Source organism: Homo sapiens, chromosome 20, assembly GCF_000001405.40.
Source record: "Homo sapiens chromosome 20, GRCh38.p14 Primary Assembly".
NCBI lineage: Eukaryota > Metazoa > Chordata > Mammalia > Primates > Hominidae > Homo > Homo sapiens.
In genome coordinates this window covers 48,605,564-49,732,202 of record NC_000020.11, presented here as the reverse complement: position 1 = coordinate 49,732,202, position 1,126,639 = coordinate 48,605,564, and the positions used below count along the sequence as shown (strand labels likewise).

At 46.5% G+C, this 1,126,639-nt stretch overlaps 9 protein-coding genes, 7 long non-coding RNA genes, 3 other non-coding genes and 4 pseudogenes across 68 annotated transcripts, besides 132 other annotated features; 11 read left to right on the top strand and 12 right to left on the bottom strand.

The window, feature by feature from the left end:
* On the top strand, positions 2,264-2,631 carry SNRPFP1 (small nuclear ribonucleoprotein polypeptide F pseudogene 1; annotated as a pseudogene).
* Positions 4,197-4,491: a silencer, noted in NCBI's record as "tiled region #10962; HepG2 Repressive DNase matched - State 8:EnhW". NCBI's record gives its function as "represses a minimal TATA promoter and a strong SV40 promoter by Sharpr-MPRA in HepG2 cells {active_cell/tissue: HepG2}" and the evidence as "EXISTENCE:reporter gene assay evidence [ECO:0000049][PMID:27701403]".
* RN7SL197P (RNA, 7SL, cytoplasmic 197, pseudogene) lies at positions 9,956-10,254 on the bottom strand (annotated as a pseudogene).
* Positions 18,113-18,442: a silencer, noted in NCBI's record as "silent region_13003". NCBI's record gives its function as "represses an Ori minimal core promoter by ATAC-STARR-seq in GM12878 lymphoblastoid cells {active_cell/tissue: GM12878}" and the evidence as "EXISTENCE:reporter gene assay evidence [ECO:0000049][PMID:35858748]".
* On the top strand, positions 18,325-99,258 carry B4GALT5 (beta-1,4-galactosyltransferase 5). Of its 3 annotated transcripts, none has more exons than NM_004776.4 (9): positions 18,325-18,627; positions 75,501-75,635; positions 85,125-85,238; positions 88,553-88,677; positions 89,619-89,735; positions 91,538-91,725; positions 92,403-92,525; positions 94,761-94,862; positions 95,744-99,258. In NM_004776.4, exons 1-9 carry the CDS (start codon positions 18,513-18,515, stop codon positions 95,889-95,891), a joined length of 1,167 nt encoding a protein of 388 aa, NP_004767.1. In that variant the 5' UTR covers positions 18,325-18,512; the 3' UTR covers positions 95,892-99,258. The 3 variants fall into 3 exon arrangements, with proteins under 3 accessions (NP_004767.1, XP_047296544.1, XP_047296543.1); XM_047440588.1 differs by lacking the exon at positions 18,325-18,627 and adding an exon at positions 74,803-74,825; XM_047440587.1 differs by lacking the exon at positions 18,325-18,627 and adding an exon at positions 75,324-75,345.
* Positions 18,733-18,852: a silencer, noted in NCBI's record as "silent region_13002". NCBI's record gives its function as "represses an Ori minimal core promoter by ATAC-STARR-seq in GM12878 lymphoblastoid cells {active_cell/tissue: GM12878}" and the evidence as "EXISTENCE:reporter gene assay evidence [ECO:0000049][PMID:35858748]".
* Positions 44,371-44,470: a silencer, noted in NCBI's record as "silent region_13001". NCBI's record gives its function as "represses an Ori minimal core promoter by ATAC-STARR-seq in GM12878 lymphoblastoid cells {active_cell/tissue: GM12878}" and the evidence as "EXISTENCE:reporter gene assay evidence [ECO:0000049][PMID:35858748]".
* Positions 48,217-48,922: an enhancer, noted in NCBI's record as "H3K4me1 hESC enhancer chr20:48299818-48300523 (GRCh37/hg19 assembly coordinates)". NCBI's record gives its function as "activates a minimal SCP1, AML or CMV promoter by ChIP-STARR-seq in naive H9 embryonic stem cells {active_cell/tissue: H9 hESC(naive)}" and the evidence as "EXISTENCE:reporter gene assay evidence [ECO:0000049][PMID:30033119]".
* Positions 55,526-55,605: an enhancer, noted in NCBI's record as "active region_18067". NCBI's record gives its function as "activates an Ori minimal core promoter by ATAC-STARR-seq in GM12878 lymphoblastoid cells {active_cell/tissue: GM12878}" and the evidence as "EXISTENCE:reporter gene assay evidence [ECO:0000049][PMID:35858748]".
* Positions 69,977-70,271: an enhancer, noted in NCBI's record as "tiled region #2374; HepG2 Activating DNase matched - State 5:Enh". NCBI's record gives its function as "activates a minimal TATA promoter and a strong SV40 promoter by Sharpr-MPRA in HepG2 cells {active_cell/tissue: HepG2}" and the evidence as "EXISTENCE:reporter gene assay evidence [ECO:0000049][PMID:27701403]".
* Positions 95,199-95,699: an enhancer, noted in NCBI's record as "H3K27ac hESC enhancer chr20:48253041-48253541 (GRCh37/hg19 assembly coordinates)". NCBI's record gives its function as "activates a minimal SCP1, AML or CMV promoter by ChIP-STARR-seq in naive H9 embryonic stem cells {active_cell/tissue: H9 hESC(naive)}" and the evidence as "EXISTENCE:reporter gene assay evidence [ECO:0000049][PMID:30033119]".
* Positions 99,259-100,006: 748 nt separating the features above from the next.
* LOC124904926 (uncharacterized) lies at positions 100,007-102,419 on the top strand. Its single transcript, XR_007067638.1, has 2 exons — positions 100,007-100,267; positions 100,887-102,419. It is a non-coding gene; the product is annotated as an uncharacterized LOC124904926 (long non-coding RNA).
* Positions 100,260-100,942: an enhancer, noted in NCBI's record as "H3K27ac-H3K4me1 hESC enhancer chr20:48247798-48248480 (GRCh37/hg19 assembly coordinates)". NCBI's record gives its function as "activates a minimal SCP1, AML or CMV promoter by ChIP-STARR-seq in primed H9 embryonic stem cells {active_cell/tissue: H9 hESC(primed)}" and the evidence as "EXISTENCE:reporter gene assay evidence [ECO:0000049][PMID:30033119]".
* Positions 100,993-101,312: an enhancer, noted in NCBI's record as "active region_18066". NCBI's record gives its function as "activates an Ori minimal core promoter by ATAC-STARR-seq in GM12878 lymphoblastoid cells {active_cell/tissue: GM12878}" and the evidence as "EXISTENCE:reporter gene assay evidence [ECO:0000049][PMID:35858748]".
* Positions 101,543-101,592: an enhancer, noted in NCBI's record as "active region_18065". NCBI's record gives its function as "activates an Ori minimal core promoter by ATAC-STARR-seq in GM12878 lymphoblastoid cells {active_cell/tissue: GM12878}" and the evidence as "EXISTENCE:reporter gene assay evidence [ECO:0000049][PMID:35858748]".
* Positions 104,911-104,980: an enhancer, noted in NCBI's record as "active region_18064". NCBI's record gives its function as "activates an Ori minimal core promoter by ATAC-STARR-seq in GM12878 lymphoblastoid cells {active_cell/tissue: GM12878}" and the evidence as "EXISTENCE:reporter gene assay evidence [ECO:0000049][PMID:35858748]".
* Positions 111,307-111,376: an enhancer, noted in NCBI's record as "active region_18063". NCBI's record gives its function as "activates an Ori minimal core promoter by ATAC-STARR-seq in GM12878 lymphoblastoid cells {active_cell/tissue: GM12878}" and the evidence as "EXISTENCE:reporter gene assay evidence [ECO:0000049][PMID:35858748]".
* Positions 111,507-111,556: a silencer, noted in NCBI's record as "silent region_13000". NCBI's record gives its function as "represses an Ori minimal core promoter by ATAC-STARR-seq in GM12878 lymphoblastoid cells {active_cell/tissue: GM12878}" and the evidence as "EXISTENCE:reporter gene assay evidence [ECO:0000049][PMID:35858748]".
* Positions 120,747-121,247: an enhancer, noted in NCBI's record as "H3K4me1 hESC enhancer chr20:48227493-48227993 (GRCh37/hg19 assembly coordinates)". NCBI's record gives its function as "activates a minimal SCP1, AML or CMV promoter by ChIP-STARR-seq in primed H9 embryonic stem cells {active_cell/tissue: H9 hESC(primed)}" and the evidence as "EXISTENCE:reporter gene assay evidence [ECO:0000049][PMID:30033119]".
* Positions 120,902-121,021: a silencer, noted in NCBI's record as "silent region_12999". NCBI's record gives its function as "represses an Ori minimal core promoter by ATAC-STARR-seq in GM12878 lymphoblastoid cells {active_cell/tissue: GM12878}" and the evidence as "EXISTENCE:reporter gene assay evidence [ECO:0000049][PMID:35858748]".
* On the bottom strand, positions 128,565-137,633 carry LOC105372651 (uncharacterized). 2 transcript variants are annotated; one of them, XR_001754713.2, is made up of 4 exons: positions 137,374-137,633; positions 130,665-130,779; positions 129,682-129,749; positions 128,565-128,941 (listed from the first exon to the last, which is right to left on the bottom strand). It is a non-coding gene; the product is annotated as an uncharacterized LOC105372651 (long non-coding RNA). The 2 variants fall into 2 exon arrangements; XR_936822.3 differs by lacking the exon at positions 128,565-128,941 and having other exon boundaries at positions 129,450-129,749.
* Positions 135,942-136,442: an enhancer, noted in NCBI's record as "H3K4me1 hESC enhancer chr20:48212298-48212798 (GRCh37/hg19 assembly coordinates)". NCBI's record gives its function as "activates a minimal SCP1, AML or CMV promoter by ChIP-STARR-seq in primed H9 embryonic stem cells {active_cell/tissue: H9 hESC(primed)}" and the evidence as "EXISTENCE:reporter gene assay evidence [ECO:0000049][PMID:30033119]".
* Positions 151,509-152,083: an enhancer, noted in NCBI's record as "H3K27ac-H3K4me1 hESC enhancer chr20:48196657-48197231 (GRCh37/hg19 assembly coordinates)". NCBI's record gives its function as "activates a minimal SCP1, AML or CMV promoter by ChIP-STARR-seq in naive H9 embryonic stem cells {active_cell/tissue: H9 hESC(naive)}" and the evidence as "EXISTENCE:reporter gene assay evidence [ECO:0000049][PMID:30033119]".
* LOC101927486 (uncharacterized) lies at positions 160,269-164,159 on the bottom strand. Its single transcript, XR_244188.4, has 2 exons — positions 164,030-164,159; positions 160,269-160,990 (listed from the first exon to the last, which is right to left on the bottom strand). It is a non-coding gene; the product is annotated as an uncharacterized LOC101927486 (long non-coding RNA).
* Positions 162,535-163,149: an enhancer, noted in NCBI's record as "H3K27ac-H3K4me1 hESC enhancer chr20:48185591-48186205 (GRCh37/hg19 assembly coordinates)". NCBI's record gives its function as "activates a minimal SCP1, AML or CMV promoter by ChIP-STARR-seq in naive H9 embryonic stem cells {active_cell/tissue: H9 hESC(naive)}" and the evidence as "EXISTENCE:reporter gene assay evidence [ECO:0000049][PMID:30033119]".
* Positions 163,150-163,766: an enhancer, noted in NCBI's record as "H3K27ac-H3K4me1 hESC enhancer chr20:48184974-48185590 (GRCh37/hg19 assembly coordinates)". NCBI's record gives its function as "activates a minimal SCP1, AML or CMV promoter by ChIP-STARR-seq in naive H9 embryonic stem cells {active_cell/tissue: H9 hESC(naive)}" and the evidence as "EXISTENCE:reporter gene assay evidence [ECO:0000049][PMID:30033119]".
* PTGIS (prostaglandin I2 synthase) lies at positions 164,066-228,329 on the top strand. Of its 2 annotated transcripts, NM_000961.4 has the most exons (10): positions 164,066-164,160; positions 182,014-182,137; positions 184,184-184,362; positions 187,755-187,898; positions 192,482-192,633; positions 207,964-208,145; positions 217,808-217,976; positions 218,942-219,123; positions 221,024-221,175; positions 224,139-228,329. In NM_000961.4, exons 1-10 carry the CDS (start codon positions 164,087-164,089, stop codon positions 224,281-224,283), a joined length of 1,503 nt encoding a protein of 500 aa, NP_000952.1. In that variant the 5' UTR covers positions 164,066-164,086; the 3' UTR covers positions 224,284-228,329. The 2 variants fall into 2 exon arrangements, with proteins under 2 accessions (NP_000952.1, XP_047296281.1); XM_047440325.1 differs by lacking the exons at positions 207,964-208,145; positions 217,808-217,976; positions 218,942-219,123; positions 221,024-221,175; positions 224,139-228,329 and adding an exon at positions 202,077-207,352.
* Positions 189,621-189,897: a silencer, noted in NCBI's record as "fragment chr20:48158843-48159119 (GRCh37/hg19 assembly coordinates)". NCBI's record gives its function as "represses an EF-1alpha promoter that drives an FKBP-Casp9 reporter gene in an ReSE screen in K562 erythroleukemia cells {active_cell/tissue: K562}" and the evidence as "EXISTENCE:reporter gene assay evidence [ECO:0000049][PMID:32094911]".
* Positions 190,353-190,402: an enhancer, noted in NCBI's record as "active region_18062". NCBI's record gives its function as "activates an Ori minimal core promoter by ATAC-STARR-seq in GM12878 lymphoblastoid cells {active_cell/tissue: GM12878}" and the evidence as "EXISTENCE:reporter gene assay evidence [ECO:0000049][PMID:35858748]".
* Positions 226,520-227,021: an enhancer, noted in NCBI's record as "H3K4me1 hESC enhancer chr20:48121719-48122220 (GRCh37/hg19 assembly coordinates)". NCBI's record gives its function as "activates a minimal SCP1, AML or CMV promoter by ChIP-STARR-seq in naive H9 embryonic stem cells {active_cell/tissue: H9 hESC(naive)}" and the evidence as "EXISTENCE:reporter gene assay evidence [ECO:0000049][PMID:30033119]".
* Positions 247,613-247,672: a silencer, noted in NCBI's record as "silent region_12998". NCBI's record gives its function as "represses an Ori minimal core promoter by ATAC-STARR-seq in GM12878 lymphoblastoid cells {active_cell/tissue: GM12878}" and the evidence as "EXISTENCE:reporter gene assay evidence [ECO:0000049][PMID:35858748]".
* Positions 247,763-247,902: a silencer, noted in NCBI's record as "silent region_12997". NCBI's record gives its function as "represses an Ori minimal core promoter by ATAC-STARR-seq in GM12878 lymphoblastoid cells {active_cell/tissue: GM12878}" and the evidence as "EXISTENCE:reporter gene assay evidence [ECO:0000049][PMID:35858748]".
* Positions 248,841-368,326, top strand: KCNB1 (potassium voltage-gated channel subfamily B member 1). 2 transcript variants are annotated; one of them, XM_011528799.3, is made up of 3 exons: positions 248,841-248,962; positions 249,557-250,289; positions 357,211-368,326. In XM_011528799.3, the coding sequence occupies exons 2-3, from the start codon at positions 249,723-249,725 to the stop codon at positions 359,218-359,220; spliced, it is 2,577 nt and encodes an 858-aa protein (XP_011527101.1). In that variant the 5' UTR covers positions 248,841-248,962; positions 249,557-249,722; the 3' UTR covers positions 359,221-368,326. The 2 variants fall into 2 exon arrangements, with proteins under 2 accessions (XP_011527101.1, NP_004966.1); NM_004975.4 differs by lacking the exon at positions 248,841-248,962 and having other exon boundaries at positions 249,535-250,289.
* Positions 284,070-284,581: an enhancer, noted in NCBI's record as "H3K27ac-H3K4me1 hESC enhancer chr20:48064159-48064670 (GRCh37/hg19 assembly coordinates)". NCBI's record gives its function as "activates a minimal SCP1, AML or CMV promoter by ChIP-STARR-seq in primed H9 embryonic stem cells {active_cell/tissue: H9 hESC(primed)}" and the evidence as "EXISTENCE:reporter gene assay evidence [ECO:0000049][PMID:30033119]".
* Positions 284,582-285,091: an enhancer, noted in NCBI's record as "H3K27ac-H3K4me1 hESC enhancer chr20:48063649-48064158 (GRCh37/hg19 assembly coordinates)". NCBI's record gives its function as "activates a minimal SCP1, AML or CMV promoter by ChIP-STARR-seq in primed H9 embryonic stem cells {active_cell/tissue: H9 hESC(primed)}" and the evidence as "EXISTENCE:reporter gene assay evidence [ECO:0000049][PMID:30033119]".
* Positions 285,092-285,603: an enhancer, noted in NCBI's record as "H3K4me1 hESC enhancer chr20:48063137-48063648 (GRCh37/hg19 assembly coordinates)". NCBI's record gives its function as "activates a minimal SCP1, AML or CMV promoter by ChIP-STARR-seq in naive H9 embryonic stem cells {active_cell/tissue: H9 hESC(naive)}" and the evidence as "EXISTENCE:reporter gene assay evidence [ECO:0000049][PMID:30033119]".
* Positions 293,183-401,869, bottom strand: LOC105372649 (uncharacterized). 2 transcript variants are annotated; one of them, XR_001754659.2, is made up of 4 exons: positions 400,748-401,869; positions 400,179-400,257; positions 305,436-305,551; positions 293,183-293,615 (listed from the first exon to the last, which is right to left on the bottom strand). It is a non-coding gene; the product is annotated as an uncharacterized LOC105372649 (long non-coding RNA). The 2 variants fall into 2 exon arrangements; XR_936820.3 differs by lacking the exons at positions 293,183-293,615; positions 305,436-305,551 and adding an exon at positions 391,449-391,883.
* Positions 306,900-307,423: an enhancer, noted in NCBI's record as "H3K4me1 hESC enhancer chr20:48041317-48041840 (GRCh37/hg19 assembly coordinates)". NCBI's record gives its function as "activates a minimal SCP1, AML or CMV promoter by ChIP-STARR-seq in naive H9 embryonic stem cells {active_cell/tissue: H9 hESC(naive)}" and the evidence as "EXISTENCE:reporter gene assay evidence [ECO:0000049][PMID:30033119]".
* Positions 307,424-307,947: an enhancer, noted in NCBI's record as "H3K4me1 hESC enhancer chr20:48040793-48041316 (GRCh37/hg19 assembly coordinates)". NCBI's record gives its function as "activates a minimal SCP1, AML or CMV promoter by ChIP-STARR-seq in naive H9 embryonic stem cells {active_cell/tissue: H9 hESC(naive)}" and the evidence as "EXISTENCE:reporter gene assay evidence [ECO:0000049][PMID:30033119]".
* Positions 358,265-358,527: a silencer, noted in NCBI's record as "fragment chr20:47990213-47990475 (GRCh37/hg19 assembly coordinates)". NCBI's record gives its function as "represses an EF-1alpha promoter that drives an FKBP-Casp9 reporter gene in an ReSE screen in K562 erythroleukemia cells {active_cell/tissue: K562}" and the evidence as "EXISTENCE:reporter gene assay evidence [ECO:0000049][PMID:32094911]".
* Positions 363,029-363,582: an enhancer, noted in NCBI's record as "NANOG hESC enhancer chr20:47985158-47985711 (GRCh37/hg19 assembly coordinates)". NCBI's record gives its function as "activates a minimal SCP1, AML or CMV promoter by ChIP-STARR-seq in naive H9 embryonic stem cells {active_cell/tissue: H9 hESC(naive)}" and the evidence as "EXISTENCE:reporter gene assay evidence [ECO:0000049][PMID:30033119]".
* Positions 397,966-398,025: an enhancer, noted in NCBI's record as "active region_18061". NCBI's record gives its function as "activates an Ori minimal core promoter by ATAC-STARR-seq in GM12878 lymphoblastoid cells {active_cell/tissue: GM12878}" and the evidence as "EXISTENCE:reporter gene assay evidence [ECO:0000049][PMID:35858748]".
* Positions 407,474-407,973: an enhancer, noted in NCBI's record as "H3K27ac hESC enhancer chr20:47940767-47941266 (GRCh37/hg19 assembly coordinates)". NCBI's record gives its function as "activates a minimal SCP1, AML or CMV promoter by ChIP-STARR-seq in primed H9 embryonic stem cells {active_cell/tissue: H9 hESC(primed)}" and the evidence as "EXISTENCE:reporter gene assay evidence [ECO:0000049][PMID:30033119]".
* Positions 407,974-408,475: an enhancer, noted in NCBI's record as "H3K27ac hESC enhancer chr20:47940265-47940766 (GRCh37/hg19 assembly coordinates)". NCBI's record gives its function as "activates a minimal SCP1, AML or CMV promoter by ChIP-STARR-seq in primed H9 embryonic stem cells {active_cell/tissue: H9 hESC(primed)}" and the evidence as "EXISTENCE:reporter gene assay evidence [ECO:0000049][PMID:30033119]".
* Positions 412,586-413,167: an enhancer, noted in NCBI's record as "H3K4me1 hESC enhancer chr20:47935573-47936154 (GRCh37/hg19 assembly coordinates)". NCBI's record gives its function as "activates a minimal SCP1, AML or CMV promoter by ChIP-STARR-seq in primed H9 embryonic stem cells {active_cell/tissue: H9 hESC(primed)}" and the evidence as "EXISTENCE:reporter gene assay evidence [ECO:0000049][PMID:30033119]".
* Positions 413,168-413,749: an enhancer, noted in NCBI's record as "H3K4me1 hESC enhancer chr20:47934991-47935572 (GRCh37/hg19 assembly coordinates)". NCBI's record gives its function as "activates a minimal SCP1, AML or CMV promoter by ChIP-STARR-seq in primed H9 embryonic stem cells {active_cell/tissue: H9 hESC(primed)}" and the evidence as "EXISTENCE:reporter gene assay evidence [ECO:0000049][PMID:30033119]".
* Positions 420,918-421,686, top strand: LOC124904925 (uncharacterized). Its single transcript, XR_007067637.1, has 2 exons — positions 420,918-421,005; positions 421,404-421,686. It is a non-coding gene; the product is annotated as an uncharacterized LOC124904925 (long non-coding RNA).
* Positions 434,514-435,076: an enhancer, noted in NCBI's record as "H3K27ac-H3K4me1 hESC enhancer chr20:47913664-47914226 (GRCh37/hg19 assembly coordinates)". NCBI's record gives its function as "activates a minimal SCP1, AML or CMV promoter by ChIP-STARR-seq in primed H9 embryonic stem cells {active_cell/tissue: H9 hESC(primed)}" and the evidence as "EXISTENCE:reporter gene assay evidence [ECO:0000049][PMID:30033119]".
* Positions 436,177-437,109: an enhancer, noted in NCBI's record as "H3K27ac hESC enhancer chr20:47911631-47912563 (GRCh37/hg19 assembly coordinates)". NCBI's record gives its function as "activates a minimal SCP1, AML or CMV promoter by ChIP-STARR-seq in naive H9 embryonic stem cells {active_cell/tissue: H9 hESC(naive)}" and the evidence as "EXISTENCE:reporter gene assay evidence [ECO:0000049][PMID:30033119]".
* Positions 437,110-438,043: an enhancer, noted in NCBI's record as "OCT4-NANOG-H3K27ac hESC enhancer chr20:47910697-47911630 (GRCh37/hg19 assembly coordinates)". NCBI's record gives its function as "activates a minimal SCP1, AML or CMV promoter by ChIP-STARR-seq in naive H9 embryonic stem cells {active_cell/tissue: H9 hESC(naive)}" and the evidence as "EXISTENCE:reporter gene assay evidence [ECO:0000049][PMID:30033119]".
* Positions 438,044-438,977: an enhancer, noted in NCBI's record as "OCT4-NANOG-H3K27ac-H3K4me1 hESC enhancer chr20:47909763-47910696 (GRCh37/hg19 assembly coordinates)". NCBI's record gives its function as "activates a minimal SCP1, AML or CMV promoter by ChIP-STARR-seq in naive H9 embryonic stem cells {active_cell/tissue: H9 hESC(naive)}" and the evidence as "EXISTENCE:reporter gene assay evidence [ECO:0000049][PMID:30033119]".
* Positions 440,622-440,721: an enhancer, noted in NCBI's record as "active region_18060". NCBI's record gives its function as "activates an Ori minimal core promoter by ATAC-STARR-seq in GM12878 lymphoblastoid cells {active_cell/tissue: GM12878}" and the evidence as "EXISTENCE:reporter gene assay evidence [ECO:0000049][PMID:35858748]".
* Positions 441,757-441,866: an enhancer, noted in NCBI's record as "active region_18059". NCBI's record gives its function as "activates an Ori minimal core promoter by ATAC-STARR-seq in GM12878 lymphoblastoid cells {active_cell/tissue: GM12878}" and the evidence as "EXISTENCE:reporter gene assay evidence [ECO:0000049][PMID:35858748]".
* On the bottom strand, positions 442,943-454,025 carry ZFAS1 (ZNFX1 antisense RNA 1). 5 transcript variants are annotated; one of them, NR_003604.3, is made up of 5 exons: positions 453,487-454,025; positions 452,995-453,099; positions 451,633-451,718; positions 451,239-451,300; positions 442,943-443,158 (listed from the first exon to the last, which is right to left on the bottom strand). It is a non-coding gene; the product is annotated as a ZNFX1 antisense RNA 1 (long non-coding RNA). The 5 variants fall into 5 exon arrangements; NR_003605.2 differs by having other exon boundaries at positions 453,806-454,025; NR_036658.2 differs by lacking the exon at positions 451,239-451,300.
* Positions 444,036-444,967: an enhancer, noted in NCBI's record as "H3K27ac hESC enhancer chr20:47903773-47904704 (GRCh37/hg19 assembly coordinates)". NCBI's record gives its function as "activates a minimal SCP1, AML or CMV promoter by ChIP-STARR-seq in naive H9 embryonic stem cells {active_cell/tissue: H9 hESC(naive)}" and the evidence as "EXISTENCE:reporter gene assay evidence [ECO:0000049][PMID:30033119]".
* Positions 444,968-445,899: an enhancer, noted in NCBI's record as "H3K27ac hESC enhancer chr20:47902841-47903772 (GRCh37/hg19 assembly coordinates)". NCBI's record gives its function as "activates a minimal SCP1, AML or CMV promoter by ChIP-STARR-seq in naive H9 embryonic stem cells {active_cell/tissue: H9 hESC(naive)}" and the evidence as "EXISTENCE:reporter gene assay evidence [ECO:0000049][PMID:30033119]".
* Positions 447,764-448,696: an enhancer, noted in NCBI's record as "NANOG-H3K27ac hESC enhancer chr20:47900044-47900976 (GRCh37/hg19 assembly coordinates)". NCBI's record gives its function as "activates a minimal SCP1, AML or CMV promoter by ChIP-STARR-seq in primed H9 embryonic stem cells {active_cell/tissue: H9 hESC(primed)}" and the evidence as "EXISTENCE:reporter gene assay evidence [ECO:0000049][PMID:30033119]".
* SNORD12 (small nucleolar RNA, C/D box 12) lies at positions 451,431-451,520 on the bottom strand. The gene has a single exon (NR_003030.1). It is a non-coding gene; the product is annotated as a small nucleolar RNA, C/D box 12 (small nucleolar RNA).
* On the bottom strand, positions 451,788-451,890 carry SNORD12B (small nucleolar RNA, C/D box 12B). Its single transcript, NR_003695.1, has one exon. It is a non-coding gene; the product is annotated as a small nucleolar RNA, C/D box 12B (small nucleolar RNA).
* On the bottom strand, positions 453,180-453,258 carry SNORD12C (small nucleolar RNA, C/D box 12C). Its single transcript, NR_002433.1, has one exon. It is a non-coding gene; the product is annotated as a small nucleolar RNA, C/D box 12C (small nucleolar RNA).
* Positions 453,442-453,641: an enhancer, noted in NCBI's record as "active region_18058". NCBI's record gives its function as "activates an Ori minimal core promoter by ATAC-STARR-seq in GM12878 lymphoblastoid cells {active_cell/tissue: GM12878}" and the evidence as "EXISTENCE:reporter gene assay evidence [ECO:0000049][PMID:35858748]".
* Positions 453,442-454,091: a biological region, named in NCBI's record as "Sharpr-MPRA regulatory region 13855".
* Positions 453,517-453,811: an enhancer, noted in NCBI's record as "tiled region #13855; HepG2 Activating DNase unmatched - State 1:Tss, and K562 Activating non-DNase unmatched - State 1:Tss". NCBI's record gives its function as "activates a minimal TATA promoter and a strong SV40 promoter by Sharpr-MPRA in HepG2 and K562 cells {active_cell/tissue: HepG2 | K562}" and the evidence as "EXISTENCE:reporter gene assay evidence [ECO:0000049][PMID:27701403]".
* Positions 453,569-454,069: an enhancer, noted in NCBI's record as "H3K27ac hESC enhancer chr20:47894671-47895171 (GRCh37/hg19 assembly coordinates)". NCBI's record gives its function as "activates a minimal SCP1, AML or CMV promoter by ChIP-STARR-seq in primed H9 embryonic stem cells {active_cell/tissue: H9 hESC(primed)}" and the evidence as "EXISTENCE:reporter gene assay evidence [ECO:0000049][PMID:30033119]".
* Positions 453,732-454,091: a silencer, noted in NCBI's record as "silent region_12996". NCBI's record gives its function as "represses an Ori minimal core promoter by ATAC-STARR-seq in GM12878 lymphoblastoid cells {active_cell/tissue: GM12878}" and the evidence as "EXISTENCE:reporter gene assay evidence [ECO:0000049][PMID:35858748]".
* Positions 454,070-454,570: an enhancer, noted in NCBI's record as "H3K27ac hESC enhancer chr20:47894170-47894670 (GRCh37/hg19 assembly coordinates)". NCBI's record gives its function as "activates a minimal SCP1, AML or CMV promoter by ChIP-STARR-seq in primed H9 embryonic stem cells {active_cell/tissue: H9 hESC(primed)}" and the evidence as "EXISTENCE:reporter gene assay evidence [ECO:0000049][PMID:30033119]".
* Positions 454,142-454,371: a silencer, noted in NCBI's record as "silent region_12995". NCBI's record gives its function as "represses an Ori minimal core promoter by ATAC-STARR-seq in GM12878 lymphoblastoid cells {active_cell/tissue: GM12878}" and the evidence as "EXISTENCE:reporter gene assay evidence [ECO:0000049][PMID:35858748]".
* ZNFX1 (zinc finger NFX1-type containing 1) lies at positions 454,146-486,303 on the top strand. Its single transcript, NM_021035.3, has 14 exons — positions 454,146-454,182; positions 456,316-456,424; positions 460,453-462,261; positions 465,937-466,068; positions 467,339-467,487; positions 468,720-468,869; positions 471,626-471,740; positions 474,539-474,786; positions 476,256-476,395; positions 477,554-477,708; positions 478,392-478,537; positions 479,373-479,483; positions 480,581-480,676; positions 482,492-486,303. The coding sequence occupies exons 2-14, from the start codon at positions 456,364-456,366 to the stop codon at positions 484,934-484,936; spliced, it is 5,757 nt and encodes a 1,918-aa protein (NP_066363.1). The 5' UTR covers positions 454,146-454,182; positions 456,316-456,363; the 3' UTR covers positions 484,937-486,303.
* Positions 454,912-454,971: an enhancer, noted in NCBI's record as "active region_18057". NCBI's record gives its function as "activates an Ori minimal core promoter by ATAC-STARR-seq in GM12878 lymphoblastoid cells {active_cell/tissue: GM12878}" and the evidence as "EXISTENCE:reporter gene assay evidence [ECO:0000049][PMID:35858748]".
* Positions 459,271-459,350: an enhancer, noted in NCBI's record as "active region_18056". NCBI's record gives its function as "activates an Ori minimal core promoter by ATAC-STARR-seq in GM12878 lymphoblastoid cells {active_cell/tissue: GM12878}" and the evidence as "EXISTENCE:reporter gene assay evidence [ECO:0000049][PMID:35858748]".
* A 1,826-nt stretch (positions 486,304-488,129) lies between the features above and the next one.
* DDX27 (DEAD-box helicase 27) lies at positions 488,130-512,787 on the bottom strand. Of its 2 annotated transcripts, NM_001348187.2 has the most exons (22): positions 512,662-512,787; positions 510,605-510,751; positions 509,187-509,246; positions 508,770-508,935; positions 507,212-507,258; positions 507,004-507,090; positions 505,668-505,773; positions 503,315-503,488; positions 501,854-502,004; positions 501,088-501,180; positions 498,798-498,897; positions 498,494-498,635; positions 497,115-497,268; positions 495,972-496,053; positions 495,693-495,870; positions 493,148-493,254; positions 492,865-492,967; positions 490,216-490,310; positions 489,997-490,120; positions 489,522-489,609; positions 488,500-488,574; positions 488,130-488,387 (listed from the first exon to the last, which is right to left on the bottom strand). In NM_001348187.2, the coding sequence occupies exons 1-22, from the start codon at positions 512,752-512,754 to the stop codon at positions 488,369-488,371; spliced, it is 2,391 nt and encodes a 796-aa protein (NP_001335116.2). In that variant the 5' UTR covers positions 512,755-512,787; the 3' UTR covers positions 488,130-488,368. The 2 variants fall into 2 exon arrangements, with proteins under 2 accessions (NP_001335116.2, NP_060365.8); NM_017895.8 differs by lacking the exon at positions 501,088-501,180.
* Positions 512,474-513,199: an enhancer, noted in NCBI's record as "H3K27ac-H3K4me1 hESC enhancer chr20:47835541-47836266 (GRCh37/hg19 assembly coordinates)". NCBI's record gives its function as "activates a minimal SCP1, AML or CMV promoter by ChIP-STARR-seq in naive H9 embryonic stem cells {active_cell/tissue: H9 hESC(naive)}" and the evidence as "EXISTENCE:reporter gene assay evidence [ECO:0000049][PMID:30033119]".
* Positions 512,908-618,864, top strand: STAU1 (staufen double-stranded RNA binding protein 1). Of its 28 annotated transcripts, none has more exons than NM_001322931.2 (16): positions 543,869-544,087; positions 552,959-553,081; positions 557,934-558,008; positions 573,057-573,264; positions 573,706-573,766; positions 578,132-578,270; positions 580,456-580,621; positions 596,272-596,370; positions 607,616-607,828; positions 608,968-609,111; positions 612,075-612,221; positions 613,795-613,870; positions 614,107-614,426; positions 614,955-615,077; positions 616,336-616,421; positions 617,310-618,864. In NM_001322931.2, the coding sequence occupies exons 4-16, from the start codon at positions 573,244-573,246 to the stop codon at positions 617,323-617,325; spliced, it is 1,611 nt and encodes a 536-aa protein (NP_001309860.1). In that variant the 5' UTR covers positions 543,869-544,087; positions 552,959-553,081; positions 557,934-558,008; positions 573,057-573,243; the 3' UTR covers positions 617,326-618,864. The 28 variants fall into 28 exon arrangements, with proteins under 28 accessions (NP_001306064.1, NP_001309860.1, XP_047296379.1 ...); XM_047440423.1 differs by having other exon boundaries at positions 607,598-607,828; NM_001319135.2 differs by lacking the exons at positions 543,869-544,087; positions 552,959-553,081; positions 573,057-573,264; positions 573,706-573,766 and adding exons at positions 512,908-512,967; positions 543,452-543,557; positions 565,918-566,206.
* Positions 543,596-544,265: a silencer, noted in NCBI's record as "silent region_12994". NCBI's record gives its function as "represses an Ori minimal core promoter by ATAC-STARR-seq in GM12878 lymphoblastoid cells {active_cell/tissue: GM12878}" and the evidence as "EXISTENCE:reporter gene assay evidence [ECO:0000049][PMID:35858748]".
* Positions 544,496-544,655: a silencer, noted in NCBI's record as "silent region_12993". NCBI's record gives its function as "represses an Ori minimal core promoter by ATAC-STARR-seq in GM12878 lymphoblastoid cells {active_cell/tissue: GM12878}" and the evidence as "EXISTENCE:reporter gene assay evidence [ECO:0000049][PMID:35858748]".
* Positions 545,056-545,125: an enhancer, noted in NCBI's record as "active region_18055". NCBI's record gives its function as "activates an Ori minimal core promoter by ATAC-STARR-seq in GM12878 lymphoblastoid cells {active_cell/tissue: GM12878}" and the evidence as "EXISTENCE:reporter gene assay evidence [ECO:0000049][PMID:35858748]".
* Positions 551,212-551,740: an enhancer, noted in NCBI's record as "H3K4me1 hESC enhancer chr20:47797000-47797528 (GRCh37/hg19 assembly coordinates)". NCBI's record gives its function as "activates a minimal SCP1, AML or CMV promoter by ChIP-STARR-seq in naive H9 embryonic stem cells {active_cell/tissue: H9 hESC(naive)}" and the evidence as "EXISTENCE:reporter gene assay evidence [ECO:0000049][PMID:30033119]".
* Positions 596,906-597,752, bottom strand: ARPC3P1 (actin related protein 2/3 complex subunit 3 pseudogene 1; annotated as a pseudogene).
* Positions 614,289-614,446: a silencer, noted in NCBI's record as "fragment chr20:47734294-47734451 (GRCh37/hg19 assembly coordinates)". NCBI's record gives its function as "represses an EF-1alpha promoter that drives an FKBP-Casp9 reporter gene in an ReSE screen in K562 erythroleukemia cells {active_cell/tissue: K562}" and the evidence as "EXISTENCE:reporter gene assay evidence [ECO:0000049][PMID:32094911]".
* On the bottom strand, positions 635,254-685,891 carry CSE1L (chromosome segregation 1 like). Of its 4 annotated transcripts, none has more exons than NM_001362762.2 (25): positions 685,780-685,891; positions 673,655-673,750; positions 668,859-669,001; positions 665,910-666,011; positions 665,693-665,838; positions 664,923-665,013; positions 663,381-663,488; positions 661,906-661,998; positions 659,750-659,917; positions 659,506-659,635; positions 657,353-657,418; positions 656,683-656,885; positions 655,139-655,223; positions 653,581-653,642; positions 648,041-648,177; positions 646,817-646,920; positions 644,097-644,194; positions 642,806-642,956; positions 642,457-642,665; positions 641,364-641,461; positions 641,181-641,266; positions 640,076-640,157; positions 637,917-638,063; positions 637,240-637,471; positions 635,254-636,027 (listed from the first exon to the last, which is right to left on the bottom strand). In NM_001362762.2, exons 2-25 carry the CDS (start codon positions 673,737-673,739, stop codon positions 636,016-636,018), a joined length of 2,838 nt encoding a protein of 945 aa, NP_001349691.1. In that variant the 5' UTR covers positions 673,740-673,750; positions 685,780-685,891; the 3' UTR covers positions 635,254-636,015. The 4 variants fall into 4 exon arrangements, 3 of the variants coding, with proteins under 3 accessions (NP_001349691.1, NP_001307.2, NP_001243064.1); NM_001316.4 differs by having other exon boundaries at positions 635,254-635,854; NM_001256135.2 differs by lacking the exon at positions 659,750-659,917 and having other exon boundaries at positions 635,254-635,854.
* Positions 684,893-685,533: an enhancer, noted in NCBI's record as "NANOG-H3K27ac-H3K4me1 hESC enhancer chr20:47663207-47663847 (GRCh37/hg19 assembly coordinates)". NCBI's record gives its function as "activates a minimal SCP1, AML or CMV promoter by ChIP-STARR-seq in primed H9 embryonic stem cells {active_cell/tissue: H9 hESC(primed)}" and the evidence as "EXISTENCE:reporter gene assay evidence [ECO:0000049][PMID:30033119]".
* Positions 684,893-685,568: a biological region, named in NCBI's record as "NANOG-H3K27ac-H3K4me1 hESC enhancer GRCh37_chr20:47663207-47663847".
* Positions 685,499-685,568: an enhancer, noted in NCBI's record as "active region_18054". NCBI's record gives its function as "activates an Ori minimal core promoter by ATAC-STARR-seq in GM12878 lymphoblastoid cells {active_cell/tissue: GM12878}" and the evidence as "EXISTENCE:reporter gene assay evidence [ECO:0000049][PMID:35858748]".
* Positions 686,119-686,268: an enhancer, noted in NCBI's record as "active region_18053". NCBI's record gives its function as "activates an Ori minimal core promoter by ATAC-STARR-seq in GM12878 lymphoblastoid cells {active_cell/tissue: GM12878}" and the evidence as "EXISTENCE:reporter gene assay evidence [ECO:0000049][PMID:35858748]".
* CSE1L-DT (CSE1L divergent transcript) lies at positions 686,147-691,740 on the top strand. 2 transcript variants are annotated; one of them, NR_110624.1, is made up of 3 exons: positions 686,147-686,343; positions 688,831-689,053; positions 691,593-691,740. It is a non-coding gene; the product is annotated as a CSE1L divergent transcript (long non-coding RNA). The 2 variants fall into 2 exon arrangements; NR_110625.1 differs by lacking the exon at positions 688,831-689,053.
* Positions 693,594-693,845, top strand: SNAP23P1 (synaptosome associated protein 23 pseudogene 1; annotated as a pseudogene).
* On the bottom strand, positions 695,510-810,492 carry ARFGEF2 (ARF guanine nucleotide exchange factor 2). Of its 3 annotated transcripts, none has more exons than NM_006420.3 (39): positions 810,193-810,492; positions 790,974-791,004; positions 790,216-790,339; positions 780,734-780,880; positions 779,319-779,498; positions 778,413-778,647; positions 768,305-768,373; positions 766,180-766,331; positions 762,926-763,056; positions 760,849-761,083; positions 759,778-759,877; positions 758,919-759,058; positions 757,329-757,437; positions 756,004-756,187; positions 747,363-747,474; positions 746,590-746,795; positions 743,815-743,899; positions 743,541-743,712; positions 742,767-742,918; positions 742,519-742,647; positions 741,005-741,163; positions 737,605-737,752; positions 736,321-736,420; positions 733,970-734,010; positions 733,698-733,867; positions 726,982-727,133; positions 721,799-721,971; positions 720,119-720,279; positions 718,509-718,639; positions 718,243-718,372; positions 715,788-715,923; positions 714,816-714,954; positions 714,653-714,707; positions 713,205-713,319; positions 709,022-709,152; positions 706,722-706,890; positions 703,535-703,673; positions 700,037-700,154; positions 695,510-699,180 (listed from the first exon to the last, which is right to left on the bottom strand). In NM_006420.3, exons 1-39 carry the CDS (start codon positions 810,311-810,313, stop codon positions 699,004-699,006), a joined length of 5,358 nt encoding a protein of 1,785 aa, NP_006411.2. In that variant the 5' UTR covers positions 810,314-810,492; the 3' UTR covers positions 695,510-699,003. The 3 variants fall into 3 exon arrangements, with proteins under 3 accessions (NP_006411.2, NP_001397775.1, XP_047295788.1); NM_001410846.1 differs by having other exon boundaries at positions 766,180-766,328; XM_047439832.1 differs by lacking the exons at positions 790,216-790,339; positions 790,974-791,004.
* Positions 809,782-809,861: an enhancer, noted in NCBI's record as "active region_18052". NCBI's record gives its function as "activates an Ori minimal core promoter by ATAC-STARR-seq in GM12878 lymphoblastoid cells {active_cell/tissue: GM12878}" and the evidence as "EXISTENCE:reporter gene assay evidence [ECO:0000049][PMID:35858748]".
* Positions 810,232-810,281: a silencer, noted in NCBI's record as "silent region_12992". NCBI's record gives its function as "represses an Ori minimal core promoter by ATAC-STARR-seq in GM12878 lymphoblastoid cells {active_cell/tissue: GM12878}" and the evidence as "EXISTENCE:reporter gene assay evidence [ECO:0000049][PMID:35858748]".
* Positions 810,322-810,421: a silencer, noted in NCBI's record as "silent region_12991". NCBI's record gives its function as "represses an Ori minimal core promoter by ATAC-STARR-seq in GM12878 lymphoblastoid cells {active_cell/tissue: GM12878}" and the evidence as "EXISTENCE:reporter gene assay evidence [ECO:0000049][PMID:35858748]".
* Positions 810,652-810,731: a silencer, noted in NCBI's record as "silent region_12990". NCBI's record gives its function as "represses an Ori minimal core promoter by ATAC-STARR-seq in GM12878 lymphoblastoid cells {active_cell/tissue: GM12878}" and the evidence as "EXISTENCE:reporter gene assay evidence [ECO:0000049][PMID:35858748]".
* Positions 844,018-1,107,951, top strand: PREX1 (phosphatidylinositol-3,4,5-trisphosphate dependent Rac exchange factor 1). 6 transcript variants are annotated; one of them, XM_047440333.1, is made up of 41 exons: positions 844,018-844,103; positions 882,650-882,768; positions 984,323-984,394; positions 987,056-987,178; positions 997,553-997,657; positions 1,005,812-1,005,913; positions 1,023,782-1,023,943; positions 1,031,317-1,031,450; positions 1,039,413-1,039,531; positions 1,041,107-1,041,256; positions 1,043,399-1,043,546; positions 1,050,868-1,050,968; positions 1,052,449-1,052,552; positions 1,052,794-1,052,843; positions 1,055,935-1,056,010; positions 1,065,848-1,065,920; positions 1,072,142-1,072,284; positions 1,073,975-1,074,067; positions 1,075,015-1,075,163; positions 1,076,828-1,076,913; positions 1,078,706-1,078,842; positions 1,079,497-1,079,617; positions 1,080,620-1,080,807; positions 1,081,148-1,081,309; positions 1,081,997-1,082,207; positions 1,082,627-1,082,903; positions 1,086,146-1,086,352; positions 1,087,706-1,087,794; positions 1,089,714-1,089,796; positions 1,089,945-1,090,035; positions 1,092,309-1,092,437; positions 1,094,451-1,094,492; positions 1,095,520-1,095,740; positions 1,097,428-1,097,527; positions 1,099,564-1,099,707; positions 1,099,812-1,099,926; positions 1,101,409-1,101,475; positions 1,102,582-1,102,754; positions 1,104,240-1,104,342; positions 1,104,588-1,104,655; positions 1,106,276-1,107,951. In XM_047440333.1, the coding sequence occupies exons 6-41, from the start codon at positions 1,005,818-1,005,820 to the stop codon at positions 1,106,316-1,106,318; spliced, it is 4,455 nt and encodes a 1,484-aa protein (XP_047296289.1). In that variant the 5' UTR covers positions 844,018-844,103; positions 882,650-882,768; positions 984,323-984,394; positions 987,056-987,178; positions 997,553-997,657; positions 1,005,812-1,005,817; the 3' UTR covers positions 1,106,319-1,107,951. The 6 variants fall into 6 exon arrangements, with proteins under 6 accessions (XP_047296289.1, NP_065871.3, XP_047296287.1 ...); XM_047440331.1 differs by lacking the exons at positions 844,018-844,103; positions 882,650-882,768 and adding exons at positions 910,559-910,797; positions 912,448-912,703; NM_020820.4 differs by lacking the exons at positions 844,018-844,103; positions 882,650-882,768 and adding an exon at positions 904,204-904,561.
* Positions 859,326-859,405: an enhancer, noted in NCBI's record as "active region_18051". NCBI's record gives its function as "activates an Ori minimal core promoter by ATAC-STARR-seq in GM12878 lymphoblastoid cells {active_cell/tissue: GM12878}" and the evidence as "EXISTENCE:reporter gene assay evidence [ECO:0000049][PMID:35858748]".
* Positions 873,731-874,231: an enhancer, noted in NCBI's record as "H3K4me1 hESC enhancer chr20:47474509-47475009 (GRCh37/hg19 assembly coordinates)". NCBI's record gives its function as "activates a minimal SCP1, AML or CMV promoter by ChIP-STARR-seq in naive H9 embryonic stem cells {active_cell/tissue: H9 hESC(naive)}" and the evidence as "EXISTENCE:reporter gene assay evidence [ECO:0000049][PMID:30033119]".
* Positions 885,210-885,489: an enhancer, noted in NCBI's record as "active region_18050". NCBI's record gives its function as "activates an Ori minimal core promoter by ATAC-STARR-seq in GM12878 lymphoblastoid cells {active_cell/tissue: GM12878}" and the evidence as "EXISTENCE:reporter gene assay evidence [ECO:0000049][PMID:35858748]".
* Positions 892,385-892,444: an enhancer, noted in NCBI's record as "active region_18049". NCBI's record gives its function as "activates an Ori minimal core promoter by ATAC-STARR-seq in GM12878 lymphoblastoid cells {active_cell/tissue: GM12878}" and the evidence as "EXISTENCE:reporter gene assay evidence [ECO:0000049][PMID:35858748]".
* Positions 892,825-892,934: an enhancer, noted in NCBI's record as "active region_18048". NCBI's record gives its function as "activates an Ori minimal core promoter by ATAC-STARR-seq in GM12878 lymphoblastoid cells {active_cell/tissue: GM12878}" and the evidence as "EXISTENCE:reporter gene assay evidence [ECO:0000049][PMID:35858748]".
* Positions 903,551-904,230: a silencer, noted in NCBI's record as "silent region_12989". NCBI's record gives its function as "represses an Ori minimal core promoter by ATAC-STARR-seq in GM12878 lymphoblastoid cells {active_cell/tissue: GM12878}" and the evidence as "EXISTENCE:reporter gene assay evidence [ECO:0000049][PMID:35858748]".
* Positions 904,641-904,710: a silencer, noted in NCBI's record as "silent region_12988". NCBI's record gives its function as "represses an Ori minimal core promoter by ATAC-STARR-seq in GM12878 lymphoblastoid cells {active_cell/tissue: GM12878}" and the evidence as "EXISTENCE:reporter gene assay evidence [ECO:0000049][PMID:35858748]".
* Positions 907,957-908,046: an enhancer, noted in NCBI's record as "active region_18047". NCBI's record gives its function as "activates an Ori minimal core promoter by ATAC-STARR-seq in GM12878 lymphoblastoid cells {active_cell/tissue: GM12878}" and the evidence as "EXISTENCE:reporter gene assay evidence [ECO:0000049][PMID:35858748]".
* Positions 908,337-908,386: an enhancer, noted in NCBI's record as "active region_18046". NCBI's record gives its function as "activates an Ori minimal core promoter by ATAC-STARR-seq in GM12878 lymphoblastoid cells {active_cell/tissue: GM12878}" and the evidence as "EXISTENCE:reporter gene assay evidence [ECO:0000049][PMID:35858748]".
* Positions 911,746-912,743: an enhancer, noted in NCBI's record as "H3K4me1 hESC enhancer chr20:47435997-47436994 (GRCh37/hg19 assembly coordinates)". NCBI's record gives its function as "activates a minimal SCP1, AML or CMV promoter by ChIP-STARR-seq in primed H9 embryonic stem cells {active_cell/tissue: H9 hESC(primed)}" and the evidence as "EXISTENCE:reporter gene assay evidence [ECO:0000049][PMID:30033119]".
* Positions 932,346-932,846: an enhancer, noted in NCBI's record as "H3K4me1 hESC enhancer chr20:47415894-47416394 (GRCh37/hg19 assembly coordinates)". NCBI's record gives its function as "activates a minimal SCP1, AML or CMV promoter by ChIP-STARR-seq in naive H9 embryonic stem cells {active_cell/tissue: H9 hESC(naive)}" and the evidence as "EXISTENCE:reporter gene assay evidence [ECO:0000049][PMID:30033119]".
* Positions 933,867-934,477: an enhancer, noted in NCBI's record as "H3K4me1 hESC enhancer chr20:47414263-47414873 (GRCh37/hg19 assembly coordinates)". NCBI's record gives its function as "activates a minimal SCP1, AML or CMV promoter by ChIP-STARR-seq in naive H9 embryonic stem cells {active_cell/tissue: H9 hESC(naive)}" and the evidence as "EXISTENCE:reporter gene assay evidence [ECO:0000049][PMID:30033119]".
* Positions 937,050-937,703: an enhancer, noted in NCBI's record as "H3K4me1 hESC enhancer chr20:47411037-47411690 (GRCh37/hg19 assembly coordinates)". NCBI's record gives its function as "activates a minimal SCP1, AML or CMV promoter by ChIP-STARR-seq in primed H9 embryonic stem cells {active_cell/tissue: H9 hESC(primed)}" and the evidence as "EXISTENCE:reporter gene assay evidence [ECO:0000049][PMID:30033119]".
* Positions 937,704-938,359: an enhancer, noted in NCBI's record as "H3K4me1 hESC enhancer chr20:47410381-47411036 (GRCh37/hg19 assembly coordinates)". NCBI's record gives its function as "activates a minimal SCP1, AML or CMV promoter by ChIP-STARR-seq in primed H9 embryonic stem cells {active_cell/tissue: H9 hESC(primed)}" and the evidence as "EXISTENCE:reporter gene assay evidence [ECO:0000049][PMID:30033119]".
* Positions 941,906-942,005: a silencer, noted in NCBI's record as "silent region_12987". NCBI's record gives its function as "represses an Ori minimal core promoter by ATAC-STARR-seq in GM12878 lymphoblastoid cells {active_cell/tissue: GM12878}" and the evidence as "EXISTENCE:reporter gene assay evidence [ECO:0000049][PMID:35858748]".
* Positions 942,885-942,984: an enhancer, noted in NCBI's record as "active region_18045". NCBI's record gives its function as "activates an Ori minimal core promoter by ATAC-STARR-seq in GM12878 lymphoblastoid cells {active_cell/tissue: GM12878}" and the evidence as "EXISTENCE:reporter gene assay evidence [ECO:0000049][PMID:35858748]".
* Positions 943,085-943,144: an enhancer, noted in NCBI's record as "active region_18044". NCBI's record gives its function as "activates an Ori minimal core promoter by ATAC-STARR-seq in GM12878 lymphoblastoid cells {active_cell/tissue: GM12878}" and the evidence as "EXISTENCE:reporter gene assay evidence [ECO:0000049][PMID:35858748]".
* Positions 943,725-943,784: an enhancer, noted in NCBI's record as "active region_18043". NCBI's record gives its function as "activates an Ori minimal core promoter by ATAC-STARR-seq in GM12878 lymphoblastoid cells {active_cell/tissue: GM12878}" and the evidence as "EXISTENCE:reporter gene assay evidence [ECO:0000049][PMID:35858748]".
* Positions 948,109-948,158: an enhancer, noted in NCBI's record as "active region_18042". NCBI's record gives its function as "activates an Ori minimal core promoter by ATAC-STARR-seq in GM12878 lymphoblastoid cells {active_cell/tissue: GM12878}" and the evidence as "EXISTENCE:reporter gene assay evidence [ECO:0000049][PMID:35858748]".
* Positions 948,859-948,948: an enhancer, noted in NCBI's record as "active region_18041". NCBI's record gives its function as "activates an Ori minimal core promoter by ATAC-STARR-seq in GM12878 lymphoblastoid cells {active_cell/tissue: GM12878}" and the evidence as "EXISTENCE:reporter gene assay evidence [ECO:0000049][PMID:35858748]".
* Positions 950,369-950,418: an enhancer, noted in NCBI's record as "active region_18040". NCBI's record gives its function as "activates an Ori minimal core promoter by ATAC-STARR-seq in GM12878 lymphoblastoid cells {active_cell/tissue: GM12878}" and the evidence as "EXISTENCE:reporter gene assay evidence [ECO:0000049][PMID:35858748]".
* Positions 960,098-960,319: a silencer, noted in NCBI's record as "fragment chr20:47388421-47388642 (GRCh37/hg19 assembly coordinates)". NCBI's record gives its function as "represses an EF-1alpha promoter that drives an FKBP-Casp9 reporter gene in an ReSE screen in HepG2 liver carcinoma cells {active_cell/tissue: HepG2}" and the evidence as "EXISTENCE:reporter gene assay evidence [ECO:0000049][PMID:32094911]".
* Positions 967,139-967,317: a silencer, noted in NCBI's record as "fragment chr20:47381423-47381601 (GRCh37/hg19 assembly coordinates)". NCBI's record gives its function as "represses an EF-1alpha promoter that drives an FKBP-Casp9 reporter gene in an ReSE screen in K562 erythroleukemia cells {active_cell/tissue: K562}" and the evidence as "EXISTENCE:reporter gene assay evidence [ECO:0000049][PMID:32094911]".
* Positions 968,531-969,306: an enhancer, noted in NCBI's record as "H3K27ac-H3K4me1 hESC enhancer chr20:47379434-47380209 (GRCh37/hg19 assembly coordinates)". NCBI's record gives its function as "activates a minimal SCP1, AML or CMV promoter by ChIP-STARR-seq in naive H9 embryonic stem cells {active_cell/tissue: H9 hESC(naive)}" and the evidence as "EXISTENCE:reporter gene assay evidence [ECO:0000049][PMID:30033119]".
* Positions 970,753-970,802: an enhancer, noted in NCBI's record as "active region_18039". NCBI's record gives its function as "activates an Ori minimal core promoter by ATAC-STARR-seq in GM12878 lymphoblastoid cells {active_cell/tissue: GM12878}" and the evidence as "EXISTENCE:reporter gene assay evidence [ECO:0000049][PMID:35858748]".
* Positions 971,333-971,382: a silencer, noted in NCBI's record as "silent region_12986". NCBI's record gives its function as "represses an Ori minimal core promoter by ATAC-STARR-seq in GM12878 lymphoblastoid cells {active_cell/tissue: GM12878}" and the evidence as "EXISTENCE:reporter gene assay evidence [ECO:0000049][PMID:35858748]".
* Positions 973,183-974,177: an enhancer, noted in NCBI's record as "H3K27ac-H3K4me1 hESC enhancer chr20:47374563-47375557 (GRCh37/hg19 assembly coordinates)". NCBI's record gives its function as "activates a minimal SCP1, AML or CMV promoter by ChIP-STARR-seq in primed H9 embryonic stem cells {active_cell/tissue: H9 hESC(primed)}" and the evidence as "EXISTENCE:reporter gene assay evidence [ECO:0000049][PMID:30033119]".
* Positions 973,590-973,669: an enhancer, noted in NCBI's record as "active region_18038". NCBI's record gives its function as "activates an Ori minimal core promoter by ATAC-STARR-seq in GM12878 lymphoblastoid cells {active_cell/tissue: GM12878}" and the evidence as "EXISTENCE:reporter gene assay evidence [ECO:0000049][PMID:35858748]".
* Positions 980,450-980,579: an enhancer, noted in NCBI's record as "active region_18037". NCBI's record gives its function as "activates an Ori minimal core promoter by ATAC-STARR-seq in GM12878 lymphoblastoid cells {active_cell/tissue: GM12878}" and the evidence as "EXISTENCE:reporter gene assay evidence [ECO:0000049][PMID:35858748]".
* Positions 982,182-982,777: an enhancer, noted in NCBI's record as "H3K27ac-H3K4me1 hESC enhancer chr20:47365963-47366558 (GRCh37/hg19 assembly coordinates)". NCBI's record gives its function as "activates a minimal SCP1, AML or CMV promoter by ChIP-STARR-seq in primed H9 embryonic stem cells {active_cell/tissue: H9 hESC(primed)}" and the evidence as "EXISTENCE:reporter gene assay evidence [ECO:0000049][PMID:30033119]".
* Positions 983,933-984,665: an enhancer, noted in NCBI's record as "H3K27ac-H3K4me1 hESC enhancer chr20:47364075-47364807 (GRCh37/hg19 assembly coordinates)". NCBI's record gives its function as "activates a minimal SCP1, AML or CMV promoter by ChIP-STARR-seq in primed H9 embryonic stem cells {active_cell/tissue: H9 hESC(primed)}" and the evidence as "EXISTENCE:reporter gene assay evidence [ECO:0000049][PMID:30033119]".
* Positions 991,502-991,611: an enhancer, noted in NCBI's record as "active region_18036". NCBI's record gives its function as "activates an Ori minimal core promoter by ATAC-STARR-seq in GM12878 lymphoblastoid cells {active_cell/tissue: GM12878}" and the evidence as "EXISTENCE:reporter gene assay evidence [ECO:0000049][PMID:35858748]".
* Positions 1,008,588-1,008,758: an enhancer, noted in NCBI's record as "experimental_60619 CRE fragment used in MPRA reporter constructs". NCBI's record gives its function as "activates a minimal promoter by MPRAs in K562 erythroleukemia cells, with activity observed for the non-introgressed 20:47340068 or rs138858092 variant allele {active_cell/tissue: K562}" and the evidence as "EXISTENCE:reporter gene assay evidence [ECO:0000049][PMID:34662402]".
* Positions 1,008,588-1,009,538: a biological region, named in NCBI's record as "H3K27ac-H3K4me1 hESC enhancer GRCh37_chr20:47339203-47340102".
* Positions 1,008,638-1,009,538: an enhancer, noted in NCBI's record as "H3K27ac-H3K4me1 hESC enhancer chr20:47339203-47340102 (GRCh37/hg19 assembly coordinates)". NCBI's record gives its function as "activates a minimal SCP1, AML or CMV promoter by ChIP-STARR-seq in naive H9 embryonic stem cells {active_cell/tissue: H9 hESC(naive)}" and the evidence as "EXISTENCE:reporter gene assay evidence [ECO:0000049][PMID:30033119]".
* Position 1,008,673: a transcriptional cis regulatory region, noted in NCBI's record as "Neanderthal adaptively introgressed variant 20:47340068 (GRCh37/hg19 assembly coordinates) or rs138858092 in the experimental_60619 CRE". NCBI's record gives its function as "modulates activity of the experimental_60619 enhancer by MPRAs in K562 erythroleukemia cells {active_cell/tissue: K562}" and the evidence as "EXISTENCE:reporter gene assay evidence [ECO:0000049][PMID:34662402]".
* Positions 1,009,441-1,009,520: an enhancer, noted in NCBI's record as "active region_18035". NCBI's record gives its function as "activates an Ori minimal core promoter by ATAC-STARR-seq in GM12878 lymphoblastoid cells {active_cell/tissue: GM12878}" and the evidence as "EXISTENCE:reporter gene assay evidence [ECO:0000049][PMID:35858748]".
* Positions 1,009,561-1,009,630: an enhancer, noted in NCBI's record as "active region_18034". NCBI's record gives its function as "activates an Ori minimal core promoter by ATAC-STARR-seq in GM12878 lymphoblastoid cells {active_cell/tissue: GM12878}" and the evidence as "EXISTENCE:reporter gene assay evidence [ECO:0000049][PMID:35858748]".
* Positions 1,009,721-1,009,770: an enhancer, noted in NCBI's record as "active region_18033". NCBI's record gives its function as "activates an Ori minimal core promoter by ATAC-STARR-seq in GM12878 lymphoblastoid cells {active_cell/tissue: GM12878}" and the evidence as "EXISTENCE:reporter gene assay evidence [ECO:0000049][PMID:35858748]".
* Positions 1,010,591-1,010,700: an enhancer, noted in NCBI's record as "active region_18032". NCBI's record gives its function as "activates an Ori minimal core promoter by ATAC-STARR-seq in GM12878 lymphoblastoid cells {active_cell/tissue: GM12878}" and the evidence as "EXISTENCE:reporter gene assay evidence [ECO:0000049][PMID:35858748]".
* Positions 1,011,173-1,011,272: an enhancer, noted in NCBI's record as "active region_18031". NCBI's record gives its function as "activates an Ori minimal core promoter by ATAC-STARR-seq in GM12878 lymphoblastoid cells {active_cell/tissue: GM12878}" and the evidence as "EXISTENCE:reporter gene assay evidence [ECO:0000049][PMID:35858748]".
* Positions 1,012,414-1,012,683: an enhancer, noted in NCBI's record as "active region_18030". NCBI's record gives its function as "activates an Ori minimal core promoter by ATAC-STARR-seq in GM12878 lymphoblastoid cells {active_cell/tissue: GM12878}" and the evidence as "EXISTENCE:reporter gene assay evidence [ECO:0000049][PMID:35858748]".
* Positions 1,012,874-1,013,053: an enhancer, noted in NCBI's record as "active region_18029". NCBI's record gives its function as "activates an Ori minimal core promoter by ATAC-STARR-seq in GM12878 lymphoblastoid cells {active_cell/tissue: GM12878}" and the evidence as "EXISTENCE:reporter gene assay evidence [ECO:0000049][PMID:35858748]".
* Positions 1,014,060-1,014,119: a silencer, noted in NCBI's record as "silent region_12985". NCBI's record gives its function as "represses an Ori minimal core promoter by ATAC-STARR-seq in GM12878 lymphoblastoid cells {active_cell/tissue: GM12878}" and the evidence as "EXISTENCE:reporter gene assay evidence [ECO:0000049][PMID:35858748]".
* Positions 1,015,020-1,015,079: an enhancer, noted in NCBI's record as "active region_18028". NCBI's record gives its function as "activates an Ori minimal core promoter by ATAC-STARR-seq in GM12878 lymphoblastoid cells {active_cell/tissue: GM12878}" and the evidence as "EXISTENCE:reporter gene assay evidence [ECO:0000049][PMID:35858748]".
* Positions 1,015,915-1,016,124: an enhancer, noted in NCBI's record as "active region_18027". NCBI's record gives its function as "activates an Ori minimal core promoter by ATAC-STARR-seq in GM12878 lymphoblastoid cells {active_cell/tissue: GM12878}" and the evidence as "EXISTENCE:reporter gene assay evidence [ECO:0000049][PMID:35858748]".
* Positions 1,019,211-1,019,260: an enhancer, noted in NCBI's record as "active region_18026". NCBI's record gives its function as "activates an Ori minimal core promoter by ATAC-STARR-seq in GM12878 lymphoblastoid cells {active_cell/tissue: GM12878}" and the evidence as "EXISTENCE:reporter gene assay evidence [ECO:0000049][PMID:35858748]".
* Positions 1,019,301-1,019,410: an enhancer, noted in NCBI's record as "active region_18025". NCBI's record gives its function as "activates an Ori minimal core promoter by ATAC-STARR-seq in GM12878 lymphoblastoid cells {active_cell/tissue: GM12878}" and the evidence as "EXISTENCE:reporter gene assay evidence [ECO:0000049][PMID:35858748]".
* Positions 1,024,388-1,024,557: an enhancer, noted in NCBI's record as "experimental_60606 CRE fragment used in MPRA reporter constructs". NCBI's record gives its function as "activates a minimal promoter by MPRAs in K562 erythroleukemia cells, with activity observed for both the introgressed and non-introgressed 20:47324269 variant alleles {active_cell/tissue: K562}" and the evidence as "EXISTENCE:reporter gene assay evidence [ECO:0000049][PMID:34662402]".
* Positions 1,028,627-1,029,127: an enhancer, noted in NCBI's record as "H3K4me1 hESC enhancer chr20:47319614-47320114 (GRCh37/hg19 assembly coordinates)". NCBI's record gives its function as "activates a minimal SCP1, AML or CMV promoter by ChIP-STARR-seq in primed H9 embryonic stem cells {active_cell/tissue: H9 hESC(primed)}" and the evidence as "EXISTENCE:reporter gene assay evidence [ECO:0000049][PMID:30033119]".
* Positions 1,034,140-1,034,309: an enhancer, noted in NCBI's record as "experimental_60600 CRE fragment used in MPRA reporter constructs". NCBI's record gives its function as "activates a minimal promoter by MPRAs in K562 erythroleukemia cells, with activity observed for both the introgressed and non-introgressed 20:47314517 variant alleles {active_cell/tissue: K562}" and the evidence as "EXISTENCE:reporter gene assay evidence [ECO:0000049][PMID:34662402]".
* Positions 1,037,294-1,037,463: an enhancer, noted in NCBI's record as "experimental_60598 CRE fragment used in MPRA reporter constructs". NCBI's record gives its function as "activates a minimal promoter by MPRAs in K562 erythroleukemia cells, with activity observed for the non-introgressed 20:47311363 variant allele {active_cell/tissue: K562}" and the evidence as "EXISTENCE:reporter gene assay evidence [ECO:0000049][PMID:34662402]".
* Positions 1,037,622-1,038,122: an enhancer, noted in NCBI's record as "H3K27ac hESC enhancer chr20:47310619-47311119 (GRCh37/hg19 assembly coordinates)". NCBI's record gives its function as "activates a minimal SCP1, AML or CMV promoter by ChIP-STARR-seq in primed H9 embryonic stem cells {active_cell/tissue: H9 hESC(primed)}" and the evidence as "EXISTENCE:reporter gene assay evidence [ECO:0000049][PMID:30033119]".
* Positions 1,048,425-1,049,174: an enhancer, noted in NCBI's record as "H3K27ac-H3K4me1 hESC enhancer chr20:47299567-47300316 (GRCh37/hg19 assembly coordinates)". NCBI's record gives its function as "activates a minimal SCP1, AML or CMV promoter by ChIP-STARR-seq in naive H9 embryonic stem cells {active_cell/tissue: H9 hESC(naive)}" and the evidence as "EXISTENCE:reporter gene assay evidence [ECO:0000049][PMID:30033119]".
* Positions 1,052,284-1,052,453: a silencer, noted in NCBI's record as "silent region_12984". NCBI's record gives its function as "represses an Ori minimal core promoter by ATAC-STARR-seq in GM12878 lymphoblastoid cells {active_cell/tissue: GM12878}" and the evidence as "EXISTENCE:reporter gene assay evidence [ECO:0000049][PMID:35858748]".
* Positions 1,089,467-1,089,611: a silencer, noted in NCBI's record as "fragment chr20:47259130-47259274 (GRCh37/hg19 assembly coordinates)". NCBI's record gives its function as "represses an EF-1alpha promoter that drives an FKBP-Casp9 reporter gene in an ReSE screen in phorbol 12-myristate 13-acetate-treated (for megakaryocytic differentiation) K562 erythroleukemia cells {active_cell/tissue: K562(+PMA)}" and the evidence as "EXISTENCE:reporter gene assay evidence [ECO:0000049][PMID:32094911]".
* Positions 1,093,358-1,093,652: an enhancer, noted in NCBI's record as "tiled region #6651; HepG2 Activating non-DNase unmatched - State 20:ReprD". NCBI's record gives its function as "activates a minimal TATA promoter and a strong SV40 promoter by Sharpr-MPRA in HepG2 cells {active_cell/tissue: HepG2}" and the evidence as "EXISTENCE:reporter gene assay evidence [ECO:0000049][PMID:27701403]".
* Positions 1,096,026-1,096,165: an enhancer, noted in NCBI's record as "active region_18024". NCBI's record gives its function as "activates an Ori minimal core promoter by ATAC-STARR-seq in GM12878 lymphoblastoid cells {active_cell/tissue: GM12878}" and the evidence as "EXISTENCE:reporter gene assay evidence [ECO:0000049][PMID:35858748]".
* Positions 1,111,160-1,111,219: an enhancer, noted in NCBI's record as "active region_18023". NCBI's record gives its function as "activates an Ori minimal core promoter by ATAC-STARR-seq in GM12878 lymphoblastoid cells {active_cell/tissue: GM12878}" and the evidence as "EXISTENCE:reporter gene assay evidence [ECO:0000049][PMID:35858748]".
* Positions 1,111,520-1,111,649: a silencer, noted in NCBI's record as "silent region_12983". NCBI's record gives its function as "represses an Ori minimal core promoter by ATAC-STARR-seq in GM12878 lymphoblastoid cells {active_cell/tissue: GM12878}" and the evidence as "EXISTENCE:reporter gene assay evidence [ECO:0000049][PMID:35858748]".
* Positions 1,112,042-1,112,750: an enhancer, noted in NCBI's record as "H3K4me1 hESC enhancer chr20:47235991-47236699 (GRCh37/hg19 assembly coordinates)". NCBI's record gives its function as "activates a minimal SCP1, AML or CMV promoter by ChIP-STARR-seq in primed H9 embryonic stem cells {active_cell/tissue: H9 hESC(primed)}" and the evidence as "EXISTENCE:reporter gene assay evidence [ECO:0000049][PMID:30033119]".
* Positions 1,112,786-1,113,286: an enhancer, noted in NCBI's record as "H3K4me1 hESC enhancer chr20:47235455-47235955 (GRCh37/hg19 assembly coordinates)". NCBI's record gives its function as "activates a minimal SCP1, AML or CMV promoter by ChIP-STARR-seq in primed H9 embryonic stem cells {active_cell/tissue: H9 hESC(primed)}" and the evidence as "EXISTENCE:reporter gene assay evidence [ECO:0000049][PMID:30033119]".
* Positions 1,114,840-1,115,009: an enhancer, noted in NCBI's record as "experimental_60582 CRE fragment used in MPRA reporter constructs". NCBI's record gives its function as "activates a minimal promoter by MPRAs in K562 erythroleukemia cells, with activity observed for both the introgressed and non-introgressed 20:47233817 variant alleles {active_cell/tissue: K562}" and the evidence as "EXISTENCE:reporter gene assay evidence [ECO:0000049][PMID:34662402]".

Sequence of the window (1,126,639 nt, the reverse complement as noted above, 5' to 3'; positions counted from 1 at the left end):
ATTCAATTTTATATAGATACACAATTACTTTTTTTTTTTTTTTTTTTTGAGATGGAGTCTCACTCTGTCACCCAGGCTGGAGTGCAGTGGCGCAATCTCAGCTCACTGCAAGCTCTGCCTCCCAGGTTCACGCCATTCTCCTGCCTCAGCCTCCCAAGTAACTGGGACTACAGGCGCCCACCACCAGGCCCGGGTAATTTTTTTGCATTTTTAGTAGAAATGAAGTTTCACCGTGTTCGGCAGGATGGTCTCGAACTCCTGACCTTGTGATCCACCTGCCTTGGCCTCCCAAAGTGCTGGGATTACAGGTGTGAGCCACCGCGACCGGCCCCACAATTACTTTTTAACCTAACACTGTATCTTAGAGACTTTTCTACATCCTTATGTAGACAGCTTCATCATCCTTTTTTTTTTTTTTTTTTGAGACAGTCTCACTCTGTCGACCAGGCTGGAGTGCAGTGGCTCAATCTTAGCTCACTGCAATCTCTTCCTCTTGGGTTCCAGCAATTCTCTTGCCTCAGACTCCTTTGAAGCTGGGATTACAGGTGTGTGCCATCCTGCCCAGCTAATTTTTGTATTTTTATTTATTTATTTATTTTTGAGACTGAGTTTCGCTCTTGTCTCCCAGGCTGGAGTGCAATGGCGCGGTCTCGGCTCGCTGCAACCTTTGCCTCCCAGGTTCAAACGATTCTACTGTCTCACCATCCCAGGCAGCTGGGATTACAGGCGCCCACCTGGCTAATTTTTGTATTTTTAGTAGAGATGGGGTTTCACCACCACCACACCTGGCTAATTTTTGTATTTTTAGTAGAGATGGGGTTTCACCATATTGCCCAGGCTGGTCTCAAACTCCTGAGCTCAGGCGATCCACCCACCTCGGCCTCCCAAATGGCTGGGATTACAGGCATAAACCACCTCACTGGGCCATGAAATCAAGGAATATTTACAGAATACCCTTCTATCTGTAGTGTCATTAACAGCAGGCAGAGTTGCCTATGTTTAGTATTATGGAATCTTTACAGAGTACCCTTTGTTCTAGGTAGGTTCAGGGAAACCTGTACCCTCCTTTAGGTAGAATCATTAATTGTTTGAAGAGTGCTCTTCGGCTATAGAATCACCAACTGTGTACAAAAGCATAAAATCAAGAAGTTCTATATAGCCCATTTCTATCTATTAGAATTATGTAATATCTATAAAGCCTATTCATAGCAATGAAATCATAAATGTTTACAGAGCACTTCCTGTGTACAGAATTTCAGGGTGTCAGAACAAATAAGTTTTCCTTCTTGTATATGGAATTATGAACTGTCGGCCGGGAGCAGTGGCTCACGCCTGTAATCCCAGAACTTTGGGAGGCCAGGGCGGGCAGATCACGTGAGGTCAGGAGTTTGAGACCAGCCTGGCCAACATGGTGAAACCTCTTCTCTACAAAAAATACAAAAATTAGCCAGGCGTGGTGGCCCATGCCTGTAATCCCAGCTACTTGGGAGGTTGAGGCAGGAGAATCGCTTGAACCTGAGAGGCAGAGGTTGCAGTGAGTCAAGATCGTGCCACTGCACTCCAGCCGGGCTGGCAGAGTGAGACTCCATCTCAAAAAAATAAATAAAAATAATAAAATTAAAAAATCAAATTATGAACTGTTTTTGAGGAACACCCACATGTATACAGAATCATGGAATGTTTACAGAGTCCTTTCTTTTCTTTTCTTGAGATGGAGTCTCGCTCTGTCACCCTCACTGGAGTACAGTGGCGCGATCTTGGTTCACTGCAATCTCCACCTCCCGGGTTCAAGTGATTATCATGCCTCAGCCTCCCAAGTCGCTGGGATTACAGGTTCCCATCACCATGGCCGGCTATTTTTTGTATTTTTAGTGAAGACAGGGTTTCACCATGTTGGCCAGACTGGTCGCAAACTCCTGACCTCAGGTGATCTGACCGCCTCAGCCTCCCAAAGTGCTGGGAATACGGGTGTGAGCCACCGCGCCTGGCTAGAATCCTTTCTTGTAGCATGAATTTTGAACCGTTTGCAGAACATCTGTCCATGTATAAAATCATTGAATGTTTGCAGAACCTTTTTGCTTATCGTTATGGAATGTCTACAGAGCACCCTCATCTGTACAGACTTAAGGAATGTTAGCTAAACCCCCTTCTATGTGGAATCATGGAATGTTGGCTGAGCCTTCTATGGCATAAAATCATGGAATGTTACCAAATACATTTCTTACTATAAAATCTTGAACATAGTTTTCTCCTGATGCTCAGTGGCTCAGGACCTGTGGTAGCTGCTGTAGTCAGTAGCCTGGTCAGCCTGGTCAGCGGCCTGCAGCATTTGCCCATAGCATTTGCCTGTGGTTACGATGATGAGTTTATGTCTCAATCCCAGATCTTTCCTCAGTGGAGTAACAGGAAAGCCAAGGATGGTGAAACTTAAGCGGGGAATGGAGTACTAGGGCTACCTGGTATCTGTAGATGGCTACATGAACATGCAGCTTGCAAATACAGAAGAATACATAGATGGAGCATTGTCTGGACATCTGGGTGAAGTTTTAATAAGGTGTAATAATGTCCTTTATATCAGAGGTGTGGAAGAAGAGGAAGAAGATGGAGAAATGATTGGGAGGCTGAGGCGGGTGAATCACTTGAGGTCAGGAGTTCAAGACCAGCTTGGCCAACAAGGTGAAACCCCATCTCTACAAAAATACAAAAATTAGCCGGGTGTGGTGGCACATGCCTGTAATTCCAGCTACTCAAGAGGCTAAGGCAGGAGAATCGCTTGAACCCAGGAGGCAGAGTTTGCAGTGGAGATCACACTACTGCACTCCAGCCTGGGTGACAGAGGAAGACTCTGTCTTAAAAAAAAAGAAAGAAAAAGAAGATGGGGAAATTAGAGAATAGCATCTTTTGTGGGGGATTTTTAAAATATATATTTCTAGACAATAAAGATTTGTTTTTCAAAAAAATAAAAATAAATGAAATACAATATTGAAACGTTAGCTCTATATTCCCTACTTACATGTTGGAGAGGGCAGGGGATGGTGGCTCACACCTGTAATTCCAGCACTTTGGAAAGCTGAGACAGGCAGATCGCCTGAGGTCAGGAGTTCGAGATCAGCCTGGCCAACATGGCGAAACCTTGTCTCTCCTAAAAATACAAAAATTAGCCGGGCGTGGTGGCACACACCTGTAATCACAGCTACTCAGGAGGCTGAGGCAGGAGAATCGCTTGAACCTGGCAGGCCGAGATTGCAGTGAGCCAAGATCGAGCCACTGCACTCCAACCTGGGAGACAGAGTGAGACTCTGTCTCAAAAAAAATAATAAAATAAAATAATTTTTTCAAAACAAAGCAAAAAAAGATTTTACTAAGTACAGTAATCTACAGTAAATCTTTTGATATATTAAAACTCATCTTATAGGGCAAGGTCAGCAAAGTACAATCCATGAGCCAAATCTGGTCTGCTACTTGTCTTTGTAAATAAAGTTTTATTGGAACAGAAACACACTCCTTTGTTTACATAGTGGCTATGGCTGCCTTTGTGATAGAATAGCAGAATTAATTGACTGTGCCAAAGATTGTACAGCCAGTAAAATAAAAAATATTTACTGTCTTGGCTGGGCACAGTGGCTCATGCCTATAATCTCAGCACTTGGGGAGGCTGAGACAGGCAGATTATTTGAGGCCAGGAGCTGGAGACCACCCTAGCCAAAATGGTGAAACCCTATCTCTACCAAAAATACAAAAATTAGCTGGGTGTGATGGCACATGGTGGTCCCAGCTACTCAGGAGGCTGAGGCAGGAGAATTGCTTGAACCCTGGAGGCGGAGACTACAGTGAGTTGAGATCAAACCACTGCACTGCAGCCTGGGCAACAGAGCGAGACTCCATCTCGAAAAAAAAAAAAATTTACTATCTCTAATCCCAGCCCTTTGGGAGGCTAAGGTGGGAGGATCACTTGAGGCCAGGAGTTTGAGACCAGCCTGGGTAATATAGTGACACCTTGTTTCTATAGAAAAAAATAAAAAATCTTTGCCAGGCATAGTGTTGTAAGTCTGTGTCCCAGTTACTTGGGAGGCTAAGGTGGGAGGATCACTTGAGCCCAAGAGGTCCAGGCTGCAGTGATCATGTGACTGCACTCCAGCCTGGGTGACAGAGTGAGACTCTTTCTCAAAAAAACAAACAAAAAAATTACTCTCTGCCTCTTTATAAAAGAACTTTGCTCACCTGTGCTCTAGTGGGAAAATATACTCTGAATTCCTTTTAATATTTAGTTTTTTTTTCTTTTCACAGCAGACTCAGCTGAATTCATAAATAGTTTCATTAATTCATTCAACCAATATTTACCAAACACCTATCAAGTGCTTAGGGTGCTAATTTAGGCACTGCGGTGCAAATATGAAAAAAAGACAGTGCTTGCCTTCAAGGACAGTCGTTCCCATCAAGAGCATTCCCCATGGCATTATGAAATCTACCCATAACCTTACATAATTTATAAGAAACCAGTTGTGTGACCTTGGGCAAATTTCTTAATCCTTCTAGACTTTTATTTCCTCATCTGCAAATGAGGGTGGCAGTAGTACTTACCTCAAAATGTTGTTGTAAAGATTAAGGGTTTTGTTTGTTCAGTGGTTTGTATTGTTTTGTTTTGAGACAGGGTCTCGCTGTGTCACCAGGATGGAGTGCAATGGAGCGATCTGGGCTCACTGCAACCCCTGCCTCCCAGGTTCAAGCCATTCTCCTGCTTCAGCCTCCTGAGTAGCTGGGACTACAGGCGCATGCCACCACGGCCCAGCTAATTTTTTGTATTTTTTAGTAGAGATGAAATTTGGCTGGCTATGTTGGCCAGGCTGGTCTTGAACTCCTGGATTCACGTGATCTGTCCCCTTTGACCTCCCAAAGTGCTGGGATTACAGGCAGGAGCCACCACACCCAGCCCATTAAGTAAATTTTTTTTTTCTTTTTTTTTGAGACGAAGTCTCACTCTGTCACCCAGTCTAGAGTGCAGTGGCAGGATCTTGGCTCACTGCAACATCCACCTCCTGGATTCAAGCAATTCTCCTGCCTCAGCCTCCGGAGTAGCTGGGAATACAGGTGTGTGCCACCACATCCAACTAATTTTTTATTTTTAGTAGAGGTGGGGTTTCACCATGTAGGCCAAGCTGGTCTTGAACTCCAGACCTCAGGGGATCCACCCGCCTCGGCCTGCCAAAGTGCTGGGATTACAGGTGTGAACCACCATGCCTGGTTGTAAATTTTTTTTTTTTTTTTGAGATGGAGTTTCACTCTTGTTGCCCAGGCTAGAGTGCAGTGGTGCGATCTCAGCTCACTGCAACCTCCACCTCCCGGGTTCAAGATATTCTCCTTCGTCAGCCTCCCGAGTAGCTGGGATTTCAGACACACACCACCATGCTCAGCTAATTTTTGTATTTTTAGTAGAGATGGGGTTTCACCATGTTGTTCGAGCTGGTCTTGAACTCCTGACCTCAAGTGATCTGCCTGCTTTGCCCTCCCAAAGAGTTGGGATTACAGGCATGAGCCACCATGTCTGGTCCATAAATTTTTAATAAAGTGCTTAGACTAGTGCCTGACACAGAGTAAGTGCTATTCAAGTGCTTTTTTAAAAAATCTTTTATTTTATTGTATTTTTTTGAGACACAGTTTCTCTCTGTCACCGAGGCTGGAGTGCAGCGGCATGATCTTGACTCACTGCACCTCTGCCTCCCAGTTTCAAGCGATTCTCCTTCTTCAGCCTCCCGAGTAGCTGGGATTACAGGCATGGGCCACCATGCCTGGCTAATTTTTGTATTTTTAGTAGAGATGGGGTTTCACAATATTGGCCAGACTGGTCTCGAACTCCTGGCCTCAAGTGATCTACCCACCTTAGCCTCCCAAAGTGCTGGGATTACAGGTGGAAGCAACCGCACCTGGCCCAAAAAAGAATTTTGAGGCTGGACACCTGTGATCCCAGTGTTTTGGGAGGCCCAAGTGGGAGGATTGCTTGAAGCCCGGAGTTTGAGACCAGCCTGGGCAACAGTATAAGACTCTGTGTCTATAATTTAAATAATAATAATAATAAATAAAAAAGATTTAATACAGGGATATAGGTGCTTACAAAATCATTAGGAGGTCTGGAAGAGTAGAAGTCAGGGGCCATTTCAGGCTTTTGATTTCAAGGTTCCTCCAGCAAGGCCTTGTTCCCAAGGTTACCAAACTGCTGCTTCCCTGCCACCACCATGGCCTCCATCCTACTACCTCACACCCTCCTAAGTGGGGACTGCACAGTGGACTCCACTGTACATGCTCCTCCCACCTGCAGAACCGCTCCCTTAGCTGACACAGCTCCAGCAAGACGACCTCTCCCTCTCTCCCATCCTCCAGATCTCATGCAAATGAATCTAACTGACAGAATTTAACTTCCCACTGTCATAGCTGCAAGAGAGCCTGTGGAATGCTGTTTTAAGCTTTTGAGCCTCTTTCAACAGAAGGAGAGTAAATGGAGGTTAAGAACATCCATCCAGGCCGGGCGGGGTGGCTCAGGCCTTTCTAATCCCAGCACTTTGGGAGGCCAAGGTGGGCAGATCACCTGAGGTCAGAAGTTCGAGACCAGCCTGGCCAACATGGCGAAATCCTGTATCTAGTAAAAATACAAAAAATTAGCCAGGCATGGTGGCATGCGCCTGTAATCCCAGCTACTCAGGAGGCTGAGGCAGCAGAATTGCTTGAACCTGGGAGGCGGAGGTTGCAGTGAGCCGAGATAGCGCCACTGCACTCCAGCTTGGGCAACAGAGCGAGACTCCGTCTTAAAAGAAAGAAAGAAAAAAAGAACATCCATCCAGAATCAAGTCCAAAAATTCTGGGAGGTTTTAGGATGGGAAAAATATTTAAGCTGGATCTTAGAGGATGAGGAGAAAGAGAACACAGTATTTCCTGGTAGCAGAAACAGAGCACCTAAAGGCATGAAGGCATTGAAAAAAAAGTTGGTGTGGTCCACAAATATCTGTTGTTTTTGCCTGCCCAGCAACAATTCCACTTGAATAATTGCACTTTGATTTCCCCTCGGGGAGCCACCCCTCCCTACATCAACCTTGTGGTTCACAGGAAGCTGATCTTGCTTCCTGGCTCCAGGGTGGGGGCAGGTTGGGGAGTGGGTATGTGACCACTTCTGTCCAATCAGCACACTCCATCCCTTTAATCACAGGGATCGGTTCGGGGAGGAACATATGAATGAAGCCAGACCAATGAGACTTTATTATAAAATTTCTTTTTTTTGGCTAAGTGACTGGGCTGGGGAATGGAAGCCTGGAGCAGCTGAGAATAAGCTGGTCAGGAGGAACACATGAATCTGATGAAACCAACTCAGAGGGAAGCAGAACTAAGATATTGAGAGAAACTAAGGCTGCTGATATCATGTGAGCCCCCCAGCTATGCCTGACTAATACACTACATCAAGAGAGTATTTCACAAGCCTGAGAGCCACTGTCCCAGGGAGCTTATAGCAGCTTTATTCCTAGTATCCTCTAACTAGAAACGATCCAAATGCCAGATGACAGCAGTTGACTGGAAAGTAAACTATGGTGTATTCACACAACAGGATACTATTCAGCAATTAAAATGAATGGTTTTACAATCTCACTCATCGGTATGCATGAATCTCACAAACATGGTGAGCAAACGGAGCCAGACAGAACAGCACAGGTCCTCCTCAACATACAGAGGAGCTACATCTTGCTAAACCCATTGTGAGCTGAAAATACCGTAAATTGAAAATGCATTAATCCACCTAACCTACCAAACATCTTAGTTTAGCCTAGTCCACCTTAAATGTGCTCGGAACACTTATATTAGCCTAAAGTTGGGTAAAATTAACACAATGCCTATTTTATAATCAAGTGTTGAATATCTCATATCATTTATTGAACACTGTACTGAAACTGAAAAACAGAGTGGTTGTATAGGTACTTGAAGTCCAGTTTCTTTCTTTTTTTTTTTTTTTGTGAGATGAAGTCTTGTTCTCTCACCCAGGCTGGAGTGCAGTGGGGCAGTCTCGGCTCATAGCTACCTCGCCTCCTGGGTTCAAGCTAATCTCCTGCCTCAGCCTCCCAAGTAGCTAGGATTACAGGTGCGCACCACCATGCCTGGCTAATTTTTTGTATTTTCAGTAGAGATGGGGCTTCACCATGTTGACCAGGCTGGTCTTAAACTCCTGACCTCAAGTGATCCACCCGCCTCGGCCTGCAAAAGTGCTGGGATTACAGGCATGAGCCACTGCGCCCGGCCTTCTTGAAGTCCAGTTTCTACTGAATATGTATCACTTTCTCACCATCATGAAATCAAAAAGTGGTATGTCAAACTATCATAAATTGGAGACCATGTACATCATATACATACACATATCATATACATATACATACCTATACATATGTGATGTACATGTATACATCATATCATGTCCTTATTTCTTGATGTGAATGTTGGTTAAATGGGTAATTCCATTTGTAAAAATTTAGCAAACTATACTTTTGTTACAATGTGTATTTTTCTGTATGTGTGCTATGATTCAATTAAAATTAAAAAAACACACTTGTAAAAACCTCAGCAGATGCAAAACTGGGGAAGGAAAGAAAGGCAGGTTAGGACTAGGTGAATTCAAGAGTCAAACTATATCATTAGGACTCAATTTCTCTTTGCTGTTTGTATCAGTCTGTTTATATGCTCATTTCATTCTCAGGTTCCACATGTTGATAAAACAGTTGCCATTGCTGTGGCCTCACAACCTGTCATGTTTATGTCTAGCATGAAAGAGAAAGTTGGCCTCTCCAAAGGCACAAAGAAAGCTGGACATTTAGCATCATTGGCTCTGGCTGGTCTGCTCAGCCCTGAACCAATCACTGTTGCAAAAGGAATATAATATTCTGACTGGCCAGGCTAGTTCATATCATGTCTGGAGATGGAAATGGAGTTAACAACCTCAGAGAACCACATAGACTGAAAACAAGGAGAGAAGGAAATCTGGCTGTTTCAGAAGTCAAGTGAATGGATGCTGGGTGACTAAAAAATTCAGTAAATACCTGGTCCCTAGATGGCAGTGGCATCATCATTATTATCATCATAATTTTCTCTTAGCATCTAGAAAAATGTCTGGCATCTAGTTTGGTACTTGATAAATATTATTATTTTTTCTTTTTTTTGAGACAGAGTCTCACTCTATCACCCAGGCTGGAGTGCAGTGGGGCGACCTTGGCTCACTGCAACCTCTGCCTTCCAGATTCAAGCGATTCCCATGCCTCAGCCTCCCGAGTACCTGGGATTACCGGCACCTGCCGCTACACCTGGCTAATTATATATATATATATATTTTTTTGTATTTTTAGTGGAGATGGGATTTCACCATGTAGGCCAGGCTGGTCTCAAACTCCTGACCTCAAGTGATCTGCCTGTCTTGGCCTCCCAAAGTGCTGGGATTACAGGTGTGAGCCACCATGCCCGGCCAGTACTTGATAAATACTAATATCTGTTGAATGAGAGAATGAGTTATATCAGGCAATACTAGGAGCAATCTTGTCATGCCTTAGGCCTTCCTCTACAGGATAGGAAAGACTGAGGAGAATTTAGAGAAGGGATATAAGTCAGTTTTTATTTTTTATTTTTATTATTATTATTATTTTTTGAAACAGAGTTTCACTGTTGTCGCCGAGGCTAGAGTGTGATGGTGTGATCTCAGCTCATTGCAACCTCTGCCTCAGCCTCCTGAGTAGCTGGAATTACAGGCGCCGGCCACCACGCCCAGCTAATTTTTGTATTTTTCGTAGAGACGGGGTTTCACCACATTGGCCAAGCTGGTCTTGAACTCCTGGCCTCAGGTGATCTGCCCGCCTTGGCCTCCCAAAGTGCTGGGATTACAGGCGTGAGCCACCATGCCCGGGTTATTTTATTTTATTTTTAATTTTTTAATTATTTTAGAGGCAGGGTCTCATAATGTTGCCTAGGCTGGAGTGCGGTGGCTATTCACAGGCGCAATCCCACAACTAATCAACACTGGAGTTTTGACCTGCTCCATTTCCAACCTGGGCTGGTTCATCCCTCCTTAGACAACCTGGTGGTCCCCCCATCCTGGGAGGTTGCTGTATTGATGCCGAACTTAGTGCAGACACCCAAATGACATAGTACACTACAACACAGAACTCTTGGACTCAAGTGATCCTCCTGTCTCAGCCCCCCGAGTAGGTGGGACTACAGGCTCATGCTACCGCGCCTGGCTATAAGTCAGTTTTTTTTGACAGCAAAGACATAGTCCTGTACAGAATCAAAGCTCTTGGAGGCCTTTGCTAACTTTTACCTTACTCTCTCTCTTCAGAGGGGATTGGTGGCAGAAGGACCAAACCCTGGAAAATTCTGATTACAGTAACGGTGGGTGAAGCAGGAAATAAAGGAAGCCCTCCTTCACTGCTGCTAGGAATATAAATTGCTACAAGCATTTTTGAGAACAATTTGGAAAATAGTAAAGCAGAAGATATGCATACCTCACCTGTTCACCAAATCCTCTCTTGTAAACCATGTGACCTGGAGACATTTTTGCCACATGCACAAATTACATACAGACGCGTGTTGAGCCAGTTGCAGTGGCTCATGCCTGTAATTCCAACACTTTGGGAGGCCGAGGCAGGGGGCTGCGGGGAATCACTTGAGGTCAGGAGTTCGAGACCCGCCTGGACGACACGACGAAACCCTGTCTCTATTAAAAATACGAAAATTAGCTGGGCGTGGTGGCGTGCACCTGTAATCTCAGCTACTTGGGAGACTGAGGCAGGAGAATCACTTGAAGCCAGGAGGCAAAGGTTGCAGTGAGCTGAGATTGCACCACTGCACTTCAGCCTGGGTAAAAAAGCAAGACTCCCTCTCAAAAAAAAAAAAAAAAAAAAGCGTGTTGCTCCAGTTACTACTGCTGCAGCATAACAAATTATCCCAAATTTAGTTGTGTAAAACAATAACCATTTTATCATTTTGGAAAGGGCACAGTGGGACAGCTTGTCTGGGGCTTTAGATGGGAAGGTTTAAAGGGTGAGGATGACTTGACAGCTGGGAGTTGGGACATCTAAAGCCTTGTTCTCTGACATGCTTGGTGGCTGATGCTGGCTGTCATCTGGAACCTCTGCCAGGGCTGCTGACCAGAGCATCTGTATGTGGCCTCTCCACTTGGCCTGGGCTTCTTCACAGCATAGGGGTTCCAGGCTCCAAAGGTGAGTGTCCCAGTGATCAAGTCAGAAGCTGCATTGCCTCACAAATTGTGCAGCATCATTTCCATCTTTTTTTTTTTTTTTTTTTTTTTTTTTTTTGAGACAGAGTCTCACTTACTCTGTCTCCCAGGCTGGAGTGCAGTAGGGCAATCTCAGAATCTCGGCTCACTGCAACCTCCACCTGCCAGGTTCAAGCTATTCTCTCACCTCAGCCTCCTAAGTAGCTGGGATTACAGGCATGCACCACCACGCTTGGGCTAATTTTTGTATTTTTAGTAGAGATGGGGTTTCACCATGCCAGCCAGGTTGGTCTTGAACTCCTGACCTCAGATGATCCACCTGCCTCAGCCTCCCAAAGTGCTGGGATGACAGACATGAGCCACTATACCTGGCCATTTTCATCTTTTTATTGGTTATAGATGATTCACAATCCCACCCAGATTCACAGGAAGAGGAATTAGAGAAAGTTCTAGAAGAGCATGAGGACAGGAAATATTGTTGAGGGCATCTTTGGAAAATACATTCTGCCACACGCATACATCGCAGTCATGTTTGTGCCTGTCCACCATCCCTTATCCAAAGCCGTTGGGGCTAAACGTGTTTTGAATTTTAGAAATTCTTAGAATTTTGAGGCCGGGCGTGGTGGCTCATGCCTGTAATCCCAGCACTTTGGGAGGCCGAGGTGGGTGGATCACCTGAGGTTGGGAGTTAGAGACCAGCCTGACCAATATGGTGAAACCCTGTCTCTACTAAAAATGCAAAATTAGCCGGGCATGGTGGTCCATGCCTGTAATCCCAGCTACTTAGGAGGCTGAGGCAGGAGAATTGCTTGAATCTGGGAGGCGGAGGTTGCGGTGAGCCGAGATCAGGCCATTGCACTCCAGCCTGGGCAAAAAGAGTGAAACTCCGTCTCAAAAAAGAAAAAAAAAAAGAAATTCTTAGAATTTTGAAAGACAATATGGTGCATTCATGAAATCTCCTATCATACCCCTTGAGAGGACTGGTTCATCCTGTAAGCAAAAATCTAAACTCGGTATGGTGGCCCATGCCTGTAGTACCAGCTGTTCAGGAGGCTGAGGCAGGAGGATCGATTGAGCCCAGGAGGTTGATGCTGCAGTGAGCTGTGATTGCGCCTCTGCACTCCAGCCTGGGCGACAGAGGGAGACCCTGTCTCAAAAAAAAAAAAAAAAACAAAACAAAACAAAACAAAAAAAAAAACACTAAATATTTCCTCAGTGGAACATATGAATATTCACATTAAGTGGCATAATGATTATAAATAGCTTTCTGTCTATTCAGGTCAGGTTTTGCCACTAAAGAAGTTCAAATCAGGTCAGATCTTGCTGCTAAATAAATTATAAAAAGCCTTCCATTTTTAGGTTTCCTGGAATTTGAATTGTAGCTAAGGATTTATGGACCAGTATGAGGAAAAAATTGGAACAAACTTAAATAGACATCATTAGGAAAAAGGATTTTAAAAGGTGAGGCCAAGTTATATGATAAAATATTACACAGCAGTGAAAATGAATAAACTTGAGCCACATGTATCATTATGGAAATATCTTATAAAAATAATGTCAGGAGAAAGCAAGTTGCAGAACGGTATATTTATGATAAGTAAGGATAGGCCAGGTTTTCTGTATTAAAAATAGCCCTTGGCCTGGCGCGGTGGCTCATGCCTATAATTCCAGCACTTTGGGCGGCCGAGGCGGGCAGATCACTTGAGGTCAGGAGTTGGAGACCAGCATGGCCAAGATGGTGAAACCCTGTCTCTACTAAAAATACAATAATTAGCTGAGCATGGTGGTGCACGCCTGTAGTCCCAGCTACTTGGGAGGCTGAGGCAGGAGAATCACTTGAACCCAGGAGGCAGAGGTTGCAATGAGTTGAGATCATGCCACTGCACTCCAGCCTGGGCAACAGAGCAAGACTTGTCTCAAAAAAAAAAAGCCCCTATATCTCAGAGGCTTTATTTATTGCTCATGCTACGTGTCATTGTTGGCAAAATGGAGTTGGGAGCATCTCCTCCTCATTCTGGAACTTAGCTGGTGGGTGGCTGCTCTGAACAACATTGATGGTTATTTGATAGAAGGAAAAGTAGAGGGAAGGATGCACCGGCTTTTTTTATTTTTATTTTTTTTCTTGAGACGGAGTTTTGTTCTTTATTGCCCAGGCTGGAGTCCAGTGGCACGATCTCAGCTCACTACAACCTCCGCCTCCTGGGTTCAAGTGATTCTCCTGTCTCAGTCTCCCGAGTAGCTGGGATTACAGGTGCCCACCACCACACCTGGCTAATTTTTGTATTTTTAGTAGAGACGGGGTTTCACCATGTTGGCCAGGCTGGTCTCAAACTCTTGACCTCAGGTGACCTGCCCATCTCAGCCTTCCAAAGTGCTGGGATTACAGGCATGAGCCACCATGCCCTGCCGGATTGTTTTCTTTATGTGTGTGATTTCAGCTAGCCTGCAATTGGGTGTTGACAAGCACAAGAGGCCCAACCTGTGCTCTCCTGAGATTTCACCAAGGACCTCCCTTTCTTTAGGCCACTCCCCTGCGCTAAAACCTTCAAGGGCTCTCTATGGCTCAGAGGAAAAAGTTAAGAATAGTGATGGCTCCCATGGATTGAGCACTTCCTACATATCAGGCCCTTTATAGAGATACTATTTGTAATCTGTGCACAATCCTAGAAAGAAGGAACTGTCTGATCTCCATTTTACAGATGCGGAAATGGAGGTTCCGAGAGGTGAAGTGACTTGCCAAGATGACAGAGTGAGGGCAGGGAGGAAGGAAGACTGGCAGCCAGATCCATCTAATTCCAGGGCCCATGCTGAGCCACAGGGTCAGGCCTCACTCCTCCAGCCTCACCCCTCACCTCTTTCTTTTCCTTGGCAGGACTAGCTGCTCCAACCAGGCAGGCCTCTTCTCACTGCCCCTTGAGCAAACCTGTCTCAATGTCCCTTCAAAGACCATCTAGAATCTCACAGAACACCTTTTCCTACTGCCAGCCATGCTGAGTCCTGCCCTTATGACAGTGTCCCTCAGTTAGTCACTTTCCTGTAGCTCATATGTCACTAGGCTGCAAGAATGTCTTAGTCATCTTTGCATCTGCCATGCCCAGCACACAGTCACTGCACACCTGTCGTCCTTCAACAATTATTCAGCGCCTACTGGCTGCTGAGCACTGTGCTAGGTGCAAGGATACAGCAGAGAGTGAAACCAAATCCCTGCTCTCGTGAAGTTTACATTCTGATCTGGGAGAAGAAAATGAACAAGTAAACGCGTATATGTATAGTAGAATGTCAGGGGATAAAAAGTGCTATGGAGAAAAATCAAGCTGAGGAAGGCTATGGATAGAGAGTGCTGGGATGGGGAGAAGAAAGCTACTTTAGAGGAAAGGTCTTTTTGAGACGGTAACATTTGAGCAGAGATTAGAATACAGTGAGTTTGTCTGAGGAGCTGAATAGTCAAATGAATATATAATGAATACATGCTTTAGTGAGTTGGAAACCTAACTTGGAGATGAAAAAGTAGTGTGGAGGAAGGAGTTTGAGGTAGGGATCCCTGGATACTCCTGACATACTTCTTTTTCTTCCATTTAAAAACATAAACTGCCGGAGGCGGTGGCTCATGCCTGTAATCCCAGCACTTTGGGAGGTCGAGGCAGGCAGATTACCTGAGGTCAGGAGTTCGAGACCAGTCTGACCAACATGGTGAAACCCTGTCTCTACTAAAAATGCAAAATTAGCCGGGCATGGTGGCGTATGCCTGTAATCCCAGCTACTTGGGAGGCTGAGGCAGGAGAATCTCTTGAACCTGGAAGGCGAAGGTTGCGGTGAGCAGACAATGTGCCATTGCACTGCAGCCTGGGCAACAAGAGCGAAACTCCACTGAAACAAACAAACAGACAAAAACCATAACCAGTTTATTTATTTATTTTTGAGACGGAGTCTTGCTCTGTCGCCCAGGCTGGAGTGCAGTGGTATGATCTCAGCTCATTGCAACCTCCACCTCCAGAGTTCAAGCGATTCTTGTGCCTCAGCCTCCCAAATAGCTGGGATTACAGGCTGCCTGACACCGTGCCTGGCTAATTTTTGTATTTTGCATTTTTTTTTTGAGGTGGAGTCTCACTCTGTTGTCCAGGCTGGAGTGCAATGGCACGATTTTGGCTCACTGCAACCTCTGCCTCTGCCTCCCAGGTTCAAGCAATCCTCCTGCCTCAGCCTCCCGAGTAGCTGGGATTACAGGCACGTGCCACCACGCCCAGCTAATTTTTGTATGTTTTAGTAGAGATGGGGTTTCATGTTGTTGGCCAGGCTGGTCTCAAACTCTTCACCTCAAGTGATCTGCCTGCCTCGGCCTCCCAAAGTGGTGGGGTTACAGGCGTGAGCCACTGTACCCGGCCTAAAACATAACCAATTTATTTTGATGCCTTGTTATTTCAGATAGGTCAGAAATAGAGACTGATCATTGGTACATAGTTTAAATGTAGGAAGGTTTCTCTTTCTCTGTCTATCCAGAACAGACTGGATGTTACAGAATGTTATGGTATAATTGTTAATTCTCTTAGTATTACTGTGGTTTTGAAGGATAATGTAATTTTCCTTAGGATTTGCTACTGAAGTATTAAGGCATGAAGTACTAGTAAGGCAACAACTTACTTTTTTTTATTGTTTTTTTGAGTCAGGGTCTCACTCTGTCTCCCAGGCTGGAGTGCAGTGGCGCTATCTTGGCTCACTGCAACCTCCACCTCCTGGGCTTAAGAGATCCTCCCACCTCAGCCTCCCAAGTAGCTGGGACTATAGGCACACGTCATCACGCCCAGCTAATTCTTTTGTATTTTTTGTGGAAATGGAGTTTTGCCATGTTGGCCAGACTGATCTCAAACTCCTGAGCTCAAGCGATCCATCTGCCTTTGCCTCCCAAAGTGCTGGGATTACAGGTGTAATCGCCCAGCCTACCTTTAAATATTTAGCAAAAAATAAAAATTTTCAACATATGAATATAGATACATACATGTGGAAAAATGATAACAATGATCAAATCCAGGTGGGGAGTGTACAGATGTTTCTTGTACTATTCTTTCAACTTTTCTGTATGTTTGAAAATGTTTCATAGATACGAGGGTTGGGAGGGGCCATTGTGTGGGCCAACAAAAACTATTTGCAAGTTAGATGATTCCGGCTAGTCTGGGATTTCTGGTCCAGGGCCTTACCTGCACTATTTCATCGAATCCACATCACATCCCCGTGGGGTGGGCAGCACTGGGTCCGATTCACAGGTGATGAATAGAGAAGCTCAGAGAGGTAAGTGACTTTCCCAGAGTCACACAGCCAGGAGATGCCAAGCCGAGATTTGAACTCACATCTATCTGAGTCAAAATTCTCTGCTTTCCTTTTTGATCGTTTAAGCCTCTTCTCTTCCACCATACCATTCTCCAGGGGTATTGAATTAGGTGACAGCTAAGCACTCTTACTATGTGCACTTTGCATGTATTACTTAAATCCTCGCAACAACCTGATGAGGTTGCTAATAACCTCCTCCATTTTACCGAGGCACAGAGAGTTTAACTTGCGTGAGGTCACACAGCTAACAATGGAAAAGCTGGGAGTCAGAGAACCTGGGCAGTGTGGCTCTAGACTCCCCACTTAAAGGATCAAAGAAACACTGTAAAAAGTAGAAATCACTTTAGGAATATAAATCAGAATTATTGTTGATTCTCACAGAATCCCTGCAAAGTCCTCTCCCCTCCCCACTGCTTCTGGCATTCCAAGACAGTACCCTAGTTTCAGATATGTCTACACAGGGACACTGGCCTCCTCAGTCCAGCTCCTTGAGGCTACTGCTTCTTGCCATAAATTTCTAGGACTGTTCATTGCCTTCTGAGGTCCTTTGAGCTGATGCTGATCTGAAAGCATTTTTTTGGATATGGTCCCATACCCAGGTGATGGGGATAGGATACCGATTTGCCTGCAGGATAAGAATTAGAGGTCATACAGACTGCTGAGACAGTTACAACCTAGAGGTCAAGGGCCTGACATGGGAGACAGGCCAGTTTTGATTTAAGCCCTTACTGCAAGGCTTGGGTGAATTGCCTTTCCATCTAGAAACCTCAGTTTCCTCATTTGTATGATAGTAATAATAACAGCACACATCTCAAGACTGGTGGGGGAATTTCATGGCATGAGTGAAGTCCATGTTTCTCAGCAGAAGTCTAGAGACATTGACAATTGTTATCATTATGCTATTTCTGATACAGTAGGATCCCTGACTACAGCTCCAAGCTCATCCCTATTTCCCCCCCTACTTCACTGGATTTTATCCATGTTGGCCTTGGATTCAACTCGGGGGCAGATCAGCCCTTTTCCTACCTCAGGGCCTTTACACCTGCTGTTCCCCCTGGTATGACTGCTTTTTCCCCAGCTTATTCAAAAAAGCTGGCGCTTTCTCACCCTTTTATATCTCAGTTCGTGTCACTGCTCAGTGAGGCCTTCCTTGACCACTCCAGCCTGCCTGCAATACATCCTCCTGTTTTATCGTATTCATATGTGTTACCAGTACCTGATATTACTAGCTGATTTGTTTCTTTTATCTCTCACATAATGTAAGTTTCAAGTAGACAGAGATTTTTATCGTTTTTTTTCTCTGTAGCATGCCCAGCGCCAACAACTGTGTCTGGCATTCAATAAATAAATGGTGAATTGAATGAATGAATGAATGAATGAATGAGGGTGTATACCAGGCCGAACCCCCAAGCCTTGCAGTCCCCACTCTTCTGCTGCAGTGGGCAACGAGATGAGTCAGACTTTGTAGATGGCCCCTTGGCCCCCGAGATGGGGGACGAGCTAGCGCGGAGCACTTGGGAGACATTCCCCGAAAGCCTGGGCGGTGGCCGCACTGGGAGAGGGTCTGTCGCCATTTGGCGATTACTCCATGCGGGCTGCTGTGGGCGCCGAGCGAGGGTCGGCGGCGAGCGCAAGCGCGCGGGTCTTTTGCGACGGTGCCCGGCGGCACTGGCCCCGCCTCCCGCGCGTGCGCCCCGCCTCCGCCCCCGCCGCTGCGCCCGCTCGGGGCCGCTCTGGCCCCCGCCCGCTTCATGTGGCCCGGCCCGCGACGGCCGGCGGCTGGGAGCGGCGAGGCGGCGGCGGCGGCGAGTGGCGGCCCGCGAGGCCCGGGAGGCGGTGGCCGAGGCCCAGGCGGTGGCGGCGGCGGCCCAGGAGGCGGCGGACGGGGAGCTGCGGGAGCAGGCCCGGCCTGGCTCTCTAGCGGCCGCCTGGCTGCAGCATGCGCGCCCGCCGGGGGCTGCTGCGGCTGCCGCGCCGCTCGCTGCTCGCCGCGCTCTTCTTCTTTTCTCTCTCGTCCTCGCTGCTGTACTTCGTCTATGTGGCGCCCGGCATAGGTAGGAAGGGGGCTTGGGACCGCGGCGGCTGCCGCTCTGGCCTTGAGGGACCCGGGGAATCCCCGCCCCTCCCTAAGGGGCCCCGGCCGGGAGGCGGCCCTGAGCCTGGTCCTCCGAAGACTCCGGAGTCCTGGCCCGGCTCTCGGGGACGCCAGGACATTCCTGCCCTCCGCACCCCAACAGGCGCCCGGGATCCCTCTCCCGCGCCAGCCTCCGGCCCACCCCGCCCCTCCTAACGCCACCCTCGCGAACCCGACTGTACCTTCACGCCCGCCCCTTGCTCCGGAACCCCCTTCCCGCTCTTGCCTCGCTGGAACTCCCACTTCCCGCTCCTCTGCTCGAGAACTCCCGCTTCCCCTTCCCTTCCCCGGGGTCTCCTCGAACCCCCATTCCCGGCATTCCCCGCACCCCAGTCCCCCGCGGCGCGCCCGCTCTTCGCCGAGCCCATGTGCCCGGGTCCCAGGCCGCCCCACCTTCTAGCTCCCATCCATCCTCCCCCACTCCCCATGACTCCATCGTTTCCTGCTCCCGTGAGCCCCCTCCCTCCCCTTTCTTCCTCTACTTCCCCTATTACATCCACCTCCAGGTCCTCCTCCCTAACTCACGTTCACCTCTTCAGTGGCCTGATCTCTCTGCCTGCCGGTGGCACCCCCCTTCCCCTTACAGAGGTCCACCCCCATTCAATCTCCTGCTAATCCCCTGAGCGTCCCATGCCTCTTCCCCATCTCCCCCCCCCCCACCTCGCGTACCCACAAGGGCACATCCTTGTCACCTTTGCCCCCAGCCCCCCAGACTTTCAGCCACAGCTTCTTTCTCAACTGAAGACCTGGGGAAGGGGTGCTGTCTGTGTTCTTTCTTCCACTTCTGCCCTCTCCTAGCCTTGAGGGTAGATGGTGTGGTTCTTCAGTATTGGATAGTGCCTGCTCTGCGGACAAAGGAGAAGTTTAAATTGTCCGTAGAGAAGGGGATATGATTGGGGCCTTTGGGAAATGGTACCAGGTGAGAAGGGGGAGCATGGAGGAAAGATGTAATGGGTACTCCTTCTTTTCAAAGTCTTATCCTTTAAAGGAAAGGCGGTCTCTGGAGAAACTGACCCTCCCACCCCTCCCCCGCCTGCCCCAAGCATAGTCTTTTATAAGACCACAGGGCACCAGTTAGGACAGGAAGAGATCAGAAGGAAAGACAGCATGAAGGTTAAGAGCGGAGGACACAGAGGTCAGACTTGGATTCCAATCTCTGCCCTGTATGACCTTGGGCAGGTTACTAAGCCTTTGCATTTCTCCTCTGTAAAATGGGAATGTGAGTCCCAATCTCATACAGTGTTAAGGATGGAAGTAGATACATGTTCTTTAAAAGCACTTACCACTGTACCTGGTGCTTGAAGAGTTTTAAAAATAAGTAAATAAAGGCAGCTATTACATGTAACTTCCAGGAAGAAGGGAGTTAGGTGGAACGCTTAAGGAATGTGTTTGCCTGACTTGGCATCACTATGAGGAAACCTCAGTTTATGGTGAAAAATGATCAGAAGATGCTGCTGGGGTAGGGGCAGGGAGAGTAAATTCTGCTAGAAAAATTTTGGATTATATGGATTTTAGGAAAGGGTTGATGGTTTAGCTGTAGGGAAATGCCTTTTAGGATTGTAGCAATAACTAGTGCCATTCTCTGTTGACCTGTCAACGCAGAACTAGCTGAATAGAGAAATTTCCAGATAGAGCAGGAGATCGTCTCCTGATTATTTTTTAAGCATATTTTACTTGTGGTTAATGTTGATGTTTTGAACTATCAACTAGATCTGGGAAGATAGAACAGGCAGCATCAGATTGCCTTGTTTACAAAGTGTCATCACGAAAAGTGTTCCTCTAGGAAGGCATAATATGTGGCCTGATGGATTTGATGAGTAGATTGTAAAAGGGTTGGGATTCTGGCAGAACAAGAAGAGATAACTAATTAGTGGAATTAACTGAGAAAAGAGTTCATTAGCATGTTGGCTATTAGACTCTAATAAAAATGGGTGTGAAAAGATGGGATTTGGACCTAGAGGCAGTCTTAGAGCCATAATCCTTTTTTTCTCCTTTTGTGAAAGTGACAGGTACTTCTGGTCTGAGTCCATAAATCAGCTATATCTAAATGGAAAACTATATCCCACTGGGATGGTAATCACCCTTTTGATAGAAAGGTTAGAAGCCAGATTCTTCAACAGAAATGGAACTTATCAATTTAATTAAGATTCCTCAACAGTAGATTTTTAGGTCAGTGGAACCCCTGTGTAAAGCGATGTGCTACTGCCATGCCTAGAATCCTATATCACTGATAGCTGAAAAAGAGGCAGAGCACTTACATTTTCATTAGTACTGTATCCCCTTGAATGTAAGCCTTCTGAAGGGGAATTCTACTTAGGATGGAAATTTTGTTCGTGAGAAAGGGGAACAATAAAAAAAGGATGTGGAGTAGTTACATTTAGCTGTTTGCCCTTCCTACTAATTTTTTTTTTTTTTTTTTGATAGAGAGTCTCTGTTGCCCAGGCTGTCGTGCAGTGATGCTCATAGCTTACTGCAGCCTTGATCTCCTGGGCACAAGGGATCCTCCTCCCTCAGCCTCCTGAGTAGCTGGGACTCCAGGTACATGCCACCCTGCCTGGCTAACTTTTAAAACAGTTTTTTGTAGAGACAGGATCTCACTATGATGCACAGGCTCTGTTGAACTTAAATTTTTAGAATGTCTAGCTTTGGACAGTGGGGCGGCAAATTTTTTCAAGGTTAAGGCAATCTGGAGAAATAGAAGGTTGTTTTGTGTTCCTTGGGTTATGAAGACCTTATTTGAATAGTTATTAAAATGAGCTTAGAAAATAATACTAGGTTGGCTGGGTGTGGTGGCTCACACCTGTAATCCCAGCACTTTGGGAGGCTAAGGTGGGTGGATCATGAGGTCAGGAGTTCAAGTCCAGCCTATCCAAGATGGTGAAACCCTGTCAGTACTAAAAATACAAAAATTAGCCGGGCGTGGTGGCAGGTGCCTGTAATCCCAGCTACTCAGGAGGCTGAGGCAGGAGAATCACTTGAACCCAGGAGGCAGAGGTTGCTGTGAGCCGAGATTGCGCCATTGCACTCCAGCCTGGGTGATAGAGTGAGACTCTGTCTCATACACACACACACACACAAAAAAAAAAAAAAGAGAGAGAAAATAACAGAAAATAACATTAGGTTGAGCCATATGAAATTTCTGTTTTTGCAGGTCAAAAACAGTTGTATATCAGCAGTTTCATGTAGTTCACTTTAATAAATTTCCCAATGACAATTCTGTTTTCTGGCACAGTGGAATTATTGGACTTATATTTCCTTCTAGGTTTAACTTTTTCCAGTGCTTGCTTTTGATTTGCTTTGTATACCCTGTGGCTACATTGTGCTCAAGGGCTAGAGATATCATCACTCCAAGAGATTCAGAAATAGTAGACTTGAATTTGAAATAAGAAAAATCATGTAGCTATAAATGTTATGAATTGTCCATGTATACTGTAACCCAGCCAAAATTTCAGCCTAACCATTAACTTAGTATTTTTGAGCTCTAATGCCACTTAATGTGGGTGACCCGTATTCTAAGAGCAAAGGAAACTTTTCTTGGACTTGAGAGTCATCCGTGAAATGGGGTACCATCTCACATAGAAAATTGGATATGAGGAAAATTACTAAATAAGACTATTAATAGTGTGTTTGCAAAAAATATAAAATGCCCTCAGCTACTATAATAATACCATTTGATCCATTTAATGTTTTAAAAATACGACTTCGTTGGAATTTTTTTTTTTTTTTTGAGACGGAGTTTCGCTCTTTTGCCCAGGCTGGAGTGAAATGGTGTGATCTCAGCTCACTGCAACCTCTGCCCCCCAGGTTCAAAGGATTCTCCTGCTTCAGCCTCCAGAATAGCTGGGATTATAGGCGCTTGCCACCACTGGCTAATTTTTGTATTTTTAGTAGAGATGGGGTTTTACCATGTTGGCCAGGTTCGTCTCGAACTCCCGACCTCAAGTGATCCACCCACCTCAGTCTCCCAAAGTGCTAGGATTACAGGCGTGAGCCACCGTGCCTGGCCGGGAGTTGTGTTTGTATTGTTAATTTTGGAAGTAGTGTTTTATATCAGCAATTTAAAAGGAGAAGGTTGGGACAGAAAGTGAGAGAGTGAAAGAGAGAAAGTGGTGGATTTGATAAGGAGCAAGGTAATAATGTTGCATAAAAATGTGATGTCCCTTCTCTTCAACCCTCTACCCTCTGGCCTTTATGATTCTCATTTATTTAATCACTTGTTTTATTTGCAATGTTGAAATATCCCTATTCCCTTCAGGGTTCTGCAGAAAACTTTTGAACTTATTTATGACCTGTTAACTTAAAAAAAAATCCGAGAGCTCAGAGTACTTCCGTACTCCAGTCTGATCAGGTCTTTTAAAAGATAACAGAAGCGAGCTATTTATAAATATACATATGAGGTGCTGATTTAAAATCTTAATAAGTTTATGGTACCATCATATGGCAAGGTTGTGTAGAGGTTACTGACCTTAGCAAATTGTCGAAACAGTTATCGGTTTCAAGAGAGGTGCCTGTGCATGGTTAGGGGTAATTGTTTATGCATTGATGACTTTTTTTTTTTTTTTTTGAGATGGAGTCTCGCTCTGTTGCCCAGGCTAGAGTGCAGTGGCGCAATCTCAGCTCACTGCAACCTCCGCCTCCTGGGTTCAAGCAATTCTCCTGCCTCAGCCTCCTGAGTTGCTGGGATTACGGGCACCTGCCACCACACCCGGCTAATTTTTGATGGGGTTTCACCATGTTGGTCAGGCTGGTCTTGAACTCCTGACCTCGTGGTCTGCCCACCTTGGCCTCCCATAGTGCTGGGATTACAGACATGAGCCATTGCGCCTGGCCGATGACATTTTATTAATTGAAATTCTGTTCTACATTTAAACTAATTTTTCTCTTTCCTTGATTACTGAAGAAAAGAGATGGGGAATGATTTTGACATTTTTGGCCTGCTTAGTTCCAAGAGAAATTTGATTTATGGCTGGCTTTTGGAAGGCAGGAGCCAGTAATTCTAATCTTACCTGATTTGATCGAATGACCTTGAGCAAGTGACTTGATTTCAATGATCTGATACTTTCAAAAAATCCCAAAGCCCTTTGAAAAACTAGAACTGCATCTTAGTCAATCTTTTAGAGAATTTTTAAGAAATCATACCTCAATAAAGCTAGTGAGATGCTTTCATATATAGAATGTTGATAATTCATTTACATTCTACATAAACATTGGTCCTAAGATTTTAATTTATTTTTATCTTACTATTTTTTGAGATGAAGTCTCTCGCTCTGTCACCCAGGCTGGAGTGCAGTGGTATGATCTTGGCTCACTGCAACCTCTGCCTCCTGGGTTCAAGTGATCCTCCTGCCTCAGCTTCCCAAGTAGCTGGGATTACAGGCGCCTGCCACCATGCCCAGCTATTTTTTTTTTTTTTTTTGTATTTTTAGTAGAGACGGGGTTTTACCATGTTGGCCAGGCAGGCTGGTCTCAAACTTCTGACCTCAGATGATACGCCCACCAAAGCCTCCCAAAGTGCTGGGATTAGAGGTGTGAGCCACCGTGCCCGGCCATTCCTAAGATTTTAGACAAAAAAAAAAAAAAAAGGCTGGGCAAGGTGGCTCATGCCTTTAATCCCGGCACTCTGGGAAGCCAAGATGGGCGGATTCCTTGTGTCCAGGAGTTCAAGACGATCCTGGGCAACATAGTGAAACCTCGTCTCTACTAAAAATACAAAAAAATTAGTTGGATGTGGTGCCTGCCTGTAATCCCAGCTACTCGGGAGGCTGAGGTCAGAAGATCACCTGAGCCTGGGAGGTCGAGGCTGCAATGAGCCATGATTGAACCACTGCACTCTGTCTGGGTACCCAGAGTGAGACCCTGTCTCCAAACAACGATTTTAGAGAAGATACATGTTTTATATAATCAAATACAACTTTTCCTAATAACCACATGAAAATTTCAGATTTTCCCCATTCAAGTGTAGTCTGAAAATAGCCTTTTTTTTTTCTTGACATGAAAAAGCCCTCTGAATCCCTCAGCACACTCAGTTTCTGAGCTTTCTAGAATGAAATACATATGGGGAAATATGGGTTACTTCACTTCAGAGAATTAAAGAGCCTTATCCCGTGAAGGACACCTTTTTTTTTTGCTCCAAATCCACATGCACTCTTGCGCACATATTTGAGTATAGTGTTGTCCCTTCTTCTTAGGAGGAAGCCGTGTTTGGAGAACAGGTTGATGTTACAAAAGTAAACAGCACCACTTTTGACCAGGACTTTGGTGATGTTTTATGTTCTCTTTGTGGAGTTTTTGCTATATTGGAAGCCAGGTCTTGGGTTTGGAGTTGAAATTTTCTTTAGTAGAAAGAAAGTGGTTGGTTTTGGATAGTCTCAGCCATTCAAACAGTATTAATTACTGTTCCAGGATACCTAGCCGGCAGATGATTCTGTTCCAGCATCAACTCCCCCCGCCCCAGCTGAACAGGCCAGTGGGAGCCTTGTATAATAATCACCAGGAAGGAGGGGCTCTGTGTTGCCATGCCTCTTTAGAGCTCTCTGAGAGAGCAGAAATTCCAAAGCAGCAGAAGGCCAGAATACAATTGACTTCTTGCTTCCCTAAATTTTGCTGCTTTTTAGATCTTGGAAGTATGTTCGGCACATCTAATCACATAAGGCAAAGAAAAACCTTAGCACGTAAGAAGTGAGCAATGTAATGCTGCTGAGGCCTGTCAGAGAAATAGAGAAAAAGGGAGGTTACCACTGGCTAAGACAAACAGATAATCGTAAGCAAGCAGGTTGGGTGTGGGCTGAAGAGAAGAGGCAGGCCTATGTGCACTGTGGGGAAAAGGGCAGTTGTTCTTCACTTTCTAGTAGCCAATAAAGGTATGCTTGCCTTTGCACACGAGTTATGTTTTGTAGAAAATTGTGAGGAAAAATTAATGGGATTTTAAGATCCACTTAAAATCCTGGAGCTACCCAGGTACCCAGCATTTGAGTGTCATGTTATCAGTTATGGGAGATCTTTGAATTCTAAACTTTTGACTACATCTGTCAATTTATAGATGATCATATAAGTCAAGTTGAGTCATTAACTTGCCCAAAGTTGAGAATTATTAAGATATTCCTGAAGCACATACAATGTGGTTGAAAAGAGATCTGGGTTCAGATCAGCTTGGAGTGGGCAGATTCATTTTGTTTTCAAATAGAGGATACTACCTTTCTCAGGCTACTTGTCAGAATTAAGTAGAATATGCACATAAAAGGGCTTAGCACAGAGCTTGACACAAAGGTCCTTATGTTTATGATTTTTTTTTTTTTTTTGAGATGGAGTTTCGCTCTCTTGTTGCCCAGACTGGAGTTCTATGGTGCGATCTTGGCTCACTGCAACCTCCGCCTCCTGGGTTCAAGTGATTCTCAATCTGCTTCACCCTCCTGAGTAGCTGGGATTACAGGCACCTGCAACCATGCCCAGCTAATTTTTTTTTTTTTTTTTGTATTTTTAGTAGAGATGGGGTTTCACCATGTTAGCCAGGCTGGTCTCTAACTCCAGACCTCAGGTGATCCGTCCTCCTTGGCCTTCCAAAGTGCTGGGATTACAGGTGTGAGCCACTGCACCCGGCCTTATGATTCTTATTTATAACCATAGGAGGTGCCCTCTTGGTCTCATGCTCATATTAAACTGAGATTAGGTTTGGGCTCCTGTCTGACTTTACCAATAACTAGGTATGAATTTTTTTTCCTGTTTTCTGTGAACTGAGGAGACTGGACTATTGTGCAGATTCTAGGGTCCCTTTCAGATCTGAAGTTTCATGATTCTGAGCATGTGTGAATTGAACCTTTGAAGTAAAGAAGGAATCATTTTGTCAAGTAAAGACACTGTCTTTTAAAGTTCTGATTTCCCGTTGACTTCATCTCCTCCCCAGACTGCTGCGGTGAGAATGGTGACATGCTTGTGTGTAATCTTCAGACTTTATAGTTTCAGTCTTTGGGGTGAATGGCAAGGTCCCCACTGTGCAGTGCCATTGCTTTCGGACATTAGCCTGGGAACTCCAGACTTCGTGTCTCTACATGGAAATCTGTCTTTGAAATCATTGTCACTAAGGAAGGGAGGGAAAATTGTGCTGTCTTGGTCAAAGGAAAGAAAATCAGAAAGAATTTTTGGAAATATCTTTGGGATGTTAAGACCATTTTTTCCTTTTTTTGGACCATTTTTTTTGTCCTGTGGGCTAATCCTTTTACATTTTGATCTGCTAAGCCAGTCCTTTCCTCTGGCTTCACACTTCAGCTTTTAAGTGTGAAATAGAGCCCCAGACTCATTACCTCAATCCTCTAGGTAGTTGGATGTTAAATGAAAATGAATATTGCATTTGGATTCAGTAATTCTTTTTATATGGTGCCTTTTATACTGAGGAGCATTCCAGCTCCTGCTGGTTGCATGAATTCAGTGTTTTCCCAAGCATGGGAATCACATTAAATAATTTAGAGTGCTGCCCCTTCTCTACTTCCTCTTTTTTTTTTCTCCTTTTGTTAGTTTGAGTAAGCAATTATTAGACCCTGGGTATTGTTCCTCTGCCTTTGCAGGTGACGGAGCTACCCAGGTACTTTGCAGCAATCAGAAGCGAACCTGTTCATTGTTTCTGAGGCACCTTCATTACTGTCATCAATTATGAACAGTTCTCTTAGGTGGTTAGTAGCCTAATTATAAAGATGAAAAATATTGTGGAGTATTGGGTACCGGAAAGAGTAGGTTGTAAGACAGCAATGTTGTGGTTTTTTTTTGTTTTTTTTTGTTTTTTTTTTGAGACAGAGTCTTGCTCTGTCGCCCAGGCTGGAGTGCAGTGGCGGGATCTCGGCTCACTGCAAGCTCCGCCTCCCGGGTTCACGCCATTCTCCTGCCTCAGCCTCCCAAGTAGCTGGGACTACAGGCGCCCGCCACTACGCCCGGCTAATTTTTTGTATTTTTAGTAGAGACGGGGTTTCACCGTTTTAGCCGGGATGGTCTCGATCTCCTGACCTCGTGATCCGCCCACCTCGGCCTCCCAAAGTGCTGGGATTACAGGCGTGAGCCACCGCGCCCGGCCGCAATGTTGTGTTTTTACATGTCAGTGGATCCAGGGTATGCTAGTGAGCACAACTGTATATTATTTTTATTAAAAAGTTGTAGGATATTTAAATATCAGTAAAGAGGTAACTTTTTCCACCCCCTCCCAAGTAGTCCTAAAAGTATGGATAATTGACATTTAAACCTTCTTCTTAATTCTACTGTGTTGAACAATCATAAGCTTGGGAAGATGGAGAGACAGGGTTATTTTTTCCTCACAGAGCTGCTCATTATCCCATTTTAAGTTCTACTTTCAGGAACCAAGCCTAAATTGTATTCCTGATCAGGATGTGTGTATTTGCTGATTGGTAGACTTGGCTGGTGAAGGTCATAAAATAGTGTTTTCCTAAATACTGTGTTGTGTCTTGCTTATGTAATTGAAAAAGGAAAAAAATGTTTTATTCCTGTTCAGAAAAATGACAGAATTGCCAACCTAAGGAAGTCAAACCAGATAGACCAAAAATGATAGTAGACTGACTTTAGGATTCATGATATAGTTATTTTGAATCTGTATTTTTTTTTTTTTCCTGAGATGGAGTCTCACTCAGTTGCCCAGGCTGGAGTGCAGTGGTGCGATCAGGGCTCACTGCAACCCCTGCTTCCTGGGTTCGTGTGATACTGCTGCCTCAGCCTCCTGAGTAGCTGGGATTACAGGCGAGCACCATGACCCCTGGCTATTTTTTTTTTTTTTAGTAGAAATGCGGCTTTGCCGTGTTAGCCAGGCTGGTCTCGAACTCCTGACCTCAGGTGATCCACCTGCCTTGGGCTCCTAAAGTGCTGGGATTACAGGCTTGAGCCACCATGCCCGGCTGAATCTGTATGTTTTAAATAAAAGCATTTAATGCTTTAACTTTTTTAGAAAAGCTCATTTGACCCATATCCTCATAATCTATATAGTCATGAGAGGGAAGTTTTCTGGATTGTAATTTCCTTGTGCCTAGGATGGTGCCCAGCACGTTGTATGTACTTAAATATTTAATGAAATGAAAGAAGAAACTATTGTCTGGGCAGACCAGCCTCTTGGTCGTTGGACTGCATTTACTTTGGGGAAAGGAATTAATTAATCCTGATTTTGAAGTGACTGAATTAATTTTTTCCAAATCTACTTTGTACATTTTTCTTCTTTTGGTGGTAAAATATGAAATTTGCCATGTATCTATTTTAGTAATTTAAGTAATTAAGTGTACAGTTTAGTGGCATAAATTACATTCATAATGTTATGCAGTAATCACTTTTTTTTTTTTTTTTTTTTGAGACGGAGTCTCGCCCAGGCTGGAGTGCAGTGGCGCCATCTGGTCTCACTGCAAGCTCCGCCTCCCGGGTTCGTGCCATTCTCCTGCCTCAGACTGTCGAGTAGCTGGGACTACAGGCACCCACCACCACGCCCGGCTAATTTTTTTGTATTTTTAGTAGAGACGGGGTTTCATCGTGTCAGCCAGGATGGTCTTGATCTCCTGACCTCATGATCCGCCCGCCTCAGCCTCCCAAAGTGCTGACATTACAGGCGTGAGCCACCGCGCCTGGCCAGTAATCACTATTTTTTAGGGTTTTTTTTTGTTTTTTGAGATGGACTCTCGCTCTGTTGCCCATGCTGGAGTGCAGTGGCACTATCACGGCTCACTGCAGCCTCAACCTCTCAGGCTCAAGTAGTTCTCTCACCTCAGCCTCCCAAGCAGCTGAGACCACCAGTGCGTGCCAGCAAGCCCGGCTGATTTTTACATTATTTGTAGAGATGGGATTGCCCTATGTTGCCCAGGCCGGTCTCAAACTCGTGGACTGAAGCCATCCTCCCACCCCCGCCTCCCAGAGTGCTGGGATTACAGGCATGAGCCACCATGCCCGGCCTGTTAGGAGTTCTTTACGGATTCTGAATAATATTAAACCTTTATCAGATACATGATTTACAAATATTTTCTATTCTGTGGGTTGTCTTTTCACTTCTGATAGTGTCCTTTGATGCACAAAAAAGTTTTTAATGAGGCCCAATTTACCTAATTTTTTGTTTATGCTTTTAAAATACACTACTTTGTAAATATTATCACTTACCTTTTGCTCCCTACAGTGTGCCCATTCTTTTTCTGCCCATGAAGGTCTTTATAAGCTACTGATGTGATTTTTGAGAAAGCAGGAGTCATGGTTTTTTTTGTTTGTTTGTTTCTCTTGCTCTAACGTGTTTAAGTTTGAAGCTGTTTTCTTTCTTTATTATTCTCTGTCTTTATTCATTTATTTAGATTCGGATTCGGCAGGCGACACGGGATTTATTTTTTGCCATACAGGAATGAAAAGACATGATGATTTCGAAGATAGGGAAAAGCACATTTTGTTTGGTATTTCCTTTTTTTGTTGTTGTTTTTTGAGGTGGAATCTTACTGTCACCCAGGCTGTAGTGCAATGGCATGATCTCAACTCACTGCAACCTCTGCCTCCTAGGTTCAAGTGATTCTCCTGTCTCCGCCTCCTGAGTAGCTGGGGTTACAGGCGCATGCCACCACCCCCAGCTAATTTTTTTATTTTTGGTAGAGATGGGGTTTCACCATTTTGGTCAGGCTGGTCTTGAACACCTGATCCACCTGTCTTGGCTTCCCAAAGTGCTGGGATTACAGGCATGAGCCACCACGCCTAGCCTGTTTGGTATTTTCTTAGCCCCAAATCTCCATTAATCAGCATCATTTATGTTTTGGTGTTTAGTATTAAGTAGTTACAATAAAGACCCTGAGGCATGACTTTCAGTTTGGTATTGTGGGTGTTTTTTTTGTTTGTTTTTGCCTTCTAATTCTTTGAAAATTAGTAATGCTTTATTCACCAGAATATTCTGTTTCCCCGTGCCTTCCTCGTCCACAACACAGGCACAGGGTGGCAGGTGGTGAAGAGAAACAGGCTGCCAAGATGGTCCCTAGATGACTAGGAGGGGCGTGATGTGTGCACAGGGTTTTTTTTTCTGTTATCCTTTATAACATCAGAAAATGATGTCAAATGCTGACGAATGAGGAAATAGAAAAATCTAACGTGTAAAAGCTGCTGGACTCCCACAGCTCTGACTTAGTAAAATTTGACAATTTGATACATATTTTTTTTTCTGATATCAGCTGAACTGCAAATGTATTTATCTAAATGTGAGTGATAAAAATGGTGATTAAAGGCAGGGGTGGGTACTTAGAAAACTTTTATGTTCTGGTGCCTGTGATAAAAGAGAAAAAATTACAAACTCATCTTTGCATTTGCCTGATTTTGCTATTTTCTTATAGCTAAATTCATTAATCTCTGTGTAACACCCCTACAGTGTGCTAGACTTGAAGGATACAGTGATGAACAAAGCAGACAGTGTATCACTGTTATTTTTTAAGTCTTCTAAGGAGCATGCTTCACTTTAGTAAATTTTTAGTTTTGGGTGATTTTATATTTCTGGACAGATGTGTTTAATTGAGGGCCAATTCATCTGGTGTTCAGTTGGAGTTAACATTCTTTAATTGCCAGGAATGATAGTGAATAAGGTAGTCACCCCCTTATCCAGAGTTTCACTTTCTGTGGTTTCACTGAGTTCTGAAAATATTAAATGGAAAATTCCAGAAATAAACATTTCACAAATTTTAAATTGTGCACCATTCTGAGTGGCGTGATGAAATCTTTCACCATCCTGCTCTGTCCCCCTTTGTCTTGCCTGGGATGTGAGTCATTCCTTTGTCCAGCATACCCACGCTGTATACACATTTAGTAGTCGTCTGGATTATCACATCATCATCGTGGTGTCACAGTGCTTGTGTTCAAGTGACCCTTATTTTAATTTTATTATTTGTAATACTTTTGAATTTTAATCTTATGGCCAGGTGTGGTGGCTCATGCCTGTAATCCCAGCATTTTGGGAGGCCGAGGCTGGAGGATCGCTTAAGCCCAGGAGTTTGAGACCAGCCTAGGCAACCTGGGGGAAAACTTGTTTCTACAAAAATACAAATAAAAATTAGCCAGGTGTGGTGGCACATGCCTGTAGCCCCAGCTACTTGGGATCGCATGAGCCTGGGAGTTTGAGGCAGCAGTGAGCCATGATCACTCCAGCCTGGGCAACAGAGTGAGACTCTCTCAGAAAAATTAACTTTACTTAATTACTTTTATTATTGTTATAATTGTTCCATTTTATTGTTGTTGTTGTTGTTGTAAACCAAATTGTAAAACCATTTTATATTTGTTGCAAACCAAAAAGTATCTGAGACAGGTCTCAATTTATTTAGAAGTTTATTTTACCAAGGTTAAGGGCATGCACCCAGGCCCAAGGTCTGTGCCTTTCTCCTAAGATGATTTTGAGGGCTTCAGTATTTAAAGGGGGAGAAATTTTAGGAAGGCGTGGTAGATAGGAGGCAAATGGTTACATTCTTTTGAGTCTTTGATCAGCTATTCACATGTGGCGGGCAAGGGTGGGGGGCAGCGGAGGAATAGTCCCTTATGCATTCATCTAGCTCAGTGAATCTGCATTTTTACATAAGACAAAATATACTTACCGGGCAGAGGAAGTGATGAGATTATGCATTTGTCTCAGGTAAGCAGAGGAATGACTTTAAGTTCTGTCCTTTGTCCTATACCTGTGAAGATAAGCTGTCAATTTACGTTGTCAGGGTGAAATTCAGCAGAGTGGTTGTAGGGTAAGGATGTTGAGGTCCACAAGGAATTTCCTATTGGGCAGATTGTGAGGGAGGTAGGTTTGCATGATGCCGTTCCTACCTTGACTTTTCTCTTTGACTTAGTGGGTTTGGGGTCCCCAAGTTTATTTTCCTTTTACATTGTTATTCATCTTTTACTGTGCCTAATTTATAATTTAAACTTTACCATAGGTATGTGTGTATAGGAAAAAGCAATGTATTTAGATCTGGTACTACCTGCAGTTTCAGGCACCCACTGGGGAATTTCAGAACGTATCCCTTGAAGATAAGGGAGGACTGCTGTATGATTCATAGCACAGTTTCAGATTAATCATGTCCGATGCAGTCAGATGCTTGATGGTTATATGGGGCCTGGTTTGTGGGCAAATGACTAGTGGGGTTTTTTTTTTTTTTTTTTTTTTGCCCATTTAGGATTCAAGATGGGTTTTAACCTTTTAAGTTACAATTAAGCACTTTGTGTCGTACAGTATGTATACAATAATGCTTTGAAATGGCTAGTCATGAATGTATTAATGGTTTGTCTTGCACTGAAACCTGAAATGTAGATGAAAAAGTTGATAAACATAAGGCAATCAGTACTGATTGTCATTGTCATCTACCCCAGTACATTCTAAGTGTGGTAGATACAGTAATTCTTATATGTTGCTATTAACGTCATTTCTGATTTTTGATTAGAAAAATATTTAGGTTAATGGCTTTCTTGTTGGTTTCAAATTTATAGTAAAAGCTATACCTTTATGTCTTGAATCTGCTTGCCAGTCTTTGCTTTGATAGGTGGTTTTTGCTTAGGCTACGATAAATTGTTTCATCTTTTCTAAAGAGGGATGAGGAAGTATTTACTTTGTGAAATTGGAAAACCGTGTGGTTGGTGTGGAAAATAAGCATGTTATTAATAAACAGCTAGTCTTGTGCTCCATACTCTTGGATGTAAGGTAGAAATAACCTTGCCTCTATTGCTGAGATTTAAAAAAATAAAAAGCTAGGCTACTACCCGTGCCTTCCTCGTCCACAACACAGGCACAGGGTGGCAGGTAGTGATGAGAAACAGGCTGCCAAGATGGTCCCTGGATGACTAGGAGGTGTGTGATGTGCGTCCAGTTGTCTGGATGGGGCAACTGGAATCCTTCATTGTGTGGTTCATGCTTGTGTGTGTGTGTGAATGCGAGAGTGGGAGGAAGTTCAATGTTTTGGCTTTGGTGTGGGATTAATTTTCTCTTCGATTGTTAATTTGGCATACCTGACTTTTTCATTCTGGTTTAAAGTATTAGAAATCTTAAGATTTGTGTGAATTAGAAGATTGGGATTTATTTGAATTTCATTTGGCACTAGGGAAAATTCACTTTAGGTAAGAGCTACTTTTTGGGTTGGCTTTATGTTCAAAGCAGTTTTTTCCTTAAGAGTTTCATTTTATTATGGAAATTTTCTTTTTTCTTTTTTTATTTTTTTGAGATGGAGTTTTGCTCTGTCCCCCAGGCCGGAGTGTGGTGCCACCGTCTCGGCTCACTGCAACCTCCACTTTCCAGGTTCAAGCAATTCTCCCACCTCAGCCTCCCGAGTATCTGGGATTACAGGTGCGTGCCACCATGCCCGGCTAATTTTTGTAGTTTTTACTAGAGATGGGGTTTCGCCATGTTGGCCAGGCTGGTCTTGAACTCCTGACTTCAGGTAATCTGCCTGCCTCTGCCTCTCGAGTAGCTGGGATTATAGGCATGAGCCACCGCGCCCGGCTGGAAATTTCCAAACATATAAAAGTAAACTTAATAGTACAGTATAATGGACCCCATGAACAAAAGTAATTTTTCTAACCTCAAAAGCAGGGGCAGTTTATTTAATCAGGTAAAAACTGAGCCTTAAAAGTCAGACTTTGCTAAAAGAAAACAGTATTTTTTTCACTGTCCTGAATATAACATTAAGGAAATAGGATTTGGTTAGGTCTAGATAACATTTAATAATTTCAACTGTGTTAAAGACAAAAGTAATTTTTGATGTGACCATGGACTTGTCATGAAAAATATAAAGGTGAAAGGGATTCCATCCCCCTTCCTCTAAACAGAATGGAACATAAGCACAGGTTTAGGCTAATTCATAACCTGGATTTTTAAAGCTTTTACATAGTTGGGTTTCATGTTGTTCAGATGTCTTACTAAACCAGGTATCTAAATGAGTGTTTTTCTGTTAAAAAAAAAAAAAAAAGGACATGTCCCCTTCCTCTGCCATCCCTTAATCACGGGGCTCCACTGGAATAGAGATGGGCGGATAAAGAAGGAAACTTAGTGTTAGCAGCTCCAGTGAACTGGTATGAGGTAGAGGAGGGTTGAAGCCATTGATCACAGTGACGTTTCCAGAGGATTTAAGCTTTCCCATTGTCCCATCCTTCATTTGAACCCTCAGAATGTACAGCCAGAAGTCCAAGAGCAAGCGTCTCTGCGAAGGGTAAACCTTCCAGGCTGTGCTCCCTCAAAGGCGCCGCTGCGCTTGAGGAGCAGGTGCTGTGGCTGCTGAAGTCAGGTGCTCTGGGAGCAGACAACAACTGCCTGGGTGTGTAGCACCTGTGTCCTTTTGGCTCCCCTGGCCTTGTCTTCTGAGACTCTGTTGTTAATTTCTTTAGCTGTTTATGTCAGCTTTGACCAAAGCCCACTGCAAAGCTTAGAAGGGTAAGGAGGCAACAATATCCCTTTGAAGACTTATTTTGGCACAGATTTTGTGATTTGTGAATAGTAACATTCCTCAGTAGCCACAAATTAAACAACATCGATCTAATTTTGGTATTAATTAGTTGTATAATTAAAATAGTAAAACCATCTGCATAGATTGAAGCTATAGTTTCAGGTTGTATTATATGTGTGAAAAACCGACTCTTCATTGTGAATTTTGAGTAGACTTCCCAGTAGATTATTTATGTAAGCTGTGTCATCAGAAACATTCCAGAATGAATCACGTTTAATTAGGATCTAACAAATGTTACCACCTTTGTTCTGTTGAACAATATTTTTAAACCATTAAATCAACTTGGTTGATAAAAGGAAATTGCAGTAATTTATTCATAACCCTTTCATCACAAGTGTTTTCACTTGTGTCCTTGTCATTGTATACACAGATATTTGAAAATTTTGCACCTCAGGAATTGCTGGGCTGGGAGAAAAAGGATGGCAGCAATTTAAATCTGTATTTGTGCTAGAATAATCTTTTACAATCTCTTTGCTATAAGATCTTTTCCTGGCCAGTTCTGTTTTCCCCACTATAACGAAACATCCTGTCTTAATATAAGATTATTTCTGGCAAGGGATTCTTGAAAGCTGTAAAGAAAACATACCTGCTGTCTTTACCGATAATGTGGAAAACTTCATGGGAAATTCTAGCCCCTTCGATGTCAAGTCTATTTAATCTCATTCCTTTACTATTAATAAATTTAAATAGATGAATTTCAAATCTCATTAAATGTTACAACAGTATGTCTAATTAGTTTTTTTCTTTCTTTGATTGGATTCCACAAAGTAGAATAAAGCTCTTCTCAGAAACCTGTTTGGACTTAGTAATTATTTTTCTCTAGATTGTTATTTTTTCTCTAGTTTGTCAAGAGTGAGTAAACTTTGAATGATTGAGAGTCTGTTATGACATAGGTCAAATCAATTGAGCAGGACCAAAGAGTTGGGCTACCCTGGTCACATTAACTATATACATTTACTGCGATTATTTCCATTGTTTCTTCATACACAGCTGTGTGACACAGCGTGCCTTTTGCATCGGTAAAGGAGTTAAATCTGTAGTTAATTTGTGTGGCATTCTCTAGGCTGAGCCAGGCTTTCTTAGCCCTTTGGAAGATCCCACATGGAAGCATTAGACATAATGAAAACTCAGCATATTTCTTTGCTTCTGAGTTGTTGGAAATGATTAGATTGAAACTCAATGTGTTGTTTTCTTTTCCCACCCCCACCCTTTAGAAAGGTATCTGTATGTACAGAATGGGAATATCATTAATGTCATGCAGTTTATTCTTTTCTACAAAGGTGATTATATTAAATAGTTCTGCTATAACATGGCATAAGCATTTCTAACAGTGACCACACTGGCCGGGCCCGGTGGCTCACACCTGTAATCCTAGCACTTTGGGAGGCCAAACACCTGAGGTCGGGAGTTCAAGACCAGCCTGGCCAATGTGGTGAAACCCCATCTCTACTAAAAATACAAAATTAGCCGGGCATGGTGGCATATGCTTGTAATCCCAGCTACTCGGGAGGCTGAGGCAGGAGAATCGCTTGAACCCGGGAGGTGGAGGTTACAGTGAGCCGAGATTGCGCCATTGCGCTCCAGCTTGGCGACAGAGCAAGACTCCACCTCAAAAAAAAAAAAAAATAAACCACAACAGACTGTCATGATAGGTTCACTTCACCCTGTGGTTAATGAGTTAATCCATATAAAGCAGTGGTCTCCAACCTTTTTGGCACCAGGGACCAGTTCCGTGGAAGACATTCTGAAAGGGGCTGGGGATTGTGTAGGGGGTTGTGTGTTGTGCCACTCCAGCCTGGGCAACATGAGCAAAAGTCTGTCTAAAAAAAAAAAAAATTACTGCACTATGCCAGATTGTTCAATAAAAGCCATAGAGATTATGAAAAATTGGAGTTAGGTGTGCAAAAACTGCATTAGTTACTCATCACCAAAAAAAAAAAAAAAGAACCTAATGAAAACAGTGCAGGTGTTCACATGTTAAGCAGTTAAGGAATACTGTAAATATGGCACTTTGAAAATCTAAATCTGTGGTTTGCTCATAGAAGTGAGCATCAGCAGGGTTGCAGCTTGAGTTATTGTGAAGTGGTAGAAGGAGGGTTCTCTGAAATGGCATTGAGAGTTCTAACATCAGATGTGTGTGGCACCCACTTGGTGAACTGAGTAGCTGGTAGATGCTTCAGGGGTGTGTGTGTGTGTGTGTGTATCTGTCTGTCTTTCCAGCTGGGTGTAGTTTTCTGGGTTTTCCTCGTGGATGAAATTGTGCATATGCAAAGGCAGAGTTCAGGTTATGCGCATATTGTTCCCAGGTGTTATCAGTTGTGTTAGAGCAAACTTGCCTTCCCTTTCCCTTTCCCTTTCCCTTTCCCTTTCCCTTTCCCTTTCCTTTTCCCTTTCCCTTTCCCTTCTCAGCAGGGCCTTGCTGTGTCACCAAGGCTGGAGTGCAGTGGTGTGATCACACCTCATTGCAGCCTTTACCTCCTGGGCCCAAGTGATCCTCCCACCTCACCCTCCCAAGTAGCTAGGACCAGTAGCTACTTTTTAAAAAATTTTTTTGTAGGGACTAGGTCTCCCTGTGTTGCTTAGGCTGGTCTCAAATTCCTGGGCTCAAGTGACCTTCCCACCTCGCCCTCCCAGAGTGCTGGGGTTACATGTGTGAGCCACCGTGCCCAGACTTTGATTTGCCTTTGATTTAGGAAGAGGAAGTTACAGTTTTCCCAACTATAACTTTCAAAAGTTATAGTTGGGAAAAGAAAAATAGATGCGCAAATCGGTGGTAGGTAGGTGTGAAGCCTAGGTAAACCCATTCTTTTCCCATCTAGGCACATCGCCTCTCTATACAGAAAGGGCACTTTGAAGTATGAGGAACATACTTTTTCTAACTTCTTTCTGGAAATAAATGTGAAAATTAGGGTGTTAATAAAAAGTACGTTTACATAAGCTGTCTGCTTTTCAAGGAAGAGTGGCTTAGACTTCTGCTAGCTTAGTTGATCAGGTCATCTCACTTCTGTTATTTTTTTGTAAATCTAATGAGGTGGCTAATTATCGAAAGTGAGGTGTCCATCCTGTCACTTTGAGTTATCTTCCAGGTGCAGAGATTAATTTTGTTGTGCCTTTGTTCCCTTCATTAACTGTTTGTGGGTAGGCATTTGTAAGGTCACTTTCTGGGATTGGGGAACCTCCCCTGAGGCTACCCCTTATGCAAAGAGTTGTTCTTTATGCAAAGCTGCATACCTGCCCTGGAGTCCACCTGGCACCTTAACCTCATTTGCACTGTTCTCTAAACTTCTGGGGCCTAGCTAGTCACCTGAGCATAAGCGCACACTGCTGCCAGCAGGCTTTTGGAAAATGTCTTAAAAAGTGGTGGCGAAAGTAAGCTTGTTTCTTGATGATATGTAACCATGAATAGTGAAGACGTTTATACTCAGAATTCCTAGACTCCTAGAAATCAGATGTAGAGAGCTTCCCTATTAGTCATCTACCTTAGGGCCTTTAGAAACAGCAAGGTAGAGATACTGTGTTGTGTTGTTTAGGACAAGGAGAATTAGCCTGCACCTTGGAGAGAGAAACTGCAATGAGCTGTGGAGCCTAATGATTCTTAGCTCTTGTCCCCGCTCTGCAACTTACTGGTTTGGTGACTTTGGGCCAGTTACTGGACCATTCTGTTCGAACTTCAGTTTCTTCATTGGAATTGATATTAGTTTCTACCTGATAGTGAAGAACTTAGCAAAGTCCCTGTGGTGGCAAGCATATGCAGTCAGTGTTATTGCTACCGTGATTGATATTCTGACTATTGGGAGATTATAATCTCAGATGTGTTTTCAGGATGAATTCACAAACACAGTCATATGTTGCATAAGTATGGGGATACATCCTGAGAAATGCGTTGTTAAGCTATTTTGTCATTGTGGCAACATCATGGAGTGTACTTACACCAACCTAGATGGTATAGCCTATTACACCCCTTGGCTGTATGGTATAGCCTATTATTCGTAGGCTACAAATCTCTACAGCATGGTACTGTACTGAATACTGTAGGTAAGTAAATGTGTAGCTAAATATATCTAAACAGAAAAGGTATAGTAAAAATACAGTATTATAATCTTAGAGGATCACCATTGGATATGCAGCTAGTCGTTGACTGAAACGTCATTATGCGGCACATGACTGTGTAAGATACAACAGGATCTGAAGAATCGCAACATTTTGGATAATTTTTTTTGGTGTGTGTAATTTTTCAAAAACATAATTGAACTTACATTATATGTACAGTTTTATATACTAACTAAAAACGTTAAATGTAGTCTAGAGGCAGTGTGACAGGTTTTCAGTGGAAAGGATACTCAAAATTATTGGGCTTACCCCTGTATCTTACAGGTGGGAAAACAGAATCATGGAAAGGTTTAAAGGATATACTCAGCCTCCTAGGCAATGCCAGCACTACAACTGAGTCCCATTCTAGTTGTTATTCCAAGGATTTTCACCAGTTTACATCAGGAATTTTCATAAAGTTGGCATTGGATGATGATATGGTGATACCAAGATATTTTCTATTGTTTTTGTTTTGTTTTGTTTTTTGAGACAGGGTCTCGCTCTGTCACCCAGGCTGGAATGCAGTGATGCGATCATAGCTCACTGCAGCCTTGACTTCCTGGGCTCAGGTGATCCTCCTGCCTCAGCCTCCTGAGTAGTTGGGACTACAGGCACGCGCCACCATGCCTGGCTACTTTTTTTTTTTTCTTTTGTAGAGACAGGCTCTCACTTTGTTGCCCAGGCTGGGATGTTTTCTTTTGGATGGGAGTGAAAGGCTTATGTATAAATAGAAACAGCACACTCAACATACCTATTGTTTTTATAAGGCACACTACAGTGAATACATTAAAAAAAAAACAGTAGGTGAGAATACTCTGAAGATAGTGAGAAAGCATAATTGTAGGGGACATAGTTTTTAAATGGTTGAATTACTGTCTGAGGCCTCTTTACAGACATGGGGTAAGTGGGATGCCAAGGTGTGTTGTTGCCAGGAGAATCAGGTTATATGTACCTTTGGGTGGCAGCAAGGATAAATCAGGACAAAGGGCATTCATTCATTGTAGCTTCATAATCACAGTGTGATAAAATCAGTCATTTGGTGATCATTACAGGTCAGTCACTGCCTAGGGTTTTGTTTTTTCCCCGGTATCTTTATTTTGGATTTTAAAAATAATACATTCAGTGTATAAAATTTGGGAAATACAGCGAAGCATAAGGAAAATAAAGACAATCTAAAACCTCATAACCCAAAGATAACACACTGTTAACATTTTGGTGCTTTTTCTTCTGGATCTTTTTTTAGGGGAGTATGTGTAATTTTTCAAAAACGTAATTGAGCTTACATTATATGTACAGATTTATATACTAACTAAAAATGTTAAAACTGTAGTCTAGAGGCAAAGTGACTGTCAGGTTTTCAGTCCTGTAAGAAAATGTGGACTCTACCATATACTGCAGAAGAACATGTTTTGGCGTGTGGGTTTTTTTTTGTTTGTTTTGTGAGACTCTGTCACTCAGGCTGGAGTGCAGTGTGGCAATCATGGCTCACTGCAGCCTTGAACCTCCCAGGATCAAGCGATCCTCCCACCTTAACCTCCTGAGTAGCTGGGACTACAGTTACGTAGTACCATCACGCCTGGCTAATTTAAAATTTTTTTTGTAGAGACAGGGCCTCACTATGTTGCCCAGGCTGGTCTCAAACTCCTGGGCTCAAGCAGTCCTTCCACCTCTGCCTCCCAAAGTGTTGGGATTACAGGCGTGAGCCCCTGCTCCTGGCCTGGCATGTACTTGATATAGGAGCAGTGTCTAAAGCTGGCTGATTGCCCCGCACCGTCATTTTAATCAGAATGACTCATTTTTCCCATCTATAGCTAGTCTCAAAAATTAATAATAAATTACTTAACCCTCCAGGAAGTTTCAGCAAACACCCGGTTGATCATTTACCACTCTTATCTGCTATCTCTTAAATAATATTCTAGGACCAGAGCACAGGCATAATCTGCTAATTTACGTTAAATTATCTGTCTGCCAGTTAGAGCCAGGTAACTACAGTTCACAGTAGAGGCAGCAATCCATTCTTGCCAAGAAAGGATTCCATTTGGTTATATGCAGAAGGGAAACCCAGGTATTCAAGGAATATAAATTATAGATAAATTGCAATTTCAGGGTAAGGATTCTTCTCTAGGATATTTTGTGTCTCCATGAATTCATAAAAATAGAATTTTAGGAAACAAGAATACTTGTGTTGAACATATCAATCGGTATGCCTTCTTTGAGACTAAACATTTCATTGAAAATTAGCTGTTAGATTGATACCATTTAAATGGCTTATATGCATTTAAAGATGTAACAGATATAACTTTTTTGCAACTTTTTGTAAGTATTAAATTTAGCTTCAGGAATATGGTTTCATTTACTATTTTATAATTAAAATATAATTGTCACCCCCCCCTTTTTTTTTTTGAGTTAGAGTTTCACTGTTGTTGCCCAGGCTGGAGTGCAATGGTTCAATCTCGGCTTACTGCAACCTCCGCCTCCCAGATTCAAGTGATTCTCCTGCCTCAGCCTCCCGAGTAGCTGGGATTACAGGCATGCACCACCATGCCTGGCTATTTATCCCTTTTAAACATTACTTTTCTAAGACTGTCTCTTCACACCAGAGACTTGAAGATTGTTCAAAGTGCCGTGGGTTAAAAATAACACTTGTGGCCAGGCATGATGGCTCATGCCTGTAATCCCCGCACTTTGGGAGGCGGAAGTAGGTAGATCACTTGAGGTCAGGAGTTCGAGACCAGCCTGACCAACATGGCGAAACCCTGTCTCTACTAAAAATACAAAAGAAGTAGCCAGGTGTAGTGGTGTGTGCTTCTAATCCCAGCTACTTGGGAGATTGAGGCAGGAGAATTGCTTGAGGCCAGGAGGCAGAGGTTGCAGAAAGCTGAGATCATGCCACTGCACTCCAGCCTGGGTGACAGAGGGAGACTGTCTCAAAAACAAACAAACAAATAACAACAACAAAAACACTTGTGCTATGTATGCCTAGAGACCTAGCTCCTCAGAACCTGAGGCCAGGAGTTCCAGGACAGCCTGGGCAACGTAGCGAGACCCCGTCTCCAAACAAACAAAAAAACATTTATTCTGAGAGAGGGAAATAAGGGTAGGGATTGACTGGAAAGGGGCTTGGGAAACCTTTCAGGAGTGATTGTAATGTTTCATATCTTGATAGGGATTTAGATTACACAGGTATGTGCATTTGTCAAACTCCGCAAATGCACACCTATTCATTGCATGAACTTTTACACCAAGAAGGGAAAAAAAATCTAATTAATTAACATGCATGTTGAAGTGTTTAGCAGGAAGTATACTGATCTCCGCAGTTTACTTGGAAATAGGTCACAAAGTAAGATGGATTAATGGATATATTTGTGATAAGCAAGTTAATAGTGGAATCAAGATGGTGAGTATATGGGAGTTCACTGTAAAATCCTTTCAACTTTGCTGTATATTTGAAATTTTTCATAATAAAACGGTTTAAAAATGTTAAAAATTTTCACATCGGTGATTAGATATCAAAAAAGATGTTACAAATTTGTATCTGTGAAATTGTAGTTCCCACGGGGCAGAAACGGATCCATTGAATCACACCACTCCCGTGATCATTTTAACTTTGAGATTGATAAGAGAGTGAGCTAAGAATTATCAGGTTCTTCATCCTCAGTATGTTAAGGATCTCTCTTATCTTTCTCATTGAGTCTAAATATTTTTTTTCTGATTATTTTGCTGTCTTTGTTACTTGGAAATCAAGTAACATAAATCCTGTATAATTGTCAAAGAGGTGACATCTGTGTTTATTTCTGCATGTATCATCCAATGGATACCTAAACACTGTTTTGCTGAGACATTTTCTCAGGCTAGCACTCAATACAAATCTGTATTTTTCTATTCTCCTTCCTTCTCCTCCAGCTTTCAGTCTAGATGTTTTCTGATGGCATAGCTTTTGGATCAATCATTCTCTTTTTTTGCTCTGTCTTACCCAATATTAAAATATTACACCCTGTTTTTTTTTTTTTTTTTTGAGATGGAGTTTCACTCTTGTTACCCAGGCTGAAGTGGAATGGCACGATCTCGGCTCACTGCCACCTCTGCCTCCCGGACTTAAGCAATTCTCCTGCCTCAGCCTCCTGAGTAGCTGGGATTACAGGCACGCGCCACCAAGCCTGGCAATTTTGTAATTTTAGTAGAGATGGGGTTTCTCCACGTTGGTCAGGCTGGTCTCGAACTCCTGACCTTAGGTGATCTGCCTGGCTTGGCCTCCCAAAGTGTTGGGATTACAGGCGTGAGCCACTGCACCCGGCCTTGACACTCATTTTGTCCTATCTTTTGGCATGCCTGTTAATTTTTATTGAAAAGTGGGCATTGTATATAAAAAAATTGTAGCGACCCTAGATGATTTTCTAATATCTAGATGGCTTACACCATTTGCTAGGCAAATAGAATGGGGGCTGATTCCATTTATCTTGTCTGAGCTGACCACAGCAAGGGCGTGGTTTTGGTCAGGCTCCATCTCTTTTTGGTTTGCCTCTACTCTTTGGAAGTACCCTGCAGGAGTTCTGGCTAAGAACTGGGGCCCTTCCCCCATGGTGTGTCCTGAACTTTAATCTTTGTCCCCCACGGTGTGTCCTGAACTTTAATCTTTGTCTTCTTAGTACATGGGATTGGTGAAGAAACCTGCTGTGCTATTCAGAGGCTTTCTGCTTGGTTTCAGCCTTCTGACCTGTGCATCTTTGGGATTTTGTAAAATGTCTTCAGGGTAAAACACTCAGTTCTTTTCACAGGAATCCTAGGCCCTTGTCTCTATTTTTCTTTCTTCAGGCCTGAGACATTACCATGAGCTCTGCTGGTTTCTCTGCCTGTGAATAGTGGCTCTGGTCATGTTCCCAGGCTGCTTTTCTGTTTCCTCAGCCTCCTTCCTGGCACCTAGCATTGGCAGATTCCCTGAGGGGCAAAGCAGTTGTGGCATATTGGCTTGCTCCTAAAGGGTTTACCCTTCCGGATTGTGTCTCTTCAAGTCATAGTAGCTTCCACAGTTCTCCAAAGTCTTCAGACTTTGAAAAAAAAAATTTTTTTTTTTTTAATTTTCTCTGGCTGTTGGAGTTGTTTCTCTGAGGGATCTCTGGTCTGCCACAGGCTCTCAGTCATAGCCAGAAGCAGAGGCTACTTTATGCAAATCTTGCACATGTGCATTGTTACTTATGTTGCAGAAAAGGTGATGCTAGTCTGTGCTCCATTTACTAAGGAAGAAATATTCAGTTTATAGGGAATCGAAAATAAATTATCTGTTTATTTTATTTTATTTTTTATTTTTTCCCAGGACAGAGTCTTGCTCTGTTACCCAGGCTGGAGTGCAGTGGTGCAATCTTGGCTCACTGCAACCTCCGCCTCCCGAGTTCAAGCAATTCTCCTGCCTCAGCCTCCCGAGTAGCTGGGATTACACGCGCCTGCCACCACACCCGGCTAATTTTTGTATTTTTAGTAGAGACAGGGTTTCACCATGTTGGCCAGGCTGGTCTCGAACTACTGACCTTATGATCCGCCCACCTCAGCCTCTCAAAGTGCTGGGATTACAGGCATGAGCCACCGCGCCCAGCATGTTTATTAATCCAATAAATGTGAACCAGCAAATATAAACTTAACGTTTATGCATTACTGCTGTACTTTCTAACAGTGTCAGTGGTTAATTTAAAAGTCAGTAGAAGTTAAGTGATTTGTCTAAGGCAGAGTTTCTCAACCTTGGCACTGTTGACATGCTGCTTTGTTGTTGAGGCTGTCCTGTGCCTTGTAGGATGTTTTGCAGCCTCTGTGGCCTTTACCCAAGAGATGCCAGTAGCACCTTTCTCCCGCAGTGGTGACAACGAAAAATGCCCCCAGATACTGCCAAATGTCCCCTGGGAAGCAAAAGCACCCCTAATTGAGAACTACTGGCCTAAAGGAAGGGAATAGTTTTCCTAATTTGATATAATGCCAGAAAAGCAGAATTGGATTTTGAGTTACTCAAGTCATTGTCTCTGACCATTGGACTATATGCCAGCTTCATTCTTTTTTTTTTCTTTGGTAAAGATGGGGTCTCGCTGTGTCACCCAGGCTGGAGTATAGAGGCATAATTATAGCTCATTGCAGCCTCGAACTTCTGGGCTGAAGGGATCCTTCCACCTCAGCCTTGTGGGTCTCTGGGGCTGTAGGTGTGCACCACCACACTTGGCTTTTTTTTTTTTTTTTTTTTTTTTGGGCAGAGACAAGGTCTTGCTATGTTGCCTATGCAACATAGCAAGAACCCTTGGCCTCAAGAGGTCCTCTTGCCTCGGTCTCCCAAAGTGCTGAGGTTACAGGCATGAGCCACTCCACCTGGCCCAGCTTCATTTTTTACTGACAATTTGATGGTAAATTCTAGGGTCCTAAAAATGGTTGTAAGAGTAAATGTATTTTTTTTTTAACCATTGGCTTGCCATCTGTGAATTGGGAACTTAGGTCACTTGGTTGCTTATTCTAGGGTTAAGAAGACAGACTCTTGATTTCTAGGCAGTAGTAAGTGTTAACATCCTATGTGTGGTATCTCTTGGGCTTCTGCAGAGCAGTTCTGTTGCAGTCTGTCTTCATTGGATCTAATGCGTGTACAGCAGTTCTTTAAAACTGACAGGAGCAAACCAACACAGAGAAATCCACTCAGAATGTAAGTAGTAACCATTTGGAATGTAAGGTAGGAAAGACATAAAGAGATCAGAATTAGAGCTAAAACTAAGGGAGAAAAAGACAGCTTAGAAGATTAGAATGGACAATTTTGAATGGCATGACACTACCAAAAATAATTTAAGCTGTTAGCTCCCCTTTCTCTTATTCTGCGGACATTTTCCGGTTTTCCAAATCATTCTGCTTTGATGCCAAATGTCTTGTTAATAATGCATGGCTTTTTTATAGTACTCCCTTCCCATCATGCCTCTTAGGTGCTGAGTCAGAGGAGATGTTACAGCAGCAGCTCAGGAGAAAGGAGAAATCCCTCTGCAATGCTCAAATACTACTTTTTTTTTTTTTTTGCACATTTATCTCTTAGCAAGCTTTTCACTTTAAATACTCTAAAGCTTCAATTCAGGGGATGCATTTTTCTTACTGTTAAAGAACAAGACTTTTAAAACTATCCAAAAATGTCTAATAACGTGAGGTTTTTGAAAGCTCTTAAAAGCAGATCTAAATGTTAGTGTGTATTGTATTTGATTTCTAGGACAATAGCTGTTATTTTTCTACTTTTCTACCTATTGTCTGGATATGCCTCTTCTGAGTCCGTAATTTCTATTCTGTAAAATTTAAAATAATATTTTCACATTGCCTTTATGATAGACAGCTATAGGAGACAAACAGATAATTGAGGAAATGGGACAAATGATTGTCCGGTGAGCACTGGGATCCAGGCTTGGATCCAGCGTTTTTCTCCCCTACTGTTTGCCAGCCCATTGCATTCTGGGTGGCTACTCAGAGGCTGACTTTTGAGGCTCAGCAGTTGCTACCCCTGCTGCTTTCAAAGGCTGGGCTGTCTGGGTCACAGAGTTTTTCGTTTTCTGTTGGTTAGGAAATACTGTGTTTTGAAGGGCCCTGGTAGAGGGAAAGTAATTTTTGAAGCCCCTGGGTTTGTGGTATGAGTTGAGAGGAGGCACCCACTGCACCTGCTGAAGTTCCTTTTAGAGACGGCAACATGGAGAAAGTGTTCCTAGGTCTGTGATACACATGTTAGCCTCTTAGTCATGTCTGCCTTTAAACTGTGTAACACATCTTAACAAACTTGGGAAATCAGTTCACCTGATGCGGAGTGGTGTGTTTAAGTGCATAAATCAGAAGTTTCCTAGAGTGACAGTATTCTTTGTTGTCATGGATTTTTAAGGTGTAATTTAGAAATTGTTTACCTCTCTTCACAATCAGAATAACAATATTGTTGAAAATAAAATAACAGCATGGAAACTCTGTGTACTATATTCACAACTTTTCTATAATTCTAAAATTACTCTAAACTGAAAGGCTTATACAAATAATAACTGTGACTTCCTGAAGGCCTACTCTGTTTCAATCACTCTGGAATCTACATTTGTTATTTCTAACTCTCCTAAGACTGTAAGAAGTTTGGTCACGAGCTCAAGATCACACAGCTAAGCCGAGCAGGGACTCAAACCTCTGTCTTAGCTGAGTGAAACTCTAATCCTACCGCATGCCACCTCTGTTCTCTGGGGAATTGGAATGGAATTATTTGAACAAGGACGTGGCTCTTCAGTATGTCGTTTAAGTCTGCAGGTATGCCTTGATTTCTTTCTGTTGTAGATCAGTACTTACTGTATGGCACTTGCTGATTTTGCGTGCTTATGTCCTTGATATGTGGCCTCTTTCAGTTCAGGGACCAACTTTTTTTTCTTCTTGAGGAGTCTTGCTCTATCGCCCAGGCTGGAGTGCAGTGGCGCAACCTTGGCTCACTGCAAGCTCTGCCTCCTGGGTTCACACCATTCTGCTGTCTCAGCCTCCCCAGCAGCTGGGACTACAGGCGCACACTGCCACGCTCAGCTAATTTTTTTGTGTCTTTAGTAGAGACCGGGTTTCACTGTGTTAGCCAGGATGGTCTCGATCTCCTGACCTTGTGATCCGCCTGCCTCAGCCTCCCAAAGTGCTGGGATTAGAGGCATGAGCCACCGCGCCCAGCCAACTTTTTTTTTAAATTAAAGTAAATTCTGAATGAACACATTAGCGCTCACCATATACAAGACTCCCTTAGAGCTCTGCATGTGTTGCTTCTCTTCCTGACCCAGTGAGGTAGGTACTATTACTTTGCTCTTTTTTTTTTGAGATGGAATCTTGCTCTGTTGCCCAGGCTGGAAAGCAGCGGTGTGATCTCAGCTCACTGCAGCCTCCACCTCCTGGGTTCAAGCGATCCTCCCTCCTCAGCCTTCCAAGTAGCTGAGATTACAAGCATGTGCCACCACACCTGGCTAATTTTTGTATTTTTAGTAGAGACAGGGTTTTACTATGTTGGCCAGGCTGGTCTCAAACTTCTGACCTCAAGTGATCCACCCACCTCGGCCTCCCAAAGTGCTGGGATTACAGGCGTGAGCCACCGTGCCTGGCTGCAGTCTTTATTCTTAAATGTTTTACCAATATTAACTCATTCAATACAAATGAGATAGGGATATTATTATCCCCGTTTTATGGATGAGGAAACACAGAATGAATAATTTGCCAAAGGTCATTCAGCTGACTAGAATTTAAACCTGTCTAGGCCGGGCGCAGTGGCTCATGCCTGTAATCCCAGCATTCGGGAGGCCGAGGTGGGCAAATCATCTGAGGTTGGCAGATCATCTGAGGTCAGGAGTTCAAGACCACGCTGGCCAACATGGTGAACCGACATCTCTACAAAAATACAAAAATTAGCCGGGCATGATGGTGGGTGCCTGTAATCTCAGCTACTCAGGAGGCTGAGACATGAGAATCGCTTGAACCCAGGAGGCGGAGGTTGTAGTGAGCCGAGATTGCACCATTGCACTCCAGCCTGGGCAACAGAGTGAGACTCCATCTCCAAAAAAAAAAAAAAAAAAAAAAAAATTTAAACCTGTCTAGCCCTCCTCCAGAGTTAATACTTTCAACCATTAAACCATTTACCTGACAATTTATTCAGCTTAAAGATAAAAGGAAAACCAGAAAATACCTGTTAGACTAAACAGAGCACATTTATGTGCAGATAGTTTGCAACTTCTAAGGAGAACATTATTTGTGAAATCAAAACAGTTTATTTCTAGGATAACTTTTATTATTTAACTTTTAGTTGAGAATTTGTATTTGTTGTATATAAGCATATGTCGTCCTTCTATGTCACTTTTTTTTTTTCCTCCCCAGAAACAGGGTCTCCCACTCTGTTAACCAGGCTGGAGTGCAGTGGTGCAATCACAGTTCACTGCAGCCTTGAACTCCTGGGCTCAAGCAGACTTCCCACCTCAGCCTCCCAACTGGCTGGGACTACAGGTGCACACCACCATGCCGGGCTAATATTTTTTTATGTCAGTAGAGAAGGGGCCTTCCTATGTTGCCCAGGCTGATCTTAAACTCCTGGGCTCAAGTGATCCTCCTGCCTTAACCTCCTGAAGTGTTAGGATTGCAGATGTGAGCCACTGCGCCGGCCTAGAATTGGAATCTTGAATTTTTGCCTTAGGCTCACTAATAATACTCTTAACTACATTTAACAAATATTTATTGGGCTGCTGCTATGTGGTAGGCAAACTTGTGTGTCCTTTTAGGTAATTAGTGCTTTGGAGAAGCAGAGGAAAGTGGATGCTTTGCAGGGAGTAGAGAGAGGAAATTTTGCAATTTTAAATATATTGTGATGAGGGAAGGTCTCACTGAAGTGAGGTATTCAGGAGGTGTGCGAGCAAGCCATGTGGTTGTCTGGGCAGCGCTGCCAAGACAGTGGTTGGGTCAGTGGCCTGTGGTGAGAGCTTGCATGGGTATCTTCAGGACAGGACAGCGAGAAGGCCCGTGTGGCTGGAACAGAGTGAGTGAGGTGCAGAACTAGAGAGATGAGGTCAGAGGGATAAGGGAAATCATTTAAGAGCTGGTGTAGACAGACTTGCTCTGCGAAGGGCCAGATGTAAACGTTTTCGACTCTGCAGTCCATAGCAACAACTCAACTCTGCCTGCAATGCCGAAGCAGTAGTAGGCAGTGCACAGAGGGGCACAGGGTGTCCAGCAGTGCTTTATTCACACTGGCAGGCACTGGGCAGGATTCACCCACCACAGCTTCTGACTCCTGGTTTAGTGTAAGCCATTGTCCAGAGTTTGATGTGTACTCTGAATGAGATGAGAATTCATTGGAGGGTTTTTATTTATTTATTTATTTTTGAGACAGGGTCTGGCTCCTTTGTCCAGGCTGGAGTGCAGTGATGCAATGGAAGCTCACTACAACCTCAACCTCAAAGGCTCAAATGCTCCTCCCACTTTAGCCTCCCAAGGACCTGGGACTACAGGCGCAAGCCACCATGCCGGACTAATTTTTGTATTTTTTGTAGAGACGGGGTCTTGCCAGGTTGCCCAAACTGGTCTTAAACTCTTGAGCTCAAGCCCTTCACCCACCTCAGCCTTCCAAAGTGCTGGGATTACAGGCGTGAGCCACCACGCCCAGCCTTTCTTGGAGGTTTTCAAATAGAGGAATTAGAAAATTTGACTGCTGTTGTAAGGAATGCCACTGGTTGCCTAATTGAGAATGAACTGACAAGGAATGAGGGTAAAAGGGTAGAGTTACCATTAACCAGGATGGGAAGACTGCGGTAGAACAGGTTTGTGGACGGGAAGGACAGTGATCTGGTTTTGGACAAATTTGAGGTAACTGTTAGGCTTCTGAGTGGAGATGGCAGGGAGGCTGTTGGTCTACAATCCTGGTGCTCAGTGCAGAAGTCAGGGCTCAATATAAGGATTTGGGAGTGTCCAGCAAACAGGTGGTATTTGAAATCATGAGACTGGATGAGATCACCAAGGGAGTGAGTGTAGATCGAGAAGTCCAGGGTCTGGGCCTTGGGGATCTGCAGCATTAAAATGAGAGAAATTAGTTTGGGGCTGTTTTGTCACTTTGGGAGTGTGGATTCTTTGATTCTGATTACGGATGCATGTAGCGCTCTGACTCTTAACGTGAATTTTAAATACAGAACCTCAGTGTCCTTCCGGCTAAGTTTATTATTTACCACCTATGTTCTTCTTACTATTTTTTTTTTTTTTTTTTTTTTTAGAGATGGGGTCTTGCTCTGTTGCGCAGGCTGGAGTCCAGTGGTGTGATCATAGCTCACTATAACCTAAAACACATGGGCTCAAACAAACCTCCAGCCTCAGCCTCCTGAGTAGCTGGGACAACAGATGCATGCCACCACGCCTGGCTAATTGTTTTTGGTAGAAATAAGGTTTAACTCTGTTTCCCAGGCTGGTCTCAAACTCCTGGCCTCAGGTAGTTCTCCCACGTCAGCCTCCCCAAAGTGCTGGAACTTATTAAATTATAATTCTAGTTTTTATGTACAGTTTTTTTAAATTGTGGTAAAATATATGGTAAAATATACATAACATAAAATAGGCCATTTTAGGTTGTCCTGCCTATGGAGTAGCCATTCTTTTATTTCTTTACTTTCTTAATAAACTTGCTTTCACTTTACGGAAAAAAAAAAGTACCATTTAAATCATTTGAAGTATACAATTTAGTGGCGTTAAGTACATTCTCAATATTACGCAACCATTACTACTATTCGTTTCCAGAACTTGATTTCTTCATTCCAAACAGAAACTCTGCACCTATTAAAAATTAGTCCCCTTCTCAACCTCTATTATTAGTCCACCTATTATTAGTCCCCTTCTCCGCAACTTCTAATAATCACCATTCTACTTTCCGTGTCTGTGAATTTACCTATTCTGGGTACCTCAGATAAATGGAATCATATAATATTTGTACTTTTGTGTTCTGGCATAGTTCACTTAGCATGTTTTCAAGGTTCATCTATGTTACAGCATGTTTCACTGCTTTTTAAGTTTAAATTTTTTAAGTTTTAATTTTGCTAAACATCCTAGGATGCACATCAGTGCTTTTATTATTATTATTTTTTAAAACAACCTCTAATATCGAGTCTTATTTCTGACAGGAATTCTTTGCTGCAGAAGGGTCTCCATAGCTCAGCCTTATGTTCCAAAACACTCATGGTCTCTGTGTCCAGAACACTCCAAGAGCTTGTTGAAATGGCTCTTCAGCCCATGCAGCCCTCTTATTTGTGCTACTAGTAAAATAATGATAATGCTATTGAATAGCTGGATTGTTGACCCTCTGGCTAATATGATTTGATGGATTTTATTATATGGCATTTTAATCAAAGGATAAGCTTGTCTCATTTGAAATAGATAGAAAACCTGAAAAAGGGACAGTTTAAAGGTAGCAATCAAGTCAAAATAGTTTTCTTCTTCTGGAATGTGATAAATGTATTTAGTGAGAGGTATCTTGGAGAGCGTGATTTTACCACTTACTCATTTGACAAATTGCTGAGCTTAGGGGCCAAGTCCTGTAATATTTCCCTGTTGCTTCAAGGCAGGTATACTGAAAAAAATCAGTTATTAAATATTTGCCATATTTCCTAAATAACCTATTCATTCTTTGCCTGATAACAGCAGTTTTTATGGCAGCAATATGTGTTAAAGGAAAACCTGGCTGTCCTTTGGGGTTCAGTAGTCAGGTCCACTGAAAGTTCAGCTGATGTGTGAAACAAGGTTTTTGTTTTTTGTTTTTGTTTTTTTTGAAGATGTAGTCTCACTTTGTTGCCCAGGTTGGAGTGCAGTGGTGGGATCTCGGCTCACTGCAACCTCCGCCTCCTGGGTTCAAGTGATTCTCCTGCCTCAGCCTCCTGAGTAGCTGGGACTACAGGTGCATGCCACCACGCCTGGCTAATTTTTTGTATTTTTTTTTTTTTAGTAGAGACGGGGTTTCACCCTGTTAGCCAGGCTGGTCTCGAACTTCTGACCTCATGATCCGCCTGTCTCGGCCTCCCAAAGTGCTGGGAAACAAGGTATTTGTTTAACTAACTTTCGGTATTGTAGGAAAGACTCATTAATGTTCTTGATTGTGGTGCTAGAGAATGACCAAGGATAAAATGAAAATAAATTTTTAGCTTCATTTTAGGACTGGTGATTGCGAAACAACAACAACGAAACAGCAAAAAACCCTTTTTAGTCAAAAAAATTGGGGGAGAAGAAAATTAGAGGCAAGAGGTTATTTTTAAGATGTGGCCACAGTTCAGTCTGGTTTCCAGTAGACTTTTAGGCCATTTCCCATAATCTATTGAGTCATCCCAGCAGTTCTGCAGTCAGCTATAATGAAAGTTTAAAAGGAAGATCATAGTATCCATTCTTCTCTCCTTTTGTATTGTGGTTAACTTTGGGTCTTGGCTTTATGTTACCCTCCCCACCCCCAGCCCCTTTTAATGTAATCATGTAGTGGGCAAGGGATTAAATTAATGTAATTAGGAGAATGGAGGGAACTTTGCTTTGTGCTCCAGGAACCCTGGGGATTCCCCCCAGCCCCCATTACCAGTAACAGCACTAACAATGTTTATATTGAAGTGGATATGGAAGCCAAGGATCTTCAAGGTCTTAGTAGCAAGCCTAGTAGTGAGCTGTTAAGCCAAATGAAAGCAGTGATTGAGTCTCAGCTTGTTTTTCTATGAGAGTACTAATACCTACTTTATCGAAGTTAAATGAAACCTTTTAACCCTTAATATTGATTAAGGCTTGTGTTAGGAGGAAGTTTGAGAGAATGTGTCCTTGCTACATGTCTGTCCAACTCCCAAAGGCCCGAGGGTACCTGGATGGCTTCCAGGGCTCAGTGATTATGTATTTTATGCATTAGTAGGCTTCTTTCAAGATATCTTGGCCAGATAATTATGAGGCTTGTCCTTCAGAGGCAGCATGCACACCACCACGTAGGGACTCATGGCTGGTGCCTGTCTTGCAGCTAGAATAGCAAGACATCTTCATTCTTGGAACAGTGAGAGTGAACTCAGAAAAGGGCCTGCATTCTTGTCCAGCCAAATTATTGTTCACCTGTCCTAGACTATAAATAATTCCATGACATGTGTCCAGTCCTTTGTGAGTTCCAGGGTTGGTTTTGCTTTTCTATTTTGATTGCCTTGGACTTGCTCTGCGAAATTAGTAACCAAGTTGACCTTCATCTTTTAGTTTAGCCCAGGACTCTAGGCCCTGTGTGCTTGCCATATCAGGAGGGGTGAGATCAAGGCCCCACTTCCAGTGTCATTTGATTCTCTACCCTGCCATTTGCTGTGTTCTGAAGAAATAAAGTTTGTTTGCTGTTTGTCCTAAGGTGGAACATATCTTTCAGAGCACATGCTAACAAGATTTAAAAGATATTTCAGGCTGGGCGTGATGACTCACGCCTATAATTCCAGCACTTGGGGAGGCTGAGGCGGGCAGATCACCTGAGGTCAGGGGTTCGAGACCAGCCTGACCAACATGGTGAAACTCCTGTCTCTACTAAAAAATACAAAAATTAGCTGGGCATGGTGGCACATGCCTGTAATCCCAGCTACTCAGGAGGCTGAGGCAGGAGAATTGCTTCAACTTGGGAGGCGGAGATGGCAGTGAGCCGAGATTGCACCATTGCACTCCAGCCAGGGCGTTAGAGTGAGACTCCATCCCAAAAATCAATCAATCAATCAATCAATCAAAGATATTTCACCTCTCACAGCCAAATACAGATGTAATTTTGGGGGAGTACGATCCTTATTTTATATTGTGTTCTGATTATATGTAATTTTTGTTTTATCCTTTCAGCTGCGTAAGAAAAACTCAATTTCCACTCTTTTTGCAGACAATTCTTCAAAAATAGATTGCAAAGTTTTCATGTATTCATTTTACCATTTGTTCTTAAGAAGACTTACTTTAACATAATTACCAACAAATGTTTGCACCTAGCATTTCTGCTCAGAGAATGGTGTGAAAGGGGATAAAAATAGTAAGCCTTAGCCAGTGCCAAAGTTGTCAGTGGATTAAAGAATAGTGCTATCCTGGAAATGCTGCTTTAGGGGAGTTGGAGGCAGGGGGTCTTGCTGGGGATGGTGTGCAGAGGGTGGTTGGTGCAGGTAGGAAGAGGTTCCAAGCACCTTGTTAGGCTTAGTTTCTGTGCTATTATCTTAGGGCTAGACTTTTGGGAGGGGTTGTACTTGTACTTCAGTTTGTATGTGGGTCATGTTTGCACCATAGCGGGTGTGGTTATTGACAACTGTGTTTCCCGGTGGTTCCCCTTCCAGCCCATGCTCACCAGATGCCATTAGCAAGTTGTACCTTCTCTAATACCCTGAGGTTTTTCTGAGAAGGCTGCAGAAATACCCCCTAGAACAAAGAAGTCAGCAAAAACAAAACAAAACAAAAAACACCACTTAAGGGTAAGCACACAAACACATACAAATATAAGGACATACATCATAGGTATTGTAATGTTCCAATCCCATAATTTTGGAATGATTACATAGGTGGAATACAGAAGTATCCCTGCTTTTCAGCATGACTGCCCTTGATGACTCATCAAAAAACAGCAGTGCTAGTCATCTTAGACACAGAGGATGTGTGCCATTTAGACTTGTTCTTTTAAATAGTGAAAATTATTGCTTTATGGTTTTATTCTGTGCCCCCCGCCCTCATGCCCCTATGGGCCAGAGAGGCAGTTCACCAACTTCTCTCCAGTTGTGCCTCCCCTTCCTTCCTGTGACTTTAGGGAGTTTGTACGCATCTGCTCTAGTCCTAGAACCATGGGGCCTTCATAGCCCCTGCGCAGTAGCCAAGAGCAATGGGCCTTCTTACGGAAGGAAGAGCTCAGTTGGCAAGTATATCCTGAGCTGAGTTGTGAAGGCACACATTCATACCTCTCTTTATTTTTAATGGGGTTAGCACAGTCTTCAATCAATAGCTTAACTTCATCTCTGCTTTTATTTCTGCTCCTAGCATAAATTATTTAGCACAAATGCAGACATAATCTCAGAAATTACTTAGTATTAGTGTCCTGCTGTGAGCATCATTTTCTTGAGTGTGTTGTGTTCTAACCGCAAATTAGCAAAAGACCCTTCAAGAAAGTCTTTCTGTGGATTCATTTAGGGGGAATTTAGAAGGTTGTAGTCAGTGCTACCTGATCACTTTTATTTTCAGTGAAATTTTGTTTTATTCATAGTATAGTTAATAGCTTTCCTGTAACACACACACACACACTCTCTCTCTCTACATATATATGTATTATGTACATTTTTAAAAGTCACTTTTTACCTGGTAATATCTTAATCCCTTAAGGATTTGTCAGTTGGCCCATCGGTGGACTGAGTCACTTTATGAGTAGGGATTCCGAAAATGCCAAGCTTTGTCTGGGGGGGTTGGGTTGGGGGAGGATGCAATAATAAAAACTCTAACCTTGAAGATGCGGGGAGGGCCTACAGACATGTTGGAATTCAACAATTAGGTATATTTTAGTGTAGCCTCATAGTGCAGCGACCCAGCTGTAAAGATGAAGTCACTCATTCCTGTAATGATTTGCTAGCTTGTTGAACTAAAGTCTAGAGTTGAAAATTCTGCTCCTTTTGAACAGTGATCTAATTGTGAAACGGACAGTTGGCTACTGACAGTTTTCAAATATTAGCCAGTTGCTGATTTTAAAAATAACTGTGAGAAAGGAAGACCAAGGTGAGAAGAGACTAAAAATCAAACAGTCACATGAGGTTTTGTATCTTCAGACAGCTGAAGAAACCCGACAACCTACAAAGATATGATATTTGCTTGGGTAGTTGTAGTTCAGGTGTTTCCTTGTGCACCGAGCCCCTAGTGCATTGCTCATAATAGGTTCTGGGGCAGAGGTACCTGCTGATAGCTCCACAGGGTCATAAGCAACTTTGAACACCCCCAGGAGCCTTGTTGTTGGGCGTGGTGGGAAATGTTAATTGGCCTCTGAGTGAACTAGGAGGTACTGTTAGGATTCTTATCCCTTGATAAACTTACTCCCTGTGGCCGTCTTGTTAATATTTAAAAGTAAAGTGTAAATCCATTACAGGACACCATAATTTAATATTTGTTGCATTTCTGAGCTATGTGGTTGCCAGCATAGGGTCAGTATCCTAAGGCCTTTGAGTTTTCTGAGTTTTAACTCTCAGCTTGACTGTGGGGTGTGTGGGCTTGGGAATTGACTTTTGTTTGAGAGTAACAGCAATCTTAGGAATTAGTGATTTTTTTGGTCCTTGCAAATGTTACTGAACACACGGAACAAGCCAGCCACCAGGCTGCTCGTGGAAGGGGAAGGGAGGCAAAGTTGGGTTTGGTCCCCCTCCCCTGCTCTTATCCCCTCCACTCCCTTTTCTTCCTGAGCTCATGCTTTTGTTGTGATAGATTATTTTTCCCGGGATTTTTTGCTTTTGAAATCTTAGTTTTTGTGTCTTTGCACCTAGCCAGTAGGAGCAGCATTGTCTGAGATCTTAGCAGGTTCCAGAGAACTGTCCATTGTGGGTAGAGTTGGGAGTGGCAAGAACTGAAATTCCAGAGGCAGGAGCCAGGTTTTATGGACTTTTCTGAGTCATACTAAGCATGAGGAATTTGGACCTTGAAAGTGGTGGAAAGCCATTGAGAGACAACAGGAGGATATATTTATCATTTCTTTTAGTTCACCTATGACATTATAGGACGTTATAGGTAAAGACTAAATGCAATTCTTTTTCTTCTTCTTCTTCTTTTTTTTTTTTAATAGGGATGGGGTCTCGCTATGTTTCCCAGGCTGGTCTGGTCTCTGTAACTACTGGGCTCAAGTGATCCTCCCACCTCGGTCTCCTGTGCCTCCCTTCCCCTTCCATGAGCAGTCCTGCGGCTGGCTTATTCAGTAACATTTGCAGACTCACTAAAAAAAGTTACTAATTCCTGGGATTTTGTAATTCCAAAGTGTTGGGATTACAGGCATGAGCCACCACACCCGACCCTAAATGCAGTTCTTGATTCCAAAGACTAAAGAATACTTTACGGGCATAGAAAAACCCCGCAGTGCTTTAACTTCTTATGTGAACATTGCTAGGGTCTTTATTCCCTCTGTAACAATTCCTGGCCCATTTACAGGATTTTTAATATTAGTATACTTTGATTTAGGTTTAGTTGGCAATCTAGATACATCCCAAACCAAACTTTTCCCACATCTTTTTTTTTTTTTTTTTTGAGATGGAGTCTTGCTCTGTCGCCCAGGCTGGAGTGCAGTGACACAGTCTCGGCTCACTGCAAGCTCTGCCTCAGCCTCCCGAGTAGCTGGGACTACAGGCACCTGCCACCACACCTGGCTAATTTTTTTTTTTTTTTTTTTTTTTTTGTATTTTTAATAGAGATGGGATTTCACTGTGTTAGCCAGGATGGTCTAAATCTCCTGACCTCGTGATCCGCCCACCTCGGCCTCCCAAAGTGGTGGGATTACAGGCGTGAACCACCATGCCTGGCCCCCAGAACTTTTTATTATGAAAAAATTCAAACTTACAGAAAAGTTGCAAGAATAACACAATAAAAGCATTATCTTCCATCTGGAGTCAACAGTTACCACTATTTTGCTTTTTTTGTTTGAACTGTGGCTCTGCTTTCTCCACTGAGCCACGTTAAATTGTTGATAATTATCCAGGCAGTTAACCTTTAAATACTTCAGCACACATCTCTTTAAAAAATGACATTCTCCTGTTTAATCAAAGTACTATTATTGCATCTAAGAAAATTAACAGTACTTTCATAATCTTTTCAATACTTGATCTTAGCCAGAAGGCCGAGAAGTGATCATAATACTTTCTAATATCCAGTCCTCATCCAGTGGTGCTCAGAATGTTATTTGTAGCTGCCCCCATCCCCAAAATAACATATTACATTTGGTTATGTCTGTTAGTCTTTAGTAGCTTTCTCACCCCATCCACTGCTCATTGTAGTAACTCTTTGAGAAAGAGTTCAGGCCAGTATTATTGCATGTCCTACATTCTGGAATTGCCTAGTGTCACTTTGATGTGTTCCCTAGTTTTCTGGTTGTTTTTTTTTTGAGTTGGAGTCTCTCTTTGTCACCCAGGCTGGGGTGCAGTGGCACGATCTCGGCTTGCTGCAATCTCTGCCTCCTGGGTTCAAGCGATTCTCCTGTCTCAGCCTCCTGAGTAGCTGGGATTACAGGCATCCACCACCACGCCCAGCTAATTTTTGTATTTTTAGTAGAGATGGGGTTTCACCATGTTGGCCAGGCTGGTCTCGAACTCCTGACCTTGTGATCCGCCTGCCTCGGCTTCCCAAAGTGCTGGGATTACAGGTGTGAGCCACTGCGCCTGGCCAATCCACTGTATTTTTGTAAACCAGAAGATAAGTCTAAGAGCTTGATTCGATTTAAATTAAAAGTTTTTGGCAAGAATACTCAGAAGGTAATCTTAGTTTGTTCTAGTTGGTGATAACCCAGTTTGGGCACTTGGTTAAGTGGTACCTATCTGATCTCTCCATTGTAAATGCACGTTTCCCCCTTTGCAGTTATGTGATCTGTGGGAAGAATTTGTTTTTGATTTTCTTTCCAAAGTGTAGCCTTACAAGATTTGTTTTTTGTTTGTTTTTTTTCTGGTTTGTTTTCTTTTTTAAATCCAAGCCTTTGCGGAGGTCGAGGCCAAGCCACCCACCTTGGCTTCTCAAAGGGCTTGGATTATAGGTGTGAGCCACCTTGCCTGACTCCTTACAAGTTTCCATCAATCATGCTCTTCCAACGTGCCTTTGTAGAGTAGGTTGGCCCTTCTGTTTCTGTGGACTTGGGTCTTGAATTGCTTTAAAATGTGAACATTACTTAGCTAAAGAAAGAAAAGTTTATGTCTGATCAAGTGACAGAGTCTGTCTGTCATAATAGATGACAGAAAAATAATCCAGCATTCTGCATGGCCCAGAGAACCCGTTTCTAGGACTACAAGTTGATATATGCAAAAGACAAGCCATCTGGAGGAGAGGAAGGGTTTCATTACCCACAAGGTGTTAAGGAAAGACTTTGTTTTGCTAAGTGTGTGTGCCTTAGAAGCTAGAAATTTTCAAGTGCTTTCTCTGGCATCTTTTGCCTTTTTATGGAAAGCATGGCTCTGATTTCCTATGTTTGACAGTTTGGGTGTTAATACCAGTTGGAATGCTGCCTTCTTGGAAGCACTTAAATTCCCAACGAGTAGATAACCCATTAGTCTGTTACAAGCTTCCAGGCTAACAATAATGTGATTAAAATATATTATCCCCATAGGACATGAAGAATAATCTTTCCAAAAGAGAATCAGGAGGGAGACCAAAGAACAGTATGTGGAAGAATATGTTTGGATGGTAGGCTAGATAGAGGAAACTTGCTTGATGAAGTTAAAGCTAGAAGCACCAAGAGCTTTAGGATCATTATGAATCATTTGGGGTAGGATAATTTGGGGGTAGAATAACAGTTTGAGATTAGGGGAATTATTAGGGTCTGGAGCAATGAAGAGGGGAGGAATCTCTTACTAAGGCAGAAGGTTGTGTTTTTGTGCTTCCCCCGACCCCATACAAAAATTTATTGATTATTGTTTTAAAAAAAAATGAAAAGAAAAAGACCCTGCCCAAAGGCAGCATTCCTAAAGGGTGCTCATAAAGTAGATGCTGTGTGAAAAGGGGTTCTCAGTAACTTTGGAAACTTTGAAATTTTGGGTCAGTTGATTTAAACAGATTTGGTTACTGCAGTTTTTCACTAGTGGAACAGAGAACCTCCTTATCTTACAGGGTTCTGATGTTCATGGAAATGTTGCATTGTAACAAAGAAAAGACAACCCAGATGACCTGTAATTCTGCCACACAGAGATAAAAAACACTGAACATCTTGATAAGTGATTTCTAAAACTGTTCTAGGCTTATATTTTCCTTTGTGTCTTTAACACAAATGTGATATACTGTATGTAGTATATATACAATGTATATACCGTCTTGAATCAATAGCTTCATCTCTGCTTTTATTACTGCTCCTAGCGTAAATTATTTAGCACAAATGCAGACATAATCTCAGAAAATTATTATTTTTTGAGACAGAGTCTCACTCTGTCACTCAGGCTGGAGTGTAGTGGCATGATTTCAACTCACCACAACCTCTGCTTCCCAAGTTCAAGTGATCCACCTCAGCCTCCTGAGTAGCTGGGGTTACAGGCATGCACCACCACACCCGGTTAATTTTTGTATTTTTTGTAGAGATGGGGTTTCGCCATGTTGACCAGGCTGATCTTGAACTCCTGACCTCAGGTGATCCGCCCACCTTGGCCTCCCAAAGTGCTGGGATTATAGGCATGAGCCACCGTGCCTGGCCTGCACGGTATGATTTTTAAATAGTGAGTACTTCTAAAACAATAATCATTATTTCAGTGATAGCTGAGTTAGTCATGGTCTGATTTTGCCATAATTTTTTTTCCAGACCCTTTTGGTGCATAGATAGGTTGGAGTTTTGCTTTTATAAGTAGCACTGAGATAAACAGTATTGAACACATTTGTTATTTATCCAATTATTTCTTTAGGATGAATACCTGAAAGTAGGAACTACTGGGTTAGAGTATGAACATTTCACTTTGATCTGTATTGCCAACCTCTCTAGAGGTTATATCAATTTGTTTCCATCAACAAGGTGTGGGATACCTGTTCCACCAAAGCCTCTGAATGTTGGTGAGGCTTTGGTAGAACAGGTATCAGTCTTTTGACTCATTTAGACAAGCAGTTTGTAGTGTCAACTTAAAATTTTACGTTACATGTTTGCAAAGGGTTAGAAGAAACTTAGTTGTAGGCAGATAGCAGTTCAGTGTTGAAGAAATTCAACTTTTTGCTATAGAATTGCATTCTTTTAAACCCTCACTCAGTCAGACACCATGATGCATGCCTGTAGTCCCAGCTGCTTGGGAGCTAAGGCATGAAGATCTCTTGAGCTCAGGAATTTGAGACCAGCCTGGGCAACATAGTAAGACCCTGTCTCAAAAAAATAAATCATTACTGTTGTAAAGAACATTGGTAAAACAGAAGGAAAAAAGGTCATCTCACATCACTGTTACTCCCTAACAGCAAAGCAGGTTGGTAAATTTGCCTCAAGTCTGTTTTAGCCTGATACATGTTCTTATTCCTTAGCAATAGTTGTCAAGATATAGCAGAACTTTTTTCATGTTGTTAAAAATGTGATAGTCTATGCTAAATATTATACATAAGGTGTATGGTGATAAGGTTGCATAGTTTTCACTTTTAAAGATGTGTAAGATTCCGTCAAGTTTTGTGTCACAGTTTATGTGCTGTTGTTTTAGTAAGTGAAAGCAAGTTTATTAGAGAAGAAAAGAAACTGGCTACTCCACAGGCAGAGCAGCACTGAGAGCTGCTGGTTGTTGATTTTGAGTTGTTTCCCAAGATTTTGCTTTTAGAAATAATGTAAGTAAAAACTTTGTGCATAGAATAGCCTCATATTTAGGATACTTTGCTAGCTCAGAAGGTATGAGCATTTTTATGGCTATTGTTGAATTTGCAAATAGTTTTCCCAAAGGGTTTATACCAGTCTGCACGAACACCAGCACAGTTGGTGAAGTATCAGTTTCACTATGACCTTTTCTGGCTTATAGCCTTTTTTTTTGTGGTTGCAGAAAAACCAGTATACTTCTACCTTAAAAAAGCAAGGCAACTCCTCCGGCTATCACAGCATCTGTGTGCCAAGCTATAATTCTTTTTTTTTTTTTTTTTGAGGTGGAGTTTCGCTCTTGTTGCCCAGGCTGGAGTGCAATGGCGCGATCTTAGCTCACTGCAACATCCGCCTCCCAGGTTCAAGTGATTCTCCTTTCTCAGCCTCCCGAGTAACTGGGATTACAGGCATGCACCACCATGCTCGGCTGATTTTGTATTTTTAGTAGAGACGGTGTTTCTCCATGTTGGTCAGGTTGGTTGCGAACTCCTGACCTCAGGTGATCCACCTGCCTCAGCCTCCCAAAGTGCTGGGATTACAGGTGTGAGCAACCACGCCCAGCCTATGTAATTCTTTAATAAATAGCTAAATGCCTACTATTTATCAGAAGTTGATGAAGAAAAGAATAAGACTGTCTGTACTCTTAAGGAGCTTACAGTCTATTGGAAGAGAGAGACATGCTCAAATTTGTAGAGGTCATGGATAGAAGTTGGTGTATCAGTTGAGAAAGAGCCCAAAGATAGGTGTAGGCAGTTCTAATCTTGGGGGTGGGATGATACCAGGAAAAGCTAGGAAAGGGACATTAAAGCTTAGTATTGGCTGGGCATGATGGCTCTCACATGTAATCCCAGCAGTTTGGGAGGCTGAGGCAGGAGGATTGCTTGAGCCCAGGAGTTTGAGACCAGCCTGGGCAACAAAGTGAGATTCTACCTCTACAAAAATAAAAAAATTCACCAGATGTGGTGGTGTACGCCTGTGGTCCCAGCTACACAGGAGGCTGAGGCAGGAGGATTGCTTGAGCCAAGGAAGTTGAGGTTGCAGTGAGCTGTGTTTGTGCCACTGCAATCCAGCCTGGGTGACAGGACGAGACACTGTCTAAAAAAAAAGCTTAGTATGAGCGGGTGTCACAAAAGCACGTTCATACAGAGGAGGTGTCAGTGGGGGTGGGAGGCTGGAACCACAAGGCAATTCAGGGACAGGGATTGGTCGGTGGAGTGGGGGCGGTGACGGACAGAGATTAGGACGAGGGGGTGCGGAGGTGAGGGGAGCAGAGCCTTTGTTCTGGTTTCAGTTCCACAGAGGAGTGTGGCAGTGCTGGTCTTGTGCCTCTAGCACATTCCCATCAGCAACATCCGTCATACCCTGACGCCCCCCCCACCCCCACCCATTCTCCGCAGGGTTGTTTTGATAAGTGTACGTGTTCAGTTTCAATGGAACCAGCAAGGTAATTTACAGTTTTCTCCCACCCAAGCTTATACTGAGGTTATGTGGCTGTGCATGTGGATATTGGTACTTCTGAGGGTTGATAACTGGTCATGCTATTAAGAATTTTGGGGGAAGCAAAGCTGAAGCTTAGATCAGTAAAGTACTTACCATAGGCTACCCAGCCATCTAGTATCTGTTTAGACAGCATTTTCATGTCTAATCTTATGTACAGTTTAATAATTTAACAGATGGTAGACTAATAGGTCAGTGGAAATGTTTATAGGGTACTTCATAGCTGTTAATTTTTACCACTTGGATTTTTTTAATAGCTAGGAATAGTAATTAGGGTGAAAAATGAAACCTACGAATGACTTTGTGATTTTTCTGCCTCAAATGAGAAGGATTAGGAAAGCAAAAGTTTCCTCAAATCAATTTTTCCCCCAAAATATTTTTTTGTATTATTTACTTTGTTAATGTGTGTATGTGTCCCCCCTCCTCCCAGTTCTCTTTAAACACTTTTTGTATGAAAATTGTCACACGGTTGCTCCAAAATATTTAAATAGATAAGACAATGGGTGTAAATTTTGCTGCCAAAAATTCCTTGTATCTTAAAAAAGCTGTATTTTCTCTCTTAAATGTATGTTAATGTATGTAATGCATAGTATGAGTATCCAGCATTTTAAGCAGATTTAAAATGGAAAAATTCATGATTCACATTAGAGCTTCAAACTTATAAAATTTGGGGGATGCATTATAGCGTGAGTATTGGCACCCACTCCTGAAGTGGAATATTGGAAGCCTGAAATATATGACATGTTGACAGTAAAGATCCAGGTAATATTGGCCATGCGGGGTGGCTCACACCTATAATCCCAGCACTTTGGGAGGCCAAAGTGTGAGGACTGCTTGAGCCAGGGAGGTTAAGACTGCAGTGAGCCATGATCGTGCCACTGCACTCCAGCCTGAGTGACAGAGCAAGATCCTGTCAAAAACAACAACAGGCCGGGCGCGGTGGCTCACACCTGTAATCCCAGCACTTTGGGAGGCCAAGGCGGGTGGATCACAAGGTCAGGAGATCGAGACCATCCTGGCTGACACAGTGAAACCCCGTCTCTACTAAAAATACAAAAAAAATTAGCCGGGCGAGGTGGCAGGCACCTGTAGTCCCAGCTACTCGGGAGGCTGAGGCAGGAGAATGGCGTGAACCCCTGGGGGGCGCAGCCTGCAGTGAGCTGAGATCGCGCCACTGCACTCCAGCCTGGGTGACAGCGAGAGTCCGTCTCAAAAAAAACAACAACAACACAAGCCAAAAAAAAAAAAACACTTCAAAAAGATCCAAGTAAAAGGAATCAAACAAAGTGTGGGCAGCATAGTAGCTGTGGATTCAGGGGATTGAGCATCTGAGAGGCAGTAGAGCATGTTTGTTAAAAATCTGGACTCTGGAGACAAAGCCTGCTGTGAAATCTTGGCTCCACATGGTCAGATTGCGTATTCAGACCTGAGTTTTTTTCATCTCTAAATTGATGGTAACAACCTGCCTCTCAGTTATTGTGAGGATGAAATGAGATAAAACACAGGCATTTGGAAAGGTGCTGGCACATAAGGACTCAATAAATGCATTATTAGTTGTATAGGAATCCATCTCTTTATAAGCAGAATAAGCAGATTCTTTCTTTACCTGTTGTGCAGAGCAGTGAACACTGATCATCTGCTTGTTTGGGGGTAAGGTTGAATTATTTTTCAGGTTGTGCTTTTTCCACAAAATATTGGTCTAAAAAGATAATGCAGGTTTTGCAGATACTCTAGCATGGCAGAAATCAAACTTCAACATTCCTTTGGCACATTTTGTTTTTCCTTAATTTTTATTGTGTCTTATCTGTGTATTTTGTATATGGGGGAAGGAGAGAGCACTAGCAAGCATGAGCGTGAGAGGGAGCCTCCTGTTCTATTTATTCATTTTCTGCTTCTCTTCTCTTTAGATTCTCTTCCCTTTTCCCTGTTCTTTATGCCAAAAGCATGGACATGCTAAAGAGGTAGAACCTGTGATCCATAGATTGGCTCCAGTGTTTTTCTGGAATTTATTTGACTCTGTTATAAATCCCACATTTTATAGTGGGATGATGATGTGAGTAAATTCAGAGAAAGAAAACCCAGTCTAACAGACCCCCCTGAGCACCAAGCAGCACCTTTGCTGAGTGTCATTCTTTCTGGCTCTGGTCAGTTGTGTCTAGCTTTATATCTTGACATTTTCCCTCCACTCTACATGCCATGGAGATGTGGTGTTCCTCTGCATTGCTCCATGTAGAAAGTACAGTCTTTGCTAAGATTCAGGCTCCCAACTTTTATTAATCACCTGGGGGATTCTACACACAGAATCTTATTTAGTTCATCTAAGAATTTAGATGTGGATACTAAAAAGTTCAGTCCTTAATCTGGAGCCAGGAATTTTGAGTAGGGTAAATTTACTTGTTCCGATTGATACCTACTCATTGGCCCACTGGAAATCCAATCCTGGACCGTTTCTGCAATGTCGTGGCTTTCAGAATCAAGTTCAGACCCCAAGTATAGTGCGTGAAGCCCTTTCGCTCTTGCTCCCCCCATTTTTCTAGCCTCCCGTCTCATGTTCTTGCCATATGCAACCTTCGCTCCAGCCATATGAAACTTCTTTGATTCCTCAGATGTATTTCCCCCTGGATGGCTCTTTGTTTTCATTTATGCTGCTCCCTCTCCTGCTTCAGTGCTCTTCTTTCAGGACCATACTCTAGAATTACCTCTTCTGAGAGTATTTTCCTGGCCCCTGCTCCCAATATGATCTAGTAGCCACTCTCCTGTACCCCTGAACAAACGTGACTATTCTTCCATTGCAAGGTGATGGCAGGGACTGTGTCTTACTTGTATCTCTTTATCTTTAGAGTATAGGGCAGTCCTGGAACATCTTATGTATATAATGAGTGTTGAATGAATGTATGTCTGAATTACAGTTTGTAACATTTATAAAAGAATTCATCATCTCTTTGTAGCTGGTGTTTTATAGAAGTGTAAAAAGTCCTTAGGACTTGATGTTTCTTCATTATTATTATTATTATTATTATTATTATTATTATTATTATTACTACTACCCCCCCACCCCCCCTTTTTGAGAGACAGGGTCTTGCTGTGTTACCCAGGCTGGAGTGCAGTGACATGATCATAACTCACTGCAGCTCAAACTCCTGAGCTCGAAGGATTCTTCTACCTTGGCCTCCCAAGTAGCTTGGGAGTACGCCATCATGCCCAGCTGATTTTTAAATTTTTTTGTAGAGACAGAGCCTCACTAGGAACAGCCCAGGCTGTTCTCAAACTCCTAGCCTCAAGTGATCCTCCTGCTTAGGCCTCCCAAACTGCTGGGATTACAGGCATGAGCCACTGTGCCCAGCTCTGTTTCTTCATTAAATAAAGTTGGGAACTTGGCCACTCCTGGAGAGTAAGTGGCCACTTTACTTTTCCCCTTTTGGAGAAAGCTTGAAGTCCAGCAGAACAGTAAGCCACTTAACCTGGCAGTTGCAACACATTAATTAACAACCTTTTATTTTTCTTTTGGAAAAAAATTGCAAATCTGTAGAGACATTGAGAAAATAGTACAATAAATATATGCTCTACACCTGAGTTCACCAGTTGGTAGCATTTTGTCACATTTGCTTTAACTTTTTATATGCATACATAAGCTCATACATGCATATGTGCATATGCACACATTTTTTTCAGAAGCATTTGAAAGTAAAGTTGTAGACATCATGATGCGAAACCTCTAAATACTTCAATATACATCTCCTGAGAATAAGCGCATTATGCATAATCACAGCACTATGATTACACTTAAGCTTAACATTTAGTAATATCTGATATACATTCCATGTTTAATTTTTCTCACTTGTCTCAAAAATATCTATTTTAGCACTCTGATTTTTCTATTCAGAATTTAGTCAAAGTTCATGTATTGCGTTTAGTTATGTCTCTAATCTAGAATAGCCCCTGCTTTTTTTTGGTCCAGATCAGTTATTTTGTAGAATATCCTATGTTCTTTCAGCCTGAAGAATCTAAAGTGTGTGTGTGTGTGTGTGTGTGTGTGTGTGTGTGTGTGTGTGTGTGTGTATTTGGAGACCTCATCTCTAAAAAAATATAAATGTTAGCTCTGTGTGTGGGGGCATTCCGCTGTGGTCCCAGCTCCTCCTGAGGCTGAGTTGGGAGGATCACTTGAGCCCAGGAGTTGGAGGCTTCAGTGAGCCATGTTCATGCCACTGCACTCCAACCTGGGTGACAGAGTGAGATCCCAACTCTTAAGGGATATTCTAGATTTATCTTCTTGTTTTCTCTTCAGTAGATTAGCAAGAATATTATATAGGAAGTAAATATCTTACATTGCATTAGGAGCCTGGAACTGTAGGTTGTTCTAATATTGGGGTTGCTGAGTTGAGACATTTGGTAAAGGGATGACCTGCTAGATCTTCCTCTTATGCAGCAAAATTACAAATGTCAGTTGTGATCAACATGTAATTTGTGGGGTGGTGCATTGAATATGTGTTTTGACTATCCTCTTCAACAACCCTTTCACCTGAGGGTTTTAGCATCCATTGATTTCCATGTCATGATTATGACCCAAATATGACTGTAATCAACAGACCTGCTAAACAGAGTTCCAGATTCTTTACGGTTCTTTTTGTCCTTACAGTATATCTCTCAAAGAATGTATCGGAGTACTTTTCCGTTGGTTGTGTTTTCAGTACAATGTATTATTAGAATTATTTGTTTGTGTTTGTATTTAGTTTTAGGGTTTGCCCATTTTTCATATATATATATATATATATATATATATATGTATATATTTTTTTTTTTTTTTTCTTGAGATGAATTCTCACTATGTTGCTCTGGCTGGACTTAAACTCCTGGGCTCAAGCCAGCCTCCTACTTCAGCCTCCCAAGCAGCTGGGACCATAGGTGTGTGCCACCATGCCCAGCTAGATAATTTTTTTAATACGTAAATGTCCAAAATATAAAAGGTGTACTCAGGCCTCAGTCCTACCCCTTCATTTTTATTAGTTTCTGGTTTACTCTTCCTATGTTTTTTTTTTTGTAAAAATATGTGAGTGCATATCAATTTCCCTTTATTAAGTAGCATAATATGTCTTGGAAGTCAATTCATGGGTTTTGCTCACCTTATTTTTGGGGAAGGTAAATTTTGTTGACATATAACATTAAAATGTGTACATGTAAGCAAAAAGCTTGGTGAATGTTTAGAAAATGAATATATCTGAATAACCAGCATCCAGGTTAAGAAATAAGATGACCAGAAGCCACCTTCAACTCTCCTGCACTCCAGGGTAGCCATTCTCCTGACTTTTATGTTGTAGATTAGCTGTGCCTGTTTTTGTATTTTATCTACATGGAATCATACCACATGTGTTCTTTTGTGTCTGGCTTCTTTGTGTCACATAAAGTGTGAGAGATTCATTCACGTGGGTGCATGCAGTTCTAGTTTATTTATTCCTGTTGCTGTATAGTATTCCAAAATCGGAATAGGCTACAAATATTTAATCTCTTCTGAGTTCTTTCTAGTTTTGGACTATAACAAATGTTTTCTCATTCTTTTTTATGGTCTCATGGTACTCATCCATGGGAGTGAGTATAAAAATGTATTCAACCAGTCTCCTTTGGATGGTCATTTAGGCTTTTTTCCCTAGTGTTTTTCTACTACAAATATTATTGCACAAGATTTTGAATAAACTTGTGCATTATAGTATGGAACATGTTTTTAAAAGCTTTATGAGGAATGAGAGTAACAGAACATTTTGGGGGGAAAGCTAATCTTTTTGGCAGTGCTGCTCAATTGGTGGAAAGGAATGACTGAGCTTTTCTTAGGAACAGGTTAGTGCAGTGAAACTGGTTAACTTACAGTATTTTGGGTTCCTCTCAGAAAGGAGGAGGGGGCTAATGCAAAATAAAGAGAAGGGCTTGAAATCCATCTCCATGCCTCCTGGAGCACAGCCAAGTTCAGAAAACTCTATATTGTCTCAACTTATTATTATTATTTTTTAAATTCAGATATTTATTATGCATCCTCTGTGTTCCCAACACACCATTCTAGCCACTGGGGGTACAGCATTAAAGGAAGTAGGCAACAGCCTTGCCCTAATGGAGCTCACATTCTTATGGGGGACAAGATAAATTTTAAAATATGTTGTATGTTAAGTAGAAAACCAAAGCAGAGGAGGGTGATTGGTGTTTGGGTGTGAGTGTGTGTGTGTTGTATGTTTGCATATGTTGGGGGTGAGATACAGATTGTAAAAAGTGGTCAGGAAGGGAATGGTTTCTTTTCTGGTTCTGAACCCTCTTTTAGCTTACCAAGCCAACCACAGCAAACATTAAGGATACACATTAAGGTTCAGTGAGAAAGGAGGAGGTTTTCCTGTTAGAATCAGAAGCAGAGAGGAAGAAAGGCACCATTGTGTGGCCAAGAGGTGGCTGAAGGGCAGGAAACCCAGTCCTTCGCCCCCGGAAGCTGTCCAGTTAAGCCATGGCCCAAGGCTGCTAACACTGGCATCTGAATGGAAATTTCTAATTGTGTAGACCTGAATGGGGCTTATTTTTCTCAACTGAATTATGGTTATATATAAGAGATCCCTCCTCCTAGATATGAGGCTGGATAATAATTACATTGTCTCATGAAAGTGTAAAACAAATTATTAGTAAGTGTGAATTTGTGTTAAATGTTGTCGCATTTACCACACTGCATTGTAATTTGTTGAATTTTGTCTATACATTACTCATCTATTCAGCGTTGCCTTATGCATACTTGGCCTCCAGTGCCCTCGTACGGTGCCTGAAAAGCACACAGTGAAGGAGGTGCTCAGTAGAGACTCGTTGAAACTGGAGGATTTAACCACTGCACACCAACTTAAAATTGTTTTTTTTAACTGTGATTCAGCCACTGTTGCGCAGGACCATATTATTAGAAAGTACTGCTTTCAGAATTTTCAAAGTTAGCTGGGTGCGGTGGCTCACGTCTGTAATCCCAACACTTTGGGAGGCCAAGGCAGGCAGATCACCTGAGGTCAGGAGTTCAAGACCAGTCTGGCCAACATGGTGAAACCCCATCTCTACCAAAATACAAAAAATTAGCTGGGCATGATGGCAGGTGCCTGTAATCCCGGCTACTCAGGAGGCTGAGGCAGAAGAATCGCTTGAACCTGGGAAATGGAGGTTGCAGTGAGCCGAGACGCGCCACTACACTCCAGCTTGGGCGACAGAGGGAGACTCTATCTCCAAAAAACAAAAAGAAAAAAACAAAGTAAAGCTCATCAAAATATATGCAGCAACTCAGTTCACCTCTCTGGTTTTGATTTCTCTAACCATATGACCTTGGGCAAATTACCCCCTGGAGGACTTGACTTCCTAATCTAAAATAAACACTCAAGATGATATCTACTTCACAGAGATGTGAATTTTGAATGAGATAATTTAGATTGAAAGCAACATGTGTATGCATATGTACTTCCTACTTTAGGCCAGAGCCATGGCCTAAGTTTATTAACAAGACTGCTTTTTTTGTTGTTGTTAACCAAACAGCATCTCACTGTTGCCCAGGCTGGAGTGCAGTGGCACGATCATGGTTCACTGCAGCCTTGATCTGAGTGAGTGGCTGGGACTACAGGCGCACACTACCACACTCGGCTAGTATTTTTAAAATCTATTTTTGTAGAGACGGGATTTTGCTGTATTGCCCAGCTGGTCTTGAACTCCTGGCCTCAAGTGATCCTCTTGCCTCCGACTCCCAAAGTGCTGGGATTACAGATGTGAGCCACTGCGCCCAACCGGTAACAAGACTTTTAATAGAGACACCTGAAAGGTCCTACAGTTTGATTTGTATAACCAACTACATGAGCATTGCACAGGAGAAGGGCAATTTAGCATCTCTAAAAAGATTAAGGGGATTTTGCTTCTAGCAAGCTTGATATGAATTAGTAATAGGATGTGACTGCTGTTTACCAACAACATTCAGCAAAGATTGATTGATTGATTACCTAACCATGTAATGGACGTTTAAAAAGTCTATTCATAGAAATATCCAAAACTGAATTTCCCAAAGTAAGTTCTGCAGAGACTCACTTGATGTTCTGGTTTGGGAAATGGCAGGCTAAATAACTAAACATCTCTCTTCTGGGAATTTCTGGGCCTTGAGTTATTGTGCATTGTGAATCTCCAAAAAGGGGCTTGCTTTTACAGATCTTTGGTAACAGGTGGAACAGGGCTGCTGGTGGTTTGTGTGTTTCTAGGCTCATCCTATTGCATCTGGACAACTCCGTTAGTGTGGTCACAACTCTTTGTCAAGTGTAGACAACTGGGCCAGTATGCAGAGAGCGCAGCCTGGATGGGGAGTGAGGTTGTGATGATGAAGTTGTGATGATGAAGATGTGAAGTTGTGTGAAGTTGTGATATGGGAGGGGCACACATAGAAGGGGCCTGAGTGGGAGAGGGTGTCTGGGGAAGGTTGAGAGAGAACCAGTGGGCAAAAGTGACTGGGCCAGCCTGGCCAACATGCTGAAACCCCGTCTCTATGAAAAATACAAAAATTAGCCAGGCATGGTGGCATGCACCTGTAGTAGTCCCAGCTACTTGGGAGGCTGAGGTATGAGAATCACTTGAACCCGGGAGGTGGAGGTGCAGTGAGCCAAGACTGAGACTCTGTCTCAAAAAAAAAAAAGAAAAAAAGAAAAAACAAGTGACTGGGAAACATTTTGTACCCAACCAAAGTAGGTTTTCTTTGCTGATGGCCATATTTTCCCTGTTGACTCTGTGTTCTTGGAGGTCATAGTTCCCCAGTAGTGGGAAGCATTCGATGATATTGGTGAGTGTTCCTTAAAATGCCATCCAATCCCAAGTTGTGGATTTGTGATTATTTCCTTTTGTTTGGCAATCTTTACTCCCTCAGTTTTTATTTTTTTAGCATTGTGCTAGTTCCTTTCGATAATTAGAAAAAAAAATACTATGTGGTTTACGTTAATTTATTAGTTGAATGACGAGACTAACACGAGACAGTTGTTAGTGAATTAAGTCAACATGGAAACAAATCCAAGTTTTGATAGTCTGTAATAGACCATCACAGAAACTGGAGAAGGGGGGAGACTGACACGGTACTGAAAGCTTCCTCAAGAGGTCTGTGAACTGGGGTTTGAAGGATTAATGGGATTTGCACGGCAGAAAGAATAGACTCCTTGCTGTAGCAGCAGCTCAGGGATAAAGGCAAGAGACGTAAAAGACTTTTGAGCAGTAACAGTGTGGATAAATCTGTAATTAAGAAAGGTCAAGAAAGATCCATCTGGCAGCTTTGTGCAGGAGATGAAGATGTGAGAGCTATCTCCTTAAGAGTAAGCATTTAAGCCATGTGGGTGCTTGAAATCTTTCAGAGAGAGGTTGTGGCTAGAACATGGATGAGTGAGGTATAAAAGCTTAGTGGTTAAGAGCACAGACACACCTGGTTCAAATTCTAGTGCTCTCAGTTGACCTTTGTGAAGATACTTGGAGAAACTGAAGCCTAGAAGTTGTTTGTAAATTGGATAGTATTACTTGCCTCTTAGGATAATTATGAGGATTAAATGCAGTAAGGAATTATGTAATTAAGTACTCAATAAATGTTGCTTATATTTATTATGTGGCCAGAGTTCCCTAGAGCAGTGGTTATAGAAGTGTGGTCCTTAGTCCAGCACCATTTATCACCTGCGAGCTTGTTACAAGTGCACATTCATGGGCCCCACTCAGACCAGATGCATCAGTCTGGGTAGTGGGACCTAGGAAACAGGCTTCTTAAAAGCACTCTGGGGGATGGGTGGGAAACATTAGAGAATGACTGCCCTAGAGGAATCCTCCAGTTGGGATGCAAAGCTAAGAAAGGGAGAGTGTTTAAAGGAGGGGCTAAGCAACTGTGTCCTTTGCAGTGCAGAGGAAAGGAGGTAGTGAGTTCTTGGCGGCACCTTACTATAAGCTTTACACAAGATTTTCAATAAATACAATAAAAGCTTTACACAAAATTTTCAATAAGACAACTGGTTTAGTAATATGTTGGGATGAAAGGAAGATTTCAGGGCAGTGGGAACATACTGCACAGCCCAAATGATTAAAAACAACAACAACAACACAGGACTGAATTAGAAATGTGATATTAGATGAAGTTTAAGTCTTAGGTTTAACAAGTATTTGTGGACTGCCCCCCTACTGTGACTGGCAGTGTCCTATCTGCTGGAAATAGAGAATGAGGTGTTACTCCTGCTTTCAGAGACTTCACACAGTTATACTTTTTTTTAATAATTGGAAGCTGTCTTTTTTCCTTAAAATCTTTCCTAGCTACTAGAGAATAAACACAATATCTGATCTATTCTCCGACGGTGCCAGAAGTTAAGCATAGGGCTGTCTCCCAATCAATGCAAGGCCGCATTTGAAACTGCTCCCTCATTTCGGAAAGCATTCTGAACACTGGTCCTTTTTGCTTATTATTTTATGGCTTGGGATATACCTTAAGAGATGATTTGAAATCTTTCGAAAGATTTCAATGTCCCTGTTTAATGTTGGCCACGTGGGGTTTTTGACATTATGCTAACCCACCCCACCTCTGTCATTCCCAGTATAAAGCACCAAAAGCACTAGCTTGAAATACAGTGACTTCTAAGCTTCGTCCATTATTCCATTCAGTCATTGTTTGCTGCGCATTATGTACAGGATACTGCTTTAATAGTGATGAAACCTAATGTCAGCCAAGTGTTTTGTCAAAGAGCCGGAATCCACATCCCAAGGCCAGATGTATTGAGTGTGGAGGAGGCACTGGGGCCTGGTCCCGAGGTTAGCCAAGCGGTTAGATGAATCCACCCCCAGACACCCACAAAGTTTAGATTTGTAAATGTTCCACCCCTGTAACACATCCCCCTTTCACAATGACAAAGGCAATTTGAGGGAATTAGAGTGACTGGTTAAGAAACTATGTTTTACAATCTCACTGTTTCTTGAAAATAGATGGCATAGCAGTGGAGTTTGCAAGTAGAATATAGGGATTACATTTTGACGTGTTTGTGAGCTTCTAGTTTTGTATCATAGAGAGACTTCAGGAAAATGCAAGTGGAGATCACTTTCCAAAGAAGACAAGATTGGCAGGTTAATCTGAACACTCATTTGTTAAGAGCATGTTTTAATTGACCTTGGACTGTGCTCTTTCCCTATTGCTTTGGACTTTTGGGCTGGGATGGGTGGATAGTGAGGACTGCAAATAGTCTTTCGTTACTCCTTTTTCTTTCCAAATCTCCCAAGGGTAAGTGATTGGAGCCTCAGTCTACCACTTTGAAAAGGTTGCCAAGACCAGACCGTGGCTTCAGACCATGGCTTCAGTGCTTCTAGCAGTCAGAGAGTCAGTGGTTTCTTTTCTCTATGAAGAACCATGAACTAATTCTGAGAAGGTGAACTTAAAGAGAGCAGAAACCTTTAAAAAAAAAAAGTTTTAACTAATTCATAAAGGTCTTTCTTCTGATGATCAGAGTGCTAGAATACAGATTGGGTATTTGGAGAAGAGATGGAATATATTTTTTTTTAAGTTGATGCTTTTTCTAGAACTGTTGGATATTGACAGAAATTCCTCTAAGCTCTACTAGCTACCCAAAAGATGTTGGTGTCCTGAAAGGTATGGAAAATAGAGTTATGGTCATGTAGGGTTTTAAAAGAACTAAAAGAGGCTTTAAAAGTCCAAAAAGAAAAAAAAATCCATAGCTATGTGGTATGTTTTTTTAAATGATTGCTTCTGAATCCACCTCTTTTTCCCCTTTTTGCTTTCTGCAGTGAACACCTACCTCTTCATGATGCAAGCCCAAGGCATTCTGATCCGGGACAACGTGAGAACAATCGGTGCTCAGGTTTATGAGCAGGTGCTTCGGAGTGCTTATGCCAAGAGGAACAGCAGTGTAAATGACTCAGGTATATTTTTAGTAAAGAGGTGGTCTGATTAGAATGTCTCCTCCCAAGAGAGGTAAATTCGGTTGCAATAATTATTTTCAATGGGAAAAGCGCATTGTAAAAGAGGGATTTGGCTGAGTTTTACTTTACTGCTAAAAAAGCTCTTGCCAAATGAATCCTCGTTCATTTTTGTTAACAATATGACTCAGTCTGTTTGTGTTGCTATAAAAGAGTACTTGAGGTTGGATAATTTACAAAGAAAAAGGATTTATTTGGCTTATGGTTCTGCAAACTATTCAAGAAGTGTGATGCCAGCGTCTGCTTCTGGTGAGGGCCTCAGGCTGCTTCCACTCTTGGTGGAAGGGGAAGGGGAAGCCTGTGTGTATGGTGAGAGGAAGCAATGTGGCAGGTGAGAGGAGGGCAGGGCCAGGCTCTTCTTAACAACCAGCTCTTGTGGGAGCTAATAGAGGAGAACCTACCGCAACAGCAGCAAGCCATTTGTGAGGGATCTGCCCCTGTGAACCAAACACCTGCTGTAGGCCCCACCTCCATCATTGGGGATTACATTTCAGCATGAGGTGTGCAGGGGACAGACATTTAAACTATAGCATAATACATTAAGAGTGACTGGATGACTACTTCTTTTTTTTTTTTTTTTTTGAGACGGAGTTTTGCTCCTGTCATCCAGGCTGGCATGCAACGGGTGATTTCGGCTCACTGCAACCTCCACTTCCCCAGTTCAAGTGATACTCGTGCCTCAGCCTCCTGAGTAGCTGGGATTACAGGAGCATGCCACCATGCCTGGCTAATTTTTGTATTTTTAGTAGAGATGGGGTTTCACCATGTTGGCCATGTTGGTCTTGAACTCCTGACCTCAAGTGATCTGCCTGCCTCGGCCTCCCAAAGTGCTGGGACTACAGGCATAAGCCACTGTGCCAGGGCTCTTTCTTTTCAACTCTTTCAAAAACTGAATACAGGAAGGAAGTAATACTTCCACATGATTAAGTGGGACTCTCTTGAGGCCTCTCTAGTCCAGCCAGGGATGGTTTTTATTTAAAAAATAGATTCTGAGATTTCATCTTACTAAGGATTCATGATTCGCCTCATTTCTGTAACTGAGGACTAATGTGCTTTCTGGGTTTGTTTGGGTTTTTTTGAGATGGAGTTTTGCTCTTGTCACCCAGGCTGGAGTGCAGTGGTGTTAATCTCGGCTCACTGTAACCTCCACCTCCCGGGTTCAACTGATTCTCCTGCCTCAGCCTCCCGAGTAGCTGGGGTTACAGGTGTGCGCCACCATACCTGGCTAACTTTTGTATTTTTAGTAGAGACGGGGTTTCGCCATGTTGGCCGGGCTGGTCTCAAACTCCTGACCTCAGGTGATCCGCCTGCCTCGGCCTCCCAAAGTGTTGGGATTACAGACATGAACCACTGTGCCCGAGCTTTTTTTTTTATTCTCTTGAGATGGCATCTAAGTTTGTCTCCCAGGCTGGAGTGCAATGGCATGATCTTGGCTCACTGCAGCCTTGACCTCCCAGGCTCAAGTGATTCTCCTGCCTCGTCCTCCCAAAGTGCTAGGATTAAAGGTGTGAGCCACCGTGGCTCATTTTTTGTATTGTTTGTAGACATGGCTAATTTTTGTATTTTTTGTAGACACGGCTTTCACCATGTTGCCCAGTCTGGTCTTGTACTCCTGAGCTTAAGCGATCCACCTGCCTTGGCCTCCCGAAGTGCTAAGATTATAGGCATGAGCCACCATACCCAGCCTCCTATGGCTTCTTAATGATTTCGTCTAAGCCCAATATTTTAAAATACTTACATTTAAAAAAAAATTCTCCCTCTAAATCAGTCCTCTCTTCTTCTCTAATAAGTTACAAGATTTTTGGAAGTTCACTGTCGAATGTGAAATTGCTTTGCAAATGTTGCAAATGCGAATTATTCTGTGGCGCTTAGAAAATCAAGAGAAAACATTGCCTCTCTTAAAAGAATTGCCTCTCCTTAAAAGAATTGACCACATCCTAATTTATCAGTTTCCTTTGCCGTCCACTTTAGCAACAGAGGACTGTAGTTAGCAAACTGATAAACTTTTGATACTTTCTTGTTGGCAAAGAACAAGTGAATGACATTTCAGAGCTTTTTAGACAAATTGTGGTCGCACTGGGTCAAGTTACCTGAGCTCTGAACCATACCTGGGAGAGGAAACCCTGCAGTTTCCGTCTTGCATGTGGTGGTAGGTTTTGCACAATCCGCACACACATTCTCACTCGACTCATGTGGCTCTGTCAGTTAAGGCAGAATTTTATGCTGTTTGCATTTTTCACACATAGTACATATAATCTTGGGGAAGATGGCGCAGCTTGATCATGTGACTCTTTCCCTAAACCCTGCCAAAATCCTGCTTCTAGTTAGGTGAAGAAACGAGGCAGTACTGACTGCCCTTCCAGAGCGCTCTCCCCTGTATAGCACTGAGTAAGGGAACATTTGTGTCCTCATGACATTTATCCAGTCCAGATGTCATACTTCTGCAGTGTTAGATGAGGCTGGAATATCTGTCTCTCTGGGCATTTGGCAGTACTGGCAGTTCTCTCAGAAGTTAGAGGGGCATGCAGCAGGACCCCATTTCCACACCACTGCCGGTCTGGCAACACAGGATTGCGCTACTTCCTGAGTTGCTGTCTTTGAAAACTGAGTACAGAGGTGAGTTTCACCCTTGGAGGGTGTATCCAGTGACCCGTTATTATTGAACTTGGTGTACTTTTATTCTCAAATTATCATACACCCAAATACCTTTTCCTTGCATCTCTCTGGTTAGAACAATCTATTTTTTGTTAAACGTGTTTATTTCTCTAATAGATTGGAAGTCTGTGCCATCAGGGACTCTCTTACTGTTTATTAGATACTTGACTTACATGATTTCATGTAGTCCCTCACAAGAACCCAGAAGGTAGCTACTGTGTCCCCATTGTAGGGATAAAAGGAACAAGGCACATGGAAGTCATGGAACTTGATGCAGCAGCAGGGTTAGGGTTTGCTGATTCTCTGACTCCAGGGCCTGTGCCCTGAATCGCAGTAATGGCTTCATTCCTTTTGTCATCTTTGTATCCTTAGTACCTTATACACTGCCTCGCACATAGGAAGCACTTGGTAAGTTATTTTTGTATGCATGAAGGAATGAATTTAACAAGAAAGCACGTCTTAAGTGTTGTAGCATGTTTCTAAGGAGGTCACCATCTTGTGGAGCTGCTGTGTCACTGGCACATCTTTGGCGAGTAAGTACAGGTTGAGCATCCCCAATCAGAAAATACCAACTCCAGACTGCTCCAGAATCCACACATGATGAAACCTTGAGTGCCAACACGACACTTGAAAAAAATACTCAATGGAGCATTGCAGATTTCGGATTTTTAGATTGGGGTTGATCAACTGGTAAGTATAATGCAGATATTCCAAAATCCTAAAAAATCAGAAATCTGAAACACTTCTGGTCCTAAGCATTTCAGATAAGGGGATACTCAACCTGTACTGAAAAGAAAATAGCATTTCACTGAAAGTGTATTTAATGAAAACCCATCATTCTTCTTCATTTCAAAGCAGTTGTCTACCTAGCACAGTCAGAGAGGGTATTCTGGGCCCAGCACTGCTGAGACAGCCAAATGACTGACACCTCTGGCCCGACCACTTCTGCCTGGAGCACTGTTGGCTTAATGGTGGTAACCTGGATTATGCACCATCCTCTGCTGAAATAATGCTGAGGCACATACCCACATTCAGGCATCTGCATTAGGCCAAGCATAGCTCAAAAGCCCAGGGTGACATTTAAGTCATGCTGGTTTTCTTTAAGTTTAAAAGCAACATGGTGATTAGTGAATGAAAACAGACTTTTGGGGATGGGGTCTGTGAACCTGGAAATAAACCTGAAGTGGTGACCAGGAGAAGCTTCCTGTTGTCACTGAAAGCCATTGGTTTGTGAGATTGTGAATCTGCAGAGTGAGTAAAGTCATGCTGGTGTGCTTTGTAATCTATTAATGGAGTGGGTCATCTTCACCTCTTTCTCGGTGGTTTTAGATGTCCAGTCTGTAGTCTTCGATGTGGCTACCCTCCCAGTAGGTAGTCATCCTTTAATGGACTAACTCTTGAAGAATGCTAATTCTTTATATTTCACAGATATTTGTCCCAGTGGCATCTTTCTAGTATATATAAATTTCCATATTTTTTTCAAGCAGAGAGGCAAGTGTTTGGTCTTTTCTCAAATGGGAGGGGAAAGTGGTGATTCTTGCTGGGGTCCATTGGTCAGCACTTTCGATTCCTTCTCAACTGGATTTGGTAACACAAGGGAGAAGGCAGGTTTTTACCTCCTCCAGGTATTAGGGTAGCAATACCAAGCTTAGCTATACATTGGAATTCCCAAGGACGTTTCCAAAGTACTGATGTCTGTGCCTGACTGCTAGCGATTCTTATTTAATTGGCCTGAGGTATAGCCTGAATGTTAGAATTTTGTTTGTTTGTTTTTGTTTTGAGACAGTCTTGCTCTGTCACCCAGGCTGGACTGCAGTGGCACCATCTCAGCTCACTGCAACCTCCGCCTCCTAGATTCAAGTGATTCTCCTGCCTCAACCTCCTGAGTAGCTGGGACACCAGGTGGGTGCCACCACCCCCGGCTAATTTTTGTATTTTTAGTAGAGATGAGGTTTCATCATGTTGCCCAGGCTGGTCTGAAACTCCTGGCTTCAAGTGATCTGCTCACCTCGGCCTCCCAAAGTGCTGGGATTACAGGCATGAGCCACCACACCCGGCCTGGTGTTAGGATTTTTGAAAGCTTCTTAGATGATTCCAATGTGCAACCAAGGCTGCTGAACCACTGGTGTGAAGCAATGCTGAATAAGCAGTTGCTGTTGGACAGAAATGTTGGTCTGCAAGCCCATGATATCAGTAGCCATTTGAACCTGTAGGTAGGAGTCTGTTGTTTTCCCATTTTCTATCTATCTATCTTCTTTTTTTTTTTTGAGACGGAGTCTCGCTCTGTTGCCCAGGCCGGAGTGCAGTGGCACGATCTTGGCTTGCTGCAACCTCTGCCTCCCAGGTTCAAGCGATTCTCCTACCTCAGCCTCCTGAGTAGCTGGGATTACAGGTACCCACCACCATGCCTGGCTAATTTTTGTATTTTTAGTAGAGATAGGGTTTCACTATGTTGGCCAGGCTGGTCTCAAACTCCTGAACTCAGGTGATCCACCTGCCTTGGCCTCTCAAAGTGCTGGGATTACAGATGTGAGCCACTGTGCCTGGCCTGTTTTCCCATTTTCTTTTTTGAGACAAAGTCTCGCTCTGTTGCCCGGGCTGGAGTGCAGTGGCGGGATCTCGGCTCACTGCAGCCTCCACCTTTTGAGTTCAAGCAATTCTCCTGCCTCAGCCTCCTGAGTAGCCGGAGCTACAGGCGCATGCCACCGTGCCTGGCTAATTTTTTGTATTTTTAGTAAGAGACACAGTTTCACCATGTTGGTCAGGCTGGTCTGGAACTCCTGACCTTGGGTGATCCATCCGCCTTGGCCTCCCAAAATGCAGAGATCACCGCGCCCGGCTTGTTTTTCCATTTTCTAAATGTAAAAGCAGCTGCCTTCTTTGCCCTTCAAGAACATGTCCAGGTTTGAAATAGATTAGATTTAAATTAAAAAGTAAAACTGTGGCTGTAGAAATTCAACAGGCTTGTTTTTCTCTCAGCATTTTCCTCATTCAGTAGGTACATGCTTTAGAAGAGTAAGAAGTTATATTTGGAACTCCAAGGGGATAAGGTATAACCCCACCCGTTGCTGGACAGCTAGCAGGGGAGAAAAACAAGGGCTCCTCACGATAACTGCACATAGTTTTACCAGGTCGTGAGCAATTAATTTCCTCTGTCTCTTTCATTTTAAAAGGCCTCTATTGCTACTGAAAAGCAGACTTTGTTTGTTTGTTTGTTTATGATGGAGTTTTGCTGTTGTTGCCCAGGCTGGAGTGCAACCGTGTGATCTCAGCTCACTGTAACCTCTGCCTCCTGGGTTCAAGCGATTCTCCTTCCTCAGCCTCCTGAGTAGCTGAGATTACAAGTACCTGCCACCATGCCCGGCTAATTTTTGTGTTTTTTTTTTTTTTTTTTTTTTTAGCAGAGATGGGGTTTCACCATATTGGCCAGGCTGATCTCGAACTCCTGACCTCAAGTGAGCACCCCACCTTGGCCTTCCAAGTAGACTTTATTTTAATTAAAGTTTTATTTAAAAATTTTTAAACAAGAAATCAGGAAATTAAGCCACCCCTCCCAAGATGTAGAGTAAGTTTCTGGAAGATTTTTGCAATAGAGTTGTTGCGTATTTGAGGATTCTTAAAACAGTGACATATTATTAATTTAGTAATCAGAAGAAAAATAAATGCTTTTTTTTTGTTTCATGCTAGGTGCTACCAGGCTTACTGTATCATTGTTTGAAGGAAGTAGAAAGGAATTTATCTATCTTCAAAGAAACTCCAAATAGTAGAATCATTAGAGTTAGTGATATCTTGTCTCTTGCCTCATGTTTTTTAAATTCTAGTTTCCTGATTAGGTTCTAGCTCTAGGGCTTGGGTCAGTCATTGACCAGAATGATTATTATCTTCGTTTTTGTTGATTTGTTTATGAAAATATACTTAGTGTAATACTTTTGGGAATTTCATTGCCTTCTAGTGAATGTATTGACTGTGCCAATACATGTTTCCAGCCAGCGTCTCTTGCCACACATGGGCGTATCACAAACACAGGCACATTTTCTATTACTTGTGAGGTCTTTTAATTTTTTTCTAAAGGAGAATAATTTCATCTATTAGATTCATCCTGAGTAATAATTAGGATGAGGGGTTCTTCACATAGATTTTTGAAGTAGTTACTACCTTCAGAAGAAGATTCAACCCAGGCCAGGTTTGCATGTATGAGCTGAGCTCAGAGAATTTCTGTGTAAATATTATCTTTAAGGTTCTGTCTTGGTTCATGTTTTTGTTTTTGTTTTTTTTTAAGATAGGATCTCATTCTGTCACCCAGGCTGGAGTACAGTGGTGTGATCATTGCCCACCGGAACCTCGACCTCCCAGGCTCAGGTGATCCTCCTGCCTCAGCCTCCCGAGTAGCTGGGACCACAGGCGCGCACCACCAGGCCTGGCTAATTTTTAAAATTATTTGTAGAGACAGGTTCTCAGCATGTTTCCTGGGCTGGTCTTGGCCTCCTGGGCTCAGGCAATCCTCTTGCCTCAGTCTCCCAAAGTGCTGGGATTATAGGCATGAGCCACCCCACCCAGCCTGGTTTATGTCTTTATATAAATTAGTCTCTACTATTCTCTATAAATGCAGGCTTAGTGTTTTTCAGGAAAGCTACTACTGAAAAGGACAGAAAGCATTCTGTTCCTTCCCTTGTTAAGACACAGTTAAAATTTTCAAGTTGCCTCTCGTTGAATTTTGCCCCAGAGTACTTGCAGAGTAGGCAGCGCAGAGTAGGCAGCCGTGTGCATATATAAAAGGATTCAATGTGTTAGCCATTTGATTCTTGGAAACCTGCTCATAGTGCTTTTTCAAAAATATCTTAGTTGAAGATTCTAGAATTCTAGGGTACAAAGTGAATTTGAACAGGATGTTTTAATTTTCATAGAATCAGCATGGATCCAAAAGGATTTAATATTCTGTGAAAAAAATAAAAACAATACAGTATACTGGAAGGATCTCTCATTCAGAGTTTAGTTGGAGCTCTGTCATGCATTAGCCAGGGCTCCTGGTCTGAGTTCTGTGTATGTTGTTCCAGTTATTCATCTGTAGAAAATGAGGTTGGAGGACCCTCCTCCTACTCTACAAGTACAGTCCCCTAGGAAAAAGACATCTGCCATCACACTCTTCATATCCACTAACGTGACTCTAAAGGGGCATACATATGTGAGGGTTTTTAAATTATAAACCCTTGAGAATGAGAACACAAAAGGAGACCACAGCAAAAAACCTTGGTAGGTAGAAAGCAGAAGAACCACTGATAAAAGACTTAACAAACCCAAGAAAACTGACTGCTCAAAGCAGCAACAGGAGAACCAGCAACCACCCCAGGATCCCCCAGAAGCTCAGGAACTAGCAATATGGGAAGTAGGAGCAAAGGTGGCAACTAAAATAAAGGGAGATTGAAAGCTGTTAAAAAGCAGTCAGATACCCAGACCCATTTCCCCATCCTGGCAAGAGCTGGAGACTTAATAACCCCAGAGATGGCAAAACAGAGGCTCCTCAACCTGGGGATACCTGGCATGACCACAGTATTTGAAAAGATGGGGATTACATATGCCCCAGCCTCTTTCTCTTCTTTCTTAGTTTCAGGATGTTTATAGTCAGGACTCTACCATTCTGGCAGGAGATTCGAGTGGATTTCTCTGGAGAATCTGGTCAGACCAGGAGAAAAGACCCAAAGATATTGACACTGGAGATACCAATAAGAGAAAAATGACTGCAAACATGAAACAAGAATATAGTAAGAAATGAACATTCAGGAAACAAGAGCTCTTCAAAGTTAAAAAATATGATAGCAGAGATGATGATTAAAGGAAGGTTGAGTAAAGTTGAGGAAATCTCTTGGAAAGTAGGGCAGATAAATGGCAAGACGGAAAACTGGATAGAAAAGATGAGACAGAGGACTGGGAGGTCTCACATCCAACTCCTGTTCTGTATTCTCCAGAAAGGCAGCACAGAGTACAGAAGGGAGGAATCATCACCGAGAGAATACCTCCCCCCAAGCACATTTGGCATGGAAGAAGGCCAGAAGCTGCCACACCTCCTCTGGGAGGATGAAGTTGAGAGAATACCTAATGTATGTCTTAGGAGGAAATGTCTTGGTGAAAGGCGTGGTGTTGAATTAGAATCATTGCATATAAAACTGAGCAAACAGAAAAACAAGATGCATAACTTTCCACATTTCTCAGCGACGACTAGTACTTAACAGCAGCATCGTAATACAAAGACTGAAGATTGTCCTAACCACAGCTATGATATGTGACCGATGGGAGACTGGGGAATGGAAGGGGATCGTGTGGCAGGGGTGGCAGAAGGAAGGGGATAAGTGGGAGGTCGGTAGGTAAGACTGAAAACAGAAACATCACGACCAGCCGTAGAGGCTGACAGAGGTGAATACTGCATATAAATGCTGAGATACTTGGCCAAAAGAAGGGCAAGTGGTTCCTTTAGAAAACAGAAATGAGAGGAGGGCAACTGCTGTTTTTAAAATTACATTTAATTACAGTTGACTGTAAACTGAGTGCTGCATATAAACCTATAAAATCAATAGGAATAGGAACACTGGTTAAAATCTGCCATTTGGCTGACATTTTTATTGATGGGTTCACATTTTTAGCTGCATCAAAGCGGTAGTCCAGAGTCCTGTCTCCTTCTACCAAGATGATAGCTAAGAGAAAGACTTACTTGGTAGGCATCTGATAATTGCACGGTTGATCACACATACCAGTCTGATCGACTTTTTTCCTTTACCTCCCTAGATTATCCTCTTGACTTGAACCACAGTGAAACCTTCCTGCAAACTACAACATTTCTTCCTGAAGACTTCACCTACTTTGCAAACCATACCTGCCCTGAAAGACTCCCTTCCATGAGTGAGTACAGCTCTGGCCTGTCTTCCTCTGCTTTTAAAATGGATAAAGGGGAGGGCACTCTTGATCTCTCTGTCTGCCTGCAGAGAGAATATAAATACCTCCCTGCCATTGGAAACAGGGTTTGTGAAAGTTGTGCTCCTGGCTCCTCTTCAAAGCCTGCTGCAAGGTTGCCTGTGTTCTTGGGTGCCATTTTCTACCTTTCCTACTTTTTCACTCTTCCCTTTGCCCTTGCCTGTCCTTTGTAACTTGGGTTCTGTTTGAACTTCCTAGAGAAAGTATGAATACAGTCATTCATAGCTTAACAACGAGGGTACTTTCTGAGAAGTACATCATTAGGTGATTTTATTGTTGGGAGAACCTCCTAGAGTAAAATTCCACAAATCTAGATGGTGTAGCCTGCGACACCCCTAGGCTGTATGGTATGGCCTATTGCTCCTGGGCTGCAAACCTGTGCAGCATGGTACTATACAGTAATTGTAGCTCAATGGTAAGTATTTGTGTATCTAAACATAGAAAAGGTACAGTAAAAAATGAGATATAAAAGATAAAAAATGGTACAGCTGTGTAGGGTACTTACCATGAACGGAGCCTGCAGGAATGGAAGTTGCTCTGGTGAGTCAGTGAGTGAGTGAACGTGGAGTGAATGTGAACGTGAAGGCCTGAGACATGACTCTGCACTACTGTAGACTTTATGAACACTGAACACTTTGGCTGCACCAAATTTATTCAGAAAATATTTGTCTGTCTTTAATGGTAGATGAACCTTACTATTATACCTTTCTACTTTCTAAACTTGTGAACTTGTAAAAAGTTTTAAAAAAAACTGCAGCCTTGAACTCCTGGGCTCAAGCAACCCTCTTGCCTCAGCCTCCTGAGGAGCTAGGACTACAAGTGCCTGTTGTCAATGCCTGGCTAATTTTAAAATTATTATTATTACTTTTTTAAGAAATGGGGTGTTACTATGTTGCCCAGGCTGGTCTTGAACTCCTGGCCTCAAACAACCCTCCCACCTAGGCCTGGGCAACACGCTGCAGTGTGCCATGATCGTGCCACTACACTCCAGCCTGGGCAACAAAGCAAGACCCTGTTTCAAAAGGGTAAAATAATGATTTAAAAATATAGTATAATAAATATATAAACCAGTAACATAGTTTATTATCATTATCTAGTATAATGTACTCTACATAATTGTATGTGCTATACTTTTTTATTTTTGAGAGGGAGTTTTGCTCTTGTTGCCCAGGCTGGAGTGCAGTGGTGCCGTCTCCGCTCACTGCAACCTCTGCCTCCCAGGTTCAAGTGATTCTCCTGCCTCAGCCTCCCGAGTAGCTGGGATTATAGGCATCTGCCACCACGCCTGGCTAATTTTTGTATTTTTAGTAGAGATGGGAATTCACCATGTTGGCCAGGCTGGTCTTGAACTCCTGACCTCAGGTGATCCGCCCACCTCAGCCTCTCAAAGTGCTAGGATTACAGGTGTGAGCCACTGCTCCCAGCCTTGTGATACACTTTTATATGACTGGCAATGCAGTAGATTTGTTTATACCAGCATCACCAGAAACACTTGAGTAACACAACAATGCTATGGCAGCTATGTCATCACTAGGCAGTAGGAATTTTTCAACTCCATTGTGATCTTATGCAACCACCGTATATGCCATCCGTCACTGGTGAAAATGTCAAAGCACATCACTGTATAGGCAGTCAGCTTTGTCTTTTTAGTATAAACCTCTCACTGATTGTAGTGCTTGATCTTAGAGGTGGGGGTCTCACTATGTTGCCCAGGCTGGTCTCCAACTTCAGGGAGCAATCGTCCTGCCTCAGCCTCCTGAGAAGCTGGGACTACAGGCATGAGCCACCATGCCTTGCTTGGAAGTTATTTTCTTAACAAAGTGCTAGTTAAAACAATTCTTAGATCTTTTTGTTCTTTTTTTTGAATCTCGTGTAAGCTAAAACAAGGACAGTAAACTCTTATACCTTTCCTATACTTTTAGGCTTCTTAATATGGTTCCCCACTTCTTTTTTTAAAATTGTTTTTTTTTAAGAAGTGAGATCAAGAAAAGGAAAATCTTACATTTGCAAAGTTGACTTTTATGCACAAATATAGTGAAAATAGGGAAAATGTTAGAAATAGTCGTGCATGGTATTTGAACATATTCTCATCCATATATGAATAATTAATTATAAGTATGTAAGTTGTGTTGGAAGCCTTACTGTTTCATTTGCATGTCTCACCACACATATATAGGTTTTCCCTTTAAAACCTGCATTTGTCTGCATCTAGATGTAAGCTTAGTTTGGGAAGGCTGAGATTTGTGTATCAGAAATAGGCGTTGACAGGCCTAAAACTAATGTTATTAGTTCATTGTTTCAGTAGCATTTATTGATTGTTACTGTACCACTTCCTGACTTAAGTCAGAGATGACCAGCATTCTGAGTTAGGACATAATCACTCAGGGTCCTGACCCACTGGTGAATGGATTGAGAGAGGTAGTGTGGCTGCACTTGCATCAGGAGCAAACCTGACATGACTCTAAGCTCAGCTGCTTTTCTCCTTCTTCTCAGAAAAGCTCAGCTGCAGCCAGGTGCAGGGGCTCATAGCTATAATCCCAGCACTTTGGGAGGCCAAGGTGGGAGAATCACTGGAGCTCAGGAGTTCAAGACCAACCTGGGCAACATAGTGAGACCCTGTCTCTATTTATTAAAACATATTAATAAACAAAACAAAAAAAAAAGAAGGCTGGGCACAGTGGCCCACGACTGTAATCCTAACATTTTGGGTGGCCCAGGTGGGTGGATCCCTTGAGGTCAGGAGTTCGAGACCAGCCTGGCCAACAAGGTGAAACCTCATCTCTACTAAAAATACAAAATTAGCTGGGTGTGGTGGCATATGCCTGTAACCGCAGCTACTCAGGAGGCTGAGGCAGGAGAATTGCTTGAACCCAGAGGCAGAGGTTGCAGTGAGCTGAGATCACACCACTGCACTCCAGCCCGGGCAACAGAGCGAGACTGTCTCAAAAAAAAAAAAAAAAAAAAAAAAAAGCTCAGCTACTGTTTTACTTAAAGTTTTCATTTCTACCTGGCCCCTGACAGAAGCAGAACTCTAAAGTCTTAATTCCTTGATTTGCCTCTTCACCTTGAAAATAGTGAGGAACTGAAATACGGTGAGATGGAAAGCAGAGGAAGGGACTTCCATCCTTGCTAAAAACAAATTCAGCTGAAAAAGCATTGCGCTCTCCAGAGACTAAAACCCCAGGCATAGGGAAACCTATCATTTTCTGACCTCTTAATCCCTTTTCCCCGTCTCTGTTCAGAGGGCCCAATAGACATAAACATGAGTGAAATTGGAATGGATTACATTCATGAACTCTTCTCCAAAGACCCAACCATCAAGCTCGGAGGTCACTGGAAGCCTTCTGATTGCATGCCTCGGTGGAAGGTAGGGTGTGAAGTCACAGCCAAAATGCTGAGAAGCCCACCTGGGGTTTGCCTTTGGTCCGAATCACCATGGGATTAGCTAACCATGACATTTTGTCATTTTCATCCTACCATTCCATGCAAATGTAGAAACATTTTAGAGGAATGGGTTTCCACAAGGACTCTTTTTGTAGATACAGAAATTTGCATTATTCTGATGACCGAGCAAGACCCTTTGGTCTTCCCACCAGGAATATTAACAAAGCAAGGGGATGAGGGCGTTGGTGGTCTCTAATGACCCATTTGCAGAAGTCATCTACAGAGTCAGTGCTTCATTCCTGTTCTCCATTGGTTACTACAAGATTAGTGGATTAAAAAGCAAAGTTACCTGGCTTGACATTGAGATTTAGTTTTTTTCTGCCTGACCATAGTCAGAAGACATCAGTAGTTTTCGTTAAGCTGTGACCCCAGCTGAAGTCCATTCTTTCAACAAGTATCTATTAAAATGCGTATTCTGTGCCAGCCTCGTTAAGTGCTGCTGATGCAGCAGATCTGGAACACATCAGTATCCAGCCCATCGCTGGGAAATAAAAACAGTTGAATAACCAGCATTTGTACATTGCACATTGTAAGGGGAAATACTGTTTTGTGAAGCTTGTTTTAATTGTAAGTTTATAGATGTATTTTTGTCACAGTGTAGAATGTGTGTTTTCCTATGAGTTATGGCCTAGAATAAATTATAGGCCTACTATGTACTATAAGATATGGTATATGTAAGAATCACATTCATCTAGGTCCAAGGGCCAACTTGCCAACATAGATCTTTGTTTAGAGAAAGCTGAGGACAAGATAGCCAGCCTCCCAGAACTCCCATGGGTTGGTCAGCAATTCATCAGGGGTGTCCTGCTAAGGAGTGAAAGCTGAGAGTCCTAACTGTGCTTCTTTTGCTGTAATCCACTCCAGGTGGCGATCCTTATCCCCTTCCGGAACCGCCACGAGCACCTCCCAGTCCTGTTCAGACACCTGCTTCCCATGCTCCAGCGCCAGCGCTTGCAGTTTGCATTTTATGTGGTTGAACAAGTGAGTAGTCCTTTCTTTTCCTTTCTTTTTTCTCTTCTGAGACAGCAGTTTAGGTTGCTGCAAGCTAATCCACTGTTGGTGTGAAGAGCCAATAAAACTGAAATCTTAGGATCGAGTTGCCTGAGGTTTGAAGGGGGAGCAGAGAGCAATTCTGTGCTCCTGGTTTGAGATGTCTGTTGCCCAGTACTGGGCACACTTGAATCCAGGAGAGAGCTTTGTTGGCTCATGAACAAAGGCCTCTTGTATTATGGTTTTGTTGGTGCCTGCAGGCTCCAGACCCAGGAAGTTCCCCTTAAGATAAAGAGCTGCAGCAAGGTACAGCACAGAGGATGTGGCCTTGGAGTCAAGAGACCTCAGTGCTTGTCATGTCTGCTGTTAATCAACCAAGTGGCCTGGGACATTTGCAAACTTCTCTAAGCCTGAGGGTTTGGTTTTGTTTTAATCTTAAAAATATTGGTAGGGAACCAGATATAGAGGTCACAAACTGAAGAAGACCGCATGGCAAATTCAGTCTGTAAATCTTTTTTTTTTTGGTCCTGCATATATTTTATTTGCCTTTAGATGGAACATGACTGTCCTACTGTGGTTTTCTCTTGCCGGGCCTACTTTATATGTTTACATTACTGACTTGGCTTCTGTAGGCATTTTGAAGTATGTGATCCTTGAACTAGAGGTGCTATATCCATAGATAAACAAAAGGTTGACAGATTTCCCTGAATACACTGATCGTCAGTCTGAGGGTCTTTTGCATGCTCACCTCTCTCTATGGGCACACTTTTGAGTCTCACAGTCTGAGTTGCTGTTAAGTGGTCACCCTGGAGCTTGCCTTATACTGGAGTGAGAAAAAAGCTGAGCACCACTGTTCAGCAAGGCTGGGCATCTGGGAAATGCTAACGGTCTATCTGCCGGTCCTAAGTTGGGTATTTTGATAGTGGCAAGGGGGAGTCAATGTAGCTGTAACACTAATTAGGCTGTTAACTGATTTGAACTGGTTTCTTCATGAGCCACTGAATTCTTTGTCCATAGGCTTGAGTCCCTGGCATGCTCAGTGACTGTTGTCTTAGTTAGATCTTAAAAATAAAACAAGACAAAACTAAAAACCACTCTTTGTACTAGATTTGGTTTATGAACAGTTAGAGATTGGTTGATGTGCTGAAGAGCAAGTGGTAAGGAGTAGAAATGGTAGTGTTGTCTCTTCCCTTTGTGGAGCGGGGTACTCTTCTAAATGCTGGTACACGGTTGCATTTCTGCCTTCAGTAGCCTTGGGAGAGAGAAGCTTGCGTTTGCTATCACTTACATTTTTAAAGAAATTGGGGCCAGAGGTCCAGTGACTTTTTCTTTTTCTTTTTTTTGGAGATGGAGTCTTGCTCTGTCGCCCAAACTGGAGTACAATGGTGCGATCTTGGCTCACTGCAGCCTCCGCCTCCCGGGTTCAAGCTATTCTCCTACCTCAGCCTCCCAAGTAGCTGGGATTACAGGCATGCGCCACTACGCCTAGCTAATGTTTTTGTATTTTCAGTAGGGATGGGGTTTCACCATGTTGGCCAGGCTGGTCTCGAACTCCTGATCCGCCCACCTTGGTTTTCCAAAGTGCTGGGATTACAGGCGTGAGCCACTGTGCCCATGCCAGAGGTCCAGTGACTTCTGAGCCACACTGTGAGTTGATTTGTGGTGTTGGACCTGGTTACACTAGCCCAGTGATCTTTTCCAGTTGGTTCTAATAAACTCGTCTTTAGGCACAGGAAAGACAGCAAAGATTTTCCTTCAAGATTCTTTTAAAGATAAAGTTCTGTTTCTTTTAGGTTGGTACCCAACCCTTTAATCGAGCCATGCTTTTCAACGTTGGCTTTCAAGAGGCAATGAAAGACTTGGATTGGGACTGTTTGATTTTTCATGATGTAGATCACATACCGGAAAGTGATCGCAACTATTATGGATGTGGACAGATGCCGAGGCATTTTGCAACCAAATTGGATAAGTATATGTATCTGTGAGTATCATTTCTTCTTAATTAAAGAGGTTAAATCTGAAAGGATGGTGAGCGATGTGAAAAGGAAATCTAATTAGCTGCAACCTAGATGCCCATCAACTGATGGATGGATAAACAAAATGTGTGTATCCATACAATTGGAGCACTGTTTGGCAGGAGAAAGCAATGAAATACTGATACGTGCCAAAACACGGATGAACTTCGAAAACATTACGTTAAAGAAGCCAGACACAAAGGTTGTGTATCATATGATTCCAGGTGTCTGAAATGTCCAGAATAAGCAAATCTATAGTGACAGAAAGTAGATAAATGGTTATAAGGGGCTAAGGAGGATAGGAGGAGCAGGGGGTGATTGCTAATGGGTGCAAGGCTTTGCGGGGGACAGTGATGAAACATGTTAATATAGATTGTGGTCATGGTTGCACAATTCAGTGAATAAACTAAAACCATTGAATGATATACTCTAAATGGGCCAATTGTGTATGGGTATGTCAATTATATCTCACTAAAGCTATTAAAAATCAGTTTGCAAAAATTAATTTTGCTAATTTGATACATTCATATGGTTCAGGTCAGGAGCACAGAGAGCACTGTTTTTAGTCCTCAAATGAGAACCTTCTAGGGAAAACAGTTACCCTGTAACACACAGATGATTGATGTCCCACATCTCCTCCTAGGCTTCCTTATACCGAGTTCTTTGGCGGAGTGAGTGGCTTAACAGTGGAACAATTTCGGAAAATCAATGGCTTTCCTAATGCTTTCTGGGGTTGGGGTGGAGAAGATGACGACCTCTGGAACAGGTACCTCTGCCGTTCTTTCGGTGTCTTCTAGAAATGCTACCTTAGACTGCAGACCAATACTATCCGATAGGAATATAATGCAAGCCATGTGTGTAATTTAACATGTTCTAGTAGCTACAGTTTAAAAGGTTAAGGAAAAAAATGAAATTGACCAGCTGTGATGGCTCACACCTGTAATCCCAGCACTTTGGAAGGCCGAGGTGGGAGGATCACTTGAGCCCGGGAGTTCGAGGCCACAGAGAGCTGTGCCACTGCACTCTAGCTTGGGTGACAGAGTGAGACCTGTCTTAAAAAATACACACACACACACACACACACCACACACATCCAAGTTTTTAGAAAATATCTTTAATCTTAATTTAAAAATATCTTAATATCTTAAAAAACAAACTGTATATCCCAACAAAGCAGCTATTTTCATTTTTCTCCTTTGACATGCGAAAATCAACAAATTATAATTTAGCAATTTTTTCTTCTAATAAATAATACGTTCATTATAAAATACAAATGAGTATAAAAATAAATTACCCACAACAATAAGTAACATGTTACCATTTCATTGAGTTTATTTTGTGTTTAAAAAGTGGCAAGTGAACAGTAATTTAAAATCTCTGTGTGTCAGTTTTTAAAATCACAAATCTCAGGATTGTGAGGATTAAATGATGTAATGTGTATAGAGCTCTGGCATATCTGATATGTGATAAGCTCTCAATAGGTGTTACTGTTTTTATATCAACATTAAATACTCTGTAAACAGGATCTTAAGTGGCTCCATTTAATTCGGTTATATAGATGTACTGTAATTTATGTAACTATTTCCTGGTGTATATTTAGAATCTTTTCCATTTTCCACTATTTAGAGTGTGATATAGTAGATAATTCTTTTGCCTGTTATTCCTATTTAGGAAAAATTCCTATAAGCGAATGTAGTCATTTTAAGGCTCTTTTTTTTTTTAAGCTCTGTCCTTTAATGGATGCAAATAGGGTTTTTAAGGCATATTATAACTAAGTGCCCCTCCTGCTAAAGGTTCTAACAAAACTTTTCACTTCACCAGTGTTCTCTGTACTAAATGCCCATTTCATTGGAACCACTCCAAACTGAAGGGTGGAATATTAGTGATATGTCTACATAGATTTAGCTGCGCCATCACATAAGGCTTGTACTGTACAAGCTTGGGTGAACAATCCTGTGTGTGAGTGGAATAAAGTAATATTTTTATGGAGTAAGTAAACAGTAACCTCATAAGGAACAAATGCAAAATACTACCTGGTATCTGTTTCCTTTGTAGCTTGGCTTTTGAAAAGTATGTGTTTGTTGTTAATTACAAGGACTATTTTGCTAATAAAAATTCAAATGATAGGCTGAGCACTGTGGCTCACACCTGTAATCCCACCTCTTCACAAGGCCTAGGCTTGAGGATCACTTGAGCCCAGGAGTTCAAGACCAGTCTGGGCAACAGTGAGACCTTGTCTCTACAAAAAATAAAAAAAATTAGCCTGTTGTGGTGGCACACGCCTGTAGTCCCAGCTACTCAGGAGGCTGAGATGGGAGGACTAATTGAGCCTGGGAGATTGAGGCTGCACTGAACCATGATCACCTCACTGTACTCCAGCCTGGGCAACACAGTGGACCCTGTCTCTTAAAAAAAAAAAATTAGATGATACAAGTGTCTAAGTATTAATCCCCATTTTGATTCTATTTTATTCCCTGGAAGTAACCATTTCTTTCCGTACTTTTCTTTTCTTTTTTGAGACAGATTTTCTTTCTGTTACCCAAGCTGGTGCAATTTTGCTCACTGCAACCTTTGCCTCCCGGGTTCAAGTGATTCTCCTGTCTCAGCCTCCTGAGTAGCTGGGATTACAGACCTGCACCACCACGCCTGGCTAATTTTTTTTTTTTTTTTTAAGTAGAGATGGGGTTTCACCATTTTGGCCAGGCTGGTCTCGAACTCCTGACCTCAAATGATCTGCCCACCTCGGCCTCCCAAAGTGCTGGGATTACAGGCACGAGCCACCTAGCCCAGCCTATTTTTTCCGTTCACATAAAAACTTTAATTCAGTTAAAATTGAGTTTTAACTCAGTTTTTAAGAAATGACACAATGAGTCAGTTAAGCGGGTGAGAGCTTTTGCTGTGTGTGATTTCCAGGGTAAGCTTGTAACATGTCTTGTAGGCTTTGGTCACTCCTGGGCTATTACCGTTGTATCTAAAAGCCTGTTCTCTTGGTCTTGGACAGAGTACAGAATGCAGGCTATTCTGTGAGCCGGCCAGAGGGTGACACAGGAAAGTACAAGTCCATTCCTCATCACCATCGAGGAGAAGTCCAGTTTCTTGGAAGGTTGGTGGAATTTATCTCTGTCTCTTAGAAGTATCCCCTATACTTTCATGTCCGGATATCTTAGAGCATATTACAGCCCCTTCTCCTACTCCCCACCCCGAGGCCCTGTTCTGACAGCTGTTTGACAGCTGTTGCATGTATTCTAACTCTGAGGCAGAACAGTGTGGGGATCAGACCGTTGGTGAACATTTTCAATAGTAAGATTCTTCGAAGGAAATCACTTGTCCTATGTCTTCAGCCTTGTGGTCTCCACAGTAGCCTTTGGGGAATTTGGGAAGAAACAGCTTGGATGAAGGTCCCTGAGGTGACAGAGCAGTGGCGCCCTTTCCGCAGGCTCCCGTTCCGAATGGTGTCCTGAGCTTCTGTCTGGGTGGCTGCAGTTGCTGTGTTACCTTTTCTTTCTTTGTGTGTGTGTGTGTGTGTGTGTGTGTGTCTTTTCTAAATTGTGGGGAAGACTGTGCTCTAGACAACCAATTCTAATTGCTGAAATTCTGTTTTCATGGGAGTAAAATGGCACTGAATACAGAGTATGAACTTTCTCATCTGTTGTATTTTTAATGCTTTACCTCCCACTTCCCCACTCTCTGACCTTGGGCAAGTTACCTCACATTATTAAGCCTTGGCTTCCTCATTTGCTAGCAGGGGCTGGCGTGAGCATTAAATGAAATAATTAAGTGAAGCACCTGGCATGAAACACAGGAGGTGTTTCTGACCACAGCACTCAGCCTGGCATAGCAGAATTGGCCGTGCGCCCACCTTGTGCTGCAGAAGTGCTGCCATGGGTTGCGTCCTCTGCTGTGGGACGCCCTGCTCCATCCTCTGGCTGCAGAGGCATGGATCCTCACTCAGAGCCACCTCTTCTCTGTTCCCTCCCTAAACAGGTATGCTCTGCTGAGGAAGTCAAAAGAACGGCAAGGGCTGGATGGCCTCAACAACCTGAACTACTTTGCAAACATCACATACGACGCCTTGTATAAAAACATAACTGTCAACCTGACACCCGAGCTGGCTCAGGTGAACGAGTACTGAGAGGAGAGAATGTACGTTTGCTTTACCCACCGCCACCAAGAAAGCAGTCCGATGAGATTTTTTTTTGGAGGGGGGAGGGTCTACACAGCAAGAGAACAGAAATACTGTGTCTCATGAAGGATCACAGAGTTCAGGGGGAAAATGTGACAGCACACGCACAAACGCCTTCACTGGATCAGCCGCTGGAACTGAGGGAGTGAGCTTGGGGACTTCCTTCGTCAGCACTGGCTTTCTGTTTTCACAAGACAGACGTCTGTCCCGCTGCTCTCTCCCCATCTCCTACCCCACATCCTGTCTTAGCCGCAGTCTCCAGAACCCATGATGAACTGTGATCTGCCGTGGTCCTGCCGTGGTCCTGCCGTGGAGCCTGTCCCTACACATGACCTTGGAGCCTCTTGGCCTTCAGAGCAGAGGCAAACCCACCACAGGGCAGCTGCGTTTTAGGAAGAGCAAATGAAACTCCACACCATTCTTCTAGATCTCTGGTGTTCTCTTTGGTTTCATTTTTTTAAAAAATTACCTTCTTTGGGTGGGGATTGAGGGTGGAGGGGAGGGTGTTTGGGAAAGATAAATAGACATAAATATATAACAATCACTTCTTGAAGAAGTATAATTGTAAATAAGCCATGTAAAATGCCTTTTTAAAATTTAATTTTCTAGCTGGCTCCAATTCAAATTGAGGATTTATGTATTAGGCCACTTACTTGGTTGGCAAGTGCAGGAACTCAGTTAAAATGCAGTTGAAGAATGTCATCTCCCGAATTGCTGTCACTTTGGCGAGGGAGTGGATATAGGGCATGTCACAAAAGAACAAAATAACCCGACCTTTATTGCTGGGAGCTGGCTTCTGTCCCTTTCTTCCCCCCCCCACGAGTCTTGCCCTTGACTTCTGCTCTGGATTCACTCTTCCCTGTCGGCCGCGCATGTGCTCATCCCACTCTCCGCTAAGCGGGAGGCTGCTGTTAGAGCAGGCTGCTTCCTGCCTAAAGCAGGCCCTTCGGGGCTCGCTGCACACACATCTCTGGCTCTCCAGGCTTCGTGTTCTGTCTTTTCATCAGCATGGCGGGGCGGGGGGCGGGGGGCGGGGGTGTGTATGGGAATCCCTCCCCCTCTTACTTTTTCTCTTGTGGAACTTGGCCACAGTTTCTGAACAATGTGCCTACATTACCAGCTGGCTTCAGTGATTCCTCTGTGTCCCTTTTTGGTTTCTGGAAAGATTCTTTGTCAACATTAGTAACTGATACATAGAACCAAGGAGCACTCAAATAGGGAGCCAGGAGCCAGGGAGCTGGTGACACTTGTGTGCTGTGGGGCAGCTGGGATCCAGGTAAGACCGGATTGAAGCTTTGAAATTAGACTAACAAAGCTCCAGACAGCAAGAGCCCAGGTGCACTGCTCACACCCCCACCTGCATTTTGAAGTCATATTATTTTTTGTTTTGTTTTTTAAGACGGTCTGGCTCTGTCGCCTAAGCTGGAGTGTGGTGGCACGATCACAGCTCACTGCAGCCTCCATCTCCTAGGCTCAAGCCATTTTCCCACCTCAGCCTCCCGAGTAGCTGGGACTACAGGTGCACACCACCACACCTGGCTAATTTTTTGTATTTTTAGTAGAGACAGGGGTTTCTTCCATGTTGCCCAGGCTGGTCTCGAACTCCTGGACTCAAGCAATCCGCCCACCTTGACTTCCCAAAGTGCTGGGATTATGGGCGGGTGTGAGCCATTGCGCCCAGCCTTGAAGTCATGTTCTAAATTGTATTTGAATTTGTGCCTCTTTGTTTTTCCCCAAACCAAAGCCCTCAAATTGTAGTCTCTGTCGGCTTCTGCAGAATTCTGGAAAATGCCAGTTTTCCTCCCCCGCCCTTGTTTTCCATAAAACATATTTATATATTGTGATGAGGAGTACTTTCTGAAGAGTACTTCGTATTTTTTTTTAATTGCCTTGTTTGCCTTCAACTTCCTTGATTTTCATAGTTTACATGGGTGTGTGTAGGGGTGTGTGTGTGTATGTGTGTGGGTTAGGGCTTTTTTCGTTGCATGTGATGGTTCTGTGGACATATGATCCCCACAAACTGTGGGAGTGATTGGCCAGGCCTTGTTTTGTTTGTTTGTTTGTTTGTGTTTTTGTTCTTTTGAAGAATAGAGTGGTATTTAGAAAATAAATTGCATTGCAAAGCTCTTATCGGCTCATATGAGAGAGCAGGTTCCTGCCCTTGAAAATGCCGGTAAGCTATAGCATATGTTTTTTAAGACTTAAGCATTTCATGCTTTAAAATACCTTCACAAGTGAACATTACACACAGAAGTTCATTTGGTTTTCCTTTGTTTTATGGTGCATATAGCAATAAAGACCCCCCTCCACCCTGCAACCCCCATCCCCCACCGGGCCTTTGTCCCTGCCTTGGCTTTTCTCCCCTTCTCATTCTCCTCTCCCCTTTCCTCACTGAAGGCTGTGAGTTGCTTTCAATGTGACAACACTATGATGTCATTTGGAAGGATTTGCCAGGACAGACTGATTCTGAGTCCTGGGTGCCGTATGTGTATGCGGCAGTGTTGTCAGGCGATCTTGTTTGAAGCTCTATGTTGCCATAATTACCATCAAGTACACACTGTTGGCAAAAGGCTAACACCTGACTTTAGAAAATGCTGATTTGAGAACAAAAGGAAAGGTCTTTTTTCACTGCTTAAAGTGGGGTCACTTTGATACCTTTGCGGTCATGTCTGTGTCTGATGAGTGTAGAATCTCTGGATGTGCACTGTCAGTCATGTGTCCACCAGGCCTCGAATATCATATGGGAAATGTCATAGTTAAAAACGTACAGCCAGGCCCGTGTGCTGTTAATAGTGTGAAATTGTCATGTTAAAAAAAAAAACAGGAACCAAATGTGACCTTGTGCATATATTGGTAGCTGAAAATCTTCAAGGCTACTGATGGGTGGCCCCTTAATCTTGTCTTTGATTGCTGTGTGCAGGGAAAGGTGTCCCCGTTTGTTCATGCTGTTTTGGGGGGTGGGGGGGTATTTGCAAGAATACTCATTTTGACATAATAGGTCCTCTTGTCAGAGATCCTCTACCACAGACATTAATAGCTGAGCAGGAGCCACATGGATTGATTGTATCCACTCACCATTGACGATGGCATTGAGCGTAGCTAGCTTATTTCCATCACTACGTGTTTTTGAGCTTGCTCTTACGTTTTAAGAGGTGCCAGGGGTACATTTTTGCACTGAAATCTAAAGATGTTTTAAAAAACACTTTTCACAAAAATAGTCCTTTGTCATTACATTATTTACTCATGTGTTTGTACATTTTTGTATGTTAATTTATGAATGATTTTTTCAGTAAAAAATACATATTCAAGAACCAAACCTTGGTGGTCATTTCTCTTTGTGTAGGACAGTTTGGGTCCTTGGGGGTCTTTCCTTTTTCCTTTCCTTTCCTACAGGAGTTCAACTTAAGGCAGCTCAGCTGAGCTCTGGGTCTTGCTGGGGTAAATACTGCCTGACCCGTGCTGCAGGTGAACGGGCTGAGTAAAAAGCTACGCAGTGTAACAGAAGCAGTCCTCCACTGTGCTGCCCAGGCATGCCCACGCTTGGGTTTTCTTTCAAGAATCACCCAGGTGGTACCAAGAAAGTTGCATAAGACACTTGAGTGAGGGGACTTGGGGGTGAAGGGGGTGGTGAGGGTTGATGGAGTTTGATTCCAGAAGGTTCTCTGGGATCAGTGTAGGGTTTATATGCCAGATTCTGCTCAGAGATTGTCATCATGGCTTCTATGTGTTGAATGTTTGCCACTCACAGTATTAATAGTGTCAGATGCCGGGGACATAATAATAGAGAAAATAAGACAGGATCAGTGGACTCATTAAACTTACGGTCCACTGGGGGGTATGATTAAAATTGTATCCTCAATACCTGGTCCAAAAGGGGAAGCTGCAGGTGACGAGTGCATGGTAGGGTGGGCATTCCAGTTGGGAATGTAGGGAAGGTGGAAGCAAGTGAGCTAGGGGGAGACAAGGAGCGTGTGGCACACAGCTGCAGGGCAGGGAGGAAGCCAGCGTGGCTGGAGTAGAGGGGGCAGGGGGGCGCACAGGGGGAGGAGTTTGCATTTCATCCTTAGAGCAGTGGATTCAAGAGTTTTCAGCAGGCAGGGCTGCGTGATGCGATTCGGATTCCATAGCAACTTTGAGAGATGGCTCTGGTTGCAGGGAGAACGAGCGATGGTACAGAAGCAGAAGAGAAGCAGGGGCGAGTGAGATGGGTGCAGGGACGACGGAGGAGGGGAGACTGGGAGATACTGAGGTCGTGCTCCCAGGACCTGCCAGGGGTGATGGGGATGGAGGACTCCACCTAAGCTGCTGGCTTCCCACTTGCACAGGTAACAGGGCCATTCCCTGAGATGGGGGCACTAGAGTCAGACCAGATTGGCGGGATAGATACGAGATCAGTTGTGACTGCTGAGTTCAGGGAGTTTTGAGACAACCTGGCAGAGACAGCAGGGTGGGGGCTACAGGCAGACTGGGGAGTCTTTGGGTGGAGGAGGTTAGTAAGGACCCAGCAGCGGGTGAGATTGCTGGGGGATTGAGAACAGGAAGCATGGAGTAAGAGAAGGCAGCAGCCTTGGCCCAGCCTCTGAGAACCTGGTTGAGAAAAGGAGGATGAGTGAGCAGGAGGAGGGGTGGGAGGACAAGCAGGCCAAGAGGGAGAGTGGTCAGCCGTGCTGAAGGCAGCAGAGAAGCGATACAAGAGGAAGAGGGAGAAGCAGTGAGTTGGCAGTGGCCAGGTGTTGGAAATGTGGCAGGAGCCGTTTTGCTGACCTGATGGGGTGGAAGGAGGAGATAGCAGCAGAGTGGGTGTCTCTTGGATTTCCTGGGAAGGGGTGGAAAGAGGAGGTCAGGGCCACAGGAAGCGCGGGAAGCTGGGGGTGGGAGGTGAGGTGGGGTTGGGTTTTGGTTTTCCCACAAGAGAAGCTTGAGTGTGTTTCTTCTGAACCACAGGGAATGTCTGAGAGAGCACAGCTGAATACGTACAAGAGACCAGGTGATCTGGTGGGAATGTCCCTGAACTACTGGCAGGAGATGAGATTCAAACCAGAAAAACCAAACAGAAGGAACGAGGAGCTCTGTATAGGCCATCCCATTGGCAGACACACACCCCGTGAAGACTGTTGTTGCTGTGGAGGTCAGAGATCCCTTCCAGCCAGCTGCTGGAATTGGGATTCAGCAGAACTGATTCCTGGCACTACCACGTCCTCCATACTCTCAACATTTTTTTTTTTTAGTTTTCAGGGAAGTCCAGTAATAAAAATAGTTCCTATTTATTGAGTACTTGCTATGTGCCAGGGCCTATGCTAAGTGCATTGCACACCGTGAGTCCTCAACCCTTGAGAGGCGGGCACTGCCCCTTGTTCTGGAGCACGGCTTCTCCACATTGCTCTTGACAAATGGGGGAGCTGTCCTGCTCATTGTCGGGTGTTCAGCAGCACCCCTGGCCTCCTCCCTCTAGGTACAAACCCAAATGGAACAGCTACTCTAGACAAACTGAAGCCACAGCTTGCCTGAGGTCACAAAGCTAGCAGCTGAGCCGGCTGGGGACATTTTTGCCCCAGGGAAGACGCTCTTAACCCCTAGGCTGCTTCTGCTGACCCAACTCTTTTGCATATGTGCTCTAAATAGCTTTTGTTCACAGAGTTGAAAAGTCTATTCTAAAAGTAACGTGAATATGTGCTTGCTGGAAAATAAGTGTTAAACCACTCCTTTAATATTAGCAGTTTGACTGATGTCTACATTTTTTAGTTTTTTTGAGACGGAGTCTCTGTCACCCAGGCTGGAGTACAGTGGCACGATTGTAGCTCACCACAGCCTCAACCTCCTGGGCTCAAGTGATCCTCCCGCCTCAGCCTCCTAAGTAGCTGGGACTACAAGCCCACACCACCACGCTCAGCTAATTTTTATAATTTTTGTATTTCTTGTAGAGATGGGGTTTCACCATGTTGTCCAGATTGGTCTCGAACTCCTGGGCTCCAGCCGTCCTTTTGCCTTGGCCTCCCAAAGTGCTGGGATTCCAGGTGTGAGCCACCATGTCCAGCCATTGGCTGATGTCCAGATCTATACCTGTATACCTATATGCATGCTTAGGAAAACAAAGGCATAGTTTAAAAACCATAAGTTGTCCTGTAATTACTTTTGTTTTGTTTTGTTTTTTCTTAATGTTTCTGGAGACCTCTTTTCCGTGAATGAAGAGCTCCCTCAAATAAAGCCCAGATGTTACCTCCTTGGAGAAGATTTGATGAGCACCCAGTCTGAAATGCCACCTCCCTGTCCCTGTCCCCCCTTACCCTGTTTTATTGATTCACAATATTCTCACTCTGAATCGTACTATATTTTTATTGTTCTTTGTTCATTGGCTGTCAACCCCACTAAAATATAATCCCCATGAAGGCAGAGACTGTTTTGTTTTCTGCTCTATCCCCAGAGCTAAGAACTGGTCTTAGCACATAGTAGTTGCTCAATAAATATTTGTTGCATGAATGACTGAACCTATCTTATTATTTGAATTGTGACACATGGTAATCTCTTGTGTGGATGTATGTAATTTAGCCATTCCCCTCCTAATGGACATGGAGGTAGTTTCCAGTTTTCCACTATCACATTATATGCACCACAGTGAACACAGATGCACATCAATCCATGTGCACATATATGTGTAGGCCAACTTGAGAGAGTCAAGAAATGAAATTGTTGGAGCAAGGGATACACACCCACACCCACACACACACACACACACATATATATGCACACATGCACACACAAATACATACATATATTTATTTGTTTATGATATAAGGTCTCACTCCGTCACCCCAGGCTGGAGTGCAGTGGTGCGATCATGGGTCACTGCAGCCTCAACCTCCCGGGCTCAAGCTATCTTCCCAACTCAGCTTCCTGAGTAGCTGAGACCACAGGCACACACACCACACCTGGCTAATTAGTGTATTTTTTGTAGAGACAGGGTCTTACTATGTTACCCACACTGGTCTCAAATTCCTGGGATCAAGTGATCCACCCGCCTTGTCCTCCCAAAGTGTTGGGATTACAGGCGTCAGCCATCACGCCCCACCTGCACATTTTAAATGTTGAAGGAGCCTACCAAGTTGTCCTACAAAAAGGCAGTATGAATTAATCCTTCTACCATCAGTGAATGATCATGCTATTTATATCTTTAACCCCTGGAATTAAAGGGGATTTTGTGTATGATATGGTCAGGAGGGGCGGTCTATAATTTATTTTTTCCAAATGGATTGCTAATTGTCTCAACAGTATTTATTGAACAATCAATAATTTCCCCATGTCTTACACATTAAATTCTGTAGCAAGATTCTTCCATTTCATTGAGCTATTTGTCTTATTATGCCTTACAGTTTTAATTATGATAGCCCTGTAGTATGTTTTTATAAGACAAGTTTATCTCTACTTTCTATATCCTACCCCAAATTTTGTAAACATTTATAGAAGTGTAATATACATACAGAAAAGTCCATAAATCCAAAGCAAACAGCTCTTTTGTCAGGGTGAACATACTTACACAACCCCATTCTCATCAAAATTTTCAGCCAGGCATAGGCAGGAGGGTCACTTGAGGCCAGGAGTTCAAGACCAGCCTGGGCAACATAGTGAAACCCTGTCTCTACAAAAATTTAAGAAAAAATTAGCCAGGTGCAGTGGTGTGTGCCTGTAGTCCCAGCTACCGACGAGGCTGAGGCTGGAGGATCACTTGAGCCCAGGAGAGTGAGGCTACAGTGAGCCATGATTGCACCATTGCACTCCAGCCTGGGTGACACAGAATGAGACTCTGACTCAAAAAAATTGTTTTTCTTGGCTATGTTTATGTATTTTCTCAATCCGGTGAGATTTATTTTGTCAAGTTATATTTAAAAATCTATTTAAGGGCCAGGCATGGTGGCTCATGCCTGTAATCCCAGTACTTTGGAGGCCAAGGCAGGAGGATCACTTGAAGCCAGGAGTTTGAGACCAGCCTGGGCAACAAAGAGACCCTGTCTCTATATTTTAAAAAATTGCTTTTTAAAATCTAGGATCATGACTGACATTGCACTAAATTAATGATCTGGGAAGACAGCATCTTTAGCATCTTTACAGTATTAAGCTTTACCTCTAGACTTACCAAATTCTTTTGCTGAGGTCAGGCGCTGTGGCTCACGCCTGTAATCCCAGCACTTTGGGCGGATCACCTGAGGTCAGGAGTTTGAGACCAGCCTGGCCAACATGGAGAAACCCCGTCTCTACTAAAAATACACAAAAAAATAGCCAGGCATGGCGGCAGGCGCCTGCAATCCCAGCTACTTGGGAGGCTGAGGCAGGAGAATCACTTGAACCCGGGAGGTGGAGGTTGCAGTGAGCTGAGATAGTGCCATTGCACTCCAGCCTGGGCAACGAGAGCGAGACTCTGTCTAAAAAAAAAAAAATGCTAGTTTCCTCCTAACCTGGTACCCTCGATGCCACAGTACCTTGCAGGTGGGCTGTTCTTAATAAATACAGTCACTGAGTAACAATTCAGATTTACCATCACATGCAAACTAGCTGTAAGGGCAAACGGTTAAGGAGGATTTATGCCGCTTGTGAAATGCAACCTGCTAGATGCTGGCAGAAAACTTTCCAGGCAGGCTACATGCCATGAGACTCCTTGAGGAAGCACAGCCCTGAGTACTTTTCTCACTGCTCCAAGACACACCTTTTCTCTGCCACCACGCCCGCCCCACACAGCACCCTGCTACGACTAGATGTGGGACTGACAAATGCCACTGTTTGACTTATTTCTAGGACAATGGTGGGTGGCAGTCATGTAGGAGAGAGGTCTCTGCTGTGTAGGGAGGCTCGGAGGTAAGGAATAGGTGGGAGTAGGGTATACATCTTCCACTGTGAATTCTAGGAAGAGCAGGGCCCAGGAGAGATGATCTGCTGGTTGCACTTCTACAGCCAACAACTCCATGGCCTGGGGAAGTCACTTCACTTCCCTGCAACTTCATTTCCTTGCAGTCAGATGGAGAGACAGCACTTTGGGAGGCTGAAGCAGGTGGATCATTTGAGGTCAGGAGTTCGAGACCAGCCTGACCAACATGGGGAAACCCCTTCTCTACTAAAAATACAAACATTAGCTGTACGTGGTGGCACATGCCTGTAATCTCAGCTCACTCAGGAGGCTGAGGCAGGAGAATCGCTTGAACCCTTGAGGCAGAGGTTGCAGTGAGCCGAGATCGCACCACTGCACTCCAGCCTGGGTGACAGAGCAAGACCCTGTCTCAAAAAAAAAAAAAAAAAAAAAAGCCAAGAGGACAGGGCTCAGAGAGCTTCCAGATAGCTGAACACACGGAGGTTTGTAAGAAGGTGAACAAGAACTCATCCACGTGCTGGGAGGGTGGCATGGGGACAGGCTCAGGACCCTTCCAGACCTCACTGTGTGTGTCTCATCTGGCTGTTTAACTGCGTCCTTTAAAAGAACCTTTGTCATAAACCAGTAGACGTAAAAGTAAGTTTGCCTGAGTTCTGTGAGCTGCTTTAGCAAATAAATTAAACCCAAAGAGCGGGTTTGGAGCTGATCGGTCAGAAGTTCTGGAAGCCTGGACTTGTGACTGGTGGGAAGGAGGGGACAGTCTTGGGGACTGAGCCCTCAACCTGTGTGACCCGAGGCTATCTTCAGGTAGACAGCATCGGAGTGGAATTGGGGGATGCCCCGCTGGTGTCCACTGCTTGGTGCTTGGGGAAAAACAGACACACATTTGGTCATGGAGATGTTCTGTGGCCAGGTGCACTGGCTCACACCTATAATCCCAGCACTTTGGGAGGCTGAGGTGGGCAGATCACCTGAGATCAGGAGTTCGAGACCAGCCTGGCCAACATGGTGAAAACCCATATTGACTGAAAATACAAAAATTAGCCAGGCGTGGTGGTGGGTGCCTGTAATCCCAGCTACTCTGGCGGCTGAGGTGGGAGAATCACTTGAACCCGGAGGCGGAGGTTGCAGTGAGCTGAGATTGTGCCACTGCACTCCAGCCTGGGTGATAGAGTGAGACTATGTCTCAAAAAAAAAGTCTTTAGTGTTGATTGCTGTAGTGTGAGAGCAGAGGAAAAACAGTTGTTTTTTCCACCGTCACAGGGGCTGTATGCAGTCTCTGTCACTCAGCTATTCAACTTCTCAATTCTGCCCTCATAGCTCAAGCAGCCCCAGACAATATGTAAACAAACAGGCTTGGCTGCATTCCAATAAAACTTTATTTACAAAAACAGGTGGGTGGCCGTAATTTGCCAACCCCCGAGTTTGGCTGAAAATCAATAGAAATGTGAACGGTGACGGAGGATTACGAACAGGGAGGCAAACCAGGGGAAAAATAACAATGTGTCCTGGCTAGTTCATCGCTATGTAACACATAATAGCAATAACATGGAAGGAAATCAAACCCCCTGAGGACACAAGAGTGGCTAAACAAGCCAGGCTCTGTCAACACAGAGGAAAAGGAAGTGCCACAAAGTGACAGATTACACAGGAACAAGAAATGGCAGGGCTGTGAGTGAAGACTGCAAGTGAAGAAAGGACACACCACAAGAAGGACGCGCTCATTACAACAGAACCCTGGGCTGGGCGGCACGGTGGCTCACGCCTGTAATCCCAGCACTTTGAGATTCCGAGGTGGGAGGATCGCTTGAAGCCAGGAGTTCAAGACCAACTTGGGCAACATGGCAAGGCCCTGTCTCTACAAATATATATATATAAAATTAGCTGGGCATGATGGTGTTACGTTTGTACTTCCAACTATTCGGGAGGCTGAGGTGGGAGGATCCACCACTGCACTCTAGCCTAGGCAACAGAGTGACACCCTGTCTCAAAAACAAATAAATTTTACATTCCTTGGTCCTCGGACATGGCTAAAGAGATCTAGGGCAATAGAGACACTACATTTTTGTGTCTGTCAATCCGCCTGATGACAGAAATAGAATAGAGTCTGGGTGCAGAGGGTCATGCACGTAATCCCAGCACTTTGGGAGACTGAGGCAGAGGATCACCTGAGGTTGGGAGGTCGAGACCAGCCTGGCCAACATGGTGAAATCCCGTCTTTACTAAAAACACAAAAATTAGCTAGGTGTGGTGGCGGGCACCTCTAACCCCAGCTACTCAGGAGGCTGAGGCAGGAGAATCGCTTGAACCCGAGAGGTGGAGGTTGCAGTGAGCTGAGATCGCGACACTGCACTCCATCCTGAGCAACAGAGTGAGACTCCATCTCAAAAAAAGAAAAAAAGAAAAAAGAAAAGAAACAGAATAGAAGTAAAACAGTTTAGTACTGAAATGAACTGTTGAGAATCTTAGCTGCCCCGTCCCTCTCTAACATCATATATACTGTGAAGTGCTGTTTTCGTCTTGTTTTGTTTTGTTTGTCTTTTCTTTGTCTTTCTTCCCAACTGGGACAGGGGACAAAGGACGCTGTTTTGCTCCCTGTTCCATCTCCAGCACCTAGTCCAGAATTCGGCATACTGCAGGACAGAAGGCAAGGGGCAGATGCTCAAATATTTGCTGAGTAAATGACAATGAACCTTCTCAATCTGAAGATTCCAGATGTAGGAAGAGCCAGACACCCCCAGGCTGAACCCACTCAGAAGCTGGGTGCTCTTGGTAAAGTCACATTTCTCTTATACTGTTTTCTCATTTGGAGAAGGGAGGTGGTAAAACTTTCCACATGAAGTTATTGTGAAGAGGAAATGCAGCAACATATGTGAGTTACCAAGAACAATGCTTCACACACGACAGGTGGTCGGTCAATGGAAGCTTTCATCATGGCAGCTTCACTGCAAAGCACCGTCTATAAATCTAAAGTACTCTTGCTATTTTTGTTGTCTGTTTTTTTTTGTTTGTTTGTTTTGTTTTGTTTTTAATGAGACAAACTCTTGCTCTGTTGCCCAGGCTGGAGTACAGTGTCGCGATCTCGGCTCACTGCAGGCTCAATTTCCTGGTCTCAAGTGATCCTCCTACTTCAGCCTCCCGAGTAGCTGGGACTACAGGCATGCGCCATCACACCTGGCTAATTTTTAAGTTATTTGTAGAGACGAGGTCTCCCTATGTTGCCCAGGCTGGTCTTGAACTCCTGACCTCAAGTGAGCCCCTTGCCTCAGTCTCCCAAAGTGCTGAGATTACAGGCATGAGCCACCACATCCAATCCTAAAGCCTTAACGCCTTTTTCTTTCTTTCTTTTCTTTTTCTTTTTTTTTTTTTTTTTTTTTTTTTGAGACAGAGTCTCGCTCTGTCACCCGGACTGGAGTGCAATGGCGCGATCTCGGCTCACTGCAACCTCCACCTTCCAGGTTCAAGCGATTCTCCTGCCTCAGCCTCCTGAGTAGCTGGGATTACAAGCGCGCACCACCATGCCTGGCTAATTTTTGTATTTTTTTTTTAGTAGAGACAGGGTTTCACCATGTTGGCTAGGCTGGTCTCGAACTTCTGACCACATGATTCACCCACCTCGACCTCTCGAAGTGCTGGGATTACAGGCGTGAGCCACTGCGCCTGGCCAAAGCCTTGTTCTTAAGACCGACCTACAAGAGAAGTAACTGGGAGCCAAGATTGCCAACCTTGCTGGTGGCAAGGCCACTAACATTCCTGTTGACAGAATAATCAGTGGAACCAAATACAAAGTAATAAACCACATATTAAGATTTGTTTGCCTATCATTGAGAAATTTTTCTTTTTTCACACTTTTTGGTTTTAGATCCACTGACTAATAAAAATATAGCTGCAGTGTCATAAGTTGGTCACAGCTGGAATGTATAGTCCAGATTTCTCTCAGCAAAATAATTTTTTTTTTTTTTGAGATGAAGTCTTGCTCTGTCATCCAGGCTGGAGTGCAGTGGTGCAATCTTGGCTCACTGCCACCTCTGCCTCCCAGATTCAAGTGATTCTCCTGCCTCAGCCTTCCGAATAGCTGGGATTAAAGGTGCACACCACCACACCTGGCTGATTTTTGTACTTTTAGTAGAGATGGGGTTTTGAACTCCTGACCGCAGGTGATCTGCCTGCCTTGGCCTCCCAAAGTGCTGGGATTACAGGCGTGAGCCACTGCACCCGGCGGAACTAGCATTTGAGTTGGTGTCAGGAGCTGCCTGTCAGGCCTGGGGTGTCCCAGTGGTCAGTGACAGCATCAAGGCCGCTGCAGATATAAATACAACATAAGTAAAGACAATGGGTTTATTAGGGTAAAGTGGCTTCAAGAAAAGCCTCCTATCCCAGGTGGCCATAGAAACTCTTTTTTTTTTTTCCTTTTTGAGACGGAGTCTCGCTCTGTTGCCCAGGCTGGAGTACAATGGTGCTATCTCACCTCACTGCAACCTCTGCCTCCCAGGTTCAAGTGAGTCTCCTGCTTCAGCCTCCTGAGTAGCTGGGATTACAGGTGTGCACCACCATGCCTGGCTAATTTTTGCATTTTTACTAGAGATGAGGTTTCACCACGTTGGCCAAGCTGGTCTCGAAATCCTGATCTCAAGTGATCCACCTGCCTTGGCCTCCCAAAGTGCTGGGATTACAGGCATGAGCCACCACACCTGGCATAAATCTGTAGCCACTGTTTATTGTGCTCGCTTTACAGATGAGGAAACATGCTCAGCAAGGAAACTCTGGTCTAGTGAGAGTTTGTAAATGGCAAAGTGAAGTTGCAAAGTAGAGATGTTTCCAAGCCACATTCTCATTTCATAATCCAATAAAATTCAGAATAAATTATCAAAAGCAACCTCAAAATTTTAACTTCTTGAAAAATAGCTATTATTTCTAAATGGCCCCTGAATCAGAGGAAAATCAGAACCAACATGGAAACTTATCTAGAGTCTTAAAAAGCAGACACTGTTCATACCAAAGTGTGTGAGACATAGCTAATGCTGCCTACAGAGGAAAATGTATAGCCTTAAAGACGTCTATTATTTTTAAAAATTGAAAACAAAGTGGATTAAGTATTTAACTTAAGAAAATAGAAAATATAAGAAGCCAAAAGGATAGGAATAAGAAATTAAAGGTAAACTATGCAATTAATGAAATAGAAAAAACAAAGTAGAAGTGATAAATAAAGTGAAAAAGGTGTTCTTTAAAAAGAAAGCACCTGAAGACAGATAAATCCTGACAAATCTGATTGATTAAGGCAAACAGTAAAAAGAGCAAGATTAGCAATAAGTAAGGAGACAGAATCATGAAATCATTATTAAGCCATTCAACAAATAGATAACACCTACAACGCATTGGTTTCTGGTTTAGAGGCTGCAGGTAACAGAGTTGAACAAGGCAGATGTGATTCCTACCCCCACGGAGTTTATTCTGATGGAAGGAGACAGGAAGTCAACTAGTAAAGTCATAAGATAGTTTCAGACAGTGAGAAGTGGTTTAAAAGGAAGGTAACGTGCGAGGAATGTGGAACCACTTTAGATCGGATAACCAGGGAATATCCCTCTGAGGAGGTGACGTGTCAGATGAAACTTGAAGGACGTAGAGTCAGCCATGGGAAGATCTGAGGGAAGAGAACGTCAGGCAGCGGGAACAACAAGAGCAAAGGCCCTGCGGTGGAACACAGCTGCTGTCTCAAGAAAAAGAGAACATTGAACGTCATGATGGATTGTTATAAAAGAGAGAGAGAGAGAAAGGGCTGAAGCACAGTGAAGGGAGAGGTCATAGGCAGAGGCAGGGATCACTCAGGATTTTATTCTGAGTGTGTTTTGTTCTGGGAGGCCATTTGAGGGTTTCAAGCAGTGAAGTGAAGTGATCTGATTTCTGTGCTGGGAGACCTCCTGTGGCTTTGGGTTCCTGGTGCAGATTGGACTCTGTTGGTGAAGGGCCAAGCATGAATGCTGAGCTCTGGGGAGGATCTTAAGGCTGCATCCAGATGAGAGGTGATGGGTTGGCTCCAGGCGGTGGAAGTGAAGAGGAGTGGACTTCAGTGGAGATTGTAGTCTGCCACCTGGATTCTCCTTCAGGACAGAGGCTCCAGGATTCGCCTTCAGCCAAGGAGAATCGCCTTGCCTAAGACTGCCTCCTCCATAGGGGCAGGCCACCTCCAACGTCGGGTTGACATGGGGGTCTAAGGACCCCATTTCATGGTCCTGATGTAGGCAACTCAGAAGGGCTGTTCCAGCCTCTGAGCTCTGGTGAGGCCTCTGGTGTGCCTGCATTCCAGCCCCACATCACTGCCCCCCACACCACTCTACCCCCTTCACAGGTGCTGTGCGTGAGAGCACTCCCCAGTAAACCACCTGCGTGCCCAGCTCTCTGAGTCTGTTTCCCAGGGAACCCAATCAAAGACGCTGATCGATCAGAAGAGCGGTACAAGTAGAACACACCACTCAGTGGCAAGTCCTTTCTCCACAGATGATGACTCAGGGAAGGTCCCAGAGCCTCTGGCAGGTCACAGAACCTCTGGCAGAGCTGAGGTGACCCCAAGCTCTCCTCTTCACAGCTCTGCTCCTCTTCCACCTGCAAACCAAGAGTCACAATGGAAGGGCCCAAGGTCTGCAAAAACCAAAAGTGTGTCAGCAGGACGGGACACTGAAGAAGTGCCACTCTTAGTTGTGGGAGTCTTTGTGGCTTTGGTTGCAATTACGTGGGAGTGTGCTTTTTAGTCTGACACTGTGCTGCTCTTATAATTGGAGGATCAGGTCATTGGCATTCAAATCAGTCCCTCCCGAGAGACACTGCCAGTCTAGTTTCTGGTAAGTTTCAATTTTCCTGTTGCTGCAGAGCCCCAGCTTTACATACTTTTGAAACCTTGGCCAGGAGCAGTGACCTGAAACAGTGAAACTGCTCTCCTATTCTAAATTTGAACTGTTCAGCCCTCTGGGTCTGAAGCTTCCTGCTTTTCGCTTGCTGGCTTTTTGGGGCAGAGTGGGGCTGCTTTCACTTGCTCACTCGCTCACTCAGTCATGTATTTATTCATCAGACATCTCTGATGTTGCTGACCAAGGGCTCAATGTCTAGACAGAGAGATGAAGATGACCCTGCCCTCAAATGGCTCATGCCCAGATCAAGGAGAGAGATGGTTAACTGATCCACTTCCTAATGCTTCAGTATGAATGACTTATCTTCTCACTTATCACTCACTGCACCCCCACTTTGGAATCAGTTCAGAACGCTTTGAATGTCCCAGAGGAGAGTTTGCTGTCTATTCCATAGGCAGTGGGCAGCCAAGTTAGGTTCTGGAGAAGGAGAGTGGCATGATTAAAGGTGTACTTTAGGTTTGTTTATCTGGTTGCATATCCATCCATCCATCCCCCATCCATCCATCTATCCCATCCATCCCATCCTCTCATCCATCCATCCATCCTATCTATCCATTACCCACTCATCCGTCCATCCATCCATCCATCCATCCCATCCATCCATCCATCCAGCCATCTATCCTATCCACTCATCCATCCATCCATCCAGCCATCTATCCTATCCACTCATCCATCCATCCATCCATCCATTCCATCCATCCATTTATCCATCCACCCATCCCATCTATCCATTACCCACCCATCCGTCCTTCCATCCATCCATCCCATCCATCCATCCATCCATCCATTCATCCACCCATCCATCCCATCCACTCATCCATCCATCCATCCATCCCATCCATCTATCCATCCATCCATGTCATCCACTCATCCATCCATTCATCTCATCCATTCATCCATCCCAACCATCCATCCCCCACCCACACATCCATTCATCCATCCATCCATCTCATCCATCCCACTCATTCATCCATCCATCCCATCCATCTCATTCATCCATCCATCCATCCATCGATCCAACTATCCATTCATCCATCCATCCATTCACCCTATCCATCCATCCCCCACCCACCCATTCATCCATCCACCTATTCATCCATCTATTCATCCATCCTATCCATCCCATTCATTCATCCCTCCTATCCATCTCATTCATTCATCCCTCCATTTCATCCATCCATTCATCCCATCCATCCATCCCATCTATCCATCCATCTCATCCATCCATCCCTCATCATCCATCTATCCATCCATCTCATCCACCCATCCATCATCCATCTATCCAACTACCCATTCCAGCTATTCATTACCCATCCACCCATCCATTCATCCATCGGTTCATCTCAACCATCCATTTATCACATCCATCCATTCATCCCATCCATCTATCATCCATCCATCCCATCCATCCCATCCATTCATTCATCCATCTCATCCATCCATCCATCCATCCAATATTTATTGAGCATTTTCTATGTGCCAGGCACTGTGCTGTGTGTACCTGGTTTCCATCTAATGCACTGAATAAGAAAGATATTAAATCCCTGCCTTCATGGGACCAACATTCTGGGGAAGAGAGGTGGATAGACAATAAACAAGTCAACAAGTAAGTGAGCTCCCGACATTGCTGAGTTATGAAGGGAATAAACAGGATGATAGGGTTGAGAGTGACCAGGGTGAAGGGTGAGGTCCTTCAATTAGATGATCAGGGAAGTGATCTCTGGAAAGGTGATGGTTGAGCTGGGCTTTAAAAGAAGAGAAAGAGGCAGTTATAGGAAGAGCAGAAGGAAGAGAGTTACAGACAGAAGAAACAGCAAGTGCAAAGGCCCCTAGGCAGGAAAGAACTTGGCTTGCTGGAGAACATGAAAGGAAGCCAATGTGGCTGAATAGGAAGGGAGGAGGGAAGGCTGGAGAAGAAGATGGGGCCTTGTAGGCCAATGTGAGGACTTGGGAGTCTTTGGAAAGGCAGCCAGAGGCCACTGGAAGGTTTCCAGCAGGCAAGTGACATGTTTTGATTTATGTTTCTGAAAGTTCCCCCGGCAGCATGGGAAGCAAATGTAGCAGCAAAAAAAAAAAAAAAAAAAAAAAAACCCCAAAAAGAAACAGCAAGGAGGTCAAGGGTGAGGACGGTAGCAGCCTGGACCAGGGTGGTGGCCATGGGGTTACAGAGAAATGGAAAACTCAGGACAAATTTTGGAGGTGGTGGGAGGGAAACAGAGGACTTGAGAATGATACGTCACTTTGATGCTTGAGCTACAGGGTGGTGTCACTGAGGAACAAAGACTGGAGAGTGCGGAGATAAGGAAGGAGGAATGAAATAAGTCTTTGTGGGGAACCAGGCTGTGTTTTTAGGATATTTCAAGTAGGTAACTCGACATTCAAGTCCAGAGCCCTGGAGAGAGATCAAGGATGCTGTTGGGAGTCTGAGATGTATCAGAACACATGTTTGTTTAAAGCCACTGAGTTGGAGCTGCCAGGGAGGAGGAGGAGAGGCAGGGCCCATGGAGCATCTAGTGTCAGGAATAGAGGCTGTTTCAAGAAGGATGTTTCGAGAAGGAGAGGGAGGTCAATAGTGTCAAACGTTGCTGAGAAGTGGCTCTGAGCACGGGATCCCACACTGGGACTTGGCAGCAAGGATCACAACACCAAGAGCCATTTGGTGACACAGGGGATGAAGGCCTGCTCAAGGGCACCGAGGAGAGGGTGGCGGTGAGGAGAGGGTGGCCGTGTAGAGAGGGTGGTGGTGTGGAGAGGGTGGGGTGTGGAGAGGGTGATGGTGTGGAGAGGGTGGGGTGTGGAGAGGGTGATGGTGTGGAGAGGGTGGGGTGTGGAGAGGGTGGGGTGTGGAGAGGGTGATGGTGTGGAGAGGGTGGGGTGTGGAGAGGGTGATGGTGTGGAGAGGGTGGGGTGTGGAGAGGGTGATGGTGTGGAGAGGGCGGGGTGTGGAGAGGGTGATGGTGTGGAGAGGGTGATGGTGTGGAGAGGGTGGGGTGTGGAGAGGGTGATGGTGTGGAGAGGGTGATGGTGTGGAGAGGGTGGGGTGTGGAGAGGGTGGGGTGAGGAGAGGGGGTGAGGTGAGGAGGGTGCAGGGTGAGGAGGGTGGCGGGGTGTGAAAGTGGGTGGGGGAGTATGCACAGCTTCCACCAGAAGTTCAGCCTTAGGTGGGACGGAGGACCAGGGTGCTTGTTGGAAGATGATGAGGGTCAAGAGAGTACACTGTGCGTTTTTTTGTTCTTGTTTTTGTTTTGTTTTGTTTGAGATGGAGTCTCACTCTCTTGCCCAGGCTGGAGCGCAATGACGAAATCTGGGCTCACTGCAACCTCTGCCTCCCAGGTTCAAGTGATTCTCCTGCCTCAGCCTCCCAAGTAGCTGGGACTATAGGCAGGCACCACCACACCCAGGTAATTTTTGTATTTTTAGTAGAGACAGGGTTTCGCTGTGTTGGCCAGGCTGGTCTTGAACTCCTGACCTCAGGTGATCTGCCCACCTCGGCCTCCCTAAGTGCTGGGGTTACAGGCATGAGCCACTGCGCCCGGCCACGTTGTATGTTTTTTTTTTTAACACAGGAGATCCCGGGAGGAAAAGAAACTGAGGCTGCACAAGACAGGCAACTGGGTTCCAGTAGTACCAATTGTGTGCTCACTCTCTGTGTGACCTTGGGCACGTTAGAGGGACATTCTGGGCCTCAGGTTTTACATCCCTAGAATGGGCTCCTCGGGTCCCAGGTGACTTACATGTTGAGGTGAGCTCGTCCTGGGTGGGAGAGGTCCCCAGGACAGGGCAAGCTCCAGCACAGAGCCAGCTTCTGTTTGCGATTGTCCCAGGCTGTCCCCAAGGAGGCCATCAGGCCCCACCAGTCTCACGTTACTGCACTGACAATCCTGCCTTGCTCTGAGGTTCACAATCAGACCTGGCTGGTCCCTTGAGGCTCAGTCCTGAATGCTGCACTTTGCTGGGGGGGTTGGGGGGGGATTAGAGCTTTAGAGTCTGAGGGGCTTCCAGGTCCAGGCAGAGGCTCTGGAATGACAAGGACTTGGATTTCACCCTGGCTCTGCCACTTCCTGGCTTGGGGACCTTGAGCAAGGACTTTACCTCTTTAGGTCTTAGTTTCCTCATCTGCAAAACAGGAATCACCATGCATCATGATCATCACCCGCTATTGAGAAGATTAAGTAAGAGAATAGCTGTAGAATGCCTAGCACATATTAAGTGCTCAATAAATGCTAGCTGGCTTGCCCTATCTATCTGTCTTGCTTATAGAAACCGAGTTCTGCTTAGGAGGCTCTCTCTTCTTGTGTCCTGTTACCTGGGTGGAGCCTGGGCCCCTGGGGCTCTGATGGGCAGCCTTGTCCTCCGCCACACCCACAAGAGTCTAGTCCTGTGGGGCCCACAGCCTTCCCCACTGTCTGCACTTACCTGTCCCGCCTTTCTGCCCTCCGGTCTAAACTCGGTATCAGCAATTGGCCAGGATTCTACCCAGCACAAAGGGAGGGGCACTGCGGCCTGGGGCTTGCACGAGACAGCAGGTGCACCGCAGGCCAGGGAGGGCAGGGGACTTGCCAGAGGCCACACAGCACAGGGAGGAGGGCAGATTTGGGGGTAGTTTGTCACTCTGGCTTCTGCAGGACATCCAGCTCATGTGGCAGTGGCTGTGCTTGGCAGCTGCTGGGCAGGGCACCAAGGACGGACCCTGGGGCGGCTCCTGGCTGCCGGAGGTTAGCTCTGGGCCAGGCCTGGTGACTCAGCAGACCTACTGATCAGGGCCTGGTCGTGTTCCCCACAGTCCCACGGTGTAGGTCCTTCATGCCTGCCAACACCCAGTGTCACCTAGAGGTCGTAGGGCAGAGCTTAGCAGATGGGGAGCAGTGCTGGCTCCAGCTGGCATTGTTCTATCCCCTCCAGCCCTGCAGATCCCACAGCCCAATGGGCTGAGGCTGAATCCTGGCACTGTCTCTACGTAGCTGTGTGACCTTAGGTAAATCATTCAATCTCTGAGCATCAGTTTCCTCATCCGTGAAATGGGGATAATAATGCCTATGCTCTTTGATAGGAGGATTTAAAATGCAACTGTCTGGGCATGGTGTCTCATGCCTGTAATCCAAGCACTTTGGGAGGCCAAGGCGGGAGGATCGCTTGAGTCCAGGAGTTTGAGACCAGCCCTGGCAACATGGCGAGACCCTGTCTCCACAAAAAATAAAAAAAATAGCCAGGCATGGTGGTGCGTGCCTGTAGTCCCAGCTACTCTGGAGGCTGAGGTAGGAGGATCGCTTGAGCCTGTGAGGTCGAGGCTGCAGTGAGCTGAGATTGCACCACTGCTCTCCAGCCTGGGTGACAGAGCAACACCTCGTCTGAAAAACAATGACGACAACAACAACAATAACAACAACAACAACAAACCAATCAAACAAACCCCCCCCCCCCCACACACACACACACACACACAACCACCAAACCCTCTGGAGGCTCCCACTGCACTTGGAAGAAAGCGCTATTCCCTACTCGCAAGGCCTTGAGAGGTCCAGCCGGCTCACCTCCGCGGGGCCTCCCCTCCCCGTTCTCCCTTTGTTTTCTCTACTCCAGCCTCTCTGGCCTCCTCACTGCTCCTCTGTCTCCCTGAGCTTGTTCCCACTCCGGACATTTACCTTTGCTGGTCCCTCTGTATCTAAGTCCCTGGAGGTACCCAGTGCTATGTGGGTGAAGGGCAAAATAAGGCCAGCTTTTAGTAGCCAGTTTCTCATTCACCCATTAATGCATTTCTTCATTTAAAATCATTTCCCTGAGCACCTACTATGTTGCAGGCCCCGAGGTAGGTGCTGGGGATGAAGCTGTGGAGTATCCTAGTTATATCAACTCTCAGGGTAAGAGGGGCTGACCCTTGACTACCAAACCTTCAGTGGCTCCCTATTGTCCCAGGCCAAAGTTCATACTTCCGATCTCAGAATGCTTGCTTTTCCTATGTGGGTCCAGGTGGCTGTGTTAGTAGCTCTCAGAGTCCCTGAGGCCATTGCCACTGCTGCCGAATTTTTTGTTTGTTTGTTTGTTTGTTTGTTTGTTTGTTTTGAGATGGAATCTCGCTCAGTCACCCAGGCTGGAGTACAGTGGCGCAATCTCGGCTCACTGCAAGCTCTGCCTCCCAGGTTCACACCATTCTCCTGCCTCAGCCTCCCGAGTAGCTGGGACTACAGGCGCCCGCCACCACGCCTGGCTAATTTTTATTGTATTTTTAGTAGACACGGGGTTTCACCGTGTTAGCCAGGATGGTCTCGATCTTCTGATCTCGTGATCTGCCCGTCTCGGCCTCCCAAAGTGCTGGGATTACAGGCGTGAGCCACCGTGCCCGGCCGCTGCTGAATTGTTTTACATTCTCAGGGTTTCTGCTCCTGCCGCCCCCGACCCTGGCACCTGGCTGCGCTCACACAAACATACAGGGGTTGCCTCCTATTCCTCCTGGCTCTTCCTGGCCTTGCTCACATCCACCTTCCCCCCAGAGCCTGGGTGAGTGTTGATGCTTTCTCAGTCCAACATCATTTATTTATTTTGAGACAGGGTCTGGCTCTGTCACCCAGGCTGGAGTGCAGTGGTGCAATCTCGGCTCACTGTAGCCTCAACCTCACAGGCTCAAGCGATCCTCCTACCTCAGCCTCCTTAGTAGCTGGGACTATAGGCACACACCACCATGCCTGGCCTGCGTCATCGTTTAAGGCCCTCAGCCTATCTGTCATTCTTTGTAGAAATATTCTCTCATCAGGACCTCACATCAACCCCATAGCCTAGTTAGGTTGATCTTATCCCTGTTTCACAGATGAGGAAACCAAGGCACAGAGAGGTCAAGTAACTTGCCCAAGGACACACAGCTAGTACAGGGGACTTGAGCCCAGCAAGCTGATCCCAGGTCTGCGTTCTTCACATTCCTGCTCTGCTATCTTCACTATTCAGCTGGGCTTTTCCAGAAATGCTTCCTGCTATCAGGCTGGGAACATGCCCTCATGCGTCCCCACTGCCCGCGGAGGGAGGCCCAGCTCCTGTTCGTTTATAGCCACTCTTTACCTGCTGGCTCTGCAGACCTCCTTCAGTCGGGAGGCCTGCGCTTTCCTTGGCCTGCTCTTCTGAGGCTGCCCTCCAAAGCCCTGGAACATTCTATAATCCCAGTGCTGGGCGCTTCACAGTCATTGCCCTGTGTAGGGCTCTCATTATCCCCATCTTACAGATGGAGGAACAGAGGCTTGGAAAAAGGAGATCATATCTGCCCCACACTGGAAAGCAGGAGACCTGTGGAACCCAGGTCTGTCTGACCAAACACCCCAGCCATGCTCACCTGACGGTCCTCATGCTTAGTGTCGTGATAGCCGACCATGAAAGTTGACTACTATGACCGACCACCACTACTGACCGCCACAGATGGCCACTCCAGCCAGCCACTATAGCTGACTGCTGGAACTGACCACCTGCTCTTAAACACCTGCTGAATCAGGCCTGGTTCCCACTACTCTACCCAGGCAGTCTCACACCATTGCTGGAAGGTTGCTTCTATTTTTCACCCCATTGTATTTATTTATTTATTTATTTAGACTGAGTGTTGCTCTGTTGCCCAGGCTGGAGTGCAGTTGCGTGATCTTCGCTCACTGCAGCCTCAACCTTGCTAGCTCAAGTGATTGTCCCACCTCAGCCTCCCGAGTAGCTGGGACTACAGGCGTGTGCCACCATGCCCAGCTAATTTTTGTATTTTTTGTAGAGACGAGGTTTCACCATGTTGCTCAGCTGGTCTCAAACTCCTGGACTCAAGCGATCTACCCACTTTGGCCTCCCAAAATGCTGGGATTACAGGTGTGAGCCACTGCACCCAGCTTTCACCCTGTGTTAGAGATGAGGGAACTTAGGGTCTGAGAGGGAGCATGACATGACCAAGGTCACTCTGCTAGCAGGGGGCAGGGCTAGACTTAGAACCAGGGCTGGGGGACTGCAAAAGCCTCACACAGCTGCCCTGCATGTCCCAGTGACCAGGCCACCTGCATTTTTGCCCCACCCCAGGGAAACTTGAGTCTCCTGAGAAGGTCTGGCTTTTCTATTGTCCCCACCCAAAGCTCCTTGGGAGTTGACAAGAGGGACCAGCCTTGGGCTTCCGGCTTGGGTGCCCTGGACTTTTCCCATGCAGCTGTCAATGGGCCTTTGTGTGTCCAGGCTGCCTGGCCCTTGTCCACACCACATGGCTTCCTGATGACTTGGGGCGCTCGGCCAGCAGCTGTGTGTGGCCTGGGGACCCATCACCCACTGGGCAGGACGCTCTAAATGCCTTAAGGCAGGGACTTGAGCAGCCCCTAGGCCTTCGCCCTGACTTTTCCCTCTGCCAGGAAAGACCTTTCTTCAAATTCTGCCATGATCGGCAGCTTCTATCCTTCAAGGCACAACTCAAATGCCACCACTTCAAAGAGGTGACCATCTGGCTCACTGGAAGTTGCACTCTAAGAGGGCAGGGGTTTGTCTGCTGGGTAGGGGAGACAGACAATAAAGAAGGCTAGGCAGAGTGGCATAATCCCAGCACTTTGGGAGGCAGAGGCAGGAGGATCACTTGAACCCAGAAGTTTGAGACTAGCCTGGGCAACATAGTGAGACCCTGTCTCTACTAAAAAAAAAAAAAAAAAAAAAAATAGCCGGGTGTGGTGGTGCACACCTGTGGTCCCAGCTACTTGGAGGCTGAGGTGGAAGGATCACTTGAACCCAGGAGGTTGAGGCTGCAGTGAGCCTAGATTGTGCCACTGCACTCCAGCTTGGGTGACAGAGCAAGACCTTGTCTCAAAGCAAAACCAAAAACAACAACAACAAAAACCCAAAAATGTAATAAGTTAACATTTCAACAAGATCCTTTCGGGTCATTGAATGGAGCGTGTCTAGGACAGGGTCTTTCTGAGGTGGTGACATCTGAACAGAAACCTGGATGAAAAGGAGAAACCCCCGTGAGCCCCTGCGGAGCCCAGACGCAGGCACACAGTAGGCGCTCAGTAAATGAATGTGGCTGCGCAGGCCATGGCTCTGACTGCCGTGGGGGCGACTTTCCCCTCCAGGGGGCGCCTGGCAATGTCTGGGGACAGTTTTGGCTGTCACACGGCGCGCGGGGGGAAGGAGGAATGCAACAGACTCCGAGTAGTCGGAGGCCAAGGGTGCGGCTAAGCGTCCTGCCCCGCACAGGTAGCCCGCGGGATGACCCGGTCCCCGCGCGTCCTGGGTGCGGCTCGGGCGCTCCCTGGCGGCTGCACGGGGCATTGCAGCAGTCCCCGAAGAGCCTGGCGATGGGAAAGGTCCGTCCCTGCAGCGCCCGCGTGGTGACACCAGCAGCAGCGTGATAACCGCACCGCGAGCGTGTACCTGTCAACACGAGGGTAAACCCAAACTCCACGTCCACACTGCCAGGCAACTCAGGGTGAATGCATCCGCAACCCACTCCTCATCTCCCGCAGAAACCTGCTCTGCCCACAGCCTTCTTAGCCTTAAGGGCAGCCAGCTCCACCCTCCCCAGAGGCTCAGGGAGTCATTCATCCCCGACTCCTCTCTGTCTGCCACCGACATGTCCCATCCACCAGCTAATCCTGTCTGTTCCACCTTCAGGATACATCCAGACTCTGTCTCCCCACTCCACTGCCCCGCCAAGCCCAGCCGCCATCCTGTGTGCGGTCACCTCCTCCCCGAGCTCGCAGCCTCCACCCTGGGTCCTAACACTCTGGCCTCCTGGTGGAGTGATTCTGCAAGGGCCTAAGTCAGGCCAGGCTCCTCCCCTGCTCAGAACCCTCCATGACTCCCAGCTCACTCACAATGAGAGCCAAGGTCCCTCAATGGCCCTCAAGGCCTAATTTAAAATTGAAACACACTCCAGCCCCACCCTCTCAGTCTTCTGTGCTGCCTTTTTTTTTTTTTTTTTTTTTTTTTTAAGACAGGGTCTCGCTCTGTCACCCAGGCTGGAGTGCAGTGGTGCGATCTCGGCTCACTGCAACCTCCACCTCCCAGGTTCAAGCGATTCTCGTGCCTCAACCTCCCGAGTACCTGAGAGGCACGCCACCACGCCCAGCTAATTTTTGTATTTTTAGTAAAGGCAGGGTTTCACCATGCTGGCCAGGCTGGTCTCAAACTCCTGACCTCAAGTGATTCACCAGCCTCGGCCTCCCAAAGTGCTGGGATTACAGGCGTGAGCCACCGCGCCCAGCCTTTTTGAGAAAGGGTCTCGCTGTGTCACCTGGACTGGAGTTCAGTGACACAATCACGGCTCACTGCAGCCTCGATCTCGACTAGGCTCAGGCAATCCTCCCACCTCAGTCTCCCAAGTAGGTGGGACTACAGGCATGAGCCACCATGCCCAGCTAATTTTTTGTGTTTTTAGTAGAGACAGGGTCTGTACTATGCTATGTTGCCCAGGCTGGTTCCAAACTCCTGGGATCAGGTGATCCTCCCGCCTCAGCCTCCCAAAGTGCTGGGATTACAGGTGTGAGCCACCGTGCACAGCTTTTACTCTATTTTTATATACAGCAAGAATCACCAAGTGCCATATATTTTACTTATTTGTCTTGCTTATTGCCCATCCTCTCTTTGTGAACAGCTGCTGGGGGCAGGGATGGGCTGTGTCTTTCTGGTCACTGGCATCTCTCCAGCACTCAGCACTGTGTCTGGCACTCAGTAGGTGCTCAACGAATATTTGTTGAATGAATGGATGGGTGGGTGGATGGACGGATGGGGATGGATGGATAGATGGATGGATGGTTGGATAGATGGATGGGTAGGTGGATGGATGGGTGGATGGATGGATCTGCCAATAGCAGCATAGCGGTTTAAGAGCACAAATCCCAGCCTCACATTAGAACTTTGGGGGTTCTGGTTCCACCTCCACCACCTACAAGCTGTGCAAGCTTGGATGGGCTAGATGACCTCTCTGGCCCTCAGCTTCCCAACAGGAATAAAAAGAACACCCACCTTGTGTTCTGACAGCATTAAACCCCTTAATCCATGTAAATCCACAGCTGAGCCTGGGCTCAGGCACACAGTAGGTGCTTAGTAAACATATGCAGATGGACAGATGCCAGGGCAGTGGTTCTGACTGCTCTGGGGTAAGCAGTAGGTGCTGCATAGGGACAAGTGTCTTACTTTAGTCACTGTTCCCAGCCTACCTCCTCCCCTCTCCACTCGCTAAACCCCTGAAGGGTAGGGATCATGTCTCAGTCATCTTTCTTTGCACATAGTAGGTGCTCATTAAGTGCTGGCATTGAGAGGAGGACACTGATGTTGGAGGAGTGCCTCCTGTTTGCCCTGCAAACTGAGAGGCAGATTCTCCTACCCCACCTTACAGGTGAAGAAACCGAGGCTCAGGGACCCCTGAGAGCAGAGGGAAGGGACGTCATTCTGCAGAGTGACCAGCAGGGGGCGAGCGGGACTGCTCTGTGGCTCCGAGGACCCAGCGGCAGGTGCACTGCTCTGAGAGTGAACGCTGCCTTACATTTTGCACGGTAGGCACCTCGCTTTTCTCACCTTAGTACCAGCCCTGGTCGGAAGGGCCCTGTCACACCAGGACACGCCTTTCTTCTGCCTTGCATCGAGCGCTTATGCTCTCCCAGGCGCTGTGCTAAGGGCTTCCCACATATATTAGCTCATGTGGTCTTCATGACAGCAGATGTGCGGCAGGTCCTGTTACTGCCCCCTTTCTGCAGAGGTGATAGCTGAGTCCAGGAGAGGTCACTAGCCAGAGGTAATGCCGTTCCACCATTGCATGTTGCATGTACGAAGGCAGATCTCATGCCTTCGGATCACATGCCATGATTGTGTAAAAACATGTGTGTGGACTCGTTTGCAGAGGGGTGCATGTACCTGCATGAAAGAAGGGAAGCAGACATTTGTGACCAAGAAGGTGGACAGTGGCAGAGCACAAGAGTTTGTCTAAGTTATTACATCCATGACCTTTCCATGTCAGAGAAGCGGGGAGCTGGGGGAGCCCAGAAAGGCAGAGCTTGGCTCAGCCTCAGGGGATGCTCCTGGGGCAGAGGGGGAAGCCCACCTGATTTTTCAGGGAGGAATCATGGTTACCAGATGGAAGCAAGAGGACATTTCGGGCTGGAGGAACAAAGTGTACAAAGGCCCAGGGGCTGTTCAGGGAACCCCAATGGCTGAGTCTGGCTAAATTGGAGTGAAAGGGAGGAGGGAGGCAGGATGAGGCAGACATATGGCGGAGCTTGATTCACTGAGACTTAGAGGTGAACGCAGACCATGGGGTCAGATGCAGGGCACGTAGGACACTGTGAAGTCCCAGAAAACAGTCTTCTACCTCCTGCGGGAATTTCAAAGGGCTATCAATGTTCCCCTCTTCCAGATGGGCAAGCTGAGGCTCGGAGAGGTGGGACAACTTGCCCAGGTGTCCTGTACATGGCAGGTTGGGATTTGAACCTACTCTGGGAACTTCTGCACTTTGCTGCTTTTTGAGAAAACACCATGAACTCAGAACAATTCCATGAATTCTGACCAAATGAATGAATGTATGGGTGGGTGGGTGGATGGATGGATGGGTGGGTGGATGGATGGATGGATGGATGGATGGACGGACAGATGGATGGGTGGATAGATGGATCTGCCAATAGCAGCACAGTGGTTTAAGAGCACAAATCCCAGTCTCACATTAGAACTTTGTGGGTTCTAGTTCCACCTCCACCACCTACAAGCTGTGCAACCTTGGATGGGCTAGATGACCTCTCTGGGCCTCAGCTTCCCAACAGGAATAAAAATAGCACCCACCTTGTGTTCTGACAGAATTAAATGCAACCCATGTGCCTGGTACTGGGCTGAGTGTCTTCTCAGCATTGTTTTATTGAATTCTCAGAGATCATCATAGGAAGGAGGTGTTATTATTTTCCTTTCTTTTACAGGTAAAGCACCATGACTCAGAGAAGGCAAGTGACTTGCCTAAAATCACAGGGCCCACAGAGTCACAGCCAGAATGCAAGCCTGGGCCCTCAGATCTGGAGTATGCCCTCTTCACCATGGCTCCAGGCACCAAAACTCCAGGTAGCTTTGGATTTTGTGCTATCTGTGTTTTATTTTCCTTAATATATATTTTAAACGGACTTTCTGCCCACATTTTTCTTTAAACCTGTTTCTGCAGAGGAAACTTTATATCATTAGCAAACATGGAAAACCTATATCATTTATCATGAAAACAGTTATGAAAATAAGGCTGGGTGCCAGGCACGATGGCTCACACCTGTAATCCCAGCACTTTGGGAGGCTGAGGTGGGCAGATAACAAGGTCAGTAGTTCGAGACCAGCCTGGCCAACATAGTGAAACCCCAACTCTACTAAAAATATAAAAATTAGCCAGCTATGGTGGCGCATGCCTGTAGTCCCAGCTACTTGGGAGGCTGAGGCAGAAGAATCGCTTGAACCCAGAAGGCGGAGGTTGTGGTGAGCCGAGATCATGCCACTGCACTCCAGCCTGGGCAACAGAGTGAGCTTCCGTCTAAAAAAAAAAAAAAGGAAATAAGAAAATAAGGCTGGACATGGCGGCTCACGCCTGTAATCTCAGCGCTTTGGGAGGTCAAGGCAGGCAGATCACCTGAGGTCAGAAGTTCAAGACTGCCTGGCCAATATGGTGAAACCTTGTCCCTACTAAAAATACAAAAATTAGCCAGGCATGGTGGTGCACACCTGTAATCTCAGCTACTAAGGAGGCTGAGGCAGGAGAATCACTTGAACCCAGGAGGCGGAGGTTGCAGGTTGAGCTGAGATGGTGCCACTGCACTCAAGCCAGGGTGACAGAGTGAGACTCTGTCTCAAAAAAAAAATTATGAAAATAAGTACAAGAAGTGCTAAAAAATATCATGATATTCTTGCCAGATGCTCTTGCTTGCACAGTCAGGAGTCAGGGGCCTGTGAGAACTTTGTTAGAAAGAAGAGAGTTCGGCGGCTCAAGCCTGTAATCCCAGCACTTTGGGAGGCCGAGGTGGGCGGATCACGAGGTCAGGAGATCAAGACCATCCTGGCCAACATGGTGAAACCCCGTCTCTACTAAAAATACAAAAATTAGCTGGGTGTGGTGGCGGGCACCTGTAATCCCAGCTACTCAGGAGGCTGAGGCAGGAGAATCGCTTGAACCAGGGAGTCAGAGGTTACAGTGAGCTGAGATGGCACCATTGCACTCCAGCCTGGCCACAGAGCGAGACTCCGTCTCAAAAAAAAAAAAAAAAAAAGGAAAGAAAGAAGAGAATTAGCGAGGTGATGGGGAGATGTTAGCGGCAGGGATTTTTTTTTTTTCTTGAAATGCTCAGAGCAGCTGCAAGAGAATCCCCATAGGAAGAACTTCTGCTCTGTGATTTCATGCCCTGTGGGACCTAGAATAACCCACAGACCTCGAGTGTGGCAGCAGCTGGGCAGGCCACTCAACCCCAGGTCGGATCCTTCTCAGCTCGCCTGGGGCTGTCCCAGGCCCTGCAACAAAGTCCTTGTCCGAATGTACTGGGTGGGTGGGGGTATCCTGGCAGCAGAGCCCTGACTATGCCCTCTCACCCTCTGCTCCTCGCTGACAGAGTTCCCTCAAGGCAGGGTATACAGCTGGCACTCAGCCAGGCCTCCAGAGCCTGGGCTGCAAAGATTCAGTGTTTGGTGGCTGGTTTTATATATTTATTTGAGACGGAGTTTTGCTCTGTTGCCCAGGCTGGAGTGCAGTGGCACGATCTTGGCTCGCCACAACCTCCGCCTGCCGGGTTCAAGCGATTCTCCTGCCTCAGTGCCCGGCCCCTATTTTTTTTTTTTAATAGAAAAATGTTCCTTGCACCACCAACTCTTTCCTGGGCAGGGTTGGGAAACCATTTCCAGATGGGAAATAATTTTAGGGAAGAGAAACAGCTAAAATTACAGGCCATTCTGCTGCCAGCTCTCGCTGGGATGAGCCAGCCATGGCCCTAGAACTTTCCCAAAGTGGGGTGGGTGGGTCTGGGTGGGGAGAGAAGCCAGGATGGACTGTTGAGATGGGATGTCCCTCGGGCTGTCCATGTTCAGGCCTCGTGAGCATCTCCGAACAGCCTTGGCGGCTGCTTCTGGGGGCTGCTCGCTGATATCAAACACTCACCCATCCCCCTTCAATTCTCACCACGACCCGTGAGGGCAGAAGCTTGGAAACATCCCTGGTGTAGCCTCAGGATCCAGCTGCCGTTTTACAGAAAATCCCAAGGACAGAACGTGTTGAACCATGACACGGTGCTGTCATCAGCCTAACCCAGACCCAGGGATCTCTGCAGGTTAAATGGCCCAGGTACTGCGCAGGTAAATTGTAAGGAAAAGAAAGGGATGGAGGAGGAATAGAAACTAAAAGAGACATCAAGTTTTTAAAAAGTGGGCAAGATTAAGTATAGTGTCTGGGGCTGCTCACATGGTTGGTAAAACAAGAAAGAAACACAAGTGATATCCATAACACTTAGGGTAGCAGTGACTTTTGGGAGGGGCAGGGCTTTGAGAGGACAGGGTTCTGCAGGGGTTTCCAGGGGTGGCAGGCAAAGTTACATTTCTTGACCTAGAGGTGGTCACGAGGGTGTTCAGTTGCCTTATAATAAATCATTAAGTCACATGCTTATGCTGTGTGGTTTTTGTATCTGTATCTGTTCTATTTTTCAAAAAAAAAAAAATCCCAAGTTTAAAAAACAACAATAACAACAAAATATCCCCCATGCAGATGAAGAACGGGGGGCTTGGAGGATTGAAGTGATTCTTCCATGCGGAGTGAGTGGGGAGCTGGAATCTGAACCAGCTTATAAGCCACAGCCTGTTTATTCATTCAACAAATATTTGCCAAGCCCCAGGGCTGTGCCAGGGACTGGGCTAGCAGCGAGTGAGAGAGACATCCTGTCCTCATGGAGCCCAGAGGCTCAGTAGTCAGCCAGGTTAGAGAACCGTGACACCCTCCTGCCAGGGTGCCTGCCAGGTATCTTGGAGGAACTGCATCTTGGGGATAGATGGCTGAGCTCACAGGATTTAAGTGAAATCTCCAGGGGCTAAAAGCAGATATGAGTTGGAAATTGCAGCCTGACCCGATGCCTGAGGTAGGGTTTGCCTACCATGGGTGGGATCAAAGGGACTTTTAAAAAGACTTCTAATTTTGATGGCCAGGTGCAGTGGCTCACGTCTGTAATACCAGCACTTTGGGAGGCCGAGGCGGGTGGACCACTTGAGGTCAGGAGTTCAAGACCAGCCTGGCCAACATGGTGAAACCCCATCTCTACCAAAAATACAAAAATTAGCTGGGCATGGTGGCGGGTGCCTATAATCCCAGCTACTCGGGAGGCTGAGGCAGGAGAATCGCTTGAACCCGGGAGGCGGAGGTTGCAGTAAGCCGAGATCACGCCACTGCACTCCAGCCTGGGCGACAGAGTGAGACTCTGTCCCCACCCCCCAAAAAAGAAAAGAGAATCCAACTTGTACATCTGAACTTGAGCTCAGACATGTAAATTATCCCCTTGTTAGCCACAGGTTCGACCTCACTTTCTTCTTTTTTTTTTTTAGACAGGGTCTCGCTCTGTTACCCAGGCTGTAGTGCAGTGGTGCAATCACAGCTCACTGCAGCTTTGATCCCCCAGGCTCGAGTGATCTTCCCACCTCAGCTTCCCAAGTGGCTGGGACCACAGGTGGGTGCCACCACACCTGGCTAAGTTTTAAATATTTTTTGTAGAGTTGAGGTTTCGCTGTGTTGCCCAGGCTGGTCTCGAACTCTGGGGCTGAAGTGATCCTTCCACCTTGGCCTCCCAAAAGGTTGGAATTATAGAAGTGAGCCATTGCATCCAGCCGTCACTTGCTTTAAATTAAAATTTTTAATCAAACAAGGAAAAGTGAACCCAGGTTGGCAGGCTGAGCCCATCCCTAGCTCCAGGGATGAGCACTTGGCCAAGGCCTGACCGATTAGAGTTCAGCATCTGGTGGCCACAGCAATTGGTAACAGACGGGAAGTGAACCAAGCCAGGCATATGGGCATCTTCCCAGGAACTCTTCTAGGTGTGCAGGGAAAGAGACTATATTTGTTCGCTAGAACTGCCATAGCAAAAGACCACAGACCGGGTGGCTTAAGCAACACAGTTATTATCTCACAGTGCTGGAGGCTGGAAGTCCAAGCTCGAGATGCCGGCTGTCAGGGTTGATTTCCGTCAAGGCCTCTCTCTTTGGCCTGCAGATGGCGACCCTCTTGCTGCCTCTGCACACGGTCATCCCTCTGTGCATGTGCGCTCCTGAGGTCTGTTCTTCTTATAAGGACACCGGGCAGACTGGATTAGGGCCCACCCTAACAACCATTTAAACGTAACCACCTCTTTAAAGACCCCATCTCTAAATGCAGTCATATTTTCAGGTCTTGGGGGTTGGGACTTCAACATATGAATTTTGAGGGACCACAATTTAGCCCATAACAGAGGCCTTCTCTTTCCACTGAAGTTGCTATTCAGGATGAAAGCAGGCCTTGAAATATTTCCATGACAACAGGATGCCCAGAGGTGGGCTGGCACAGGGTGCTCCCTGGATGACCCCTTGCAGGAAGGAGGCTGCCTACCTGGGGCTGGGACATAACTTCACTACCTTCCTAGGGCCATGAGGAAGGGCGCCTCTCCCCAGAGTGGCAAAAACAAGAACATGCAGTTCTGGCATGGATGTGGGGAAATGGGCAGTCTCTTTCCCTTTTGGCAGCCCCTAGCAATAATAGAACCATACATCATCTTTTGATACAGCAATTTCGCCTGTAGGAATCTCTTTCCCCAAACCTACTAGTGCATGCTTACAAACACACGCACCTGTGGGGTTGCTCAGCACGGTGGTTTTGTAATAGAGGAGGATTGCAAAGAGCATTAAGGGCCATCAGCAGGGCCCTTGTTTATTCCATCTGGAGAATTCATTACTTGGGGTCAAAGCAGCTTCGCTGCTTCCCAGCTGTGCAGGCTTGGGAATGTGTCTGGGCCTTGTGGAGAAATGAGGTAATGAGAGCACCCACCTCTAACGTCCTTGTGACCAGTTGATGAGCTACTGCATGCGGGACTCTTGGGATGCAGCAATAGTTTCCTGTGTGTGCACAATGTGCTTTTACTTTTTAATTTTGATTACGATTTTTCTTTAGATGAATATTCTGCATATGTATACAATGTGCTTTTTTTTTTTTTTTTGAGATGGAGGTTTGCTCTCATCACCCAGGCTGGAGTGCAATGCTGCAATCTCAGCCCACTGCAACCTCCGCCTCCCGGGTTCAAGTGATTCTACTGCCTCAGCCTCCAGAGTAGCTAGAATTACAGGCGCCCGCCACCACGCCCAGCTAATTTTTGTATTTTTAGTAGAGACAGAGTTTCGCCATGTTGGCCAGGCTGGTCTCGATCTCCTGACCTCAGGTGATCCACCTGCCTCGGCCTCCCAAAGTGCTGGGATTATAGGCGTGAACCACCATGCCTGGCCTACAATGTGCTTTTAGCTGAGAGGAATGGCATCATGCAAAGACCTTCCTACTCAACGTATGGTTCCAGATCAGCAGCACAAGGAGCACCTGGGAGCTTGTTAGAAATGCAGCATCTGGGCTGGTCGGGGTGGCTCGCACCTGTAATCTTAGCACTTTGGGAGGCCGAGGTGGGTGGATCACTTGGGTTCAGGAGTTCAAGACGAGCCTGGGTGACACAGTAAGACCAGGTCTCTACAAAAAATACAAAAATTAACTGGGTATAATGGCATGCACCTGAAGTCCCAGTTACTTGGGAGGCTGAGGCAGGAGGATTACTTGAGGCCAGGAGTGGAGGTTGCAGTGAGCTGTGATCATGCCACTGTACTCCAGCCTGGGCAACAGAGCAAGACTCTATCTTAAAAAAAATGCAGTGAATGCAGCATCTGAGTCCCCACCCCAAACCTATGAGCCAGAATCTGCATTTTATCATAGTCCCCAGGGCCCCAGTGTGAACATGGGCACGTTCGAGTTTGAGTAACATTGCCACTGACCTTGTTCTGAAACAATTGGAAATTGGTGCTCCCTTTTCCCTGGGGTTGCTGAGCTGGTGAGAATAAAGCTGGGAGTGGCAAGGGGCAACCTTGGTCACATCATGACCTGGAGAGTCTGTGTGGAGTAAAAGAGATGAGAGCCAGAGGTAGTGCATCTTTGTAGACATTGATTTAGCATCTGGATCCAACCATGCCTGAAGCCTATCTCTACTCCTGCTTTTACCAGAGACAGTTGACGTAAATTCTCATGACATCAGCCAATTTGAGTCAGGGTTCTGCTATATTTTTCATCTGATAGAGCCCTGCCTAAGATACCCACTGTATGGGCTATGGAACTTCCTTGCCTTCTTTTCTTTTCTTCTCTCTTTTCTTTTCTCTTCTTTTCCTTTTTTTGAGACAGAGTTTCACTCTTGTTGCCCGGGCTGGAGTGTAATGGCGTGATCTTGGCTCATTGCAACCTCCCCCTCCGGGGTTCAAGCGATTCTCCTGCCTCAGCCTCCCGAGTAGCTGGGATTACAGGTGTGCCCCATGATGCCTGGCTAATTTTGTATTTTTAGTAGAGACGGGGTTTCACCATGTTGGACAGGCTGGCTGGTCTCAAACTCCTGACTTCAGGTGATCCAACCACCTCGGCCTCCCAAAGGCCGAGGGATCACCCAGAAGACAGGAAGACCCAGGCCACAGAGAGAATACTGCAGATATCATGAGCCACAGAGCCCTGAGCCACTGACCTGTCTCCCAGGTCTTGGCTTGGGCCTCTTCCAGAAGCAGACACTTAGAGAGTCCAAGGGCAGGGAACTTAGCGGGGAGCTGATCGCAGGAAGCTCTGAGAGCAGAGGGGAGGGGGCAGCTGGTACTGCTGGGTGTCTAGATGAGCAGGTTATCAGTTGGGCAGCTGGGGCTCCGTCCTGCTGGGGCCTCTGGGAGTGGGTGCAGAGTCCACCTCAGGGTTGCTCCTCCCCAGGCCCCAGGAAGCTGGAGGATTTACCAACACCCCCATCCAGCAAGCATAGGCCAGAGAACCACTGCAGGAAAACAGAAACCTCTCCCCTGGACGTGGTGCCATCAGCCCAGAGCTGCCAGATCCCCAGGCCTCCATCCTCATCTGGATTGAAGCAGCCATCCGCCTGGAAAGGGCCTGTCTGCCTGGAAAGAAACTTCAAATGCGGCTTTGGGGGGATTCCAGAGACTGTCTGTTCCCATCTGTGCAAGAGGGACACTGAGTGTTCAAAACCTAAGGAGGCCTCGCTGTGAATCAGGCCAGAGCAGGGGCTCACCTGGGAGGGGGGTCTCCTGACATTGTGCCGGCACCTGCTGGCCTCACCTAATGCCTGGCCCTGCCTGAGAGCAGACCAAGGGAAGATGAGACTAGAACTTTAGGAAGATCGCTCTGGCCGCTGGATAGAGAAGGGACTGTTGTGGGGAATGGGGGACGAGGGTAGAGTCAGGGAGGCCCAGGAGGGGTTGTTGCCACTGTCCATCCATGCAGTGAGGCCCAGAGGGGTAGTGGGAGTGAGGGAGGCTGGGTTTGCAACTCTGGGGTGAAGGGACCTCCATTTTGTTCAGTGATACGCCCTGCCCTTCTCTATCCCATACAAGCTGTGTGACCGTGGGCAAATTACTTCACCTCTCTGGGCCTCAGTTTTCTCATCTGTGAAATGGGGGCATGCTTCTCTATACCCACCTATATCTAGAGGGTGATTGTGGGATTATGAGTTAACACGTATATAGCACTTGGCCTGTAGTAAGTGCTACAGAGTGTTGGCCTCTGTTCTTATGATAGTTATTGTTACTGTTAGTATTAGTATTCTTATTATCGTCATCTCCCTCCAAATTTCACACCAGTGAATCCAGACTCCAGGCAGCCATGTAAATCTGGGGTTTAACTCTTGAAACTGAGTATGTCATCCACTTATCTTGCTATGACCTCAAGAGTCCCAGCCCCAGATATCTGAGACCCTCGTACCCCCTCCCAGTGCTCCAGGACCTGCCTCACTGAATTCCTGACCCTGATCGCAGTCTACCCTGTCGGGCTGGGGCACTTGGGCCGTGTCACCTCAGTGTGGGCCTAGACAAGGGAGCTCATGGCATGTCCTCCCTCCTGTTTCTCCCTGCCTGTGCGTCTGACCCTGTCAGTTGAACCTGTGACATTTGCTCCTACAACTGGCCACTTCTCTGTCTCTATGGCCACCACTCTGTCCAGGCCACCTCTGCAACTATAACAGCCTCCTTGATAATCGTTGACTCAAAAGGGAGGTTTTGTGTTCAATTTCCTTTATTTATCTATCTATCTATTTGTTTATTTATTTATTATTTTTAGAGATGGGGTTTCGCCATGTCACCCGGGCTGGTCTTGAACTCCTAGACTCAAGCGATCCACCTGCCTTGGCCTCCCAAAGTGCTGGGATTCCAAGCATGAGCCACTGTGCCTGGCCCTTGTGTTTAATTTCAAATCACACAGCCTGTTGCACAAGTTCGAATAATATAGAAGCATATCTAGGCCGGGTGCGGTGGCTTACACCTGTAATCCCAGCACTTTGGGAGGCCAAGGCGGGTGGATCACGAGGTCAGGAGTTCAAGACCTGCCTGGCCAAGATGGTGAAACCCTGTCTCTACTAAAAATACAAAAATTAGCTGGGCATTGTGGTGGGCGCCTGTAATCCCAGCTACTCGGGAGGCTGAGGCAGAGAATTGCTTGAACCCAGGAGGCAGAGGTTGCAGTGAGCCAAGATTGTTTCACTGCACTCCAGCCTGGGTGACAGAGTGAGACTCTGTCTCAAAAAAAAAAAAAAAAAAAAAAAAAGAAGCATATCTAAACTTAAGACCTTTTGTTAACTCTGGAAAGATGTTAATAGTAGTGATTTCAGGGGAGTGGTTAGGGACAACTGGTTTCATATCATTTGCATTTCATTGCTTAGATTTTGTGACAAGTGAGCATTGCTTTTATATTTTAAAAATTATGTTTAAAACATAGGTAAGACATTTAAATGGGAAAAAATTCAATGACAGAAAAAAGTATCCAATGAAAACGAGTGTCTCTCCCCACCCTTAACCCCCAGGTTTCACTTTCCCTAAGCAATGCTGCTTCCAGTTTCCCACGGGCTCTGCCACTGAAAGTCTGTACGTACGAAAACACACATGATTGTATGCACTCTTTATTTACATATATAGATGCATGTTACACCCAGTGTCTTGCAGCTTGCTTTTTTTAACCTAACATACCTATCATTCTTTCTAATTCATCACACATACCTGTGTTGTCCTTTTTCACAGCTGCATAGTATTCCACTGCATGGCCGGACCATATTCATTAATAGTTATTTTCTTACTGATGGCCCTTTAGGTTGTTTCCAGCCTTTTCTGTTATAAAGCAATACTGTGGACCAGGCACAGAAGCTCACGCCTATAATCCCAGCACTTTGGGAGGCTGAGGCTGGAGGATTGCTTGAGCCCAGGAGCTTGAGACCAGCCACAGCAACATAGAGAGACTTCATGTTTACAAATGAAATAACAAGCTGGTTGTGGTGGTGCGTGCCTGTGGTTCCAGCTACTCAGGAGGCTAAGGTGGGAGGGTCACTGAGCCCAGGAGGTTAAGGCTGCTGTGAGCTGTGATTGCGCCACTGCACTCCAGCCTGACAGAGCAAGGCCCTGTCTCAAAACAACAACAACTACAAACAATACTGTGGTGACTGTCTTTGTACATAGTGTGGTGTGTGTGTGTGTGTGTGTGTGTGTGTGTGTGTGTGTGTGTGAATGTATCTGTGGGAGAAATCTCTGGAAGTCAGATTTTATAACAGATTTGTGCATTTTACATTTTGATCCATATGACCAAACTGCACTTTGTAGAGGTTGTACCAATTTATTCTCCCACCAACAATGTGTGAGGGTGCCTGTTTCCCCACAACTTCATCAGCACCATGTATTGTGAACTTTCTGATGTTTTTGTCACTCTAATAGATGGAAGCAGGTGTCTCAGTATGGTTTCAGTTTCTATTTTTAAATGAAGAGTGAAGCAGAGTACCTTTTGCTTGTTCAGTGAAGCATAGTGTCATTGGCCAGGCGCAGTGACTCACGCCTGTAATCCCAGCACTTTGGGAGGCCGAGGTGGCGGATCACCTGAGGTCGGGAGTTTGAGACCAGCCTGGCCAACATGGCAAAACCCTGTCTCTACTAAAAATACAAAAAATTAGCCAGGCGTGGTGGTGGGCACCTGTTCTCCCAGCTACTCGGGAGTCTGAGGCAGGAGAATCTCTTGAACGTGGGAGGTAGAGGCTGCAGTGAGCCGAGATTGTGCCACTGCACTCCAGCCTGGGTGACAGAGTGAGACTCTATCTCAAAAACAAACAAAAAAACAGCAACAAAAAACCGTAGCATCATTGTCACATGTCAGGAAGCTCCATTGTAAAATATAAAAATAATTTAAAACAAAATAAACATATAATAATAATTTAGGCCAGGCGCAGTGGCTCACGCCTGTAATCCCAGCACTTTGGGAGGTTGAGGCGGGTGGATCGCCTGAGGTCGGGAGTTCAAGACCAGCCTGGCCAACATGGTGAAACTCCATCTCTACTAAAAATACAAAAATCAGCCAGGCGTGGTGGCGCGAGCCTGTAATCCCAGCTACTGGGGAGGCTGAGGCAGGAGAATCGCTTGAACCCGGGAGGTTGAGGTTGCAGTGAGCTGAGATCAGGCCATTGCACTCCAGCCTGGGCAACAAGAGCGAGACTCCGTCTCAAATAATAATAATAATTTAAAACAAAATAAATTATTTTGTTTTGTTTTCTCCTTGAGCCTCCATACCGAGGCCCATGATATATGTCCCTGGATGTATATGTGTCCTTGTGAAACAAGCAGAATTATTTTATGATGAGTGTTCTGATTTGCAGAGTTCTCCTGTTCCTCACTTGCTTTCCCCGGCGTTCTGTTTCCCAGATCTCTGCCTGTAGCTGTGCATGGCCAAGTGTCTCTCCCCATGCTGAAAAGCCACTTACTTCATTTCTCTTTCTTTCTGGGTGAGCTGTTGCTCATGTGGAACATTTTTGGGGTGGAACATTTTTCAGTCATGAGGAAACTTGGACCCTCAGTCGGTTTCCTTTGAAGCCAGGGAGACACGTGGGGCTGGAGGGAGGGCACCCCAGCTTTCCTGTGACTCATCTGGGTCCTGCTGGGCCACACAGGCAGTTCCCACATGGCAGGACCACGCCTGGGCAGCCCCCTGCAGGCACTGCTGGCCTAGCCTTGGGAGGGGAGCTTGTAGGGGTTGTGAGGGGCGCTCAGAGAGAGGGCTCATGGCCAGGACTGTCCCCTTTAAAGCTGCCGGACTTCAGGCCTTCTCTTTGGGGCTCCCCGACACAGCCCAGGGCCCACCCCTCTTTGTGGGCACAGGATGGGTGTGGAAGGGTAGGGGCTAAGTCACAGCTCTTCAGCCCTCAGCATCTCAGCTCTCCCCGAGTCTCCTCATCAGTAAGACGGGGAGGACCACTGGGGTAGCTGAGTCACCTTTCCTGCCTCCCTTTGGCGGCCACAACATTCTACTCCAGCACCCACGCAGTCTCCAAGGGTCTACTGAGCACCTGCTATGCACCAGGCATTGGACATACATAAAGCAGCAAACCACGTGCCTTCCTGGAGCCAACGCCTGGTGTGTTTGGTGTGTGTGGTCAGCAGACTCATGCGCCCTTCCCCAAGACGTCCTCATCCCTGGAACCCGTGAATGTACAAGGTTACACGGCCAAGGGGAATGGAGGCTGCTGAGCAGTCTCCTTGAGCTGGGGGAGACGACCCTGGATTACCCAGATGATGACATCGTGACCCAGTGTCATCACAAGGGGCTTAGTGCAGGAGGGAAGCAGAGGTGTTGCAGGCGGAGGGATGCAGCATGGGAAAGATGGCCTCGCCGTTGCTGGCTTTGAAGATGGAGGTTGGAGCCGTGAGCCCAGGAATACAGGTGGCCTTGAGAAGCTGGAGGAACGGATTCTCCCTGTGAGCCTCTAGAAGGAACGTGGTCCTGCCCACACCTTGATTTTAGCCTGCTGAGACCCACTGTGGGCTTCAGCCCTCCAGAACTGTAAGCTCACACATTCATGTTATTTCCAGCTCCCAAGTTCACGGCGATTTGTTACAGCAGCAACAGGAAAGGGAAACACAAATAAACACGTGTAACATATGTGTCCCACCATCCTAAGCACAGCAGGGTCAAAGGAAGCCAGATGGAGGCTAAGGACTGTGGGGGATGTTTGCATTTTTAAACAGAGTGAACAGGTAGGGAGGGTCTCACAGAGAAGGCGACATTCAAGTAGAGGTCTACAGTAAGCCATCTGCATAATGGGTGAAGTGAACCAGGCAGAGGGAATAGCGTGTGCAAAGGCCCTGAGGTGGGAGCAGGGCTGCTGTGTTCAGGGCTGAGCAGGCACCATTGTGCCTGCGTAGAGAGATCAAGAGGGGACAGAGGGAGGAGAGCCCATGGAGGTTGTGGGGGTGCGGGTCAGATGAGGGCCTGGTGTATTAGAAGCTGCTGGACAAATGCATTCCAAGGTCCTACGAGCCATGCGGGGACAGAGCTCCCAGCCTCCAATGGCAGAGCATGTTTCTCCAGAAGCAGGGCTTGATCCGCCCTGTTCCCAGCTCTGCCCAGGCCTGCTGAAGGGGTTTGCACGTCCCTGAAGTAAGGAAGGGGTGTGCTTACCCCCTCTCTGCCACCAGCTCTTACCTTCTAGGCCAGCCCATTGCTTGGAATGTTTTCTTCATCCCAGTGCCTGATACAGCCTGGTCCTGGCAGGAAGCGGAGGCTGCAGTGCACCCAAACAGAGATATCGTGACCTTCCTGTCACCCTGGAACTGCCAGGCCTAGAGGAGAAGGCGGCACTGCCTCCCTTGGGATCAGGGCTCAGGGGTTGCCCTGAGCTTGGGCAACAGGGCTGCAGCCGAAGGAGAAAGGTCACTGTTTCCTCTTCACTTCCTGTGCTCTGTGACCTGGGGCTGGTGGCTCACCTTCTCTGGGCTTTGATCTCATCTGTGCCACGAGCAGTTAGATGAATCATGAGTTGCAAAGAAACGGCCTGCAGCCACATCCCGTCCACAGATGTGTTTAAATGTTTTAAATTAGTTGCCAATACTTAGAAATTGGGAAACTTCTTGTAAATCTCTAGATTTCTGGTTTTTCTTGAGAAACCAGATATGGCAGTGCTTGTGACTAGAGCTGAGTAGCAGCTGCCTCCGTCCCCACCCAGCTCCCTCGGTGGTTTCTGGCTCCTGCCTGGCTTTTGGAGTCTATGAGTTTGCAACCCTGGGCTCTAGAGGCCCTTCCAGCTCGGATTTCACTAATTCATGCAACAGAAATCCTTTGAGTGTTTAACATGTGTAGGACTCAGAGATAAGTCTGTTTTACAGATGATGGAAGGGAGGCTCAGAGAGGGGTTGTGACCTGCCAGAGTCACACAGTCAGTGGCGGGGGCTGCATCTGAGCCACACTGGCAATAGATGATCGATCCAAAAGGGCTTTAGCCAAAATTCATTGAATACTGACTATGTGCCCAGTGCCAGACCACAGCCCCTAACCAGACAGACAAGATCGTGACTTCCTGGGCCGATATGGCAGTCCCTGGAGCCGAGTGATCAACAGATAAATATGTAATGACACCTGGGCTAGCTGGGAAGGTGCAGATACAACCTGGGGTGGTCACAGGGAGGGAGGGGGCGACATTAGCGCAGTTTCCTAAGGAATGAGGGTTTGAGGCCAGACTCGGTGTGGACTCCCTTCCTCCTCTCATGTCTAGTATGGATCCTTTGGCAAGGGCCAGGAGACTGGAAGGGGAATCCCTCCTTGTGGCCGATTTTCCACTAAGACGGTGGTGACGCGTGGCTCAGGAGCCAGGCTGCCCGCCAGGGTGTCTGCTGCTCATCCACCATGCGACCTCAGACAGGGACTTAATCTCTCTGCACCTCAGTCTCCAAATCTGTAAAATGGAGTCAATTTGGGTGTCTAGCTCACAGGGGCGTGGTGGCAGGATGAAGTGAATTACAAATTCTAGTAAGTGAGTCACCTGGGACATTGGGCTGTGGTCTACAGTGAGGTGTGATCCCTGAGGAGAGAAAGAGAGGCTACAAAGATCAGAGCGTGTCCATCCTCTGAAGGACTGGTCAGGGATTAAAGGACTGTAGGAGACGTGGGACACGTGGTAGGTAAAAAAAAGCGGCCGTGTGTGCTGTGTAGTCCGATCTCATGGACAACGGTGGGACTTGAACCACTGCTGACTCTACCTGCAGGAATTTTCCACCTCGGTGGAGGGTGGGACTAACCTCCACAGGAGGCTGGGATTAGTATGTGGTCATCTATCCTCTGGTGAACCCAGCCAGCCGGGGGGCACCTGGGCAAGGGTTTGAGGAGGAGGGAGGAAAGTGGAAGGGAGGGAAGACGGTTGTGCCTGGAGGCGCAGAATCCTGTGTCTCCTGGCAGGGAGGAGCTGGGGTTCTTGGCCATTTCTGAGCAAACAATAATGTCTTCCCAATACATTGCAGGCTCACCACTGCCATTCTCTGTGTGCCTGACAGAGACAGAGATGCACAGGCCTTTCGCCCTCCACCTCCTCTCTCTCTCTCTCTCTCTCTCTCTCTCTCTCTCTCACACACACACACACACACACACACACACACACACACACCCCCCACCTGGATGCATCTTCACCTCTCACCCCCTTTTAATGTCCCAGGAGTTCAGCCCCAGCTCAGCCTGCTGGTTCAATGCAGGAAGAAAAACCACAAGTTTCCATTTTGTCCATACAGAGAAGGGACTGGGGCCTCAGTAGAGAGGCAGTGCCGAAGCCCCAACCCCTCACCCCACCGCCTTTTGCTCCCCATCATCCTTGGATCTCCCAGGAGAGGAATTATCCCAGATCAGAAGAAGATGGAAGCAGGAATGAGGGAGGGTAGAGGCTGAGAGACACCTGTACAGTCCTGCTCTGTCCCTCACCTGAACCTTGCAGGCAGGTAGTGAGCCTTCAGTAAATGTTACATGGATGGATGGATGGACTGGTGGATGAATGGGGGTAGATGGGAGAATAGATGAATGGGTGAGTGAATGAGTAGATGGGTGAGTGGGTGGATGAATACATAGGTGGATGGAAGAATAGGTGAAATGAGTGGGTCAATGAGTAGATGGGTGGATGGATGGATGGATGGGTGGATGGATGGATGCATGGGTAGATGGATGGATGGATGGATGGTGGGTGAGTGGATGAAAGGGTGGATGGGAGAATAGATGAATGAGTGAGTAAATGAGTGGATGGGTGAGTGGATTGAGGACAGATGAATGGGTGGGTGGGTGAATGGATGGCTGGATAAATGGATGGATGGATTGATAGACAGGTGAGTGGATAGATAGATGGATAGATGGGTGGATGGAAGAATGGATGAAATGGGTGGGTAAATAAGTGGATGTGTGGGTGGGTGGGTGGATGGATGGGTGAATGGGAGAATAGATGAATAAGTAAATGAATGGATGGGTGAGTGGATGAATGGATGGATGGATAGATGGATGGACAGATGGATGAATGAGTGGGTGAGTGGGTAGATGGATGATTAGGACTTAATCCTGAGAATACTGGACTTGGAGGAAAATTACTGGGTCATTAGGATCCTGACCACAGAGTCATCCAGGCCAACTTCACCTCCTCTCCTCCTGGTTCCCTCAAGCCCAAGCATCTTCAGGGAGAGGAATCTCCTCAGAGCAGGAGGATAGAAATACAAGGTAGAAAGGGAGCAGGTAAGGGATGAGAGGACCTGTGGGAACATGGGTCTGGACGAACAATAACCCAGCCTCTGTGGTATCTGGCTTTGTACAGCTCTGGAGTCAGGCAGCCGGGGTTCAAATCCCAGCTCTATTGCCTCCTTGCTGTGTGACCTTGGACAAGTTACTTCACCTTCCTGGGCCTCTGCTTTTTCATTGGCCAAATAGGGTAAAAATAGTACTTCCATGAGCTAAAGGTTGTTATGAAGACTCTGTGGGAGGACGTGAGGCATTTTGCACTGGGTGTGACATGCTGTTAGTCTCAGTAAACATCAGTGACTATTATTTCATGCTTGTCATTGTTCCATGTGCTTTCTATAAATGAGCTCATTTGATTCTCTTAATCTATGAGGTGTGGGCTAGTATTTTTTCCATTCCACAGATAAGGGCTGGGGAGGAGTCCTTGGATGGCTCAACTGGAAGGAAATCTCCCCAGACAGCTGCTGTTAGCAGGAAGGGAGTTTGGATCTGGGGCCTTCCACAGGGTCTGCGGCAAGTGGGTGTTGGGATGAATTGGAGAAAGATCATTGAGAAAGCCTCGGGTTGGAGTTAACTTGTCTTGAACACCTCTCTGACACCTGCCAATCTCCTTTTTAAGAAAGACACAACAGCCTCAGGCTTAAATTTTTTTTTTCAAGAGAGTATCGATTTTCTAAAGCCTCAGGCTTAGAAACTACAGTAGCAATCATACCCTGTGAGAATTTGATAACTTTTTCACATCTTCATGGAATTTATATGCATAGGGTTTTCCTTTCTTTCTCTCTCTCTCTTTCTTTCTTTTCTTTTTTTTTTTTTTTTTTTTTTTTTGCTATTTATAGCAAGTATGTGCTGATACTGGCTTTCTGTTTCTAGTGATATTGTCAAGATTCCTTTAAATGAGTTTCTTTATATAAAAAGAAAAATGCTAAGTTGTAATAGAACAGAGGGTATAAAGATGTGGCAAAAACCAAACTGAACACACACACACACACACACACACACACACAACCCCAGAGATCATGGAAAACAGTTTACTTAGCACATGCACGCAGTCATCCAAATCACACTGGCTCTCATTCATTCATTCATTTACATGTTTGTTCAACAAGTACTTACAGAGCACCTACTATGTGTTTGTACACAGAGAACAAGATAAAGTCCTCTTCTTATGGAGCTGACAACAACCCGGCAAAGAATCAAACAGAATCATTTCATCAAGTCACAAGTACAATGAAGGAAACTATGAGTCTGTTCTCACACTGCTATAAAGAAATACCTGAGGCTGGGTCATTTATAAAGAGAAGAGGTATAATTGGCTCATAGCTCTGCTGGCTCTACAGGAAGCATGGTGGCATCTGCTTCCTGGGAGGCCTCGGGGAGCTTTTACTCATGGCGGAAGTTGAAGGGGAAACAGGCATCTTCACATGGCTGGTGCAGGAGGAAGAAAGAGAGAGGGGAAGTGCCGCACACTTTCAAACAAGCAGATCGCATGAGAATTCACTATTGGGATGACAGCTCCAAGGGGGATGGTGTGAAACCATGAGAAACCGCCCTCATGATCCAATCACCTCCCACCAGGCCCCATCTCCAACATTGGGGATTACGGTTGAACAGGAGATTCGGGCAGGGACACAGATTCAAACTGTAACAGAAACACACATGTGAGAGAGACGTGTAAGGAGATTTGGAGAAAAGGCCTCCTTTGGCTGGGGTGGTCGGGGATGTCCTCTCTGCGGAGGCGACATGTCAGCTGGGACTTGGTTGATAAGAAGCTGGCTGTGGGGAGACCATGGGGAAAGACTTGGCATTAGGAACAGCAAGTGCAAAGGCCCAGTGGCAGGACCCAGCCTGAACGTTTGAGGAGCAGAAAGAAAGTCAGTGTGGCTGGAGCTGAGTGAGTTGGGGGAGAGTGGGAGGAGAAAAAGTCAGAGAGGGAGCAGGGACCAGAAACCTAGGGCCTCGAGAAACATGGGGATTATTTTTTTACAGGGATGTTAGACATTACTACTATCTTTTAACAATGGGCTGGAGGAACCCACACAGATGGAGAAAGGGTGCCTCAAAGGCCCACCACGAGCTCTTGGGATGGCGGTGCAGCTCCATGCAAGTGCAGCTGAGGGTACCTGTTGAGGAGTTTATTGTCCTAAGCAAGGGGATTTGAAGGAAGGAATGGGGGGCTGAGGCCAGCTGCTGCCCAGGCACCCGGGTTCAGCCCCTTGAAAGATCTCCTTGCTTCAGGGAGCCAGGCTGGGACTGGCTTAGCCCATCCATCTTAAAAAAAAAATATTTTTTGAGATAAGGTCTCTCTCTGTCGCCCAGGCTGGAGTGCAGTGGCACCATCATGGCTCACTGCAGCCTCCACCTCCCAGGCTCAAGTGATCCTCCCACCTCAGCCTCCCATGTACCTGGAACTACAGATGTGCACCACCACATCTGGCTAATTAAAAAAAAATTTTTGCAGAGAAAGGTCTTGCTGTGTTGCCCAGGCTGGTCTTGAACTCCTAGGCTCAAGTAATAAAAAAATTTTAAATCATCCAAATAACTCATGGAGATATTCTCCTTTTAATACATTAAAACATCATATGTGAGGCTCTGAAGTCCCCACCTGGGCCCCAGCACTCCCAGCTCCCCTTGTCCTACTTTCTCCCATAGTTTTTAGCACATCTTCCGTACTGATGTCTTCCTTGTTTGTTTCATGTCTGTCTCCCCAGGGAGAATGGCAGAGCCACAATAGGAAGGTATTGGCTTGTTTTCTTCCCTGCTGCCTCCCTAGCACCTGGCATGGTGTCTGGAACATGGCAGGTGCTTAATAAATATGTATGAAATGGATGAATGAATGAAGTCATAAAGAATGAGAACTCTCTATCCCCATTCCAGTCCTTCCTTGTGCCCCAGGAAGTAACTCATCTTACCTCTTTGGAATTTGCTCTTCTACATCTTATCCCCATGGTTCTCAACCAGGGCAGCTTTGCCTCTCAGGACACATTTAGCAATGTCTGATGACATTTTGGTTGTCACAACTGATGGGGGCGAGGGGTGCTACTGGAATCATGCCGGTGGGATGTTGCTAACCATTCTATAATGCATAGGACAGCCCCTTAGCAAAGAATTGTCCAGCCGTAAATGTCAGTAATGTCAAGGCTGTTGTTTAGATCCTGGAATGTTGTACTGCTGTTAATGGGGAGGTTTTTCTCTGCTGACCTAAAAAACCTCCAAGATTGGTTACTAAGAGAGAAAAACAGGCACAGAATGACGCACACAATATGATACCATTTATATTTTAAAACGCACCAAAAAAAAAAAGCCCTTTGTATTTTCCACAAGTCTATATAAACGTGTGTGGGTTGAGTTGGGTTTTTAGCTCTTGCCACAAAAGCAACTGGGAACTGAAGAGAGTTGGACGGGATGGTCTCCAGCATCTCTCCAGCCCGGATGTTCCCTGAATCCTTAAGTGGAGCAAACACTTGCTAAAGGAAGCGCCATCTCTAAGAAGGCAGGGAGACCAGGGCGAGACTTAGCAGCGGGAGGGAAGAGCAGGGATGGCAGGAGGTGTCCAGAGGCAGGGACACACACTGTGTGCTAAGGCCCCACCACTCCCAGGCATGGCTCCCAGACTGGCGGCTGCTGCGTTGCCTGGGAGTGCATTGGAGAAGTAGCATCCCAGGCTTCACCCCAGACCTACTGAGTCAGAATCTGCTTTCCCACAAGCCCTCCTGGTGAAGAATGGCTTTTGGCTTAAAAACACCCAGAGACACTTTTTTTTTTTTTTTTTTTGAGATGGAGTCTTGCTCTGTCGCCCGGGCTAGAGTGCGGATCTCGGCTCACTGCAAGCTCTGCCTCCTGGGTTCAGCCTTTCTCCTGCCTCAGCCTCCCGAGTAGCTGGGACTACAGGCGCCCGCCACCACGCCTGGCTAATCCTTTGTATTTTTAGTAGAGATGGGGTTTAATTTCACCGTGTTAGCCAGGATGGTCTCGATCTCCTGACCTCATGATTCGCCCACCTCAGCCTCCCAAAGTGCTGGGATTACAGGCGTGAGCCACCGCGCCCTGCCCAGAGACACATTTTTTATCTTACAAGAGAGAAGAGTGGATAAAACTGCATTTCTCTCTGTTTCCACATCTCTCTTAAACATCTTCTAACACTTTTTCTGCTTTAGTGGAGGAACAAAGAAGGAAAAGAAAATGTAAACACACAAGTGCGTGCGTGCACCCACACACACACACACACACACACGCAACATCAACGATGTCATGTACAATCCAAGTGATGGCTAACAGGCACGTATTTCTTTAATGAGCACCATTTCCGATGAAAAACATACTTCAGGCTCCGTGCAATTCTTCCACCAAGATTTGCAAGCTCTGGGGTCATCGTAACCTAGAGGTTAGACGTGATGCTTTGGACACATGAACAACAGTCTTGGCAGTAAAACCGTTTGACAGCATGATGCCCTTATGAGTTCCATCATCTGGAGCAGAACCCATCAGATGGAGCAGAGCCTGTCATTTTTGGTAGGGAGCGGAGCCTGCTGCAGCTTAACCTGGCAGGACCTTGACTTTGATTACTGAGCTCATTCAGGAGCTGCCTTCACCATAAATCCATCTTCTCTATCGGCACAAAGTCAGGCCTTTTATAGCAACCATCTGTATAAACAAAGTATTCTTGTGTCTAAAAAAATGACTTCTTCTCTGGATAAGATTTTTTTTTTTTGAAACAGAGTTTTGCTCTTGTTGCCCAGGCTGGAGTGCAGTGGTGCAATCTTGACTCACTGCAGCCTCTGCCTCCCAGGTTCAAGCGATTCTCCTGTCTCAGCCTCCTGAGTAGCCGGGACTACAGGTGTGCGCCACTACATCCGCCTAGTTTTGTATTTTTAGTAGAGAGAAGTTTTCACCATGTTGTCCAGGCTGGTCTCAAACTCCTGATCCGCCCTCCTCAGGCTCCCAAAGTGCTGGGATTACAGGCATGAGCCACTGCGCCCAGCCTTTTTTTTTTTTTAAACAGAGTCTCGCTCTGTCACCCAGGCTGGAGTACAGTGGCTCAATCTCGGCTCACTGCAGCCTCCACCTCCCGGGTTCAAGCAATTCTCCTGCCTCAGCCTCCTGAGTAGCTGGGATTACAGATACCCGCCACCACACCCGGCTAATTTTTATATTTTTAGTAGTGATGGGGTTTCACTATGTCGGCCAGGCTGGTCTCGAACACCTGACCTCTGGCAATCTGCCCGCCTTGGCCTCCCAAAGTGCTGGGATTATAGGTGTGAGCTACCACACCTGTCCTCTGGGTAAGATTTTTTGACTTAATTTTCCCTTCACCTCCAACTCCCTTGCTTAAAAATATCAAGACTGAGCCGGGCATGGTGGTTCATGCCTGTAATCCCAGCACTTTGGGAGACCGAGGTGGGCAGATCATTCGAGGTCAGGAGTTAAAGACCAGCCTGGCCAACATGATGAAATCTTGTCTCTACTAAAAATACAAAAATTAGCCAGGCATGGTGGTGGGTGGCTGTAATCCCAGCTACTGAGGAGACCGAGGCACAAGAATTGCTTGAACCCAGGAGGCGGAGGTTGCAGTGAGCTGAGATCGCGCCACTGCACTCCATCTTAGGCAACAGAGTGAGACTCTGTCTCAAAAAAGAAAAAAAAAAAAAGACTGGACCAAAAAAAAAATTGTAATTTTATTCCCCATGTCTCTTAAGAAAACAAAAACATATTTTGAATTCTACGCCTCCCTGAGTGAGATGGCTGTGGTGGCAGTGGAGCTCACTCTGGAAGGCTTTAGATGCCAGGATGAATGTTTATTCCTGGCCTCTGACTACTTTCTCCTGACCTCTGACCTCTGGCCTGTCCCCTTCCTCTTTCTCTGGATTCTGTCTCCCCAAATTTCTTGGACCCACCTCCAAAGCCCCACTCCCCATGCAGGAAGGAAAAGAGCATTCACAGGATAAATATTTAGCCCAAAGGTCTTGGAGAGTGTTTTTGGGAGGCTCCCGGCAGTGGGGCTCCAGGCATAGATGACCTCACCCAGCTTCTCCTAACAGTGCCACCTTGGTCCTTCTTGCCTGCCCTCCACGTCCCATCTCCCTCAGTCCCTCTGTCCAGGGCAAATGGTGGTAGCCTCTGGAGGGGGATTTGGCTCTCTCATAATCCCCATCATCGCTTCTACAACCACCCCCAACAAACGCTCACGCAGCCCATCTGCTTAGCAGGTGTTTCCAGCTGCCCCTTCGGAAAAGACCACTGTCCCCAAGACCCCCATATAGACCATCTGGGCCTGCCACTGCATAGATGTGGCCTCCTTCACGGCAAAGGTTAACATCCGGGGCTCCGAGTCAGACCTGAGTTCAAATCCGGCCACTTCTTAGCTGGGAGACTGTGGGCAAAGGGCTTTGGCTCTCTGAGCCTTCAATTCCCTCCTTGTAAAAGGAGAATAAAGCACTGGTTCTTAACTAGGGGTGATTTTGCCTCCCGGGAAACCTCTGGTAATGTCTGGAGACAGTTTTGGTTGTCATAACTGGAAGGTGGGAGTGTTAATGGCATCTAGTGGGTAGAGTCCAGGGGTGTTGTTAAATATTTGACAGTGCACAGCACAGCCCCTTAATTAAGGAATTATCCAGTACAAGTGTCACTAGTGTCGGGGTTAACAACCCCTGATGAAGTGCTACCCACACTGTCAGGTGGTTGTGAGGATGAAGATCAGGAAGCAGCTAACACGGGGCCTGGCCCACGCTAAGCACCCAGTCCGTGACTGCGAATATGGGTTTTATGATCAACCTCTTTTGGTTTTTTTGCTCATCCTCTTCTCTCCTGCCCTAGACCAACTCCAGAGAGCTTCTTTCGCAATCGAGCATACAAGATCGGCACCACCTGGCACGGTGCAAAGGAGCCACCCCACCCGTCACCATGTCCACACCCTAGCCACAGACCTCTCCCCGGAGTCCCACTGCTGCCTCCTCACTGGCTTCCCTGCCTCCTTGCCTGCCCTCCTCCATTGCTTTCTCCCCACTGCTGCCCAAGGGAATCTCTAAAAACCAGTGTTTTTGAGCACTAGGAGGGCTCTGGATCTATGTAGAGCACTTTACCTACATTATCTTATTGAATCCTTAGAACAAACCTTTGAGGCAAATGCTAAGATTGTTTCATTACGGAGGAGAGAAAACAGGCTCAGAGAGGTGTCGTAAGTGACCTAAAATCACAGAGCAAGTAAGTGGCAGAGCTGGGATTTGAAACCAGGTTTGTCTGAGATTAGACCTTATAAGTGGGATGTTAGCTGCATCTCCTACTCACTAAAACAGTGGGTGTGCTTCAGAATCCCCTCAGAGGGGGCCTGCTACAATGGGGAGCCACATCTAGGGTGGACCCCAGGAACCCACATTTTGACAACCTCCCCCAGCTCCTGTCGTAGGCGATTCTGATGCTGGTGGTCTATAAGCACTTGGAAAAAGCCTCTCAGATCCTGCTGCTCTTCTTCCTAAAACCATCGATGGTTCCCTTTTATTCTCTGAATTGAGTCCAAAGTCCTGGACACGTGGCCTTTTCTCCCATTCACTCTAGTGTTTGAGCTTGCATCTGGTCTTTCACCCCTGAGCATTTGCTCAGGCACGCTCCCTGCCTGTGACACGCTGCCAGCCTTCCTTCTCCCTGGGCCTGGTGGGTTCCCACAGGTGCTGGGCTGGGAGTTAGGACTTGCGGGTTTTAGCTTCATGGGATAGCAGTCTCCCAGCGTAACCCTGGACGACACATCCTTCACTCCCTTTGGGCCTTAGTTTCTCCACTGGAGCCACAGAGATTTGACTGGATGCTGGCTGTGTAAACAGAGACGGCAAAGGCAGGCTCTTGCTGCCAAGCCAGGCATCTGGGCCTCCCCATCTGTTTGCAGGTCAGCAGCCTGTGTTCCTGGCAGGTGCTAAACACTCACTCATGCTGCTGAGAAGATCCAGGGAGGTCTGGCTCCAGCACCGTGACTGCAGTTGCTTGGGCCAAATCAATGTTTCCACATCTTATCTCTAACTGGCTCAGTCACAATATTTAGACACTTGGCCTCAAGTTGAGAAATTTGGTGACTCAGGGAGATAGCAGCTGTGGCCGGCTCCTGACCCCTGAACCCTCTACCCCTGATGGGGACACACCCTCCCAGAAAGAGGAATGGACTTTCCCTACAAGAAGCTCTTCGTGAAGGGAGAAGGAAACTGAGGACCAGAGAGGAGAAACAACTTGCTTGAAGCCACACAGCTACATAGTGGCATGTGTGCATTTAATATTTACTGAGCACCTACTATGTGCAAGTCTCCATGGTGGGTGCTATGAAGACAGGCGCGAGCAAACAGGACAGAGAAGGGATTTGTTCTTGTGCGAATTTCAGTCACAGTCAAATCTTATTATTATTATTTTTTTAGAGACAGAGTCTCTCTCTGCCCCCCAGGCTGGAATGCAGTGGTGCAAACTCAGCTCACTGCAGCCTCAACCTCCAGGGTTCAAGAGATTCTTGTGCCTCAGCCCCCTCAAGTAGCTGGGACTACAGGCACATGCCACCACGCCTGGCTAGGTTTTTTGTTTTTGTTTTTGTTTTTGTAGAGACTGGGTTTTGTCATGTTGCCCAGGCTGGTCTCAAATTCCTGGGCTCAAGCGATCTTCCCGCCTCTGCCTCCCAAAGTGCTAGAATTACAGGTGTGAGCCACCGCGCCCGACCGACCCTTGATATTATTGAAGGTTAACATTTACAAAGCTTTTATCATGTGCTGGTCACCATTCTAAGTACTTATTAAATCTTCATAATTACCCAGTGAGGTGGCTGCTGTCATTTTACAGATAAGGAAACTGAGGCACAGTGAGGTTGACACTCACTTGGAGCCACATGCTAGTACAGTGGGCTGAATGGTGGACCTCTAAGAAATCAGGTTCTCCTAATCCCAGGAGCCTGTGAATGTTACCTTATATGGTAAAGTCTTTGCAAATATGATCAAATTAAGGATTTTGTGATGAGGATATTATCTGGGATTATCTTGCTGGGCTCTAAATGTTATCACATGTATTAAAAGCATGCATGTCATATGCTTCGTAAGAGGAAGACCAAGGGAGGGTGGACAGACACACAGAAAAGAAGACAACGTGAAGACCAAGGCAGAGATGGCAGTGATGTGGCTACAAGCAAAGGAATGCTGGCAGCCACCAGCAGCTGGAAGAGGTATGGAGTGATTTGTCCCCCAGAGCCTCTGTGGGAGCATGGCCCTGCTGACACCTTGACTTCAGCTGAGTGAAACTGATGCTCACCCTCTGGCCTCCAGAACTGTGTGAGAATAAACTTCTGTTGTTTTGAGCCATCGAGTTTGTGGCAATTTGTTATAACAGCCACAGGAAACTAAGCCTAATAGCTAGGGAATGGCCATGCCAGGATTCAAACCCTAGCAGCCTTCCAATTTCTAGCTTTACAGATGTGCCTTAACTCTTTTTTTTTTTTTTTTTTTGTCATCTGTCAATCCTAGTCCTGCAAGAAGGTAGATAAGATTGCTTAAAAAACAAACTCTGATAGGTCAGCTGGCTGTTGCGCTGTTAGTCTTTGCTGGGGGACCAGGCACTTCTTAAGATGGTTTCTCCTCCTGCAGCTGGCTAGCCCAGGTTTGTTCTCATGGTGGCTATCCAGAGTTCCAACAGAGAGGGGAGAAGTGAAGAAGACTCTTGAAGCCTAGGTTGGAAGCAGGCACAGCATCACTTCCCTTGGATTCCAGTGGTCAGAGCAAGTCTCAAGGCCAAGCCCAGATTCAGATCATGTGGAAATAAACTCACACTGCAAAGGGCTCGGATGCAGGAAGGTCATTAATTAGGGCATCAATGTGAGAAAACTACCCTAGTCTCTACCTCCAGATCTAGAAGTGGGAAGGCGACGCAGGCCTGACCGATATGAGCTAGAGAAAGAAGTAAAGGGATTTGCATCTGACCTTAATAAGGCCAACCAGAGTTAGTCCCAGAGTCTCCTTCTGCTGGCATCACCAAGCTGCCAGGGCATAAGGACTGCTAAGGCTATCTTGATACAAAACAGGGAGAGGCTGCCTGAGGGAGAAGCCAATACAAAGGAAAGCATTGCTTAGAGAGAGAAGTGAGTCCTGGCAACATCCATGGAGCCCCTGGATCCTGCCATTCCTGAAGCTGTTTTTCTTCCCAGTTCCCTGAAGCCAGGATTTCCCACCACTGGACTTTCCCTGCTTGAGCCATTAAATTATTGTTATTATTATTGTTAATCAGGTAGAGAGAGAGAGAAAGAGTTTTTCCTTTTGGGATCAAGCGCCATGGTCAATTGGAGCACAGATGCCTCTGAATCTTGCCTTATGACCAGGAATGGGAATACACAGTTAATAGGAGCAGAGAAAAGGCAGGCCTCGAAGTTGAACATCCTGGAATCTAATGCTGCCTCCGTTACTTGCAAGCTCCACAATGTTGGTTAAGGGAGTCCTGATTCTTTCCATCCAGAATGGTTATGAGGATTCAAGGAGCTTGCGTACCTATACGGCTTTGTGCAGAAGGGACACTCACTAAATGACATTTCCTAACCTTGACCTCTCTCCTCGGAGCTCAGTTTCCCTGTTACCAAAGTGGTGTTCAGGCAGAAGCTTCTTGAAGAGGAGCAGAGGAAGGTGGGAAACTGATCAATGGAGTTTGTCCCTGAAATACCCCAGGGGAAGCCTGTCTTGCCTAAATAGACAGTTTAAATGATTAGCCTGGCTTAAGATTTTGTATTTCTTCCAGTGTGAGGGCTCATGACCAACATCATACCATGGACACAGAGCAGTAGCAGGGACTTTTGTGGTTTTTATTAAATGCCACACCCGTGTGTACATATGTCCCTTAAAGGAAACTGAGACTCAGAGAAGTTAAGTGACCTGCCTGAGGTCACATAGTGGCAAAGCCAAGATGTAAACCCAGGTTCTCTGGCTCCAGCATGTCTCTTGCTCCTAATCACTGAACTAGATGACATCCATGGAAAATGTAAAAGGCTCATTTTTCTTTGCATATCTGAGTTCAGAGTAAGGAAAAGTTCAACTCCAACACACTAGCATATCTATGTAAACAGACCCTTAATTTTTGTGTGCAGGAAGGAGCATTCCAGGACTTATAAACTAGCTATGCTTGGGCTGTTTCCAGGTCTGGACATATTTTATTTGGTCCACACAGTATCTTACATACCGGAAAAAATGCACATTGGAAAAATAAGCCTTTCCCCCACTAGCTTCTCTTAAAAACCATAGGGCTAGAGCTGAGCAGTGAGGTTGGATTTGAAGGGGGAGTCTGTCCACTGTAGGGGGAGGGTGGGGAGGAGGCTTCGACCCCTGAATACAGCTCAGTCTGAGGCAGTTTCCTGCGCCCTGGGGAGACCCCATCTGGGTCCTGGGTTTCCCAGGAGGCGGCCATTCACTCCAACAGGGAGAACAATGCCCTCCTGTTCCCCTGCCAGCCTGGAGTCCTGGGAGTGAAGAGAGGCAGCCTGGGCCTCTGACTGGAGCCCAGACTCCACCATTCCCGGTTCTGTGGCCTTGCCTTCTGTCTGGGCTTCCCATTCCTCATCTGTAAAATGCGCACACAGCCGTCCCTGCCCAGCTTTCAGCCCTCCCACCCCACTTTCTGACCCGCCTTTGGGGGATCATCCTTCCCACCTTGTTTGGTTGACCATCAAGGTCTGTGGGCAGGCACATGACCCAAACATGGCCAATCAGACTTTCTCGTGGGAGAATCAGAAACTGAAGCGGAAGGAATGCTGAGATTGGAAACAGCTGGAGCCCCGAAGACCTGGCCACTGGTTCCTGCTCCCCACACCCCTGGCTCCTGCTCCCCGCGTTCCCGGAGCTGCTTGTTCCTGTCCTTTCCAAGTCCCAGCTGGTCAACTTTTCCTTCCAATACCTCGTCCCCACCTTTTCTTTTTCTTAAATTAGCCAGGGTTGGTTTCTGAGGCTTGAACAAACCCAAGTACTCTGCCTGATGCCAGCATGACAATTTCTGCTTCTAAAGCTGGTATGAGGGTCAAATGCTATGCACTAGAGTATAAACTGTGAAGTGCCATCCACATATGAGGAATTGTCCAGGCACTGGCACATCGCAGTTATGAACTTGGGCCTCAGAATCAGAATTTGATTCCCAGCTCCACCCCTTTCTTGCTGTGTGACCTTGGGCTGCTTGCTTCCCCTCTTTGAGCTTCAGTTTCCTCACCTGGAAAGTGGAGATGATACTGGTATTAAGACCAGCTATATACTTTGTGGGTACCAGAGTAAAGTAAAATCATGGGGACCCTTGTTCAAAAATAATTAAGAATTTCAAGCTGGTGACAGGAGAGCGCTAAGCCGAGCATGAGACCATTCTGGGTGCAGGGGCCTATGTGAGCACCCAGGTTGCATGTCCATGAAGCTGGCCCTGACTGCATAGAGCTTGCTGCGAATGGGGCATCTTATCCAGGCTGGGCAAGGAGTGCAAAGCTGTGTCACTCTAATTCATATCTGGTTGCCTCCCAGAAAGCCCTGGAGAAGGTTTACGAAATGAGAATGTAATAAGGTTTCATCCATTAAGCACCAGGTATGAAACAAGTACTTCACATACTACCTTATTCAGCTTCAGAATGGAGAACTTTCTTCTATTGCAAGTGAAAGAAACTCAACCCAAATTGGCTGAAACAAGCAAACAAAAATAATTTAATGGTTCATGTGGTCAGGAGCATTCTGGCTTCAGGCATGGCTGAATCCGGGGGTTCAAATGATATCTCAAGAAACTGTATTTCCCTATCTCTTGGTTCTGCTGCCCTGTAAGTCGGTTTCATTCTCAGACATGCTATCTCCAGGCAGAGGCAAAAGTGGTCCCCCAGTATCCTGCCAGGTCAGAAATCACAGGCAGAAGGTCCTTCTGATCACCAAATAAATGGTTAGGGAGACAGAGAACTCTCTCCAGCGTGTCTGGTATTAGTGGAGGGAGGTTGGGAGGCTGTGAAAATAATGCTAATAGCCCACATTTATCCAAGGCTTTCCATACTTCCAGAGATTAACTCTTTTCATCCTCACAACCAACTCCATTTGACACCTGGGGAAACAAAGGCACAGATAAGCAATATGCCTGAGGCCTTTTAAGTGGGGGGGCGGGTGCCAGGCTTTGAGTTCACATAGTCTGGCCGTGGAGCCCAGGCTCTCTCACTCTAGCCCTCTGCGGACATGCAGGACATGTAGACATTTGGGCTATGTGATTGCCTGTGCATCAGAGTTTGGAGCTGTGAACCATGAGCGTGGCTGAACATCCACCAAAGATTTCTATTTTTTTTTTTTTAAAGCAGTGAAATGTTTGTGTGTTTGAGATGAGATTTTTTTTTAGACAGCATCTCACTCTGTTGCCCAGGCTGGAGTTCAGTGGCGCGATCTTAGCTCACAACCTCCGCCTCCCAGTTCAAGCGATTCTCCTGCCTCAGCCTCCCAAGTAGCTGGGATTACAGGTGCCTGCCACAATGCTCAGCTAATTTTTGTACTTTTAGTAGAGATGGGGTTTCACCATGTAGGCCAGGCTGGTCTTGAACTCCTGACCTCAGGTGATCCACCTGCCTCGGCCTCTGAAAGTGCTGGGATTACAGGCGTGAGCCACCGTGTCTGGCCAAGATGAGATCTAACATGATCTAACATGGAACAGACACAGGAGCTGATGCCTGGTGAAGTGGGGCTGGGGGATTATTGCCCTCTGGGGAGGTGCTGGGGTGGGAGGGAGAGGAATGGAGGTCACACAGGCTTGTTGCATTGCGATCTGAGACTATTGTACTTTTATTCTGCTTTTAAAAAAATTATTGCCATGTTCTTTGTGGCTTACTAGGTAGCCAGTGTTTGTGGTTCACTATGTTATTTTGACTTTCTATTTCCTTTTTTTTTTCCCTTGGTATTTCAAGAGCTGAGAGAAGTGACTTAAAATGTCCTTGCTCTGTAACTATCTGTTGCTGTGTTATCTGGTGCATGGATGCTCACACCTTTATTTATTTTTATTTATTTATTTATTTTTTGAGACAGAGTTTTGCTCTGTCGCCCAGGCTAGAGTGCAGTGGCTCAATCTCAGGTCACTGCAACTTCTGTCTCTGGGGTTCAAGTGATTCTCGTGCCTCAGCCTCCCGAGTAGCTGGGATTACAGGTGTGTGCCACCATGCCCGGCTAATTTTTGTACTTTTAATAGAGATGGGGTTTTGCTATGTTGGCCAGGGTGGTCTTGAACTCCTGACTTCAAGTGATCTGCCTGCCTTGGCCTCCCAAAGTGCTGGGATTACAGGCATGAGCCACAGCACCCAGCCAATTTTCTTTCTAGTCTTTCTAATGTTTTCTTTATTTCTGTCTCATTTTTTTCCTCTTTTTCCATTTCTGTTAACCGTGTCCTTGCTGTATTTTCTGCAGGGCCTATTTCCTTCCCCTCCAATTTTGTCTTCATTTCTGATATTTTTTTTTCTTTCTACTTCTTTCCTGAGTGCTAACCCTTCATGTTCATTACCTCCTTTTGCCTGCCTTCTTTTTGAGTTCTTCAGTTTCCTTATTGTCCTCCTTCACAGAGGTAGTTGCTCCATTCAGTTCTCCTAAGATGTTTCTTTCTTTCTTTCTTTAAATTTGAGACGGAGTTTCACTAGTTGCCCAGGCTGGAGTGCAATGTCATGATCTCAGCTCACTGCAACCTCTGCCTCCCACATTCAAGCGATCTCCTGCCTCAGCCTCGAGAGTATCATGTTGACCAGGCTGGCCTTGAACTCCTGACCTCAGGTGATCCACCTGCCTCGGCCTCCCAAAGTGCTGGGATTACAGGCGTGAGCCACCACACCCAGCCTCCATTCAATTCTTTTTTGAATTTATGCCAATATGATTTGGATATAATTTTCATCCATTTTGTGTTAACACTTTCATCTATTGGTAGATTTTTCTGCTCTTCATAATTTATCATAATATCTTTGTATCAAGGCTTTTACACTTTTTCAAAAGCTTGTCATTGGAAGGGCTTGGTTTTCCTGGGTCAGGTATTTTGCTGATTGCTCCTATGGGTGTAAGGAAGAATTAGGGTAGCTTCATGGGCTCTGTAACTGTGGCTCTCCTCTGCTGCCATAGAGACAGACTGCTTCCTGCAAATATGTCTTCTCTCTGTAATTCTTCACTATACCTCCTCTGTTTCTCTGAACCAAACGAGATCCAGGAGAGCTTCTGCTGCTAATCGTATTCACCCAAGCTTCTACATTCATTTTTATAAAGAAGGAACATAACTTTCATCTCATGGCAAGCCCTCATCCCTAGGAAGTGTAGTTTTGCTGATGCTTTCTGAGATTTGCTATCACTGAGCCCACTCACCACTCCCATGTGGCTTCTGCCCTGTCTTAGCTGCTTCACACGTACTCTGAAGCCGATGAATTATATGTCTCTCCTGGCTTTGCTAAAAATGGAGTTTGTGGTTTGGTTTTGTATATTTGTTTTTCCATTATTCTTGATGCTCTGGTATAATTTCTAGAAGGAGAGGGTAAATGTGGCCTTAGGCAGCCATTTTTCTACCCCCACTATCTAACTGGATCCTCTTTAGTAACTCCTTGACATAATAAGCAAAGCAGCTATGACTGCTGTCCCATTTTCAAGATGAGAAGCCAGAAGTTCTGAGGTTCTTGGGGTGCTTCAGGGTGGCAGGAGCATCATCACTCAGGGTCTGTCTGGGTGACAGATCAACATGGGTCTCTTTTCTCCTTGCCTTCCATGCTAGGCTGGCTCTCAGGCAGGACAGCAGGGAGTTGAGGAGACTGAGGTCTGACTTCATCATTTTTTCCACTACAAAGTGCCAAGGCAGCTGGTTGGGAGCCGTGAGGCCACCTGTCCCCCGTCCTGGGAAAACCAAAGGATGAGAAGCTTGCTGGAGTCCCTCTCCTGTAGCACCCACCACCTCTGGCAGATAGCCTGGGAAGAGGGGCAAGACCACTCCAGAACATCCTCTCACAGGCTAAGACAAGGTCTAGGTGGAATTAGCCTGGGAACGCTGAACGAAAGGCCGCCTGGCCCAGCCATGTTTGCATCTGGGTAGCTGCCCCACCTCTGGGCTCTTAGCCAAGCACATTCCCTACATAATCCTGGCTCTCCTGGGGAAGGATGCTGGAGGATGGCTCCCCTGCAGCTGACATCCTTGCACTTTAGAGACCTTCAAATCTCCAAAGGCCCAGGCCTGTGCAAATTCTTAGAGACAGTCAGCAGCAAGGCCCAGATGGCAGAAAACAGGTCATTTCTTCCAACCCTCTGCCTCTGATTCAGACCTGCTTTCTCTTCATGTATAAAAAAGACCAAGTGAAGAGGTTTTCTGTCTTTCATTTCTTCAGTAAAATTCTTGATAAAGAGGCCTGCACAGTGTTGGCAAATAAATACTTGGTAATATGTGCTGAAAGAATTATGCTTCATCTCTTTTGTTGTTGTTGCTGTTGCTGCTGCTGCTGTGTTGTTGTTGTTGCTAAGACAGGGTCTCACTCCGTCGCCCAGGCTGGAGTGCAGTGGCACAATCTCGGCTCACTGCAACCTCTACCTCCCGGGTTCAAGCAATCCTCCCACCTCAGCCTCCTGAGTAGCTGGAATTACAGGCGCACGCCAGCATTCCTGGCTAATTTTTGTATTTTTAGTAGAGACGGGGTTTCACCACGTTGGCCAGGCTGGTCTTGAACTCCTGACCTCAAGTGATCCACCCATCTCAGCCTCCCAAAGTGCTGGGATTACAGGCGTGAGCCACTGAGCCCAGCCTTGCTTCATCTCTCTTTCTTTTCTTTTTTTTTTTTTTTTGAGACAGAGTTTCACTCTTTTGCCCAGGCTGAAGTGCAGTGGCGCGATCAACCCCCGCCCTTCTGGTTTCACATGATTTTCCGGCCTCAGCCTCCTGAGTAGCTGGGATTACAGGTGTCCCCTACTACACCCAGCTAATTTTTGTATTTTTTAGTAGAGACGGGGTTTCACCATGTTAACCAGGCTGGTCTCGAACTCCTGACCTCATGATCCTCCTGCCTCAGCCTCCCAAAGTGTTGGGATTACAGGCGTGAGCCACTGCAGCCGGCCTAGCATCATCTCTTTTATTAAGTGCCTACTGCATGCACTAGACACAAGATCTTCTTGAATTCGTCCAACCACCATGGGAGGGGGGCCTTGTCGTCATCATCCTCTTGTACAGATGTACCAAGGCTCCAAGAGTAGAAAGCAGCCTATTCTAATTTAACTGGTACAAAGAACATTCAACCAAAAGGATTCTAAAAAGTTCAGAGATAAAGTATACATTAGTCAATTCTTGTTGCTTAAGAAGATCTCAAAATCTCCATGACTTGTAACAACACGTACATTTTTCTTCTTCGGACCTCTGCAGGTCAGCTAGGGGTTCTCTACTTCAGGCTGCAGGTTGAGCTCAGGTTTGCCCTGTGGGTCATGGCTCAAGGCAGAAACCAAGGTCAAGTGGAAATATGTGATTCCTCGTGAAACCTCTGCTCAGAACTGGCAACTGGTCATTTCTTCATCCTCCACTGATCAAATTGAGTCACAGGCCCGAGTCCACCATCACTGAGTCAGGGAGATACTATTCTCTGCTCATAGTGGGAGGCACCGCAACCCTGCAGCCAAGGGCGTGAATGTCTAATTCTGATACAGGGAGTGGGTAAAAATTGGAGACTATGATCTAATCTACTGCAGCACAGTTCCAGGGGTGGCTAATTAATTGTGTGACTTAGCAAAGATTCTCCTCAGGCTCCAAGGTGGCTGCCACAGCTCTGACCCAATCTCTGGCCACTCACACGCTACGCTGAGGTGTGGTGATAGCGTGACCAACCTTCCTGGTTTACCCAGGACCGAGAGGTTTCCCAGGATGCAGGGCTCTCAGTGCTAAAACTGGGAAAGTCTGGGCAAACCAGGATGCGTTGGTCACTTGACGTGTGTAGCAGATTGTTTCTGAACGTTTGGGGGTAACTGGGGCAACATGTGAGTGTGTATGTGAGAGTAGTGCATGTGTGTGTGTGCGTGTGTATGTATATGAGTGTATGTGTGGTGTTATTCCACAGCCCAAGACAGCAAACAACTAAACACTCAGTATGACACATCACCAATAGAAATGGTCATTTATTGGCTCCTAATTCCACAGAGGATGTCACACTGGGACAGGCCCCCAATCTGTGCTCATGTCGGCCTGGTCTTTGCCCCCTCTTTCAGGCTGCCCCCTAAAACTCTGTTGTCCTTCCTTAATTCTACAGAGCAATTTTGTTCAACATCCCAACTCCAAACCTATTTTACATACCCCAAATGTTTAAACCACTGGCCCTTGGCACAACTAGACTGCAGGGCTAAAAATCTGGGGGCAGGTGTGTGCTGTTGGTCTATGCAGCGTTTTAAAATAATTGGAGCCATTATTTCTGGCTTCTCTTGAGTCTAAAGATCTGGCCACACTAGGCATGTATTTCTACGTGGCTTTAGTTGGCTGGTACTGCCAGAAGCTGCTTCCTTTTGGATGGGGCAGCCCTCTCTAGTTTTCCATTGTTCCCATCCCTCCCTGTTGCCTTCCTGATATGACTGGCTCACTTCATTCATTTGCAATACTTGCTCGAAGACTTGAGTTTACCACTCTCTCTTTAGCAGCACAAAAACACCAGAAACGTTGCGGTTTGGGTCTCTCCTTCCCCTCCACCTCTCAACCTCGTTTAGCTTCTGTAAGTGGAAGAATTTATTCTTGCATTGTTCCAGTTTTAGACGGCAGCTGTGCTTCCTTTCGTAGCTGCAGCAGCCATGAAAACACACCTCTGGGACCTCCCTTGGTGGAGCCTGATTGACAGATATGCCATGCTTCCCAGGGTTTGCTCCTAGCCAATCACTGGGGGAAGCAGACTTGTTCTTGGGAGACATAGGGCTCCTCAGGAGGCTCAAGGACAACCTGTTAGCCTTGAACTAACTTACTTACTTTCTTTTTCTTTCTTTCTTTTTTCTTTTTGACAGAGTCGCTCTGTCACCCAGGCTGGAGTGCAGTGGTGCGGTCTCGGCTCACTCTAATCTCTGCCTCCTAGGTTCAAGCAATTCTCCTGCCTCAGCCTCCCAAGTAGCTGGGATTATAGGTGCCAGCCACCACTCCTGGCTAATTTTTTGTATTTTTAATAGAGACGGGGTTTTCACCTTGTTGCCCAGGCTGGTCTTGAACTTCTGACCTCAACTGATCCACCCACCTCAGCCTCCCAAAGTGCTGGGATTACAGACATGAGCCACTGTGCCCGGCCAGACTTGACCTTTCTAAGAATGCACTGCAGCCCACGGTCCCTTCTTTCCTCTGTCCCTTCCTTCCATTTGTCCTCCTTTCTGTCCCTTTCTCCCAGCCCTCTCTGGCTCCCTCTTCATTTTACTCCCTGGCACTCCCTCAATAAGCCTTTAGTATATCTCATCTCATCTTGGCTCTCCTGGAGAACCTGCTCCTAACCGATTTGGAAAAATCAAAAGGTAGAGAAAGAGAGGGCTTCCAGGCAGGTAAACAGCATGAGCAAAGGTGTGGAGGTGGGAAGGCCCAGGGTGTGTTTGCAGCACCAGGGAGTAAGTTAGCTTGTCCTAAGAAGCCATCAAATTCCCATGCTCTAGCTTATCAAAGGAAGTACTACGTGACCTTGGGTGAAGTGACTCTTTCTGGACCTTGATTTCACCATCTGTGAATTCGGAATAATTTTACTACCCATTTTATAGGTTCTTTGTGGGGAATAAATAAATTATTATGAAAAAGTGTTTCAGATGGCTTCAGTTACTAACTAAAGTTAGAACTATTGTTACAAAAAAATATTTAAAACTGCCCCTCTCTGTTGAGACTGGTTTTTAGCCTTGAAGAAGGCAATACACATAATATTTTCCTTTCCGGACACAGTTTATTTGTAGCCTTTAGGATGCAGACATGAATCAGACCTGATCCTTGGAAGAGAGAAAGCAGGGGTGTAGGGTAGAAGGGCTCCCTTTCCCAGGCAAAATTCCCTGTGTTCTAATTGGGTTGGGTCTTGACATTACTCTCACAACCCCACAGTGGCCACAGAAGAGAGCAGAGGCTTGGTGAGATGGGAGAGTTGCCTAGATGTCTTGTTTCTACTGGACAGTGAACATCTGAACACACTGAGGCTCCTACAGGGAAATGTCTGGATGTTCGTCCCTGGGAGAATAAATTTTCCCGGGGGTCCAGTTTCCCTTCCCCAGAGGAGCTTCCCTTCCCCAGAGGAGGGCTTAGATGGCACACTTGGAAGCTCTCTCGGTGGCTCCCTGCTATCACCACTACCAGCAACATGCCCATTGCACAAGTAAAGTAGTTGAGGCTCACAGATTAAGCGACTTGCTTAGGTTTATATGGAAAGCAAAACTTGCTTTTCAAATCCTTGCGTATTCCAGCCCTTTTGCCATGGGCTAGAGGGGTCTTCCTTGGGATGGTCTTCCCTCATCTTTATTCTGAGGCCATATCAGCTCTGTCCTCAGCAGGGTCCTTTGAGTCCTCCCGGGGCAGGGGAATTCGGAATTTCTGCTATTTTCAAGGCCTGCCTGTTCCTCCAAGATGCCATAGCCAGAGGGTTGGATGTCCTGTCAGCCTGATAAACATAGAAAGCTTACACAGTAAGCAAAGTAAAAATAATAAAACAAAGCAACACTTTTGAATTCTCGCATGGGCCAGTCCTGCAGAGGTGCTCCGGATGCATCATTGCCTCATTTGGTCCTCCCTTCAGCCATATCTAGAAGGCGTCTCAGTTGGGAATGTCTTTGGCTGCAAGTATTAGAAAAATCTGACTCATGGTGTCCTAGCACAGACGTGTGGTTAGCTCATTAAATGAGAAATCTATAGGCAGGTGGTTCCAGGGATGGTGATTCCGCAGCTCTGGTTTGGGGCTCTGCAGTTTTCTTGGCCTTCCCTCATAACACTACAGCCCCCCTCAGCTCCCCCACTAATCACATTCCCACACGATTGCCCCCAAAGCAGAAGAGAAGGCAAATAGGAAGGAAACACATTTTTCTAGAAGCCCGCAACAGATATCTGGAAGGTGCCCACCTCAGGACAAATCACTAGCAAAGGTGGATTTCCTGGACCAGCTCAGACCCATGGTGGGTCATTCTCTGGGAAGGGGGCCTGGCCACCTTCCTAAACATATGCCGACTCCTGAACAAATCCAGGAAGAACCAGAGGCTCACATTCATCTCCCTTTGGTGTGTGAGCAGCTGCCTCTCCTTCCCTGGGAGGATTTTGTCTATGGGTCGAGAAGGGAAGAGAGTATCTGGAAGAGATATTTGTATTGAGGTGATATTGGTCTGCACTGAAGCCAGGGGTGGGGAGTAGAAGAACTAATATTTATTGAGTACCTATTGTATACCAGACCCTGTGCTGGGTGATTTCATTCTCTTTTCATTTAATTCAGTTCTCAAAGCAGCCCCATGAGGAAGGAACTGTTCTTCCCATTTTTCAGATGGGAAAATTGAGACCAAGCCTGATCACAGATAATGGAGAGGAGCGGAACTGGTATAAGCGCTAATTGCGGTTAACTTTCCCTGATGCTCATGGTGTGACAGGCACTCACATAGGTGTGCCCCATGGACCAGGTCGTTTGTTCCTGACCTCAACTCCATGAGGTTCTCTTTTCCCCATTCTGTCAATGAGGAACCTCAGCTTAGGGAGGTGGAGCAGTCTGCTTGGGGTCACAAAGCTGAGGATCGGCCAAGCCCAGCTGTGAACCCCACTGCTAGCAGACAGCCCTTTGGAGCTCCCCAAATTTGGAGAAAATCCTCTGGACCCGTTCTATGGCCTTCTTGGGATTGTTGGCTTCTCTGGCAGATAAGCTGGAAAAATAAACAAGAGGATCAGAAAACTCCTTTTGCCTCCTGCTGTTCTGAATCTGCTGAGGCCACAAGGGGGTCATCCAGCTGCCTCGACAGCCAACATTAAGCAGGCAAATGAATGAATCTTGAGTATGATAGCAGGACATGTGAAGTACTGCCAGAAAAAAAAACTATCAAAAAAACAAAGAAACAAAAATCAGTAAGAGGAGATGACTGTTTTAGACCAGGTGGCCAAAGACAGCTTCTCTGCAGTGACAGCTGAGCAGAGATAGAGGCACCGGGGAGGTGGTGGAAAGAGCAGGCTGTGCGAAGAATGCTCCGAACAGAGGGAACAGCACGTGCAAAGGCCCTGCAGTGGGACCTCTAGGGAAAGATGGGGAGATCAGTGTGGCTGGAGCAGAGTGGGTGAGGGAGAGAGTCGGGGGCATAGGGTCAGGCAGGTAAAGGTGAGAAGGGGCGGATCATGCTGGTTCTCGAAGGGCCTTGTCAGGACCCTGGCTGATAAGGATGGAAGCCAGGAGACCAGGAGGAGCAACAGCTTCTCCAGAGCTCTGCTGGGACTATGGAATGAAACGTGCCTAAGCTCACCCGGCACTGAATGGGTGGATACAGGACTAGAACAAGACCTCCTGGGTCTTACCTCCAGGTTCAGCCCATGGTTTCATAAAACTTAGTGTGCCAAGCACTCAACAGTTTGTGATTCCTTTTAGTGTCAAGCTCTCATCACTTCCTCACAACAGCCCCAGAGGTAAGCACAACTCTGCCCTCCCTGTTTCCAGATAATGAGGTGAGCTCAGAGAGGTTGAGCTACCTGCCCAACGCTTCCCAGGGTGGGAATGGGGATGGTGGGGGCAGGGGCGTGGAGTGAGGCTGGATTGACCCCCAGTTCTCATCAGCACCCTGGGGTGGTACATTGCAGAGCCGCGGGCACAGGGGGCTGGCACCCCAAGCACCAGGTAGCGATGACAATGGCCACCACATCCGGAGGCCCTAACGTGCACCAGGTAGAGGGTGCATACTTCACGGGCACTATCTGTCCCCAAAGCAGGTGAGGATGAGGGGACTCCCTGAGACACCCTTGTACCCCCTGCCCAGTAGTTACTGAAGATACTATAGGGTGCGATATAATCCAGACCAGCCCTCCCAGCCCAGACCACAGAATGGAAAACTCCAGGTCCCCAGCACGCCTGGGGTGGGGGATGGGGTGAGGAGGAGCCTTGGGGGGTTTCCTCTGTCTAGGTGGAATGTGGAATGTGGTGGGAAAGCTCCTCCTGACCCCCTTACACTCCTCCTCCATGTTCGTCCCCTCCCACCACATTTTCTCCTCCCACTGTGCCCCCTCCTCCCCATACCTCCTTGGCTGTTTCCCCATCGTCCCGCCGTCTTCCCACATTCCCTCCTCTTCCCTTCCCCAAAAGTCCTCTCCCATCTTCCCCATCCCTCTTCCCTCCCCGCATATAATCTCTTCCTTCCTGTAAATCCTCTCCCTCTCCCCTCCCTTCCATCACCCCCCAGTCCACCACATCCCCCTCAGTCCCCCATCTATCTCCTTTCCCCTTGATCACTCCCCAGCCCACCACATCCCTTCCGCCCCCTCCCCCTCCCCCTCCTTCTCCCCTCCCCTCCCTCCCACATTTTCCATCAGGCCTGAGCTGGGGGGAGCAGGGTTTCTAACAGAGCGCCCCGGTCCGACCCCTGCGGACCTCGGAGGGCCCCATCCCCCACCCCCCCCACCCCGCCCCAAAGCGGGCTGGGGTGGGCGGAGTGGGAGGGGCGCGCCGGGTGGGGGCGGGGAACTTTACCTGGGAGTGGGCCAGGCCGCCAGCCCCGCCAGCCCCGCCAGCCCCGCCAGCCCCGCGATGGCTTGGGCCGCGCTCCTCGGCCTCCTGGCCGCACTGTTGCTGCTGCTGCTACTGAGCCGCCGCCGCACGCGGTGAGTGTCCTGCTCCGCTCGGCCCCGCCAGACAAAGGGGGCGGCTCCCGCCCGGGCTGCAGCCCAAGGGTCTCGGAGCCCGCGGCCGGCCCGGCCCGAGTCCCGCTCCAGTATCCCGGGCAAGGCGAGACCCTCGGAGGTGGGAGTCCCGGGGCCCCGCACGTGGGTGAGGGGGCCAGGCCGTGCTCCCCCTGCCAAGAAGGTGCAAGGTGGGAAGGTGCGGGGTCCGGTAGGTCCCCCGGGGCGAATCGCCCACCGCGACAAGTCCGAGTCTGGCCCTTAGCGCGACGGCAGGGACCTAGGAGGGGGTTTCAGGTGAGGACCGAGGGTTTGTGGGTGGGGAGCCGTGCGGGGACAGCCTCTGCGTGGCCCGGGTGGAAGAAGCGCTCTCCACTCTCCAGCCTCTGCCTGCACCTGGCACCCACCTACGCGCTGTCAAACCCTGCCTTGCTTTCGGCAGTCCTATAGGGATAGCCTCGCTCCTCAACCCATTACACAGATGGGAGTGTTGAGCCAGCGGAGTGTAGAGCCCCTGGGGGATGTCTTGATCATGCCCTGGAACCACCCACCCCGGGATTCCCCGTCTGGAAGACGGGGGTCGGTGGGCTTAGTAATTTCATTTGCCAGGGAGAAACTGAGGCCTATGAAGTCTCTACCTTCCCCTGAGGTCCCACAGCCTGGACAGAACGGAGCCAGGGTCAGATGTCACAGCCTCCTGGTCCCAAAGGTTTTCCAGCTCCATTGAGCATCTGTGATTTAGGAGAAAAAGTAAAGACAGCCTCAAATCAAGGAGATAGCTGTAGCTCTCCTTTTCATAAAATATTTTTTAAGTTAACTTGAATTGCATAAGGAATAGCTGAATACATTCGACTTAACACAAATATTTATCCTGTTATAGGTAAGACCGAAGCCCCTTAACCCTCCCCCAGCCCCTGAAGTCTAGTCCTCTCTCCCTCTCTGGGCCTCTCCTGTTGCTGAGTCTGGGTAGAACCTTCCATATTTAAAAAAATATACTTTTTATTTGAGACTAGTTTGGGATTTACAGAAAGTTGCAAAGATAGTACAAAAAGTTCCTGTATTTCTCTCACCCCGTTTTCCCTATTGTTAACATCTTACATTGTTATGGGACATTTGTCGCCACTAAAAACCAACACTGGTCCGTTACTCTTAACTAAACTTCAAACTTCACGGGATTTTATCCAGTTTCCCATTACTGTCCTCTTTTGTTCCAGGATCCGGCCCCAAGTTACCACATTGCCTTTAGTTTTCATACCTCCTCAGTCTCCCAGATGTTTTAAAAATTACTCTTACATAAAAATTACTCTTACATACATAGACATGAGCTTGTAGCTAATACAGAGCCACGTAAGAGAGAGTTAGTTTACATTCGTGTCTGAAAATTCCGGAAACCTTGGGAACTTTTTGATTTTTAAACAATATGGTAGTTGAATTTTCAAACAATAAGCTCACTGTATTTTTCTTCAACCTCCAGACATCTTTTCAGCTGAAATTTACAACTGTGTAGTCAATCATTTGCCTTAAAACAAGAAAAGAAAAAGACAGTGAATAAATGTCTCAGGGAAGAAATGAATTATTTTTCCTGTCAGGCTTTCTCAATACACTGTATAGAAATGTTTTCAGACATTATGTTGCTTGCTCTTTTCACTCCAGATTTTAGTTTTGACATCTGTTCTTTTTGCTACAAGCAGATCTTTTTGCTACAAGGAGATCGAATCCATTCTTTTGATCCTCTCTGGAGTCTTCCATCATGTGAATACGTTATGGGCTCTTTTTTTGTTTGTTTGTTTGTTTGAGATGGATCTTCCCTCTTGTTGCCCAGGCTGGAGTGCAATGGCACGATCTCGGCTCACCGCAACCTCTGCCTCCTGGGTTCAAGTGATTCTCCTGCCTCAGCCTCCCCAGTAGCTGGGATTACAGGCATGTGCCACCATGCCCAGCTAATTTTTGTATTTTTAGTAGAGACAGGATTTCTCCATGTTGGCCAGGCTGGTCTCGAACTCCTGACCTCAGGTGATCTGCCTGCCTCGGCCTCCCAAGGTGCTGAGATTACAGGCGTGAGTCACCGCGCCCTGCTGAGCCTTTGATTTTTATACCTGTGGGCACCTTGGAAGGGTCAACAGTGGGTAGTGGGGAGAAGTGTGGGAATGAGGGTCACTGGCAGCTTGAGGGTAGGTGCATGGACCCTGGGGACCCCAGTTTAGATCCCCAATCTCACTTTCTCCTTCCAGTTCAGCTAGGGACACTCTGGTTATCTCCATTTTACAGAGGAGGAAACAGGCTCAGAAAGGCTAAGCAACTTGCTCAAGGTCTGTCTGGATTAAAACTCTGGGCTGTAAGAATTTTTAGCTTTTACTTTTAGTGATAGGATCTCACACTGTGGCCCAGGCTGGAGTGCAGTGTACAATTATAGCTTACTGGAGCCTTGAACTCCTGGGCTCAGGTGATCCTCTCATCTTAGCCTCCTGAGTAGGTGGGACTACAGGTGTGTGCCACCATGCCCAGTTAATTTTAAAAATTTTGTAGAGATGGCATCTTGCCATGTTGTCCAGGATGGTCTCAAACTCAGCTCAAGCGATCCTCCCACCGCAGCCTCCCAAAGTGCTGGAATTACCGGTGTGAACCACCACGCCTGGCTTTGCAAGAATTTTTAATTCACAGGAAGAATGAATTCTCAGTCTTCCCACACATTATACTGGTAATCTGAACACTCAAAAGTCTTAGAACCATGTGACTTTTAGATACTAAGAAATGCAACTACAAGCAAAAAATTCTTAAAGAAGGACAATGGCCGGGAGGGCGGATCACGAGGTCAGGAGATCGAGACCATTCTGGCTAACACGGTGAAACCTCATCGCTACTAAAAAAAAAAAAAATACAAAAAAAATTAGCCGGGCGTGGTGGCAGGCGCCTGTAGTCTCAGCTACTCAGGAGACTGAGGCAGGAGAATGGCATGAAGCCGGGAGATGGAGGTTGCAGTGAGCTGAGATCCTGCCACTGCACTCCAGCCTGGGCGACAGAGCGACTCCATCTCAAAAAAAAAAAAAAAAAAGGGCAAACAAGTGAAACAAGTGGGTGACCCTGATGCCGTCTGAATGGTGATCCAGTTTGGGTTAAAATAAGCAAGGCTCTCCAGCTCCCTTGTCTCATTTCTTTATCCTGACCAAGCCTTGAGGTAATTTCCATCACCCTTATCATACAGCTGAGGTTTAAAAAGATGAAGTGACTTTCCCAAGGTCATACAAAAATTATACTCCACATCTAGGCCCCTCCAAAATTCATGCTTATCCCAGTAAGACACCACTACTTCTGGGAGTGAGCAACTCCGTCTTTACCTTTAGAATTTAATTTAAAACTTTTAAATTAGGAAACATTTCAACTATACAGAAAAAGAAAAAGAATACGGTAAGAAGCCCCATGTACCTATACCTTGATTTGACAGTCATTAACATTATTTAAAAAATATTAGACATAGGCTGGGCACGGTGGCTCACACCTATAATTCCAGCACTTTGGGAGGCTGAGGCGGGCCGATCAAGAGGTCAGGAGATCGAGACCATCCTGGCTAACACGATGAAACCCCGTCTCTACTAAAAATACAGAAAATTAGCCAGGCGTGGTGGCAGGCACCTGTAGTCCCAGCTACTCAGGAGGCTGAGGCAGGAGAATGGCGTGAACCCAGGAGGCGGAGCTTGCAGTGAGCGGAGCTTGCGCCATTGCACTCCAGCCTGGGCAACAGAGCGAGACTCCATCTCAAAAAAAAAAAATTAGATGTCATGATATTCCACCCTTGAATATTTCAGAATGCATATAAAACTGACAACTACAATTCTATTTTCTTGCCTGAGAATATAAAAAGATAATTCTTAATGTCATGTAGTTCCCAGTTCAAATTCAAATTTCTGCAATTACAGCAAGAATTTTCGAGCCCCATTCGGTGAACATGAGGGTGGTGAGCTGAGAGTTAGGAGTATGGCTTGTGGGCCCCTTGAAACTAATTGATTTGCCTTGTGAGTATCAGAAGCATTCTTCCTGCTTCCCAGGCCTCAGTTTATCTGTACTTCGAGGTGGCTCATGGAGGTGGTCTCTCAAGCCCCAGCCATATCACCAGGCTACTGCATCTCTTCCTTTGGGCTTGTGTGACCACCACAGGGAGCACTGAGAGAGATCTCTTGGTTGGGAGGCTCCTTTTCTGGGGGTCCGGAAGGCATAGTGGCATCAAGCGAGGGTCACTGTGGCCCAGTGGCTGGTCTGGGCCCTTGCAGGATGCAGAATTTGTAGGCACAAATAAATCTGTCTCATTCTAACATGCACTGACCAGAGGTCACCCAACAGTGGTCCGTGACTGGATTCAGCCCTGGATGGGCTGGGTTTGTGCTGTGTGGGACATGGGGAGAAAATTGGGGGATTCCATACACAAAAATCTAGATTTCCAACTTCTTCTGAAAAATGGGAAGATCTAGCAATACTTTCCTGGGACTCAGTGGTAGCACCCTCTCTAAATCTTGCCACAGTCCCCACTACTCCCTATTGCCTCTCCAGCATGCAGCTATTCTAGTTACCACTGTACTTCCTCTGCTGTTTTTTCCTGTGTTGAGAAATAATTCTGTGAATTTGTGTCTATTTCAAAAACCAGAAAACAAAAACTAGGGCAAGGCCACGTGCTTTTTATGCACAGTGGTAGCAGTGCGGGGCAGGTATGGAAGAGCATCTGGGAAACCCTGTTAATGGCAGACTGAAAACCCTGGAGGCCTGTGGGTGAGCCCTGGGGGAAGAATGGGTTAAGCAGGTTAAACAGAATTTTGGGTTGCTCCAGCTCACCTGTGCAACTAAGCCCCCTTTTGTTCCCCATTAAATCCTCCCAGAGCTTAAGGCCCTGCATTGAGTTGAAATGATTGAACAGAGAGGTTGGGCAGTCTACCCAACATTGCACAGCTGAACCATGCCAGCCTCTGCTCTGGACAATCTAGAAGATGGACTCTGTGTCAAGTGCTTAACCTGCATTGGCTTTCTTAACCCTCTCAGCAACTCTGGGAGGCAGGTGCTGCCCATTGAGCACCGACTGCATACATGATTCATTCAGACCAGCCACTGTTCTGAGTGCTGGAGTGAACAACACGCCCTCCCTTCATGGCTCTTCCATCTAGTGAAGATGCGATACGTCAGGGGGCATGGAGGCGGGTGACATCCCATCCTTGACTCCTTTCCCTGGTTCACAAAGGGTCAAGTGGGAGAGAGATCCAGGGCAGGCGACAGGGGTCAGTGAGTGAGGAATAGGCCGTTTTTAGAGGAACCCATGTGATGGGGCTCCAGTCGGAAATCAGAAAAGATGCCTTGGGATCTGACCCAGGGTGGGCAGGAAACCGGCTGTGTGGGCAGGAGCCGGGGATGGAAAGGTCAGGGCCCACCGCCCTGCCCGCCAGGGCCTGGCAGTACCTAAAAAAAAGTGAGAGTGTCCGTGGGTGGGGCTAGAGCCCACAGTCCCCAAAACAGAGCCTCCTTCGCCCCCGCTGGCTGCAGGCTGAGTCACCCTGGAATGTGACCACGGCCTGAGTTGGATTGAGGGCCCAAGGCTGGAGGAGCCAACATCAGGGGTCAGGCGCCTGGGCTCCGGGCTTCCTGCCTTTGTCTGCGCCTCCTTGGGACTTTTCTGGGGAAAGAGGAAAGCTGCCAGGAATAACACCTGGCTCGCTGGGGAGCTCCGGCCACAGCCAGGAGAAAGGCAGGGGAAGAAAGCCTGCTCCCGCCTGCAAAGATGTTTTAGGAGAAAATTTCAGGGCCTGCATTTGAGTAGGTCTCTGGAATATCTCTGCAAAATGGAGGTGAAAATGCCCACTTAGGGTGACTGGGGGCCAGGGTAGTGTCAAGAGGGTGGGCACTGCAGCCAGACCTGTCTGGATTAGAAACCCAAGTCCTCTATGTTGGACCCTCTGGCATGTGACTTAGCCCTCTGCACCTCAGTTTCCTCCTCTGTAAAATGGGCCTGGCAGTAATAATTGCTTCCTCATAAGGTTAGGGGGAGGATTCATTGAGTCACTGGGATAAAGTCCTCAGTGTGGTGTCTCCCACACCATCAGCGTTCATTAAATGTTAGCCATTATTTCCAAACAAGGAAACGTTTGGAAAATGCCAAGTATAGCTCCTGATGTGTAGTTGGCACTAGGTAAATGGTGCCCAGGAATCTTACTGCTCCTGCTTCTCAGCTGCTTCCCAGCTACTAGGTGCCAGGTGCTCTGTAACTCCCCTCATCCTTGGCACAGCCCAATGCAGTCAGTAGCATTATTGCTTCCATTTTACAGATGAGGAAATAGAGGCATGGAGAAGCTAAGTCACACAGCCAGCAAGAAGCGTGGCTGGGATTTGAAGCCAGGAAGTATGGTGCTAAAGTTTGGGCTCATCGTGACCATGCCCTCCTGCCTCTTATGCAAAAATCACTGCTTCTGGGTCCAGTCTGCCAGGCTCTGACCTGGGCTGGAAGGGGGCTGCCATGAACCAGTTATTCCAAGGCTACTTGGGCAGCACGACACGTGGAGACTTCAGGAGAAGTGGCCTTAGCCCAGGGGCTCACAAAAAGATGAGGCACAAGGCAAGGCCCTGCACCTCCTTAGACTCACAGAGCTCAAATTTGCAAGTCTCCTCTTTGACTAGAGAAGCCGGGATGGGCTGGGGAGAGGAGGGAATGGTTGGGAGAGGCACTTCCTAGGCCCTCAAATTTCATCTTTGCTTCTGCTCCCATCCTTCCCAGCCTTGGCCCTCAAATCTGGCCATTTGCTCCTGCCCACGAGCTGTCCCACCCTTTGGGTTATACTGGGGGCAGCCAGGTAGAGGGAAAAAGGGAGCAGGAGACAGGGGCAGAGGGAGGTAGAGAGGGAGGGGGAAAGGAGGAAGAGAAGTGGCTGCTTCCCTGAACTGCTGGGTGTGGAACAAAAGGCCCTGTGCTGAAAGTGGGAGACTCAGATGTTAGGTCTGGCTCCCCGGGGACCATGGCCATTGCTTCCACCACATTGCTCTCCTGGGGGGGTCACGGTAGTTCCCTGACACATCTCCTTCCTTCCTCTTGTCTTTCTCTGGTATGACCCTTTAAAGGTGTGGTCACATCACTTACTGGCTCCTGCTGCAAACCCTCCAGTGGATCCCTGCCACGCGTGGCATAGGAGCCGGACTCCCACCTTGGCCTTGGCCCTCGTGGTCCACAAAGTCATCTCCAGCATCATCGCCTACGTCTCGTCCCCACATTCTCCACTCCAGCCACGCTGGCTCCTGCTGTCTCGAAAACCTCACCGAGCATGCTCCCACCCCAGTACCTTTGCACTTGCTGTTGCCTCTGCCTGTAACACTCTTCTCCCTGCCCCTCCCAGAGCACTCCCTTCACATCCTTCTGGTCTTTGCTCACGTGGCATCTCCTGAGGAGGCCCTCCTTGACCACCTTTTGTAAACCAGCCCCCCTCACTGTCTCACACCACCCTGTTTTCTTTTTTCTTTAATGGAATATAATTCATATCCCATTTAGTTCACCCTTTTGGGCTGGGCATAGTGGCTCATGCCTGTAATCCCAGCACTATGGGAGGCTGAGACAGGGAGTGCTTGAGCCCAAGAGTTAAGATCAACCTAGGCAACACATCAAGACCCTGTCTCTATAAAAAAATAGAAAAACAAAGTCAGGTGTGATGGCATGTGCCTATATATAGTGCCAGCTACTCGGGAGGCTGAGGCTGGAGGATTGCGTGAGTCCAAACGTTTGAGGTTATAGTCAACTATGATCATGCCACGGCCCTCCAGCTCCCCTTTTAAAGTGTATAATTCGGCCGGGCATGGTGGCTCACGCCTGTAATCCCAGCACTTTGGGAGGCTGAGGCAGATGGATCACAAGGTCAGGAGTTCAAGACCAGCCTGGCCAAGATGGTGAAACCCATCTCTACTAAAAATACAAAAAATTGGCCGGGCGTGGTGGCGGGTGCCTGTAATCCCAGCTACTCGGCAGGCTGAGGCAGAGAATTGCTTGAACCCGGGAGGTGCAGGTTGCAGTGAGCCAAGATCGCGCCATTGCACTCCAGCCTTGGCGACAGACCAAGATTCCGTCTCAAAAAAAAAAAAAAAAGTGTATAATTCAATAGTTTCTAGTATATCCACCGGGTTGTGCAATCATCACCATCATCTAATTCCAGAATATTTTCATCACCCCTAAAAGAAACCATGTACCCATTAGCAGTCACTCCCCATTTCCCCCTCCTCCAGCCCTGGGCAACCACTAATGTACTTTCTATCTCTATTGATTTCCCAATTCTGGACAGTTCATATAAATGAATTAATACAATATGTGGCCTTTTGTGTCTGGCTTCTTTCACTGGGCTTAATGTTTTTAAGGTTCACCCACATCGTAGCATGAATCAGTACTTCATTCCTTTTTGTGGCTGAGTAACGTTTCGTGGCATTGATACACCACATTCTGTTTATCCGTTCGTCACTCAACGAACACTTGAGTTGTTTTCACTTTTCAGCTATTACGAATAATGCTGCTGTCACCCGAAAGCGGTCCTGATCCAGACCCCAAGAGAGGGTTCTTGGATCTCAGGCAAGAAATAATTTAGAGTGAGTTCACAGAGTAACGTGAAAGCAAGTTTATTAAGAAGGTAAAGGAACGAAAGAGTGGCCACACCATAGACAGACCAGGGCGTTTCCGAAGGCAAGAGGAGGAATGTGTCTGCCTTAGTTACAATTCTTCTTGTTTATATAGAAGATAAAAATCATGGGAGAGGTGTGCTCTTCTACCACAAGGGCTGGGGACAAAAGATTGTTACCTAACAATCTTCCATAAGAATCTATATTATTATCTTTAAAGCAAAACTTATTCTTAAACTAAGAAGGCTTTTGTTCATAAAATATCGGGACAGCAGGATGTTTCCTGGGTCTGTTAAGTCCTGGATCTGTTAAGTCTTGGGTCTGTTGGGTAAGCATGATTTAACGTGTTCCCTTGATCGTAAACATCCTGCGCTTAAGAATGCCTAGCTTCCTGGCCCAGCATGGTGGTTCACGCCTCTAATCCCAGCACTTGGTGAAGCGGAGGCAGGTGGATCACCTGAGATCAGGAGTTCGAGACCAGCCTGACCAACATGATGAAATCCTGTCTCTACTAAAAATACAAAACTAGCCGGGCATGGTTGTTCATTCCTGTAATCCCAGCTACTTGGGAGGCTGAGGCAGGAGAATCACTTGAACCTGGGAGGCGGAGGTTGCAGTGAGCTGAGATCGCGCCATTGCACTCCAGCCTGGGCAATAAGAGCAAAACTCCATCTCAAAAAAAAAAAAAAAAATTGTCTAACTTCTTCTTGGGATTGCAGCCCAGCAAGTCTCAGCCTCATTTTACCCAGCTCCTATTCAACATGGAGTCACTCTGGTTTGAACACCTCTGACACTGCTTACGAATAATAGTGTATACATTTGTATAAGATCCAACGTTTTCAATTCTTTAGGGTACATTGCTGGGTCTTGTAGTAAGTCTATGCTTGACGTTTTGAGGAACTGCCAGACTGCATTCCAAAGCAGCTGCACGATTTTACATTCCCACCAGCAATGTATGAGGGTTCTCACTTCTCCACATCCTTGCTAACACTTATTTTCTTCCCTTTTTTGGTGGTGGGAACAGGGTCTCGTTCTCTTGCTTAGGTTGTAGTCCAGTGGCACAGTCACAGCTCATTATAGCTTCCACCTCCCAGGCTCAAGTGATCCCCCAAACTCAGCCTCCTGAGTAGCTGGGACTACAGGTGCACACCACCACACCTGGCTAATTTTTGTATTTTTTGTAGAGACAGGGTCTCACCATGTTGCCCAGGCTGGTCTTGAACTCCTAGGATCAAGAGATCCTCCCACTTTGGCCTCCCAGAGTGTTGGGATTATAGGCATGAGACACCATGCCCAGCCTTATTTTCCTTTTTTAAAATTTTTGTTTTTATTATGGCCATCCTGGTGGGTGAAGTGGTACCTGTAAACCAAAAAGTGTCTGAGACAGGTCTCAATCAATTTAGATGTTTCTTTTTCCAAGGTTAAGGACATGCCCAGTAGAGAGGTCTGTGCCTTTCTCCAAAGACGACTTTGAGGGTTTCAATACTTAAAGCGGGGGAAAGGTGGGCTGTAAGAGAAAGAGGGAAGGTATGGTAATCCCCATGTCACAAGAGAAAAGGAACGGGTAGGGCGATAGTCAATGATGTATTTCTCTCATGCACAGTAAATCAGCACTTTACATAAAATAAGGTGAACATAGAGTAGCTGCCTATGGAGATACTGAAACTTTTATCTGTAGCTATCTGCTTAGGAATAGTAGGAAAGGCAGCTTCTTGCATGACTCAGCTTTCAGTTTAATTTTTTCCTCATGGCAGAGTGAATTGGTGTCCTGAGTTTTTATTTTCCTTTCTCCCCGGTTTTCTTTTCTCCCTGGTTTTCTTTTCTTTTCTTCTTTTTTTTTTTCTTTTCTTTCTTCCTGCACGTTTTTTGCTCTGCAGCCTCAACCTTCCAGACTCAAGCGATCTTCCTGTCTCAGCCTCCCTAGTAGCTGGGACTACAGACATGTGCTACCATGCTGGGCTAATTTTTTTAATTTTTAGTAGAGACGGGGTCTCACTCTGTTTCCCAGGCTGGTCTTGAACTCCTAGGCTCAAGTGATCCTCCTGTCTCAGCCTCCCAAAGTGCTGGGATTACAGGCATGAACCACCATGTATGCCTGCCCCCCTTTTCTATTTAAGATCTTTTGGAGAAAGCATTTTAGAAGAAAATGAATCTCCGGTCTCAGGTTTTGTCTGATCTCTCATGTCTAGGATGGTTTATTTCTAGACGAATAGGTCCCACATTGTTAGGAAAGCTCAGTTTTAGTAGGTTGTGAAGTCTCACATCACACAAAGAAAATAAGAGAGAAAGAAAACAGGAAAAAAGGAGGAAGTAAGCAGATAAACAAAAAAGAAAGAACGAACCTGGAAAACTGATAGAGGCCATATTACTCTCAAGTCCGTATATCAGTAGGCAGGTATGAAAATGATTTCTGCATATAAAGAGATTGCTTTTATTTTCTTCCAAAGTTTAAGTTCAGTTTATAGGGCTTTAAGAAAAGCACAGCTTAACTTTTAGTGATTTCACATCAGGAAAAATGAGGGGAGGAAAAAAAAAAGAAGGGAAAACATTGAAAACATTCTTTTGGAGACTTGGAGCCAGGAGAATTTTTAGAATTCAGTCCAAATTGTGGAAAATAATAAAAATGGAAAAACATTAGACAAGTCTAGACTCTAATAACAGGTGTACTATAGTTAATTTTGAAACATGACTTTTCTCTCTCCAATTCCCCAATTTTATTAAAGACAAAATCATAGTAGGACCAACTTATTTGTAAAATAAGTTTTAGTTATATTATACTTGGCTTGATTATTTTCATAAAATGCAGCAAGACTGATCATTTGCCATATGAGCTCTCTCTTCTTTTTAAAATTGGCTTTGCTGGAAGCTTTTCCATAAGGAATCTGAGTCTAGACCTTTTTAAAAGCCTCACACCCAGCCAAGGATTTAGCTGTGCCTGCAGATACCTGTATGAATTGAGTGAATTCAAAAAGTGACATTCTTTGCTTTCCACAGGTCAGGACCCTGTAAACGACAGGGTATATGAAGCCAGTTTTTCCAAGGTGCTTTTATTAGCTCTATAGTTCAGCCTTATTTTCTCAAAGTAGTCTGAAAATATGTCATTCCAGTTAAAGCCTTGGTAAAATAACCAGTGTCTCCAATTATGCCCTGTTATAAAAGAAAAAAGATACTTAGGCAAATAACTACATTGCCATAAATTAAGAATACTCACAAATAGTTTCCAAGTTTTGGAAAAAATAGGTAAAGAGAAAGAAATTCTGTTTTAAATTTTTCTCATGAGAGTATACTTTACTGAATTGTTAAAAGCTATAAATAGCTTAAAAGAAGAGAAAGTTTTCTTGACTCTGTAAAACAAAACAAAAAGAATCAACAAATGTTTTAAACAAAAACTCATAAAAGATTATTTCAATCTCCTGTTAGTTCAGTTCATGCAATTAACTCCTGTTCTGCTCAAGATGGGATTAGCAGTCCTCATGAATACATCAGTTCTCCATGACAGTCCTGGAAGTTTTTCTCCCTATTCCAATGGCACAATCTCTAAGGTTGTCAGAAGCCCATGTTTAAGAGTACTCCTCAGAGTTCTATAGCTGATTATAAATCACCTATAAAAAGATCAAACTAAAACAACTGTGGATGACAAAAGTCTTAGAACAGCCATAGTTAAAGACACAATTGACAAGGAAATTTGGTTACGTCTGTGGTATTCAATAGTTTTACATAATAATCATAATTACTACTGATGATGTATACTAAGTCATATCAGAATCACAGGAATCTCATACAATTTTGGAACACATACTCATTTATATAAGCAACTCATTTATATAAATATAATCCAAAGAAGATTAAACACCATTTCATATTTGACAATGCTTCCTGTATGATTTTATTTTACCAAATAAGCCGAATATGTCTCTTTTGGACTTCAGAGGACCTAATGCCAAAAAATTAATGAGGTCAAAAGGACTGAATTGACTATTTTATTTTGGAAAGTTTGTCAAATATAGAAAGTTTAAAACACTTGACATCACAAAATAGAATCACAGGTTATTGTAAAATAAGTCATTCATTTAGCCAAAGGTATAACTCAGAGATTTCAGAAAAAAGGCAAAAACCTTTATTCTTTTTTTTTTTCGAGACACTCTCACTTTGTCGCCCAGGTTGGAGTGCAGTGGTGCAATCTTGGCTCACTGCAACCTCCACCTCCCAGGTTCAAGCAATTCTTGTGCCTCAGACTCCCGACTAGCTGGGATTATAGGCACCTGCCACCACACCCAGCCAATTTTTTTGTATTTTTAGTAGAAACGGGGTTTCACCATGTTGGCCAGGCTGGTCTTGAACTCCTGACCTCAAGTGATCCACCCGCTTCAGCTTCCCAAAGTGCTGGGATTACAGGCATGAGCCACCACACCTGGCCTAAAAACCTTTATTCTTTGAGAGAGGAGACTTAATTTTCCAAATAATAAGCTCTAATAAATACAGCATGAGGCCAATTAAATCCTGTTTCTCAAATCTTATAAACAAATCTATTAAATTTTAATCATCTTGACCCTAAGATGTAATTTCCATAAACCATTTTCTAAACTTTTATAATTTTTTAAAGGGTGGGATAATGCTTCAAGAAAACCTTGTTAATCTGACACAGGAGCCCAGATGCTGGTCTTGCATCAGTGTGCCTTTGATGTTAATGTTTAATTAATAGAGAAACTCTGAACTAATTTAATCTCTCAGAATCAGCCCTTACAATCTCATATGCCCACCTCTTCCATGATAGTCCCTGGGCCTAGAGAGGTTGAATAGTTTTCATTTCTGGCTCCATGTCTCACAAATGCAGCTTATTTTGAATGTCATCTCCTCCTAGGTCTGAAGATGATGCTTTAACTGCTGTCAGTGTTTAAGATTTAGCAGGACTCAGTGTCCTTTTTAGACCCAGGAGTCAAAGCCCTGTAACTAAACAGCACCAGGACTTTAAAAACATTACAGAAAGTTACAAGGATGTAATAACCTTCATTAAAAATTTTTTTATATCAGCTTTCCTAGGCAAATCAAAACACAGAACAATTTAGACATATTAAGAAATGCCAGGAGCACAGAATGTTATATTGGATGAAAACATTTCCTTTAGACCTTTATGATAAAGCATTTTTAGCATCAGGCTACAACAGTTAGGACCTGAGGGAAAAAATTTATATGAGCTGACGAAAATGTTGATGGAGAGAATTATTCTCTCAGTCCTTCTCAAAGAGGAGAGAAAGCTGAAAATAGCAAGATGCAATAAAAGTTGAACTTTTGAGTTAAAAAAATTAAAATCTCATGTAATGTTATTAACAGTAAAATAATACCTTAAGAAAATTTTGTTCTAACCAATTCTTTAGTGTATTAGTGCATTTTTAATATCAAAACCCAATCTCTAGAAAGACTATTATAAATAATTTCCTTTTAATTATAGTCAACTTGTTCACATAAAATGTTTTTCATAAATTCTCTTTTTATAAACCTTATTATGACTTACACAAACCATTTACAACATGCTTCCTGTTTTATCCTAAACATCTCTCTTTCGTAAATGATCAATCATTTTATTTTAGGACAAAAAATTTTTACGGGATTCTTTCCATATACAATTATTTTTCTTTTAACCTTTCTTGCCAAAGATACCCCTTTATAATTTTCTTTACATGCTTCTTATTTACTTATTCTTTTTACGTTGTTTAATAAACAACCTTTGAATTAGACAAAACTATTTCCTTTTAATAAGAACACTTTTTTAAGAAAAATGTTTTTCTGTAACTTTTTAAGGAAAAATTGGAAATGACCCAGACATTTAATGGGTATCTATTATTTAATTTAATATCACTTTAGATTCTGAATTATATGACATTTATTTATAAGCATTTATTTCATTACATTTACCTAATTAATTTTTTAAAATAGTTTACCTAGATTACTTATGAAAACTGTGATAGTCACTATTTAAAGTTATTTCCCTGTTAATCATTTTTATAGCTGTGAATTTCAGATGTTTACTTAAGTAAGAACTTTAAAGTTAAATACATGTGTGTTTTTTGTTTTTTGCCAATAACTCAGGATTTAACTGTTTTCATTAAATGAACAATATTAAATGCCTTATTTATCAAAAAGTTACACAATGATAATTCTCTTTTGGGCTGGATTTATAGCTTCATAATCCTCATGCCAAATTTTGTCACCTTATAATATCTAGCAGAGATAAATATATAACCCCTTGACTAATACATATAAAACAATAATGTATATTGACAATTCTGAAACCATTTCTAATTTTATTTTACCAATAATTTTAAAACCAGCTTATTTGTTAAAGATTTACTTAAGTCATGTGAGCTTGAAAAACCATTTGGGCTTAAAGTTTCTATTTTTCTGATAAAGTATTTGATTTTTTTCTTTAAGCCAATTTATTAGACCTCTTATGTATTTTTTTGTAGTGAAACATTATATACAGGACATATAAATACATAGACAGACAGGCAGCAGTAGATCTGATAAGATTCATAAGACCCCTTTTTTTCTCCTGTTATAAAGCTCCTGGCTTTTCTTAATATGTCTAAGTTGTTTTATGTTTTTATTTGCCTAGGAAAGCTGATATAAAACAATTTTAAATAAAAGTTATTACATCCATGTGACTTTCTGTATCGTTTTTAAGTCCTGGTGCTGTTAAGTTATAGTGTTTGACTCCTGGGTCTAAAAAGGACAACTATCTTAGACTTCCAATTTCTTGATAACCTGTTTCATTACCCTAGGCAATTGTCAGCCAAACTTGCATACTAAAGGAACAACTCTTGGGTGAAAATCAGATAGGGAAATGTATATCTCTAAAGAGAGAGAGAGACAGACAGAGAGAGAGAGAGAAAGAAAGAGGGAGAGAGAGACTGGGTGTGTTAGAGGGAGATTAAAAATGGATGCCAAGCCACAAGCCAAACATAAAATTATAGAAATCTTCTGTAGGATTTTATGAGGAGACAAACTTTATTTAGATAGGTAGATTTAAATTTAGTCTCTGTCTTTTAACTGGACCTCTGAGCTCTGGGCAGAGTCCACACTGAATCCTGGGTCTCTAAAAGGAGAGAGATATCATGAGACTAAGCCATGTAATGCTTTTACAGTGCACTTTGTTACAAAAGCATTTCTCTAAGTATTTTAACCACTCCCTCTCTTAAACACACAAGAGTAGTTCCTGTAGTAATAGCTATTTTAGTTAATAAAAAAAAAAGAAATCAGATAACGCAATACAAAAACAATCAGTTTAAGATCTGAGAGGAACTTGTCTTTTTACACTCTTAGGGTTTCATAAGGAAAAACAGAGGTTTCTCCCCAGAAGGAGTCTGGCACCTTCTCTGTTTTCTTTAAGGAATCCCAGGCTGTTAGAAATTATTTTAGGTCCCTTATGCAGCAGAGGGCGGCAAGAGGAAGGAGAGACAGGCAGAAGTAAATGGAGAAAACAGAATTCAGTCGACTGGGAAGAAAAAATCTTTTTCTCAAAAAACAAGAACCTAGGAGAGAAAAAAGAAAGCATAAAGGCATACACACACACACACACACACACACACACACACACACACAAACACATACACATGCATACACACACATACACACGCATACACACACACATAAACACACACACATACATAAACACTGCTGACAAAAAGAGTTAAACTCTGTAAAATATTTGAGGAGATTTATTCTGAGCCAAATATGAGTGACCATGGCCTACAACACAGCCTCAGGAGATCCTGATGACATGTGCCCAACGTGGTCAAGGCACAGCTCGGTTTGTACATTTTAGGGAGACAGGAGATATCAATCAAATACATTGACAATATACATTTGTCCAGTCCAGAAAGACAGGACAACTTGATGTGGGGGGTGCTTCCAGGTTATAGGTGGATTTTAAAACTTTCTGATTGGCAATTGGTTGCAAGAGTTATTGTCAATAGAAATAAATGTCTGGGTTATAATAAGAGGTTGTGAAGACCAAAGTTTTCTCATGCAGATGAAGCCTCCAGGTAGCAGGCTTCAGAGCGAATAGATGTAAAGGTTTCTTATCAGACTTAAGGTCTGTGTTGATATGAATGCTGGAGGGTATAATGAGTCATGTCTGACCCCCACTTCCCACCACGGCCTGAACCAGTCTTTCAGGTTAAATTTTATTTTATTTTTTTTGAGACGGAGTCTTGCTTTGTCGCCCTGGCTGGAGTGCAATGGAGCAATCTCAGCTCACTGCAACCTCCTCCTCCTGGGTTCAAGCGATTCTCCTGCCTCAGCCTCCCGAGTAACTGGGACTACAGGCATGCACCACGACCATGCCTGGCTAATTTTTGTATTTTCAGTAGAGATGACGTTTCATCATGATGGCCGGGCCGGTCTTCAACTCCTGGCCTCAAGTGATCCACCTGCCTTGGCCTCCCAAAGTGCTGGGATTACAGGCATCAGCCACTGTGCCTGGCCTGCACTTTACCATCTACAAAGCAGGAAAAAAAACTTCAAACTTGCCTTCCTTGTTGGAAGTGAGTTGAAACTCCAGAAGGGAGTTACGTGCTCTCCATCGTCATGGAAGCAGGAAAACTTGCCTTCCTTGTTGGAAGCAAGTAATACTCCAGAAAAGGAGTTGTACAACAAAATAAAACTTAGCTCTCAAATTGTAGCTCTCTTAGATCTCAAATTTTCAGAGATTCGGGATTCTCTGCAGCAGGGAGCTCCCAGCCCTACTGGTTTGACCAATGAAGACAGATACCAAGCTGTTACCAAACACCAACAGGAGATTTGTCAAAGGCCAGGGCCACCTACATGGAGTCCCTTCATGGTCGCCAATTTGTAAACTAAAAAGTATCTAAGCTAGGTCTCAATCAATTTAGATGTTTATTTTACCAAGGTTAAGGACAATGCCAGGGAGAAGAAAAACCACAGAATCACAGAAACAGTCTGTGGTCTGTGCCTTTCTTCAAAGATGACTCTGAGGGTTTCAGTATTTAAAGGGGGAAAAGTGGGCTGGAGGGGAAAGAGGGAGGGTGTGGTCATCCACATGTTACAAGAGAAAAGGAGCAGGTGAGGCAATAGTCCCCGAGTGCTCCATTCAGATTACCTCCCCGACTGCTCCATTCAAAATCACACTCTGCAACCTACACTCTTTATGCCCTTCCTTGCCTTATCAAATGGTGACAAGTGCCATGGCTTCTGTAGGCGACCTGGTGAGCCTCCCCTGGACCTGGGCAGCATCCCCTGGTTGGGGTATGCCTTGGACTTTGGAAAAGATGCTGCCAGCTTCCTCACGAGGATGAAGGAGAAGCACGGTGACATCTTTACTGTAAGTGCCTCTTGTGCCTCGGGAGGGATGGGGATGAGCAGCTGGGCCTCATATCTGGTTTCTGTTGATTCCTTCAACATATGTCCCTATGCCAACCCCCCCACCCCACCATCCAACATCCATCTGAGTGGTCGAGCCAACTTTCTATCCAGCTGCCTGTCCAGCTGCACTCTCAATGCTGACCTAACATCATCCCTTCAGTCTCCCTCTTGCTCTTCCCAGCGTGGAGTTATGCAGTCACTCAATATCTATCCAATACTTGTATATCCATGCAGCTGACCTCCATCTATCCATTCCATTTCCATCCGTTCAACATCCATCTTCCCATCCCATTCTTCTGCCTGTCCACCTGGTGTCTACTAAGCGTCCTTCCATCCTTATATCTACTCAGCATTCATTCGTCAACCTCCGTCTATCCACTCACCCATCAGTTTTTCCATAGATTCACCCGACATCTGTCAATTCATTTATCCATCTTCTATCCCTTCATGTGTCTGCCCAGATCTACCCAGAGTTCTTCCACTCATGGATCCAATGTTCATCCAACTTTCATCTGTATACAGTTGGCCCCCTGTATCCATGGGTGGGTTCCATATCTCTGGATTCAACCGGCCACGAATTGAAAATATTTGGGGGAAAATGTGTTGGTACTAAACTTTTTTAGACTTTTTTGTTGTAATTCTTCCCTAAAAATATAGTTTAACAACTATTTATTTAGCATTTACATTGTGTTAGGTATTATAAGTAATCTAGAGATGACTTAAAGTATATGGGAGGATGCATGTAGGTTATTTGCAAATATTATGCCATTTTAAATCAAGGACTTGAGCATCCATAGATTTTGGTATCTGCAGGAGGTCCTGGAACCAATCCTCCATGGATACTGAGGGATAACTGGTCAGTTTCCACCAACTTTCATTTTTCTGTTTATCTACGCATCTTTCTGTTCATCTGCCACTATCCACCCAACACTCAGCTATATTCAGTATTCGATGTCTCCCCACTGGATATACATCTATTTATATCTCATCCATCCATCCTTACAACATCTATTCAAACGACCACCACCCACCCACCTTCCATGTATCCTTCCAACTTCCATCCAATCAACATTCATCCTTCACTTTACCCAGTATCTACCTAGCATTCTCTCATCCATGTACCCAACATTTATTGGTACATTTGGTTTCCAACCAACCTCTAGCTGCCCTTCCATCCATCTTTCCATCCAACATAGATTCATTGATCTATCCTTCCATTTATCCATCTATCTAACATTGTATCCACAAGTATTTACCCAGCAATTTCCTTCCTTCCTTCCTTCCTTCCTCCCTCCCTTCCTTCCTTCCTTCCATTCATTTACCCATTCACCAATCCATCCATCTGCCCATTTACTCTTCTACAATCCACCCACTGGAATTTACCCAACAGCATCCATCCATCCATCCATCTATTCATCCATGTATCCATTCATTCTTCCTTCCATCCATCCATCCATTCTTTCATCCATCCATCCATCCACCCATCCATTCATCCATCTACTTATCCATCCATCCTTCCTTCCATCCATCCATCCATCCATTCTTCCATCCAACCATCCATCCATCTATCCATTCATCCATCCATTCATCCATCCATCCATGATGTGCACAGGATCCATCTGCCGCCTTCTCTCCTGGCTACTGGAGATATGGCAATAACCAAGATAATCATGGCAGGTGCTTAAGAGTGAGGTGGTAGAGAACACAGTCTTTGATTTTAAAAAGCCTCAATATTCCCAAATTCCAGTCCTAGTCCTGCCACTTCTCAGCTATGAGATCTTGGGCACATTTCTTCTCCTTTCTAAGCCTCACTTTTTCAGCTATAAATGGGTGAGTGATGGTCCCTACCTCACAGGGTGGTAGGTGGTAGTGAGGCATAGATAAGAGAACATAGTGTGTTACTGTCCAGTGGGGCAGTGCCTGGCACACAGTAAGGCCCTGACCACTGAGAGCGGCTGCTGTTCACAGTGACACTCCTCACTCTATCCCTGGCAACTTCCCACAGATACTGGTTGGGGGCAGGTATGTCACCGTTCTCCTGGACCCACACTCCTACGACGCGGTGGTGTGGGAGCCTCGCACCAGGCTCGACTTCCATGCCTATGCCATCTTCCTCATGGAGAGGATTTTTGATGTGCAGCTTCCACATTACAGCCCCAGTGATGAAAAGGCCAGGATGAAACTGTGAGTGGCTGGAGATGGCACCTGTGGGAGGGCCAGGGTGGGCGACTCATTTCTACTCATGTGGCCCAAGTTATTCTTGGTTCCAAAGCAAATGTTCGGTAAAGACATTTTGTCTTGAGAACACAAACAGAAACAAAACAAAAAACAACCCAAAAGAATTGGGTGGAAGAAGAACTCTTTGTCTCTCATCTCTGGCGGGTTTTTTTGTTTGTTTGTTTGTTTGTTTGTTTGTTTGGAGGCAGCCCTGATTTTAGTAGGAGGAGACCAGGGTTTGGGTCAGCCACACCTAAATTCAAATCCCAGCCCCATCACTCCCTAGCTTTGTGACTTTGGACAAACCTCTTTCCCTCTCTGAGCCTCTGTTTCCTCCTCTGTAAAATGAAGGAGAGAGGTGGAATGATGAATATTTCTGAGTCCATACTCTGCCAGGCAGCATGCATTATCTCATTAGTCTTCACAACAATGCTGGAGGCTAAGTAACTTACAGCCCCATTTCATAGATGCAGCCACTGGATCTCAGAGAAGTGACTTGTCTCAGGCCACATAGCCAGAAGTGGTACAGCTCCTGAAACATATGGAGGAATCATTTTATTTTATTTATTTATTTTTGAGACAGAGTCTCTCTCTGTTGCCCAGGCCAGAGTGCAGTGGCATAATCTTGGCTCACTGTAACCTCCGCCTCCCGGGTTCAGGCGATTCTCCTGCCTCAGCCTCCCAGGTAGCTGGGATTACAGGCACGTGCCACCACACCTGGCTAATTTTTGTATTTTTAGTAGAGACAGGATTTCATCATGTTGTCCAGGCAGGTCTCGAACTCCTGACCTCAGGTGGTCTGCCCGCCTCAGCTTCCCAAAGTGCTGGGATTACAGGCATGAGCCACCATGCCCAGCCACATATGGAGTCATCATATCAATAAGAGAACAGATGAACATGTTTGCTCTGCATTCATTCAGCAGACATCTGAGGACCCATTGTACCCTGGTCATTGCCCTGGATGTAGGGTGTGCAGAACGGTGCCAACCACCATTTGAAGGCAGCTATTATAGGCCAGGTGTCTGATAGGCTCACTTTCATATCTGTGCATTAGCCTAAAGAGGTGGGCATTTTTATCCTTATTTTACAGATGAGGACACTGAGGCTCAGAGAGGTGAAGTGACTTGCTCAAAGTCTACTGCTAGTAAGTGGCAGGACTGGGATTTGAACCCAGGTCCACTGACTTCACAGCGCATTCTCCTTCATCTAAGATACCAAGGCTGATAAGACCCTGTGTCCGCCCCTGCAGAGTTCACACAGTCCAATGGCGATCTTCAGTGATCTGTCTCCAGGAGGAATACCCTCTGGAGGTTAGGAAGAGCATCTAGGAAACTGTTTTGCAAGATAGTTAAGGCTGAAGCAAGGCCAGCATGATGAAGTGGATGTTGATGAGACATGATGCCTCCTCTGAACCTTGGCCTGGGGGCAGCTGCTTGGAGCCTGAGTGTCCTGGGTCCTGACATTCCAGGGGGACCCTGGGGGTCCCATTAGCAATAGGAATCCACAGCTCACTGAATCTGCCCCTGCTACCCAGGGAGGATCCCAGTTTCCTTCAGTGTTTGCCTCAGGAATTTTCTGGAATTTCTTACAAGCTGGCGTGATGTCTTCTGGGCACAGCAGCCACATCTGTTGAGGGCTTGTCTCTGCTGAGGACCAGCGCTTGGAGTGGGGTGGGGAGAAGAGCTGGGTCAGGGTCCATTGAAGGCCAGATCCCATGTATTGAGCACTTACAATGTGCCAGGCACCGTGCGGAACCCTTCACATGCATTGTCATACATGAGTCATGAGCCATGTCTGTCGTTTTTCCCACTATGTTCCAACTTGAACATCCCAAACCTTTTCATACCCAGGAGTTCATGGACGCCCTGTGCAAACCCTGCCCTGGTGGATTACCCAGGCACTTCTGGCTTACTCAGTCTAAAGGTGTCCATCCTACTTCCCAAACAGCAGTCCATCCTACTTCCCAAACAGCAGGCATGACAGATCAGGGCCCTGATTGGCACTCTCCCACTGTTCTTGTTGCTGCCACTAGGTGTTGCTGTTGACCATGGGCTGTGCACCGCCCATGGACACCCCACTTCACTTGCTGTAGGGATATCCTTTTTGGTCCAGATCCTACACAAGGAGCAGAGAGGCCTTAGACTTAGATGCAAGATACCCCTTTCTTGGCTTCTAATCATATCCTCAGTCATGGCTCAGTGTAGACTCCATATCATGGAGGCTCAGTATAGGGGAGCTTCCAGCTTCTGCCACACTCTTCCAGACGGGGCCTCTCCTCACTCTGTGCAGGTCCACACGATGGGACCAGATCTCCAGCCCACATCCCTTTTTCCTTGTGTCACTCTCATGTGAGGTCATGTCTTTTTTTTTTTTCTTTTCTTTTTTTAAGACACAGAGTCTCACTCTGTTGCCTAGGCTGGAGTGCAGTGGTGTGATCATAGCTCACTGCAGCTTCAAACTCCTGGACTCAAGCAATCCTCCCCACCTCAGCCTCCTGAGTAGCTGGGACTACAGGCACCTACTACACATCTGGCTAGTGATTCTTTGTGTATTTATTCTATTTTTGTAAAGGCAGAATCTCACTATGTTGCCCAGGCTGGTCTTGAACTCTTAGACTCAGGCGATCCTCCCACCTCAGCTTCTCGAGTAGCTGAGACTACAGGTGTGAGCCACCACCCCTGGCTAATATTTTATTTTTTGTTGAGATGGAGTCTCACTATGTTGCCCAGGCTGGTCTTGAACTCATGGACTTAAGTGATTCTCCCACCTTGGCCTCCCAGAGTGCTGGGATTACAGGTGGGAGCCACCATGCCTGGCCAGGGTCACATCTTATTGGCAGTCCTGAGTCAGGGAACACCACAGCTATTCCAACAGATCTTCCTATCTTTAGATTTCAGGGAGAGATGAGTTGCTTTTCAGTTCCTTCTCTTCCAGAACGCTATGGGTCCCTTATCCAAGCTGTGTGCCTTAGGGAGGGAAAGACTCTCCTGGTTAAGAATTCAGATGCTGGAGTTGGGCAGACCAGGATTTCAGTCCCGCTTTGGCTGTGTGACCTTGGGCAAGTCACTTTCCTCTCTGTTTCTGAGTTTCTCCATCTGTAAAATGGGTGTCATAATAGTAACTCTTATTCCCAGGTTTGTCTGAAGACGAAATGAGATTAGGCTCAGTATAACAGATGGGAACTATTGTTGACGATGACAGTCATAATAATATCCTCTTATTTAAGCTACTCTTCCGCAGGACCTCTTTGCCAATGGGGAGCTTGAGCTCTGGGACCCTTAGGTTTGGGGAGGGAGGTGCCTGTAGGTGTGTATTTCCCTTTGGAAGCCAAATTTTCATGCTTTTGTTTCCTGCCTCAGGACTCTTCTCCACAGAGAGCTCCAGGCACTCACAGAAGCCATGTATACCAACCTCCATGCAGTGCTGTTGGGCGATGCTACAGAAGCAGGCAGTGGCTGGCACGAGATGGGTCTCCTCGACTTCTCCTACAGCTTCCTGCTCAGGTGAGGCTGTGCAGCCCCCACCCTCCTGCTGGGGCCCGGCACTTTGACCTGTGTCAGCCATGAGCAGTGGCCAAGGGAACCGTGAGGACTCTGTGGGTGGGGGAAGCAATTTGAGACACCCAAAGCAAAGACTGTAGGAAAGACGCCATGCACCAGGGCCCCGGCTGTTCATCTGACCTAGCTCATGAACTGTAAAAGGAGACACTGGCTGGAAATGGGACCTTACAGGTCATTCAGAGAGGAAGTCACAGAGCAAGACTTCAGAGGTCATCTTGTCCTGTGGCTTCCAGACTTTGGGATTTCACAGAACAGAAAACAAAATGTTTGGGAGATCAACTTGGGACCTTAACCTTTTATCTGGTCTTGTAAATGTATGTTAAAAACTGCACAACCGAACGTTCCTTCCTTCAGCAGTGCCGGGCACTAATCCAGGCTCTGGGGATACAGCAGGGAACAGGACAGATGAAGTCCCCAAATTCACACAGCTGACACTCCAGTGGGGGAGGCCGAATTGAGTTATGTCAGAGAGTGATAAACACGATGACAGAGATCCACGGGTGGGGTGACAGCATCTGGGGGGCTTTCTTAGGCCGACTGACGAGGCAGGGTCATGCTCTGGGGGTCTGGCTTCTGAGCCAAGACCTAACTGCAAAGTGCCCACCACGCCAACACTCTAGGCAGGGGAAACAGCAGGTGCAAAGGCCCAGAGGTGGGAGGAAGCTCAGAGAGACGGCCAGTGTGGCTACAGCATAAAGAGCCAAGGAGGGAAGGTGGACAGGAGGTCAGAGAAGTGGGCAGAAGCAGGCCTCAGGCAGTCGGGAGGTCAGGGAAGGCTTTGGAAATTATGCTGAGTAAGATCGGGTGACATCAGGGGTTTGCACAGGGGCAGGACATGATCTAACTTAGTTTGAAAGCCCCCTCTGGCTGCTGGATGGAGGATGGACTGTAGGGGTAAGGAGGGGTGGAGAGGGAGGCAGGAGGACCTAGCAGGAGGCTGCCAGGTGTCACCAAGGTGAGAGAATGGTGGTGGCCCAGGGAGGTGGTGAGAATTTGGGTAGCTTTTGGAGATAGAGTTCACTGGCTCTGCCGGAAGATTTGACTGGGGCAGCGGTGGGGATGGGGGAGCGTGGGCGTGAGTGAGAGGGATAGAGTGGTGTTAAGGACAGCTCCCTGATTTTAGTGATGCCCTTAACCAACCAGAATTTAATTTAATTTAAATTTAATTTAAAAAAGGACATTTCAACCCCTCCAAGAAATTAGAGCAACATAGTTCTAGGATAAAGGGCAGTCATTCGTTGACACATATGGGCATGTGGGTATATTTATGATATGTGTGTGCATATGTGTAGACTCGGCGTGTCTCAGCTCTTTTAATGCTCACAATCGCTCTAGGAGGCTAGGACTTTACATATTCCATTTGACAGATGAGAAAACTGAGACCTGGAGAGCCTGAGTCATTTGCCCAGAGGCCTGTGTTGGGGTCAGGACAGGGCTGGTCCCAGAGTCTGCACTCTCAGCCACAGCTCTCAGCACACGAACAGTCCCCATTCTTTTTGTTTTGCCCTGGGGTGGTGCAAACAGTGTCAAGGGCTGTAATTGGTGTGGGTGATGCTGGTCTGGTCCACCCTGCATTGTATGATGGGGACTGAGGTCCAGAGAGGGCCAGCTGAAACCACCCAGCAAGTTCACAGTAGTGATCCTCCCAGGTCTCCTGGCTCCTGGGTCCCTGTGCAGACAAAGAAGTCAGAGAGAGATAGGCTGGGGAGAGGCAGGCTCAGGGGCAGCTGGGTCTGGCTAGGCTCCATGGTACAGCGGCAGGCACAGGGGAATCAGCTCAGGGGGAATCAGACGTAAATCCATACCTGTAACCCGGTAACTGTGTCTTCAGGGCCTGAGGCCTGGGCTGGAGCTCCTGCCCCCTGGCTTGGCAGCTGTAGGCCTTTCCACTGCCATCAATCAGCAGCCCCTGAAATACAAAGAGAATGGGCCAGTTGGATGGGAGGGACACAGAGGTGAAAGGGGTGCCGGTTCAGGCAGCCCGAACTGTGAGGTGCCACCTCTTACACCCACCAGCCTGGCCTGTGTTGGCCCTGGCCTCACTGAGTCACACCCAAAGTTCTCCTCTGTCCTCACCTTGTAGCCCTGGCCTCCCCTCCTCCCACCTACCTCTCTGCTGCCCCTTGAGCAGGTCAGGCACGCTCTCTCTTTGTGGCCTTTGCTATTTCTGTTCCCTTGCCTGGGAATGCTGTTCCCCACAGGTCTGCGTGGCTCCCACCCCACTTCGTTTAAGCCTTATCGCGAGCGCCACCTGCTCAGAGAGGTCTTTCTTGAGTCCCATTTTCGTGATGGCTCCCTCCTGTGACCCAGCTTGGTTCAGCTTTATTTTTCTTTGTGGCTCTAGCGCCGCCTGTGGGTCGTGTGTGTATTTACATATGGGATTATCCTGTCTTCAGCCGTGCTCTTTTGATATGGAGCTGCCGGCTTCGCTTCCACAGAGCAAAACCTTGTGGTCCTCTGGGTTTACTTTTTCTTTTTGTTTTCTTTTCCTTCATTTTATTTTATTTTATTTTAAAGACAAAGTTTCGCTCTTTCGCCCAGGCTGGAGTGCAATAATGGCGCGATCTCTGCTCGCTGCAACCTCCGCCTCCCAGATTCAAGCGATTCTCTCGCCTCAGCCTCCTGAGTAGCTGGGACTACAGGTGCCGCCACCATGCCCAGCTAATTTTTGTATTTTTAGTAGAGAGGGGGTTTCACCATGTTGGCCAAGCTGGTCTCGAACTCCTGACCTCAGGTGATATAACCACCTCGGCATCCCAAAGTGCTAGGATTACAGGCGTGAGCCACCTCTCCCGGCCGGTTTACTTTTTTGGTTTATTTTTCATTGCCTGTTTTGGTAGAAATATATGTACCGGGAAATGGTTCTCTGAGTTAGCAAAAAACAACAGTGCAAGTGTGATGATAAATGATGACCAGTGTCAACTGCAGTGTCACCGAGACCACAGGGCCTTGGGAGTACCGCAGTGGCCTGGCAAGCACGTGTCTGTCTAAAAGGGGCGGCTGCAACTCTGCTCCTGCTAGGTTTCCAGGTGGGACCGCAGGTCAGCCAGATTCCTTTTTCAAGATGAGATGAGCAGGAAATCCGGATTTTGTGTGAGTTTCCCCAAATGTTTGAAGGAAGCTTTAGTTTGTTTTTAGGAACTCCCTTGATAAAACACATTTGTGGACTGAATCCAGTGTGTGGGCTGCACCTTTACAACTTCTGCCACCACTGTGCAGGTGAGGGACAGAGCAGGGACCACGCAGGCCTCTCTCGGCCCCCACCTACCCTCATTCCTGCTTCCATTCTCTCTTCATCTGGGAAAACCCCTCTCCTGAGAGATCCTGGTCTCTGGTCTTTGTCTGCACAGGGATCCAGGAGCTCAAGGGGAGGGTGAGAGGGTGAGGCCCCGGGGCTTTGGTTGCGTCTCTTTGTTGTGACTCTCTGCTGAGGCAGAGATGACAAAATGAAAGCCTGCAGTTTCCCTCCCAGGACTGAGGTCAGCCCGCTGGGCTGGGGCTGGACTCCTGGGGCATTTAAAGGGGGCTGGAGGTGAAGGCGCGTCCTCTGAGCGTGGTCCTGTGTGTGTGCGTGTGCGTGTGCGTAAGTGTGCCTCAGTGAGAGCACATGAGAGCTCATGCTAGCTCCCATGTCTTACCCTTTTTCACACTTGACCAGGCCCTGACCTCCTTCTCGGGCCTCCCAGAGCCCCTCAGATCAAGCACAACCTTCTCACTGCTGCAAATGCCTGCCTTGCGTGGCCAGCCCTGACAGCCCAGGCCCTCCCATCCTCTGCCTCACACCCCGGCTCCAGTGCCTGCACCAGCCACAGCTGGCACCTCTCCCACCAGGCACGGTTGCACTCTCAGCTCTGGGCCTTTGCACAGGCTGTGCCTGTTGCCTGAACACGTTCCTCTTCTGCTTCCCCCGATCATCCTGCAGATCTCAGCTCAGACCCTCCCTTCTCTAGGAAGTCTTCCCTGAATCCCTCCCTGGGAGCAGGCATCTCCTCCCCTTCTCTGTGCCCCCATCTCAGCACCGTCCCCTCGAGCTCTCTGCTGCAGCCTCATCAGCCTCCTTGCTGCTCCCCAGCACCGGGCTCCCTCCTGCCCCAGGACATCACACCTGGTGCTTGCTCTGCTTCCTACCCCTCCCTCTGCTCTGCCCATGGCTGACTCCTTCTCAGCCTTCAGCTGTCAGCTTGACACCAGCCCCTCCCTCACCTGGCACCTGACACCACAGCCCCCGCCCTCCCATCCTGCTACCCAGCTTTGTGTCTGACAGTGCCGCGGGGCACCAGCTGGCGCATTATTCATTTTACTCATCCTCTCGTCTGTTGTCTGTCTCCCTGTGCTGAGAGGTCAGCTCCTTGAGGACAGGGATTTTTGTTTTTTTCACTGCCGACTGTTCAGTGCCCAGAATGGTCTTTGGCGCACAGTAGGATTAGTAGTTGCTCACTGGGTGTATGAATGAAGCTCTTGTGAGTAGCTGTGGCCACACATGAGTGTCCCAGGAGGACCCCTGACCCTCTGTCTGCCGCCCCCAGAGCCGGCTACCTGACTCTTTACGGAATTGAGGCGCTGCCACGCACCCATGAAAGCCAGGCCCAGGACCGCGTCCACTCAGCTGATGTCTTCCACACCTTTCGCCAGCTCGACCGGCTGCTCCCCAAACTGGCCCGTGGCTCCCTGTCAGTGGGTAAGCACCATGGGGGCCCCAGTGGGTGGGGGGGAGGATGGAAAGACCCAGAGGGGGAGCCCAATTCAAGGTAGAGGACCAGAGGCAACACAGGCAGAAAGACATCCAATGCCCAGGGAGGCAGTAAGATCCCCATCACTGGGGGTATGCAAGAGCGCAATGGTGGGGAGCCAGGGCTTGGACCAGAGCTTGGGTTCCTGGTGGAAATTCTGATTCAGCACATTTAGAGTGGGGCTGGAGAATCTCTGTGTGTGTGTGTGTTCCTTTTTGTGTTTTAAGGTTTGAGTTGCTTTAAAAGTTTTTACAAGTAGTTCGTGCTGATTATAAAAAATTCAAGCCATATAGAATAATTTACAGGGAAGAATAAAAGAGCGCTCCACTTTCTCCCCAGCCTCAGCCCACCACTTCCCTCTACAGAGGCAACCACCATCACTAGCTTGGAGTACATCCTGGGAGCACTTTCTCTAAACAGACACACAGATGTGTGTTATTTTTATTTTTATTTTATTTTTGAAGCTTTTAACTTCTTGTTTTTTACTGAGGTATAATTTATATACAGGAAAGCACACACATCTAAACGCACTGAGAGGCCAGGTGCAGTGGCTCACACCTGTAATCCCAGCACTTTGGGAGGCTGAGGTGGGCGGATCACTTGAAGTCAGGCGTTTGAGATCAGCCTGGTCAACATGGTGAAACCCCATCTCTACTAAAAATACAAAAATTAGCCAGGCATGGTGGCGGGTGCCTGCATTCCTGGCTACTCGGGAAGCTGAGGCAGAATAGCTTGAACCTGGGAGTTGGAGGTTGCAGTGAGCTGTGATCACGCCACTGCACTCCAGCCTGAGTGACAGAGCCAGACTCTGTCTTAAATAAATAAATAAATAAATAAATAAATAAATAAATAAATGCACTGAGAAGTGGATCTAAACATTTTATGCTCTTTCCCAGCCAGTATTCACCCCTGCGAGGTAGCCACTGGACTGGTTTCTTTTACCTCCAATTAGTTTTGCCTATTCTTCAGCTTCCTAGAAATGGAATCACACAGTATGTGCCCTTTTATGCCTGGCTTCTTTCACTCAACTTGATGTTGGGAGATTCATCCAGGTTGTTGTATGGATCAATAGTCCAGTTTTTATTTATTTTTTGTTTTTTGTCTTAAAAACAATTTTTTTGAGACGGAGTCTTGCTATGTTACCTATACTGGTCTTGAACTCCTGGGCTCAAGCGATCCTCCTGCCTTGGCCTCCCAAAGTGCTGAGATTATGGGAGTGAGCCAGCATGCCTTTTTTTTTTTTTTTTTTTTTTTTTTTTTTCTGAACCAGGGTCTCACTCTGTCACCCAGGCTGGAGTGCAGTGGTGCGATCTCGGCTCACTGCAGCCTCAATCTCCTGGGATCAAGTGATCCTTCCCCCTCAGCTTCTTGAGTAGCTGGGACTACAGGCATATGCCACTAGGCTTGGCTAATTTTTAAATTTTTTTGTAGAGATGAGGTTTCACTATGTTTCCCAGACTGGTCTCCAACTCCTGGGCTCAAGCAATCCTCCCACGTTGGTCTCCCAAAGTGTTGGGATTACAGACGTGAGCCACTGTGCCTGGCCAACAGCTTGTTCTTTTTATTGCCGTATAGTATTTCATTAAAGAAATATGCCACAATTTGTTTATCCATTCCTGGTTGATAGACATTTGAGTAGTCCCCCATTTGGAGCTGTTAGGAAGAGGTTGTTGTGAACATTCTTGTACGTATCTTTCAGTGCACACGTGCATTTCTTTTAGCTGTTGGCCTGTTTTTTGTTTTGTTTTTGTTTTTGTTTTTTTGAGACAGAGTCTTGCCCTGTTGCCCAGGCTGGAATGCAGCGGCACAATCTCGGCTCGCTGCAACCTCTGCTTCCCGGGGTCAAGCAATTCTCCTGCCTCAGCCTCCTGAGTAGCTGGGATTACAGGCACGCACCACCACGCCTGGTTATTTTTTGTATTTTTAGTAGAGACAGTGTTTCGCCATGTTGGCCAGGCTGGTCTTAAACTCCTGACCTCAGGAGATCTGCCTGCCTCGGCCTCCCAAAGTGTTGGGATTACAGGCATGAGCCACCACGCCCTGCCTAGCCTGTACTTCTATAACTTAGATATATCACACTAGAAGAATTGTTGTACCGCTTACAGCTTTCACTCAACTCCCTGTCTACAGCATTTCCACATCGATTTGTAAAAATCTACCTCATCTGTTTTTGTGGCTGCAGAGCGTACTTAGTGTTGGTAGAGTGTCCTGGCTGATTCCGTGTGCAGGGGCCGTAGGAACCACTGGGCGGCGCCATTCCCTGGGCCATGTGCCCCCAACTTCCCTGATGAGCAGAATCCTCTCAGGCCCTTCTTCATAACGTAGGTCCCTCAGCCCCATCCAGGTCCATAGGAATCCAGGTCTCCAGGGGAGAGCTTGGAAAACTGCATGTCTGACAAGTGTCCTGAGAAGGCTGGGAAGTGCTGTGTGTGCTGGGCTCAGAGACTTGCAGCAGAGGCCTGGATTTGAATTCCTGCGCTGCTGCTTCCTTGCTGGTGACTCGGAGCAAGTTACTTCTACTTGCCCCAGTTCCTTTCTCTGGAGGGACCGTGGAGGGGAGTGGCTAAGACAGAGTCTGGGCTCTGACGGCTTGAAGAGCTTTACCAGCTCCCCCTCCCAGCATCTGTGTGTTTTCTCTGTGCCTCAGCGATCTCATCTGCAAAATGGGGGGAACAGCAGGATCTTCCTAGAGGGCAGCTGTTAGAATTGGCTGAGGTAACAAGAAAAAGCACTGTGGCCGGGCGCGGAGGCTCATGCCTGTAATCCCAGCACTTTGGGAGGCCGTGACGGGTGGATCACCTAAGGTGAGGAGTTCAAGACCAGCCTGGACAACATGGCGGAACCCTGTCTCTACTAAAAATACAAAAAAATTAGCTGGGCGTGGTGGTGGGCGCCTGTAATCTCAGCTACCCGGGAAGCTGAGGTAGGAGAATTGCTAGAACCCTGCGGGTGGAGGTTGCACTGAGCCGAGATTGTGCCACTGCACTCCAGCCTGGGCGACAGAGTGAGACTCCGTCTCAAAAAAAAAAAAAAAAAAAAGAAAGAAAGAAAGAAAGAAAGAAAAGAAAAAAAGAAAAAGCACTGTTTGCTGAGCACTTACTATGTGCCAGATACGAGGTTAAGCATTGTCATAGTCAGTGCTCAAACACTTCATCACCCATTTCCTTTTGCTTATATATTTTTAAAAAGCCAAACTTTAATGCATTATTGATTTTGTTTACATTATGAGAGAATCATAATCTTGTGGTTAACAATTCAGAGTTACAGGTTGTATAAAATATAATACCCCTTCTTCCAAGCCCAGCTTCCTGTGAAGCCAATGTTAGCATGGTGGTATTATCCCTTCATGGTATTTTGTATGTTCTCACAACTAGAGACAAATATGCACATCTACAGTGTCTCTGTGTTTACAAAGAAAAATTGTATCTGTTATTTACAACCTGTTTTTAACCTAACAATATAGCTGTACATTCTTCTCTGTTGATATAAACATCTTTTAGAGATATTAGCTGATGCAATTAAACAAGAGAAACCAATTATAGACATCAGAATGGGTAAAGAAGTAAAACTATTCCTATTTGCAGATGATCTGATATTGTACCTGGAGAACCCCAGAAAATCAATAATAAAACAAACTCCAGCAATAAATGAATCCAGCAAAGTAGAAGGATATGAAATTAACATTAAAAATACAAGACATCTGGCCGAGCACGGTGGCTCATGCCTGTAATCTTAGCACTTTGGGAGGCTGAGACAGGTAGATCACTTGAGGTCAGGAGTTTGCGACCAGCCTGGCCAACATGGCGAAACCCCATCTCTACCAAAAATACAAAAAATTAGCCGGGCATGGCGGCAAGCGCCTGTAATCCCACCTACTTGGGAGGCTGAGGTGGGAGGATCACTTGAGCCTGGTGAGACAGAGGTTACAGTGAGCCAAGATCACGCCACTGCACTCCAGCCTGGGTGACAGAGCAAGACTCCATCTCAAAACAAAAACAAAAACAAAAAACCAATACATTTTTTTAGCCCTCACATGGCTGTTTCAGTAGTTAGCCATTTCCCTCTGACAGATGTCAATATTCTATCTTTCTTTCTTTTTGCTTTTATACCATTTCATTGTACTTGTATCTGTTCTACCATCTGGTTATTTCATTTCTCTCTGCCCACTTCTTAGAAGTGGTTTTGCCAGGTCAAAGGCCCTATACATTAAAATTTTTATCTGCTTCTGCCACATCATTTCCAAAACCACAGAGCAATTCATCCGCCTACCTAAAGGGAAGAAATCTGCTCCACCAGATGCCATCAATCTTTCCATTTATTTGCTAATCTGATGGGCAGAGGTGGGTAACTTATTGCTTTAATTTGCATGTTACCACAACCTTGCCAACATGCAGTTATCAGCCTTTAAATAATTGCCAATCTGATGGAAAAAAGGACATCTGGCTCTATGTGGCATATCACTGACTACTGTGATGAAACATCTCTGGGTGTGTGTGGTTTTTTTGTTGTTTTGAAACAGAGTCTTGCTCTGTCACCCAGACTGGAGTGCAGTAGCGAGACCTCGGCTCACTGCAATCTTGACCTCCCAGGCTCAAGCGATCCTCCCAACTCAGCCTCCCAAGTAGCTGGGACTACAGGCACGTGCCACTGAGCCTGGTTAATTTTTGTATTTTTTTGTGTTTCAGTAGCCATTTGCATTTCCTGTTTATGAGCCGGCTGTTTGTGTCCTTTATTATCTTTTTAGAGGAACTCATTTGAGCTTATCAAATCTTGCCATCCATGCTGGAAGGTTGTTATTCACATACCCATGTTGCAGATAAGGAAACTGAGGCTCAGAGAGGTGAGATCACTTGTCATAGACATGCAGCTGGTAGGTGGAAACTTGGTCTGTCTGTCTGCAAAATCCTGTGCATAAAGCACCTGCCACATCCTAGCACTGATTGCTTCCCCAGGAAAAATTGGGTTTCTCCATTACCATTTCCTCCACACAGATGCTCCAGAGGAGTCTGATTAGACGCAGAGGAACTCCCCCCATCACTCTGGGAGCAGCCCTGGGCTGGCTATAGGAAGGATGCATTTCTCAATATGAGCAGCAGGTGGCAATGTGGGACGGTGATTTCTCATCTTAATTGGGACCAGAGGCATGTGGGCAAAGCAGCCCCCGAACATTGCTGTGGGGTGCTTGAAGCATTGCAGCCTCTTTTGGCAGAACCTGCTGAAACATAAAATAAAATGCACATTCCTTTGATCCTGTACTTCCACTTCTAGGAATTTATCCTACATAAATGCTTGCACATGTCTACAGATACACAAACATATTCATTGTCACATTGCTTATAATTGCAAATGCTAGAAACAATTTAAAGTCCATCAGTAAGGGCTGATTAAATAAATTATGCATTCATCTAAAGGCCATCTATGCATCTAAAACAGAGTGGGACATACTGGTAGTGAATGAAATCTACTGTTACAAAAAAGAGCAAGCTGCAGGCAGAGGGTATACTATATCACTATATATACATACATTTTATATATATATATATATGTTTTTGCTTTTGAGACAGAGTCTTGCTCTGTTGCCCAGGTTGGAGTGCAGTGGCACGATCTTAGCTCACTGCAACCTCTGCCTCCCAGGTTCAAGCAATTCTCCTGCCTCAGCCCCCCGAGTAGCTGGGATTACAGGCACGTACCACCACCCCCGGATAATGTGTTTGTACTTTTTTAGTAGAGCTGGGGTTTCATCACATTGGCCAGGCTGGTTTTGAACTCCTGACCTCAAGTGATCTGCCTGCTTCAGCCTCCCAAAGTGCTAGGATTACCGGTGTGAGCCACCACACCCGGCCATTTTTAAAAATGTGGGAGTATGTATAGATTTTTGCCTTTGGGAAGGCCGAGAAGGGGTGGAGAGAAAATCATTTTTTACAAGATGTGGACTTGAACTCTTAGATTCTTTATTTTTCTTCTTTTTTTTCTGTATGCATACATTATTCTTCCTTCACTTTTTAAAGTATAAATATATTTTAAAAGAAAGTTAATCCTTTGAGAACCCTTAGGCCATTGAGTCTGGTGTTTCTCATACAGTAGGGAGTTGGGGGCAGGGGACAGTTAAACAGACCCCCTAGCTAAGCATAGTGCTTCTGTCTGGAACATTTATTTTACTGGATTATTTTGGGGGGCTGTTTATTTGAACATTGTTTTGGGGAAAAAGGCATTCTTATATCAAAGAATCACAGAGTCTGATGCAAAACTCTGATGCATTTCAAAGGTAAAACACAAGACTTTAAAGACATGTGTCTTCTGGGGGCCTCTCTGTACTATGCCCCCAAATCTAGAGGGCCTAGAGGGCTTTCCCAGAAAAAACTTGAGAGGTATTCAAGTCTGGGTCCTCATTTTTTGGATGAGGAGACTGAGGTCCAGAGATGGGCAGGGGCTCAGCCGAGGCTACATAGCATGGGGACTCTGGGATTTAAACCAGATACACCAATCTGGTTTAAATTGGTGGGCTGCCAATCACCGTGGGCCTGGCAGCCCTCATTCATGGCATCCGGTTATCACACCAATAAGAAATACCTCGTAATAATGGAGAGAATGTAGCAAGTAGCATTTTACAAACTTCTACCGATACCAAGTGTGTTCTGTGTGTGATCTTTCTGAATCCTCCTGACCATCCTATGAGCTAGATGGCCCTCATTTTACACATGGGGGAAACTGAGGCTCAGAGATGCAAAGTGACTTGGCCAAGGTCATCTCGTTAGAAAGGGAAGAGCTGGGATTTCAATGCTCTCTGTCTTCAAACTTTGTGCTCTGTATTTCGCAATTTATTATTGTTTCTTAATTAAAGAAGCAATTCATGAACATGTTCTCCTTGGGCTAATAATTTGCTAACATTCAGTAAGATTTGTTATTTAATAATATAGCGTTTATTAGGACTGTGTCAGTCATCTCTGTGCTTTAGATGTTAATAACGCATTTGATCTGTATATAACCCTCTGTGGTGGGTACTTTTATTATCCCAATTTACAGGCAAGAAAACTGAGATGCTGAGATGTGAGGTGACTTGTTCAAGGTCAGGCACTCTGCTACAGCACTGGGCCTCTTAACTGGGCTCCTCTGACTTTTGTTAAAAAAAAATCAAATATTTCAAAAAGGAAAATTCTCTTTTGACCACATTCCCTCTAAATCTATCCCCAGGTAACTATTGCTATCTGTTTGCTGTTATCCTTCTAGAACAGTGCTGTACATAGACAAATAATGGGAATCACATTTGTAATTTAAAATTTTCTATTAGACACACTAAAAAAGAAAAATAGAAGTGAAATCGATTTTAATAATACATTTTATTTAAGCCAATACATCTAAAATATTATTAGCATTTTAGCATTAACCAATGTTAAAATTATTGATAAGATATTTTACATTTTGTTTCTCATGCTGACTCTGGAATCCAGTGTCTCCCCTACCCTATATTAAATGTGGCTGCATTCGAGCCAGCCGCATTTCAAATGCTCCATAACTCCCTGGGGCTTGCGGCTACTCTGTTTCCCAGAACAACACTTGGCCTTTATGCAGACATTAAAATACAGCATGAGGCTGCGCACAGTGGCTCACACCTGTAATCCAGCACTTTGGGAGGCCAAGGCAGGAGAATCACTTTTGTTCAGGAGTTTGAGGCCAGCCTGGGCAATATAGACAGACCTTGTCTCTACAAAATATAATAATAATAATTAGCCAGTTGTGGTGGCTCACACCTGTAGTCTCAACTACTCAGGAAGCTGAGGTGGGAGGATCACTTGAGCCCAGGAGGTTGAGGGTGCAGTGAGCCAGACTACGCCATTGCACTCCAGCCTGAGTGACAGAGCAAGACCTTGTCTCAAAAGAAAAAAAACAACAAAATAGCAAATTGTACTGGAATCCCAAGTAGACAGCAAGCCTCTGTTTTCCCAGTGGGAAGATTTTTAAAATTTTGTCTTTTTTTGATTTTTGGGGCAACCTAAATATTGAAATAATTAGGAATGGAAGTAAATAGTTGCATTTCTCCGTATCTGTTTTGTTGAACGTCTGTAGTGAATTGTATAAATGTGCTGTAACCATTTCGAACATTTGCTTTCTTCCCACGACCACATTTCAGGAGGGGGCTTTATGCAGACTCCCCCTTTAACTACACAGCTTTGCTCATCTGCAGGGCCCCAGGTTGAGCCACCAAGCTCAGTTTTCCAGAATCTTCTCTTCCTCACTCCCATATGCACTGAATTCCTTGAATCTCTACAGTATATGATGTTTCACTGGAAATTATTTTTGGGGGGTTTGCCAGATTTTCTATTATTTTATTTTAAAAATTATTTCGCGTGGTTTAAACATTAAAAATGTAAAGTAGATTACAAACCACATACCCGATATGGGGTTAACATCCAAAATAGATAAGGAACTCATACAACTCAATACCAAAAATTCCAAATAACATCTGGGAGCGGTGGCTCACACCTGTAATCCCAACACTTTGGGAGGCCGAGTTGGGCAGATCACGAGGTCAAGAGATCGAGACCATCCTGGCCAATATGGTGAGACCCTGTCTCTACTAAAAAATACAAAAATTAGCTGGGCGTGGTGGTGCACGCCTGTAGTCTCAGCTACTCGGGAGGCTGAGGCAGGAGAATTGCTTGAACCCGGGAGGTGGAAGTTGCAGTGAGCCGAGATCACGCCACTGCACTCCAGCCTGGCGACAGAGCGAGACTCTGCCTCAAAAAACACAAAAATCCAAATAACCTGACTGCAAAATGGACAAAGGACCAGAATAGGCATTTTTCCCAAAGAAGACATACAAATGGCAACAGGTATGAAAAGGTGTTCAACATCACTACTCATTGGGGAAATGCAAATCAAAATCACAAGGAGATATCACCACACACCCGTTAGAAATGTCAAAAGATGACAAATATTGGCAAGGATGTGGAGAAAAGAGAACTCTTTCGCACTGGTGGTGGGAATTTAAATTGGTATAGCCATCATGGAGAACAGTATGGAGGTTCCTAAAAAATCAAAAATAGAGCTACCACATGATCCAGCAATCCCTCTTCTAGGTATATATTCAAAGGAAATGAAATCACTGTCTTGAAGAGATGTCTGCACCTCCAATTCATTGCAGCATTATTCACAACAGCTGAGACATGGAAACAAACTAAGTGTCCATCAGTGCATGAACAGATACAGAGATAGTGGTACAATGGCCCCCTCTTAACCTCAGGGGATATGTTCCAAGACCCCCAGTGGATGTCAGGAACCATGGGTGGTACTGAACCCTGTATATACTGTTTTGTCTTATACATACATAACTATGACAGAGTTTAATTTTTTTTTTTTTTTTTTGAGACAGAGTTTCGTTTTTGTCTCCCAGGCTGGAATGCAATGGTGCAATCTTGGCTCACCACAACCTCCGCCCCCCAGATTCAAGCGATTCTCCTGCCTCAGCCTCCTGAGTAGCTGGGATTACAGGCATGCACCACCACACCCAGCTAATTTTGTATTTTTAGTAGAGACAGGGTTTCTCTGTGTTGGTCATACTGGACTCGAACTCCCGACCTCAGGTGATCCGCCCACGTCGGCCTTCCAAAGTGCTGGGATTACAGGCGTGAGCCACCATGCCTGGCCTGATAAAGTTTAATTTATAAATGAGGCACAGTAAGAGATTAACAACATAATAAAATGAAACCAATTATAACGATATACTGTAATGAAAACAAAATAAGGGTTACCTGAACACAAGTACTACCATACCATGACAGTTGACGTGATAACTGAGACAGTGGCTCCCAAGTGACTAATGGGCAGGTGTGGTCTACAGTGTGGATACACCGGACAGAGGGATGATTCACCCCCCAGGCAAGATGGAGCAGGATGGCACAAGAGTTCATCATGCTACTCAGAATGGTGTGCGATTTCAAACTTAGGGAGTTTTTCATTTAATATTCTTGGACCATGGTTGACTATGGGTGATGGAAACCTTGGAAAGTGAAACTGGATAAGACAGGACTGCTGTGTATGTAAATCCACGAAAGAATGTTATTCAGCCATAAAAAGGGAGAAATCCTGCCATTTGTAACAATATAGATGAACTTGGAAGACAATATTGTAAGTGAAATAAGCCAGACACAGAAAATCAAATACCGCATTATGTCATTTATACGTGGGAGCTAAAAAAGTTGAATTCAGAGGAACAGTAGAACAGTGGTTACCAGGGCTCAGGAGGTGGGGAAATGGGGGTGTGTTGGTTGAGGGTATAAACTTTGAGTTATAAAATGAATAAGTTCTGGAGATTTAATATACAAGTATACAATGTATTGTATACTTGAAATTTGCTAAGAGAGTGGATCTTAAGTATTCTCACCATGCATGCACGTGTGAGTGTGCACCTATGTAAGGTGATGGATATGCTAATTAGCTTGATTGCAGCAATCATTTCACACCATATTTGTGTATCAAAACATCATGTTGTACAACTTAAATAAGAATTTTCCTTTGTCAATTATACCTCAGCAAGGCTGGAAAAAAATTAAGTAATAACAGTGGTAAGTCTCCTTCCTTTTCTTGTCACATCCCCTTCCACCAATTCCCACTGCTCATAATTGATTAGTTTTATTAGTTTCAAATGGATCCTTCTAGAGTTCCTTCACACAAGTGCAAGTGAATGTGACTATATTCTTATTTTTCTTTTTTTCCACAAATGCATACTAAACACGTGGTTGCTGGCACTTTGCTTTGTGCTAACAATATATCACAGCAATAGATAACTCTTGGGTAAGGTTTAGTGTGTCCTCTACACTGCTCTAAGGGATATACAAATGTAAACTGATTTGATCCATGATCCAATCACTGCTATATATATATTTTTTTTGTTTTTGAGACAGAGTCTTGCTTGCTCTGTTGTCCAGCCTGGAGTGCAGTGGTGCAATCTCCGCTCACTGCAACCTCTGCCTCCTGGGTTCAAGCGATTCTCCTGCCCCAGCCTCCTGAGTAGCTGGGACTACAGGCGCCCACCACCATGCTTGGCTAATTTTTGTATTTTTATATTTTTGTTAGAGATGGGGTTTCACCATGTTGGCCAGGCTGGTCTCGAACTCCTGACCTCAGGTGATCTGCCCGTCTCGGCCTCCCCAAGTGCTGGGATTACAGGAGTGAGCCACTGCACCCAGCCCACTGCTATATTTTTATCCTGTGTTTTTTGCCAGGCAGGACAGAGCAGGATGGCACAAGATTTCAACACACTACTCAGAACAGCATGTAATTTAAAACTTATGACTGTTTATGTCCGGAATTTTTCATTTAATATTTTTGGACCATGGTTGACCATGGGTAACTGAAACCTTGGAATTCAAATTCTTTTGTATTTTGAGTATCACTCTGTCACCCAGGCTGGAGTGCAGTGGCTCCATCTCAGCTCACTGCAACCTCCACCTCCCGGGTTCAAGTGATTCTGCTGCCTCAGCCTCCCAAGTAACTGGGATTACAGGTGCCTGCCACCACCCCCAGCTTATCCTTTTTTGTATTTTTAGTAGAGACGGGGTTTCACCATGTTGGTCAGGCTGGCTTCAAACTCCTGAACTCAAGTGATCTGCCCACCTTGGCCTCCCAAAGTGTTGGGATTACATGCGTGAGCCACTGCACCCGCCCAGAATGCAAATTCTTTGTTATACAACACTATCTTTGACTCATTTTTGCCAAATGACCTTCATATGCCTTTTAAAAAAATTGTGGTAAAATAATAAATAACATAAAATATACTATTTTAACCATTTTAATTGTATAATTCAGTGGCAGTAAATACATTCACAATGTTGTATAACCATGCCGTTATCTATTTCCAGAAACTTTTCATGATTCTAAACAAAAGCTTTGTGCCCATTAAACAATAATTCCCCACCTGCCTTTCCTCCCAGCCCGACATATCTTCTATTCTACTTTCTGTCTCTTCTATTCTACTTTCTATTCTACTTTCTGTCGAATAGTATACTTCTATTGTACTTTCTGTCTCTGAATTTCCTGTTCTAGGATTCTCATTATATGAGATTTTGGAGACAGAGTCTCTGTCGCCCAGGCTGGAGTGCAGTGTCGCCATCTCAGCTCACTACAATCTCCGCCTCCCGGGTTCAAGCTATTCTTGTGCCTCAGCCTCCTGAGTAGCTGGGATTACAGGTACACACCACCATGCCTGGCTAATTTTTTTTTTTTTTTTTTGTATTTTAGTAGAGACAGGGTTTCACCATGTTGCCCATGCTGGTTCTCTAACTCCTGAGCCCAGGAAATCTGCCCACCTTGGCCTCCCAAGGTGCTAGGATTGCAGGCGTGAGCCACCATGCCTGGCATATGCGTCAGAATTTCATTCCTTTTTAAGAGTGAATACATTGTGTGTATATACTGCATTCTATTTATCCATTCACCTATCAACCGACATTTGGGTTGTTTCTGCCTTTTGGCTACTGTGAATAATGCTGCTATGAACATTGGTGCACGAGTATCTGTTTGAGTCTCTGGTTTCAGTTCTTTGGGCTATATACCTAGAACTAGAATTACTGGATCATATGGTAATTCTTTAACTTTCTGAGGAACTGCTAAACTCTTTTTCACAGCAACTGCAGTATTTTACATTCCCACCAGCAATGCATAAGGGTTCCAATTTCTCCACGTCCTCACCATCACTTATTTCCTATGTTTTAAATAGTAGCCATCCTCATGGTTGTGAATGGTATCACACTGTGGTTTTTACATGCATTTTCTAATGACTAATGGTGTTGAGCATTGTTTCATGTGTTTATCAGCCATTTGTATCTCTTCTTTGGAGAAATATCTATTCAAGTCCTTTGCCAATTTTCAAATCAGGTTGTTTGTTTTTTATTGTTGTTGAGTCGTAGGAGTTCTTTTATATATTTTGGGTGTTAGACCCTTATCAGATATATTATTTACAAATATTTTCTCACTTTCTGTCAGCTGTCTTTTCATACTGCATTACCTTTTTTGCTTAATTATTCATTGATTGTGCAAATATAGAGTGCCTCCTATGTACTCAGAACTGCTGTAGGCACAGGGGAAAAGTGGAGAATGGTCCTGCCTTGCTTTTTAAAGTCATCTGTAAACGCCGTGTTTACAGTGATATTCAAGATTGCAGTTGTGTGGTCAGACTTCAAAGAATGCCAGTTATTTCTAAAGCTGTGTTAAATTTCTTTGCCTCTTTTTTTAGCCATCCCATCAGATGATGCTTAGAAGTATCCAGAGTTGGCATCAACTGAGGTGGTTTCAACACTGCCCGCGCCCTGCAGGCCTAAACCTCTGGATGCCCAGTTCCCACGCACGTGATTTTGACATGATCAATCTGGGGTTGGCACCTGGGCATCCAGAGATTTAAGAGCTCCCAGGTAATTCTTCAGAGAGCCTGAAAAGTGGAGAAACATAGGAAGATAATGTATTTCAGTTGAACACTTAAGCTTATTGCTTTACATTGAAATGTCACCCGAAATGGTGACATTCATTTCAATGTAAAACAATGAGCTCAAGTTGAAGTCTAAAAGTTAAACATATTCAGCGTATTATTTGAAAATGAAGCCAACATACTTTAAAAAAAAAACATAGTCTACATTTTCGACCCTTTCAAATGCCCTGTGAGGTGCAGCCAGGTTTAGAATCGCTGGTGGGGCGAGTCTTCCTGAAACACGGCTTGTGGTTCAGAAGAGTCAGTGAGGGAGTTTCCAATACTTTGAAACTTCAGAGCAATCCAAAATGACTCTCACTTTTCCAAGGGGTGATTTCGGAGAAAACCAAATTTTATATTTTATATTTTTGTTTTAAACTTTATATTTGTGCATATAAATAGCATTACCGTGGAGCTTTAAAACAATGTATATTAAGGCTCATGTATGGTTCATGAAAATATTTTAAAAAAAAAAAAAGAAGTAGAAAAGAAAACAATATCTAAATAGTGTCATTCTTCAGTGCCCGGCTTTATCCCCTTACCAGTCTGCCCTTGGGAACTCTCTGTGTCTGTAGGTAAAATGTACTAACTCACTTTCACTGCTGTATGTTTCCAGAACATAAACACACCATTGTCTGTTTAATGGTGATGCACGCTAGTGATCTGTGGGCCAAAGTTGACCTTCAGAGATGCTTCTGTGGTCTGCACAGTGATTAAAAACTTTTTACTTGGATGCTAACCTTAAAAAACATCAGAAGGTTATACATAATTGTCTGGATTATCAGCTTCCTTTGAAAGCACAGGCCTTCTGGCCATGCTGGGGTGTTTCCCTCTCCTGCCGAGGGCTGGTTGGTGGGCTAAGTGCCATGGCCCCTTTCTGGCCCGTCTCTCTTTTACTTGGCCTGCCTTCTCTGGAGTGAGTTGAGTTTGAGACTCCAGCCCAATCTGCCAGTTAGGTTGTTGCTGATGTCTTTCTGTGATTGCTGCTGTGCTGAGCCTGCTCACAGTGGCCTCCTCCTCATGCACATGGGCTGGCATTGCTCTGGGGTTGGACCCTGGGGAGGGAGAATGCTGCTCAGTGTTTAGTGTTCCTTCTCCTGCTCTGGAAAGAACTACCATTTATTTAATGCATGATATAGTTTTGCTGTGTCCCCACCCAAATCTCATCTTGAACTGTAGCTCCCATAATTCTCATGTGTTGTGGGAGGGACCCAGTGGGAGATAACTGAATCATGGGGGTGGTTTCCCCCATACTGTTCTCCTTGTAGTGAATAAGTCTCATGAGATCTGATGATTTTGTAAGTGGTTTCTCCTTTTGCTTGGCTTTCATTTTCTCTTGCTTGCCGCCATGTAAGATGTGCCTTTCACCTTCCACTATGATTATGAGGCCTCCCCAGCCACATGGAACTGTGAGTCCATTAAACCTATTTTTTAAAAAATAAATAAATAAATAAATTACCCAGTCTCAAGTATGTCTTTGTCAGCAGCATGAAAACAGACTAATACAATGCATATTTATTGAGCACCTGCTACGGGCCGGGTGATGGGGACATAGAGGTGATTGAAATAGATCAGGCTCCCACCTGCAGGAGACAAGACCCCTTGCTTCTTTTTACTGGGGGTAAGACAGATAATAAGCAATTTGGTATTGAAAGGGCTTCCTGCTGTGGGCCTGTCCTGCAGCTTCTTTCCCACAGGAACTCCCCACCCTCAATGAGTGACATTCAGAAGACCCTTGGCCTCATGGGAGGTCATGCCTGGCCAGCCCTGGGTGTGGGATGGTGAATCTGTAACCCCTACTCTCTGTGCTCTGTCCCTGCAGGGGACAAGGACCACATGTGCAGTGTCAAAAGTCGCCTGTGGAAGCTGCTATCCCCAGCCAGGCTGGCCAGGCGGGCCCACCGGAGCAAATGGCTGGAGAGTTACCTGCTGCACCTGGAGGAGATGGGTGTGTCAGAGGAGATGCAGGCACGGGCCCTGGTGCTGCAGCTGTGGGCCACACAGGTGGGTGTGAATGTGCAAGTGGGTGTGTGCAGGTGTGCATGTGTGGTTGCGATATGAACGCATGTGTGTGTGCATGTCTGTGCACCTGTGCAGGTGTGCACATGACTATGCCTGTGTGTGCATGTGTATGTAGGTGTGCATTTGTGAGTGTGTGCTGATGTGAGTGTGGGTGTGTGCACACATACCCACTGCCCAAACCAGTTCCCTGACTTCCTTTACTGTCAAATAGCATCACGAACAGAAACATTCATTCGGTATTCTTTTCTTTTTTTTTCTTTTGAGACAGAGTCTCGCTCTGTTGCCCAGGCTGGAGTGCAGTGGCTCGATCTCAGCTCACTGCAACCTCCGCCTCCCAGGTTCAAGTGATTCTCATGCCTCAGCCTCCCGAGTAGCTGGGACCACAGTTGCCTGCCACCATGCCTGGCTAATTTTTGTATTTTTAGTAGAAATGGGGCCAGGCTGGTCTCAAACTTGACCTCAAGTGATCTGCCTGCCTCGGCCTCTGGAAGTGCTGGGATTACAGTGTGAGCCACCACGCCCAGCTTCTTTTTGTTTTTTGTTTTTTGTTTTTGTTTTTTTTTAATTTGGAAAAATGTTAAATTTATAGAAAAGTTTAATAAATAGTTTAATGAACTCCTATATATGCCTCACCTTGATTCCCCAGTTTTAAACATTTTACCACCTTTGCTTTCTCTCTCTCTGTCTCTCTCTCTCTTATGCTCTCTTTTCCCCACTGGGATTATTTTATTGAAATAATTTGGGAATAAGTTGCAGATATCATGCTTTTTTATCCCTAATTGCTTGAGTGTAAGCAAGAACATCTCCTGCATGACCACAGTACAATAACCAATTTCAGGATAATGAGCCCAAATACATGATCATTATCTAATAAACAATCTGTATTCCAGTTTTGCCAGTTGTCTCAATAATGTCCTTTTTGGTTCATCTTGGTCCAGCATCCAATCCAGAATCACACGTTGCATTTAGTCATTCTGACTCTTCTGTTTTCTTTTCTTTTAATTTTTTTATTTTTTTGAGATGGAGTCTTGCTCTGTCGCCAGGCTGGAGTGCAGTGGCATAATCTCGGCTCACGGCAACCTCTGCCTGCTGAGTTCAAGCGATTCTCCTGCCTCAGCCTCCTGAATAGCTGGGACTACAGGCGCATGCCACCACGTCCAGCTAATTTTTTGTATTTTTAGTACAGATGGGAGTTCACCATGTTGGCCAGGATGGTTTTGATCTTTTAACCTCGTGATCCACCAGCCTCAGCCTCCCAAGGTGCTGAGATTACAGGCATGAGCCACTGCACCCGACCCATTTTCTTTAATCTGGCACGGTTTCTGTGCGTTTCATTGTTTCTCATTACATTTACATTTTTTGAAGTGTGCAGACCAGTTATTTTGAAGAATTGTTTAGAAGTTCCATTGAGACACTGGGCATGGTAGTGTGCACCTGTAGTCCCAGCTAGTCAGGAGGGTGAGGCAAGAGGATTGCTTGAGCCCAGGAGTTTGAGACCAGCCTGGGCAACATAGTGAGATTCCACCTCTTAAAAAAAATCCTTTGAGTACTTACCGTAGACCTCAAAGATTCTGTGTTGTGTCGATTACCATTTGGGGGGTCAGGAGGACAGGGGGCAGAGAGTCAAGGAAACATATACAAGGTGATTTTAGATGATGATATGTAGAGTATGAAACAGGGCTGTGAATAGAGAGACTTTCGGGTCTGCTCTAGCTGGGGTGGTCAGGGAGGCCTCCCTGAGATATTTGAGATGAGCCCTGGATGATAAGAAAGCTAGATTCAGAGACTTGGAGAAGATATGGGGATAGAAGATTCCAAATAAGGGAAACAGCAAGTGCAAAGGCCCTGGGGTTGGATCTTGCAGAGTAGAGTTGGATCACACAGCTGAAGCAGAGTGAGGGAGGGGGCGTGAGACCGAGGGAAGAGGTCACTGAGGGCCTTGTGGGTCCTCATAAATGAGGACTTGGGATTTTTCTCTGGGCGAGATGGGGGCCTGGGAGAGTTCTGAGCAGAGGAGGGACAGGATCTTGGGGGCAAAAGCAAAAACAGGGCAACAAGGAGGAAACTGTGGTGGCAGGGTCAGGTGGTGGCCATGGAGGTGATGAGGACGTGGATAGATTTTGGAAATTTCAGGAAGACAGAGTCAGTGGACTTGGTCATGGACCAGATATTGGAGTGAGAGAAAGATGGTAGCCTTCCATGCTGCACAGCTCCAGGCCTGGTTCCTGCCCTCTCTCCTGATCCCCAAGCCCCATCTTTCTCTTGGCCCCACTTCGACGGTGACAGTTGCACAAGCTGACATTTCTGGGTAATTCCTCTCCCATCGACTTGCAGCTTATTTTTAGTTTCCTCAGAGCCATTAACTGTCCTTGCAGGCAGAGACTGGCAAGGGGTGGGGACTGGGATCAATTGGCAGTTGTCCCCCACATCAGTGCCTAATAACATATTTATGTGCAGAGATGACTTGGAGCTCCAAAGTGTCTCCAGAACTCTCGTGGGAATGACTGGTGTCAGCAAAACTGGATGCTGGCTGAGGGGTTTGAGTGGCAGAAAGTCCAGGGAACAGCCTTTGGCAGGGCCAGGAGAGCTGGGCAGGAGCTGGGGACAAGATGTCCTCTGAGGTTGAGTCGTTGACAGCGTCCAGAATTCAGGCAGGTGGGAAAACTTTTCAAGGGCCTTTTGGGAGTGGAGCCAAGAGGGTACTTGGCCTAGGAGTTTCTGGCACAGGCTCTGTGACCTCCCAGCCTGAGTTTGAATCCTGATTTTGACACTTCCTGGCAAGTCAGTCACTTAACCTCTGAGCACCTCGGTTTACTCATCTGTAAAATGGAGATGGTAGCACCCGTTTCAAGACGTGGTTGTGAAGATGAAAGGAGGCAGGAATACATGTGCAATTTTGTAACTGTGCCTTGCAGATAACAAGTGCTCAAGAAACATCTTCAACAAATATTTAGAGCACCTACCATGGGCCAGGCCCCATTCTAGAAGCTGGGGATAGAGCGGTGAGCAAAACAGACAAAAATCCCTGCCCTTAGGGAGCTGGCATTCTGGTGGGAGAAGATAGACAATTAATAAACACATAAGCTGTCATCACAGTGCTTTGGGAAGTTAGAGAGGAACATCATTTGAGTCCTAGAGTTCAAGACCAGCCTGGGCAACATAGCAAGACCCCATCTCTGCAAAAACTACCTTATTTTTTTTGTAGAAAAGCTGGGCGTGATGGTGCGCACCTGTAGTCCCAGCTACTTGGGAGGCTGAGGCAAGAGCATTGCTTGAGCCTAGGAGGTCAAGGCTGCAATGAGCCATGATTGTGCCACTGCACTCCAGCTTGGGTGACATAGTGAGACCCTGTCTCAAAAATAAATAAATAAATAAACAAACAAGTAAGCATCTAAAATGTATTAGAAGTCAGGCGCAGTGGCTCACGCCTGTAATCCCAGCACTTTGAGAGGCCAAGGCAGGCAGATAACTTGAGATCAGGAGTTTGAGACCAGCCTGGCCAACATGATGAAACCCTGACTCTACTAAAAATACAAAAATTAGCCAGGCATGGTCGCACAGGCCCGTAATCCCAGCTACTCAGGAGGCTGAGACATGAGAATCACTTGAACCCGGGAGGTGGAGGTTGCAGTGAGCCGAGATGGCACCACTGCACTCCAGCCTGGGCAACAGAGTGAGACTCCCATCTCAAAAAAAAAAAAAAGTATTAGAGGGAATGTGTTCTATGGAGAAGAGATGCAGCAGGAAGGCAGGCCCAGGAAGGCCTCACTGAAAGGTGACATCTGAGCAGAGACTGAAGGAAGTGAGGGGTGAACCATGTAAATATATAGAATGAAGTTTCCCAGGCAGGGAGCAGCAAGTGCAAAGGCCCTGAGGCAGGACTAAGGGTGACACGGTGGGGAGGCAGAGCTGCCGGACCACACAGGTCCCTGTAGGCCATGGGGAGGGCTTTGGCTTTTACTGTGAGTGAGACAGGTGCCTGCTGTAGGGCTCTGAGCAGAGGAAGAACCTGGCCTGTCTTTCGCTTTAGAGGGATCATTCTGGCTGCAGCGCTGACAAGAGACTGTAGGGGGTGGGGAAGCAGAGGCAGGGAGAGCAGAGAGGAGCAGCAGGATCCAGACAAGAGAGGGTGCTGCTGGGCCAGGGTCAGGGGTGGTTAGATTCTGAACATATATCAAAGTAAAGCCAACAGGATCCGCTGTTGGATGGGACCTTGGGGGAGGCCATCAAGGATGAATCCAGGTTTGGGCCTGAGTGACAGGAGGGATGGCAGAGCCATGGGCAGAAGAGGGAGATGGCGGGAGGAGGAAGTTTCAGGGAGAAGATCGGGGGTTGGGCTTTGGGTATGTTGAATTTGAGATGGAGATGGGGGAGTGGACACCTGGAGAAGAGAGTCTGGAGTTCAAGTTTGAGGTCCAGGCTTGGGAGTTGTCAGCATAGAGGAGTTTAAATCCTCAGGACTGGAGGAGATACTGCAGGCGAGGGTGGGTGAAGAAGGGGGCATCCCTGGGGCTCTCCAGTGGTGGGAAGGGTGAGGAGGAGGGGCCAGGAAGGTGGGAGGAGAGCCGGGAGTGGGAAGCTGGGTCAGATGCTGCAGAGAGGCTGAAAAATGGTAGCTGTGATTGCTGCTGTCAGGTCGGAGATGATGAGTCAGGAATAATAATCTCAAAAGATACTGAGCACTTACCCTGGGCCAAGCATCCTGTTGAGCACTTTGCAACCACCATCTCATAGGATCCTCACAACAGCTTCCTGAATCCAGAACCCCTGAACCTGGAATCGAGAGTGATGGAAGGAGCAGTGGGAGTCTCAGGCATCCAGGGAGGACTCTGTGGGCCGAGACCTAAGGTCCAGGCAAGGGGAAGAGGAGGCTGTAAGGGAAGGTGGGGTGGGGTGGTGGGGGGCAGACGGAGGAGAGTTTCCAAACACAGGTCAGGCTTCCCTGCCAGCTCTGAGCCCACTGATGCTGGTAATGCCAGGACTGAAACCATTGATTGACATGATGTCCCTCAGCCCCATCCATCACATCTGATCCTTCTCTTCCTTCCCGATATCTGGCTTGGCCTTCACCCCATCACATCCTCAGCAGCCACAGCCACACATCCCTGGAAATTCCTGGGTGGTCCTGAGAGGTAGGGGAGGGGGCCACGGGAGCTGCTGGGCCTGCACATAGCTCCGCTGAGATAGTGATCATCGAGAAGAATCCTTGAGGCATCTGACAACGGAGTAGAAAGCAAAACCACAGTATTGAGAGTCAGACAGACTCGGGTGGAATCTCACCTCTGCCACTAAACTAGTTATGTGACCTCAAACAAGTCACTTTTCTGGGCTTAAGTTTCACCATCTGTAAAGAGGGTTGGTTTTTTTGTTTGTTTTTTTTTTTGTCTTCAGTAGTTTTATCTTGAAATAATTTTAGATTATAAAAGAGTTGCAAAGATAGTACAGGAGTTCCCAAATACCCTTCACCCAGCTTTCCCTAATGTTACATAACCACAATACATTCATCAAGACTAAGAAATTCACATTGGGACATTGCTAGTAACTAAAGTCTATACTTTATTCACATTGCCCCAGTTTTTCTACTAATATTCTTTTTCTCTTCCAGGAGCCAATCCACAATCCCACATTGCACTTAGGGCTTTTGTTTGTTTGTTTTAAATAGACTCTATTTTTACAGCAGATTTAGGTTCACAACAAAATTGAAGGAAAGGTGCAGGGATCTCCCTTAGCCCCCTTCTCCCAATGCCTCGCCTCTCCATCGCTGGTGTCCCTCAGCAGAGTGGCACATTTGTTACAATTTATGACCTACACTAACACATCATCACACTCGGGATATTCTTTTATTCCGTTGGAATCTTCTAAATCATAAAAATTAAAAGAAACACAATCTGTGACCCCCATCCCTCAGGTCTCCCTTCTTCTGCCAGGCTACATCCTCAGAGGGTCTCCCCCTGGGGGATGACTACAATGGCCTCCAGTAGCTCTAGGCAATTTAGCAATCCCATGGAGGAGGGCTTCCCTTCCCCTAAATTCTAGCACAGCTCCCAAGACTGATACTCACTGGCCCAGCCCACGTCATATGCCCCACTCTGCGTGGATCACTCAGTGCCTCCGCCTGGGTCCCATGCCCACACTTGAAGTCTGGAAGGATGGGTCAGTCCTGGATGGCCCACATGGACTTAGACTTAAGAGGAGGTGGTTCTTTGAAGGAAAGTGGGGTGCTGTTACCAACGACAAGGAAGCGGATGCAGGCAGGAGCGGGCAGCGGAAGTCCCCCACTTCCACTGATGGGCCATGTTGTCAGGAGGCAACAAGAAGGAGCATGTGAATCACCAAGGGTGTGGTCTGGCCCGCAGTCAGTGCCTCCCAGAGGTCAGCCACTGCCATTCACAGGAAAGCTAGAACAGGGGTGGCACTGCTTTTGGGTCATGGCCTTTGGCTGCAGTAGGAGGGAATGAAGACAAACAAGAAGTGTCTTCCTGAGTAAACGGAGGCAAGGCTCCGTGGGTGAAAGCTCAAATTCCAGGGTGGCAAATTCAGGATCTCTTATGGTTGTGTGTGCACACACACACACACACACACACACTCACACTCACATCTGTGCAGTTGGGTAAAAGGCGGTCTTGGTCACCTCCCTAACTTGCCACAGCTTTTTCCTGCAGGCAGAGATAGCCAAGCGCCCATGTGTTCCACTCCTGCTTGGTAATTAATGAGCGGTGGCCCCCATCTAACCATCTGGGCCAGATAAAATGGCCTTGGCGCTGAGCTAAGCTGGTGTTGAATTATTTATCATCCGCATTTGCCTGGCTATTTAAGTGATGGACAGCAGGTGACCTTGCTGTGTCAGCTGGACCTGAGGTGCTGGTGGAACTCTCAGAAAGGGCCGGAGGCCCCCCCGACTTGTTTTCAAATCCAGGGGAGGGGCCAGTGGGGGAGGAGTAACCACTTCTGAGCACCTACTATGGGCGCAGCACGTGTGGGATTGCTTGCATTCAGCCTCACTGGACCCTTGCGTCCACCCAGGAGGTGGCAATGTTACCCCCAGTGTTGAGACCCAAAGGGGGACGTGACTTGTCCACAGTCACAGAAAGTGGGGAGCTGGGATTTGAACCCACCTCTACCTGGTCTCAGTCCAGGGATCTTCTAGCCCACCTCCCAGGCTGTCTTGGAGCTCCACCTCTAATCCAAAGGGATGCAGATGTTTATTTGACAAATATCAGTGAGCCTCCACTATATGCTGGGCAGTGGGTAGTGACCGGGGAGTACTTCGTTTTCCTTTTCAGTAAAAGGCCTAATAATGGCACCTGCGTGATGGAAGTATTGAGCAGAGGAGTGTGGTTCCTCCTGGCCTCACGGGCACTAAAGAGGAAGGCAAAATCTATCTCACCATCACTAATGCTATGGTGCATTTCTTTCCAGCCTTTCCCCATAGGTTTTTCTTCTGTGGTTAAGATCATGCAGCTGTTTTAATCTAACCTTCTATTTGGTTTAATATTGTAACATGAGCATCTCTCATGACATTGTACATCACTGTAGAAATGATTTGGATACAGCCTGGGAAACATAGTGAGACCTCATCTTTACAAAAAATAGAAAGATTAGCCGGGCATGGTGGTGCATGCTTGTATCAGCTACTTGGGAGGCTGAAGTAGGAGGATCACTTGAGCCCAGGAGGTGGAGGTTGCAGTGAGCCACGATCGTGCCATTGCACTCCAGCCTGGGTGGCTTCTGTTTCACTTAAAATTAGTGTGTCCATTAAAAAATTTTGAACAGTTTAAAAGGTATTTGCAAGGAAAGTCAGCCTCCTTCCTCCTTATCCTCTTGTCTTCCCAGCTTCTGTCCCAAGGTAACCTCAGTTACCCGTTTCTGGTGTCTCTTAGAGATGGTCTGTGCTTCTTTGGGAGGCTGTGGCAGGAGGACTGCTCGAGGCCAGGAGTTTGAGATCAGCCTGGGAAACATAGGGAGACCTCCATCTCTACCAAAAAAAAAAAAAAAACCTAGCTGGGTAGCACATGCCTGTGGCCCCAGCTCCTTGGGAGGCTAAGGCAGAAGGATCACTTGAGCCTAGGAGGTCGAGGCTGCAGTGAGCTATGATTGTGCCACTGCATTCCACCCTGGGTGACAGAGCAAGACCCTGTCTCAAAAAAAAAAAGAGATGGTCTGTACTTCTTCATGTATATTTCTCTTTAAACAAACACACAAATGGCAGCATGCTGAGCCACCACCCTGCACCTTGCGTTTGCATGCTTCTGTGTGTCTTGGCTACAGTCCCACATCGGTACACACAGAGCCAGCTTCTTTTTAATGACTTCCTGCATCACATCATCCAATGGATGGATCTTCATTGATCTCATTGATCTCTTATTGATAGACATGAGATTGTTTCCAGCATTTTTCTATTACATGAGCACTGCAATAATTATCTTTGTGCATATGTCCTTTTGCCCATGTGTAATTATGTCTGTAATGAAATTAGTGGGTAAACATGATATTTAATGATGATTTAATATTCCATTATTATGATTGAATAGAATAGTCACGGCAGACAAAAACCTTCCCCCAAATTGAGATTAGTTGGTATTCTTCCCATATCTGGATCACTAAAGGGTGCCATATACACATTTTAGCCACATACCAAAGAGCTGAGGCTAAAATGTGTATGAAAATGTTCAGCTAAGACTGAAGCCTTGAAGCAAGAAATTCCACTCGTTTTCCTAAGTGTTTATCTATTGGGAAGTTTAAATAATTTTTATTCATAGCTTTCAGTCATCAATGATGATTGCGGCTTTGTTTTATACGTACACAACACACACACATTTATTCTTCAAGTGACTGATAGAATTTGAAGATACAAAGCATATAGGGAACTTTTTGCTTCCCAAACTACATCAAGAATGATTATATTTGGAAGCAAATCTTTAGATATCACACCAGTTAGCTATTGTTGCATAACAAACATCCATAACAACTCATCAGCGGCATACACCCATCAGCATTTATTTAACTCACGGGTCTGTGGGTCTGGCTCATTGGGGCAGCTCAGCTCTGTCCATGAGTCTCTCATCCTCCTCTTGGGATCAGTGGGCTTGCCGAGCAAGTGGAAACACAAAGTCTCTCGCGGCTTAGGCGTAGAGTGGCTGTTCCTTCAATTCCACCTCAATCTATTGGCCAAAGCAAGTCCACGGCTGAGCATAAATTCAAAGGGCAGGGGAAATACGCTCTGGCTCTTGAATAGGAGGAACAGCAAATTCACATGGTAAGGAGCGTGGATTCTGCGATTGGGGAAGAATTGGGGCCAACAATGTGATCATTCTCAGATGTGAACAGTCTTAACTGATATACCCTGTTCCTATTACTGACACTGTTTTGCTGATTAGCTATGAAGATTACCTGTGTGACCTAGGATTAGTGACTTTGCACACAGTCAGGGATGCCACGAGTGGCCTTGAAGTAGGTATTTTGGGCCACAGGGCAGTTTTGGCCATGTCCTGAGGCTGGAGATAGACACTGGTCATGCCTGGGTGTTTGGCAGCAGTGGGAACCCAGGCCTACTGGCCCCTCTGTCTTGGCCCGAGCTGTGTCCCTGGCAGAGACGAGTCAGCTCTGCCCTCATAATGGCATAACAGGGGCCCTTCTCCTTGCAGGGGAATATGGGTCCCGCTGCCTTCTGGCTCCTGCTCTTCCTTCTCAAGAATCCTGAAGCCCTGGCTGCTGTCCGCGGAGAGCTCGAGAGTATCCTTTGGCAAGCGGAGCAGCCTGTCTCGCAGACGACCACTCTCCCACAGAAGGTTCTAGACAGCACACCTGTGCTTGGTGAGATCGTCAGACCCTCCAAGATAGCCCCTAAGACTGCGTCATCATGGACCCCCAAAGCCCTCCCCAACATGGACTCCTGTCTTCCAGGGTCCATCAGTGTGTCCTCCGACCTAGGGTCTCCCTAAGCCTCCTATCTTCACACACCTGGCATCTCCATACTCCAGCCTCAGCTAGGGGTCAAGTGACAGAAAACCTAACTTCAATTGACTAAGGTGAAAAGGTACTTTGAGACATGTCACTAAAAAGCCCAGAGGATTGGCTTCAGGCACAGGTGGATCCATGCACTTTAACAATGTCGTCAGGACTACTCAGTTCCTCTCCACCTCTCAGCCCTGTTTCCCACTGGGTTGGCTCCAGTCTCAGGCTGGCAGTAGCTGTTGGCAGCTCAAGGCTGACTTCCTCCTGGCTCTGTGAGACTCTGAATCTCTTACAGTGTTCCCACCAAGAGTCCCAAGACTGTGTCTCATTGGCTTTCTTTGGGTCATGTGTCCATCCTGAACCAATCACAGGGCTCAGAGGGATGCTCTGATTGGCCAGTCACAGCCCCATCCCAGGAGTTGAGCATAGAAGCAGCAGTCTAACCCCTGAGAATGAGAGAGGGGTGGACCCTAGAGGAAAATCAGGGGCCCGTTTCCAGAAGAGAAATATATGCCGGGCAGACAGGAACAGAGATTGATGGCCCTACTCTCTCCCCAGCCTTCTGATATCTCCCTAGCTCCCACCTTCCCTCACAACTTCTCTTGGGGTCAGACCTGGATACCCTCATGTTCAAACGTCTCTGAGGGACCACAGAGACCACATGTCATCGTGTGTCCTTTTTCACCTTGCTATGTGACTGTGTGGGCGAGGCAGGCACCCTCTCTGAGCCTCTTCATCTTCCTCTGTAAAATAAGAGCTGGGGTTGGCATATGAGCAGGTGAAGGGATAGCCCGCTGACTCTTCCTTGCACCTGCCCCATGCAGATAGCGTGCTGAGTGAGAGCCTCAGGCTTACAGCTGCCCCCTTCATCACCCGCGAGGTTGTGGTGGACCTGGCCATGCCCATGGCAGACGGGCGAGAATTCAACCTGCGACGTGGTGACCGCCTCCTCCTCTTCCCCTTCCTGAGCCCCCAGAGAGACCCAGAAATCTACACAGACCCAGAGGTAAATGGCAGGGGCGCCTGGTCATATGGGGTCTGTGGGAGAACAATCAGTGACTTTGGGATGAGCCAGATCTGAGTGGCAGCCTGGCTCTGCTCTTTGTTTGCTATGTGACATTGCCCAGATTGCTTCACCTCTCTGTGTTTGCTTCCTCACCTGTGAAATGGACCTCATAATAGCACCTGCCTCATGAGATTGATAGGAAGATTAAATGGGATCATGCATAAGCAGATATTGATGGCCCCACTCTCTCCCCAGCCTTCTGATATCTCTTTGGCTCCTACCTTTTTTCACAGCTTCTCTTGGAGTCAGACCCAGATCCCCTCATGTTCAAGGGTCTCTGAGGAACCCTAGAACATGAGGGGATGTTCATTCACACTGAGTGCTTTGTGATAGCTCAGCCATTTTCCTTATTTCAGATTGTTATAATGTCAGTTTCTCAACACTTTTGCCTTGCCCCAGACTTTGAGAAGAAGTAAACTTTCACAATTGCTAACAGATTGGGTGTTTACTGTGTGTCAGACCCTAAACTACATGCTCATCTATCCATCCATTCATTCATCTGCCCATCTACTCATGCATCTGTCTATTCATGTATTCATCCATCCATCCACACACTCACTTATCTACCTATCCATTCATCTATCCATCCGCCCATCCATTCATCCATCCACCCACCAATTTACCCTTTCATCCACCCATCTACCCATTCATTTATCCATCCAGCCACCCATCCACTCATCTATCCATCCATCCACTCATCTACCCATGCATCCATCTGTCCATTCATCCATTCACAAATTCACCCATCCATCCATTAATCTATCCATCCACCCATGCATCCATGCATCCATCCATCCATCCACATACTCACCCATCTACCCATCCATTAATCTATCCATCCACCCATCCATCCATCCATCCACCCATGAAGCTACTCTTTCATCCACCCACCTACCCATGAATCCATCCATCTATCCATCCGTCTGTCCATTCAATCATCTACTCATTTATCCATCCATCCACCCACTCATTTATCTACCCACTCACTCATATGTCCATCCACCCATTCTTCTACTTATCCACCCATCCATCCATCTATCCACCCATCTACTCATCCATCCATCCATTTGTCCATTCATCCATTTATTCATCCATCCACCCATCAATCTACCCATTCATTCACCCATCTACCCATCCATCCATCCACCCCATCTACCCATCCATCCATCTATCCATCCCTCCATTCATCCATCTTTCCATCCACATTTCCATCTCTTAGTCTATCCACTGGTTCATTCACCTATCCTTCCACCCATCTTTCAGTCGGCAGCTACTCCATGCCAAGCTCTGTGCTCAGCTACAACCCTTGCCTTACCACTGTGCAGTGTAACCAAAGGAAATTGGCATTTTCTTTTTAAAAAATATTTTAATTTCTTTTATTTTACATTACAAAAGTAATATATATCATAGAATATAAAGAAATACAGAGAAATATATACTTAAATGTAAAAAATATGTATTTCCCTTCTTCTCCAGTTCTACAGAGTTCTCTGACCAAGGTTTGGAGTGTGCCTTGCGAATTGTTTTCATGGCTTTACAGGCATACACACAACACATTCACATGCCATGAAAAGATTGGTGTGTGTATAGGATCATGCAATATATACTATTCTGAAACTTGCTTTTTTCACTCAACAACCAATTGTAGAAATTCTTTCCATGTCAGTACACACAAACCTTTTGCCATAATTTTTTAACCAATCCCCTATCAATTGACCTGTATATGGTTTCCAGTTTTTCCCTCTTATAAACATGACTGTCATGAACATCCTCATACATTTTTCTTGGTGTGAGCTTGTTCTGGGAATGGGGTCAGAAAAGGACCTTCTTCCTATTTCAGGTATTTAAATACAACCGATTCCTGAACCCTGACGGATCAGAGAAGAAAGACTTTTACAAGGATGGGAAACGGCTGAAGAATTACAACATGCCCTGGGGGGCGGGGCACAATCACTGCCTGGGGAGGAGTTATGCGGTCAACAGCATCAAACAGTGAGTGGGGGGCCAGGGCAGGGCCAGGGTGGCTCCTGATCCCCTGGTTGGCAGGCGCCCTTCTCTCCTGGGACTGAGGGCTCAGCCAGGAGAATGGTTTGGCAGAGGCTTCACATGGACAGCCCGTGAGCCATCTCTTATTTGTGGTTTTACAACTGTGTGCTTTTATAAATCAGAAGAGCTCGTGTAAAAAAGCCAGATTTCGGATTTCTTTTGAAATAATCAGATCTGGCAGCAGGTTCTTCCCTCCAAGACTGGTGTCCAGATTCCAAATACTGGACATTCCTTTCAGCTGACCGTAGCTACCCGTCTGCAGCTGCTGCCGCATGTTCAGAACTTCATGTTAGGAACTGGCCGAACTTCACTGTTCCCACTTGGTTATTTTAATACCTGTGGGGCCGAGAGCCTCATAAATTATCTCCCTTGAACCCCAGGAGCTTTGGCCACCAGGATCACAAACAGATTGGACCAGGGGTTATGACATCTGCCCTGTCCTCCTGTCCAGCCCCTGTGCAATCATAAGCTGGGTTACCTTCTGAGCCTGTTTCCTCAACTGTAAAATGAGGGTTCTGATTATAACTATACCCCAGGAGTGTCAGGATAAATGAATTGGATCTTTCTAAGTTCTTAACCCACTGTCTGGCTCATTGTAGGCATTTGAAAAATGTTAATTATTACCATAATTGTTAATATCATTATTGTGCATGCATTGTGCTAAGTGAGTGGGCACGTTACATAAACCTTTAGCCTCAGTTTCCTCAAGAAAATGGAGTCAATTATGAACATAATACAGCTCATATGCATTCCTTAAAATCACCTTGCTGTGTGAAATCATGCAACAAAAACTGCAGGGATTCACGCCTGTAATCCCAGCACTTTGGGAGGCCGAGGTGGGCAGATCATTTGAGGCCAGGAGTTGGAGACCAGCCTAGCCAACATGGTGAAACCCCGTCTCTACTAAAAATACAAAAATTGGCCGGGTGTGGTGGAGCGTGCCTGTAATCCCAACTACTCAGGAGGCTGAGGCAGGAGAATCTCTTGAACCCAGGAGGTGGAGATTGCAGTGAGCCAAGATTGCGCCGTTGCACTCCAGCCTGGGCGACAGAGTGAGACTCTGTCTCCAGAAAAAAAAAAAAAAAAAAAAAAGAAAGAAAGAAAGAAAAAACTGCAGGGATTGAGGGAAAAGGGGGACTGGGGCCAACACTCAAAAACCTCATCAGTGACATAATAAAAAAAAAAGAGAGAGAGAGAAGAACCCAGTAAAAAAAATGGTAGTAAAGTTTTATACATGTTACCTGGCTAAGAACTATGTAAGTGCTGTAATAACTGTGGCTGTAGATCGATGCTTAGTTGTGTGCATGTGTATATTTTATGGATTTCTGCACACCCAGGTTCAGCTGGGTGCAGTCTTTCGTCTTCACCTCATGTTTCTCACAAGTGAAATTGCACGTGAGCAAATGTGAAACTTGCATTATATTCAAATGGTGCCCTAATATATCAATCCTATTGGAACAAATTCACCTGTTCAAAACAAGTGTTAGAGCAGAACCGACTGGCATTCCTACCTCATCAAGTTTTTGGACAGATAAAAAGAGATAGCGGGTACTAAATGCTTAGATGGTGCCTAGCGCACAGTGTTCCAATAAATTAGCTAATTTGTTGTTATTTTTATCTCACTGAATTGTCATGACAACCCTGCTGGTCCATCTAAAACCGAGTCTAGGCAGGTCAGATCATTTGCCGTGTTCCCAGGAAGTGGAGGTGCAGGAGTTCAAATCCAGGGGTGGGCACAAAACCGCCATCCCTTAGAAACTCACCCTCTAGTTTCCTACAGCCTCAGAGCTGGAAGAGACTCAACATGCCTTTCCCCTCTTTGACCAGATGGGAGAACTGAGACCCAGAGTGGGTAAGAACTTGGCGAGGGCCACATTCCCATAAGCGGCACAGCCCAGATCTGTCCAGAGTGTTAACTCCCCTCTCTCCTCATCTGCCCTCTTCTTCACTCCTTCAGTGAGACAAAAGAATCCCCACCATGTGCTCAGTGCTGCATCGGGCGCCTGGGTTGGGGTAGGGAATAGTGGTGGGAAAAGAGTCATAAGATATTCTCCTGACCCTTACGAACATGGGCATTGGTAAGATGAGGCAGGGAGGCAGCAACCGTTGACATCCCCCGTAGGGCTGCCTCCACATTTATGGGGGCACTGATTACATCATAGGCATGGCAGCTGCGAATAGTTATTATGACAGTTTTCCCAGAAGATGGCAGTAGAGAGTGCTTGTTCTTGCAAAGTTGGTCTATTTAGGACAATTTTCTCAGAGATGGCAGTAAAATGTCTTGAGAGCGATGCCTGTTTCTAATCTCACAAAGACACCTAAGGGTTAGCAGCAGTCCTGGCCAAGATAGACAGTGAGGGTTCCAGGAGTGTGGGGAAAGGCGGCAAAGTGTGTGGGCTGGAGGATCCAGAGGAGTCGCCGTATTAATCAGCACAGGCTCAGCTCTGCACCTGCCGAGTCTCAGTGGCTTTTACCAACAGAGGTGTAGTTCCACTCACACGGTATCAGCTGTGGGATTGGAGGGCTTCCCCACTCTGTGCACAGACTCGGGCCAGGCTCTTTCCCTCTTTCGGCTCCACCGTCTCAATGTGAAGCCTGCATGGCTGCCAGGCAGGAGGGACAGCTGGAGAGCCACACACTGGCTCGCGAATGCTTTGACACAGGAGTGACACAGGCCACTTCTGCACACAGCCCATTCACCAGAACTCATCCACGGGCCTGCCTAACCTTACAGGGGGCTGGCAAATGTGGTGAGCAGCAAATGCGTTTCTTCTACTTCCTCACTCCTCTCCTCACTTTACTCAAAGTTGGAGTCAGACTTAGGAGGCAGCCATGGCTCCCCTGCCTTGTTCCCGATAACCCCCTGCCCTACTCCTCTCCTTCACACCTTCCATGCCATCTCTCTGCAGATTTGTGTTCCTTGTGCTGGTGCACTTGGACTTGGAGCTGATCAACGCAGATGTGGAGATCCCTGAGTTTGACCTCAGCAGGTACGGCTTCGGTCTGATGCAGCCGGAACACGACGTGCCCGTCCGCTACCGCATCCGCCCATGACACAGGGAGCAGATGGATCCACGTGCTCGCCTCTGCCCAGCCTGCCCCAGCCTGCCCCAGCCTCCCAGCTTTCTGTGTGCACAGTTGGCCCGGGTGCAGGTGCTAGCATTACCACTTCCCTGCTTTTCTCCCAGAAGGCTGGGTCCAGGGGAGGGAAAAGCTAAGAGGGTGAACAAAGAAAAGACATTGAAAGCTCTATGGATTATCCACTGCAAAGTTTTCTTTCCAAAATCAGGCTTTGTCTGCTCCCAATTCACCTCGTTACTCTCACCTCGTGATATCCACAAATGCTATTCAGATAAGGCAGAACTAGGAGTCTTCACTGCTCTGCCCCCAACTCCCGGAGGTGTCACCTTCCTAGTTCTTATGAGCTAGCATGGCCCGGGCCTTATCCAGTCAAAGCGGATGCTGGCCACAGAAAGGCCACTCAGGATGTCCTTTGTGTCCATTGATGTCATTCAGCAGTCAGTCCCCCAATAATCCTTAAACTAGCTAAAACCAAAGGAGTCCCTTAGAAGATCTGCTTCCCTGGGGCCCCATTTGCCAGATTGCCCCATTGCTCACACTACTTGAGAAAATGCAGGAGAGCTTCCCCCAAGGCTGATGCATTCCCGGTGCAGAACAGGGGCACCCTCCAAACACTGGGCTCTGAGGAGTGGAGTTCTCTGTTCTAGAGTGACAGGCACCAGATGGGATGGGCTTTCTCAGTGTCAGCACTCAGGTAGGGAGCTAAGGAAGACACAGCCCAGACAAGATGGCTGGAAGGAGCCAGCCAGGACTCCTTAGACTGATCAAGCCAAAAAAGAAGGTGCCGATTTCATGCATTCTAGTGCAGAAGCCCCAACTGTGATCACGATCCAGTCTGCAGACGTGTTTTGTTTGGACTTCACTTAAAAAAATGCCTTAGTTGTTATCATCTTTGGGAGAGTTCATTCAAAATGTCCAGCTTCTCTTGAAAACTTGGTATATCTGGCCACACTGGGCTCACATTCCCAAGGGTAACTCTTGGCCAGAGCTGAGTGGCAGCCGCCTCCCTTATGCAGGACATGTGCTCTCGGCTTCACCAGGGTTCTGACCGGGTCTGCTTCTGCATTCACAGCGCCTCCTGGACCTGAAGGCATCTGAGTGTGAGACCCTGTTCTAACTCTTAGAAGTGACATTGTAAGAGGTGGTGGGGACCAGCTAATTGGTCCAACCCAGCCTGAGTGCACCACCCTTTGAACAAATGTATCAGTGATGAAAATTTGCCTTTGCCCCGGCTTGCCTGTAATCCCAGCACTTTGGGAGGCCGAGGTGGGCGGATCACTTGAGGTCGGGAGTTCAAGACCAGCCTGGCCAACATGGCGAAACCCCGTCTCTACTAAACATAAAAAAATTAGTCAGGTGTGGCGGTGCGTGCCTGTAATCCCAGCTATTCAGGAGGCTGAGGCACCAGAATTGCTTGAACCCAGGAGGTGGAGGTTGCAGTGAACTGAGACTGCGCCACGGCACTCCAGCCTGGGCGACAGAGCAAGACTCTGTCTCAATAAATAAATAATTAATTAAAATAAAAAACAGCTTAAAGAGAAAAATGGCCTGCAAACCTTTTTTATGATGCTATTTTTATTAATATAAAGTCCTGTTTATTGAGACCCTTTAAATGCCTGCGAGAGACCCTACAGACAGTATGTCTACTCCTCACAGCATCTCTATGAAGAGAAGGAGGGTTGTGCCCACTTCATAGATGAGAAAACTGAGAGGTGAGGTGACTTGCCTGGGGCCACATAGCTCATAAGCTGTAGAACTCTGCAGGCAGATTTACTGTCCCAGGAGCAAATGCTGGATGAGCAACTCCTGTTCTTTGGGCTCAAGGGGACTGGTGATGGGACAATTCTTCTCGACTTCAGGAGCTGACAGAGCCAGAGGCACCTAAACTTGGGTACATCTTGTAAGACACATAATGAGGTCCCTCTAGCTTTAGCTGGAGGGAGATAAAAGAACCCCAGACCTCTGAATGTCCCAGAGGCTAGTCTCTTCTCAGAGCAGCACTGGGGTTTGGGGGCTTCCCTGGGCCTCAGCCTCCAGGCACCCCCAGGATTCCCAGAGAGACGCTGTGATTGGCAGGAGGCAGGATATCCCCAGGGAAACCCATCTTCACGCCTGGGTGACCCCCACTGCCGCCTCCTTCTTAACTCTGCAGGAAATCAGAGCTGGCAGCCTCCAGTGGGAGGACAGAGCCGGTTTCCGTGGCAACCCTCAGCTGCCTCATCGTGGCTGGGAAGGGAAGGAAGCAAGCCGGCAGAAATAGCTATGGAAGGTCTTGCGCAGGCTGCAACCCTGGTGTGCTGGGCGAAAACCCTTATGACTCCCCCCTTCCAAATCAGGCTGGGTTGTCACTGAGACTAGATTCTCACCTGCCTTCAAAGAAGGGCCAATTCCCTTTAAAGGTCGCACCTCCTTGGAACCACAGTCATTAGTGAATTACACTCAAGGAAAAGATGTGCTCCCACCAGGCAGCTCCAGCTGTTACCTGAGATACTGAAGTGCAGCTCAGGAGACGATTATTTAAACCTGCCCTTGTTTTAATCGTTATTTTTCTCTTTAAAAAAAATAGAAGCTATAAAGAAAAGAGGGAGAGATGAGTGGGTTAGCTACCTGCTATGCGCTAGTTAGGAAGTTACCTGGATGCCATTGTATTTCTTCATCCCTTGCTTAAGAATCAAAATTACTGGACATATGTTAGGAATACTCTTTCTTTCTTTCTTTCTTTTTAAGCTCAGTGGCAAGAATGAAATACTCTTTTTTTTTTTTTTTTTTTGAGATGGAGTCTCGCTCTGCTGCCCAGGCTAGAGTGCAGTGGCGTGATCTCGGCTCACTGCAAGCTCTGCCTCCCGTGTTCACACCATTCTCCTGCCTCAGCCTCCTGAGTAGCTGGGACTACAGGCACCCGCCACCACACCCGGCTAATTTTTGGATTTTTAGTAGAGATGGGATTTCACCGTATTAGCCAGGATGGTCTTGATCTCCTGAGCTCGTGATCTGCCCGCCTCGGCCTCCCAAAGTGCTGGGATTACAGGTGTGAGCCACCGCGCCCAGCCAAGAATAAAATACTCTTAAGTTGATCTAATGAAGTGTTTCCTTACCATTGTGATTATTGTTACTATTATTTGCTATATTTTAATATTGTTGTTTACCAAATATTCTCCTTTAAACAGACTCGCTTTTTAAACTTTTTTTTTTTTTTTTGAGACGGAGTTTCACGCTTATTGCCCAGGCTGGAGTGCAATGGCACGATCTCAGCTCACCACAACCTCCACCTCCTGGGTTTAAGCAATGCTTCTGCCTCAGCTTCCCAAGTAGCTGAGATTACAGGCGCACACCACCACGCCCAACTGATTTTTGTATTTTTAGTAGAGACGGGGTTTCCCCATGTTGGTCAGGCTGGTCTCGAACTCCTGACCTCGTGATTTGCCTGCCTGGGCCTCCCAAAGTGCTAGGATTACAGGCATGAGCCACCATGCCCGGCCTAAACTTTGTTTTTAAAATGAACTTTTTTTCCCCCCAATTGCTGCCAATAGTGGATAACATGTATCACTCACTGCCAAAAATAGAAAGTGACCATGAAAAATAAATTCGCTGGGGAAGGGGGCTCCATGCTGGTGTGGCCAAGGCTGAGAGCTCTCTCTTCTCTGTTACAAAACGAGATAAGCAAGTGTTAGAATTGCCTTAAGGCCACACTGGCATCTCCCTGACCTTCTCCAGGGACAGAAGCAGGAGTAAGTTTCTCATCCCATGGGCGACCAGGGCCATCTCCTCCCACCAGTGGCCCCCACTCACAGGGAGCTGGCAATGCCCTACCTGCCTGTTCTCCAGATGGAGAAACAGGCTCTGAGATTTCACAGGTCTTGCCCAAAGTCATTGATTTTGATGATTAAAAAGAATAAACACAGTGTTTCCTGAGTAGCAGTGATTGTTATGCCTTGCTATTTTAATAAAGATTCTATTTTCGTATAACATTGTCAAGTGGAAACATGCTGAAATCTATTAAACCATCTTTGTTTGTGGAACTGCCTCTGAGTGTGATTCTGATGGAGGGCATTGGCCGTGCCTGGAATGGTGAGGTCAGCTCTTGGGACAGGAGAGCACAGAGCATCTACTCTGTCCCTTGCTGTGGGCCCAGGCCTCTCACAGACAGAACTGAGTCACACCTTTACCCACCCTCCAAGGCATAGATGAGTATCCCCGTTTTTACAGAGAAAGAAACTGAGGGTCAGAGAGGTGAAGTGGTTTGCCCGAGAACGTGTGGCTAAGAGGTAATAGACCTGGAATTCAAATGCAGGACCCTCTGCTGCCTGAGACAGTGTTCAGGATCTTTCTTTCAGTGATCCTCCGGCTGGCAGCAGAGGGACTGGGTACCCATTAGAGCAGGGGTCCACAACCCCTGGGCCACGGATCAGTATAGGTCCTTGGCCTATTAAGAAATGGGCTGCACAACAGGAGGTGAATGGCGAGTGAGTGAGCAAAGCTTCATCTACATTTACAGCCACTCCCCATCACTCACATTACTGCCTGAGCTCCACCTCCTGTCAGATCAGTGGCACCATTAGATTCTCATAGGAGGGCGAACCCTATTGTGAACTGCACAGGCGAGGAATCTAGGTTTCGCACTCCTTATGAGAATCTAATGCCTGGTCATCTATCACTGTCTCCCATCACCCCCAGATGGGACCATCTAGCTGAAGGAAAACAAGCTCAGGGCTCCCACTGATTCTACATTATGGTGAGTTGTATAATTATCTCACTATTTCAAACAATGTAATAATAATATAAATAAAGTGCACAATAAACGTAATGCACTTGAACCATCCTGAAACCATACCTCCCACCCCCACCCCTGGGTCGCTGGAAGAATTGTCTTCTATGAAATCAGTCCCTGGTGCCAAAAAGGTTGGGGACTGCCGCATTAGAGGACTTTGGGGTAGACCCTGGTAACAAGCAGACAACACAAAAGCTCTCTTTAAAATTCACCGGATGCTGTCCATCCTTCACCAGAATGCATGCATTCATGTTAAAATAAAAAAGAAGGGGTGAAATGGATTAAATAAGCCTTGGGAGAAATAAAAAGAGAAATTTGGTTTTTTCTCTCAAATCTTTGTATAGAAATAATATCCCAGGGCAGATGTGCCTCACGTCAGTTTCCTCATCTGTGAGGAGGTCATGGAGGCACATCAGGTGGGATGGGATTTGGCAGTGAGTGACAGACTTCTCAAAGTAACATAGCAACATGTTATATATTAACATGCTTTCATTCAATACCACAGGTTTTTTTTTTTTTTTTTTTTTGAGATGGAGTCTTGCTCTGTCTCCCAGGCTGGAGTGCAGTGGTGAGATCTCAGCTCACTGCAACCTCCGCCTCCCGGATTCAAGGGATTCTCCTACCTCAGCCTCCTGAGTAGCTGGGATTATGGGCATGTGCCACTACACCCAGCTAATTTTTGTATTTTTAGTAGAGACGGGGTTTCACCATGTTGGCCAGGCTGGTCTTGAATTCCTGACCTCAGGTGATCTGCCCACCTCGGCCTCCCAAAGTGCTGGGATTACAGGCATGAGCCACCATGCATGGCCACATTTTTTTTTTCTCTTTCAAGCAGATACGGGAGGCCAGAGGTGGTGTGACATCTCCACAATCATGAGGTTCCCTCCTTTCTGGACCCTCTAGCATCTGTAACCAGTGGTTTCCACCTCAGGGGCCGTTATGGCTGCTTAAGCTCCAGCCATTTTGTCCACATTCCACCCAGCAGGAAAGAGGGTGAAGCAAAGAAGAGAAAAACCCCTGCATTCATCCCATTGGTCAGAACTCAATCACATGACCACAGCTTGCTGGACAGACAGGAGGCTGGGAAATGTAGTCTTTCTCTTCAGGACATCAGTATGTGCCCTCAGAGGGGTACCATACCCCAGTTTGAGAAGTGCTGCGTTATGCTCTCTTGTTTACCAGTCATGGTCTGAACCACATGGCAGGGCCAGAGGGACAGGGCTTGGCTTCCCTGAGCCGCTGACCTAGCCTTTGTTATAACCCAGGTCCTAGTGATCTGCAGCTCCAAGACTTTGGCCTTTCATACCCTTGTACCATTAAAGTCAACAGAAAGACCCAGTGTTTTATTTTGCCAGGTAAGGACATTAAGAAATACATTTACTCCTACTGTCAGCTTATGAAAGGATATTTTAATACCCCTAAAGCAGAAAGGTAGGTTTTATATTGGAATTAACACAACCACTCACTCAAAAGTCTATATTGAATAGCCCAAAAGGTGGAAACAATCCAGATGTCCACCAACTGATAAATGGATAAGCAAAATGTGATGTATCCCCCATTCCAATGGAATAATATTTGTCAATAAAAAGGAATCAAGTACTGACATATGCTACAACACAAATGAGCCTTGAAAATATTATGCTAAGAGAAAAAAGCCAGTCACAAAAGGCCACTTATTATAGGACTGAATGTACATGAAATGTCCAGAATAGGCAAATCTATAGAGACATGAAGTTGGCTAGTGGTTTCCAGGGATGGGGAAATAGGGAGAAGTAGGGAGTGACCACTAATGAAACCTACTAAAATGGATCACTGTGATGGTTGTGAAATTCTGTGAATGTACTAGTAAATGGGCAATTTTTTTTTTTTTTTTTGAGACAGGGGTCACACTTTGTCACCCAGGCTGGAGTGCAGTGGTGTGATTTCAGCTCACTGCAACCTCTGCCTCTCAGGCTCTAGCTATCCTCCCACCTCAGCCTCCTGAGTAGCTGGGACTACAGGCCTGAGCCACCATGCCTGCCTGGCTAATTTTTGTTTTTGTATATTTTGATAGAGGGGGGTTTTGCCATGTTGCCCAGGCTGGTCTCAAACTCCTGGGCTCAAATGATCCTCCCTCCTCAGCCTCGCAAAGTGCTAAGATTATAGGTGTGAGCTGCTGTTCCTGGTCATGTGGGCAAATTTTATGATATATGAATTATACCTCAAGAAAGCTGTTATGCACTTTTTAAGTAAATATTTTGAGCACCTCTCATTGTACCAGGCACTGTTCTAGACAACAGGACCCGGCAGTGAGTAACACAGACCAAAAAAATGATATATCCCTGTCTTCACGGCGCTGACATTCTCATGGGAGAAACTGTAAGAAATGAGGCAAATAAGTAAAATATAAAGCAGTTCAAATGGAGATAAGTGCTTTGGAGAAGAATAAAGGAGTCAGGAGATGGGAAGTGAGATTTGAAAGAGAGTGAGCAGGAATGGCCTCCCTGGGGGAGCTTTGAACAGAAACTCGATGGAAATGAGAGGAGCAAACCACTGGGGCATCTGAGGAAAGAATGTTCTGGAGAGATGCAATGGCAAATGTGAAGATGGGAAGCTCTGGGGCAGGTTCTAGGAGCAGGAGGGAGGCAGTGTGGCCAGCAGCCACGGAAGGCTCTGGGCAGAGAAGGGCCATGGTTTAACTTGTATTCTAGGAGGATCCATCTCACCGTGCATGCTGAGGGCTGGGAAGCTGGAGACCAGGGAGGAAGGGACTGCACTAGTCCGGGCAAGGTCTCTGCCCTCATAGATTTCACATTTGGGCAGCAGAGGCCATCCAGTAAAGAAACAAATCAGCATAAATACAGTGTCAGATGCTGAGGACAAGCAAACAGCAGGAGGTGATGGATGCTGACACGGAGATGGATGTGCCTGTGGCCTTGGAGGCAGTCAGGAAAAGTCTCCAGGCAGGTGGCGATAGGAGTTGAGATCAAGATGAGAGATCGCAGCTTTGTAAAGAACTAGAGGAAGAACATTCCAGGAGAAAGAGACTACAAATCCAAAGAACTCTAAAGAGGCAAGGGGTTTGGTGTGCTGGAGAAAGAGAGCATCCCAGGAAGGCTGTGGCTGAGTGAGGGGGTGGCAGGAGCCACTCTGGGAGCAGACCTTGTCAGGAAGAGGAGGCTGGGCTTTATGCTAAGTGCCCTGGGAAGCCATGAGAGAGTTTAAGTAGGAAAGTAAATCACCATCATCCTTTAAATGGAATCAATTTAGCTTTATACAAATCTCATTCCATTGTCCCTGTTTTTTCTCATTCATTTCATGATGGACCAGTGAAAATGCAAACACGTTATTGGTCTGGCATTTGGGAGTCATGGCCATTTGAGACATGGTTCAGAGTGTGTGTCTGCAAGGATGGGAGGGTGATGAGTTGGGGAAGAGCTGGCAGTGTACTATCTTATTGCCCCAGGACCTTCCGTGGAGCTTCACAGTGGCCTGGGAGAGACAAGGCAGGTGCACCCATGCTATAGTTAGGATGTTTGACCTTTGCAAACCTCATGTTGAAATTTGATTCCCAATGTTGGAGGTGTGGTCTAATGGGAGGGGTTTGGGTCATGGGAGTTGATCCCTCATGAAAGGCCTGGTGCCCTCCCCATGGTAAGAAGTGAGTTCTCACTCTAGTAGTTCCTGCAAGAGCTGGTTGTTGAAAAGAGCCGGTGCCTCCCTTGCCTCTTTCTTGCTTCCTCTCTTGCCATGAGGTCTCTGCACACACGGGCTGCCCTTCCCCTTTCAGCATGAGTGGAAGCAGCCTGAGGCCCTCACCAGAAGCAGATGCCAGTGCCACATCTTGTATAGCCTGCAGAACATTGAGCCAAATAAGCCTCTTTTCTCTATAAATTATGCAGCCTTAGGTATTCCTTTATAGCAACACAAATGGACTAAGACAACTCACATTATGCAAATCTGGGAGATTGACCTTTGGGACATCTGGATCCTTGGGATGAACAGGGTCTGTATGTGACTTTATTTCAGGTGTTCTAAGAGCTGACCACTGCAGAAGAGACACTAATTGATTGGCCAACTTCCTCACTAGAAGAAACCCTGGCTTTCTTCAGATATTAGGCAGCCTTGTGCTCAAGAAAATGGGCCCAACCTCCAAATCAAGACAGGGCCAAGCCAAACATGGATATCAGGTTCCCCTTGCCAGTAACTGGGCTAGTGGTGGTCATGTGATCCAGTACTGACCAATGAGATGGCTGGGAAAATCAGTGGGGAGCTTCTGAAATATGGGAGATGTTCCTTCTTCCTCCCTCTCTGGGAGTTGTCATGTGAGAGGCTGAGCATGGCAGCCGTTTTGTGACGATGTGGACAAGAGACTCTCACAGAAATCAAACAAGGACCCTGAGATAGCTAGGCTGTTGCTGAGACAGGTCCTGGCATCACCTACTTCTGGATTTTGTGTTAAATGAGACCAATAAATGTCATACCTTTTTTATACTTTACTAAGAAGCCACAGTGGACAAGAGCTTGGGTTCTGAGTGGGCTTAAATCTCTGCTGAGCCACTTAATACCAGGGTGATTTGGGGGCATTTCTCTGTGCCCCAGCTTATTCACCTGTAAAATAGGATAATGGATAATAATACCGTCTCCCTCATAGGGTTCTTGTGAGCATTACATGAGTAAATATTGTCATTCATAGCCAGCGGAAGAAACAGAAAAATAAGTATTGTAGGTTAGTCTCATACAGTTTCCCAGAGGAAAGAGACATTAACTCAGACTATGGGAGGCAGGGAAGGTGATGCTGAATATGGGCTCTGAAAGGTGAATAGGAGTTCACCATGTGGGGTAAAGAAGATGGCTGGGGTTGGAGAAACATTCTAAGCTGTGGAAATAGCAGGAGCAAGGCCTCTGTATCAGATATCTCGTGCTGTGTAACAAACAACTCCAAGATGTAGTGACTTAACACAAAACTATTTTATTATTTCTCATGTCTTTGTGGATTGGCGCTTTTGGTTTGTGTTTTGAGATGGAATCTCACTCTGTTGCCCAGGCTGGAGTCTAGCAGCATGATCTTGGCTCACTGCAACCTCCACCTCCTGGGTTCAAGCAATTCTCCTGCCTCAGCCTCCTGAGTAGCTGGAATTACAGGTGCCTGCCAACACGCTTGGCTAATTTTTGTAATTTTTTTAGTAGAGACGGGGTTTCACCATGTTGGTCAGGCTGGTCTCAAACTCCTGACCTCAGGTGATCCACCAATCTTAGCCTCCCAAAGTGCTGGGATTACAGGCGTGAACCACAGTGCCCAGCCAGGTTGGCACTTTCTAAAAAGCTCATGAGAATGAATAGCTCTCATAAGAACTAATAGAAAGAGAATGGGGCTTATAGTTGGATGGTTCTGCTGCTGCTCTCACTTGGGGGTCTCTCATGCAGCTGCAGTCAGATGTTAGGTGAGGCTGGGACGTCCACGACGACTTCATTCATATGCCTGGTGCCTTGGTAGGTATGGCTGGAAGGCTGCATTCAGCTGTAACATTGGGAGGGCTGAGCCTCTGGTCTCTTTCCATGTAATTGCAGGGCTTCTCACTTTCCATGTGGTTTTTCCACATGGTCCCTTCCAGCAGGGTAGCCTGGCTGCCTACACAGTGGTTCAGAGCTCCCAAGAGCACAAAAGCAGAAGCTTCCCGACCCTTTCAAGGCTTAGGCCTGGAACTGGCATTACTGCCACCACATTCCACTGGTAAATGCAAGTCACAAGGCCAAGCCCAGAGTCAATGTGGAAGTGAGCTGAGCAAAGCATGGATACTAACAACAGTTTCCCTAGGGACTGGCTATCACTAAGCCGGAGGTTGGAAAGTTTTTGCTGAAATGCAGGAATGTGGAAAGGAGTGGTGGGTAAAGAAGCTGGAGAAACAGGGCAAGGGTCAGAAACTTGTTTCTGTGTCCTACCATCCCCAAGCTTGTGAGAGAGGAGAGGCACTGAGGAAATCTGTGTTAAATGAATGAACGGCCTTTGCCTTATCTTGGGAGTTTGCCCTTTGTCTCAGGCAATGAGTGGTGAAGACTTATAAATAGGGAGTGACATGGTCAGACTTGTGCCTTTAAAAGTCTACCCTAGTAGCTGGGGGGAGGTTGGATTGGAGGAGGGAGAAGACTTGGGGAAAGATCAGAGCGGAGGCAGATGAGATCAGGAATGGGTGGAAAAGGGCAATGGAGAGGCAGTAGGAGAGATATCAGTCCCCACAGGGCAGAAGAACTGGATTTTAATGAAACATTATCTTAGGAGGATCAGTTAATTAGCTCTTGATCTCTGTGGCTTTGATTTCCTCCTTTTGCTGACTCGCCTCCTTTCCATTGCGTCTTGGAGTTCCCAGGCTCCTCTGTGGGAAAGAGATATTAGTTTACCTCTAATTGCTCTGCTGGAAGCATGTGCCTCCATCCATCTCCACCCTATGGTGGAGTGGCTTGGTAGGGATGCCTGGAATGCTGCATTCAGCTGTAACATTGGGAGGGCTGAGCCTCTGTCTCTTTCCATGTAATTGCAGGGCTTCTCATTTTCCATGTGCATTTCATCATTGTTTGGCCACAGACCCTGGAAGTCAGTGGCTTTGAAGGTCCAGGCCACAAAGAGGCTCACTGGTTTATCTGTCTTCCTCTGTGGGGACCCTCTGATGGCACTCACCTTTCCTCCCAGGGAGGGAGCCCAAAACAACAAGCTAGGGATTAGCACAGAGCATCACTGCAAATGTTAGGTGGTAGATGGGTTGAGATGGCTGGGTGGGCAGATAGATACATGGATAGATTAGAAGGGTGGACGGATGGATGACTGGCGAGTGAGTGGTGGATAGATGCATGAATATTTGGGGTGGATGAGGGAGTAGTTGTGTGGGTGGGTGAATGGGCAGATAGATGGATGAGTGGAAAGACAGATGGTGTACGGATGGGTGGATAGATGGATAAATGGATAAGTAGGTGGATGAGAAGGTAGCAAGATGGATAATGGATAGAATATATGAATGAATGGAAAGAAAGATGGATGAGTAAGTGGGTGAGTGAACGAATAGATGAGTGAGTGGGTAGATGGATGGGTGGGTATGTAGTTGAATAATTTGGTTGCTGAGTATATAGATGGATGAGGGGATGATTAGGTTGATGGATAGGTGATAGGCAAAAGAAAGGAAGGAGAGATGGGTAAATGTTTGGGTTGGTCAGAAAACCAGGCTCAGTCAGGCACACTGGGTATGTGCCTATAATTCCAGATACTTGAGAGGCAGAGGTGGGAGGACCATTTGAACCCAAGAGTGCAAGGCCAGCCTGGGCAACATAGACTCCAACTCTAAAACAAATTTTATTTAATTTAGAAAATGAAAATGAAGAAAGAAAAGAAAACCAAGTTCATCCACTTACCAGGAACTTGGGCCAGGAAACCCAGGGCTTAATAAAGACAATCAGGCTAGGGGAAAATAGAACAGGCACTAGAATCAGACATCTGTTCACTCAAGTATCATCTAACATTTAATAGGTCTTGTTTATATCAGAATATTCAGCCTGAGAGTGAAAGAGCTGGAAAGAATCTTAAATGAGATCAGACGCATGCAAAGCATTTAGAACAGGGCCTGGTATACAGGAAGTGCTCAATCAATGTTAGCTGATATTGTCATTGTTAGCATTGCTACTACTCTTCCCTTAATGAGTACTTACTACTTTTAGGCAAGGTGTGAAACACTTTATTTGCATTATCTTTTTACTTCTTTCAGCAACCCTGAGAGGAAGATTCCACCATTATCCTGTTTTTAATTATGATTATGATTATTATTTTGGGGTGTGACAAAAGAGAGATGGGTGAGAAGACTGGAGTCCAAGCTGATGGAAAAATCCCTCAGGCTGCTGGTGCTTTGTCTGGGCAGGGCCACAGCAAAGACCCGTTGTCCTGAGCGACATCCACTCAGAGATGTAATGATTTTCCTTGAGGCTTCGGGTACCCCTATAACCACCCTCATAAAGCAATTATTCTTACCCAGGAATTCATGGGGGAAGGGGGATTAATTAGCCTTGCTCAGTGCCCAGATGTGCCAAAAAACCTAAGTAGGATACTCAGTGGGATTATAAATAAATGATGACAGGTATTATGGAGTCCAAGAGAAAGAAAAAAGCTTGACTTCAAGTGAACACGTCTCTTGCCAGCACCTTTTAAAGGGTATATCACTTGTATTTACATGGACGAATTGGGTTGACTTGACCTCACTCAGCCTCTGAGAAAAATCTGAACACTTCTCAGCAGAAGATGTCTGCAGAGAGGATTGAGCAGAAAACATTTTCAGAGGGCCTTGGCCTAGAAGTTGGGTGCTCGGGTGTTGGTACTTGCCTCCCCACTCACTGGCTGACCACTGGGATCCTGTTCCCCTAAATCAGCTTTTTATTTCCCTATCTTTAAATGAGATGGCTGTACTTGAGATATTTTATTTTATTTTATTTTATTTTTATTTTTTTGAGACAGAGTCTTGTTCTGTCACCCAGGCAGGAGTACAGTGGTGCAATCTCCGCTCACTGCAATCTCAGCCTCCTGGGCTCAAGCGATCCTCCCACCTCAGCCTTCCACGTAGCTGGGACTACAGGTGCACACCACCACACCTGACTAATTTCTGATTTTTTGTAGAGATGGTGTTTCACCATATTGCCCGGGGCTTAATAAAAAGTGGGCTCAGCCATCCGCCCACTTTGGCCTCCCAAAGTGTTGGGATTACAGATGTGTGCCACCACAACTGACCTGTACTTAAGTTCTCATTGGGATGGGGTGTCCCTTCTCTATAGAATATTCTGCTTTTTATTACTCTTTTTGCCTTGTTTCCTATAAGTATATATAAGTATATATAGGGCTCAAGTAGATTACAACTGCAGTGGCTCATGCCTGCAATCTCAGCACTTTGGGAAGCTGAGGTGAGCAGATTTCTTGAGCCCAGGAGTTTAAGACCAACCTGGGCAATATGGTGAAACTGCATCTCTATTATTATAAAAATACAAAAATTTTCCAGGCATAGTGGTGTATGCCTGTGATCCCAGCTACTCAGGAGGCTGAGGTGGGAGGATTGCTTGAGCCCAGGAGGTCAAGGCTGCAGTGAGCCGTGATGATGTCACTGTACTCCAGCCTGGGTGACAGAGTGAAACCTTGTCTCAGAAAAAAAAAAGTAGATTATAACCTTCTCGTCAGTGGAAAGAGGATTATATCAGTTGAGCTCTTTTGGATGTAGATGACACAATGACAACTCAACTTGGCTTAGGTAAAAAGAATTTATGAGCTCACATAACTGGAAAATCCAGGGGCACCCAACTTTCCCCTCTAATGGCTTTATTTCTAGGTAGTCTCTCCTCTTATGATGGCAGAAAATTGTTAGAAATGAAGGCTATGTGCCTTCAAATAACTTACAGTCTTTTCATTCAGAAAGTGAAAATTCTAAATCATGCACTGTGCAGAGTCTGGGGAAACAGAGAGAGGCAAGATAGCCTCTTTGGAGTCCCTTGGCCTTTGCATGCAAGAAGCACAGACTCACATTTATACCAGGACCATGCAGGTAACATAAATAAGAAGAGTGAGGCCGGGCACAGTGGCTCACGCCTGTAATCCCAGCACTTTGGGAGACCAAGGAGGGTGGATCACTTGAGGTCAGGAGTTTGAGAACAGCCTGACCAACATGGTAAAACCCTGTCTCTACTAAAAATACAAAATTAGCCAGGCTTGGTGGCATGTGCCTGTAATCCCAGCTACTTGGGAGGATAAGACAGGAGAATCACTTGAGCCCAGGAGGTGGAGGTTGCAGTGAGCTGAGATCACACCACTGCACTCCAGCCTGGGTGACAGAATAAGACTCCGTCTCAAAAAAAAAAAAAAAAAAAAAAAAAAAAAGAAATGACTTGAGCGAGGGGCTTTAGGGAAAGGTGGAGACTGTAGCAAACAGGAGAGCATGTCCTGCTTTAAAGGAGCAGCTGTGACTCAAGGGCAGCCACAACTCTGTGTCAGCCATAATTGCCATGCCATGCAAGAATGTGGTTCCAGTGTTAATCAGATCCTTTAATTTTTCAAGTGACGCTGCAAATCCATATTTTATGTAAACTCTTCTGATGTTTCACTGTTGATTACAATTTTAAAAAATACTCTCATGGCCAAACAACACAAGTCCACAGTCCACCAGCTCATGCCCTCTGCTATTTGGAATAGAGATTGCCTAGAGGGCTGGAACACTGCTTACGTACCAGCCATTTCTGGTTTTTTTTTGTTTTTTTTTCCCCCCAGTAACTTTTGCAGAATAGCCATTCTTTTTTTTTTTTTAAGATATATACAAATGTCAGTTGAGATACTGAGATCTTAAATGATCTCAGGGGGTTTCCTCATCAAAGCCTTGGAGATGGGGAGGGGCCAATAAGAGAGATCATTGTCGAATTTATTTCTGTATACCTTATCCCAACGAATAGAACTGGATACCCTTGAGATCAGAGATGTGTCTTATTCATAAGCTTCTTCATTTGTTTTATTTTTAATTTTTGTGGGTACATAGTAGGTGTATGTATTTATGGAGTACATGAGATGTTTTGATAGAGGCATGCAAAGTGAAATGAGCACATTATGGAGGATAGGGCATCCATCCCCTCAAGCATTTGGCTTTTGAGTTACAATCCAACTGCATTCTTTATTTTAAAATGTTCACTTAAGTTATTATTGACTATAGTCATCCTCTTGTGCTATCAAATAGTAGGTCTTATTCATTCTTTCTATATTTTTATCCATTAACCATCCCCACCTCCCCCTCCCCAAGCCCTCACTACCCTTCCCAGCCTCTGGCAACCATCCTTCTACTCTCTCTGTCCATGAGTTCAATTGTTTTGATGTTTAAATCCCACCAATGAGTGAGAACATGTGATGTTTGCCTTTCTGTACCTGCTTATTTCACTTAACATAATGCTCTCCAGTTCCACCCATGTTGTTGCAAATGACAGGATCTCATTCTTTTTTATGGCTGAATAGTACTCCATTGTGTATATGTACTACATTGTCTTTATTCATTCATCTGTTGATGGATGCTTAGGTTACTTCCAAATCTTAGCCATTGTAAACAGTGCTGCAATAAATATAAGAGTGTATATTTCTTTGATATACTAATTTCCCTTTTTGGGAAGTATATATCCAGCAATGGTATTGCTAGGTCATATGGTAGCTCAATTTTTAGTTTCTTGAGAAACCTCCAAACTGTTCCATAAGCTTCTTATATGCCCTCAAATAAGAGGGTTTATTTATTCATTCAAAAACATTTGTCAAACGTTACTTTGTAATAGGGATTGTGCTGGCCACTGGTGAACAGTATGGTGGACACTGTGGCTGCCCACCCAACTTCTGTCTTAATTTCTTCCTTATTAAAGGAACTTGAATTTTGTTAATACAGGAATAATCTCACCCTATGGGGTGAATCCTGTTCCCTTTGCTAGTGATCAGCCTAGGGGTGGCTATATGACCCTGTTCTGGCCAATGAGATGGTAGGGGAAGTTGATAGTGGGTGGCGGGATTACAAAAAAAGAGAGAGAGAGTGAGAGAAGCGAGAGTTATTTTGGCCATCCTTGTCACCTCCTCCTTCCTGCCTTTGAATATGATTTTATGAAGATTGATGCCTGGCATAACAGCAGCCATTTTGTAGCAATGAGGCAGTAAGCCTGGGCATGAAAAGCCCATACACATAGGGAGGCAGAACAAAAGGGTGGAAGAAACCTGGGTCCTTAATAACAGGGTTGAGCTGCTGAATCAACTTTCATGCCACCCTCCTCTTAACTTTTTATGTGAGATAAGTAAGTATCTGTATTCTTTAAGTCTCTATTATTTAAGCATTCTGTTATATGAGATGAGCAAGACAGACCAGCTCCTGCCCTTAGGTAACCTGCAGTTACCAGACAATGAGAGCTGGTGATGACTGAGTGCTTTCTACAAATTCCTTATAATAACCCTATAAAGCAAGTGCTCTTTTTATTACCACCCTGTATTTCAGATGAGAAAATTGAGGCTCAGAGAGGTTAGGGCACTTGCCCAAGGTCACTGCAAGTAAGTAATAGCACCATTCTGACTCCAGAATCCTTCCTCTGAGCCACAGGTCACACTGCCATCTGAGTCATTTTGCACTGAATCCTGGTTGAGTAAATAAATGGACAAGTAGTCACAACAGGGCTGTTAGCTGAAAAGTGACAGAGCCATTCCCACTGCCTGCACTTGCAAGCTCCAGGCATACCCAGATGTTCTTTATCTGAATCTGGAGCCACACTTTGTAAATATCGGGCCACTAGTGGGGAAGAATCTGAGTGATGTGGAATATCTAGCACTGGCCTTGGGCTTGGGGACCTTTGCTTTCCATTTAATTAATCTAAGGTTTCTCAATCTTGCCACTATTGACATTTGGGCTGGAATTTTTTTTTTTTTTTTTTTTTTTTTTTTGAGACAGAGTCTTGCTCTGTCACCCAGACTGGAGTGCAGTGGCGCAATCTTGGTTCACTGCAGCCTCCACTTCCCAGGTTCAAGGAATTCTCCTGCCTCAGCCTCCTGAATAGCTGGGACTACAGGCATGCGCCACCACACCTGGCTATTTGTATTTTTAGTAGAGACAGGGTTTCACCATGTTGGCCAGGTTAGTCTCAAACTCCTGACCTCAGATGACCTGCCCACCTCAGCCTCCCAAAGTGCTGGGATTGCAGGCATGAGCCACCATGCCTGGCCAAGAATTCTTTATAGTGGGGGGCTGTGCCGAGCATTGCATGGGGTTTAGCAGCATCCCCGGCCCCCACCCACTAGATACCAGTCTCCCATCAGAGACTTGTGGCTGTGAAACTGCCCAGCCATCCTTGCCACTATCATCGAGTCCAAATCTCATTACCTTTGCCCTGGACAATTGGAGAAATCTTATCGTGGGTTTTCCTGCCGCCATTTTTTATCCTCAAATACTTCATAGTGCACACCAGCAGCTGGAGCCATCGCCTCAAAACATATCAGTGCATGGGACTTCTTTGCTTAAAACACTACCATGGCTTCCCATCACAATTAGAAAAAACTCAAACTCCTCCCTTAACCTTGAGAATAAAATCCCAACCGGGCAATGCATGGCTTGGTCTTGGCATCCATCTGTTCTTAGAACACATCAAGCTCATTCCCACCTTAGGACCCTTGCTTGTGCTGTTCCCTTGCCTGTACCTCCTTCCTCAGAACTTCACATGGTTGGCTTTTCCTACCCACAGGTTCTCAGCTTAGACATATTGCCTCCTCCAGGAAGCCTTCCCTGACTACTCTATCTAAAGTTGCTGATGTCTCTCTCAGTTAGGCTCTATCGCTTCCATTTACTTTTTTTCATTGCGTTTATCACAAGCAGAATGACTTATTTACTTGATTATTAACTGTATCTCCCACAAGAATATAAGTCCGTGAGCGCAGTACTGTCTATTTTATTTACACTGTAGCTCCAGTGTCAAGAGTAATGCTTGGTACATAGTAGGTGTTTATTAATGGTTGGTTGAAGAATGGCATTTCCAGACTGGGAAACACCTTTGCCTTCCATCTAACTCATGCAGGGTTTCACAATCTTGCCACTGTTGAGATTTGGGGCAGGAGAATTCTTTACAGTTGGGGCTGTCCTGGGCCATGCATGGTGCTTGGCACCATCCCTGGCCTCTACCCACTAGATGCCAGGACAACCACTCTCCCTCTCCCCTGGAGTTATGACAGTCAAAAATATCTCCAGACATTGTAACATATCCCGTTTGTTTAACAAACAAACAAACAAACATAATAACATCAAAATACCTGTCTCACTCATTTTTGTAGGGAAATTGCTTTCCTTGGCTTTCCAGCTGATTGGAAGATTGGCCCCAGGTTTCTTTCCAGGGACCTGTCTGTCCACATTTGTATTAGTCAGGGTTCCTCAGGGGGACAGAACTAATAGGATAGAGGTATATATGAAAGGGAGTTTATTAAGGAGAATTGACTCACGCAATCACAAGGTGAAGTCCCACAACAGGCTGTCTGCAAATTGAAGAGGAAGGAAGCCAGTAGTGGCTCAGTCCAAGTCCCAAAACCTCAAACGTAGAGTAGCTTACAGTGCAGGCTTCAGTCTGTGGGCAAACACCTGAGAGCCACTGGTGTAAGCCCAAGAGTCCAAAAGCCAAAGAACTTGGAGTCCGATGTTCCAGGGCAGGAAGCATCTAGCATGGAAGAAAGATGGAGGCCAGAAGACTCAGCAAGTCAGCTTCTCCCACCTTCTTCTGCCTGCTCTATTTCAGCCACACTGGTGGTTGATTGGATGGTGCCCACCCACACTGAGGGTGGGTCTGCTTCTCCCAGTCCACTGACTCAATTGTTAATCTCCTTTGGCAACACCCTCACAGTCACACCCAGGAGCAATACTTTGCATCCTTCAGTCCAATCAAGTTGACACTTAGTATTAACCATGGCAACATTCCTCAGGGGTTTCACTGGGTAGAGGAGCTGTGGGTAGGCTTTGGTGGCAAACTGGTGATCAGGATTAGGAAATGAGTGCAAGGGAAGAGAAACTGTCCCATAACAAACTTACTAAAAAGTTTGTAGAGAGGATTAAAGGTCCACAAATAGCCAAGTGTGCCCTAAAAAAGAACAAAGAAGAGAGACAAGGGCTACAGGCACTAAAGCTCACTATAAAGCCATGCTAATAAAAACAGGACCACAGTGACATAAGCACAAGAAGCCCAATGGAGCAGAGTGGGGAGTGCAAGAGGCTTCATATGACAAAGGTGGCCCACAGATCAGCTGGGGAAAGGACAAGTTATTTCATAGGTAGTTTTCAGAAAACTAGCCAGCTATAGGGAATGAATGAAGTTGGCTCCCTACCAAATCACACACACACACACACACACACACACACACACACACACACACAATTGGTTAAAGACCTAAAGTAAAAAATAAAAATATAAAATTAATAAACAAAACTGTTTGCAACTTAGGGGCAGGGGAGGACTCAAACAAAAACTTTAAAAGCACAAACTATACAGCCAAAAATAGATTATCTTGATCACTTTAAAAAGATTTCTGCTTAATAAAGGACACCATAGGCAAAGTTAACAGGTAGGTGACAAAGCAGAAGAAGATATTTGCAATGTCTAAAATCCACAAGGGACTTAAAATCTGCATTATACAAAGGAATCCTGCAAATCATCAAGAAAAAAACAGGAATCCTGATAGAAAAATGGGCCACTATGTGCACAGGTGATATTTATACAAGAGAACAATAAGCATATGAAGAGAGTCTCAGACTCATTAGTAATCAGAGAAATGCAAATTTAAATATACTGAGATGTTACCTTGTACGTGTTAGACTGTCAAAACCTACATATCTGGATAATACCAAATGCTGGCTGGGATGTGGAGCTGTAGGAACTCTCAAGCACTGCTGGTGAGATGCAGCCTGGAACAGACATCTGTAGGGAGACTTGGGTGTGCTTAGTTAAATTAAGTGCAACATACTCTGTGATGTGTCAATTCTGAACCTGCAGGAAATGTTTTTTTAAAAAATCATCACACTGGCTCATAAGCAGACACATGGGAGGATGCTCGTGGATGCATTCATTGTGGTGGTGGGAGTTGGAGGTCTTCTGGGTGACCACATAGCGGGTGGACAGTGGAAAGGGGACTTGTGTCATCGTGAACAACTGTGCAGCTATTACAAGCAGCAGGCTGGGTGTACCCACAGCAACGTGGATGGATCTTAGAGAAAAATAAATAGAATGTGATGTATAACACAAACCATATATGCAAGTTTTAAAGTGCACACAAAACACCAAACACAGTTTTCAAGAACTCATACAAACAAAGCAATATACAGGCCGGGCGCAGTGGCTCACACCTGTAATCCCAACATTTTGGGAGGCCGAGGCAGAAGGTTCACTTGAGCCCAGGAGTTTTAGGTTGCAATGAGCCATGATCATGCCACTGCACTCCAACCTGGATGACAGAGTGAGTCCCGATCTCTAAAAGCAAAAGCAAAAACAAACCCAAACAAAACAATATACGGTTGACACATGACAACCATTTCCTATGGGCTAGTGGGAGGGGAATGCAGATAAAAGGGAATTTAAAAATGAAAAAAACAATACAGAAGAAAAACAAGTAACAAGGTTTTCTGTCTGTTCCTGGCCTTGGCAAGAGAGGTGTGTGGCTCCACGAGGACAGGGACCATATAAATTACTCACCCTCAATTCCCAGCACCAACACCCATGCTGAGGCACACAGTAGATGCTCAGTAAACATCTGGAATGATTCCATTAATCAATAAATGAACTGATGGAGAAAGGACTTTGCAGAGAGGCTGCTCTGGTATTTGGATAGCCCGTTGATTTTGGAGTCAAACAAGAGATTCCCATATCTGGTTGTGCCAGCACTTGCCAGCAAGATATTGGGCAAGACACCTTCTCTCGGAGCTTTAGCTTCCACATCTATAAATAACCTCATCTCTTATTTACAGATGTGGAAGCTGATGGATGTTATACCTTCAGAGGACTACTTGTAGTAGGTGCCCAACAAACATGCATCTCCACTCCTTGGTTATATGGAGTAGAGAAGAACCGCACTTCTAGGTGTTATTTTAGCTGTACCTGGAAGGCACCGTAATGCCTGCAGTAATGCCTGGAAATTTCACCATTATAGAGTCATTTTTTCCCTCTCATCAGGAAGGATTTATTGCTTTCTGAAACCTCCTGTGGGAATGCCCAGATCTCTGGAGAAAAGTTGCCTTCAACAGATTAGGCTTACAGAGGGGCCAGCTGAGAACCCTTTCTGACCCTAGGAACACCAGACTGAAGCAGGAGGGAATGTGATTGTTCACTGTCTCTCACACCCCAGGTCATTTGCACTTGCTGTTTCCTCCACCTGGAATGCATTTCCCTCATTCTCCCCATGGCTAGTCCCTTCTTATCTTTCAATCTCTATTAATCTCCTCTGAGACACCCTTCCTGACCACCCTGTGTAACACTAGCAGCTTGGTCTCTCTTTTTCCACCCCATCATGATGTTCCATTTCCTTTATAACAATCACTGTAGCCTGAAACTCTCTCTTTAAAAATTTACTTTTTTAGTTACCTGTCTTCCTCCACTGGTCTACAAGCTCAGAAAGGGGGGCGGGCTGAATTAGGGCAATAGGCCAGAAGTTTAGGTTTTAGTCTAAAGCAAGGGAAAGTCTTGGGAAGGTTTTAAGCAGATGAGAAACATGGTCCAACATTTCATGGTCCATGAAATGTAGCAGTTGTTTTGGTGGCCATGGGGAGAATGAACTGTAGGAGGCCAAGATGGGAGCCAGGCATGGGAGCCAGGGATGAGGCCAAGATGGGAGCCAAGTTGCAGGGAGGTTGCAGGGAGACAAGACGATGGTACCTTGGACAAGGGTCATGATGGTGGAGATGATAAGTGGACAAGTAAAAAATATATAATAATATTATGTGCAACTCTATGGAAATTATGGAAATGAACCCCTTAATTTTAGAAAGGAAGAAAAGGGCCAGAGAGGAACCTGTGTTGGAACACTGTATCTTGTTCAGTTTTTGTCCTCCAGGGCAGGGGAGCTCACTGCTGTACCCATCCCCGGCACTTTTTTTTTTCTTTTTTTTTTTTTGCAACAGGGTCTCACTTTGTTATCCAGGCTGAAATGCAGAGGTGCAATCACAGCTTATAGTGGCTTTGACCTCCTGGGCTCAAGTGATCCTCCTGCCTCAGCCTCCTGAGTAGCTGAGACCACAGGTAAGCAGCACCATGCCCAGCTAATTTTTTATTTTTTGGCAGAGATGGGTCTCACTATGTTGCCCAGGCTGGTCTCCAACTCCTGGGCTCAAGCCATCCTCCCGCCTCAGTCTCCCAAAGTGCTGAGATTACAGGCATGAGCCACTGTGCCCGGCCGCTGACACCTATTTACTTATCATGCAGTAAATGAATATTTGAAAGAATAAATGAGTAAACACAAGGCCCATCTGTGGCATCCTTAGAGAACCCTTGCCTGCCTCTCCAGGTACCTCCTCCAGTTTTCATTTCTGGGATTATGTGATGGGTTTTGCCTCCCCCACTGGATGGGGAGCTCCAGGGGGAAGACTTTCCCTTCACGGAGCCTGGCATTCTGCTTGCACATAGGAAGCTGTCAATAACCAGATGTCCAACTTAACATGAATAAATGAATGAATGAATGAATGAATGAATCACCAGACTATATAAACCAGCTCACTCTTCACCCTCTCTTCCCCATACCTCGCTTTATTTTTCTTCTTAGCGGTTATCACCACCTGCCACATTGCATATGTACTGATGTATTCATTGTCCGCCTCCGTCCCCCACCCCCGACCCCCCGCTAAAATCTAGAATGGAAGCTCATGAAAGCAAGGGCTATTTACAGTTCCGATCTGCCCCCTCCCACCCTCTGACCCTTCCTCCTGTTTCATTATTTCCCCCAGCGCTTGTCACCGCCTCATATATCCTTTCGCTTTTTTGTTTATGATCTGTTTCCAACCAGCTCCACGAGGGCCGGATGTTTGTGTTTGATTCACAGCTGTATCTCAGACGCCTGTCACCGTGCCCTGCACCGCGGCTCGCGCACAGGAGGCGTTCAACACACGTTGTTGACGGGACGAAGGAAGGCGGGATCGCGAGGCCAGCTGTGCAGGTGGCCTGGGTGGAGAGGGATGCACGGCCACGCGCGTCTCCTTGGCCCGATCCCGGAGCCCGCCCCCGGCCTCCCCGGCAGGCTGGGCCGGGCAGGCAGGAGTTAAGCCGCGCTCGCTTCCGACCCGCAGGTGGCGCCGTCCTGCCTTGGTGCCCGGCTCCGGGCGCTCCGAAGTGCGGGACAGAATAGCAGCGAGCGCGGAGCCGAAGCTCAGCCCCGACTTGTTGATCTCGCCCAGGCAGCCGCCGCCGCCGCCGCCGCGGGAGCAGGAGGAGGAGGAGGTGGAGGAGGTGCCGCGCGGCCGCGGTCCTGCCCCCGCGCCCCCGGCGCCCGCCGGCGCCCCCCGCCTCGGAGAGCGCGCCCCGGCCCCGCGGCGCCTGCAGCCCGGGCGAGTTGCCTGCCCGGCCGGGGTAGGCCCGGCTCAGCCCGGCCCCGGGACCGCCGCTGCCCACGGGCGGGGGCGCCCGGGCGGCCGGGACGATGCGCGGTCCCTGGCCCCAGGAGGCGGCCGCCCTGGGGGTGAGTGTTGGGGCGTACGGCCTTCCGTGGGGGTGCATGGGGACACGGACAGGGGGTTTGCCTGCCGCAGCTCGGCCTGTTGGTCTGCTCGGGCTCCGCAGCTCCAGGCTGGAGGGGAGCGGGGTGGGAGGCAGGCAAGGGCTGAGGCCTGAGGGGACGCGCAATCCCCATTCTGGGGCTAAGGCGTGAGCCCTACATGCAGGGGGTGCTCAGGGGAACCCCCCGAAATCACTAGTGCGCGGTAGGAGGATGGCACCTTTTGAAAAGGCCAGAAAATTTAGCTCATTTCCCCGCCTCCCACCTCCCCCACCCCTTCCCTTCCAAGCCCGGGGAAAGGCGCAGAACCCGGAGTTATAAAAAGCCATCGCGGGAGAGGAACGAGGAGGAGGAGTAGGAGGAGGAGGAGGAGGAGGAGGAAGAGGAGGAGGAGGGGGAGAAGGAAGAGGAGGGGGAGGAGAAGGAGGAGAAGGGGGCGGGGAAGGAGCGAGGGGAGGACGGAGCAGGCGGATCCCGAGGACTCTGCCCGCCCCTCCTGCGGTAGGGTTGGGGGCTCAGAGGGAGAGGCGAGAGCGGGCTTTTCCTCCTCGCGGCTCACCTTGTCGCTGGAGCAATCTCAGGAGATGCTCCAGTGTTTGGGAAGAGGGGTCGCTCCAGGACAGAGGGGCTGTTGTGCACACCCCGTCTGTTGTGACCTCGGACAGGTGGGCACCTGGAACCCCCGGAATTCCCCCAAATCTTTTAAGATTTGGAAAAAAGCCCGCTGCCATTCCCCCACCCCCAAAATCTTGATTATCTCGAGAAGGGGAAGGAAAAGAAGAGAACTCGTTAAAAAAAAAAAAAAGAAGGAAAGAAGAAGAAGAAAGAAAGAAAAAGATAAAGAAAGAAAGTTTTCATGCAGCTCCCCCTCTCTCCCCATGGCGGGGCCAGGTTCGGGACTCGATCGGGAGACCCATAATGAAGAGAGTTTCAGCACTCTAAGGGGCGGACAGCGCCCCGGGCGGCTGGGTCGCGCCTGGGCCGCAGAAGCCCAGGGTGGGGCCTCCCGGGCTCCAGGGGCATCTCTTGGGGCCCTCTCCCCGCCCCGAGGGGCGGCCCCTCCCTCCATCCATGGGGTGCGGCGGACTTCAGCACCGGCGGGAGGGACAGCGACCATCCGTCCTACCCCACTGAGCCGCTTAAGCGCGGGGGAAGGTCAAGGCCGGCTGGGAGCCTGGTGGAGAGGTGGGGGGCGGGGGGACAGCATGCCCAGCTCCCCGTTTGCTGACCCGCGTCCGCTTTCGCTTTCTGCCTCGCAGCCGTCGGGATGGAGGTGAGAAGACGGCCGTGACGCGCGCCCGCGGGGCCCCCTGCACCCCCAGCAGCCCACAGCGCTCCCTGCCCCCCTCCCCCGCAGCAGCGGGCCTTGCCGTCGAGTGACAGCGGCCTGGGGGGGCAGGGGGGGCGGGGGCGGCCGGATCAGCGATGCCGGCGGGCATGACGAAGCATGGCTCCCGCTCCACCAGCTCGCTGCCGCCCGAGCCCATGGAGATCGTGCGCAGCAAGGCGTGCTCTCGGCGGGTCCGCCTCAACGTCGGGGGGCTGGCGCACGAGGTACTCTGGCGTACCCTGGACCGCCTGCCCCGCACGCGGCTGGGCAAGCTCCGCGACTGCAACACGCACGACTCGCTGCTCGAGGTGTGCGATGACTACAGCCTCGACGACAACGAGTACTTCTTTGACCGCCACCCGGGCGCCTTCACCTCCATCCTCAACTTCTACCGCACTGGGCGACTGCACATGATGGAGGAGATGTGCGCGCTCAGCTTCAGCCAAGAGCTCGACTACTGGGGCATCGACGAGATCTACCTGGAGTCCTGCTGCCAGGCCCGCTACCACCAGAAGAAAGAGCAGATGAACGAGGAGCTCAAGCGTGAGGCCGAGACCCTACGGGAGCGGGAAGGCGAGGAGTTCGATAACACGTGCTGCGCAGAGAAGAGGAAAAAACTCTGGGACCTACTGGAGAAGCCCAATTCCTCTGTGGCTGCCAAGGTGAGTCTGGGATCTGGGGGCTGCTGGTCTGGGGGGATCTGCTTGCATCCCCATATTGAGGACCACTGCTGGAGGACTCTGGCTTTGTTCCCAACGATGAAGATTAGTAATGGGGAGGGGCTAGGACTGAGTCCCCAGAGGTGAGGACCAACCCCCTCAGACTTTTCCCATGTGGCACTGGTCACTCCATCTTTTTATTATCCAAGACGTTATACCCCTACTTGGTTGGAGAGGTTTCACAGGGACCCATAAAAAGCCACAGCAAGAAGATGGACACTGACGAATAAGAGAGAGAGCACAGAGAGACAACAGTGGCTTGCTGGGGTGGAGTAGGGTTTGCTTCCCTGTGAAGTCCCAGACCTAGGCTGGATTGGATCACCCTGTGATTTTAATATCTCCATATTTATAACCTCACTCTGCCCCAGCAAGGGAAAAAAGCAGCTTACAGACATGCTTACAGGACATTGAGATACTGTCAGATAGTTTAAACATAAGTAAGAAGGGACCCCGAGGGGTGGGTGTGGACCCACACGACACATGCAGTTGGTTGTGGATGCTTGCGGGTGAGGGGTCACCCCCTGGTTACTTATTTATTTGGTGAGTTTATTTCCAGAATGGTTTGGTGCAGCTTGTAAAGATGTTTCAGCTCTTGGAACAAGATGTAAATTTCAAAATAGGAGAGAAAAATGAGGCAATGTGAAAAATAAAGGAGGAGGAGGAGGAGGAGGCAGGAATGAGTTTGAACACAAAGAGTGGGCCAGAGAGTCTTTGGTGCTGCTGGGTAATGGCAGGGGCTGTAGGGGACTGAGGAAGGCTTGGGGTGGGAGCCAAGGCAGGGCAGGAGGGCACTGGTTGATCAGCAACTTCTCTACGTCAGGCTGGGATTTGGGGTTGCCTGGGAAAGATGGGGCCTGTCTTCATGTGCCCGAAGTGCTGGGTGCTGGGAGCAAATGACAAAACAGTGTGTGCAAGGCTATAAAAGAGGTTCTGTGAGGTTCACGGAGAACCCAGAAAAGAGAGATGTTGATGTTGAAATCCAGCAAGACCAACTTGGGAAACATGGGGAGAATGTAACTGAGTGTGGGGCCTAAAAAAAGGGGTCAGGTAAGTAGATTTGTGGTAAAAGAAAGAGGAGAGGAGGAAGCCTAAATATCCAGCCATATCTTACTAGCTAGGGCTGACTCCTGTCCAGCCCAGCCTTTCATTGTGGGGTCTCCGGCTCAGTTCTCACTGAAGGCCCACCTGCAGGTCCCAGTCTGAAGGGAGACTCCGTGGGGTCCTTCCTCCAGATCTAGCCACCCAAGGAGAGGCCCCTGAGAGTGGATGGAGAAGGGGTGGCTGGTAAGAGGGTGGAGGGAGCCCCCACGTGTTTTTTTCGTTTCCCTGTTGGCCCTAACAAGGATGTAGAGGCTCCTGGGCCTGGCTTCCTCCTCTGAGGCTGTGGGCTGTCTCTCTCCATAATCCCGCCCCCAATTTTGTGTCCAAAAAGCCTCCTCCTAAGACAGAGTCACTCACCCTTAATCAGCTTAGGATCAACAGACTTATTTTGCTATTTCCAGGCATGACACAGGTTCTCCCACTGCACATCCCATTTAGGCCCAAATGTGACTCTCCCTCCCTGTCCCATCCCTAAGACATGAGAACAAGGTACAGGGAACTGGACAATTTGCCCTCCCAGAGAAGAAGCAGGCACAGGGCCATGTTTTGGTCTGGCAGCAAGACCCAAGCACCGGGGCTTGCAAGAGGTGCTGTTTGGGAATAAAGAACCTCTCCTCTCCCTTGGGTTAATCCGCTAGCAGGGACAGCCTTGTGACCTCTCCATGATCCCAGTCTGGGGCTGCCAGCTCACATTCCTGGCAGATGGACCATCTAGGATTTTCTGTAGCCAGAGCTGAAATGGGGAGGGAGGCAGGCTCACTGGCCCTCAGAATAGAAATCCTGGCTGCCAATGATCAAACACCTACTGTGTATGGAGTGTAACAACGCAGCTCTGTTATTATCCCACCTTTCGCAAACAGTGAGGCTGAAAGAGGTTAAGTAACTTGCCTAAGGTCACACCACAGGCAGTCAGGAGTAGCCAGAAATCCAAACCGAGTGTTCTTTCTATAATGATCAAGTGCCGCAGCCTCCTCCCCAGTCTCCCGGCTTCCACTTTTGCCCCTGCAATCCATTCCCCACATAGCAGCCAAAGTGAGCTTTTCAAAATGTAAATTGGATCACATTATTCATCTGCTTAAAATCCTCCAGAAGTTTCCCATCACACTCAAAATAAAATTCAGACTTTTCATCCTGGCATACAAGGCCCAGGCAGAATCTGGCCCCCATGACCTCTCTGGGCTCATCTCTTTTGATCTCCTCTGGTTCACTTGGCTCCAGCCCCACTGGCCTTGCTGTTCCATAAACAGGCCAGAGTTTATCTGACCTCAGGACCCTTGCACTTGCTGTTTCCGCTGCCTGGAATGCTCTTCCCCAGATTCCCCCTTGGCCAGCCCCTTCTCCCCCTTCCTCATTTGAGCAGGTCCCTGCTCACATGTCCCCTCCTCATACAGACCTTCCTTGACCGCTGTTCTAAACAGTTTCCCTCCCCTCACTCTCTGTTGCATCATGCAATGCCTTTCCTGCAGAGGCCTTAAACGCCATCTGAAATTATATTTCCTTCTTTGTGTGTCTCTGTTTCACACCCACAAGAATGTGAGTACCATGAGTTGATTCACTGCTTGATTCCCAGCACCCATGATGGTGCCTGGCACTGAGGAGCATGTGGAATGAATAAATGAATGAATGAACGAATGAATGAATGAACGAATGAATGAATCAAGCAAGCAAGCAAGCAGTCAGTCACTGTGTCTCAGGGTTTGGGGACCTGTCACCCCTTCTCACTGCCCACCTGCAACCCAGGTCCCTGTGCCTCTGGCCTCCTTTGAGTCATCTGCACCTTGCCCATCCCATCCCCACCCATCCCCCCAGCTTGGATGCCTTGCTTGTCAAAACAAGCAAAGCCTGTGGAAATTGCTTAGAACTCACAGAGTGACAGGACCAAATGGAGGATCATTTCTAGGTGATTGTAAGATACAAAAGTGGCCATATCTCATATGCTGAAGAGCAAGGATGGATCTGGTTCTGTGCCACTCCCCACTTCCATAGCTTTTAGCTAATTTCTCCAACTTTCCAAGTCCCAACCTTCCACCTGTAAAATGGAGATAAAAGGCTCACCTTACAGGGTCTTCATTAAATCACATTTGTCAAAATTTTGCTCAAAGCCTAGCACATAGCAGGTGGGGATTGTTGTTATAAATGCTAAGGAAAAGAGTCTTTTTTCTAGGGCTGGGTGGGCCGAGTTGCTGCAAACCCTTTCCTTCTGAGAGCAGCAGGGCCAGGGAGACTGAGCTGACACTGTTAATAATTGATGGGATGTTCTGGCAACTCGGAGACAAACCAAAGCACAGGCCCTAGGCTTTGCCATCAGGGGAGCGAAAATCAAAACCCATTAGGCAAAAGGCAGTGTGATTGATTCTTGTTTAGAAGATGGGGACAGCCCCATTGGTGTGACAGGGTTGCGGTGCTGGGGCTACCACGGGGCTTTGGCTTTCTCGGAAAACTCGACAGGCTTTTCTCAGTAGGAGAGACAGGGAACTGATTTGCCAGCCCAGGAGTGTCTGTGATCCCTGGGATAGTCTCAGGATTAAAGCCCTGAGATAACTTCCTAATTTCCAGGGTAGCTTATGTTTGTTGTGCCCAGCACTGATTAGTGGTGCTTCATATCTGCTATCTCATTGAAATTCCTCCAACAGGGATACAACCAGGTAGTATGCCAGTTAGGGATGCTTTGGGCTGCAAGCAGCAGAATAGAAAACTCAAAGTAGCTTCAATAAGGAGGAAGATGCATCATTGAATATAATATGAAGTTCCAAGGCAGTTGGTTTTAGGTTGAGTTAATGGCTCAATGATGCCACCAGGATTCTAGATTCTTTTCATCTCTCTGCTCCTCTGCTCCCCAACCCCTGCAAGTGGCTTGGTCCTCATGCTTGATGCTTCATATCACAAGATGGCTGCCCAGTTCCAGCCCTCAGACGTACATTCAGTGATGTTTAATCCGTGAAGAGAAACATTTTCTCCTATGCTCCACTTTCTTTCTTTTGTTTTTGAAATGGAGTCTTGCTCTGTCGCCCAGGCTGGAGTGCAGTGGCATGATCTCGGCAGCTCACTGCAACCTCCGCCTCCTGGGTTCAAGCAATTCTCCTGCCTCAGCCTCCTGCCGAGTAGCTGGGATTACAGGCATGTACCACAATGCCTAGGTAATTTTGGGGTTTTTAGTAGAGACAGAGTTTCACCATGTTGGCCAGGCTGGTCTCAAATGTCTGACCTTAAGTGATCTGCCCGCCTTGGCCTCCCATAGTGATGGGATTACAGGTGTGAGCCACAGCGCCTGGCCCACTTTCTTTTTTTTTCTGAGAGGAAACCCTTTCCCAGGAGCACCCTAGCAGACTTCTTTTAAAATCCCATTGGCCAGGACAGGTCACATGCTCATGCTCTAGCTCTGAGGGAACCTGAGAAAGCAAGTGTCTGGCATTTTCAGATGAGAGAGGGAATGGATCTGATAAGTGGTATGAAGACTCTTTTACAGAACAGGAAATGGAGGCTCTGAGAGGCGAAGTCACTTGCCTGAGCCCACACAGCTAGGTTCTCAGTAAATATTTATCAAAGGAATGAAAATTGCAGAGCCAAGGTTTGAACCCAAGTTTGTCTGGTTCCCAAGCCTATGTTTCTAAATCCTGGGACCTTGGGTGGATCATTTTAGCTCTCAGGTCCAGTGAATTCATCTGCCTGATGGTGATAATAGTCATAGCTCCCTTTCAGGGCTCTTTTGATGATTCAATGAGATTTCAGATGTGAATGTAATTTGTAAATGGAAAGTACTTTATAAGTATGAAGTATTATTGTATTCAAAAGTGGGAGTGGCCTTTATTTATTTATTTTTAATTTTTTAACTTTTTTCAGAGACAGGGTCTTGCTCTGTCACCCAGGCTGGAGTGCAGTGGTGCAATCAGAGCTCACTGTAACCTCAAACTCCTGGGCTCAAGTGATCCTCCTGCCTCAGCCTCCTGAGTAGCTGGGACTACAGGTGCACACCATCACTCCTGGCTACATTAGAAATTTTTTTTTGTGGAGACAGGGTTTTGCTACATTGTGCTGGCTGGTCTCGAACTCCTGGGTTCAAGTGATCCTCCCATCTAAGCTTCTCAAAGCACTGGGATTAAAGGTGACAGCCATCATGCCCAGCTTAGAGTGGCCTTTCTTTAGGAACAGTGGTCAATATTTTTCCCATCACAGACTTGATTAAGAATCAGCTCTGGAGTCCAACAGATGCGGTTGATTTCTTGTCTCCATTGCTTACCATGAATATGACCTTGGGCAAGCCCCTTTCCTTCTCTGAGTGTCACTTTCCTTATCTAGGAAATGAGAATTATAACAGAGGCAACCATGAAGAGCTGTTAGGAGATGCCCCTAATGTAAAGAGCCTAGCCCAGCGCCTGACTCATGGGAAGCATTCAGTAAGTGGCAGCAACGATTGTTAGTGTTTTCACGGAATTCCTCTGCTCCAGCTACACGTCTCTAGTGTAATGAGGTTCCAGCTTCCTTGACCTGAGCCACAAGGATCTGTGTATTATCATCAAAAGAAATGCGGGAACCAACTCAGAATCTATGGGGCCCCTTCAGTGTGATGAGTCATCGACTTAGGCTCTTGCTGGCCCCAGCTTGGTCAAACCAGATGCCTGTTTTTATCCTGGCAGATAATATGCCAGCAATTCTGAATCCTGATTGTGGGGTCACACAGACCTGGCTTCGAATCGCAGCCCAGCCTTGTCCTAGCTGTGGACTTTGGCCAATTTGCTTCACCTCTCATCACTTCCATTTCCTAATCTGTAAGTGAGGGCGATAATAAAACCTACTCCACAGGGTTGTCTGAAGGATGAAGGATGATAGCACATGATCAGAGTTGAAGCTGTGCCTGAGAAATCCCACATCCCCACAGGATAAAGAAACCCAGAGACCCAGGATGCTCCAGTGACCTGCTGAGGATCACACAGCCCATCATAGCCTTTCAAATCCCCTGAGAGACCAGCTGCTAAGAGATGATCCTGGTCAAACATCCTGGAGTAACAGAAAGATCCCTGAGCCTCAGCGGGTACGGGTGGCGGGGCCAGAAAGGCCTGGGCATGGCCCCTGATCTTTCACCGACTTGCTGTGTGAATGTGAAATGCTAGGAAGAAAAAGAGATGGTCAAATGAATGGGTTGGCCAAAGCTTAACTAACTAGAAGAGAACAAGCATGCGTTAGGCACCAACTCCATACCCAGCACTTTGTGTACTTCCTGTACTTGATAATGTCATCAGGATGGGAAGCACTTGACCTTAGCACTGGATTGCCCAAGTTCAGAGTTTGGCTTCTCTACTCACTAACCATGTGATTTGGGGTCAACTATTGCAGCCCTCTGTGCCCTGGTTCCTTCAGCCAACAGCAATTTTGGGCCAATCACTGTGCCTGCCTCATTGGATTGAGTTACATGCATTAATGTATGCAAAGCACTTAGACTAGGACCTGGTATGTAGAAAGCTCTCAATAACTGTTGGGTTTTGCTGTTGTTGTTTTTTTTCTTTTTTACTGTCCTCTCATGTAATCCTCCTGACAATCCTGCAAGATAAATAAGCTCCTTTTCAAAAAACTGCTCTCATCAAATGATACCTGCTCATTGTAAGGTTAGAGGCTTTCTCTGGCCACTGGAGTCCAGTAAAGGCAGGGCACTAACACCCCAGCAGGAACTAGTGGGATACTCACCTGCCGGCTGATGGGGACGATGTGTACGTGCTTCTCCCCTGGCTGGGGGTATAACTCAGAGGTGTGTGTTCTACACTGGTCCCCAGGGCAGCTTCAGTTGCTCACAGCAATTACTTGTTTGATAACAGACCCTGTTTGACCTCTTTCCTATCCCTGTCTCATGTTCCCTCCCCTCTTCCAGAGTTTTCTGGGATCACTTATCATATAAGCCACTTGTACTCAGAACCTTGTCTTAGGATCTGAGATTCTGGGGAAACCAACCAAAGCTCTGTAGGACATATCATTTATTCAGAATGACCTGGTGTTGTATTATAGACAGCCCACCCCCGATAGAGAGAACCTCTAGGAGGTTGTCGTAAAAGAAGAAATTCTAGGTCTGGCAGGGCACAGTCAGCCTCATCTCTGTCTCTTAGATAAAATGAAAACCACAGTGGTGGCAGCAACAGCTAACACTGAGTGCTTACAATGTGCTTGCCTGGCATAGTGCAAAGGGCATTAAATGCCCCATCACATCTGATTTTCACAGCCCCCCCATAAGGGAGGGATAACTACCCTCATCTTACAGCCGTGGAAACTGAGGCTCAGAGAGGGGAAGTGTCTGGCCCAGGGTCACACAGTGAATGGAAGGCTGGGACAGATCCCACCCAGGACTCCCTGACTGCCCAGCCCATGACTTTGATCTCTGAGTTGTATGAGTGACCTTCAGAAAGTGAGAAGCAAGATCCCAGTATTCCCTTCTCATGCTGGGGCAGTGCTGAGAGGAGAGAGATTTGTCCAGAATCACCCTATGACTTAGGAGTGTTCTTAGCTCTGGATCTAGGACGACTTTACCCCCAAAGGCTCCTGGATGGGACTATGGGAGAGACAGATTTAGCATTAAGCATTATTTTAATAGATAAACTAAATGCATAAGGTCCTACCTTCTCCCTGAGGTGAAATCAACTTGATTTTGGTGTCTCCAGCAGGAGTGGGCATGACTAGGTGGGGCCAGAAATGGGAGGAATCTCTCAGCCCCCGTATCGGGAGTGGGTGGGGTGGGAGCTAGAATTCTCATGTTAATATCCAGGGCGCCAATGCTCCTTAAATGTTTTCTCTGATGACATAAATAACAAATAAGATGTAATGTTGCCATGTGAGACACACTTCTGTGGACCTGGGTACAGGCCTGGATTCAAATCCCACCTCCTCTGCTTCCTGGCTATATGAGCCCCCAAGGCGCCTCACCTCTCTGAGACTGGGAGGTGGGGGTAATACCTGGGGCACACCTCACAGAGTAGCGCTTCTCCATGCTGCCTGCACATAAGGATCACCTGGGCTTTGCAAAATACTCATGCCTAGGCCCCACAGTTGAAACTCACCCCCTAAGTGGTTTCTTTTTAGTTCTGGTAAAATACACATAATATGAAATTTTCCATCTTAACCGTTTTAAAATGTATAGTTCAGTAAAGTATATTCACATTGTTGTCCAACCAATCTCCAGAACTTTTTCATTTTGCAAAACTGAAACTCTGTGCCCATTAAATTCTCCTGGGCCCACCTCCTAGGCCCTGGCAACCCCCTTCCTACTTTCTGTCCCTTTGAACTCAACTGTTCTAGGTACCTCATATAAGTGGAATCATACAGTATTTGTCCTTTTGTGACTGGCTTATTTCACTTATCATGCTGTCCTTCAGCTTCGTCCATGTTGTAATGTGTCAGAATTTCCTTCCTTTTAAAGACTGAATAATTTTCCATTGTATGTATACACTACATTTTGTTTATCCATTCCTCCATCAAAAGACACTTGGTTGCTTCAGCCTCTTGGCTATTGTGAATAATGCTGCTATTCACATGGGGTACAGATATCTCTTAGAGTTCATGCTTTCAATTCTTCTGGGCATGGATAAGCAGAAACCAACTAGATTTTTAACAATTCTTTTGGGTATATACTCAGAAGTGGAATTGCTGAATCATATGGTAATTCTATTTTGAATTTTTTGAAGAACTGCTGCTCTGTTTTTCATAGTGACTGTTACCATTTTACATTCCCACCAATGGTGTACAAGGGTTCCAATTTCTTCCTATCTGTATTAGTCCATTTTGCATTGCTATAGAGAAAAACCTGAAGCTGGGTAATTTATAAAGAAGAGAGTTTTATTTTGGCTCACAGTTCTGCAGACTGTACCAGAAGCATAGTGCTGGCATCTGCTTCTGATGGGGCCTCAAGAAGCTTACAGTCATGCAGAAGGCAAAGGGGAAGCACGTGTGTCACATGAAGAGAGAGGGAGCAAGAGAGAAGCCAGGCCTTTTTAAACAAGCAGATCTCACAAGAACTCATTACCGTAAGGAGGGCATCAAGCCATCCGTGAGGGATCCACCCCCATGACCCAAAGACCTCCCACTAGGCAGGCCCCTCTTCCAACATTGGGGATCACATTTCAACATGAGATTTGGAGGGGACAAATAGCCACTATATCAACATCCTTGTCAATGCTTGCTATTTTTTTGTTTACGTTTTTTTTTTTAGTAGCTATCCAAATGGGCATGAGGTGGTATCTCATTGCAGTCTTGGTTTGCATTTCCCTGATGTTTAGTGACGCTGAGCATCTTTTCATGTGTTTTTTGGCCATTTGTATATACTAGCACCCCCTTATCAGGATGCCTAAACCTCGGATAGTACCAAACCCTGTATATTATATGTTTTTTCCTACACATACATACCTATGATAAAGTTTAATTTATAAATTAGGCACGGTAAGAGATTAACAACAAAAACTAATAATAAAATAGAATAATTACAACAAAATACTATAATAAAAGCTATGTGAAAGTGGTCTCTCTTTCTCAAAATATCTTATAGTATGTAATACTTTTGGACCACAGCTGACTGCAGGTAACTAAAACCTTGGAAAGTGATATTGCTGTGATAAGGGGGGACTACTGTATTTTCTTTGGAGAAATGTCTACTCAAGTACTTTGCCTATTTTTAAATTGGGGTTTTTGTTGTTGTTGTTGTTATTGAGTTGTAAGAATTCTTTATATATTCTGGATATTAATCCCTAATAAGATATACGATTTGCAAATATTTTCTTCCATTCCATAGGTTGTCTTTGCACCCTGTTGATTGTGTCCTTCAATACACAGAAGTTTTGTATTTTGTTGAAGACCGAGTTGTCTGTTTTTTCTTTTGTTGCCTGTGTTTTGGTATTATATTCGAGGAATCTTTGGCAATAGGGGGAAATCATAAAGCTTTTCCCCAAATTTTTTCTGAGAGTTTGACAGTTGTAGTCTTATTTTAGGTCTTTGCATGTGGTGTGTAAGATAAGGAACCAACTTCATTCCATTGCATGGGGATATCCCCATTTTCCCCACACCATTTGTTGCCCTGGGTGATTCTGCACACGGCCAGGAAGCCCAGCCACAGAAGACAACATGGGATGGCGGAGATCAGAGGTGCTAAGCTGTGGAGCACCATGTGCAGTGCTGGGAACAGAGGGAGTCGCCATCTGGGGCAGCTGCTGTTATCATTGTTGCCAGGATAAGGGGCAATCTCTGACACACCCAGCATGGCTCATCCCTTCCTCTTCCACTCAGGACGGCTTGGCAGAATGCAAGTGAGAGAGTGAGATGCAAGTGTGAGTGACGTGTCTAGGTTGTGGCCACTTCTTGCCACCCCACTGCTGCCTTCCTGACCCTATCCTCTCCCTCCTGTACCATTGCAGGAGCCTCTAGTCCCATCTGCTGCCTCCAGCCTCCCATCCCCCGTCTGGTCTCCACACACAGCAACTCACGCCCCCGCTCAAAACCCTCCTATGGCTCCTGCCTCACTCCGAGAAAAAGCCCAACTCCTCAGTCCCACTCACAGGGCCCATTATCTGGCATCTTTCCCCTTTTCCCAGCACCCTTACAGCCTCCTTCCCTACCACTCTCCCTCTCCATCACTCTGTTGCATCCACAGTGGCCTCCTTGCTGTTCTAGGCACCCTCCCACCTCAGGGCTTTTGCACTTACTGTCCGTCCCTTCTGCCTGGTACGGTCTTCCTGCTGATGCCACGAGACTCACCCCTCACATTGTTCAAGTCTCAGCTCAAATGTCATCTCAGCAAGGCCATCCTTGACCACCACATATAAAATAGCACTGTTCATTCCCCATGGCTGCTTTATTTGTTTCAACCTGACATATAATTACTTAATTATATGATTCCTTTCTCTCTCTCCCACTTTGATGTAAGCTTCAAAGGGCAGGGATTTTGTGTGCTTTGTCCACTGTTGTGTCTTCAGTGCCTGCCATAGAGCAGGCATGAAATACATGCATTGAATAAATGAATGAATGATGTTATCCTAGAGATAACTGAGAATACTAATTGATGAAAAAGGAATTTGTTTACAAACTTTGGGACTTTCACTCTTATTACTAACACATTGCTAGAAGTCTGACTCTCAGCTGCTTATGCCAGGCTCTGGATGAAGAATGTGTCTGGTTTTTCAACCAGAGCCCAGTTTCTCAACCTTAGTGCTACTGACATTTGGCGATGGAGAATTCTTTGCCGTGGGGCTGTCCTGTGCATTGGAGGATGTTTAGCAGTGGAGAATGGACATTAGAGAAAGAAGGGATAAGCCGCTGCCAGGAGGATATTGCATTATTCCAGGAAAGAGAAGAAAGATGACAGCCCAGAAGAGGGTGGTGGCAGGGAAGATCGGTGAAAAGTGGCTGGACTCTGGATGTAAGGTGTGGAGGCAGCTCCTGGGAAGCCACAACGCCCCTGCCTCCACCAGTGGTCACAGACCCTCAGGCTGTGCAATGGGTCTTAAGCCCTAGCCTTTTTTTAAGCTGTGAGTCCTTGGGTCACGTAGCTGTTTCCTCATCTGTAAAATGGACCTAATCACAGCACGTACCTCATAAGGAGATTGTAAGGATTTGATAATTATGGCAAATAACAGTAACAGACACATAATGCCCAACAGGTCAATAACAAACTTTTATTATCAGGATTGGTTGTGTATATTCATTCAGTGGAACTTATTGAGCACCTACTATGTGTCAAGCATTGTGCTGGGTGCTGGGGACAAAGCAGAGATCAAAACAAAGATCCCAGCTCTCATGGCACTGATATTCCAGTAGAAGAAGGAGCAAGACTGTTAAAAAAATAAACACAGATACTGATTGGACCAAAACAACCATGCAAAATAAATCATGAGACTGTAAGACAATCAGGGAAAGAAAGATGAATGCTAACTGAATATTGGATGATATTGAGGAATGAATGCTGTGTTTTTAGATGTGATAATGCTATTACGACTATGTTTTAAAATCTTTATCTTTTAGATACACATACTGAAGTGTTTATGGACGAAATGACAAGATCAAATAATTATGTAGTTTTTTTTTTTTTTTGAGACAGAGTCTTGCTCTGTCGCCCAGGCTGGAGTGCAGTGGCTCAATCTCGGCTCACTGCAACCTCTGCCTCCCAGGTTCAAGCAATTCCCCTGCGTCAGCCTCCCAGGTAGCTGGGATTACAGGCACCCGCCACCATGCCCAGCTAATTTTTTGTATTTTTAATAGAGATGGGATTTCACCATGTTGGCCAGGCTGGTCTCAAACTCCTGACCTCAAGTGATCTACCCACCTTGGCCTCCCAAAGTGCTGGGATTACAGGCGTGAGCCACCGTGCCCGGCCTGATATAATATTTTGGATGGCACTGTGGAGAAAGTTCTGCAGGGAAGGAGGGGAGTGCTGGGGCTTAACCAGGCTGGTCAGGAAAGGAGAAGGTGCCAAGTAGAAAGGGAGGGAGACAGGCATGTGGGCATGTGGGGGAAGAGTGCTCTGGGTGGAGAGAAAAGCAGTGCTAAGGCCCTGGGACAGGAACGTGCCTGGGGCACTCAAGGAACATTCAGGTATTAATGTGGTTGGAGCAGAGTGTACCGGAGGCAAGAGAGTAGAAGGAGGTGAGATCAGAGGTGCGACCTTGTGGGTCACTGCTGAACTCTGACCCTTCCTGGGAGCCTCTGAGCCCCAGAATAGGCTCCCTGCTTCCAGCCTTTCCCATCCAGTTCAACCTCTGCAGAGCAGCCAGAGCCGACTTTCTCAAATGCAGTCTGCTCAACTTCATCACCCCCTTCCCAAAACTTCCATAGTTCCCACTGCCCCCAGGATAGTCCACACTCCTTAGCCTGGCTTTCGACATCCCAACCCAACTCTCCACCTTCATCTCCTCCCCATCCCTTCTTCAGACACCCTCTGCGACCACCACACTAACCTTTCTGCATGCCCCCAAAAGCTCCAGCCTTCCTCAGCGCTGGTCACCCTCTTGCCCAAGCTGTTCCTCTGCCTTGCACCCATTTCTTCCTCTTCTCTGCCTGCAGCCTCTCTCTTTCCACCTTCAAGGCCCAGCTTCCCCACCACCTCCTCTGTGAAGCCTTCTTTAACCACCCCCCGCCCCCCTACCACCACCTACACTTCCCTTCAGGCAGCACTGACTGCTCCCTCCTCTGTGCACCGGAAACCTGACGTTCATACCTTCCTCGCACAAAACATCGTGAAAATTCACTTGTGGGTTGTTCTGTGGATGCCAGGCCTGGCCTACAGAGAAACAGGAAAGCTTAAGCGTGCAGGCTGTGCAGCCTGACTGCCTGGGTTCAAATCCCAGCTCAGCCACTTTTGAGCTGTGTGCCCTTTGGGGAATTACATAACTTCTCTAGGTTTCAATGTCCTGATCCGTAATTTGGAAAGCCTCATAACAACCAGGGTTGTTGGGCAAATTCTATATGAAACACTCAAGCCGTGCCTGGCACTCAGCAGGTGTTCAGTATATTTCACTATTACTATTGTTACTGCAGGTAGGTGTTGGTAAACGTTTGTTGAGTGAATAAATGAGCAAATGTGCATGATCTTGTGATGACTGATCAGAGGGGTCTTCCTTAAAAGGTAAGGGTCTCTTCCAGGTACACCCTGCTCCTTCCACCTTTCTTGTCTCTACCTGCCTGCAGAAAGAAGTGGCCTTTTGCCTTCCATTTACAGAGAGGAGACACACAATTAAGTTAGACACTTGAGGTGTTCCCTCACACCCTGACTGTTTTTGAGACAAGGTCTCGCTCTATTGCCCAGGCTGGAATGCAGTGGCGCGATCATGGCTCACTGTAACCTTGACCTCCTGGGCTCAAATGATCCTCCCACCTCAGCCCCTTGAGTAGCTGGGACTACAAGTGTGCACCACCGCCACACCCGGCTAATTTTTGTACTCTTTTTTTGTAGAGACAGGGTCTTCCTATGTTACCCAGGCCAGTTTCAAACTCCTGGGCTTCAGCAATCCTCTCACCTTGGCCTCCCAAAGTGTTGGGATTACAGGTATGAGCCACTGCACCTGGCAGCTGCTCCATTTTTGCTCTGAAATGAGACTGGTTTCTACCACAACTGCCCACCATGGGCTGGCAGGCAGGCACTGTCTTTGAGAGAATAATATTGCATTTGCCAATTCCACACCATCACTTACATCCACCAGGTAATGGGCCTAGAACCAAACAGTTTCTAAAAACAGATCATCAATTGTCACTAATCACTCCCTACAGGCCATCCCTGAGTCTTTCTAAGCTTTGTGTGATCCTTGGAGCCCTTGAGCTTGGCCAGCCCCACCTCTCAGAGTCTTTGTAGACTCAGTTGTACCGAAGAGGCAGCCGATGATTGCCCTGTCAGGGGCATATGAGAGGCAAAAGGAAAGATGGAGACAAGACAAGGCAGAACCAGCCTTTCCTTTGCTTATCACTTGTCTGGAATTCCCACTGTCTCTGTGAATGGATCGAGTTTCTTTTATCTCTTTTCAGTGGATACATTTGCACAACCTTTATTGTTTCTTGAAATAGTGACTGTAATTCGACTCAGTCATTCCTCCTGTTTCTAGATCATTCTTTCTGTTTCAAGGTGGCTTCCATTCTAGGCTTCTCTGGTCCTTCTAAGTTTAGGTGGGAGTATGTGCATGCTTTGAGGACCTGTTTCAATCCTGCCTGTGGTTTGTCTGATAAACAATTTAGTGCATGTTACTGTGGGCCAGGCAACCTGCTGGGTGCTTGAAAATCACGTGTGTATCTATTTGTTAGGATTCTTCTAGCTGCAGGTGACAGAAAGGTAGCTCCAATGGACTTAGGCAAAATGTTAAAAAAAAAAAAGTCTTGGGTTGGGTAAGGTTTCCAGCAAGGTTGGATCCAGGGGCTTAAATATGTCATCAAGACTTGGTATCCTACATCTCTAAGCTCTATTCTTCTTTGTCATGGCTTCTCAGCAGGCTGCACCAACATGGCAGGAAAGATGGCCCCCTCAAATCCAGGCTTTCTTCCTGGGGCAAAGCAAGTCTCTTTTCCAATAGGCCCAGCAAAATCCCAGGGCTGATTTTCATTGGCCCAGCCCTGAGCCAATCACATAGCTGCGTCTGGGTCACATGTCAATGGCTGGAGCTGGGATGGGATTGAGAATGGGAAAGAGGTGCTTTCCCAAAGAAAAATTGAAGTCCTCTTACCAAGAGTGGGGAGAATAAATGTAAACCGGCAGAAATAATCCATGGCCATCATAGAGTTTATAACCTACTGGAGGGAGATACGCATTAAACAAATTAAAAATTAAATGAAAGAATAATCACACTAAGTGTAATATGTATGTTGGAAGGAGAGAAACAAGGTGTTTTGACAGAGATTAATGGGGCAAGGTCAAAGAAAACTTCTCAGTGTATGTGAACTTTTCTGAGAGCGTGCACTTTTCTGAGAGCCTGAACTTGATGTCTGCCCTGCTGAGCTACAGGAGTGATCTTTCTCCTATAAGATCGCCATTCCGCTTATCCTGCACTGTTCAGTGTGCTCTCTCTCGTATTCTATTTTCTTCTTAACTTGTTTCATCTCTCCACATAAAACAGGATGTTCTCAAAGTCTAAGACTGTATCTTACTCACTTCTGTGCTCAAAACAGGGTGGGTGGGCTGCCTGTTTTGTAAATACGGTTTTAATGGAACACAGGCAGGCCTATTCATTCACCTGCCATGTACAGCTGCTTTTGGATGTATGGCCATAAAGCCTAAAACGCATTTATTATCTAAACCTTTATAGAAAAAGTTTGCTGACCTGTGTTCTGAAGTTGCATCAGGGCCTGGTGCAGAGGAGGGGCTTATTGGGTGTTTGTGGGTGGATTGGTGGGAAGGAAGATGCAAGCTAGCTGTGTGACCTTGAGTGAATCACTTAACTTCTCTGGGCCTCTGGCTTCATATCTTGCAGTGTCAGCCAGCCCCTTCTCCTTCTTCAGATCTCAGCTCATAGGTCACCTCTTCAGAGAGGCCCTCCCTGACCTTGAATGGCCAGTTTGGACTTGGTAATGTTTACAGTCTTCCCATCATAACATGTTTCTCTGGTTTATTTTGAGATTATGCCCACTTGGGGTAGGCATCTTTCCCTTTCTCTGCACCAATGTTTTTCCTCCTCTCATGTGCCGTCTCCCTGGCAGGGTAGGTGGAAAGAGCTCTGGTTTGGAACTCTGGAGGTCTGGGTTCATACTCCCCACATATGAGCAATGAGACCCTGGGCAGACCCTTCTTCTCTCTGAGTTTCCATTTCCTTGGCTGGAAAACGGGCATGGTGACTTTACCAAGCAAAGCTACTGGAAAGACAGGTGTACTTAACCGTGCCAGAGGGCCCAGCACTGTGCTGGGCTGAGCACAGGTACTTCATTCGTGTTAAGTTGTTTTTCCTTCTCTCCTTCCTCTCCTCAAGAGAGTCTACCCCTGACCTTGCTTTAGTCCTGCCCCTGATGATACCCTTGCCTGCTCAAACCCTTCATGCAATGACTGTGCCAAGGAATGGTTGGAGAGGAAGTGTTAGATACTTCCTCCACCTCCCACCCCCAGGCCCCATCACACTCCCCCATTCTTTGATGGAGCGTCCTCCATGTTACATAAAGCTCTATGCAAATGCAACCCAAGAAAAGTCCTCTTGTTCCCCTCCCCACCCCAGGTTACTGTCCCCAAGCCCCTCTTGTATAAAAATTTGGGACCCTTGCTGGCCTCATGCCTGGGAGAACTGGCCAATCCAAAGAGGTGGTTTTCTAGATGGATGAGAGCAGTCCTTGGGGGCAGGGTGTATGGGGGACTGGGTGTCCCTAATTACCAAGTGACCTACTGGCAGGGCCAGCTACAGAATTCGTGGGGTGCCGTACAATATAAAAATGCAGTCCCCTTGTTCAAAAGTAAGAAAGAATTTTGAGATGGTGATAGCAGAGTAGCAAACCGAGCATGGAGCCCTTGTGAGCGCAGGGCCCTGTGCAACTGTGCAGGTTGCACACCCTTGAAGCCAGCTCTGCCCGCAGGGCAGAATGACTCAGAGGTCCTTATGGGTTAGGAGGAGAAGGCCTTAACCTCCCTGCCTAGGCAAGAGCCGGGGCCTCAGACTCTGATGGCTACCGGAGCTAGGTAGGCCTTGTCACCCAGTGAAGCAGTTGCTGGAAGAACTGTAGGAGGGCAAGTTCAAGGAGGACACTGGTCAACACCCAGCCTAACATGCCTATTCCATGGCCAGCCACTTTTCAGGCAGGGAGTGGAGGGGGCTAGTGGTGAACTGGAGCAGAAGCCTGCCTGAGAAGGCAGCAGCCATTCAGCTCCAGACTGGGTCTGGACTTAGCCAGAAATTTTAATTTTCATGGGAGCTATCCCGGTTTTTCAACGTTGGCAAATCATTTTAAAAGTTAAAAACATGCCCAAGTGCAGTGTCTCATTCCTGTAATCCCAGCACTTACGGAGGCCAAGGTGGGAGGATCCCTTGAGCCCAGGAGTTTGAGACCAGCCTGGGCAACTTAGTGAGACCCCATCTCTACAAAAAGTAGCCAGGTGTGGTGGCATGTGCCTGTGGTCCCAGCTACTCAGGAAACTGAGGTGGGGGGATTGCTTGAGCCCAGGGAGTCAAGGCTGCAGTGAGCCATGATTGTACTACGGCAATCCAGTCTGGGTGACAGAGCAAGACCCTGTCTCAAAACAACAACAAAAGGCCGGGTGCGGTGGCTCACGCCTGTAATCCTAGCACTTTGGGTGGCTGAGGCGGGCTGATCACGAGGTCAGGAGATCGAAACCATCCTGGCTAACACAGTGAAACCCCGTGTCTACTAAAAATACAAAAAAAAAAAAAATTAGCCGGGTGTGGTGGCAGGCGCCTGTAGTCCCAGCTACTCGGGAGGCTGAGGCAGGAGAATGGCGTGAACCCAGGAGGCGGAGCTTGCAGTGAGCCGAGATCGCGCCACTGCACTCCAGCCTGGGTGACAGAGCGTGACACCGTCTCAAAACAACAACAACAACAACAACAACAAAAACTCCAATACTGTGGTGACTGTCTTTGCACTTAACATCTGTGTGTGTGTGTGTGTGTGTCTGTGAGTATATCTGTGGGAGAAATCTCTGGAAGTCAGATTTTATAACAGATTTGTGCATTTTACATTTTGATCCATATGACCAAACTGCACTTTGTAGAGGTTGTACCAATTTATTCTCCCACCAACGATGTGTGAGGGTGCCTGTTTCCCCACAACTTCATCAGCACCATGTATTGTGAACTTTCTGATTTTTTTGTCACTCTAACAGATGGAAGCGGGTATCTCGGTATGGTTTCAATTTCCATTTTAAAATGAAGAGTGAAGCAGGTACCTTTTGCTTGTTGAGTGAAACAGCATCAGTGTCACATGTCAGGAAGCTCCATTGTTTTCCTGTCTCAAAAAAAATAATTGAAAACAATTTGAGTGGGCCAAACAGAATATGTTTGGAACCATATGCAGCCCTCGTGGCTCTAATTTTTGACCTCTGGAGCATAGAGCCTTCACGTGGCTGGAAATGTTGGGGGTGCATTTCTTGCCTCTGAGGCCCCCACCTGGAAGGGAGGAAAGAGACAGAGCTTGGATGACAGAAGCAATAGGTCCCCTGTATTAATTAAGGTTCTCCAGAGAAACAGAATCACTAAGAGATTTGTTTATTTATTCATTTATTTGAGAGACCGGGTCTCACTCTGTCATCCAGGCTGGAATGCTGTGGCACAATTATAGCTCACTGCAGCCTCGAACTCCTGGCCTCAAGCAATCCTTCCGCCTTGACCTCCAAAATAGCTGGGTTACACGCGTGAGCCCCCATGCCCAGCTTCCCAGTAAGACATTTATTCTGAGGAGTTGGCTCACATGAGTAAGGAGGCTGAGAAGTTCCACAATCTGAACATTCAGGAGAAAGCTGGTGATGTAATTTGGTCTGAGTCCCAATGCCTGAGAACCAGAGAAGCCGATGGTATAAATCCCAGTGCAAAGGCAGGAGAAGACCCATGTCCCAGCTCAGAAGGCAGGCAGGAAGCAAAAGGGGCAAATTTCTCCGTCCTCTGCCTCTTTTTTTTCTATTCAGGCTCTCAGAGGCTTGGATGATGTCCATTCACATTGGGCAGGGCTAGGTACTTTTCTGAGTCCACCGACTGAAATACTAATCTCATCCAGAAACACCTGCACAGACACACAAATAAATGTTTAATCTGGCCACCCCATGGCGCAGTCGGATTCACACATAAAATCAACCATCATATCCCACCTTCCCTCTTCTTATTTCTGGCATCAAGCACAACCTCGGGTGGCAAATCTTTGTTGAATGAATGACTATCCCCCCAAGGCGGGACTTGGCTCCAAAAATCAAGGCAGTTCATGCCTGATGGATGGCAACACAAGTCGGGGAAATTCTCAGGCAAATCGTAAATTGATTAGCTAATGAGTTACAACTTCCCAAACCCAATCTCCAACCAGGGCAGGAAGAAACAGCTACTGCAGTGGCTAGAAAAAGCTCTCGATGTCACGTCAGCAAACTGAACTGGCTCTAGGCCTCAGGTTCCTAATCTGTAAAATGGGAATAATAAGATCCCTGGGGTGACCCAGAGGATGGATAAGATGAAACATGTAAAGTGCACAGCAAAGTGCCTGATGTGTAACAGATGTAAGCCAGTATTATTTGTGTTGTTATCATCATCATCATCATCATCATCATCATTATCATCATCGAAGCATTTGGCTTATTTCTAGGGGCTGTGGGCCTGTGGAAAAGCTTATTGTGTAGAATTAAACTTTGTATCCTGTGGAGTCATGTCAGCTCTACTATTTCAGGCTGGAAAGCTTGGGCATTGAGAGATTCAGTAGAGATTAGGGGGCCCAGGATTGGGATTCTGGTGCTCAAGATTGCTGCTGTTGTGTCCAGTATTGGAGCAACATCATTCAAGGTCACAACTCTGAAGTTCAAGATCAGACAACTGCCATCTGAGGTCAGAATCCTCTAATCCATCATTGGAGCCAAGGAGTCCATGGCCAGAGAGTTGCTCTTCATAATTAAAACTCTAGCGGGCAAGGTCAGAATGCTGATGTCCCAGGTTGGAACTAATGTACGGGGTTGGAATTCTGAGGTTCAAGGTCAGAACACTTCGGCAGTCTTCATGATCAGAATTCTGGCAGGCACATTCAGAAGACTGGTGTTTGGAGTTGGAAGTCTTATTCCCTGCTTGTTATATTGGGAGTCTCATCTCTTCTGTGTGTCCTTAACCCTTCATCATCCGTCTTCCTGGCAGCAGTTATTGAAGAAATGCAAATCACAGAAGATCCCCAAACCCCCATTTATCCAGCGGGGTCCTGATACATAGGCCTCTCTCTCTTATTGTGTCTGATGCCCATCCACTCAGGTCGTGCTGATAAGGGCGACAGGATCCTCAGGAAGGTGACCAAAGTGTGGCCCCCTTACCCCACCCCTGCCAAAGACCCTGGAACCTGTTGTCAACTCTGTTTAAATCCACCCTTAAATCCATCTTGTTGGCTGACCTGGAGCAGATCCAAGTAAGCAGCTCTGCCAAGCCCCTGGGGGGCACCTGGATGATCTCACTGCTCCATCATCCAAAGAAAGGCAAACACTGTCAGGCAAGGGGCAGAAGAAAGTGCCAAGGGCTTGCGGCTTTCCAGCCCGGGAGATGGGCTGGCAGCAGAACGTGGGGAAGTGCAACAGTTTGTTGGTCACTGCGGTCACCACAAGTGTACTGTTGGTGCCAACTGGAGAGGGAGGTTTATTGCTCATGGGGTGGAGGGAGCTAAAAAATAATCTTTAAACTGTATTTATGATGGTGCAAGTAATGAGTGCTCAGTGGAACAAGGGCGGGCAGGAAGGATTGGCTTGGTCATGTTCGCAAGGAAATTGTAACACACCTCCCGTCCCTGCCTTTATGCTCCATTTCTCGGCCTTCCTTTATTTTTTTCATAGCCCTTTTGCCACGTGTTATCTTATAGGTTTATCTGGCTCTTATCTGTCTCATTTCACTACAGTATCAGCTCCATTAGAAAGGAACTTGGTCAAATTTTACTGCTCACTCCCCAGTGCCTAAAACTGTGCCTCACACAGAGCAAGTAATAAATATTTGTTGAGTGGATGAATGAATGAATGGATGGATGATTATTACCCCTTCAGAGACAGTATTAGAGTTTTCTGAGTTCCCAAATCATTCCATGCATGGCCCACCTCCAAGCCTGTTCGCTGTGTCTCCAGATTTTGTGGATGGGGGTGAGGGGAAACAGCAGGAGGGAGAGGGATTGGTCACTCCACGGCTTCTTGTTGCTCTCGGGATAACTTCCAAAATCTTTTTCTGGCCACCAAGGCCCTGGAAGGTCTACCACCCTACCTTCGTAACACATGCCTGTTATCTTGCCCCTTTTTTTCTCCTAGCTGTACTAGATAGCTTTCTCAGAGCGTCAGCACGTGGTGCTGGGTCACAACTCAGGGCCTTTGCACATGCTGCCATCTGACTAGGATGATCTTATGGCCCCTACCCTGGCTCCCTTGGCCTCCCTTACTCATGCTTCAGGGCTCTGCCTAAACATCCCACCCCTAACTTACTGAACGTGATGTCATTCCCTCCATGATAGGCCCTGGTATTTCTTGCAAGAGTTTATCCATAGATCCCCTTGGTCACTGTTTTGGGTTCCAGTGTTCATCACTGTGGGGATAAATCTTCCCTGAACTGGAGGTTCTTTATGAGGGAGGTAGCCAGAGCCCTTTCCCTATCACTAAGAAAAATGCAGAAACTCGCTTCTTCTCCCAGAAATGAGGCATTCTCGCTCTAGCAGGGAGGAATTTTGGTCTCCCAGGAAGATTTCTTAGCTGCCTCTCCAAAGCCTGTCCCATACTAGCCCCATCACAATGGGGTTCTCTGTTTCCTCTCACCGTCCAGCTGTCCAGGCTAAGTCTATGGCTTCCCCCAGGACACTGCAGAGGTTAGAGGGTGCAACCCAGCCTCTGAAGACAATGGCAAAATAGCTAACACTCATATACCACGTTTTACACACATCGCCTCATTTAACCCTTACGACATCCTATAAGGAAGGTATTATTATTATCCCTATTTTACAGATGTGGAAACTGAGTCCCAGAGAGGTTAAGTAACACATGCAAGGATGCAGCTAACAGGTGGCAGGGTAGCATTTGAACCCCAGTTGTTACCCCCAGAGCCCAGGCCCTGAACCACTACACCCCCTCCCCTGTCCACTCCGTTTCCTCCCCACAGCCTTCTCCTCACTTACTTCTTCCTTTTATTCTTAGTCTTCTTGCCTTTCTCTTTGCTCTTCTTCCTTTTCTCCTTAAGTAACTCAAACTCCCCAAGTTATAAGCAACCCCAATTGTATGGATGCGTTGTTCTATTTTTCAAATTGCAAAAATCGTAAGAGCAGTGGAATTTTTTCACATCCTTATGCTATAAGCGAGGGTGGATGGAAAGGTGGGAGTTTTCTGTTTGATTTGCTGCAGAACGGGTTGGGAGGAGAGGGTAAATTTCCTCACAGTGGCCTATAAGACTCCATGAGGCCAGAGTCATTTAACACTCTCTGACTTCATCTTCCACTACCATCTCCTGCCTCCCCGTGTCCAGCCATGCTGATCTCATACTTACTATTATAAATTCCTTCCTGCCTTGAGTCTTTGCACATGCTGTTCCCTCTGCCTCGAATGCTCTTCCTCTCTTCTTCATCCAGTTATTTGCCTCCTCACCCTAGAGCTCCCAGATAGAATGCCACCTCCTCCTGCAAGCCTTTCCTAATCTCTCAATAGGTCAGATCCCCCAGTTATGGATTTTCAAAGTTCTCTGTGTCTCTCTTGGGTGGCCTCCATTCCAGTTGTAATTTCACATAGGTTTAAGCAACGATCTGATTAGCGCCTGCCTCCCCATCTGGGCTGTGATCTCCCCAGTAGTAGGACCTTGTCTGCTATAGGCATGTCTCTCCTGCATCTAGCACTTTGCCTACCTCCATGCAAATCTTCCATAAAATTTTGCTGGATGAATGGATGGATGAATTCAGAGGTTAGTCAAAGTTGGCAGAAACCACAATTCACCTTCCTTTGGTTGAGGAGTGGTGAGATGGTCTGAAATGTTCAGCTCGAACTCCAGCCAGAAGTTTCTTATCATCCACTGAAAGCACAGGGCACTAAATTCTTTACAAGTGGCCAAATACCTTCTCCAGTGCCCAGAATGTGTTGAATGATCATTACAGTGTCTTCTATCAGCTTTTCAAAGGTACCTATTTGGGTTATATTTTATGGGGTGCCATTACATTTTACTTAAGTAAACCCTACGTATGAAGACTCAAAACCCAGGAAACAGAAGTTCTGAGGGAACTATAGGCAGTGGCTCACGCCTATAATCCCAGCACTTTGGGAGGCCGAGGCGGGCAGATCACGAGGTCAGGAGATTGAGACTAGCCTGGCTAACAAGGTGAAACCCTGTCTCTACTAAAAATACAAAAAATTAGCCGGGCGTGGTGGCGGATGCCTGTAATCCCAGCTACTCGGGAGGCTGAGGCAGGAGACTGGTGTGAACCCGGGAGGAGGAGCTTGCAGTGAGCCGAGATAGGGCCACTGTACTCCAGCCTAGGCAACAGAGCAAGACTCTGTCTAAAAAACAAAAAAGAAAAGGAAAGAAATAAAATGAAGAATCCCAGGGAATTCACCAGAAATGTGGTTTAGCGGGAAGTTGTACTACCTTTGTGGGCAGGTGGGCCTAGTTCAAATCCCTGCTCCACCACTAATGCCGGTGGCCTTGGAAAGTCATTCCTCATCTCTCAGCTGACATTGCCTCCAGATTCCACCCTCCCAGCATGAAGGCCAGCAGATAAAATGGCCATTTTTTTCCTGACTCTTCCCATGAAGATTGCCTCTGACTGGACAGACTTGAGCCACATGATCATCTCTGAGCCAATCCCTGTGGCCAGAAGGGATCATGAGTGAGGGAACCAGTTTGGGTCAGAGACCACCATTAGGTCCAGGGGAAATACCTGAAATAGGATTTGCTTAATAGTCTTCTTTAGATTAAGTCATTAATTTTACTAAATCGAGTTGTTTTAACAGGAAATTTGATATTATGAAGAACTGGTGCCATTTGCCATAAATCATGTCATAAAATTCCAGCCAGATGCTGAAGCCTGATACCTACTCTCTGGGTTAAAAGGGAAGATGTGTGTTAGAGAGGTGTTAAAATGTCACTGGCTTCATACTGGGACTTTCCACTTCAGGGAGTCTGGGGGTCTGAAGACAATTGGAAAGGGTAGCACCTTCTCACTCTGTGAATCAATGTGATTCTGATGGCTTGTCCCTGGGCAGCTAAACCAGTCTTGGCTGCACATGAGAATCAGCTGAGGATCTTTGAAAAATCCCAATGCCAGACCACCCGCCAGACCTGTGAAATCGGGATCTCTGGGGATGGGACCCAGGGATTGGTGTTTTTCAAAGCTCGCAAGGTGATTCCACTGTGCAGCCAAGGTTGAGAAATCCAGATTTCAATGTAACTAATACTGGTGGTGTGTGCCCCACATTGCTACCCACAAGGGTTCAGCAAGTCCATTGGGCTGCAGGAAGGGGCTTATTGGAGACTGGGGTGGCCTGGCTGGCCAAAGAGTGTCACAGAAAATGGGCTCCTGTTTCTCCAAAGCATTAGCTGAACAGGAGTCTGGGAGAGTCATTTAACACTCTCAAATGGGAAGAAACCACATGTCTCTCTCCCAAGTCCAGAAGGATTTGATTCCCAAAATGAAATTCAACTCTGACCTGGATCCTACCCGCACTGTCTGGATCCAATTGCTTGTTACCTGAACCAGCTGTTACCTTTCCACCTATCCATCAACCATCCCAGACCCAGCTCTGCTGCTTCCCAGCTGTGTGGCCTCAGGCAAGGCACTCGGCTTCTCTGGTCTTCGGGTTTCTCATTTGCCTAACGGGGGTAGGCTGCTGGGCTCTGTGATCTTTAAAGACATTTCCACTTGGGAACCTGCAAGTCTTGAGAGGCAGCCACAGGCTCTTTAATTGGACACCCAAGCCCTAGGTCAGGAGTTCTCAAAACCCAGGCAGTTCAGATTCCGGGTCCATCGCCCAGACCACAGAATCAAAGTCTCTAGAGGCAGCCCAGGATCTGCATCCCTAACAAGGATCTCAACTGATTCTGACGCAGGTGATCCTCAAAACACTTTAAAAGCATATTGCCTATGCCTCAGTGTTCATCATAAAAGCCCCTTATCCAGAGATCCAGCCCACACGAAACATGCCCTCCTTTTTGCAGGTGAGGAAACTGAGGCTCAGAGAGGCAAGTCCTTCTTTACCTGAGGTTCTGCAGTGAGTCCACGGCAGAGCTGGGATTCAGACAATGACCCTGCCTAACTCCAAAGCTGGTGTCCTTCCCCTGTCTATGTGACATTCCTCAAACTTAACATCTCCAAAACTAAGCCCCACGTCCTCCCACTGCGAACTCGCTCCTGCCGATTTCCCCCCATCTCAGTATCTCTTTCCAGCCACAGAGGCCAAAAACCTGGGAGCTACTCATGACTCCTCCTTTGTTCACACTCCGTGTGGGACCTCTGCATAAATCCCAAGGCCCTGCTTTCAAAGTGTATCAGCCTCCAACCCCTTTTCATCACCCCCATGAACACTCCTGACCAAGAGTCGGCACGCTTTTCTTGAAAGGGCCAGATAGTAAATATTTGAGGTTTGCAGGCCAAGAGGCAAAATTGAGGATATTCTGTAGGTACTTACATAATCACTTAAAACGGAACCATTTAAAAATGTGAAATCTGCTCTCAGCTTGCTCTCGGGTTGTACAAGCAGGTGGCAGGTTGCATTTGGCCCGTGAGCCATAGCTGGCTGACTCCTGCTCCAGACCAGAAGTTCTCAACGGGGGGTGATTTTTGCCCCTCAGAGAGCATTTGGCATTGTCTGGAGATATTTTTGGTATCATACCAGGTGGGATGGTACTATTGGCACCTAGTGGGTAGATGCCGGGATGCCGCTAAACATCCACAGTGCACAGGACAGCCCCACAACAAAGATTCATTCAGCCCAAATGATGATAGTGCTGAAGTTGAGAAACTCTACTTTAGGACCAGGTACGGTGGCTTGTGCCTGTAATCCCAGCACTTTGGGAAGCTGAGGCAGGAGGATCACTTGAGCCCAGGGGTTCAAGACCAGCCTGGGTAACATATTGAGACCCCATCTCTACAAAAAATAATTTCAAAAAATTAGCCGGGCATGGTGGCACATGCCTGTGGTCCCAGCTACTTGAGAGGCTAAAATGGGAGGATCACTTGGGCCCCAGAGGTTGAGGCTGCAGTAATCCATGATTGCACCACTACGCTCCAGCCTGGGTGAAAGAGTAAGACCCTGTCTCACAAAAAAAAAAAAAAAAAAAAAAAAAAAAAAAAATTCTACTTTAGAGCAAGCCACTGTCATTTCTCACCTGGACTATTACAGTTACTTTCTCGCTGCTCACCTGCATCCACACTCACACGCTTCCCTGAAAGCCAGAGGGATCCTGTGAGAACCCACGTCAGGTCATGTCACCTCCCACTCAAAGCCTTCCAGTGGCTCCCATATCACTCAGTGTAACAGCAAAGTCCTCATGGCCCTGCAGGACCTGCCCCTACAAGACCTCTCTGACCTCATCTCTCCGTCTCCCATTGCAAATCTACCTGGGGGAGCTTAGCATCGGCTATTCCCGCTGTTCCCTGCACGACTTCTCTCACCTCCAAGTTCTTATTCAAGCATCCTCTCTTTAGGAAGTGACACCTTCCCTGACCCTCTATTTTCAAATGGCAGTTTCCACCCCCAGCCTTCCTTTTTTTTTTTTTTGAGGCAGTGTCTCACTCTGTCGCCCAGGCTGGAGTGCAGTGGTGCCATCTCGGCTCACTGCAACCTCCGCCTCCCGGGTTCAAGCAATTTTCTCGTGCCTCAGCCTCCCGAGTAGCTGGGATTACAGGCAAGCACCACCACATTCTGGCTGATTTTTTTGTACTTTTAGTAGAGATGGGGTTTTGCCATGTTGGCCAGGCTGGTCTCAAACTCCTGGCCTCAAGTGATCTGCCTGCCTCAGCCTCCCAAAGTGTTGGGATCACAGGTGTGAGCCACCGCGCCCAGCCCTCCTGCCTTCTTATCTCCCTTCCCTGCTTCATTCTTTTTCTCCACAGCAATAATTACTTCCTTCCCCAACCCCCTCCTCGCCCACCTGAATATGTGCTCCATGTGGGCAGGGGTTTCTCTTTTGTTTACTGAAGTATCTCAGGACCTGAATTAGTGCCTGGCACAGAGTAGGTGCTTCATCAGAATTTGCTAGTGAAGTAAGTTAGTGCACTTCTCTAGGCCTCAGTTTCCCCCTGCGTCAAATTTAGCCCCCAACTCACCCACCTCCAGATGCTGAGCTATTAGATTGTTTGCTCACTGTAGAGTGCTGTACCCAGGTGAAAGGGGTTCAGTTTGGCATGGGTGGTGTTGAAGTGTGGCCCTGCTCTAAGCGCTACTCAGAGCCGAAGCATCCAGGTCGTTTTGCAGCTGGGGTCAGGGCTGCAGCCAGGTCCTCACCTACCCCAAGGCTGCTCCACTGGTACCTAATTTCCTACACCTTCTCACAATCTCAGGTCTCGCCATCCTCTCCACGGTCTGTCGTGGGGCCTCCCGTGAGACCTGGTCAAGCCACCTTGTCTTTCCTCACCTTGTAACTTCATCTGCCCAGCCTGGTCCTCGAGCCAGGCCCCATTCTGTCTTCCCCTGGGGAGGCCCCCTTTGTGGGTACATTAGCTCAGAGAGCCTGAAAGCTACAATTCTGAAGTTCTGCCCTCAGTGTCTTGAAGGTTCTAGAGTCCTACAACTGGAATAGGCACAGCTTGCATGCTGTGAGCCTAGATGTGTGAGCAGGGCTGTTGTTTTGTTCGTACACTGGATGCAATGGCCGTGATGGAGGGTGGTGGAAACTGTATCTTGGTTCAATTCAGTCTCCCTTTTCTTCTAAGGGTTGACCCTAAGTTTGGGAGGTTTAGGTAGTGATGAATTAATACAATAAGAGGACACCCAACATTTTAAAATAACTAAAAGAGTGTAATTGGATTGTTTATAACACAAAGGTAAATGTTTCAGGGGATGGATACCCCGTCCTCCATCATACGATTATGAGGCATTGCATGCCTGGATCAAAACATTTCATGTACCCCATAGATACCCCTACTAAGTACCCACAAAAATAAAAAATACACACATTTTAAATTTAAAAGAAAAGAGGACAGCCAGTGTGGTGGACACTGTGAGTTCCTCACCTACACTCCATTTACGAGCTGGTGCACCCACACCCCAACTGCTGGCATTCCCCGCTGCTAACAGTTCACCACTGCCCCCTTCTCACGACTCCTGCCTCTCACAATTGCCCTTGGCCCATGGGAGTCGCCTGCCAGGGGATTTTAACCTGTGGCAGCTCTCCCGTCCTCCCACCAGGCAGACTGTGGACTCATTGAGTCAGGGGTACAAAAGCTCAGCCCTCTTTCTGCAAGGTGGGATCAACACCTGGTGCAATTCAGGCCGAAGCTAGACCTCAGCTGAGGCTACATCCTGGCTTAGCTCCTTCCCTATCCTGTCCTGCTTCTCTCTCTCCCCCATCTCCTAAAGGAGACGTGGAGCAAGAATGAATCACGTGCCTAAGAATCCCTGTCTCAGGCTCTGCTTTTAGGGATGCCCTGACATGAAGGGAGGTGATCGGTGTTATTTTTTTTTTTTTTTTTTTTTTTTTGAGACGGAGTCTTGCTGTCTCCCAGGCTGGAGTGCAGTGGTGCAGTCTTGGCTCACTGCAAGCTCCGCCTCCCAGGTTCTCGCCATTCTCCTGCTTCAGCCTCCCAAGCAGCTGGGACTACAGGCGCCCGCCACCACACCTGGCTAATTTTTTTGTATTTTTAGTAGAGACGGGGTTTCGCCATGTTAGCCAAGATGGTCTCGATCTCCTGACCTCGTGATCCGCTGGCCTTTGCTTCCCAAAGTGCTGGGATTACAGGCGTGAGCCACCGTGCCCGGCCAATCAGTGTTATTTAAAACTGACCTCCATGCCCAAGGGCTGGGGACTGGCAACTAAGAGTTACCCTCAGGATGGGATGGTCTCCCCCTACCTAGCTTCACCATCTTCCTGCCTTTTCCCTTCCATCTTCAGGGTGGGCTCTCATTGGCACTGTCCCCACACACACAGACTCCAGTCCATTCTCCATTTTCCCTGCTAGACTGAAGAGTTTGGCTGTTTCTGCTGACTTGGAGGGGACAATGACCAGAGCAGGCTGCAGTCCAAGCATTTGTTCACGAAGGGCTTTGAAAGGCTGGCCCGGTCCTCCCTCCCCACCTTGTTTGCCAGGAATGGTCCCCATCCCAGCGCAAAAGCTCTGGCAAGCCTTGTTTCCTTTCAGCCGGCGTTTTCTGAGGGTTAGCTTGGCAGGCTTCCGTGCTGACCTTGGATGGCTTAATGAAGTTGGGAGAGGCTCCATGCCAGCTCCCCATTAACGTGGCCTTTGAGAGAGCCTCAGGGGCTCCCAAATCTTTTGGCTTGCTCAGGCCCAAGGGTAGAGGAGGTGAGCCAGGCAAGGGAGAAAACAATAGCTTCAACGGCACCAAGATGCTGTGTGACCTTGGATGAGTCACATCCTCTCTATAGGTCTTGGGTCCCCCAGCTGTAACGGGAGGGCATTGGGCTGGGTGATTCCTCCCAACTCCCTGCTGTACTCATTCATTGGAAAACATGTATTGAGTGTCAAGTATGTGCCAGGCACTCTTCTAGGTGCTGAGGACATAGCAGCAAACAAAACAAAGCATCTGCCTTGTGGAATAGAATATCCCCAGCTGGGGGAATAGAAAGAATGTGGGATTTAGAACCAGAAGACCAGAATCTTTTGCCACTGACTTCTGAGCCTCAGTTTCCTCATCTGTAAAATGGGGCTGTTCTGAGGCATCAGTGAGATAGTGGATGTAAATGTTCTTGGTAGTAATCTTATGCAATACTTATTTAGCACCTACTGGGTTCCAAGGCATGGACATAATCAATAATTCTCATAATCCCTTCATAAAGAGGGATAATGGTGGCAGGTGAAGGCTCTGGAGCTGGACCGGGTCCAAATCGCAGCTCTGCCCCTTCCTGTGTGACCTCAGACAAGCTGCTGGGCCTCTCTGTGCCTCAGGTTCCTTTCCCATAAGACAGGTAATGATGATACCTGGATTATAGGGTTGCTGGGAGGACAGAGTGGACTCGAACTTGCGCAGTCCTTAGAACAGTGCCTACTGCATAATAAGTGCTCAATACAGGGGAGTTATGAGCTGTATGTTATTATTATTCATTTCATTTCACAGGAGAAAACAGATTTTCAGTTCTTGTCTGAGGTCACTCAGTAAGGGAAGCTGAAGAAAATGTGGAAGGAGCCCCCCACGGTGGCTGGACCCAGCATCAGGGGCTCTCCCCATCTCCTTTAGTCCTCTGAACCCAGAGAGGCTTAGCTGAACTGCAAGCTGAGGCCAAGGGATTTACAGCTCAGAAATCCCCATTTCTGAATGAGTCTGACTGAGTATCCATGCACATGTGTGTAAGTGTGAGTGGCTGTGCACACATCTGAGCATCCACAATAGGCATTGCCAAGAAGGACACACCATATGATTCCATTTATATGAGGCTCAAGAACAAGCAAAATTCAACTATAACAAGAGAAATCAGAACAGTGATTGCTTTTGGAGGTATTGACTGGAAGGGAACCCGAGAGAACTTCCTGGATGATGGAAATATTCTGGACCTTAACTGAGTTGGTGGGTACACAAGTGTATCTATTTATCAAAAGGCACTGCACTAAACACTTAAAACTTGTGCATTTTATTATGTGTAAGTTATACCTCAATAAATAAAGGAGCACTGGGAAAAAATAATAAGAGATCTAATTTACTGAGGAGTAATTAACCACATGCCGGGCGCTGTTCAAGACGCCTTACAGGTGTTCTGTAATGTAATCCTAACACAACCCCATGTAGCATTGCCTGTTATGTACATGCATGTACTCCATCCTGTGCGTATGTGTCTGAGGCTGCTTCTTAGCCGGCGTATGAGTAGTTCACAGAATGCATATGCACACGTGACACTGACTCATTCCTATACTTGGGGGCTAAGTGGGCACGTATGAGGGTGCACGTGTCCACAGATTTGTCCACGGGAATAGATTTCTGCCAGCACCTGTTTGCTCCCCTCAAGAGCATTAATGAACCGTGCTTCATGCGCCGTGCTGGCTGGTAGTTAGATGCTAACAGCATGCATGCAGGGGCCCTGGTCTGTGTAGACAAATCAAGCACTGTTATCAGACAATAATGGCAGGGGATCGACAGCCAGCCGCCTGTGCCAGGGAGGGGTGGGGACGCATGAGCACTGGGCAATTAGCATCTCTAAAGGGTGTCTCTGCTGAATGGTGGCTAATTTGCCGACATGGCCCCATCAGTCAAACTCAGCAGTCACTGAGTGGGGAATGCCGGGCCTCTCCAAAGATTTGTGAGTTGCTGCTGTTGGTGCCAGCTTTTGCACTGGGAGCAACTCATACCTTAAGACCTCACCCTTAAGAGGATAAGGGTGAACAGAGCCTGCCTGCCCACAACAGAGCCTGCCTGCCCTCTGACCTCTCCCCACCTCTGAGGATGGTTGGCCTTGTGAGCTTGGGATGATGTGGAGGCTCGGAGAGGGCAAGCAACCTGTTTAGAGTCAAACGGCCAGTGGGCCACCAACCCAGGAACTGAGCTTGGGTTTCCAGACTTGCAGGCATTGTACATTTCTCAACACCATCACTCACTCACATGACACAGTATTCACAATATTTTTGCCATTTCTTTTCACCAAAGGTACTATTAGTTTCTTGGTATTTTCCCTCAAGTGACTCTCTTTTTAAATTTTTAAAATTATTTTGTTTTATTTTTACTATTATTATTTTGATGCGGAGTCTTGCTCTGTCGCCCAGGCTGGACTGCAGTTGCACGATCTTGGTTCACTGCAACCTCCGCCTCCCAGGTTCAAGCGATTCTCCTGCCTCAGCTTCCCGAATAGCCGGGATTACAGGCGTGCACCACCACGCCCGGCTAATTTTTGTATTTTTAGTAGAGATGGGGTTTCGCCATGTTGGCCAGGCTGGTCTCAAACCCCTGGCCTCAAATGATCTGCCCGCCTCGGCCTCCCAAAGTGCTGGGATTACAGGCGTGAGCCACTGCGTCCGGCCCCTTTTTAAATTCAAATGTTTATTTTAAAAGGAAGCTGCCATTAATGGAAAACCAGTATCTGATACCCATAAGTTGAAGCAGGGGTGACCAACCACCCTTGCCTCCATTCACCTGTGAACTTTCAGTTTTAAAACCTAGATGGTTCTGGCAAACTGTATGGAGTTAATCACCTTAAATTGAACACAGGGTTAAAAATGAATACCACAAAAATAAACTAGGTTATTAAACTCGAACTGGCAGCTCTGAGCCTGGAGCCTGTCCTTACCTGTGCTGAAGGCGGAGCTCCATTAGAATGCTGGAGCTTCTCTTTCCGGTAGTCCCATGACAAGTCCCAGGGTTCACTCTGATTGGCTTGATTGGGGTCACATGCCCAGACTCTGCCAATCGTTGTTGCCAGGGGAATGCACCGTTCTGATTGGCCAGACCTGGAGCCAGAGGTGAGGCCAGGCTACAAGCCACGTGGCTTGAGAGCTGGGAAGGGATAGTTCCCCCAAAGGGTGAGATGGTTTGTTGCTAAAAAGAAGCCCCCTCTTCCTCCAGGTATGAGCAGCAGGTGACTCCTCTGCCCTTGCAGGAACAATGTCCTCTTGCTGTCCCAGGCTCTGGCTCCCAATCTGCCTCCTGCTGCCTGTGTCTCTTCCCCGCTCTGGTCCTCAGTCTCCTCATTTGTGAAATGGAGGGTTGTGCTGAATGATCTCTAAGCGTCTTCCAGGCTTTGATGTTATGTGATTGGTCTTCCCTGGGATGATTATTACTGGAGTTTGGTGGTGGCTGTTACTGTTTTACTCCCTCCCACTTGCCCAGAGATAGATGAGAAAAGAGAAGGTCTTATAACATGGTGAGAAGAGCATAAGGCATTTCCAGGTTCAAATCCCAGCACTGACAGTTTCTGGCTGTGAGATTTCAGACAAGTCACTTCACTCTCTGAGCCTCAGTTTCCTCATCTCTAAAATGGGAAGAACAATAGTATCTATGTAGAAGAGTCACATTGAGGATTAAAACTGGCAATAAGTCTAGACTGTTGGGGTGTATTTGGGTCTTTTGGGGTGTATTTGGGTGCAGGAAACTGAAAGTCAAATGAAACTGGCATGGACAATAAAGGGCATTTATTGGATAGTGCAACTGAAAAGCCCAGGCAGTGTGTAGCAAGGGTAGGGAGGGGATCATGATGTCATCATTGTGTCAAGGATTTACTCTGCTTTGTCCTCCTCTGTGAGCCAATTTTTCTCTTGGGCTGGCTCCCCTCATGGGAGTCCCAAAGGCTGCAGCATTTCTAGGCGTCACACATGCACTCTACGTTATCCAGAAGAGAAGGGAACTCCCAGCATTCCTGGCCAAAGCTCAGAAGTCAATAAATTGGCTTAGCTTGAATCACATGCCCCACTCAGCAAGCTCTCTAGCTGGGGGATGCCATGTGCTGACTGGCTTATCCCTGGGGCAGGGGGCAGGGTCAGCTTCCTCAGAACCACAGGGATCCCCACGGAGTGGTTGGGAAGGGCCCCTGCATGCTGGGAATGATGCAATCAAGCATTGAGGATCACCAGCGACTCTAGCGCTGAGGCTCTGAAAGGGCTTTCCAGACATCTCCTGTCCCGAGCTATCATTTTACACAAGGGGGACACTGAGGCTAAGAGACGGGCTGATTTCAGGAGGGTGTCACTTGGAAAATGACGATCAAGATCTGCCTTGGCTGATTGCTGTAAGACCCCAGTGAGATGAAAATAATGCTTTGAGAAAGAAGGAAAGAAAGGAGGAAGGACTCAAATAGATCACAGACCTACTAGGTGCTAGATTTTCTGTACCTGTCATGTCATTTAATCCTCGTAGCCACCCCGGGAAGCGGGTTTTGCCATTACTCCCAGTTTACAGAGGGGAAATGTGAGGCTGAGAGAGCTGAGGTCACTTGCCTAGGGTCACACCCTAGGAAGCAGTGCCAAAGGGCTGCGAAGCTAGTTGTGTACGATTCTGGTCCAAGGACACTTGCATTTAGTGTGCACCTACTGTGTGCTAGGTGCTTCCCAGGCCACCATCTCTTATGTGAGTGCTCAGTGGGTCTGCCCATAGCGGGGGATGTGTTCTCAGGAGAGAGCAGGGATCCCTTCTTGGCCACCAGAAATGGTCCATTTTTCAAGTTGTCTTTACCAGTGGAGACTCTATGACTTCTTTCTTGTTCTTTCTGTAACCTGGTCCCCTCCCCAATCCCGAACATTTTCTGGCCTGGCAGCTCCACTAAGAGTCTCGAATCTTCCAGGTACCTGTACCCAGCCCTGGGACTGGATGAGGAGGTTCTTCTGGAGACACCCAGGCCTTTGTGTCCCTGGGCCCCAGGGCTCCGTCCCACCCCTGGCTGCCCCCTCCTGGGCCCCTCCCCAGCACTGGTTTTGTGCCAATGTTTGGGCTGCTACAGCCCTGGCCAGGCTCGAAAAAGGAATTATTTCTGTCTCTTGCATAGTTCTCAGCCCAATTCCCAAAATGGGAAGTGGCCTGGGAGGGCCGCCCAACCCCCACTCCAGTGGAGGAGGGAGGCGAGGAGAACTTGGCAGAGCTGAGACACACACACACACACACACACGCACACACACACACACACACAGCTCCTTCTCTAGGCCTGTGGCCTGTAGAGGGAGGCCAGGCACTTCAGAGGGAGATGAGGGATGGCTCTTGGAGTGGGGTGCCTCTTCCCTCCTCTTCCAGAATGCTTTCCCTGATTGTTGAGGGGCTGTATCAGGCTCTTGAGAGGGGTGTTGGGACCCCCGGTTATTCTGTGAGCTTAGGACCCCCATTTCTTAACATTCCTCATAGCATCCAGTGTTTGTCTCTGCCCAGCCTGGATGTCTGTCATAATGGCCAGCTGCATCACTGGCCAGAAGGTAGGTTGGTTCTGACGGACACTGACTGACTGACTTGTCCACCGCAAGTCTGAGAGCCTGACAGACAGGATAGCTGACTGACTGGATGAATGGCTGTGCCTGCCTGCCTGCCTGCCTGCCTGCCTGCCTCCATGTCTGACTGAATGTCCCTCTCTGAGACAGAGAGACTCTCTCCCTGTCTACCTGGCTGCGGCTCTTGTACCTGACTAATTAGATGCAAAACAAATTGCCTTTCTCTCCATCTCCTCATTCAAATGCCTGTTGGAGTGTCTGTCTGTCTGTCTTCCTGGGTGTTTGGCTGGCTGTAATTAGATGAGTAACTAAGACTAGCTGTCCATCTCCTGTCTGACTGACTGACTAGCTGTCTCTATAGCTGACTGACAAGATGGCTGATGGACAGCCTGTCTGTCTGTCTGTCTGTCTATGTCTGTCTGTCTGCCTGTCTGTCTGCTGGGTATCTATTGTATCTGACTAACAGATGAAGAAGCCTGTCTGTTCATCTCCTCCTCTGACTGACTGACCGTCTGTCTGTCAGCCTGCTTGTCTGACTGCAGGCCTGATCAAATGGCTGAGTGACGGCCTGCCCATCTGCCTGTCTCTACGTCTAACTGACAAGATGACTGTCAGGCTGATCACCTGTTTCCCACCTCGGTATCCGAATGACCAGCTCACTGGATACTTGACTCTTGACTCTCCTAACTAGACACAACTCCCAGGCTGTCCTAGATGGTCGGAAGGGCATGGGTGACACCCATCTGGAAGCCCCCACCCAGCCTCAGCAACCATGCCTCTCCCCTCCCTCCAGGGCTCCCTGGCCCAGAGGAGCAAAAGTCCTTTCCCTGCCAGAGCAGGGAGGGGGAACTGAGTGGAAACCTCAACGCCTGCCCATGTGTTCATGTTTCACATGTTTGCACTGCCTGGAGATGGGGGTGGAGGGTGAGCCCTGTGTTCCTCATCCATCCTGCACCCCTGTTTTCAGGGGTCTTAAGGGGGAAACATCCTTCCCCAAAGAGGCCACAAGGACTCTCCCAATATGTAAGGCCCTACCCAGGCCCTGCAATCCTGGAAAGCACCTTGGGGAACCATTTCAAACTCTTCACCCCTGTGTTGCTCAGACACTGGGGCAGATTCCCAGAACAGGGGCCAGGTCTGGGGCAGCCAGCCACCGGTGGGAGCACGGGCTCCCTGGTCAACATCAGCAGACGTCCACCACCTCCACCTGTCAGGAACTCCACAGCCCTTCAGAAGGAAGCCAAGCTGGGGAGAGTGAGTAACACTTTGCCGGGAGGGAGGGCACAGTCCTTCCTGCTGGCTGCATTTCCTCCTGATAATAGAATTCTGCCCAGCTGCTGGGCTGGCTGCTGTCTGACCTCCCTTCTTAAAGACAGAATTTGCTGATGAATTTTGTTTCAGGAGAAATATGTGTGTGAATGGGGGAAGAGACGAGACAGAGAGAAATAGGAAGAGTTTGGGAGCCTCTAGATGAAAAGCAGCATCTCGAGAATTTAGCTCTGTCTAAATCATGCCTTCCCTGTCTTTTTTAGAGCCCTGTAGGTCCCCCAGATGGGCCCCGGGGATGACAGGCTGGGTGACCTCTGCACAGGCCAGTGGAATCACTTTAAGCTCTGGGGAAAGGTGGGAAGAGGGCATTCTGGGAGTCTCTGAATCCCTGGGCAGTAGACAGCAGCAATTGGAGATGGCTGGGCATCTGAGGCCAGGGCTGAACTCAGTGTATGACTAGGGTTAGAGATCAATATGTGACAAAGATTATGGTTCACCCTAGGACCAGATTATGGTTGACTCTATGGCCAGGATCAGGGATCAGTCAGTGAGGAGTGCCAGGACTCAGTGTCTCTCCAGGGTCAAAGCTCAGTCTGTGTCCTGCGTCAGAGCTCAACCAGTGAGCAGGGTCAGGACTCAGTGTGTGATGAGGGTCAGGGCTTATCCTTGACAAGGATCAGGGTTCAGTCTGAGACTGAGGTCAGTACATGACCTGGGTCATAGATCACACTAGGAGTTAGTCTGTGATCAGAGTCAGGGATCAGTATGCAACTAGGGTTAAGGATCAGTGTGTGACCAGGGTCAAGGCTTAGCCTAGGACCAGGGTTATGAAGGAATGTGCGGCCAGGGTCAAGATTCAGTGTGACCCGGGTTAGGACTCAGTTTGTGGCTCATTCAGGGGCTGGAGTTAGAATCAATCTGGACACTTGGGCTCTAGGAGTAACCCAGATTCTTATGCCTGAAGGACAGGCAGACGGGGGACCAGCGTATACCTGGCTGGCTCCTGCTCCCCCTCGTCCCCTCTTCTACTTGGGCTCCAAGGGCAAAACCAGGACACTTTAGGAGCCCCTGGGACAGGGGAAGATTGGAGAGTGTCCTCCAATCCTTGCATGTTCTGCTGCAGCTGGGGCCAGAGAGGGTCATCCTCATGTCTGGGGAGGACAGGGAGACAGAGGACTGGCTCTGATAAGCAGGGAAGAGGAGAAGAAAGTCATGAAAGGAAGTAGTTATAAGTATGGCATCTGTAGCAGAATACCTGGGTTTGAATTCTGGTTCCGCCACCTACTAGCTGTGTGGCCTTCAGCAAGTTACTCAATCTCTCTGTGCCTTGACTTTCTCATCTCTAGAATGAGCATAAAAATAGTATCCATAGGGTTGTAGTAAGGATTCTAAGTAAGTTAATACATGTAAAGTATTTACAGTGTGCCTGTTGGCTGTATGTATTCCATCAATTTTAGCTGTTTTTGTTTGCTCTGAAGCCATGGAGGGGTCCAACCTTGTGAACTGCCCAGGCTTGAGGATAGAGGGCTGGAGCCCAGGCTCCGATCCCTGGGCAACTCCCTAGACCTGCAAGCCTCCCCTCTGTTAGGTTCCGATGCCATCATAATCCCCAACTGTTGTAACACTAATGACATTTGCAGTTACTTCTCTGATTCCTGTGTCCCCCCACCTAGAGCACCTGCTCCTGAGGACCAATATTTTTATCTTTCTTGCTCACTACGTATCTTCAGCACCTAGCAAAGTACCTGGCACACAGTAGGTGCTCAAGAGACAGTTAATAAATGTTTTATTACTATGATAATAATAAAAGCAACCATTTGCATTGAGCCAAACACTGCTCGTTGCTTTCTCTCTCATTTTTTTAATCCAGTCTTTTAAAAACTGATCATTAAAATAAATGCATTCAGCCGGCCACAGTGACTCACACCTGTAGTCCCAGCACTTTGGGAAGCTGAGGTGGGTGGATCATTTGAGGTCAGGAGTTTGAGACCAGCCTGGCCAACATGATGAAACCCTGTCTCTACTAAAAATACAAAAAAATTAGCCAGGTGGCGCACACCTGTAATCCCAGCTACTCGGGAGGCTGGGAGAATAGCTTGAACCCGGGAGGCAGAGGTTACAGTGAGCCGAGATCGTGCCACTGCACTCCAGCCTGGGCAACAGAGCAAAACTCCATCTAAATAAATAAATAAATAAATGCATTCAACAGTAAGACTAATTCAAATACCAGAGGGCATACAATGGAAAGACAGAAATCTCACTCCCACATCTCCAGGCTCAGAAGAAGCCATTTTCTTGCACGTCTTTATATTAGGTTGATGCAATTGCTTTTGCACCAACCTCCATGGAAATAGGAGTTTTGTTTTATCCACACTGTATTCCTCCTGCTTACTCCAGTTCCTGGCAAGCAGTAGGTGCTCAATAAGGCTATGTAGAAAGATTATTTTTATTTCTAATACCAATGGGATTATGTCATATATACTGTTGGGTACCTTACTTTTTAACTATTAATAAATGAATAAGCCACCGGGCGCGGTGGCTTACACCTGTAATCCCAGCACTTTGGGAGGCCAAGATGGATGGATCACGAAGTCAAGAGATTGAAACCATCCTGGCCAACATGGTGAAACCCATCTCTACTAAAAATACAAAAATTAGCCAGGCATGGTGGCGTGCGCCTGTAGTCTCAGCTACTTGGGAGGCTGAGGCAGGAGAATCACTTGAACCCGGGAGGCAGAGGTTGCAGTGGGCTGAGATTGCGCCACTTCATTCCAGCCTGGGCAACAGAGCGAGACTCCATCTCAAAAAATAAATAAATAAATAAGCCTTAGAGATCTTTCCATATCAGCAAAAACTAGATTTACCTCATTCATTTTAATGGCTGCATAATCTTTCATGGCTTAGATGTACCATACATTATTTAACTAGACTCTTCGTGGATATAGTTTTTGGTTTTGTTTTTCTTCACCCATCATGACAATACTTTATTTAAGTATCACACCTCAACTCTACAAGGGTTAACTCTGATTTTGGCTGAGAAGACTGCATCTCAGAGAATCTAAAGCACTTGCCTAAGGTCAGAGAATCTCAGCACTTGCCTAAGGTCACTCAGCCAACCTCCAAGCCCATTCCACCACCCAAGCTTTTTCTTTGCTGCCCGCCAATGCCCCTCGCTGAGTTGTCCCATCGCCAGCCTCAGAGAAGGCTGCCCTGCGACGCTTCTATCGCCTGCACAGGGCATTGCCCTCTTGCAAGGTTCTTCTCTAGGCCTTTGTCAGTGTCTTTCCAGAGCCTGAAGCAGGCTCAGAAGGGTTAAGAATCAGCTGGGTGCGGTAGCTCACATCTGTAAGCCCAGCATTTGGGAGGCCAAAGTGGGTAGATCACTTGAACCGAGGAGTTCAAGACCAGCCTGGCCAACGTGGCAAAACCCCGTCTCTACAAAAAATAAAAACATTAGCCAGGCATGGTGGTACATGCCTGTAATCTCAGCTACTCAGGAGGCTGAGACACGAGAATTGTTTGAACCCAGGAGGTGGAGGTTGCAGTGAGCTGAGATCGCACCACTGCCCTCCAGCCCAGGCAGCAGAGCAAGACTCTGTCTCAAAAAAAAAAAAAAAAAAAAACCCAAGAGTCCCCAGATGGGCCTAGAATCCACATCTCCAGAGCTGTGTTAAGATAGTTCTCAGCTGGAGGTGATTTTGACCTCCAGGGGACGCTTGACAATGTCTGGGTCATTTTGGTTGTCATACCCAGGGGGCATCTAGTGGGTGGAGGCCAGAGATGCTGCTGAACATCCCAGAATGCACAAGGCAGCCCCCTACCTGAGTGAGCCAACCCAAAACGCCAATAGGTCGAGGTTGAGAAATGCTCGGTGAAGGGCACAGATTCTTGCACCAGACTTCCTGGGGCCAAATCCTGGCTGCCGCTTACTGGCCGAATGACCTCAGACAAGTTGATCGATCTCTCTGTGCCCCTGTTTCCTTATCTGTAAAATGGGGATAAGAGTAGCCCCTCTCTTCCAGATTAGATATGTAAATCACTTTGGAAAATACTCAGTATCTGAAACCATAACTGGAATATTTGTCCTCAGAATCTGGCTGTCAGAGCTGGGAGAAGATGTACCCTACAGAGAAAACAGGGCAGCGGACTGCTGCCCCACCATGGCCCAGCCTCCCCCAGGGAATGTGACCTCAGTCCACAGATAGAAGTAGATGCCCCTGACGCTGCTGACCTCTGCTCGGTCAGGAATAGAGGAAAAATCGCTGTTTCCATTTTGAGGTCTGAAAAGCAGCTCCCAAGATACCCTCAGACTTGGGGATTTTCAAGAAGCCTAACATTAAAGGATTTTAGGAACCAGCAACTCCAAGCCATCCATTTGACAGGTGGAAAGACTGAGGCCCAGAGAGAGGGTAAGGGGCAGGACTTGCTCACACAGCAAGGCCATGACAGACCTGAGCTGGGACGCGGCCCAGGACAAACACGGGCCTCCCCACAGCCCAGCCCAAAGGCTCTTCTCAGGTACAGACCAGCGCCTGGGTCAGATTCGTTCTTCCCTCTTTTCTGAGAGTCTCTGGAATCCAGGCTGCCTGAAAAGCAATGTCATGTGTTTACAAGCACAGCTTTGACATCAGACAGACCCTGGTACAAATCCCCATCTCACCAGTTGCCTGTGATGACTTTGGGCAGGCCATGTACAATTCTCTGAGCCTCAGCAAAATGGACACCATCTAGTTTGTTGTTGAAAGGATTAGAGACAACGTGTGGGTACACTCCCACATTGCTGGTGGAATGCACGTCAGCCAGACTTCTTTGCAGGGAAATTTGACAAAATCTAAGAACACTGAAAAAGCATCTGCCCTTGCATTCAGCAATTCTTCTGAAGACAAACCCTCACATGTGGGATATGAACAATGTCCCTGTTTTGTCTCTGCAGTATTATCTGTGATAGCAAGAAGTTGAGAACGACCCACACCAAGAGGGACTTGGTGGAACACTCTAGGGAGCATCTGTACAAGGTCTTAGACACATTCATTTAAAAGTTCAGGGCAGCTCTGTGTGTACCTATTTGTAACAACCTTCAAGATATATTGTTAAGTGAAGACGTAAGATCCTGAAGGGTAGGTGGAGTATATGCTACCGTTTTTGTGGGGAAGAAAGAACATAGATAAATACAAATGCTTATTTAGGCACGGTTTCAGTTAAGAAGGCATGTAGCTGCAAGGATGAGAAAAATCCAACAGACGATGGCTTGAGCAAACACAGTAAGTCCAGAGCCGGGCAGCGCAGCACTGGTGCAGCTGCTGAAGGACTCAAGCATCGTTCTTTCCTTTCCCCATTCTGAGTACGTGTCTCTGATCCTTACGGTCTCAAGGTGGCTGCTCCTCCACCTCCAGGTATCAAGTCCACATTCCAGGCAGAATATATATATATATTTTTAATTGAGATGGAGTCTCACCCAGGCAAGAAATTTTTTTTAAGGGCAAAGGGCAAAAGCAAAACAAAAACACAAAAGTCTTCTTTTCCGGGCACTTTGACTTTTGAGGGAGTGAAAAGAAATTCCCTGCCCAGGGACTTCCACCTACATCTCGCTGTACAGACCAGGTCACATGGCTGCTGCTAACTGCAAGGGAGTCAGGAATGTGAGTGTTTTTATCTGGGCATATGGCCACCTGTGAGCAAAATTGGGGTTCTGTTAGCAAGGAGGAGGTGGAGGCTGGATACTGGGTGGGCAACTAGTAGGTTCTGCCATTCCTAGTCCGTCACTGGAAAGATCCCTAAGAAACAAAATAGTAGTCACTTCTGAGGCAGAGAGCTGGTTGACAGGGGACAGGGGCGGGAGGAAGATCCCCCTTTTTAACTGTGTACCCTTTTGTACCTTTTTGATTTTCAAACTGTGTGCAGGTACTGCCCTTCAAAATTAATATAATTTATATAAAAAGTGAAATTTTTAAAAACTCAATGCAGGCTGAGCACAGTGGCTCACGCTTGTAATCCCAGCCCTTTGAGACACCAAGGCGAGCCAATCACCAGAGGCTGAGAGTTCAAGACCAGCCTGGCCAGCATGGTGAAACCCCCGTCTCTACTAAAAATACAAAAATTAGCTGGGTGTGGTGGCACATGCCTGTAATCCTAGCTACTTGGGAGGCTGAGGCACGAGAATCACTTGAACCTGGGAGGTGGAGGTTGCAGGGAGCCGAGATCACGCCACTGCACTCCAGCCCAGGTGACAGAGTGAGACTGTGCCTCAAAAAATAAATTAAATAAAATAAATAAATAAATAAATAAAAGCACAGTGCATACAAAGATGCCTGGAATATAACATGCACTCAATAAAACTGGCTTTCCTTCTTTTATCACCTGGCTTAGCATCAAATGCACATTGAATTCTCAGCTCTGCTACACCTAAGTTTTGTGACCTTGGGCCTGGTTCTCCAGCTGTCTGTGCTTTCATTTCCTCCTGGATGCGTTATGAGATGCAGGTCAAGCATACTGTTTTAGTGGCTGTCAGGAGAATTCCTCCCAGGGGCCCACTTTTGTTGAGGAGATGGCTTCTTAAGACCTGTTGAAATGGGAGAGCCCCATCGGATGTGGGTGGATGGGGCCAATGTTTCCCAGAAAGGGAGCTACCTACCCAACACCCCTTACGCTAGCCACGTGATAATAACAGAAGCCAGGACGGGGCACGGTGGCTCTCACCTGTAAGCCCAGCACTTTGGGAGACTGAAGCGGGAGGATTACTTGAAGCCAGGAGTTCAAGACCAGCCTGGGCAATATCACAAGACTCTGTCTCTAAAAAAAAACAAAAACAAACAAACAAACAAAAACTTAAAAATTAGTCTGGTGTGGTGGTGCGTTCCTGTAGTCCCAGCTACTCAGGAGGCTGAGGCGGGAGGATGGATTGGGCTCAGGAGTTCAAGGCTGCCGTGAGCTATGATCGCACCACTGCACTCCAGCCTGGGTGACAGAGCGAGATCCTGTCTCTAAAAGAATAACAATCTGCAGCCATAAAAAAGAACGAGATTACATCCTTTGCAGCAACATGGATGCAGCTGGAGGCCATTATCCCAAGTGTATTAATGCAGAAACGGAAACCCAAATACCACATGTTCTCACTTATAAGTGAGAGCTGAACATTGGGTACATACGGACACAAAGATGGGAACGATAAGCACTGGGAAGTCCAGAAAAGGGGAAGGAGGGGAGGGAGAGGGGGAAAAGGATTGAAAAACTACCTGTTGGGTACCACGTTCACTGCTTGGGTGATGGGATCGTTAGAAGCCCAAACCTCCGCATCACAAAATATACCCGTGTAACAAACCTGCACATGTACCCCCTGAATCTAAAATGAAAATAAATAAATAATAGGAGTGAACATTCATTGAGTGCCAACCATGTGCCAGGCACTGTTCTAAGTGCTTTTACATACATTAACTCATCTAACCTGGAGAAGAATCTTACAAGGTGTTTACTACTATTGACTCTTCTGTTAAGTCTGCCAGAATGATAACATGTTTGATGGGTTGAGTTTCTCATGGAAATCGGTGGCAGAGGCTGAGACAGCATCCAGATGGATTCAGGACATTTGAACCCAAGGGACAGAAGAAGCAAGGACCCCGGCATTTATAGCGTTCTGGGGAGGGGCTGTGATTGACCTTGGCGATTGGGAGGCATTCAAAGACTGTTCATCAGGTAGGAAGCTTTTGATCTCAGCTGACATCTGGGTCAAGTTAAATGGCAATAAAAATCCCTGCAAGTGGAGGTTCCATGGATAGAATTGCTAGTCCACAACTAGCATCTGACCACTTCACACCTCCGCCTCCACCCCCTGGCCGAGCCCCCTTCGTCTCTCACCTGGTCTATTTCAGTAGCCTAGTCACTGGTCTCCCAGCTTCCATCCTGCCCACATCCACCCCACAGTCCATTCTCCACTCACAGCCAGAGAGATTTGGTGCAAACCTAAGTCAGAGCATGTCCCTCTTCTGCTCAAAGCCCTCCACGGCTCCCACTTCACTCAGAACCAAGCCATGGGTCTCGGCAGAACCTCCCTGGCCCTCCAGGGTCCAGCCCCCATCAGTTCTCCCTCCTTACCTCTTAGCTTCCTCTGGCTCAGTGCTCCCACCCCAGGGCCTTTGCACTTGCTATTTCTCCTGTTGCAAATACTCTTCCACCCAATTTCTGTGCCCCACCCCACCCAATCTCTTCATTCAAGTCTCTGTTCAAAAGCTACCTCCTCAGTGTGTCTTCCTTGGACCACAGTGCCTCTCCTCCATCTAAAGCAACTCCAGTCCTGGCCAACCCTAACCCAGCCCGCTTTATTTTTCTTAAAGTCAAATTGCGCTTTTCATATTTCGAGTCAAATTGCACTTGTATCTGTTCCTCTGTCTCTTCATGGTTAGCTTCCTGAGCAAGCAGAGATTTTGTGCTCTTCACTTGGCTCATATTAGATGCCTTACAAATGCATTTTATTCAAATCCATACACACATATACATATAACAGCTTTATTGAGATATTATTGAGATGTACAATTTACCCATTAAATTAAAGCTACAATTTACCCCCATTAAAGTGTACAATTCGATGGTTTTTAGTACATACACAGAGTGGTGCAACCATCATCATAATCAATTTCGGAACATTTTTATCATCCCAAGAAGAAACTCCTACCCCTTAGTAGTCACTCTCCATCTCTCCCCACCTCCATCCCAGCCCTGGGCAGCCACTAACCTAATTGTTATCTCTCTACATTGCCCTATTCTGGACACTTCATGTAAATGAAATCACACAATAAGTGACCTTTTGTGTCTGGCTTCTTTTGCTCAGCATAATGTTTTCAAGATTTTATATCCATGTTGCAGCATGCGTCAGTACTTCATTCCTTTTTATGGCTGAATAAGCTTCCATTATGTGGATATACCACATTTTGTTTATCCATTCATCAGCTGATGGACATTTGAGTTGTTTCCACTTTGGGCTATCATGAATAATGCTGCTATGAACATTTGTGCACAAATTTTTATGTGGACATATGTTTTTCTTTCTCTTGGTATGTACCTAGAAGTGGAATTGCTGGATCATATGGTAATTCTATGTTTAACCTTTAGAGGAACTCCCAGACTGTTTTCCAAAGTGATTTTGCCATTTTACATTTCCTCCAGCTATATATGAGGGTTCCAGTCCCTCTACATCCTTGCCAGCACTTGTTCTGTCTTTTTTATTCTAGCCATCCTAGTGGGTGTGAAGTGGTATTTCACTGTGATTTTGGCTTGCATTTCCCTGATTGTTATCATAGTATTTCTTGACAGAGTGGATTGAATGACATGCTGTCAGGTGAGAGTCCACACAGCAGTCTGAATGGCTGAGCCCCCTCCACCGCCCTCCAGGCCAGGACCAGGCTGAGGTCTAGAGCCCAGGTGATCGCTAGGAAGGATGCTCTCTGAGGCTGGGCAGCCTCCCAGGTCAGGCCAGGTGGTTGGACTAACCTTCTATGCCATCTGGTGGCCAGTAGCCAGCTGGGTGTGAAAATCCAAGGTGGGCACCAAGTTATGGCACCTTAGCCGAGCCTGGGCTGTTGACTGGCAGCTGTGGCCAGATTTGCAGGCCGGGCTCTAGGAACTGTGATATCGCTGCACTCCCTCACCAGCTCACAGTGCCTTTGCAGGGTGTGGCCTCCTTTCATCTGCTCCTCAGCCTTTGCAAGAGCTGCTGTTACCTCTTTTTTACAGGTGAGGAAAGGGAGACTCAGAGAGGTGGCTTCCTGGCCCCAGGACACACAGCATCCCTGCCCACCTTTCCAAGATTTGTGTGTACATTCTACAAATACCTATTGAGTGTCTTTGATGTGCTGAGCCCTGTGCTAACTCTGGGGTTCCAGAGTGAATAAGACAAAGTCCCTGTCCTCGTGGAGTCCACCCTTCGGTCTGGGAGACAGATAGCACACAAGCAGATAGATATGCACTATAATATCAGGAGGGGACAAGGGCAGTGAAGAAAAGTAAAGAAGAAAAGGAAGGAGCTGAGTAATAGGAGGGGGCAGAGTTTGCAAATTTAGATAATAAAAATAATAATAATACTCAATACTTCTGCAGTGTTTAGTTTGGAGGCTATGCTGGCCATAAGCACCTCCACTTCTGCCAACACAAAAACCATAGGCCAGGAGTAAAATAAAGGATCACTCTTTCTGGGGGAAGGTGGAGGAGGGAGGAGAGAGAGGATCCAGGGCACAGCCCCCTGGAGAGGGATCGTTACCAGGTGCCAAGCCGGGCCCAGTGATCCAGCTTCCACCCTGGTGGGGACAGGCCTCATCTGCCATGGTGGGCCCTGTGTTAGGGGAATGAGAGAATGAACTAGAACTTCTTAGGCACCTACAACATGCCAGGCACTGTACTAGGTGAAGGTGGAGTTGGGGGAAATCAAACAGCATCATCATCACTGCTGTCCCCTCCCCGGCCACTGCCACACCCGTCCTCCCAGCTGCAAGCTAACAACAGGCTTTGTCACGGGTGTGCAACCAGTGCAGTAGTACCAGACGCCCCTCTCAGAAGGGCCCCACACTTTGTTAGAGGCTCTGCTGTCACTGTCATGAAATCCATAGTTTTTGAACAAGGGTCCCCACATTTTCATCTGCACTGGGTATTGCAAACCCCAGTGTGTCCAGTCCCAGCAGTAAAGGAACAAGGAGGCCCCCAACTCCCTCCCCTTGCTGGAGCCCGTCATAATGGCTGCTTTCTTTCCGTTGGAATTTAAAGGCATTATTTGATCCATCTAGTATACTCAAGTGCCTTGTGAGTTTTCTCAGAGGGTCAAGAAAAGCATTTGCTCTTTAGAGAAACCAGGGAGCCCAGGAAGATGATGGGTCAGACCCGAGAGAAGGGTCTGACGGTGCATTTAGCTTGGGGAGCCCATAGGGAGCATTACCAGGGACTCCATCCACTGAGATTTTCAAATACATCACCCGCCTAACTCCCAGGATCCCAGAGCCTCCTGAAAAGGAGGCAAACACCACTTTGTGGCCAAAGCTTTTTCTAATATTATTTTACTTCATCCTGCTTGGGAAGGCATCACCATTATTAGCCCATTTGCAAAGGATGAAACCGAGACTCCATAAGGCAATGCTAATTGCTTAGGGCCCCGTGGTTAGTGGGAGGAGGGGTGGGGAGCAGAAAGTAGGGCCATGTGATGAATTTTGTGGCCCCCGGGCACTTAGGCCTCTCTCCATGAAAAAAAAACAAACATGCTATATTATGGCTACATTGGTATAAAGATGAATATATTAATATCACATACAGTATTACAACATTTTCTTCCTGCTGAAAGTTCTTTTTTTCTTCTAATTATAAAAGAAATTAAAACATTGGAGAAGGGGCCCTAGAGGTAGTGTGAACCCCAGGCTGTGTCTATTGGGCCTAATGGAGAAGTCAGCCCTGGCAGGAGGAGAGGAGAGGAAGAGAAGGAAGATGGAGAGGAGGGAAAGGAGGTAGAGGAAGAAGAGAATGTCTGTGTCGCTTAGCAAAGGCGCCAAGGTCTGCAGTGAAATGCCACAGGCAGCAGCTCAAAGCGTGGCCCTCTGCTCTTAACCCAAGTGTCTGAAGTCTTGGTGCCACCTCCCTCTGAGACACCCTCTCCCTACCCACCCGGCCCCTTCTCTCCCCTCCTACCTACACCTAGTGACCCTGGGAGCTTCATCTGCCCCAGACATCACCTGTCTAAAGCAGGTCCCTGTTAGATCAGATCGGCCCAAGGGCCTTGCGTGGGATGTGTGTCTGCGGCCACACTCTGCCCCGTCACTCCACCTGCCCCCATGCCACTGCCTGTCTTCACAGATTGGACGTGTCCTTCCTGATTTATACTGTCATCCTGGCAGGCATCAACTGGCATGCAGCCAGCAACGCCGTTACCTTTTGCTGCCATTAACGCAGCTATTTACTCCACGGAAAATGACCTTAATTTACAAGGCATTATAACTAATACTGGATGATTACGGTTATTAATATTTATGGATTGACACTCCCAGGAGGGGACCTGGGTGCTAATTGGCACTCCTCTCTGTGCCTCTTTTCTCAATGAGATTTCTTCTGATTTCTGCTGCTGTTCCAGCTCTCAGCCTCTTAGTTTCAAAGGAAAATACCGCACGGTGCCCTGCCTTATTTCTGGCTGATTCTCTTATTTCATTCCCTTATTTCCTTCAGGTTCTGTAGGTAGCCTAGAAACAGGCCTGCTGCCCTAGGGGCTCCTGGGTATTGGGAAAGGTCTGGGGTCCTGGCTGAGGGGAATTTGGCTGTGAGGAGTAGTAAGGAGAGGGAGTCTATGCTTCTACTTTAGAGGACGTGGAGAGAAGAGAGGCATCAGGGAATGTGTACATTTGCCCAGAAACAAAGCACTGTCTCAGACTCCCACACCTTCCTCCATCACTAATCAAAAATGTTCTGGTCTTTTTATATAAGATGGAATCTAAATCAACCCCTCCCAACGCCTCATCTCTGGGTTGGTTGAACAAATGGGGGTGTTTGGGGCATCTGCATTTGGGGCCCAGATTGGAGAAGACAGATCACACTCCCCCTTCTCGCTCTTAGGTTTTGGGGGGTGCCAGGAGCTGATGTTGCCTGGGCTGAGAAGAGAGATGTACTTGTCATCTCCTCTCCTTTTCAGGTGGAAGATGTGTTACAAACAGCAGCATGTTGCTATGGTAACCAAGGTGCTTCCTTCCAAGAGAGAGGGAGAGTGTCCTGCTTGTGGTCCCTGCATGGCCTCACTACTCACGCCTGTGTCCCATCAGCTGGGCTGGGGCCAGGCAGCCCTGTACAAGAGTGATATAGCCAGGAGGGCACTGGGATGAAATGGGGCACTTGTATCCTGACAAAAGGAGCAGCCACTGCCCAACTCCTGTAAATAGCTGCCATGCAGAAAAATGGGCACAATGCTGTCAAACCTTCTGATTACCGAAGAGAAGTGGGAAATTTGGATTAAGGCACACTGTCCCAATTATTTTTATTGTTGGCAAAGAATGCAAATAATAATTTTTTTTTAAGAATTAAACAAACATGGACCAAACAAAACGTGTCCATGAACCGGCCATTTGGGTTGGGCAGTTTGGTAGCCATTTTGCCATCTGAGCAGAGTACACACTCACAGAAGGTGGCCCCACTCAGCATCCTTCTGGGGTCCCAAGGTAAGTGAATCCAGGAAGAAAGCTTTCTAAGGAGATAAGAGGTGGGAAACGCCCAAATTCAGGAACTCGGAACTGTGTTCAGCTGGACCGTGAGTCTCTAAACAATTGTTCAGGATCCACCAGCTGCTGTTGATCACGGGTTAAGAAAGGGGCACATGGGTTCTGGCTGTGTCTGACCCCCTTTCTGAGTGACCTTGAACCATTTTCTCCCCTTTTGTGTGTCTTAGTCTCCCCATCTGTACAATGATAGGACTGAACCAAATGTTTTCTTGGGGTTTCCTCATGTTGACTGATATCCTCCTATACTTATTCCAGAGTCATTGCCCCCAACATTCACTCTGTGTGACTCCCAGGAATTTTCAAAGTTGGGGCTTCAGCCTCCAGAGAGGGTTTCTCCCCATTTTAGTCCCTCATTCTTTGACAACAATGTGTTGAACAACTATGGTAATGGGCATCAAATGGGAATGGGGATGGAGAAGTGAATGGGTCAGGTGAGGTCCCTGACCATATGGGGCTCACATCGACTAGAAGAGGCAGAAAAGAGGGAAGGGCTGCGTTTTTGCTCATCCACGTGGCCAGCTGGTTATTACCTGGATTTATTAACCAGTGTCCATCTTTCAAGACTCAGTTGAGCTGTTACATCATCCAGGAAAGCTTTCTTAAGCAATTCCCCTACGCCTTTCTACTGTGTGCCCCATGACTCAGGATTTTGTTCTAACTGGTCTAAAGCAGGCACTATTGACATCTGAATAATTATCTCTCATGGGGTCTGTACTGTGCACTGTAGGATGCCTAGCAACATCCCTGGCCTCTACCCACAAGATGCCAGTAGCAATGCCCCCAAAACACACACATAATTATGCCACTGAAAATGTTTCTAAACGTCCCCTGGGGTGCAAAATCAGGGCCAGTTGCAAACAGCTGATCTGAGACAATCATGGTGGCCCCATTCCTTTTGCTCGTGATGGTCTGAGTATGAATGTGGGCATGTCTTCACCTGATGGCCAGAGCAGAGGCAGCTATCTTGTGTCCATGAAGTAAGCCAGCCTGGGAATGAAGCCAGTCCTCTGAGGGTGGTAGAGTAGATGGTAGAGAGTCTGGATATTTAACTATGTTGTCAAGTCCCTCAGTGATGGGGTAACCCTATTTCAGGACTTTTGGTTATGTGGGATCATAACCCTAACTGCTGGAGCCTCTTTTGGTTAGCATTTTCTACTTCTTAAACCAAGAGCATTCCTAACTGATAAATCATAAATCATACTTCAGATCTCATCTTAAATGTCAACTTTCTCAGAAAAGCCTCCTCCATCTCCCAATGGAAATTAGGCATCTTTATCATTCTGGACTTTGTTTTGGTAGCATTCATCCCAATTTATGCTTACATTTTGTGTGTCTATTGAGGCCTATCTTCCTTCAGTGGACTGTGAGCTCCATGAGGAGAAGAACCTCATTTTGTCTTTTCTTCCACTGTATCCATTGGCCAACATGGTGCCTGGCATATAGTCGGCTTTTGGTAAATATTTATTGAATTAATGAATGAATAAAGGAAATGGGAAAATAAATGAATGGGTAGATAGATGAGTAGATGAATATATGATTTAATGGATGCATGAGTGGATGGATGAATGAGTGGATGAATGGATGGATTAGTAGGTGGATGGATGGGCAATTGGATGTGTAGATGAGTGGATGGATGGATGGATAAATGGATGGGTGGATGAGTGGATGGATGGATGATGGATGGATGGATGGATGGATGGATGGATGAGTAAATGGATTGATGGGTGAATGAATGGATGGATGGATGGAGATATAAAAGGGTGTGTGTTTGCATCTCTGCCTGTACGCTTTGATGGAAAATTCTCTGCAAGTCTACAAACTCCAAAGTTGAACCTAAAGCATCAGAAGTAAAGGAAGGGCCCCACAAAAGCACCTTATTTAGTGCTGAAGAAGAAAGCCTGTGAAATCACATCATCTGCCTTGAACCCAATGGCAGGCAACATCAGGGTTTTTTGAGAAGTGGCACAGCGTGCCAAGCACTGGAAGGACAGAGTGGAGAAAAACAGCATAGATGTGGACTAGGATCCCTGGGCAGGTGAGGCACTGAGAAAAGATGTTTGGCTTTGTTCACATGAAATCTGATGAAATGTGAAGCACCATTATATCAGAGGCAGGTGGTGATGCTCTGGCTGAAGCCCCCACCAGGACAATGAAGGAGTAAGCTGGGATTTAATGGAACAGATGGGGAAACTAAGGCCCACAGTGTCAAGGAACTTGCTTGGGTTCCCTCGGAAAGTGGCCTCAGGCCTTACTCTGGGTGTGTCCCACGCACTATGATGTAGCTGAGAGAGCCAAAAGCTGTGTGACCCCAGACAAGTCATTTTATCTCTGTGAGCTTCCATTTCTTCACCTGGATAACAAGGGTGATGGTACTACCTCACATTCAGCAAGGTTGTTGCATGGCTTCAGTGAGATATCACAAGCAGAGCACCAGGGCACTGAGTGGTGCCCAGTTATCATGAGTTCATTTTCTTGTCTGTGGTTGGGATATCTGGGAGAGTTACCTGGAGGAGGTATCCTACAGATTCTCAACTCCATAGGAACAAGCCCTCAGGTGAATCCTTGGAGCTGGGGGTTGAAATACTTTCTTGAAATTCTTCCTGGGACATCCAAGAAGACAGCATGGAGCTGTCCATGCTGGGGACCCTTCCTCATTTGTATGTTCCCCCTTCTAAAACTCCCTTGCCATGGAAATGCTCCTCTTGGTATTTTTTTTAAGGGTTTGATTGGGGTATAATTCAAATGCCATAAAATTCACCCATTTAAAATGTATAATTCAATAGTTTTTAGCATATTCAAAAAGTTGTGAAGCCATCATCACATCTAATTTTAGAACATTCTAATCACCCCAAAAAGAAACCCTGTACCCATTAACAGTCACCCCCCATTCCTTCCTCCCCTCATCTCCTGGCAACCAGTAATCTATACTTTCTGTCTCGTTAGGTGTACCTATTCTGGACATTTCTCATAAATGGAATCATACAATATGGGGCCTTTTGTGACTAACTTCTTTCACTTAGCAAAATGTTTTCAAGGCTCGCCCACAGTGCAGCTTGTATCCGTTTTTGTTCCTTTTTATGGATGAATACTACTTTATTGTATGGATAGGCCACATTTTATTTATCTTTCATCAGTTGATGAACATTTGGGGTGTCTCTACTTTTTGGTTATTATGAATAAAGCTGCTATGAATGTATAATTTTTTGCACAGACATAGGTTTTCAATTCTCTTGGATGTATACCTAGAAGTGGACTTGCTAGGTCATATGGTAACTCTTTTGAACATTTTTGAGGACCTGCTTTCTTGTTCCCCTCACTCCAAATGTTGTAGTATAATTAAAGTCAGAGTTGTCCTTGTAGACCAAGGCTTTTACCTCCCAGCTGGACATTTCCAAGGTCTCTTCCTCTACCAAAATTTAAGTGATGCCCCAGCCTGCATCAAGATGACATGGATTCAAATTCAGTCTCTACCTAGGCTGTGTGATCTCGGATAGGCAACTAAGCCTCTCTTAACTTCCATTTCCTCACCTGCAAAATAAGGACAAAAGCAATTCTTGGCTACAAAGACAATCATGACGTTGAAATGAGGGAATGTGTGAGAGAATTCTTTGTGAAAGCTGAAAACAGCAGTAGAGATGTTGTTCATTCATCCAATGTATATCAAGGGCCTATTATTTGCCATGTACTATGTTTTGTGATGGGACACGATGTTGACCAAGACAGATAAGGTACATGCCCTCTGAGATTTTATGTTCTGGTCTTTTTGGTCATAGATTGCCACCAAATGTTCTATAAACCTGAACAAACTATGCTTCCTCTTCAGGCCTCAGTTTTACCATCTGTAAAATGGGTGGGCTGGATCCACCCATTTGCCATAGAATTTCTACTTCTGCTTTCAGCCCAACAGTAAAATGAGCACAAGTGTCTCATACAATGCAGACTTCTAAATTCTGTCCCTCAGGGGATAGCAAGGGTGGGCTCTTCCTAGCTGCTCAGGATAGTCGAAGGGGACAGATCAAAAAAGGCAGTCCGTCTGGGATAGCCATGTGGACGGGAATGAGCTACCTTCCCCCTCACCTCCACGTCTTCTGGAACTTAATGATAACATCATCCCCACGCAGCTCCTGGCCTAATTGGCATGATTCCATTACATCTGCTGGTTCTTTCCCATAACGGAACCCAGCCTGGTGGTCCAGACCCGACTGCTGGGCCACAGCTGAGAAAAGGGCCCCCCGGGAGTGTGTGTTCCTCACGAAGAACAAAGATGTAGGCAGCAGCCTAAAATAGACACGGAAAAACACTGCTTTTTGTTTTCTCCCTGGAAGGGTGGCTGAGTGATTCGCGGCAGGGAACCCAGAAGGTCTGCATTGAAAACACTGTTATTATAAGACAGTCAGGAGGGACTGGAAGCTGCGGGTGCTGAGGGAAGACACCCTCTCTCACCACTGCATGCACTCTGGGCTGGAGTTGGATCCCAGGAGAACCCTGAACCAGACTTAATATCCAGAATAATCCTCACTCCCACTGCCCCACACCATTGCCAACTCTGGCAGGTCCTTTCCCATGGCTCCCTGTTACCCTTAGGATAAAGTCAAAGTGACTTAGCAAGGCATTCAAAGCTCCCCAGGTTCTGGCTTTAAGTGAGTTTACTGGCCTCTTCCCACTGCAGGTTATTCATTGGAAATCCCAGAACTTGTTCTGCATTTTCCTGCTTCTGGGCCTTTGCTTACCCAACACCTTCACCTACCATGCCTGGATGAATCCAGAATCTTGATTCTAACTGATCGTAGCAAAAAAAGAGGAAGGCAGAAGGGACTGATTGGCTTATGTAACTGAAAAGCCCAGGGGTACACGCCTTCAGGCTCAGCTGAATCAAGTTGCTCAAATTATGTTCTAAGGTTTCTGTTTTCCTCCATCACCTGGACCTTTTTTCCTTTGTGTTGGCATCCTCGCAGGCAGCTCCCCAAGTCATAGCAAAAATGGCTCTCAGCAGCCCCAGGCTTGTATCTAACCAGCCCAGCAGCTCCAGTGGGTACCAGTAGTTCCTAAGAGCTCTGTGGTTGACATGCATTGGCCTGGATTGCATCATATGGCCATCTCTGAGCCAACCACTGTGGTCATGAACCACATGCCCATACCTGGAGCCATTTCCTGGGGATCAGAAGAGGGATGGTGCCAGGGAAAAATCAGGGAGCTGTTACAGATAAAGAGCAAGTAGATACTGGGCAGTTAAAAGCAAGTGTTCACAACAATGCCCATAGCTCTGGCCCACACTCAGCCAATTCCAACTTTAAGCAAATTTCACCGGGAAACAAATACCTGGGGGAAGAATGGTTAGAAACTCTTCTGGGCAAGACTCATCCTCTGGTCTTGGTTTACTCACCCGAGAACAAAAAAGGTTAGACTTGAAGCTTTGTCCGAGGTCTTTCCTGCTTTGACATCAAGTGAATTGCAGCAAAACAGCCCTTCCTTGTCTCCCAAATTTCTGATCGAAGAGACCTAGTGAGTCAGATCAAGGAATGGACTGTCATTAAAGGCCAGAAAAAGCTCTTTTTTAAGTTTCCACTTATTGTGTTCTATTTCCTAGGCTCTGTGTTAAGCATTTTTCCAGGTACATTGTTTTGTTCAGTTCGCACATTAACTCTCTGAGATTCCATACTACATGTGAGGAAACTGAAGCTGTGAACACTGAAGTGAGTGAGGATTGCAGCCCCATCGGCCTGACTCTTAACCACTATGCCACACTCTTTCCATCCCAAACCAAAGACCCTTAGAGACCTCGGATTAGAGACTTGGGCTGCAAGCCCAAAGACTCCCATAGGTAGAACATGGCCACATAAATGAATGAAGAGGTCCACATAGGGCCTTTGGCACTGGAATGCTCATGCCTCAGCCAGTTGCTTTTACAGATGCAGAATGCACAGCTTAATATTTTTCTTTGTTTTCTTTTCTTTTCTTTTTTTTTTTTTTTTTTTTTTGAGACAGGGTCTCACTCTGTCTCCCAGGATGGAGTGCAGTAGCATGATCATGGCTCACTGCAGCTTCAACCTCCCAGCCTCAAGTGATCCTCCCACCTCAGCCTTCCAAGTAGCTGGGACTACAGGTACATGCCCCCACACACAGCTAATTTTTGTATTTTTTGTAGAGACGAGGTTTTGTCCTGTTGGCCAGGCTGGTCTCAAACTCCTTGGGCTCAAGTGATCCACCCTCCTCAGCCTCTCAGAGTGCTAGGATTACAGGCATGAGCCACCACACCCAACCTTAGTTTTTCGAGATAAATTGAAAATTTGCATTCTAAAACAAAATCTCTCAACTTTATAACTGTTAGCAACTTGCTCAGTTCTTGAAACACTATGTAAACCAAACAAAACAGGTCTGTGAGTTAGATTCAACTTACAGGCCACCAATTTTCAGCTTGTCTCTCTTTGCTTCGTACGGATGGGGGAAACTAAGTCACAGATATATGTCATATTATACATAATATATATATATATATATATTTGGCCTTATCACTGAGGCTGAATTAGGTGCTTTCTCCTAGGGTGGTCTTGGTAGTGTGTCTCTGAGAAGGTGACATATGAGCAGAAACCTAAAGGGAGAGCTTCCCTTCTGGGGGAAGAGCTTTCCAGGCAGATGGAGGAGCAAGTGCAAAGGCTCTGAGGCAGAAAAGCAACTGTATGTTTGAGGAACAGCAGTAAGACTAGTGAGCTAGAGTAGAATAAGAGAGGGGGAGTGAAAGGGGATGAGGACGGGATAACCAAATCCACTTCTACATAGGGCCTGTAGGACCCAGGTTCTAATTAAAATGAACAACTGAGAGGACAAGGTGATGAATGGATTTATGAATGAATGAATGGATTCCAAGCTGCTTTCATGGGATATTCGTATTTGGTGTTAGTGTGTGGGTGTGGCTGATTCGCCCTAGGTTCTGAAGTCTTCAGAATTATCCTGGAAGATGATCTTGGTTACCTTCCCAAGTTGCTGTCAGTCTTCAGAGGTTGTGACACTTGGATAGAAGCCTCAAATTGGGCAGGGCCTCTGGGAGAGCAACTATGAGACAGACAAACCAAGAAGAACCAAGGCAGGAAGAGATGGTGCTCACCAAAATACCCATCACGCCAAGTGTGCTCATTCCCACCAGCCAGGGACCCCAGGCTTCCATAGAGTACTGTGACCTGGACAGTGAGCCCATGAATCTCCCTTGTCACCAAGTCCTCACATCCCTCCCATCAATCCCTGGCAAACCCATTGGGGATGCCGTGCAGGGGGCCTGCTCCTGTCCTCGGCCGCACTCAGCCTGTGAGACTATTTTGTGCCTTGGTTCAGGCACTGGCATCCCAGCTGCTGGCAAGCGACTCAGATGGCGTTGTCATGGCGACCCTCAGGCACGGATTTCCAGAGATGCTCCCTGCATCCTCCCGAGCCTGCCACTGCTGATTGCTGGGGGAGAGCATGACTCACCGTTAAATATATCACGGTCGTCCCAAATTGGCTGCTCAGCCCCAGCAGCCGGATGTAGGGACAGGCAGCATCTGGGGGTGTGTGGGTTTGGGAAGCTGAGAGGCATGACCTTCTGTGTACCTTTGGGGCCTTCAGCTCCTGTCATTTCCAGCGGTTCTCTTCTCCAATCCCCTACTCATCTCTCCTTCCTTTCCCAATCGGTCTGGGTAACAGTCCTAGCTTTGTTACTTGTTAGCTGTGTGATCTTGAACAAGAAGCTTCAATTCTCTGGGCCTCAAAGTCCTCATCTGTAAAACAGGGGTGATGTGAGTATGACGGAAGAACTACGAAGGGTCCGAGATTTTGCACTGCTCACAAGCTAATGAGTTAGCCTGCCACAATGCCATACATGACGGCAGAAGACACGAGATCCCAGGTCAGAGACAAAGGACTTTATTAGTCACAGTATAGCAAGCAGCACAAGCTTCATATTTGCGTCAGTTCTAATTGTCTCCCAAGTTCCATGAGAGCAATGAAAACAACCCAAATGGATTCTGCACACACAGCAGCAGATCTGTGTCTCAATGGAGGATCCCAGAGCTTAGGAAACCTGCAATCTTATAAAGGGGCTATTGCCAAACCTGTCTAGCCTTTGCCTCAGATAGAGACATTATTGTACTGGTTGGGAAACAACTCTATCCTCTTCTTTCTGCTCCAGAGAGAGATATTGTCTCTGTCCTCCAAGTGTGTTTGCTACACAGATGTCCTTGAGATGATAGTCTAGAACAAAGGTCTCAGTGTCTTTTGAGCTGAAGACATGCAGACCTTGGAGAGACCCATGGAGAATTATCTCCCAATACCACTTCAAAGGGCTTCTTGGAGGAGCAGATGGGTTCATACCTGTAACATGCTCTGTATAGTTGCCTGGCATGTGCCTGGCACTTAATCAGTGTTAGCACTTGTCATTATTACTCTCAGCTTTTATCACTTGTCAGCTAGTAGGAACTCAGAGGCCTCCTGTTCTGGGATTTCCCCAGTTAGGTGACTAAGAAAATCACAGCTTCTATCCTTTCCAGCCAGTACATATCCATTTATCTCCTATGCCCCATGAAGCTCTAACAACTCCACCCTCCACCCCTTGTCCCCTCCCTCTGACTCCCCTCTGTTCTTTTTTTTTTTTTAAATAGCTTTATACCATAAAAAATTTTAAACAGCCTTATGGAACTTTATACCATAAAATTCATTCATTTTAAGTGTGCAATTCAATAATTTTTAGTAAATTTACAGCATTGTGCAGCCATCACTACAATCCAATTTCAGAACATTTCCAAAAGAAACCCCATGCCAATTTGCATTCACTCCCCACACCCCTTTCACCCAGGCCCAGGCAACCACCAAGCTGCTTTCTTTCTCTATGGATTTGTCTCTTTGGGACATTTCACGTAAATGGCATCATACAGTGTGTGGCCTTTTGCATCTGGCTGCCTTCACTCAGTATCATGGTTTTGAGGTCCGTCCATGGTGTGGCATGCATCAGTAGCTCACTCCATTTTATTGCTGAGTAGTATTCCTTTGTACAGGCATACCATAGTTTTTGTCCAGTCACCTTCACTGGATTCCTGAAAGGATATTCCAAGATCATGAGAATAAAAGCTCTTGTGCACCATCAAGTGTAGAGCAGACATTGACTGCTATTGCCCACATCACCCCTTGGAGCTTGTCCTGCCATCCTGGCCCCTTGGGGTGTTCTAGCTAACATAAAATAAGACAGATGGATACTTTGGCAGGCAGAGTTTTAGAGACTTTTAAAATCACATGACAAACCCACTTTGATGAAAAGCAAGCAAAGAACCAGTCCAAACCCTACTCCAACAAAAAGAGGCATTCACAGTTTTTTTTTAAGAGAGGGGATCTCAGGCTGGGCGCGGTGGCTCACACCTGTAATCCCAGTACTTTGGGAGGCCAAGGTGGGCGGATCATTTGAAGTCAAGAGTTTGAGACTAGCCTGACGAACACGGTAAAACCCCATCTCTACTGAAAATACAAAAATTAGCCAGGCATGGTGTCATGCACCTGTAATCCCAGCTACTCGGGAGGCTGAGGCAAGAGAATCACTTGAACCTGGGAGGCAGAGGTTGCAGTGAGCTGAGATCGCACCACTGCACTCCAGCCCGAGCAACATGGTGAGACTCCATCTCAAAAAAAAAAAAAAAAAGAGATGGGGTCTCATTCTCTTACCCAGGCTGGAGTGCAGTGGTGCAACCAGAGCTCACAGCACACTTGATCTCCTGAGCTCAAGCACCCCTCCCACCTCAGCCTCCCGAATAGCTGGGACTACAGGCATGCGCCACTGCACCCAGCTTCACAAAGATTTTGTAGGCTGAACTTCCCCTGTCTCTTCCCAGCTCCATCTCCATGGCAGCCCCACACAATAAATAAAACAGGAAAGGAATAGAAGGAGAGGTTTCTGATGCTTGCCTATAGAGCGGCCTTATTTCCTTTGATAGTCCAAGTAGGACGATAGCCACCAGGTAATTCCACATTCTGTGAAAAATATATAAGATCCTGAATTAAGGGAAAACATTTGTTCTCCACTTTTGCCACCTCCACCCTGGCCATAGAGGATCCCGAGGTGTGTTTGATTAGCAGAGGATTCTATCTCAAATAGGGAAGACTCCTAGACTGTTCTCAGCTATTCTCATTGACAAGGCTAGGGAGTGCCAGAGGGAAGTCAGCAGATGATGTTTCCTGACCTGATTTATTGGTCTTCCTTAAAATAACCCCAGGCCTCTCTGTTATTATTAAAATCCTACATCTGGATTGGGTTCCTGCAGGGCCCAGGAAATTCCTTCCCAGTTGGGAAGATGTTCTATTTCTCTACAGCCACATAACACACCACCCTCCAAAACTTAGTGGCTTAAAACAAAACATTTATTTGCTCGTGAATCTGCAGTGTGGGCCAGGATGGACAGGCCTGGTTCATTTCTGCTCTGCACACAGCCTCCACCGGGGCGGCTCAACTGGGGCTCACTTGCTCGCAGGGCTGGAAAGATGTTGCTGTCTGACAGTTCCCCTCCATGAGGTGGCTTGAGTTTCCTCACAGGAGGCATCTGGTTCCAAGAGTGATCATACCAATGAGCAGGAAGTGAAAGATACCAGTTTCTCAAGGTCTGGGTCCTGAAACTGGCACTGGGTCATTTCTGCCATATTCTACTGAACAAGCAGTTGCAGAGCCCAAACTCAAAGGGAAGAGACAAAAGCCTTGTCTCTTGATGGAGGAATGGCAGAGAATGTGGGGATTATGTTTTGAGACTCACATGGTTGGCAAGTCCATGGCATGTCAGTAGGCCAGAAGGTTTTGGAAGAAAATGCTCTGCAGGACTGTTACACCATAAGTGCTCATCCCAGAACAAGATATTTCTTAGAACTTCACATTGGCCAAAGTTGGTTTCGGCCAAATGTCACGTGGCCTAGCAGGCCAAATGTGAAGTGGTTCCCCAGCTTGTCTGTTCTCTGTCCTCAGGCCAGTGTCCCTACCCCCCACCTCCTTGAAGGGCTGTGCAGGAAATCCAGACCTTCTTGCCCAGCCTTGGCCACGTGTTTTCTCCGAACTGGGGAGACCCACAGGTGAGTCAGCAGGACATCATGCACATGGTGGCCTGGGTCCCGAGAACATCTGCTTTAATGGAGTCCAGAGAATGTTTCCAAACACGTCTTCCCTCTCCTCTCACCAAAGCTTTTAGGAGAAAATGTCCAGAGCTCTCTGGATGTCTTCCAGGAACACATTGACAATGAGTTGTAACCTCACCCTGAACTCATGGTGCTGCATGACTGGCCACCTTTGTTGTTTGGAAGACCTAGAATCCTTGTTTTTCTCAGGCCCTGATCAGCAGGGCTGTGCTTATCTGCATGGTTGTCTTAACAACAAATCACCAGTGCCAGTGTCCTCTGAGGATCTTTTCTTGGCTTCATGGTGAGAAGACCAGAGTTTGAGGGCTGACTTTTCCTCTTAGTGGTGAGAGACATTGGGCAAGGTATTTTACTTCTCTTAGCCTTGGTTTCCTTTTCTGGCAGGAAAGTTTGGAGCTCACAGTTTCCTTCAAGCTCCACATAGTTCTCATGGTGTTTGTTTGACTACCTTGAGGAAACAGAGTGTACCTTGCCTTCAACCACAAAAATACACTGACTAATGAGTATTGTTGCTACAGCCACCTGGACATGTGGCCATAAACTGCCCAACCCATGGTGTAATGCTGGGTTTGCCTTTCATGGAGAGAGAGATTCATGAGACATTTCAGAGGACTCTCTGTTGTCCCGGAGTCCTGAGGAGTCTGCCTGGAGACCTGGAACTCATTTGTTTGTTCTTTAATTTGTGTCTACTGTATGCCAGCCCCTTGCTAGGCATGAAGGACACAACAATACAATCAAGAAAAAGAACAAAGACCTGTGGCTCTTAAAGCTTGCATTCTAGAAGCAAAAGGAGAACACTAAAGAAATAAGAGACAAATATATAATATCACTGCATATATGCAAAATGTCAGGAGTAAGGGGACTGGTATTCATGGGGTGTGGGTGCCATTTGAAATAGAGTGGTCAGGGAGAGCCATTCTGGGGATGTGAGATTTAAGCAGAGACCTGAAAGACACAAAGAAAGGAAACAGGCCTATATATGGGGCTGGAGTGTTCTAGGCAGAGGGCACAGCAAGTGCAAAGGCCCTGAGGCCAGACCATGCCTGTTGTGCTCCAGGAACAGAGGGGAGGCCAGCATGGCTGGAGGGGAGTGAGCAAGGGGAGGAGTAAAGGGGATCAGGCCAGAGAGATACGGAGGGGCCAGGCCCTGCAGAGCCTTGTGGGCTGTTCTAAGGACTTTGGCTGTTGTCCTCAGTATGCTGGGAGATAGGGAGGTGTTTTGAGCAAAGAAAAGTGCCCTGGTCTGGCTTAGGTTCTAACAGGATCCGTATGGATGAATCTGGAGAATGGACTGTGTTTTATTGTACGGGCCAGGATGGAAGCAGAAAGACAGTGAGGAGGCAACTACAATCATTCAGGTAGAAGAGGATGTGGCCTGGCCCAGGGCAGATCTCTGGGGGTGGTGAGAGGTGGGCATGTTCCAGGTGCCTCCTGCAGGCAGATCTGGAAGGTCTTGCTGATGTGGTAGATATTCTGAGACTCCCTGTAGCTGGTGGCTCAGCGAGCCTCCCCCATCACCAGCCTCAGCAGGACAGTCTAGACTAGAGTCATCCGCCTCTGCCCTGCACTCTGCCTGCCTGGTGATGAGGGGCCTCTCCCATCCATGCCGTGGGCACTGAGGCACCGAGCTAGGCCCACCCCTGGCTTCCCCAGGTGGTGAATCAGAGGGAGCTCTGGATTGGAGACTTTTACTCTATGCATGACACTCCTTAGCTCTGTGACCTTAGACAAGTTCCTTCCCCACTCGGAACCTCAGCTTTCTTGTCTGTAAAGTGGGAATAATGAAACCAACACTGCTACCTCCTAGGGTGGCTGGGAGAATCAAGTGAGATACAGGCTGGACACAGGGTTTGAAGCCAGCGCAGGGGGATGGTCATGAATGAGTTAAGCGTGTGTACATTATTAATAGTATCATTTCATCCTTTCTACCATCTCATGGGCTGTTGGGAAACTTTAACGTCGATTCAGATCAGGCCATGGCTACACTAAGTCAACATCTCTCACTTTGATTTAGTGGCTAAAAAGCCTGGGCTCTGGAATTGTTCAGAACTGGGTAGCACTCCTAGCTCGGCGCTGTGAGATGCTGTTTCCAGAGGAGACAGCTTAAAAACCACAGACATTCCCCTCCAGTCCGCAGCAAGACCAGCTTCACAGGGTGGGAATTTTCTCTTGCCCATGTTCAGCAGATCTACATCCCCAGGGGTAGGCCTGGCCCTGCCTCTGTGCCTTGGTCAGCCTGTCCCCATCCCCTGGGAGCACCTAAATTGGGACTGTGGGCTGCTGTTCCTCCTGAGAACTCGGGTTTACTGTCCCTGTTCTCGGGCCTCCCTTGTCTCTTTCACTCCCTAAGGAGAATTGGGACAGGGTCCCTCCAGCGGAGAGAAGCCTGGAAGACTTCTATTTTTTTGAGACTCCTGGAATATTAATTTATAAAGAAAACAACAACAAAATGAAGACATCCCTAAAGTTGCAGTACATTTAAGATGTAACATTGAGCAAATCGTGACAACCTGCATAAAATCACAACATAATATAAATGTGTAACTCACATAACTCACAAGATAACCCCAGGATTTATTCGATTTGTTTATATATTCGTATTTTAAACCCATGGCATTCTCTAGGAGTGGTTCAGTAAGGGATGCAGGGGTAGTGTTGTTTGAGGAATGCAGTCTTTTTTCGTTGTTATCATTCTGTCCCTGTTTGTGTACCTAACCCATTTAGAGATAAGGTCAAAATTCTAAAAATACTGGAATGTCAGTTTTCTGAATAGCTACTATATTTCCCTAGTATGAAAGTCAAAGTGTTCAAAAGGGCACACAGTGAAAAGTTCTCTCCCACCCTGTCCCCCAGCCACCCCGTCCTCCTCCCCAGGGGCAGCCACTGTTACCAATTTCCTGTGATCGCTTCCACAAATAACATATCCATATATAAGTGAATGCATATATGTACATATTCTTTTTTCCTTGTTTTATTGAAATGGGAGTTTGTTATACATTCTGTTCTCGCGGTGCTTTGCTTGCTAACAGCATACCTCGGGGACTGTTCCCTATTTATGCATATTGAGCCATCTCTGTTCTTTTTACAGCTGCATAGTGTTCATATTTACAGCTGCATATAAATGACCCTCTGTTGAGTTAATTTTTCCCTGTTGATGGACATTGAGGTTGTTTCCAAACTTTTTGATCGAATAAACAATGCTGCAGTGAATAATCTTATACCTATATCATGAAAACTCTTGTTTAAGATCCTTAGAAGCCAGGCGCCTGGGTCCTGCCCATAGTTACATCTACTCAGGAGGCTGAGGCGGGAGGTTCCCTTGAGCCCAGCAGTTCGAGGCTGCAGTGAGCTATGATTGTGCTACTGCACTCCAGCCTGGGTGATGGAGTGAGATCCTGCCTTTAAAATAACAATAATAAAATAAAATAAAGATCCTTAGGGATTGTGAGGTCTGCAAGGAATGGCACTCCCTTTTGCCCACACCAACCCCTTCCTGGGAGCTGAGGCTTGAATGAGGAGGGCAGTCCCAGAGTGGGGGAAGAGCATTCCAGGCAGAGGGAGCTATAGTGCAAAGGCCTGGGGTAGAAATGAGCTCAATCTATGGGAGAACAGCAAGAAGGCCACTGTGGCTGCATGGGACCATGTGAGAGAAGGGTAGTAGGAGATGAGGTTAGAGAGGACTTTGGGGGACAGGTGAGATTTGGTGAGATGGGAGGGAATGAATGAATGAAGCCTCCAATACGATAAGCGAAAAAACATGATATTCCAAGAGATAGGCGTGGTCCTCCCCCAAATTTTGGTTGCTGGGAAGACTGGCAGTCCCTCCCCAGCTGGATCCCCTAGGCCTTTTGCCAGCATCACCTACAGAGAGGAAAGAGCCGTGGGCTCTGTCACAAGGCTGGGGCTCACAGCATCACAGCCCCCACCCCCTGCACCACCCCAATAGCTTCCTTCAGTGGACTTAGCTATGGCCTCTCCCAATACCCACGCTGGCCTGGGCCAATCACATTTCAGGTGGATGGGAACTCGCGGGACCACCACTTCAGCCACCTTGGGCTCTTTGCCGTATTTATATTCTCAAGGCGTCTGCTGCTTCCCTTATTCTTCCCCCTGTCCTTACATGGCCAGACCCACTGTTCAGCTCACAGGTCACCTTCTCAGGCCACTGAATATCAAGTTGCATCCCCACCTTCTTTCTCCCACCACCTACCCAGCCTGTCCCATCCCCTCAATGTTTGGAGCCACCGTGAAGGGCGATGGTTAACAGCTTGAGTTCCAAAGCCAGGCTGCTCAAGTGGAACCCAGGAGAAGCTGTGAGCAACCTACTTTCCAGCTCATCCCCTCATGAGGTGGAGGTGATAGAGCTTCCACCTCTCAGACCGGAGCAAGATTCAACAGGTAAATACACACAAGCCATTCTGAACGGTGCCGGGCAGATGGTCCTCAAAAAGCTTAGTCCTTTGCCTTTCCACCTGGTGCTGATCCCTGTCTTAAATGATCTGTCTTGTTTTTTAGTAGAGACAGCGTCTCACTGTGTTGCCCAGGCTGGAGTGCAGTGACACAATCATAGCTCACTGCAACCTCAAACTTCTGGGCCCAAGTGATCCTCCTGTCTCAGCCTGCCAAGTAGCTAGGACTACCGGTGTGTGCCACCACACCTAAGTGTGTTTTGTTTTGTTTTGTTTTGTTTTTAGAAATGGGGGTCTCACTATGTTCCCCAGGCTGGTCTTGAACTTATGGCCTCAAACAATCCTCCTGCCTTGGCCTCCCAATGTGCTGGGATTACAGGTGTGAGCCACTGTGCCCGGCTGATCTATCCTTTTATGCGTTTATGTATGTGTTGTCTGTCTCCCCTCTGAACCATGAGCACAGGAAGCATGTATTATCATTTGGGTTCAGCTCTATGCCCCAAGTGACATTTAAACAGGCCTTCAAGGAAGAGCTGGAGTTAGCCCAGGCAAGAGGAGTAGGGAGAGAACACAGCCCATGTGAGACCTCTGGGATCGGAATGGTGTGGGAAGCAGGGAGCTGCATGGCAATAGGGGTGCCGTTAGTAGGACTCAGATCCCGTAGGGCCTTCAAACCTCAGTGAGAAGTGTGGATTTATTCTGAAGGCACTGGGGAGCCATAGAAGACTCTAAAGCAGAGGAGCGACAAGATTAGATCTTATAGAAAGATCCTTGGGATTCTCTGGAAGGAGGAGTCAGAGGAGACAAGAGTGAGAGCAAAACCACATCGAAACATTATTGCCTTTCTAGAGTCAGACAGACTTTCTCCCTCTGCTCGTGCTCTCCCTCCGCCCCTCTCCATGAACAAAACCGTAACTCATTTTCTCCCTCTGGCTGGCCCTGGCATCCTTCCTCTAATACCACTCATTATTTTAATTAAACTCTGGGATCTGTTTTACTAACCTGACATCTTGCTTAGGAAAACCAAAAGAGGAGTTGCCCGGAGCCAAGGAAGGGAAGTTGCCAGAGGATCGAGGAAAGGTTTCCATCTGCCCTGTGGCAGGAGGGGGCCCCTCTTACCCAGGTCCAGCACTTAAAGGGGCAGCCATGCACCATGCTTAAGGATATGAGCACTGCGGTGGCCTCTGAGCTCCATCACTTACTGGGGAGAGTGACGCAACCTCTGAAGCTGCTTCCTCATCTATAAAATGGGGATATTAATAGTTCTTCTCTTATAGGGTTTTGTGAGGTTTAAATGAGTTAACACAGTGCTTTTCAAACTGATGGTCATAAAATCAATCTAAGGGATCACAACCACCACTGAAAACCCAAGAACAGAAAGTATCAGAGTACATTATCATCATGGGGATACGTCTTGTGGGTGGAGCGTTTATTTCAGGGTATGTGTACTCGCCGGGTTTTTTTTTTAGAACTATATTTATTACTCTGGTCCCCAGTCCAGAAGGCTTGAAAGCTACAATTAAAGTACTTAGGCAAGTGCATGCAGCAGGTGCTCAAACTGTGGTTGCTGATATTTCTTGTGGTAGCAAGAAGATTTTCCTTTTTATTTCCCTGCAATGTCATTGGGTTTTGCTCCATCTTACTCATGGGGAGACTGAGGCTCACAGAGAGAAGAAGCCATTCCAAAGCTACATGACCACACTGAGCTGTGAACTGTGGCCTGACCCTGCCTGAATATGGCCTGAACTCCCATCCAGAATCTTCGTGAGGTCGAGGGAGGGTCATGTGGCTGCCAATGGCATAATGAGAGCTCCCGGCAGCCAGGGTCTGGCAGGATGCAGGAAAGAGGCTGGTAGGGGCATCTGGGGCTGGGCCACCCTTGGCTGTGGCCCTGGAGGCAGCACAAACCCCTACCCTGGAGATCTCTCCTCTCCACACCCACACCTGCCCACAGCCCATACCCCACAGTTACCAAGGGAAACAGGCGCCAGAGGGGAAAGGCTGCATTTCCCTCCTTCCTTGTGGGCTTTCCAGAAACCAACCCATCTAGAAGAGCTCTCCACGTGGAGCAGGGGAAGATGAGCGGCTGAAGTAGGGCAGATCTGCAAACTTCGGGGGCTTTCAGGAAGATTCCATGAGGCAAGGACTGGGAACCAGTGCCTGCCTGAGAGGCTGAGGGGCAGAAGATCTGGGTCCCAGCCTTGGTTCTGCTCTGGCAGGGCTATGTGCCTGGGGCCCCGTTCCTTCCCTTTCCTTCTGGACCTCAGCTTCCACATCTGTACAGTGGGTGTGGTAGCTCCCATGATCTTCAGGGGCCACACCACTCAGATGTCTCGAAAATGCTCCCGTTGAGTGTGTTTCTAGTTATGAGAGGTCGCTTCAACATCCCCACTAGGGAAGGTATTGTGTATTCATTCATCCAGCAAACATTTACTGAGTACCTACTGTGTAACAGGCAGCTAGTGTTGCACAGGGATCAAGACAGACATAGTTCCTGTCCTCTCAGGGAAACTTCATTCTAGTGAATGAGACAATTACCAAGTCAAGAAGGAAATGATGAGTGCTTCCAAAACCCTGAAAGAGGGTCATGAGATAATAGATGAGGATAAAGTGGCTAGGGTGGCCAGGGAGGTCCCTCTGGGGATAACGGATGAGCTGAACGCTGAAAGATAAGAAAGACCTGCAGAGATCTAGGAGAGGAGCATTCCTGGCAGGAACTGTAAGTGCAAAGGCCCTGAGGCTGGACCCAGTCTGGGATATTGGAGGAGCAGCAGGGCCAGTGGCTGCAGCAGGTTTAGCTCAGCTGGTGGATGTGAGTGGAGAGAGGTAGCCGGGGCCAGATCAGACAGGGTCTTGAAGGCTGTGTGAGGCGCTGGCTTTCATTCCAGGTGCACTGGGACTCCACTGGGGGCTTTTGAGGAGGGCAGTGGCAGGATCAATGCATGCTTTAAAAAGAGTGTTCTGATTGGAAAACAGACTGCGGGGGTGAGGGAGGACATAGGGACAGCACAGGGACAGCAGTGAGGAGGCCACTGTAACAGTCCTGGTAGGATACATCAGGGGCCTGGCCCAGGGTGATGATCGGGGAGGCAGGAGAAGTGCTCAGACTACTTTGAAGGTGGAACCCATGGGATTTGCCGATGAACAGAAAGGAGTCGAGGAGGGCTCTTGGGTCACAGCCTGAAGATCTGGGAGGATGGAGGCACCATTTGCCAAAAAAGGCAAAACATAGTACAGAGCAGGTAGTGGGGGATCAAGAGCTCTTTGGCCTTGTTAAGTTTGAGAAGCCCAAGCGACATCCAAGTGTCAAAACAATCTTCCTCCCACCCAGCAAGGCCCGAGAGCCCAGATAGAGGGTGGAGGGGAGCCTGCCCGGGGTGGAGATTAATGCACATAACCCAGTTCTCTCTGCCCGTGGCTATTTGGGTCACTTGGACTGCAGGTCCTCACCCCTCTGAGCCTGTCAATCACCCCCACCCCACCCTGTCCCTGTCCTTTTCAGTCTCTGGAACCTGCTGCCAGGAGAATGCTCAGGGAGGGAAATGCTCAGGGAGGCACACCTCTCTCACTGGCTCCTCGATGAACCCTAAATTTCCCTGCCCCTTTGCCTTTGCTCTTACCGTACCCTCTGCCCAGAATTCCCTTTCTCCTCTTCCAATCTCACACATCCAAATTCTTTTCATCCTTTTATGTCAAGCCCAGAAGCCTCCAAGAAACTTCCCCAGTTCCCACGTAGACTAATAAGAAGAGTATTTTGAATGCCTGCTGTGTGCCAGGCTCTCTAAAAAGTGCTCTACCTTTCTGATCTCATCGAATCTTCAGAGGCAGAGATTATCATCTCCATTGTATTCATGAGAAAGTTAAGGTTCAAAGGGGTAAAAAGTCACTATCTTGAGGTCATATGAGCAAAGTGGCAGAGTGGAATTTGAACTCTATGATTTCTGTTATGTTTCATAAAGCAACTTAGGTGCTTACTCTGCTGAAGGGGCTCTGGGCTTCTTGAGGGGATAGATTGAGTTTATTTAGTTTTTGCATCCCCAGAATCTGCCACAGGCTCTCCATAAATGCTTGCCGAATGGATGGATGGATGGATGGATGGATGGATGGATGGATGGATGGATAGATAACAGATGAACAAATGGACAGATTACTGAACATATAGATGGTGCATAAGTAGACAGATAGATAGATAGAGTAGGAAAAGAGAGATAAGAGAGGTATGAGAGAGAGAATTTCTAGCTGGTGGAAGAGGGAAAGAGCAAGTGCCAGGCGCACGCTTCTATGCCTGTGGACACGTAAGGCCCCAGGCATCTGCTCACTTCTACCATATCCATTGGCCATGCCTAGCTGTAAGGGAGGCTGGGAAACAGTCTCTATTCTGGGCAGTATGTTTCCCAATGCACATCAGTGGATCTATAACACTAAGAAAAGGAGAGGTTGGATAACAGGGACATATTCTGCCCCACTTAATATCCCATCTCAGTATTTTTTTTCCTTCATAGCACTTATCACAATCTGCTATTACCTTGTTTATTTGTTTATTGTCTGACTCCCCTACTAGAAAGTAAGCTTCATTGTGGTAAGGAATCTTGACTATCATGTTCACCACTATATCGCCAACAGTACAAATGAATGAAAATTAATTAACTTATTAATTAAGGCAGCTTGAGCTTTTTCCTTCCACACTAAATTTTTTCAGAGTTTTCTTTTGTCAACATGTAATTGCACCCTGGGGGAGATGTCAGACATGTGGCTGTCATCATGAATGCAGCAGTGCCGAGAGAGTGGCAAGTCCCTATTCTACAAAAACACAGTTTAGCTGAATGTCACTTAGGGAATGTCATGTCAAAATAATGTAATAAAAATACCAAACATGAATAAGACGGAGGAGAATGTTGGGAGCGTGAAGTCCTCAGCGGGCCTGCAGCAGTCAGACCTAATTACTCAGGCAGGCTCACCCCTACCAGATAGGGTCAGCGCAGGAAAGGGGACTGCAAAGCGTGCCCGGGGCTGCAGCTCAGGTGGCCAATGGCCCTAGAAGCCCCCTCCACCCTCTAAGCTCAAAAGACTGTCTTTCCTGCCTGACCAGCCCAGCCTTTCCCACCTAGGCTCATATGAAGGCAGAGATTCTGGTTTTAAGAGATAAGGTCACTGGTTCTGAAATGTGGTGTATCTGTGGCCTGTGTGGCTTCCACGAGACAGTGTACTGTGGTTAATAACAGGGGCTCTGAGCCCAGCTCTGCCTGAGTTCAAATCTCACAGTTATCTCTTGCAACAGAGACCAAATGGTGCACAAAGACTAAAATATCTACTATTTCTGCTGTGGAACCTTGCCCGAGGATTCCAGTCTCTCTGAGACTCCGTTTCTTCATCTGAACATAGGGCTGCCTATCTCATCAGGGTCCTATGAGCTAAGACATGTAAAGCCTCTGGAGCGGGGGCCAGCAATCCAGGGCCTGTGGGCCACATCTAGCCCACCCCCTGTTTTGGTACAGCCCTCAAGCTAAGAACAGTTTTTACATTTTCAAGTGGCTGAAAAACATCCAAAGAAAAATATTGTTTCGTGACATGTGAAAACCATATAAAATTTAAATTTTAGGACCATCAGGGTTTTTGGAACAGAGCCATAACTCACAAACTCATTTCTGTTTATCTGTGGCCGCGTCTGTGCTGCCCTGCAGAGTTTAAGGGTTGTGACAGAGATCATGCGGCCCCCAAAGCCTAAAATATTTACTCTCTGACCCTTTTACAGACAAAGTTTGCTGAGCCCTGGTTTAGAGAGCATTGCCTTATTCAGGCCCTTAGGGAAGCAAGTGTGGAGTGGGCCCCAGGCTGCATCTATTAAGCACCAACTGTGGGCAACCTCTTGGGTTAGGCACATTATATTTGTCATCCCTTTCACAATACTCTGAGGTCAGTGTGACTGTCCCCACCTTATAAATGAAGAAACTGAGACTCAGCCAGGCACGGTGGCTCACGCCTATAATCCCAGCACTTTGGCAGGCCAAGGCAGGTGGATCACCTGAGGTCAGGAGTTCCAGACCAGCCTGGCGAACATAGTGAAACCCCATCTCTACTAAAAACACAAAAATTAGCCAGGCATGGTGGCAGGCACTTGTAATCCCAGCTATTCAGGAGGCTGAGGCAGGAGAATGGTGTGAACCCAGGAGGTGGAGGTTGCAGTGAGCCAAGCTCACACCACTGCACTCCAGCTTGGGTGACAGAACAAGACTCTGTCTCCAAAAAAAAAAAAAGAAAGAAACTGAGGCTCTAAGAGGTGGTGGAAGCTCCTCACCCTGGCCTTCAAAGCTCTGCCTGATTAGCCCACAGTCGCCCAGCTGGGTAAGTGTTAAAGCTGAGATGTGAACCCAGGGCCTTCTGATTCCACTGAGCCCCCTGCTTCTCCCCCTCACACATACTGCGTGCCCTGTTGCCTGAAGTAGCTCTGGAAACATGCCAGCAGCTATGTCTCTCCAATGCCGGACAGAGGAATCACGTGGAAGTGTTTGTAAAGATGTGAACTCCTGGGTCCTAGCACAGATCACCTGAATCATTATCTCTGTGGAAGACCCTGGGATCTTCATTGACAGCAAACTACCCCAGTGGATTTCAACACCAGGAGAGTGGTTGGGAGGAGGAGGGCCCCATAGGCTCTAGCTGCCAGGGAAGGTTTCCTGAGGAAGAGTGGGCAAATCAGGGAGAGGAGAGGCCACCCCAGGCAGGGGATCCTGTCTGAGCAAAGGTAGGGAGGCAGGAATGAGGCTGCTGTGTGCAGCGAGGTGTCGCTTGGCCCCTCCTGATGCGGGGACAGGCTGCATACAAGCCAGCCAGGTTTCGGGGGTTGAGTGACGGTCAGGTTCTCCCATGAGCCCTGGTGCTTCCAAGAAGTAAGGCAGCTCATCCACCCAGGGCCCAGAGCCTCCTCTTCCTCTAGGTCCTTAAAATAAATTGCAAGTTCCTCACCCCGGCCTTCAAAGCTCTGCCCGATCTGCCACCCGCCTGCCTCTCCATTATCATCTCTGGCCACTCTTTCCTTTGCTTCTTCCACACCGGCCACACTGGCCTCCTTTCTGGTGCCCAAACACGACCGTTCCTATCTCAGGGCCTTTGCACACGCTGTATCCTCTTCCCCACAGTGCTTGGCCTCAGACCTCTGCTTAGCAGGCATCCTCAGAGGGGCTTTCTTAACCCTCTGCCTCCCTCCCATTGGCACTCTCTCCATCGCCCACTAACTCCCTCCCTGCCATTTCATCTGTTTGTTGGCTCCTCTGCTGTCTTGGGGACAGTGACTCCCAGAGCCCAGCACAGTGCCTGGCACACAGAAAGCACTCAGGACATGCAACCGAATGGACATGCAACGTGGAGTGTGTCCAAGCCAGAGAAGGGCTGAATGGCGGCTCAGGACTCCCCTCTTGGTTACGTACTCAGCACCCAGGGGACTGCTGGTTAAAGGCTTGGGGTGATAACTGTGGCATGAGAGTGGACAGAGGGGCACTGGGGAGAATTCTCCAAGGATAAAGCAAGGCAGTCAGAGAGGCGCTTGCCTTCGTCCACCCTCCAGAGAGGAGAGCCCACTGTCATCTTCTGGAATCCACCAGAGCATCCCCTGCCTCCACAGGCCCAGGAGCTAGTGGCCACCCCAGGTCCCCTCATTGAACAAGCCCTGGGCCAGCCCTCCACATCCGCGTTCCCATTAAATATTCACAGTTCCACGATTAAGGAAGTCTCACTGTCTCCCACTGCAGATGGGGAAAGCAAGGCTTGGAGCGGTGAAGGAATTTGTCCTGGGTCTAGCATGAAGCTCCAATGCTGGAACCCAGTGCGGAGCCTGTTTTTCCCACCATTGTGTTGTGGCTGCCACCTCAGTTCCCACCATTCATACCATTCTCCCATCCTCCCTCGTGTGACATTGTCAGAGAGTCCTTCTGAGACCGCAGCACATCACCCTGGGAGACGGTCTCAAAGACACCTTCTGTTTCCATTTCCAATGTAACTTTGTGGCTCAGTTCAAACCAGGAAGGCAATGAATGTTGAGGAGAGGAGGCATAGAAAACCCAGACCCAAAGGAAGTCAATTTTCAGAAACAAAACTGCAGGGAGGCCGGGCGTGGTGGCTCACGCCTGTAATCCCAGCACTTTGGGAGGCCAAGGCGGGCGGATCATGAGGTCAGCAGATCGAGACCATCTGGCTAACATGGTGAAACCCCGTCTCTACTAAAAAATACAAAAAATTAGCCAGGCGTGGTGGCGGGCGCCTGTAGTCCCAGCTACTCCAGAGGCTGAGGCAGGAGAATGGCGTGAACCCAGGAGGCGGAGCTTGCAGTGAGCCGAGATCGCGCCACTGCCCTCCAGCCTGGGCGACAGAGCGAGACTCCGTCTCAAAAAAAAATAAAAAAAAAAATTTAAAAAATTGCAGTAAATGGGCTGGGGGCGGGGGGGGTCAAGGTATCTGGGCTCAAATCCCAGCCCCAACACTCCCTTTGCTGTGCGACTTTGATCAAGCTAGTGACACTCTCTGTGCATCTGTCTGCAATTGTGGAAAACAGGAGTCTTAACAGACAGGCGCCTATGTCCAGGGTGCTATCAGGTTTGACCCAGTATAGTCAAAATGTGAGCTGGAGAGGCAGGCCCTGCCCTGGAAAGCGGAGGCTAGAGGGAGCCAGGGCCTAGTGGGGAGAAAGCATGGTGACGGTGCAGTCAGAGGACAGCTCCAGACAGCGGCAGGAAGGCTGGAGATCAGTCACCAAGTACAAAGACCACGGGGTCCTGGGGCCTTCCCAGGAGCCAGAGTGGCCCAGAAGGACTGGACTTTTAGGCGGGGCTTCTCAGCCTCCGCACTGGTGACATTTGGGGCTGGAGAGTTCTCTGCTGTGGGGCCGTCCTGTGATTGTTCAGCAGCATCCCTGGCGTATACTCATTAGAGGCCAGTAGCGACCCCACACACAACCCCCACCCAGTGTGACAATCAAAAATGTCTCCAGACATTGCCAAATGTCCCCTGGGGGGTAAAACCGCCCCTGATCAAGAATCACCGCTTTTAGGTGGCATCTAATTTACAAAGTTGGTAACCTTCACACAGGTCTCAGCTCAAACACCTCCTGGTCTCTGGCAGGTAACAGCCAGGAGCAGGAGAATTCAGCCCAGGAGCTGCCAGTTTGAGACTTCTGTCCCAGAAGGTGAGGCTGACCCTAGAGGTCATCTCATTGTACAGATGGGAAGACTGAAGAAGAAAGACTTGGCCAAGGTCGTACAGCGGGACGGTGGCAGAGCCGGGCCTAGAACCATTCTCAGTTTCCCCACCAGTCTCAGTTTCCCCATCTGTAAAATAATGAGCTGGACCATGTGGTCGGTGGCTGCTTGGCAAACTCTTCTCCCCACAAGACTCAAGTGGTGTTTCCTGCAGGAAGTCTTCCCTCACCTGCCCCCAGCTAACGTAGACGTGTTTCTCCCAAGCAGTGGGAGGGTCCCTGTCTCCCTTGCCTCAGCTTTGCATCTGTCTCTCCCCGCTGCCAGACGGAGGAAGACTAGGTCTTACTTGCTTTCGCAGACCCTCTCTGTGCTGACCCAGGGCTGATCATCTTTTAGCCTTGCCATAAATTTAAAATTTATTCATTTTTATTTGCCTATGATGTATATGAAATATACAGCCCTTCACTCATTCAATCAGTGACTAAAACACACCAGGCACTGCGCTAAGCACGGCAGATATAGCAATAAATGCAGCAAGCACGATCCCCGCACTGGAGCGCCCAGCTTGGTTGGGGAGATGGGCATTACAGCTAATTCTACAAATAGCTGAAGCTAGTTCGCAGGACCCAGAAGAGGGTGGAAGAGTGAGGTGCCCAGGATGCAAAATTGAAGGAGGAGCTCGCTCTCAGGGTGGTGCATGTGCACTTTGGTTCTGATAAGTGCCGCAAAGAAAAAAAGTGCAGACGCTCTGAAAATATGAGCAGAGAGTTGGAGCCTAATCAGGGAGGTAGAAGACAGCCAAGGAAGGCCACCTTGCATGGGTGAGACGTATAAACACGTGCACCTTCCAGGGTCACAGTTTTCCACTCCCAGAGCCCAAGTCCCCTTTATAAATAACAAATATTTTGTTAACTTCTCCCACCACTTCGTATTCTAAAATGAAATTCACAGATAATATACTATATATGTAACTTCAAAAAAATCAATATCATTCCCTAACTTTAGAACGAATAATTACAAGGACGTTTGTATTAAACTTGTGTGTGTTTCAGTATGCAAATGCCTGGTCAGGACAACAACACCAGAAAACACCATGAGGTTGTCAGATGCTTCCACTATACATAGAAGCACCATGAGTGTGACCGTGACAAAAACAGAGGTACAGGTGTGCTGGCAGCTCTGATATCCCAAGCAGCACTGACATCAGCTGCATGACTTTTCCAATACGATGAATAACTCCTGGTAAAGTTCTGAACAGAAGAAAGTCCAGTTCTTCCCTTGCTTCACCAGGCGTTGCCATTTCTGGAAAATTCAGGGTAGATTAAAACATTGGCAAAACATATTTGGCGGGTTTATATATAAAATGAAGTTACAGTCTAAAATTAATTTAAACAAGTTGTTGTTCACCTACCTGAGTATCCACTGGGACACTCCAACATTGAGCAGGACAAGAGAAGGTTATCCATGAGCAGGGCTGTCTCGTGCATTACAGGTCGCCTGGTGTCCTCAGCCTCTGCTCACTTCATGCCTGTGGCATCCTCTCCCATCCTTGTGACACCCTCGCACATTTTCAGGGCATGTCCTTATGGGTAGTGCCACCCTGCTGAGAATCACTGGATCCAACCTCCAGCTAACAGTGGCTCCTGCTCAGAAGATCTTGTTTTTTGTTTGTTTGTTTGTTTGTTTGAGACAGAGTCTCGCTCTGTCACTCAGGCTGGAGTGCAGTGGTGCGATCTCGGCTCACTGCAACCTCCACCTCCCTGGTTCAAGCAATTCCCCTGCCTCAGCCTCCCAAGTAGCTGAGATTACAGGCACCCACCACCACACCCAGCTAATTTCTGTATTTTCAGTAGAGACAGGGTTTCACCATGTTGGCCACACAGGTCTTGAACTCCTGACCTCAGGCAATCCGCCCACCTCGGCCTCCCAAAGTGCTGGGATTACCAGCTGTGAGCCACCACACCTGCCCACGGATCTTGTTTGTTATCTGTCAATCTTTGCATTCCTAATGGTTTGTTTACTTGCACTGTCACGATCAGGGTCCTTTGCACACTACGAGTGGCTTGTCTTTGCCTCCAATTTGTGCACCTCCCTGGTAATTATCCTTGGAAGCAGAGGAGGCAACACAAGCACAAATAAAGATTCCCAAGGCAGCAGCCCCTGGCTAAATCCACGGTGATTGTCTTGGCCACTCCAGCCTGACTCCGGGGACATTAGCCAGCTCCCACGTGTGATTACAGCCAGAAACAGGCCATTTGTGTGGTCTGGAACCCCTGCTGATTGTTCCTTGGAAAACCTGAACCAGAATGAGCTCTTCTATATGCCAGAGAATTTTAGCTAGAACAGAGTTTCACACCTGGGCATCTAATGTATGAGACTTGAGAAGGAAGAGAGACAAAGAAAAATTCTTTTATTTTTCTCCTTCACCTGTTGGCCTTTCCCTAACCACCCCCACCCTACCCTCTGCATTAGCTGGTTACCTTCCTGCCTCAAACAGAGAGGCCACATCTGGGATAAAATGCATCATTTCCTGGCTTCTGAGCTTCCAGTTTTCAGGTCCTCACAATATAAAGGTAGGGATTTTCAAAAGTAGGTGATAGATATTCATCTTACTGGTTATCGTTGGAACCAAACCCATGAGGATATGACTCTACTGTCCATTAATCCTAATCTTCCCCATCACCAGCAAGGTAGGTGTTCTCATTCCCATTACACATGAGAAAGCAGAGGCTCAGAGAGGGCCGTGACTTGCTCAGCCCCACACTGCCAGTGAGTGGTGGGGTGGGGTTTGTCCCAGATCTGCTGCCACCAGAGCACACCCTTGTCATAGCCACCCCACTGTAAAGCCATTTTCCCTCTCTTAGGGTACAAATAGCTGTTTACCCTATTTTCTATGAACAAATTTCCAAAGATGCCTCCGGGATGTGTGTGATCAAGCCAGTGAATTCAAAAATACAGTGCTTATTACGGAACTTAGTATTATGGAACTTAGTATTAGCTGGCCACCCACCCGCCTGGCTCTAATTAAAGGCCTGTCCGTCTTCTGCTTTAGAAATCATGGCTTTCTGGAGCCTGTAATTTCACCATTCGTGCTGAAGTCCTGGAGCACTGGGAGTGGAAGAATGGACTCCCCACATCTTATTGAGGCTGGTGAGACAGAGACAGATACAATTAGCATGGCCTGCCACTCAGGGACAAGACTAAAGTGAGTTAAGCGAAGCACTCACCTTGGGCACAAAAATCCAAGATCAGGCCAGGCACAGTGGCTCACGCCTGTAATCCTGTAATCCCAGCACTCTGGGAGGCCGAGGCGGGCGGATCACCTGAAGTCAGGAGTTAGAGATCAGCCTGGCCAACACGGTGAAACCCTGTCTGTACTAAAAAGACAAAACAAAAAAAAATTAGCTGGGCATAGTGGCCCATGCCTGTGATCCCAGCTATTCGGGAGGCTGAGGCAGGAGAATCACTTCAACCCGGGAGGCAGAGGTTGCCTGCCATGAGCCGAGCTAGTGCCACTGCACTCCAGCCTGGGCGACAAAGCAAGACTCTGTCTCAAAAAAACGAAACAAAACAAGATCAGTATTAATTTTTTCCTTTTCCCTTTCACTCCCATATGGCTTAGCACACCAGTGTTGCTGATCCTGTCTTTATTGAAAATATAGATATTTTGTTCATCATGGGGGGTTTTACATTAAGTTTGATTTTTTAAATGTTACATTAAAGTAGTATTTATCTTGCTTACTGAGTTATTTGGCAATGCCTTAAATTTCACACCCTTAATTTTTTTCACCCTGGACTCAGCCCTGCTGCCATTTCCCAGTTCATGTGACCTTTGTTAAGTCACCTCCCCTCTTTGAACTGCAGTTTTCCCATCTGTAAAATGGAGATACTAAAAGTACCTACCTTATTGGACTGCTGGATCTAAAGTCCCTGGCATACACTAGGCACTCAATAATGGCTGCCATTGTGGGGGAAGAGGGAAAACCGTGGTACTATTAGCATTGGGAACAAGACAAGACTTCACGACACAGGACTGTGCATTGCAAGACGTCTCTTATCCCTGGGTCCCACTCACTGAATGCCAGTATCACCATGATAACCAGAAACACCTGTCCTCCCTAACATTTCCAAAATGCCTCCTGTGGCAAAATGCCACCACCACTGGGCTAGATCACTGTCTTTGGAGTCACACAGCCCTGGGCTCAAATTCAGTTTGTCACTTAGCTGTGTGACCTTAGGCAAGTTCCTTAACTTCTCTGAGCCTTTTGCTTTCTTCATTTGTAAAACAATGATAACAATAGAGGTGACTTGAGTACTTGGATGTTCAGTTTTGGGTAGCAGCTATTATGAGCAGTATTTTGTTTGTATTCAAAGCAATAAGCTCTTCTTGGAGTTGAGCTCTCTTGTGGCAATTTGCAGGGTAGGGAGGGAAAGAGGGGGCCAGTGACCAGAGGGGTTGTAAAGAGAAGAGAGGCAGCTCTATCCTGTAAGCATGTATTGTTTGAACTGAACTGCATTTACATATTTTAATTAGTTACCCACATTAACAAATTGGGAAGAGTTCACCAAAAGAACCCCTAGACTTTCACTTGTTTGTTTCTACTGAGAAACTGGAAAATTAGACCACTCTGGGCCACATCTATTCCCTCTTGGAGCTGGTAGTGGCCGCCCACTTGAGAGGTGGCCCATGCACTCCTTCCTGGAGTTCGATATCCAGCCTGCTTTGGTCATTTGCACTTCCTGCCTAGCTGCAGTAGCTGGTTAGGTTTTCTTTTCTTTTTGTTTGAGACAGGCCCTTGTTCTGTCACCAAGGCTGGAATGCAGTGATGCAATCATAGCTCACTGCAGCCTCAATCTCCTGGGTTCAAGCAATCCTCCCACCTCAGCCTCCTGAGTAATATTAGAAATAAGTTTTCAGTGCCGCAAAAGAAACAGCACTCAAACATAAATTTAATTTTCTCAGCAAGGCAATTGTACTTCTATAGAAGGGTGCATCTCGCAGATGGAGCAATGGGGAGAGCACACCAGACAAGGGAGGGGAAGGGATTCTCATCCCAACGCAGCTAGTTCCTGCTGCTGTGTCTTTCCCCTATTGGCTAGGGTTGGACTGCACAGTCTAAGGTAATTCCGATTGGCTATTTTAAAGAGGCAGAGGTACAAGCTGGAGTGGCAGGGTGAGTAGTTTGGCGGGAAGGATGGTTACAGAACAGGTGACTCGGGATGATTAAGAACAGAGCAGGTGACCCAGGATGACTAAGAACAGACCAGGTGGCCAAAGATGACTAAGGTCAGAGCAGGTGATAGAGGCTAGGAGAAGATTGGTTGCTGAAACTAGGGGCAAGGAGACGTAAAGAACGAGAAAGTTAAACTTTAAAATGAAGAACAAAGAACAGGGGAGCTGAACATACTGATACATTGGTTCTTTGAAGAGGATCTCAGAACTCATTGTACTTAACAATTTACAGGCTAAAACCTTTGAAGACGAATTTATTATATTCTACAGTAGCTGGGACCACAGGTGTGTGCCACCACATCCGGCTACGTTTTTAATTTTTAGTAGTGACAGGATCTCACTATGTTCCCCAGACTGGTCTCAAACTCCTGGGCTCAAGCAATCCTCCTGCCTTGGCCTCCCAAAGTGCTGGGATTACAGGGGTGAGTCACTGCTCTGGCCTGGTTGAGTTTTCAATCCCAAACTGGCAGTAGAGGGGAGGAGAGAGAGCACACTATGCAGGAAACCAGAAAAAAGAGTTTTAAAAGTAAGCATAGGATTGCTACTGGGTTGTCAGGAAAGATAAGAAATCTAGTAGGAATTCGGAGTGCCTCAAAAAGTGGATGAAGGCTGGGTGCGGTGGCTCATGCCTGTAATCTCAGCAGTCAGGGAGGCCGAGGTAGGAGGATCACTTGAGATCAGGAGTTTGAGACCAGCCTCGAAACCCCATCTCTACAAAAAATACAAAAAGTAACTGGACATGGTGGCTCATGCCTGTAGTCCCAGCTACATGGGGGGCTGAGACAGGAGAATTGCTTGAGCCCAGGAGGTGGAGGTTGCAGTAAGCCAAGATCACGCTACTGCACTCCAACCTGGATGACAGAGCAAGACTCTGTCTCAAAAAAAAAAAAAAAAAAAAAAGAAAAGAAAAAGAAAAGAAAAAAAAAAAGAAAATAAGTGGTTGAGAGAATCTGGATTTTTGTTTGTTTGTTCAGTCTCCCAAGCTCTTTGCAAATTGCTAAGAGCCAGGAAAATGTTAACATCCTGGGGAAGGAGCCTTCGGAGTAGCCACAGCAGGAGCAAAAACCTGGAGGCTGGACTAATTCTTCATTGCCCAAGGAGAACAGGGGAGGGACGGGGAGAGAAGGAAGGAGGGAGGAAGCAAGGTAGGAAAATGCACGGATGGACAGATGGACAGGTGGATAGGTGGGTAGGTGGATGGATGGATGAATAGAAGAAGGAAGGAAATTGATAGATATTAGACAAATAGAAGAATAGAAAGTTGGGTAGATGGAAGGAGGCCTAGTTCTGCCTCTGAGCAGCAATCCATTAATAAGCACTTACAGAGTGCCTACTCTGTGCCCGACCCTGTGCTAGGCACTGTAGCAGAGACAGAAAAATTAAGTCAGGACTCTCCTTGCCAAGGAATTCACTGTCTTGTTGGAAGGCTCAAAGGCTGGGTCTGTTGCCCAAGGCAGCTCAGGTAAGAAGTAAAATCCACAGCAGTGCTTCAATTCTGCTCACAAACTGGGCTCCTCCACTCTGGTCTCAGAATTCTGAGGAGAACAGAATGATCCTGGCCTGGCTTCCTGTGGGGCCTGTGAGGGAGGCTCTTGGAATGTTCTGGAGCCCACCCAAAGGGCAGCTCAGCGAAGGCAGGAACGATGTCGGTGTTGTTCACTGCTGCGTCCCAGCATCTAGCAGAGTCCATCCTCATACCGAAGGCGTTCAGTGCCACCTCGTCAATAAATGAATGAGTAGGTGGGTCTGAGTCCCATTGGCTATGGCTGCAAGCAGTTCCTCTCACTTCTGCAACCTCGATTCCCCTGCCCCTACGATGGAACTAACAGTAGTGACTGTGCCCCACTCATGGGGGAGTGTGGTGAGGTTTAGAAGAGAATGAGAGGATTTTGAAAGTGCTTTGTAAACTCAGGAGAGGTTTACAAATGGGAAGTGCGATGCTAATAGCAGAAAGAGTAGTAGAAACAGCATCAGTGTAGCAATAATGGCCCCTGTGTTCACTGTGTTAAAAGTAGGATGATGCTGTCATTCCTGGCAGTGGCAATAGAAGTATTCATGAGAATAGTCGCTGTACTGGCGATGGCAGTGATGGTCATATTAATGGTGGTCATAAGAATAACATTACTGGGGCCAGGCGCGGTGACTCATTCCTGTAATCCTAACACTTTGGGAGGCTGAGGCGGGCAGATCACCTGAGGTCAGGAGTTCGAGACCAGCCTGGCCAACATGGTGAAACCCTGTCTCTACTAAAAATACAAAAATTATTCTCTGGTTTCTCTTCAGATCGTATAAATCTTTTGCCTTTTACTAAAAATACAAAAATTAGCCTGGCATGGTGGTACACTCCTGTAATCCCAGCTACTTGGGAGGCTGAGGCAGGAGAATTGCTTGAACCTGGGAGGCAGAGGTTGCAATGAACCAAGATTGTACCACTGCACTCTAGCTTGGGCAATAGAACAAGACTGCATCTAAAAATAAAAAATAAATAAGAGTAACATTAATTGGTAGCAAGAGAGAAAAGAAGGAAGAACATTCCAGGAGGAAAACAAGGTTCTGATTGCAGTTATAAGAGACAGAAATCCAATTCAAATTGGCTTAAGCTTGAAAAAAAATGGGAGGGGTGATGCAACTGCGAAGTTCAGAAGTGGTTCTGGCTCTGGCCCAGATACACAGGCCTCGAACAATACCATCAGTGCTTGTCATTGCAACTCAGTCTCTCTCCATCTTTTGTCTCTGCCCTCCTCTACGAGGGCTTCACTCTCAAGCAAGCTCTTTGGGCTCCAGGCTTCCTATCTCCCAGCTAGACATTTTCCCTCAAAAGAGAACTCCTGGCCGGGCACGATGGCTCATACCTGTAATCCCAGCACTTTGGGAGGCCAAGGCAGGCAGATCACAAGGTCAGGAGATCGAGACCATCCTGGCTAACATGGTGAAACCCCGTCTCTACTAAAAATACAAAAAATTAGCTGGGCGTGGTGGCATATGCCTGTAGTCCCAGCTACTCAGGAGGCTGAGTCAGGAGAATTGCTCGAACCCAGGAGGCGGAGGTTGCAGTGAGCTGAGATTGTGCCACTGCACTCCAGCCTGCACACAGAGTGAGACCCCGTCTCAAAAAAACAAACAAACAAAAAACAAAAAAACAAAGAGAACTCCTCCTCCCCCATGGTTGCAAAGTTCCAAGATCCACTCTCATGAAGCCATCTTGTGTCACATGCCCATCCCTCAGTCAATCACAAAGGCTGGGAGGGTTGGTCTATGCTGATTGGACCAGGCAGAGCCACATGGCCACTCCTGGAGCTGGAGGTGGCCTCAGAGTAGAGACATCAGAAGAGGGTGAGAGAGAGGTGCAGGGCAGAGGATCAGTGGGTGGCCTTCAGAGGTAGGACCAGATAAAGACGCCATGGGTCCCAGGACCTGGTGCTTGGTAATGCTCAACAATTAATGTTTTTAATTGTAAAACATTAATGTGCTGTAAAGATAGGGAACAACCCATAGGTTGTGAGGTAGAGCAGCCCTGGGTTCAAATCCCAGCTCTGCTACTTGTTAGCTGTGTGGCCTTGGGCAAAGCACTTGACCTCTCTGTGGCTTGGTTTCTTCATCTGTAAAATTGGATGAAAATGATCGATTGTTTTGAGTATTAAATGAGTTATTGCATTCAAAGCACTTAGAAAAGGGCCTGACACATTGTCGGTACTCAGTAAATGTTAGTTATTATGTTCATTATCTATTCAGTGTACTCAATGGTGCCAACTTATATGACTCACTAGGATTAAAATCTCTTCCCTCCACCTGGATGCTCCTTTCCCAGATCTTCATACAACTCGATACTCCATCTTTGGGTCTCAGCTCAGATGTCACCTCCTCAGAGAAGCCCTCCCTGACTACCATAGTTGATGATGTCCCTACAGCCAGTCTCTATCCCATTAGCCCATTTTCTTGCACCTTGAAGAGATCCTTTTTAATTTACCTATTTCCTCATTTCATGTCTGCTTCCCCCACCCAAATATCAGTTCCCTGAAGACAGAGTCTGTCTTGATCACTGCTGTGTCCTCAGGATCTGGAAAAGTGTTTGGCACATAGCTTGGCTCCATAAATGTTTGATGAATGAATGCCCCTTTTCTTCCCCGATAGTATTTCTGTGCCGCATCATCCATCAGGGAGGACACTGGGGCAAAGATGTAGCAAGGGGGGAGGGGTGCAGAGATGCATACCCCAAATAGCTGGGTTGGAGCTTCGGGGGGAGACCTAGGTGAGCCTGCCACCCCTCTGTCCCCCAAGAAGGGTCTTTTAGATCCCTGTCCCCGGTTGTGTAGAGGGTCTCAGCTCTGGGTGGCCTAAGAGGACAGGAGCGTTCTTCTTGACTTGGGTCATCCTAGCCAAGGTCAGGCTAAAGCCAGCAGGCCTGGGATTACACACCCTTGCACATCCAGCTGCTTAGCCGGATTAGTGCAGACGCCATGCCCACAGGCCTAGGCCCAAGACAGGGGCCCCGGGAGGGTGAGTCACAGGCCACCTCACCCTCCTACTCCTCTGGCCTTTCCTACACTGGAGAAGCCTCAAGACCTACCAGGGACCTGACAGAGTGGCTGTATTTTCTGTGTATATTTTCATTACTGTTTATTGAATGTCTACTGTATACCAGGCCCTGAACGGGGCACTTTACAGGCTCTCAGTCAGTCCTTCAGTCTGAGAGACTAGGGCTCATTTATTTATTTTTAAAATTCAGTTCCTCAATAGTTATTAAGCACCTACTATGTACCAGACACAGGTCTAGGCATGAGAGATGCTGAAGTTACAAAGATGGTCCCTGCTTTCATGGAGCTTTTAGAGGAAAAGACAGGCAGGGAGTAAATAAATATTTTCATTTTTTAATTTTTTTAATTTTTTTTTTTTTAGAGATAGGGTCTCGCTCTGTCACTCAAACTGGAGTGCTGTGGCGGTGACATGGTTCACTGCAGCCTCGACCTCCTAGGCTCAAGCGATCCTCCCACCTCAGCCCCCCAAGTAGCTGGGACTACAGGTGCACGCCAACTCACCCGGCTAATTTTTGTATTTTTTGTAGAGACGGGGTTTTACCATGTTGCCCAGGCTGGTCTCAAACTCCTGAGCTCAGGCGATCTGCCTATCTCGGCCTCCCAAAGTGCTGGGATTACAGGCATGAGCCACTGCGCCCAGCCATGAATATTTTTTAAATGCTCTTCAGCTCCTCAAGCCAGAGGTGAAGAAGTCGGGAAGGGAAAATGTGGATGGGCAGGTAGAGCTTTCTCGTGCACTCTATAGGCCCAGGAAGGATGTTTGTGGCCCATAACCCACGGCTGCTTGTGGGGAGCTTTGCCGTCTGTGAGAGAATAGAATATGGACAAGCTTTTACCACAAATGTTTGTTGAATGACTGAATGAATATTCTGCTGTTGCTCAGAAGCCTTCCCAAGCTCCCCATTGTCTGCGGGGTCTGGTCCAGACCCCTCAGCTGATGTTCACAGCACCCCCATGATCTGGCCCCAGGTGCTCCTCCGATTCCTCTCCATCTCAGGAAACACCACCACTATCCTCCCAGTTGCTCAGGATGAAAACCTGGGATTCCATCTTGACTCTTCTTTCCCTCGCCCCACACATCTGAGCCATCAGCAATTGGTTGATTTCACCTCCAAAATATAACTTGAATTTGTCTTCCGTACTGTGAACAGACACAGTCTCTTGCCTGGACACCTACCACAGCCTCCTCACTTTGATTCCTGTTTCTATTCCAGTCCCCCTACAGGCTGTTCCTAGGTGCAGCTCGGGGATTATTTTATTTTATTTTATTTATTTTATTTTATTTTATTTTATTTTATTTTACTATTTTTTGAAACAAAGTTTCACGTTGCCCAGGTTGGAGTGCAATGGCACAATCTCGGCTCACTTTAACCTCTGCCTCCCAGGTTCAAGCGATCCTCATGTCTCAGCCTCCCGAGTAGCTGGGATTACAGGCGCCCACCCCCGTGCCCGGCTAATTTTTGTATTTTTAGTAGAGACAGGGTTTCACCATGTTGGCCAGGCTGGTCTCGAATTCCTGACCTCAGGTAATCTGCCCACCTCCGCCTCCCAAAGTGCTGGGATTACAGGCATGAGCCACTGCGCCTGGCTAGAGCTAGGGGATCTTTAAACCTACATTAGGCCATGGCCGTGTGGCTCCCAGGATTCTCAGGTTCAAAACATCCTATCAGGTCTTAAAGGCCTGCCTCTCTTCTCTCTTTGACCTCAACTCTCACGCCCTTTGTCTTCCTCCCTAGCACCAGGGACACTGGTCGCCTTTCTCCTCCTCTTCTTGCCAATCTCTTCCCTGCCCCAGGACCCTTGCACTTGCCGTGACTGCTGCCCGGACCGGCCTTTCCCCAGATCTTTGCGAGCTGGCTCCTTTGCATTCCTCAGATCCGCACTCACGCATCACCTCCTCAGTGAGGCCCTCCAAAGCCGTTGGGCTAAAGTAGTCCCCTATCTCCTGCCCGTCTTTTTTAATCCTCTAATTCTGCTTTACTGAGGTGTGGTAGGATGAGCGGTGGGGACTAGGAGGAGCTTCAGAGCAGTCTAGAAGCAGGAGAGACGAGGGGAAAATGCAGCCAGGGGCTCTAAGGAAGCAGCAACATGGCTTCTCTGCAGCCATATACGGATGGATGAGGGGCTGGCCCAGGCAGGGATTCCATCCGCATATTCCTGATCCAGGGCATCTCGCGGACCCAGCTCTTGGCCCAGCATTCCCTAAGGAACCCATGACTGCTTCTCTGGCACTGTTTAATCTTTTCCCTCATCGCTGGCTACACGTCTAATGATTTATTCCTGGGCTCCCAAACCAGATTCCTGCAGAAGCCAAGCGAGCCTCATAAACAACACGCACAGGGTGCACGTGAGATTTTAGAGTACAGGACTGGACTTAACACCGCGCAGCGGCAGCCTGGGCTTGCCACGGAGCAGCGTGGACCAAGAGTACCCAGAGCTTCAGATTTTTCTTGAGAAGCTCAAATGTGAATTCATAGGGAAAATAAATATTGGCAACGAATTCACTGTGTGGGCCAAAACTCCCTGCCGGTGGATGAGTGGGGGGCCGTCCTGCTGGCAGGGTGTCCTCGGTTCACATGCGTACCCTGGGGTACGCATTTTCCATGCATGATTTCATTGCTGCCTGACAACCACCTGTGCAGGGGGTATTATTCTGAGCCCCATTTTACAGATGAGGAAGCTGAGGCTCAGAGAGTTAATGTGATCATACATGCCAGAGTTCAACCTATATCTAGAACTAATCTGCTTGCCCAAAAGCTGAAGTGGTTCCAAACTCTGTACTAAGAGTGTCTACCTGTTTTGTCTGACTTCATCTTCCGATTCTGCCTGTTTCACACGGGAGACTCAGAGAGGTTAAGTAATGTACCGAAAGTCACCCAGCTGCCAAGGGCCAGGATTGGAACCCAACTTTGTCCAAAGTCAAAGTTTGTAGGCTAACCCCTTACTCTCTATCCAGTTTCAATATGAAGGAGCTTTGAGAAGTTCAAGTGACCACAGAATCCTTGGTGGTACTGAAACAATTATCTGTACAAGATCCTACTAAGCGTAAGCCCTGAGAAGTGCTAAGACTTCTGGCCCTTCTATGGAAACCCTGTGTTGCAGCCAGGGCTCTTAGATGACACTTTTTTGGAGAGAGTGGGATCCTCAGGAATTTTGTTCAAATGCTGACATCTGACCGCTTGTTCACTTTATGTGTCAACTCCTGGGCTTTGGTTGCTCCTGCCAGACCCCAGTGCAGGCTGGGAGAGTTTGGAGGATTCCAGATGCAATCTAGAATCTGCCCAGAAGCTTGCGGCTCATGGGGGAGCTTCCACCAGTGGGTATACCTCCTCCCGTCCTTCTCTCCACCACTCCTTGATCTATGGAAGAAGGGAACAGGCATTTCTTGAGGACCTGGTAGATGCCATGCACTTTCTTTGTGATATCTCAGTGTGATTCAGCCCCTTCCTTCCTGTGGATCCTAAACGCAAGTCATTTTACCTCTATGAATCTTAGCTCTCTCACCTGTAAAATTAAGATAACAATTTTGTTCAGTCAGATCACTTTTTATTTGCAAGGGTCAGAAATCCAGCCCAACTGGCCTAATCCAAAAAGAGCATTCATCAGTTCATATTGTTGGAAAATCCAAAGGGATGGCTTCAGGGATGGCTGGATCCAGGTGCTCAAATAATGTCATTAGAAACCTGTCTTTGTGTCTTGGCACAGAGTCCCTCTGCTTTGGCTACACTCTTGGGCAGATTTTTTTTCCCCAGAGAGCCAGAGTTGACCCTCCAGCCACTTCTGGTTGATATCCTGTTAACCCAACAGCCCCTGATGAAAGAGACCACCTCTTTCCCAATAATTTGAGAAAAAGTTCCAGGATGAACCCTGATTGACCAATTTTAGTCATGCCCACACTACTAAAGTAATCCCTGTGGCCAGGGAGATGAATTATCCTAACTGGTAAGCTTGGATCTCACTCTTACCCCCTGAAACGGAGAAACAGGGTCAACTTCACTTAATGCGTGATTGTGGAGGAGGAACAATTCCCAAAAAATGATGCTAAACTATCCAAAAACATATCCACCACACTAATACCTACCTCCTGGGTACTTGTGAGGATTAATTGAGATAGTATGCTGTGCCTGGCTCCCAGTACATGCTCAGTTACTCCATAGCCAGCCTTGTCAACTCCTTCCTGAACCTCTGACTATCCATCTCTGACCCAGCCTCAGAGTGAGACAGGCATGAATTCAAGTCCTAATCCTGCTGTGTGGCTCTGGGCATGTTATTTAGGGGCTCCAAGCCTCAGATCCATCCTCTGAAAAATGAAGGTGAAAAGAGGAGCTACTTCCTGGGGTGATGGTGAATAAATGCTTTGGTACCTCACATGTCGCGGGTGTGCAGTAAATGGTGGTCTCCCCTCTTGCCAGTTTTCTCTCTGTGTGCACACCTGCCCTAGCCAAACTGGCTTGACTGTTATTCCCCACCTCCAACCCTTTGAATATGCAGCTGCCTCTGCCTAGAACACCCCTACTCCCATCTCTGCCTGCTGGAATCCATCTCTAGCCCTCAAGCCCCAGCCCAAATGTTTCCTCCTCCAATGGAACCTCACCTTTTTGAGGCTTGGTTTTCACAATTGCAAAGCAGGAATTACGAGAGTATCTACCTCCTGGGGTTGATATAAGGAGTAAATGAGATCGGTCATGCAATGCAGTTGGCGCAGTGCCTGCTTTGGTGAGAAATCAATAAATCTCAGCTGTTATTATATCATTAGTATCAGGCATCCAGCTGCTAATTCAAGCTTGCATTTTCCAATAGTGCCTTGCATAGGAGGGGTGCTCAGTAAACATATTGCATTTGGGTGGTCCGATTGGGGTCATGGCTTCTAAACCCATCCATCCAAACTTCCATCCATCCATCCATCCCTCCATCCAACTGACCAACTCACAAACCATTCACCTGTTCATTCATTCAGGCAGTCATTTAGTGCACCAGTATTTGTTGAGTGCCAATGCCACATCTGGCTCTGTGCTGGGCAGTGGGGACCCAGCCTTGTGAAATAGACACAGTCCCTGCCCTTGATGTGCTAACCTAGGTTGGTGGAGAAGCGGAAAATAAATGAGTAAACAAACAAATAAACAAAATGATTTGGCCAGGCATGGTGGCTCACATCTATAATCCCGTCCCTTTGGGAGGCTGAGGCGGAAGGATTCCTTGAGCCCAAGAGTTTGAGACCAGCCTGGGTAACATAGTGAGATCTTATCTCTACAAAAAGAAAAAAAAATAGCTGGGCATTGTGGCGCACATCTGTGGTCCCAGCTACTCAGGAGGCTGAGGTGGGAGGATTGCTGGAGCCTGGGAGGTCAAGGATGCAGTGAACCATGATAACATCACTGCACCCTTTTGAGACCCTGTCAAAAAAAAAAAAAAATGACTGCAGATTGTGACAAATCACCAAGGAGGTAAAACAGTGCAGCAAGAGTGAGTGACTGAGGAAGAGGTATTTTTAATCAGGCAGTGAGGGACAGTCTCTCTAAGGAGAGACTGTGAGGGATAAGAAGGAGCCAGTCACAGACAATCTGGGATGAGGATGTTCTAGACAGAGAAACAGCAAGTGCAAACGTCCTGAGGCAGGAGTGGGCTTGGCATGTGGAAGAGCAGACAGGTGGCCAGTGTGGCTGGAAGGGAGTGACTATGTGCAAGAGCACAGAGAAAAAGAGATCAGAGAGGTCAACAGGGGCCAAGTCAGGCAGGGCCGTGCAGCCTCCATAAGAGTTTGGACCTTGTTTCAAGTGCAGCAGGACACCACTGGAGGACTTTAAGAAGGCGAGTGATGAAACTTCACAAAGACTGCTGTGACAGGGCAATGAAAGGGCTGACTCAACTTAATTCAGTCTAGGAAAAGCTGGTGACATTGCTACTGAGTCCCGAAAGAAGGAAGAAAGCAAACTGGTGAAGGGGCAGGGGAGGTGGCAGGAAAAGGTCTCTCCAGGCCAGGCCCAGGGAACAGCAAATGAAAAGGTGCCGAGGTCTCTGTTGACCTCCCTCTTAGAACAGGAAAATGAGAGGCTACTGAGAGTCCAGAAAGGGAAGGAAGGAAGGGTGTGGAGTGGAGCCAGTTAAGGACACAGGGAACTACTCAAGTTCCATGGAATGGAGTTGTTTTCTGAGCAACTTGTTCCCAGTCCATTGCTACGTTATTCTGGGCAACCGGTGTCTTTTTGCCTGTGTTACTATCAGATGGGTTGGCAGTCCATGTGTAAGTTGTACTCCATATTCTCCATATACTGGAGAATTACTGGGCTAACCACTGCAGTGCTGATTAGAATCTAGGCCTGGCTCTATAACAAAGTGAGACCCAGGGAGAGAAGTATATTTCTCTCATCAGTCCAGATGAAAATAGTCCACGACTAGTACCATGGCTCTATAAAGTCATCATGGCCCCAGCCTCATTCCACCTTTCTGCTCTGCTTTTCCCAGAGTGGGGTTTTCAGTCTCACGACTCTCAGTGGCTGCTAGAGTTCCAGCAATCATGTAATCATCCCTGGCAGCAGGATGGAGGAAGATCTAAAAAGAGGAGGCAGCCTTCCCTGCTTTAAAGAGATTCTGGGGCTGGGTGCAGTGGCTCATGCCTGTAATCCCAACACTTTGGGGGGCCAAAGCGGGCAGATCGCCTGAGCTCAGGAGTTAGAAACCACCCTGGGCAACATGGTGAAACCCCATCTCTACTAAAATACAAAAAAATTAGCCAGGCATGGTGGCGCGCACCTGTAATCCCAGCTACTCCGGAGGCTGAGGCAGAGAATCGCTTAAGCCTGGGAGGCAGAGGTTGTAGTGAGCCAAGATCGTGCCACTACACTCCAGCTTGGGCGATAGAGTGAGACTCCTTCTCAAAAAAAAAAAAAAGAAAAAAAATACGAAAAACAAAAAAGAAAAAAGAGATTCTAGAAGTCCCACACAACACTCCGACTCCCATCTTATTGACCAGATCCAAGCATGTGACCTCCATCCAGCTGCAGGGGAGGCTGGGCGGTGTTATCTTCAAGCAAAGTAGTCACGTAAGCACAAAATCAGGATTCTGTGAAAGAGTAGAAAATGGATACTTGTCTCGTGCACGCATGGCTTTCCTCAAAGTGGCCCGAGGCCCATAGAAATCTCACCCCTGAGCATTAAGAATTGAGAGAATGGGAGGTGGCAGGGCGAGGCCCCCAAAGGTTGAAGCCAAAGCTCAAAATTGCATGACCAGAGTCACCTCCTTGTCACTTTCCTGGACAATTAATGCAATCATTCCTTACACTCTAGTGAGTCAACCTCCCCTTCAACAACCAGACCAAGGACTTGGAGTGTTGCTGCCCTGAATGTTTTCATGTGGGACAGTTGAATAACTGAAGGGATCTTCCAGGAGAACCACAAGAATGGATGTCCTTGTTTTCCAAAGCAGGTCCTTAGTGGGGGACAAACAAGGGAGTCAGAGGAAGACTGCTGCTAATGATACTAATAATAATAGCATGTTCTGCACTCATTGTGTGTGGCCTGGAGGCACTCTAAGATCTGCCCCCCTTACCACATTCCTTACTGTCCCCTCCACTTAACCTACTTCAGCCACGCTTGCCAAACACGTTCTTACCTCAGGACCTTTGCACTTGCTGTTCCCTCTGCCTGGAATGCTTTTCCCACTGATGGTCATGTGGCCAGCTCCTCTTTATCATTCAGGTCTCAGCTCAAATGTCACATCCACAAGGAGGCCCTCCTTGATCACCCCAGCTAAAGTAAACCATCTCATAGTCATTCTCTTTCCCCTGACCAGCTTCATTTTTTCATAGCCATTATCATAGCCTGAAATGATCCTGTTGACTTATTATTGTTCACTGTGTGCCCCTTCCCTCTACAAAACCATCAGCTCCGTGCAAACTGGGATTTTTGCCTGAATTGTTTACTGCAGTATTACCAGGGCCTAAAAGATTACCTGGCACATCCCCACATGAATGAATGAATGAATGAATGAGGTAAATCCTTATAAGAATCTGACCATGTTGGTATTAATAGTCCCTTTTTATAGATGAGGAAAGTGAAGCTCATGGAGATGAAGTTCCTTGTGTAAATTCAAACAGCCAGTAAATGTCAGGGGCAAGATTTGAACCCAGATCTTGCTGATTCCATCCTTCTCTTTGGCCTCCCTCCATTGCATAATAACAATAGCTCATTGTAACAGCTCCCACCATTAGAACGGTCGTCCTTATATCGAGGCGAAGTACTCCTCGCAGCTTTAAAACAAACGAACATCTAACATTCATCGAGGCCTTACTGCGTGCCAGGCACCCCCGCGCATTATCTCATTGAATTCCCACATGACAACCCAGTGAGGGAGGAACTCTGGTGATCCCCATTGCACAGATGAAGAAATTGAGGCTCAGGGAGGTTAAGAAACTTGTCCGAGGCCTCACAGCTGGAAAATTGAAAACAGATTAAAATGCAAGTCCTGGTTCTTAACCAACACATTCTAGTGCCTCCCTCCCCCTGGATCTAGCTCATTCATTCCTTATCAAATTTCATTTATCCTGCCTTCTTTCTTTCTTTGATGAATGAATGAGAATAGGGCTCACTGTAAAAGAGAGTAGATGAAAATTCACATACAAAGAGTCTTCCTGATCATTTCAACCCTTTTCTGGCCAACCTCTTGTCAGATCTGATGAGATCATCATTATTTTTAACTTTGTGTTTTCACTGCCAAAGGGCTCAGACCACTGGGGTGGGGGAAGCATCAGTTCAGCCACTGTCTTGATGTTCTCCTGTGTTTCCATTGCTAATACTACCCCCAAACCCTTGTGGCTTTACCAAGATCTTTATGTTTTATTTTTATTTCTTTAGAGACAGGGGGGAGGGAGGGTCTCACTATGTTCCCCAGGCTGGTCTCAAACTCCTGGCCTTAAGTGATCCTCCCGCCTCAGCTTCCCAAAGTGCCAGGATCATAGGTGTGAGCCACCATGCCCGTTTTCCAGGATCTTTGTAAGCCATTCATCTTTGTCTGAGAGGACTAGTTAGCTTAAAATCAGAAAATAGAATCTGTAACCTGACTCGACCAGATGAATTAGTGAGAAGATGCTAGATTGTGCTACAGTAATGAAGAAATCCACAATCTCTTGACTTTACCCATCAAAGTTTTGTGTGAAGAACTCACACCCACTCTTAAATGCCTCTGCCAGTACCCACACAGAGCCCATACAGAACCAGATATCCCCGCCCCACTGCCTCGAGGAAATAGACATTTTGCCCAGGAAGAAGACTGGAACCAGACACCCATGAGTGCTAGAAGTCTCTTCACCCCAGACACACATACATGGCACTGCGGCCATCAAACAAAGATGTGAGGGCTTCCTTGCCAACCCCGCTAAGCTGAAGCACCCCTACTCTCCCGCCAGGGGTCTTCTCCTTTCTCCATGGCTGCCTGACATACTGAGTGAACAAGGATCCCGATGTTAATTCATGGACTTAACATCAGGAAAACTTGATTTCTTGGTTTGTTTGTTTGTTTGTTTTTAACAGTAAAGGGTAGAAATGCCAGTCATTTGTTTCTGCACTGCAGTGTGTCATATTGTGCACACACCCATATTGGGGACCATCTCCTTAGCCTGTTATAAAGCATTTTGTAAGTTTCAAAGCACTTACTGTGTCCCCCTGGAGGACACAGTAAGAGACCAGAGGCCTCACTGTTGAGGGAGGGAATGATGTGTATCACTTTTGGGTGCGGGCATTTAAGAGCAAGTGTGACTTGCCCACACTGTCCCTTCCTCTGCCTTGGCAAGACTGGAGGCTACCAATTGAGATGGTAGAGCCACTAGGTTCTTGAGTCACCACCTAGAAAGGAACTGTACTGGAGACCCATTAGACTCTCAGTGGATCCTGCATGAGAAAGATCAGAGATGTGACGACACTTGCCGAAGCATGCCCAGCCAGAATTAAAAGTAGGTCTCCTGACTACCCACGTGTCCATTTCACCTCAATATGAATCTCTGGTGAGACTAAACTGCTATAATTTCATAATAGATGAGAAAGATCTATTGTTAAGCCACCAAAATGTCTCTTTCAAAAAGTAGATTGGACATTAACCAGTAAATCTGGCTATTGTCAAAAAAAGACCACTCACAGAGCCATTATTCTGACATTAGCCAGAGTACTACCTAACCCCAGCATCTCTCCAGACTCATATAATTAGCTTCCATTAGCAACCCCAGCCACCTTGGTCAAGCTCTCAGAGACTACCCTCCCCAGTCCCCTCCAGCCAGACTCAGAGGACAAGGAAACCGGTTTGTGGCCGGCAGAACCTGGGGACACTGTCCTTGCCTAACACTTCCTGTGCTCCTCATTTTTCATTCAATACATTGCTCTCTACAACAGGAATGGACCCGTGCCATTCATCACGGTTAACACTGACAGTTCCTCCCCCACCTGCTCATGTCCTCAGCAAATATAGGGAATTGGCAACCACCCAGGCAGGGAGCACACTGTCTCGCATTTCTCCCCTTCAGAAACAAGCCTCTTCATCCCCTCTTCCCTCTGCAGGGATCAGTTTTGAGTCCCTCTTCCTCCTCCACCAGAGACCATTGTCCTCAGGTTGGCAGGAGATGGTGACATCACCATCTCCCAGAATTCCTGCCTTTGGAGAGGCTTGTGGGAACCTGGCTGGCCTGTTAGGAAGAGGTTGCCCAACCCAGAGCTTGTTAAGAAGAGTGCAGTTACCTCAGAGAGACGGTTCAAGTGAAGGCATAAGTTAAAAACCAGACCCCAGGATACTAGGATAAGAAAGGTCCCAGGTATGTATATTTTTTAAAATAAAGAAGGGCATCAAAGTCTAGTATACATCAGTTTAAACTCTCTCTCTACTACTTTCTTCTTCTTCTTCTTCTTCTTTTTTTTTTTTTTTTTTTTTTTTTTTGACAGAGTTTTGCTCTGTTGCCCAGGCTAGAGTACAGTGGCATGATCTCGGCTCACTACTCTGCCTCCCGGGTTCAAGCGATTCTCCTGCCTCAGCCTCCTGAGTAGCTGGGATTACAGGCATGTGCCAACACACCTGACTAATTTTTGTATTTTTAGTAAAGACAAGGTTTCACCTTGTTGGCCAGGCTGGTCTCAAACTCCTGACCTCAAGTGATCTGCCCAACTCGGCCTCCCAAAGTGCTGGGATTACAGGCCTGCACCACCATGCCTGGCCATCTACTATTTTCTTAATTGTTCCTCTGGACATTTGTTCTTAAGCCTCAGTTTCCCCAATTATAAAACAGGTGGAGGCACAGCACAGCCTGTAGGATTGTTATCAGGATGAAATGAGATCCTTTGTTCCATAGATATGTATTGAGCACCAACTATGTGCTCTAAGGATTCAAGATTGAGAAAAATCAGATATAACCCCTGCCCTCACACTGCTTACAGTCTGCAGAGGTGGACATTACTGCAAAATTGCAACTTGAACAGTGTTATGAGGAGAAGGATAATAGTACTATGAGAGTCTGTGATTGGGATTTGACTTGGTCAGGAAAGTCAAGGATGGCTTCCTTGAACAGGTGATCTTGAGCTAAGAAGGATGAGTAGGAAGTAACCAGGCAGAGTGAAGGGAAAAGCACTCCGGGTGGAGGGAACAGTGTGGGAAAGGTCCCGTGGCAAGAAGATAGTGAAGACTATGAACGACCAAAGGAAGGTTACTGGTTAATGTACCTGAGATGAGGGGGCAGAGAAGAGCATGGAACAAGAGAAGGCTGGAGAGTTAGTCAGGCAGGGAGAGACTAAGCGGCTGTAACAATGAGACCCCAAAATACAGTGAGTGGCTTCAACAAGATGGATGTCATGAGATAGACCAGGAGCTGGCAAACTTTTTCCATAAAGGGCCAGTCTAGCACTGAGATTCGCTTCCATCTCAGATCCAAGACAGTTGCTCCAGCTCTGCCCAGCACATCTGCCTGCCAGCCAGCAAGGAGGAAAAGGAGACAGGGCTTCTATTATTTCTGCTCACCTTCCATTGGCCAATGTTAATCACATGGCCACATCTAACTGCAAGGGAAGCTGGGAAATGTAGTCTTTATTCTGGGCAGCCCTGGGTCCAGCTAAAACTCTGTGACAATGGAAGAGGGGAAGAATAGATGTTGGTGACAGCTAGTGGTCTTTGCAATAGTGGGCCAGAGAGTGGTTTTGGGGAGGCCAGAAAGAAGTCCTGATGCGGGAGGGTGGGGACTGTGCAGGTGGAGAGAATGGAACAGATGCGCAGATGTTGGTGAACTTGAATTGATCAGACTTAGCAACCACTATCTTCTTGCCATGGGGCCTTTCCCACACTGTTCCTTTCGCCTGGAATGCTTTTCCCTTCACTCTGCATGGTTACTTCCTACTTATCCTTCTTAGCTCTTAGCCTGCCCCCTGCAGGCTCCTGTCTCCTGATCCCTGGGTATGGGGATAGGGCAGGGTATAGCAAGTGTGACCCCCATGTTCCTGGCTTGTGGAGTCTGATGCAGATCTTGTCTGGAAAGTTCTTCATACCCTATGGCAGGTGTTGTCTTCATTATCGCCTCAGGTGGGTCAGTGACTGCAAACCCAGCTGCCTGCAGAGACAGATCACAAAACAGGTGAAGGGCCTGTGGCACACTAGGGAGCTGGTTCACTCTCCCAAGGGGTTGCTGTTCCTTAGCTCTAGCCAGTGGTTGCCACTGGGAATGCAGGTTGAGTGAAGACGAGCATCTAATTTTCCAAAAGAATGTGAAAATCTGGATTTTTATGTAAAATCTCCCAATTTTGAAACTCGGTCAACCAAGTAAAAATAAACTTCCCAGCAGCAAAGCCTCTGGGTTATAAGGGCTAGGGCGCCCTCCACAGTGGCCCTCCATCCTCTTTCCATCTTTGTGACTGTTTTCTTCTCATGGCAAAGCCCTCTGCTTTCATCCTTTGTTGTACACGCACAGGATTCCTGTCCCTTTGTGCCCACGAGCGCCCCCTGCAGGCTTCTGACTCCAATGTCTTACCAATCCTCTGCCAGGGACCCCTCCCTGCCTGTAGGGGATGCGGGCAACCCCATCAGCCTGCTCCCAATCCCCTTAATCGGATCTGCACCAGTGACCCTTCTAATTAAAACTCCCCAGCTGTAATCCCCCCTTAAAGCTGGGGGAAGCGGAAGCACCATAAAAGGACCGAAGGTTTGATGGGCCAGCAGCCGCCTCCTCCTACGTCCTTGAAAACGTCTTGGGAGACCCACAGACCTGAGATCAAGTCCATGGGTCTGGAACCACCGCTTACAAGTTGCGAGACTCTGGAAAAGTCACTTCATTCTCTCAGCCTCCATTTTCTTTATTCACTTGTTCATTCATTTGTCAGCTATATAGAAAGCTCCCATCTGTACCAAGCACTGTTTCAGGAGCTGAGGACACAGCACTGGACAAGACCGACCCAGTTCGGGCCCTCATGGAGGTGACACTTTAGTGTGGGACAGAAAGGAGAAAACAGTTTCAGCTCAGCAGCACCAGGGCTGTGATCAGAGATGCGCAGGGGCTGTGTGAGCTCAGAGAACTGATGTACCTAATGCAGACCGGGGGCCCAGAGAGGGCTCGCTGGGGCAAGTGGCCCCAAAGCTGAGGCCTGAATAGGCAGTAGGAACCAGCCAGGAGAAGTGGGTTTGGAGTAGGAGGAAGGGTACTCCAGGCAGAGGGAACAGCAAAGATCTAGAGGTGGAAGCACCCATGGTGGTGAGTTTGGGAACTTTAAGTGGTTTCTGCAGGATTCAGTGTGGGTTACAATGGGAAATAGGGGAAATGGTCAGGAGAGAGAAGAAAAGGGATCTTAATATAAAACCCAGATCTCTTCATCAGGTCTCATCAGGCCCACCCCGCTCTCCCGCTCTCGCTCATGCAGCCCCAGCCATGCTGAGCTTCTTTGGGTTGCTTGATATACCAGGCTTATTCCCACCCAAGGCTTTCATACGTGCCGTGCCTTCTGCCTAGAATGTTCGCATCTTTGAATGACACACACTTCTTATTTTTAAGTCTCAGCAACGAGACACCTCCTAAGAGAGGCCTGCCCTGACCACTCTGCCTCCCGTGGACACCCCTAGTGCTTCTGCATCGATCCCCCTGGTTTGCTTTTCTCAATAACTCACAGCATCTAACACTATCTGACATCACCTTGCCTCTTTCCTGGTTTACGTTTTTGGGTTTTTTTGGTCTGCCTCTCCCTGCTAGCTCCATGAGGCTAGGAAATTTTCTTCCTTATTCATGCAGCACCCTCAGCAACTAGCATAGCACTTAGGAAGTGCTCAATAAGCACATGCCAACTAAAGGCACAGGAACTGGAACTTAACTGGGAGAATGGGGAGTCGCTGCAGGGCTTACAGCAGCTCTGTGGCTTGCTCAGCTTCTTCTCTCCTATGAACTATCCATATGTTGTGGGGATGGAAAGCAATGGGCTGACATGGGCAATGTGGCAAAACCCCATCTCTACAAAAAATACAAAAAGGGAGGTTGAGGCTGCGGTGAGCCAAGATCACATCCCTGCACCCCAGCCTGGGCAACAGAGTGAGATCCTGTCTCAAAAGAAAAAAAAAGGCCCGGTGCGGTGGTTCACACCTGTAATCCCAACACTTTGAGAGGCCAAGGCGGGTGGATGACATGAGGTCAGGGGTTCAAGACCAGTCTGGCTAACATGGTGAAACTCTGTCTCTACTAAAAATATAAAAATTAGCTGGACGTGGTGGCCTGTAATCCCAGCTACTCAGGAGGCTGAGGCACAAGAATCGCTTGAACCCGGGAGGCGGAGGTTGCAGTGAGTCGTGATCGCGATACTGCACTCCAGCCTCGGCTACAGAGCAAGACTCCGTCTCAAAAAAAAAAAAAAAAAAAAAGAAAGAAAGAAAAAAGAAAAGAAAAGCAATAGCAATGGGCTGCCCTTTATGGAAAGCAACTTTTTATATAACTTTATCGAGGCTTACTTTATGTATCATATAATGCACACCCATTTCCAGCATACAATTTGATAATTTTTATTAAATTTTACCAAATCGTGCAGGCTTTGCCCTAAGTCAGTTTTTAGAACACGACGTCCTTTATGATCATTAACTGTTAATCCCTATCCCCCACCCTGGCAACCACTAACCTACTTTCTGTCTCTATAGATTTGCTTTATCTGAACATTTCATATAAATGGAATCATATAATAAGTGGCTTTTTGTGTCTGACTTCTCTCACTTATCATAATGTTTTCATGGTTCGTCTGTGTTGTAGCATATATCAGCACTTCATTCCTTTTTATGGATGAAGAATATTCCATTGTATGGATAGCTGCATTTCGTTTATCCATTCATCAGTTGACGGACATTGGGGTTGTTTCCACTGTGGGGCTATTATGAATACTGCAGCTATAAACCTGCATGTTTACGAAGAGCAATTTGCAAGCCCTAAACACTAGGTGCAGCTTCCAGCTTGCCAAAGCTTCTAGTGTTACTGAACAGTGTTGACAGCAATGGGCTGTGTGACCGTGGGCAAGTCACTTCCGTTCTCTGCTTGAGTTTCCCCATCTTCCCAGCAGGAAGCTTGAGCCCTTTTCTGCATGGACAGTCTGTGCCTCATCCACATTCCTGGAACAGCAGGGAAGTGTGCAGAGGCCACGATAAACAGTCCGTAGGCCTCTCTGTGATTAACCACCAGAGCCGACGATTAGGATGAGGAGGGCCTGGCTCCAGCACTCCTGAATTCCACCCTGGGGATCCCCACCTGCCAATCTCTTCCCCCAGAGGACCAAAGCCCCCTCTCCCATTTGGTGCAGACAGGTAGGCTCCAGGATCCAGAACCTCTTCACAGGGAATTTGGGGACAGCCTCCCAGTCTCTGGAGCTGGCTCCTGCCTCTGCTCCCCGGGTTCCTGGAGTTCTGCCAAGCCCAACTGGGCTCAGATCCCAGAAAAGCAGAGGCCTGTCCAGGCCTGAGCTGGGGCTGGGAGGACTCCCAGGTGGTAGTCAGTTCCCCATTCCTGGGGCTTATCCCAGAAACCAAATCAACACAGTCCATCTGGGTCCACGAGCTGTTTAGAGGACGCACGCTGCCTTAGGCAGTCACTGGGGTCTACACAGCTACTCCTGGCTTCCAAAAGCAACCAGTACAGAGGTTAGGGATGGGGTTGACCATAAATTACCTGAATAATAATTTATTTATTTGAGACAGAGTTTCCCTCTTGTCGCCCAGGCTGGAGTGCAGTGGCTCAATCTTGGCTCACTGCAACCTCCGCCTCCCGGGTTCAAGCGATTCTCCTGCCTCAGCCTCCCAAGTAGCTGGGATTAAAGGCACCCACCACCACACCCGGCTAATTTGTGTATATTTAGTAGAGATGGGTTTCACCATGTTGGCCAGGCTGGTTTCGAACTCCTCAGGTGATCTGCCCACCTCGGCCTCCCAAAGTGCTGGGATTACAGGCGTGAGCCACCACACCCGGCCCTGAATAATAATTTAATAACATTATATATTAAGTGGCTTTTAGGTGAGTACTCAGTTACCTTCATCTTCATTTCAGAGAAAAGGAAATAGAGGCTCAGAGAGGGGGAGTGGCTTGTCCAAAGCCACACAGCTGGGGAATAATAGCCTTGGGACTCAAACTCAAGTCCAAAACCAGCTATAAATAAATGTAAAGAAATGTGGAGAAATAAATACAATTAAAGTTTAAAGTGATTGTGCCACTAGCTAAGGGCATTTTGAGTTCAATGAATTTTCATTGCAGTCTTGCAATGATCCCTGTCTTACATATAGGGAAACTGAGGCACAGAGGGCTTAAATCACGTTGGGAAGTTCCCCAGGCAGGAAGTGTGGCCCTGATTCTAAGGGCCTCACTGAGTCTGGGAAAGAAAAAGTTCTTGCAGGTGGGGTCAGGAGGGGTGGGGCAGGGGAGACCCCCCACACTGCATTACCGCATACGCTGTGTGATGCACATTCACACAGACCGATGGCAGGTGTGCTCTGACCCTCCCAACCCAACCCTGAGCAGCAGGCACTCCCCCACACCCTCCACCTTGGAGTCCAGTGGAGCCCCTCCCCCTGCTTTGCTCGTTTCCTAGGCTTCCTTGGGCTGAGGGAAGGGGAGAGGGAGGGCACAGTCTCAAGTACAAAAGGGGTGCCTGCTTTAGGTCTGTACAATAGCTGGGTGCATAATTCATGCATCTGTCGCCAGAACATCAATTATGTGGGCCTTCCCTGGAGTTGTCTGGGGGTTAGAAACCAAAGCAGGCTTCCCCTGCTAGCCTTTGGGGGAAAATAAGACTGCCCAGCTCTTAAAGGAACAGACTCCCAGGGAACCCATTCCTCCCTGTGCAGGCGCCCTCCTGCCAGAAGTCACCAGACGAGAGCAGCTTCCTGTAGGGCTCAGCCCAAAGCCCACTGGCTGCCCACTCTGACCCACTCTGTGTCCCCAACTCCACAATTGTGAGGGGCTGACTATTGGCATGTCCCAGAGTTTCTCAATCTCAGTACTGATGGCATTTCAGGCTAGATCATTCTTTGCCGTGGGAGCTGTCCTGTGCATTGTAGGGCATTTAGTGACATCCCAGACCTCCACCCCCAAGATGTCAGGAGCACCCCTCCCACCAGTTGTAACGACCAAAAATTTCTGCCAAAATTGCCAAGTGTCCCCCAGGAGTAAAAATCATCCCCTTAAAAACCACTAGTATGTCCTCATTTTACAAATAAGGAAACTGAGGCAGTGAACATTTGGATGCCCAAGGCCATTCCACCAATGAATGGCAAGAGCTAGAATTTCAACTCCAGGACCCACACTCCTCAGCTCAACACAGGAGCACCAAAAAGTGTGCTGCCAAGATGTTATTCCAACAATTACATATTTATTTTGGTGAATATTTAATACATATAGCCCTGGCATGAAAAATCAGCAATTTTGCATATGATTTCTTAGAATAAAGCTAAAATAAAATAAAGAAGGTGAGTGGGCTTTTTTGATTTTTTGTTTTTACCATTAAGGAAAGAGTGATACAAGTAGCAAAATACATACAGTATAACGTCAAAACTGAGCAAAGTCCAGGTGCGGTGGCTCACGCTTGTAATCCTAGCACTTTGGGGGCCCTGGTGGGAGGATTGCTTGAGGCCAGGAGTTCAAGACCAGCCTGGGCAACATAGTGAGACCCCATCTCTACAAAATATAGCCAGGCATGGTAGCATGCACCTGTAGTCCAAGTTACCTCGGAGGCTAAAGCAGGAGGATCGTTTGAACCTAGGTATTCGAGCTGTGATTGCACCACTGCACTCCAGCCTGGGCCACAGAGTGAGACTCTACCTCTTAAAAAAAAAAAAAAAAAAAAAAAAAAAAACGCAACAAAATGACAATTTAGGGACCCATATATTCTTATTGAAAATCATACAGAGAAACAAAGGGACGAAAAACTGCACACAGAGGTTATCTCTGGAGTGGGAAAGACACAAAGGAAGTGTCAGTGTTACTGCTGCCTGCTCTGTCTCTCCATTTGGGTGGCGGGTTCTAGGTGTTCATTTGATTATGGTTCATAAATTATATATAAATTAGGTCTATTTTTGTATATATCAAACATTTTATTTTCTTTATTTTATTTTTCAGACAGAGTTTCACTCTTGTTGCCCAGGCTGGAGTGCAATGGCATGATCTCAGCTCACTGCCACCCCCACCTCCCGGGTTCAAGCAATTTTCCAGCCTCAGCCTCCCGAGTAGTTGGGATTACAGGCGCCTGCCACCACACCTGGCTAATTTTTTTGTATTTTTAGTAGAGACGGGGTTTCACCACATTGGCCAGGCTGGTCTTGCACTCCTGACCTCAGGTGATCCACCTGTCTCAGCCTCCCAAAGTGCTGGGATTACAGGTTTGAGCTACTGCACCCTGCCTCAAACATTTCATTTATAAAGTATTACAGAATCTTCCTTTTTCAATGGGTGCAAATCAAGAAACTCAAACCTATTTTTTTTTAAACATAGGATGTGTCAGACTTAACTATAGCAAAAAAATCAGAAGTTATGGAACCCCTGAGGCTGGGGAGGCACCACACCTTGGAACATTCCCTTTCATCTTCAGAGCTGGCCCATCAGGGCACTGGCACTCTCTTGCCCCCTGTGGCATCCCCAATGTCTGGCCTAGTGCCTCACGCAGAGTAGATGACCAAGAAATATTTCCCAGGCCAGTGCAGTGGCTCACACCTGTAATCCCAGTGCTTTGGGAGGCCAAGGCAGGAGGACAGCTTGAGCCCAGGAGTTCGAGACCAGCCTGGGCAACAAAGTGAGATCCCATCGTTACAAAAAAGGTTAAAAATTAGTTGGGCTTGGTTGTGCTCTCCTGTATTCCTAGCTACTTGGGAGGCTGAGGTGGGAGAATTGCTTGAGCATGGGAGTTTGAGGCTGCAGTAAGCTATGATCACACCCTTGCACTCTAGCTTGGGCAACAGAGAAAGATACTGTCTCTAAAAAAAAAAAAAAAAAAACCTGAATTCTGGTACTGACCCTTCTACTTCTAACTCCATGAACTTGAGCAACGGCCAACAAATACTTGGTGAGCACCTGTCAGGTGTCCCACCCTGGGTTAGGTGCTGGGGGCACATAGATAAACCTCAGAACCCATCCCCATCCTCCCAGTACTCACCAATTCTGGGCAGCAATAAGCACACTCACTCACGTGCACACACACACACGCATGCACACACACACACGCACGCACCTGTGATGGGATATGAGTGGTAAGTATCCCCAAGGTATGGTAAAATGGTGAGGAAACCCAAGGATGGAGCAGTCAACCCTGCCTGGGGAAAGCAGGGAGAACTCCAAAGGGAAGGGGTCACATGGGCTGGATTTGAAAAGATGGATTGGAGTTCACCAGACAGCAAGCAAGAAGCTCGGACATGCAGAATTGACCAATGATAGTGTGCGGCTAGAGGAGTGTGAATTTTGAGAACCGATGGCAGGAGTGGCCAGAGAGAGAGGTCAGAGTCAAAATGAGAAGGACTTGACAACCAAGTGTCCTTACTGGGGATTCATTGCAGGGCCAGAAACCTCCCACACTCACCCATGTAGCAATTGGGTTGACTTACAGGATACAGCAGACAGTCTCAGAACAAGGACAGGAGGCAAAGACCGAGACCGGGCCACCCCGAGGCTGGTGATCTGAGTGGGTGGGGTGATGTGGGCTGAGATTTCCCCTGTGATGACAGCTGGCATCTATTAGACACTCACCGTGTGCTGCTGGAAGCTGTCCTAGCACTTTGCCTGTGCTAACACATTTCATCTTCACAGCAGTTCTCTGAGGTAGATACTGTTATTATCAGCCCATTTGCTAGATGAGGAAACTGGGGCTTAGAGAGGTTAAATAACATGCTCAATGTAAGGAAATGGCAGAGCTGAGGCTTGAACCTCAAACAGGCTGACACCAGAGCCTCAGCTCTTAACTGCTGCCCTCGGCACCCTGCTATGACCCTCCTGCGGTCCCCACTCCTCCTTCATCTGCACCTTCCCTTCATTCTCTGGCTTCTCTTGAAGGTTCAGCTTTCTTTGTCTTTTTCTTTCGTTTGTTTGTTTGTTTGTTTGTTTGTTTTTTGAGATGGAATCTCACTCTGTCGCCCAGGCTGGAGCGCAGTCGTGCAATCTCGGCTCACTGCAACCTCTGCCTGCCGGGTTCAAGCCATTCTCCTGCCTCACCTGCCAAGTAGCTGGGAATACAGGTGCCGCCACTATGCCCGGCTAATTTCGTTTCTTTTTTTTTTTTCCTTTTTCTTTTCTTTTGTTTTCTTTCAAGACAGGGTTTCTCTCTCTGTCACCCAGGCTGGAGTGCAGTGGTGTGGTCATGGCTCACCACAGCCTCAACCTCCTTGGGCTCAAGAGATTCTCCCGCCTCAGCCTTCCAAGTAGCTGGGACTATAGACATGTGCCAATACACCCAGCAGATTTTTTTATTTTTTGTAGAGACGGGGTCTCACTGTGTTGCCCAGGCTGGTCTCGAACTCCTGGGCTCAAGCAATCCCCCCACCTTAGCCTCCCAAAGTGTTGGGATTACAAATGTAAGCCACCATGTCTAGGCTAAGGCTCAGCTTTCTCTGATGTTTTTATGGCATCTCTGTCCCCTACATTTGGGAGACAGTTGCTTGAGGGTTGGGCTTATCATGAAGCTGATTCAAGCCTAGATTCTACTTAACATTTAATTCAGGGACTTACCCTCCCGTAACCCACTCACCGCCTGGGTTCCTGAACTCAAATTTCTCAAAGGTAGGCTGGCTAAGCCCCAGTGTACGGATTGGCTTAACTTGGATTTTTTTATCCAAACTTCATGCTCTGATCATTGGCAGGCAGGATCAAATGATACAACCATGGTGACCAGGCCCCCCCCTTCCCACTTAGCAGGGGCAGAGGAAGAGAAAGGGAAAATCTACAAAAGCAAGACAGGTATAGGGGACCCAATAGACAGGTTTAGGGGTTTGGATTTTTTCATGAGGAGCCCTGGAGATTTATTAAACAAAGGAGTAATGTGATTGGATTTGTATTTTTGAAAAAAAAAAAAAAGACCCTCAGAGCAATTGATTACATCTGTTTGCTTTTCTGCATAGTCTGTAGACTGGCCTACTGGCCTAGATTCCATTAATTTCAACATATATCCATTGAGCCCTTTCTCTGGGCCAAGCTCTCTTCTTGATCCAGGGGACTCAAAGGTAGTTAAGCCAAGGTCTTTAGCCCCCAAAAGCACATAGTTCCAATCAGGAGTTAACATGGGCCCAGAATGTCTGTGCCTCCCTAGGAATTACCTGCAAAATCTTGAGTGTCTAGGCATTTTTCTAGCAAAAGGTTAGCTTTCATCTGATTTTTTTCCCCTTTGTTCTTCTATAGAGACAGAGTCTCACTATGTTGCCCAGGCTAGACTCGAACTCCTGGCCTCAAACGATCCTCCTGCCTAGGTCTCCCAAAGTGCTGGGATTACAGACATGAGGCACCATACCCAGCCAAATCTGATTTTTAACACAGCCTTAAGAGCTCATGTTCTTGGGTCACACAGACCTGGGTTAAAATGCTGGCTCTTCCACTTACTAGCTGTGGAAACCCAAGTGTCCGCATCTGTTCAATGGAGCTAATAGCACTGAACGGGGTTATTATAAGAATGAAATGAGCTATTTCATGGAAAGTGCCTAGCACACAATGAACACTCAATCAAGGATAGTTATTATCATTAGTATCATCTCTGTGAAGGTAGTTCCCCATCCAGTGTGAGCCACTGGTCTAGATCAGAAGTCAGCAAATCATGGTTCACAGGCCAAATTCAGTCCACTGCCTATTTTTGTAAATAAAGTTTTATTGAAACACAGCTATGCCCATTCATGTATGTATTATCCAAGGTTGGTTTTATGCTACAGCTGCAGAGTCGAGTCGTTGTGACAGACAATGCAGGGTTTCAGGGCCTATAAAATGGTTACTATCTGAAAAAGTATGCTTGAACCCTGGGCTTGCTGATAGCTTTAAAACATTTCATTTCTCTGGGCCTTGGTTTCCACATCTAGACAATAAATGGATTACAACAAATTCTCTTTTTGGCTCATTAAATGACTAGTGAAATGTGAAAATGCTCTTGAACATTGAGGAGTGCCCTGTAGATCCAGGATATTATGATGATCATCCTGTGGGGTGGTTGATAACTAAATCCCACTCTCTTCTCCTCACAGATCCTTGCCATAATTTCCATCATGTTCATCGTCCTCTCCACCATTGCCCTGTCCCTCAACACGCTGCCTGAGCTACAGAGCCTCGATGAGTTCGGCCAGTCCACAGACAACCCCCAGCTGGCCCACGTGGAGGCCGTGTGCATCGCATGGTTCACCATGGAGTACCTGCTGAGGTTCCTCTCCTCGCCCAAGAAGTGGAAGTTCTTCAAGGGCCCACTCAATGCCATTGACTTGTTGGCCATTCTGCCATACTATGTCACCATTTTCCTCACCGAATCCAACAAGAGCGTGCTGCAATTCCAGAATGTCCGCCGCGTGGTCCAGATCTTCCGCATCATGCGAATTCTCCGCATCCTTAAGCTTGCACGCCACTCCACTGGCCTCCAGTCTCTGGGCTTCACTTTGCGGAGGAGCTACAATGAGTTGGGCTTGCTCATCCTCTTCCTTGCCATGGGCATTATGATCTTCTCCAGCCTTGTCTTCTTTGCTGAGAAGGATGAGGACGACACCAAGTTCAAAAGCATCCCAGCCTCTTTCTGGTGGGCCACCATCACCATGACTACTGTTGGGTATGGAGACATCTACCCCAAGACTCTCCTGGGGAAAATTGTTGGGGGACTCTGCTGCATTGCAGGAGTCCTGGTGATTGCTCTTCCCATCCCCATCATCGTCAATAACTTCTCTGAGTTCTATAAGGAGCAGAAGAGACAGGAGAAAGCAATCAAACGGCGAGAGGCTCTGGAGAGAGCCAAGAGGAATGGCAGCATCGTATCCATGAACATGAAGGATGCTTTTGCCCGGAGCATTGAGATGATGGACATTGTGGTTGAGAAAAATGGGGAGAATATGGGTAAGAAAGACAAAGTACAAGATAACCACTTGTCTCCTAACAAATGGAAATGGACAAAGAGGACACTGTCTGAAACCAGCTCAAGTAAGTCCTTTGAAACCAAGGAACAGGGATCCCCTGAAAAAGCCAGATCGTCTTCTAGTCCTCAGCACCTGAACGTTCAGCAGTTGGAAGACATGTACAATAAGATGGCCAAGACCCAATCCCAACCCATCCTCAATACCAAGGAGTCAGCAGCACAGAGCAAACCAAAGGAAGAACTTGAAATGGAGAGTATCCCCAGCCCCGTAGCCCCTCTGCCCACTCGCACAGAAGGGGTCATTGACATGCGAAGTATGTCAAGCATTGATAGTTTCATTAGCTGTGCCACAGACTTCCCTGAGGCCACCAGATTCTCCCACAGCCCTTTGACATCACTCCCCAGCAAGACTGGGGGCAGCACAGCCCCAGAAGTGGGCTGGCGGGGAGCTCTGGGTGCCAGTGGTGGTAGGTTTGTGGAGGCCAACCCCAGCCCTGATGCCAGCCAGCACTCTAGTTTCTTCATCGAGAGCCCCAAGAGTTCCATGAAAACTAACAACCCTTTGAAGCTCCGAGCACTTAAAGTCAACTTCATGGAGGGTGACCCCAGTCCACTCCTCCCCGTTCTAGGGATGTACCATGACCCTCTCAGGAACCGGGGGAGTGCTGCGGCTGCTGTCGCTGGACTGGAGTGTGCCACGCTTTTGGACAAGGCTGTGCTGAGCCCAGAGTCCTCCATCTACACCACAGCAAGTGCTAAGACACCCCCCCGGTCTCCTGAGAAACACACAGCAATAGCGTTCAACTTTGAGGCGGGTGTCCACCAGTACATTGACGCAGACACAGATGATGAGGGACAGCTGCTCTACAGTGTGGACTCCAGCCCCCCCAAAAGCCTCCCTGGGAGCACCAGTCCGAAGTTCAGCACGGGGACAAGATCGGAGAAAAACCACTTTGAAAGCTCCCCTTTACCCACCTCCCCTAAGTTCTTAAGGCAGAACTGTATTTACTCCACAGAAGCATTGACTGGAAAAGGCCCCAGTGGTCAGGAAAAGTGCAAACTTGAGAACCACATCTCCCCTGACGTCCGTGTGTTGCCAGGGGGAGGAGCCCATGGAAGCACACGAGATCAGAGCATCTGAACTGCCCTGCCTTGGAGGAGAGACTTTTGGGTGAGGTCCAAAGAGGAGAGCTGTTCAGCTTACCTGCCACAGAGCTTTTCTGCATGAACTCTGGAACAGAAAGGCCCTGTAAAGCCCTCAGAGAGAAGAGAGACTCCAGAGAAGGCTCCCTAAGACCTTGAGAGCCATGACAGGTCCATCAGCATGAAGTTGGCCAAGCCATAGGGCACAGCACCTCCTTGTAACAACTCTATAGCCCTCTTTGGGAGATGACATGAGTGGAACTCACAGCCACCACTACCACCACTTTAGACAGGACCGAGGCCACATACTCCCCATTCTCTCGTGGCTTTCCATCTCAGCCTCGGAGGGCAACATTGACAGTCCTCCTGGCTTCAGCTAGAGAAGGATGCTGGAACAAGCGGCTGGTGTTGAAAGAGTGGGTTGACCAATTTGGTATTGAATGTTGCCCAGCCACCCCTAGGAACACCTGTCCATCACCTCCTGGATGGATTCCACTGTTAGACAGCTACAGGGAATGATTGGTCATGGGGAAGTCTCTGCGCCATAAGCCACGATCCCAGCGCAAAACCCTTACTCAAATGTCTTCATTGACTTCGGTATTTCATAGTACCTGAGATTTTATTTTGAGATACCATCAGGGTGAGTTGCACCACTTGTACTCAATTCTAATTGCCCCCTGGCAATCTGGGAAGGGTTCAGAAGGTGGGCACCCAGCCAACAGCATGAACTCAGAGCATTGTTTTAGGGTTGGAGGAGGAACACGCTTTCTTTACATCACTAGTGTAGACTCAAAAGATATGCAAGTGTCAAATATGCAAAAGAAATAGTTTATTCAAAGAGACTGTGTGTTACTGAAGAACAGCATAAAAATATGATTTTTTTACTTGCAAAAATGAAAGGAAAAAAATACCACGCATTGAAATGCCCAGTTCAGACTGAATAATTCCTGCTGCAGCAAGGAAAGTACCTACTATAATAGAAATTCTGTTTTGTTTTCTGTGGTTTTCAAGTTAAAAAAAAAAAAGTTAAAATAAAAAGCACTTTATGTTTTTCAAAAATAGGTTCTGCCAGGGACAGTGTCAACATCTTGCACTTTAAAATAAGCACTATTTCCCATAGCCCAATTGTTGGGACTGTAGTTGGATTGTTGCTACCTGCCCATTTCTGGCCAGCATGGGTAATATTGTGCTGGTATTACTGTCTGCCATATCAAAGTCTGTGGGCTCCTTCCCTGCCCCTCTGAAACCTTCCCTTAACCCTCATGGGTCAGGAGGGGTTCTTGCCCCTTGGGTGGGGCCTCTCATGAAGTCAAGTATACAGGAGACATGCACATCTCAAAAGGACACAGTGACAGTTGGACATTGGGTGTTTTACTCTGTTCTCTTTCTTGTCAACCAGCTATTGGTTTTTCAGTGTCACTGTCTGTACTAAAAGCTCAACTCTCCTTCCTGCAGCCATCGATGCAGCCAGTACAGACAAAAGCAATAAGTATTTGTGTGCATCCTGAGTGGTTCTGGTGTATTTCTTGGTGTTGGTTTTCCTGTCCTCGTTTGATGACCTGGCATTGTCCTGCCTGCTTTTAGTCCAACAGCATGGTGTTGTTGGCCATTCCTCAGTACAGTGGCATTAGGTTGAACCACTGATGAATACAATGCTATAGTGTTGGCTCACCTGTCAGTAAAGATGACATGTTATTGGTCTGCCTGTCTGTAGTACAATGGAACAATGTTGTTCTCTTAATGTAATGTTGATGGATGATGTCCCAAGTACAATAGTGTAGTTCTGTCTATCCTCAATACAGTAACAGGCATATGTCTTCCCAGTGGAAGAAAGATATGGTATTGGTTCACCTAGTCTTAAGTCTCAATATCATCTGTTGCTGGTCTGCCTGTTAGTACAATGGCATGATCCACCTCTCAGTACACAAATATCATGGAGCTGTTCTGCCTGCTCTTCATACATAAGGCATAAGGTTGAGCCACCTGCCACACATATGATGAGATGGGATCATTCCACCACCCTTAAAAATATGTCTTCTCTGCTGTATACAAACCCAATTCATAACACTTCTCAGCATCTCCAGAGACTGTAGATCCCCCCAAGAGGGTGCAGTCCTGTTCTTTGCCGCATTAACAGAGAAAACGAGAACGTCACTCTTCCTAGGTATCTTCAGAGTATTCGCGCAGCAACTGCAAAGGGACTTAGGGGCAGGGAGAGTGTGAGGTCATCCCGTGCCAGGCAGAGGAAGCAGCACTCCCAAAACACTTTGCTGAACACGCAGTCTGAGCTGGGGGCCTCTTGAGGAATGACTGTGGGACAGTTCTCCGCCGACCATCTCACATGTCTCTTCTTTGTTTTCATCACCATTAATGTCCACCATCAGCACAAATGTGAAAATTCAGGGAAAAAAACAAATGCTTTTTGATAAAAGTAAATAGTTGTGATTTCCAATTCAGATATTTTTAGAGCTGATGCTATCTGTAAAAAATAATAATAATAATAATATAGTCTATTTTACATATCAGGAAAGTGAACATGTTTCAATATAGCCATATATATTGAGAAGGAACTTACCACCCCTTCTTCCAATCGAGGCATTTCATTTGTTGGTTGAAGCAGATGAGAACTGTACAGATTGAAAATGATTTGTTTTTTTTTTTTTTTAAAAAAAACGAAAACCAATTGGTGCAACTCTCCTTGTAACCAAAGGCCCTTTCTGCCTTCTGTGGTCATGTAGGACCTGGCCCTTCCTTCCTTGTGTATTTTGTCCAACCGTAAAGTAGCATTTTATTGAGTCACTTTTGAAGGACGAATTCAGAAGTATCATTAAGAACCTACCTTTTCAGGCTTCATAGCCAGAGTCCTATAGAGTTCTTATAGAAACAGAATAATTGAAATTCAGCATATACTATGCTTAGAAAGTATTTTGTTTGGGTTTGATTGGGTTTTTTTTTCTTTTACTTGTGTGTGTATGTACTGGGGGAGTATAGCTTTTATTCTGTGCTCAATTCGAAAGAGAGTATTATAAGTTTTCCCAGCCCATCCACCCGCTAAAAAAGAACATATCCAAATTTTAATATGTATACACCCAACCTGTACCTATGTACGTGAATATACATGCACTGGGAAATCTACTTAAGAGTCTTCACTGAGAAGTTCACTCGATAGAAAGGTCTTGATAGAGAAGAGAAGAGGAAAGCAATGGTCTGAAGGCAAATCCTGCTTTAACTTGGTGGTCCATTTCCCATTCATTCCTGAACCAATGAGAGCAGAAAGAAACAAGTCAACCCAAACAAGCAAACTAGGGGCTGGACGCGGCGAATGGATGCTGGTCAGTTTGGCAAATTCACTGAAACTCATCAAGAACCCAGCTGAACTTGCATTCCAACTTCCACAATTATCTGAAAGGGCTAGGGACCAGGTAGCCATGTGTCCCAATCACACGGGGGAGAGTCTGCCACCGGCGGTGAGAGAGGTGGGGAAGCTTTGGAGGAGACAGTATATTCACCTTTTTATCTTTGGGTAAAAGAAACCAACAGGACTTTGGTGCAGTAGATTTCTCAGTGCCTTCTTTAGGAATTCTATCTTAAGCACACTTCAAGGGGAAAGAAAAAAGGAGGAGAGAACATTTGTTCCCGTGAAGTCCCTTTCTCCAAAGGACTGGGGATCAAGAAGGAAGAAGAGTAAGAAGGAAAAACAACAAAATCCTGAGGAGGCCATTTCTTTTAACCCACCCAGCTTGCCCCTGAAAACTGCTGGTGATACAAACTTTTTCAAACTGACTTCCAGCTTCTCCATGTGTCTTGGTAACTGTAGCCTCGTCTCTGCCCTTTCTCCTAATAAGATCCATGTTTCTAAGGAGAAAAACAAAACAGTATTCTCTTCTGTAAAACTGTAATGTATTGTTGATATTTGTAACTATTGTATATTTCTGTCTTGCTCCAGTCCCAGCTGGAGTGTCTAGTTCCATGGACAAGGGGATATTTAAAATTCACCACGGACAAGAGCCACTAAAGCCAGGTCTCTATCGCTAATCTCTCTCCTATTCTTATTTCTCTACCAACTAATCTCAAGTAACAATACCCCAGGCTTTTTTTCAGCCTCAATTCAAGTAACTTTGAATCAAAAGAGAGCAAGGCAAAAAGCCTCCGGACATGCTTCTTTGGGAAAGGACTTTTTCTGTAGCTGCAGAGTGGGCAGGAGGGAGAAGGGGCTCCCCTGAGACCCCGGCAGGACAATGGAAAGCTTCCAGCCCCGAGCTGATGTTTCCTCACCTATCACTGCTTATAGGACAGCATCCAAATGCTTTCATGTCACTCAGCCCAGGCAACCCAAACCAGTCCTGGCTACACCCAGAAATAAGAGTTACCTCTGCATTTTCTGTTGCCATTTTTCTGGCTCTAGAAGTATCTGATGCGCGACTATGTCATAGAATGTCCACGCATCTCAGAGTAGTCTATTTTTCTGTTCAGATAAAATATATATATATATGTATTTTTAGCAAATTTATAATAGGGCAATTGAGTCTAATTTCTTCTTTTGTAATACAGAACAATATCTTAGGAGTTTCATTGTTGGTCATTATCGTAGCTGATGTTTTCTGGTCTTTTGCAGTTCCTACCATTGTCCCTTGGGCTGTTTGGGTTTTCTTCCTTTTGATTCTGATTTCTTGAGGGTGGGGAAAGACTTTGGGGTTTGACTTCCTTGTGTAGGCATTTCTTGACACTAGGCCTGGACTCTGTCAATGCTGTGACTTTCCTCATTCATTTCTGTGTGTTTCTCCCATTCGTTGTTCTTAAGAATCCAGGGCATGAATGCAGGAATGAGACCCAGGGAAGCAGAGCTACAGATGGCCCTCAAAATCAGGATGGGATGTGGGCTGGTTTCACTTATATCCCACACCCCTTTAGGGATCTGAAGGGACTGAGTTTTCTCATCCCCAGAGATCTTGGAACCAAAAATCTCATGCAAGCAAACTCATCACTGGCATTTCTGAGATCCAGAACACATGTGAGTCCCTCCTGGCTGGGCTGCTCCCACATGTCCAGCACCCTGTCGGCCTGTAACATCAATCAGAGCTGAAGGTCAGAGGTTTTTCAGGTTCTCGTGAACCTCACAAGAACATGCTGGGCCTCCGATCTCACCAACTTGTTTATCAGTTCCTTGTTTCGATCTGTTTATTTATTTATTTTTTTGTTATTATTATTTTGAGACAAAGTCTTGCTCTGTTGCCCAGGCTGCAGTGCAATGGCGCAATCTCGGCTCACTGCAACCTCCTCCACCCAGGTTCAAGTGATTCTCATGTCTCAGCCTCCTGAGTAACTGGGATTACAAGAGCGCACCATCACGCCCAGCTAATTTTTGTATTTTTAGTAGAGGCAGAGTTTCTCCATGTTGGCCAGGCTGGTCTTGAACTCCTGACCTCAGGTGATCTGCCTGCCTCGGCCTCCCAGTGCTAGGATTACAGGTGTGAGCCACCACTGCACCCAGTCCATTTCAATCCATTTCTAACAGCTTCACCAAAAAACAGTGGCCAGACACCCTTGCAGCCAAACCCTGAGAAGAGATGTCCCCGAATCTGCTAGCTCATCTCCCCTTCCCTTGCCAGCTGCCTGGCTCCATAGAGCAGGAGGTGTGTGGCAAGGACAGGGGCAGTTTTCCAGCTTCCACCTATCCACGCCTGGGGGAGTTTTTGGACTGTCCTGATAATTAATTCCAGAGGCAGTTTTCAGTCCTGGGTGGGCGGAGGACATCTCACTAGGCAGGATCTTCAGCAGAAAGTGATTCTCCATCCGTCAACTCATGCAGGAAGATGAAGAAAGCCCAGATAATCTCCAACTTGCATTCGTTTAGGTTTTGGTATACCACCCACCTCACTGTCAGCTGCAGGGCTTGGGGCTCTGCCTAGAATCAGAAATTTGAGCCAAACTGGGACCCTCAGATGGCAGTGAGCCATCCCATCAGATAACTCCCAAGAGGAAGCCAACTCAAATATGAATTTTATTATTCTGGACTATGACCCTGATCAGAGTTCTCCCACCCCGAAAACCTCTGATAGTCTGGTTTGAACCAGAGTCAAATAAAACAGACAAGATTTTTTTTTCCTCTGCACAAAAGCAAAAAAACAAAACAAAAAAAAGTCTGCCAGTAGTTTCCTGGGTTTGATGCCCAGATAAGCAAACACTGTTGCCTATGGCTGTTGCTGTTTTCATCAAGAAAGAGGTTATATAGTTTGCATTTCCATCCACTCTCCCTGATTTTATCTTAACCTAGAATTTCTCCTGAACTACCCCAAATGCCAACTTGAATTTGGGTAGGGCTCTGTTAATCGAGGGAACCCTCATCTTCACTTATAAACCTAATTCTCTGTTCCTCCCTCCAAAGATCCTGAAAAGATCTCCTAAAGGCTGGCCAGGATGGGGTGGAGTGGGGCAGTGCACCTGAAGAAAAAAACTTAGCTGCCAGCTGGCTGTATGCAAGTTCTCCGAAAATTTCTATTGTATGAAAGGGATGGGGTCAATTGCAGCTCAAATTAAGGAAGCCCTCCTAACAGGCTGGGTTGTCTGACCATGGAGCTCAATGCCATGGTGGACAGTGAGCTCCCTTATATCACAGGTGTTTAAAGAGAGGCTGGCTAGATGGTGTAAAAAATGGGCATTGCAGAGGGGCCCTAGCATTGCATGGAAACTGGGCTGAACAACCACAGAAATTCCTCTTTGTTTCTTGGAGTGTGTGTGTGTGTGTGTGTGTGTGTGTGTGTGTGTGTGTGTGTAGGTGGTTTCAACACTCTGGATATAAGCTCAAGCCACTGAGGCAAAGGCATGCAGCACAATTAGCAGGAATGCAACTTCTGGGCTTTGGAGCTCTCAGAGGGGGTGTCCAAGAGACAAGTCTGCTTCCTTCCGGCTCCGTCTTGGAACATTTTAATGACTGTCAGTCACCAATCCAACCCATCCCCAGTGGCCTACCAGGCACCACATTGGGATGAGACTCATGCTACCCTTCCCCAGGCCAGCCAAGGAGCAATCCACGCTGTCCCCCATCCCTGGCTGGCTGTCTTATGGTGCTTCAGCCCCTCCGCCCAGCTCCTGTGCCCTCATGAGCCTGGGGCTTTCTGTATAAAAGATGCAATGATATCTGTTCCCCACTAGCCATCCCCACAATGAACAACTTCCCAGGCAATAGCAAATGGCTCCATTCCAAAAGGGCTTGTTTTTTTGGTAAATCAAATAAGAGACCCCACTCAAGACCTTTGAAAGTCCCCGTCAATGAAAAAAATCCAGAAGGGTCAAAAGAGAAAGGCAGCTTTTAATCCAGTTTCACAGCAAAACCAGGCTCTTGGCTGCCTCCAAGCAGAATGCCACTCTCCTGCAGCTGTGGCCTCCATCCCAAATCATCCTGCATACTGCATTCTCTAAGGAAAGCATTTGACAAGAGAGGGTTTATGTATGGTGGATTGGGAGAAAGTGAGACTTCAACCTCAGGGTGAACCGAAGACTGGTTTGTCTTTGGTTGTTTTAGTATGAGGTTGGGCAGGATGATATGTTTGGATGGGTAGAATGAGCAGCCGCCTTCCTCTGAAACCAAAATAAAATAAAAACCAGTTTTCAAGATTCCTCCCAACTCCTCACTGGAGGCTCTGCCCTGCAGAATCACTCAAGTTGCAACAACACAAGGAGACAAAAATAGGATATTTCATGAAAATATAAGAAACTCCCAATTCCGTCCCATTAGGATGCCCTCAAGGGGCCATGCAGGGATCTTCCCATACTTCCTGCTTCCCTGATCTGAACCAAGATTGGAAAGAGGCAGGCAGCAGAGAAGATGCCCAAGAAACTCTGACATATCCACAGCTTGGCTCTGCCCCTTGGGCTTCACTGGGGTTTGGGCCTCCCTCTTGGTTGAGCTGAGTGTGCCTGAGTGGGTGGGGACAGGGAGGATTCTCCAGGTCTATCTTGATTTCATAGGTCCTTCTCAATCCAAGGTCAAAAACTGAGAATCTTATTTTCTGCACCAGGAACTCAGGGTTATCCCCAACCTATGCCGCTGGCACATGATGGTCATCCAACCTGTGTTTTTGTGAGTGAGTGAATGTGTGACTGGTTGGCCTCTGAGTGGATGACTGGATGCGTGAATGTGTGAGTGAATGGGGGAGTTAATGAATCCCTACCTAACTGTGAAGAGAAGAAAAATGAGGAGCCCCTCTCCCACTGAAACCCATAACTGCCCCATCAAGGTCATCTTTCTTTGACTCAAGATGACATCTCAATTTGATGCTTGTAGGCCCCAAGCTGATAAGGGCCACAGCCCTCTCAGAGCCACACTTCCTGGGGGCCCACAGAGCAGCTCTGCCCTCCTTCCTCTTCCCCTACCCTGCATTTCTCAGCCTCATGTTCTATTTTAGCTCACACACGACCCATGGGGGGGACCACCAAGTGGTTTTCCAATGGACTAAGCCAAGGGTTCGAAGTTGGGACTTCCTTTGGTCTGGGACTTCCTGGGGCAGAAACATAGGAGCCAACATCTGGAAACTGGATTGCATTCCCTGAGCCATGGGAGTCCAGCTGGATATTAAGGCCAGCCTGCCCTCCAGCTTTTAGAGCCGAAGATCTTTTTTTCTGAGCCCCAAAGCCGTCATGATAGTATGCCCCCAGATCCCATCAGCTAAGACCCTGTCTCTCCCAGGAACCCGTCGTGTGAGGTTGGGGCTTTTCTGCCAGTAAAGCCATTCTGATCACCTCACCCTTGACAGGGGCCAAGCCAATCACATTAGCCATAAATGACCAATGTCCTCAGCCACTCTTTTCTCGGGGGTGCATTCGTGGGTCCTATTCATCTCTCGTCAGTTAATGTCTCTAGTCCTTCCTGTAAAGGTGAAAATAAGCATTGCGCATGTGCGCAACACACACGCACACACACACACACACACACACACACAAATCCCAGTGTCTTTTTATGCATGTGGTGAGATGAAATTGTGATCTTTGTGTGACCTCCAGCTGCTGTCTTGTCTTGTAAAATATGTCCAAATGTTTAAGAATTTCTAAGCAAATGGTCCCTTAATGAAGTCTGCAGAGTTCAATAAAAGGTATGGAAAAAACAAGCCTGGAGGAGTTTATTTTTTGGAGGGCACAGGGAGGCGAGATGGGAAGCGCTGTAAGGGGACTTGAATCAGGAATCCTGTCTCCAGGCGGCATCAGCTTTCTCTCTTCCCCCCAGAAGAGGGAGGACATGAAAATATAACTGGCTTTTCACCCCCACTATGCAACCCAGTGGTAACCCATCCTACATGATATTCATGAATCAAAGTTCCAACTCTGGTCATTTAGTTCTCATGTCAACTATGCCTGGGCATCTCATTAAAAACTGTCTCACAATAGAAGGCATAAGCTCAAATGACTACTGGGGCAGAGCAGGTAACATAAATGAGTAAAGCAACTTAACTAAGAGACTTAAGGGGGTGGTGGTGAGTGTGATAAAAAACAGAACACACACCCTGTCTAAAGGGGTGAACACCATTCATCTCCAGCTGGTTGTTACCCCATAGGGATGTGGGCCCAGCAATATTAGATCTTTCTAAGAGAAGTCAGAAATCTGGATTTTTAAAGGAAATACCCAACTTTTAAATGTTAGCAACTATGGCTGGGCATGTGGCTCACAACTGAAATCCCAGGACTTTGGGAGGCCAAGGCGGAGTTCGAGACCAACCTGGCCAGCATGATGAAATCCTGTCTCTGCTAAAAGATAAAATAAATAAAAAATAAAAATAAATAAACATTAGTGATTAATTCCATTTTTTGTAGTCCTGTACTGGCCAAAGGAAATATATCTGTAGGCAGACCAGAGCCCATAGGCTACCTTTCTGTGATCTCTGCCTTACTGATAGGGCTCAAAGATTTCTATATTTGTTTTTGGGAGGTTTTTTGTTGTTGTTTTTGAAACATAGTCTCACTCTGTTGCCCAGGATGGAGTGCAGTGGCACAATCTCTGCTCGCTGCAGCCTCCACCTGCCGAGTTCAAGCAATTCTCGTGACTCAGCCTCCAGAGTAGCTAGGATTACAGGCATGTGCCACCACACCTGGCTAATTTTTTGTATTTTTTAATAGAGACAGGGTTTTGCCATGTTGGCCAGGCTGGTCTTGAACTCCTGGCCTCAAGTGATACACCCACCTCAGCCTCTCAAAGTACAGAGATTACAGGCATGAGCCACTGTGCCCAGCCTTCTGTATTTATCTACTGCTGTGTAACAAATTACCCCCCAAACTCTAGCAAGTTGAACCATTTATTATCTCATGGTTTTTGTGGGTCAGGAATTCAGGAGCATCTTTAGCTGAGTGGTTCTGGCTAGGGGTCTCTCACAAGGTTGCAATCAAGACACCAGCTGCAGTCCTCTGCTTGACTGGGATGGAAGACCTGCCTCTAAGTTGGCTGAGGAGGCCTCAGTTCCTTACTGGCTGTTGGCAGGAGGCCTCAGTTGCTCACCATGTGGACTTCTCCATAGGGCTCTTGAATATCCTCACAGCATGGAAGCTGGCATCCCCCAGGGGCAGTGGTCCAAGAGAGAGGGGTAAGGAGAAAGGCACAATGCGTCTTGTGGCCTAGTCTCAGAAATCAGAAACCATCACTCGCACCAAATTCTATTTGTTAGCAGTGAGTCACCAAATCTGGTTCACACTTAGAGAGAGGTAATTCTACCTCTTGGGGAAAAAGGATCAAATATTTTGTGGACATATTTTAAAATCATTACCTTTCAAAAGCCCATTGAGTGAAAAGGGTAGTTTCCAGACTTTAGGATTTCATAGCCCAGTAAAAAAAAAAAATTTATTCTTATTTGTCTAGAGATGTGGTCTCACTCTGACACCCAGGCTGGGGAACAGTGGTGCAGTCTTAGCTCACTGCAGCCTCGAAATCCTGGACACAAGCCACCCTTTTGCCTCAGCCTTCCAAGTAGCTGGGACTACAAGTACCTACCACCATGCCCGGATAATTTTTTATTCAGCTTAGAGAAGTGTATAAGGCTTGCTGACATTTTATTTTGCCAAGTAAAGATGTGGAAAAAATGACTATCATGTACTATATATTATCTTAGTAAAACAAAGGATATATCAAACCCATAAAATATACAACCTCAGAATAAAGACCATCCTGAAAAAAAAAAAACTTCTATTCTTTCTTTCTTTCTCTCTTTCTCTCTCTCTCTCTTTCTCTCTCTCTCTCTCTTGCTCTCTCTCTCTCTTTCTTTCTTTCTTCTTTCTTTCTTGAGACTGAGTTTTGCTCTGTCGCCCAGGCTGGAGTGCAGTGGCACGGTCTCGGCTCACTGCAATCTCTGTCTCCCAGGTTCAAGCAATTCTCCTGCCTCCTGTAGCTGGGATTACAAGCACCCGCCACCACACCTGGCTAATTTTTGTATTTTTGGTAGAGAGGGGGTTTCACCATGTTGGCCAGGCTGGTCTCAAACTCCCGGCCTCAGGTGATCCACCCGCCTTGCTCTCCCAAAGTGCTGGGATTACAGGCATGAGCCAACACACCCAGCCTTATTATGTTTTTTAATAGATCAAACCTTCTCAAATTCAGCACTACTGACATTTAGGGCCAGCTCTTGCTCTGTTGTGGGGTCTGCCCTGGGCACTGCAGGGTGTTTAGCAACATCTCTGACCTCTACTCACCAGATGCCAGTAATACCTCCCCCCAGTTGCAACAACCAAAAATGTCTCCAGAAATTGCTAGATGTCCCCTGGGGGACATCACCTCCAGTTGAGAAGAGGCACAAAATCTCAAATCCAAAAGATGCAATGAAAAGTGAAATTTCCCTTATACCCCTGGACCCCTGTCCCCCTGTCCCTAGAGGCCGCCAGTTTCTCACGTATCCTTCCAGAGATCATTTTTGCAAACACACACACACACACACACACACACACACACACACACACATACATATAACCGATGTGTAGCGTGCGTGTGTTGTTTTGTTTTGCTTTGATTTTACCCCATACAAATAGTAAGAGTGCCATATACACTGCTCTGCATCTTGCTTTTTTCATTTAATGTATCTTGGAAATCATTCTGTATTAATACACGAAGAGCCTCCTCATTCTTTCATAAGCCTATGTTGTGTTCTATTATACATGGTAATTGCCAGTCTCCTACTCCTGAACGTTCAAGTTGCTTTCAACTTTTGCTATAACAAACAGTGCTGAAATGAATGGCTTGTCAGCCGTTCCTCTGGGCTCTGCCTTCAAAATAGATCTGGGATCTGCATTTCTTGCTCCTCCACTGCTGCAGCTTGGGGCCAGGCCACCATTGTTTATTGCCTTCATATTGTACCACGTCCAGACCAGCTTCCCTATTTCTGCCCTTGATCTTTCAGGTTCTTCTCAACATAATGGCCAGAGGGGTCCTGTCAAGCTGTCAGTCTGATCATGTCACTTTGCCATCAAAACCTTCCAAAGGCTTTCTGTTACGTGTTAAATAAAGTCCAAAGTCCCTGGCTTGGTCTGCAAATACTTACATCCACTGGCTCCTGCATGCTTCTCTATTTCATCTCCCACAGCTCTCACCCAAGGGTGCCTGCTCTAACATCCCGGTCTCCCCACTCTTTCTCAGACACACCCACAGTGGACCCACCTAATGAAGTAGCCACATTCTGATCCCCTTCCAGTCCCCTCTGCCCTCTTTAATCTGTGTACAGAGCATTGAGATGACTGGCCCAAGATCACCCAGCTAGGAAGGGGCAAAATTGAATTTTTTTTTTTTTTTTTTTTTGAGACAGAGTCCCGCTCTGTTGCCCAAGCTGGAGTGCAGTGGTGTGATCTCGGCTCACTGCAATCTCCGCCTCCCGGATTCAAGCAATTCTCCTGCCTCAGTAGCTGGGATTACAGGCATGCGCCATCATGCCCAGCTAATTTTTGTACTTTTAGTAGAGATGGGATTTCGCCATGTTGGCCAGGCTAATCTCAAACTCCTGACCTCAAGTGATCTGCCCACCTTGGCCTCCCAAAGTGCTGGGATTACAGGCGTGAGCCACTGCACCCAGCCAAAACTGGGGTTTTAACTCAAACCTATCTGATTTTACCAGTTTACTGCCTCTACCAAAAAGATCAAGCATGATAATTCATGAGGCTGGCTGTGCAGGGTTTAAGAAAGATGGGGCTGGAACTCAATTGCCTGAGTTCAAAATCCTAACTGCTCCACTTACTGGCTATTGGCACCGAGGGGGTCTTTAGCATCCTTGCTTCAATGTCCCCATCTGCAAAATGAGACTAATTCACTTTAGCAACCGTTAGGTTTTAAGCCCCTCAGGACCAGTAACAGGATAAGGAGATCCAGGCAGTAATGTACACATGCAGGAGGTTGGATCCTATCTTTACTTGAAATGTTGATATTTTGTTTATGGGTTTGGGGCATTATTTTTTATTTTTTTAAATATTACAGACAGGGTACAGTGGCTCATGCCTATAATCCCAACACTTTGGAGGCCAAAGCAAGGGGATCACTTGAGCCCAGGAGTTGCCAAGACCAGCCTGGGCAACGTGGTGAAATCCCATCTCTATAAGAAATACAAAAATTAGGCTGGGCGCAGTGTCTCACGCCTGTAATTCCAGCACTTTGGGAGGCCGAGGTGGGCAGATCACGAGGTCAAGAGATTGCGGCCATCCTGACCAACATGGTGAAACCCCATCTCTACTAAAAACACAAAAATTAGCTGGACGTAGTGGTGCACGCCTGTAGTCCCAGCTACTCGGGAGGCTGAGGCAGGAGAATCGCTTGAACCCAGGAGGCAGAGGTTGCAGTGAGCTGAGATCGCGCCACTGTACTCCAGCCTGGTGAAAGAGTGAGACTGTTGTCTCAAAAAAAAAAATTAGCCAGGTGTGGTGGCGTGTGCCTGTAGTCTCAGCTACTTGGGAGGCTGAGGCAAGAGGATCTTTTGAGCCTAGGAGTTCAAGGCTGCAGTGAGCCATGATCACACCACTGCACTTCAGCATGGGTGACAGATCGAGACCCTGTCCCAGAAAAAAAAAGGCAGTAAAATGTTCCTTATTTCGATTTCTGAGGTTGTGGGTGTGTGTGTGAACATGATATGTGACATGGCATGATTCCTGAGTTTTTGGTACCCCCTTAAGTCTTGCATATTTTGATATTTTGGAGATGAAGCACTCAGCAAAGCAAATTCCTGCCTTCAAGAGACACACATCCCAGTGGGGGAGGCTGCCAATAAACAGATAAAAATATATGACACTTCTGGTGCTAAGAAGAAAAATGAAGTAGGGTAAAGAGACAGAGACATGGGGCTAAGAATAGTACCCCTCACACAAGAGTTGGTGTAAAGATTAAAAGAAATAATCCATGTGAAGGGCCTCGTACAGAGGCTGGCACCATATGTGCTATGGAAACATTGGCCACCGATGTGATTTCCATGCTGGGCTCGAGGTTCAAGACTCCGGAGCTCTGCCCCCCAAGAGCTTTCAGCATGGGGTAGCGTTTCATGAACTGTGTATCAGGACTCACTGGGGCAGCAGCTCTCAAACTCTGTGTGCCATGGACCCTCTCACAAATCCAGTGAAACCCACAGACCCCCTTCTCAGACTCAGAATAATATTTAAATGCCAATACATAAGGGTTTTTTTTCCTCACGCTCCTTTTTTTTTCTTTTTTTTTTTTTAAAGAGACAGGGTCTCACTCTGTCACCTAGGCAGGAATGCAGTGGCATGATCACGGCTCACTGCAGTCTCAGTCTTTCTGGTCAAGTGATCCTCCCACCTCAGCCTCCCAGGTAGCAGGGACTACAGGGGCTTGCCACCACACCCAGTTATTTTTTAAAAGACGGGGTCTCTTATCAATTTTGTAGAAACAGGGTCTCACTATGTTGCCCAAGCTGCTCTCCGAACTCCTGGCCTCAAGCAATTTTCCTGCCTCGGCCTCCCAAGTGCTGGGATTATGGGTGTGAGCCACTGCACTTAGCCAAATACATAGGTTTACAAAGGAAACCTACTGAAATGCAATTTTCAAAATATTTTAGATGTGTGATGTAGTAATACAAGTGCTTCTTTATTAACAAATTAAATAACAAGATCGGGCCAGGCCTGGTGCTCACACCTGTAATCCTAGCACTTTGGGAGGCTGAGGCAGGAGGATCACTTGAGGCCAGGAATTCAAGGCTCCAATGAGCTATGACTGAGCCACTGAACTCCAGCCTGGATGACACAGCGAGACCCTGTCTCAAATAAATAAAAAGTTCCAGCAATTAGTAACGACCACAATTTTGAGGTAGTGAAGATCATAAATGTTATTTTGAGACATCTGCAACAAACATAACGAGATACAAAACAATCTGTGATTTTTCTTCTAGAGACAAGATCTTACTCTGTCGCTCCAGCTGAAGTGCAATGGCGTGATCATAGTTCACTGCAGCCTTGAACTCCTGGGCTCAAACGATCCTCCCACCTCAGCCTCCTGAGTAGCTGGGACTGCAGGTGCATGCCACCACTCCCAGCCTGTGATTTTTGTGTGTGTGAAACATAATTACTATGAAACATATTACTATGATTTGTTGCCTATATTCATACCTAAAGGAAGTGCTGTATTTCAACTAGAGGTCAGTGAAAATAAAATTATATCGTTTTGTTCTATACAAGTTTGTAGACCCAGATTATGAACTCCTGCATTTGGGGGTTTTGACATATTTCATGGGTCATGACTAGCAATTTTGTAATGAAAGAATAAAATAGACTGGAGTAGAATAAACTAGAATCGAATCAAAGTCAGCATGCATTGCTCATAAAAGGTAAGTACAGATTCATGAAACTTTCATGTCAATTGTGTGTGCATGTGTGTGTGTTACAGGTCATGCTGCAAAATATACTTCTTCCTGCAACTTGACAGTCAAAAATATCTGAAACACAATGGTGTACAGGCACACAGGCCCAGCTCAGCCACTGCCACATTGCAGGCACCCGCAAACACCCCTGTCCTTCCCTCTGATCCCTGTCAGCCTTGGCTTGGTCCCTGTCTGCTCTCCTGCCCATGCACAAGTATGCACATCACATTCAAGCTTATAAAAGGCCACGTTGTCTGTGACTGCACAGCTTTCCCCCCTCCTTGGGGAGAGGAACAGGTGTGGCAATGCCCATGTCCTGAGCTCATCGCCTGTTTGAGGACCTATCCCTCCTGATGATCACATGGCCCCACAGCAAATATTAGGAGAGCCAGCTGGTGGCATGTCTGAAGGTGCCAGGCTGCAAAGGGTTGGGGCTAATGAAACCACCTCTGATGAGACCCTGTAGGGAACTAAGGCAGGGCAGATGTTTCTGTGCTTTTCTGTACATGTGTGCATTCTTATTCCCAATCCTAGCTATTGAAGGGGATAGCCTGGGAGAGGGAACGTGAATCACAAGAACAAACTTCTAAAGGAATCTACTCTCCAGTCTCCCGAGTGCAAAGGAGTTTGACATTCTGCAGATAGGAGGTGAATGAACTAATGATTGCACTCAGATGTGTGGGCAATTAACTCTGTACTAATAAGCAGGAAATTGGTAAAGGGAAAAGATAAGCTTTGTGTCAGGGGTGGGCGTGGGGGATGGGGAGCCAAGCTGCAGCTCAGCCTAGTGGTTCAGAATAGAAACTTTGGGGTCTGAAACATCTGAGTTCAGATCCTGGCTACCCCACTTCTTCGGTGTGTGATTTAGGGCCAGTCATTGTCTCTCTCTGCACCTTGATTTTCTAGTCTGTCAAATGGGGAAATAATAGCATCTACCTCAAAGGGCTGCTGCTGAGGCTTCGATGGAAGGATATGAAGTGCTTATGAACAGGCATTGAGTGAGTGTTCAATAGCGGTAGCTCTCATCCTAACCATCTCTATTATCCCACTGCAGCCTGGGGCCTAGCTATGTTCCTTAATGGGTATCTATGCCAGGTGCTGTGGCTCACACCTGTAATCCCAGCACTTTGGGAGGCCGAGGTGGGTGGATCACCTGAGGTCAGGAGTTCGAGACCAGACTGGCCAACATGGTGAAACCCGTCTCTACTAATAATACAAAAATTAGCCAGGCATGGTGGCACATGCATGTAATCCCAGCTACTTGGGAGGCTGAGGCAGGAGAATCACTTGAACCCGGGAGGCGGAGGTTGCAGTGAGCCGAGTTTGTGCCATTGCACTCCAGCCTGGGTGACAAGAGCAAGACTCTGTCTCAGAAAAAAAAGGGGGGCGGGGAATCTATTGTTCAGGCTCAGCATCTCACAGTGCCAGAAATAACAAAGAACATATAATCAAACCAGTTAACATTTACTCAGAATCTACTGGGTGCCAGACACTGCTCCAAGCACTAATTAGCATTTGCTAATTTCTTAGCAACAACCGTATGAAATACAACCTATGAAGTCATCATCAAAGGAGTCATCATGAAATTATTATCATCAATGACACTGTGAAATTACCACAATATTTAGTTTACAGATGAAAAACTGTATTCATTACCTATTGCTGTGTAACAAATTATCCCAACACTTAGCAGCTTAAAACAACAATCGTCACTTACATTTCACACAGTTTCTGTGGCTCAGGTATTTGAGAGTGGCTTAGCTGGACGGTTCCTGTACAGACTCTCTTGTGAAGTTGCAGTCAAGACAGACATCAGCCGGCGCCAGGCACAGTGGCTCATGCCTGTAATCCCAGCACTTTGGGAGGCTGAGGCAGGAGGATCACTTGAGGCCAGGAGTTTGAGACCAACCTGGGCAACATAGTGAGACCCTGTCTCTACAAAAATAAAAATAAAACTAGACAGGCATGGTGGTACACGCCCGGAGTCCCAGCTACTTGGAAGGCTGAGGTGGGAGGATAGCTTGAGCCCAGGAGCTGAATAATATTCCATTGTTAGAATATCCTTTATTATCTAGCTGTGGAAGTCACACACACTGTCACTTCCAAAATACCCTGTTGGTCCCACAGGTCAGCCCTATTCACTGCCAAAGAGGGCCACACAAAAGAGTGAGCGCTGGAAGGTGAGAGTCATTGGAGCCATCTTGGAGCCCAGCTATCACAGAGCCAAGGCCCAAGAGGTTTTGTGATTTACCTAAGGTCATGCAGCAGGCCAGGGACAGCCCCAGGATTTGAGCCCAGATTGTGTAACACCAGTGTGACGTGTGACCACCCTACTGTAGGTGATAACTACAGAGGTATCACCACCCCTCTGTCCACACCTCGGCATGGCTTCCGCCAGTAAAGGAAGAGGTACCTGGAGAAGTGGAGACCCCCTGGACAGGTTAGAAGGCCTGGAGTAGAGTCTCAATTCTTTGTTTGTTTGTTTGTTTGTTTGTGATAGAGTCTCGCTGTGTCACCCAGGCTGGAGTGCAGTGGCTCGATCTCGGCTCACTGCAACCTCCATCACCCAGGTTCATGTGATTCTCCTGCCTCAGCTTCCCAAGTAGCTGGGACTACATTGCACACCACCATGCCTAGCTAACTGTTGTATTTTTTATTTTAGTAGAAACAGGGTCTCACCATGTTGCCCAGGCTGGTCTCAAACTCCTGGGCTCAAGCGATCTACCTGCCTCAGCCTCTCAAAGTACTGAGATTATAGGCGTGGGCCACTGCACCCAGTGGAGTCTCAGTTCTGGCACTAATTCACCATGTGACCTTGGGCAAGGCACAGCCCATCTCCAGTCCTCAGGCTTTTTTTGTTGTTGTCAGGAAGAGGCAATAATAGCTACTTCCCACATTTGAGGTAAATAAAGAGAATGAATGCATCGTATAAAGCTTAGTCCACAGACCGATATGCAGAAATAATACATTAACTTCTACATTTTTTAAAAAAAAGTTTTTTTTAAACTCGGTAATAATTTCACGTGGTGCCCAATGGGAAAGATATAAAAGGATCTGCAAAGAAAATCTCCTTTTTTTTTTTTTCTTTGAGACAGGGTCTCTGTCACCCAGGCTGGAGTGCAGTGGTGCAACTACAGCTCATTGGAGCCTCAAATTCTCAGGCTTAGGTGATCCTCCAAGCTCAGCCTCCTAGGTAGCTGGGACTACAGGCATGCACCACCAGACCCAGCTAATTTTGAAGGGCTTTTTTGTAGAGACAGGGTTTGGCCATGTTGTCCAGGCTGGTCTCGAATTCCTGGACTCAGTTCAAGGGATCCACTCGCCTCAGCCTCCCAAAGTGCTGGGATTACAGGTGTGAGCCACAGCGCCTGGCCCGAAAATTTCCCTCTTACCCCATCCTTTGGCCACCCAGTTTCCCTCTGCAGAGGCAACCGCTGTTCCTAGTGTCTTGTTGAAATATCACATTTCTTTATTTCCTTAAAACAACCTAATTTCCAAGGACCTGCTGAGCTGGAGATAATGTAAGCTCAGCCCTTCTTGGGGCAGAGGAGCCTGGATCTCACCTGGCATCAAGACAAGGATGGTGGAGGGGGCAGGCACTTCTAGTTATCCATTATCTAGCCACGTTAGTGACTTTGGAGATGTGCCTTGTTCCAGGCATGTAGAATCCTCAGAGCCAAGTAAAGGGAGGAGCCGAAACCTGAGCGCTACATTACTCCAGTAAGTCCAGGGTGTTGGTCCTCAAAGCATTAAAGAGAACCTCAAAATTGCAAGCATGAAACTCCCCAACAGTGATGGATGGTGCTGCCTCTCACTGGAATAATATGCATTACTTAAAATTTTAACTGTGGACAGCATGGAGATATTAAAAGTTCTTAAGCTATAATGTAAAGTTAAAAATAAATACATTCTAGACACAACTAAGGTACTGCATCTTTCAGGAGGCTTTGCTCATCTTTTCTCCTATCAAAAGCTATTAGGTTGTGAAAAGCAATTGCAGTTCTTGCCATCACTTTCAATGGCAAGAACCACAATTACTTTTGCACCAGCCTAATAGGTCAGGTGCTTTTTCTGGGCTCCCACAGCCTTCAGAGCCTCCCCCATCACAGGTTTCACAGCACAAGGCTTTAACTCCCAGTGGCTTCAGTGAGCTTGTTAAACCAGCAGAGTGGGGAGCCGGATGGCCTGGCCACAATCTTGGCTCCTCTGTTTTCTAACTGTATGGCCTTGAGCAAGCTATTTCACCTCTCTGTGCCTCATGAACTGGTACAAATAATAGTTCCAAGGGCTGTAGTTAGGATTAAATGTGATGTCTCTTTGTAAAATCCTTGTCACACTCAATAAATGTTCGTTACTATGGTGTTTTCCTCTCTGCGCCAGACCACGAGTTCCATGCAGCCAACAATCTTGTCTTGTTTTTGTTTTTTTTTTAATTGAGACAGAGTCTCACTGTGTTGCCTAGGCTGGAGTGCAGTGGCACGATCTCGGCTCACTGTAACCTTCACCTCCCAGGTTCAAGCAATTCTTGTGCCTCAGCCTCCTCAGTAGCTGGGATTACAGGCACATGCCACCACACCTGGCTAATTTTTCCATCCTTAGTAGAGACAGGGTTTCACCATGTTGGCCAGGCTGGTCTCAAACTCCTGACCTCAAGTGATCCACCCGCCTTGGCCTCCCAAATTGCTGCGATTACAGGCGTGAGCCACCGTGCCCTGCCTCTTGTCTTTTTCTTAGCTGTGTTCCCAGCACCCAGAATAGAGCCTGGCACCAGGAAGGCACTCAGAAAGGGTTTGCTGAATGAGTGCAGGCATTCATTCCACAAATATTTATTAAGGTGCTTAAGAAATCTGTCTCTCTGAGCCAGATCCTAGGGGGACAAAGCTGAAGGAGACACGTAGTCTGTGCTCTAATGGGGTTTATACTCTCATGGGAAAGACAGCCAATAAATAAATAGGCAAATAAGTAAACAAGAAAATACAAACTATTGCTCAGTGTGATGGAGAAAATGAAATGGGTGTGATACAGAGTAACTGGAGAGTGTTTCTCCAGATGGGCAATCAAGGAAGGCCTCCCTGAGGTGCTGTCTGTGAGACAAGCCATGGAAGGAGCTAGCCACGGGATGAGCTAGGAGAACAACCTTTCAGGCAGAGAGCACGGCAAGTGCAAAGGCCCTGAGGCAGGAATGCTCTCAGGAGGCCAGCCAGACTGAAGAAGGATGAGGGAGGAGAGTGGTGGGCAGGAGCAGGGAGGTTAGCAGGGGTCCATCACGCAGCCCCTTGTCAAGCAGGATAAGCAGACTGGAGTTCCCTCTGAGAGAGTGAGCAGCCATTGGGAAGTTTCAGTGGGGGAGGGGTGACAACACCGCCCTTGCATCCAGGAGCTCCCCACACAACGAGAACAGTCCCAGCCTAAATCTGGAGGCATCTGCTTCTCAAGGCAGTGTCTGAGCTCAGCCTGGATGGCTGGGCCTAGGAGCTGCTGCCATCCATCCTTGTCTCTGCCACGTCTCAAGTCAGGCTCGAGTCCCCATTAATATAAATGAGGCCCTTTGCTGACTCGATTTCCAAATGAGTCCAGACATTCAAGCTCTCTATTCCAGGAAATGTGAAATTTATGTAACGAAAATTAAAAGAGAAAGCGGGGAAGCGCCTCCTTAAGTGCCTGCTTCCCGGGTAAGCGAGCCAGTTCTGTGTGTCTGGCAGAAGATGGATGAAGGTGCCATCAAGGGCTGCTGGGAGCCTGTGGCCATCAGGGAGGATGGGAGCAGGGTGGCCGGGGAGCCCCCTGGGTCCCCTTTCTTCCCTCAAAGAGGGAGCCATGGTAGGAATGGAAAACCAACATTATGTTCTCACTCATAAGTGGGAGCTAAGCTATGAGGATGCAAAGGCATAAGAATGATACAATGAACTTTGGGAACTTGCGGGGCAAGGTGGGAAGTGGGTGAGGGATGGAAAGCTATAAATTGGGTTCAGTGTATACTGCTCTGGTGAAGTGTATACCACTCGGGTGATGGGTGCACCAACATTTCACAAATCACCACTAAAGATGTAACCAAATACCACCTACTCCCCAAAAACCTATGAAATTTAAAAAAAAATTTTCTAAAAAAAAAAAAAGAGAGCCATGGTAATAATAGTTTATGTTCATTGCTGCATGTCTAGCCCTGTTCTGAGTACTTTACTTTCATGGATCATCTCACGACAGCATGATGGGGTAAGCACTACCATTTTTCCAGATGGGAAACTGAGGCTCATATTAGAGAAATGACTTGATCAAGGTCACAGAGCAAAACAGTGGCCATAACAGGACTCGGGTCTATGTCACTAATACTCACACAAACCCTCTTGTCCAGAGGTCAGACCATGTGGAATGGCAGAACGGCTCAGGAGTAGAGACCTGGGCTTGAATTCAAGCTCCAACTACCAACCTGCTGTGACCTTGGATAAGTCACCTCCCTCCCTGAGGATCAGTTCTTGTACAATCAGAGCCCCTTCCCCATGGGATTCATCTCTGAATTAAAGGAGATAATGTACAAAGATGCCAAGCACAGGATTTCAGCTTCCCTCTCAAACTGGCTTTTAAAAAGAAAAACAAGTATAAACTCACAGAATTGAAAAATCTTAGGGTAACTGACTTCAGGTGTGGCTGGATCCAGGGGCTTTAAAGATGTCATAAGGGATGAGTTTTTCCTCTCTCTCTCTCTCTCCATGTAGTAGACTCTCACTGGGAATTCCAGGGTTACAGAATTCTCACAGCTAGAAATCCTGATGAAAAGAGAGCTCTTTTTCCCAACAGGGCAGCAAAAATCCCAGGATTCACTCTGATTGAACCAACTTGGGTTAGATACTCGTCCTATAACTAATCTCTGGAGCAAAAGGGATGGAGTATGCTGATTGGGTCGCCTGGATCACACCCCCACCCCTGGAGTCTGAGGGAGGGGTACAGAAAGCCCAGGTGAAACCACTTGGACAGTAAAGGGAAGAGGCTAGGTTCCCTAAAGGAAAACTGGGGTGCTTTTACCAGAAAAATCAGGAGTGGCTGCCAGACCAGCACAAATGCCAGCTTATACTCTTGGCACATAGTAGGCCCTAAGCAAATGTCTGTTCAATGGAATGAGCAAATATCTACCCCCAGAGATGGTGGTAAGGATAAAATAAAATAATGTATGCAGAGTCCCTGGCGCACAGTCAGCACTCAATAAATCTTGTTTTAAAGGAACAAAATGTGTTCAGATTAGGTTTGGATTCTAGTCATGTGCTGATGAGCCCAGATGCTGGAAGGAGCCAGAAGGAGAGGCTTCCCTTGCCTCATCCCTGCCTCCCGCACATTCATTGCCCAACTCCAAGGCAGGGCGAGGACCAGCATTAAGAGAGTGAGGCACTTGCCTCTGATGCAAATGTAAGATGCACCCAAAAACTGAGTAATCAAGAGAAATAATATCTTAATGCAATATTTTTTAAAAATCAATACTGAAGCAAAAGTCCATGAGGAATGAAATATCAACATCTTAAAGACATTCATATATACATATTTGCATATCGTTATATTTAAATATCCGGACACATACACGTGTGAACATTTTCACAGACATTTTACATTGATTTCCTTATATATATGCTCGGGGCCACTGCGCTGCACTACACCAGGGGGTCCCATTTCATGGCAATCAGTGTGAATGTCACTCCCTGAATTGTTCAGGCACAGCCTCTGTGACTGAACACAGCAGCTCTGTACATGAACAAACATGTATGTGCATTGCCACCCATGTGGACAGGCATAACCACCTATATGCCACCAATGTGTGCCACATAACATCACACACACAGACTTGCCAAGAGATATGACTACATGATACAGTCACATACATGCTCATGCTCCTGCCTCAGGGCCTTTGCGCTTACTGTTCCCTCTGCCTGGAATGCTCTTGCAAATAACCTGTGACTCCCTCTTTTACCTTCTTCAAGTTGTACTCAAAGGTTACTCTCTCAGTGAGGCCTTCCCTGACACACTCACATCCCCATGCATCAATTTTTCTAAAATTGCAACAGCTCCCCTGCAGTTGGAATCCTCCAGCCCTGCTTTCTTTTTCTTCTTATTGTCATCTGATATAATATCTATTTTCCTTTTTGTCATATTTAATGTCTATCTATCCCTACTAGAATGTTAGCTCTACTCTGCCAGGGATTTTTGTTTGCTTTGTTCACTGCTGTGGTCTCAGCCTCTAGAACAATACGTGGCATGCAGTAGGTGCTCAATAAGTATTTGTTGAATGAATGACAAAAGCCAGGGAAGTAGGGATCCCTGAGGATGATTGAGACCAAATTTCCCACTACCCCAGCAAGAAGACAACCTAGAGTCAGATGTAGATTGATGTCAAGAATTAAGGCACAATGCAAGGTGCATTGTAAGTGCCGTGAGACTATTATCTCATTTAATCCTCATAACAGTCCTATGAGGTACTACTGTCCACCTTATTTTACATTAGAGGGAACTAAGGCACCGAGAGATTAACTCACTTGCCCAAAATGCCACGGCACAGAAGAGGCAAAGCTGAGATTCAGACCCAGGCAGCTTGGCTCCACACAGCCCAGACACTACACACACACACACACACACACACACACACACACACACACACACACTTAGGTAGCATCACCAGGCCCTCCCAGCCTTCAAGCAACTCTCAGAAATGAGAACTCCCAGCCGGGCATGGTGGCTAATACCTGTAATCCCAGCACTTTGGGAGGCTGAGTTAGTCAGATCACTTGAGGTCAAGAGTTCCAGACCAGCCTGGGCAACATGGTGAAACCCCATCTCTACTACAACTACAAAAATTAGCCGGGCATGGTAGCACACGCCTGTAATCCCAGCTACTCAGGAGGCTGAGGCAGGAGAATCACTTGAACCCGGGAGGCAGAGGTTGCAGTGAGTCGAGATCGCACCACTGCACTCCAGCTTGGGCGACAGAGCGAGACTCCATCTCAAAAAAAAAAAAAAAACCAGAAATGAGAACTGCCTCCCCCCAAGACTGAGTGTTTAGGGTCCCCCCATTTCCCAGCCCCCACTCCATTGTCCCCACTGCTTCCCAGCCAAGAGCAAACCTGCGTCCCTGGTGACGCAGGAAGCTGTAGGCTGTCCGGTTGTCATGGCGACAGCCGCTAGCCCCTGTAAACAGTCTCGCCTCCTGGCTGCCTGGGTGAATCGCTCTCACCACCCTCAGACGCTGTGCTCTGGGCCTTGCTGCACACTTGACCCGTTCTTGGTGGCTGGTCGAGCCAAAGATCCAAATGTCTCTGCTGCTTCCCACCTGGGGGGTTGAGGGGACAGGGGGTGTAGAAGCAGAAAACCTAGGTCCTCATCACCCTTTCTGCCCCTTCTGGGCTGTGCGACCTTGAGGAGTCCCTTCTCTTCTCCATGACTCAGGTCTCTTGTCCCTGCTTTACAGGGTGGTCATGAGGAGTTGATGAATTCTTTTCTTCCTTCCTTCATTCATTCAATAAATAATTATCAAACATCTACCATGTGCCAGGCAATGGCCTAAGTGCTAGGGATATCACAGTGACCAAGGCAGACCTGGTCCTCTGGGAGATACACAACAAACCAGTTCTGGGAAGAAAATAATATAGGCGAATGTGTATGACAGGGGAAAGAAAACAGGGCTACTTTTCTTAGGCGATCAGGAAAAGCCTCCCTGAGGAAGTACCATTTGAGCTAGACCAAAAGGAGAAGATGGCCAAGCAAAGCGATGGGAAAAGAAGTATTCTAGGAAGCAAGTGCAGCGTGTGCAAAGGCCCTGAGGCAGGGATGACTCAGCCTATTTACAGGACAGAAGGCCCTTTTCTCAAAATAATGCTAGGAGGGCGGGCCCAAGGTGTGAACTCTGGTGCTGCAGGTGGAGGGAGAGAAAGTGGACATTGACAACGGCTGCTGTGTGGGACAGCAGAAAGAGACGCTTTCATAGCCAGCTGCCACAGGCGCAGCTTCCAGCTCCCGGAGGGGCAGCCCTCAGACTGGGGGTCTGAGCTTCTGCACCAGGATAAAGCAGAACAGTAGCAATAACAGTGCAACATATTCCAGATGCTTTGCCTATATTAACTAGTTTAATCCTTACTACCCTAAGAGAGAGGTTACTGTGATGATTAACAGAAAAGCTGAACACATACCTGGCTGCAAAGCCCATGATCCCAGCTACCATGCTGGAAGCTCTATAAATGAGCAAAGAGACTCAGTCCAAAGCCTCCAGGAGTGGTGGGGACAGTGGCGGATGTGGCCTGTATAGAGGACTCCAGCTCCAGCCCATGTGGCAGTGTGTGGGAATGCAGACTCACAGTGGCAAGATGTTCTAATTTTCTAAAATAAGCCAGACTGTTGTGTGAACTCTCCTGATTTTAAAACGTTGACTCTATTGTTATTTTAAATATCAGACGGTCAAATAAGACATAGCATCATTCTAGACCTCCAGATGAGACCAGCTGCATAATTTGTGGGGTCCAGTACAAAATGAAAATGCAGGGCCCCTTGTTCAAAAATTAAGAATGTCAAGCCAGCGACAGCAGAACGCTAAACCAAGCTCAGCATTCTTGTGAGTGTGGGGCCCTGTGCAAATGGCTGTGCATGTGCATGATGCCAGCTCTGCCTCAAACGTGGGCACTTCCTAAGAACTTGTTGAATTAAATGGAAGGAAGGGGCCGGGCACGGTGGCCCACGCCTGTAATCCCAGCACTTTGGGAAGCCAAGGCTGATGGATCACTTGAGGTCAGGAGTTCCAGACCAGCCTGGCCAACATGGTGAAACCCCGTCTCTACCAAAAAAAATACAAAAAATTAGTCAGGTGTGGTGGTGCATGCCTGTAGTTCCAGCTACTCAGGGAGCTGAAGTGGGAGAATTGCTTGAACCTGGGAGGTGAAGGCCGCAGTGAGCTGAGATTGCACCACTGTGCTCCAGCCTAGGCAACAGAGCAAGACCCTGTCTCTAAATAAATAAATAAATAAAGGGAAGGGAAAAAGGAAGGAAAATGAACATGTGTTGGCACCTACTATGCATCAGACATAGCTTTATAAAATAGCAACACTTTATAAAGCACTCACCACGTGCCAGGCACCGTAGGCATTAATGCATTTAAACCTCACAAGATGGTGCTCTTGTGAATCCCATTTTCCAGATGAGGAAATTGGGACTCAGGGAAGTAAAGCCACTTGGTCACTGCTAATACTGGGGTAGCAAGGGGTGAGGGAGAACAAATGGAAAAAATAAGAGGAAGACCAAGGCAAGAGGAAAAGAAGCCACCCCAAGCCTGTCTCCCAAGCTGGGCTGCACTCAGGTCTCTGCCAAGACCGCGTGGAATTTGGGGAGGCCGCCACACCCCGGAGAAGGGCCCGTGGCATTTCTGAATCACGGTGCCATCCGCCCCGGTTTGGCTTCTCTCCGGCGATCCAATTACTAAATGTAGCCGCATTCTTTAAAAATGTCTTTCCTCTTATGTAATGCAATAGTGACAAACGCCAAACAGATGGTGCTGTGACAAGCTTTTTAAAAGTTGATTAGGAGCTCATCTTTCAAAATTAATGTATGGGCATTTAAACAAGCTCCAGCCGGCCACAAAACTCAATTGAGAATCCATATGGGACAAATCGCTTGATGGACTGGCTACATTGACCACCTTCCCGGCCAGGGTTTGACGTGAAAAGTTTGGGGAATGGTAATAGCACGGGTCACGTTGACTTGTGAGCAATGGGCAAAAGATACCTGGTTTGGGCAGAGGGGAAAAATGCCTTGGGCCTCCCAAAAGCCCAGGAGGCTGGAGCCTCCTCAATCTATTTACCAAGACTTTTTTATTTTTTTTTTCAAAATTGTACATTGTCTTCGAGAGAGCGGACCGTCTCTCCCTGCCTCGGGAGGGAAGCGGGTTAGTCATAAACTATGTCAGATGCTGCCAGCGAGCAGCTTCACCCCCACCCTTTCTTCCTCAGTGTTCAGGGATGAGATCATTTCATTTGGAGCCAATTATAGACGGAGAATGCTGGGGATGTGCAAAGAAACCTCCTCAGAACCCTTCCCTCCCACATCACAGGCTGTACCCTGCCAGGATGGGCAAGAACAAGAGGCCAGGCGCCCAGCCCCAGGTTCGACCCCAGGGTTTCTGAAGGCCATGCATTCCTAAGCCTTAGCTTGGACCTGTCAAGCTAGGATGCCAGGCTGTTGGCTAGACAAACCCTGTTGGCCTCAAAAGTTCAGGGCTGTATGGGCCCTTAAAGATCATCGCTGTTCAGATGAGGAAACTGAGGCTCAGAGAAGGGAAGTGGCTTGCTCAAGGTCCCATGGCAAGTTGGCAGCAAAGCCACAGAGATGAATGGTGGCTTCTCTGCCACCCACGAGGAGGATGTCTGTGGCCTGAAACATTCCCAGCATCCATTCCCATTGCTTCTGATACAAGGGTCCCGAGTTTTCCTTCTTGGTTCACGTGGTTCAAGTAGGACTGACCATGCCTCCACTTCCAAGGATATGCACCTGACCCAGCACCGGCCAATCAAAACAGTGCATTCCCCCACCCTCCCCCCACCCATTGATTCAGGAATATGAACCAGGGGTGTGAGATGAGCCTGGTCAATAAGCAGCAACCCCAGACCTGTAGCTGAGACTGAGACCATTGGAAGTGAGATGCTGTCTTCAGCTTTGTGATGCAGAATGGGGAGGAAGAAAGCCTAGAGCTGCTGGCAGCCATTAGTGCCACCACAGGATGCCTACCTAAGCACAAAGTCAACAGAGAGGAGAGCAAGGCCAAAAGAAAGTGAGGCAGTGGCTTCAACCTTTAAACCCCTGGATCCAGCCATACCTGAAGGCAGTCTTATCCTGGATATTTTCTTTACATGAGTCAATAAATTATCCTTGCTCGAGCTGGTTGAGTTCTTTCACTCATTTCCCAAAGGGCCTTGACTGATAGACTTGGAGGTCCTCAGGTGTAGGACAAGGCTCCAAAACATAACACTGAGTGCTCCTCGTCTCCATCCCCAACACATTGCTGGCCTCTTCCCCAGAAGATTCCCTAAGTCCCTGCACAAGTTCCAGCAACACACTCCAAAGGGAGTACCCAAGGTAAATGTCCCATTTTATGGTACGCAAGAAACGGCTCTGCCTTCTGGGTACCCATAACCAAGCTGCTCCCCACCACAGCCTCTGCCTTCCTATTTCGTCAAGAGCACAAGCTTTGCAGTCCAGTTCAAAGCCCAGCTCCAACGTTTCCTAATCATGAGAACTTGGACAAGTCATGTGACTATCCTGAAGCTCAGTTTCCCATCTGTGAATGGGGAAAAGATCACCTACTTTACACGATCCATGAGAGGATTAAAACAGGCACCACCACTATTTAGAGGCTGAAAAAATGGGTAGCTACCAAGAGCTACAAAAAGTCTATCCTGCAGAGCTGGGGCAATTGTCGAGCACGGTGTGTTTGGGAAGACAGCACCTACACACATCAAATGATTTCCACCTAAAACAGCTTCCTGCAGCCAAAACAAGTGTACGGGTAGAGGCAGGGAATGCTGGCTGTGGGGTACGAGTCGGACAGCCCCTTGCTGGCCTCGTGGCCATCTGCTTCTTTCTCCCCTCCGCTGCCCCTTGGCCCAGGATTCTCGCCCCAGACCAGCACACACAGGTGCTACTGACATTCTCACCCAGTGATTCATTCACACTCCCAGAGAGCAGCAACAGACAGTGATTCCCAGGAGCGTCCAGAGTCCTGATTTAGGAAGGAGGATAGAGTAGCAGTAACATTTGAACAAGTTCCTGCCCAGTCCCAAGGACAGCTGAAAGATAAACCTCCTGCTCCAACCCCACCGCAGGGAAGCCTGAACCTGCCCGCTTAGAACCAGGAAGAGATTGAGCTATGATTCCCCCAAAAGGTTCTTTATTCATTACAGCGGCGCTTCCTGAAGCGGGGGACTCACATTTTAGGTCGTTTTACCCGAACCCAGGATGTAGCATTAAATAACTGACTCCAGTACTGATCCAGGCTACAAGATGGGAGAACCTTGAAAACATTCTGCCAAGTGAAAGCAGCTAGTCACGAAAGACCACATATTGTGTGATTCCATTTATATGAAATGTCCGGAATAGGCAAATCCATAAAGACAGAAAAAGATTAGTGATTGCTGAGGGCTAGAGGGGTCGGAGGAAGGAGAGGCTGCTAACGAGTACAGGGTTTCTTTCAGAGGAGGATAAAAATGCTCTAAATTGGACTGTGGTGATGGTTGTACAATTTTTTCTATATACTGAAAAGAATTGAACTGTACACTTTAAATGGGTGAATGGCATGGTATGTGAATTCACTGTTAAAAATGTTTATAACAACTGACTCCTAAAGGAAAAAAATTAGCCTCCTTTTAAGCCTTTTTTTTTTTTTTAATTTATTTTGAGACAGGGTTTCCCTCTGTTGCTCAGGCTGGAGTGCAGTGGCCCGATCTCGGCTCACTGCAACCTCTGCCTCGCAGGCTCAGGTGATCCTCCCACCTCAACCCCCTGAGTAGCTGAGACTACAGGCACCCACTACCACACCCAGCTAATTTTTGTATCTTTTTTTTTTTTTTTAGAGATGGGGTTTTGCCATTTTGCCCAGGCTGGTCTCAAACTCCTGGGCTTAAGCAATCCTCCCACCTAGGCCTCCCAAAGTGCCAAGATTCCAGTATAATTTTTCTAATTTGTCAAGGAGCAAGTCTCCATTGGCTATGAGTGTGTTCTTCCTATCACTCCACACTGGCTGGTTTCTTGTCTGAATCAGGAGAACAGGCTTCATGCTCAGCATCTTGAGCAGGCAACAGTGGACTTCTCTGGTTTCCATTGTATTTATTTTTCTGATTGTCTTTTTTTTTTTTTTTTTTTTTTTTGAGACAGAGTCTCATGCTGTCACCCAGGCTGGAGCGCAGTGGTGGTGCCATCTCGGCTCACTGCAACTCCATCTCCCGGGTTTCAAGCAATTCTCTGCCTCAGCCTCCCAAGTAGCTGAGATTACAGGTGCCCACGACCATGCCTGGCTCATTTTTGTATTTTTAGTAGAGATGGAGTTTCACCATGTTAGCCAGGCTGGTCTCAAACTCCTGACCTCAGGTGATCCACCCGCCTCGGCCTCCCAAAGTGCTGGGATCATAGGCGTGAGCCACCATGCCCAGCCTGATTGTCTTCTTAGTATAGCAACTGATCATTCATTTATTCATTTGTTTTTATCAACAAGTATTTATTGAGCATTATTGTGTGTCAGGCACTATTTTAGGCCCAGGGACACAGAAACCAAAACCCCTGCCCTCATGAGGCTGATATACTGTGCAGGGAACCTAAGCAGTAGGTGCAGCTCCTGAGTTCGAATCCCCACTCTGCCACTCACTAACTGCAACTTCCAGCAAAGTGGCCAAACCTCTCTGAACCTCAGTTTTCTCACATGTAAAATGGGGATAATCATTGCATCTAACTCAGAATCCAATGAGTGAGTATGTATAAAAGGCTGAGACAGTGCTTGGCACTCTTACGGGTGCTTAATAAATGTTTGCTATTATTGTTTATTTTATTTTATAATTGTGATAAAATGTTTCCTCTTTAAACATATATTTAAGTAGTTTTCTTTTCAAATAAATTTATTTGAGTAAAGAAAAGAAGGCTGGGCATGGTGACTCACACCTGTCATCCCAGTACTTTGGGAGGCCGAGATGGGTGGATCACTTGAGGTCAGGAGTTCGAGACCAGCCTAGCCAACATGGTGAAACTCCATTTCTACTAAAAATACAAAAATTAGCTGGGCATGGTGGTGTGCACCTGTAGTCCCAGCTACTAGGGAGGCTGAAGTGACAGAATCGCTTGAACCTGGGAGGCCGAGGTTGTAGCAAGCAGAGATTGTGCCACTGCACTCCAGCCTGGGTGACAGAGGGAGATTCTGTCAAGAAAGAGGGAAGGAAGGAAGGAAGGAAGGAAGGAAGGAAGGAAGGAAGGAAGGGAGGAAGGGAGGGAGGGAGGGAGGGAGGGGGGAGGGGGAGAGGGAAGGGGGGGAAGGGGGAGAGAGAAGGGGGGGAGAGGGAAGTGGGGGAGGGAGACAAGGGAGGGAAGGAGGGGCTGCGCACGGTGGCTCATGCCGGTAATCCCAGCACTTTGGGAGGTCGAGTTAGGCACATCACCTGAGGTCAGGAGTTCAAGACCAGCCTGGTCAAATGGTGAAACCCCATCTCTACTAAAAATACAAAAATTAGCCAGGCATGGTGGTGCACGCCTGTAATCCCAGCTACTCAGGAGGCTGAGGCAGGAGAATCGCTTGAACCCTGGGAGGTGGAAGTTGCAGTGAGCTAAGATCACCCCACTGTACTCCAACCTGGGTGACAAGAGTGAAACTCCATCCAAAAAAGAGAAAAGAAAGAAAGAGAGAGAGAGAGGGAAGGAAAGGGAAGGGAAGGGAGAGAGTTCATTAAAAAATTAAGTATACAATAAGGAGAATAGGGCAAGGGCCAGGAGAGTGTGTCTGGGAGATGAAATGTGGGAAGCCCTGAATGGGCAGGAGATGTCAGTAGGACCGTGACTCAGCTGGCACTGAGTGGAAGCATAAAGCTATTTTCAGTGTCAACATAACGACAAGGCTTGTTCCTTCAGTCTCAAAATTGCAGATTTCTCCCAACTCTTTGGTTCTGCGGGATCCCAAGCCCTGCAGTTTCCCTGCCATCCCCGAGGCTTTGGAAAGACGGTTAGGGGGTGCAGACGCTAGATGAAGACGAGGCTGTGGACCACAGGGCAGGAACAATGCCGGAGCTGCCCTAGCTTCTCCCAGGTCCCTCGGCACCGGGGATGGCTGGCCGCTTGCCACAGCCACATCTTGTTCCTGCAAGAGATGGGGCTGGCTCAGTCGAATGATGGCTTTCCTGGGCTCCAGGGATGTTTGCTTTCAGGGACCCTCCCTCTAGCTTGTGACTGCACTGTATAAAGACAAGTAAAATCCAGGCTGGATTTGTGATCCACTAATATTATTATTATTATTATTATTATTATTATTATTATTATTATAGCATCAGTTTTTTTCTTCTGGTTTTAAAAGAAATTAAAATTAAAATGTCTTTGTGGGCCCTAAAAGTGTATGGGCACTGGGCCCTTGTAAGTCACCCTGGGGATGGCCACAGAGCCAGCGACCCTCAGAGGCCACAAGGGCATTCCAGAGTCAGTTCTGAGGGTCTGGGGAGGTGGCTCGATCACGTCCCTGCTGGGCAAGGCTGGGCAAGTTGCTTAACTGCTCTGTGCCCCCTTTTCCTCCTCTGTTGAGGGGCCACACCACGGAGTGGCTAAGAGCACAGGCTCTGGAATCAGGTGGCGTTTGGGACCTGGCTCCTAGGAGCCTCTCTCTCCTCAGTGGAAGATGGAGATATCAATAATCTTTGCCCCTCTGAGGTGTTGGTGGGGAGGTCATCTGAGATGCTGTGTGCAAAGAAAATAAAAATGATCATAATAATAGCTAACTGACTGGGCGTGGTGGCTCATGCCTGTAATCCCAGCACTTTGGGAGGCTGAGGCAGATAGATTGCTTGAGGTCAGGAGTTCAAGACCATCCTGGCCAACATAGTGAAACCTCACCTCTACTAAAAATACAAAAATTAGCTGGGCATAGTGGCACTTGCCTGTAATCCCAGTTACTCAGGAGGCTGAGGCATAAGAATCTCTTGAATCTGGGAGGTGGAGGTTGCAGTGAACTGAATCCGTGCCACTGCACTCCAACCTGGGCGACAGAGCCAGACTCTGTCTCAAAATAATAATAGTAATAGCTAACTATTTCAGCAACAAGAATGAACCAGCTAATGCTGCAAGTGCAACCACGTGGATGAACGTTGGAAACCTCATGTGGAACAAAGGCAGTCGAATTCCAAAGAGCACATCCTGCGTGGTTTCACTGATGCAAAGTTGGAAAGAAACAAAACAAAACGAAATGAAATGGAACTATAGTGTTGAGGGCTCCACATCGAGTTCCTAAAGCTGGCAAGGATGTCGCACAATGGATCACCAGAGAAGTCAGGGCAGAGGCCTCCTTTATGGGGAGGGAGGGACTGAGGGAGGGGGCGTGTGCAGGTCTCGGGGGCTGGCCAGGCTCTGTTCCTTGCCTGGGCAGTGTCTACCTAGGTGTGTGACCTTCCCAAATGTTTGTGAACCTGTTCATATATTTTAAAGCCAATTTTCTGTAGGTGTAATCCAAATCTTTTGTAAAAATGCAAAATAATATCAATAATGACAAACACTGGGCCTGGTGCAGTGGCTCACACCTGTAATCCCCACACTTTAAGCCAAGGCAGGCAGATCGCTTGAGCCCAGGAATTCCAGACCAGCCTGGGCAACATGGCAGAACCATGTTGCTACAAAAATACAAAAATTAGCCCGGCATGGTGGCATGCACTGTAGTCCCAGCTACTTGGGAGGCTGAGGCAGGAGGATGGCTTGAACCCAGGAGGTGGAGGTTGCAGTGAGTCGAGATCGTGCCACTGCACTCCAGCCTGGGCGACAGAGCAAGACCCCCATCAAAAAAATAGAAAAAAAAAAAAAAAAACACTGATTAAGCGCCTCCCACGTGGTACCAGGCACCGTTGTAAGCCTGTAAGCCCAGTACGTGGCAGATAATAAGTGTTTTACAAATGATAACATTTTAAAGTTACTATTATTATTGCCATCATCATTATATAAAATGGAGTTCATGTCCCTTGTCTAAAAGTGCCCCTAAGGCCTAACTGTGAACACACGTGTGAAGCACCTGCTTGGTGCGTGCCCAGCACGCAGTAGGTGAGTGGCTCATGGCAGATGTTCCTTATGCTTGACCCAAACTCAGGGATACTTCTTAAGCTAAATAAACCCTCCAAAAATTCCCAACTGATAGGCTAATCCCTCTCCAGGCCCATGCCCTTGGCACGCCCGCTCTCACAGCTGCCCGTGGAAAGAATTCGGCTGACGGCTCATGCCTCTCCTCTCTTGGATCCCCCTGCTCCGCCAGTCCTTCCTGGTGAGCTCATGCCCCCATGAGACCTTCCGTCACCTGCTCTGCCAGCCTGGCCCCAGGTGGGGAGTGTGGAGAGATGCCTGTCTCGGACACAGCCCTGGCTCTCCTTTCTGTCCCTTCCCATTCCTGGTGGGTACTGTGGCCCCTGGGACCCACATCTCAGCCTTGCCAAAGTGCCATGTTTCACATCCCAGAGTATTTGTGTCCAAAAAGAGAAATTTGGGATTAATCAGAGTCTTAAGACTAGAAAGTGTTTCCAAAAATTGATGAATAAACTGAAGCTCTAAAAAGTGAGCGCCTATCCCAAAGAATGAAACTCTAACAGTGGAATCTCAGGTCTAGGACAAGTAAGCGGGAGGGAGGTTGGAAGGGAGGCTGGCAGGAAGGGCCACCCTATAGTGTGATAATATTGTTGGACGTGTATTTACTGGGAACCTACTATGTGCCAGGTTCATCACATCCATTACATCTCATTTTCACAAACTACGTCTTATTATATCTATTCTGCAGATTAGAGATAATGACAGCAGCCCCCACTAGTGGGTATCTACAAGGGGTCAGGTGCTGTGCAAAATTGTGGGTGCTCCCCACAATCGTACGTGGTGGTGACTGTCCGGGTCACGTGCAGGCCTTGCCCAGAGTCACATAGCCAATCAGGGCCAGAGGTGGAATCTGAACCCAGATCTGTGTAATCCAATGCCTCCTGCCTAAATGCGTTTCTCCCTAACACCCTAACTGGCCTTGGCATTCCCTGTTCTAAGTTTACAGTGATCAGGGCTGCTTAATTTTTAAAAGAAGGAAATTAACACCCTTGGAAATGGTAGAACTCCCTGTACAGACCCCAGAGAGAGCTCATATTCCAACAGTGTGATAATCCCTGCACCGGAAAAGCATGTTCAGTAAGAAACAGTCTAGACTAGAGTTTAGAGCTTGGCTTGGGGGTCTGAGCAGTTCAGGGTCAAATCTCATTTCTGCCATTTGCTAGGTATGTGACCTTGGGCACCTCTTTGTATCTCAGTCAACTCATCTGGAAAGCAGAGATCCTAAAAGTATCCATGTTAGATTCTTGCAATGTTTCATTGGCATACGGTGTGTTAGTGTGACTTCACCTCCTTCTACGCTCTCCCTCACTCACTCTGCTCCTGCCCAATGGCCTCTCTTGCTCCTCAGTGCAGCAGGCACGCTCTACCTCAGGGCCTTTGCACTCGCCGTCCCTCTGCCTGGAAAGCTATTCCTCCAGAGATCCACATGGCTCCTCCCTCATTTCCTTTGGGTGTCCGTCCAAATATCACCTCCTTTCTGTTACCCTCCTTGATCAGGCTTTTAAAAATAATGGCTGGGCACGGTGGCTCACACCCATAATCCCAGCACTTTGGGAGGCTGAGGCGGGCAGATCGCTTGAGCCAAGGTGTTCAAGACCAGCCTAGGTAACATGGTGAAACCCCGTCTCTACAAAAAATACAAAAGTTAGCCAAGCATGGTGGTGCATCCTGTAGTCCCAGCTACTCGGGAGGCTGAGGTGAGAGGATCACCTGAGCCCAGGAGGTTGAGGCTGCAGTGAGCTGGGATTACACCACTGCACTTCAGCCTGGGCAACAGGGCAAGACCCAGAAAAGAAAAAAAAAATTAACAACCCCCAGGACATCATCCTTACTCTGCTTTCTCTCCTAACATTCATCTCCCATCTGACAAATTATAGATTTATTTGCCCGATGTCTGCCTCCTCCCAGCATAAGGGAAGGGACCTTACTGTCTGCATAAGGGAAGGGACCTCAGCTGTTTTCTTCACTGCAGAATCCCTAGTGCCCAGAACAGTACCTAGCACATGCTCAACACTGAATGAATGAAGGAATATAAAGAGCTTGGAATAATCCTCAACTCATAGGAAGCGCTCAATCGATGTAAGCCAGTATTATAATTAGTATGTGTGAAGTGCTTTCCAAGATACCCTCACCCCACGGGAGGCAGTCTAGAGGGATAATGTAAGCCAAATCTGGGTCAAACCCTGCTGTGTGACCTTGACTAAGTCACACTGCCTCTCTGAGTTGGTTTGCCCATCTATAAAATGAGAGTAACCAAATCTGGCCTTTAAGGGACTCGTGAGGGTTCAATGACCATGCAAGCTCCCTTTTCTTGGATACTTTCTGGATGTCAGAAACTGTCCTAGGTCCTCACCTTGCACAATCTCACTTAGCCCTCACCCCTGACCGATGGGGAAGTCCTCTCATTATCTGTATCTTCAGATGAGGCACTTAGTGATCCGAGAGGTGATGAGATTTGCCCAAGTTTACACCACCGGAAGTGGCAGGAGTCCGGCTCCTAACTGGCTGGTCTCTTTGGACCCTGGGATTGGGACCCTGCTGGCCCCCGCCCTGGCCAGGGAGCAGCATCTCTCTCCCAGGGTGCTATCTCAGGCAGCAGAGATGCCCTGGGCTCTACAGCCACACCTGCCCATGCCCGAGTCCTGTCGCTCACCCTTTGGCCCCACCACCGTCCCCGTAGCAGCGCCGGCTCCTGGTGTCCTGGGCAGGCCATTCACTCCTCACACAGACCGTGTGGCCCTGACTCAGATACCTTGTCCACTGGGCATGGGGTGCCCTCGCCTGCCCGCAGCTCCCTGGAATGGACCCCAACTGGAACTGGACACAGTACCTGCAGCCACACAGGGAGATACCACCTCAAGTACCCATGAGCATTTATGAAGCACCTACTGTACATCCAGCCCTATCTTAGGCCCAGGTTGGTACAATTTCTCCCTGATACAGGAATCTTTTGTGCAACCCAATTGGCCTCAACAGGTTGCATACAACAAGATTCAACTTCTGCTTTTCAAGTTAACATTATTCAGGGTTTACCATGTACCAGGCAGACCCTATTCTAAGCACTTTATCCAAAAGACTGAGTGTTTTATTTCTCATCTGTTTTCCCCATTAGAAGGCTGGCTCCATAATGCCAGGAATGTTCATTTGTTTTGTTTACTGTTGGGTCCAACTCCTAGAATTATATCCAGCTCAGTTTTTAAAATGTTAAATAAGTCATTGGGGCCGATGGAATATGGAACCCCTGCAAGGTAGGTGTTTCCCCTAGTTTACAGATTAGGAAACGGAGGATCAGAGAGAAAACTCGCCCAAGGCCACATACCTAATAAGCAGTGGGATGTAAAATGGAACCATCTCTGCTGAAAATAAGCCTAAATAGATACTCTTAAGCTCTCCACTGTGTTTTTTCTTTTCTTTGTTTGTTTGTTTGTTTGTTTGAGACGGAGTTTTGCTGGTGTTGCCCGGGCTGGAGTGCAATGGCACAATCTCGGTTCACCGCAACAAACTCCACCTCCCTGACTCAAGTGATTCTCCTGCCTCAGCTTCCCGAGTAGCTGGATTTACAGGCATGTGCCACCACGCCTGGCTAATTTTGTATTTTTAGTAGAGACGGGGTTTCTCCATGTTAGTCAGGCTGGTCTTGAACTCCTGACCTCAGGTGATCCACCCACCTCAGCCTCCCAAAGTGCTGGAATTACAGGCGTGAGCCACCGCGCCCGGCACGTTCTTTCAAAAGATCCTATTTTATTAAAAAGATTTGCCACAAAAAAAAAAAAAAAGAAAGAAAGAAAAAGAAGAGAAAAGAAAAAGATTTGCCTCAAAAAAAAAGAGGGAAAAAAAAAAAAAAAAGGCCAGGCGCGGTGGCTCACTGCAGTGGCCAACTTGATGAAACCCTGTCTCTACTAAAAATACAAAAATTAGCCAGGCGTGGTGGCTCGCGCCTGTAGTCCCAGCTACTTGGTAGGCTGAGACAGGAGAACGGCTTGAACCCCGGAGGCAGAGGTTGCAGTGAGCTGAGATGGCGCCACTGCACTCCAGCCTGGTCAACAGAGTGAGACTCGGTCTCAAAAAACAGAAGAAAAAAAGATTTGCAATGAGAATTCTTTAAAAGGAAAGCCCCCCCATTCAAGGGTATCTGAAATAAGACCCAGAATTTGCCAAATTTTACTTCCACCCAACTTTTTCTACAAGGAGCAGTAAATAGCACCCCCTGCTGGAGGAGACGCGGCGTGTCAAGGACTCGTGAATGACTCTGTGTGAATCTGCTGCCCCCTGGTGGCCAGAGGAGCCCACGGTTTTCTTCCAGGTGCAGCCGAAAGCCCATCCCCAGTCCTTCCCTCTCTGATCTGCCCCCATATCCCCTCGGGAATCTGTCCCCTACCAGAAGTCTGTGATAACTAGAAATTGCGTCTTCCCCATACAATTTCTCTTCCCCTTTTGGCAGTTTGTTTGGAAACTTCTTGCCCTCGCCCTATGGTCTTGGAGGGGCCATCACTCAGCCGGCCTGGCCGTGGCTCCCACAGCTGCCACTAAGGCGGGTATGTGATTGGAGTTGACCGACCAGAGTTCCCCATCTTCCTGGCCACGACGACTGGTTCAGGGATGGGCCCAGGATCCAAGCAGACCCAATCGGGGTCTCCTCCAGATATGATCCGCTGAGACTTCCAAGAGGACACTTTTGGGGTTACTGATCTGGGAGGATGTGGGGCTGCTTATCCCCACAATCTCTGCAAGATGCCCATCTTGACCACCACAGGGAAAGAGCCTGCTTGAGAATAAAGTCAACCCATGGAGCGAGTGACAGAAAGAGAGGGGACGAGAGCCAGCCCTGACGGCCTTACACACACCGTTGGCGCCAGCCCTGCTTGAAGTAATGTTATTTCAGAACTTCCCTCCCGGTTATCTAAACCAATACTTCACCTTTTCACTTGACGCAGTCTGAGCTAAGTTTCTGTCACTTGCAATCAAAAGAATCCTAACCCTTTTAGTTCTCCTGTCCATCTCCATTGCCACTGACTTAGTTCAGACCTTATTCTTTCAACTGATATTTACTGAGTACCTATCATGAGCCAGGCACTGTCCTGGAAATTTGACCTCAGCTCCGCGATCCCACAACACGCTGATCTGTCGCCAGTCCCCACAATCCATCCTTCACAAGGTACGACGAAACCACCCTGGTCCAAACCACCTTCTTCCCTCGCCTGGACCACTGCAATTGCCTCCTCATTGGTCTCCCGAGTTACCCCCTTGCTTCTCCTCTATCCATTGTCCAAGTAGGATCCCAAGGAATCCTGTGAAGACTTAAGTCAGATCATGTCACTCCTCTGCTAAAAACCCTACCATGACTCCCACCTCATGAGAGAAAGTGCGCAACTCCTCAACACAGCCTACAGGCCCCACAGGATCTACCTCCTACCTTGTTATCTTTTCAACCTCATTTCCTACTCTCTCCCTGCACTCAAACTATACCCGCCTTCTTGCTGATCCTTGAACACACTAGGCATGCCCTGCCCCAGAACTTTTGCACTTGCTGTTTCCCTCTTCCAGGCACACTCTTCCCCCAGATCTCCTCCTCCAGATCTTAGTTCAAATGTCACCTTCTCAGGGCACCCCTACCCCCTTCCCTGCTTTATCTTCTCCATGGCACTTAGGCTCCAACATGTTATTTGTTTTTTGTCTCTCTCCTCCCACTAGACTGTCCACTCAATGAGGACCAAGTATTTCTGTCTTTTTTGTTCCTTGCCATAACCCAAGGACTAGCACAGTACCTGTCACATAGTAGGCACTCAATCAAAGTTGAATGAATGGGTGAATGAATGAAGTTGAATGGAGACCAATCATTGGGGACTTTAAAATCCATGTTAATGAGCTTGCAGGTGTAACAAGGTGACAAACGGGGAGATATGGATGTTGCCAAAGTAAGAGAAAGACGTGATAAATGAAATTTTGGGCCGGGCACGGTGGCTCACGCCTGTAATCCCAGCAATTTGGGAGGCTGAGGCAGGCAGATCACCTGAGGTCAGGAGTTCGAGATCAGTCTGGCCAACATGATGAAACCCCGTCTCTACTAAAAATACAAAAATTAGCCTGGCGTGGTGGTGTGTGCCTGTAATCCCAGCTACTCAGGAGGCTGAGGCACAAGAATGGCTTGAACCCGGGTGGCGGATGTTGCAGTGAGCTGAGATCACACCACTGAGCTCCAGCCTGGGCAACAGAGCAAGACTCCATCTCCAGAAAAAAAAAAAGAAAAAGAAAAAAAAGAAACTTAGTTCAAGGAAACATGTTCACAAATTTTAGTTTGACTTTAGGTTGATTGATTTTCACTTACCCTGCTGTTGCCTGTTTCTTGGGACTATCTCACTTTTCCCACTCTTTCCCGTAGCTGCCTGTGGTTATCAAAGCAGGGACTGTGGGTCAAGGAGAAAACAGAGTTAGGGCGGACCACATCCCAGGCTATGGCACCATAGGGACACCGAGCTTGGTACCTCTGGTATCCAAGTCACTTACAAGACAGCCCTAAAGAGACTGTAGGATCTTTGAACTGGGTAGATAATCCCTACCAGTGCCCTTTATAGTGCTGGAAGCAGGATCATAGTTATCTCTGAGACTTCAGGGCCTGGTGTGGTCTCAAAAATTCTTTTTGAATGAATGATTTGCTGAATGAATAAGTGAATGATTTTTTTAATAGAGTAGATAAAAGAGTTAGTCAGCCAGGAGCAATGTCTCATGCCTGTAATCCCACCATTTTGGGAGGCCGAGGGAGGAGGATTGCTAGAGCCCAAAAATTTGAGACCAGCCTAGGCAACATGGTGAAACCTCATCCTGCAAAAATTAGCCAGATGTGATGGCGTGCACCTGTAGTCTCAGCTACCTGGGAAGCTAAAAGGGGAGGATCACCTGAGCTCAGAAGATCAAGGCTGCAGGGAGCCATGATTGCATCACTGTCCTCCAGCCTTGGGCAATACAGCAAGACCTAGACTCAAAAAAACAAAACAAAAAAAAAACAGAAAAACAAACAAACAAAAAAAAAAAACAAAGAAAAAAGAGTCAATAACTATCAGCACCATAGGAAAGGCAAAAAATTAATTAAATAATTTTAAAAGAAGAAAATAAAATGTTTAAAGTCAATGACTAAATGAATAAATGGATAGATAGCTGAAATGATGGAAGAAAGGAAGAATGGATGTATAATAGGTAGATAAATGGGAAGATGAGAGGCTGGAAGAAAAGGAGAGACAGAGAGATGAGTAGAAAGATGGATGGGTGGAAGAGAGGATGAATGGAAAGGATGGATGGAGAGTTGACAAGTGGATGGATAGGTGAATGAATAAAAAATGGATGGGTAGATAGATGGATGGATAGCTGGATGGATGGATGGATGGATGGATGGATGGATGGATGGGAAGATAGAAGAATGGAAGAAGGTAGAATGGAAGAAGATAGAAGAATGCAGAGAGATGAGTGGAAATGGCTAGATGAACGAGTAGATGGATGGATGGATGGATGGATGGATGGATGGGAGAATAGATGAATGAGTGAATGTAACAATGGAAGGATGGAAGAAAGGAGGTATAGGGGGATGGATTGATAGAAAGACAAATGAATGAATAAAATTATTTTACTTGGCCAGCTTCCAAGTTTCTTCCTTTCTAGATCAAACAGAGGAGAACATAGAAGAGAATTGATAATCATTTCACAAGAGGTTCGTGATTCCTTAGGAATCCCTAACACACAGCCTCCCTTCCCTCTTCCAACAGCTGTAGTTGTACTTTTGGTGTCACCTAGAGCAGTAAGGAGAGCCCCAGCTAAGCCCAGGTTAGTCCCAACTCCCCTTGTTATAGCTGAGTGACCTTGATCAAGTTACTGCACCTGTCTGAGCCTCATTCTTCTTAACTGCAAAATGGGGATAATATCAGTATCTACATCCTGGTGTTATTGTCAGAATGTAATGTAACATTGGTCGAGGGTCTGGCACAAGGCAGGTACTCAGTGAGTGTTTCTTCCCTTTGTAATTTGCTTGACATTGTTAGCTACTGTGATGCAGCTGTTGCTCTCATGCTATGGTGAAGGGACAAGCCCTCAAATACAGAGGTGAGATGTTTTGAAAGAAGATTCAAGGGATCAGTCATAAAGATCAGAGCCTCATGGCTGTAACGGTGAGCAAAGAAAATAATTCAGCTGCTGTTTATTGAGCACTTATGTAGTAGGTGCTCATCATATATCACCTTACTACATTCTGACAGCACTTGGGGAGGCCGAGGCAGGTGGACCACCTGAGGTCAGGAGCTCGGGATCAGCCTGGCCAACATGGTGAAACCTCGTCTCAACAAAAAATACAAAAAATTAGCCAGGCATGGTGGCGGGTGCCTGTAATCCCAGCTACTCGGGAGGCTGAGGCAGGAGAATGGCTTGGACCCGGGAGGAGGAGGCTGCAGTGAGCTGAGATTGCACCATTGCACTCCAGCCTGGGCAACAAGAGCAAAACCTTGTCTTAAAAAAAAAAAACAAAAAACAAACAACAACAACAACAACAAAAAACAGTACAACGAAAAGATTGTAGGTGGGTGATATCAAAGGTCAGAATGGGAGGGTCCTGGTCCTCTAGTCAATAGCCATGTGACTTGGACAAGCTTTGTCACCTCCTTGAGCCTCGGTTTCCCTGTCTGTAAGAAGAGAATAGTAACACTGACCTCACAGAGTCAGGTCATGTGGTGAGGCACTTGGCACATATTAGCAAGTCAGGATGATCTTCCCGATCTTCCTCAGGGAAACTGACATCTTTACAGGAAGTGATGACCCAGGAATGGCTGGATGGGAGTGGCTGGGGGTAGGGAGAAGGATTTCAAGCAGAGGAAGCAACACTCCCACTTTTCATCACCCCACTGCCACCTCCCTGGTTCAACCACCATAGTCTCTTGCCTGAACCATTGCAGCCACCTCTTCCCTAGGCTCCCTGATTCCCTCTGACCCCTCTCAGTCTGCTGTCCACATAACAGTCAGAACGACCTTTTGATTGATTGACTGATTGATTGATCTCTAGAGACAGGGTCTTGTAGTGCAATCAGTTCACTACAACCTCAAACTTCTGGGCTCAAGTGATCCTCCTGCGTCAGCTTCCCGAGCAGCTGGGACTTCGGGTGTGCGCACCACCACAAATATCCTAGGATATTTGCTGGAACTATGGGGAAAGAGGCCTTCTCTTCAGCTGTTAGGCTGGTTAGAGGGAAGCCTGAAGCTGTCAAAGACCATTACAGGGAAAAGCCTGCCTGAGAATGAGGCCAACTGAGAGGAAAACAGAGCTGAGACATGGAGAGAGATTCCTGGCAACATTGCTTGAGCTCCTGGATCCAGCCATGCCTGAATGCAGCCCCTGGAATTTTAGTTACAGGAGCCACACAGTTTTGCTCAGTTCAGGTTAAGTTGGGTCTCCTATCACCTGCATACAAAGTCCTGACTGATTCACACAGGGAGAGGAGCAGAAAGAAGACTGAGAAGCCCAGTGGAGTTCAGAGCTTCTGAACTCATTCACAAGATGAGAAGGGGGATCAGGGCAAAGGAAGGCAAAGCCCCATTCCAAACTCAGACCCTACCCAAGAACTCATGGAGGGCCCTGCAGTCCAGCCTGACTGTTCCCACTGAGAGCCACCCCTGGGGCCCATCCCCACTCATGCAATGACTGCTGGCACTCCACTCCCTGGTGGCTCCAGTACTCCACACAGCCAGCCCGCTCTTCCAGCAGCGGGAAGGGGACACCCCCATTCCTCGGCTCCTGCAGGACACGCCTCCGGTGTACATGGTAGGAGACCTGGCAGGTTTCACACAGCGACTGCAGCCACTCCACTGTGCCACAGTGCAGGAGACTGCTGGAAGAGAAGGTGGTGTCTGCAAGGGAGACCTCTGTGGGGTTTAGCTAGCCAGCATCCAGGTCTTCTCCACCTTCCCCACAATCTGAACCCCCAAAACACCACACCAAGTGCTAGAACTCTTGCAAACCTCAGTCTATGCCTTCCTTGAAAGTTTCCCTATGACAACTCTTCATATGTTCACCTAAACTTAGAATTCCACCTTTATCCAATCATCTTATTGATGATCACTTAGGTCGTCTCCATCACTCATTCCTTCAATAAACATTTCCTAAGCACTTAGGGCAACTGATGCTTCAATTTCTTCTTTTGTCAAATGGGAATAAGAATAGTATCTAACTGATAGGGTGGCCTTAAGGGTTCAACCAAATATGAAATATAAAGCATTTGCTCCCAGCACATAGCAGGTGTTTAATAAGCACTAACTATTCCTCTACATCAGTGAAAATGAGCCACAGCTACACTGTCAGTAACCTGAAGGGGAAATAAATTACTTGCAAAAGGATTCACATGTCTAATGTGATGCTTTTTATATACAGTCTTGTTTGTTTGTTTGTTTGTTTGTTTGAGACGGTGTCTAGCTCTGTTGCCCAGGCTGAAGTGCAGTGGTGTGATCTCGGCTCACTGCTACCTCTGCCTCCCAGGTTCAAGCGATTCTCCTGCCTCAGCCTCCTGAGAAGCTGGGATTACAGGCACCCACCACCATGCCTGGCTAATTTTTTGTATTTTTAGCAGAGAAAGCGTTTCTCCATGCTAGCCAGACTGATCTCAAACTCCTCACCTCAAGTGATCTGCCCACCTCGGCCTCCCAAAGTGCTGGGATTACAGGCGTGAGCCACTGCGCCTGGCCTATATAGTTTTTTAAAACTGCAAAACGGTACTATAAAGTATTTAGGCATTCATACAGGCATAGTAAATACATATATATGCAGCCAGTCCTCATGATTTACAGATTCTGTATTTGCTACTTTGCTTATTTGCTGAAATTATTTTTAACCCTAAAATCAATACTTGCAGCACATTTATAGTTACTCACAGACAAGCGAAGATTAGTGAAAAATTTGAGTAACTCAATGTGCAGGTTCCAAGCTGAAGTTAAACAGGGCCCCACTCTGTCTTCTTGTTCCAGCTTCATACAGATGTTACCAGAGGACAGAGACAGTAGGGACAGGTCTATGTAGTGCAAGAAGCTCCAGCCCTGGGCCAGTTGGATGGGGTTTGAATCCCAACTCCAGCAACTGTTAGGGAGGCAGCCTCGGGCGAGTCTCTTAACACTTCCTAACACTCTTTGGTAAAATGAAGAAAATGGAATTGACCAGGATGAGTTGTTTTTAGGATCTAAAGTATAAACTAAGTGAGATATGTGTGTACATATTTCCCCTAGGGGCCATTGGTTAATTCAGTATTGGTTAATTCAGTCTTTGTGGCAACTTTACAGAACATAACTACTGTGAATCACAAGAAAGTCCTGTAGCCAGGCGCTATTACTCACACCTGTAATCCCAGCACTTTGGGAGGCCAAGGCAGGAGGATCGCTTGAGCCCAGGAGTTTCAGACCAGCCTGGGCAACATGGTGAAATCCCATCTCTACCAAAAAAGAAAAATACAAAGACTAGCCAGGTATGGTGGTGCACGCCTGTAGTCCCAGCTACTAGGGAAAGTGAGGCAGAAGGATCACTTGAGCCTGGGAGGTAGAGGTTGCAGTGAGCCAAGACTGTGCCACTGCATTCCAGCCTGGGCGACGGATCGAGATTCTGTTTCAAAAAAAAAAAAAAGAATGTACAGTGTATGTTTATGTACATAAACACACACATACCCCCATATATGCATGGGAATTTTAAATGTCAAATTCAGCATTGTGACAATCTCTGGGGAGAGTGGGACAGCAGGTGACTACAGGAGGGAAACAGACACTGCAGTGGCAATTGTCAAGGTTTGTTTCTTAGCTTTTCCCGAGGGTTTGTTGTATTATCTCTCTACATTGGTGGTGTATGTCGGAAATATTTCATCATCACAAAAGGAACGTGCTGGGTTCCCCCATCCTTGAGGTGCTTCACATGTCTACCACAGGTGGTATTTCTAATGATGTCCCCGCTGGGACCGACACTTCTTCATTCCAAGTCCACACTCCCAGATCAGGACCAGAGCAAATCAGACAGGGAAAGGCAGTCTAGCAGAAACGGAATCTGGGCACTTCCCCAGCGAGAGACTTTCTACGGATGTGCCAGCAAGTTTTGTCAGCGGCACACACACACATTTGCTGCACATGCAAGGCGGCCACCACTGTCAGAATTAATTCACTCATACCCCAAATATTTACCAAGCATCTGCAGCGAGCCCAGAACTGTCTTGGGTGCTGGAGACACAGCGTTTAACAAGAAAGATGAGGTCTGTCTTCAGGAAAAGCCCTCCCAGCTATGAGACATGTCCTAATTCAGCAACGTGAAAATGTGAAGAGGGAAAAAATCATGTGCATCCTTGATGAAGGAATGGCGTTATTGTGCCAAAGACAAGCAGCAGTGCCTCTGGAAGGTCAGGAAGTCACATATTCTTTGCATAAATCTCAGAGGTTTAAAATTTTTTTCTTGGAGCAAACAATCCTTCAATCTGCCCATCTTAGCAGAGTTGAAAAGCTCAGAGGGAAGGAAGGAAAAAGAAAGAAAGGAAGGTAAACAAGAGAAGAAAGGAAACAGAAAGAGGGAGGGCAAGAAGGAGGAGGGAGGGGAGACACCCAGTGTGGCAACCTAAGACTGATCAAGTGCTTTCATCATCCATCTAATAACCCCGTTCATTGTGCTTTGGATGCTAAACCAAGCAAGTCCCATACATGACTTCATTTAATCCTCACAACAGTCTCCTGAAACTCTGTACTCCCTCTCCATACTCAACCCCCAGCAAGCCTGTGCATCTCCCAGCCTCTCCCTGGCTGCCAGTAGAGTTGAACCAGTGGGGAACACCAGCGGGGATGAGAGGAGCAGAGGGCAGGAGGAGAGTGCACCCAAGGTGTTTATTGTCCCCCATTTTGGGGAAGGGGGCCCTTGGCTGCAGATCCTACTCTCACAGGCTCCAATAACACCATTTCCTCCTGTCCTGTACTGCTGCCCCCACCTCTGTGAATAGAGCCCTTGTTTTCTATTATACCCTTCTGGGGGTACCATCTGTCACTTGCCAGGTCCCCAACTCCTAATGTGTTTGCACTATTGTCAAACCCAGCTCAGAGATGAGGCCACTGGGGCTTAAGAGGCAGAATCCCTAAGTTGAGCCAAGGATGTAGAGTCAGACAAACCTGGATTTGAACCACAGTCTCGGGTTTGTTGCAATGGCGAATGCAAAGCACTGGCCATACTGTAAATGCCCAGTTCAATGGTCTTTATGCATTCGTTCAACAACAATTTAGGACCTACTGTGTGCAGAGCACTGGGCTGGGTGCTGGGAACACAGATGACCAAAACAGGTACAGCCCTGCCCTCAAGGAGCTGACATTCAGTGGGGGAAACAGACAATAAACAATAACATGCAACCATGTAATTTCAACTAGTGATCTGTGCTTTGAGAAAAAACAGCAGGTCAAGAGTGGCCAGGGTTGAGAGAGAGGCAGGGAAAAAAAGAAAGAGTGCCAAGGGTGGTGTAACAAGAAACTATTTTAGGCAGGAGTCAAGGAAGTCCTCCAAGACAAGGACATCTGAACAGAGCCCCCAAGAAAGTGATGAAGGGAACTGTGTAGGAAGGGAACTGTATTCCAGGCACAAAACAGGCAGTGCAAAGTCGCTGAGGCAGGGTAAAGGTAGGATATCAGAGGGACAGTGAGGAGGCCAGTGTCGCTGCAGGAAAATAAGCCAGAGGAAAAGTGGTAGGAGGTGACATCAGAGAGGGAGGGGACAAAGATAGCATATAGGGCCTTGAGGACTGTTGTAAGGAGTTCAGATTTTATTCTAGGCATGACGAAAAGCCATTGCCGAGTTCTGAGCAGAGATGTGACGTGGTGATACCAAAGGTTTCAAAAGGATGACTGCCCATCTCTCTGGGTGGGGGTGAGGGCAGAAGCATGATGGCTCCTGCGGTTTCCCAGGAGAGAAAGGATTATCTACAGTAGAAGAAGCTGCTAGAAGAATGAGTTTTGTGTCACTGAAAGTGTTCACAATGTGGCTAAAAAACCTGGCAGGAAGACTGCAGACCAGATTCAGGCACTGGCTGGACAGCTGGACCAAGGGGTATCCCCAAAGTCCACCACGATCTCCTGCCCTGCCTGCCAGGCAGGTGAGAGATTTTGCGGAAAATTAGGCAGGCACCACCCTGCACGTGTTCTACCCGTCTCACTGGCAGCACGCACACAAGAGGGAACCATCATCACCCCTCGCATAGGCCCAGGATCACAAACTCAGTACATCTGTGGTTATTCTCGTAGTGTCTGCCTCCTCCATTAGAGTGTCAGCTCCACAACAATAGGGTCCTCATTTGTCATGTTCCCTGCTGTATCCCATCACCAAGCACAGGGCCTGGCACACAGCAACTCAGGAAGTGATGTGCCACTGAACAATGAGTGAGCAAATCTTGCCTTAGCAACAACAAAGGAAATATAACCACAGGCTGACATTGCAAAAAGGCAACACCAGATAGCAGTGTTTCTCAAAGCAAAGCCCAGCCCACTTTTCCTGACCAAAGAAGAAATTCTAGCTTCCCAGCCTTACAGAAAGGGGTAGGGCGGTGGTAAGGCTGCTCACTGAGTCCTGGATACCCAGATGACATCGTGCCAGCTGAGCCTGCCATGGCCAGACCACATTTCCCACAGACCCCTTAGAATCGCTTCACCCCACCCTTACAGGCCCAGGCTCATGAAGGAACACCTTTTTTTTTTTTTTTTTTTTTTTTTAAGATGGAGTCTCTCTCTGTCGCCCAGGCTGGAGTGCAGTGGCACCATCTCGGCTCCCTGCAACCTCCGCCTCCCAGGTTCAAACGATCCTCCTGCCTCAGCCTCCGGAGTAGCTGGGACTATAGGCACGTGCCACCACACCCAGCTAATTTTTGTATTTTTAGTAGAGACAGGGTTTCACTATGTTGGCCAGGCTGGTCTCAAACTCCTGACCTTGTGATCCACCCACCTCAGCCTCTCAAAATGCTGGCATGAGCCACGGGGCCCAGCCAAGGAATGTCTTTCTGCATTATCCAAACCCCGCTTTCTCCTCTGAACCACACTGCCCAGCCTCCTTACCATCTGCCCTCCTTATTGTCTACCAAAAGGATTTTCTAGAATACAGTTCTGGCCTGTTCCCTGAAATCCCTCAGTGGTTCCCATCTCCTATTGAGGGGGTTCACGAAGGATCTTTTTTGACAGTGGATCATAGATGGAGACCCCCAAGCTCAGTGGCTAAAAATCTACATTTTCCTGCAACTCATCCACAGTCATTTACCGTGCCCTCCTCCTATTCAACATCTCAGCACACTTTACCCAAAGTTTCCCAAAGCACGTGGTCTCCCACAGCTGAGTAGTACCCTCCCAGCCTCCTTTCCCCCATCTTCTGGGAATACCACCTCAGTTTTCTTCTGAGAAACCAAAACTCCCCACTCTCAATCCACATGGTTTGGACAGGGCTGATCGCACCCTCTCGTTCCTGGTATGAGGCAGGTGACCCCCACATGGCCAGTTGATATATTCCTTCTCCCTGGGTTCAGTGATTGATTGGGTCAGCAATGACCATTTAATCCAAACTGAGCCCATGAGAACCAGCCCTGGGATTTTGGCTGGAACTGGGGAAAAATGCTCTCAATCCATTAAGGATGGCAGTTTACAGCTACTGTCTTTGACCACTAGCTTTGCTACCACTTGGTGACAGCATGCCTGTAAATGAAGTTAACACAAGAAAAGCCGAAGAATGGAAAGAGATAGAGTCCTGATGACATCCTTGGAGCCCCTGGATCCAGTCATGCCTGAAGCTCTGGAATCCCTGGGTTGTTCTTTAGTTACCTAAGCCAATAAATATCCTTGTTAACTTAAGTTAAATTGTGTCACAACCCTAAGAGTACTAAGTCTACAGGAAACACATAAGTGTATATGTAGGGACATCAACCATACAGGGTTGAGATGATATTTAAGAAGTATAGAATACATGGAAACATTCTGTAAATAACTTGGAAAATACAGTGGTGTCTATCTTTCAAGGCCTTACTAATCACTCCAGCCCCACTCTCTCCCTGCCTCCACACCATCCTCACCAATCATTTCCAAGCTTCACCTTGCTCAGACTGAAATTATTTATTCCTTTCCCAACTACCTTGTCTCCCAAAAATAGACAATAAGCTTGAGGGGTACCAGAACTCCAGCCTTGCTTCCATCCCCCAGTGCTTCTAGCTGAATTGGGCACACAGAAGGTGGCCACCAATTGTAATTGAGGCTGGGTGTGGAGGCTCACACTGGTAATTCCAGCACTTTGGGAGGCCAAGGCTGGAGGATAGCTTGAGCCCAGGAGTTTGAGACCAGCCTGGAAAAGATGGTAAAACTCCATCTCTACAAAAAATACAAAAAAAAAAAAAAAAAAAAAAAAAAAAAGCTGGGTGTGGTGGCCCACACCTGTAGTCCCAGCTACTCAGGAGACTGAGGTAGGAGGATCACTTGAGCCTGGGAGGCAGAGGTTGCAGTGAGCCATGATTGCACCACTGCACTCCAGCCTGGGTGACACAGTGAAACCCTGAAAAATAAAAAGAAAGGAAGGAAGAAAGAGAGAGAGAAAAAGAAAAGAAAAGAGAGAAGGAAGGAAAGAAAGAAAAAGAAAAAAAAAGAAAATTTTAATTGAACTAAATGGGGAAGATGTCAAGGGGTCTCCTTACACCTGTAGACTCAAGCTTCCCTCTCCTAACATTCTTGAGTCTCTGCCACCCTTGAGCTGCTATACAATATTGAGATCTGGAGTCAGACTGCTGGAGTGCAAATCCCAGATCTGCTGTTTAAGAGCTGTGCAACCCAGAACACGTCACTTAACCTCTCTGTGCCTTAGTTCCTCATCTGTAAAACAGACATGATAACACTGTTCCATAGCGTTATTATGAGGCTTAAATGAGACAATTTACTTCAAGCACTTAAAATAGTACCTTCCTGACATTTGGTATTTCATAAATATTAGATTTGTTGTTTGCGGATTTTGTTTGTTTTTTAAGTCATCTTCAACATCTCCCTCTATTACAATTGATCACTTAAGGCAGTTGACTTTATCTCCTAAAAATAGCCCATGAAAAAAGCAAATACTTCTCTACATCTTTTGCCTCCTAACTAGTCCCCTCCTGCCTGCTCCCCTGGGAGGTGGAAAGTGAACTTTTCCCTGCGTCTCTTCACAAGACCCTGCTCCAGATAAGGAGGCAGATCCCAAAAGAGCAAAACAAAGGTGAAAGCAAAGCTTTGAGGCTCCTGGTTCCTCCAGCCCCCACTCCGTATAGAAAGGACATCTCTTGGGAGGGGCTAACATTGTGTGATTCTGTGGGTGTCGGTCAGACCATGAGAAAGTATCACTGATGCCTTTGCCTGGACCCATCCTGGGCCCCCACTCCTGCGCTGTGGCAGGGGAGCCCCTGTTGGTGGTGCTAACCTGGGACTTCAGCTCCAATCAGTACAGACCCGCGGCTGCATGAACTCTCTACACAGAAAACCAACCAGTACAAAAGCACCCCCAGGCAGTCCTTCCCCAAATTTAATCTGGAAGGAGTTCTCTTTTGCCTATGGCTTGAGAAGACACCACATCCAAAATTACTTTCTCATCTCACTGCTGCCTGAATTTCCAACGTTGGCCACTCCTGGCAGCAAGGAGCTAGAAGACTCAGAATCAGACCCAGCTCCTCCACTGGCTGGGAATTCTTGACTGCCCAAAGCCCTCTCCTCTCTGAGCCTTGCTTTTCTTGACTGCTAAACAGGGATGTTATTCCATACCTGAACCCCAGAGGGCAGGGAGAATGTATTCAGGTTCCAGGGGACATCCAGCCCAGCTTCTGGGCACAGAGGGATAGGTGATTAATGGATGTTAGGTCCCTTACATTTTTATTTATTTATTTATTTATTTATTTATTTTTGAGACATGATCTCGCTCTGTCACCCAGGCTGGAGTGCAGTGGCATAATCATAGCTCACTGCAGGCTCAACCTCCTGGGCTCAAGTGATTCTCCCACCTCAGTCTCCTGAGTAGCTGGTGCTACAGGCAGTCATCACCATTTGAGGCTAATTTTTTTTTAATTTTTTGTAGAGACTGGGTCTTCCAATATTGCCCAGGCTGGTCTCGAACTCCTGGCCTCAAATGATCCTCCCACAGCCTCCCCAAGTGTTGGGATTACAAGCATGAGCCACTGTGCCCGACCCATTATGCATTTTTTTAAAAGCGCCCTCTCTGTCTTTTAAAACAAATTTCTGAAGGAAGCTCTAGTGATATCACACGGTAGAGGGGCCCAATCAATCACTTTCCTCCCTGACATAGGAAAGTTGGGTCATAACCGTTTTACAGGGTGACAGAATTTAGATTTTTTTTTTGTCTCCAGTGGGTGTGAAAACTTTACTTCTGGGATTTAAAAAGGATAGAGAGCCAGACATGGTGGTGCGTGCCTGTCATCCAGCTACTTGGGAGGCTGAGGCAGAAGAATCGCTTGAGCCCAGGAGTTCGAGGCTGCAGTGAATGATGATCGCACCACGGCACTCCAGCCTGGGCGACAGAGCAAGGCTCCATCTCTAGAAGAAGGGAGTGGGGTGGCGGGGGGGGAGGGGATAGGCAGCGTCCTTCCCACTAATGACTCAACTAAAATAGCCCTTAATAGAGCGCTGTGGGTACCACTCTGGAGGAGCCTTTACCAGGAATGCTTGGACTAGCCCGGTGGCCACGCCCAGCACGCGGACCACAGATGGACTTCACCTGCGTATCTGTCAGGCCCCTCGGCTTCTGGACCCGCCTGCCTGAGTTCTAACCAGCTTGGACACACTAGTTTTGGAATCACTCAGACCGTTCCGCCTCCGCTTTGAGCGTCTTTCCATCCTTGCTCTCCAAGCGTTAGCCCTTTTCTTGGTTTCTCCATGCTCCTTGTCACCTTCTCCATTCGCCTTGTGACCCCTCCGCCCGAAAGAAGCTTGCAACCCCTCCTCCCTCGCAGCTCTCTTGGCCCCGCGCCCGTCCCCAGCTGGGGCTCTCAGATAAAATACAGGACTCCGAGTTAGATTTCAATTTCAGAAAAACAACAAATAATTTTTTAGTATAAGTATATCCCATGCGATATTTAGGACATATTTTTCTCTAGAAAGATTTGTTTATCTGAAATTCGAGTTTAACTGGGTGTGCTGTATTTTGATTTGCGAAATCTGGCGCCCTACCTCAACCCAAGCGCCTCCCTCCCCTCGAGGCCCTCCAAGCTTCACGACCCCCCCGACACCGCTTACTGGGTGCGCTCCTTCCTCTCTCGCACCAGGCGCTCTCCTTCCTGCCTGCGCCTCTTGTGCTCATTTCCCTTCCACCGCCTGCGTCCCGCACCTGGGCCGAATCCTCCACCTTCCTGCCGCCCTTCAAGTCCTGTGAGCAGTCCTTGCGCCCCTCCTCCGAAACACCCCTCAACTCTCCACGAGTCCCTCTCCTTCAGGTCCCCCGAGATGAACGCACCCAGGTTCATAACCTGCGCGTCTTTCTCGGCTCGCAGCTCCACAGCCAGTGCTTCCCCTTTAGGTCCTGAGTGTCTGCGTCCCTCCTTGCCCGCGCGACCCCCTGCACGTCCCGTCTGCCCCGCGGCGCACCCTTCCAGTCCCCAAGCGCCGCGCCCCGCCCTCGGCTCGTGTGACCCCTCCAAGCCCAGAGCCCCCTAGGTGCTGGGCTCCCTTCCTCCGCTCATCCCCCGCCCCAGCTCCCCTCCGCTCCGAGCGTTCCGCTAGTGCCTTGCCTTTCCCCGGGTGCACCTGGGCAGACCCGCGTATAGTCTGCGCAGCAGTCCCGCGCCGCGCCGCGCCGCACGCTTGGTCGCAGAAGCAGCGCGGGGGCCCGCGGGCGACAAACATCGGGTCACGGCCAGGACAGCAGCGGCCCAGCGCGGCGGAGCCCTGCCAGGGCAAGAGCACGCCCAGCGGCCCCCGCTCCCAGGCCCCCGTGGCCACCGCGGCCAGGACGAGCGACAGGGACAGGATTCGCGCCACGCCACGCATGCCCATGGTCGGGCTCAAGCTAGGTACCGGGACGCCAACGGAGACAGATCTTGTGTAGCCTGCCTTGAGTTGGGGGCGGAGGCTCCCAGACCCGACCCCTCCTCGGACCCACCTCCTACCTGTCACCGAGCTGATGTCCACCCCGATTCCTACCGTCCAAACTTTGCGCAGCTCTTTGTAGTGGTGAAATACCCAGATATGGTCATAATAATCTCAACAACTTTGCAGAGCTCCTCATTGCCTCCAGGTTCCAGGAAGACAGGGGCGATACAGCCCCTATGCCATTAATTGTAATAGCAAAAATACCAACCGTAACTGCTAATATTATTAAAATAGTAGTAACCGCCATAATAATTGCCAGGGAACCAGGCTCTATGTGTCATCAGTATTGCCCAAACCTGAGGCTCTTGGGTGCCCTTTCATTTTTTCACCATATTCTACCACCTTGGCTATTATTTCCTGGGTGTTTCTCTTTAAATGGACTTGCTTTTTAAACTTAAAGTAATTTTATTTTTTTAAATGCCACATCACTCAAGAGAATGAGAAGACAAACCCACCAAACCCACAGAATGGGAAAAATTATTTGCAAAAGACACACCTGATAAAGAACTGCTGTCCAAAATATATAAAGAACTTTTAGAACTCAATAACAAGAAGACAAAAGACCTCATTAAAAAATTGGCAAAAGAGGCCAGGCACCATGGCTCAGGTCTGTAAAATCCCAGCACTTTGGGAGGCCGAGGCGGGTGGATCACCTGAGGTCAGGAGTTCGAGACCAGCCTGACCAACATGGTGAAACCCCATCTCTACTAAAAATACAAAAAATTAGCCAAGTGTGGTGGCGGGTACCTGTAATCCCAGCTACTCAGGAGGCTGAGGCAGGAGAATCCCTTGAACCCAGGAGGGGGAGGTAGCAGTGAGCCAAGATTGCACCATTGCGCTCCAGCCTGGGCAACAAGAGCAAAACGCCGTCTCAAAAAAAAAAAAAAAAAAAATAGGCAAAAGAACTAAGCAGATACCTCAACCAAAGAAGATATACAGATGGCAAATAAACATATGAAATGATGCTCAACATCACCTGTCGTTAGGAGATTGCAAATGAAAATACTAATGAGATAACACTACATGCCTATTCAAAGGATTAAAATCCTAAACGCTGGTGAGGACGTGGAGCAACGGGAACTCTTTTTCATTTCTGGTAGGAAAACAAAATGGTATAGCCATTGTGGGAGACAGTTTGGCAGTTTCTTACAAAATGAAATGTACACTTACCATATGATCCAATATTCATGCTCCTTGGTATTTACCCAAATGAGCTGAAAATTTATGTCCACACAAAGACCTGCACACAGATGTTCCTAGAAGTTTTATTAATGATTCCCCAAACTTGGGAGCAACCACGATTTCCTTCAGGAGGTGAATGGATAAATATACTGTGGTAAATCCAGGCAATGGAATATTATTCAGCACTAAAAAGAAATAAGCTATCAAGCCACAAAAAGACGTGGAAGAAACTTAAGTGCATTTTATTAACTGAAAGAAGACAATCTGAAAAAGACTACATACTGTATGATTCCAACTACATGACATTGTGGAAAAAGCAAAACCATGAAGACAGTAAAATTATCAGTGGTTTCCTGGGGTTAGGCTGGAGGGAGGGATGAATAGGTGGAGCACAGAGGATTTTTAGGGCAGTTAAACTATTCTGCATGATACTATAATGGTGGATACATGTCATTGTACATTTGTCCAAACCCATAGAATGTGCAGCACCAAGAGTGAACCCTAAGGCAAACTATGGGCTTTGGATGATAAGGATGTATCAGTGCAGGTTCATCGATTGTAACAAATGTACCACTGGTGTAGGACCTTGGTAGTGGGAAAAACTGAGGGGTGGGAGGAGCAGGGAATATATGAGAACTCTGTACTTTCTGTTCAATTTTGCCGTGAACCAAAAACTTCTCTAAAAAATAGTCTATTTTAATAAGAAAAGGAAAGGAAAAAAATATATCACTACTATAAATGGAAAACCAGCAATATTTTTCATAAAGAGAAGAGACCAGGCACGGTGGCTCACGCCTGTAATCCCAGCACTTTGGGAGGACGAGGTGGGTGCATCACCTGAGGTCAGGAGTTCAAGACCAGCCTGACCAATGTGGTGAAACCCCATCTTTACTAAAAATACAAAAATTAGCTGGGCTTGGCAGTGGGCGCCTGTAATCCCAACTACTTGGGAGGCTGTGGTAGGAGAATCACTTGAACCTGGGAGGCAGAGGTTGCAGTGAACCAAGATTGTGCCACTGCACTCTACCCTGGGCAACAAGCAAGACTCCGTCTCAAAAAAAAAATAAAAATAAAAAAGAGAGAAGGAAGGAAGGGTAGAAAGATAGAGGAGGTGCAAGGATGACACTGTAAGTGAGCTAAATCCTCATGTATTGGAGCAAAAATCAATAGATAACACCTAAAGCTGATAAATCAATGAATGGCTACATTCAAACATTATTTAGCTCTATGGAAATAAACAACTAGAAGAAATCGCTACACAGGCTAGAAGTGGTTGCCATGACAATTAAGCATATGAAGATGCTCAACCTTCTAACAATATATTTCAAATGTAAAAGTGCAGAGATACATTTCTTACCAATTCTACAGCACAGATTAAAGATGTTGATTTTTATTTGAATAGAATTGGGGAAGGTGTAGGGAAAGGGGCACTTAAGTATGAAGTCTGCAAACAAGAACATCAATACAGTCTCATTTTGTCAATACCTATTAAAAGTACAAAAGCACAGCCTATAATACTGGGATTCCAGTATTTTGGGAGGCTGAGGCGGGAGGATTGCTTGAGCCCAGACGTTTGAGACCAGCCTGGGCAACATAGGAAGACCCTGTCTCTACTAAAAATAAAATTTAAATATTAGCCAGGCATGGGGGCACACACCTGTGGTCCCAGCTACTCAGGAGGCTGAGACAGGAGGATCACTTCAGCCCGGGAAGTCAAGCTACAGTGAGCCATGATCGTGCCACTGCAATCCAGCCTGGGTGACAGAGCGAGACCCTGTCTCAAAAATAAATGAATAAATAAAAATTTTAAAAAATGACAAAAGCACACGTCTTTTGATTCAGGAATCTTTACTGAGAGAGGCATACATGTGCAAGAAAACATGAGTACAAGATTATTTGCTGTTTCACTGTAATATCAAAAGGTTGGCATCAACCTCAGTGTCCCTCAGTAGGGGCTGGTTACATGAATTACGGTCCATCCCTACAGTGGAATATTGTGCAGTCCCCTAAAATAATAAAGCAGTTATTTACCTACTGATATGGAAGACCTTCAAAATATATGGTTAAGTGGAAAAGCAAGGTGCAGAACAGCATTTGTAGCAAGTTACCCTTTCTGGGTTGGTGGTGGTGGTTGTTTTTGAGACGGTGTTTTCCTCTTGTTGCCCAGGCTAGAGTGCAATGGCACAACCTCAGCTCACTGCAACCTCCGCCTCCCAAGTTCAAGCAATTCTCCTGCCTCAGCCTCCCAAGTAGGTGGGATTACAGGCATGAGCCACCACGCCCAGCTAATTTTGTATTTTTAGTAGAGACAAGCGTTTCACCATGTTGGTCAGGCTGGTCTTGAACTCCTGACCTCAGGTGATGCACCCACCGTGGCCTCCCAAAGTGCTGGGATTACAGGCATGAACCACCATTCCCAGCCCTGTTTTATTTTTTAAGGCTGTTTATATTATATGCTGACATATGCATAGCATATCTCTGGAAGGAGATGTAATACACTGGTAGAAGTGGTTGTCTTTAGGGAGAGGAGCTGGGTGGGGAGAAGGAAGGAGGGAGACTTAATCTCTTTACCTTTTTTGTACCTTTTGAAATTTTTAGCACACGCCTTGTGTTACCTATTCCAATAAATGTGAAAGAAATGTTAAGCAATTGCCTCTGGGGAACTGAACAGGCAGTGGGAGAAAAGGACAGGTTTTTTTCTGTTTTGTTTTGTTTTGTTTTGTTTTGTTCAAGACAAGGTCTCACTCTGTCACTCAGGCTGGAGTGTAGTGGCACAATCACGGCTCACTGCAGCCTGGACCTCCCAGGCTCAGGTGATCCTCCCACTTCAGCTTCTCCAGTAGCTGGGACTACAGCCATGTGCCACCACATCCAGCTAATTTTTGTATTTTTTGTAGAGATAGGGTTTCACCATGTTTGCCAGGCTGGTCTCGAACTCCTGGCCTCAAGTGATCTGCCCACCTCAGACTCCCAAAGTGCTGGGATTACAGATGTGATCTCAGCTCACTGCAACCTCTTTCTCCTGGGTTCAAGTGATTCTCCTGCCTCACCCTCCCGAGTAGCTGGGATTACAGATGCCCACCACCATGCCCAGCTAATTTTTCTATTTTTAGTAGAGATAGGGTTTCACCATGTTGGCCAAGCTGGTCTTGAACTCCTGACCTCGAGTGATCTGCCCGCCTCGGCCTCCCAAAGTGCTGGGATTAAATGCGTGAGCCATCGTGTCTGGCCTGATTAATGCATACTTTCCAAAATGTTTACAAAGAAAGATTTACAAACATTTACAAAGAAAGAGAGAGCTCTCTAGAAGAGAGGAGGTCCCTATGACATAAGGGTCCAGAGAGGGCAGGCAGCCACTCTCTGGTGGCTTGTCATGGTGTGTCCCCATGACAAGGACCAGCAGCTTCCTATGAAGTTCCCAGTCTCCTTTATCTGATGTTTCTCTGTTCTGCCAGGTTTGAAGCATCTAAGTAACCGGTGACCCAGTTCTCAGAAAAACCTCCCCTGCAGTCTTTTTGTAAGGGCCCTGGGGACAGCAGGGCACTTGGCAGTTGCCAGCTCTCTGGGCACAAAGAGAAAATTATTATTCTTGCCACTAAGGCAGGAAAGGGGGAGCCTTCAGAGTGTGGAGGGCTGCCCAGCTGAGGTCTGCTCAGCCACCTCTCCATGGGTCTGGGTGAAGAGGGCTGTGCTCTGTTGCGGGCAGGGGACTGGTCAGTCTCCCTTTGCAATGAACTCCTGTCTCCATTATCCACTGTAGAATGAGCCATCCCAGAATATAGAGCCTTAAAATGACAGTGTGTCACTGTCTCTCCTAGTCCTGTGGGTTTCTCCCTCAGGGTTTCTCATGCTGGTGCAGCTGTAGCCAAAGTCATGGCAAGGTTTGATTGGACTGGATGTCTAAAACAAATTCTTCACTCCTGTGGCTGGTGCCTCAGCTGAGATGGCTGGAACAACCATGGCCCTGGTTGGCCATCTTTTCCCTCCATCCTGGGCTTCCCACATGCTTAGCTTGGGCTTCCTCACATCGTGGTGGCTCAGAGTAGTCAAACTTCTTTGATGGCAACTGGCTTATCCCAGAGCAGCATTCAAAAACACTAAGGTAGAAGCTGCAAGATTTCCTGTGACCTGGCCTCAGAAGGCAGGCTGCCACTTCTGCTGCTTTTTGTTAGTTCTATGGTGACAGCCCAGAGGAAAGTGGCTGGGGCCGAGCAAGAGTGTGAACCGCAGTGTGCAGTTTTTGGCGGGCCATTTCCCATGGCCAGCTACCATGATGCTGCTTGTCATTCAGCACTTTCTTCTCTTAGTTCTCTTCCTACCTCACTGTCCACAACTTCTTAGTCTTTTCAGGTGGTTCTTCCTCATCTTGTGGCTTTGAATTAATCAAGTGCCCAAAGCTCAGGCTTGGGCCTCTTCTCTCTCTCCCATCTCATCCAGACTCATGGCTCTAAACACTAATAAACTGACAACTTCTGAGTTTACATCCCCAGCCTGGACCTCTCCCGTGAAGTCTAGACTCTAGTCTCCAACTGCCAACTTGGCATCTCTGCTCGGATGTCTCACAGGGACCTTGATGTTAGCAGCGCCAAAGCCACCTTTCAGCCGGGTGTGGTGGTTCACGCCTGGGATTCCAGCACTTTGGGAGGCCAAAATGGGAGGATCACTTCAAGCCAAGAGTTTGGGACCTGCCTGAGCAACATAGGGAGATCCTGCCTCTACAAAAAAATTAAAAAATTAACCAGGTGTGGTGGCATGCATCTATAGTCCCAACTACTCAGGAGGCTAAGGTAGGTGGATCTCTTGAGCCTGGGAGGTCAAGGCTGCAGTGAACCATGATTGCGCCACCACACTCCAGCCTGAGTGACAGAGAAAGACCCTGTCTCAAAAAAACAAAACAAAACAAAACAAATAACACACATACACACACACATACAAATAAAATAAAATAAAATAAAATAAAGGGGCCTTTCATCCTTTGCTCCCAGTCAATGTTCACCTTACAAAGTTTCCCCAAATCAGTTACTAGCAGCTCTATCTTTCCAGTTGCTCAGGCCGAATATCTTGTAGTTGGCCTGGATTCCTCTGTGTTGTCACCCTTAGCAAATTCTTCAAATATCCATCATGGCTCACTTGAACCAGGTAAAAAAAAACCTCATAATTTGTTTTCTTCCACCTTTGTCTCCCAAGGTCTGTCCTCCAACCAGCAGCCAGGGACTCTATTAAATTTAAGTCAGATCACATCCCTTCTCTGCTCAGAAACTTCTAATGTTTTCTCATCATCTCACTCAGTGGCCCTACAAGGGCCTACATGACCCGACGCCCTGTTATCGCTTTTTTTTTTTTTTTTTTTTTGAGACAGAGTCTCTCTGTGTCACCCAGGCTGGAGTGTAGTGGCGAGATCTCAACCCAATGTAATCTCCGCCTTTTGGGTTCAAGCAATTCTCGTGCCTCAGCCTCCCGAGTAGCTGGGACTACAGGCACCCGCCACCACACCCGGCTAATTTTTGTATTTTTAGTAGAGACCAGGTTTCACCATGTTGGCCAGGCTGGTCTCAAACTCCTGACCTCAGCCTCCCAAAGTGGTGGGATTACAGGTGTGAGCCACCATGCCCGGCCGCCCTGTTATCTCTCTAACCCCATGACTTGGTACTCTCTCTCTTGCCATCATCACTGGAGTCACACTGACCTTCGCTGTTCTTAGAACACTTCAGGCAGGTTTGTGATGCGGGGCCTTTGCTCCTGCTGTTCTTGCTGCTGGAATGCTCTTTCCCGTATCCTTTTGGCTTGTTGTTTCATTTCCTTCAGCTCTCTATTCAGATGTCTCCCTCTCACCCAGGTCTCTGCGGACCACCTGATATAAAGTAAGAATGCTTAGTCTCCTCCTGCACCCAGCCCTCCATAACCTCCTCCACATGATTTTCTGCAAGCATTTTAGCATCATCTGATGTGTTATATTTTTATTTATTTGTTTGCTTTTTGTGCACTTCCCCTGACCAGAAGTTAAGCTACATGAGAAAGAGACTTAGTTTAAGTGGTAGGCAGGCTTCTCAGATGACTCCCACTGACCTGGGCATTCACAAACTTGTTTTCACTTATGTAATTTCCTTCCCTGAAGTGTGGGCTGGACTTAGTGACTCACTTCCAATGAATAGAACAAGGCAAACATGATGGGATGTCACTTCCATGATGAGGCTACAAGATACCATGACTTCCTTTCTGCTCACTTTTTCCCACTCACTCACTCCTTTGATAAAACCAGGTGCCATGCTGTGAGCTGCCCAAGGGACAGGCCCATGTGGCAAGGAATGGACCTCAACCAAGAACCCTCAGAACTGAATCCCTCCAACAAAAAAGAGAGAGAGCTTGGAAGCAAATCCTTCCCTAAGCAGATCCTTCCCCAGTCAAGCCTTAAGATGAGAATGCAGCCCCAGCCAACACCTGGACTGTGGCCTATGAGAGGCCCCAAAGCAGAGGACCTAACTAAGCCACACCTGGATCCCAACCTACAGAAATCATGAGTTAATAAATGTTGTTTCAAGCCACCAAGGTTGGGAAGTAATTTGTTATGAAGCAATAGATAAATAACACAGTTTATTTCAGAGGTATCTGCCATGCCTAAGCAGTGTTTGTTGTGGAAAATTATGTTCAGTTTGCAAGGAGTCATTTAGGGTGCTGAGGAAGAGCACAAGCTCTGAAGTTGGACAGCCCCGAATTCACATTCCAGCTCTGCTCCTGACTTGCTGTGCGATTTGGGGAGAGTCATTTCACCTCTCTGGACCTCAGTTTTCTCATGCACAAATGTAGCTTCCTACATTCACTCAACAAGTATTTATTAAGTCTCAAGTTTCTATTTCTCCCACATCCAGCATGCATCCAATTCCTCAGCAAATCCTGTCATCTTCACGTTCAAAATATACGGATAGGCTATACCAATGCTGGGGACTCAAGAGTGAACAAAAGAGATGCAGCCCCAGTTTCATGGAGCTTGCAGTCTGGAGGGCAGAAATTTATTACACAGATAATCATACAAATATTTAGTTAATAGCTGTGATAAGTGCTGTGCATGAAAGATCAGCGAGCTAACTGAGCACATCAGAGATGCCTCATCTCTTCTGCAAGTCAGGGAGGGCTTCTCTGAGGAGGTGGCTGAGGAAGGAGGTGGCTGAGGAGGAAGCTGAGACCAATACAAAGAGTCACTCCAGCAAAAGTCCTAAAGTTGAATCCCATTGGATCCATCTGAGTTACATGCACATTACAGAGCCAGGAAGATGAAAATGCTGATTGGCCAGGCCAAGGTCATACCCCTCCCCAGGAGCCAGGGTTTAGGGTCAGCTTCACCCAAACCGCAGGTACTAAAAATGGTGGAAGAATAATTCTCCCTTGAAAACATTGGGGTGAGTTGTTATCAGAAAAGGTGTAAATGCTGGGCAGAAAGAAACAACAGCCATCCACAGCAGGACTTAAAATTTTATCTAGAGTTTTTATCTTAGAGTTTGAACCTCACCTTCCCCATGGATGGGCTTCCAGAGCACAACTCCTCCCCTGACCATGACAAAATTAGATAAAATTCATCACTCCCACTTTGAGGACACCACTATATTAAAATGTAGCATTTTAGACATTTAACATATATAAAGAACCCTTATTACTCAACAATAAGAAAACAGCCCAATAAAAGAAAGAGCAACAAAATTTTCAACAGACACTTCACAAAATAATACATGCAAATGGCCAATAAGCACATAAAAAGATACTCAATAGCGTTAGACATTAGGGAAATGCATGTTAAAATCATAATGAGATACCGCTTCACACTCATTAGAATGGCAAATATTAGAAAGACTGATCATCACAGGGTTGGTGAGGATGTGGAGCGCATAAAACTCTCACCCAGGGCTGGTGAGAACACAAAATGAGATAAACCACTTTGGAAAACAGTTCGGTAGTTTCTTGAAAAGTTAAATGTACCTACCATGTGACATGACTCAGTCTTTCCACTCCTAGGTATCTGCCTAAGAGAAGCTAAAATATCTGTTCACACAAAGATTTGTACACAAATGTTCAGAGCAGCTTTATTTGTAATCACCATAAATTAGAAGCAACTTAAAAAGTCCATCCACAGATGAATGGATAGACAAATTGTGATATATCCATACCATGGGATATACTCAGCAATTAAAAGCAACATATTGTTGATTTCTACAACATAGATGAATCTCAAAATCATTATGTTGAGTGAAAGAAGCCAGGCAAAAGCATATACATATGCTGCATAATTCCATTTCCATAAAACCTAGAAAATGCAAACTAATTTATAGTGACAGTTGTTGTTCAGTAGTGGAGGGGATGCAGGTAGGAAGGAATCACAAAGGGACACATGGAAACTTTTGGGGGTGAGGGACATGTGCTCTATCCTAGTTGGAGAGATGGTTTAATGGGTCTATGTCAAGAGTAATCAGGAGAGTGGCGTGAACCAGGGAGGTGGAGTTTGCAGTGAGCCAACATCGCGCCACTGCACTCCAGCCTGGGCGACAGAGCAAGACTCCATCTCAAAAAATAATAATAATAGGCCGGGCGCAGTGGCTCAACCCCAGCACTTTGAGAGGCCAAGGCAGGCGGATCACGAGGTCAGGAGATCGAAACCCTCTTGGCTAACACGGTGAAACCCCGTCTCTACTAAAAATATTAAAAAAAAAAAAAATGTAGCCGGGCGTGGTGGGCACCTGTAGTCCCAGCTACTCAGGAGGCTGAGGCAGGAGAATGGCGTGAACCGGGAAGGCAGAGCTTGCAGTGAGCCAAGATCATGCCACCACACTCCAGCCTGGGCGACAGAGTGGGACTCCATCTCAAAAAAAAAAAAAAAGAGTAATCAAATTGGGGCTGGGCTTGGAGGTTCATGTCTGTAATCCCAACACCTTGGGAGGCCAAGGCAGGAGGACTACTTGAGCCCAGGAGTTCCAGACCAGCCCTAGGCAACAAAGTGAGGAAGGAAGATTGTTTTATTTATTAAGGAAGATTTATTATCTCTGCAAATAATAAAATAATTTTAAAGACCAATCAAGTTATATACTTTAAATATGTGCCACCATCCAGGCACAGTGTCTCAAGTCCTGTAATCCCAACACTTTGGGAGGCCGAGGAGGGCTGATCACTTGAGGTCAGGAGTTCAAGACCAGCCTGGCCAACATGGTGAAACCTCATCTTTACTAAAAATACAAAAATTAGCCGGGCATGGTGGCAGGTGCCTGTAATCCCAGCTACTCGGGAGGCTGAGTCAGGAGAATCACTTGAACCCAGGAGGTGAAGGTTGCAGTGAGCCAAGATTGTGCCACTGCGCTCCAGCCTGAGCGACAGAGTGACTCCATCTCAAATAAATAAATAAATAAATGTACTATAATTATGCCCCAATAAAATTTGGGGGGAAACTTTATCTGGAGAAGAAAACAAACAGAAAAAGAAATATATTTGGAAGACTATACGCCAAAGAGTTAAGTATAATAGTTACCTTCAAAGAGTGGGAAAGGAGACAAGAGCTGTCACTTTAAGTTGTTTACAACAGGCACGTATTTCTTAATGAGTTTAAGGAAACAAGTAACATTGGTTTTGCCAGCAAGCCTTGGCCCAGCCTTTAGGAGACCTGTCACATGCCCACAAACGACCAGGTTATTCTGCCAAAAAAAGATACTTCCCGAATTTGAGTCAAGGGTTTCTGGGGGCAAATTCCCATCTGAAGACAATGAAAAATGTCCTCCCTCAGAACAAGGACTTTATTTACACCTTATGTCTACATTCCGGACTGGGGCCCGCACGGGATGATAGCCTAGGAAGATAATGGAGTCATTAATCTCTGTCAAGGTTAGACTCCACCTGCCAGCTTCCCATCTGGGTAATTAAACCAGCTGGCAGCCCTGTTATCAGTCTCCGTGGTGTCTGCAGCGCAGAGGAGGGCACCTCTGGACATGGCACTGGCTTCTCCAGAAAGACAGGTTCCTGAGTAACCTCAGGAGAAGCAAACTAAGCCCACGCTGGGTATTCAGGCCTGACTCTGGCTAGGAAGTAGAGCCAAAACCTAGGCAAACATGGCCCTCCTGGCACATCAGGGAGTTGGGAACAGATGTCTGAGCTTTTGCATTTGTATGGTTGCCCAGGTGTAAGCTTCTAACCTCACCCTAACCTTTAATTCTTTGAATGCCACGGGAGTTGCCTACCCCACAGCTAGTCTCCAATGAGCCCCACTTTCTTCCTTCCTCACTAAGACCACCAAGATGTTTCAGGGGAGCAGCCCTCTGCCTGCCCCAGAAGGTAAACGTTAACCAGGCCTGGCCCTCGCTCCCTAGAGCATGGTCCAGCATCAGCATCCCCTGGGAGTGTGGTGGAAATGCACAATTTCAGGCCCACCCAGACCCGCTGAATCAGAACCTTCACTTTAACTCCCTGGAGATTTGATCGTGTTCATTCACAAATCTGGCTGAACGTGAGAAACGTCTGGAGAGTATTCCATGATACCAATGCCTGGGATCTTCTCCTAGAGATTTTGACTTAATCAATCTGGAATACAACCTGGACATCAGTATTTTTTTAAGTTGTGATGTACACTTAGTAGCATGTGTAAGGTGCACAAACTTTAAACGGATAGCTTGATTTTTTTTTTTAAGACAGTCTCACTCTGTTGTCCAGGCTGAAGCACAGTGGCGCGATCATGGCTCACTGCAGCCTCTACCTCCTGGGCTCAAACGATCCTCCTGCCTCAGCCTGCCTAGTAGCTGGGCCTACAGGCATACATCACCATGCCTGGCTAATGCTAAAGTTTTTTTTAAATTTATTTTTAGTACAGGTGGGGTCTTGCCATATTGCCCAGGCAGGCTGATCTCAAACTCCTGTGCTCAAACAATCCTCCTGCCTTGTCCTCCCAAAGTGCTGGGATTACAGGCTCGAGCCACAGTGCCCAGCTCAGCTTGATATTTTTTACACATGCGTACACACATGCAACCACCACCCAGATGATGGGATAGAACATTTTCAACACCCCAGAAAATTCCCTCTTGCTCCATCAAGGTAAGGTGACAAACCATCCTAATTTGCCCAGGATTGAGGGGATTTTCCAGGACAGAGGACTTTCAGTACTAAAACCAAGAAACTCCCAAGCAAACCACAAGTTGGTCACACTACTTCAGGGTCTATACTCCAGTGCAGCCTGCAGGGGTAACCACCATTCTGACGTCTATCTAGCGGTAGCTTTAAGAGTTCCTTGGATAATTCCAATGCGCAGCCAGGGCCAATTCTAGTGTGTATCACAATTATCTGGAGCCCTTGTTAGAATCCATTGCTGGGCCTCACCCCTAGACTTTCTAATTCAGTAGGTCTGGGGTGCAGGCCCAAAATATGTTTTTGTTTTTGTTTTTTTTGAGACAGAGTCTCGCTCTATTGCCCAGGCTGGAGTGCAGTGGCATGATCTTGGCTCACCACAACCTCTGCCTCCCAGGTTCAAGCGATTCTTCTGCCTCAGCCTCCCAAGTAGCTGAGACTACAGGCATGCATCACCATGCCCGGCTAACTTTTGTATTTTTAGTAGAGACAGGGTTTCACTATGTTGGCCAGGCTGGTCTTGAACTCCAGACCTTGTGATCCACCCGCCTCGGCCTCCCGAAGTGCTGGGATTACAGGCGTGAGCCACCGTGCCCAGCCTAAAATATGTATTTCTAACAAGCTTCCCAGGCGATGTGATGCAGGTACAGCTGGTCCCAGCACCTCACTTTGAGACTTCTGGCCTGAGCCAGTCACAGTCATTCTACTCTCCTTGCCAATGACTGGCTTAAGCTTGAAGCACACGACACACATCTGGCTAATAAGATGTGAGGAGAAGGCTGCTAGAACTTCTGGGACAACATTCCCAGAGAGTCTATTAAAATGGTACTCCTGGCTTGTGCCACACGGCAGCCATTGGCTGGGGTGAGGGGTGGGGGTCAGAAGAATGGGCTCCTGGGGAAAGATTTCTCCACTGATAGAGAGATGCCTGGAAGGGTACATGCTCCTCTTCCTTTGAAAGTTCAGTTATGTCTGGGTGTGGTCGCTGGCATTGTGTCCTTGACCTTGTGACCTTCACACAACAAGCCTGGGGACAGCACACCAACCATCCAGGATGGCAGGGAGAAAAGTGGGAGAGATCTTGAGCCCTTGAAGAACTTGTTGAAATGGTGGATCAGCCAACCCTAAATGGTCCTCCTTAGGAACATCTCTCAAGCTCCACCACAGACCTACTGAACCAGAATCTGCATTTTTAGCTGAGAAGCATCCAAAAGCACTGCTCCAACTTACACAGCAGAACACATGCTTTGGATTTTCTGGGCCTTTCTATTTAGCCCCAGGTACTTTTTTTTTTTTTTTTTTTTTTTTTGAGACAGAGTCTCACTCTGTCATCCAGGCTGGAGTGCAGTGGCGTGATCTCGGGTCACTGCAACCTCCACCTCCCAGGCACAAGCAATTCTGCCTCAGCCTCCTGAGCAGCTGAGATTACAAGCATGTGCCACCATGCCCAGCTAATTTTTGTATTTTTAGTAGAAATGGGGTTTTACCATGTTGCCCAGGGTGGTCTTGAACTCCTGACCTCAGGTGATTCGCCGCCTCAGCCTCTCAAAGTGCTAGGGTTACAGGCATGAGCCACCACGCCTGGCCCCATCTAGTAATAGCTGCATGAAATCATATTATTAATCATGTGAAAACAAAAAATCACAGGCACTACATACAGAAGCTCCCTAGCCAATTTTTCCATGCATCTCATTGGCCAGAACTAGGCTGCATTCATTAGCTGCAGAGGAGGTTGGGAAGGTGAAGGTCTGGCCACATCTGCTTCTGTCATGGGAGAAGGAAGCAAAGACCCAGGAGGGGAAAACAACTGTTGGGTAGAAACCATCAGTGTCTACCACAAATAAGTATTATTAATGCCTATTTTCAGAGTAAGTCAAGGCTCAGAGGTGTGAACTCACTTGCCTAAGGTCACACAGCTAAAAAGTACCTGCCACTTTGTAAGAAACTGGTGTAAATTTTTACAAATGAGAGGGCTGAGTCAGTTAGTGCATGAAATGGGCCTTGAACCCAGATTCTGTGAAGTTCAATATGGTGATCTAGCCACTTCCTCAAGTTGCCTTCCTTTTGCCTTTTGTGTGTGTTTATATCTTAAGGAAGATTTTTTTGGCTGGGCATGGTGGCTCATGCCTGTAATCCCAGCACTTTGGGAGGCCGAGGCGGGTGGATCACCTGAGGTCAGGAGTTCAAGACCAGCCTGGCCAACATGGTGAAACCCCACCTTTACTAAAAAAATACAAAAAATTAGCTGAGCATGGTGGTGGGCACCTGTAATCCCAGCTACTTGGGAAGCTGAGGCAGGAGAATCGCTTGAACCCAAGAGGCAGAGGTTGCAGTGAGCCAAGATGGCGCCATTGCACTCTAGCCTGGGCAACAAGAGCAAGACTCCATCTCAAAAAAAAAAGAAACATTTTTATATATTTTTTAAAGACAGAGCTAAATTAGGGAGCAGTAAGGTACCCATGTGACTTCCTGAGTGGCTAGCCACAGAGAGAAGAGATGAATGCCTGATACAACTGGAATTTTCCCAGCTGCTTCTGGATGCCACCCAACCCAAAACGCATATGGAACCATTAGACACACAGGCAAATGTTATTTTCACCGTTTTCTGCCAAATGTCTAGCTGACTCCACTGATAAATGATAAAGCTCAGGGTGGAGCCGGGTGCTTAATTTTCTCTGATGGTTCACTTTCCAGCTCAATTTCCCTTCCTGGCAGAGAGTTTGGGAAACTGGAACCCCATGATTTAGAGATGAGGAAAATTCCTCCTAAGCAAATGAAGCATGTTGAGTGTTTATGGAAATGTCTGGAGTTTGACATTTTTATTCTACTTTAACATGACTCCAGCTCTGATAAGTGTTTAACTGATGTCTGTTATATGTGTCTGAGTCCCAAGTTTATCATGAACAAGTTTTTCAGCAGCTGAAGAATGTTGGACAGAATTCTGTGTAGTGTTGCCGAGTTCATTCTCATCTCTGAGCCTTTGCACTTTCTGTCTCCGCTCCCAGAATGCTCTTCCCTTTCAGATTTTCTTGTGCCCAGCTCCTATTCATCCTTCAGATCTTGGCTCACATGTCACATCCTCAGAGAGGCCTTCCCTGAATACTGTAATCAAAGTAACCCTCTAGTAATTTTCAATTTTCTTTCCCATCCCTTTTTTTTGAGACACGGTCTTGCTTTGTTGCCCCAGGCTGGAGTGCAATGGTGCGATCTCAGCTCACTGCAACCTCTGCCTCCCAGGTTCAAGTGATTCTCATTCCTCAGCCTCCTGAGTAGCTGGGATTACAGGTGTGTGTCACCACACCTGGCTAATTTCTGTGTTTTTCGTAGAGAAGAGCTTTCACCAAGTTGGCCAGGCTGGTCTCGAACTTCTGGCCTCAAGCAATCCACCCGCCTTGGCCTCCCAAAGTGCTGGGATTACAGGTGTGAGCCACTGTGCCTGGCCTGTAAATCTCTTTAATGTCTGGGAGGCTGAAACACAAGAATTGCTTGAACCTGGGAGGCAGAAGTTGCAGTGAGCTGAAATCACACCACCACACTACAGCCTGGGCAACAGAGTGAGACTCTGCCTCAAAAAGAGAGAGAGAGAGCCTAAGGAGAGAGGACATCTAAATAGAACATGTTTCGACGTTAGCTCTTCATGCACATGTATTTTCATCACAGCACTGTTCACAATAGCAAAGACATGGCATCAACCTAGGTGCCCATCAGCAGTGGAATAAAGAAAATGTGGTACATATACACAACAGAATACTACACAGCCCTGAAAGAAAATGAAATCCCCAGGCACAGTGGCTCACACCTGTAACCCCAGCACTTTGGGAGGCTGAGGTTGGTGGATCACCTGAGGTTGGGAGTTCGAGACCAGCCTGACCAACATGAAGAAACCCCGTTTCTACTAAAAATACAAAAATTAGTCAGGTGTGGTGGCGCATGCCTATAATCCCAGCTACTCGGGAGGCTGAGGCAGGAGAATCGCTTGAGCCCAGGAAGCGGAGGTTGCAGTAAGCCGAGATCACCCCACTGCACTCCAGCCTGGCGACAGAGCGAGACTGTGTCTCAAAAAAAAAAAAAAAAAAGAAGGAAATCATGCCCTTTGCAGCAACATGGATGCAGCTGGAGGCCACTATCATAAGCAAATTACCACAGAAACAGAAAAACAAATACCATATGTTCTCACATACACATGGGAGCTATACATTGGGTACACGTGGACACATACAGATGAAACATTAGACACCAGAGACTACAAGAAGGGGAAGAGAGGGATGGGGCAGGGGGTGAAAAACCCCCTACTGGGTACCTTGCTCACTACCTGGATGACAGGCTTGAGGGGGAAGAGAGGGACGGGGCAGGGGGTGAAAAACCCCTTACTGGGTACCTTGCTCGCTACCTGGATGACAGGCTCAATCATACCCCAAACCTCAGCACCACGAAATATATCCTTGTAACAATCCTACATGTGTACCGCCTGAATCTAAAGTAAAAGTTGATATTTTTTTTAAATGTGCTCTTGGGTTAGATCTTAGACCATAACAAGGATATTAGTAGGAAAATTGGCAACATTTGAATGAAGTCTATAGAACAGATTGGTGATTCTTAAAGTATGGTGTTTAAGACACTTTCAGGGGGCTGCAAGGTCAAAAGAATTTTCTTTTTTTTTTTTTTGAGGTGGAGTCTCGCTCTGTCACACAGGCTGGAGTGCAGTGGCGCCATCTCGGCTCACTGCAAGCTCCGCATCCCAGGTTCACGCCATTCTCCTGCCTCAGCCTCCTGAGTAGCTGGGACTACAGGCGCCTGCCACCATGCTCGCCTAATTTTCTGTATTTTTAGTAGAGATGGGTTTTCACCGTGTTGGCCAGGATCGTCTCAATCTCCTGACCTCATGATCCACCCGCCTCGGCCTCCCAGAGTGCTAGGATTACGCGTGAGCTACCGCGCCCGGCCAAGAATTTTCATAATGATAGTAAGACTTTATCTTTTAACATTCCCCTGTGACATTTGCGTTAAATGGTACAAAAACAACAGAGGACAAAGCTGCTGGCTCCTTAGCATGAATCAAAGTGGTGGCACCTAATTCTATTAGTAATCACTGTATTCTTCACCCCTACAAGCCCACAGTAACAAGAAGAGAGCCAGTTTCACTTAGGAATGTCCTTGATAAAGCAGTAAAAATTGCTAATTCTATTGCATGTCAACCCTTGAATACACTTTTAAAATGTGTTTTTAAAATTCTGTGTGAGGCCAGACATGGTGGCTCACACCTGTAATCCTAACACTTTGGGAGGCCGAGGCAGGTGGATCACTTGAGGTCGAGAGTTGAAGACCAGCCTGGCTAACATGGCGAAACCCCGTCTCTACTAAAAATACAAAAATTCGCTGGGCGTGGTGGTGGGCACGTGTAGTCCCAGCTACTCAGGAGGCTGAGGCAGGAAAATCACTTGAACCCAGGAGGCAGAGGTTGCAGTGAGCCAAGATCCCGCCACTGCACTCCAGCCTGGGCAACAGAGTGAGACTGTCTTAGAAACAGTCTCAGCTGAGCATGGTGGCTCACGCCTGAAATCCCAGCACTTTGGGAGGCCTAGGCAGGCAGAGATCGCTTGAGCCCAGGAGTTCAAGATCAGCCTGGGCAACCTGGCAAAACCCATCTCTACAAAAAAATACAAAAATTAGCCAGGCGTAGTGGTGCATGCCTGTAGTCCCAGCTACTCGGGAGGCTGAAGTGGGAGGACCACCTGAGCCCAGGAGGCAGAATTGCAGTGAGCCGAGATCATCCTGGGCCACAGAGTGAGACTGTCTCCAAAAAAAAAAAAGAAACAAACAAACAAAACCAGAATCTCACTCTGTTGCCCAGGCTGGAAGATATCACTTCTATGTGGCATCTACACATATAAGTCAAAGTCATAAGAGAGAAGCAGAGAAAATTGTTTTCAGGAGATATTGATCAAAGGGTACAAATTTCCAGTTAAACAAGAGGAATAACTTCAAGAGCTCTATTGTACATCATGGTGACTATAGTCAATAAGAATATACTGTGTACTTAAAAATTGCTCAAGAGATTTTGTGTTCTTATCACAAAAAATAAGTGAAGTATCATGCCTGCAATCACAGCACTTTGGGAGGCCGAGGGGGGCAGATCACCTGAAGTCAGGAGTTTGAGACCAGCCTGAGCAAAATGGTGAAACCCGTCTCTACTAAATACAAAAAATTAACCGGGCATGGTGGCAGATGTAATCCCACCTACTTGGGAGGCTGAAGCAGAAGAATCGCTTGAACCCTGGAGGCAGAGGATGCAGTGAGCCGAGATCATGCCACTGTACTCCAGCCTGGGTAACGAGAGCAAAACTCTGTCTCTTAAAAAAAAAAAAAGTGAAGTAATGCATATTTTAATTAGCTTGATTTAGCCATTCCACAACATATACATATTCCAAAACATCGTGTTGTACACAGTAAATATATACAACTTTTATTTGTCCATTAAATATAAAATGTGATGTCACCTGATGTGCCCAGCATCATCATGTATGACGCTTTCTTGCCAAAATATTTAACTTGATCTTATCAAAACTTTAGATTGACTCTCCAATTTACAGGGGATGCAGGATACAGAGGAACAAATGAAGTGACACCCCCAGAAGGCAACACTCAGATGAATCCAGAAGGTGAGACGTTCTCTAGGACAAGCCCCTATGGTAAAGGGGAAGAAAGGGTGGTGCTAGGCTGGAAGAACCTGAAGGACCTAATGGCCTCCAGTCACACATATCCTCTGCCAGCTGTACAGGACTTTTGTGGACAAATGGGAAATTTATTGATGTGAAAAAATGGAGATGGTTAACTGACAGAGGTTACAAAACAGCACTATAGGCCGGGCGTGGTGGCTTACACCTAGAATCCCAGCACTTTGGGAGGCCAAGGCAGGTGGATCACATGAGGTTGGGAATTCGAGACCAGTGTGGCCAACACAGCAAAACCCCGTCCCTACCAAAAATACAAAAATTAGCTGGGCGTGGTGGTGGGCACCTGTAGTCCCAACTACTCGGGAGGCTGAGGCAGGAGAATCACTTGAACCTGGGAGGCAGAGATTGCAGTGAGCCGAGATCACACCACTGCATTCCAGCCTGGGAAACAGAGTAAGACTGTCTTAAAAACAAAAACAAAAAACAAAACAAAACAAAAAAAAAACAGCATTATGGTATGATCCCACTTTGGTAAAGAATACATACAGTGTATATATAAACATGTAGAAAAAGACCTAGAAGTGGCCTGACGCAGTGGCTCACACCTGTAATCCCAGCACTTTGGGAGGCCGAGGCGGGCGAATCACCTGAATCAGGAGTTCGAGACCAGCCTGCACAACATGGTGAAACCCCGTCTCTACTAAAAATACAAAAATTAGCCAGGCATGGTGGCAGGCACCTGTAATCCCAGCTACTCGGGAGGCTGAGGCAGGAGAATCGCTTGAACCTGGGAGGCAGAGGTTGCAGTGAGCTGAGACTCTTCTCAAAAAAAAAAAAAAAAAAGACCTAGAAGTATATAAAATAAAATAAGGTTCAACAGTGGAGTCTGAGTTGTGTCAGTATTTTCTTGTTTTTATCCTTCTGTACTTCCCTCAACAGTGCACCACATATTCTGCTTTGGTTTTTGTTGTTGTTTGTTGTTGTTTTTTTCTGATTTAGTAATAAAGTTTTTTTTAACATTTTATTTGGAAATAACTATTGATTCACAGAGAACTGCGAAAATAGTATGTAGAATATCAAGTACACTTCAACCAGCTTCCCCCAAGTGTGACATCTTTTTTTTTTTCTGTTTTGTAATTTTAATTGAAGAAATTGCTTTTTTTGTTGTTGCTTTGTTTTTAACAGGGTCACCAGCCTGGCAGTCACAGAAAACGCATTTGGCAACTTCCTGCAACTGTTGTGGAAATGACAGCAGGCCATGGTCCAAGCCAAAATGGAGAAGCCAGGCCTCGCAGAAGAAACCAGCAGGCAGCTCTGGGAGGCCATTTGCACAGAGCTTATTTTGAAGTCTTGGGGTTCAAATCCCAACTCTGCCTCTAGATAGTCACAACCCACTGGATAGAGAATAGTTCAAGCAGAATGTAATTTGAGACTAACAAAGGTGCGCCCAGGATATAAGGAAACCACATAAGCTAATGTTGACCCATGAAGCACCCCCTACACCTGATGGGGCAGGCAGGAAGCGGTTACCAGAGCCCAGAAAGTCAGGTGGGGAAGCACTTGAGGGGCTGTGGCCTTAGACAGAGGCAGCCAGGCTGAGGCATGTGCCTTAGGGGAGCACACATCTCAGCCTCACCCTCCCTGCCTCCTGGGGAACCTTGAGGCCACCAGACAAGGAGCCATTAATGCAGTTCACGCTCCCAGGAGCATTGAGCAGAGAGGAGCAGAGAGGACAAGGGTGAGAAGGGGATCGGAGGCGCTAAGGAAGACACTGGCAGAGCCATTTATTGTGCATCTGAGGCAAGTCACTTCCCCTGCCCAATCTGTTTCCTTGTCTGTAAAACTGGGATGTTACCTCACTCACTTGAGGTGAGGAATAAATTATTTAAAACATATAATGGTGGCTCACACCAGTAATCCCAATACTTTGGGAGGTTGAGGCAGGAGGATCGCTTGAGCCCAGGAGAGATCAGCCTGGGAAACAAAGGGAGACACTGTCTCTACAAAAAAATAGAAAAATTAGCCGGGCACAGTAGCACAAACCTGTAGTCCCAGCTATTCGGGAGGCTGAGGCAGGAGGCTCGCTTGAGCCCAGGAGTTTGAGGCTGCAGTGAGCTGCGATCACACCACTGCACTCCAGCGTGGGTGACAGAGTGAGACTCTGTCTCAAAAAATAAATAAATAAAAATAAAACGTGGAAAGTACCTAGCATGAAGCCCAGTAGGAAATTTTTTAAAAGGCAGTTGTTGTTATTATAACTCAAGTGGGGAGAAATCAGGCTGAGAGAGGTACATTAGAGTTGGCTGAAAGGTACGACAGCGAGGGATGTTTGAGGCAGCCTAACATACACTATGATAAATACCACCACACTCAACAAGCAGCCTCTCTCCCTGTAAAAACATCAGGTCAACCTGGGCAGAGGCAGAAGACTGCACATGCTGCCATTTTAACATCAAGGCAAAAAAAAAAAGTTCTCACTCACTTGGCCCACTCCCATCTCAACCCTTCCTACCCACACAGTGGGGCCAGTCTATTTTAGCAAAAGACCATTTAGTTAAAGGAGGCTGACAAGGAAAGGATCCAGATTTCTCCTTTTCTGTCTTTTAAAAAAAGCCACAGATATAAATAAGCCCAAGACCGTCTGTTTCTGCCACCTTCTAAACAGACCTGTGATGAATTAATATCAGGACCATGGGAGACTGTGACCGAAGGATGGGTTAGGCTGGCCGCAGACCCAGCCAATTCCACAAGCCCAGGCTTTGAAGCCAGTTTGGAAACTAGCCATCAGGAAACTCCACAAACCTCAATTTATCCCAGACAATTTTGGAGGAAAAACCCAAGTCAGCAAAGAATATGGAAATTACTGAGAAGGTACGAGGTCCACGGAGGCTGCATCTTAAAGAATGATTGCCATCGGCCGGGCGCAGTGGTTCACACCTGTAATCACAGCACTTTGGGAGGCCGAGGCGGGCAGATCATGAGGTTAGGAGATCAAGACCATCCTGGCCAACATGGTGAAACTCTGTCTCTACTAAAAATACAAAAATTAGCTGGGTGTGGTGGTGCATGCCTGTAATCCCAGCTACTCGGGAGGCTGAGGCAGGAGAATCACTTGAACTAGGGAGGTGGAGGTTGCAGTGAGCTGAGATCACGCCACAGCACTCCAGCCTGGCGACAGAGCGACACTCCATTTCAAGGAAAAAAAAAAAGAAATTCAAATTTAACTGAGCATCCTATGTTTCAGGGGGCATCCCAGCTCAGGAATGACAAGAACAGTGCTGAAAGGGACACAGCTCAAGCTACAGAGGTCTCCAACTGGTGGCCTCCAGGCCATATGAGGCCCATGCATTGTGTGTTGCTCAGTCTTCACAGTTTATAAAATTGGAACAGGCTACAAACATTTCAAAGAACTTTAAAGGATTTCTTGCCTCTTTAAAAATGGGAAGCTCCAACCATGCAGGTAGAAGCTGCCCCACTATGGGAACATAATGGGGACAGAAGGGAATGTGGAAAAGTGAAAACTGATCACTGACTTGTTAGGATGGAGAAATTGTGAATAAATCTGTTTAGGGGTTGTTTATTGCATAAGGAGTCTGGAAGTGACAATGTCAGTAGCCCATGCCTGGAGAACCGGCCCTCTGCAGGCTCCACTGCTGCGGTCCCAGAAGTGCTGGCTGCAGTGTCTGAAAAACTTGCCCATCTGCACCATCTCTGCCAGACGGACTTGTACTTCCCTCTTTCCAGGCACAAGATGAAGGCCTCTTGCCATGGGCTGGAGAAATCAGTCGCTACAACACCCCTTGCAGACACAGGCTGGAGCTGCAAGTCCTGGGAGAGACCTGCTCTATCTTCTCTGGCAATTGTGGCCACTACTAGAGGAGCTCAGGCAGGCAAAATCTAGGAAAAGAAAAAGAAGATTGAGCCAATGGCTAATACATAACAGAGCCGGGATTTAAACCCAAGTCTAGCTCCAGAGCCTATGTTTGTTTTTAACATTTTTAAAAAGCACTTTCGGAGGGTGAGGCAGGAGGATCACTTGAGACCAGGAGTTTGAGATCAACTCCAGCAACATAGTGAGACCCCTATCTCTAAAAAAATTTAAAAATTAGCTGAGTGTGGTAGCACGCACCTGTAGTCACAGCTACTCAGGAGGCTGAGGTGGGAGGATTGCTTGAACCCGGAAGGTGGAGGCTGCAGTGAGCTAAGATCGCACCATTGCACTCCAGCCTGGGTGACAGAGCAAGACCCTGTCTCAAAAATAAATAATAAAAAAATTGTCATACAATAAAACTATTTTTTTATTTTGCTGTACAGTTCTATAAATCTGGGTTTTTGTTTTGTTTCGAGACGGAGTCTCACTCTATTGCCCAGGCTGGAGTGCAATGGTGCGATCTCAGCTCACTGCAGCCTCCACCTTCCAGGTTCAAGTGATTCTCCTGCCTCAGCCTCCCAAGTAGCTGGGATTACAGGCACGCGCCACCACGCCTAGCTAATTTTTGTATTTTTAGTAGAGATGGAGAGATGGGGTTTCACGATGTTGGCCGGGGTGGTCTCAAATTCCTAACCTCAGGTGATCCACCCACCTGGGCCTCCCAAAGTGCTGGGATTACAGGCGTGAGCCACCATGCCTGGCCCAGTACATTCATATAACCACTACGGCAATCATGACACCCCAAACACTTCCTTGTGCGATCCCTTTACATCCACATCCGCCACCCATCCTAACTTCTGGCAACACCATCATCTCTTCCCTTCATCATACCTTTGTCTTTTCCAGAATGTCAAATAAATGGAATCACACAGCATGTAACCATTTGAGGCTGGCTTCCCTCAGTCAGCATCGCATCTCTGGGGTTCATCCAAGTTGTTGCACAATCACTAGTTTATTCCTTTTCACTCGGATGAAGATGACTATTACTTATCGGGGGACCTGCCCTGATAATCACGTAGGTTCTTTTCTATTTTCCTAAGCATCAGCTGGCTTGAGAAATAAAGGGACAGAGTACAAAAGAGAGAAATTTTAAAGCTGGGCGTCCGGGGGTGATATCACACGTTGGTAGGATCCGTGATGCCCCACAAGCCACAAAAACCAGCCAAGTTTTTGTTAGGGATTTTCAAAAGGGGAGGGAGTGTGTGAATAGGCGTGGGTGACAGACATCAAGTACTTAACAGGGTAATAGAATATCACAAGGCAAGTGGAGGCAGGGCGAGATCACAGGACCACAGGACCGAGGCGAAATTAAAATTGCTAATGAAGTTTCGGGCACCATTGTCATTGATAACATCTTATCAGGAGACAGGGTTTTGAGATCAACCAAAATTTATTAGGCAGGAATTTCCTCTTCCTAATAAGCCTGGGAGCGCTATGGGAGACCGGAGTTTATTTCACCTCTGCAATCTCGACCATAAGAGACAGGTACGCCCCGGTGGGGCCAGTTCAGATACCTATCCCTAGGTGCACATTCTCTTTCTCAGGGATGTTCCATGCTGAGAAAAAGAATTCAGCGATATTTCTCCCATTTGCTTTTGAAAGAAGAGAAATATGACTGTTCTGCGCGGCTCACCAGCAGTCAGAGTTTAAGGTTATCTCTCTTATTCCCTGAACAATTGCTGTTATCCTGTTCTTTTTTCAGGATGCCCACATTTCATATTGCTCAAACACACATGCTGTACAATTTTTGTAGTTAACGCAATTATTACAGGGTCCTGGAACGATATACATCCTCCTCAACTGACAGGATTAAGAGATTAAAGTAAAGACAGGCATAGGAAATCACAAGGGTATTGATTGGGGAAGTCCATGAAATCTTTACAATTTACGTTTAGAGATTGCAGTAAAGACAGGCGTAAGAAATTACAAAAGTATTAACTTGGAGAACTAATAAATGTCCATAAAATCTTCACAATCCACGTTCTTCTGTCATGGCTTCAGGCGGTCCCTCCGTTTGGGGTCCCTGACTTCCCGCAACAATTACTGACCTAACCCTGTGGTCAAGCATTTAGAGGACACATTGTCTCACTTGATCCTCACAGTAACTCCAGGAGGAAAGACATGTTATGCCCACTTTACAGATAGGAGATCTGGGGAAGTTACTGCTGTCTGCCAGGAGCTGGGAATAAGCCCAAGCTCCAAACCATTTGTAAAACTGCTCTGTTCCCAGAAAATGAGTAGTGGGGTATGGGGGAGATAATACCACCACCTCTCAGCTAAAATTCTGGAAGACATTGTGAATCTCTTATTTTTTCCCACAGCTTTCCAGAAATGCTTGTGTGGGTTTTTCTTTGTTTTTGTTTTGTTTTTATTTTGAGATGGAGTCTCACTCCATTGTCAAGGTGTAGTGCAGTGGTGCAATCTCGGCTCACTGTAACCTCCACCTCCAGGGTTCAAGTGATTCTCCTGCCTCAGCCTGCCAAGTAGCTGGGACTACAGGCACGGGCCACCACGCCCAGCCAATTTTTGTATTTTTAGTAGAGACGGGTTTTCACCATGTTGGCCAGGATGGTCTCAATCTCTTGACCTTGTGATCTGCCCGGCTCGGCCTCCCAAAGTGCTGGGATTACAGGCGTGAGCCACCGCGCCTGGCCATGCTTGTGCTTTTACCCATGCAGTTGGTGAGGGTCTTAAGCAAAGGCCCTTGGAAATTAGGGGCCTAGGATAGTACTGGTTCACATCCCAGCTTTCAAGAACCACCTTCAAGGTACATGAACTCACCAAACCTCCCTGAGCCTGTTTTGCTATCTATAAAATAGGGTAATAACAGAGTTGGGGTATAGATTAAATGAGATAATAGCACAATATTGGCACGTGGCAAGCACCCAATAAACCTCATTTCACAGATGAGGAAACTGAAGCTTATAGAAGGAAAGGACTCCTCAGTCAATAAGACAAAGAGGTAAAACGAGACTGAAGCATCAAATGTTTGGTGGGACTGGTAGGAGCTAAAGCTAGAGACGGGTTGCCAATAGTTTGATCATTAGAGGCCTACAACTGCCTTGGAGCTCAGAGAAGCAACAGCAAAGCTGAGACTATGGGTGTGGCTGGGAGTTCTCCAGGAAGCTTCTCTGGCCCCTGGCTGGCAGGTATTTGGGGCCATTTCTGACCTCAGTGGTATCTCATCAACACAGAAGTCCAGCAAAAGCATTTGAGCTTTTAAGAGCCAGAAATTATCTCCTTCCTGTATCCATTAGACTGCATTGAAGTAACATGTTGCAATTAAGCCAAGGGTTACAAATACAAGTGCCAGGCCAGGCACGTGGGTCATGCCTGTAATCCCAGCACTTTGGGAGGCCTAGGCAGGTGGATCACTTGAGGTCAGGAGTTCGAGACCAGTCTGGCCAACATGGTGAAACCCCACCTCTACTAAAAATACAAAAATTAAGGGGCACCGTGCAGGCTTCTGTAATCCCAGCTACTCAGGAGGCTGAAACAGGAGAATCCCTTGAACCCAAGAGGCGAAGGTTATAGGGAGCTGAGATTGCACTCCAGCCTGGGGGACACAGCAAGACTCCGTCTCAAAAAACAAAACAAACACCCCACAAATACAAGAGCAGACTGACAGAATCAAATGCATGCTCTGCCACTTAACAGCTGTATGACAAACTATATATACACATATACATAGATGTATATGTACATGCATGTATATACTATACACATAGGCAGTACCTGTTAGGCACTAAGTAAAAACATGGCCAGGCATGGTGGCTCATGCCTGTAATTCTAGCACTTTGGGAGGCCAAATAGGGAGGATCCCTTAAGCCCAGGAGTTTGAGACCCGCCTGAGCAACAGTTTCTATTTAAAAAAATAAAAAACAAGATAAGGGAATAGAAAGTGATAGAGATGATTAGACAGTTCCCCAGAGGGAGTGAGAGCAAATACCTGAATGACACAAGGCAGAGGGCTGTGCAAAGCTCTGGGGGTCTAGGGCTGATCATTCCAGGCAGTGGGAAAATCAAGTGCTAAGATACTGAGGTTGGAGTAATCCTAAAGGAATGGAGAAGTCAGGGGGCCCATGTGGCTAAGATTGAAAGGGAAGAGATGAAGTTAGAGGTTAAGGGAAGGGGAAGATCATGTAGGCCCTGATGGACTTTGGCTTTTACTGTGTGAGGTGGGGAAGACACTGGAGGCTTCTGAGCAGAGAGCTCCATACCTAATTCAGGTTTTCACAGATCGCTCTGGTTGCATCTCAATTGATCGTAGGGAGCAAAGGCTGAAGTAGAGACCAGTATTCCAAGCTTGTTTGATGGTTTGTACCAAGGTGGTAGCAATGAAGACGCTAAGAGGGGGTGGGTTTCAGATGTATTTTGAAGGTAGAACCAATAGCATTTGCCAAGGGATTCACATGGTACATGAGGTTGATTCCACAGCTCCTGACCAACTGGACTTCTGGTGTTGCCAATACCTGGGAAGGGAAGATCGCAGGAAGCACAGACTTGCAGGGAATGGGGTTAGGTGAGTGAAGCATCAGGCATTTAGTTTTGGACATGTTAAGTCAAATGCACAAATAAGTCTGAAAATGTAGGCTGGGGCCAGACATAAACGCTTCAAATGCTACGTGGAGAAATTGAAGTAGCATCAGTTGACTTAGGTAATGGAGATGCCCATGTCAGGACCTTTAGAGTGGGCATTATAGAGTTGTGAATTTACTGCTTTGTAGCAAGTTATCTCAAAACCTAGTGGCTTGAAATACATTTCCCATAGGTCAGAAATCCAAGCACAATCTGGGTGGGTCCGCTCTCAGGGTTTCTCACAAGCCTCCGCTACAGAAAGACGTGCTTACAAACTCACATGGTTGTTGGGTAACTCCTCCCACACTAATGGTTCAACCTCAGTTGATTGCTACGCTGGCCTCTCCCAACATGGCAGCTTAATTAAAAGTGAGCAAGCTAGGCCAGGCGTGGTGGCTCACGCCTGTAATTCCAACACTTTGGGAGGCTTGACGCAGGCAGATCACTTGAGGTCAGGAGTTCAAGACCAGCCTGGCCAACATGGTGAACCCCCTCTACTAAATATACAAAAATTAGCCAGGCGTGGTAATCCAAGCTACTCGGGAGGGTGAGGCAGGAGAATTTGCTTAAACCCAGGGGACGGAGGTTGCAGTGAGCTGAGATCTCAAAAAAAAAAAAAAAAAGTGAGCAAGCCAAGGAGAATGAGAAAAAGAGCTAGCAAGTCTCAGAAGTTACACTAGGTCCAGCCTAGTCAAGGGGAGGGGATTCTGAGTCAATACCAGGAGTCATTTTAGAAATCTAGAGGTCCCAGGCTGGGCGCAGTGGCTCATGCCTGTTATCCCAGCACTTTGGGAGGCCGAAGTGGGCAGATCACAAGGTCAGGAGATCAAGACCATCCTGGCTAAAACAGCGAAAACCCGTCTCTACTAAAAATACAAAAAATTAGCCGGGCGTGGTGACGGGCACCTGTAGTCCCAGCTACTTGGGAGGCTGAGGCAGGAGAATGTGAACCCAGGAAGCAGAGCTCGCAGTGAGCTGAGATCATGCCACTGCACTCCAGCCTGGGTGACACAGCGAGACTCTGCCTCAGAAAAAAAAAAGAAATCTAGAGGTCCCATCTTTGAGGTGAGATTTTAAGATACTTAAAAAATTATTCACTGTGTATTTTAAATAAAAAATCATCACATATTGATAAATGATGCAGCCTATTTTTGCAATTTCCTATGAAGTTTATAAACAAATACCATAGCCCACATCATCCTTACTCATCTCATGCAACCATTAAGGCCTAATACCCACGATTTAACATACACGATCTTGTGCAGGTGTAAGCATACAAGTGAGATACCTCTGTATTGACCCTCTGCTTTGAATTCTGGCCCAAGTGTGCTTGCTTATTCTTAGGTTTCCAATGCAGAAGCCAATCACGAGGCACAATACCTGTGGAAAGCAGGCTTTGCCCACAGAAACCAACTGCCCACTAGGGTGATTCTCCCCTCAAAAAACTAAAACCAAATGAAACTGCAAATACCTAACTACTACTTGTTATCCCTGTTCAATGGTTATCTCCAATGGCCAAACAAAACAGCATTTTGATTTAAAAGATTTTATTTTCTTTATGCAGGTAGGCAGTTAGAAATTTCAAAGTCTAACAATGACATTCTTGAAGTGGGCACAGCCTTTTAAACTCAGGCTATGTATACAGTAACCTTGTGGAACTGGTTCAGCCAGATCTTCACTTTCATGAAAGCACAGGGTCTGTCCTTTTCTTTCCAGAGGGCTCCTCTCATATTCCATCGCCAGTTTCTAAGAAAGAAGGTGGATTACAATCAGTGCTCCATTCTGGTCTATACCGCTTCTTGTTTAGGGTATGAAAATACATGTGACTAAGACCTGGTCACTCCAAGTCCATCCCCTTTATCGGTACGGCCAAGTACCGATAAACGGAGCTGGGAAACTTCCCAATCTCTAATAAGACAACTTTAATTCTGTACTTTTATTGAATCCCATATTGTACCTGCGTTGGCAAAATGTTTAACCTTCATCTAAAAATGACTTCATGTCACAGTAAACACAGAAGACAAAAACCCAGAATGAGGACACTACCAGTAAAAATCTTTTAAAGGATGAGAAGCTGAGCAGTGGGGGGTATGGCTGTAGTTGCAGCTACTGAGGATATTGAGGGTGGGAGTTTCCCTTGAAGCCATGAGTTTCAAGCAATCATGCCTGTGAATAGCTACTACACTCCAGCCTGGGTCACGTAGCAAGGCTGCAACTCTACAAAATATGAAAACATTAGCCAGGGATGGCAGTGTGTGCTTTCAGTCCCATCTACTTGGGAGGCTGAGGCAGGAGGATCATGGATGCAGTAAGCCATGACTGCACCACTGCACTCCAGCCTGGGTGACAGAGCAAGACCCCATTCTCTTAAAAACAGAAATTGGGATACCTGTATGTTCATTCAAGAAATAACCCAAGTAATGTGTATTAAAGACATTTTAGGGGCAAATAAGGATACTTGAATAAAGTTATACCAGGCTTAGGATCTATTTAACATCTTAGACGTAAGGGTCATTGTTATATGCAAGATGTCTTATTACATGAATGTTGGACTTTAAGAACTATGCACATTCACACATCCAAAAACAAAATACTTCTAAGATGAGTCATCACTGACTGACATGAACTACAATTTTTGAGGTTTTGGTTTTTTAATATAAAAGTTGGAGAATTATGAGGAGCCACATCTATGATGGCAAAAACACTATACTCAAAAGGTGTAAGAAAACTCAGTTTGCTTATTCCCCTTCCATTGATTAAGGACACCAGGCAAACTGGAGGATGATGCAACACAGTTATTTGGTAAAAAAGCTTCCCTGTGTTAGCTCAATTTATTGAGGGATTGTAAAGGTCAGCAGAAGGAAAGCATACAATCATGGTCTCAGGCCACAGTATGCTTATCTGCTGTAAAGTCCAGCCATGTGACCAGACATGGAGGTAGTGTCCCCAAGGGACACAGAAAAGGAGTGGTGTTACTTTCTCTTTAAAGGGGGTGGAAGGTATAGACTTCAAACATCCATCTCTGCTATGTCTTTCTCTCCTGGGTTTGCTTATAGACAAAGCTGCCATGTTAACAGGCCCATGTAACAAGGAGCTGAGGATGGCTCATGGTAGTAGTATGATGAATCTTATAACTGAACCTCACAAGAATTAAGTAAAATCAATTGACTCCCAACTTAAATATGATTTGGAGCTCCTTATCTTACTAAGTGAATTGGCCAAGGAAAATTAGCTCCACCCAATGTTCAATCACTTTGTCATCCTTTCTTACAAGACTGTTAGGTATGATGGGTTTCTCTTCAAAGTTTAACTTCCTTGTTCTTTGTTCTTAAGGTCAACTTCCTCATACCTTCCCACTCCTAATTACCCATTCTGTAAACATTTCTCCCACCAATCCCAACCTGTAACCCGCATTTGTTCCTTATCTGGAAAAGTCTCCCTCGCTCGTGGCAACTGCTCTTCCCACTGCTGTAACCCACACCCCTCCTGTTTAAAATAGCCAATCAGGACTAGTTTAGATTGGACTCTAGCCAATGGGGATAGAACACAGAAGCAGGAACTAGCTGTGTTAGGGATAAAAACCACTTCACCTCCTTTGTTCGGGGTGCTCTCACTGTGACCAGGAGTGCAAGCAGCACCATTCTGCAGAAGTAAATCTGCCTTGCTGAGAAATCTTTTGGAGATCATTTTCTTTGCAACTCTGAGCTCTTATTGCCAACAATTTGGGAGCTCATCTGGGATTACCGTTCTCCTTCAGGAGAAGCCCACGATCACCTCTCTTGAGGAGAGGCATCCCACCACCTCTTTGCGGTGGCCTCACAAACAGGAGATTGGGTCCCACCCAAGGTGACACATAAACCCAGACTCTCAGCAACACAGGCGGAAAGGATCCTCACATACTGCGGTGACCAGGTAACTGCACAGACCAAGTTAAGAAAAGTCACAGGGGCGACAAAGTATTTCCTTGGTGGTCAGGGCATTTTAGAGGTTGAAAGTGTGTCAATGAGACGCACAACTGAGTGCGAAGCGAGCGATGATTCCGGATCTGTGATTCCATGGTCACCTCGTATAGCTTATGGTGGATTCCTGTCATGGGGCTTATACTGACACACCAATGCTAAGGAGGACCTGAAATATTCCCTCCTGGGAAGCAGCCAGAGAAGGATGAAGCAAAAGGAGAAGAGTGCAAGAAATCTCCAGTAGCCAGGGGCTGACCCTCTAGAGAAAGGAATGGCAAGAAATCTCCAGTAAGGGAGGTTGAGCCTATGAGGAAAGGCAATAAATCTAATTTTGGGCCTCACACCAAACCTTCATTATGCAAAATACCTCAAGAAAGACAGTAAATAGAAAGGATCAAATTAATGACAGTAACATCCCCTCTGACAGTCCCCTAGGTTCTCATGCTAAAAGGATAGTGAAAGGACTAAACATAACTACAGGAAGCAAGCCAGAAGCCAACTCCTCTGAAAGGAGTAAGGTCTCTACCCCCGAACAGCCTGCTAACATATGGGACCCACCAGACCACTTGCCTCTGCCAAACCCCATGCATCAAGCCGGTACACAGGATCCCCCCACTCATCAGTCCCTCCCCCATATAATCCTGAATCAATACCCCATGTTCCCCCTAGCCACACACTTAAGCCCTACAGCATGAAATAGAACAATGTAAAAAGGATACTCAGAACTTCCCTTTCCCCTTTCCACCTCCAAAGAATTGCCCCCAACTCTCTTCCCCTTGAAGAAGTGCCCCTTGGGAGAGGAGGCATCAGCTTCGTAAATGCCCCCTTAACCAGCTCAGAAGTACAAAATCTAAAAAAAAAGAAAAACTCAAGCCCTTGTTAGATGACCCTTATGGGGTAGCAGATCAAATCATTTTTTAGGACCCCAGTTGTATGGGCCGAGCTTATGTCCATTTTAGGCATTCCCTTCTTGGGAGAAGAACCATGATCCATAGGGCTGCTTTGGTAGTCTGGGAACATTAACACCCTACCGGTCAAAATGTTCCATCAGTATCCCGAACTGAGAGTATTTCCCAAGCATTCAACATACAAGGGATGGATGAAGGACCCATGAATTCCTAAATAGGCTTAAAGAACAGATGAGAAAATATGCAGGTTTAGAAATGGAAGACCCACTGGGGCAAGGGATGCTAAAGCTTCATTTTGTTACTAAGACTTGGCCAAACACCTCTAAAAACAACTACAAAAGATAGAGAATTGGAAAGATTGTCCCAGAGACTAACTTCTTAGAGAAGCATATAAGTAGGGACAAAGAGCAGCAGAAACAAAAGGCAAAAATCATGCTGTCTACCTTACAACAGAGAACTCTGCAGTAGGAGACACAAGGAAGTAAAACTTACAAACCCTCTAGGCCACCAGCGACCAAACTGTATACAAGGAGTAAGGGAATAAAACCTGGAAGTCACAGTGCAGGACAGGGAAGAGGGGAAAACAAATGTTTCAAATGTGGAAGAGTAGGTCACTTCAAAAGAGAATGCCCCAAATGGGAAAAAGAAAAAATATTCCACTTATGGCCTTCCAGGAAAATAGGGAGGTCAGGGGCTGTCTCTTTTACCTTGAGTCCCACCAAGAGCCCCTGATAAATTTAGAGGTGGGACCCAAATGTGAACTTAAAACCTTCTTACAGATTCAGCAGCAGCTCGCTCCCGTTCCCTCCCATCTGGTATCTATCACCTGTTCTTCAGAAGAACTTTCTATCTCAGGGATAAAAGATTTAAAGCAAAAATCTTAAAAGACAGAGGTCTATACAAAAATTGATCAGCCCATGTTAAATTCCTGTTAATCCCTGAGGCAGGAACGAACTTATTAGGAAGAGACTTACCACCGCAGAAGAAAAATACATTCATCCTCATGTATGGGCAGGAAAAAGAAATCAGGGAGGCTGGGCTTGCTGGCTCACACTTGAAATACCAGCACTTTGGGAGGCCAAGGTGGGTGGATCACGAGGTCAGGAGTTTGAGACCAGCCTGGCCAACATGGTGAAACCCCATCTCTACTAAAAATACAAAAATTAGCTGGGTGCAGTGGCAGGCGCCTGTAATCCCAGCTACTCAGGAGGCCGAGGCAGGAGAATTGTTTGAACCCAGGAGGCAAAGGTTGCAGTGGCTTAAGATCACACCATTGCACTCCAGCTTGGGTGACAGAGACTCCAACTCAAAAAAAAAAAAGAAAGAAAAAAAGAAACTTCAAGTCACTCCAATCCATACAAAGTTAAAGACCCCAGGGGAAATAGTAAGAAAAAGGTAATATCCCATTCCCCTAGAGGGCAGAATAGAATTAAAGCCTGTAGTTGAAGTTCTCATTCAGGACTGATTCCCTGAACCCTGTATGTCCCCCTATTAACACCCCAGTATTACCTGTAAAGAAATCAGACAGGTCTCATCAACTAGTACAAGATCTCCAGGCTATCAACCAAATAGTCCAGACTACCCACCCTGTTGTCCCCAATCCTTTTACCATCCTCAGCAGAATTCCATGACAATCAATGGTTCAGAGTAACAGATTTAAAAGATGCCTTCTGGGCATGTCCCTTGGCTGAAGACAAGAGAAGTATTTGCTTTTGAGTGGGAAAACCCTCATTCTGGATGGAAGCAGCAGTACCAATGGAGAGTCCTACCCCAAGGGTTTACAGATTCACCTAATTCAGTCAGGACTGCCTCTCAGAAAGATACTGGCCTATCTCTCTGTTATGTGGACTGCCTTATTTACACTCTTACTACTGACATTCCTACCTTTGAAACAAAGGATCAAATTATATACTTGGCTTTCCACTTTCTCTTACCTCAGAACTAAAGGTATTTTAGCACAGATGCCACCCTTACAGTTCCTGGTACATCAATACCAGCCTGGAGATCACATCCTTATCAAAAGCTGGAAGGAGCCAGCTTGGGAAGGACCATACCTAGCACTCCTAACTGAAACAGCAGCCCGAACAGCCGAAAAGGGGTGGACCCATCATACCCCAGTCAAAACAGCATCACCATCTTCAGAGTCATGGGCTATTGTTCCAGGGCCAATTTCTACCAACCTAAAGCTACGAAAACTTTAACCCTCTTATACTGCCTTGTCTTCTTTCCTCTCTCTACCGTCAGCTATTTTATCATTAATGTAACTAGATCAAGCTCACCTCAATCACATTTGATGCCTGTCTTGTCATATCCTGTGGGGATCTCCAAAACCAGAGGCAACTGGCCTTCTCAGAAAAATATCTCTGCCCTTCCAAGATAAATTCTAAATCCTCACACAATGCTTGCCTAATCGAAACTAAATCCATTACATTCTTTGCAGTTTGGGAATGGGAAGGGTTTGAGGAGAGGTTCTGCCCATCCCGGAATGACGTCCTATGGAATACCGATCCTCAAGGGTAGACTTCCCCAAAAAGCTGCATCTCTCTACAACCCTACCTTCGTTTCAAAGGGAAGGCCCCCTCTAATTGCCAATATCACCAATGTAACCCAGTGCAAATTTCTATTCTTACCTCTACCTCCACCAATCCTAATCCCACTTTAAGTAGCTTCTACAGCATGGGAGCCGCAACATTAGGGATAGACCCTACAGGATCTTTCGAAATGCGCTTCATTGTTCCCCCACCCCCTTCATCCCCTTCTAAACAAACACCCAATGACAAAACCAAAGTGACCATTGTAGAGGTTAAAGATCTAAAGCAAACTCTACCAATTGAAACGGTACCGAGATGCAAATGCATGGCTGGAATGGATTAAACATTCTGTCCGCTCGCTAAACAAAGCGATTGTTATGCTTACGCACGTGGTAAGCCAGAGCCCCAGATTGTTCCCTTTCCACTCGGATCGTCCTCCAGCCGATCAGGCATTAAGTTGTATGGCAGCTCTCTTCCAAGACCCCACAACCTGGGGCAATAAGCTATGCCAAACTCTCTCGCTGCTGTTTCCTGAAGTCCCCTGAAGTCCGACACCCTGCGGGTCAGCCCCCGAGGGCCATCAAGCATCCGTCTTCCAATGCCAATTTTACCTCGTGTCTCTCACAGGGGGAGAACTTGAATTTGCTTGGAGACCTAACGAGATGCAGTGAGCTTAAGCCCTTCCAGGAGCTTACCAATCAGTCGTCCCTTATTCATCCCCAAGCAAACGTATGGTGGTGTTGTGGTGGACCATTACTGAATACTCTGCCAAGTTACTTGGCGTGGCACTTGAGCTCTAATCCAATTGGCTATCTCCCTTTCACCCTGGTATTTCATCCAGAAAACATACATAAAAACAGAACATCATAAAACAATGGATGTCCCTCGTGACTCTCATGTTTATATAGATGCCATTGGAATCCCACGAGGAGTGCCAGATAGATTTAAGGCCCAAAATCAAATAGCTGCAAGTTTGAATCCATGTTGTTCTGGTGGTCAACTCTAAATAAAAATGTAGATTGGGCCGGGAGTGGTGGCACACGCCTGTAATCCCAGCATGTTAGGAGGCTGAGGCGGGTGGATCACAAGATCAGGAGTTTGAGACCAGCCTGACCAACATGGTGACAGCCCCCAGCTACTCAGGAGGCTGAAGGAGAGTAGGTTGAACCCAGGAGGTGGAAGTTGCAGTGAACCATTGCACCATTGCACTCCAGCCTGGGCGACAGAGTGAGACTCCATCTCAAAAAAAACACAAAAAATGTAACCCAGCAACGATTCATTAATTATACTAGGGATGCTATTAAGGGAACAGTTTAACAATTAGGGCCCACCAGTCAAACGGCCTGAGAAAATACAATAGCATTAGACATGATACTAGCGGAGAAAGGTGTAGTTTGTGTCATGATTGGAACCCAGTGTTGTACTTTCATCCCTAATAATACTGCTCCCGATGGAACCATAACAAAGGCCCAAGGACTTACTGCTTTATCCAATGAGCTAGCTAGAAATTCTGGAATAAATGACCCCTTCACGATTTTAATGGAAAAATAGTTCCGCAAATGGAAAGGACTTACGTCCTCAATCTCCTGCCATCAGAATAGGTTTGCTCATTCTTGTAGGATGCTGTATCATACCCTGTATCTGAGGATTAATACAAAAGCTTATTTTAACAGCTCTCACCCACCAAAATCTTCCTCAATCCTCCCTCGCATCATTCAGTTAAGCTTCTAATTTCAGAGGACCAAGAGGAACAAAATCAAGACACGCTAAAACAAGTCTGAAGAGAAATAATTATAAAAATCAAAAGGGGGAAATCGTTAGATACAATGGATTTCTCTTCAAAGTTTTAACTTCCTTGTTCTTTGTTCTTAAGGTCAACTTCCTCATACCTTCCTGCTCCGAGTTACCCGTTCTATAAACAACTTCTCCGGCCAATCTCAACCTGTAACCTGTTCCCTATTTGGAAAAGTCCCCCTCACTCCTAGCAACCAGCTCTGTAAACAAGTTTCCTGCCCTTCCCACAGCTGTAACCCACATGCCTCCTGTTTAAAATAGCCAATCAGGACTAGTTTAGATTGCGCTGTCGACTCCAGCCAATGGGGATAGGACACAGAAGCAGGGACTACTTGTTAGGAATAAAAACCCTTTCTCTCTTTTGTTAGGTGTGCTCTTGCCAGGAATGCCAGCAGCAGCACCCTACGGCAGAAGTAAATTTGCCTTGCTGAGAAATCTTTTGTTCAAGTGCTCGTTTTCTTTGGAACTCCAAGCTCTTATTTCCAACAAAGACCTAGTAATACCAACAGGCCAATGTCAGTCCTAATGACTTATTCTCCCAGTTTTATACCCAACTTGGAAATGGGTCCTGAGGTTAGGCCCAGTTGGACAAATTTTGCGGTGGGGTTTGGCAGATAGAAAGCAGAAACCTCACCTGTTACAAGGCAGACTGAATCAAGCCAAGATCAACACACACTGGTACACGTGGCTCCCAACCTATAGAAAGTTAACAGGTCAAAAGAAGCCATCTGAATGCTGGAAAAAATAGAGAAAGCCCAGTTCCCATGAACAAGCAATAGTCTCTGATAAAGATAAGCAGAAAACAAAGATAGGAGTTATTACTGGGGCCAATGCATCAGACAAAACTGGCCAATAGTGTAGAGATCAACAGGGTCGATCTGATGGGGAAAGAAGCTGTATCATCAGCTGCAAAGGCCACATTTGAGTCGTACAAGAAGTAGGGTGACAAACCCACACTGAAAAGCAGCTACTACCCCCTCCAGAGCCTGTGTCTACTCAGCCAGGGAAGACGTGTTGGCACCACTTACCAATTTTATATGTATATATATATTCTACTTCCAACACCCGCATTCATCCTGGTTCAATCAAAGCCTGGTTTTGGCCAACAATAAACCTGAAATGAAAAAACAGAAAAATGAGCTCCCATCAGCTAGATGCCCAGGGGAGCTGGGACAAAGGAGCTGCTCAAGCTGGCATATCAGACAGAAACTGGCTTAGAAAAGTTAGATCAACATAGTCGATCTGTCGGGGAAAAAAGCTAAGTCATCATATATGCCAGCAGGAAGTTCTTGAGTGAGGAGTAAGATTTGAAAGCCATGAGGAGTAAGATTTGGTTGGTATGCTTCATATTTGCAAATTTGCATTCGGTGTTTGAGCACTTCTGTGTTGTATCCTGTAGCTGGCAATAACTTGGTAGCCAAACCAAACACCCCTGTCTTCAGTGCTTACACTCTGAGTACAGGCCCATGATAGAAGCCAGTGTGGCTGGAAGAGTTGAGGAAGTAGTTGGCATTTACTGAGTTGGGAAGTGAACAAGTACCAAGAGATTGCATTTTAACACAAGTTACCACAAGTTACCTGACAAAAGAACAATCTGGAACAATAAGCTTCACATGTGTTCCCATGAAGCCCAGACTTTGTAAACGCCTCACTCCTGGACTCTAGCAAAAATATTAGTTATGTAGTCGGGCACTGGTTTGAGTGGCTAGTTCAACAGAAAAACACATTTGGCTTTCCAAAATATGTCAATAAATCATCCCTCCACTTGGAAATTTAAGCGCCCCAACACACAGGAAGAATGGAATCCAAAAATATGTTTAAGTGGCATTAAAATGTTAAACGCCTCTTCACTAACAAGGTTCTTTCACTTCAGGCATTTCTCTTAAACCTGTTTCTTCACCAGAAACCTAGTTCCAATATTTGAACTGTGAGAATAAAACATTCAGAACATGTTTTTCTTTTTTTTTTTTTTTTGAGACGGAGTCTGGCTCTGTTGCCCCGACTGTAGGGCAGTGGCGCAATCTCAACTCACTACAACCTCCGCCGCCCGGGTTCGGGCAATTCTCCTGCCTCAGCCTTGTGAGTTGCTGGGATTACAGGCGCGTACCACCACGCCCAGCTAATTTCTGTATTTTTAATAGAGTCAGGGTTTCACCATGTTGGCCAGGCTGGTCTCCAAATCTTGACCTCAGGTGACCCATCTGCCTTGGCCTCCCCAAGTGCTGGGGTTACAGGCGTCAGCCACAGCGCCCGGCCGTCAGAACACTTTTTTAAATACCTAATAAATGCTCGATAGAAAGTGCTTTGTTAAATCCCACGTTTTCCTAGAAAACTAAAGCTTCTCAAAGCACGTGTTTTCTACAGTAGACCCATAGGAGACAAAGACTTACTCGTCAGGAGATCGAAGGTTGTAGATGTCTGCACGTGGCTTCCTTGGAGGTCCAGTGGTGACTCCCTCTTCCAAAATCCATTCTGTACCCGCTGGCTGCTCTAACCTGTGAACCAACAAATAAAGGGCGTTAACCGCCATCTTCCCACGGTCAGAAACGAACAAGGCCGGGCCTTTTGAGGCCGATGTATCAGAACTAACTGGCAAAATATAAGACGTCAGCATTGTCGATCTGATGGGGAAAAAAGTGAAGTCATCATTTACACCAGCCAAGGGCTTCTCAGGCCCGTGCAGAAGGCAGTGGCTTTTCCAGCTCCAGAAACTCATTTCTCCCACGCCCTTAAGGCCTATTTGGGGTCAGAGACGGAGAAGCCACGAGAAGGAGATTAGGGCTGGCCGCAGAGACGACGGCACAAAGAAGGGAAGGGAGGACCAGAGGTCTCCAACGAAGAACATGGAGTTTCCACTCACCACACACAAAACGGGAACTTACGGGCAGGACAATAGCGTATGAAGCCTGACTGCAACTAGGAGAAGTACCACACTCCGGGCACCGCAGACGCGAAAGAACGAATGGCTTCCTGAACCTCCCTTATATAACCAAAGATGGCTTTCGCACCTGCGCACTGGACCCGAAACGCTCTCTTTCCCGCCCGCTCCGCGCGCGTCGCTCTGGGAAATGTAGTCTCGAGCAGCACAGCCCGAGGCGCTCTAGTAGTTGTCCAGGCCGCGTCTAGCCCCGCCCCCTTCCCTCTACACGCCGGGCCACCCGGGCTTGTCCGCTTCCTCGCCATGTCGCGCTTCACACGCACCAAACCGCTCGACGGGTTCCCCTTCCTCTGGGGCCGGCTGAGGCCCGCAAAGGCCTTGGGCGCAGTCATCTCCCGCCCCCCGCGGTCCGCTCCCCTCAGCCGCGCCCGCCTGAGCCCGCCGGCTCCGCCGCCGGGGGGAGCTGAGGTGACGCCCTCCTCGAGGGCGGAGGCGCCGGCCGTGCCTGGGCCAGGCCCTCGTGCTCTCCACCCTGGGCCCCCGCCTCCTCCTTCTCCTCCTCTGGGCCGCCCGCCCGGCTCCGCCCAGGGTCTGCGGGGAACGGAAACCGAAAGTGCGCGGCGCCGGGCGGGGCCACCGACCTGCCTGGGCCGAAGCCCCAGCACTCGCCGGCGGCAGTGAAAGGACGCGCCGGAGCCGGGTGAGTGGCCCCGCAACTGCCCCTGCCCCTGATTCTTCCTTGCCTCGCCGCGAACCCCGGCGCCCGCGCCGACCCGCCACTGCCTCTGCCCGTAAGACCTGTCACCCTCTCAAGCCCCCAACGCACCCGTCACCCGCTCAGAGCCCCTGGCCCCTCAGCGCCCCGTCGCCCCCTCAATCCCCAGACCCCCATCACCCACTCAGAGCCTTGTCACCTCTTTGGCCCCCAGCGGCATCAGCACCCACTCAGAGCGCCTCTCAGCGCCCCGTCTCCCCCTCAGACCCCAGACCTCCATCGCCTACTCAGCGCCCCGTCACCCACTCAGCCCCTGGCCCATCTCAGCGCCCCGTCGCCCCTTCGGCTCCCCTGTACTCTCTTTAGTGTCCCCATCCCCTCAGCTGGCCCGTCGCTCTCCCCAGCACCCCCGACACCGTCACCGCTTCTGCCCTCAGCACTTCGATCTCCTCTGCCCCTACCCCTGTCTGTGCCCTCCCTTCTGCCACTCGCACCCCCCTCATTCCTCCGGCCTCACCTCCTGTCACCTTATCAATCCCCCTCTTCTACAGAGCACCTCGGCACCCCCTTCAGCCTGCTCCCTGCCCCCACCCCGCCGCCTCCGTCCTCAGCAAGCACCCCCTGGTGCTCGCTACCACCCTCTCCCCAAGGCCCCCATAACCCCGCCACCTCACAGCCTTGGCGCTCCCTGACCCCATAACATTTCCATTAGGGACCGTGGGCTCCCTGGGTCAGGGATTCCCCAGGACCCTGGAGACTTCCCCCAAACCCAGCTCTGCCTCCGACCTCAGCCTCCTGCGTCCCACTCTGGTGATGACTAGCCCCTCTCATTCTGACTCCAGGCCAGCTTGATCATCACTGATTTTCTTCTTCGTGCCCTTTAGGCCTTGATTCCCCCCACCAAAAAAAAACACTTCAGTCTGTTTTCGATCCCAGCATTTCCTGTTCATGTCTACTCCTCCCTTCCTTCCCTTGCCTTTTTTTTAACATCTTTTTTTCTTTTCTTCCGTTTCTTTTAAATTTTCTGGAGTTTCTATTTTAGCATTTTTCAACAAGGGGAAGAAGGAATTTTCCCCTCGGAGAATTGAAAATAAACAAACAAACTCTAAATACTGAGCCTGCGCCAGGAGGGCTGGGTTTGATAAGATGAGGGAGGGGACTCACCAGAGATATTCCCAGGGGGAAGAAAAGAGACTCCTTTTTCAGATGAGGAAAAAAGCTGCCCCTCATATAATGCCAAATGTAGTCACAGTTTCCAATTATGAATATTTTAGAACTCAGTGAAGACAGTCTCAAAAATCCCTTTGCTGAGGACTCTGAGTCACCCACTCTTTCCTTAGCCCCAGCCCACACCATGTGTATGAGTTGGGTTGAGAAGCTCCCTTAAAGGGGCTTCCTCTTCCTCTTACAGGACCAGTGTCAAAAATCACCAAGGTAGAAGAATGAGGAGGAAGAAAGAATATCAGATTTCTAGCTGGTCCTGAGGAAACAGCACCTCGTAGTTGCCAAACCTCCTGGTTATTGAAACATGTAATTTCTTTCTCTTGATTCAGTAGAGCAGAGAGCTTAATCATTTGGCTCCATTCCAAAGAGTAGGCTAAGGGGATAACTGCTCACTAATTATTTATAAACTGTAGGGTACTGCAAGCTATTGGGTACTATATAAGTGGCAGATATGTAAATGCCAGATAAGGTGGTGAGCACATGGTTTTGGATTAACAAAAATGTACTCCTTTTTGTCCTGGCAACAATATTGTCTGCTTCTTAGGAAAGGAAAATGAAACCTAGCAACTGATTAAGTAACTTGGCTAAAGGCATAAACCAAACAGCAGTTTTGAATGGGAATTGATGACATTCCCTCTACCCCAAGAAAGTGCCAGGGTAAAAGAAAGGGGAATTCTATCTCTTGAAATCAGCTAAATTGTGAATTTAATATTTTATATCATAATTGGGCATTTGCAGAGTCGAGCACTTGTGCTCTAGATTAAAATCTGTATTTAACCCTTAGTTAACAAATCATTAAAATGTTAACAAAGGCAGAAGGACTGGCTTGATGGTGTTTGGGTTTTTGCTGCTAGATGCTATGTTTCGAGGACACTGATAACTCAACATGTGCAGTTTTCCAGATAACAGAAAGTAACGTGAAGGAATTCAGGTGACTCAGACATGGAGGAGAGAAGACCTCATCTGGATGCCAGGCCCAGGAATTCCCATACCAACCACAGAGGTAAGCAAGGTTTCCTACCTAATGAGAAGGAAATTCTAGTAATAAAAGAAGGAAATAGGGCTCTCTATAAATGAGCAGGCCTACCTAAGATTGTCTGCATCTCTCAAGTAAAGAATGACTATGGCTGGATGCAGTGGCTCAAGCCTATAATCCTAGCATTTTGGGAGCCTGAGGCGGGAGGATTGTTTACGCCCAGGGGATTGAGACCAGCCTGGGCAACATGGCAATAGGCTTTCTCTACAAAAAAATATATAAATTAGCCGGGCTTGGTGCTGCGTGCCTGTAGTCCCAGCTACTTAGGCTACTTGGGAGGCTGAAGTGGGAGGATCCCTTGAACCTCAGGAAGGGGTGGGTGTAGAAGGCAGAGGTTGCTCTGGACTGTGATCTGGCCTCTGCACTCCAGCCTGGGTGACAGAAAGACCTTGTCTCAAAAAAAAAAAGAATGAGTTATTTCTTAATTACTTCATGAATTACTCTGAAAAACAGCCAACCCTCCACTTTTCCTAAGAGAGCTGATGAATGGGTGCAGTTCACTTTAACAAAAACAGTGATAGAGTTTCAGAAAGGGAAATGACGTTTGGTGTAGAGCAGCATCCAATAGAAACAATGTAAGCCAAGAGCATAAGTTTTTATTTTTTATTTTATTTTTTTTTTTTGAGACAGAGTCTCGCTCTTTCGCCCAGGCTGGAGTGCAGTGGCGCGATCTCTGCTCACTGCAAGCTCCGCCTCCCGGGTTCACGCCATTCTCCTGCCTCAGCCTCCCAAGTAGCTGGGATTACAGGTGCCCACCACCACGCCCGGCTAATTTTTTTGTATTTTCAGTAGAGACGGGGTTTCACCGTGTTAGCCAGGATGGTCTTGATCTCCTGACCTCGTGATCCGCCTGCCTCGGCCTCCCAAAGTGCTGGGATTACAGGCGTGAGCCACCACGCCCGGCCTAGTTTTTATTTTCTAGAAACATCATTTTAAAACGTAAGAAGAAACAGATGAAATTTATTTATGTATTTATTTATTTATTTTGAGACGGAGTCTCGCTCTGTTGCCCAGGCTGGAGTGCAGTGGTGCGATCTCGGTTCACTGCAACCTCCACCTCCCAGGTTCAAGCGATTCTCCTGCCTCAGCCTCCCAAGTAGCTGGGATTACAGGTGCCTGCCACCATGCCCAGCTAATTTTCGTGTTTTTAGTAGAGACAGGGTTTCACTATGTTGGACCAGAATGGTCTCAAACTCCTAACCTCAGGTGATCCACCCACCTTGGCCTCCCAAAGTGCTAGCATTACAGGCGTGAGCCACTGTGCCTGGCCTTGAAATTTATTTTTTCAATTTGATGACAATTTAATAAAATTTAGGAATTTAATAATGTCTTATTTAACCCAGTATAACCAAAATGTTATTTGATTATAATAATTGACTATAGTTTATTATCATACTTTAATAATTCACATATATTTATTTCCCTCAAATACTCATTTTAAGATATTATCAACATAAAAATTTTTAATGTAATGCTTAACAGTCTTTGGTACTAGCTTTCAAAATCTCGTGTGTTTTACACGTCTTAATTCAAAGTAGTTACATTTCACAAACATAGCAGCCACATGTGGCTAATGGCTTTGTATTGGATAGTGCAGATCGTGAATCCTAGTCACCAAAGCTAAATTAGTTCCAAGACCATCACTCTACTAAAGGAATTATTCTGCTTGCTCAGCACTTTCTAAAACTAAACAACCAAATGGATTCCTGCTTTTCCATAAGTTTGAAATGTGTCTTCCAAAGAGTTTTAGCTGTGGAACAAATGAGGAAGAACTATGGGCTCTTGTGAGCTATGTGAATGGTTTGTTTTTTGTTTTGAGACAGGGTCTTGCTCTGTTGCCCAGGCTGGAGTGCCATGGCATGATCTTGGCTTACTGCAGCCCCGACCTCCCGGGCTCAAGCAATCATCCCACCTCAGCCTCCCAAGTAGCTGGGACCACAAGCGTGCACCATCACGTGTGGCTCATTTTTGTATTTTTAGTAGAGACAGGGTTTCTCCATGTTGCCCAGGCTGGTCTGAAACTCCTGAGCTCAAGCGATCTGCCTGCCTTAGCCTCCCAAAGTGCTGGGATTACAGGCATGAGCCACCACACCTGGCCATGAATGTTGAAAGAATAAGAAATGATACGATTTTCCATTCTTCCAAGACATAGAGTCTTCTAATCAGATAAAAATATTAAAAGTAGTACTTTCTTCTGATTTTGGAGGTAGTTTGAAAAGTAAATATGTAAGTAACAATTATAAAAATTTAGAGTTCAGTTGTAGATCATTTATATTTTACCAAATATTCCTTTATGTTGTCACATTAAAGTCTCGGCTGGGCACGGTGGCTGACACCTGTAATCCCAGCACTTTGGGAGGCCGAGGCAGGCGGATCACGAGGTCAGGAGATTGAGACCATCGAGGCTAACATGGTGAAACCCCATCTCTACTAAAAACACAAAAAAGTAGCCAGGTGTGTCAGCAGGTACCTGTAGTCCCAGCTACTCAGGAGGCTGAGTCAGGAGAATTGCTTGAACCCGGGAGGCGGAGGTTGCAGTGAGCCAAGATCATGCCACTGGACTCCAGCCTGGGCGACAGAGCCAGACTCCCTCTCAAAAAATAAAAAATAAAAAATAAAATTCTCTACAAAATGCAAAACAAGGAAGAGTGTGCATAAATCAATTTAGTATCTGATGTCAGGAAATGGTATAATCATCTCAAATATAACATGCATTTGAAGCTTTTACAACTTTTTTATCAAATCATTGTATACAGTCGTATTTTATTTGTTTTTAAAATCTTCATGTCATTCTGCTAAGTTAGGTCAGCCCCAGAATCAGTTTTAGCAAAAAGGAAAGTGAAAAAAACTGGACTTTGGGTATGTTAGGCTTCCTGTATAAGGGTTGGTAATTGGTAAGTACTATGAGGGTGAAGTTCATGCTACAGAAAGGAGGAAAACTTGAGTTTCATTTTTCAGTTTCTTTCATAGTCTGTTAGCTCAAAAACATCTTGGTAAGGAAACCCCACCTTTCTCTTTCCCATTCAAACTGCATTTGCTGATGCTGGACAGCATTCAGGTAGTACTTCCCTTTGTAATATTATTTCACTTGATGTCTCTGTTGGCTGTGATAATTGTTTAGTGGTAGAACCAGTGGCCCCCTTAGAATCAATAGGATATTCCCAATTATTGCTACTAGTAATAACTAACATTTATTGAGAGTTTTTAATGTGTCCAGTACTATACTAAGCACTTTATAAACATTTAATCTTTATAAAATCCCCACCAGGCACGGTGGCTTACGCCTGTAATCCCAGCACTTCCAGCACTTTGGGAGGCTGAGGCGGGTGGATCACAATGTCAGGAGTTCAAGACCAGCCTGGCCAAGATGGTGAAACCCCATCTCTACTAAAAATATAAAAATTAGCCAGGCGCGGTGGCAGGTGTGTGTAATCCCAGCTGCTCGGGAGCCGAGGCAGGAGAATCACTTGAACCTAGGAGGCAGAGGTTGCAGTGAGCTGAGATCGCACCACTGCACTCCAGCCTGGGAGACAGAGCAAGATTCCATCTCAAAAAAAAAAAAAAAGCAGAAACTGAGACTTAGAGAAATTATACAACTTGGCCAAGGTTATATAGTAAGGCAGTGGCCAGGCCAATGTTTGAACCAAGTCAGTTTGGCCTTTAAACTCATGTTCTGACTGTTATTTGGTACTGGCATGAGATTAGAAGCAATGAGACATACTGTATGTATTTATTCTCTAACACACATCAGGTACTCAATAACTGTTTATTCCTTTTCCCTTTTGCGTCCTTTGTAAAAATAATATTTTCCTAACCTCTACAGCAACAGTAATTATCTTTCATTTATCATATGACTTGGTAGAAACCGTTTTTCTTACCGTATAAAACCTGAGCTCTTTAGTTATTTTGGAAAATGAAAGCACGTTCATTGTCGTTCTGTTGGGTTTCCAACAGAACTTGGTTCTTGTGGTTACTCAATATTTCATTGTGTTTAGGCCCTGTGGATGGAGAGTTACCACCAAGAGCTAGAAATCAGGCCAATAACCCACCAGCCAATGCTCTCCGAGGAGGAGCCAGCCACCCTGGAAGGCATCCTAGGGCCAACAACCATCCTGCTGCTTACTGGCAGAGGGAAGAGAGATTTAGGGCCATGGGCAGGAACCCACATCAAGGAAGGAGGAACCAGGAGGGGCATGCCAGCGACGAAGCTAGAGACCAAAGACATGACCAGGAGAATGACACCAGGTGGAGAAATGGCAACCAGGACTGTAGGAACCGCAGACCACCATGGTCCAATGACAACTTCCAGCAGTGGCGGACTCCCCACCAGAAGCCTACAGAACAGCCACAGCAGGCGAAGAAACTGGGCTACAAGTTCTTAGAAAGTCTTCTGCAGAAAGACCCTTCTGAGGTGGTCATCACACTTGCCACAAGTTTAGGGCTGAAAGAGCTCCTTTCTCATTCTTCCATGAAATCTAACTTCCTTGAGCTCATCTGTCAGGTTCTTCGGAAGGCTTGTAGCTCCAAAATGGATCGCCAGAGTGTTCTCCATGTACTGGGCATATTGAAAAACTCCAAATTTCTCAAAGTCTGCCTGCCTGCTTATGTGGTAGGGATGATCACTGAACCCATCCCTGACATCCGAAACCAGTATCCAGAGCACATAAGCAACATCATCTCCCTCCTCCAGGACCTTGTAAGTGTCTTCCCTGCCAGCTCTGTGCAGGAAACTTCCATGCTGGTTTCCCTCCTGCCAACCTCTCTTAATGCTCTGAGAGCCTCTGGTGTTGACATAGAAGAGGAAACGGAGAAGAACCTGGAAAAGGTACAGACTATCATTGAACATCTGCAGGAAAAGAGGCGAGAGGGCACTTTGAGAGTGGATACCTACACTCTAGTGCAGCCTGAGGCAGAAGACCATGTTGAGAGCTACCGAACCATGCCCATTTACCCTACCTACAATGAAGTGCACTTGGATGAGAGGCCCTTCCTTCGCCCCAATATCATTTCTGGAAAATACGACAGCACTGCTATCTATCTGGATACCCACTTCCGGCTCCTGCGAGAAGATTTCGTCAGACCTTTACGGGAAGGTATTTTGGAACTTCTCCAAAGCTTTGAAGACCAGGGCCTGAGGAAGAGAAAGTTTGATGACATCCGAATCTACTTTGACACCAGGATTATCACCCCCATGTGTTCATCATCAGGCATAGTCTACAAGGTGCAGTTTGACACAAAACCACTGAAGTTTGTTCGCTGGCAGAATTCCAAACGATTGCTCTATGGGTCTTTGGTATGCATGTCCAAGGACAACTTCGAGACATTTCTTTTTGCCACCGTATCTAACAGGGAGCAGGAAGATCTCTGCCGAGGAATTGTCCAGCTCTGCTTCAATGAGCAAAGCCAACAGCTGCTAGCAGAGGTCCAGCCCTCTGACTCTTTCCTCATGGTAGAGACAACTGCATACTTTGAGGCCTACAGGCACGTCCTGGAAGGACTCCAGGAGGTCCAGGAGGAAGATGTTCCCTTCCAGAGGAATATCGTGGAGTGTAACTCTCATGTGAAGGAGCCAAGGTACTTGCTAATGGGGGGCAGATACGACTTTACCCCCTTAATAGAGAATCCTTCAGCCACTGGGGAATTTCTAAGAAATGTCGAGGGTTTGAGACATCCCAGAATTAATGTCTTAGATCCTGGCCAGTGGCCCTCAAAAGAAGCCCTGAAGCTGGATGACTCCCAGATGGAAGCCTTGCAGTTTGCTCTCACAAGGGAACTGGCTATTATTCAAGGACCTCCTGGAACAGGTAAGACAAAATTTTTTAGAGTACATAAGATCTGCTTTGTAAGATAAGCAAGGGACGGAGCCTTCACTCTAGGTTTCTAGAATGTCTTCTTATTTACTTATTTTATTTTCCAACTTTTATTTTAGGTTTAGGGGTACATGTGCAGGTTTGTTACATGTGTAAATTGCCATGTTGCAGAGGTTTGGTGTACAGATTATTTTGTCATCCAGGTAATGAGCATAGTACCTGATAGGTAGTTTTTTGTTGTCGTCATTGTTTTTGGAGACAGAGTCTTACTCTGTCACCCAGGCTGGAGTGCAGTGGCACGATTCCGGCTCACTGCGACCTCTGCCTCCTGGGTTCAAGCAATTCTCCTGCCTCAGCCTCCCAAGTAGCTGGGATTATAGGCATGCACCACCACGCCCAGCTAATTTTGTATTTTTAGTAGAGACAGGGTTTCACCATGTTAGACAGGCTGATCTCGAACTCCCGACCTCAGGTGATCCACCTGCCTTGGCCTCCCAAAGTGCTGGGATTACAGGTGTGAGCCGCTGCACTCAGCCCTTGATAGGTAGTTTTTAGATCCTCACCCTCCTCCCACTCTATCCTGAAGTAGGCCCTGGTGTCTGTTCCCTTCTTTGTGTCCATGTGTATTCAATGTTTAGCTCCCACTTATGAGTGAGAACATGTGGTATTTAATTTTCTGTTCCTGCATTAATTTGCTTTGGAGAATGGCCTCCAACTCCATCCACTTTGCTGCAAAGGACATGATTTTCTTCTTTTTCATAGCTGCATAGTATTCCGTGGTGTATATATGCCACATTTTCTTTATTCAGTCCACCATTGTTGGGCATCTAGGTTGAGTCCATATCTTTGCTATTGTGAATAGTGCTACAATGAACATGCATATGCATGTGTCTTTATGGGAGAATGATTTATATTCCTTCCCATTATATACCCAATAATGGGACTGCTAGGTCAAATGGCATTTCTGTTTTAAGCTGTTTGAGAAATCTCCAAACTACTTTCCACAGTGGCTGAACTAATGTACATTCCCACCAGCAGTGTATAAACTTTCCCTTTGCTCTGCAACCTCACTAGCATCTGTTATTTTTTGACTTTTTTTTGACTGTTTATTAATAGCCATTCTGACTAGTGTGAGATGGAATCTCATTGTGGTTTTGATTTGCATTTCTCTAATGATTAGTGATGTTGATGTTGAGCATTTTTTTCCTCTGCTTGTTGGCCATGTGTATGTCTTCTTTTGAGAAGTGTCTGTTCATGTCCTTTGCTCATTTTTTAATGGGGTTGTTTAATTGCAGATATTAGACCTTAGATGGATCCAGAGTTTGCAAATATTTTGTCTCATTTTGTAGGTTGTCTGTTTATTCTGTTGATAGTTTCTTTTGCTGTACAGAAGCTCTTTAGTTTAATTAGGTACCACTTGTCAATTTTTGGTTTTGTTGCAATAGAATGTTTAGTTAATAACATTCCTCCCGAAATGGGCATAAAATTTGTTTATAAAGTAGCTGCTCATAGGGATTTTCCAATAGGAACCCATTGTCATGCATAGTAATAGATACAAGATTGCTAGAGGTCAAATGTAGTGAGATGTGTGATTTCTGCTTTATATAATTGGTTCAATTTTATATTATTTTAAATTAAATAGTATCAAATATATAATAGCACTATGTGTGAAGCAACATTTTACTTACTTTACATACCTTAACTAATTGCATCCTCACAACCTTGTGAAATAGAAGCCATTACTAAAACCATTATACAGTTGGTCAGGCACGGTGGCTCACACCTGTAATCCCAGCACTTTGGGAGGCTGAGGCGGGTGGATCACAAGGTCAGGAGATCAAGACCATCCTGGCTAACACGACGAAACCCTGTCTCTACTAAAAAATATAAAAAAATTAGCCGGGCATGGTGGCAGGCGCCTGTAGTCCCAGCTACTCGGGAGGCTGAGGCAGGAGAATGGCGTGAACCCAGGAGGCGGAGCTTGCAGTGAGCTGAGATCGCTCCACTGCACTCTAGCCTGGGCAACAGAGCAAGACTCCACCTCAAAAAAAAAAACAAAACTGTTATACGGATGAAGAAAGCTAAGGCAAAGAAGGGTTAAATAACCTCTTAAGAGGTGGGAAGTATGTACTGAAGCTCACACAAATGTTAAGTGACAAGTTTAGGAATTGAATTCAGGCAGTCTAGCTGTAGAATCCTGGCTCCTATCTGCCACATTGTACTTGTCGTGGAACTATACCTTCCCATACCTTTCTCCCCAGGTGCCACTCTCTAATTCTACTCTGGGGTCATAACTATTATTAGAAGTGGGAATTTACATTAACAGTTAAAATAGCTACTGCTAAATTACTCTCCGAAAGGAAGTACCAAAAGAAAACAAAACCCCAAACAGGAAGAAGTCTTTAAAAAACACCAATGAAGTAATGGCAACTCATGATTTAAAAAAAAAAAAAAAAAACTTTATGTAACAAAGCTGGACGTCTTGACGAGTACCTGTAGTACCAAGTACTTGGGAGGCTGAGATGGGAGGATCCCTTGAAAACAGGTGTTCAGGCTGCAGTACACATAGCCCCTGCACTCCAGTCTGGACAACATAGGGCCTTAAAAAAGAAGGAAGAAATTGTTACTTATCCTGCTGTAGTGAAATCTTTGATTATCTTATATCACTCCCTCCCTCAACTTTGAGATTTTTGAGGACAGTGTCTACCTTACCAGCCTGACACAATGTAAGAATTTAGCAGGCCAGGCATGGTGGCTCACGCCTGTAATCCCAGCACTTTGGGAGGCCAAGGCGGACAGATCACAAGGGTCAAGAGATCAAGACCATCCTGCCCAACATGGTGAAACCCCATCTATACTAAAAATACAAAAATTAGCTGGGCATGGTGGCATGCGCCTGTGGTCCCAGCTACTTGGGAGGCTGAGGCAGGAGAATCACTTGAACCCGGGAGGCAGAGGTTGCGGTGAGCCAAGATCACACCATTGCATTCCAGCCTGGGCAACAAGAGCGAAACTCCATCTCAAACAAAAAGAGAGAATTTAGCAGTTTTTAGCCTAATTAATTAATTAATGGCCATTTACTAATGAGCCTATAACTCTTATTCCAATGTTGATTTCTACAAGTTTTCCCCTCCCATCACAAAAGCAAATCTACCATGTATATAAAAAGTATTTCTAATTTGCCACAAGATTGGAAACAATATATACAGCATCAATAGAAAACTGGCTAAAAAATACCTTAACAGCTGTAAAAAGGAAAGGGGGGGGTGGGGGGGATGGGATTCTCCTATGTATTGATAGAGAATGACCTTCAAGATACATTAAGTGAAAAAAATCAAGATGTAGAATGGTAAAAATTGTCTGTTACTATTCATATTTTAAGGAGAAAAGGGGAAGTCTAGAAAAAGAATACACATTTGTATTGTTTGTATATGCGTGGATATACTGTCTCTGTAAAGTTACAAAAGAAACTGGTAACATTGGTTGCTTCCACCCAGAGAACTGGGTGACAGAGTGCAAGAGGGACTTTTCACAATATACAATGTACGCTTCTTAGATTTTAAACTATCTTAATGTATTATATTAAATTTAAAAAAAGATTTTGCTCTGAGTAATTACTTTATTTAGAAAATGTCTAAATTGTTAAATTCCTTTTTCCTTATTTTCTAGGCAAAACCTATGTGGGTCTAAAAATTGTTCAGGCCCTCCTAACCAACGAGTCTGTTTGGCAAATTAGCCTCCAGAAGTTCCCCATCTTGGTTGTGTGTTATACTAATCATGCTTTGGACCAGTTTCTGGAAGGTAATACTTATAGGCAAATTTGTTCTCTATCAAGATGTTGATGATTGAACCATCAGCAACTTCAGTAGCTTTCTATTGCTCTTCAAACAAAGTCAACAGTCCTTATCATTACTTACATGGCCGTTTGTGATCTGTCCCAGCTGGACTGTGAACCACAGCTCCTACTTCTTAACCTTGTTCTCCCTAACTCCAGCAACACTGGTTATCTTCAGTTCCTTGAAAGCCTCTACGTCCTCCATTGGCCCATGCCATCCTCTGGCCTGGAATAGTTTTTTCCCTCTCCATCTTGAGCTTATTCAACCTGGCCCTACTCAACCTGGCCCTACTCATTCTTCTGGTCCCACTTTAAATCTCTCTTCTCAGGTGGACTTTTTCTATAGCCCCAAAGTGAAGTCTCTTTTGCATTTTTTATTTTTTTATAATCTATTTTATGTATCGCTACCCTAGATGAGGATTGGTCCTTTTCTTGCTGTATTCACATATCCTGGCACATATTAGGCACTCAAAAAATACTAAATAACATTAATGGATGAATAAATATATGCTTTTCCTTTATTTTTATTCTTCTATACCTCCCTTTCACCTAGATAAATCTTTATTCTTAGAGTCTGAGTTTAAATATTAGATTCTTAAAAATAGATCCCTACCCCACCCAGACTAGGTAATGTCCCCTGCTACCAGTACTCACTACATTTATTGCTGCCGTATTAATTATTTAATGAGTAACTTCCTGCCAGAGACAAAGAAATGATAACAAATCAGAAACTGGGCCTATGTTTCTACTGCTATATCTTCAGAACTTGGCACATGCCTAAAACATATGAGCAATCAGTAAATCTGCAGAGTGAAAAATATGTAACATATCCTGGGTGCTTGCTTTGTGCTGGGCCCTAGCTAGGAGCTTTAAAGATTTTCTTTCATTTATCCAGACTGTAGCCCTATATGGGAGATATTGCCATCTCTAAATCACAGACAGAGAAACTGAGACTCAAGTCACTTGCCCCAGGTTACACAGCAATAAGTGGTAGAGCTAAGAGTTGGATCCCTAGTTGTCTGATTCCAGAACCTGTACTCTTTAAGTGCTACACTTTACTGCTCTGCAGGTCACATCTTCTCGGGGACCTTCTCACTCATTAATGGGGTAAATTTCCTTTAAGCACAAGTTTATTCTCTAAGGGACCAGACTAGATCCCAAATACACACAGCTCTCACCTGAGAGAACCTAGCATAAGCTCCTCTCAACCCTGCCATGCTCCACTTTGTTCCACAGGCATCTACAATTGTCAGAAGACCAGCATTGTGCGGGTGGGTGGAAGGAGCAACAGTGAAATCCTGAAGCAGTTCACCCTAAGGGAGCTGAGGAACAAGCGGGAATTCCGCCGCAACCTCCCCATGCACCTCCGAAGGGCCTACATGAGTGTAAGTCCCAGCTCTGAAATATCTGGGGTAGTTCAAGAGGGACCTAAACAAGATAGCAGTGGCTTTCTGGGTAGGCAGCCCAGGGTAGATTTGGAGGCTCCTCAAAGCTCTGGAGGACCCAGGTTCCTTTCAGCATTCTATTCTGCCAATCCCTTGGTATGACCTTTGCCTTCACAATCCAAGATGGAGAAAAGACAAGGAAACACTGCCCATCCCCACCCTACCTTAACGCTCCTTCCCCCATACCACCCACAGCACCTCTGTGTACAGCCAACTGACCAGGGAAATGTCATCTTTTAGCTGGGCAGCAATGTGCCCAGTCAAAAATCTGAGTTCTTATTACTAAGGAAAAGAGAGAGAACAGATATTGTGAGCCTTGAAGTCTCTCCCACAGTATTCTTGGCCTGTTTGTTTTTCTGTTGTGTAGGTTGAGCATCTCAAATTGGAAAATCCAAATCCAAAACTTTCTGAGTGCCAACATTATTTCTTTTTTTGAGACAGGGTCTTGCTCAGTCACCCAGGCTGGAGTGCAGTGGCACAATCTCGGCTCACTGCAACCTCCACCTCCTAGGTTCAAGCGATTCTCTTGCCTCAGCCTCCTGAGTAGCTGGGATTACAGGCGCCCGCCATCACACCTGGCTAATTTTTGTATTTTTAGTAGAGACAAGATTTCACCATGTTGGCCAGGCTGGTCTCGATCTCTTGACCTCATGGTCCACCCGCCTCGGCCTCCCAAAGTGCTGGGATTACAGGCGTGAGCCACCGCGCCCGGCCCAACATTATTTCACATTTTGGATTTCCAGATTTGCAATGCTCAACCAGTAAGTATAAACGCAAATATTCCAAAATCTGAAACACTTCTAGTCCCAAGCATTTTGGATAAGGGATATTCAACCTGCCACCACGCCTGGCTAATTTTTGCATTTTTAGTAGAGACAGTGTTTTGCCATGTTGGCCAGGCTGGTCTTGAACTACAGACCTCAAGTGATCCACCTGCCTTGGCCTCCTAAAATGCTGGTATTACAGGCATGAGCCACCACACTCAACCGATACTAGTTCTTTGGTTTCAAGACCACAATAATGTGCCTTGGGAAATTGGTTTGTTGACCAGTCTATTTATTTATTCTCCCTCCTTACTGTTCCTGTCTTAGCTTTGCTTTCCCTCAAGGTGAGGACTGAGTTTGGGGGATGATGATATTTCCTCATCATTTCTTTCCCTCTGTTCTTGGAAGATCATGACACAGATGAAGGAGTCAGAGCAAGAGCTTCATGAAGGAGCCAAGACCCTGGAGTGCACCATGCGTGGTGTCCTACGGGAACAGTACCTGCAGAAGTACATCTCACCCCAGCACTGGGAAAGTCTCATGAATGGACCAGTGCAGGTAGGGGTCATCCTGGGGGACACAAATATGTCTCTGGCCTCAGTACTTTGAGGTAGCCTCCAGGAGAAGCATCAGTCCAAAACTTTACCTGTTTGATAATCTGATGCTGCCACAATGTGTAAAGTTCCCTTTTGTGATGAGAGGCAGCTGAATATGCTGGTCAGGAACAAAACTCGAACCAGCCTGTTGGGTTTTAGTCTGAGCTTGGCTCTGGACAAGTTACTTAATTTTCTGTGGCTGTTTCCCCTTTTATAAAATGGGGATAATAATAAGCATTAAGTTGAACCATATGAAATTGCCAACATCTGTAATATTGATTTGCAAAAAAGGCAATTTCTTACAGATCTTTGTTCTTACAGGATTGTTATTTAGATGAGCAAGGTGATATTTGTAAACTTATTAATTTAGTAACTGTACTATAAGTGTTTGTTAAATGAAATGAAGAAAATCATAACCAGAGGCAAACTAGCACAGATAGAGAACTTGGGAGTTGATAGATATAGTCATGCAGACTGACTGTGTGACTTGGGTTCATGTGATCCTCAGCAATCAAACATGGATAATAATAATGCCTACCTTCAAAAGATATGGTAAGAAATAACTGAGACAGTCTCTGTAAAGTGGCAGGCTAGGAACCCAGTGAAATGGTAGCTTTGTTACCATTAGGTTGCTGATTTACAGGATTACAAACCAAAAGCTTACAGAGGTCATTCAGGTCTTACAAATAAGTGAAGCAATCTAGATTTGAAATATTAAGAAGCGGAGAGGACTGTGGCAAACTAGAACAGATGTGGTAGCAACCCAGCTCCAGCCATTTGTTGCCATTCAGTAATAAACAGTCATTGCTGCCATAGCTCCTGATTTTGTCAAAATAGGCTGGAAAATTTTTTTAATTCTTTTTTTTTTTTCTTCTTTTTTTTTTTTTTGAGACAGAGTTCTCACTCTCTCACCCCAGGCTGCAGTGCAATGGCGCGATCTTGGCTTACTACAACCTCCGCCTCCCGGGTTCAAGCGATTCTCTTACCTTGGCCTCTTGAGTAGCTAGGATTACAGGCACCTGCCATCATGCCTGGCTAATTTTTGTAGAGACAGGGTTTCACCACATTCGCCAGGCTGGTCTTGAACTCCTGACCTCAGGTGACCCGCCCACCTCGGCTCTCCAAAGTGCTGGGATTATAGGCATGAGCCACCGTGCCCAGCCCTTTGATTTTTAAAATTCTATACAAGTCATGTTAAATGTTCCAGTTGCCCAAGGAGATGCCAGTTCACAGCCTCTGAACTTTTTTTTTTTTTAACAATATGATGTTTCTTTTTTAATTTTTTTTTTAACTTTTAAGTTCAGGGGTACGTGTGCAGGTTTGTTACGTAGGTAAACTTGTGTCATGAGGCCAAGCGCGCAGTGGCTCACGCCTGTAATCCCAGCACTTTGGGAGGCCGAGGCAGGCGGATCACGAGGTCAGGAGATTGAGACCATCCTGGCTAACACGCTGAAACCCCGTCTCTACTAAAAAAATAAAAAAATTAGCCGGGCATGGTGGCGGGCGCCTGTAGTCCCAGCTACTCAGGAGGCTGAGGCAGGAGAATGGTGTGAACCTGGGAGGCAGAGCTTGCAGTGAGCCGAGATCGTGCCACTGCACTCCAGCCTGGGCGACAGAGCAAGACTGTCTCAAAAAAAAAAAAAAAAACTTGTGTCATGGCGGTTTGTTGTACATCACCTAGATATTAAGCCTAGTACTCATCAGTTATTTTTCCTGCTCCTCTCCCTCCTCCCATCCTCCACCCTTCAATAGGCCCCAGTGTGTTGATCCCCTCTATGTGACCATGTGTTCTCATCATTTAACTTATAAGTGAGAACATGCAGTATTTGGTTTTCTGTTCTTGTGTTAGTTTGCTAAAGATAATGCCCTCAAACTCCATTCAGGTCCTCGCAAAGGACATGATCTCATTCTTTTTTATGGCTGCATAGTATTCCATGGTATATATGTACCACGTTTTCTTTATCCAGTCCTTCATTGATGCGCATTTAGGTTGATTAGATGTCTTTGCTGTTGTGAATAGTACAGCCTATAAACTTTAAGGGAATTACTTTTGATTCTTTTTTCTTTTGAGATAGGGTCTTGAGCCCAGGCTGGAGGGCAGTGGCATAATCATAGCTCACTGCAGCCTCGGCCTCCTGGGCTCAAGCAGTCCTCCCACCTCAGCCTCCTGGGTAACTGGGATTATATGTGCATGCCATCACACCCAGCTTTTTTGAGACAGAATCTTGCTTTTGTCACCCAGGCCGGAGTGTAGTGGCACAATCTCCACTCACTGCAACCTCTGCCTCCCGGGTTCAAGCAGTTCTTCTGCCTCAACCTCCTGAGTAGCTGGGACTACAGGCATGCACCACTATGCCTGGCTAATTTTTGTAGTTTTAATAAAGACAGGGTTTCACCATGTTGGCCAGGCTGGTCTCAAACTCGTGACCTCAGGTGATCCGCCTGCCTCAGCCTCCCAAAGTGTTGGGATTACAGGCGCAAGCCACCACGCCCAGTCTTTTTTTTTTCTCTCTTTTTAAAGACATAGGGTCTCACCGTATTGCCCAGGCTGGTCTTGAATTTCTGGGCTCAGGCAGTCTTCCTGCCTTGGCCTTCCAAATTGCTGGGATTACAGGCATGAGCTACCATGCCCCAATCTGCTTTTGATTCTTTGAGGAGACCCAGCCTTCACATTGGTTGTCATAGAATCCTCACAAATGATCATTCTTCTTTCCTTAGGATAGTGAATGGATTTGCTTCCAGCACTGGAAGCATTCCATGATGCTGGAGTGGCTAGGTCTTGGTGTCGGTTCTTTCACGCAAAGTGTTTCTCCAGCAGGACCTGAGAATACAGGTAAGAAGTGCATGTCTTCCTAGAATCAAATCTTAACGTAGAATATAGTAAATACCAGAACAGTGAGACTTAAAAATAATTCCCAGAATAAATAAAGAGCTATGAGTCAATCAGAGAAAGACAAATAGCTTAATATAAGGAAAAGAGATAAAATACTTTTTTTTTTTTTTTTTGAGATGGAGTTTCACTCTTGTTGCCCAGGCTGGAGTGCAGTGGTGTGATCTCGGCTCACTGCAACCTCCACCTTCCAGGTTCAAGCGATTCTCCTCTCCTGCCTTAGCCTCCCAAGTAGCTGGCATTACAGGCAAGTGCCACCACGCGCAGCTAATGAGATAAAAGACTTTTAACAGGCACATCACAAAATAGGAAATTGTTCAATAGATATATGAAAAGTGCTCATTAAAAACTAGAGGAATTAAAACCACAATGAGATAACTATTACTTACACACCAGTTTGGCAACAATTAAAGTTTGATATAACCCCATGTTGATGAGAATTTGAAGCAATGGAAACTCTGATGCACTGCTGCTGGGGATATTTAAATTTACATAACCACTTTATCATAGCAGAAAATCAGAAAGAACTCAAATGTTCATCAACATTTCTTCAATGGATGGATCAATTAAGTCAACTCAGATAATGAAATACTGTACAACAGTGAAAAGGAATGAAACACAGCATATACAGTAACACATATGAATCTCAAAAACATGCTGAATGAAAAAGGCAAGTTAGCCGGGCATAGTGGCCCATGCATGTAATCCCAGCACTTTGCAAGTGCAAGGCAGGAGGATCGTTTCAGCCCAGAAGTTGGAGACCAGCCTGGGCAACATAATGAGACCCTGTCTTTACTAAAAAAAAAAAGGAAAAAGTTTAGCTGGGTGTGGTGGTGCGTGCCTGTAGTCCCAGCTACTTAGGTGGCTGAGGCGAGAGGATGGCTTGAGCTCAGGAGGTTGAGGCTGCAGTGAGCCATGACTGCAATGCTGCACTACAGCCTGAGTGACAGACATAGTCTCAAAAAAAAAAAAGGCAAGTTATGGAAACATATATACTAGACAATGTGTTACTTAGATACAGTATAAATGTGGTAACATTATTATCTTTTAAAAAGGAAATGAGTAATATAAAATTCGGGTTAGGAAGGCTAACAAAGGTCTTCAAAAAATTTGTCAGTTTTCTACTTAAATTGGGTGGAAGGTACTTGGGTATTCATTTTATATATTTTTATTATCCTTTATATTACATATTTACATTGTATGCCCTCCATTGTATATGTATTTGGTATAAGTAAAACCTTTATTTATTTATTGTGTATTTATTTTATTTATTTATTTATTTATTTATTTTTTTTTGAGACTGAGTCTCACAGTCTCACTCTGTCCACCAGGCTGCAGTGCAATGGTGTGATCTCGGCTCACTGCAACCTCTGCCTCCTAGGTTCGAGCAATTCTCCTGCCTCAGCTTCCCAAGTAGCTGGGATTACAGGCACACTCACCACACCCAGCTTATTTTGTATTTTTAGTAAAGATGGGGTTTCCCCATGTTGGCCAGGCTGGTCTTGAGCTCCTGACCTCAGGTGATCTGCCCACCTCGGCCTCCCAGAGTGCTGGGATTACAGGCATGAGCCACCACGCCCAGCCTTATTTATTTATTTTTGAGATGGAGTCTCACTCTGTTGCCCAGGCTGGAGTGCAATGGCACGATCTCGGCTCACTGCAACTTCCACCTCCTGGGTTCAAGTGATTCTCCTGCCTCAGCCTCCCAGGTAGCTAGAAATACAGGCATGCGCCACCACACTTGGCTAATTTTTGTATTTTTAGTAAAGACAGAGTTTCACCGTGTTGGCCAGGCTGGTCTCGAACTCCTGACGTCAGGTGATCCACCCACCTCAGCCTCCCAGAGTGCTGGGATACAGGCATAAGCCCCACGCACAGCCAAAACCTTTCTTTAAAAGGCATATATTCGTATGATTTTTTAACGTAAAACGTAACAAAAAGTATATAAGGAGACCTTAAGCCTTTCCTAACTCTCCTCTCATTCCTTTTAGTTTCTCTTCTCAAAAATAATCACATAGGGCTGGGTGCAGTGGCTCACACCTGTAATCCCAGCACTTTGGGAGGCCGAGGCAGGCCTGAGGTCGGGAGTTCGAGACCAGCCTGACCAACATGGAGAAACCCTGTCTCTACTAAAAATACAAAATTAGCTGGGCGTGGTGGTGCATGCCTGTAATGCCAACTACTCGGGAGGCTGAGGCAGGAGAATCGCTTGAACCCGGGAGGTGGAGGTTGTGGTGAGCCAAGATTGTGCCATTGCACTCCAGCCTGGGCAACGAGTGAAACTCCGTCTCAAAAAAAAAAAAAAAATCACATAAACCCTTGATAATGTCTTCATGCATCTGAGCTCTTGCAGGTGCCGTCTTCTGTCCCTTAGCTTCAAGAGTTTCCATCTCTGGCCAGGCACGGTGGCTCACGCCTGTAATCCCAGCACTTTGGGAAGCCAAGGCGGGCAGATCACGAGGTCAGGAGTTCGAGACCAGCCTGACCAACATGGTGAAACCCCATCTCTACTAAAAATACAAAATTAGCCTACAAAATTAGCCAGGCGTGGTGGTGGGTGCATGTAATCCCAGCTACTCAGGAGGCTGAGGCCGGAGAATCACTTGAACCCAGGAGGCAGAGGTTGCAATGAGCCAAGATCGCACCACCGCACTCCACCCTGGGCAAAAGAGCGAGATTCCATATCAAAAAAAAAAAAAAAAAGAGTTTTCATCTCTCTCCTGCCTGTTTCTCTCTCTTAGCCCAGGCAGAAGGGGATGAGGAGGAAGAAGGGGAGGAGGAGAGTTCGCTGATAGAGATCGCAGAGGAAGCTGACCTGATTCAAGCAGACCGGGTGATTGAGGAGGAAGAGGTGGTGAGGCCCCAGCGGCGGAAGAAGGAAGAGAGTGGAGCAGACCAGGAGTTGGCTAAAATGCTTCTGGCCATGAGGCTAGACCATTGTGGCACTGGGACAGCAGCTGGACAGGAGCAAGCCACAGGAGAGTGGCAGGTAAACTCACTTCCTTGGGTTGAAACAGGCCTGAGAGTGTTCTGACCGCTTGTTTTCCCCCACTTCTGATACAGTATATTCACTTCACCATTACAATTAGCTAAGTACCTGTATTACAGCCTACCCCTGGTATGAGATGGCTTTAGTGATTCCCAAGGATATAAATACGATGGTTCTTCAGAGGGCCTCTGGCAAGAAATGCCAACTTAGAAAGACAGGAAGCAGGTAGCCAAGTGCTTCTGTAGAACTTGTGGAAGAATGTAGCACATATGAGTCAGGTCAAACACGGTCTCAGTACTTAATGCCTTCAGGAGTGTTGTTTTCTCTATTTCAAATGAGTTTGTGAACATGTACTAAGATTTTAGAGGATTAAAGTAAGCAATGAAGCGAGACCTCCAGGCTGGATGGAATATTCCTCCTTCATTCAGCCTGGAATTTGACACTTCTCTTAAAGCCAGAATTGTATGAATGCCCAGGTGTCTTCATGTAGCCTTCCCTCTGCTCCTTTTGGTGGAGCCTAGTAGTCCTCACTGTTTACCATGCATAACTATGATGATCGAGGATTAGATATTCAAAATAAGAATTTGTAAACCTTACCAATGATTTGAGAACTTTCAAGGGCAACTTTGGATGCAGTTTTCATCTGAGTGCTGGCTTTGCACCTGATCTAGTTCAGTTCAGTATCACTATATGTGGTGAGCGGAGTCATGATCTCAATTCTTAGAAGCACAGATTCAGCATCTCTCCCAGGAGGCATCAGGAAAGGTTGATTTGTTTCATTTTGAAGCAGCGGGAAGATCTTTATTTAGTGACATCTGTCTGACTTGCGAGCCTTCTAAAGGCTCATAGCCTCAGACTCAGTGACGGCCAGAAGAGAGCACTTTCTCATAAACAGTGCTTTCCACCACTTGTTAAAGGTACTGTGTTGATACGATGGCAGTAGGACCGTTTTAGCAGGCACTGTGCCAAGTCCTGTGTGAAGCACCAGTTGCTAGGCACTGGTTGTACAGCATTCAACAAGAAAGTACCACCCCCATGACTTTCATGGCATGCATTTTAGGAACAAGAAACAGGCTATGGTCAAAGATGTTTAATGATAACTAGTGCTAGTACTAGTATAAATGCTTTCCACGTATTTACTCCTGACAAGCCAACAATCCTATAAAGAGATACCATTATTATTCCCATTTTATAGAAGGTGATACTGAGGGACACAGAGGTTAGGTCATTTACCTTACTAGGTCCCACAACCTAGTAAGAGGTAGAGTAGGGCTTTGAAGCCAGGCAAACTGGCTCCAGAGTCCTTGTTTAGCCACTCTACAGTGGAAGAGCTGTTGGGAGAATGTAAGACACTTGACATTAATCAGTGATGCCAGCCCTTTTTCTTACGTGCTGTGACCCCTGCCTTGGGCTTAAAACCAAGCCTGCCTCTGCTCAGACAGTACCCTGCCTGGTATTGATGTCTGCAGACCCAGCGCAACCAGAAAAAGAAAATGAAAAAAAGAGTGAAGGATGAGCTTCGCAAACTGAACACCATGACTGCAGCCGAGGCCAACGAGATCGAGGATGTTTGGCAGCTGGACCTCAGTTCTCGCTGGCAGCTTTATAGGTACTGTGTTCCACATCTAGCCAACCCATGTAGGGAGTTCCTCTTCTGTTCCTAGAACATTCTCCACCTCCAAGACCTTCAACGATGTTAACTAATTATTGATTGAGCACCACCACTGAGCTGAGTGATAGGGATACAGCCATGGGATAGAATAGACACTTTGCTCTACTTTCATGGAGCTTATAGAGTCTATCCAGGGTAACAAATTAATTATTACCTTCGTGGAGCCTATGGAGTCTATCCAGGGTAACAAATTAATCACGTAATTCCACAAATAAAAAGTTACAAATGGGTATAAAAACTCAGAAAAGAACAGAGAGGTAACAGGCACAATGACTCACACCTGTAATCTCACCACTTTGGGAGGCTGAGGCTAGAGGATCTCTTGAGGCCCAGGGTTCAAGACCAGCCTGGGCAACATAGTGAGACCTCATCTCTACAGGAAAAAAAAAAAAGAGTAGGAGAGGCCGGGCGCAGTAGCTCACGCCTTTAATGCTAGCACTTCGGGAGGCCGAGACAGGCGGATCACAAGGTCAGGAGATTGAGACCATCCTGGCTAACACAGTGAAACCCCGTCTCTACTAAAAACACAAAAAATTAGCTGGGCGTGGTGGCCGGTGCCTATAATCCCAGCTACTCGGGAGGCTGAGGCAGGAGAATCGCTTGAACCCGGAGGTGGAGGTTGTAGTGAGCCAAGATCACGCCATTGCACTCCAGCCTGGGTGACAGAGCAAGACTCCGTCTTTTAAAAAAAAAAAAAAAAAAGTAGTAGAAAGCCGTTGGAAAGTTTTACAGCGATTAGTGACATCATCAGTTTTACTAATAAAATAAATACTCTATGGAGAATTAGAGGAGGGGAGGGAAATTAGGCAGGGATGCTGCAGCTGGGAGAATTCTTCCCAAAGTTTTTAAAGTCTCTTATTTTCTTCCCATAGTTAACCTTTGTTCTTTATCTCACCCCTTTCCTTAGCTCCTGACTACTCTGCACATCTTTTTGTTGGGCATTTTGGATTCTTAGGTCCCTGAATGTATCTCTCTGTTTGTCACTATGCTCCAAGGGTCCAAGGTTCACTTCATACACTGGGCACACTGAAGGGCGTTCTTCCACCTTCTCAAAGAGCATGTGGCTTTCTTTCCTTGGTTCTTCCCATTCTCCAGGCTCTGGCTACAGTTGTACCAGGCTGACACCCGCCGGAAGATCCTCAGCTATGAACGCCAGTACCGCACATCAGCAGAAAGAATGGCCGAGCTGAGACTCCAGGAAGACCTGCACATTCTTAAAGATGCCCAGGTTGTAGGAATGACAACCACAGGTAAGAAACTGTGGAGAAATTTGCCTGTTGCATCTAAGTTCACTTCTGGTGCCAGATTATCTAAGGACAGGTAAAGAGGAGCTTCTTTGGTAGGTTAGAGGAAAATACCATGAAAAGCTACTGAAAGCACCCATATTTTGAGAACTCTTGGTGAAATTCACTCACTTTCGCCAGGCGCAGTGGCTCACGCCTATAATCCCAACACTTTGGGAGGCCAAGGCAGGTGGATCACCTGAGGTCATAAGTTTGCAATCAGCCTGGCCAACATGGTGAAATCTCATCTCTACTAAAAATACAAAAATTAGCTGGGTGTAGTGGTGGGTGCCTGTAATCCTGGCTACTCGGGAGGCTGGGGCACAAGAATCACTTGAACCTGGGAGGTGGAGGTTGCAGTCAGCTGAGATCGCACCACTGCACTCCAGCCTGGGTGACAGAGTGAGACTGTCTCAAAGAAAAAAAAAAAAAGAAAAAAGAAATTCACTCACTTTCTCCTGCTGGGTTTGAAACTCCAACAGTGACCAACACAGTTTTAATGTTCTGGAGACCACCCAGAACACTATAAGGACCAGCTGTCGCTGATGCAGGTTCAGGGAAGATACAGAAGTGGATTCCCAGAGGCCCAGTGGCCCTGTGGGTCCTGTGCCTCAGCTCAGAGGAGCCTTTCTCTTCTTTCCTCACTTGAGGTGCTGCCAAATACCGCCAGATCCTACAGAAGGTGGAGCCGAGGATTGTCATAGTGGAAGAAGCTGCGGAAGTCCTTGAGGCCCATACCATTGCCACATTGAGCAAAGCTTGCCAGCACCTCATTTTGATTGGGGACCACCAGCAGGTAAAACGAGAGTCCCCCTAGAAGATGGGCTGGCTCTCCGTGGGGGTGAGATCATAAAGGAAGACCCTGGCCTCTGCTTCAACAGTCCTCAAGCTTATTAGTAGCTTCTTGTGATTCCTCTTGTCTTCACCTCCCACGTTCAGTCTAAGAGCAGATGCTATTAGATTTGGGGTATATTTTAGTGGCAACGTCATTTATTTCATCCATTCCCTCTGCTATTTACCTAGTCCACCATGGCCTCTTGAGTGGACTGTATTGTAATAGCATGCTCCTCAGTCTCTCTGCTTCCATTTTTGCTACCTTTTAATGCACTCTACATAAAGGAGCCAAAGTGAATTTTTTTAAAAAAAAGGTAGATAGATAATATCACTTTCCAGCTGAAAACCCTCCAGTGGTGTCCCATTGCACTTGCATAAAAATCAAGCTTCTTAAAGTGGCCCACAAAGGCTTATGTGATCAGGTTTCAGCTTATTTCTCTGACTTCATCCCATTTGCTCTTGGTGTCCCACTGTGTCCTTTCCGCTCCCCATTATGGATCTTGCTTTTCAAATGACTGAAGAACTGGCAACTTCTGCCATGCTAGTGTCTACTCAGATGTCACTGTTCAGAGGCCTAGCTAGAAAAAACCCACCATGGGGCACTCTGTCATATCACCTTTAGTTCTACTAATCCTTAACCCTTGTCATTATTAATCCTTAAACTGTGAGTATGTAGAATAGTGCCTGGCACATAGTCAACACTTGAAAAACATTTGATGGTTGGTTGGATGGATGGAAGTATGGATGGTTAAATGACTTTATCAGTAGAGAATCCTCAGCCATGTTTCTCTTCTCAGCTGCGCCCCAGTGCCAACGTGTATGATCTGGCCAAGAACTTCAACCTTGAGGTGTCCCTTTTTGAACGGCTAGTGAAAGTAAACATTCCCTTTGTCCGTCTGAATTACCAGGTGAGAAGCTGGGCCTCTGTTGTTACCAAATGCCCAGGAGAAAGCTCCTGGGAAGCTGCCAGTTGCCAGCAAAAGAGGTCTCATATAAATAAAAATAATTTAATACTGAAATGACTCTGTCAACCTTACATTTTCTGTTTTAAAACACCACAAGATCACCGTGTTGAGTTTTTGTTGGACAAAGGAGCTGTTTATGTTATGCTTTCTCCTTATTTTTTTCAAATGATAATCTCTATCTCTCTAGATTTTCTTTCCTTTTTTTTTTTAAGAAAAATAGAGGCCAGGTGCGGTGGCTCACACCTGCAATCCCAGCACTTTGGGAGGCCAAGGTGGGCAGATCACCTGAGGTCAGGAGTTCGAGACCAGCCTGGCCAACATGGTGAAAGCCTGTCTCTACTAAAAATGCAAAAATTAGCCGGGCATGGTGGTGGGCACCTGTAATCCCAGCTACTCAGGAGGCTGAGGCAGGAGAATTGCTTGAACCTGGGAGGCGGTGGTTGCAGTGAGCCGAGATCATGCCACTGTACTCCAGCCTGGCAATAGAGCTAGATTCTGTCTCAGAAAAAAAAAAAAGAAAAGAAAAATAGAGGCCAGGTGTGGTGGCTCACACCTTAATCCTAGCACTTTGGGAGGCCAAGGCGGGCGGATCCCTTGAGTTCAGGAGCTCGTGACCAGCCTCGCCAACATGGCGAAACACTGTCTCTGCTAAAAATACAAAAAATTAGCCAGGCGTGGTGCCTCATGCCTGTAGTCCCAGCTACTTTTGGAAGGCTGAGGCAGGAGAATCACTAGAACCTGGGAGGCAGAGGTTGCAATGAGCTGAGATTGCGCCACTGCACCCCAGCCTTGGTGACACGTCTCAAAAAAAAAAAAAAAAGAAAGAAAAATAGAGATGAGGGCTCACTATGTTGCCAGGCTGGTCTTGAAATCCTGACCTGAAGTGATCCTCCTGCCTTGGCTTCCCAAAGTGATGGGATTACAGATACAAGCCATCACAACTGGCCCTCCCTAAATTTTCTAACAGCAACCTTATCTTTAAAGAAATTGTCCGTGTGTGCTCTGCCCATGTTTCTAATGACATGCATGTGTTTTTTCAGCACCGTATGTGCCCTGAAATTGCCCGCCTTTTGACCCCCCACATTTACCAGGATCTGGAGAATCATCCATCTGTTCTTAAGTATGAGAAGATTAAGGTGAGTCTGTCTTACCCGATCTTTCTTGGATGGTGTCAGCAACCTAAAAAGGCTATAATTTCCTCAAGATAAAAAAGCTTTTCAGCGGCCAGGCGCGGTGGCTCACACCTGTAATCCCAGCACTTTGGGAAGCTGAGGTGGGCAGATCACTTGAGGTCAGAGTTCGAGACCAGCCTAACTAACATGGTGAAACCCTGTCTCTACTAAAATACAAAAACTAGCTGAGCATGGTGGCAAGCACCTGTAATCCCAGCTACTCAGAAGGCTGAGGTGGGAGAATTGCTTGAACCCAGGAGGTGGAGGTTGCAGTGAGCTGAGATCGTGCCATGCTACTGCACTCCAGGCTGGGCAGCGGAGAGAGACTCCCTGTCAAAAAAAAAAAGAAAGCCTTCAGAAGGGAGTAGAGCCAGCTTTTTAAAAGCTGGTTACTGGGAGAAAATTGAAATACAGACCAGGGTTTTTTAATCCCAATTCTGCCTGTTAGCCATGTAACCTTAAGCAAGTTATATAAGAATTCTGGCCAGGCGCGGTGGCTTACGCCTGTAATCCCAGAGCTTTGTGAGGCCGAGGCGGGCGAATCACAAGGTCAAGGGATCAAGACCATCCTGGCCAACATGGTGAAATCCCATCTCTACTAAAAATACAAAAATTAGCTGGGTGCGGTGGCATGTGCCTGGCTGGGTGTGGTGGCTCATGCCTATAATCTCAGCACTTTCGGAGGCCAAGATGGGTGGATCACCTGAGGTCAGGAGTTGGAGACTAGCCTGGCCAACATGGTGAAACCCCGTCTCTACTAAAAATACAAAAATTAACTGGGCATGGTGGTGGGCGCCTGTAATCCCAGCTACTTGGGAGGCTGAGGCGAGAGGATCGCTTGAACCTGGGAAGTGGAGGTTGTGGTGAGCCAACAAGACCGTGCCACTGTACTTCAGCCTACGCAACAAGAGTGAACTCTGTCTCAAAAAAAAAAAATTGTCAGCTGAGGCCAAGAGTTCAAAACCAGGCTGGGGCACATAGCAAGACTGTCTCTTTTTTTAAAATAAATAAATAAATTCTGAGTATCAGGTTCTTCTGGACAATAAGAATAATGGCTCCTGCCATATCCCATTACTGTATGGAAGGAGGTAATGTATATAAAGCAGTCAGCACAGTGGAGTGCTCAGTAAGTTAGCTGCTCTGTCATTATCATCATCCTCCTCACAGCACTGCTTGTTCTTTCAGCTATAATGGTTGGATTGTGGATGGCTGTTTTATTTTCTATTTTTTTTGAGATGGAGTCTCACTCTGTCTGTCACCCAGGCTGGAGTGCAGTGGCATGATCTCGGCTCACTGCAATCTCTGCATCCTGGGTTCAAACTATTCTCCCATCTCAGCCTCCTGAATAGCTGGGATTATAGGCGCCCACTACCACGCCCAGCTAATTTTTGTATTTTTAGTAGAGACGGGGTTTCACCATGTGGGCCAGGCTGGTCTCAAACTCCTGACCTCAGGTGATCCACCCACCTCGGCCTCTCAAAGTGCTGGGATTACAGACGTGAGCCACTGTACCCAGCCAGCTTTTTTAAATATTAACATCAAACAAGTATCTTGAAAACTGAAAGAGACATAATCTTTTATTTTCATAACTTGCTGTGGCCCCAAAATGAAGCACACAATGACTAACTAAAGAACTAAAGATAGTGATGTTGAGTGGACAAAAAGCTTTCCAAGGTCTCTCTCTGGAGCAGAGTAAGTGGCCAGTGCATGTCAAGAGAGGAAGAAAAAAACAAGTGCCATGAGTGAACCTTTTAACATGTCACTTCTTTTCCCTGTCAGGGGGTGTCTTCCAACCTTTTCTTTGTAGAACACAACTTTCCTGAACAGGAAATCCAAGAGGGCAAAAGCCATCAGAACCAGCATGAGGCTCACTTTGTGGTAGAGCTGTGCAAGTACTTCCTGTGCCAGGAATACCTGCCTTCCCAGATCACCATCCTCACTACCTATACCGGGCAGCTCTTCTGCCTGCGCAAACTGATGCCTGCCAAGACATTTGCTGGCGTCAGGGTCCATGTTGTGGACAAATACCAAGGGGAAGAGAATGACATCATCCTCCTCTCGCTAGTGCGGAGCAACCAAGAAGGCAAGGTGGGTTTTCTGCAGATATCCAACCGCATCTGTGTGGCCTTGTCCCGAGCCAAGAAGGGAATGTACTGCATCGGAAACATGCAGATGCTGGCCAAGGTGCCCCTGTGGAGCAAGATCATTCATACACTTCGAGAGAACAATCAAATAGGCCCCATGCTCCGGCTCTGCTGCCAGAACCACCCTGAAACCCACACCTTAGTATCCAAAGCTTCTGACTTCCAAAAAGTACCCGAAGGAGGCTGCAGCCTGCCCTGCGAGTTCCGCCTGGGCTGTGGGCATGTCTGCACCCGTGCCTGCCACCCTTATGACTCTTCACACAAGGAGTTCCAATGCATGAAGCCATGCCAGAAGGTCATCTGTCAGGAAGGGCACCGGTGTCCCCTTGTTTGCTTCCAGGAGTGTCAGCCTTGTCAGGTGAAGGTGCCCAAAACCATTCCTCGGTGCGGCCATGAACAAATGGTCCCTTGTTCCGTGCCTGAGTCAGATTTCTGCTGCCAGGAGCCTTGCTCCAAGTCTCTGAGATGTGGGCACAGATGCAGCCACCCATGTGGTGAGGACTGTGTGCAGCTGTGTTCAGAAATGGTCACCATAAAACTCAAGTGTGGGCACAGTCAACCGGTAAAATGTGGTCATGTGGAAGGCCTCCTGTATGGTGGTCTGCTAGTCAAGTGTACCACAAAGTGTGGCACTATCTTGGACTGCGGGCATCCTTGCCCAGGCTCCTGCCACAGCTGCTTCGAAGGGCGTTTCCATGAACGCTGTCAGCAGCCCTGCAAGCGCCTGCTTATCTGCTCACACAAGTGCCAGGAACCATGCATTGGTGAGTGCCCACCCTGCCAGCGGACCTGTCAGAACCGCTGTGTCCACAGCCAGTGCAAGAAGAAATGTGGGGAGCTGTGTAGTCCCTGCGTGGAACCCTGTGTCTGGCGCTGCCAGCACTACCAGTGCACCAAACTCTGCTCTGAGCCCTGCAACCGACCCCCATGCTATGTGCCTTGTACTAAGCTGCTAGTTTGTGGCCACCCCTGCATTGGTCTCTGTGGGGAGCCATGCCCCAAGAAATGCCGGATCTGCCACATGGATGAGGTCACCCAAATATTCTTTGGCTTTGAGGATGAGCCTGATGCCCGCTTTGTGCAGCTGGAAGACTGCAGCCACATCTTTGAGGTGCAAGCCCTAGACCGCTACATGAATGAACAGAAGGATGATGAAGTCGCCATCAGATTGAAAGTCTGCCCTATCTGCCAGGTGCCCATCCGCAAAAACCTGAGGTATGGAACTAGCATAAAACAGCGGCTAGAAGAGATTGAAATCATCAAGGAAAAGATCCAGGGCTCAGCAGGGGAAATAGCAACCAGCCAGGAACGGCTTAAGGCCCTGCTGGAGAGGAAGAGCCTCCTCCACCAGCTGCTTCCTGAAGACTTCCTGATGTTAAAGGAGAAGCTGGCCCAGAAAAATCTGTCAGTGAAGGACCTGGGTCTGGTTGAGAATTACATCAGCTTCTATGACCACCTGGCCAGCCTGTGGGATTCCCTGAAAAAGATGCATGTCTTAGAAGAGAAAAGAGTGAGGACTCGACTAGAACAGGTCCATGAGTGGCTGGCCAAGAAGCGCTTGAGCTTCACTAGCCAGGAACTAAGTGACCTCCGAAGTGAAATCCAGAGGCTCACATACCTGGTGAACCTTCTGACCCGCTACAAGATAGCAGAGAAGAAGGTGAAAGATAGCATAGCAGTAGAGGTCTATAGTGTCCAGAATATCCTTGAGAAAACATGTAAGTTCACCCAAGAGGATGAACAACTTGTGCAGGAAAAGATGGAAGCTCTGAAAGCCACCCTTCCCTGCTCTGGCCTGGGCATCTCAGAGGAAGAGCGAGTGCAGATTGTCAGTGCCATAGGTTATCCTCGTGGTCACTGGTTCAAGTGCCGCAATGGCCATATCTATGTGATTGGCGATTGTGGGGGAGCCATGGAGAGGGGCACGTGTCCTGACTGTAAGGAAGTGATTGGTGGCACAAATCATACTCTGGAAAGAAGCAACCAGCTTGCTTCTGAAATGGATGGAGCCCAGCATGCTGCCTGGTCTGACACGGCCAACAACCTGATGAACTTTGAGGAGATCCAGGGGATGATGTAGGAAGATGGTACACCACTGCCTTTTGCCCTCGCCACTGAATGACTGGGGCCAGCTCCCTAATGAAGGAACTGAAGTTTGTTTTTTATTATCATCCTTTTTAGGCTGGGCGCAGTGGCTTACGCCTGTAATCCCAGCACTTTGGGAGGCCGAGGCAGGCGGATCACGAGGTCAGGAGTTCGAGACCAGCCTGACCAACATGGCGAAACCCCGTCTCTACTAAAAATACAAAAATTAGCTGGGCGTTATGGCGGGCGCCTGTAATCCCAGCTACTTGGGAGGCTGAGGCAGAAGAATCGCTTAAACCCAGGAGGCGGAGGTTGCAGTGAGCTGAGATCATGCCATTGCACTCCAGTCTGGGCGACAGGAGCAAGACTCTGTCTCAAAAAAAAAAAAATCATTCTTTTTAGTCTTAGCACCTACTTAAGGATCCACTTTTAGGGCTCACCCACATTTGTTTCTAGATTTACCCCTGCGCTAGAGTAAGCACTTTATCTCCAGAACTGAGAGCAAAGTTAACAAATCTCACCCCTTCTCTCCTGCAAATTAGTGGACAGACTCCCTGGAACATGTTTGGGGCTTCCACCTAGGGCCACCTAGTGGTATCTCTGGGTCTTTACTTGGTCAGATGTTTATTCTACATTGTTCCCCAGGAACAGAGTATGAGCTCATTGATGCAGACCGATTCTAATTGCCAGGCCCTAATTTGCAGACTAACTCTCATAATAAACAGAGGCCCATAGTTGTTTATGAACTGCTTATCCCTTAAAGGAGCACAAGAACCCCTCCCTGCCCTCCTTGGGCACCCTGCCTCCAGGAGATGGAGGCACGTGATAAGACAAAAGACTGCACCAACTCACCCTGACACAGTTACATAGTCACTGAGAGTGGGGAAGATGGGACAGCCCACATGCTGCATAAGATGGGCCTTATGCAGCAGGCCCAGGTCGTCATTAAGGAGTGACCCCTTTCCTGTAACCTGCACTTTGGGATGGTAGAAGTTTCTTTACCTGCTGACAGGTTTGGTGGCACTGCTGGTTACCCCTGGGCCCTGAATGGAGCTAAAATCACATTTGGTACCAGCAGCACCTATCCCAAGTGTGATCCTTCATCCCAACACTCCCTCTTGGAGCTGTTCCCTGGGTAGAGCTAGCATGCCAGCAGCTTCTGCAGGCTCCAAACCCAGGCCAGAAGCCAGACCCAGGCCTGCTGCCTGCATCTGCATTCCCTCCTTCCAGTGTTCCTTAGAACAGACATTTAGGTATCTCAGGTCCTTTCTAAGTGTCCCTTTCCTATGTATGCATTTCCTTTTTTTGTCTTTACTATGCACTTTAGCTTATAAAGCCAATTAAAAACAATGATTGAGAAAATCAGTGGTCCACGTGTATCCTCAATTTTCAGAAGCAACTCAGCCAAAGACAGTGAAGACGGGCACAGGGAAGGCACTGTCTACAGTGAGGCTGTGATTTTGTTTTTGTGATACAGGATTTTTATTTAGCTGGTGAATGAATCATTTTTACCCACGGTAAAAAGAACATTTTTTCAGCCTGTACAAAAGGGTATACCTGAAGTTTCTTTCTCCAGAGGCAAACCCTGTTAACTTCCTGAGTCCTCCCAGAGAGAACTTATGCACATGCAATACACATCCCTTAGGCCAGGCATGGTGGCTCACATCTGTAATCCCAGCACTTTGGGAGGCCACATTGGGCAGATGGCCTGAGCCCAGGAGTTCAAGACCAGCCTGGGCAACAGGGCGAAACCATCTCCACAAAAAAAAAAATACAAAAATAAGCCAGGTGTTGTTGCTTGCACTTGTAGTCCTAGCTACTCCAAAGGCTGAGGTAGGAGGATCACCTGAGCCTGGGGAGGTCGAGGTTGCAGTGAGCAGTGAAGCCACTGCACTCCAGCCTGGGCAAGAGTGAGACCCTGCTTCAAAAAAAGGAAAAGGAAAAGAAAAAGTACACAGTTCTGCACTTGGCTTTTTTAGCCTAATAACCTACTTTCTGTAAAATCCAGTAAGACAGTAGTCTGAACTGTACTCCATCACACAGTTGTGCCATCATTTTCTGAATTGGACCCTCTGTTGGTGACTTAGGTGCAGCCTGAATGAATAGCTTTGAACACACTCTTTAGTATCTAGGGTATGTGCTACTGGATAACTTATAATTTTTAAGCTGGGGGTAGGGTGGTAAGTACTCCCTGAAATTATAACAAACTATACAGTTTTCCAGGTGGGGCCCCACAGCTTTCATCTCATTCTGAGTCAGAAAAGGATGAGAACCGACGTTCTTACAGGATCAAAACTGGTTTTTGGCCAGGTACAGTGGTTCAAGCCTGTAATCCCAGCACTTTGGGAGGCTGAGGTGGTGGATCACCTGAGGTCAGGAGTTCAAGACCAGCCTGGCCAACATGGTGAAACCCTGTCTCTCCTAAAAATACAAAAATTAGCCAGGCATGGTAGCGGGCACCTGTAATCACCGGTATTTGGGAGGCTGAGGCAGGAGATTCGCTTGAACCCGGGAGGTGGAGGTTGCAATGAGCCAAGATCGTGTCATTGCACTCCAGCCTGGAGGACAAGAGACTCTGGTTTTTGCAGCAAGTAACTAATTTATGGTGTCAAGGCTCCTTCTGTCCTTTTCGGGCTTCCATTTCTCCAGCAGCATTTCCACAGCACAGCAGCAAGAGGTAAGGTGAGGGTTCAAGTAGATGTTGGTTGAAAACCTGAATTCCCAGCTGTGCAACTCTGGAAAGTTAGTCTTTCCAAGCCTCTGTTTATTGGAAAATGAGGATATCACTGCCTGCCTCACAGGAGTGCAGTGAGTTGACTGGATTCTATTCAGCACACAGAATATCTGGTGCATGGTTGGCATTCATGCTAAAGTTCTCCCCTGTTGATGTTTTAGAACTAAGAGTTATCATTTAGCTATCTTCTTCAGCTATCATTTAGCTCTTAGTTCTAGAGTATCAACAGAAGAGAACTTTTCTGTTGTTGTTGTTTTTTTTTAAGAGACAGGGTCTTGTTATGTTCCCCAGGCTAGAAGAGAACTTCTACCAAGAATTTCCTCACTCCATACCCTGTTCCTCTACAAGCATAAAGATTATGCATACCAACTGTATGTGGTGATACCAAGCTAGTAGACTGTGGGCACATTTGCCATTGAGGAAGAGATAGTAATAAGATATACACTTGGATTGGTTTCTCTTTTCCCAAAAATACTTCCATTTAATATAGTCATATGAAAGCTAATCAGCAAGAAGGGAGATTGACAGACATGCTTAGGAAAATAGCTACGTACCATACCACCACACCAAAGTGTTGTTTTTTGTTTTTGTTTTTTTTTTAAACAAATGGAGAAAAGACAGACCAGCCAGGATGACTTCCCACAGGGAAGGGATTTAAGGGCTGCCCCCATGAATTTCTTCAGGCCACGACAGCTACTTCCTCCTCTTGTATCTGTAAGAAAATCAGAGTTAAGACCAGAATGAGGATGGAGAAGCTTCTTTTCCATGAAAGGTTTTTATCTCTAATCCCAAAACCTATGCCCCTCCAAAACAGCCAGTATCACCTGGATTTAGATTTAAAGTTTCCTCCTCGTCTCTGGTGGGGCAAGCCCAACTGTTTCCTTTCTTCAAAGGAAGGGCTGTGAGAGAAGATGACATGCTGAAATGAGCAAACTGTTGAACAAATGGGTGTTGTCTCACCCCCACCCTCCCCAGCTCCTACATGAAGCAGTAGCATCTCTGGGATGCATCATTTTCAGGCCCTAAGTTCTAAGCCTTTATGTGTTTCCACCTGATAACGTGTTTCTGGAAGTCAGGGCCCAATTTTAAAACAAGGTTGGAAGAGGCCCTTCTTAGGTATATACCACTACTTGGGAAGCTTAGTCTGCCCCTGCCCCAACCTTGGGCTGGGGAAAATGGTGTGGGACAACATATTCCTAAGAGCAAGCCAGGATTCTCTGGGGTTCTGCAGGATGGAACTTGAGATGAAAGAGTTATCACTCCCCTGAAGGAAAGCTCCATTTCTGAACCCAACAATGTACTATTTCACCTCCAAGGCAGGAACAGTGCTAACTGAACACCCCTCTCCTGTTCTCACCTTGGGATCCTCAGGTGGCTCTGAGAGGGGTGGGGGGTGGAGAACAGACAGGTACCCTTGAATTTACATAGTATAAAGCTATAGGTGTGCAAAAACTGGAAATGGGGAAGGAGGCAGAAGACTCATAGCTTCCATTAGAATACCAAGGGCTCGCCGGGCACGGTGGCTCAAGCCTGTAATCCCAGCACTTTGGGAGGCTGAGGCGGGTGGATCAGGAGGTCAAGAGATCGAGACCATCCTGGCAAACATGGTGAAACCCCATCTCTACTAAAAATACAAAAATTAGTTGGGCATGGTGGCGTGCGCCTATAGTCCCAGCTTCTTGGGAGACTGAGGCAGGAGAATTGCTTGAACCCAGGAGGTGGAGCTTGCAGTGAGCTAAGATGCACCACTGCACTCCACCCTGGGCGACAGAGCGAGACTCCGTCTCAAAAAAAAAAAAAAAAAAAAAAAGAATACCAAGGGCTCCATGATGACTTAAAATCCTACCCAGCTCGATACTGTTTCAGGGCCTTCTTGCTTGTGTTGGTGAGTTCTTCATCAAATACAGATTTCTTCCCCTGCTTTTGCTTCTTGGCTGTGCACAGAGAGAATGGGTTACATATGGTTGTCTTTGGCCCAAGCTCCTAAATCCCCTTAAGTTCAAGGTAATGATTCCAAGTTCAGTGGATACTCTGGCATCCAAAGACTATTTTCATTCTGTCCTCACCAGCTCCTCCAAGTAGCAGCTGGTGAGGCCTTAGGCTCCGGAGTCAGAAAAGCTGGCGTTCAAATCCTAGTTCTCAACAACCACAAGGTCACTGCGCCCCTTAGACCGTGGAGGGATAGCTGTACACATTGGTACATACTAATTACTCAAATAATGTGGGCTACTGTCATCATCCCTCAGATTTTCTCCCTGACCCAAAGCACAGGTTTCAGGGAAAACCTTGTACAAGCTCCTTTGGGCTCCCCATTCACCTACCAGGACCTCTCACTGGCTCCTCCTCGGGCATTGCTCGGGCCCGCTTGGCTCTGCGATTCCTCTTCGCTAGCCGTTCAGCAAACATCTGCGCCTTGAGGATTTCAAACTGAGACCTTTCCTCTGCCTAGGGGGAGTGGGGAGGTGTGAGTGTGGAACACACCAGGCCACTCTGACCCACCCCACCGAGTGGGCCCAAACTCCAAAAGGGAGGCCACTCACTGTCATCTCCCCCTTTTTTTTGGCATCCTTCATAAACTTCTTCCTTTTCTTCTTTCCTCTTAAGGCCAAGTCAAATTCCTGCAGAGCTTTGGCAACTGGGATGAGAAGAAAGCATAAGATTTCAGGGATGATTTTATCTTTTTTTAAGCTTACGATAAGAAGTGCACGTTTTCAATTGGTAAGTTAGCAGATTAAAATGAAAAGCGGCAAGCACTTCTTGGCCGAGTGCAGTAGCTCGTGCCTGTAGTCTCAGCACTTTGGGAGGCTGAGGTGGGTGGATCACCTGAGGTCAGGAGTTTGGGATCAGCATGGCCAACATGGTGAAACCCCGACTACTAAAAATACAAAAATTAGCTGGGCATGGTGGTGCACCTGTAATCCCAGCTACTTGGGAGGCTGAGGTGAGAGAATTGCTTGAACTTAGGAAGGGGAGGCTGCAGTGAGCTGAGATCGCGCCACTGCACTCCAGCCTGGGCGACAGAGCGAGACCCTGCCTCAAAAAAAAAAAAGAAAAGAAAAGCCGCAAGCACTTCTTCCACTGATTACCTCCATCTCACTAAATAACATGCTTTTTTGACTATTTCTCAATCCACTTAAGATACTCATTACAAACCTCCTGCTATGAAGGATGAAGATTTAGGTCACTTTACTACTTTACCCACCAATACAGTTATAACTCTATTTTTATCAGAAATTTAAGTTATATACACCCTTATTTTGTCCCATCAAATATAGACAGCATTTCTAAAACTGCTGGTATACCCTCTAGGAGGGAAATTTTGCAACCTCTAACAAAACTAGAAATACAAATATCCTCTGACCCACTATTCCACTTTTAGGAATTAATCCTGCAAGCCAAATATACACTTGCTTAATTGTAAAAGGGCATATGTGCAAGGTTATTCCCTACATCACTTGTTTGTAATGACAAATGATTATTTTTTGGGTTTTTTGTTGTTGGTGGTGGTGGTTTGAGTCGGGGTCTCATTCTGCCGCCCAGGCTGCAGTTCAGTGGCAGAATCTTAGCTCACTGCAACCTTGACCTCCCCAGGCTCAGGTGATCCTCCTACCTCAGCCTCTCAAGTAGTTGGACTATAGGCATGCACCACCATGTCTGGCTAATTTTTTGATTTTTAGTAGAGATGGGGTTTTGCCATGCTGCCCAGGCTGGATGACAAATGATTGTAAACAACCTCAATGTCCCTCAACAATCTACTCATATGATGGAAGAACATGAAGCCATTAAAAAAAACAAAAAGGGGGCCGAGTGCAGTGGCTCACACCTGTAATCCCAGCACTTTGGGAGGCCAAGGCAGGCGGATCACGAGGTCAGGAGATCGAGACCATCCTGGCTAACACGGTGAAATCCCATCTCTACTAAAAATACAAAAAATTACCCAGGTGCGGTGGCAGGCACCTGTAGTCCCAGCTACTCAGGAGGCTGAGGCAGGAGAATGGGGTGAACCCAGGAGGCAGAGCTTGCAGTGAGCCGAGATTGCGCCACTGCACTCCAGCCTCAGTGACAGAGCAAGACTCCGTCTGAAAACAAAAAACAAAAAGGGCAGCATATGTGGGCCTATATAAAACATATCTCTAAGCTTCAAAATTAAGTGAAAAGGCGAGGCATAGAACAATGTGAACTTATAAGTGTTTTGGGTCTTTTTTAAAGGGAGATGGAGAGGAAATCTGTATTAAATATCTCCTAACTTTTTTAAAATTATTTTTATTGTGGTTATATATACACATATAAAACAAAGGCTGCCATTTTACCCAATCTTAAGTATACAATTCAGTGGCATTACTTACATTCACAACATTGTACAACCATCACCACTATCTGTTTCCAAAACTCCTATCAGGAGGCTACTCACTGACATCATTGAAAACAGAAGCTCTGCAACCACTAATAATTTCCTATAACCCCCCTTCCCCTAGCCCTAAGTAATCTATAATCTATTTCTGTCTCTGTGAATTTGCCTAGCTAGATATCTCAGGTAAGTGAAATCAGACAGTATTTGTCCCTTTGTGTCTGGATTATTTCATTCAGCTTAAGATTTTCAAGGTTCATCCTTATGGCATGTATCAGAACTTCATGGCTGAATAATATTCCATTGTGTGTATATAAACACACACCCCAAATTTTGTTTATCCATTCACTTGTTGATGAACATAGTTTGTTTCCACCTTTTTGCTATTATGAACAGTAATTCAAAGAGCACTGGCATCTAAGTATCTGTTTGAGTCCCTGTTTACATCCTTTACAACAGTGGTCCCCAACCCCAGGCTGCATACCGGTTCCAGTCCATGGCGTATTAGGAACCAGGCTGCACAGCAGGACGTGAGCATTGGGCAACCAAGCATTGCCACCTGTGCTTGGCCTCCTGTCAGATCAGCAGCAGCATTAGATTCTCATAAGAGCACTAACCCTATTGTGAAGTGCGCATGCGAGGGATCTAGGGTGTGCACTCCTTATGAGAATCTAATGCAACCCCCACACCCCAAATGTGGAAACATTGTCTTCCACGATACTGGTCCTTGGTGCCGAAAGGTTGGGGACCGCTGCTTTACAGTATAGAACTAGGAAATGGAACTGCTGAGTCCTGTGGGGTAATTCTGTATTTAGATTTCTGCGGAACCTCCCTGACTTACTTTTCTCCTTCTTCCTCTCTTCTTTGGTCTGGAACCAGCTCCTCTCGGGCTCTTGGACCACTGCCTCCTTCCCCTTCTCCAGGAGCCGCTTTGCTGTATTGATCTGTAGAGATAACAAAAGGATGCCTGCCGTGAAACCCGTATCTACTAACACAGGAAGCCACGGGCTGCAAATGCCTGGGGCTCTGATGGGAGAAACATTTCAGAAGGGCAGCACCAGCAGGGATGCAGCAGCTTGCTTACTGAGCAGCCTTGTGAACAAGATCCCGCCTCGCAGCCTCACCTGGGCTTCTGACTGCTGCATCTCTTTTTCCTCCGCCTCTAGCTGCAGAACTGCATACACATCTTTCTCCATTTTCTCAATCTTGTCCCGGAATTTGAGGATGACATCTCAATGGGAGAAAATAAAAAGGATTTACAAATAAGGGTAGGCCAGGCATGGTGGCTCACACCTGTAACCCGGCACTCTGGGAGATTGAGGTGGGAGGATTGCTTGAGCCCAGGAATTTGAGGCCAGCCTGGGCAACGTGGCCAGACTCTGTCTCTACAAAAAAAAAAAAAAAAAAAAAAAAAGCCAGGCACAGTGGCTCATGCCTGTAATCCCACGCTTTGGGAGGCCAAGGCAGGTGGATCACCTGAGGTCAGGAGTTTGAGACCAGCTTGGCCAATGCTGTGAAACCCCGTCTCTATTAAAAATACAAAAATCAGCTGGGTGTGGGGGCACACGCCTGTAATCCCAGCTACTACTCAGAAGGCTGAGGCAGGAGAACTGCTTGAACCCACGAGGCGGAGGCTGCAGTAAGCCAAGATGACACCACTACACTCCAGCCTGGGCAAAAGAGCGAGACTCCATCTAAAAAAAAAAAAAAAATTAGCCATCATGGTGGCACACACCTGTAGTCCCACCTACTCAGGAGGCTGAGGAGAAGAACTGCTTGAACCCAGGAGTTCGAGGCAACAGTAAGCTATGATCGCACCCCTGTACCCCAGCCTGGGCAACAAAGCAAGACCTTATCTTAAACAAAATAAGGCAGTGGCTCAAGCCTGTAATCCCAGCACTTTGGGAGGCCAAGGCGGGTGGATCACGAGGTCAAGAGATCGAGACCATCCTGGACAACATGGTGAAACCCCACCTGTACTAAAAATATAAAAATTAGCTGGGCGTGGTGGCATGCACCTGTAGTCCCAGCTACTTGGGAGGCTGAGGCAGGAGGATCACTTGAACCCGGGACGCAGAGGTTGCAATGGGCCGAGATCGCACCACTGCACTCCAGCCTGGCAACAGAGCAAGACTCCATCTCAAAAATAAATTAAATAAAATAAAATAAGGGTGACTACTAATACTGTGTAACTGATGAAAATAATTTAGCTGTGCATTTACTGACATAGGAAATGGTGTCTGTAATGTGTGCCTTCTCTGCTTCATATCCCCCAGACTCAGAGTGGCCCCTGCCTACCGCTCTGATCTTCTGTGTGTCCCTGCTCACCACGCCTGAGCCTCCTGACCTTTCTCTTGTTCTCACACACTAAGCTCGTTCCTACCTCACAGCCTCCACCCTTGTTCTCTCAGCTCAGCACTTTGCCCTCAGACCTCTCATGGCTGCCTCATTCCGATCACCCAGGACTCAGCTCCAATGCCAGCTGTGCAGAGGCCTTTCCTTAACAGCTTAATGAGGCAGTCTCCTCCTGCTGTTCTCAATCACATCTACTGTTAGCTTATTTATTGTCTCTTTCTCCCAGAACCACAGCTCTGCTTTGTTCCCTGCTGTATCCCCAGCACCTAGAACAGAATCAATAGCACTAGGCCCACAGCAGGACTCAATAACTAGTCGCTGATTAAATGAAGACAATGAAAATGAAAAAAATAAAAGGGACATTTAAGAAAGGAAAAATGGTTTGAAAAGACATACACCTAAATGCTACCAGTGGTGAGCTCTTTGACACAGAATTACATTTTTTTTTATTTACTAATTTCCAACAATAAATACGTACTTTTCATTTCATTTTTTAGAGACAGGGTCTTGCACTTTTGCCCAGGCTGCAGTGCAGTGGCACAATCATAGCTCACTGCAGCCTCAACCTCCTGGATTTAAGAGATCTCCTGCCTCAGCCTTCTGAATAGCTGGGACTACAGGCACACACCACCATGCCCAGCTAATTTTTTTTTTTTAGAGACAGGCAGCTCACTATATTGCTCAGGTTGGTCTTGAACTCCTGGCCTCTAGCAATCCTCCTGCCTTGGCCTCCCAAAGTGCTGGGTTATAGGCAAGAGCTACCATGCTCAGGCTAAATATGTATTATTTTTATAACTTTAAAAATTTTTAAGGCTGGGCATGGTGGCTCATTACTGTTAATCCCGGCACTTTGGGAGGCAGAAGGTGGGTGGATTGCTTGAGCCTAGGAATTCAAGAACAAAACAAAACAAAAAAAGACTTTAAAGAGGATGTGCTTTATAAGACCCCCACAGATCAGAGGAACAAAATCAATGAAAGGACCCAAAAAGAATGAGTACTGATCTCTCTCTTCCCCACCACCAACAGTAAGGGAAAGAGGAGTTTAGTGAGAATTTTGCCCCAAGCAACCTTCTCTTCTCAATTTCCACCTAAATGGGGCACTGTGTTTACAATTCTGTCATAATTCCCTTCTACACACAGGAGGCAAGCTCAGAGAGGTGAGGTGAAACCTGCACATGGTCACTCGGCAAGGAAGCAGCAGGGCTGGAATTCAAATCTGGCTCTGAACTGCAAAGTACCTGCTCTCAGCCATTACACTCTGTCCTTGCCCCGCCCACCGAGCCATTCTGCACTGCCACAGGGGTGCCTGCTCACCTTGGGGAAGTATCCTGGCCTTCACAGGGGCCTTGGCAGCTTTTACAATCTCCTTCAGCATCTTCCGCTCATCTTCTCCCACCAGAGAGACTGAGCGCCCAGCCCTGCCAGCACGTGCTGTTCGCCCCACCCGGTGGACATAATGTTTGATGGTATTAGGCATTGTGAAGTTGATTACCTAGAAGGTCAAAAATGAACGTCAGGCCTGGCAAGGGAAGGGGGGTGCGAAGAGGCAAAAAGACTTCCACCAAAAGTCCAAGGAAGATAGTGTCTGCTCACCGTTTTGACCCCCTCAATGTCAAGTCCACGGGCTGCCACATCAGTGGCCACGAGGATGTCAATCTGTTCATCCTTAAAACGCCTAGAAACAGTCACAAACAGCTGTTCATCCAGACACCCTCCCCTAATAATGCTCCACAAGAGCCTGAGCCAGCAGAGGACAGAACAGGGCATTAAAATGGGGATAGAGGCTGGGCACGGTGGCTCACGCCTGTAATCCCAGCACTTTGGGAGGCCGAGGTGGGCAGATCACGAGGTCAGGAGATCGAGACCATCCTCGCTAACACGGTGAAACCCCGTCTCTACTAAAAATACAAAAAATTAGCCAGGCATGGTGGCGGGCGCCTGTAGTCCCAGCTACTTGGGAGGCTGAGGCAGGAGAATGGCGTGAACCTGGGAGGCGGAGCTTGCAGTAAGCCAAGATTGCGCCACTGCACTCCAGCCTGGGCGACAGAGCGAGACTCCGTCTCAAAAAAAAAAAAAAATAGGGATAGATTCTAAATGTGAGCACATGGGATATTTACACCCACCCTTCAACAACCCATCATACAGAGCAAACGTAGTTCTGTATCTGCTAACAGCATAGGCAATTGTCTCAGTTTAAATCAGCCTATCTTTAACAAACACCTTTCAGCACCCACTGATGAACAGGGTTAGGTGGAGAGTTCTAAAGGGTTCCTCCTTGCCAACCACCTTGATGCCATTCTCTGAGGACTAAACAAGAAATCACATGGAAAGCACGCAGCACAGTGCCTGGCAAAGTAGATGCTCAAGTAATGGCTGCTAACTTTGACTCTAAATCTTGTTCAATCAGACCCAGGAATGTTCACCACTCTCAGAAAGCTTCCAAGAAGAGACCATGTGTTGCCTTTCCAAGCCAGCTTCCTCTGTCACGCCACACAACAGCTCCCATGCTAGGGACAAGCATCCAAGGACATGAGGGTCATCTCTGACTATGAAGTTAGAGTTCTAAACACATCTAAGACATGACCTCACAGTGGTTAGGTTAAAATGTTCAAGGCCAAGATCATGCTATGTGTCCCCTGCTAATGTTCTAATAGAATGCTCAGGGTCCTCTTCTTCCTTCTATCCTCTCTGCCCCAGAAGGATGGTGGGAGCCTCAGTCCCCACCCCAAATGTTACCGGAGGGCCTCCAGCCGCTGCGTCTGTGACAAGTTGCCATGGAGCTCACCCACCTGCAGCCCCATGAGCCCCAGGAGGATGTGCATGCGGTGGGCCTGCTTCTTGGTTTGCGTGAACAGCATCACATGGTCAGTGAAGGTCCTCGTCAACAAAGCTGGCAGGAAGAGAGGACTGAGCTGGCAGCTGTTTCTAGGCTCTTATTCAACATGTACCCCCTCCTCATCCACAAAGTATGGTCACTGTGCCTGGCACTGGATAGACAGGCACTGTCCCTGTCCTGTGGAACTCAAATTCCAGGGTGGATACAGAGAAGCCAATTCCTGGGGGGTGAAAAATGCTGTGAGAGAGAGTGCAGGGACGAGGGGGAAGCAGCTAAGGGCTGGCCTCTCTGAAGAGGTGACATTAGGTTGAATGACAAGGCAGATGATCCATGGGAAGATCCAGGGGAAGATTCTAGACAGAGGAAATGGCAAACATGAAGGCCCGGAGGCAGGAACCAGCTTATAGTGAGAAGTGCAAGCAGGCGGCTGGATGTAGTGGCTCATGCCCGTAATCCCAGCACTTTGGGAGACCAAGGAGGACAGATCACTTGAAGCCAGGAGTTCAAGACCAGCCTGGCAAACACGGTGAAACCCCATCTCTACTAAAAATACAAAAATTAGCCAGAAGTGGTGGCAAGTGCCTGTAATCCCAGCTACTCGGGAGGCTGAGGCAGGAGAATCGTTTGAACCCAGGAGGCAAAGGCTGCATTGAGCCAAGATCGTGCCAGTGTACTCCAGCCTGGGCGACAGAGCAAGACTCTGCCTCAAAGAAAAAAAAAAAAAAGTGCAAGCAGGCGAATGTGGCTGGAGCCATGAGCAAGCCTCCAAGGCTGGGATCCCGGGCAGGCAAGGGCCAGGCCCGAAGAGTCCTAAAAAACTAAGATGTTTGGATTTTAGTCTAAGACCAATGGAAGCCACCGCAGGGTGTTCAAATAAGGACATAATAAGTACGAATGTCTTCTGCAAGCAATCATTGTAAATGCTCTGCAATGCAGAGAGTCACAAAAGGCCGAGTGGAAGCAGGGAGCTCGAGCAAGAGGCTGCGCAACGATCCAGGCGACAGAGAACAGTGGTCTGGACTGACGGGTACAACAGCAGCTGATGCCAAGTGGTTGGGAGTTGAACAGGACACAAAGAGGATTGGTGAGGCGATAAAGCAAAGGGAGGAAGGACCCGTGGAGAAGAGAGGCAGCGGATCATCATTAGTGCAGTGCAGCCTCTGCGCTGGGGAAGACTGGACGGCAGAGGCGCAGGGGAAACCAAGCACTTCAGCATGGATACTACGAGCTCAAGGAAGCTGACCAGCCCACCCTGCCCAGGCTTGCCCTGTGCTGCCACCTGCCACGATGGCTTCCCGGTCTCCTTCACGATTAGGCCGGATCCGGATGAACTCCTGCCGCAGGAAGGGAGCCACATCTGTGTTGCTGTTCACAAATATCCGGACAGGATTCTTCAAGGAGACAGAAGCCAGATCTTTCACCTGCCAAGCACAAAGCCAGGTTTCCTCAGCTCTCTGCAAGGTGGTAGGGAAGGAGGAAGCAGTGCTCACCCCAGGCAAACCCCCTCAAGCCCAGCCAGGGTCCTCTGCATGGCCCCCTCTGGGCACACCTGCCACCCGCCACAGAGAAGTCCCTCGGCCCACCTCGTCTGTCATGGTGGCCGAGAAGAGCATGGTCTGGCGGTGGTGGGAACACATTCGGATGATCTCCTTCATCTGCTCCTCAAAGTACTCATCCAGCATCCTGGGAGCAGAGAAAGACATGGCAGAAATGGAGAGAGTGCTCTTCGGTCACAGTGAGGGACACGGGATTGCATACCGGCTGCTGTTTGTTGTCATTGGTTACATTTAGGACTCATCTATTTTATTATTTTATCTTTTCACCAAGAATTATCATTTTGCCACATTTGCTTTGTCTTTTTGTGGCAAGTCAGTCACAGATGTTATAACACCTTACCCCAAATATTTCAGCACACAACTCCTAAGCACTAGGACCTTCTCTTACAGAAACACAACTTCATCAACACACCCAAGACTTTCAAGTGCGTGAATATCTAAAGCACAGGCCACGTTCAAATTCCTTCAGCTGCCTCCAGGTTCCAAGTGTCTTTTTTTTTTTTTTTTTGAGATGGAGTTTCACTCTTGTTGCCCAGGCTGGAGTGCAATGGCACAATCTCGGCCTCCCGGGTTCAAGCGATTCTCCCGCCTCAGCCTCCTGAATAGCTGGGATTACAGGCATGCACCACCACACCCACTTAATTTTTTTTTTTTTTTTTTTTTTTTTTTGAGACGGAGTCTCGCTCTGTCGCCCAGGATGGAGTGCAGTGGCGCGATCTCCGCTCACTGCAAGCTCCGCCTCCCAGGTTCACGCCATTCTCCTGCCTCAGCCTCCGGAGTAGCTGGGACCACAGGCGCCCGCCACCACACCCGGCTAATATTTTTGTATTTTTAGTAGAGACAGGGTTTCACTGTGTTAGCCAGGATGGTCTCAATCTCCTGACCTCATGATCCGCCTGCCTTGGCCTCCCAAAGTGCTGGGATTACAGGCGTGAGCCACCGCACCCGGCTAATTTTGTATTTTTAGTAGAGATGGGGTTTCTCCATGTTGGTCAGGCTGGTCTTGAACTCCCTACCTCAGGTGATCCGCCTGCCTCGGCCTCCCAAAGTGCTGGGGTTATAGGCATGAGCCACTACGCCAGGCCAAGTTTTATTTTATAGTTACCTTTTGTTTTAGTGCAAGAACCAAAGTTCCTGCCTTGCAACTGGCTGCCACGTCTCTAGTCTTCCTGCATCTAGAAAAGCCCCCTCAGCCTGGGCAGCATAGCAAAACCTCATCTCCACAAAAAATACAAAAATGAGCTGGGGCCGGGCAAGGTGGCTCATGCCTATAATCCCAAAACTTTGGGAAGCCGAGGCAGAAGGGTGTCTTAAGCCCAGGAGTTCAAGACCAGCCTTGACAACATAGCGAGACCCCGTCTCTATTTATTTAATATAAAATAAGCCAGGCATGGTAGCATGTGCCTGTAGTAGTAGCTACGTCGGGGGACTGAGATGGGAGGATCACCTGAGTCTAGGAAGTAGAGGCTGCAATGAGCTGGTGTTCACACCATGGCACTCCAGCCTGGGTGACAAAGCAAGACCCTGACTCAAAAAAAAAAAAAAAAGGAACGAAAAGGCCCCTCATCCTTCTCACAGTCTGGATTCGTATAATTATTTCTCAGTAACTGGATTCAGAGAAATCCTCATGGGGACAGCGCTGCTGGGCACAGCTGTGCCCTGCATTCACGCTCCATCATGAGATACTGACGGCCGGTTTGTTCCAGAACTGTGGATGTGAGGTTGGTCACTTGGCTATAGTGTCTGCCAGATCACGCCACTGTAAAGGATCCTCTTTCTCTTTATACATAATAGTAATCTGTGAGATTCCTTGGATTCCATGTTTTCAGCAAGCCCAACCCCTTACAGCATTTCTCTCCCCAGTGCAGGCTACAGTCTAGGTCCAGGTATCACACAGAGCTGTCTCCTGATCTAAATCTCAAATACTTCCTCCGCCTTTTTTGGTCTTTTGAGGTACATACTTGAATAGTTTCCCTCCCCCTTTAAAACCTAAACCAGATCACATCCCCTTGGCTTAAAATGATCTCTTTTTCATCCTTTAGGCCTCAGGAATGGGTCTTCTGTTCTGGGGGAGTCAGCCAATTGGTTATTCAACAAGTATTTACTGAGCGCCTGCTATATACTAGACATGCCCTTGTTCATGGGAGTATAGCAGTAGCCCCTTCATGAATACTGTATCCTAGGGAGAGAGGGGGACTTGGCACTCCATGAACCCTCAGTGACAATGCAGGCAGGACGGGAGGAGCAAGTCAGGGCAGGACCGTCACAGGGCAGCCAGCAAAGGCCCCACTAACAAGATAACAACTGGAACAGAAACCTGAAGGGGCAGGAGATGGCTCCAGGCTGAGGAAATGGCAAATGCAGAAGCCACAAAGTGGGGGCGTGTGGCCAGGCTGTGTCGACAGGCGGGCTGTGGAATGTGAAAACAGGAGGACACGCTAAGAATTCAGAACAGCTGGAAGGATGGAGCTGCCATTCCCCAAGCTGGTGAAGAGTCAGGGATTAAGGGCCTGCAACCTTAGCATGCCCTGGGGCTGTCTGCGAGCTCCTTCCCCTGCCCCACCTCCAGCCTCAGTCCAGAGTTCAGGAAGAGTTCCTTCTGTTCAGTCCCAGAGCAAAGAGGTGAGCAGATGGCACAGAGAGGAACAGAGAGCTGGGGGGCGGGGTGGGGGGAGAGGGAGTCCCCACTGCAGTCACAGAGGCCCTGTGGGAGCCACGCTGGCACTTCCTCTTCCTCCCTCCTCAGCTCCTCAACACTATGGTGTGCGTATGTCCTTATCTCCCATTTACAAATGAGAAAAGATTTGTTTTGAGAATCTAAATATTTCCAAATCTCCCTTAGGAAGTGGCAGGACCAACATTTGACCAGCCTTATCACTTAACCACCATAATAGAGAAAGAGAAAAAAGAGGAAAACATGGGCTAAGGCTGGGCAGAGGCCCCAGCACAAGTGGCTGATCTGGTATCGCACACCAACAGCCATGGCCCAGAGCCACAAAGAATAACGCAGTGTGGCAGGTCCACATCCAGGTTCTGGGCCTTGGAACCCCACAGTGCCCTGGGCCCCAGGCTGTGAGGAGCACCTGTCAGCCTCGTCCAGGATGAGCACCTCGATGCTGCTCAGGTGGAAGGAAGGGCAGTTGTGGAGGTGATCGATGAGCCGGCCTGGGGTGGCGATGAGGATGTCAGGCGCTGCCCGAAGAGCTGCTTCCTGAGACTTCACATCCAAGCCGCCTGCAAAGAGAAGAGAGCCCCACCAGGCGGCCAGGTCAGCTGCTCATGGGTGTTGACTGAGCACCAGCCACTCACCAGGCCTCAGGCCAGATGCAGAGAAAACCACTGAGAGAGTAAGACTGACAAAGGCCCAAGCACATGGGTTTCCCAGAAACGCACTGGGAAAGACAGATCATGTCATTAAAATTGTGCTAAGTGCAAAAATCAACAATGATGATGACACAAAAGCACTTCAGAAGAGAATGCATGGGCTGGGCGAGGTGGCTCATGCCTGTAATCAATCCCAGCACTTTGGGAGGCCAAGGCAGGTGGATCACCTCAGGTCAGGAATTCGAGACCAGCCTACCCAACATGGCGAAACCCCATCTCTATTAAAAATACATAAATTAGCTGTGCATGGTGGTGCACACCTATAATTCCAGCTACTTGGAAAGCAGTGGGAGAATCACTTGAACCCAGGAGGTGGAGGTTGCAGTGAGCCAAGATCATGCCATTGCATTCCCACCTGGGCAACAGAGTGAGACTTCCTCTCAAAAAAAAAAAAAAAAGAGAATGCCTGAAACATTCAAGGACTAAGAGAAGCAGCTGAGGAAAGTGATGAGGTGTCTGTTACAGGGAGACAAAGATCACTTCTGACTTCCAATAGCACAAGGAGGGCAAAATGCAGGCTAGATAACACTATCATATAACTTCATTGGAAAAACGCTGCCCAAAGTAATATTTGATTCATTATTCTCACAGAGCAGAAATTATACCCCAAATTTGTTCAGTACCACGAAAAAAATGTTCATAGTTTTCAGGTTTCATTTGTGAAGGTTGGTTAAGTCTCAATCAAATCCCACCCACCTAAAGCACTATGAAAACATGTCGGCTGGGTGCGGTGGCTCATGCCTGTAATTCCAGCACTTTGGGAGGCCAAGGCAGGCGGATCACGAGGTCAGGAGATCGAGACTATCCTGGCTAACACGGTGAAAACCTGTCTCTACTAAAAATACAAAAAATTAGCCAGGCGTGGTGGCGGTAGTCCCAGCTACTGGGGAGGCTGAGGCAGGAGAATGGCGTGAACCCGGGAGGCGGAGCTTGCAGTGAGCCAAGATTGCGCCACTGCACTCCAGCCTGGGCGACAGAGCGAGACTCCTCCGTCTCAAAAAAAAAAAAAAAAAAAAAAGTCTTCCAGTTTTTAAGTGGATTCAATCAACACAAAGGCCTCTCCTGGCACCTGTCACCAACACCAACAGATGGCGGGGCACATCCATCCTCCACCCCACCACAGTCTCTCAGGGGCTGGCAGCCCTTGGCCAGAAACTCACCCACAGCCAGGCAGGTGGTGATGTTGCAGAACTGGGCCAGCTGTCTGGTGACAGAGTGCACCTGGATGCCCAGCTCTCGGGTGGGCACTAGCACCAGCACGCGGGTGACTGGAGCCTGGCGGGGTTTATAAATCAGACGCTCCAAAACAGGCAGGGCAAAGGCGGCAGTTTTACCTGGAGGGAGGGACAGCAAGGAAGCAATGAGAAGAAGTTTAGCTCCCTCCAGGGTTAGGTTTTCACCAGAGCACAGAAAAACTACGTCTGGTTGGGGAAAATAAAGGAACTTATTTTTCATAGAATATTTTTTCTGCTTTCAAATCACATGGTCAGGCTCACATATGTAATCCCAGCACTTTGGGACGCCGAGGCAGGCGGATCACCTGAGGTCAGGAGTTCAAGACCAGCCTGGCCAACATAGTGAAGCCCCAATTCTACTAAAAATACAAAAAACTTAGCTGGGCATGGTGGCGGGAGCCTGTAATCCCAGCACTTTGTGAGGCCAAGGCAGGCGAATCACCTGAGGTCAGGAGTTCGAGACCAGCCTGGCCAATATGGTGAAATCCTGTCTCTACTAAATATATAAAAATTAGCCAGGCTTGGTGGTGGGCACCTGTAATCCCAGCTACTCAGGAGGCTGAGGAAGGAGATTCACTTGAAGGCAGAGGTTGCAGTGAGCTGAGAACGCACCACTGCACTCTAGCCTGGGTGACAACAGCAAAACTCTGTCTCAAAAAAAAAAAGAAAAAATACAGCCAGGCACAGTGGCTCATGCCTGTAATCCCAGCACTTTGGGAGGCTGAGGCAGGTGGATCATGAGGTCAGGGGTTCAAGACCAGCCTGGCCAAGATAGTAAAACCCTGTCTCTACTAAAAATACAAAAATTAGCCGGGCATGGTGGCGTGTATCTGTAATCCCAGCTACTCAGGAGGCTGAGGCAGGAGAATCGCTTGAACCCGGGAGGCGGAGGTTGCAGTGAGCCAAGATTGCGCCACTGCACTCCAGCCTGGGCAACAGAGCGAGACTCTGTCTCAAAAAAAAAAAAAAAAAAAATTTCCTCCTCTGATATGGCAGGGCCAGGAGGCCATGGTCACAGAGATCAGGGATACCCCAAGAGGATTAAATGAAAATGACCTTCATCAGACCCTTTGAAACTTGTGGCCCACTACTAGACCGGACATCCTCTCATGCACTGTTTATCTTACAAAATTAATCCTTCAGTATGCCAGGCACGGTGGCTCACACCTGTAAATCCCAGCACTCTTGAGAGGCTGAGGCAGGTGTATCACTTGAGGTCAGGAATTCGAGACCAGCCTGGCCAACATGGTGAAACCCTCTCTCTACTAAAAATACAAAAATCAGCCGGGTGTGGTGGCGGGCACCTGTAAACCCAGCTACTGGGGAGGCTGAGGCAGGAGAATCACCTGAACACAGGAGGCAGAGGTTGCAGTGAGCCGAGATTGCGCCACCGCACTCCAGCCTGGGTGACAGAGTGAGACTCCATCTCAAAACAAAAAATTAATCCTTCAGTAAACTGAGTAAGCTCTGCAGTCTAGGAAACACTGTTGTATCAGTGCCAATTTCCTGGTTTTGATTTTGTCCTACAGTTATGTGGGATGTCACCATTGATGAAGGATTCGAGAGACCCTATGCACTATTTTTGCAACTTGCCACTGATCTACAAATACTTCAAAATAAAGTGGTTAAAAATTTAAAAGTCCTTTACTCTCGGCCGGGCGCGGTGGCTCACGCCTGTAATCCCAGCACTTTGGGAGGCCAAGGCGGGCGGATCACGAGGTCAGGAGATCAAGACCATCCCGGCTAAAACGGTGAAACCCCGTCTCTACTAAAAATACAAAAAATTAGCCGGGCGTAGTGGCGGGCGCCTGTAGTCCCAGCTACTTGGGAGGCTGAGGCAGGAGAATGGCGTGAACCCGGGAGGCGGAGCTTGCAGTGAGCCGAGATCCCGCCACTGCACTCCAGCCTGGGCGACAGAGCGAGACTCCGTCTCAAAAAAAAAAAAAAAAAAAAAAAGTCCTTTACTCTCTCAATTGCACCAGTATATCTTTTTTGTGTTACAAAAATTTTATGGCCAGGCACAGTGGCTCATGCCTGTAATCCCAGAACTTTGGGAGGCCAAGATGGGAAAATCGATCGCTTGAACCTGAACCTAGGAATTCAAGACCAGCCTGGACAACAAAGTGAGACCCCTATCTCTACAAAATAAAAAATAAAAATGAAATAGTTCAAAAAACCAAGAATATTTATTTAGCAAACCAGCCTTTGGTAAGTCAACCTAGAGCCCAGCCCTGGCCGTAACACCCTTCTGCCCACCCTGGGTCCCTATCCTTTTCACCTGTCCCAGTGGCTGCACAGGCACAGATGTCCTTCCCCAATAGACCCACAGGTATGCACGCCTTCTGGATCGGGGTGGGCTGCTTGAAGCCCATGGCTGTAATGGCCTGAGGAAAAAAGAACTGGGTCAGACAGGGTTGAGCGGGGGAAGTCTCAGCACAACACAAACAGGGCAGGTTTCCAGACAAGTGGGGACCACACCAATCCCCACCAATCATTCGTTCCACAAACATTCACTGAACGCCTACTATGTGTGAGGTGGTGCTCTAGACACTGAGGACACAGCAGTAAATAAAAGAAATAAAAACCCTGCCCTCAGGAATCTTACAGTCTGGTAGAAACAGACCAAAAAACAAACACATGTCATATGGAGAGATGCTGCGGAAAACAATGCAGCGGCCAGACGGGCAGCAGGGGGAGTGCTATTCACGGTAGGGCTGCCAGGGAAGGTCTCACTGAGCAAGGGATACTGAGTTGAACCCTGAAGGAAGCTAGAGAGCACCCCAAAAGATTTCTGGAAGAGTTTTCCAGGCAGAGGGAACAGAAAGTGCAAGGGCCCTGAGGAAGAGGAGGCCTAACCTATTTGAGGGCCAGCAAGGAGGCCAGTGTGGCCAGAGCAGAACGAGTGCCAGGAGGTGTCGTCAGAGAGGGCCAGAAGGGGCAGAGCCTTGTAGGTCAATATAAGGACTCAGGCTTCTAAGAAGAGTGAGACTGGGAAGTACTGAAGGACTCAGAGAAGAAGAGGAGGGACACGATGGAACTCATTGCTTAAGAGAGTTCTCGGCCGGGCGCGGTGGCTCACGCCTGTAGTCCCAGCACTTTGGGAGGCTGAGGCGGGCGGATCACGAGGTCAGGAGATCGAGACCATCCTGGCTAACACGGTGAAACCCCATCTCTACTAAAAATACAAAAAATTAGCAGGGCGTGGCAGCGTGTGCCTGTAGTCCCAGCTGCTGGGGAGGCTGAGGCAGGAGAATGGCGTGAACCCGGGAGGTGGAGGTTGCAGTGAGCCGAGATTGTGCCACTGCACTCCAGCCTGGGCGACAGAGTGAGACTCCGTCTCAAAAAAAAAAAAAAAAAAAAGGGAGTTCTCTGGCAACTGTATGGACAAGAGTTGAGGGAGGCAAAGAGAGAAGCAGAAAGTCCAGTTAGGGGTGGCTGCAATAATCCCATGGTTGCCAAAATAAGCCACTACTGGCCAGGCACAGTGGCTCAAATCCCAGCACTCTGGGAGGTTGAGGCAAGAGGATTGCTTGATGCCAGGAATTTGAGACCATCTTGGACAACATAGCAAGACCATGCTTCTACAAAGAAAATTTTTGACAAGAAGCTGCTACCTTCAGAAGAGGGCGGGAAAGGTTCATGTCCTGGAACGAGAGGTTTTCATCGTACTGAGATGCATCTTCAAAAAATCCTCCTGCTTCCTACACCAGAAAACCAAAAGAGAGAAGAGAATTCAACAAAAAGAGCCAAGAAACCCAAACGACCTTAAACTCCTTTCGGTTTGCCAACAAGCTGCATACTGTCTTGCAGCCCCAAGCTCACCTGTCCTTTCTTCTTCTTCTTCTTCCGATCCTTTACTTTGAGTGTATCTATGGAGAAAAACTTAGCTGATGACCACGGCTCAGACTTACAAAGCACTTGCATCCTGCTGGACACTGTCCTAAGTGCCAATGCCACACTTCAGCCTCTGAGGGGTGACCATCGTCAACCTTGTTTCACAGATGAGGACACTTTGTGGCAGCATGGTGAAGTAACTTGCCTAAGGTCAGAGAGAAAGCTAACCCAGTGACTCTGGTCCAGAGACCAGGCTCTCGACCACTACACTGTATTATGATGCTTTAGCACACATTTCTGCAAGAAATACTTATTGAGGGCGGAAGCAGTGGCTCCCGCCTAAAATCCCAGCACTTTAGGAGGCCGAGGCAGGTGGATCACCTGAGGTCAGGAGTTCGGGACCAGCCTGTCCAACATGGTGAAACCCCATCTCTACTAAAAATACAAAAATTAGCCAGGTGTGTTGGCGTGTGCCTGTAGTCCCAGCTACTTGGGAGGCTGAGACAGGAGAGTTGCTTGCACCCGGGAGGCAGAGGTTGCAGTGAGCTGAAATTGTACCACTTGCACTCCAGCCTGAGTGACAGAGTAAGACTCCATCTCAAAAAAAAAAAAAGAAAGAAAGAAATACTTATTGAGCACCCACTATGTGGCTGGACCCATCTGAGTATGTCACCCCAAATGAGTTTGTATCACAGTGGCATCTGGCAGCCGCATGGGGCTAGATGGGAAAAGAGTAAACTACCTATGAAGTACAACAACCCAAACAAAATCCCAAGAGAAAAGAAAACCTAAAAGAAAGGATTCAGCGGGCACAGTGGCTCACGCCTGTAATGCCAGCACTTTTAGAGGTCAAGGCGGGAGGACTGCTCGAGCCTAGAAATTTGAGACTAGCCTGAGCAACAAAGCAAGACCCCGTCCCTACAAAAAAAAAAAATTAGCCAGGCGCAGGGGCATGCACCTGTAGGCCCAGCTACTTAGGAAGCTAAAGCAGGAGGATCACTTAAGCCAGTGAGTTCAAGCCTTCCAGTGAGGTATGATTGCACTACTGCACTCCAGCCTGTGGATGGAGTGAGACCACATCTCTTTTGTTTTGTTTTTTGAGACAGGGTCTCATTCTGTGGCCCAGGGTTAAGTTCAGTGGGACAATCTCAGCTCACTGCAACCTCTGCCTCCCAGTTTCAAGTGATTCTCGTACCTCAGCCACCTGAGTGGCTGGGATTACAGGTGCATGCCACTACACCAAGCTTATTTTTGTATTTTCAGTAGAGATGGGGTTTTACCATGTTGCCCAGGCTGGTCTCAAACTCCTGGCTTCAAGCGATACACCCACCTCAGCCTCCCAAAGTACTGGGATTACAGGCATGAGCCACTGCACCCAGCCAACATCTCTTAAAAAAAAAAAAAAAAGAAAGAAAGGAGTTCAATGTAGTAGGCAGAACAGCTTAAAGATAAACTGTGCAGAAGAGTGGAGGAAACCCTACAAAGTAAAGGAGGATGCCTTCTGATCTCCTGTCCCCATTACTGACACCTCCGCCGTAACGTCTACCTGCTTTGGTGAGGATGTTCTCATCAGCTGATGAGTAGTCAGTCTCCGAGGCTTCATCTTCTGAGCCTTCCTCATCATTCTCTTGAAGGTCTTCCTGCTCCTTTGGTTCAGAGCCTTCCTTTGCTTCTTTCTCCTTTTCCAACTTCCCAGACTTGGCTTCTTTATCCTGGGAAAAAAATTAAAGTGAGGGTGATGAGAAACTTCTAGAAATCCAGAACCTAAGTAGAGCGATAGGAAGCTCTCCGGCCTGAATGAACGGCTGTGGGGATTCTCAGTACAGATTCACAGCAAACACACAGAAGAGTGCGCCTGCCCCAGCCATGCCCCGCTCTATAAGGGCTTCCAGAGAGATGCTGGGGTCGTGGTGAGAGTAAAGAGTGGGCCCTAACAACGAAAAATAGCCACTTTTCTTCTCACCTCTGTTTTCCTTTTCTTTCGAACTTTCTCAATCTTCTCATCTAATGTAGTGGCTGCCCTCTGCAGATAAAAATAAAGAGGTGAAAAAGAAATTTTCATTGAAACATCGAATAAGAGAACAAACTCTTCATAATTAACTTGAAAAAGAAAAAATTTTGGCCTTCTCTGAAAATACATATACATATTATATATATAAAAATTTTAGGCCGGGCGCGGTGGCTCACGCCTGTAATCCCAGCACTTTGGGAGGCCGAGGTGGGTAGATCACCTGAGGTCAGGAGTTCGAGACCAGCCTCAACATGGAGAAACCCTGTCTCTACTAAAAAAATACAAAATTAGCCGGGTGTGGTGGTGCATGCCTGTAATCCCAGCTACTCGGGAGGCTGAGGCAAGAGAATTGCTTGAACCTGGGAGGCGGAGGTGGCAGTGAGCCGAGATCACGCCATTGCACTCCAGCCTGGGCAACAAGAGCAAAACTCCGTCTCAAAAAAAAAAATTTTTTTAATCCTCTCCAGACGATCTTGAAAATGCAGTGCTGGTAAGGCTGAGCACAGTGGCTCATGCCTGTAATCCCAGCTACTCAAGAGGCTGAGGCAGGAGAATCGCTTGAACCCAGGAGGCAGAGGTTGCAGTGAGTCAAGATGGTACCATTGCACTCCGGCCTGGGTGATAGAGTGAGACTCCATCTCAAAAACAACAAAAAAAAACTACAAAAAATTAGCTGGGCGTGGTGGTGGGCACCTGTAATCCCAGCAACTCGGGAGGCTAAAGCACAAGAATCGCTTAAACCCAGGAGGCAGAGGTTGCAGTGAGCTGAGATGGCGCCATTACACTCCAGCCTAAGCAATGGAGAGAGACTCTGTCTCAAAAAAAAAAAGAAAAGGCAATGCTGGTTTACTTCAATCAGAGTAAGGACCAGCAAAGCCTGGATTAAACTGTTCTGGACAGGCAATATTTCTCTTTGAAGACATGAAATGGAAAATAACTTAGATGCATCTTCTAGTTTAACCAGATTCACAGAAAGGCATGGGATCTTGGCAAACAAACAGATGACAATGACATCTGTGGTAGCTTTGGCTGTGCTGTGTGGGAACCAGGGACACTGCACAGTGACACCACCGGAGACCACCTGGCAAGTGCTCATACTTTGTTTGGTATTAAAGAGGAGTCTCCCCAGCAAGCAGACTCAGAAAAAAAAAAAAAAAAAAGACAGTGAGTCATTTGTGATCCCTGTGCCCATCTCATCAAAAGTATACCAGATATTTTCTTTTGTTTTTTTTTAACCAGTTATTTTCAAAGGAGTTGTAGTATCTGCTGAATGTAAACAGATGGTCAGTCAGGTCAGGGCTAGGCCCTGAAACTCACAGTCCAATCTTAATAGCCCAAAGTCTGGAGCTGTCCATCACTGTCAGTCTCACCTTCTTCTTGAGTTGGCTCATGACATCAGCCAGGGCCCAGCTGCCATCGTACGTCCCCTCCTTCTCAGTGAAAACGAAATCAGGGTTGAAATCAGCACTGCGGTTCTTCCCCAAAGCTTTTTGTCGTCTGCCCAGCACAATGGGCCCCTGGGAAGAGTAAGAGACAGAGTGACTTTGGGGCTGAGATAAAGAATGATAGAAAGCAAGAAGGGGCCAGGCACAGTGGCTCACACCTGTAATCCCAGCACTTTAGGAGGCGAAGGCACGCAGACAAGGTCAGGAGTTCAAGACCAGCCTGACCAACATGATGAAACGCAGTCTCTACTAAAAATACAAAAAAGACGGGTGTGGTGGCTCACGCCTGTAATCCCAGCACTTTGGGAGGCCGAGGTGGGTGGATCACAAGGTCAGGAGTTCAAGACCAGCCTGGCCAATATGGTGAAACCCTGTCTCTACTAAAAATACAAAAATTAGCCGGGCGTGGTGGCGCATGCCTGTAGTCCCAGCTACTAGGGAGGCTGAGGCAGGAGGATTGCCTGAACCCGGGAGGGGGAGGCTGCGGTGAGCCGAGATCGCGCCACTGCACTCCACCCTGGGCGACCGAGCAAGACTCTGTCTTAAAAAAAAATGAAGTGAATGAGACTGGAGTGTTGGTCATGAAGAGGAGAGCTGTGAGAGATGAAAGTCAAGGTGGAAAGGACAAGATCGTGAGGACCTTGAAAGCCACGTGAAAGCAGGCTGGAGAGTTTTTTTTGTTTTGTTTTGTTTTGTTTTTAGCAATTTGAATCATTTCTTGAAAAACAAACACAAACAATTCCCCCCGCATCATGGGTGTGACAAACACACCCCGCATCATGGGTGTGACCGGGCACTGTACAGGGGCCTGGCTCCTCGGGGACTGGCCCATGACCTCCCACGCAGCGGGCTGAGCCAAGGCCTGTCCGAGAGGGGGCCGCAGCCAGCAGGCCTGGGTGGCCGCCCGCGCCCACAGGGGACATCGGGGAAATGGCGACAGTGTACGGGACCCAGACGCTGCCTGAGGAGTCTTTGCAAGGTGGACAGGCCCGGGGGTCTCTACCAGCAGGCTGGAGAGTTTTAAGCAAGGGAGGTCTCTAACGTGACTGTATCGCAGAGATCCCTCTGCTGCTAAGCGAAGAATACACTGGAAGTGCTCAAGATAAAGAGATGAAGATGAAGTATGTTTGGACTGCAGGTGTGCTGGTGTGCAAGCATGAGACAGCAGTAGCCGGAGCTAGGGTGGGTACAGTGTGAATGGAGAGAGGCGGGAGAAGCTTAAGAGAGATTCATGAGCTAGCTTGCAGAGCACTGGCGGCGGTGAGGAAGAAAAAACTGTCAAGAATAACTCTAAGGTTTCTGGCTTGAGAAGGGAACAGGATGAGAGTGAACACAAGTTCATCTTTGGAGGAGTTGAATTTGTAGAGGCCATGGGACATCTGGATAAACCTATCAGGCGGACAGATGAGAGTGCAGAGGGGACAACATCTGGGCTGAATGTTTGAAGGGCAAGCATCCTTTTCAGAACACCAATACCTCTTTAATTGCCATACTGCTTAATGTCTGCAAGCCCCCACACCACCATACGCTTCAGGAGAGTGGCACTCACCTTGTTCATTGCTACGCCCCCAACGCTTAACACTAAGTCTAGCAGGCGTTAAGTATTCAATAAACACTGGCTCGATGAACATACGAAAGGACAGCTAACCATGGCTCCTTGAGCAGGAACCATGGCTGACTTCACCTCTTACAAGGTGTAAGAAACCTGCCGTCTCTTACACAGGGCGTGGTTAAATATCAGTTCAGTGAATAGATACTGAGTTCAGCAAGGAGACAGGGAACGACATGGCCAAAGAAGCAGGCGGACGTAGAGATAACCTAGTGGCGGGGAAACTGAGGAAGATCTTGGGGTCCCGGTGAGATCCTTTTCGGGAAACTTCCGGGGCTGGCAGGGGATGATGAGGATTCGGGGACAGGGACCTGAGGAATCGCGAGGAAGGGAAGCAGTCAAGGAAACCCAAAGACCAGAACCGTGCTCATACCTCCTCTTCCTCGTCCCCGGAGTCAGACTCGGGCTCCACCGGCACCTCGTCATCCTCGCCTATGGTTCCGATTAAGCCGAGGTCCGCAAGCATGTTGTCGCAGAAGCCACTTCCGGAAGCGAGCACAGCCTGCGGTCCGGCCCTTAACTTTTCGCAGCCTCCTCGTCGTCTTTGCGCAAGTACCATGCGTCACTTCCGTTCCAGAGCCCCTGCCGCCCTCCCCGTTCGACCTCTTAAGAGTGCGCATGCGGCAATATGGGGCGTGGTTGGTTTCGTGTGACGCCATCAAGGGGCGGAGCTTTTTAGGTAAGCAAATTCCATTGTCTCCGGCCTCAAAACGGTGGCAGTATTTGAGGAGGGTGGAAGGGTGAGAGAGTCTAAAGAGTTGCATTTATAAACTCTAGATGTGTATATTTAGATACAAAAAAAAGCTGTGGAAGAAAATACAATAAGCAGTTAGCTGTGATTGCTTCTGGGTGGTAAAATTCTAAGTAATTTTTTGTCTTTTTTTTTTTTTTTTTTTTTTTTGAGGCAGGGTTTGGCTCTGTCGCCCAGGCTGGGGTGCAGTGGAGATCATGGATCACTGCAACCCCGACTTCCCGGGCTCAAGCGATCCTCCCGCCTCAGCCTTCTGAGTAACTGGAGGTACAGGCGCCACCACCACGCCCGGCGGAGTTTCACCATGTTGCCCAGGCTGGTGTCGAACTCCTGGGCTCAAGCAATCCTCCTGCCTCGGCCTCCCAAACTGCTGGGATTACAGGTGTGAGCCACTGCGCACAGCCCCGAAACTTTTTAATTAAAATTAATGTTTATTGTAGGGGAAAAAAAATCTCAGAAGAAAATAAAAATCAAGACCAGGCAAGGTGGTTCACACCTTTAGTCACGGCACTTTGGGAAGCCAGGTGGGTGCATCGCTTGTGCTCAGGAGTTCCAGACAACCCTGGGCAACATGACAAGACCCCATCATGTTTTTTTTGTTTGTTTGTTTGTTTGTTTGTTTTTAATTAAAAACGTGTTGGCTGGGCGTGGTGGCTCACGCCTGTAATCCCAACACTTCGGGAGGCCGAGGCGGGCGGATCACGAGGTCAGGAGATCGAGACCATCCTGGCTAACACGGTGAAACCCCGTCTCTACTAAAAATACAAAAAAATTAGCCGGGCGTGGTGGCGGGCGCCTGTAGTCCCAGCTACTCGGGAGGCTGAGGCAGGAGAATGGTGTGAACCCAGGAGGCAGAGCTTGCAGTGAGCCGAGATCGTGCCACTGCACTCCAGCCTGGGCGACAGAGCAAGACTCCATCTCAAAAAAAAAAAAAGATTGGGCTTTGTAGGGAGTGATGGAAAATGTGAATTAAAAAAATATATATTGCTAGCTGGGCGCGGTGACTCGCGCCTGTAATCCCAGCACTTTGGGAGGCCGAGGCAGGTGGATCACCTGAGGTCAGGAGTTTAAAACCAGCCTGACCAACATGGTGAAACTCCGTCTGCACTAAAAATACAAAAAATTAGCCGGGCATGGTGGTGTGTGCCTGTAATCCCAGCTACTCGGGAGGCTGAAGCAGGAGAATCGCTTGAACCCAGGAGGCGGAAGTTGCGGTGAGCTGAGATCACACCATTGCACTCCAGCCTGGGCAACAAGAGGGAAACTCCGTCTCAAAAAAAAATTATTTTATTTTATTTTATTTTTATTTTTATTTTTGAGACAGGGTCTCACTCTGTCGCCCAGGTGAGAGTGTAGTGGCGCGATCTCGGCTTACTGCAGCCTCCACCTCCTGGGTTCAAGCGACTCTCCTGCCTCAGCCTCCCGAGTAGCTGGGATTACAGGCATGAGCCACTGCGCCTGGCCTAAAAATATATATATATATATATTTTAAAAGGAAAAAAAAAACAGGATGGGCTTTGGAGCCACACAGCCTTGATTCAAATCCTGCTTCTGCTCCTTACTGTGTGGTCTTGGGTAACTTCCTAGTTATTTATAAAATAAAGACACTGTTAGGAAGGATATACAACAGCTAAAGAAAAACTCCGGATACAAAGGATGCAAAATGGTACTGGGGAACACAAGTTTTTGTTCTTGGTTCTTTGTGTAGTTTCATCTAATAGTTTTCAAATTAATAAGCTGTGCCCGTTATTACGGTACTGTCAGCTTCAAACTAACCCTTCTATACCTGACTCATGTACCTGGGGTGGGACTCCAGGAACCATGTTTGTACTTTGCCATCAAGTTCCTTGTTAGGATCTGCCAGCAGGGGGCGCATGTGAGAGAGAACGGAGCACTGGAGGAGGAAGCGGGAACTTGGGTCTTGTTCTATTTCGCATTCCTGTGTCACTCCAGCAGCACTTCTCCCTAGAAGCAGCAATTCATTCCATTTGGCAGCGCCGGGGAGTGGGGGGTTGCTTGTTTTTCTTTTTAATACTCACAGAACCAGCTTTTCTGTACCCAGCCAGAGCACCAGCAACGCTGAGCAGCGCCTCATTCTCCAAGGTTTGGGTCCCAGCCCCATGGGAGCCTCTGGGCTCAGAGACATCAGCACCATCTCTTTGGAGATCTGTGCCCCGTGGGTTGCAATCTTATTACCTCTTTATTTGATGGGGCCAAATCCTGGCTGCCTTCACATCCTAATTCCCCAGAATGATTTGCAATGGATAAGATGTAGGCAGATATGAAGATCTTGAAAGCCTTGCCCAAGAATGAGCAAGTCTTCTGAGATCCTTGGAGGTCAAAGATGTTGGGAGCTTCAGAGATCTGCTTCACCTTCCTATGAAATCGATCTCAACTTTCACCCCCAGCCTACTTCCCTGCCACGTCCCATGTCATTCTTTTTATCTCCCTCCCAAACCCAAGTCTAAAAGGAATAGACTGGGAAAAAGGAAAAAAAAATTTCTTATTTTTCTCTTTGGGGGTTTCACATCAGTCCCAGATCATTAGCTATGCTCAGGAGAATGAAGTTTTCTCCCCTCAATTCATTTTTTTTATTTTGAGAGTTTTTAATTTTTTTTAATTAATTACTTATTTTTTGAGATGAGTCTCACTTTGTCGCCCAGGCTGGAGTGCAGTGGCATGATCTCGGCTCACTGCAACCTCTGCCTCCTGGGTCCAAGCGACTCTTGTGCCTCAGCCTCCTGAGTAGCTGGGATTACAGGCACCCGCCACCATGCCTGGCCAATTTTTTTGTATTTTTAGTAGAGATAGGGTTACACCATGTTAGCCAGGTTGGTCTCGAGCTCCTGACCTCAAGGGATCTGCCTGCCTTGGCCTCCCAAAATGCTAGGATTACAGGTGTGAGCCACCGCACCCAGCCTTGAGGGATTTTTTTTTAAGATATAAGGGTCTTGCCATGTTGCCCACACTGGACTGGAACTCCTGGGCTCAAGTGATCCTCCAGCCTCAGCCTCTTGCATAGCTGGAACTATAGGTGTGGGCCACTGCACCCAGCTATGCCCCCCAATTCAAAGCAAAGAGTTTTCTTCTTCTTTTTCTCTTCTTCTTTTTTTTTCTTCTTCTTCTTCTTTTTTTTTTTTTTTTTTTTTTTTTTTTGAGACATAGTCTTGCTATATCACCCAGGCTGGAGTACAGTGGTGCAACCTTGGCTCACTGCAACCTCTGCCTCCTGGGTTCAAATGATTCTCCTGCCTCAGCCTCCCAAGTACCTGGGATTATAGGCATGTGCCACCACACCCAGCTAATTTTTGTATTTTTAGAAGAAACTGGGGTCTCACCATGTTGGCCAGTCTGGTCTCAAACTCCTGGCCTCAATCAATCCACCCACCTCAGCCTCCTAAAGTGCTGGAATTACAGGCGTCAGCCACTGCGCCTGGCAAAGCAGGGAGTTTTCTACTGATTTTATTCTCGGAGACTCAAGGTGAATGTTACTCAGTAATCAATGTTGAGCAATATTCTACTATTGAGTAGTGGCACCAACTGAAGATGAGTTTATTAACATAATATTTTCCTTAATCCCACAAATATTATTGAGATTCTACTTTGTTCTAAGCTCTGCTGTGGACACTGTAGATATCACCGTTTCTTTTCTCCCCAACACTCAAGAGCCAACCACTCTCATGAATCTAAAGTGTAAGTTTCCTATGGGTGCTGTTATATCCCCATTTTACAGGTGAAGAAATTGAGGCTCTTGAGGAAATTAAGGAAATTGCCCAAGGTCAGAAGGTTGGTAGGTATCAGAACCAGGTGATACATACAGGTGATATAAGTGAGATGAAGAATAAAAGGCGGGTCAACAAGAGGGGCCTGAGGCATGTGGTTAGGGGAGCCCTCTCTGAGACGGTGACCACATTCCAAAGCTGAGACTCAAAGGCAGAGAAAGAGGCTCAGATGAAGATTTCTAAGAAAAAAACCCAGCAAGTGCAAAAGCCCCAAAGTGGGAACAGACTTGGATGGAGTGGCTGTCACTCTCATTCCCATCTTGGGCCAGGAGGATGAGGATGGTGGATCAGAGAGCTGGAAGGAGCCTGCGCTTCTAAGGTCTTTAGGGAGCACAGCCATGTAAGCCTTGGACTAGCAACCTCAGACTTCCTCAGCCTTCATTTATGTGAGGTCAAATTGTCTGCTATGTTGTTGAAACCACTGTTGTTTTGTTTTGTTGTCACATGCAACTGAATCTAATCCTAACTGATCCCATGTTCCTTCTGTTATGGACTAAATGTTTGTGTCCCCCACAAATTCATGTGTTGAAATTCTAACCCCAACTGATGCATTAGGAGGTGGGAGCTTTGGGAAGTAATTAGGTCATGAGGCTGAACTTGATTAGCAATGTGGAGTCAGAGAAAAAGCAAGAGAGCTAAATTCATGCCTGATGCTTCACAAGCATGATCTAATTTAATCCTCATGACTCTATGAGCTATTCCCATTGGACAGATGAGGAACCCAAGCCCAGAAAGTGAGTAGCTTACCTTCTATACAGTAAGAGGGGTGGCAGGCATTTGACTCTAGGTCTGTTTGAGATCTAGACATTATCTCCTAGACATGGACCCAAATCTTCTTCTTGTTATTGTTTTTTTTTTTTTTTTGAGACGGAATCTCACTCTGTCACCCAGGCTGTAATGCAATGGCACAATCTCAGCTCACTACAACTTCTGCCTCCCGGGTTCAAGCGGTTCTCCTGCCTCAGCCTCCCAAGTAGTTGGGACTACAGGCACATGCCACCATGCCTGGCTAATTTTTGTATGTTTAGTAGTGACGGGTTTTCACCTTGTTGGCTAGGCTGGTCTTGAACTCCTGACCTCAGGTGATCCACCTGCCTTGGCCTCCCAAAGTGCTGGGATTACAGGCGTGAGCCACCACACCCAGTCTTTCTTTTTGTTTTGTTTTGTTTTGTGATAGAGTCTAGCTCTGTCGCCCAGGCTGGAATGCAGTGGCATGATCTCAGCTCATTGCAACCTCTGCCTCCTGGGTTCAAGCAATTTCCCTGCCTCAGCTTCCCAAGAAACTGGGATTACAGGGGTGCATCACCATGCCTAGCTAATTTTTTGTACTTTTATTAGAAACAGTATTTCACCATGTTGGCGAGGCTGGTCTTGAACTCCTGACCCAGGTGACCCACCCGCCTCGGCCTCCCAAAGTGCTGGGATTACAGGCATGAGCCACCCACCTGGCCATGGCCCCAAATCTTCTGATTCAAGCATAGAATGATTATCACTTGGACATTATCTGTGTTCCATGGGCAAGCCTTGATCTTTTCGTGGTTTTCAGTTTTCCATCTCCATTTTACTTGATTGCTTATACCTCACCTTTTGAAAACAGAGTTTGAAAGAGACAGTAGTGATATTTTTTATCTACTTTATATGGCTGTTGGGAGGACTAAATAGGGTGGCATTGGTGAGGCTGGATTTATTTTCTCCAGCCCATTTACCTGCTTCCTGAAACTGAATTGTGACTCATCTTAACCATCTTTAAGATTTTCCAATGGGAATTAATTAATTGGGTAAGTAAGCATGTTTTAAAATGCAAGAGTGTTCTTTTCAGCATTGATTATAATCGCCCCACATTAAAAGCAAATAGGCCAGGCGCGGTGGCTCACGCCTGTAATCTCAGCACTTTGGGAGCCCGAGGCAGGTGGATCACGAGGTCAGGAGTTTGAGACTAGCCTGACCAACATGGTGAAACCCCATCTCTAATAAAAATACAAAAATTAGCCGGGTTGGTGGCCCACACCTGTAATCCCAGCTGCTCAGGAGGCTGAGACAGGAGAATTGTTTGAATCCAGGAGGCGGAGGTTGCAGTGAGCCAAGATTGCGCCACGGCACTCCAGCCTGGGTGACAGAGAGAAACTCTGTCTAAAAAAAAAAATTGAGAAATGAGCCTGGGCAACATAGTGAGACCCCCATTGCTGCAAAAAATACAAAATTACAAAAAGTAGCCAAACATGGTAGTGTGCGCCTATAATCCCAGCTACTCAGGAGTCTGAGGCAGGAGGATTGCCTGAGCCCAGGAGGTGAAGGCTGCAGTGAACCAGGATCATGCCACTGCACTCTAGCCTGGATGACAGAGCGAGACCCTGTCTCAAAAATAAATAAATAAATAAAATAAAATAAAAAAGTTTGAGAAATGGCTATTGTTAAGCAACAAATGGTTGCTCCCACATTGGGTAACACATATTACCCGATATTACAACAGTAAAAATTCCAGTAGGCCGGGCACGATGGCTCAAGCCTTTAATCCCAGCACTTTGGGAGGCCAAGGTGGGTGGACCACCTGAGGTCAGGAGTTCGAGACCAGCCTGACCAACATGGAGAAACCCCATCTCTACTAAAAATACAAAAAATTAGCCAGACATGGTGGCACATGCCTGTAATCCCAGCTACTCAGGAGAATTGCTTGAACTTGGGAGGTGGAGGTTGTGGTGAGCTGAGATGACGCCATTGCACTCCAGCCTGGGCAACAAGAGCAAAACTCTGCCTAAAAAAAAAAAATTCCAATAGCTTCCGTTTTTAAGGGGAATATCCAGAAAATATAAACAACTTTAACAACTCAACAACTACAAACCAAACAACTCAATGAAAAAACAGAGAAAGGACATGAATAAGCCTTTATCTAAAAGATGGTAACCATGTGTGGTGATGAGTATGTTAATTTGATTGTGGCAACCATTTCCCAATGAATACATATATTCAATCATGACATTGTATACCTTGAATTATGCAAAATTTGTTAATTATACCTCAATAAAGCTAGAAAAATAAACAAAATTTCTCCAAAGAAGATATACAAGTGGCCAAAAAGCACATGAAAAGGTGCTCACCTGGGCATGGTGGCTCATGCCTGTAATCCCATAACTTTGGGAGGCCAAGGAAGGGGCATCACTTGAGCTCAGGAGTTGGAGACCAGCCTGGGCAACATGGCAAAACCCTGTCTCTACAAAAAATACAAAATTAGCCAGGCATGGTGGTATGTACCTGTAGTCCCAGCTACTCAGGAGGCTGAGATGAGAGCATCACTTGAGTCTGGGGAGGTTGAAGCTGCACTGAGCCATGACCGTGCCACTGCACTCCAGCCTGGATGACAGAGTAAGACCCTGTCTCAAAACAAAACAAAAAAACCAACTGTTCATGAAGATATGAACATTTTGAACCCCTGTACCTTGCCAGTGGGGATGTAAAATGGTTAGCTGGTGTGGAAAACAGTTTGGTAGTTCTTCAAAAAAGTTAACATAGAATTAGCATATGACAGCCAGGTACTCTGGCACATGCCATAGTCCCAGCTACTCAGGAGGCTGAGGCAGAGTGGGAGCAGTGGCACACACCTATAATCTCAGCACTTTGGGAGGCTGAGGTGGGCTGATCACTTGAGGCCAGGAGTTCAAGATCAGCCTGGCCAACATGGTAAAACCCCGTCTCTACTAAAAATACAAAAATTAATGAGGTGTGGTGTCATGTGCCTCTAATCCCAGCTACTCAGGAGGCCGAGACAGGAGAATCACTTGAACCCAAGAGGTGGAGGGTGCAGTGAGCCTAGATCGCACCATTGCACTCCAGCCTGGGCAACAGAACTAGACTACATTTCCAAAAAAGAAAAGAAAAAAAGGAGGCTGAGGCAGGAGGATCACTTGAGGAGAGGAGCTCAAGACTGCATTGTGCTATGATTGTGCCTATGAATAGCCACTACACTCCAGCCTGGGTAACATACAGAGACCCTGCCTCTATTAAAAGAAAAAAAAAAAGAATTACTATATGAACCAGCAATTCAACTCCTAAGTATACACCCAAAAGAAGTGAAAGCAAGGACTCAAACAAATCCTTGTACACGAGTGTTCACAGCAGCACTATTCACAGTAGACAAAAGGCAGAAACAACTCAAATGTCCATTAATACATGAATGGATAAACAATTTGTGGTATATCCATATAATGGCATATTATTCAGTTATAAAAATGAATGAAGTGAGATACATGCTACATTGTGGATGAACCTCAAAAACATTATACTAAGTAGAAGAAGCCAGACACCAAAGGTTACATATTATTTTATTCCATTTATACTGATTATCTAGAATAGGTAAATCCTATTTAGGTAAACAGGAAGCAGATTGGTAGTTGCCAGAAATGTGGGGGATTAGGGAATTGGGGGATGGGGACTAACTGCTTAATGAATGCCAGGTTTCCTTTTGGAGTGATTAAAATGTTTTGGAACTACATAGAGATTACGGTTGCATAACATTGTGAATGTACTAAATGTCACTGAATTGTTCACTGTGAAATGGCTAATTTTATATTATGTGAATTCACTTCAATATATAATTTCTAAAAAGAAAAAATTAAAAGGAAGAGTTGCAGTATGGGGGATGATAGAAAAGTCATTTTTACCATTTATGAAGATACAAGAACAAGTTTTTCAACCAAGAAAAGCCAGACTTGATTACATAAGCCTGCTCTCCCTGTTAACAGTAATTCAAACAATATGCAAAGTGTAAGTGCCAAGTCCTTTTTCTGCTATGTAAATAAAGTCTGTGTTAGGAAAACAGCTGTGTGCTTTTTGACAGCTCTAGAGTTTGAAAACCTAGTGATGTAGAATTTTCCCCCACCACTACCAGAAACAAGGAGGAGAAGGAGGAAAAAAAGGAGAGAGAGAAGAGGAGGAAGAAAAAAGTTGGTTTCTCATACATGTGTAAAGTAGCTAAGAAACACATTTGCCCCCTGGAATGAGAAAGAACTCCATTCCTGAAGGACAATGATTTCTAACCTAGCATTGTATACCCAGCTAAATTATCCATGAAGTGTGAGAACGAAAAGACATTTCCAGATATGTAGTGTCCACCCCTTTGACAGGAAGTGAGTGGAGCATGAGGCAGAAAACTATGCAAAAGGAACTCATGGAATTCAGGAAACAGGAGATCCAGCCCAGGAAAAAGGTTAAAGCAAGACACAGTGCCACAGCTGCCCAACTGGTCAGGAGAGGAACCCACACCAATCAGAGATAAGTATACAGAAAACTAAGCGTAGCGAATTTATTTATTTTTTTGATTATTATTATTATTTTTTTTTGAGACAGAGTGTTGCCCTGTCACCCAGGCTGGAGTGCAATGGCACTATCTCGGCTCACTGCAACCTCTGCCTCCCAGGTTCAAGGGATTCTCCTGCCTCAGCTTCCTGAGTAGCTAGGGCTACAGGTGCCTGCCACCATGCCTGGCTAATTTTTTTGTATTTTTAGTAGAGACGGGGTTTCACCATGTTGGCTAGGATAGTCTCGATCTCCTGACCTCGTGATCCGCCTGCCTCGGCCTCACAAAGTGCTGGGATTACAGGCATGAGCCACCACACCTGGCCAATTATCATTATGTATATTTTTTGGGACAGAGTTTTGCTCTTGTTGCCCAGGCTGCAGTGCAATGGTATGATCTCAGCTCACTGCAACCTCCACCTCTTGGGTTCAAGTGATTCTCCTGCCTCAGCCTTCAAGTAGCTAGGATTACAGGCATCCGACACCCTGCCCGGCTAAATTTTGTGCTTTTAGTAGTGACAGGGTTTCACCGTGTTGGTCAGGCTGGTCTTGAACTCCTGACCTCATGTGATCCACCCAACTTGGCCTCGCAAACTGTGAGATTACAGGTGGGAGGCACCATGTCTGGCCTTCCTTTTTTTTTTTTTTTTTTTTAACTGTACAGATGTGGTTTCACTATGTTGTAAGCCAATTTATTGATCAGGTGGTGGGACTCATGCATAGGGTATAGACAGAAAACAACTTTATTCTTTGCATGTTCAGTTTGTCTCTGGGAAGCCAGTTCTTCCCCATACCTTGAATGAAATCTAGGGTAAGTCCCATGGCTTTTTTTTTTTTTTCTTTTTAGATAGAGACAGGGGCCTGGCGCGGTGGCTTACACCCATAATCCCAGCGCTTTGGAAGGCCGAGGCAGGCAAATCACCTGAGCCAAGGAGTTCGACACCACTCTGGCCAACATGATGAAACCCGTCTCTTCTAAAAATACAAAAATTAGCTGGGCGTGGCGGTATGTGCCTGTAATCCCAGCTTCTCGGGAGGCTGAGGTAGGAGAATCACTTGAGCCTGGGAGGCAGAGGTTGCAGTGAGCTGAGATTGTGCCACTGCACTCCAGCATGGGTGACAGAGTAAGACACTTTCTCTAAATAAATGAATAAAAAAAAAAGACAGGATCGGCCGGGCGCAGTGGCTCACGCCTGTAATCCCAGCACTTTGGGAGGCCGAGGCAGGCGGATCAGGAGGTCAGGAGATCGAGACCATCCTGGCTAACATGTTGAAACCCCGTCTCCATTAAAAAAATACAAAAAAATTAGCCGAGCATGGTGACAGGCACCTGTAGTCCCACCTACTCGGGAGGCTGAGACAGGAGAATGGCGTGAACCCAGGAGGCAGAGCTTGCAGTGAGCCGAGATCACGCCACTGTACTCCAATCTGGGCGACAGAGCGAGACTCTGTCTCAAAAAAAAAAAAAAAGACAGGATCTCACTATGTTGCTCAGGTTGGTTTTGAACTCCTAGCCTCAAGCAATCCTCCTGCCTTGGTCTCCCAAAGCCATTGCTTTCTTAGTGACTCTCAGGCAATACAATTTTCTTGTGCCAGGCATGGTGGCTCACGCCTGTAATCCCAGCACTTTGAGAGGCCAAGGCAGGCAGATCACTTGAGGTCAGGAATTCAAGACCAGCCTGGCCAACATGGTGAAACCCCATCTCTACTAAAAATACAAAAAAATATATATATAGGCCACGTGCGGTGGCTCACACCTGTAATCCTAGCACTTTGGGTCACTGAGGTGGGCAGATCACGAGGTCAAGAGATCGAGACCATCCTGGAGAACATGGTGAAACCCCGTCTCTACTAAAAATACAAAAATTAGCTGGGCTTGGTGGTATATGCCTGTAGTCCCAGCTACTTGGAAGGCTCAGGCAGGAGAATCGCTTGAACCCAGGAAGCTGAGGTTGCAGTGAGCTGAGATGGCGCCACTGCACTCCAGCCTGGAGACAGAGTGAGACTCCGTCTCAAAACAAACAAACAAACAAACAAACAAAAAATTAGCTGGGTGTGGTGGTGTGCACCTGTAATCGCAGCTACTCGGGAGGCTGAGGTGGGAGAATCACTTGAACCCGGGAGGCAGCGGTTACAGTGAGCCGAGATCATGCCACCGCACTCCAGCCTGGGTGACAGAGCGAGACTCCATCTCAAAATAAATAAAATAAAATTATCTTGGTCACTTACAACCCCCAAACAGTCTCGGTTCAGTAATTTAAAAGCCCATTTGGAGCCGGGCGTGGTGGCTCACGCCTATAATCCCAGCACTTTGGGAGGCCGAGATGGGTGGATCACGAGGTCAGCCGTTTGAGACCAGCTTGGCCAACACAGTGAAAGCCTGTCTCTACTAAAAAAAAAATACAAAAAATTACGCAGGTGTGGTGGTGGGTGCCTGTAATGCCAGCTACTCGGGAGGGTGAGGCAGGAGAATTGCTTGAACCTGGGAGGCGGAGGTTGCAGTGAGCCGAGATCACACCACTGCTCTCCAACCCAGGCAACAGTGCGAGACTCTGTCTCAAAAACAAACCAACCAAACAAAAAAAATTTAAAATTCATTTAAAGTTAATTAAATTCCCTTCTTCCACTTCAGCCTGCTTGGACTGGCCACATGAAGACAGAAAAAGAGGCCTGCCCGGAGGACTTCTCTATTTCTTCCACCCAAGCCTTCCACTAACCCTGCTCCACTCACAAGTCAGCCCCTGGCTCCTCCAGGACAGAAGGGGGCAGTGGAGGCGAGAGAAAAGTGGCATGGTGGACACTCTGACTTGGCAGGTGCTCATAAGGGGCTATTCCTATCCCAGGGAACTTTTGGCTTCTTTTTTTTTTTTGCAGGGTCTCACTCGGTCGCCTAGGCTGGAAGGCAGGGGCATAATCATAGCTCGCTGCAGCCTCAAATTCTTGGGCTCAAGTGGTCCTCCCACCTCAGCCTCCTAAGTAGCTGGGACTACAGGTACATGCACCACCGTGCCTAGCTAATTTTTTAAAAATTATTTTTTTGGCCAGGCGAGGTGGCTGACGCCTGTAATCCCAGCACTTGGGGAGGCCAAGGCGGGTGGATCACAAGGTCAGAAAATCAAGACTATCCTGGCCAACATGGTGAAACCCCGTCTCTACTAAAAATACAAAAATTAGCTGGGTGTGGTGGCGCACGCCTGTAATCCCAGCTACTCGGGAGGCTGAGGCAGGAGAATTGCTTGAACCCGGGAGGTGAATATTTCAGTGAGCTGAGATCATGCCACTGCACTCCAGCCTGGTGACAGAGCCAGACTCTGTCTCAAAAAAAAAAAAATAAAATAAAATATATATATATATATATATATATATATATATAAAATTTCATTTAAAAATTTATTATTTTTTAAAAAATAGAGGGAGGGTCTTGCTATGTTGGCCAGGCATGGTGGCTCATGCCTATAATCTCAGTACTTTGGGCGGTTCACTCGAGCCCAGGAGGTCGAGGCTACAGTAAACCATGACCATGCCACTGCACTCCAGCCTGGGTGACAGAGCAAGACCCTGTCTCAAAAAAAAAAACGGAAGATGGCCGGGCACGGTGGCCCAGGATCACACCACTGCACTCCAGCCTGGGCGACAGAGCAAGACTCCGCCTCAAAAAAAAAAAAAAAAAAAAAAAAACCAGAAGGAAGATGCCAAGAGGAAGAGTTGAGTGGACATTGTTTTTCATGATAAGCTTCTTAAAATTATTTGACTCTCTAAACTATGGACACACATTACTTTGATTAAGAAAATTAATTTTGGCCGGGTGCGGTGGCTCACGCCTGTAATCCCAGCACTTTGGGAGGCCAAGGCGGGTGGATCACTTGAGGTCAGGAGTTCCAGACCAGCCTAGCCAATATGGTAAAACCCCGTACTTACAAAAAATACAAAAAAAAAAAAAAAATCAGCTGGGCGTGGTGGCGAGCGCCTGTAGTCCCAGCTACTTGGGAGACTGAGGCAGAGAATCGCTTGAACCCAGGAGGCGGAGATTACAGTGAGCCGAGATCGTGCCACTGCACCCCAGCCTGGGTGACAGAGCTAGACTCTGTCTCAAAAAAAAAAAAAAAAGAAAAGAAAATTAGCCGGACACGGTAGCTCACACCTGTAATCCCAGCACTTTGGGAGGCCGAGTTGGGCAGATCACCTGAGGTCAGGAGTTTGAGACCAGCCTGACCAACATGGAGAAACCCCGTCTCTACTAAAAATACAAAATTAGCTGGGTGTGGTGGTATATGCCTGTATTCCCAGCTACTCGGGAGGCTGAGGCAGGAGAATCGCTTGAACCCAGGAGGCGGAGCTTGTGATGAGCCAAGATTGTGTGCCATTGCACTCCAGCCTGGGCAACAAGAGCAAAACTCTGTCTCAAAAAAAAAAAAAGAAAGCTAACTTTGGCCAGGCACAGTGGCTCATGTCTGTAATCCCAGCACTTTGGGAGGCCGAGGTGGGTGGATCACGAGGTCAGAAGTTCGAGACCAGCCTGACCAACATGGTGAAACCCCGTCTCTACTAAAAATGCAAAAATTAGCTGGGCATGGAGGTGCGTGCCTGTAATCCCAGCTACTCAGGAGGACGGGGCAGGAGAATCTCTTGAACCCGGGAGGCGGAGGTTGCAGTGAGCCGAGATCGTGCCGCTGCACTCCAGCCTGGGCCACAGGGCAAGACTCCATCTCAAAAAAAAAAAAAAAAAAAACTGTCATAAAGCATAGAAATTATCTAGAGACCAGGCAATATGTGGATATAATAAGAGCACTTGTGTGCGTAATGAGAAGTAACTTGCACAAGGCCACCAAAAGCTATTTTGCATGACCAAAACGCTCTCCATCATTATGAGGAGAATGACTCCCTTTAGCCTTCTGCCTCCAGTATAATACGAAAATACGTTTTAAATTTATATAGCACGGGATTTGCTTTTCCCATTGGGTTACTTGGTATTAAATTTGAGAAATAACCAGGTCAGCTAAGCCAACAGGGGCTATCTTGTTGACCTAAAATGAACTCATGATCACTGCTTCTCTCCTCAATTACCCTTGAGCCCATAATATTTCTGTACAAAATCTTGTGAATTTTTTTTTATGACAGTGGGTGGAGAAAAAGACCAGGAGTGGGCCAGGCACAGTGGCTCACGCCTGTAATCCCAACACTTTGGGAGGCTGAGGCAGGTGGATCACCTGAGGTCAGGAGTTTGAGACCAGCCGGGCCAAAATGGCAAAACCCTGTCTCTACTAAAAATACAAAAAATTAGCCAGGCATGGTGGCGGGTGCCTGTAATCCCAGCTACTCAGGAGGCTGAGGCAGGAGAATGGCTTAAACCTGGGAGGCAGAGGTTGCAGTGAGCTGAGATTGCACCACTGCACTTCAGCCTGGGTGACAGACTCCATCTCAAAAAAAAAAAAAAAAAAAAAAAAAATATATATATATATATATATACACATATATATATATATATATATATATATATATAATGTAAAATCCACCAATTGCATAAGGAGATATACAAGAATGTTGACAGCAGCATTGTTTACTATAGCAACAAAGGACACCAACCTAAGTGATCCTCAGAACGAGCCTGGGTAAATATAAAAATAACATATCCATTTGTTGGAATACTGTATAGCACTGAAAATGAAAAAATAGAACTATGCATGTAAATATAGGTGAACCATTCAGAATGTAATGTTGAAGGGAAAAACACAAGTCACAGAAGAATTCAGATAACATGATGCCATTTACATAAAATTTTAAAGTACACAATAAAAAATACAAAAAATAGGGTGTGGTGGTGAGGGCCTGTGGCACCAGCTACTTGGGAGGCTGAGGTGGGAGGATTGCTTAAGCCTGGGATTGGGAGGTTTCAGTGAGCAGAGATCATGCCACCGCACTCCAGCTTGGGTGACAGAGTGACAGAGTGAGACTCTAAAAAAAAAAAAAGTAAATACACAAAACAATATTGTTTTAGAAAACCTTCATTTGCAGTATTCTGTAAGTATTAAAAAAGTGTAAGTATTGTAGAAATAATAAACAGCAATTATTAAATGAATGGATAAATATATCTTTTAAAACTACTACCCCCTGGCCAGGCGAGGTGGCCCTTGCCTGTTATCCCAGCACTTGGGAGGCCAAGGCGGCGGATCACAAGGTCAGGATTTCGAGACCAGTCTGGCCAACATGATGAAACCCCGTCTCTACTAAAAATGCAAAAATTAGCCAGGCGTGGTGGCGCACGCCTGTAATCCCAGCTACTCAGGAAGCTGAAGCAGGGGATTTGCTTGAACCAGGGAGGTGGAGGTTGCAGTAAGCCGAGATTGTGCCACTGCATTCCATCCTGGGCAGCAGAGCGAGACTCCGTCTCAAAAAAATAAATAAATAAAATAAAAATATATAGCATTTTATTTGTGAATAATTATTGCATATGTAATTATATATGCATATTTAAAAGAATACTAAAAGGTATTTCAATGAAAGGGCTCTTTCTTCTCTTATCCCCAAGCTTTCCTCTCGAATCGTCACCTTAAAATCCAGAGAAGCTATGTCCATTACAAAGCATATATGTATGTTCTGGACCTGTCACAAATATTCTGGCTTTTTTTATTGATCATCCTGGTTAGAAACTTATCAATTTTATTGATTTTCCCTCCTCAAAGAGATCACTTTTGGTTTCACAGATTTTCTCTATTGTTCTTGGTTCGCTGCAACCTCTGCCTCCCCGGGTCAAGCGATCTTCCTGCCTTAGCCTCCCTAATAGCTCGGACTAAAGGCATGCACCACTACACCTGGGTAAGTTTTGTATTTTTGGTAGAGATGGGGTTTCATCATGTTGGCCAGGTTGGTCTCAAACTGCTGACGTCAGGTGATCTGCCCGCCTCGGGCTCCTAAAGTATTGGGATTACAGGTGTGAGCCACCATGCCCACCCCTCATTGATATGTACTCTTGTCTTTTATTATTTATTTTCTTACACTTACTTTGGGTTTAATTTGATCTTATTCTAATTTCTTTTTCCTTTTTTCTTTTTTTGAGACAGAGCATCCCTCTGTCATCCAGGCTGGAGTGCAGTGGTGTGATCTCAGCTCACTGCAATCTCCACCTCCTGGGTTCAAGCGATTCTCATGCCTCAGCCTCCCAAGTAGCTGGGGTTACAGGCAGGCGTACCACCTTGCTGGCTAATTTTTGTATTTTTAGTAGAGACAGGGTTTCACCATGTTGGCCAGGCTGGTCTCAAACTCCTGGCCTCAAGTGATCCACCCACCTCAGCCTCCCAAAAGTGCTGGGACTACAGGCGTTGAGCCACGGAGCCTGGCCTCCTTCTCCTTCTTCTTCTTTTTTTTCTTTTTGTAGAGACATGGTTTCCCTACGTTGTTGAAGCTGGTCTTGAACTACTGAGCTGAGCTAAAGCGATCCTCCTGCCTCAGCCTCCCAAAGTGCTAGAAATACAGGTATGAGCCACTACTTTCAGCCTATTTTATTTATTTATTTATTTATTTTTTAGTTTTTTGAGATGGAGTCTTGCTCTGTCACCCAGGCTGGAGTGCAGTGGTGTGATCTTGGCTCACTGCAGCCTCCACCTCCTGGGTTCAAGCAAGTCTCCTGCCTCAGCCTCCCCAGTAGCTGGGATTACAGGTGTGCACCACCAAGCCCGGCTAATTTTTATGTTTTTTAAGTAGAGATCGAGTTTTACCATGTTGGCCAGGCTGATCTCGAACTCCCGACCTCAAGAGATCTGCCCAGCTCGGCCTCCTAAAGTGCTGGGATTACAATGTGAGCCATCACGCCCGGTGTCCCAGCCTATTCTAGTTGATTCTTTCTTTCTTTCTTTCTTTCTTTCTTTTTTTTTTTTTTGAGATGGAGTCTCGCTCTGTCGCCCAGGCTGGAGTGCAGTGGCACGATGTTGGCTCACTGCAAGCTCCGCCTCCCGGGTTCACGCCATTCTCCTGCCTCAGCCTCCTGAGTAGCTGGGACTACAGGCACCCACCACCATGCCCAGCTAATTTTTTGTATTTTTAGTAGAGACGGGGTTTCACCGTGTTAGCCAGGATGGTCTCAATCTCCTGGCCTCGTGATCTGCCTGCCTCGGCCTCCCAAAGTGCTGGGATTACAGGCGTGAGCCACCGCGCCTGGCCTCTAGTTTCTTAAGGTAGAAAATTAGGTTACTGATTTGAGGCATTTCTTATTTTCTAATATAAACATTTAATGCTACAACTTTCCCTCTAAGTATTTCTTTAGCTGCATCTCCAAATTTCTGACATGTAATTTTGTCTTCATTCAGTTCACAATATTTTAATATTCCCCCCTCCCCATTTTTTTTTTTTTTTTTTTTGAGACAGAGTCTTGCCCTGTCACCCAGGCTGGAGTGCAGTGGTGTGATCTTGACTCACTGCAACCTCTGCCTCCCGGATTCAAGCGATTCTACTGCGTCAGCCTCCTGAATAGCTGGAATTACAGGTGCCTGCCACAACGCCCGGCTAATTTTTATATTTTTAGTAGAGATGGTGTTTTGCCATATTGGCCAGGGTGCTCTTGAACTCCTGATCTCAGGTGATCCTCCCGCCTCAGCCCCCCAAAGTGCTGGGATTACAAGCGTTAGTCACCATGCCCAGGCCAATATTCCCCATTTTTGTGAGAGACAAATTTACCAACTGGAGTACAGTGTCAATGTGCAGTTCTTTTGGCTTTTGCCTTAGCCAGTCAAAACACATTTTCCAAAGTTAATTAAGTCAGTGACTTTTTTTTCTCCCTTCCTCATCAATGACATTAGTTTGTCACAGTTTTCATTCCATCCTCGTATCCTCAGACATCCTTGTTTATTCTTAAATATTTGTGTACAATAAAGGTTACTGCATAAGGGTTTTGAAATATTCGGTCATATATCTACCATTTTAGTAGCATAGAGAACAGTTCCATCAACTTCCTTTCCCTTCCCCAGCCCTTGACAACCACTGATCTCACTGATCTGTTTTCTTTTCTTTTCTTTTCTTCTTCTTCTTCTTTTTTTTTTTTTTTTTTTTTTTTTTTTTGAGAGTGGGTCTTACTCTGTGCCCAGGCTGAAGTGCAGAGTGCAGTGGCATGATCACGGCTCACTGCAGCTTCAGTCCCCCAGGCTTAAGTGATCCTCCTGCCTCAGCCTCCTGAGCAGCTGAGACTACAGGCGTGCACCACCATACCTGGCTACTTTTTGTGGGTTTTTTTGGTAGAGACGGCATCTCACTATATTGCCCAGGCTGGTCTCAAACTCCTGGGCTCAGGTGATCCTCCCTCCTGGGCTTCCCAAAGTGCCACTGCACTGGGCCTGATGTATTTGCTGTCCCTATAATTTTACCTTTTCCAGAATGCCATAGAAATGGAAGCAAACAATATGGGGGCTTTTGGGTCTAAGTTTTTTCCACCTAGAGAGATGCAATTAAAGCTTATCCATGTTGTTTCATGGACACAGCTCCTGTTTGTTTGTTTGTTTTTTTTTTGAGACGGAGTCTTGCTCTGTCGCCCAGGCTGGAGTGCAGTGGTGCGATCTCGGCTCACTGCAAGCTCCGCCTCCCAGGTTCATGCCATTCTCCTGCCTCAGCCTCCCGAGTAGCTGTGACTACAGGCGCCCGCCACCACGCCCAGCTAAATTTTTTTTGTATTTTTAGTAGAGACGGTGTTTCACCCTGTTAGCCAGGATGGTCTCGATTTCCTGACCTTGTGATCCGCCCGCGTCGGCCTTCCAAAGTGCTGGGATTACAGGCGTGAGCCACCGCACCTGGCCGCTCCTGTTCTTTATTATTACTGAGTTGGATTCCATTTTACAAATGTACCAGTTTGTTTATCCAGTCACCTGTTGAAGGACATTTTGATTGTCTCCAGGTTTTGGCTCTTATGAATTAAGCTACTATAAACATGGGTGTAAGATTTTAGTGTGAATATAAGTTTTTAATTAAGTTGTGTAAACACCTAGGACTGGGACTGCTGGGTTGTATGATAAGTATATCTTAAACTTTGTAAGAAACTGCCAAACTGTCATACCAGGTGGCTGTACCATTTTGCATTCCCATCAGCAATGAATAAGAGTTCCTGGCTGGGTGCAGCAGTTCACACCTGTAACCCCAACACTTTGGGAGGCCAAGGTGGGAGGACCTCTTGAGGCCACGAGTTGCAGACCAGCCTGGGCAATATAGTGAGATCCCATCTCTACAAATTATAAAAAAATATGGCCGGGTGCAGTGGCTGACATCTGTAATCCCAACACTTTGGGAAGCTGAGGCAGTTGGATCACCTGAGGTCTGGAGTTCAAGACCAGCCTGGCCAATGTGGTGAAACCCCGTCTCTACTAAAAAATACAAAACTTAGCTGGGCGTGGTGGCAGGCGCCTGTAATCCCAGCTACTCGGGAGGCTGAGGCAGGAGAATCACTTGAACCTGGGAGGCAGAGGTTGCAGTGAGCCAAGATCGCACCACTGCACTCCAGCCTGGGCAACAGAGCAAGACTCTGTCTCAAAAAAATAAGTAAATAAAAGAAAAATAAAATAAAAATAAAAATAAAGAATAAAATAAACATGGCCGGGCGCGGTGGCTCAGGCCTGTAATCCCAGCACTTTGGGAGGCCGAGGTGGGCGGATCACAAGGTCAAGAGATTGAGACCATCCTGGCCAACATGGTGAAACCCCATCTCTACTAAAAATACAAAACTTAGCTGGGCGTGGTGGCGCATGCCTGTAGTCCCAGCTACTCGGGAGGCTGAGGCAGGAGAAGCACTTCAACCCAGGAGGTGGAGGTTGCAGTGAGCCGAGATCGCGCCACTGCAATCCAGCCTGGCAACAGAGCGAGACTCCATCTCAAAATAAAAAAAATCAGCCAGGCGTGATGGTATGCACCTGTAGTCCAAAAAGTTCCAGTTGCTCTACATTCTCCTATTTGGTGTTGTCCGTTTTGTTTTGTTTCGAGATGGAGTCTCTCTCTGTTGCCCAGGCTGGAGTGCAGTGGCACGATCTCGGCTTACTGCAACCTCTGCCTCCCGGGTTCAAGTGATTCTCCTGCCTCAGCCTCCCGAGTGGCTGGGATTACAGGTGCCCACCACCACGCCCAGCTAATTTTTGTATTTTTTTGGCGGGGGGGCAGGGGGACGGGGTCTCATCTTGTTCTGTCACCCAGGCTGGAGTGTAGTGGCACGATCTTGGCTCACTGCAACCTCTGCCTCCTGGGTTCAAGCGATTTTCCTGCCTCAGCCTCAAAAGTAGCTGGGACTATAGGCACATGCCACCATGCCCAGCTAATTTTTTGTATTTCTAGTAGAGACAAGGTTTCACAGTGTTAGTCAGGATGGTCTTGATCTCCTGACCTCGTGATCTGCCCGCCTCGGCCTCCCAAAGTGCTGAAATTACAGGCGGGAGCCACAGTGCCTGGCCATTTTTGTATTTTTAGTAGAGATGGAGTTTTATCATGTGGGCCAGGCTAGTCTTGAATTAGTGACCTCAAGTGATCTGTCTGTCTTGGGCTTCCAAAGTGCTGGGATTCCAGGCATAAGCCACCATGCCCATCCCATTCTTATTTTTATATATTATTTCTTTATTTTTTATTTGTAAGATGGAGTCTTGCTGTGTTGCCCAGGCTGGAGTGCAGTTGCATGATCTCAGCTTACTACAACCTCCACCTGCTGGGTTCAAGTCATTCTCCTGACTCAGGCTCCTGAGTAAACTGGGATAACAGGCACACACCCAGCTAATTTTTCTATTTTTAGTAGAGACAGGGTTTCACCAGGTTGATCAGGCTGGTTTTGAACTCCTGACCTCATAATCTGCCCACCTCGGCCTCCCAAAGTGCTGGCATTACAGTCGTGAGCCACCGCGCCCGGCCTATTTTTATTTTTAATTTTAGACATTCTAATAAATGTGTAATGGTATATCCCATGTGTATGTATATGTGTGTTTTATTTGCATTTCCTAATGACATCTTTTTATATGCTCATTTGCCACTCATATACTTTTATAAACTTCTGTGGCAAAATGTCTGTACAGATCTTTTGCCCATTTGTTTTTCTTATTGCTAAGCTGTAAGAGTTCTTAATATATTCCAGATATGGCTGGGCAGTGTGGCTCACGCCTATAATCCCAGCACTTTTGGTAGGCTGAGGCCAGAGGATTTCTTGAGGCCAGGAGTTAGAGACCAGCCTGAGCAACATAGTGAGCCCCTTGTCTCTAATAAGAATTAAAAAAAATGAGTTGGCGGTGGTGGTGTGCACCTGTATTCCCAGCTACTTGGGAGGCTGAGGCAGGAAGTTTGCTTCAACCTAGGTGTTTGAGGCTGCAGTGATCCAAGATCAAGCTATCCAGACTGGGCAACAGAACAAGATTCTGACTGGAAGAAAAAAATAAAAATGAAAATCGTAGGCCCAGCACCGTGGCTCATGACTGTAATTCTAGCACTTTGGGAGGCCGAGGAGGTTGGATCACGTGAGGTCGGGAGTTCGAGACCAGCCTGGGCAACATGGCAAAACCCCCGTCTCTACTAAAAATACAAAAATTAGCTGGGCCTGGTGGCACATGCCTGTAATCCCAGCTACCCGGGAGGCTGAGGCAGGAGAAGCAGTGGAACCCGGCAGGCAGAGGTGGAGTGAGCTGAGATCGCGCCACTGCACTCCAGTCTGGGCAACAGAGCAAGACTCCATCGCAAAAAAAAAAAAAGAAAAGAAAAAGAAAAGAAAATTATGTATATGTATATATGTATGTATTCCAAATACAACTTTTTATTTTACAAATGTTTTCTCCAAATCTGCGACTTGCTTTTTCATTCTCTTTATGGGGTCCTTCCTCGTTTTTTTTTTTTTTCTTAACTACTGATCATTATTCTATTGTATGAATATGTCATGACTTATTTAGCCAAGCTTAGGTTGATGGACATTGATGTTATTTTGTTTTATTTTATTTTATTTTTTGGAGACAGAGTCTCACTCTGTCACCCAGGCTGGAGTGCAGTGGTGCGATCTCGGCTCACTGCAACCTCCACCTCCCGCGTTCAAGCTATTCTCCTGCCTCAGCCTCCCGAGTAGCTGGGACTACAGGTGCATGCCGCCACGCCTGGCTAATTTTTTTGTATTTTAGTAGAGACGTTTCACCATGTTGCCCAGGCTGGTTTTGAACTCCCGAGCTCAGGCAATCCGCCTGCCTCGGCCTCCCAAAGTGCTAGGATTACAGGCGTGAGCCACCACGTCCGAACCATTGATGTTATTTCTAAACTTTTGTTATTACAAACTGTGCTTCTGTTAATATCCTTGAATTCACGTTGCTGTTTCTTTTTTTTTTTTTTCTTTTTTTCCTTTTTGAGACAGAGTCTCGCTGTCACCCAGGCTGGGGTACTGTGGTGCCATGTCTGTTCACTGCAGCCTGCAGCCTCCGGCTCCTGGGTTTCAACGATTCATGATTCTCCCCTCGAGAGGAGCTGGGATTACAGGCATGCGCCACCACGCCGGGCTATTTTTATTTCGTCATGTTGGCCACGCTGGTCTCAAACTCCTGAGCTCAGGAGATCTGCCGGCCTCGGCCTCCCAAAGTGCTGGGATTACAGGCGTGAGCTGCCACACCTGGCCTCATGTTGCTATTTCTTTTCTTTCTTTTCTTCTTCTTCTTCTTCTTTTTTTTTTTTTTTTGTTTTGTTTTGAGACGGAGTCTCGCTGTCGCCCAGGCTGGAGTGCAGTGGCGCGATCTCAGTTCACTGCAGGCTCCGCCCCCCGGGGTTCACGCCATTCTCCGGCCTCAGCCTCCCGAGTAGCTGGGACTACAGGCGCCCGCCACCTTGCCCGGCTAATTTTTTGTATTTTTAGTAGAGACGGGGTTTCACTGTGTTAGCCAGGATGGTCTTGATCTCCTGACCTCGTGATCCGCCCGCCTCGGCCTCCCAATGTGCTGGGATTACAGGCGTGAGCCACCGCGCCCGGCCTCTTTTTTTCTCTTTCTTTCTTTTTTTTTTTTAGATGGAGTCTTGCTTTGTCGCCCAGGCTGGAGTGCAGTGGTGTGATCTCGGCTCACTGCAACCTCCGCCTCCTTGGGTTCAGGCTATTCTCCTGACCTCAAGTGATCCACCCGCCTCGGCCTCCCAAAGTGCCAGGATTACAGGCATGAGCCAGCGGCCCAGCCATTACGTTGTTGTTTCTTTGTTTTTTTTTTTTCTTTTTTCTTTTTTTTTTTTTTTTTTTGAGAGGAAGTTTCACTCTTGTTGCCCAGGCTGGAGTGCAATGGCGCTATCTCACTGCAACCTCCGCCTCCTGGGTGCAAGCAATTCTCCTGCCTCAGCCTCCCAAGTAGCTGGAATTACAGGCATGTGCCACCATGCCTGGCTAATTTTGTATTTTTAGTAGAGACGGGGTTTTTCCATGTTGGTCAGGCTGGTATCAAATTCCCAGCCTCAGGTGATCTGCCCACCTTGGGCTCCCAAAGTGTTGGGATTACAGGCGTGAGCCACGGCGCCCAGCCTACATTGTTATTTCTAAGAACCATTTGTTTTTCCTTTCCCATGAACTGTCTGTTGCTATCTTTTTTTTTTTTTTTTTTTTTTTTTTGAGACGGAGTCTTGCTCTGTCGCCCAGGCTGGAGTGCAGTGGCACGATCTCGGCTCACAAAGCTCCGCCTCCCGGGTTCACGCCATTCTCTTGCCTCAGCCTCCCGAGTAGCTGGGACTACAGGCACCTGCCACCACACCTGGCTAATTTTTTTGTATTTTTAGTGGAGACGGGGTTTCACCGTGTTAGCCAGGATGGTCTTCATGTCTTGACTTCGTGATCCGCCTGCCTCGGCCTCCCAAAGTGCTGGGATTACAGGCGTGAGCCACAGCGCCCAGCCTGTTGCTATCTTTTAATCATTTTTCATTGGGTTGTTAATCATTCTGCTATTCAAAGTAATTCCTTACATGTCATGAAATTTGTGAAATCATCCTCTCTGAGATGCAAATTTTTTCCAGTTTATCATTTGTCTTTGTATTTCCTCTTATCACATTTTTTATTTTCCTGAGTCAATGAATTGATCTTTTCCTTTAAGGATTCCGAATTTTGTGTTATAGTTAAAAGAGTCTTCTCCACTTCAGAGTGATACAAACATTCTTGCAGGAATTCTTCTGGTACTTTTATGGTTTCCCGTTATTATTATTTTTTTTTTTACTTTGACACAGGGTTTCACTGTTGCCCAGGCTGGAGTGCAGTGGTGAGATCATAGCTCATTACAAGCTGACAGGGTGGCTCATGCCTGTAATTCCAACACTTTGGGAGGCTGAGGTGGGTGGATCACTTGAGGTCAGGAGTTGGAGACCAGCCTGGCCAACAGAGTGAAACCCCATCTCTGCTGAAAATGCAAAAATAAGCCAGGTGTAGTGGTGTGCGCCTGTAATCCCAGCTACTTGGGCTGCCGAGGCACGAGGAATTGCTTGAACCCAGGAGGTGGAGGTTGCAGTGAGTTGAGATCGTGCCACTGCACTGCAGTCTGGGCGACAGAGCGAGACTCTGTCTCAAAATAATAATAGTAATAATAATAGTTCTCTGCAGCCTCGAACTCCTGGGCTCAAGCAATCCTCCCACCTTGGCCTCCCACAGTGCTGGGATTATAGACATGGGTGACCATGCCTGGCCAGTTTCCTTTCTTTTTTCTTTTTCTTTTCTTTTTTTTTTTTTTTTTTGAGACGGAGTTTCGCTCTTGTTGCCCTGGCTAGAGTGCAATGGCACGATTTTGGCTCACTGCAACCTCTGCCTCCCAGGTTCAAGTGATTCTCCTGCCTCAGCCTCCTGAGTAGCTGGGATTACAGGCGTGCGCCACCATGCCCAGCTAATTTTGTATTTTTAGTAGAGACGGGGTTTCTCCATGTTTCTCAGGCTGGTCTCTCAAGTCCCAATCTCAGGTGATCTGCCCGCCCTGGCCTCTCAAAGTGCTGGGATTACAGGTGGGAGCCACAGTGCCCAGCCCAGTTTCCTTTCTTCTATTTAAATATTTGATCAATTTGGTATGTTCCCTGGTATGTAATATGAAGTACACATTTAATTCCCCCTGCCCCAGAAGCTACCTTGTTGTCTCAAAGTATTTATAAAATGAAATCTATCTTTTCCTCACCAATTTGAAATACCACTTTTTTTTTTTTCTTTTTTCTGAGATGGAGTCTCTGTTGCCCACAGTGGAGTGCATTGTGGCGATCTCTGCTCACTGCAAGCTCCGCCTCCCGGGTTCACGCCATTCTCCTGACTCAGCCTCCTGAGTAGCTGGGACTACAGCCACCCGCCACCACGCCTGGCTAAGTTTTTGGATTTTTTAGTAGAGACGTTGTTTCACTGTGTTCGCCAGGATGGTCTTGATCTCCTGACCTCGTGATCCGCCTGCCTTGGCCTCCCAAAGTGCTGGGATTACAGGGCGTGAGCCACCGCGCCCGGCCCGTTTTTTTGAGACGGATTCTTGCGCTGTTGCCAGGCCCAGGCTGGAGTTGCAGTGGTATGATATTGGCTCAGTGCAACCTCCGCCTCCCGCGTTCAAGCGATTATCCTGCCTCAACCTCCTGAGTAGCTGGGACTACAGGTGGGCACCATCACGCCCAGCTACTTTTTGTATTTTTAGTAGAGATGGGGTTTCACCATGTTTGCCAGGATGGTCTCTATCTCTTGACCTTGTGATCCCCTGGCATTGGCCTCCCAAAGAACTCGGATTACAGGTGTGAGCTACCGGCCCGGCCTTTTTTTTTTCTTTAGAGACAGAGTCTTGCTCTGTTGGCCAGGCTGCAGTGCAGTGGTGTGATCTCGGCTCACTGCAACCTCCACTTCCTGGGTTCAAGCGATTCTCGTGCCTCAGCCTCCCCAGTAGCTGGGATTACAGGCGCCTGCCACCATGCCCAGCTAATTTTTCTATTTTTAGTAACGATGGGATCTCACCATGTTGGCCGGGCTGATCTCAAACTCCTGACCTCAAGTGATCCGCCCACCTTGGCCTCCCAAAGTGCTGGGATTACAGGCGTGAGTCACTGCACCCAGCCTTGAAATACCACTTTTACTGAGTATTAAATTCATACATGTGTTTGTGTCTATCTGGAAATATCTCTTCCATTGATTGTGGAACTAATCAGGCACTAGCATCTAACTATTTTAATTGGTAATGCTTTACCAATAGTATGTTTGCTATTTGGTCAGGAGTTTTCAGAAAGTTCTTGGTTATTTTTCTTATTAATTTTTCCATAAGACTTTAGACATGGCTCATAGAGATCCAAAACAAAATCCTGTTTGTTATTTTTCTTGGGATCTCATTCAATGTCTTTTTAAATTTTAATGTATTTTTTGAGTCAGGGTCTCACTCCAAGCCTGGAGTGCAGTGGTGCAATCACAGCTCACTGCAGCCTCAACCTCCTGGGCTCACGCGATTCTCCCACTTCAGCCTCCCAAGTAGCTGGGGCCACAGGCACATGCCACCACACCCGGCTAATTATTTTTGTACTTTTTTTGTAGAGTTGGGATTTTGCCACGTTGGCCAGGCTGTCCTTCAATGTCTTGATCAACTGATATCTTAATGATCTGGATGGAACCTTCCTAGCCAATACCATAACCTGTATTTCTCTTTGTTCAAGTCTTTTTCTGTATTCTTTTGCAGAATTAAACATTTTTTCTTCACACAGATTGTGCATATTTCTTGTAAAGTTTATTTCTAGGTATTTTTATTTTTCCACTGCTTTGTAAATGGGATCTTCCATTATATCTTTTTTCTCTTGTTTTTTCTTTTTTTTTTTTTTTTGAGATGGAGTCTCGCTCTGTTTCCCAGGCTGCAGTGCAGTGACTCGATCTCAGCTCACTGCAAGCTCTGCCTCCTGGGTTCACGCCATTCTCCTGCCTCAGCCTCCCGAGTAGCTGGGACTACAGGTGCCTGCCACCACGCCCAGCTAATTTTTTGTATTTTTAGTAGAGATGGGGTTTCACCATGTTAGCCAGGATGGTCTCGATCTCCTGACCTCATGATCTGCCCTCCTCGGCCTCCCAAAGTGCTGGGATTACAGGCGTGAACCACCGTGCCCAGCCTCATTTTGTTTTTTGAGATGGAGTCTCGCTCTCTTGCCTAGGCTGGAATACAGTGGCGTGATCTCAGCTCACTGAAACCTCTGCCTCCCAGGTTCAAGTGATTCTCCTGCCTCACATGCCCGAGTACCTGGGACTAAAGTTGCATACCACCACGGCTGGCTAATTTCTGTATGTTTAGTAGCGATGGGGTTTCACCATGTTGGCCAGGCTGGTCTCGAACTCCTGACCTCAAGAGATCCGCCTGCCTTGGCCTCCCAAAGTGCTGGGATTACAGGTGTAAGCCACTGCGCCCGGCCCCATTATATTTTTATGTCTTCTAATTGTTGCTCTTAGATTCTGATATATCCCTAGGAGTGCAGGCTACCTCAAATAAGCTTGGGAATTACTTATTTAGGCCAGCAAGTAGTTCTCAACCTTGTTCTCCTGTGCTACACATACCACAGGTGACCCTGACATACACCAATCAACCCTACAGGTGTTCCCTGTTTCTTAGGGACTTGCGCAGAGATAAGCAAGGCTGTAATTTTTCAGCAGTCTACGGAAATTTATCATGTACTATTGTGTCCCTGGCACTGTGTTATGGGCCAGGGACCATCATGACTACTAAGACAGGCTGAGTCTCTGCTGTCATGGAAGTTGATCACTTAGTTCTAGCCTAATAGATATACTCAACAGATAATTGAAAATTATAAGGGTGCAAAGTTCTACTAAGAGGCTATGAGAGTGGAACAGATAATTCATCAGAGGTTAACATTCACACTTGTAATCCCAGCACCTTGGGAGGCCGAGGCGGGTGGATCACCTGAGGCCAGGAGTTCGAGACCAGCCTGGCCAACATGGCGAAACCCCGTCTGTACTAAAAACACAAAAATTACAGGGCATGGTGGCAAGCGCCTGTAGTCTCAGCTACTCGGGAGGCTGAGGCAGGAGAATTGCTTGAGCCCGGGAGGTGGAGGTTGCAGTGAGCCGAGATCGCGCCACTGCACTTTAGCCTGGGTGACTGAGGGAGACTCTGTCTCAAAAAAAAAAAATAATTAAAAATAAAAATAAATGTCTCACAGGGCTTTTATGAGCTTTGCATCAGAGAGCCGAGATCACACCATTGCACTTCAGCTTGGGCAACAGAGTGAGATTCTGTCTCAAAAAAAAAAAAAAAAAATTCAGCATCTCACAGGGCTTTTATGAGTTTTGCATGTTCCCATTCCTTAGTACAGATGCACATAATTTATCTTGTGAGAAGGAACACACATAATTTATCGTAACATACTTAATGCTCACAGTTTCTTGTGAACCAAGAACACACAGCTTCCATCTTTTTCTCAAGGTAAAGAAAAATGATTCCTTAATTACTTAGCAAGACTCAAGAGGTCTTCAGGACCTTGGAAGAGAACTTGACTGATAGTTTCTAGGTACAAACAGAAGAAAACAAATCTAGGTGACCTACTCCTGGTCAGGTATGGTGGCCCACACCTGGAATAATCCCCCCAGTACTTTGGAAGATTGAGGCAAGAGGATTGCTTGAGCCTAGAATTTGAGACCAGCCTGGTCAACTTAGTAACTTAGTAAGACCCTGGGCAACTTAGTAAAACCCTGTCTCTATAAAAAATTAAAAAATTAGCTGGGAGTGGTGGCACATGCCTGTGGTCCCAGCTACTCAGGAGGCTGAGGTAGGAGGATTTCTTGAGCTCAGGAGGTTGAGGCTGCAGTTAGCTGTGCTCATGCCACTGCACTCTAGTTAGGTGACAGAGCGAGACCCTGTCTCAAGAAAAAAACAAAAAAGATGCGGAAGGAGGAAAGAGGGAAGAAAATTGAGACTGGAAGTCATAGACCCACCACTTTTGTCCCTATGGGTGATAGCAAAATCACCTTTGACGAGATTGTCTGATTGTGCGCAGCTTTGGGTTTAGGGAGACCTCTCTGCATCTGCTCCTTTACCCAAGGAGGTATGGGATCCACACTGCTTGGAAGTTAGAAAGAAAAGATCACTTTTAGCAGAGGGCTGGACAATATCTGAATGTTGCTTACTACTGTCTTGGATGGGCACTAAAGGGACGGTGAAAGTCCTTTGACTATTTTTGGTGTTCTGAAATTCAGTGTCATTGCACTTCACAAGAAGCAATGTAAGGAGGCAAGTGTCCTCCCAGGCTTCGCTAAGGCTCCAAAGCCTTGTTTGGAGGGGCCTCTTCAGACACAGCAGCTCGTATTTTGAATTTATATTCCGTTGGCAAGAGAGATTGAGCAATTATTAGATTGAGAGACATTTAAGAAAGAGAGAATTATTTTTAAATAGTGGGGCGGCAGTCCCAGAGTGAGCGGGAGAGAGAAGCTCTGTGCACCTGCAGTTCCTTCATTCATTCTCAGTTTCTTGGACCTCTCACAACGCGAGCATAATTTTCGCTGAGTGTGCAGAAGTTCAAGATTCTTTTTTTTTTTTTTTTTTTTTTTGAGACAGAGTCTCACTCTGTTGCCCAGGTTGGAGTGCAATGGCGTGATCTCGGCTCACTGCAACCTCCGTCTCCCGGGTTCAAGAGATTCTCCTGCCTCAGCCTCCCAAGTAGCTGTGATTACAGGCGCCCACCACTGCATCCGGCTAGTAGAGACGGGGTTTCACCATGTTAGTCAGGCTGGTCTCGAACTCCTGACCTCAGGTGATCCGCCCACCTCGGCCTCCCAAAGTGCCGGGATTACAGGCGTGAGCCACTGCGCCTGGCCAAGATTCTTTACTGGCCACCCTCTCTCCAACCTCCCATACAATACAGCTGCTAAAAACCACTTAGTTTATCTAGGTCTGGGTGAAATAAATAGTAATCTGGCACTTCTCGTCTTTTTTTTTTTTTTTTTTTTTTTTTTTTTTTTTTTTTTTGAGACCAGTGTCTCTTTGTCGCCAAGGCTGGAGTGCAGCGGCGCGATCTCAGCTCACTGCAATCTCCGCCTCCCGGGTTCAAGCGATTCTCCTGCCTCAGCCTCCCGAGTAGCTGTTTACCTACAGGCGCCCGCCACCACGCCCGGCTAATTTTTTGTATTTTCAGTAGAGACGGGGGTTTCACCGTGGTAGCCAGGATGGTCTCGATCTCTTGACCTAGTGATCCGCCCGCCTCGGCCTCCCAAAGTGCCGGGATTAGAGGCCTGAGCCAACGCGCCCGGGCCATTGTCTTTTATCTCACTACACATTTTTCAATTTTATTTATTGTGTATTTTACTTACACAAGAATGTAAGCTCCACGAGGGCAGGGATTTTTGTCAGTTCACCACTACATTCTTAGCTCTTGGAGCAATGCCTTGCATATGGCAAGCATTTAATGAACATTTACAGATGGAGGAAGAAACAACTGCAGGAAGGAGAGAAAGGAAGGCCAGAGGCAGGACAAGAGGAAGAAGCGACAGCAAGGAAGGAAAAAGGAAGTGGAGGAGGAAAGAAGGTAGGCTGGGTTCTCCCAGACCCGCTTCGAGTCCAGCAGGCAGCGCGAAACTCCCACCAGAACTACAACTCCCGGCAGGCCCCGGGACTCAGGACGGGCCGCTGCGGTCCAGGCGGGACAGGGCGCTCCTCCCGCTGGGCCCCCGGCGTGCCTTGCGAGCGCAGGCTCCGCCGCAGTGCCAGCCGGAACTTGTGGTTCGGACCGTGGGTGGGGGTGGGGCCGGGGCCGGGCCTGGAGGCGGGCGGGGGCCGGGGGCGGGCGCCTGCCCCTCCCCCGTCACTTCCTGCCGGGCTGCGGGCGCCTGAGCGGCTCTTCAGCGTTTGCGCCGGCGGCTGCCGCGTCTCTCTCGGCTCCCGCTTCCTTTGACCGCCTCCCCCCCCCGGCCCGGCGGCGCCCGCCTCCTCCACGGCCACTCCGCCTCTTCCCTCCCTTCGTCCCTTCTTCCTCTCCCTTTTTTCCTTCTTCCTTCCCCTCCTCGCCGCCACCGCCCAGGACCGCCGGCCGGGGGACGAGCTCGGAGCAGCAGCCAGGTGAGGCGGCCGGGCCGGGCCGGGCCTGGTGGGGCCCTCGCGGGCGCCGCCGCGGTGGGGAGGTGGGCGGCGGGTGGGGCCTAGGCCTCGGCGGGCCCGCGCACCCCTCCGCCTTCTCCCGGGCCTCTCTCTAGCCCGCGGGGCCTTCCCGGAGGAGGCGGGTCCTCTTGCGTTCCCTCGCCTCGGGGCGCCCTGAGGCCTGGCCCCGGGCGCCCCCATCCCCTCCAGCCCTCACCGGTGCCACAAACAGGTGCTGCGGCCGCCTTTCCTCGTCCCGCATGGCGCGCGCGGGGATGCCGAAGTTATTCCCGGGGCTGGGGCGCAGGCGGGGGGGGGGGGGGGTCCCTGCTTCAGGTCCCCGAGGGCTGGAGCCTCTCAGTGTCGCCGGCCCAGGTCTGTAGCTTAGTGGTTAAGAGCACGGCCCAGGTGTCCAAAACGGGTGCCGAACCCGGCTCTGCCCCGTTAGGCAAGACACTTAAAAAGTCTTTGTGTCTTGGTTGGAAAAGGGGCTGCTAATACCGTCCCTGCCTCTTAAGGTTCAGTGAAATGGGGCGTGTAAAGCGCTTATCAGAGTGCCAGACCCACAGCGTGTCCCAGTAAACCGTCTGCATAATTTATTAGCGTGATATGAAGGTATAATTTAATGGGCAGAGTGGATAGAAGTTGACCTACCTATCCGTTTGGGTTTCTTAGAGGCTGCAGTGTTCCGCGTGCCCATGTCCAGAGCCAGGGCATTGTTTTCAGTTGTTAACATCTGAAAGGGGCGTACGCTTAATTGGGACACTGTAGTTGACAGTCTGTAAACGATGGATGCTGTTTCTTTCCATCTCCGCTTAGGCAACTGCAGGATATTCACCATCTCCCGCAGGATGAGCAACCTGTCCATTTCTCCCCGCCCCGCCATCATCCAGCTTCTTCTTGTCATTCCATTTCTGGGAAAGTTGCTGGCAGAAGCTTCCCTTGAGTTGAGCAAACCTATCTAGAGCACTTGCTGTGTGTTGGGCTCTGAAGGGGGGTGTACGGAGATGGAAAAATTTGTCTGTCTTGTCTTGCTCTACACCTCGATAAGTTTTTTTTCACGGAAGCTTTGCTTATATTCACCCCTCCCTGTTGGCTGACTTTCCTTTTAAGCCCTTGCCCCGCCTCCGTGTTGCAGTATTGCTTGTGTGGAAGTTTTCTTCTGTTCCGCGAAGATACGTGCTTCAGTCTGTTCTGCCACTGTTCTTCGGCTGTGTGGAAGTTTTTAAGGTCACACTTCTCTTCTGCTTGTAGCTTTCATTGTTAAGAGCGTGGTGGAGTTAAATCAGGTTCCCGGTTGATTTTGGCGTTTCAGGAATCCGTGCTTACCAAGTGTAAATTGCATTGCTACTTGTTGAGGTAAAAACTAAAAATACAGTTGGAGTGTAGAGGGAGCAGTTTCGGTTATCCTGGTGACAGGTGGGATTTTTAGAACAGCAACTTTACTAAAACATACTGGGTTTTTAAAAATTCTGTACTTAGTTTTATAGGTGTACTCTAAGGAAATGCAACTTATGGGTGTTCAATTTTATATGAGTAAGGAGTGTGTGTTTACCTGAGTGATCCTCCTGTATCTTAGGATTGTTTTAGGCATTAAATTTCCTTAGTGAACTGAAACTATTTTGATTTATACCCATCTCTTAACACACATGCGGCAAAGTGGCCTCCTTGTTTTTGACATTTTCCTAGAATTTTCTGACAGTCTTACCATTGTTTGTAATTTAAAATGTTTGTTTGAATTTTTTTTTTTTTTTGAGACAGTCTCACGCTGTCGCCCAGGCTGGAGTGCAGTGGCGCGATTTCGGCTCATTTCAACCTCTGCCACCCTGGTTCAAAAGATTCTCCCGTCTCAGCCTCCCGAGTAGCTGGGATTACAGACGCCCGCCACCGCGCCGTGTTAATTTTTGTAGTTTTCGTAGAGACGGGGTTTTGCCATGTTGGCCAGACTGGTCTCGAACTCCTAACCTCGTGATCCACCCTCCTAGGCCTCCATAAGCAGGTTAGGCGCGGTGGCTCACGCCTGTAATCCCAGAACTTTTGGGAGGCCGAGGCGGGTGGATCACGAGGTCAGGAGATGGAGACTATCTCTTGAGCCTGGTGTGGTGGCGGGCGCCTGCAGTCCCAGCTACTCCCGAGGCTGAGACAGGAGAATCGCTTGAACCCGGGAGGTGGAGGTTGCCTGGGCGACAGAGAGAGACTCTCTCCAAAAAAACAAAACAAAAAAAACACATAAGCAAACAACTATACAAGCAGTATAAAGCATGTCTAATACTGCCATATCACAATGGCATATTTCAATAGGGAAATGGTATTTTAAATACCATTTTTTAAAAACCTTTTATTCTGGAAAACATGCGAAACTCGAATAGTATGGAGAACCCCATGTGTTAGTCACTCACTTAGCTTTGACAATTATTAACTCATAGCCAAGGTCGGTTTTGTTTCATGTTGTATCCCCCCACACAAACTAGATTATTTTGAAACAAATCTTAAACATTGTGTCACAACATTAGCGATTTTGACTTTTACCAGATTGCCCCAGATTAAGGTCACAAAATTTACTTTTAGTAGAATAATAGTTCTCATTTTTGTTTGTTGGGCTTCCCTTCTCTGTTTATACATGATTTCTGTACAGCAGAAAAGAAGAAGAAAATTAACTCTTGATCCAATGCCTTCAGCTCCTCAAAATCAAAATACAACCTTGCTGCTTTATTGTGTACAAAAGCAAAAATTCTTGAGCTATTAATGACTATAATTGAAAAGCGAACAAATACAGATTTCCCCAGTCCTGTTTTGGCAGAGACCTGCCTTTTAACCCACTTTAATAGAGATAACTTTGTGTCAAAGTTAAACTACAGTTAATAATTCATAATGAAAACTTAAAATGTTTCTTTACAGTAGTTGTGTAAAGATACTGCTGTTACCTTAGGTTAAGAATTAAGCAAAAGATAATCTTCTAACATAGAATTGTTTTCCAAAGTGCCCCCGTCTGCCCTATTTCCAAATAACAAATTTAGCAAATATGAATGAAACCTTAATTTTTGTGAATAGTATGAAATCACAGCATAAGTGTTCACGTTTTTCTTTCTTGTGTCTAAAGGATCTCTCTTACAATGGAAGTTGACAGGAATATTATAAATATTATAAATGTCTTTGTTGCATAACTTTCAAATTTCTGGTCGTGAATAGTTTTCAGCTTTTAGGTCTGTTATTTGAGTTTTGTAGGTGTACTTTGAGCTTGATCAGGTACAGTGGAAATGTTACATGTTATGTTTTAGTTATGACTACCTGGAAGATGGGGAAAGATACACCTCTTAAAATTGATTTAGGAAAGAAACGCCAATTTAGTATCTGGGAAAGGACACAACACATTTTTAAAAATGTGTAGTGCTTCCCATTAAGCTTAACGTAAAACTTTTAAGCATTGAGAATTGTTACCATAAATATAGTTTCTTGAGAATAAGTTGCTCTCTTTTAGGTTTCAGCCAGAAAGTCCATGTATATACAGATTACAGCAGGTCCTTGAATAATGTTGTTTCAAGATAATGTTGAGAAAAAAAACTGTCTGTGGAGTTTACACGTTCTCCCTATCCCTGCATGGGTTTTCTCTGGGTACTCTTGATTTCCTCCCACATCCCAAAGCTGTGCACGTGAGGTTCACTGGTGTGTGGAGCTGTGTGTGTAAGTGTGAGTGCTTTCTGCAGTGGATGTCCTGTCCAGGACTGGTTCCGGCCTTGCACCCTAAGCTGCTGAGATAGGCTCCAGCCACCCCAACCCTGAACTGGAATAAGTGGTAAAAAAAAAAATTTTTTTTTTTGAGATGGAGTTTAGCTCTTGTCACCCAGGCTGCAGTGCAATGGTGCAGTCTCGGCTTACTGCAACCCCATGCCTGTAATCCCAGCACTTTTGGAGGCTGAGGTGGGCAGATCACCTGAGGTCAGGAGTTGGAGACCAGCCTGGCCAGCATGGCGAAACCCTGTCTCTACTAAAAATAAAAAAAATTAGCCGGGCTGGGTGGCGGGCACCTGTAATCCCAGCTACTCAGGAGGCTGAGGCAGGAGAGTTGCTTGAACCTGGGAAGCAGAGGTTGCAGTGAGCGGTTATCGTGCCATTGCACTCCAGCCGGGGCAACAAGAGCAAAAGTACTTCTCAAAAAAAAAAAAAAGGCATGTATACTTCACATTTATTTCAGTGTTTAATATTCGAAGTGTTTGGTCTTTATTTAAAAGTTTGGTGATATTTTTCTGATGAGAAATATGCCCTAGAACCTAACTCTTGTTTGTATCAATAAGCGTGTGTTAGTCGGAAGTCTCAGTTTCCAAGAACCTACCCCTTATGTTAAGAGAGGATTTACTGTATTTTAAGTTTAGAAATGGCCATGACTCATGGAACTCTCCTCCATCCCCATTCTAAAGTCCAGATCATTGATATCATTCTGGGTGTTATCAAAATGGATACTGCTTCATCCAGTCTCTCTCCCCAATACCACAAGGTAGTCTCAGTTTGTGGGGCAACTTTCTTTGAGCCTTTTTACTGGATTGAGTAAGAGTGTAATTCAGTATAAAGATGAAACTTTCATGAAAAGGGTATCTTTTTGTGGGATTCCACAAGTCAATCCCAGAGTTTGTCGCCCAGGCTGGTCTTGAACTCCTGAGCTCAAGTCATCTTCCCACCTCAGCCTCCTTAGTAGCTGGGATTATAGGCAGAGGCCTTGTTTTCATGAGCCTCTAAATTGGATCTTCTTATTTGATGTGATACCCAGTGACACAGAATTGTTCAATTTGAGGAAATATAAATTCCTCCCCTCTCAAATAAGAGCTTTGGAGTTGCTTTTCTCTCAGAATGGGATTTTAGAGCTTTCAAAAATGTTTAGAGAATTTTATGACAGATTTGTTTCACACTAGACCTATAACAGGTTATTTTACATTGACTTCTGGTGATGGAGACATTTGTGGTTGAAATGCTTCTCGTGTAATTTTCTACATGAGCTTTTCTTTAAATAAAACTTCACCAGAGTCAAGGCTGTATACCATTTGTGCTGTTCCAAAAAATATAAATTGCCAGTTATCAGTTGAACTATGAGAGGACATGTTAGTTGCTATGGTTATTTACCCCCACCATTTTATTATGAAAAATTTCAAACATATAACAAAGTTTATGAAGTTTTATTGTACATCTCTTTAGATACCATCTACTTTCTATTTTTGCCTCCCTGTTTCATGGTGCTGAACACCGTCTACTATTTTTTTTTTTTTTTTTGAGACGGAGTCTGGCTCTGTTACCCAGGCTGGAGTGCAGTGGTGTGATCTCGGCTCACTGCAAGCTCCACCTCCTGGGTTCATGCCATTCTCCTGCCTCAGCCTCTCGAGTAGCTGGGACTACAGGTGCCCGCCACCATGCCTGGCTAATTTTTTTGTGTTTTTAGTAGAGATGGGGTTTCACCGTGTTAGCTAGAATGGTCTCGATCTCCTGACCTTGTGATCCGCCCACCTCGGCCTCCCGAAGTGCTGGGATTACAGGCGTGAGCCACTGTGCCCGGCATACCTTCTGCTCTTTGTCATGAACATTTTACCATACAGTATTATGAAGCTTGAATAATGTTGGCCAAATCCATTGTTCTCACCTGCTAAGGAGATAATAGGATTATAAATATATAGCTGTGTTGATCTTATCAAATGCCACGGGATGGATGGGCTTGGATATCTGTCTTGTTGACAGCTTAATGCTCTGAACTAGAAAACCTTACTGCAGAGAAAAGTAATATTTTTAAAGTGGTAAAATGGGAATTACTGCAAATAGCTTAATTTGTTTTTTAAGTGTTTACATTCCCATACTGGTGAATAAGGTTGATGTAACAGTGATTTATGTCACCAGATAAATGGAAGTAGAGAAAAATTTCTGCAGGCTGTTAATTGCTGTATATTTTCTGGGATTACATATGTTTATTTGTTAAAGAAGTAGACTCAGGGAACTCCCTCAAAGTATATTTACTGGAAGCAAAAGTGGAAAAATCTATTTGAGAAAGTGTTTGCTTTCGATTAAAAATTAGTCTTCTGAATATCAAATCTGTAACCCATCTGGCATCTGTTTAATCTGGAATCTAATTTGGGAAAGAAGTGTGATGACTATGTGGGTTTATAACAGTAATGGAAGCAAAACTGGCCATTTTATTATGATAGAAATTTTGTGTCATGTCTCCCAGACAATAAAGGCTAAGAAAATCTATTTAAATACATTGGGGTCTTTTCCCCTGAATGAACATGATTGCTGAGGGTTAAACCTTCATTAGATTGCCTCTGCTTTTTTTTTTTTTTTTTTTTTTTTTTTTTTTGTTGAGATAGTCTTGCTCTGTTGCCCAGGCTGGAATGCAGAGGTATCATCTCGGCTCACTGCAACCTCCACCTCCTGGGTTCAAGCAATTCTCCTGCCTTAGCCTCCCGAGTAGCTGAGACTACAATTGAGCACCACCACGCCCGGCTAATTTTTTGTATTTTTAGCAGAGATGGGGTTTTGCCATGTTGCCTAGGCTGGTCTCGAACTCCTGAGCTCAGGCAATCCGCCTGCCTTAGCCTCGCAAAGTGATAGGATTACAGGCTTGAGCCACTGTTCCCGGCCTTGCCCCTATACTTGATGTAGCTACAGAACTGGTTGCTCAGTGAGTGGGTTGGTTTTAGTCAGCATATTCTCTGATCCTATTTAAAATTTTTTACAAGTGGAGTGTTGCTGTAAGTTTTATAGATGTTTATGTGTAAGGACAGGTTTAGTGAATTTGCTGGATAATAATATTTACTGCTATTGAGCTCTTACCATGTGCCAGGTTAGAATTACAGGGTGAAAGTTATTTTATGCAGAAAAGGAATTAAAAGGTCAGGTTGAATTTACCTAATAATATAAAAGTTGCAGTTCATTTAGCTCTTTCCTTGAACCAAAGAAAAGGGTTTCTTAGACCCTTTATGTTGTATTTCTAATACTCATAAACATCTTTGCAGCGTAAAGCTCATAATAATTGCTGAGGATGCTGATGCGCTTCCGAGGGGCCAGATAACTGGCTCAGAGTCCTGAGGCACCAAGTATTAGTTCTAGAGCACAGGCTGGTCTGGCTCCAAAGTCAGTGTTCTTTCCACTGAACCATGCTTTGTCTCTAAATTATGCTTAGGTGCTTTTTGTTTAGGATAATTGATTCTGCTTGTCACTGGTGGCCCTCCCCTGACTCTCCCCACCGCAGCAGCTAGGATGAATTTTGCTCATTAGAACCCTAGATCAATTTGAAAGAAAGTCTGGTTAAGTAATAGTCTTTTAGATGGACCCTTGAAATAGCTTTCCAGTTTACTTTTATTTGTTATGTCAAATTAAGCTAAAACTTAAAGCTGATCCACAGGTTTGTGTGTGGGGAGGGGCTGTCTTATTAACCTTTGTGTTAAAGGAGGCCAGCTCCTAAATTACTGCTATCGTGTGTCATCAGGTTTGTTAAAAATTGCTGGCATGGTGGCCCACGCCTGTAATTCCGTCACTTTGGGAGGCCAAGGCAGGCGCATCACCTGAGGTCAGGAGTTCGAGACCAGCCTGGCCAACATGGTGAAACCCCATCTCTACTAAAAATACAAAAATTAGCTGGGTGTGGTGGTACGTGCCTGTAATCCCAGCTACCCCGGGGGCTGAGGCAGGAGAATGGCTTGAACCCGGGAGGTGGAGTTTGCAGTGACCTGACATCGTGCCGCTGCACTTCAGCCTGGGCAACAGAGCAAGACTCTGTATCCAGGGGGGGAAAAAAAAAAAAAGAACTGTAGTCCAGGTTGTTGCTAAAAAAAAAAATTCATTTCTTCTGAATTCTAACATTCTGCTTTAGTGGAAATGAGTTAACTAAGCTTCCAATTAACTTTATAGGATAGGTGCTGGTTGTCCTCTTTGCTTCCTAGCCCTTTCTAACATCCCTCTTGTGGCTAATACTGTTGGGAGTATTTAGTACAGCTTCCTGTTTGGAATTGAACTGCTTCCTGAACAATTTTGTTTTACTTTTGTTTGAAACGGTGATCTGAATCAGAAGCTTCTTTGGTATTCCACCTGGGCAGTCTTCTCTTATGGTTAGTCTTGAAAGGCTGGATCAGTGAAATTAAATCTGCCTTTGGATGTGAGCTTTTAGTGAAATGGTGTCTGAAGTTCCATTTTGTGTTTAACCTCAACTGAGGCTACCCTGTAGTCTGTAATGACATAGCATGTCTCATTAATCACTAATAGGTGTTGGAAATACCCCTTGGCATGAAGTGAGCAGATAATGCTGCTTACATTGTCACTATATTAGCTCCCTTCAGAGATGAGCTTTAGGATCTAACTAGATCTTGTCTGATTCTCTCCTATCTTTGCTGTTTTGAAATCCATGCCTTCTATAGATTACAATTAACTGAGGCATGAATTTTCTACCCTTGCAGATTCCACCCTGATTCAAATAGGGCCATTGTCTGCTGAAGCCATTGTGATTTTATGCAGAATGCTAGGCAGTCCTTTCCTCTGTCAGAAAGAACAATTTATATGTAATAATAAGTCTCATTATGCTTGGAAGCTTATTTTCCTTGTTGCACAATTGAACCAACCTGCTCATGAAAGCTCCATGACCCTTTACCTAGATGACAGTCAAATATAGTTAGGCAAATAAGTTTCCTTTTGGTTTGTCATTGAGTAAACCTTTGCAACCTGTAATGTTTAGCAAGTGACTACTTCTGTATAGTAATTTTCCTTTTAGTTGAGAATTTATTCAAGCACCAAACATAAAAAAGAATAAAAGTGAAATAAGCTTTCTTTTGCATAAGGGACTTTCTATAATTTGCTACTTTTTATCTTCTTTTTTTTTTTTTTGAGGTGGAGTTTTGCTCTTGTCGCCCAGGCTGGAGTGCAGTGGCGTGATCTCGGCTCACTGCAACCTCCACCTCCCAGGTTCAAGCGATTTTCCCACTTCAGCCTCCCGATAAGCTGAGATTACAGGTGCGTACCACCATGCCTGGCTAATTTTTTTTTTTTTTTTTTAGATGGAGTCTTGCTCTATCGCCCAGGCTGGAGTGCAGTGGCGCGATCTTGACTCACTGCAAGCTCTGCCTCCCGGGTTCACGCCATTGTCCTGCCTCAGCCTCTGGAGTAGCTGGGACTACAGGTGCCCGCCACCATGCCCAGCTAGTTGTTTTTTTTTTTTTTTTTTTAGTGGAGACGGTGTTTCACCGTGTTAGCCAGGATGATTTTGATCTCCTGACCTTGTGATCCACTCGCCTTGGCCTCCCAAAGTGCTGGGATTACAGGCGTGAGCCACCGCGCCCGGCCATGCCTGGCTAATTTTTATATTTTTATTTTATTTTATTTTTGAAGCAGAGTCTCGCTCTGTTACTCAGGCTGGAGTGCAGTGACCCAATCTCAGTTCACTGCAACCTCTGCCTCCCGGGTTCAAGTGATTGTTCAGCCTCAGCCTCCCAAGTAGCTGGGATTACAGGCATGTGCCACCATGCCAGACTAATTTTTTTTTATTTTTAGTAGAGACAGTGTTTCACCATGTTAGCCAGGCTGATCTTGAACTCCTGATCTCAGGTGATCCACCTGCCTTGGCCTCCCAAAGTGTTGGGATTACAGGTGTGAGTCACTGCGCCGGCCTAATTTTTGTATTTTTAGTAGAGATGGGATTTCACCATGTTGGCCAGCCTAGCCTCAAACTCCTGACTTCAGGTGATTGGCCCACCTTGGCCTCCCAAAGTGCTGGGATTACAGGCCTGAGCCACGGTGCCTGGTTTAGTATGCATTCTTGACTGGGGAAAATTGCAGTGGTAAGTGTGCACTATATAGATATATTGATAATGATCATGATGGCTTTGGATTATCTTTTGAAATTGGAGGATTTCAAAAAATAGATTTGCATATGGAAATGTGCATTTTTGTTGGTTTTTTGAGATGGAGTCTTGCTTCATTGCCTAGGCTGGAGTGCAGTGGTGCACTCAGGGCTCACTGCAGCCTCAATCTTCTGGTCTCAAGCAGTCCTCCCATCTCAGCCTTCCAAGTAGCTGAGACTACAGGTGCATGCCATCATGCCTAGCTAGTTTTAAACTTTTTGGAGAGATGGGGTCTTCCTCTGTTTCCTAGGCTGGCCTTGAACTCCTGGGCTCAAGCAGTTCTGTCTTGGCCTCCCAAAGTGTTGGGATTACAGGCGTGAGCCACCACACCTGGCCAAAACATGAATGTTTGTATGAATCTCAGCTATCACTGTGTAAAAGTATTTGAGATCCAAATGACTGCTGTATTTCTCCCCTCTCTCTCTCTCTTCTTTCTTTGCTAAGTTGATGATGGTTATTTTTTAGCATTGTCTTTATGTCTGACTCTAACAGCTCCTTTTTCCGTTCTTATATTTAGCTTTTTTTATGTGTGTTTTAAAATTTTTTTTTTGTTTTTGAGACGGAGTCTCACTCTGTCATCCAGGCTGGAGTGCAGTGGTGTGATCTCGGCTCACTGCAAGCTCCGCCTCCTGAATTCATGCCAGTCTCCTGCCTCAGCCTCCCGAGTAGCTGAGACTACAGGCGCCCGCCACCATGCCTGGCTAATTATTTTGTATTTTTAGTAGAGACGGGGTTTCACTGTGTTAGCCAGGATGGTCTCGATCTCCTGACTTCGGGATCTGCCACCCTCGGCCTCCCAAAGTGCTGGGATTATAGGCGTGAGTCCACATGCCCGGCCCTTAAATTTTTAAATTTTATTTTAATAGAGACAGGGTCTTGCCATGTTGCCCAGGCTGGTCTCAAACACCTGAGCTCAAGCGATCCACCTGCCTCGGCCTCCCAAAGTGCTGGGGTTACAAGCATGAGCCATCACACCTGGCCTTTATTTTTTACTTCTGCTTTGGGCTAGAAAACTGAACACCCTGGGCCAGGTGCGGTGGCTCACGCCTGTAATCGCAGCACTTTGGGAGGCCGAGGTGGGCGGATCACGAGGTCAGGAGATCGAGACCAGCCTGGCTAACATGGTGAGACCCATCTCTACTAAAAATACAAAAAATTAGCCGGGCATGGTGGCATGCACCTGTAATCCCAGCTACTCGGGAGGCTGAGGCAGGAGAATCGCTTGAACCCGGGAGGCGGAGGTTGCAGTGAGCGGAGATCACGCCATTGCACTCCAGCCTGGGCAACAGAGCGAGACTCTGTCTCAAAAAAAAAAAAAAAAACTAGACACCCTGCTTCTCAGAATAGGGGATAGGGAATTTGGAAACAAAACAAAAACTAGACACCCAAACTTACAAAAATTGTTCAACATAGAAAACTTCTTGGCTCAGGTGAGGCCCCTATTGGTAAAAGGCATGGGCTATGTTAGAAGGTCTTTGGTATTTGGGCTGCTCAGAGGCCTTTTTCAGTTCCCATTCATGCCAGTCTTTGAATAGCTGAGATATTAGAACAACTGAGCTCTAGACTGGAAAGTTGTTAGTATAATATACTATCTATGAAAAGAACCTGAGCTGTTAAAATACCAGAAAATAAACTAGAGCTCATGATTTATTTCTGGAATCAATCAGACAATGAACAGCAATTTTTTATTGCCTGTTAAGCCATAGTAGCAGTGAGAAACTGAAACAAGCAAAAACACTTAGTGTTGTAAGAATGTATAAAAGCATCTCAAGGTAAGAAATTCTGTGTTACTACTGACAACTACCATTTAAGTTGAGGAACCTCTAGATAAATCAGACCGCAGAATTTGAGAATTAAACTCAAATTCTGTAATGTAAAGTTCACTTCTAAAAATGATTATGATTTGGACTTATTAGAGATAATGTGCTTTTTTCATATTCTGCAATTTAATATGCCACTATTTATGTACCCAATGCCTTTTGGTAAAATTTTCCATAAAATTGTATTTGGGTCACCAAGCATATGCCAACGACATTTACGAATAAAGTGGTAGGTATAAAGGGAAAGAAAACACAGGTTTGAAAATCAGTCTTATGTGATCGGACGATATGTAATGTACAGTTCCTTTTAAAAAGCATTATTGCCGGGCGCGGTGGCTCACGCCTGTAATCCCAGCACTTTGGGAGGCCGAGGCGGGCGGATCACGAGGTCAGGAGATCGAGACCATCCTGGCTAACACGATGAAACCCCGTCTCTACTAAAAATACAAAAAATTAGCCGGGCGAGGTGGCGGGCGCCTGTAGTCCCAGCTACTTGGGAGGCTGAGGCAGGAGAATGGCGTGAACCCTGGAGGCGGAGCTTGCAGTGAGCCGAGATTGCGCCACTGCACTCCAGCCTGGACGACAGCGAGACTCCGTCTCAAAAAAAAAAAAAAAAGGCATTATGAGGTTGGGTGTGGTGGCTCATGCCTGTAATCCCAGCACTTTGGGAGGCTGAGGTGGGTGGAGCACCTGAGGTCAGGTGTTCGAGACCAGCCTGGACAACTTGGCAAAACCCTGCCATTTCTACTAAAAATAAAAATAAAAAAATTAGCCAGGCGTGGTAGCGGGCACCTGTAACCCCAGCTACTCAGGAGTCTGAGGCAGGAGAATTGCTTGAACCCGGGAGGCGGAGGTTGCAGGGAGCCGACATCACGCCACTGCACTCCATCCTGGGGGACAGGGTAAGACTCCATCTCAAAAAAAAACCTGAACAAACAAAGCCTAAACATTATGAGATATTCATATTACTCTCATCAGGGAATAATTGGGACTGGAAAAGGAAAGTTCTGCTGTCTCTTATAAATGTGTCTCTGCAAAATATTCTTCACCCAGCTTCCAGGCAATTGTGTCTTTTTTTTTTTTCCCAGAGGAGTCTCACTCTGTGGCCCAGGCTGGAGGGCAGTGGTGCGATCTTGGCTCACTGCAACCTCTGCCTCCTGCATTCAAGCCATTTTTGTGCCACAGCCTCCCAAGTAGCTGGGATTACAGGCCTGCGCCACCATGCCTGGCTAATTTTTGTATTATTTATTTATTTTCTTTGAGACGGAGTCTCGCTCTTTTGCCAGGCTGGAGTGCAGTGGCGCGATCCTGAGTCACTGCAACCTCCACCTCCCAGGTTCAAGCGATTCTCCTGCTTCAGCCTGCCAAGTAGCTGGGACTACAGGTGTGCCATCACGCCCAGCTAATTTTTGTATTTTTAGTAGAGATGGGTTTCCCCATGTTGGCCAGGGTGGTCTCAATCTCTTTTTTTTTTTTTTTTTGTGACGGAGTCTCACTCTGTCACCCAGGCTGGAGTGCAGTGGTGCGATCTCTGCTCACTGCAAGCTCCGTCTCCCGGGTTCACACCATTCTGCCTCAGCCTCCCAAGTAGCTGGGACTACAGGCCCCCGCCATCACGCCTGGCTAATTTTTTGTACATTTAGTAGAGACGGAGTTTCACCGTGTTAGCCAGGATGGTCTCGATCTCCTGACCTCGTGATCCACCCGCCTCGGCCTCCCAAAGTGCTGGGATTACAGGCGTGCGCCACCATGCCTGGCAGTCTCAATCTCTTAACCTCGTAATTTCCCACCTCGGCCTTCCAAAGTGCTGGGATTACAGGCATGAGCCACCATGCCCAGCCTAATTTTTGTATTTTTAGTAGAGATGGGGTTTCATCATGTTGGCCAGGCTGGTCTTGAACTCCGGGTCTCAGGTGGTCTGCCCGCCTCGGCCTCCCAAAGTGTTGGGATTACAGGCCATGAGCCACCATGTCTGGCCGCTTGTGTCTTTTGAAGACTCTACTGCATGCTGCCTCAAACCATGACGTCATGCCTTCAGTCTTCCCTACTTGTAAATTATAGGTTTCCCCAAAACTTGAGCAGTATGTCTTCAGTTTCAGAGAAAAGACCTACCCTACTAAATTATTATTATTTTTTATTTTCCAGAGTTTATTAACCACTTAACCTCTCAGAACTGAACAAAGACAACATTGTTCCTGGAACGCCCTCTTTTTAAAAAAGGTACATATAATTTGGCTTTATAATTTCTGGCCTGTTGATAATCAGTGGTACTTTTGAATTCTTTAATGAGTTGTGTGGAGAATGATTTTTACTTCTGGCTATAATATTAGAGAAACAAATTTTATGCAGTTTGAATTTCATCTTTACTCTTGATTTAATTAGAAAGTAAGTACAGGAAAAGTTATTGGCAAGAATGTAAAGCCTATGTTCTTTAAATATAGAGACATGAGAATTGATGACTGAAGCTGTCATTAAACATGACTGGCTCAATAAGCTTCTTGGTCATAGTATCTTTTGTAGTTTGCTTTTTTTAAAAAAACCCTTTGATTTCTCAGATTGTTTATGTTAAACATGATTTTCAAACTCATAGAACGAATTTAGCATTGTTTTCTATTGTGAGATAGGGTTACGAATCAAGCTTCGTTGACCACTAGCAGCTTGTGAACATTCAGATAAAAAAGGAGTTTTCTAAGAGTGTTCAAGATTTTCTGGTCTTTTGTCAGGGCAATGCAAAATACACTATGTGGGTTAATACTGCTTCCTGCTTTTAACACTTTCCCTCTAGAAGCTGAAAGCACATTGCTGTACCATATCTCTGAGGTAGTAATTAGTAGACAAGTTAACCTACTTTGAGGATGAGGAAATGGAAGCATAAGGAAATTATTGAAGTTGTACAAAGCTCAGTGAATGGTTTTAAACTCACCACACTGGATTTGTATAATGCTTTTCTTTTCTTTCTTTCTGAAACGGAGTTTCGCTCTTGTTGCCCAGGTTGGAGTGCAATGGCGCCATGTTGGCTCACCTCGGCCTCCTGGGTTCAAGCAGTTCTCCTGCCTCAGCCTCCCAAGTAGCTGGGATTACAGGCGTGTGCCACCACACCTGGCTAATTTTGTATTTTTAGTAGAGACAGGGTTTCACCGTGTTGGTCAGGCTGGTCTCGAACTCCTGACATGAGGTGATCCACCCACCTTGGCCTCCCAAAGTGTTGGGATTACAGGCGTGAGCCACTGTGCCCGGCCTAATGCTTTTCTTTTTAAAGAATTGTATTATCGGCTGGGCGCAGTGGCTCACGCCTGTAATCCCAGCACTTTGGGAGGCCAAGGTGGGCGGATCAAGAGGTCAGGAGATCGAGACCCTCCTGGCTAACACGGTGAAACCCCGTCTTTACTAAAAATACAAAAAACATTAGCCAGGTGTTGGGGGGCGGGAGAATGGCGTGAACCCGGGAGGCAGAGCTTGCAGTGAGCCGAGATTGTTTCACTGCACTCTAGCCTGGGCAACACAGCGAGACTCCATCTCAAAAAAAAAAAAAATGTATTATCATGCCTCAGGATTCCTTTAGTGTTTTGACTCAGTGATTGCTACAAGTGAGGCTTTGTCAAATATCCTATTATAAAGTGTTTTGGGGAAACTGAGGCACAGGGGAGTGGATTGCCAAGAGCTGGGAGTGGAATTGAAAGCTACATCTCAGAAGTTTGATCTGATTTAACATTGTTGGTTGCTACTTAGCAGCAAGGGTGGTTTCTTAGAAACTGAGTCTTGGCACTGGTCTGTTTTGCATGAAGATGGTGGTAAATGCAGTCGTGTTTCTAGGTAGATGGCACATGGTTACAGATTACAGTTTCCCTTTTCTGAAAGGAAAAGCCTGTTAACCATTATGTTGAACCAAGCCCCTTCATAGTCAAGAAAATATCACACAGAACTACTTTTAAAAGTCTCCAGCAGATCATGAACAGGTATTCATTTTTATTGTGTTAAAAGTTTTCTATGTTTGTATAAGTTTAGATTAAAAACTGTTTACAAATGTATGTGCTTGAATTTTGTTATTTTTGAGAATGTCTCCTAGAGAAGGAGAGACGGAAGCTTGATAAAGTTTTAAAACTAGAAAAGAAAATAAGGCTTATAGTTTTTTAGGCTATAGAGGTAAATTGTTTTTCACTTTAGCATGGTGTGATGGGTTTTCTAGGATGAAAATAATGAAAATCTCTTTTAGGAAGTGTTTCTTTAAGCAGACCATCTGACCTCCCAACTGTTACATTTGTGTGGAAAGAAAGTCCTCCATTGCCCATGGCATTGGGCCAAGTGTGAGACAGGGACCACATTCAGTCTCACTTGTATTGCAAGTGCAAAGATCCTGAACAGCCTGGGTTGTTTCCAGGCATTATTTTTGGTTAATTTTACTGTCTTGCAAGTGAGTGTGCCTCCTCAGGGCTAATCTCTGTCTTTGTCTTGAGCATCAGGTACTTAGTGATTTGTTTCTTTTTTTTTTTTTTTTTAAAGTAGTTTGGTCATATTTCTTTTCAAAAACGTTTTATTATTGGGTGATTTAGTATATATAGGCCTGCTATTGGACATTATTTGCTTGACATTGACCTTAAAGCGGTCATTTTGGAAATGATCCTATAAGACGATAGTGATTGACATGCTTCTGTACTAGCGTCTGCCCTGCCTGCAGGTATTTGGATAATGTTTGGAGTCAATGAATTACTATTTTGGGGGGCTGGGAGGGAGAAGTAATGGTGGAGAGTGAGTTTACTTTCAGAAAACATTCAACCATATTGCAGCAAGAAAGATGTGTCAGAAAAGAATCTTAGAAATAACTGGTATAGGCTGGGTGCGGTGGCTCACGCTTGTAATCCCAGCACTTCGGGAGGCCGAGGCAGGCGGATCACAAGGTCAGGAGATAGAGACCACGGTGAAACCCCGTCTCTACTAAAAATACAAAAAAAAAATTAGCCGGGCGTGGTGGCGGGCACCTGTAGTCCCAGCTACTTGGAGAGGCTGAGGCAGGAGAATGGTGTGAACCTGGCAGGCGGAACTTGCAGTGAGCTGAGATCGTGCCACTGCACTCCAGCCTGGGCAACAGAGCGAGACTCCGTCTCAATAAAAATAAATAAATAAATAACTGGTATAAGGAATGATGTGGGTATTTTAGGTGTATTTAAAGGCTATTGAAAAGGACTTTATTTTGTAGAAAAAGTGGTTTATTCCTTGATGTTTTTTAATTGACCAAGTTTCTCTGGGAGTGGAGCCTCTCAACAAACTAAAGAGAACAGAATAATAGATTTACATGTGATTGCTGAAAGATGTCGTCTTGTGTCTTTGAGGAAGAGTTTAACACACAGATCCTTTCCAGCATTTAAGAATGTGCAATCTGCCATTTATGGGTTCACATGTAATAGATGCTTAATAAGTTTTTGTAGACTATTGAGTGAATATATTTTAGAATTGCTATTGCTTTATAACAGCGAGGCACAGGAGTGCTCCTTTGTATCTGTATATCCATCTTACATCAGATTTACCAAAGGACTTGCAAGGGGAGACATTTAGTGAAATGTTTGTGATGATCTGAAAAGGAGGCTTCTCCAGAATTGGGATGACTTCTTTCCTTCTTTTTTTTTTTTTTTTTCCCAGACACATCTTGTTTGGAAATATCACTTATTATGAAGGAGACTGATATGTTGATTAAACAAAAGTATAGCTACTGCATTATAAGTTGTGTTAATCCGGTTTAAAAATTACTTATTAAAAATGTTTTTCTGGCTGGGCACGGTGGCTCATGTCTATAATCCCAGCACTTTGTTGAGGCCAAGACAGGCGGATCACTTGAGGCCAGGAGTTAAAGACCAGCCTGACCAACATGGTGAAACCCCATTTCTACTAAAAACACAAAATAATTAGCCAGGTGTGGTGGTACACACCTGTAGTTCCCGCTACTCGGGAGGCTGACACAGGAGAATCACTTGAACCTGGGAGGCAGAGGTTACGGTGAGCCAAGATCGTGCCACTGCACTCCAACCTGGACGACAGAGTGAGACTGTCTCCAGAAAAAAAATGTTTTTCCATAATTGCTTAAGTATTTCATAGTACAAAGATTTAACAGTCTGTAAGTTGAAAGTGGATAAGACTAACCATGTATTAGTAGCACAAGATAATTAAAAGACTAAGCACGATTGCAGATAGTTCTGTAAACCATTTCTAGAAGGGTCTGCCTTCTTGTATATTAAATCACTCGGACTGTGCTCAGTATGGTCTAGTCTTGGTAGGTTCACTGCTGAGTGCTGAATACACATTTTGTGACCACTTTTTAGTACATCATGTATAATTTAAAAAAAACTTTCGTAGCGCTCATGTGCCCAGATTCTCCTTCACCACAACCCATAGAAACTATTTGGCACTTGTAAAACGGTAACTGCCAGCCAAAGCAAGATTCTGTTTTTATGAGAAGATTTTTGTGTTACCAAGCCAATCTTAAGAACCAGGAGGACATGGAATTAAGGAATCTTTTAAAAGAAACACCTATAACTCTATCATTTTGCAGCTTGTATTATGGTGCTTATGTATGCTATGTAAAATTAGGGCTTGAGCCTAAGATGAGTATGTTTTGTTGATCTGGTGTCTAAAGCCCTTCAAATAGGGAAAGAACCAGGAGATGAAAGGTCCTCATCTGTGTGGGAGGCAGAAAGGCAGGAAAATGGCAGCACAACACAATTCACAGTAAGAGGTGTTTTCCAGCACCAGCGAGATCTGAAGAATCTTTGCGTTTCAAACTTCTCAACCTAATTTTACTGTGTATAAAATAGTGTTTGTCTCTAAGAAGACTCTAACAAAACATTTTGATCTCTCAAGTCCTTAATTTACCTGGTGGAAAACAATCCTTAAAGACAGGTTTAAAGGAAAAGACTTATTTGCATTTAAGGACTTAGTCTTCAGGACAGTACTGTTGAGCAACAGGTTTAGAATTTACACAGAAGTTCTATTTCCAAAGTTCCACAGTTCCTTGAAGGCTGCTATGAACTATATCTATATCAGTAATGAAAAACTTAATTTGTTCCTTGAGTTATGTGGGCAAATGATATATTTTCCCCCATTCATCACTGTGATGTCTGTTCCGGCTTCTCTTTGGGAGAGGAGCATCTGTTTGGGTGCTAAAACATTAGCATCAGGCCAGGCGCAGTGGCTCATGCCTGTAATCCTAGCACTTAGGGAGGCTGAGGCAGGAGGATCACTTGAGATCAGGAGTTCAAGATCAGCCTGGCCAGCATGGTGAAACGCTGTCTCTACTAAAAATACAAAATTAGCCGGGTGTGGTGGTACACGCCTGTAATCCTAAGTACTCGGGAGACTAAGGCAGGAAAATCGCTTGAACCCAGAAGGCGGAGTTTGCAGTGAGCGGAGATCACACCACTGCACTCCACCCTAGGCAACAGAGCGAGACTGTCTCAAAAAAAAAAAAAAAATTAGCATCTATTTTTTAGGGCCTTTCGAGATAGAAAGGGGATTTTCTTTTCCTGTCTAAGAATATAAGCTACTTGTTACATTAGTAAGATTGTATTGTGTGGGTTAGTATATGTGTGCTTGTAACAGTATCCCTGGCTCCTCTATCCACTAAATATCAGTAGGTTCCCCATTCTGCACACTGGTTGTGACAACCAAAAAATGTCTCCAGACATTGGCAGATGTCTCCTGGGGGAACAAAATTGCTCCCTTTTGAGAATCACTACCTTAGATGCTCTGTTCAGGCTTAAATAAGACACATAAAAATTTTAAACTAGCAGGTGACTAATAATTTGTGAGTATTGTTTGTTGCATTTTCATATTTATCATGTTGGAAATTTAAATTTACCTAGTCTTATTTGGAGAGTTTAACTTTTTTTTTTTGGTTTGTTTTGTTTTGAACTACATATTTCAACCAACTGTTAGATGTTAAGTCCTTTAAGTGAATTTAAGGGTAACATTTTTGAGGCAGTCTTAATTTAAAAAGCCTATTCCTTTCTCAGCTTCTAGAAAACTTACATATTTATGACTGACTTGAGCAGAGTGCGGTGCCTCACACTTGTAATCCCAGGACTTTGGGAGGCTGAAGTGGGCAGATCACCTGAGGTCAGGAGTTTGAGAGCAGCCTGGCCAACCTGGCGAAATGCTGTCTCTGCTAAAAATACAAAAACTAGCCAGGCATGGTGGCTCATGCCTGTAATCCTAGCTACTTGGGAGACTGAGGCAGGAAAATTGCTTGAGCCCAGGAGGCAGAGGTTGCAGTGAGCTAAGTTTGCAACACTGCACTCCAGCCTGGGCGACAAAGCTCTGTCTCGGAAAAAAAAAAAAAAAATTAAAAATTTATCACTGACTTGAAATCCTGGCAGTCAGCCTGCTTTAGAGAACATTAACCAAAAATCCCTTGGTCCACACCCTTTCTAAATTTAGGCATTCATTCAGAGTCTTAAACTCTAAGAGCCACTCAGGACACAGTTGGGTTGCTCTTTCTGGGATGGGGGTAGATTCTGGAGCAGATACTTTACTCCTAGCTCATTTTTTGACCTTGAGACCTGTGGTTGGTGTTGTGAAGTCGTACATACACAAGTGACTTTTTTGTTTTAAAAAGTGCTCTCAAGATAGTTTACAAAAAGCAGGAAAAGGAGGAGTGAGTGAATAAATGAAGAGAGGGGAAGAGAGGAGGAAAAAAGTGTTTCTATTTTAGCAGCTGACGGAAAAAAAACCCAATGAAATAAGGTCATAGCTGACTTCTGAATGGTTCTGGACTTGTTTCTTGACACTGGCGACTTGTCTTCTAAGACCATTATGTAGATCTTCAATGGAACGCCTCTGTTATTTTGTTCTGATTCTGAAAGTAAAAAGGAACAACTGCACTCTTGGGGAATTTTGTTGAATAAGGTAATACTTATGCCTCTGCTATCCAGAGTCACATTTCGCTTGAGTTTCTTTTGAGTTTTGCAGTCCTTTTTGCTCTCAGTAAGAGAGAATGTGTTAGGACTCCTCAAGTAGCTTAATTGCTCTGGTCATTCATCTCTTTCTTGAGGACCAGCTTTAAAAATCATTTTGATACTTAAAAAAAATTAAAGTAACTGTTTCTTTATAATAGAACTTCTAATTAGTTGGTTTGCTGGTTTCTGCATTGGTTGGCTATTTCCTGAGAGACCTGTCATTTCTGTTCTTTGTTGCCACTGGTTATTTTTAAGTACTTTGACTCATTAAAAACATTTTCAGCTTTTAAAGGATGGCCATGAAAATGAACACAACTGTCCTTATTTTTGTCTCGTGAAGAAATTTAATGTATTTAGAAGTAATGCCTTCATTATTCTCTTAATTTACAATATGAAGTAAACAAGCTCCAGTGCTCCCCCACCCAACCACACCAGTAAAATTGCCAGTCTAAAATCCATTCCTGTCTTCTTCATCTCCACTTTTGCTTTTAATAGTATAAATTCTCTAGTATGGTCTTTGTTACTCACATCACTTCTCAGGATCTGTGAGCCTGGGTAGGGTTGTGATAGTTTCCTTGTTTGGGTTCTATAATTAAATGAGACCTCAAACAAGCCTTTTAGGAAAACAATACATCTCTCATCACCATAAAGAAAAAGAAACAGCAGAAGTATCCTACCTTCCTTCTGTCAACTTAAGGCCCTAAGGTTGTCAGTCTGAGCCTTGGTCCTTAAGAGGAAGCAGTGTTCACATTCACCTGTTCCTGGTATGATAAACCTAGTTTGCTTTCAGTTTCTTGTAATTTTGAGACCAGAAAGAAACCTTACTGTGCCCCAATTACTATGGAAACCTCTCCATACTTTCAAATTTGCATTTTTGAATGTAAGCTATAGTTTGCAATTCTTAATACTCACCAATAAATATTATACCCTACTGATTCTCTTTGTATAATGAATATGCAGAGCACACAGGTATTGTAAATCACTTAAAAAACACTGTGGGAAAGTCACAAGGCCAAGAAACTTACTGTATACCAAGGAGAAACATATTTCGAATAAATCAACATAGCTACATGCTAAATGGAGCTATTTTCATAAGTCAGTAGGTGACACCATTTTGACTGAATATTGGCAATTACATATCTCCTCTATAATTTACCTTTTTATTTTCTTTCCCTTACAACTTTTAGGTAGAACTTTAGACTTCATAGCACTGAATTAACCTGCACTGAAAGCTGTTTACCTGCATTTGTTCACTTTTGTTGAAAGTGACCATGTCTCAAGTTCAAGTGCAAGTTCAGAACCCATCTGCTGCTCTCTCAGGGAGCCAAATACTGAACAAGAACCAGTCTCTTCTCTCACAGCCTTTGATGAGTATTCCTTCTACTACTAGCTCTCTGCCCTCTGAAAATGCAGGTAGACCCATTCAAAACTCTGCTTTACCCTCTGCATCTATTACATCCACCAGTGCAGCTGCAGGTAAGCATATGAATCCAAGTGTCTTCTATTTCAAATGTTTTCTTACCCTGTTTTCTGATCTGATAGGTTGCAGATTTAGGGAGCTCTCACATTTACCTTCAAAAAGCAAAAGAAAGTATCACCACCCACACTTCTTTATCCCAGATATAGAACACTGGTTGTGTAAGGGGTTGACAGGGGCCTCAGTTGACAGACGATTGTAGGTTGTGAGAAAGAGAATTGAAAGCTGAAAACTACTCACACTATAAAGCCTCATCTGTTAAAGAGCGGTGGCTGGCAGAAAGAATTGAGCAGTAAATACCACCTTGGATATTCATCGTTGTATGGGATAATTCTGCATTTAAAATTATTTCCCAGAACAAGCCAGGTGCCGTGGCTCACGCCTGTAATCCCAGCACTTTGGGAGGTTGAGGCAGGTGGATCAGCAGAGGTCAGGAGTTTGAGACCAGCCTGGCCAACATGGTGAAACCCTGCCTCTACAAAAAATACACAAACTAGCTGGGCTTGGTGATGCACGCCCATAACAGCTACTCAGGAGGCTGAGGCAGGATAATTGCCTGAACCCTGGAGGTGGAGGTTGCAGTGAGCTGAGACTGTGCCACTTCACTCCAGCCTGGGCAAGAGGGAGACACTGTCTCAAAAAAAGAAAAAATAGGCCGGGCGCGGTGGCTCACGCCTGTAATCCCAGCACTTTGGGAGGCCAAGGCGGGCAGATCACGAGGTCATGAGTTCGAGACCAGCCTGGCCAATATGGTGAGACTCCGTCTCTACTAAAAATACAAAAAATAGCTGGGCATGGTGGTGCGTGCCTGTAGTCCCAGCTATTCGGGAGGCTGATATAGAAGAATCACTTGAACCCAGGAGGCAGAGGTTGTAGTGAGCTGAGATCATGGCACTGCACTCCAGCCTGGGCAACAAGGCAAGACTCCGTCTCAAAAATAAATAAAAAATAAATAAATAAAATTCCCACAACTGACGAAGAGCTCTTAAATCTACATAAGCCTTCTTTTTGAATGTCCGTAAGATTTTATCCCAAGCAAGGGGGCAGCCAGATTTACTAGAAAGCAAAAAAGTACATTGACATTTATTTATTTTTATTTTTGTTTTGAACAAGTAAGTTTAAGTCTGGAAGGTTCCAGAAGTAGTTTAGAAATCATAATGAGGATCAATTAGAAATGGAATAAAGAAGCAGAGTTTTTTTTCTCTTCTTTCCTTTCTTATCTCTCGTTTGTTTCACGGGGTCTCTATTGCCTAGGCTGGAGTACGGTAGTGTGAGATTATGGTTCACTGCAGCATCAACCTCCTGGGCTCAAGTGGATCCTCCTGCCTCAGCCTCCTGAATAGCTGGATTATAGGTGTGAGCTACAATGCCCAAATTTATTTTCTTGTTAAAATTTTCTGCGTCATGGCCAGGCGTGGTGGTTCACACCTGTAATCCCAGTACTTTGGGAGGCCGAGTGGGGAGATTGCTTGAGCCCAGGAGTTGGAGACCAGCCTGGGCAACATGGTGAAATCCCATCTATACAAAAAAAAAAATACAAAAATTGGCTGAGCTGTGGTCCCAGCTACTCCAGAGGCTGAGGCAGGAGGGTCACTTGAGTCCAGGAGGTCGAGGCTGCCATGAGCTGTAATTATACCACTGTATTCCATCCAGCCTGGGAGACAGAGCGAGACCCTGTCTCAAAAGAAAAAAAGTCTCCTTCTTGGCTGGCAAGGTGGTTCACACCTGTAATTTCAGTGTTTTGGGATGCCTATTTATTTATTTATGAGACAGAGTCTCACTTTGTTGCTTAGGCTGGAGTGCAGTGGTGTGATCTTGGCTCACTGCAACCTCTGGCTCCTGGGTTCAAGCGATTCTCCTGCCTCAGCCTCCCGAGTAGCTGGGATTACAGGTGCCTGCCACTACGCTCGGCTGTTTTGTATTTTTAGTAGAGATGGGGTTTCACTGTGTTGCCCAGGCTCATCTCCAACTCCTGATCTCAAGTGATCAGCTTGCCTTGGCCTCCCAAATTGCTGGAATTACAGGTGTGAGTCATTGTGCCAGGCTGCGAGGCCAATTTAAAAATTAGCTGGGCTTGATGGTGTGCACCTGTTGTCCCAGCTACTTGGGAGGCTGAGGCAGGAGGATTGCTTGAGCCCAGAAGTTTGAGGCTGCAATGAACTGTGATCGTGCTGTCTTACTCCAGCCTGGGCAACAGACTGAGACTGACTCAAAACAAAAAGTATAGAAACATTCAAATCTGATAATTAGGAAAATGAACTAAAGGTACCTTGCCGGTTGCAGTGGCTCATGCCCATAATCCCAGCACTTGGGAGGCCAAGGCAGGTGGATCACCTGAGGTCTGGAGTTTGAGACCAGCCTGGCCAACATGGTGAAACCCTGTCTCTATTAAAAATACAAAAATTAGCCAGGTGTAGCGGTGTGTGCCTATATTCCCAGCTACTTGGGAGGGTGAGGCAGGAAAATCGCTTGAACCTGGGAGGCAGAGGCTGCAGCAAGCCAAGATCATGTCACCGCACTCCAGTCTGGGCAACAGAGCGAGATTCCATCTCAAAAAAAAAAAAAAAAAAAAAAAAGGTTTAAACACTTGAAAAATACCTAAAAATATTATAGACAAGAAACTAAGGCTAAAGAAAGAAAACCTAAAACCAATATTCTTATGAATAGGAGACAGGGTCTGACTAGAAAAAAAAAGGGAGTGGGGATAATAAATAAAAACAATATTCTGCTTCCCAACACCCTCCCTGCAACATGGCAAGACCAGTGAAATAAATGGGGTGTCAGTGTCAATTTTTTTTTTTTTTTGAAATGGAGTCTCGCTCTGTCGCCGGGCTAGAGTGCAGTGGCACAATCTTGGCTCACTGCAACTTCCTCCTCCCGGGTTCAAGCAATTCTCCTGCCTCAGCCTCCTGAGTAGCTGGGACTATAGGCACACGCCACCATGCCCAGCTAATTTTTGTATTTTTAGTAGAGATGGGGTTTCACCATGTTGGCCAGGATGGTTTCAATCTCTTGACCTCGTGATCCGCCTACCTTGGCCTCCTAAAGTGCTGGGATTATAGGCGTGAGCCACCACATCCAGCCTAGTATGTGGGTATTTCTATACCAGAGTTACCTTATAACAAAGTCTTTTCATCCCCTTCCTTGTGCCTGTTTCCTTTCAGTTTCCTCCTTTGTCTTCTCATTTCCTTTACTTTATAAATCTGTTTTTTTTTTTTTTGAGACGGAGTCTCGCTCTGTCGCCCAGGCTGGAGTGCAGTGGCATGGTCTCGGCTCACTGCAAGCTCTGCCTCCCGGGTTCACGCCATTCTCCTGCCTCAGTCTCCTGAGTAGCTGGGACTACAGGCGCCCGCCACCATGCCCGGCTAATTTTTTTGGTATTTTTAGTAGAGATGGGGTTTCACCTTGTTAGCCAGGATGGTTTTGATCTTCTGACCTCGTGATCCGCCTGCCTCGGCCTCCCAAAGTGTTGGGATTACAGGCGTGAGCCACCATGTCTGGCCTATAAATCTGTTCTTAGAGTGTTTGCTTCTCCCACTCAGCTGCGTGGCATCTTCCATGCCACCCCCACAATTCCTTGGACTGGTTCACCAGATAGCATTCTTGATTTTTTGTAGTCCTGGAGAGATGTTATTTTCCCCATATTTGCCATGTGAGACTCTCTTAAAAGGAAAAGGCACAGACTGTTTCCGTCCTCTGGGATTTATTGCTTTTTCTTCTAATGAATTCTGGTGTCCAAATCCTATTGACTTTGTAAAACTCCTGCCCACCAACATCATTTTATTTTATTTATATAATTGTTAGAAATAGATAAGGTCTGAGGATGGCAGCCTTTGGAGAAAAGACTAGAGGATGCCCAGGAATGAGAGTTTCACTGTATGGAAGATGACAAGTGTTGTTTGAGAGATGGTAGTGGCATGTTGAGTTTAGCGAAATAATGGGCGGGGTACAGCTGGCGGCTGTTTCAGTAACCAGTGTCTGCTCAGAAGACCTTGTATTCCAGTTGGTTTTAATAGCAGTGATTCATCTGATTTCAAATCTTGCTTGCCTGCCATGGGTTAGTTACTCCCCTGACTTCACTCTCTTTTGAAGACACACCCTCTCCTAGATTACCTGGCTTCAACTGGTTCAGAAAAGACCCTAGTTGCGTCTTCTCTGGGAGTGTACTCCTGGAATGATTTGCAGTTTTGTATCATGGCTGCCTACATTTGTAGACCTTCCATTTGTTTTTCCTCTATTTTCATATCCCTAGGAGAATAGTAGTCTTATATACTGCTAGTTGACTTCAGTGCTCTTAACGTTTTCACTTCCTTCTCATGTGGCGAACCCCATAGAGAAAAATCCCAGTTGTGTCTTGTGAATGAGTTAGTTTGTTTCAGCAAGATCCAGCTTGAGTATAGGCTTTTGTGTGAGCAAGGTCCAGCTCACTGTAAGGTAAATATTGTCCATACTGCTTGTGCATTTATAACCCACCTGGAATGTTCTCTATTTTTTATACTCTTGAAAGTGGTGCTGTAATTCAAAATACATGTTTTCAAACTGATGAGGTTGTCTTAAACAAAAACTATACTTAGACAAGATTATAGATTTTTGAAGTTGCTTCTTTTTTCATCCTTGCCAATGGGTCAAAGAAAATATGTGTTGCTTTTTGGAATATTTGGGTTTTAGTTTTTTTAGAGTCTTTCTTTGCCGCCTAGGCTGGAGTGAGTGGTGTGATCATGTCTCACTGCAGCCTCGACCTCCCAGGCTTAAGCAATCCTCCCACCTTGGCCTCCTGAGTAGCTGGGACCTCAGGTGCATGCCACCACGCCCAGCTAGTTTTTTTTTTTTTTAATTCTTTGTGGAGATGAAGTCTCACTATGTTGCCCAGGCTTGTTTTGAGTTGCTGGGCTCAAACAATCTGCCTGCCTTGGCCTCCCAAAATGCTGGGATTACAGGTGTTAGCCACCCCGCCTGGCCATATTTTGCTTTTAAAACTCCAAATAGTGTATGGTTGTTTGGGATTCTGAACAGAGACAATTCTCAAGCACCTGTGATTGATTGCCCGTAAGTTTTCCAGCTTTGGGCCACCTCTTGTCTGCAGCTTACTTCTGGCTCCTCTCCTGCTTGTTTGCACAAGGACCTTAGGGCAGGGAGAAGAGGTGATGGGAAAACAGTTTTTTCACTTGTTAGCAATCTGGGCAAAAGGTTTGAAGATGCAATTGCCTGGCTAATTTTGCATTTTAGTAGAGACGGGGTTTCACCATGTAGTCTCAAAGTGAGTATTTTGTATTGTCTTTGGTTTCAGTTATCCTTGTCATTCCCCTTATCTTAGAGAATGAAAGTCTGACTATAATTTTAAAATTTGCTAATCATTATTCAAGAATTCAGTCTTTTTAGAACATGGAAAGGAAAAAAATAATTCAGTCTTTGAAACTTGTTTGTTATCTGTATTAACAGCACATTCTGGAACTTAATTCTTGCATATCTGGAGTTAACTTTTTTCCCAACCATCTAAGGACACGGAGATACGGAGTTGTCTTTTGCAGCTGTAGCGTAAGATGATATAGTATGAGAGATAAGGAATTGACGCTGTCTGTTTCTGATCCTAACCTTGCAGCAAAGATAATATAATTAAGGATGAGTTATTTATCTCATTTTGCCTCATTTTCCTTCACACGCAAACCTCAAGCCTTGAATAAAATCAAGTGTTTCTTTTCATTTGACTGAAAGTAACATAAGGCACAAACATGAATAGTCACCGTAGCATAATACGGTTCAGTTGCCTTTGAAGTCAGACACATCTAGGTTTGAGTCTCAGCTTGTTACTAGCTGTGTGATCTTGTGCAAGTTACTACTTTTTTGTTGTCGTTGTTTCCTCATGTGTAAAACAGGGATAATACCCACCAAATAGGTTTATTGTGAGAATTAAATGAGAGCATATATGTTAACCTGTGGAGCACAATGCCTAGTAAATGCTTGAGAAATGGTAGCTGTAATTCTGGCTACTTGGGTAGCTGAGGCAGGATTAAGCATTTAATTAAGCATTTAAGAAAAACAGTATTTACCACTCACACAAAACTAGCTTAAAAATGTTGTTTTAAAACATAATTCTATTTGAAATGTGTCTTTATAGACACATTTAGGCAACTAGGGACTGGGAGCAGTGGCTCATGCTTGTATTCACAGCACTTTGGAAGGCCAAGGCCGACAGATCACTTGAGGTCAGGAGTTTGAGACCAGACTGGCCAACATGGTGAAACCCTGTATCTACCAAGAAACACAAAAATTAGCTGGATGTGGTGGTGCGCACCTGTAGTCCCAGCTACTCAGGAGGCTGAGGCAGGAGAATCACCTGAACCTGGGAGGTGGGGGCTGTGATGAGCTGAGATGGCACCACTGCATTCCAGCCTGGGTGACAGAGTGAGACCCTTTATCAAAAAATAATTAATTAAAATAAAAATAGAAGTCAGTCATTTTTCTATAACTGTTGTATTTCCTCTCCAGGATTTTTTTGCAGACCTTAACTTCGGGATTCCCTTTATTAACTTTTTATTATATTTTGGCTAATGCACTTTCTCACTTGAACTTTTAATAATTTAGGTAGTTTGGCTGTGTGTTCATCTCTAACCGCATATTTTCTTTTTACCCACAAGTTGTTCAAAGAGGAGAAGTTGTTCTCTCTTGGGTGATTTAGATTATTTGAAAAATCAAGAGATGTGGTATACTTTTGGTTCTATCAAAACCAAGATTCTAGCCTTGCTACACCAACAGAATGCAGCAGAGTGGCAGGTAGCACCGGATGGGGAAAGTCCTAGAGAAAGGCAAGACGGTTCACGAGAATAACTTTGTGTGTTTTTTTTTTTTTAGCTTTTTCCCCTTCAGCATTTATCCATGAGACAATCACCAAGATGACCCAGGGATTGTACTGCGTTGCAGGCTTCTGCCATTTGACCTTCCTGCCTGCCAGGGTTTTGAGTTCATGCTGTTGTTTGTACTTAAATGAGTAGCCTGATGGACTGCAGAACATATAATAAAGGAGACCCCTGATGTCCTGATGTGTGAAGTGTCAAGGGGGGTAAAGGATTATTTATTTATTTATTTATTTATTTTTGAGATGGAGTCTCATTCTGTGGCCCAGGCTGGAGTGCAGTGGCGCGATCTGCTGGGATTACAGGCATGAGCCACCGCGCCCGGCTTTTTTTTATTTTGAAATGGAGTCTCTGTTGCCCATACTGGAGTGCAGTGGTGCAATCTTGGCTCACTGCAACCTCTGCCTCCCGGGTTCAAGTGATTCTCCTGCCTCAGCTACCCAAGTAGCTGGAATTACAGGTGCATGCCACCACGCCTGGCTAATTTTTGCATTTTTAGTAGAGATGGGGTTTCACTATGTAGGCCAGGCTGGTCTCGAACTCCTGACCTCAAGTGATCTGCCTGCCTTGGCCTCCCAAAGTGCTAGGATTACAGGCATGAGCCACTGCACCTGGCCAATAAAGGATTCTTTGTTTTTTTCCTTTAGTGGAAGCCGTGCACTGAGGGAATCCTAAAAGTAAGACCTACAAGAAAAATCAGCTATGAAGGCAAGTTGCCTCACCCCTTAAGGCACCAAATTTAAATGACCTAGACATACTGAAATCCAGGTTTCCCTTGTAAATTATTTGTAAGTGAGATAAAGTGATATTCAGTGATTACATCAGAAGAATAAAAGCTTCAATTAATTTTTTCTTTTTTTGAGACGGAGTTTTACTCTGTCATCACCCAGGCTGGAGTGCCATAGCGTGTTCTCGGCTCACTGCAACCGCAACCTCCCGGGTTCAAGTGATTCTCTTGCCTCAGCCTCCTGAGTAGCTGGGATTACAGACACGTACTACCACACGTGGCTAATTTTTGTATTTTTAGTAGAGGCAGGGTCTCACCATGTTGGCCAGGCGGGTCTTGAACTCCTGACCTCAGGTGATCTGCCCGCCTCTGCCTCCCAAAGTGCTGGGATTACAGTTGTGAGCCACCACACCCGGCCGCTTCAATTGATTTGTTAAATTCCAAAGTAGTGAATCTCAAATCTTTGGGGTGCATCAGAATTACTTTGAGAACTTAATAAAAATAGAAACGCTCATGCCTTAAATCCTATCACTTTGGAAGGCTGAGGCGAGAGGATCACTGGAGCCCAGGAGTTTAAGACCAGCCTAGGCAACATAGGGAGACCCTGCCTCCGCAAAAATTAAAAAATTACCCAGGTATGGGCCGGGCATGGTGGCTCACGCCTGTAATCCCAGCACTTTGAGAGTCCAAGGCGGGCAGTTCACAAGGTCAAGAGACCAAGACCATCCTGGCCAACATGGTGAAACCCCATCCCTACTAAAAATTCAAAAATTAGCTGGGCGTGGTGGTGCATGCCTGTAGTCCCAGCTACTCAGGAGGCTGAGGCAGGAGAATCGCTTGAACCTGGGAGGCGGAGGTTGCAGTGAGCTGAGATCATGCCACTACACTCCAGCCTGGCGACAGAGCAAGACTGTCTCAAAAAAATAAAAAAAAAAAATTAGCCAAGTATGGTGGTGTGTGCCTGTAGTCCCAGCTACTCAGGAGGTTGAGGTGGGAGGATTATTTCAACCCAGGAGGCTGCAGTGAGCTATGATTGTGCCATTTGAGCTCCAGCCTGGACAGCAGAGCAAGACCCCATTTCAAAAACTGAAAAAAAGGGTGGTTATGTTTTCAAACAAGAGCCCACAAACACATTGCAGCATCAAAACAAACATTGTCTTAATTTGTGTGAAGTACTGCTGTGTGTTTAAATCAAGTTTGCAAAATATCTTTCATGAGAAGTAATTGGAAGAGAATTTTGAGGCTGGACGTGGTGGGTCATGCCTGTAATCCCAGCACTTTGGGAGACTGAGGCAGGTGGATCACTTGAGGTCAGGAGTTCGAGACCAGCCTGGCCAACATGGTGAAACCCTGTCTCTACTAAAAGTACAGAAATTAGCCGGGCATGGTGGCAGGTGCCTGTAATCCCAGCTACTCGGGAGACTGAGGCAGGAGAATTTCTTGAACCCAGGAGGTGGAGGTTGCATTGAGCCAAGATCACACCACTGCACTCTAACCTGGGGACAGAGTGAGACTGTGTCTCTTAAAAAAAAAAAAAAATTTCAGTGCATACACACACAATCTCTTTTTTTTGTTGTTGTTTATAAAAAACAACAAAAAAGGATAAGAAGGGGATGACAGGATGAATTATCAAGATAAGACCAGGCCTCTTAAACCATGACCATAGAAAGTGTTCAAGGTTCAAGTGACATATTACAGTCAATGTCAGGTTTCATGAATTTGAGAGCTCACACTTTTCATTTCTAGGAATTTACAGTACTGCTGACACTTGGAAATCAGCAATGGGGAGCTGAGTGAACTGGTATTAAAAAGGTCAAACACACAGCTGCTGCTAAAGCTTTGGAGGGAACAAAATTTCCTAAGCCCATAGTCAGCCCTTTTGGTAGCGAAGGAAGGAATCCAGGTCTTATGCATGGGCCAAACAGGTACCTTTCAAAAGTGTGTCTAGAGGTACCATGTAGTATGTATATGAATGGTTTCTTAACTTGTTGATTTTGAAAGCACAGATTCTACACTACCAGTGACAAATGCTTATTTTTTAGGAATCCTTAACCTCATTGTAAAGCAGTGGTTTCCAATCTATGATGCCTTAACGCCTGACAATCTGGAAAGGCGGTCATAGGAAGGATGGCGGGTGACCAGATAATTTCAAAGATTTCCGAAGTTTAATGAAAATATATTTTTGATAAGAGTGTATAGATTAGCAAGAATATAAGTTTAATTTAGAGTCACATCAAGTCAGTGTGGTAATATTGATTGTAATTTTGTTGGTCAGAAGTGCTTATTGCCAGTTGTATGTCTCTTAGTTATTAAAAAGAATGAGAAAAATGTAAATATTACTTAAATACAAGCCAGCAGGTAGTATCTCCTCAGACAAGGAGCCCATTCAGGGAGCATACTAATCAAGAAGGCATGGCTGGTGAAGGGTTGGGGATCAGTGACCTGGAGGCTGTGTCATTAATGGCTGTTTTAGCAGAGACCCCCTCACATGCATGAAGTCATCCCAGGTCTTCGTATGTAGGAAGGAATCTGGGAAGTTACCAGTCACATCTTTCTTGTTACTTTTGATTTCTTTGCAGTATACTTTCTTCATGTTTATTCTCTATTGCAGACAAATTCTGTGGATCAGAGCTGCTCTTAAAATGATTCAGACTGTACTTAAAATGCAATTATATGAATTTTGTAAAAAATATAATTCTAATGCAAGGAAGAGAGAGATCTGTAATTCATGTGGCCCTCTGTGCAAACCCCAAAGATATTCTTATAGATTTGATTCATGCATTAAATTTAGTTGAACCAGTTATAGTACAGAATCAGGTCTTTTTTATTTCTCTCTATATACATCCTAAAGAGGCATTTTAAAGTGGATTTTTATGTGCATTTAGATTTTGCCATTTCTAGTGTTCTGTTTTTGATATGAAAGTGTTGTTTTTAAATATTGTGCACTGACACTAATCTTTCCAGGCTGGTTTTCTTTTTAAATGGTTTTTAAAGGTTTATGGATTGGATGAACTGAAAGAAAAAAAAATTGGAAAATGAATAGCATGTATTTTCTGAAGTTGATAATTTTGAGATAACTTGTTGTGTATGAAAATGGAACTCATTTTCGTAGCAAGTATGACCACAGGTCAAATTCATTAGAAATGTCAAGAATGGAAATACCTGAATATTTTGTGGGCCTTGTGTGACTTCTGTGAAGAGAATTGGGTTGCCACCTCCTCACTGATTTTTCACCTTTAAGTTGCACATCATGTTGTATTGTAACTCTTTGAGTGTGCTTTGTGTTTTTTGAACTCCTCTGGGGCAGGAATTGTGTTTCTTTTTTTTTTTTAAGACAGAGTTTTGCTCTTGTTTCCTCATCTGGAGTACAGTGACGCAATCTCGACTCACTGCAACCTCTGCTTCCTGGGTTCAGGCGATTCTCCTGCCTCAGCCTCCTGAGTAGATGGGATTACAGGCATGCGCCACCATGCCTGGCTAATTTTTTGTATTTTTAGTAGAAACGGGGTTTCACCGTGTTAGCCAGGCTGGTCTCGAACTCCTGACCTCAGGTGATCCACCCGCCTCGGCCTTCCAAAGTGCTGGGATTACAGGTGTGAGCCACCCTCACTGCAAGGTCCGCCTCCCAGGTTCACACCATTCTTCTGCCTCAGCCTCCTGAGTAGCTGGGACTGCAGGCACCCGCCACCATGCCTGGCTAATTTTTTGTATTTTTTAGTAGAGATAGGGTTTCACCATGTTAGCCAAGATGGTCTCGATACCCTGACCTTGTGATCCTCCTGCCTTGGCCTCCCAAAGTGCTGGGATTACAGGCGTGAGCCACCACGCCTGGCCAGGAATTGTGTTTCTTAAGCTTAGCACAGTGCTTTGCATCCAGTTAGTAATGTAATAAATGCATCGTTCAATACTGTGTACGGACATACTTCTGAGTGCAAGCCAATAATCCTGTAAATCAGTACAACCAAGGTTATATTGATTAAGTATTCTCAAACAGTAAAACAATTTGGACATTTACATGGGATTTTTTAATCGTGAAATTTGATGTGTTTTGGAACTTATTTCTGACAGCTGTACCATATAGCTTTCACTGATAATGTCTTGGGTTAAATTGTGGCTCCTCTGGTAACCCTCAGAGTAGATTTTGTGCTGTCGACTGTGTATAAATATCTAGAAATCACAGCATATTCTTGGATTTCCTTGTCTGATGCCTAGCAGTGAGCCACCCAGGTCCTTTTATGTAAAGTATCATGAATCCAATTAGCAGAAAGCATGCTATTACATTTTATTTTAGTGAGTATCATTCTCATACCAGAAAAAAACAGTTCTTTGTCGATTCTTTCTTGCAGAAAGCATAACCCCTACTGTAGAACTAAATGCACTGTGCATGAAACTTGGAAAAAAACCAATGTATAAGCCTGTTGACCCTTACTCTCGGATGCAGTCCACCTATAACTACAACATGAGAGGAGGTGCTTATCCCCCGAGGTATGTGTTTTTTTTTTTTTTTTTTTGTAAAATACAGGAGAAAACGTGTCTGATCTTTTACATAAACCAGTACCTCTAGATTGTGGAGGGAGTAATGATTTGGTTTGGGCCTGCCAAGTGTTGAAGTTGGTCTTAATTACTCTTGTGCCTTTGTGCCCCTCCCCCGCCTTTTCTTTTTTTTCTTTCTTTCTTTTTTTTTTTTTTTTTTTTTTTTTTTTTTTTGAGACAGAGTCTTGCTCTGTCACCCAGGCTGGAGTGCAGTGGTGCAGTCTCGGCTCACTGTATCCTCTGCCTCCTGGGTTCAAGTGAGGAGGCTGTCTCAGCCTCCCGAATAGCTGGGATTACAGGCACCTGCCACCACGCCTGGCTGATTTTTTTTTGTATTTTTTAGTAGAGACGGGGTTTTGCCATGTTGGCTGGGGTGGTCTTGAACTCCGGACCTCAGATGATCTGCCCACCTTGGCCTCCCAAAGTGCTGGGATTACAGGCGTGAGCCACCACACCTGGCTGCGCCTCTTTTTTTTTTTTTTAATTCATTGAGACAGGGTCTCCGTATGTTGCCCAGACTGGTCTTGAACTTCTGGGCTCAAGGAGTCCTCCTGTCTTGGCCTCCCGCAGTGCTAGGATTAAAGTGTGAGCCACCACACCCGGCCCTTTGTGCTTCTTTTTTTTTTTTTTTTTCTGAGACGGAGTCTCGCTCTGTTGCCCAGGCTGGAGTGCAGTGGCATGATCTCGGCTCACTGCAAGCTCTGCCTCCCGGGTTCATGCTATTCTCCTGCCTCAGCCTCCCAAGTAGCTGGGACTACAGGCGCCTGCCACCACACCCGGCTAATTTTTTGTATTTTTAGTAGAGACGGGGTTTCACCTTGTTAGCCAGGATAGTCTCAATCTCCTGACCTCATGATCCGCCCACCTCGGCCTCCCAAAGTGCTGGGATTACAGGCATGAGCCACCACGCCCGGCTCCTTTGTGCTTCTTTAACTACTGCTCTTGGGTAGGGCCTGAGCATATTTCTTGCTGGCAGTGTGGCTTGTGCCCTCAAGCAGCCTGGCTAAAGATAACCCTTGTAACTGCTTTGTGTAACTGAATCATATTTAAACATGATTCCCATAGCATCATGATTCCTGCAAGACAATGATTCCCAGCATTTGTAGATTACCTGATTATTGGGTACTTTTTGACTTTTGAACTTGTGCGTTTTGTAAATAGCTTTGGTGCAATAAAATATTAATTGAAACCTGAAAATGCCATGGATTAAAAATCTTCTGCTGGCAGTAATAAGACATTAGTGGAGGCCAGGTGTGGTGGCTCACGCCTGTAATCCCAGCTCTTTGGGAGGCCAAGGCAGGCGGATCATGAGGTCAGGAGTTTGAGACCAGCCTGGCCAACATGGTGAAACCCTGTCTCTACTAAAAATACTAAAAATACAGGCATGGTGGCAGGTGCCTGTAATCCCAGCTACTCGGGAGGCTGAGGCAGGAGAATCGCTTGAACCCAGGAAGCGGAGGTTGCAGTGAGCCGAGATCGCACCACTGCACTCCAGCCTGGGCAACAAGAGAAACTCCATCTCACAAAAAAAAAAAAAAAAAAAAGACATTAGTGGATAGATGATGAGCAAAATGGAATTCTTCATTTCCCTGCTCTCTGTTGGGGGATAGTCATTTTAAAAATATAAGCTATGAAATGGATAAGAAACTGGGTTCTGCTAGGGAAATGGATAAGAAACTGGGTTCTGCTAGGTAGGCTACAGCTTATTGGGATTTCTTGAAATGAGGGTCCTTTTGAAAGACTTGTGCATTAAAATTCCCAGCCTCCTATTGGAGACATGCAAATTTAAAGCTAAGGTTTGAGAAGGCAGAGCAAGCCAAGTTTTTGTCTCAGCCAAAGCCTAATTCATTTTAGATTTTGTCAGTGCAGGTTAGTGTGATAAACTCATAATTTATAAGCCATTGTATTTTGTGAGATGTAAGTTTGGATTGCTAAACACTCTTTGCTTATACTGTGTAGCAATTCTAATCCAGTTTAAGCTTTTATGAAATCTCTGGATATATTGATGAAGAGTGATTAGCATCAAACACTAATGTGAGTAGGATCGTGATGAAGGAAATACTTGCATTTGCCAGAGAGTGTATAGGTGACTTATCAACTTGAGACTGTAATTTGCCTAACCTCCTTTTATTTCTAGGTACTTTTACCCATTTCCAGTTCCACCTTTACTTTATCAAGTGGAACTTTCTGTGGGAGGACAGCAATTTAATGGCAAAGGAAAGACAAGACAGGCTGCGAAACACGATGCTGCTGCCAAAGCGTTGAGGATCCTGCAGAATGAGCCCCTGCCAGAGAGGCTGGAGGTGAGGAGTTGAGCCCAGGCTCCCTGACGCTTCGACAGGGTAGGAGGGTAGTGGGGAGATGTCACCGCACATTATCTTTTCTAAGAAGGCACATTGACAGCTGTCCATAATTTTTATTTGAATGCCTCCAAGATTTTATGCTCTGTAGCTTTCTTGCTTTTTACTCCTTTTTTCCTTTTAAAATTTCTTAACAAGAAAGTCAGTTGCCTTCTTTTTCAGTCTGTAGCATGGTTTTGAGTGACATGATACGGTGTGAACACGTTAGAAAGTTTGTGATTCAGTTGAGTTGTGAAGAACATGTATGGATGAAGTCTTCGGTGCTCAAGATTATGCTTGCCAGAATCTACTGTGATATATGGGTACCAGGTTAGAGGATTTTCTGAAGCTGTTTTTTACCAGCCACTCTTGATTATATAGAAGCGCCAGTTACCTTTTGCCTCATAACAGACCATCATAGAATTTAGTGATGGTTTAAACATCTCCAGGCATTTATTTTGCTTATGAGTCTGTGATTGAGGCTGGGCTTGGCAAGGGTGTAGCTTGTCTTCGTTCCACACAGCTTTGGTTGAAGTGGATCTGCACGGGGCCGGAGGATCTGCTTTTAAGGTGGCTCACTCACGTGGCTGGTAAGTTGGTGCTTGCTGTCAGCTAGGAGCTCAGCTGGGGGTTCTGGCCCCAGGACCTCAGTTCATCCCTGGGTGACCTATGGAAGGATTGCTTATACTTCTTCATGTTATGGTGGCTGGTTGCCAAGAGTAAGCATCCTAGAAGATGGGAAATGGAAGCAGCTGCCAGTTTCTTAAGGCTTAGGCTCAGAAATCACAGCATCGTGTCTGCCATATTCTACAGGTCAAGCAGTCATGGAGCCCAGATTCAAAGGAAGGAGATATAGAATGTCACTTAGAAAAAAAAAATTGAGGTGGCTGGGCGCAGTGGCTCACGCCTGTAATCCCAGCACTTTGGGAGGCCAAGGCGGGTGGATCATGAGGTCAGGAGATTGAGACCATCCTGGCTAAGATGGTGAAACCCCATCTCTACTAAAAATACAAAAAATTCGCCGGGCGTGGTGGTGGGCGCCTGTAGTCCCAGCTATTCGAGAGGCTGAGGCAGGAGAATGGCATGAACCCGGGAGGCGGAGCTTGCGGTGAGCCGAGATTGTGCCACTGCACTCCAGCCTCAGGGACAGAGCGAGACTCTGTCTCAAAAAAAAAAAAATGGAGGTAAAAATTATATAACCTAAATTGACTATTGTAAGTGTACAATTCAGTGGATTTTAGTACGTTCACAATATGGAGAATCCCATTTCCAGATGATGAAAGGATTGTCAAAGAATTAGGGGCCATGTTTTAAAACCACCATGATAGGAAAAGGATTTTAACATTTTTGTGACTAAATAGCAATATAATTCTTAGGGAATCAGTAACTCCATGCCATTGAGGGGTCAAAGCATTAGTGAATATCTTTGGCCAGGCAGAATCTTATCACAGATAGAGTCACAAAGTCTAGAAGAAGTCCAGTGAATTGAAAACATTGAGATTTCATAATTCTGTTTAATCACAACAGGAAATGCCACCTGAAAATATCTCTGGGTAGCATTTGACTTTTCTTCACCAGGAAACATGTTCACAAAGAACAGGAGGATCCTGCACAGAACAGTGGGCTATGTGATGAGAGGTGTAGACCCGAGTGGACCTTGGGCAGGGTGCCTGCTGAGTCTGTTGTATCCAGCTGCCACCCAGGGTGACCCAACTTGGGCTTCATGGCTGGCCGCACAGGAGCGATTTGTTTTTCTTTTGTTACGCTGCATTTCCATTTTCCGCTATAATCACCTATTCTAACAGATGATCTGTTTCCAGGGCTCACTAAGGACCAAATCAAAGAAAATGAGGCTGTAACTAAAAGAGGAGGATTTAGTGAAGTTAAAAGAATGAGCTTTTCAGTGGTGAGATTTGTTAAAACACCAAAAAGGTAGTGTAATTTGAGTTATTTTGGAGGCTTTTCAGCTTTTTACTTGACTGTTGCTAATCTAATTGGAGTCAGATGGAGTAGGTATTTCTAGTCCTTCCAGCCAATAGTTGATGAACAATTGCTGGACACTGCTATATGGCTTTTCTGCATCACAATCACTTGAGAAGTTAAAAAAATAAATTCTAGGCCCAACCCCGGGATTCTAATGCAATAGGTGTAGGGTGAGACCCAGGAATCTGGCTTTTGCTTTTGTTGTACTTGCTTGGGGGTGTGTGTGTGTGTGTTTTGAGACAGTCTCTCCCTGCTTTTGTTGTTCTTGCTGGTGTGTGTGTGTGTGTGTGTGTGTGTGTGTGTGTGTGTGTTTTGAGACAGTCTCTCCCTGTCACCCAGGCTGGAGTGTAGTGGCATGATCTTGGTTCACTGCAACCTCCACCTCCTGGGTTCAAGCAATTCTTGTGCTTCAGCTTCCTGAGTAGCTGGGACTACAGGTGCTCACCACCACGCCCAGCTAATTTTTGTATTTTTAGTAGAGATGGGGTTTCACTGTACTGCCCAGGCTGGTCTCAAGCTCCTGAGCTCAGGTGATCTGACCACCTTGGCCTTCCAAAGTGCTGGGATTATGGGCATGAGCCACCATACCTGGCCATGTTGTTGTTAATGAGCTCTTGGAGTGATTCTGAGGTATGGTCAAGGTTGGGGAACCACAGATCTAAGAGCTGTCAGCACTTCCCCAGCAGTTCCTCCCCTTGAGTCCTCCATGAGAGTGATCACAGTATTGCTACAAAGGATAAGTGCCTGTTGGTGTTTCTGAGTCTCCCGCCTTCACTCACTAGAGCAGCGTTGGTTGGCACAGTCCTGAGGGCAGCGGCTGTTGTAGACATGTTCTTCTGGGCTGAGTTTTCACCGGGTCCTATGAAATCTCTGAGGAGCTTTGCTGGGAGTGGTGTTTAAATCTACTTGTGCCCTTTGGCGTTTCTTCTCTATGCCCCTTTTCTAGCTCTGTAGAGTTGGAAGTAGAGACCGTGCCTGTCAGAAATGGCTTAAAGACTGGCCTTAGCCAGTGAAGTGAAGAGTCATTAATTCAGAAAAGACTTATTTGAAGTACTAGATGAATATCCCTTACCCTAAACGCTTGCGACTAGAAGTGTTTTGGATTTCAGAGCTTTTTTTGATTTTGGAATATTTCCATCATACGTAATGGGATATCTTGGGAATGGGACCCAAGTCTAAACATGAAATTTATTTGTGTTTCGTATACACCTTATACAGAAAGCCTGAATGTAATTTTATTTTTTTCTTGGGGGTATTGAATAAACTGTTTTGACTGCGACACGTTGCATGAGGTCATGTACGGAATTTCCACTTGTGGCATTGTGTTGGTGTTCAAAAAGTTTGATTTTTGGAGCATTTTAGGTTTTGGATTTTTGAATTAGGAATGCTCAGCCTGCAATAAGTGAAACACTTGGCCTCTTTCGTAAATGTGCTGCCCTTGATTTTACCAGGCTCTCTGATAGCAGGCAGTAGGGGAATAAAGAGAGACAGTTTTAAAAGATAACTTTTTTTTTCTTAAAAATAGTGCATATGGACTATAAAAAATTTTAAATTCAAAAACAAGGAACAATGAATGATTTATAAATTTACCACTTGCGGATAATCACTGTAACCATTTGGTGTATATTCACTGACAAGCACATATACAAGTAAATACAGATGCCTATCTATTTCATAAAAATGGCATGACAGTGTACAGTAACCACCTTTTTTCACTGATGTGTATATCTTGAATATGTTACGTCATTTACTTAAAATTCCTTGGAGGACCCAAATTCAGCACACACCTAAGCACTTTCTAATGGCTACAAAATGTTCCACTATGTGAATGCACTGCTTTATTTTCCAACAGGGACTTGATTATTTAGGTTGTTTGCATTTTCCCTCTTATAAAATGGGTCGGGAAGAACATCGTTGCAGTTAAAGTCTTTGTCCACGGTCCTAGAAGTGGAATTGCTGAACCAGCGGGTATGCATGGTGGTACATATGGCCAAGTTCTCCACAGAAAGAGGGTGCCATTTTACAACCTGCTGACAGGCCATAAGCAGCCCGTCTGTCCACAGCCTGCCAGCATTGGAAATGATCATTTTAAACAAATTGTCAGTTTAGCTGTGGCATATTTGTGGAGCATGTGATTGTGTGGTGGATCAGTGCATCTTCTCTAGAAGATATGCAGTAAAGCCAGCGCTTGCTGTCTACAGGGCAGGCATAGTCTGGGCCCTCCATGCCAGGCGCTGTGCTAGACCCTGAGTTGAAACAGTCAGCGCCATCCCTTTTCCTGTGAACTTAGTCAAATGGAGCTGCCAGACATTAACATTAATATCAGCAAAAAGTGCATTTAGTGCAAGGATGGAAAAATGACAAGAATTAGAAGAACGTAAAGTATCTCATTTAGGTTGGAATAATGGTGGTGAGTTCAGAGCAGTCTTTTCAGAGGAAGAGACATTTCGGCTGATACTAAAGATCAGCAAAGGGCAGGGACAGTGTATGCCCAGAGAGGGAGTGGCAGTTGCAAAGGCCCCAAGTTAAGAAAGTGCATGGGTTATTTGTTTATTTAATCTAAGGTTTGTGCTAATGAAGTATGAGTTTTACTCAGTGTCTGAGCTATTAGGAGCAGTATGGTCATAGCTGCAGTATCTGTAATAGAGAAAAACGGGGGCTAGCTTAAATGTCTGTTACTAGGAAAGTGGTTAAAAACTTGGCTACGTTTATCCCCTGAGTACCAGAGTGAGATATCTCATATAGGCAGGCATGAAAAGGGATGAAGATGCAGAGCTGTTACTGTGCATACAGTGTGATCCTGTTGGTGTTTCAGTGTGTATGTATTTTTGTTTCTTTCTTTCCTTTTTTTTTTTTTGGAGATAGGGTCTCACTCTGTTGCCCAGGCTGGAGTGCGGAGGCCCTCCATGCAGGCTCACTGCAGCCTTGACCTCCCTGGGCTTAGGTGATCCTCCCATCTCAGCCTCCTAAGTAGCTGGGACTATAGATTCATGCCACCACTCCCTGTTAATTTTTGTATTTTTTGTAGAGATGGGGTTTTGCCATGTTGCCCTGGCTGGTCTTAAACTCCTAGTCTTAAATGATCTGCCCAGCTTGGCCTCCCAGAATCCTGGGATTACAGGCATGAGCCACCGTAAACATCCTGAAGTTTTTAAAATACTTTTTTATACTTTTGTAAAAATGAATAAATGCAGCTCTTTCTGGTTTTGAGTCTTTATCTTCACTTGGGATAGGTGCATACTTAATTAGGAGTAAAGTTAAAATTAGAGACCCATTTGTTTATTTATTTATTTTCTTGAGATGGTGTCTCACTCTGTCACTCAGGCTGGAGTGTAGTGGTGTGATTTTGGCTCACTGCAACCTCCGCCTCCTGGACTCAAGCAGTCCTTCCACCTCAGCCTCCCAAGTAGCTAGGACCACAGGTGCATGCCACCACACCTAATTTTTGTATCTTTGGTAGAGACGAGGTTTCACCATGTTTCCCAGGCTGGTGTCGAACTCCTGAGCTCAAGTGACCACCACCTGCCTCGGCCTCCCAAAATGCTGGGATTACTGGCATGAGCCATAGCGCCTGGCCTGAAATTGGAGACTTTAACCCTTCTTGTTTCCTCAGTGTTCATTGGACCTAGTTTTCTTTTTCTTTTTTATTTTTTTCTAACAGAGACAGGTCTCACTATTGTTGCCCAGGCTGGAGTGCAGTGGCTGTACACAGACATGATCATAGTACCCTGTGGCCTTGAAGTCCTGGATTCAAGTGATCCTTTTGCCTCTTGATTATCTGGGACTGCAGGCATGCTTGTGCCTGGCTCAGGTTTTCTTTTCTTTTTTTTTTTTAAGACGGAGTCTCGCTCTGTTGCCAGGCTGCAGTGCAGTGGTGCGATCTCGGCTCACTGCAACCTCCGACTCCCTGATTCAAGCTATTCTCCTGCCATAGCCTCCCGAGTAGCTGGGATTACAGGCATGTGCCACCACACCCAGCTAATTTTGTATTTTTAGTAGAGACGGGGTTTCACCATGTTGGCCAGGATGGTCTCAATCTCCTGACCTTGTGATCCACCTGCCTCGGCCTCCCAAAGTGCTGGGATTACAGACGTGAGCCACCACGCTTGGTCTTTTTTTTTTTTTTTTTTTTTTTTTTTGAGACGGAGTCTCGCTTTGTTGCCCAGGCTGGAGTGCAGTGGTGTAATCTCGGCTCACTGCAACCTCCGCCTCCCAGCTTCAAGCAATTCTTCTGCCTCAGCCTCCCAAGTAGCTGGGACTACAGGTGCGTGCCACTACCGCCGGCTAATTTTTGTATTTTTAGTAGAGATGGGGTTTCACCATGTTGGCCAGGCTCATCTCGAACTCCTGACCTCGTGATCCACCCGCCTCAGCCTCCCAAAGTGCTGGGATTACAGGCGTGAGCCACCACGCCCAGCCAGGTTTTCATTTTTTAAGCTGCTTTTTCAAGCTCTTTAAGGAATGATATTGCATGAGTTGTATTCTTTTTTAGAGGTATTACAAAGAACTGAGAGAAAGTATACTTATATTTTAAAATAGTGCAAAACTCTTTCTGTCTTACAATTATCATAGGGGTCTTTTGGATCCTTTTGTAAGTCTTTACATGATGGGATCTTAGGGATCTTAATTTTCCTGTGTTTTGAACGTTTTGCTATTTGTTATTCCACATAATTATTTCAATACTATTCATCATCTACTCCCAAATATGCCAGATGAGATGAAAATCATAAGAAAATGGAAGAATGATAAAGCCTCTGGGGTGGATATACAATAGTGAAGTAATTGTCATGATGACACCTTCTTTTATTGTCCTATGGCCTTGCCTAGGCTATTGCATTGTCTTCCAAGAGGTTAAAAAAAGAAGACTAGAGACACCATCTTTTGAGTCTCCTTTTTGCTTTCATTGAACCCAGGTGAGAATCCAGAATTTTTCTATTTTTCATCTGTAATGTCAAGGAGAAGAGAATTGACAGAGGAAGACATTTCTGATGATTAACAAATCAGAAGATGAACACAAAAAGACAGATAGATGGCAGCACTCCAGACTGTAATGATGATGGTGAGATTGTCTAAGCAAAATCGCAGACTGTGAGTCTTCAGATGCTAGCATAGATGAATTTCCCCAAACTCAAGAATCAGCTAGTGATTATTTATCTGATGTATGGAAAGGAAATGTGGTATATTCTCATCTAGTCATTCAACAGAAAGGACTTCATCATGCAACATTTTTCGACAAGAACCTCTCCCATCCTGTTTGCATTTAAAAAAAAAAAAGTACGTGTGACAACATTCTTTTATCTTTTATGTTTGGCCGCCAACATTTATTTCTTACCACTTATTGTCAACAAAATAACTGGACAAATGCACAAGGAGGTGTGTGTCCAAAGGTGATTGGAAGAAAATAGATATAAAAATGACAAAAATAACTGGATTGATCCTTCTGTTGGTGTTTATAATCCAAAAATGAAAGCATTTTGCACTTAATGGAGCAAGGAAATGGCTGCTTTCTCTTCAACAGAATTATGAGTCTGTTTCAAAAGTAGTGTGTTTGACAGTGCCAGTACACGAAGAATCTGAAGTCCTGTTAAGTTAGAACCTGTTGGAGATGGACTTGGAATCTGACATCGCTACAGGTGGGCTGTGCCCCAGCTGCAGGTGCATCAGGTGATGAGCAGTTAGTTGCATATAGAGGACCTTGCTTTTTTTCAGGTATATATGCCTTCCAAATTAGAAACATTGGGATAAGAAGCTGGGTTTGCTGTGTTTAAGTTCTTATTAAAATGTCTAATAAAATGGCTTTTGTCATCCTTTTATTTGGTAAATTATTTGTAAAATGACTTTAGATATAGAAAAACAGAAGAGTCTGTTGGAGCCAGATAATAAATGGTGATGGCTAATTTTCCTAGCATACTGTGAGGGTTAAGTGTGGTTCAGAGCATTTCTTTCTTTTCTGTTGTTTTGTTTTGTTTTGAAATAGGGTCTTCCTCTGTCGCCCTAGCTGGAGTGCAGTGGCACGATTGTGGCTTACTACAGCCTTGACCTCTTGGCCTCAAGTGATCTTCCCATCTCAGTCTCCCTCGTAGCTGGGACTACAGGTGTATGCCACCACACCTGGCTAGTTTTTGTATTTTTTGTAGAGATGCGGGTTTTGCCATGTTGCCCAGGCTGGTTTTGAACTCCTGGGCTCAAGTGATCCGCCCACCGTGGCCTCTCAAAGTGCAGAGATTATAGGGATGAGCTATCACACCTGGCCTCTTTCTTAATGTTGCCTAGATTTTATTGCTGAACTATACACTATGGAATCAGTGTTAACAGTAATTCCTACATTGTGAAGATAAGACTAAGTGCCCACTAAACCTTCCTCATTTTACTGGGAATGGTTTTTGTAGATTAGTTTTGAACCATTTGCTGCCTCCCTACTTGGAACATTTTGTCAGTCTGGATAATAGGAAATTTTTAATGAGCCAGGCACGGTGGCTCACTCCTATAATTCCAGTACTTTGGGAGGCTGAGGTGGGAGGATCACTTGAGCCTAGGAGTTTGAGACCATCCTGGACAAGATGGAGAGACCTCATCTCTACCAAAAATATTTGAAAAAACGAAATGGTGGCATGTACCTGTAGTCTCAGCTAATGAGGAGGCTGAGGCAGGAGAATTGCTTGAGCCTGGGAGATCAAGGCCGCAGTGAGCTCTGATTATGCCATTGCACTGCAGCTGAGGGCACAGAGCTGAGGCCCTGTCTCAAAAGAAAAAAATTGTGTAAAAGAGCAAAATAATTTCATTTTCAAATATGTTTTTTTGCATTTTTATTTTACTGGCTGCTTTGTTCCTAATGATACTCCTCTGGAAGCAATGGCTTAGAGCAGTGAATCGCAACTCCAGTCACCTGGGGACTTATTTAAAAAATAAACAAATACTATAAATAAAACTGCTATCCAGGCCATGCCCTCAAAAATTTGAGTTCAGTTGTCTGGAGCGGGCTCCAGAATCTGAACTTGTGAAGCTCCCAAGTGATTGTAGTGCTGCTGTGGTTGAGAACCACTGGCTTAGGGTGTAGAACGGAGCAGTAGACCCATTGTTTTCTATCAGTCTTACGTGGAACCTTGATACATGTATATAAAATAGAAAAGGAGCATTTCGTTAGTATAAATTGTTATTTAAAAAAATTTTTTTTTGGCTGGGCACGGTGGCTCACGCCTGTAATTCCAGCACTTTGGGAGGCCGAGGTGGGTGGATCACCTGAGGTCAGGAGTTCGAGATCAGCCTGGCCAGCATGACGAAACCCCATCTCTACTAAAAATACAAAAAATTAGCCAGGCATGGTGGCTTGTGCCTGTAGTCCCAGCTCCTTGGGAGGCTGAGGCAGGAGAATCACTGGAACCCAGGAGGCGGAGGTTGCAGTGAGCCAAGATTGCACCACTGCACTCCAGTCTGGGCAACAGAGCGAGACTTCATCTCAAAAACAAAATAAAAAATAAATATTTGTTGTTGTTGTTGTTCTTGTTGAGATGAGGTCTTATTATGTTGCCCAGGCTGGTCTCAAACTCCAGGCCTCAAGTGACCCTCCCGCCTTGACCTCCCAAAGTGCTGGAATTACAGTTATTAGTATAAACTTATAAGTTTGGATTTATAATAATGGTAAAGGCAATTTCTGAGAATGAGGTATATGAGTTTTCAAAAACACCAAATTATATTCATTTAAAAACACGGCTGGGAAAGATACAGTCCCACTTTAGGATAGTGATTAACTGCCCTGGGAATGATAGTGAGATGGCCTTCATTGCCTCTTTTTTTGAGACAGAGTCTCACCCGGCTACTTTCTGTATTTTTAGTAGAGATGGGGTTTCGTCATGTTGGCCAGGCTGGTCTCGAACTCCTGACCTCAAGTGATCCGCCTGCCTTGGCCTTCCAGAGTGCTGGGATTACAGGCATGAGCCACCTCGCCTGGCCCGTTGCCTTGTGTTTTGAGATGGAGTCTTGCTCTGCCACCCAGGCTGGAGTGCAGTGGCACGATCATAGCTCACTGCAGCCTTAAACTCCTGGGCAATCAATCAAGTGATCTTTTTGCTTCAGCCACCCCAGTAGCTGGGACTATAGGCACACTCCACTGCACCTGGGTAATCTTAAAATTTTTTTGTAGAGATTAAGGTCTCACTTTGTTGCCTAGACTGATCTTGAACTCCTGACTTCAAACAAACCATCCATCTCAGCCTCCAGAAGTGTTGGGACTACAGGCGTGAGCCACCATGCGTGGCTCATTGTTTTTCTTAAAACAGAAAAAAACAGTCCGACGTCAGTAGTACTTAACTATTGACATTGGATAAATCCAGGAAATTGCCTGTTATGTTATTATCTGTACTTTTCTGTATGTTTGAAATAGGTTGTAAATAAAAATAAAAGTTAAACCTAATTGGGCTGATACAATGAACAAAACATTGAAAATTGGGGCATGTACGTGGCATTCAAAGTCTTACGACAGTCTGAGCACCTAGTTTATTTCCAAGTTGTGTTCTGGCTGCTCATAAAGAGCATTCTCATTGGCACAGTTCTTAGCATGTGGACCTTTTTTTTTTTTTTTTTAAACAGATCATCTATTAAAAAAAACTCTGGATGCTCTTCAGGGAAACAGCTGTCAAGCTTTATTCTGTTGTGCACAAAAATGAGTTAATCTGGGGTTAGCACAAGTTACTGTGTTGATGATTTCTGGTATCTTAATATTTGGTGTGAAACATTTTTGTTGCTGCTTTTTAAAAAATTCAGGCAAAATATACATCTAAAATTATTAAACATTTTTAAGTGCACCAGTGGCATTAAAATACATTCTTGGTTTTGCACAACTGTCACTACTAATTTTCAGAACCTTTCCATCATTCCAAATAGAAATTCTGGACTCATTGAAGAGTTACTCCCCACTCCCTTGCTCGTGGCCCTTGGTAACCTCTACTTTACTTTCTGTTTCTATGCATTTGCCTAGCCTAGGCACTTCATAAAAATGGATTTTTTTTTTAATGTGTGGCTTATGTTACTTACTGTAATGTTTTCAAGGTTCGTCTCTGTTATAGCATGTTTCAGAATTTCATTTCTTTTTTAAGGGTGAATGTTTTATGGTATGAATAGTAAATATTTGTTTTTCCAGTCATCTGTTGATGGACATTTGGGTTGTTTTTACCTTCTGGCTATTGTGAATGCTGCTGTGAACCCTGGTGTATAAAAATGTGTTCAAGTTGCTACTTTCAGGTCTTTTGGGTGTATATCTAGAAGTGGAATTCCTGGATCATATAATAATTATATGTTTAATTTTTTGAGGAACTACCAAGCTGTTTTCCATAGCAACTGTACCATTTTACATTTTCTATTAAATTAATTAACTTACTTTTTTTTTTTTTGAGACGGAGTCTCACTGGACTGGAATGCAGTGGCGTGATCTCGGCTCACTGCAACCTCCGCCTCCTGGGTTCAAGCGATTCTCCTGCCTCAGCCTCCCGAGTAGCTGGGACTACAGGTGCGCGTCACCACGCTCAGCTAATTTTTGTATTTTTAGTAGAGATGGTGTTTCACCATGTTGGCCAGGCTGGTCTCGAACTCCTGACCTCAGGTGATCCGCCTGCCTCGGCCTCCCAAAGTGCTGGGATTACAGGTGTGAGCCACCGCACGCACTGCCCATTTTCTATTTTATTTTTAATAAAATCCAAATCTGGTACAACCATTTTACATTTTCATAAGTGACTGGAAGCTTCTCATTTCTCCATATCCAAAAACTTGTTATTTCCATTTCTTTTGATAGCAGCCATCCTTATGGGTGTGAGTGGTATCTTACTGTGGATTTTTTTTTTTTTGAAACAGAGTTTCGCTCTTGTTGCCCAAGCTGGAGTGCAGTGGCATAATCTCAGCTCACTGCAATCTCTGCCTCCTGGGTTCAAGTGATTCTCCTGCCTCAGCCTCCCAAGTAGCTGGGATTACAGACGTCTGCTACCACACCCGGCTAGTTTTTTGTATTTTTAGTGGAGATGGTATTTCACCATGTTGGCCAGGCTGGTCTCGAACCTCTGACCTCAGGTGACCCACCTGCTTCGGCCTCCCAAAGTGCTGGGATTACGGGCATGAGCCACTGTGCCCAGCCGACTATTTGTATTTCTTTAGAGAAATGCCTGTGTAAGTGCTTTGCCCATTTTCTAATTGGGTTGTTTTATTGTTGAGTTGTAGTTCTTTATATATTCTGGATATTAATCCCTTATGAGATAAATGATTTGCAAATCCCATTCTGTGGGTTTTCTTCACTCTCTTGATAGTGTCCTTTGATGCATGAATGTTTTAAATTTTGATGAAGTCTAATATTAATGTTTCTTTTGTTGTCTGCGGTTTTCATGTCATATGTAAGAAATCACCAGATGGTGTCATAACACTTTTCCCCTATGTTTTCATCTAGGAACTTTACTGTTTTAGCTCTTATGTTTAAGTATTTGATCCATTTTGAGTTTTTAGTGGTGTGGGGTAAGGGTCCTGCCTTATTATTTTGCATGTGGATATCTAGTTTTCCTAGCACCATTTGTTGAACAAGCTTACAGTATTTTTTTTTTAAGTTTAATATCTATTTAACTATTAGATTGGTAATTACTTTTGCACCAACCTGTAAATTTCAAGCCAAACCTCTGTAGAACTCCAGCCTTTAAGGTACCTTGCTTGCAAATTGCCAGTTTTAAGGATTCACTCATAAAAAAGTAGACCCTTTTTCTGCTTAGGATTTAAACAAAAATACAAGTGTGGGCTGGGTATGGTGGCTCACACCTATAAATCCCAACACTTTGGGAGGTTGAGGTGGGAGGGTTGCTTGAGCCCAGTTCAAGACCAGCCTGGACAACATAGTGAGACCCCATCTCTACAAAACATTAAAAAAAATAGCTGGGAGTGGTGCCTATGCCAGTAGTCCCAGCTACTCAGGAGGGTGAGATGGGAATATTGCTTGAGGTCAGGAGTTTGAAGCTGCAGTGAGCTATGTTTGTACCACTGTCCTTCAGACTGGGCAACAGTGTGAGACACTGTCTCCAAAAAACAAAAAAAAGTATGTGTAGGTTAATAAACCACCACAAGTGCTATGAAAGTAGTTTTGACTCAGGTGAGATACACTGAAACCAGATTGGAAAGAAAAGATTATGGAAGGATAGAAGGAATTACAAAGAGCATCTGGAATAAATTTATTTGTCCAGGATTATACCCTTGGTTATATATATATTTTTTTAACCTAGAGTTTGTTTTATTTTAATTATAGCTTTTTTTGGTGGGTGTGACACGGTCTCACACTGTCACTGAGGCTAGAATGCAGTGGCGTGATCATAGCCACCTCAGCCTCAACACCCTAGGCTCAGGTGATCCTCTCCCCTCAGCCTCCCAAGTAGCTGGGACCACAGATGTGCGACACCGCACCTGCTAATATTTGTATTTTTTTTATAAAGATGGGGTTTTGCCATGTTGCCCACGCTGGTCTCAAACTGGGCATAAGCAATCCACCCACCTTGTCCTTAAAAAGTTTTGGGATCACAGGCGCTAGCCACCATGCCCAGCCAATTACAGCTTTTAATATTCAGTGGCCAGACACGGTGGCTCATGTCTGTAATCCCAGCACTTCAGGAGGCCAAGGTGGGCGGATCACCTGAAGTCAGGAGTTCGAGAATAGCCTGGCCAAGATGGTGAAACCCCATCTGTGCTAAAGATACAAAAAAAAAAAAAAAAAAATTAGCCGGGTGTGGTGGTGGGTGCCTGTAATCCCACCTACTTGGGAGGCTGAGGCAGGAGAATCGCTTGAACCCAGGAGGCAGACGTTGCAGTGATCCAAGGTCATGCCATTGGACTCCAGCCTGGGCGACACGAGCAAAACTCCATCTCAAAAAAAAAAAAGTTGAGTGTAGGTGGAATATACCTGATAAACATAAGGAAATGCACAACAGATAAAATCTTGGATAGTCCTATACCTTGCCTATTTAGCAGTTTCAGCCATGGGTTCCTTTTCAGATAGTTCTAATCTCAGAAGCAGGACTTTATAAATTCTTTGACAAAATAAGCAATAATGTGAAGAAAAACAGCTCTTTTTGTTTTGGGGGACTTTGCTAGATAAGCTTTGAGCTTATCTAGTTCCTCTTATTATCACTACAGCACAGTATAAAATCCATGTTATCAGCACGCAGAAGTAAGATCCTTGCTCCTCTTTAATCTCATCCCTGATTGGACGACTCTTAAGTGAACCTTGTTCCAAAGATGGAATCTCTGCCTTTGTTGAGGAGACTTTATTAGTTTGCGCCTTGTATTTTTTTGCCAACAGCCGTTGAGTATGAGATACATGGCAGTTTTGTAATGTGTTTCATCGCATCCTTATTTATTTCTTTATTTTTAATTATAGAGATAGAGAGTCTTTGTTGCCCATGCTGGAGTTCAGTGGCTGTTTACAGGCATGATCACAGCTCACTGTAGCCTTGAACTATTGGGCTCAACTGATCCTCAACTGTCACCTTGCTGAGTACTGGGGCAATAGTCGTGTACTGCCATGCGCATGGCTGCATTCTCTTAAAGTGGTTTCCCGCCGGGCGTGGTGGCTCACGCCTTAATCCCAGCACTTTGGGAGCCGAGGTGGGTGGATCATGAGGTCAGGAGTTCGAGACCAGCCTGACCAACATGGTGAAACCCCGTATCTACTAAAAATACAAAAATTAGCTGGGTGTGGTGGCGCATGCCTGCAATCCCAGCTACTCAGGAGGCTGAGGCAGGAGAATCGCTTGAACCTGGGAGGTGGAGGTAGCAGTGAGCCAAAATCGCGCCACTGCACTCCATCCTGGGCAACAGAGCGAGACTCCATCTCAAAAAAAAAAAGTGGTTTCCAGGGAATTTATGTTCAAATAAGCCTGCATACTCATGTGGACAGACTTAATCTGAATTTGCCACGTCCCACATATATCTGTCTGTATTTTGACTTTTCCAAAATGTGGCTTCCCACTACTTGAGAAGGACTTTTGGAAGTCACTGTTCCGAGCAGCAGTGACATCTTGCTGAACCACAGTCAGGCTGACACATATCCAAAGGTCTATTATGTGCGGATTGTTTTTGGTGAACTTATGAGGTACAATTTGACTCAAACTTGACAGGACATGTATCTTTTTAACCTCTTAAATTCAGTGACACTTGGTATGTGTGTGGTTAAATTCATAAAGCCAAAGCTCAGTGCTTTTAAGGTTTACCATTGCAGCTAGGATGTTGATGGGTGTTTTTTTGTGGGGGACAGCGTCTCGCTGTGTCACCCAGGCTGGAGTGCAGTGGCGCATGATCATGGCTTACTGCAGCCTCGATCTCCTGGGCTCAAGCAATGCTCCTGCCTCAGCCCTCCAAGTAGTTGGAACTACAGGCATGTACCACCACCACATCCACCTAAGTTTTGTTTTTTTGTTTTTGTTTTTGTTTTTGTTTTAGAGACAAGGTTGCTCAGGCTGGTCTCAAACTGCCATGTTGCTCAGGCTGGTCTCAGACTCCTGGGCTCAAGCTATCCTCCTGCCTTAGCCTTCAAAGTGCTGGGATTACAAGCATGAACCAACTCACCTGGCCATTGACTATTTTAATAAGAGCTAACTACTAAACAATTATTCTTACAGGTGAATGGAAGAGAATCCGAAGAAGAAAATCTCAATAAATCTGAAATAAGTCAAGTGTTTGAGATTGCACTTAAACGGAACTTGCCTGTGAATTTCGAGGTAAGCTAATTTTACATGTAGGACTTTGTATTCTAAAATCCTGTTAGCATTCATCATAAGAGTTATTTTTTCCCCTAAATATCATTGGAATAATCTTCACATAATGTGAACCTCCAAATTTAAGATTCATACTTTATATTTAGTGAAGCAGTGTTTATTCTCTTCTTCTGGGAGTCCGTAACTAAGGGGCATTCATGGATGTGTAGAGAGTTCATGATGGCTTCAGTTGGTGTGTGGACCTCCTGAAGCAGTCTGAAGATGGTTGTGTTAGTGTTCATATGTGTATTCTTCTGGATAGGGAAGGGTGGAGGGGCTAGTTCATCACTTAGATCAGTCTCAAAAGCATTTGTGGTCCCTAAAGGTCTCTTCAGAGTAATTTTGAAAAGGACTCAGTTTTTGTCATTGTCTAGCGTCTGCCCTCAATTCCTGTTTAATAACTTCATTTGTTGTTGAGACCTTGTGTTCTAAAAACAATAATCAATGAATTGTCTGATCAAAGTGGGAAATAAGGTACATTTTAATATATGTTGCCTTAAAAGACATATAGTTCATCCAAATGGACGAGGGAGGTAAGGGAGAATTTTTTTTGTTACTTATTTTTATTAAGCGCCAGCTTAATGCTGCAGAAAATTTCACATCACCCTTGATAACCCACTTTCTTTTCTCCCACCCAAATTCTTGATCAAGAGTTTTTCAAGTAAAGACATGCTCTTCTCTCTTCTATATAAAACGTTACGAATAAAGGCAAAAGATTGTGTACATCTTGCTGGAAAATGCTGCCCAGGGCTCTGGAGATGGCGGCTGCCCGGGCTCCCTTCGCTGTCCAGGTCCTGAAAGACTCTTGTTCATGAACTGTCTCTTCACAAAGCAAGTCCACCACGTGCTGGGTTTATCATTCTTAGGGTCGAAAACTTCCTCACAAAGTCTCAGTCCAGTCTCTTGCCTTAGCTGTTGTAAATAGGCTCTCATCACTTCATCTTCCTGTTTGTTTGCAGGTTTGGTATAAATTGCGTGAAGTGGAAAACCAGGCTCTCCAGGAATGGGAAAACTAATGATTCCCAGTGTATACATTTCTTTCTCACCTTGACTTTTGGAATTGCACTTTTGGAGTTTTTTCAGACATTCAGAAATGTAGAGAGTTAAATATATCAAGGTCCTATCAGCTTCATTCTTAATTTCATAGTTTTTGAAGAAGACATTGGCCTTGAAGTAATAGTTGGCTTCATCCACAATATCTGTATCTTTTGTCTCTCTGGGGGCAGGTCCTTTGAATTGACTTCTGATAGGTAACAGTGCTATGTTTCCGATGAGTTTGGTGTCAGGATCCATGAGAGAAGAGTAATGAGCCGGCATCTTGGCGGCGCCCGGGTTTCAACCCAGAGCTTTTTTTTTTTTTTTCCCTGAGATGAGTTTCACTCTTGTCGCCCAGGCTGTAGTGCAATGGTGTGTTCTCGGCTCACTGCAACCTCCACCTCCCAGATTCAAGCGATTCTCCTGCCTCAGCCTCCTGAGTAGCTGGGATTACAGGCATACGCCACCATGCCGAGCTAATTTTGTATTTTTAGTAGAAACGGGGTTTCTCCATATTGGTCAGGCTGGTCTCGAACTCCTAACCTCAGGTGATCCACCCATCTCGGCCTCCCAAAGTGCTGGGATTACAGGCGTGAGCCACCTTGCCCGGCCCAGTAAGGGAGAATTTTTAATGTTTACCTTAGAAATAAGGTCTGACCCACAGCAGATTCTTTGCAGATTCTTTTGATTTACGTGCTTGATTATGGCTTATTTCTTAAAAAGCCTATCTGAAGCTTATATTCCTGTAAAATATCTTTGAAGTATTCTTTACAGTTACAGGTGATGTATACCTTCTCCTCCTATGTGCTAGCACCCTAAACTTAACCCAGCTTCAGTGCTCCATCCTTTGGCCGAGTGATGATGATTTCTCACCTCACCCTGCTGATGCCTCTCTGCCTGCCATGGGCCAGAGGTGGGATTGTAGTTGCCAGGGCTCCCTACTGTGGCCCACCTGGGTACGAGGGCTTGTTTGTTCCTCTCCATTCCTCTGACACTCATTCCTGCCCCTCCACCCTCAGTGGGTAAGAGCAGGTTTACACTGTTCTCTTGGAGTCCAGAGCACCGACATGGATCTAGGGCTGGAATCTTCTCACCTGGCCCTACATTCCCTCCCTGGCCTTTCTCCCTCCATCAGTGGAGGCTGGGATGCACTTGGGGAGGGAATGAGACAGGGGACATTCAGAATGGCTGTTTGGGCTCACAGTTGAGTGGGAAAAAGATGGGAGCTGCATCCCAAGGAGTCATGAGGTCTCCCCCGGCACCTGTTTCAGGAAAGGGGAGAAGTGTTGCTTTTCTCCCCTGCTGACAGATTAGTCTGTCATGAGAGTGGATTTTTGCAGGTTGTGGGGGAGGGGTACCAAGACCGTGGGGAGTGGGAGATGCCTGGCTGGCTTCCCGGGTCACCTCATGTGCAGAGTTGACGGCTTGGGCCAGAGCCTTGGATTCCTGAGAAGCTTACCACCTGCTCACTCTTGCTGCTACCCAGAGTCACTGAGATTTCTGGAAACTTAGAGATTGCTATTTTATGTTTTTGTTCTGTGGGATTTGGGGTCAGATTGCTTCCTTTCCTCCTTCACTTTTGTTAAGGTTTCAGATCTGGCTCTCAACTCTGTGTTCAGGAATCTTGACAGTAGTCACATAAAAGAATTGTAGGAGTGCCCTCTCGTGGTGATCTTTTAAAGTAATTTATCACAGCTTGCATGTAGTTGGTGGCGTGAGTGCTTATATTCATTAACTCAAATATCAGGAATTTTTTACTAGCTTGCATTATTATGTTGAGCAAGGTCTTTCCTTTCTTTTGCCGCTGGAAGGTTGCCTGGCATGTATTAGATGTTTAGGAAATAGTTACTGAATAAATGAACAGAATAATTTTTGATTAAGTTTTTGGTAATTAAATCTGTCACATAGGAAGCTTCGTTAGGTGTTTTAATAGGGGAAGACAGGAACAGTTTTTTGGAAAAATATATACAGCTTGACTTTTGTTTTGTTTTGTTTTGTTTTGGAGATGGAGTTTTGCTCTTGTTGCGCAGGCTGGAGTACAATGGCACGATCTCAGCTTATGGCAACCTCCACCTCCTGGCTTCAAGCAATTCTCCTGCCTCAGCCCCCTGAGTAGCTGGGATTACAGGTGCACACCACCATGCCTCACTAATTTTTGTATTTTTAGTAGAGACAGGGTTTCACCACGTTAGCCAGTCTGGTCTTGAACTCCTGACCTCAGGTGATCCACTCACCTTGATCTCCTAAAGTGATGGGATTATAGGCATGAGCCACCGTGCCCAGCCAGTTTGACTTCTGATAAAACATACAGTTTTAGTTAGAAAATGTGATGGTGCTGATGGATACGGTCATCGGGAGACAATTGTGACATGCTCACACCACATGCAATCCAGGTGATCCTCCAGATTTAGATTGGGGGGATCTTGATGTGGGCAGACAATGCAAGCCGTTGGAGAGGGCCAGGGTGGGCTGTGCATTTGAAGTGAGCCATCAGGGTGGCTGACCTGTCCCTCCAAAGTCTAACCTGAGGACAGGGAAAGCACTGTTGTGGGAAGAAGTGTTTCAGAATCTCTGCCCTTGGGTGTGGGCGGCACCTATGGGAGTTCTTTAAAATCAGTCCACGGGTGCCTAAGCAGGCCAGGTCCTTCCCACACCTCTGCTCCTGGCCACTGTGCTGAATTCCTACCCCCCATTCTCCGCTACCTCCTTCCCCTACACCAAAAAAAAAAAGAGTGCATCCATTTTGGAGGCTCACTTTTCTTACCTAGACATTTTTTCAATTTTTTACTTCAAAAATTTCAAATCTATCTAAAAGTTACAAGAATAGGACAATGAATATAACTTTCACTTAGATTAACCAGTGGTTAACATTTTACCATATTTGCTTGCTCCTTCCTTCCTTTTGTTTTTTTTTTTTTTGTGACGGAGCCTAACTCTGTTGCCCAGGCTAGAGAACAGTGGCATGATCTCGGCTCACTGCAACCTCTGCCTCCTGGATTCAAGCAATTCTCCTGCCTCAGCCTCCTGAGTAGCTGGGATTACAGGTGCACGCCACCACACTCGGCTAATTTTTGTATTTTTAGTAGAGATGGGATTTCACCATGTTGGCCAGGCTGGTCTTGAACTCCTGACCTCAAGCGATCTGCCTGCCTTGGCCTCCCAAAGTGCTGGGATTACAGGTGTGAGCCACTGCACCCAGCCTGCTTTTTCTTTTTCCATAAATATACATATTATTTTCTGTTTTTTACTTTGCTGGATTATTTGACAGAAAGTGGTAGATATCATACCCTTTAACTCCTAATATTTCAGCATGTATCTCTTAAGAGCAAGGACATTCTCTTAAATAACCACAATCTATTAAGTAGAGGAAATTTAGCATTGCTATAGTACTGTTACCTAATACACATCCTACATTCACATTTCACCAGTTGTCTCAATGATGTCCTTTATAGAAATGTTTCTTCCGCTCTAGTGTCTGATGCAGACTCACACCTTACATTTAGCTGACCTTTCTCTTTAGTCTCTGCAGTATCTTTAGTATCTGCAGTACATTCTCAGCCTTTCTCTGTGTTTCATGACATTGACATGTTTAAAGGTCAGTTATTTTTGTACAGTGGCCCTCAATTTGGGTATTTCTGATGGATTACTTATGATTAGGTCTGGTTATGTGTTTTTTGGCAGGATCACCATGGGAGTGATATTGATCCTTCTCAGAGCATCATTTCATGTCACTTTGTAATTAACTCCTAACCTCTGAGGAGATGTTTGAAGGCTGGGCCTTCACAGGTCTCCCCGGTGGTTCCAGCAATCTTTTTTTTTTTTTTGAGACGGAGTCTCGCTCTGTTGCCCAGGCTGGGGTGCAGTGATGTGATCTCAGCTCACTGCAACCTCTGGCTCCCGGGTTCAAATGATTCTCCTGCCTCAGCCTCCCAAGTAGCTAGGATTAGGCATGCACCTTGGCCTCCCAGAGTGCTGGGATTACAGGCGTGAGCCACCACACCCACCCCTCAGGGATCTTGATGATTCTTGCTGGCATTGATTATCACTGTGGTAGATGTCAAAATTATGATTTTTGGCATTTCCAAGCTGGCATTCTACAGTAAAGAAAAAGTTTCCTTCCTCCCCTCTTATAGTAATTATATCGGTATAGATGCATTGCTGCTTTTTTTTAAACCCAAAGTATTACTCCATTGTTATCGTCACCCATTTTGATGTCCAAATTGTCCTTTAAATTGGCCCTTGTGCCCTTTAACATGCCCCCATCAGTTATTTTTTGGATGAAGGGGTGGTCAGGCTTCTTGAGGTATAATTTACAGTGAAAGTCACCCTGTGTAAGTGCACAGTTCGATGTGTTTTGATAAGTGTATATGGTTCTGTAACCAGCACCATAGTCAAAACAGAACATCTCCCACCCAGTAAAGTTCCCTGTGTCCCTTTGCAGTCAGTCTCTCCCCTCTGTCCTCAGGCTCTGGCAAGCATTGATCTCATTCTGTCCCTATAGTGTTGCCTTTTTAAGAATATTACATAAATGGAAAATAGAGTATATTGCCTTTTGTCTGACTTCTTTAACTTAGCTTGGAGTCATTATTCATGCTGTTGTGTGTTTCAGTAGTTTGTTCCTTTTTATCACCAAGAGTGTTACATAGTGTGTACACACTACAGTGTATCTATTTACCAGTTGAAGATTTGTATTGTTGTGAGTTTTTGGTGATTATTAATAAATCTACTGTAAACATTTATATACATCTGTGGAGACATGTTTTCATTTTTCTTGAATAAATACTTGAGTGGATTTGCTGAGTTGCATGATAAATAAATAACTTTATAAGAAGTTGGCTGGGCTCATGGGCTCATGCCTGTAATCCCAACACTTCAGGAAACCAAGGTGGGCGGATCACTTGAGGTCAGGAGTTAGAGACCAGCCTGGCCAACATGGTGAAACCTCGTCTCTACTAAAAATACAAAAAATTAGCCAGGCATGTGCCTGTAATCCCAGCTACTCATTAGACTGAGGCATGAGAATCGCTTGAACCTGGGAGTCAGAGGTTGCAGTGAGCCGAGATCATGCTACTGCACTCCAACCTGGGCGACAGGGCGAGACTGTCTCAAAAAAAAAAAAAAAAAAAAAAAAGTTGCCAAACTGTTTTCTAAACCAGATGTATCATTGTGCATTTCACCTGCAATATATGAGAGAGGCTTAGTTGCTCTACATCCTCTCCAACACTTGGGTATTGTCAGCTTTTAAAATTTTAGTTATTCCAGCCTGGCCAACATAGCGTAACCCCTTCTCTACTAAAAATACAAAAATTAGGTGGGCATGGTTGTGTGCACCTGTAGTCCCAGGTACTCAGGGGGCTGAGGGAGGAGAAACGCTTGAACCCAGGAGGCAGAGGTTGCAGTGAGCCAAGATCGCGCCACTGCGTTCCACCCTGGGTGACAGAGTGAGACTCCGTCTCAAAAAAAAAAAAAAAAAAAAAAAAATTTTTTTTTAAAGTCATTCTAGCAGGTAGTCAGTAGTATCTTGTTGTGGTTTTAATTTATATATCTCCATGAAGACTAGCAATACTGAGCTTCTTTTCGTGTTTTTATTTTACTATTTTCTTTGATGAAATATAGGTTTATATCTTGCCAGTTTTTTTGAGTGTCTTTTTATTATTGAGTTTTGGAGGTTCTATATATATTCTGAATTCAAGTTTTTTCTCAGATAAGTATTTTGCAGATATTTTCTCTTAAGTCTGTGGCTTGTCGTTTGATTTTAAGTGACTTTCAAAAAGCAGAAGTATTGAATTTTGGTGAGGTGTAGTTTGTTAAATTTTTTATAGTTAATAATTTTTGTGTATGCTGAGATACATTTGGCTAACCTAAAGTCATTTTCCTTAGAAATTTTAGTTTTAGCTCTTACATTTAGGTTTATAATTCATTTCGAGTTAGTTTTCATATATACTGTGACATAAGGGATGTTTTTGTCTTTTTTTTTTTTTTTTTTTTGGATTTGGATGTCTAATTGTGCCTGCACTGTTTGTTGAAGAGACAGTCCTTTATTTTTTGAGACAGAGTTTTGCTCTTGTCGCCCAGGCTGGGATTACAGGCTTGAGCCACCATGCCTGGCTGAGACAGTCCTTTATTAAATAACCTTTGCACCTCCCCTCTTCACATTTTGAGAACTTCCATGCTTTCTGATACAACAAAATGTTTTAGCCTCACTTTGAACTTCCCCTGCTCTAGCTTTAGCCCCAGTGGAAACATAAATTTCTAATAGAAATGGTCTTGGCCATTCCTCCAAGAAGATCCGGTTCCTTCTAATTGGGAGTGGTGTGTAGAGACAGGACAGGGTGCTAGCATGCTTGTTCCTGCTGGAGAGCCATGGCTCTCGGTTAGGAGATAGAGCTAGGAAATATGTATATTTTGAAATAACAAGTTTATTTTATTTGATTTTAGAGAAAAGAACTCACTTGGTACCCGGGCTGTAGTGCAGTGGCATGATCTCACCTCACTGCAACCTCGACCTCCTGAGCTCAAGTGATCCTGCTGTCTCAGCCTCCCAAGTAGCTGGGGCTACAGGCACACGCCACCACACACTGGGCTAATTTTTGTATTTTTTTTTTTTCCTCTGAGACAGAGTTTCGCTCTTGTTGCCCAGGCTGGAGTGCAATGGCGTGATCTCAGCTTACCGCAACCTCTGCCTCCTGGGTTCAAGCGATTCTCCTGCCTCAGCCTCCCGAGTAGCTGGGATTATGGGCATGCGCTACCACGCCCAGGTAATTTTGTATTTTTAGTAGAGATGGGGTTTCTCCATGTTGGTCAGGCTGGTCTCAAACTCCTGGCCTCAGGTGATCCGCCTGCCTCGGCCTCCCAAAGTGCTGGGATTACAGGCGTGAGCCACCGAGCCCAGCCAATTTTTGTATTTTTTTTGTAGAGACGGGGTTTTGCCATGTTGCCCAGGCTGGTCTCAAACTCCTGGACTGAAGCCATCCACCCGCCTTGGCCTTCTCAAAGTGCTGGGATTACAAGAGTGAGCCAATGTGCCTGGCCCCTTTTTTAGTTTTTTTTGTTTTTTAGACAAAGTCTTGCTCTGTCATCCGGGCTGGAATGCAATGGCGCGATCTCAGCTCACTGCAACCTCCGCCTCTGGGGTTCAAGCATTTCTCCTGTGTTAGCCTCTTAAGTAACTGGGATTACAGTCATGTGTCACCACACTCAGCTAATTTTTGTATTTTTAGTAGAGACAGGGTTTCACCCTGTTGGCCAAGCTGGTCTCAAACTCCTGACCTCAGGTGATCCACCCGCCTCGGCCTACCACAGTGTTGGTATTACAGGCGTGAGCCACTGCACCTGGCCCCCTTTTTTACTTTTTAAATGTCTTTTGATGAGCAGTTTATTTTTTATTTTATTCATTTATTTATTTTTGAGATGGTGTTTCGCTCTTGTTGTCCAGGCTGGAGTGCAGTGGTGCCATCTCAGCTCACTGCAACCTCCGTCTCCTGGGTTCAAGCAATTCTCCTGTCTCAGCCTCCTAAGTAGCTGGGATTACAGGTGCCCGCCACCACGCCCAGCTAATTTTTTATATTTTTAGTAGAGACGGGGTTTCACTATGTTGGCCAGGCTGATCTCGAACTCCTGACCTCGTGATCTGCCCACCTCGGCCTCCCAAAGTGCTGGGATTACAGGCGTGAGCCACCGCGCCCGGCCAGTGGTTTTTAATTTTGAGGAATTTCTTTTTTCTTTATGGTGGATATCTTTTGTGTTCAACTCTTTGCCAGCCTTACAGTCTTGAGGCTTTCTCCTGTTATAAAGTCTTTGTAATTTTAGTTTAGATCACATTTAAGTGATCCTAGGTCTAATTTTTGTTGTGGTATGAGTTAGAGATCATGGTTTGATTTTTTTTTCTTCCCCCCACCCCGCTCCATGCAGATACCTAGTTAGTTGCTCTGGTACTATTTTTTTAAGAGATTTTTAATTTGTTTTGGTGTGTTTGCCAAAAATCGAGTGACCTTATATGTGCAGGTCTTTTTCGTGCTGTTCTGTTGATCTATTTATCCTTACACAAAACCATATCCTAGTTGTTGTGACTTTATAGGAAGTTTTAAAATCTGGTAGTGTAAGTCTTCTATTTTTCTTTTTGAGTGTCTTGGCTAATATCGGTTAGATTTTTAAGTTTTTTTGTTTTTTTTTTGTTTTTTTTTTTTTGCTTTTTGAGACGAGGTTTTGCTCTGTTGCCCAGGCTGGGGTGCAGTTGTGTGATCATAGCTCCCTGTAGCCTTGATCTCCTGGGCTTAAGTGATCCTCCTGTTTTAGCCTCCCACATAGCTAGGACTACATACAGGGGCACACTACCACACCTGGCTAATTTTGTTTTTATTTTTGTAGAGTCAAGGTCTTGCTGTATTGGCCAGGCTGGTCTTGAACTTCTGAGCTCAAGTGATCCTCCCACCCTGGCCTCCCAGAGCGTTGGGATTACAGGCATGAGCCACCCTGCCCAGCCTGATTTTCTATCTGTGTTATTGTAATCACTTTCTTGATAATGTCCATGATACACAAAAGTTTTAAAGTTTGATTAAGTGTGACTTTTTTTTTTCCCTCTTGTTGATTGTGCTTTTAGTTTCATATCTTAAAAACCAATTGCCAAACCCAAAGTCATGAAGACTCGCCTGTTTTTGCTTCTGAGAGTTGTGCATGTTAGCGCCTCTGTGTAGGTCTTTGGTCCATTTGGAGATTGTAATCACTTTAATATGCAGCTAACTTTCTGTTCATGTTTAATTTTAGATTCTTTCCCCATCTTTGTTGACTTAGTTTTATTTCTTTAATATGTAAAACAGTAAATGCTTCCAGAAGTCAAAACTATCATTCCCGTCTCATCCCGTCTGTCTACCCTAATCCCTCACACCTGTTGTAGGTAACTAATTTCATTGCTTGCTTTTTGAGACGGAGTCCCACTCTGTCACCCAGGCTGGAGTGGCGCAATCTCAGCTCACTGCAAGCTCCGCCTCCCAGGTTCACGCCATTCTCCTGCTTCAGCCTCCCGAGTAGCTGGGACTACAGGCGCCTGCCACCACGCCCGGCTAATTTTTTTTGTATTTTTAGTAGAGACGGGGTTTCACCATGTTAGCCAGGATGGTCTCGATCTCCTGACCTCGTGATCCACCTGCCTCGGCCTCCCAAAGTGCTGGGATTACAGGCGTGAGCCACCGCGCCTGGCCCATTGCTTGCTTTTTTTTTTTTTTTTTTTTCCTTTGAGACAGGGTCTTACTCTATCGCTTAGGCTGGAGTGCAGTTTTGTGATCTTGGATCACTGCAACCTCCGTCTCTCAGGTTCAAGGGGTTTTTGTGCCTCAGCCTCCCAAGTAGCTGGGATTACAGGTGTGCACCACCACCCCTAGCTAATTTTTGTATTTTTAGTAGAGATGGGGGTTTCACCATGTTGGCCAGGCTGGTCTTGAACTCCTGACCTCAAGTGATCCACCCGCTTTGGTCTCCCAAATTGCTGGGATTACAGGTGTGAGCCACCATGTCCAGCCCATTGATTTTTTTTATCCTTCGTTTTTTTTTTTTTTTTTTTTTTTTTTGCAAAAATGAGCTTATAAATGTGTGTCTGTTTATATATGTGTAGATATTTGTATAAAATCCTATTTTTCTTAAACTAAAGCTACCATACCATATACTCTTTTGTGGGTTTTTTTTTTTTTTTTTTTTACTTAATGTGTGCGGGGAATCCCTCTTTATCAGTGCTTAAGAGATTTGTCTCGTTCTCTTTTGTGGCCACATAGCAACCAGTATTTAGTAGGCCTAGTCCTGGCTGGAGGCTCAGAGCAGATACTAAACTTGAGCATTTGTACTGCATTTATTTCTGGACTTTGCTGGGCTAGCTTCCTTTTTGCCAGTTGCAGTGGACCACACTAAACTCAGGACAGCCTGTGAGCCAGGGGCATGGGAGTAAAAAGGTCTCCCTATTTCATGCCTGACTGTTTGGGACTCACCAGACTCAAGAGCATAAACCAGTTTGAGAAGTAAGAAGAAAGGCGAGAAAGCATTTGAAATGATCCCCGCTTCCTTTCATTTAGTAGGTCTTGTCCTTGGTTCCCCTTCCCTGTGTCTGTGTGAAGTGTGCCAGCCAGTGTGCCTTGGAGCTTTTAATAAGTGTCTGTCCGCTTTCACTCAGTCTTTCCCTCTGAAACAGGTGGCCCGGGAGAGTGGCCCACCCCACATGAAGAACTTTGTGACCAAGGTTTCGGTTGGGGAGTTTGTGGGGGAAGGTGAAGGGAAAAGCAAGAAGATTTCAAAGAAAAATGCCGCCATAGCTGTTCTTGAGGAGCTGAAGAAGTTACCGCCCCTGCCTGCAGTTGAACGAGTAAAGCCTAGAATCAAAAAGAAAACAAAACCCATAGTCAAGGTGAGAACTTTTCTGAACACAGAAGGTGTTTTCATTACTTATAGATGGGTGGGGGGTTTAGAAGGCTGGTCGCTGTCCCCAAGGTGAAAGGGGATGAGACCAACGTGCCACACCCCAGGCCTGCCAGACCCCTTAGAGGTGCTGCAAGAGCCACCTGTTAGGTAAGATAAGGACATTGTGTCAGTTCAGTAGAGGTACCCGCAGACGGGCACACACATCTGTGCAGGAGGGCGCTCATCACAGCCCTGGCGATCACAGTGGGGTATTGGGCAGGAACGCCATGCCGGTCTGTGGGGCGCGTGGTGAAATAACAGTGCCTGTGTCTCAGTGACCATGTTGCTGTTCTGAAGGTGGAGGAGATTTGTGCCAGGCAGGAGGCCCATAGTGGGAGGGTAGGAGTGAGACATTTTGCTGTGTGCCTTTTCTTTTGGATTTTTGAGCCACACTAATGGATCTATCAAAGCATTATATTGACCCCTTCCCCAACCCCAGAAAGGGGACATAATTCCATGGGGAACTTTGTGATTTTCAGTATATGTAGTTTCATGCTGTATCAAGATCCAAATTTTTCTTACATAAAAGCATACTATGTATACCTTTTGTTTCCCTTTTTTGCTTAATATAGCCTGGAAGTCACTTCTGATCAGCAGAGTGAGGGTTCCTTGGCACAAAAGGTGGCCTCAAGGAAGTAACTGGGATTCTGAGGTTCTTCTTGCCATGTGGCATCAGCTTGAGCTTTTTTAAAAAAGTGGTTCCTGGATTTTGAGTTCTTTTCAAGAAAATTGGGAACCCATCATAGCTCAGACTTTTGGGGAGTTGTAGGAATAGTGTTTTATGTTTTTTCTGCCCATTTACTGTCATATGTTGAAATATGTTAAAAAACAGCCGTCGCAGTCATAGTGACGCTTCGTTATAGTGAAATGTTGATGTTGGTTTGCTAAGACCTTAAAATCACCTAGAACAATCATAAAAAAAATAAAGCATCTTTTCATTGTTAAAATGTTAAATTAAAAAAAATCGAATTCTGAGCCATTAGGTCAACCCAAAATCTCTTATCTCCTCTCATATCCTGATCTCTGAGTTGACCAAGTTCATGCGGTGAATAACATTACAGAGTTTCTGCCTTGTTTGTTCCTCAGCCACAGACAAGCCCAGAATATGGCCAGGGGATCAATCCGATTAGCCGACTGGCCCAGATCCAGCAGGCAAAAAAGGAGAAGGAGCCAGAGTACACGCTCCTCACAGAGCGAGGCCTCCCGCGCCGCAGGGAGTTTGTGATGCAGGTGGGTCCGCATGGATGATGGGCGCCCCTTCCTCTGACCACGTCCAGCCTTGGGGGCTGATGGCGGTTCAAGGTCTGGACACCTTCCTGAGGAGGCTGGATCCTGTGGGCCATGTTCTGCCAGCGACTGTGATCCTTATTTATTTATTTATTTATTTATTTATTTATTTATTTTTGAGATGGAGTCTCACTCTGTCGCCCAGGCTGGAGTGCAGTGGTGCTGTCTCAGCTCACTACAACCTCCGACTCCCTGATTGAAGCGATTCTCCTGCCTCAGCCTCCCGAGTAGCTGGGATTACAGGCACGTGCCACCATGCCCAGCTAATTTTTTGTATTTTTAGCAGAGACGGAGTTTCGCCATGTTGGCCAGGATGGTTTTGATCTCCTGACCTTGTGATCCTCCCACCTCAGCCTCCCAAAGTGCTGGGATTACAGGCGTGAGCCACCTCGCCCAGCCAACTGTGATCCTTATTAAGACCTTGTGGCTTGCAATAATTTGATAGCTTAAACATACCACAGAAATCTGTAAAGGCTACATATCAAAGATTAAGTTGTTTATCTTAATGCTTAAAAAAATGAATGTAATGTCTGCACACCAGCACTACTGCTGGGTGCACTGGTGGGAATGTGGGTGTGTTGCACTGAAATTTGGAAGAAAGAGTCCTGGGGTGGTGGGTGCTGGGAGAAGTTTTTCTTCATTACATCTCCTTGAAGGTTTATGACATTGCTCTTTACCAAAGGTAAATTTTGTAAGTAGTATCAAGAGATCTGTTCCTCTTCCTCCTAATTCTTATGGAGTCTGGAATCTAGGGTTACCTCTTCCTTAGATTGGGTGACACTTCAGATTAGTATGGAACATTTCTTTGTACTTAGCTGATTAAGTTCAAAGCTAAGTGGTCATTTCACATAGGCAGCTTAACTTAATTGTGATTTGAATTTAAGTGCTTTCTGATGTAAGACAGAATCCTTATCTCTTGTATAGCAATTTATAACTTAGAAAGTTGACCTCGTATATTTTACCTATGCAGTCAGAAGGTAGGAAAAGAATGATCCTTTCATTCCACAAAAGGAAGTTGCAGTTTGCTGAGAGGATCAGTAGTTTGCCCAAGATGAAATGGCTGGTAGATGGCCAGGTTGGAATTTAGTCCCAGGCCAGGGAATGGTTTCTTTGACTCTCTGAGTCTTGTGACCTGGGCTTTTGGTTTTAGCAGCCAGGTGCCTGTTATTACAATCAACTTGGAAGGGGGTTGTAAGTAGTGATGTGCTGGAACATGTTTAACAACCAGCTCTTCTTCGGGGAGGGTGGTTTGGTGGAATGAGCTGAATATGTATGTTATAGATATATACATGGGTGTTATATACATGTGTGTTATAAATTTTACTGACACAAAGGATGTGTGTTATAAATTATACTGACATATATGTGTGTTTTATAAATTTTACTGACAGAAAGGATGTGTAGTACAATTTATAAATAATATACACTTTATTGTAAATTTCATACATATTTCAGTGTGACAGTTACCAACGATAGTGTTATAAAATCAGACAGCACATAATGGTTTATTACTATCCAGTTCAGCAAAGGTGTTGCTCATGTCACTGACAAATACATACTGTAGATTTGAGATTTTGGTTGTAGCATGAATACTGGTTGAGATACATTTTTTTTGGGGTAGAGGGGAATGGAGTCAACTTGCTCTGTTGTCCAGGCTGCAGGGCAGTGGTGTGATCTCGGCTCACTGCAACCTCTGCCTCCCAGGTTCAAGTGATTCTCCTGCCTCAGCCTCCCGAGTAGCTGGGATTCACGGGTGCCCACCATCACGCCCAGCTACTTTTTGTATTTTTAGTAGAGATGGGGTTTCACCATGTTGGCCAGACTGGTCTCGAACTCCTGACCTCAGGTGATCCACCCACCTCAGCCTCCCAAAGTGCTGGGATTACAGGCGTGAGCCACCACGCCCGGCTGGTTGATGTTTTTTATTTATGTTAATAGGTAAGATGAAAGTAAAACAGGCTGGGCTTGATGGCTTACGCCTGTAATCCCAGCATGACGGATCACTTGAGGTCAGGGGTTCGAGACCAGCCTGACCAACATGGTGAACCCTCATTTCTGCTAAAAATAGAAAAGTTAGCCAGGCATGGTGGCACACGCCTGTAATCCCAGCTACTCGGGTGGCTGAGGCAGGAGAATCGCTTGAACCTGGGAAGTGGAGGTTGCAGTGAGCTGAGATCATGCCATTGCACTCCATCCTGGGTGAAGAAGTGAGACCCTGTCTATCCCAAAAAAGAAAAAAGAAAAAGTGAAACAATGAAGACATGTAACATCACTCATTTGTAAATGATATGAGTGGCTTCTCTGCAAAATTAGATAATTTTCAAAGACGGGAAGATATTTCAGTTTTTTGTGCTAGTTACAATGTAATGGCTGCAGACTTCTCATGCTTTTAAGATTAACCTGCTTTATTAACCTTTTCATCATTGTAGGTTTAGAGTTAGACAATAAACAGCTTATGATCTTTGATACGTAGCATTTGTATATTTCTGTGGTATAAATAGTCCCACCATGGCTGATTTCAAGCTCTCAAAGTGATACTTCCAATGGCAATGCTGGGAATAGATGTACAGTAGTTCACCATCACAGACTGTTTCCATTGTACAAATGCAATAGCTGGGCAGACCCTCAGAACACAGATGATTATAAAATGCAGTCAAAAATTACCTCTGTTAAAATAATTATCAGCTTATATAATTAAATGTTTAATACTGGCTGTGTTTAACAGCCAGCTTCCCAAACTCCTGACTATTTAATAATTAGCTCTCAGAGACAAGGAGGCCAGGTTCGGGGCACTGCTGTTATCTTGCTTCTGACCATAGTTGGTTATTTTGCTGACACACCAATTCCTGCCTGGTTGTTATTCTGAAGGTTTAAGCACTGGTCTGTGTTTTGACTTCTTTGTGCAGGTGAAGGTTGGAAACCACACTGCAGAAGGAACGGGCACCAACAAGAAGGTGGCCAAGCGCAATGCAGCCGAGAACATGCTGGAGATCCTTGGTTTCAAAGTCCCGCAGGCGCAGCCCACCAAACCCGCACTCAAGTCAGAGGAGAAGGTGAGTGCTGTGGGCTCTCTGATTGCAAGATGGTCTCTCGCCTCACCCTAGGGAACTGGGGCACCTCCAGGGGCAGGCTTCAAGGCAAGGCTTTATCTGCCTGACAGTTCAAGGAGTCCTGCTGAGGAGTGTCTCATCCATTTGGACCATAATGTGCTCAGAGGGGCCTCGCATGTCCACTGGCCCCAGGAGGCTCTGGGTTAGATCGTTGATTGTGTCAGTATCTTTGTGGTCTGGGGACGCTTTGTGGAGGGCAGCTTGCTCCTCTCTATTTGTAGGATGAGGATGAAGGGTAATTAGGACTGAAATTACTAAGTGTGATTTGCACTCTAGAAATGAAGCCTGTGTGAAAGATTTATAACTGTTAGGCTTTCGTTAATTGTGGAATAGGCTTTGATTTTTCTGGCAAAATAAGACAGTGTGACAGTAGAGACAGGCCAAATCCAAAGTTTAGGTTTGGGATTTCTTTTTTCCTATGTGAGTTAAACATCAGATGAAAATAATCCCCTGTTGAAAAATTCACGGCCAGGTGTGGTGGCTCAAACTTGTAATTTGGGAGGCTGAGGCCTTGAATCCAGGAGTTCAAGACCAGTCTGAGCAACATGATGAAACCCTGTCTCTACAAAAAATTAAAATATCAGCCAGGTATGGTGGCTTGTACCTGTAGCCCGAGCTACAAGGCTGAGATGGGAGGATTGAGCCTTGGAAGGTCAAGGCTGCAGTGAGCTGTGATCATGCCACTGCACTCAGCCTGGGCGACAGACCCTGTCTCAACAACAACAAAAAAGGAACGTAAAAAGAAAAATTCGTGTCTGCCAGAAGTGGTAAGCAGGACCTCAGCAAAAGCCATGGCTGACCTTCTTCTTTCCCATCACTGAATGGTCCTGGTGAGATAAACTTGAAATCAGGCCTGATTCATTCATGTCTGCCAGTCATATTGACAGAAACAGCATCAGTCATGGCCAGTTAATAACTGACTGGGACCCCAGATACCACCAGTATAGATCTTAGACTTGGCTTTAGGGTTTTTCATTTCAGAATCTTGTAGGACATTCAGAGTGTCCTTTGTTACTTCTTAGAAAGGTGATGTTGTGTTAGACAAAATTCTTAGGTAATAACATTTTCCCCGTAAGGGTGTTAATTTTGGAATGTCACCTTATTTTTTAATTGGATATCAGCTCCAGGAAATATTCTTGATTTATTTGTTTAGCTTCAGTCTGAAAGCTTCTTTCCCCACCTTGGTGGGCTCTACCGTCTAGCATCTCTGCTCTTTCTGGTTAAATGCTTCCCGTCTTCCTGTGGGTGCAGAGTGCAGCTCAGCATTCACAGGTTAGTGCACTTTGTTAGATGCTCTTTGTGGGCAGGGGTGTGGGCAGGAGGGTGCATTAGGAGAAGGAGGCAGGCTCTGCCCAGGTGTCTGTCAGGGTGCCAGTGGTCAGGTGGGGCAGGGTTTTTCTGCCGATTGCCACAGTTATTGCTGACTGGACTTTGTGTAGATTTAGACAGCAGGAGCTAATTTTTCAGTGATCTGATTTATGCTCATGGCCTTTTTTTTTTCTTCTTCTTTTTTAAGACACCCATAAAGAAACCAGGGGATGGAAGAAAAGTAACCTTTTTTGAACCTGGCTCTGGGGATGAAAATGGGACTAGTAAGTGTGATCTTAATATCGTCTTCCTCTGAACGTGATTCTGGGATTTGCATGGGTCCTGAATAACAGCAGGAGCCCAGCCAGTGAGGTCCCGCATGCAAAGTGTCTTTATCATTCCCTGATTCCCTGCGCTGCCATGCGTGCCAAGGGGAGGGCCAGCGTGGGGTTTGATGGTGTCATTGCGTTTTTCCAGGCTGTGGATGTGGATTCGTGTTTACCGTGTATGTCCCTCCCAGGTAATAAAGAGGATGAGTTCAGGATGCCTTATCTAAGTCATCAGCAGCTGCCTGCTGGAATTCTTCCCATGGTGCCCGAGGTCGCCCAGGCTGTAGGAGTTAGTCAAGGACATCACACCAAAGATTTTACCAGGGCAGCTCCGAATCCTGCCAAGGCCACGGTAACTGCCATGATAGCCCGAGAGTTGTTGTATGGGGGCACCTCGCCCACAGCCGAGACCATTTTAAAGAATAACATCTCTTCAGGCCACGTACCCCATGGACCTCTCACGAGACCCTCTGAGCAACTGGACTATCTTTCCAGAGTCCAGGGATTCCAGGTAACTGTCTGGCCTGAGCTGTGATGGCTGTGCCTCAGGACAGTCATCTTTTGGCTTCTCTCAGAAAATGAACTTTGAACTTTGTACTTTTTTCTTAAATCAAGTTCTGTCCAGGGATGGGCTGGGGAGCAGTGATGGAAGGGTAGGAGGTATAGAAGTATTGTAAGCATATGTGGTAAGAGAAATATCTTTATCCTTTGGTAGTAAGATTTCAACATGCAAGCCAACCCTAAAAGCTTCTAACCACTAGCAGTGGTTGTAAATTTGGATTTCAAAGAACAGACTCATCGTGCTGACACTTTCTGTCTGGTAGGAAAGGATATGGCTTCTCCCAGTCTTGGGCTTCTGAGCAGACACCTAGGTTCCTGGAAGGTTCTGGGCTGACAGGGCAGGTGTTAGTATGGCCACAGTGGGGCTGAGTTGGAAAAAAGAGCTGGTGATCTTGCTTGTGGGGCCTGGAGCTGCAGCCCTCCAGCCCACTCATACTTGCTGTTCCCTACCTAGCCTCAGCTCTCTTTTCCCCCTTAGGTTGAATACAAAGACTTCCCCAAAAACAACAAGAACGAATTTGTATCTCTTATCAATTGCTCCTCTCAGCCACCTCTGATCAGCCATGGTATCGGCAAGGATGTGGAGTCCTGCCATGATATGGTACGTCACACCTTGGGTGAGGGATTGGGGTGTTGTGTGTTTATGTGGAGCCTGCCTTGGTTCAGCTTGTTACTAGCCTGAGGAAGATGGGAGAAAGATTGTCCCATAGACCTTGAGAGCAATGAATCGTTTGATAGTGTTCATATTTTTGAAGACTTTTTGTCATAGCTGATTGGATCGATTTCTCACTCTTGATCAGAACTCATCAGCTTTAGCCCACCTTTCCCTTCCTTTTCCCTGCTGGCCTGGAGGGGCAACTGGGATCCTGCAGCTCACCCAGAGACTGCACTCACTTCATCTCTCACCAGAACAAGGAATTGCAGGTCCACGTTCTGGCAGCTGTAAAAACCACTTGCTTTGGTCTTCTGTTCAGATGAAATTATTGTTATAAGAAAACTGAGAAAAGGAATTGATCAGATCAACAAATCTAAGTAAACTGTGATGTATTCACTTGATGGGATGTCATGCATGCATGAAATTAATGTCTCTGGGTGGGGTGTGGTGGCTCACACTAATCCCAGCACTGCGGGAGGCTGAGGCAGGCGGATCACCTGAGCTCAGGAGTTCAAGACCAGCCTGGCCAACGTGGTGAAACCCCATCTCTACTAAAAATACAAAAAAAAATTAGCCAGGTGTGGTGGTGGGTGCCTGTAATCCCAGCTACTTGGGAGGCCAAGGCAGGAGAATCGCTTGAACCCGGGAGGTGGAGGTTGCAGTGAGCCAAGATTGCACTACTGCACTCCAGCCTGGGCAGCTGGGTGAGACTGCGTTTCAAAACAAAACAGTGTCTCCGAAGATAATGTAATAAGAAGAAAAATACATGATAGGCCGGGTGTGGAGGCTCACACCTGTAATTCCAGCACTTTGGGAGGCCAAGGTGGAAGGATCGCTTGAGCCTAGGAGTTTGAGACCAGCCTGGGCAACTTAGTGAGACCCTGTCTCTATAGAAAGAAAAATACATGATAGATTTTTGTTAGAAAGCAGGATATAACATTTATACAGTCTGGTTACCACATGGTTAAAAATACTAGAAGGAAAAATATAACATTTTCAGAGGTTATGATTCAGTGAGGTAACTGAATATTTTTTAATTTGTATTTTAAATTAAAAATTCAAAGTTTTATTTAGTAGTACCAGAGTTGAAGAAGTTGCCACCTGTTTGCTGGGCAGCAGGAACTCTCTTGCCTGCCTGACCAGTGTATTATGCTGTGGTCCCAAGCGGTGGCTGTGGCTTTACCCTTCTTTCCATCCCCACTAGGCTGCGCTGAACATCTTAAAGTTGCTGTCTGAGTTGGACCAACAAAGTACAGAGATGCCAAGAACAGGAAACGGACCAATGTCTGTGTGAGTGCACTGATGAAGGGGAAGGCGCTGATGATGGGGAGGCTGCCCCTCGTTTGTGTTGAGTTTACACTATCTGCTGACTCAGCGGGGAAATATTTGCCTGAGTTACTTTCTGGCCCTTTTGCCTGAAAGTTTTCCAGATTCTCTGGGCAGAAAGCTCTACTTTTAAAAGACATTTTGAGGCTGGGAACAGCGGCTCACACCTGTAATCCCAGCACTTTGGGTGGCCAAGGCAGGTGGATCATGAGGTGTCAGGTGTTTAAGACCAGCCTGGCCAAGATGGTGAAACCCTGTCTCTACTAAAAATACAAAAATTAGCCAGGTGTGGTGGCAGGCACCTGTAATCCCAGCTACTTGGGAGGCCGAGGCAGAGAACTGCTTAAAACCTGGGAGGCGGAGGTTGCAGTGAGCCGACATAGCGCCACTGCACTCCAGCCTGGGCGACAGAGCAAGACTCCGTCCCAAAAAAAAACAAAAAAACCTTTTTGAGTTGGTCATACCTTCACATGGTCAGAACTCTGCATTATTTTACAAGGTACAATCTTCCCCTCGGACAGCCCCCATCCCATCCCTCCTATTCTCCCCACCGCCTCCCCCATAGATCACATTTTTACTAGTTTCTCCTGTATCTTTCCTGTATGTTTCTTTATACAAATATAGACATATATTTCTTCCCTCATTTTCTTCCTTTCCCCCCACAGAGATAAGTACACACACTCTCCTTGCGTATTTTACTTACTGGCATACCCTGGGAAAACTTTTGTTATCATAAACTGGGGCTTTTAGTATTGTACTTCCTGATGTTTGCCAATTTCTTTTCATTTTTAACAGTACTTTAATTCTCTTACATTTCAAAACTAGTGTCATTTTCATTTTTCTTCCTTAAAGGTGTGGGAGGTGCTGAACCTTTTCTGGCCATGAACCATTATAAAATCCCAACATATATACTGAAAATACTGAAACTGCTTTGAAAATTTGGAATTTCTGATACCTCCAGTGGGCCGAGAGACACGGTGGGTAAAGGATGTGGGCAGCAGCAGGGAAGACAACAGAAACACAAGGAGGCGGCTGTGGCCGGGCTGGACTGTGCTGGGGTTTGTTGTGATGGCCACTCGGTGACCTGGCGGTCCCTACGCAATAGCAGCTGCCTGTGGGGAAGAAGGGCTGCCCAGCCAGCTGGTTCTCCCGGGACACCAGCAGATCCACACCCTGGGCACCTCCGTGTTTGGTCTTTTTTTTCCCCTGTGTGAAAGAAGAAACGGCACGACCCCTTCTCAAGCTGGCTCACTCAGACACATTGGGACAAACCCTGGACAGCCATGCCAGAGAGAGGCCTTTGACCGGCCCCAGAGCTAAAAGCACCAGAGAAAATCAAATGCTTCCTACTCAGCGTGACCCAACTTTTCTAGTGTGCCACGGCCCCACCACCTCCTGCAGTACCCACACCATCACCACTGCTTTCTCTTCCAACAGTGATCTGTATTCTTAGTTTCATTATTTTCTTTTGATTGATATGACACTATATAAAATTTTCATTTGAGAATTTCTCAATTGTATCTAGTTAAATAGCACAGTTTGGAAACTTGTCTGAGACTGACTTTATCAATAATCTAACCGACAAAGATCATATCCATGTGTATGTGGTTAGACATTTTTATTTCATTGACTAACCCAGGACAGTTTCAGTGATGCAAATTGTGTGCCCTCTGGTTCAGCTGAAACAGTCCTGGACTTTCAAAAACCTTGAATAAGTCTCCCACAGTTGTATAAATTGGACAATTTAGGAATTTTAAACTTTAGATGATCATTTGGTTCCATTTTTATTTCATTTTTATTTTTGTTAATGCAAACAGGACTTAAATGAACTTTGATCTCTGTTTTAAAGATTATTAAAAAACATTGTGTATCTATACATATGGCTCTTGAGGACTTAGCTTTCACTACACTACAGGATATGATCTCCATGTAGTCCATATAAACCTGCAGAGTGATTTTCCAGAGTGCTCGATACTGTTAATTACATCTCCATTAGGGCTGAAAAGAATGACCTACGTTTCTGTATACAGCTGTGTTGCTTTTGATGTTGTGTTACTGTACACAGAAGTGTGTGCACTGAGGCTCTGCGTGTGGTCCGTATGGAAAGCCTGGTAGCCCTGCGAGTTAAGTACTGCTTCCATTCATTGTTTACGCTGGAATTTTTCTCCCCATGGAATGTAAGTAAAACTTAAGTGTTTGTCATCAATAAATGGTAATACTAAATTTTTTTGTTAATTTATTCTCAAATGCCACTACTGCTAGGTTGGTCCCCTCCCAACTTGCCCCTATCCTTTTTTTATTTTTAAGAAAAAAACTTTGTAATGCTTGTGATTCCATCTGGGCAAAAGTCTGAAGATCTGAAATAACTTTATATCAAACCATTGATCAATAAACAGCTACTAATGAAGTGTTTGGTCCTGTTGAGCAGTAACTAAAATAAGGGAAGATGTGAGTAAGGGGATGGAAGCTCGTCGTGGGGGGACCAGGGCCAGCCCCTCTGGGAAGCGTTGCTGCCTCAGAGGCATGTTGGGTACCTGGATGTAGGGACTTGTGCCCCGTCCAGACCTGACATTGCTACCCAAAGAAATGACCCCAAGGAGCTGAGAGGAGACTGCCGGACACTTCCCAGGGCATCCTCATCTCTCACCATAACTGAGCACTGAGGAGGACATGCGTTCCAGCCTGGTTGAGGGTTGGGCTAGTTGGTTTTCATTTTTTAATTTTAGAAGAAGTGGAAGAAGATTATAAAGGCTTCACTGTAAAGCCAGCCTATGATTGTACTGCCGGAATAACTGAAAGTGATCAGAAGGTTATGGAAAACACTAAGGGCAGAAGGAAATGCAACATTTTGAGGAGAAAAGCAGTGAAAGGAGAAAAAGTGTCTTTACGTCTTTAAAAACAACAAAAAAAGAATTCATGGACCTGTGACTCACATCACAACCCTCCCCCAGACTGAAGGTTCTTAGAGAAGCTGAGCCTGGGGCCCTGACTTGATGCACTTTCGCAGGGAGCGTACTTGCTGGCGGCAACACTGGAAGCCGACCAGTGTGATCTTTTGTGTCTTCGACTATTTATAAAAATTCATTCTGGGCCGGGCGCAGTGGCTCACACCTGTAATCCCAGCACTTTGGGGGGCCGAGGCAGGTGGATCATGAGGTCAGGAGATCGAGACCATCCTGGCTAACACGGTGAAACCCCACCTCTACTAAAAATACAAAAAAATTAGCCGGGCATGGTGGCAGGTGCCTGTAGTCCCAGCTACTCGGGAGGCTGAGGCAGGAGAATGGTGTGAACCCGGGAGGCGGAGCTTGCCGTGAGCAGAGATCGCGCCACTGCACTCCAGCCTGGGCGACAGAGCGAGACTCCGTCTCAAAAAAAAAAAAAAAACTCATTCTGGGTACTTCATTGAAGAAGGGGTGCCCTGGGGTAACTTTGGTAATACACTCAAGTAAGCATTAAGTGTTAAAAATATTACAATAAAAAATTATAGTTCAAAAACAGTAGTAAGTTTTTCTTCTTTTTATTTTTATTTTTTTGAGATGGAGTCTGGCTCTGTCACCCAGGCTGGAGTGCAGTGGTGCAATCTGGAATCACTGCAACCTCCTCTTCCCGGGTTCAGGCAATTCTCTTGTCTCAGCCTCCCTCCTGAGTAGCTGGGATCATAGGCACGTGCCAGTGCGCTTGGCCAATTTTTGTATTTTTAGTAGAGATGGGATTTCACCATGTTGGCCAGGCTGGTCTCGAACTGACCTCAAGTGATCTGGCCACCTCGGCCTCCCAAAGTGCTGGGATTACAGGTGTGAGCCACTGCGCCTGGCTTAAGTTTTTCATGAGTAGCTTTGCATAGTAAGACATTACAATATAGCTTTTTTTTTCCTTTTTGAGACAGTAGCTTGCTCTGTTACCCAGGCTGGGTTGCAGTGGCCTCAAGCGATCCTCCTGCCTTGACTTCCCAGAGTGTTGGGATTACAGGTGTGAGCCACTGCACCCAGCAGTATATAGCCTTTCTTTACTACTTTTTTTTTTAAAGACAGTGTCCTGCTCTGTCACCCACACTGGAGTGTAGTGGCATGATCACAGCTCACTGCAGCCTTGACTGGGCTCAGGTGATTCTCCCACCTCAGTTTCCTGAGTAGCTGGGACTACAGGCACATGACACCATTCCTGGCTAATGATTTTTTTTTTTTTTTAAGAGAGAGGGTCTCACTACATTGCCCAGGCCAGTCCAACTGGGTTCAAGTGATCCTGTCATCTCATCCTCCCAAAGTGCTGGGATTGCAGGTGTGAGTCACTGCACCTAGTCCTTTAACTTTTAAAATTTTATTTTAAAATAATTTCACAGATAAAAGGTACATTTTACTGAAATTATGTGTACATTGTCTCCCCTGGTCTCCCTCTCTCTTCAAAATTTAGATATTCCCCCAAGTCAGGGAGTGAACACTGCATCCAGTCCATGGACCCCATGCAGATCTCGCCAGCTGTCCCAACAGTGTCTTGTCCTTTCCTGGTCCAGGGTCCCTGTCAAGAGGTGTGTGTTGCCTTTAGTTTTCTCCTGCTGTCTGCATCAGTCCTCTCGGCATCTGTGTTTCACGTCCTAGTGGGGTGAAGCCCGCAGACCTCTCTGTAGTACACCCTCAGCCTGGGTCTGGATGATGGTGACCAGACCTAGGCAGCACTTTTGTGGCAGGAAAGCCACAGAAATGCTGCGCTCTTCTCTGTATGTCACTCCAGGGGCATACAGTTTGTTAACCTTGGTGACCCAGGCAGATTGCTCCACTGTCAGTCAGGTCACACTATGTCTCTTGGTAATCAAGGAGTATTTTGTGGGGAGGCATCCTCAAAGCACATGACCAGCCTGTTCCTCTTCAGACCTCTACCCTCCATCCTTGTCCTTCACTTACAACTTCCATGTGAATCCACCACCACTGCCCATCCATGAGCTTCCATGTCCAATGTTCCTTCTGCCGACACCCTGCCCCTGCATGGAGGCGCCTTCCCTCCCCATTGATGCAGTGTGTCAGCTAATGGACTCCTAGTCTGGGTCGCAATCCATTGCAACCATTTATTTGATGTTCAAATTACTTCAAATTTGGACATCAGAAGACCTGTCAAGGTGACTCTTGTGTCCTTTTGGCATGTTTCCATCTTAAAATTGTAAAAAATTGTGGTAAGACACATAGAAAATTTACCATCCTATTAACCACTTTTTTTTTTTTTTTTTTAAAACAGCATCCCAATCTGTCATCCAGGCTGGAGTGCAGCAGTGTGATCCTGGCTCACTGCAACCTTGCTCTCCTGGGCTTTCCTCCTACCTCAGCCTCCCGAATAGCTGAGACTACAGGTGTGCACATCCATGCCCAGCTAATTTTTTTTTGTACAGTCGAGGTCTTGCTATGTTGCCCAGACTGCTAACTACTTTTAAGTGTACAGTTTATTCATAATGTGTAGCCACCACAATCCAACTCCATAACTTTTCATTTTGTAAAACTTAAACTGTTCCCATGAAACACTAACTCCCCTCGCATGCTCCTTCCAGCCCCTGGAAACCACCACTTGTTTATGATTTTCACTCTAGGAACCTCCTATAAATGGACAGTATCTGCCCTTCTGTGGCTGGTTTATCTTACATAGCCTAATGTCCTTAAGGTTTATCCGTGTTGTAATATGTCAATTTCCCTCCTTTGTTAAGGCTGAGTAATATTCCATTGTGTGTATATATTCCACATTTTGCTTATCAATACATTGTCAGTAGGCACTTGGGGTTGGACACGGTGACTGACACCTGTAATCCCAGCACTTTGGGAGGCCGAGGCAGGTGGATTCCCTGAGATCAGGAGTTCAAGACCAGCCTGGTCAACATAGTGAAACCCCATAGCTACTAAAAATATGCAAATTAGCTGGGCATGGTGGCGCGCACCTGTAGTCCCAGCTACTCGGGAGGCTGAGGCAGGAGAATCACTTGAACCCAGGAGGTGGAGGTTGTAGTGAGCTGAGACTGTGCCACTGTACTCCAGCTTGGGCAATAGAGTGAGACTCAGTCTAAAAAAAAAAAAGCACTTGGGTTGCTTCCACATGTGAATATTGGTATACAAAATCTTTGAGACCCTGCTTTCAACTCTTTGGGGTATGTACCCAGAAGTGGAATTGCTGCATATAATTTTTTTTTTTTTTGAGATGGAGTCTCCCTTTGCTGCCCAGGCTGGAGTCAGTGGCACGATCTCGGTTCACTGCAACCTCTGCCTCCCAGGGTCAAGTGATTCTCCTGCCTCAGCCTCCCGAGTACCTGGGATTACGGGGGCCCACCACTACACCTGGCTAATTTTTGTATTTTTAGTAGAGACGGGGGTTTACCATGTTGGCCAGGCTGGTCTTGAACTCCGGACCTCAAGTGATCTGCCCGCCTTGGCCTCCCAAAGTGTTGGGATTACAGGCGTGAGCCACTGCGTCTGACCTATTATTTTTAACATATTGAGGAACTGCCAGTTTCCCACTGCAGCCATCACTTTCCAACAGTGCATGATGGTTCCAGTTTCTCCACATTGTCGCCAATGTTTATTGTTTCGTTAAATAGTAGCTGTCCTAGTGGATATGAGGTGGTATCTCATGGGGGTTTTGGTTTGCATTTCCCTAACGATGTTGAACATCTTTTCGTATTTATTGGCCATTTGTCTATCTTCTTTGGATAAATGTCTGTCCAAGTCTTGCCCATTTTTTTTGAATCATGTTGCTTGTTGTTGAATTTTAGGAGTATTGTGTGTATTCTGGATATTAATCCCTTAACAGATGTGACTTGCAGTTTTTTTCTTCCCATTCTGTGAGTTGTTTTTTCATTCTGCAAAAGCTTTTTGCAGAAAAGCTTTTGATGCAAAAAAGGTTTTAATTTTGATGAAGTCTAGTTTGTCTATTACTTTCTTTTGTTGCCTGTTTCTGGTGTCATACTTAAGAAAACATTGCTAAGTCCAACTCATGAAGATTTGCGGATTTGCCTCATGTTTTAGTTTTAGTCTTAGATTTAGGTCTTTCATCCATTTTAAGCTAATTTTGTGTATGGTGTTAGGTAAGGGTCCAGCTTCATTCCTTGGCAAGTGCACACTGTTTTCCCAACAGTATTTGTGAAAAGACTGTCCCTCCCCCATTGAATGGTCTTGGCACCCTTGTCAAAAATTACATGGAAGGACTTCTGGATTCTCTTCCTTTGGGGGGGGGGGGGGTGTGTGTGTGTGTGTGTGTGTGTGTGTGTGTGTGTGTGTGTGTGTGTATATATATATATATATATTTTTTTTTTTTTTTTTTTTTTTTTTTTTGAGACGGAGTCTCGCTCTGTCGCCCAGGCCGGACTGCGGACTGCAGTGGCGCAATCTCGGCTCACTGCAAGCTCCGCTTCCCGGGTTCACGCCATTCTCCTGCCTCAGCCTCCCGAGTAGCTGGGACTACAGGCGCCCGCCACCGCGCCCGCCACCGCGCCCGGCTAATTTTTTGTATTTTTAGTAGAGACGGGGTTTCACCTTGTTAGCCAGGATGGTCTCGATCTCCTGACCTCATGATCCACCCGCCTCGGTCTCCCAAAGTGCTGGGATTACAGGCGTGAGCCACCGCGCCTGGCCTTTTTTTTTTTTTGAGACAGGGTCTTACTCTGTTGCCCAGACTGGAGTGCAGTGGTGCAGTCTTGGCTCACAGCCTACCAGGTAGCTGGGACTATAGGCGTGTGTCACCATGTCACCATGCCTGGCTGATTTTTTCTTTTTTTTTTTGTAGAGACAAGGTTTTACCAAGTTGCTCAGGCTGGTCTTGAACTCCTGGGCTCAAGTGATCCTCCCACCTCAGCCTCCAAAGTGCTGGGATTACAGGCGTGAACCACCGCAACCAGCCTCCTATATGTCTGTTGTTGTGCTGGTACCACACTGATTTGATTACTGTAGTAAATTTTGAAATCTTAACCTATGAGTCCTTCAGCTAAGTTTTCAAGATTGTTTTTGGTTATTCAGGGTCCCTTAGGATTCCTTATAAATTTTAGGATGGGCTTTTCTATGTCCACAAAAACTGTCATTTGTCCCCATCATTTTTTGAAGACTAACTTGACACATTGAGATATTTGGGGTTCATCTTGTTCTTTTCCTTCCCCTAGTCCTGATTCAGCCTTTTTTTTTTTTTTTTCTGAGATGGAGTCTCACTCTGTCGCCCAGGCTGGAGTGCAGTGGCACCATCTCAGCTCACTGCAACCTCCGCCTCGTGGGTTCAAGCGATTCTCCTGCCTCAGCCTCCCAAGTAGCTGGGACTACAGGTGTGCACACCACATCTGGCTAATTTTTGTATTTATGTTTAGTAGAGATGGGGTTTCACCATATTGGCCAGGCTGGTCTTGAACTTCTCACCTTATGATCCGCCCGCCTCAGCCCCCCAAAGTGCTGAGATTACAGGCGTGACCCACCACGCCTAGCCTGATTCAGCCATTTTCCTAAGGAGCCCTGGTTCCCTCTACTAGAAGACAGCATTTAGAAACCAAGATCTGAATGCTCTGAGGGCTTACTGCTACTGGGGTGTTATTGTTTCTAGACCTCTGTAGCGGACAGGAAATCTATGTGTATATATATCTATACACATCTATCTGTATGCATTTGTATACTCAGTGTTCTTTGTAGCCTTCTCCTCTATGTTCTCAGTGCATTCTCCAACACTGAGATTGTCTCTCTCTTGGATCCTACAGTAGATAAGCTTGGGACTCAGTCGGTTCCCACATTGGCATTGTTTTTTTTTTTCAAAAAGTGGGTGGTGACTGCATTGTCATGACTTTGTCCTCATGGTCATTAAAGGGAAAACTTAACGGGTAATGGTTATTTCCTCATAGCTGTCTTGAGTTTGTTGTTCTTGTCTCATCCTCCCCATTATTTTTTTCCTGAAGTATCTTAATGCTAATCCTAGACTAAAACATTCACCTGTAAGTATTTTCACCCATAGCTGGGTGTTTTTCTGGGTTTTCAGGCCTTCTTAAGCCAGAGTAATGTGGATAGGTCTTACAAACAAGTATCACTTCTGAATCTAGTTTACTGAGCTGTTTTTTTAAGTGGCTTTGTTGGGTGAATGCTCAGTGATGGACACCATAGTCTGGATCCCTCCTGTTAGGAGGGCGCCTGGGATTGGTATGATCGACAGGAAAACATATTGGCCTTTCCCAAAAGCGTGATGTTGCTGCTTGCTTTATAGGGATCAGTGTGAGTTCAGTAGAATAGGATCATCCCAGGAAGCAAACCTGAGGCCCGAGAGGTCTGGCTTTGTTTGCACATAACATGTCAGAAGCATCCACTGGCTGGGCATGGTGGCTCATCCCTGTATTCCCAGCCTTTTGGGAAGCCACGGTGAGTGGACTGCTTGAGCCCGGGAGTTTGAAACCAGCCTGAGCAACATAGAGACCCCCATCTCTACAAAACAAAAAAAAAACAGAAAACTAGCCCGGCATGGCACCATGGTGGTACCATGGGCTTGTAGTCCTAGCTACTTGGGAGGCTGATGTGGAAGAATCACTTGAGCCCGAGGTCAAGGCTGCAGTGAGCTGAGATCACGCTACTGCAACTATAGCCTAGGTGTTGGAGACTCAGCCTCAATAAAAAGCAGCAGTATTTATCACTACTTCTGGTTTAAGGGCTTAAATGCCTGTGTGCTCTTAAAAACAAAAAACTTACTTGAAATTCCAAATCAATAAATACTGGATTTGTCAAGCACTTAATCAGAGCAGGATTAGCAGAGGGAAGAGTGGAGGAGTTGGCCAATGTTCTTAAATAGGGCTTTTAAAGAGATACATTGTTTTAAGAAGCAATGGCTAACTCAAAGATAGGAGGTGGGAGTTTGTTAATGGGCAGCATAGCCATCTTCTTGGATTTTTTGTAAACCTTTCCTGTGGTGCTGAGTTCGTGGAACTTGTTACTTTGTGTACTGTACTGATGTGTTTAATGTCTGTATACAAAGCATGTAAGGACAGCATGTGCATGTGAAACTAGTCTGTAGGACATTCTCCTCAGACTTCTTTGTAATTTAAATGGCATCCCAATTTTCATTAGTGAAAACTGTAGGAGATGTGTACAGCTTTATTATGTGCTTCTAACCTAAGTTTAATATTTAAAAAATGCATTCATCTGGCCGGGTAAAGTGGCTCAGCTGCAGTCAGGAGTTCAAGACCACCAGCCTGGCCAACATGATGGAACCCCGTCTCTACTAAAAATTAGCCGGGCGTGGTGGTGGGCACCTGTAATCCCAGCTACTGGGGAGGCTGAGGTTGCAGCGAACCGAGACTGCACCATGGCACTCCAGCCTGGGTGACAAGAGCGAAACTCTGTCTCAAAAACAACAACAAAACCGTTCATCCACACATTCTTTTACATTCACTGAAACCTACAAACATCAGGTCTGCAATGACAACAGTAAAGCAGTCTATGTATAGTAGCAATTTTGTTTTGCTTTTTGAGACCGAGTTTCAGTCTTGTCCCCCAGGCTGGAGTGCAATGGCACAATCTCAGCTCACTACAACCTCCACCTCCCAGGTTCAAGTGATTCTCTTGCCTCATCCTGAGTAGCTGTGATTACAGGTGCGTGCCCTCACACCAGGCTCATTTTGTATTTTTAGTAGAGACAGGGTTGCACCATGTTGGCCAGACTGGTCTCGAACTCCTGGCCTCAGGTAACCCACCTGCCTTGGCCTCCCAAAGTGCGGGATTATAGGTGTGAGCCACCATGCCCAGCCAGTAATTTTTAAAATTATTTTTTGTTTGGGGTTTTTTGGAGACAGGGTCCCCCTGTCACCCAGGCTCAGACCAGTGTGATCATGGCTGACTGCAGCCTTGACTTCCCAGGCTCAGGCTGATCTTCCTGCCTCAGCCTACTGAATAGCTGGGACTACAGGTATGTGCCATTATGCCCAGCTAATTACAAAAATTTTTTTTGTAGAGATGTGGTCTCACTGTGTACCCAGGCTGGTCTCAAACTTGAGGTCAAGCAATCCTCCCACTTTTGGCTCCCAGAGTGCTGGGAGGCATGGGTCACCATGCCTGGCCTAAGATGGTTTTTTAATTTAAAAGTAGATTATGAAAAATTTGGAAGTTGCCCACAAGCCCTGTATCCAATCATAAATCTTAGTGTGTCTTCCACCCTTTCCCAGGCAGCTCTACCACGACCTTACCTACAGTGCACACACAATGGCTCTTTCAGTTGTCAAGCGAGCTTTGAGGTGTGCCTGGAGCTTTGATTTTGCTTGGTCTCCAGAGCTTGATGGGGCACAGGCAGGATCAGGTGACAGCCCCTCCTCTTCAGAGCTGGGCTGCTCCAGTCTGGCTAGTGATTGTTCCCACTCCTTAGACTGCAGTAGCGGCCTCACTAGGAATCTCCTCCTGACCCTGGATGGATTAGCAGGCAGCTGATGCCCCTTTGGAATAAGGATCTCTACTAAGGGTCTGTCAGCATCCTGTGCGTCACTTCTTCAGACTCTGTTCTTTGTAGTAGTTGCCTTTTTGAGTCTATTTGTTATGGCTGCCAAAAGACCTCCCAAGGCAGATGGCCTGAGATTCTCTGTAGTTTGGAAGTCGCTTGGCCCTTTTGCTGTGCAAACCTCTGACTGGTGTCTGTTCTGTACGCAGAGTGTATGTGCACCTGGTGGGTGGCTGAAAATGTGCTGGCAACTTTGTAATGTGTGCCTGAAAATTCTGAGTCTTAGTAAGTTTCTTTCCTGGTTCCTTGGATTTATGAACAAGTACAATGTAAACACCGTTCAAGGCTGAATCAAACTTCAGCTAAGAAAACTGGAAATGCTCAGAACTTCTGCAGCCCAGGGGCCACATTATTTTTGGCCCAGCGAGGCCCATAGCTCCCGGGGTGATGATGCTCAGCCCCATGGGCCCTAATTACCACAGCTCATCTTTTTTCTGCCACCTCTTGCACAAAAGTAAAGCTGTTAATTTCACATCTTTAAAATGTGGTCCCTTCCAATTTTTGTGGTCATGAAGCTTTAGACCACTGTTCTCAAACCTGATCTTCACAATTTTTGCTACCGTCTATGTCTTACTTACTTTTACTTAGCTTTATCCTAAGTCATGGCTCACCAAATTGAACATGCATCCCATCACCTGGATGGGTTGTTAAAAGGTTGCTGGGTCTCATTCCCAGAGTTTTTGATGAAGTAGTTTCTACTAAGCACTTAGGTGCTAAGTGATGTTGACGGTACTTTAAGAACCACTGTCCTAAGCAATATCACCCATGAATTCCTAGTGACTTTTTTCTAGTACAAAATATACAGCCATAAATGACTGCGGTTCCTCTGACAGCACTCCAAATCTTGTGAATCCTGGTGGGAACTGCTGCCTCAGGGGAAGTGCAGGGTGACTTTGGCCTGATGTGCCTCAGCTGGCTCTGGAGCACCTCTGGCCCATCCCGTGGCCAAATCCATCCTTTAGTTTCCTAAGCACTCAGTTCCTAAGCACAGTGGGGAGGGCCAGGTGTTCCCATGGCTGGGGTTTGGAAGGGCCAACCTGTGGCAGTTGGCTTAGGTTGCTGCTTCCTCCTGACTGGCCAGGATGCTGTGCAGGCACCACTTTAGAGACGTCTTCCCTGGTTCCCGCCTGAGATCGATAAACATGGCAGAGGAGGCTCTTTGTGTGGGGCTGCCTCCACCTGGACATCAAACCTGTGGCAGGGGTTGCCTGGCCTTTCCAGGACACCAAGACTTCCTCTGTCTTGGATGGGGAGGACCTGGCGAGTGCCAAGCTTCTCCTCCCCGTGCCCTGCTGGACCCACTTAAGAGGGACTCGGGATCTGTCTTCTCTGCTATTTGCTGCAGAAGCACAGGTTGCTGGGAGCAGCGATCCTTTTCCCCTCTGGATCCAAAAGCGTTGCCTCTAACTGCTTACAAGGCGTTATCTTTCCAGTCCAAGGTGAATAAACCTGTTCTCGTTTTGCTTCTCACTTCTCCAAGAGGTCTCCTTTTCCATGAGGTCTGAGAAAACAGTCTTGGGACTTACCTATTGTGGCTCTTTCTTGACATGAACACTGCGTCTATGTTGCCAGATTTTTATCTCACACCATCCCATGTGTAAGGGAAAAAACCCAGAAATCGGCACAACTTCATAGTTTGTCTCCCTTCCCCAACCACACAGTGAGCTGCTTTACCAGACACCTTCCTAGAATGGAGGGGCTGGAGGAACTGACCATCAGCCCACAGCAGTTCCTTATTATCAGGGGTTCTTAGCTCATTCAGAGAAACCAAAGGAAAATGCCTCTAAATTATTTTCAAAGGGTCCATGAAACTCCTTTGCCCTATCAAAGAGCAGTCCTACTAAGAATACCTCAGGGTAGACCCTAAGGATGAGCCCTGCCTTGCAGTCACAAAGCTCAGCCACCATGTTTCTCAGACAAGGAGTAAGAGCAAGGACCAAGCAGGAGGAGGTTTGCAGAGCAAATGCTTAGGGTTTACGAAATGGAATAAACGGTCATGTCCAGCAGGCTGGATACAGGATTGTGCCTAGGGATTGGTGCGGGGGATGCTCCTATGAATAGGGACCCAAGAATTGTCACAACCAAAAAACACCCATAGTGTATATTTTAAAAACTTATTAGCAAAATGCCTTGTGATCATGCCCTTATTAGCTGATTAGCTGTTTCTAACTTTTGCCAAACCATGGCATAAGTGGCTAAGCCAGAATGCTCTGGAAACCAGACTGCCAGGGTTTCAATCCCGGCTTTATCCAGCTGTGTGATTCGGTAAGTTTCTGTACTCAGGAATAAGAGTGTGAACCTGTTTGATTCTCAAAGACTGCATGAATAGTATTTAGGCACAGTTTTGGGGTGGGGGTCATTGAGGGGAAAGGAAAAGTAGAGTAGAAAAATGAACTACTTTAGAACAACAAGGCTAACAGGCAAAAGCAATGAATCAAGAAAAAAAAAATCATGTGGTATTCTAGGCTGAGCACACGTTTATCTCCCACAATGAGAATCCATTAATGACAGCAAAGAGGAGAGGGAGGTCAGCAGTAGGGAGTTTCTGACACAGCAAAGTGGATACACATGAATCCTGAAAGGTGACCTCGCAAAGTGGAAGCCAGGGCCCTGAACACCAGCAAGACAGGCCAGTGGGGATAGGAGCTCATCTGCCCCCTGGAACACTGGAATGGAGAGGCTCCAATGGGGAACCCTAGCAGCCTACCTCAAGAACTGTTGTGGCCCACAAGAGCCAGGGCTGTAAAAAGAAATCCAGGGGCAGAGTGGAAGGCACGCCATGTAATACCCAGGATGAAAAAGAAAGCTAATAAAAGTCCAGAAAAACCACCATGAGAAAGTCAGGATCCAAACAGAACACAAGCTAAAATGGGGAGTACCTTTGAGCAACTGATGAAATATGAGGAGCAAACTCCATTCCATTTGACCTTAACCTTACGAACATTCATTCTCTCTTGAGGGATGCAGAAGTCAAGACATGAGGAGAGGGAAATGTAATCTTTGCACACTGCTTGACACAGCATTAAGCCCAGTTCACACTGTCATAACAAGTGTTTATCAGCTTCACCTTTTAAAAGGGAACTACAGATAATGCACAGAAAACAACTGGAAATATCTCCTTCAACAATGTGAAAGTGAAAGCAGAACCCAGCAATTAGCAAGCCTGAGAGGCAGAGGGTAGGGACACATCTTCGTTGTCAACGCTGAGGATTCAAGAGACATTGACAAAGATGATTAAATATTTTTAAAAAACAAAATGCTATTACAGATGCTCCTCAACTTACGATGGGGTCACATCCTGATAAACTCACCATAAACTGAAAATATCATAAGTTAAAATGCATTTTAATACACTTAACCGACCCACCATCCTAGCTCAGTCTAGCCTACTTCAAACATGCTCAGAACGCTTACATTCACCTACAGCTGGGCAAAATCACCTAACACAAAACCAATTTAATAATGAAGAGTTGAGGCCATGTGTGGTAGCTCAAGCCAGTAATCCCAGCACTTTGTGAGACCCAGGTAGGCAGTTCACTTGAGGCCAGGAGTTCGAGACCAGCCTGGCCAACATGGTGAAACCCCCGTCTCTACTAAAAAATACAAAAAATTAGCTCGGCATGGTGGTGTGCACCTGTAGTCCCAGCTACTTGGGAGGCTGAGACAGGAGAATTGCTTGAACCTGGGAGATGGAGGTTGCAGTGAGCTGAGATCGTGCCAATGCACTACAGCCTGGGTAGGAGAGTTAGACTCCGTCTCAAATAAATAAATAAATAAATAAATAAATAAATAAATAAATAAATAAAGTAAATTGGAAAGCAGCTATGCTCACCACTATACCAACGTGGCCAACATGGTGAAACTGTCTCTACTAAAAATACAAAAATTAGCCAAGCATGGTGGAAGGTGCCTGTAATCCCAGCTACTCAGGAGGCTGAGGCAGGAGAATTGCTTGAAACCAGGAGGCAGAGGTTGCAGTGAGCTGAGATTGCACCACTGTACTCCAGCCTGGGCGGCAGAGCAAGACTCCCTCTCAACAACAACAAAGTTAAATTTAAAAAAAATGAATTCTACCACATGTATGTAATAGTTTGATTAAATGCCAATCTGATTATGCCTCAGAAGTAAGGAAAAGTACCATTTTTACTTATCAAAATGGCAACCAAATAATGCCCAGTGTAGGTAAAGGTGTGTTAAAGAAACTGACATGAACTTTGCACAAGAAAATTGGCTCTAATTCCACCTTCAGGAACTAAAAATTGATGCATAAAGATGTTCATCTCAAGAGTTGTCTACAAAATCAGAAAACCTCCAAGACATCCAGCAATGACTACAATTACATAATCTGGTAATGATATATCCTAATGATAAATCACATATATCCACTGAATGTTTACCAAGTAAATATGGTTTAAAAAAATTACAAAACTATATACAGAATGATCTCAAATGAACCAAAATGCTTAATGTAGGTAGGAATATGAATTATTTTTAATTTTTAAATATTTTTTCTTTATTTTCCAAGTTTCCCACAAAGAAAATACATTTAAAATAAAAAGTCGGTGGCCAGATGTGGTGGCTCACACCTGTACTCCCAGCACTTTGGGAGGCCGAGGCAGGTGGATCACTTGAGGTCAGGAGTTTGAGACCAGCCTGACAAAACATGGTGAAACCCTGTCTCTACTAAAAATACAAAAGTTAGCTGGGCGTGGTGGCGCGTGCCTGTAATTCCAGCTACTCGGGAGGCTGAGGCTGGGGAATCACTTGAAACCAGGAGGTGGAGGTTGCAGTGAGCCGAGATCACGCCTCTGCACTTCAGCCTGGGCTGAGCAAGACTCCATCTCAAAAAAATAAATACATAAAAATAATTTAAAAACTCAATTATTTAAAAATCAGCTTGTTAAAAGACATGATTGAATACCATGGAGAATGAATGCACCTAGCAGGAAGCTCTGATGAGAAACCTGGCAATACTTCCCTTCTGTAAAAACACCCTGGGGTACAGGTGGGGCCGCCCATGCCAGGACTCTTCTCCACAAAGCCTTCCCGCCTTCCAGGTATGCAGCACATTGGTAAGTGTGCTCAGTAACAAACGCTTCCTCCCACCCAAGCCCTCTGCTCCCCCAGCAGCTTTTCCTGATGTGTGCTTACTCTGCACAGGTTCTCTGCTTGAGTACTCTACATGCATCATCTCATTTTATTCTTACAACCACCTTGAAGGTAAATAATATGCTCATTTTTCAGAAGAGAAAAAAAAGGCATAGAGGTCAACTCATTTGCTCAAGGTCATAGTCAGTAGCAGTGCTGTAACTCAAACCCTGATCTTCATACCCACAGTGTGCATCACCACTGAGCTACAGTCAGTAAGGCTTGTGAAGAAAAAAGAAAAAAACCACTCCAGCAGTTTCTGTCCACCATGTCCTAAAATCTTTAAAGCCAGATATAAAAACTGTCTTGGACGATTGAATAAGCAACTTCAATAGAAGGCATTTAAAAAAATTATTTGATAATTAATGAACTGTGCTAAAGTAAGTAAATGTACTAGTCTTGCTGTTCAGTAACTATTTTAAAAGGCACACCATCTACTACTCAGCCTTTTGAACTGAAGAAGGAAAACGTTTCGAACTCGATCTGAGTTTAAGATGTTGAATCAAGCAGCCTCCAGAACGGTATCTGACTGACTGTTCACAAGCAGCTTCAGGAAGAGCAAAGCCAAATAAATACTTAAGGAGCTCATGTGAGTGAAAAACATACAGAAACCATCACTAGCAATTCCCTGTTGTCCCAGACTTTCCAAATAAATTGTGGCTTAAAAATGGCTTCAGTAATATTTCAGTATCTTTCTACCAACGACCACTTAAGCCAAAGTAATAACGTAAAATGTAGTATTCCCATTACTGTGTCAAAACCAACAACAACAACAACAACAACAACAACAACAACAACAACAAAAAGCCCTTAAATGACTAGATGGTACAAATAGACTTAAGAGAACTTGAAATTTCTCATGCAACATTACAGAAACAAGTGGCTGGGCACAGTGGCTCAAGCCTCTAATCCCAGCACTTTGGTAAGCCGAGGCAGGCGGATCACAAGGTCAGGAGTTTGAAACCAGCCTGGCCAACATGGTGAAACCCTGTCTCTACTAAAAATACAAAAAATAGCCAGGCATGGTGATGCATGCCTGTATCCCAGCTACTCAGGAGGCTGAGGCAGGAGAATCGCTTGAACCTGGGAGGCGGAGGTTGCAGTCAGCTGAGATTGTGCCACTGCACTCCAGCCTGGGCAAGAGTGAGACTCCGTCTCAAAAAAAAAAAAAAAAAAAAAAAAAAAAATTCAAAATAAGAAAAACCATTCGAGTCAAGTGCCTAAGATTAAAAAAGTTATCACCAGGCACAGTGGCTCACGCGTGTAATCCCAGCACTTTGGGAGGCCGAGGCAGGCAGATCATGAGGTCAGGAGTTCGAGACCAGCCTGACAAATATGGTGAAACCCCATCTCTAATAAAAATACAAAAATTAGCTGGGCGTGGTGGCGGACGCCTGTAATCCCAGCTACTCGAGAGGCTGAGGCAGGAGAATTGCTCAAACCCAGGAAGTGGAGGTTGCAGTGAACTGAGATTGTGCCACTGCACTCCAGCCTGGTCAACAGAACAAGACTCTTATCTTGGGGGTAAAAAAGAAAAAAAAAAGGGATATCGATAACTCCTGTGACAAATCACTTGAGCTGGGAAGACAAAAGTTCCAGTTTAACTACACTGAATGGACAATGAACAATTCCAGCATAAACTGTGCCTCACAAAATTTAGATATTCTGATTCTTCATTCCTCAGAAACGAATGCTGTACAATTCCATGGGCCAGGCCAAGGGAGGGAGCCAGTGCAACCAAGCTCACCAGGCATCCGGCCGGATCCACCACTGGACTGGACTTCACGGTTCTAAGGTGTCAGGGTTTGAAAAGTTCCAAGTAACCTCCACTCTCCAGGGAACAGCAGAGATGAAAGAGATCAAAACATCCACAGTCTCAAGTACTCTCGACCGCCATCCCATTAAGCGAGGCAGAGCATTTCTCCCAGAGGAGCCACCTACCCAAAACTCACACTGCCACCTAGGAACTGCTACAGAAAATTCTAGTAAATAAGCCCCAAATCTATATTAATGTCCCCTTCCCCCATATAAAAAAAAAGACTAAATAATCTGAGTTTACATGATTTAGAAATTAGGATTTTACAGAGTCCAGGAAAGGAAAAGGAAGAAATTTAAAGAAATTCTTCATTTTTATAAAAGCATGAGAGAGCACTGAAAACCTGCCCTTAAGATGTTCTTAGGTACATATTTTAGGATTTTTATTGCTGATTACAGATTTGAAACTATGAAATGTGCACTGCTTGGCAAGTAACACAAGTAATTCTTTACTTATTCACATTTCCAATAAAAGCGTAAATAAACAGACAAAAAATATAAAGGACAAGAGAAATACAAATAGCAACAGCTTCAAAACAAAAGGATTTAGTAACAGAAAGTCTCCACAGTGTCCGTCAAAATTTAAGATTATCCAAACCGTGCAAACGCTCAACACAAACCAACGCCATACACTGAACTATTAATACTTGTCCCTTGAAGTTGCAAACTAGAAGCCACCCACATAACTGTATGATCACACAAACCAACTAATTTGCTCAAGGTTCAGGTTAAAGCAACATTTAATATCCTTTACAAGATGGAATTCGTGACAAGTTCAAAAGGAGAACTTCCTTTGTTTTAATGCAGCTGTGCTCAGAAGCCTGTGATTTCCTAGGAAACCATCTGGGTTTAGCCCATTAGAAAAATGCAGTTTAAAGCAGTGTCACACTGGCTGCCTGAAGGTACCCTTGGAGATACTGGAGCGCTTCTGCATTCAGGCTGGTGCTCACCATTGATGGAACCTACAAGAGATGGGAAACACACACTGGCTGTTGGAGATCTTGGTGCGCCAATACAAACCCCATCTTCTACGGGAGAGCTGCCACAGCTCTGGGAAGAGCAGCCAGTCAAGTCATTAATCACCATCCAAAAATTCTCCAGAAACTCAACTGCTTTTATGCCTTCAAAAATAGGTCTAAAGAAAAGATCCATAAGGAATTACTATTATTAGGTGTGATAGTGGTATTGTGGTTAATTAAAAAGTCCTTACTGGTTAATGATGTAGAATAAGGTACTTACGCGTGAAACGTATGATGTCTAAGACTTGCTCAATACAGAGAATAAAAGGAGAAACGAAACAAAACTGGCAAGATATTGGTAATTATTGAAGCTGGGCACATGCAGGCTTCATTATGCTCTTTCTATATATGTTTGAAAGTCTCCGTAATAATACAATGAAAAAATATATATACATATATATACACACGCCACACACATATATGTTTTTTAAGAAACGGGACCTCGCTCTGTTGCCCAGGCTGGATTGCAGTGGCACTGTAATAGCTCACTGCAGCCCTGGCCTCCCAAAGCACTAGAACTACAGGCATAAACCACTGTGTCTGGCTTGAAAAATATATATTTTATCAGGTAACATGTAAGAACTCTATAATAAGTGCTGACAAAATGCAACTATACAGTCATTATTAGGTTTATGCCATGATCTATTAATTTCTGAGTATGCTGCAATTAAAAAAAAATAACTGTGTCCAGGCTCACACTTGTAATCCCAGCACTTTGGGAGGCTGAGGGAGGAGGATGGCTTGAGCCCAGGAGGTTGAGACCAACCTGAACAACATAGGGAGACCCTGTCTCCACAAAAAAATAAAAAATTAGCTGGGCATAGTGGGTCCTAGCTACTTGGAAGGCTGACAGGCAGTAGGATCACTTGAACCTGGGAGGTTGAGGCTGCAGTGAGCCATAATCGTACTACTGCATTCCAGCCTGGATAAGAGTGAGACCCTGTCTAAAAAAATAAATAAATAAAAATAAAAATAAAAAAATGCTACCACATTTTAATAATAGATGGATTACTTCGATCTGGGAAATAAACTCTTATTATAAAGTGCTGACAAAATGCAACTATACAGCCTTATTACATTTCTATTGAAGGGATTTTTCCTCCTTTGTTCTCACTCCTAAATCCATTCACTTAAAATATATTTGTAGTACATAATACAAGAAAAAAAGGGCTCAGTGTTTTTAATTAAAGAAAATAAGCTTGCTGTAACTCAATGAGATTTAGTTTTATTACGCCCACCAATGAAAACAGACACCAGAACTACTACTATCCTTTTGCCCTCCCATTAAAGTCTCCATTTATCACAGAGTTCTTTGACAACACACTTACCCTTCCTGGACAGGCGGTAGACAACTTGTGAAGTGACTGTGCCAGGTGAATTTTGGGGTTATTCACCATTTGACCTACAGGATCATGCTCTTTTTTCCCAGCAAATGCCAACTGTGAGAAGGCAGTCTGATATCCTGGTGTATCTTCTATGTCAATAAAATGTTCCTCATCAGGAATGGTATCATCTTCGGGTAACTCAAAAAGACCAATCAAAGACTGTAATAATGGAGTCCTGGATTGGAAGAAAGCAAGAGATAAAAAGGTCAAGAAAATACTCGGAAGACTTAAAACCAGCAATTGCTCAGAGACACAAAATTACAGACTCATAGTCTCAAGAATAAAAGGGGACCTTTGAAATTAAGATGGTTCTTTTCTTGGCTTATTCAGTTCTTCCCCTTAAAGATAAGTCAGTTTAGTTGGGCTTCTGTCATAAAATTGTCTTAGAGATCACCTAGATCAGACTCTTAAAGGGGTCCATGAATCCCCCTGAAAAAGAAGCAGGAAACAAGATCATTCTAAGCCCAGAAGGATCCAGAAATCATGTCTTGGATCTGATTGTGGAGAAGCTGAGATCAGACCAAGATTCTCTTGGCCCCCAAGAGAATAAGCTTTGTTAATTTTGCAGTCATATGGGAAGGAAGCTGTAACTTACAAAAATATTAAAATGAAGTACTTACCACAGTTTGGTATACTCAGTGTCCATCATTGGGGGACATTCTGTTAGTAATTTGGTTATGCCAACCGCACAGATCTTTTTCTCTACATTTCCAGATACCTTCTGAATTTCAGGAATAATAATTTTTTCCAAAACCATTCCAAACATTCTATTAAAGCAAAATAAATCAACTTAATATTAGATTATCACTATAATGAAATAGTAAAATGCTTAGATGTTAGTTACTTCTTATGAATATGATAAATTACTAAATAACAAGACTGCTGTTTTTGATCATCTGAAGAGACTGAAAGTCAAAACATAAAAAAACCCCATCACACCTCTACCCTGTAGCCAAATGCCATAATCTTTTTCTTTTCTTTTTTTTTTTGAGACGGAGTTTCGCTCTTGTTGCCCAGGCTGGAGTGGAACGGTGTGATCTCAGCTCACTACAACCTCCACCTCCTGGGTTCAAGCAATTTGCCTGCCTCAGCCCCCTGAGTAGGTGGGATTACAGGTGCCCACCACCACGCCCGGCAAATTTTTGTATTTTTAGTAGAGATGGGGTTTCATTGTGTTGGCCAGGCTGATCTCGAACTCCTGACCTCAGGTGATCCACCTGCCTCAGCCTCCCAAAGTGCTAGGATTACAGGCGTGAGCCACCATTCCTGGCCCTCTCTGCTTTTTTCTTTAAAAATTACACCTGGCCAGTCTCAAAAAAAAAAAAGAAAAAAAAAAAAAAAAGAGAGAGGAGCAAGGAGGGAAAAAAGGAATCATCCCACCACCCAGAAACAACTAGTTTTAACATTTTTGGGTTATAAGCTTCCCAACTGTCTTTGCTTACATACCTGCAGGTACATAAATGCTAATGGCTATTTAAAATAATTCGGCCAATCATTCTATGTTGTTGCAAACATGCTAGAAGTGAAGTTTTCCGTAATTCTAAATGATGCAAAATCCTCAGTTTATGCGTTAATAGAACCAATTCTTTGAAGTGGAAATATGGCTCAAAGGGTATGGCAATTCTAATGCTCTGGATAAAAAGTGCATACATTTTGCTCTCTAGAAAGATCAGGCTAATTCAGGCTCCCACTAGCAGTGCATGAGATTTCCTCAAAATCCCCTACTGCCGGAAGCCATGTTTTCTGGTCTCCTTTCCAGAGTAATTCATTTTTTAGTCAATGTAGAATTTTTGAGACATAACTGAGGTACAGGGATCTAACTGTCCCCGAAGAAATTTTCCCTAAGAGTTGTTCTTTATCTTATCGTTATAATTGTTTTATTCCCTACTAATGGGAAATGCCACCTAAATACATTCTTTGCATATATACCAGATAAGTCAAAAACAAAGTTAATTTATTGGTCCTAAGTATTTCTCATTTGAAAAATTCTGCTGTGTTTGCATTAGCAGCACATATACTAAAATTGGAACGATATGGATTAGCACGATTTTTTAAAAAAGGGGGAAGGAAAATTCTGGTTTTTTTTTTTAATTATACTTTAAGTTCTAGGGTACATGTGCACAACGTGCAGGTTTGTTACATATGTATACATGTGCCAAGTTGGTTTACTGCACCCATTAACTCGTCATTTACATTAGGTATTTCTGCTAATGCTATCCCTCCCTCTGCCCTCCCTTCCCCTGCCCCCCATCCCACGACAGGCCCCAGAGTGTGATGTTCCCCGCCCTGTGTCCAAGTGTTCTCATTGTTCAATTCCCACCTATGAGTGAGAACATGTGGTGTTTTCTGCTGTTAGTTTTAATAAGGCAGGCTCCTGGAGACAACACTGACCATTTAACATAATATAGAACACTGGCTGTGGAGAATGCCAGTGTGTAGAGTAGATGGTCCTCTAATCTAGAGGATTAGAACAATGATTCCAGGGTGTTTTTTCTTTTTTTGAGATGGAGTCTCACTATATTGCCCAGGCTGGTCTCAAACTCCTGAGCTAAATCCGCCCTCCTCAGCCTCTCAGAGTGTGGGATTACGGGCGTGAGCCACCATGCTGGGCCAGGATTACTTTTTCTTTACTCCCAATACCTAAGAATATTTTGAAAACCATAGACACTATCTCCATACCAAGAACCACATCATCATCTATAAGACAGAGATACTGATTTGTACTAAAAAAAAAGTCAAAACATTTTCTTCCTTTAAAAAATAATAAAAACAAACTTACTTTGGTTGTATACCATCAAATATTTCTTGTAGTGCTAGTGCCCCATATTTTATGCAATACAAATTAATAAAGACTAAAAAACCTGTTGAAAGAAGATGCAGAATATCAGCATAGAGAACTCACGCACTAAACTGGTAACTGATAAGTCTGCAAAATAAACCTATGCTTAATCATTAACATCCAAAGGCTGTGGCATCAATACCTGCCTTCTAGTAAATAGAAAACTTGTCTTTCTGTCATAGACCTTTACATGCTGTCTCTCTTTGATTTATATTTCCTTATAATATTCTCTCTACTGAAAAAATGTTTTGGTATCCAACCATAAACCAACCTCTGGAACACAATATGACTAACACTAACTTAATGTTTGGAGAACACAAACATCTTAAAATATTTTCTTTTTTCTTGTGAGAAGGTTTCACTCTATCACCTAGGCTGGGTGCAGGAGCGTGATCACAGCTCACGCAGCCTTAACTTCCCAGGGTCAAGTGATCCTCCCACCTCAGCCTCCTGAGTAGCTGGGGCTACAGGCACACACCACCATGCTTGGCTGTTTTGTAGAGACAGGGTCTTACCATGTTGCCCAGGCTGGTCGTTAACTCCTGGACTCAAGGAATACTCCCACTTTCACCTCCCAAAGTGCTGGGATTACAGATGAGAGCCACTGCACCAGGCCCTTACAATATTTTCTTTTTTTTTTTTGAGACAGGGTCTCACTCTGTCACCTAGGATGGAGTGCAGTGGGTGTAATCTTGGCTCACTGCAGCCTCAACCTCTGGGACTTAGGTGATGCTCCTACTTCAGCCTCCCAAGCAGCTGCGACTACAGGCACATGCCACCATGCCTGGCTAATTTTGTTGTACTTTTCGTAGGGACAGGGTTTCGCCATGTTGCCCAGGCTGGTCTTGAACTCCTGAGCTCAAGCGATCGGCCTCCCTTGGCCACCCAAAGTGCTGCGATTACAGGCATGAACCTCCACACGTGGCCAAGTATTTTTTGCATAAAGTTTAAAACGGATAAAAAATGTATCTGCAACCATAAAGTCTAAGGGTTTTAGCTACCTTCTTTCATTACTTCTGTAGAACATCCAGATGATTTTACTTACTCTTGATAAACTTGGTTGTTTTGGAATTCTGAAGTCTCTGGAATAGCAGAATGAAGATTTGTTTCCTATATTGGTCAACTGATTCACTAAAGAATTAAAAAAAATCAACAATATAAATTTAGGACTTTTCTGAGCACCTAACAAAATTTCTAAATAAATGCACAAAGTTCTAGTCATACTCACGGAGGCATGTGCTCTATTATACTGTTTAGAAGATAAAAACCTTGGTGGTCATTTGCTTTGGATGCAATCAGCTTCTGAAAGACACCTAGTAACCCAGGCTGTTAAGAAATGAGATCCAACAGAAAATGGTTAACAGGAATAATTATTCGAAAAGTTAAACATGATATATGTCTTAAAACAGAGTTCATACTGTAATAATCTATCCTTTTCTCTTTAATTATTTCTGAAACATATGGGGAACAATTCCTCCCGCGTAGCCATTAAAGTAATTTTTTTTTTCTTTGAGACGGAGTTTCACTCTTGTTGCCCAGGCTAGAGTGCAATGGGGCGATCTTGGCTCACTGCAACCTCTGCTTCCCAGGTTCAAGCGATTCTCCTGCCTCAGCCTTCTGAGTAGCTGGGATTACAGGCACGTGCCACCACACCCACCTAATTTTTATTTTTAGTAGAGACGGGGTTTCGCCATGTTGGCCAGGCTGGTCTTGAACTCCTGACCTCAGGTGATCTGCCCACCTCGGCCTCCCAAAGTGCTGAGATTACAGGTGTGAGCCACCACGCCCGACCAAAGTTAAGTTCTTAAAATCAACCTGTTTGGCTCTGTTTTTAAAATTTTCCATCATGGATATAAATAACTAAAGGATACAGAATTCTGATAAAACATACCATAACATTTTCTACTAATTATTTCCGTTATTATTATTATTATTTTTTTTAAGAGACAGGGTCTAGCTCTGTTGCCCAGGATGGAGTGCAATGGTGAGATCATGGCTCACTGCAGCCTTAAACTCCTGGGCTCAAGCGACCCTCTCACCTTAGCCTCCCAAGTAGATGGGACCACAGGCATGCTCCACTGTGTCCAACTAATTAAAAAGCTTTTTTTTCCTTTGTAGAGATAGATCTCACCACGTTGCCTAGGCTGGTCTTAAACTCCTCGGCTCAAGGGATCCTCCCACTAGAGGCTCCCAAAGTGGTGGGCTTGAGCCACTGCCCCCAGCCTTAAATTTATTTTAAATAAAAAAATTTCAAACATCTGCCATCCCCAGTTTCTCCAAGCTACTTTATAAAATTACAGTTATATCAAAACCTGACGCACAATTTTGTCAGCTGCAGCACTTGCTATTGTGTTTGAACCGCGTTCTAAGAATGCTTGAAGAAGCCTCACTAGAGCAGGAATATTTCCTGTTCTTTCCCAAAGCACTGGCTGAAGGAGATGAGGAAATAAGGCCATATAGGAAGACGGGATGTCATTTTTGTGTGTTTCCAGAAGCAAAGACATCACTTGAAAGACGTATGGAATAAATTCTGTTGATAAAAGTAAAAACAGAGCTGTGAGCTTCAGAAGGAATGACTGACACAAAAGGCCCACATCGCTTAGGTGGGCTGCATTTTATAGCCATGTTAATTTTATTCCATTACAAAGAAAATAATTTCCGTTAACTTACCTTGCACATCATTTTGTAAGATTTCAGTAAACACCAAAAACAAAGCCTCCTCAAAATTTACAACAGCAGCAGGGTTAGCTTTGCAAGTTATTCTTATGGATAAACATATTGCTTCAAACATGTAGTGATTAAAGTGAGGTTTGCTTGGGTTCTGAAATTAAAAAAAAAAAACCTAATTATGCTAATAATCCACACCTAACCTTTATAAAACACATTTAAAATAGAGGCCATCTTATTTTTTAAAAATCAAAATTAAGAAAAAAACACCAATTATACCCTAGTGCTTGTTCATTTGAATTTTTTTTTAAATGGCCCAAAGTCCACCATGAAAAAAATACTTCAGAGTTACAGAGTTGCTTATACAAACCTCAGATCCCAGAGCTGTAACTTGTCTTAAGCCCACGTGCCCTCGCAGAGAAGAAATACTAAGTCCTAGTAATGCCACTAGCCTTAACTTCTGTGGGCCTCAATGTCTATGTCTACTTACTGATAATCCCCCAAATGAGTAGTTTTTTATGTTCTTTTTAAGCAACAAAACCCCATTTTTCTTTAAACAAGTTCTTGGAAGGCTACTAGCATACAAATCTAACTCAATCAGAACATGAGATGGTAATACATATGGGAGGCGGAGACTTGGGTTCCCTCCCCGCTCCATCCCTCAAGGCCCTAAGTAGTCCAAAGACCCTTAGCCCTAACTCAGTTGAATAATAATCACTCTGTTCTCCAAAATCCCTCCAACACTTCCTATGAATTGATCTAATTCTCATAAGATCAAGAATAGCATCTAAAAAGGAATTCTGTCAGCCTTAAACGGATTTATTTTCTAAAATTTAGTGTTAATAAACATGAATCTAAGTATCTGTAAAATTTTGATCAGAGTGAACTTTCCTTTTGAGAAATAAGAGTAAGGAAGAAAAGACAACACAAAGGATTTTAATCATCATTTCATAGAAGTCCAGACAGCCTCTTTTATATCCATTTAGTGCAAAGCCTACTTAACTCCATTTAAGGTAATTTTGGATCATCTGCACTTTCTTTTTCTACAATAAACATGTTACTTTTGTAATGAGAATGAAAATGTATTCAAGCTTCTAGCACACACTTAAAGGTGACTGCTATTACGTCTCCAATCTAACAGCATGCCCACACTTTCAGAAAAGTCCATTAGTGGCTGGTCAGGAAGAATTCACAGACCTTCTCTAAAGCTTCACGTAATGCCAAAGAGTTCTGAGGCCCAAACAGTTTGGAGCAAATAAAAAAGGAACCCCACTTTCAAAATTGGCTCTATTACCTTACTAACAGCTAATAGCTTCTGTGTAAGCTGAGTGATGAGAGTAGGGATGTAGGGGATTATGGCTTCTTGTAGGAGAGAAAAACTTCTCATGATAGCTGTAAAATACAAAAACAGCAAAAACAAATAGAGTTTAGTTAAACTTCAGAATAAGAGAGCGACTGGGGGGAAAAAAGCGCACTAATTCATCAACTAAATTTTAAGATGCTTAGACAACCCCGAGATAGCTCTCTACATTTAAAAATAATCTAAATTTCCCTTCCTTTTAAAATTAGGACGGGTTGGCAACAAAATTTAGCTGGGAAATACTGAGTATTTCTAGAAGGCTCAAGGTTTAAAAAATAATTAAAGAGGTTGACTAAGAGGAAGAAACAGTGAGCTGACATGAATGGAGCAGGTGAGTCTGAGAGAGAACTGTTTGGGGTCTCTTTCTCTTAGAAATCAGTAGCAGAGGCCATGCTTGGTGGCTCACACCTGTAACCCCAGCACTTTGGGAGGCCGAGGCTGGCGGATCACTTGAGGCTAGAGTCTGAGACCAACCTGGCTAACATGGCAAAACCCATCTCCATTAAAAATAGCAAAATTAGCCAGGTATGTGGTGCACGTCTGTAGTCCCAGCTACTCGGGAGGCTGAGGCTTGAGAATCGCTTGAACCTGGGAAGTGGAGGTTGCAGTGAGCCAAGATCATGCCACTGCACTCCAGCCTGGGAGACAGAGCGAGACTCCCTCTCTCTCTCAAAAAAAAAAAAAAAAAAGAAAAAGAAAAAGAAACCAGCATCAGAAAATGTTTAGCCCTAGCCTAAAGGAAACATGATCACAAACTACAGGAAACTGAAGAGAAAACTGCCTATCCACCTCCCTCAAAAAAAGAGATTAGGAGCCTAAAAAAATTCTAAAAATACATGTAAAGCCACAGAGTCCAAATTGCAAAAATATTGCTCAAAAGACCATAAATGGGTTAAAAATAGGAAGCATGGGAGAAAAATAAATTTGTCAGCTAAAAATGTATAAAAGCTCTCTTTCCACAAATAACATTTCTAAAATAAATGTTTACTAAGCAGAGCCCCAAATACATGCCAAGCATAAAGGACAGAAAGCTATCTGCTCTTGCCTCCTGAACTCTGCACATCATGTTTCCTCCTCTACTGGAGTCAAAGACTCATCCACCCTTCAACAGATTGCTACCTATCCCTCACACCTAACGTTCGGTTAGGTCATATCTCAGCTTAGAGATCACTTCCTAGAGAAAATCCTTCCCTGACCTGGGTTAAAAGGGCTAGAGGATAAATTGGTGCTCCTCCACTAGGCTGGCGCAGAATTATTTCATTCACTCATACAACCGTACAGAGAAGGTATTACATACTGTGTATTCTTACATACCCTAAAAACACAGTAATGAAGATTACAGACTAGTTAGCCGCTCTCATAGAAATGGACATTAAGGCTGGGCGCAGTGGCTCACACCTGTAATCCCAGCACTTTGGGAGGCTGAGGCGGGTGGATCACCTGAGGTCGGGAGTTCAAGACCAGCCTGACCAACATGCAGAAACCCTGTCTCTACTAAAAATACAAAATTAGCTGGGCATGGTAGCACACGCCTGTAATCCTAGCTACTCGGGAGGCTGAGGCAGGCGAATCGCTTGAACCCAGGAGAGTGAGGCTGCAGTGAGCTGAGATTGTGCCATTGCACTCCAGCCTGGGCAACAAGAGTGAAACTCCATCTCAAAAAAAAAAAAAAAAAAAAAAAGGACATTAAACAACAATAATTACACAATTATACATCATTGTTGGGGGAAGGATAGTGTTGGAAACATACACCCAGATACACACATCCACTCTAGGATTTCTGATCCAGACTGAAAAGATCAGGGAGTTTCTCTGAAAAGTGCTTCCTACAACCCAATGTGCTAGGCTTTTGGGATGCAACAGTGAAAAACACTGAGACTATCTCTAAATTCAGAGCTGGCACCAGGACACTCAACTAATGTAGTGCCTGGTGGATGGATACACCAGCCTGTGGATGGATACAGCTGCCTGTGTCCTTGGCAGTACGTAAGAAGACACGATTTGTGCAGAGTCTACCACAGGCACCCACATTTCACCCCTACCTAGGTGAGCATGCAGTTAATAAACGTTGCATGATCTCTTCTTTGCCTTAAAGAAACTCAATCTAGGGAAGGAAAAAAGGGCTTTGCTACATTTTCTGTAATGAGAAGTTCCATATCAAATTAAGATTACTGTTGGCCAGGTGCAGTGGCCTCTAATCCCAGCACTTTGGGAGGCTGAGGCGGGCAGATATTTGAGGTCAGGAGTTTGAGACCAGCCTGGCCAATATGGCAAAACCCTGTCTCTACTAAAAATACAAAAATTAACCGGGCATGGTGGAGTGCACCTGTAATCCCAGTTACTCGGGAGGCTGAGGCAGGAGAATCGCTTGAACCCAGGAGGGAGAGGTGGCAGTGAGCTGAGATCAAGCCACTGCACTTCAGCCTGGGCAACAGAGCAAGGCTCCATCTCAAAAAAAAAAAAAAAAAAAAAAAAAAATTATTGTTAGTAGTAAACAAGATAATGTTTTTCATTTTGAAATATCTAAACTAACTTACTACTTGGTAAACATTATCTGGTTCATAGACTGTATAACCTGAAGTATAACTCAGAGTGCTCACCCTTACAATCTGAGATTGGATACCTGTAGTCTGCACACCAGGGAAACAGCCTACCTTTCATAATATATTCATTTTCTGAAGAGCCAGGAAGTGTGAGAGCTTTGAAAAGGTTTGTTAGCAGAATCTCAACAAACGGTGCGATTTCTGCAGCTGTAAAGCTATAGATGAAAAAACAGCTTTCAGTCACTACCAACTCTTGAGCTTGTCACTGCAGATTACCCTTGGCAACCACTATGTCACCCTTCTCAGCATAAAACTGAGCCATCTCCCACCACTGACAATTGATAGACAGTTTAGGAAAATAATTTTTTTACATGTGCTCATGTTAGGCTCCTAAGAAGGCACATCGAGAACCAAACACAACTGAACCAAAAAGCCAGCTAAACCCAACAACATCTGAAGTTGAAACAGTTGTCCCTGGTTTATATCTATTACCACTGAGAAAGAACTCAGAATCTCAGGGGACTCTGTCATTTATTTTGTTTTTGGAGGTGGAGCCAAGATTCAGAACTGTTTTCTGCATAAATTCTGGGCCTGAAGATAGGTACTGGCTTGACTCACCTCAAAGGATGTCCTTTCTACCCTTAATTGGCCACTGAGAGTATCTGTACTTCAAGTTCTTGATGAAGGAAAGAACCTAGAACTGTTTTCCATCTCTTACCCAAAGCTCATTTCAAGAAATAATACTGTTGAATAGTGGCCTGAAAGACATGCAGACCATCCATTCCTCTACATTTCATCCTGGTTCAGGCCAGAAGACCTATTTTCTTGGTCCCCAGTGAATTACTTTCATTCGGTTAGGTCATATCTCAGAAATAAGTGACCTTACGCAAATAGCCACATGAAAATAACTGTTACATGATTGTTGCTGAGAACACTACTACTACTATTGTACAGTATTCTCTGCTTTAACTTTTATCTCATAGACCCTGTGAAAATTTTAACTTCCCAAGTTTCCCTCTTTGCCCTGGCTGCTAAGAGACTCCAAATAAAATTTGGAGTTTCTTGGACTACTATATAGGATCCTTTGACACACATTTCTGTTTATTAACTTTATCTCAGTTACTTTCCTTGGCTCCAGTTTATTAAATTGTATTGTCATAATGCACCTATTTTAGTAAGCAGCCTCAAATGCTTTTAGAATGAAACAGAGTATAAAGGAATAGAAAGCAGACATTTGTTTTCCCACTAGTGAAATTATGAAAACATTCAGATATCTTTGACCAGCACAGTACAGCCCCTACCCCAGGCTAAAAAACTTTAGAATAAAATACTCACAGAGTGGCATTGTTAGGCCCTCGCATAGTAAAGAGCCGTTCAAGAGCATGAGCTGCGTAAGTATGAACAACAATACTTTCAGCTTGAAGATGATTAATCAAGAGAGGAATCGAGACTAAAAGATGTTCTTTTGGCACCTAAAAAACACAATAATATACATGCTCTAAATGCAATGATTCCATATTTGAGTAAAAGACAATTGGAAGAGAAGGACCTGTTGATTTAAAGAACAATTTGCTATTTTTAAGCTCTGTTATAATAGGAGATGCTGCTGCCCAGAAACCAAAACTTTCACTTGCACATAATGGTTCAATTTCCACTTTCTAAATTCTCCTTTTCAGAGCACAAAACTATGAGGATAACATCTTGCAGATAAATCAACATACCATAAAATAATAATATCACAGAGAAGGAGACTAAGATTTCACCAAACTTAAGAATCATCACTAGCAGATATTTCTTGAAAAAGTTATTTAACCTTTTTGTGTCTCATTTTTTGTTCTCTTCCCACCCCCAAAAAGCAACAAATACGAGAACAATCTTCATTAAAAACCTCTAAATTTGAAACATTCATTAGTCTAAACTAGAAAAGCCTCCTGGGTGTGGTGGTTCATTCCTGTCTATAATCCCAATACTTCAGGAAGCCAAGGTAGAACAATTGCTTAAGCCCAGGAGCTCAAGACCAGCCTGGGCAACATAGTGAGACCTCATCTCTATTAAGAAAAAATTAAATAAAAAATTAGCTGGGCATGGTAGTGAATTCCTGTAGTCCCAGCAACTTGAGAGGCTGAGGTAGCTGGATCGCTTTAGGCACTAAATGAATAACTCAAAAATGATGTTAGGCCGGGCGCAGTGGCGGCTCACGCCTGTAATCCCAGCACTTTGGGAGGCCGAGGTGGGTAGATCACGAGGTCATGAGATCAAGACCATCCTGGCTAACATGGTGAAACCTCTACTAAAAATACAAAAAATTAGCCAGACGTGGTGGCATGCGCCTGTAGTCCCAGCTACTCGGGAGGCTGAGGCAGAAGAATGGCTTCAACCCAGGAGGCGGAGGTTGCAGTGAGCTGAGACTGCACCACTGCACTCCAGCGTGGGCAACAGAGCAAGACTCCATCTCAGAAAAAAAAAAGAAAAAAGAAAAAAAAAAAGATGTTAAGGACAAACAGTCATGATGTAGGTGGGTACGGTGGAGCATGCCCGTAATCCCATCAACTAGGGAGGCTAAGGCAGGAGGATCGCTTGAGTCCAGAATTTCCTGGCTGAAGTAAGCTATGATCGCACCACTGCACTCCAGCCTGGGCAACAGAGCAAGACCTCATTCTCAAAATAAAACAGAAAAGGCCAGGCACGGTGGCTCATGCCTGTAATCCCAGCACTTTGGGAGGCCAAGGCGGGCGGATCACAACGTCAGGAGATCGAGACCATCCTGGCTAACACAGTGAAACCCCGTCTCTACTAAAAAATACAAAAAAAATTAGCCGGGCATGGTGGCGGTAGCCTGTAGTCCCAGCTATCGCGAGGCTGAGGCAGGAGAATGGCATGAACCCAGGAGGTGAAGCTTGCAGTGAGCCAAGATCGTGCCACTGCATGACTTGATTGTGTTACTGCACTGAGCGACAGAGCGAAGACTCCGTCTCAAAACAAACAAGTAACAAAAAACAGAAAAATGAAACCCATAGTATGATGTCATTTATACAAACAAAAATTTAAAACCTAGGCCAGGCGTGGTGAATCACGACTGTAATCCCAGCACTTTGGGAGGCCAAGGCGGGTGGATCACCTGAGGTCAGGAGTTCAAGACCAGCCTGGCCAAGATGGCAAAACCCTGTCTCTACCAAAAAATTGCTGGGCGTGGTGGTGGGCACCTGCAGTCCCAGCTACTTGGGAGGCTGAGGCAGGAGAATGGCTTGAACCTGGGTAACAGAGCAAGACTCCATCTAAAAAAAAATTAAAACCTACAGCATACTAAATAATTTCTGCAGAAACATAAACACATAGTGAAAGTATAAAAAAAGCATGGCTTGAACCTGGGCAACAGAGCAAGACTCCATCTAAAAAAAAAAAATTAAAACCTACATAATACTAAATAATTTTTGCAGAAACATAAATGCGTAGTGAAAGCGTAAGAAAAGCACTTCCATGGGTGTCAAATACACCGAATTCACTACAGTAATTACCTATAGAGAGAAAGGGACTGACTGGGCAGGGAGCACCTGGAATACCTCCATTGTATATGTATGTATACATAAATATGGCCTGGAGTTTTAAGATTTGTGAGGATTATTTCAGTAATCATCATATTGTTTTATTCCTGCTTGTGTGTTTAAAATATTTTGCAAGATGGCACCATTGTTACTGGGCAAAGACATCAAAGAAATAAGATGAGTGCAAGTTTTGATTTTTTTCTCAGTACAATTAAAGTGACCTAGGCATTCAGAATCAGAAGAAAAACTACACGTTCTCTAAAAATTAAGACCAATAATCAGATAGAAAAATGGGCAAAAGAAGATGAATTCACAGTTCACCGAAAAGAAATGAAAATGGACCCTTCAAGTGGAAAGATGCTTAACTGAACTCAAAATAAAACAAACGTAAATTAAAACTGCAATGAGATACCATTTAAGATTGGCAAAATTCCAACATACTCTAACTGGGGAAGCAGGTATTCTCTATAATTTTTCTCAATTGATTTTTTAAAAGTAATGCAATATGGCTGGGTGTGGTGGCACGTGCCTGGGTTCCAGCTACTCGGGAGGCTGAAAGTGGGAGGACTGCTTGAGCCCAGGAGTTCAAGGCTGCAGTGAGCTGTGGTCATGTCACTGCACTCCAGCCTGGGCGACAGAACGAGACCCTGTTTCAAAAAATAAAGAAATGGGCCGGGCGTGGTAGCTCACGCCTATAATCCCAGCACTTTCGGAGACCGAGGCAGGGGTGGATCACCTGAGGTCAGGAGTTTGAGACCAGTCTGGCCAACATGGTGAAACCCTGTCTCTTCTAACAAGACAAAAATTAGCTGGGTATGGTGGCAGGCACGTGTAATCCCAGCTACTCAGGAGGCTGAGGCAAGAGAATCACTTGAACCTGGGAGGTGGAGGCTGCAGTGAGCCGAGATCACACCACTGTACTCCAGCCTGGGCAACAGAGCAAAACTACCTCTCAAAAAAAAAAAAGAAGGAGAAAGAAAGAAACAATAAACTAAGTAAAAAGTATAAAAAATTAGCCAGGTGGTGTGGCACACACCTATAGTCTTGGCTACTCAGGGAGGCTTAGGCAAAAGGGTCACTTGAGCCTACAAGTTTAAGGCTGCATTGAGCTATGATTGTAGTAGTTCACTCTAGACTGGCCAACAGACTGTAAGACTTTGTCTCAAAAATAAATGAATAAGGCCGGGCGCGGTGGCTCATGCCTGTAATCCTAGCATTTTGGGAGGCCGAGGCAGGCGGATCGCCTGAGGTAGGGGGTTCGAGACCAGCCTGACCAACATGGAGAAACCCCGTCTCTACTAAAAATACAAAATTAGCCAGGCGTGGTGGTGGATGCTTGTAATCCCAGCTACTCAGGAGGCTGAGGCAAGAAAATCGCTTGAACTCGGGAGACGCATGTTGCGGTGAGCCGAGATCGTTCCATTGCCTGGGCAACGAGAGCGAAACTCCGTCTCCAAAAAAAAGAATAAAGTATATCTCAATTTTTAAAATGCTATTTAAAAAATGTTGACAATGTAACGTTCTCCTTCATCTGAATCCACTGATCTGTCTTAACATCATTAAAAATTGATAACCAGGGCCAGGCATGGTGCCTGACGCCTGTAGTCCCAGCTACTTGGGACGCTGAGGCAGGAGAATGGCGTGAACCCAGGAGGCTGAGCTTGCAGTGAGCAAAAAAAAAAAAACAAAAAAAATAAAAAAAAACAAAACAACCAGATATTGTGTATATCCTGATAAAATGAAACAGAAAGTATACCTATGATGCTTTCTTGTGTCACCCCCGACCAAGGAATCTAAGTCTAATCAAGCCCCCAGATTTACCAATATAGAAATATGGGGACTAGAGGGACAACATAAACTTCAGGAGACCCTTGAACAACACGGGTTTGAGTCTTGCTCTGTTGTCCAGGCTGGAGTGCAATGGCATGATCTTGGCTCACTGCAACCTTCGCCTCCTGGGTTCAAGTGATTCTCATGTCTCAGCCTCCCGAGTAGATGGGATTATAGGCATGTGCCACCACACCCAGCTAGTATTTTTAGTAGAGATGGGGTTTCGTCATGTTGGCCAAGGTGGTCTTGAACTCCTGACCTCAAATGATCTGCCTGCCTCAGCCTCTCAAAGTGTTGGGATTACAGGCACAAGCCACCATGCCTGGCTGGATTTGTTTTAGACCAAATGCAAATAGAAAACACAGTATTCCTGGGATGTAAAATCTGTATGTGGAAGGCTGGCTTTTCATATATGAGGATTCCGCAGGCCCAAATGTGGGACCTAAGTATTCATCAATTTTGGGATATTCAGGCGTCCTGGAACCAATACCCCTTGAATACTGAGAGATTCAAGGTGCAATCAGCCAAAAGTAAAATGTGAGAAAGTCTCTAAGATAAATGAGTGTTTTCTCCAACAACAAGCATAAGAAAGGGTAGAGGCCAGGTGCAGTGGCTCACAGCTGTAATCCCAGCACTTTGGGAGGCCAAGGCTGGTGGATCACCTGAGGTCAGGAGTTTGAGACCAGCTTGGCCAACATGGGGAAACCCCATCACTACTAAAAATACAAAAAATCAGCCAGGCGTGGTGGCAGATGCCTGTAATCCCAGCTACTAGGGAGGCCGAGGCAGGAGAATCACTTGAACCCGGAAGGCAGAGGTTACAGTGATCTGAGATCAGGCCACTGCATTCCAGCCTGGGTGACAGAGTGAGATCCGTCTCAAAAAAATAAAAAAAAATTTTTTTTAAATAAATAAATAAAAGGAAAGGAAGGCAGTTGGGTGCAGTGGCTCACACCTGTAGTCCCAGCACTTTGGGAGGCCGAGGTGAACAGATCACCTGAGGTCAGGAGTTTGAGACCAGCCTGGTCAACATGGGGAAACCCCGGATCTACTGAAAATACAAAAAATTAGCTAGGTGTGGTGGCAGGTGCCTGTAATCCTAGCTATTTGGGAGGCTGAGACAGGAGAATCACGTGAACCCAGGAGGTAGAGGTTGCAGTGAGCCAAGATGGTGCCACTGCACTCCAGCTTGGGTGACAGAATGAGACTCCATCTCAAACAAAAAGTGGCAGAGAAGGACCTCTCTATTGTAAATTAAGAGACTTAAGACACAATCAACTGTAAGCAATGTGTGGACATTATCTAGATCCCAATTCTATTACTATTATTGCAAAAAGACATCTGAGGAAAATTAAGCATGGTCTAAAATTCTAAGTTATAAAGAAATCATTGTTAATTTTGTTAGATGTGGATATAAAATGACTGCACAGTAGATGAGAAGGTGGTACATAATAAAACTCTTAAAGAGATTAAGTGGCGTGTAACAAATAAAAAGCTACTTACTTGATTTCTAAAAATCATAATATATTTGATACCGTCAGCTTTAAGGACAGGAAATTCATTCACTATATAAAAAAACAGAAAGCCACAGTTACTTAAGTGGTAAGGATCATTACTTCCAAATTAGTGACATCATCAGAGTTATAAAAAAAGATAAAATGTCAAGTAATTAAAGCACAGTTAATTATATTATGATTTACTATTTAGTCATTAATTTTGGTAGGATTATAAATGATTTTATTTTTCCCCATGCCTGTTTCATGACTAAGGAACACATATTACATAATTGAGTAAAAATGAGCTGGACCATGCATCGGTGAGCATGTCTACCTACATTCCCAGAAGTGAAGCTATTCTGAATTAGAAACATGTCTCTCTAGCTGGAATTTGCTTTACATTATTCTAGTGGGTAGGGAAATAAATTAATGAAAGGAATAGATCACCAAATGTTAATAATTCTTGAAGCTAAATGATGGTCACATGGGAGCTCATTACAATATTCTCTTCACCTTTGGGTGTACATAAATTTCCTACATTAAAATATTTTTTTTAAAAAGGAATATATCTGGATCTAGATCAATACATTCATAAACATCAGAAACTATCCTTAATTTTTTTTTTTGAGACAGAGTCTCGCTCTGTATCCCAGGCTAGAGTGCAGTGGCACGATCTCGGCTCACTGCAACCCCTGCCTCCTGGATTCAAGCGATTCTCCTGCCTCAGCCTCCCAAATAGCTGGGATTACAGGCACACGCCACCACGCCCGGCTAGTTTTTGTATTCTTAGTAGAGACGGGGTTTCACCATTTTGACCAGGCTGGTCTCAATCTCTTGACCTCACGATCCTCCCGCCTCAGTCTCCCAAAGTGCTGGGATTACAGGTGTGAGCCACCGCACCCGGCCAAAAGATATCCTTAATATTTATCAATTTTCTAGTACTTTGAAATGTACTCCAATTTTTAAGAATTCGTCTTTCAAATAAAAAAGAAAAGGAAGCCAATGTATAATCCTTATTTATACACTAGGTAGCAAAGCTGAGTTACAGTTTAGTTGTATTTATTCCTATTTTCCTCCTAATCAAGCAATATTTTCTTTATCAATAATTAATTTCACATGGACAAGATCTGGGGAAACCATTTGAGATTTTATTCAATAAAAGAAATAATAGGCAGGGCATGGAGGCTCACGCCTGCAATCCCAGCACTTTGGCAGGCCGACGCAGGTGGATCACCTGAGGTCAGGAGTTTGAGACCAGCCTGGCCAACATGGGGAAACCCCGTCTCTACTAAAAATACAAAAATTAGCCGGGCATGGTGGTACGTGCCTGTAGTCCCAGCTGCTTGGGAAGCTGAGGCAGGAGAATCGCTTGAACCCAGGAGGCAGGAGTTGCAGTGAGCAGAGACTGTGCCACTGCACTCCAGCCTGGGTAACAGAGTAAGACACCATCTCAAAAGAAAAAAAAAAAAAAAAAAAGAACAAAAGGGAACAAGGATAGGAAGCTGTTTTTTGAATTCAGGTATAGTGTGGCAAGCTGTAAAAAAAGCAAGAATTTCACAACTCACCATTAGCTGATTTTAAATCAGGGAGGATGTGATTCACAAAGAACTCAGTTAGGTTTACAAGTTCATTTGCTTGTGTAATTCCATGCTGAAAAGCAAATTCATAACATAGTAAAATAACAAAATACCTGTATATATCTATCACATTAGAAATTCAGGCAATTTTAGAAAACCATGTTAAAATGGAGATGAACACTTCAAAATACAAATTGCTTATGTATAAAATGAGACTGTACTGGCTGTGTACAGGAGCTCACGGCTGTAATCCCAGCACTTTGGGAGGCCGAGGCGGGTAGATCACTTGAAGTCAGGAGTTCAAGACTAGCCTGGCCAACATGGCAAAACCCCGTCTCTACTAAAAACACAAAAAATTAGCCAGGTGTAGTTGCATGCACCTGTAATTCTAGCTACTCGGGAGGCTGAGGCATGAGAATTGCTTGAACCCGGGAGGCAGAGGTTGCAGTAATCTGAGATGTTGCCATTGCATTCCAGCCTGGATGACAGAGCAAGACAACGTCTCAAAAAAAAAAAAAAAAAAAAAAAAAAAGAGAGAGAGGGACACTTCAAAACATGAACTGCTTAGGCTAGGCATGGTGGCTCATGCTTGTAATCCCAGCACTTTGGGAGGCCAAGGCAGGTGGATCACCTGAGGTCAGGAGTTCAAGAACAGCCTGACCAACATGGAGAAACCCCATCTCTACTACAAATACAAAATTAGCCAGGGTGGTGGCGCATGCCTGTAATCCCAGCTACTCGGGAGGCTGAGGCAGGAGAATCACTTGAACCCGGCAAACGGAGGTTGCGGTGAGCCAAGATCGTGCCATTGCACTCCAGCCTGGGCAACAAGAGCGAAACTCCGTCTCAAAACAAAACAAAACAAAACAACAACAACAAAACACAACCTGCTTATGTATAAAATATAAAATAAGACTATACTGTCTAGGCACGGTGACTCACACCTGTATCCCAGCACTCTGGGAGGCTGAGGTGTGAGGATCACACGAGGTCAGGAATTTGAGACCATCCTGACCAATATGGTGAAACCTTGTCTCTACTAAAAATACAAAAATTAGCCAGGTGTGGTAGTGCACACTTGTAATCCCAGTTACTTGGGACGCTGAGGCAGGAGAGTCGCTCGAACTCGGGAGGTGGAGGTTGCAGTGAGCTGAGATCACGCCATTGCACTCCAGCCTGGTGACAAAGTGAGACTCCATCTCAAAAATATAAAAATGTAAAATAAGACTATACTAATAGACAATAAAGAAACTTTCCTCAATTAAAGAACAGCTAAGTTTAAGTTAAGCATATTTGATACAGCGGGTCTCAGCTAAGGTAACAAGTGTGGCCATCTATCAATTTTCTGGTCTATAAGAAACTTAAGTGCTCAATACATCAACATAAAGCCATCTTCAGAGATTATATAAATCTTAATCAGAATAGGTTATCTGGCAGAGTAAGCTCTATTATCAGAGACGTTATTTCTTTTTGACTTGTGTGGGTGTCACTGATGTCTGTTTTAGAAACAAAACCACATTAAAAATATTTACCTTCTGTGTTTGGGCTTTTGATGCCAAAGATGTCACTAGGTAGATGGCTGCATCTTTGTGTTTCCAGTTGACAGATGGATTTTTTGCGTATTCCTGCAGCATGGAATTAACATAACCAGAGAAGATTCCTGTCACAGGTCCCTCAAAAAACTTGCATAATCCTCGTACCAGATCACAAGCAGCCCTGCGTCTAGTATCAATATCTATGAAATGAAAAGAAAATATATTATGGGGAAAAAAAACAACCACCAACAAGCTGATCCAATTTATAAGAAAACAAATTGCCTGGAATAATTTGGCTACGATTGTAAAACGGAAAAAAAAGAACGAAAAACAAAGGGCCACCCAATAGCTATCAGCAACACAAACAATGAAAAAAACATTCCCGCCCCCAAGAAATACAAAATCAAAATGAAACTAAAGAGGTCACAGAATCACAGAATTTTGATAAATACTATGTAAGAACAGACAAATGATTCAACTTTTGATATTTTCATTCAGGTCATATAAGAGCTTTTTAAGACAAGTTGAAGAAAGACAACAGTTCTCAATGAAAGCCCGCTGAAAAAACACTCTTATTCTCAATCCCACTTCTCCCATTTACTAGAAAGAGAACCACCTTAAAACTGGCTTGCTAAGAGACTAGTAACTAAAAAACCAAGATACACACCAGATCCTTCCAAATCTCTCCTTATGTACTCCTCAGAATTATCTTCAAATGCTTCTTCATCAGCAGCTACAAGGAGAGATGATATTTCAGATAACACTCCAAAAGACGTCACTGTACTTTACAGCTGAGAATGCAGAAGAGTATGTAAAACTGCCTTGTTCTACAGCAAAGAATTCGTTCCCATCAGATGACTACTTCATATACTCTTAATCATTATCTAGAGCAGCAAATGCTACCCTGAAAGGTGAGGTATTAGGTAATTCACACAACTATGAGATAGGCTCACTTGTTCTAATGTGACAGTTTCCCCAGAATTGGATTATACCTGCAACTGTCAAAAATGTTAGGGATCAGTATCAGAATGCTAACTTTTAATTTCACCAAATAAGAACATTAAAATACCAACAACCTAATTTTAATCACTATTATTTCATTAAAGTCATTTCAACAACAAATAAGTAGAGTGGACAATGTCAGAAATGGCCGGCATGGTGGCTCACGCGTGTAACCTAGCACTTTGGGAGGCTGAAATGGGAGGATCGCTTGAGCCCAGGAGTTTGAGACCAGCCTGGTCAACACAGCGAGATCTCATCTCTATTTTTATCATATAAATTAAAAAAAAAAAAAAGTCTACACACACACACACACACACACACACACACACACACACACACTGCAGTTGTATGATCATGTCTCACTGCAGCCTCCACCTCCTGAGCTCAAGCAAAACTCCCACCTAAGCTGCTTGAGTACCTGGGACCACAGGCCCATGCCACCATACCCAACTAATTTATTTATTGTAGAGATAAGGTTTTGCCATTTTGGCCAGGCTGGTCTTTAACTCCTGGGCTCAAGTGTTCCTCCCACCTCAGCCTCCCAAAGTGTTGGGATTAAAGGTATGGGCCACCACACCCAGCCAGAAGATTTATCCTTTAAACATATTTTTATGAAAACACAACAGGAAATAAAATCTCACGCTATATTGTCCTTAATTTCCTTATTTTGTTCCAGATGTAATTTGAAAACCACTGATCTAATAACTATTTTGATATAAAACAAAATCTTGGCCTGGCATGGTGGCTCATGCCTGTAATCCCAGCACTTTGAGAGGCTGAGGCAGAAGGATTGTTTGAAGCTAGGAGTTTGAGACCAGCCTGTGCAACATAGGAAGACCCCCATCTTTATAAAAAATAAAAAACTAGCTGAGCATGGTGGTGCACGTCTGTAGTCCCAGCTACTCAGGAGGCCAGGGTGGGACAATGACTTGAGCCTGGGAAGTTGAGGTTGCAGTAAGCCATAACTGTGCTACTGCACTCCAGCCTGGGTGACACAGTGAGACCCTGTCCCCAAAACAAAAAACACAATCCCTCCCACCTTCATTACTTGTTCTTCACAACTGTTAGAACAAGGACATACATTTTATAAATATAGGCTCTTAGCACTATAGTTTAACCTTAAGCACAAACTAAGTGGGCTTCAACCTTGTATTTATAAAGTTATCATTTCTATTCTCAAGTCGATTGTTTAAAAACAGCTATTTCTGGGCGAGGTGGCTCAGAAATGCAATCCCAGCACTTTGGGAGGCTAAAGCGGGTGGACTGCTTGAGCTCAAGAGTTTGAGACTACCCTGAACAACATGGTGAAACCCTGTCTCTACCAAAAATACAAGAAATTAGCCAGGCATGGTGATGTGTGCCTGTGGTCCCAGCTACTCAGAAGACTGAGGTAGGAGGATCACTTGAGCCTGGGAGGCTAAGGTTGCAGTGAGCCAAGATTGCATCACTGCACTCCAGCCTGGGTGACAGAGCGAGACCCCTGTCTCAAATAAATATATAAATAAATAAAGCCAGCTAAAAATTCATTGAAATAATAAATGAAACAAAATCAAATTCTTTCTCTAAATAGAAATTCCAGATAGTTTATCTTCTTAGTGTAAAGGAATTTTTGAAGTCTTATTTAATATTTCCATGAGAAAACCCTCACAGGGCACAACAAAACTCATTACAGATACTACATTTTCTGTCTTGGTTTAGAAAATAAGAAATAAATGACATACAAGTTTTATCCAGTAATAAATGAATTAGACTGAATATGTTACAAAAAACAAACACAGACTTAGTAGATTTATACTAATATACTTTTGCCATAATTACCTCTAAATTCCATGTTAGGCACAATAACCTTTTCACAGATACTTGTCAGCGTGTTCTGGTCCTCAAATAGATTCTTATAATGAGGTCTCTCACAAACTGAAGCCAGAAATTGAATTGCATTACTTACCAACTGGAACAAAACACAAAAACAAGAATATTTTTAAAAGCAAAACTCAACAGCTTATTTCTTGGAGGAGATAGGGAGAGAATGTCTTTTAATTATTTGTCTCCACCATCATCTTACCAAATCATATTTAACCTCTTGACCCGTTGTAACTAGTAAATTCCAGATGGCTGTAACAAAACGAGGCAGGTATCGCTGGAATTCTTCATCGTACTTTTGTGCATAGAGTGCGGCATTATCACAAATCTGGGATTTTAAGAGCTCCAATAAGCCGGCTTCCTCTTCATCCTCACATAAAAGAAAACAAAAACTCCAACATACAACTCTAATGCTAACATAAGTAAGAGGAGTAACTGAAATTCCTGAACTAGACTCTTTATCAATTAAATCCAAATCAAATCAGTTATTGTAAACTACAGCTATGCCACCACCAATCTTTTCACCAAGTCTTTCAAATAAGTTGCTGAATTACAAAATATTTCCGTATTAGATTCAAACAGTATATTCTGGCTGAGTGTAGTGGCTCACGCCGGTAATCCCAACCCTCTGGGAGGCTGAGGCTGGAGGATGGCCTGAGGCCAGGAGTGGTTTTTTTTTTTTTTTTTTGAGACGCAGTCTCCCTCTGTTGCCCAGGCTGGAGTGCAGTGGCGCGATCTCAGCTCACTGCAAGCTCCGCCTCCTGGGTTCACGTCATTCTCCTGCCTCAGCCTCCCAAGTAGCTGGGACTACAGGCACCCGCCATCACGCCCGGCTAATTTTTGTATTTTTTTTTTTTAGTAGAGACGGGGTTTCACCGTGTTAGCCAGGATGGCCTCGGCCTCCCAAAGTGCTGGGATTATAGGCGTGGGCCACTGCGACGGGCCAAGCCCAGGAGTTTTGAGTCTAGCCTGGGCAACACAGCAAGCCCCCAAAATAAAAAAAATCAGCTGGGCATGGTGGTGCATACCCATAGTCCCTGCTACTTGGGAGGCTGAGGTGGGAGGATCACTTGAGCCCAGGGAGGTCGAAGCTGCAGTAAGTCATGATCATGCCACTGCACTCCAGCCTTGGTGACAGAGTGAGACAAGGGAAGACATCAGAGTAAGAACAAAAACCAAAGCCAAAACCAAAACTCCCTCACACTGATTACTTAAGGCATAAATAGTAGCACAAGGTAGCACATGGTTAACTGGGCAAAAAGGTCCTTGTAAGAATTCTATCCAAAAAATTTCCTTGTGACTTTTGTGTGAAGAAAAGTTTTGTTTTCTGAAGGAGTGTTTTTCCCTCCCATTGGACTGAAATAATTATTTTATGAGAGCTACATCTTTTAAAGTTCCTATTAATATAGTCAAACTCTGAGACAAAATCTGTTGTACAACGATAGTAACAATTTCTTTCTGTACCCCACTCTTAAAACCTGATTTGAATCACCAATTCTAATTTTTAGTTTATTTGGTATTGAAATATTTTTAATATTTTGTCTTTTGTCTCTTCGGAAAGAAGGTCATAAATATATTAACAAATGAGTAGCACAGAATAAGTGTTATATGTTTAAAAGTACACAATATAAAACCCATATCAGAAATATTTACAAATTACAATCTTTTACCATTTTCTCTCTTTCTCGAGCTGTGGATAATTTTTTCTTTTTCTGAGACGAGGTCTCCCTCTGTCTCCCAGGCTGGAGTGCAGTGGCATGGTCACAGCTCATTGCAGCCTTGCCCTCCTGGGCTCAAGGTCAAGGGATCCTCACAACTAAGCCTTCTGAGTAGCTGTGACCATTAGCATGAGCCAACACATCTGGCTAATTTTATTTTTATTTTTTGTAGTGATGGGGGTCTCCTTACATTGCCAAGGCTGGTCTTGAACTCCTGGGCTCAAGGGATCCTCCCCACCTTGGCCGCCCAAAGTGCTGGGATTACAGGTGTGAACCACCATGCCTAGCCAGATGATTTTTAAAAAGGGGCTACCATTATAGAGTTTTAAGTTTTCTTAGTATCTTCAATGAAAAATAATTTTATTTCATGAAATATCCATAATGTCACTACTTTAAAGACCTACTTTCAATAATGTAATGAAACAGCCTTATATGTACACTATGGCTTAAGCCAAGCCCATGATAAGAGTAATTCTGTATACTACACACACCAAACATGTAACATCAAATAGAATCAAATATTATTACAGTATTGAAATTTTATCTTTTAACAATGCAAGAGTAAATAGGTTTCCAGACTGTAGCCAAATAACTCTTAATGAAAGAAAAAGACCACTCAGGCAACATTTTAAATACTTACATCAGTTTGTAAAAGCTTATTATCCAATGTTAAGAGAGTATGAAAATTATTCATCCAAGTTTCCATATTATCTTCAAAAAATTCAGGGAGATCCTACAGAATAAACACTGACTTGAAACTTTTGATTAAAATATTAAGAACACCACTTTTATAAGTTCCCTTACCACGTGGACAAAACATTTTATACACAGGCTTCACAGCCTGAGCATTACCTATTCTGACAAGAATTCTCTGCTCCAGCTACATCTGGCAGCTGCATAAAGCATTCTGACTTCTGCCTCTGTTTGTATGCTATAAATGATGCCACCTCTAGTTCTCATCCTAATCTAAATCTTCCTTCAAGGTTCAGCTAAGACTATATGAAGACTTTCCTTACAAAGCTCAAGCTCAGTGCATACTAATACATCCCCTTTCTTTTCTGAACTACGTTTATTGTAAGATGACCACCAAGGCAGATAAACTAATTGTCTTTTAGTTACTGATTTCTTGTGGCATAGTACTGCCTTCTTAATGAGGGTACAAGTCCCCTGAGGGTAGATTATGCCTCTTTCCTTGGTCTCCCTGCCAGACAAGTTCTCAAGAGCTTCATTAAACCTGACTTCTCAGAATTCAAAAGGTGTAAGCAAAAATAGTAGTACTCATTTAAGTAAGAACTTCTCAAACTGCTATCCAGCTGAACACTGATGTGGGACATGTCCTTTTGGGCTGTTCATCTCCTATTCTAGCTAAAACAACCCAATTTCCTTTTGGGGAATGCTTTCCCTACCACTATGAGTTTATTCATGTTGTGAAGGTAAGTCCAGGTACTGGCTACAAACAATGAATGGGCTAGGCCCTCCTTGCATCGCAGTATAGCAACAGTTTGTACCAATTAACACCCCTTTCTTGGTCCTGAATCTTGAATTAATGATTAAGAACAGAAAGAATGATTGGAGGCCACTATCTCAGTAGCAACAGGGTAACTAGGCATTCCCTGCTATAGCCCTGTGGCTATGTTTCCTCTGAAATACTACTAGTTCCTACCCCTTTCAAAGTCTGGTACTTCAAGTCTTTTGTCTCCCTCATATGGCTTCCAATAAAAGTCATTTTGTATAAGCTGGACAGCAACCCCTAACCAAAACATGATTCCCCAAATGTTAATACCCATATAAATGAACGAAAGAGGAAGGCCTCAGAAATCTAGCTTCTTAATGCCACCAGTAAAACAGTGTACAGGGTGACTCTCCAAGAGTGAGTTAGGATGTGGGGTTTTGCTAACCTACTAGATATAAGAGAATACTGCTTTTTTCCATGAAACATCTCATTAGCATCTGAAAGAACTACTGTAGAACAGAACACTATAGATAAATAGAGTCAGAAAAAACCTTTTCTTTCAGAAAAATCAATGCTGGCAAAGAAGTCTTTATCAAACAGAAAGAAAACTCTATTTAAAATCAAAGAGTAAGAACCAAAAGCAAGAAATCAAATGAACTTACCTGAAAGTTTAAACTATAGAACAATTTTGAGATCAGGATCAGGGAAGAAAACAGAATCCTCAGGGCAGAGGCATCATTTGCATGGGTACTGCAGAGTTCAATAGTGGCCTTGGAAAGGAATTTAGCAACATGGTTTTAGTGCATCATAAACCCAGCATGCTGATCTTAGTGAAACAGCCTTGCACTAAGCTGAGACTATTCATATTTTACTTATTTATTTTTTTGAGACGGAGTCTTGCTCTGTCGTCCAGGCTGGAGCGCAGTGGCACAATCTCGGCTCGCTGCAAGCTCCACCTCCTGGGTTCACACCATTCTCCTGCCTCAGCCTCCCAAGTAGCTGGGACTATAGGTGCCTGCCACCACGCCCGGCTAATTTTGTTTTTGTTTTTTGTATTTTTAGTAGAGACGGGGTTTCACCACGTTAGCCATGGTGGTCTCGATCTCCTGACCTCGTGATCCGCCCGCCTCGGCCTCTCAAAGTGCTGGGATTACAGGCGTGAGCCACCATGCCCAGCCTTGGCTTTTAAATAATACAGTCACTTAAGAGATTGTGGAAAATAGGTTAAAGTATGTATTTTTGAACTGTTCATAATGGCACTAAAAAGTCCAGTGTTAATATTCTGAACTACGTCTTCCCAATCTGTGCATATATAAAAATATATTACACAAAACTATCTTTATATGCTCTTATTAAACAATTCATCTGCCACTTGGTATTTAGGTTGTTTCCAATTCTTTATTATTCTAAATGCGATTAACAGGTTTTACTGGCCAGGCCCAGTGGCACAGGCTGTAATCCCAGTGTACTCGGAGAATTGCTTGAACCCGGGAGGCGGAGGTTGCAGTGAGCAAGAGCGAAACTCCATCTCAAAAAAAAAAAAAAAAAAAAAAAAAGAGAGAGGGAAAAAAAAAGAGAAAAAGCAGCCAGGCATGGTAGTGTGCACCTGTAGTCCCAGCTACTTGGAATGCTGAGGTGGGAGAATCACCTGAGCTTGGGTAGTTGAGGCTGCAGTGAGCTATAATCATGCCCCACTGCACTCCAGCCTGGGCAATGAGAGTGAGACCCTGTCTTTAAAAAAGAAAAAAGAAAAAAAGTATATATATATTTCTTTAAATCTTATAGGATTTTCACAAACACCAAGAACACATTCAGGAAAGTATCCTGTAAACTGTAAAATAATGTATAAATATATAATTAATTAAACTCCAAACATAGTCAAATAAAAATATGTATTTCTTCCTTTAGAGACACATACTTTAAAATACTTGGGTGAAATGATATGATGCTTGGGATTTGCTTTTATAACATTCCTAAGAAAGGGAACAGAGAAAATAAAACGTTGCTAACCATTAAATTTGTGTAATAATAGATGGGAGTTCACTATAGCATCTCTATTTCTGTGTAGGTTTGAAATTTTTCAAAAGAAATGCTCTAAACATTATCTATCAAATAAGCTTTCAAAGCATTCTCTTAACATGTATACAAACATTCAAGCAATTTAAAATATTAATTTAAAAATATCACCAAGATGCATTCCATACCTTAAAAAGATTAGTCAAAGGCAAAGCAAAGGCATCCAGAACAAGCTTAATTTCAGTCCATAACTCGTTTGACTTAAATTCATGACGGTATCTAGAAAATTAAGGTAAAACAGATAAATTTACAAGTTTTTTTTATTTACTCACTTTAGGTCTTCAAGGAGAGATGCTGATTGGACATCTATGAATAGATGGGTTTCCGAAATTCCGAAATTCAAAGGGAATTCTTTTTTTTTTTTTTTTTTTTTTTTTGAGACGGAGTCTCGCTCTGTCGCCCAGGCTGGAGTGCAGTGGTTTGATCTCGGCTCACTGCAGCCTCCACCTCCCAGGCTCAAGTGATTCTCCTGTCTCAGCCTCCTGAGTAGCTGGGATGACAGGCACATACCACCATGCCTGGCTAGTTTTTTTTGTATTTTTAGTAGAGACGGGGTTTTACCATGTTGGCCAGGCTGGTCTCAAACTCCTGACCTCAGGTGATCCGCCCACTTTGCCCTCCTAAAGTGCTAGGATTATAGGTGTGAGCCATCATGCCCAGCCAGTTTTCTTTTTAAAGGGATCAAGCAGTTTATCAAGACTAAGTATTTCACAGGTAATAGAGCAATATGAAATAAACATCCTAGTTGAGAAGAAACAAACGCAATACAGAAACTTCTGCTCTCATTCCAAGATGATCAGATTCAAAGGAATGACAACAGTCACAAAAACACAACTGTTTACACAAGCAAATAAAACTTTAGAAAGTATTTTAAAAACATGAATCTATGCATCAATACCTTTTAAATAATGAATGTGCTGTACGGAGGACTCCATTAATAACATGGAAATCTCCACTCTGAAAGCGATTCACCATTTCTGTCAGCAAGTCAGGCCATTTCTGTGGAAAATCTTCTCTGCCAATAATGCTAATTGCATCACTTAACTAGGAGAGGAAAAGATTAATTAGATCAGAGCTTTACAGAGGAGCCCATCTAAAAAGTGGAGCGACATTACCTGCTTCTGAATTTGCTCTGGGCTGCTAAGCATCAAGTGCACTATGTTGGCTTTAATGGCCACTCGATCGGCTTCACAAATTTTGTTTGGTTCATCTTCAACCTAAAAGCAAAGCAGTAACTGAGGAAGTAACACAAAATCCACATTCATGTCCACATGATTTTAGGTAAAACATAACTGTTTTTTTATTTACTAATTTTCTAAGAAAACAAATAGAGGAAGGTTTGGTCTTTCTTCAGTTTCCCTCTACATGAATGGGTCACAGATTCCTTCAATAATCTGATGACAGCGTGAATCCTTTTCCCAGAAAAACGTACATTGCCTCCCAAATGCAAATATTTTACATACAAATTAGTGAACTTCCCTTACTCCTTGATGCCAATTAAGAATTTCCATTTTAGACTGGGCGCAGTGGCTCACGCCTATAATCCCAGCACTTTGAGAGGCCAAGGCAGGTGGATCACCTGAGGTCAGGAGTTTGAGACCAGCCTGGCCAACATGGTGAAACCATGTCTCTACTAAACATACAAAAATTAGCCGGACATGGTGGCAGGCACCTATAATCCCAGTTACTCGGGAGGCTGAAGCAGGAGAATTGCTTGAACCCAGGAGGTGGAGGTTGCAGGGAGCCGAGATGGTGCCGCTGCACTCCAGCCTGGGCAACAAGAGTGACTCTGTCTCAAAAAAAAAAAAAAAAAAAAAAAAAATTTCCATTTTAGGCCAGGTGCGATGGCTCACTCAAGGTCAGGAGTTTGAGACCAGCCTGGCCAACATGGTGAAACCATTTCTACTAAAAATACAAAATTAGCTGAACATGGTGGTGGGCACCTGTAACACTAACTACTCAGGAGGCTGAGGCAGGACAATCATTTGGACCTGAGAGGCAGAGGCTGCAATGAGCCAAGATCGCACCATTGCATTCCAGCCTGGGCAACAGAGCAAGACTCCCTCTCAAAAAAAAAAAAAAAAAAAAAAAAAAATTTTTTTTTCATTTCATATGTAAACTAATCAGGACACATAATTAAAATCTTTACAGATATATGCTACTTAATCCATACACATCCTCAAAAGCTTCAATTTAACTCTCACTTTAGAACAAAAATCTTTCCAATTTTTTTTATTCTTTTTTTTTTTTTGAGACTGGGTTTCCATCTGTCACCCAGGCTGGAGGGTAGCACAAAACCTTGGCTCACTGCAGCCTTCACCTCCCAGACTCAAGACAATCCCTCCCACTGCAGCCTCCCAAGGACCACAGATGCACACCACACACGACCACACCTGGCTAATTTTAAATTTTTTTGTAGAGAAGAGGGGTCTCACTTTGTTGTCCAGGCTGGTCTCCAACTCCTGGCCTCAAGCAATCCTCCCATCTGAGCCTCCTAAAGTGCTGGGATTACAGGTGTGAGCCACCATACCCAGCCCTCTGTGAAAATTTCTTGACCATTACTAGTTAGAATGCATCCTAGATTATATCACCCAAAGAGATTCTGTTAAGTCTCACTAGTTTTACAAATCAAAATAGAGGGAGAGGGCTGGCATGTCTACCAGTAGAGATGGACTTTTAAACATTCTGAGATTTAAAAGACAGTGTCTGGCACTGTTGCCCAAGCTGAAGTGCAGTGGCACCATCTCAGTTCATTGCAACCTCTGCCTCCCAGGCACAAGTGATCCCCTCATCTCAGCCTCCCTAATGGCTGGGACTACAGGCCGTGCACCACCATATGCCTCGCTAATTTTTGTATTTTTTGGAAAGATGGGATCTCACTTTATTGCCCAAGCTGGTCTTGAATTGCTGAGCTCAAGCAATCCACCCACCTCAGCCTCCCAAAGTGCTGAAATTACAGGCATGGGCCACCAAGCCCGGCCTCTAAGATTTCTTTACCACTCATGGTGATACTTGAGAAATCATACAGGCTTAAAACAATATTTACTCTCTCTTTTATGGAATGAGAAAAAAAGTAAGACTCTAAGATGTTTTTGAGCAGTTTAAAGTTGACTTTTTAGATAAACTGATGATTTTTGTCAACTGCTAATACTTTGTAACATCATAACTGCTATCACTATAGAAAAGCCTCATCTTTTTCTCTATCATGAGCCAGGCTTTCTCAATCTGACATTTTGGCTCAGATAATTCTTTGTTGTGGAAAGCTATCTTGTGCATTGTAGGATGCTTAGCAGCATCTCTGGCCTCTACCCACTAGATTCCAGTAGCAATCCTCCAGCTATGATGTCTCCAAATATACTGCCAAATGTCCCCTGGTGAGCCAAACTGCCCCCAGTTGAGAATCACTGTCCTAAGCTAAGGAAAAAAAATGCCTGTTTCTTAATTTATAATTTACTAATCATTAAACCTGTTATAAAATAGGTTTAATCTCAAAATTAGTATATATATACATATCCCACAAGACATAGGGCAAAATACCTTATCAAAAAGTTGAAATCTAAATTATTTTGCATTCTGCAAATGTTTTATGTATCTGATTTCTTCTCAGCTTTATTTTTCCAACATCAGAAATCACTTCATTTATTCAGACTGTCTTCCCACAATGTCTCTTCAGTAGGCGGTGAGTAAAGCATAAATTCCAAACATAATGGAGATTAAGACCAAGTCTCACTCCCTAGCAACCCGAGGTATGAAGCTGGACAAATTTATATAAATTCAAATGAAATAACAGAAGCTTTGGAAAAGGGTCCTGTTTAATTTTATCTTTGATCCATATCTGAATCCTTTTTTTTGAGACAAGGTCTCATTCTGTCACTAAAAGGCTAGAGTACAGTGGTGCAATCATAGCTCACTGCAGCCTTGAACTCCTGGACTCAAGTGATCCTTCCGCCTCAGCCTCCAGAGTAGTTGGGACTACAAGCACGTGCCTTATCTTTGAAGAACACTGCTTATATAAACCTTATAAACATACAGGGTATTAAATTATGTATTCACAAAATACTTACAATTCTCCAGTTCCTTTTAATATAGTTTTTGAATGTTACTGAAGCACATACTTTGATAACATTATCCTGGGACTTCTCCAGTAATGTCAAAAGCAACAGTGGATAATTCTGATTTCCTTCAACAGATTCAAGAAATTTCTCAGCTGTAAAAGAATTTTCATGTTAAAAGACTAAGATAAAAATCTTTCCACCTTATATATATCAAATATATATATATAAAAAAAAATCAAAAAAAGAGAAAAGATTAGGTTATTTGTGGGTCTACAGGGCCTCACTTTTCTTATCTATTAAGTGGATTATATATGTTACATTAAACTTATATAATGCTTCAGTTTTCAAATAACTTTACCATCAATTAACTCACATGATTCTCACAAACCTATACAGTGGCCTAATTGGATGATCATCTCATCTGCAAGAGAAGCTGCTTCCCAGGCAGATTAAGTGGCTTCAAGACTTCATATACCCAGGTCTTATTTCAGAAAGGAGTATTATTAGTACTATTAGTAGTAATATTTCTTTTATAGGCTAGTGATGAAGAGCAAATGAGTCAATTCATCCTAATATATTATTATTAGCCAAATGGGTCCAACGATTTACATATATATTATATATGTAAAATTATAAAATTTCATTTAGTTGTCACTATTACCCAGAAAAGTAGATAGCATTTAAAAAACCAAGGCACTAAGGTTAAGTAACTTGTTCAAGATCACACAGCTAGGCTTCACTACTGAAAGTTTTAGTGCAGTCCTTATTTTACCTTACCAGCCCTAAGCTTTCTTGTCGAACTAAAAAAAAACCTAAAAACTTCTTAATACCAGCAATGAATTTATCCAAAAAATTTACCAATAGATTTTCAACCCAGATTACATTCTGGGATAAATTTCCTAGGTTAATGATCACATGTGATGGCAGTACAGTATTTCTCTTAATTTTTTTCTACCTTTGGCTTCATAGGGCAACACCCAATATTCCAATATTTTTTGAAAAATTAATTTCATGTATCATTTAACACCTTCCCTCTTTCTGACTGAGTCCCAAGAGTTTCACTGATATTTTCAAACTCTCCTTGCTTTGTGCTTATCATGTCTTTCTTGAAGGATGAAGATTGTTAAACTGAAAAATGTTTTTCAGGAGGGGACATACTATGGTTTTATATGAGTACAGAACAATTTGTTTCCTCCACTTAGTAGCCAGCATTTTGTACAGGGCAACACACTACATCCATGATTTGAGGAAAAGCCCATATAAATTGCCAAGTCTCTTTCCTAAATTGTAATCAATATCCAGGAAGTGAGTTTGAGTCTGTTCCTTTCTGTGTTCATTTCTTTCAACTTATCACAATATTCACATGCATATGTTTCTGCGCACTCAAGGAGTCTCAAAAGGTCTAGTTGAGTCAGTCTAGTCAGTCAGTCTCGATCCCTGAGAAATGCTATGTTCCTAACTTCCCAGAAATACCAGATTATTTTTATACTCTGTCCTGAATACATAAAGCAACAGAACTCTTGCCTCACACATTATTAAAAAAAAAATAATTGCCGGGTGCGGTGGCTCACACCTGTAATCCCAGCACTATGGGAGGCCGAGACGAGTGGATCACAAGGTCAGGAAATCGAGACCATCCTGACTAACCTGGTGAAACACCCGTCTCTACTAAAAATACAAAAAATTAGCCGGGTGTGGTGGCGGGCGCCTGTAGTCCCAGCTACTCGGGAGGCTGAGGCACAACAATGGGGTGAACCCGGGAGGTGGAGCTTGCAGTGAGCCAAGATGGCGCCACTGCACTCCAGCCTGGGCAAGAGTGAGACTCTGTCTCAAAAATAAATAAATAAATAAATAAATAAATAAATAATAATAATAATTTTTCCACCGGGCACGGTGGCTCATGCCTGTAATCCCAGCACTTTGGGAGGCTGAGGCGGGTGGATCACGAGGTCAGGAGATGGAGACCATCCTGGCTAACACGGTGAAACCCTGTCTCTACTAAAAATACAAATAATTAGGTAGGCATGGTGGCGGGCGCCTGTAGTCCCAGCTACTCAGGAGGCTGAGGCAGGAGAATGGCGTGGACCCGGGAGGCGGAGCTTGCAGTGAGCCAAGATGGCGCCACTGCACTCTAGCCTGGGCGACAGAGGGAGACTCCGTCTCCAAAAAAAAAAAAAAAAAAAAAATTTTTAATAGTGTTGGCAACAGCTTTCTTTGAAAGTCTAAGAAGATTAAAGATTAGAGCCATTAACTTCCCTTTATCCAGGAACACATTACTTCTTTATACACTAATAAACTAATTTTTCCTCTCAAAAATCACAAAGACTTTTCTAGAAGAGGATAGATGCATTAACATGTTCATGATTCTAGTCATCATACATAATATATAACACACATTCTCTTCCTCATGGAACCCTTCCAACATCCTCTATGAGCATGCACATTGGTAAGTTTTGAAGAAACAGGTCAAGAGCATTTTAATATGGCCCATATCAAGGATCAATAACTGACTGCTCACAAGATATATCTGGCCCAGAAGTAGTTTGGCTTGCACTGTATTTCAATTTTTTTTTTTTTTGAGACAAAGTCTCACTCTGTCACCTAGGCTGGAGTGCAGTTGGGCAATCTTGGCTCACTGGAACCTTCACCTCCTGGGTTCAAGCGATTCTTGCACCTCAGCCTCCCAAGTAGCTGGGGTTACAGGCACATGCTACCATGCCTGGCTAATGTTTGTATTTTTAGTAAAGACAGGGTTTCACCATGTTGGCCAGGCTGGTCTCAAACTCCTGACCTCAGGTGATCTGCCCTCCTGGGCTTCCCAAAGTGCTGGGATTACAGGCGTGAGCAAATGTGCCTGTCCAATTTTTTTTTTTCTTTTGAGACGGAGTCTTGCTCTGTCACCAGGCTGGAGTGCAGTGGCCTCGGTTAACTGCAACCTCCGCTTCCTGGATTCAAGCAATTCTCCTGCCTCAGCCTCCCAAGTATCTGGGACTACAGCCGTGCACCACCACGCCCAGCTAATTTTTGTATTTTTAGTAGAGACAGGGTTTCACCACATTGGCCAGGATGGTCTAGATCTCTTGACCTCATGATCCGCCTGCCTTGGCTTCCCAAAATGCTGGGATTACAGGCGTGAGCAAATGCACCTGGCCTTTTTTTTTTTTTTTTTAAGACAAGATTTCCCTCTGTCACCCAGGCTAGAGTGCACTGACATGATCATAACTCACTGCAGCTCCGACCTCTTGGGTATAAGTGAAGCTTTTGTCTCAGCCTCCCCAGTTGCTAGGAATACAGGCACACATCACCACACTTGGCTAATTTTTAAATTTTTTGTAGAGACAGGGTCTTGCTTTGTTGCCCAGGCTGGTCTCGAACTCCTGGACTCAAGGGATCTTCCTGCCTTGGCCTCCCAAATTACTGGGATTAAAGGCGTGACCACCAACCCTGGCTGTGTTTCAAAATATTTTTTTTTTTGGGACTACGTCTCGCTCTGTCACCCAGGCTGGAGTGCAGTGGCGCAATCTCAACTCACTGCAACCTCCACCTCCCAGGTTCAAGCAATTCTCCTGCCTCAGCCTCTTGAGCAGCTGGGACTACAGGTGTGTGCCACCACACCCAGCTAAGTTTTTGTATTTTTTAGTAGAGAAGGGGTTTCACCATATTAGCCACGATGGTCTCGATCTCCTGCCCTCGTGATCTGCCCACCTCGGCCTCCCAAAGTGCTGGGATTACAAGCGTGAGCCACCGCACCCGGCCCCAAAATCTTTTGAAGTTACTTGCTAACATTTAAAAATGAGGGCACTTCATATAAATATCCTTATTTTTCAAGCAAAACTGGAAATCTGATCTTGCAAAACTAGTCTGAATCCCCAAAATTAGCTAGTTCCAAAAAGTACTTGCCACTTAATCAGGGCATGTATTCTCCTGATATTACCAGTCTCCACTTGGCCTATCTCCCTCATTTAACTTAACAGCTGAGTCCTGTGAACACCTGAGTTCAATATTTTAATTCTACGTTTTTAATGGAATCTGGTCAGATTCAGGAAGGAAAAAAAAAGCTCTAGGTCTTAAAATATATTAGTTAAATCAAACCCAATAGAAAATTAAAATTAAGAGACAGTAACTGATTACTTGGCTTCATTCACTTAATCACTTTTTAGGCAATTACTCTCCTTTCTATGCCCTAATTATTTTATCTCTAAAGCAGGCTTTTTTTTTTTTTTGAGACGGAGTCTTGCTCTGTCGCCCAGGCTGGAGTGCAGTGGCGCAATCTCGGCTCACTGCAAGCTCTGCCTCCGGGGTTCACGCCATTCTCCTGACTCAGCCTCCTGAGTAGCTGGGACCACAGGCACCCGCCACCACGCCCGGCTAATTTTTTGTACTTTTAGTAGAGACGGGGTTTCACCGTGTTAGCCAGGATGGTCTCCATCTCCTGACCTCGTGATCCGCCTGCCTCAGCCTCCCAAAGTGCTGGGATTACAGGTGTGAGCCACCGCATCCGGCCTAAAGCAGGCATGTTTTAAGTGGGTATTTTGGAAAAGGTCAAAGACAAAGCATTCTAAACATGTCAGTACTTTTTATCCGAAAACTAGTACTTTTTAATCCCAGAAGATGCCAAATAAAAGCTATTTTACTCAAAAAAGAAACAACACACCATGGTATAGCAGCTGTAACACTTATAAACTACGCTTGAGAACCCAAGTATGAATTTTTTAAAATATATTTATAAGGAGGCAGATAATACATAGGTTTCTCTCACCTGTCCTGAAGGAATTAATCAACCAAAAAACGTTTATTTTCTTTACCTGGACGTCGGATGGCAGGATCAGGATCAAGTGTTTTCTTTAAATATTCTGTTAGTGTTTGCAGATTTGCATCGCTGAGTTCCATTGCTATAGGATCTAAAATATAAAATAAGGTTTGGATAACTGGTCACTTACGGAAAAAGTGATTTACATTTAAAGAAATCCGTTTATATTATGGGTTATTCTCTCTGAAAGTCATCCATCTGTTGTTTTTTATATGGGCAGTAAACCTGACTCTGAGACAAGAGTCCAGCAAATGAGATGTGCCTTTTCCCCCAAAAACAATAGTGAGACAATTTTGTGATAAGGGAGATGAAAAAAAATCCCAAAATTTCAAAAAGATAGTCATAGAAAAAAAAGCTGAAGGACTGCTCGAAGTCACCAAGAAGTTTATATGATTTAATGCTATGGGAAAGGGCTAATAAAGGTTAAGAAAAAAAAAATCACTGGAGGAACTTATTAAAGAAGCCCCATAAGGAGCCCGGGCAGTGGCTCAGGCCTGTAAATCCCGACACTTTGGGAGGCTGAGGTGGGTGGACTGCTTGAGCTCAGGAGTTAAGAGACCAGCCTGTCAACAGGGTGAGACCCCATCTCTACCAAAACTACAAAAAAATTGAAGCCGGGCATGGTGGCTCATGCCTGTAATCCCAGCACTTTGGGAGGCTGAGGCAGGCGGATCACCTGAGGTCAAGAATTTGAGACCAGCCTGGTCAACATGGTAAAATCCCGTCTCTACTAAAAATACAAAAATTAGCTGGACATGGTGGCAGGAGCCTGTAATCTCAGCTACTTGGGAGGCTGAGGCAGGAGAATCGCTTGAACCCGGGAGGCAAAGGTTTCAGTGAGCTGAGATCGCACCATAGCACTGCAGCCTGGGCGATAAGAGCAAAACTCCGTCTCAAAACAAACCAACCAACCAACCCAAAAAATTAGCCAGGCATGGTAGTGGGTGCCTTCAGTCCCAGCTACTCGGAAGGCTGAGGTGGGAAGATGTCTTGAGCCTGGGGGCAGAGGTTGCAGTGAGCTGAGATGGTGCCACTGCACTCCAACTTGGGTGATGGAGCAAGACCTGTCTTAAAAAAAAAAAAAAAAAAGGCCCCACAACGAGAAATTAAAATTTTAAACAGCAAATAAATATCCCACATAAAGTTCTGAGATTAAAGAAACAAGAAATTCCTTCATGTACAACATGTAATCGCAAATACTACAAAGTGCTAAGAATTTGCATCTAGGGAGATAAATTCTAGAGTTCAGAAGATGACAGCTAAGATTATGATTCTAGAAGTTTTCATATTTAAAGCTTAAACAAAACTAAATCACATAATATGCTTATAACTGACCAAAAAACTTCACATCTAACAGATGACAAATTAAAAAAAAAATTTTGTAGAGACAGGGTCTCACAATGTTGCCCAAGCTGGTCTCAAACTCCTGGACTCAAGTGATCCTCCTGCCTTGGCCTCCCAGTGTGCTAGGATTACAGGCGTGAGCCACCGTGCCCAGCCCACAAATTTTAAGCTAACTAAATGGCCTACGTCGATTTAACTACTAACAACATAGGCTAAGAAATACACAGTTCAAGAGATTTATTGTACAACAAGGTGACTATAATAATGTATTGTACACTTGAAAATTACTGGGTATATTTTAAGTGCTTTCACCACACACACACACACACACACACACACACACACACACACAGCATGTGAAGTAATATGTTAATTAGCTTGATTTAGCCATTATACAATGTATACATATTTCAAAACATGCATACCACAAATATATACAATTTTGTCCATTAAAAATGGGAAAAAAAGGAGTCTGAACCCACTCAATTAAAAGGAAAATGAAAAAACACACAGAAACAGCACATACACAGAGTACAAGTGTCAGATGTGCATGATTACCAACAGATCACAAATCCTGGGAATCTTATCAATTGAGCTTTATGGTCTCCAACTTGTTGGTGAGACGATAAAATTAGGTGCAAACTGAGGGAACTTTTTGGGGGTGACAGAGTGTTCTAAAATTGGACTGTGGTGACACATGCATAATCTACATAAATTTACTAACATTTCCCAAACAGTTCACTTAAAATGGATAAATCTTATAGTATGTAAATTGTACTTCAATAAAGCTATTTTAGGCTGGGCGCGGTTGCTCACGCCTGTAATCCCAGCACTTTGGGAGGCTGAGGGGGGTGGATCACCTGAGGTCAGGAGTTTGAGACCAGCCTGGCCAGCATGGTGAATCCCGTCTCTACTAAAAATACAAAATCAGCCGGGCATGGTGGCATGCACCTGTAATCCCAGTTACTTGGGTGGCTGAGGCAGGAGAATCGCTTGAACCTGGAGGCAGAAGCTGCAGTGAACCAAGATTGTGCCACTGCACTCCAGCCTCAGAAAGAGCGAGACTTTGTCTCCAAAAAAAAAAAAAGCGATTTTAGAAAACTCCACTTATGCTTAGATTCCATTAGGCAGCTTTTAGATATATAGCCACATGTAGATGGGAAAGTGGAGCCCTTTCAGGGAAATCATGCACCAAATTAACCAGAGGCTTCTATGAAAAAGAAGAAAAAAACTAAACACACAATTTTTGTAAAATGTAAAAAAGGTCAGTGGAAAAAGTTCAAGGATATCATAATTCAAATTATGAAAAAAAACTTCACATATAGAAGAAAACAAAAAACACACTCCAAAATGTAGAACAGTGATAACATCTCGGTGATAGATATAAGGAGAGTTTTATTCTCTTCATACTTTTCTAATCTTACAATCACATATCTATTATACATTTACAGTAAGGAATTTAAAAAATTTTATTATTTTTTCAGACAGAGTCTTGCTCTGTGGCCCAGGTTGGACTGCAGGGGCATGATCATAGCTCACCACAGCCTCAACCTCCAGGGCTCAAGCCCCAACCTCCCACCTCAGCCTCTTGAGTAGCTGGGACTACAGGCGCAATCAACCATGCCTGGCTAATTTTTGTATTTTTTGTAGAGATGGGGTTTCACCATATTGCGCAGGCTGGTCTTGAACTCCTGACCTCAAGCAATTTTCCTGCCTCGGCATCCCAAAACACTGGGATTACAGGCATGACCCACCATACCGGGACCCATTTATTTTTAAAATGCCTATGACAATATGCAATCAAGTTCCTGTCCTAGAAGGAGCTTCTGTAATAGTTCAGAAGACAAGACACAACTGAAATGCCAAGTACAGGCCTATATACCCTTTACTAAAGTGATGAAATCCAAAAATAAAAAAACTTAAAAGTTTGTTTTTTAACAAGTTTGTGGCAAACTCACTTGGCAGCAAAACCAGCCTGAACTGCCTGAGGCTATCAACATAGATTTATCTCACTTAGTATGCAAATTTGTTTCACTAAAGAAATATCAATACGTTTGATTACAGGGTGCTACCCCAAGCCCCACTGGGGATGTTGTATAATCCACAGTACATGCATCCAAAAAAAATCCCAAATTCTGAAACATCTGTCCTCTGAAGTGCCAAATGAATCACAAAGACAGCACCTTAAACGTTAGAAAATTAAGAAGGGAGTCACGGGGTTATGTGGCCATCCAAGAGTTTCCCAGAGCCTGAGCCTTGAGCTGAACCTTGAAAAATATGTGTATCTGAATAGGCAAAGTAGGATGAGGGCGCATCTGCCAAAATGAATTGTGAGAGCAAAGTAACAGAGATGGGAAGAGAGAATAGTGGGCTAGGAGATCAAGACCAGATCATATAGGTTCCTCCATACTTGGCTGAAGAGTGCCATGATTTAATGTATGGGGAAGTCATGAAGGTTTTCTTAAGTGGGTAAAAATGTAATGAAAGTGGAGTAGAGGACCTTTGGGCTGGTAATGGTTTGCAGAATGGGGGAAGTGTCACATGTATGAACCAGGCACACGATGCTAGATGTTTTCATAGGCTTCATATCATTTATTCCACACAATGATTTTACACACAAAGAAGGGCACTCAGGTTGACATATATTAACTATATATGGTTAATAAATAAAGATCAGATTTAAATCAGTCCAACTCCGTAGGTCTACCCTCTTTCTATTACCCAAGGCTGCCTCTTAGGTGGAAATGACAGACGGCTGACCAAGAGTGAAAGCACTCACAACACAATAGAAAGGCTGATGTGAAAAGAGGGCAGCCAGAGGACAACTGAGCGGTGGGGAGCCAGAAAATAAGAAAATATTATCTAATGCTGTGCTTATGCAGGGCACTCCCCAACAGCCAGAAACCCCAACCTTCTAAAGAGAATTATCTGTATTCTACATGCTGCAGTCCTTCCCCTTAATTAGAAAATGTGTTTATCACAGGAAGCTAATGTTCTGACTGAGTAGATCCCACCACCTACCTAATCACTCCCTCTAATCCAGGTGTTCCACTCTATAGGTGTGAAAATCAAGTCCCATTAAACCACACATACAATCTATTGAGAGGCTATACCCTTTATGGTTTTTTATATCACAAGTTTGGAAAATGCTACACATTATATCCTGCCCCACTTTGGAGATTCACAATACAAAGCACTTTAAACTCACAAAGTTACTGGTTCACATCAATTAATCCAGAGTCTCCACTGGTGGGAGGCTGAGGCAGACGATCGCTTGAGCCCAGGAGTTCAAGACCTGCCTGGGCAACATGGCAAAACCCCATCTCTACTAAAAATACAAAAAATTAGCCGGGCGTGGTGGTGTGGCCCTGTAGTCCTAGCTACTTGGGAGGCTAAGGTGGGAGGATTGCCCAGTCTCTCCCATTATTTGGCTATAGAACTCCTTTTCAATAGAACACACTTTGGAAAGCAATGATTTAATCCATTTATTTTCCTATTCCTTTTTTCTGTATTGAAATGGTGGATCAGTTATGAAATCATGAAAGTTTGGGCCAGGTGTGGTGGCTCACACCTATAATCCCAGCACTCTGGGAGGCTGAGAGGGGCAGATCACCTGAGGTCAAGAGTTTGAGACCAGCCTGGCCAACATGGTGAAACCCCGTCTCTACTAAAAATTAGCCATGCCTGGTAGCACATGCCTGTAATCCCAGCTACTTGGGAGGCTGAGGCAGGAGAATTGCTTGAACCTGGGAGGCAAAGGTTGCAATGAGGCGAGATTGCGCCATTGCACTCCAGCCTGGGCAACAAGAGAGAAACGCAGTCTCAAAAAAAAAAAAAAAAAAAAAAAAAAAAGTTAGTTTGCTGTGGTCAAGTTAAATCATTAACATCAGTGTATCTGAGTTAAAGGAAATTGGCCTTTCTTTGCCATATGCAAATTTATTCTACCTTTGGGGATTCATGCAAGGCAGATTGTTAGAAACTTGGGTGGGGAGGGTGCAGGGGCAGATTTACAGATCTATTTTGTCTTTAAAAAAAAAAAAAAAAAAAAAAAAGAGAGACAGGGGGTCTCACTGTATTGTCCAGATTGGATTCTAACTCCTGAGCTCAAACAATCCTCCTGCCTCAGCCTCTGGAATAGCTGGGACTACAGGCATATGCCACCACACAGGGCTTATTTTCTTGATTTTTAAAAATACACTTCTTAATAAATCTGCATTTCACTTTCTTCATTATGTTTCTCTAGCATTTGTATATTTCTCAACTAAAACTCCTTAGATTCCTCATAATTACTTGTCTTAAACACCCAAACTCCTGGCCAGGTGCAGTGGCTGCCGCCTGTTAGCCCAGCATTTTGGGAGGCCAAGGCAGGTGGATTGCTTCAGCCGGCTTCAGACCAGCCTGGGCTAACACAGCAAGACCCTGTCTCTACTAAATATACAAAAAATTAGCCAGGTGTGGTGGCACACACCTGTAGATCCAGCAAATTGAGACTGCTGTGAGTTGTGATCAGGCCACTGCACTACAGACTGGGCAATGGGAGTGAGACCCTATCTCCAAAACAACCACCACCACCACCACCACCACCAAATCCCTTACCACAGCAGGGTCTAAGCAATCTGGTATCTACTGACCTCATCTCCTACCTCCTCCTGGCTCTTGCTACATTCCAGGCACAAAAGCCTTCTGTTCTACAAACTGGCCACAAGAGTTCTCCCTGACCATAATAATGCTCATCCTCTAATTTGATAATGGACACCATTCAGCACTCAGCCCACTGTCAACTCTTCAAAAAGGCCTTCTACGATTACCATCTACATCATCCTTGTTTTACTGTGTTAGCAATTACCCTCATTTGAAATAAACTTCTTTGTCGTCTCATACACACACTAGACTGCAAGCTCCTGAGGGCAGGGACTTTCGTCTGTATGCTCAGGACCTTCAGCATTACCTGGCACACAGTACATATTTAGTAAGCATTTGTTGTATGAACTAAAGGATAAGTCACAACATGTCAGTCACCCAGCAAAACATGAGTTTCCAGTCAAGACTGGAGACTATCCCTTCAGATCAATCATTAGCAGCCCCAACATAATGTGGGAACTCAGTTGCATGAATGTCAGATGAACAAATGACCAACTTAACTGCCACAATTAAATTTGTTTATTCAAAAGTACTTCAAGAAAGTGAATTTTTAGATTTGTTCTGGCCTGGCAGAATGGCTCATGCCTGTAATCCCAGCGCTTTGGAAGGCCGAGGCGGAAGGATCACTTGAGGCTAGGATTTCAAGACCAGCGTGGGCAACATAGTGAGACCCTGTCTCTACAATAAATAAAAATTAGCCAGGCATGGTGGCGAGCACTTGTAGTCTCAGCTGCTCTGGAGGCTGAGGCAGAAGGACTGGTTAAGCTCAGAATTTTAAGGCTGCAGTGAGCTATGATCATGCCATTGCATTCCAATCTGGGCAACAGAGTAAGACTCTGTCTCTGAAAAAAGATAAAATTTATCCTGTATTACCTGTTCAAACATGCCAGTGATTTTACTTTTGTTTCAGGGTTCTGTACTTACCATTCCTTCTGCCTGCAGAGCTCTGCACACGGAAAGCTACAAGGTTTGCACTGCCCACTTCATTCTCATTCAGGACTCTTGTTTTTTTTGGAGACAGGGGTCTTTGCTCTGTCACCCAGGCTGGAGTGCAGTGGCGTGATCTCAGCTCACCGCAGTCCCCGCCTCCCAGGTTCAAGCAATTCTCCTGCCTCAACCTCCCAAGTAGCTGGGACTACAGGTGCGTGCCACCACGCCCGGCTGAGTTTTATATACAGTAAAGATGCGGTTTCACCGTGTTGGCCAGGCTAATCTCAAACTCTTGACCTCAGGTGATCTGCCGCCTCAGCCTCCCAAAGTGCTGGGATTACAGGCATGAGCCACCGTGCCCGGCCTGGAAGGACTCTTTTCAAATGTCATCTTTTTTTCAGAGATGCCTTGCTGCACCATCCTATCTAAAAGAGCATTCACCTCAGTTACTCTCCATGCCCTTACTCTACTATTTTCCAAGTACATTTTATCAGGCATATTAATTTCTTTTGTCATTTACTGTGCTTCTCTCTTCACTAGATTGTAAACTCCACTGATAGTAGGGACTTTGTGCTTTGTTCACTGCTCTCTCCCTAGAGCCTTACAATAGTGATGAGCACCCGTTATATATTTGTTGTACTATTTTAAAAAGCTAGATACCTTTGATGTTTCCATCAAAAATATTATTCTTCATCTTTATTTTGGTTGGTTGACTGTGTCAAACAGAAAGAGGTGGACACAACCTTCTAGATTCTAAAACCACAACAGGCTGAGCAAGGTGGCTCACTTCTGTAATCCCAGCACTTTGGGAGGTGGAGATGGGACGATCACTTGACCCCAAGGACCGTTCAAGACCAGACTTGGCAACAATAGTGAGATCCTGTCTCTACAAAAAATTTTAAAAATTAGCTGGGCTCAGGCCGGGCGCGGTGGCTTACGTCTGTAATCCCAGCACTTTGGGAGGCCGAAGCAGGCGGATCATCTGAGGTCAGGAGTTCGAGACCAGCCTGACCAATGTGATGAAACCCCGTCTCTACTAAAAATACAAAAAAAAAAAAATTAGCCGGGCGTGGTGGCATGCGCCTGTAATCCCAGCTACTCAGGAGGCTGAGACAGGAGAATTGCTTGAACCCGGGAGGCAGAGGTTTCAATGAGCCAAGACTGCACCATTGCACTCTAGCTCTAGCCTGGGCAACAAAAGTGAAACTCCCATCTCAAAAAAAAAAAAAAAAAAAAAAAAAAATTAGCTGGGCTTGGTGATACCCTCCTGTGGTCCTAGCTACTAGGGAAGTTGAGGCAGGAGGATTGCTTGAGCCCGGGAGGTCTAGGCTGCAATAAGCTGAGGTCTTGCCACTGCAGTCCAGTATGGGTGACTGAGTGAAACCCTGTCTCCAAAAATAAAATAAAATAAAATAAAATAAAATAAAAATAAATAAATAAAACCACATAATAGAATGAAACCTAAAATGATTAAGTTGAGATGCTAGGGTAGGACTATTTTTAAGTTTAAAAAAAAGTGAGGGGTTATATAAATATGCATGTTATAATCCCTCAAAGTTAAAATACTACATAGATCCCAGAATCTTAATACTCTTTTTTGAGACAGGGTCTGGGTCTGTTACCTAGGCTGGAGAAATGCAGTGGTGTAATTCTGGCCCACTGAAACCTCTGCCTCCTGGGCTCAAGCCATCCTCCTACTTCAACCTCCCAAGTAGCTGGGACTACAGGCACACACCACCACACCTGGCTAATTTTTGTGTTGTTTCTGTAGACATGGTTCCAGTGTTGCCCAGGCTGGTCTGGAACTCCTGAGCTCAAGTGATCCGCCCACCTTGGCCTTCCAAAGTTTATTCTTTGGGAATATTCTTTAAGGAACTATTTGTCAACAAATCCTTTTTATATCGCCTTGCAGATATAGTCTATAAAACCGAATTCTAAGCTTATCCTTAATTTGAGAAAATAAGAGAAATCAGGGACTTTTAGAGAACATTTTACAGGTATTCATAATTATCAACAAGATCAAGCTCTAATTATCTTATGCAACCACAAGTAAAGGTACTTTGACACTCTGAAATATTAGCAATATATAAATGCAAAAAGTGTTACTGATCTAAAAATGACTCAAACTAGAAACAAAACATTCATTTTGGCCAAGTAGGGTGGCTCATGCCTGTAATCCCAGCTCTTTGGGGGGCCAAGGTAAGCAGATTGGTTGAGTCCAGGAGTTTGAGACCAACCTGGGCAACATGGTGCCATCTCTACAAAAAAAAAATAAAAATTAGTTGAGTGTGGTGGTGCACGCCTGTAGTCCTAGCTACTCGGGAGGCTGAGGTAGGAGGATAGACTGAGCCCAGGTCAGCCCAGGCAACACAGTGAGATGGTGTCTCCAAAAAAAAAAGGGAGGGAGAAGATAAGAATTCATTTTTATCACCTTTAAATGAGGGGGTGATACTTTTCTTTCTCCACGTAACTATCTTTGGAAATCTCTACCAATACACAATTAAGAAACTTAAAAAAGCATCACAATAAATCAGTTATGGCAGACATCTAAATTTCCAAGTTCTTCTTGTTGAATGAATGGCCAGACCTAAGTCTAGCATCTTCCCACAGGCCCTCAATTACAGGTGGAGATTTCTGGAATAAAAGCTTTGTTTTCCAAAGCCATCTCACAGACATCTGTGACATAAGCTGATCCAAGATGTCTGCCTTTTTCTTAGATATGTCCTCAACACATTAGAGAACCATTCCCGAGGCCTTACATTTGGGAAGAGGGAAAGAGATCCAATGAATGAAAACTATCTGGCACCCACACATGAAGAACATATCCCAACACCTCAACCTACCCTCTGCTTTCTAACCATAGGAATATACCACTTAGAATCAAATCCAAACTCCTTACATTGCCTACAAAGCCTTCTATGATCCGGGTCCTGGATATTTCTCCCTTCTTCATGTAACACTCTAGGAACCTAAGATATTCCTTAAATATTTCAATATTCCAAGCCGGTTCCTGTCCTTGAGCCTTGAGCCTTCTATTCCCTCTACCTGGAATGTTCTGCCCCTCACCTTTTAATGGCTGGTCTCTACCCAAATGTCACCTCCTCAGAAAAGCCTTCTTCACCTGTCACATAATTCTGTCACTATCTGAAATTATCTAATGTTTTTTCTTTCGCCCACGAGAATACATGGTCCTCAAGGGAAGGGACCTTGTCCATTTTTGTTTTTTCACTATATTCCCAGAGATTAAGTGGATGCTCAATAAAGTTATTAAATGAATAAAGAAACAAATTAATTCCAAAACTAGAGCACTGCTCTTGCATCCATCCAATCCTGTCCCAGACCCCAACCAGCAGAAGTAATCAGAAGGGGAGAGAGACTTCCCTTGCACTGATGGTAAGAAGTGAAAGATAAAGGGTTGTAGGAGCGGAGAGACGAGGTCCATTAGGATCCTCTGAAAGCATGTCAAAAAAAAAAAAAAAAAAGAGAGAGACACACACAGAGAAAGGCCAAAGATATGACTATGTGGGCCCAAGGTGAGAAAAAGAGCAATTGGTGGAATCCAAGACTAAAGGGTCCCCTTCTGTGCCTCCAAGGAAGAATAATACTTGTGCATCTACCATGTGGCAAGCACAGGTGGGATGGCACCCACCAGGGAGAGAGAAGTAAGCAAGACAGACAAGGTCCTTGCTCTCAAACAGCTTACATTCTAGCAGTTGAGAAAGATAACAAGTAAGCAATAAGTAAGTGTTAGTAAATGCTATGAAGTAACTAAAACCAGGTGATGTTGATGGAGAGCCATGGGAGAAAGGTCCTAGACAGGTTGATTAGACAGCCTGATCAACATGGTGAAACCCCGTCTCTAATAAAAATACAAAAATTAGCCGGGTGTGGTGGCGTGTAGTCTCAGACCTGTAGTCTCAGCTATTCGGGAGGCTGAGGCAGGAGAATCGCTTGAATCCGGGAGGCGGAGGTTGCAGTGAGTCGAGATCGCGCCACTGCACTCCAGCCTGGGAGGCAGAGCGAGACTCTCTCTCTCAAAAAAAAAAAAAAAAAAAAAAAAAAAAGAAAAGAGAAAAGAAAAAGAAAAAGAAAACAAAAGAAGAGGTTGGTTAGGGGAGGCCTAAGGTGAGGGAAACTTGGGAGAGGCGGCCTGCCTTGCAAAAATGTTGGTACTTCCCCAGCAAACAAAAGGCATGTGCAAATAATTTTAAATCGGAATAACCCTGGAATATGGAAGAAACAGAAAGCCACACTGGCTAAGGAGAAAGATGGGTGGGAGAGATGAATAAACAACCGTCAGCTCCCAGGGAACCTTTGTAAACCACGGTAAATAACTCAGCGCATCCTCAAAGCCACTTTCCGAGGTAGATTCTGTTATTAACCCCATTTTGCAGCTAAGGAAATGGAGGCTCAGTGAGATGAGGTGACCAGCCTCAAGTTACACCCCTAACGAGAGGCTACGTCTGGAATGAACCCAGGCGATCTAATTCCAAAGTCTATGCTCCGAACCACCACAGCACAGCGTTTCTCCCAAAACGAGGGAACCCTCCCCCAACCCGCGTTACAGGGGATTTCTATGTCCCGGGTGTACCGACTAGAATTCTCACAAACAATTCAGCAAAGTGAGATCACGATGCCCGTTTTACAGTCAGGGATACAAGTACAGAGGTTAGAGAAGGGTGAGTTCGGGGGCTTCACTAGAGTTAGGGCAAGGGACGACGCGAGGCAGCCGCAGCTCCACGCGCCCGCAGTCCCCGCCCGGGCAGGCCTCGCCGCCGCACACTCAGCTCGCGCGGCTAGCAGCCACCGTCGCAGAGAATGGACATGCGAGCGCGACCAATAAGGAGCGGCCTTCCCGAGCGGAGAGGCGGCGGCGCAGCCAATCAGCGCCGTGATGGAGAGGAAAGGGCGGGCAATCCGCAGGCTCGCGTTAGGCCGCGCCTCAGTTGCCCTCAGCCCTCACAGGCCCTGGGGTCGCCGCACCTGGGCCAGAGACCTAGGATGCCGCGAGGCGCGGCAAGCGCTCCCTAGGGAAGCCGAAGACCTTGCCTGAGCGCACCACCCGAACCCCGGGCCCACATTCCGCTCTCGCCCAGAGGCGCGGTTCTCACTCCCTAGCGCTCGTTAGTACCGGGAGCGCCTCATCCCTTCCTCAGCTGGGCCCCAAGAGCCACTCTGGTAGGCCGTGCACGCCCCGCGCCTCACCTCGTGGGGATACAGAAACGGAGGAGGGAACCCCAGCCGCGGACCGTAGCTGGCACTACCCGCTCCTGCCGCCGCTCCGCCTCACATTCAAACCCCGGCAAAATGGCGCGACAGCGAGCCTGAGGCCAGAGCGCATGAGCGAGCGGCCCGCTGCAGGGGGCGGGGCCAGGAATGCTCTGGCCCCACCCAAGTTCGAAGGGCCAATCGGGGCCCCGCTCTGTTTCTGCGCTGATCTCACAAGTGACAATGCTCTTTGGCTCTGACCATGCCAGCAGGCTTCACGGTTCTCGTTTTCCAAAGAGGAACACAGATTCAGCGAGCGGCTGCTGGCTTCTGACCCATTTTGATGTCAGGGCTTGGCACGTAGGAGGTGTTCAATGTTGATCGATCCAAGGTCGTGCACATAGGGTCTAAGACGGAAGAGAACTTCCTGCCCCTCTTGGAGCTTCTATTTTAGAGGGAGACACGGCCAGACAGGTCTCGAACTCCTGGCCTCAAGTGATCCGCACACCTTGGCCTCCCAAAATGCTGGGATTCCAGGCGTGAGCCACCGCGCCTGGCCTGGTATGTAAGTTTTGGTACTCTTATTACAGCCCACAAACCATATGGGATCTGGCCCCTGCCAGCCTGCCTGCCCTCATCACCTTCCGCTTCCCTCCTCTCCTCACCCTCACTCAGCTCCGCCACCCCACCTTCTTCCTGTTCCTCTAAGCTCCAAGCTTATTTCCACTTTAGAGCATTTATACTTGCTGTTCCCTGTGCTGGGATGTTCTAGATTCCTGAATGATTGGCTCCTTCTTTACATTTAGGTTCCAGCTCAAATGTCACCTCCACAAAAGAGGCCTATCTGAAATTGCCCACTCACCACCACCCAGCACACAAATTAGGGTTGCCAGGTTTAGCAAATAAAATGCAGGCTGCCCAGGTCAATGTAAATTTTAGAAAAAAATTTATAATTTTCTAGTATAAATACTGTGTAGGACATATTTATACTTAAAAATCATGCATTGCTTATCTGAAATTCACATTGAACTGGGTGCCCAGTGTTTGATCTGGTAAGCCTAGTTCCATGATATCATTATGGTATTTATCACTCTCCAACTAATTGTCTCTTCTTTATTTTGTTCCTCCTTCCGCTTCTCCCCTCCTAAACCCCTGCCCTCCTCCCCATCCATAACCTAAGGGATTCTATACAGCAAGGGCTTTTCTTTTTTTTTTTTTTTTTTAAAGACAGAGTCTTGCTCTGTCGCCCAGGCTGGAGGGCTGGAGTGCAGTGGTGCTGTCACAGCTCACTGCAACCTCTGCCTCCCAGGTTCAAGCAATTTTCCTGACTCAGCCCCCCAAGTTACTGGGACTACAGGTGCCCGCCACCATGCCCCGCTGATTTTTGTATTTTTAGTAGACACGGGGTTTCACCATATTGGCCAGGCTGATCTTGAACTCCTGACCTTGTGATCCGCCAGCCTTGGCCTCCCAAAGTGCTGGGATTACAGGCATGAGCCACCACGCCTGGCCAGGGCTTTTTTTTTTTTTTTTTTTTTCTTTTAAGAGGCAGGGTCTTGCTCTGTCACCCAGGCTGCAGTGCAATGGCACAATCATAGCTCATTGCAACCTCGACCTCCTAGGCTAAAGCAATCCTCCCACCTCAGCCTCCTGAGTAGCTAGGACTACAGGCACCTGCCACCACACCTGGCTAATTTTGAATTTTTTTGTAGAGATGAGCTCTCACTATGTTGCCCAGGCAAACTCCTGGCCTCAAGTGATCCTCCCACCTCCGCCTCCTAAAGCACTGGGATAGGGCTGGGCATGGTGGCTCACGCCGGTAATCCCAGTGATTTGGGAGACCGAGGCAGGCAGATCACCTGAGATTGGGAGTTTGAGACCTGACCAACATGGAGAAACCCCGTCTCTACTAAAAATACAAAATTAGCCGGGTGTGGTGGCGCACGTCTGCAATCCCAGCTACTTGGGAGGCTGAGGCAGGAGAGTCGTTTGAACCCGGGAGGCAGAGGTTGCGGTGAGCTGAGATCTTGCCATTGCACTCCAGCCTGGGCAACAAGAGCGAAACTCCATCTCAAAAAAAAAAAAAGCCCCGGGATTACAGGTGTGAGCCACCACATCTAGCCCCATATTGATGGTATTCACAGCTGTACCCCCAGCACTAGGCACACAGTAGCTGCTTAATAAATGTTTGTTGCATGTTGAATGAAATGCCATATATAAATAAGTGAAGTCCATGGAGAAAGATACATGAGTGAAAGACATTGGTGAGGCCGGGCACGGTGGCTCATGCCTGTAATCCCAGCACTTTGGAAGGCTGAGGCAGGCGGATCATGAGGTCAGGAGATCGAGACCATCCTGGCCAACATGGTAAAACCCTGTCTCTACAAAAATACAAAAATTAGCCAGATGTGGTGGCATGCGCCTGTAGTCCCAGCTACTCAGGAGGCTGAGGCAGGAGAATCGCTTGAACCTGGGAGGCAGAGGCTGCAGTGAGCCGAGATCGAGCCACTGCACTCCAGCCTGGGTGACAGCGAGACTGTGTCTTAAAAAAATAAATAAATAAATAAAATAAAAATAAAAATAAACCATGATGGTCAGAAGACGGTGGAACATTTTAAAAAAAAACAAAGACATTGGTGAAAAAGATGTATTTTTACTATTGCAGCAATAGTACCAGTAATCACCAGTAATCATTTTAATCGTTCTAATCTGCATTTTTTTTTTTTTTTGAGACGGAGTCTCACACTGTTGCCCAAGCTGGAGTGCAGTGGTGCGATCTCGGCTCACTGCAAACTCCACCTCCTGGGTTCACGCCATTTTCCTGCCTCAGCCTCCCGAGCAGCTGGGACTACAGGCGCCCGCCACCATGCCCAGCTAATTTTTTGTATTCTTAGTAGAGACAGGGTTTCACCGTGTTAGCCAGGATGGTCTTGATCTCCTGACCTCATGATCCGCCCGCCTCGGCCTCCCAAAGTGCTGGGATTACAAGCGTGAGCCACCACACCCGGCCCACTAATCTACTTTAATATAATTAACATGTTCCTCTAGTCCTAGGGAGAATGAGCCTGATGACTTTACCATTTTCCACCTCTAAGAGCCAATCGCAAAGGAGGCTGGCTGGCATCTTGTGTCTGTCTAGCATCTCTACCAGTTTCTGTAGAAAACCCTCAAGCTGTGCCAAGACGATCATGTCTGGACACAGCTCTTGGTGTCACGGGGTGTCTCCTCCTACTGCCTATCGCCCTTTGCAGCCACCAGAATAATCATGCAGGTGAGAGCCACAGAAAGGCTGAGTGTCCTTCTCCACTCTGCATGGTTCATGGGTGACAGCTAAAGATTCCCTTGGGAATCCTCCCCATCCCAGCTCCACTACATGCACATACTCTTGGGGCGTGCTACAACTCTTAACAGACTGTGTTGGAAACCAAAGAAAACAATTCATCCACTTCAAGGAGCAGGAGACTAAGTACTCATTCATGTAGTTTCCTTTCTTTCTAAACCCTTATAAAACAATCTGTCTAGGTTGGGCATGGTGGCTCACGCCTGTAATCCCAACACTTTGGGAGGACAGGATGGGTCACCCGAGGTCAGGAGTTCGAGACCAGTCTGGCCAACATTGTGAAACCCCATCTCTACTAAAAATACAAAAATTAGCCGGGTGTGGTGGTGGGTGCCTGTAATCCCAGCTACTTGGGAGGCTGAGGCAGGAGAATCACTTGAACCTGGGAGGTAGAGGTTGCAGTGAGCTGAGGTCGCACCACTGCACTCCAGCCTGGGCGACAAAGCAAGATTCTGTCCCCCCGCGCAAAAACAAAAAAAACCCCAATCTGTCTAATGTAAGGAAAGACATTCTGAAAAGACACATTGTCTATGGTGTGCTCCTTGAGGAAGATAACTTTACATTTTATTTGGATCCAGAAGGGCGTGGACACATCTGGTTATGCTGGGAAAGAACAAGTCTTATGTCTCAATCTCGCTTTTAAAGCCCAACTGAGATGCAGAAGAGTGTTAACAGCTAAACATTGAGAAGTATCTGATTGTTGTTTCTTATCTTTTTTAAAATGGAGGCACTTTAATTTTTTTTTTTTTTTTTGAGATGGAATCTCACTCTGTTGCCCAGGCTGTACAGTACAGTGGCGCGATTTTGGCTTACTACAACCTCCGCCTCCCAGGTTCAAGCAATTCTCCTGCCTCAGCCTCCCAAGTAGCTGGGACTACAGGCGCCCACTACCACACTCAGCTAATTTTTGTATTTTTAGTAGAGATGGTTTCACCATGTTGGCCAGGCTGGTCTTGACCTGACCTCAGGTGATCTGCCCACCTTGGCCTCCCAAAATGCTGGGATTACAGGCGTGAGCCACTGCACCTGGCTTATTTCTGTTTAAATATATGTTTATATGTTATAAAAATCTACACGTTTGAGACTAGCCTGATCAACATGGTGAAACCCCATCTCTACTAAAAATATGAAAATTAGCCGGGCGTGGTACTGTGTGCCTATAATCCCAGCTATTTGGGAGGCTGAGGCAGGAGAATTGCTTGAACCCAGGAGGCAGAGGTTGCAGTGAGCTGAGATTGCACCATTGCACTCCAGCTGGGCAACAGAGCGAGACTCCATCTCAAAAAAACAAATCTACTCATACAAAATGGGAAATCTCCTTTATTAATTAGGATATAAGTTGTAGGTAATATATTATGTCCTCTATTTCCTTATTTTATATTTTTTTAATTAAAAATTTTTAAATGTATATATTTAAATTTTTTTTTGTAGGGATTGGGTCTCTCTGTGTTGCCCAGGTTGGTCTCAAACCTCTGGGCTCAAGTGTTCCACCCACCTTGGCCTCCCAAAGTGCTGGGATTACAGTGGCTCACTGCAATCTCCGCCTCCCAGGTTCAAGCGATTCTCCTGCCTCAGCCTCCCAAATAGCTGGGATTACAGGCATGTGCCACCACACCCAGCTAACTTTTGTACTTTTAGTAGAGATGGGGTTTCACCATGTTGGTCAGGCTGGTCTTGAACTCCTGAGCTCAGGTGATCCACCTGCCTCCGCCTCCCAAAGTGCTGGAATTACAGGTGTGAGGCACCACGCCTGACCTAGAAGTGTATTTTTCATGCTTCTTGATGGGAAATTATATTTTTTCCATCCCTTCAAGTGGGATTTTTAGACCTGCCTTAGACCTGGGCAAGCCTGCAGACCTTTGCCGTGCCCTTGCTTTAGAGGGCTTCGTCCTGGCCCTCCTCCAGCTGCTCCCTCCTGCCCGTTAGCCGAATGGGTGTGCACATCTAGAACCCATGCCACTCCCTTTGAGACCACACTGCAGTTGGACAGGGCCCTGGAATTCCCAACCCATAGGGCCCTGGCCTGTGGATACCCTTGCCTGGGTCACTTCTTCAGAGGGTGGGCTGCACAGCAGCTTGTGAGCACTCCCATGCTGGAAGGGTGACTTGGGTCAGAAAGGGGTTTGCAGGGAGTTTGGACAGGAATGGGCTTCCATGCACACATGCAAAGCCTTATGGTGCAGGGTGAAGCCTGAGGTGGAGAGAGCAGGGTGCTGGTCTTGGGCCAGCCACCCGGTGCTGCTGCTTTCTGGTGTGGAGCTCTGAGGAGCCTGAGAATTCCATCTTTGACCTGCCCTTCCAGATCTTTACAAAGGTACATTTATAAAGGAAGGAAGATAGACTGTCTTATTCAAAAGTTTTACGTATAGTTTTTCAATGTTGACCCTCAGAGCATGGGAGCCGACATTTGTATTTCTGCCCTAGAGCCTGCAAATGTTAGTCCTGTGCTAAGTGTGTTCTCTGTCCACAGGAGCCAGGGCCCCATATTATCTACCGCTGTCCATCTGCTCTCCAGCACATCAGAGCAGCCCTTCCCCTGTGTGAGATTCCTCTCCAGGGCAAGACTTGAAGGGAGCATCAAGGTTGCAGTGGAAGAAATAAATTGGAAGTGGAGCTGGGCAGTTATTTATTTATTTAAATAGAGACAAGGCCGAATGCGATGGCTCACACCCGTAATCCCAGCACTTTAGGAGGCCGAGGTGGGTAGACGACCTGAGGTCAGGAGTTCAAGACCAGCCTGATCAACATGGCGAAATCCCGTCTCTACTAAAACTACAAAAATTACCTGGGCACGGTGACACGCACCTGTAGTCCCAGCTACTCAGGAGGCTGAGGCACAAGAATTGCTTGAACCTGGGAGGCCAAAATTGCAGTGAGCCAAGATTGCACTACTGCACTCCAGCCTGGGCGACAGAGCCAGACTCCATCTCAAAAAATATATATATATAAATAAAAAATAAATAAATAGAGACAAGTCTCACTGTGTTGCCCAGGCTGGTCTCGAACTCCTGGGCTGAAGCAATCTGCCTGCCTTGGCCTCCCAGAGAGCTGGGGTTACAGGTGTGAGGCACGGTGCCAGGCTAGATCTGGGCAATGTTTAGGAGGCGGGCTCTAGAGCCAGGCTGCAGGGCTTCAAATCCCTCTGAGTGTCCTAAGTCAAGTTTGTCAACCTCTCTGAGCCCGTACCCCTCTATAAAAAGGAGGGATGCTGGTGATGATGATAATAGTACCTACTTTACGGGGGTTATTGTGCGAATTAATGGCTGAAGAATGGTTGAAATAGCAAGAGTCAAAAACATGATCAATATGGAAAGCCTAGCAGGAGAAAGTACTAAAGTTCATTGATGGGGAGATGGGGAGGGGGACAGATGGGGTCTCACCGTTTCCCAGGCTGGTCTCAAACTTCTGGCCTCAAGTGATCCTCCTGCCTTAGCCTCCCAAAGTGTTGGGATTATAGGCATGAGCCACTGTGCCCAGCCATTAAATTCTCCTTCTTTCCTCTTTTGGTGGAAGGGAAGGGAGAAGTGAGACTTTACCAGGAGTCCATGGAATGTGGCCCAAAGGCCAAGGACAGAGTACCTTCCAGGACTCTCTCAGAGGGCAGCAGGAGCCCAGGGCTGCTTTCTGCCTATGACAGGTGTGCAGTAGAAGTGGGTCTTCAGAGGCTGGGCGCAGTGTCTCAGGCCTGTAATCCTAGCACTTCGGGAGGCAGAGGCGGGCAAATCACCTGAGGTCAGGAGTTTGAGACCAGCCTGGCCAACATGGTGAAAGCCAGTCTCTACTAAAAATACAAAAATTAGCCAAGTAATTTTTTTTTTTTTTTTTTTTTTTTGAGGAATCTTGCTCTGTGGCCCAGGCTAGAGTGCAGTGGTGTGATCTCAGCTCACTGCAACCTTGGCCTCCCAGGTTCAAGTGATTCTTGTTCCTTAGCCTTCCAAGTAGCTGGGACTATGGGACTACAGGTGTGTGTCACCATGCCCAGCTAATTTTTGTATTTTTCGTAGAGACAGGGTTTTGCCACATTGGCCAGGCTGGTCACAAACTCTTGACCTCTAGTGATCTGCCCGCCTCAGCCTCCCAAAGTGCTGGGATTACAGGTGTAAGCCACCACACCTGGCCCATGCCTGATAGTTTTGATTCATCATGGATAATCTGTCATTAAAAGAAATTCAGGGCCAAGTCCAGTGGCTCATGCCTGTAAATTCCAGCACTTTAGGAGGCTGAGGTGGGAAGATGACTTGGGCCTAGGAGTTTGAGACCAGCTGGGGCAACGTAGCAAGACCCTGTCTCTACAATAAAATTTAAAAAAATTAGCTGGGCATAGTGAGGTGTGCCTGTAGTCCCAGCTACTGGGGAGGCTGAGGCAGGAAGATTGCTTGAGCCCAAGAATTTGAGGCTGCAGTAAGCTATGATGGTGCCACTGCCACTGCACTCCAGCCTGGGAGCCACAGCAAGATCCTGAATCAAAAAGAATTCATCTGAGGGTTCACCAAGTTGCTGATGAGTCTCTAGAAAGTACAAGGAGAATCCTGGGTTTAGCCATTGAGTCTCAGGATGCAGGAATCAAGATCATCACAATACTGGATAAACAAGGGGAACAACTCAACCACATAGAAGACATGGGCCACAAAAATACAGACATGAGAGAGGCAGAGAAGACTTTAACAGAACTTAACAAATGCCATGCCCTTCGTGTCTGTCCACATAATAGAACAAAGAACTTTGGATGGCTTGGGCACGAGAAATTGAGGCTGCAGTCAGCTGCAATGAGGCCACTCACCCCAGCCTGGGTGACAAAGCAAGATCACGTCTCTTAAAAAAAAAAATTGGAAACATTGACAAAGACAGCCAAGAAGAAGGAAGCTGTAGAAGTGTTTTTTGTTTGTGGTTTTTGTGGTGGAGGGAGGGACAAGAGATAAGAGGTTAACCTCAGCAAAAACCTAGCTGGGCATGGTGGCACGTGCCTGTAATCCCAGCATTTTGGGAGGCTGAGGTGGAAAGATTGCTTTCTTTCCACCTGGGATGTGGAATCACACATTCTATGCACACCTATGAATCACTAAGACTTCAGAAGTTAAGCTCCCTTTAAGAAAACTCATTCTTTTTGGAGCAGAGGTTGCAGAACTGTGATCCCTAACAAAAATACTGTGTATAAAAGCTCCAAAACGAAGTATTAGCTTAAAGTGGCAATAACTACAACTTTATAACCAACTAAATCTTTACCGTGGCTATGCAACTTTTTGCTTTGTGGCCAGAAGGTTTTTTTGGTTTTTGTTTTTTTGAGACAGGCTGTCACCCAGGCTGAAGTGCAGTGGCACAAACAAAGCTCACTGCAGCCTCGACCTCCTGGGCTCAAGCAGTCCTCCCCACCCCAGTCTCCTGGGTAGCTGGGACTACAGGCGTGTGCCACCACACTTGCTATTATTATTTTGTAGAGATAGGGTCTCACTACATTCCCCAGATTGGTCTCAAACTCCTGGCTTCTAGCAATCCTCCCACCATGCCAGACCCTAGACTTAAAAAGTTAGAATTGGCTGGATGTAGTGGCTTACACCTATAATCCCAATACATTGGGAGGCTGAGGTGGGAGGATCACTTGAGCCCAGGAGCTGAAGACCAATTTGGCCAACATAGTGAGACCCCCATCTCTATTTTTAAAAAAAGTTAGAATTTATTGTGTTACTAAAAGTGATTTGGAAAATTATACCTTTAGTTTAATTATTGGGGAATTACACTGTCAGTCTCTTACCCTTGTGTATAGAACTATGTCCAGAATCAAATTTATGTAGATCCTAAACACTGTTATGGGAATCTGATTAGTATTTGTCACATTGACTTAAAAATTAGCATCTCAGTTGGCGTGGTACTCACACCTGTAATTTCAGCACTTTGGGAGGCCAAGGTGGGAGGATCACTGAGGCCAGGAGTTCAAGACCAGCCTGGGCAACATGGTGAAACCCCAACTCTACAAAAAAATACAAAAATTAGCCAGGCAAGGTGTCTCACTACTGGCCCTATAGTTCCGGCTAATCAGGAAGCTGAGGTGGGAGAATTACTTGAACCAAGAAGGTTAAGGCTGCAGTGAGCTGTGATTGCACCACTGCTCTCAGCCTGGGCTACAGGGCAAGACCCTGTCTCAAAAATAAATAAATAAATTAGCATCTGAATATTTCAAAGCTGTCAATGTGTACTGGCTGAACCAATAGCCACTACTTGATCCTTACAATTACATTTTGTAACTAGCAACAACAAAGTTAATAGATTCAAGAGGCATATAAAGAATCTCATGACTAGAATTTTCCCCCTTTCATTGGTGAGGGACATAAACTGACCCAAAACTACGGCTTGATATATGTTTTTTAAATTACTACACATTAGAAACAGCTATACTTTTTAAAATTTTATTGATGTACCACCTGATCAAAGCATGGGATATTTTAATAGTATTATACATAATATTTTTACATAGAAAACTTTACATAGCATTTCATATTATATAATTCTGCTTATTCTTTCAAAAATTTATACATCCATTGGGCAAGGAATGGTTTTCATTAAATTACCAATATTAAATGCACTTAATCATTGTGTATAGGTTAAACCAAAGTAACTATTAACTAACTTTTAGGCATTTTAAGGAGGTAAAACATACATTTTACACATAAATATTTGATGCAAATATGCAGATAAAATTTTTTAAAAATTAGAACACTGAGTAAAACACCTTTGATAGATTATATTGTTTTGTTTTGAGAGCAAGGATTTCCAGATATGTTCATTCTTTAAAACACTCAGCTTTGGTTTCTTTGTTTCCCAAACTGCAAAGCTGCTGATAACAAAACTCCAGGATTCCATGTGAGTTCAGCTATGTCTACTTTAACACAAATATTAAAACAGAATTCAGAAAATGCAGTATTAAGGATCCAGCTTCTATTGAAACCAATATCCATTTGCATCATAACAACAAACATTTGAATGAGATGGTCACACTTGTACTTATCAGCAGGTTCCTTTAATAACAAAGACTACTAAATGTATATCCTTAATCACAAAAGAACAACAAAAAAAATACAGGTTTTTTTTTTTTCATTTCGTACAAAAGTCACCTGCCAGAGGAAAATGTTGTGTTTCCAGATATTATAATACAATTTTCATAATGTATGTTCTTTGGTTGTACATGAGGAGTACAGGGAAAAGATATATTTGACTCTAAAGATGCGTATCAGAAATAAAAATTACCCATCCACTGTTTGTTGTTAAGATGCCAAAGCTGGTGATTTCCCTAACAGACAATGAAGAGAAACAAAATTGCTCAAAGCAGCAGTATTGTAACAAATAAAAACTTCTCTAGAGACCCAGCACATATAATCAACACTTAAAGCATTCTGAAAAAGAAATAAGGCCTTGGAAAATGTTTCACTCTCCTCCATTACTTGGTTAAATAAATGGTGTCCTGGCCTGATGTTGCGGTTGTACATACCCTTTCACTAGTGTTTGAGTGGCACAAGCCACATTTACCATGAGAAAGAAGAGATTTATTCATAAAAATGAATTTAGGCTGAATGGCTTATTATTGGAGGTAAGGGATTTCAAATCTCTGTTCGTCACTGTCCACTGACAAGAAAAATCACCCTGAATGGTTTTACATCCAATTTTTTAAAAGTCCATTGCTGGTACAATTCAAATGCCTCATTCAGAAAATTAAATCTTTTAAAATACTAAACTAATAAGAAATGTAAGCCTGAATGTTTCAGCAAGTAATAAAATGCACTGACACATCTGCTACCCCTCAAGAGGCAAAATTAAAGAGAGGGCAGAAGACACCAGAAAAATTTTAGTCACATCCGATGAAGAAAATGACATGAGAACCTCAGAAGGAAAGGAAAAATAACCAATCAGGGATATAGCTGCACGCAAGATGGACTTAATGAATGAACACGTGTTCCCCATGTATACCTTTTGTACAAATATCAATGGAGACGACTGACTTGTTGAGGTGATGACGCGCTATGATACCAGGGAGTGTAGGTTTCATGGTGCAGTGTAAAGGTGCAGTGGATTCCAGGGCAAACCAGTCAAATGTGCTAACATTTTCCACTCACAGTAAAGTATTCTCCCATAGTCCCTTCCTGCTAAATTATACAGCTCCTTTTATCTAATGTATATAAGTCATGTAAAAACCTAAACCTGCTCATTTTTTCTTTGGTAGAGAAATTAAAAAACACTTTTTGGGAAAGAAAAAAGTAGACAAGAATTCTGCTGGCCAAAACCAAACATTTCTCAAGGCTGTTAAAACAAGAAAACAACTTAAGAATATCGGTCTCTTAGTAAGCAAAAGCACCAGAAATCCTTCTCTACAAAGAAAAAACATCTGATTTTACAGATAGGTTCCCAAACTACTAACTTCTAAGGCACCAGAGTTGACATCAATACAACCCAATTTACAGGACTAAAGAGCATAGGTAGAAGTCTGAAAGTTTTAATCATTCTGTGTAACACTTTGTCTAACGCTCAGCGATGCTCTAGGTGAGCAGTGGGTGAGGGCAGAGAATGAGGCGTGTGTGCTCCTTCTCATGGGTGAGCATCCACGTATACTGCTCACAGGCTTTGGGACGTACTTGTGTACTGCCCACTTTTACACAAGCTGCAGCAGAACTCAGTTCTACTGCAGGTGAGAGTATTGCACCATCATTAACATAATAAGGACCTCAGAATCCAACCTTGCCAAAGAATTCAACTCCTAGGCTCAGATTAATGGAAGTGCTGGGCACATGCCACCTCCTGCCATTGTCACAGTTCAGCTGTGCTGGCCCCGACACAGCTCCAGTTCCACCCATGACATCTGGCTGAGGAGGCTTATGGGAGCGGCTTCTCATGCACAGTTACTGTCCCTCTCTGGAGGGTCCTTTAATGGGGACTGTGCAAAGCAGTGACACTAACTGCCAGTACACTCACTTTTCTGAGGTGAAAATAAAAAGGTTTATTCAAGGATAAATGAACTCTGGTTAAATTACTACTTCATTTTCATTACTACTTCATATATTAGATTTCAGAGTGTGTGAGATGGACAGTGTATTCTGGAAATTTTAATTTAACACCCATCCACAAATACTTATTTCAAGGAAGGCTAATCATCTTCATTAAATTGTTCACTTTTTCGTGTAGACTTTTTCTCTCCATGTTACTAAAACAGGGAGATCCACGAGGCACATTTTTTTAACCTCGCAAAACTCTTAATTCTAACTTAATTACTAAACTCTGCCTTCAACCAAATTTTCAATATCTTTTTGTAAAATACTTTAAAAATCACTCAGACATTAACAAAACACAAAAACAACTCTTCTCTAATCCTGACCTGTCCTTAAACTAATCTAATTACGGCTGACTCGTAACTGACAAAAACATTCAAATTTCTCTAACACACTCAAACAACAGAAAACCCAGCATATTTTAGGTGGCAGTTAGCCGTTACAAGAAGTTTTATTAACATATTCTCTAATAATCACAAACCTATACAGCTATGTTCAGTATTTTCAAGGAGAGTGACTTCTTACAAAACGTTTATAGCCAATCATGGGATTTTGCTAGAAAACGATGGCATATGCAATGACAGATTTGACAGTTTAATCAGAAAAATGGAATGATAGAAATGAAGCAGACTCCCCACCTACTGTGCTAACTGGGTATGCAACAGTTTAATGAAATACCATAAGCCTTAGTTGGAGACTGTGATGGAACAGCGTAGAGGCCATCCGTTTCCAGGCCATTCTGAGATCCAAGATGCCAACTCCTTGTTTCTATGAAACTTCACGAGATGTGCCAGTCAGAAATGGCATGCTGAACATTCTGCAGAGCTGCAGCACTGGCCTGGGCAGCCAGGGCTACCACACTGGTGACAGTGCTGCTGGTACCTGTGATGGCTCTTCTGGTATCCATATCTTATACACAACACCTATCCGTAGGAAGAACTTCCGCAGAACTGCTCGGAGCTCAGGGATCAGGTCAAACTGCATAATTTCACACAAGTAGGGGTAGTACATTGAAGCATGTGCTTTGAACTTGAGGTGGGAGAGAAACAGATAAAATTAGACAATTTTTTTTTTTTTTGGGCACCAGTTTTTCAGAAGTGTTAATCTCACCCTGGAACTTATTACAATATTGGTGCTTTTCTTGCTATTAGAAAGTTGGGGCCGAGCGCAGTGATTCACGCCTATAATCCCAGCACTTGGGGAGGCCGAGGCAGGTGGATCGCTTGAGCTCAGGAGATCGAGACCAGCCTAGGCAACACGGTGAAACCCTGTCTCTACCAAAAATACAAAAACTTAGCTGGGCATAGTGGCGCGTGTCTGTGGTCCCAGCTACTCAGGAGGCTGAGGTGGGAGGATCGCTTGAGCCTGGGAGGCAGAAATTGCAGTGAGCTAGATTACGTCACTGCATTCCAGCCTGTGTGACAGACCAAGACTCTGTCTCAAAAAAAAAAAAAGAAGTTGAAGAAACCTTGCAAATTAAAGCTTCTTTCAGTTATATTTAACTTTAATTAAATTTGGATAGTCTTGCTGCCAAAAGTCAACAGCTCTTTTATTTTGTAAAGCAGGTTCCTAGGTCAAAACTGGTGCTTCACAATCTTAACCCTCTCTTCCTGCACTGAAACTCACCATACCATTCCTAACAGCAACACATGAGGTCTACACTTCAGCCGTTCTCAACTACTGTTCTTCCAGGCAAAAAGCCCTAATATCCTGTGGCACCCATTGTCCATAACGGATTAACTTCTCTCCAATGCATCTAGAATGGTGCTAGTCACGTAACCATCCTTGGGAGAACTGAGAAAATAGTTACTGCAAACTCTTGAGTAAAAAGCCAACCCAAACTTTATGTCCTAGTGAAAATTGGTCAGAGTTTACTTGTTCATACCTTTTCATCATTTATTTTGAGGGTTTTAGTTAGAAGTAACAACAAGAGACTTGTCCAGGCCTCCCGATGGCTCTCAGAATTCACAGTGATGAAATAGGCAAGAGCTTCACTGCAAACACTAGAAGAATTAGAGAGGGGGAGGCATATCAAACAATTGATTAACATCTCACATTCAGGGGAGAACTATTCATTCTTGTGCTATTTTTAAAATTATTTTAACATGTTTTTTTTAATTACTTTTTTTTTTTTGAGACAGGGTCTTGCTCTGCGGCCCAGGCTGGAGTGCAGTGGTGTGATCAAGGTTCACTGTAGCCTTGACCTCCTCGGGCTCAAGCTGATCCTCCCACCTCTGCCTCTGAAGCAGCTAACACTACATGCTTGCGCCACCATGCCTGGCTAATTTTTTTGATTTTTAGTAGAGATGGGGTTTCACCACGTTGCCCAGGCTGGTCTTGAACTCCTGGGCTCAGCAATCTGTCTGCCTTGGCTTCCCAAAGTGCTGGGATTATAGATGTGAGCCTGAGCCTCTGAGCCCAGCCACTGCAATAACTATTGAGCACCCACTCTGGCTGTGCTATCTTGGGCAAATCACTGAGCCTTAGTTTCTTCAGCTATAAAATGGAGATAAAAAATTGCCTGGCCAGGTGCAGTGACTCATGCCTATAATCCCAGCACTCTGGGAGGCCAACGCAAGCAGATCACTTGAAGCCAGGAGTTCGAGACAGCCCGGCCAATGTAGCAAACCCCCATTTCTACTAAAAATAGAAAAATTAGCTGGGTGTGGTGGTGCGTATCTGTAATTCCAGCTACTCAGGTGGCTGAGGCACAAGAATCACTTGAACTCAGGAGGTGGAGGTTGCAGTAAACTGAGATTGCACCACTGCACTCCAGCCTGGGCGATAGAGTGAGACTATCTCAAAAAAAAAAAAAAAAAAAAAAAAAAAAAGTCCAAACTCAAGGGGTTGTTGTGAGGATTAAATGAAGTAAATATGTTAAGTCATAACTTGGCTCAGTCCTGGCACATGGCTAGGGCTGAACTCAATCAATGTCTGTAGCACAAGAGCTTATTACTCATAATTATATAACTGCCTTTCTCTCCTCACAATCACATTTAATTGCTTTTTTAAAAAACATGCCAAAAACTTGACATTTACATATCTCTTTTTTTTATTTTGAGACGGAGTCTTGCTCTTGTTGCCCAGGCTGGAGTGCAACAGCACAATCTTGGCTCACTGCAACCTCTGCCTCCTGGGTTCAAGTGATTCTCCTGCCTCAGCCTCCCGAGTAGCTGGGATTACAGGCGCCTGCCACCATGCCTGGTTAATTTTTGTATTTTTAGTAGAGACAGGGCCATGTTGGCCAGGCTGGTCTCAAACTCCTGACCTTGTGATCCACCTGGCTCGGCCTCCCAAAGTGCTGGGATTACAGATGTGACCCACCGCGCCCGGCCCTACATATCTCCTTTAGAGAAACTTTATGAGACTGTAGGTATTTGTCTTTTGGGCTTAAGCTGAAATGAGCCATTGGTGCCTCCTTTAATTAATTAATTCTTTTTTCACTTTATGACTTGTTATTCTCATTGTAAGGTAACTGATATATGTAAAAAATTATGAAAAAAATTATAAAGAAAAATAGCTACATCATTCTAAGGGATACATGACAATATTTTGGCATATTTCCTTCCAGTTTTTTTTTTTTTTGCTAAGATTTCAAAAGAAAAATTGCTCGCCTGTAGTCCCAGCTACTCAGGAGGCTGAGGCAGGAAGAGCTCGTAAGCCCAGGAGTTCGAGACCAGCCTAGGCAACATAGCAAGACCCTGACTCTAAAAAAACAAATAAAATGCCCCAATTGCTGAAAATTCCAAGTAAAAACACTTTTGCAGCTTTTTTTGGGGTAAAAATTATTGTATTATGAAAAAGTTCCCACATTAAGTAAAATTATTTCTTAAAAATTTCACTTTTAGGCCGGGCGCAGTGGCTCACGCCCATCCCTGCACTTTGGGAGGCCGAGGTGGGGGGATCACGAGGTCAGGAGTTCAAGACCATCCTGGCCAATATCGTGAAACTTTGTCTCTACTAAAAACACAAAAATTAGCCAGGTGTGTGATGGCACACGCCTGTAGTCCCAGCTACTCGGGAGGCTGATGCAGAAGAATCACTTGAACCCGGGAGGCAGAGGTGGCAGTGAGCCAAGATCACGCCACTGCACTCCAGCCTGAGTGACAGAGCAAGACTCTGTCTCAAAAAAAAAAAAAAAAAAAAAAATTCACTTTTAGGCTGGGCACGGTGGCTCATGCCTGTAATCCCAGCACTTTGGGAGGCGGAGGTCGGCAGATCACCTGAGGTCAGGAGTTTGAGACTAGCCTGACCAACATGGTGAAACCCCATCTCCACTAAAAATACAAAAAACCAGCCAGGTATGGTGGCACGCGCCTGTAATCCTGGCTACTCAGGAGGCCGAGGCAGGAGAATTGGTTGAACCCAGGAAGTGGACCTTGCAGTGAGCTGAGATTGCACCACTGCACTCCAGCCTGGGCGACAGAGCAAGACTCCGTCTCAAAAAAAAAAAAAATTCACTTTTAATGACTATGTTTCATAATATCATAATTTAGGACATATTACAGCTTAGTTATTCATTCCACAGTTGAGCTGCTTAAAATTTTTTCTCCTGATAAGTCTGCAGTGAATATTCCATGTGGTATTCCTGGTTCCTATTTCTAAAATATTTTCTGAAGCAGATTCCATAACAGTGGAATTACTGAGTCACAGAGAATGAACACTTTAGGGCTCCTGGTATATAGTCTCACCTACTTTCCAGAAAGATCATGCCATTATACACTCCAACTAGCTACGCAGGAGAGTGCATTCTTACCACACATTTGCCAGCACTGTGTGTTACTGTTTTTATACCTTAGAGGAAGAAAAGAAAGCTCAGGCATCAGAATCTTGCTGATGCCCAGGAAGCTGAGTGACAAAGACCTACTTTTCTGGCTGGGGCTTCCTCATCAGTATTCCACTCTCTCCCCATTGGTGGATTTCTAGATAATTTTGTAGGCACATCCTGGTTATATGATTTCAATTACACTCTTCTTGGAAAGAAGGAATGATGGGATGTTATTGCTGACAACAATTCTAAAGAGGACCTGGTCCCAAGAGGGATAGTAACCTGCCTAAGGCCACAGGGCTCTAGCCACAGTCAGGACTTCCATCCAGCCTGCTGACCGCTCGGAGCACTTTTCACTGTCCATGTTTCTATGCATAGCTCACAGCACCCTTCCACTCCTGGGCTCAAGCAAGGGCTTAACAGTGAAACAGATGAGGCTCTGCCCTCTTCAGGGCATTAAGAAAAGTGAAATGGGAGAGTCACCAAATAGAAAGAAAAAAAAATTTGTCAGAGTGTCAGCATGTATTTTTCTCTTACTCTTTTCAATCCACAGTATTGCTGTGATGCATTTTGTATATAGCAGATAGAAATCTAATCAGAAACTAATTTTCTTACGTTAAAAGTCTCTGCTGTATTTCTTCCCAGGAATCCCTGCGGTTCTCATCAACATACATTCGAAACAGGATCCTCAAACAACAGGCCAGGCTGCTGGTTTCTTGTTTTAGAAGATTGGGTTTAGACTTGCCCTTAAAACCTAGAGATCAGACAGTCATATAATTAGTGCACATTTCTAAGATAATGCTGATAACTGTGTATGACTAGAAATCTAGTTATTTTATGAAATATGAAACATCTGTTTTTTTCTTGAGATAGTCTTGCTCTGTCACCTAAGCTGGAGTGCAGTGGCATGATCATAGCTCACTGCAGCCTCCAATTTCTGGGCTCAATGATCCTCCTGCCTCAGCCTCCTGAGTAGCCAGGAACATAGATGTGTGCCACCATGCCTGGCTAATTTTTTTTTGTTTTTGAGACAGTTTCACTCTTGTTGCCCAGGCTGGAGTGCAATGGCATTATCTCGGCTCACTGCAACCTCCGCCTCCCAGGTTCAAGCGATTCTCCTGCCTCAGCCTCCCTAGTAGCTGGGATTACAGGTGCCCACCACCATGCCGGGCTAATTTTTGTATTTTTAGTAGAGACAGGGTTTCTCCATGTTGGTCAGGCTGGTCTCGAACTCCTGACCTCAAGTGATCTGCCTGCCTCGGCCTCCCAAAGTTCTGGGATTACGGGAGCCACCGCACCCAGCTAATTTTTTAGTGTTTGTACAGAGAGGGTTTTACTATGTGGCCCTGGCCGGTTTCAAATTCCTGGGCTCAAGCAATCCTCCTGTCTTAGCTTTCCAAAGGAATGGGATTACAGACATGAGCCACTGAGCCTGGCCTGAAACATTTTATATATATTCTTAATACAGATCGTTTGTGATACCAGATGAAGGCAGTTACGACTCCCCAGAAGTCATCCTCTGTATTACAAGATAACTTCATTTTTCAATGCCCTGTACTGTTCTTCATTTATTTATTGGTATTTTATTTTGAGACAGTCTTGCTCTGTCACCCAGGCTGGAGTGCAGTGACACAATCTTGACTAACTGCAACCTCGACCTCCCAGGCTCAAGTTACCCTCCTGCCTCAGCCTCCTGCGTAGCTGGGACTACAAGCGCACGCCACCACGCCTCACTAATTTTTGTATTTTTTGTAGAGATGGGGTTTTACCATGTTGCCAGGCTGGTCTTGAACCCCTGACTTTAAGTGATCCACCCGCCTCAGCCTCCCAAAGTGCTGGGATTATAGGTGTGAACCACCTTGCCTGGCCTGCTCTCCATTTAGACTTTGCTTATTGGCTGGCGAAACCATTAGTTTTGTCTTTTCAAATGTAACAGCTCTTAAGAATTCTAGGCTGGGCGCAGCGGCTCACGCCTGTAATCCCAGCACTTTGGGAGGCCAAGGCAGGTGGATCATGAGGTCAAGAGAGTGAGACCACTGGCGTGGTGGTGCGTGCCTGTAGTTCCAGCTACTTGGGAGGCTGAGGCAGGAGAATCGCTTGAACCCAGGAGGCTAGAGGTTGCAGTGAGCCAAGATCACGCCACTGCACTCCAGCCTAGCAACAGAGTGAGACTCCATCTCCAAAAAATAAAAAAATAAATAATAAAAAAAAAAGAACACATTCTTAAAAACAAACTAGTACCAATCAGCTTAAGAGATATGCAAACGACTCTCACAAACAAAATCTTATTACAGGCAAAGGCATAAAAGAGCTGGATATTTTAAGGCTGTAGAGAAAAATGACATTCTTTAATTGTGGGTTAAAATAAATATTTGGGGACAAAAAGTAATGATAACAAGGCCAGGTGCAGTGGCTCATGCCTGTAATCCTAGAACTTTGGGAGGCTAAGATGAGTGGATTACTTGAGGTCAGGAGTTCAAGACCAGCTAGGCCAACATGGTGAAACCCTGTTTCTACTAAAAATATAAAAATTAGTCAGGCATGGTGGCATGTGCCTGTAAACCCAACTACTTGGAAGGCTGAGGCATGAGAATTGCTTGAACCCGGGAGGTAGAGACTGCAGTGAGCCGAGACTGCGCCACTGCACTCCAGCCTGGGCAACAGAGTAAGACTCTGCCTCAAAAAAAAAAAAAAAAAAAGTAATGGTAAAAATTAACAATACAAAAATTATATAAAGTATCACTTGTATGCAAAGTTCAAAATAATGAGAATCCCACCACCATCTTGGAAAAAAAATGTATTTACCTCCAGGGTTTTTGTATTTATTTTTGGAGGTAGGAAAGTAAATATAAGGCTTGGAAAATTGATGAATGGTTTCTGTTTTTCCTAGACTACCACACTTTTTATGTCATATTTAACTTTTAATTTAATGTAAAATTTCTTTTTTTTTTCTTGAGACAAGGTCTCCCCCTGTCACCCAGGCTGCAGTGCAGTATGCAATCTTGGCTCACTGCAACCTCCACCTCCTAGGCTCAAGTGATTCTCCCACCTCAGCCTCCTGAGTATGGTGTGTGCTACAATGCCCAGCTAATTTTCATATACTTTTTTTTGGGTGGAGATGGGGTTTTGCTATGTTGCCCAGGCTGGTCTTGAACTCCTGGGCTCAAGCAATCCGCCTGCCTTAGCCTCCCAGAGTGCTGGGATTACAGGCGTGAGCCACCGCACCCAGCCCATAAAATGTTTTGACTTGCTAGATCAATTCAATTCTCCAACTTTCAATTTGTCTTTTTTTTTTTTTTTTCCAGATGGAGTCTTGCTCTGTCACTCAGGCTGGAGTGCAGTGGCGCAATCTCGGCTCACCGCAACCTCCGCCTTCCGGGTACAAGCGATTCTCCTGCCTCGGCCTCCCAAGTAGCTGGGATTATGGGTTTGCACCACCACACCTGGCTAATTTTTATATTTTTAGTAGAGATGGGGTTTCGCCATGTTGGCCAGGCTGGTCTCGAACTCCTGGCCTCAAGTGATCTTGGCTGAGGCCTGCCTCAGCCTCCCAAAGTGTTGGGATTACAGGCATGGACCACCGCATCCGGCCTCAATTTGTCTTTTTATCAAATACGTACTGAGAATCTACCATGTACTGGGATGAAACCTATCCAACATTTCCCTTCTCTCCCCCTCAAGCATGAAAATATCTGTTAAGTTATTCTAGCTATGTTTAAAATTTTGGGCATTTTCCAAGCACTTTAATGTTTTAGGAAGGTGACCAGTGTGGCCATCTATCTTATCTGCTGTGTGGCCTTACCTGCTCGCCACAGGACAGTCCGCTGCTCGTAATTGGAGTTGAAGGCCTTTGAGAATGAATGGGATTCCTGCAAACAGTCCAACAGCTTGAAGAGGTGCTGGGAAGACATGTACTTATACATGCCCTGATCCTCCGTCTCTATGTGGATATCTGCATCCAGCGTGTCTTGCTAGAGGACAGGACAGAGGATAGAAGAGCTAATGAAGAAGATGGAATGCTCTGGGCATTGTGATTGCAGACAACGGCAGTCATGACTCTCCAAAAGTCATCCCTGTCTATAAGACACACTTATTCCCCAACACCCTGAAACATTTCCATTTAGACTCTGCTCACTGGCTGGTGAAGGAACACACTGAGCCGTTCCATGATGGCAGGCTTGGCTGGCCAAAGTTTCAGTTTCATCAGTGCTGCCTCCACTGCATAAGCAGGAGTGTGTGTGTCTCCAATTATTTCATTACAGGAATGAATTATTATTATTATTATTATTTTGAGACAAGAGTTTCTGTCGCCCAGGCTGGAGTGCAGTGGCGCAATCTTGGCTCACTGCAACCTCCGCCTCCCGGGTTCAAGTGATTCTCCTGCCTCAGCCTCCTGACTAGCTGGGATTACAGGTGCTCGCCACCATGCCCAGCTCATTTTTGTATTTTTAGTAAAGACGGGGTTTCACCATGTTGGTCAGAATGATCTCAGACTCGACCTCGTGATCCGCCTGCCTCGGCCTCCCAAAGTGCTGGGATTACAGGCGTGAGCCACTGCACCTAGCCCAGGAATGCATTCTTGAAACATGTATGAAACCCTAGGAAACTTTACTGAACAAGCTGCCTAAAATTTTAAAATCAAAAGGACAGCCTCTGGCTCACAGCTGTATTTTTTCCAGCAGTAATAAAATTTACATTACTTTTGCTAGTATTTAAAACATGACTTCCTCTATGAAAAAAAATCTTGATTTTGGCTACTCTTGAAACACGAGAAACTGTCACAACTTAACCCACTTGGATGGTAATCGGGCGCTAAAGCTGAGAGGTGGCAGCCGCTTTGACTGGGCTAGAGATTTCTGGTTTACCACAATCCTTACCCAGCCTGCCTCACTCACTCACTCTCACAGGATCTGCTAGCCCCTGAAGCACTGACATTTGTAACCCATGGTGTAGGATAACTGTCCAACTTTTGGACACTGAATTCTCTATGTTTTCAAGAATCTGATATGTAGGCCAGGCATGGTGGTGCACGCCTGCAATCCCAACACTTTGGGAGGCTGAGGTGGGCAGATTGCTTGAGTCCAAGAGTTTGAGACCAGGCTGGGCAACATGGCAAAACCCCATCTCTACAAAAAATGTAAAAAATTAACTGGGCATGGCGGCATGTGCCTGTAGTCCCAGCTACTTAAGAGGCTGAGATGGGGGAATCACCTGAGCCTGGGAGGTTGAAACCCCAGTTACCTGTGATTCTGTGATTGCACCACTGCACTCCAGCCTGGGTGACAGAGTGAGACTTTGTCTCGCCAAAAAAAGAAAAAAAGGAAAAGAATCCCATATGTAGAAAGTTGCATATAGAAAACAAAAAAAGCGAAATTCTTGAAGGAAAAACTGGGATCTTTATATATATCTTTTCCTCCTCACTTATTTGTGATTAAACTGTATATCAGGCCGGGCGCGGTGGCTCACGCCTGTAATCCCAGCACTTTGGGAGGCCGAGGCGGGCGGATCACGAGGTCAGGAGATCGAGACCATCCTGGCTAACACGGTGAAACCCCGTCTCTACTAAAAATACAAAAAATTAGCCGGGCGTGGTAGCGGGCGCCTGTAGTCCCAGCTACTCGGGAGGCTGAGGCAGGAGAATGGCGTGAACCCAGGAGGCGGAGCTTGCAGTGAGCCGAGATCGCGCCACTGCACTCCAGCCTGGGCGACAGAGCGAGACTCCGTCTCAAAAAAACAAAAAAAAAAACAAAAAAAAAAAAACCAGAAAAAAAACTGTATATCAATTGTGGGGAATAGTTCCTGTGATAACTAACACTAGTGGGGTGGCATTTGAGCAGTGGTATGCTCATAAACTCACTCTCTGGGGTATATACATAAAAAAAATGAAGCCCTGATGTTTAGTGTTTGCTGTTTTTCTCTGATGTAAATAACTCCCATCAAGGCCAATTTTAAGCATCAACATGCCATCACTGAATGTGAGGTTGGAAAGAGATGAGCATGACAGGCTCTGGAAAGCCAGTACAAGCTGGCTTCCGCACACCACTACATCAAAGCAACCTCCCTATGGACAGGGATGCTCTTCCTGAGGCCTCCTGTTCTTACCTGGGCGGCAACCATGTGCTCTGCATCCTCCTTTTTGCTCGTCGCAGGGTAGAACACAATGTTGTCAATGGTCTGTATCAATTCCAACTGGACCACACACTTGATGAGGAGGCTGGCAAACAGTTTCTGATCTATGTTAGATGATAAAGATTAACCCTAATAATGATTCAGCCAATACTGAAGAAATATCCACTGAGCTCCTACTATGTGCAAGGCATGATTTATTTTTTTAAGAGATGGGGTCTCACTACGTTCTCCAGGCTGGTCCTGAACTCCTGGTTTCAAGTGATGCTCCCACTTCAGCCTCCCAAAGTGCTGGGATTACAGCATGAGCCACCACACCCAGTCAAGGCACAATTCTTGATGTTGTGGCACAGCAATGAATAAACTGGACAAAAAAAAATCTCTGCTCCCATGGTGTTGACAGACAATAAATGAAATATTTTAAGAATATTATATATTAAATATTGATGATAGGTAGAGACAGGGATAGAAAGTGTCAGGGTAGGACTGCACGTTTAAGCAAACTAGTTGGGAAAAGTCTCTATAAAAATGTGACATTTGAGCAAAGACCTGAAGAAAGTGAGGGAATCAGCTATGCAGGTTCTGTGTCCTCCAGCAAGTTTCTCTGCCACCCAGTGGGCTACTCCTAAAGACCACCACTGGACTGTGCCCTAACCAGAGGACGTTTCAGGTTCCTGCAGTAGCCAGCCCCTCTGAAGAGGCCAGAAGCTTGTGGGTTTTTTTTTTTTGTTGTTGTTGTTGTTGTTTTTTAAATAGAGATGGGATTTCCTCATGTTGCCCAGGCTGGTCTTGAACTCCTGTGCCACAATATCAAGCGATCTGCCTGCCTCGGCCTCCCAAAGTGCTAGGATTACAGGTGTGAGCCATTGCTTGCCTGGCCAAGAAGCTCAGTTTTGTTGCTTTCTGCATTTTCTACTTCTGTATCCCTTAAGAGTGGTCTTTTATTCCTCTTAGTGGTTAACAACCTTTGACTAGTTAACATTTTTTTTTTTTTTTTTTTTTTGAGACGGAGTCTCGCTTTGTCACCCTGGCTGGAGTGCAGTGGCATGATCTCAGCTCACTGCAACCTCTGCCTCCCGGGTTCAAGTGATTCTCCCGCCTCAGCCTCCCAAGTAGCTGGTAGCTGGGATTACAGGTGTGCGCCACTGTGTCAGCTAGTTTTTTGTAATTTTAGGAGAGATGGGGTTTCGCCATCTTAGCCAGGCTGGTCTCAAACTCCTGACCTCAGGTGATCTGCCCGCCTCAGCCCAAAGTGCTGGGATTACAGGCATGAGCCACTGTGCCTCGCCAACAATTCTTTTTTTTTTTTTTTTGAGACAGAGTCTCGCTGTGTCACCCAGGCTGAAGTGCAGTGGCGTGATCTTTGCTTACTGCAACCTCCGCCTTCAGGTTCAAGCAATTCTCCTGCCTCCTCCCAAGTAGCTGGGACTACAGGCACCCGGCACCATGCCCGGCTAATTTTTTTTGTAGTTTTAATAGAGATGGGGTTTCACTATGTTGGCCAGGCTGGTCTTGAACTCCTGACCTCATGATCTGCCCGCCTCAGCCTCCCAAAGTGTTAGGATTACAGGTGTGAGCCACCGCGCCCGGCCCCAACAATTCTTAATATTGAATTTTCCCTGTTCAAATTAGCGGTGTGGTTTCTGCTTACTGAGTAGACTAACTATATCCTCTTTGTGTTCTCAATCCCTGAGGGCCCAAGGGTGGCCCATGTCAAATACATCATAAGTGTTCACTGGTTTGTCTACAGTAACAGTAGAGATTCCTTTCCCAACTTATTTTATAAAATCAGAATGTTGAAAACATTAAATATTTCAGTGATAGAAAACAAGGAGGTTGAGTTGTCTTTAAGTTTTTGAAAGTGGCTGTGAAATTATTTTTTCATTTTTTTCATTAAAAAAAAAATTTTTTTTTTCTTCTTAGAGATGGGGTCTCACCATGTTGCCCAGGCTGGTCTCAAATTCCTGGGCTCAAGCTATCCATTGGTCCTGGTCTCCCAAAGTGCTGGGATTACAGGTGTGAGCCACTGCACCTCGCCAGTTATGAAATTATAAAAACACGTAACAATTCTCCATGTAGATTGTTTTAAATTTTTTTTTTTAATACAGTGGAGTTCCAGAAGATGTACATTCAACTTATGCCAAGTCAATTAAAACATTTTGGGCCAAAAATAAAAAGGAAACGATAATAATAGTGCAAAGATTTTTGTCTGCCTGAGCTTATGGCTGAGCTGGGAGACTGGGAGCAGCAAAGGCACTGTTCCCTGGGGGAATGGGAGGTGGATTGAGTCCTAGGTACTTCTCAGAGTGTAGACTCTCACTGCACGGAGAGTGCTTCTCCTATTGAAAGAAATGTATACTTGGCCTCCACACAGAAACTAACTACTTTATCTGGAGCTCGTGAAGAAAAAGAGCCTGGGCATGGTGGCTCACGCATGTAATCCCAACACTTTGGGAGGCCAAGGCAGGAGGATGGCTTGAGTCCAAGAATTCAAGACCAGCCTGGGCAACAAAGTGAGACCCCATCTCTACAAAAAATAAAATAATTAGCCGAATGTGGTGGCACATGCCTATAGTCCCAGCTACTCAGGAGCCTGAGGCAGGAGGATTGCTTGAGCCCAGGAGTTCAAGGCTGCAATGAGCTATGATTGCACTAGTGTACTCCAGCTTGGGAGACAGAGTATGTCCCTGTCTCTAAAAAAAGAGAAAATGAAAAAGGTATCATTCTATCACTGGGCATTGGAGAGAAGCTGGCTGCAGCAGTTAGTGAAAGACAGCATGCCAGTCCCAACACGATACCTCTTTAATGAATTTCAAGGGTGACTACTTTTATTCCTTCTAAAGAAAAAGGTGACCGCACACTGTTTTGGTCAAATGTGCTGCTTCAGAAGTTAACTTCAATGTTAACAGCTATGGCCTAGCATGTTGAGGACAGGGTGGGACTGCTATAAAGGCAAACAATGGGGCACACAACTTTCAAAGGACCAGAACAACCTTCACAAGTTCCCATTCCTCAGGCTGCCAAAAATGTGTCTGAATCCCCACTCTACTACATGTTGTCAAGTTCTATGATCTGTCTAAGCCCCAGTTCCCTCAAACGTAAGACAGTACCTCTTCAAAGGCTACTATGAGGATTACATGAAACAATACACATGGAACACACAGTACAGTGCCTGGTACATGACAGCTGTTAAACTTATTTTTTTAAATGACAGTAAAACACATCATAAGCAACATTAAGAGACAATTTGGCAAAAATAATTTGAAACTCATATCAGAAAAAGGATTTCTAGTACATAAGAGCTCCTCCAAACCAATAAAAAAGGGGCCAACAATCAACAGAAAATGAGCAAAGATTACAGAGTTCATAGAGAAGAAAACAGAAGTGGTGCTTTAACATACGAAAAACTATTCAATTTGACTCATAATTTGAAAATTCCAAGTTAAATTAGTCCAAAGTTGTATTTCATCTAAAAAGATCACGTAAACAGCTACAAATGTAATAGATAGCAATGTGGAAATATTTAAAAATGGCAAATTCACTTATCCACTGACTCCAGTACATTTTTAGGAATTTATTACATAAATTCACAAATGACATATGTATTGGGTTATTCAATGCAGTATTGCTCCTAACAGCAAAAGATTATAAGTAATATAAATGTCTGTTAAGAGCAACTCAATTAAGCAATAAATGCATGTCTACAAACTGGAATAATAGACAATCGTATAAAACAACGTGAAAGCTCCTTATGTACTGATTTTGAATGATCTCTAAAATATATTAACTGAAAAAAGAATAAGGCATACTATTCCATAACTGGTAAAAGGAGAAAATTCATATGTACTATATATGTATGTGTGTGAATGTATATGTCAATGTATATGGAATGTACTATTCCATAACTGGTAAAAGGAGAAAATTCGTATGTACTATATATGTATGTATATGAATGTATATGTGCATGTACTTGCCTGCACATGGATAAAATGACTCTGGAAAGGTACAGAGAAACAGGTAACCTTGGCTGCTACAGAGAACTGGCAGACTGAGGCACAGGGCAGAAGAAGGCTTATCATGTTTACCCTTTTGTGCCTTCTGAATATATGAATCACATAAACATGTTACTTATTTAAAACAAATTAAAAAGTGGCCTTACTTGCGTATGGTCTACCCTTCCAGCTGTCATCTGTTGGGTTAGAGAGCTGGCTCTGTCCCCTCTCAGAGGGATTTTTATCTATGCTGCTTAAAGACTGGCGGTCCAGATCCACATCCTAAATGTAAACCAGAGGGAAACACAATGCTCACTTTTCTTCATGATAATTTGGGCAGAGATGTGCCTGTTTTAACACGGCTGGTCCAGCCTGTATTTAAGTGCCTTGCTTAGCTCAAAATAAAATGATACTACATGCTTAATGTAGCATGCCTCACAGGCTGCAATGGAGAGATTAAGAATTTAAATTACTTCTCCTCCCATTAAAATTCCCTATTTTCCTATTCCAACCCAGAGGACATTTCTCTACATATTAGGATTTAACAATAAGTGTGACAAATTTTTTATGCGAGCAAGTTCAAAGATAAATTACTAGTGCAGTAACTAGTTTTTTAAAAAGTTGACAACAGGCCAGGCACAGTGGCTCATGCCTGTAATCCCAGCACTTTGGGAGGCCAAGGAAGGCGGATCACCTGAGGTCAGGAGTTCAAGACCAGCCTGGTCAACATGGCGAAACCCCATCTCTGCTAAAAATACAAAAATTAGCTGGACATGGTGGCGGGCACCTGTAATCCCAGCTACTTGGCGGGAGGCTGAGGCATGAGAATCGCTTGAACCCAGGAGGTGGAGGTTGCAGTGAGCCGAGATCGCACTGCTGCACTCCAGCCTGGGGACAGAGCGAGACTCTGTCTCGAGAAAAATAAAATAAAATAAAAAATAAAAAAATTTAACAGCAGAAGACAGTTGCTGTATCCCAAATGCTTTTTAAAATCTAATGGTCTTAGAGTCACTTAGGAATAAAAGTTAATTCAACTCCTCTCTGTAAACCAAAGTATTTAAAAGTGAGATCTGAATTAAAACTTCTTTATGTGGACTCACACAAAAAGTAAGAACTACCACTTCTTTGGTGAAGAGGAAAGCACTATTAATTTAGGAGGGCAACAAACAAGCACAGTTACGCCAAAGCACTATTTACAATGTTGAAAGCCTAGAACTAACCTGAGAGTCCGATAAGGGAGAAGTAAAGAAATTATAATACTATGCAGCCACTGAAAAGACTGCTCTCAAAGAACCGTTTAAAATATGGAAAAATGCTCAGATGTTGTTATATGCTAACTGATCCCTCATTTCAAATATGGCTGGTTTTCCTAGGCATGCACGGTCACACAAAGCGGCAGCTAGAAATGTAAACTGTGCTTTTTACTTGGTGAGGTTACTTATTTGCTTAATGCTTTTCTGGACTTTCTAAAAAATATATTATGAATATATACTATTTTTAGATCTTATAATTTTACTCACTTCCCATTAAAAAAAGTACAAACTATACAGGCTTATTGATCTTTTACTAAGATAGAAAAAAGAAAAGACAACCAAAGAAAAACCCCAAATCCTACCAAATGCTTTTCTGATGAATCTTCCTCCATTCCTACAGGTCTCCATGTCAGCAAACTGAAGAAAAAAATAGAGAAAAAAAATAATCAATGTGAAAGGCAATCAGGAGCTTTAAGACATCCACTGAACACAGAGATAAACGGGAACAACTGCATGAACACTTACACATGTGGGATGGTTGTTTTGAAAATATCCAACATACAGTTGCAGGTTTCATCCCAGACTTCAGGACTGAATTTCTCTCCATTGGATATTACTAAGTTTTCTAAGCAATTTGTACCTGATCGCGCCAACTGTTCATTATCTGTAAAATAAAGCAGTATCTATCATTAAACTTCTACTGCTATTTTGATGCCAACCAGGTCTCAAATACTGTATATTGTGAGTTGGAGACAGCAACTGGTGAGTTTCTAGGCTTTTAATTAATGAAGCCATGCTACAGACAGTATTAAAATTTTTATTAAAATTTTTTTGAAGAGTTAAAATTGTTTATCATAGTTTTATTGCTAAAGAAGAAAGGTCAACATTTTGCTACTTTAAATTAAGTGGCTCATGTATGAAAAATGGTAATAGAAGAGAGAAAACATTAGACCAGGTTTTCAAAAATTTAGTCACTCATACATTACATTTCCAATTTTTGCCACCTGAACAATATCAAATGTTTTGTCATTTATTTTAAAATTAAGTCACTTTTTCAAAAATGTAACTAAATTTCTTGCCCTAAGCCAAAATTATCTATGGAATCCAGTTCTAATGTGCTAGCTGGGTATTTTTCCTGACAAACTCTAAAATAATTGTCTGTTGATGAAGCTGTTGATCTTGACTGAAACAATACATTTTAAAAACATTTTACTAGAGAAAATTTCAAACATATACAAAAGTAAAAAGAACAGTATAATACATGAAGGTACATCTTGTAGAATACAAAAATAACTATATCCCATCTTTAAGAAATGCTTTATGAACTGACTTGGGGGGGGCACTGTTTTTTATACTGTAATTAAAACGTATACATTTCACCAACTAAATTATATATTGTACTCCATGGCACTACATCCATGCTTTTAAATATTGAAAAAACTAACCTCTCATTAAAGACTATGTAAGAAAAATGATGCCTAGAGGCTTAAAGAGTACCTTGTTTGACACACCACTGCAATTGTGCAAATACATCAGAAAGAAGAACTTCATTCAAAGCTTCATAAAACTGGGTAAAAACATCACAAATAGCATAAAGTGCGTGATTGCAGGTTGTTGTCATCCACTCAGATTTCTGGGAAAACAAAAAGATGACACTTAAAAGCTATTCTCCCTGCAGTGAGATGGGCATTCTTGTACACTCCTGGCAAAACTGTTGTAGAAAGCAATTTGGTGATATGTATCAAGAATACGTCTTAAAAATGTTAATACATTCATATGTACAGAGGATATACAGAGGGATCTTTATAAAATTATGGTAATGATGCCAAAAGTGGAAGCCAGAAGTGGAATAAAAAAATAAATAAAAAACGCATAGATTTGGTTACTTAAAAGCTAAATTTTCCAAAATGAAAAGGAAATAATAAAGTGGGCAAATCATCTGCAACTCATGTATGCATATGCTACATTATTTATATATTTAAAAATGCATAAATCAATAGGAGAAAGATGAATAATCCAGTAGATGAGCTAAGAGTAATTCATAAAAGAATTCATAAAAGGCAATTCTTAAGAATGATCAATCCTATGAGAGAAAATATGCCACCTCACTAGCAGTTTGAAACACTTTTTCAATGTGATACAGTTGGCTTATCAAATTAGCAATGACTAAAACAAATTAAAATGAGAAGACCTGGAATGAATATGGAGAAATAGGAACTCTCATGCATTGCTGACAGAAGTGTAAATGGCTACAGAGATATCTGCAGGTCAGCTTAGTGGTACGTATCAAAAGGCTTAGTAATACGCAGGCCCCAAACCTGGCAGTTGGGCCACTTGTCTTTAAAGAAGAAAACACCACCACTAGAAGTGTAGCTGCAAAAAATGTTCATTTCAGTGCTGTCCAGAAAAACCGGAAAGCAACCTAAATGTTCATAAGCTGTGGAACATCCACAACTAAGACTATTTTGTAGCCATTATTAAAACAACATTGTAGAAGAAAGGCTGGGTGTGGTGGCTCACACCTGTAATCCCTGCACTTTGGAGGCTGAGGCGGGTGGATCACTTGAGGTCAGGAGTTTGAGACCAGCCTGGCCAACATGGTGAGATCTTGTCTCTATTTAAATTACAAAAATTACCTGGACATGGTGGCATTAGCCTGCAGTCCCAGCTACTTGGGAGGCTGAGGCAGGAGAATTGCTTAACCCAGGAGACAGAGGTTGCTGTGAGCCGAGATCACACCACTGCACTCCAGCCTGGGCAACAGAGCAAGACTCTGTCTCAAAAAAACGAAACAAAGCAAAGGAACAAACAAACAAAACATTCTAGAAGAAAAGTTATGGCTACGAAAAAATACTCATGTATTAAGTTTAAGAAGTAGTTTATATACGTGTGTTGGAATTCTATTTTCATAGAAGAAAAAAGTGGATCACAAATGCATGTGTGGGTGGACACACAGATGAAAGCAACACTTGAAGGTCTTAACGGTGGCTGCCTATGAAAAACCGCAACTGTGAGTGTTTAAATTCTTCTTTGTTTTTGTCTGTGTTCTGTAGTTCTACTTGTTTTATAATGAGGAAAAACATATTTAAATTTAAAAAGATTAGAAAACTCTATCTATACTATGACCTCAACCATATTTATTTATTTATTTAAGAGATATGGTCTCACTATGTTGCCTAGGCTGGTCCCAAACTCTTGGCCTCAAGTAATCCTCCCACCTCACCTTCCCAAAATGCTGGGATTATAGGCATGAGCCATTGTGCCTGGCCTCCGAATCATATTTAAACCATGTAGAAGATGGAGAAAATTTTGCAAAAACATTAACTCTAATTTTGGATGGTAAAAGGAAGAATTTTTTTGTGTTTGCCTAATATTCCATATTAAGCATATGTCACTTTTATGTTGCGGTGAGAGAAGGAATGGTGTTCCCAAAAGAAATAAAAAGGTTACTTTTCCATCTAAAAATCCTGAGCCTAGAATACCCTTTCACTATCCCTGTACCTCTAAGGGACAAATAAAAATACCTACAGGCATCAAACTTCCTTTTAAAAAAAAGGCTTAATATTCAACATCATCTCCAAATGCAACTTCATTAAAAACCCTTAAGGGGCCAGAGACATTCCACTTTCTGACTGCTCAGAGGTTGATATGAACAAAACAACTACAACGACCAGTCAGGAGCCCTGCTGAACTGGAAGGTGCAATGCCTGAGGGCCAAGCAGCAGACCACAGAGATGTATTTCCTCTCATTCTTCTGAACATGGGGAGAGTCACTCAGGACTAGCTGATACTGGTAGGAGAGTATCAGAAAGGTGTTTCCATTTTTAAAACCTTAAGTTGCTCAGTATTTAAGAACTCTGGGTAGACGATGATGCAGCCCCCAGAGGCAAATACCGGCCAGAAAGGCTTTCCTCTCCATCATACCTAGGGCAGTGCTGTAGTTATCACCTACCTCTGACAGTTGCTCAGGGAGTTTCATATTGTCAAAAATCCGAAACACGATTCTGAACAGGTCCTGCCACCAGTGCTTTTCAAAGGTGTGGCCATAGCTCTTCATGATCTCAAACATGACTGTGAGTCCCCTGGAGGAAACAAAGTCAGGCACAGAAGAGAGAATGGTGGAGAAGAGAACAACAGAGAAGAGAGTGGGGTCAGGTGAGCAAGTGACTGAGGTTCATTTCAGTGATGTAAGGGGCCACCGCACGGGAACATGGTTACCTTGTTCGTACATCTAACTTGCATCTATTAATGATGCAGGAGAGTTCGAATAAGATGGGGAACCAGCCTCGGACCCAGACTCTGTCACCAGGAGCTACATTCATGTCATCACTTGTGTATTCTTGTAGCACCTAGGATGAAAAATCACATCTCAGGTGTAAACTAAGCATGCAAAAGGAAGGAACTGAAAGGGAACTATATGCAGATTAAGGCCCCACACATTTTTCTCTCCCAAAAATCTCCATTCAGCAAGGGTACAGTGGGAACAGACTACACAAAGACATTATCTGTCCCAAAGGGCATATGAGCAGTTTCCCAGTACAAACCTATGGACCTCTGCGGGTTTTAGAACAAGTTGAAGGGGGGCAGATCACAAGAGTCCTGGGGGTGGGAGGTGTTATACTAAGAAGAGCTTAAAGGTCAAATAGTATTGACAAAATATCCAGGATGTATCATTATCTTAGGTCTTTCTGGAATGTTACTGTCATACACATTACTTAAAATAATACCAGCAGCTACTATTGACTGAGTGCTTGCTATGGGCCAGGCACTGTTAAAGTTCTTTTCATGGATTAACAATTCTCACAAGGATTCCAAGTGGCAGGTAGAAACAATGGTCCTAGGTTATAGATGAATTAACTGAGGCATCAAGAGCTTCAGTAAGCTGCTCAAGGTCATACAGCTAGGACCTGGCAGTCTTTCTACAGTCTGCATGTATAGCCCTACTCTCTGCCCTATTTCTGGGATTTTGACCCCTCTGCTCTGTAACCACTCTTGAAGTGGTACTGAAATTTCTTTAGCAACTCTGGTTATGTAATGTTAGGCAATTTCTCTCTGTGCTTCAGTAACTCTCCTGTACAATGGGATATAATTACATCTCATAGGTCTGACATGGGGACTAAATGAATCAACATACAGAAAATACCTAGAATGGTGCCCAACAAGTACTAAGTGCTCAATCAACATTGGCTCCCATTATCATCACATCTTAGTGAGCTGTTGTAAGAGATGAGACATATCACCTTACAGGTTTATAGCTCTTTCTGTAAAGGAAACTTAAGTAGAGATCTACACAGGACATCATAGTTTAGATGGACTTGTTTTCACCCTATTTCAGTGTTTTGGGACTCTGTCATTTAAACCAAATAGGCCTCTTTAGAAAGATGAGACACATCAAAAAAACAAACAAACAAACAAAAACCCCATCATTTTCAGGAGAAAACAAAAGGTGATTTTTAAATATGATTTCTCAGGCACATTACAAAGACATAATGCCATTTCCTACAAGGGAGGTTTGTTTTCTTTCAAATAGAAACGTCTAGCTTCTTGAGCTTTGCCAAAATACAAAAGCTAAAATACAACTAACTTCTACAAAAACAATTTGTAGAATACCATAGATTCAGTATGAATAAAATACAGAATTTCACATATACCAAATAATGAAAAGGCCTAACTCCCTGTCATGGCAGCATTTTGAAATAAACACCTAATTTAGGGCAAACACACATTTCTAAAAGAGTAGCTGGAAAGCTCTTTGTTAGGAGCAAGAATTTCTGCTCCATGACCTTTTCCCTTCACTGCCCATCTGAGTAAGGTGGGGAAAAACGAACCCGAGGCCTCTCAGAGACGTATTTGCCACAGAAGCGGATGAGCCGAATCGCTTCCATGCTCGTGTCAGGGAAAGCGGCGTTGCAGGCGAACTCTGATAAGCACTTCACAGCATCCTGAAAGGAATCGATGGCTGCAGGAAAATGGTGCTGGAAAATAGTTGCTGGGGGAACACAAGGCACATTTTTCATAAGACCAGGATTTAGAAATGGGGATGAAAAAATGCACGTGCGTGCACACACACACACACACACATACATCAGAGATAATTAACTGTGAAAATCTAAGAAAAGCATGTCAGTATCTTTGGAAGACAGTTTTTCTTATTAAATTACTCAGGAATGAATGCACTGGGTACAGCTTGGGCTAGACAGTCTTCCTGCGCTCAAGCAATGATGTAAAGGCCCAAATATCAATTCATTCATTTATTGAACGCCAACTATGTGCAAAGATAACTCGATGCCTAAAAATTTCCATAGAGATGAAGTAAACATCTTGTTACGTGCTCGCAGGCAGAACCCAGGACTCCTGGTCAGTCCAGAGGAGGGGGACACTAAACTAACTCTGGGCTCGACTGCCCGAGTGCAAGTCCTGGTTCCACTACATCGAAACTGTGTGTCCTCAGGCAAGTTGTTGTATTTATTTTTCTGTGCCTCAATTTCCTCTTTAGTAACATGGGGGAAATAATGAGATAGTCTGTTCTCATTATTCCTGATAGTTACATTCTATAAAGTTGCCATAAACACTGAATTCAAGAATACTGAACCATGGCTCTTAGGGAAAATATGGAGATAAGGAACTAGATTCCTGCAAGTCTCTGGTCAGAACATTTTCATCAGCTGATCAAGACATAACCTTGTTGTATGTGTGTTCCTGTTGAAAAGACACCTTATTTAATACATATTGTTGATTCATTAACACCGAACTCACAGCCAATATAGCACTGTAACTCATGCCTGAAGGAAGCTCATCTAACACACATATTTTTTCCATAAGACACATCACAGCCTTTCTGCACGTAGAATACTACCCAGCATTCAGCACTATGCTTGGGGGGGCATTTTAAACAGTGAAATCACCAACAAAAAGCACGAAAATGTAAAAAAACATGGCACTCGATAGGCCACATTAAGCACACTTGTTTATGTCATGACAGCTCAAACAAGAAGGCAGGGTGCCACCTTCTTCCACCACAACTGGGAACGTGCGCCTTGGGTGACTCAAGTTTTTGCTCTTCTGTGCATGCACATGTTGGCAAATGACCACAAAAGCACCATGAGTACTGGTTGTGGAGTTATTAATGTATATACATTTTAGTGAGTATACACACGGAATCCACCAATAATGAGGATTGACTGTAATTCTTTCATAGTCATTAGAGTGGCCTTGGGATTGATTTGACTTTCAAATTTCATCTGGCTTGAAATAACATTCACGTTTATCTGCTGGACCCCAACTGACTGATAACAGGAAAGGCCATTTAGAGAAGGCAAGGAGAAAGTCAAAACAGAGTTAAGATCAAGATTAATACTCATCAAGCGCTTACAACACGGCCTGGCACATTACTATATCACAGTAGAGCCAAGGTAGGGAAGCCCCTGTAGGTAGTAAAATAGACAGCAAGTGACACTCTTCTAGACTTGCAGGTGGGACATTAGTAGGGAGGGAACAGAGCCACTTACTGACAATGTGGCAAGTGGTCTGGAAGGCCAGCTCCACAATGTTCCCATCATGATCAGAGGCTGCCTGGTGGAACACGGCAAAGATGTTCTTCCAACCTGAGCGGATGTTGGCCGCCTGGGAGTTCACCATCTGGGCAATGCAGCGGATCGCCATGTCCCGGATGGTGGGAGACCTGAGGAAAGAATGGGACGGCCATATCGTCTGTACTTTGGAGAATGGGAAGAGAAATGAACATAGCTCATCCCTTAGAAGCAGCACTTAAACATTTCTTATAGCACACAGCAATCCACATTTGGGCTCTGCCCCGTTTCCTCTCACTTCCATTCCAAACCTAGCATGCTGCATAGAGCTACAACCACCATCCTGCAATCACGAAACAATAAACTCAAGGTTGAGAAGCTGACCCTCTGAATGGAAGAACAAAAGGAAAAAGCCTGGGTCTCAAATAAATGGTCCCTATCCAGGCCATGGAACCAAAGTTGAATGCTTGCCTCTGACTTCTTTCTTGTTACGAAAACAATAAATAGCCTTGTGGTTTAAGTCACTGCTGGTCAGTTTTTCTGGCCAAAAACATTTCAAATAATATAATTCTGCCACCTAGAGATAATCATTACTAAATTCTTGTGTGTATCTTCTTAAGATTTTTGGGTAGGGATATACCTATGTGATAAACACATATATGTGGATTGGAGTATACATATATAGTTTAAGGTGCAATGTTTACCTAAATTATTATAAAGTAAAACCTGAAGACAGAGAAAATGGCTGATTTTCTGGAACAGCTGCAATTGTCTCTCAACCTGTTAAGACATACAATTATGGAGGAACCTTATTATCTCACAAATAGCAAGAAGGAAAGCTATATAAGCCTACTGCTTCGATAGTACTATCTTTAAAAGTCAGTACAGTGGCCTTGGGACTACAGGTTTGACTTTCAATTTTTTTTTTTTTTTTGAAACAAGGTCTTGCTCTGTTGCCCAGGCTGGAATGCAGTAGAGCGACCTCGACTCATTGCAACCTCTGCCTCCCAGGCTCATGACTTTCAAATTTTATCTGGCTTAGAATGACATTCATGTTTGTCTTCCAGGCTCACACTAACCAATAACAGGAAAGGCCATTTAGAGAAGGCAAGGAGAAAGTCAAAACAGTTAAAAATTAGCTGAAAGTTCACAAAGTAAACATGTCACCTGCAGATAACAAAGGACTGACTACACAACATAAGTAACTTCCAATATATAATAAAAATGAATTCATGGTTGTCTCCCCATGGAGAATAAAGCAACTTGTTGACAAAACTATATTTATTATAATGTTTTTTTGCCTGATTGTTAAAAGAAAGATATGATGATAGTAAAAGTTTTGGAAAATACAGAAAAAGTATGATAAAAAAAAATTTACCTGTGCATGGTGGTTCACACCTGTAATCCCAGCACTTCGGGAGGCCGAAGCAGGTGGATCACTTGAGGTCAGGAGTTCAAGACCAGCCTGGCCAACACGGTGAAACCCCGTCTCTACTAAAAATACAAAAATTAGCTGGACATAGTGATGCACGCCTGTGATTCCAGGTACTTGGGAGGCTGAGGGAGGAAAATAGTTTGAACCTGGGAGGCAGAGATTGTAGTGAGCCGAGATTGCACCACTGTACTCCAGCCTGGGCGACAGGGCAAGACATCTCAAAAAAAAAAAAAAAAAAAAACCTTTACATGATATATGGTATTTCATATGGAGAGATACACGTTTCACTATCTCTATTATATTGTCTGTCCAATTCTATAACCTGTCCATTTCTCTAAAGTATTAGTCATTTCCCACATTATAAACATTGTGAACTTTTTTTTTTTTGAGATGGAGTTTCTCTCGTCATTCAGGCTGGAGTGCAGTGGTGCGATCTTGGCTCACTGCAACCTCCACCTCCCAGGTTCAAGTGATTCTCCTACCTCAGCCTCCTGAGTAGCTGGGACTACAGGCATACACCACCACACCCGGCTAATTTTTGTATTTTTAGTAGAGACGGGGTTTCAGCATGTTGGCCAGGCTGGTCTCGAATTCCTGACTTCAGGTGATCCGCCTGCCTCGACCTCCCAAAGTGCTGGGATTACAGGTGTGAGCCACCACACCCGGCCAAACATTGTGAACATTTTTAACAGCAAAACAATATCCCATGTTGTACCGGTACCAACATTTACTTTAACACTTGTTTATTTAGATAGTTTGTTTTTTTCTAGAAAACTATTTTCTGTGACATATAACGCTTTACTATATTTCACATTAACTGCTTTGGAGAATTACAGAAGTGTGGAATTACTGAGTCAAAGGGGCATAAAAATATCAGGATTCTTGACACTTATCACCAAAATGCTTTTAGAAATGTTACAGTTAAGTTACAGTTCCACCAACAGTATCTGAGAGTGCCTGGCAACATGTGATTCTAAACTCACTCTGCCCCTTTTCAAATGGGAATAGGATAGGCAGGGAAGGCCTGGAGTTAGGAGTTGAGGGCTTCCGTGCAATTAGGCTTGCACACGTGGCTTGGCCATGTGAGGACTCAGTCTCCTCAGGCACTCTCAATGGTGTTCCTAAAGGTAGGAAAATACTTTTGTGTATTTGCTAAAGTAAAGGGTGATGCCAGACTCTGGGTTTAATTTTGGTTCTCTTAAAATGAGCAATAAAGCAGACATACAGACACTAGGAGAAAGAGAGACATGTCAAGGAAACTTTTCTGGTACCCTTTTATTCACTACCCTAACAGCCTGCTCTGGCATCCAGCTTGGGAGCTCCCATTTTCTTAAAAAAAAAAAAAAAAAAAAAAAAGCAACACCAGGTGTGGCGGCTCACGCCTGTAATCCCAGCACTTTGGGAGGCCAAGGCAGGTGGATCACTTGAGGTCAGGGGTTTGAGACCAGCCTGACCAGCATGGTGAAACCCCATCTCTACCAAAAATACAAAATTAGCTGGGCATGGTGGTGCATGCCTGTAATCCCAGCTACTTGGGAGGCTGAGGCAGGAGAATTGTTTGAACCAAAGAGGCAAAGGTTGCAGTAAGCTGAGATCATACCATTACACTCCAGCCTCGGCAAAAAGAGCAAAACTCCGTCTCAAAAAAAAAAAAAAAAGATCCAGGCTGATCTGAAGTACACTTTTTAGGGGAATAGCAGACAAGAGGAATTAGGTCCAAAAGTCATCCTTGACATCTCTTCCTTTATGCTCCATGGCCAATTCATCAGCACATGGTGTAAGATTCCCTTTCCAAATGTGCACAGAATCTAATCCATCACTGCCACTGCTCCCACCTTGGTCCAAACCTGGACAACTACAATGGCCTCCTACCTCATCCTAATGGTCCTCATTTTCCATGGATAAATGCAGGGTGATCCTTTAAAATGTCAGATCATTTCACTTCTCTGCTTAAAATCCTCCAATGGCAGGCCGGCCACGGTAGCTCGTGCCTGTAATCCCAGCACTTTGGGAGGCCCAGGTGGGCGGATCATGAGGTCAGGAGAGACTCCGTCAAAAAAAAAAACAAAAACCTCCAACGGCTTCCATCTTTCACAGAGAGCAAACCAAAGTGCTGACAATGGCCGACAGCTCCTATGTGAGCTAGGCACCCTGCCACCACTGGGAGGGACTTCACCTTCTACTACCTGCCTTGTTCCCTCCATTCAAGCCACACTGGCCTCCCCACCTATGCCAAGCACTACCTGCTACGGGCCTTTTGCTTTTGCTCTTCCCTGTTCATAATTCTCATGCCAAGGCAGCATATGGCCACTCTCAGATTATTCCTGACTTCCTTCAGGCCTTTTCCTAAGGGTGCCCTTACCAAACACATGTTAGCTGGCTGCCCTGGATAAAAGAGTGCTTCCATCCCTATCCCCTTACCTTGATATATATAATGTCCTTCAGAGCCCATTACCACCACTGATATTTATTTGTTTTTCTATTGGAATTAAACAGAGATTTGTTTTTAAATTTTATTATGGAAAGTTTAAAACACAGAGAAAAGTAGAGTAATATATAATGAACTCCTGTATGCCCATCACACCCAGGTGCAACTATTTAAGGCTGAATGAAAACAGGGATTTTATTTTATTTCATTTTTATTTATTTTTTTTGAGACAGCATTTCGCTCTTGTTGCCCAGGCTGGAGTGCAATGGTGTGATCTTGGCTCACTATAACCTCCACCTCCCGGGTTCAAGCGATTCTCCTGCCTCAGTCTCCTGAGTAGCTGGGATTACAGGCGCCCACCACCACGCCCGGCTAACTTTTGTAGTTTTAGTAGAGACGGGGTTTCACCATGTTGGCCAGGCTGGTCTTGAACTCCTGCTCAGGTGATCCACCTGACTCGGCCTCCCAAAGTGTTGGGATTACAGGCATGAGCCACCGCGCCCGGCCAAACACAGGATTTTAAAATGTCTTCTTTATAGTACCTAGCAGATGGCAAGTCTCAATAAGTCCAGGCCGAGTGAATAAATGAACAGTACGGCTGCTTCACAGGGCCCGGTATCCTGACCTCTTTTATGACCTCCCTGGGGGAGAAGTGATGGGTCACATAATTCTTATCCTGGTTTGAGGATGCTTCTGCAGTGGCTCTTCCTTTAATCTCCCTGAGAACCAGCCCCAAAAGGGGTTCATGACATATTTCTTTTCTTTTTTTTTTTTTTTTTTTTTGAGACGGAGTCTTGCTCTTTCACCCAGGCTGGAGTGCAGTGGCGCAATCTTGGCTCACTGCAAGCTCTGCCTCCTGAGTTCACGCCATTCTCCTGCCTCAGCCTCCCAAGTAGCTGGACCTATAGGCGCCCGCCACCATGCCCGGCTAATTTTTTGTATTTTTAGTAAAGACGGGGTTTCACCGTGTTAGCCAGGATGGTCTCGATCTCCTGACCTCGTGATCCACCCGCCTCGGCCTCCTAAAGTGTTGGGATTACAGGTGTGAGCCACTGTGCCCAGCCGGTTCACGACATATTTCTACAAGTTGCAGGGTGACATCTGTCCTCCTAGGAAAGGCTACACATAGATTTTAGTGAGATTTGTTTAAGGAAAATCGATGTGAATCACAGTCTATTCATTCTATTTGTTTCCACTGACAAGGGAGGAAAAAAATTAATCATGTGGTTAGTGTTAGGAGGGCTTCTGGGAGCCCCAACGGGGAATTTGACCAAGCGTCTTCCAGAGCAAAACACATACCTGTTTTTCTTCATAATATGCTCAAAGGGCCTCAGAAAATCTTTCTGGAAACGGAAGTTGGCTAATTCACCCTTCTCAAGAAACTTCATGGAGAGTTGCCTTAATGAGTCAACAGCAAAGATAGCCACATCTTCATTAGGGTTGCAGCCAACCTGAACAAGAACAGGAACTGATGTGAAACAGGTATAGTGTAATAATGACCGACGTGGGTCTCTCAACAGCAAAGATGGACAGCCTACCTTCAAAACAAACATTCAGGGAAAACACACCTAAGGAGAAAAGAAAATGCTATTTCTTGGCTATGATCTGTCCAGTTTTATTTTAAGTGTAATGACGAAATCAGTATTGCATAGTTAATTAAATATGCATTTAAAATGTGCTACTTTCTGCTTTTTTAAATTTCATTTTATTATTATTATTATTATTTTCTAAGATGGAGTCTGGCTCTGTCGCCCAGACTGGAGTGCAGTGGTGTGATCTCGGCTCACTGCAACCTCCATCTCCCCGGTTCAAGCAATTCTCCTGCCTCAACCTCCCAAGTAGCTGGGATTACAGGTGCCTGCCGGCTGATTTTTGTATTTTTAGTAGAGATGGGGTTTCACCATGTTGGCCAAGCTGGTCTCGAACTCCTGACCTCAGGTGATCCACCTGCCTTGGCCTCCCAAAGTGCTGGAATTACAGGGTGAGCCACCGCGCCCAACCTATTTTTTTCTTTTCTTTTTTTTTTCTTTTGCTATTAAACTTGCAACTATACCCAATTTTTCTAATTGTAAAATATACATAACATAAAATCTACCATCTTAACCATTTTAAGTGAACAGTTCAGTAGTATACATTCATACTATTGTGAAGCCAATCAGAACTCTTTTCTTTTCTTGTTTCTTTTAAGATAAAGTCTAACTCTGTTGCCCAGGCTGGCAACCTCCACCTCCTGGGTTTAAGCGATTCTCCTGCCTCAGCCTCCCGAGTAGCTGGGATTACAGGCGCCTGCCACCCCGTCCAGCTACTTTTTTTTGTATTTTTAGAAGAGACAGGGTTTCACCATGTTGGCCAGGCTGGTCTCGAACTCCTGAACTCAAGTGATCAGGCCGCCTCAATCAAAATGCTGCGATTACAGGAGTAAGCCACCACGCCCGGCAGAGAACTCTTTTCATCTTGAAAAAATGAAACTCTATATCCATTAAACAACATCTCCCAAGGTGCTATTTAATTTTCTCCAAATATATATATATGAAGGGTCAAAAGCCTTTACAGTCTATGGAAAGCCTTTTCACACTTTCCCAATGTCTGTCATCTAAAGCAAATGACTATAAAATAAATATCATCAATCTCCAAAACTTCTGCAAAATTATTGAGGCTTTTCAATTTCCTTAAAAATTGTACTTGTCTATGGTTTGCCTACTTTTAGGAACTGGAGTTATGGGTAAATATTTGGCTGGTGCTTTTCAGACTTTTCTCTCAAGGAGAATCTCTAAAAACAGCAAGAGAATGTTTCCCACCCACACCCCCTGCCAGGAGATCTGGGGATATCTTGCAGAGGCCTGCTCCAAGTGAGCCATTTCATTGATATGTGGTCTGACCTGATGTTTTATTTTATTTTATTTTATTTTATTTTTTGAGACGGAGTCTTGCTCTGTTGCTCAGGCTGGAGTGCAATGGTGTGGTCTCAGCTCACTGCAATCTCCACCTCCCCAGTTCAAGCAATTCTCCTGCCTCAACCTCCTGAGTAGCTAGGATTACAGGTGCCCGCCACCAAGATCGGCTAATTTTTGTATTTTTAGTAGAGACGGGGTTTCACCACGTTGGCCAGGCTGGTCTCAAACTCCTGACTTCAGGTGATCCAACCGCCTCAGCCTCCCAAAGTGCTGGGATTACAGGCATGAGCCACCGTGCCCGGCCAATGTTTTATTTTTAATAGAATGCAGCAATATCATTTGTAATAATGAAAAATTGGGGCTGGGTGTGGTGGCTCACACTTGTAATCCCAGCACTTTGGGAGGCTCAGGCGGGAGGATCACCTGAGGCCAGGAGTTCAAGACCAACCTGGCCAACATGGTGAAACCCTGTCTCTACTAAAAATACAAAAATTAGCTGTGCGTGGTTGCATATGCCTGTAGTCCCAGCTACTGGGGAGGCTGAGGCAGGAGAATTGCCTGAACCTGGGAGGTAGAGGTTGTAGTGAGCCAAAATGGTGCCACTGCACTCCAGCCTGGGTGACAGAGCAAGATCCGTCTCTAAAAAAAAAAAAAAAAAAAAAGTTAAAAAAATAAAAATTGGGCCAAGCGTGGTGGCTCACGCCTGTAATCCCAGCACTTTGGGAGGCTGAGGCGGGTGGATCATCTGAGGTCTGGTATTCAAGACCAGCCTGGCCAATGTGGTGAAACTGTGTCTCTACTAAAAATACAAAAAATTAGCCAGGCATGGTGGTGGGTGCCTATAATCCCAGCTACTTGGGAGGGCTGAGGCAGGAGAATTGCTTGTACTTGGGAGGCTGAGGCAAGAGAATTGCTTGAACCTGGCAGGCAGAGGTTGCAGTGAGCCGACATTTTGCCACTTCACTCCAGCCTGGGCAATAAGAGCAAAATGCTATCTCAAAAATAAATAAATAAATAATAAAGTCAGCCTTGAAAAGGATGGAAATTCTGATACACGCTACAACACAGATGAACCTTGAAGACATTACTATGCTGAATGAAATAAGGCAGTCACAAAAGGACAAACACAGCATGATTCTACTTATATGAGGTACCCATAGTAGTCAAGTTCCTAGGGGCACAGAGTAGAATGGTGGTTGCCTGTGGTCAGGAGGGTGAAAGTGGGAGTTACTGTTTAATGGGTATGCAGTTTTAGTTTTGCAAGATGAAAAGGGTCCTTGAGATCTGTTGCCCAACAATGTGAGTGTACCTAACACTACTGAACCGCACACTTAAAATTGTTAAGATGGTTATTCTATTTTTTTAATCTTATTTTATTTATTTTATTTTTGAGACAGAGCTTTGCTCGTCACCCAGACTGGTGTGCAATGGCACGATCTCTGCTCACTGCAACCTCCACCCCCCGGGTTCGAGATAGTCTCCTGCCTCAGCCTCCCGTGTAGCTGGGATTACAGGCGTCCACTACCGCGCCCTGCTAATTTTTGTATTTGGCTAATTTTGTATTTGTTGGCCAGGTTAGTCTCGAACTCCTGACCTCAGATGATCTGCCTGCCTCAGCTTCCCAAACTGCTGGGATTCAGGAGTGAGCTACTGTGCCCGGCCTGTTATGTGTATTTTATTACAATTTCTTAAAAGAGAACAAATCTACATATGCTAACATGGTTAAATCTTTATGATTCCTTGCTAAGTGGAAGAAACAAGTTACAAAATGCTATGTATAATTTTTTTAAAAAGCGAAACAAACCAAGACAATATTATCTGTAATATTTCTATGAGTACATACATATGCACATGAATACAAAAATGTCTGGAAAGATATACAACAAACTAGTAAGAATAATTAGCTTTGGGGAGGGCCAGATGTGTGGGGGAGGGTGGCCAAAGATGTTTTAGCTGTAATTTTTGTGTAAAGGGGAGTATGTTAATGTAATTAGAGACTAACAAAAAGAATATTCCTTTCTTAAATATCCAGGTAAAACAGATGCTCCAGGCATACACACCATGCTTAGTGTGAAGCTTTGCTCATCCAGGACACAGGGCTGGTGCCCCTAGTTCAAGAGAATCATGTGACTGTGCGAACAACTCTGCCAGCAACCTGAGGGCTAAGTTACAGCTGGATTGAGCCATATCTATTTCTTCAAATCTGCAAGATTCTTAAGTGCCCCAGTTCACAATGGGAAGAACATCTTTCCAAGGTGGTGGAAAAAGTTAAGAGTCCCAGAGTGAGGGCCGGGCACGGTGGTTCATGCCTGTAATCGCAACACTTTCGGAGGCTGAGGCGAGCAGATCACCCGAGGTCAGGAGTTCCAGACCAGCCTGGCCAACATGGTGAAACCCTGTCTTTACTGAAAATACAAAAATTAGCTAGGTGTGGTGATGCATGTGTGTAGTCCCAGGAGAATAGCTTGAACCTGGAAGGCAGAGGTTGCAATGAGAGGAGATCAAGCTACTGCCGTCCAGCCTGGCAACAGTGCGAAACTCTGTCTCAAAAAAAAAAAAAAAAAAAAAAAAAGAGTTCCTGAGTTTTCCATGACCTGGTGCTTAAACAGCACTGATTAAATAAACAGACATTTGTAATGAAGTTGATGACAATTAAATGTCTGGTTCCCACCTGCCACCCTATGTCCCAACCTTGCCTGTAAGTGGTCCATACATACTGAGAATTGGCACACACAGATTCTTCACAACAGAATCACAGGTGGGAAGAGTAACTTGAGCAAACTGATGTTCCCCTCCCAAAACAGAAGTCCCAATGAACACAAAATGCAGACTTTAAAGAGTTGGGAAAACGTTTACCAAAACACTTTTAGCTAGTCATTTCTGAGAGAACAAAGGATTCCACAGTTGCTAGCCAAATGATCTTGTGGAATAAATGAGCAGCGTTTGTTCTGGCTTAGCTGTCACATGTTTGGACAAGAATACAAGGTACAGTAGTCGCAATGATTCACATTTTCTTTCTCAAGCAAATTCACATCAATTATTTCAATTGGTCCAATTAGGAATTTGTTTACTCAGAATAGTGGGTAAGATGGTGCTGAGTTAGTTGATTATTTAAAGTGATACCATCCACTCAACAAATAGTTCCCCTGGATCATCCACAGGCTCCTGTGCCTCTCAAGGCCACCTCCAAAGAGGGACCTTCCCTGACCATGTTTTCTCAATAACCCTGATATATGACATGCTTGATCCTTTCCCATCAGTTATCTTATCATAAAATGACAGGGAGCTCCATGCAGGCAGGGGTCTCATCTGTCCACTGCCCAGCATGAAGCACTCAGATTATTTTGTAAAACAGACAGTGTGCTGTGAGGTGCCTTAATTTGAGCTGATGGAAAAACAAGGAACTTTCATTAGCTGATGCACCAAGTTAGAAGCAAGCCTACATATGACAATGCTTCATTTCAGGGGAGTGGTGGAGTAGACTAGCACCTGTCCACAAGAGGTAATGAGGTGCCCATCTCTTCCCTAGTTACATCATATTGCTAACTTTAAATTGGCTGTGGCAGGGTGTTTACACACAGAAACTGGCAGATGCTACAAATCATTTACCAGCACCCCATTGATTATTCTATACCCCAATGGTAGACTACTTTTTAAGATTTTCCTCTATTCAATGTACAGAATTTCTGGATTGTTTTTTTACTAACACTATTTTTAAGCATTGGTATTATAACTCTTCACCACCAGGTTTGAGAAAATTTTCTTGAGATCATGAAATGTGTTTTGGTAGGAAGCTGTTATTATTACCTTTCCCTTAAGAGGCAAATGACATCACAGATACATACATACATACATTTCTTTTTTTTTTTTTTTTTTTTTTAAGACGGAGTCTCGCTCTGTCGCCCAGGCTGGAGGGCAGTGGCACGATCTCAGCTCACTGCAAGCTCTGCCTCCCGGGTTCACGCCATTCTTCTGCCTCAGCCTCCTGAGTAGCTGGGACTACAGGCGCTCGCCACCACGCCGGGCTAAACTTTTGTATTTTTAGTAGAGATGGGGTTTCACCATGTTAGCCAGGACGGTCTCGATCTCCTGACCTGTGATCCACCTGCCTCAGCCTCCCAAAGTGCTGGGATTACAGGCGTGAGCCATGACGCCCGGCCACATACATTTCTTTTGATTGCTTTGTTCCCAGTTTTTTGGCCGTGATAAAACACATATCTGACATTTTATTTATTCAACATGTGTGCATATGTCTGTATGTATATAATAAAACTTCTGGTAACGAGGAAGAAGTTCAGTCTGGTTTATTCCCAACAGTTGTCAGTTTTAGAACCCAGATGGGTCTTTGGCTTGTTACTGATTTAAAAACAATTATTAATTTTTTTTTCTGAGACGAAGTCTTGCTCCGTTACCCAGGCTGGGGTGCAGTGGTGCGATCTCGACTCACTGCAACCTCCACCTCCCAGGTTCAAGCAATTCTCCTGCCTCAATCTCCCTAGTAGCTGGGATTACAGGTGCACACCACCACGCCCAGCTAATTTTTTTGCATTTTTAATGGTGACGGGGTTTCACTATGTTGGCCAGGCTGGTCTCAAACTCCTGACCTTGTGATCTGCCCATCTTGGCCTCTCGAAGTGCTGGGATTACAGGCGTGAGCCACTACGCCCGGCCCAAATATTAATTTTTTCAATAAAAGTTTCAGAAGAATGGTGGCAATAGGTGCCGGAATACAAGAAGCAGTGACATTGAAGAGTAAAACTACCTGGAACGTAACTTAACATTAGGTCATTTAAAAGGCCTTTCTGGATTTCATTTCACAATGCTTCCAAGCATCAGTGTATTTGTCTAGTGGCTGTAATAATCTTTGTGGTCTTAGCCTACATCCTGCATGTGGGATATTAAAGTATTTTCAATACCACTGGATTTTTAATTCATTCTACATGAATGCTACCAATATATAAGTATGATATTACTCCTATCAAGCTGTCCTTGACTGCACAGGGAAAATGAATTAGAGGCATCTAAAAAACAGGGCAAATTATTTATCACTTCTTTTTTTGAATTCAGTTGTCTACTTTTTTTTTTTTTTAACAGGAATGGTTTTTAAATTTGAAGAGTTACCTTATTGAAGTGATCTCCAATCACATGCCATATTCGAGACCACTGTAGTCGGATCCGATTCATGTTGTAGTATGATATCTCCACAATCTTCTGCAAGCTGAACATGCGAGGATGGTGGGGGGAAGCCAGTTCATCCATGGACACAGCACACAGCCAGCGGACAAAGTCAACTACAGGCCAGACCCAACAACACAAGCAAAGCCTCGTTAGGAACAGTCAGACGGTCACAGCGTGAGGCTTCTGCAGTTTTCACAGGTAAGTCAAATACATACCTATTGCATTTCCATCCAGTCTGGTAGACCCAGTAAAAATCCTAGGAAGATAATTCCAGACAAAATAAACATTAGACCGGGTGTGGTGGCTCACACCTGTAATCTCAGCACTTTGGGAGGCCGAGGAGGGTGTATCACTTGAGGTCAGGAGTTCAAAACCAGCCTGGCCAACATGGTGAAACCTTGTCTCTAATAAAAAATACAAAAAATTAGCTGGGCGTGGTGGCGGGCACCTGTAATCCCAGCTACTTGGGAGGCTGAAGCAGAAGATTCGCTTGAACTCGGGAGGCAGAAGTTGCAGTAAGCCGAGATTGCGCCACTGCACTCCAGCCTGGGCAACACAGACAGACTCTGTCTCAAAAAAACAAAAAATAAACATTAGATTTGGTAGACTGAGGGCAATTCTGCTTCTGTCTTAGTACTGGGCATAAAAGCCAGATGATCTCTGGTCACACAGGTTTTTTCTTTTTAATTAGATTTGGAAGCTGAAGTTTCTCAAACTCTCAGACAAGGTAGAGAGGAAACATCAGGTCTGACACCTCCACCGAAATAAATGATGTGGTATTACAAGTATAGAACGGTTCAAGGAAAGTGAACTGAGTTGAAAGCAGAAAAACCTATAGTGAGCAGAAGAGAAAGTGACACATCAAAAGACGGGGGAGCCCAGGCGCAGTGGCTCATGCCTGCAATCCCAGCACTTTGAGAGGCCAAGGCAGGTGGATCACTTGAGGTCAAGAGTTCGAGACCAGCCTGTCCAATACGGTGAAACCCTGTCTCTACTAAAAATACAAAAATTAGCCAGGCATGGTGGTGCATGCCTGTAGTCCCAGCTACTTGGGCGGCTGAGGCAGCAGAATCACTTGAACCTGGGAGGCAGAGGTTGCAGTGAGCCAAGATCACATCACTGCACTCCAGACTGGGTGATAGAGCGAGACTGTCTCAATCAATCAATCAATCAATCAATCAATACATAAGATATAGTACAAGAAATGACCAGAAGTAAAATGATATACTAGAAAATATCTATTTAACACAAAGAAGGCAGAAGGCAGTAACAGTGGAAGAAGATGGGAACACAAAAGACACGACATTATATGCACTTAACAATAGAGGCAACATACATGAGTTGAAAAAGGATAGAATTAAAGGGAAAGATGTTAGTATAAGGAAACTACGTGGTTAATAAATAGAATATAATGAATATTAAAATAATAAAAAGGGAAAGATGGACAATGGAACAATGTCCAGAACAGGCAAATCTGTAGATCAGTGGTTACAGTGACTAAGGAATGGGGGAAGGAAAGAAAAGAAAACGGAGAGTGATTGCTAATAAGTACGAAGCTTCTTTATGGGAAATATCTCTCCTGGATTTTTAGGTCAAGTTTTGAGTAAAGAGAAATAATGGAAAAGTTTTGAGGGGAGAAAAAAAAAAAAGGAAACTGTCAACTCAGCCAACTCTCATTCATGGGTAGGCTTTTTTTTTTTTTTTTTTAGACGGAGTCTCGTTCTGTTGCTAGGCTGGAGTGCAATGGCGCGATCTCGGCCCACTACAACCTCTGCCTCCTGGGTTCAAGATATTCCCCTGCCTCAGCCTCCCGAGTAGCTGGGATTACTGGCATGCGTCACCATGCCCAGTTAATTTCTTTTTTTTTGTATTTTAGTAGAGACATGGTTTCACCATGTTGGCCAGGATGGTCTCGATTTCCTGACCTTGTGATCCACCTGCCTCCCAAAGTGCTGGGATTACAGGCATGAGCATGGGTAGGCGTTTTTTTTTTGCAGATGGAGTCTCACTCTGTCGCCTAGGCTAGAGTGCAGTGGCACCATCTCCGCTCACTGCAAGCTCTGCCTCCTGGGTTCACGCCATTCTCCTGCCTCAGCCTCCAGAGTAGCTGGGACTACAGGTGCCCACCACCACGCCTGACTAATTTTTTGTATTTTTTAGTAGAACGGGGTTTCACTGTGTTAGCCAAAATGGTCTCGATTTCCTGATCTAGTGATCTGCCTGCCTTGACCTCCCAAAGTGCTGGGATTACAGGCGTGAGCATGGGTAGGCTTTTAATCCTAAACTCTTCTTGTGATTTTTAAAAAAATAATTTCTACTAAGGAAACAAGGTAATTTAAAACATCAACATAAGCGAAAAACTCTTATTTTTGACATAATTTGTCACAATGTTAAAGTTATACCTTTTCTAAAAGGTCAAAATGCAAATAAATGTGACACTTAAGCAATTTGTAGCTAACAACACTTGTATCAGTTAAAGAAATTAGGAATCATTCATGTCCAGTAACTACAGAGAGGCCACCAAACCACTGTGTAGTTCAGGGTCACTGAAGAATAAAATCATTACCTGTCCACAGCTACAACCACACTCTGCGAGCTGGTCTCACCAACCGATTCTTGGAAGCTGGCCATCTGTCTTTTATCCACTCCGCCACTCACCAAATTACCTGAAACACAATGCACAAAATCAGCAGTACTTCAAAAACAGTCAAGTATTTAGAACAAAGCATCCTGTTATGTCAACACGCAGGGACAGGGGACATAAATGGGAATGACTCTGCAAGTTCAAAAAAGAAACAAAAACCCACTGATGATAAAATTAAAGTTTTGTTTTGGCATTGGGCATTTAAAATATATCCTTAGTATAAGCTTTCTTGTTTCTACCAACCATCTACCTTTCTCTATAATCTTTTACATTTTTATAGTATTAAAGGCCTATATTTAGGAAAACAAATTTGAATCAATTGATATTAATCCAGAGCTCCTAGAACATTAATGGCTCACACCTGCTGAATGCTTGGTGTGCTTCACAGACTTTCATTACACTCATCCTCACGAGAACCCTAAGAAGTGGGTGCTATTACAATTCCCCATTTTTCCAGAGTCCATACTTTTAACCATGACACTGTACTATTCCACTCACTAAATGGGACCTAGAAGCCTACACTCCGTAGTTGGATGGCTTAGGGCTTGAATCCTACCTCTGCCACTCCTTTGCAGTATGATGCTGCTCATATCTTTTCACTCCGTGCCTCAGTTTTCTCAATTGCAAAATGGGGAATATAACAGTCCCTGTTCTCATTGGATTGTTTTGAGCATTAAATGAGTTAAAATATATAAACTGAGTGCTCAGAATATGACTTGGCACATCTGTTTGCCCTATTTACTATTATTACCATGTTACATCAATCAGAAGAGTTTCTCAATCCAATGTATAGCCAGAGAAATAATTCTACTTGCATAAGAATACTGTTTAATAAAAGCCCCCCAATAAAGATGGAAGAAATGTTGAACCTACCCTTTAAAACCTAGAGACACAAATACACACCCCTCTAATGTCAGGCACTAGAGATCTGAACATTTTAAAGCAAATGGTTTTTCTCCCCAATATAGTGATAGGTATAGAAAGAAAAGTAATGCACCCTACTGACTTTGGTAAAATAGACATTTTACTCAACAGTTTAATCACAATTAAGAGGCCAAAGCAGCACGTCCACTTGCATTCATGAACACTGTCAGATGGCACAAAAGGAAGAGACGGTTTACAGGACAGTCCTGATGAGACAAGAAGGGTTTCATCCCCGTTAGCTTGCAAATCCGTGACTGTTAGCTGTGGGGCCTGGTGTCTTACCGAGGCCAAGGCCCATGAACTCTTCTCCTGCCAATGTGTGGCCCTTCAGGCTCCCTTCTCTTTCACGCCCAGATCCAGACAGGTAGCGCGTCTTCACACCGGTTCCTATCAGCTGAGCGAGCTCCAGCTGGCTGATGCATTTCAAGATCTAAGAGAAAGAAGGCATGAAGAAATGAGTTCCTACCTTACAGCTAGAAAAAGGGCACTGTAATCTTAAGTTAGTCATTAAAAAAAAGTTGGTTCAATGGAGTTATGCCATATAGATGTTTATGCAAATTTAGTAAGCTCTCAATAAAGAGAGAAAAAGCATTTGACTGGGGCGGCGGATTCCTCCCACCATGTCACTTAATAGGCACATCATTTAGTCACCCCCACCTCCTTTTTCCACCCTCCTCGTGAGACGACAAGACACCAGCCTCATTGGCCTCACTGTTGCTCCTTTAACTTGTCATCTCTTGTCCCACCTCAGGGCCTTGGCACTCACTGTTCCTTATGCCTGGAATGTTGTCTCCCCATGGCTCACTCCTTCAATTCCCAGCTCAGACATGTGTGTCCCTCTCAAAGAGATCTTTCTTGTGAGATCGTACCTTCCCATTACCATGTCCTGCTCATACTTTTTTTTTCTTAGTGCTTACCACTTTTTGGCATTATACCATATATCTATTTGTTTGTTTCCTGCCTTAGGTGCCAAGAGGGCATTAACTCTGTCTTGTTCACTGCTGAACACTTAAGTCCCTGGCACTTAAAGTTGTTGGCAATCGTTAATTGGTTTAACTGAAGGAATGAGAATATGCTCTACATCAGGCATGCAGTGGGAGATGAGGCTGGATCTCCTGGTCCTGAGGGGTGCCTCTGGTGCTTGAGAATGCAGATCTGCACACGGGCCCTCCTACCTGAAGCTCAGCTGTAGAAACAGAAACTGGTCCCAACTTCTGTCAGAGGAAACACTGGCTACATGAAACTTACCAAGGAATGGCACACAGACCTCCAGGGAAACCCTAAGGAATTTTCATGGGAACTTCTGACTGAACTTCAGTGTTGCTTTTTACGCTGACCTTACAACTCAGTCCCAGAGTCCAGGACTCCACTATACCACTGAGCACTGCCGAGTATCTTTACTTATAAATTGCTTTCTTCTTGACTGAGAAATAGACTTAATTCCACCAAAGAGAATCATCCCCTGATTTCTTCACACACTATTAAATTATTATTAGTAAGCTAGTAATGTCCTCCCTTTTGCAGAAGCTGGGGACAGCTGGAATCTCAAGTACGTCACCAATACTGAAAGGTCAAGGGCTTATTAGTTCCAAGCTGATTTCTCAGGGCTTCTGACAACCGCAGAGGTAGCTAATTAATTTTTAACATTTCTAGATTCTGCCATATACTTGGCTGGCAGCAGGAACCTCATATTGATAATACCTCCCAGGCTAAAAAAATGTTTTAGAAGAAAAAGCAACTATTCATTGATTCTCTACGTATTATGGCTCCTTAGAAGGCAGGAAATGATTTTAAAAAGCACACAATTCAAAATATATATTTTTTTATTTTAGAGATGAGGTCTTGCTCTGTTGCCCAGGCTGCAGCACAGTGGTGCAATCAAGGCTCACTACAGCCTTGAACTCCTGGGCTCAAGCAATCCTGCTGCCTCAGCCTCCTGAGTAGCTGGGACTACAGGCATGAACCACCATGCCTAGCTAATTAAAAAAATAATTTTTTTTTAAAGATATGGGGTCTTGCTATGTTGCCCAGGCTGGTCTGGAACTCCTGGCCTCAAGCCATCCTTCTGCCTCAACCTCCAAAAGTTCTGGGATTACAGGTGTGAGCCACTGTGCCCAGCCATAACTCAGTTATTTCTAACATGGACTACTCAGAGTTGTGACAGAGAGAGGAAAGGCTGGTGAAGAGGAGCAAAGCCATACGCCACGGAGATGACAGCAGGTAACACTATTGAGTTCTTATTACTTGCCAAATACAGTCCCAAGCCCTCTTCATTTTCATAACCACCCTGTGAAGATTGTAGAGATGAAGAAGGTGGGACTCGGTGACTAAGTAACCTGCCTGTGCCATCCAGGCAGGAAGAGGTGGAGCCCCAAATCAGACCCCAGTTGCCAGGCTCTAGAGCCTTTACTCTGAATCTGAGCCATGTGGTCCACATGGGGAAGAAGGATGACAGCAATTTTCTATGTCAAACTGTCCTTTACATTCTCCACAGCCTCATCTCTATTCTTTCACAGTTTTCTCTCTAAACAAAAAAGTAATACATGTAGATGGCAGAAAAAATTAGAAATTAAGAAAAAAAAGAATAAAACAGTTTCCATAATTCTATTTCTCAGACAGAATGTTAATGCTTTGGTCTATCCTTTCAAACTGCATTCTCTGTGTATTTTGCCACGAGAGACAATGCCTCACAATCTCTTATAACAACTTGTAATTTTACTGTGACCATTTTCCCACAATAGTCTTTAAAATCATCTTTTATCTTCTTTTCTGAAATCTCTTTTAATTCATAGGTAACCCTCCTCCCTTATTTTTCTTGCAATTTTTTTGCTGAAAAACCTGGTCATCTGCTCTGCAGGTCTGTCACACCTAGAATTTCCAAGCTGCACCCTCATATCTAACATGCTTCTCTGTCCACTGTATTTCCTGTAAACTGGCAATATAGGCTTGAATCAATTCAGATTTGAGTTGGGGCTAGAACATTTCTTAGGTAGTATTGTGTACTTCCATCAGAGAGCACATACTATCTGCCTGTCTTTTTTTTCCACAACATTATTTTAAATGGCCACATAACATTCTAAAAAATGCTGTACCATACTTTTTAAAAAAAGTAGCAATCTCTTATATTGTTGGGACATCTAGCTCTTTTTAACCCAAACTTTTCCCTAGAACAACTAAAACTGCAACAAATATCCTTTTAAATACATTGTTGTACACATAAGTAACTATATCCTTGGGTGAGAATCTTAGAATACTGTTTTAAAAACATGTGAATTCACTGGCACTCTCCCTAACAGCTCATTGTGACTATCAACCATTTCTAATCAGGCTCCTGGCTTTGTCTTAAAATTACACATTGATCACAGGAGCTCCCAAGCTCCCAAGAGGTACATAAGGACTAAAAAAAAAAAAAAAAATGGCACTAATATGGAAAGAAAGTTGCAACAACAGAAGTACACTTCATGGGGGACACTGGCTGCTGGGTGCAAGGGTGCTCACTGTGAGCTGGTGCGCCTGAACTCGCCCCCGCCTTTCACAGCCCCAGAGAGGGTGACTTCCAGATACATGAGGTACAGTGATTTGACTTCAAGAAAAACAGAACTGACCAAATGAGATCAACAATGAATAAAAGGAAGCCAGGAGTCATCCTAACTGAGAAAAGGCAATTCAAAGAGACACGTACCTCATGCCAGGAATTCCCAAGGTAGTTGCCATCGGTGTGAGCCACTGTGATAAGCGTCTTAATGGTGTCGATGTTTTTCTGCTTCATTTCTGTGATGCTGGAGCTGGCTGTGAGTAGGGAGAAGCGAGCAAGAGCCTGAACATAGGCATCTCGTTCCAGCTGTAACAGAAACCCAAGAGAGAACACTGTGACTCCAACCTTAGTGTGGCCATTCTCACATCTGCAGGGCTGGCACACTGGGCTTCTCTGATACTTTTTGTATGCACATTGACTGGCTTTCTGCACATTAGCACAACAGTTATTCCATGCTAATGCCCTCTTGCTTTTGGAACATCTTGCAGAGGTATCTATGCACTGCCACATGTTTGAGAAGCAGCTCTCTCCTTTCTAATTGACTTCAGTCAAACTCACCTGTCCCATGTTCCACTATGTCTGTTGAATACTAAGACTGTCACACAAATTGACATCTGCAACAATTCTGCCAGGCAGGTCTGTTTTCTCAAGTTTACAAATGAGGAAATGAATTGGTGTCTCAGAGAGACTTTAGCTGAGCCAATGTCACATGGTTGGAGAGGTGGCAGAGTGGGGTCTTGAAACCTAGATGGTCTAACGTCAAAGCTTGTGGTCTTGGTATAAAAGAAAATGTCTAACTGTAAAATGAATAGGAACAGAAGATTGAGTTTTTAAAAATAAATGGGGTGCAACTTCTGACTTACAAAGTGATGCATGGGATTGTCAACCTCCTAATTTCGTAACAGTTTCAGAATTACATTTCATTTATTTGCTTGAACTTTTCAAGTTTCAAAGGTTTACAGACATATTCATATTGCATTGAACTACTTGTTTCTCCAGGGAAGAGTTGGAAATATGCGAAATTATAATAAAAACTGATGTTAAAAAGGAAATAGTATTTTTAAGCACCAAAGCAGGCAAGTTAGGCAGATGAACACGAAGTCTGCTTTGTCAAATCCAGTCAAGAAGCTTGGACCCTACCTATTATTATTATTATTATTTTCTTTGAGATGGAGTTTCGTTCTTGTCACCCAGGCTGGAGTAAAATGGCGCGATCTCGGCTCACCGCAACCTCCACCTCCTGGGTTCAAGCCGGTCTCCTGCCTCAGCCTCCCGAGTAGCTGGGATTATAGGCATGTACCACCACACCCGGCTAATTTTATATTTTTAGTAGAGATGGGGTTTCTCCATGTTGGTTAGGCTGGTCTCGAACTCCCAACTTCAGGTGATCTGCCTGCCTTGGCCTCCCAAAGTGCTGGGATTACAGGCGTGAGCCACTGTGCCCAGCCTACCCATTCTTAAAGACAGTTTTAATCCGTATCTCCATTTTTGCCCCTAACGAGCTGTCATCACAAAGCTACGGATTTCTTGTCAGTAGGCATAAGTAAGTAGCTTGCTAAGAGTCTTGATTAACTGAAAATTTCTGATAATTTCTAAGTTTTGCCAAATCTAAAAGAGCACAACCCACCAGTATCTCTGGAGTGTTGCTGACTTACACCTACCTGCATTCCAAAGATGCAGGCGATTCGGATTGCACATCGGATGCCTTCCAAACACAAGGAGGCCACTTCAGTGTCATCACAGTTCTGGAGTCCGATGCTGTAGGCTGCCAATAGTGGCGTCCACACCAGCTATCATGGAAGGAAGATTTCAATAACATCCAGAGTTTTAGCGTGGAAAGAGTACTTCTCGCTGGCCAGCTTCAGAATCAGGCTTAGCCACATGCTTGCTAAGTTCTCAGGATACTCACTTTGAACATTGGCCGGACATGGTCCAGGTGAGTGGCACTGGTAAACGGGGCTTTGGCATGGCTCACAGCCTCCATCAGAGCTTTGGCTGTTTTAGCCATTTGCTCCATCTCTAAGTTGTACAGCAGCCGCCGCTGCTTTTCACTAGCTACATCTGTAAAGTAAGAGCATGATAGGTGTGGCTAGCAGTCACTGAGGGCTGGCTACATGCCATACACTGTTTCAAAAGATGCACAATGATTAACTCCTAAATCCTCCCAACCATCTCGTGAGTCCATTACAAATATTATTATTACCATTTTACAGATGGGAAAAATGAGGCAGAGGGGGTAAGTCACTTGCCCAGGGTCATACAATTACTAAGTAGAGGAGCTGGGACTTGATCTAAGGCAGTGTGGCTCTAGAGCCACACTCTAAACCACTACCCTTTGCTGCTTCTCAAACAGTGAAACTGACAGCTCCCCAGGGGCCATAACTAATAGAATTCTAATCAAGGCGGACACAATCTGAATTAAAGAAAAGTTTTAAAGAACACTTTTTGGGAGTAATTTAGTTCTCAGATTACTAATTTTAAATTCCTTCTTGCTCCTCATCAGAAATCTAGCAAGACAGTGACATTATAAAAGTCCCAACATAATCACAATAATTAATTCAATCACATTTCCTATTCAGATATCCAGCTATGCACATTAAATTTATCACCAGAGTATTTAATCATGCATTCTGATACACTAAAAAATTAGAACTAAAAGAAATAATTTGCCATTAGACCTTACTCTGCTTAGTAGATTTGGTTGCAATCGTTAGCTCTTTTGTTTCTTTCATTGCAATTTTCTTGCCTTCTATCTCTTCATAGATGCTTGAGAGATACTCTTCTGGCAGATCTTTACTATCATTGATACCCCGATTCATTTTAATATACTGCTCTTTCGTCATTTTATTTTTTACCTGTAATTAAAAAAAATTAAAAACCATTTAAAAAACATCCAATTGCCCAAGTAAAGCCACTTATTTAGCTAATACAACATGTAAATCATTAAAGTGCTTTACCTGAGGACTGTGCAAGTCTGTAGTCAGCATAATAATTGAATACGCTAGGACATAAGCAGTGTCAGCACTAGCAAACAGAGTTTGCCTGGAGAAAAAAATTCGAGACATCAATATTCATGGTGATGCGGTTTGGAAGGTACAATGCTAACAGAGACACACTTCACGAGAAAAGCAGCCGACTACTCCCCTTGATTCCAAATGAGGCAAGAGTTTTTACGCTTTCATCATCACTGAACAAGACTTAGCAACCCAGAGTGTAGAAAAAGCTCATTAACAATCTGTATCAAATTTTAGCTTCTTTGGCAGGGCGTGGTGGCTCAGGCCTGTAATCCCAGCACTTTGGGAGGCCGAGATGGGTGGATCACCTGAGGTCAGGAGTTCGAGACCAGCCTGGCCAACATGGTGAAACCCAATCTCTACTAAAAATACAAAAATTAGCTGGGCGTGGCAGCGGGTGCCCATAATCCCAGCTATTCGGGAGACTGAGGCAGGAGAATTGCCTGAACCCGGGAGGTGGAGGTTGCAGTGAGCTGAGATTGTGACACTGCACTCCAGCCTGGGTGACAGAGCGAGACTGTCTCAAAAATAAATAAATAAATAATAAAAATTGAGGCTTCTTTGAATAAAGCAATTTCAAATAATTTTTTTTAAAAAGACTCTAAGAAGCATCTGGGGCCAAGACTAGGGTGAAGCAAGTGAGCACATCAGGAGACCTTACACTTGGTGCTGACCCTGAGAGAGGGCATCTCACTATATTTCACACACTAAGCGCTTGAGTGCCTCCCCCACCTTGTCCTGTTCCTGAGAACATCTATTTTGTGCCATGTACTGTGCTAGACATGAGATATAAAGATGACTAAAACTGCTGTTTAGCTGTTATTTATAGTCTATATTACCCATTATAACATTTAATAGTAGAAATACCATGGAAAATATTTATGTTGTTCTAAACAATATGTTGGTGAAGTCTGACTTTTTTGCCTTAGGCAAGAAGAGAAGGACAACATGTGGATGTACAGCTTCATACGATATGAGGCTGAAGCTAGAAACTGTTCTGTCCAAACTGTCCATAACAGGAACAGTAGAAATTTTGAAGAACACAACAAAGGTCTTTTAATATGAGATGAAACTGGGTCACATATTTACTGACTGAGCAAAACAGACCAAGGCTCCCAGGTCCACATAGGAGATACGTTTAAAGTAAACAGCATCTAATTATGCCTTCATAGAGAGTTCTAATGTCCATTTGGTTAAAATGATGATATGCTGCCTTTGCCAATCCTGCCACCTCCTGGGGACAGCCTGCCATACACTTGGAAGACTGGGAGCAATTAATATGAAAACAAAGTTGACCTGAGAGGCAAAACAGTTATTAAAATGTTTCAATCAGGTGTGGTAGCTCACATTTGTAAATCCCCCACTTTGGGAGGCTGAGGCAGGAGGATCCCTTGAGGCTAGGAGTTCAAGACCAGACTGGGCAACACGGTGAAACTCTATCTCTGCAGAAATATTATACAAAAAATTAGCCAGGCACAGTGGCATGCACCTGTAGTCCCAGCAGTTCAGGAGGCTGAGGTGGGAGGACTGATTGAGCCCAGGAGATCCAGGCTGCAGTGATCTGTGATCACCCCACTGTACTTCAACCTGGGCAAGAGAGCAAGACCCTGTCTCAAAAAAAATAGTTTCCACTGAACAATTTCCACATCATGGTCACAGCATATTCAGACATATTTCTAATTTAATGTTCAGTGGAGAGAACATGAGTTTTTTTTTTTGAGACAGAGTCTGCCTCTGTCATCCAGGCTGGTGTGCAGTGGTGTGGTCTCGGCTCACTGTAGCCTCTGCCTCCCAGGTTGAAGCAATTCTCCTGCCTCAGCCTCTGAGCAGCTGGGATTACCCAGCTAATTTTTTTTTGTATTTTTGGAAGAGACGGGATTTCACCATATTGGCCAGGCTGGTCTCGAACTCCTGACCCCAAGTGATCTGCCCGTCCCGGCCTCCCAAAGTGCTGGGATTACAGGCAAGAGCTACTGCATCCAGCCCGAACATGAGCTTCTGAGTTAGAGAAATCCATATTCAACCCTGGCTCTGCTCCTTACTAGCTGATTAATTTTGGACAGGTTGCTCAATCTCTCAGATTCTCAATTTCCTCATCTGTAAAACAGGGATACTATTCCTGGGCTTGCCATTAATTAAATTAAATGCATGTAAAACCCATGGCATGGCCCACACACAGGAGGTATTTAATAATGGTTTGTTCCCCTTCCTATTTCCACTTCTTACAAAATCACGAACCGCCCATCAAAAAAGGTCCCCAGATAAAATCATGTACTTTGGTGGTTTTTATTAGTTATGTAGCTATTTCTGTAACCTGCTCATCAGTATGCAATTAAAGAAAAACCAAAATCCTTGAGATCTACCCCATATATTAAATCAGGGGAACTGTTTTTGATTAGGGAAGAGGTGCCCAATTGTCTCCTCTCAACTTATGAAACTACTCTTTTATAGTTGCTAACAGCATGGGCTTTAGCTGTGTGATCTTGGGCAAGTTAACCTCTCTGGTCCTCAATCTTTTTGTCTGTAGAATAGGGACATAAACAGGTTGCTGTGAGGTCTTATGTGAAATAATCCCTTAGCACAGTGCCTGGCACACGGTAAACAAAAGCTTCAGTTGCTTGGCACAGATATACAAAGATTAAACCCCAACCAAATTAGAATTAGCGTTCTGAGGCAGGCAAACAGATGATCTGGAAGGGACTCAAAATCGGCGCTCACCCTTGGTTGCATTCTATGTATCTTGCGGCAAACTTCTCCATTAATCGGTCAATCTTTTGGGCTTCTCCAGGTAGGCGGAAACCTTCTAGGAATGTCCGCAGGGCTGAGACAAATTCTTTTTCACAGAAGTCAAGTTGGTCCACGTAGGCATACATCACCTCCTTGTTGAACCTTGCGCTATCTCCCAGAAAATCGCCTACTTGGGTCTGAAACATACACACTCACTTATATCCAGAAATTGTCAAATACGAACCCTCAGCAAAAGCCAGCAGCCAAAGGGTGGAGTCAGAATAGCCTGGCCCTAACTGCCCAGAATAGGCTGGACTGGTAAAAAAGCTAGGGAACTCCCTGACCTGCCCACCCACCCACCCATTCCAGAAGCAGCCTGTCCTGCATGGATGAAGGAAGAGGAGGGGGCACAAGAGACTTAAAATGGAGAGAATGACGGGGCACACTAAGGAGGTTAGTTGCAGACAGGCAGCCGTAAGAACTTTCTAGCAGTCAAGGAACACTTCCAGCTCTGACTCTCTTCCAGCAAATATGCAGCCACCTGCTGGGAGGCTAGTTTATTCCCATCAAAGAGCTTTCTGCAACACTAGCCAACGGGATACACAGGACTGCTGTAACCCGGGGGTGGACAATAGACAATGTATAACCCGGGGGTGGACAACAGACAATGTACTTAGGGCCAGACAATCTCGAGGTTAAAACTGGTAAGGGCTCACAATCACCTGACAGAACTCACATGCAAGTGCTACACCCCCAAGCCTTACGGAATCCAGGCGCTCCTCCTGGTGCAGGAATTGGGCTATGTCTTCAACTGACGTTCCCAGCATGCCCTGCTCCTGGAGAAACTGGATCCCCCTCTTGGGTTTCTTGTTGAACCTGTTTCAAGCAGAGATGGGACACAAGTTGCTTATTTCAAAATCTGGAGGATAGCAAAAGCTGGTATTTGAGATAAATAATAATAGAATACTATGAACATGCCATCACGTATAAGCTAGCAAGGTCATGTCTGTCCTGGCAGCTTTTCTAAATTCCACCTTCAATTTCTGACCCAGCTATACCTGGTCAGAGTCTGCTGATTGTCACCTCATATCCACTCTCCCCTTCTCCAACACTAATAGAACCCTACGTGTTAGCTGGACACACTGCCATGTGGAATAAAAAGAACATTTCCCTGCCTCCCTTAAATAAAGGATGGCCATGTGATAAACTTCTAGCCAGTGAGATATGAGCAGAAGTGGTGTGGGTACTTCTAGGAAGGACCCTTAAACAAAGCTGACTCAGGTGGGAAGTCTGCTTTTTTCTCTTTTTGTTCTTTCCCTCCTCCTCTCCAGAATGTTTGTGGGATGGCTGGTACTCCAGCAGTCATCTTATACCATGAGGCCACCCTCTCTGGCTAAGTATGGTGAAGCAGACAGATAAAAGGAGCCTGGATCTCTGATGTCCTTAAGGGCCACCGTAGCAGCCTTAGACTGTCCACTTTTGGATTTCCTTGAGAGAGAAATACATAGTTAAGCATGTTATTTTGTATTTATTTTTTTCTTTCTCTACTTTTTTTTTTTTTTAAGAGACAGGGTCTCACTGTGTTGACCAGGCTGGTCTGGAACTCCAAGTGATCCTCCCACCTTAGCCTCCCAACGTGCTGGGATAACGGGCATGAGCCACCATGCCCAGCCCATTTTTTATTTCCTGCTAAAGGAAGGCAAAGCTAACCAATGTATAGACTCAACTTATTATTTACCAGGCCTGAGCTGGAGGGTGATATTCATGAGTAAGCACAAACTGGCAAGCGTCATGAAAGATACAAATAGGGGCAAGGGCAGAACTTAACTTGGGACCTGTTTAGATAGTGCAGTTGCTGAAGGCCTCTTTGAGTAAGAGATGTTTTACCAAGTCTGAGGGATGGAAAAAAGCCAAGAGAATTTCAAGCACAAGGCACCATGGTAAAAAGAGCTGAAGGTGTTCAAGGGACTGAAAATACATTGTGTGACTCAGGGGAATTGGCAGGAGATGAGATCAGCAAGGGAGGCCAGGGGCTGGGTCAGGCCATGGTGCAGAACAGGAAACCTGGAATGATTTAGGCAGGAGAGTGATAAGACTTGATTTATGTTTTAAAAAGATTACTTTAGCTGCTGTGGGCAGAATACACTAGAGGGAGGTGGAGTGGCGGCAGTAGAAATGAGAAGATCAAACATGTCAGTTAATAAGTGAGTACTGTAATTTCAACTCTTAAGTTGAACTTACTAAGTTAACTAATCATTTACAAGTTGGAATATATGATTGTGTATGTGTTGATGTGTGTAAAAGACTGGAAAGAAACATAAAGATTTGCCAATGATTGTGATGATGGTGCTGTGGTTATATGGGAGAATGTCCTTTATTTTTCAAAGAGATTCAGTTAAGGTCTCATGATGGCTACCAATTACTTTCAAAATGGTTCAGAAAAATATATACGTAAATAAAACAAGTAAGATTCCGTCCCAAGATGGCCAAATAGGAACAGCTCCGGTCTGCAGCTCCCAGTGTGATCGACGCAGAAGACGGTGATTTCTGCATTTCCAACTGAGGTACCTGGTTCATCTCACTGGGACTGGTTGGACAGTGGGTGCAGCCCACGTAGGGTGAGCTGAAGCAGGGCGGGGCATCGCTTTACCCGGGAAGCGTAAGGGGTCGGAGGATTTTCCATTCCTAGCCAAGGGAAGCCATGACAGACTGTACCTGGAAAATCGGGACACTCCTGCCCAAATACTGCACTTCTCCAATGGTCTTAGCAAATGGCACACCAGGAGATTATATCCTGTGCCTGGCTCAGCAGGTCCCACGCCCACGGAGCCTTGCTCACTGCTGGCTCAGCAGTCTGAGATTGACCTGTGAGGCAGCAGCCTGGCAGGGGGAGGGGTGTCTGCCATTGCTGAGGCTTGAGTAGGTAAACAAAGTGCTGGTGAAGCTCGAACTGGGCAGAGCCCACCACAGCTCTGCAAGGGCTGCTGCCTCTATAGACCCTACCTCTGGGGGCAGGGCATAGCTGAACAAAAGGCAGCAGAAACTTCTGCAGACTTAAACATCCCTGTCTGACAGCTCTCAGCAGTGGTTCTCCCAGCATGGTGTTTGAGCTCTGAGAACAGCCTGCCTCCTCAAGTGGGACCCTGACCCCCATGTAGCCTAACTGGGAGACACCTCCCAGAAAGGGCCGACTGACACCTCATACAGGCGGGTGCCCCTCTGGGACGATGCTTCCAGAGGAAGGATCAGGCAGCAATATTTGCTGTTCTGCAATATTTGCTGTTCTGCAGCCTCTGCTGGTGATACCCAGGCAAACAGGGTCTGGAGTGGACCTCCAGCAAACTCCCACAGACCTGCAGCTGAGGGACCTGACTGTTAGAAGGAAAGCTACAAACAGAAAGGAATAGCAACATCAACAAATAAAATGACATCCACACCAAAACCCCATCTGTAGGTCACCAGCATCAAAGACCAAAGATAGATAAAACCACAAAGATGGGGAGACACCAGAGCAGAAAAGCTGAAAATTCTAAAAACCAGAGCACCTCTTTTCCTCCAAAGGATTGCAGCTCCTCCCCAGCAACAGAACAAAGATGGATGGAAATGACTTTGACAAGCTGACAGAAGTAGGCTTCAGAAAGTCACTAATAACAAACTTCTCCAAGCTAAAGGAGGATGTTCGAACCCATCGCAAGGAAGCTAAGAACCTTGAAAAAAGATTAGACGAATGGCTAACTAGAATAAACAGTGTAGAGAAGACCTTAAATGACCTGGTGGAGCTGAAAACCATGGCATGAGAACTACATGACGCATGCACAAGCTTCAATAGCAGATTTGATCAAGTGGAAGAAAGGGTATCAGTGACTGAAGATCAAATTAATGAAATAAAGTGAGAAGAGAAGTTTACAGAAAAAAGAATAAAAAGAAACGAACAAAGCCTCCAAGAAATATGGGACTATGTGAAAAGACCAAATCTACGTTTGATTGGTATGCCTGAAAGTGACAGGGAGAATGGAACCAAGTTGGAAAACACTCTGCAGGATATTATCCAGGAGAACTTCCCCAACCTAGCAAGGCAGGCCAACTTTCAAATTCAGGAAATACAGAGAACACCACAAAGATACTCCTAGAGAAGAGCAACCCCAAGACATATAATTGTCAGATTCACCAAGGTTGAAATGAAGGAAAAAATGTTAAGGGCAGCCAGAGAGAAAGGTCGGGTTACCCACTATGGGAAGCCCATCAGACTAATAGCGGATCTCTCAGCAGAAACTCTACAAGCCAGAAGAGAGTGAGGGCCAATATTCAACATTCTTAAAGAAAAGAACTTTCAACCCAGAATTTCATATCCAGCCAAACTAAACTTCATAAGTGAAGGAGAAATAAAATCTTTTACAGACAAGCAAATGCTGAGAGATTTTGTCACCACCAGGCCTGCCTTACAAGAGCTCCTGAAGGAAGCACTAAACATAGAAAGGAACAACTGGTACAAGCCACTGCAAAACCATGCCAAATTGTAAAGACCATCGATGCTAGGAAGAAACTGCATCAACTAACGGGCAAAATAACCAGCTAACATTATAATGACAGGATCAAATTCACACATAACAATATTAACTTGAAATGTAATGGGGATAAATGCCCCAATTAAAAGACACAGACTGGCAAACTGGATAAAGAGTCAAGACCTCAGTGTGCTATATTCAGGAGACCCATCTCACGTGCAGAGACACACACAGGCTCAAAATATAGGGATGGAGGAAGATCTACCAAGCAAATGGAAAGCAAAAAAAAGCATGGGTTGCAATCCTAGTCTCTGATAAAACAGACTTTAAACCAACAAAGATCGAAAGAGACAAAGAAGGCCATTACATAATGGTAAAGGGATCAATTCAACAAGAAGAGCTAACTATCCTAAATATATATGCACCCAATACGGGAGCACCTAGATTCATAAAGCAAGTCCTTAGAGACCTACAAAGAGACTTAGACTCCCAAACAAAAATACTGGGAGACTTTAACACCCCACTGTCAATATTAGACAGATCAACAAGACAGAAGGTTAACAAGGATATCCACAACTTGAACTCAGCTCTGCACCAAGTGGACCTAATAGACATCTACAGAACTCTCCACCCCAAACCAACAGAATATACATTCTTCTCAGCACCACATTGCACTTATTCCAAAATTGACCACATAGTTGGAAGTAAAGCACTCCTCAGCAAATGCAAAAGAACAGAAATCACAACAAACTGTCTCTCAGACCACAGTGCAATCAAATTAGAACTCAGGATTAAGAAACTCACTCAAAACCACACAACTACATGGAAACTGAACAACCTCCTCCTGAATGACTACTGGGTACATAACGAAATTAAGGCAGAAATAAAGATGTTATTTGGAACCAAGGAGAACAAAGAAACAACGTACCAGAGTCTCTGGGACACATTTAAAGCAGTGTGTAGAGGGAAATTTATAGCACTAAATGCCCACAAGAGAAAGCAGGAAAGATCTAAAATTGACACACTAACATCACAATTAAAAGAACTAGAGAAGCAAGAACAAACAAATTCAAAAGCTAACAGAAGGCAAGAAATAACTAAGATCAGAGCAGAACTGAAGGAGATAGAGACATAAAAAACCCTTCAAAAAAAAATCAACGAATCCAGGAGCTGTTTTTTTAAAAAAGATCAACAAAATTGATAGACTGCTAGCAAGACTAATAAAGAAGAAAATAAAGAGAAGAATCAAACAGACACAATAAAAAATGATAAAGGGGATATCACCACCGATCCCACAGAAATACAAATTACCATCAGAAAATACTATAAACACCTCTACGCAAATAAACTAGAAAATCTAGAAGCAATGGATAAATTCCTCGACACATACACCCTCCCAAGACTAAACCAGGAAGAAGTTGAATCCCTGAATAGACCAATAACAGGCTCTGAAATTGAGGCAATAATTAATAGCCTACCAACCAGAAAAAGTCCAGGACCAGATGGATTCAAAGTCGAATCCTATCAGAGGTACAAAGAGGAGCTGGTACCATTCCTTCTGAAACTATTCCAATCAATAGAAAAAGAGGGAATCCTCCCTAACTCATTTTATGAGGCCAGCATCATCCTGATACCAAAGCCTGGCAGAGACACAATAAAAAAAGAGAATTTTAGACGAATATCCCTGATGAACATCAATGTGAAAATCCTCAATAAAATACTGGCAAACCGAATCCAGCAGCACATCAAAAAGCTTATCCACCACGATCAAGTCAGCTTCATCCCTGGGAAGCAAGGCTGGTTCAACATACACAAATCAATAAACGTAATCCATCACATAAACAGAACCAATGACAAAGACCACATGATTATCTCAATAGATGCAAAAAAGGCCTTCAACAAAATTCAACAGCCCTTCATGCTAAAAACTCTCAATAAACTAGGTACTGACGGAACATATCTCAAAATAATAAGAGCTATTTATGACAAACCCACAGCCAATTATCATACTGAATGGGCAAAAACTGGAAGCATTTCCTTTGAAAACTGGCACAAGATAGGGATGCTGTCTCTCACCACTCCCATTCAACACAGTGTTGGGAGTTCTGGCCAGGGCAATCAGGCAAGAGAAAGAAATAAAGCGTATTCAATCAGGAAAAGAGGAAGTCAAATTGTCCCTGTTTGCAGATGACATGATTGTATGTTTAGAAAACCCCATCGTCTCAGCCCAAAATCTCCTTAAGCTGATAAGCAACTTCAGCAAAGTCTCAGAATATAAAATCAATGTGCAAAAATCACAAGTATTCCTTTATGCCAATAAGAGACAAACTGAGAGCCAAATCATGAGTGAACTCCCATTCACAATTGCTACAAAGAGAATAAAATACCTAGGAATCCAACTTACAAGGGATGTGAAGGACCTCTTCTTCAAGGAGAACTATAAACCACTGTTCAACGAAATAACAGAGGACACAAACAAATGGAAGAACATTCCATGCTCATGGATAGGAAGAATCAATATCATGAAAATGGCCATACTGCCCAAGGTAATTTATAGATTCAATGCCATCCCCATCAAGCTACCAATGACTTTCTTCACAGAATTGGAAAAAACTACTTTAAAGTTCATATGGAACCGAAAAAGAGCGCACATTGCCAAGACAATCCTAAGCAAAAAGAACAAATCTAGAGGCATCACACTACCTGACTTCAAACTATACTACAACGCTAACCAAAACAGCATGGTACTGGTACCAAAACAGAGAGACAGACCAATGGAACAGCACAGAGTCCTCAGAAATACCATGCATCTACAACCATCTGATCTTTGACAAACCTGACAAAAACAAGAAATGGGGAAAGGATTTCCTATTTAATAAATGGTGCTGGGAAAACTGGCTAGCCATATGTAGAAAGCTGAAACTGGATCCCTTCCTTATACCTTAGACAAAAATTAATTCAAGATGGATTAAAGACTTAAATGTTAGACCTAAAACCATAAAAACTCTAGAAGAAAACCTAGGCAATACCATTCAGGAACTAGGCGTGGGCAAGGACTTCATGACTAAAACACCAAAAGCAATGGCAACAAAAGCCAAAATAGACAAATGGGATCTAATTAAACGAAAGAGCTTCTGCACAGCAAAAGAAACTACCATCAGAGTGAACAGGCAACCTACAGAATGGGAGAAAATTTTTGCAATCTACCCATCTGACAAAGGGCTAATATCCAGAATCTACAAAGAACTTAAACAAATTTACAAGAAAAAAACAAGCAACCCCATCAAAAAGTGGGCAAAGGATATGAACAGACACTGCTCAAAAGAAGACATTTATGTAGCCAACGGACACATGAAAAAATGCTCATCATCACTGGTCGTAAGAGAAATGCAAATCCAAACCACAATGCGATACCATCTCACACCAGTTAGAATGGCGATCATTAAAAAGTCAGGAAACAACAGATGCTGGAGAGGATGTGGAGAAATAGGAACGCTTTTACACTGTTGGTGGGAATGTAAACTAGTCCAACCATTGTGGAAGACAGTGTGGTGATTCCTTAAGGATCTAGAACTAGAAATAGCATTTGACTCAGCGATCCCATTACTGGGTATATACCCAAAGGATTATACATCATGCTACTATAAAGACACATGCACACGTATGTTTATTGCGGCACTATTCACAGTAGCAAAAACTTGGAATCAACCCAAATGTCCATCAATTGTAGACTGGATTAAGAAAATGTGGCACATATACACCATGGAATACTATGCCTCATAAGAAAGGATGAGTTCATGTCCTTTGCAGGGACATGGATGAAGCTGGAAACCATCATTCTGAGCAAACTATCACAAGGACAGAAAACCAAACACCACGTTTTCACTCATAGGTGGGTACCAAACAATGAGAACACTCAGACACAGGGCGGGGAATATCACACACAGGGGGGCCTGCTATGGGGTGGGGCGCAGGGGGAGGGATAGCATTAGGAGTAATACCTAATGTAAATGACGAGTTAATGGGTGCAGCAAACCAACATGGCACATGTATACCTATGTAACAAACCTGCACGTTGTGCACACGTACCCTAGAACTTAAAGTATAAGAAAACAACATAAAATAAAATAAAATAAAATAAAATAAAATAAAATAAAATAAAATGCCTAAAAAAATAAAACAAATAAGACAAACAGTAATGTTTTGGTATGCTGAAATTTTTCATGTAATATATAGTTGGAAAAAAATGCACCAATGGTGATTCCCTCAGGCAGTAATTTTTTGTTGTTGTTGAGATGGAGTCTCACTCTGTCACCCAGGCTGGAGTGCAGTGGCGCAATCTCTGCTCACTGCAAGCTCCGCCTCCCAGGTTCACGCCATTCTCCTGCCTCAGCCTCCCGAGTAGCTGGGACTACAGGCACCCGCCACCACGCCCGGCTAATTTTTTGTATTTTTAGTAGAGACAGGGGTTCACCGTGTTAGCCAGGATGGTCTTGATCTCCTGACCTCATGATCCACCTGCCTCAGCCTCCTAAAGTGCTGGGATTACAGGCGTGAGCCACTGCGCCGGGCCATCTCAGGCAGTAATTTTATGAGTGATTTTTACATTCTTACTTTATACTTTTCTGTATTTTCTAAATTGGTTTTATTATTTTCATTAGAAAAGGGGGGAAAAAAGGCTGCATCAACCACACAAAGGTATTAAAGTTTTCTCTCTCTGTGTGCACAGACACACACACATACGCTCATTTACTGATTGCCTGGCTCAATCAGGCTTAGCTACAAGTGCCAGCACCAGCCTTTTGTAAACAGGCATTTCCTTTTTAGGAATCAGTTCCAGGTTCCCAGAGAAAATATGGCTTTGCTAGAATCCCTGCTAGTTAACGGCAGCCCCACTCACAGCTCGATGCCGTGTTCAATGATTTCTTTTTGTTGCTTGATGACCTCAAATTGCTCAGGGTCATCCTGAACAGTTGTCTGGGTCCCCGAGGACACTGTGGACTCCATGGACGTCACACTACACCGTCTTGCCATGTCAAGGCCTTTCCCATCCCCTATTTCCTGATCCGTGAGCCTCTCCTGACCTGCGGAGAAACAAAAGTAAAGGAAGCCAAATAAGCAAGTGGGACACAGACACAGCCGAGCTAGGTCTGGCTGCACGGCTCCCTTTCCCAAACCTGTAATAGCAACAAGTCAATACTATAAGGATTATAAGCATGAAACCTTAGTATCATTCAGATACTTTACTTAAAAACTTGTTTCCTCATGAAACTTGATGAGCTAATTCTTTTTTTTTTTTGAGATGGAGTCTCGCACTGTCACCCTGGCTGGAGTGCAGTGGCACGATCTCGGCTCAGTGCAACCTCCACCTCACAGGTTCAAGCTGTTCTCCTGCCTCAGCCTCCAGAGCACCTGGGATTACAGGCGCCTGCCACCACACCCGGCTAATTTTTTGTATTTTTAGTAGAGACAGGGTTTCACTATGTTGGCCAGGCTGGTCTTGAACACCTGACCTCGTGATCCACCACCCTCGACCTCCCAAAGTGCTGGGGTTACAGGCATGATCTGCCGTGCCCAGCCTTGATGAGCTAATTCTAAAATTCACATGAAAGAGTAAAAAAGGCAAAAAAAGATCAAGACAACTTAAAGAACAACGAATAGGAGGACTTGCCCTACAAGATACCAAAAACAAGTGTGGTACTGGTGTTAAAACAGACAAATAAACAGAACAGAATAGAAAATCCAGAAAGAAGGCCAGGCACAGTGGCTCACGTCTGTAATCCCAGAGCTTTGGGAGGCTGAGGTGGGAGGATCGCTTGAGCCCAGGAGTTTAAGGCTGCAGTGAGCTATGATTGCACCACTGTATTCCAGCCGGGTAATGGAAACAGACTCTGTCTCTTTAAAAAAATTAAAACTCCAGAAACAGACTTACGTACATAGGAAAATGTGGTATATCATAAAGGTGATGCTTTGAATCAGTGAGGGAATGAACAACTACTAAAAAGGCACTAGAGCAACTGGCTCTGTATTTGAAACAATGAAGTTACAGCATAACTTCACACAACTCCAGATGCAATAAAAAGCAGGACTTTCAAAATAATATAGGTATTTAGCAAACTAAAAAGGCTTTTTCAATTCTAAGACAACTATACTAAGACAACTGTTCCTAGCAGTCGTAGGAGCCTATTATGAATGGAGGTGGGTGTGGCAGCAATGCTGTCTCACCGAGGCTGGTCTGGTGGTTGGGATTCACATACAGGTCTTTGCTCCACTCCACCATGCACTTGAGAATGGACACGAGGCACTCCAGGCCTTTCTTCCTCAGGCTGAGCTCCTAAGGGACGAAGTCACACAGGAAAGAGACTTAACAGAAAAATGAAGAGAACAGACATCTACGAGGCTTTCTGGGACCCCAGTGAGGCTAAGAAAGAAATCACTGACAGTCAGTGCTATTAAGAATGAAACAAACCCAGAGCTAAGAAGTGACAAGTATCAAGGATACATTGCAAAAGCCCTGGACATCTCTAAAGGTGCTCATTATAAACACCCCAGCAGCAAAAATATGGGATATGTGTTTTCCTAAAATGAACAATGTTATTTGGATTTTCAAAAGAAGTTTTCATTCATTGCTTATGTGATTAAAAAAAAATTTTAAATTTTTCTATTTTTAAAAAAATAACAAGATCTTGGGCAGGCGCTGTGGCTCACGCCTGTAATCCCAGCACTCTGGGAGGCTGAGGTGGGTGGACCACCTGAGGTAAGGAGTTCAAGACCAGCCTGGACAATATGGTGAAACCCCATCTCAAATCAGCCGGGTGTGGTGGCAGGCACCTGTAATCCCTGCCACTCAGGAGGCTGAGGCAGGAGAATCACTTGAACCTGGGAGGTGGAGGTTGCAGTGAGCTGAGATCGCGCCACTGCACTCCAGCCTGGGTGACAGAGTGAGATTCTGTCTCAAAAAAAAAAAAAAAAAAAAAAAAATTCACACTCAAATAATAAATAACAAGGTCTCAACCAGTGACTGAAAAAAAGGAGAAAAGAACCTTGAATTATGCTGTAAGTGACTCTGGATACAACGTATCCCCTAAATACCCACAAATGCATTCAATTTTAAGGCTCACCCTTTAAGTAAATAAAAATACTGATTTTCAAAAATAAACAGCATTCTTAAATAACAAGTTGAATATGAGTTGCAGATCATCTAAAAAAATTGCAAATATTTTAGATTCAAAACAGCAACTCGGACAGCATAGATCTCTGTGATTCTAATGACAACTATGACCATCTTTTAGGAAAAATGCCCATATACCAAAATTCTACACACAATTCCAGGGAGCTCGGAGACCCTCTGACCAGTTCATTCAGAAACCTACAGTTAAGCATCCTATTTTCTTTGTAGGTGCTCTAATGAGGTATTCTGCTACTAGCCAATCTCCTTTGCCCCTATTGCAGACTGGGATCCTGTTTTCCACGCTATCTTTGGAAGGGTGACTGAGAATGAATTTGCTTCCTATGGGTCTCAGCTCAAAGGTCACCTTCTAAGGGATACTACCCTAATGGCCCCATTAAGAATTACAGCACCCCACCTTCAGCACTTCCTCTCTGCCGTCCCTGCTTTATTTTTCTCTGCAGCCCCTATGATCATCTGAACTGACTTCTTTAATGTCGTTTCATGATGGCAGGAAGTGTGTGAATATGCATTCCTGTTTTGTTCACTGCTGTATCAAGGACAGTGCCTGGCATGTGGTGGCACTCAATAAATGTTTATTGGAATGAATAAACTTTAATATAATTGAGTGTCCACAGTGTTTTTACCTGCAGAGGTGTCATTCCCAGCTCATGTCCACTTCTTCCCTGAGCAATTTTGGATAAATCATTTACAAGGCGCTCAAAAATGTTAGCAGCATTTAAATCACAGTCGTAGTTGACATAAATATCCACAACACACTGGGCATCTTGGAAAATAACATACAAGTATCAGAAATTCTGATCAAATAGCAGTTAGGTTTTCTTATCAAACAAGATGTTTGCCAACAAATTTCCCCAGTGAACTACAGACTCCGGTGGCCACATCTCACTCAGGAAACACATGTTGGAAGTACTAGGAAGCTGGAAGACAGGAGGTTGTTTTTAGGCCTGCTTCTGAGCAAATTGAAATCTCAGGCAGTTCATTCCACCCATCCAAGCCTCAATTTTCTCATCAAGGAAGGGGTTAACAATTGCCTGACCCACCTCTTAAAGTTGTGTCACTCTTACAAAATTACATTTGATGCCAGACAAGCAGGATGCTTACTTTGAGGCCACACAATTGTATAGTGTAAGGTAAATCCACATTTACCGTAGCACCCAATCAAAAATTGGCAGCACCAGTATCTTAGGTCCTGTGATTAACAGTACTCAGCTTGTAGGTAACGTAACCAAGTGTCCCAGTTTGACGAGATTAGGGGGTTTCTGGGACATGAGACTTTTAGTGCTAAAACCAGGAAGTCCTTGGCAAACCAGCCTAAGTTGGTCATCCTCTAAAAAAGGAGAGGTGGGGCAGGACTAGGTTAGAATTAGCCTTTTATTGCCAATCCTTTAAAACTCTAAAAGGAGGGGTTAGAAGTCTTAATCTGAGCTGTGGCAAATTAAAGCATCAGAAGTCCAGTGGATGAGTGTCCCCAGGTGGAAATACCTGCACAGATCCTCGTCAGAGTCTGAATGACCATCCACCTGTGCTCAAAAGAACTTGTTGATGTTTCTAAAATGTTCAGGAAAATCTCTTTGAAAAAGACCTATATGACATAAAGACAAAGGAGGACACTAATTAACAGTTTCAACCAGGGCTCAAAACCTCCAAAGTCTTCAGCAGCCAACCCAGTCGTGCAGTAAGTAAAGCACCCTGGGCAGAAGAAGAGTGGAGTGCCCACCTGGCTGGGCAGCAACGGGACCCTGGCCTTGGTGGGGACGGCTGGCAGGGTGGGGCCCACTGGGGAGCTGCCAAGTGGAAATGCAGGACCCATACTGTGACTTTTTGGAGAGAAACCAGAAATCTGGATTTTCATGTAAAATAGGATTTCTCAATTTGGCGACTAATCTAAATGATTTCAAACAATTTACAGACCAAACAGATATGTTTAGGGGGCTGAGCCCAGCAGACAGACCATATTGGTTAAAATGAAAGGCACATAAGATCCGGGGGCAGTAACTTTTTTTTTTTGAGATGGAGTCTCGCCCTGTTGCCCAGGCTGGAGTGCAGTGGTGCAATCTTGGCTCACTGCAAGCTCCGCCTCCCGGGTTCATGCCATTCTCCTGCCTCAGCCTCCCGAGTAGCTGGGACTACAGGCGCCTGCCACCACGCCTGGCTAATTTTTTGTATTTTTAGTAGAGACGGGGTTTCACCATGTTAGCCAGGATGGTCTCGATCTCCTGACCTCATGATCCGCCCGCCTCAGCTTCCCAAAGTGCTGGGATTACAGGCGTGAGCCATGGCGCCCAGGCTGGGGGCAGTAACTTTTTATAAAAAGATATTCTCTTACTCATTCAAAAAGTTCTGATTTACTGGGGTGCCAGCCGATGAATATGCCATTTACCCTCCCTGCCCCTGCCCACTTCTGAGTTCCAGGATGGTAAGATATGAAACATTTTCATGAACCATTTTCCTAATGCTTAGTGTAATATTAGCAGCATTCTCAATATTGAGTATTATAATTAATGACTAATAATAATAGTAAATAATGAAATGAAAAAACTTTGGAATCCGTACCTCTATCTGCATTTTCAAGTGCATTTTAAAGTTTGAAAGAAGAGTAAGAAAAATGGCAAGAGAGAGCTCAAAGACATCAGGCACTGAAGAGACGCCGTTTTTGGACAAGGCCACACAGAGATATTGCTTGATTGCATTGATGAACATCTCGTGAGTCCTGAATACGGGGCCAGCATTTTGCAACACAGAGAGGAGCAGCTGCAGGGAAACCACCTTGGAACGCAGCTCATGGGATCTGGCAAAGAAAATGAAAAACCACAACAGTGCTAAAAGAAAAAATGTCAAACAGTATGTTTCTTGAGAAGGCCTTGCTCCTTTACCAATGAGTAGAATTTTAAAGAATTAATAGCACCTAAATGTCAGGAGAATGAGGGCAGATGGCATGAGTTGGGTCCTTCTGGAATCGCAGGCCCTTTGAGAACAAGAGCTGCCAACTCCTATTTGTCTCTTTCCATCACAAAGTAGAGAATACAGCAGGAGCAAAGTGTCAACTGATTCTGGAGAGCGAGTTCTGCAACTGTACTGCAAGAATCAATGACTTTACATCACTTGTGGGAGGCTGAGACACCTGGCTCACTCTGTTTCACACACCATGAAGATGGCGCTCTTTATCCACCTACCTCACAGCCCTCCCTCCCCACTGCCCATGCCGGAGTTCAGGTATGGTAAGAAATGGTACATTTTCATGAACTATTTTCTTAACACTTATTTTTATTTTATTTTATTTATTTATTTATTTTTTTGAGACGGAGTTTTGCTCTTTTTGTCCAGGCTGGAGTGCAATGGCACAAATCTCGGCTCACTGCAACCTCCGTCTCCTGGGTTCAAGCGATTCTCCTGCCTCAGCCTCCAGAGTAGCTGGGATTACAGGCGCCTGCCACCATGCCCGGCTAATTTTTTGTATTTTTAGTAGAGATGGGGTTTCACCATGTTGGCCAGGATGGTCTCGATCTCTTGACCTCATGATCCGCCCGCCTCGGCCTCCCAAAGTGCTGGGATTACAGGCGTGAGCTACCGCGCCCGGCCTATTTTTATTTTTTAAAATTTATTGTTGCTCTGTTGCCCAGGCTAGAGTTCAGTGACACGATCTCAGCTCACTGCAACCTCTGCCTCCTGGGTTCAAGCGATTCTCTTGCCTCAGCTTCCCGAGTGGCTGGGATTACAGGCATGTACTAGCATACCCAGCTAATTTTTGTATTTTTAGTAGAAGTGGGGTTTCATCTTGTTGGCCAGGCTGGTCTCGAACTCCTGGCCTCAAGTGATCCACCCGCCTTGGCCTCCCAGAGTGCTGGGATTATAGGTGTGAGCCACCGCACCCAGCCTATTTTCCTAATACCTATCACAGTATTAGCAGCATTAGTAATAGATGAATTGAGGATTATTATTAATGACTAATGACAGGAACAATAGAGATAATTTATAAAGTACAAGGCCCCATGCTCAGGACAACACCGATATTTCATTTAATCAATCCTGTAAGATGATTTTCCATATTCCCATTTTTCAGATGAGGCTTGGCAAGTCATATAGCCAAGGAACTGCTCTCAAGTGGAGGATCCAAGATCTAAATGCAGCTCTCTCTGGCTCTGAAGCCTCTGCTTTCTTCACTCCACAGCGCTGACATCCTTGTAGTAGTTTGTTTACTACAAAGAAATGTTTGGCTTCCCTGTGTCGAATCTGGGGCTTACATCTGTATCGATGAAGCAGAGGTTTCCAACAGAACAGGGAACTGAGGTTTGCAGGCATCCTGTCCCTCCACACCCCACATCAAGAGATTCAATCCACTAGCTAGTAAAAATGTGTTTTTTATGTGTTCAATAAACAGACTTTTTTAGCATTCATATGCCAAGAAAAGCAAAACTGGGCAAAATCTTGGTTGGTGGGGATACAGAGACAATTCCATATGAAAGGACTCTAGAGACTGCATGAGTCTGAAAAGTTGTAAAACCGTTCCTGCACTTACACTGACAAAGAGACATGACACTGAAACTTCTTGGAACAAGGGAAGTGTGAAACACAGTACCATGTGCTGCTGGATCATTGGACTGAAGGTGGCCAAGAACTGCTGTCTGCTTACTTTGGGTCTGGAGGGCCTTCACCAAGGGGTTTCATGGACAGCTTGCACAGGGAGCGGAACACAAGGAAGGCATCCTTCTGCAGAACGTGGGAGAACCTGGCAGCCACTTGATGTCCTTGTGCATCCGATTCCTAGGATCAGAAACAAACATCAGCTGGGTGTGGTGGCACCCACCTGTAGTCCCAGCTACTCCAGAGGCTGAGGCAGGAGGATCCACTGAGCCGAGGAGGTCAAGGCTGCAGTAAGCCATGATGGCACCATTGCACTCCAATCTGGGGAACATAGTGAGACCGTATCTCAAAAAATAAAAAGGGAGAGGACAAAACAAAAGCTAACTCTTATCAAAAATTAGAAATGTAATTATCTCTTGGAAATTCAAATTCTTCTATTTAATAGAGAGATGAGGGATGTGGGGGAGGGAAGGATATGACAAAATAGGAGCTATGGAGAAGCCATCACAGCAATTCTACAACCTTGTTCCTTGTTCTTCAGAGTTGGTATGGGTGGTTTAAAATGAAAAATGATCAAAAGTTAAGCTGTAAAAAAACCAAAACTAATACAGGTAATTATACTAGCTTGGGTAAGAAAGATATTTCTAAGAATACTATTGTAAGCCAGGTGCGATGAATGGCTCACGCCTGTAATCCCAACACTTTGGGAGGCCAAGGTGGGCAGATCAGTTCAGGTAAGGAGTTCCAGACCAACTTGGCCAACATAGTGAAACCTCATCTCTGCTAATCCCAGCTTCTTGGGAGGCTAAGACAGGAGAATCGCTTGAACCTGGGAGGTAAAGGTTGCAGTGAGCCGAGATCGCGGCACTGCACTCCAGCCTGGGTGACCAAAAAAAAAAAGTAAAAAAAAGAATACTATTGCAACTATTGCAGGATAAACGGGTAACAAAGTATAGGTATTACGAAATAAACTTTTTTCACCTAAAAAAAAGGTAAATTACATTTAAAAGCAAAACATAAAAATAAAATTTTTTGGCCAGGCACGGTGGCTCACGCCTGTAATCCCAGCACTTTGGGAGGCTGAGGCGGGCGAATCACGAGGTCAGGAGATCGAGATCATCCTGGCTAACACGGTGAAACCCCGTCTCTACTAAAAATACAAAAAATTAGCCAGGCGTGGTGGTGGGCACCTGTAGTCCCAGCTACTCAAGAGGCTAAGGCAGGAGAATGGCATGAACCTGGGAGGCAGAGCTTGCAGTGAGCCAAGATTGCGCCACTGCACTCCAGCCTGGGCAACAGAGCGAGACTCCAACTCAAAAAAATAAAATAAAAATTTTAAAAACATATAATAAAGATTAATATCCCCCACATATAAAAGTTCTCATAATTCATTAAGGAAATATGAAAACCTTCCTCCAAAATGAAAACAACATGGATAAGCAATGTACCAATAGATGCAAATGATAAAGAAATCTAAATGACCTTATTACTCATCATTAGAGTAGGAGCTTTCTCCTATCAGACTAGCAAAGATTTGAATAAAGGCTGCTGCCTAGTTTTAATGAGGGAATGGGAAAATGGGTATTGAGAGATTAAAGGTGGACAGGTATTCAAGTAGTACCTTCCCAGAAGACTGACTTGGTGTTAAATGTCAAAAGCCTTAACACTTCCAACTCCCACTCTCTTTCATTCATTTACTTATGAGACATGATCTTGCTACAGTTATTTATTTATGAGATGGGGTCTCGCTATGTTCCCCTGGCTAGACTTCTGGGCTCAAGCGATCCTCCAGCCTCAGCCTCCTGAGTAGCTGGGAATACAGAAGCATGCTATTACACTCAGCTAAAACTTCCAACTCTTGAACCATCAATACTACTTGCAGGCATTTATTCCTAAGAAAGAATTAAGAGTTATCTATAAGGATATTCATTATAGAACCATTTCCTATGATAAAACTGGAATAATCTAAAAACCCAATAGGGAATTGGTTAATAGATTACAGTGATCCATACAGAATTTTACATGGCCATTAAAAATTTCTGTTAGCTCTACATATACTGACAGGGGAAGATGCCCATCATATAGTGTTGAGTAAACAAAGCAAATTGCAGCTTAGCATATAACACGAGTCCCTTGTATAGATTTAAGCGCATCCTCAAGGGGGGAAAAAAACATTATTCTGGTTGGATACAGTGGCTCAAGCCTGTAAACCCAGCACTTTGGGAAGCTGAGGTGGGCAGATTGCTTGAGCCTAGTTCAAGATCACCCTGGGCAATATAGTGAGACCATGTCTCTACAAATAATAATAAAAAATTAGCCAGGTATGGTGGTGCATGCCTGTAGTCCCAGATACTCAGGGGGCTGAAGTGGCAGGATCATTTGAGCCCAGGAAGTGAAGGCTGCAGTGAGTCGAGATCACACCACTGCACTCTAGCCTAGGTGAGAGTGAGACTGTGTCTCAAACAAACAACAAGAACAACAAACCCTTATTATTTTTATGTATAAAGCACAGATATACATGTAGCATATGGATATCCAGTTTATTGCTGGCATTACAACTTAATGGGGAATGATGATTAGGAAAAAATGTCTACAAAGTTTTCTTGGAGGAAGGGGCAATAATGAAAAAGATTGAGAAACACTGGTAAAAAGACAAAGAAAATGGGGTCTAGAGGGACACTCACATCATATTACTTCCTATTTTGAATGTTTATATTTAATTTTAAAGCAACTTTTAAGAGAACAGTAAGGCTATTTAAAAATATAATGTGGCAGACATATCTATGGGCCTGAGAGAATGTTCATAATATAAATTGTTTAAAAAGCAGGTTGCAACACAGGATACATACTGTATTATTCTATTTAAGTGGAAAAATACGTGAGATGGAGAAAAATCTAGATGGATTTAAGTAAGATGTTAACAAGGGCAATCTATGGGTTATGGATGGCTTTCAATACAGTCATACTGACTTTTCAATACAGAGAAGGAAAGACGGGTAACTATATATTTTATTTTTCTATAATGAATGTATACTATTTTGAGAGAGAAGAAAAGTGGCAAGAAATTTAAGTATTAGAAGTCTGAGTAAACAGGGTTTAATAATGATGTTATATACCAAGCAACATTAGCACGTTCTAAGAACTGAACCTGCTAATACAAAGAATATCAGCCCAGGACTGTGTGACTAATAAAGGAACAGGGCTTGCTTATTTTAGTTGCTTCTTTTGAGGAAAGACTTAATTCTGCATCTTTTGAAAAAGTAAAAATGGCAATAAGTCCACAGAGGATGATCACCAACATACCAGATTATCTGCTGACGACAAGGACTGCCTGTCATCGGCTATCCCGTTGGTCTGTGAGTTTTCATCAACTCCTGGGGGAATAGCACATTCCTGGCACTCCAGTTCACCTAGAACTCTCTCAGGTTCTGTCAGACCATGCTTTTCCGCTGCTTCTTAAAACACAAGTACAAAGTCATAGCCAAATTAGTACTGTACTTACCCTAAAGGGCTGCCTGACACCAAAAAGAAGTTATCTGTGAACCTCCCAGCTGTTGCTTTTTCCCCTTTTCCTGTGCCACCAGCCCATGACTGACATAATCCTGGAAAAGCCTTGGCCAAAGTGATGCTTAAGCCTTACGAGTGTTTGTTATCCACAGCCCCACTGCCAGGGCCACAGCAATATACAATTCTCTCCAGATCAATGGTGCCTCCAGAACTGTGCAATGCAGCAGCCCTACCCACCCCCATTCACTTTTGAAAAAGATTAGAAGCAGCTAAACATGAAAGGTACAGATTTTTTTAAAGTACCATTAATAAAGGAATTAGAGAAGAGCCAGTTATGACAGAAAACCTTAGTCACAGAGAAAAAATGTAAACCTGAGCTTCTTGGCAGCCATGTGAAAAAAGGGAATTAAAATAAAGAATTACACAGATTTCATCATTTAATGAAGGAAAGCATATCTGATGATCAGCAGAGCAATGAAACTCTAAGAAAAATTTATAATGTGGTTCTATAAAGGGACATGAAACAATGAGAACAATTTTCAATAATAGCCCTACAAAGCATATTTCATTCAATAAATATTTATCAAGTGCCAATTATGTACCAGGCTCTGCAGTAGCGGCTGGAGGACACAAAGTAAACAAGACAAACATCCATTATGTGATGACTTCTTGTATAGATCCCAGAAACAAATCTAAAGGTATGAAATAAAATTTTTCTATTTTACAGGCATTTCTATAAGAAGTTAAATAAATAATAGAATATGTATATAGCTTTGTGGTACCTAAACAAAAAGATAGGGCTTAGAAAAGTGGCTTTCAAATCTTGACCTCTGTAAGAAATTAATTTATAAAACTGTATCCCAGTATAGACATGGGCACATAAGTAACTGAAACACATTTCATGAAACAATACTTAACATTATATGTGATACAGTCAGATCATTTGTACTCTGTTTCATTTTACTCTCTTTCATTTAAAAAAAAGCTGATGAAAACCCATTAAGATTTTGATTTCTGGACAAATTCATAATTTACTGGCATTGGAACAAAGTGTTCAACATATACCCACTGACCTGAGATTTTGGGCAGAAACAAAGAAAAAAGATCATCTAACAGTCATTCTGAGCCATACAAGTTTAATTCCACTGAAACCATACCATGAGGCACTTATGAATGAAGCCTAACAAAACAAAGCTTCCCTGTACACCTGATACCTGCTGACATGTGGACTGTCCCCTTGACACATCAATGGCTGGCCATGAAAACTCAGCTCCAATGGACATGGATCTCAGGGCTCCAGCCCACTCCTAGAAAAACCTGGACATCCCCTAATCTACAAGGCATATGGAATGGCCCTTGGCATCTCTATGTGGAGCATCTAAGCCTAACACAGTCAGACTATGTGTCTTTTTTTTGAGATGGAGTCTCGCTCTGTCACCCAGGCTGAAGTGCAGTGGTGCGTTCTCGGCTCACTGCAACCTCCACCATCCAGGTTCAAGCAATTCTCCTGCCTCAGCCTCCCGAATAGCTGGGACTACAGGCGTGCGCCACCACGCCCGGCTACTTTTTGTATTTTTAGTAGACAGGGTTTCACCATATTGGCTGGGCTGGTCTTGAACTCCTGACCTCGTGAACCGCCCGCCTTGGCCTCCCAAAGAGCTGGGATTACAGGCATGAGCCACCGCGCCTGGCCCAGACTATGTTTCCTAAACCCAACCCAAATGAGACTAAAATCAGTCAGTAAAAACAAGTCATTTTTGAATCCCATATAAAAGATGGGCAGACGTGGGAAGATTCAGTTTCCATGAGCTCCACCAGTTCTTAGGGCAGGGAAGAGGAAACTCCACCACTAAAATATTTTGCTGAGGACTTTTTGGAGGAATGAGGGAAGAGGAAAGGCTGGGTTGTCCTTGGTTCTTACCTTTAATGGCAGATGTGACTACATCTTCCAAGATGTCCTTCACCACCTCCTGGGCTCCGTCATCAGTCCCTACACACACATCCAAATATACAAAACACACGTGGGCATTTTCAGGAAAAACAAAGGAAGAGAGGAAAAGGAGATTATGGGGAGTTACATTTCAGAAGGCAAAGGGTGCAAATAAGTTCTCCCCAAGGCCAAATCTGATTGTGTCAATGGAGGACAACTTCCTTGAAATCTGGAAACTTAGGCAGCATCTGTTCTGCTTTTGAGGTTCCCTTTGTGGAACACTAAAACCCCACTGGCTTATACTACTCTCTTCCTTCCTAAGTCCCAGTGGCTCGGCCCAGGGCCCTCCCCACCACCCCCAACTTGGAGGCAGGAGCTCGATTTTATCCAGCCAGAGTTCCTGGCAGAACAAATGGAGCTTTCTCTTGTGCCTTAGCCTCGGGGACCAACGAGCCTTGGTAAATGACATGCCTTCTGCTGCTTCGCCTTCTCACACTGTAAACCCAGAATCTGGCATGAGATTTCCAATGTGATAGTTAAGGATTTACTAAACTTTTATGAAATTATTCTGTAAAATGTTAACTGTTTAAGTAGAAGAGGTTCAGTATCTCTTACTCCCCCCGCCGCAGAAAACTAGCTCTGGGAAAGAGCTTACGTAAAGTAAACAGTTCTTGACCAGATATTTAGAAGTAAACATTACTTTTTTTTTTTTTTGAGACAGAGTTTTGCTGTCTTGCCCAGGCTGGAGTGCAATGGCACCATCCCAGCTTACTGCAACCTCCACCTCCTTGGCTCAAGCAATCCTCCCGCCTCCTCACCACGCCCGGCTAATTTTTGTAGTTTTAGTAGAGATGAGGTTTCTCTATGTTGCCTAGGCTGGTCTTGAACTCCTGAGTTCAAGTGATCTACCACCTTGGCATCGCAAAGTGCTGGGATTACAAGCGTGAGCCATTGTACCTGGCCTAACATTACTCATTTATAAAACATCACGTTGACCAAAAAAGCCATCACCTTAAAAAAGCAAAACCAAAATAATCCTTTGACTGTGTATTAATGAGAATTTTCAACCCAGCCACCATTTTTATGAGTTCTATGCTTGATCTATAAGGTCCCGGAGGGCAGTGCTAAGTATTTTCATTTCCACTGGGCACTTAACACTCTGGAACTATCTACGTGGCAAAGTAAATTCGTGTGGGAAATACTGATGTTATAAGCTTTTCCTAGAAGGCAAAGGGAACTTGAAATTAGAAAACCCCAGAAACAGTCACAATTGCTAAACTCACTTCTTCATCTAAAAAGGATGATTTAGACTAGATCACTGTTACTCAAACTTTAGTCATTCTCAAACCACCTTCATGGCTTTTGCCACATTCATGCACCACTATAATATTATATATTATTATGTATTTTAAATATACTGTTATGCACCACATAACAACGTTTGGTCAATGAGGAACCACATATACAATAGTGGTCCAGGAAGATTACAAATGGAGCTGAAAAATTCCTATCGTCTAGTGACATCATAGCCGTCATTATGTCACAGCACAACTTATTACTTATATTCGTGGTGATGCTGGTGTGAACAAACCTACTGTGCTACCAGTCATATAAAAGAATAGCACATGCAGTTCTGTATAGTACATAATAATTGGTAATAAACCACTATGTTATTAGTTTGTTATTTATTTATTTTTTATTTATTATTTGAGACGGAGTTTCACTCTTGTTGCCCAGGCTGGAGTGCAATGGAGCAATCCCAGCTCACTACAGCCTCCGCCTCCCAGGTTCAAGCAATTCTCCTGTCTCAGCCTCCTGAGCAGCTGGGATTACAGGCATGAGCCACCACGCCCAGCTAATTTTTTGTATTTTTAGCAGAGATAGGGTTTCTCCATGTTGGTCAGGCTAGTCTTGAACTCCCAGCCTCAGGTGATCCACCCACCTCGGCCTCCCAAAGTGCTGGGATGACAGGCATGAGCCACTGCGCCCGGCTAGTTTATGTATTTATTATACTTTTTTTTTTTTTTTGAGAGAGTCTCACTCTGTTGCCCAGGTTGGAGTGCAGTGACACGATCTTGGCTCACTGCAACCTCCGCCTCCCAGGTTCAAGCAATTCTCCTGCCTCAGCCTCCTGAGTAACTGGGATTATAGGCGTCTGCCACCACACCCAGCTAATTTTTGTATTTTTAGTAGAGACAGGGTTTTGCCATGTTGGCCAGGCTGGCCTCAAACTCCTGACCTCAAGTGATCTGCCTGCCTCAGCCTCCCAAAGTGTTGGGATTACAGGTGTGAGCCACCGTGCTCAGCCTATACTATACTCTTTATTGTCATTGCCTTCTACTTATTTAAAAAAGAAAAAGTTAGCTGTAAAAAAGTCTCAGGCAGGTTCAGGAGGCATTCCGGAAGAAAGTATTGTTATTATAGGAGATACCAACTTCATGTGTGTTATTGCCCCTGAAGACCTTCCAAGGGACAAGATGTGGAGGTGGAAGACAGTGATATGAATGATCCTGACCCTGTGCAGGCCTAGGCTAATCTGTGTGTTTTGTGGCTTAGTTTTTAACAAAAATAATTTTAAAGTTTTAAAAACCTAAAAATTTAAGAAATAGAAAAAAAAGTATAGAATAAGAATATAAAGAAAAAATATTTTTGTGCATCTGTACCATGTGTTTGTTTTAAACTAGGTGCTATTACAAGAGCCAAAAAGTTAAAAAAAATTGTTTATAAGGTAAAAATGTTACAGTAAGCTAAAATTAATTTATTATTGAATAAAGAAAATTATTATTATTATTATTATTATTATTATATTTTGAGACAGAGTCTCGCTCTGTTGCCAGGGTCGAGTGCAGTGGCACAATCTCGGTTCACTGCAACCTCCGCCTCCCGGGTTCAAGAGATTCTCCTGCCTCAGCCTCCTGAGTAGCTGGGACTACAGGTGTGCACCACCATGCCCAGCTAATTTTTGTATTTTTAGTAGAGAAGGGGTTTCACTATGTTGGCCAGGATGGTCTCGATCTCTTGACCTCGTGATCTGCCTGCCTCGGCCTCCCAAAATGCTGGGATTACAGGCATAAGCCACCGCGCCCAGCCAGAAAATTAATTTTATAGGCTGGGCACAGTGGCTCATGCCTGTAATCCCAGCACTTTGGGAGGCCAAGGCGGGTGGATCACCTGAGATCTGGAGTTCGAGACCAGCCTGGTCAACAACAGAAACCCAGTCTCTACCAAAAATACAAAAATTAGCCAGGTGTGGTAGCGGGCACCTGTAATCCCAGCTACTCGGGAGGCTGAGGCAGGAGAATCACTTGAACCTGGGAGGTGGAGGTTGCAGTGAGCAGTGATCGTGCCACTGCACTCCAGCCTAGGCGACAGGAGCAAAACTCGGTCTCAAAAAAAAAAAAGAAAATTATTTTTATAAATTTAGGGTAGCCTAAGTGTACAGTGTTTATAAAGCCTGCAGTGGCATACGGTCATGTCCCAGGCCTTCACATTCACTCACTGCTCACTCACTGACTCACTGGAGTAACTTCCAGTCCTGCAAGCTCCATCCATGGTAAGTGCCCCATACAGGTATATCAGTTTTTATCTTTTGTACTGCATTGTGACTGTACTTTTTCAAATACTTACCACTGTGTTACCAAAGCGTACAGTATTCAATACAGTAACATGGTGTACAGGTTTATAGCCTAGGAGCAATAGGCTATACCATATGCCCATACCAACAAGCTATACATATGGTATGTAGTAGGCTATACCATCTAGGTTTGTGTAAGTATACCCATAATATTCTTTCGCAAAACAGTGAAACTGCCTATGACTCATTTCTCAGAACGTATCCCTGTTGTTAAGCAATGCATGACTGCGAGTATTTACTAGTGCTCTTTAACTCACCTTAAGCAATAAAATTCACAAAATAACAGTTTTCATACATTAGTTATATTTTCTGAATGCATATTAAAATAAATAACCATTAAAATATAAAACGTTCTGGTGGGGCATGGTGGCTCATGCCTGTAATCCCAGCACTTTGGGAGGTTGAGGTGGGGAGGATCACCTGAACTTAGGAGTTTGAGACTAGCTTGGACAACACAGCAAAACCCCATCTCTACAAAAAGTATAAAAATCAGCAGGGCACACCTGTAGTCCCAGCTCCTCGGGAGGCTGAGTCAGGAGGATCACTTGAGCCTGAGAGGCAGAGGTTGCAGTGATTTGAGATTGCGCCACTGCACTCCAGCCTGGGTGACAGAGTGAGAACCTGTCTCAAAATGGAAGGAAGGAAGGAGGGAAGGAGGGAAAGAGGGAGGGAGGGAAGGAAGGAGGGAGGGAGGGAGGGAAGGAAGGAGGGACAGAGGGAGGGAGGGAAAGAGGGAGGGTGGAAAGGAGGGAAGGAAGGAGGGAGGGAGGAAAAGAGAAGGAGAGAAGAAGGGAGGGAGGGAGGGAAGGAGGGACGGAGGGAAGGAAGAAGGGAGGGAGGGAGGGAAGGAAGGAGGGAAGGAAGGGTTCACTTATCATGACATCTCACCTCTTGTAATTTGGAAAACATATGACTAGATATTTCCAAGTTCCTTTCCAGTCCCAACCTTCTCTGATGCTATGATATTAATAAAATTATGGTGACAGTTTCCAATCTGTATCATACATTCCAAAGTACACAGCACCTCATTTACATTCAACACCCAAGAAATATCAACTCATTTTATCAAAGAAGCTACAGCCTCAGTGAGTTAGACCAGAGGCTATAGAGTGGTGACTGGCAAGTACCTCTGCCTGTACATATGTATTGCTTAGCCTATGTGCTGCTTTTTAAAACTTCTGAATTAGCTGCCAACATTTAAAAACCAGGAGACTACTCACAAAAACCAGAATGGGCTTCTATTTAAAAAACCCAACTATGTGGCAACACTGGGCCACAACTGGCTGGAACCAGGTGAAGCTGCCCTCTTCAGCCAGGGCATGAACTCAGCTGATACCCTGTTGCCTCAGTCCTCACCACTCCCAATCGACTCCCTTCCCTTGGGGCCAAATGCGAGGTGCCATCACACTTGGACCACTGTTGTTACTACACAGTAAGCAGGAAAGTAACATGTCTGTCAAGAGCAGAGAAAATGGGAGGCTGACTGGGCAGGGTGTTTTAAGAACATCAGAGAAGGCTGGGCACGGTGGCTCACACCTGTAATCCCAGCACTTTGGGAAGCCGAGGTGGGCAGATCACGAGGTCAGGAGATCGAGACCATCCTGGCTAGCGCGGTGAAACACCATCTCTACTAAAAATACAAAAAAAAAAAATTAGCCAGGCGTAGTGGCGGGCTCCTGTAGTCCCAGCTACTCGGGAGGCTGAGGCAGGAGAATGGCGTGAACCCAGGAGGCGGAGCTTGCAGTGAGCCGAGATTGTGCCACTGCACTCCAGCCTGGGCGACAGAGCGAGACTCCGTCTCAAAAAAAAAAAAAAGAACATCAGAGAAAAAATGTTCCCTTGTAGAAGTGAATTCAGCATGATGAATAACAGCGAGGGCTCTGGAGCCTGCATGCCTGGTCCGGGTCCCTGCTCTGCCACTTCCCACTGTGGGGACTTAAGTTACTTAACCTCCCCAAGCCTCAGTTTCCTTACCAGTAAACAAAGCCCTGTGAGAATGATACACATAAAGCATTTAAAACAGTGCCTGAAAAAAGTGAGCTCTCAAATGCTACTTTTTATTAGGCCTGTGTGTTTATATGTAGGTGCTTGTGTGAAGACATTTATGATGTCCTCATGATAGAAGCCTGCTCATTTCTGTCACCCGCCTGGCCCTGCAGACTAAATCCATAATGAAAATTTCCAACGAATCACACTGCAAGTAGTTCCAGTTAGTTAAAACCTTCACTATCTTTCATTCCTAAGGAGAAAAACAAAATTTCACATCAGCATGGATCTCCTCTTTCCCTCACTGCAGTTTTTCCATTTAAACAGCATCAAGAGCAACGTTTTTTGGAGGGATAGAGTATATAACTCATATTCCTTAATAGGCAGGATCCATAATAGTACTTATGCAAAATCAAAACATTCTCAGGCCAGGAAGAGCTAAGGAGAGTCAGAAAGCCCGAATACCAGCAGAAGGTTCCTGAAGAGGGAGCTGCTAAGGAAAAATCCCAGTAGAGGCCCCAAAGCAGGAAGACTCCACCCAGTAACTGTGGACTGCTTCCCCTGCTGACATGACAGCCTTGGATAGGTCTCAGAAGAGGCTTTTCTGGATGTTGTGATAACCACTACTAAGTCCATTGTATCTAAGTTTCAAGCATGCTGTGAAAGTGTTTGATAATTAAATCAAATCAAACCTTTGAGAGGTACAAAGAATCTACTTAAAAACCACTGGTTCTGCTCTTCCCTGGGATATCACCACCACTACTGATTAGGCACCAGACCCTATCTGTTTCAGACTCTGCCCCGAAGCAAAATAAGAGGGCCACCTTGAATAGGCTCACATAGGAGAAACCTTGCTGCCATTCCCTCCCTAGCCAGCTGGAGAACACTCTGTGGCAGGCACTGCCAGTTCTCTAACTCATATCCTTCCTAACAGATCCTGAATTTTGTTTTGGGAGGGAATGTGCCTACATTTCTCAGCCTTTCTTGCAGAAAGGGTGATCATGTGATGAAGTTATAGCCAATGAGGGGTAAGCATAAGTTATCAGGGTTGGCAACAAGCTCCAGAAGACTCCTCTTTAGAAGGGGGGTGACTCAGCTGGCAGAGTTCTTCAGTCCTATCTCTTCCTCTTTCTTCCTACCTGGAACAAAATGACAGGATCCTGAGCCATAAGATGACCCTAAGGATAGAAGTCACATGCTAAGAATAACGGGGAAAAAATGGGAGGAGTCTGAGATAAGGCCTCCCCACATCCCTGTTCTCTGTCCAGTTAAATAGGGAGCATGGGGGATGGTGGGGCGGTAAGATTCATTCAATCAACAAACTGAGTGTGTATGTGTCCGGCACAGTTCCAGGCATTTGGAACATATTGCTGTCTAAAACAAAGATCCTGGTTGGGCGTGGTGGCTCACGCCTGTAATCCCATTACTTTGGGAGGCCGAGACGGGTGGATCACCTGAGGTCAGGAGTTCGAGATCAGCCTGGCCAACATGGTGAAACTCCGTTTCTACTAAAAAATACAAAATTAGCCAGACGTGGTGGTGTGAGCCTGTGGTCCCAGCTACTCGGGAGGCTGAGGCAGGGGAATCACTTGAACCTGGGAGGCAGAGGCAGAGGTTGCAGTGAGCCAAGATCTCACCACTGCACTACAGCCTGGGCAAGATGGCGAGACTCATTCTCAAAAAAAAAGATGCAAAAAGTGAGCTAAGAAATCCACACAAACACATAGGTAATTCTACACAGTATCTGTAAAAATGTACACACACTGATGTCTGATGCTGGGAGTTAAAAGTCAGAATCCTAAAAACAAACTTTAACTCCTGGCCTCAAGTGGCCCGCCTGCCTTGGCCTCCCAAAGTGCTGGGATTGGAGGCGTGAGCCACCACAGATGTCCAGGTCTATTGGTGAATTCTCTTCATCTACACAAATAACATGGGAGGCAAATTATCCTAGGAAGGCTGTGGGGGGGATTCCCAGTTAATTAAATTGGAAAACATTATGTTGAATGCCAAGTCAGCAGTACAGTGAGTGTCCAGTTAGGGTTGGCCATGTGATGGTGATTACTACAGGACAGTCTGTGGGAGAGCCCCATGGTTGTGTCCAACATCCATGCACTTTAGTAATATGTAAAAATAATAGCCACAGAGGCACTAGAGCTCAGGCCTTTCACTGGGCCTTGATGCCTGGACTCCGCCCCTGGGTACGTGTCTCCCTTGTTCAACTCCCTCTTCTGAAGGACCTGTTCTTTCTTTAGAGCCTAGTCCTGAGAACTGGAAGTCATTTGCTCCTTTAAGATTGACTGACTGATTTAGAGATGGGGTGTTTATTTATTTAGAGAGGGGGTCTTGTTTTGTTGCCTAGGCTGGAGCACAGAGGCTATTCACAGACACACTGCAGCCTCAAACTCCTGGCCTCAAGTGATCCTCTTGCCTCAACCTCCCAAGTAACTGGGAATACAGGTGTGTGCCATGGCACCCAGCCCACTTGCTCTTTTTAAAGGTAACAGCACACTTCCGTTCTGACCCACTATTTGCAGGTCTGGGGTTTGCTTCTCCCAGGCAATCTGATTCCCATGTTCCTGGGAAAGTCTCACAGGATGCACCAAGTATTGGCCACAAAATCCACAGCAACATGCTAACAGCAAATTATTTTCTCTTTGTTAGAGCAGAACTTCAAGTTACTGCGTTTCTACAAAATTATGTTCTAGCAATAACGTTTTTTCCCCATTCATTCAAAAAATGTATTTGCTCAATGTCTGCTGCGTGTGCCAGGCACCATTCTAGGTGTTGGGAATATGGTGGTGAGCAGGGCAGCCTAGGCTTCAGTGCAGGAACAAGTGAACAGAACCCTTCAGTAATTTCAGGTATTGTAAGTACTATGGAAAAAAATAAAAGATAATGGGACAGATATGATGAGGAGCTACAGAAGTTGATCAGAGAAGCCTCTCTCAGTCTGAACTGAGAGACCTGAAGATACAAGGGGTTCAGAGGCAGGGAAGGGACAGTAAGTGCAAAGGCACTGAGGGAGAAACAAGCACAGCCGTTCAATAACCAGAAAGGGCACCTGTGCACTGTGTAGCAAAAAAGAGAAAGAGAGGTATAAGCTATGAGGACAGGGCATGGATTTCAGTCAGAATGGCACAGGATGGGGAATTACCAAAGGGGTTTGAGCAGGGGTCATGCTCTAATTCACGCTTTTAAGAGATCACTTTGGCTGCTGTACAGAAAATGGGCTAAAGTGGAAGCACTTTTATGCAGGTCAGAGAGACTTGGTTTTATATCTGCACAGCTATGCTTATTACAGTGTATTTAAATATTAATATTTATTGACTGATCACAGCTTAATAAGGGTTACAGTAAAAACCTGGTCCTTTCCCTAGAGAGTTACAAAGGCAAAGATGATAACAGACACAGAGGGTGGGCCGGGGGATTCTGAGCACCTTCCTTAGGACTCTCGACAGCAGAAGTAAGTAGAAGGCAACTCCGTGCTCACCCTGAGACACAACACCATTCTTGGTGGCAATTTTTTCTTTTGTGCTTTCCTTGAGTAAATGAATACCAAACAACATTCCAGCAACAACACTTGGTCTGTTCTCATGTACATCAAGCAGTCTGGTAAATTATAAAGGAATAAAACCTGCTCAAATATGTGCACTCCAGTAGGGAACATACTACCAACAGAAATCATTATCAGTAATGTGGCTGAAGAAGAAATGAGATCAGTTATGAAGACAGGTCAGATATTTTGTATAGAACAACCTGCTTGAGTGAAGAAGCATTTGACAGAATCACTTGGGAAAGGAAATTCCTGAAAAAATACCAATTTTGGATCTGGTTCCTACAAACTGCCCAGGGAGAGATATGAACAGTCAGAAGTATCATCTTATAACAACTCAATCCAGTATTTCATTTCATTTACTTTAAGAATATAATCAGGTGTGGGTTAGTCTCTCACTTAAAAACCCAACAAAAACAAGTGATGTACATGGTCACCAGAAGAAGAAAACAAAGCTATCTGTCCATCTGTCTATCCGTCCATCCACCTGCTACCTTCTGGCTCCTTCCATGGATATCTATGAGTGGCTACTGCTAGGCACTGGGCAAGGCATGGAGATCCAGTGTAGACATGAGAATCTAAGCCCTTGTCCTCCTGTGGACACTGAGTGACTAATCACCCAATCAATTAACTACTGAAAGATAAGTGTCCCAACCTGAACCTGTTGCACTGAGGCTGACATGAAGAAGTAGCAGCTAGATACATCCCAGTACTATTTAGAGAAAACAGCACAGCTGACAACGGGACACTTGACATCATGCCTCACTGGTTGTGTTCCCTAAGAGAAAAGCAAAGGGAAAGGCCCAGAAAGAGATAAGCTGTTATCAGAGGTTTCCTTCAGATGTTATGACATACACTTCTTCTGCCCCTCACAGGCTGATTCCCTCTCACACTTGGAAAAAGAGCCATACCGTATCAGCCCGTACCTGACAGTGATGAGCCTCTTTCTCTGGGTGCGTCTCCATTTTCTGTGCTTACTTTTCCAGAATCACTCCTGGCATGTTCACCGTTGGTTAAATCTGTTTTTTCGGGAGTTGTTGGTTTGCTTTGTGCCTGACTGTGCTTCAAACGAACGAACTTTGGGGATACTGCTGCAGCTTGGATCACAGGGGACTGGGGTTTTGACTGGATTGGTTTTTCCAGTTCTCTGGCCTCCTGCAACTAAAAGGCAACAAAAGGGGGATACAGCATTTTGGTAAGGAAGAAAAATTATGCCAGCCTATTACTTAAAAAATTTCCTGGGCTGGGCGCGGTGGTTAACGCCTATAATTTCAGCACTTTGGAAGGCTGAGGCAGCAGGAATTCTTGAACCCAGGAGTTCGAGACCAACCTGGGCAACATGGTGAAACTCTGTCTCTATAGAAAATAAAAAAATTAGCTGGGTGTGGTGGCACATGCCTGTAGTCCCAGCTACTTGGGAGGTTGAGGTGGGAAGATTGCTTGAGCTGGGAAGGTCAAGCCTGCAGTGAGCCATGATCCTGTCACTGCGCTCCAGCTTGGATAACAGAACAAGACCCTCTCTCCAAAAAAAAAGAAAAAAGAAAAAAAAAAAAAGAAAGAAAGAAAGAAAGAAAAATTCCAGCCAAAAGGATAACATATTTAAAAGGAAATAAATTCCTTTGACAGTCTCCAAACAAATTCTGAACACAAATTTCAAAACCCTTTAGTTTCTCTGATTTTTAAAGCAAGAACAAAAGCACAGTACAGAGAATCCACAGGAAGAAGGGGTAGCTTTAAAATGCTAGTGATTCTTCACAGGCACCAAGGTCACACATGATAGAGTTCAGAGAGCAATGATGTCTTGCCCCTAGCACGTAAGTGCTGTCACTCACCACTTGGTTTTCCATGCGGGTGAAAATGACGTTCAGCATCTGAGTAAGGGTAGCCTTGGCAGTGGTTTGATTGATGAGATTTTTGCTGGCCAAATAGATATTGTAACATGTTCTCACTGTCTGCAGGATAGTACCCTCATGAATTTCAATGTGTGGGGAAGTCACTGCAGTCAGAAGAGCCTAAAATAGAAATCCGCGACCTTCACCATCAGGAACGCACATCACCTTCCTGCCCTCCTATGGCCACACTTTTCTAGAGGGTCTGGTTTTGTTTTTCTTTTCTGTGTGCTTTTTTCAAATAAATTGTAAGATGGCTCTGCAAATTAAACTAGGTGATTATTATGAAGAGCCAACTCCTATGGCTGTTAGTTGAAAAACAATGAACAGTTCTATGAAATCCAAATCACTCGAAACAATTAAATTGTGTTGAAGCAGGCTTTCTACTGGCTCACTTTTTAAAAAGCCAAACTTCCAGCCAGGCAGGGTGGCTCACTTGAGGTCACGAGTTCAAGACCAGCCTGGCCAACATGGTAAAACCCCATCTCTATTAAAAATATAAAAATAGTCCAGGAGTGGTGGCACACACCTGTAGTCCCAGCTACTCGGGAGGATGAGGAACAAGAACTGCTTGAACCTGTGAGGTGGAGTTTGCAGCGAGCCGAGATTGCACCACTGCACTCCAGCCTAGGCGACAGAGCAAGACTATGTCTCAAAAAAAAAAAAAAAAAAAAAAAAAGGCCAAACTTCTGAATTTTCATACTGACTGAAAAACCTAAAATGAATAATACAGACAATTATCTCATGACATATAACACTCCAACGTGATCTCACCCAGATTAATCAGAAAATATACGTTTCGATGTGGTCAGTTTCCCAATTCCCTAGTGGGTTTTCAAGGGAGCTTTAAGAAAGGTTTATCTAGCATGGAGCCCTCCCCTCATAATGTTAATACTTTCAGGACTTAATATTTGGATCCTTGGCTACACCTGTCCTGATCCTGTTCTCAGACAAGCAGATGGTACTATCTGTGCCAAACCATTCCTGGCAGCAGAAATCGAACAGGGAAGTAGGACAGAGGCAAGTCAGAGATAAGAATATCAACAAAGACCCACTGAGAAACCCAGACTGGGAATCCAGGGTTAACCAGAGGATTTCAAGACGATTTAATTCACAAGAAATTTACATTGTTATTAGCTGAACAGTTTACTTTGAAAACACACCTGGTTCCATTTTTCTTGTCTCAGTCCACGCTAATAAATTCTGACACCTAACAAAAGATCTAAGTGACGCTTAAATCTTTCTGTTCCACCTCAGCACCACCTGAGACAACTAACACATAGTAAATTAGAAATCCAGATTCCCACAGGGACTTGCTTTCTAATTTAAAAACCAGACAGGCAAACAAATAGGCATACCTTAATTATTTGTAACTGAACCCCTTCATCAGTCTGAGGGCCCTGAAAACAACTGCAAATGGTTTCAACAATTCTGTCGATCAGCCGCTTCCCAGGGGCTCCACTGTCAGGGGCGTTGCCAGTGATGTGCCCGTATGCGATGAGTTTCTAAAGAGAGAAAGAACAGAGATTATACATTTCTGCTTGGCTAGGACTGAGGCCTTCCGTGGCAGCCCACAAGAGCAAAAGACAGGCACTTCCAGTTCCTACAGAGTCCTCTGCTCCCCAGGAGCCAGGCAGGCATAACCACTCTGTGACTGCAACCTTCGTCCTGTCGCCTGACAGCAAAAGATGCCTGGAATGGTGATACAGTATCCGATGAAAAATGCAAGGTATAGAGCACTCCCCAGTACGCAACCATCTCTGCAAGCCTGAGGAATTAATAGCTACACATACTCAAGACAGAGAGATTAGTGGTTGTCTAGAGTTAGGGGGGCGGCGTAGGGAGACATAGGGAGTGATCGTCAATGATAACATAAAAATGGTCTAAAGTTAGGTTGTGGTAATGGTTGCACAACTCTGTCAATAAACTAAAAATCACAAAATTTTGTGTGTGTGTGTGTGTGTGCATGTATATACATACATATATATATATATATATATATATATATATATATATTTTTTTTTTTTTTTTTTAGACAGGGTCTTATTCTGTTACCTAGGCTGGAATGAAGTGGTACGGTCATGGCTCACTGATGCCTCCACCTCCCAGGCTCAAGCAATCCTCCTACCTCAGCCTCTTGAGTAGCTGGGACCACAGGCACATGCCACCAAGCTAGTCTAATTTTTCTTTATTCTTTGTAGAGATGGGGTCTTGCTATATTGCTCAGATTGGTCCCAAACTCTTGGGCTCAAGCGATCCTCCTGCCTGTAATCTCAAAGTGTTGGAATTACAGATGTGAGCCACCGCGCCTGGCTTGAATTACACTTTAAATGGATGAATTGTATGCATGTTAATTTTATCTCAAAAAGCTGTTAAAATTATATATATATATGAATATGTATTTTCTTTCAATGGAAAGATACCTAAGAAACTAATAACATGGTTGCTTGAGGGAGGAGAACTAAGTAGCTGTGAGCTGGGGTGGGACTAAGACACTCTGTAGTACATCTTTTCATTTTTTTCAACGTTGAATCCTGTCAGTGTATTTTCTACCCCAAAAATTAATGTAAAAACTTCATCTGCATTTCACACCTACATCAATAGTAGTGTGTGTCACCCACGAGCAGCTGCTTGGAACGTGCCCTCTCTGAGAGGTTACAAATTGGTCTGTGCCACCTCACACACAACCGGGATGTCAGCATGGAGGACAGAGCTGGAAGGAACCTCAAAGGTCAGCAGCAGGATGATTTCTAAGCCTGGCTGAGAAACATAATCACCTGAGGGAGCTCACTAAAAACACAGGTTCCTGGACTCCGACCCAGACCTACTGAAGCAGAACTTCCAGGTGGAGCCCAGGAATCAGTGTTTTTCTCCAAGCTATCCACGTTATATTGATGGTTGATCAGATAAAAGAATCACTCATCTGGCACATATACATGTGAACTCTAAGGCATTCTCTGCCTCCAGTGACTTGGTGAAGACTCCTAAAACTGCTGTTCTGTTCTTTCCCCTTTTTGGCTTCTACTGGTCACATGCTTCTGCCCCCACCAGGGGGACTCAGGTTCCTGAGGTTATCTATAGAGCAGCCACCACTGTGGGAGGAAGACTGGCCGCTCTGCAAAGGTCCGACACCGTTTCTCAATGGCTTTTCCCCTTCCTTAGCTAGTGAAGTGTCACCACTCAACAAGCAGAAAGAAAAATGGATTGAGAGAGTGGCTGAGAGTAGAAATGCAATACTACTGGATGGAGTAACTGAAGGAGCAGGAGAGAGGCCTGCGTACACTCTGCTGCTCAAGTCCAACCCCCAAATCTCCAGGTGAGGGGTGTGGCCTGTGAAGGGCAAGTCCAGATGCCCTTTACCTCACCCCTCACATTGCTGCTGCAGGTGCAGGCTTCCTAGGAGGGCAGGGCTGTCTACCTGGAAAATGAGCTCTGGTTTTGACATTGCTTGTTCTTACATCTAACAGACTCAAGTCTGTTTTGTGCACTGGATTGCAAGTGGGGTGGTCTAGGAACTCCTCAAATGTGAATGCTGAAAAGTAGGCTGCAATACTGATGCCACAAAGCAGGCTGGACATGGATTACGACTTTCGCACTTTAACTAAAGTATGAAAAGGACAGAAAGTATCCTCCCCTCTCCAGACTCCTTAAGGGGCACATTACTCTTCAAATCAGAAAGGGTTTTAAGCATGACTTCCCCCCTCATCTGTGCAGTGAGACAAGGCCAGGAGAAAGGAGAGTTCCTGTATCCTGTGGATCTTTCTGGTTCTGCTTTCTCATCCTTCTTTGTGACAGACCCTGTTCTGGGCACTGGGGATACAATAGTAAGACAAACGTAATTATTTTTCTTATAGAGTCTATATTCTCCAGGGAGGTGCACCAAAGCTCAAAGTCCTAACTGGGACCTACAGGGCTGTGTGTGACTTGTAGATACTGCCCCCTATCTCCCACTATCCCCCAGGTAGATGTCCCCACCTTGTTCCTTGCTAACGCAATGAGCGGCGGGAAGACGGACAGGGAGGGAGGCCTCTAGGCAGCTGGCCCACTGACACATGAGTCAGGGCTTGCACAGGGACATTCTGCCATGGAGGGGAAGATGATGACAATATAATACACTATAACAGGCCTTTATAGGACTCACTGCATGAAGGAAAATGCTATGCGGTTGGTTTCTTGGTACAGAATAGGACATACTGTACCTCTGTACTGTAATAAACAGAGGTTAGGGTAAGTAAGCTGTATTACAAGTTATCCCACCCACATGAATGAATATATTTGGTACAAATTAAGTCTTCTACCTCACTGGTCTCTTCTGAAGTTGGTTCTATTTACTTTGCCTCAGTGATAGGAATCCAAAGAGTCACCTCTGACCAGAGAAACTGAGGCATGTCTCCAAGGAGGCTTGCACAGAGATGTTCACTATAACCCTGTGTGTGCCTCTGTACAGGGGAGCGAGAGATGGAATGGTGGCATGACACGTCATATGCCAGTCAAAAGAATGCACTAGATCCACATGGAGAGATATAGCTAGAGCCTGATAACGGTGTTGAATGTAAAAAGCTGCAGAGAAACTTGTACAAGTGATATCACTTATTGAAAAAAAAAGAGAGGAAAGAAAAGTATACACCTAAACAGGCAATTGGGTTTGGGGCTGGTGGCCCAAGGAACTTCATTTTATCTGTAAAGTTCTAAAAACCTTTTAACAGAGACTGTAGTCATGTACAACTTACATAATTAAAAATTGATTTTTCATTGTGCATTTAAAAAATCAAAAGTTTTCTGGAAATAAGAGCTAAAAGATAATGTTTATGGTATAAACAGGGCAGCTTAGATTAATGGTTTCCTACAGCCTTCACTGGGATGTAAAAAGAAAATGTTAGAATTTTATTTATATTTTTCCAATTGTCCTGTCAAAGTTGTATTTTTGTATGCTTTACAATATATGTAATTTATTTATTTATATATTTATTTTGAGATGGGGTCTCACTCTGTCACCCAGGCTGGAGTGCAGTGGCACGATCTCTGCTCATTGCAACCTCTGCCTCCCAGGCTCAAGTGATCCTCCCACCTCAGCCTCCTGAGTAGTTGGAACCACAGGCGCATGCCACTATGCCTGGCTAATTTTTTGTATTTTTAGTACAGGCACCCCATGTTGCCCAGGCTGGTCTTAAACTCCTGAGTTCAGGCAATCCACCTGCCTCGGCCTTCCAAAGTGCTGGGATTACAGGCGTGAGCTACTGCGCCTGGCCATATATATACTTTAATAACAGGAACATGTGTAAATAAAGAGGTTTTTGTAGAAATGAGGTCTCCCTATGTTGAGCTCAAACTCCTGGGCTCAAGCAATCCTTCCACCTTGGCCTCCCAAAGCACTGGGATTATAGGCGTGAACCATCATGCCCAACCCATAACTTTATTTTAATTTTTGGAGGCAGAGTCTCACTCTGTTGCCCAGGCTGGAGTGCAGTGACACAATCCTGGCTCACTGCAACCTCCATCTCCTGGGTTCAAGTGATTCTCCTGCCTCAGCCTCCCAAGTAGCTGGGATTATAGGCATGTGCTACCACACCCAGCTAATTTTTTGTATTTTTAGCAGAGATGGGGTCTCACCATGTTGCCCAAGCTGGTCTTGAACTCCTGAGCTCAGGCAATCTGCCCGTCTCGGCCTCCCAAAGTGCTGGGATTATAGGCATGAGCTACCGCACCTGGCCCTAACCTATAATTTTAAATTAAAGAAATATGAATATATTGGCAGGATATCCTCAAAAATGGTTTTATTATTCACTTGAGGCCAGGAGTTCGAGACCAGCCTGGGCAACAAAGTAAGACCCCGGTCTCTACAAAAAGTAAAAAAAATAACTAGCTGGGTGTGGCGGCACACACCTGTAGTCCCAGCTACTCGGGAGGCTGAGGTGGGAGGATTACATGAGTCCAGGAGTTTGAGGCTGCAGTGAGCTATGATCAAGCCACTGCACTCTAGTCTGGACAACAGAGTGAGACCCTGTCTCTAAAAAAAACCAAAAAAACTGGCTGGGCACAGTGGCTCACGCCTGTAATCCTAACACTTTAGGAAGCCAAGGTGGGCTTAAGCTCAGGAGTTCAGGACCAGCCTGGACAACATGGCAAAACCTTGCCTTTACAAAAAATAGAAAAATTAGCCCGTGGTCCCAGCTACTTGGGAGGCTGAGATGGGAGGATCACCTGAGCCTGGGGAAGTCGGGGTTTTCGGAAGCCTGATCACGCCACTGCACTCCAGCCTAGGTAACAGAATGAAAGGTGTTTCCTTTCTCTAAAAAATACCTATCTTTCTCTAAAAAAATAAAAAATAAAAATATATATATATATATATAAAATTGATATGTGACCAGAAAAACTTGGGGACTACTTAGTAGCTTAGACAAGACTGACCTTAACCCCCCTTACACTGAGCCCTGGCTGCGGGGAAGCGTGTAGCAGACCAAATGCTGGAGAAAGGGAAGACAGAATCTTTTTCACCTGGTAGAAGCAAGCCGCAGGGGAAGTCTCCAGGCTTCTCCCAGTGGAGAGGAAGCCTGAGCTAACTGTGCTTATGGCAAATCAATCCCAGAAGCACCTTTGCCACTCCTACTGCTGCGCCAAGCTCAAGGAATGGCAGGGCATAGCACTGATGTATCTGCAGCTGGTTTCAATTCTGCCCAAACCAAACTTTACCCCGATGCTGGCCTTCCATTTCTAAGACAGAGGTTACCTTGCCCACACTGGGAAAAGCCAGTCAAACAGGCTTGGCAAGGGCAGCCACCATGGGGAAGTACATTTTTTCCATTCAGTAGCCCAGGGAGCACCGAGCCACTTTCTCATGTCATAAAAAGGATGACTCATTTTGTATACTAAACAAAGAAATCCTAGTGTACCTATTACATCTCAGAGAATCTATTACATCTCAGAGAACTTCCATTCCTTTCTGTGTGTTTTTCCTTTTTTTAAAGAGACAGGGTCTTGCTTTGTCACTCAGGCTAGAGTTAGGTGTCACCATCACGGCTCACTGCAGCCTCAACCTCCTGGGCCCAAGCAATTCTCCTGCCTCTGCCTTCTGAGTAACTGGGACTAAAGGTGTGCACCACATGGCCCAGCTAACTTTTTATTTTTACTTTACTTTGTAGAGATGGGGTCTCAATATGTTGCCCAGGCTGTTCTCAAATACCTGGCCTCAAGTGATCCTCCTGCCTCAAAGTGCTGGGATTACAGGCGTGAGCCACTGCACCCAGCCAGAACTTCCATTCTAAAAAGAGAGATAACCATACCCCATAAGACTCAAGATTCACAGTGGGTTGAAACAAGGCAGGGTGTGTTTCCGTTTGAAATCATACTCAGATGCAAGGAGTTCCAGAAACAAACGATTTCTGTTACTAAACAGGCCAGAACCACATGGGTACAGTCAAGAGCAGGGGCCAGTTAAGAGCAGCAACCTTTTTCCATAAAGGAACACATACTAAATGTTTAGGCTCTGCGGGTCATTTGGTCTCCTTTACAGCTACTCCGCTAGGTCACAGTAGCAGGAAGGCAGCCACAGGTAATACATAAACGAATGGGCATAGCTGTTGCTACAGACTGAAAGTTTGTGTCCCCCTAAAATTTGTATGTTGAAGCCTTAAGCCTGCAATGTGATGGTATTAGGAGGCTGGGCCTTTGAGAAATAATCAGGCTTAGATGCAGTCATGAGGGTAGGTCCCTCATGACAGGATTAGTGTCCTCTAAGAAGAAACCAGAAACCTAGCTCTCTCTCCATGACACGTGAGAACACAGCTGTCTGCAGCCAGAAGGAGTGTACCCTCACCAGGAACCAAATCAGCCAGTACCTTGATCTTATACTGCCTAGCTTTCAAAACTGTAAGAAATAAATGCCTGTTGTTGAAGACATCCAGTCTATGATATTCTGTTACACCAACCCAAGCAGACTAAGACAGCTGTGTTCCAATAAAACTTTATTTGCAAAAGCAGACAGTAGGCCAGATTTGGCTCATGGGCCAAAGCTGATGACCCCTGGTTAAGAACACAGACACAGAGTCAAGAAGTCCTAGAAACCCACTGGGTGCAGTGGCTCATGTTTGTAATCCCCAAACTTTGGGAGGCCTAGGCGGGAGGATCACTTGAGCTTAGGAGTTCTAGACCAGCCTGGGCAACTTGGTGAAACCCTGTCTCTACAAAAAATATAAAAATAAAATTATCTGGGTGTGGTTGTGCAAGCCTGTGGTCCCAGCTACTTGAGAGGCTGAGGTGGGAGAATCACTTGAGCCCGGGGAGAATCACTTGACTTTGCAGTGAGCCACGATCGCGCCACTGCACTGCAGCCTACCTTGGACTAGGCTGGTCACTTCATTCCCTAAGCCTTGGTTTCCTTGATTCTAAAATGAGGACAAGAGTAAGTACCTCAGAGGGCTGTCGAGGGGACTACACACGGTACGGTGAATGAAGCACACAGGGCCCACTACAGGCTAAGAGCTCAATGCATGTCAGCCACTGTTCTTAGAACGTCAATTACATTATCAGCACTCCCTTCAAAAGAAAACCTTAACATGCGGAGAGAACAACTAAAATTCAAATTCTGCCAAATCTCCTCAGAACACGTTCACAGCAAAAAATATTTTAGGATAGAAGTAGGACTGAAGCCTGCCATTTAACAATTCTTGGCTCACTGTATGTCTCACATAGGACAATCTGTACAGAATTACACTGAATAACAAAATGGCTTTGCATTTGGAAGAGTTGTTTCCGTGAAGAAACTCTCATCAATTCTCAAGTACATGTAACAAAGAAGAGAGATTAATAGAGTAAATATTAGACCAGAGATGCCAAAAATGTGGCATGCTCACTGCCACTTTGCAGTCCTGTGCCTTGGTAGATAAAACCAATCAATCACAGTACTCTTTCTCGAGAAAGCTGTACACCTCTTCAGACACCTCTTCTACACAGCAATCAGAATACAGAATCTGGTCACCATTCCTGTTCTAGAAAGTATTGGCAAGCTGTGGATCACTTCAACATATTTTTAAATTTTATTAAACTTTATTCATTGATGTGGACTGCCCACTGAGGTCAAGAATAAATGTTCTTTGAGCCAGGTGTGGTGGCTCATGCCTATAATCCCAACTACTTGGGAGGCTGAGGCAGGAGGACTGTTTGAGCCCAGGAGTTAGAGGCTCTAGTGAGCTATTATCAAGGCACTGCACTACAGCCTGGGCAACAGAGTGAGACCCTGACTCAAAATAAACAAAAAAGAGAATAAATGTTCTTTGGGGTAATCAGAAACCTAAGGAGTAGGTCCTGAGCAAAAGTACAAGAATGGTGGGCCAGGAATTAAGAAACCCAAGTTATAGTCCTGTTTCTCGTACTACCTGTATATTACTGGACAAGTCACCTTAACTTCTCTACTCTTGCTTCTTCTTCAGTAAAAGGTAATTTATAACAAAGTTACTTGTGACTCTAAATACAGTCAGTCTTCATTATTTGCAGCTATACTTGCAAATGCACCTACTCACTAAAATTTATTTATAAGCCCAAATCAATACGTCTGGGGCTTTTTTGGTCATTTGTAGACATGCACAGAGCAGTAAAAAATTTGAAATCACTTGATGTTCATGTTCCTGAGGTCAAACAAGGCAACACTATGCCTCCTTGTTTCACTCTCCTACTGAAAACAAGTATCTTTTTAGTGGTGTAGTTAGTGCTGTGTTTTTTGCATTTTGGTGCTTTTTGTTGGTGATTTTGCTGTTTACAATGGACCCCGAGGGTGTGCTGATGTGCTTTCCAGTGTTCCTAACAGCAAGAAGGTGGTGATGTGCCTCACACAGAAATTATGTGTGTTAGATAAGCTTTGTTCAGGCATGTGTTATAGCACCGTGGCCCCTGAGTTCAATGTTAATGCATCAACAATAGATATTAGATAGTCTCTTTAAATAGAAACACATGAAGACTAAAGGCTTGCAGGAACCTAACCCTGTAGTTCCTCCAGGAACAAAGATTCAATGTTTGCTAATTCAGTATGGGAGGTGACTTTATAGCACATAACTACCAAAAACAACAGATTCAACTGTCTCTATTTCTCTACTTGATATGAATTTTAACGCCATTAAGAAAGAGGCTTTTGAGACCAGCTTGACCAAAATAGTGAAACCCCATCTGTACTAAAAATACAAAAAATTAGCCGGGCTTGGTGGCGGGTGCATGTAATCTCAGCTACTCGGGAGGCTGAGGCAGGAGAATCCCTTGAACCCGAGAAGCAGACGTTGCAGTGAGCTGAGGTCGCGCCATTGCACTCCAGTCTGGGCAACAAGAGCAAACCTCCATCTCCAAAAAAAAAAAAAAAAAAAAAAAAAAACCAAGTAAGAAAGAAAGGCTGAGCCAGGAGGTGTGGTGGCTCATGCCTATAAACCCAGCACTTTGGAAAGCCAAGGTGGTAGGACTGCTTGAGGCCAGAAGTGTAAGACCAGCCTGGGCAACATAGCAAGACTGCATCTCTACAAAATGGAAAAAATAAAAAAGAGGCTGTATAAAAATGCCTTATGTGCCCATGTGTGTCAAATATTCCAATTAATGCTAAAGGTTTCATTTAGAAAAACATACACAAGACATGAACAAATAAGATATTTCTAGGGGAAAAAATTTCTGGTTTTAAGCTAAAGAGCTCACACCTTTCTCTTTTCCCTCCCTCATGAGATCTCCAAAAAGAATACGTTAAACTGCTCCTTTCTGCATCGCCTCTGACAGCACTGAGTGCCAGCGTGGTCCCCAGCATAGTTCTGTGTAAGGACCAACTGTGGCTTGGAGAGAACCCCCTTGACAACACGAAGTTTAAACATGGTACCTGCAAGCAGTCAAGGGATGTGCTGACTACCCTTGGGGACTTGGACTGGCAAGCTAGCTCGAATGGAAGAAAATACTTGTCAGCTTCAATGAAGTTTGCCTTTGGTGGTGCAGCAGTGCCAAGCCTAGGAGAAAAGCAAGAGAGGGTCGGGAGAAGAAATGAATTTTCTACACCTTACTCTAACTTCCCATTCCATCTGCAACCATTTAATTTAAAGTGCCTGCAAACTATATCCTGGGGCTAGGCATTAAAAGTTGAATACATGCATTAGCAAAAACACCACTGAAGTGCCACATGCAGAGAGCAAGTTCTCTGATTGGCATGCTGAATTAACAACATCCTGGACTGAATCCTGGTGGCAGCCACGCCAGAGCTATATCTCTGAAACGTGACTAACGGCCTTCCTTACTATGAAGATCAGGAGTAACCACTCATGGTGCAAGCTGTCCTCATGCCTAAGGAAGCAGGCCATACAAGAGACAAGGGCTTTGCCTGTTCTGTTAAGAAAAGATACAACAGCATTACCTCGATCTTGATCCTTCCTTCCAAGTATACAAGTACTGAGGCAGTAGCCTGTGAACCTAGCATCAGTTCAAACATACACAGAGTTGTGCCGTGTGCCTAGCACCATGCTTGCAGAGTGTGTGCCACCCCTGAGGATTAGAAATATGAGAAACCAAGCAGAGAAAGAGGCTCCCCCAGTTGCTACCTACTCCCTTCATGCCGTATCTCAGCAAGGAGGTAGTGCTATAGCTTACCTCTGCTTTTCTATTTCTGCTTTAATTTCATCTGGTAAGGAAGGAAGAAAAAACACATTAGGAAAATGCAACATTTATGTAAAGGAAAACTTTACTAAAAGATATTTGGAGACCACTGAAAAGATTGTTAACGAGATGTTTAAATACAAAAATGCTGATATGAAGTGAAAGAAATAATTGTAACAGCAATAATAATAGCTAACACTTACATGGAGTGACTGGCTAGGCATTACTGTAAGTGTTTTAGCTCATTTAGCCCTCACAACGATCCTATGAGGTCCATACTCTTATTATATCCATCTCATTTAGAGGAGGATTTCTCAGCCTTGGCACCACTGACATTTGGGGATGAAGAATTCTTTGTTATGAGGCTGCCCTGTGCACTCTAGGATGTTTAGTAGCATCCCTGTCCTCCATCCACTGGATACCAGGAGCACCCCTGACCCCTCTGCCATCTTGAAAACCAAAAACGTCTGTAGACATTGCCAAGTGTCTCCTGAGCAAAACTGCTCTTGATGAGAAGCAATGATTTTGATGAGGAAACCAAGGCACAGGAGGTTAGGTAACTTGGCTACTGTTGCACATCAAGAACTAGGGAGCCAGAATTTGAACCGAGGCTTTCTGGCTCTACAGCCACGTTCTTACCTGTTTCTTGTTCTGCAGAATGCATGTTCATGACAGTTAGCTGACACAATAACATGGTAATATCACAACATCTCAACTGTGTGCAAATATGCATAGAAGACTGGAAACGAATATAACAAAGTATTGAAACCAATAAAATATTGAAAGTTGTCTAAGTAGTGGGATGATGATTTTTTCTTTTTTCACATTTTCTATGATAAGCATACATACTTTTTCTTAATCAGCACTTTTTAAAACAATTATAATAAAATATACATAACCTAAAATTTACCATCTTAACCATCTTTTAAGTTTACAGTTGAATGGCATTAAGTACATTCACATTGTGCTAAGGCACGTGTGACTTTTTTGAATTAAAATTAATTTTAAAATCTTAACCACAGAGGTTGCACTACCCTTGGCAGGGTTATAGGAATAAAATGTCATTTTTCAGAAATCACAATCTCAGAGATAGTGTTATTTCCAGGAAAACAAGGTTTCGTACCATTAAAACAACAAAACACCCTGTCTAAATACACAGAATTACCCCACATCCACTCAGTTGAGTGTATTTCTACATGTTAGACCCACAAACTCACATATTATCAAATCAGCCTTGGGAAGGAGGTTTGTCCTCAATACCATGTATTCAGATCATCTCCAAAAGGCCAGCCTCCTTTACACAATCTCTAGAGAGCCAGTAGAGTGGATATGGCACTAGTTATTCTAGCAACCCCAGGACACGGTACTGAAGGCTGCAAATTTCCTTTTCTTAGGTAACTCCATTCTAGACTCAACTTGAAGATGTGAAAACCAAGTAAACTGACTCACTGGAAGTAGCAATTTCTAATCTTCAAGCCCGACTTTGTATATCTTATTACACACATAAGAAAACAGAAGAGAAATGCCCAAATGACTACTAGCAACCATTTTGCTCATGGACCATAAGGGTTGTGACACACAGGGTCAGAGAGCTGTGTGGCATGGATCTTGCCCCTCAGGGAAAAGAATTCACCAAGGAAATGCTCCAGCTTCCACTAGAAGAGGCCCATGAAGTTGTGGGTGATCCAGCCCATGAGGCTGGCAGCCAAGCTATCAGCTTTTAGAAACCTGTATCTATAATGCCAAGGCTCTGCTTGGGTGACAAGATATGTCACTGTGACATGCCAGAGGGGTGCTGCTGCCCAAACTCAAATGTAGGTTTTCCTTCCAATCACCATTACCTTGTTAGAGTCAAGTTTAAGTCCTAAACCTATCTAAAGCAATGAGGTCTTCGCTAGCATTGGTGCTGGGCTGTGAGCTCTAAAACAATCTGTTTTGAAATGCCACTATAGGCCAGGCGCGGTGGCTCATGCCTGTAATCCCAGCATTTTGGGAGGCCGAGGCAGGCAGATCACGAGGTCAGGAGTTTGAGACCAGCCTGACCAACATGGTGAAACCCCATCTCTACTAAAAATATGAAAATTAGCAGGGCGTGGTACCACACACCTGTAACCCCAGCTACTCAGGAGGCTGAGGCAGGAGAATCGCTTGAACCCGGGAAGCAGTAATTGCAGTGAGCCGAGATGGTGCCACTGCACTTCAGCCTGGGTGACATAGTGAGACTTTCTCAAAAAAAAAAAAAACAAACAAAAAAAACCCATAAAACAAACCAAACACAAAAGTTACACCAACTACAAAGGCCCATGGAGGCCAGACGGGAAATGTCAAGAAAAAACACGGTGGGTGTAAGATCAAAGAATGACAGGACCCCCTCTCCACCCAGTACAGGAAGGGGTGCGGCAGCTCCTCAGCTCCAGCTGACTGGAATCTTTAGAGTCCCTCAGCTCACAGGTGCTAGTTGTTCTGATTTTTCCAGAGGTCGAAATCCAGATTTTAAGTGAAACCTCTGATTGTAATTCAAACACCTTCAATTGTTTTAAAATTATGTTAAATAGAAAAAATAAGATCTGGTGTTCGTTAGATCAGTAGGATGACTACAGTTAACATTAACCAACTGTACATTTCAAAATAGCTAGGAAAGAATAATTCAAATGTTCCTAATATAAAGAAAAAATAAATATTTAAAGTGATGGATATCCCAGCTACCCTGATTTGACTATATGAAAGCATCCAATTATCAATGCACCTCAAAAATATGTACAGCTATATGTATCAATAAAAATATATTTAAAAAATATTATGGCTTAAATAAGACTGGTTTGCAAGCTGCCTAGCCCTGAGGCTACCGGTTTGCCAATTTTGCTTTAAGGGATGGAGAAGAGCCGAGGAGAAAGTGCTTCAGTGGCTGCAGAAAAGTAGCTGCAGGGGCTAAAAGTGGCTTTTAAGGACTGTGATCAGTGCTATGAGGACAAAACATCAAGTTTTCTATAAGCGAAATGTTGTCCAGCCAAAGAACAAAGAACTAAGGAGCCAGAGGACTGAAGTTCAAGGCCAAACTCCATTATAAATTTTATAGATGAAAATCAAGATCCACAGAGGTTACAAGTTATTAAGTACTGGAGATGGGACTTAAACCCAGAAAATCAGGCTCCAGAGTCTGTGTTCTCCTGGATACCTCGACTCTCGAACAAGCATATGGAATTACTCTGTAAACCATAAATGCAGAAGAGTTTAAATGTGTGGTTTTCCTAGCACTGACACTAACCATGAAAGCTACAACCACGGTTCAAAACACTGGTGTTTTACTGCTCTGTGAACCCATCCAGCTGGGAAGGCTAGTTTACAAGCCTTCTGAAATCTCCAAAGTCTGTTTCTGGCCTGGCATGACCACAGCAAAGGTAAAACCTGGTTTTGGAATGGGAATGAGCAAGCGTTGACAGGACTGGCAGCAGCAGCAGTGCAGGGCACAGGGACCGAAGAGAGCAGCCCTCTCCTGTGACCAGGAAAGAGTTGCTACCTGGAAGAGTAACTGCAGAAACCCAAGAAACTCCAGTTGCAAATCCTATGTTCACAGATTTTCTTTGGTTTTCTAAATTTACCCTTAAGTATTCCCACAAGAATTAGGAATTGCTGCACTTTCTAAACTACTCTTTTGTTGAAGAAAAAAAAATCTTGAGGCCAGTCCCAGTGGCTCACGCCTGTAATCCCAGCACTTTGGGAGGCTGAGGTGGGCAGATCAGTTTAAGCTCAGGAGCTCAGACCAGCCTGAGCAACATGGTAAAAAGACTTGGAGTCCATCTAATAAAAAAGAAATAAAGAAAGAAAGACACTCTTGAAAAGTCTTCTCCACTAGGCCCAGTAGGGGCCCAGATGATAACGGCATCTTTGTAAGGGATGGGAGGAAGCCCATGGAGGGGCTGGGAGAGGGCGGCCTGACTCAACTTTTCTTCGGACAGATCACTCTGGCTGCTGTGAGGATAAAGAGGAAGGTGGCCAGGACAGAAGCAGGGAAACCAATCAGGAAGTTACTGCTAATAATCCAGCCTAGCAGCAATGGGGGCTTAGAGCAGGACAGAGCCCGTGCAGGTGGAGAGAAGGCACAGTCTGAAGCACACCAGCACCTTTTGTTTTTGTTTTGGAGACAGAGTCTCACCCTCTCACCCAGGCTGGAAATGCTCAAATAGCAGTAGTCTCATATGGCCCAACCTAAAAGTTGGGTTCTTGATATATCTGGATAATGCAATCTTTTTTTTTTCCATTAAAAGAGGGAAGAACAATCCCAACAAAAAATGGGCGAAGGATATGAACAGACACTTCTCAAAAGAAGACATTTATGTGGCCAAAAAACATATGAAAAACAGCTCATCATCTCTGGTCATTAGAGAAACGTAAATCAAGGCCCGATGTGGTGGCTCATGCCTGTAATCCCAGCACTTTGGGAGGCCCAGGCAGGCAGATCACCTGAGGTAGGGAGTTCAAAACCAGCCTGGCCAACATAGAGAAACCCCATCTCTACTAAAAATATAAAAAAATTAGCTGGGCGTGGTGGTGCACGCCTGTAGTCCCAGCTACTCAGGAAGCTGAGGCAGGAGAACTGCTTGAACCCTGGAGGCAAAGGGCGCAGTGAGCTGAGATCATGCCAATGCACTCCAGCCTGGGCAACAAGAGGGAAACTCCGTCTCAAAAAAAAAAGAGAGAAGTGAGGAGACCCTCTGCCCGGCAACCGCCCCGTCCGAGAAGTGAGGAGCCCCTCCGCCCGGCAGCCGCCCCGTCTGAGAAGTGAGGAGCCCCTCCGCCCAGCAGCCACCCCGTCTGGGAAGTGAGGAGCATCTCCACCCGGCAGCCACCTCGTCCGGGAGGGAGGTGGGGGGGTCAGCCCCCCGCCCAGCCAGCCGCCCCGTCCGGGAGGGAGGTGGGGGGGGTCAGCCCCCCGCCTGGCCAGCCGCCCCGTCCGGCAGGGGTGGGGGGGTCAGCCCCCCGCCCGGCCAGCCGCCCCGTCCGGGAGGTGAGGGGCGCCTCTGCCCGGCCGCCCCTACTGGGAAGTGAGGAGCCCCTCTGCCCGGCCAGCCGCCCCGTCCGGGAGGGAGGTGGGGGGGTCAGCCCCCCGCCCGGCCAGCCGCCCCGTCCGGGAGGGAGGTGGGGGTTCAGCCCCCGGCCCGGCCAGCCGCCCCATGCGGGAAGTGAGGGGCGCCTCTGCCCGGCCGCCCCTACTGGGAAGTGAGGAGCCCCTCTGCCCGGCCAGCCGCCCCGTCCGGGAGGGAGGTAGGGGGGTCAGCCCCCCCCCCCGGCCAGCCGCCCCATGCGGGAAGTGAGGGGTGCCTCTGCCCGGCCGCCCCTACTGGGAAGTAAGGAGCTCCTCTGCCCGGCCAGCCGCCCCGTCCGGGAGGGAGGTTGGGGGGTCAGCCCCCCGCCCGGCCAGCCGCCCCGTCCGGGAGGGAGGTGGGGGGGTCAGCCCCCCGCCCAGCCAGCCGCCCTGTCCGGGAGGGAGGTGGGGGTGTCAGCCCCCCGCCCGGCTAGCCGCCCCGTCCAGGAGGTGAGGGGCGCCTCTGCCCGGCCGCCCCTACTGGGAAGTGAGGAGCCCCTCTGCCCGGCCACCACCCCGTCTGCAAGGTGTACCCAACAGCTCATTGAGAACGGGCCATGATGACAGTGGCGGTTTTGTGGAATAGAAAGGGGGGAAAGGTGGGGAAAAGATTGAGAAATCGGATGGTTGCCGTGTCTGTGTAGAAAGAGGTAGACATGGGAGACTTTTCATTTTGTTCTGTACTAAGAAAAATTCTTCTGCCTTGGGATCCTGTTGATCTGTGACCTTACCCCCAACCCTGTGCTCTCTGAAACATGTGCTGTATCCACTCAGGGTTGAATGGATTAAGGGCGGTGCAAGATGTGCTTTGTTAAACAGATGCTTGAAGGCAGCAAGCTCCTTAAGAGTCATCACCACTCCCTAATCTCAAGTACCCAGGGACACAAACACTGCGGAAGGCCGCAGGGTCCTCTGCCTAGGAAAACCAGGGACCTTTGTTCACTTGTTTATCTGCTGACCTTCCCTCCACTATTGTCCTGTGACCCTGCCAAATCCCCCCCTGCGAGAAACACCCAAGAATGATCAATAAAAAAAGAAAAAAAGAGAGAAATGCAAATCAAAACCACAACGAGATACCATCTCACGCCAGTTAGAATGGCAATCATTAACAAGTCAGGAAACAACAGATGCTGGAGAGGATGTGGAGAAATAGGAACGCTTTTACACTGTTGGTGGGAGTGTAAATTAGTTCAACCATTGTGGAAGACAGTGTGGCGATTCCTCAAGGATCTAGAATGAGGAATACCATTTGACCCAGCAATCCCATCACTGGGTATATACCCAAAGGATTACAAATCATTATACTATAAAGACACATGCACATGTATGTTTACTGCAGCACTATTCACAATAGCAAAGACTTGGAACCAACCCGAATGCCCATTAATGATAGACTGGATAAAGAAAATGTGGCACATATACACCATGGACTACTATGCAACCATAAAAAAGAATGAGTTCATGTCCTTTGCAGGGACATGGATGAGGCTGGAAGCCATCATTCTCAGCAAACTAACATAGGAACAGAAAACCAAACACCACATGTTCTCACTCATAAGTGGGAGCTGAACAATGAGAACACATGGACACAGGGAGGCACACATCACACACCAGGGCCTGTTGAGGGGTGGGAGGCAAGGGGAAGGAAGAGCATTAGGACAAATACCTAATACATGCTGGGCTGAAAACCCAGATTACGGGTTGATGGGTGCAGCAAACCACCATGGCACACGTACACCTATGTAACAAACCTGCTTGTTCTGCACATGTATCCCAGAAGTTAAAAGTGTAATAATTTTTTTTTTAAACGGAGGGAGAAAAAGGAACAGCGAAAAAGTGTGTGTGGCAGGGTGCCTCACAGATAGCATGGCACAGCCTGATATGGCAGAAAGAAAAGATACAGGTGTGAGACAGAGCTGGGTTCAAGTCCTGGCACAGACATCTATTAGCTGAATGATGCCAGATGGGTTATTGGGTTATTAAACTTCCCTGAATCTTTTTTTTTTTTTTTTTTTTTTTTTGAGATGAAGTCCCACTCTGTTGCCCAGGCTGGAGTGCAGTGGCGCCTTCTTGGCTCACTGCAACCTCCGCCTCCTGGGTTCAAGAGATTCTCCTGCCTCAGCCTCCCAAATAGCTGGGACTACAGGCACGTGCCACCATGCCCGGTTAATTTTTATATTTTTAGTAGAGACAGGGTTTCGCCATGTTGGCCAGGCAGTTCTTGAACTCCTGACCCCAGGTGACACACCCGCCTCAGCCTTCCAAAGTGCTGGGATTACAGGCATGAGCCACCGCACCCGGCCAACTTCCCTGAATCTTGATTTCCTATTCTAAAAAATGGGAGTGATAAAAAACAGCCCCACATGCTCCAGAGACCATAACTAGGCACCAAGAGTGCAGATAATTCTCTTGACACCGCCATGAGAGAGGTCTTGGTGGTGACTAAGGCGGCAGCTGGCACACAGCAGGTGGTCAATAAATGTCAGTTCTCTTGCTCTTATTTTAAAACAAGTCAGTATTAAAGCAAAATCTCTAGTGGGATCTCCGTGGGATCAAGCAATGCCAAGGGAAAAGGAGAATGAGTGGAACCCTAATAATAATAATGATGATAGCTGACTCACTGATTGCCTCCTAGTGGCAGGTGCTCATTCAGTCCTCACCACAACCCAGGGAGGCAGGAACACTCTAATCATCCATTAACTGTTTTACAGGTGAGGAATCTGAGCACAGGGAGGTTAAGCCATCTGCCCACGTCACAGCCAGAAGTGCTACTCTGCAGTCAGGATCCACGCCCAGGCAGTCTGTTAGAGGGCCAGCACTCCTGAGCCACTCAACGATGACAGAAGGAGGACGGTGCAGGAAGAGGGGCATACGGCACAGCATACCTGCTCCACTTTATTGCTCCACATCTTAACAGGCGTTGCCTTCCCAACTGCCAATGGGGCAATTAGCAACAATTTCCAGGCTGGAAATGAGGGAGACTGGAGCAGGGTGGGGCAGCTGCAGCTGAAAAGCCGCGCTGTCTTTGCGGGAAATCCTTTCTGGATGTTACCGCTCGGGTCACACACCTCCATTCACCAGCACCTCTGACACTGGCTCGCATTCTCTCTTCCACTCCCAAGGCAAGTCCAACAATCACCATCACCAACCTCAAACCCAGCACTGCCCAACAATCCCATCAGTGGCCAATGCCCCCAGATCCCACAGTAACCCTTCCACACTCCTCAGACTTCTATCTGTCGCAGGCTTCCCCCACAGAAACCAACGCTGCCCCTAAATTCCTTTAGCTCCCAGTCACCTACCACATCCTCCTCCACTCCAAGCCAGCCTGGTGAGGCTGGTCACACTGACTCTTGTCCCTATATGGAACTGGGGAACTTCCAGCTCCTTCCTCTTCTCTCCTTCCAGCTGACCCTCTCAATTGCTCCCAGTAGAACCTGTCTTTGTCCTGTCAAACCTTGAGATGGCCAACCTCTCGGCTTTCCTTTTTCCTCATTTTCCAGGGTAGATCCCATCAGCAGGACTATTATCAGATGACACGCAATCAATAGCCTGGACTCTCTCTGACCTTTAGTCTTAACTTCTGGCAAAATCCCAAACTTAGATTGTACTAGCGTCCCCTTTTCACCTGTCTCCGCCTAAGCAGACCTCTGACAACAGGGCAGGTTGGCAGGCCTACAGAGCCCCAATTACCCACCACGAATGAAACCTGAAATGCTGCCCAGTAATTTGGTCACCTCTCACTCTCCACGATGGCTACTGCACATTTCTCCACCCTCAATGGCCCAACTCTCCCCTCCCAATCATCGCTGTTCTGCTGCCGTCCTCTTTACTCACAACCAATGGAGTGGCCTCCTACTTCACTCAGAAATTAGAAGTGGGCACAAGGAGACTCCCTCAGCTTGCTGTTAGCAAACCTACAACCTGACCCACTTCGGGCCTACTCTCTGCTCTCTCCTGCTATAAGGGAGTGGGTGTCCAACCCCTCCACCTCTGTCACCTCCCATCCCTATCCGCCTTCTCAGGAACTTCACACTATCCATAATATCTAGAACCTGATCCCTTCTTACCACACTAGGCCACCACTATCACCCTAGGCCAAGCAACTGTTATCTCCCACCTGGGCCATCACAATGGTCTTGTAACTGGTCTCCATGCTTCAGCAATTATCCTCCCTTCCACCCCACAGCTTTTCTCAACAGCAGCCAGAGGGATGCCCTCAAAATGTAACTCAGATCACAACACTCCTTTGCTCAAAATGCTCCAGTAGCTTTCCATCCCACTCCGCGTAAAATTAAAACTCTCGATCTTGGCCTCCAAACCTCTATGTGATCTGGCCCCTGCTATCCCTCTGCTCTCACCTTCTACCACCCTGGCCCTGGCCTACTTGCTCGAACACACCAAGCACATTTCTGCCCCGGGGCCTTTGCATGAGCTATTCCTGCTCCTGGGAATGCCCTCCCTCCCCCCAGATATCTCCATGGCTCACCCCCTCACTTCCTTCAGATCTCTGCTCTGATGTCCTCCTCAGGGGACTTCCTCAGCACCTAATACTGCCACCCCCTTGTCACCCTGTATCTCCTTACCTGGTTTGTTCTCTCACTTTACTAATTCATTTTTTTAGTCTTTTTTTAGTATTTATCACCCTTGACATATTATATATCAGTTCATTTACTATCTGCCTTCCCCAGCAGAACATAAACTCTATGACAACAGACACTTTGCCTGTTCTGTTCACTGCTGAATTCCCAAGTACTGAGAATTCTTCAGCACAGAGTGGCAGGCACTCAACATTTGTTGAAAAAATGAAACACTGTCCTTTCTTCTTTCTGCATTACCAAACCTCTCCTTGAACTGGCTCCCTCCCCAATGACATTTAAACAAGTTCAAGTCTCTTCTACCTTAAAAAAAAGAAAAAACAAAATACTTTTAACATCCACATCTCCCTCCTCCCACAGCCAACCTTCGGGAAAGAGTTGTCTATGTTCACCGTCTGTTTCCTCACCTCCCACGCCAGTCTGGCTTTCACCTCCATCATGCCACCAAAACAGCTCAAGCTAAGGCCACCAATGACCCACATGTCTCTAAATCTGATGGGCATTTTTCCAGTCTTTACCTCACTTGACCTCTCTGTAGCATTTCACCTTACTGACCTCACTCTCAAATTTTCTCGACTTCGGGCTTCATAACCACATATTTTCCTCATCTTTCCTCCGCTTCTTACCCATCTCTGCTCTATTTCGTCTGCAGACTCAGCCTCCTCTGCCCAGCCAGAAAAGGCCTGGAGGGTTCTCAGGCCCAGGCCTCCTGCCTCTCCCTCTGTATACCGTCTCACCAGGCTTCCCATTCCCACCTAGACTCTGCTGACTCCCAAATTCCTATCTTAAGCCCAGACCTCTCTTATGAACATCAGGCTCATACAACTGGCCACTTCCCATTTCACATGTCCAACTGAATGCTCAAAGGCAGACCAAACTCCACACATCCAAGTCCCAACTCAGATCAACTTCCTCCCTCCACCACTCCATGTAGTCCTCTTCCCACATTCCCATCTTAAAAAATAGGCACCATCCACCCAGCTGGGTGAGTCAGAAATCGGAGAGTCAAGCTTATCAATCCTCTTTCCCATGCTCTTACTCGCTCCATCACAAGGTTTTGTTGGCTTCATCTTCTAACCAGGTTGGAAATTCATTTTCTTTGCTCTATTTCTACTGTCACCACTAGTCCAGGCCACCAATATCTCTCACCTGAACAATGGTAACTGCCTGCGATGGTTTGAATGTCCCTACCAAAACTCTGCTGCAAATTAATTGCCACTGTGATGGTGTAAGAGTGGAGCCTTTAAGAAGTGATTAGGTCACGAGGGCTCTGCCCTCATGAATGGACTAATACGTTACTGCATGAGTGTGCTCCTGATAAAAAGATGAGTTCAACCCCCATTTCCTCTCTCGCCTTCCGCCATAGGATGACCCTGGCCAGATGCTAGTGCCATGCTCTTGGACTGTGAGCCAAATAAACTTCTGTTCTTTATAAATCGCCCAGTGAGTAGCATTCTGTTAAAGCAGCACAAAATGGACTAAGACAGTCTCTTCATTGGTTCCTTGGCAATCCCTCTGGTCTTCCCCTAAGATGTTCTGAACACAGTGGTCCAAATGATTTTTCCAAAATAATACACCTGGTCATCCTATCACCTGCTTCCCGGTTTAAAACTCTTCAGTGTCATCTCACTGCCTTTGACCTAAAAAATAAAACTCCTAGCCATGACCTCCAGGCCTTGCATGTTGGGGTCTTGGCCTACCTCTCCCACTCCCACTCCATCTCCACTCTCTTTGCTCAAGTACAATGTTCCAACCACACACTGGCCTCTTTCAGTTTCCCCAACAACTGTTTTCCTCTCTGCCATAGAGCCTTCACTCAGGTTGTTCCCTCTGCTGAAATGCCTCCTGCCCCCAACTACTTAATTCTCACTCATCATTAATTCTCAATGAATGAGTGAGACTTCCTCAGGGAAGTCTTCCCTCACCCCACTGTTCACTGCCCTGGCAGAACCAGGTTTCTTTCCTTCAGTACTTCTCGGGTTGTTATTATGACCTAGAGGGCATATCCTCTGAACAATGCCCATCTACCCCATTCAACTGCAAACTCCTTCAGAACATGGTCCTTGTTTGTTTTGATCCCTCTGCATCATGACACCAGGGGTGACACCCAAATAAATATCTTCTGAATAAATGTTGGGTCTGGTTTAGTCAACAGGCAAAAGGGCTATATTCAGAACGACAAATATACACTGACCACTCCCTAGGACGGAAGGAAAACTTAAGAATTTTGTGTCCTAGCACAAGAAGGCTGTTCTCCTCACAAAGGTATAAAACCTAATAAAATATCAAGCCAGAAGGCTTGTTTACACCCAAGGCACTAAACAGAAATGAGCTTCTCACTGGAAAATTTCAGAAATGAATCAGCAAATGCAAAACTATTTTTTCTAGGATAACCTTGCTGGAAAGAAAGTCAAGTATTTTCCTGGCAGGCCCCCTAAGCCTGGTGAAACTGGCAAGAGCTAAACACAGCTCTGAGCTATTTATATAGGACACTCCATGTTCTTGCTGATTAAGTACACATTTTCACAAGTTCACTCTTTTTCATGAAGAATGGTCTTACTGTTTTCCCTAGCACTGCTTTCAGACTCTCCCCTGAGATTTACAAGTACAGGATAGAGCTCTAAATTCATTCTATCCAACCACTGCTTCACTCATGTTGGAGACTTACAAAAAGGTCTATAAACCAACTAATAGGGGAGGTAGAGAAAGGCAAGCATTCAGTTCCTTTTCCTTTAAAGACTGCAACACCGGCTGGGCGCAGTGGCTCACGCCTGTAATCCCAGCACTTTAGGAGGCTGAGGCGGGCAGATCACGAGGTCAGGAGATCGAAACCATCCTGGCTAACACGGTGAAACCCCGTCTCTACTAAAAATACAAAAAATTAGCTGGGTGTGGTGGCGGGCGCCTGTGGTCCCAGCTACTTGGGAGGCTGAGGCAGGAGAATGGCGTGAACCCAGGAGGCAGAGCTTGCAGTGAGCCGAGATCACGCCACTGCACTCCAGCCTGGGCGACAGAGCGAGACTGGCTCAAAAAAAAAAAGATTGCGGCCGGGCGCGGTGGCTCACGCCTGTAATCCCAGCACTTTGGGAGGCCGAGGCGGGCGGATCACGAGGTCAGGAGATCGAGACCATCCTGGCTAACACGGTGAAACCCCGTCTCTACTAAAAATACAAAAAATTAGCCGGGCGTGGTAGCGGGCGCCTGTAGTCCCAGCTACTCGGGAGGCTGAGGCAGGAGAATGGCGTGAACCCGGGAGGCGGAGCTTGCAGTGAGCCGAGATCGCGCCACTGCACTCCAGCCTGGGCGACAGAGCGAGACTCCGTCTCAAAAAAAAAAAAAAAAAAAAAAAAGATTGCAACACCAATGCCTCTGAATTTCAGCAGGTCATCTGTTAGGTGCCAGGTACTGTGCCAGTTACTTACTGCACTAGTCCATTTAACCTTTGCAATAATCCTGTGACAAAGGTATTACTATCTTTATCACCTTGGGAAACTGCGGCCCAAAGAGGGATCACTGGACTATCAATAAGCAAATCAAACTTTCAAAGTCTCAATCAACTCTCTGCCAATCCTACATATAAATGCTTTTCAATAATCAAGAACAATCCAGTTTTTTGATGCTGCTTCCAGACAGATAACCTCCTCCTGAAGAATCCACAGTGGTTTTCAACAAAAAGTAATCTTCCAGGGTCCTGAGTCCTGTTATTTCTCAAAATTTTTATGATACATAGCACTTATAAACGAAATGTCTCATCAAAACACTAGAATTTGCTAAAATTAAAGGCTTTATTCTGCATTTCAATTTAAAGTCTTGTTATGTCAATTTATTTATTTATTTTTTAATTTTTTTTTTTTTGAGACAGAGTCTCGCTCTGTTGCCAAGGCTGGAGTGCAGTGGCGCCATCTTGGCTCACTGCAACCTCCACCTCCCGGGTTCAAGCAATTCTCCTGCCTCAGCCTCCCAAGTAGCTGGGATTACGGGTGTGCGCCACCACGCCCAGCTAATTTTTGTATTTTAGTACAGATGGGGTTTCGCCATTTTGGCCAGGCTAGTCTTGAACCCCTGGCCTCAACTGAGCCGCCCGCCTCGACCTCCCAAAGTACTGAGATTACAGGCGTGAGCCACCATGCCCCGCCACGTTACATCAATTTAGAGATGTTTTTTATATTTTTCAAGTTTCACAGTAATCCTCATGATGAGAATGGTTTTTCTGAACACATCAAAATTAGAATAAAAGGATCATATGGAAGAAAAAGCAATTTATGTATCATATGGACACACAGATGTCCATATGATAAATGCCCATTTGTATGTCTTACACACATTCATATACAACTAAGATTTAGGAATATACTTCCTTAACTGGATCCCTTAACAATATTTAAAGTTAAAATCTTTTCTACCTTTAAATAAACAAACAACTCCCAGGAGCCACTCCTTCTTCCTCTTTACAACACAACCAAACTTTGGGAGAGCTGACTATGCTCACCATCTGTTTCCTCACCTCCCACGCCTCAACCCATGCCAGTCTGGCTTTCACCTCCATCACAGCATCAAAAAAGCTCAAGCTAAGGTCACCAATGACCCATCCACATCCTAAATCTCGTATATTAAACAGAGGAGCAAATCTAAGAATGGATGTTATGATCTATGTGAAGCTACATCATGTGCTGCAGCTACGTTTCCCCACCCAGCTGTGTGGATGTGGATGGGCAAGTTGCTCTCTTCCTTAGCCTTGGTCTCCCATTGCCTGCTGTACCCAAAGAAATGAATCACAATCCAGAATTAATAACAGGTCACAACTCCAGAATTAATAAGAGGGAGTTTACTGCTGATGAAGAGATATCATCAATTAGAAAAACTGATTAACTCCAGCCCAGACAACAGAAAAACCCCGTCTCTACTAAAAACAGAAAAATTAGCCAGGTGGGTGGTACGCCCCTGTAGTCCTAGCTACTTGGGAGGCTGAAATGGGAGGATCACCTGAGCCAGGGATGGAGAGGTTGCAGTGACCTGAGATCGCACCCCACCACTGCACTCCAGCCTGGGCCACAGAGCAAGATCCTGTCTCAAAAAAAAAAAAGAAAAACTGAATAACTCAAATGAAACTTATGTGTAACCAGCTCTTTACTCTCATTTCCTTCTTTCCATTAGCCCCTAATTAAAGTAAACCTAGTATATATGTAGTAAAAACCTGAAGAAAAGAGCTGTGATCTTTTTGACTCAAGGCTTTCAAACATATCTCAAAATTCAGCTATAGAAAATACAGTCTCCTGAAACTCCACTGCGGTATACTGATTGTTTTAAAAACTCTACTGAGTATTTCAAACATAACAACTTTCATATGGAGAAGCAAGAAAACATGGTAGTAATAGTTAAGATCTTGGACTATGGAGCCAGATTGCCTGTGTTTATACCCTGGTTCCATCACTTACTGAGTTACCCTGGCCAACTTAACTTCTCTGGGCCTCAGTGGGAATGATGATAATAGTGAGAACTAAATTGCATGAAAAGCCCACTTTACTGTGCCTGGAACTCAGAAATGCTTAGTACATAGGAGATATAATACAACATGTGATCTTTAAAAGTCATTCAATTTCATATGAAAATACGTATGTTTACTATTCTTTTTAAATTTTCTTGATAATGGCTGAGAATAATGACAACTAGTAATTATAGAGCACCTAGCCATTACTTAGCACTTTTGTGTGAGGGTCTCACCCTGCTGTCTCGGCTGGAGTGCAATGGCATGATCTCAACTCACTGCAACCTCCATTTCCTAGGTTCAAGTCATCCTCCCACCTCAGCCTCCCAAGTAGCCGGGACTACAGGCATGCACTACCACACCCAGCTAATTTTTATATATTTTTTTAGAGATGGGGTTTTGCCATGTTGCACAGGCTGGTCTCAAACTCCTGGGCTCATGCAATCTGCCCACCTTGGCCTCCTAAAGCGCTGGAATTACAGGCATGAACCACAGTGCCCAGCCATAGATAAATTTTTCCATATCGAATTTTAAATAGATTATCCTATTAAGCCTCCAAACTTCATATAGTTTAAGAGCAGAAACATAACTTAAAGATACATGATGGGAGAAGATGAGTCTTAAATAAGACAATTATAAAAGGGAGGTTTAAGAATGTAATTATATTCTCCAACAGAGGGCTGAAAGGTTGAAGATTATTAATATATATCAAAGTTTCATAACAAGGTAAAGAGCAACAGTATCCTTGGGGCGATGAATACTCTCACAGGCTGTCTTGATTTCTCCAGATAAAGGTTGGAAGGGCACTATCCCCTACTTGGGCAGTCCCTATTTATGCTTTTGGTGTATAGTGCGGACGAATCATTGAGATTACTCCAAATCTGCTCCATCATGATTATCACAATTTTTACAAAGGACAACCCCTGTCTTCATTGAGTTTAGGAAGTTAATACTCCAACACAGCCTTTCAATCACGTAATTACATTCTTATTTACTGCATCTACAAACCAAATAGAGCAGTAAGTCATTCCTGAACGAGGAACTAAGGTTAAGAACATCAAACCAGAGTAATTACAGCTGCTGTGGTTTGTCACAGCTTAAAATAATAATAATAAAAAAGTAATAGCAAGCATTTACTGAGCACCTACTACATGCCAAGTTTTTTGCACATGTCAATTAACTTAATCTTTACAATAATCCTATAAGGAAGTAACTTGTCCAAGATCACAAACGTAGCAAGTGGAAGGCAGGAGGTTTGAACACAGAAGTCTAGGGTCCCAAAGAATACACTCCTAGCTAACATCTACACTATACAGTCCCTGCAGCCCTGATCCTCTCCCCTAATATGCTACAGCTGGTGGAATCATATCACAGAAGCTGTTTCCTGTAAATGCTCTCTATCATCCAAGCATTTCAACTTTGAGCCGTCATTTACAGTTCCTCTTATCACAATTAACAACAATCTATACATGGTAATCTCTAAAATACCACATAGCTGCTCCTTATACACTGGCTCGTTTCAGCCTTTTTTTTTTTTTTTTTTTTTGAGACAGAGTCTTGTTTTGTCGCCCAGGCTGGAGTGCAGTGGCGCAATCTCAGCTCACTGCAAGCTCCACCTCCTGGGTTCACGCCATTCTCCTGCCTCAGCCTCCCGAGTAGGTGGGACTACAGGTGCCCGCCACAGCGCCCAGCTAATTTTTTTTGTTATTTTTAGTAGAGGCGGGGTTTCACCGTGTTAGCCAGGATGGTTTCGATCTCCTGACCTCGTGATCTGCCTGCCTCAGCCTCCTAAAGTGCTGGGATTACAGGCGTGAGCCACCGCACCTGGCCCCAAATTTCTCTTCTTAAATGGGACTACTGGACACAAGACTGGGCCTTGAGAGACAGAGAGAAATATCACCAGGCATTCTGCTATGTGTTCTACTCTAAGTAAAAGCAGTCATTTCTATTTAACAGCAATGACACACAATTATTCTCTTAAAAAAGATGGTCACTTAACAATATGCATACGTTCCCTTATGACAGTTCCTATTATGCCATTGGCACAACCCCAATTTGTGATTCATATAACCTGTAGTCAAATTACTTCCTATCTAGGCCATTTTTTACAATTCACTACTAAAAACTGAAAACATGCATTCCACTACTTGTGTTAGGAAAACTTGAACTTCTGAACAAAGATACGATCCGAAAATATCTATTAAATTCTCAGCGTTAATGGCCCTTCATGACCCAGATGAAAATTTTATAAGTAGGTTCCAATAATATGATGCACACTTTGGTGAAAATTTTATGTTAAGAAGTTTTCTGAAGAAAAAATAAAAACTCTTCTGCCAAATAACTATTCTGAAACCTCCACAACAATATCGAGAAGATAGAGTCCAGGCAGATTTCAACGTGGAGTTATAAATACCAGGCTCTTGCCTAACAAACTGCTTTGCAGTGCTTATCCCACATTGCTGATAAAATACCCAACAGCCTTGGTTATTGGAAGAGAAAAGCTTTAAAAATCTACATCTCAGTAAATTCCTTCCACTGATCCTGAATTTCACGGACTAGCAACTGTTTCCAGATTATCTAGACTACCACCTCTGCATCAATAGTTGGCCCCTGAGGGAGTCTCAGGGCCCTCTGAAAATCTGATGAAAGCCAGGGACCTTCTTTCCAGGGAAGTGCAAAGTTCACCAGCCTATTTCTAAATGCCAAAAGAACACTACTCTATACTTTGTAGCAAATGAAAGGAGAAAGGTGATAACAATCTCAAACTATGTGACTAAAAATCAAACTTTCCATTTGCTCATTTTGTTAGGAAAAACAGGCCTTTACAGATTCCAAACCAAAGACGTTGGGGCAGTGAATTAGCTTGAAAACAGCTCTGGTCAAATGCATGGATTCTCCCACCAAGAACTCTCTTCTGAAACTCCATATGGTGGATAGTTCTTGCCTTTCAGTATTCAGCTCAAGTGTCACCCTCTTGGAAAAGATTACTTTCCTGACCACCTGATTACTTTTCCTCTTGGAAAAGATTACTTTCCTGACCATGGAAAGCAGTCCTCAAGCCCTCTTTATCACATCTTGCTGTTTTATTTTCAAAATAGTATTTATCAGTATTCCAAAATACCTCACCTATTTTCTTAATTAATTATTTTGTCTCCTCTATTCGAGTATAAGCTCCATAGGGGTAAGGACCATGTCCGTCTTGTTCCCCACTGAATTCTCAGTACCTGGTATGCAGTGGGCACTTGATAAATATTTGTTAAATGATTAAAACTGAAAGATAGGATAGTGATTTTGCTATCAATTATCAAGCCTTTAACTATTAGTTAGAATTCTCCCTCTTTCCATAATCTGAGGGTCCATTCAATCAGCAAATATTTATCGAGCACCTACTGTGCGCCAGGCACTGTTGCAAGCGCAAGGGATACAGCAATGAATAAGTCAGACAAGTATCTTCGCGCTGAAGACCTTGTATTTTAGTGGACTGCTAGGAATAAGCAGATGTCTTGCTCACTACAATGCCTGGGAGATCCAGAACACCTTCTACAATCCTTCCTTGAGGGAAAGAGCTATGGGAGATCCCCAAACCAAAGGAAAACATTCTCCAACGGGCACTTCCAAAACAAGAATCAGGGGTTTCCCTAAACCAGTTGGACGGCTCTTCCTACATGCTCTGTTCACCTAGGGGAACCCCAATCAGCAGAGCTCAGGTAACGAAAAAACTTGGGGCAAGGGCTACTGTTTCTAGGACTTGGAGGTGGTGAGGGGAGGAACCAGGAAACAGGGCGACAAGGAATCGTGGCAAAAGCCCTGAGCTGGAACCCTGAGGAACAAGCTCTGGTTGTCACCAACTTGCTAGGTGACCTTGGGCCAGTCCCGAGCTGCCCGGGCAACACTTCCTCCGGGGGTATAATGAGGAGGAGGCCGGAAGGGTGGAATTCGGGATCGGGGGGAAGCGGAGGCCAGGAGGCCGGGCCAAGGCCGAGTAGGATAGGGCAACGGCCGACGTGCTGAGGCCAGCGCGGGGCAGGGCGGGAGCGGCTCACCCACCGAGCGCCACCTGGCAGGCCCTGCGCAGCTGGGAGTGCTGGGGCCGCTTCACCTCCTTGTCGGCTAGGATCTTCTCCAGGGCCCGGGACACGAACATGCTCTTGGTCTGGCTCTCCTGCATGGCCCCGGCCCGGCGGGGGCTGACGGCCCCGCGGGCGGGCGGCGTGAGCGAGATGGCGAGCTAGGCTGCGGGCCCGGCGTCCCGGCCGGCACCGGCCGCGTCCGTCCGCGCCGCCCCGTCAGGAAGCGACACCTCGGCCCCACGGCGCCGCCATGTTGGAGCGCGTCACGTGACCACGTGACTGGCGAGGCCGCTACGGCCGCCTAGCGTCCGTCGGCCCCGTGACCCCCAGCGGGGCGGAGCCTAAGGCTGGGGGCGGAGCGGAGTCAGGTGGGCGAGAGACAGAAGGCGAGGGTGGAGGGTGGAAGAAGAGAAGGTGGGGAGGGGAGTGGGCATGGGCGAAGGGTATAGGGGACGCGGGGGCTAAAGAAAGGCGAAAGCGGGGAGAGGTGGTGATGGAGATGAGAGGAGAGAAGCGCAAGGTAACGGGAGGTGAAGGGGAGCACGAGAATGGAGATGACGTGGGTAAGAGAGGAGATGAGGAAAGGAAGGGGAACGAGAGGATTGGCAAAAAAGAACGGTGACAAGGAGAGATGATAAAGGGGCAGGAGGAGAAGGCGAGTAGGAAAGAAAAGAGGTGAGGGAGCGAGGACTGGAAGCTGGTGAATGAATGAGAAGTGATCGGGAGTAAGGGGCGTCAGGAGGAAGGAGGAAGGGCGATGAGAAGGCGGCGGCGGAGGGGAAGGGGGGAGGCCCGGCGCGGCGGCTCACGCCTCTAATCCCAGCGCTTCCGGAGGCCAAGGCGGGAGCATCGCTTGAGCCCAGGAGTTCGAGACCAGCCTGGGCAACATAGGGAGACCCTTTCTCTACAAAATAAAAAGTAAAACAGCCGGGCCTGGTGGCGCTGCTTGTGGTCCCAGCTACTGGGGAGGCTGAGGTGGGAGGATCGCTTGAGCCTCGGAGGTTGAGGCCGCAGTGAGCTGTGATGGCACCACTGCACTCCAGCCTGGGCCACAGAAGGAGACCCTGTCTCAAAAAACAAACAAACAAAAAGGAGGTGAGTTAGTTATGGAGGAGATGAGGTGGTGTGGGAAGAGGTGAGAGGGAGGCACAGAGGTAAAAGAAAAAGGAGAAAGACAGGAGGGAGAGGGGAAGTGAAAAGGAAAGAGAGGTAGAAATGAGAGGAGGGGAAAGAGTAGGAGAAAGGGTGAAGGGAGAGGAGGTAGGAAGGGGAGCTGTCAGGAAGAACAGAAAAGAAAGAAAAAGATGAGAGTAACAAGTTAGGAAAACAGGAAAGAGATGGAAAAAGGAATGGTGTAGGAAGGAGGTGAAGGGGAAGGAGGTGAGGAAGAGTGGAAAGAACATGCTGGGAGAATAGGAAATGGAAGGGGTGGAGGGAGAGGGGAGGTGAAAGGAAGACAGAGAGGGAGAGAGAGAAGGTGTGTTTATGTCTATTCTCCACAAGCAGGGTTTCACCACAGCCACTGGCAAGATACACACATCCATATGACCCTCCTGTCACAGCAGCAGTGACCTTGCAGTTCAGTGAACTTCTGTTTATTGAGTGTCGCAGCTGTGCATAGTATACCAGGAAGCACTGACCTCTCTCTGTAGTTTATCCTGTTATAAACCTGTGAACCCTCACAGTGCAGTGAACTGGACCTGGGCTTTGGGAGTCAGGGGAAGAAACCCAGATGGCCAGTGTCACACAGCCTGCAAATGAGTGCTGGGGGACAGATACTCTGGCCCCAAGGCAGCTTCCACTCCATTCCACAATGATGCTATCACAGCAACCATTAGTGGTGTCCCCTGGGCCCCTTCCCCCAAGGGCAGCCATGGGCTTATGCAAAGACAGTTGTCTTCCTTGGAAACCTCAGAGGCACAGACATCCCAGGCAGGCATGCTCCAGTGCTCGGGTCTTAGCTCAGACGTCTCTGGGAAGCCTTCCCTGACCTGTCTCAAGTAGCCCCCTCTCTCCCTAGCTGATGTTTTCCACAGCACTTTCTGAGCTTTTGTACGTGTTGACTATTTGTTGTCTCACTAAAGCACGGTTGCAGAGGGGCAGGCCATATCCCCAGGGCCCGGTCTACAGTCACGTTGAATATTTCATGGCCTTAAATTCTGCAAGTTCCACTGCTTGTAATGCGATTTCGCAGTCACTCCCAGCAAGAGGTAGAGTTTGTTTCTCCACCAGCCTGAACCTAGACTAGCCTTGTGGCTGGTCTTGACCAATAGAATGTGACAGAAAAGAGGCTGCACAAGTCCCAGAGCATCAACAGCCCTGGCTCACTTCTTCCTTTACTGCCTGGGAATGCTGAATGACACTCAGAAGCAGCCCTGGGCAGGTCAGTGGCTCATGCCTGTAATTCCAACACTGGGAGGCTGAAGTAGGAGGATCACTTGAGCCCAGGAGTTCGAGACCAGCCTGGGCAACATATCAAGACCCTGATGCTACAAAAAATTTAAAAAATTATCCAGGAATAGTGATGCCTGCCTGTAGTCCCAGCTACTTGGAGGGCTGAGGTGGGAAGATTGCTTGAGCCCAGGAGGTGGAGGCTGTAGTGAGCCGTGACTGCCCCTCTGCCCTCCAGCCTGGGAGACAGAGCAAGACTCTGTCTCAAACAACAACAACAATAATAACAACAAAATGGTAGCAGCCCCAGAAGAAAGAGCACGTGGATAGGGAGCCCAGTCATTGCAGCTCTCCCAGCCGACCCACCAGCTGAATACAGCAGCACAAGTGACTAGTGAGACCAGCAGAAAAACTGCCCAGCTGAGCCACAGAATAGCAGAAAACAAAAAATCATTACTTTATGCCACTACATTCTGGGGTCTTGCTTGTTACACAGCAATAGATCACTGAGACACACCTCAATCCTTATGTGTTGAATGAATGAATGAATGAATGAAATTCTCTAGAGTACAGTGCAGTCTGCTGAGTAACATGTTTTGATCCCACCCCACTCCCCCCAACACACACACACAGCAAGGCCAGACTATGTCACTCCCCTGCCGAAAATCCAACAGAGGCTCCCTATTGCCCTTGGAATTGAGTCCAAGTTCAGTATCATACTGTGGCCAACAAGGTGTGATAGAGGCCCTGCCATTTTCTCTGAGCTCATCTCCTTCCTGCTTTTCTTCAGGACTCTGGCCACTCTGGGCTCCTTTTTGTTCCCATCAAGGGCTTGTCTTACATTTTTCTGTCCCTCTTAATCAGTGCTTCTCCATGAAGGCAGTACCACCCCCAGACGCATTTTGAAATTTTGTTGGGGGGATATTTCTGTTGTCGTAATAGAGGGAACAGGAATGCTAGATAACATCCTGCAGAGAGCTGAACAATCCTATGTAACAAACAATTCAATGTATGCCACATGGCCAGACACTCCTGGAGATGAAAAACTTATTGATAATGATCTGAGCCTAGAATCTAAATCTGCTTTACATATAAAATGTTTTTTGCTGTAGTTTTTTTGTTTGTTTGTTTGTTTGTTTTGAGATGGAGTCTCGCACTGTCGCCTAGGCTGAAGTGCAGTGGTGTGATCTCCACTCACTGCAACCTCTGCCTCCCAGGTTCAAGCGATTCTCCTGCCTCAGCCTCCTGAGTAGCTGGGATTACAGGCACCCGCCACCACGCCTGGCTAATTTTATTTGTATTTTTAGTAGAGACGAGGTTTCACTATGTTGGCCAGGCTGGTCTCCAACTCCTGACCTCAAGTGATCTGCCCGCCTTGGCCTCCCAAAGTGCTGGGATTACAGGCGTGAGCCACCATGCCCGGCCCTTGTGTAGATTTAATATCACCACATTTTCCAGAAATGCAAATATCATTGCAATTCAAGGGAAATATATATGTATATGTATATGTATATGTATATATACATATGTATTTTGAGACAAGGTTTCACTCCATCACCCAGGCTGGAGTGCAGTGGTGTGATCGAAGCATGCAACACCATGCCCAGCTAATTTGAAAAAATATTTTTGTAGAGATGGGGGTCTCCCTATGTTGTCCCTGCTGGTCTGGAACTTCTGGCTGAAGCGATCCTCCCACCTTTGCCTCCCAAAGTGCTGGGATTACAGATGTGTGCCACCATGCCTGGCTAATTTTACAATTTTTTTTTTTGAGGCAGAGTCTCACTCTGTTGCCCAGGCTGGAGTGCAGTGGTGTGATCATGGCTCACTGCAGCCTCCACCTCTTGGGCTCAAATGATCCTCCAAATTCAGCCTCCAGAGTAGCTGGGACTACAGGTGTGTGCCACCGTACCTGACTAATTGTTAAATATTTTTGTGGAGATAGGGTCTCCCTGTGTTGCCCAGGTTGGTCTCAAACTCCTGGTCTCAAGCGATCCTCCTACCTCCACCTTCCAAAGTGCTGGGATTACAGGAGTAAGCCAGCACACCTGGCCAGAAAAATGTATTTTGTCTGGAACTTTACCAAATATCATTTACCACTTCAAAGCCACATTGCTGTCATTTACACCAGCTATGGTATCTGATTTGCTGCTAGGGCACTCCAATCAGCCTGCACATATGGCTGTGGCAATTCCAGGGGATCCCACTTTTAGGTTCCAGCATCCGCCTGCTTCATTACACCTTCTAGTGTAATTGTATCTGAGCATTTATCTATTGAAATAAAATTTGCAAATTATACATTGCATTCCTTTTGTTTCACCTTCGTAGTCTTATTAAAACTGTGTGTGGGAAGATTTTATTACCTATGAATTTCATTTCAGAACAGCTAACAAAGGCCTTGCAGTTATAAAAGGGGGTGTGTAGTATCTGCTAGGGTTGGAAAGCACTGATGGCTGCCCCCTTCCCACCACTCTGCCCTCAACTCAATGTCACCCACAAGGTCACCAACCTCCCAGTTTTATCCCTCCTACCTCCACTACTTGCTTCCATATCATCTTTTGTTAGTTGCACTGAACTGAATTTTAAATGATGGTGTTTATTTATCTGTATATTAGTTATCTGTTGCTGCATGATAAATGACCTGACACTTAGCAGCTTAAAAGCAAACATTTCTTATCTCACAGTTTCTGTGGGTCAGGAATTTGGGAGCAGCATGGGTGTTTCTGGATCAGGATCTGTTGAGATTGCTGTTGAGCTGTCATCTGGGGCTGCAGTCAGATGAGGCTCAACTGGGGCTGGAGGATCAACTTCCAAAGAGGCTCCCTCTCATGGGACAGAGGCCTCAGTTCCACTCCTCTCGGTAGAGCTGCTTGCATGTGCTCATGCTGTGGTATCTCCTGTTTCCCAGAGTGAGTGACCCAAGAGAAAATGAGAGGAAGAGAGAGAGAGAGGGAGAAAAAGGGAAAGAGACTGAAGGAAGCAGAAGCAATTTTTGTTTGTTTGTTTTTTGAGATGGAGTCTTGCTCTGTCGCCCAGACTGGAGTGCAGTGGCACCATCTTGGCTCACTGCAACCTACTCATCCCAGGTTCAAGTGATTCTCCTGCCTCAGCCTCCCAAGTAGCTGAGACTACAGGCTTGCACCCCCACACCCAGCTAATTTTTGCATTTTTGGTAAAGATGGGGTTTCACCATGTTGACCAGGATGGTCTCAATCTCTTGACCTCGTGATCCACCCGCCTTGGCCTCCCAAAGTGCTGGGATTACAGGCATGAACCACCGCGCCCAGCCAGCAGAAGCAATTTTTATCACCAGTTCCAAAGTGGCCCACCATGCAGTCTGACCAGGAGTGCTGTTTTGGTGACTCAAATACCATGGTAGGCATAAATATGGGTGATGTGGTCTTAAAATGGTGAACAGTATTTGGTAAAGTTCCAGACAGAATGCAATTTTCCTTTACACATAGTCGTGTGAGAAGTGAGTGGCTAAGTCCAGCTCACACTCAAGGGGAGAATTATTAGGCTCCATCTTTAAAGGAAAGTTGGGTTTCCACAATGTGTTTGCTCACTTATCATCATGCCTTCCACAGGCAGAATGTGAATTCCATGAAGGCAGAGACATTGTCTTTTTCGTAGCTCTATGCCCAGAACACATAGTAGACGCTTAATAACTATTTGTGGAATGAATGAATGAATGGAACTGGCTTGAGTAGAGTTTACGGATTTAATATTAAATCAGCAGTTATTTGGAGGACCACTTGTTTCTATATGGTAGGCACAATAGTGGTCTTTAAAGATACCACAGTTGCTGGCTCACGCCTGTAATCCCAGCACTTTGGGAGGCCGAGGCAGGTGGATCACGAGGTCAGGAGATCAAGACCATCCTGGCTAACATGGTGAAACCCCCTCTACTAAAAATACAAAAACAAAATTAGCCAGGCTTGGTGGTGGGCGCCTGTAGTCCCTGCTACTTGGGAGGCTGAGGCAGGAGAATGGCATGAACCCAGGAGGTGGAGCTTGCAGTGAGCCAAGATCACTCCACTGCACTCCACCCTGGGTGACAGAGTGAGACTCTGTATCAAAAAAAAAAAAAAAAAAAAAAAAGATGCCACAGTTGCAGGCAAAACATCCCTATTCCAGCAAGAAAGATGAAGGGACAGTGTCAGGATCCATTTTCCTCTTCTTTCTTAAAAATAGAAACTTTGTCTGGGACTGGTGGCTCATGCCTGTAATCCCAGCACTTTGGGAGGCTGAGGCGGGTGGATCACCAGAGGTCAGGGATTCGAGACCAGCCTGGCTAACATGGCGAGACTCTGTCGCTACTAAAAATACAAAAATTAGCTGGGCGTGGTGGTGCGCACCTGTAGTCCCAGCTACTTGGGAGGCTGGGGCAGGATAATCACTTGAACCTGGGAGGTAGAGGTCGCAGCAAGCCAAGATTGTGCCACTGCATTCCAGCCTGGGCAACAGAGCAAGACTCTGTCTAAAAAAAAAAAAAAAGAAAGAAACTTCAGACTTCAGTTGGGCTCAGTGACTCACACCTGTAATCCCAGCACTTTGAGAGGCTGAGGCAGGAGGATTACTTGAGCCAGGAGTTTGAGACCAGATGGGAACATGGTGAGACTGCCATCCCCACAAAAAATAAAAAAAATAGCTGGGTGTGGTGGCATGCACCTGTGGTTCCAGCTACTCGGGAGGCTGAGACAGGAGGATTGCTTGAGCCTCAGGAGGTTGAGGCTACAGTGAGCCATGATCATGCTACTGCCCTCCAGCCTGGGTGATAGAGCAAGACCCTGTCTCTAAAAAAACAAAAAAAAAGAAAAAGAAAAAGAAAAGAACCTTCAAATTTTAGCCGGGTACATGGCCACCTGGATTAAGGACCACATTTTTCGGCTCCTCTGGTTGTGCCCATGTGACTAAATTCTGGCAGATTGGATGCAATTTACAGGAAGTGCCTTTCTTCTACTCTTCCTTGGTTCTGTTGACTGGAATGCAGACTTTATGGCTAGAGTTCTGGCAGCAATTTTATTTATTTATTTATTTTTTGAGACTGAGTCTTGCTCTGTCACCCAGGCTGGAGTGGAGTGGTGCGATCTCAGCTCACTGCAACCTCCCCCTCCCGGGTTCAAGTGATTCTCCTGTCTCAGCCTCCTGAGTAGCTGGGACTACAGGCGCATGCCACCACACCCAGCTAAGTTTTTGTATTTTTTTTTTTAAGTAGAGATGGGGTTTCACCACGTTAGCCAGGATGGTCTCCATCTCCTGACCTCGTGATCTGCCCGCCTCAGCCTCCGAAAGTGCTGGGATTACAGGTATGAGCCACTGCACCTGGTCAGCAATTTTTTTTAAAACTGTGCCCTCCTGTAGGTGCTTCTCTCCCTAGCCTTGCCTGGGGAAGGAACTCTGGCTAGGCCCCTGTCCACGCTGGGCTGTTCCCCTTCTATCTTCCCCAGTCTAGGAGGTGGTCTCTGGGTCTGCCCCCTTTCTGCCTCTTCTTCTGTTTTCCTACTGCAGGCATCTTGTGGCCATATCTGTGTTTGTCCATCTCTCCTTTATTCTTTCTCTATTTGTCCCTATTTCTCTGTCTGTCCCCATTTTTGTGTCCCTGTGGTCTTATGTCTCGCTTTCCCTCTCACTGTTCTCTCTCTCTCTTTCAGTTATGGTGGCCAGATTTAGAAAATAAAAATACAGGATGTTCAGTTACATCTGAACTTCAGATAAACAACAAATACTTTTTTTAGTAAAAGAGGGTCCCATGCAATAATTGGGATGTGGTTATACTAAAAAGTATTCACTGTTTACCAGAAATTCGAATCTAGCTGGGCATATTGTGTTTTGTCTAGCAATCCTACTCCCAGTGCCCCTCTGTCCAGCAGCTGTGCTAGACTACTAGACAATTTTTAAAAAAATTTTTAAGGCAAAGTCTTGCTCTGACTGTCAGGCTGGAGTGCAGTGATGTGATCATAGCTCACTGCAGCCTCGAACTCCCGAGCTTAGGCAATCCTCCCACCTCAGCCTCCTGAGTGGCTGGGACTGCAGGTAAGCACTACCACACTGGCTAGTTTTTAAATTTTTTTGTTGGGACTGAGTTTCACCATGTTGACCAGGCTGGTCTGAAACTCCTGACCTCAAGTGATCTGCCCGCCTCAGCCTCCCAAAGTGCTGAGATTACAGGAGTAAGCCACCACACCCGGCCTGAAATGTGTATTTTCCATGTGTACTTTAAGACAAAACTCAAATACAACCCCCTCAATTCTGAGGTCAGGGCTAGGAGGGGTATTCGAGGCAGAAGCATCATTTGGCTGGGCCTCATATGAAGGAGGAGCCTCAAATATAGACTTTTGGAATTCTCTACAAAGGAGACAGCATGTGTGTGTGTATGTATAATATAGCTGCATTGTGTGTACATGTGTGTTTTATGTATTTATTTATTTACGTATGTGTGTATTTTGAGACAGAGTCTTGCTCTGTCGCCCAAGCTGGAGTGCAGTGGCGCTATCTTGGCTAACTGCAACCTCCACCTCCCTGGTTCAAGCAATTCCCCTGCCTCAGCCTCCCGAGTAGCTGGGATTACAGGTGCCCGCCACCACACCTGGTTGATTTTTTTGTATTTTTAGTAGAGACTGGTTGCGAACTCCTGACCTCAGGGAATCTACCAGCATGTAATTTATAATGTAAATTATATTCTGCTTATTTGTGTTCTTTGTGTCCAGCTGCACTAAAAAAATGTGAATTTCTTCAATGTAAATATGTAACACACCGCAGTTGTGTGGTTTAAGTTGTGGGGTTTATTTTTGTCCCTGTGTCTTGGTTTGGGCTCCCCCAAAAGACAACCCTATGACAGGGATTCCCATATATTTGGGTGGTGATCCCAGGACCCATCAGCAGGGATGTGGGATGGAGCAGGGAAGAGAAGGGAAGGCAGCCAATGCAGGTGTGACACCAGCTGGTGACCTCCGAGGGCACCAGAGTTCAACCCCACTGGGGAGCTGGGGAGCCAATGTAGACCCGTCTGAGTTACCCCAGCTGAGGGATTAGGAAGCTGGGATGTTCATTCGCCAGGTTCCCATCTGCCATTGCATAAGGGCTGTTCTAGGGACATTAACTCTGACACTTGGTCCTGCACTCAGACTGCCAGCCCCTAGAGCCCCAGGGCCAGAACATAGCAGGTGCCCTCAGACAGCAGCTACCTCCAGTGAGTAGAAGTGAGTGCCCAGGGCAGACAGCTGGGGGCACCAACAGTGTCTGCTACACACTGTTTCGGTACTTTATTGGTTTTAAATATGCCAGACTCTAGGCCTGAGTGCTGTCTCTGGCTGCAGATGTGTGTTCAGCCAAGACGGGGCAGACCAGAAGTGCCAGATGGTGAACAGCCTGGGGAAAGCCCCACAGGGAAGAACAGACAGCGCTGTAGGGTTCTCTGCTCAGTTTCCTAGAGGTGCCCTGGGGACTCAGCCTCAGGTGCCCGCAGAGGTGTCTGGCTGGATGACCCCCTCAGGCTTCCTTCCCTTCCCAGTTTCACTTCTCCACTCTTCCACTGCTGCTTCCTGGAAGCACCCCCAAATAAACCATTTGCACCCAAATCCTTGTCTGAGGATGTGCTTCTGGGGAACCTAACTGTAGTGGACAGATTCATATTAGACCCCAAAGATTCCAGTATCTTGAGCCCCTAGGATCTGTGAATACGTGGCCTCACGTGGCAAACTTTGCAGATGGGATTAAATGAAGACTCTTGAGACGGGAAGATTATTCTGGATTATCTGGGTGGGCCAAATGTAATCACAGGGGTACTTAGGGAGGCAGGGAGGTCAGGGAGAGGGAGGCAGGGAGGTCAGGGTCAGAGAAGGAGATATGATGACAGAAGCAGAGGTTGGGGTGATGCCGTTACTGGCTTTTTATTTTTTATTTAACAAGGGAGCCTTCAGAATGACATTACCGGCTTTAAAGATTGAGGCGGGGGCCAGGCACGGTGGCTCAGGCTTGTAATCTCAGCACTCTGGGAGGCTGAGGCAGAAGGATGGCTTGAGCCCAGGAATTTGAGACCAGCCTCGACCCTGTCTCTATAAAAAATGAAAAAATTAGTCGGGCGCGGTGGTACACACCTGTGGTTCCAGCTACACAGAAGGCTGAAGTGGGAGGATTGCTTGAGCCCAGGAAGTTGAGGCTGCAGTGAGCAGTGATTGCACCACTGCACTCCAGCTCAGTCTCAAAAAAACAAACAAAAGATACTGGGTGGCCAAGAAGCATGACAAATGCTCCTCACAGGTAACCTTTAGATAAGCCACAGGGAGAAGGAGGGCCCTTCCAGGTGAAAGGAACAGCATGTATAAAGGCATGGGAGCTAGACTGGCCAGGAAGTGGGTTGGGACTGTGGGTTTTCCTTGGATAGAAAATGGATCAGGAAAATGAGGGGATCCAGGGTCAGGGAAGTGCTGGTGGGAGTTTAAGACAAATGAGGTGGAAGGGTTTAAAAAAACTGGAGAAGGCCAGGCACAGTGGCTCACACCTGTAATCCCAGGAGTTTGAGAGGCTGAGGCAGGCAGATCACCTGAGGTCAGGAGTTCGAGACCAGCCTGGCCAACATGGTGAAACCCCGTCTCTACCAAAAATACAAAAAATTAGGCATTGTGGTGGGTGCCTATAGTCCCAGCTACTTGGGAGGCTGAGACAGGAGAATCGCTTGAACCCGGGAAGCAGAGGTTGCAGTAAGCTGAACTCCAGCCTATGTGACAGAGTGAGACTCCATCTCAAAAATAAAAAAGAATTGGAGAAAATTAAGAGAGGAGCCAGCTGGGTCAACGTGATTAGGCATTGTCAGGGTCCCTCCTCTCCCGTGGCCACCATCTCGCAGTCTTGAGGTAAATCAGCAGGACTTGTTTTCCGAGCACTGATCACAACCACCATAGCAACCCAGCTCATCAGAGCAGGATCTGGTTGAAACAGGATGCAGTGAAGAAACAGAACATGGCAAAGAAAGTGACCTCTAGTTGCCCTCACTGCTCGTTAGCACAAAGACGCTCCCACCAGCACCCTGACAGTTTACAAATGCCATGGCAACAGCCAGGAAGTTACTTTATATGGTTTCAGAAACTCCTCACCCTTTTTCCAGAAAGTTCTGGATAACGTGCCTCTTCATTAACATATAATTATAAGTGGATATAAATACAGCTGCCAACAACCCCTATGCCCAGGGGTTAGCCCTGCTCTGCAAGGAGCAGTACCTCTGCTGTTGCCGTACACTGCTGCTTCAATAAAAGTTGCTGTCTAACACCACTGACTTGCCCTTGAATTCTCTGCTGGGTAAAGCCAAGAACCCTCCCAGGTGAAGCCCCAGTTTTGGAGCTCACTTGCCTTGCATCAGTCTGGCTTGGCTCTCCCATGCAGAGTTCTTGGTTGAACACAGCAGAGGCAGACCCAGGCAGAGATCTCCAGTAGCCTCCTTCAGCATCATTCTTTCTTTCCTCTTTAGCAACATAACTCTTATTTTTAGTTGAGGACCTAACCGCTCAGCTAAGGACTGCTCATTCCTGCCTTCCTTGTACCTAAGCGTGGTCTTGTGATTAAGTTCTAGCTATGAGATATAAGCAAAGGATTAGGAGGGACTTCCAAGTGGTTTCCTAAAAAGGGAGGGGCATGTTTTTCTTTAACCTTTCCTCTTCTCTCCTGGCCAGAATGTGAACACAATGGCTGGAGCTTGGGCAGCTATTTTAGACCCTGAGGCAATGTGCCACGTGGAGCGGAGCCAGAGCACCAAGACACAAGGATACTGGGTCTCTGAAGACCTGGTGGGACCTGGACTGCTGAGTTCTGTACATTTTTCACAAAGAGAAAATCAACTATCTTGTTTAAGCCACAGTTGTTTGGGAGTTTTCTGTTGCATGCAAACAAACCCAATCAATACACAAACTACTGCTAACTTCAGCTGCAAAAGTGCTTTCCTGGAATGATGAGAGTCTTTTTCAAAATGAATCAGAAGACTGGAGAATCAGGCTCAGAAAATAGGTGGAAAATGAGGGATGTGAAGGGTTCAGAAATTGCACCAAAGAAGATTCTGGAAAGGATGCTGTTGCTGTCTTGGCTGGATGCTGCATCCCCACTCTTGGCCTTGCCTCAGGGGCTGCCACTGGAAACAAGATGCTAGTCAGATGTCACCACCACTCCTTTCAGAACAAGTCTAAACCTCCTGGTCTTTTGTGTTGCTTACTCCAGATTCAAAGTCCTGAGCCAACACATCTGACCAGCTGAGTGAAGGTCATGAATCTGCACCCCAGCTGCTGGCTGGAGCAGACACTCAGCTCTTCTGATTAGCTTTCTACCCTCTTCTTTGAGTCAGCAGGAGACTGTGGAATCATGAGGTCAGACCCTTCATGGGTCTTCTGTCCACAGAAGTGGTCTTACTCCTTGTTTTGATTATCTACTGCTGTTTGACTGTCTACTCCTTAGTGGCTTAAAACAATAGTTGATGATTACTCACCATGCTCTGGGTTGACTAGGATCAGCTGGGCGGCTCTTCTGCTGCATGTGGTCTTAACTAAATCTGAGGTCATCAGTGGGAGCTCAACTGTGCTAGAATGTCTGCAATGGTTCACTCACATGTCTGGGACTTTGAGGGGGGACAGCCAAAATGCTGGGATAGCTGGGATACCTGGAGCGCTCCCTGTGTAGACTGAGGGCCTCTTCCTATGTGGTTTCTTCAGCAGGGTGGCCAGATCTCTTACATTGTGACTCAGAGTTCTAAAAAGTGACAAAACAGAAGCCACCAGGATTTTTTTTTTTTTTTTTGAGACAGGGTTTCACTCTACCACCCAGGCTGGAGTGCAGTGGTGCAATCATGGCTCACTACACCCTTGACCTCCTGGGCTCAAGCAGTCTTCCCACTTCAGCCTCCTGAGTAGCTGGGACTACAGGAGTGCACCACCACTCTGGCTAATTTAAAAAAAAAAATTTCATAGAGATGGGGTCTCACTATGTTCCCCAGGCTGGTTTCAAAATCCTGGGCTCAAGGGATCCAGCTGGCTTGGTCTCCCAATGTACTGTAAAGATGTGAGCCACTGTGCCCTGCCAGGCCTTCTTTAGGCTTTGACTTGGAGTGGCACAGCGTCCCTTCTACTACATTCTATTGGTTAAATCAAGTTGCTAGAGCAGTCCAGAATACACACTTGAGGAGCTACACAAGGCTGTGAAATACTAAGGGACGTAGTTGGCTGGTGGTGGTTGGTGGGGGGAGCATCTACAGCAGCTTCCACCTTGCTCTTTCCCAGCCCCCGTGCAGGTTTCCTGGAACTGCTCGCAAATGAAGGCCCATCCACTTGGCCTCACAGGAGAAAGTGTGGTGCAGTGGTGGAGTGCAGACTCCAGGCATAAATGTCCAGGTTTGAATTCTGGCTTTGCCTCCTTGCTGGCTATGTCACTCTGGCAAGGTACTCAACTTCTCCTGTCTCAGTTTCCCTATCAGTCAGGTGGGGATAATAACAGTGCCTGTGTCATGGATTTCTGTGTAAGGATCATATGAGTTAATGTATATGCAGCACCTGGAATATTACCCGATGCATTGTAGATGCTCTGTGCTTGTTCTCAGTCAAAGGGCCAGTGTATTACTTGATCAGCAGATGCCCATTAGGTGAATCACTCACTGAAGTCCAGGAAGGGACACAAAAGAGAGGACAGAGTGTCCAGGGTCTTATGGTTTATTATTATTGGGAGGCAGAAAACAAGACAAAGATGAAAGGATGCAAGAAACAAAATACCATGGATATAGGCAAATCCACAGACACTGAGAGTAGATTCGTGGTTGTCAGGCATTAGGAGGAGGGGGAAATGAGGAGTAAATGCTCATGGGTACTGGCTTTCATTTTCAGGATGATGAAAATGTTCCCAAATTAGATGGTGGTGATGGTTGCACGACTCTGAATATACTGAAGGCCACTGAATTGTACACTTTAAATGGGTGAATTCTATGGTATGTGAAGTGTATCTTGATAAAGCGGTTTAGGAAAAGAAAATACAGCCAGGCATGGTGGCTCATGCCTGCAGTCCAGCTACTTGGTCGGGGGGCTTAGGTGGGAGAATCACTTGAGCACAGAAGTTCAAGACCATCCTGGGTAACACACCAAAGCTCCATCTCAAAAAAGAAAGAGGCTGAGCATGGTGGCTCACGTCTGTAATCCCAGCACTTTGGGATGCCAAGGCGGGCAGATCACTTGAGGTCAGGAGTTGGAGACCAGCCTGGCCAACATAGCAAAACCCCGTCTCTACTAAAAATACAAAAATTAGATGGGTGTGGTGGCACATGCCTGTAATCCCAGCTACTCAGGAGGCTGAGGCAGGAGAATCGCTTGAACCCGTGAGGCGGAGGTTGCAGTGAGCCAAGATCACACCACTGCACTCCAGCCTGGGTGACAGAGTGAGACTCTGACTCAAAAAAAAAAAAAGAAAGAGAAAGAGAGAGGGAGAGAGAGAGAGAAGAAGAGAAAAGGAGAAAGAAAGAAAGAAAGGAAAGGAAGGAAGAAAGAGAGAGAGAGAGAGAAAGGAAGGAAGGAAAGAAGGAGAGAAAGAAAGGAAGTAAGGAAGGAGAGAGAAAGAAGGAAGAAGGAAAGAAAAAGAAAGAAAGAGGAAGGAAGGAGAGAAAGAAGGAAGAAGGAAAGAAAGAGAAAGAAAAAGAAAGAAAAGAAAGAAAGAAAGAAAGAAAGAAGGAAAGAAAGAAAAAATTGATGGATAAAGAACCCTACAATGCAGAGATACAAGAGGCAATAGTGGCTAACACTACTTCTCTGGTGCTTCCTATAGGCCAGGGACTGTTCTGAGTGCTTTACTTAAATTGGCTCATTGAATCCTTACAAAATCCCCAATATTTCCCCCATTTAACAGAAGAGAAAACTGAGGTTTCTTGTCCAAGGTTACATGGCTGGTTCACATGAGAGCTGGGATTTGGGTCCAGGGTGTCAGGCTCCAGCAGCTGAACTGGTAATACTGGATGCTGTAATTTAAGACGTGACAACTTAGTATAGCACAAAGTGACCCTCAGGTGAATAGGCAAAGAAAAACTGGAGTTTAGAAGACCACGGAGAAGAGCTGTGAGCTGGATGTTGAAGGATGCTTTGGCCTAAAATAGACAGGAGGAGGGGAGACGGTGATATTTCCTCTGATCTAATCACCGTGTAATTCTTCAGCCCTGTCCTTGGCCTCAGGGACACTGCAGTGGGCAAAATGCCCAAGTCTTTACCCTCATCAAGCTTAATTTGTAGCGTGGGAAACAGATCATAAACACATAAACAAACGTGGGGGTGGTTAAAGCCTTATTATGTCATATTTTCAGTTTTTATCAGGAATTAGTTGTTGTGGCTGTTTTGAAATAAAGTCCACAAATTCGTTGACACTCTTCTCATTGAAAGGTGAGGTCTACATCCCCTCCCCTTGAAACTGGTTGGGCTTTGGAGAGTGTTGCTAACAGAATATGACAGAAGCGATGCTAGGTAGGCAGGGCCCAGTGACTCGCACCTGTAATCCCAGTGACTCGCACCTGTAATCCCAGTGGCTCGCACCTGTAATCCCAGTGACTCGCACCTGTAATCCCAGTGGTTTGCACCTGTAATCCCAGTGGTTTTGGAGACGGAGGTGGGACTGTTGCTTGAGCCCAGGAATTTGAGGTCTCAGAGAGCTCTGTCACCCACTGCACTCCAGCTTGGGTGACAGAGCAGACCCAAACTTTAAAAAAAAAAAAAGAAAAGAAAAGAAAAAAGAAATAAAGAAAAAAGGCCAGGCATGGTGGCTCACGCTTATAATCCCAGCACTTTGGGAGGCTGAGGTGGGCAGATCGCCTGAGGCCAGGAGTTGGAGACCAGCCTGGCCAACATGGTGAAACTCTGTCTCTACTAAAAATACAAAAATTAGCTGGGCGTGGTGGCATATGCCTGTAATCCCAGCTACTCCAGAGGCTGAGGCAGGAGAATCGCTTGACCCGGGAGGTGGAGGTTGCAGTGAGCCGAGATCACACCATTGTACTCCAACCCAGGTGACAGAATGAGATTCCGTCTCAGGAAAAAAAAAAAAAAAAGAAGAAGAAAAAGGCAAATTTAGACAGTTAAGGGCACAAGCCTCAGGGACTGCCTGAGTGTGAAGATGAGGGAGAGTAGGTGTCTAGTGTGACCCCCACGTTTCTTACTTGGGGAACAATGGGTGGTCAGGCCATTTACCAAGACAGAGAACGAGGAAAAGCTGGTTTCAGAAGAAGCATGTTAAAGATTCTAACTCCAAGATTACACCTTCCAATAAACATCCCTCTTAAGCAATGCTAGCTTCTGCAACACCTCTTAGATTATCTGACTTTTTTCATAAAAAGGAAAACTTTTGCACCGCTGCCAATGCAATTTCTATATTGGCCACCAGAGAGCACCAATGCTCGAGCAGTTCAACTAGACTCACCACCTGGTCCTGTTTTACACTTTAGAAAAAAAAAAAAAAAAAAAAAAAGCCGGGGGAAAGATTTTGGCTTCATCATCTTGTCTCAGAATCATTCTCGTGAGCTTCCCTGGCACCGGGATAAAATCTGATAGCTATGTCATGTGTGAAAAAGGTTTGGCTTATTGGATCCCTCAGTGCTAATTAGGAAAAAATCTCCTCCCTCACCACAATTTTCCATGTGTGCCTGAGCCCACCTCACGAAGTCCAGGGGACTTTCCTGATTTGTTTTGCATTGCTAGCCTTAGGCAAAACCCAGCACATTTTGCTTCTGATACATTTCCACTGCTGCCTCGTTTTCCCCACTGTCACCCGTGACCTCTGTGCTTCCCTCTCATTGCTGTGCTTCCAGCCCCGGGAACTTGCTCCTTCAGTTGCCTGATGGGAAAGCACAGAGGGTAGTTCCTTCCTAGAAGTGATTTCAGCCCCATTGCCTCCCATCCCCTCGCCTCTCATTCTCCAAGGACATTCAGCAGCTTGTGGGGGGCGGGGTATCAGAGCCTCACAGACCAAAGCCTGGTGTCTGCTGCCCTAGGTCTTTCTCTCTCTCTTTCTTTCTTTCTTTTCTTTCTTTCTCTTCTTTCTTTCTCTCTCTCTCTCTCTCTCTTTCTTTCTTGCTCTGTCGCCCAGGCTGGAGTGCAGTGGCAGTGGCGCCTTCTCGGCTCACTGCAACCTCCGCCTCCCGGGTTCAGGTGATTCTCCTGCCTCAGCCTCCCGAATAGCTGGGACTAAAGGAACGTGCCACCACACCCAGCTAATTTTTTGTATTTTTAGTGGAGATGAGGTTTCACCGTGTTAGCCAGGATGGTCTTGAGCTCCTGACCTCGTGATCCTCCCACTTTGGCCTCCCCATGTGCTGGGATTACAGGCATGAACCACTGTGCCTGGCCCTTTTTTTTTTTTTTTTTGAGATAGATTCTTGCTCTGTCGCCCAGGCTGGAGTGCAGAGGCACGATCATGACTCACTGCAGCCTCCACCTCTCGGGTTCAAGCAATTCTCCTGCCTTAGCCTCCCCAGTAGCTGGGATTACAGGCGCCCACCACCATGCCCAACTAATTTTTTTTGGTATTTTTAGTAGAGACGGGGTTTCGCCATGTCGGCCAGGCTGGTGTCAAACACCTGACCTCAGCTGGTCTGCCCACCTTGGCCTCCCAAAGTGCTAGCATTACCGGCGTGAGCCACCGCGCCTGACCTGCCCTAGGTATTTCTTTCTGTTGTTCTTCTAGATGACTCTAGGACCCCTGACCTCCTGGGGGGCCACTGCTTCCCCTCTAAACCCGCTCCCATGGCAGGCGATTTAGGGCCAACTCCCAAGCCAGATCCCACCAAGGGTGATGGTTCCCAGAGTCCCCTGGGCCCAGCGGCAGAGGGGACCAAAACTACCCACTGTTGTCATTAATGCACCACCTGGAAGTCATTATTTGGCAATAGAATCTCTCTATTCCTGAAGGTACCAAGGCCGTAGGAATTACAGATTCTCTCTGGTCTGGTAAACATTATCTCCCAGACTTGTGGCTGCATAGAATTCATCTCAGCCTGCTGAGATCATTGCTACTCACCTGGTTTTCCCATGATCAGAACTAATTTCTTTCTTCTTTTTTTTTGAGACTGAGTCTCACTCTGTCGCCCAGGCTGGAGTGCAGTGGCGTGATCTCGGCTCACTGCAACCTCTGCCTCCCAGGTTCAAGCAAGTCTCCTGCCTCAGCCTCCTGAGTAGCTGGGACTACAGGTGTGCTCCACCACGCCTGGCTGATTTTTGTATTTTTAGTAGACATGGGGTCTCGTTATGTTGGCCAGGCTGGTCTTGAACTCCTGACCTCATGTGATCCGCCCGCCTCGGCTTCCCAACGTGCTGGGATTATAGGTGTGAGCCACCGTTCCCAGCCAATCAGAACTAATTTCTGTCTTGGGGTTCTCTTGTTGCTTGTGCCTCCATTAAAGCAGTTATCCTGGGATTTTATTCTTTTCAGAGCCTGAAAACCTCCTTTGGGCAAAACAATCCCTTTTACACATCTCAGAATTCCTTAGAGTTGGGATATCTGACATCCGACATCCTCTGACCACACACACACACACACACACACACACACACACACACTCTCTCTCTCTCTCTCTCTCTCTCTCTCTTTCTCTCTCCGCCCCCCCCCCCACCATCACCTGGCTAGACTGTAGATGGTGAGGAGGTCGTTTGCTTCTTTGTTTATCAGTTCCTGGTACTATGGGGGAACACACAGGCATGTAGTGAAATTTTCATGAAAGTAAACTTAAACAACTACCATTTATGTTAATATATTAATCTCCTTTCCTTTTTGGGGGTAGTGATGTTGGTGGTTAAAATGTTCTTTTACTGTGAAGTAATGGAAAAAATATTTCTTTAATTTTATTTTATCCTGTAGTCTTTACTTGGCAATATAAAAAGTAGACCATCTTATTTCGGTTGCCCAATCATTCATTTTATTTTTAAGAATTTTTACTGCCTTTGAGAAGTCCAAGAGGCTGGAAACTGTTGTCCCACCATTTTCAGCACAGTCCTCAAAGCAGAGCCATCCTCAGGAAACACCAAATTGCCATAAGACACAGCAGTTCCACTCCCAGATATACACCCAAGAAAATGGTACAAGGTACACACACACAATCTCGTAAAAAATGGATGTTTATAGCAGCGTTATTCACAATAGCCAAACAGTGGAAACAGCCCAAATGTCCATGGATGGATGGAAGGATAAATGAAGTGTGGTCTATCCATACAATGGGATATTATCCAGCCACAAAAAGGCGTGAAGCCTTGATACATGCTGCAATATGGACAGATCTTGAAACCGTGATGCTAAATGAAAGAAGCCAGACCCAAAAGGCCACATATTACATGAAATGCCCAGAGCAGGCAAATGTATAGAAACAAAAAGCAGGTGGCAGCTGCCAGAGGATGGGAGGAGGGGTTAAATGGGAGTGGTTGCTCATCGGTATAAGTGTCCTTTGGGGTGATGAAAATGTTCAAAAATTGATTGTGGTGATGGTTACACAACTCTGTGAATATACTAGAAACCATTGAATTGTACACTTTAAAAGGGTAATTTTGACATATGTGTATTATATCTCAATAGAAAAATAAAACAGGCTGGGGTGGTGGCTCATGCCTGTAATCCCAGGACTTCGGGGGTGCGAAGGCTGGAGGATCTCTTGAGGCCACGAGTTTGAGACAAGTCTGGGAAACATAGTGAGATCTTGCCTCTACAATAAATAAATAAATAAACAAATAAATAACCGGGCACGGTGGTGCATGCTTATTGCCCCAGCTACTCGGGAGGCTGAGGTGGAAGGATCGCTTGAGCTCAGGAAGTTGAGGCTGCGAAGAGCTATGATTATGCCACTGCACTCCAGCCTGAGTGACAGAGTGAGGCCCTATCACACACACAAAAAAAAAAAAAAAAGAGAGAGAAAGAAAGAAAGAAAAAAGAAAAAGAAAACGACACATCACATTGTTGCTCATGGGTTCAAAGGGATTAAATTTTTTCTAGCGGGCCTACCACCCAGCTGGCCTCACTGTTCTGGTTCCCTTGTTGACTGTAAGCCTGACCGTGGCTGTTATGTCTGCAGAGCGCATGAAGCCCACTGTGGTTTGGTGGCATAGCCTCTGACCTGCTAGCTTGTGAGTTCCTGTGACATGTCACTGAGAGGGACAGAAGGTTCCCCATTTTGGAAACACTTTGGGGCTTCTACTAGATCTTGATCTTCTTGGGGGTAAGGTCTGTGTGTTCTTCACTGTGTGGACCCCAGTACTGCACTGCATCAGGCATTCATTCATTTGTTCATTCATGCAACTCAAGAACTATTAATTGAACACCTACTATGTGCCAAGAAATTGTGCTACGTGCGGAAGACACAGCTGTAAAGCAAACAGGCAACCTGCTCTTATGGAACTTAGACTGTAGAAATGCAGTGCATCTCAACTGGGGGCTATTTTGCCCAGCAGAGGACATTGGACAATGTCTAGGAGATGATTTTGGTTGTCATGACTGGGGATGGGGTCTAGGGTTAGAGGTCAGGGATGCTGTGAAATATCCTACAATCAACAGGATAGCTAGCCCCCACAACAGAGAAGCATTACATTCTTTTTTTTTTTTTTTTTTTGAGATGGAGTCTAGCTCTGACGCCCAGGCTGGAGTGGAGTGCAGTGGTGCAATCTCAGCTCACTGCAACCTCTGCTTCCCAGGTTCACACGATTCTCCTGCCTCAGCCTCCTGAGTAGCTGGGATTACAGGCGGACACCACCACGCCCGGCTAATTTTTGTATTTTTAGTAGAGACGGGGGATTCACCATGTTGGTCAGGCTGGTCTCGAACTCCTGACCTCGTGATCCGCCCGCCTCGGCCTCCCAAAGTGCTGGGATTACAGGCGTGATCCACCGCACCCGGCCCAGAATCATTACATTCTGTCCAAAATGTCAGTAGTGCCAAGATAGAAAAACCTTGCATGGCATTATTGCCCAGTGAGTGGTTGTAGGATTTCATTGAACTGAAACTGCAGCCTTGGGCAAAATTGCATAAGATGGTTTGCCTGAGGCGTGTTGACTTTTGTCCTCAATTCCTTTCTCCCTGTTCTTCGAGGTTGGAGGAGCCTGTGAAAGTACTGTACTCTTCACCCAAAAGCTCTTCACAACCCCTTTCCCCTTGCCTTTTGCTCTTTTTGGAGGCTGGCAAGATAAAGCCTCCACTTTCCCAAAGGTGCTTGAAGCTGGGAATGACCAGCGAGTTTGGGCTAATGAGCTGGAGGCAGAGTTGCTGAGTGGGGCCATCAGAAAAGCTTCTGGAAGGTTCACACTCCCCTGGCTGCCTCCTGGGCTTTCAGCCCTTTAGAGCTGTCCATCCTCTGGCCACAGTGATTGGGAATAGACACATGACCCAAATTGTTCCCTTGAGACTTGAAATCCTGCAGGAATAATGGGAAAAGGGGAAAGAGCTGCAATTGCCATGCTTGGGGAGTTAGCCTGTGAGTGAGGTTAACCCAGAGGAAAACACAGCCAAGGCATGGAAAGAATGAGTTCTGATGGTATTGAGCTCCTGGATTTAGCCATGCCTGAAGCTATCCCAGTCCCAGATTTTTTCAGGTCTATTAGCCAACAAGTCCTTTTTTTTTTGGCTTAGTTTGTGTTAATTCAGTTAACAGATATGTGTCAGTTACTGTTTTAGGTGCTGGGGCTACTCCAGGGAGCAAGTCCTCATCTCTTCCTTGCATTCCAGTGCAGGCAGACAGACAGTGAACAGGACAATATGTAACATGTACAGCATGGTAGATGGAGATGAGTGCTCTAGAGAAAAATAAAGCAGAGAATGGGGTAAGGGCAGGGCACGGTGGCTCACACCTGTAATCCCAGCACTTTGGGAGGTTGAGGCAGGCAGATCACATGAGGCCAGTAGTTTGAGACCAGCCTGGCCAACATGGCAAAACCCAGTCTCTCTACTAAAAATACAAAAATTAGCTAAGCATGGTGGTGTGTGCCTGTAGTCCCAGTTACTCAGGCGGGTGAGGCACGAAAATTGCCTGAACTCGGGAGGTAGAGGTTGCAGGGAGCCCAGATTGCTCCACTGCACTCCAACCTGGGAAACAGAGCAAGACTTTGTTTCCAAAAAAAAAGAAAGAAAAAGAAAGAGGTAGGAAGTGTTGGGGGGATAATGTTAAGTAGGTTTGCAAGGAAAGTCTCACTGAGAAAAAAATGGAAGGAGGTAAAGGAAGTTGGTGTGGGAAGAGCATTTCAGCAGAAGGAACAGAAAGTCTAAGAGCCATGCAGTGAGAGTGTGACTGGAGTTTTGAAGAAATAGCCATGAGGCTGGTATGGCTGGAATAGAGGGAACCAGGGTGAGAGTGGGAGGAGGTGAAGGCAGAGAGGCAATGGGGAGGAGACATGTCCTATAGGACCCCGTGGGCCATTGTGGGGACTATGGCTGCTCTCTGGGTGAGCTGGGAGCCGTGGAAGGCTCTGAGTAAAGAAAGCCCTGACCTGACGTTGGGTGCTAACAGGATCCTTCAGGCAATGTGGGAGAATAGACTGTCGGGGCAGGGATGGGACACAGACACCAGGGAGAAGGTGATTGCTAGAGTCCAGGTGAGACATGTGATGACCTGGCCCTGCGGTAGGGCAGAGGTGGATGAGGTGAAGGGTGATTGGCTCTTGGGTACATTTTTGTTTTTAAGCTACAGGATCTCTGTTGCCCAGGCTGGTGTACTATAGTGTGATCATAGTTCACTGCAACCTCGAACTCCTGGGTTCAAGTGATCCTCCCATCTCAGCTTCCCAAGTAGCTGGGACTACAGGCATGCACTACCATGCCTAATTTTTTTTTTTTTTTGAGACAGAGTCTCACCCTTGTCATCCAGGCTGGAGTGCAATGGCACAATCTTGGCTCGCTGCAACCTCTGCCTCCCCAGTTCAAGTGATTCTCCTGCCTCAGCCTCCCAAGTAGCTGGGATTACAGGTTCCCGCCACCACGCCTGGCTAATTTTTGTATTTTTAGTAGAGATGGGGTTTCACCATGTTGGCCAGGCTTGTCTTGAACTCCCAACTTCAAGTGATCCGCCCGCCTTGGCCTCCCAAAATGCTAGGATTACAGGTGTGAGCCACCCTGCCCAGCCTGGCTAATTAAAAAAATTTTTTTGTAGTGATGAGGTCTACTATGTTGCCCAGGCTGGTTTCCAGCTCCTGGCCTCGGGGGATTCTCCGGCCTCGGCCTTCCAAAGTGCTGAGATTATAGGCATGAGTCGCCATGCCTGGCTGTTTTGTGTGTGTGTGTGTGTGTGTGTACACGTGTGTGTGTTTGTTGTTGTTAAGAGCCAGAGTCTCACTCTGTTGCTCAGGCTGGAGTGTAGTGGCACAGTCATGGTTCACTGCAGCCTCGAACTCCTGGGCTCAAGCGATCCTCGGATCCTGGGTACATTTTGAAGGCAGAGCCAGCAGGATTTGCTGATGGATTGGAGGTAGAGTGTGGGAAAAAAAGAGGAATCCAGGATGATTCCAAGGTTTTGGCCAGCACAATGGGAAAAATGAAGGTGCCGTTTACTGAGATGGGGAGCCTGTGGGAGGAACAGATTTGTGGGCATGATCCCAGTCTCCACTCTGGACCGGTGGGGATGTCAGGTGGCAGTTGGATGTACAAGGGGAGCCTGAAGTTCAGTGAAGAGGCAGAGATACAAATTTGGAGTCATCCGCATATACAGAGATTTTCAAAGTCAGAGCCCAAATGGGATCCCTAGGGAGTAGGTGTGGGTAGAATAGAGAACAGGGCCTGTCTGGGATCCCCTGGGGCACGTCACATCTGGCAGGTGGAGAGGAAGAGAGAGAGCCAGGAAAGGAAGCTAAGAAGTAGCGGACACAGCAGGAGGAAGCCAAATGTGTCCTGGAAGCTAAGAAAGAAAATTGTTTCAGGAGGGAAGAAGTTAAATTTACCATGGGATTCACTAATTTCACTCCTAGGTGAGAAAATCTGTGTCCGTGCAAAGGTCCTCTGTGAATGTTCATAGTAGCATTATTCACAGTGACCAAAAAGTGGAGAGAGCTCACATGTCCATCAGTGGATAAATGCATAAACAAATGTGGTCTATCCCTACAATGGAATATGATTCAGACATAAAGGAATGAAGTATGACACATGCTACAACCTGGGTGAGTCTCAAAAACATAATGGTGCATGAAAGAAGCTAGACTCAAAGGACAAATATTACATGATTCTACTTTTTGAAATATCTAGAATCTGCACATTCATTGAGACAGAAAATAGATTAGAGGTTACCAGGGTCTGGAGGGGGTGGGGTGGAAAGAATTGGGAGTGAATGCAGAATTTCTTTCTTTTTTTTTTTTTTCTTTCTTTCTTTCTTTCCTTTCTTTCTTTCTTTCTTTCTTTCTTTCTTTCTTTCTTTCTTTCTTTCCTTTCTTTCTTTCCTTTCTTTCTTTCTTTCTTTCTTTCTTTCTTTCTTTCTTTCTTTCTTTCTTTCTTTCTTTCTTTCTTTCTTTCCTTCTTTCTTTCTTTCTTTCTTTCTTCACGGAGTCTCACTCTGTCACCAGGCTGGAGTGCAGTGGCATGATCTTGGCTCACTGCAACCTCCACCTCCCAGATTCAAGCGATTCTCTTGCCTCAGCCTCCTGAGTAGCTGGGATTACAGGTGCCCGCCACCACACCTGGCTAATTATTGTCTTTTTAGTAGAGACAGGGTTTCACCATGTTGGCCAGGCTGGTCTTGAACTCCTGACCTCAGGTGATCTGCCACCTAGGCCTCCCAAAATGCTGGGATTACAGGTGTGAGCCACCATGCTTGGCCTCCTTTTTTTTTTTTTTTCTTTTGGAGACAGTGCTTCACTCTGTCTCCCAAGCTGGAGTGTGGTGGCATGAGCATAGCTCACTGCAGCCTCGAACTCCTGGGCTCAAGTCATCCTCCTGCTCTAGCCTCCTGAGTAGCTGGGACTACGGGTGCACACTACAATGTCTGGCTAATTTTTCAATTCTTTGTAGAAATGGAGTCTTGCTATGTTGCCCAAGCTAATCTCAAACTCCTGGACTCAAGTGATCCTCCTGCATTGGCCTCCCGAGTAGCTGGGATTACAGGTGTGAGCCACTGTGCTTGGCTTGGATGCAAATTTTCAATTTGAGGAGACAAAAAAGTTTTGGAGGTGGATGTTGGTGACAGTTGTAAAACAGTGCAAATGTACTTAATGCTTCAGAACTGTACCCTTTTTTAAAGTTATTTATCAGATAATTTTTTATATACCTTAAGTTATAGGGTACATGTGCACAACATGCAGGTTTGTTACATATGTATACATGTGCCATGTTGGTTTGCTGCACCCATTAACTCGTCATTTACATTAAGTATTTCTCCTAATGCTATCCCTCCCCCATCCCCCCACCCCACAACAGGCCCCGGTGTGTGATGTTCCCCGCCCTGTGTCCAACTCTTCTCATTGGAACTGTACCCTTAATACCACTGGTTAAAATGGTCAATTTTATGTTATGTATATTTTACCAAACTTTTTGAAAAAGGAGAGAGAGAGCAACTGTGTCACATGCTGCTGAGGGGTCCAGGATGGATGAGGACTTTGAAGTGACCCTGGGATAGAGCCACATGCAGGGCGGGGGTGAGTAAGAAGAGAGAAATTTGAGATATAGACTCTTTGAGTTTTGCTGCAAAGAGAAGGAAAGAGATGGAGTTATAGCTGGAGATGAGGTCAAGAGACATTTTTTCACATAAAGATGAGAGAAAGGCTGGGCGCGGTGGCTAAGGTCTGTAATCCCAGCACTTTGGGGGACCAAGATGGGTGGATCACTTGAGGCCAGGAGTTCGAGACCAGCCTGGGCAACATGGCGAAACCCCATCTCTACTAAAAATATAAAAATTAGCCAGGCATGGTGGTACATACACGTAATCCCAGCTACTGGGGAGGCTGGGGCAGGAGAATCACTTGAACCCAGGAATCAGAGGTTGCAGTGAGTCAAGATTGTGCCACTGCACTCCAGCCTGGGCAACAGAGCAAGACTCTGTCTCAAAAAAGAAAAAAGAAAAAAAAGATGAGAGAAATGAGGGGCAAGATCCAGTAGTTAACCCCTCATGGTCCAAGCTGCCTGCTCTGCCAGCTGTCATCTTATGCACATTTCAGGTACCAGGGAAGCCGAAGGAGCACCTAGGTGCCTCGTTTCTTCCTTTAAGAACACCCCCTTGGCTGGGCGTGGTGGCTCACACCTTTAATCTCAGCGCTTTGGGAGGCCAAAATGGGAGGATTACTTGAGGCCAAGTGCTTGAAACCAGCCTGGGCAACATGGTGAGACCCTGTCTGTACAAAAAAAAAAATTAAAGAAATTAGCCAGTTGTGGTGGTGTGTGCCTGTAGTCTCAACTGCTCAGGAAGCTGAGGCAGGAAAATCACTTGAGTCCAGGAATTGGAGGCTGCAGTGAACTATGATTGCACCACCGCACTCCAGCCTGGGCAACAGAGCAAGACTCCGTCTCACACAGAAAAAGAACACTCCCTGCCCCCTCCACTCCCAGCTCCCCTCCATACTACATTTTCACACACATCCCCTTGACTACAACTTAGTCATGTGTAGTCTTTTTTTTTTTTTTTTTTTTTTTTTTTGAGACAGTCTAGCTCTGTCGCCAGGGCTGGAGTGCAATGGTGTGATCTTGGCTCACTACAAGCTCCGTCTCCCGGCTCCACGCCATTCTCCTGCCTCAGCCTCCCGAGTATCTGGGACTACAGGCGCCTGCCACCACACCCGCCTAATTTTTTTGGTATTTTTAGTAGAGACGGGGTTTCACCTTGTTAGCCAGTATGGCCTCTATCTCCTGACCTCGTGATCCGCCCGCCTCAACCTCCCAAAGTGCTGGGATTACAGGCGTGAGTCGCTGCACCAGGCCAGTCACGTGTAGTCTTAATTCCAGGCAACCATGAGCCTAACTAAGGTAGAAACGGAGAAAAGCCACGGTGTACTCCTCTCAGCCTTTGCCATAGTAGTCTATACTTTATAAGGGCCTTTCTCTCTTTTCTTCAAACTTCAACTCAACCACTACCTTCTGAGGCCCTGATAGGGGCTCAGCGAGGCATTTTGCACAAAGAATCTCAAGTAGTTCTTACAGCTACATGTGCACTTCAGGGGATATTGACTCTATTTTTCTTTCCTTCACGTCTGTATTTCTGGAGCCTACATAAGTGCCTGGTATATAATTGCCATTCACTTAATGTTTGTGATTATTATTATTATTATTATTTTTGTTGTTGTTGTTGAGACGGAGTCTTGCTCTGTCACCCAGGCTGGAGTGCAGTGGTGTGAGTTTGGCTCACTGCAAGCTCCGCCTCCCGGGTTCACGCCATTCTCTGGCCTCAGCCTCCCGAGTAGCTGGGACTACAGGCGCCCGCCACCGTGCCTGGCTAATTTTTTGTATTTTTAGTAGAGACAGGGTTTCACCATGTTAGCCAGGATGGTCTCGATCTCCTGACCTCGTGATCTGCCCATCTCGGCCTCCCAAAGTGCTGGGATTATAGGCGTGAGCCACTGCGCCCGGCCGGTTATTGTTTTTTGTTGAATTTTATGCATGAGAAAATTGCAGTTCAGAGAAGGGTGCCTGAAGACCCTGAGCTCAAACATGGGTCTTCTGATTGCTAATCTTCTGCTCCTCCTGATCTGCTGGTTAGCTCGGCATCACCATCGAGTAAACCAAATAACATGTATCTATCAGTGCACATGCATTGATGTTTGGTAACAACACCCCTTCACTATTCTCAGGAACCACCTCACTCCCATTCTTGGACTTTGTGGTTTGGGGGATGCTGACCCCACTGTCCAGCTGCAGGGGTTCGATGTATAACCCAGTATCTTGCCTTGTCACAGTAATTGGCTCAGAAACAGGCATGTGTTCCAAGCTGGACCAATGAGAATCCTGCCTGGGACTTCAGCTGGAAATATTGAGAAAGAGGACTTTCTACTGAAGTTGGTAAACTTGAAGGGTGTAGGTTTGTTGATGCTGAAACCATTGTCTGTCACCTTAGTGGAAGAGCTTGCCTAAGCATGAGGTCAACACAGAGGAAAGAAGAGCTAGAGATGGAGACATACTGACAACAGCATTGCAGTTGCTGGATCAAACTGTACCTGAAGCCAAACATCCCCTGGACTTTTCAGTTACATAAGCCAATAAATTCCCTTCTTCTGCTTAAACCAATTAAGGCTGGTTTTCTGTCACTTGCAATCAAAAGAGTCCTGACTAATACATCTATCAAACACATTTATCTTTATATTCAGGAGATATACTCCATGTACAGCAAAGAGCTGATTATTGTGGTGTCCAAGAGCATGAACTAGGAAACCAAATCTCATATGGAGCCGTCAGAGACCAATCAGAGAAGCAGAAATCCCACTAGGTATTCAAATAGAGGGAATATAATACAAGGAATTGGTCACACAGATGATAGAAGTGAGAAGCCAAATGGCATGTTAGACAACTCAGTGCTAAACCATAGCAGGAAGATGATGCCATCTTTGTTGGGGGAGGAGCAGAGAACAGTTGGTGCTACCATGCTGTGAAGTTGAAGCTGGGCCACCTGGCAGGAGACAGAATCCTGATGGCCTGCCCAGCTAGATCCAGGATCACCAAGGGACAGACTGTACAGCTGGATCTGCAGCCACAGATGAGGCACAGCAGCTGCTGATGATGCTTTGGAGGCACAGAGAGAGAGAACGAGAGAAAATATCCTGGATTCTCCCCTCCTTTCACCCTTCGGTCTACTGTGAGTGGTTCTCAACTAGCCAAACCCACCCAGAAACCAGTGAGATTACATATGTGCCACAATCCCTCCCAGAATCCTGGCACATAAGAGGCCCTTCCTTGGGAGGTATTGGTTGAATGTGAATGTGATGAAAAGAAAGATGTTTACAGTTTCTTCATCTATGTAGGGAGGATGAGGGTAAAAGCACCATGTGGGATGGGCTATGGGAGGAGGGGAGCTGATGCATGAAAGCATGAGCACAGCCACTGGCATCTAGTAAATGCTCAAGAAATGCCCTGGCTAGGTACAGGGGCTCACACCTGTAATCCCGGGGCTTTGGGAGGCTGAGGCAGGAGGATGGATTGAGGCTAGGAGTTCGAGACCACGCTGGGCAACATAGCGAGACCCTCATCTCCACAAAAAAATTTTTTAAAATTAGCTGGGCATGGTGGCACATGCTTGTAGTCTCAGCTATTTAGGAGGGTGAAGCAGGAGGATCGTTTGAACCCAGGAGGTCGAGGGTGCAGTGAGCCATGATTGCACTACTGCACTCCAGCCTGGGTAACAAAGTGAGACCCTGTCTCTAAAAGTAAAGAAAGAAAGAGAAAAGGAAGGAAGGAAGGAAGGAAGGAAGGAAGGAAGGAAGGAAGGAGGGAAGGAAGGAAATCCTCACAGCCACCATACAAGGCAGTATTACTATCACTGTTATCCCAATTTGACCAGGAAGGCTTAATTAGATTTAAAGCTGTAGTTCTCAACTGGGGATGATTTTGTGCCCCTGGGGACACTTGGCAATGTCGACAATGTCAATGGAGACATTTTTTTAGTTGTCACAACTTGGGGGGAGGAGCTGCTCCTGGCACCTAGTGGGTAGAGACGGTGCATACTGCTAAACATCCTACAATACCCAGGACAGCCCCCACTGCAAAGAGTGATCTGGCTGTCACTGTCCATAGAGCAATGGCTGAGAAGTTGTGCTTCAGAGACTTGCTCCAAGCCTGAGGCTCATAAGGGGCTCAAGCCAGCCAGGTCTGTCCGTGTCCTAGGCCACGTTCTTTTCAGTGCCCTGTACCACTGCACACACCAGCACCTTGTTTTCCCGGCAAGGTGTGTCATCCCCAGCAGGTGGGTGTCTTCCCTGGGGAGAGCCCAGCACACTTGACAACTGCAGCTGAACAAAGCTTGAGTTTCCTTTGCCCCTTCAAGTCCCTTCTTCTTCTCACCCAACTCCAGATACTGCTTTCAATTCCCAACTGGTTCTAGGAAGCATTCTTCCTCTTCTTCTTCCTCTTCCTCTTCTTCTTCTTCCTCTTCTTCTTCTTCTTCTTCCTCTTCCTCTTCCTCTTCTTCTTCTTCTTCCCCTTCTTCTTGTTCTTGTTCTTGTTCTTCTTCTTCTTTTCTTCTTCTTCCTCTTCCTCTTCTTTTTCCTCTTCTTTTTCCTCTTCTTCTTCCTCTTCTTCCTCTTCTTCTCCTTCTCCTCCTTCTCCTTCCTCTTCCTCTTCTTCTTCCTCTTCCTCTTCTTCTTCTTCTTCTTCTTCCCCTTCTTCTTGTTCTTGTTCTTCTTCTTCTTTTCTTCTTCTTCCTCTTCCTCTTCTTTTTCCTCTTTTTCTTCCTCTTCTTCCTCTTCTCCTTCTCCTCCTTCTCCTTCCTCTTCCTCTTCCTCTTTGTCTTCTTCTTCTCCTTCTCCTTCCTCTTCCTGTTCTTCTTCTTTATTCTTCCTTCTTCTTCCTTCTCCTTCTTCTCCTTCTCCTTCTTCTTATTCTTCTTTTTTTGAGACACAGTTTCACTGTCACCCAGGCTGGAGTGCAGTGGCATGATCTCGGCTCACTGAAACCTCCACCTCCCGGGTTCAAGCGATTCTCCTGCCTCAGCCTTCTGAATAGCTGGGATTACAGCCACATGCTACCACGCCTGGCTAATTTTTGTATTTTTAGTAGAGACAGGGTTTCTTCATGTTGGCCAGGCTGGTCTCGAACTCCTGACCTCAAGTGATCCGCCCACCTCAGCCTCCCAAAGTGCTGGGATTACAAGCATGAGCCACTGTGCCCAGCCACATTTCTTCTTATTTATAGAATCTCAAGTTTGTTGGGAAGGGCCTATCCAAGTGGCTTAGCCAGCCAGGCAGGCCCTCTGCAGGGAGCTTTGAAGATGCCATCTCAATTAATCCTTGCAACAACACTGCAAGGCTCATGCTGTTATTTCCTGCCCTTTACAGAGGTGGAGACAGAGGCTTACAAAGGTTAAGTGAATTCCCACAGGCACACAGCTAGGAAATGCTTGAGCTGGGACTAGAACCTAGGGCTATGTGATTGCAGAGGCTGGAGTCAACATCACCTGCCAAGGACCCTTCCAATCTCTCTTGAACACTTCCAGGAGATGGAGAACCAACCAACAAGAATGATCTATTTCTCCCTTGCTGGCCACCAGACCAATAACAAGAGTCAATTTCCCGCACAGCCCAACTGGTAGATATTCTGGGATGCTGAGGGATTTGGCACCAAAGGGGCTCCAGAATTTGTGTCATAAGTGCTGATGGGAGCTTGAGATTGTGGAGGAAATGGATCCAGAAGGTTTCGGATGGAGGGGTAGGAGTGCAGGGAGGAAATATGGTATTGGATAAGGGAGAGTTTATCATTCAGGAGCACTGTCCTGGGATACAGGCTCAAACACCCTGGCATTTCCCCAGGAGATGATGCTCACATGCTCCCAGGAGGGCAGCTTGGAAAAACGCTGGTGCAGACCAAGTGTGGTAGAAACGTCAGATCTGCCCCTGAAGCCCATGGAGGAAGGAAGCAAAGACCTAGAGAGGCAGGCCTGCAGGAATGAAGTGAAAAAACCCACCCGGCAAGTCCATTCTGCCAAAGAGCCCAGAAGATGCTCTATTTTCCAAACCCTTAAGACATGTGTGGGTGACAATTTCAGGGGTGGGAGCTGGCCTCTGTAGACCCGGGCTAATGATGGGAGATGCTGCTCCTGGCCTGGACTGGGCTCCCAGATAGGAGAAGGACTGCTAAGGTTGGCTGAGACAAAAGGTGGTTCCTTCCCTGGCATGGGGCACGGTGCCACCCAGACAAAGTTGGAGATTATTAGCAAAGAAGAAGGCAATGACTGTTGGATAGTCGGCCAATGAGAACTTCTTCAGTACTGTTTTTTTCCTGGTTGTTTTTGCAAGCACAAGTGGCAACATACAGTGCATATGGCTCTACCACTTGCTTTTGCACCCCAAAATTAATAGCATGATCTACCTTAAAAATAAACCCTGTAGCTTCTACTTCATAGAATGACTATACTGTGGTTTATTGATCAGTTCCCTTTTTGAGGGGCATTTAGGGTGTTTCCAACTTACTGCCATTCAGAGCAAAGTTTTGATAAATATCCTCATGCACATGTGTACGTGTTTCTCTGGCGCAGACAAAAGTGAAATAGCTCAGTCAGTGGGTGTATGCAATTTCACTTTAATAGAGATCCTGAATTTCCCTCCAAAAAGGCTATATCAGTTTATAATCAGTTTATAATCCCATTTCCTTACACTCTTCCCAACCCTTGATAACATCACACTTCCAAATGTGTATTTCATAACCAGTGAGGCTAAAGTTTTTTTCATATGTTTACTGACCATCTGTTTTTCCTCTTTGGTGAACTGCCCATTTCTGTCCTTTGCCTGCTGTTGTATTGGGTAGTTTGTCTTTTTAAAAATGAATCTGTAGTAGTTCTTTATATATTTTGAGCACCAATCTTTTGCCTGTATAAACTACAGATATTTTCTCCTGTCCTGTCACTTGCTTTTCAACTTGGTTTCTGATTTTTCTTCTTCTTGTTGTTGAGGTGATGTATACTTATAAAACTTCTAACAGCAATTCTTGGCATATAGTTAGCATTCAACAAGTAGTGGGATGACACTAGCTAGTGTGTATTAAAGGATTCCCCCATGCAAAGCAGGGCCAGGACTAGGGTGAAGCAAGCCAGACAAAATTTAAGGGAGCGTTAACAAACTTGGTAATTAAGATAAAGTATTTGTAATGCAATATTTACCAAAATCGAAATGAATACAAAAATCCATGACAAACAAAATGGCTTTTTTTTTTTTTTTTTTTTTTTAGACAGGATATTGCTCTGCTGCCCAGGCTGGAGTGTGGTGGTGCAATCTCGGCCCACTTCAACCTCTGCCTCCTGGGCTCAAGAGATCCTCCCACCTCAACCTCCCAAGTAGTTGAGATTACAAGCATGTGCCACCATGCTTGGCTAATTTTTTTTTTTTTTTTTTTTTTTGAGTTGGAGTCTCGCTCTGTCGCCAGGCTGGAGTGCAGTGCTGCGATCTTGGCTCACTGCAACCTCCACCTCCCAGGTTCAAGCAATTCTCCTACCTCAGCCTCCCGAGTAGCTGAGTGCACCACCACGGCCAGCTAATTTTTGTATTTTTTTAGTAGCGATGGGGTTTCACTATGTTGTCCAGGCTGGTCTCAAACTCCTGGACTCAAGTTATCCACCTGCCTTAGCCTCCCAAAGTGTTCGGATTACAGTGTGATATGGTTTGACTGTGTCCCAACCCAAATCTCAACTTGAATTGTATCTCCCAGAATTCCCACGTGTTGTGGGAGAGACCCAGAGGGAGGTAATTGAATCATGGGGGCCAGTCTTTCCCGTGCTATTCTCGTGATAGTGAATAAGTCTCACGAGATCTGATGGGTTTATCAGGGGTTTCTGCTTTTGCTTCTTCCCTCATTCTTTCTTGCGGCCACCATGTAAGAAGTGCTTTTCGCCCTGCACAATGATTCTGAGAAATTCCCCAGACATGTGGAACTGTAAGTCCAATTAAACCTCTTTTTGTTCCCAGTTTCGGGTGTCTTTAGCAGCAGTGTGAAAACCTAATACAACAGGTGTGACCCACAGTGCTTGGCCCAAAATACCAGCATTTTATTATTTATTTATTTATTTATTTAATTTATTTTTTTGAGACGGAATCTCACTCTGTCGCCCAGGCTGGAGTGCGGCGGCGTGATCTCGGCTCACTGCAAGCTCCGCCTCCCGGGTTTACGCCATTCTCCCGCCTCAGCCTCCCCAGGAACTGGAACTACAGGAGCCCGCCACCACGCCCGGCTAATTTTGTTTTAGTATTTTTAGTAGAGACGGGGTTTCGCTGTGTTAGCCAGGATGGTCTCCATCTCTTGACATCGTGATCCGCCCACCTCGGCCTCCCAAAGTGCTGGGATTACAGGCGTGAATCACCGCACCCGGCAAACAACATTTTATTTTTATTTATTTATTTGTTTATTTATTATTTTGAGTTGGGGTCTCACTCTGTCGCCCAGGCTGGAGTGCAGTGGTGTGATCTTGGCTCACTGCAACCTCTGCTTCCCGGGCTCAAGCTGTCTTTCAGCCTCAGTCTCCCAAGTAGCTGGGACCACAGGTGTGAGCCACTATGCCTGGCTAATTTTTGTATATTTTGTAGAGACAGGGTTTTGTCATGTTGGCCAGGCTGAGTCAACCATGTTGGCCAGGTTTTGCCATGTTTTCCATGTTGACCAGTCTCTGACTCCTGAGCTCAAAGTGATCCGCATGCCTTGGCCTCCCAAAGTGCTGGGATTACAGGTGTGACCCACTGCTCCTGGCCACCAACATTTTAAATAAAGTGCTTTCCATGTATTGACTTGCTTAATCCTCATAAAAACTCTAAGAAAGATGGGGAAACTGAGGCACGGAGGTATGTATTAACTTGTTCAAGATTATGAGGCTGATCAGTAATAGCTGGGGTTTGAACCTATGCCACCTGCCTCCAGAGCCTTTGCTGTTTATCATGCAACTTTGGGCAAATCACCTACCTTCTCTAGGCTTCAGCTTCCTCATTTGCTGTTCCCTCATTGCCATTCCTCTTAAAGATAGTATTACCTGCCCTACCTACCTCCGATGGTTGTGAGGCTTAAATGAGATACTATATTGCTAAAGGGATTTTGCAAACTGTAAAGTACTGTGTACATGGAAGGGAGAACAACAGAGAGATCAACAGGGTCTTGGAGCCAGCCTGCTTGGATTCACCACCCAGCTCTGACATGTTAACAGATTGACTGGTTTTATGGCTACTGACTTAGCCTTTCTGTGCCTCAGTTTCTTCATCCGTAACATGGTGATAATACTAGTCCCTACCTTGTGGGATTGTGGAGAAAGTTAAATGAATTTATGTTTGTAAAAGCTAAGAAGAGTGCAGACACAAGCTTAATGCTATATAAATGTTTGCTTCTGTTTTTGTCTTTTACTTAACTTGTGAGACTGAGCGCCTTTGTCCCTTTGGGAACTGATTTTGTCTGGGCCTAGCTTCTGGGGGCTTTCTTTAAAAACACCACCATGAGGCCTGGGGAGATCAGGCTTCTGGTCACACATAGATGCAGAGAGTTTGTAAGTGCTTCTGGGTGGCCAGACCCAGCTGAGCAGTGGTTCCATGGTGGGGGTATTTGGCTCACTAAGGGTGGCCTGGCCAGCGCCTGGGGGTGTGCCAGGCTTCTGTTCTTAGCTTTGGCTGTGCAAGTGGCCCACTGCCAGGAGAAGGAAGTGAGAAGCCCAATCTCTGGATGACCAGTGCTAGGGTACATCAGAGCACCTGCGTGTGACTGGCCTTACCACGGAGGCTTCCAGAATTTCTTACACTAATGAATAAACTTTACTTTTAAGAGCAGTTTTAAGTTCACAGCAGAATTGAGTGGAAAATAGAATTTCTGTAGAAATTTTCAACATACCCCCATCCCTACATATTCACAACCTCCCCTACTACTGACATCCTGCACCACAATAATATATTTGCTACAACTGATGAACCTACATTGACACATTATTATCACCCATCATTATCCCCCGGAGTCCATAGTTTACATTAGGTTTCGGGATTGCACATTCTATGGGTTTTGACAAACATATAATGGCATGTATCCACCATTATGGTATCACACAGAACAATTTCACTGCCTTAAAAATCCTCTGTGCTCCAACTATTCATCTCTCCCTTTTCTCTAACCCCTGGCAACTACTAATCTTTTTACAGTCCCCATAGTTTTGCCTTTTCCAGAATGTCATGTCGTTGAAATCAGACAGGATGTAGCCTTTCAGACTGAAAGACTTCTTTTGCTTAGTAATATGCATTTAAGTTTCCTCCATGTCTTTCCACGGCTTGATAGTGCCCCCACCCCCGACCCCTGTTTTTAAAGTTTCTGGTCTGAAGGTGTCACAGTTTATTCATCCATTTGCCTATTGGAGGACATCTTGGTTGCTTCCAAGATTTTGGCAACTATGAATAAAGCTGCTATAAACATGATGTACAGGTTTTTGTGTGGAAATACGTTTTCAATTCCTTTGGGTAAATACCAAACAGTGTGATTGCTGGATCATATGGTAAGAGTAGGTTTAGTTTTGTAAGAAACTGCCAACCTGTCTTCAGAAGTGGCTGTGCCATTTTGCATTACTACTAGCAATGAATGAGAGTTTCTGTTGCTCCACATCCTTGCCAGCATTTGGTGTTGTCATCTTCCACTTTTAAACCAAAGCTCTACTATACCCATATTTTCTTCATCCATTCATTCATGTATTCGCTGTCATGTACTTATTCAAGAGATATTTATTAAGCGCCTGCAATATGCCACACACACTCTTTTAGGTGCTGGACCTACGACAGTGAAACAGGACAATGTTTGTACCAGGGCTGTATCTGTTATATCCAAATGACCTATAGTGATGATGATGATAGTGGCTAGTATTAGACTCCTTATTATGCTCTTCTTTATATGCGTTAACTCATTTACTCCTCAAACATCCCTAAAAGTGGTACTACTATATTTATCCCCATTTTATAGATGAGATAACAAAAGCAGAGAGAGGTTGAGTAATTTGCCTGAGGTCACACAGCTAGGTATAATGGACCTGGGGGTCCAACACAGGTGGTCAGGCTCTTTCATGCATGGACATTATCCAGATTTAAAACCCAGGATTTAGGCCAGGTGTAGTGGTCTTGAACCCCTGATCTCAAATGATCCATCCACCTCTGCCTCCCAAAGTGCTAGGATTACAGGCATGAGCCACCGTGCCCTGCCGGTTTATTTGTCTTTTTACTATTGGGTTGTATTCTTTAGATATTCTGGATATAAGCCCTTTATCACATATGATTTGCAAATATTTCCTCCCATTCAGTTGCTTGTCTTTTAACTTTCTTGATAGTGTCCTTTGAAACACAAGTGTTTAATTCTGATGAAGTCCAATGTATCTATTGTTTTTCTTTAGTCATTTATATTTTTTGACATCATATGTAACAAGGCCTTGCTTTACCCAAAGTCACAAATATTTATTCCAATGTTTTCTTCTAAGAAGTTTATAGTTTTAGTTCTTATCCTTAGGTCTGTGATCCACTTTTAGTTATTGTTTGCATATGATGTGATGAAGGAGTCCAAACTCATTGTTTTCACGTGACCACTTATTGAAAAGATTATATTGTCACATCAAACTATTTTGGTTCCATTGTAATAAGTCAACTGACTATAAATGTAAGGGTTTATTTCTGTCCTCTTAATCTGTTCCATTGACTTATCTGTCTATCCTTATGCCAACGCCACACTGTCTTGATTATTGTGACCTTATAGTAAGTTTTAAAATCAGGAATTGTGAGTTTTCCAATTTTGTTATTTGTCAAAGTTGTCTTGGCTGTTCTGGGTTGCTTATATTTCCACATGAATTTTAGGGTCAGCCAACTAAAAAGAAACCAGCTGGGATTTTTTTTTTTTTTTTTTTTAGACGGAGTTTTGCTCTGTCGTCCAGGCTGGAGTGCAGTGGTGATCTCGGCTCACTGCAAGCTCCGCCTCCTGAGTTCACGGCCGTTCTCCTGCCTCAGCCTCCCGAGTAGCTGAGACTACAGGCGTCCACCACCACGCCTGGCTAGTTTTTTGTATTTTTAGTAGAGACGGGGTTTCACCGTGTTAGCCAGGATGGTCTGGATCTGCTGACCTCGTGATCTGCCCACCTCAGCCCCCCAAAGTGCTGGGATTACAGGCCTGAGCCACTGCGCCCGGCCCCAGCTGGGAGTTTTATAGGAATTGCTTTAAACCTGTAGATTAGTTTGGGGAGTATTGCTACATTGATAATATTAAGTCTATCAGTCCATGAAAATGCAATGACTTTCCTTTTATTTCGGTCTTCTTTAATATTTCAACAGTGTTTTCAAGTCTTCACAGCATAAGTTTTGTACTTCTGTAAATTTATTCCTAAGTATTTTATCCTTTTTGATGCTATTGTAAAATGAATTGTTTGCTTAATTTTATTTTCTGATTTTTCATTGACACTTCATAGAGATAAATTTTTGTATGTTGATCTTATATCCCACAGCTTTGCTAAGCTTGTTTATTAATTCTAACAATTTTTAGTGGATTCCATGCCATTTATAATATACAGGATCAAGACATCTGAAAGTAGAATAAAATTTTATGTCTTCCTTTCTAAACTGGATGCCTTTTCCCCCTTATGTAATTGCCCTGGCTAGAATGTCCAGTACAATAATTAATAGATGCAATGAGAGCAGACATCTTGTCTTGTTGCTAATTTTAGGGGGAAAGCATTCATTCACCATCAAGTATGATGTTAGCTGTGGGATTTTTTACAATGCCCTTTCTATTTGTGGTTTTGATCATGAAAAGACAATGGGCCAGGCACGGTGTCTCATGCCTGTAATCCCAGCACTTTGGGAGGCCAAGGTGGACAGATACCTGAGGTCAGGAGTTTAAGACCAGTCTGGCCAACATGGTGAAACCCCGTCTCTACTAAAAAAATACAAAAAGTAGCTGGGCGTGGTGGCATGTGCCTGTAATTCCAGCTGCCTGGAGGCTGAGGCAAGAGAGTCGCTTGAACCCGGGAGGCTGAGAGGTCGCAGTGGGCCAAGATTGCATCACTGCGCTTCAGCCTGGGTGACAGAGCAAGACTTCATCTAAAAAAAAAAAAAAAAAAAGGACAACCCAACTGAAGGATGGACAAAGAATTTGAATAGACACTCCTTTAAAGAAGATATACAAATGACCAATAAGCTTATGAAAAGATGATTAAATTTATTATCACTGGGAAAATGCAAATTAAAGCCACAATGAAATACCAGTCCACACCCACTAGTGAGGATAAAATAAAAGACAGATAATAACAAGTGTCAGTGAGGCTGTGGAGAAGTTGCAGTCCTTATATATTGCTGGCAAAAATGTAAGATACCACAGCCACTTTGGAAAACAGTTTGGCAGTTCCTCAAAATATTAAGCATAGAATTGCCATTTAACCCAGCAATTCTACTCCTAGGTATATATACCCCAGAGACACAAAAATATACATACACATAGAAACTTCATAGAAACATGAAGATTCTCTCTTTTTTTTTTTTTTTTTTTTTTTTTGAGACGGAGTCTCACTGTGTTGCCCAGGCTTGAGTGCAGTGGCGCGATCTCGGCTCATTGCAAGCTCCACCTCCTGGGTTCACGCCATTCTCCTGCCTCAACCTCCCGAGTAGCTGGGACTACAGGCGCCCGCCACCACACCCGGCTAATTTTTTGTATTTTTAGTAGAGACGGGGTTTCACCGTGTTAGCCAGGATGGTCTTGATCTCCTGACCTCGTGATCCGCCTGCCTCCGCCTCCCAAAGTGCTGGGATTACAGGCGTGAGCCACCGCGCCCAGCAACATGAAGATTCTTAACAACATAATTCATAATACCCCAAACCTGGAAGCAATGCAAATGTCCATCAATTGATGGTTGTCTAAACAAAATGTATATCAAAATAATGGAATATTCTTTAGCTGTAAAAAGTTATAAAGAACTGATACATGCTGTAGCATGGATGAAGCTTGAAGACATCATGTTAAGTGGAAGAAGCTCGTCATAAAAAACATATTGTATGATGATCTGTATGATATATACAGAATAGGGGAGTGCATAGAGACAGAAAGTAGATTAGTAGTTGTCTAGGGCTGGGGGTGGGGGTGGGGAAAGGAGCATGGGTAGAGATGGGGATGGGGTTTCTTTTGAGAGTGATGAAAACATTCCGAAATTAGATTGTAGTGATGGTTGCACAACTACAAGAAACCATTGAATTGCACACTTAAAGATGAATTGTAGGCCAGGTGCTGTGGCTTACGCCTGTAATCCCAGCACTTTGGGAGGGCAAGGTGGGCAGATCATAAAGTCAGGCGTTTGAGACCAGCCCGGCCAATAGGGTGAAACCCCGTCTCTACTAAAAGTACAAAAATTAGCTGGGCGTCGTGGCAGGTGCCTGTAGACCCAGCTACTCAGGAGGCTGAGGCAGGAGAATCCCTTGAACCCGGAAGGCAGAGGTTGTAGTGAGCTGAGATCGTACCATTGCACTCCAGCCTGGGTGACAGAGTGAGACCCTGTCTCAAAAAAAAAAAAAAAATGAATTGTATGTAAATTCTATCTCAATAAAACTGTTAAAAATAAGTTAATAAATAAGGACAGTAGATACAAAGGCCAAAAATATGAGGGAGGAGTTATGATAAAAACCACCTGTCAATTGAACTTAAAAGCAAGTTTATTAAAAGGAGCATTTTAAAAAGCAATTGTTGGAAAGGATTTATTGCTGGGTTTAAATTCTTTTTTTATTATGGAAAAATGTTAAATGTACACCACAGTAAAGGGAAACATATAACAAAGCAGTCTCCATCACCCAGTCCAACAATTATCAACTCATGGCCCATCTGGTTTTCGCTATACTCCTACCCACTCCCCCACGCTGAATATTTGAAGCAAGTCCCAGAATCATGTTGTTTCATTATTGCAGAAATATTGTGAGGATATCGTCCACATGTCCCATGTCTTCCTCACAAAGACCTGTGGGTAGAGTTGCTTTTTAATCTCTGTATTGAGAAAAGAAGCTTTTTTTTTTTTTTTTTTTTTTTTTTTTAGCAATGGTTTGCTCTCTTTGCTTAGATATTACACTTAGTATTTAGTCATAGATTCCCCTTCTGCTATCATTACTAGGATTCTCAGAGACAATTTGGCAGCTGGACACCTTAAAGGTCCTTATAGTAGGCAGTTTTGTGAACCAGCTAAATGTCTCGCTTTATTTCATTTTCTTACCTGTGGCAGAAATGACTAGTGGCCTATGTATTATCCATTTGCCCTTCTTTCCTAGTAAATAAGCCCTGAACTTTATTTGGGGTGGCATCAGGCACAACTAAGAGATTACATTTCTCAGCCTCCTTTGTAGCTAGGACTACATTCTGGCCAATTATATGTAAGCTGAAGTTTTGGGCTGGAACTTCCAAAATGATCCTTAAAGAAAACTGGGATTACAGGATTTTTTCATTTCCTTCTTCTTGCTGCCCGAAATGTGGCTGCAATAGCTGGAGCTCCTGCAGTCATCCTGCAGCACGAGGTGGACTTTAGGATGGAGGCCACATTCTAAGGATAGTGAGGCAGGATGATAGAAAGAGATCGTATCCTCAATTTTGTGGAGCTACCACATCAGCTCTGGGTTTCCTCTCTCTAGATTTCATTTGTGTAAGAGAAAAATAAACATCTGTGGTGTTTATGCCACTGTTATTCCTGGTCTCTCTTACCAGCAGCTGAACACAATACCAATCGGATATACTACTCCTTATTTTTCCTTCTCCTTGACCACCTCATGTATTGATTTCAAGGTGTATATATTTGTATAAACCACTTTGAGTCCTTTGTGGACTTAGAGTCAAAATGAATAATTTATTAAACTACAGCATTACACAATTGAGCACATGGGTTCTTATTTCAAAGAACAGCAACAGAAAACATTTGCAGACAAAAAGTTAAACTGTGTCTTGTGATTCACAAAACTGAAGTTTGAATCAGGAAGGAAATCCATGGCTTATTACCAGAAAGATGGGCACCACATGGAAATTCAATTTCCAGCAGAGTGAGTTTTTAACATTTGAAAAGCTGAACAAAAATGGACCATATGTCCCACCATGGAGGAAGAGTTAGGCCAGCCATAGTGTATTAAAACAAAGGAATATCAGATTGCAACTAGGAATGACAAATATGACCATGATGTAGAAATAAGGGTAGAGGCTCTGTAAAGTAACAGGAAGGGGAAAGATAGGACTTGGCCTGGTGCCCATGCCTGCTTTGTCACCACTGTGCATAATTATGTCTCTGGCATTTTTAGGATCAGAAGAGGTTACATAGTTATCAATAATTGGTGATTTGGAGGGGAGTAAGGGTCTTATTTCATGGAGCTGTTGATAATTTAGTGTTTCCATTTAATGCAGGCATATTGACGAGTTGACAGATGTACCCAGAGGTGATATTAAAAATATGTAGCATGAATGAGACGCTAATCATAAACAGAATACAGGAGGCCCTGCTAGACCTGGTGTTAACCTTTTAGGTGCTAGATAGTAGAATGAGCTAGAGGATTCCAACAGACGAGTTGGGTGCATTCTGGAGAGCCACAGAGCATGTGGGAGATTCAGAACAGTACTGTTTATCAACTATTATGAATGTATTTCAGTATTTAAATAACCAGTATAACTACACTGGTCCCAAGTGAATACCAGCTTTGATTATAGATAAGTTTAAACATTTTTTTCTTAGGTAAAGAACGTAAAAGGGAAAACAGATTTAAATATGTGTATGGAAGATGAAACTGCAAAATAATAATGACTTTTTCTTTTGGAGCACGTATTGTACTAAACACTTCATGTAATTCACCATCTCATTTAATCCTCGCAATAGCAGCCCTTCAAAATGGTCTCTTGGTTACAAGTGACTACAACCCAAGTCACAATGGCTTGAGCAAAGAAGGGTACCTACTACAATATGTAACTGAAAAGTCTAGTGGGATTCAGGCATGGCTGAATCCAGGGGCTCAAAGATGTCACCGGAACTCAGTTTTCCTCTTCCTGCTTCACCGCTCTGCTTTCCCTGGCACTGATTTTACTCACAAGTGAGTTTTCTCTCCAGCGGGTGGCTTGGGAGCCTCAATACTTCCATTATCCTTCTAATAATATCAACATACAGAAAGCTTTTCATTTCTAATCATCCCAATAAAGGTTCAGGATTGAATCTCATTAGATTGAGTTGGGTCACATGCCCATCCCTGAACCACATGCTATGAGTGGTTCTGGAATGCTGTTGGATGTTCTGATTGGCCAGGCCTAAGTCACACGTCCATCTCTGGATCTGGGATAGGTCAACACTTCCTAAAACACATGGAAGGAAGGTGTGGTAGGGCAGATGCCAGAGAGTTGCCAGAAAAAGGGGAATGTGGCCGGGCGCGGTGGCTCATGCCTATAATCCCAGCACTTTGGGAGGCTGAGGCGGATGGATCACAAGGTCAGTAGATCAAGACCATCCTGGCTAACACAGTGAAACCCATCACTACTAAAAATACAAAAAATTAACTGGGTGTGGTGGCACGTGCCTGTAATCCCAGCTACTCGGGAGGCTGAGGCAGGAGAATCGTTTGAACCAGGGAGGTGGAGGTTTCAGTGAGCCGAGATCGTGCCACTGCACTCCAGCCTAGGCAACAGAGTGAGACTCCATCTCAAAAAAAAAGAAAAAGGGGAATTCTGGGCAAAGTATCAGGTGTCTACTAGAAGAGGTCTCATTTTATTAGCAAAGAAAATGAGGCTACTGCATGTATACTTTTTGTGGCTATGCAAGGAGAGCAGCCTGGCTGGAGCAGAGTGAACGAAGGGGAGACTAGGAGGTCAGTGAATAACTGGGGTTGGGGCAGGGTGCATGTTGGGTAGGGCCTTGTGGGCTATTGTAAGAACTTGGGCTTTTTTTGTGTGTGAGACAGAGTCTCACTCTGTTGCCCAGGCTGGAGTGCAGTGGTGTGATCTGAGCTCACTGCAACCTCCGCTTCCTGGGTTCAAGCGATTATCCTGCCTCAGCCTTCCAAGTAGCTGGGATTATAGGCATACACCACCATGCCCGGCTAATTTTTGTATTTTTAGTAGAGATGGAGCTTCGCCATGTTGGCCAGGCTGGTCTCAAACTCCTGATCTCAGGTGATCCGCCCGCCTCAGCCTCCCAAAGTGCTGGGATTATAGGCGTGAGCCACCACGCCTGGCTCAGAACTTGGGCTTTTGTTCTGAAGAACTTGGGCTTTTGTTCTGAGTGAGGAGCTTTTAGAGCAGAGGAGTCAAATGATTTGTTGTAGGTTTTAAAAAGGATCACTCTAGTTGCTCTATTGTTCAAATGTAAAATGTTTTATTGCTGTCTCTAATCTTTCGTATTTATTAATGTAACAAATATGAAATGGACATGGGGCCTACACCAGGCCAATCAGTGTAGCCCATTTCCCTGCCCAGTGATTGTATCAGAGATCAGCATGTGACCCACACTGATCCAGCTAGAGCCAGTTTAAGCATTTCTATTACTATTGGGAGAAAAGAAACCCAACTGGTGTTGCTAAGCTATTTTGCCACTGAGAGCCACCACTGAGTTAGAATCTAACTGAGGCTGGCACAAAGAGTGCAGAAAAAAGTGCTGAGGGAAAAGAAAGTCTGATCTTGGTGATGTTCTTTGACTCCTAGATCTATCCATGCCTGAAGTCATTCTAGACCTGGATTTCTCTATTCCGTGAGTTAATATATCATACTTTTTTTTCTTTCTTTTTTTTTTTTTGAGATGGAGTTTCGCTCTTGTTGACCAGGCTGGAGTGCAATGGCACGATCTTGGCTCACTGCAACCTCCACCTTCTGGGTTCAAGCAATTCTCCTGCCTCAGCCTCCTGAGTAGCTGAGATTATAGGCATGTGAATCACCACGCCTGGCTAATTTTGTATTTTTAGTAGAGAGGGGGTTTCACCATGTTGGTCAGGCTGGTCTTGAACTCCTGACCTCAGGTGATCCACCCGTCTCAGCCTCCCAAAGTGTTGGGATCACAGGTGTGAGCCATTGCGCCCGGCCTATATATCATACTTTTCAATGAAGCCTTTTTGAGCTGAGTTGCTAATACTTACAACTGAAAGAATCCTGAATGAGGTGACAGGTAGACTGAGCCCCACTACATGCTTGGGTCCAGATTCAGATACCCCAATGGTTCTGACTGGGTTCTGGTTCCCAAAGAGCTCATGGTTAAGTGATGGAAATAGATAAAGACCCTGTAAAAATAAAAGATGGTAAATATTGTGCCTCTTTACCTGCTTCCATCTAGATTATAGACTTGTTTTGAGCAATGATAGTCTTTTCCCCTTTTCATCTTCCCAAGAATATTTAGGCCATAATGGAGCTGTTTGGGGAGTGCTCCCTAAATAGTGCCTAAGAGTTTGCTTGAGGATGTGACTTCCAACAAGAAAATGTTAAAAATCCAGGGTGACTGGGAAACCTACCTGCCTCCCAGGCGAGATCACACATCCAAGAGTCGCCCTCAACCACCACCCATCCCACAGACCCCTTGCTGGCAATTAATCAGGAAGATAAAAAGAGAAAACAAGCAAAGCTCTATTCCCTTTCTTTGGTTCCAAGGAGCAGTTTGTTTGATAAGATAAGCACTTGGCCACCTCTTGCCATCTTTTATGTTGCATTGGGTTTCATTTGTGTCCTCCAAAGGGCGGATCCCACAGACAGAACTGTCTCCAGAGGGCTCTGGTTGGCTCCCGTCCTGCCCACCTGAGGCTGGGTGGATGAGAAAAACACTTCTCCAACCTCAGTCTTAACAGCAGTCTTGGGTGGGAGCCTGCTGGGGAAAGAACTTCCTGACCCCTGGACTGGGGATAGGATTACAGGATCTATCACCCCCATCTGCCACCTTGGCCTCCCCAAAAGTCGTGTGTTTGTGTGGAGGGAGAGGAGGAAGGGCCCCAATGACTCACTCAAGTCCCTTGGGGTGAGAGAGCACAGGAGGTGAATCTGCCAAGTTATTACGAACCATCTGATCAGGCCACTCCCTCGTTCCCATGTCAGGCATCGGAGGCTCTGCATAACCAACCCCCAGGTGAACGGTCCAGCATTCCCCTATGCCTTTCTCCTCCAGGAGCCTGAGCTTGAATCCTTCCCAGTCTCTTCTCCACACCAGCTGGGCATGTTCCAAACACCCCGCCTTGGCCTTTGCTGTGCCTTCTGCCCGTCGTCCCTTTCTTCCCAGCCTTGCTTAGCAATGTCCTATTTGTTCGGCTCACCTGTCGCCTCGTGACACCCTCCAAACCCAATCCCTCCCCACTTCTTCCCTTACCCTGCACTGAAACACGTCAGACTTCTCTCCTGTGCCTTTTTCAAACTCCATTAAAGGGCTTCTCCAGTTTTGCTATTTGAAACACGCTTTTGAGAACTTGAATGTTTAGCTGCATACCCAGATTCAGTCCCCTCCAGAGTCATCACACAACGTACACAATACTGATCGCGGCCCTGCTTCTAAGCCACTTACCGCCCTGACTGTGCCCTCTTAGATGCCCAGGAAGCCACTCTTCTGTGGTCACTCTGGCACCAGCTTGTGGTCATGTCACACCTTTCCCTAAACAGCTTAGCTCAAGTCCCTGCACAGCCCAGCGTCTGCCAGCTGCTCAGCCTTCTCCTTTCCTCCTCACAGTCATCCTTACCCTGCTGCCCTCCTTTCTGTGTCTACAATGCCCAGCCCTCTCCAGCTTCAATGCTTTCGCACCCGCCGTTCCCTCTGCGGGGATCTCTCTTCCCTTGTTCTTCAGCTGCTTCCCACTTGGCCTTCAGGTTTTGGCTGGAATGTTCATTCCCCAAGAAACCTTCCCTGACACCCAGTCTGAATGAAGCCCCCTGAGCGCACACTCATGTCACACCGGATGCTGCTGAAGACTGTAGTATTTGTCACTGTTCCCACTTCATGTGAGAGTACGTTCTTTCTCCTTTCGCTCAGTCTTACCCATTTTCTGGGAAGATGGCTAAGACCTGTGTCCTCCCCAAACTCTGATCAGGGATACTAGCTTCTGGCTGAGCTCTCTGTCAAGGGACAGCTTTGAGACAGACAGATAATAAAACTCCCCATGGGTACCCAAGGCTTACACTAGCACATCCCACCATCTTTTCTTTTCTTTCTTTTTTTTTTTTTGAGACACAGTTTCACTCCCGTTGCCCAGGGTGGAGTGCAGTGGTGTGATCTCGGCTCACTACAACCTCCACCTCCTGGGTTCAAGTGATCCTCCTGCCTCAGCCTCCCCCGTAGCTGGGACTATAGCCGTGTGTCACCATGCCCAGCTAATTTTTGTATTTTTAGTAGAGACCGGGTTTTACCATGTTGGTCAGGCTGGTCTCAAACTCCTGACCTCAAGTCATCTGCCTGCCTTAGCCTCCCAAAGTGCTGGGATTACAGGTGGGAGCCACCATGCCTGGCCACATCCTGCCATCTTATTAAACTGCTTCAAGAGAGGCTCCTGGTTTCTTTGGCTTAATTGTAAGTGACCTGAGGGTGAAGGTCTTTCCTCCTCTTCATCATGTCTCCCAAACTCCCGCCACAACGCTAGTCATAGTGAACACTCTCCTAAATCACACGACACCACCCACCCCCTACACACACACACACACACACACACACACACACACACACACACACACACGGACACCCCTCCTCTGTGGTCCCAAAGGATAAATGTAGGGGGCTGATAACAACAGGTTTTGTGGTGCAACCTCTTGTGCTTTTATAGAGGCAGCTCACTGTAAATCAAAAGAATTTTTGGAAAGTCGTGGGTTCGAATTCTGGTTCAGCTATGTAAGAGGTGGGTGATCTTGGATAAGCATTTTAACCCCAGATTCCTCATTTATAAAATGGTGACCCCAAATGCCTAATTGTAGAGTCCATATAATAATTACATGACTAGATGCTTATAATTGTCAGGTACAAATACATGTAGAATGATCTCATTGTATTAAGTAAACGTTTCTGACCTGGGTGTGGTAGCATGCCTGTAGTCCCAGCTACTCGGGAGGCTGAGATGGGAGGATTGCTTGAGCCCAGGAGGTAGAGGCTGCAGTGGGCTGCGATTGCCCCACTGTAATCCAGCCTGGGTGACAGAGCAAGACTGTCTCGGCACCAAGGGGGCAAAATAGCTTTCTCTGTGTGTAAACGCCTGGGAAAAGTGTTTACCTCTAGGGAGTAGGGGGAAGATGGTGGGATGAGGAGCATGGTGACGTATTTTCCGCTGTTGTTGTGCTTTTATATTTTCTTGCTTGAATTTTTATTTTTTTAATTTTTATTTATTTATTTTTTTTGAGACAGAGTCTCGCTATTGTCATCCAGGCTAGAGTGAAGTGGCACAATCTCAGCTCACTGCAACCTCCACCTCCAGGGTTCAAGCTATTCTCCTGCCTCAGCCTCCCAAGTAGCTGGGATTATAGGCGCCCGCCACCATACCGGCTTTTTTTTTTTTTTTTTTTTGTATTTTTACTAGAGACTGGGTTTCACCATGTTGGCCAGGCCGGTCTTGAACTCCTGACCTCAGGTGACCTGCCCGTCTTGGCCTCCCAAAGTGCTGGGATTACAGGAGTGAGCCACTGCACCCGGCCTCTTGCTTGAATTTTTAATAAGACTGCACTCCTGTATTACTTGTTGCTGTAGATTAGACTGCCGTAGAGCAAACATTTCCCTTTTCCTCTTCCATTTCCCTGGAATGAATGGACTTCTCCATCTCATCTTTAGTCTTGGCCATGTGACTTGCTTTGGCCACTGAGATGGCAGTGGACATGAACCAAACAAAGGTTTGAAATGTACAGTGGAGGTGAACTTTTCCCTTGTGTGCCTGGCTTTCATGATACTGAGAACATGCCCTGAGTAGCCCACAAGTCCCAAAGGATGAGTGACACGCAGGGTAGATCAGAGCTGAGTCCAATGGCCAGAGGCCCAGCTGAGCTCATGAGACCAACAGCATCTCCTCAGAAAATCCACAGATCCATGAGCAAGAAATAAATGAGAGTTTGTTATGTAGCCAAAGCTGACTGGTACATGGTGTTATTTTGAAAAGAGAAAAAAAATTAAACAGAAAAAAATAAAATCAGGAAACAGAGTGCCCAGCAAATTGCTGTTGAGTAAATGTTACTTCCTCTTTCATCCTCTTACCCTCCTGAAAGGGCTGACTCAGGAGCCTCCGGAAATACTTCCGGGGCTCTGTTTGAACAGGTTGTCCTTCCTCATGGCACTTTGTACCCATTGCTTATTTTGTTATTTATTTATTTATTTATTTGTTTATTGAGACAGAGTCTCGCTCTGTTGCCCAGGCTGGAGTGCAATGACACGATCTCGGCTCACTGCAACCTCTGCCTCCCAGATTCAAGTGATTCTCCTGCCTCAGCCTCCTGAATAGTTGGAATTACAGGTGCCTGGCACCATACCCGGCTAATTTTTTATATTTTTTAGTATAGATGGGGTTTCACCATGTTAGCCAGGCTGCTCTTGAACTCCTGACCTCTAGTGATCTGCCTGCCTCGGCCTCCCCAAGTGCTGAGATTACAGGCATGAGCTGCCGATCCCGGCCACTTATCTTGTTCTGTCTTGTAAAATACTTAGTTGATCTCAAGCCTGTCTTGCCAACTGGAAGACAATTCCTTCCTTCAAGGAGTGTACAATCTAGTTGCACAAACACTGCAAATATAGAAAGGAATTGCTTTACATGTATATTCAACTTATACGTATCCAACTCTATGTGCTCAGTGAAAAAAAACCACAACATGGTGTGACGCATGTGGATGATTCTGCCCACTGCTCTTGTCTCAGTGAAGGTATGTCACGGAGGAGAACAAGTGAGAGAGGTACCCTGAATCTTTTTTTTTTTTTTTTTGAGACAGAGTCTTGCTCTGCCACCCAGGCTGGAGTGCAGTGGCATGATCTCGGCTCACTGCAAGCTCCGTCTCCCAGGTTCACGCCATTCTCCTGCCTCAGCCTCCCGAGTAGCTGGGACTACAGGTGCCCGCCACCACGCCCGGCTAGTTTTTTGTATTTTTAGTAGAGACGGGGTTTCACCATGTTAGCCAGGATGGTCTCGATCTCCTGACCTCGTGATCCGCCCGCCTCAGCCTCCCAAAGTGCTGGGATTACAGGCGTGAACCACCACGCCCGGCCGAGGTGCCCTGAATCTTGTCAGCCTTTCATAGCCTGAGTATTTTGGTGAGCTGGACCTGACTCTAATGTTTAAAGGTATATATTTTGTGTCTGGTGTGATTACCAAGCACAATTCACAATATAGACTATTATTATCTCCATATTATAGTTAAGAAAACTGAAGCTTAGGAGGGACAAGTAAATTACCCAAAATCATACAGCTTGCAGGAGGTTGAGCCAGGACTGACGCTCCAAGTCTGTCTGAATCCTAAGCTTCCTCAAGCACTTGGATAAAAGAACAGAAGTAAATATGGTTTTTTTTTTTTTTTTTTTTTTTTTTTTGAGATGGAGTCTCACTCTGTTGCCCAGGCTGGAGTGCAGTGCCACAATCTCATCTTGTTGCAACCTCTGCCTCCCGGGTTCAAGTGATTATCATGCTTCAGTCTCTTGAGTAGCTGGGATTACAGGCACCTGCCACTGCACCCAGCTAATTTTTGTATTTTTCATAGTAGAGACAGGGTTTTGCCATGTTACCCAGGTAGGTCTCGAATTCCTGACCTCAAGTGACCTGCCTGCTTTGGCCTCCCAAAGTGCTGGGATTACAGGCGTGAACCACCACGCCCGGCCGAGGTGCCCTGAATCTTGTCAGCCTTTCATAGCCTGAGTATTTTGGTGAGCTGGACCTGACTCTAATGTTTAAAGGTATATATTTTGTGTCTGGTGTGATTACCAAGCACAATTCACAATATAGACTATTATTATCTCCATATTATAGTTAAGAAAACTGAAGCTTAGGAGGGACAAGTAAATTACCCAAAATCATACAGCTTGCAGGAGGTTGAGCCAGGACTGACGCTCCAAGTCTGTCTGAATCCTAAGCTTCCTCAAGCACTTGGATAAAAGAACAGAAGTAAATATGGTTTTTTTTTTTTTTTTTTTTTTTTTTTTGAGATGGAGTCTCACTCTGTTGCCCAGGCTGGAGTGCAGTGCCACAATCTCATCTTGTTGCAACCTCTGCCTCCCGGGTTCAAGTGATTATCATGCTTCAGTCTCTTGAGTAGCTGGGATTACAGGCACCTGCCACTGCACCCAGCTAATTTTTGTATTTTTCATAGTAGAGACAGGGTTTTGCCATGTTACCCAGGTAGGTCTCGAATTCCTGACCTCAAGTGACCTGCCTGCTTTGGCCTCCCAAAGTGCTGGGATTACAGGCGTGAGCCACTGTGCCCTGCCTAAATATGATTTTTACGGTTGGTTGTTACACAACACAAGCTGACATCTGAGAGCAGGGCACTTGGTGGATGTGGGGCAGCCCCATCCACAGTCACCACCCTCAAGTAAGATTGGAACTTTTTCAACTTTTTGAACGGACAAAGGCTCCACGTGACTTTGCAGAAGCCACAGTTTCTCACTGCCAAAGTTGAGGGATCCCAGAAGTTAGTAGTCAGCTGGGAAGCGGATCAGGTGCAGCCATAGAAATCAGACAGTGCAGATTCAAGTCCTGGGCAACTTGAGGCGAGTCACTCAACATTCTGGGCTTTGAAGAGTTGGAGTTGGGAAAGTTGGGGCCTGCTGGCTTGATGTGGCCCACTGGCATGTTTGTTTGTATCGCACATTATTTTTATTTTGTTTTGTTTTAGTTTTTTAAATCAGTATTAAAACAATAAGGTGTGTAATTGTGAAAAAAATAGTCCCTCATACATGGCTGCAGGAATGGATCTTGGTACAACCACTATGAGGGGACAAGTAGGCAAATTCCTTACATATTAGAAATGCACATACAGAAATTCTAATTTGGAGAATTTAGTTACAGATACATTTGCATATGTGAAAAATATATATGTAGGAGGTTATTCAGGCAGCATTGTTTATTTTATTTTACTTTTTAATTTTACGTTAAGTTCTGGGATACATGTGCAGAGTTTGCAGGTTTGTTACATAGGTATACATGTGCCATGGTGGTTTGCTGCACCTATCAACCTGTCATTTAGGTTTTAAGCCCAGCGTGCATTAGGTGTTTGTCCTAATGCTCTCTCCCCGCTTACCCTGCAACTCCCAAAAGGCCCTGGTATGTGTTGTTCCCCTCCTGTATCCATGTGTTCTTGTTGTTCAACTCCCACTTATGAGTGAGAACATGCAGTGTTTGGTTTTCTGTTCCTGTGTTACTTTGCTGAGGATGATAGCTTCCAGCTTCATCCATGTCCCTGCAAAGGACATGATCTTATTCTTTTTTATGGCTGCATAGTATTCCATGGTGTATATGTACCACCTTTTCTTTATCCTATCTATCATTGATGGACATTTGGGTTGGTTCCATGCCTTTGCTATTGTAAATAGTGCTCAGCACTATCAATACCTATGCAGCATTGTTTAAAATGCAACAGTCTAGAAAAACAATCTAAATGGGGGTGGGTTAAATCAAATATGGGTCATCCAACCAGTCAAGGTAGCTCATGCCTGTAATCCCAGCACTTTGGGAGGCCAAAGCAGGAGGACAGCTTGAGCCCAGGAGTTTGAGACTGCAATGAGCCATAATCACACCACTGCACTCCAGCCTGGGCAACAGAGTGAGACCCCGTCTAAAAAAAAAAACAAAACAACAAAAACAAAACAAAACAAAAAAACACTGCAAAAAAATAGATCATCCGTATGGTGGAATACAGCTGTGCAACTGTAAAAATAATGAGGATACATATAGTCTATGTACTAATAAAGAAGATTCTTGGCTGGGTATGGTGGCTCACACCTGTAATTCCAGCATTTTAGGAGGTCAAGGCAGGAGGATCACTTGAGCCCAGCAGTTTGAGACCAGCCTGAGTGACATAGTGAGACCCCCATCTCTACAAATAAAAAAATTAGCCAGGCATGGTGGCACGTGCCTGTAGTCCCAGCTACTTGGGAGGCTGAGGTGAGAGGATTGCTTGAACCCAAGAGGTCGAGGCTGCAATGAGCTCTGTTTGTGCCACTGCACTCCAGCCTGGGTGATAGCGCAAAACTCTGTCTCAAAGAAAAAAAAGAAAAAAAAAGATTCTTTAGGATAGATTATTTAATTAAAAAGCACGGTGTAAAACAATGTGTTTGTTATGCTCTCTTTTATGTAAAATGGGATAAAACACGGAAAAAAGGTATGTTTATGTTACTATTTGTTTGTATAATTATAAAGACACTTTATCCACAATAAATCAGTAATTGTGGTTACCTGTGGAGTGGGAAACTGTAGTAGGAGGGAGACATTTTCTGTACCTTTTCAACTGTTTTGAATTTTGAGTTTTGAAAAGAAAAGTTAAAAAAATCAGGTTTTTCTTACTTTGGGAGGCTGAGGCAGTTGGATCACTTGAGGTCAGGAGTTTGAGACCAGCCTGACCAACATGTTGAAACCCTGTCTCTACTAAAAATACACACAAAAAATTAGCTAGGTGTGGTGACACACACCTGTAATCCCAGCTACTTTGGATTTGGAGGCTGAGGCAGGAGAATCACTTGAACCTGGGAGGCGGAGGTTGCAGTGAGCCGAGATCATGCCATTGCACTCCAGCTTGGGTAACAAGAGCGAAACTCTGTCTCAAAAAAAAAAAATTAAGTGTTTTCCTGTATAGATGATGTAGCATTCCTGCAGGCAAAAGCAGATTGGAGCTGATTAGTGACTGTCTCCTAGAAGGGGTTTGGGTTTTCCTGTTTGCCATAGCTTCCACCACTCCCTCTTGTCTCCCTGGCTCCAAGCACCAGTGTCTGTTACCATTTATCACTTTGTTCACTGTTGTTTTTCTTAGACAGGAGTATAAGAAGTGTTTCAAGAAACTTATATTCATGTCTGTCAAAAGTAGCAAATTTGTTGCATGACAGTGAGAATGTACTGAACACTACTAAACTGTACACTTCAAACAGGTTAATGAGTGGCACAGTGGCTCACGCCTGCAATCCCAGCACTTTGGGAGGCCAAGGTGGTAGGATCACTTGAGGCAAGGACTTCCAGACCAGCCTGGGCAATATGGTGAGACTCCATCTGTACAGGAAAAAAAAAAAAAAAAGGTTAAGATGGTAAATTTTAGGTTATGTGTATTGTACACAATTGTTTTATTTATTTATTTGTTTGTTTGTTTGTTTGAGACAGAGTCTCACTCTGTCACCCAGGCAGGAGTGCAGTGGCACAATCTTGGCTCACTGCAACCTCCACCTCCCCGGTTCAAGTGATTCTCCTGCCTCAGCCTCTCAAGCGATTCTCCTGCCTCAGCCTCTCAAGCGATTCTCCTGCCTCAGCCTCTCAAGTAACTGGGATTACAGGTGCATGCCACCACACCCAGCTAATTTTATATACAATTATTTTTAAAAAGTGGCAGACTCTACACCTGTGGAGAGATGCAAAGATGGATGACTCCTTTGACCAACAAAAGTTCTAGGATGGATTCTCATCCGCCCAGCTTGGCTCAGGTGCCTGGCCTGTGGCCAGTGGAGAGGGAATAGCTGATCTGTGCCTCTTCTAGACATTCCCTGGGGGGCCCTCGAAGGTGTAACTCTGGGGTAGGTGCTTTCAAGGTCTCTCCTGCCTCTATGATTCTGGCACTGCTTCTGCCCCTAACTTGCTGGGTGGCCTTGGACAAACCATGTCCCCTCTCCAAGCCTCTATTTTCCCACCTGTTACATGAGAAACTTGAAGTGGATTGGCTTGCAGGCTCTTCAGCTCCAAGAGCTTCCCACTTGATTTCTCCTTGAACAATTCCTCTGTTCCTGTCTCCAAAGAGAGATTAAGTGGGCTTGAGGCTGGGCTGGGGAGCAGGAGGCCTCCTTTTCTTGTTGGGGTTGTGTGGGCTGCAGTGGGAGGTTCCCTTTTCTTCCTTCCTTACTTTCCTTTTTTAAAATTTCAACCAGAAAGTTATTTTAAACCCTAAGTGGGGAGCTGCTAAAAGTCACACACCTTAGAACTCATGTGCTACAACCTCTTATGGAGGAAGAGCAAGCGATTCTTTTTTTTTGAGATAGGATCTCCCTCTGTTTCCCAGGCTGGAGTGCAGTGGGGTGATCTCGGCTAACTGCAACCTCCACCTCCCAGGCTCAAGTGATCCTCCCACCTTAGCCTCCTAAGTAGCTAGGACCATAGGCAAGTGCCACCATACTTGGCTAATTTTATATTTTTGGGGGTAGAGATGGATTTTTGCCATGTTGCCCAGGCTGGTCTCTAGCGCCCAGACTCAAGCGACCCGCCCACCTCTGCCTTCCAAAGTGCTAGGATTACAGGTGTGAGCCACTGTGCCTGGCCAAGCAGTTCTTAATTCTTGCTGTTCTCTCTTCTCCCCAACCCTCGCCCCATGGGAGGGGCAACCCATCCCATTTATCCTCTGGCTGAGCTGAGTCAAAAAACTGAGAAACTTTGGTGTCCTCTATGACTGCAGTCCTCAGACCACTGCCTCTCCAACTTGCGCCTGCCTGTGGCTCACCTGGACAGCTTGTTAACACACATTCTGCTCCAGTGGTCCTGGGCTGGAGTTCTGCATTTCTAACAGTTTCCCAGACAATGCCCATGAGCAGCCAGGCCTTGAGCCACAGGACCCAGGTTGCTGTTAGCTCAAAAAATCCATCTGGAAAATGGCCTGAAAATCGCTTACCTGCTCCTTCTCATTTTGATTTGGACCTGCTACCCTATTTTAAATAATATTTTTTAAAAAACATTAAAACATGCACAAAGTAAAAAATTAAAAGTTTAGCCAGAGGATCCCTTGAGGCCAGGAGTTTGAGACCAGCCTGGGCAACACAAGGAGAAGATCTTGTCTCTACAAAAACTTTAATAATTAGCCAGGTATGGTGGCACACACTTGTAGTCCCAGCTTCTCAGGAGGCTGAGGTGAGAGGATTGCTTGAGCCGAGGAAGTTGAGGCTTTAGTGAGTTACGATCTCACCATTGCACTCCAGCAGGGCAACAGAGTGAGATCCTGTCTCAAAAAAAAAAAAAAAAAGTTTAACACTTCGAAAAGGGCATACACTGAAAAATTGGTCACCCCTTGTCCCGTCTCCCAGTTTTCCCAGTGCCCAGAGGTAATAGCCCATTATCCATGTTTTTGTGCCTTCTTCCAGGGAGAGTTTGTGCACAATAATTATTATACAGCTGTTCCTTATTGACCATTTCCTACGTCCTAGGCATTGAGAAATGCCTCTTGTGTAGATGACTTTATTTAATTTTTCCAACAAGTCCAATTTTACAGTTAAGGAAACTGGAGCACAGAGAGGTTGAAACTTCGATCTTCATTGCACAGCAAGGGAGGGCCAATACTGGGATGCCAGGCCTCAGGATGCTAAAAGCTCTTGTGGAGGAACTCCCAGTTCAACACCTCTATAGACAGAGCCCCTGCCCACCTCTTTTTGTTTCTTTTGTAACAATCAGGATAGCATATAATGTTCTGAACCTTTCTTTTTCACCCTTAACAGTTTATGCTGAAGAGGGCTCAATTGCAATACATGGAGACCCGTCTTCCTTTGAACAGCTGCCAAAGATTTCTTTGCAAGCACGGACCTGGTTTCTTTAACCAGGGACCTGTGTGGGGGGTAGGAGAAGAAAGGGGTCATTCCAGTTCTTTCTACAAATTTCTGTCAAGCGTAGCATTGCACATACTTCATTTTACACATGTGCGAAGATATCTGTACGATGAACCCCTAGACCTGAAACTGCTGGCCAAAGGCTGTGTTCCTGTAAAACTTGGTAGTTGATGACAATTGTTTTAGAAAACTGCTCTGGCACCTTCCACTCCCCAGGGGTGTATGGGAGTACCTGTTTCCCCCAGAGACTCCCCAGTACCATTTTATAAGCTTATGGCTTTTTCTGCTACTGATTTGAATGATCCCACAGGAAGCAGGGTTGGGTAAGACCCCCCCCAACCCTGCCTCCTTGCCTGATTGTCAAAAACTTTGCCTGAGGTGTGTGGCTTCTCCCTGCCCAGTGACTCTGTTCTCCTGGTCAGGTCAGCCTGCTCCTCTGAAGAGCAGCATGTGTCACCAGGGATTTAATGGCTTAAAAATAAAGGTGATCTGATTGCACACAGGGCCCTGGCCAGCCATGAGCTCCAAGCCCTTCCCCCTGGTCCACAGGGACCACAGCTAAGCAACTGGAAGAACCCACGAAGAACAATGAAGTTTGGCTTCTCAGAACCATGAAAAACAAAGTGCCCGACACAAAGGCGTAAGAAGGTGAAGGTCAGGGTTCAGCTGGGCTCTGTCCCTAACCCTCCATCTGAAATGATCTTCCCATATTTTAGAGCAGTGGTTAAGTGCATAGACGGGAGAGCCATGACCTGGGTTTAAATCTTGCTCCCCTGACTTCGATGAGCGATGTGACCTCAGGTTCATGATTTCACCTCTCTGAACTATACTTTTCTCATCTGCAAAATTGAGATAACAGGCTTACTTCCCAGTGTGCTTGTGAAGACCAAATGTCATAAAGTACACAAAGTTTTTTGAACAACATTTGGCACAAAGAAAGCACACAATAAATATTAGCTGTGATTTCGTTACAAATATGATTCATTTATTTACTTGGTTATTGTCTGTCTGGAATATTAACCCCAGTAACGGACATCTCTCTTGTTCCCAGTGGTGTCTCCTGTCCCAGCACAGTGCCTGAACATAATAGGTCCTCTGTAAATATTCACTGGAGGAATAAGTGAAGGCATGAATGAATGAACAAGGAGAACTTGTCATTTCCTCTCCCTTAGCCTCAGTTTCTTTCTTTGTGAAATGAAAGATCGAAATTTCATTCTCTGCGTCCTCTTGTATTTTCCTAATCTGCAGTGATCATGTGTCATTGCTTTTTCCAATGGCAAGAAAAACTATAAAAAATGTATAAGCCTTTGTTCATAATTGCCAAAACGTGGAAGCAATCAAGATATCCTTCAATAGTTGAATGAAAAAGCAAACTGTGGCACGTCCAGACAAAGGAATATTATTCATTGATTAGAAAAAAAGATCTATCAAGCCATGAAAAGACATGGAAGAATCTTAAATGTGTATTGCTAAGTGAAATAAGACAATATGGGCTGGGCACAGTGGCTCATGCCTGTAATCTCAGCACTTTGGGAAGCCAAGGCAGGCAGATCACCTGAGGTCAGGAGTTTGAGACCAGCCTGGCCAAGAAAACCCCATCTCTACTAAAAATACAAAAATTAGCCAGGCGTGGTGGTGTGTGCCTGTAGTCCCAGCTACTCAGGAGGCTGAGGTAGGAGAATGACTTGAACCTGGGAGGCGGAGGCTGCAGTGAGCCAAGATCATGCCACTGCATCCCAGCCTGGGCGACAGAGCGAGACTGTGTCAAAAAAAAAAAAAAAAAAAAAGACAATATGAAAAGTCTACACACCATATGGCTCCAACTATATGACATTCTGGATAAACCAAAACTATAGAGAAAGAAAAAAAAAAAACAAAAAAACCCCACAAAACTGTGGTTGCCAGGGGTTTGTGGAGAAGGAGCGGGGAGGGATGAAAAGGTGAAGCACAGGAGAATTTTAGGGCAGTGAAACTATTCTACCTAATAAGGTAATGGTGGATGCATGTCATACATTTGCCAAGACCTGCAGACTGCATAACACAGTCAACTCTAATATAAACTATGGGCCTTAGTTAATAATAATGTACCCATATCAGCTCATCAATTGTAACAAATGTACTGCACTAATACAAGGTGTTAATAATGGGGAAAAGTAGGGGAGGGAGAGAGGGAGTATAAGGGAACTCTCTGTACTTTCCTTTCAATTTTTCTGTAAACATAAAATTCTCTGAAAAAATAAAGTCTAGGCTAAGCACAGTGGCTTACGCCTATAATCCTAGCACTTTGGGAGGCTGAGGTGGGAGGATCACTTGAGGTCAGGAGTTTGAGATCAGCCCAGGCAACCTGGTGTGACCCCATCTCTACAAAGAAAAAATAAAAAATGAGTTGGATGTGGTGGTGTATGCCTATAGTCCCAGCTGCTACTCAGGAGGCTGAGGTGGGAGGATCGTTTGAGCCTAGAAGTTTGAGGCTGCAGTGAGCTGTGATTGCACCACTGTGCTCCAGCCTGGGCAACACAGTGAGGCCCTGTCTCCAAAAAAAAAAAATAACGTTTATTAGTATATATATATATATATATATATTTTTTTTTTTAGGCTTTTTTAGCTTTTAAAGTTTCACTAGTTGGCTCTTCAAACACACACATATACCCCCTATACAGGCAGTGTTGTTTCCAATTTTTCATTCTTTTTTTTTAATGTGTGCTTTGATTTTTAGTAAAAGAGTTCAAGGAGTAACAAACTGTTTAGACCAGAATGATCACCTTGTACAACTTAGAGATTGAAGCCTGGAGAGGGGAAGTGGCTTGTCCAAGGTCACGTGATGAGAGATGAGAAAGCTAAAGTCTTTTACAGGCCTTCTCACCACCAATGTGCAGGTTCTGCCTCAGTTTTCTTCTCTGTAAAATGGGTTATAATAGTGCCTATCTCCTTGGATTGTTATGAGGATTCAATGAAATAATATGCATGGTGCTTAGAAGAAGGCATGGCACACAGTAAATGCTCAATAAAAGCTATCCTTTATTAGTATCAAATTATGGTGAGGAGGAGTTCAAGGGATGATGATGTCAGTTCCTGTCTTTCCTGTCTGGGTTGTCATGAAGAATCGTTTTAATAAGAGCCTTTTTGGTTTTTGCTTTTTTATTTTATTTTATTTTTTCTTTTGTTGAGACAGAGTCTCGCTCTGTCGCCCAGGCCAGAGTGCAGTGGGGCAGTCTCGGCTCACTGGAACCTCGCCTCCTGGGTTCAAGCAATTCTACTGCCTCAGCCTCCAGAGTAGCTGGGACTACAGGTGTGTGCCACCAAGCTTGTCTAACTTTTGTATTTTTAGTAGAGACAGGGTTTTGCCATGTTGGTCAGGCTGGTCTCAAACTCCTGACCTCAGGTGATCTGCCCACCTTAGCCTCTTGCAGTGCTGGGATTACAGGTGTGAGCCACCGCGCCTGGCCTGCTTTTTCATTTTCTCTATTTTTCGAGGGGAGGCAAGAGGGAGGTTATTGTTTGGAAGCCCCGCAAGCAGGCCTGGAGACTTCCTTTCCTGCTGGGAATCCCAACAAATTGAGAGGGAGTCAAGTTGTGGGGTGCCAGTGGGGCTTGCAGAGCCTCTTGTGAGGTCCCCCTATTTGGGAAACTGGTCCGAGGAATCCAGGGTTGGAGTTAAAAAAGGAGAGTCTCAGAGATAGTGTGTCCCATGATGGAAAACCCCTAAATTGTGTTTTAGAAGAAATCTTCACCCACAAAACCCTGAACCAGCTGTCACTGAAGTGTGAGGTCCCTCCACTGTCATTTTGTCCAGGCTTTGCAAACTCAGCTGCCTGCAAGGTCCTGGCAGGGAAGTTTTGTGCCTGTGGCAGGGGTGGAACTGAGGAGCACTAGCCCCATCCAAGGGGGAACCCTTCCAGACAGTGCACTTCCAGACTATGGTGACCTCGGAAAAACATAGCCCCCGGGTGGCCGGACCTTCTAATGGGATATCTCTCAGCTTTTAAATCTTGTGATGGCCGAACAAGACATGTCTGGGGTCAGATATAATTCCTGGACAACTTGCGAAGTCCAGCCTCCTCACTTGGAAAGATTGGGAAACTGAGGTCCAGGGAGGTGGAGTGAATTGTTTAAGGTTCCCCAAAGTCAATGTTAGAACTCCAGCTCCATTTCTCTCGACCTCTCCTTTCACTGTGATGCTGTTCTGGGGCTAAAGAGTGTCACTGAAAGTCTGAGATGGCTTATTTTGGGGTCACAAAGATCTGCTCCAGGCTATTAACATCTATAGAAGGAGCTGGGTGTGACTGCAATGCTGCTGGGGGCCCTTTCCTTCCCGTCAGAAAGTGAGATCTCTTTCTGGGCCCCAGGAAGGAGGCAGGGCCATCTTATTTGTTCTTACTACAATTTTTTTTCTTTTATTTTCTTTTGTAGAGACATGGTTTGACTATGTTGACCAGGATGGTTTCAAACTCCTGCCCTCAAGCAATCCTCCCACCTCGGCCTCCCAAAGTGCTAGGATTGCAGACATGAGCCACTGCGTCTGGCCTTTTTTTTTTTTTTTGAGGCAGAGTCTCACTTTGTCGCCCAGCCAGAGTGCAGTGGTGCGATCTCGGCTCACTGCAACCTCCACCTCCTGGGTTCAAGCGACTCTCCTGCTTCAGCTTCCTGAGTAGGCTACTGGCACGTGCCACCACACCTGGCTAATTTTTTGCATTTTTATTAGAGACGGGGTTTCACCATGTTAGCCAGGATGGTCTCGATCTCCTGACCTCATGATCCACCCGCCTCGGGGTCCCAAAGTGCTGGAATTACAGACGTGGCACCTGGCCTTTTAAGGAATTTTTAGTTGTGGTAAAATACGCATAACATAAAATGTAACATCTTAACTATTTCTAAATGTACAGTTCAGACGCGTTAAGTACATCCACATTGTTGTGCAACCTTCGCCACCGTCCAGCTCCAGAATTCTTTTCATCTTGCAAAGCCGAACTCCATGCCCATTAAACAACTCCCCATTCTGCCCTTCTGCCCCTGGCAACTGCCATTCTACCTTCTGTCTCTATGATTTTGACTACTCTAGGGACCTCATCTCAGTGTAATTGTATAGTATTTGTCTTTTGGTGACTGGCTTGTTTCATTAGCATAATATCCTCAAGGTTCACCCATGTTGTAGCATGTATCAGAATGTCCTTCATTTTTAAGGTTGGAATCTATTTCACTGCATGTAGATGCCACACTTGGTTAATCTATTCATCTGTGGTTGGACACTTGCATTGCTTCCAGCTTTTGGCTATTGTGAATAATGCTGCTATGAACACTGTTGCACAAATATCTGTTCAAGACCTTGGTTTCTTTTCTTTTCTTTTTTTTGTTTTTTGAGACAGAGTCACACTCTGTTGCCCAGGCTGGAGTGCAGTGGTGCAATCTCAGCTCACTGCAACCTCCACCTCCCATGTTCAAGCCATTCTCCTGCCTCAGCCTCTTAAGTAGCTGGGATTACAAGCATGCGCCACCATGCCTGGCCAATTTTTGTATTTTTAGTAGAGACAGGGTTTCGCCATGTTGGCCAGGCTGGTCTCAAACTCCTGACCTCAGGTGGTCTGTCCACCTCGGCCTCCCAAAGTGCTGGGATTACAGGCATGAGCTACCATGCCCGGTCAAGACCTTGCTTTCCATTCTTTTGGTTATATACCCAGAAGTGGAATTGCTGGGTCATATGGTAATCCTAATTTTAATTTTTTGAGGAACTGCCATTCTGTGGTCTACAGCAGCTGTACCATTTTACATTCCTACCAGTAATGCATACAGGTTCAAATTTTTCCCACATCCTCACCCAACACTTGTTATTTTCTGTGTATATTTGTTTTGTTTTGTTTTACTTTTTGATAGTAGTCATCCTGACAGGTGTGAGGTGAGGCAGGGGCTCCCTGATTTGTGTCTGGAAGTTCTTCCTGAAGGGTGGCTCCAGAATAGTCACATGGGAGAATCTTCATGGGGCATTTTGTGGGACTTATGGGGTGGGTGACTGGGTTTGTATTAAAGCAGTGTTGGCAGACAAACTCACTGGTTCTGTTTCTGGTATTGTTACAAGGTAGCCAGCCTGTTAAAATTCACAGGAATCACCAAGTTTTCTAAGAATCTTTTTGTTTCCGTTTGACATAGATGTATAAATGAGTTAAAATTCTAAAGTACTGGCCCAAGTGCTGTGGCTCCCACCTGTAATCCTAGCACTTTGGGAGTTTGAGGCAGGAGGATCGCTTGAGGTCAGGAGTTCAAAATCAGCCTGGGCAACATGGCAAGATCTTGCCTCTACAAAAAATTTAAAAAAATAATGAGCTGGGCAGGGTGGCACATGCCTGTAGTCCTAGCTACTCGGGAGGCTGAGATGGGAGGATCACTTGAGCCAAAGAGTTGGAGGTTGCAGTGAGCTATGATTCCACCACCCCACTCCAGCCTCGGTGACAAAGCTAGACCCTATCTCTAAATAAAATAATAAAATAAAATAAAATAAAAATAAAATAAAGTACGCAGTACAGTGAGTAGCACACATTAAGTGCTCAATAAAAGTGAATTATTATTGTTAATATCAGGACTTCAGCTGCCTACATTAAAGAAAGATAACACCAAAGAAGGTGGTCTGATGGTGATTTGATGGTAGAGAGTTAGAACCTCACAAGGGACCACTAATGGCTGCCCCTGCTGCCTGTCTATTTTCAGCCAGACTCACCCTGGGATCCTGTCTGTCACCTCTTAACACAGGAGTGAGGCCAGAGGAGACAGCTCAGACCTCTGGGAGCCTACACCCCAGGACAGAGCTGATAAGCTCCCCAGGTTGGGTCTGGCCTGTGTTCTCTCTGCCTTCCTATCCAGTTTGCAGACTGATTCGCTCCTGAAAGGTCTCTCTGTTCTCTCCTTTTCCCCATCCCCAATTTCTGCTGCTGTTGAGGATTGGGGGCAGATGCAAATTCATTTGCTGGGGCAAGGCTCCCAGAGAGTGTGACCTGCAGAAGCCGAGGAGAATATCTGCCTGTGTGTGAGAGGAGATTGATGCTGAGTGAGTTTGTGGGAAATCAGGGCTGTGGGAGTCACTTGACAGCCCAAGGCGGACGAGACAGAGTCACATGCCCGGAGTATAACCAGGAAGTTCCAGGGTTGACAGAGGAAGTCTTGGGATACATAGAAGGCCAAGGGGAGTTGCAGGCCTGTGAGCCTTGGCTCTGAAGAATGAGATCCAGGTTTTAAGGCCCAGCTCTCCCACCAACCATGGAGGCCTCGACTGGCAGCCACTGCCCTTAGGATTAAATCCACATTTCTTACAGTGGCCGGGAAGGCCTGAGACATGGCCCCTGCCGCTGCCATCGGCCCGTACCCTCCCCAGGTCTGCTCTGCTCTGCTCCAGCCCCACTGGACTTTCCTTTTTGCTGCTCCAAGGCCAAGCTTGCCCCCGCCACAGGGCCTTTGCATTTGCCACCCCTTGGCCCAGACCCCCCTTTTACCTGGCTCTGGGCATGGCTGCTTGTTGCTCAAGCTACAGGACCAGCTCATATGCAAACTCCCCCGGGACCCTTCACTGACCACCACTAAAGTAGTCCTGCCAATCCTACCTTTTTTTGTTTTGTTTTGACACAGGGTCTTACTCTGTCACCCAGGCTGGAGTGCAGTGGCGAAATCACAGCTCACTGCAACCTCAACCTTCTTGGTTCAAGTGATCCTGCCACCTCAGCCTCCCGAGTAATTGGGACCACAGGCATGCACCACCATGCTCTGTTAATTTTTGAATTTTTTGTAAAGATGAGGCGAGGGTTTCGCTATTTGCCCAGGCTGGTCTCAAACTCCTGAGCTCAAGGCTGGTTTTTTTAAAAAACTGTCTCCCAGGCTGGAGTGCAGTGGTGTGATCATAGCTCATTGCAGGTTCAAACTCCTGGGCTCAAGTGATTCCCCCGCCATGGCATCTCAAAGGGCTGGGATTACAGGCATGAGCCACTGTGCCCGGCCAAGCCCTCTGGTTTATTTCATCCATAGCTCTTGGCATCCTCTGAAATTACCTTTCTCATTATGTTATCTTATACCGGTTTATAGTCACTTCTTTTAGAGAGAAGGTCAGCTCCTAACTGTGGAGCCCAAGTGTCTCAGATGAGGTGTGTTTCCCTACTCTGGGCCTCAGTTTCCTCATCTGTGGAAAGGGGCCAAAGAGCCCAATATCTTCTCTGACTCTTATACACCATGGGTGGCAAGGACCTAAGAAATTTAGGGGTAGGCTGGGCACCGTGCCTCATGCCTATAATCTCAGCCCTTGGGGAGGCCGAGGAGTGTGGATCACCTGACGTTGGGAGTTCGAGACCAGCCTGGCCAACATGGTGAAACCCTGTCTCTACTAAAATACAAAAATTAGCCGGGCATGGTGGCATGCACCTGTAATCCCAGCTACTCGGGAGGCTGAGGCAGGAGAATTGCTTGAACCTGGGAGGCAGAGGATGCAGTGAACCGAGATCATGCTACTGCATTCCAACCTGGGTGATAAAGCAAGACTGTCACAAAACAAAACAAAAAAAGAAATTTAGGGGAATGTTTTGAAAACCACAAAGGAGAAGTTGAGAAGTCACTTGCTGAGGGCAAAGAGACCCACTGGTGGGAGAAACTGGCCATTTAACACATTTAATTTGTTTTGCAAACTGTTGTTTTTCCCAGCCCATCCACCCGGCAAAGAGTCTCATCCCCCTCTTGCCCTAGGGGAAGTAACAACCTTTTAGGAAGAAAAGAAAAGAAAAGTGATTTTACTTACTCTCCTGTCACCTGGGAATGGGATGGTTCAGTATTTTTTCAGTCTTGAGCCTGATCCTGACACTGGGGCTCTGGCAGGAACTTGCAACGTGGCCTTGGATGGTTCTCCTGCCTTCTCTAGGCCCTGCTGTTTCCATTCCTTGAAGGAGAGGATGGGAATGTTTGAAGTTTGGGCTCTCTCAGTGCTGGTATTTAGGATAACATGGACTCACCAGGAGGGAGAAGAAACCACTTTGTCCTAAAGTGCCCCTGGCATGGGCGTCGTCCAGTGCATCCATTAATAACACTCCTACTGGACCCTGTGCAGCCTCTCAGAGCAATTTCCCATCCATTACCTCCCAGCAACTCTGGGATGGATGTGGGCCAGCAGGCCGCTGTCCTCACCCTAGTTTGGCAGAGAAGAAAGGAGGAGACAGCAAGGCCTTGTCTGCCGCTCCAGACTTAGGCCCTACCACTGTCTCCCTGGGTTCTGCCTCAGGGCCATTGCACCTGCCACTCCCTGTCTCCACCTGGAATACTCTTTCCCCAGGTACACACACTTCATTAGCTCTCCTCTGTCATGTTTCCAAGAGGCCTTCTCTGATCACCTTGTTTAAAATAACAGCCGCTCCCTCGTCACTCTCCATCCCTTTACTCTGTTTTATTTTTCTTCATGGCATTTTTTGAAACTTAAACATTAGATGATCTCTTTACTTATTTATTTATTTATTTGAGACAGAGTCTCTCGCTCTATCGCCCAGGCCGGAGTACAGTGGTATGATCTTGGCTCACTGCAACAATCTCCGCCTCCTGGGTTCAAGTGATTCTCCTGCTTCAGCCTCCTGAGTAACTGGGATTACAGGCACATGCCACCACAACCGGCTAATTTTGTAGGTTTAGTAGAGATGGGGTTTCGCCATGTTGGCCAGGCTGGTCTTGAACTCCTGACCTCAAGTGATCCACCCTCCTTGGCCTCCCAAAGTGCTGGGATTACAGGCGTGAGCCACTGAGCCTGGCCTCTTTACTTACTTATTTTCTGTCTCCTCTGCCGGAGTGTCAGCTCCATGAGCTGAAGAATGTTGTCTGCCTTGTTCGGTGCTGTGTCCCCAGTGCCTAACAGATGACTGGAACAGAGTCTGTGCTCACTAAATAACTGTAGGATTGAATGAGTCTCCCAGGGATGTGGAAGTGGAAGCAACCTTGAAAGAGGAATTTCATCTGTCCCCCTGCCGCCAGGATGGACTTGGTACCCAGGGTCTCTCTCCTGTGAGCGTCTCTCAGCAGAAATCAAGATTATTAAAACCAAAACCAAAAAATAAAGTGGTTAAAATGATGACCAAGATATAGGCACTTTCTTTTCTAGCCCTATCTTGCTTTCTTAGAAGGGTTGACGGCAACAGGAAGAAAAGGCAAGATGTATTGGTTACATGTTGCTGATGAATGATATGGACAAACTGCTTAAGAAGGAGATTTTGATTCCTTCTTGCCCAGGATTAGGGGTTTTCTAGCTATTTTTTATACCTTGCTCACTAGTACTGGATAATAATCGGTATGATAATCATATTAACAAGGTCTTGTGTGGAGGACTTTAAGTATGTTATTACTAAGCCCTAAAACAGCCCTGAGAGGTGGATATGGTTGTGATGATCCTCATTTTAGGGGAGGAAAGTGAGGCTCTAAAATGTGAAGCACAGGAGGTAATCAATTTGCCCAGGGTCACACAGCCAGGTGCAAACATGGTTGACTGTTTCCATCATCTCACTCACTGCACTGGGCCAAATGACCTCTGGAAACCCCCTTCAAGGAATGAAATTCCCTGTAGCTGAGAGGTTAAGAGCGGAGGCTCTAGAATCAGACTGTCTCTGAACCTGGGCTATATGACTGACCTTGGTAAAATTCATTACCTGTTTTGGGCCTCGGCCTCTTCATCTGGAAAGTGAGGATGATCGTAATGGTGATGGTGATACCAGTATCAATGGAGATTCAATGAGTTTAATCTTCGAGGTGCTCAGGATAGAGGTTGGCATGTGGTAAGTGCTTAGTACATGTGGTTTTTTTTAGTTTTTATTTTTTAGAGAGGGTGTCTCACTCTGTTGCCCAGGCTGGAGTGCAGTGGTGTAATCATAGCTCACTGTAGTCTCAAACTCCTGGGCTCAAGTGATCCTCCCACCTCAGCCTCCCAAGTAGCAGGGATTATAGGCATGAGCCACAGGTGCCTGGCTAGTTATTTTTAGTATCATTCTTTTGTACACACTCTGCCCCTCCCTCTGTCAGACACACACACACATATACACATCCAGTGGGCTTCCCGGAGGAAGAATTCTGCCAGACAGGCCAGGCAGCCACTTGAGTTCCGACCTAGAGTCAGGCTTAGATCTCCTCCCCTGGAGGTGAAATTTCCTACTAAGTGGGGAGTAATCACCTCTTGTGGTCTTTACTACCCTCCCCCAACCACTACACTCACACCAGCTCCACACACAAGTCATGTGCCTGTCCCTCGGCCTGCGTGTGACTCAGCCCAGCAGCTGGACCCGATGGTGAGAGGAGAGTTGGAGATTAGCACTGCCAGGGGTTGTTCGGAGCAGCTGCCTGACTGCAAAGGTCAAGGGATTGGGTTTCCACCTTGCAGTGACGTCCTGAGAGGTGTGCACGGGACCCCATGGAGAGAAGGCTGTGGATTGCCCCATCTGGCTCACCCATCCAGGTTCATATTATAATGAGTCTTTTCATGTGTATGCTTGACAGTTTATGAAGAGTTTTCTCACCACCCAAGGTCTGCAGGGCAGCCAGGACTATTTTGATCATCCCCATCGAGGCTAAGTGTCTTGCTTGATGTCACTCAGCTGGTGGAGCTGGGATCCAACTGAGGTTTGCAGAGTTTAAGCTCAGCAGGCTTTCAACACACTGTATTGACTGTCCTTAAAGGTGTATGCAAGTGTGTGTGTGTTCATATGTGTGCATGTGCGTTGGATGTGTGTGTGTGCATGGTGTACCAAGGCAGAAGGTATCCTACTGATATGGTTTGGCTCTGTGTCCCCACCCAAATCCCACCTTGAATTGTAATCTCCATAATCCCCACATGTCAAGGGCAGGACCAGGTGGAGGTAATTGAATCATGGGGGTGGTTCCCCCCATGCTATCTCGTGATAATGAGGGAGTCTTCTGAGATCTGATGGTTGCATAAGCCTCTGGCATTTCCCCTGCTTGCACTCATTCTCTCTCCTAATGCCCTGTGAAGAGGTGCCTTCAGCCATGATTGTAAGTTTCCTGAGGCTTCCTCAGCCATGCAGAACTGTGAGTCAATTAAATCTCTTTTCTTTATAAATTACCCAGTCTTGGGTATTTCTTCATAGCAGCATGAGAATAGACTAATACATCCACCATGTTACCTGCAGCTCAGCTTTTCTGATGGTCTAAATTCATGTCTGAGCATTAGAAGTATGTGGTGAGTCTTTCTATTTATGTATAATTATAATTTAAAATTTTTGTTTATTTTTAAACAGGTATCATATTCACGTAGTTCAAAATTCAAATGGGTACAGTAAAATGTCACCCTCCCTTCCCTGTCACCCATCCACTCAGTTTCCCTTTCCAGTTACTAGTGTCTTCTACCAGGCAATTCTGTGCATTTACAAGTGAATATAAATATAAATATTCCCCACATACCCACCCAGCCAACACTCTTTATATAAGTGGTTACCCACTCCACTCACTATTCTCCTCCTTGCTTTTAAAATAATATGCCCTAGAGTTCATTCCATACCAGTACCTAAAGCACTGCCTTGATACTTGATACTTTTCAAGGCTGTATAATGCTCCTCCTTTCTGAGATGCACCATAATTTATTGGGCTAGTCCCCTATTGATGGACAATTAGGTTATTTCCCATACTTGCAATTACATACTATGATACAATGCATCATCTTGTACATACATCACTGGGTGTGTGTGTGGGAGATCTAGGGCCTTGCTACTCAGAATGTTCCAGGACCATCAGCTGGGCATCAGATGGGAGCTTTGTTAGAACTGCAGCATTACAGGCTCCAACCCAGATCTGCTCCATCAGGATCTGCATTTTAAAAAGATGACCGGGGTGTGTATGCACATTAAAGTTTAAAAAGCATTGGTTTAGAAGACAGATTCCCAGAAATGGAATTGCTAGGTCAAGAGATAGGTGCATTTATAATTTTGACAGGTCCAGCCAAATTGACATCTGCAGATATTGATTCAATACATATTCCCATAATGGATAAGCATTTTGGGAGGATCTTGAAAAAAATTCCGCCTCCAGCACCATGACCTATGGGAGAGTAGGTTTCGGTGGGTCTGGGTGGGCCTAGGGATCTGTGTTTTATATACTGCTTGAGTCATTTGATTTCACCAGGTTTAGGAACAACTGACCTAAATATATCCTTAACCTTTGACTGTAGAACCATTTTTGGGGTCCTGGGTGACATGGTTATAATGGTCTTTAACTCTCCATCCAGGAATGGCAAACTCAAATGCCTGAAAGGGGCAGATAGATAGTACTGGTGACTAAAGTGGGCTGGGTTAGGTTTCCATTGACATCTAAGTTAAAAAAAAAAATAGGTGCAGACCCAGCAAAACACGTTTGGGCTAAAACCTGGCCCACAGTCTATGAATTTGTGGCTTATGGAATTCTCGAAAGGTCCTTTTAAATATTTTTGGCAAATAATCCCATACTGCCTGGTGAGGTCTTGGCTGTCCTTCCCCCACAGACTATTAGAGATCGTAGGGACCAAGTTCAAGGCTCTCACAGATGAGAAAACTAGACTCAGAGTGGTGAATGGGTGAACTTCAATATTTAAATATTTAAAATATTTAAATCAATATTTACGGACGATCAGGCAATGTCCCCATGCTGGGGGATTGAAGCCTACAGGGCAAGGTTCAGGTCCTTCAGGAAGGCGGGGACAAATGCATAACAAACAAGTGACAGCCAACCAGCGTGCACCATGCCATACTATGACTTGGTTCCCAGTGCTAAAGGGGCTCACAGGACCAAGGGATGGTCACAAAGGAGGTAAGGCTGAGAAAGACAGTGGTAGTTTTTGTTCATCTCAAGTAGAGATTTATTTATTATTTATTTATTTATTTTTATTTATTTTTAAACGGAGTCTTGCTCCGTCACCCATGCTGGAGTGCAATGGCGTGATCTCAGCTCACTGCAACCTCCACCTCCTGGGTTCAAGCAATTATCCTGCCTCAGCCTCCCACATAGCTGGGATTACAAGCACCTGCCACCACGCCTGGGTAATTTTTGTCTTTTCAGTAGAGATGGGGTTTCACCATGTTGGCCAGGCTGGTCTTGAACTCCTAACCTCAAGAGATCCGCCCGCTTCAGCCTCCCAAAGTGCTGGGATTACAGGCGTGAACCACCATGCCCGGCCTCAAGTAGCGATTTAGACCAGAGATCAGCAAACATTTCCTGTAAAAGGCCAGATAGGGAATTTTTCAGACTTTGCAGGACCCATGGTCTGTCACAACTGTTCCACTTTGCCACTGTAGCAAGAAAGCAGCCACAGACAATAGGTAAACAAAGGAGTGTGGCTGTGTGCCAATAAAACTTTATTTATGGAAGCCAAAATTTGAATTTCATATAATGTTCATGTGTCACGAAATAGTCTTCTTTTGATTCCCCCCATCCCAGCCATTTAAAATGTGAAAACCATTCTTAGCTCACAAGCTGTACAAAAGCAGGCAGGGGGCGGGGGGCTGGATTTGGCTGGTGGCCAGAGTTTGTCAACCCCTAATTTAGAAGATGAAGAGGAGTTTGCCAGGCAGACAGAGGAAGGGTGCTCCTGGCAGGGAGGTTGGCAGGTGCAGAGGCACGGAGATGGCGGGGAAGAAAAGATTCAGCAGAAATGTTGGGATCAAAATGCCGGGCTCTTGGCTCCCATTCCAGTCCCAGCTCCCCTCCTCTCAGATCCTGTAGTCATGGCTCTTGAAATAAGTTTCCCCTCTTAAACCTGCTCAGAGCTTCTTATCCTTAAAAAAAAACAAAATATTTTCTCTCTCCTTCAAGATATGGTCCAATTTGGCCAGGTTTCTCAGAAGAGCAGTTGGCAGCTCCTGGAAGACTCCCCAGCCCCAGCTCAGGCCCTGTCCCTGTCCCTGTCCCTGTCCCTCTGAAGCTGGCTTCTGCCCCAGCGTTTCTCCCAAAGGTCACCGGTGACTTCCCTGCTGCCAAATTGCAACCGCCTAATCTGGGTCCACATCGTTACCCCTCTGCTAGAGCTTTTGTCACTGTTTACCAGCCCTGGCTTCTGGAAACTCCTTTCTCTCCTGGTTCCTATAAAGCTGCTCCTCCCTGGGTTTCCTCCCCTCGGCCCTCCGCTTGCCCCGGGTCACTCTCTACTCTGCAATAAAGGTTCTAGCTCAGTGGATGGGAAAGCCAGAGCCCACCCGGGCCAGAAAGGTAGAGAAAATGACTGAAGGGAGCTGGATGTGTTCCTTAGAGGCAAACACCCTTTGGTTGTTGAATAATAACAGTAGATAACACCAGAGTATTTAACAAGTGCTCATTGCTGCTCTATAGACTTTTAATTCTCATAACAACCCTTGGAGGTTACTATTATTATTCCCATCTTTCAGATGGAAAACTGATGCACAGAGAAGTTGAGTAACTTGCCCAAGATCACACAGCATGACAGTGGTGGTCATGATATGAACCCAGAACATCTGGCTCCAGAGTGAGCATAACCACCCCACTACAACTTTGATGCTACCTTTCTCCCCACTACCACCCTCACTTGCCAAATTATAAAGATTCTACCTATTTACCATTATTCCCCCCCACTCCCCACCAAGTAGGCAATGTGTTGAGCTCCTTGAAGTATGTGGTGGTAGAAATCCTGACCCTTTGGCTGATTTTACTAAAACCTACAAACAGAGGGATGTAAAAGACATTTTGCACATTCATATCACAGAATATGCTATGCGGCAGTTTACAGAGGGAAATAGATCTGTAAGTGTGGATGTGGAAAGATCTATGAGTTATATTTATAGAGTGAAGCCAGCAAATTGCAGAACAATATGTCCACTATCCTTTCATTCCACAGATATTGATGGAGCAGCCACTCTATGCTGGACACTGGGAATCTAGCAGTGAACAAAACAAATTCCCTGCCCCAGCTGAGCTAACATCCTAGGCAGGGAATCAAACAATACGGCCTGGGTGGTAAGTACAATGAAGAAATATATAATGCAAGATTTTTGTAAAAAGAGTCACCACAAAACAATACTATATATATATCCATAGAAGACACATAGTATTGTTCTGTTTCTAGTATTGTATTTGTTTCTAGTATTGTTTTGTTTATTTCTATGGAGACACATATATAATCACACATATATAGTGATATGTATATATATATCTATAGAAAACAGAGGAATACTCTGACATGTTAAGGATGTTTAAGCTACATGGTGGAAATGGAGGTGATTTTCATTTTCTTCTACATGCTTCTCCGGGTTTCCAAGGTTTTAGCAATGCACAAACATTCCTTTTTTTTTTTTTGAGACAGGGTCTTCCTCTGTTTCCCAGGCTGGAGTGCAGTGGCACAGTCAATATATCAGGCCAGGCATGGTGGCTCACGCCTGTAATCCCAGCACTTTGGGAGGCTGAGGTGGGTGGATCACCTGAGGTCAGGAGTTCGAGACCAGCCTGACCAATATGGTGAAACCCCCGTCTCTACTAAAAACACAAAAATTAGCTGAGCACAGTGGTGTGTGCCTGTAGTCCCAGCTACTCAGGAGGGTGAGGCAGGAGAATTCCTTGAATGCCAGAGGCGGAGGTTGCAGTGAGCCGAGATCCCGCCACTGAACTCCAGCCTGAGCGACAGAGCGAGACTCCAACCACCCCCCCTAAAAATGTTATATATCTATACATATAAATGTACAAGAAAAGGTCTGCAAACGTCTGCGAAGCAGCATCCCAAACTGCTGATGGTAGTTATTCTGGGGGGACTGGTGGGTGCCAGGTGGTTATCCAAAGGTATTTTAGCCTTGCAGGAGACTATACTCATGTATTACTTGTGTAATTAATAAGTAATAATAGGCCGGGTGTGGTGGCTCACATCTGTAATCCTAGCACTTTGGGAGGATGAGGCGGGCAGATTGCTTGAGACCAGGAGTTCAAGACCAGTCTGGGCAACATGGCAAAATGCTCTGTCTACAAAAAAAATATAAAAATTAGCTGGGTGTGGTAGTGTGTACCTGTGGTCTCAGCTACTCGGGAGGCTGAGGTGGGAGGATCAATTGAGCCTGAAAGGTTGAGGGTGCAGTGAGCCACAATTGTGCCACTGGACTCCAGACTGGATAACAGAACGAGAGCTTGTCTCAAAAAGAAACAAAAAAAAAAAAAAGAAAAAATGTAATGATATCGAGAAATTGGAACCCTCATATAGTGCTGGTGGAAATATAAAATGGTACAACCACTTTGGAAAACTGTTGACAATTTCTCATAAAAGTTAATCATATGACTCAGTTATCCCACTCCTAAGTATTTGCTCAGGAAAAATGAAAACCTACATCCATGCACAGACTTGGCCAATATTTATAAGTGGCTCTTTCATAATAGCCCCAAAGTGGAGACAACCCAAAAGATTCTTGCAGGATGAACACACTGTGATTTATCCACACAATGGGACACTACTCAACAATGAAAAAGAACAAGCTACTGATACGTGGAGAAATCTAAAAACATTGTTTATGTTGAGTGAAAGAAACCAGACACAAAAAAGCACATAGCACATGATTCCAATTACATGGCAGGCAAAACTAATTTATAGAAATCAGAAGGATGGGGGCTGACTGGAAGGGGACCCGGGGGAAATTTCTGGGGTGAGGGGAATGTTCTAGATCTCGATTGGAAGGGTGTACACACGGGTGTAGACATTTGTCAAAATGCATTGAGTCATATATTCCAGACATGTGCATTTCACTGCAAGTAAATTTCACCTTAGTAATAATATGAAAAAACACCACCAAAGCCTGGAAAGGAATACTCTGACAAGTTAAGAGTGTTTTATCTCTATATGGTGGAAATAGAGGCAATTTTCATTTTCTTCTATATGCTGCTCTGGGTTTTCCAAGGTTTCCGTGATGCACACACATTCCTTTACAGAGCAGAAAAGAGTTTCAAAAACAACACGGCCTATACATTATAGATAAAGCATATGTGTCTCTTTTGTGTGTCTTTTATTTATTAGTCATTTGGGGAGGGTTTGTTTTTTTTTTTTTTTTTTTTATAAGAGAAGGAAGAGGGAGGGCAGGGCAAAGAAAGGAATCCTCTCAGTTTTTTCAGAGCACTCTCAAAGGCCCCCTCCTCCATGAAGTATTCCTTGATCTCTCCCCCAAATCTCTGCCTCTGCATAACTCATCTTAACTCCACTCTGACCCAGAAGGACAGGGTGCTTTCCTATTCTCTGAGAGCCTAGAGCACAGAGCTTTGCACAAGGTGTCTTGTTGGTCTGGGATCCTAGCACTGTCTTTTTAAGAAAGCCCCAAAGCAGGCCCCGGGTGTGGGTAGGCCCCTTGCTGGTCATATTTTCCACCCACCGCTGAACCTATCCCAGGCTGATGAGGAACTGAGAGGGTGACCTCCTAGCCCCTGGAGGGTAGGAACACATACTTAGGGGACTCCCAGAGGCTTTGTAGAAACTCCTGCCTCCCCTTGAAAGGTCAAGCAGCCATCTCTGGCCTGTCCTCTCCTACTTTTGGGTTTTCTTCGCCTAGAGTGAGGCACGTGGGTGGGTGGGGGCTGCAGCCGGCTGTAGACGGGAGTGTCCAGCAGGCACATGTTGCTTCTCTCCTGGCCCTCTGGTCCCCGAGGGAGCTCTGTTAACACTCCCAGGCACCCCATCCATGGGGCTGGGAGACTGTTTGCTGGGGCCACCTTTGGCTGGGGAGCAACTGGGCCACTGGCATTGTTTCTGTCTCCAGCAACACAATAGAAGTTTTGCTGGGGTCCAGGGAGCGTCTACAAAGTGCTCTCCTTTGACCGCCAGGAGCGGCTGCCTGGCTTTTAATCTCTGGTGTGGAGTGGGCAGGGCAAGACCAAGGTGGAGACTGTTGTACTGTAGGAGGGTCGGGCTGTTTTCAAGGGGAGTGGTTGTGTGAGATGAACGAGGTGCCAGACAGCAGGATGGTGGGGGAGGAGACAGCGAGGACATCCCCATCTATTAATATAAGGTGGGCTGGGAGACCACCAAGCCAGAAGTCAAGTTCAAAAACCTGCTGGAGAAAGGAGTGAGAATGGACAGAGGATAAGACCACCTGCAAGTTCTTTCCTCTCCGCCGTGAAATTATATGCGGGATCCTCCCTTGCACTTCTCCCCTGGGCCAATCCAAGCCCCACTGCCTGCAGCCCCCTTTCTGGACATGCACCACAGCCTGTAGCTAGTCTCCTTGTTTCCTCTAGGCCAGGCTTTGATTTATTGGCTATGTGACCGTAGGCAAGTTTCTGTAATTCTCTGTGCCTCAGTTTCTTCATCAATAAAATGGGAATGATTATGGTGCTGACCTCATGGGGTCGGTGGGAGGACTTAATGAGTTAATATATACGGAATGTGCTTAGAACAATGCCTGGCACACAGTATCTACTATCAAAGTGTTAGCTGTGATCATTTTTATTATTATGGGCCATCGTCCATGCAATAGCCTGTGAGACCATTTAAAAACCTGAGTCACATCATGTTACATCCTTGTTTAAATTCCTCCCCTGGCTGCCCACTGCACTTAGCATAAAATCCACACATCACTTTTGAGGCCCTGCTGGATCTGCCTGTCTCCACATTACCACCTCACTGGCCTCCTCGCGGCTTCTGGAAAGCTCAAATTTGGTCCAGCCTTGGGGCCTTTGCACTTGCTATTTCCTCTGCCTAGAAAGCTCTTTTTTTTTTTTTTTTTTGGAAACAAGGTCTTGCTTTGTCACCCAGGCTGGAGTGTAGTGGCACAGTCACGGCTCATTACAACCTCAGCCTCCTGGGCTCAAGTGATCCTTCCACCTCAGCCTCCAGAGTAGCTGGGACTAAAGGCATGGACCATCACACCTGGCTAATTTTTTTGTATGTTGTAGAGACACTTTTCGTCATGTTGCCCAGGCTGGTCACAAACTCCTGGCCCCAAGCAATCTTCCTGCCTTGGCCTCCCAAAGTGCTGAGATTACAGCGTGAGCCACTGCGCCCAGCCTAGAAAACTCTTCTCATGCTTTGCAGAGTTGGTTTTGGCTGTGCATTTAGATCTCAGCTTATTTATTACCTGCCTATGGAAGCCTCCCCTGATCACCTTATCTAGGTGTGTGCCTCCCTGTATTTTTCTATGAGAACATCCTGTTTATTTCTTAGCTGCTGTCAGTTATGGGTTAATTGTTTAATATCTCCCTCTAACCGGAAATATAAGCTTCACGAGGGATGGAACTTTGTCTTAGTCACTGTGTTATCCCCTACATCTTGCATAATGCCCAGTGCATAGAGGAGCTTAGTAAATGAGAGTTCGTTACATGAATGAATAAAGGAATGGAAAAAAGACTTGAGGATCACTCATGAGAGAAATCACATAGATGGCGATGCCATTTATCTAGTGAATAAAAGTCTTTTGGGGAATGTGGCAGATAATTGATTCAAGTTGGGACACATTTTTAAAGTGCTTGTAGGACTGCTTGGGAAGATGTCCATTAAACATCCCACGTAGGTCTGGAGTGATGTGAGAAAGAAGGTTATAGCTGGAGTCATGTTTCTGGAAGTTTTACCATACAAGCAGTATATCCATCAAGATGACTTTTGCTATAAGTAAATGAAGACTGAACCCAATGTGTTTTATGCAATGTGTCCTGAGATAGGACAGTCCCAGGGTTGGGTAATTCGGCTCAAGAGCAGCATTGAGGATCCAGGTTCCTTGCATCTTTCCATCTACCATGATGGCACGGTCTCCGTTCGTGGGTCCAAGTTGGCTGCCATAGCCCCTAGACATCGTGCTGTCACAACAACATCCACAAGCCACAAGAGCAGAACAAGTCACTTTCCTTTCCTGTATCTTGTTTTGAGAGGGAAGAAGACCTTCCCTGAAGCCTCCAGCAGATTTCCATCAAGTCTTATTGGTTAGAAATGAGTCACATGCCTCTTCATGATTGGCTGAATTTCATTAAGATCTGCCTGCTGGGGGTGAGGAGGGTTCATTCTCTCCAGAAGCATATGGTGGCCAAACTTGGGGTTTCAATAGGGAGAAGGGGAAAATGTTGCTGGTTTGCAACCAATGGTGTCTTCAATGGGTGTAGAAGATAGAGTCTGAGCACATATCTGCTGCCAGAGAAGGCCAGTAGAACATGGCCGTGCAAGGGAATGGGGGGTACAGGGTATCCCAAATATTTCCTGCAAAAAGCATGTTTTAAGAAGGAGAGAAATATCACTGTGCTGAGTGCTACTGAATAATTGAATATGATAAGGATGGAGACACAGCTACTAGATTTTTTTTTGAGACAGGGTCTTGCTGTGTTGCCCAGGCTGGAGTGCAGTGGTGCAATCACAGTTCACTGCAGCCTCGACCTCCCAGACTCAAGTGAGGTTTCTACCTCAGCCTCTCAAGTAGCTGGGACTAGTGTTGCATGCCACCATGCCTGGCTAACTTTTTTTAAATTAATTTTTTAGATAATATGTTGCCCAGGCTGGTCTTGAACTCCTGGCCTCAAGCAATCTTCCTGCCTTGGCCTCCCAAAGTGCTGGGATTACAGGTATGAGCCACCATGCCAGGTCACAGCTACTAGATTTGGACTTGGCAGTCCAAATTTTTGACCTTGATGAAGGCAGTTTCAGTGAAATTATGGATTTTTCTGAAATCCACATCTGCATCCCCACTCTTGCTGTCCAAACTCCATGCCTCACCATTGCTTGTCCGGATTCTTAGAACAGCTTTCTCACTGATCCCTCAGCCTGGAGAAGACAGGTATATTGCAAAGGACTTTCCATGCCACGCTGAGCAAACTATAATTACTTTAGTCAGCAGTAGGGAGCCAGTGAAGGTGCTTGAGCACAGGGATAAGTAACTTGATCATGTTTGCCCTTTATAGCATTAACCTGGCAGAGTGTTCAGGAGGGAATGTAGACTGGTGAGTCTGGAGGAGCCTCCCTCAATTCTTTGTTATTGCCTAGCCAGCATTTATTTCTCTTCTTGTAGTACTGGGGCTCCAGTTAACCTTGTGGGGACCATTCCTCCCTTCCTTTCTAGTAGAAAATACATGACTCAGGCCTGGCCATTCAGAGTCATAGTGATTGAACACATGACCCAATCCTGACCAATCAGAGACAGCCTTCTGAGTTACACTCTTGGGAAAGAAGCAATCTTTGAGCACCTGGATCCAGCCATGCCCGAAGTTAGACAGGCTTAGATGACCCAATATATTCCGTATTTTCCCTGAACTGGTTTGAGTTGGATTTCTGTCACTTGCATCTTTAGGATCATTGAGTAATACGGAAACTAAGCAATTTGAGGAATTAGAATTCTAGACACAGATAATACGAGAGTCAAGGTTGACCTTGGAGTCTCTTCCTGGGAGGATGGTGAGGCATCTTAAGATTAGGCAAGTATGGGAAACAATCCATTAATTCATTTATTCAAAAAATGTTTGTTGATTATCTAAATGGTGCCAGGCTCTGTGCTAGCCCCGACCATACAGCAATGAGCAAAATAGATGAAAAACCCTTGTTTATATTGAGCATATATTATGATTAGTGGCTCAGGAAACATTATCTACCTTTATTCTGTTATTATGATTATCATCATTATCATCCCCATTTATAGATGCAAAAACTGGGGCCCCCAAGAAGTGAAGTCACATAGCCAGTGAGGGGCCAAGTGGATGTTTGGCTTCATCTCTTCATAATTCCCAAATCAACTCTGTCTGATTTGGTGCAAAAAGCATATTTTAAGAAGGAGAGAGAAATCACTGTGCTGAGTGCTACTGAATAATTGAATATGATAAGGATGGAGACACGGCTACTAGATTTTTATTTTGAGACAGTGTCTTGCTGTGTTGCCCAGCCTGGAGTTCAGTGGCACAATCACGGTTCACTGCACCACGCTGGAGAGAGAGAATATACCCACGTGGAAGAGACTTCACACTCCAGAAAGCAAGCTACAAATTATTTGAAAGGGGTAGAATAGGAATTTTCTACACAAAGGCTGCAGGAATACACTGCAAGACAGAAATGAGATCAGAAGAGGGTGAGATTTGATTTGCAAATCATAGTGGTTTTAGAGCTGCTCTGAGAGCTGGTCTTTGAGATTAGATTAATCAAGGCTTTCCGAAAGAAGAGGTGTTTGTGGCAGGGTCTTAAAAAAAGGGAAAGTTATTGGTAGGAGAAAGTATAAGTCTGTGGCCGCCTAAATCACTCTATGTGCCACATTCTTAATCAGACACTAAGTCCATTTTTTTTTCTTTTTTTATTTCTTTCATGCTGATAGGCATGGGGGAAAGAAGTCCTGGTTAGCATGACTTGACAGCTTTTGTTGTTGCTGCTGAAATCATTAGCCCCCTGTCAACAGCACCCAGACCTTGCAGGTCTGCAGGCCAGAGATATACACGCAATGATGCATTAAAAAAAAATTATCCAGGAGCTGTGACTCATACACATTTCTGCTGGGACAAATAAAAATACTGGGAATGAAAGATGGATTAGTCACTGGAACAGTTTGCTGTTAAGAACTGAACCCCCCACAGTTGCCCTTGTTCCTCATTAACTTCTGAAATTCAGAAACTGAGCCCCTAAATGGATGCCTACCAGGGATGTGGGATAAAGCCAGGTAGGGTGGGCGGGGGGTTAGTTGTGAAGAAGGTAGTCTTCATGCAACAGCTGAAGGACAAAGAATGATACTCTGTACTCCGCTGGTTCTGTGGCACAGGTTGTCTACAGCCGGCTGCGGTTCTGATTGGTCTCTGCCTGGGTTGTTCATTGAGACCACCTCTAAATTAAGGCCATTCATTCATTCACTCATTCATTTATTCATCCAGTCTATTTCAGGCAAGGTAATGTGTTAGGCCATGTGTGAGGACCCCTCTGTGTGGATGAGAACAAGCGTTTACCAAGTAGCTAAGACTAAGAAACATGGCATAAATGTCTACATAGAGATTTAGAGAAAGGAGATGTCTCTTTTTTATCTAGCTCAGGGATTAACAAGTTATGTCTTGTGGGCCATTGTTTTTATAAATAAAGTTTTATTGGAACACAGCCACACCCATTCATTATTATTGTCTTTGGCTGCTTTATTGCTACAACAGCAGAATCGAGAAGCTGAGAAGATACTGTATGACTTGCAAAGCCAAAAATACTTACTTTCTGGCTCTCTGCAGAAGAAGTTTGCCTTCCCCTGAATCTAGCATATGAAAAGGGATTTGCAGACCTGGTGAAGTGGCTCCCATCGGTAATCCAAGCCCTTGGGGAGGCTGAGGCGTGGAGGATCCCTTGAGGCCAAGAGTTTGGGACCAGCCTGGGCAACATAGTGAAACCCCGTATCTGCAAAACATGAAATTAGCTGGGCATGGTGGCACGTGCCTGTAGTCCTAGCTACTCAGGAGGCTAAGGCTTGAGCCTAGGAGTTCGAGACCAGTCTGGGCAACATAGTGAGACCCCCATCTGCACATTTTTTTTTTTAATCAGCTACTAGCTACTTGGGAGGCTGAGGTGTGAGGATCATTTGAGCCCAGGAGTTTTGAGGTCTCAGTGAGCCATGATCATGCCACTGCACTCCAGCCTGGGCTACAGTGTAAGACCCTGTCTCTAAATAAATAAATACATAAATAAGGGGATTTGCAATTGTAAGCAACAGAACTCGCTCTAATTTTATTAACAGCTATGGGAGCTCACAGAATCTCAAGGATGCTTAGAAGGCCAGCCTTAAAGGCTGTGCCAAAAACAATGCCCAAAGCACTCTGTGGGGTTGATCTAGCAATGACCCCTTGGTAGCCCCATTGAGCCTGCCCACCCCAAGCAGCCATGCTGACTTTGGCTAGCTGAATATGAACATCTCTGCTGTCACTGCCCCACACACCTGAATGTCTCTGCCATTGCTTTGGTCAGGTAAACAAAATATGTACAAACCCCATGGCGCAGGCATTCCATTTCTGTTAGATAACCTGAAAACGCTTGCTCACAGATGCATATGGAAATGTGTATGAGGAGGTTCATCATGGCATTGCTTCAAGGAGTTTGGAGCAACAGTGTCTAGCACTAGGAAATGGATAAATAGAATATGCTTTTTTTTTTCTTTTTTTTTTTTTTTGGTTAAGGTTAATACTTGCCGTCGTGGTCAGGCACGGTGGCTCACACCTGTAACCCTAGCACTTTGGGAGGCCAAGGCAGGAGGATCACCTGAGCCCAGGAAATTGAGACCAGCATAGGGAACATAGTGAAATCCTGTCCTTACAAAAAATACAAAAATTAGCCTGATGTGGTGGCAAGCGCCTGTAGTCACAGTTACTTGGGAGGCTGAGGTGGGAAGATGGCTTGAGTCCGGGAGGTCAAGGCTGCAGTGAGCCATGATTGTGCCACTGCACTCCAGCCTGGGCAACAGAGCAAGACTCTGTCTCAAACACAAACAAACAAACAAAAATAATTGCAATTGTAATAAACAGGCCTTAAAGCATATAAAGGGTCAAATGTAATGGAAGTTTTATGGCTCATAATAATCCAAGGTGACTGTTAGCGATCAGTAGTCTGGCTCTCCTCCAGGGAGACATTCAGACCCAGACTGAGAGTTACTCTGCCACCTTCAACCGCGGCTTCCAAGGTCACTGTGGGGGACGTCATCCCTATCAGCTATAAGGGAAAGGAGCAAGGAGGAGCATGTGTGGGAGAAATTTCATGGGCCAGCACTAGAGGTGATGATGCACATCTCACCTAACAGCATCCACGAGTTAAAACTCAGTTATGGGGCTCCACCCACCTGCAAGAGGCCTGGGAAATGTAGTCCGCAGCCTCGACCAGGTAGCACAAGCATGGACCAGGTAGCGCAAGCATGCAATGGAACACTGAGCATGGAGTTGTATCTACAAAGAGCAACAAAGCAGGATCTCAGAAACAGGATGTTGAGTGAAAAAGGTAACATAGTATGAAATGCGTAACTCTGTACCATTTACATAAACATTTGAAAACACAGATAAAACACTATGTCTTTATCTCTGTATATATTTTCTACTATGCCTGTTTGAATACCCATAGATCCAAACAAATGTGTGGCAGATGGATCTAAAGAACAAGCTTTAAATATATCCAAGTGGGTGTCTGTGGGGGAGAGGGAAATGGGAGGAGTTGGAGACGGGTGACAGAGGCAAAAATAAGAAGTGAAAATAAAACAAAACCTAGGCCATAGTCTAATGCAGTTGACGGTCAAATGGCCCAAGGAGTGTGACCAACTGATTCTGTGCATCTGGGGTCCAAATCAAAAGAGGAGGAAAAGCAGTGTAGTAAAGAATTAAAGCCATATACATCCATGGCAGAAAATTGGGGAAATGTGAAAAAAGTATAAAGAAAACAAACACCCATAATTATCCCACTCCCCAGATGTAACTACTCTTGTTATTTTAAAATATATTTCCTTGCTTTTTTTTTTTTTTTTTTTTTTTTTTTGAGACAGAGTCACGATCTTGGCTCACTGCAACCTCCACCTCCTGGTTTCAAGCAATTCTCATGCCTCAGCCTCCCAAGTAGCTGGGATTACAGGCGCCTGCCACCACACCCGGCTAATTTTTGTATTTTTAGTAGAGATGGGGTTTTGCCATGTTGGCCAGGATGGTTTCAAACTCGACTTCAAGTGATCCAGCAGCCTCCACCTCCCAAAGTTCTGGGATTACAGGCATGAGGCACTGTGCCTGGCCCCTTGCTGTCATTTTCCTATGAATATGTAATACATGTTGACAATATTGGGATCACAGTCTGCATATCATTTATTTATTGGAGTACATGTTTAATTATCACATAATTTATTTTCTGCTCTTTTCCTCCCCATTCATCTATGTATCATGAGCATTTTTTTCTATTCTATTAAATATTCTTTGACATCAGACTTTTCAATGGCTAAATAATTTTCCAAATTGGGGACATACTATATTTAAGTATTTACTTACTTGTGAGAATTTAGGTTCTTTCAAATATAGGGCTATTATAAATGATGCTGCAATGCACATCTTTGCGCATCGAAGTTTGTCTGAATGTGTGATTCTTTTCTGTAGTTTAGATGAACAGAATGGGAATAACTTGGTTAAAGGCTGTAAATATAGGTGTATATATATTTATTTTTAAGGTTTTTGATGCATCTTTAAATTAGGAAACAGAGAACACATAGGGAAAAGTGCATAAGACATCAATATAAAACCTAACAAATGATTCCAGAGTGAATCCCTGTGAAGTCACCATGTGGGTTAGGAAATAGAACGTTTCCAGCCCCGCTTAAGCCTTTGTGCGGCTCATCTGAATCCCAGACCCCTCCCAACCGGAGAGGAAACCGCTGCCTGGCTTCTTTTCTTTGCAGCTTTGCCATGCAGTGCTATATTCACACTGCATCCTCTGAGCACTGTAGTTCAATACTGCCTGCTTTTGAGCTCTGTATAAATGGAATCATACCTACATCATGTATAATACCTTTTTGTATCTGGCTTCGTTGGCTCAATATCATGTTTCTAAAATTCATTCATGTTATTGCATGGAGTTGTAAGTAGTTCTTTCTCTGCCACCACTCTTTTTTTTTTTCTTTCAATTTTTAAATTTCTTTCTCTCTGTCTCTCTCTCTCTCATTAAACTTTTATTTTAGGTTCAGGGGTACCTGTGCAGGTTTGTTATACAGGTAGACTTGTGTCACAGGGGTGTGTTGTGCAGACAATTTTATCACCCAGATACTAAGCCTAGTACCAAATAGTTATTTTTTCTGCTCCTCTCCCTCCTCCCAATCTTCACCCTCAAGTAGGCCCTAGTGTCTGTTGCTCCCCTCTGCGTCCATGAGTTCTCGTCATTTAGCTCCTGCTTATAAGTGAGAACGTGAGGTATTTGGTTTTCTGTTCCTGCTTTAGATTGCTAAGGATAATGGCCTACAGCTCCGTCCACGTTCCTGCCAAGGACATGATCTTGTTATTTTTTATGGCTTCATGGTATTCATGGCGTAAATGTGCCACATTGTCTTTATCCAGTCTGCCACTGATGGGCATTCAGGTTGATTCCATGTCCTTGCTATTGTGAACAGTGCTGAAATGAACATACGTGTGTATGTGTCTTTATGGTAGAATGATTTATATTCCTTTGGGTAGTACCCAGTAACAGCATTGCTGGGTCTAATGGTAGTTCTGTTTTTAGGTCTTTGAGGAATCGCCACACTGCTTCCCACAGTGGTTAAACTAATTTACACTCCCACCAGCAGTGCATAAGCATTCCCTTTTCTTCGCAACCTCAGGGCATCTGTGATTTTTTTGGCTTTTTAGTAATAGTCATTCTGATTAGTGTGAGATGATATCTCACTGGCCACTACTTCTCTTTGGTTTTCTCTGAATCTATGTAAGTATTTTCCTATGCTTCAGTTTCACATTTCTGAAAGATTAAGGTTAGATGGTGGGGGAAGGAACTCCTTTTCACTTTTTCTAGCAGTTTGGGGTCTGTAAGTTCTTTTTATGTCGCTGTGTCCCTCAGAGAGCTGGCAGAGCGAGGTTCTTTTTTTTTTTTTTTTTTTTTTTTGGAGACAGAGTCTCACTCTGTCGCCCAGGTGGAGTGCAGTGGTGCGATCTCGCTCCACCTCCTGGGTTCAAGCGATTTTCCTGCCTTAGCCTCCAGAGTAGTGGGGATTACAAGTGTGTGCCACCACGACCTACTAATTTTTGTATTTTTAGTAGAGATGGAGTTTTGCCAGGTTGACCAGGTTGGTCTCGAACTCCTGACCTCAAGTGATCTTCCCACCATGGCCTCCCAAAGTGCTAGGATTACAGGCGTGAGCCACCGCACCCAGCCAGAGTGGGGTTCTTAATGTCCTCATTTAACAAAATAAGAAATTGGGGCTCAGGGCTCTGGAGGAGATGACAGAGCCATGGTTGTGCCACTGCACTCCAGACTTTGCCCTCTGTCTATTTCACGAGGGAAAATGAGATCACAGGAGAGTCCATTGCTATGTCTAGTCTTAAAGGAGTCAGGGAACACCTGTGGACAATTGGAACTGTCCCTCACCCCTGTTCCAGCCTCCATTCACTGGCTGCCTCATTCTGAATGCTGGTGTGACCCAGACCTCTGTCCTTGTCCTGGTCTCCATCCACATACCCTCCCTGGGTGATCTCGCCCAGCCCCAAGGCTTTAACTATCACTTATATCCTGACAATGGCTACATTTCTATCTCCAGCCTGACCTCTCCCTGGAACCTCAGGATTGTGGATGTGACTGCCCACTCAACATCTGACTTGGGTATTTAATTTGACATTGAACATGGCCAAAACCAAACGCTCCATCTTCTCCACCAAAGCAGCACCCCACCGACCCCTGCCATCTTTCCCATCGTGGTTAATGCCAACTCCAAAAATCATAGATTATAGGCGTGAGCCACTAATAGAGTCGAGTCGTGTTTAACTCTATTTCACTCTATTTCACCCCTAGATCCTCTGCAAATCCTGCTGGCTCCATCTTTAGAGCATATCCAGAATCAACTGTTTCTCTCCATCTCCTCTGGTATCACCCTGGCCCAAGTCATCAATGTCTCTTGCCTGGACTAGTGCAGTATCCTCCTCATAGGTCTTACTGCTTCTGACCTCACCCTGCTCTTAGTTTACTTCCCATAGAGCTGTCAGAGGGATTCTATTAGAACCTAAGTTAGGTCATAGCTCTCCTCTGTTTAGCTCCCAGTTCATCCAAAGAAAAAGCCAAAGTCCTATGGTCAACTATATGGCTCATACATCTGGTTTTCCTCTCCTTTCTAGATGCATCTCAACTACCCTTCCCCCTTGCTGTTCCTTGAACAAGTGGACACACTCCTACCTCCAAGCCTTTGCACCTGCTGTTCCTGCTGCCCGGAACACAGGTGGGGCCCACTCCCTCACTTCTTTCAGTTCTTTGCTTAAATGTCACCTTCTCAGGGAGGCCTTCTCTCATCCCCTCCAGGCATGTGCTGGCCCCAGTGCTCCCTGTTGTTTAATCCATTTTGTTTTTCTCCGTAACTCTTACCATGATCTGGCTGACTCTGTCAACTTATTGGGGGTCTTTATTTATTGTCTCTTCTGTCCCTAGAACGTAAGCAACAGGAGGACACAGAGTTTTGCTTTATTCACTATTCTAGTCCCAGTACCTAGAACAGTCCCAGGCATTCACGGTGAGGTTTCTCTCAACCTGGAGTCCAAAACATATACTGGAGATATTGATTCATTCAATGATTATTTACACATGCCTGGTGCTGTTTCAGCGCAAGGAAACAAGATTCCCACAGCCCACCTGCAACACCTGGGCAGTGGCTTGGCATGGCTTGGCAAAGAATCACAGAGCCATCTGGGTGGCAAGATCTGGCCAGTAGGGTGGGAGCAGAAGTGATGTATAAAACTTCCAGCTCAGGGCCAGGCACAGTGGCTCACACCTGTAATCCCAGCACTTTGGGAGGCTGAGGCTGGTGTCAGCTGAGGTCAGGAGTTCGAGACCAGCCTGGCCAACATGGTGAAACCCCATCTCTACTAAAAAGACAAAAATTACCTGGGCGTGGTGGCAGGTGCCTGTAATCCAACAGTGCCTTGCACAGAGTGAGCACTCAAAAAATGGGTGTGGTGCCTCACACCTGTAATCCCAGCACTTTGGGAGGCTGAGGTGGGAGGACTGCTTGAGGCCAGGAGTTCAAGACCAGCCTGGGCAACATAGTGGGATCCCCATCTCTACAAAAAAAATAAAATTAGCCAGTTCTGGTGGCATATGCCTGGGGTCCCAGCTACTTAGGAGGTGGAGATGGGAGGAGTGTTTGAGCCTGGAAGGTTGAGGCTGCAGTGAGCTGTGATTGTGCCACTGCACTCTAGCCTGGGTGACAAGAGTGAGACCCTATCTCAAAAAAAAAAGGCTCAGGAATGGAATTTGCCCTGGAAATTTGGAAGGCAGGCTGCGGCTTAAATGGCATTTGGAGAGGGTGTGGCTGTTTGTGTTTCTGCCGGCTACAGAGGAAACCATCAGCTTTCAGTAAAAGTTACCACTGGGGTTGCCAGGTGTCTGGATTTGGACTGGGCAGCTTTATTTTTGAGCTTTCAGTTCTGGGAAAAAAAAAATAACCCAGACATATAAATGTGTGTCCAGTATGTCTGTTGAAACCATCTGGCATTCCTGGCTGCAAAATTTCAAGATATTTCCTCCAGGTCGATCTCTGGCCTTGACGAAATTGCAGAATTTACCTTCTATGTATCAGTCTCTTTCTGAACCCTTTTCTCAACTTTTACTCCCAATCCAGCCTTCACGTTATAAACCTTAGGTCTCTGCTCCATTAGGAAAGCAATAGGGTGAAGACCAGCACCCTTCTGAGGCATTTGCATTTTTTTTTTTTTTGAGACTGAGTCTCGCTCTGTCGCCCAGGCTGGAATGCAGTGGCGCTATCTCGGCTCACTGGCTCACTGCAATCTCCGCCTCCCGGGTTCACGCCATTCTCCGCCTCAGCTTCTGAGTAGCTGGGACTACAGGTGCTCGCCACCAGGACCGGCTAATATTTTGTATTTTTAGTAAAGATGGGGTTTCACCGTGTTAGCCAGGATGGTCTCAATTTCCTCACCTCGCTATCCGCCCGTCTCGGCCTCCCAAAGTGCTGGGATTACAGGTGTGAGCCACCGCGCCCGGCTGGCATTTGCATTTTAAAAGTAGCAAGAAGTCAGGTCAATGCTTATTTGAAAGGATAGGGTCGGCCAGGCGCCGTGCTCATGCCTGTAATCCCAGCATTTTGGGAGGTCGAGGCGGATGGATCACCTGAGATCAGGAGTTTGAGACCAGCCTGGCCAACATGGTGAAATCTTGTCTCTACTAAAAACACAAAAATTAGCTGGGCGTGGTGGCGGGCACCTGTAATCCCAGATACTTGGGAGGCTGAGGCAGGAGAATCACTTGAACCCAGGAGGCTGAGGTTGCAGTGAGCCGAGATCGCGGCATTGCATTCCACTCTGGGCAACAGAATGAGACTCCATCTCAAAAAAAAAAAAAAAAGAAAGAAAAGATAGGGTGACCATAAGGTCCAAAATGGGATGTTATACATTTTATTATCTTTTAATACAAGAAGTCTAGAGGCAGGGTGGTTCCATGGTTGGTTAATTCAGGATCTCAGTGACATCAAAGATCCAGATTCTTTCCATCTGTCATTTTGCACCTTCAGTTAGTTAGAAGTGTCCTATCTCAGGGTCTCAAGATGGCTGTCATAGCTCCAGACATCATGGCTTCATCCACTTACAATAGCAAACACCCATCCAAGGATCGGGCAGCATACTATGCACTTTGGATCTATTAAATATTTTAACCTGCACAACAACGCTGTGAGGTAGAAGCTCTTACTGACCCCATTTTACAGATATGGATATTGAAGCCCAGAGAGGTTAAGTCACTTACACAAAGTGACACAATTAGGAAGCAGTGGGACTGGGATTTGAAGCTGAGAAGCTGGTCTCTGGTGCTACAACAATGTCCAAAGGCTGGAGAAGAAGTCGTGCATGTTGGTGGCAGAGTGGGATTGGAACTGAGGGTCCTAGATGTTTTCCTTTCTGCTTCCTCAAAGCAGTGTCTCCAATGCCTCCTGGCAAAAGTATGATTTGGCAAAGCTGTGGAGCCCTGACTTAATTGGATACCTATTATGCTTAAATCAGACCTTGAACCAGAGCCCCCTGGAGAATGTGCTTCCAACAGCAAGGCTTCCCTTAGAGACGTTTTGACTTGGGCAGCTGGGGGTAGCTCAACTACTAGGAAGACGATTATATTTTGGTGGGAAGAAGTGAACCCTGGGCTGTGTGTCCAGCGTTGATTTGAGTTGTCCAGCTGCTCTAATTCCAAGGGTGGAGAGGCCTCCCTCTTCTTCTCAGACAGCTGCTCTTGGTTCTCAGAATGAGGAACAGCCCTGCTCTGGGCTGCTGGTCTGACTTTTGAGAACTCATTTGCATTTGGGAAATGATGGCACCCTCGGGCAGTGCAGTAACTCACTTCTCAATTGGCTCATTCAACTTGGGATGGGAAAGAAAATCACTTGTTTTTCCTTGCTTTAACTTAATTAGTTTTCCTTTTAAACAGAGCTTGGGAAGGGGGCCTTCAAATCCTCAGCCTGCAGAAGCTGACAGGGGCTTGTCAGGGAATAAGAAACTCTGATGTTTCCAAGCAGCAGAATCTTCTCCCCCTCAACTGTGAAACTTATGTAACAGAAACGAAATGGTATTTCCCACTATTTGCAAAGTACATGGCAACGGAAACTCTAAAATTGTCCCTGCAAAAGAGAATTTCCCTATCATTATCATCACTTTTTTTTTCTTCCCCCTGAACTGCAATTTTTTTTTTTTCTTCTTCCTCCCTGTTCTTTTTGAGAACGTTACCCAGCTGCCGGCTGTTTCAGGCCCTGCCCTGACATACACATGAGACAGATAGGCTCCCCACTAGATATTCCGGACGGGTGATGGGGAAGAAGGGAATAGAGGTCAAAGTTGAAATGGGGATAGGAAGAGATCTACTCCAGCCTGACTGCTTAGTCATGTTTGGTTTAGGGAGTTGCCTATGCCAGGATTAGCTGGGAGGCAGCCAGGTTTTGAAGAGAGGGAGTCCCCACTGATCCCGCCAAGGCTGAGGCCCCTGGCTGAATCCTGATGGCTGAATCATGACACTGGGGTAGTGACCTGAGGCAGAGTCCTGGAGGTGCCACCAACCAATGGTGCTTCCCCAGGCCCATCCCTTGCAGGCCTTAGAGAAGCTGAAAGGACCTTGTTTATTTATTGTCCTTCTCTCCCTGCTCTTGACTGGACACACCAGGAAGCCAGGGACCTTATCTGTTCTGTTCACTGCTGTATCCCTGCCTGGAGCATAGGAGGCCCTCAGTATATAATAGTTGAATGCATGAGAGGAGGAACTTGTCTTCATCCTCACCTATCCCCCTTGCTGGAATAATGCCGGCAGCACAAGGGCCTCAGCTGTTGGGGTGCTCAGTGCTGCAGCCTCAGGACCCCGCCCAATGCCCAGTGTGTAGTAGATGCTTGTGGCCGACACTTATAGATGCCCACCATGCTAGCTCCTCTTCTCTCTTGACAACAGATCTCCAAGTTGTCTGGGCAGCCTTGTGCCAGGGGACTAAGCAGGTCTTTTCTAAGTTGATGGTGGCAATCTATGCCCTCGGTCAGGGACTTTTCAAGGGTGACCATGGCTTCTAGTGCTGACCTGCTGGGAGCTTAAGTTTATTCCCCCAAAGAGAGAAGCACAGAGGAGACAGAGTCTTCTTCGTACTTTTCTTTCCTTCATTGGAGGTGTGTGAGGAGGCAATGTTGCTGTTTCAGCAGCCATTTTGTGCCTCTGAGGCCCTAAAGCTTGGGAGGAAAAGCCACCATGCTGAGGATAGGAGGGTCAAAGGTGCCATGATCCTTGATGACATCATGAAGTCCTACACCAGCCTCAGGAACCAACTGCCTCTGGACCTCTTGCTAAATAATGTCCTTATGCTTTAAGCTATCAATAGCCCAGTTTTCTTCTCCTTGCAGCCAAATGCATCCTATTAGATTCAGCACTCAATCCACGCATTGTAAAAGACTTCACTTATTGAGCACCTACTGTGTGCTCTAAGCACCCTCCATGTATGCACTCAGGAACCTTGCAACGACTTTATGATGTAGGTACTGATATTATTCTTAGTTCACAGATGAGGAAAGCAAGGCACAGAGAGCTTAAGTATGTTACTAAACGCTGTATTATCTTTTAGTGTCATCATTACCACTGGGGATGGGGATGGAAGGGGAAAAAGATCCCAGCAGAATCTGAGGAAGTAACGATGTATAAAACATTGGGGTGGGCCAGAGATGGGACCCATCCACAACGTGGAAATGTTTTTTGGCAGTGTGGGCCAATTCTTGGGTGAAATGTGGGATTTGTGTGTAAACTTGAGGCTAACCTTCCTTGGTCATGGGCTGAGAAGGGAACTAACATTTGTTGAGCACCTACTCTGTGCCAGCTATGTGTGTCAGGTACTTTACATCAGTGGTTCTCAACAGGGGGCAATTCTGTCCCCAGGGATATCTGGCAATGTCTGGAGACACTTTTTCTGTTTATTTTTGAGGCAAGGCTTACTCTGTTGTCCAGGTTGGAGTGCAGTGGTGTGATCACAGCTTACTTGCAGCCCTGACCTCCTGGGCTCAAGCAAGCTCCCCACCTCAGCCCAGCAGCTGGTACTACAGGTGTGTGCCACCATGCCCAGCTAATTTTTAAAATTTTTTTGTAGAGACAGGGTCTTGCTATGTTGCCCAGGCTGGTCTTGAACTTCTGGGATCAAACAATCCTCCCACTTGGACCTCCTAAAATTCTGGGATTAGAGGCCGGAGCCACTGTGCCCAGCCTGGAGACATTTTTGATTCTCAGATTGGGGAGGGAGTGCTACTGGCATCTAGTGGGTAGGGGACGCGGCTAAATGTCCTGAAATGCACAGGACACGCCCCTCCCCCAACAAAGAGTTATGTGACTCCAAATGTCAATAGTCCCAAGGTTGAGAAAGTCTGTATTGCATAGAATTCGCTCTCACAAAGACTCCCCTTTTACAGATTAGACGACTGAGGCCCAGAGAAATAACGTGTCTTGGCCAAGGTTACCCTGCCAGTTGGATTTGGACTGGGATACAAATGCAAGCCCGCTTCATTCCATGGTCCATTATGTTCCAGCCATGTTCTCCCCTCGTGGTAGACAGAATTAATTTAAAGATGAGGAAACGGAGGCTCAGAAAGGTACCGTGAACAGTTTAAAGTCACAAAGCAGAGATACTCCAGAGGCCTTTATTAGGAATAAAAATATAAATAAAAAACCAGCTACCTTTGGACACAATTGACTCCACTACCCAAGCGTGACAGGCTCACCTATCTCATGTCCTTTACTCCCTGCCCAGGGGAACTTCACTCAGCCCAAGGCCCAGATCAAATGCTACCTTGCCCATGATCCCAAAGAAAGAAGTCAGAGAGGGCAGAAGCCACCCCATTCTCTCCCTGTGTCCTTAGGCACTTACAGTATTGAGAGGCCAATGGGAGGAAAATCCTAGGCTTTTGGAACAGGAATAAATAAGCAATGTTTCTGTCCATAAAATGACTACAGTCTAGAGGCGGATACTATGTGGATCACTTTATCCCCTGCAGAGACGATACAATCTCTGGTCCGGAAACACGGGTGATTAGGGATTGTATGGGCCATTTGAGAGTGGGGCCAGGCTTAGAGGGCCGTTCACACATGCAATAATAGTAAGAACAAACATTTACAGAGAACTTTCTAGGTGTTGGGCTTCACACATGCAATAATAGTAAGAACAAACATTTACAGAGAACTTTCTAGGTGCTAAGTACTTCCCATGGAACCCCGGGGAGGACCTTGGAGCTAGGTACCATGATCGTTCCCGTTATACTGATGAAAACACTGAGGATCTTGAAGCAAGGAAACCAGCCCAAGGCCACCCGGCCAGCAAGTGGGGAGCTAGGATTTGAACCTGAGCAGCTGACTCTAGGCCCCAGAACTTCCTCCCCTCTCCATACCTTCCGATAAGGCGGGTGATGATCAACATTGCCCAGAGCAACCTGACAAGAAGCTGGGTTTCCCAAGGCCTTATCCCATGGGGTGGGTGGATGGAAGGGGGAGCAGGCAGGGTACCTGCCACTTGATCAATAACTCAAGAGCAGGTAATAATTTCTTCTGGGAAAGGTGGAAAGGGCAGGGTCAGGGGGCAAAGAAGTTCAGAAAGAAAAGGAAGGAAGGAAAGAGAGAGATGGGAAAGGAAACGGGAAAGAGAAAAGTGAGAGCGAGCGCGCGCCACGCATGTTCCTTCCCAAGGTCGTGGTAGCACCGAGGGCACCGCGAGGGCCCGGCGTTCCCGGGAGGGGCCGTCACTGCCCAGAGAGGGGCCGTCACTGCCCAGGCAGCGGTCGCCCCTGACTTCCCGGGGCCGCGGAGGCGCGCGTGGCGGGGCTGGCTTGCCCCCGAGCGGCTCCGCAGCGAGCTTTCCCAGCCCGGTGTTTACTTGGCCCGAGCAGCGGCCGGACCTGCAAGCAGGAGCCTGCGCGCGGCGGGTGTCGCGTGTGCCGGGTGGGAGTGGCGTAGCCCGCGGTGACTGCGGGTTGGGGGGGCGCCACGCGTCCGGGCGCGGAGTTGGTACGCTCGGTTCGGCGTGCGCGCGGCCTCGGACTCCCGGCTCCGCGGGGCCCTTCCGGAGGCTCCCGCCCGACCCCCGAGCTTCCGACGGAGGCGCCGAGCGCCGCGCCGCGTCCCCAGGGGCCCCGTGCACGCGCAGAGCGCCTCTGCGGCCGAGCGCGGCGTGGCACTTGGCAGACGGTCCCTGGCGCGGGGGCGGGGGGCCAGCCGTCTGGGAGCCCCGAGGGCCGCCCCCTCCCGCCCCTCGCCCGGCCCCCGCGCGCTGCCTCCGCCCCCGGCCCAGCCGCCCGGCCCCCAGTCCCGCCCGCCGCGCCGGGAGCCCGGCCCGCCGCTGAGCCCGGCCCGCCGGCGCGCCCCGTCCGGGATGGGGCGCCTGGACGCCTGAGTTGCCGCTCGGCGCGACGGAAGGAGCCGGCGCCGCGCGGCCGCGCTAGAATGGAGGCGCCCAGCGGCAGCGAGCCCGGCGGCGACGGGGCCGGGGACTGCGCCCACCCGGACCCCCGGGCCCCTGGCGCCGCGGCGCCCAGCTCCGGCCCCGGCCCGTGCGCGGCCGCCCGGGAGTCCGAGCGCCAGCTGCGCCTCCGCCTCTGCGTCCTCAACGAGATCTTGGGCACCGAGAGGGACTACGTGGGCACCTTGCGCTTCTTGCAGTCGGTGAGTGTCGCTCGGGAGCTTGGGGACAGCTTTCCCTCCAGCCGCTCGCCCCGCTGCGGTCCCCACAACCTGTGGCCGTGGTCCCCGTGGGTGGAGAATTGCCTCGGGGGCGCCCCGCAGGGCGCGCGGAAAGCGGGGGGGATCCGAGCTCCTCCAGAGCTGTCGCGTCGCCTCCCTCCCTGGCCGGCGCACGGTCCTGCTCCGACCGGGGCTCTCCCGCACTCCACTTCCCCGCGGCGCGCGCTGCCCTTTTGTCTTTTCTTCCCCGTCCCCGCCTTTCAAATAGTTTTAAAATTAGTTACATCCGCGATGCAGGGGCTTGGGGACCCCGGCGGCGCCGGGAGCTGGCGCTCCTGCGTCTTTTTCCCAGGAATAACTACGCGCCCGGTGCACCACTCATCTAGGACATACCGTAGGAGCCCCAGAGCCCAACGTCCCTGCGCGTTGATGGAGTAGGATAAAACCTGAAGCTCAGAGGAGGGGCGGGGATTGACAGAACCCCAGGGTAGAATCCCCCATGCACAGGTTTTTGCTGGAGTTCGGGGAGAGTGGGTTTCGAACTCAAAACTCGGCAGTCCAGGCTCCCTAACTGCATCCACCCCCACCAACTCCCCATCTCCAAGTGCAAAACCACGGCCTCAGACTTTGTAAAATAACAACCGACCACTTACTATGTGCCAGACACCTTACATGTGTCATTAATTAGCAGGTTTAACCTTCACAGGCGGTCTATGAAGTAGGGACGAGTATTTCCCCCATTTTTAATTAAAAAAATTTTTTTTTGAGACGGAGTCTCCCTCAGTCACCCAGGCTGGAGTACAGTGGCGCAATCTCGGTTCACTGCAACCTCCGCCTCCCGGGTTCAAGCAATTCTCTTGCCTCAGCCTCCCGAGTAGCTGGGATTACAGGCACGCGCCAGCCACCACGGCCGACTAATTTTTGTATTTTTATCAGAGAGGGGATTTCACCATGTTGGCCATGCTGGTCTTGGACTCCTGGCCTCAAGTGATCCGCCGACCTCGGCCTCCAAAGTGCAGGGATTACAGGCGTGAGCTACTGGGTCCTGCCTCCTCCGTTTTTAAGATTGGGAAAGTTTAGCTCCAGAGGGGCCGGGTAGCTTGTCTGGGATCGCACAGCTGATTAAGTGGGGGTACTGGGCTTTGAACCGGGACTATCCCAGCTGGTGTTCTAAACCCCTATTCTATGCTGCATTTTTCTTTTGCTTTTTTTCTGTGAGAGGGAGGAAGGGGCCACTTCCCTACTCTCCTAGGAAGTGAGAAAAGTGGCCAGCGGGTGGAGGGGGTGGGACGGGGCAGAGCCTTGGATGGAAGTTAGGAGACTCTAAAGTCTTTAATCTCCATGCCTCCTGCTGGGGCCTCATTTACTCCCCTTCTCTGCTCTAGGAAGTCTTTTAATCCTGGTTCAGGAAGGGCTGGTGTGGGGGTGGCTCTTTCAAAGACCCTAGAGCCAGGCTTTGTAGCTCCTAGTCTTTGGGAGAAAGAGGGAGACTCTGGGGTCCTCTGGGGCTCCTCATGGCTTAGGGGTGCAGCTGAGGCTGTGTGAGATCAGAGTTCCAGCTCAGGGAGGAGACAGCCTTAGACTAGAGCCCTTCTGCCTGTGAAAGGAGATGTACTGGGGGCAGGGGGATGTGGGAGAGGGGGTTGTGCAGAAGCATTGAAAACCATTTGGCTAAAGGACCCTTCTAGGAAGGCCTGTAAGAATAAGGCAGGATTGGCTTTCTTTCCCATCCCTTCTTCTCTCACAGTTTCGGGGGTGGGGGGTGGGGGAAGAATTTGTTCTGTTAGAAGCTGGCAGTTTTTGAATTAAACATGTAGACAACCCTGGTGTCTCTGAGCAATGTCAAATTCTAGGGAACTCCTGACTTCTCCTTCTGAGCCACTCCATGCTCCTCTGCTTGGAAGAGAAACAGGAAATACAAACCAATTTTGATATTAATGGGAAAGAAAATATACCTCTCCCTCCCACGCCCCTGCCCTAGATGGTGTGTTTCATTTTAGAACAGATCTAGATTGTGTTTGAGTTAACTGTGGTTTTAAATCGTCCACGTGTAGAGTAGGAGGAAGCTGGAATAATGGAAATTGATTGGAGCCAACCATTCTTATTATTCAAGAAACAGGAAAAAAAAAGATTTCTCTACTTTCACATTATCTCCTTAACACTTTACATTTGCTGACTTCATCACATTTTTCTTTTTGTATCTGATGTGTCAGTTCTGAGATGAATTGGTTCTGACTTGGACATGTGTCTTGGACCAATCATGCTACGTGTCCTGACCTCAGTTTCCCCACCTGTGAAACAAGGAGCGGGGAATCCGGGCTTCCTTTCTGCCTGGGCCTTTTGTGTGTCCCCAAGCTGGTGCCAGAAACAGACGGATTGTGTAACCTGACCAGCCATACGTTGTTTGTGAGCCACAGGAGTCCTCTCTCATCTTGGCCCGTCAGGAATGGCCCCTAAACATCCCAAGGCATTTTCGTTTTCAAAACTAACCTGGGGCTTAGAGCTTCAGGAACTGCTAATTACCAAGGCTTTCCATGGTTGCAAGGCTGGCAGCCTCAGGTTGTGATTCTCTTCTGTCTTCCCACTCTCTCTTCTCAGCCTTTATATTTGCTAAGGGATTTTCCCTGCTGTCTCCTGGCTTGGAAGAATGCACGGTAATCCCTCCCTGCTTTTATTTCCATGTGGTTAGAGGCAGGCCTTAAAGGACCACCCTGGTCTCCGTGTGTCCTTGGTGTGAAGGTCCCATCGGCCCATGGAAACCGTGGAAAGTAACCCCCGTGATAGGGGCCATGTGTGGCTTCTGTCCTCAAGGAGAGGACGGTGTAGTGGAGGATGGCCAAATGGGTGTTTAAAAAAAACAATCCAAGTGCAAGGCTCTGGAGCCAGACTGCTTGAGGTTAAATCCTTGGACTTGTGACCTTGGGCAAACACCTTAACCTGTTTGAGCCTTATTTGTAAAAAGAGGGATGTTAATAGGTCCTATTTTATAGGTTTTTAAAGAAGATAAGTGAGTTATAGAAATTGATGTAAAGCACTTAGAACAGTGTCTGGCAGTAAGGTATATAAATATTGGTTATTATTGTTGTTGTAGGAAAATTAAATAATACAGATAATTAGGGTTGTGGGACTTCAGCATCCAGAGAGCAGGGGTGATCAGAGAGGGCTTCCTGGAGGAAGTGAGGTCTGAGTTAAGTCAGCACTGAGAGGAGGATGGGGGCTCTGAGTGAGTTTCCTTTTGACACCCTAAACTCCGGCCACAGGAACCAGTGGTTTTGTTTGGTTCCAGGCCGAGGGCTTTGTGGTTCCTTGAGAATCTTCCCATCTTTCCCCATCTCCTTCAGGAACTGGGTTGCACTCCCTCCCTCATCTCCAGGGAGTCCTCTGAGTTTGGTGTTTTGCGTGTGTTTATTAAATAATCATGAAAAGGCAAGGACAGCCCTTTCACAGAGATGCTGGATCGGTCTTGGGGGAAACAGTGCCTGGGGTTTTGACTCAGAACCTTGGCTCGAATCATTTCGAGGCCCTGGCTATGTGGGGTACTCCCCGTGTGCTCTGGGCAGCGTTAGTCATGATGAAAACAATGACAGTCATTGCTGTGCAGGAACTGACTTTGATTCATCACTTGCCATTCTAAGCACTTTGCATGTGTCAACTCATTTAATTTTCTTTATGAAGGGGATGCTGTTTTTATCCCCATTGAGAGGTGAGGAAACTGAGGCAAAGTGAATCTAAGTGAGCTGCTCTGGGTCAGGTGGACAGCATTGCCAGGATTTGATCCTAGGCTGCCTGACCCCACAACTCATGTCCCCAGCCACTTGATAGACCGCCTTTGGCTGATCCAAGAAGGGCTTGGCACATGATTTATTAAGGTGGCAGAACTGGGATTTGAACCCAGGTCTGTGTGATGTTTCACCTCCGCCTGCGCTTCCTCCTGTTACTTGCCCTCTGTGACTCCCATTCTTTTCTCCACAGAATGGGAAGAACTGTGGACGGATAGAAATGGCAGGCTGCCGAGTTCTTGCTCTGGGCTCCGGGTCTGTTCATGGCACGAGGGTTGAGTGAGGCTCTGGAGTCATGCTGCTGGTGTTCAAATCCAGGCTTCTTCCACTTGGACTGTAGGTGACCTTGGGCTGATCACTGACTTGCTCTGTGCCTCAGTTTCCACATCTGTCCAACGGGCACAGTGTAGCACCTGCGTCACAGGGATGTGGTGAAGCTTGCCCCCCACTCCCCTAGAGGAGGCTGAGTAGACCTTGGGCCCACCTGCCAAGGGGAGGCACCTCAGGGGCAGGTGCCAGTAACTCCCATGATGGGGTGTGTCAGCTGGGCAGTGGTCGAAAGAGAAGAGAGGGCCTGGGTGGGTGGGCAGAGAGGCCGGTGGGTGGGAGTTGGTCAGCAGCTCCTCGAAGGTCTCCCCGTGGCTGAGGACAGAGAGCTATAGAGACACAGAGGGTCTGCCCGGAACCGACCAGGATGGGAGTCTCTGAGGAACAGGGATTGTGGGCAGAAAGCTCCCAGAATGCTTTCTGTGGTTCTGCTTTTTGGAGGGAGGAGACAAAAGTTTTTCTTCTCATTGGAGCTCCGCTTGCCAAACAAGAAACTGTGGTTTTTTGTTGTCACTATTTTTTTTTCTGTTTTAAAAGATTCTGTACTCCTAGTCTCACACTAGGGAGAAATGCCACGGGTGGTTGGGGTGGGGGCAGGTCTTTGATTTCACAGTCATTGAGGCAGAGGGACCTCCCCAGTAACTTGGGGGGATTTTCACGTGGTCCTCATATGAAAAGTAGGATGCTGAGAGGTATATGTAACACAGTTCTTTTGGAAAATAAACAATAACCATAATATACACGTGTGTTATATGTATAAGGTGACATTAGGTTGGAGAAAAGGATGGAAGGATGTGTATCTTTTACAGAAAGGCAACCAGGAAGATAAGGAAGTAAAATCCTGTTTATAATACCCTTTTCATATAAAATTATGCATATGTATGCGAATATATTTTTTAAGAAGCCGACAGGAAGAATTGTATTTTCAACATGGTTATTAGATTAATGCAACAGTAATAATGGTAACAATTTGCTAATATTTATATACTTGCAAGCCCTGTTTATAAGTTCCTTAAGCATTAACTCAAAAGTTGCAGGTATTCTTATGCTTCCTGTTTTACAAATGAAACAAAGACACAGAGAGGCCAAGTCAGTTTCCCAAGGTCACACAGCCTGACAGAACTGGCACTTGGACCCAGGTAATGCGGCTGCATGGCCCACATTCTTCACCACTATCCTGAATTGCACCAAAATGAGGCTGTGTTCATGAGCAAAATTACTGCCCCTGTGAGACCTCTGGGCTGCCCAGGTGGGCAAGAATTAAGTCAAAAAGTCCACCTTATTTCAGTTTTCAGATGCCGGAGAGCCTGGAACAGGCCACCTTGTGTTGGGCTCATCATCATCAGGAAGTCAGTGAAAATCTTTTGATGGTAAAAACTGAGTGTCAGCAGGATTTAGATGGGTTACATTTTTTTTAATGTATGGCAGACAGAGAGCTCTGTACAGATAAAACCATGAAGATATGAGACTGCTTTTCTCTGTGTGCAGGTATTTATGGAGCATCTGCTGTATATCCTGGGCAGTGTTCTGGGCCACGAGAATGAAGTCATCAACAGGTCGTTGTCCTTATAAGAAGGACAACCCTGTGGGGATTCTACAACTCATTCTTCAGACAAACCTTCTGGAAGCCTACCTACTTTTATTCTGGTGTTTGCCCTGGTAGCAATTTAACTGTCACTTTAAGAAGACGCGAATGGGGTTGGTGTCTCTGGCTTTTGAGACTTCAGGGCACCCCTTTCTTGGAGAGAAAGATACTCCTTTATCAGGCCAGAGAGCTGAAGACCTGTTGGGCTTGGGGCCACTCCCTTTAATAAAGAAACCCACATCCTATTTGCTTCACAGCCGCTCTCCCTTAAAGGTTTTGCAAGAGTTTAAGTGTTTGAAGCAGGTCATGCCTGGCTGCAGGAGAACCTGACCTCTCCAGATTTTTGGGGCTTTTCTTTTTTTCCAACAGACACAGGCATGCTGGCTAGAATACTGGAGGGAGGTGGGTGATAGGGTGGGCTGCCCCTCAAACCTGTGTGCTGTGTCCCACAGCATCATTCCCCAGACATGGGGCCAGGTCGGAGCTGATTCCTGCCCTGCGTTTCGGAGATCTTGAACAGAAGCCAGGTGGGTCATTCGGTCTGAATCTCCTTGTTTTGCAGGTGACATAAATTGCGTCCCCAGAGGGGAGGTGAGCACCAGTTAAGGGCAGTAGCCACTCAGTTTGTTAGAGTTCCATCCCCAGATACCTGGGAAGAGAGCTTGGTGGCCCACATCCTTTTCTGGGGATCTGTGTTTTAGCCAGGATCAAAAATCCCCCCGTTTTTTTTTAAGATGGAGTCTTGTACTGTCGCCCAGTCTGGAGTGCAGTGGCGTGATCTTGGCTCACTTCAACCTCTGCCTCCCGGGTTCAAGCGATTCTCTTGCCTCATCCTCCCGAATAGCTGGGACTACAGGCACGTGCCACCATGCCCGGCTACTTTTTGTATTTTTTTAGTAGAGACAGGGTTTCACCATGTTGACCAGGCTGGTATTGAACTCCTGACCTCAAGTGTTCTGCCCGCCTTGGCCTCCCACAGTGCTGGGATTATAGGCGTGAGCCACCATGCCCGGCCAAAAGTCCCTCTTGAAGAGGTTTCACGGGGTCATTTCTGGCCCTAGCGTTGGTCTGGAGCAAATCCCACTAGTCTCTCAGCCTTCAGCACTGTCGACATACGGGGCTGGACCATTCTTTGCTGTGGGGGTGCTGTCCTGTGCATTGTAAGATGTTTAGCAGCATCGCTGGCCTCTACCTACCAGATGCCAGTAGGACCCCTCTTCCCCAGTTGTGACAACCACAGATGTCTCCAGATATTCCAGGTATCCACTAGAGGTGGTTGGGTGTGAAAAATAGCCCCCAGTTGAGAACCACTGGGCTAAAAGCTCCTTTGACTACCACCTGTGCTCTCAGATCGTGTGGGGGCATTAGCATGCCTGTGTGGAAATACGTGAGATTGATGTGTTTATGTAAGTAGCATAATACGGTTTGCCCTTTTCACCCAGCAGAGTGTCTGGGAGGCTCCCTCTCTTGCGGTTCATGGTTTAGAGCACAGACTCTCGAGCCACCTTGCCTGGGTTCAGATCCCAGCTCTTCCCCTGTGTGACCTTGGGGATGTTGCTTTGCCTCTCTGAGTCCTGGTTTCCCCATCTGCAAAATGGGGATGACCCCAGCACTCCTAGGGTTACTCTGGGGAGTACAGTGACTGTGTGCGGGCTCACCCCTCCTCCCGGAGGAAGTCCCAAGGAAGAAGCAGAGCCCTCCAGCCTTCCAGCCCTGTGTAGATTTTTGAGCTTATTTTTATTTTCTTGGCTCCTTGAGGACCAGAAGGGAATCTGTCTGCTCTTCTTTTGTCTTGTGGTCAGACACTCAATCTGTGTTTACCCGCCTGATTCCTTCCCCAGGATGGAACTGACAGACGATCCCTTGATTCTGGGCCAGGGGAGGCGAGACTATTTCAGGCTGGCGGGACTGGGGCCACTGAAAGCTGGTGCAGGCAGGTGGCCATTGGCCGTCAGGACCCAGGGTCTTGTGCTTCCCCCCTTGCTGGGAGGGTGGGTGGCTTCTGTGCATCTCTCAGGAGGAGCGAGGCCGGGGTCAGGGTGTGGGCAGTTGATGCTTTCATCCACTAATCGACTTATTCATTCAATAAATGGCCATTCAGCACCCACTGTGTGCCAGGCACTGTGCTAGGTGCTGGCATGTGGCTGGAACAAGACAGACAAGGTCTCTGCCCTCAGGGAATCTTCAGACACCGCAAAAAGAAATCCCTTGAGAAAAGGACCAGAGTTGTCATAATAAGGACACCCACTGAGGCCTTGCTCTGTTCCAGGTACTGTGCCACATGCTTCTTGAGCCCTTGCAGCAACTCCCTGAGGTCAATATCATCATTATACCTATTTTGCAGATGGGGAAACTAAAGCCGGGAGAGGCTGAGTAACTTGCTGAAGTCCACACAGCTGGGGAGTGGATTCAGACAGAAGGAAATAAAATGAGGTGATGTTTGTGACAGGGATGGTCGCATCTACTTTAGATGGGATGGGCAAGGAAGGCTTTTCTAGGGAGATGACATTTGACCAAGTCCTGAAGGAGGAGAAGGAGCCCTGGTGGAAAGAGTGGAGAAAAGTGTGTTCCAGGCAGTGGGAGCAGCAGATGCAAAGGCCCTGAGGCAGGACTGTGCCAGGCTTGTTTGAGGAACAGTAAGAGGCCAGGGTGGCTGGAGGGGAGAGTAAGGGAGATGAGATTGGCATGTTGGTGGGGTCCAGGTCGCATGGGCCTCAGATGCATGGTGAGCAGTTTGGGTTTTATTTCTGGTGGTGTGAGGAGCCACCAGAGTGCTTTCAGTTGGATATGGCATGGGTCAGTTGGTGACGTGGAAACCAAGACTGTGCAATGGTCTTACTAAGGTCTCAGAGAGGAATGGGTGTACCGTCCCCTCCCACAGCAGATCCCCTGCCTGCTCCCAGGCTGCTCTGTGACCTACGGCTGGTTCTGTCCTCTCTTTGGGTTTCAGCTTTCCTGTGGGTACTGGGTTACCAAGTAACCAGGGCAGGCTTCCTGGAGGAGGCCAGTGGACCCAACCACACCCAAAGAGGAGTTTGGGCCCCCATCTGTGGCCAGAATGTGGATGAGCTGTGAAGGCAGCTGCCTCTGGGCTGGGAGGGCTGTTGATGCGAGATGAACCTCTGCTTCCTGAGACAAAGGAAGGTGCCCCTTGTTTTCTGTTCAGGAAACTCATTTGCATAATTAAAAACTGTTTGGCGGGATCGGTACTCCACCCTCCATGCATAGGCATCATAACAGCACTTTACTGTCTATTAGCTCTCACCTCTGCCCTGTGGGGGATGGATTTTTCAGGCCCACTTCCTGCATGAGGAAAATAGCTGCAGAGAGGGGAAGTGGCGTACCTGAGGACGCGCAGCCGGGAATGGCCAGGGCCGTTGCAGTTGACTCTTTTGATCTCGCCCTGGCCTCCCGCATTCTGTTCTCCTTACGCAGTCAGAGGGATCCAGTGAGACCCTAATCAGTTACAGTTACATCTCACTTAGCATAAAAGCAGTCCTTAGTCTGGCCTGGAATGTCGCACAAGACCTGCCCCTCTTGGCTCTCTCAGCTCCTCTTTCATTACTCCTTTTTCCCCATAAAGTTTTAAAAACTGAGATGTGAATTCACAAATCATAAACCTCACCCTTTCAAACTGTACGATTCGGTGGTTTTGAGTATATTCACCAAGTTATGCAGTCATCCCCATTATCCAGTTCCAGAATCTTCTGGGTAGCTCTTACCCCCTCGCCCACTTCCTCCAAGCGCATTTGCCTTTTCTCAAATGCACCAAGCACGCACCTGCCTCAGGGCCCTTGCACCTGTGCTGTCTGGAATGCGCTCCCTCCCACCTCCCAGTGTCCCCGTGGCTCAGCCCTCCACCTCCTTCAGGCCTTTGCTCAAAATCATGTTCTTGACTGGGTCTTTTCTGACACCGCACATCCCCACCTCACCATTTCTTCCTTTGCTTGCGTTGTTTTTTTCCCACTAGCTAACACACTGGACATTTTACTTATTTATTACTTATTGTCTGCCTCCCTCGCTGGAATGTCACAGGCATGCCAAGAGAATAGAGATTTTGATCTCCAGCACCAACAATGCCTGCTACATAGTAGATGCTCATTAAGTATTTTTTGAATGAAAAAAATTGCTTCTATATGTGCCTATGTTTTATTACATGATGTGATTGTTTTGAATTATATAATTGCTAAGCATTTTTGTGCAGACTTCTGGGGACTAAGATGGTCTGGTGTCTTTTGACTATGTGGGTATGTGAGCTGGGGGATTTTGCACAGGAGAATTTTTTACAGTGTGGCATTGTGCTCAAGTGCCAGGGGCCTAGCCAGATTGTCTGGGTCTGAATCTTATCTCTGCGCCTCAGCAGCTGTGTGACCTTGGGCAAGAAGCTTTCCCTCTCTGAACCTTGGTTTCCTCATCTATAAAATATGTTGAGACACTTGGCTCACTGCCTGGCACCTGAGCAGGCCCCAGTAATTAGTGAGGTTATTTTTAAACATTCTGTTTTAGAATCTTAGTATTTCCCTACTTTTTGCAGAGGAACAGTTACAGCATATCATCTTGAACACACTGCCTGAGATCCTTCCTGGGACTTGAAATAAGTGACTGAATTTATTTTGACCAAGTGGTCCCTTGCCCTGGACATTGGTCTGTGCACTCTGAAGGCAGTTGGGAGTAACTGGGATGGCTGTAAGTTGGAGCTAGAAGTTGCTGTTCACTCTCTTCTCCAAGCAATCCCTCCGAAGATTGAAAAAACAGATTGGTGTCTCAAAAATACATGACAGCACCTCCCATTGCCCTGCTGTGAAATCCCTCCATGAACCTGAAAGGGCACAGAACACGCTGCTTCCCACTTTCTGGGTGAGGCTGTTACACATCCTGTTTCATTTACAGCCTTGCAGTTTTGCAGATGAGGAAACTGAGGCCCAGAGAGGGTGAGGTCACTTGCCTAGGATCACACAGAGATGGCGTATTAGTTATCTGTTGCTGCCAAACAAGTTACCACACATTTAGTGGCTTAAAATAACGCCTGTTAATTACCTCGAAGTTTCTGTGGGCCAGAAGTCTGGGTGCAATGTAACTGGGTTTTCTACTGAAGGTCTCATGAGGCTGCCATCAGGGTGTTGACCCGGGCTGTGATCTCATCTGATGCTTGGAGCGAGGAGGGTGTGGGGCATGGGAGGGATCTGCATAGGGTTGTTGGCAGAATTTAGTTGCGTGCATTGTGGAGCCGGGGTCCCCATTTTTTGCAGGGTATTGGCTGGTGATCACCCTCACTTCCTAGAGGTGCCTTGAGTCTTAGGGGTGTGGTCCTGCCACAACATAGCCACATCACGGCCAGCAGGTGAATCACTTGCTTTGAATCTCTTCCTTTAGGAAGGGCCTAGAAGTGTACTTGTACTCTTCTCCCTGCTTTATCCCCCGCAGGCGTCTTTTAAGGCTTTACCTGATTAGGTCAGGCTCACTCAGTCAGCTGATTTTGGACCCTGATTATATCTGCAAAATCCCTTCGCCTCTGTCATTTACCAGTCACAATGACAGTCCCACTTACATGAAATGGGAAAGGATCCTCCAGGGCGTGGACACAGGGGGCAGTGATCCTGGGGCCATCTCAGGGTTCTGCCCACCAACAATGGTCAGTGGTGGGTTTGAACTCAGGATTATTCTACTCCAGAGCCCATATTTGTGACCACTGTGCTTTACTTTATTTACTCCCTCTCTGGCCCTGCCCAGAGTGAACCCTGAGTAAGGTGAACTGATTGGCTGTTGGCCTCATTCTGGCTCATTCTGAGCGAGACGGGGCAGGTGGGCTGTATTATGAGGTGTGGTTTCCTCGCTGGTAAGACCTGGTCTCTCCAACACAGTACACAGACCCCCAGCATCTCTCTGTTTTTTTTTTTTTTTTTCCTTTTTTTCTTTTTTTTTTGAGACAGAGTCTCACTCTGTTGCCAAGGCTGGAGTGCAATGGTGCAATCTCGGCTCACTGCAACCTCCACTTCCCAGGTTCGAGCGATTCTCCTGCCTCAGCCTCCCGAGTAGCGGGGATTACAGGCATGTGCCAACACGTCTGGCTGATTTTTGTAATTTTAGTAGAGACAGGGTTTCGCCACATTGGCCAGGCTGGTGGTCTCAAACCCCTGACCTCAGGTGATTTGCCCACTCGGCTGACTCCCAAAGTGCTGAGATTACAGGCAATGAGCCACTGTGCCCGGCCGCCCCAGCATCTCTTGAAATGATTTGCCAACTGGGTTGTTGAAGTTGAAACCAGAGCATCTACCCCATCCTGGTACCCCCGTTACCTAGGAGTGTAGGCTTAGACCTGGCCACGGGACAGATGCCTGACTGCTTTCTCCCAGGGGACATTTACGCCAGATGTTGTCTGTGCTGTTTACTCTGAGTGTGGGGTGGGGAGTGAGGAAGCCCATCTGATTGCATTGATCTCCACATATTAGGGCTTTTCCAGATAACTCATTGTTTAGTGATTTCCAATTTGTGTTCAGAGAACATATTCTGTGGGTTTTCAATCCTTTGAAATTGAGACTTGGTTTATGACCCAGCAGATAGTCTACCTTAGGGACCATTTCATGTACATTTGAAAAGAATGTGTCTTCTGCTGTCGTTGGGTGCAGTGTTCTACAAATGTCATTTGGATCAAGGTGGTTGTTAGTGTTGTTCAGATCTGTATATCCTTACAGATGCTTGGTCTCCTTGTTCTGGTAGTTATTGAGAGAAGGCTCTGGAAGTCTCCATCTGTGACTATAGATTTATGTTTTTCTCCTTTGAGTTCTGTCAGTTATTACTTTTTGCATTTTAAAGTTCTCTTGCTGGAAATACACATTTATGATTATGTCTTCCTGGTGAATTGATCCTTTTATCATTATGAAATACTCCTTTTTATCTCTGATAATGCTCCTTGTCTTGAAGCCTATTTTGTCTGATATTGCTATAGCCATGTTGCCTTTCTTCTGCTTACTGTTTTCCATTTTTTTCGTTTCTGCCTCTGTGTCTTTATATTCCAAGTGCATCTCCTACAGGCATCATATAGTTGGGTCTTGCTTTTCTAAATCCATTCTGACAGTCGCAACCTTTTAATTAGACTGTTTAGCTTATGTATATTTAATGTAATTACTGACAGGGTTCGGTTTAGCTCCAACACCCTGCCATTTCATTCTGGTTTGTTTGCTACGGACATTAACAGCACAAGGAGTCCTCTTCCTCCCCCATCCTCACTCTGCTGGAGGTGGAACATGGAGGTTAATCGAATCCCAGCTCCTTATGATGGCTTAGAAGGTATTATGTGATCCAGCTTTAGCTCACTGTGCAGACCTCATCTCCCCGCCTTGTTCATTCTGTCCAGGCCCCACCACATTTCTTTCTATTCTTGCACTGTATTCAACTGGCTCCAGCCTCTAAGCCTTTTCCTTTGCTCTTCCTATTACCTGGAGCTCTTGGAACCCTGATTTGTACCAAGGACCCCCCTTTCTCTTTCAGCTCTCAGCTCAAGTGCCGCTTCCTCAGAGAGCCTTCTAGTCCCTTTCTCTACGCCACTGCACTGATTTTCTTCTTGACCTGTCACTGCCTGGAATTATCTTGTTGATTTATTTGTTTAGTATCTGTCTCTCCCATTAGAATGTAAGTTGCATGAGGTCACAGCCCTTGTCTGCTGTGTTCATGGCCAAGTCCCTGGTGATTAGCACTTAATGGGGACTGTGTTAGCATTTGTGGAAGAAATGAATGCATGAGCAAAAGGGGCTGAATGGGGCCCACTCTGTGGCAGAGGCCTTCCTGGCCATGACTGTGTCTTGGGAGCATGAACCCACGTGTAGGGGCAGCCGCAGCCTGGGTTCCTTGGCCTCCTGCCCTTACCACACTGGGGAGGGCAAAGGGATTGGAAAGTTTTATTTGCCACGTCAGGGAGCTCTGGGTGGTCTCAGCCACCAGCCAGTGGCCCACCAAGCTGTTGATTGGGTGGTTTTAAAGATTTATTTCCCCTTGAACACAAAGGTAGTAAATACAGTGGAGGTGTCAGTATCAAAAGCACATTCCCTTATGTCTGTTCAGCTACAGGCGCTCTTATGGAACCCAGTATGGTAAAATGATATTTTGTGTGTATACCTGGCTGCATATATTATTCATTTCTACACACATATGGCAGTCTAGGCACAAAACCAAACATGTTGTATTTCTGGGCAATTTAATATGTTCTTTTCAGAGTTAACTTTTTGGTAACTTTTTATTTGATCGCTCCCCCTCTCCCTTTCCTTTCTTCTTCCCTGTCTCCATCATGCACACACACGTTATTATTATTTTGATCTATTTGAGAGTAATTGCAGACAGGATGCCCCTGCAAACCTTGGCATGCATCACTTAGGAAGACAGACGTTCTCTTGTGTAACCACAGTGCCTTCAACAACAAAATCAGGCAAGTCAACATTTATACTAAATGATACAATGCACAGTCTATATTCAGATTTCACTATTTCTCCCCAAGTGTTCCCTATACCCATCTCCTCGCCCATCCCCACCCCCAGTCCAGGATCTAGTCCTGGATCACGCATTGTATTTGGCAGTCCAGCTCTGGTGATTTTGATTGTCCTCAGTAGAGAGTCTCCACTGAGATGTGCTCATGCTTGTCCCAGAGCCAAGCTCTGTGACCAGCTCTGTGACCTCGGGAAGCTGATTCTTGGACCTCAGTTTCTTCAGCTATAAAATGGGGAAATCGCTGTCCCTACCTCATAGACTTGTTCCCTTGTTCCAACACATTGTGTTAAGCACCTACTGTGTGCCTGGCCCAGATGCTGGGATACAGCAGGATGCAGGGCAGGCCGACATCTGGGCCGTTGGGGGTGGAGTAGAGTAGGTGAGTGCTGGGTGTGGAGCCGGCTCCCTAGGACGCCCACCACGTATGACTGTGTTTGCAGTTACTGCGCTCATTTTAGAAAATTTGGGAAATAAAGATGAATAAAAAGATCTCACCCTTCCAAATAGCTGTTTCATCTTTGGGTATATTTCCTCTTTGTTCCTTGCATTTGGTCTGAGCCTGGTACACGACAGCAGGTACTGCTTGTGCATACTTCCTCGTGTCACTGCTAAATGCTCTCCATCAGCAAGCCTTTCATGGCTTCGTAATGAAATGTGGGGGCTGGATCATGGCCACTGTCCAGTTCAAATCCTGACTGCCTGCCTGCTGTGTGGTCAGTGGCCCAGCTGCTCCATCTGTGTGTGCCTCGGTTTCCTCATCTCCTAAAATAGTGCCCTCTTCTTAGATTGAGGGGGGAATTAGGTGAATTAGGACCTGCAAAGCTATCAGAACAATGCGAGGTACATAGTAAGCATTCCATATATATTAGCTATACTTATAAGAATTATTATACTAATATATAATTTAATAATAGCATTCTAGTAAAATTATTATTTACCCATTCCTCTTATATTATTTACCCATTCCTCTTACATTATTTACCCATTCCTCTTATATTTTTTACCCATTCCTCTTACATTATTTACCCATTCCTCTTACATTATTTACCCATTCCTCTTATATTATTTACCCATTCCTCTTATATTATTTACCCATTCCTCTTATGTTATTTACCCATTCCTCTTATGTTATTTACCCATTCCTCTTATATTATTTACCCATTCCTCTTATGTTATTTACCCATTCCTCTTATATTATTTACCCATTCCTCTTATATTGGGGCATTTAGGTAGTTTTCAGTTTTTCACAATGACAGTCCATCTGCATCTTTGTTGATTGCTACCGGTTCTTTTGTCAATTTAGTAACTGAGGGCTGAAAAAACCTGGGTTTAGGACCCTTTGGTCCTTATTAGCCCAAAGAAATTATTAGCACTAGAATCCTGGAAACCGGCTGTTGGAGCTGGAAGACACTGAGACATCATCTCATCCAATCATCTCGCTTTTCAGGAAGGGGAAATTGAGGCACCGAGCTGTTCAGTCACTTGGCCTGGGGATCCCAAGTGGGTCTGCGGTTGAGATGGAACCGAAACCCAGGTTTTCTGACTCCTATTCCGTGATAGTCTGCTTTTGTCCAACAGCTAAGACTCCTTGGAGGACAGAGAGGGAGGTTTAAGTTGTATCCAAATGAGTTGGATGAATGTTTTGTCCTAGGGGATTCCCTTGTCTCTAGGAAACTTCACTTTCAGATTCTTTGACTTCAGTGATCAGTAGTGTGAGGGGTGTGTGTGTGTATCCAGGTCTGGTCAGTAGTGTGCATGCACACGTGTGTGTGTGTATCCAGGTCTGGTCAGTAGTGTGCATGCACACGTACGTGTGTGTGTGTGTGGGGGGGTGTGTATCCAGGTCTTGTCAGTAGAGTGCATGCACACGTGTGTGTGTGTATCCAGGTCTGGTCAGTAGTTTGCATGCACACGTGTGTGTGTGTGTGTATCCAACTCTGGTCAGAAGTCATTGATCGTACCCTTGCTGTGGGCCAGGCCTTGTACAAGCTACTGAGGCCACAGATGTGATGAAAGCAGGGCCCCTCCTTTTACTTATGATCAGAACCACTGGTTCCAAACCCAGGGGTCCTAAGTCCAGGTTAGGCTCATATGTGGGTTTTGTCAGCCTGCACGGGATTGTTTTAAAATTTTTTGTTTAGGCTGGGTACAGTGGCTCAGGCCTGTAATCCCAGCACTTTGGGAGGCTGAGGTGGGTGGATCACCTGAGGTCGGGAGTTCGTGACCAGCCTGGCAAACATAGTGAAACCCCATGTTTAATAATAATAAAAAAAAAATTGTTATTTACTTGCCAGCAATGAAAAATGAAGACATTTCATACAAAAACCTATTATTTCTGGCTTCTTAGTAATCAGAAGATGTGTCACTTGCTCTTCTGCAGGCAACGTTTGGTTTGGCTGGACCTGAAGAGCAGCTGCCCCTTCTGCAGGGCACAGGGCTTCAGTCTTCATTTAGCCACAGTCTCCACCCCTCCATAACATGTTCCTAACACTGAGACCAAACATTGGTTGCCATTTATTATGGCACTTGCCCTGCTGGTTTTTAATTATTATTATTATTTTTTTTTTGAGGAGGAGTCTGGCTCTTGTCGCCCAGGCTGGAGTGCAGTGGTGCGATCTCAGCTCACTGCAGCCCCTGCCTCCCGGGTTCAAGTGATTCTTCTACCTCAGCCTCCCAAGTAGCTGGGACTACAGGTGTGCACCACCATGCCTGGCTAATTTTTGTATTTTTAATAGAGATGGGGTTTTGCTATGTTGGCCAGGCTGGTCTCAAACTCTTGATCTGAGATGATCCACCTGCTTCAGCCTCCCAAAGTGCTGGGATTACAAGAGTGAGCCACCGTGCCCTGCCTTTTTTTTTTTTTTTTTTTAATTGAGGTGAGATCTTGCCTTGCTGCCCAGGCTGGAGTGCAGTGGTGTGATCATAGCTCACTGCAGCCTCCAACCCCTCCTGGGGTGACCTTCCCACCTCAGCCTCCTGAGTAGCTGTAACTACAGGTGTGTGTCACCATGCCCAGCTAATTAAAAAATTTTTTTTAGAGATAAGGGTCTCACTATGTTGCCCAGGCTGGTCTTGAACTCCTGGACTTAAGCGATTCTCCTGCCTCAGCCTCCCAAAGTGTTGGGATTACAGGCATGAGCCACTGTACTAGGCCTGGTTTTTTTTTTTTAATTGTAGAATTAAGAGGACAGAGGAATGTTTCTTCTAACCCTTGCGTGTATCAGATGGAAAACTGAAAGACCAAGAGGGTTATGTGTTTTAAGGAAAGTGGAAGGTAGCAGGTTTCTCTTTGGAAGAGAAGAGTATTCCTGTGTGTTTACTAGGCAAAGACACTCTTCTCTGTTAAAAGGATACAATAGTCATTGCTTTTACTAAGGAGCCGCGCACAGCATTCCCTGTTACCTGCCCAGCTCCTATAGGGGTTTTAAGTTGGAGACTTGTTTTCCAGTTTGTGAGTGGTCCTTCTTGTTCTTTGAGATGAAAAGGGGAGAAGGTGGGTCTCTCTTAGAGGGTGCGAATCTGTTTCCCAGACTTCCACTTCCTGTGGCCTGTGGGCAATGGCTCCCTTCTCTTTTCTGCAACATCAGCTATTAAACAGGAGGTTCCCACATGGTCCGTCCTACTTCCTGCACTTATGCCCCTTTGGGAGAACCTGGGAGGAAGTAGTGGGTTCCTCCAGGGGCGTTAGAGGGTCCCTGCCTGGGCCTCTTCTTAGGTTGCAGGACCCTGATACCATCCCGGTCAGGTTTGGTGTCTTCCTGCTCTTGGGCAGCCTATTGGTGGCCTCTCCCCTGGCCTCGTTTCTCCCTCATCTTGAAGATTTTGAAATAACAAGAACAATAATAAAGACAATGGCATTGCTACCACTGCTGAGATTGGCAAGAGCCGGCTGGTTGTCAGGATCCTTTGGTTGCAAGTGACAGAAAACCCATCTCAAACCACCTTCAGTAAGAATGGGAATTTCTCTCTGTTTCCCTGGGGCAGCTGCCTCCTGGGTGAGGGATGTAGCTCTACCACATGGTAGTGGGGGAGGAGTGGTTCCCAGAAGGAAGCCCCCAGGGTGCTGGGACCAGAAGATGGGGAGGGATGCCAGGTGGGAGCATCTCTTCTCCCCTGTGCTGGTGCCTCGATCCCAGATTGGAAGGCTTTGCCTTCCCCCAAGTCTTGGGTCCCAGGGGAGCCCCGTTGGCCCATGGCCTGCTTGCAGTGGCTCTTGGCCTTTCCATGTCTGACCTCAGAATCCTTGCTCCTATCCTGCCTCCTTGGGAGGCCTTCCTTGACTATTCCAGCTCTCCCTGTGGATGTCATTATAACACTGGTGCCCACATGTGTGAGGAACTGTGCCCAGTGGACACTTTCCAAGCAACATAGCCCCCCAAGAACCTGGTGGGGAAGGTGTTCCTGCGTTGCCTGTTTATTGTGTCGATGAGGAAGCAGAGGCTCAGAAAGGTTCCCTGACCTACCCAGAGTCACACAGCATCTTTCTCTTCTATTGAAGACTCAGCTGTGTGCATTTTGTCTTCCCTGAATCCAGGCTCTGCCCCTTCTAGGGGTGTAACATCAGGAAAAGGACTTTGCCTCTGTCTTTATGGGGAGAGCATTCCAAGCATGGGAAACAGCAAGTGCAAAGGCCCTGAGGCAGGAGCCTGTTTTAGGATCCACACGGAGGCCGGAATGGCCAGGGGCAGAGCAATGGGAGGTCAAGTCAGAGAGGTGGCAGTAGGAGTAGGGAGGCTGGTGGGCAGATTGCACAGGGCCTTGAGGGCCATTGTAAGGGCTTTGCTTTCTACGCTGAGTGAGGTGGTGTCGCTGAGTGAGGTGGTGTTGTCCTTGGAGTGTTTCAGCAGAGGAGGGGCAGATCTGACTCAGTTTTCGCAGGATCCCTCTGGCTACTTGTGCGGGTAGATGATAGGAGGTGGGGTGGAGGCTGAGGAGGAGGCTGCCACAGCAGCCCGGGCAGGAGAGCCTGTTCTGCAGGTGGCTAGATGGCAGTCCACTGCCCCTGCTTTGTCCTCCTGTGCTGCTCACGAGCTGTGTGACCTCGAGTCCTGGCTGCTTTTCTTGGAGCTCTATTTTCTCATCTGCACAGTGGTGTTAATGATGTGACCTCGCTGATGGGGCTGTGGGGATGAACTGCATGAGCTGATAAATGTAAAGTGCTCCCGGAGTGCCTGGCACAGCCTAAGCTCTCAGCAAATGTTTGTGGAGTGTGCCAGTGAGGGGATGGCAGGGAATTTGGGGCCGCTCCAGCTCTGCCCACGGTGCCTGTGCCTGAGGTCAGCCCCAGAGCAGGAAGCACCCCGTTGTTCCCCAACTCTGCCCTCTCCATCCCCACACACAGAGCTTTGAATGAACAGGATCCAGAATGTTCCGACAACAGTGCCCCCCTCCCCTTTCCTACTGACAAAGCCATCTTTGTTACTCCTGGGTGTGAAATCCATTTCAGAAATGAGGATGGTGCAGGCTCAGGAGTCGGCTTGCAAGGATGGGGAGGGGCTTGGGAGGAAGGTGTCCCCATCTTGCTCAGGGCCCCCTGAGTGGACAGCCTGCTCCCCCACACCCCTCTAGCCTCATTTGGGCCCAGAATGCTCTGGAATTGGCAGTGTTTTTTGGAACTGTGTGGAGCTGCATTTCCGCTGAGAAACCCTATCAGTCAACGTCACCTTCCATCCCTTACTGTCGTCACACGTACACAAGAGGCATAATGCCCAGCGCTGGCCTGGCTGCAGGCAAGCAAGCAGTCCCAGAGGACACTGGTGGGAGTGTTCATGATTGCTGCCTTGGGGGAAAATACATTGGCAGTGTCTTTAAAAATAAAAACCCACGATACCCTTTGATTCAGTTCCTTTAGGAACTTCTCCTATAGAAACAAGAAAAAAAAAGTAGGTAAAGATGTAAGTTACAAAGATGTTTATTCCAGTTTTGTTTCTAATGGCAAAAGAAATTGGCAACTCTGTGAGTGGCCGTTAGCAGAGAAAAGTCTCATTAGGATGGTTGTTGATCCACATGTTGGGGTAACGGACAGCTGTTGGAAAGAATGAGGTTGGTCTCTATGGACATGAGGGGCTGTATGTGCTGTACCTTTAAGGAGGGATAAGTTGCTGAGTGAAATGTAGAGCAGGACCCCAATTTTGTAGAGAAAAAAAAACACAAAAAAGGCTCTCTCAATGGGTATTTATGAGTGTGGAGAAAGATACTGCAGGATGTGCACCAGATGTTAGCCTTGGTAGCCTCAGGCTGAGAATGGGGGGGAGTGTAGAAAAAGAATTTTCACTTTATCTTTGTATACTTTTTTGGCATTGCTACACTAGTTCTAATTAACACACTATTTTTCAAATTAATATAGACTAACAATAATTTAAAAAAGACAGTTCCCTGCCAGTTGTCTTTTCCCTCATGTCAGCATGGCTCACCTCCATCTTCAGCTATGTTCTGTTGAGATGTCACCTTGAAGAGGCGTTCTCTGACTGTTCCATGGATGAATGGATATCGGATTCCTTTGAACTGTCCCTATACCTCTTCTGAGAAGCCATTCCTGCTACTCTTATGCATCTCTGACTTCCTTTTCCCCAGCCCCAGCCCTCCATACTGGCACTGAGCCCTCTTCACCTTCTGCCTGCTGTTGGAGCTGTTTGGGGGCCATCTTGACCTTGGTATCCCTGATGCTGAGCCCAGTGCCTGGCATACAGTCAGTGCTCATTAAATGCTTGTTGCTCCCTTGTCAGGGAACTTACCAATCTGAAAGCCCAAAGTCTGAGAGGCGCTGGTATGTTATCTTTCAGTCCCGGCTCCTCCTCTTACTGGGAGTGTGACCTGGGGCAAGTCATTTAACATGTTTGAACCTTAGTTTTGTCCTTAATAAAGTGGGAGTAATAGTAATCCCTTCCTTCTAGGATCATTGTACCTCTGAAATGAGTGATGGTGTGCAAAAGATGTTTCATTTGGTACCTGGCACATAATAAATGCTTAATTATGTTAGCTGTTATTAATAATAATGAACCAAGTCTAGAGTTTAGAACAAACAAAAAATGACCATTTAGAAACACCTACTGTGGGGCAGACCTGTATGTAATATTGGGTCACATAAACCCTCCCATAGGCCTTTGAGAATCAGGATAGCAGGTGTCTGAGCAAGTTGTGCAACCAGGTCCCTTAAGTTCAAATCCAGGCCCTAGATTTGATGAATGGACAAAGATCTTTGTCCTCCTGGAGCTGATGTTCTGGTGGGCTTAGAACAGTGGTTCTCAAACAAGGGCAGTTTGGCCCCTCCCCCAAAGGGGACATATGGCAATGTCTGGAGATATTTTTGGTTGTCACAACTGGGGAGGAAGGATGTCTGGACTCTACCTGCTACTGTCATGAAGCAGGTAGAGTCCAGGGATGCTGCTGAACGTCCTACAGTGCCTAGCACAGCCTTATCACACAGTATTACCTGGCCCCAATTGTCAGTGGCACTGAGCGGGAGAAGCCCTGGTCTAGAGCAGTGTCTGGCACATCCTGAGAGCTCAGCACATGTTCGCTGCTTTGGCGGCAGTGATGATGGAAGTGTTTCTGTATTTGCCACCTGTCTTACAGGTGGGGACATTGAAGCTTGGAGAGGTGTTACAGCTGGTTCTAAGTCTCATTGTCAGTTGGCACTGGAGCTGGGATTTGAACCTGGGTCTCGATCCCTGAGGCTGAGCCCTGTGGCTGAGGTGGGAGCAGGATGCCCCATCCCTGGTGTCTCTCTCAAGAGTTGGTGGCTGTTGGGGGGCACAGAGGGGTGAGGTGGGATTCTGGGCTTGGGGCTGGCCTGTAAGTCCAGGAAGAAGGGAGCCCCCGGTGCTGAGGGGACCCTGGAGACCCAGCCCTGTGTGTGGTGCTGGCTGCCCCTCCTGGCTCCCTAATTCGCTGCCAGCACTTGTTGTCTGCCAGTCACCACAACACTTCGGGCCAAGACATATTCTCAGCCCCTCCCCGTGTGTCAGGTCTTTGGCAGCCGCAGAAGGTAGGGTGGAGGGGGTCTCTCTGTTTCTGCTCCTGAAGAGCTGCACTTGGCAGAGAGCACGTGGTGTCTGCAGCCTGGCCTTGGCCGGGTGGCTCAGCCAGCTGAGTTAGCCTGGATCACCTTGCACCCGCCTGTCCTTCTCTGACTGAGCCTCAGTTTCTTATCTGGGTGATGAGTTGGGGTGGGGAATGCTAATTCCTGCCCTACCTACCTCTTTGGAGCAGGCTAAACAGTGGATGTGAAACTCCATTGTCCATAGCAAGCTGTTCTAGAACAAGGAGTTGATGTCCTGCTGCTATCACCGTTTCTTCTCCCCGGCACATAGCCAGGAGGCTGGTGGGCACTGGCAGCCCGGTGGTAAGGAGATGGGGACCATTTCTTCCCTCTCTTCCTCTGTCACTTCATTATCATTCTGTAGTTGAGCTCATCTTGCTCAATCATTTAAAATGCCCTGCCAGCATTTCTCAAATTTATATTCCTTGCCCTGACCTCTGTCCCGACCTCTAGATGATGACCCGACATCTCCATGAGGGCATTCAGCAGGCATCACAAACTTGCTGCCTCCTCCCCGCCACTCCTCTTGCGGCCCCCTCCTTCCAGTCACTCTGGCACCTCCTTGGGCCATCTTGACGCCACTCTTCCTCTTACATCCCACATCCAACCCATCAGGAAATCCTGTCAGCTCCAACTTGGACAAGCAGCCAGGATCCGGCCACTTCTCACCTCCCATGGGTAGCCCCGGGTCTCAGCCACCATGGTCTCCTGCTGGGACTCTTGCAGTCGTCTCCTCCCTTGTCCCATGCTTCCACCCTTGCCCCTGGTTCTCCACATGTACCCTGCGTAAATCAGGTCACATTCGTCCTATCTGAGCCCCCGCTGCCTCCCACCTCACCCAGAGGAAATCCCAACGCCCTGTAGTCTGTGGTCTTCTGACTCCTTCGCCAAAAGTGCCCAGCACACTCCTGCCTCAGGGCCTTTGCACATGCTGTCCTGTTGGTCGGGAACATTCTCCAGGTATTTGTGCACTCATGACCTCTTCAGGTCTTGGGCCTCTCCCTCTCAGCCCAGCCTTCCCTGGCCTCCCATCGAAAGTCACCCCTCCTCCCATGCTCCCCCTCTGTCTCCCTCTTCTCCGTGGCACTTGTATTTGATTGACTCCTCTGCTTCTTGCCTGCTCTTCCTTCGCTAGAATTTAAGCTCCCAGAGGGCAGGGGGTTTTGTCTCTTTTATTCCCTGTTGTGTCCCCACACCTAGAACAGTGCCTGGCACATAGTGGGTGCTTAGTAGATATTTGCAGAGTGAAAGAAGGACGAGCTATCCAGTCGTTGTCACGTATTTCCTGAAGATTATATTATATCCCAGGCCTTCTTCTGGGCGTCAGAAACGCAGATGACTCAAACAATGGTGTGTGTCCTCAAGGGCTCCAGTCCAGGGGAGAAAATGGGCACCTAAGTGAGACATTACAGGATGATAGGTGCTGTAACAGCTGTATCACTCAGGACTGTTTGGGTTGTAAGTGACAGAAACCCTAACTTGAAGAGTCTGAAGCAAACAGACAAACAAAAAAAGACTTTCTGGGCTTACTTGACTCAGGAGTAATGGCCTCAGGCACAGTTGGATCCAGGTGTTCCCTGGCCTGACCTTGAGGTCATGGACCCATCCATGAACCAAGTATCACCCATCCAGAGGGCCCCAGAGCTCTGATTGCCCACGCCTGGGTCACAGGTTCGTCAGTGTAGATGGGGTGAGGTGCCGGCTGCCCCACAACCACATGTACTAAGAGCAGGACTCAGGGCACGACTTCCAGGATATCAGACCTCGGGAAGCTGCAGAAGGGGTGATGCTATGTGGATTACAAGCTGTTTTTGGCGTGTGTGGCCCTGTGTGTTGCAGGTGGTTGGGAAGTGGAATTGGGGTGCTGCTGGTCTTGGTGACAGGTGGCCCTCCCTCTCCCTGTACATACCTCTTTTGCCCCCTTACCCCACTCCTTGAAAATACTCCTGGCTCTCACTCTGTTCCCCTTCCCTTTATCACAAAGGGGCTCCAGATGGCATGGCTTTCGGGGAGTCTGCCATGCAAATCTGTTGGGTTCATCTCCCTGTTCTCCCTCCCCCACCCGCATATGCTGGCTCTGAGCTTCTTGGATCCTATTTTGGGTCTGAGGGAGGAAGGATGCTTGGGGTCCCTGGATGGGCCTCAGTGCTTTTTCTGGTCTGGCCTGTGCTGCTGGGAAGCCATGTTTTGCATGAGATTGGCCTCGTGGGCCTGCCGTGAGCCTTTTGGTTCCCAGGGATGCCCTGAACCAGCCATGCCTGCTATTACCTACTTATCTGGGGGTTTAAACCAGGATATCGCAAATCTGACTATACCTCTGAACTACCTGCAAACCTAGTTCCAATGCAGATTTTGGATCAGCAGGTCTGGAGTAGGGCCTGAGATGCCGCATTTCTAAGCAAGCTCCCAGGAGATGAGACGCTGATGCCACTGGTCCAGGGAGCACGCTGGGTGGTGGGGGTCTAAGGCGTCTTCTCAGGAAAGCCCCCCTTGGCTTGCCCGCTCCTCACTCCCCAGCTTGGGCCAGGGCCCCTGTTACAAGCTCGCAGAACGGCCTGGCTTCTCTCAGAGCCCTTGTTGCAAAGGGAATGGGGGATTCCCACACCATGTCAGGCATACTTAGAGCTCCAGGAATCTTGTTTTCTGCTGTCTTCATGCTGTCAGCAGATACTGACTAAGGTCCTACTGTGTGCCAGGCATGGGGGAAACAGCAGTGATCAAAACAGATACAATCCCTGCTCTCATATCTCTGATGTTTGGGATGGGGGAGATGAATAATGAAGAAATAACAAATGAGAAAAATCTTGTAAGTGACAAGTGCTATGCAGACAGTAACACAGAGATATGAATTAGAGTCGGGGGCTGTTTTGGATCTGATGATCAGGGAAGGCCTGCCTGTCTGATGAGGTGGCCTTTGAGCTGGGACCTGGACACTGAGAAGCCAGCCATGGGAATTAAGGCAGGAAGAGTAGCCTGTGCAAAGGCCCCGAGGCAGGGATGAGCTTGGCCAATTTCAGGATCATCAAGGAGGCTGGTGTGGCTGGGTAGAGTGAGTGAGGGGAGAATGGGTGGGAGAAGAGATCTGAGCACCATGTGGGGGCTGCATTGGGCAGGGTCTTGGAGGCCATGGCAAAGGGTTGGGCTTTTATTGTAAGAGGTAGAGAAGCTGTAGGAGCATTAGGCCAGGCAGTGACAGTGAATGACTTACCTTTTAAAAGAACCCCTCTGGCTACCTGGCTACCGTGAAGAAAGTAGATGGTTTGGCGGGGGTGGGGATGGGGTGTGTGCAGGGTGTCTTAGTTTGTTTTCTGCTGCTTATAACAGAACGCCTGAAGCTGGGTAATTTATAAAGAAAAGAGATTTATTTAGCTCACAGTTGCACAGGCTGGGAAGTTCAAGGGCATGGCCATGGTGTCTGATGAAGACCTTCCTGCTGCATCATGGCATGGCAGAGAAGGTCAGAGAGAAAGCAGACATGAGTGAAGAGACAAAACCCAAGGGGCGTCTTGGCTTTATAACAACCCACTCTTGGGGAACTAATCCAGACTCCCCAGAGTGAGAGCTCACTACTGTGAGGATGGCACCAGCCCACTCATGAGGGGTCCGCCTCCATGACTCAAACACCTCCCATGCGACCCTGCCTCTCAACATCGCCTCACTGGGGACCAGATTTCAACATGAGTTTTGGTGGGGACAAATAAGCCATAGCTAAACCATAGCAGGGGACAAAGATAAGTGGGGAGACCAGTGAGGAGGTGACTGCAACAGCCCCGGGGAGAGACGTGGGTGTCCTGGCCCAGGGTGGTGGTGGGAGGAGAGGAGCGACTGGATGCAGGACGCAGGCTGGTTTCTCAACAGAAAGCCTATATCCACGGAGGTGAAACTGTGCCTTGGCCCTTACCTACTGGAGGATGGTGCTCTGACCAGAAGGGACTCTGTCGCAGGATGGTTTTAGGAAGCTCTTTGGGTGTCTCTGCGTGGTGGGGCTGGGCTTGCTTCAAGATGACTTAGGGCAGGCAGGTGTGTGGTTGTCAGGCCTGGTGTGGTCTCATTTTCTCAGCAAGAGGGAGAGCCCGACTGGCCAGCTTCTCAGAATTAGACCTTCAGTGTCACCGATGCATGAGGCATGGAGAGTTGCTGAAAGAGGAGATGTTCCTTGGTGCTTACGCAGCTCGCATGGTTTCCACAAAAGACCACGCTGCCTATGATGGCATAGACACTAATGCCAGTACGAATACTGCTACTAGTAGCTGGTTCTTCACACGAGCTAGACCATGTCTTAAGCTCTTCAGCTGCACAATCTTGTGGGATACTCACTGCAGCCTGTGAGGGAAGGATTCTTATTATCCCCATTTTATCCTGGTGATAGGCAGGAACTCTCCAAAGGTTACCCAGCTAGTAAGTGGCAGATTTTAAGCTAACATATCTTTAGAAATCCCATAATTATTTGCATCCACAGGCTGAGTGCGGTGGCCCACACCTGTAATCCCTGCACTTTGGGAGGCCATGGCGGGAGGATTGCTTGAGGTTAAGAGTTCAAGACCAGCCTGGGCAACATAGTGAGATCCTGTCACTACAAAAAAAAAAAATTAGATATTTGCATCCAGAGTGGTTAGGTCATGTGTCATGTATGTTAAAGGCATTGGTCTCATTATAAAGGCCCGTGTTCAGTATGTACCATGGTGCTTGGGGCCTTGTTTTAGCCCTGCCCGAGAGGCTCAGTACATGGATAGCTGGCTGCTTTTGCCATCTGAGAGGCTGTACTCCCTTTTACGCCTCGTAGGTAAGTTCTGCAGCTTCCCTGGTCCTTGGTTTCCTCGTCTGTGACATGAGGGAGGGAAAGAGAGGGAACAAAAGCTCCCACCTCACAGGACCACTGTGTGGTGAGGCTTTGGGGTTTGCATGATGCCGGGCACACATCCTAAGTGCCCAGGGATTGTTGGCTGCTGTCGCTGTTACTATTATTATCTTTATTCTCACTGATAAGTCAAGTGGTAAATAGAGTGACCAACTGCCCCAGTTTGCTTAGGACTGTTCTGGTTTTAAAACTAAAAGTCCCACATCTCAGGAAACCCCTCAGACCTCAGTAAACTGGGGCTGTTGGTCGCCCTACTGATAAGGGGCTTATCAATAAATCCAGGCCCTTAATGTCAGCTCAGCCTGCATTTGAATTAGCCCTGCCACTTCCCAGCGGTGTGACCTTGAGCAGGCTATTTAGGCTCTCTGTGCCTCAGTTTTCCACTTGTAAAACGTGGGGTGATTATAGTAGCTACCTTAAGGGTTGTAGTGAAGTTTAAATGAGTGTAAAGTTTGGTGAAATAGCTTTATTCAAATTCTCCAGAGTCCCACATGGACAGGAGAGAAGCTGAGACTGTTTTGAAGCTCCTTAGGCTCTCCCCTCCGCCACAGCTGGCCCACAAGTCAGGCTGGCTCTGTCCTCTACCACATCAAAGTCCCCCAAGGCCCCCTTTATGGCAGGGGTCTGCTGGCCCCTGGCGCAGAGGCAGATTAGAGTGAGATCCTATCTGGATGGGTGGAGGTGCCCAGCCAGGGAGAGGTACTGGTGGCCACTGATAAGCAGGGCCCTTGTGCCCGCAGCCCCTGCCCCCTCACCCAGGAGAACACGGGTACTTTCTTCTTGGGTTTCAACCCAGCTGGCCCCTCTGCCCTGTTGTGGGGGGACAGAGGCCCGCTTGCCTGCAGGACAACCTCTCTGTACCCCATTTTCCACCTATCTAAAATGGGGCTGGAAAACCCTTACCCATGGGGTACACAGGAAGCCAAGGCCCCTCCAGTCTTTGGCTGTATTATTAACAAAATGCATGTAGGATAAGACTGGGGCCCCAGAGGGTGGCTTTTGAAATACTTAAGTTTGAACCAGCTAACGCTTTTAGCACATGCAGTCTCCAGGGTGATAGACCGCGCTGCTCGGGGCAGGGCCACAGGGTTTATAGGAGTTGCTCTTCGTTTTAGGATGCCACTGACAGTGTGCTTGGGTGGACACAGGCTTAGAGGGATGTTTCGAACGTTTTCCTCTTCCAGGCCTGTCTGCATGTCCTTGTGGTGGGCAGTGGGGATCTCACTTGGGGACTGTGAGGGGCTTCCATGCAGCAAGCTCCTGCCACCCTCAACCAAGTGTATATGAGAGTCTTGAGAATTAAATGAAAGAAAATGTGTGGGCACTCAAGAAATGATAGCTGTTATATTTTAAATTAAAATGCTATTTATTCAGGGCCAGGTGGGGTGGCTCATGCCTGTAATTTCAGCACTCTGGGAGGCTGAGGTGGGCGGATCACTTGATCAGGAGTTCAAGACCAGTCTGGCCAACGTGGTGAAACCCCGTCTCTACTAAAAATACAAAAATTAGCTGTGGGTGGTGGCGCGTGCCTGTAATCTCAGCTATTCAGGAGAATTGCTTGAACTCGGGAGGTGGAGGTTTCAGTGAGCCGAGATCTCGCCATTGCACTGGAGCCTAGGCGACAGAGCGAGACTCTGTCTCAAAAAGAAAAAAGTTATTTAATTCATATTTAGAGATTTAAGTCAGGGTCTTGCATAGATCTGAAGCGATTCCAATTTAATCCCAGCAGGAGGGTCAGATACACAGTTCCTTCTAAATTTAGTCAGGTGAATATAACACCAGGAGATGAATTTTGTTGAGCACCTACTGCATGCCAAAGCTCCTCCACGTGTGCTCCAGGGACTTGGCAGTATCACCGTGGGAGCTTGGGCTCACCTCACATCCACCGCAGCAGAATCTGCTTTTGACAAGGCCCCCAGCTGATTGACAGGTACACTTCAGTTTGCAAGCGCATGGGCTGGGAGGTGGGAAAGGACTTGTCAGAGTTTAAGTGCAGCGGGGAGGCTGGTGCTGGTGTGGAGGGAGGGAAGGCTGAGGAGGGTAATGGGACAGAGCATGCAGGGCCTTCCAGGAAGAGGTGAGGAGCAGGGATTTCCTCCCAGTGTGGCAGCCTGCCGGGGAGGGCTTTAAGCAGAGCAGAAGAGTGGTCTGATGGATGATTTAAAAAGGACCCTTAGGTGTGGGTATGGAGGCTGGACCGTAGGAGCAGCAAGATTGGTTAGGTAGCTGCCTCAGTGTCCAGTGAGGGATGGTGGTGGCTTGGACCAGGAGGTGGATGGAGATAGAGCTGGGTTGGACTTGAATTGGTAGTGGAGGAATGTGGGTGATAAAGTTTTTCAGTGGAGGAGGGGAAACTAGACCTTGACCCATACAACCTGGAAGGCTTCCTGGAGGAGGTGGAGACTTTCAGGATAGATGCGGCAGACTTGAGGACATTCCAGAGGTAGGAACCCCATGGGCAAGGGCAAAAGTGAGTTCATGCAAAAGGCAGGAGATTGACTTACGTGACTTCTTCCCAACCCTTAAAGGTTACAGATGAGCTCAGCGTCGTCCCTGGAATTGCAAAGCTAGAGAAGAGATTAAGAGTCAAAGGCTTTGGGCACCCCCTTGAATGGGGACAAGAAGGCAGCTTAGGGAAAGTCACAGATCCAGGCTGAGGAATCTTGAGGGTCTGAGCACTGGCTCTGTCAGGACTGCAGGCCTGTCATCGACTCTCCTGGGCCTCAGTGTTCTCAGGCATCAGGTGGGGTTACAGCGGGGTGCAAAGTGGATGTGCCGCTGGCCGGGAAAGTCGGGACAGAGCTGCCATTGCAGGCCTGGCGCCCTGTGCCAGGGCCACGAGCAGCTCGCTTTGCCAGACTGTGCTTTCTGGGTGAGAACAGGGTTGTTTGAGGAAGGTGACAAGCGGGGACCGACGGGGGTGTCGTTCTCTTTCTCTCTGGGGAAGATCATTGAGAAAGAGCGGGCACACAGGGGCAGTGAACAGAGACAGCGCTGTGGGCCTCTTTTTTGGGGGGATGGGAGGGGAGAGAGAGCTGGGTCAGCTGTATGGGCCACTTAATACCCATGAACTTGCAATTAAATGCGGAAGTGAGAGACAAGAGGGGTGGTAAAAGGGGATATTGTTCCCAGCTCCTGAGAGGAGGGGGCTGGAGCCCTGGGGAAATGGCCAGCCTCCAACATGAATGGGCTTCAGTGTCCTGGGGGGGGTCTGGGGGGAGCAGGGGGCCGTCATTTGGCCCTTTGTCCTGCTCTGCTGGACTCAACCACAAAGGCCAGCTTGATTCCCATTTGGCTTTTTTCTGGGGAAGTTGTGGTGCGGGGCTGGACCCTAGCTTGGCCACCTCTCAGGGACCCAAGCAAAGAGCTCCCTCTGGTAAAGGGGGATGATAGAATTTAGAGAATTTCCAGAAATGCTTTCCACCGTGATCAGTCCTTTTTCTTCCATTAAAATTTTAAAATTTTAATTATTTTAGGTATATCTTGTATGCAAAATGTACAATACACCAAGTAAACGGCTTGGTGAGCTTATAATAAGATATATCTGAATAACTGTCACTCAGATCAGATATTGCCAGCACCCCAGAGGGTGTCTTCTCCCAGTCAGTATCCCCAAAAGTAACCACTGTTCTGATTTGTATCTGCGAAGATTAGTTTTGCCTGTTTTTGAACTTTATGTAAAATGGAATTATATAGTATATGATCTTTTGTGTCTTTTAAATTAATTTAAAATGTTACAGCTATACATGTGTATATAATTATATGTGTATATAACTGTATATATAACTATATATGTATATATAATTACGCATATACATATATAAAACTATTTTATATACATTTTATATCACATCTATGTTATATATACCATATATGATGTACGACACATATAACTGGATATTTATATATACAGTATATATGTATATGTACACATATAAATATATAAATATATAAATGTGTAATCATTTTCATGGTTCAAATTAAAAAGCATACAGTGAGATAGAATGAAATGTTAGCCTCCAAGTTCCCTCCCCAGAGGCAGCCACTGGCCCCGGTGTCATACAGGCCCCTTCAGATAGTCTGGGTGTACCCCTTTTGTTACACAAGTGGGGCCCACAGTACACGTTTCTGCATTTTGCTTTGTGCCTGTATGATGGAGGTTGTTCCATGATAGCACATGGAATTGCCTCATTTCAAAAATGATAGCTGTATAGAATTCTGTTGAATGGAGGTACTTTTTTTTTTTTTTTAATTATTATTAAATTAGTCCCCTGTTGATGGACACTGAGGTTGTGCCCATCTTTTGCCATTACAAATCATGGTGGGACAGACACATGCCACTTCATACCTGTAAGTTTATTCATTTCTGGGAATGGAATTTCTGGGTTAAAGAGTGTATGTATTTGTAATTTTTCATTAATGTTTCATAACATGACAAATACAAATGCATTCTTCTTGTAGAAAATTAATGCATTGTGGATGAGGTAACCTACCCCTTCGTGTTCCTGGTTGCCTCCAGCCCCAGTTGCTCTTGTTAATAGGCTGGTGTGCAGCTTTCCAGATCTTTCCCTGTGTGTTTGTTCATGTCATTGCCACACATCGATGTGAACCTGCAGCAGTGACATAGCATGCTTTCGAGCACGTGCATTTGTTTTGGTAAAAGATACAGAGCAGAGGCTGGTGGAGCAGGTGGTTAAATCTGTAGGCTTGGGGCTGAGCTCCTGGGTTCAAATTCTGGGTCCCTGAGGGTAAACGTAGGATCACCTAGCATTCTGAGCTGGCTTTGCTCATGGGATGTGTATGTCTGGATAATCTTTTTATGTTGTTTTACACAGTTTCAGGCCCTTCCTTCTGACTTCTGCCTACCATTTTGCAGGGCGATTCTGCTGGAGTTTATACATTCATTCCCTTCTTGATGGGCATCTTGGTGGTTCCTGCCTTTTTCTTTTTCTTCTGGATTTCTCAGCCTCAGCTCTAGTGACATTTGGGGCTTTGTTGTGGGGGATTATCCTATCCTGTGCATTGTAGAATGTTTAGGAGCGTCCCTGGCTCTACCCACCAGCCAAAAGCACCCTCCTCCTCAGTTGTGACAACCAAAAATATCTCCAGACAGTGCCATATGTCCTCAGGGGTGGGGGGTTGGGGCAAGCAAAATTGCCCTCATTTGAAAGTCACTGGTCTGTACTAAGCAGTGCTGCAGGAGCATCCTTCTTTGAGCCTCTCTGTATGTGGGCAAGGTCATCATCATTGTATTCCCATTCCACAGATAAGGAAATGGAGGCTCAGAGGGGTTGAGTCATTTGTCTTGGGTCACACAGCAAATACGTGGCAGAACCAGCATCCCAGCTCTGCCAGGTACAGTTCTGGGCTGAGCTGAGTGTTTAGTGGGTGATGGAACAGACCCGAGCCCCTGTCCTTATGGATCTAACCCTCTGGTAAGAGGCAGACAGTAAGCCGGTCATCAAATACATACATGACACATCAGGTGTCATGTTAGTGACTGAGGATAAGGACGCAAGAGAATTACATTAACAATGTCACCTGACTTTTGGTGACATTTTGCAATAATAGTTGACATGTGAGGGTTTCAATACATTGGGAACTGTACTAAAGAGTTTCACTTAATCAACTCATAGGCTAGTCACAAAAACCCCTATGAGATACTGCAGTGGCTCGCTTCTGTGCCTCAGTTTCTTTATCTGTAAAACAGCTTCCCCATAGGACTGCTGTCTGGTACCCAGCAAGCACTCAATAAATGTTAAATAGCACTGCTGTCTCCCCAACATCCAAGGCCCAGTCCCCGAGGACTGTAGGCAGCCGGGGCCCCTCTTAGGGACCCTGTCCCTGGGCCTCTCCTCAGCCCCTCTCTTTGTCTCCGTGGCCATGGCAACCTGGCTGGGTGCTTGGCACTTCCCGGCCCAGCCCCCAGCCTGACCAGCCGGCCTCCTCCTCTGCAGAGGCTGCCCTGGCAGGCTCCAGCCTGGCTGGGAAGCCACCCCCACCACCCACTGATGGGGGCTCCTGGGCAGTACTGGTGCTGCCCTGCAGTGTGGGAAGGACCCCAAGCAAAGGCTCCTGCTGGGCCTCCTCTCTGCCTCCTGGCCTCTTTCCTTCTGGAGTGGAGAGAGAGCTCTTGTTTTCATTGTCCTGGTTAGCTCTGTCTTCCCAGCTTTGCCTCCAGCTTCCTTCAGGACTCTCTGTCCGCCCCTTGCCTTCCCTCTCTCTGTTTTTCTGTCTCAGTCTCATTCTCTGTGCCCCTATCTCCCTCTGTTTCTCCCTCTCACTGTCTGGCTTCTGATACTTCATTCACAGGCTGGTCCCTGCATCTGAGAATGAGGTGCAGGGCACCTTGAGGTCCCTTCCGTGCTCAGAGACAGGGCCTTGGTTTAGAGGGGCTCGTTTGCAGCTCCCAGTAGCTCAGTGAGAGCCTGCTGCTCCAAATTATGGGGGTGTTCATAAGGGGGTCCTCCCACTCTGTGGGGTAGGGGTCCTCTTGTCCCATGGGGGCTTCTAGTGAGTGAGGGGATCCTTTAGCCCGGTGAGGTCATATTCTGCCTGGTGAGTAAGGGGTTCTTCTCCTGGCCAGACACTTGGGAGGAGATGGGCTACTGAGCCACTTGCTTTGACATCTGAGCCAGCCATGTGAAGGGCTTGGACCTAGAAAACCCAGAATGGTTTCTTCCCATTTCCCTGGGAGTGGACCACTGTGAGTCGTTAAAATCATCATTTATTAATGGCCAGAACTGACCCTTACATATGAATAAGTAATGCTTCCATGTAATGCTCCAGACTTGTAGGGTCCTTGGGGACCCGAGAGGGATCAAGATTAAGAGAAAAGCCATTCCTGTCTGGCCTTTGCCTCGGGCTCAGAGAGAGTAAATGATTTGCCCGAGCAAGGGTTGCAAATCCAGATCCCTATGGCTGTGACCGGTAAAGCAGCCAGTGCAGGAAAAATCACGTAACCCTCTCCCCCTAACTTTGTCTCTCTACTTTCAACATCGATGTGGATATAGAGGAACATCTCTTTACCCTTAATCTCTCTGTACCTTGGTTTTCTCATCTGTAAAATGGGAATAACAAGAATGCCTATCTCATAGGTGTTTCTCTTTTTAATTTTTTAATTGAGTATAATTCACATGCCATAAGGAATTCCCCAAAGTGTCCACTCCAGTGGCTTTTGGTATATTCAGAAGCTTGTGTAACTGTCACTATCTTCTAATTTCAGAACGTTTTAATCACACCTGAAAAACAACCCAAACCCATTGGTAGTCACTCCCCATTATTCCACTTCCCCAATCCCTGGAACCATTAGTCTACTTATTTATGTATGTATGTATTTATTTATTTATTTTGAGACAGTTTCTTGCTCTGTTATCCAGGATGGAGTGCAGTGGCACGATCTCAGCTCACTGTAGCCTCTGCCTTCCGGTTCAAGCAATTCTCCCCCCTCAGCCTTCCAAGTAGCTGGAACTACAGGCGCATACCACCATGTCAGGCTAATTTTTGTATTTTTAGTAGATATGGGGTATCGCAATGTTGGCCAGGCTGGTCTCGAACTCCTGACCTCAAGTGATCCACCCAACTTGCCTCTCAAAGTGCTGGGATTACAGGCATGAGCCACCATGCCTGGCCCACTAATGTACTTTCTATCTCTACAGATTTGGACATTTCATATAAATGGATATAAATGGAATCATACTATGTGTGTGTGTGTGTGTGTGTGTGTGTGTGTGTGTGTATTTTTTTTTTTTTTGTATCTGGCTTCTTCCACATTGTAATATGTGTCAGAATTTCATTCCTTTTTTATGGCTGTATCATATTCCATTATATGGATATACATTTTGTTTATCCATTCATTAGCTGATGGACATTTGGGTTTTGACAGTTTGGCTACTATGAATAATACTGCTATGCACATGAGTGTACAAGTTTTTGTATGGAGATAGTTTTTATTTCTCTTGGGCTTTTACCTAGGAATGGTCTCATAGGTTTCTTGGGACGATTGAGTGAGTTCATAAAGTACAGCTCTCAGAACAGAGCCTGGGACAGCGCGGGTGCTAGATGTGTGTTAGCTCCTTTTTTTTTGAGATGGAGTTTTGCTCTTGTTGCCCAGGCTGGAGTGCAGTGGCGCGATCTTGGCTCACAGCAACCTCTGCCTTCTGGGTTCAAGTGATTCTCCTGCCTCAGCCTCCTGAGTAGCTAGGATTACAGGCATGAGCCACCATGCCCAGCTAATTTTGTGTTTTTAGTAGAGACCGGGTTTCTCCATGTTGGTCAGGCTGGTCTCGAACTCCTGACCTCAGGTGATCCACCTGGCCTCCCAAAGTGCTGGGATTACAGGCATGAGCCACCACGCCTGGCCTTAGCTCTTATTTTTATAAAACAATGCCTCAAGCCCTGGGCCTTGGATGTTGGGGAGACAGCAGTGCTATTTAACATTTATTGAGTGCTTGCTGGGTGCCAGACACCAGTCCTATGGGGAAGCTGTTTTACAGATGAAGAAACTGAGGCACAGAAGTGAGCCCCCACAGGCAGGCCCCCAACCCCAATCTGTGCCTTCTGGAGCACATGTCCCATGTCAAGCAAGCAGCCACCTCTCAGCCCCAGGCAGCAGTCCCCGTGCGGGAACTCGAGCCCGGTATTGCCAGATCTCTTGACTTCTTAAAGACATTTTCCAATGGCAGGAAATGTGGAGTTTTTGGTATGAAATCACTCGATTTTTAAAAGTTGGCAACTCAATCACATTTTTAACAAACACTTCATGGGCCAAACCAAACATGACTGTGGGCCAAACCTGTGGGTTGCCAGTTTGCATACTCTGCCCCCGGGTTGACTTGTTGCTGGTGGTGAGGACTTTGCTGGACACTGAACTTGATTTCAAACATTTCTGAACCTTGGGCACCCCTCTTTCCTGGGGAGTTCTGGCTCTTGTCCGTTTCAATTGTGTTGAAACCTGACCCATCACTGGGACGGTGGGCTTGTTGAGGACCCCCATGGCAGCTGGTCATCTTGGGATTCCTCCCTGTCACCCCCCAGGGTCATAAAACGAGACTTGCTCATATTGGGTGCTTATTCTGTAGTCCTTGACTTTACCCCTCACCAGCAGGGTGACCTTGGGGCAAATGACTTGACCTCTGTGCCTTGGTTTCCCCAGCTATGAAACGGGTAATAATAACACCTCCTCTGGGTTTGATGCAGCACTTAGGACAGCGTCCAGCACGTGGTAGGAGCTCAGTCATGTCAGCCACCGTTATTATTACACACAAATGCACAGACGTGCAGACACAGCAATGCCAGGCTCTGCCATCTGGCAGCAGCAGCGCGAAGGTAACGATTTATTTCTGTGTGCTTTGTCTGTCTGTGTTTACCGAAGGGAGTGATATTAGTGTGTGTGTGTGTGTGTGTGCATGAATCTGCACAGTTCCAAGTCAGCTAGCTGGGGTGCCGTTTTCTGCATGCATATCTCCTTGCATAAGTACAGTGTATGCATTATTCATGCACATGCGCACACTCTCACCCTCTCACATATTCCTGGGAATAAATATGTGTTGGGGTTCCCGGGTGGTGATAGCAGTCACCTGAGCAGCCAGTAATGTTTCAGTTGACTGGGGAGGGTGGGAGCTGATGGGGACAGGGTGGGTAGAGGTAAGCAGATGTTCTGGAGAATCTGGGTGGCTGCTGCTGGGGATGTTGGGATATGGCAGGGAAAGTGTTGAGTGCACTGAGGGCTGGGCTGTGGGACTTGGGTGCAACCCACAGCTTGTGGCTGTGGCTGTGGGGAAAGGTGCTGGGATTTGACTTTCACTGTCTCGGCATTCAGTGTTGGAGTGGATGGAACAGCCAGGCTTCCTCTAGGGCGTGCCTAACAGGCCCCTGATCCTTTCTCTGCCTCCCTTCACCTTCCCTTTCTTCTCTTCAGCATATTGCAGGCTCTAATTTAGGCAAAAACTCCTCAGAGTCTAAGAAAAGCTGAAGCATGCAGAATGAGCACAACAGAATTTAGCTGTCTCGAGAGGCAGCCTGGACCATTGAATTTATCTTTTTTTTTTCCGCACTCATGTTGAAGACTTTTTTTCCCTGTTAAACTTCTTAAATTACCTTGCAGCCCTCCACCCTCCTTTTTCCTTGGAGCCTGGGGAGAGTGGAGCCTTTTGTTCCTCTGTTTCCTCTCTTCCGTTCCTACTTTCGGGGGAGGCTCGTGGAACTTGAGGTTGCTTCTGAAATAGAGAGGTGGTTAGACTGGGTCAGCCCTAGAATGGATTTGACAACTTACTCATCATATTGTTAGCTGACACTTACCAAGCACTTAGGATGCATCCGGCTGTGTCCTGAGCATTCTGCATTCATTAACTGACTTATTTCTTCTGGCTGCCTTGATGGAAGTGTTCCTATTGTCCCATTTCACAGTCCAGGAGACTGGGGCACAGAGAGGTTTTGTCACATGCCCAGGGTTCCTCAGCGAGGAAAGGCTGAGCCAAGTCATGAACCAGCAGTCTGACTTCAAAGCCCACACTCTTAACTACAGCACTCTACTACTTCTTTGCTAATGGGTTCATTCAGCATATTGGTTGAGCACCTACTACGTGCCAGGCCCATTTTTCTCCTTCTTTCCTCCCCTTCTTCACTTCATTCTTTTTCTCCCTTCTTCTTTCCTCCTTATCCATCACCCATCCATCTCCCCACCCACCCACCTGTCCATCCATCTGTCCATCCATTTGTCATCCGTCCGTCTGTTCATCTGTCCGTCCAGTATTTCCTGCAATATACTCATTTCAGTATCAGTCTTATGATTTGTATAATATTCAAATACCAGTCACAACATTGTCTATATAATATTTTTACTCAATCTGAACCTCCTCCCTTTTTAAAAACTTTATAGTCTCAGCTTAATAATGTTCATGAAATAATGGTTTTGATATGATAGCCATAGTTACTCATATCAACATAAAAATACTCATTTCAAGTGGCTGCGTGGGGGCTGGCTGATAGCCTGGCCCTGCCACAGACAAGCTGTGTGACTCTGGGCAGGTGACTCCGCTCCCTTATCTATAGCACGGGGAGACTAATGATACCCACTGCTAAGGGTGTTGTATTAAATGAGATAACCATATGAACGTGCTTAGAGCAAGCCCACTGGCCCATCCTGAGCTCTCAGCAAGCCCTGACTGTTGATGATGTTGTTATTACCATCATTATTACTCAGAAAACCTCTGTGGTGAGGAGCAGAGTCAGGGCCTGAGGCTCTGCAGGTTGTCCCGTGATGAAGGTGGATGGAGATGTTGAGGAAGCAGATGGTAGATCGCACTGTGAAGTTGGGTGAAGCTGGGAACCTTCCATGACATTGGAGGAACTTGTTCCATTCTGAATTGGTGGTTATTTGGAAGGGGTAGACATGGCCGAACTTTGAAGGTTCTAGCTAAAGTCAGGGTTTTATTTAATCCTTGCATGGTGGGGCTCAATGTGTGAGTGAGTGTCTTAGTCTATCTTCTGTTGCTCATAACAGAATACCTGAAACTGGGTAATTTATAAAGAAAAGAAACTTTCTTCTTACAGTTATGGAAGCTGAGAAGTCCCAGGTGGAGGGGCCACATCTGGTGAGAACGTTCTTGGGGGTTCTAAAGAGACTCGAGGCAGTTTAGGGAATCACGTGGCAGGGGGGCTGAGCACACTAACACGCCAGCTCAGGTTTCTCTTCCTCTTCTTACAAAGCCACCGGTTCCACTCCCATGATACCCCATTCATCCATTAGCCCGTTAATCCGTGAATGCATTAATTCATTCATGAGGGCAGAGCCTCTTATGAGCCAGTCACCTCTTACAGGCCCCACCTCTGAATCTTGCCACAGCGGGTATTTGTTTCCAACACATGAAATGTGGGGGATGCCTTCAAACCATAGCAGTGACTGAAAACCCAAACCAGTCAGACTCATATAAGAGAAGAAGTATAATAGCCCATGAAGCTAGACCTACAGCTTCAGGTAGAGTTTGATCTAGGGGCTCAACGTACAAAGAATTGGCTTCATCCTGTGCTCTGTGTGCCTCAGGTGGGGGATGAGCAACACCTTTCAAGCAGCATCAGGGTACTTTACGGTAAAATGAGGGAATAGAAGCTGGTGGCCAAAGAGCTGAAGCCTGCCATCATCCTCAGGGCCAGAGCTTCTTTGAAAGAGGGGAGCTTCCTGTTTGAGGGTGGTAGGTGGGCATTTGGGTCCAAGCTCTGTGTTCTGCTACTGAGATTTCTGAAGGACATTTGAGGGCTGCTTTCATGACTCATCTTTGAATGAATTCACTCACCCAGGTTACATCATATCTCCAAACATCTGCCTCTATCCTGCAAAAGGCTCGAGGACACTGCCCGCCTGTTCCCTGGGTGGTGGGGCTTTCTTAGCAGCAAAATGTTCCCGGCTTACAGAAAACTTCCCACGGGCCTTTTAAATCCATCAAGTGAATTACAAGTTCAATTTGGGTTTGCACACATTCTCTCATGGTCCCCCGCTCTAGGGCTGGATGTGGCTGATTCCTGGGTGCGTTAATCTCGAAGCCTCCGCCATCTGCAAGTGAAGTTTAGCTCCCACATCGGCAGTTTTCCTGCCTTGCCTTTGCTTGTGTATATGTGACTTCCCTAATTTTGAGGTTTCTTAAAAACAGAGAAGATAAAACAAACCACAGCCATATTTCCCTCCTCCAGCATCTGGTGGCCACTTGTAATTTGTAATGTTGGGGAAAAAAAGTGTTTTGATCATTTTTCAAAATTAGACTTAAAAAATGTATCATTGGGTGTTCCTGTGTTAAAAGTTTGTTTTTTCTTTTCAGAACATTTTGCAACCAGACTTCTTTAGGGGTTTCCTTAGTCCTTCTTCTGTTCTCCAGATCAGCTTATAAAATTCCTTGCAAAAATGTTTTTTTGTTTTGTTTTGTTTTTTGTTTTATGGTTGCTTTTTTTTTTTTTAATGTAAGGGGGAAGACGAGGGTTTTCGTCGTCCTGCTTACATAAATCCATAATGTGGGGAGCAGCAGAGAGAGTAAATGAGCTCGAGAGTGCTCAGGCCTCTGAAACATTCTCTTGTGGACCCCGGCTGGCCGGGGGCTGTTTGCTGCCAGCGGGCATTCGCTGTTCCTTCAAACACTTGTAATGTGTGATGTTTTGGAATCAGCCTTTTTTCTTTCTTTCTTTTTTTTTTTTGTTTGTTTATAAAGGACCTTTATGATGTCTTTGAAAAGAAATCACTAGACAGAGCCAGCTTTTACATGATTATGAGATTTATGTATTCATAAGTGCCGTGTCGTCCTGGGATCGGGGGAAGCAGACACGAGTGTCAGGGTCTGTTTCCAGGGCTAAAAGGAAGAATCCTCCCCAGGCCTCCTCAGGGAGGGCCAGGGTTGAGGGGCGGTGGGCACTGTCGCCCGTCACCATGGTGAGGAAGGAGGGTGTCAGGAATGGCCTTCCAGCCCGCTTCTCGCAGCCTTTGCTGGACGTTTCTAGCCACCAGTGAGGCCCAGAGAATGGGTCCCCAGAGGGTCATCAGCATCTTATGCTCAAGGGGGCTTCTGAGAGGTTCTTGGAGTGTGTTGTGGGGAGGGGGGGCTGGGAGGGTCAGGAGTCGCATCCTTGTGACCTCTTGTCCTTCCCACGCCTCCTCCTCTTTCCCTCCCCTCCACCTCTCCCTTTCCTCTCCTCCCTACCCTCCTCTCTCTTTCTCTTTCTCTCTCTCTTTTTCTTTCTTTCTCTCTCTCTCTTTTTCTTTCCTTCCTTCTCTTTCTTTTCTTTTCTACTCTTCTCTTTTTTTTCTTTTCTTTCTTTCTCTTTTTTTTTTGACAGAGTCTTGCTTTGTGACCCAGGCTGGAGTGCAGTGGCATGATCTTGGCTCACTGCAACCTCTGCCTCCCGGGTTCAAGCGATTTTTCCCACCTCAGCCTCCTGAGTAGCTGGGATTACAGGTGTGCACCACCACACCTAGCTAATTTTTGTATTTTTAGTAGAGATCTGGTTTTGCCATGTTGGCCAGGCTGGTCTCGAACTCCTGACCTCAGGTGATCCACCTGCCTCGGCCTCCCAAAGTGCTGGGATTATAGGCGTGAGCCACCGTGCCCGGCCCCCATCCTCCCTTTTCTACCCTATCCCGTTTCCCCGCCACTTTCTTTCTCTCCTGCTCTCCCTCCTCTCCCTGAGTCTCCTTGTTGGTCATGTCTTGGGCCCAGGTTCTAGGGTCTCTGTAGGATGGGTCCCCAAGGGTAGGTTTGCCTAGCCCTTTAGAAAGTCCAAAACCTACATGCCCTGAAAGGAGGCAAATAGATTTGTTGCTTATTTGTCCTCCAAGGGGGTCCAGCTGCTTACCACCCCCCGCCCCCAGCATGCCACCAGGACCCCTCCCAGGGAGTTTTGTTCAGGCCTAGATTCCAGGTTTGACCTCACCTCCCCGACTCACCCCCTTTCTCTGCCCAGAGCCATCCTGGCCCCTGGCTGCTCCTCAGATGCTCGGGTCCAGCCCAGCCCCATTCTCTTCCTGCTGTGATCCATGAGCCCGCTCAGGCCCCACTGTCTTCATGGACCCTCCTCATGGCCTTTTCTGAACCCCCTGCTGGAAGGCACCGGCCCATCCATCCCGGCTCTTTCTGCCCTGTGGCTTTGCCTGCTGCTGTGTTGTCTGTCTCCCTTTGCTAGAGGTAAGCTCTGTCTTCCTGTGCCCTCCGTCTCCACCGCCTGCCACATGATGGGGGCTCGTCAGTATTTATGGAATGAATTTGGGGACATTGGTGCACTTTTTTTTTCCTGCTGATGCCTTGGATCAAAACCCTCTGAGTGCACAGGCTTACTGAGGGAAAGCAGAGGGGCTGCTGGCACCGGTGGAGGTGGTGACATCTTGAAGGTTGGAGGTAAAAGCCCAAAGAGACTGGCCAGCTGGGACAGGTACTTCTGTAGGGTGAGAGGGGGTGTCCCTGGAGTCCGAACATCAGCGATGAGGCCTGAGCTCAGCCCTGGCTGGCCGCTCTGCTATCTGGTGCCAGGCTCTGTGGATGAGTTTGGGGAACCTTGGGTGGTCACAGTGGCTGGAGCCAAGCCTTGGCACCACCAGGGGGTCCCACCCAAAGCCAGTTTCTTGAGCAGAATGGATGGCAGTGGAGGTACCAGTGGCGCTCAGCATCTTTGCAGCTTCGATGAGTGGGCCCTAAAGGTGTCCTCTGGGCTGGTGTTGGCTGCCACCCATCACAGGTGTGGGAGCGGGGCAGCCACTGCTGGTAAACCTCCTGTGGGCTTGTCAGAGGAGACCCCAGGCAGGAAGTAGGCTGACAGGCAGATCAGCACTTTAAAAAAATATGCTTCATCGAAATAGAAATTATATCTGGCTGGGTGCAGTGGCTCACGCCTGTAATCCCAGCACTTTGGGAGGCTGAGGCAGGCGAATCACCTGAAGTCAGGAGTTCCAGACCAGCCTGGCCAACATGGTGAAACCCCATCTCTACTAAATATACAGAAATTAGGTGGGTGTGGTGGCAGGTGCCTGTAATCCCAGCTACTTGGGAGGCTTAGGTAGGAGAATCGTTTGAACCTGGGAGATGGAGGCTGCAGTGAGCCGAGATCATGCCATTGCACTCCAGCCTGAGTGACAAGAGCGAAACTCGGTCTCAAAAAAAAAAAAGAGAGAAAGAAATAGAAATGATATCTGGAAGAACCTACCCATTTTAAGTATATACTTCAATGAGATTGCACAAGGGAGGGTCTGCTGGCTACACACAGGGAGCTGTGGCTGCTTCTGTCCAGCCAGTGGAGTGGGAAGGAGCTGCTGTGGGCTCAGGTGGGGTCAGGAGGACCCAGGACATTTAATTCCCAAGGTTTCATGCCCAGTCGCCCACTTGCCTTTCTCTTCTGGTGGGCTCCCAGTTCCTGTGGGCAGGTCGGCTTCTTGACCCCCAGAAAAGGGGCTTCTTTAGGGAAGAGGGGGAGGCCTTTCGGTCCAGCAGTGTGCAGATCAGGACGGCCTCACTGTCACAGAATAATTGTTACCAAAATGAGGCCTGCTGCTGAGAACTCATTGAAAATGGGCCCTAACATAGCAATATTGAGAATGTGGGGTGGCGGGGGTAGAGTCTAGATGAGTCCTTCACTTTGAAGAAGAAAACCACAATCCTAAAAATAGGTGGAATTTTATCCCGTCAGTAACTGTATTTAGAATGTAATAACAACATTGCATGAATTCTTAGAATCAACAAGGAGGGAACCAAGTGTTATTTTTTACTGTTGGGGGTATGTGTAATTTTTCTGATAAAATTAAATGATTACACGATGCCACATCATTCATGTAAGGTTTCACTTTATAGCATGATGATAAAGAGTCATTTTGCAAAACCCCTGGAGCCCGTTTTTGGACTTCTTGTGCACTCTCTGATGGTCAGAAAAGTTCCTTTGGAACTTCTTATGTGGTCTTCCTGGGCTTTCTTCACTCTCATTGTGAGCCAGCGACTCCTGGGTCTTTATTTGTTTATAGCTTTGCCTGGCAGCCAGCTGTGGTTCTCCAGCATCACTTTCACTGATGTCATAAAACCCTGCATCTTTTGCAGGATTTGCAGTTTCCTTTTGCAACTGATTTGCTTTCCGTTCACCTTGTGTTGTGACTGTGGTATATTCAGGAGCGTGAGATCCATAAAGACATGGAGGGGACATTAGCAGGTGAGCTGTTTGAGCAGGAATCACTTTAGAAGTGGCCAGCTCATTTGGGGTATTTTGAAGACAATGACTTTTCTTCCTTGGGGTACTTGGGTAACAGGTAGTGGTGAAGTGGATACTGAAGAAACATTTTAAGATGTGTCTTTGTTCTGGGAGATGCTGCTGAGTAGTCGAGACCAATCTCACTCCTGAGACAGGCAGGGTATGATTGAGACACGGTGTCAGGGTGCTGTGGGCTCTCGGTTTTCCTCCCGTACATCTGCTTAGGTCCTTTGTTATTTCTCCTCTGCCTCCTGGGTTCCGATGGTTTGGGGGTGCCAGCCCCCACCTGTGGGCCTCTTCTCTTCCTGGTGATGTCACTTGTGTCCTTTGTACCATCCCCACCTCTGGATTGCACCCGGGTATGGCCACTGTCTCTTTGCCATTGCTACTTGGATCTAAAATAACACCTGAAACTACACATGTGCTGAACCAAATTCCTCATCTTGCCCCTGTAACTGGTTCCTCCCTCTCTCTCTCATCTCAGCTAATGGCACCTCCATTCTTCCACTTGCTCAGGCCAAAAACTTCGGAGTCACTCTCCATCCTCTGTTTCTGTCTCACCATCCCATCCAGTGGCCAGTCTCATTGTTCTGCCTTCCAAGCCTCTCATCCTCACTACCCTCTCTGCCACCACCCCATCTAACAGACATTTCCTCTTTCACACACTTTACAAATGGTATTTTCTTTAGTCTTCATTCAACCATATCAGGCATGTATCCTTCTTTTTCATTTCACAAATGAGGATGTTGAAGTTCGGAGAGGTGAAGTCTCTTGCCCAAGGTCACGCAGCTGGTGAGTGGCAGCGCTGTGTAAACCCAGGCAACCTGGTTCCGGAGGCTGTGCTGTTAACCAGCACTCTGGTTTAAGGCCTTCTCCTCTTTTGCTTGGCCTGTTGCTGTAGCCCCGTCACCTCCTACAGTCCTTTTTGTCCACAGCAACCAGAGCGATCTTGCTAACCCCACCTTAGACTATGACACTCGCCTGTTCACTTCTTCTCCCTTGTGATGCCCCTCCTGGGACTCCTCATCACACTGCAGTGAGAGCGAGAATCCTTTATTGAGCCTGCTGCTCCATGGACCCTCTAAACACAGCCCGGCCTCTAGGTTCTTGCCTGTGCTGTTTCCTCTACCTGGGAAGTCCTTTCCCCAGATCTGCCCCTGGCTTGGTCTCCTCATCATGCTTTCAGTTCTGTGCTCAAATTTTCCCTTCTCAGAAGACCTTCCCTGGCCGGCCATTATTTTAAGCCAGACCATCCCAAACCTTTCCTCTACATTTAATGAGACTTTCTCACCACTTTAACAGGACATATTCATAGAAATGGATATATGGGTGTATTAGTCCATTTTCACGCTGCTGATAAAGACATACTCGAGACTGGGTAATTTATAGAGGTAAAGAGGTTTAATGGACTCACAGTTTCACGTGGCTGGGGAGGCCTCACAATCATGGGGGAAGGCAAAAGGCATATCTTAGGTGGGCAAGAGACAATGAGAACCAAGTGAAAGGGGTTTCCTTTTATGAAACCATCAGATCTTGTAAGACTTATTCAATACCACGAGAACCGCATGGGGGAAACTTCCCCCATGATTCAATTATCTCCCACTGTGTCCCTCCCACAACACATGGGAATTATGAGAGCTACAATTCGAGATGAGATTTGAGTGAGGACACAGCCAAACAATATCAGTGACCCAGCCTGACTTTTTCCTTTGCTAATTGTTGACTGAGTCACCCATGAGGACCCTGAGACTCAGCAGGAGAAGGACTTGCCAGACATCTGTGGCCAGGTCAAGGCACAGGTGGTCCCAGAGTCCAAATCTCCTGAGCATTGGCTCCCCTGATTTTTGTATAGTACAAATTCATCACCATCTGTAACAGGGTAAGTCATTTAAAATCTGTGGGCCTCCATTTCCTCAATTGTAACATGTTGCTGTGGTTTGAATGTGTCCCCCAAGGTTCAATTGTTGGAAACTTAATCCTTAATGCAACAGGAAATAGGGCCTAATAGGAGGTGACTGGGTCATGAGGGCATGCAAATTCGTAGCAAATTCATAGCTAGACATTCTCATCTGAGCTTCATAATAGCTCCTGGAGGTGGACCCCTTCCCTGTTTTCAGAAGAGGAAGGGGGAGTCCCTTACCCAGGATTCCACAGTGAGTTTGTGGCAGGGCCTGGGTTCAAACCAGGCTGTGTGCTTTTCTAGCTATAGACTCTTGGTGTGGCCATGAAAAACAAATTAGGGGGATGAGGCAGGGGGTGTCTGACTTGGGGACTCTTCTCTGCACCAAGTTCAGAGTTCTTCTTGGGTCTTCTTTTGGGGAGGAGTGGGGTGTCAGCTGTAGGCCAGGGGCTGCACCATTGTGGCCCATGAGTCACATTCCTTGTGTAGTTGTGCATTGTCTGGCCAGTAGGTGATTTGGTTTGGTCAGCACAGGGCTTTAAGAAACTTTTTATTTTGAGATAATTGTAGGCTTACAGAAAACTTGCAAATATAGTACAGAGTTCTTGTACATCCTTCACCCAGCTTCCCATTACGTTGACATTTTATATTACTGTAGTATAATTACCTAAGTACAAAGTACTTCTTTGTAGTAGAAAAAATTAATCTTGATACAGTACTATTAACTATAAGATTCAGTAGAATTTTGTTAGTTTCCCTACAAACGTTCTTTTTATTTTCAGGATCCAACCTAGGGCACCATGTTGCATTTAGATAGCATGGCCCCTTAGTCTCCTGTAATCTGTGAGAGTTCCCCAGTCTTTCTTTGCCTTTCATGACCTTGACACTTTTTTGAAGAGTCCTGGTCAGGTATTTTGTAGACTGTCTGCCACTTTGGACTTGAGCTTATGCGTAATTAGGAGGGATACCCCAGGAGCGATGTGCCCCTCTCTGTGCATTTTAATCAGGGGGCATGTGATGTTGATATGTTCAAGGGGAGATGTTAACACTTAATTAAGATGGTGAAAGCCAGGATACTCCATGGTGAGGTTACTAATTTTCCTTTGTAATTACTAGACATTTTGGGGGAGATTCTTTGAGACTGTGGAAATACCCTGTTTTTGTTTGAACCTTTGCCCACTAGTTTTAGCATCCACCGGTGGGTCTGGCCTGTGATAGCTCTTACTGTGGTCTTCCAGTCGTGGCTTTCTATTTCCTTCACTCCTCCTACTTTTATTAACTAAAATCCTTGTGTAAAAAGAATTCTCCCTGATTCATTCCATTATTTATATTATCATAAACCAGTATTGTCATTATTTATTTTGTTGTTCAAGTTGTCCCAACTTTGGCCATTAGGAGTTCTTTCTGGTTGACCCCGTGCCCTTTTGACATGCCTCCTCTATTTTTTTTCTTCTTTCTCTTTTTTTTGAACATTAAAAAACATTATTTTGTAGAGATGGTAGAGATGGGTCTTGCTGTGTTGCCCAGGCTGGTCTTGAACTGTTGGTCTCAAGCAGTCCTCCTGCTTTGACCTCCCAAAGTGCTGGGATTATAGGTGTGAGCCACTGCACCTGGTCTCTTTTGAGCATTTCTTTACTAGTTGAAATCTAACCACAAGATATTCTGGCTCATCTTGTATTTTCCCTGCCTCAGCCCTGAAATCAACCAGTTCTTTAAGGACCCCTAGCTCTTTTAATTGGAGAATGGTATTTAGAAACCTAATCTGGGCAGTAGTTATGCTCATTGTTACTGGATGCCATGGTATCCAGGAATATATGTATAGACACTTACACAATCTATATTTACTTCTGTATCTTTCTATCTGCACATATATTTGAAAAACCCAGTGTCCATACTGATACCCAGTGTGAAATTTTTCAAACATTTAATTTGACTTTTGAAGCTTACATAGAGTAAAAATGACTTTTTGGGGGTTTAGAGTTTTATGAATTTTAACACATATGTAGAGTTATATACTTACCACTACAGTCTGGATAGAGAAGACTTCCATCACCCAAAAAACACTCTCATGCCACCCCTTAGTAGTCACACCTTCCCCCATCGTTACCCCTGACAACCACTCATCCATTTCCTCTCCCTGTAGTTCTGCCTTTTCTAAAACATACACATTCCGTATAAATGGAATCATGCTGTACACCACCTTTTGAGACTGGCTTCTTTCAGTCACCATAAAGCCTTTGAGATTCATCTGCATTGTTGTGTGTATCAACAGTTTGTTCCTTTTCATTACCGAGTAGTACTCCCTTGTTTGGATATACCACAGTTTGTTTATCCATTCACATGTTGAATTGCTTGTTTCCAGTTTTTGGTGATTTTTAATAGAGCTGCTATAAATATTTATGTATAGCTTTTTGTGTGAACATAAGTTTTCATTTCTCTAGGGTAAACATCCAGGAGCAGGGTTGTTGGGCCATATGGTAAGTAGATATTTGACTTTATGGGAAGCTGCCAAAAAACTTTGTGGGAAGTTTTCCAAAGATGCTGTACTAATTTACTTTCCCCACAGCAGTATAGGAGAGATTCTGTGGTTCCACATCCTCATCAGCACTTGGTATTGTCGGGTTTTTCAAAAGCCGTTTAAGTAGAAGCATAGAGGTATCCCATTGTAATTTTAACTTACATTCTCCTAATCGCTAATGATGCTGCCTATCTTTTCATGTGCATATTTACCATTTATATACTTCTTGGGTGAAGAAAATGTTCAAGTTTTTTAATCCATTAAAAATTTTGGCTTGTTTCCTTTGTTAATTTAGGGTTGTATTCTGAATATAAATCCTTTGTCAGATATGTCATTTGTAAATATTTTCTCCCCATCTGTAGCTTGTCTTTTGTTCTCTTGACAGTGTATTTTGCATGGCAAAAGTTTTCATTTTTGTTCTAATTTATCCCTTTTCTTCTTTTACGGATCTTGCTTTTTTTAATGTCACATCTAAGAACTCTTTTCTTAATCTCAGGTCACAAGGATTTTCTCCTGTTTTCTTCTAAAGTTTTATGTTTTGAATTTAGATCTGTGATCCATTTTGAGTTTACTTTTGTATGAAGTGTGTAGTTTAGGTTGAGGTTCATTAATTTGCATATCGTGTGTGGTTGTTCCAAGATCATTGGTTTAAAGCAACAGTTTAAAAGACTGTCCTTTCTCTACGGAATTGCCTTTGCATCCTTATGAAAAGTCAAACGGCCATATTTGTGTGGGTCAATTCCTGTACTCTCTTTTCTGTTCCATTGATCTGTGTGTCTCCCCTTTCACCAGTACCATATCATCATAATTATTGTAACTTTATAATAGTTCCTTTTTTTTTTTAGAGACGGAGTCTCACTCTGTCACCCAGGCTGGAGTACAGTGGCACCATCTTGGCTCACTGCAACCTCCACCTCCTGGGTTCAAGCGATTGTCCCACCTCAGCCTCTGGAGTAGCTAGGATTACAGGCGTGTGCCATGCCTGGCTAATTTTTTTTTTTTTTTTTTGATTTTTGACTTTTAGTAGAGACGGGATTTCATCCTTTTGGCCAGGCTGATCTTGAACTCCTCACCTCAAGTGATCTGCCCGCCTTGGCCTCCCAAAGTGCTGGGATTACAGGCATGAGCCACTGTGCCTGGCCATAATAATTCTTAAAACTGGATAATGTGAATCCTCCAACACTGTTCTTTTACAGAATTGTTTTGGCTATTCTAGTTTCTTTGCCTTACCATGAACATATTAGAATTAAGTAGCACAGGGTTTTAAAAGTAGGACTTTTTTTTGCAAAAATATGGCTTTCCAATTTCTGTAGGGAAACAGAAATCCGGCTGTACTTTTGCCTGGCGACATTTGATTGGAACACAGTCACAGCTTACCCTTTAGATGGATGTCTGCTCTCCAGTTTGCCACAGTCCCCACCCTTCCCTTTTGTACTACTCCTGGCCAGCTTCACTCAGTCACTTTCCTTGCATGGCTTCTGTTGGCATTGGTGTTTGTAGCCCCTGGTGTAGACGTCTTGGGCACCTCTGGCTGTGGGATCTGAAATACTGATAATCCCGATAATGATGCTGCTGCTGCTGATGATGATGATAGCAACCCCACTTCCAGTCAGAGCTGTGTTTTTGGCATTGTTCTTAGTTCTTGATCCACAGCCTCTCCGCAGGTCTTTGTCACTACAGAGTACTGCTGTCGTTATGCCCATTTTACAGATGTGGATGCAGAGTCTCAGAGAGGTACAGCTGCCGGCCCCAAGCCATACAGCTTGGCTTTGCCGTGACCCTTCAGGCCTTGGTCTTTATATCAGAGTCCATTATGTGTGGTTGTGGCTACCTTGAGACTGTTAACCTCTTGAGGGCAACAGCATTTCAGGTTCTTACCTCCCTGCCTGACTCTAGCTGTCAAGTTTTGTTCTCAGATATTTGTGATGTGATGTTAGGGAGCCTTGGATTCCGCCGGAGGCCCTGTCTGTAGGCACTTCTGGGTGGTAGGCATGGGATCAGCATCAACCGTAATGGTCAGTTCTGAAGGTTGCTGGGGTTGAACAGCCTTCCGTTCACTGTCTGGGTTTGGGATTCCAGCGAAAGCCTTCATACCCTCAAGAGAATGGTGGTGTGTGGCCGGGGGCTCCTGGGCCTCATGCTGGAGGCTGGAGAGTTAGAGAATTGGGGCATGACCAGCTCATGTTGTTCAGACCTGGTCTGGTGTTTGTGCCTCGTGTGGTGTGGCGGGTTTTGGCATCAGAAAGCCTGTATTTAGGCTGTACTTCCCCCTTCCCAGTGTGCCTTTGTGGGCCACTTACCTCACTTCCCCGTTGCTCATAAACGTTAGCTCACTTCCCAGTTGCTAAATAGTTGCCAATAAACAACAGCAACTATTATTATTCATATTGATGAGTGGAATTACTTGTTGACTGGACCAAGGGGCGGGAGAAACCCCTCGGACCTTTCGCACATCGCAGGGTGTTGGAGTGGTTATGGGCCTGGAGTGGAGGTCAGTCTCTGGCTCTGCCACTCGCTGTGTGTGATGCTTTACCTGTGAGTGTGCCTCAGTTTTCTCATCTGTAAAATGGGATTAACAGTACTACCACTGACTCTTAGGAGAAATACGTAGCACAGAGCCTGGCACAGGGTAGCTGCTTCCTGAATGCCTGCTGTTCTGATTTTTTGTGTTAATGCTGAATCTTCACGTGTGCCCGCATAGTAGGCATTGGTCTCCCTTCCAGAGAGGAGACTGAGTGGCCATGGGAGCAAATACCTCAGTGACTGGACACTAAGTAGTTTCCAGGCAGAGAGCAAAGTAGAGGCCTCCAGCCCTACAAGCAGTGTTCTGGAATTCAGGGGCCTGCTGGGTTTTCCGAGGGCCTGTGAGTCATGTGCTTTAGAAAGGAGCCTGAGAAACTCTGTCCCCAGCCCCGCCCCGTGGACTCCCCCTCTGAAGTGATGCCTGGCTTCCAGGCTCCAGCGGCTGGTTGCCAAGGAGTCCAGCTGCCATCCCCTCCCACAGCTGCTAAGCAGGCATCTGGTTGCCAGGTGCCACCTCCTTGGACATCTTGGCTCTCAGAGCGCCTGTCTCGGCTGTCTGAGGGGGGCGGGGTCCATGGGGGACATTGGACTTTAGAACCTGGGAGGCTGTTGGGGTGTAGGGGCCAGAGCAGCCCTGAGGTTGTGGTCCAGGATGACCCGGACTCTAGCTTCACTCTTTTAGCCTCATTCCTCATTAGATGCCCCTGCAGGAGGCTGGGCAGGACTTGTGTCCCCATTTTACAGAGGGGGAAAATAAGCCTCAGGGGGTGAGGGGAGTCTCCAGCTGGGCCTTGGGGTCCTCTACCGTCCAGGGGAAAGGTCACTGTGCTCACCTCCATTGGTGAGGATGTGATGCTTGTCTCTTCCCCCTGCTTGTTAGATGTGAGAGCCCTCCTTCCTCAGGGCCTTGCCTGCTGAGCTTACAACAGAACCCTGTCTCCTTAGCTGCACCTCTGGCCCCCACCTACCTTCTTGCCCAGATTTCCAAAACCGCCTGTATTAGTCCATTTTCATACTGCTGATAAAGACATACCCGACACTGGGCAATTTACAAAAGCAAGAGGTTTAATGGACTTACAGTTCCACACACCTGGAGAGGCCTTAAAATCGTGGTGGAAGGCAAGGAGGAGCAAGTCACATTTTACATGGATGGCGGCAGGCAAAGAGAGAGCTTGTGCAGGGAAACCGCACCTTATAAAGCCATCTGATCTCTTGAGACTTATTCACTATCACGAGAACAGCACGGGAAAGACCTGCCCCCATTTAATTACCTCCCATTGCATCCCTCCCATAACATGTGGGAACTCAAGATGAGATTTGGGTGGGGACACAGCCAAACCATATCACCCCCTGCCTGAGTCCCCTTTCCCAGTCCTTACTCTCACCTGTTCACTCTGCTCCAGCCATTGTGGTCTCCTTGTTGTCCCTGTGCACCAAGCAGGCCCCTGCTGCCCCACTGCCCATGGTGTGCTCTCCCTTGGTAACCCATGGCTTACCTCCTTACCTCATCTGGGTCTCAGCTGGACGTGTTCTTATCAGGGAGGCTTTTCCTGGCCACCACATTTAAAAAAGCACCCGTCTCCTTGCTTTATCTCTCCCTTTCCTGCTTGATTTCTTCGTAAGGCTTCGCAGTCTATTCTGGTGAATCTCCCTGGCTCCAGCTCCACCCCTGTAGAATATCAGCTCCGTGAGGGCAGGAGCTTCATCTCTTTTGTTCATGCTCATCCCCAGGGCCTACAGCAGTGCCTGTCCTTCTGGACGTGCTACATGCGTCATTTGCCGAGAGAACCAATGAGTGCCTGGTGTGGTCAGGGATGCAGGAGCAGCGTGTGCGGTGGTGGAAACCGTGTGAGCAAGGGTGTGGTATAGGTGCCTGTTTCCCCAAAGCTGAGGCTGGAAGCAGGTTCCTGTCTCCCACTGGCTAGTACCTGCTTCTCTTTTCGGAGGGTAGTGGCCCCTGCCACCCTGCAGAGCCATTTAACGCTGAATTCAGCCTCGCTCTGTGGAAAAACACCTTGCCCCATGGCAGGCTGAGGCTGTGCGTTTCCATGGAGTTCCTGTTTTGACCTGATGGAAAATCTCTGTGGGCCACCATGTGCCTGGCCAGGGCAGCGGAGGGGCCGGAGATTTGCCTGGATCTGTGGCCTCAGCCAGTGGTTTCAGCCGTGCGGGTCCAGCCACTCCCTGCCCTGTCACATCCTTCCAGCTTCCCTGGCAAAGCAGCTTCTCACTGAGGCTGGAAGGAGGTGCCCAGGTTGGGGGAGAGAGGTGGGCATCTTTATCTGGGTTTCCAGAGCCTGACACACCCTGAAAACATGGCAGAATCACCCTCTTTTATGAATGTAGAAACTGAGGCAGGGAGTGGTGAAGGCACCAGCTTCAGGCCATGCAACAAGAAAAGGGTAGGTCTGGGATTTGAAGCTATCTCTGTCTGACCCCAGAGCTCTGAACCCCAGAAACCACACTTCCTTCATTCTCGGGCTCTGTCCTCACTGGATGTGAAGTGGGAGGTGAAGTGATGAGGAAAGTGGAAGACACACAGAGATAGCAGCTTTCAACCCCTCCCTCGTGTGTCCCCAGCTCCTCAGCCTTCAGGCCTCCGCTCTGGTGTCCTCCTCCAGGCAGCCTTCACTGAATGCCTCTGCCTAGGTCACCCTGCCCAGCACTCAGCACGATTGCAGTTGAATGCACATTGTGCAAGGATTTGCTGACGGACGGTCTGTCTCCTTCACCAGACTGCCTTGCGTGAGGTCAGACTTAAAATGTCCGAGATTGAACTCTCTACCCGCCCCCCAAACCACAGTCTTCCTGTCTCAATAAAAGTGGCCTTCATCCTTGCCAGTGGTACAGGCCAGAAACCAGGGAGACGGCCTCGACTTCCCTCTCTCTCGTCCCTCACATCCCATCTCTCAGAAAATCCCGTGGGCTCTGTCTTGGAATACCTCTGGATTCTGACCACAGCTCACCACCACCCTGGTCAAATCCTCCATCACCTCCCGCCTGGACGATTGCAGGAGACTCCTCCTGAGCTCCCTGCTACAGTCTGTTGTTCACACACAGCCAGATGGCCCCTTAAGAACTCAGGTCAGATCCTGTCCTTCCCCTGCTCAGAACCCTCCATGGCTCCCACCTTACCCAGAGAAAAGCTGAAGACCCCACTGTGGCCCAGAAGGCACTGCACATTCTGGCTCCTGGTTAAGTCTCTTGCCTCGTTTCTTCCTGCTCTCACCTCGCCCTCTCTCAGCTTTCCTTGCTGTTCTTTGAACACACCGGGCTCACTCCTGCCTCAGTTCCTCTGCAGGTGGTATTCCTGCTGTCTGGAACAGTCTCCCCTAGATAGCCACATGTCCCCACCTCTTCATGTCAGTCTCAGCTCATCTGCTTCTCAGTAAGTACCTGCTGAATGAATGAATGAGGTCCCAGAGGTTCTGTCCTGAGACAGTTCCTTGCTGCTCTGTGGTTGGTGCATTGCTGGTGCATCACATGCTTAGCGGTGATCAGGAAAGGGGCTAGTGTGGGGCACTTGGAGGCCAGAGGTGCCTCTGGTAGGATGTGGTAGCTAGATGCCAGGATGAGAAGCTTGAACTTAATAATTGGTATGGACATTCCTTTTTCTTTCCTTTTTTTTTTTTTTTTTTTTTTTTGAGACCAAGTCTCACTCTATCACTCAGGCTGGAGTGCAGTGGCGTGATCTCGGCTCACTACAACCTTTGCCTCCTAGGTTCAAGTGATTCTCCTGCCTCAGCCTCCCGAGTAGCAGAGATTACCGACACCTGCCACCTCACCCAGATAATTTTTGTATTTTTAGTAGAGACGAGGTTTTGCCATGTTGGCGAGGCTGGTCTTGAACTCCTGACCTCAGGTGATTTGCCTCCCTCGGCCTCCTAAAGTGCTGGGATTACAGGCATGAGCCACCGCGCCTGGCCAGTTATGGACATTTCTTGAGCACCTACTGTGTGCTGGTAAGCACTTTACAGGTCCTCTCTTACTTAAATCTTTTTAGTAGCTCTTGTTGTGGATCCTGTTTTGCCCATTTTACAGATGAGTAAAACTGAGGTCGGCGAACGTAGTGACCTGCCCAGGGATATGTGGTCCCTGAGTACACTTGTTTTGATTTCTCCAGACAACTTCGCCATTGGCCTTGGCACTCAGCCATGCGGCCATCCTGGCTGGACGGCAGTGGACAGGGTGAGTCCTAGCCCAGCCTGCTCTGCCCCTTCCTCCTTCCTCAGCCCTCAGTTTCAGGGCAGTAAATTTCCTCAGCAGACATGAAGCGATTTGTATACTGTCGCCTTTCCTCCCGCTGAGCTGCCGACTTCCTTTCCAGCTTGATGTGGTGGGAAGTTCCGCAAAGAGAAAAAGGGAACTGCTGGGTCTGTGTCCCGTGGTTGGTGGCTGGGGCAGTATTTGGGGCATTGGAGTGCTGTCCTCCTATGGCACTGCTTGGGCTGGGGCATCTCTTCTGCAGGTATGGCCATGGGCACGTCTCACCCAGTGTCACAGGGACAGGGGCCGGCCTGATTCACCAGAAACAGGGCTGCCACGAGCTGCGCACCTGCGCCTTCTTGGGGGCATGGGCACCCTGCAGGGCCATACCTGTGCCACCCAAGAAACCTGGCCCAGCTTTCTGGAACCCCAGTTTTGCTCAGTGATATGGCTGGACACATTATTTTTACTTTTTTATTTTTTTAGTTATTTTATTTATTTATTTATTTTGAGACAGAGTCTCGCTCTGTTCAGCCAGGCCGGAGTGCAGTGGCTCGATCTCAGCTCACAGCAACCTCCGCCTCCCAGGTTCGAGCGATTCTCTTGCCTCAGCTTCCTGAGTAGCTGGGACTACAGGTGCCCGCCACCACGCCTAGCTAATTTTTGTATTTTTAGTAGAGATGGGATTTCACCATGTTGGCCAGGGTGGTCTCGAACTCCTGAACTCAGGTGATTCGCCCACCTCAGCCTCTCAAAGTGCTGGGATTATAGATGGGAGCCACCGCGCCCAGCCTAGACACATCATTTTTAGAGGAAAATCAAATGCAAGTAATAATAATAGCAAAACACGCTTGCTGAATGCTTCTTCTATGCTAGTGCGTGGCATCACACCCTGCCCACAGGGCTGTGGTGAGGATTTATGGGTTTCTGTTGAGAAAGCACTTGGAACCGTGTCCGGCATGAAGGAATTCTTAATGAGCATCAGCTGGGCCTCGGGTTCCTCCTCCGCATGGTGATGGGGCTGCACGGCTGATAAGGCTTGAACTTTTGTTGCCTTTTTTTATTTTGAGATGGAGTTTTGCTCCTGTCGCCCAGGCTGGAGTGTAATGGCACAGTCTCAGCTCACTGTAACTTCTGCCTCCTGGGTTCAAGCCATTCACCTGCCTCGGCCTCCCAAAGTGTTGGGATTACAGGCGTGAGCCACCACGCCCGGCTAGAACTTGTTGCCTTTGGCATCATTTTAGAGCAATAAATTGGTGCAAACCCTTTGGCAAAACACTTAGCGGAGACAACAAGAGACTCCCAAACAGTGATTCCCCTGGAATTGCAGGGGATCCCACTGCTGAAAAAAATCCTAAGCATGGGGGGAAAATCCCCAGATACTTTTATGTACCAGGTTACTCATTGAAACACCACTGTGAGCGCTCAAAATCGGCAACAACCTAAAGGTCGGATAGGGAAATGGTTAGGGACATGAGCCACACCCATTTCCTTAGCCACTGTGGACCACTGGAAAGGTGACATGCAAAATTATGTGCAACCGGTGATGACAGCCATGCCTAAAAACTGCAGGAGACGCCATGGAAGGTGACATGTTGAAATATTGACAGTGGGCACTGTCAGAATGTGTGATTTCCAGTTTTCTTCCTATGACTTTATTAATTTTCCTGATGAAAGGCAACTGTACATACTGAAACCAGAAGACTCAACCAGCACCTTCTAAACCTGGTGCCCCATCGCAGGTGCCTGGGGAAGCATGTTAACAAGGCAGATGCCCAGGCTCCTCCCTCTCCCACTGCGTTGGAGCCTCTCAGTCTTCAGGGCCCAGGAATCAGCATTTCCACTGAGTGCCCCAGGTGATTCAGACGCCTGCTGTAGCCTGAGGGTCATGGATTAGGGCTGCCAAGGGGTTGCCTTGTGATTGCAAAGGTTTGCAAATCTGGGTCTCCAGTTTCCTTTCCTTCCTCACTTCTGCATGGCCAGATTTTTTTTTTTGAGATGGAGATTCACTTTGTCACCCAGGCTGGAATGCAGTGGAGCAATCTTGGCTCACTGCAACCTCTGCATCCCAGGTTTAAGTGATTCTCCTGCCTCTGCCTCCCAAGTAGCTGGGATTACAGGCATGCACCACCATGTCTGGCTAATTTTTTATTTTTAGTAGAGATGGGGTTTTGCCTTGTTGGCCAGGCTGGTCTCGAACTCCTGACCTCAGGTGATCCACCTGCCTCAGCCTTCCAAAGTGCTGGGATTACAGATGTGAGCCACTGTGCCTGGCTGGCCAGATCTTGCCTGTTTGTCAAGGTCATGCTCAGGGTCCTCCCTGACCTCCTCTGAGCTGCTTTCCCTGCCCTGCTGCCCATTCTCGGGTTCGTGTACCTCCTGGAGCCCTTCAGGGTTATCTGGGAGCTTTGGAAAAAGAGCTGATTTCCTGGCTTTTCCAGACCTCTTGAGTCAGACTGTCATTTCCTGGTATACCTCCTGGGCAAAACATGTGTTTTGAAAAGCTTGACAGGTAATTCTTATGCCCGCTTCCTGGGCATCAGACCCACTGACCTAGAGATGGCTCCCACCTGGCTTTTAAAACCAGATTTCTAATTGTTCTTTTTAATTGGTAAAGATAGCACATATTCTTAGCAGACAATTGAAATCCTGCAGAAAATTTTAGAAAGTCCATTCCGTGATAAACCTCAAATTTACCTCCTTGGGCTTACAAGTGATTTATGGAGCACCTGCTGTGTACTGAGTGTCCAGGCTGCCGCAGTGCACAATACAGACAAAAGCTCTCTCCCTCACCGTGTGTGCAGTGAAGACAGACAGTGAAGGTGTCAGCCAAGGAAAATTTGTAGTGTTCTCAGGTGGTAAGTGCTATGGAAAAACATGAAGCAAAATTAGAGGGCTGGGCTGCTGGGAAGATGTGGCAGTTTTCAATGGTGTGGGCAGGGCAGGCTTCACTGAGGAGGTGACGTTTGAGCAGAGACCTGAAGGAGCAGAGTGAATGAGTCATGTGGTTACGTGGTGACAGGCGTTCCAGGCAGAGGGGACAGCCAGTGCAAAGGTCCTGTGGCAAGAGCCTGTCTCATGTGTTTCTGCACCTTCAAGGGTGCCAGTGTGGGAGGAGATGAGGGAGAAGGGAGTTGCGTAGGAGGTGAGGTCACAGAGTGTGAGCTCATTCTGATAGCGCAGCCTCTGTTGGAGGATTTTAAGCAGAAAGGCAACATGCAAGGGCTCTTTGATGTACGAAGCCGGCCCCATGCCTAGTGGGTGCTGGGGCTCCTAGAGATGCCCCAGCGACGACGGTAGAGTAGGTGTTTGTGGCTGTCCCTGTGCCTGTGGTGGGCGGGGGACACCTCTCACACACCTGGAGAGGATCCCCTCAGGATTCAAGGCACGTCTCATTCAACGGGGCAGCCCCTCATCTCCCCTCCCCCGCACCACCACCCCCAGCCTCTTTGCTTCAGAACCTGAGAGCAGACACAGGCTTCCTGTTCCCGAATCTTCTTAGAAGCAGGGTTGGGAGGCAGCGAGGGGGTGTGTGTGGAGGGTGGCTCGTCTCTTTGGCAACGGGCCTCAAAGAAGCCAGGGCTTCGTGGATGCACAGTTGTAGAAGGAATGGGAATGGGGTCTGGCTCTGCCTGAAGCCAGAACGATGTATTGGCCCTCAGGGCTTGAGCCAGGACAACCCATGCGTGGACAGTAGACAAACCAGGGTGGACGGTGACAATCTCCTTTTAAACCCTTTGCTGAAAAAAAAAAAAGGGAATAGTTTCTGTTGCAGGATAATTACAGACAGTGAAGTGCACAGCTCCATTGGTGATTACGTATGCATCACCACCAGGTGAAGATCTAGAACATTCTTTGCCTCCAGAGTCCCCTTGAGCCCCTTGCCAGTCTTTATCCAGCCTTGAATGACGACTTTTCTTTTTTTTTTTTGAGGCAGAGTCTCGCTTTGTCACCCAGGCTGGAGTGCAGTGGCATGATCTCAGCTCACTGCAACCTCTGTCTCCTGGGTTCAAATGATTCTCCTGCCTCAGTCTCCTGAGTAGCCACCATGCCTGGCTAATTTTTATATTTTTAGCAGAGACGGGGTTTCATCGTGTTGGCCAGGCTGGTCTCGAACTCCTGAACTCAAGTGATCGGCCGCCTCTGCCTCCCAAAGTGCTGGTATTACAGGCGTGAGCCACTGGGCCCGGCCGAGTGACGGCTTTTCTAACCTCTGTCATCAAAGAAGGGTCTTGCCAGTTTTGGGACTTCGTAGATGTGGAATCCCACGGGTGGCTGCACCCTTTTGTGTCTGGCTTCTTTCGCTTGGGCCATGTTTTTGAGATGCGTCCAGTTTGCTGCGTGTGTTAGCAATTTTCTTTTGATTACTGAATCATTTTCTGTTGTGTGAGAACACCACCATTTGTTCATCCGTTCTCCTGTTGATGGACATTGGTAATTTTAAAATTTGAGTTTTTATTGTGTTCCATTCTCTGTGCTAAGCACTTTATGTTTTGAGTGATATTTCCTTGAATCCTCAAAAGAACACTGAGAGATAGAGGCTTTTACTCTGTGTTACATACATAGGAATGGAAGCTTGGAGGCTTATGGAACTTCACCTCCTTTCCCCTCTTAACCAGTATTTATTCAGCATCTTCTGTCTACCTCAACCCATGCTGTGGATTCAGCACAAGCAGCCAGAGACCCTCACCATCACGGAGCTGGCAGTGCGCAGAGAGGAGGACTCTAAATTAGCAAAATGCATAGAACAACACTTTGTGCTACCTGCATTACAGGGAATTAAAACAGATTATCGAGGTAGAGGGTGGCTCGGGGGCGACTTGTGGCTTGGGTGAGGCTGCTTCAGCCAGGATGGTCAGGGGAGGCTCTCTGTGGAGGTGATATTTGAGCATCCTGTGCAGTGACGATGAGGGGCGGGGAACAGCACGTGCAAAGTCCCTGAGGTAAGAAAAAGCCTGGGGTGACCTAGGAAGGGCAGACTAGGCATTGGGGCTGCAGTGGAATGAGACACACGACTCTGGGGAAATGTCGGGAAAGTACAGCGTGGTCTGTAGTTGGAGAGGGCTGCTTTTACGTCGATGCACTGACAGATAAGAACCCCATCAGTGATGGTAACGTAAGCGTTGGCATTTCACTCTGGTGCGACTCTGAAGTTAGGGTTCGTTATCTATTTCCTTCTCTGAGTTAGGTGGAAACTGAGGTTCAGAGGCCCACGTACCCTCCCCCGCTGACAGGTGGGGACTTGAACCAGCTTGTCTGACACCAGAACCTCCATCTTCCAGCTCTCAGCCATCCCCTCTTCAGGGCCCTCGTTTGAGGGGGCTTCTTCATGCTTCTCTGGTTCCATCATCTCCCCTCCCTCCTCGGGGGCTCTGTCCCATAGTCAGGTCCCCCAGGGAAGGAGCCATTGAAAGACTCCCTTGCAGAATCCCTGGTGAGCTGTCGTAGTCTGTGGTGTGGCTGGTTGTCACTGGTCTGGCTGGAAGGCAGGGAGTCGAGGTGGTTAGAATGTGTGGGCCTGACCTCATAGCCCCAGAGCTGGGAGCCCTTTGAGATCCTCTCATCTGACCACTGTTCCCCGTTTCGCGGACGAGGGAACAGAGTGTGGGAGCAGCTTTCTCAGGGTCCCACAGCGAGTCTGTGGCAGGGCTACATTTGGCAACCAGGTCAGCAGGCCCTGAGTGGTGGGCGCTGTGCAGATGGGGAAACTGAGGCCCAGAGAGGAGGAATCAGTCATCTGAAATCATTCAGCTAGTGTGCAGCATTTCTCGTAGTCCTCATGGTAATCCATGAAGCCGGCAGTGTTATCACACAGTGTCTATTTTACAGGTGAGGAACCTGCCCCAGAGAAAGGGGTCTCCCTCCCTCTACCCGTCCATCCACTCACTCACCAAGAATGAGCATAAATGAAAGAAGATGGAAACTGGGACTAAGTGGGACCTCTGAGAGGTCTTAGGCTGGTGGGCAAGCCTGTTATTAATTGAATCATCACATAAATCAAGGTTAAGTTATAGTCATGGTGGCACTAAGTATGGGAGCCTATGCATGGGTTTCCTGGGCCCTGACCAACCTTGGATCTCACTGGGGAGGGCAGGGAATGTGAGACTTGAAGCAGCTGGCAGGAGGGAGATGAGTGTTGCAGGTGGAGGGAGCACCTGTGCTGAGGCCTGGGGGCAGGAGCAAGCTGGGTGTGTTTGGGGAACAGCTGAGGATCCTGGAGGCCGGTCTGGCTGCAGCACAGCTTGGAGGCTGAGGTCAGGTCCTGCAGAGCCCTTCTGGATGGGGTTCTCAGAGAAGCGGGGAGCGGCTGATGGGCTGGGCAGGGCAGTGGGTGACCACATTTGCCTTTTGTGACGATCCCTTTGTGTCACTCCACCCAGGGATGCCTAAGTGATCTAGGCCAGTGGTCCCCAGCCGTTTTGGCACCAGGGACGGGTTTCCTGGAAGACATTTTTTTCCACGGACCTAGGGGTGGGGAAGGGATGGTTTCAGGATGATTCAAACACATTACATTTGTTGTATACTTTGTTTCTATTATTATTACATTGTAACATATAATGAAATAATTATGCAACTCACCATAATGTAGAATCAGTGGGAACCCTGAGCTTGTTTTCCTGCAACTAGACAGTCCCATCTGGGGGTGATGGGAGACAGTGACAGATCATCAGGCATTAGATTCTCGTAAGGAGGGTGCAACCTAGATCCCCGGCATGGGTGGTTTGCAGTAGGGTTTGTGCTCCTATGAGAATCTGATGCTGCTGCTGATGTGACAGGAGGCGGAGCTCAGGTGGTCATGCGGGCAATGGGGATGGCTCTAAATACAGATGAAGCTTTGCTTCTTGCCTGCTGCTCACCTCCTGCTGTGTGGCCCGGTTCCTAACAGCCCACGGCCCAGGGATTGGGGACGCTGATTTAGGCCTCCCAACTCCTGGTCTTCCCACGAGGCTACACTATTCTCCTTCCCCTAATTAAATTCTCCCAATTTTTGAACTGAAGAAGCAGTATAGCCCCATGGGAAAGAGACTTGGCTCTGAAGCCCCTGGGGCCTGCACTTAGGTCTGGCTCCGTCCTCCTCCTCTGCATGACTTTGAGCAAATAACTCTGTTCCTTGTCTGTGAAATGGGGGTGTAGGAGTCGCTTCCTCCTGTACCCCTGGCATTGGCATGCAGTAAGCACTTAATATGTGTTGCAGCTGGTTGTCGTGTCCACGTTTCATTGGAAATGCAGGCATTATCTAGTTCTGACAGCTTAGTATCCCAAGGTTTCCCTTATCTGATCTTTCTAAATGGCTTCTTGCTTTCTAAACTCAGGAACTGAATAGATCTGAATAGTGAAAGATACTTGATGTTGCTGTAATTATTATAGTAATTACTGTTATTAGACCATCTGTCCTTAATGAATATTTGTTTGTAGATACTTTTGTGGGTGGGGAAAGAAAGCATTTTGCAGCTTACTAAACATATGCCAAACAATGTATGAAATGTATAGCTAGACTGTATGATAATATCTGTTTTGTAGTAATCATAATAACAGAGTATTAGGATTGTGTTTGGCCGTGATTCATGGAGATACAACAGGTTTGCTTTTCTTTCGTGTACATGTTTCGAGCTAGCAGTCGTATTAGTTTCTTGTGCCTTTAAACAGCACAGATTTATTATCTTACACTTCTGGAGGTCAGGAGTCTGAACTGGGTCTTACGGGGCTGAAATCAAGGTGCCAGCAGGGCTGTGCTCCTGGGGGGTCTGGGGAGAATCCGTTTCCTTGCCTTTTCCAGCTTCCAGAGGCCCCTGCATTCCTTGGCTTGTGGCCTCGTCCATCTCCCAGCCAGCAGCATAGCGTCTTCTGGTCTTCCTCTGACCCCTGGCACTCACTCTCCTACCTCCCTCTTTTTCTTTCTTTCTTTCTTTTTTTTTTTTTTTTGAGAAAGAGTCTTGCTCTGTCTCCCAGGTTGGAGTGTAGTGGCGCTATCTTGGCTCACTGCAACCACTGCTTCCCGTGTTCAAGCAATTCTCACGCCTCAGCCTTCCAAGAGCTGGGACCACAGGTGTGCACCACCACATCTGGCTAATTTTTTAATTTTTACTAGAGATTGGGTTTTGGTATGTTGGCCAGGCTGGTCTCAAAATCCTGACCTCAAGTGATCCACCCACCTCGGCCTCCCAAAGTGCTGGGATTATAGGCTTCAGCCATCGTGCCTAGCCCCTCTTTTCCTTTTAAGGATCCTTGTGATTATGTTGGGCCCACCTCAATGCTATTGATAATCCCCCCCTTTCCAAGATCCTTACCTTAATCACATCTGCAGAGTCCCTTTTGCCATGGAAGGTGGTGTATTCACAGGTTCCGTGGATTAGTATGTGGACGTCTTTGAGGGATTATTGTTCAGCCCACCACAATGGTCAAGGGCTGTTGGGGCCTCTCTGAGAGTCCTCTGATGTCTGCAAGCTCTGGGTCCTTTCTGTCCTGCAAGTTCTCCCTCCTTTCACGTTGGATCAGAAGGCCTGGCACTGTATTGGGCTCCAGGGACAGAAGTTTCTTCCCTTGTGGAGCTTGGGGGTCACAACTTTAATGATGTGGCCCCATCACTAGTGGGAAGTGAGTGGCTGGTCAGGGAAGCTGAGATCGCAAGAGAGGGTTAGAGTGGATGTGGCAGAAAGTCAGAGCCTGGACTCTGATGGCCCCGAGGTCAGAGGCCAGCTTTGTCTGCTTAGCTGCATGCTCTGAGGCTGCCGCGTCAGCCACTGAGAACCTCGGTCTCCTTTTTCGTAAAATGGAGATGAGATTGTCTAGGATGAGGCAATCGTGGGAAGCATTGGGTACATAGTTGACACTCCCTAAACTGAAGACCCCAAGCTGCAGCCAAGCAGCCAGTGTCTGTACTCCTAAGACTGGCCCTTCTGCTGCCAGAATTCCCTCCCTGGGGCCGAGCAGGCTCTGGGAAAAATCAATGGGAGGAAACCTCCATGGCTGCACCTCCCTCACTGAGGCCTGGGCCCTGAATGCCACTATTTTTACATTCTCTCACTTTTGTGCATTGTTTCCTGACTCTACAAATACAATCCTTCACCAGCTAAGGGGGGACTGCTCGCCCTCCAGCCCCAGGAACAATTGTTTGGGAAGATGGAAAAAAAATAGTTGGACTGAGGAAAAAACAAAACCTCTTGAAAGTCATTGTCTTCAGATGTCAAGTGTCAGCCCCACAGAGAGGAGACCGCATTCCACTCATTGTCCTGCTGCAGACAGGCACAAGGACCCCAGGATGTCCAGCCACCCCGCCCTGCATCCTGGGGCCCCGAGTGACTTGGTTCTCTTTGTCCAGGACATTCCGGCGGGAAATGCCACCCAAAGCAGGGCCTGTTCCCAGCCACCACTGTCTCCGTCACTTGAGGCTTTTCCTTCCAGCCACACGCCCATGCAGGCCCCAGATGGGCGAGGGCTGGTGCTGACGATAAGGGCTACAGTTCGTACAGTGCTTCCTAGTGCATTTTATCCTAACCCATCAAATTCTCCCCATGCCCCCGTGATGCAGGTATCTATTTCTTTTTTCTTCTTTTGGTGTAATAGTGTGAGATATAATTCACGTACCACCATACAGTTTACCCATTTGAAGTGTACAGGTGAATGGTTTTCGGTATATTCATAGAGTTGTACCACCATCTAATTTTAGGACCATTTCATCACTTCAGAAAGAAACTTCATATTGGCTGGGCATGATGGCTTACGCCTGTAATCCCAGAACTTTGGGAGGCCAAGGCAGGTGCATCACCTGAGGTCCGTAGTTTGAGACCAGCATGGCCAACATAGTGAAACCCTGTCTCTACTAAAAATACAAACATTAGCCAGGTGTGGAGGCATGCACCTGTAATCCCAGCTACTTGGGAGGTTGAGGCAGAAGAATCGCTTGAACCCAGAAGGCGGAGGTTGCAGTGAGCTGAGATGGTGCCACTGCACTCCAGCCTGGGTGACAGAGCGAGACTTTGTCTCAAAAAAAAAAAAAAAAAAAGAAACTTCATACCATTAGCAGTCAGGTACCATTTTTATATCCCCATTTCATAGAGAGGGAAGCTGAGACACAGAGAGGCTGTTTAGGGTCACACAGCCAGCAAATGACCGAACCAGGATTTGAACCCAAAATACTTGGCTCTGTCTAGAGGCCATTTTCTTAGCTTTGCTATAATGCAATGGTTCTTAACCAAGGATGATTTTGCCTCCAGGGGACATGGGCAATGTCTGGACACATTTTTGATTGTCACAACTGAGGAGAGGAGGGTTGTTATTTGTATCTAGAGGGTAGAGGGCAGGGAAGCTGCTGAGTGTCTTATAATACTCAGGACATCCCTCACAGCAAAGAACTATCCACTGAACTGTCAAGGTACCAAAGTTGAGAATCTCTGCTAGAATCCCACTCTGATGAGCCCATTTTTCAGGAAAAAAATCAACAACTGAGGAGCCCAAAGGAGTAGGGAGAAGCTGGGTTGTGAATGGGAAGGATTTTAGACCATTTCTGACAACAGTGAAGGGAGATAAATTCTGAACGGCTTGGAGAAGACTTAGCAGGAAAAAGATCTGCATTCCATTAGTGATGTCTGCCCTGGGTGAGGGTAAAGGCGAAGTAGCAGGTTCAGGTTTGCCTTGCCTGTGTCTAGGACAGAAGTCTCACACTCAGGTGTTCACAGGGCGCAGCAGTGGGTTGGGTGGTGGGAAATTGAGGAGCACTTGTCCTGGGTGAAGGTGATGGCTATCACTCTGCTCTACAGCACCTGCAGCCTTGTGGGCATTTGAGACCCATGTGTCAGTTTTTTCAAAAGAAGCTTGGAATTTGGATTTTAATGGGAAACCTGATATTCAAACTTAGGCCCAAGTTTCTCAAACCCCTCTGCAGGCCAAAGGAATGATGCCTCTGAGTTACCAGTTTGAGACCCATAAGGTAGCCCCATCATGTAGAGGAGGCTCTGCATAAATATCTGTTGAAGGAAGGATGGGTTGTTGGTGAACTCAGGAAAGTTTGTAGGCCAGGCCCCAGCCCCTTGATGGGGGCTGCGTGAAGAAAAGCATTGGGTTCCTCTCAGTGTCCCCCACTGCCTTCCCCCACTGTTGCATCAGACCTCTTCATGACAGGTTGTTGCAACTTGTTTTTTGCATCAACTTCCTCTCCCGATGTGGTGGGGAACGGGGCGGGGTGGGGTGAGAACTGGGCACCTTTTACCAGGGCCTAGAATCTGGGTGGGGGTGGGAGTAGTCTACTCTAGATGATTGATTGACTAATTAATTAAACACATCCTTTTCGAGGGTCTGCTGTGTGCTGGGTCCAATCCTAGGCTCTGGGACACCACAGTGACCTAGACAGACAAACATCCTTGCCTTCCTGGAGGTGAGACTCAAGTGGGCTAGATGGATAATAGACTGATATAAACACACATAATGTCCATGGTGACAGGTGCTGTGAGGAAAACAGAGCAGGGATAGACGTTTTCGATAGGATTGTCCTGGAAAGACTGAATGTGCCTCGGGGCCTTTGCCCCGGCTGTTGACCCTGCCCATGATGCTGTGTCCTCCGATACACGCAATGCTGTTTGCTCCCTGTGTCTGCTCAAATGCCATCTTCTCAGAACGGCTTTCTCTGAACAGCTCCTTGAAATGGCATTCCCACCTTATCCTTCTCTGTTTTCTTACCCTGCTTTAGTTTTCTTTGTAGCAATCATTCCTACCTGCCATTTTATTTTAAAATCAGTGTATAGTCTGTCTCTGCCACTACTTTGTGAAGGTGGGGAGTTAGTCTGATTTGTTCATTCACTGATGTGTCATTGGCTCTTAGCGCAGTGCCTGGCACATAATAGGTGTGCAGTAAGTATTTGCTGACTACACAGGCGAATGTAAGAATGCATAAGTCCTTCCGTGGCAGGGTCATGGCTTATATCTGTGTCTCCAGCACCCAGCTCGGTGCCTGGTGCACGGCAGGCCCTGGTTAACACTTGCTGGGATGGTTGGTACTCGGAGAGGACTTGTCCCCCTAGAATATCATCACAAGCAACTTCCTGCCCCTTTCCTAGTCCAGCCTCCCTCTCCTGGCTCAGCCTTTCTGCCACTTTTTCCAGGAAGTGTTTGTAGTTACAAAGTGTTCACCTGCATCATTTCACTTAAACCTCAACAACTACTCCTCCCCCCCTTTTTGTTTGGTCCAGGAAATTGACTCAGAAGTGTGGTGACTTGCTGAAGTCACGTGGTTGGCAGTCAGCAAGGAGGATGGGGCAGGGCAGAGGGGTGCGCTGGTGGTGATGAGGATGTGGGGGGCTCTGCAGTTTATAAAGCCTTCCCCTTCTCATCTCACCTCAGGAGACTCGGAAGCAGGCAGTCTATAATAATAGAGCTATTTGCAGGATGGAAAAAACTAATAAAAATAAGTAAAAATAGTGTGGGATAAATGTGAGTGTGCTTGGTGCATGTAGAAGCCCTACAGATGTGGTTGATCCAAATCCAGGTTTCCTTAGGAAGCACAGTGGGTTCTGTCTACCTGCACCAGGGCTTGGACTCCCTGCAGACACTCTAGAAACTCAAGATGGGGAGATCATAATAGCCAATGCTTTTTTTTTTTTGAGGCAGGGTCTTGCTTTGTCATCCAGGCTGAAGTGCAGTGGTGCGATCTTGGCTCACTGCAACCTCTGCCTCCTAGGCTGAAGTGATGCTCTCACCTCAGCCTCTCGAGTAGCTGGGACTACAGGTGTGCGCCACCACACCTGGCTATTTTGTTTGTTTGTTTGTATTTTTGGTAGAGATGAGGTTTTGCCGTATTGATTGATTGCTCGAACTCCTGGGTTCAAGCAATCAGCCTGCCTCGGCCTCCCACAGTGTTAGGATTACAGGTGTGAGCTCACAGGTGTGAGCCTGGCCAATAATAGCTAATGTTTTTTGAGCACCTGCTATGCACCAGGGACCATTCAAGTGCTTGTTATGTGTGTTAGCTTCTGTAATTCTCATTGTAATCCTGTGTACTCATTTTATCCCCCGTTATAGAGGAGGAAATGGAGGCAGAGAGAATAAATAATTTACTTCAGGTCTTAGAGCTTGTAAGCAGCAGAGCTGGGATTTGAGCCCATTTAAATGCTTTGCCTGTAGTATTTCTTTTTTTCTTTCTTTTCTTTTTTTTTTTTTTTTTTTGAGATGGAATCTTGCTCTGTTACCCAGGCTGGAGTGCAGTGGTGCGATTTCAGTTCATTGTAACCTCTGCTTCCCAGGTTCAAATGATTCTCCTGTCTTAGCCTCGCAAGTAGCTGGGATTACAGATGTGAGCCACCATGGCTGGCTAATTTTTGTATTTTTTGTAGAGACAGGGTTTCACTATGTTGGTCAGGCTGGTCGCGAACTCCTGACCTCAGGTGATCCACCCATCTCAGCCTCCCAAAGTGCTGGTATTATAGGCGTGAGCTACCGCGCCTGGCCTGCCTGCAGTATTTCATATCAGCCTCACAATAGCCCATGAAGTCAGTAGTTTTATGGTCCCCATCCATGTTATAGATGAGGCCCAGAGAGATGGAGTCAGTTGCCTAGGTCACAGAGCAGTAGGTGGCAGGGGCAGGATTTGAACCAGGTGGCTAGTTCTAGCCTTTGAGCCTCATCCACTCTTACATACTGCTTGCTTAGGAGATACAGTGCCCTTCTAGCAAGGAGTAGAGAGAGTTTCTAAGGGTAGGGAGGGCTTCTGAGAGTTGGGGCATGGGAGGAGGAGGTGGAATGCTGGCCATATCTTTGGCCTCCGCAGGGGAATGTGTATGGGTTCCCCGCAGATGCAGCCTGGATTCAGGTGGGCTAGATGGATAATAGACTGATAATGAACACACATAATGTCCATGGTGACAGGTGCTGTGAGGAAAACAGAGCAGGGATAGGCGTTTTCGATAGGATTGTCTTGGAAAGACTGAATGTGCCTTGGGGCCTTTGCCCCAGCTGTTGACCCTGCCCGTGATGCTGTATCCTCAGATACACGCAATGCTGTTTGCTCCCTGTGTCTGCTCCACGTGAAACCTGCCTCCACGTCTGACCGGGGACTGCCTGTGGTTCCGCAGCCACCTCCTCTGACCTTCAGCCCTGCACATGTAGAGATTTTCCCCATCAGCTCAGAAGTATTTTGGTGTTTTAACAGGCAGCGAGGCCGTCCTGGTGTGTATTAGGAGAACATCTGCTGAAGTGCCTGGCCTGTGTGGCTGCGGTGCTGCAAAGCCCTGTCTTTCACCCCCCCAAGCTCGGGGGGGCCCTACACCCTCTTTCTTTTTGAGGCTGCATTGCGACACCTCAACCACTCCAGGGCACACCAGAGGGACGCTCCACTGCCAGCACCTGCGCTCCTCTGCCTGATGGCTTTGTCTGCTCTGAGCTGCTCTGTCACTTTCAGGGAAGATGGGGAGTGCCAGGATCACCCCCACTGCCCTTAAACTAGTGACAGACAGGGCTGATGTACAGACTCCCTGGCCTCCTCACTCCCTGAGGGTGGCTGTGAGGTGTGCGTTCCACACGGTCTGTCTGGGGCCTCATGGTGGTAACTTGCTTGGTCTCATACCCTTCGTGGGCTGCCTTCCCTTCTTGGTTCCACCTCCCTGTTGGTGTTTCCAGGGACCATCTCCCACCTCCCACCTCCCAAAGAAACTACTTGTACTCCACTTCTTGCCTCAGGGTCTGCTGCATCTGGGGAACCACCCCAAGGGTCCTGTCATGGTACACCCGCTAAGATGCACCCACAGCACACACTCCCTGCATTCTCTGTGCACATAGCCACAGGCAGAGTTGATTGGTAATTTTGTAGACATTTAAATCAAGATTTATTCTTTTTGACAATGCAGTTTTCCTTTTGTATTTGGAGCCAATGCACGTATTTTTAAAGGCCTCCAACATTTCTATAGGTCCAAGGAATGGTGCCAAGGAAATGTGCCCAGGGAAGGGGCCTGGTCTGAGCTGGTCCAGGGGCTACACGGAATTGAAAGTGCCCACCCCTTCACTGGACATTTACTGAGGACTTATTGGGCACCTCCTGTGATCCTGGCTGGATCCTGGGGGCCGGGGGCTCCCACCGTGGGCAGAGGCAACAAGTTATTTACAAGCAGTGTCAGATTTAATCCTCATGTCAGCGACTTGCAAGGTGAGGCTCCATTACACAGATTTTATAGATGAGGCAACTGAGGTGCGAGGCTTGGCCGACTCCAGAGCCTAATGTGTGATTCATGCCCTGTTTTCCTCTTTCCTAAAAAGGGGATGCAGTAGCCCACCTTGTGGGATTGTTATGCAGGACGAACATGCTGACCATCAGTCACCTGCTGAACCCCTTGTTACTGGGCATCTGCTCTGTGTCCAGTCCAGCACGGTTCTAGGTCCAGTGGGTGGACACTGCCCAAACAAGCTGCCACCCTCCTGGGACTGACTTTGTAGGGGACACAGGAACTGTAAGTGAAGAAACAGCTCAGTGCAGGTGGAGGGCAGTGCTGTGGGGGATGGAGGAGGATGAGATACAGTGTGCAGGGGAATGGGTGTCTGTTTCAAATGGAGCAGTCGGGGAAGGCCTCAGAAGAACTGGCATTTGATTCTAGAGGGGAATTGATATGGTTTGGCTGTGTCCCCACCCAAATCTCACCTTGAATTGTAGCTCCCATAATTCCCATGTGTCATGGGAGGGACCTGGTGGGAGGTAATTGAATCATGGGGGCGGGTCTTTCCCATGCCGTTCTCGTGATAGTGAGTAAGTCTCACGAGATCTGATGGTTTTATAAAGGGGAGTTCCCCTACACAAGCTCTCTTGCCTGCCGCCATGTAAGACATAACTTTACTTCTCATTTGCCTTCTGCCTTGATTGTGAGGCCTCCTCAGCCATGTGGAACTGTGAGTCAATTAAACCTCTTTATAAATTACCCAGTCTCTGGTATATCTTTATTAGCAGTGTGAGAACAGACTAATACAGGAATGAATTGAGGGTGGGGCCCTGCAGATATCTGGAGAAAGAGTCTTCCAGGCAAAGGGAACAGCAAGTACAAAGGCCCCGGGGTGGATGGTGCCTTGGTATATTCCCAGGAGGCCTCAGTTGTAGGTTCTTTGTATGCTTTCAGGAAGAAATTAGCCTGTTAAAGATACAATTCAAAGCAATATGTTTGTGCTGTGGACTATATAATGAAATGAGTTATAGATACATATATGGACTTTGTAAATGTGCCATGGGAGTAAAGGAGTAGTAAGTCTGACTTTGTAAAAAAAAAAAAGCTATCTCTTCCCAGTCCTCTCAGAGTATGTCTGTGACTGAATGAGTCAGCGGTGGAATCCTTGGGGAGGATGTTTCAAATCCAAAATTTGGGTCTTTTGGGAAAGCCTCAGTTGGTTCTGAGCCAGTGGCTCTCTGTTTCTGGCCCCTGGCATGGACGTGATGAAGGAATGCTAGGTGGGAACAGAGTGGAGAGGGTTTTAATCAGCCTGGGCAGTGGTGTGGGCTCTGGGTGGTGGACATTCTTGTGTTCTGGCCCAGGCTGTGGAAGCTCCAGGCCAGCTTGTGGGGGTCCCCAGGTTTCCAGAGTTGACTCAGAGAAGGAGGGCTGGTCGGCAGCTCAGAGGCTCTTCTGCAGAAGGTAAATCTTTCCATCTCATATTTGCCTTGCCGCTGCTCTGTTCCCCACTGGCGGGCACTGCCTTCCCTGCACAGGGATACACATATCCAAGGAGGAGAAGACAGAAGCCAGGGGTCCTGATGATTGGGGCAGGTGATGGGGTGGGCGAGAGAGAGCCTGTGTGTTTAGTACCCCTCCCATCCAGAAAAATAAAAACATGCATTTATGTTAAAAATGACTTTTGCTTAAAAAGTAGCATGTTCATTGTAGAAATCTGGAAAGGGAAATAAATGAAGAAAGAAGAAAATGGAAATTCTTTAGAATGCCCCTCTGTCAGTTAGGATTAGGTTCAGTGGCTTGTGATAAAACCCAAATAACAGTGTCTTAAATGTGATGAAAGTTTATTTCCTTATTCTGTAATTATAGGTGACCCAGGGCGGATATGTTGGCTGTACCATCACTAGGAACATAAGTGCCTACTGAATGCTGCTCTGTTTTCCCCAACACGTGGCTTCTACCTCATGGTATAAGATGTCTGCTTCACTTCCAGGCATCGCATTTGCAATCCAATCAGTAGGAAAAGGGAATAGCAGAAGAGAATCCCTACCCATTCCTCCCCCAACCCACAAGGATACTTCCAAGATGTTGTACATAATATGCCATGTATGCTGTACTGACCTGAACTTAGTTGCATGCCCACACCTAGCTGCAAGGGATGCTGGGAAATACAGTCCTTATTTTTAAATCTGGAGTTCTGTTTCTAAAGGAAAAGGAGAGAATGATATTGGGGGACAGCTAGTAATTTTGGCCACATTCCTACATAGTTTCTTGTAGTATGGGTATTTCCTTCCATACTTCATTTTTCTATGCCTAGGGAGAGAGAATTTATTTAACCAACAGTGAGATTATATTTTATGTACTTGTTTGTAACTTGATTTTTTTTCCTAGTTAAGGATACATCAACAGTCCTTTTCCGTGTTATTAAATAGACTTCTGCAAACTATTTTTAGCATGATCATTCCTTGTTGAGCTGGATGGTAATTTATTTAACTAAACCCCCAGTGATGGAATTATAAATCAGATATTGAAGGTAAAGCTTCATGCCACATATGAGATTTATTTTCCCCTGTAGGATAAATACCCAGAACTTGGATGGATGGAGCATAGGATTTGGGCATTTGAAGGGGTCATTGGGCAATTGGGGAGCTCCCCAGACTCTGGGCTGTGTGGGGCGGCTTGCAGCAGGCTGTGTAAGCCCCCTTCTGCTGTTATAGCGATTTTATTATCATCGCTCAGATTCCAAGGCCCTTGCTGTTCCATGACACTGTGCTTCCGACTCCCCGCCACCCAGATCATGTTGGGGATGGGGTCCTCAGGGCACCCCCTTTTGTCTTGGCTGTGTTCTGGAGCTCCCCCCACCCACCCCCACTCATCGCTTCCCTTTGCTCCCAGCCCATACCCTGGCCCTCTCAAGTTTCACCATATGTCTGGTGAGGTCACCCCAGCCACGGCAGAGGTGTCCTTGGGGGCAGTCGGGCCCCCTCCCCAAGCAGATCAGGTTGCCGGCATCAGTCTCAGGGAGTGACTTCAAGGCCTCTTTCTGTCCTTTTTATCTCCAGGGAGAGATTTATCCTCCCCAGGCAACAGCAGCCATGGGTTCCAGGCAGATGGCAGCTCCCCAGGGGCACCCCTAAGGGCAGCTGCTACCTGTTTTAAAGGCTGATGCGGTTCATTGTCCACAGTCACTCACTGATGGCGCGTGATGGAGACTGTCTGGGTTTAAGGCCCAGCTCCTTCACTTGCCAGCCGTGTGGCTTTAAATAAGGTCTTTACTGCGCTGGGCCTTAGGCTCTTCTGTAGAATGGACATAGTAATAACAATGCCTGCCTCCTCGAGTTTGAGGATTAAAACACCTAGAGCAGCACCTGCACATAATGAGGCCTAAAGGTGTAGTTAGTGAGTTAAAAAGGTGTTCTTATTCTAGTTGCCTCTCCCAGCTCGATATCAGCTTACTTTCTGGAGCCTGTTCTCAGTTTCTCCCTGTCTCTCCCATCCTTTCTCCACATACCAGTCTCTCTTGAGCACCTGCTGTGTGCCAGCCTCTGTCCCAGGCGCTGCGTAGACGGCCAAGGAAATTGACTTCTGCCCTGAGGGAGCTGATACTTTAGTGAGGGAGATGATACTGAATGATCAAACCTATCCATACTTAATTGATAAGAGCACAGCCAATAGCGGAGACGTCTGTGAAGGGTAACAGGGTTCAGGTGGCTATGTAGTGGGTGAGATCCTCTCTTATATGGGTCCAGGGGTGGCCTGTGAGAGGAGGGACCTCTCCTGCCAATTGAATGTCTTGGGAAAAGCTCTGTAGGCAAAGAACAGCACGTGCGAAGGCCTGGATGCTGGGGGCCTGGTGTGTTCAAGAAACAAAAAGGAGACCAGTGTACCTGCAGCTGAGCCAGTGGGGTGAGAAGAGCCCGCATTAGACAGTATTTGGGCGGTGGAAGAGGTTGGATTTTTTTCTAGGTTTTAATTAGAGCCTTTTCTGAGGCAAGGATTTCTTGACCTTGTCACTGTTGTTTGCGGTCAGCTGTGTCTTTGTGGGGTTGTCCTGTGCACTGTAGGGTGTTTCGCAGCATCCCTGGCCTCTACACACTAGATGCCAGGAGCACCCCTGTCCTCAGTTGTGACAACCCAAAATGTCTCTAGACATTGGCACATGTCTTCTAGGGGGTAAAATCACCCCCAAGTTGAGAACCACTGGGCTCAGGTTAGGGCGACAGGTGAGACCTGGCCTGGCATCGGGAGACCTGGTTCTAATCTGTGTTTTGTCACCAGTTTGCTGTTTGACCTCAGACCAGTGTCTCATACTCTTGGTATCTCCATTAAGTGGGAGCTTGTTGGAGATGGCAAACTCATCATCCTTCTAACCCTCTCCCTGCCACATCCATGGCAGACATCACTAATCAATTATGATGTGGCTTCCTGCTCAGTCTAGAGCTCTGGGGACCCTGGAAACACTCAGGCTGGGAGCTGAGTAAACAGTCTCTCTGGTCCTTCTCTTATGCCCCAGAAGACCTGGATATACATTTAGAGGAACTTGAACGCCTGGGCTCGAGGAAACATGTGCATCACCTAGAGGAACTTGTATACCCATACCCCAGTCGACGAGAGTATACAGCTGAAAGAACTTACACCTGAGTGCCATTGTTTACAGTAAGGATGTTTGAAACAAGTGTCTGCAGCATGGCAGTGGTTACTTCATGCTGTGATTTTGACTAGTAAGCAATGAAATGAACAACTTGAGGTCTGTCTTATTGTGGATTCCCCAAAGAACATGACCCGAGACTGATTCAAGGGCAAGTAGCATACTTGGGAGGTCACCCCAGGAAGCATCAATAGGAGAGTGGGGGAGTGAGGCAGGGAGGAGAAGGCAGCCAAGAAAGGTGTGTCATCAAGCGGGTTACCATGGGGGCCACCGGAGCTGAATCCATCAAGGCACTCGGGGAGATAGTGTCCATCGAGTGCCTCAGTTTCCTCATCTGTCTTTTCATGCCAGGTCCTGCTGGCCATCACTGAGGGCTGCTCCCAGGCAGTCTTACTTCTTCCGCACCTCTGGCCTGCCCTGCACATGAGAGCGGGGTCTTCAGGCCAAGAGATGCAGGTGCTGGCAGCTCGATGTGGTGTGGGGTAAGGGTGGGGTCTGGATAGCAGATGTTGCCCAGTGTACATATCAACATGGGTAAATGTGGAAGACATGATGTTGAGTGAGAAAATCAAGTTGCTGAAAGCATGCTACTTATAAAAATGTTGTGAACATGCAAAACAATATTCTCTCTTGCTTATAGATGCACACAGCTTGGTAAGTGGGCAGAGGCATGCGTGGGAATGAGGAGCACCAGCTCCAAGTACCTTGCAGGGAGAGAAGGTGCCCAGTGGCTCACCTCTCTCTGTAATGATTCCTTTCTGCCTTTTCTACTTAATACATGGAGGTTTGATATTTGCATGGTACTGTGGGTAAACTGAACTAATCTCGAGTGCATACTGCTGGGGCTTTGCATATGCAGTGACCTGTGTCTCCACTGCTCAGATCAAGATATAGAACATTTCCAGCACCCCCAAGAGCCTCCTCATCCCGTTTCCAGTCTGTGCCTCCCCTAGACTTGTTGAATTTCTTTTTGCAAATGGTTTCAAGCAAATTCGGTGTAGTATTAAGATTTGCCAAAGCTGGGTAGTGATGAGTTTGTGGGTGTTTGTTGTTTCTCTCTATTCTTTTCTGTATCCCTGACGTATTTCATCATCACATTCATAAAATGAAGAGGAGGACTTGGGCAGATGTGAGGACAAGTGGTCCAGGCATGGGCAAAGCTTCCGAGGCTGGAGGAGTTTCTCAGGCAGCCCTGGAAATCCTGAGAACAGTATTGTGTCTAAGGGAGGCTTCGGAGATGAGAGCTGCTTTTGACCTGAGTGTTTCAAAGCTGTCAAGCCTTGGACAAAGGAAGAGTCGCCCTGGAGGGTCCCTTTCACCATCCTGCCAGTGCAGGGGACGCCGTGCTGCCTGGAAAAGCCAGTCGTGCCTTGGGCAGCAGGAGGGCTGGTCCCAGAGCCTCTGCTGCCCATTCTTTCCGGGTCACGAGCTGCCCATTGTGGCCTTCACACCGGCTTGTTTGCAGTTCCTCAGTGGGTGGCCCGAGCCTCCCATTGTTGCAGCACAATAGCGGTGGCAGAGCTCGTGTGAAGAAACCAGGACAGGAAGCCCCAATCTAGGCCAGCGGAGTGCGGCACTCCCAGCTTCCTGCCCTCCCTGGCTGTGCTGGGTGAGGCTGCCTTTGTCTCCCTCTAGTCTGGGGAGGCTGGAGCTTGACTTCCTGTCAGTATCCCAGGCCCTGTTAAAACATCCTCTAGGAACCCCAGTCCCTGTCCCCTCCGCTCATTGTCGTTTCAAAAACAGGATCCACAGACTTCCAAGGAGCCTGAGTCGAGGTCTCCGGCATGGGTCAGGCACTGTGCCAGGCGCATTCCAAACCTTCCTTTGATTTTCAAGCACCTGCTATTTGCTGAGCACTACATTTGGCCCTGAAGACGTAGCTGTGAACAAGACAGGCAGGGTCCCTGCCTTCAGGGAGCTTCCATTCACTTTATCCCATGACATTCTAAAAGGTGCTGTATTCCTATGATTCCACTGGGAAGAGTAAATGAAGACTTAGAGAGGCTAGTGCACTTTCCTGAGGTCACACAGCAGGAAGGACCCATGGTTGAAACTCAGACTCACCAGTTTCCAAACCTGGCCTCTGATGTTGGATTGGGGGTTATGGTTTCATCCCAGCCATGATCCCTGCTTATCCTGGCCTTTCCCTTAGGAGCTTGTATAGATTGCTTAACCTCAGTTTCCTCATCTGTCAAATGAGCTCCTAACGCAAGATGGGAAGATAGGAGTTTGCATTAAGAAGAGGAGGGCCTCTTGGCGGAGGTGACATTTGAACTAAGGCCGGATGGATGAGGAGGCTGCTCAGGGCAGAATGGGGGAGAACATCTTGCAAGCAGGAACAGCATATGCAAAGGTCCTGAGGCAGGAGTGTATTTGGCAGGTGGATAGAATCTAGAATGAGAGTGTGGCTGAAGATTATTTATATTGAGGTGTGTGGGAGGATGAAGTACTGGAAGATGAGATCAGAGAGATTAACAAGGACAAGATCATGGGGACCATGGAAAGATTTGGATTTTAAGTGCAGTGGGAAGCCATGGAGATTTTAAAGGCATGGATTGACTGATCTCCTGTACATATTTAAAGGGATCTCCCTGGCTGTGTGTGTAGAGAACAGACTTTTGGGAGGGTGAAGGGGACCAGGAGGGAAATGGCTGTGTTAGTCCAGGCAGGAGATGATGATGGCTTGGACTGGGGGGGTGGTGGCTGTGGAGATGGGGACCAGTGGTTGTAGTATTCAGGTAAAGCTGGTAACATTTGCTGATGTATTGGAAATGGAGTGTCAGAGGAGAGGGGCTGAGGACGGCTAGTGGGTTTTGGCTAGAGCCCTTGAAAGACAGAGGTGCCATTAAGTGGGGAAGAGTTCGGTGTGAGTTTGGGAAAGGTCATTAATTAAGTGTTGGACAGGCTGAGTTTGGACATCCAGGTGGAGACACTGAATCTGCAGCTGGAGATAAGAGTCTGGGGGTTTCAGGGGAGAAGTCCAGGCTGGGGATATAAACATGGGGGTCATAAAAAAAGGGGATTTAACCCATTTATGCTGGAGGTTGCAATTTTTTTTTTTAATAAAAAATCAGACCTTGGCAATGACCTTGAAGAGTAGGATATAAGTAACTCCCACAAGCTTAGCATTCCAGTAATGGAACACTAGGCATAAATGGGTTAAAGCCCCAAGACTGGCTGAGATGGCTCTGCACTCTGTGTGGACAGAGACGAAGCTGCTTCCTGTGTCTTGCCTTCCTCTGTGACTCGCCATGTGGACTGTCATTGCGCCCCCTCCCAAGAGGCTTGAGTCTGGGCAGGTGGCCGGGCTCCCGGGGGCAGGCATGGACGTGTCGTGTCTCTGGGTGATGGAAAGGATCTGACAGCCTTGTGCAGAGGGCTAGCCTCCTCTCTGCTTACCTGCTCCGCTTCCCCTGACCCCAGCACTATCTTGGGCTGTCCCCGCCATCTCTCCTGCACTCAGAGATCTCCCTAGACAAGCGTGGTGGGATGAGACAGGCCCCTGCAGCCCATGTCTTAATCAGCCTGCACCTGGGCTCTGTGACAGGGAGACCATGTGCTCACCTGGAGCAGCCCCCGTGTGGACCCCCAATCTGTCATCCATCTTGGCAGGGCAGGTGACTGATAGGCCCCACAGCTCCCCGTGGCCCTGTGGCTATGACAGCACCATGAATTCCTTTTCCCAGGGGTCTCCATGTGGCTGCTTCCAGGTTAGCCTACAGCCAGATCCCACATCCTGGAGTTCCGGCAAACCAGGCGGAGGTGGCTGTGGGTGCTGGGCCTCGGTCTCCCTTAGGTGCTGACTCTGCTGTCTCTCCTTTCCCCAACATTTATCCCTGTGACTCTCTCAGCCCATACGTGTGACCCCTCGGCAGCTCTTCTTTCTGCCACTTTTCTACCCACACCACCTGGTGCCAGGCCACCGTCATCTCTTGTTGGCACCATTGCACCCTACTGCCCTGGTCCCCCCACTTTTACTCACAACCCCTAAAATCCAGTTCCTTGCAATAACAGAGGGCTTTTTCACCAACACTTCAAAACTGGGAGACTTTTCTTTTGAAAAAAAATTCTAATTTCTGGCTTCATTAAAAACCACAACAACACCCAAATCCGAACCTCTGGTGGTCCTGGGCCTGCGGCCTCCCCACGTGACCCCACATGAATGGTGCACCCTCGGCTCCCGCAGCCCCTGTCACTCCTGCCCTGGTGTCGTCACACTCATCTACTGCGTCTCACAGAGGAGAGACGTGATTTGTCTGTTCCAAGCCCCTGAAAGGGTGGTAGAAGGACCATGGTCCATTCAAACAGTACATTCCTGGCATCTGCAAGGAAGCTTCTTGTGAGATGATCTGGAAGGATCTCTGAGCTATATTAAGTAGAAAATCCAGGTGCGGGTCATCCAGTATACGTTGCTATTTTTTGGTGTGTAAAGAGGTTAAAAAAAAAAAGGAATAGATGTGTATGTGTGTGTGTTTGTTTTTGCATAGATTTTTTGGAAGAATACCCAAGAAACTAGTAGCTGGGGTTCCTGTAGGGGTTGGGGAGGGACTAGATGGTTTGGGGCTGGGGTAAGGAGAGAGACTTTCTCTGTTTTTGCCATTTTTATTTTTGACTTTTGAGCCATGTGACTGTGTTATTACTCAGAGGTTAAATTGTAAAGCAAAGTAAAAAAAAAATTGAAAGGGGAAATGAATTAGAGTCTGAGAGGCGCCCCTGGGTGAGGAAGCAGGTGTGTATCTTTTTGGGCCAAAGGTTCCTCGAAGGCAGGGGCTTTGAGATTTTCTCTGCTGTATCTTCAGGGCCCAGTGCAGGGCCTGGCGTCGTAGGTGCACAGCACACCCCTGGTGACCGTGTGGGAGTGAGGGCTGCTCCAGTGTGTTTAAGGTGTAAGCAGAGCACGTTTTTCCTCGTCCTCTGCCTGTGTCCCTGGACTCGTGGTACCTCCCAGATCCTAGTTGGCATTTGAACTTGAGAGCCTTCTGTAGGGCCGTCCATGGGAGAGCTGGAGACGCGGACACTCACCTCTCTCTGCTTCTCTCCTCCAGGCATTCCTGCATCGCATCCGGCAGAACGTGGCCGACTCAGTGGAGAAGGGCCTCACGGAGGAGAATGTCAAGGTGTGGACGCTGGGGCTGGCCCCTGTTCTAGAGCATCTGTGTTGCTTTGTGCCTTGCTCTTCCCGTGCGATGCTCAGAGGGTGTGCATGCAGGGGGAGGCGCATCACCCGCTGGCTGCTGGCCGCCAGCTTTGCCCTGCCCCAGCTTGCTCCCTTCAGCCCCTGGAGGCCTCTTGTCCTGTGAGCAAGCTGTGCTTGGTGGATGTCAGCAGGAATTTTTAGCCCCGGGCCCCACTTTCCAACCCGAGACTTTCCCTCTGTGCTCATTGTGACCCCCCAGTCTTCCGGGCTCCTCGTGTCAGGCCCTCTGGCTTGGAGCCAGTGGAAAATCCTCTCCCAAGTGCCCCCGGGAGCCGGGCACCTCCAGTCCCTCTCCTGGCAGTCCCGGCCCCCGCTCCCGCCCTGGGCATCCAGTGTCCAGGCAGGGCTGATGAGTAATTGGGTCCAGTTTGGCCTTGGCCATGGCTCTGGGGAGTTTGAGGAGGAGATCAATAGGCCTTCTGTGTGCATGGCTCAGCCCCAGCCTGGCTCTCCAGGCCTGGCTTTCTGTGTGACCTCACTCTCTGAGCTGCCTTTCAGGCCTCGGGGCTCTGAGGGTCCTGGTGTCCAAGGTGCCCAGTATTTACAGCACACAAAGGACTCGGTCATAGAAGACATTCCCCCCAAACGCCCTGATTAATCTGGACGGTGGCCTTGCATGTTGACAGCTCTACACCGAATTATTTGCATAAGAAAGCTGAGTCTTAGAGATGTCAAGGACTTGCTCAAGGTCTCTGCATGGCTCCTCCTGGGGGTGGGGTGTGTGTGTGTGTGTGTGTGTGTGTGTGTGTGTGTGTGTGTGTGTGTGTGTGTGTGTGTGTGTGTGTGTTCATGCACTGGGATCTAAACTCTATGCCTGCATTCATTTATTCACTCATTCATTCAGCAAATATGGCTGAGCACCTCCTGTTTATTCCACTTATTTATTACACTGTTTGTTATAGTTTACAAATTATTTATTATAATTTTAAGCTGCGACTTATTACAGTTTATAAAAAATTACCTTTTTTTTTAATGAGGTAGAAGTCTCATACAGTAAAGGGTGCAAACCTTAGTGCTGAATGCAGTGCGTGTCTACGTACGAATGCACCAGTGTACCATGAAACCAAATGAAGGCAGAGAGCATTTCCCAGCCCCAACTGCCCACTCTGGGCCCCCCTCAGTCAGTCCTCCCTCCCTAAAGGTAATCCCTGGTTCCTAGTACCATGGATTGGTTTTGCCTGTTCTTGAAATTTACATTAAAGTGAGCTCTTTCGTGTCCCTGCCTGCCTCTGGGATTTGCCCATGATGTTGTGTGTAGCTGTGGTTCACTCTTTTTCATTGCTGTGTGGTGTTCCATTGTAGGAATGCAACACAGTTTACTTACCCATTCTCCTGTGGATGGATATTTTAGTTATTTCCAGTTTTTGGCTGTTAACAACTATTCTTAAAAAACATACAATCATGAGGGCCAGGCGAGGTGGCTCACGCCTGTAATCCTAGCACTTTGGGAGGCTGAGGCAGGCAGATTGCCTGAGCTCAGGAGTTCGAAACCAGCCTGGGCAACACGGTGAAACCCTGTCTCTACTAAAATACAAAAAAAGTTAGCCAGGCATGGCGGCATGCATCTGTATTCCCAGCTACTCGGGAGGCTGAGGCAGGAGAATTGCTTGAACCCTGGAGACGGAGGTTGCACTGAGCCAAGTTTGTGCCACTGTACTTCACACTCCAGCCTGGGCGACAGAGCGAGATTCCGTCTCTAAAAAAGAAAATAATAATAATAATTTAAAAAATACAATCATAAAAGACTCAGAGAGGCAAAGTAATAATAATAATTGCTCATTGCGGGGTCTGTCCTGTACATTGCAGGAAGGGTTAACAGCATCCCTGGCCTCTGTCTACGAAACACCCCTTTTCCTCCCAATTTGTGACAACCAAAAATGTCCCTTGACAATTGCCGCATATCCTGTGTGTGTGGCGGGGTGGTGGGTAAAATTGCCCCTTGTTGGGAACAACTGATCAGAAGGTTAAATTCTAAAATGTAGGATTGCTGGGTCAAATTGTATTAGTGTTTTACACTTTTAGATTGATGTGGGGAAACAGGGTATCTCATATATTGTTTGTGAGAGTTTAGACAGCGTATTTCTAACCTCCTTCCTTATTGTGTTTTCTTCTACCACGTCATTTTAATGAGTGCATGGAAATATACTTGTAATTTCAACATCGTCCTGTAGCTGGACACAGCAGTTGTGTCTGACTGTGATGAATGTCTGCATACTAAATGTGGAGCTGCTTGCAAGACTTTGACCTTGGGAATATTATTTTATCTGAGCCTTGGTTCTTCATCTGTAAATTGGGCATAACAATAGTTTCTATCTCACAGATTTACAGTGGGGATTAGATTCTATGAATGCGTATAAAGTTCTTAACACACGATTAGTCACTAATTCCGATTATAGTAAATAAATATTGGTAATATTTCTGTTATTACAAAGATTTCTATTAGTGGTAAACCAGTTCCGGTGTTTGAGAGTTCTTCTTTGACTACAATGTCACCCGCACCGAGGTTTGTATTTTTTCAGTGCTTGGCTTTGCTCTCCCTCTGAGCCTTAACGCTGTCCTCTGGCCTCTCTTTTCCTCACAGGTCCTGTTCTCGAACATCGAAGACATCCTGGAAGTTCATAAGGATTTCTTGGCCGCCTTGGAGTATTGTTTACACCCGGAGCCGCAGTCTCAGCATGAACTTGGGAATGTTTTCTTAAAATTCGTGAGTACCATGCCACTGCCCCTGGTGGACTCTAGTTTTTGAAAAGTGGGCTTCTCCCTGGGTCCCTGCCCCATCCGCCTTCACCAGCTTCCTCTGTAGGCCTGTCTGGGAGATGGGGTAGCAAGGTGGGCAGGTGGGCCCAGTCTGCATCCCTGGAACTATGGGAAGTAGGTCAGGCCCAGCAGGCTGTGGGCATTTTTAGTGACTCTCCTTTCCCTCAGCTCCACATAGAGGGTGGGCCCTCACTGAATGCATGTGTCCTGGAGTCCTGCGACCTCCTGGCCTGGCGGGGCCCCTCTGCCACAGTGACCATCAGAGGTAGCTAGTGGCCAAGAAGAGATGGACTTGGCATCAGACAGACCTGGGTTTGAGTCCCGGCTCAGGCACCCACTGGACAGTAAGGGTGTCTGATCCTGGGGTGCCCCGTTGGGCTGTTGGTCAGAGAGGCTGACGCTTGTTGCAATAGCCTCTCTCTTCCTGCAAGATTACTAACGCATTTGGAATTGTGGGTGGTAGGCTGGAAGAAGGAAGGCAACTGCTTTTCCATACCCTCTTTTTCTGTACTACCTGGGACCCCCCTCACAGACAGAAGAACCCAAGCTAGCCTCACGGGCACGAGATGTGAGCCAAACTCCTTTGCCTCTCTGAGCCTCTATTTCCTCCTGTAATTGCAAAGTAGGGACAATTCCGTATACCTCCTAAGGTTGATGGCCAGACTCAGAGGTAAAGCAATCGGGTAGAGAGTCTAGAGCAGAGCTTCTCAGCTGGGGTGATTCTGGCCCCCAGGGGACAATGGGCAATGTCCAGACACATTTTTGGTTGTCCTAGCTCTAGAGTGCTACTGGTTTCTAGTAAGTAGAGGCCAGGGATGCCACCAAACATCCTATAATGCACATGACAGCCCCGACAACAGAGAATCATCTGACCTCAAATGTCAGTGGTGCCAAGGTGGAGAAACTTTGGTGTATCAGCACTCGGCCACTGTTAACTCATCATCATCATCATCATCATCATCATCATCATCATCATCATCACTAACTCACTTCTCCAAGGGATCACATCTGAGTGGCTAGAGCCTAAGATGATGGAGCTGTGTGACTTTGCCCTCAGAGGGCAATGGGGGGCAAGTCTCATGTGCGATCAGGCGTGCAGACTACCCCAAGATGCAGTCATTCAGCCAAGGGCCAGCCACTCTCTACGTGAAAGTGAGGGCAAGGAGAGCTTCTGGCCAGGCTGCTGAGCCACTCATGAACTGTGGTCCTCTCAGCAAGTTGACTGATCTTGTCTGTGCCTCATTGTCCTTTTACCCATAAACGGGATAAATCCAGGACATTGTGAGGATTAAGCAAGATAATACAAGGAGCCTGCTCAGTGCAGCTCCTGGCACAGTAAGTGCTCAATAAATGTCGACGTTATCTTCCTATTCACATAGCGGACGCTCCTCCATCTTTGGAATTGGACAAATAAGAGCACAATGGGGCGCAGGTGGGCTGGGTGCTAGCGGAGGGCATTGAGCAGAGGAGGGAAGTGGTCCACAGGCCCTTTGGCTGCTGTGAGGGGGAGTAGCTGTGGAGGGAGAACTGGAAGCCGGGAGACATCTAAGAGGTTACCCCACCAAGTGAGATGACGGTGCCTCGGACCAGCATGGTAGCAGTGGAGATGGTGAGAAGGGGCAAGTGGCCACAGTGTGCAGTAAAGGTGTTTGAATAGGAAAATGAAAAGGATGGGAGGGACAGTCTTTCCTTTGGGTTCAGAGGAGACAGGAAGTGCTTTTTCTCTGGAGCCAACAGCCAACGTTCAAATCCCTGTTCTACTGCTCGCCAGCCCAGTGACCTTGGGCAAGTCCTTTCACCTCTCAGGGCCTCAGTCTCCAACTCTGTAAAGTGGGGGTAACGACAATTCCTGCTGCAGGGGGCTGTCATGAGGATGAATGACCTGGCTCAGCACCAAGCTAATGCCGCGTGTCAGCTGTGAGTGTTACTCCGGCCTGCTTCCTGGAGGGGGTGGGCTTGGGGTTGGCTGTGATGTCATGATCCGAGCTTGCTTAGGATTGCCTATACTTAGCAAAAGTGGGAGAAAGGGTCCTCAAGGTGCACTGTCCAGTTTGCCAAAAGCCCTGGCCCCCCTCATTCCTTTGGCTTCTCTGTCTGAGCCCCAGAGGCTGTGGGGAAGTGGGTTTAACTCGCTTGTCAGTGAGGAGCCCTGGACCCTGAGGACACAGCGGGGCTATTCTCACCTCTCTCTTTCTGCAGGATTCCTGACTTGCTCAGAGATGCAGCGGAGGGCTGGGGGGCTGGGGACGGGGAGTTCAGTGTGCATGAAGCAACCTCTTTTCCGTGTCCTCTCTTCTGCTACCTGGGACCCTCCTCATGTAGCCTCATCAAACTAGGCACCTGGTGAAGGCTGCACTTACCATCAGAGTCATGACGTGTGGAGGGTGGATGTTTAGGCCTTTGTGGGAAGTTGTTCTGTGCTGGGGCCTTCCTGGCATCCTCCCTGGGCCTGGGAGATCAAGCATTTTAGAGCCCAGCTGCTCGACTTTGCATCCTAGCTCTGCTACTTCCTTGCTCTGGGATCCTGGGAGAATGACCTTACCTCTCTGTGCCTCAGTTTTCTCATCTGTAAAGTGGGTATCACAAAACTCACCTTCTAGGGTGGTTGAGAGAATGAATGACGTTGGTAGAACCTGGCACATAATAAGTGCTCAGGAATTGTTTCTCACTTGGGTAATGTGCGCATCTGTTCACGTGATCCAGCGCTTTCTGGCACCTCCCAGGCTTCTCTGGAGTGTGACTTTGTGCAGGGTGCCCAGACCTGGGATCACTGAGCCCCATTCCAGGCGATCTATCATGAGCCCCCCTGCACCTCAGCAGGGCTCCCGTCCTTCCAGCCTCACAAAGCTGCTGTGATGCCCGGGCACAAGGATGAATGTCGGAGGCTTTGACAGAGATGAAGTATTTTGGAGATTGGTTCTCCCCTGAGCCAACAGAGAGACCTGCTGGAAACATCAATCAGATCTCTTCAACCCCTCTCCCAGCACCCTCCAAAGGTTCCTGCCTCATTGGAATAAAATCCCCACAGCCCGCCAGGCCCTGTTCATTCCTCGGAACTTGCTCCCCTGGCTCTAGCCACACGGATCTCCTCGCTGTTCCAGAACATGGCAAGCCCATTCTCACCCCAGGCCGCTTCCTCTGCTGGACCAGTTCCCTCAGACATCCCTGCGGCTCTCTCCCTTCTTGCCTTGAAAGCTTTTTGGAAATGCCATCTTCTCCGCAAAGGCCTCCATGCCCTCCTGTTTAAGTTGCTGCACTCCTGCCCTTCCGCGCCCCTCCCCTACTCTGTCATTCTCAACAGAACAGTCCGCATCACCCTTTGACACATCGGATCTTTTGCCCCTTTTTGCTTATTGTCTGTCTCTCCCTAGAATATAAACAACATGAGGACAGGGACTCTGTCATGTTCACTGCTCTGTCTCTGCATCAGAAATAGTTCAGCCCCTTAGCCGGGCATGGTAATGTGCACCTGTAGTTCTAGGTACTTGAGAGGCTGAGGTGGGAGGATTGCTTGAGCCCAAGAGGTTGAGGCTGCAGTGAGTTGAGATCATGCCGCTGCACTCCAGCCTGGGTGACAGGGTGAGACATTGTCTGAAAACAAACAAAACAAAACAAAAAATAAAATAAAAAAAAAATCGAGCCCCAAGCTCACTTGCCCTCTGGACATGCAAGCAAACTGAGAGAAAGGTTAAGCTCAAGGTCACGACTGTGCCAGCCGCAGAAGTGGGCTTTAGGCCATCCTAAGGGCTAAGCCAGTGTTCTTCAGTTCAGCTCACACGCTAAGTTTGTAATTTTTGCTATATCTGAGTATTCTTTGTATTATTATTTGTTTAATGCTTTAAAAAATTGATTCACTTATCGTTTGAACCCGGGAGGCAGAGGTTGCAGTGAGTCGAGATTGTGCCACTGCACACCAGCCCCTGCAACAGTGTGAGACTCCGTCTCAAAAAAAAAAAAAATTGATTCACTTAACAAAACTTCAGTGAACTTATTTAAAAAGAGAAATTTGCATCATCATTGAAAATAGAAAATGAGTGCTATAAATAGAAGGTAATTGTCAAAATAAATGCAGTAGAAACCAAACGGTATTACCGCATTCTATCTAGAAACTCTTAACTACTTGAGCCTTTCAGCCTGAGGCTGCTTACATCACACCAGCTAAGACCCTCCTTGAGCTAACTGGACCTATTGAAAAAGGAGCCAGCGTTCTCAGTGTGTGATACAGTGTTTTTTAATTTAAAATCATCTTTTTAATTAAAAATTAAAATTATCACGCCTCTTCCTGCCTGCTCACGGAGGATAGGTTGAGTCAGTCTGTCTCAGGAGTTTTAAAGGCCACACCTCTGTAGGTTGGGTTTCTGGAAGCTGGCGATTTGCACACAGGTGGGCCCTTGGAAGCAGCTAAAGGAGAGGTTGCAGAGGCTCCACCCCAGCCACTGATAGTCCCATCTGGAAGGAACTCTGGAACTAGGATAGCTCTTCAGATTATGCACAATTGCAGCAAGTGGGCAAGGCCTTTGCACCCTTGTTGCCCAGTGGGCTGTCCTCAGGAGTGGGTGTACCGCCTCAGACAGGTGGCCCTCTTAGGCTGAAGGCAGCTCTAGGAGAGGGCCTTAGCTGAGGGTCATTGTCAGCCAGCACTCCCAGCACCTGGGGTAAGGGGTGTCTCTGTCTCTGTGACAGGCATTTGAGGAGTGCACCATGGCATCCACTGCAGCCCCAAAGGAAAGAGGTGCTGGGTCCACTCTCCTTCCCAGGCTTGTTTACTCCATTTACTCCCTGCTTGGAAACATTTTCCCATGGCCATGGCAGCATCTGGGCTGGTGAGATGCTAATCGGGAACAGAGCTCTTGCAGACAGGCTCTCCAGGAGAGGAAGGGGCCCTGGCCCACAGTCCAGCCCGCTAGTGTCACCTAACTGATCAGATGGGGGAAGAGTCCCTCACCCCCTTTCCCCAAAACCCAACCACTAACTACTGAGTTTATCATAAACTAGCACCGAGTGGACATTTTCTTTGTGCTGGGTTCTGTTCTCTGTGCCTTACAGATATGCATTCATTAAAACTTCACAACACTCTTTAAAGGTGGTTACTATTATTGTACCCATTTTACAGATGAGGAAACCAAGGCCCAGAGAGATTAAGTTATAGGGCAAGCTTACAGAGCTAGGAAGCATCAGAGCCAGGATTTGAGCTGACACAGTCAGGCTGTAGAGTCTGTGTTTTTTACTCTTATGTGATGAGGTCTCCTGAAATACATAGTAAGCATCTCCTGTGTGCCAGGCTCTGCACTAGACCCTGGGGATGCTGTACTAAGTAAGACAGACTTGCTCCGTGCTGCCACGCGGCTCGTAGGTGGGAGAAACAGAGGGTAATTTAACAAATGAGGTCATTTCAGATGCCAGTGCAGACTGTGAAGAACATAAAATGCAGATGTGGTAAAGAGTGACTCTGCCTGAGGTTGCTTTCAATCGGGAGGTCAGGGCCAGGGCTGCTAGATTTAGCAAATGAAAACAAAGGACACCCAGGGAAATTGGAATTTCAGGTAAACATCAAATAATTTTTTAGTGGAAACATGTCTTATGGAATATTTGAGACATACTTATACTAAAAAAAATATGTGTCTGAAATGAGCATTCACCTGGGCATCCTGGGGTTTATTTTATATCTGGCAACCCAAGGGTGGGATGGCCTTTCTGAGGGGTTGGAATGGGATGATCTTGGGGAGGGTGGTCTGGACCAAGGTGAGAAAGGGCAGAAGCCCTGAGCTGGGAGCAAGCTTAGCTCATTTGAGAGAAGAAGGGAGACTGGCGTGGCCAGAGCAGAGTGAGTGATAGAGAGAGTTTGAGGGTGTCATAGTGGGGGCAGGGCAGATCCTGTAGGGCTTTGCGTGCCGAGGTGAGGACTGTAGATCTTATTCTGAGTCAGTGAAAGCCATTGCAGGTTTTAAGCACGGGAGTAGTGTGGTCTGATTTCTGTTTTAACCCCCCTCTCCCCACAGCTGTATGGATGGGTAAATAATTTGGGGAGACTGTTGAGAAACTGAGACCTGATTCTCACTTCTCTCCTCCCCACTGGAGAATATGTCTGCATGGGCCAGCTCCTTCCCTCTTCTGGGTCTTAGTCTTGCTGGCTGTGAAATGAGTGGTTTGGAGCTGATGGTCTCTGTGGAGCCACTGTCACCTGGGTATTGTGGACAGCAGCTGCCACCTCTCACAATCCTTGAGCCTTTCCTGGGGGTGAGCTCCCCTCCCCTGGCTGTTTCCAGCCAGCAGCTGTCCCCTTCTCCCCCCAAACCCACAGCCACATGTTCCGTACCCACCACATCTGTGTATGCACAACTGTTTGTCCGTTTCTTCCTGGCAAAGCAATCAGAGCCCCATGTCGGGCCTCCAGGAGGAAATGGAACACTTGGACTCTGAGCTGTCAAGAGCAGCGTTTCCGTATTTGCAGGGTCTCAGGCCTGAGATGCAGCTGGGGTCAGGCTGGATGAAAGGACACAGGCGTGATTGAACTGGGCACGGTGCTGCAGAGGGGATGTTGTCCTTTGCTAAATTTAACTTCTCCAAGCCTCAAGCGTTGGGCCCCTGCCCTTCCCACAGGCTGAAGGAGAGGAAAACATTGCAGACCTTGTCGTAGAAGGGGGCTCAGGGGATGAGGAATGACAAACCAGTGGTGAGCTTGTTACCCCCTCTCCTGCACCTGTGGCAGACATTCCTAATCAATCACAGCATTCTGTCTCTAGGCTTCCTGTGGGGCCCCAGAATCCTCCTCACCAGTGTTCCAGCTGGCACTACCCAGTGACTGGGGTTGGTATGTGGGAAGAAACCGATTTGTCCCTGCTTTCTGGCCCAGTCCCTTCCCTTCATCTCTGTGGAGATGGACAGAGAGACCCTGTCACCTCACTAAGATTTGGGTCCATGTCTTTCATTTTCTGCCTTTAAGAGTGTGCATGTATCAAAACTGTCTTTGCTGTACGTGACAGAAACACCAGTTCAGATAGGCTTAAACAAATACAGGACTTTACTGATGCATGTCAGTGAAATTGTTCAGGAGTGTAGGTTGGCTTCAGGCATAGCTAGATCCAGGACTCCGTATGATGATTTCAGGACCAGGTCTTTCTCTGATCTCAGGCTCTGCTTTTATCTGTGCAGTGCTGATTTCACTCTTGGAGAATGGGAGGGGCTTATGGGGTGCATGCCTCACATGGTGGCAGGGGTTCAACAGCAGCTCAAAGAGAGTTTCTCTTCCCAGTGATTCCAGCTCGAGTCCTTGCGGGCTCTTGCGGCCCAGCTTGGGTCACATGGCCACTGTTATTAGGACGGGGAACTCTGATTGGTTTTGTCTGGGTCATGTGCTCACTTATGGTCCCTGGGGTGGGGTGGGACCAGCCTGGGAAGAAGCACAGAGCTGGTCTGAGGGCCCTTTAGCCTCTCCGTTCCTCCTTCTCTTTTCTTCCTTTCATTCATCAAATAGTCACAATACCTGCTCTCTGCCAGTGGCCGCTGACCCCATTGACATCACAGCAGTGACCTCAACAGATGAAAACGCCGTCCCGATGGAGCTGACAGTCCCAGGAGATTCAGGGGAGAAGGACAGTGCATGAATGAGACGTAAAACATCCTGGGGTCAGGGACCATCATAATTCCCAAAATCTGCCTGGGACCCTCCCGATGCTTTCCCTAAACCCACGAGTCTATCTGCTGCCTTCCTCCTGACTCTGCCTGTCTTTTTTTTTTTTTTTTTTTTTTTTTTTTTGCTGTCAAAACCTTCCCACCTACTGCCCTACCCTGTTCAATAAAAAAGGTAATGAAGTTTCTGAAATAATCATGCTGGTGATAATAGCAACAACATTATTAAGCAATAATAATACTAGTTAATATTTAGTGAACACTTACTATGCACCATTGGAAGTCCCTTAATATAAATTCACCTGCCAATCCTCACAACACCATTATGGTAATGATATTGTTGTCTGTACTTTATGGATGAGAATGCAGAGGCCAAGAAATGTTACTTGTCTTGACCAAGAGCTGGTGACCGGGAGACTTGGGCTATGAACCTAGATGGTCTGGCTGCAGAACTTCTCCTTGGCACTTACAGGGTTGATGCTGATAGTGGTTGGTGAGAGTGGTCATGGTGGCTTTTTATGTCACTGCAAGTCTTCTCTGCAGGAGCAGGTTTCCAGACAGGCCAGTTCCTGTCACCTACAACAAAATAGTTGTACTCTTTCTTCCTCTTCCTCTTCCCTGCAGCCTGCATCACCACAGTCTGCAGCTGAAATCCTGGTTCCAGGTGTGTCCAGCAGCCCCCACTCACAAGGTTTTACCTACGGCTGAGTGATCCCCTGCAGCTCAGACATCTACTCACCCAGCTCTTTTGGCCTTGATGGTCCCTTAGGCCCATTTGAGACAAGTGGGAATAGAAAAAGGTCTGCCTGGGCAGTGTTGGGGGTGCTGGGGTCCCCTCTTCTCCTTCCTTGCCATGTGTTGGCATCTCAGTGGACTGCAGATACTTGATGAGTGAGTGGTGGTTTGTGACTCAGTGCATGTGTCCATGTGCATGCTGACATTGGTGGTGGTGTTTGGAGCATGTAGTTTGCATGCTGTAATGCTTGAGATCATTGTGTGGTTTCTTGGAATATGCATCAAGATTGTGTGTCTTGTGGTATGTGTGTGTGTATGGGGGTGCACTGTGGGTAATTGTAACATGGTTTGTCTGATATTTTCCCCCATTGATCCATGTTTGTCGATTGTGTTTATGTTTGTTGTTAATACTTGTAGAGTACTTTGAAGTATTGTGTGGTATTGAAGTATTGTGAAGTATTGTGTGCCAGACACCGTTCTACTCATTTCACATATATTAAGTTATTTCATCCTCCAGCATCCTAAGTGTTGAAGGTCAGTTATGATGTCCATTTTGCAGGTGAGGAAACCAAGGCCTAGGGAGGAGAAGCACTTGCCCAAGGTCACCCTCTACTTAGGGAATGTGGAACTGGGTTTCTGGAGTCACTCTGTGCCCTTCAGTATTCTGGTGTAGTGCCCTTGGGATGCAGCTTAGTCTAGATTTGTGGCTTGAAATTTGTACCCTGGGTATTTGCCTCCCACTCCCATCCCTACCCTATGCCATGACCTTGAGCTGACACTGTCACTGGGGTTAAGGGGGTTTGAGTCCTGGTTCTGCCACTGCACTAGCGGCGAGACCCTGGGGAAGCAACTTTTCCTTGGTTTTGTCATGGGTATGTGAGTCTGTTACAGTAGTTACCATGTAAGGCTGTCGTGGGGAATGAGTGAGTTCACCCCCATTCCAGGAGAGCAGCGTGCAGCCTGTACTACATGCTGGGCAGCCTGTACTACATGCTGGGCAGCCTGTACTATGTGCTGGGTATGTACTCTGTGTTAGCCATCAGCACTGACCTGGGCACTTTGTGGCTCAGGGTGTCTGCTCAGATGATGCACACAGAGCCCCCAGAGTGAGCTGGGGTGGGCTGGGGATGCCTGTTAATTCTAAACCCATCCTCCCTTCTCTTTGGTTTCCTATTTCCTGCAGCCTCCCATCGGAAGGCCATCTGGGGGCTTGTTTAGAAACAAGATGAGCTGCTTGCTTTGTGGACCCACCTCTTCCTTCCTTAGCTTGTTCGGGTCTCTTGCACACCCCCATCCCTAGCTCAGGATTGAGGCCTTGCAACCCTTCCTCCTCCAGTGACCTCACCCACGCCATCCTTGTTTAGGGTTTGGCGGGTTCTGTGAACCATCTGGAACCAAGAATGCTCAGTTGAGAGCTTCCTGCTAAGAAGGCTCCTGTCTCTTCCAGTACGGGAAACCCTGACTGATGGTTCTGGACCTAGTGACCCACAGGTGACCTTTAGTCTGGAAGGAGTACATCTTTGGGCTCAGGGGCATCTGGAGGTCAACAGAGCTAGCCCCCAGCTATAACAACTCTGACTTAGGGACTTTTATTAACTCTACCTTACAGATAAGGAGACCGAGGCACAGGGAAGTCAGGTAACCTGCCCAGGTTCACAGGAAATACAGAGCCGTGGTGCAAGCCCAGGCTGCTCTTCTTGAGTCTATGCTCTTGACCCCCAGGCCACACTGCTTCCCAAAAAGTTATTCAGGCCCCTGAGTGCAGACCTGGGGCAAGAGTGGAGGCTGGGAAGCTGGTAGTGAGTGGAGCCGCTTTACCTGAGATACCTCCTGCTGTAGCTTCTCCTGGGTCAGGGTAGTCCTTACCCCTACCCTACCAGCCCAGTGGTCAGCATGTGTCAGGGCACCTGCCTGCTACCATGACCTGCCTCCCACAGGCTCTGTCCTTGTCTTGCAGAAGGACAAGTTCTGCGTGTACGAGGAGTATTGCAGCAACCATGAGAAAGCCCTGAGGCTGCTGGTGGAGCTGAACAAGATCCCTACCGTGCGCGCCTTCCTTTTGGTAAGTTGACCCGTCAGCCCTGGTGCTCCCTTGCACTCGGCCTCATCCTTGTGGAATCTGGGCACAAGAGGACTTCATGCTGCCCCATGGTGCCAAATCCTTTCCTTGGCTGGGGTAATCTCCTGCCTAAAGCAGGGATCGCCAAGCCTTTTCCATAAAGGGCCAGCTGGGGAATATTTTTGGCTCTGCGTACCATACAGTTTCTGTCACCACGACTCAGCTCATGCCATTGTAGCATGAAAGCAGCCCTAGAGAATGTGTAGAGGAGTGGGTGTGGCTGTGTGGCAATAAAACTTTATTTACAAAAACAGGCAGAGGGCCAGATTAGGGTTGACTTTGCCCATTCCTGGTCTAAAGTAAGGGTTCTATTAAAAATGGCAGCAAGAGTAGTAATTATTAATACTACTGTCATTATGATGGTTATTAGGATTACTAGTATTTTTAGGATTATTTAATTATAAATGAAAGAAAATCCAATTAAAACTGGCTTAAGCGGCCAGGTGCGGGGACTCACGCCTGTAATCCCAGCACTTGGGAGGCCGAGGCGGGTGGATCACTTGAGACCAGGAGTTCAAGACTAGCCTGGCCAACATGGTGAAACCCTGTCTCTACTAAAAATACAAAAAAATTAACTGGGCGTGGCGGCATGTGCCTCTAGTCCCAGCTGTTTGGGAGGCTGAAGCAGGAGAATTGCTTGAACCTGAGAGGCAGAGATTGCAGTGAGCTGAGATGGTACCACTGTACTCCAACCTGGGAGACAGAATGAGACTCGGCCTCAAAAAAAACAAAAAACAAAAAAACCCAAAAACTGGCAGAAGCAAAACAACAACAACAACAACAGCAACAACAACAACAGAGGGATTTACTTTTCTGGGGAGTTTAAGACCTGAGAGGGCTACAGAGATGGCAGAGTCTGGGTGTTCAAATGATGTCATCAGTAATGTATGTCTCTTGACTCTCCTTTTCTCTGCTGTGGCTTTATTCCCAGGCAGGCTCTCCCGAAGTGGTAACAGGGTGGCCTCCAGCAGCTCCAGACTTATACCTCTGATAGCTGAGCAGCTTCAGGATAGAGAGAACTTCCCTTTCCCCATAGTAACAGCAAAAATCCTAGGTCTGATGCTCGTTGGCTCAAAACCTTATCCCTGAACCAATTGCTGTAGACAGAGTAATTGGTGGTGGTGTTCTGATTGGTCACTTCTGGAGATGGAAGGTGGGGTCAGGTCTACCCATACAATAGAGCCTAAGGGTAGAGTGGATCCCTAAAGCAGTTGGTTTGCATTTCTGGGGATATTTGTGTTTGCATTTCTGGGTATATTTGCATTTGCATTTGGTCAGGAAAAACTGTAGACATCCATGATGGTCTTCCCTACACTTGTAGAGAGCCTCACTTATGTATAAAACGGATTGTCATTTGTGACCTCCTTTGAGCCTTTCAAACCACTATCTGTTGTGTATGAGTCAAGATAAACATTTGTCTGCTTTGCAGACATCTCAAAGGACAGTGGTTTGAACAAGGTGGGCTCTTATTTCTCCCTCTTGTTAACAGTGTGGGTGCAGACAGTCTGGGGCTGGTATAGTGGCTCCAGTGTCAGGGGCTAAGGCCCTAGGTTATGATGCTCATTGACCTGGTCTCAGATGACCTTTGACTACATCCTACTTCCAGGTGGTGGGGTGGAGGGAGGGCGGGAAGGAGAGCATACCCTTCTCCTTTTCAGGGCGTAACAGGAAGCTGCACACATCTCCTCCCCTCACGTCCCATCGGCCAGCACTCAGCCACATGGTCACCCCTAGATCCAAGGAAGGCTGGGAAATACAGGCTTTATTCTGAGCAGCCATGTGCCCAGCTAGAAATGTGATCACTGTGGAAGAAGAATACATTAGGGGACACTGCATAGCCTTTGTCACAGGTGATTTTGATGACTTCACAATATTAAGTGACTTTCTAGGGGTCCATCCTAGAAAAGTGGTTGAGCTTATCCTGGGTTTCAGTCCCAGTCTTTCACCTCTGAATCCCTTCTCATTCGGTCACAGACGTCTCTCCACCCCCATACTGTTTGTTTTCCCAACAGCACATACCGAATTCAGTATATAAAAGTAGAACAATTAACTAACATAGCATACGGAGTATGAACCACGTTCCCAGAGTGCTAAACTATAAAATAATATTCCTAATTGCACTTCTCCTTCACTCAGTCTCCAACAAAGTAGTTCCAGAATTTCGATTCCAAATGTGTGTTTCCTTCACAAGTGAGTTCATGTTGCTTGGCCCGGCTCCAGTGAACATCTGAGGAAGGGCAAATTGGCAGACTGATTTACTGATTTCCATCTTTGTCTCAAGTGAATTAAGCTTTCAGGACTGTTGCTTTTCATAGCCGGTACCTACATCTTCACATTTCCATGTTTGCACTTATATTCATAAAATAGTCTGGGCAGAATGCAAAGATGAAGTCACGTTACTGCAAGACCCCACATGGACAGAAATGGCCATGTCTGCATTGACCTGTTGGCTTGCAGGCAGCACCACCCTGTGACAGTCCCTGCTGCCCAGGCTCTGGGCTCCCTGGCTGAGGGTCCCACCCTCTGACAGTATTCCCTCAGGTTCAGCTAGGTCCTGGGAAGGAGGAAGATGCCAGGAAGGTGTGTGCAGGGTGTGGGAAGGGAAGGGAAGGACTGACTTCTTTCTTTCTTTCCTTCCTATCTCAAGCAGTCTTCCTGGTGGGTCAAACTGCCCTATTCCTAGCAGCAGCTGGGTGGGCCGGTCTGGGCAGGGGAGGATGCGTGGGGTGCCAGCACATGTGCCATCTGTCTCCCTCCTTGCTGGCGTCTCCCAGCTTTTGGCCACGTGCAGAAGAGCTGTCATGAGTCTGTTATGGGACATTAAGGCTTTGGGAACAGACAGAATCTGGCTTTCCATCCATGTTGTGCTGGGCACCAGCTGAGTGATGGAGAATGATGGAGTAGTGTCTTAATTTTTCTCTGCCTCAGTTTTCTTGTCTGTAAAATGGGGATGATTTATTCATTTACTCATCCAGCAACTTCTTACTAAGCACCTATAATGCGGTAGGGATCATTCTACGGGCTAAAGATCCGACATGAACAAGGCAAGAAAAGTCCTTATTCTCATAGAGTGGCCATTCTAGTCGGGGGAACTTCAATGATAATGTGATGTTAAATTCTCTGGAGGATGTAAAATAAGGGTGACAGGATGTTTTGAGGAAGTTAGGATGGTGGATGCTGTTTTAGATTGGTCTTTGGGAAAACTGCATCTTGGGTGACATGTAACCAGGGATGTGGAGGAAGTGAAGGAGAGAGAGAGAGGCAGGGGCTATGTAGCATTTCAGAGAGATAGATGACCTGCGTGTGCAAAGGCCCTGAGGTAGGAGTGTGTTTGAGGAATTGCAAGAAAGCCAAGGGTGACTAGAGTGAAGGCCATAAGAGGAAAAGCAGGAGGAGATGAGGTCAGAGAGATTGAAAGAAACCAGGTAATGAAGGAGCATTTAGTCAATGGAAAGAGTCTGAAATTTTTTGTTTTGTTTTGTTTTTGCTTTTTGAGATAGGGTCTCGCTGCGTCACCCAGGCTGGAATGTAATGGCTTGATCATGGCCCACTGCAGCCTCGACATCCTAGACTCAAGCCATCCTCCCATTTAGTCTTCTGAGAAGCTGGGACTATAGTGTGCACCACCATGCCCAGCTAATTTTTAATTTTTTTTTTGTGGAGATGGGGTCTTGCTATGTTACCCAGGCTGGTGTTGAACTCCTGGGCTAAAGCAATCCTCCCTCTTTGGCCTCCCAAAGTGCTGGGAGTACAGGTGTGAGTCACTCTGCCCAGTCCAAGTATGAGATTTTAAAAAAGCTTTTTAATTAAAGTGTAGCATCCATGCAGTAAGTCCACCCCCAGGATGACAAATGCTTACATATGTCTATAGCATGGAACCACCAAGATCGAAGAACATTCCCATCACTCCAGAAGGTTCCCTCTTGCCCATTCCCAGTCATGGCCCCCAGACCTCCAGAATCCCTCTGCTGACTTCTCTTACCAAAGCTTAGTTTTTCCTATTCTAGCATCGTCTATGAACGGCATCATTCAGGATGTGCGTGTGTGTGTGTGTGTGTGTGTGTGTGTGTGTGTGGTGGCTTTTGCGCAGCATGATGTCTGTAGGATCGCTCTGTGGGATCCCTTCACGTTGGAGCTCGTGGCTTTGCCTTAGAGAATGTTCCGTTTTATTCTGAGTGGGATGGGAAGCCGTGGGAGGGTTTTGAGCAGAGGCATGAATGAAGCTAATTTGCATGGTGAAAGGCCCCCCTTTAGTATCTGGGTAGAAGTGCAGGTCCAGGGAGGGTCTTGTTTGCATTTCCTAGGGGACCGGGACAATTGCCACAGATGGGGTTGCTTAAAACAACAAAATTGATTCTCTTTCAGTTGTGGAGGCCAGAAGTCTGAAATCAGGGTGTCGGTGGGTGCTCCCTCCTGGGGCTCCAGGGAAGGATCCTGTCTTTCCTCTTTAATCTTCCAGCGGCCGTCGGTGCTCCCTGGCTTGTGGCAGCATTGCTCCAATCTCTGCCTCTGTCTTCACATGGCCTTCTTTGGTGTCTTCTCCCCTCATAAGGACATGAGTCATTGGATTTAGGGTCCCCCCTCTAATCCAGCATCACCTTATTTTAACTAATTACCATACATCTGTAAAGATCCAATTTCCAAATAAGGTTGCATTTTGAGGTTTTGTGGGGGCCTGGCATTTTGGGGAACACCATTCAACCGACTGCAGGGCTACTGCAATGTCCGGGCAGGAAGCGATGGTGTCTGCGAACAGCGTGGTTGTGGTGGGAGAGGTGGTTGGATTCACATAGAGCATGAGGGCCTGAGCTGACACAATTTGCCTGATCATTGACTTTGGATATAAATGAACGAGAGGAGTCAAATATGACTTTAGGGTTTTGGGCCCAAGCAACTGGAAGAATGGAGTTGCATTTTCCCAAGAGGGTGCAGGCTAGGGTAGGAGAGGGAAATAAACATTCCCTTTTGGATGTGTGAGGCTTAAGATACCTGCAGTACATCCAGGTGGGGCATTGGGGGGGCAGCAGAGACTCTAGTCGGGAGTTTAGGGGCTAGAGAGATAAACCTGAGTGTTTTCAATATAAAGAAAGATGGTGTTTAAAGCCAAGTCAGGGCCAGGCACGGTGGCTCACACCTGTAATCCTAGCACTTTAGGAGGCCGAGGCAGGCAGATCACCTGAGGTCAGGAGTTCAAGACCAGCCTAGATGACATGGCAAAACCCTGTCTCTACTAAAAATACAAAAATTAGCTGGGCATGGTGGTGTGCACCTGTAATCCCAGCTACTCAGGAGACTGAGGCAGGAGAATCACTTGAACCTAGGAGGCAGAGGTTGCAGTGAGCCGAGATTGCACACTGCACTCCAGCCTGGGCGACAGAATGAGATTCTGTCCAGGAAAAAAAAGAAAAAAAAGCCGAGTCAGGGTGGGATCAGCCAGGGGGGCAGCATGGGCAGAAAGGGAGGACTCAGGATAGTCCAGGAACGTGCTGCCATTAGGAGGTTGGGAAGACCATGAGGTTGACGCCTCATCTAACTCACTTCTGTGAATTTTGAGCATTTAAGGACTTCTCAGAAGTTCTTCCCATAGTGCCTGAAATGTAGTGAGAATAGTGAATGCTAGCTCTGTGTGTGTTTGCCTGTTTTTTTTGTTTTTGTTTTTTTTTAAAAGAAAATAAAGTGAAACCACAATCTAGAGTGTTTGTGGGGAAGTGTCCTTGGTGGCTGTGAAAATCTTGTGAAAACTCCTTGATCCTGGACAAAGATGGGCCCTTCTCACGCCAAGCCCTGGGGGCTTCTAGAAAGCACTTCCCCACCCCCAGGCGCCCTGCACTCTGCCCAGAGCTGACATCACCAGGGCAGCCTGTGGCAAGTGCTGGCTCCTAGGACAAAGGCCTGAGTGTGAGCAGCGTGGGGCCCGGCATCTCCCAGCTGCCGCAGCCTCAATCCCCCATCTGTGCCAGGGGTAAACACTGGTGGGGGCCATTCAGCTCAGCTAGAGCTGGGACCTGGGGTCCCCAGAATTCTGCTTTTCCAGGCAGAGCTTATTGTGATCCCTAAGAGGCAGTGGAAGTAGCTCTGAGACTTGGGCCAGCTCTTCGTGCCACGATTTCCCCATGTGTGGTAGGGGACAGTGGTCCATGCTTATTTCCTTAGGCTTTCGGCATGAACTTTCTGTGTATGTGAAGCACAAGGCACAGCGTGTGGCATATGGTGGGCACATGGTATGTGTTCTTATGGTCTTATTTTCACTTGAATATAAGCAGGGAATTTGTTTTGTTGGGCAGCCCCCCAGTGCTTGGAACTGTGCACAGCACACAGCACACAGCACACAATGTGTATTTGTTGAATGAATGAATAAATGATAGGATGGGAATCCCTTTTCCCAAGAGTCTGGATTCATTTCCAGTTTGCCAGGGTGGTGTTGAGGAGGAATGGCTGGATGTGCTGGTGGGTGGTTCCTTCATTAGTTAGTTGGTTAGTTCATTCACTTACACATAATGGGCACATAGTGAGCCTGAGGGACCCAGGACTGTGAAGGGCATGGCAGGGAAACACAGCAGAACTCATGGTTCCTGCCAAACAAAAATGGATTCTTAAGTTGGAGCCTCTCTGAAGGAGAGGGTAGTGCCTGTAATGTGATTGAGAGCCACGTGGAACAAATGGCCACCTATGAAGGCTCTAGGAGGAAGAAGTCCTGGGAATTGAGAGCAGGTTGGGTGGCAGGGATGGCCTTGGTGCATGGGTGGGCTTGGGGTAAGGGCACATGGGCATCATGGTTTCAATCCCAGACTCGGTGTCAACCCGCCTGGCTCTAGGTCCCAGCTCTGTGACTCACTTTTCTGGGATGGTCTTGGAGTAAAAGACTAAACCTCTCACACCCCAGGGATCTAAGCTGTGAGATGAGAATAATCATAGTTTTCAGTTGATAGGGTGGTTGGTGGTTGGGAGCCCTAGAGGCCTGCTGGACACATGATTAGCTCTTGGTCAGTGTTTACGATGGATGATAGCAGTATTATTATTATTATTATTTTTATTGGGGAAGAGAATACATTCCAGAGAAGAGGCATGGAATGAGCCGAGAGAGGCAAGGGGGCTGCAGGGCGGAAGTATTGACATGGAGAACACTGGGTTGATTCATGTGGACAGGAGCTTAGGGCTGAGCGTGGGAGTTAGGGTAACGGTATTCCATTCCTAAGAGAGCTGTACTTTTTAACTCTGCAAGCCAAAATAGAGGTATGCATATGACAGAATCACGTACACTCCTCCCAGCTAAAGAACTAGGACATTTTCAGTAACAGTTGAAGGTTCTTGGTTCACTTTCCAACCCAAAACTCTCCCTCCACAGAGGGAACCCCCACTGGAATTGGGTGCATTCCTTTAACACGCATGTCTTTATATTTGACCTCATACATGCTCTCCATAAACAGCGCATAGTTTTATGTGCCATGTCTTTAAAAGATCTCTGTAAGTGGCTTCATACTGTACATATCCTTCTTTCTTTTGCACAAGAGTACATTTTTGGGGTTCGCCCGTGTTGCTACGTGTGGCCCTGGTTATCTCATTTTAACTGCTGCATAGCTAGCTACCATTGTATAAATCTGCTGCAAACAGACTGAAACAAAAATACAGATGTTTCCATTCTCAGGTGATGGATATTTAGGTCGCGTCCCATTTTTTACTGTTGTAAGCAAGGCATTTTTGAGTCTCCTGGTGTGTATATGTGAAAGCTTCTCTAGACCAGGAATGGGTGAATTTTTCTGTAAAAGGCCAGATAGTCAATATTTTAAGTTTTGCCACTATATGGCCTTTTTTTCCCCAACAACTCAGCTCTGCCGTTGTAGCTTGTAGGGGGCCACAGCCAATGTGATGGATGTGGCTGTGTTTCTAATAAAACTTACCAAAATGGGGAGTAGGCAAGATTTGGCCCAGTAGGGTTTGTGTTGGTTGTAGATGATGCACGTTTTCACTTCTACGGGTCGCTAAATCGCTTGCCAAGTGATTGTAGCTGTGCTCTGAGAGCGTTTCTCATGGTTGAGGGTGGCTATGTCCCTGTGCTATCCTTGGTGGGTTTCATGAAGGTCTCCTGTCCCTTTGCAGAGCTGCATGCTTCTGGGAGGCCGGAAGACCACGGACATCCCTTTGGAAGGCTACCTGTTGTCTCCGATCCAGAGGATCTGCAAGTACCCGCTCCTCCTTAAGGTGAGACTTTCCCGTATTTGAAGTGACAGAAAACTCTTTGGCTTCAGCATAACATAAAATTTGTTAGTTCAAGTATCTGAGAAGTCTAGCAGCAGTGTCAGCTTTGGGCCGGGCTGGATTTAAACCAGGACCCTGCCTCTTTCTCTCTCGTTCACCCTGCTTTCCACCATTCAGGCTTATTTTCAGTGTGGCAGCAGGTGGCTGTGGTTCTCCTGGCCTCACATCCTCTCAAGTTTAAGGTCAGTGGGAAAGAGTGAACCTCTCTACTAAGAGCTGAGGAAAGTCCTGAGATTCATTCTGTCTTTGGCTATCTGCAGCCAGGGGAAGGTCATATGCCAAATGGTTTGGGCCTGAGTCATGCGCTTTGACCTGGACAAATTACATGAAGCCTTTGCATGTACCATTTATCATCCTCCAGTCAGCTTAGACCCGTGCTTTACCCCTGAACCAATCACTATTGCTGTGCTCTGATTAGCTGAGACATGGTCTCACTCCACTCTGATCCAATGACAGTGAGCAGGGCAGTGTTGTGTTCTGATTGGCTGAGACCTGGGTCAGGTGCTGCACTCCTGAACCAATCATTTTGAGCAAGGGAATTCTAATTGGCTCAGACTTGGGTCATGTGCTCCAACCTTGAACCAATCACTAGGTCCCACAGGCCATGAGTGAGGACAGATGAACCCCACGTGACCAAAGTCTGAGCTGTTTGTGGAAGGCAGGGTGAGGGCAGGCATAGGTGTTGGCTGGGCAAATGCAGCCTTCCATACACCTGCTGTTTCCTTCCCTGCCGCCAGCCCTGGCTTTGTCTTGGCTGGGCAAAGCAGGGAAGGTTTGCTGCTTCTGTGGGGATGGAGAAGTCTTGATTCTAGGCTTCAGCCTGGCTGCTGGACAGATCCTGAGCCCAGGGGACGGCTCTTCCGCCTTCCACTGCTCTCAGCCCAGGGTTTCAGCCCTTGGAAATGGCTGAACAAAATGGCTATTGGCCGGAGCCTGTCCTGGCTCTGTCCTGAAGGCAGCTGTGTTTTAGGTTCCCTGTGGGGGGATTAATTTGGCTGGTGGGGCCTCATTCACGCACCTGCTCACAGGGGTTTGTGTATTTTTGCTCCATGAACTGGAAGCAAAAGGGGAGGGGAAGGGTACCAGGGCATTCTTCATCTTGGTTTTCTGCTGGAGAAGGTGGGTGATGCTGGAGCCTCTGAACTGGGCCAGACCCTGGGGCCATCAGCTCTGCCCACGAACACAGGACTTTGCTGTGCGCAGCCGTGGGGGTGGGACGCAGCTCTCCCATGCCTCCTCTGGTCTGCTCCTGCTGTTGATCTCTCCCAGCAATCTCGAAAGGAACTTCAGCACTTGTTGTTGCCATGGCTTCGATCCCTAGATAGGTCTTAGAAATGCTGTAGCTCAGGTCTTCACCTGGTTGTGGAAGAAGCTTCAGGTGAAACTTATAAACTGGTAGCCTGTGGACCAAATCGGGCCTGCAGATGTGCTTTGTGTGATCTGTGTGATGTGTCTTTCGAACTTGGATTAGCTACCAGCATTAAGAGACAGTGTACTGTAGTGGTTAGAGACAGGGTGGGCAAAACTGTGGCCTCTGGGCCAAATATAGCCCATGGCCTGTTTTTATACAGCCTATGAGCTAAGAATGATGTTTACTCTTTTTTTTAAAAGCTTTGTTAAACGAACAAGCAAAACCCCAGAAGAATATGTAGCAGAGAGTGGATGTAGCCAGCAGAGCCTAAAATATTTACCATCTGGCCCTTTACAGCAAAAATGTGCTGACCCCTGGATGAGAGTCAGCCGTTGCAGCCATAAGCAGTCTGGATTTGAATTTCTCTGTCATTTACGAGTGTGTAACCTTGGGCAAGTCACTATCCGTCCCTGTGCCTCAGTTTCTCATTGAAACATAGGGTTCATGTTAATGGTACTTACGGGGTTGTTATGACAAGTAAGCATGGACTTAGTTCTAACGGCAACTCAGCAAGGTAGGCACTGTGATTAGCCCCCTCTTGGAGATGGGGCAGCTGAGGCACAGAGAAAGGAAGTGGCCTTTCCAAGGCCACGTAGTAGATAAGCAGTAGAATCATGATTAGAACCCGGGCATTCTGATTCCAGAGGACCACCCCTAACCATATGGCTCTACTGCCTGCTGAGAAGGATTTTGGGGAGTTAAACTGCCAAAGTGCTGGAGTGTCAGCGATGCTGCCCTTCTCAGTTCCCTAAATGGCGTCTAAGGTCGGTGGCTCTGTGTTTTGAGGCCAGTGTCCTTCTTCTCTGCGTTTCAAAACCTTGAACATCTGACCCATAAGAAGAACCAGCAGCCATGGCCCAGAGCTGAACTGAGGTTTGGTTTCTGGATCTTGCGAAAGTCTGGGTTCCAGCAGGCACTTGGAGCTGCAGCTTCCGTGACATATTTTAACACATGGTGTCGCTGGACCTGTGTGTACGGTGGACTCTAGGCTCGATGTGAGGCCCAGGCATTTCTGAGGCCTGTTCCCATCTCCCCAGGGGCCAGAGTTTGGTCTGGTGGGATTCCTGGGCTCTGGATTCCCAGGAGAACAGAGAGAGCAGGGGCAGAACCGCCCGGCGACCCGTGGAGGAAATGGCCCGCAGGAAAAGCGATGGGGTGGCTGCGGTTTGCTCTCCTGGCCAGACGGCTGTTTACTCTGCCCACTTGCGCTCCGTCGGGGCACGCCTTGTTTCCTTGGTCTCTAGCTGTGTTTATCAAGTAGGAGATTGTGGGGTGGGGGGTGCTGTTTGGGAGAGAACAAGCAGGGCCTTAGACTCCCGTTGGGGCCATGCCTTGCTCCCCGCCTGACAGAACTCCTCAGTGTGTCCGGCCTTTGGCCCCAGAGCGGGAACATTTGCATCAGCAAACACCCGGGGCTCAGGGGAATTCTGTCCCCCCCACCTCCGGAGTTCCTTCTTTCTGTCACATTTTCCAGTGGATTTTCAAAGATGATCCCATGAACTTGAAGCAGCTGAGCTCAACCCCCCAGCCCACCCCCTCTGGCTTCTCCAGATTCAGATGCCCTTGCAGGGGTCCCCGTGGCCCTCTGAGCCCTCTTGTTTGAGCTGAACTCCCACTTGGGGTGGGCACACAATGTTGAGGAGCCTGGGTAGGAAGAGGGAAGAGGCGAGAATGAAAGCCTTTTTGGGAACAGCCCCCAAAAGCTGAACTTGAACGTTGCCTAAGAATAGCTGGAACATTCTATCTCGACTCCTCAGCCGAGGCCCAGGATAGGCAGTTGGCATTTCAGGCTTTGTTGACTTTTCCATTCACGTTGCCAGGGGAATGATTCAGGTTTGGGGTAATGCCCCTGGTGCACAGCTGGCTGGTGCCGGTGGGGGGCCTGACTGTCACTGATCTTCTTAGTTATTTCCTGGTGATGCACACATCTGTGTCGCTGCTCACTGTCCACAGCTGAGAACAAGACAGACCCGGGCCCTGCCCCTTGGAGCTTCCAGACTTGGGCTGGGCCCTGCAGGAGCTTGGAGTGTGTGGCAGGGGACATCCTGGGGCTGACTGCAGGGGACATACCCTGTCTCAGGGGGCAGTTGCCACCTTTGCCCCCAGCTCTCTGGCCGCTTGATCTTGGTCTCCTTTGCTGCTTCCTCATCTCCGGGGCCTCTGAGGAGAGATGGGCCCTGGGCTTAGTCCTCTGGCCGTTTGTTTACCCATCTAGACTTGCTCCTGTGGTGGCCTTATCTACTCTGTGGCCTTTTTTAAAAAAGCATACTCAAGGGTTGTGCAACCATTACCACAATAATTTTAGAACATTTCTGTCACCCCCAAAAGAAACCCCAGACCTATAAACACTTACTGTCCATCCTCCCCTCCTCCAGCCCCTGCCGACCACTTGTCTACTTTCTGCCTCTGTCAGTTCACCTATTCTGGATATTTCCTCCAAGTGGAATCACACAGTGCTGGTCTTTCGTGCCTGGCTGGCTTCACTTAGGCTCATGTCCTCAAGGTTCAGCCACATTGGAGCGTGTCGGTGCCTCCTTCCTTTTTGTGGCTGAATCATCTTCCGTTGTGTGGCTGGACCACGTTGTGTTTATGCACTCATTAGCTGATGGACATTTGGGTCGTTTCCACTTTCTGGCTATTGTGAGTCATGTTGCTCTGAAGGTCCATGTACAGGATTTGTGTGGACATTCCCATGGCCTTAAACTCCGTTTCCACCTGGATGACTTCAGCCCGGACCTCTCCCCTAGACCCTGGGCTTGTCTTCCGGCCCGTTGAGTTTCTGCATTTGAGTGTCTGGCAGGCATCTCTTACCAAGCATACTCATGCCTTTCCCCAGACCACCTCCCCACCACCCCCTCCATCCCCAGCTCAGCAGACAGCCCCTCTGTCCTTCTGGTTGCTCAGGCCAAACCTTGGGATTACATTTGGTGTCCCTCTTTCCCCACCCCCATGTCTCGCCATGAGGAGGTCCTGTCGGCTCTGCTCTCAGACTCTGTCCAGAGTCCAGCTGTTTCCGAATGCCTTCACTTCCCCCATGCTGGGACACTGCCACGGCCCCAGCGGGCCTCCCTGCCTCTGTTCTTGTCCTCTGCAGGCTGCTCCCAGCTCAGCAGCTAAACTGAAGTCAGTTCATGTCACTCCTCCCCGGACTACCCTCCCAGGACTCTCTGCTCACTCCGAGTAAGGTCCAAGTTCTTTGCTGTTGCCATCTGCAGTGTCCTACCGATCTCACCCATGTTCCTCTCTGACCTTGTCATCTTCTCTGCTCAGCCAGGCTTGCTTCCTGAAGTTCTGAACACAACAAGCAGGTTTCTGCCTCAGGGCCTTTGCACCTGCTCTTTCTTCTGCTGGGACATTTTACCCCATGTCTCCTGAGGCTCACTCTTCATCTTTGTCAGGCTTCTGCTGCTCCAGTGCCTCCTGCCCAAGGCCTTCCCTGGCCACCTCTGCGATAGAGGAGCTGCCTCTGCCATTCTCTGTCCCCTTCACCTTGCTTTTATTTTTCTTCATAGCACTGCTCGCTGGCTCACATTCTGTCCTGGGACGCTTGGTGTCCTGATTGATTTTGAGACATCAGCTCCCCAAGGGCAGGGATATGGGCCTGTTTCCTCAGTGCCTGGAATGGTGCCTGCACAGGGTAGATACCCCTGGTCACTTATTGAATGAATGTGGAAAGGCCACCCCTGTCTTCTTGCCAACTGTTTCTGAATCCAGAAATTGGGACTTTTATGTGAAAGTTACTTATGTCCAAGTATCAGCTTGATTCAGAACTTGTTAAACACTGTGGGCCCCAACAGGACACATCCTGGGACCTGTCCATTCGGAACAGCTGCTCTAGTGGGGTTGCATCCAGGGAGGTTTTTTGCAGAGTGGCTGCTTGGGGTACAGCCTTGGGTCTGTGCACGGCCGCTGGTGTCTCCTGCACCTCCCATGTCTGTCTGTGGGTGATGCAGCTGTCACCCAAGTGCAGCGCAAGGACCTTGTCATTCGGCTGTTACCTCTGTCTACTTGGCTGGGAGGAAAGTGGCTGATACTGAGGTCCGCGCTCCTGGGATGGACTGAGTGAGGTCCATTGCCAGGGAGGTGTTGACCTCAATTCTCGGTGAAGGGGGACAACTGGGAGTGACGTGTTTCCCGGAGCATGGACGTATACTACTCATAGCTTTCCAGAAGATTTTAGGTGGCACCAGAGCAGACTTTATGTAGGATGGGTGGAGGGGGAAGGGGAGAAGCCAACATTAAAAAACAGTGACTCACACAGTAGAATACTACTCTCTTAGCAAATCCCTTTCCGTCTTCCTAGTGTCCTCTGAGAGACAGCCACGGTTGGTGCTGCAGTGTTTAGGGTTTTTGAAGCCATTCATTCATTCACCACCTATTTATTGAGCAACTGTTATGTGTCAGGCACTGCTTGAGGTGCTAGAGGTACAAAGTGAACAAAACCAGCTTGAACCCCTGTCCCCTTGGAACGGACATTCTTCTTGGGGGAGATGGTGACAAATGAGTAAGAAATGTGTATGCTTGTTTAGATGGAATATTTGGATGCTGTGGAAAAAATAAATATCAGGTTCAGAAGATCAGTAAGGACCAGGAGTCACTCAGGGGGTTGCAGGTTTAGATAATGTGGTCAGGGAAGGCTGGACTGAGAAGGAAACATTTGAGCAAAGACCTGAAAGAGGTGAAGGAGGAAGTCAAGCAGGTACCTTGGGGAAAATTGTTCCAGAGGGAACAGCCAGTGCAAAGGCCCTGGGGCAGGACTGTTGCTGGTGTGTCTGGGGAACAGTGAGGAGGCCAGGGTGACTGGAAAGGAAGAGGATAGGGAGAGAGCGAGGGAGTAAGGTTAGAGAGGTAATGGAGCCAGGTCAGGTATGGCCTTGTGGGCCATCGTGGGGTCTTTATTTTCCATCTTGGTGAGGTGGGAGCCATGGGAAGGTTCTGAGCAGGGAGGAATGGGATCTGCCTTAGTTCTAATGGGGTCCCTCTGGCTGTGTGTGGAGGATGGACCGTGGGGTGGTCAGGATGGAGTCAGGGAGACCAGAAAGTGCTTGGCTTCAGTGGTTCGGGTAGGAGATGTCTTGACCTGGTGGTGGCAGTGGAGGTGGGTGCATTTCATGAGAGTTGCCTTTTCACATCCTTTGCCCATTTTCTATTGGACAATTGTCCTTTTGATTTCCCAGAGTCCTTCTATTATTCTGGATACTTTGGGTTATCTCTTTGGAGTTTTTGTCTGACTGATGTTATGCAGTGAGCTCCTCATCTGCTGGGGATCGGGCATTGTCACCGTCTTGCTGAGAAAGCACAGGAAGTCAGAGATCTCTTCACTGCAGCCCCCTCTACCCTGACCCCATCCTCCCCCAACCACAGTGCCCACCCCTTCATCCTGTCTCTCGGGCCGAGCACCAACACCTCGCCCACAGCTGCCCCAGAGACTCAACCTGTGTCAGCCTGTGCTTAGGCTCTTTCCTGTGTGGTGAGCACTAACCTCGGGACACCCCTTGTTGGGGAGTTGGGGGGGGGGTCCTGCCATCACCTCTTCCTTTCAAAGCCATGCTCAGCTGCCCCATCTTCGAAGGAGCCTTCCTAGATCACCTTTTGTGGGGTCCAACCTGGATTCTACTTTCTCTTGTACTGTGTGTGGTTAAGAGTGAATTCGGAAGTCCAACTCCACTTCTTAGCTGTGTGACCAAGGGCAAGTTGCTGAACCTCTCTTTGTCTCCATTTTCCCATCTGTAAAATGGGCATGGTAGTTACCTCCCAGGCTTGCTGTGAAGATCAGATGAGACAATGCATGAAAAAACTCATGAAAGCATTTTGCATACTACTGAGTAAATGGTCATGCTTGTTAAATGTTGGTGACTCAAATATTGTAATGGTTTTTATGCTTATTAATCCTAGCTCCTGACCTTATTAGCATTGCCTCTTTGAAATCTGACTTAAACTCTGTGTGCCTCAGTTTTCTCCTGTGAAATAGTGCCCTAGTTATTGGTTATTATAAAGATGAAATGAAAAATATCTGTAAAATGCTGAGATGTGCTTAATATTAGTTATTTTTATTGTTTCAACGTCTGTTTTTTCCAATATTAATATAACTACATTAAGTTTCTTTTGACTAGTGTTTTCCTGAAATATCTTATTTCTCCTTTTGTGGTTGACCTATCTGAATCCTTAGACTTTAGGTGCTTTTTTTGTTAACTCCATAGAGTTCAATTTAAAATCTGATCTGATAATATCTTCTAACAGGAGCGTTTCGTCCACTTATATTTATTGTGTTTATTAATATATTTGAACTTGGTTCTGCCGTCCTTCTTTTTGATTTCTGTTTATCCTCTTTTTTTGATGCTTTTGCGTCTTTCCGTGTTTTATTTTGGATTGTTTTAGTTTCTTTGGCTTAGTTGCTCTTTTTCCTTTATTTATTTTATTTTTATTTATTTTTGCTTCCACTAAGTTGAAATTTATAGCTATCATCACCACTACCACCACCATTACCATCACCATCAATCACCACCATCTCTCACCATTTTACCCTTTTCTCTAGAGAAATGCCTGTGCAGAGCCTGGAAGTGGGAGCAAGAGGTGTAGAACTTCACGGTGAGCCGTGCTAGGGCCTCTTTGAAAGGCTGGATATAGAGCTCCTGAATGTCAGAGCCTGGAGGGTCAGTAGAGACCTACCACCCTAGGGTCACAAACACAGATACCTGCAGGGCACGTGCAGGAAACGAGTGAGTAGGGTGGTTGTAACTTAGCGAGTTGGGTGGGAACTGTGGCAGACTAGAGGACACACATCCCTTCTAAGGAACAGCCACTGCTCAGCCCAGCCAACTGTTACTGTAAGGTGGAAACGCAAGTCCAGGGTGGCCAGAGCTTCTGCTTTGCTGACAGAGGCTGGCGATAACATTTAGCTTGGTCTCATCACTACCTTGCATACCCAAGAGGCATAGGCACAGAAAGGGGAGGCAACTTGTCCAAGGTCACACAGCACATCCTCATCAAAGCCAGAACAGGAACTTCCTGATAGGAACCCTCTTCCCACTTTACCCCCCTTTCCTCTCTGAGTAGAAGAAAGGAGTTTTTAAAACCCACGAGCATTATTTCCTTTCTCCTGCTAATTCCTAATTGGTGGGACTACAGTTTTCCTAGACATGCAGCAGAGGCTGAAATTGTTAAAATTGGAAATACATTTGCATGAAGTCTGCATATGATTTGCATGCATGCAGGGTGTTTGTGGGTTTTTTTTTGCAATGCTGGGGAGCTCTTCACTTCTGGGTTCTCTTGGACTTCCAGATGTTTTTCGCTTCTTGTTTTCTTTTCCTTTTTTTTTTTTTTTAAAGTGGTGGTGGGTATCCTTAGCACCTCTTCATTTGCATTCTGCTGTCACCCTAGGTATGGCCGCAGGGGACTTCAGCACTGTGGGTACAGGAGCAAGCCAGGCTTCCTGAGCTTAGATGGCAGAGCCTTGGGCAGGCCTGTGTGACTGGAGGCAAGTCACTGAGTGCAGGATCAGCCCCTTCCTGGAGTTGGCTGAGGTGTCCCCAGAAAGTTGGTGTTGTTCTGCTTGACCCAGACCCTGTTGGTGACACCACCCTCCTGCCTTTTTCTCTTTGTGGAGAGGACAATATGGCTTTCCAACCCCCACCAACCCCAAGTCACAGAGAATGGTGGGTATTATCACATCTTCCAGTGACAATTGCAGCTTTGTTTTCACACTGTGGGTTTATGGGTTCATTTTCTTATGATTTCGCTTGCCAGTGACTGAAAATCTACTTTATTGTTTTTATGACATTGTTAATTAAACTTACTTTTAAAAAAAGAATAGAAAACAGAAAAGACCAAGGGTAGGTCTGACTTCAGGCATAGCTGCATCCAGGGCTCAGGCGATACTATCCTGACTCCGTCTGTCCATGTCCTGCTGTGTTTCCCTCAGTGCCAGCCTTGTGCTCAGGAGGCTGCTTTCTTACAGTGGCGTCGTTGGTCACCAGCAGCCTCAGGCCTGTGTGTGACCAGTGTACCCACCCAGGGAGAGGAGAGCATGCCTTTCCCAGCGTTTGCGTAGGAAGTCCCAGCCTGAGGCCCACCGGCTCAGCATGGGTCCCACACTCTCCCTGTGTGGCTGGGAGGATGGAAGGTCAGGCTTTAGTCACAGATCCACACTGGGAGCTGGCTGGGGTGACCTCTCCTGGACTCCATGGCCCGAGAGAGGAGCAGGTGGAAGCAGTAGACCTCTGCAGCTCATCCTCCTCTCTCCTTACCACCTCCTCTTCCTCTGAGCCCTTTGTTCTTCCCCCAGTCCTCTCCTGGGCCTTGGGATAAGGCTGAGTGAGCTGGGCCTTCGGTGAAGCTGAGTGAGCCAGTAGGAGCTGGCTCTAGCCACGTTTGTTTGTTGCCCTTGGGTTTGAGGCCCTGCGCCTCAGGCTGCCTCTTACGGCCATGCTGGGAGCTGATGACACAGTTTTGGGGACATGAAGGGGCTGCTCAGAGCGGGCACCTTTGGACATCCTTTGAGTAAATGTGATTGCAGGGGCGAGAGGGAGGTGAGGCATCTCGCGGAAGCCCAGGCTTCTCTGCGCCAACATCCTCTCTTCTAGGAAGCCTTCGCTTGGGGCCCCACTCGCGAAACCACACAGGACTCGAGGGGCGGATGCTGGGGAAGGCCATCAGCCTGGCTCCTGGAGGGGCTAATGCTGCTGGTTCACAGGGTAGCCCTGGCACACCCCTCTCTTCCCTGCACTCAGTTTTTCTAAAGGATCCCCAGGACCTGCCCTACTTAGACACTTTGTGTTCTAAGAGTCTGATTTGGAGGTGTTCATTTCCAGCTATTACTATTTCTAGAGGGGCCTGTAGATGTGGTTGGCATCTGCCAAGTCCCACTTTCTGTCTCTGTGGCCTTGGGCAAGAGGGTTTTAACCTCTCTGTGCCTCAGTTTCCTTATATATAGAGTGGGATGATAATAGTACCCACCTCACTGGGATGATTCGAGGATGAAATGACTTAATACACTTAAATTTCGAGCAGTGCTTGGTGCACAGTAAGTACTTAGTAGATGCTAGCTATTAGGACTATTACCACGACTTCTATTTTCACTATTATTCCTACTATGCAGAAATCATAAGAAATAGCCACTATTACCACAGACATAATGACGATGATGATAAATATTGTGTCCTTATTGGGTACCAAGACTTTTACATTCATCACCCCATTGGATCCTTACATTAGCCTTAGGGGGTGAGTCTTAGCCTCCTTCACAGATGCACACACTTGGCTTTAGAGAGGTGAGGCCACTTGTGCAAGGCCCCACAGCTGAGATGTGGTGGAGGCGAAGTAGAGACCATGCCTCCCTTTTCCCAGCACCCATTCTCTTGACCACAGAGCTCTCCAGTTTCATCATCTGATAATGGGTTTGAGCTAGAATAAGGCATTAGTGGGCCTGAATCTATCATTGATACTTCTATTGATGGGGAACTTACTACCTTACAAGGTAGCCCTCTCTCTTGCGAGAAAGCTCCAAGTGGTGTAAGAATGGATTAATTCATTCAAACAGTGGTCTCTTGCACTGGTCCCATTGGACTCCTTGAGGTCTTACAGATTCACCGGGCCTCTTAGTCATGTAGTTCTCCCAAGACGCTTAGCAAGCAAGCAAGCAAGCACCTCTTGGGTTCCTTCCAGAAATACTCTTCTCTGGGCCAAACCCTGGAAGTTCATGTATCTGTTCCACTTTGGATATGGATTCCAGGGTTTTCAGTACCATAGTATGTCTCCTTTGAATGTGACTCTATTCTGATTTATTAGTACAGTCTGTTCAGTTCTGAATTGGGCAGGAGCCTTCTCACCTCCCTCCTTTCGCATGTTAGACCTTTGTTAGTATCGCTCAAGCTCTCGTTGGCTTTGAAGATACCCACATTTTATGCCTGTCTGAGACCAGCTGGGACACCTTCGAGTTTCCATATCTGTGCACTCCCTCTGAGACTGTGAAGCAGTAGGAACTTTTTCAAATAAGAGATGGAAAAACTAGCCCAAGCTGACTTACACAACATATATATGTAAAAAATAAATAGGCTCACATAACTGACAAGCCATGGATAGATGGCTTCAGGTATGGCTGGATCATGGTGTCTCAAGGGAATTGCCCAACTGCTTTCCTAAGCTGCTGCAGCATTTTATATTTTTACCAGCAATGTAGGAGGGCTCTATTTTTTTCATATCTCCACCAACAGTTGTTATTCATGTTTTGGATTATAGCTATTCCAGTAGATGTGAAGTGGTATCTCATTTTGGTTTTGTTTTGCATTTTCCCACATGATGTTGAACATCTTTTCATCTGCTTATTGGACATTTGTGTATCTTCTTTGGAGAAATGTCTGTTCAAGTCCTATGCCTGTTTTTTACTTGTATTATTTATCTTTTTGTTGTTAAGTTGTAAGGGTTCTTTACATATTCTGGGTACAAGTTCCTCATCAGATGTGTAATTGATACTATTTTCCTCATTAGGCAGATTGTCTTTTCCCTTCCTTTTAAATTTTATTTATTTTTTGGCTTTCACGTTGGGGTAGTGTCATTTGAAGCACAGAAGTTTTAAATTGTGGTGAAATTCACGTTATCTATTTTTTTTAAGTTGCTTGTGCATTTGGTCATATCTAAGAGCACTTCGCCTAACTTAAGGTCACAAGGGGTTTACTCCTGTGTTTTCTCTGACAGTTTTATAGTTTTAGTTCTTACATTTAGGTCTGTGATCCATTTTGAGTCCATTTTTGTGTGTGGCATGAGGAAGGGGCCAGCCTCATTTTGTTGCACATGGATATTCAGTTGCATCATTTGTTGAAAAGACAGTTCTTTTGTCCATTTAATTGCCTTGGCATCCTTGTGGAAAATTAACTGACCATAAATGTAAGGATTTATTTCTGGACTCTCAATTTTTTTTGATATGCATTGATTTTTACTTTTGATTTTCTTTTTTTTTTTTTTTTTTTATAGTTCTGGGATACATGTGCAGAATGTGCAGCTTTGTTACATATGTCTACATGTGCCATGGTGGTTTGCTGCACCTATCAACCTATCTCTCTCTCTCTTTTTTTTTTTTAAAAGAGATAATAGAGACAGGTTCGTTCTGTCACTCAGGCTGGAGTGCAGTGGCCCGATTATAACTCACTGTAACCTGGAGCTCCTGGGCCCAAGTGATCCTCCCACCTCAGCCTTCCAAAAGCTGGAACTACAGGTGCACATCACTGTGTCTGGCTAAGTTTTTAAAATTTTTTGGTAAAGATGGTGTCCTTCTGTGTTGCCCAGGCTGGTCTTGAACTGCTGGCCACCGCCTACAATTCTTTTCCATTGATCTCTAGGCCTATCTTTATACAGTACTATGTTGCCTCTTTTTTTATGATGGAGTCTCACTCTGTTGCCCAGGCTGGAGTGCAGGGGCTTAATCTTGGCTCACTGCAACCTCTGCCTCCCGGGTTCAAGCGATTCTCCTGCCTCAGCCTCCCAAGTAGCTGAGATTACAGGTGTGCACCACCATGCCTGGCTAATTTTTATATTTTTAGTAGAGATGGGGTTTTGCCATGTTGGCTAGGCTGGTCTTGAAGTCCTTACCTCAGGTGATCCGCCCGCCTTGGCTTCCCAAAGTGCTGGGATCACAGGCGTGAGCCACCATGCCTGGCTTGTGTTATTTCTTCTTTTTTCTTTTTTTTAAGATGGAGTCTTGCTCTGTCACCCAGGCTGGAGTGCAGTGGCGCAATCTTGGCTCACCGCAACCTTTGGCTCACTGCAACCTCCGCCTCCCAGGTTCAACTGATTCTCCTCCCTCAGCCTCCCAAGTAGCTGGGACTACAGGCACGTGCCGCCACGCCCGGCTAATTTTTGTATTTTTAATAGAGACGGGGTTTCACCATGCTGGCCAGGCTGGTCTCGAACTCCTGACCTCGTGATCTGCCTGCCTGGGCCTCCCAAAGTGTTGAGATTACAGGCGTGAGCCACTGTGGCCGTTACTTCTTGAGATCTTGAGGAGTGTGCCGGGAGAGGAAACAGCAAGTCCAAAGGCCTGGAGGCAGGAATGGGCCCTCATTTTTTGGAGCTCCACAGAGTGGAGCCAACATGCCCCGTGAACCAAGACACCAAAGCTAACACTTCCCCTGCGGTTTTGGTCCAGCTATGGGCCTGGCCAGGTCTTGCTTGGTTTCAATTCCCTACCCCTACCACTGACCTAGAGCAAGAATAGAGATAGAGGCGGACAGATAGAAAAGGGAAGCAGCCTTTTTTTCACTTTTACTAACTACTGGGTGTTGGCAGCCCCACAGGGAACCACTGGAGGAGGGTCACTGAGATTCCAACTTCCAGGGTTTGGGAGGAGCAGATATGGTGGCAGTGCCCATCAGAGGGGTGCCATGGACCCATCAGGTTTTAGCTTCAAGAATAAAAGTGGTGAGAGCTTCCTATTTGTTGGGGGAGGTGGGAAGAGGCCCAGGGCCTCAGGCTGGAGAATCACAGAATAGTGATTCAGAAATGTGAGCTCTGGAGCTGGACCGTGTAGCCGCTTAGCTGTCCGTGCCCTTGGGTAGGGGACCTTGCCTCTGTGTGAGCCTCAACTTTCTCATCTGTCAAGTGGGGATAGTAAAAGCACCTGCCTGCTAGGGCCATTGGGAGGCAAAGTAATTTCACTGATGGCCAAGCTTAACAGAGCCAGCAGAAGGAAGAACACAGTTTCATGGTGAATTTATCCCAAGTGCCACAACACGGTGGGGTCTTTTGTAATAGGATATGTTTTAGCTGCAGTGACATAGCTCTGAAACAAGAGTGGCTTAAACAACGTCTAAGCTTATTTCTGTCAAGGCAGTCCAGGGCAGCATGGTGGCTCCATGCTGACAGCACCAAGTTCTGCCAACCCTGAGGTGTGCCCCTCACCACCAGGGTTTCAGGTGCTCGCACCATGCCCACATTCCAGCCAAGGAAGAGGGAAAGGAGAAGGGAAACTGCACCCGGCACTTCTGCTCGCGCCCCATCCATGAGAACCTTGTGTCCAGGCAGACTGGGCGTGTGGCCTTTATTCCAGGTGCCCTCATGCTCAGCTAAGAATCAGTTCTGTTGCTTTTAACAAAGGGCCAGCAAACTTTTCCATTAAAGGATCAGATAGTAAATAGTTTAGGCCTTGGGGTCCATACAATCTGTCATTGTAGTGTAAAAGCAACCACTGACAATATATCAGTGAAATGAGGATACTTGGTTCCGACAAAACTTTTTTTTACAAAAACGGGTGATGGGTTGGACTCAGTCCTTGGACTGTCATTTGACCCCTGCTTTGGATGAAAGGGATGATGGGTAGAACCTGGGGCGGGGGTCTCACTAACTGGCAGCCTCTGTCCCTGCCCACCGGGAGCTGACTGGCCACATTCACTCCCTGGCCTCGGCTGGCCTCACAAAGGTCCAGATGCCAAAAACCACTTCAGGGAACCTGGGACTGGGGTAGCTTTGCAGGATCGAATGGAATTACTGAATATGGTCATAAGATCACGGTCTTATATTGTAACTTTGTGGACATGCCTACAAGCAGGCTGATGGCTTAGGGGAGTGTCTGCCGTCATCTGTGTACAACAGAGAGCCCAACATGGGGCCAGGTACACTGGAGCCTGGCTGAGTGGATACATGCATGCATGGAGTGAATGAGGCACAGAGCTTCTGTGCCACCCTCTGCTCTTGCCTGGACTTTGGCAGTAGCCATAACTGGTCTTCCCACTTTATATTCACTGCACATTCCATCCCGTGCATCCTCCTGTCAGCAGCCAGGGAGGTCCTTTAAAGGGTGAGAAGGTGGTGTCAGGCCTCTGCTCATACCCCCATCACCTCCCCATGGCTCTTGGGAGGAAACCCAAACACCCCACTGCGGCCTCATGTGATCTGGCCTTGGCATGCTTGTCTGAATCTGTGGTCCATCCCTCTCGCTCACTTGCTCTGCTGCAGCTCCGCTGGCCTCCCTGCTGCTTCTCGCTGCCTCAGGGCCTTTGCACGTGCTCTTCTCCTTCCTGGAGTGCTGTTCCTGCAGACGCAGTGTGGCCCGTGGCCTCACCTCATTCAAGCTTCGCTCGCAAGCCTGTCTTTCCAGAGAGACCTTCTCAGACCACGGCACTTCCCTCACTCATTGTCCCTTTAATTCTATAAATTATATATTTATTTGAGAGGAAAGTATTTGTACTTAACTGTCTGAAAAGTCGTAAATAGCACGGGGATTTAGAGCACAAACTCTGGAGTCAGACTGGGTGGGCTCAGATGTGCTGTGTGACCTTGGACAAACGGTCTGACCTCTCTGTGCCTCAGGTCTTGCATCTGCCAATCGAGAAGAATAATGGTGCCTACCTGATAGAGAGTTGACATGAGGATCAAATGAGCTTGACAGGAGCTTGAGGGCTTGCTGAGTATTAGCTGTTGTTACTGTTGGTAGTAGTAATAGTCATTACCTTGTTGACCGGTCTACTCTTGACCATGAGCTCCCAGAGGACCATCTTGTTCTTTGCCCAGCCTCCACAGCTCAGGCTCACACCAGTTGCTCAGCCAGTATTTGCTGAGTGAAGAATGAGTCGAAATACACTCCGCATTAGCAGAGCTGGCCCTGGGTGCCCTGCCTGCCTTTGTGTTGCTTCCTCCTGAAGCCTTCTGGGCTTGCTTCTCTTTTGATTGATCACCAGCATTTTCAGGATATGGTGCTGCTCTCTGGGCCTTTCTCAAGCCCCCAGGGAAGTGCCTTTCCAGCCTCATTGCTGGGGCCTCCAGAGGAAGAGCAGGGCTCCATCTCCCTTCTTTTGCATCCTTTGGGCACATTGCCTGGGTGCGTGGCAAGAGCTCAGCAAAGTCCCAGGGGCCTGATGATGCAGACCAGCTGGGCCTTGGGAATCTTAGGACCTGGTCTTCAGAAAATAGGATGTTTGTTTTCGGACAGGGAAGAAAATAAGTGAATGAAGAAGGGATGTGTTTGAAGTTGGTTTACTCCAGGGAGTGCTCAGAACAATACCCTTTTGTGGCAAATTGCTGCTCACAGTTACAGCTAGCGTGTTGTCATACAGCAAGGAGAATGCTAATGGCTCGCATATATTGAGTGCTTACTATATATGTACTTGGTGCTTTTCCTACAGTACCTCATTTATTGCTTACCACAACCATGAGCAGCACCAGGCAGCCTGGGTTCAAATCCCAGTTCCTCCTTGTACTTCTTCGAGGCCTTAGGCTTTCTTGCTGTGCCTCAGTCCGCCCATCTGTTAAATGGTCTAATAACAGAAGCCACCTTAAAACCGTGGGGCGAAGGCTCAGTAGACATTAATTGCTGTCATCGTCATCACCATCATCCTCATCATCACAGGTTTGCAGATGATGAAGCCGAGGCCCGGGATAGAGAGGGGACTGGCCCAAGGTCACCCAGACAGTGAGGGGCAGAGTCAGCCCTTGAACCTACATTTGTGCTCGTAACTACGATGCAAGAGTGTCACATCTGCGGGGATGTTATCTGGATCGTCGAGGGAGCAGAGAGCTAGGGCATAGGGGAGAGACTGGAGCTATTGGGCGTGTTTCTGGGTCAGATGATTAAAGAAAATTATCTCTGCCAGCACAGTTCGGGATGAAAGACTGACGGGGGCGGTTGGGTGATTTGGGTAATTTGGCCTGAAAAATCTTCCTTGATATCTCAAGTCCCAGCTGATCCCTTCCTCCTCAGTTCCTCTCCCATCACATTTACTGGCTGGAATGTTCGATTAAGACTGGCCTGGCCTTTGCAATGTCCCAGCCTGCGTCTGAGTTGAGGGGTGAGCTGGCAGTGGGAAACGGTGGGGGCAGGGGGCTTCTCATGGATTAAGAGCCACTTCATTTGCTCAGTCCCATATCCTTGTGAAGGTGGGGTATTTTTTATGCCCATCTTATGATAAGAAAACCGGGCCTGGGGAGGAGCAGTGTTGGGGCCGCCTCTGTGACCGCGGATCTCTCTGTTTTTCTCTCTCTCGTTTATTCCACCCCAGACACACTGCCTCCTTTCTGTTCCTCATTACATACCAGACATGTGCCCGCCTCAGACCCTTCGCACCACGGTGCCCCCTGCCCGGCAGGCTCTCCCCTCGGGTTTTTGCAGGGCTCTCTCTCTTGCTCTGTCCAGGGCCTCTGCTCAAACATCACCTCCAGAGAGAGGCCTCCCCTGACCTCCTTGTGAAACAATGCTTCCCTCTCCCTCATTCTGATTTGTCTTTCTAGTGTTTACCACTGCTTGACATTGGATTCCATACCTGAGTTTTCTTTGCTTTGGCTCATCTCCTTTACTAGAATGTAATGTCCACCAGGCGAGGAGTTTTTGTCTGTTTTCTTGGGTTCAGCTCTGGCCTGGGTCTCCTCTGGATTGATTGATGTCTTGCTTTCTTCTCCCCACCTCTATTCTACCCCAGGAGCTGGCCAAGAGGACTCCCGGCAAGCACCCAGACCACCCCGCGGTCCAGAGTGCCCTGCAGGCCATGAAGACCGTTTGCTCCAACATCAATGAGACCAAGCGGCAGATGGAGAAGCTGGAAGCCCTGGAGCAGCTGCAGTCCCACATCGAAGGCTGGGAGGTGTGTACAGGACAGGAGGGGGCTTCCTGGGCCGCAGGGGGCCAGGAGGTGCACAGGTGCAGTCATGAACTGAGGCCTGGGCACCTGTCAGTCTGCAATGTATTTTGTTTGGCCTACAGTGTTTGCAAAAGATTGCTTAATTATTTTTCAATTAAATCCAAATACAAATTTGCATTTCAAGTTTCTCTTAAAAACTTGGTGACACTGGGCCCCTATATCTCATGGAAATAGTCACTGGAGCCTCTAGTTTCCTTCAGTCCCCACCACCCCCTGTTATCTCCCCACCCCTTCTCTTTCATGCATTGCCTGGTATGTGGAGGCCTTTGAGCTGTTGATGCCAACGTCAAGGGTCGGGTTCTAGTGTCCACTCCAGGACAGAATTCTGGCTTTGACACTCCTTTGCTGGGTGACTTTAGGCAAATGTCATCACTTCTCTGAACTTCAGTATCCTCATCTGTACCTGGTACATAGTAGGTACTCAATAAATGGTAGCTGTTAGTATTACTATCATGATTATTAGGGGATGGGGTTCTTGAGATCATTGGATTTAAGCCCCCTTGCCTTCCTTAGATTATTAGAGGTTTCCTGTGAATCCGTAGAAGGAAATGGGAAAATATGAATAAATGAAAAAAATCCATATCAGAGTAAATACAGCTGGAACAGGAGATTAAGAGGGAAGATGAAAGTCTCTTGGGCAGAGATTGTTACGTGAATCATATGCCGTAGGCCCTTTGGATTTTCTGGCCTTTGGAGTCACTTGCCATATTTGAGATTTCTAGTTCTTTTCTCCGTGCTGGGGAATCCTAAATGTGAGGCTGTATTGCTGTGAGGTTACGGGTTTGGCTGCAGAGAGGAGAGGGGCTGCATTCAGGGAGGGGTGGATATTGTGGATTGGTCAATCCACTTGCCATGTCCCCTGCGCTCTTTCTGCTGGGCCTTCCTGCCCAGCCGAGGCTGGAGAGTGAAGAGCTCTATTTCCCGGCTTCAGTTTGGGATATGATTTGGGGTCTGGCCAAGATCAGATCCAGCTGCTTGAGATTTGGAAGGTGGAAGTGGGGTGGAGGCCACCCCTTGTGCTATTTTTGCAGCAAAGCACAGCCATGGTTGTGTTTGGCTTTCCGTGGTAACGTTAGAAGAGGGCCCGGGCGCCAGCTTCCTGTGCGTCAGATGCATGGCCTAGGCTTTCCTTTTTTATTGTTGGTGGGGTAGCAGCCATGGGATGGCTTTGCAGTTAACAGTTGAGGCAACAACTACTGAATCCTTGATGCCACCTGAGGAGCCTTTTCCTGGAGCCTGAGCTTGGACAGGTGATGTTCTGATTCTCCTTTCCCACCTGGGGCAGGGGCAGTGGCTCCCCTGGTGGGTGAGTTCTGCATTGTGGCTGGTTTCCTGGGGCCCTCGGCCTGGATTCCTGGCTCCTCTAGCCCCTTCAGTGAATAAGTAAAGCCCCTCATTCCTTTTTGCTTAAAAGTACGTGGCTTGGTTTCTGTTTCCTGCATCTGAAAGTTGCCTGATCCTCAGGTGCGTCAGTTAGGATGCATCCTCGAAGACTCTCATCTCAGCCTTGTGATGTCAGAGCTCTGATTTGGTCTCTGGTGAGCCTCTTCTTTCTCTCATGCTTCCATGAAGGCGGCAGCTCCAGGCACCATGTGTTCAAAACCGGAGGAGACAGGGGCATGGCCAGGGTAGTTAGTGGGGAGATCTCTTCCCTGGTGGAGGAAAACCTTTTCTAGAAGCCCCATACAGGTGTCCCCTTTCATTGCATTGGCCAGAAATGGGTCACATGGCCACTTTGAACTTCAAGAGCAAATAGAGGTGACTAATTTAAACATCTGTCTATATGGGTTTTGAGTTTCCTGGAAGCCAAGGTGAAAAGAGCAACATACATAAGTTACCTAATATTGTCAGAAAAGGAAGAAGCAGAGCAGTTCTTCTGGGAGACAGAGAGTTTCCTGGCACTCAGTTGGAAAAGAAATTTCTCACATGGGCCCCAAAGGAGAGGGTATTGAGCAAGCTCCTCAGCAGCTGCAGCAGAAGTGATTTCCAGATGCCTTTTTTCTGGTAAGGGCCTAGGCAAATGGAAACCAAGGGTCTCTAAAACCCTTTATGACCCTAAACATGTACAGTTTGAGAACTCAGTGGCCCTCAGTGGCCAGTGTTGCTGGATGCAATAGGAAATAAAGTGCCTTAAAATAAGAATTGTTGGCAGTTATTTAGTACCTGTTACAAGCTTCCAACCCTACAAGGGAGGTGCTATTATCCCCATTTTACAGATGAGGCAGCTGAGGCACAGGGACTTGGTTTTGAGGCCCAGCCCTGTAACTTATAGACTGCCCTGTCTCGAGTAAGTTTGCCCTGCCTCGAGTAAGTTTGTCCTGCCTGGTGTGCCTTATTTTCTCCTATTTGTTTAATTTTAGTGATAATATCTCTGAAGTTATTTTTTTGGTTTCATTTGGAAGATAAAGTGAGGTGTGGAATATGAATGTCCTTTGAAAAACGTGAAATTGTTTTCTATGAAGTAGAAAGGTTTTTAAAATGCAGTTTGTTCCTCAAGGTGACTTGTGAAAATAATACGTTCTAGCTAGAAAAAATGACGTCTAATAGTGGAGTTGCTTCCATGCTATCTGTTAGTAGTTACAGTCTCTGAGGACAGCATGCCTTAGGGGGTAGTTCATGTTAATGATGCGATTGCACATCTTTATTTGACATATTCTTTTGATCCTTTCCCATCTTTCTGTGTGACCTCTTGCTGATCTGATCAGATAGCTGTCATCTCTCTCTTGAAAGATGTCTGACAAGGGGCTTGTTTTTGGAGCAAGAGGAGTCTTGTTTTGGCCACTTTCTTGCTGTGTGCTTGAGGTTGCATCATTCATGAATTTGATCTCCCATATGTGTGTTTTTTACCCCCTGATCCTTTGTGAGCCACTGTTTGTCGTGAGACTGGTTTAGATAAAACCAGATAAGTGAATCCACGAATCCATTTTGCTGAGCACAAGGAAATGGCAGTGTGTCACAATACCTTGCAAGTGAGTGAATGAGACAACCCCCTCCGTGGGGAGAGATTCCTTTGCCTCAGTTTCCTCATCTGCGAAGTCAGGATCATGGGAGTACCCCCGTCATGGGTCACTTGAGGACGGGGGAGTTGATGCTTACAGAGTCCTCGGCAGTGCCTGGCTCAGAGAAAACGCCCAATACATGTCAGGAGGAGCCCTGGCAGCAAAGTGGGATCTCTTTATTTATTTATTTTTTTAGATGGAAAAAGTATCCAAGAGCTTTGACTGGAACTTGTGCCCAGCGTGGGCTGCGCCTCCTCAGAGGCACACTCCAGATGCAGCCGCATGGACTTCCATGTGAAGCTCACAGTGATAAAAAAGGAAATGTGTACTCTTAAGAAGAAAGAAACAAGCCTGGCGCGGTGGCTCACACCTGTAATCCTAGCACTGTGGGAGGCCGAGGCAGGTGGATCACCTGAGGCCAGGAGTTTGAGACCAGCCTGGCCAACACGGTGAAACCCCTTCTCTATTAAACATACAAAAATTAGCCAGGTGTGGTGGAGCATGCCTGTAATCCCAGTTACTCGGGAGACTGCGGCAGGAGAATCGCTTGAACCTGGGAGGTGGTTGCAGTGAGCTGAGATCACACCACTGCACTCCAGCCTGGTCGACAGAGCTAGACTCCATCAAAAAAAAAGAGAGGGAGGGAGGAAGGAAGGAAGGAAAGGAAGGAAGGAAAGGAAGGAAGGAAGGCACTCCATTTTCTGGCTCTGGCTCTGGCTCTGGCAGCCCTGGTTTAAGAGATGATCAACTGCTCACTCGCCCTCACCCACAAGGGGAGAGAAGGAAACAGGAGTGAGGAAACAAAATCAATACAAAAGCTCTCATATTTTTTTCCTACCCTCCCTGGAGTGCTTTGGGCTCCCAGTGGGACATGGTCTCTCCCCTTGGAGACTCCTGCTCTAGACTATCGATTGCAAAGAAAAATCTTCAGGTTGTCTTCGAAGAGCGGCCTGAGTTAGAGGTGAGCAGGTCGGGGGAGTGGAGGCTGCTTGTCTGGGTTCAAGTTCCACCTCACTGCCTTACCACCTATGTGACCATGAACAAGTCACTTCACCACGCTGTGCCTCGGTCTCCTCATCTGTAAAATGAGAATTGTCCTGAGGATTAGCTGAGTTTGTACAAGATATTTAGAACAGTGCGTGGCATGTGGCCGCCCCTACGCATGTATTGGCTTTGAGTGTGTAAGGTTTTGTCATCTCCAGCGTGGCTGAGTGTGCATGTCTGGAAGGAAGGAGGTCTCTAGTCCTGACTGGTCCACATGTCTTGGTGCTCAGCCTCTTCCCTGTGCATCCAACCCCTAGCACCACCCTTGACCTAGATTCAAGGATTTCAGGGAGATCAAGAGTGCGGCTGGGCTTCTCAGCAGGGCTGGGGTGGAGGGGGTATCCCCCTGTAGTGTGCTCGGCATTTCAGCTGCAGTTTGCCAGGTGGTGCTTGGCCAAGGCTGGAGAGGCAGCTTCCCAGGCTGGCGGACTTCCTCTCCTAGGTCCCCCGAGACGGACTTGGCAGCAGGGTTCTAGGGCTGTGTGATCTTGGGGCTTGGCAGCTGGGCCAGGTACCAGATTCTTCTTCAACTTCCCCTTTGGAGCCTGGAAGAGCTGGTGGGTGGGCATAAGGGAGCCAAGGCAAAAGGAAGGGGAGGCACGTGGGCTCCAGGGACTGCTGAACCGGTTGTCTGCCGTGTGCTGCGCATGGGCCATGATGAAGCCCCAGGGAGTTCGCGAGGATGCTGGGGGTCCCAGGGGCTCTTCCTCATGACAGCCCTGAGTCTTGGTGCGGCAGGCTGCTACCTCACTGGAAAGCTGAGATCTGCCTGTGGGCATGCCAGCATCCATGCCCACCTGGCCCCCAGCCAAGCCGAAGGCCGTGATGTGTGATAACGAATGCAGGCTCCTGTCCCGGCTGCACAGCTCTCGACCACAAGGAAGCTGCTTCCCCAGTCTCCAGAGGGGTCTCTGGCACTGTTGAGTGAATGGGTTTGTTGTACCCAACTGGACCACGGACACAGAGCAGACCAGCCCTAACAGCAGCGAGAGAGCCCCTTGTAGGCCGTTAGCAGACAGCCTGGCTTCTCAGCTGCCGGAACCAGTTCTCCTTACTGGGTCTCAGAAAGAATTCAGTCAGCAGGTCCCAGTGGGGTAGGAGCTCCATGTTGGTTCTGGGTGTTGACTGTTTGGGGAAGGAGATTTTGTGAATAATTCTCCCTCTCTCCTCCCCAAGTTCATTTCCAGGCAGGGACAACATCACTTCTTGTTTCTTTGTTCAGTGTAATCTGCTGGTCTGTCACGTGAAACTCCCTTAAAACACTGCTTTTGCATAATATTCCTTGGGCCTAAATGTCCGTGGCACCCTGTTGTCTGTACCTTATTGTATTAATTAAAGTCTGTGGTTGACTGCTGTAAGGAAGCGATGCAGCGGCCTCAGGGAGGTGGCTCATTAGCGTTGCAACGCTGTTCTCATTAGCAGTGCAGAGGCGGACAGTCAGACTGGGGTGGGCAGCTTTGCTCTGCCAGGACCCAGGTTCCCTCCAGCTCCTTGCCCCACCATCTGCTGCAGTGTATCCCACCACCCGCTGCAGTGTATCCCACCACCCCAGCCTCTGGAAAGAGGAAAGGGAGGAAAGCCATTTTCTTTCGAGGATGTGCCCTGGCAGGGAGGCACATTGGTGATGACTTAGTCATGTGACCACACCTGGCACAAGGGGGGCTGGGAGATGTAGTCTGTGGCTGGGCAGCCAAGTACCAGGGAAGACTCCATTCCCCAAAATCACAGAAGAGGGACGTGGATTGAGGGTCAGCGGAGGGGCTGCCTCATTTGGCATTCTGTGCCCACCAAGGTCTCTTTTCTTCTCTCTTTGGACTTTGGGATCTCTCTGCCCTTGCCTGGGTCCTCTTGGTTTCAGGGAGACCTGTGTGATCCCAGGCTCTAAGGATCCCTCCCAGCTAGGACCTTCCCATCCCTGCCCTCAGCCTCTTTATCTTTTTTTTTTTTTTTTTTAGACAGAGTCCTGCTCAGTCGCCCAGGCTGGAGTTCAGTGGCGTTATCTCAGCTCACTGCAACCTTTGCCTCCCGGGTTCAAGCGATTCTCTGCCTCAGCCTCCCGAGTAGCTGGGATTACAGGCATCTGCCATCATGCCTGGCTAATTTTTGTATTTTTGTAGAGATGGGGTTTCACCATGTTGCCAGGCTGGTCTTGAACTTCTGACCTCAGGTAATCCTCCTGCCTCAACCTCCCAAAGGATTACAGGCATGAACCACTGCGCCCGGCCAGCCTCTTTATCTTAATTTTTGTCTTCCAAGGTCTGCTCACTCCTCCCTGATGCCTTTCCCAGCCACGCTGCCCGGAACCTCACTGACATTCAGTGAACTTCATGCACGTCTTTGTCACCCCTTCCCCTGCTGCTCAACATAGGTGACCAGGTTTGGGATTGACGTGTAAATCTTTAGCTTAGCTAGATGAAATGCCCACAGGATCCTGCCCCCGATGGTTTGCACATTGCATTTGTTGAGCACCTACTGTGTGCCAGAGAGTGTTGTGGGTGCTGGGCATACGTAGGGCACATAGTTGATTCGGGCCCTGTCCTTACCAAAGGGGCATTTAGGTGGGGGAGATATAGTAACAAGTCAAGACATAAATAAGTAGTGGGGAAGGAATAGGTGAAAAAAAAACCCACAATAAAAACTGAACGAGGCCAGGCGTGGTGGCTCATGTCTGTAATCCCTACACTTTGGGAAGCTGAGGCGGTTGGATCACCTGAGGTCAGGAGTTCAAGACCAGCCTGACCAACGTGGTGAAACCCTGTCTCTTCTAAAAAAATACAAAATTAGCTGGGCATGGTGGCGCATGCCTGTAATCCCAGCTACTCGGGAGGCTGAGGCAGGAAGAATCCCTTGAACCCAAGCGGCGGAGGTTGCAGGGAGCCGAGATCGCGCCATTGCACTCCAGCCTGGGCAACGAGTGAAATTCCGTTTAAAAAAAATAAACCCAAAAACCAAAAACTGAACCAAAATATACCCAGATGTTGACTAGGACCTACTATTACCTGTATGAGCTGGGTGAGTCACTCCTCCCTGAGCCCCAAGTCCCTCTCCTGTAAAAGGGACATGCGGTCATATCAGTGTGCCCTCCCCAGGATTTTCATGGCATGCTCAGCAGATAGAAGCCACTAATCACGTTGTGTTGATTTTCTGTCCATTGACAGACTTGCTGGTGGAGTTTTTGGCATGTGGCAGGAGGTGGTAGTAGGTTCTGTCTCTGGGAAAGGAAGGGGATGTTCCTGGGTTGGCTCATTCACTGTGTCCTCATTGCGCTTCCAGGGTTCCAACCTCACAGACATCTGCACTCAGCTCCTCCTGCAAGGGACTTTGTTAAAGATCTCTGCGGGCAACATCCAGGAAAGGGCCTTCTTCCTCTTCGACAACCTTCTCGTCTACTGCAAGCGGAAATCCAGGTGAGTGGCCAGGAGGCTGGGATGGGGTCTGGCCTGCTGCCTTCTCCAGGTGATGCCTTGGGCTTGTCACTTCCCTCTCTGGGCCTCCCTTTCCTGTGAGTTGAGGGGTTTGTTCTACATCAGTGCTGTCTAGTAGGAATACAATGCAAGCCACGTGTTATGTTAAATGTTCTAGTAGCCACATTTAAAAAAGTAAAAAGAAACAGGTAAAATGAATTTAAATAATATATTTTAGTTAACCTAATAGATCCCCAAATATGAGAATATTTTATTCAATTATAATTATACATGTAATTATTATTTAAAAAAATTATTAAAGAGATATTTTGTGTTGTTTTTTAACACTAAGTTCTCAAAATCTGGTGTGTATGTTATACTCACAAAACACCTAAATTTGTCGTGGGTACGTTTGGAGTGCCCAGTAGCTACCTGTGGCTCGTGGCTACCATATTGGATAGCACAGGTCTAGATGACTGTGGAAACTGAGAGGTTCTTTGTGACACCCACATCCTGTAATTCTAAGCTCTAAAAGTTGAGGGTTCAAGAGGAGCGAAGCTCTTTCACTATTCAGTTTTTGGAGGGTCAGGATAGTTTCTTCACCTTCTTTGTGTCTTTCACTGGTGCTTCTTGCGCTCTGTAGAGTCTAGGAGTAAGTAGATGGTTGGCTGAGTAGGTAGATGGAGGCAGGTGCATGTGTGATGGGAAGTGTGGTGACGGGTTGTGTGGGCACACGGGATGAGGCGCAGATGGCTGGGGGTTTGGGAGGTGAATGGATGGTAGAAGGAGGCAGGGAGGGAAGGAAGGAATGTGGACGGATGTTGGAATTGACGTGTGTGTGAGTGAATGAGTGTTTGAATGCTTGGAGGTTTAGGAGATGGCTGGATGGAGGAATAGATGGAAAGCTGGGGGCATGTGTGGATATTCAGGCAGTTAGAGAAATGGATATGAAGACTGGCAGATATGTGTCTAGATGAATGGTAGATTGGGGCCTTCAGGTATGGTGTGTTGAGTGAATGGATAGATGGATGGAAGGCTGGGTGGTTATATAATTGGGAAGGTGGGTTGGTGACGGAGGTTTGGAGATTAGTAGATGGATGGCCAATTGGTTGGCATGTTGATGGATGGGTAAGTGGTTGGTTGATAGTTGCCGAAGTGGTTGGGCTCTGGGAGGGAAAGTGGGACAGTTGGACTACTGAGTGAATGGATGGGTGAATGATTGGAGAGAGGGGAAATTAGGAGATGGATGTGGGGGTTGGATGACTGTAGTAGCTGGTGGGAACTGATGGTTGGATGCATGGGTGGGTGGGTGGATTGGCACAGAGAGATTCCTGACCTTAAGTTTTCATGTTCAGCAGGTATAGGATGGTCTCAGCTGACCCCTGCAGCACTTTTCAAATTCTCTTTGCTGTTACTTTGTCTTAGGAACAAAATAGTGATGTTCCAGAGGCTTCTTAACTCCTCTGTCTAGCAAAGACTAGAGCTGAGGCCTGAGGTCCAGGTCTTAGGCCCTACTTTCAGCATTTTCCTGTAACTTGCTTTGTGTCCTAGGCCATGCCACTGACCGTCTCTGAGCCTCAGTTTCCTTGTCTGTCTGTGCTGGCCTCCTAAGGTGTGGTGAGAAACCTTACCACTGGATGAGTAATGGATGCTCCATGCCCGTGTGTGGGCTTCCCACTGTCCTCCTCCTCTAGAGGGCCTCCCTGAGCCTTTGTTTTCTCTTCTGTAAAGTGAGACGATCAGCCCCTCCTTGTAGTAGTGTTTGGTTAAGAGCTAGGCCCGCCATTGGATCCCCGTTTAACCTCTTTTGTAGCTCTGTGACTTTGCCTCTCTGTGCCTCAGTTTCCTCATCCGTAAAACAGAGTGAATGATCGTATGTACCTCTTAGGACCACGGAAGATCAGATATGTGAGTGTGCCTGGGACATAGTGAGTGCACAGCACAGTAGCTGCCAGCACCATTGTTGTTAACTTGGCTCTGGTGTGGTCGCACAGGTACAGCACCTGGTGCACAGGAGGCTCTGAAACCACAGGCCCTTCCCCATTGCCCTTTCCCCCCTGTTCTGGGCTTGACCCTTCCTGTGAGGGCCTGGACCTCCTGCTTCCGCTATCTCCCAGTGGCTGGCTCAGCATGGCTCTTTCTCATTTGCTCCTTCATTCTCGCCCACTCCTTGAGGTCTGTCTATCTCACGTCCTGCTGTCCCCTCATGAACGCCCCCTTCTTCTCTTTCCCTGCCTCCTTTCTGGTCTCTCTGGGGCTGTCCTCAGAGTCCTTCTTGGGTAGTTTCAGGGCTGCTGCCAATGTCCACCCTGAGCCCTGCCCCGCCGCTCTGCCCCAAGCAGTCTGGAGCAGGCACTTTTCCCAGAACACTGGGGTTTGGAAAACAGAACGTCCCTTTAGGCCTCTGTGACCTGCTCCCAACTTTTAGATGAGTTTACTCAACCTTTGGCTTCCGGGTGCAGGCTCTGCCTCCTCTGGGGCCGTCTCACCTGTGCAGGGACAGCAGCTGATTCTGATACTGGATTCCAAGTGGGCTCCCTGGGGCCTTCCTTGTGGGCACCCTGAGCTCTTTCAAGGCCATTCCCCACCTCACTTCCACAAGTGAGCTGGGCTGGCTGCAGGGAAAGGGCGCATGTGTCTCTTGAGAGAAGCTGGCAGGCGGCCAGCATTCCTGCCTCTGGATGGAGAGCCAGAGGGCTGAGCTCTGAGAGGCCCAGGAGATTGGGCAATGGTGGGTGGATCTCCCCACCTGAGTCTGATGTGGGTGCAGGCAATGCCTGGAGTGACTTGGTGACTGCTGACTGTGTTTGTCCTTGCCTGGGTCATGCAGGGCACCACCCATCCAGGATATGGGTCAGGGGAGGTCTCTGACTCACAGTGCTTCTGGGCGAATTCAAAAGCAGAGGCTCCTTGGGTGTCAGAAGTGGAAAACGGGAGGGAGTGTTTTAAAAACCCACCTCCCATCCTCCAGAAGGGGAAACCAGGACCCAGAAGAGCAAAGTCTCATGCATCTCAACTACCTGCTTAGCATCTTAGAGGCAGCAGTAGTGTGTCGCCATTAAGAACACAGAGGGCCGGGCGCAGTAGCTCACGCCTGTAATCCCAGCACTTTGGGAGACCGAGGAGGGTGGATCATGAGGTCAGAAGATCGAGGCCATCCTGGCTAACACAGTGAAACCCCCCCATCTCTACTAAAAATATAAAAAAATTAGCCAGGTGTGGTGGCACACGCTTGTAATCCCAGCTACTCGGGAGGCTGAGGCAGGAGAATCACTTGAACCCAGGAGGCGGAGGTTGCAGTGAGCTGAGGTGGCACCGCTGCACTCCAGCCTGGGGGACAGAGCGAGACTCTGTCTCAAAAAAAAAAAAAAGAAAAGAAAAAAAGAACACAGAGGCTCTGCTTACTATCTGTGCTACCTTGAGCAAATTATGTCAGCTGTTTGCGCCTGTCTTTTCCTACCTGTTATATGGGGATAAAAGTAGTCCTCATTTCATGGGGTTGTTTTTATAGAGTAAAACATGTAAAGGTACACATGTAATGTGGTTAGAATAAGGCCTGGTGCGTGGTCAAGTGGAAGAAATACAAATACATATATCTTTATTTGGGTGTCTCACACATAGCCCACACTTAAATTGTGTCTAAAGGGGCTCTTGTTTTTTGTCTTAACTTCTGCCCCTTGGATCTTCCTCATTACCAGTAAATGGTACCAAAATTTGTATTAAGTCAAGATTCTCCAGATAGACCCAATAGGGTGTGTGTGTGTGTGTGTGTGTGTGTAAAGAGATTTATAATAAGCAGTTGACTCGTGATTATGGAGGCTGACAAGTCCCAAGATCTGTCGTCTGCAAGCTGAAGACAAGCCAATAGTGTCGTTCTGATCCTAGGATTGGCAGGCTCAGGAAGAGCTGATATCTGCTTGAGTCTGGAGGCAGGAGAAGAAATTTGCCCAGGAGCCGAAGCCAGAATCTTCTTGATTTTGAGCTATCATTATCCCCATACCAACTACATCAGCAAGTCCTTTCCATCCTGTCATCAAACTTTGCCCAGAACCTCAGTGCAATTCCAATAAATACTCTAGGAGGGGGTTTGTGTACGTGTGTACGTGTGTATGTGTGTATGTATGTATGTATGTATGTATGTATGTATGTGTGTGTGTGTAAATGATCAGCTGACTGTAAAATTTACAGGAAAATCCAGAGATAGAAATAGCTAAGACAATTATGAAGAAGGTCAAGCTAGGGGACCGTTATTACTGGATTCCAAGTCCTGCTGTAAGGTCGTAGTAATTAAGACAGTGTGGTATTGGTATGAAAACAGACACGTAGAGTAATGGAATCGAATAGTGAGTTTAGGAGTAGACCCACATGTAAGCAGTCATTTGAATTTCAACAAAAACACCAATGCAGTACAATAAATGGTGCTTGGTCAGTTTGATATCCAGTGGGGGAAAAAGTGATTCTTGACCCTTATCTCATACCAAACACAAAAATCAACTTCAGCTGGATTATAGATTTAAATGTAAACGGTAGAACAATAACACTTCTACAAGAAAGCATGGGAGAATATCTTCATGATTTAGGAGTAAGCAAATATCTTAAACAGGACAAAGAGTATAGTTATAAAGGAGAACTAAATTCATTAGACTATACTGTAATTAAGAATTTCATTAAAAAATACTGTAAGGAGAGTGAAAAGACAAGCCACAGACTGTGAAAAGGTCTTTACAGTTTGTATAATGGCCAGAGTATTCACATCCAGAATATATGAAGAGGCCCTTCTGTAGCCAGACTTGGCCCTGTGCCTATTTTTGTCAATAAAGTTTTATTGGAACACTGCTATGCCCATTTGTTTGTATACAGTCTTAGCTGCTTTGATGCCATAAGGGCAGAGTTGAATAGTTTGTAACAGAGACCATATGGCCTACAAAACTGAAAATGTGTACTATTTGGCCCTTTTCAGAAAAAAAATTGCCAACCTCTGCTATAAGTAATTAAGAAAAAGACAGACAGTTCAACAAAAAGTGACAAGGGACAGTCATTTCACAAAAGAAGGCACCAGATCGCCAATAAACATACAGTGGTTGAGGTTATTTACTCATCAGGGAACTACAAATTAAATATTAATGAGCTCCTACTGTACACATACCATAATGGCCAAAATGAGACATAAAATACCAGTTATAGAGGATGTGGGACAACTGGAATGTTCCTACACTGTTGGGCATGGGAAAATCAGTACAACTATTTTGGAAAACAGCTTGGCAGTATCTCCTAAAGCTAATCATTCACATTCCTTATCACTCAGTAATTCAGCTCCTCAGGTATCTAACCCAAAGAAATGCACACACATGTTCTTTGTCAGGCACGTGCAGGAATGTCACAGCAGCACCACACTGGAAGGAAGCCAGATGTCTGGCCATGTCACTATACCCAGCAGCACGGGTAACTCACAGCCATGAGGTTGGGTGAAGGAAGCTGGACACAAAAGTACACACTTGTGATTCCATTTGTGTAAAGTTCAAAAACAGGCAAAGCAAATCTATGGGGTTAGACTCAGGACAGTGGTTACCCTTGTCAGGGGAAGAGGGCAGTGATGGGAAAGGGGCATAAGGGGGTGCCTGTGGGGAGCTAAACATGTTGATACAGGTGTGTTCACTTGCAAAAGTTAATTGAGCCATATTAATGCTTCTTTGGGCATTTTTTTTCTGTGTGGATTTTATACTTTAATACAAAGTTTACAAAAATATGTATATGCACATATGTATGTATATGTTTATATGTGTGTGTATACACACACAAACACACACATACACACCCTCATCCTTTCTCATCTTGTTGATTGCAGTGGTCTCCCCTCTGGTTCTAGTCCCTTCTCCACCGGCAGACACAGGGAGTCTCTTGAAACTGAAGTCCATCCCATTCTGCCTGTGCTCCAACCCTCCGTGGCTCCCATCTCACACACAGCAGAAGCCCACATCTTCACCACTTACAACTTAATTTTCAGAGAGATAAGTCTCTTCCACGTTCCTGAATCCTCAGCCTATCTCCTATTTCATTTACCCACTTACAGTAACAAGTACACATCAGCCAAGTCGGCGTGGGAACAAACCCACTGGCTCTTGGTGAGCATACAGCCCACCTGCTGGAGCAGAGGCCTGTGCACACCACCAAGTGGCCTTTGAGCTCTGGGAGTTCATTTTCTGCCGTATCTTCACCAGAGCGTTTAGTACCTCTGACCTGATGTATGGTTTACCTTGCTTAGGGACTGTCTCTGTGCCCTGCCTCCAACCCCATGTTAGAAGTTGAGTTCCCAGAGATGTTTTGTTCAGCAGTGCAACCCCAGTACCTAAAACAGTGCCTGGCACATAGTAGGCGTTCTCCACATGCTTGTTGGATCCACAGATGAGTGACTTCCCGTGGCTCCTGACTTGGTATCCTCCTCATAGGAAGCTCTGGCCAGATGTTTGTTGAGTGACTGTTTTAGTCCCTTCAGGCTGCTATAACAAAATACCAGAAACTGGGGTTTTTAAACAACAGAAATTCGGGCTGGGCGTGGTGGCTCATACCTGTAATCCCAAGACTTTGGGAGGCCGAGGGGGGTGGATAACTTGAGGTCAGGAGTTCGAGACCAGCCTGGCCAACATGGTGAAACCCTGTCTCTACTAAAAATACAAAAATTACCCGGCCATGGTGGCACATGCGTGTAGTCCCAGCTACTTGAGAGGCTGAGGCAGGAGAATCGCTTGAACCTGGGAGGTGGAGGTTGCAGTGGGATGAGATTGTGCCACTGTACTCCAGCCTGGGTGACAGAATGAGACTCTATCTCAAAAAAATAAATAAATAAAATAAGGCCGGCACGGTGGCTCACACCTGTAATCTCAGCACTTTGGGAGGCCAAGGCAGGCAGATCATGAGGTCAGGAGATTGAGACCATCCTGGCTAACACAGTGAAACCCTGTCTGTACTAAAAATATAAAAAAATTAGCTGGGCGTGGTGAGACATGCCTGTAGTCCCAGTTACTCGGGAGGCTGAGGCAGGAGAATCGCTTGTAACCCAGCAGGCGGAGGTTGCAGTGAGCTGAGATCATGCCACTGCACTCCAGCCTGGGCGACAGAGTGAGACTCCATCTCAAAAAAATAAAATAAATTAATAAAATAAAATAAGTAAACAACAGAAATGTATTTTGTACAGTTCTGGAGGCTGTGGACTCCAAGATGAAAGGTGCTAGTAGACTCGGTGCTGGCGAGGGCCTGCTTTCTGCTTCATAGATGGTGCCGTCTTGCTGTGTCCTCCCGTGGTGGAAGAGGCGAGCCAGCTCTCTGGGGCCTCTTTTATAAGGGCCTAATCTCATTCATGAGGTCCTTTTCCCCCTGACTTCTTCATCTCTCAAAGGCCCTACCTCCTAATACCATTACCTTGGGGGTTAGGATATAACATGAATTTTGGAGGGACACCAACATTTAGACTATAGGAGTGGGTGAATGATAGAATTCACTCGAGTGAATGATTGAACCCTGGGAAGGTGGATGATGGATGGATGGATGGATGGATGGATGGATGGATGGACGGACTGCCAGTTCCAAGCCCTCCTTCCATTCTGGTCGTATTTCAGGAAGTTCCTGTCTTTGAGAAACTTAACAGGTCTTTCCTCATTTTCTAGCCAAGAAGAATGGGTTTCTGTTACCTCCTGTTGGTCTCCCATGTCTCCTTTTAGCTGAAAAGTAGCTTTGTGGGGTCAGCAAGGCTATTAGCCTGTTTTCCAGATGAGAAAGCTGTGGCTGGAAGAGAAGTGACTTGTTCAAGTTACCCCAGCACCAGCCAAACACTCCTGCTCCTGACCCCTACCTGGGGCTCCTCTCTGTCCCCTGGATGCCCCTCAGTGTTGTGTTCCCCTTTGCGCTGTTGAAAACAGTTGCATCTGGGAGGTGACGTGTAGGGGACACTGACTTCTCACTGTCTATCAGGGTCACCGGGAGCAAGAAGTCCACCAAGAGGACCAAATCCATCAACGGCTCCCTCTACATCTTCAGGGGTCGAATCAACACTGAAGTCATGGAGGTGGAGAATGTGGAAGATGGGACAGGTAGCCCCTCCCCCAGCCTTGCCTGAGCCCTGCCTGAGCCCTGCCTGCTCCCTGGCACTCTCTCTGTTTCATTTAAATATATTTTTTTCTTTTATCATGAGATGTAATCTACCTACAGAAAAGTGCCCAGAGCATAGATGCATGAAGCGAACATCTGGGTGGTTAGCATTCAAGTTAAGAAATAAAACACTGCACCCCAAATCCTTCCTCCTTGCAATGCCTTCTTCCCCCTAGAAGTAACCACTGTCTGAATTTTGTGATGATCATTTTCTTGCTTTTTAAAGACATTTTTACCTCCTAAGCATTTATGACTAAACATTTTAATTAAAATTTCTATTTTTGAGCCTTATGTAAGTGGTTACATGATTACATATGTTTAAGTGGCTTTACATATATGTAATTATATATGTGCATGTATATACAGCCCACCTGGTCATATAATGGTCATGACCATTTTACTTAAATGGTCATAAAATATGGTCGGCTGGGTGTGGTGGCTCATGCCTGTAATCCTAGCACTTTGAGAGGTTGAGATGGGCAGACCGCTTGAGCCCAGGAATTTGAGACCAGCCTGGGCAACATGGAGAAAACCTGTCTCTACAAAAAATACAAAAACTAGCTGGACATGGTGGCGTGCAACTGTGGTCCCAGCTACTGTGGAGGCTGAGGTGGGAGGATCATCTTAGCCCAGGAGTTCGATGCTGCAGTGAGCCATGATTTCACCAGTGCACTCCAGCCTGGGTGACAGAGCGACACCTAGTCTCCCCGCCCAGAAAATATGGTCTACATTTTTTTTTAAACAAACTGCTTTCACTCAACACCACGTTAGTGGGGTTCATCCATGTCTCTGCATGTAGCTGTTTGCAGCCTGTTGGTTTCCATTGCTGCAGAGTGTTCCGTCACGTGAACATTTCACACTTCATCCATTCTTTGGGTGATGGATGTTTGGCCTGTTGCCACCACTCACAGTCATGCAGTCACTGATGGCTCATGTGAGCATCTCCTAGTATGTGTGCTTTTGAGCTTGTCCAGAGCAGGGGTTCTTGCTTGGTTTTGAGCCACAGTCCCCTTTGGCAGTCTCATGAAGCCCGTGGAGCCCTCCTCAGATTCAGGCTTTCGCTTCCCTAGATCATGCCAATCTGTTTGAGAGGTTTTCCAGGTCCCATCCCAGCCAGCACTGGGTAAGGGTCCCACGTTTGACTTGGCTTGTCAGGCTGGCACTAAGGTTTTAAGTAACTCCAGTGCCCGAGTGAGATGGGAGGAGCCCAGGAAGCATTTTGGGGCTCCAAGCAAGTGTCTCCCCATGAGTCACTGCTGTGTTTGTGCCTAGATGCAAGGTCTTAAAATGAAGCCCCCTGTCATTGAGTGGTTGAGAGGGGTCTTTGTTTGCAGAAGGTCTTCCTTGCCCACTGGAAAAGGATAAGAAGTGAGCGTTTGAAGGGCTGGAAGTCCAGCTCCCCATCCTGATCCAGGCGAGGGCCCTGCCTGTGCTGGGGCGGAAGGGCTTGGCAATGGGGAGTGTTGAAGGTCACGCGGCTGAGTCTCTGCTGCACCTTTGCCTCCTGCCCCCACCAGCGGATTACCATAGCAACGGCTATACCGTCACCAACGGCTGGAAGATCCACAACACGGCCAAGAATAAGTGGTTTGTCTGCATGGCCAAGACGGCAGAGGAGAAGCAGAAGTGGCTGGATGCCATCATCCGCGAGCGGGAGCAGCGCGAGAGTGAGCAGCAGCTTTGGGGTGCTCGCCTGGGATCCCTGAGCTATGCGTGGCTTCTTCTGAGTGGGGGCTGTGTCTAGGGAAGGGGCATAGGGTCCTTTTCAGGAGGATCAGAGCTGTAAGAAGCAGGTATTTGAAGGGACAGGGAGCTCTGGGACTATTCCAACTTGGTGGTACCTCAGAGATTGCCCACTAGACAAATGGGGAAACTGAGGCCCAAAAGAAGGGTCTTGCCCGAAGGTCTTCACCCTTAAGCATTAGGACTCAAGATGCTCCCCTTTCCTGCGCATAGCCCTGTGCCCTCCGCCTGAGGTTTTATTTGATATTCACTGAATCTAATTCTGGGAGGAGGGTCCATTGGAGCTGCCCATTAACCTCAGTCAGGAGTCCCTCTGGGCACAGGCACCCCCGAAGCAGTTCACATGAGGAAGTGCAGGGGCTGGATATAATTGGAGGGTGGGCTTGGGGGTGGGCGTGCAACAACTGTGTGGAGGCACCGGGCTGTTTTGTGCAGAGACCACCAGGCTGGGAAAAGGAGGCTTTGGTGTGTTTTGGGGCAAGTTACTCCAGCTTTCCAGACCTCAGTGATCTCATCTGATAAATGGGGATCCAAGTTCCTGCTGTAGAGGGTTGCAATGCTACAGGAGGTCTTGGATTTGAGCACATTTCAAAATCTGACATATAACCCTAAAAACCCTCCCCACCTCCCAGTTTTACTGAGGAGGAAACTGGGCCTCAGTTTTCTCCAAATGTGTATCCTGCTTACTTGAAATTGCCACTTGGAGGTGTCGTAGATGCTCACACTTGCTGTGTCTAAATCATAGCTCTTCATTTCCCCCGGCCTTCTGCCCCAAACCTGCTCTTCCCCTCGACTGCTACATACCAGTCAGTGGCTCCTCCCTTCGCCCCACAGCTCAGAGTCAAACTCTTCGTATCACCCCTGGTCTCCCCTGCAACACCTGCTCCCCAAATTCAATAGATCAACAAGTCCCTGTAACTCTGCCTTTCACATATATGTCACACCCATCCGCTTCTCCTCTCTTCTCCCTACTTCCACCCAAGACAAGCCACCATCCTCTCTCAGGAATATGGGCCCAGCGGGGCCAAATCCATGGATTATTTGTCTAGAGGAACTAGACATCTGGATTTTTAGGTGGCATTTTCTGATCCTAAACGTTGCACCAACATTTATTAAAATGATATTAGGCCCGATAAACCACTGAACTGGGGGCCTGGTTAGGCAGTGTTGTGACTTCTGAAATTGATCGGGGCTGAGTATGTGGTCAGGACTGGGATGGGGTTCAGGGATGTGGCCTAGGTGAGGCCGATCAGTATCTTTGTGGTCTTTGTTGGGCACATGGGATCACGGGTGGGGATGTGGCCCAAGTGGGTCTTAGTTGTTAGAATTGGGTGTTGTCCACATCCTGACCTCAGGGCTGGGGTGGTCACGAGCACGAATATGGAACCAACTTCCTGGGTCTAAATTCTGGTTTCACCACTTCCAATTGGGCAACCTTGGGCAGAGAACCGAACTTCTCTGGACCTCAGTTTCTTTATCTGTAAAACGGGGATAATTATGGCACCTTATTATTGCGGGTTTCTCATGTGGCGTACTGGCATGTAGTAGGTGCTATAAAAGCATTTGCTGTTGTCAAAATTAGATGGGGGTCAAAACAGAAAAATGTGGGCAGAGATTAGGGTCAGGTCCTATGAGTGTTGGCTGGAAGAACGACCAGACTTTTATCACTGGGCTGGAATGGAGATACTGACAAGTTTTCTGATAACCTGTGAATCTAGAAACCCACCCTCAGGTTGGGGAGGCAGCATAGGAAAGTGATGAAGAACATAGCACTAGAGCTTGATTCCTGGGTTGAAGGCATGACCCCCTGTCATCCCAGGACTTAACCTCTCTGGGTCTCAACTTTGCCATCTGTAAAATGGTTGTTTTGAGGTGTCATTGGCAGGTGCCTAGGGCAGCGACAGTCAGTGCCCTCTAGCTGCTGCTGGCGTGGTGGTGGTGGAGGGCAGGTGGTGGGGCAGGTGGCAGGCCAGCTTTCAGGAGCTGTGGGCCTGCCCCTTGTCTCCCCCTACCCCCCCTGCCCTGGGCCTGGTGCTCTCTCCAGTGCTGACCGTGCCCCTGTGTAGGCCTGAAGCTGGGCATGGAGCGTGATGCCTACGTCATGATTGCGGAGAAGGGGGAGAAGCTGTACCACATGATGATGAACAAGAAGGTGAACCTCATCAAGGACCGCCGGAGAAAGCTGAGCACTGTCCCCAAGTGCTTTCTTGGCAAGTGAGTAGCCTCACTCTGAACTCCCTGGGTCCCTGGGCTCTCAGCTGGAGGTGGGGCAGATCATCCCCATCCACCCATGCAGCCTGGCCCTGCCCAGGAGCCATCCTGGGCAGAGTGACAAAAGGACCTGAATCCTTATGGAGCAGCCCTCAGAGATCAAGAAGGCTAGTGGGGTCCCTAAATCAGGTCTTTCAACCTACTACCAGACATAATTTTCCATTGTGACCTGGTACACCCATTCATGTAATATATGATTGAAGCTGAGGTTTCACAGAGCTTACTGTGCTTGATCCCACTCTGAAAATATCTGTTTCTGTTCTCTTCTGTTCTTTCTATTCTATTCAAGTTGCTTCTTCATTCATTTCAAAATTAATGCTGGCAAGACCCATGACATTGTTTCACAAAGCACTAACGGTTTGAAAAATGCTGCTGTAGCACTTGGGAAAAGAGAAGCCACTCTAGGCATTTCAAGCAGAGAGGTATTGAACACAGGTAATTGATTACAAAGGTGTTTTAAGGGCTGGAAGAATAAAGGTAGGCCCCCCACCCCCACCCCATTTTTTTTTTGGCTGGGGCTGCCATAACAAAGTGCACAAAACTGGTGTGGCTTAAACAACAGAAATGTATTGCTTCACAGTTCTGGAGGCTGGCAGTCCTAGGTCAGGGTGTTGGCAGGGAGAGTATCTGGTGAGGCGTCTCTTCCTGAGTTACATGTGAGGGGCGAGGGAAGCTTCTATAAACTTCTCAGTGCCCAGAGCCTCCACTTTCTCTGTTTGGGAAATACAGCCCCATTTTATAACTGGAGTTCAAAGGGGTCAGAACACAGGTGTGACAGGCTGGCTCTTACACGCAGGTCACCTGAGGGAGAGGGCTGGGGCACGGGAGAGGTAGAAGAAATCCAGTCCTTGTAAAATGGTCAGGCTGTTTTAAGGCCCTACAATGTGCTAGACACTCCGGAGAGGACAGTGCCAAGGGCTTGCAACCTCATGAAGCTTGTGGTGCAGCTGGGGAGAGAGGTTTGCCGGCAATGCGGGAACTTTATTTAGAATGTAAGGACTTAAACTCCCCCCAACTTCCCTAAAGCCTTTGCAGAGGCCTAGGGTAAAAGCTGCCACTTTATCACAGTGCTGTGGACCAGGTGAGAGGTTGTGTGGGCCAGGCTTGAGCCAGGATGGTCATTGTGGAGACAGGGAGCAGTGGCTGTGTTCTGGATAACTTGAAAGGCAACAGCATTTGCTGATGGGGTGGAAAAGTAAAGGGAGTTCAGGACTTTAAGGCGCTGGAAAGCTGCAGTTGCTCCTTTGAGAAGGAGAAGAAGATGGCGGGAGGAGCAGGCTGCAGGGGGCCGTGGGAAGCCCACGAGTGCAGTTGTGGACGGGTTATGTCAGGCTGGTAGACACCCACATGGAGATGTGGGCTTGTTGGTTGGTTGCAAAATCTTGACTTGGGGAGAAAGGTCTGCATTGGGGACCTACACATGGGAGATGGTGTTAAATGGTCTTTAAAGCCATGAGACGGCCTGAACTGTGCAGGGGAACCTGAAGGGATAGAAGAGGCAGGCCTGGGCCCTGGGGCCCGATGATGGCATTGGAAGGAGGAGGGGGCAGAGACCTCTGAGTGGAGCTGCTGGCGAGAAGGTGGCACTCCTCCGGAAGCCAAGGGGAGGAAGAGGCGGGGAGGCAGGAGCAGGTCCCTGGGAAGGAGCAGGAGCCCGGTGGAGGCTGAAATGCTGATAGACATTCAGGGTGCAGTATGGATGTTGGGCAGGCCACGGAGGCTTAGTGTGGACTTGGGGACAGCTGGCACTCATGGCCTGAGGCTTGTGGTGGAGGGGCAGCAAGTAGAAGGGTTCAAACCTGCAGGGCGCCATGGACTCTATTGCCCTGTTGCCCTCAAGGGCCTTGGTGCCCTATTTTCCTCAAAGATCAGGAACTCCAGCTCTGAGCTTCCATGGAGAGGAGAGTTTGGGCCTTGGAGTCCTGCTGGCTGGGGCAGGCGGGGCGGGGCAGCCTGGCTGGCCTTTTCAGCCAACTCCTAATCCCACAGGAAAGGAGGTTTTTCTCTCAGGAGGGGCCTGCTTCCGGGCCCCCTGGGGCCAGAGAACCTTCCCATCTCCTGCCAAACTGCTCAGTCCGGACCGATGAGGCAGCCTGTCTGTGATCAGAACTTCGAGGAGTTCTGCCTCCTCAGGAAGGATTAGAGAGATTTCTTTTACTGCCCATTTGAAATGGGGCCAAGATAGCAGCTTGTTTTGTAACTGCAGGTCCGAAAGGGCCAGCCTTTCTGCAGGAGATTATTCTGATAAACTCTTCTCCCTGCACGGCTTTGCTCTGCACACAGCCGTAGGGTGTGTGATCCTGCTACCCCCGCCAGGGTCCCGCTACTGAATCTTCTTGTCCAAGATGCGTCCCTGGTCCTCCAGGGTAGAAGGACTTGGTAGCCTCCGAGATATTGATCAAGCCCTTTGCTGCATGTGCTGGCATTCAGCCATGTCTTTTAATCCCCACACAACACCGTGAAACAGTCACTGCCACTACCCCCATTTTAAAAGTGAGGAAACCGAGGCACAGAGAGGGGAAGGGTTCTGTACAAGATCACAAAGCGACACTGGTGCTGTCTCCCACTGTACTTTGCCTGTCTATTCATTTTTATTTCTACTCAGCACATTTTATTTTTCCCTAGCAGTTCCTCTCTCTACATCTGTCTCCACTGTTAGGGAACTGCATGAATATAAAAAGTGTCTGATTTATCTTTTGGTTTTTAGAGACAGGGTCTCGCTCTGTTGCCCAGGCTGGAGTACAGTGGTGTGATCATAACTCACTGTAGCCTCAAACTCCTGGGCTCAAGCGATCTTCCTGCCTCCTGAGTAGCTGAGACTACAGGTGTGTGCCACTGTGCTAGGCTTCTATAGCTAATTTTTATTTTTTTTTGTACAGATGGGGGTCTTGCAAATGCTCTCGCCTTGGCTTCCCAAGGTGCTGGGATTACAGGCGTGAGCCACTGCACCTGGCCTGATTTGTCTTTATCACCCCCAAGGGTTGGCTTTGAGTTAGACTTGGACTCAAGTCTTGGTTCCCTCACTTTCTAGCTGTGTGACATTGGGGAAGTTTCTTAACCTCTCTGAACCTCAGTGAACGATCAGTTAAAGGGAGATAATAAAATGTGCCTCTGAGGACTGTCGGAGGATACAGTGAGAGAACACGTGACGTGTGCAGCACAGTGCTGGTGAGACTCGTGGGAATCGTACTGGCTGTGCATGATGAGTGTATGAAGGAGGGGCCTCTTTCTGCCCTACTCAGAGAAAAATCTCTTAGATGCCACATTTAAAAAGCAAAGAATAAAATCTGTGTGTATTAATGTGGAGGGTGTCCTGGGAGGAGCATGGCCTGTGCCCTCTGGCATCGTCAGATTAGTAGGGGAGACAAAACAGATTCACTCATTCATTCACCCACTCAGTGTTACCGAGTCCCTGCTATGTGCCAGTCGGGAATAGGACAGATGAAGTCCCTGCCCTCATAGAGGTAAGCATCCAGTGGGGGAAATCAGACAACAGAAGAGGAGACAGATAGAAAGAAGGGAATTTCAGCAACTTGATGAATGCGCTAAGGAAATACTTAGCGTGAAGTCAGGACAAGAGGAAATGGGGCTGGTTCAGAAGAGTGGGCAGTCAGGACCTCTCAGGGGAAGTGACATTTAACCACGATCTGAAAGACAAGCAAGAGCCAGCCATGAGAGGGTGTGGGGAACAGCATTCCTGGCTTAGGAAGCAGTAGGCGCGAAAGCCCTGAGGCTGCAGTGAGCTTTGAGTGATGGTGGAACAGGAGGAGGCCATTGTGGCTGGAGCCTGAGTGGTCAGAGGGGCAGGAGATGTGGCCTCAGCAGTTAAAGTGGGTCACCTCAGGCAGGGCCTTGGCAGGCAGCTCACATTTCCGTCTTGGTGCTGTGGGAAGCCACTGGAGGAGTCTCGGTAGTGGAGTGAGATGAGGATCCAGATCGAGGGCATTGGTGGAGCTGTCGGAGCTCAGGGTTACCAGGTATGACGCGGCGTGTCTGGCAGGGGCCGTCAGGAAAAGCTTCCTGGACGAAGGCCTTGGGTTTCACCCTTGGCAGAGATTAGATGCTGTTCAGTTATGGACGTCTGCCAGAGGGAAAGCTCCAAGGTGGAAGGGGCCTTGGTGTCTTGGCCACCTGTACGCACAGGTGCAGGGTGTTAGTGTGCACGAGAGGGTCGGTAAGGATTTGTCCAACATTGTCATCTCCAGGAGGCATCCCTGAGCCGTGGAGTCACAGGGATGGGTATTCCACTGGGTACCCCCCAGTCCCTACCCTCTTGGAGCCCACGGCCCATGGAGGAATCAGGCAAGAACAAGGGATTCTTGTGTTGGGTCATAAGTGGTACCTTGGGCCTGAGCTCAGGCGGCTTTCTTAGGAAGACTGCAGAATGTATTCCTTGTGCCTCACCCTGGCCGTGGCCCATTGTAGGCTAAATAGATGTTTAGTGGGTGAATGATTCTAGGAGGCGGGAAGGAAGGAGGGATGAAAGCTGACACATCCTAACTCTCAGCTCACCATGCCATCCCTGACTCTCAGACTGCCCATCAAGCTAGATTGCCTTCTCCTTGTATCTCCAGCTCTCCTCACACTGTCCTGAGCTGTGTCTTTCTGGGAGCTTGGACCTAGCTGCCCTTTGCATGCCAGCGCCCCTCCCCACTGGCAGATCGCTGGTTTCCTGACCTTACCTCTCAGGGCTTCTGTGTGCGCTGATCCCCTTGCCCAGAACACTCTCCCCTGTACCCCAGAGGTGGCTAGCAGTGCCCCACTGACCTGATAGAGTTAGCAGACATGTTTTCCTCGGCCCACGTAGTGCTTTCAGAAAATGTTGGACTCGATATGAACATTTAATGATGGGGAGATTTCACAGGAAATGCTGGATTTCCTCACTCTCCCGAGAAGCTGTTAGATGCGTTCGTCTTCTAACATAATGGGCCATGATGGGCTACACTGAAGAGTGGCTGCCAGCTTTAGACACGGCAGGCCCCGGCTGGTTCTGCACAGTCTCCTCCTGGCCTGTTTTGCCTATTTACAAGTTTGAGACCCCTGCACTAGAGATGAATTTTATTGGGTTTTTGCATACTGCATCCCAGCTCAGGATTTCATATGACTAGAAATTTTGCCTGCTAAATCCAGAAGGTGACTGAGTGAGCCACTTCCCAGGTGGGCCCTGATGAGGCCCAGAGAGGCACAGGGACCCGCCCAGCTTTGCCCAGCAAGCTGTGAACCCTCCTTGATCCACCAGAAGATGGCAAGACCCAGTTTGGGCAGAAACGTAGGGCAGAGTTGCTGTCCTCTGGGCCGTCTTCTTCTGCCCCAGCAGCTGCTGTGGGATACTTCCTGTCCCCTAACCCTGGCCAGAGAGTTGCTGATCAGTGCCAGAGGCGGCCCCCAATTAGACAGCTGGTGGGCTTCCGAGAGTGGGCACTCAAACATCTGTTCCCCTCCTTCAGCTGCTGGCAGCATTCTCCCTGTCCCTGAGTTCCAAGACTTTGAGAATGGAACTGGGGGTGGACAGGACCCAGAACAATCCCTTCCCCACCTGGGGCGCCTGTCCCACAAAGCAGATGCATTTCTTCTGCAGCCCACTCTGCCTCCAGCCAGGGCATTCTGAATGCTCCAGCACGCACCGCTACCTACACACCAGGCAGGTCTTTGCTCTGCCAAACACTAGGAAGCTAAAAATAGCCCTGCCCCCCTCTGGCCCTGTAATTGGAGGCGGGACAGCTGGTTTCGATAAGCAGGGTGCTCAGGCTCTGGCCAGCTGCCACCTGCTTTCATTGAACACAGATTGCCTCGGCGGAAACAGCCCCATTCCAGGCTCTCCCTTTTCCTGCTGAGTTTGAGTGGGTTGAGCTCTGGGCTGAGCCTGAGAAGCACCCGCAAGAACTAGGACCTGGGGCCCCGGCTGAGCCTCTCACCACCGGGCAGTCACGTGGGAGCTGGGAAAGCTGCCTGTCTTCCTCTGGCCTGGGAGCACTTCTGTCTCCCCGAGACCTTCCTGCCGACCTCAGAACATTCCTTTCTGTCGGATGGTTCATTACTTCATTTGTTCCATAAATGATCATTGAGCCCTGCTCTGCATCAGGCCCTCTGGTAGGTGCTGGGATAGTGCCATGAATAAGACAGAGAAAACACCCTGTTCATGTCATTACATTCTGGTTGGGGGAGATGGCCAATAAATACGTAAAATAAATCTGTAAACAAGACCACTTCAGACAGTGAAAAGTGCAAAAAAGGAAGCAACACAGAGATGTGATGGATTGGATAGGGGTCGGGGACCATTTTAAATGAGGTAGTCAGGGAAGGCTTCTCTGAGGAGGTGATGTTTGTGCTGAGACCTGAAGGATGAGAAGGCACAGTTGCATGAAGAGCTGAGGAAGGGCATTCCAGGCAGAAGGAACAGCAAGTGCAGCAGCCCCGAGGCAGGGAGGAGTCTGGTATTTTTTAATAAGGGAAAGGTGGTAGGTGTGGCTTAGGCATAACTAATGAGAGGTATTGGGGGTGAGATCAGTCAGGGTGGGAGTGGGTCATGCTGGGCCTTGTTTATGTCCGTGTGGGAAGAGTTGGGATTTTTTTTGTGAGTAGTAAGCCTGTGGGAGGGTTTTGAATATGGAAATGACATGGTTTCATCACTGTTAGCTCGCCTGACTCCCCGCCATCATCTTTCTGGCCCCCTATTATTTCTTCCTGCATGTTTGTCCATTCCTTCTGTTCATCTGTCCAGCCACCACTCCATCTAGCCATCTGTGATCCATCCCTGACCCATCCACCCATCTACTCACTCTCTTCTTCATCCACCCCATATTAAGTCATCTGTCTGTTCATTCATCCACTTACCCACTTACCTACCTGCCCATGTGCTGCTGGCTGTCTGTCTGGCCGGACATCCATCCGTCCGTCCATCCATCCATCCATCCATCCATCTATGTAGTCACTCATCCACCAACCTGCCTGCCCAGCTTCCTTCCCTCCTTCCCTCTCTCCCTCCCTCCCTCTCTCCCTTCCTTCCTTCCTTCCATCCATCCATGCATCCATCCAGTGAGCCTGAGGCAGACCTGGAATCTGGTCACACTCTCCTCTCTGCTATTGGTAATAAGCATGAAGCCTCAGTACAACCCCAAGGGCTATAGACTACTACACTCGGCTTCCCTGTGGGAAGTTCTAGCTGTCATTCCCAGGGGTGGATGTGGCCAGGCCAGCTTAGTGCTGATTCCTGTGGTCCCAGAATTGGGGAAATCCTCTCAACCACATATTGTGTTCCTGGCAGTGAGTTCGTTGCCTGGCTCCTAGAAATTGGTGAAATCAGCAAGACGGAAGAAGGAGTCAACTTGGGCCAAGCCCTGTTGGAGAATGGCATCATCCACCATGGTGAGTGGAGGGCTGGGCCCAGCTGGGCCAAGGGGTGGGAACAGGTCAGACCCCAACTGTGCCATGCTTCCACTAGCTCAGGCAGCTCCTATCCTTTCGTGCAGCCGCCGTGTTTTCTGGGCACAGTGTGGCCCGCAGGAACATGGATGCCCTTGTAAAACTGCCTCTTAGGCACCAGCAAATCAGGGATACCTCAAAAACCTGGGGGCAGGGGAGTAGAATCTTTTATCTGTCCCTTCAAGAAATGTCAAGAACCATTTGGTTAAGTTTTAGTTATTCAGCAAATATTTATTGAGTGCCTATAATGTGGCAGGCACTGTTCACACCACAATGAACGGGAGGAGGACGTGCCTGTCGTCATGGAGCCGACCTTGTAGTTGGAGGGGACGATAAGATCTTTACTTGCTTATCTTTACAAAGCAAGATAGTAAAACATGATAGGTGCTAGGGAAGGAGGGTAAAGAGTGTGGTGTTGGCGTTCACTTTTGAATAGGGGAGATGGGGAAGGCCTCACCGAGAAGGTAACATTGGAACCAGGACCTGAGCCACCAGTGAGGGAGGGACCCAGGTGGGCATGATGGTTCCAGGCAGAGGGAACAGCCAGTGCAAAGTCCTCAGGCAGAGTCTAAGTGGGTTGTGCAGGGAATAGCAGGGAGGGAGTGTGGCTGCCTCAGAGTGAGGAGGGGGCGTGGTAGGAGACGAGGTCAGAGGGCACAGGGCTGATGGGAGAGTCCAGGAGGTGAGATGAGATCCTATAGAGAATTGTAGGGTCTTTGGCTTTTACTCTGAGTGAGCTATGAAGCTGTTGCTGAGCTCTGCGTAGAGGAAAGACCTGCTTGGACGAACACGCTGGCAGAATCCCTCTGGCTGCCCTGTGGAGACTGTTGGGACCAAGGGTGACAGCAGGGAGCCCAGCAAAGAGGCTGCTGTGATAGTCCAGGTGGGAGGCGAAGGTGGTTCGGGCCAGTGTAGGAGTGAGGTGATTGGTATCTTGAAGGTTAGGGCCTTATAGGCATTGCTAATGGATCTGAAGCATCAAGCATGACTTTGTGGGATAGAGATGGCTCCGTAAATCTCAGCAATGTGGTCTCAGGCCCCAGCATGCTTGTCCCCACCCATCCATTGGTGATCTAGATCTAAGGACATGCTGAGCCAGAGGGGTCCCAGTGCAGGCTGGATCAGGGGCATTTCTGGGTCCCTCACCCCTGTAGATGCCCCACCCCAAGCTGCGAGTCTCAGCAGGGTCCTGCACGTAGCAGGAGGATGGGGTATCCTCATGTGCAAAATGGGGAAGTCATAGCACCCACCTCGTGGGGTTTCAGTGAAAAAAAAGCCTGGCCAGCAGTGAAGCCTGATGCTGGTGGGTGTGACTGGGAGGGGCAGAGGGGGCGTGGCTGGCAGTGAAGGCCAATGCTGGGGGGCGTGGCTGGGAGGGGCTGAGGGGGCGTGCCCAGCGTCACAGGTCCTCCTGTCTCTCCAGTTTCCGACAAGCACCAGTTCAAGAATGAGCAGGTGATGTATCGCTTCCGCTACGACGATGGCACCTACAAGGCCCGAAGTGAGCTGGAGGACATCATGTCCAAGGTAGGGGCCCTCCGCCCCTGTGACTCTGACTCAGCTGGCCTCGTTCACCTCCACCCTGGGTTCGCCTCAGAGCAGGCCTGTGCCCCTTGGCTTGTTTGCCTTCTCCACTGCCCACAACTCACCCCTGCCCCCATTACCCTGCCCTGCCCCGTCCTGGAAGCCATCTCTCCCATCAGCCTGGATTTGGAGGCTCGTGAAGGATGTGGCCTGATCCCAGAATTCCTCCCCTTTTTTCTTTCAGGGTGTGAGGCTTTACTGCCGTCTTCACAGCCTCTACACCCCGGTGATCAAGTAAGTTACTCTTTCCAAGCTCCAATTTCACCTCTACCTCTTCTCAGCTGTGTGGCCTTGGGCTGGCAACTTAACCTCTCTGAGCTCCAGTCTCCTTCTCCATTAAATGGGGCTTGCAGTGGCACCTATCCTTTAGATTTGTCATTAGGATTAACTGAATTAAATTGTGGGAAGCACTGCAGTGTAGTGATGCAGGTGTCAGTTCTGGAGCCAGACAGACTGAGCTTGAACCTCCCTCCTAGTTAGCAGCTGTGTGACCTTGGGCAGAGTTACTTAACCTCTCTGTGCCTCAACCGTTTCCTCTGTGAAATGGGGATAATAATGGGCTCCACCTTAGGGCCTTTGTGCCTGCTGTTCCCTTTGCTTAGGATGCCTTTCCTCTGCATACCTTCATATTCGTTCCCTCACTTCCTTCAAACGCCTCCATATCACAGGGGTCTTCCCTGCCTACCTGCATAAAGTGTCACCAACCTGGTACTTTCTGTCCTCTGTATTAGTCTGTTTTCATGCTCCTGATAAAGACATAGCCAAGACTGGGTAATTTATAAAGAAAAGGAGGTTTAATGGATTCACAGTCCCACATGGCTGGGGAGGCCTCTCAATCGTGGAGGTATGTGAAAGGCACGTCTTACCTGGCAGGCAAAAGGAAAATGACAGCCAAGTGAAAGGAGTTTCCTCTTATGAAACCATCAGATCTTGTGAGACTTATTCACTACCACAAGAACAGTATGGGGGAACTGCCCCACGATTCAGTAGTTTCCCACTGGGTCCCTCCCACAGTATGTGGGAATTATGAGAGCTGCCATTCAAGATGAGATTTGGGTGGGGACACAACCCAACGATATCAGCTCCCTTTGTTCATTTTAATTTTCTTCTTCTTTTTTTTTTTTGAGACAGGGTCTTGCTCCGTTACCCAGGCTGGATTGCAGTGGTGCAATCACAGCTCACTGCAGTCTCAACCTCCAGGCTCAGGCAGTCCTCCCACCTGAGCCTCCTAGGTAGCTGGGACTACAGGCGTGCACCACCATGCCTAGCTAATTTTTTTTTTTTGAGACAGAGCCTCGTTCTGTCCCCCAAGTTGGAGTGCAGTGGCGCAATCTTGGCTTACTGCAACCTCCGCCGGGTTCAAGTGATTCTCATGCCTCAGTTGCCTGAGTGGCTGGCATTACAGGTGCCTACCACCAGGCCCGGCTAATTTTTGTATTTTTAGTAGAAGTGGGGTTTCACCATGTTGGCCAGGCTGGGCTCGAACTCCTGACTTCAAGTGATCTGCCTGCCTTGGCCTCCCAAAGTGCTGGAATTACAGGCGTGAACCACTGCACCTGGCCTTTTTTTATATGTTTGGTTTTTTCTTTTTCTTTTTTTTCTTTTTTTGAGACGGAGTCTCGGTCTGTTGCCCAGGCTGGAGTGCATTGGCATGATCTCGGCTCACTGCAACCTCTGCCTCCTGGATTCAAGCGATTCTCCTGCATCAGCCTCCCGAGTAGCTGGGATTACAGGCATGCACCACCATGCCTGGGTAATTTCTATATTGTTAGTAGAGATGGGGTTTCACCATGTTGGCCAGGCTGGTCTCAAAACTCCTGATCTCAAGTGATCTGCCTGCCTCAGCCTCCCAGAGTGCTGGGATTACAGGTGTGAGCCACCGTGCCTGGCCTTATTGATTGAAATTTAAATTAAAATGGCTACCTATTGGAGAGCAGAGGCCTAGGGACTCAGTAAAAGCTTGTCAGTGAATGTTGAAAGATGATTAACTTCTTTTGCTTCTGTTTCTGCATCTGTTAAGTGGACATAAGAATAGCTCTCACCTCTTGGGTTGCCATGAGGATTAAATTCACGGAAGGTGCTTTGAATGGCTCCTGGCATTGTATAATGAACGCCAGAGATTGGTTATTCTTTTTACCACAAAGCTCACAGTTGTGGATGAAGGGAGAGAGGGTGACCTGATTCTTATCCCAGCTGCAGATTTTTCTGTCCTCTGACCTGATAGCTCTTATCACCTCTCGGAAGAGTGGAGAGGAAGGACCATTTCCTAGCATTTGCTGGCCCCGTGGGATGTCAGGCCCTGGGAACCACTTTCATCTGCCATCCTGCCTCCGCCCTCCTGGGCTCCTCTGCTGCTGCTCTTGTGCAAGCCCCAGAAGGCAGGTGGGGCTCCTTGGCCAGCCTCAAAGAAGGAAGCGGCTGGGGAAGGTAGCAGACCCCCACCAACTGCACGTGGAGCCTGTCAGACCCCCCCAGTCCTAAAGCCTGAGAGAAATCCTCCAACTAGACTTTATCAGCCTTGGCATGGACTGGCCACAGAAGCGCGTTTTTGTCACAGCTTCAGAGGCTGAGAAGTTGTTGCAGTTCGGCTGCAAGGTTAGCGGAACCCATGGGATCCAGGCTCGGCAGGGATTCAGATGCTGTCACAGGCCAGGGCAGTTACCTCAGGAAAGAACCGTGAAACTCACAGGCCTCTGTGCTGCTCGGCCCTGATAGACCACACCAGCCCCTTGCAGGGGCTTTCCACAATGGTTTGGTTTAAATACATCAATGTCAACCACAAAACAAAAAGGAAAAAGGAAAGGAAAGAATGGAGGGTCTCCCCTGCCACTCTGTGAGAGTCAACATGGCTCCCCAGCCTCGGCGCCGGTGGCATCGTAGCCAGGATGAGTCTCTGTTGGGGGCTGCCTGGCATTGTAGGATCTTCAGCAGCATCCCCGGCCTCTACACACGGGATGCCAGCAGCACCCCTGCCCTAGCCCCTCCAGGTCTTGACAGCCAAAAATGTCTCCAGACATACCCTGAGGGCAAAATCACCCCCAGCTGAGATCTCCTGGGCTAGAGACAGAAAGTTTCCAGAGCCCTGGAGCTGCTGCCTCCTGCCTCCCACTCTGTAGGTGGAAGGAGGCCTGGTTTGGAACAGCCCTGCCCTCGGTCACACTGCAAGTGATGTGTGGAGTCTGGGCTGAGACTCGGACCCCTGCCCAATGCCTAGAGAGCCTGGAGATCCTTGACTCGTGGGCACGTCCTGCAGGGAAGTCAGGACCACCCCCACCTCTGTCCTCCCCGCCCTGCCCTGCTCACTGTGCGCTCACCTTCTCCACAGAGACCGTGATTACCACCTGAAGACCTACAAGTCAGTGCTTCCCGGGAGCAAGCTGGTGGACTGGCTGCTGGCTCAGGTGAGGGCCTCCTCAGGGGTGTGTGACCAGTGTTCTGCTTTGTCCGTCAGTGTGGGGCTTTCTGTTTTGTTTAAAGATTTTTTCTTATTGCTTTTAATTGTGGCAAACTGCACAGAACATAAAATTTACCATCTTGATCTTTTTTTTTTTTTTCTTGAGACAGAGTCTTGCTCTGGCACCCAGACTGGAGTGCAGTAGTGCAGTCTTAGCTCACTGCAACCTCCGCCTCCCAGGTTCAAGCAATTCTCCTGCCTCAGCCTCCCAAGTAGCTGGTATTACAGGCGCACGCCACCACACCCAGCTGATTTTTGTAATTTTAGTAGAGTCGGGGTTTCACTGTGTTGGCCAGGCTGGTCTCGAACTCCTGACCTTGTGATCTGCCCGCCTCGGCCTCCCAAATCACTGGGATTACAGGTGTGAGCCACCACGCCCGGCCATCTTGATAATTTTTAAGTGGATAGTTCATTAGGATTAAATTCATTGATAATGTTGTGCAACCGTCACCACTACCCAACCACAGACCTTCTAATCTTCCCAAACTGAAGTTCTGTTCCCATTCAACTCTCCACTCCCCCTCCTCCAGTCCCGATGAGCACCATTCTACTTTCTGTCTCTATGAACTTGACTACTCTAGTTACCTCATAGCAGTGGAATTGTGCAGTATTTGTCCTTTTGTGCCTGGCTCATTTTACTGAGCATCCATCCTAAAGCCTCATCCATGTTGTAGCGTATGTTGGAATCTCCTTCCTTTTTAAGGTTGAATAATATTCCATTGATTGTGTGTTAGTCTATTTGTGCTGCTATAACAAAATACCTGAGACTGGGTAATTTATAAAGAACAGAAACTTCTCACAGTTCCGGAGGTTGGGAGTTCCAGACCAAGGTGCCGGCAGGTTCGGTGTCTGTCGAAGGCTGCCGTCTGTTTCCAAGATGCTGCCTTGCTGCTGTGTCCTCTCATGGGGAAAGGGATGGGAGGGGCAGACTCCCTGCGTCACACCCATTTCTAAGGGATGCCTAATGCCCTCCTGACTCAGTCCCCTCCTGATGGCCATACCTCTCAATACTGTTGCATTGGGGATCACATTTCAACAAGAATTTTGGAAGGGACAAAAGCATTCAAACCGTAGCAGTATGTCTGTACCACATTTTGTTTATCCATTCATTCCTCAGTAGACCCAGGGGTTGCTTCCACACTAGGGCTTTCTTTCAGTTTTAAAACTGGGATGGTCTTGGGCAAACTAGGACAAGATGGTTTTATTCTGGTACCAAACTGCAGCCTCTGTTTGGAGTTGGCCAAGTTACTACTTTCAAAAAAGTTCCCAGTGGGTAGGGGTTGACCAGAAGCTTAGAAAATCTATGCATCAGTTTTGGTGCAATATCCCGAAGGTGTTTGCTCCATTCAGGTGCCACATACAGGCCTGTTGCCTGTCTCTTCTCCTTTATTGCTCAGGATTATGGATGCTTACTCTGGATAAGGCCCCAGCAGGCATTGTGTGTTATCCTTTTGAGTCCTCTAACCTACTTGCAGATGGGGAAGTGGGCCCAGAGAGGCTGAGTGCCTGGTCCAAGGGTGCACAGCTTCATAGTAGCAAAGCTGGGACTCACCCACTGTGCCTCGGTTCTGTGAATTTTTCAGCGAGTCCTCAAGAATATCTATTCATGGTTTGTAAAAAGAACACATTGGCTCCCAAAGATGAGAAGAAACCTGTGAAATAAAAATGGATAAATGTTTAAACATCTACAGAGTGCAGCTTTATGTTGGCCTCATTAATTGTTAAACATTCATAAAAACTTCATTTGAAAACAATTTGCTGCCTGGATTTTCTCATGTTGCACAAATTCCTGATACGTGCTGATAAATCACAGCCAATTTTTAAAGTGAATGTTTTTCAGCACCAAATAACTTCAAAAGAAAGTTGAGAAACATCCTTGAAAATAAGTTATCTAGCCCAAAGAGATATCAAATGTGAAATATGGGTGCATTTTAATATGTTTGCTATGATATGGGACCCTATGTCCTGGGAGGTCTTGAAATATCTGGATTTGAATTCCAATTTGCATGTCTGTGAAGGGCAGAGCTGCTAACCATTGTACCACACTCCCCAGCCCTCGTGAGAATCACATGCAGTCAGCCCAGAACTCATGCTTTTATAGCCAGACAGACGTGGGTTCAAGTCCCAGCCTTGCTACTTCCTAGGTTAGTGACCTTGGACAAGTTGCTCAGCCTGTCCGGGCCTCAGTTGTAGAATGAAGCTAAAACCAATACCTTCTCCTTTAGATTGTTTTGAGGTTTTGATGAGATAATTGTGTAAAGTGCTTAGAATGGTGCCTGACATAGAGTAATTGCTCAATAAACGTTAACTATTACTATGATTCCTCATCTCTTTCACAAAAGATTCAAGGTGGCCCAAGATTACATGCAATATAGAAGACTAAAGAAATTGTGCAAGGGTTTGGGGACCACGAGACCAGTAAGACCAGGAAACAAACAGAGGTGGGGGGGTTAGCAATCTGCACAGAGTCCCGCCTTCTGAATTTGCTACAAATAGGTGACAGGGGTGCCATGTGGGAGTTTCTTTTGTGGTTTAGGTGCTTCAGTCAGAGCCCAGAGGAGCCTGGGTTTCAAGGCTCTCAGAGCTGCCCACTTCTTACTGCTGTGGACGTTTCTGGGGCCTCATATTTCCCAAGCTCCTTCAGTGCTCAGAGCTGCCTGTTGGTGTCAAAGCATAGGGGAGGCATTGCTCCCAGGGTGAATCCCATGCCTAACTCAGGGTGGGTTGGCTCACGGAGACAACAGGACGTCGGGTCTGAGAGGTATTTGGAGATAGAAGAGACGGGTTGCACTGCTGTGGGAATGGCTGGGAATCAAGGATGAGCCCTGAGATTTGGGTGCATTAGGCCGATGGAAATACCATTTGTGGAGATGGGAAGATGGGCAAGAATGTATGGGGAAAATGACTTTCTCCTTGGGCACGCAAGATGCCATGGGGCTTTCCAGCGGATGGGCAGGGGAGAGGGTGGGCTTTACACACACACCCAGACCTCAGGCAGCCCCCACTGCAGAGTCCGCTCCTTGTCAGCTTTTGGGTAACATTTGACACAGGTTAGAAGAGAGTGTAGGGAAGTTAGACAAGCGAGCTCATTAGCTAACTTTTTTTTTTTTAATTATTTTTGAGCACCTGCCGTGTATCAGGGGCTGTTTTTGGTTCTAGAGACACAGCAGGGAACAAGACAGACAAAAGCTCCTGTTCTCCCAGATATTACGTTCTGGTGAGGATAGGAGAGACACTTAATAAATAAGAATAAGAGGAATACATCACATGCCCGCTGGTGCTAGGTGCAATGTGGTGGAGGGAACGGTGTGGGAGCGGGGGCAGGGGATCTCCCCCTCACATGGGCGGGGTGGTGCAGTTTACACAGGGGGTCAGGGACGGCCATACTGAGGAGGGACATTTGAGCAGAGGGCTGAGGGAAGTGGGGAGTGAGCCCAGGCCACATCTGGGGAGCAGCAGCTCAGAGGCTCTTAGGCAGAGCGAGCCAGGTATGTCTGGGGAGCAGAGAGGGGGCCAGGGTGGCTGAATGGAGTGAGAGGGGAGAGGAGTGGCGAGGAAGCCGCGTGGGCGCACCATGCCAGGCTGTGTCCACTCCTGGAAGGGCCCAGACCCCTGCCCGGCTCGGAGTACAGGAGCAGTGTGTGTGGCTTCAGTTCAGACAGGTCCCCTGGCTCTGTGTGGAGACTTTAGGGATGATGCTGGCAGCAGGGAGGGCAGTAGGAGGCAACGCTAGAATTCCAGCAGGGGAGGATGCTGGCTGAGAACAGGGTGGTGGGGGTGGCAGGAGAAATGGTCAGATTCTGGATGTTTTGAAGGTGGACCTAATAGGTTGCTCATGGGTGAGTAGGGCGTTGCAGGTGAGAGACAGAAAGGAGCAGAGAATGACTCCAAAGCCTTTGGCTTGAGCTGCCATTGACTGAGCTGGGATGCTATGAAAGAGGCAGGTGTGCGGGAGGCTCAGGCCTTCACCCTGGAACACTCCAGCATTTAGAGACTGGAGGAGGAGGAACCAGTAAAAGCCACTTCCAGTGTTGGTGGCTGGTGCTGGGCATGCGGGGGGCTTTCTCGTGGCCAGTGCTGGCCGAGGAGTTGTGGGCTCGGCCAGAGGCCCCTTGGAGTAGCTTGCGTCACTGTCACTCTGTCCTGAGCCCCCCAACCCCAGGCACCCGCATCTTGTTGCAAGTGGAGACGGGGAGGATGTCGAGCAAAGGCTGTAGCCGACCATGCAATGTGTCCATCCACTTCAGCAGCCTATCTGTGGCTTGGCCTGGTGTGGGGACACAGGGTGGGTAACTGGAGCTGACGCAGGAGGATGACTTCCAGGAGATGGTTGGAAAGGCAACTGGCCTTCGGCTTGGGTCAGGGAAAGGGGAGGAGGGTGTGCCCGCGTGGGTCTTTCTGTGCGGGAGAGATCTGTGACAAGGATGTGACCTCGGAGTGTGGTTACAGCCCGTCTTGATTTCAGGAGTCACCCCCACCTTGCATCTTAGCAGGAAAGTGGGAAGAACACATAATTGTGTAGGGCGGGAGGGTATTTTTTGGACACGTCTTCATTTCTAACTCTAGGTTATTTTACCCCTTAAAATAAAATGTTGATTAAATCCCTGCTGGATCAGTTACACATGCGTTTGGCTGCACATAACAGGAAACCTGACTTATTAATACGATATTCTTCTCTCACATAATTTATTGTCTGGAGTTTGTGGTCCTAGAGCTCAACAATGCCGTCTGTACCCAGGCATCTCCTGCCTTTCTGTTCTGCTATCCTGGTATCTTCTTATGAGTTGCCTCATAGTCACAGTGTGGCAGCCATGGCTCCAGACATCACATCTGCACAGAACTATGGCCAAAGGCTGTCCTGTTGGAGAACATTTTTTCTTTCTGTGTATTAGGGGAGGAAACTTCCTACAATCCTCCCTTCCCCTGCATGGTCTTTTCCTTAGGTCTCATTGGCTGGATGGGTCTGACATACACCCCTAAACCAGCCCCTGGGGAAGAGAACCGAGATTGCTGATAGTGGCTTAGAATTCCTCGGGATTCATTTCTTCTGACTTCGGGAGGTGGCTTGCTAGGCACTATTCAGACAATCAGAGTTCTTTAAACTCTGAGGATGAGGTGGGCATTGGCCGTTGGAGAGACAACTTGCACTCTCTGTCAGCTCCGGAACGGCTTGGTGCATTATCTTATTTAATCCTCAGAACAACTTGAGACAAATGCAGTTGTTCCCATTTTACTGATGAAGAAACTGAGGCTTGGGTTATGTAACTTGCCGCAGGGCACACAGCCACCAGGATCCTCTGTGTGTTTGTGTGTGGCAGGGGTTGTCCTGATGCCTTCATAGTCAATAACAATCATAACGCTTGGTATTAATGATCGCTGATTGAGTCTGAGCAGAGACCACCTCTCAGGGGTGTCAGAGGCCTAGGAGAATCAAGGGCAAATCTGAGAATGAAATAAAAATATGGATGAGGAAAGGATACTCAGAGAGGCTAAGGGATTGCCCAAGGACGTGGCCAGGGCAGAGCGGGGCTTTGAATCGGGGGAAGCCAGCTCTGGAGTTTGCTCTCTTCACCTCTCCACTGGGTGATTTCTGGGTCTGTGTCACTTGGGCTCCAGGATGCCCCAGGCTGCGACCGTCACATGCAGGGCAGGGGGTCAGCAGGCTGAGCAGGAGAGAGCAGAGGCCAGGCCAAGGAGCCAGGTGTGGGGCGGGCACAGATCTGCATGCTCCCATGCTGGCTCTGCAGAAATGCACCTGGAATGCCCGCCACGTGGGCTCCCACTACCAGGCAGATGGCAGGTACTGATGGTAGCAGGGTTCTCAGCAGGGGCAGGGGCAGAGAGGGGTTGGGGTAGGAGAGGCGGGGGTCAGGCTGGCAGCTTGAGGTACTACTGGGAGAAGAGACGCAGGAGAAATGGGAACAGGAAACTTGGCTGCAACCCTAGGCAACTAACCTCCCCTCTCAGCCTCACTTCCCCTCTCCATGGCATGGTGGCGGGGGGTGTCCAGCTCTGAGCAGTCTCCATTGTTACTGTGTAAGCTTGAGCAACTGCCAAGTCTGTCTATGCCTCTGTTTCCTCCTCTGTCGAGTGGGGTTAATAAGAGTGATTGTCTCCAGGTCAACCATACAGTCTGAGTGAAATCCTGCAGCTCCTTGTACATGGTGGGTCGGTGAGAGGCATCCTTGGGCATCTTTATGGGGTCTCGGAATTCATGGGTAAAGAGGCTGTCTGGGGTCCTGTGTAACTGACACCTCTTTCCCCCATTACTCCGTCTCTCCACCCCACTTTGCCTTCTCCATCTTCATTCCTCAGTGGTTCTCTCCAGTGAAAAAATAACTAATCAGGAACAGCTAACATTTATCAAATGCTGCCTGTGTGCCAGGCTTTGGGCCAAGGGTCTTGCACAGAGTGTCTCATTCAATCCTCACGAGAACTTGGTGGGATGGAGACACTCTCCCCACCACTATAGACAGAGACCGAGACAGGGAGGTGAGTTCAGAATCAGTTTTCAAACTAGGTCCTCTCTTCTCCCTTCTTTCTGTCCCTCCTCCCCTCTCCCATCACATCCCTTTTCTTCCCTTCCTTCCACTTTTTGTGCCCCACCAAGTAGGAGACTTTGAATTTTGATGTGGGATGATGAGGTGAACATGGCAGGCAGTGTCCCTGCCCGCATGGAGCTTATACCCGGTGGGCAACAGACCTTAAGCAAAATGTATACATGGGTGAGTTAATTTCAGACTGGGACAGGGTGGCACAGATGCCTTGCAGGGTACTGAGTGTGTGTGACTGGTGAGCGTTTATTGAGAGGATGGGTGGAGGAATGTTTGGGGGGCTACTTTCAGGTAGTTAAGGATGGGACTCTCTGAGGAGGTGGTACGGCCCTGAGACCTGCAAAGCCGGGGCAGGGCATTCCAGGTGTGCAGGAAAGGACGAGTGCAAAGGCCTTGAGGTGTGCAGAGGGCACCTGGGGGTGGGCAGGCGGGTGGGGGAGTCAAGGCAGGGAAGCATGGCGGGGGAGGTTGCAGGGGTCTCGTGTGTGGCGGCTTCCTCTGGGAGAGGAGAAATTGCATCCTTCCCAGAGGGCTGCAGGGAGGTGGCAGGGCTTCCTGTTCAGGTGGCACATCTGGGCCTTCTGTATCACTGTTGACCTGAGAGTCCCTGCTGGCCTAGCTTTAGGAGCTCCAAGACCCTGTGGGGAGGCTGGGACTGTGAGCGCCTCAGAAGGCCAGGTGGCTCCAGCTGCCTGCCGGGCCTCCCATCTGCAGAGCTAGGGCCTGCCGCCATTGGGCCCTGCTGGCCTCCCCACTGCCGGCCCCTCACGGCGTGGGGGAGGCTGCTCTGGATATGGCCTCTCATAGCCACCACCCCTGGCAGGGTTCCCAACCCGCAGGCCCTCCAGCTACTGGCTTGGGGTCCTGTGGGAGAAATGTGTCTTTATGGAGTCAGCCAGGGCAGGCAGTGTGGTGAAATGCCAAGGCCAGAGGCTCTGCCCCAGGCCTTCTGCCCAGGGCTGAGTCCTGCTGCCTCTGAATAGCACCCCTGTCTCCTCTGGTTGGAAAATCCCCTCTGGCTGTGGACGGGAGGGTACAGGCGGGGCCTCTCAGGGCTCCTCATTCTGGGAGGCGTTTCAGTGAGACTAGGTGGTGCCTGTGGCTTTCTCTTTGGAGTTCAAGCTCATTGACCTGGCTGCAAGCTCCTACACAATCTGGCCCCTGCTGACCACTCCTTTATTAAATCAGCAGACAGCTATTGAGCAGGGACTCTAGGTCAGCCCCGTTCCCAGCACTTAGGATTGAGCGGGGACACAGCAGTGCCGGCTCCTGGCCCCCACGGGCCTGACTCAGCTTGTCCTCCCCTGGTCGGCCGTGCTGCCTTCTGGTTCCTCTGCGCTCCAAGCTTCTGCCCATCTCCAGACCTTTGCCCCTGCTGTTTCCTCTGCTTGACAGTCCCTCCCACCTGCACATGCGCATGCACGCACACACACACACACGTGTCACACACTTGGCCGGGACGTATTGAGTGTATTTGGGTTGCAAGCAACAGAAACAGGCCCTGGCTAATTGAAGGGGGGATAACAAAGGATGACTCACTGAAGGGAGGTGGGGCACTCAGAAAGCCAGGGCAGGCCTAGGAGGCCTTAGGAAGAACTGGCACCGGGAAATGCTGAGAAGCTAGCAGGTGGAGGCTCTGTCCAGCACACCGCTGTGAGGGACAATCAGCGCTGCTTTTCCTTGTCCTTGGGGTCCTCCACTCAAGTGTCATGTTCTTGGGGCAGGGAGCATCCCTTTGGCCTCAGCCTGGCCTAGGAGGGCTGCAAACCTTGATCAACTGCCCCACCAAGATGACATCCCACCTGGGAGAGTTGGCCCCAAAGGCCAAACCCGCAGGGTCCAGCACACGGGCCGTGCCTGTTCATTCTTCACGTTTCGGGTTGGATGTCACTTCCTTCGGGAAGTCCTGAGATGAGTCAGATTGCCTTGGTTCAAATTGTATCAGTTTGGAATATTTTCATTTGCCAGGATAACAAGCCCAACTGAACAGTGGCTTACAGAGATGCCACCTATCAAGAAGCATGGAGCTAGGTGGTTCCAGGGCTGGTTTGTGGGCTCAGTAGCAGACAGAAGAATCTTCCATTCTTCACCCCACCATCCTGAGCATCACTTCCTCACATGACTTTATCCCAGGCAGGGAGGAGTGGTGCTGCTTTTCCCTTTTACCTGGGGGGGAAGATGTTTTTCAGAAGCCCCTGGTAGGCTTCCCCAGTCGTCTTATTAGCTGGTGCTTGGTCAGTTAGCAATTGAACTTGATTTCTAGTATTAGAGACACAATTATGGAAGCTGAGCCAAATTAGGGTTTGTGTTTCTGTAGCATGAGAGAAGTCCAGAGGTGGGTGGTTCAGAGCTGCTGGAGTGTCTCCTGATATCTTTGGGGACCACACTCTCTGTGTCTTTCTGCTCTGCCTTCCTTAGTGTGTTTCCAGCCATGAGGGCACCTTGTAGTCTAAAGTGACTGCAAGAGTTCCAGCCACCACATCTTTGTTCCAGGCGGGAGGAAGAGAAAGAAAGGGCCAGGGACAAGGGGTTTTTGCCAGAGCATCCCACCAGTGATTTCTGCTTATAGCTCATTGGCCACCTGTAGCTGCAAGGGAGGCTGGAGATGGATGAGGGCTTCTTGACCAGGGAGGAATGGGAAAGGTGTTGCTAGGCAACCAACATTGTCTGCCGCTTAAAATCTCCATTTTTTCTTTGCGGTATTGATCACAGTACAATAAAATAGTCTTGTTTGGAGTTTATTAATAATAATCACAAATGGGGCCAGGCGTGGTGGCTCATGCCTGTAATTCCAGCACTTTGGGAGGCCAAGACGGACGGATCACGAGGTCAGGAGATTGAGACCATCCTGGCTAACACAGTGAAACCCCGTCTCTACTAAAAATACAAAAAATTAGCCGGGCGTGGTGGCAGGTGCCTGTAGTCCCAGCTACTCGGGAGGCTGAGGCAGGAGAATGGCTTGAACCCAGGAGGTGGAGCTTGCAGTAAGCCGAGATCGTGCCACTGCACTCCAGCCTGGGCGATAGAGTGAGACTCTGTCTCAAAAAAATAATAATAATAATAAAAAATAATAATCACAAACCCGTTTTGGGGTTACTGCAGTAAACAAAACAGACAACCCCTGGCCCTCGTGGAGCCTACCTTCTTGGGTGGTTGTGGGCTTCTCGTTGGCCATGCATGGCCTCTCGGATGCTGCCACCTAACACCCTCCCCTTCTTGTTCCATTCCAGGGAGACTGCCAGACTCGGGAGGAGGCAGTGGCGCTCGGCGTGGGTCTGTGCAACAATGGCTTCATGCACCACGGTAACCACCCCCACCTGCAGCCCAGCCCCCGGGACCTTGCTCCCTGGAGCTGATGGTTTGGGGGAGTATGGGAGGACTGAAGCCAGGTCTGTGGCTCTCTAGACCCCCGGGGGTTTGGGGAGGCTCACGAATCCCACCTCCCTCCCCTTCCCGTTCTGAACCGATCGAGAAATGGCTTCTGGTGTCCACTGGGGACCAAAATGGCTGGAAGGACATGGGCTAGATTTGAAGTCCAACCCATGGGTTTCCTGTGCCCTTCTTCCTGGGGGGGATGTGGCCTTCCAGGGTAGGCAGCAAGGCCAGATGAGGCAGGCCTGGCCCGAAGGCCTCCGTGAGGAAGGAGGAGCTGTGCCCTGTGGGACAGTGGGCAGGTGGGTTGTGAATGTGAGAGGCAGGAAGCCCTTCCTGGGATGTCTGCCTCTTTCCCCGGCCTCCTCCCTCAGATAAGTGACTTTTCTTTCCATTGGGAGAGAGGCAGGTATTGGGGGGTGAGTTCTGAGATGTTCCTGAGGCAGGAAGATGGCAAGAAGGAGGACGAAGTGGCTCCATGGACACCGGTTTAAATTACAACAAAAGTTAGTGTTCAGTGTGCCTGGGCTCTTTCTAGACACTTCACATATATTTATTAGTTTAATACAGCAGCCCTTTGATGTGAGTATTAACATCAGCCCCATTTTATAGATGAGGGTATAGAAGCTCAGATAGTTAAGAAACTTTCTCAAGGTTACATGGCAAGTAGAAATCGGGATTAGAACGCAGGCCATCTGGAGCCAGGATTAGAACTCAGGCCGTCTGGAGTCGGGATTAGAATTCAGGCCATCTGGAGCCAGGATTAGAACTCAGGCCGTCTGGAGTCAGGATTAGAATTCAGGCCATCTGGGGCGGGATTAGAATTCAGGCCATCTGGAGCCAGGATTAGAACTCAGGCCGTCTGGAGTCGGGATTAGAATTCAGGCCGTCTGGAACCAGGATTAGAATTCAGGCCGTCTGGAGCCGGGATTAGAATTCAGGCCGTCTGGGGCGGGATTAGAATTCAGGCCATCTGGAGCCAGGATTATAATTCAGGCCGTCTGGGGCAGGATTAGAACTCAGGCCGTCTGGAGTTAGGATTATAATTCAGGCCGTCTGGGGCCGGGATTAGAATTCAGGCCGTCTGGGGTGGGATTAGAATTCAGGCCGTCTGGAGCCGGGATTAGAATTCAGGCCGTCTGGAGTCGGGATTAGAATTCAGGCCGTCTGGAGTCGGGATTAGAATTCAGGCCGTCTGGAGTCGGGATTAGAATTCAGGCCGTCTGGGGCGGGATTAGAATTCAGGCCGTCTGGAGTCAGGATTAGAATTCAGGCCGTCTGGAGTCGGGATTAGAATTCAGGCCGTCTGGGCCGGGATTAGAATTCAGGCCGTCTGGAGCCGGGATTAGAATTCAGGCCGTCTGGAGCCGGGATTAGAATTCAGGCCGTCTGGAGCCGGGATTAGAATTCAGGCCGTCTGGAGCCGGGATTAGAATTCAGGCCGTCTGGAGTCGGGATTAGAATTCAGGCCGTCTGGAGCTGGGATTAGAACCCAGATCGTGCGGGTTTAGAGGCTGCACACTCAACTACTGTGCTATGTAGCCTCTCCCCTTGAAGGTCCTGGGGGATCCCTGAGTTTCCTGTCCTTTCAACAGGACAGGTAAACCTTTAACCCCCGCCAAGGTGCCATTTTCCTGTTTCTAGAACATTCCTCAGAGCCTTTGCACTTGCAGTTTCCCTTGCCAGGGTGCCCTGCCTGCCTCATCCCTGCAGGTAACTCAGTGTTTCTGCTCAGTTGACCCCTCCCCAGTGAGGGCCTCCCCACAACCCCAGCTAAAATAGCTCCTCCCCGTCATCACTCTGCTCCTAGCTCGGATTCTCTCTCTTTTTTTTTTTTTTCAGACGGAGTCTTGCTCTGTCGCCCAGGCTGGAGTGCAGTGGCAGGATCTCGGCTCACTGCAAGCTCCACCTCCTGGGTTCACGCCATTCTCCTGCCTCAGCCTCCCGAGTAGCTGGGACCGCAGGCACCCGCCACCACACCCGGCTAATTTTTTGTATTTTTTAGTAGAGATGGCATTTCACCGTGTTAGCCAGGATGGTCTTGATCTCCTGACCTCGTGATCTGCCCGCCTTGGCTTCCCAAAGTGCTGGGATTACAGGCGTGAGCCACCGCGCCCGACCAGATTCTCTTTTTTTTAAGGGCCTGTTCTCTCCCTGTTAGGCAGATCCCATCACTCCTTTCTGTCTTTGTTCATTCTGACATCACGTGTGGTGTCTTTGGTGTTCCAGGCACCGTGCCAGGTTCTGGGAGCAGAGTGTGATGACCAGGACAGATAACAGTCCCGTGTGTGTGTGTGTGTGTGCGCGCACTCACACTTGTATGTGTGTGCACACATGTGCATGTGGTGTGTGCAGGGGAAGGAAACAGGGATGCCAGCGAGGAGGTGGTCATGATAGTCCAGGGGAAGGAGGATATGGCTGGGACCTGGTGGTTGCAAGGGGTTAGAAGTGGTCAGATTCAGAAAACCCTGAGCCACAAGAAGGCCTTTTGGCTGTTTCTCCTTTCTGATATTGGCTTTTTTAGTTCTAACTCAGAGATCTGCAAACTCCGTCACAGCTGCTTAACTCTTAACTCTTCCTTTGTAGCACAAAAGCAGCTATAGAGAGTATGTAAACAAATGGGCATGGTTGTGTGCCAATAAAACTTTATTTAGAAAAGCAGGTGGTGAGCCATAGTTTGTTTTTTGAGACGAAGTCTCACTCTTGTCACCCAGGCTGGAGTGCAATGGTGTGATCTCGGCTCACCACAACCTCCGCCTCCCAGGTTCAAGTGATTCTCCTGCCTCAGCCTCCTGAGTAGCTAGGATTACAGGCATGCGCCACCACACCCAGCCGGGCCATAGTTTGTTGAGCCCTGGTCGGCCTGCTGGATTTGCGGTTCCCTTGGCAGAGTGAGCCACGTGCTGGAGACCTGAGAGGCCTTTGGATCTATCCCCTGCCTTGTGGCCAGCAGGTCCCTGACTCAGCTGACTCCCAATAGGCCCATATGCCTCTCTGGGCCTCAGTTTCTCCAGTTTTCCATTGGAGGCCTTGCATTCCCCTCCTGTGCGCTCAGCATGCCCAGAGTTCTGTGGGAATAGGACTCACTCTTTAGCTTCCAGTTTCCCCAGCTGAGGTGGGCAGGTAAGGGCCAGTCTGGACAGCTGAGGGCATTTTCATGTGTCTACCTCATCTCACCAAAGTCCTTCATTCCCAGAAGCTGCTCTGTTTGCCTCGGGGCCCTCTGACAGCCCCGAGCCTCCCGCCAGTCAGCTGGGCACAACCTCTCATTTGTGGGTGAGGGTAATTAGGGGTCCTCCCCAGCTGCTATTCCGGGAAGGCTGCTGGCTGTGGACATTCTGCTGGGTGGTGACTCCCAGGCAATCCTGATGTCCTCAAGGGCTCTCAGGGAGAGAAATTGCAGGGCGTGACCCTGCTCCTCTGTTCCCTGCCACGAACTCAAAAATAGGCTAAAATAGGAAAGGGCCAATTCCAGGATTGTGGCTGCAGCAAAATACAGGGTGAGGTGCAGGATGGGCGATTGGGAGGGGCCTCTGTGGCACCTTTTGAGGCGCCTCGAACTGGGGCCAAACTGAGCCTGCAGACACTAAGGTATTCCCACCTTAGGGCTGACCAGGGGTCCGGCCCTCTTGCTTTAGGCACATATGGGGAAACTGAGGCTTGCCATTTAATCCCCACAGCCACCCCAGCATGTTGGTCCTGTTGTTATTCTTGTAGACAAGGAAACTGAGGCTCAGAGAGGCTAAAGGGCATGAAGTCAGGAAGGGGCTGAGCAGGGATTTGAACCCAGATCTGAGATTATCCTATAAAGCCGGACCAGCAGCCTCGAGGGAAAGGTATTGAGGTTGGTAGCTCGCTTGGCTGAGCTCGTGGACTTGAGGGATTCCACGCTGTTTTCCACAAATATTTTGGCCAATATGCAACATTGCAATTCTTCCTCCCACTCCTGGAATCTTCTAACTTAATGTTTATAGTGGAGTCGAAGCCAGCGGCCCCCTGGTGCCTGGCTCCCCAGCTCTGGGGAAAGTGGCAATTTGTGTGTCTGTTTTCTCAAAAAGGTAACAGGGGTGGCCTGAGAAAGGGGCTCACAAACAGGTAGAGTTCCAGGTGAAATGTCCTATAAAACTAAGGAGAAAGAAAGAAATGCCCCCGGCTGCTTTCCACTGAGTCACCACATCCAGAAAAAGCCTCTGTCTTCAGGGACGAGGGGGATGTCTTGTGGCTAAGGCAGCTGGTTTCCCTTGTTTCAGGCACCCACTGGCGTCCGACAGCTGCCTTTACCTCTCCGAGCCTTGATTTCCACCTTTGTCCACTGTTTATACTCAGCCCTGCCTCATCTAACAGGCCTGCCTGGACAGTGTGGGGAGAGGAGGAGGAGAGGAAGGAGGCTCGATGAGGGCCCTTCTGCTGCCTGCTGGCTGCTGGCTGTGTGACCTAGGGGCCTGAGTCTTAGTCTCCCCGTCTATGAAAGGGGCACAGCAAATCCTTATCCAAGGAGCAGATGAACTTAGCATGCCTCCCCAGTGTGCCTGGCACTGGGAGGTGCCCAGTTAAGTTGTAAGTTACAGGGATCAGATCACCAATTGGTTGATACTGGTTATTTTTATTCATTTTCCTGGCTTGTCCTAGAAAGGGGTCAGTGTGTGTGTGTGTGTGTATATATATATATACACACACACACACACATTATATATATTATATATGTTATATACATACTATATATTATATTATATATATGTGTGTGTATATATATATATATATATATATATTTTTTTTTTTTTTTTTTTTTTTTTTGAGATGGAGTTTTGCTCTTGTTGCCCATGCTGGAGTGCAATGGCGTGATCTCAGCTCACTGCAACCTCCACCTCCCGGGTTCAAGCAGTTCTCCTGCCTCAGCCTTGCGAGTAGCTGGGATTACAGGCATGCGCCACCATGCCCAGCTAATTTTGTATTTTTAGTGGAGACAGGGTTTCTCCATGTTGTGTCAGGCTGGTCTGGGACTCCCCACCTTGGGTAATCTGCCTGCCTCGACCTCTCAAAGTGCTGGGATTACAGGCGGAGCCACCGCCTCTGGCCGGCGTCAGTATATTTTTTTATGTAAAGGGCCACTTAGTAACAATTTAGGCTTTGTGGGCCGTACAGCTTGTCACAGTATCCAACTTTGTCCTTGTGGCTCAAAAGCAGCCACAGATAATACAAGTACAAATACAAATGGCCGTAGCTGTGTGCCAATAAAACTTTATTCATAAGGTCAGGTAGTGGAGCAGATTTGGCCTGCGGGGACTGAGTTTGCCAACTTTTGGTCTAAAGTGTCTCAGCATCATTTCCTTCTGAGAGGTCTGAGCGCCTTTTCACAAATTACTGCTCATTGGAGTTTGCTTATGTTAATTGACTGTTCATATCCTTTGCCCATTTATCTGTGAGCTTCTGAGCTTTTTCTAGTTGATTTGTTAGAGGTTTTTATATTCTAGATATTTATTCCTGTTGGTTTTGGACACTATAGTTACCTTCACATCTGCCATCTACCTATGGAGTTGTTATCGAATGGAGGTCCTTAATTTTAGTCTAGTACAAGAGGGTCTTATACACAGACTCCTTTTCTTCTCTAGGACAAAGATGTCATCCTATATTTAGTTTTGTTAGCTTTGGTTTTACTGTTCATACGTAGGTCTTTAATCCATTAGCTTATTGTTGCATATGGTGTGAGGTAGGGATTCAATTTTTTTCCCCCCTGGGCAAGTCAGTTTTCCATGCACCATCTGCAGAATACTCTATGATCATAAATCATCATCATAGACTAAGTTCCTGCAAACACTTAGTCCTCTTATGTGACTTCTATTCCCTTCTGCTGGTTATTGATCTGTTTCTACTGCATTTCCACACTGTGTGTTACTATGGCTTTGTAAAATATTAATGTCTTTTTATAGCAGGTGAGGCAAGTTCAGACTTTTCAAGAGAAGTCAGAAAGCCAGATCGCTTTGTGAAATATCCTAATATGTTAGTGTTGGCATATGATTCCATTTTAATAGAATAGTGTTTGCCAAACCAAACGTGTCCATGGCCTAGTTCCAGCCTGTGCCTGCCAGTTGGCAAACATGGCTGAAACTTTCCCTGTGAATCTGACCACTGAGTGCACATCTGTGGATCTGCAGTGCTGGAGAAGAGCGAGTTCAGGGATGAGTCCCAGTACTTCCGCTTTCATGCTGACGAGGAGATGGAGGGGACCAGCAGCAAGAACAAACAGCTTCGCAACGACTTCAAGCTGGTGGAGAACATTCTGGCCAAGCGCCTGCTGGTAGGAGCACAGCTGAGCAGCTGTCCCTTCCTTGCCAGAGCCCCCTGCAGGCATGGGAGCTGGGCGACCTTCTGGTTATGCACAGGGAAGGGGGCTCAGCTTGGAGTACCAGAATAGGTGGATTCTAGGTGGTAGGGGGCAACTCTGCCAAGAAGCCAGGCTGCATCACTGGCTGAGACTACCCTCCTAACAAAAGAGATTGGGCTTGCAGGTCTCCCTTTCTGTTCCCTTGCCTCTCCTGTCCCCTCCCCGTACACTGTATAGAGAGGTTGGCCTCCTGAAGCAACTCATCCTGCATACCCCACAGCAGCCCCCATCTTAACGCGTGGCCTGCAGCAGGCAGTCAAGACAGAGGCTCAGAGGTTAGGTTTCTGGTCACTGCCAGGGTTGGAGCTGAAGCCTGACTCATATGAAGACGGCTCCATTAACTTCTCTCCCATAGTACTGCAGGGACTGCTGTTCCCTCTGATTTCATGCCCCTCACTGTAAAGTCCCCCAATGCTTCCCGTCACACTTAGGATAAAATTAAACCTCTCACTCCCCTCCCCTCCCCTTCTCTCTTTCCTCTTTCCCTCCCTTCCTCCTTCCTTCCTCTCTCTTCTTTCTTTTCTCTTTTCTTGTTTTCTTTTCTTCTTTCTCTCTCTCTCTCGTGCCCGTCCTTCCTTCCTTCCTTCCTTCCTTCCTTTTCTTTCTCTCCTCCCCTTTCTTTCTTCCCTCCCCTCCCCTCCATTCCCCTCTCTCCCCTCCCTTCCCCTTTCTCCCCTCCCCTCTCTCCTCTCTCCTCTCCTCTGCCTCCCCAGTGGCTAGGACAACAGACCTGCGCCACCACACCCAGCTAATTTTTGTATTTTTTATAAAGACAGGGTTTTGCTATGTTGCCCAGGCTGGTCTTGAACTCCTGGGATCAAGCGATCAACCCGTCTCGGCCTCCCAAAGTGCTGGGATTACAAGCGTGAGCCATTGCGCCTGACCTCCTGATCTCTTTTCTTATCCTCCAGTGCCTTGGGGCCTCCCTCAGGACCTTTGTACGTGCTGTGTCTGCTGCCTGGAGCATGTTCCTCCACTCTTTATGAAGTTTTGTTTTTCATTTCGTTCAGGCCTCAGCTCCGATAGCACCTTCTCTGCCCCCTTGCCGTGCCCTATCCCATTAAGTGCTTTAATTCCAACTACGTACACTCCCTGCATCACATCCTGTATTTCTTTTGTTTATTTGTTTATAGTTGGCCTCCCGCACTAAGCAGGGCTGGGCTTGTTTGTCTTGTTCTAGATGGTGTCTCCAGCACCCATGAGAACTGCCTGGCCCGTGTGATGGGCAGCATCTCAATCAATGTCTGTTGACTGAATGAGTGCCTTTCCCTGTATCCCCCGCACTGGGGAACCCCCAGACCTGTTTCTAGCATGCCTGCCATCCTGCCCTGGGGTGGGACCGCTCCTCCCTAAACTCCCTGACTCCACATTCTTGGTGGCTGGACACCTTTGGATCCGTGTGATTCGTTAAGCCAGTGGCAGGCACAGAGTGAGCACTGGCTCTGCCAGGTGCTGTTTGCGTTTTGCTCTGTCTCGCCCACCTGGATCTGGCCACTTCCCTACTAGACCTGGGACGAGGTCATGGTCCTGTGGGGGCCACGGTGGGGCTGGCCGTAGGCCCACCTCGCTCCCTGACCGGGTTCCTTCTGCCCTGGGCCCCCAGATCCTGCCCCAGGAGGAGGACTATGGCTTTGACATCGAGGAGAAGAACAAGGCTGTGGTGGTGAAGTCCGTCCAGAGGGGCTCGCTGGCTGAGGTGAGGCCCTCGGGGGAGCTGGCAGGGACCGTGTGCAGGTGGCAGAGCGGGGTGTCTCTCTTCACCCTCCTTGAGGCAGCCCAGCCCAGGAGATTCTGGAATGATCGCTGACTCCTCTTCTCTCATTGCTCACGTGGAGAAACTGAGTCCAGGACCCACTGTCTGCAGTGGCTACAGTAGCTGGGAGTGAGTGCAGAGTCCCGGGGCTGTGCTCCTGGTGTGTTCCACCACTGCCCTCTGCTGGACATTGTGGGGAGGTACAGGAAAAAAGCAGGTGTCTCAGTTTTCTGCAACCAGTCACAGTGGCTTGAATAAGATAAGCTCATTGCTGTCTGATGCAAAGCCTACAGGAGGATAGGTTAGGAGAGTGAGGGTGTGGCTGGCCGAGGATTCAGCCCTGGGGCCTTCCGGCTTTGCCTGGGGCGTGTGCAGGTGGGTGGGGGAGATGCACCTGCCGTGCTGGCTGGAGCCCAGCTTGCCCCTGTGGCAATTAGGAATGCTTTGGGCTGCAAGGAGCGACATACCCATGGCCGGAGCGGCTAGGTTGACCTTGCCAGTGATGTGAGCGGTTGGAAGGAGGCAGTTGTGAATCTTGGTTCGGGTCAGCAGGTCTTCATCTTTCTTCGCCAGGCCCTAACAGACATAAGATGGCCACCCCGGTGTGACCCTCGTGTCCCCACACAACAGGGTCAGGCCCCAGCAGAGTTTCCCCTCAGGAGGAATACCTTTCCCAGCTGCCCTCCCATGAGCTTCCCTTTGTGGCTCATGAGGCAGAACCAGGTCCCTTGTGCCCCTCAACTGCTTACCACAGACAGCACGCAGTCACCCAGTCCTGCTGGATCCCTTGGGCCAGCACCCTTCTGCTGAACACATTTGAGCTTCCTTGGTGAGGAGGGAAGGAGCTTAGTAACTGGTGTGCACGTCTGTCCTCTGCCGTCCCTACCCAGGTGGCTGGCCTGCAGGTGGGGAGGAAGATCTACTCCATCAATGAGGACCTGGTGTTCCTGCGGCCGTTTTCAGAGGTGGAGTCCATCCTCAACCAGTCCTTCTGCTCCCGCCGCCCTCTGCGCCTCCTGGTGGCCACGAAGGCCAAAGAGTGAGTGTCCCAGGGCGGGGTGTCCGGCAGCCCTCCCTCTCAGGCTGAGTGGTGGCTGAGGGCTGGGGTGGCATGAACTGTCCTGGTCCCCCGTGGCTGGGACCCATTGTTGGAGTCACACAACACAAGCTGGACCTTCATTAATTCGGCAGATGTTTACAGAGTGCCACTCTGTGCTTGGTGGCAGTTTGGGCCCTGGGAATCCAGCCACGTGGGGATGCATGCGGTTCCTGCCATTCATAGATCTCAGATCTAGTTGGGGGAGGAGGCAGGAGACAGACAATGTGCAGATACAGAAGTAAGACACTGAGCCTGTGCTGGTGAGCGTGGCACAGATAAGTTTCTATAAACCCGGGAAAGGGGCCAGAGTGTGCAGAGGGATGGCTGTCAGGGAGACGTCACTGCGAGTCGGGGTGAAGACCCGAAGCAGATGAGGGGGGAGTCAAGGGGATTTCTGGAGGAAGAGGGCTCCAGGCAGGGGAAGCAGCTAGGGCAGAGGCCCTGAAGTGGGACCGTGTCTGGCGCATTGGAAGAGCAGAAGGAAGCTGATGGGGCTGGAGCAGTGAGTGAGAGGGAGGGCTGGGTAGTGAGGTCTGTAGGGTAACGGGGTCCAGCCCTGGAGGCCCCTGGCAAGGACCCATGGGGAGCCACTGGAAGCTTCTGATCGAAGTCCTGTGGCTGCAAGTGGAGCTCAGATTGTCAGGGGCAAAGGTGGCTCTCGGGGGAGCTGAGGAGGTGGTGGCTCAGCAGAGTGCGAGAGCAGGGGTGGGAGGAGCAGACCCGTGCTAGGGGTAGGTACCGGGGAGCAAAGCATTTTGTCTTTGAAAAATTATGCATCTGGTTTTTCACTTTTCCCTTTTATTTAACACAGATCTTCTCTTGACAGGAGGGGTGGAAAGTTTTAAATATGATTATTTCAGTAAAAAGGCGAGCTGACTTAGGGAAAATGTGGTTGATCGATGGGTTGGTATGTGGAAGTGGCAGAAAGCACCAAGGTGGAATGTGTCTGCTGAAAGCTGTGGAAACACCTGGTTTGAGAGCAGGCTCCCAGCTCGGCTTTATCTGCAGGGGGGAATGGGAGGGACAATTGTGCAGCATAGGGTTGGAGACCTGCCTTAGACGGGGATGTGGGCAGGGTACTGATGCTCCAGGAGCAGTGACACCCATTGCCCTCCCTGGCAGGTGCTGCCTCTCTGCTTTGGGGATCGACCCACAGAATGGCCCAGACCTGCCTTCCTAGGGGACTTGTGTGGGTGTTTTTCTAGGGTCAGCACCGAGATGTACCAGCAGATCACTTCTCACCCTCCCACCTGCGATTGTTAAACTATTGACTGGTTGGAGTGCTGGTCTCACCTCCAAGGGTCTTAGGACAGGAGAATGATGGAGGTGTGGGAGGATGGTCTGGAATTTCTGTTCGAGGACAGAAGCTCCAAGGGCAGGCCAGTGGGTTGTGCTTAATCAAAGATCCTGGTGGCATGGGCTCTGCCTGATTGACATTTCTCTCTGTATTTGGGAGCTGGAAAGCCTGGTGGTGCTACTACTATTTTGGGCTGAATTTTCCCAGTGTTTCCAAGGCAGAAAGTCTCTGGGTTGGCACCGGGGTTATTGAGAGTGATGCTGGTTTTCCTCATGGCCTTTTTCCCTGCCTCTTCTACCTGGTGCAGGATCATCAAAATCCCCGACCAGCCGGACACACTGTGCTTCCAGATTCGTGGAGCTGCCCCACCGTACGTCTATGCTGTGGGGAGAGGTGAGTGGGAGCCTTGGGAGAGAGGGGAAAGGTGCAGAAGATGGTGGATCTGTCTGTGTGGCAGGAGTTCAGAGCCTTCTGAACTCTAGGCTTCTGCCAGACAATGTACCATCAGCACTTATTTTCTTTGCCTGATGCCAAGACTTGCAAACACAAATGCCTGTTGGGGTCAGGCAGGCTACAAGTGGGTAGCCATCCCAGTGGAAGACAGTGGGTAGTGGTGAGGACTATGGCAAGGTGAAAAAATACATGTTCACTCTGGAAGGAGCAGTGGCTCCTCAGCTGGAGCTCCTTATTGCCAGACAGGAATGTGGGTCCACTCTCACCAGACTTGATTTTCTAAGAGAAGCCACCAATGCAAATTTGGGGGCTCTGCCGCAATACTTCTATGGCCGGATCCAGCCGAAAGGCCACCAGTTCAAGACCTCTGCTTTCTGCATTGCCTATTCCTTGTGTGCTATTAAAGGCGTCACTATGTCTTGGAGATGGAACCAAGTAGGTCTATGATACTGGGCCCCCAAACTTTTTTTGCATCTAAGTGCCCCTCCCTTTAAAGTTTAAACATAAATTTTTCACTTGTGTGGTCATAGTTGTGTGTTTACTAGGTGTTCATTAAGAAAACGCATACCATGACAGAAGGTTACTGAGAATTTGATAATATTTTAAAGTAGGTTTTCATTTTGTCCTAAAGCAGTGATTCTCACCTTGGGACAACTTAGCCTCCTCTCCAGAGGACATCGGCCCTGCCCGGAGACATTTTTGTTTGTCGTAACTGGGGAGGGGGTGTTTCTGGCGGTTAGTGGGTAGACCAGGGATCCTGCTAAACGTGCTGCAGTGCACAGGACAGCCCCAGAGAACCACACAGAATTATCTGGCCCAAAATGTCAGCAGTGCCTTGGTGAGAAATCCTGCCTCAGAACATCTGCAGAGATACTGATAATGGGTAGTAATAGGTGTTCATAGGCAAAGACGGTAAAAAGAATAAACCAGCTGCTATTCCTTGAGCACTTACCGAGTGCCAGGCACGATGCTAAATGCTGCACACGTGTTAGCTCGTCGGATCTCCCCGCGACCCTCAGCGTAGGGATTATGAGCGTTCCCATTTCACAGATGAGGAAGCCAGCCTCCAGAGAGTGAAGGGACTTGCCGAAGGTTCCAGGGTCGGTCTATGGCAGAGCCAGGGTTTGAAGCCATGCAAGTCCCCAGGGGCTGTACTTGGCACCACCACACCATTCAGGCCTGGTATTGCCCCATGTCTGGGCAAAGCTTGACATTTGTTTGCATTTCCAGACCTTTCACATGAACTACAAAAAAAACCCTGGGTTCAAGACCTACGGTTTGGGGATTGTGGAATAGCTGAAAAACCTTGCCCTTGGAGTCTCATAGGCCTGGTTGGAATCCTGGCTTCTGGCCATTCGGCCTAGAGAGCATGGCTTTGCCTCTCTGAGCCCATCACGCTTTCTGCCAAATGCGGCCCAGTAGCACAAGGCGGCTGCAGGACTTTAAAGGAGACGAGGTTCTAGAGTGAAACGGGCCTGAATCGGATCCCGTTTGCCTTGCTGCGTGACCTTGGGCCAGCTACTACTTCTCTGAACCTTAGTTTCTTCTGCAAAATGGGAACATCAATCCATTCTTTGCACTGGAGTGTCAGAGGGCGGCTCTGGGGTGGGAGGGGTGGAGGTGGAGTCCTTGCGCGTGTCTGGGGTTGCAGTGGTGGGTGGTGGGGGACAGTGTTCAGCGGGCTGCTTGTACTTGCCTGGCATCCAGCCTCATGTGCTCCTGTTCCCCTTAGGCTCTGAGGCCATGGCTGCAGGGCTCTGTGCTGGTCAGTGCATTCTGAAGGTCAATGGCAGCAACGTGATGAACGATGGTGCCCCTGAGGTCCTGGAGCACTTCCAGGCATTCCGGAGTCGGCGCGAAGAGGCCCTGGTAAGTTTACTGGAAACCGGGGCCGTCAAAGAAGTCCTGCTGAGTGGGGGTGGGTGGCTGAGGGCTGTCCTCTCTTTAGAGAAAAGCCTGCATGTACCACTGGTTGTGAGTAGGGTGGAGCTGCTGACCCAACAAGAGGGAGCTGGGCCTGAGCTTTGTGCTCCCGCTGCATCCTTAAACCAGAGTTGCTGAGCCATGATACCCGGGGGTCTCGGTTTTCACAGCTGTGAAATGGGTGTGACCAGACCCTCTCTCCTCACCACATAGGCATGTTGGGCACATAGTCAAGTGGGTTGGGAAAGTGGATACTCCATTTGGTTGGGGGCCAGGGTTCTGGTGGAGGGCGAGATTCCCTCATTGATTGATTCACTGGTTCACTCAGTGTGTGTGTGTTGGGCACCTGCTGTGCACCAGGCATGTTTGTAGACCCTGGGGACACAGGAGAGACGTGTCTGCACCCATGTCCCTGCCTCACATTTTCACATCCCCTGGCTTCTGTATGGAGCATAGACTGTGCACGGTGAGGGCTGAGTGTGACTGGTGGTCAGTGAGTTTCCAGAGCTCTGGAACCCAGGGGCAGTTCACACCTCGGCCCTGTCCCCTCCTCCCTACCTGCCGGCACCATGGCTGTCCCCTTACTCTGGCTTCTGGCAGGGCCTGTACCAGTGGATCTACCACACCCATGAGGATGCCCAGGAAGCACGAGCCAGTCAGGAGGCCTCCACTGAGGACCCCAGTGGCGAGCAGGCCCAGGAGGAAGACCAGGCTGATTCAGGTAATAGACGGGGCATGGCATGACAGGAGCTTCCAGAGGGACTGAGACTCCGGAGGGGCTGGGTCCTCTCCTGTTGTCCCCTCCCCTCCCCTCCTCCCAGCCAGTCCACCTCCATGCCAGCAGGTTTGTTTTTTTTTTCCTTTTTGGAGACAGGTTCTGGCTCTGTCACCCAGGCTGGAGTGTAGTGTTGTGACCACAGCTCACTGCAGCCCCAACCTCCCTGGTTCAAGTGATCCACCTCAGCCTCCGGAGTAGCCAGGATCACAAGCGTGTACCACCACACCTGGCTAATTTTTTAAATTTTAGAGTTTTTTTTTTAGAGATGAGGTCTCCCTATGTTGCCCAGGCTGGTCTCTTAACTCCTGGGCTGAAGCAATCTTCTTGCCTCGGCCTCGCAGAGTGCTGGGATTACAGGTGTGCACCACTGCGCACGGCCGCGATGCCCACGATGTTATGTCAGTTTCTGATGGCTGCTATAGCAAAGTGCCCCAAACCCAGCAGCTTAAACAACACACAGTTACTACTTAAATTTTGGAGGTCAGAAGTCCGAGTCCCACTGGGCTGAAATCATGGTGTCCACAGGGCTGTGGTCCTCCTTGGGCTCTCGGGGAGAATCTGTTTCCTTGCCCGTTTCAGCTCCCTGGTCCAAGCCACTATCATTTCTTACCAGGACGGTGGCAGTAGCCTGCTCATGGCTCTCCCTGTTCTGACTTCCTCTCCTCCAAGGGGCTATTCCCCCAGATGAGAAGAGAACCTTCCGATGGCTCCCTCTGTCCTCAGGGCCAGGCCTTGGATGGCTTGTGTGACCTTGTCCAGACTGGCTCTCCAACACCTTCCATCACTTCCCCACTCGCCTCTCTACTCTGGCGGAATGTACTCCTGCCCTGGGGCCTTTGCACTTGCTGTTCCCACTGCCTGGAAGGCTTCCTCCAGAATCCTCCTCGCCTCGCCTTCCTCCCTCCCTCTGATCTCTGCTCAGATGTCACCTCTTTTGGCTTCCAGCCTTCCCACTGCTGTCCCTGGGTCCCCGGCTGAGCCTGTGTGAGGACAGCCCCATGGTCACCCTGACTGTGGACAACGTGCACCTGGAACACGGCGTGGTGTATGAGTATGTGAGCACGGCAGGCGTCAGGTGCCATGTGCTGGAGAAGATCGTGGAGCCCCGCGGCTGCTTCGGCCTCACCGCCAAGGTCTCCTTGGGCACTGCCTGGCCCTGCCCTACCCTGGGGGATTGAAGCCAGTTTCTCTTATCAAAGGTTGGGAGAAGGAGTTGGGTGGGACACCCGAATCCCATTTCCTCAGGCTTAGCCTGGAGTCCTGAATTCTGGTCCTTGTCCCACCACTAGGTAGCGTGGGACTGTGCAGAGTGGCTTGTCCCTTTAGCCTCAGTTTACTCCCGTGCAATATGGGCCAGCAACACACCTGACTTCCCGGGGGGTATTACGAGTAGTACAGGAGTCACTGTGGGTGAACCGCTTAAAATCTTCCCGGCACACAGGGAATGCTCAGTAGCTGTTGACATTTCTGCAGATCCTCGAGGCCTTTGCTGCCAATGACAGCGTCTTCGTGGAGAACTGCAGGCGGCTCATGGCCCTGAGCAGCGCCATCGTGACCATGCCCCACTTTGAGTTCCGCAACATCTGTGACACCAAGCTGGAGAGCATTGGCCAGAGGATTGCCTGCTACCAGGAGGTGCCTGCGTGCTCCCTCCGGGGTCTCTGCCACAGGTCCCAGACATAGCATCTCAGCCTGGGATATTTGGGTTGTAAATTACAAAGCCCAACCCAACTCAGCTGAAACAAACAGGAGAATGTATGGTGTGTATTACTGAAAAGGACGGAGGTGAACTTATCACATCATAGCAGTGCGGCCTCTCCGCATCTCCTGGCTTCGTTTTCCTTAGCGCTGGGTTCACTCTCAGGCAAACCCTTCTCATGTGGTGGGGACACGTTGGCCCTTGATAGCTCTAGCCTCAGCAAGCCCAGGAGAAAATTAACTCCAAGGGAGTTCTGGTTGGCTTGGCTTAGGTCACTTGCCTCACCTGGTTCCAATCGCCATAGGGATGGAGAGGCACGTTGACCCTGAACCTCATGAACTGAGGGTGGGGCAGAGACAATGCCTCAAGGATGGTTCAGGGGCAGCCAAAATGGAGCCATGCATGGGGTGGGCACCCCGAGGCCTTGGGTTCCTCCAGGCCTTCCCTGCAGTCCTGAGCCGTGAAACACAGTCCAGGGGTTCCCCTTCTCATTTGGAGCTACTGGCATTTTGTCCAACTGTGGGGCATCTGGCCTAGGCCAGGATAAAGTGGGTACTGGGTATGGGCCAATATTTCCAGACCCTGCCCTGTGATTCACGACCTTACGGCCTCCACTTTCTCAGTTTGCAGCCCAACTGAAGAGCAGGGTCAGCCCACCCTTCAAACAAGCCCCCCTGGAGCCCCACCCGCTGTGTGGCCTGGACTTCTGCCCCACCAATTGCCACATCAACCTCATGGAAGTGTCCTACCCCAAGACCACCCCCTCAGTGGGCAGGTCCTTCAGCATCCGCTTTGGACGCAAACCCTCCCTCATCGGCCTTGACCCGGAGCAAGGTACCTGTGTGTGTCTATTAGAAACTGTGTTCAGATGTTGCACTCCAGATACTTAAACCAAAACTTGTCTGAAGGTCAGCCGTCCAGGGCTGGAATGGCGGCTCCATGGTCATCAGGGATGACCTTCTCTCTTTATGGGACAGCATCTCTAGATGTGGCTTTATGCCTTGTGGATGATATCTGCTGGGGTACCAGCCATCATGTCTGCATTGCAGGCAGGAAAAGATCACAGTAGTTAAAAGCATGTTAGCACCAGACTGGAACAGTCTTCTTGAAGTAACTGAATGAATTAAGAGTATTTAGAAGGGACATTTTTCTCCTTCATTGGGATCCTTGAAATGGGTTTGTATTGTTCCGCCCAAAGGCCCAGTGGATGCTGGGGGCTGTTTTCCAGTGAGCTCTCTCTTCCTCCACTGCAGGCCACCTGAACCCCATGTCGTACACCCAGCACTGCATCACCACCATGGCTGCTCCCTCCTGGAAGTGCTTGCCTGCTGCAGAGGGTGATCCCCAAGGCCAGGGTCTCCATGATGGCAGCTTCGGGCCAGCCAGTGGGACCCTTGGTCAGGAAGACCGGGGCCTCAGCTTCCTACTCAAGCAGGAGGACCGTGAGATCCAGGATGCCTACCTGCAGCTCTTCACCAAGCTGGATGTGGCCCTGAAGGAGATGAAGCAATATGTCACCCAGATCAACAGGTGAGCGCTGGCCGGGGGTGTCCGGCGTGAGCAGGGGCAGGTGTTCTCAATCCTGGCCTTACTGACATTGTGGGTAGCATCATTCTTTGTAGTGGGGGGTGGGCTGTCCTGGACATTATAGGCTATTTAGCAGTATCTTTTTCGTCTATCCACTAGCTGCCAGTAGCACCCCCTCACCTGATTGTGACAACCAAAAATGTCTTCAGACATTGCTAAATATCCCCTGCAGGGAAAATCATCCCTGACTGAGAACCACTGGTGTAATGAAATATTATGGATATAGCAGCGCTCATCAGTGAGGCTAAAACTATCTGCTGAAAGATTCTGGAGAGAACTTTATAATTTTAACATCATAGAAAGGAGGCAGCTGTACAAGCCGTCCTTTTGCTGTAATACAACAGGACACAGACGCAGCCCCGCCCACGAGGCTCTTGCCAGCAGATACAGAGCTGTCATCTCCTGAAGGTTCAAGGTCTCCTTACTCAGCTCTAGGATGTGGGGCAGAGGGTGGTTCAATGGCACCTTGGGGAGGCATCCGGCCAAATCATCAACGAATGATGGGGAAGCAGGTGTGGGGAAGAGGAACTGCTGGAGATTAAAGAGACTCAAGAGACGGACCTGCCAGATGCAGCCTCTGAACCTGCTTAGCAGGTTTCTAGCACGTCCATGTGGGGAGGCATTTTGAGACAATCAGGGGTGTTTGTCCACAGACTGGGTGCTTGATGGTATTGAGGACTCCTTCCTTCTGTTGGGCACAGTTGAGCAGTGTGGTCTGTGTAAAGCAGTGTCTCTCACCCTTGACACTGGTGACATTTGGGGCTGGATTATTCCTTGTTGGGGAGCTGTCCTGGGCATCGGAGGATGTTCAGCAGCATCTGGGGTCTCTACCTACGAGATGCTGGTGGCAAAATCCCTCTTCAGTTAAGACAAGTAGAAGTGTCTTTGGACATAGCTAAAGATTTCCTAGGGGGCAAAATTGCCCCCACTTGAGAACCACATGTTTAAAAGAAAGTCTGTATGTATTAGAGACACCTGCGGAAGTAGGTGTGGTGGAATTACGTGTTATCTTGGACTTGTTTTAAATACTCCAGTGGGCTGGGTACAGTGGCTCATGCCTGTAATTTCAGCACTTTGGGAGGCTGAGTTGGAGGGATTCCTTGAGCCCAGGACTTTGAGACCAGCCTGGGCAACGTAGTGAAACCCTATCTCTATAAAAAAAAAATCCTAAAATTAGCCAGGCGTGATGGCATACACCTGTTGTCCCAGCTCCTCAGTGTGCTGAGGCAGGATGACTTGAGCCCAGAAGATCGAGGCTGCAGTAAGCCATGATTGCACCACTGCACTCCAGCCTGGGTGAAAGAACGAGACCCTGTCTCAAAACAAAACAAAATGCTCCAGGGAAATAAAAAGTGATGGGGATCATGGGGGAAACAAGGTGGACCCTGAGTGGCTGTTGTTGAAGCTGCCTGTTGGATACCTGGGTTCATGATATTCTCTCTACTTTTGTGTATGATGGAAATATTCCATGATAAGGGAAAAAAAGAATGTAGACTCTAGAGCCAGGAGGCCTGGGTTCAAATCCTGGCCCTGCTACTTATCCACTGTGCAAACTTAGGCAAGTCACTTAACCACTCTGAGCCTTGGTTTCCTCGTTTGTCAAATGGGGCTAATCATGCTACTGACTGTGGAGATGTGGTGGGATTGCATCTAGCTGGGCGTATTCATCACTGCTCACTTAGAAGGCACGAGACACTGTTCTTTTTTTTTTTTTTTTTTTTTTGAGATGTTGTCTCACTGTGTCACCAGGCTGCAATGCAGTGGTGTGATCTCTGCTCACTGCAACCTCCGCCTCCTGGGTTCAACCAATTCTCCTGCCTCAGCCTCCCAAGTAGCTGGGACTATAGGCACACGCCACCACTCCCAGCTAATTTTTGTATTTTTAGTAGAGATGGGGTTTCACCATGTTGGCCAGGATGGTCTTGATCTCTTGATCTCGTGACCCACCCGCCTTGGCCTCCCAAAGTGCTGGGATTACAGATATGAGCCACCACGCCTAGCAGAGACACTGTTCTGAGCACTTTATCCAACTGTCACCAGGCTAGAGTGTGATGGTGTGATCATAGGTTGCCACAGCCTCGAACTCCTGGGCTCAAGTGATCCTCCTGCCTCAGCCTCCCAAGTGACTAGGACTACAGGCACATGCCGCCATGCCTGGCTAATTTTTGTATTTGTTACAGAGATGCGGTCTCACAGCTGGTCTTGAAGTCTTGAGCTAAAGAGATCCTCCTGCCTCAGCCTCCCAAAGTGTTGGGATTACAGGCGTGAGCCACTGGGCCTAGCCTGTTTACACATTTTAACTCCCTTAATTGTCACAGAAGCCTAAGATATAGATACTGATATGATCCCATTTTACATATGAGGAAACAGAGTCTCCGAGAGTTTAAATAATTAGCTTGAGGAATGGCAATACTGGGATTTGAATCTGGGGTTTAGCTAGCTTCAAAACCTGTGCTCTTAACCGTCACACCCTACAGTGGGGATTGATGAGCTATGGCCTAGGGGCCCAGTCCAGACTTCAGCCTATTGTTTTCTTTTTCTTTTCTTTTCTTTTTTTTTTTTTTTTTGAGATGGGTTCTCTCGCTCTGTGCAGTGGTGCGATCTTGGCTCACTTCAACCTCCGCCTCCCAGGTTCAAGCGATTCTCATACGAGCCTCCCGAGTAGCTGGGATTACAGGCACCCGCCACCACACCCAGTTAATTTTTGTTTGTTAGTAGAGACAGGGTTTCGCCATGTTGGCCATGTTGGCCAGGCTGGTCTCAAACTCCTGACCTCAGGTGATCAGCCCACCTCAGCCTCCCAAAGTACTGGGATTACAGGTGTGAACCACTGCGCCCAGCTGATTGTTTTCATTTTTAAACAAGGTGTCATTGGAACACAGCCACGCCCATTTGCTTCCACACTGTCCAGGTCTTTCCCACTGCAACAGCAGGTTGAATGGTTGTCACTGAGACCCTACAGCCTATTGAGGTGGAAGGATTTGCTCTCAGGGTCTTCACAGGAAAGGCTTCCTGCCTCACCTTCTGGTAGAGCCTTGTGTAGCTTGGCCGTGAAAGAACTTGCGAGTCTCCCACCCCCAACAGGAGGGCCAGTGCTCACACCTGCAGCTGCTGGTGGGATTTTCAGGGAAGGGACACAAAGGGCCAGGCCTGTATCTTTGACTTCAAGGTCTTTGCTTCCGTAGGCTGCTGTCCACCATCACAGAGCCCACCTCGGGTGGGTCCTGCGACGCATCCTTGGCTGAGGAGGCCTCCTCCCTGCCCCTGGTCAGTGAAGAGAGCGAGATGGACAGGAGTGACCATGGGGGCATCAAGAAGGTGTGCTTCAAGGTGGCCGAGGAGGACCAGGAGGACTCAGGCCACGACACCATGAGTTATCGCGACTCCTACAGGTGGGTGTCACCGTCAGGGGGCTGAGGTTAGATGAGGATGGCCCTGGACAGGTGAGGCCACGGACCCGTGGCAACATCAGAATCAGTGGACACTTCTCAGGGTGCAGTGGGCTCAGGGTGCTGTTGCTGATAGCGTGGTTCTGGGGGATTATCTGAGACCCCTGAGCCTGGAAGACCCACTTAGGCTCCCCAGTTGCAAAGCTGACATTTTAGGGTTGTCCCCACGTGGACCCATCTGTTCTGCCTCAGTGTCACCCCACACATGCTGACACGATGTTGTCAGGCACAAGGGCAAGATTCTGTGGTGTGTTTGCAAACTCAGTGTAAGACATACGGTTTCTGAAACAAGCACTATTTATGTTTATTTGGTCCAAGGAGGAAGAGTGCAGTTTTTTCCCCTCCTAACCTGAGAAGATCTAAATTTTCTACTGGTTAATTATAACAAGATCAGTGAGGTCCTAACTAGTTGGTTAAATAGACTAAAACTCAGTTTCCTGTAATAAGCCATATAATGGGTAAGTTTAATTCCTTACTGCAGATAAACCAGCACTGTGGTCCCAGTGAAAGGTGACATCACATTTGCCCATGGTGGTTACAGTGGAATCTTAGAGGGTGCTTCAACTGTTTGTGGGCAAAAATCAGAACTGATACAGTTTGAGAAGGCAGACCTTCCCCCCAGTCCTCGCAGCGTGAATGTTCTTCCAGTCGTCAAGGGATCTGCCTGATCCCCCGTTGGCTGCTCGCCTGGCGTCTGTATCTGGCTGCTGCGGCACTTTGTGCCCCCAGAGCCTCATGTCCATAGTCTCAGATTTTGCCCTCTCTCTGGGATTTCATTCTTACATTTTTGGGTCCTCCAGTTTTTCCTTTAATTTTCAAAAAGGTGAAGGAAAAAATGTCAGGATCCTGGGTTTTGATCTCCCACACCTTCCGAGTTCCTGGGCCGTAGGGAATCCAATCCAGTCCCTGTCCTCATGAGGTTTCCAGCCAGGCTGGGGGCTGAGGAGACGGAAGACAGAGCCCTGTGGAATGGGCAGGTGTCTCAGGGCAAGGCTGTCCCCTGGGGACACTGGACAGAGTGACACCTGCGTGAAAATGATTCACCGTCTTCCTCCTATTTCTGTGTTTCTGTGCTAGAGCCTAGAAACGTTTCCCAGCCCTCAGGCGTGGAAAACCCACCAGGCCGGCCTTCCCTGCCTTTGGGACCCAGGACCGGTGCTCGGTGCCCTCTCTGGGCTGCACGCCCACCTGAGGGCCCAGGGGTTTTGTCTACACTGTAGAAAGTGGGTTTTGGGTGCCAGGACCAGATGGCCTGAGCTCAGGGTGACTCAGCCCCTTCTCTGGGCCCCTTTGCAGCGAGTGTAACAGCAATCGAGACTCGGTCCTGTCCTACACCAGCGTGAGAAGTAACAGCTCCTACTTGGGCAGCGACGAGATGGGGTCTGGTGAGTGGAGTGGCAGCGGCCTGTGCTCAGGGAGAGAGGCTCCTCCCCATGAGATTTAGTTTTAGTTTATTTTATTATACTTTCCTCTGCATTATATTGTTTTGTGTTTTATTGCATGGTCCTGTACTTGATTTCCTTCCATTCAGTCATTCAACAAGTATTTCTTGAGCCCATATTATGTGCTGGGCACTGGGAATGCGGCAGCGAAAGAAACAAACATCTCCGCCCTCTTAGAGCTGATGTTCTCCGTGAATGTCATGGAGATGGAGCAAATGGAAGCATGCACGGTTCAATTCTGTGTACTTCATGTTCGATGAATGTTGTGATGCGTGTGCTGACAACTAAACAGGGTGACCTCATGGTTTATGTAAAAATGATACATGTGTAAACCGAAAATCCAAATGACACAGAGCAGTTCAAAGAAGTACCCATGGCTGAGCGTGGTGGCTCACGCCTGTAATCCCAGCACTTTGGGAGGCCAAGGCAGGCGGATCACTTTAGGTCAGGAGTTTGAGACCAGCCTGGCCAACATGGTGAAACCCCGTCTCTACTAAAAATACAAAAAATTAGCTGGGTGTGGTGGTGCACGCACCTGTAATCCCAGCTATTTGGGAGGCTGAGGCAGGAGAATCACTTGAACTTGGGAGGGGGAGGTTGCAGTGGACTCAGATCATGCCACTGCACTCCAGCCTGGGTGACAGAGTGAGACTCCATCTCAAGAAACAAGCAAACAAACAAACAACAAAAAGAAGTCCATAAAAATGAATGAGAGTCTTATCATCTCCCCCAGAAATGACCCTCGCCAGCATTTGGAGCTCATTGGTGGGGCCTGTGAATGCATGGATGGGCAGGTGGGTGGATGGATGGATAGACAGACATAGACAATATTTTATAAATTAGATCATACTCTACTTACAGCTTTTTTTTTTAAATTTTTTTTTGAGACAGAGTCTCACTCTGTTGTCAGGCTGGAGTGCAGTGGCACGATCTCAGCTCACTGCAACCTCCACCTCCCGGGTTCAAGCGATTTTCCTGCCTCAGGCTCCTGAGTAGCTGGGATTACAGGCGCCCGCCACCACATTCAGATAATTTTTGTATTTTTAGTAGACATAGGGTTTCACCATGTTGGCCAGGATGGTCTTGATCTCTTGACCTTGTGATCCGCCTGCCCCGGCCTCCCAAATTGCTGGGATTAAAGGCGTTACTGAAAGCCTGAAATTGTTTTTTATTTTAGTCTTGTTTACTTCAGACTTTAAAGCAGTTCATTTTGCAAATGGGTTGTGTATCCACATGGTACATAATTCAGAAGGCCCCGGAGGGTGCATGGTGACAAGTCTCCCCCCCACCCTTGGTTCTCAGGCTGTCACTGCTGTTCCCACTGTCACTGCAGTCTTGTGTGTCTTTTCAGAGATAGTCTGTGCATAAAAATTTAATTTTAATTATACTTCAATTAACAGAAGAAAAAGAAGCTCAAGTAAAATGGAAGAAATTGTTGAACTTTAGATACAGATTTCATCACATAAGATAGTCAACTGCACAAACTGTCCCCAGGTGGCTCTAGGAAGGAGTTGGGTGTGACAGCTGATGTAACTGAACCAGCTGGGTGAGGAATCAGGAGACGTGGCCTCCAGGTCCTTTTCTCTGTTCCTCAGTCCCTCATTTGCAGAATGGAAACAGTAGCAGTGCTTTACAATCTTGTCATGCGTTAGTGCCTGTTGTCCATTTTGCAGATGAAGAAACTGAGGCTCAGAGAGGTCAGGTGATTTGCCCTGTGGCTCACAGCCAGGACCTGGTCTTCAGACTCCACATCCCTTGTGGGTTTGGAGTTCTGTAGCTGTATCCCCCTCTTAGGAAAGTGCTGGGGATGGTGTGAGGTGGGGCAGGAATGACTGATGGCTGCTGCTTCTACCTCCTGCCAGGAGATGAGCTGCCCTGTGACATGCGGATCCCATCTGACAAGCAGGACAAGCTTCATGGCTGCCTGGAGCACCTCTTTAACCAGGTAGGACCTTTGCCCCACTCCTGGCGCAACTTTGGGTTCCTCCTGTCACACCTGGGGAGGGCCCATGACCCGGGGGCTGTGGGTCCCAGATGTCTGCAGTGTGTAGGGCCACGGGGCCCAAACCAACCCCAGGCTTCTTGCCACCCAGGTGGACTCCATCAATGCTCTCCTCAAGGGGCCAGTCATGAGCCGGGCTTTCGAAGAGACCAAGCATTTCCCTATGAACCACAGCTTACAAGGTGAGGGGATAGCCAGTCCAAGGTGACAGCCTGCGATGGGGAAGGGTGTTAGACAGGGCGGCGTACCCGGGCTAATGCTCAGCTCTGCCCTCCTACTGCTGAACGACTGTAGGATCATCAGGACAGCGATTTTAGCCCATGGGCCACATCCAGTCCATGACCTGTTTTTGTAGGCTCTGAGCCAAGAATGGTTCTTTTTCTTTTTCTTTTGACCTTTCCCCTTCCCCTCCCCTCCCCTTCCCTCCCCTCCTGTTTCTTTTCCTTCCTTCCTTCCTTCCTTCCTTCCTTCCTTCCTTCCTTCCTTCCTTCCTTCCTTCCTTCCTTCCTCTCTCTCTCTCTCTCTTTCTTTCTTTCTTTCTTTCTTTCTTGTTTTTTGGAGAAAGGGTCTCACTCTATCACTCAGGCTGGAGTACAGTGGTATGATCACAGCTCACTGCAGCCTTGACCTCCCAGGCTCAAGTTATCCTCACAACTCAGCCTCCTAAGTAGCTGGGACTACAGGTGCACGCCACTTCTCCTGGCTAATTTTGGATTTTTTTTTTTTGGTAGAGACATGGTTTGCCTTGTAGCCATGGCTGGTTTTGAACTCCTGGGCTCAAGTGGTCCTCCTGCCTTGGCCTCCCAAAGTGCTGGGATTCCAGGTATGAGCCACTGTGCCCAGCCTTCCTTCATGTCTTTTAAACCATACTCATTTTTTTCTTATTATTGACATCACTTTTTAAAAAGTATCACTCTTAAAAAATTTAATTTTGAAAGGACCTTATTGAACTCCCTATATATGAAAAGCCAGCATAATATGCCAAAATTTGATGATAAACCATAATGATAATGATAAATTAAATGCAAACAACGGCAACGAAATATCATTATACCGCAGTTAGGCACTGTTGCCTGCCAAGGGCTCTTTGTTCTTCATTTAAGAGAGGGATTTGTGAATTAAAGAAGTGTTAAGGGCTTACCAACACCAAATTGAGGCTTTCTTCTTGAAATGATTGAGAGAAAAGGAATTGAAATTTCTTATGTTCTCCCACCTACCTCTCCTCCCATTTACCCACCTACCCACCCTACTCATCCACCCAACCTACTATCCGTGCATCCACCCATCTACCCTCCCACTGTCTATCCATCTATCCACCCATCTATCCATCCACTCATCCATTTATCATCTAGCTATCCATCCATTCACCCACTCAGCCACCCATGCACCCATCAATCCATCCGTCCATCCACCCCTCCACCCAACTACCCACTTACCATCTATCCATCCACCCACCCACCCACCCACCCATCCATCCATCTACCCACCTACCCATCCATCCATCCATCTTCTTGTCTGTCCATCCATCCATCCTTCCCTCCTTCCATCTGTGTGCCCACTCTTTCACCCTTCTACCCATTCATTCATCATCTACCTGTCCATTCATGCTTCTGTACATCCAGTAAATAATTTCCCAGAACCAGCTTGTGCCAGGCCTTGTACTGGGCACTGGAGACCCTGAGATGAATTTGATACTGCCCTGACCTCAAGGAGCTCATTGTAGATTGTAGGAGATAGAAATGCAGATGGGCAGTTGCCACCAAGAGAGGGTGGGAAGTGGTGAGGACTTGGGGCTCCCCAGCTCAGCTGCACATCCTGCTGTCTCAGGATCAGCTTTCAGGGATGGACCTCAGAAAGCAGAAACAGCAAACCCACAAATATCTCAGAAACTGGGACCTTGCAGGAGGAAAGAGCCTTTGTCTTTTGCAGGGGCCTTTTTCTTCCTGGCCTCTGAATGGTGGGGCCAGAGGTAAGTCCCAGCGCTGTCACTGCCCAGTTGCATGACTTAAGGCATGTCACTTTCCCACTCTGTGTGTGGGCTTCCTCCTCTGTGTAGGGAAAGGGATAGAACTCATGTGCCATCTCAATTGGTTGTGGCTATGAGGAGGTAGTTCCTGAGAATCCTTCTGTGGCTACAACATCCAGGCTTAGACGAAAGGAAAGCCGTGATTGATTTGTGAGGTCTGCACTGGATTGGCTATAGCTGTGGGGAGTCTTGGTCTCAGAGCAGCAGGAAGGAGTGCTGAGATTGATGAATAATGCCTGCCATGGGTGTGGTACCATGAAATAGCACACTTACCCTCTGTGGACCCGATAATGCCCAGGAGTCCTGCCAGCTCCCTTGATCTAGGATTATGAGCTCTGGGATCTGTGATGGGACATAGGCCTTTGTGCCACCGTTCTCCAACACTACCTCCGTCCCTTCCCTGGCCCTCATGCCACTTTCCTGCCCCAGAGTTTAAACAGAAAGAAGAGTGTACAATCCGTGGCCGGAGCCTGATCCAGATTAGCATCCAGGAGGACCCCTGGAACCTCCCCAACTCCATCAAGACCCTGGTGGACAACATTCAGAGATATGTGGAAGGTCGGTGGGCAGGGAGGGTGCATCATGGTGGGGAGGGGGCCATGGCTTTTGGTGTGGAACCTGAGAGAATCAGGAATGGATCCAGTTCTGTGACCCCTGTTTCTCCATGACCAGGGAGAGGACAAGAGAAGTGATGCCCTCTCTCAGCTGAGTGTCCTGCCCTGGGCAGGATGTGACTTGAGCCCAGGAGTTTGAGACCTGGGCAACATAGTGAGACCCTGTCTCTATCAAAACAAAAATCAGAAACAAAACAAAACAAAACAAAGCCCTGACTTTGGAGGTTGAAAAGGCTGAACCTGTTCTTTCTCAGCTTCCAAAGCATTGGATGTGTGAGTTCCTGTTATTATCAGGGTATGAGGGACACCGGCTGGCAGCCCACTGACCAGATTCAGGCCCACAGATAGGTTTCGATGCTGCAGCAGCAAAAACTGTGACTCTGCTTCCAGCTTGACAAAGGTTCTCACATAGAAACTTGGATTTCTGGCTGCTCTTGAACAACACGAAGATCTGGTGACTCTAGGCCCAGTCTCCCATCCTCCCTTGGTGGAGAGGAGTGGCGGCCGCTCTGTGTACGTGGGGCCGAGGTGCTTTCCAGTTCACCCCAGTCTCCACCACTCCCTGTGGCTTGGCGTCTGCTCCACGCATCTTACATCACCTGCCTGGCCCTTGCCGGCATTTGCGTCTGAGACTCCTGCGTTAGAAGGATCCGGACGAGGGAGATGTTTGACCAGGACAGTGGGAGATTAGAGGACTCTGGGCTGTTCCCTCGGGGAATGGCAGCCTCTGAGTCGGAGTCTCTGCTGCTTCTGATCTGTCCTGTTCTCCAAAAGTGTAACCAGTGAGGAGCATCGACTCTGGGTCCAGACCACCAGGGCTTGAATCCCAGCTCACCCACTTACTGGCTGTGTGATCATGGCGAGTTCCTTGACGCCTCTGGCCTTAGCTTCTTCCTGTGTCAAATGGGCCCACAGTGCTGCCTCCTTCCCGTGTGGTCAGGAGGATTAAATGAGTCAGCATAGGTCATGCGCTCAGTGCCCTGGCTGCCTGGCGTGGTGACTCCTGGCCTGGCTTCCTGGTGTGGTGAGTTCTGGCCTGGCTGCCTGGCGTGGTGAGTCCTGCCGTGGTGCCTGGCGTGGTGAGTCCTGACAAGAGCGCACCACTGCAGCTGCTCTCGTTCTTACCCTGCCCAGCCCTGAGTCCTGCAGTCCTCCCTGGGGAAGAAGGCACCTAATAAACCAAATCCAAAGCCCTTCCACATCTTTCTAAGCCCTTTTGTGGGCCGAGGAGCATCTTTTTTAAGGAAAGAGAACAGGATGTTGGGCCTGGAAGAATTGAGCTTTTTTTGCAGGACAGGGCGTGTGTAGGGCCATGCCCATGTAGGATGAGAATATGTATGTGAGGCTGTTAGGAGTGTGTGTCTTATGTGTGCACTCGTGTGTCTGTTGTGTGTCTGTGTGGATGTGTGTGTACCTGTGTGTGTACATATGTATGTGAGTCTGCAGATGAGTGCACGTGTGTGGTGTGCACTTGTGTGTCTGCTGTGTGCTTGTGTGGGCGCATGTGTACCTGCGTGTGTACATATGTGAGTCTACGTATGAGTATATGTGTGTGTCTCTGTGTGTGGCATGCACTTGGGTGTCTGTTGATGTGTGAGTGTGTGTGTGTATGGATACGTGTGTATCTAGGTTGTACGTGTGTGTGACCATACTTATGTGAACAAGGTGTGGGGCAGGGGCTGTGGCCCAGGGATTAAAGGGGCTGGTTCCATCTGTGTCCCAGGCTTGCACGTACAGATGGGGCTCACAGTTGGGGTTCCACTGCCTGAGGTCAGGGGTTCCTGGAGTTTACCTGACAATCAATAAAACCTCCTTGAGCACAGCCTTGGGTGCCAGGGCTTTGCTGTGAAGGGTCAGAGCACCTTGGGAGGTGCCATGGGGAGGGGCCCGGTTCTGCCCTCACCTCTTGCTGCCCCCTCCCAGCCCGTCCCCCTTTCTGTCTCCCTTCTCCTTCCAGATGGGAAGAACCAGCTGCTCCTGGCCTTGCTGAAGTGCACAGGTGAGGCCTTTAAAGGTGTGTGGGGGGCACATACCCGGCCTCTTCCACCACCCAAGGCCGACCATCCATGCCCTCGGGGCCTGGACGGGGGGAGGCAACGCTTTGGCCTGGAGCCCCTCCAAGAGCTACTTGAAACTTGCTTCTTCCTCTTGTGTCCAAGGGACAAGTCTCAGGGCACTGGAGCCAGGAGCCCTGTCCTGTGCCACTGCCCAGGCCTGGGTGGATGTTGACGGGGCCCCGGGATAGAGGACGATGTTAGGGGGCCTTGTGCCGGTAGAGCCTTCAGCCCCAGCCTGGGGGCTTCCACCCAGCAGAGAGTGGGGAAGAGGAAGGGGGAGGAGGTAGCGGGAGAATCTTGGAGACCTTCTCTATCCCTGCCTTCTTTCTAGAAATTAGCCAAGGGGGTGCTACTGCAGGATCTGGGTCAAATTTGGTCACTAAAAAACTCACTGGCCAGAAGCCGGCCATTGGAAATAATTCCTTCCAGAAGATTGGGACCCTGAGAGACCAATTGCTTGAAACTGGCCAGTTCTTCAGACCATGCCAAGGTCAAGGACAGGGGCAAGGGCAGAGGTGGGGGAAGGAAGAAAGCATAGTTCTCCAAAATAGAGAAAATGCTAAACTGCATTTCTGAACATGTGCAGCTTGGCAGAAGAGCTTAGCACCATTGGCATTCTACTGGCCAAGGCCAAGGAATCCCATAATGAGAGGAGAAATGGCTGAGGGTGAGGGTCTTGGGAAACCCTTAGGAAAATCACAAGATGTTTGTTTGTTTGTTTGGTTTTCAAAGCAGGCAGATGAGTCACTGAGAGAACAGTTTTGGCAAATGGGCTTGCTTTTCGTAGAATTGATTTTTGTGGAATTGGCTTTTGGTGGCTGGGATGTCCACCAAAAAGTAATTTCTGGCCTGATGTTAGCCCTTTGCTGGGGGTTCCATGAGGGGTCCTGGACCCAGGGTTTTGGGGGGTGGGCCTCCTGGTGGCACGGGAGCGCCCCTCCAGCAAGGCCTCCTGCCCTCTGCCCCCAGACACGGAGCTGCAGCTGCGCAGAGACGCGATCTTCTGCCAGGCCCTGGTGGCCGCCGTGTGCACCTTCTCCAAGCAGCTGCTGGCGGCCCTGGGCTACCGCTACAACAACAATGGCGAGTACGAGGAGAGCAGCCGCGACGCCAGCCGCAAGTGGCTGGAGCAGGTGGCGGCCACGGGCGTCCTGCTGCACTGCCAGTCCCTGCTCTCGCCAGCCACAGTGGTGAGTGAGTGGGGCGGGAGGGCGGCCCCGCTGGCCCACCCACTGGTGCCCGCCCAGGCCGGGTCGAGGGAGCCCTTGCCCACTTACTCAGGCTCCCCCTGGCCTCGTCATTCCCGCAGCAGCTATTTGTTGAGCACCTGTGTGCTGTTTTATAGGCACTGAAGGTCCAGCAGTGAACAAAACAGAGTCCCTGTACCCAGGGATCTTCTGTCCCAGTGGGAGGGAGGGAGGCACACACACACAGATAACAGAATCCATGCTACAGACCAGCGGCTCTCAGCCCAGGGCAGTTTCCCCACTAGGGGACACTTGGTAATGTCTGGAGATGTTTTTGGTTGTGACAACTGAGGGCCTGAGGTGGGAGTGGGGTGGTGGAAGCCAGGGATGCTGCTGGACATCCGGCCAGGACCTGAGAGTCACCAGTGCCTCTGAGGTTGGCTCCTGGAGCCCCTGCTGCTGGCTGGTGGGGAGGCCTGGCCTTGGAGCGCCCTCTGCTGGCTGCTGCTGCACAAGACGCCTGCCTGGCACAGATTGGCCATCACTTGATTCTCAGAATGCACAACCTGGGGCCCAGGGAGGAAGCAGGGAACACTCAGCCCTCCCCTTCCTCTTCTCACATGGGGATGCTGGGCCAAGTTCCTTCATTCTCCAAACACCACGATGTGCCAGGCCCTGAGCTGGGAGCTGGGGGCCTGAAGCTGACTTCCTAGTTGGGGGAAGCAGCTTGAGAAGAAGAAAGGACAGAGGAGGGAAGGAAGGTGGGGAGAAGGCAATCTCTACAGGAAGCTTGGCGGGCACTGCAGCTTCTCTGTCAGAGACAGCCTGTGTGAGGTGGTGACGCTTGAGCTGAGACCTCAGCCAGCCAGGCAGACAGTGTGAGGAAGAGTGTGCGGGGTAGAGGGACCAGCATGTACAAAGGCCCCGAAGAGTGGCTGGTGTGACCAGAGGGGAGCGGCAGGGGCTAGGGAGATGTGGGGACCAGTTCTGTAGGGCCTGAGACTTTAATCTGGAAGCAGTGGAGGGTTCAGAGGCTTGGAGCTGGGTGAGTGATATAATTTGGGTTAAGTTTTCAAAACATGACTTGTAGGATGTATTGTTTGGGGGCAGAGAGTGGCAGAAGGGAAACCTGGTGTCATCTTGACAAGAGATGGTGGACCCTTGAACCTGGGTGGTGGCCAGGAAGCTGGAGGGAGATGGGTGGGTCTGGAGGATGTTTTAGTGTCACCCCATCAGACTTGGTGATGGACCAGGCCCAGGGTGAGCGGGAGAGAAACTGAGAAGTCAAAGGTTTGGATCTTGGATGACCGAATGAACGCTGGTGCTATTTGCTGACATGGGACCGACTGGGGGAGGTTGAGGAAGGAATTGGGGACTTTTATTTGAGTGTGTTAGGCTCAAAAAGGTTAAGTTAGAAGCCTGGTTGGTGATCCAGGCAAGAGAGGCAGTGACTTTACTAGGATCACTCAGTGAATTAAGGCAGAGATGGGTTCTATGACCCTTGAAAGTGCAGGACAAGCCACAGAGCACACCATGATTTCACATCCACTCTGGAGAGTCACGCTCAGGACCTGGCACCCAGGGGGCCCACAGTGTGGAGTGCCGACTAGAGTTGAATTCAGCATCTTGATAGGAAACCCTGGGGCAGGGTTGGCATCTGAGACTCCTCCGCGCTGTCTTCTTCCTGCAGAAGGAGGAACGGACCATGCTGGAGGACATCTGGGTGACGCTGTCAGAGCTGGACAATGTCACCTTCTCCTTTAAGCAGCTGGACGAGAACTATGTGGCCAGTGAGTGATTTCTCCCATCCCCCACTGTGAGAGGTGGGGTCCTGGGGTGGAAGGGACAGCTCTCTGGGGTCACCCTGTCCTTCCCCTGCCTCTGGGCCAGCTGCCCAAGGTGGGCTCAGTACTCAGTGCTGTCAAACCTCATGCCTCCAACATGAGTGTGAGAGCCGAACTTTGGGGCACACATGGAAAAAGAGGGGTTTCTTTTTGTATGAACCCGGCTATTTCCAACAGCTCTTAAAAGAGAATGACACTGGTACCCAATTCTTAATAAAATTATTCCCTAGAGATGTGAAAACTTAAGATTTTTAAAGGGCTTAAATAAGTACCATAATTAAGTTCCATCCTCCCTTCCTCCCTTGCTCGTGTCCTCACCTCTCCTTCCTCCACGCTTTCTCCCCTTTCTCCCTTTTTCTTTCTGTCTTTCTCTCTGTGTCTATTTTCCACCCATCCTTCCACCTGCCCACCCATTTATTTATCCATCCATCCATCCATCCATCCATGCATCCATCCATCCATCCATCCATCCATCCACCCACCCATGTGTCCATGCATCCATCCATCCAGGCATCCATGCATCCATCCATCCATCCGTCCATCCATCCATCCATCCCACTCATCCATCCATCCATGCATCCATTCATCCATCGATCCATCCAAACATCTGTCCATCCATCCATCCATCCATCCAACCATCATCCATCCGTCCATCCATCCATCTATTTACATGTCCATAATTTTGAGCACATAGTATATGTCAGGCTGCGTTTTGGGCCATGTAACATGGTCCTCATTCCTACCCTCCTGGAGCTCATAGTCTAGACCAGTGCGTCTCAGCCCTGCTTGCACTCTGGAATCATTGAGGGAACTTTGCAACGATCCCAGGGCCCTGGGCCCTAGCGATTCTGATCGGTTTGTGGGGTGGGGTCTGGGTGCTGGGTAGTCTGGATGTGCAGCCAGGGCTGGGAACTTCTGGGCTTGCTTCTGAAAGCAGGGGTTCTCAGAGCGTGGCCCCTGGACCAGCAGCACCTGGGGGCTTGATAGAAAGGCATATTCTCCGGCCCAGCCAGAACTACGGCCTCAGAAACTCTGGAGGTGGAGTCCAGAGGCCTGTATGCTGAAAGCCCTCCAGGGGCTTCTGAGGCATGTGGGTTTAATTAGGAACCAGGCACTGGATTAGTGTTTCTCAGTTTTTTCATTTCATTAGATTTTATTTAATTTCATAAAAAACCTTTTTAGTCAATTTTTCCTAATTGCTGCACCCCCATGAAATTATACTACTACGGGTATACCCTGTGTCTGTTTATCTGTGCATCTGTGCTTATTATACATTAAAAGAGGAAAGTGTTTTCATTCTCCTTCCCACGAGCCAGTTTTCACCTCCTTGGGGACAGTGTCTCTCCTGCTGAAAATGCATGGACTAGAGTCTAGATGAAGGGCAGGTTCTCTTTGAGTAGCAATTGGAATTGATAGGCAGCAGCAGCTGCCTGTCTCCAGGCTGAGATTGGCTCGGGCAGAGCTTTGATCGATGAGTGATGTCTGCCATGGGTGCAGGATGGGGTCTGGGTGCCATATTTTGCACCCCCTGCCCTAAGCGCTTCCTTCTGGCTATGAATCAGATGTATACCCTGTTTGAGGGCAGCTTTTCCCAGGCAGGGGCCATGGGCTACCGGGTGAGGGTACAAGGAGCGCTGGGGAAGCTCTGACCCCAAATGCTGTGGACCCCCTAAGTAGGCAGAGTCCGCATCAGGTTCAAGAATTAAGCAGCGGAACTAGGAGCTGATGAAGCAGGCGAAAGGGAGGTGTCAGCTGCAGTTCTTCGGAGAGTGAGAGGGAAGGGCTGCTGGAGGCTGTCCCTAGAGGGCAGGAGGGCAGGGAGGTCTGAGGCTACCCCTGTAGAGTCGGGAGAACAGGGAGGTCCCAGGGTGCCCCCCTGGACCTGGGGGCAGGGAGGTGCCAGCTGTTCTGGAGAGGTGTGCCAGGGCTTCCCCTGGCCTTGGCCTCGGTGGTGAGTCATCCTGCCCCATATCCTTCCGCAGACACCAACGTCTTCTACCACATTGAGGGCAGCCGGCAGGCGCTGAAGGTCATCTTCTACCTCGACAGCTACCACTTCTCCAAGCTGCCCTCCCGCCTGGAGGGTGGGGCCAGCCTGAGGCTGCACACAGCGCTGTTCACGAAAGGTGAGCTTCAGGCCTGGGGCAGGGAGGACCACGGGGGCCGGGCCAAGGCCACCAAGCACACCGGCTCCCAACCGCCTGCCCGCCCCCGACATCTCCCCTCCCAGTGCTGGAGAACGTGGAGGGGCTGCCTTCTCCAGGCAGCCAGGCCGCGGAGGATTTGCAGCAGGACATCAACGCGCAGTCCCTGGAGAAAGTTCAGCAGTATTACCGCAAACTCAGGTATCCGCCTGGGGTCCCCGTTGGGGGCAGGAGTCAGGAAACCTCCACGTGGAGTGGGCATTAGCATGGAAGGTGCCAGGCGGACCCCCAGCATGGGCAGTGGGCCGCACACCCTTTCTTGAGCACCTTCTGTGTGACAGCACTCTTGCCTGCGTGAGATTCTCAATGGCAGCAGGCCATGGATCCCACTTTACAGAGGAGGCGACTGAGGCCCAGAAAGTGTACACACTTGCCCAAGGTCACACAGCCAGGCAGTGGCTGAGCTTTGAACTGGGGTCTGTTTGGTTTCAAAGTGGGTCTTTCCTACTGAGAGGAGCCGGCTTCATTCTACAGAGGGTGGGAGCTAGGACAGGGGACCTTGGGACTCTTGGGCCTGTGAGTGAGGGGTGCGGCTCCCAGGGTCTTGGCTGCTCAGAAGAGAACCCCAGGGGAGGAGGGGTGAGAGCAGGAGCCAGGTATCACCAGGAGGAACCACAGGTTCTGGGAGGCAGCTTCTAAGTTCTGCAGCTCCCACTCCTACCACCCTCCCCCACAGCCCTTCCTGCGTGTGTCTCACCACCTCCCTCTGTGACAGAGGCAGGCCGAGAATTAAGACCCCAGGGAGATGAGTACGGGTCTGGGCTTCATCATTTGGAAATGAGAGAATGAGGCTTCATTCGTTTGCTCAGAGAAAGCATCCAGCCCAGTTACTGAAAACTGGCATCTGTTTGGATTGATCAGGGCTGTCATCAGTCTGTTCTGCGCCATCTGTGGAATACTCTGAGTCCTGCCTGTGTGATGATTCATTCATCCCTTCATTCACACATGTTGAGGCCTTCTGCGGGCCGGGCACTGTTCCGGGTGCTTGTTTGGGAATGTGCAGTGAGCAAAACAAAGTCCTGTTCTTCATGGAGCATATATTCTAGAGCAGGGGTTGTCAAAATCTGGCCCTCCTTGTCTCCCTGTTTTGTAAATAAAGTTTTATTAGCACACCTGCATTCACTCATTTTCACATCCTCTGTGGCTGCTTTTGTGCTGCAATGGCAGAGCTGAGTGGCCGCGATCGAGACTTTCCAGTGCACAAAGCATAAAATGTTTACCGTTGGGCTCTTCACAGAAGAAGTTCGCTGACCCCTGTTCTGGAGGGGGAGACGAACAGTAAACCAGTAAGCCCAGAGCCATGAGATGCCAAGTGGTGAGAAGTGCTCAGAAGAGAGAAAAAGCAGGACCAGGGCCTGGGGAGCAGAGGGCTGGGGGCTGCTGTGGACGGGCAGGCAGGGAGGGGTGGCATTGGAGGAGTGCTCAGGAGGCCCCTCTTTCCCCCCCGGCTGTTGTAGGAACAGGTGCCTGCGGGTGAGCACAGCCTGCAGGCGCTCTCAGGGATTTCATTCTGAGAGTCGGCAGAGGGCGGAGTCACGGTGGCTGCAGGAGTTGAGACCTGGGTAGGGGCAGGAGGATGGTGGGTGTGGTGGCCCCCGCCTCATTCCCATCTTTCTCTCGCAGGGCATTTTACCTGGAGCGGTCTAACCTGCCCACGGATGCCAGCACCACGGCGGTAAAGATAGACCAGGTATGTCCACGTGCCCTCCTGCTGCAGGGAGCTTGGGCAGGGTGGGGCGCTCAGGAGTCAGGACTCAGCAGACAGGCCCAGGGTTGTGCCCCAGCAGATTCTAGCCCCAAAGCCCTTGAGACCCTGCAGTCTCTCCTCCTCCAGGAAGTCTCCCATGATAGCTTCCTCCCCATTCCCAACTTCCTGGGATGATTTATTTTCGCTGGCAGCCGCCCATCTCTGCCACTCCAATCCGCCTTATTAACCACAGCATTTCTCTGAGGCTGGAGCCTGGACCTCATGACAGATGTAACCTGTATGGTATTCTTTTTGTTTATGTGTTTCAAATTTGCTGTCAACCTTTAGAAATCAAAAGATTTCCCATAAAAACAGAGGCTTCCAGCTTTTCTGGAGGAATGGGAAGATCTGGCTGTTGGGGACCATGTTGCCACATGTCCCCGTTGCTCCGAGCTGGGAGCAGCTCCCTCTGAGGGGCCTCGATAGTTCGGCTCCTTGGGCTCCTTGCCTCTGACCCTCAACACATGTCTTTTGGCCTCCTGGTTTTCTAGGGTCAGGCAGGCCTTGAATGTGCTGATGATTTTGGGGTGCTGTCTTGGGGCTGTGAGCTGGGGGCTCCGGGAGGAGGGTGGGCACAGCCGTTTGGGACTTTCCACTCTGGCTGGCAGAATGTCCCCGCAGCACAGCTCGTTAGTGAACCACCCCTTGCACCTCCACGTGGGGGTCAGGGAATGCTGGGGGCAGAAGGGAAGGCTTTTTCTGGAGAGGGGGCGCTTGTGTTGGTCTTGACAGGCTGGGAGAGGGCACTTTCTTCAGGCTTCACTGGGGACACACCTGGGCAGGTGAAGAGAATTAGGTTGGAAGGTTAGACCTGAAATATATGGTCAACACTGACTGCCAGCTTGTAGGGCAGTGGGGAGCCACAGAGGGTTCTTGAGCAGAGGTTATAGAAGATTGAATTGCATTGTTATCCCCAGAGGGGTGAGCTGGGAGGCAGCTGCAGGAACAGCTGGATTAGAAGGATATGGTGGGGGAGGAGGGCCAGATGGGGGCTGAGGGGCTGTGAGGACCTCCTCCAACTCCCCGGTTATGTGTGGTACCCCCTACAGCTGATCCGCCCCATCAATGCCCTGGATGAGCTCTGCCGCCTCATGAAGTCCTTTGTCCACCCAAAGCCTGGTGCTGCTGGGAGTGTGGGCGCCGGCCTCATCCCCATCTCCTCGGAGCTCTGCTACCGCCTGGGGGCCTGCCAGATGGTCATGTGTGGCACAGGCATGCAGAGGTGAGCTGCTGCCCGCTGAGTCGGGGTGTGGGGAGGGGCTGGCCTAGCTTCTGGTCAGTTTGGGGTCCTGTGGCAAGGAGGCAGGAAGGCTGGGTTCCAATCCTGGTTCTGCCATTGCCTGTAGAGCCTTGGCTCTGTCTGCACCTCAGTTTGTCTGTCTGTGAAACGGAATGGCAGCAGCAGGTGGTCCTAGCAGGGCTGTGGAGCCACCTGCTTCTCTAACGCCGTAGTGAGTGTGTGTGAGAGCTGTGCCCTGTAGTTCCGCCGGAAGCCTCCTTCAACATTAACAATAGCAATGGCTGGTTTATGGGGCCTGCTGACCTCACTGGAGGCTCCCCTGCCTCCTACCTCCATCCTTTGTCCCCAGTGCTCATCCCAGGGAGGAAGAGGTCACCTTCTCCAGAGTGCTTCCTGACCTTCCGTTACAAACTGTGCCCACTCTCCCCACTCAGTGCCCTCCCAACCCTCTCTTCCTCTGCAGCCCTCACCCCCACTCCCCAGACAGCCTTCATTGGGGTATTTATTTCCTCCTTGGCTCCCTCAGGGCAGGGCTGGATCTGGGAGGGCAGGGGCCCCTTTTGTTCTCTGCTGTTCCCCAGAGGCTAGAGCAGTGCCTGGCCTGAGACAGGTGCTCAAGAAACATTTGCTGAATAAATGTTTCACGGGGCCAGTGCTCTCTGCCTCCTAGGTCATTGACGTTCCATGCAGATTAACTCCTTTCCGTCTTTCTCTACCAGTGCAGTAGTGGGGCCTATTTTAGGGGATCTCACCTAGGGGCAGTTTTATCCCCGGGGAACATTTGGCAATGTCTGGACACATTTTTGGTTGTCACAACTTAGGGGAGGGAGGAGCTCCTGGCCTTTAGTGGGTAGAGGCCGGGATGCTGCTCAGCTTCCTGTGGTTCCCAGGACAGCCCCTCCAGCTGGGCCAGGTCCTCTGTGCACCACCATGCTCCCTGTTTCATAGTTAATAGTATAGGGAGGCTGAGGTTAACTCAGCTACCCAGGGTCACAGAGGAGTTACATGGAGGGACAGGATTGGAATCCTAGAGGTCTTGCTGCAGAATCCACGTTCTAGAACTGTTGAGAAACCCAGAGAGGTGTGAATCGATGTGTCCATCTCAAACCCCACGGAGCCGACAAGTCGTGAGGCTCCCAGGGAGTCCCCCACTCACTCAGCAGATATTTACCGAGTCCTCCTCTGAGCGAGGCACTGGGAATGTCACAGGGAACTCAACAGGGCTTCTGCAGACGGGGAAGCACCAGAGTGCCTGCCAGTGAGGGTGGTGGCTGCCTGGAGGAAGAGGAGCAAGCGGGGAGGGACGGCAGGAGGAGGCGTTGCCGTGATGGTCAGGATTGGGTCTGGGAGGCCTCGGAGGGACAGGAAGTTGCCCCAGCTCTCACCCACTGTCCTCTGACTCCCGCTGTCCTCCCCCGACCCCTGTCCCCCCACCGCCAACCCGCTGTCCTCCCTCCCCTGCTGCAGGAGCACCCTGAGCGTGTCCCTGGAGCAGGCGGCCATCTTGGCACGGAGCCACGGGTTGCTGCCCAAGTGCATCATGCAGGCCACGGACATCATGCGGAAGCAGGTGAGGCCGCTTGGCCACAGGGTCCTCCAGCACCCTGGGCTGAGGGCGTGGCATGCTTGCAGCCAGGGTGGGATGAGGGGCTGGTAGCCACCAGCCCCAGACCTGAGCCTTCTCTGAATCTGGAGGGGAGCAAGGATCTTAGCTTCTGGGTCCTTGGGCTTCTGGGCCCCACCCCCACCCCCCAGTGTGCTTCCTCACGTGCCCTGAACCTGCAGAGGCCCCTGCCTGATGGTTCCTTCTTCCAGGGCCCAAGGGTGGAGATTCTGGCCAAAAACCTGCGAGTCAAGGACCAGATGCCCCAGGGTGCTCCGCGGTGAGTGGCTGCCTCGTCCGCCCCTTCCTGTCCACTCCCAGCTGGCGACCCAGGCCTGGCTTTGGCATCATGCTCCTGGCCTAACCCCTAATGCTCAGATGGGGCTTCCCCTCTCATTTATGGGGAACCTCTTTGAGGAGCAACAGACACAACTTTGTCACCTCCCAAAGGAGCTCCTGCTCCCACCGGGAAGATGAGCCCCCAGGTGTGCCGTGAGGCGGTGACTCTATGAGATCCTCCCACCTCACTACACTGTGCCCTCAGCCCCATGCCCTCTCAGCCCTGAGCCCCCGCCCCGTGCCCTCCACCCTGTGTCCCATGCCATGTGCCCCCCACCCCGTGCCCCCTACCCTGAGTCCCTGACCCCTGAGCGGCTCGCTTTAACCTGGGGTGGAATTAAGAATTCTGTGATTTTAGCTGATCCAACCTAAGCTAACCTTTTAGCCATTTACAGAAATGCGAACTGAACAGCAGCCTGGGCCCAGGCCTGCGATGCCTGATTTGCAGGAATGCTCTCTGTTCCTGCCGTCTTTGGCATGGGGAGTGCTGTTTCCTCCTGTCCTCCCACCCTGCCCTCTCTTCATGTGGTTTTCAGTCTTCCTCTTGGTGCCACATGTAGGCCCTTTAGGATCATGACGTTGTTTCCGTCTGATCCTCTCTCCATCTCCACAGCCCTAGTTTGCTGTCGTCATCTGCCCACAAGTTTTAAATAACTCTTGTTTTGAAATAATGTGACTCCCAAGAAGTTGTAAAAATAGTCCACAGTTCCATGGACCCTTCAGGCAGCTCCCCGCCAGCGGCAACGTCTTACGTAACCACAGAGCGCCGGCAACACCTGCTGCCAGTGGTGACGAGAGTCACTGTGCGTGCTGTGGCGCTGGGGGCTCCACACACACCTTGTTTGTGTCTCACGAGTGGCACGTGGTTCCTTTCAATACCTTCACGGCCTTTGCCCTGTGCCACGCACTGTCCAATTGCTTCCCCTCTGTGGACTCATTAATCCAAACAGCTGCCCTGTGAGCCAAGTCCGGCTGTCATCCCCACTTGGCAGGTGGGGACGCTAAGGCACAGAGAGGTTAAGTATCTTGTCCAATGTCACACAGCTAGTAAATGGAAAAGCTGGGATTCTGAACCCAGGCAGTCTGGGCGTGGAGTCCGAGCGCTGACCACATCAGACCACATGTGCAGCATTGCAGTCTGCTTGCCCTGGACACCACGCAGCCTCCTGTCTGGTCCCCCGGCTCCAAAACCATCTCTGCATATAGAGTTTCCCAGGATAGAGCAAGTGAAACTGCGTAAGGGGCAGAGTGCTGTGGCCATCTGGCCCCCACTAGTGTGGAATGTGCACCCCACCCCCACATGGCTGAACGCACACGTGCACCTGTAGACACGTCTTCATTTGTAAATGCCAGTCTCTGAGTGGGCAGAGACTGCCTGTGGGTAGGGGCCTGGCAGTCAGCAGAAGGCATGGACAGCATAGATATTTTTCTCTGCATCTTTTATATACCTGTGAGTTTGGGTTTCTGGGCATGAATTACATGTTCAGGTAAAAATGGAAATAATACAAATAGGTCCTGGCCCGCCCCGGCCTCTCCTCATTCTCTTTGCCTCCATCCCCAGCCTCTACCGCCTCTGCCAGCCGCCGGTGGATGGGGACCTCTGAACACCCAAATGCCCCACGCTGGGCCGCGGCCTCTGGAGCTGGGATTTGGGAGGACACAGCAGGCAGCGCTGGCCTTCTCCAGGGATGGCCCAAGGCTTCCGCAGCCGCCCGTTCCGGGACCTGCCCAGCGTCCTCCCTGCCTCCTTCCGGGACAAGCCTGGCCACCCTCGCTGTGATGACGAGCTGGCTGATTGGCCCTGGGCCGGCCCATTCTTCACACGCCTGCCAGAAGCTGGAGGGGTGCTGGAGACCCATAGAGCTGATGGGAGCAGCTGGTGCCTGGCCTTCGGCTCCTGCGTCCCCAGAACCCAAGGGAACGTCATGGAGGCCACATGGGGCCACCCGGCTCCCTCGGGATGGCTCCGCCTGCACTTTTGAAACCCCGGTTTCCTTCAACGTCCACATTCCAGGTGACCACACGTGTCTCCTCCTCCTCATCTTAGCTTCCAGGTTCACCCTAACCCTGTACTAACCTGCTTGGTGGACTTGGAAAAGACTTGGCTCTGTCGGGAAAGGAGAGACGGGGCCTCCATCACGCCTGTTACCAGAGGATCCCCGAGAGCCACACCAGCTCTGGACATCACCGCCCCTGGAACTGGGGCCACCAGCCCTGGGCACGAGATTTGCTCTGACTTTATTTATATGGCATGAAATCTCTGGTTTATTTTGGGATTTTTTGTTGTTGGTGTTGTCAAAGTTTGTTTTTTCTAAAGTTGTGTGATTATATATTTGACATTTTACATTTCAAAGAAAGGTATGTTGTCTAACAGGGGACCAACAGAAGGTAGTATTGACAACTGTTCCTGCTTCTACTAAAAAAAAAAGAGCACAAAAGAAAAACTAAATTATTGAAAAATTAAAAAATGTCATTGTTTCCTGTTTGTTAATATTAGGGTTGTAAGGTGTCGTTTTGAGGTATCGACTGTGATTCCTTCCCCCACCCTCCATTCTCCAGCGGTTGGCCGGTGTTAGAACTCGCTCTCTTTGAGTGACTGGCTACAAGGGCCTGAGAGGTGGCCAGCCAGGGTTGGAGCTGGAGGGGATGGAGCCCCACCTGAGGTGCCGTGTCACACGGGTTAGAGGGTCACTGGGAAACACCGGGCGGTGGCTTCTGTGATTTATTTTCTTGATGGTAACTTCTCAGAGCAGGGCGATTGGGACATCACCAGCCAGAGCACAGGAAGCCACCCTGCCTGCTGGGGAGGAGGGACCCACACAAGCCCCCTCGGCAGTTTGTCCCCCCAGCTTCGGTATGCCTTCAGGGAAAGGTCACAGCTGGGGAGGAAGCGGGGGGACGCCTGTCACCCCTGGCAGGTGGTGAGTTCAGGTGGGGGCTCCCTGCTGCCCCCAGGCCTGGGAGCTTGAAGCCCTCCCGGCATCTGGCATCCGAGCCTCCCGCCCTCCAGGGTGCGCTTCCCTCTCTTGCCGCAGCATACACGAGGGCAGGCAGTGGCCTTGTCACTGTATCTTGCATCAGAGACAAAGGAGGACCCGCTTTAGCCCTGCTGCGGGAAATGGGGGAGGGCCCAGGGCCAGCGCATTGTGCACTGGTTTACTTTAAAATGTACAGATTCTTCTCGTTAAATTCTTGATAGATTTTTTATTATTATTAAAAGTCAGTTTATAATACAAAGAACGAGGCTGTGATCTGCTTCATCTGCGGTGGGTGGCTTGGGGGGTGGGTGCGGCCGGGGGCACTAGGGGATGAGCTCGCGCTTTAAAAGCCTCATGGAGGACAGTGCTGATCTCTGCATCGGGGCCTTGAACCAGCGACCCCGAAGTCAGTGATGTTTTCACTCTGTGCCTCAGTTTCCTCCTTGATAATGGGGCGATGCAGCTTCTCTCGCGGGGTGATTGCTGAGGACGACCCGAGGTTGCACGGATTGCCTGCAACCCAGGTATACAGGAAAATAACAGGCCTTATTTGATATTTCAGCTTTTTTCCCCCCTGGATTCTGAGCTCCCATTTCACTGTGAAGGTAGGAAAAAGTGACTGTTTTCCCAGGAATTCCACACCTCCTCCTGGGTGGCTTACTTGTGCTGAGGGGACAGTGTGGATCCAAGGGGTGCCATAGAATCCTCCTCGCTCCAACCTGCAAGGCCTGTTGGATCCAGGCGGGAGTGGAGTTCAAAATACCCACAACATGGTCGTGCCGGACCCCCAGTCAGCCAGAACTTACGCTGGCCACAAACAGGCCTATTGGGCAGACGTGAAATGCACCAATGAGAATAGAGAGTCTGCGTGCACACCTGGGCCTGGTGGCTGCATCCTAGGCTGTCAGCAGGTTCTCCACCTGCCTGGGCCCAGGTGATCTTTATGAAGCTGCCTGGGTTTGTTTGCATAGTCAGAGAAACCTCATTCCCTGGGCTGCAGACCTGTTCTGCTGTGCCAGCCCTGTGCCCCCTCGTCCTTTTTTTTTTTTTTTGAGACAGGGTCTTTTGCTCTTATCACCCAGGGTAGAGTGCAGTGGCGCGATCATGACTCACTTAAGCTTCGACCTCCTGGGCTCAATTTATCCTCCCACCTCAGCATCCCAAGTAACTGCAACTACAGGCACGTGCCACCACGCCTGGCTAATTTGTTAAATTTTTTGTGGAGACCAGGTTTCAGTATGCTGCCTACCAAGTAGCCTGGACTACAGGCACACACCACCATGCCTGGCTAATTTTTAAAAATTTTTATAGAGACCGGGTTTCGGTATGTTGCGTATGGCCTCTTCTTTATTCCATCTTTTCCCGATTTCCAATCCTTTGGAAAATGCTGAAATCGATGACAGTTTCCTCTGGGTCATGGCCACCCTTGGGACTCCCCTGTACCATGGTGCTGCACCCAGCCCTGCCATTTCACACTCGAGCCCCTTCTCTTTCAGTCTCTTTTCCTTCCAAACTAACCTGTTGCAGATTACATTCTCTGAAGGCCCAGATTGGATCCCTCCCAGAGAGAGATCCTCGCGTCTCTCAGTTACAGGTTTCAAAGGACTCAATACTCTAACAGGCAAGAGGGAATCCTGGTGGGGTTTCAGGCACAGTCATGGATTGATTATTTAGAATTATCTGAGGCCAGTGTTTGGATCCAGGGAAAATCACTTCGAGGGAAGACCTGTTACCTCAATCTATATTTGAGGTCAACAGGGAGGATTGGACGTCTTCCTTCAGGCAGACACGTTTCTAGAAAGCATCGATTTCAGCCTCTCCTCCACCCTGGGGGCCCGCAGAAGGAACATACATTCTCCTGGGGCCGTAGGCAGGAGCAGCTTGGGTTTCCAGCCGGCTCTCTGTGGCCTTGAGCAAGTTGCATACTTTACAGGCTCAGAGCTGTGCTTGCAGAGTTGGGAGGGAGAGCCGGGCCCACCTCCCTCTCCGAGATGTGTTTCTCCAAGTATAAAACTAAGCACGAAGGGCCTCTCAGAGCAAGCGGACATTTTTGCAGGAGACAAGAGGTCTCAAACTGATGGCTCCAGGCTGAAACTTGGAACTAAATGTGGGTTTTTTTTTTTACTTCCTTCCTGATATGGTGTTTTAAAAAAATGAATTATATTTATGAACCAGCAAATTTCATCTCTGAATTCTGATTTTTAGTTTGTCTCGAAAATCAGAAGCTCTGAGCTGGGTGTGGTGGTGCGCACCTGTGGTCCCAGCTACTTGGAGGCAAAGGTGGGAGGATTGCTTGAGACCAGGAGTTCAAGGCTGTCGTGCGCTTTGATCACACCTGTGAATAGCCAACTGCACTCCAGCCTGGGCAACGTAGTGTGGTCCTGCCTCTTAAAAAAAAGATTAAAGAAAAAATCAGAAGCTCTGGTCACACTGGTCCACATTCCCACCTGGCTACATGTCAGCTGGAGCTGAGGAGCGGCTGTCTTCTTGAGGAGGGTGCCAGCTCTCCAGCTCCCCGGAGCCACGTGGTCCGAGCACTCATCCGGCCTGCTCACGCTGACGGCCAGATCCTTAGCTCTGGACTTGCCATGGCGATGTCAGCTCGGGGAGGACCTGGTGACCCGGAGTCACTGTGCCGTCCAATGGAGAATCAAGGGGCAGGCGCAGCCCCGCATTGACGTCTCTCGGAGCCTCTCCTTCTCTGCTCCTCCAGGATGAGGGCAGGGCCCAGGTGGTTGAATTCCTCTGAGCCTCAGTTTTTTCATCTGTCAAAAGGTGCTGACCCAGAGATGGCCCCTTGGCGTGGACTGCAACAGAGGCCACCCAGGAAGTGGAAGGTACGATGGGGTGTGTTGACCGCTTTATGATTTTATCTAAATAACTGTTGGTGTACTTCCTGTCCACCTTCCCCCCAGCAGTAAGAGCAGGAACCACACCCCTTCCATACTGTAGCCCAGGGCCAGACAGTGGTGAATCACGGCTAAATATTAATAGAAGAAAGCAGGGTTAGCACAGTGATCAGAGCGGGGGGCGCAAGCCACACCCATCTGTGGCCAAGCGGGCCCCTCTAACCTCTGTGTCTGCCACGTGGGTTCATTCATGGGGGGCTGGACTAGGACCTTTGAAGTCAGACACCCTCGCCTGCTCCTGAATCTGTCAACACCTGATACTTGCTGAGTGGCCATATCTGAGATTCTCTGTCTTTCTGGGACCCTCAGCTTCCTTCTTTGAGAAATGGAGACTTTACGCCCACCTGGCTGCCTTGCGGGGGTACCAGGAGTCTCCTCCAGGGCCCCAAAGTGGAACTTCCCGGGATAAGTGTAGTGCCCTGTCTGTCCAGCAGGTGGTGCTGGGGACCGCGTAGTGCCCAGAGGCTGCTGTTCCCCGGGCTCCAGCACTCAGACCGAAGGCTGGCTCCTGGGTGCAGGTATTTGGGACAGAGCCAGCCTGGAGGCGGGGCCTGGAATCGTCTGGACAATGGGCACTGGCGCTATCCCTCTCCTGGGCTGGGCTTGCCGTGAATATTTTCTCTTTTTTTCTCTCTTTTTAAAAACTTTTTAAAATTTGTCTCTTTCTTACTTTCGTCCCCCTCATTTTCTTTCTCTCTCTCTAAGCTTTTCTATATTTGTCTTTGTCCCATAACATATGTCTGTGAGCTTGACTCGATTTTTCAATTCTTTCCTTTCGGGGATCTTTCCCTTCTCTCTTTTCTCTTTTTTCCCTTCCTCTCTTCTGATTGGAGGAGAAGGATATGAAAGGCCCTTATGCACTGTAAAGCGGGGTGCTTACGAAGCTTGTGACCAGAAACCCACAGTCACTGGTGCACCTTTGTGGAAGTGACGGCCACTAGATGGCGCTGTGGGCCAGGGCGCCCCGCCTAGCCTTGCGGGCCTCCTGCCCAGAGCTCCTGGGAGGCTCCCACTGCAAGCCTGGAGCTCGGGGTTTGCAGGCAGGGGAGGCCGAAAGCCAAGCCTGAAGCTGCCTCCCTCCGGGCACTGGTAGCGTTCCCTGGAGGGCTGGAGTGGGGCAGGGGTGGTTAGGAGAGGGATGCTAAGGAAATGCCTCCGCTGCCAGCGCCTTCACCAGCTGCACCTCCCATTATTGCAGCCAAAGTTTGCTCACAAGGACAGTGGCTGGATTTGAGCCCAGGCCGTGTGGCTCCAGACCCTGAGCCCGGGGCTCTGTCTGGGGTGTGGCCCAGGGGCAGGTCCTTGGGTGCGTGAGGGTGGCTTGGCTCAGCTCCTCTCCCTGGGTCACTGCAGCGGCCCTGTGCTGTTCTGTTTTCCCATCCCGAAGTCCTGAGGGTCTCAGCAGAGGGGCCCAGGATTCAAGTCCATCCACTCCCAGGGCGGGTCCCTAGCCAGCCTCTGCCCAGCATGTGGGGTGGGTGCTTCCCTGTCCTCCTGCTTCCTGCAATGTTTCCCTTCCAGCACTTTCCAGGCTCCAGTTCCCCATGCTGGGCTGCCCGAGCACCCCCACCCTGCAGCTGGCCCTGCTGCCCTGGCTTCCACCTCCAGATCCTTCTTGCCATGTCCGCTCCAATCAGAGCCAACCCACCCTGTGCCCCTCCCAGTGGCTCTGCTGCCTGCTGGACACATGTCACCGCCACGGGGCTGATGGGTAACGGGAGATGCTCTCAGGTCCTGATTTGTGCTTCGCCAGAGCCCTCCTAGAGCTGTAGGTGATGATGGGCACTTTCCAGACACTGGCAGGGCTGAGATGAGCTGCTCCAGGGACAGGAGGTTCAGAGATGAAGAGCTGGAGGAGGGCCAGCCCTGCAGGGCACACAGACTTGCATTGCTGGCTTTTGGCCCAAACAGCTCTTTGAAAAACAGCACAGGAATGGCCCCGGTGGGTGGTATCTGTTTTCATGGTGCGTGGCTGACACTGGAAGACGATGGACCCGTGGCTGCTGGGTATCAGGGGAGGGGAGGGGGCCTGGGTGTGGGATGCAGGGCTGCCCTCCTTCCCTCACATCCCCTGCTGTCAGGAAGAGGGCAGGGGGTCCTGGGGCACTGAGGCTGGGGAGACATGAGGGCTGTCACATCTGTGTCCTATCCAAGCCAGATCCATGTCCTGTTTGCAGAGTCTTGGCCATAAAGAGGGACTGGGAACACTCTGCCTCACCCTCACCCTCGCACCCTCCTCTGATCCATCTGGGTCTGTCTGGATGGCAGAGGCTCAGAAGGTCTGACCCTACCCGATGGTGGAGGCTCAGAATGTCTGAGCCAGAAAGGACGTCGACGAAAGTCTAGAGCCAGGTGCCCTGACTCACGCCTGTCATCCCAGCACTTTGGGAGGCTGAGGCTGGAGGATTGCTTGAGCGCAGGAGTTTGAGACCAGCCTGGGTAACATAGTGAGACCCTGTCTCTATTAAAAATAAAGAAAAAAAATTAGCTTGGGGTGGTGGTGCAAGCCTGTGGTCCCAGGCTGAGGTGGGAGGATCACCCGAGCCTAGGGAGGTCGAGGCTGCAGTGAGCCATGATCAAACCACTGCTCCGCTCCAGCCTGGGTGATGGAGTGAGAGACTGACTCCAAAAAGAAAAGGAAAGACTCGCCTTCCTCCTCCTGATTAACAGGTGAGGCAGATCCCCGTGCCCCATAGGGACTGCAGGGACACTGATGCTTGGTGCTGATTGAACCCCTACTGTGTGTCGCAGGCTGTGCACATCACCTCACTGAATCCTCACGAGAGCCCTAGGGGGGCACCATGGTTGTCGCTGTCCTCCCACTGTGGAGCTGAAGGAGCTGAAGGGGGAAGGCGCTCCCCGAGGGGCACGCAGTCAAGGAGCCTCTGAGCCGGGATTTGTCCTGTCCCAGGTCCTGGGTCCCCACCCGCAGCCCCACTCGCTGCTGGCAGAAGCAGGTCACCAAGGAAAGACCCAGGGGGCTTCCCTCTTGGGGCTTCCAGTGTATTAAAAGTGAAGGAATGCCAAGAAAGGGCTATAGAAACCACGGGCTGGCTGAAATGTTGAAGGAACAAACGAACTCTTTATCGTGGTGCTGTTCAGGAAATAAGAACTACATTGACTTTGTAAAAGTACGTTCATCCCAGGTGCATCTGGGCGTGAGGACGGGAAGGAGGGGGCTGTAAAGATGGGGATTAGGGCTCGTGGGTCAGTGCCTGAGCTTTGTGGCCGGACTCCCTGGGTCCGGATTCCTGGGTTTGGATTCCTGGGCAAGTCACTTGACTCGTCTGTGTCTCGGTTTCCCCATCTGCAGCATGGGCTCCCAACCGCATGTTCCCGGTGTCGGGGTTGGAGGGGCAGGCAAAGCCTTTGATCAGCGCCAGGCTGTGGGTGACTGCCCCAAGGGGGCTACTGGGTCCTCACAGTCCTCGTTTCTCTGAGACTCTAGACGCAGCCTCATTTGAAGGTGACTCCCACATTTAGGAATCCAGGCCTTCTGGGAAAGTGAGGCCCAGGGCCCATGTTAGACTCAGGCCCTGGGGACCAATTGCATCCATTCAGTTTGCAGAGAGGTGTGTTCGCCTGCGTCTCCACCTCCGTGCTCCAGGGAGATCCGCCATGGAGGCTGCTCCCAGAGTAACTGGGGATTTCATATGAAGAGCTAATTAGGCAGAATCAGTAGGGTTTACTCGAAAGAGGAGACCATTCCAGACAAAGCTGGGAGATGAGAGGATGAAGCCTGTGGCTGAGTGTGGGGTGGGGAAGGGTTCTGCCAATTCCACAGAACCTCTGCCCACGGGCATCCCCTCCCCTCCAGCTGCCAGAACTGCGGGATTAAAGTCTATGCTGGGTTCTGACCCTGAATGGGTGCTCTGAGGGCTGGATGTGGCAGAGGGCGCAGAGCCTACAGCTGCTGGGCCACTGCTCCCTGCACACCTGCCCTAGCCCTCAGTGTCACCACCGATGCCCCACAGTGGCTTCAGCCTGATCCCAGAATGAGGAGCCGCCAGATGGGCCTCGGCTCAGATTCCAGCTCTGCCACTTGCTGGCTGTGTGTTCTTGGACGTGACCACTCTGAGCCTCAGTTTTCTCACCTGTCAAAGGGGAGTAAATGAAAGTACCTCCCTCCCAGGGTTATCGTGGGACTTGGAGCAATCAGCTGGTTCAAGTGCTTAGCAAATGCCTCCAGCATTGTAAATGCACAGTGAGTGCCAACTGTTATTATTATTTCCTCCCCTCTTACCTGGAGAGTAAACACACACACAGTCATCATATAGATTATGCATCGTATGGCCGGGTGTGATGGCTCACACCTGTAATCCCAGCACCTTGGGAGGCTGAGGCAGGTGGATCACTTGAGGTGAGGCATTCGAGACTAGCCTGGCCAATGTGGTGAAACCCCATCTCTACTAAAAATATAAAAATTAGCCAGCAGTGGTGTCACACACCTGTAATCCCAGCTACTTGGGTGGCTGAGGCATGAGAATTGCTTAAACCCGGGAGGCGGAGGTTGCAATGAGCCGAGATTGCACTGCTGCACTCCAGCCTGGCAAGACTCCGTCTAAAAAAAAAACAAAACCCACAAACTGGGCACAGAATCCAGGACCCAGGATCTGCCCTGAGAGCAGAGGTGTTCACAGAGCCTGGGTGGAGGAATGCTCCTTAGTCCTGTTGCTTTTGAGTGAACTCTTGAGTGTCTATCCTGCACATCCAGGAAGTGGCATCGGGGCACAGAACATTCCAGGGCACACAGTCCGGTCTGGCCCTGGGTCACCGGGTCCTCTGCCTGATCTGACAGTGCCCTCCTGAGTTTCCAGTCCTCCATAGAGTAAGGATTCAGGGTTTCTCTCTGGCCTCTTTCGATCCTGCTGCCCGCTCTGCATGCTGTCACTCTTCCCTCATGCCAGGCTCCCCGGGCACAATGGGCCATACTCACAGGCCCGTGCTGCAGTGGGAGCAGGGCCTGTCCCATTGTGGGCCTTCCCAGTCCTGATGCCTACACCCACAAGACAGTCCTGTGCAGTGCAGCTTGTACCTTGTATCCTGGACCCCAGCCCATGGACAGCATGCCCTCCAAGTTCCATCCATGGCTCACACCTTGTCCATGACCTCCTAATCCAAGCTGGTGGACTGAGACAGCCTCCTATGGGGCCTCCTCGATCTGTGCTTGCTTCCATGATCCATTCTTCCAGCCACCAGAGCGAGCATTATAAAGTGCAAGAGAGATGATGCCACTCTGTCATCTACAATCTTCAATGACTTCCCATTGCTCTTGAAATAAAATCCAAGATCCTATGTGATCTGGTCCCTACCTTCACTGCACACCTCCCTCCCCTGCTCACTTGGCATCAAGCACATGCCCACCTCAGGGCCTTTGCACTTGCTGGGCCTAAAATGCTCTCCCTCCAGATCTTGTCATGGCTGGCTTCCTCATCCTCTGGGTCTTAGCTCACATTTCTCCTCCACCAGGGGACCCTCACTGACCGCCCTGACTAAGGGAGTCCCTGTGGAGTCACATTTGATTCCATCAGGCTGTACAAGTTCCTCCTTGGGGTTTATCGAATCTGCGATTATCTTGCTTATGGTTTTGACTGTGCCATCCCACTAGAAGGCCAGCTCCATGAGGGCAGGAGCCATGGAGAGTAGGAGGCTGTGGCTCCAGGACATAGCCCAGTGTCCAGCACATAGGATGTGCCTCCTAAATATTCATTGAGTGAATGAGTAAATGAAAGCTCACCCTGGCACGATGAATGAACTCAGCTCAAAACTCACCCGTCTCATGTCTTATTTCTTTCAAAGCCTGCCATATCTGAGAACTAATGAAGAATTTATTTGTGCTAATGAATATGTATTAGTTCTTTTAAGATGAGATATGCATATTTTAGTAGGAAATGCCGAGAGTCACAGTTCTTCAATCCAGGGACGCCACCCCAAGAATGAGAATGTGAAATGGTGATGAGGGTGGGGTAGATATTTAGAGCATGGAGTCCCAAAGAGGCATCAGATCACAGAATAGCAAAGGCTTCCTGGGTGCAGTGGGGGAGAGGAGGAGCACTGCCCTGGGGCAACACAGGGCCTGGCGCTGGGCAAATCACTTCCCCTCCTCCCTGGTCTCAGTGCTCCTGTCTGTACATGGGGATCATAATCCATAACTCACAGGGAGTGAGGTTCCAATGATAAGATGGTTAGTCTGGCGCTTTGCACATTTCAAAGGTTTTGCTTATCAAGTAGAAGGGATTATGGTAATAAGCAAAAAGACTCTACCTGTCACAGGTGGGATGCTTTTGGCTTCAAGCAGCAGAGAAATCCACAATAAGTATCCTATTGTTCTTACATCATAGGGACAATATCTTATGTCTCCATGAATCAAGAAATCCAGTGGACTTCCTAGCACTTCTGGTTTGGCTGGTACAGAGGTGGGGATCACCAGGGACCCTGATTCTTTTCAACTTCCCACTGTGCTCTCCACATTGGCCTGACCCTCAGGCTTGCACTCTGAAGCTCGTAGGATTGCGCCACAGCTCCAGGCGTCCCACCCTTGTGCAAGAGGTGAAAGCAAAAGAAAGAACGCGTCTCTTCCTAGTGCCTCTTTATAAGAGACTGGAACCCTTTCCCAGAAGCCCCCAGCAGATTGGATTGCCTGTAACTTTGGCCAAAATTGCATCCCAAGCGCATTGTTAGGCCTGGTGCTGGCAGAGGAAGTGGAATTATCATGGTTTGGCCAGTGCTTTTTCACCAGAGAGGTACAGCCTCTGAGGTTGTATGGAAATGTGGGGGTGGCTTGGCTCAATGACTGGTAATATTGCTGGCATTCAGCTGGGTGGGGCTGGGAATGCTGGATGCCTCCAAGGCGCAGGACAGTCCACATAAGACAGACCGTCCTGTTTCCCACACGAATTTCACTTCTCCTCTGGTCGCTCTTGTGTGAAGAGCCATTTAATCATCTTAGCCTAGAACCGACATCAATTTAATATCAAAACAAGATATTTTTGTAAGATTTTACCGTACACCGAATATAATATTTATATTCAAGTGTCTTTATTTTTCTGCCCTTCTGTTGTAGCGCAACTCCTGATCTTCTCTTCCATCCAAACTTCTTCTGTAGAAGTTGGCTAGGATCTAACTATTGGTTATATCTCTGTGTGTGCCTGTGTCTGTGTCTGTTCATTTGCCTATTGAAATATGATTTAATTTATTACAAGTTATTATTTCATTAAAAATTATTGTCCTTTTATTTCTTTTTATAGTCCACTTAGGGCATTGTAATGAGTTTTTAAGTAGGTGTATGATGTTATAGGTTAATTATTTATGACTTTCATTTCAGGGCAGTAAAGAGACATTAAGCACAATTCTTCTTTGGAAGAGGTCATGGGTCTGACAAAGTTGAGAACTCTGGCTTGGATCCATCAAGATTCATGTCCGGGGGCTGGGGCAGAGCCTGTGTTCTGAAACTCGTGGCTCCCAAGTGCTTGGACCACACAGGGGTTGAGTCAGGTTGGAAGGCGAGGAGGGACTCTCAGGTTGGCACCAGTGATGTTGACTGTATTACCCGTGCTAAGGCCTCAACCAATCATCTATGCTGTCACTGATTATAGAGGGTGCCTGGGAAGGAGCTGCTTCCCTGGAGAGGATGAGGGTACCAAGAGGGCCATTGAGGCAAGGCTGGATTTGCATTCAGCCCTGAGATCTGACAGCGGGAACCCACCACACTCATGGTCGGCTAGCTGTTGGTCACTAGAATGGTATCAGTTTATGAGCGGAAGAGGATTTTCACCAGGAAAGTAAGATCAGTTTATCTCTTTGAGTGCAACCCAGAGAAGGAAGGTGAAGTGTGACCAGTGCCCAGCTGATACAGGTAGCTCTGGAAAAGCCCTCTGGAGGCAAAATCCCCACATCCATTCACTCAGCCGACATCTACTGAGCACCTAATAGGTACAAGGGATCATGTTTCCAGATGTGGAGACTTGGGGGGATCAGCCCCCAGCCTGGTCTGTAGGGGCTTCCCACTGAGCCAGAGTAGGAGCTTCTTAGGAGGTAGACAGGTGTTCTGTTTAAATGAGGTTTAACTGGGGGGAAAGACTGAATTTTGGAAGTTACTTTATTATAAATTAAAAAATAGAATTTCAAATGCTTGGCCCTTATCCTTATCGAGACCATCCTGGCTAACATGGTGAAACCCTGACTCTACTAAAAATACAAAAAAATTAGCCGAGCGTGGTGGCGGATGCCTGTCGTCCCAGCTACTCGGGAGGCTGAGGCAGGAGAATGGCAGAGCTTGCAGTGAGTCGAGATCGCACCACTGCCCTCCAGCCTGGGCGACAGAGTGAGACTCCGTCTCAAAGAAAAAAAAATGTTGTTTATTCATTCATTTAAAAAGTATCTATTATAAACCTACTAAGTATCTGCCTTCATAGTGGGCATTGAAAACCACATTTTTTTTTAATGGAAAAGGAACCAAGTAGAAGCAGCCTCCCTCCCGTGTCTCCTTACAAGGTCATTAGAAGGCTGCCTTGAAAGAAGCTACCTAGACTCCACCTTTGCTGCTACTAATCTAGGGTCAGATATCAGCCTATTGCAGGGGGACCAGCACAAAGTCCCCCTAAGAGGAAATAGCATATACACCAAAACATTGGAAAGATCTTGCTAATTTACATTAGCAGAAACCTGCAGAATATGTGTATGAATAGATGATAAGAGTGTTAGACTAAAGAGGTCAGCATATAACACTGCCTCATGGTAAAGGTATTGATATGGGTGCACTTACTAGGAATTCTGAATTTCACAGTAAGTTCGTTAAGGCTGGAAGTGGCTCCGATTACTTGGTTGATAACTACACTTGGTCCCAGTGGCAGCCCTCATTTAATAAGAGTGGGATAGGAGAATGCTCATTGCACAATGTAAGGGAAAATATCCAAAGGGTTCGGGAGATAGGAATGTTGGAGTGGCTTTACCATGAATGACATGCACCATCACTCCCCCAGCACATTACATGCCCTCAGAGGGGCTGACAGACACTCTGTTCACTTAGGCATCGAGAAATATGCTAAGGAGGGAGCACCTGCATCCTTAAAAATCTCCGTGGTGGCTGCTCTGAATGGGCCAGGCAGGGCGGTGGAGATGCCGGGGGAGATGCCAGGTGGGAGATATCAGTGAGGATGAGGACATGTGACAGCATTTATCCCCTGAAGACAAGATGGGCATATTTGCCGTGTTTTCCAGAAGAAAAGAAGTGGTAATTACAATGTTTTGACTTTCAGGGAATCTTTAGCAATGGCTTATTCATTATGATGTCCTCAGACATGAAGTAGATGGGCAATGTATCAAAACATTATTTGATCTACCTACGTAATAGAAAAACTCCAGATCTGATGGCCACAAACTATCACTATGGAGTCATAGCCTCTTGCCTGATTTCTTTACAGAAGTCAAATAATAAGTGGAATTTTGACCCAACTTCAAATCACAGTGGACCCCATAGACCTGCAGACACACTCTATAGCTGTTTTCCAAGTTTCCTGGCAATGGGAAAGACTCATAGAGTAAAATCTGTTATAGTAGTAAGGCCCAAGTGGAATCCCCGGATAATTTCCCTCCTAGCCAGGATAGCATTTTTAGGTGCCTTGCAGAGATGAGTGCCATCCTCAAAGACTTGAAAGATGCAGAGGTGGTAAATACAATGATCTCCCATTTAATTTTCCTCTTTGGCCATGTAGAGGCAGATGGTTCTTGGAGAATGGCTGTGGATTACTATAAACCTAATCAGGTGGTGAAGTGAATTGCAGCCCCTATTCTTGACATGCTATCTTTGCTTAAGCAAATCAACAAACTCTCTGACACCTCAAATGCAGCTATTGACCTGGCAGATACTTTATTTTTTCTAGATCAATTTTTAAGGACTATAAGAAGCAGTTTGCTTTTACCTATGAGAGCCAACAGTACACATTCACAGCCTTGCCTCAAGGCTATGCTACCTCTTCTGCTTTTGGCCACAGTATAGTCTTTGGAGATTCTTGATGATCTTTTCATTGTACAAAACTTGCACTGGTCCACTACATTAATGACACTTTGCTCTTTGGACCTGAAGAACAAAAAGTAGCAAGTACATTAAATGACTTATTCAGTAAGACAGATGTGAACCATAATTGTGATTCTGATTTCTGAGTAAGGGTCCAGTCAGGGGACTTTTATTGTTGTTATCACAATCCACACCTCACGGGGAGTGAGGTTCCAATGATAAGATGGTTAATCTGGTGCTTTGTAAATTTCATACTATGGTTTCTGAACCATACTAGTTATTTTAACAAAAATTGTGTGTGTGTGTGTGTGTGTGTGTAAACGTTAAATAGGTATTGAAGAATTGAAATGCAAACAGAGAACACTAAGGCAGGGGTGAGCTGTTTTTGTAAATAAAGTTTTATTGGAACACAGCCATGCCCATTTGTCTATATATTGTTTATGACTACGAGACCAGAGACGCATAGTTGCAACAAAGATCATAGGGCTTACAAGACTAAAATATTTACTATGTGACCCTTTTAAAAAAAACCAACCCCTGCACTGAGGTATCACAGAGGTAGCAACTGGGACCTTGCAGAGTGAGAAGATGGGGCTGAAAATTATCTAGCACTGGCTGATTAACAACGCTGGTGTGTTTGAGGGTACTACAGTGACATTGACAGGGAAACAAACGAAGAAGAAGAAGAAGAAGAAGAAGAAGAAGAAGAAGAGGAAGAGGAAGAGGAAGAGGAAGAGGAAGAGGAAGAAGAAGAAGAAGAAGAAGAAGAAGAACAGAAAGTATACACAAAAGAGCAAGTCCTCTCTTTCTTCTCCAGCCTCTAAGTCTTCCTCTAGTGCCCCCATTGGCAAAGCCCAACAGGAAGTCACTAGCAAAGTCAAAAGGTCATTTGCAGGGTCAGTCACTGCCCAATATCACCAAGCAGCTTGGAGGAGAGTGGGTTTTTGGCTGAGAGACAGTAGCTTAAGAACTCAAAGGAACAAGACATACCTTTCCTACTCAACTCCAGGCAAAGGAGTTTAGAGAAGGAAGACAGGATGCATATCAAAGAGAGATGTCTTGCTGATGACTGATTCCATGGTAGGAGAGAGTTTCTGCATCTATAAAATGGTAACGTAAAGAATAACAGTAATGGTAATAATAATACATCTGTTAATGAATGCATTTATTTGGCTGCATTCAGTCCTGACACCCAGCATCAAAACCCAGCATGCCCATGGCTGGTGGCTGCTGGTTATCAAATTGGCATGGATTTATGGCTCTAACTGGCTCCACGAAAGAAAGAAAGAAAGAAAGAGAGAGAGAGAAAAAGACAGAAAGGAAGGGAGGGAGGGAGAGAAAGAGAAAAAGAGAATGATGGTGGAATGTTTACTGCGTATGTCTTGAAATGTTGTAGTTATTATTTTTGATTGGTTCATCTTTTAATCTTTCTACTTAAGAGTGTTTACACATCACAGTTATAGTGTTATAATATTCTGTGTTTTTCAGTGTACTTACTATTGCCAGTGAATTTTGTACCTTCAGATGATGTCTTATTGCTCATTATCATTATTTTCTTTTAGATTGAAGAACTCTCTTTTGCATTTCTTTTGGACAGGTCTGGTGTTGATGAAATCCCCTAGCTTTTGTTTGTCTGGGAAAGTATTTCTCCCTCATGTTTGAAGGGTATTTTCACCAGATATACTATTCTACGGTAACAGTTTCCGTTACCCTAGTTTCTGTTCGTAGTTTCTGTTACACGGTCAGGTCAGGGTATGAGAGGGCTGTGCTCATCAACAGCCATTGTCATAGTGTTGAGTCTCTGTTATCTGGTAAATGTTACTGTCCTCTCCCCAGTCACTCTCACAAGCCTTGTCATAGTCTGAGGTTACCCAGTCAACAGCTTTCTTCCCTGGCCTGTTCTCTCTGGGCACCCTGAGGTCAAGGTCCTGCCTATCATGGTCTCCACTATTTACCCAGACCCCAGGCCAGGGCCTGGCAGGCACAGAAGCTGCCTAACAAAGATTCCATCCAGGACTGCATTTAACCCTCGGCTGTCTGGTTTGGTGACAGGTGAGGAAACTGAAGCCCAGAAGGGTTGAGCCACCTTCCCACTCAATGTCACAAAGCAACAAAGGTGCATAGCCAGGCTTCAAAGCCAGCTCTCTCTTAGTGTGTTCTTGCTACAACCCTGAGCATGCTACCTTCCTGCCTTGCCTTCCAGGGGTCTTTCTTTAGGCCAATTTAGCCCAAGATCAGGATGGGCCAGCCCCAGCCCCAGACAGCCCAAGAGTTTGCCCGAGACAGAAATCCGCTCTCCTCTTCATTTTGTTGATTGCACACAGGATATAAATCTGACAATATGTTTGTGATCAGCAACCTTACGTATTTTTTTTCCTAAGAGGCAAATATATGGGATGTCCATGCTTGGGCTGGTAGTGGGGGGGCGTTCATTATTTCCCAATAGTTTATAGTATCAACGCTCTTTATTTGCCCCAGTAAATCTAATGTATATGGACTGGCAGATCAAACAGTGCATTTCCTGGACTGGGAGGCTGCGAATCACACAGTGCTTTAGGAAACCTGGGGAGATTAAGGTTTTGCATAATGCAAGCCAGGAGGAGAAGATGTTTGCTCTGCCTCACTGTGGATGCAATTAGAGCAATGAACACTGGGAGAAATTCATTTGCCTGGGACAGAGAAAGGTCAGGTTGGTATGTGAAAGAGCACAGTTATTGGCAACACAGGAGCCCAGGACATGGTTAGCAAAGCACCCAGTGACTGTTTGATTTGTAGCTTTAAAGCATTTAAGGATGAATAAAACATTGAATTAATTTTCAAAGACCCGTTCTCCAATGGCATAAGTCTGAGCCTCTGGGAGGGAACAAAAGTCAAGACTGCGCCTGTGATATCCCTGCTCTGGGCCCTGGGTTTTGAATGCCTTATGCTCCCTGGAATTTACTCCCACCAACTTTCTGCCTCTCTTAATCCCATTGTCCCCACTCAAGTCCCCTCTTCTAGGAAGTCCTCTCTGCTTACTCGAGTCACAGTCTGCTGGGAAAACAGAGAATAAGCAAATAATCAAATAAATAAGGTAATTTCAGAGAGCGATCAGGAGGCATGAGAGAGAGAAGTGGAAGAGAAGGTGTCTGGGAAATCCAATCCCCACTGGGCTCCAGGCGCACGATGCAGGCAGAATCCTCTCAGGTAACTCCTGTCTTCCCCCAGTCCCCTATTGCAGATGAGAAAACGGAGGCTCCTTAGGGCCAGGGATCCTGGTTTCTGCTTTTTGGCCTTTCCCCATTGATTCTGGAAATTTAGGGCAGTAAATTTAACTCATTTTTAATGAGGCCAGCACAAGGCTCTGGGGAGGTTCTGAGACAGGAAGCATCCTACGGCGTCTCCTACCAGCAGGCCGTGCCAGGCACTCCCACGAAAAGCTGTGTTAGTCCTTCAGCAACATTTTTGTTTGTTTGTTTATTTGTTTGTTTTTTGTTTGAGACAGAGTCTTGCTCTGTCGCCCAGGCTGGAGTGCCATGGTGCAATCTCGGCTGACTGCAACCCCCGCCTCGTGGGCTCTAGTGATTCTCCTGCCTCAGCCTCCGGTAGCTGGGATTACAGGTGCCCACCACAACACCCAGCAAATTTTTGTATTTTTAGTAGAGATAAGATTTCATCATGTTGGCCAAAAAGCCAGACTGGTCTCAAACTCCTGGCCTCAAGTGATCCGCGTGCTTTGGCCTCCCAAAGTGCTGAGATTACAGGCATGAGCTACGGCCCTCCAACAACATTTGAGCAGGCTGTCGTCATCCCCTCCTTTCTGAGTGGGGAGACCCTGTCAGCATTTGCTGAATGAAGGAAGGAAGAAATAAATGAAGAAGCAGTTGGGTGAAATGCCAGTCCACTTCTGTTCCGAGACCCCGGGCCTTGTGAGGTGCAGAGGAGGGGCCGGGAAGCTCAGTGGCAGCTGTTCCCTTTTGGGGCTGTTTCGTTTTCGTCCTAGCAGCAAGGTTCGGCTCTGCTCCTCACCCTGGGTATCTGGGTGTCACTTTAAAATAAAGGGACCGCTCGTGCTCACCAGGCCATGGGACATTCAGAGGCTGGGCTGGCTGTTCCCATCCTGTGGTCGCAGAGTGCTGGGGGAGGGGAGATAACAGGTGTGATTTCTGTGCAGAGGATGGACAGGGCTCCAGGGACAGAGGCTGCAGGAGTGACAGGCACCAGCAGAGGCCATTTGTCAAGCAGCTACTCCAGCCACCTGGTGGGGACATGGCCTTGCGTCCACACTGCCCAGTGCACCTGGCTTCGTATACATCTGCCTGGCTGTCTCTCCCATTTTCATGTGAAAGGCAGGTGGGGCAGGACATGGGGACTGGACGCTGCCATCTGCTCCCGGGGGCTGCACTGTGCTGACAGCCATGTGTCCCCCTGACGGGGGCTGCAAGGACGGGCCAGGCAGAGGTCAAGGAGAAGGAAGAAGCCAACAGAAGGTGGCTTTCAGGGCTGGTCATGCAGAGGGTGGATTCTGATGGACAGGGCTGCTGTGGGTGGCCGTCACCATCTATGCTCATCCCTGCCCAGGCAGCTCTGGGCTCCCCCAGCCCAGGTGGGCCCTCTCCTCACCCAGGGCACAGCTGTGGCTGGCAGCAGACACTCACCCCTTCTCAGCTGCTCAGCCGTGGAGCCAGGAGCTGACCCAGCTCCTCTGTCCCCAAAGTCTGCGGCCACCAGGCCACCCTGCCCCAAAAACTTGGTGACCAGGGCCTGGGGATGGTCCCCAGGCTGCACCTGGTCAGTGGTCAAGAGGCTGCACCTCTAGGAGCCTCCTCTGTCATTCACCTGCCCAGGCCTGGACAGCCTGGACACTCCAGCCAGAGGCAGCCCAGAGGGTGCAGGAGGGGCTCTCTGGGGAGAGAGCAGGAGGGGACACTGCTGTGACCCTGTAGCTGCAGACATGTGACATGTGTCTCCACGAAGGGAAGAGGCTGCCGTCCACTGTCGCTTTCTGCAGTGACACTGTGCCCTGGCCCGGGCTCTCTGCTGGGTTGCAGAAGTGCCTGGGTCAGGACAGCTCGCATCTGCCTTCACCGCAGACCCCTCTCTGCAGCCCATCTGAGGCAATGTGGTCTCTGCTGTCCTTAGCTCACCTCGAGGGGATCCTTTTCTCCTTGTTTTAGTGGAAACTTGATGTCCTCCCTTTGAGCACTTTTAGGGGCTGGGGAGTAGGTGGCTATTGGCGGCAGTGCGGGGGCTTCATGCTCTGCCTGCGTGCAGCAGAGAACACGGCTTCATTGGTGGGATTTGTCCGGTGACTGGGCAGGTGGGTCGCCTGGACATGTGCTCCCAGCCTTCAGATGTGACAAGAAGGGGACCATTTGCAGGGGTGCTGTGTGCTGGGGACAGAGCAGGAAATGCCAGGCGGCACCATTTTTCCCCCTCCCCACCCGCCCGTGCTCACTCAGAGGGAATGTACAGATATTCTGTTTGTAATTAAAAAGTAATTTAATTATCCGCTGAAAATGAGGTTTCAGAATTAATATTGGAATGAATTCTAGCTGTGCCGTATGATGTCTTTTCTCCCTGCTCATTAGAACATCGGGAGGGGTGAGGAGAGAAGGCCCTGGGAGGAGGGGCGTCCTTCTCAGGCGGCTGTCACAGGCCCCCGGGTGAGCTCTCATGGCAGACACAGCCCAGGACACTCAGACCTAGAGTGACCAAGAGCCCCGGCAAGACGTAGAGGAGCAGAGTTATAGCCTGTCAAGAGCCTGATTTCAAGTTGAAACCAGGCTTTGCCATGCAGCAGCTGTGTGGCCTCAGGGAAGTTACTGAACTCCTCTGAGCCTCCCGTGGAAAATAAGGATGATGATCGTGTCCCTCACAGGGAGGATTTGGTGTCCTCCTTCTGGTCATGACCCAGATGTTGCTTCTCAGTGAGGCCATCCTTGGTCACCCCATTTAAAGTCCCAGACCCGGACCCCGCCACTTCCATCCCCTCTGTCCCTCTGTCCTCTTGCTGGCTTCTGTCACCATCAAACTTTTCTCTT

What these genes read in the sequence shown, in the direction of transcription:
- B4GALT5 (NM_004776.4), top strand. Translation starts at nt 18,513, where the DNA reads ATGCGCGCCCGCCGGGGGCTGCTGCGGCTGCCGCGCCGCTCGCTGCTC. An exon ending in ATTGCATGCCTCGGTGGAAG is followed by an intron (nt 88,678 to 89,618) that starts GTAGGGTGTGAA and finishes AATCCACTCCAG; the next exon opens with GTGGCGATCCTTATCCCCTT. An exon ending in TTGGATAAGTATATGTATCT is followed by an intron (nt 91,726 to 92,402) that starts GTGAGTATCATT and finishes ATCTCCTCCTAG; the next exon opens with GCTTCCTTATACCGAGTTCT.
- PTGIS (NM_000961.4), top strand. Translation starts at nt 164,087, where the DNA reads ATGGCTTGGGCCGCGCTCCTCGGCCTCCTGGCCGCACTGTTGCTGCTG. An exon ending in CCGTGGCTCCCTGTCAGTGG is followed by an intron (nt 192,634 to 207,963) that starts GTAAGCACCATG and finishes CTGTCCCTGCAG; the next exon opens with GGGACAAGGACCACATGTGC. An exon ending in AAATCTACACAGACCCAGAG is followed by an intron (nt 219,124 to 221,023) that starts GTAAATGGCAGG and finishes TTCCTATTTCAG; the next exon opens with GTATTTAAATACAACCGATT.
- KCNB1 (XM_011528799.3), top strand. Translation starts at nt 249,723, where the DNA reads ATGCCGGCGGGCATGACGAAGCATGGCTCCCGCTCCACCAGCTCGCTG. An exon ending in ATTCCTCTGTGGCTGCCAAG is followed by an intron (nt 250,290 to 357,210) that starts GTGAGTCTGGGA and finishes TTCTCCTCACAG; the next exon opens with ATCCTTGCCATAATTTCCAT.
- ZNFX1 (NM_021035.3), top strand. Translation starts at nt 456,364, where the DNA reads ATGGAGGAGAGAAGACCTCATCTGGATGCCAGGCCCAGGAATTCCCAT. An exon ending in TCATGAATGGACCAGTGCAG is followed by an intron (nt 468,870 to 471,625) that starts GTAGGGGTCATC and finishes TTCTTTCCTTAG; the next exon opens with GATAGTGAATGGATTTGCTT. An exon ending in TGATTGGGGACCACCAGCAG is followed by an intron (nt 478,538 to 479,372) that starts GTAAAACGAGAG and finishes TTCTCTTCTCAG; the next exon opens with CTGCGCCCCAGTGCCAACGT.
- DDX27 (NM_001348187.2), bottom strand. Translation starts at nt 512,754, where the DNA reads ATGCTTGCGGACCTCGGCTTAATCGGAACCATAGGCGAGGATGACGAG. An exon ending in CTGTGCAGCCACTGGGACAG is followed by an intron (nt 503,489 to 505,667) that starts GTGAAAAGGATA and finishes CCCTCCCTCCAG; the next exon opens with GTAAAACTGCCGCCTTTGCC. An exon ending in GGAGCCAGTGAGAGGTCCTG is followed by an intron (nt 489,610 to 489,996) that starts GTAGGTGAATGG and finishes CTCTGTGCACAG; the next exon opens with CCAAGAAGCAAAAGCAGGGG.
- STAU1 (NM_001322932.2), top strand. Translation starts at nt 566,002, where the DNA reads ATGTCTCAAGTTCAAGTGCAAGTTCAGAACCCATCTGCTGCTCTCTCA. An exon ending in ACTTGCCTGTGAATTTCGAG is followed by an intron (nt 596,371 to 607,597) that starts GTAAGCTAATTT and finishes GCTTTCACTCAG; the next exon opens with TCTTTCCCTCTGAAACAGGT. An exon ending in CACTCAAGTCAGAGGAGAAG is followed by an intron (nt 612,222 to 613,794) that starts GTGAGTGCTGTG and finishes TTCTTTTTTAAG; the next exon opens with ACACCCATAAAGAAACCAGG.
- CSE1L (NM_001316.4), bottom strand. Translation starts at nt 673,739, where the DNA reads ATGGAACTCAGCGATGCAAATCTGCAAACACTAACAGAATATTTAAAG. An exon ending in TCTATAGTTTAAACTTTCAG is followed by an intron (nt 661,999 to 663,380) that starts GTAAGTTCATTT and finishes TTTATTCTGTAG; the next exon opens with GATCTCCCTGAATTTTTTGA. An exon ending in CTTACAAAATGATGTGCAAG is followed by an intron (nt 642,666 to 642,805) that starts GTAAGTTAACGG and finishes TTTTATCAACAG; the next exon opens with AATTTATTCCATACGTCTTT.
- ARFGEF2 (NM_006420.3), bottom strand. Translation starts at nt 810,313, where the DNA reads ATGCAGGAGAGCCAGACCAAGAGCATGTTCGTGTCCCGGGCCCTGGAG. An exon ending in TACATAGAATGCAACCAAGG is followed by an intron (nt 743,900 to 746,589) that starts GTGAGCGCCGAT and finishes TTTTTTCTCCAG; the next exon opens with GCAAACTCTGTTTGCTAGTG. An exon ending in GACCACTTGCCACATTGTCA is followed by an intron (nt 720,280 to 721,798) that starts GTAAGTGGCTCT and finishes GTGTTCCCCCAG; the next exon opens with CAACTATTTTCCAGCACCAT.
- PREX1 (NM_020820.4), top strand. Translation starts at nt 904,343, where the DNA reads ATGGAGGCGCCCAGCGGCAGCGAGCCCGGCGGCGACGGGGCCGGGGAC. An exon ending in CAGCGACGAGATGGGGTCTG is followed by an intron (nt 1,087,795 to 1,089,713) that starts GTGAGTGGAGTG and finishes ACCTCCTGCCAG; the next exon opens with GAGATGAGCTGCCCTGTGAC. An exon ending in ATGCCCCAGGGTGCTCCGCG is followed by an intron (nt 1,104,656 to 1,106,275) that starts GTGAGTGGCTGC and finishes CTCCATCCCCAG; the next exon opens with CCTCTACCGCCTCTGCCAGC.